The sequence below is a fragment of the Helicoverpa armigera genome, chromosome 8 (genome assembly GCF_030705265.1).
Source record: "Helicoverpa armigera isolate CAAS_96S chromosome 8, ASM3070526v1, whole genome shotgun sequence".
In the NCBI taxonomy this organism is placed as follows: domain Eukaryota; kingdom Metazoa; phylum Arthropoda; class Insecta; order Lepidoptera; family Noctuidae; genus Helicoverpa; species Helicoverpa armigera.
This window is the reverse complement of record NC_087127.1, coordinates 4,123,595-5,122,286: the sequence shown is the minus strand read 5'-3', so window position 1 is coordinate 5,122,286 and position 998,692 is coordinate 4,123,595. Positions and strand designations below refer to the sequence as shown.

Sequence of the window (998,692 nt, the reverse complement as noted above, 5' to 3'; positions counted from 1 at the left end):
TATCAGACCGACTGAAAACTTTGATCGAAATGAAGATTCTCTTCAGAAAAAAATAGCCTGCTATTGGGTCAATTATACTATATTAGCCGACTGTTTAGTCTGCAATGTACGAAAACTCTAATAGGAACTATAACGTACTCATTCAAAAGAAAAGATAAACTTTACACAAGGTTGTAATTATAGAGATTTTATTAATTAGCAGCAAACATCAAAGGAACGAATTAATGTGTTAACGTACCAGTTAATTTTCGCGTTTAATTATGTCGGTATTTTAATTAAGATATGAATTTCGGCTAATTTGAACTAAAAGACAATTATTAAATTAACCTTTAATAATTAAGTCTCAAGCCCTAATTTCATTATTTAAATATGGTATTAATAGGTTTACCGACATCGCTATTTTGGGCAGTGAATTGAAAAATGCTGAGCTTAGGTGCGTTGAAAACAAGTCTCTCAATGTGTTCCCGGATTGATAGATGCACTTCTATTTGGCGCATCCAGGAATTGGTTCCTTTCAATCTCCACAGCCTCTGGCAACGCTGTTTTTTTAACTCACCTTTTTAAAACTCTGTTAAATTGCTATTGCTAAATAAATAATGCTCAATGTGTTCCCGGATTGATAGATGCACTTCTATTTGGTGCGTCCGGGAATTGGTTCCTTTCAATCTCCACAGCCTCTGGCAACGCTGTTTTTTTTAACTCACCTTTTTAAAAATCTTTTAGAAAAACTTTCGCATTCAGCATTTTTAGGATTTCATTTTTTGATGTATGTGTGTACGTAGGAAGGTTGGTCTTTTTGTTTCTCTCTCCATTGATGAGTTCGTTGATCGTTCGTTCCAAATTCCGGTAATAGCATCTCAATTTACATGTTATTCTGATGTATGAGTATACTACCACAGATTACTTAATAGTTAATACTACTGCCATTTTTCATCAAAATCCGATCAGTAGATTTGCGGGAAATTAACAAAAATCCACCCACAAATACATTTTACGTTTATACTTATTTGGCATAAAAATGTTCATATTGAAAGAGATTTCAGGTTAAACGTTACTAGTGCTGAAAATTGTATTTTCTTGTTGCGGCGGTGGTTTGCACCGGATTACGTATACACGATCCGGACGTAGGTGCAGAGCGACGGAAATCGGTGCAATGTGACGTCATACACTATTTAATATGTACTTACCTACTTACCGTTGCCGAGTGGGTTTCAGTCGATCGTCGGTTTTGGGTTTGGAAATGTGGATCATGCTTTTGAGAAGTTATTGAGCAGTAGATAAGTATTAAATTAAAGAATTTTTGTGAATGAAATTTTTTAAAGCAACATTTAAAAAAACACACTTACCCTTTATTGAAGAAAAAAACAAGTAAATTATTAAACTGTCTTCAGTTGGTATATAAGATAAAGATATTGTTTGTTAAGTTTTGCTTAAACATAAACGTAATGGGTGCATTTCCAAACAAATCCAAACCAAGCAGGAATATAGCATTATTCTAATGCTAAACTTATTAAAATGATTATTTTTAGTTAGGCTATTTGTTTGTGGTTCTAATAAACTAGTTCAACAAATGGATCACGACCAAGGGAGCAAAATACTAGAAGTTGTAATTTCTCATGAGAACTAACTGGTCCCTCCTCGGGGATAACTTGCATTCCATCGATTTGATATTACACGTGCTACAGTAATTCTCTATACTGTTTAAAATAGGAGCAATTTCATATAAATATCTTTATAATCATCATAGGTAATCTCATCATCATCTGCCTAGCCTTTTCCTTAATTGTAATCGAATACAGCTTAACATCACTGTTTTATAATGAAGCGACAGCATAACTGACTACTACTCTTGGCCTTAGTGATTAGGTATACAAAATCATTAGTGTATCTGTATATTATATTATTTGTAAAAACTCTTCAGTCATCTGATGATTCAATATTTAGGCACTCAGCTATATTTTTCCTATTCAAATTCAAATAATCTAATCAATGTGCTCATGCTAAGACCACCCACTATATCACAGTTTAAAATTCTACTGTGTTAACTAAAACAATTAGTTAAAAATGTTTTATTTGGCAAAGTTTTATTATGAATTCAATTACAAAATATTCCGAGTACATTTCGTTTGTTAATCTCGCCAAATAACTTTTTTATGAGGTTTTCAATTCGTATAATTAAACTTGGTTCGAAATGAATTTTTAATGTTAGAAAACAATGTTATTAGGAACATTTGCAAGCTTCATCTGCTGATGAGGCAAAAATCTTCTTAGAAAATTATTGATGTTAGACCAGTGTTTACCCTCTAAATCTATTTTAAATTTGAATTTGAGAAGATTTTTGGTCGTAATAAATACCATGAAGTTTAATGATAACAATTTGGCGTCGGTTTCCTTTTAAAAGGGGAGATACAATAAAGCCATTGCTGTAACCCTGTAACTCAAGAAAAATAAAGTAACATTTTTCTGTTTCCGGGAATGCAAGGAAGAAAAATACATTTGAGAGGTTTCTTCTCATTTGAGAGGGAACTCGATTTATGTGGCTGGTCATTTGCTTTGGCCTGAAAAATAGCAAAAGATAGGGTCATGCGTAGAAATGTTATTTATTATTAAATAAATTGTTTTGAGATTATATCTTACCTAATTTGTCGGCTGAAAATGGAGCCCGCTTGCCTCGCATGTAGTTACGCAATTACTGTACACCGATGGGTAAAACTGCACCATTTCCAATTTCACTAATAGGCGGCAAGGAGTTATGATTTGTTTAAATGGTGCAATTTACCTAAAACTCACTTAGACTTGAAGGGTACCTACCAAAATACATGTTCAACACTCATATTAAAGAGTAATCCAATAAATAAAATGCCAAAAATATTTTCCAGTCTATAATTAATTATTATCTACACCTCTTCAGCGGTTAAGTAGTGAAGCCTCGCTGGAGTGGAGTGTATACAGTTTTGTATCGGAGTACTCTTCAGTCGAGTAGAGCTTAGGAACGTCGAGGGGTGAAATCCGTCGTGATGGGTAGATAGTATCTGAGTGACTGTCGACGCGACGTTGAAAATTCTAGATTTACAATTACTTAGAATTCTGCATTTTTTGGTGCTAATATATTAGGCACCGCCGTGAATTAGTTTACATTTTAGTAAAGGTAAATAGTGTAAGAGTAAAATTATCTAACGAGTGGGTCTCGTGCGGTCAAGTCATTCGAGCTATTGGTGCTGAGGTACCGCTTCAGTTGAAAAGAATATTGGCTGACAGTTATTCATTTCACTCGTTTACAGTTCGTAATTACTGTATAAGTCTTGTGTATCTTGTGCTTTGTTTGATAATATGCAGGTCGCTCCTGCTGACCCAGAAGTTTTTGAGCTTGACATGCAAACTAATATTTGATTATAATAGTACCTAAATACGCTACTTATGGCAATTGGTTGATATGACGATCATGAACTTGTGACTTCAATATCTACGTTAAAGTTTTTTGAGTATTTTACACTGCAGAAAAAATCGGAAAGCTTGGTTAAAAACAACCCTTATTTTATATAACTGAGTTGCTTCCACAACTCCCTCCTGAGTTTTCATTTAAACCAGAGTGCGGAGGCCAATCAAGCTTTATGTTTTCAAGAACCCGTACAACACATAATTCAAGAGTAAAAATAGAGAAAAATAAAATAACTTGCTGTTCTTTTACTGCGGAAACATAAGTACCAAGCAGAGCTCTATTGTGTTATATTCTGAGAAATATGTTGGGAAAAGTGTAACCTGCAGGTACTTTTTAACTTACCTTTTACTGGCTTACAATTTTAAAGGAAACCTGGACTATAGTCTGAAATCACCACACCGCATTGAGCAAGCGTGGTCATTAATGCTCAATCCTTCTCCGCGTGAGAGGAGGCCTGTGCCCGATATGTTTTTATGTGGAACGATAAAAAGTCTGTAAGAGAACAGAACAGACAGAATATCCTAGATGCCACAATTCTATCAATGGTTGCGAAAAGCCTTCTTTTCTTTGCACTAAGTTTAACAGCTTTTGACACAAACCATTTTCATACACTACTGCTATACTTCATCTTCTTATATTATAATATCTTAATGGACTCGTATGTCACCCGACGTGCCCTCAGATCCAGTCACAGCGATAATTCCATACTTGCAGAAACAGCTGTTTTACTCAAACGTTCAGATTAGCTTTAGATAAACGATAATAGAAGGACGGCTTTAAAATAAGTCCTCTTTAATTAAATTTTATCTTAGCTAACCCTTGGATAACAGTTAGCTGGTAGGATTATGAATAATCCTCATAATATAATTAAACTAGGACGTATTTAGATATAGGAAGGTACTTAGTTATGTTTTAAAATAGGATGCATATTGATATAAAGTGTATTATTTCACAGATTCAATTTTATTTTTTGATTTCATACTTTGCGAGTACTTTTGTAACTGAATTTTGATTTATTTTATGAATAAGGATTGGCAGTTTTTGATAGAGCTTAAAAATAGTCAAATAGCACCCAATTGTTAGACGATGTAGTTACATTGGCCACTCTGGATGCTTTTATACATAGTACAATGTCACAACGGGTCAGGGTTAAGCCGATACCAGCCGTGTGGTTGCAAACGTATCCGATATGGTTGGCAATAAAATTAATTAAACGTTGTTATTTCAGCAAACGAGCCGCGACCGCCGATGTCGTCCTGTTACCGACAATTGATGAGTTGCGGTTTAGAATTTGATATCAATGGTTGCACTAGCTAGCATTATGGACTTCATCGGTATATCGTCCCAGTTTTGGGAGTTATTCCAACAGTGGAAAAATAATATCTGACTATATTCTTCTAAAGTACATGAATAGACTTACCTAACATTGATGAATGCAAGATTCCGAAACTGCATATTTGCATACTGTTTTGTAATAGACGCCTCTACTACCTACTCAATTATTGTATGAACATATACCAGCCGTATTCCTTCCACCTTTCAGTTTTCAACTAACTTCCCAAAATGCGAGGTTCTTAATTATTATTTAGCTGTTTATTTATTCAAAGTGATTTCTCCATTTTCTTAATTATTTAGAGCAGTACTTTATCCACACTTTAAGTTAGTATAGTCAGCTAGCTATTCAAATTAGAATTTTCATACGTAAATGCGCTAACATTCTACCTTGTGTTTGCCCATTTGCCGTGTTTATATTTGCCACACACTGTTGCCATTCGAATAGGCTTTTTAGGTCACTGGTGACACGGCCGAATATTGTGTCTATTTTGGCGAATTGTCATTTTTCACCTGGATAAGCAACGTGAAACGAATTTAGCTAGCCCGAATTTCATGCAATGAAATTATTTGTTTCTAAAATAGTACTGCATTGAATAGTTTAAATAAACAAGGATGTTTATAGCCTCTCTTCAGTGAAATAGTATCTTTATTTAACTAAACTATGTAATTCACTCAGTTTACATGAAGATTAAACATTTCTAAATACGTGTAAAGTACTAGGTAGGTTACAAAGCATATTTTTCAAAACTTTGGGGTTCACCCGTATCTATGCACACAAAACTCAAATATAAAAGCGACTACACTGAACTGACCCCTTATTCGTAAAAACACTGGTATTCAGCTGCGTCCAGATAGACTGGAAGCCGACCCCAATATACTTGGGATAAATAAAAGGCTATGCAGATGATGATGTGTTTAATTTGATTATCACACTATTTATATTAGCAACCTTTACTCAAAGTTCTTTGGCTATATCTTTTGCAAATATTACAGAAATACTTCTAAGTAGTCAAAATAATAAGAGCCAAAAATGTTTACTTGTAAAATTACTACACAAATGTGGAAGCTGAATTGAGTTTGACCATTTACAAAAAATAAAGGTAACTGCCTCTTAGTGAACAATTTTGCACCTATCGGTATCTATTTAGGTATACAAATGTGTACTGAGCTTTCTAAATAGGCAATGAGCCCTTTCTAAAGTAACAAGTTTAGTACAAGAATTTAGTCGCATATTGGTTGTTTCACAGCCATGTTCAATGTTCGTACATTTGATATTGGCTCGAAATGTCACCTATTTACATGTTTTCTTTGCGAAACGTGTGAGCTAATATACATAATAGATATACTACTCGACGCGGCTGTATTAAGGGTTCTATTCGCGTTAAAATTTAGGTTAGAATTGTGTTCTAATAAATCTATACTAATATTATAAAGCTGAAGAGTTTGTTTGTTTGAACGCGCTAAACTCAGGAACTACTGCTCCGATTTGAAAATTTCTTTCAGTGTTAGATAGCCCATCTCTCGAGGAAGGCTATAGGCTACTTTTTATCCCGGTACGGGAAGTAGTTCCCACAGGATGCGGGTGAAACCGCTGGCAGAAGGTAGTTATTAATATTAAGTACAAAGAGTTTACTTGAGTTTCAACGAAATATAAACGTACATACTGCATACTGTTCTGCTACGAGGCGCTACGTCGTAGCTGACATTCTGTACAAATTGCACAAATTACCTTTTCTCACTACCTATTTTGTATTTTAATGCTAAGATATTCAGTAAACGCAGAACTAATCCCTAATAATATTATAAATGCGAAAGTAACTCTGTCTGTCTGTAGGTCTTCTAAACCACTGAACTGATTTTTATAAAATTTGGTACAGAGGTATAGTTGACCTTGAGAAAGAACATTTTGTTGACACACGTTCCAAACAGAAAATGTATAAAAAACATTAAGGGTAATAAAATAAAATGTTAAACAATAATAATTAAATAAAACAGGTATTAAATTATATTATATTTACTTATTCTCTTGCTTTTCTATCTGCTAAGCCTCTTATGAAAAGCTGTTATGCACCGCACAATTAATTTAATGAGCTCCGTCGTTGCAAAAACTTTGTTGTTGGTATTATAAATTAAATTTGATATTTTAAAACGTTTTATAAAGTGAGGTCTTATTCAGAGTGTAAAATTTTCATAATAATTTTGGTAAATAGTCATAGCTCATCTTTAATACCTATTATAAACAGATTTTATACGCATGAATTGCTTTATTTAAAAATGATTTTTTTAATAATCTACAGCATTTTCAGATAAAATATTAGTTGCATTTTAAGACACAAAAAAGAAGTAGGTACTTATCCACATATTCTTTTAGTTTTTTAAACTGCATTTTTGTCTGTTTTTCGTCTGAATTGAATATCGTCAACAATCCCATTTATTCGAAACCCTTTGTTGATAAACATAGTACAAATAGAATTAAAAAAGTGTAGTTGTTAGTTCGAAAAGAGATGCATAATTCACTTTCCATTGTAATGGCACCGCAAACTTTCATGAATGTTTCATGAAAAAACCTTTATTTGAATACAAAATACGAACTCAAAAGCTTTCTACTTTTTTTACAAACAAAAGTATTTTTTTTGTTATGTTCTATCGAGAATTTCACCGATAATTTTTACCGTTTATACGCATTTTTGATGTTAGTTTTTACAGTGTAAAGGCTAAGCAAACTTCATTGTCTTTCAATATTTTTCTGTCGGAGTGTATGTACATAGAAATTATTTTGTCTAGAGTATTCATTTTGTCATATTATGATTAGTATTATAATGACCTATGTACTCTAATTCTACCTCTACAATGTTTAATTATTTTCAAAATAATTCCTTTTTCTGTGATGTACGTTTGCATTTATTTAATTTAAACAATCTGGAACTTCTTGCTAAGAAATGCAGACACAAATGTTCGGTTGAATAGATGAAATAACAATCTCTTAGATTCCAGACATTGTTTCGACTAGAATGTAAATGCTTCGAGCTATTTGAAAAATCTCACAAGATGTTCTGTATTCAATTTAAATTATATTATTTTGTTACTAAAGCTTTTTCGTAACATTCCTAGATTTAAAAAATAAATATGTAGTATATAGTATTTTACTTATTTTGTAAGTATTTGATAAAATTATTAATAAAGAAAACTGACATTGATATGAGCAACATGTCAATATTGAGTTTGACAGCGCGCCATGATGAAATTTTGCGCGCGAAACGTCATGGCTCGTTTAATGGCGCTTGCCGTCATTTTCATACGGTAATCGAAACAGGCTGTAACAGTACCTAATAAAACAGAATTTAACGATGGTATTGTAGGAAAATAGCCAACTTGGCTACAACTGGGATAATACATCTAACAGTTAAAGCGTTAGATGTATTATTAGCTTTAATTAGCAGAATAATTTACAAACCTGACTGCATAATATGTAGTTCGTAATTGAACTTTTTTTGAAATTGTTTGACTTGTTAGGAGATTTTGTCTGTAAATTGTACCTTACCTTAATGTTGTTAGGGTATGTTTTTGTATGATTGTTACAACATCCTTTTAAATGCATAACAACAAACTTCTACAATCTTCAAGTTATCCTTGTTTCGATTTGTGTATCTTAGGATCAGGAATGAAACCACAAAATACCTTACAAGTGTTATTTAATTAATCTCTAATACATAATTTAAAATTAACACAGACATAAAACAACAGCTCATTGACTAGAATAACAATTCGTATTTACTTTATATTAAACATTTATCATCGAACAACGACATTTAAATCTTTTCTTTATAAATAATTTATCTTTACACTATGTCTACATCACTTTTCTAAGAAAACATTGCGAAAACAATATGCTGTCACCATCCACTAATAAACTATGAAATTACTTTTGGAGGAGCTTGAACAATGGTACAATTAATAAATATTTTGAAAAATAGATTCGTACTTTTTGTTCTCCTTCCAATCTGTGGAGGAAACTTGGTTTCCTGAAAATAAACTAATATTTGGCTTTGTGATAATGGATGAGTAGGTATGAATACATTTTAAGGTTCGTTTTGAAGGCTAGCTGCGGTCCGCATAAAATCGGTCACGGCTGCAATACGGGTTTGGGTACGAAAACGTTTTGGATCAATTTGCTGTTAGGTACAGTCGGCAGCTAGAATTTAAAACGTACCTTTATTATGTAGAGTAATAAATACGATATACCTAAGCAAATAAAACATAAATCTTAGACGTCATATACAAATGTCTATTAAATACAGGCTAGATATATTAACACATTTTTCATAATTTGCTTTGCAAAATTTTGGCTAATTTTATACTTTGTAATATGGCATCAGATACGCTATTTCAAAAATATACACTTTATGGTTTACCAAAAACAAAAGTTGCCCATACTCTTATATAGTCATTACAATCAATAAAAAACTAGGTATGTATGTAAATGGTTTTCCGAGAACACCATTTAATAAACGGAACAAGAAGCATTCGACTGTAGGTACATAGACAAATATACAATTTACTAGAAATATACAACTTACGAATAAGGTCAACAGTGATTTCAAATACTTATAACATTTCAAAAATACATAAATATAATATTTTCTTAGCTCAATAATAACATTTTTATTGGCCTCAACTTTCAATAAGCGTACTGTGGACTAGGTTAGATATAAATTAATAATTACCTGAAAAAATCTGAATATTTGAACGTTTCATCAAAACATTGGATATTTGAATTTTCGCAAAGACTGGAGAAAAATACATCTTTTTATCCTGAAATGTTTCAGGTCATAGGTACATAAAATAGTTATAAAAATAGCGCAAATGAAACTATATAGGCCGAAATATTCTAGTATATACTGATGGCATAAATAAACAAAGGTATAATCCAAAAAATAGGTCCATATTTTGTGTAGAAACGCCTTCTTATTATACATCCCTGGGGGCCAAACGAGTATTGGGCAAAATAATAGTGAATATCATCGTATGTAAGTCATTAACTATGTCGGTAAAGAAAATAGTACTTCTTTTGTACGCAATAAAGTTGTGATTACACTAAACAGAGAAGACGTACTCGTATTTTTCAATTAAAAAACCAAGGGCTTATTTTTGAAAATTTAACCCGGTGTTTTTTAAAAGCAACGTAATCGAACGTCAACCACAGTTTATCTAACAACAAGATTAACTAATTTTTAATCAAAATCTGTACAGATGAAGCTACTTGGGGCGAGAGTGAAGTAAGAGATTGCTTTCCCTGCTAAACTAACAGAAGTTCGGTCTAATCTGTGTAAGCGTGTAGTGACACTGAAGTCACAGGAGTTCCCAACTTGGACGGTTGCGATGCGTAAAAGCGTTGCAATGTAAACTATCTCTTAACAAACCTATGTGCACTCAACTTAACAAACCTAGGCCCATCTGGAACTAGGCCAAATAACACACAAGGTTGTACATCCTAAGACATTTATATACACAAGTTATATTTGTATATACCTAGCTATCGTTCGACAAACAACTGCGATCTATATACCTACTAATAAGCCTCTGACCTTGGTCTTTACTTACGCATCTGGACCTAACAACTATTTATATATAAATAAATATATAATTTCAATTATTCCATTCATATTGAGTTATACGTTATTTATTATCTAGGTACACAATGTTGGCAGAAAATGTACAATGAACCTGGCTCATTGACGAAAAATAAATGCTGACGATGTTATAAATAACTGGCTTTAAAACTGTAATCAATCAACTAGGGAGGTAAGCAGACTATAAAAATATATTTGGCTTCGTTTGTACGTGTGTAACTAAATCCTTAAATTTTTATTTTTTAATAAAAATAATTTAATTTACAAGTAAAATGACAACAGCCCAACGGTTAAGATGCGTCACAGGAGAAAAACCTAGTTCGATCCTACGCGTTGCACTATTGACATTAATCTTAAAAATAAAACAGGTCATAAAAAAATAAAACAACGAAATCTCATATCTCACTAAACCTATGGAATATTTCGGAAATTATCTTTACGATACACTAAAGTAATACTTCAGTAGGTAAAGCTAACGATATGGAGGAACCCTGTAGGAGAAATCGTACGCCTACGATACAGTTGTAAATAGTCATAGGAAACTTTATATATTTGGTCACCGCCCGGGGAGGTCGAGACACGGGTGGACGAAGCGATTAAAAAATAACATCTCAAAACACCGAAGCATTTGACTTCGAACCACACACACACAGTTATTGTCTTTATACGCACATACATGAGCGACTACTCTAAGCTTAATACCCGTTTTATAAAGCGTCGTGTTTGTCATGAGTGCCGTTCTGCGGCCAAGTGAGCAGCAGCTGTTCGTCGGCGTGGCTGTCGAGGTGCACGTGCTCGGAGATGGCGGGCGAGTACGGCAGCCCGCCCAGCAGCGCGCCGCTCGAGCGCGACTGCTGGCGGCACAGCGGCCGCCGCGTCGGCGACTCGCTCTCGTCAGACATGGCACGCGTCACCGTGATACGCGGGGACTGTCGCCGCCGCCGGTCCCGGCCGCCCATCTCCTCCAGCCCCAGTGCACGACCCAGCACCACGTGCGGCGGAGCGCGAATGATTGGGATGGCCGACGTCCGTGGCCGTGGAGTCTCTTCTTCCTGTGAGTCTTGTAGCATATTGCACGACGCCGCCCGCTGAGCAGGCCGCTCGGACCCTCGCGACCCCATCGCTGCCGCGTCAGATAACCTCCTAGTTGTTGGCGGTCGTATGCATCCTGACCCCGCGGATAAAGAAGGTCTACGAGATCCACACGCGCTAGGAGTCCTTGCTTGTATTTCTTGTGTAACTTCGCTTTTAGTCATTCGTTTCCTTCTATAATTACGAAGAGAATCGCGTAACGCTCGACTTCTTATACCATATAAAATACCGTTAACTGGTGGTGCAGCCGCTAGCAAAGCCGCTGAAAGAGCGGCTATTGGCTGCGGCGGCACAGCCACAGCAGGCCATATCAATACGCAATAATATGGAAAGTACAAAATAGCCAGCGAACCGAGTGGCTGGAGAACTGCCGACAGAGCTCTTCGGCGTGGTGGTGGTGGAGGGGAGAAAGGATTTCTTTGGTGTGTGACTGTCACTTGCGCTGATAGTGTCACTTCGTAGATAGCCGCCGCGATCCTATGTCGATGGTAACGAGCTATGCGTAGGATCTTCAGGCTGCAGAGAAGAACGAGAGCTGCGGGCAGCAGCAGAGTGAGCGACGCGTACACGAGGCAGAATCCGAGCGCAGCCGGCCCGGCGCCACAGTCGGGTGCACAATTGCCCAGCCCAGCACTGTAGGCCAGGGGCGGCTGTGATGCAGCTAACGGGACCAGAAGAGCTGCCGTAGCCACCCAGCCACCCGCCACGCAAATCATTACCTGCAACCAAGAAAAGTATGAAGTTTGCGACATAACAATCTAGAGCCCTAAACCGGAACCGGAACAAAGATAGTACCTTCTTGGCAGACACAATAGCGGCATAATGTAGCGGTGCGGCAATGGCGGCCGCGCGGTCGGCATGCAGGCCGCAAACGGTCCACAGCTGCAGCGGGTGCAGCGCGTGCAGCAAGGCACTGCAGGCGCACGCGCCGCCGCCGCCACACAGCGCGGCGCCGCTGGCGAGCGCTCCCACCGCGCCCAGGTGTACCAGCAATACTGAAGATGCTGATGCCGGCTGGAAAAGTAAACAACCGTTAATTTCTTTTCCCTCGTCATACTACCCTAAATGGTTATGTCAAAAAAAAAAGTATTCGTGTAAAGATCCGTGTGATGTATGACTCTATCAGTAAATAAACAGGTTTTGAAATTATCATATGTAAGTATAGGAATTGTGTACGTAAGTCGCTCTCAGTAACCCATTTCATCCGATGTATGAACACGATGATAATAGATGAAGTTTAATCGATATCTGCCACAGCACAGACATTTGAGCTTTGCATCGAGCTAGATTGGTTACAGACATTGATGTTCATATTCGGATCAGATACCGAGCTTCTAATTTTCTAGCCGAACTGGCCTGTTGTTGCGAATTGGAATGTCGGATGAGCTTGTCATTTACAACGGCTTAACAAAGGATTCATTTTTTTATCTTTCAGTTATTCATCTGGAGATCTTTTGATTACTTCGTCTATTCAGGTCACTAGGTTTCTACTAGTTTTGTGGCTAACGCTTGGAATGGTAAGTTAACTTTAAAAATTTATGCGAGAATTCCGTGATTTCTGTGACGGATGAAATAGTACTCCAGAGTAGCGTGCCCTGAAAAGAAATTCGATTGCAGTAGAGGAAAAGTTAAGTAAGAAACCAAGTTATCGAATGCTGATTTTCATATGAAGCAAGCGAGTGAATTTGTTAAGGAACGAAAAAGCTTTAAAAGACCGCGTTGTTTTTAATAAAATTGTCGTTTCGTGCTACGTTCAAAGCGAAAATGTTTTTAGAAGATAATTATTCGGCATTTTCCAGTGCATGTTTCACGTTGTTATGAAGCCCATTCGCGTTTATAGAAGACTGCGATTTTCTTTGTTTATTAACATTTTGAATGTGATATATTTTTATAACACTCTTTCAATTATGTTTATCTAAAAAGAGATTTTATTATATACGTTGATGACTCATTGTCATGTTGTTGATGTTGGTGAGGGAGTGTCAGACTCTTACTGACTAAAAACCGTCGTATTCCGTCATAGGCATTTTATGTACCAGGGCCGCGGTATCTCTTTCGTACAACCCGCAGCCTAACTGCCTTATCCCAATTTTTATTTGATCCCGGCTCTCTTCGTCAACGTTTTTCTATAAGAAAAGTCGTGAATATTTAAACTTAAACTTTTATAGCTCCATTCAGAAGTCGTATATTCGTAGAACCCCAGAGGTCAGCTCATGTGTGCTAATAAAATATTACTGGGACCTCTTTTCACCAGTGAGCTCCTGATTAATATGGAATGAATACAACACAATAACATACAGTATGTTTACTTTATAATACGGTTCCGGAGAATTGCTCACATGAGGTCTTTTGTGTTAAAAAGTAGAAAAAATGTAAGCCTCCTCTGTACCAGTTGAGTACCTATATAACCTAACCTACCTACTACTTATTTATTTACTACTTATATTATTTTCAGTTATTTTATTCCACATGTATAATATGTTTATAAGGAACGTTATAAGTAGATACGTTAAGCAACTGGTGGAATGAAAAGAATTCGCTTCCACGATAAAACCTCTTTTACACAAATAGCTTATTACATTGATACATGAGCTTTAATAAATTAATCATACTTCAATATAACTTCATATCCGAACCACAGTTACATTAAAGGCTATTAATTTATTAATCACATGACGACGAATGGATTTACCGGCGGATATGACGTAGGTAGCTCGGTCGCGACCTCTGCCGGCTCTTCCGTAGCAACAAGTGGTTATGGAAGAAACAGCTTCCTCGAGTGGCGAGGGGTTATTGTGAAAGCAGGAAGCTACGGCGATGAGGGGTTGAGTCGTTGAGTACAACTTGAATGTGTTCTCAATTCTTTAAAAGTTATATTATTAGTCTGTGCGTTTTACCTCCTGTAATTTTATAATATGACCAAATAACATTGTCGAAAAACATAGTGAATACAGTCACGGACATAAATGGTCTAGTAATTTCCAAACCTTTGCAAAAACGGATCCACCGGTTGAAATGATTGTTGAAACAGTGGCAAATTGCTAGTACATAAATAACCGCAAGCTTTACGTAATAAGTACCTACTAGCTATATCAACACACTCAATATCACATCCTTCCCTCTGTTTGTTCTTGAAGGTTAAAAAAAATCAGGAAATTCAAAAACATTTCTACAAAAACGAAACCTTTTTGGTTTAACCAAAATATTTTATAACCTCCATGTTAACCCTTTGTGTGCTACGCAGCGTACAGAATTAATATCCCCTGGCATTCCAAGCTTGCCATTGCGAAGTCCACAGGGTTACATACGACAGTCGACATGATTTCTGTGAACTGTGACGAAGTCAGGTATGCGCTCAAGTGAATCTCTAATTGAGCGTAGGTATCTGTCTTTTGAGGGTTTTTGAAGAATAAATGGTGATGTTACTTTTACATCCGGTTAGACTGGAAGCCGACCCCAACGTAGTTTGGGAAAAAGGCTCGGAGGATGAGGATGATGTTACTTTTCTTGAAGTGAAAAAAAAAACTTAGTGTTTAATATAAATATATCTTTGGTGTCATTTAGTTGTATGTATGTTAAGTTTGTGTAAAGATATAAGTAGATTTGTAACTGCAATAAAGGCATTCGAAGCTTGCCAATGCGAGGGCCATAGGGTTGAGTACCGACATGATGTAATGTCTATACCGTGACGAAGTCAGGTATGCGCTCAAGTGAATCTCTAATTGAGCGTAGCATTTGAAGGTTTTGGAGAATAAATGGTGACGTTCCTTTTCTTGAAGTGAAAAATGAGCTTGTTTAAAAAATTATAATATTATTGTTATTAAATTTTCGTAATGGAGTTACAAAATCTATGTATTAGAATAATTCAGTCTAGATTCGTGAAAATTACTTAATGTGAAAATAAAGTGATATGAGATTGGGTGATTTATTCTCTGTCGATAATATTGTATTACAACCGTTAGGTAAACATTATCTATTTTAGAATCTTATCTCCCTTTTTTACTGGGCTAAAACTTGAACATTAAAAAACTTTCTGACTCTCTTTGACATTCTACTAGTTACTAAGCCGTTTTTGTTACTTTATTTTTTTGCCAAAAGAACACATGCACGAACTAACAGCAACTTCGATAAAAACACAATTTCTTTGACTATGTAAATATGATATTATTCAAACCTAACCCATTTGTGGTTCATTTCGTATTCAAGCAACATTTTCATGTTTTATTTTCCTATCAAAAAGTTTGCAACCCGTTCCTCGTATTGCCTGTTCCTAATAATTTTCACTTTTCTATTTGTATAGGACTGAATTTGAGGACTTTAGAAAGTCTATGCTGTCGTAAATATTTAGTTTACAATAAGCTCTCCAACGACTGGACACTAGATCTTCGACACAAGATCGATTTAGAAGCAAGAGTTTAGTTCAAGATTTTTTTAGTGAGGGTGTAGGTGAAGGAAGAACTTGGTTCAAACAGGGCTGATCTGAAGAGATTGTTCAGTAGTTCTAAGCCCTACATCGAAGAAGTATTTATACATCCATGGGGACCACATAATCTTTTTGCTCTATGTCAACCTATTTGACATGATGCTGTCATAAATTGCCACGCGAAATCAATGGACGGAAAATACAAATCCCGTTGGTAAAGAAATTAATCAGTAATATGTCCAGGAGGAACAAAATTAGGGTAATGAGGACAGAGTCGAAATAACTACGATCGACTCTATCCAAAATAATATATTCCAAATTGTAAGTATGAAGATTATGGTATTTTTAAATTGTAACTCACAATTTGCTCAGAACCCGTTTCAATGGTTTTATGAATTCCCCGTTGTGCATATGTTTTGTAATATTTAATACAGTATTCGTTCAGTTGATATCCTATTGAGCATTTCTGAGACAACCCTCGAATCCATAGGTTTCGTTGTACAGGAAACTACTAAGGCTAATGTAGTACTGTCTACAGAAGAAAACCTATTTGTAAGTTCTGTAGATACAACATAAGATATAGAAGCGAAATCTAAGTCGATTTCTCAAAATTCGTCTTGTCCTACGAACCTTAAAAGTGCCAACTTCTGTGAACTAAAAAACTTGCATAAATAAGTACTGCATATTATAATGTAAAATATTTTCCAGATTTCGTGCATATCTAAATGGGAACAAAAGTAAACTATCACAATGTGTTTTGTCTTCACGTGCTGCGGTTGGATAGTTGATCTCGTCCAGAGGTACATAAATTATCTAGTTAACTTGCGAACTACGCGATAATTGAGGAAGCGAACGAAAATAGATTTTTTTGAAGCTTCGTTACGGCAAAGTATAAACACATTATATTTATCAAGGGCATGAAGGTTATTAATGCAATTTTAGCATGGATGTAGAAAAATAATTTATAGTAAGTTCAGAATTCCAAAAAATTACAGCTTATTGGAATTTTGTGTTACATCAAGAAGGGTCACTTGATGATTTCTCACCACCAAATCTCGTCTCGGCTGAAAAAAATGACAGCATTTACACACACACGCAAGCTTTACAATATGAACGCAATACACATAAAAATTGGTCATTTCGTTGTGGGTTAACGCTAATGTTAAGGGCATTTTTATGAGTATCGTATGCCATAGTGAGGCGCGTCCTTTTAGCATAAACGGCCTCTACTATAAATATAATGTTGATGCTTGCTACAGGATGTGGACCTTCACAATGTCATGCTTCATCAGCTCAGCAGTCGGCTGCGTGATGTTGACGTCTTCCATGTCAGGCATTGCTCTCGGATACAATTACTCATTGGCTGAGTTTATGGAGTTGAAAGGTTAGTACATCAACTGTGTTTTTTTTTTGTCACACTCTGTGAGAGAACAAGTTTCTGCACCGTAGGTTAAGATGGGCAATAGGGTGTCCCAAGACATAAGGGGGAATTTTTTTTTCTCGAATTCAAATACGCATACCCTCTAATTTTTTTAGGTTTGACCTCATTATCTCCTATAATAAATATTATCTCGATCAGACAGTGGTAACCCGTGCCGACTTAATGCCAAAGTTTTCACATGAAAATTTGTACTGACTTACTATGGAGAAATTTAGATCTTAATTATTATTACTAAAAATAAACCTTGAATACATCCAAATAATGTTTTATCTTCTCATATACATTGAAAAATAATATCATTGTTAAAATTTTCATTTTAAAGTAGTTTTTTTTTACAGTCAGGATAAATTTTCCGATGTTCTAGGACTGTACCTAACAATAATTATTTTTGTTCCTCATCTACTGTGATTAATCAATAAAAGTCTTGCATGAACTTCACCGATCTTTCGGCCACATCGTTCACTAACTCTCAGTGCTGAAACTTTGGCTTTTTGATACGAAGCATTATTTGACTAGAAGGTAGGACACATTCATGTAGAAAACTGTCATTATATTTTAAGGCGATCGATCAAAGAACTCGCTTTTTGCTGAAATGAAGTTAGATGTGATTTTGTCATACAACGTACCGTAAAGATCTTCTTTTGAAAAAAAAACTTAACCAAAGACAAAATAACCCTGAAAACGATACATCCAATCGTTTTCAAGAGTTATTTTCCTTTGCTCCTCTGAGGCACGCGCTTTCTGTAACTAACTGTAGGCCGGCTGCTCTCCTGGCTGTCATTTGACATCTTGGACAGTCGTTTCGGGTAGTCAGAAGCCAATAAGTCTGACACTAGTCTTATCAAAGGGATATTGGGTTGCTGGGTAACTGGGTTGAGAAGTCAGATAGGCAGTCGCTCCTTGTAAAACTCTAGTACTCAGCTGAATCCGGCAAGACTGGAAGCCGACCCCAACATAGTTGGGATAAGGCTCGGGACATGATGATTTATTCTTATTAATCAAAATCAAATAAATTACATATCTAAGTTGCTGAAAAAGTCGTGATAGCGTTGCTTAAAAACGTCTTGTGTCTTTTGTCCCTCCAAACTTGATACAAGGTGACGAGTTTCGTCACACAATTAGGCAAAGATTTAGTTGGAATACGCGCCTTTTCCCAGTAGATAATATAATGCATTCGCGACTAGTAAGATTTACGTTTTCATTCACAATTAAATTAATTTCCCGAATATCACAACATAGTATACAACAAAGTCGCTTTTTCTGTCCCCGTGTCCCGTTGTAAGCTTACCTAATTATTCAAAACTACGCAACCGATTTTCATGCGGTTTTCTCTAATAGATAGAGTGATTAAAGAGGAAGGTTTACATGTATAATAACACACATTAAATAGTGCAGAAATACTGTTATTCCGTGCGAAGCCGGAGCGGGTCGCTAGTTGTTCTATGAAACTGCCAGAACTTGTCCATTAGACGGAAGTTTTGAGCCCATCATTTGATGCTTCATGTCCCCTAATTAAAAATATACTCTTTTTATAACTGCTTAAGTCTAGTGACATGTTGGCTGTTTGAAAACAATGTTTCGATCACTAAATAACAAGAAATCACAAGCACATCGACGAGTTAGATCGCGTTAGTCTTAGAGAGCAAGTATGACATACATTCAAATGTAAGTCGGCACGGGTTACCGTGGTCCTACCACCATAAAATTTTATTTATAATAGTTTTGGACCAAAAGGAAAAAAATAGGAGGGTATGCGTTAAAAAAAAATGACTTTGATTTTTTTGGGACACCCTAATGGGCAAGATACATTATGTTGACTAATTTTCGCTTGAGAGAAAGGGGAAGGCAACTGTGCTGTGTTGATCATTAACAAACACTAATCACTAGGGTAGATTTGTTTTTCTTGGTACATGTGCCAAGTTGCAAAAAAATAGGAAAGCAAATATGAATAATGAGACGTACAAATGTTCTGTTAGTTATTTTATTTCACTCTTGATAATTTTACATTCTCGTAGCCGTGTTAACAATTCTAGGTTCTCGCGACTCTAAGTAATTTCGCTTTTCAAATAAGGCAGCATTATTTTCGTTTGTTTTTTCATCCTAACAAGCGATATTTTAATTTCCAGACACGAACGTGTCGGTGTACCTGAAGCGAGGTGTGTTTGACGACGAGATAGCTGACGACATGGACTGGCGGCGCAGCGGACGCAAGCCCGTCGCCGGACACATCGGCGAGAATGATCGTATGACACATTTATTTAATTAAATACTAGCCACTTTTCACGGGCCGCGGTTGGATAAAATACATAATAACGTATGGCACTCAGGAAAATTGTAGCTCTGCTGTCAGATCAGAGGAAGAATTGTGGAAATCCGACCAGGCAGCGGTTCCAAATATTACCTACTACATACAAACATACCTCTTTGTACCTAATATTAGCATACCTACATTATTTTCTCGCAATTAATTTCTACTCCTCTATTTACATTTACCCCTTAGATTACACGTGTACAGTGACACCCGTATTCGCTTTTAGATAACATGTTAGTTTTTATATTTTCGAAACATGATAAAAAGTACATACGAATATCATTCATTCAATTATTTCGTTGAACGTGTGACAAAAAGTCGAGTTTTTTTTCTAATGCGATGTCTTGCAACATTTAGTGAGGACCGGAGCACCCGCGGATGACGACGATGCCAGCACTTTACGTTCTGGTCGAAGACTGGACGATTCTATATTTGAATCCGATCAGAATAGTTTTGAGGGTGCCCTGATGAAGCTTACAGCTAAGCCGCCATACCAGAGTACTGACCCACCACTGATTACCGAAGATATGGAGATGGTAGAAGTAAGTATTAAAAGAATAAATAAGAACATTTGGTTGCGAAAATAAGACCGCTCTATTGATGAAGTGGTCAACACAAATGTTATGCATCTGAAGATGCGTATATTTTATTATGTTTGGTCCCTGTGAGGTAATACGTACTTACTGTGGTCGAAGCATCCGTAGGTACCTGATTAGGAAAAACATGGCTATCTAGATAAAATGAAGTGTTTACCTCATTAAGATTATCCATTGTCAGTTAAGTTTTGTAATAAACATAATATTTTTTAGGCTGCTACAAGTCATCCGTCAGGTTCTTTAGATCAGATGAAGGCAATACAAAGCTTAATTGACTCAAGAAGAGCAATGGCTGCTTCAATTGGAACAACTTTTTCCCCCATGGTAAGCACAATCTACATAAATTTTCTTTCTTTCATCTGCATTGCACGAATTACAGCATAACACGTCTCGTTTTGCATGTTTTATTTTTGTATTTATTGACTATACAAAATATGTAAGTCCATCATACATCGCACGCGAACATGCATAAAATACTTTGTTGTTTTCCTCGATAAGTTTTGAGTAAAGTTACCAAATCGGACTATTTATTCCTAAACTTTTCACTACTTATTTTTATATATTCCACTTGCAGGCGACTTATGCAGCACTGGATAACAGGCTACCATTTCTCCCAGTCAACAACAATCCTAATGAACCTGGAAATCCTGATGCCCAATACAGACGCGTGATGAATCCAATGCATGCCGTGAAACCACCAAACGTTAACCCCGCGCGGTATGCCGTGCCTGATGCAAACATAGCCAGCGGATACAACTGGGTCATTCCGAAGAAACCGATGCTATTTCCCAAGTCTGGACTGCCAGATTTTTACATATTGTCACCGACATACCCATCAGCTATTACAGTGCCACCGCGATTAGTAAGGCCTGGTAATCCTGTCACGAAAGTAGACGAGGAAGAGGAACTCAAGGCAGAAGGCCCTGTCATGTTTGCTACAAGAACAGGACCGCCACCGATGGCCAAAACATCTCAAACATCAAAGCCCGCCATACTTGAAAAGATAGAGAAAGAATCAGAAACCTTTAATGAGAGGTTTTTACTAGAGGGTGATGAACCAGGGTAAAGAAATTATGCTATATTCATTATTCTAAATTTATCTTGTTTTATAAGGTAGTAATTATAATTTTAACACTACATGATTGAGTCCTGCATACAAAATAAGGTTTTATGGATATTTCTGAGCATGTAATTTTGAGACAGTGTTAAGCCATATGATTTATTTACATGATTATTTTTCATTTTGTTATATTTTTTAACTTTTTTCAGCAAAAACGATTTCGCAAAGTTGCCGAATTTCGGGAAATCATCGGAAGAAGAATACGAAGATGAAATAAAAGGTCTCCCAGTTCGTAAACGCAGAAGTGTGAAAGACAACTTTCAAAACGGTGACGAAACACTCTCTAGAGAAATAAATACTCCATTTGATAATGCAAGTGAGAAAAGCAATCGTACCAAGTATTTCTCAAAGAACATATTTACAGCAACCGCTTGGATAACTGATAATTTAATTAATAGCAATAATAACAGCCTTGCTAGGAACGAAATCAAGAATATTGTTGAAGATAATGCAGAAATCGATAATGACACAGCAACTGCCAGCAATACTGACCAGCATACTTATAATAATGGACAACATGTAAGTGCTGACTTTAAAAAATTCCTCAGCCGTTTAATCAAAAGTATGGAAAACGAGAAAGACCCTGCTACAGAAACTACGCCTGAAGCTGATTCGGTTACAGTTAAAATGAATGTGAAAATAAGAAGGCTACCGTTTGAGAGTAGAATAGTTTCCGGTAATTATGAACCAAATAACGAACCGATAAGGATGATTGATTCAGAAGAAACGTTAAGTAACCAAGAAATGTTAAATAGCATTAGTGTAAACTTAAATGAAGCAGGATTGTTGAGAGACTCAGCGTCGTCAACTTTCGTGAAGTTATTGCAATCTTCGCTAACTTGAATGAAACCCATGTATTGTCTACTGTCTATTTAATTTTGTTTATTGTATTGTAGTGTTTTGTCAAATGTAACAATGTTTGGTCTATTATGTCTGGTCCGGTGTTATTTATTATAGTGTGACATAACTTCTATGTGAATTTTTATTTGACTATCCTTAATACTGAGAGTTGGTTAACTTGCTCATCGGTTATAGGTATGTATTATGTAAATTGTTTTCACCCGCGACCCGTGGGGTGCTCTGCGGGCATCCGAAGAAAAAGTAATCTGCAGCTCAATAAATGGGATAGCTAATACTGAGAGAGATTTTCAAACCCGATCAGTTCCTTAAATTAGAGCGTCCAGGTATACAATCCATCAAACACTTCAGCTTTAGAATATTAGTATGGACCCTTAATATTTACGTCAAAAAGTCAAAAAGATCCCATGTGTGACACATGGATGTGGGTAAATTATATTGTCAATAATAAAAATGAAAGCCACACATCTAGCTATGCACTCTAGCTGCCACTTAACTCTGTGCTTGCCGTTGGACATAAACTTGGGAGAGAGCATTATAACATTATGATGACTCTAAAATAAACTGCTGGAGAACTAACGTAGACGCCTGATGAATCTTAAGCCTATCTGTTTTAACACTTTTGCAAGAACTGCATGATCGATCATCATAATAATTTTGGAAAGTTGCCCAGAAAGTTAGAAAAAAAAAATTAAATCTTAATGACCATACAACGATTTTATATAACAGTCGCTTATTAGATTATGAATTGCGAGAGGTCAAATCGTAACATATAAATGAAAAGAAAATTGTATTTAATACACGAACTGTCTCGGCGTTATTAGCAGCGATGCTTTGCAAACCCGTCACTACACTTATTCAACGTAGTTCGATTCGACCAATGTTAATTTCGGAAATTAATGCATTTCTGTTAACACAATACGTGTCAGTGTATGTTCACGTGCGACTACGTAAATAAAGTCCATTGCACATTTTAGATTGCTCGGTTAATAGTAGCCATGCAATAGTATTTTGTGCAGTTGATGAAATACAAACGGCCATGTTTGTGATCGTTGAACAAGGTTCCAATTAAAACATGAAATGGAAAACTAATGTTGGTTTAGTTTTTATTGCACCTGCAATAATTGAGCTACAATTTTTTTTCTTTGCAAAAAGTATGCCATAATAGCAGGTTTTGGGAGGCATTTAAGATGTTTCTATCTTTGATATACATATACTATACTATAATTTGAGTTATAACGTTCAAAAATCCTCTTAAAATTACCATCTATATTTTGTATTATAACAACAATTCATTTCAAAAATTCCAAGGCAAAATAAATTAGTTAGAAGCTGTATCTTCTCTTACATTTAACACCGCTTACACTTCACGCGTAAATTATGCTTAAACTTGCGTAAATATATGCGATAAAATTCTATTAAGGCGTACCCACGGCACAGTTTAGATGGGAAGATAAATTATGACTCATAAACCTGTATCCATGAAAGTCATGGTTCACGTTAAACTCCCGATAATATTGCTATATTGCTCAGGAATATCTTTTAGTCTCGAAGTTAAAGGGCGCTCGAGCATGTAACTGTCGCTCGGAAAATTCGAGAATTTTAGATGACGGAGTTTTTCGAAAAAGGAATTGTAATTACTATCTCCAACGAAGTATGATGATGGAATTATGTAAAAGTCTGAATTCAACCGTTTATTTATTCAATATTGAAATAAAATTTAAGTTTAACACCTTTAAAGATAATTGTTCTTTTCAGTTAATCGGTGCGGAATATAAAAAGTTAATAGGCTTTTATATTATTTAAATGAAGGATTACCTTTCATCTTCGTTATTAAGGCTTAGGAAAAAACATCTTTCTTTTCGTTATCAAACAGGTAGGTACTTACAGATTAAATTGGTTAATCCGCACTTCATTGAACGAGAGAAAAGAAGAGCTATTAATTTACCCGGTATTGGTTATTTATTTTATTTCCTATAACATAGATATTTTTAAAAACCTTAATAAAGTCTCATTATAATACCAAAAGTAAACAAAACAAGTAAGTACATATTTAAGATGAGCTCAATTAAGCTGATACTAAATGAACAAACTAAGCAAAAACGAGTATTTGCCTGAAAGTGCAAACGACGGTAATTACCGGCTACTGGCAGCTTATCTGAGCGACAGTAATAGGACACAGAGCTTATACACTGGTGGATTTACCGCTCGGTTTTTACAACCGGCTACTGAATGAACAGAACAATTGACAACTACCAGTACAAAGGATGCAGCCTGGTACTAAGCGTCAGAATTTTTCTTCTTCGAATGTGTTGCACGTACTTATACGGTCGATTTTACTCGTCTCAATCTCAATTCGTCTCAGTCAACGGTAATATTTAAGTACATAAGTTATTTTGACAAATTAACGACTTCGTCATAGTCTATCACCGAATATCACGGCAGGCCACCTGGATCTTACTAATGTTCGATTTTGAATAAATGATTACGAGGAATTCCTCTTTCTTCGAGGCAAAGAAATATTATTCTATTTTTGTTTATGGCAATCCGATGACAATGTCGACGATTCTGCAAGTGGAATGAGAAGCAAGTAGTGAATGTGATAAAAAAGGGATTTAATATGATGCTGTAGATAGAGCCGATCTCTTGTAATATTATTATTAAAATCGAGTCACCACGTCATACAAAAGCTGTCAGCAGCCATTTTGTTCAGCCTCAGCTCTTACCAGAGCAGAGCACTTAAAACTGTTTAAAGTTTGTAAAATGTGCTCTAAGTGTTACCTGGGTAGCTAGGCAAGGCGGAAATAAGGCGCTATGATGGTATTAGAGATCCGTAAAAATTAGAAGAATGCTTTGAACATTTTTTTTTAAGTTTTCAGAATCTGATAAAAAAACAGCTTTGCTATCGAATACTGCTGTAAAGTGAATGCCTTGCGTAAATGTATTTTGTTTCATCTTAAAAATATATCCATCATCAACCACTACTGAGCCCAGACCTCTTCTCTTACAGATATGAATCGACCTTGCTCAATGCAGGTTGGTGAGACTTTTTAGTCCAGGTTTCCCGAGTTTTTTTTCTTCACTACTTTAAAAAATATATGTATCCAGTAAAAAAGTATAGGTATGGTCAAAATAACAATAAAAGTTATATTTAAAACTGCTGAACTGACAAAACTTGCGTAAATATGGTAATTGGTAACATGATTGCTTCAGTCGTGCTAACTGTTATGTTGGTAGCCTGCTAATGTGTAGTGAGAACAAACAAAACGGTTATACCTGTGCATAAACTCTTGTTATATTGCCTTTCTAACGACTTTTTATGATACTTCTACGATAACGATCAAAGTGTGCATTATTATTAAGAGTTGATATAAGCATAAAAACTTCGAAGTAATATAGGTAGTTTCAATTGTTATTTCTGTTGATTTAATTTAAACAACAATGAAAATAACTTAATATAACAGACCATTTTTGTAAATAACGTTACCGCATGACAATTTCCATTATTTATTTAAAGCTACACAAGGGTTTCAGGTATCGCGAGAAATGAGTTCAACAAATATAAGGAAATAATAAAAAGATTACCCACGCATTGACACAACAAAACACGAAAACCCTTTTGTCTTCCCACTCATTACAAAATCTGAATCTTTCTCTCCCATGAGTACTTGCCATGGAGAACAAAATGACTAGCGGAGATGTCATAACGCAAAATCTCTTTATAAATTAGCACCCCAAAATGCGGATTTGCGAGGGACGAGGAACATTACAAACTCCGCCCTTAGAATCCAAGGAACGCTTAGTTAGTTTTAGTAACTGATCGTTTTATTCACGCCTAACATACGTTACTTGGCCTACCAGAGAGCGCCTGACCTACCTGTCTTATGACTCCGTATCCGCTCATCTTTCCTTCCTCCAATCATCATCATCAGCCTACCGCAGTCCACTGCTGGACATAGGCCTCTCCAAGTGTACGCCACTGGGATCAATTTTCGGCTTCTCGCATCCAGCTCCTGCCAGCCGTCTTGCGCAAGTCATCACTCCACCGTGCCTGAGGACGTCCTACACTACGTTTGCCGGCGCGTGGTCTCCACTCTAGGACTCGTTTACCACAATGGTTATCGGTTCTTCCGCTAATATGGCCAGCCCACTGCCACTTCAGCTTGCTGATTCGGTGGGCTTCCTCCAATAGCAAATACGTAACTAAACCATTGTTTTATACTGTCCTCAGAAATCCTGAAAGGACTTTATAAAGATAATTTTATTAATATAACGCCCCTAGCTCCAAATGCACCCACGCGGAAAGTTAGGAAGGTTATGAGAAAATAAAATAAAAGGAGAACTGAGGAGGATTCTTGAACAACAACGAAATATCTTCAACCAAATTTCAAGGGGAGGAAAGTTCGACAGTGCTTATTAGGCATTTCTTTTTTTGTGAGTACTTTATCTAAGTTATATTCGTATAATATGAAAAAGACAATAAAAAATATATAATACAAAAATAGTCCACAATATTTAGTAACATTGGGTAGTGCCTGTAACAACGTTCTTTGCCCGTAGTACTAAGTACTATCAATATTTCATATACCTACTAGGACCAATGCGGGACTATCTATATTTTTTATTCATCCTTTGGCCCTCGAAGTAGATTTCGTCATTCTAGAATTACAACTGAAATAATTTTTACAATGTGAATATATTTTGGTTTTATTTCACAAACAGATCTGGCGCTTGGTCCGCTTTGTAAATTGGTACAAAGGTCACTCGTATCAATTGCTTCAAACTATAGCTACGATCTACGGAACCAGAGCAATTTTCGCGACAATTCCTCCATTTCGAGGCCAAGACGAGTGTCGGTCGAGTGGATAGATCCAGGTGAATGACGCGATGTGGTAGATACGGCACGGGCGCCGGCTTAACACCAGCTCCTTCAGATAATCTAGCCAACTAGTGCTGCCAATATCTGTGGAACATCAAAGATGACTTATGAGTCGGTTTTAGAAGGTCTTTGGTTGGTCATTTGATTAAGAGATGGGTCATGTGTGAAGGTCGTGCTAATCAGAATTACTTTTGGGCAAAGAGTTTTCATGCTGTAAAATACATGACAATGTTTACATACAGGACGATATGTAGATTGGACTTATATGCGTTTGGGGTGAATTTTGATTAATTCACTTTACGATCTAAAAACAATTACCGACATAGTTGCCCCAAACAATCCAAAAGGCATTCTATTTTTCATAATTACTTTCGTGAACATTGAATGAATCCACCAAAAGTATATGAAATTAAATTAAAATCCGGATGAACTCGGCTTCCTAGAGTACTTTGGTATTTTGTCAAACTAATTTAACTTCACAGCGGTATTCTTTTAATTAAAAGACTTGTTACGGGATTATTTGAATTTTACTGGTCATTTTGTTCGGAGACATTCTCTAGACGCGCTTGAAATTGTTTTGTTATTAAAAGAAAAACTCACTGTCTTAGAAATAATGGCATTTTACATAGTTTCAAAATCCTAACGTCCATTATAAACAGATTTATAATCTGATAGCAATCTTTTGATGGAACTACAAAAATGTGCGAAAAGGTTTCGAAAAATAGAGTACCTAGTAAATGAATGTCGCTCTAGTTAAGTATAACTATGTTAAATATTATTAAAATCATTACAAAATCACGATAAAGTTTTAACATAAATCGCTCAACATTTACCATAATTCGTGTCAAAATGTTGAATTGAATTCATTACCGCTGTGAGGCTTGATTCATAAATAAATTTTCGTCCATGAAAAACAAGTGTTATGGCCAAAGCATGTTTCATAGTATTTTGTGTCAGTTTTTGGACTAGTTTCAACAATACTACGGTGGTTTTACTAAAACAATTTATGTCGTGTCCTTTTGTATGGCTGTTTTTTCTCATTTCTGTAATGAGAAGAAATTTTAGTTTTACTTTAGGGTTGCATACATGCATAGTACCTTATATCTTAACTCTCTAAATTCTATTTGGTACTAGCTATTGCCCGCGACTTCGTCTGCGTGAGCAATATAGAATTTCCAATTTCGTTTATTTAATCATTCATTGCTCAGCCCCCGTAGGTGATAGCGTGATAATATGTAGCCTATGTGTTGAACCGGCCCCCAGATAATAGTCATGCAAAATTTGATTTAAATCAATCCAGTACTTTTTGAGTTTATCCGGGACAAACATACAGACAAACAGATAAACAGACATACAGACAAAAATTCTAAAAACTACATATTTGGGTTCAGAATCGATTATGGATCACCCCCCAAGTATTCTGTAAAAAAAATATTCAATGTACAGTTTTGACTTTCCTATCATTTTATTATATGTATAGATGTATAGATATAGATAGTAACGCAATATTGTTCAGCTAGATAGCCAAAGCCTGTTTTATTATGTTCACGTATAAAAAAATATTATTGCTAGGTTTCATCAAAATCTTTTTATCATAAATGTTTCCAAAGTAATAAAGAAAACTGTGCCTTTTTAAACATCCTGTTACTTAGCATCTTTTACAAAACTAAAGCCGACATACTGACGAATAGCTCACGTACCCTTAAAACAACGCATATAATGCATGTAAGTAGGTATCCAAAAAGGCAGAGTTGAACGTACCATACCGTAAACTCCATTAGTAACACCTGCATAACAAGGTAATCCGAATGCAATTCAATTCAATTCAATATTCCGAACATTTTCGGACGCAAATGGTGAAACCATATTCCTTTACCTTCAGACGTCTGGGGATTTGATAATGAAATTCTGATGGGAAACTCAATGGAGAAAGCTACAGTGAAATAAAAGATTTTGAACCTCTTCTTATCTTTTATTTTGTGACTTTCGAAGATTCGAATTATTTTGCCGTATCTGATTTTAAAGTAAAAGCTTAACTTAACGTAACGTTATCATTTACATTTGAATGTAAGTATTTTCATACATCTAGAACAGTGCTACTAAGTAATTACCAACAGAAACAGCTGCCCCTGTAACTATACTGATATTTTACCTAAAACTATTAATTATGAAAAAAACATGAAAATCCATGACGAAGTTTTCGAGGTTATCGTGAGTACAGATAGACATTTTTTTTTTCATAATTATTTCTTCAATGCATATTTTATTATTGCCCTTTCATAATATCTTAGAAGATTAAAAACACATCGAAATCAACAGATTAATAATCTAAGTACGAGTGTGCTTAAATCTATTTTAGATTCTACTGCGCTTTTCTTAATGGAAAATCTTAAATCACTTTTTTCGACCCTGGAATCCTTATCAAGGTCCAATCGTTGCGATTCCTACAGCAACGAGCAATAAAACCGGGACGAAGGTAGAATTCAATCCTGTACCTATAAATAAAATAGCATCATTTGAAATTCACTTGAACCTTGCATCCTTTGGAAATATTTCTCGCAAGGACAAGATAAGAGTAAGCTTAGATAGAAGGTATTCAGATAACAAATACCTAAATACCCATGTATGTAGGTAGTTACACTAACAACATTAATAACGGGACAGTATTCACCTATCAGTTGCTAAAACTGGTGGTACTTAATATTTTCTACCAATATTATTTCTATCATAATTTAAAATTACTTAAATTAAATCTTATCTCTTCTAACACACGAAACTATCGTCAAAAGACTCTGAAACACTTCTATAAACTGCGCCAATTTCCCTGCTACCGAGTGTAATAGACCAACACAGCTCAGTCTGTTTGCAAGCTCAGTGAGGCTAGAATTAGTGCAACCCATGGAGAACAAAATGACTAAAGGAGGTACCATAACGAAAAATCACCTAAGAAAGTACCTATCGCGCCAACATGCGGGTGTGCGGGGGATGACTAAAGTTCTATCTTCGCCTTTACACGCCTTCTTTGGACCTGATAATTTTTAGTAATTCCAAAAATCCTTGACAGGTATCCAAGAACCCAAACGCCTCGTCGGGTCACTCGTAGCTGATCATTTTGATCATGCCTACCGTCCTTTTGACCGACAAGAATACGCCTACCCTACCTTCCTTATGTCATCTCCGTTGCGTTTCCTTGTTCCGTAATGCAAGCTGTCTCTGCAGTTGCAATCGATATGAACACGAAGCTCTTTTTATACCGAGCGAATTGAATAATACATTAGGTTAGAGTTAGCATCTCTTTTGTGGCTGGATAATTCAGTTTTCACTTTAATATTAAAGTTTTCTCATCGTGAACTACGAAAACTATTTTAGTTGAGCTGATAAAATATCCTGTCAGACAGTTTCTGAAGGGATCATGATGAAACATTTATCTGTTTCAGTATCTAGGTTTTTTGAAGGTGCTCAAAAATAACAACATGATAGGTATTTTACAAGTGAAATGTTAAATTTAAAGTTTTTTATGAAGTCAAGTAAAGTTAAATTAAGAAACAGATGGTTAAAGTGTTTGACGATAATGCGACCTCTGTTTCAAATAGCAGAATTACCATTTATTCGCTATTTACTAATACTTAACAATAACCAACTTGCACTTTGGTCAGTTTTACTTGGGTGTTATTAAGTGAGCCATTTTATTTTAATTTTGATAAAAATGTATATCGCTAGCACTACGTTGGCTACAGCCGGTGTAACAAAGGCTGAATGAGAGTAGAAATTAAAAGACACTGTTATTTTAAGCTCCAGGACAGTAATAAAATTTTATACTTAAAAGCAGGACGATAAAAATACATTGTAGTTTTATTCAGACGACATGATGACACGTTGTTATTTTTCGGAAGTTATTTTCTCGTATACCCGTTATTATAATTCATCATAGTGGTATATTTACTATTACTGATAGGTATAATTACTACTAAGCCTTTTCTTTAATTAATATGTATTAAATTATTTCGGTTCTGAATTCCGCTCCAAAAAACTGCCAGGTGGTACTGGCAGTTTCCGTGAAATTACCTAAATAAAAGTAGTGTTTATATAATAATCAATATTTTTGCCTGACTTTTCCAGCAGGTTGATACATAAAACGATTCTGATAAGGATAATGGAAAACCGCAAAACGAAGGCACTTAATTAAAACCACAGTACAAAACTTTAAATCTTATTGACTTTTAAACAGAGCTTTATGACAACCCAAATAACCGATTCAAAGTTGACACCAAAGTTGACGACTTTGACGAACAATCCCCACTTCGGCGTATTACCACATTCATCAAAGTGAGCGCAAAACGTTCGCTTTAAGTACAAGCTTTAATTAATACCAAGGAATTAATTAAAACTTACACAGATTGGCTGTGTGGAGGTAATTCGAATAAAATTGGCTTGTAGCTTCCCGTCTTGCATTAGAAAGATTTCCCCACAGCGAGTGTGGGGGCGCTCCTTGGGGCATCCCGGTTGCGACATAACGAGCTTAGGATTTAGAAATAACATTGCTATATCGTGAGTAAATCGCTCTGGGAAAATGTGCACGAGTTCCGCTACGTGTGTACTGGAGTAGGTATTATAGGCTGTCTTGTTTTAAGTTGCTGATTAACCAGGAGAGTTTTTCTTAGATAAATACCCAGAAAATATTACTTTAATAACTTTAAGTTTACGTGTAATAAGTATGTTTATAAAAACGTTATTGCGAGAATATAAGGTAGGGCCTAGACTCCACTCAAGCGGAACGAAATTGAAAAGTTTTTAAACGCCCAATAGAATTCTTTCGTTATTCAAACATCTCGCTTCCATCCTTTAAGCAGTATCCTTGAGCGCAGAAATTCTATTGGTTGTTTAGAAACCTGGGCCTTGTAATGTGTGTAAAAGCCGGCATTAAGATGATCAATTTTTTACATCCTGATGTGTAGCTATTTGTACTTAGCTAGCTTAAGAATATAAGGTAGGTAAATGGAGAACATAAATTGCAACCATTCTAAACAGAGACAGAAGCCGTTTGTTTCAGCACTTCGTGTGGATTATGGGACAAAGTCATGTCATCTTCAAACAATTGACCAATAGTTACCATATAACAACTTTTTGGGGATAAATAATGAGAAGTAAGTATTTATTCTCAAAACCAACCATCGCAACCCATCAGCAAGCGTAACTAATATTACAAACTAGCTTCTGCCAGCGGTTTCCCCCGCATCCCGTGGAAACTACTTCCCGTACCGGGATAAAAAGTAGCCTATAGCCTTCCTCGATAAATGGGCTACCTAATACTGAAAGAAATTTTCAAATCGGACCAGTAGTTCCTGAGATGACCGCGTTCAAACAAACAAACAAACTCTTCAGCTTTACATATAATATTAGTATAGATGCGAAAGATTGCAAAGACGCACCTATGTTTGTAGCTCTTCCACGCTAAAATATAACATGAAAGTAGTTCTCTCAGGATGCGGGTGAAAACGCGGGCGGAAACTAGTATTGAATGTTGAGTAAAACGCGAACTGCTTGGTAACACTTCTTCCAATCATTGAATCTATTTCCACGAATACTTATTTGCTTCTAGGAAAGTAGAAGTGTCATACTACATTCGATATTGAGTGTTTTCCGATCTGAAGTTTGTTTGTAAGATAACGCGAAATACTTTTGTGTAGATAATCTAATTGAATAATTAAATAATTCCAAAGTAAAGACTTGTAATTTCTTACAATACATGAATCCATTCTAATATTATAAAGCCGAAGAGTACGTATGTTTATTTGCCTGAAGGCACTAGTCTCACGAGCTATTGGTCAATCGATGGAGTTGTTGTTCCCAATGTGGGTAACAACAGCTAAAACTATTTTATTTGCATGCAATAAATAAACCTAGCCGAGCTTTTCAGTCAGACAATTTTTCAGCATTTTCAGTTTTGCCAGATGAAAATGACCTCTAGAAAAGTCAAATAACAATAAAAATCGTGGAAGTATCAATAAAAATGTGTGCGTATCTTTTTGTTTCTCCTGAAATCTTGAGTTGGCTCCATAAAACGTACTTACGGTGCTTGATAATAATTGCTTATATTAGAATTTAAACGTGAATCATCAAGTGCCCGTAATGATCCTAAATTGTGCTTCTATCAACACGACGTTTACCAAGTTACTAATGAGTTGTGTGCACTCTTGAAATTGAAAAAATGAATTAAAAGTGTAAGGAAAATAGTATTGAATCGCTTTTTGGGCTATTATATGAGTCGTGGTGGCCTAGTGGGTAAAGGACCAACCTCAAGTACGAGGGCGCGGGTTCGATCCCAGGTCAGGCAAGTACCGATGCAACTTTTCTAAGTTTGTATGTACTTTCTAAGTATATCTTAGACACCATTGGCTGTGTTTCGGATGGCACGTTAAACTGTAGGTCCCGGCTGTCATTGAACATCGTTGGCAGTCGTTACGGGTAGTCAGAAGCCAGTAAGTCTGACACCAGTCTAACCAAGGGGTATCGGGTTGCCCGGGTAACTGGGTTGAGGAGGTCAGATAGGCAGTCGCTTCTTGTAAAGCACTGGTACTCAGCTGAATCCGGTTAGACTGGAAGCCGACCCCAACATGATTGGGAAAAGGCTCGGAGGATGATGATGCTTTTTGGGCTATTCATTCATTTCATTTCCTCAGTTTTTTTTTTCTGAAGCAATTTTATCACTTTGTAGCTTGAAAGTGAATGAAGATTGCCAGCCTAATTACAGGGAACGTTTTTGGCAAAAACCTCTCTATGTGTAATATATTTTCACTCTAAATTAATAAATAAATACTATAAAATATTCGGTTCCTTGTAAAGGAAGTAACCAAGTTTTCAAATACCTACTTACCTAGTCATAAAGTACCGCTTTAGTAAAATATGTTTTTTAGAGCTTCCAAGGCGAAAAATATTCATTTCTCGACTTTCGCACGCGAATGAGACACGAATGGAATACCTGATCGAACACGGAAAGAAAATTCTCCAAATACTTTTTTCAAACAGAAGTAGTGTGTTTAAAAGCACTCGCGCCTTAGTAACCCAATTATGGAGGGGATAGCAATGTTCAATTCAGGCTTTTCGGACCTCCTTAGTCACTCGTCACTACTTTCAGACATTCTAAAGCTGGCTGTTTTTCTCTGCCTTGAAAATGGCCATGAATGGCAGGACGTGACTACAGCTTTTTTTACAGTTCTAAAAAGTAGGTGCTCAAGCTTTTTGGTAATTCCTTTTTCAATTCACAACTAGCACCAGTATGTACGGAATATTGCAGACCTACTAATAAACAGAGAGGAAGTATTCATACCTAAAATGAAACTGGCCATTAATAAAATTGATTGAAATCTATCAATTTAGAATTTGATTAAGATAAACTAATCCAGCAGTGAAGTAGGCACAGTAAATTGAAAGATAAACGAATATATTAATAACAGCCCACAAATCTTACAAATTATACTAGGCACATTTAACTCGGGCGCAGTGGGCTAAGTGAAGTAACTTTGCTAACTTTATCTAAGCAAAACTCTACTATAAACTGTTAAGTTTACCGCTTCTACTCCAGTTTCTAATTATGACGCCATAGACTACACTAACTTTTAAACAAGATAAACTATGATCTATGTTGGCGTTGATAATCATTTTTGAGGGCAGAAGAGTTACACAACCATGTATTTTCTCCTCTCTATTTTATTCGACTATGGAAAGTTTTTTTGTCATAGATAAACAATGGCCGTAACTGTAGAAGAAGAAGCAATTTTGATAGTTGATAAGTCTATAACTCTCTTTGATAGTAGATAACTCTCAGGTGACTTAAACTTATTCACCAATATTGAAGTTCCCTCCAGTTGATAAATGACTTGTAACTTATGCAAATCCATTGCATATTGGTCGTCAGGCCCTTGAGCATGCAAATTATTGCAAATGTCGATGTCTGCATCGCATAGTTTTGCTTTAGACAGTTTACTAATAGCAGCAGTGGGGTTAGGCACGAAGTTTGATTGGCAATCTATGTTGTCTATGTTCTTGGAGCTTCAGTACTCTTATTAGTCGGTGGAAGTCTAAGCTCTTCGTTCGAAGTTCAAATCAAACATTTTGTTGATGTTGTGTATCTTGATTATCTTATCAAATGATACTGGTTAACTCGATACTACGTGAAAAGCACCCTTAACCCCGTCATACGGAGAATGAATATCATTAGATAATACAATTATTTATGAATAACTTACTGATTGACGTCCTCAATGGCGTGCGAAGGCTGTCTTTATTCCGATATCCTTCATATCCTATTCAGAATACGTAGTTTACGTTCCCAAATAGCTCCGAATATAATTGGATTGTAATTACTTCCATGTACACTGTACACTTGGGTTATTTCAAGGTTGATGTCATGTTAAATTCATGATGAGAACAATAGGAATGTTTTGTATCCATATTACCTTACCTTTATGCTATTGTATTTGTATTGTGGAAGTCTCGTGTTTTGACTTTGGTTAATCAGTCTGATAAATAATATTCTCGTAACCTTCATTAATACAATGAGAGATAATTCGTGTCGTTTTTAAGTAAAACTTGACATTTGCTGCTATTGTTATAAAAATTCCAATAATTTCAAAAGATTGATTGATTTGAAAAGTTTGATTTACTAATCTGATAGAAATCAAGCTCTCTTGTTCCGTTTTTAAATATAATAACGTATTTTTTTATCGATCACCATCAAGTTTACTAAATATGGGTTGCTGACTATCTAGTATTGAGTTATTGAGATCGCCAACTCACCACACCACACATTCTTTTACTCACATACAAAAATTGTATATACTTTTGGATTTCTCCTTACCTGTTCAGTAATAATAATGATGAACAGTGGGTATATATATAGGCGTTCATAAACAATCCGATGGCCGAGTGCTCCATGCTCCATGAGTCGAGGGTATATGTCCTGTCAGTTCAGCCTAGCCGTTCCATGCTGTGCCGTCGAAGGAATCTGTTCATTATTAAATACTTCTTGTTCTTTCCTTACCTGTTTAGTAATAATAATGATGAACAATATATAGGCGTTCAGCAGCAATCCTATGGCGGAGACAACGGTGACGGCGACGCTAAGCGCGAGCGCCACGGCCTCCTCGGCCCGCGCTTCCGTCCCGTTCACCTCCATGAGTCGAGGGTATCTGTCCCGTCAGTTCAGCCTAGCCGTCCCATGCTGTGCCGTCGAAGGTGCGCTGCTCCATCCTGGGTGATGACGTCACCTCACTGCTGAAGCCGCGTTCCATGGCATCTCACTTGGGATGATCTGCGGACAAAGAAGTAGGAATAAGTTTAATTTAATTGAGTGTGGGTACGTTTGTGGGTTTCAGGACGATCGTGCATTATGCCACAGATTACTATAATAGTTTTATAGGTATCTGCAGTAGCTTTTGTTTCAATAAAAATGTAGTCTGTGAAATACCGCTTTGTATTGTGTCACCCTATGTATAAGTGAACCCTATTTAAATATTAAAGGAATATTCATTAAATATGTATTCAGTCTACAGCTAATACCTGTAAAAATATCAGTATATAAGACTTTCAAACACTCTAATTCATTATATCAAACCTTAAAATCGACCTTATTAACAATAAATCTTGGACTAAATCGAGCTTACTCTTCATAACCTTTATAAAGACGGTCCATGGAGGCTTAATGGCGAAAAGGCCGCAGATGCTCATTTAAAACACATAAAAAAGATTTGTGAGGATAATACTAAGGACATGTACATTTGAACATTCCTAAACGTTACAAACAAATGTTTCGTACCTGAGGCTTATTTGAATTCCATTCATGTTTCTCTAAATACAGCGTGTTTGTATTCTAATAACATTATTAATAAGACAGATGTTTATTAGTAACTTGAATATTCGTGTAATAAACACATTGTCGAAATTGTTGTCTTGTCTATACTTTGATGAGGGCTGTGTATTTTCATTACTATCTAAACAATCGTATGTCTACAGTAATTTTTGTAGGACCTGTTTTAGACGTTATAAGTTTCGTTGAAAATAAATAGGGAGATTTCTTTAAGACTAATGTCTTCAAGTCTTCAAATAATAATAATAAACAGTAGACTGTTTCTTAAAGAAACAGTTGGAACAGATTGAGTCTTAAAGAATTCCTAAACCTTACACTACTCACTGTTTATTTTGTAGGCCAAACAATCACCTATGACCAAATTCACCCTTTATCATCATCAGGGGTAGAGAGGTATATCCTTAACTACTAACTTCATATAATTAGTACCTTCCCACAGTCCTGTGAAAATCACAAATACCGACCCCAAATTCTCACCCCTGACATTGACGTACAGAGAACAATTGTATACGTTACTTACGTGACATTCCTCCTACGGAGTGCCTACTATGAATTCACAAGAGCAGAAGTGCCCACAGACTTAGTAAATGGACAGAGTATTCTCCATTCAGCTAATAAGTACCTACGTACTAAACGTTTAAGAGAAACAAAAGAATCGTTTTATTTTCAATTTTACTTATCAAAAAGTCATAGATATTACGTCTATGTCAAAAGTCTTCACAGGCTTGCAGATCTAAGTAGAAATAGATAGGTGCCGACCTCAGTGCCCCTTTAGGGGAGTACTAAAATTTATATGACTATTGCAAAGTCCATTCTATATGTATATGTACCTCAGATGGCTAACGTTTTCCAATATTGCATGTCACAGAAAACGCGATACACTACTAAAATGCAATGTCATTGACAAATGACTGTCTAAAAATACGACCAGTACACACGACAGCACGAATGGTATGTCAACGTATATTGTATAATGGATTTGAAGCTGTTTTACGCTTAGCTTTTAGATTTGAATAATTTAAAGCATAAATATGAGTTTCAATTCGAAATCAAAACAGACATTTTCCAAATTGAAATTTTATTGTCACCTTTGTAAAGCTTTTTTCAATAAACGCTCTTAAATGAGCGTTTAGTTTTGATTTTAACAATATTGAGTAAGCTAAACAGGTGCTTATACTTTTCTGTTGTTTAGATTTTCCATTATAAAGACTTTCAAATGTTGCTAGCAAAACTGATACCACATACCATCCCATCATAGTAGGTAATAAAAATAGCCTTATTTACACAGGAAGTCATTACAAATTTTAACCAATATCGATCACTAACTAACACATACGAATCTAACTAACAAAACCTATTTTCAAAGCCAACATCCATTTTACCATTAAGCGCTTACGAAAGCTAATTACTATAAATTATTTAGTCATTACACACCCATAGCGTGTTTCATTCCGATACAGGTATTTTTAGTCCCATTACATTTATAGTAGCCATAGAAAAATAAATGAATGGCCTTCGATAGGTTCCCCATAACAATTGACATTGTCGGCTATTTACGACCCATCCATGCTTGGCAAGGTCAAGCTATGATCTGAATCAATTATCGTAAAAAACTGAGGTCGATGTCACTTTATGAGCTTTCTTTCAGCCCTGTGTGATGTATTTTAAAATCTGTTTTTATCTTGAAAAGGCAGCTTAGGATGATGTTTGATGAAAGCTAGATTTTTTCACAGAGCAAAAGAGATAAATCTTAACAAAAGAATCCAAGTAGCTTTAAAAAGTCACACGTTTCTTTTTATATCGAACTTATCATATTCTCATTTATACTTCAGCATGCCATAACTTAATTTTACGTTTTAAATGTTTATAAAAACAAAAGAATAATGAAAAATTATAAAAAAGCACAAATATTTGCCACAAAATGAGTGTACTTCATACAAAAGCTGCTAAAAGCACCTTTCCACGCAGGAAAATGTAAGCATACAACATAATGTTACCCCGGTCTCATACACGGTTAAATAATTAAGTACCAACGGAGTTCTAAAATTAATTCAGGTTCTTGTAACGCTTTTAAATTAGTAAACAGTACCTACATACGAACGTTATTTTGTACCTATCTTTACTAATATAATAAAGGGGAAACATTTTTTTAGTTTGTAAGAACACTAAAGGCTTGAAACTACTGAACCGATTTGAAATTTTCTTTCACTGATGGTAAGCTATACCTCCTATCCCCGAGTAATATAGGCTATATTTTATCCGGGTACGGGCAGTATTTCCCACGGGACACGGGTAAAACCGCGGGGAAACAACTAGTATAAATATATACAAACCCGCAACACTACATATGAATACTTACAAACCAACCCATTTGGGTTCCATGTAGTTGAAAAATATCCAGTTTCATGCAAACCGCGGGCAAAACAAATAAGATTCAAATAGAGCGGAAACCATTTATTTTTGTGGTTTTGGCAGAATGTATAATAGGCATAAACTATGGTTAGTGCGTACATACATATCTTTGTTTGTTATAGGTACATATAGACTGAGGAAGCCAATAGGTAATAATAATTTGAGAAAATAGAAACTACCCTTTATTCAGATGCGGGGTGTTCTCTGAAGATCTGTAACCGCAAGAAGATCTGAACAAATTCATGAAACAGTTTAATTTCTTTTAAGTTTTGTACCTATAATTTAACGCTCACCCCTTTTACGGCAGTATTCAACAATATATCCATGACCACTACTGAAATGTTCTGGATTAATATATGGCTGTCCGGAATATGTTAGATGGCCCAAACTCCCTCATCACATTAGTATTAGCCAAGTCATGGGGCGGCTGTTACGTCATTCTGTTAGCCCATGGGACCTTTGGTTTCCTCAACATGAAGATAGAAATGGCAGTGGAATGGCTTGCATGACATAAACAAGAACTTAAAAAAAATGGATACGTTCACACTAAAATAAACTAACTGCATCTTAAAACCTAATAAAATCTACTTAAGCAGAAACTGTACAAAAAATAATTAAAACTACCAAGAAAAAGTTAAACGGCATAGATAAAGTCAGACATTTAAAAACAAAAGTCATAGATCATTTACAAGACGGAGTTTTCGCGCCAAAAGAAATGTCGTCGGCCATGTTGTGATTTAATTACACAAAATTGTTTTATAATTCACTTAAGACTGTTGCCACTTCTCAGTGTTTGCAGGACAGTAATTTATTATGAAAACGACTTTATAAATGAATGGTTTTGGTTTTGTAATGTTTTAATTAGTAACACTGCTTGATAATGCTGTTTCTGAAGCCTACTTCATACCTATATGAGTGATTTGTTGGCTAGGGTTGTACCTACTATTGATATGATGTATGCACATAGTTTTAGTCTTGCTTTATTAACATTTTTTTTCTTGAATAATGTAAAATGGTCACGAGACATTTTTTAATTTTCCTTTTTCAAATCCATGCTGCCAAGCTTTTAAATTATAACCATAATTTGAGATAATCCGAAATAAACTCTTTTGCAAAAAAAACGGGCACCTATGCGAAATCTTAGTTTTAAGGACTTTACGTGTATTTCAAAGGGGTTTAATGATTGTAGTATGTTTCTAGCATCAAAAGAGTTAGCCGAGCATGCGTGAGAGTGTATTCTAAATTTGAATTTTGTACAATTGCTAAGAAATTGGTTAAACCTTGTTTCGGACTAATTGCTAGCAGAAAGTTCATCGGTGTTTTGGAAAGTTTTTGAAGTGATTTTCAGGAAAATGATAATGCAGTTTTAATTCATGATTAATGTACTTTTTTGTTAGATCAAAACATTTTTGAAAAACTATGCGTATTTGATAAAATCTTCACCTGCTCTAAATGGGCTATACTGATGATTGATGGCAATGTTAAGAGTTTCGGTATTTTAGTGTAAAGCGTTCCATTGTTTAGATATTGTACCCACGTGTTTTAAAATATCGCTTTTTCATAAATAAACACTATTTAGAAGAGTATCAGTACCTTTGAGCTACGATAAAACCAATTTAAAGTAAGCAGTGCCCATCACAACTCGTCTCCTATCGGACTTTGACATTTAAAAAATACCAAATTTTGGGATAAATGTTACAATTAACCACATGAAAAATGATGAGGAGGGTTAAGGCTATCTAAAAAGTCAAATTATTGCATCGTTGAAGCTCTCGATAACTCCATAGGTAACGGGTTACTAAACGACGATTTAGCTGAAAGGGAGTCAAGAATTCAAAATTATTGGCCAAACGTATGTTTCTTAAGAAATGAGCAGATAGCCAATTATTGTTATGATTTAAGCAGAAAAGTGCTGCAGATGCCAGATAATCTCGGTGTAGGCAAGTTTATTTAATAAAATGTCCGTGGGATGAAAACACGCTATTTGAACGCTCAGACTCATAGATCGTCAGAAGTCTACGGAGTTTCCCAAGAGACGAGGTTGTTTGAAAATCAGAGATTACGAGACCTTAAGACCTCGTGCTCACAGTCTATGCACTATTTTCTGTATTTTGTAGAATTTAAAGACTTTTAAAAATGTCAAAGTCCGATAGGAGACGAGTTGTGATGGGCACTGCTTACTTTAAATTGGTTTTATCGTAGCTCAAAGTACTGATACTCTTCTAAATAGTGTTTATTTATGAAAAAGCGATATTTTAAAACACGTGGGTACAATATCTAAACAATAGAATGCTTTACACTAAAATACCGAAACTCTTAACATTGCCATCAATCATCAGTATAGCCCATTTAGAGCAGGTGAAGATTTTATCAAATACGCATAGTTTTTCAAAAATGTTTTGATCTAACAAAAAAGTACATTAATCATGAATTAAAACTGCATTATCATTTTCCTGAAAATCACTTCAAAAACTTTCCAAAACACCGATGAACTTTCTGCTAGCAATTAGTCCGAAACAAGGTTTAACCAATTTCTTAGCAATTGTACAAAATTCAAATTTAGAATACACTCTCACGCATGCTCGGCTAACTCTTTTGATGCTAGAAACATACTACAATCATTAAAACCCTTTGAAATACACGTAAAGTCCTTAAACTAAGATTTCGCATAGGTGCCCGTTTTTTTTGCAAAAGAGTGTATATTACCTACAGGTATCGATACCGGATTACGTTTGGAAAATATCTAAACATATCACTTAAGGTTTGAATAAAACCGATAGCTTCGAGCGGATATTAAATGGTGATCCAATGAGATTATGTTACAGATTAAATTTTCTATATTTGCCATTAATAGGTATACTTACTTCGATACGGTATTTGTACGTTGCAAACATAAATTGAAGTAAAAAATTACTTTAGAGATTTTTTCTTGTCGTATGTTTTGGTTTAAAAACATTTATGAGTGAATCTGTTCATTGATTCAGCAAGTCACTTGAACTACTGAAGTTCTGAAAGCTTCTCGACAATATCGGGAAGAACAAAAGGACAATAAATCAAATGTCTAACTTGAAGAATTACAAAGGCATTTGGTGCCAACTCTACATGAAAAATATCACCTACGTATTATTACATTTAATATAACATTAGAACGATAGGGTACTTACACCCAGGTATGTCTAATCTCTGTATGTTTTCAGTCTGTAGTCAGTAAATCCACATTGCGTCAGATGTTTCAGATTCCACGAAACTGTGGGTGGGCATTTTCCAACTGAGAAATTGTTCAAGGAAATCATACTTTGTTCAACTATAGTAACATTTTGTTATTTATCTTATGTAGTAGTCGTATTTACTCAGGCAGGCTGGAATTTTTGATAATGTCACTAGCACGGATTTTTTACAGAATATTAAAAAGAGACTATGAAATTCTCGGTTGTTAAATAAATAACATACTACTGGCCACTTCGTCCATTAAAATAAGACAGAAGAAAAAAAACTTTACACAAAGAAGGTTTATGCAAAAATGAGAATGAATTATTATAAAGCACACACCAGATTTGAAACAAGAACCTTTCCAAATATAACATGGACTGGCTGCGCTCATAAATTGATCAAATATTCTATTTCAGTCTGTCCGTCCTAATGAGCGACTGTTCACATAAATTACATTTTGGTCATCGCCTCTCGTATTCACTGTAATTCCATGTTTAAATTTAAAATTCGAATATTTCCCGTCGCATATTCAAGCTTTATGACAGTTTATATTCGGATTTATTGTTTTAAAAGCAATTTGTGGAATGATACTGCAATATTCAGAGTGCTTTCTCACTTTAAAAGGAGAAAGGAGGCTGATTATTATGCATACTTATTTATGGTTTTCAGACTCGTACGAAAATTAGCAGAAACTCCAAAGTTTCTGATCAATCCAAACTACTTAAACGTTTAGAGCAGTGAACAAGCAGCAATTAAATAGATGAGCAGTGTTTTTGCGTGAAAGATTAGAATAGGACAACATCCCCAAAACATCATATCTACTAAAAAGTAGTCTATAAAATCGCAAAACAATTTTCTACCACTTGAACTCTGTTCATAATCTATTGCTTCCCAATATTTCCATACATCGTTAAGTATGAAAGAATCTGCCTCAAAATATCGTACCAAATAATTCCGTTACGCATTTAAGCAGAATGAAAACGTGACTTTCAGAGCTTTCGAAACGATCACGTCACACATTATGTGAAATAAGGAAAATTGTTGCTTACGCATTTTATATTTTACAGTCAATAAAATCCGTACGTATTTATGTTACTATTTTTAAATTGAAATGCATGAAGACGTGATTTTTGCAAAAATAAAAACAAAATAACATCTATACATATAATAAATCTGTAGAAAAGTAATTTTTGTACATTGAAGAAATTGACAAAAAAATAGCCAGCATGTTAAAGAATAACTAACAGAACCCATTTCCATCATTTTTGTAATTTTTGTCTGTTTGTCTGTTTGTCTGTTTGTTCGTTCGGGATTCACGTAAAATCTACGAATTAAATGCAGACAATGCTTATATACAAAAATTCTACGTATCTTGGGGTATTACTTAGTTTTTGTTTCATCGAAATCGATTCACTTTATCAAAAGATATGATAAATTTTGTGAATTCAAGATGTAAAATATTACGACACGCAATCTATTTGTCAAAACTGTACATTTGAATGTTGTACTTATATTAGTTGATCGGCCTGTTATTAATCTTTACACAGAAAATCACACCTTTATAAGTAACTTCGGAAGAAAAAAAAAAATGAAAATTTTGTTTAGCCAAGGTTAAAGTAGCTCCATCTGTGCTAAATCTGTGGTAAATAAAATACATCAAATTAGTCAAAGGAGCGAGATGGTAAATGACAATATTACCATACATTCTTTGTAGAGGATTATTATTTCAACAGATGGAGTTGTGTATTTTCCGTAATTCACCATATTTTAACACGTAGTGTAATTTTTCGATAGACATTTCAATAGTGTTTGTCAGTTTGCCGTGCCACATCAAAATCCAACTATAATTATTACCTTGATGAAAAGAAAATTAATAGTTCTCAGCCAAATTTAAAACGGTGCCATCTAAATTATTTTTTGAACATTATGTCAAAAATGATGACTTTAGTGGAACAATTAATTATTGTTTAAAGTTACAGATGGAGTTCATATCAGGATTTTTTCATAAACATAGTTTAGCTTATCTTCCACTAATGTGCTGGCCTTAAAACAAATTACTTTGAGTGAGTAGTATTAAGTAGACCTTAATTATTTTTTCTGATGCAAAATATGTAAACTTAATCCTAGAAGAAATGAGGATCTATCTCTCGCAAGCGCTGCTAAGCGTGAGGTAGGTAATGTAGGATTCTGTAGCTTTAAAAACAAGAACAGATACAAATGCAGATAAGAAATGGGAGCTTTCTCTATTTAATACCATACACACGTAAAATGCTTTATGCGTCTGAAAACGTACAAATTACGCGCCGCATACCAGAGACATGCTTACTTTCAACTTCTGATCGCAAGTACACTGTTCACGATTACGAACAGTCTCAGTACGACCCGAGCCAAGTCTGATAAAATACCTTTTATATAAAACTACGTTTGATGTCATTTAATCACAAATCTAAAGACAGAATTGTTCTCTGTTGCAAATCCTATCCAACTATATCCTATCCTAATCCAGAATGCATTGCAGGTGTGCATAGCACAAAAACCAATGGTATCCTATTCGAGAAGTCAAAAGAGTTGATCTGCCAACGTCGCCATCAGAATTATATTCATCGTTGAATGAGGTGAATACATTTTCAGAAACCACAATAACAGTAGGAGCCAAAGCGTATTATCGCTTCATAGAGCTCTGATTGGCCCCAGGTGACCAAGTCAGGTCTGATTTGTTCGTTCATCAGATCTTTGAAAGTGTTTCGGTGGATACTTACTGTCGTCCTGTTTACGCGTGACACAAAATATACGTCCTCCGCAAGAGCGAAATTTTCCCGGTGTGCGGTAGTGACGCACAGTATACAACACTTATGTTTCTTTTGATTTGCTGGCTCCACCAAGAAATGACAAATTGCGAGCGCACATTTTTAAAAGCTTGGCAAAACTGCAGGTTTCAAGTACGAACCCATGAAGTGGACTCTCACAGATACGTACATTTTGCCTATTCGTGAACTAATGCAAACATTTCGGTGGAGTCCCGGCTTAGGCCACCACATTAGGCGTGCGCGATCCTCGGGCGTGTGAGTAGCGCGGGCGCCGCGCGCGCGTCGCGAGCGCGTTGCATGAGCGTCGCGTTTTGCCGCCCTGCGGCGTTTGCAGGGCGCTCGCGGCGCGCATGCGCCGCTCTCCTTGACGTTTAACTGCTAAGGCGTTTAGCGAGCGGCGGGGATAGCGGGCGAAGGGGTAAATACGCAACTTGAGCGCCGCGTGCTCGCCGCGAGCGCGTCGCTTGCACTCTTCACACATGCCGCAGGGCAGCAAAACGCGACGTTCACGCAGCGCGCTCGCGACGCCCGCGCTCCTCACACGCCCGAGGATCGCGCACGCCTAATGTGGGGTCAGCCTTACCATAGTGAGTAAGTGACTATCCTACCCTATGCGCCTGCTGATGATGATGACTCATTTTATCATCCATCCAGCTATTCCCCAACTATGTTGGTGTTGGCTTCCAGTCACCGAATCTGTTTGAGTACCAATATTTTGCTTGGAGCGACTACCTATCTACCTATCTTCAATCCAGTCAACTACACAAGACGATATCCATGGTAAGACTGACAGACTTTCTGGCTTCTGATTAGTCGCAGCAGCTGCAGAAAATTTACAAATGACAGCTTTGTCAGACTCAAAGCATATAGACATAGATTATAGCTGTTTCCTGTGAAAATTACTTACGCACCATACGTAATAATTTTCCAAATTGGCTGACTAGATCCAGAGATATTCACAACGTCACAAAATTTACTTCTTTCGTTTAGATAAATGGTCACATCCACAACACAACCTTGATCAATGAATCTATGCTACTGCTAAGTCATCATCCTCCGAGCCTTTTTCCCAATCATGTTGGGGTCGGCTTCCAGTCTAACCGGATTCAGCTGAGTACCAGTGCTTTACAAGAAGCGACTGCCTATCTGACCTCCTCAACCCAGTTACCCGGGCAACCCGATACCCCTTGGTTAGACTGGTGTCAGACTTACTGGCTTCTGACTACCCGTAACGACTGCCAATGATGTTCAATGACACCTATGACATCTATGCTACTGCTAAGTGCTAATCCTAATTATGCTGTCACGTGAAAGAATGCACCTACGGGATCAGTAGTATTTTGACTATTCTATATTGCCCACGCAGACGAAGTTGCGGGCAACAGCTAGTCTTTAAATAAAATGTAAAAAAACTACATGAAAAAGTGCTGAAAACGTCAGAGTTTGTTCGAAAATGGAACATGATATTCTTGTTGTAACTAGGTACACGTAACATCAAATCTTTAGTTTCAATTTTTCAACCAAAAGTGAAATTATATTTGTAAAAAATGTTATTTTAGCGATAAACCTTGTCTTACCATTGATACATTTTGATATAAAAAATCAACAATGATGTAAAACCACGAATTCCGTTTCAATAACTCACAATACGATGAAAAGCAGTGAATATATATCATATTTTATGTAGAAGAGTTGATTCCATAATCGGGAACTTTACGGTCACCGCGGCTCAGCGTAAATCAACCGACAGTAATTTATGCTTGCATGCCACCGAGATCAAAGCTGCACTGGAAATGTACGGCAAACCTGCTAATACCTAGGTTTAGAGTATAGCGAAAACGTAGGAAATACTTAGCGGTAAAATTCAGGGAAGTAATGAAAAGTGGTGGCGCAATGTAAGCTTTGGTGAAGTCAGTAAAGCATGTTTTTAGCTAACTTTTATGTGGGCGTATTTACTTACTCTCCATTTTTGAAATTCTAATTGCTTATAGATTATTTACGTTCAATTCTGTTGAAAAGCAAATTTATTTCACAATACTATTCTTATTTAAATACAGACGCTTGCAAAAGTTCGTTTTAAATTATGTAAAGCTCTTAACATAATAAGCCAATCCTTGGCTAAATAAGATAGGTACAGTTTCTAAACGTTTTCAGTCGCACCAAAATAATTTGCCTGGATCTTATGTTTGTTAAAACTCATTTAGATATTCAAATAAGGTTCGTACACCTCTGGGTTGCCCGTTAGAACTGTATAATCCGACGGTATTGCCATGTTAAAAATACCGGGCAATGTGGAGATAGTCGACAAATAGTTTGCGAAGGGAGATAACCTTTTTGATGCCGTAGCCACTGGGTGCCGTACCTACATGGCACCCATACTGTGGTAGGGTTGTCAAATGTCCAGACGGTTGCAATACGATGCGAGAAACATAAAATATTTTACGAGATTCCGGAGTGGTCGGTACTGTTGTTACACCAAGTGCACTACATAAGTACATATGTACCTGTGTTGTTTGATGTTGTTATGTGTATAGAAATGAAATTGTATGGTAATGTTCTATTTCTATGTGCAATTAAATTGATTAACTAAGATATTGGTCTGTTAGTATTGTTATGTAGCACATGTATATTCCAATAAATAGGTACCTACGTTACCGATCAAGCAACATTTCAAATTACTGTGCCCATATAACCATTTTTGCGAACATAACGTAACCGTTTCGACACTTAGCGTCGACACTGATCTATCTCGAAACATAATCTCGTCGACGTTCCGTGTTAGCGACGTCGCTGCAACTAAAAATGGGGAAGATCTCGACACAATAAACAAGTAACATTTGGTTTCTAATTTACGTCGCCGTGACGTAGCATTGTTACCATATTTTAACCAGAGTTCGCACTAATCATTCAATCATTCATTCGTTCGATCAATTTCGTTGGCTCGTGCGTGAGTGACACGACGAAATAATACAAAATACAAGAAATCCTGATGGTTTACTTACCTTGAGTTGATGAACTCAAGGCAAGTAAACAAAGTTTTAGTTTTCATTAATTAATATGGTTTATAATGCTCAAATCTTATTGGGAAAAAAAGTTTACTGTGTAATTTCTTTGAATATGTTGATATTTCCAACGCGCCACCGTAATATCATGTTTTAATAATTCTGGCGAAAGAAAAACTTTTGTTAAATAAAATAAAAATATAAAATGATGCACATCGAGTGCTCAAAAGCTTCCATTTAAATACAATATCAAATATTTTAATCCTAATACAAATTATTTTAGCAAGATTTACTCATAAAATTGATAAATATTGAAATATGAAAAAACATTTTTGATGTTTGTTTTGAAAAATATGCTCGTCGCAACTAGTCACAAAGTTACGATAATGTGTCGACACGTGTCGACATGTTACGGTAAATTGTTACAAAATTACTAGATTTTTAAGATGGTTTCTCTTAATATTTGGTTACAGTGTTTTCCAAAGTTTTTATCAAGTCAAGATGCCTTTTTGCATTGTTCATCAGAATTAATATCGCTTGTGCCGAGTACTTGGGTTAAAGACGAAGACGTCTTGTTTTGGCCGAGAAAAAGAAAAAACTGCGATTTGGAGCTCGAAAGTTGAAACTTTGGCACTAGGGACGATACCACTAAGCTCCTCGGTACGAAATTCCGTACTGTTTTCCTGTAAATGGCCTAGAAAAGAATAAGTTTTAAGTTCAATAAAATGGGTATCCGTCAATTTGCCCTACCAACAATGCAACATTATGAAAAAAAATATTATTATAATAAAAAAAAAATTTTGGGACCTACTTATTTCTTTAACTCTTCTGTAAAAAGTTGAAGTCCATCGGAATTTACGTAAGGTTTTTGGTTGTTTACTCATTTTAAATTTCATTAAATGGTTGATAACGGCAGAAAACATAGACAGTTTGAGAATAACTGGCTCTCGTCATGTTTTTATATATGCAAGTTAGTGTTAAAGTGTTCTGGAACATCGACTACACCATGTTACTACCCAGTTACAACACAATTGTGTCAACATTGCACACTGGTTACAAACCAAACGCAAAGTTTCTAAAATGTGTGGTTACAACTTAAGCTGTAAAGTATCGACACAGCGACCACACAAAGGTACTGAATCTAGTTTCCGTCACATTTTTACTGAACCGTTACAACACATAAAAGCTAATCCCTACACAGTCACGTTGTGTCGTACCTGTTACGAAACTGTTGCGACTTGTTACATCTTTATCATATCTGCGACCAAAAATGGCTGTATGGGTGCACAATTACTAGAGAATTCACATAATATTAATACACCAATTAATTTACTATGAATTCCAAGTAAGATGCCAGGGTCAGTAATACCATAGCACTTAACACTAGTAAATCAACACAGTCTTTTATTGTTCGATATTGAAAATTATTCCAGCGAACAGTCATCATTATGCAATTGTATTCCGACGCTTGAATAAATGCGATCCAATACATCATACTCGCAGTCACGTCATCGCGTACATATTGTACGAATAATAGATAACCATCTCCAACGTTTTCCTTTTAAATATTATATAGGAAAGGGGATATTTTGTTCTGTTTTCGCCAGTAACGTATGCTCGCTTGACGTTGCAATAAATCAAAGATTAAGGCTGTATTCAAACCGACTGTCAGCCGCCGAATGTGAGAACGTTACGCAGTTTATTGTATTTACATACATATTCACTTTTTCGTTCACATCTAACTGACGATACGTTGTGCGTAATATGCATAGACGCTTTCATAGACGCTGACTTTCGGCGGCTGACTCAGATTGGTTTGAATACAGCCTTATACCAATCAGCCAACCCTAGGCTTTTAATATGTGACGCTCTGAACATTTCGCAATATTTTTTATTGCTTTTGATTTACTCACACTCCAGTCTTTTATGCTTAAAGGTCATATTGAAATAATATTTTGTACGAAAAATTTCATGTGAAGCTTTTAAATTCGTATTTGCATGCATGTCATGAAATTGAGTGTTCTTGTATATTGCATCTATTAAAAATATATAATGATGAAGTTTTTTTTTTATAAAGAAAGTGAGAGAATTTCGTTATTAAAAAAAAAGCAAACAATTGTAACCATATTATTTTTTATATACTTGTGTCATTCGTATTTTGTTTTTTATAAAGTAACATCATAACACAGCATTCTTCCTTTTCCATGGAAGTTCCTCAAACGCCTCAAATGAATGATCAGCATGAGTTTATTTTGTGAAGATTAATGATCACCCTTGGGCTGTTTTTGTTTTCTGATACAAATTACCTTGGACCTTATAATTTTCAAAATTTCTTCAAAGATCATGAAACAAAAACTTTTCGTAAGTGCCTTTGTACAAGCTCTCGTCCGATTTTACTTGTGTACCGAGGAAACTTTCCGCACATGGATAAAAATACAATATTATACATGATTATAAATACATGCCTAAATCCTTATTCGTAGGTATTTATCTTATTAACTAATTAATAGGATTTCAAACAAACTGAAAAATTCCTAGTAAATATTAATTGAATCCTCGTATTTCTGAAATCGTGTACAAATGTCCTTAATTACTTTCTTAGCAGCATTTTAATGTTTTATATGCGACCCTACTACTCCGACACAATGGTCAGAATCCAACATAATTCTCATATACAAGCTGTTGATTTGCATCCGTGCCATATTCAAGGAGGTAATTATGCTAATGATTCTCGACCCAAATCAATAAAAAAATTGGTACGTAATTTTTTTTCTTTATTTTTTTTCGGAATTCCGTAAATGTCATCTAGCCTTATTTAAACTTGGCGCGTATGTTACTGGCGTTAAAACCGTGCTGCACCCTCACACAAACGCAAACACAAAGCATACGCAACGATCACTCATAAATTTCATTCATAAAATTGGATTACTTCGGAAATACCACGACATTACAATGACAAAAAAAGCAGTGCATATTAGTTATTTCCCATCTACTGTAATTCCAATCGATTATTTACGTATTGTATGTCCTCCTCCTTAACTATGGCACAAATGCAAATCAACACCTTGTATAAGAAAGGTGACCCTGACGATGTTGCAAATTACAGGCCAATAAGTTTACTACCATGCCTTTACAAATTGTTCTCCTCGCTGATAAACCAAAGAATAAGTATCACATTGGAATTAAAACAACCCATGGAACAAGCAGGGTTTAGGAAAAGTTTCTCAACTATAGACCACATCCACACCTTGGAACTAATAATAGAGAAATATCAAGAAAGGCAAAGGGCTCTTTACATCTGCTTCATAGACTACAAAAAAGCCTTCGACACCGTCTCACATTCAAGCATATGGAGAGCCTTGCTAGAGCAAGGAGTAGAAAAGGTATACACTCAAGTGTTAAAAAGCATCTATAGCAACAGTTCAGGAAGAGTTAAATTAGAGAGAATCGGCCCAAGTTTTCCTATTGAAAGAGGAGTAAGACAGGGCGACCCAACCTCCCCAAAACTGTTCATTGCCATCCTGGAACATATAATAAGAGGGCTAGATTGGGAGTCGAAAGGCTTGCATATAGACGGCAAATACCTCAGCCACCTCAGATTTGCTGACGACTTGGTGCTTTTTTCAGAATCAAGCTCGCAACTGCAAGATATGATCCAATCATTAAACATAGCTAGTCAAAAGGTAGGGCTTCAGATGAACCTTACAAAAACAATGTTGATGACAAACAGCACGGAAGAGCCAATATCAGTGGAAAACGAAAAACTGAAATACACGAACAAATATGTGTACCTCGGAAAGCAAATAAGTTTCGAACATGATAGTAACTACTTAGAAATCGAGAGGAGAACTCAGCTTACTTGGATTAAATATTGGAGCTTAAAAGAAATTTTTAAAAGTAATATGCCGATCAATGTTAAAAATAAAACCTTGTCAAGCTGTATTCTACCATGTCTAACGTATGCCTGCCAAACGTGGAAATACACAGAAAAAATAAAAAGAAAAATTACAACTTGCCAACGGGGCCTAGAAAGGAGCATGCTCAAAATCAAAAAAAGAGACAAAATAAGACATTCACATATAAGAAGCGTAACGAAAGCTACTGATGCGCTCACCTACGCAAAGAAGCTTAAATGGAAATGGGCGGGTCATGTAGCAAGGCTCACGGATGAACGATGGACGCTAAGAGTAACTAAATGGAGTGGCCCAAGTGGGAAACGCAAAAGAGGAAGACCGCTTACAAGATGGGCGGACGATATAGTAAAGCTAGCTGGTGCTAAATGGATGCAAGCAGCTCAATATAGAAACAACTGGGATTCCTTGGAGGAGGCCTTCACCTGCGGAGGGGTTCTTGCAAACTGATTAATTAATAACCAAAACTTTTTGTATATATTTTTTTTTTGCAAGAAATTAATAAAGGCTTTTTTATTTTTATTATATGCGACCCAGTTGAATAAATTATTACGTGAAGAAGTGTCAGCTATTTTTCATTTAGGTTTTATGGCTTCAAGATTTTTAATGATTCTTTTATTAGGTTGAAACGTCTTGCCTTAGTCAGTATTGATTATCTAGTAGAACAGTTTTTTAAGTGGTTAAAAAAATGGCATTCCACATTTCGCTGAAGCCGCTTTTTTTTCAGTATTTTTGAAGATTTTTAAGTGATATGCATAAAATAATGTTTAAATATTTTTTCTTACTCAATTATGTCCGTACACAGGTAACAACATGGTAACAACAAATTCGTCTTATTTGTGTTGACACTGTTTCAACAAACTGTTATTTTATCCGCTTTTCTCAGCAATGGATTAGGGAAAGTGTTTGTACAATCCTCTTCGATTCCTTGTATTATTTCTTTCCACAGGTGTTGATCGTGCTATCTAAGATGGGTTTTACGGTATTTTTACGTATTTTCTTGAATTATTTTTACTTGGAAAACATTTTCAAGTGATATTCTAAATTAGCTATTTTGCTGCAATGTCACCAGCGTGGCCCGATGAAAAAAAAAGGCAATTTAGTCGGAAATAATCATCGATATATATGTACTACGTACTAGATAGAACGTTCCGAACAAAAAGCTTACCACACTGAACTGCAGTGCAGACTATGCAGTGCCCAAAATGGCAAATCAGAGCGATTTTGACGCCTGCGTCAGATGGATGTCTATGAAACGACAATTATAAAATAGAAAATACATATCAAGGTATAAACTTACACATATAAACTATTCGAGAGTCAAGTTAGTAAAATTACACGCTGTTCATGCTATTACAACGCTTGTATATCATACTTTTCATTTATAATTCAATTTTACAAATATGCATTAATTTGTTCCCGCCCGCCATCTTAAATTATGGATTAAGAAAATCGTGCAGAAACAGATGTGCCATAAAACTGGCAGTAGGTAAAATATCAATGAAAACAGACTTCACTTTGTCATGGTATGTTCTTACTTTCAAGAAAAAATAATTAAATTCGCGAAAATTTGTGATAGCCCTCTTAAGAAAAAAAACATCGTAATTAATATTAAAAACTCTAAAAATAAGTTCCTGGTTTTAATATATTACATGATTTTGCATTCAATTAGATATAAATAAACTTTTTGATATATTACATGATTTTGAATTCACTTAGATATAAACTTTTTGAGTAATGAAAAATGTAGGCAAAATACGAGCGACACTTCAGCAATTAACATCAATGAGGATGACTACGTGCCTAAATACGTCAACGAGATGTCAACAGACGACATATGCGGGTAAATTATTTGTATGGATGTTCTTGTCTATCGCTAGAATATATGTCAATGGAAATAATGTAGCTTCCCAACAGTAAAAGTATTTTTCAAATCGGTTCAGTGGTTTCAGAGTTTTTAAATAGGTAGTAGGTATATTAGTATAGATAAGATTTTTTGTCATATTAATCTATACATATAATAAATCTGTAAAAAAAGTGTGTCTGTACATTGAATATATTAAAAAAAAAATAATTGGGTGGGGTTTAGAAACACTAATGGAACACAAATCCAAAAAAAAAATTCTGTCTGTATGTCTGTATGTCTGCATGTCTGTATGTCTGTATGTCTGTAAATAAATCTGTAAAAAAAGTGTGTCTGTACATTGAATATATTAAAAAAAAATAATTGGGTGGGGTTTAGAAACACTAATGGAAAACAAATCCAAAAAAAAAAAACTGTCTGTATGTCTGTATGTCTGCATGTCTGTATGTCTGTATGTCTGTATGTCTGTATGTCTTTATGTCTGTTTGTTTGTACACGCTAATCTTCCGAACTACTGAACGGATTTCAATGATTTTTTCTTTGTTGTATTTGTATTAAGCCTGGTCAACATATAGGCTATAATTTATCTTCGAAACTTGAAGACCTGATGCGGAACACCAAATGACCAACAAAACTATAAGAGATACAAAAATGGTGCCATGGCAAAAATTGTTTCATATGATGAGCATTTTCAGCTGAAATAATAAATTTTAAGATCTGGAACACCTGATGTGGAACCCCAAGAGCCCAGCTTCTCTGTACCATATACAGGTATGACGTTTTAGCAAAAGTTGTTCAATTTGATAAGCACTTTCTATTGACTTATAAAAATTGAAGATGTAAAACACCTGATGTGGAACTCCAGGGGCCCAGCTAGACTATAGCATATAGAGGTATGACGTTTTAGCAAAAGTTGTTCAATCTGATAAGCACTCTCTATTGACGAAAAAACATCGAAGATCTGGAACACCTGATGTGGAACTTTAAGAGCAATACTACTGTCTTGAAATGTATAGAAATGAATGTTATGAAATAGGTATGGTGAATCAAAAAAAGTAATTAGTCCTTCTTTTAGGTAACCCTAAAATGATGGACACGTATTTTTTCTTTTCTCCTTCTCACAAACAAATAATAACGAAGATTAACACGCTTGAATTTTGTGTTAAGTCACTGCTTAGTACAAATTTCACATACCTGTTGCGTTATATCTCATTATTATTTTGTATGTCTCTTCCAGACCTCGGGACTACAGGGTTCCGAATTTTTGGGAGGCAAAACGTGGGGCCGAAGCCAACACACTGAAGCCCTTTTGAGACAATGAAATGGTGACACAAAACCGACGATTATCCCTTTATACACTACAGGAATGTACCCAAGGACTATCCCCGGTTCAGTGCTAAACTATTGCTATCTATGGATGAAAACTACTTGGGCTATTGTGATGGGATGCTAATGGACTAGGAATGGGGAAACTACGCGAACTATGGCACCTGCCGATAACAATGTATAAGATACATGTAAAAATGGCAGGTGGAGAGTTGCCAGCTCATTTACTGGGCCTCCGGGAATCACTCACTGTATAGCAACAAGAGGGCAACAGGGACATGAGCGGCTGAAGTGTGAGGATACCTAGGCGGATTTTAAACGCAGATTACGCGCTCCATGTGCGTCACTTACCACGAGGCACCTATCCTCCGAGCACGGCTACTAACCCTGCTCTAGCGACTCCACTCTGGACGGCCAAGCCAAGCCAGAGGCGTGAGACCTACCCCCGTCATGGTTCACTCCGACCGGCCGGAGATTGGGGACAGTATACTCTCCCTGGAGAACTCAGTATATATAGCCCCGCGGGGTCGCTACTCCCCGTCATCAGCCTCAGATGTCCTGCGGTGCTTATATCTCATTATTATTGTCGTTATTATCTCAAGAGCCTTTGTCCCAATTATGTTAGGGTCGACTTCCAGTCACGATGCAACTGAGTACCAGTGTTTTACAAGGAGCGACTGAATTCAATATCAGACGATTCAGATCTGTGATTTTGCTGACCTCGTAGTCGCTGGCATAAGGGACAGGATCCGCGTACGAAGTCGCGGGCAGAAGCTATTGAATAATAAATACCGAGTCGACGACTTACAAGTTATAGTTTACACGAAGAAATGTAGGAAATGTGATTTAGTGTTAATTTTCTTTGATTTAAAAATGAAAAGTAATTTATATAATGACAACCAGCTGTTTGTATTCTCACACATATCTTAAGTTGTTGAATGCTTAGATATCAAGTTAAATATAAAAGGTCATATCACTGTCATGTCCTTAAATAATATTATTGTCAGAAATTAAGTGAACAACTTCAAAATTAATAAAGTATTTTAAATTAAAGTAGATTTAAATAAATTGATCGTTCATTTAACAATTCATTAAGTTAACATTCACACTTTTTCAGACTTTTCCAATAAAACTGCAAAAATAACACAATACTTGCAATCTACAGTTAAAATAATACAAAGCCAAATTCTCTAGCTTTCCCTCAGGCTACCCGTTTGAAACTAAGCAAATATCTTTTGCACCCAAAAGTCCTGCACATTTTGAACAATCTTTTTGTTTCACACCGTTTCAACTTTTCATAGTTTTTGACAAGCCATGCGTATGACGAGGGTCTCGGTGCGGCGACAGTGTGGCCAACTATAAAACTACAAAGGAATCGGATTTTCATTATAAAACATGGCAACACTTTGTTTGTTTTTATTTTCTGTCTGTGGTCGCGTGGAATTTAATAAACGTTGATTTGCGGTAGACTGATATTGTTGTGGGATTGTGTGCTTTGAAGAAGTTTATAGCTAGTAATGAAAATATATTTTTTACACGTAGTTTTTATTTAATTTACTACTGGCCACACGTAAGTTCTTTATCCAAAAATGCTCCCTAATGCAAAGAAAAACAAAAAAAAAGTGTTAGAGAAACCTAGACAGGTCAGCTTTGTACAAACGCCTGCAAAGCTTGGCCTCAGGGGCATAGAATTTCGGACACAGTAAAAGGATTTCTTCATAGAAAAACGGTATCGTATGACAAAAGAAAACTGTCCCTCGTTAAGTGAAAGGTCAAAGTATACATAATTAGCGCCTCCCACTCTAGGCCTGTCGGCTTTGATGATAACTAACGTGTCTTCTACTGGCTTCAGACTACTTATTTGCCGTGATAGGGGGGCGTGGTTGTCTTCAATAAGATGATATTGGCAATACTGCAACCTTCTTTGATGACGTCCTTCTAGCTAGACGATTGTCGGCAACTGAATAACCAACTGCGCAGGACATATCACAAGCATTTGCGCAGGTACACTCACTATTCTTTCACTCTCTTAGCTCGATGGGACGGTAATCCGACACGACCGAAGAGTGATCACCTTCTTTGATACAAAAGTAATGTTGATGTCTTTATTATTTTATTTACCTATGTTTAATCAAAGTGTTTATTTTATCCTGTACTTATTGAATACTTTAACGCTATTAAATAATCTTTAAATGTATTTTAAGAGAACCACCACCCACTTAAAGCCGGTGCTACACCGCCTTACTCAACAAAAAGTTTTCAACACTTTGTTACGAACATCAACACGTGATTGCTCTTGTGTAAACGACCTTACCATTGACGCTAGCACAACGCAGAACGATGTTTACTTTTGAAATTGAATCGAGCTCAATCAGTACATGTTAGCACTTTTACCAGTACCTACGTACCTGCTTGCGTTAGAGCATTTAACGAATTGGAGACGAAATTGCCGTGTCTTCGCCTCTAGCGGGTTTAAAAGTCAAGTTCATCTTCGTGTTTGTCAATGGATAGAAAACTTTTTCCAAGAAAATAAAACCGAAAGGAAAAGCTTCTCGTAAGTCTGATACCTAAATACCCACTATGCTGGAAAACGTATTACAATAGGTTCAGCCAATCGTTACCTAATCGTGCACAAACATACATACAGGTCAACTGAGAACCTCTTTTTTGGAATCGGTTTAAAAATGTATGCATAATCTACCACTATTTCTTGGGTACCCTACGCGACATTATAGCTTAGAAGCTAATTTAGCTTAGAGATTTGTTCTCTTGGCGGTTCCGGTTGGAAAGATGCTCCAAGCTACTTGCACTCCATCAAAATAAAATGAAAGGCGAGGGCGAACAAATAAAGTCTCATATGCTTTGAACGATCTATATTGATTGTTCCGTTTGTTTGATTACAATAGCATTCAATACTGTGTACATGATTTGGTTTCTACTTGATTAACTTGGGGTCTGTTTTGTTGGTTCTGAATAAGAAAGGGTATTTAATTTGTTTGGTTGAAGGCGTAAATGAGGAAACTTAATTAAACGGTACTTATTGCGGATTGAAAGTAATTAAATTAAATTCATAAAAAAACGATTTTTTTTTTCAGGAAAGTATTCTTAACATTCAAGTATTGTTTATGTTTTGTCCTATTGAAAAATTCAGACTCACAATAAAAAAAATACACTTATTTTCAAAAATGGAGCAGCCCAAATCAATTAACGATTCATAATCCATGTTCGAAACAATACAACTAAACGAGTCATAAAAACAAACCGTTCGACGATTTGAATTTGTTCTAAAAATAAAATTGAAAATGTTCGTTTGTTTCGATTTTTTTTTTCCGTTTCGTTCTGAATGTATGCAGCCAGTACAATACGCTTTCAGGGTATAATAGTAGAGAGGTCAGTACAATGGCTATTGGTTTAGGTAACTCGCAAAGGGTGGTGACCCTTCTGAAAAAAACCTGTTTAAATGTTTCATAATATTATCTATTTATTTAGGCAGCTATACGTACATGGTAATTATATTTTTAACAGTACACCTGCGTTTCAACTGCTGCTGCTATTTCAAAGAGGTTTTTGTCTTTAATATGGTCGTAAAGACAGATGTTACTTGTAAGATGATGGCAGATAGAAGAGTATGGAAGGAGAAAATATGCTGCGCCAACCCTAAATAAAATTGGGATAAGGGCATAATGGCAAAATTCTAAGCAAATTATATTACGGAAGAATTTATAAGAACCTATAAGCTCATAATTATATCTCAAATAAGAATCCTAGATCCATGATAAATCCTCTACCTCCTTGCTACTGGACCAAAGAAAAATATTTACTACTAGCTTTTGCCCGCAACTTCGTTCGCATGGAATAGTGACTACCAGCAGATTTTTGATTTGACCAATAGATGGCGCTACCTATATGTCCGGAATAATTTTATTTTTATTTTTTTTTGTAATAAAAACTATCCTATGTCCTTTCTTAAGTTTCAAACTATGTCTGTACCAAATTTCACACAAATCGGTTCAGTAGTTTAGGCGTGAAGAAAAGACAGACAGACAGACAGAAAGACAGACAGACAGACAGACAGAGTTACTTTCGCATTTATAATATTAGTTTGGATTACGTCTTTTCCTACAAAGTAAACGTACAAAAAGCCAATTAGTAGTAAGAATGTTCATCAGAACAATATTCAGGTTATTGCGTATTATTCCCACGTATGAACGGATGTCTACTCGTACGGTTTCTTAAGCCTTGATGTTAGAAGCGTTTTCCGGTCTTTATTTGCTTCTCGCCCTTTTTCTGTTCTATTTACTTACTCGTCGAAGTATCGAGAAAACAGTTTTAGATTAAATACGTATCAATAATTATAATAAATCTAATAGAGAAGTAGAATAGTACCTAGTCAGATTTATAACTGGCTTATAACTCTGGTGAATTAAAAAAAACTATAACCTTACTATATGGAAGTCCGCTACGTGTTTCTTTTTTATAGTTTTGAAATAAGTCGTCGATTTTTTAGATTATTTCATTGCATTTTTTACCATTACTAAAACACCTATTTTGCTGCCGAATGTATTACTTAGTAAATAAACTAAGTAGGTAAAGTCCAAGTTTCTATTTTACGAAGCTTTAAACCTGTATGTACGTTTAATCAAAGAGATGGCCACACTGTCCCCAGCACAGTACAGTTACGTACAAAGCGCTTGTAAATAACTCATAACGTCAACCTTTGCTTTACTACGGTCAAATCTAAATTTTCCACTCGCCTGTCCACAAAGGTGTGTTGCGAAAAAGTTGGTTAAAAATGTTCATGGTGCTTAATTGCTTCCGTAGGTTTTTAAAAATGTGTCCTTTTTGTGAAGCAGTTATTAAATTGTAAATTATCCTATTACTTGCCTCCGCACGCGGTTTTACCCGTTAGGGCTACCTAATGGGCTAACGACATCTATATTTCAAATCGCTCGAGTAGTTTTGAGATAAGCACGATCAATAAAACAAACAAATTCTTCAGCTTTATTATTACTAGCACAAGAGTTAAACATTATCATCTCTCATTGCTTATGTAATGGCTTCTTTCATTAGATTTGATCAAAACAAAACTTTTAAATCTCAAAAATTCGAATCTATCTTTCTACAGACCCCTAAAAAATAAAAAAGTATTAATGAATCACTTCTGTCTGCACCTCAACTTGCTAATGAACGGAGGATGATAAATCGTTACGTTGAAAAGCTGTTGTTTCACGTTGAAAAACTTTCCAATCATATATCTCATGGGACTTATTTATGCATATGATTGCACTATGATCATGGTGTAGCTAGATATTAGGTATAGAAGACATCAACCTAACTTTTCACAATAGTAGAAGGTTAATGTTCGATCGGTATAATTTGACAGGTTCTGGTAGGTTAAGCTGCTGTCGTTAGTACCATAGTGATTTGGTCATAATACTTAAAGTAATATGTAAATAAGTATCATATAAGTAAATAAACACAACAAAAAAAATACCATCATATGAATTGATAATAATTTCTTCCTCTTTAGGAGGAAGGTTAAAAATAGAAATCCTCGGTGTGCAAACAGTAATAGATTATTATTTTTTATAGTGTATTGAATAAAAAGGAAGAAACAACCTTTCCTCCTTTATTATCGTCCATTGCCTTGTTAGTTCAATACTCGCATAGCTTCGGATAATATAATAACATGACGGTGTAGGTGGACCACCAATAGTTACCTACACCGGCTTTTCTACAAGTATACCTTCAGAAAAAGTGTTAACATTTTAGGTAAACGGGACAACTGAGACTTTGCCGTTCGTCCCTCCGACGGTCACCAGGCTGTATCTCAATTCTCACAGACCATGATAATTAGTGATGAATTACCGTTGACGCTATAACAACAAATACTTACTGAAAACTGGAATGAAATAAACATTTTAGGGGTCTCACTTACAACAGACTTAATTCTTTGCTCCTTTTACATATATTGGTACCTACGAAACCCTTCGTGTGGAGTCCGACTCGCTCTTACCCAGATTTTGTTTTGTGGCGTCGTTTTGACATAGCAACATTTATGAAGGTCAAGTTCAAATGTTTTTCATAAAACATGCAATATTATCGAATATAATAACAGCAAGAATGTTCCGAAAATATCATTAATAGCTCGTTAATCCATATTAATACCGCCACAAACATTTTTATATCACATCCGTTGACATGGTGTTGGTCATCTTCCTGTGACCATGTTGTCTCATTGTGACGGACTTCCTTGATCTCGATAATAAAGAAAACAATTTGTAGGACAAAAATGCGATGAATATTTTCAGAATTCAAAGTATTTATTGCAATTTTTATTCAGCTCTTGAGATTTATCCTTTGTACACCAGCAATATTTTTTTTTCTCTTTAAATTACAAAGTATTTTTTTAAATGGCTATTTGATATCTACTCCATATGTAGTACATGGAATGTTAGTACCTTTATATAACTCATAATGGAATATATTAACTCTATACTGGAAGTTTGTATGATTATGCCTATTTATTCTAGAAATTACCACCACTTTGTTCTACGTATTGAGTACCTACATTTATTTCACAAACGCCAAAGTATTGAAAGGATCTTTAACATATCTACTTCAATACTTTGACAACAAACGGCGCAAATCCGAAATGGAAATAGGCATTTTACATGATTCGTTCCAGTTGGGAGCCAAGACTGTTCATGCATGCTAACGTCATTCCTATTGAAACGAAGGTCTCAACGTTCTATGCGATTTGGACACCCGTGCCGACTACGAATTTTCGAGTTACCTCAGAGAATACGGGTGTATTTACCTGACTGGCAAGAAGGATTATTTGTTAAGGTGCTTTTGTACTTTAAAAAAAAGATTTATTACATACAATGTTGTTACATGTTCGTTTGAAGAGATACTTCAGCGCTTATTTCTAAAAGTTATTTGGTGTTTTACTGTTATGTAAAAAGTATTTTCCTAGCTTTACTTTCTAATTCTCCCTTTCACCTTACATTTTTATAATTTTGGATCCCAAAGAAAACATTAGCGTTGCACTTCTATTCATGTTCAACTCTAAATTCAAGTACCTAAATTGAAAACCTAACTGAATGTACCTACATAGTGCTGATTAACACTTTTTCAATCAACGTTCGGCCAAGTGATTTCATAAGATGTAGTCGTTCATGGATGGCACAAGTCATTCAGTCATACTGTAGTAGCTTTAACTGCGACTGCGACATAAACATAGACTAGACACAGATAAAACCAAACTCGATAAAATCCAACGCAAATATTCTACACAGCAAACAGTTCAACAAGCGTTCTGGTCTGATGAAAGTCCGTCTATTTCCCATTCGCTATTCGTCGTTCATTCAGAACAATTTCCTCCGGCGACGCCCAATAAACTGCAGTTAGTTAGATTCAGTTATATTCAGTTTAGTATTCAATTCGATAAGTTTATGCGGCCAGTGTTTAAATACAGGATCTAGTTGGAGTTTGCATCTAACCACTTCCATGTTCCGTGGTTATACAGTTGTAGTCAATTAACTTTGCCGTTGTGAAGTTAGCTGCTAGTGACTTCAGGGTAGTCCAATTGGACGAACAAAGTACTACAGCTGTCGTGAAATTACTTAGCTGCCTGACTTATCAACGATCGACACATTTGGCTGTAGCTTAGCTAGAAGCTTTGAGCTCCTCGGCCAGTCTTTTTATAAAAAAACGTAAATTCATACTTTACTAAAACGAAAATGATATGCGTGCCAATTAAGAAAGGAATATACTGTTTTTGTGTCACAGCTCAATAAGTATGCATAGCCACTTACATGATGAAATTAATAAGCTAGCAAGAAATTAAAAGGTTTCCCTCCAGACAAAGGTAATCTAACTTTTATAAAAACTCTATAAAGTTCTTTGACCAAACTTGATTGTTTTCTACAAAATTAATGAATTTAAGTTATTCTTCTTAGTTCATAATATCTTAACTAAAAATTAATTAACATTGAAATTACCCATTATATTCTTTGGACTTAATAATTTAAAAGAACAAAAACATACTGAATCATTCAGGGTGAAGTCAAAAATGCAGACGAATTAAAGATTTATTTTTCATTCCGTTCACTGAAGCGGGAATAAAAACGCATGATAAAATGCTGCTATTGTTTACCGTTACAAAAATACGATAGCTACAAAAAAAAACTGTTTCTTTTTTTTTATATGCTTTTTAACTTCATGGTGGAGTAGACTTCTATTATCTACGTAGAAGAATACTTTGAAGGTACTTAATCATCATTTCATTAACCCAAAAACGTACAAAAAACTTCGAACTGTTTCTTACCTGATAGCCAGAAGGGTTGTTTGTTTAATTTTAGGTAAGCCTTATAAACCACGATACATCAAAGCGGTCATAGTTGCGACATACCTAGAGGGTTTTGTGAAACATAGGAGAAACGGCAAGAAACTATTTTTTAGTTTTCTTTACGTTACTTAGACGCCACGGTAATCTTTGAGAAAATGGGCAAGTGAATTGTAATTTGATGTATTTTTAGATGACACAGCGGATCCTATTTGTGTTTGATTTAACAAATATCCAGTATCCAGGTATGTTATTTATTTCAGTATTAAGTTTTTACCTTCCATACCTATGAATATATCAATTATAATCAGTATTCATTTCATCGTATGTTAAGCGAGAGAGCACACCTGTCGGCGATGCAATATCTCGTCGAGGGGTATTCGTCTTATTGAATAGGTATTCGTAATATATCTGCGCTTATGTCGTCGTTTAAAGATGTGGTAGCCTATTGGTTAAAGCACTCCTTTAGTAAATATGCTAGCTCGCACCTGCTCGCACCTAACCCACAAGTGCAAGTGTGATAGGTCAATTCTAGATTAGGCACATGTAGCTTTTCTAATGCCGCTCAATAAATATGTTGACAGCTTCTTAAGTATAATTAGCCAAGAAATATGAAAACAATCTGTAGTTTTAACAAAGATTAAATGTACATATACATAACTAAATGAAACTTAATAAATAACTTTAAATATCAAAAACAACTGCACAACATTGAAACTTATAAAACTTAATCAAAATCTTGAATAAGACACGCTCTCTAGCGACATCACATGAATTTATTATTGTAAATTCTGTACCTAAGTGCAGTCCGTTGCACTGAGAGCATCAACCTGGTACAATGCGGGCCCGCAGCGTAACGCAGCGATTCGCAGCGATCCGCAACGGTCTGCAGCGGCCCGTGACATGCTTTGTGCGATGAAATCTGACGCCTGCGGCTTTAGCTTTGTACTGTCCTTTCTTGAGTTCTGTCTTTGAAACTGCGTATTGGCTTAGCAAGGAAGAGGGGGAGATAAGTATTGTATGTTCTTGGTTTGCTGCCTCAGCTGGTCTCGTTTGAAAGGATATAATATGCTCAAAAAAAGCGGGAAACCCTTCTACAAGCCCCGTCTTGTGGCTGAGCATGTCATCAGCATCACAATTTTTGTTTTATAATTATGTCGTTTTTGGCTAAGATTGTCCTTATGAAAAATTACACGATCTTCGTTATGGTATTTTACAGATGATCCTGTGTGTTTATACAGTGATTTTGCGAAAAAAAAGCATTTTCATCGCTACATTCTCACTTTTCGCCTGCAATTATCTTACTTTCAACGGTGATGAACGATGATGATGAAGTTATTACAAACGCAGTTTACTACGAAACTACCACGTCATGCCCGTGATGTGTTTGTCTGTGGAGAGTGACGTAAACTTTCCGTAATGCAACTATTCCCAGAAGAGAGTTATCACAATAGTTTTCCGCAAAGGATGGTCCAACAAACGGCAAACACAGAACTAAATTGGATGAGGAACCGTCAAAATCTAAACTAATATAATAATGAGGATATTCTTTGTTTTTTTGGATCCGAAAAGGCTGCGAAATAGTAAAAAAAATCTTTCACTATTGGAAAGCTTCACTACCCCCGAATAACATAGGCTATATTTTTCCTCCAATAAGTTTTCATCAATTTTAAAACTTAAATTTTATTATGCAAAATTTTCTCCAGAAATATTTATTTCAAGTATTATATTTTACTTCCTACCACAGCTAATACAGAAGTTTGGAATTCTCTTCAGATAATGAGTGCGTATAACTTTTGGCGGCAGCTGTCACTTTCGTGGGAAAACTCGCGCCATGCGAGTCTTGAACATTCAAACTTGGAATAACTTGGAACGTATCTTTTTAAGCATATTGCAAACGAACTCGGAACTGAGGAAAAAAGGTTAATTTCAAAATGTGGTGTATTGAAATCCGAACAAAATGTTTTCAGATAAGGAAATAATTAAAGAAGTAGCTAGGTGTAATAGGAATGGGTTTTTTCCACATTTATAAAATCAAATCTTACTACTCAACATACATACAATATAGTCAAAATCATCAGAAATCTATGAAAAGCTTAATCTTATTGTGAACGTTCGAAGAAACCGAAACATCAACGGAAAATTCTTAAGAGTTTTATTTCGTTTTCAGAAAACCTACTAAATCAATAGCTTTGCTACAGGTTCAGCCAGTCACTTTATAGTAAAGATATACTTACTTACTACTTAATTTCATCTTTGAAATATGTTTAAATAGGTATCTTTTAACTGTAACGTACTTATTCTTTCTCCTTTATTAAATCACCTACAGTTTATAAGTGTCCAAAGTCAACCCTCCACAGACATACACACACACATAAATAATTATAAAACCTCGCACCAATTAACTTGTACCATTCCAACTTAGTCCAACAGCAACAAGAAAGTGTATTGTCTAACGCTATTACGGTACGCTCCGTAGGTTGCTCTACTAATTCATTTACTTGGTAAATATAGTGCATGTTCAGAACACAACATTATTATGTGGAGCAACTTTGAGTGCCTATTAAGACGCACCTGCTTGTTTGAACGACGATTCTATAACAAAGTTAGCGACGGGAAAAGTGGTCGTGCAAACAATTTTAATAAAATGACAACTTCAACGTTCCAGTGTTATTAATCGAGTTTTGTATGGCAAATTATTATCTACATATTTTATGAAGTTCTTAGATCATGTTTGTATTTATTCTTGTATTTTTTGGCGAAAAACATGCCGTAATAACAGTTTTAAAATTACACGCGTAGATATTAAGGTTAATTTATATCGTTGCATTGAACTACACAAGATTTTGAAGATCATAAGCTGAGCTACTTTGTACCTATATAGGTAGAAATGGAAACTTTTTATGTATTATAAAATATACTAAAACTTCCATCATCCGCAATTTCTGAAGACACAATATTTCAAATTCTCAAGAAAACAAGACTTCGCCATCACTGATCTATATGACCACTATAAAGCAACAAGAACAAAGAGACCACTTCTGATTGGCTGCACAAGGAACACAATAAGTATCTCAAGACTTTACAAATGTTTGTGAAGTAACTCCGACGTTGAAATCGTGTTACCCAGCTGAAAACTACTCGTACGACTCAGAGTCAAGATATAAAGCATTATTCGCTAAGTACGTTGTAATAACTGAGTTTGTATTGTGTTGCTTCGAAATAGGTCAAATAGTTCGTAGCAACGTCTAAAGTTAGGTTGTGAAATTGTTACAAACTCCTTGAATTTATTTATGCCGAATGTCATATCTTGTCACGTTAAACCTCCTGTAAAGACGTCTGTTTTTCCTTTCTATTTAATATTTAAACAAACGCATAAATTCAGTTCATAGTATGTGATTAAAAGCATGGAAGCAGATAAGGCACAATAAATTTCGCGCTCGAGTCGTTCAGGATTTTACAAAAGCACTGAATAATTTGTACGACGACGTAATTAAAGACTCCTAAAACCCCTAATCGTCTATTTACTGCCTCGTAAATACACTCACTTAAAGGAGGACATTAAATATTCAAATAAGAAGCCTTATTCTTGATAACGCGCAGTAAAATGGCGGAGATATTCAACGTTTTTAATACGAAAGTCGGCCATTACTGGAAAATTTCGCGCGATAGAAATGGCACTTCGTACCGGACCCCTTTGAATTTCGAACCGAGAAAATTAACATTGTAACTTGACAGTGTTGTTTTTTTTTTCTTTTTTCTTTTTCTTGGACTCTGGCCAATGTGAAGCTGGGATACGGAAGTGTTCTGAAGCTTTTGAAAATGGAATTCATTTGAATAAATTTCTGTTACAATAGTGCTATGCAACGTTTGGTTTCTCTAATGGTTTAAAAGTTAATAATGCTAATATCCTTACATGAAGAAATGCAGAATAATGAGAAAACTATCATCGTTATCTAGACACACGGCAGTGTGTCCGCCAAGTTCGAGCAAAAAAAGCGACACACCGGCCGTGGGTGGCCGTGGTTACACGAACCATTTCGGGCCAAATTCGACCCCCCTGTAACTCAAAATCTATTTTATTTACGCATATCAAATTTCTAGTATCTGTTGAGACCCCCTCACTTATCTAAAATACAAAATTTCATTAATGTACCTATTGTAGGTCTTGAGATATTGACGTCAGAAAATCGCTATTTTTACTATACACTCACTGACTGACTCACTCATCAAAAACCTAGACCACTTCCAATGGTCGCATTGACTTGAAATTTGGCATGGAGGTAGGTCTTTATGTCAAGGTAAAGGGAAAAATCTGAAAATGGCCAAGTGTGAGTCGGTTTCAAAATAATGAAGGTGTTTTATACCCGGTGTAAAATACCCCTAAGGAACTAAAACGAACTAAATTTATCTATATTTATATAATATATCTTCGAATGGTACAAAGGTTTGTATTTAGTCAAAGTAAAGTAAAAATCTGAAAACGGCCAAGTGTGAATCACTTTCGAAAATAACGAATGTGTAACTTTGATCCACGAACATAATATATGATAACATGTCATGTCAGTCAGTTGGTAAATCTAGTCCATTTAGTTAATCTAGTTCATTTCTTTGTAAGAAACATAGTGCATATTAAAAAATCTAAAAGATAGTATAAATGAGACATTTCTTTAACTAACTTCATCATAAGAAAAAAATAAAATGAACAACCTTACAAAAATAAATGAAATCCCACCCAAAACAAAAATGTGAAAGACTGCCAAGTTCGATAATATGGGAATGCTTCGCCTATAAAAGAAGTGAGATCTGAATAAGTACCAAGTTCCATACACGTACCTCAATTAAAAATAGTTACTTTTTAATGATGTTACTTGGCAAGTTTTAATAGAAAATTAAATACTTGATTCATTGCGTTTAGTAGATTTATAACAAGGTGTATGAAAACTTGCCAAGTAACATCATTAAAAAGTAACTATTTTTAACTGAGGTATGTGTATGGAACTTGGTACTTATTCAGATCTCACTTCTTTTATAGGCGAAGCATTCCCATATTATCGAACTTGGCAGTCTTTCACATTTTTGTTTTGGGTGGGTAAGATACACACAAAGTAATAATCTTTTAACATTCCCATATTCCTTAGTGGAATACTAGAAAAAGGATAACATGTACCTATTAGGTAATAAGCAAACAAGATCCAATGAAATACTTATTCTAGAAAGACAGAGCACACAGTTAGAATTATTTAGAGTCACCTAAGTATTTATTTTCGAATAAATCTATCTAGCTAGATACAAAGGTCCTCAAAAAATGCCCGTCCTCTCTTTTTTCACTATCTAGTTATTACACTTGAGTTCACAACACTATTATTCGATATATCGATATCTAGGCTCGAACACACAATAGAGATGAGATTATATCGATAGGAAAAGAACAACGGACGTAATTATTTCTACAATAGAAGGGTCAGCATTAATTTGATTTGAATCGATTTTATTTATTGTTCTTAGATCTAGCTCAATTTAATAAGCATATTGTTAAACTTCGTTATTATCTTATCCAGCTGTTGCGGACATACACACACACAGATTTTGAATACGCACGCTCATATACAAATAAGAACTATTCCTTGTTATTTTTTACATGCAACAAAAAAGAGCAACATCAACAGAGAATTCAATCATAATAAAGTTTAATTTGGCAAAAGAGCCACTTCGTTCGTCGTGGCGACAAATATCCAACTAAAGTCGTTCCACTTCGTACAACTTTCTACTATCCCATAAAATAGCTAGAACAGGGACGGATTAAGGGTCCAATTTTATAGGTACCTAGAAAACAAAGAGAAAAAATTACATGCCTACTCTTGAAGGTAAAATATTTTTATATTAGTCATATAAGGCACACTTACCAAACTTCATAAAAAGCCCGTCCTTTTTTATTCAACATCGAAACATATTTTTAATACTTTTGTTGTGATTTGTAAATATCTAAGATAAAAGTGTATTTTAGAATAAGAAATATAATTACAAAGTCATTTTATTTTACTAATTTATTATACTGGCAACCCACAATCATTATTGTATTTTATTTTTACCGGAAGTTGTGGTTGTGATTTGTAAATTTTTAACAAATAAAATATTATTTAGAATAAGAAATATATTTTATATAATTATAATCGCATATTAATTTTTAAATGATGTTCACATTAATTGTTGTATTTAATCTTCACCGGAAGTTGAAATGCATTTAAAATGTCAATTTATACAGGAAGTGTGTCTTCTTTATATTGGCGGGAAAGGTATTACAATATTTTCAACCAGAATAGTCTTTTAAATTAAATTGTACATAAGTGGAAAGGGTTGAAAATATTTATACTTTAATAGTTTGTATGTTGTTATGTATTTCGAATATTTTTAAGGAAGTTGTGTAAAAATAAAACAATAAGTGTATTGATTACTGCTGCTTTCTTGTTCAGTAGATTGTAAGTTCAGGCAGTTGAGATTGTGAATTCGAAGCGTCGACATCAAGAAGTAATAATCTTGTAGTCTTATTTCGATTGTAGAAGAATAGTAATTAAAGTATTTATTCTCAACTCTGATTTTATTTCAAATCAGAAGTGCTAAGACCCACGAGCCATGGCTGAGAGCAACCGTAAGTAATTTATGAATATTTTTTGCTATTTACTAAGAAGAAATATTATATTCGTTGCGAGCAAATTGTCAAAAATTTAAAATTATACACTATACACACACAGATTTCACACCCATTGCTCTCCGGAGTCACAGGCACCCCTTGTGGGCACTTTACACTAGTGATCATCGAAAACGATGATTCGGTTAAACGCATGCGCTATATTTTGGTCGGGGTAACTCTCCGATAATATTGGCGCGGCGCTTTGGCCGATTCGTTATTTTCAAATGACGGTTGTATCGTTATTACTGCTATTAATTTAATTAGTAATTGAGCTGATAGTAGTGATTGATACGAATACATGCGGGGTTCATCATCATCATCATCAGCCTATCGCAGTCCACTGCTGGACATAGGCCTCTCCAAGTGCACGCCACTGAGATCGATTAGTTAAAATTATTAGAAGGTATGTTATAGATCTTATGCAAGATAAATAAGCTTCGGATGAAGGGTGGTAAATCATACAGTATGAAGTTAATCATGTAAGTGAATTGTTAGCCATGTAGGTGAGCTATGAGTTCTTTAACAGCCATGTAGGTGAGCAAGAGGTTAATCATGTAGGTGAATTGCTAGCCATGTAGGTGAGCTATGCGTACCTGAACAGCCATGTAGGTGAGCGAGAGGTTAATCATGTAGGTGAATTGCTAGCCATGTAGGTGAGCTATGCGTACCTGAACAGCCATGTAGGTGAGCGAGAGGTTAATCATGTAGGTGAATTGCTAGCCATGTAGGTGAGCTATGCGTACCTGAACAGCCATGTAGGTGAGCGAGAGGTTAATCATGTAGGTGAATTGCTAGCCATGTAGGTGAGCTATGCGTACCTGAACAGCCATGTAGGTGAGCTAGAGGTCAATCATGTAGGTGAATGGCTAGCCATGTAGGTGAGCTATGCATACGTTAACAGCCATGTAGGTGAGCAAGAGACTAATATTAGCATGATGATGATCACATTAATATTGGAAGCCAGGAGAGCTAGTGAGCTAGCTAGCTGTGAAGAAACCTGGCGTGATGTCAAACTGTTCGTTTTGACAAGTATCTATAAATATTTGAATTAATTAGCTATCCTAAATAAGTTTACAATCTGGGCGTCCAGTATGAGAAGTCCGTCTTCGAGTCTCGAATACTTCATTAACATTATCTAAATAACAATGTCATTTAGTCGTAAAGTTCAGCTTTGTTGGGCTTGGATATTGAAGTAGTCTGATTCAAAGTTATTTCTATTCAGCAATCAAAATAAAATTCGATTCTTTCTGTACGTATGTGTAGACAAAATAAAAACAGATATGAAGTGCTCGACGAATTTCAGGTCATCGAGCCGAAGAGTCCACTCCAGAGCGACCTAGTCGGCGTCGCCGTAGATCATCATCGAGTGAATCTGGGTCACCTGTACTACCCGCAAAAGTCAAGCGATCATCAAAAAGTCTGACAGCCGGTGACCTGTTGAAAATCATCACTGCGCTACAGGATGGCTCAAGTAAGAACATGAATACCACAAATGTTGTCCCAGAGTTTGACCCTAATAATAGGTCACAAGACGTTGAGCGATGGTTGAGAAAAGTAAATGAATGTGCCGCTATTTACAATTGGGATGAGAAACAGATTATCCACTATTCATTGCAAAAGTTGGCTGGTTTAGCCAAGAAATGGTACGAGTCTCTTCCTACGCTCAACTTCTCGTGGCAAGAATGGCAATGTAAAATGAAAAAGGCTTTCCCGAGTGAAGAAAACTTTGGAAAGCTATTAGAGGAAATGTTAAACCGCAAGTCTCGTTCTGACGAAACACTCCGTGACTATTTTTATGATAAGCTGTCATTATTGAGTAGGTGTGAAATAAGTGGACGCAAAGCAGTTGACTGTATCATTTATGGAATTGCTGACGTTTCTGTTCGTAATGGAGCACAAGCTCTCAAATGTAGTGAACCAGAGGATTTGTTGAATTACTTGGCTTCGCAGCAAATTAATCAAACAAAAGAAAATCCACGTCATCTTTCCTCTTCTAACAATAACGCTTTTCGAAAACGTGATTTTCGCACTAGTTTCAACGGACAAAATAGGAATTCCCCTGCAAATAGGGGAAATGATGTTACATGTTTTAACTGCCAAGAACGCGGACACTCTTACATAAATTGTTCAAAACCCATAGTCAAATGCGTTAAATGTGGCAGGGTATAACTTTGACAATTGCTATAAAAAACCTCTTCTTACACATAACACTAACAGCCAAAGTGAACAGCCTTCTGACAAAAAGGTCTTAAAAATAACCTCTGCGAACTTGAACATTGATTTTTTAGAGAGCTGTCCAGTGGACAATCAAAAGGCTTCAACAATAGACCCTCAGCTGAGCAGTTCAGCTAGTCAGGTTCCAGCTGTTGTTAACAATAAATACTTTAAAAAAATTTGTGTTAACGACCAACCGTATGAGGCATTTATCGATTTTGGAAGCGACTGCAGCCTTGTTAAATCTTCAGTTGCTAAATCACTTGGTTTAACCAAAAGTTTCGATAACTTGCCTATTGTGAGGGGATTTGGAAATTCCATTATTGAACCGGAATTTCGGTCAACAATTCTAGTAAAAATAGATGAAGTAGAGACTGAGCTGAATGTGTTGGCTGTTGATGATGCCTTTTTGCCTGCATCATTACTAATAGGTCAGAACTTTACAGAGCTACCCTCTGTAATGGTTAAGAAAGATAGTGAGTCATTGTTCTTCTACCATCAAACACCCGAAAAATTGGCTCATGATTCCACAATAAAACTATTTGTTAAAAAGGATACTATTGTTACAAAAGGAGGTTTAGTTGAAGTATATTGCAAGGAGCCTTTCTCAGGGGATATTTATATTGATGGTGGTACAAGGATGAGTCCCAATCAGGAGTACCATTTACATCAGGGATGCTATAAAATCAGTGACAAAACCGCTATTATTTTTGTAACCTCGCTTACTACTGCTCCTTTAATATATAAAGCCGATACCTTATTGGCTCGGGTGAATCCTATAATGGAGACTAGAACATTTGCTATAAACACTCAAAATCAATGTTTGGAACTACCGCCCTTAGATATAACGGAAATAAAGGTAGGACAAAATATTCAATTTGAAACAATCGAAAGACTGCATAAACTCTTAAACAAATATAGGTCTTGTTTCGCTCAAAACCTCAGTGAGTTAGGCTGCGCTAAAAATATAAAAATGAACATAGAACTTAATGACAAAACTCCTATAGTATACAGACCTTATAGGTTATCCTTTCATGAAAGGCAAAAGGTTAGAGAAATTGTAGATGACCTATTAAATAATGATATTGTTCAAGAATCTGAATCCAATTATTCTAGTCCTATTTTAATTGTTAAGAAGAAAAATGGTGAATCGCGATTGTGTGTAGATTACCGAGCCCTGAATAGTAAGACCATTAAAGACAAATACCCCTTGCCATTAATTGATGACCAGATTTCAAAGGACAATGCCAGGGTCTGGGCTCATAGTTTGCCCAGCAATGGGAGTAGTTCCAGGGGGTTCCTTAGTGCATTCTGAACACGTAATGCAAATATTTTTGAAATCGCTCCCTGGGGTCCCGAGGAAAACCGGTTCAAATATTCTCCATGAAGAGTCACTTTACAAGGCCTGAGCCATTTGCCCAGTAGTAGGAGTGATTGGAATAGGTTCCTTACTTCACTCTTAACATGAAATTAAAATATTTTTAAAATCGGTCCCAGGGGTCCCGAGAAAAACCGGTTCAATTGTTCTCCTTAGATAGTCACTTAACAAAGTCTTTGGCATTTGCCCAGTAGTGAGAGTGGTCAAAGTAGGTTCTTTACTTCACTCTTAACATGAAATTAACATATTTTTGAAATCGGTCCCTGGGGTCCGGGTGAAAAACCGGTTCTAATATTCCACATGAACAGTCGCTTTATAAAGCCTGTGCCATTTGCCCAGTAGTGGGAATGATTGAAATAGGTTCTTTACTTCACTCTTAACATGAAAGTAAAATATTTTTGAAATCAGTCCCAGGTGTCCCGAGGAAAACCGGTTTAAATGTTCCACATGAACAGTCTGTTTACAAAGCCTATGCCATTTGCTCAGTAGTGGGAGTGGTTGGAATAGGTTCTCTAATTCACTCCTAACAAGAAATCAAAATATTTTTGAAATCGGTCCCAGGGGTCCCGAGAAATTAATCTGATAAGAGTTTTCTGCCAAATAAGTCTTACTCATATGTATATTTTCAATCTCAATGCTCAGGATCTCGCTGTCAAGATCCAGTACTGGAAAATGTTGAAATGGGTTATTTTTTTTACTGTGTATTTTCAAATAAATTCTAAAAGCGTTGGATTCTAATAAGAACTGACAATGATTTTCTGAAAAAAAGGCAATTACCGCAATATTTTTGAATTTACGGTTTAAATCTAAAAGGCGCCTGCGCAATGAGCTATCTTCTAGAAAAATCTTATCAAGACGAATAAAATAAGCTCGAACATGAGGTAGTTAGTACATACCGTTGAAGAGTTCCCTCGTCTCTCTTTCGTCTCCATTGTCAGGTCAGATCTTAACCTTTACAGTTCTGTGGTGTCTGAGACATATACCCGAATGTCAAGGTTTTACTCGATATATCTACAATTTTCGAGAGTCGCTCCCGATTTTTTTAGAGATTCCATCACCAGACCCTGGGCCGGATGACAAAGGAGCCATTGAGGAAGTAAGCCCTTTCAAGCAATAAAATAATAATAATGATGTTGAAATCGGTTGGTAAACGACGGAGTTATGCACGTACAAAAGTAAAAAGAATACAAATGAATTAAGAACCTCCTCCATTTTTGGAAGTCGGTTAAAAAAAGTTGTCGTGTACAATACCTCGTATTTGTCAATGAATATAATTCATTTCAATTAAGGTAATAAAACTGGAATAGGTAAGAGTTCGTAAGCTTATTTTTATGTAATATTGAATAAGAGTCATACCAGTTTTTCTCAGGACTCCCGGGATAGATTTCGAAATATTTCGGTCTGGGACCTAATATAAGCCTATGGAACATAATACACTATGCAGTTACTGTGGGCAACACTTGAGCCCAACTTCCATACAAAGTATAGCATTGTCCTTTGAGTGGTAATACCTTCTTTACCACTTTAGATCTAGCCTCAGGCTATTACCAAATACCAATGTCAGAGGAAAGCCGTCACATCACAGCATTTGTCACTCCAGACGGCCACTATGAATTCAAACGTATGCCGTTTGGATTGGCAAATGCGCCTGCCGTATTTCAAAAAATGATTAATAGATTATTGGGACAGCGTAGATTTGATTCCGTGCTTGCTTATATGGACGACTTGCTTATCCCAGCAGCTACTATTGAGCAGAGTTTCCAAAAACTAGAGGATATTTTGAAGCTAATACAAGATGCGGGCCTTACTTTGAAATTGTCGAAGTGTCGATTTTTTGATAGAGAGATAGAGTACTTGGGCTATGAAGTCTCAGCCGATGGTATAAAGCCTAGTCAAAGAAAAATTGCGGCGGTCAGAGATTTTCCCGTCCCAACAAATATCCACGAACTTCGACAGTTTCTTGGTCTGGCTAGTTATTTTAGGAGATTTGTAAAAGGATTCGGAGAGGTAGCTAGATCTCTAACAAAATTGTTAAAAAAGGATGTTCCATGGCAATGGACATTGGATCAAGAGAATTCATTTAAATCTTTAAAATCGCGGCTTGTCGAACGACCCTTATTAGCCCTTTATGATCCAAATCTTGAAACAGAGTTGCACACAGATGCCAGTTCCTTGGGGTTGGGTGGTATTCTCATGCAATGGCAGTCCAGTCCCAGAGTACTTAAGCCAGTAGCATATTTTAGTAGACAAACCACAGCAGAAGAAAAATTCTTTCATTCATATGAATTGGAGACACTGGCAGTGGTTTGCTCTTTAAAGAAATTCCGCCCTTATCTCCTAGGCCAAAAATTTTCTGTGTACACCGATTGTAACGCTCTGAGGACCACATTAACAAAAAGAGATCTGATCCCACGCATAGCGCGCTGGTGGCTCCAGATCAGCGAATTTGACTTTAATATCGAATATCGCCCTGGTTGTCGTATGTTACACGTCGATGCTCTTAGTAGAAATCCTTTACCCACTGATTCGACTGATTCTGTTAAAACTATGAACATTACCTCAGGTAATTGGATAATTACTTTGCAAATTGCTGATCCCGAATTACAGCGTATTGTGAGGATTCTGAAACCTAACACAGAAGAGGAAAACACTGAAATTAAGAAAAATTATACAGTCAAAAATCATACTTTATATAGAAAGGTCGGTGAGGATTTGCGATTGGTGGTTCCTAAAAGTGCTAGGTGGCAAATTTGCAAATCCAACCATGACGACATTGGTCATTTTGGATTTGCAAAAACCTTCGAACGCATACAGAGTCAATATTGGTTTCCCAAATTAAGACGTTTCGTCAAGAAATATGTATCTGCTTGCATTGAATGCGCATATAATAAAGATAATGCTAGTAGGACACGAAAGGGGTTTATTTATCCAATTCCCAAAATTGAAAAACCATTTCACACTTTACATTTAGATCATTTAGGACCATTCGTAAGAAGTAAAACTGGGAATTGTTACATTTTAACAATAGTTGATGCTTTCACAAAATACATTTTCGCCAGACCAGTCAAAGACACTAAAACTAAAAATGTCATTAAAGTTTTAAAACGTTTATTTGAAGATTTTGGGGTCCCAACTAGAATAATTTCGGACCGGGGAACCGCATTTACATCCGGACAGTTCAAAGAGTTTTGCTGTAGTAATGGCATTAAACATGTGCTTAACGCAGTTGCTTGTCCCAGGGCAAATGGTCAGGCAGAACGTTTTAACCAAACTATATTAACATCTTTATCGTTTCAAAACTTTGGTAAAGACGAACGTACTTGGGATGAGCAACTGGGCAAAGTACAGTGGGGTATCAACAATACAATTAACGCCACAACAAAAAAGTGTCCATCAGAATTGTTATTTGGTACGAAGCTAAGCAACATCTCTGACAACATGTTAATGGTTGAGGATGAGGAAGCTTCTCAACTGACAAATAACAATTCCATTGTAAGTGAACATGAGACTTCTGCGACAGAAATCGATAAGGGTGATAGTAATCGTGAAGTAACCGATGCTTCAAATCTCACCGAAATTAGACGTGAAGCATCTTTAAATATTAGCAAAAGTCAAAAACGACTGAAAGATTCCCATGATTCGAAAAGGTCTCCTGCTATGTTATATTCAGTAGGTGATTTAGTTAAAGTCACTAAAACCAACTTTTACAATGATGGAAAGAGTAAAAAGTTAATGCCAAAATTTATCGGACCGTATAAAATAGCGAAATCTCTAGGTAACGACCGGTATCAGATAGTCAACGTGCCAGGTTTTAATAGTAAACGATATAAATCAGTTGTAGCCGCTGATAGGTTACGACCTTGGATCCATGTCAAAGCCTATGAACTAAACAAATCTTCTGGTTCCGAATCTAGTTCATCATCAGACTCTGACAGTCAAAACAATGACTGACTAAAACAATGTTTATATAAAAATTACTTTATTTTTATTTATTTTTTTAATTTATGCATCATGTATTTTTCGACTGTATTTAAATTGCTATTAAAATGTAATTCTTAATTATGTATAAATATGAATGTAATCCATCTTTCATAATGGACACTGAGTGTTGTGATATTTTTGTCGTGCTCCGGAGGAAGCACTTTATGTGGATGGCCGAGTGTTGTGATTTGTAAATATCTAAGATAAAAGTGTATTTTAGAATAAGAAATATAATTACAAAGTCATTTTATTTTACTAATTTATTATACTGGCAACCCACAATCATTATTGTATTTTATTTTTACCGGAAGTTGTGGTTGTGATTTGTAAATTTTTAACAAATAAAATATTATTTAGAATAAGAAATATATTTTATATAATTATAATCGCATATTAATTTTTAAATGATGTTCACATTAATTGTTGTATTTAATCTTCACCGGAAGTTGAAATGCATTTAAAATGTCAATTTATACAGGAAGTGTGTCTTCTTTATATTGGCGGGAAAGGTATTACAATATTTTCAACCAGAATAGTCTTTTAAATTAAATTGTACATAAGTGGAAAGGGTTGAAAATATTTATACTTTAATAGTTTGTATGTTGTTATGTATTTCGAATATTTTTAAGGAAGTTGTGTAAAAATAAAACAATAAGTGTATTGATTACTGCTGCTTTCTTGTTCAGTAGATTGTAAGTTCAGGCAGTTGAGATTGTGAATTCGAAGCGTCGACATCAAGAAGTAATAATCTTGTAGTCTTATTTCGATTGTAGAAGAATAGTAATTAAAGTATTTATTCTCAACTCTGATTTTATTTCACTTTAGTTCTATGTACATCCCAGTTCAGTGTCTTTAATGATGAATGATGGTTGACTTCGGCCCCTTGAGACCTACAGTTCGATGACTTTTCACGGCCACTTTACAGCACTTGCAAGTCAATTAAGTCTTAAAACATCAGCGGTCATACAATCTGGTCTATCGTATATTCTAGGGCGAACCTTCGATTAAGGGACATGTGTACTATGTGGAGTTCACCGTTCTATGATGGTGTTAAATTGAGGATCATTTAGCGCCCTTCAAGGCCCGGCTAACCTTCTAAAAGGTGACCTAACCTAGTCTACTACATATGACTAAATAGGGCGTTTACATTCATCGCCGACAATCGAACTTTGGGGTGCATTACAATAGTTGTTTGGGACAATATATTTATGGGCCTGCCGTGGGCCCCTCTGCGACCTTGCGAACACTTTTACAAAGGCTTGAGTTATTTTTATTCCGGTACCCTCCATATTGATCGCAAGCAGTAAAATAGAGAGAGAATACAAGTTTCTTTCAAGTCCCTAAAAACAAATCATTGTATATTTTAATATCGAAACATAATTGACGCATAAATAAATAATGACAGATTAAACAGTTACAAGTGGCGACTGTTATTGATTCATAGTTTATTTTTCATAACATAATAATATTTTTATTTTAAAGTTTGTACAGATGATCCGGCCCTGTCCACAGCTGTTGTACGAAGATCAAAGTTAAAATTACGCTAAATAGTTTAATAGAAATCAAGAGCCGTGTGCTCTGGAGAGCTTTGCTCAACATAGCTTCAGGTGAACAAACTGAAATACTGAAGGACTTACTAATGTTGTTTGGTAGTACGTTATTAACAGTTTATTGTTTTCCAGTTCAAATCTACAATTAATAAACGTCTTGAAAAAGATCTTCAAGTCTACTTATTACGGATCTCGTATTAGAATATCCTCTTTCCTTAAATAATATCCTCTTTCTTCGGGTACCTACTCGGCTAAAAATAGGAACGAAATAGGTAATTATACATCTTAAGACAAGGTAAGTAGGTGGTACCTTCGGATGAACTTAGAATCCTAGGGTTCATCAAATGTTCTAGTAAAATTATAAGAATTCATATAAGTAGTTAGGTATGTACAGTCAACTTCAGGTCAGTGGTAACAGTTTTATAGGAAAATCGTACTTATTCCTATTGTGTTAAGGTGCATGACAGTTACCACTGACGTACCAATGACCTTTTTTCCTAACTACAAGCAAAAGCAATAATCTTCAGCCGTCACCTGAAACGACATGTCTGACACGTCACCTTTGATATTGAAAACTCAAACAAGAAAATAACTATGGATTGTCGCTGCTAATGATATCATTAGGGAGTAAATAGTAATACAAATGATAAAATATTGGAACATAGCTATTTACCTTCATATTAGGTTAATCCATCAAGTCGTGATTGGAGTTCGATAATGAGAATTTTACTTTAATTTCGTTAAGATATAGATGACTAAATTTAATAACTACATACATATACAGACTCAATAAATATGTACCTATATTGATATGCATGATTAAATCAATTGTAAATTCTGTCAAAAAAATCCATTTGTTTTTGGTAACCTATTTGGATCAACAATGTTATGTAAACTGGCAATGTTATTACTGTAACATAACATAGACATATCAAACTCATTTAAATTTCAAATTAACAACTGCGACTGCTAATTACAACGACAATTTATTGCAGTACATTTTGAACGAACACAATTCAACAATTCGAATTCCATTTAGCTTTTAACATGATTCGAGATTCAGTGGGGCGCGAAATCGTATCATACTTACGTGAACTTTCATCGATTAATTACTCGGAGCATTTCAGTTACAGGTATTTTATTATTCTGTTAAATACTTTCAGTAAAAAAATGTACACTTGATAATCGATTACCATCGTAAACTATTTACTTATTCATCATACACTGCATCACAATTTTAAGTCAATTGGTATATATTTTTGCGTATATCAGTCTTATTTTTATCAAATCATCATTATTAACATCATGACATACCTACTTACCTACACTTTGCAATATTCTTTACGAAACAATTCTCACAGAAAATAAATTTTATACAGCGAACCCATTCTCTTGAATGTCAAATTCCGGTATTCACAATAAATATAACGAAATTCTGACTAAGTAAAACTTGTTCTGTTGCCAAAATCTCATCCTGGCACCAAAAGCAGGATACGGAATAAAATATATTTCACTTCAAATAAGAAATAATCTCTCCGGCCATGGTTAGACGGACCGTGAAATTGTGACAATTTGCCCTTCTTAAATCTTTTTGTTTCACGCAAAATTATTGTGGTATTTCATTCAAATTTCCCCCGTTAGTCACTTGGGCTATGTCCAAATACCTATCATCTATGTAATTGGCATACGTCTGTTCTGTTATCTATAATTGTTATACATTGTGACTATTGGAAGCCACACCTGTCGCGAATTCAGTTTATGTATGGACATTAATTTGGACTGAAATAGTCTTTCTAAAATTGTATGCTGTTCCTAATTTGCTAATACCTATATGACGTTTAATTGTGCTAAGTTGAAAAATTGCAAATTATAAGCCTAGCCTATTCTTATTGAGTTGGGGTCGACTTCCAGTCTAACCTGACGCAGCCGAGCAAAACACGGAAAGACTGCCTATCTGACCTCCTCAACCCAGTTACACGATACCCCTTAGTAAAACTGGTTGTCAGACTACCAGGAACGACCGCCAAAGATAATTCTTTATTATAATTACAAAAAAAATACAAATGCAAAATTATTTTTACATCTTATAACATAATAACTCCTAGCTTACCTAGTTAGCATCGAGACATCGATTTGGGACACAAATCGATATCAATTGCTCCCGAGACGATTACGTTAACTCGAATCGTATCACGTGATGTCCAGTCATACGATGTATTACCGCATAGTGGAATAATTAGCGCAATTCCAATTAAGTCTAGCTCGATTATATAATGGTTGAATATTATTATAATGAGGTATTTCTCAGTTACAGCTTGCATTCTGGTTTTGATTCTAATTAATGACGATAGTATACTCCCTTACAACAATAAACTAACTCTAATGCTACGGGTCTGCTGGTTAGAAATAATAGAAATAAGCAGCTCCTTCTTGTATTTTCTGTGTACATAAATAGATAAATAAATACAGAACTAAAATAGTACCTATAGCATTACAGATACATCAGATAGGTGCACTTCTTCCCAATTCTTCGTTGAAAGCAGGAGTGGTATTATGCCAATACACAGCGCTTATCTTCTCCCATGTTGCATAATTTAAATATTTGGCATAGGAATTAACAAACGTAGATATAATACTACCTTACAACATATTTTGCTTATCGTCATAACTATGTCACGCCTGGCCCACACTAATCCAGATATATTGCGCTGACTAAATTCTAGTTTCACCTAGATTTAATAAAAATATCACGAAATATTATTGGATTAATAGCTTTTCACTAGAAGAGCCAAAAGAAATAAATAACGTTTATGATTTCTTGGATAGATCACTAAAAGAGCGGTGAGTTACTCGCGCGATTGATATGCGCAAAATCTGACGTTACATTAGGTATATGAAAGTAGAAAATGTTTCAATTTGTATTCGTCATCGTCGTGTCAGCCGCAAGATATCCAGAGCTGGATAAAGGCCTCCCCCAAAACCCGCCACTTTGCTCGATCTTCAGCAACCCCGGTAACCTTGGTCAGATCGTCCGTCCATCTAATGGACACCAATTTGTATTATTGTACTATAATTGTAAGAACATAATGTACGATTTTTATCGAACAAATAAGCTAATTTGGATGTCTGCTACAGACTTTACATTTGAATACCGTGTAGAATGTAAAAAAGTTTCTTCATAGGTCATAGTGTGATAATTTAACAACTTGAATCCACTAACTTAGTAGTTACATAGTACTTAAACTCTCGAGTCTGCCGTGGATGGTGGAGCCAGACAGCTTGTCTCTTTGAATATCGATTACACATCGCGATGGCCTATATATTTGGATGATGCGAGATTATGCGGAAACCTACCAGTTTGTATAGCTACTAGGAGATTTCCCGCGGTTTCACCCGCGTCCCATGGGAACTCCTGTACGTACCGGGATAAAATATATACCTATTTTAATGTTGTTTGGAAGGAGTGTAGCTTCCCAACTGTGAAAGATTTTTCAAAGAATTTTTCAAATCGCTTCAGTAGTTTCGGAGCCTTTAGGCTACAAATATTTAATAAACGAACAAAAAAATGTTTCCTCTTAATTAAATTATTGTATAGAAGTATAAATAACGTGTAGGCATTAATTACTTGACGTAATGTTTAATACTTGTCTACAATAAAGTATGAACTATGGCGACAAGGAGTAAATAAAGTGCTGAAACTTTGAAAACAGAACCGTCGTGGATTAAATATGTTTCGCATCTGGTCAAAAGTTGTTTGGGTGCCTTAAAATGTCGTGAAAGTTAGTTTTGGTATGTAATATTGGATAATGTTGCTTTAATTCTCACAAAATTAACACTATTATTCCATAAAAACCTCGTTAACAATTTTATTTAAATGGCCAATCAGTACAGTACAATATGCATTTGAAAAGGACAACTTTTGCCTTATAGTATAAGTATTGGTATAGTCGAGGTTATTACATACTCAAGTTAACACTTCGAATCTACAGTCCAACTAATAAACTACATACTCACATATTGCCAATATATTAGTTTGCAACTGCATGAGAGCAGTTCCGAGCTTTGAGGTTTTAATTACAAGCTTATAAAGTAGAACTCGCATTAAATACACGTAAAGTTCTATAATAATAAAGTTTCTCCGAGATATGTAAAGAACTATTATATTATTATTATTATATACTTAGTTGTTTATTGTATTCCGCAGTTGTAAGCTCTCATTGTTTTCGAGCTAATTAACTTTCTTCCTCATTGTACCTATAATTTATAATAATTTTGATAGCTGCATGATGAATAAAACTATGATAGGATTGCAATTTACGTACTTTGAAATAATAAGCAAGTCGCTTCCACCAAACAGTTCTTACCAATCTCAATAGCTACCTACATAGTGCCTTAGTAAGATAACTCAGTTCTCTACATACAAATTTAGTATCACAATTATTATCCAGCTTATAGAAGTAAGTCTTCATGTCTCCATAGATCCATAGCATGGTAAAATATTGCTCAATTGGGTATCAGATAGCGTCTCCTACCAAAATAGGTCGTACAAAAACCTACTACACAAATAGGTCGCATACTCAACAATACAAAACGACGAACTGAATAACAATATGAATTTCGTAACGACTGGTATTTGCATAAAGATTCCATCTCAGACATACGAAGCAGCTGCGATCATTTCCTCTTATCGATCTATTTTCCCGTCACTCAACCATCTGAAAAAGTTAAATAAATTCCAGGGATCGATTTAAAATCGGAATAGAATCGAGTGATGTTTGCTGATTTAAGTTATTGTAACAGGTGCAGCTTTGAGACAGTGAAGTTCGGTTTATTTGTATTGGTTTGAGGAACTGGGGATTCTTTTCTGAAATTTTATTGCTAAAATAAGTTGTGACGCAATTATTTTGCCCTTGAACAACTTATCTTTTTTTTTATTAAATATATAAACAACACCTGCCTAGCCTGTTCCCAAATGTTGAGTGCGTCTTCTGTGGGTGCCACTCTTTTACATGGCTCGACTCTGTATGACATTAAGAACCCAGTAAGCCAAGTAACATACACCCAACTTAACGGTGGCTAGACTTTTTAGCATTTGACTACCCGTAAAGTATTACCAAAAATAGGTATACAAATTACTCCAGAGACATCATTTAACATGCCTTCTGAAACATTGAAAAACCGGCACTACAGAATACAAGCAAAACATAGGAGCCTCCATCAATAGCGTACATAATACGTATGTGAAAATAATGTCAGTTCAAGGGAAATAGGCTATCTATCAAATAATAAGGTCACGTCAGAGACCTCGAAACTGAGCTCAAAAACGTTTAGAACAATAAATTACCATTGACGTAAAGAGACCCGCCCTTCACTAGAACTTTTTATGGGAAAAAACATTTGGAGTTTCAACTTAGTAGCGGTCTTACTTATTGGTATTAAAAAATACGGAACTGGAAATAAAGGAAATCGGATTACCCATATCTTGTTGTGGTATGCAAATACATTTTCTTTTTGTTTTTCTATATAACATCGAAGAGCAAAAACACTGGACTATATGGGCTGGATTCCTAGTTATTTTGTTTAAAGCTTAGTAAGAACGATATTGTTAACTGATACCAAATTAATGAATCTACGTACGTAGCTCTGTATTGTAACACCAATTTACACGAAGCTTACTCAAAACTTTGCCGTTCATTACATGGTTTTGTAGCATATGGTAGCAACATAACATTAAGTAGACGATGAGTCCCAACTCGCCTACTTTGCATACAAAAAAGGTCCATAAGTCCACTTTGCAACTTCCTTTGTTACGCATATATGTATAGGCAAAAACTTCGAGTTTGTCAAACTACTGGCTGAAATTATCCTTATTGTATTCAAAAATCTCTTGAAAATCACAATATAAGTAAGTATGTATACCTAATGATGAATTTTAAACATGTAAAACCAAGTTACTTCTATTTTTAACTTACTAAGCAAAGTTATTTTTAAGCAAAGCTATGGTATGCGACACGGCGCGCTGTGCCAAATCATAGTTTGAATTTACATAATTTTCATGTTCCGAATCGTATATTTGAACATTGTTGTATGTAGTTGGTAGCCAAAATGACACACTGTCTGTAAATGGGTTTGTAGTCCTTGAATTTTCTAGCGTATCTACATATCATATGCGAGGCTACCAAATAGTAACTACTAAAGTATGAATCATATTTTTATGCTAAAGCTAGATATAGACCGCGACTTCGTTCACATCCCGCGATCGCACATTTCGTTTCACACCGGCATAAAAAGCCTGTCGTCGTCTCCAGGGAAGATAATTTTTCAATGGATTCCACTGTTTTCAAACAAATAAAATCACTTTGACATATTCATGACATCGTAATAGGGAACTTGAAGATTTTCAGTAAGTAACCCAAAAAGTTATCTTTAGTCTTCCAATCATATTACATAAGTACCAAACGCTAAATTAAGCTCTTGTCTGAACCAGAATTTTGAGTCAAAATGATTAATTGAATGTAATTGTAAGTTACGCTAGAACTATTAGTTATTCAGTCAGTTACGACTAGACACTTTCTAAGATAAATGTAGATGTTACAAAATCTGCGAGCTCATCATGATAAAGTAAGATTTACTTCAGTATCTTAAGCATGAATGATATTTAAGTACCTACTTAGCAATTACGTTAAAATCAACAATTGTAGGTAGGAACACGCTGCACGCATATATTTTTAAACCTAGATGAGGCCAGTATTAACTAAAGTAAAAACAATGAAACAAACTGAAGGGTTAAATACTTTTAAAAGCATAATTGTAGGTATATCAGTGTATTATGGATGAACATGTAGATAGGAGGATAAAACTACCATACTTGACGAGTATACGTATTACGTTGGTTTCAAACTCAAATTTATTACTTAGGAAACTCGCAGCTGGTAAAAAGGAAATTTCTAGAGAGAACAACAATAACAATTAACGTGTGATGAACATTTATAATGCTGAGTGGTGTAAGTAGCCGCCTCACTTAGCCAAACTTTGTTAAAACTGTGTTTTAGTTTCAAAACATTTTAGTTTTCTAGGTGACACTACCGTAACATCCTAGAATAGTGTGAAGATGAAAGCTAACTTATAAGCCATAAGTACCTACGTATAACCATTTCAGGCGTAAGTTTACCGATAACATAAACGTCAAATTTCTTCAAATCACTGTTTACTATGAATTTTCACGTTAAATTTTAAAGTGATAAGTTGTTTTAAGAAAAACAGACGATTATGTTGTCAGTAAAAAGGGTCTTAATATAGTAACTTGTAGGTATGTATCTAGGCATCTGCGGAAGAGTTAAAAACGTATAAAATGCACAACGATTTAATTGCAGATAACGTTAACATCGCGACAGATTTTGGCAACAAGGACAACCCTCTTTTGGCTGTTTGCCTTACACTATGTCCAAAACACAGTCAAAAGCAGTAACAAAAGCAATTAAGCATTGAGCAAGCAAAAATAAGTTATGATAGTAATGTAAATAATTTTAGAGGTTGAATTGGTGCAAATCATTATCAAAAGCCCCTCAACTGGCCATCTATTGTTATGTCAATGAAGAATATTATCTATGGAAAACATGAACTTACTTAAAATGATGGACTACTGTTTACCTACCAATTTTTCCGACCGCCTTTTCCCACCGATTTCCCGTCACCAAATCGCTTCAAAAAATGCAAAGATATGCGTCTACAGTAGCTATAGGCACTTTGGGTATTTTCCTGTGCCTCACTTTACTGAGGTATGAAAAAAACAAAAAATTGTTTTTGGCACGTGTAAAATTTGTAATAAAATAGATAGAATATATTAATTTGGGACATGAGGATCAATTTTTCGACGCGCTTTATTAGTTTTAAGTTTTCTTTTTTTATGTTAATATAGATTTAGTTTGTTTTAAAACATAATGTACAGATTTTAAAGAAAAATAAAGCCAGGAATTTAGGACAGTCATTTCTAAATTAACCTGAAAACTAACTTGATTATCAGGTGAAACCAACTGACCCACAACCAAAATTCGATATTCAAATCCAATCGCATTGATCGACGTTTATTTACACAACGGTGACGTAAGCAATCTCCAGCCGCTGAATTATAGGCGAGCAACTGCTGTTAATAAAACAGAACCAATATTCCTTATTGAATCTCAGTAACTGCCCAATAAACGTTCCACTCGCCCCTTATACTGACAGCAAACTAATAAAAAGTACCGAGGCCACTTCAATGTAAATTCCTAAGCTTTATGTGAATATGCCACCGGATTATTCGTAATTTCCATGTTCTCGGAATGGAATGGAAGTGATAAAAATGCGTTTATTATTGTATTGCATGCATTGTTGTGAAGATTGCGGGAGGAGTATTTGTTATAGCAAGCAACGGTGAACATGAAAAATGGCTTTAACAATTTGTTTATTTATTATTTATTTATTTAATGGTTTGTACACATAAAACACAAAGAAGAATAAATAATAGGAACAATAGTACAGGGCACAGCTTATCTCTAAAGAAATTTCTTCCAGCAGGCCCGTTGTGGGAGAGTTAGAATAAAAAGAGATAGGTACAGATAGACAGTGTAAAAAGAAAGAAGATATAACCAATATATAATCACTAACATAAACTACTTAAATACATATATATAAATATACATACAATAAATACTATATGCAACTATGACAGAGAGGAAAGATAGTGTTCTTTCAACTTGCGTTTAAACGCAGCAACAGTCTGGCAGCTCCTCACCTCAGGCGGCAACTTATTCCACAGCCGTACAGCGTGCACGGTGAAAGAATAGGAGTAGAAGTCAGTGGAGTGGGAAGGGATTTTAAGAAGGGATTTGAGATGAGTCCTGCAGGACGCATCAGGTGAGCGGAGAAAGGAGAAACGTTCCCGCAGGTAGGTTGGAGATTTAGGATTAAAGAGGATATTAAAAAGAAGACACAAAATGCGAGTGTTCCTGCGAAGACGGATTGGGAGCCACTTGAGTTCCTTGCGAAAGTGTGAAACATGATCATACTTTTTAAGATTAAAAACAAAACGTATACAAAGATTTTGCAAGCGCTCAAGTTTATTTAAAAGCTCCTCTGTGGCATCCAGATAACAGGCATCAGCGTAATCTATGATGGGTTGGATGAGAGTCTGAGCAAGAGATATTTTGGTTTTCAATGGCAAAAAGTATTGGAGGCATTTCAGCGCATGGAAAGTGCAGTAAACTTTGCGACTAACTTCATTAACTTGAGCTGTCCACGATAAGTTCATATCAAATGTAATACCCAGGTTTTTTGCTGTATTAGCGTAGTCAATCTGAACCCCATTCAAACTTAGAGGTGGTAGCGACGCAACATCTAGCCTGCTACGCATGTATCTGCTGCCAATGATCATGGCCTGAGACTTCCTGGGATTAATTTGCAGCCCAAAGGACTGCGCCCAATCACCAATCGCATCCAGGTCACGATTCATGGCAGCAATGGCAGCTTCTGCATCAGTACAGGGAAAATGTCTGTAAAGCTGCAAGTCGTCTGCGTAGAGATGGAACTGGGAAGAAATGACCTTTGTGACAGAGTCAATGAAAATAGAAAACAGGAGAGGAGAGAGAACGCCACCTTGAGGTACACCCGCAGTGAGATTGCACCAGCTAGAGGTCAAGTTATCGAGGCGAACACATTGTGAACGGCCTTTTAAATAAGAATCAAACCAACTTAGGGTGGAAGGGGAAATATTTACAGATTTAAGAATACCAAGTAGGATATCAAAGTCAACAGAGTTAAAGGCACTGCTAAAATCAAGAAGGATGAGTAAGGTGAGAGATTTGTTCTCCATCGCGAGGCGAATGTCATCAGTGACCTTCAACAATGCCGTTGATGTACTGTGACCAGGCCGAAAGCCAGATTGAAACGGACTCAGCAGATCCATTCTGTCTATATACCTACGCAGTCAGCTGACGGTGAACTAGATGCTCAAGAACTTTAGAAAGGAATGGGAGTATAGAGATGGGTCTAAAATCTGTCAAAGCTATAGGATTAGAAAGTTTGGGCAAAGGAATAACAATAGCTGCTTTCCACAGATCGGGAAAGGTGCCGGAGAACAAGGAAAAATTAAAAATGTGAGTCAAAATAGGAAGGACAGAGGAAAGAGTGAGGGAAATCATTCGTGAGCATATGTCGTCGTTGCCAACTGCATTAGACGAGATCGAAAGAATTGACTTTTTCACATCATCCAAAGTCACAGCACACCACTCGAAAGGAGGGCAATCAGGCAACGGCACACTAGCTAGCCTGCTCAGAGTATTGGCCCTGACGTGCGCACCCAAACGAACAGGAGGAGAGGAGAAGTGATTGTTAAGAGCACACACGTCAGTGTCACCACTAGGAGCAGCCGCAGTTTTACCGATACCGATAGATTTTAAAAATTTCCAAACCTCAGAGGAATTACGGTTATCAAGAGAATTGTGGAAGTAGCGTCTCTTAGCATCTCTGCACATTCGACTGCAGCGGTTACGTAAAGTTTTGTACGCTATGAGGTTACGCTCAGACGGACTACGCTTCAGCCTCCTCTTCGCCCTATCACGACTGGCCATCAATTCCTTGATAGCAGGCGTGAGCCAAGGAGCCGGAATATTCCTTACTTTAATTCGACGAATAGGAGCGTGGCTGTCGAACAAATTTAACAATTTAGCATTGAAGCAATTAACCATTTCGTTGATGCAGTCGTACTCAAAAATACAGGACCAGTCAATGAGATCTGCATCACGCTTTAACGCCTCCAAGTCAATGCCCTTGTAATTCCGAAGGAAAAGGTACTGTGGCTTTCGCTTAGGAGGACGAATCCTGTAAGACAGAAAGATGAAATCGTGGTAGGAAAAACAAGCAGTAAGCTGTCCGTGAAAAGAAACATTGCTGATCTTAGATACAATCATGAGATCTAACAGGGAAGGAGTACAATTGGGAAAGTGGTGAGTAGCAGAAAGAGGTAAAATACTAAGATTGAAAGAAGAAAGGAGAGATTTAAGTTTATACGCTCGACTGTCATCCTTAAGCAAACAAGTGTTAAAGTCACCCATGATAACTACATGCTCGTACAAGGGACAATAATCATATAACAGAGAGTCTAACATGTCAAAGTAATTTACATTAAGATTAGGACTATATAATACTCCAAGAAGTAACTTGGTGCGATTAAGGAGAATTTCAAGAAATAGATACTCTGCTGATTCCGAGTACAATGAAGGCGAAGCACTGACGATCTTAAACGGGACATCGGCCCGCAAGTACATGGCGACGCCCCCACCTCCCTTTCCAGTTCTGTCATTTCGAACCAGAACAAAACCAGGGAGGGCATAGTGAGTAGACAGAAGTGAAGGTTTCAAAAAAGACTCGGAAATCAACAGAGCATCAAGGTGCGCACTGTCAATAGATGCCAGAAGATCGGAGTAGTGACCAGGAACACTTTGAGCATTTATGTGGGCTATGTTGAAATTGTTGGGGTAAGGAGATAGAAGTGAGGAGATCTGATCACCCAACGTCAGAGGGGCAGAAGAGTTGCTATCCACACTGACAAAACTTTGTGTTTGTGCTGTTATTGTCAATTTGCGAGCAATGCAATGGAGCAGAGAATTTGTGATGAAAAATATGATGAGTAGGTACTTACTCGAAAGGAAATATTTTTCTCGCTTGACTAAAAGTCATATTAAATACTTACCTAGTTTCCCGGTTTTAGGTTTATCCACTAGGGATTATTAAATTAGCCGTATGTCGAGATCCGTTAGTACCAAAATTGCCTAGAACTCTACCGTTACGGCTTTATCGGGGAATAGCGGCATTAATATATGCGGAAAACAGATATGATGTTATGTTTGTGTTAAATACGTTATCATAAAAACTGACCTGCACCCCAACTAAAGGAAAGGCTAATTACCCCGGCAGTGATACAAAATTCTTGGCAAGCATTCAAATAAACATTGCATAATTTTTGTAATGTTCGTTCATATCTGTTAGGCAGACATTATGAACTAAAAATATTTTATAGGCCTATCTTTCGACGCCGCAGTGTAAACTTAAAAGATTAATTTCCAACATTTTCTCTACATTATTTCTCGCAACTGCGATTCTCAAAAATGTTTTGAGTTTTTTCTTTTCTTTTTTCTCGTCAAGGTTAGGTTTATTTTGAGGCAACTCATTATTATTTAGTGTGCAAGCCACATCTCTGCAACCAAAATGACGGACAAAGAAAGAAAGTATATGAAAGTTACCTTGATAGGTACCTACATAATTCACAAAATAAGCAAACTGGGCTGTGGGCTAGTCGTAATGAACTACAGGAGGTAGATGTATAGGTAAACGGGTCGTACTTTTGTGTTGATAAGTATGTGCATATAAGTAGAAAGTCATCGAATGAAGTGGACTAAACTGACTACAGCTTCAGGATGTATAATTTGAGCAGGAGATAGTAATTAATTCGTCAGAGTGCTTAAAAATATTATTATTATGAACTTATGTCCAGATTACAAAGGCAAAATTCCTATGAATAATTTTATAATAGTGTTTATTATATTGCAAAACAAAAAACGTCTACAGCAAAGTTCCGTGTTTAGAACCGTTAAAATACAAAGAGATATTTAAAACAACTCCGCGTATCTATGTCAACGGAGCGATTTTGCTAAAAATAAACGCTCTGTAGGTACAAACTGAATCTATTTTACACATACATGTTATTGCCCCCGTTGGCCCTCGTTAAATAGTTCTCTGTCCGAAATTCCATACAGGTAAAGTAAACAAATATTACGCAACTCACTTTGTTTTTACGGAACTCACTTTTGTTTTTTAATTAAAGCTCGTAAATGTGTTCCGGGAATCTCGCGTGCGAGTATCTTATTGACACGCTGGCATCCCGTATTTACGTGTTTCACATATAAAGACAGACAAACAGTCACTACGATTTTTATTGTGCCTTTAGTAGTGACACACGTGTGTTTCTTATAATCCTGTCAAAAAACAAAGCAACGTGATCCAAACACGCCTATTTCTGAACGAAACTTGATCGATCAAATTAATTTCATCTTCAAAATGGCGTACAATTCGATCAGACAACTCCTGTTACGTAACTTTTCTTAGAATATTTTTTGGATTGTTCACATCTAATCTTATAAGTAAAATTCTATTAATATAGACGTTTTATTTTCTAGGTTATCTCTTTTCTATTGTGCTAAGAGGTACTTCTTGAGGGCAATAAAGAGGCCGCACATTAAAAGTAGATACGTTTGTTTACGCACGAAGTATTAAAATGTGCACTTATCTCTTTTTACTGGCACATTACAGACTGAACTGAACCATTTTTTATTATGTTCTTAGGTTCAAATATTCTTAGCGCATAATTTAAATGAAGAATACATTCAAATATTTAGTACCTAACACAAAGAGTAAATTAAAGTAGTTACAGAAATCTAGACACACGGCAGTGTGTCCGCCAAGTTCGAGCAAAAAAAGCGACACACCGGCCGTGGGTTATATTACACGAACCATTTCGGGCCAAATTCGACCCCCCTATAACTCAAAATCTATTTTATTTACGCATATCAAATTTCTAGTATCTGTTGAGACCCCCTTATTTATCTAAAATACAAAATTTCATTAATATACCTATTGTAGGTCTTGAGATATTGACGTCAGAAAATCGCTATTTTTACTATACACTCACTGACTGACTCACTCACTCATCAAAAACCTAGACCACTTCCAATGGTCGTATTGACTTGAAATTTGGCATGGAGGTAGGTCTTTATGTCAAGGTAAAGGGAAAAATCTGAAAATGGCCAAGTGTGAGTCGGTTTCAAAATAATGAAGGTGTTTTATACCTGGTGTAAATTTATGCCCCTAAGGAACAAAAATGAACTAAATTTATCTATATTTACATATAATATATCTTCGAATGGTTGTACCGATCTGAAATTCGTTGCAAAGGTTTGTATTTAGTCAAAGTAAAGTAAAAATCTGAAAACGGCCAAGTGTGAATCACTTTCGAAAATAACGAATGTGTAACTTTAATCCACGAACATAATATATGATAACATGTCATGTCAGTCAGTTGGTAAATCTAGTCCATTTAGTTAATCTAGTTCATTTCTTTGTAAGAAACATAGGGCATATTAAAAAATCTGGAAAATACTTATGAGATGTTATAAATATTTATGAGACATTTCTTTAACTAAGTTCATCATAAGAAAAAAATAAAATAAACAACCTTACAAAAATAAATGAAATCCCACCCAAAACAAAAATGTGAAAGACTGCCAAGTTCGATAATATGGGAATGCTTCGCCTATAAAAGAAGTGAGATCTGAATAAGTACCAAGTTCCACACATACCTCAGTTTAAAATAGTTACTTTTTATTGATGTAACTTGGCAAGTTTTAATAGAAAATTAAATACTTGATTCATTGCGTTTAGTAGGTTTATAACAAGGTGTGTGAAAACTTGCCAAGTAACATCATTAAAAAGTAACTATTTTTAACTGGGGTATGTGTATGGAACTTGGTACTTATTCAGATCTCACTTCTTTTATAGGCGAAGCATTTCCATATTATCGAACTTGGCAGTCTTTCACATTTTTGTTTTGGGTGGGATTATAGTTACTCACTATAACTTTTGCGCTATCTTTGGAGCATGTTTTCCCTAGAGCCAAATTATAAAGGCCAGTAGGTATGTTATTATGTATATTTCATTAATAATTTAACATTAGTAAATTCTATAGATACTCATGTATATTTTATAAGAGAAAAAAGTACATTTAATTTCCTAATCACTGAAATAAATGAGTGTTATTTTCCGCAGAACATTGTGCCAAAATACAGCAACAAATTACGTGCCTATTGCCGACAATACGTGACTTTAATACGCAAGAAGCTTTACCTATAATTACCCAAACAACAAATGAACAGAGCACTAATTATAATTAGGATTTATTTGCGTTTAGATGTTAACAATTAGTTAATAAATTCACTAGTTAATAATAACAGACGACTATTCGTAAATATAATTTCACAATATGTATTTTAATGACGATTTCCCATTTTTCTTTAAGAACTTAAAATAACAAAGTTAAGTTTACTGTATTTTAATCTATTTCAGTTAAAACATTTTTTTTTTTCATAATTAAGCCAAAAAGCTGTTTATCCCCGTTTATGTAAAAAAATAATAATTTGGTAGTGAACTATGAATGAGTCCTATATTTAGTGAGTATACACATTCTATAGCTGATCGTAAATTCTAGGGACTATTAACAACCAATTTGTCATGTCTCAGCTGTCGTGTTTGTTTGCCAAAACAAAACATCACAGTTCATGTAAAATTATAATGTACACATTGATATAGTAATGCTATCATTCAAAATATATTTCATGGCTTTAATTTTTTCTTTTATTGAAAATTATATGCTATTTTGTCAATTTTATGATCGATCATATAAACGGTCCATTATTAAAAATGGAGTAAACTATATTATAATCATTTTTGTCAATGTTCATACTAAAAGAGCCTCTTAATGTTTTCCAAGCTACATTTACCCATGTTTTTACTATAATTTGTATGATCAATCTACTTTTCGTAGTAACAGCAAGTAAATGAATACATATACTTATATTATTTCGCAGATATTTTAACATGTAGTTTGTAGCTCAGGTAATATCAAATACTGCCATTACCGACCATATCACTGAAAGCGATCTGTATCAAAACATTCGAAATGAAACTCTTAATTACAGTTTTCACGGAAATTCAACCAAAATCAAGCACATATTATGTATTCCATTTTTTCATCGCACTACGACCAACGACAACCGCGTATTCTGCGTAAAAAAACGCTATTAAATATCTAATTATAACAAGATCGTTGGCAGCCGTCGATACTTCTTGCTATTTCTACACTATACGAATATGAGACTTTCAAAACAATCAGTACTCTCAAACTTCCGAACTGTAATAATCCAATGCAAAGAAGAAAAACATAGGCACTGTGTTGCTTTGAGTATCAGTGTACGCTCTCTTCCTCCTTACAAAAGGTACATAACAAGAGAATTGGCTATAACATTTTCTCGTAGAACACTTTCCCTTATATTTTTTCAATAAAGTTTTGTAGGGCACATTGAGCTGCCCAAGGATACGTTGGTTGGCGGTCATTGGAGGCATATGTTCAGCAATGGATGGTAATAGACTGAGATGATGTTAATAATATATGAAAGCCGGACATATGTAAGTCTAAAACAGGGGCCATATTTTTCAGTCTCAACCTTGACGCATCCAACCTACGCTACCTTCTCTTTCGTACATATATTTCACTGTAATTTATCACCTAATCATTCAAATGTAAGATAGATTAGCTTGATGAATGTTACAGCTGTGGCTATCACATACAAAGGTCCCGTATGACTTGAGTGCACAATGCAATCTAGCTTAGTACATCAAGTACATCAATCTTAGCACATAAATTAACAAGGCAAGTCGGACTGATGTGATTGCACCAATCAGGCTAATCGTGATTAAGCTTGACTCGGTTAGCGTTTGAATTCGGACTGTCTAGTATAAACTGAGTTTTTAAAGTAACTTTTAAATGTGGAATGTGTTCGGTTAGAAATTTATGTCTGTGAACTTAGACGAAATTTAGTCTGACCTAGTGGGTAGTTTACCTGAGTTTAGTGTGTACTGTGAAAGTAGCCGCTATTGGGTTAGCACGTAATCCGGTGAGAATTGAGAACATCATAAATGTGTTTACAAAAACATAACATGTTGGTTTCTGATGAAAAATAACAAATGGATTTTCATGTGAAATTCAGTAAAAGCTCTAATAGGTTCCGATTTCACATAAAGGCTGAATGTGATTTAAAAAAATTATAAATTTTTGAGACTCTATCAAATAATTTTTTGCTACATACCTACTTACTTGTATGGAGAGACACCTAAATGGACAGTAAAATTTTTCGAGTGCTTGCATGTAGCTACATTATATATTATGTCTTTGACCCCAAATGGCTTGGTAAGTAGGTATCGTTAGATACAATAAAAAATAACAAAAAAAAACTCTTCAACTGTTCATGATTAGGTAGATCATACACGTTAAGTCCGTGAAACAATAAATAAATATAAAAATAGAGGCTTATACAACCTAACCAGTTGATGTTAACAACAGTATTAGGTACCGTTTGTAACTACATGTTACTAACCACAACAGATCCTAACTCACTAGCTACAACTACGATCTAAAGCTCCGAGGGTCTTCCCACAATTTAGAGAACATACGCTTTTTCTAATTTATATTACCCTATATAACTTTCAGCTACATTTACCCGGGCCCAACAATTGGCTGACCGCACTGACCTGTAAACAAAAAAAAATGTGTTAATAATGTTATTGTAGGTACTCTAGAATATTACGTCATAGTTCGCGTAATGAGGTTTTACAGCGTTTTCACGCTACGTCGTCTTAAACTTCCGAAATGCAAACTTTCCTAAAAATAATGTATTGCGGTTTATTGACGAAACGGCACATCACCACATCCTATTTCGTCCTTGTCGTTGAAATGTTAAGTTTTTTACAGTTACGATTATTCTAACCCTAAGGCCTCTAATAGCGTATCTATCGGGTGTGTCGTTCATAATCACATTAAATGAAATGCGTTAATATACTGGTTGATATATGTCGATTCACACAAAGAAAAAAACGTTAAAAAAATGCATTTTTTCAAACAAAGTAAATAGAATAAAAATGTGTGGAAATTAGACAAAAAATCGTCAGTGTGAAAGCTCTGTTATTGTACAAATCCATACTACTTAAAAGTCCAGTTCTGTCCGTCTTTTTCTTTGTCTGTCTGTCGAGTCATTGAAGTCTTGCAGTGCAATTGAAATAAAACCATGTAAAATCTCAAACGTAATTTTGCTCTCTTCCAGGTCAACTACTATGTAGGTACAAATACTACGATAAAAACGGAGCTTTATGATAGCCTGACATAAACGAACTGTGAACTTTGTTACTGTGAAGTTTTATCAAAATCCGTTCGATAGTTCTCACGAAAAGTAACAAAAATCCACATACCCACATATAAAACTTTTTAAGCAAGTTTTGCAGTTCACGTTGAGTTTTTATTTTTAGGGTTGCATACCAAAGGAAACCATGTTCAATCGTCTGTCACCAAGTTATATCTTCTGAACCATGCTAGTTGGACAGTGGAAATTATCACAAATGTATTTGCGTTGCCGCTAAAGTAACAACTAGAATAAAAAATAATATTTTATTGAGCTCCCCTACAAAAAACGTGACTTTTTTGCTCGTTTTATAATACGAAGTAATAGGTAGTACTAGAGGTAGTAGCCACACTCGTGACTTAAAAGAATGTATTTTCCTAACTTAATCATAATTTATGGTCTACTTTAAGGACCGCTAATTGGCTAGCACTTTGATTTATATTAGTTACACAAAGTCGTTTACCTGAGGTTGAGAAAATAATAATTAAACTATAAAGTTATTAACCTATGGTCCCATTCATTCTGTTACTTTTGTTACTCTCCACTTCTTCTTCCTCTGAGCTTTTTTCCCAAACTATGTTGGGGTCGGCTTCCAGTCTAACCAGATGTAGCTGAGTACCAGTGCTTTACAAGGAGCGACTGCCCTATCTCTATTGTTACTCTCCACTACGTGCGGAAAAATTAAGTATATTATATGTATGTCGCACTAATATATTCAATTGTTTATTACCTCTTCACCCGTGAATAAAGCTTATTTATCAGAATAAAATAGGCTTTTATCCAGTTCTGAGTAAAACCGTGTTCCCTCGGGAAGCCGATAATACCATAGGTGGAAGCTGCTACAGGAATAATTTCAACTGTTAACACTTACCTATGTGGGAAAACAGAGTTGGTCGATTTATTAGTAAACAAATCAAATCATTTATTTCATTTAGGCCTTTACAAGCACTTATGAACGTCAAAAATTATAAAAGGCTGATTCTAGTTGCATGAACATACTAGTACCATGATTAAATATTGATGAACAATCGTTTTTAAAAATCTCCTTTTAAGGCCTAGATCGATCTACCAATTAGTCCCTTCATTAACTATCTTAAACTATTTCTAATAATTGAGATAATGGATATGTGAAATATTATAAATCAGAGAGAAAATCCCCAGCTTAATTCACTAATAAAAGTTCAATAAACCCCTTATTCATAATGCAAATAAAATATTCTATTGCATCTAGCGTTTGAATATCTTACGTTGCATGCGCTCCATCTTACCTACGCCATTGATAGTTAGACCTCCTGAAAGAAAATCCGCTTATACACTAGCTGAATAAGTTTCATATACCTACCTATATATTAGCTACAGGGATCATCTTTTCTACATACACCCTTTTGCTTCATATATCCTTTGCTACCTATTACGTATTTTGAGGCAAAATAAAAAGAAGCTTAGGTACCTAGGTATGCAATGCTTTTGCCCCACCTTTCAAAACTCATCCATGAAAGCACGTGTCGAAACAAATGAACGTCTAACACAATGAAGTCAATCAACCCGAATGGCCCCGACTGTCTCCGAATAGTTCCGAAGACCAAAGGGCAACCATTTAAGGCTCGAGCAGACCGGATGCGTATGCGTAACCACGCGCGTAGTCACGCGCGTAGTTACGGCGTAACCATGAGTTGTAATGTATGGAAATGTATGAGACAGGCCACACCGCTTGCGTAACGTAGACACGCGCGTCGTTACGCAAGCGGTGTGGCTGTCTCATTCCATATTATCATGGTTACCGCGTGACTACGCGTATACTCCTCCTCTGATTTCAATTATGTGCTCCAACCTTTCAGTGATTGAATTATAACGTATTCGAGATCCCGAGCCACGTGAGATGAATCTAGGTGATATTTGTGTGAGAATAGATGAATGATATTATCCTTTAGTTAGTCTGTTTGCTTTGTCAGTTAGTTGAGTACGATGAGAGTTGAATGGTACTCGTAGTTTGCGCGAATTTGCTTTGTAGTTGGATTGGTTCCTGTTAAATTGTATAATAGAACTATGTATGCAGTCGAATGTCCTTTGTGTGAAGGGCACTCGTATAACGGATATGTGAACGTTTCAGCTATATATAAAGCTAGTATTAAAGTGTCAATAGCTGCACATTAGCCTCGTTACAATGAAAAGTCAAATTCAAAATGAAGTCTAAAACTAACTTTTACCAAACAATTTTTACCAAACAATTTTAATCAAAACCATGACACAGCTACAAACTTGTAGTTAAATGTGAAAATGCATCAACGGTCGCTGTTTTTACATTATTTAAATGAGTCGGGCAGAGAACCGTGAACTGACATGATGATTCACGTTGTTCACGCATTTTTATGTTTCCCCTTTTATATTAATGAGAAAAAACTTTCTTTACCGTGATGCTGATGAGAGAAATATCTCTGAGGTAATAAAAATGGAAAAACATTGTGTTAGCATGTTCACATGTCATATTTACATCGTGAAAAGTTAGATTGTACAATATTATTCGTATAAGTAAATCTATTTCAGTCAATCAGTTTATAAATAGTACTAGCAAAGCACATTAACTTCAAATAGGAATCTTATCGTAACAATTTATGCATTTAATACCTAGAGTGGAGAGTGCATGGCTTCTAAGCACGCGAGCTTACAAATGAACGTCTTTATACCCATGTTCGACATTCAATGCTCGTTAATAAAGGCGGTGCAATGTTTGCTCAGTAAGTGGACCGCTAATGGGTACTACGGACTGACAAATAGACGCTTCTAACGTCTTACTCATAGAGGGTCCAAGGAACAAAAGACGAGCGGTATAAATATTCCAGCACGTGTATTACAATGAGTAAGCGAATACCCTCCCACATGACTCCTTTCTTTTTGACGGGAATAAAGGCGGTTTAATGAATTCGGTATATTTGGGATCCCGTCCTCGTTTAGGATATTATTAGAGTCATTAGATATGGATCAGATGACCTCAAGACGATGAAAATAGATTAACTCCAAGATTGAAAAAAAAATTGAGTTGGAAAGAAAGTAAGATTAATTTCTCTTCAGTAAAATTTATTAGCAGATTGGAAGGATTTACATAATTGTCGAGGTCGCACTTAGTGCTAAGGGACTCTTGGGCAATCTCCTAAAAGCATTGATTTGAATTCGCCTGAGTGTAGTCGATACGTGTCTAGAATAGCAATTATTTAAGGAAAGTGAGAATACGCTTCTAAGACCTTTATATTACTTGAAGAAGACGTAATGACTGCCACGTGCAGTTTATTAAGAGCAGATTCAAATAACTACTCGATGGAATAGAAACATTTATTAATTTAACAGCTTTTGAAATGTTAATTTATATTAACAGCTTTTACCAAACGTTTCATCCGCTTTCTAAAGTAACTCCCGCACCTGGATAAAAAAAAAGTGGCCATTATGTCATTCTGATACATAAGCGATATTACCTATATTGCTATATACAAACTGTCCCGTTTATAATATAAGCAGAATAGGAATAAGTACAAATAAAATTAAATAACTATAACTGTCTTTGGTCCACGAATGCTGACTTTTATGGCAACAAAAGTATGACATTGTAACTCCACTACAAAATGTACATAACCGAAGTATGCTCCACTTGCGCGCGCCAAGTAAATATGACGTGTCACAAGTCGGATAGAAAGCTTTTAAATTAATTTGAGTAGTACATCTCCAGTATTTTATGTCAAGCAATATCGCTTGTATTGTTAGCAGCGTGAATTTATGAAGCAATTTGGTCTCTAACTCAGCCTTTTGCTGTATGAATTACTAGCTGTTTTCCCGCTGTTTCACCTGCGTGCGTCCTGGTTGAAGTTCTACCAGTACCCGGAAAAAATATTGCCTCGAGAATAGTGTAGCTTTCCAACAGTGAAAGAATTTACAAAACAGTTCAATAGTTCCGGAGCTCGGACACAAACAAAAAACTTTCCTCTTTATTACATCAGTAAAGGTAGAACTATAGATTTCGACTATCCGTGATGAGAATACAAAAGTAAACTAGGTTTCTACAGGTGACGATCAATCGAAAATGTACACGAACCAAGGTCAGTCGATCATTAAAATTTCGGTCATCGATCGTACAGCCATCTTTACGGCGTTGTTACGGTATATTACATACACAGCATATTTTATTACTTTCCTGTGACCATGATTACCACATAATAAACGCCTACACGCGTCCTTAATGCTGAGAAACTGGCTATGAATAAACTTCATAAAACTGATTAAGAGAAACAATGCACGTTGCATACCTACCTATAAGAAAACGTCTGGAGCTGGTTATCGAGTTATGAGTAGGTTTAGCAAGGTAATTTCCACTTAAACCGTATATTGGACCCCCTACTCATGATTACTTAGAAAAAGTTTGATCGTGTATGTCTATCTGTCTATGATTTCTCGATCGTTCTTTCTGATCGATTGTCGATCGGTCTGCATGTCTGTTTGTTGCATCGTAGCAGCAACCGTAGCTTATAACTACAATATCGGAGCTAATATTCAAACAATAAAAATAAAGTTCTTCATTTCAGACGTCCTTTTCGTCCATGAAAGTCCTGGGGCACTATCAAATAATGAGAAATATCTTTGAAAATTGCCAACACCCACAGCTATCCCACGCGAGTGACCTCCTTCCAGTCCCGTCTAGCGCAAGACTATTACAATATCTTATTTACATAAGCGAATTACAACTTGGAAAAATGAGATTTAGAAGCTGTGGGCACTAAATGAACAGTGGGCGTCCGGCTGGTAAAGTTTCAGATGAAAAAAGGGTTTGAGAGTTCCGTAACCAAAGGATAAAACCCCTGTGACCTGTACTAAGACCGCCTTTTACTACAACCTCACGCCCAAACGTCTGTTATCAAGTTGTATCTCATGAACCGTAGGTACTGGTTACTTATACAGTTGAAATTTTCACAGATGATGTATTATTGTTTCTGCTGTAAAAGATGCTAAAGAGAATAATAAAATAAGTAATTTTGGGGGCTCCCATACAATAAACGTGATTATTTCTCGTTTCCTAAATGTAGCGAAAGCCTTAGTGCGAGAATCTAACTCTCGGTTGGCCGGTTTTTTTTTTTGTAAAGCGACGTGGACAATTCCTCCCCTTGTGGGTTACACCACACTACGCGAGCTAATGAAAACGCCTCTTGTGTCCTTTCGCGTTATTTATAATAAATGTGGCCGCTCTTCTTTGAAACATTACTCTTTGGTGCAAGATTAAAAGGAATCCCTTTTACTTGCGAAGCGACTTTATTTTAGCTATTTGGCTTTTGAGAATTTTCTTTGTGGTTTGAAACAAACATGAATTTATGGAATAACTTGTTTAGAATGCGTCGTGTTAGGAATATCTTGTTTTTATTCTATACTTTTTTGACATTTTACGCGTCGTTTAAATATCTGAGATTGATGTTAACTTAACCTTAATATAGTTGGTATAAAAATACTACTTAACCTGTTTTATGTTGCTATTTTTAAATCAATAGAAAATCAATTGTATCTCGTGTATTTATCTGCGCTCCGACAAACAACGGGTTAAATCGCCTAGCTGAAGAATACGAAACTGTATGATTCTAAAGACTGGGTTTTATTCCATTAAAGAAGGTAAATAAAGTAAATCTATAATATAAAAATGAATCGCAAAATGTGTTGGTAAGCGCATAACTCAACAACGCCTGGACCAATTTGGCTAATTCTTTTTTTGTTGTGTTTGTTATTGTCAGGAGAAGGTTCTTATGAAAAAAAATAGGGTAAACTAGAGAAGTCAGTTGACGGGAGCGAAGCCGCGGGCAAAAGCTAGTTTTACATAAATACAAAACCTCATGCGCCACAATAAATTAACACTAAAACTGTTGTTATACCAACTGACAGACAGGGAAGTAACATGCTTAAATGCTTTACCAAGCTTTAGCCTAGACACTAACTAACCCTAAAATGAACAGACAAAGCCACTATTCTCATTAACAGCAAGGCCTTGGTCCGATTGACTCAAAGCGACGGTCGAGTGTTACCCGAAAGCAATCACCAAAGTACTTGCTAACTTCGTTGAGATTCTGGGCGTCACTATAATGTTGATAAAGTAAATTTGATCATTCTGCCTACTGTGATAGTGATATTGAAAACCAATTAAGTAGACTAAAATTAAAAATAAATAAACCTGCCCTTAAACTTATACTTATCTACCTGATGAAAAATATTCTATGAAGAACCACAACGGTTCTGTGGGTCTTAGAATATAATAATTTATGTACTATACCTTTTATAGTAAATAAACAATACATCAAAATACGGTTGAGCATACTTAGATGTCCAAGTTTAAACTCCCAACCAGCAGTTACATCTCTAAAAAGTCTACGAGACAAACTGATACAATATTCTGAACTAAAAATATCCACCCCAGCCAAATTGGCGAACATCGATTGAATAGATAATGCTATGAAAAGAGGTAGAACCTCAAATTAAATAGATTCAGAAGAGATTTCCCAGCGGTTACATAATTGAGCGGAATAACCTTCTAAGCGCATCTCACCTCGGATGCTGTAAAGTTCATAATTTAATACATATTAAATTCGCTGTTTGATTACGAATAACACTGATAAATGGGTAACATAGAAGAATGAGTCAAAGAAATGTAGTTAGGAATGTTTGAAAAACAGTATGGCTCGAAAGAATGCTACTTAACGTTAGTCTGAGAAGTGGTACAGAAGAAAAAAATGCGAATCGCCGACCCAAAATACAAAATTGAAAAAAAGTGTGTTATAGAACTACGTGTCTATAGTTTAGAACAATAATATGTCAATCCGATCTGACAGTTAAATAGCTCGTAGGTATATGTCAGGATCGCACACGTAAAAAAGTCTGACATGCCACCATCATTTCACAGAGTTCATAAGTGACGAATGACCTTCTAAAACCCTTTCAGAAGAAAACAATCAAAACAACAACAAATCTACTTTATACGCAAGTCATAGTTTTCCATACTTGAAATACTAGAAGCATTCGTAGCGTAAATAAAAAGCAGAACGGCAGCTCCGGTCAGTTGGCACCATGCCATCTGGACCTGACCTCCGAACTTTAAGCTCACAGTTTTCGCCAAAATTGTATCTAGAAACGGGCGAAAGGAAGCCTAGATTTTTAAACGGGCCTTTATAAAATAAAGCCTTCTAAATTAAGGAACAGACTGGATTTGGAGAAAACGTTGCTGGTCCAACAAATTAAATTAAAGGAGTCACTTTATTTTGTGAATATTTTAGGCAGAAGTCTGGTAGGTATATCATAAAGGAGTAATTTCTGTTTTGTTCTGTTTTTTCCACAACCGGATAAAAAATTGCCTACGTATTACTGTGATTAATAATCTGTCCCATTATAAACTTTCATCAAAACACGCTCAATAGTTTTTGCGAGAAACAGGAACATATCCAAACTTTCACGTTTCATTAGAGTGTTAGAGTGATAAGAATAGCATTAAGAAAGCGTTATAATCACCTCAAGTACCGCCCAAAGCGTGTCTTCCTAGCTTTCAAGATAATAACTTATGCATAACCATTGAAAGGTAGCTCGATAGGTTAGTTACGGACGATTAAGGAAACGGAATGGTTTCCTTCATTTGACCCATTACGAGTGAAGGAAATCGACTCGATTTCTCGAAGGAAAAGTTCTGCTTTATAATCGGATTTGTTGTGTAGATAGGTATGTAAGGTTAACTTTAAGATAAAAGTAGTAAAGTCTGGTGGATTTATCTGTAAAGGTTGATAACACAAAACTAAAGTTTGCGAACGTAATGAACTAAACTTGGGTCATTTCAATGACATTATAATTTTGCACTGGTCTAGCTACCATGATCGCCTTGTGATGTATCAAATGAGCAGAAATTTTACTACGTACAGGAACCTGTTCTATTTATTGGTAATATGTAACAACGTTACGTACATTTTGACATATACCTAAAAGCTATCCAGCCGATGTCTTCTAAAGTGTTCCAAACTTATAGAGCACTTGATAAAATGTGCACCTATTTGAAAATCATAACAGCAACGCTGATTTTCCCCCTTATCGCCAACGTCGTGCACAGTAACAGCATCGTCTACTCTAATGTACTCTTCATAAAATACATACAAACGTATAAGACCTAAGATACACACACTACAAACTTTTAGTCGGCCGATAGTTTGTTTGGAAATCAGTATGAAGATGAAGCACAACGATCAGGTTTTCGGCCGGTATCTGACCGACTAAAAACTTAGATCAATATCACGATTAAGTATCTAAAAACACAAAATCCTATCGCCGAGCAACTTTCGGCCGACTGTTTAGTCTCCAGTATGTGGGTATGTGAATAGCTATTCACAGTATTCACTATTACTAGCTACTTGATAGCGTTGAATGAATAAAATCTTGGTTCCATAAGTAGAATGCGTGAGCCGCATAATTTTCTCCCTTCTATCGGATTACACAAAAGAATAATTCATTGAAACGTATTGTTGTGAACGTGCTGTTTTTCAATTGCAAAAATAATAATATTTCTTTGCAATTTACACCCTGATTCTATGCATAGAGTTGTTTTGTTTTTCTTATTACCAACCTTAGTTTCTGTGTAATGTTATATAGTCTATGCTGAAACTGATTAAGAATGCTGACGGTGAGTAGTTACTTACTTCTATCATCGTTTTTATAGTTACATTAGCTTCTCAAAATAATTCGTGTAAATGTCCTCAGGATAATGTCGTTGACCACTAATCTCTTAATCTGATTATGGACACACTTATAAATCTGTTTATCTCACACGGAGACGAAAATAGAAAAAACTATTACATTAACGGGTCACAAGACTTTTAGTTTGATATTTGACCTCATTTTATTAATATCACAATTTTTCCCATTCCGACTCATTCGAAAAATAATGTTACTAAAGCAAAAATTATCCTCATGACAGTGGCAGCTTCGCTAGGGCTTACATTTGCTTTAATATTAACAGAAAAGTGAAGGGAGCAAATATTTCGATAATGAAGATAAATAGCAGTAAAACATAGCTGCGTCAAATAAAAAAGGCTCCATCAACACTCCCTTCGGTGTAGACAGCCTAAAACTATTAATGGAATATTTTACGCAAATATCTAAATTGGTTTTCATTGTAACCCACATTTAAATGAAGCCTCCTTCTAAAAATAAATAAAGATTGACTAGACGCCTAGACGTACCTAGACTTTTACTGAATCACGGTCTCAATAGACAAGTCTTAAATCAATTGGTAAATTGAGATAATATTTGAGAAACCTATTACTTTAGGGGCATTGTTTAATCGATTATTTTATTTATATTTCTATTATAGACTTTCAGTAGAAACATCCTCACTAGTTTCTTATTTTAAAACGATCCTCCAAATAAAATCCAGCTATTTTGATGGCATCTTCGTAATTTTTTTTCGACAGATGTTGGACTACACAGTCATCTAGACGTCTATTCGCTCAAATAACCACGGCTGCCATTAGTATCTACAAAATAAAACTTGGATCTTGTCAAATTATACCAAACGTTCAAGTCTTACATACCTGTCCATAAATTGAATAGGTATATTGCAGAGCCTTACCCGGGTATAAGAAATTCCGGTACTAATATCGCGTTTTTTTGGGACCGGTAATCCCCGGTTGCTATTCTCGAGAAATCCAGGGATGAACCCTTATTTTAATATACATTGAAAACTTTGCGATGAAAGTGAGAGCCGATCCTTACGCTTAGAAAAAATAGGTTGAAACATTTCACAAACTAATGTGAACATTAGTTATGACGTGAATTCTGACACAATTCGATAATCATGTATTTATTACAAATCATTTTCAAAGTAGTGGCCACCATTTATTAAAAATGCGTAAGTTTGTTACTCTTTCACGCAAAAAATACTGGGTGGATTTGGATGAAACTTGGCAGTAATATACCTATTTTATATATCATGATAACATGCAGGCTACTTTTACATAATTCTCTAGAGAAGCGGTTTAAACTGCTGGCCGAAACTATTTTAGCATAAAAATAGTCGTTTTGTGATTTCTCTCCATTGAAACTTTCCTCATTACTTTGCTTTTAGACGGTGTCTTTAATTATTTTTAAATGCCATTCCAAAGTGTTTTCTACACAAAAATAAGAATAACACACCACTAAACGAATTTAGCTTAATGAATAGACAAAACATACAAACAACAGGCCAACCCCTTAAGTTGTTATGCACGAAAAATAAAACAATTCTTACGCAAAAAATCCTCCGCGGCGATTCGGGTACGGTAAATAGGCTCTAAATATTCAAGTAAGTGAATACGAAGACATTGTTTATAGCCCGGGTTCGCTCAGGGGAGCTGTTGGTAATATTGCATTTATCCGACATTTTAATACGTAATACATATTCGACGTTGTAAACAGGTAAGCTGTCTCTGGAGACGTTTTGTATGAAAGTAAATAACGAATGACCGTTTTTGAGACACCCTTCAAAGGATAGCTTTGTTTTGGTTGTTTTTTTAACTGCTAAGTATTGTATAATACATATATTGAAGTTGCAAACAGTATTAATATAACAGATAATGGAATGTACTCATAAATTCACATTAAACTTCATGTCATAAAATTAAACAGATTCAAAAGTTTGATCTTCACACCTTTGAGGTATCGCAGACCTCGATAGAGAACATTTGTCTTTGTATCGATCGCATGTTAGAAGAAAAAAGGTGTTGACAGCCAAAGACAATAAAGTTATCCTAGGCTTTTTCCCCTTTCTGTTAATATATTTTTTTTCCTTGAAAGTACCTACAGAAAAACGTCCAAAGTAATATATATCCTCATTTAATTTAAAACTAATTAACAAATAGCGGCCACATCCCAGTAGGTTCTAAGTTCTAAGTGATATCGACGATTTGGCTCAACCTTGGCCCAATAAAGTCACGTCTGCCGGCCTGAATCGCAAATGCATTCAGTGGATCTGAACACTACCGTTTAAATATGTATTTGCAGTTTACGTATTTTAGGACTGTATCTAAGAGAAAAAAACCGGTCAAGTGAGAGTCCATTCTTCGTAATAATGGTTCAGTGTAATACGTACCAACAAATTATTCTCAAAAGATCCATAACTTCATATAATTTATCTGATATAAATCATCAGAAAACTTATATGAAGTTTTAAGCTATATATCTTTTGCATCCATAAATGATAGGTATCGACATATGGCAAAGAAATGATACTCGTAAAATAATTCGGGCCAAACAAACCATATTATGATTAAATACCTTTTTGACTTACGTAAACTGCATGATAAAACTTTCAATAATGGAATTTAAAGTAAAGTAAAGATGGCAGGAGCTGGATGCGAGAAGCCGAAAATCGATCTCAGTGGCGTGCACTTGGAGAGGCCTATGTCCAGCAGTGGACTGCGATAGGCTGATGATGATGACGATAATGATGTTTCTTTTAAGCATTTAATTTAAATGAATAAAATAATATTAATTACTGTTGGTATAATTTGTATTTTGCCTCCGTTTCGGCAGCGGTAGCGGTTTAAGCTGAAACCACAACTGTATCTGAAAACGGTTTTATTATATTTTTACAATAAACTTTTTAACACAAACGTATGCATTTTATATGATAAAGATAAATTGTTATTAATATTGAAATACTTTTGAATAATTCATACACAAAAACTGCATACTGCTACATAAATAGTCAGGGGAAAAATACATTTTATCCCATTGAAATTATGTAATCCTCAGATCGGTCTCACACTAGCAGATTTTAAGCTCGGCTTATTCTCACGGCAACCTTCGGTTCGTATGGCACGGTGTTGGGCATATACGAACGACATTAAACAATTGACAAACGCTGGTACAAAAGATGGCACTCGAAAACGCGCGACAGTTTTTTTTACCACTCGGAATGTTCTGCGCGTAAAAAAACCGTATCGTAGTAAAAAAAACTTAACATGTACAATAATTATGCTCCCACCAAATTGTTTTGTTTCGTCTCCTGACTTCCTCACTCAAATCACGGTTGAGGAAAACCGTTTAATGTTGCAAATACAGCGTGAAAAAGATTTATCTCGCTACGTAGAACTTAATTAAAATCCTTGAGCTTTGCTATCTCGAAACTGTTGCTTTATTGCAGTTTTCTTATCATTCTCTGTCACATATTTTTCAACTTCATTTAAGACATCAGCCTACGATTTAGATAGAGTAAAGTATAAAGGTTTGAATCAAGCGTTCCAAGATAAGGACGTGACAAAGCATCCAAAACTCTGTACTGTTCCCGCCAATTGATTTTGCATTTCTGAACTTTTGTGCGTACAGGATCTTGTCAAGAAACATAGCTTTTGACAACTATTAACTTCACAATAAAACACATACAAACATCCGAATTGACAACCTTCTTCTTTTTAACCGACTTTGGCTAAAACAATATAAAGTTAATTGACGCTTGCCGTTTATAATACCTATTTTGAATTTTCAAAATAGTTTCTGCATAACTGAATAACCTAACTGAATTTCAAAATCAGAACTCGAGGCTTCGTTATTTAGTACAGCATTCAACCAAAAGGCTGTTGTTCAGTACCCAGAATATTAAATAACAGCTGTTCTATCACATTTCTGGCATAAAATAGACAGGTTTCATAAATAAAGCGCCCAAAAGTTTACCGAACATAAATCTGACGGCATTATTTACCACCCTTTGAGGATACAATGAAACTACGAGGAATTTTAAGTCTAGTTTAATTTTTAATTGATGATCCCTGTAGTTGACGATGAGGCTTCTCAGATGAAGTTTATATTTAGAAGTTAGAATTCAAATACTTAATTTCTAAATATAAAATTGAAAAAAGGATTTGTCATGTGAACAAGTATGATGGAGCTCGTCAGGTAGACATATCAGAAACCAGCCTGATTACGATAGATGTGAAATGCTTTATTAATATCAAAATTAACCAAGCATTTATCGAAATGAGTCTTTAATTTTAACATTATCAATCACTTCCCAGGAAGAAAGCTAAGAAGCTAAAAGATTAGGAGGATGATGATAATGCCAAAAAAATCACATGGCACTTACAAAATGTTCATCAATAAGCTAATAAAATTGATGTAGCTTTAATCCATGGGAAAATCAATTGATAGTTCAAAACTGTACATAATTCTCAATCCTTACTTCCAAGAATTACTAACTTTCGAAACTTAGCATCGATTTATAATAAAAATACCTCTCAACTTGCTAACAACATAACTTTGTAAAGTAGAGCCACAAGATCAATAAAACGGTCTATTACAGTTGACTATTTTCGTTCTACAAATAGTGTACATATCGAACGAGCCCTACAGTTCGGGAGTTTATTTTCGACGTCTATAAAAGTTTGTGGAATTACCTATTGAAGTAGCTGTGCGAACTTTTATCCGATCGTCGAAGGTCGGATTACGTTCCCAAAGGGAGCAATTTCTTCGTTTATTATTTTAAATCATAACATTTATGGCGAGACTGACTAAGGTTGTTCATTTTATGGCTGTTTTTATAATTGATTAATAATATTTTTAGGATAAAAATAACAAATCGATGTAAAAAGTACCAGTCAATGCCAGTAATTATAACAGTCTTCTTAAATAAATTTTACGGAATTATCAAAAAGGTTTAGCTTGAAAATTTGAATTAACGATTCATTCTGGAGTTCTCTATTAAATTAAAACCATGTTACTGCCTAAATACCATTACATATTAAATAATTCATTACTAATTTAACAAGAATGTTTTGTTGATGAAACCAATCATTCGAACATACGTATTCCACGTACACTCATTCAGTTTTCAATAGCTATAACGTAAACTATCCATTTAATACATACTAATGAATAAATAATATCCAATATAGCACGCATTGTTCCTATCAATAAATTTTCAATGAAAGCCAGTTTTAATCCTTTTATGGCTTTAGCTCGAACTTGAACTTAAAGTTGACTTCGCCAGAAAATTAATGTGAAGGATCATACAAGAGAATAAATAAGTTAGAAGAGTTCCATCTAAACTCGTTGTTCTATCTACTATCTGACTTTTAGCTTGTGCTGAAGGAATTGAGACGAAAAAAATATGATGGACCTAAAATGTTGCCTTGCGGAAATGCAAATAAAATCGGAATATTCGCTATTTTGGAAGTAAAAATCTTAAGATAATTAATTACACATCATATTATTTTGTAATTCTAATTAAGTAAACTTGATAGACGTTTTATTATTTAAAAATGTTATGCAATTCTAAGAAAACTGGCTACACAATCGAGTCAAATGCCTTCTCTAGTTTAGCAATAACTTAGTAAATCTCGGGATTATAGTGTTCGCGTGACAAAGGAACTTGAATTTTGCATGGGTGACCATTGAAGCAGTCACGCGTGACCAAAGGTCGCGTATGTTTTCCAATTTAACGTATACTTTCATCGAACATGAACACGTAAAGCCAACTAAGACTAATTAAGATGTCGAACATTTGCTTAATGTAGTTAATATTGTGAAGACTGGAATAGAGAATGGAAATAATTACAAGTATATATTCAAATATTACTAGAGTACAAAATAAATAAACAGTAGCCTCCTCTATATACATCCTCTATATAATGAAACTTGGTTAAAAATCTATGTACCAAGATTGGAAGTCTAAAAAAAGTTCTTCAGTTTGGGCAGTGAAAAACTACTAGTGTTCTCTTTAAACAATATTAAATTTTCCATTCCACTAATCAACATTTTTGAATAAACAAACAAAAAGTACTTCCATGAACAATAAACGAAATTTAAAAACAACTGAAGAAATCAAAAATAACTCACTTACGAAACTTGTTTCGAAGTTATAGAAAATGTATTCAAGCTAATAATATTCTGGTAACAGCTAAGCTGTTTCAGGAGTCCCCATAAACAATGCCAAAATACAAATCTTGAAATTATCCAAACGGTTTCTTTAGAACATTCTATTTTTACCGAATCATAAATCAGAACTTTTTGTGTAGTTGTGAACTAATTTGAAAGAGTTGGGACTCCTTGTGAATTCGCAATTTCTCTTCTTACATCAAAAATTTTTGTGGGAGTAAGAACTTGTATTTTTTACTTTAATTAAGAATCTTAGAAGCCAAAGTAACGTCAAACTAATGAGTCTGTACCTTGATCATACATTCAGGGCATCTCAACTAAATAATGTACCTTTTTATGCAGTGCATTTAATCGGATTAACTTATTAAAAATGAATCCTTTGAAAAGCAACTGATATTCTTTTTGTGTGTTCTTTATTTATTAACTTAACCTAGCACTTTATGTATATCAACAGGCCCAATGACATCCAAATGAACCCCATAAATGGCTGTGGATTCACCCTTTCACCGTAGAGCGTCATAAATTTTGCCCACGCCTATAAAAAATATAGCCCTGATTTTATATAATAAACTTTATACCAACCTATTCGAGAAAAGCATTAGATTTTTACAACCCTAGAAAGGCCAGTCGCATTTTATGAAACGTTATTGTATTTCGTTGAAATAAATTAGTCTTCAATCGGATTGTCTATAGGAAGCTCTGTGACGGCGTACTCAATCAAAGTTGAACAATGGCCGCTCCAGTTGATCCCAAATTGTTAGTAGATAGCCACTCTATCAACACTAGTAGGTACCTACTGCCTGTCCTTGGACGAGGTCAACCGAATTTCATTTTTAATGAAACTGAAAATGGCCTTGTCACTTTACTGGTACTGTTCAAACAAGACTAACTGATGTAAATAGTAATGTGATAATGGAGTAGCGACTAATGGTTCAAATACATTTATTTTTCATGCTTCCCAAAATGTCTAATTGGATATTTTATTAGAACCAATAAATAATGTGTTTAGTTGGGTTTTTCTTGGTATATCAGTAAATAATAAGTTACACGGGTTAGCGAGGCGGAGGCTGATTTCGTCTTTCTTATCAGTGTGAACTATCAATGATCGACGTTTGCAGTTATGACTCAACACTTACTTTACCTATCTCCGTTACCTTACAAAATAGGTATGTGACCTAAAATCATTTTCCCATACACGTCCTTGACCGTAAAAAATATACAAAACGTTTTCAACAGATAAGACAGTACAACAAAGGCTTATTGTTCGAAGAGTTCAGCCGATTATTATTATTGTATAGAAATGGGAAGACGGAAGCGTGGTAATAGGTTTAACCTCAGCCTATAACGGCTGTGGCAGAATCGATGTCAACATTCCAAGGTCACTAGGGCAGGTATACACTTACGTACGTAAATGTTCGACAGTTTTTCACAACATCGGTAAGGCATAGTTAACTTGTGAGGACATAGTTGCCGTTGAAGGTATTATTTTATCGATATTAAGACTGACCTAAATATACCTAACTATTGATTTTTATAAGTGCAAAGCTTTATCGATGTGAAATATAACTTTCGTATTGTCATTTTACTATTGTTTGTCACGATATGGGAGAGCTAAGGAAACATTTTTTTCGGGTTTTCAGGTGAAATTATAACTTTATATGAATTAGAATTTCACGATTAGAACACCCTTTTTGCAATCCAGGCTGTAAAATTGCATGCAGGAACATAAAAAAATTTAATTCAAAACTTTTAAGTCAAACTTGGACGTGAGTCATTCTAGTCCCACATTTTCCAGCTGACAAAGCTTAAAAAGAAGGCCAAAGCAAAACTCGAAGCTCAAGCCCCAAGTTCCATAAAACAAGGCTTCTAAAGGAACCAAACACAGCGTGTAATGGGTTTTACGGAAAGTTTACTAACTGTCATGTCACACTGAGTAGATTAAATAAAACTGTTCCGAACTTAGCCGACGAGACCACGGCTAGTCACGGATTCACGATATTCTTTCGTCAACTCGTAAATATGTTTTAAATGTTTGTGGGTCTATGTTGGCTTTTTTACATTTTCTAGTTTTGAGAATGGCATGTGTTTGGTTCTTAATAGTGGTCATAAAAACTTTGCTACGAGGAGCATATACCTAAGTATATCCAGACATTCAGACTAAATATTGTGACTGACCCGAAACTCAATATCTTATGTACCTTACAACCAGTAGACCAAAGGGCATTGTTGTTGCTTTAATTATTAAATTATTATTGAAGAACAACAACACAATTCACAATTAAACTGAGTTACACCTTATGCGTAACAACACAAAGTCTTATTTCCAACAAAAAATTCAAACGATTAAAGAATGAAAAATTGGAACTTCCAAAATAAAATGCTGAAGACACTTCGTGCTATCCCCGAGTGTGGAAGGGCACGGCTTAACTCATTACAACCCGAATCGTACCACCGGCCTTGAATGTTGCATTTGTAAATAAAAAAGAAAAATATGGAGTAGAACCACTTTCATGCTACACGTTTAAAGTTTTCATAACTTTTTCACGTGTATTTTTATGAAATGAAACTCCAGTTTTTTGTTTTAATTTCATTACACTATGAAAGACCGTTCGTTGCTATTTTTGACCGCTGTATTCGCTGTCTTTTCATCATACAACAAAACTATGGATTTCCCCAATTGTTTTTTGTAAAATTTTGACAAAACGGTATAATATTTATTGTATGTTGCAGTAATCAATTTGCTCTTATTTTCTCAAATATGAATCGCTTCTAGAGAAGAGTAATTTTTTAGCAAGGAGAGCTTCTAGAGCAGACAAAACCTGACGATTTTTCTCTGTCACTTTTCGAACCATTTTTTCGATCATTATCATTATTATCAGCATCGCAATTTATCACTCAAAATTTTACAAAGCTTAATAAATTCACCAGTTTTTCCCACAAAAAATGGTAAGCACAAAATGGCCCACGTCCAATTCCTTCGTTAAATATAATTTATAACTCTTTAAAACTCACATTTTCATTATACTGCTCCATAAATCTGCTATAAAACAAAAAGTTTCGATCGTTCAATTCAGTAAAGAATACTTGAAGGAGGAAGAAATAAATCAATCAATACATTGACCTCATTAATATAGTCTCAAGGTCAGATTATAATTATCTGAATGGTGGTCTGTCAGTCTGATATAGTTAGATTAGAAGAACAATAACCAGAGATCGTCAATCTTTGGCTGGAATTGTTCTATTCTGTTGGTACAATTGAGAGCTTCTAGAGCAGACAAAACCTGACGATTTTTCTCTGTCACTTTTCGAACCATTTTTTCGATCATTATCATTATTATCAGCATCGCAATTTATCACTCAAAATTTTACAAAGCTTAATAAATTCACCAGTTTTTCCCACAAAAAATGGTAAGCACAAAATGGCCCACGTCCAATTCCTTCGTTAAATATAATTTATAACTCTTTAAAACTCACATTTTCATTATACTGCTCCATAAATCTGCTATAAAACAAAAAGTTTCGATCGTTCAATTCAGTAAAGAATACTTGAAGGAGGAAGAAATAAATCAATCAATACATTGACCTCATTAATATAGTCTCAAGGTCAGATTATAATTATCTGAATGGTGGTCTGTCAGTCTGATATAGTTAGATTAGAAGAACAATAACCAGAGATCGTCAATCTTTGGCTGGAATTGTTCTATTCTGTTGGTACAATTGGATGCAATTGAACTACTAAATATGTTGCTATCAAGAAGGCGAAGAAACCTCTCTCCCGATATTTATTACATAAACATAGATATAAAAAGAGCATATAAAGTTATACCTGCCGCATATATCCAGATTCTTAAAGGCATATAAGATCAAATTGACGGTCACCTAAACGGCCCAGTAATTTTATTTGATCAAAGAAAAACATAACAAACAAGTTGATTGATTCATCAAGTAAATGTAGGAAAACATTTCCGAGTACATAGAACAGAAGCCATCAAAATATTCGTCGTTCAGAACTCGCATTACGTAAGTAGCAAATTGTATACAAACCGAAGAAGAAACTTTGAGTTTCTCTGAACCACACTATCTTCCATCTTGTTTGGAAATGAAACGCAAACAGATGTATCTGAGTAAGCCATTCGGAGAGTTTAAAAGCCATATTCAGGGAAGTGGTGTTTACAGGCTTGCAACTTTTAACTCTCAATATGTCTCGTCAATGCACACTGACACCTCTTTTAACTCCTTCAAGTTCTGCTTTGCGAACTTAAATCAGTCGTATGTAATAGGCAATAGAGTTTAAAATGTTACGACAGTTTTTGTATCAATATTGTCATCCTTAAGGAAATGTTTGGAGTTCTCAAAAAGTTCTGTGGGTGTTAATGACATTATTTTTAACCATTTCTCCATGAGCATATTTCTTAAATAAATTTTGCTCAGAAATATAAAAATACCCCAAAAATATTATTTAATTATTCAGCCGGTTTTATGAAGACCACATGTGGTTAACGATTACATCCCTTAGTCAATACTGGCAATCAAAGCTCATATCCTTTTATGTCTCTAATATGAGGCTTGACCTACTTGGATGGTCGCCGCGGGAGATCCCAAGATTGAGTCTCGTGGAAACTGGTTCATCGGGATTTCACGGTGCGTGGGCTCCAAACTACCACTTTGGCGATGTGCCAGGGTGATCTGTCAACTAGTGATGCACTGGTCCTATTCATTAATAGTGATGGAGTATTCCAGTTTCCATAGAGACGTGTGCCGGGATGTGAAGTGGGTGGATCGTTATAGACTTGGAGATTCTTGTAAAGGAAGCCATTGAAGAAATAATTTCTCCTACAATGTGTTCCGCTAGTGGAGTTGCCCACTTGTGCTATTTATGACATAATCCTTACCCCACTATGTCTGTTTGGATATATTTGATGAAGTGAATACCTGCACTACGTGAGGGCTTGTCACGTACCTACGCCCAGATTAATGTACCTTAGCAAGTTAAGTTGGCACCAGAAGTAGTTGAAAATAGCCAAATTGAATAACTTTGTCGTTTCACCTGCATCAATTTATCACAACAAACGACACCGTTTGTTATAAAATATAGGTTGTCTTTGATATAAAATATAGGTAAGTAGGTATATACCGTCACTAAAAATACCAGCTCAGATTACCTAAACTTTTCAATGGTATTTTACAAAATTTTACTAAATTTTACAAAACTAGACCAATTATTTCAAGTAAAAGCTTGTCAAATAATTTTCAGTACAAAAACCACAACATAAAGTTTTTTTTCGAAATACGACGCAGAAAATTGTCTACAATACACCAAATAACTCATAAATAAATCAATCAATATAAACTGCGACGTCCCCAGACGGACAAAAAGAAATATTATAGTATTATTGTAAGTTGTATAGAAAACCAAGTCTGCAACGGAAAAGCTCGCTTATTCTCTAACTAATTCCCGAAGGCAAGTTTCAGAGACTTTGTTGGTTCGAAGCCTTTTATGGTGTACTCTATGGAACACTAATAAGCGTTGTTTATGCCTAATATTTATTTATCCTGTACATATTTGGGGCCTAGACTATGCTATATTATGATAACCAAATAGATATACAATAAATAGTGAGCAAAAAAGTATGGAAAGAAATAAATGGAAATGCAACTACTGTCTTATAGTAAAATCTTTCAAAACGTATTGGTAGTTAACAGAGTTATATACTTATTTATTGGTCACAGACCAATCCTTCAATACTCACAAATCATACCTTTCAACTCCATCAAAATCGTAACTAGCACAAATTGCCCATACTCTCTGTCTAATTAGATAATATTAAAATGATTTATTTCAACAAAACACTACACTAGGTAGTTTCGTTGGCAATAAACATACGTCTTTACAACAAAGAGTGTATTGTGTTTCTGCCAAAACTTATGAAAGGACCTCTAGAATTAACTAACCTTGGTGGTGATGTGAAAAGACGAGTAAATTATGGATTATATATGTTACCGTAAGATTACAAACATCGTTAGATTACAATCTATCTCGAGAGATTGTAAACTGTCGAATTATTGTGAACCGTAACATCTGATTGCAATTTAACGCATTATTTTTCGCTATATTATAATCTATCGATGAGAAATTGTCAAATTGTCAACTGTCCGAAAGCTCTCTCTGATTGGTCAGTCTTTTTGTAAGATCGACCAATCACGACCAGCCGTTCTGTTCCCATGGAGTTCCCGTAGAGTTAGGAATGAAATAGAGGTGTCAGTTAAATAAAATAAATGCTCTTCAAAAAATGGAAGTAAGCACGCAACATGCAGCAAGCATGGCTTCTGTCACGGCTCCGGCGCTGCGGGGCTTCGGCGGTCCCATGCGAGCTTATCGTCGCAGATGGTTTTCACGCTCACCACCGCAGCTTCGGCTTGCTGGCCGGCTCCGCCGGCCAGCCTCAGCCGCGGCGGCGAGCGCTGAAACTACCTGCGCCTCAGCTCGCAGGCCGCCTCGCCCCTCCGCGCCTACGCGGTTTTGAATTGCACTCTAGGGGTAGGGCAGACAAGACTACGTGGAGTCGGTTTTGCAGCGATTCGTTTTCGTCACTAACTTCAATTTTTAATACAATTTTTAATTGTGTGTAATTTGAGTCTTAAAAATTAAGTACAATTTTTGATTTTATAAAAAATTAAACCGTCACTTATTTTTGCACGTCTATTCTATTATATTTTTATTTATGGCAATCCGTGTCGATGTCAATGTCGACGATTCTGCCAATGTGACACCGGGAGTTGCAAAGAACATTGTCTTTTTTGACGTTCTACCAATCAGCGCGCAAGATGCATTCCGTTCTACGCCAGTTGACAATTTGACCGCTCTACATCGCTCTCGATCTTACAAAAAGACTGACCAATCAGGGAGAGCTTTCGGACAGTTGACAATTTGTCAATTTCTCATCGATAGATTATAATATAGCGAAAAATAATGCGTTAAATTGCAATCAGGTGTTACGGTTTACAATAATTCGACAGTTTACAATCTCTCGAGATAGATTGTAATCTAACGATGTTTGTAATCTTACGGTGACATATACATCGTATATTGTTGATGTCTCGGATAGTGTTTTGTAAGGGTAGGTACTTGATTTACTAGTAGGTGTGTATATGTTCGTGTAAAAGCTCAAAATACGGTAAATCGTAATATTTCCCGGAAAACCTAAAAACCAACTTATTTATAAAACGTATAGTTATCGGCACCTATCTTGAACTCTGACCTTCACCTGCGCAGTTTTGTGGTATGAAGTGAGGCGCGGGGGCGGACTAAAGCGGTGATTGGCCCGCAGTGCATCGCGTCATAGCCGTCACTCAGGATTGGTTCTTTGCTAGTAAATCACTTCTGCACAGATGTAGGTCAGAGCACAAGATTCGTGCCGATAACTATAGTCGTCCGTGCAGAAGATTTCACTTGGTAACAGTACCCTAAGTTTTTACAGGTGAAACTTGCCATGATTGTACTAATGTACTAAAACTTACCAGAAAAATCGTTTCATTTAAAATCGCCCCCGCCAACCCCTTTGGCTACTGATAAACAGATTTAAATGTAGAGAGATTATTTAAAGAATTTCCACCTAGCAAAATTACAATAATAACTCCAACGCGACCGGTAGTCATACTAATTCTACGCAAATAAAACACTGACACAGTTGATGAGTATTTCACATTTCACGGTGCATTTCCAAACATTGTACGTTGCCATCAAACCCAGTTTATAGTTGTGAACATATGTTAGTAACGATCCCTAGCGACCGAAGTTTATTTACCTTCTTTCATTGACTTGAAAATCTGCTAATTCACACACATTTTCCTTCTCATAGCGGCTGCCAACAGCTCGTTTGAAGTATTTTCGGCATCATCTTTTTGTTCAACAGTGATAATTGTACGCACTTGAAAATGAAGTTTGTGTTTCGTTGAAATATGCTTTTAGTGTTCCTTATTGAAGCTTATATTTTTTTATTCTAAACTAAATATTCTTTTTTTAGTCATAAAATACAGTTTCATATCAATCGTCTTCGGAATTCAAATTATTTAAACACACATTTTGTGGGAAATTACCCGCTGTGGGTTGCTTGAGGGGAGTGCAGACTTTTACTACCTATACCAGGTCTGCGATAACTCTTTTGAATAATCCCGCAAACCCAGTAAAACACACCGAAACTTGCTTTCTCCATTTAACAAAATATCAAAAACAAAAATAGGTTTTTTTAAAGATTCCCAGACACCTTTATCCAAACAAATACTTTTTCGTGTTGATTGGCGAAGTCACGAATCGAACCGTTCTTTACAAAAGCATGACTCCGTTGTTTCACCTCAATTAGGTTATCTGCGAAAAAGGGTCGAGGCCCAAGAAAACATGAACATTTTTCTTTCAAAAATGAAGCTTTCAATGAAAAGATTTGCTACGGAAAACCGTGCTGAAAGCGAGTATTTTTTTAGGTGTACACTAGATACACTTGGTCCTGGTAACTTTTTGTCAAGACTAGTAGAACTAACTGTATGAAGAAAAGCTAATTTATTTGATTTTACAGTGCAAGTTCGCATTCACCATGAAAACGATACATACATTTTAGCAATTTTTACAACTAAATAGTCAAAGTGTTATTCGGCGATAATTTTAATAAGCACTTAAAGGTAATTTATGAGTAAAAAAGCCTTCTGTAATATATTATACTTAAACTTCAGAATCCATTTAAAAATTGTTCATTTCCATTGCCAGGTACCGTGATACAGCATGTTTTATTTCTATTCTTTCGAATACCTCACCAATAACAGCTCGGATTTCGGTAAAAATACTAAGAAGTTGGCGTGGTAGCTGTGATTCTATCCAGAATGCAATTTGGGTTGACCTCTCCAACTATTTCTAGCCATATCGAATAATATATTTCGTTGTATCACTATTAGGTTTTCCATTTGTACTCTGATTTTCAAGCGACAATCAACAATATTATTTTCCGGAATTTGACAATGTTCCAACACCTGATCTCTAAATAAGATCAACCTGTATCAGCCATTGCAGAGTAAATACCACTTTTATTTTGAAACAACGATCTTAAAAAAAATGTGCAATATTAAAACTTCAAAATATATTAAGTACGTATTACATTGAAAGAGACAACATGTAAGTACCTACTTAATACAATTTTACCTAAGACAGTGTATTTCTTGATAATGGACAATTTAGTCGTACGATTATAAAGCTTGCAAATATAGGAGTATCTAAATATTTCAGTTGGTGACGAGTTGTCTCCTTCCTCCACATAATAATATGTTAGGTAAACAAACCAATGGAGAACATTTACCTAACAAGGCAACTCGTCAGTATCACATAAATCGAGTTAACCACTCAACCGATGTCGAATATCGATAAACAAATATGTCACGTACCACGCAAAGGGCTGCCAGGTTTTTGATAATAACGAAGTTATTTGTTACGGAAAGATCAATTTTGAAATTCATACGCGTATTTTTGAGTAATTTTGTATATAACTGAAATATACGGTCTGTTTTCTGAATTATCAAACCATTAAAATAAAGTAAAAGTTTGATACTTAGGCTACTTTTAACCTGCTGTGAAACTTAGGTACCCCTTCCGGGACACGCATTTAATACACAAAATACTTAAATATCACCAAACCACTTAAAACATTCGTAACGTACGTGGTTCAAAAGTCTTCACTATTCTAAGTCAACATAGGCCACAGTATACTCGTCATACATCCATTTAGTCCACGTGGCAACCATGATTCACCTATCGTGACAAATGAGGTTCCAATACGTCACGCATCTATTTCAAAACGCGACTTCCATCATAATATCCTTCGCGTTTCACAAATCTGTCACCGTTTGTCTATTCCAAAAGATCGATGGGTTTATTTCATAGGACGGGATTACTTTGTGAATATATTTGGTAAAGTTGTTTATGTGTAGCTTAGCTTCATAGACACAGATACGTTTTCGTTCTCTAATCGGCGTCTAGAGTCGTCTTATAGCCCAATGCGGGTTCTTGGTTAATTAATACCTACTTAAGTAATTAGAAACTTAGTTTTTTGAAGCAGTAATAAATAGCATTTTTGATCAAAATGTTAACTTTACCTGAAGTAATACGTGATAGAAAGGTATAAATAGAAAAAAATAAGAATATTGTATGAGGTGTGTTGTTGACAGGTCGCCAATACCACGTTGTCGATAAACGATATGAAAGCAAAAAAATACGCTGCTCTTTTTCTCCGATCATAGATCAACATAGAAGGAAAACAGTCTTAATTCAATTTTCTAAGAAAGCTAACATTTGGAAATATCATAAAAAAAGAAGGAATCCCATAGGAGTATGTCCTCGTGTACTATATCATGGTCTTCCATTAGAGAATCAATCAGAATTTTGCTTCCAATCACATTTCACAGCACCCTAGTGGCCAATTTCTTGCCAGACAGGAAAATACGGTAGTAAATTGGCTAGACTTATCAATATTTATGGTATTAAAAATCATTTAGCGATTGTTAATAATACTAATGTAAGTAAGTACTTACTTTAAGACATAATCTTAAAAGTAAAAGTTAAAACTAGACAACTAATAGTAGGCAGCCTTTGATATTAGAAATACAAGATATTAAAAGTGTTACAAGATTATTTCTTGGATCTTAAGCCAAATGTAAGTAAACAGCAATGGCATGGCAATTGGTAAGATATCGACATACGCAGCAATTCTACTGCCAAGTTACCCTACAAACGATCCCCTCGACAGTAGAACGACTCAATTTCCCGCACATGGTAATATTTCAAAAATAATTATGATTTACGATCCGCGTCGTAACAAGATGAGCGATCTGACATCGATAAATATTAGCAGGCAGTGGAATGAAGAGCAAAAGTGAAATGCTACTCAGTCGTTGTACAATTCCACGTCAGAGGCCGTCAGACGGATTTGAGTAAACTCTGACACCAGGGGTTGCGGGGTGATTAAACCTGCAATCCATTCGATAAGAAAAATAAGACAGTAACATCACTAGTCTTCCAATTCTGGCACGAATGTTAATCAAAGGTTTTTAGACTTTTAATCTAATTAAGTGCTAGCTTTGATGCGCTTACATAGTGAACAGACGCGATTGATTGATTACCTCGTTAATTTAATTGAAGAATGTAGAGAGGTATTGAACATCTTTTTGAGGATTTTCGTGTGGAAGTGGAAATCAGTCCCTTACACTCAATCACAGACACTCCGTCGATCCAATTGATCTAATTGCTGATGACAAAAACGATAGTTGATTGCGGAAGAATTTCGATGTTCATTTCAGACTTGGGTAGAAACTTCTAGTTAGGCACAGGAGCATTTGCTAGGTGTGACGAGCCAACCTTCGAATACCACTGAATCAAATAGGTATAACTCTGAAAACTATTGAAACATTCCCATTCATTTCTACTATACCTAACATTTCTTTATGAAGGAACGTCTAAACGAGATATACATGTATTTGCTACTCCTGCTATTAACTACTCCCCGCGGTTTGATCCACGTCGCAGGAGAACTCTTCCCGCTGCCGGGTAAAAAGTGACCTATAACCCAAGTAGCAAAATGTAGCCCTGTAATTATCCTAGGAGCACGTATTTTTTAATCCTATAGAAATCCTGTAAACGATAATATAGCCGCATTTGGGCGCAGTTTATTGGACTATTTCGCCCTATAGTCGCTTTGTTATAATCCGGTAAAGTGCTATTTGATTTTATAATTACCTTATCAAGTGCTTTAACAAAACATATTTGAGCTATAAAAATCCGGTAAATGCACCCAAAAAGAGCGATTGGTCCTTTTATGATCTGGCGCGTGCCGCTACTAGAGTAATTGGTCCTACAGTGATCAGCGTAATATCATTAGTAGATTCATTCAGTCGATCATTCGTTCTTTTTTCGTTAATTCATTGTACTGTGCTTGTGCATGACATTGAATCCTCTTTTATTTTCAAAATATAAGTAAAGTCACATTATAATAAGGTTTGTCATTATGTAACATTTGTCGTGTGCCTGTTTCGTAAAGAGTGCCTACACAACTTGCGAAAATAATTTTATTGATTAAATGTTAGACGATAATAAACATATCTTCATACGCCTTCAAAATTTAACATTTTCATTATTTGTTAATTCAGTAATAAATTAATAAATACCTGTCCTACATAGGGCGCCATTACATTGCATTTATCAGAACCTTTATATGACTTTTTAATCTAAGTTAAGACGCTTACATGACATACCTACGCCACCATATTTAAGTTTCAAGGTTCCTTACTTATAAAAATCAGAGGCTATGCTAGCTTGCTGCTAAGAATCCGTTAAGGGTCACGACTAAGATAAAATTGTTCTATAATATCTTTACCTCTAGCAGCTTTATCTGTGGCATTTATAGGAAGTGCATGTCTTATAGAAGAATGAAACAAGACGTTAACAAGATAAAACAATCTTACTAAATGCGATTATCGGATCAAAAGTCACACTTTGCTAATAACTTTTATAACTTGCATTTATAAGACTGATCCTGACTGACTGCTCTAGTAAGAGTCGTGTAAAATAATCCTATTGACATTTATAAAACTAAACTATACGGTCGAAAGTACTTGTAGTGCAAATCATCTTAAAAGATGCTTTAGCAGGATCAGTGGTCTAAGTTAATGCGTCTACTAGATTTCTATAAGGCGTGTAATCTTATTAGTCAATTGCTATAGGAGAATTTTGCTAGTTGGGAAGTATCCACTCTCAGGCTATAGATATTGCGTCTCAAGCTCGACAAAAAATCTTAGTAGGATGTGCCCGGAATTAGTGATACATGTTACAGTCAATTGTTTTTAAGGCTTTTGCGGAACTCTAAAAACATAACTCACTAGTTGCTCATACAAGGTCAATATTTTAACATGCATACAGCACTGAAAGTCAAAGCCAGCATTGCGCTTAGAACAATAGCAGGTAATACATAATGGTGTCTTCGCAGCCTTATTATGAATTCTGTTCTGATGCTCAGAACTTTATAACTGTCTTAAAGGAGATTTGTTGCAGGTCATACTGGGGAGTGCCTTTGTATTTTTGTTGCCAGAAAACAAAACTGGCAGGTTACATTTCATTTTAGGAAAAATATGGAAAAAGTCTGTGATGAATGAGGTACCTATTCAGCAGTAGGTAGATAAAAAGAGGAGTTTAGAAATTGGTTTTAGTTTTTTTCTATTTGTTTTACTGCTATCGACGCCAATAAGAAACTGACATGCCCAAAAATCTTTTGATAGTTATTATGTTTTGCCCAAATTTCTCCTGGTGTTTTAGATATACATACATAGTATTAATATAATGCACCGCCAGGTCGATAAGCATCGATATTTTAAACTTCCTTCTTAAGTAATTTAAACCATTATTTCCTAGAAATATAATAGCTGGTATAAAGGAGCAAGTTAAACGATGAAAACTTTATCCGTTTGAAGTAAAACCACTTTGATTTTACCTAGACTGACATTATCGAGAGACGGTTTAACTACGGTCGATTACTCTGATTTCCCATGAGAGCTGAACGTAACTTTTCTTTAACACATTCACTGCGTTACGGCAAGTATTTGGCCGTATTTGACTCTCAGCCAGTGCGGTAGCTCGTTGTCCTTGTTTTGCGTACTGTGCGGGGGCGATTTATCTAAGTTCCCTTGCGCGTAGGAATGAGATAGTGATATTTTCAATATTGTTGCTTTTAATATAATAATATTGTACACTAACAATATACGGCAAAATAGTTGCCGTAACGCACAGTAAAATAATTATTTTCATTCAGTGCGGTACGGCGAGTATCTTGCCGTACCCCCCCAACCCCGCACCACATTGCATGCGTCCGCGCGGCGGTTCAGTGTGCGCTAGTGCTGGCCGTAAGCAAGACGTAACAATATTTTTTGTGAAAAATATTACGCGGTTCTGCTACAATGAGACAATACAAATACAATGTTCACATAAAAAACTGGATTTGAGTAGAGAGAGAGAGGGGAAATCATCATCTTGATGCCAAAGATGTCAAGTGTGAAAATAATTCAGTGGAATAACTACCTACTTACTAAGTTTCATACACGTCCTTTAATAGTTTTTAGTTTTTTTAAAATTGGTCTGTTGGCGTAGTGGTTGTGGGTTAGATTCCCACACAAATCAAACATTCTTTGTCTAGTTGTCTTGGTCTGGGTGTATTTTCTAACTATACTATGCATTATATGTATTTGGGACTAGGTGGCGCTATAGTGTGATTGTGGTAGAATATAAATACATATTTATACATATTATATAATTAGGTTACATAATTATGTTGATTTATATAATAATATAACACTGATAAATATGAATATTTTATCTACAATAAAAAATATTTTTAAACTATCGACTATCATTCCAGAAGTAAACCCCATCCCTAGCATTTTTTCACTTCTACGCTGTACGGCATATATATTGCCGCGAATGAAAGATTTTGAAAAATCTCTGTATCTTTCAAAGTATAACAGAGAACCCGGGGCGACTGCAGCTAGGTGTATACAAGGATATAGTCTATCGATTTGTTGATAAAAACCATTGATATAGGTGGTTTCCACGTCTGTATAGGCTTTGAAAGTCAGGTTCTGGTACGGCAAAATAGAAGCCGTAACGCATATCAGGAAATATAGATACGGGCAGCATTTGTCTCGTATCGCACTAGTAGAAAGTTTAGATTTAACGCTGCCGCAGTGAATGTGTTAACTTATAGAATCTATTTCCAGCGAAATTCATAAAGAATTTATAATTCTGTCCAATTTTGAGAAATATTTTTCATAACTTTTTTTTGCGTTTGAATAAAAATGTTAATGTTTTAGAATAAATCATATAGCTATATTAATTAAAAACACAATGGATGATGATTTCCCGGAAACCAATATTTAAATCTATTCCATTACGAATTGTTCAGAAATTAATATTTATACTACACGGTTGCAAATCATAACTACAAATCACATACGGATTTATTAGTACCAATTAAATACTGGATTAACGTTCGCAATTTTAAATAACAATTTTATCGTAGAACGTAAAACAATAAATTAAAACTACACATTGGATTGTAGAAAGTGTAATTAATTTGTATTCAATTCGGCAACTAAGTTCGACTTATTGGTCATTTTCTATTTTATATACGCGTGTCAAATAGACATTCTTAAGCTATGTGCAGACTATACATTCCAACGTACGCGACGCTTACACACATTTTCGACACACGTGCACGTGCTCAAAATATACGCAGACTTTACACGTAACCGACGCATAGTAAGAACTAAGAACGTCTAGTCTGTGCATAGCTTTAGAGTCCTAGTCGTTCGCAATCCGTAGATACGCGCACGTATGTATGTCATTACAAATTCTATTTTGGGGACAAGTGTGAATCTTTTGTTTTAAAGAGTAGCTAGCTAGTAGCGTGACATAGCATCATTTGTTGGTTAAATATGTAATAACTGCACACCGTATGTATGTACCCTTTTGTGAATATATAAACACATTTACTAAGTAAAAGCTACGTTTGTAGACTCCTACGTTGTAAAGTATGCAGGAATTTTGAATATTTAATCTTGGTACAGTAAACACGATTTGAGAACGTTAATATGGTCGGTCAGCGGGCAGCAGGATGAAATGTAGGTACGGTCGCCTCCAAAAGTGGCTGAATTAATCTAAGTTTCCAAACTTCTAAACATCGTATACTCGATAACTTACCAGCGTATTCATCAACTATTTTTAAGTTTAGGATGTTGGTTTTTGTTTTGTTAAGAAATCGTGAACCTTTATTACGCTGTTATATAGGTACTTTTGAAGATGTTGATTTGTTTTTTACACGGGGGAAGGATAGATCATTTTGTTCTCCGCGGTTCAGCAACTTATGACGCTGGCTGTACTTACAACTCGACCATACCTTTCGCCACTATTTCTATGTTAGCTTAGGACTGAAATTATACTCGTAATTTAATTAATTACGCTCCGCCGCCAATTTTAGTGAAATAATACTTTATGTTTTGATACAGGTAGGTACGTAGTTTTCTACTTTTTTTTGTGAAACATGACTTAGAAATATAATAGTTGTTTCTTCTGCCAAATTTTTTTTAATAATTTTTCTGAACCCTTGAAAAAGTAGGTAATTTCTGATGTTTTATTTAAAACTTCATAAAACATTTCATGTCATTATAACCTGCACAGGTATATCTTTGCAAGGCAGCCATCACCGATAATGATGGATGGCCGACACGAAATAAACGAAGGTACGATTATAACAACAGAATACTTTTCCCAACTGTGCTGTGGAGATAAAATTAATCAATACAGCTTTGGTTGTTTATACAATAAATTAATATCTATTAAAGCTTCGGAAGCTGCGTCATAAATAATTGTAAATACTTAATCCGTGGAACTATATCGTTAATCATACACGCTACGCGGAATGCACGACAACTTATTATGTCACATTGGTGCAGGTACAATTTATTAACTTTATGGGTACAATAAACAACATTATTTTTAATATGAGTAAACTTGTTAATTATTGAGAGTTCATAGTCAAAGGATTTTAGTACAAAAAGATCTATTACAGCTTCTTATGAAACGTCAAAAGCTAGGTAGATGGTTCCAAGAATCTGATGAAGCACGGACCAGAAATTCCAATGGCACTCTTTTCTCTCATCTCTGAGAAAATTATAGAATGCAATTGAGTTATTTAATATTTTATAATCACGCTATTTATTTGCCTTTAGTAACTAGCCTCAGACCTTCCCCAACGTACGCCATAGTGTTTGGTCGACTGGTCGTCTCTATTTTTTGTGTCATATTCACAGATCAAGTCTGTATATTATGTCGGATTTTCTCTAACATCTGGCCCTTAAACTTCGTAGGAGTTTCCTCAACTCTATTTAAAATGTTGACAAGAAGGTATATTAATTGAAACCAAACTTTATTACCGAGATACCGAAACCAAAACATATGACTACACATTAGTTAGTAATAACACCCACCCATCTACTACCTTGTTTTAGTAATTAATAACATGACATTATGAATACGGAGAGTTAACACGTTCATTAGAATTACCGGTACAAGTTTCAATTTCTGTGAATAACTGGTAATATCGCGATATTAAACAGATTTGTCTGAGCACAAATTGATAGATTTACGCGAAAATATTTGGGTTAATCTGCAGTACGGATAACAGTTTATCCTACATTAATGCCTTGTATTTCACGTGACATGATATTTTGCTTTAATATGCATAATATGTTTTTGAGTAGGTTTATTCTCGCCTTACATAAAATATTGAGGTAGGCCGCCAGCCACCCATAAGTAATCGCAGAAAAAATATCAAATAATACTGAATAAATAATTATGTGGCTACAAAATTCAACTTAAGTGACTAAAAAATAAAATAATTACCTGGTTTAAATGTAATTCTTATTGGTATTTTTGTCATATTATGTATATGAAGATGTAAAAACGTATTTTTTATAACTTGGCCTTCATTAAAAAAATCATGTTAGAACTTATGCGTCGAAGAAAAGAGAAGTTTGCCGTCGAAGTTTAAAGTTCATAATTTTCTTCAAAATTATGATTACCCAATTTAATTAACAAAATGGGCGATCCATTTAACCGGCCAATTTATAATTTACTGTTCTCCATTAAGACCATAACGTAGTGTCGACAGTTTGACGGCTGAAAAATGACGGAAACAGCTTAACGACCCTTTGAGAAATAAAATTACCTTAAAAAGGAAAACTGAGAAAATCCAGCAAACTCCACCTTAATACACAGAGTGACACTTAACACAGTTTAGTTCACGATTCAATGAGCTGGTCGAAACTTTTTATTTGTGATTTCGTTAGTGAGACTCGCGCGAAAGTACGGCGCGACTGGGCGGGCGGCACGACCGCCCACTGAGAACCGCCGAGAGCGACTACACCGAACACTACGAGTACAAACTATTACTCATAAATTTTTTTATAATGTTGTGACTATTATTTATATAAACATTGAGCTTTTTATTATTATTTTCTTTTTATTATTGTAGTCCTTTACGGCTACAAAGTGCAGCATTTTTTCTAATAAATGTGTTTACTCTTTGAAATTCAATTTGTATGTTCTTTTCCGATTAGCTTATCAATAATTGAAGTGTCTTATTACAATAATATCAAATGGCTCAGTCGCGACTCTGTAATTTCTTTCGCCTTTTCTCTGCCAAATAAAGTATTAAAACCTGTTTTCTAGAGATATATAAATTCCATCTCTTGAACGCATATTTTTAGACGTCTAGTTGTAAGCATGACAGCCCACGACATTTTTGAAGTCACCCAAGTGTCTTATTAAATTTTTAATAAACGTTATTTTCTCAAGTTTTATGTGATACGTTGTTTAACTAATAATTTATTTATGAATGAATATTATTTTAATGACTTTGGTAAGTTGCTTTTGTTTTATCATCTCAGTATATTAAGAAGAAAGCGACGTGGTCACGTCCACTTTGTCCTCCAACAAAAATGTGAAGCAAAATTAATTTGTTTTGCTAAAAACTTGAGAAGAAACTCGATGAATAATGTGTCCTCGCTGTTAATTAGCTTTACAAGCGGTCGTGATAAGCGTGAGATAACTAAGTCAAAAGTTAGGCTGCAGCCAAAGTTTTAAATTTTCGTAAGAAATGGCTATTTAGCTTGTTATTCAAATTGTGGGGCAAACAAAAGTGACCATAGCGCAGCCGTCGAAGGAGTACTTTGAATGGGATATTGTACAAGTACACATAACACAAAGCAAGGCCTCCATGCATGATTTATTGAAATGTTTGTCAGCGACAAAGGGCGGGCCCTTACGGCACGTGCTAGTACCGTAACATTTGACATTGCTGAAGTCAGGGCTTCGCATAGTGGCAATACTAAAATCTTACGATTAGGAGTAACTTGCTTCGTACAAACAGTGTAAGCGACTAAGCGTCTCACGGGATTTTATGATCGTATTTAGATCTTTAATGGACCAATGAGTATGAGACTACGACTTAAGATTCACTTAAAGTAATTGTTGGATTTCAAGACATACCTATTGCTTTATTGTTCGTTTTAATAGTGAGATGTTTTGCCTTATACTTATGTGCGAGTAAGATATGTTTAGACTGTAGAAAACTATTGATATCTATCTCAACAAACATTACTTTGAAATGGAAAAACCTGTGATTTTTTATGTATTAGATAAATTAGTACAGCATAGTACATTTAAATTGGTATTATTATGTACACCTATTATATTTGCATATCATAAAAGGTAAATTATTCGCTCACAATTGAGGAGAGGGATGCTCAGCTGAGAGGTACCGCGGACTTTAATTACTACGACGATGTTAATTAACTTTCATATAATAAGGCCTATAAATGACAAAAGTCGTTGAGAAACAGAGGGTTTTCCAAAATCATGAACTGTTTAATTCTCTATCGCTTGAAATATATTTACTAATAATGTAATGTCGAAGATTTTGTTTGCTTGAACGTGCCAATCTCGGGAAATCCATGAGATGCAGGAAATCGTGAGCAGAAGTTAGTGTAGGAATATTTTATATTGTATTACTGGGTTGAGGGGGTCGGATAGGCAGTCGCTTCTTGTAAAGCACTGGTACTCAGCTACATCCGGTTAGACTGGAAGCCGACCCCAACATAGTTGGGAAAAAGGCTCGGAGGATGACGTCCTAAAAACACCTCTGCCTAAGTGTCTTTAAGGTAATGTTTACTTCGTTTGCAGAATTTGGGAGCCAAGAATACGTAGAGGCGAGGAATAGTGATGGTGACGTCAAATCAACCCTGCTGATTGACAAGTTATGTGCTACATCTGCAGTTGCGTCGCATGGGGACTAGACCTTTTACAAAGGTACCTTTTCTACACTTAATAAACCAGCCGTTTTCACGCGGTTCTGCTTGTGTGACTTAGGAACTTCTGCCCCTACTGGGGTAATATAGTACATATGTTTTATTCGGGAAGAGTATAGCTTTCCAACAGTGAAAGAATTTTTCAAATCCGTTCAGTAGTTTCGAAGCCTTTGGGAACAAAAAAAAATGTTTCCTATCTGTACTAATACAATAAAGAGGAAATATTTTTAGGATTCCCTACCCAAAGGGTAAAACGGGACCGTCGTTCGTGCGCGAGTCCGACTCGCACTTGGCCGGTTTTTAGTAAAGATAAAGCCGCGGGAAAATAGCTAGTACCTATATAAAAGGTGAGTTTAGAGCAGAGCATTACAAGAAGAATGAAACCGACTAAATAAATTCCCGGGACAATAGCTATCAAATAAAACAGCTAAAATCAAAGAAGAAGATCAATCTCTAAGGGCCTTTTCAAGTAGTAAGTCGTCTTAATATTGGCATAATTAGTGAGTCCTTGGAGTGTCGATCGGCTAAGGATGAGACTTAAATTGTTCTCTTATAGTTTGAGAGACCATTGCCTAATTCCCATGTGGGCTCTTGGCGAAACTCGAAATAGTTTTAATAAGTTTTACATACGGAACAGATTTTCGGATAAAGAAAAAATTGTGTTATAGTTAATGAGTCACGAGATTTTCAATACTTTGGTTTAGAGTTAAGATCCCTCTAAATGCTAACATGATTAATGTCGTAAGATGAGTTTTTGTGCAACTGTCGAATTCGTAAAAGGCTAGGTTAGCTTGATATCAAAACCGACATATCTGTCATTTGTATATTACAGCTCAATATTATGTTTATCGTTTGAGTAAAATTACTCTCATATCATTTCGAAAAACCGACATAATACTTCGTAAAGATCGAGCTCAAACGGAATGGAAAAAATAAAACCCAGTATAATCTTTTCGGCATTTTAAAAGGTAAAGAAAAATGAGTCTGCCTGACTTTTGTAGGGCTTAACAGCTACTGAAAGAAATGCTTCCAAATAATCTTTGTCTGATGAATACTTTACGAATTTGTATTTCACACTGCCTATATTAGTTAATCCCCGAGCCTTCTCTAAAGTCATAATCTGTATAGCCATATGTATGGAAGACTGGAGAACAGCAAACCCCAGCGGGGCCCAGCAGGGCCAAGGCCTGCCGGGGCTGCGGGATTGTTCGAAAGAGTTACCACGACCCTGGTACACAGGCCTATGAAGGACCATAAAAGTCTGACAGTCTCTGTAAAATTCTGATGAATATTGCCATCGAAAAAAAAGGCTATCTACTATATGTATACGAATTCTCGTAAATAGCCAACAAAAACTGTGCCGGCTATTTATTTTTTTAATTTAAATATAAGAAAGCAATGGAATAAGTTACCTAAAAAAACTTATTTATGGCCTATCTAGAAAAATTCTAATTGAATGATTGAGTTTCTAATTGAGTTTCATTGAGAATTATATTTACATATATAAATTGTAGTTTAAAAACTTTCTTTTGTTTACTGGCTTACACAATTCTTTTATTTTTTTCTATACTGAAAATTACCATTAGTACAATTTTAACTCCACTCAAAATGACCAAGCATTTTTTTACCTGTGATTTGTCTACAGTTAAAAACAATCTCAGTTCTAAAGAACTATTTAAGAAAGGAGTATTTTCCCTCTTGCCTTGAGGTTCTTAACGCAGTGCAAATAATGTTGTCTTGAAGCTCTGAAGCTGTTCGCAATTTAAGTTTAAACGAATGTAAAAGTTTCAGTCATTTGTGGTAAACTGCTACGGAACCGTTAAGCAAAGAATCTTGGAATGTTTTTACTTGTCTGAATGTAAATGCTATACATATTTTAATGAACAACATTTTTTTTACAAACGCCTAATAATCGTAGTATTATTGGGACAATTTATCATAATATATTTAGGTTTGATAATATGTATCTACTTATAAAAATGTTTAAAAACTCAGTTTACAGTGTTCGATACATCGTTACTTGTACCTATTGTATTGGGACGGGATTCATACTTAGAAAGCCTCATATGAAAGAGGTATACGATCTGTGTATACTTACCTCTTTCGTAGCTTCCGAGTACTCTTTGAGGATTATCTAGAGAGTGCACAACGTGCTTTGACCATGCCATAGCGAGACAGTTTTATGTTACTTCTACAATGGTTATATGGTGCAGAATTGAACAGCAGTCTTGGTGTCCAGTCAATATCTTACCTAAAATGGTCATGTGGTAAACAGCAAAAACACCTAACAATCGATCGGCAACAAAAGAAAAGAAGACCTATCGACAAAAAATTCAATATTTCCAGGAACATGTATTGTACAAAATTAATCGAAAAATACATAATTTGGAACTACTTTATAAGAAACAAGTTTTGAAGGTGAAAGATTTTTGCCGACTATTTACACCTTCAACCTTTTCAAAAACTTTTCAACAGCAAACGACCTCAAAGAAGTCAATTAAGCGTCATCTCAAAATACAAATTGCATGACCGAAAGCGGAAAACACAAATTGATAGCGATACAAATCTGGGTCGACCGCGACGAGACTAGAATACCAAAATCTATGAAAATATAACAGCTCGCCTCCCGGGGGAGTTAAATGAATAGTCTTGTAGCACTTTGACGGATTGGGAACATAACTTTACCGATCTGCTCAAAAGGTGTGACTTGTCGTGTCGCGAATAACTTTTTGGTGTTCACCTGAATGCCCATACTTTTTAGTTGGAGATTTTAATGGCCATCGTAAATACCTTTTTGAATTTGGATTTAAGTTAAGTTTTGCTAATTTCTTTACTAAATTAACTAAAAAGTAGGTAATTAAATAGTCCACATGGTTTCATCCGTCACCACAAAGTCCTATTATTGCAAATTCACCCTTCTGTTCGCAAACTAACTAGAAAGCGACCTTTGTTTTAGTACTGAGAGTAGCAAAAAAGAGTTCGTTATTAATGAAGGACCTGGTCACAAAAGGAAATTGTGAACCTCCAAAATTAGGTAGATAAAGAACACAAGACGGCGGAATTTGATTTATTCTTTAATTTCGAAGATGGATAGTGATTTTTTCTCTTACGATGTCTATCCGTAGCTTTGCGATTAGGTATTGAAATTGCCAATAATGCCAATCTCTAATCGCCAAAATTGCAAAACAACGTATATACAACATGTAACGTAATTAACGCACACCCTCAAACACCCCAATTAGAATATTATTTTATAATCATAATACATGCACTGAATTTTTAATTTAACATGTATATGCATTGTTATTTACTAAATTATTTATACCAATTCTTGGAAAACTTTTTGGTCATACTACTACGCACGCAAATATCGCGCCGCGCGCCGCTCGACTCGACACAACATAACGAAACTACGGAAAAAGCCGACAATACACGAAGTCTTATTACTTTGAGTTATGGTCTATTTGAATTTGTTTTAACTGTACAGGGTTAATATGACAATAATTTCCGTAGTTTTAATTATTTTTGGGATAAAAAATTACCTATATTAAAAATGATATAAATCGATTCAGTAAACGATTCTGAACAAACTAATTTCAGGATGTGCGTTAATTAAGTTACATGTTGTATATTGATAGGTTATAGAAATCTGTAGTAATTCCTCTAACAAAGTTTGAGTTTCAGAACGTCATAATATAACCTGTTTTCACACAAAGATAAAGATACCTCATACTATCGTACCAAAACTACGCCACCTTGCAAAGGTTTAAGGAAAATGAAGACCTTGCTAGTAGCTTGACTGAGATCAAGCAAAAGCTAGAAGAGAACCTGATCAAACAGAAACAGGAAAGCACTTCCTTTGCTGACATGGTGAAGGGTACAAAAACCCTTATACGGCCTCATGCAACCAGCTCAGTCGCTATATATCCCAGAGACAGTACCAAGACCAGTGAAGATACCAAAAATTTAGTACAAAAGATAGTTTGTCCTGAAGAAATGAAATTGAAGGTACGTGGACTACGAAAAATAAGAAACGGTGGTGTAATAATAAGCACTGAGACCAAGGACGACATCCAAAAATTGAAGCAGACTGTCGAGCGTTCTACATCTGGACTTACTGTTGATGAACCTCGTAAGCGGAAGCCCCGTATCGTAATTATTGGGGTCCCTACTGACATGGCAGAGATAGAAGTTTTCAAATGTATTTATGAACAAAACATTGTCGACAAACACCCAAATTTGACCAAAGATGCATTTTTATCCTCAATCAAATTAAGCCATAAGTCAGGAAAAAGGGATGCTGACAGCTGCAACTTTATTATTGAAGTGCCAGCAAGCGTCCGGAGAGCCCTAGTGAATCAAAACAGGATCTATATAAACTGGACCTCATGCCCGGTACGAGATTTCACCCTCGTGACTCGGTGCTTCAAGTGTCAGCAGTATGGTCATGCATCCAAGACTTGCAAGTCCATCACCTCTACTTGTAGCCACTGTGGTGCAGAAGGACACACGACTCAAGAGTGCTCTTCGAAGGAACAACCACCGAAATGTGCAACCTGCAAACGCTACAATAAACCCCACAACCATAAGACAGGAGATTTGGATTGCCCTGCTAGGAAAGCCGCTGAATACAGGTACATTAACTCGGTGGATTATGAAGGCGCCTGAGAGCGCCACGCATTAGATTTTATCAATTTTACACAATACATAATTGTATGTTTTTACTTAGAGATAGTTTGTTTACTGATTTTATACGCCAATTGTAATAAATCAAAATTACCTAGAGATAATCGGAACATTTAGTTTTAAATTAGTATGTAAGCATTATCTTCTATTATAAATATGTGTAATAATAACACTGTGTTTGTCACATTGACCTAGTTTTTAGTTACTAACAGCAATTTATTGTTAATTCGCTATAAATATTATAATAAGCACTTTTACGCCCGAGACACAGGTTTTTACCTAGTTCGGGCAAATTATACATCAGCACTTTTTAGAATTAAGCAAATATTGTAAAAATTATGTACAAAGTGAAGTAATAAACAATTTATTATTATTATTATATTATTATTATTATCAACTCTTGCGTACTCATGAAAGTAACGTATCACTAGATTTTCCTTGTTTTTGTCTCCAAGCTTTTCTGAGGTTTACACAGCTTATCGGATTGAGGACACAAAATTGTTACGAATACGCAAGCAAGTTTACCTTGTCATTTAGTACAATTCATGTTAAGAATTTGCTACGTTTGCTGACTGTTTATCTCTAACTGTCAAACGTTCTAGAAATATAATTTGAAGTACATAATGATTCTTTATATCTAGGGCAATCAGATGCTGTCAATACACCGTGCAATTCAGATCCCCGGAGATGCAAGCTTGCTTAAATAGGAATCTGACCATTCTGCTTCTACACCGAAATGGTAAAAACAGACTATAGTGTCAACTGTCTAGTTAAAAACTGCAGCAAGGCATATCGTGTTTGGCGTACTAACCATCCCTTCTGATAGACAGAACATCAACATTAGCAACACATGAGATAAACTTACTTAATTTAAGGATACCTACTTTATTCAAAAATTACTTGCATACATTGTGGACAAAGTAGTTACAGATGTCAGCATGATGATGATAAGATGACAGGTTCTTACTTATAATTGGGTAACTAGCGACTCGCCCCGGCTTTAAACGGGTAATAGTTTTTCTCCACTATTTAATGGATGTTACTATACATATAAACCTTCCTCTTTAATCACTCAATCTATTAAAAAAACGCATCAAAACCCGTGGCGTAGTTTTGAAGATTTAAGCGTACAAAGGGATATGGGGACAGAAAAGGCGGCTTAGTTTTATACTCATCATCTTCCGAGCCTTTTTCCCAACTATGTTGGGGTCGGCTTCCAGTCTAACCGGATGTAGCTGAGTACCAGTGCTTTACAAGGAGCGACTGCCCTATCTGACCTCCTCAACCCAGTTACCCGGGCAACCCAATACCCCTTGGTTAGACTGGTGTCAGACTTACTGGCTTCCGACTACCCGTAACGACTGCCAAGGATGCGGCTTTGTTTTATACTATGTAGTGATATATGTGCTTACTGTTTTCAGGGTAATCACCTTCGGGTTAACGTGCATCCTCTCGTGCGCAGTTTGCTTCGGCCTGGCCATCGCCATCATCGCTGGCGTCGCCTATGGGTACAACTACTCCATGGCTGAATTCATCACGTTTCAACGTACGCTTTCTAACAATATTTACTATTTCCTCAAGAAAAATCGTCGAGTATGTGCTTATCTTATATATAAAAATGAATTGCTGTTCGTTAGTCTCACTAAAACTCCGGAAGGGCTGGACCGATTTGGCTTATTTTGGTTTTAAATTGTTCGTAGAGGTCCAGGGAAGGTTTAAACGATACGAAGTTCGCGGGATCAGCTAGTAATATATATATTAATATTTCAACAAAATCGTGAATAGAGAGAGGATTTCACTGTGGTAAAATGATTAACCTATATTATAAAAGCGAGTCTTGATAGTTACTCGAGAACGACTGACCCGATTTGACAAAAAATTGGTAGGTAGGTAGCAGTAGTAGTAGAACCGAGGACGGACATAGGATACGAGAAGTAGTTTCCTCGGGATGCGGCTTAAGCTGCGGCTGGAAGCCAGTACTTCAATTAAAAATAAATACACTCTTTTGCAAAAAAAACGGGCACCTATGCGAAATCTTAGTTTTAAGGACTTTACGTGTATTTCAAAGGGTTTTAATGATTGTAGTATGTTTCTACCATCAAAAGAGTTAGCCGAGGATGCGTGAGAGTGTATTCTAAATTTGAATTTTGTACAATTGCTAAGAAATTGGTTAAACCTTGTTTTGGACTAATTGCTATCAGAAAGTTCGTCGGTGTTTTGAAAAGTTTTTGAAATGATTTTCAGAAAAATGATAATGCAGTTTTAATTAATGATTAATGTACTTTTTCGTTAGATCAAAACATTTTTGAAAAACTATGCGTATTTGATAAAATTTTCACCTGCTCTAAATGGGCTATACTGATGATTGATGGCAATGTTAAGAGTTTCGGTATTTTAGTGTAAAGCGTTCTATTGTTTAGATATTGTACCCACGTGTTTTAAAATATCGCTTTTTCATAAATAAACACTATTTAGAAGAGTATCAGTACCTTTAGCTGCGACAAAATCAATTTAAAGTAAGCAGTGCCGATCACAAATCGTCTCCTATCGAACTTTGACATTTAAAAAATACCAAATTTTGTGATAAATGTTAAAATTCACCACATGAAAAATGATGAGGAGGGTTAAAGCTATCTAAAAAGTCAAATTATTGCCGCGTTGAAGCTCTCGATAACTCCATAGGTATCGGGTTACTAAACGACGATTTAGCTGAAAGGGAGTCAAGAATTCAAAATTATTGGCCAAACGCATGGTTCTTAAGAAATGTGCAGATAGCCAATTATTGTTATGATTTAAGCAAGAAAGTGCTGTAGATGCTAGAAAATCTCATTGTAGGCAAGTCTATTTAATAAAATGTCCGTGAGATGAAAACACGCTATTTGAACGCTCAGACTCATAGATCTTCAGAGGTCTACGGAGTTTCCCAAGAGACGAGGTTGTTTAAAAATCAGTAATTACGAGACCTTAAGACCTCGTGCTCACAGTCTATGCGCTATTTTCTGTATTTTTTAGAATTTCAAGACTTTTAAAAATGTCAAAGTCTGATAGGAGACGAGTTGTGATCGGCACTGCTTACTTTAAATTGGTTTTGTCGCAGCTCAAAGTACTGATACTCTTCTAAATAGTGTTTATTTATGAAAAAGCGATATTTTAAAACACGTGGGTACAATATCTAAACAATAGAACGCTTTACACTAAAATACCGAAACTCTTAACATTGCCATCAATCATCAGTATAGCTCATTTAGAGCAGGTGAAAATTTTATCAAATACGCATAGTTTTTCAAAAATGTTTTGATCTAACAAAAAAGTACATTAATCATTAATTAAAACTGCATTATCATTTTTCTGAAAATCACTTCAAAAACTTTTCGAAACACCGACGAACTTTCTGCTAGCAATTAGTCCAAAACAAGGTTTAACCAATTTCTTAGCAATTGTACAAAATTCAAATTTAGAATACACTCTCACGCATGCTCGGCTAATTCTTTTGATGCTAGAATCAGACTAAAATCATTAAAACCCTTTGAAGTACACGTAAAGTCCTTAAAACTAAGATTTCGCATAGGTGCCCGCTTTTTTTGCAAAAGAGTTTAGTTAAAAAAATAAATAATAGTTTAAAAAAACTAAAAAACACGCTTTTTATAGAAAAACGAACTAAAAAATAGAAAATAAATTTTAATGAATTTAAATTAAGAAAACAGTGTTAAAAATTCAATGAATATAAATTAATAATAGTGTGAATACAAAAAAAAATATATTTAAAAAAAAGCGTGGGGTGCATGGTGTCAATAGTTATAAATATTTTATTGACAGATATGAGTACAGTGATTTTCATTTCGATAATATCTTAAAAAGCACCCCACGCTTTTTTTTTAATATTTTTTTTTTGTATTCACACTATTATTAATTTATATTCATTGAAATTTTTAACACTGTTTTCTTAATTTAAATTCATTAAAATTTATTTTCTATTTTTTAGTTCGTTTTTCTATAAAAAGCGTGTTTTTTAGTTTTTTTAAACTATTATTTATTTTCTACTTTTTAGTTTGTTTGAAAACTATTATTTGTTTTGTAGAATTAAAATTCTCTTTAGTATACAAAAATTTGTCAATATTAGAGAAAACGGCTAAAGATAATTATTGGAAATAAAAATTAACATCGAGTCCTGCCTTGTCGACTGTAGAGAAAAATTCTAGAAAATTTTAATCAATTTTCTTATCTTATCGACTATAGATGAAAATTATATAAATTAACAAAAATCATATTTTGCAAATTGAAAAGCCTAGAAGTCGGTGTCTAACGGATGTTACTAAGTTAATTTTGCCACCGACTTCTAGGCCGATGCACCTAAAATTAGTTTTTTTTTTTGCTTTTTAGTGTTTTGGGAAGTCGGTTTAATTTTTTTGTAAAACTGTTAGTTATTTAAAGCTTTTCAGTGATACGAATAGTTGTCACTATCCATACAAGTTTGAAGTTCTCATCAATACAAAGAATATAAGTCCAAACGAGGTATTTTACATATTCAGTTGTCGAGTTCCCTCGACTTTCTCTGGTCTCCATCATCAGGTCAGCTCCAAACCTTCACTGTTGCATAGGTCTTGTCAATACGAATAATTTAAGCCCAAACACGAGGTAGTTTACATATTCAGTTGTCGAGTTCCCTCGACTTTCTCTGGTCTCCATCATCAGGTCAGCTCCAAACCTTCACTGTCGCAAAGGTCTTGTCAATACAAATAATTTAAGCCCAAACACGAGGTAGTTTACATATTCAGTTGTCGAGTTCCCTCGACCCTCTCTGGTCTCCATCATCAGGTCAGCTCCAAATCTTCACAGTTGAATAGTGCTTTTAAGCGTACACCTGAGTGTCAAGTTTTTACCCTATGTATGCCTACAACTTTTGAAGTTTGCCCTCGATTTCTCAGGGTTTCCATCATCAGATCCTGACCTGATGACTATGGGACCAACTGGCAGCTATTCCGAGTCGAACAAAAAAATAATCACGTAAATCGGTCTATAAACCGCGGAGTAATCGATGTTTATGTGTAACCTCCTCCTTTTTGGGAAGTCGGTTAAAAATGGAATAATTTTATCAAATTAGTGTATTGTCATCGGTCCTCAATAAATCTACAAAGTTTGAACGAAATCTGGCCGTTTAAAGTGGGTCAAAATCGCGCCCAAAGAAGTCGGTTACAAACAAACATACAAACATACAAACCTACAAACATACAGGTGAAGCTAATAAAAAGCGTGTAATAAAGTAAAAAACACGCTAGTCATGTATTGTCATGAGAATTCAGAGCGTATGCAAAATTTCATCCTAATCGTAGATTTGTGGGTAAAATTAAGATTGCAAGATTTTCTTACGTACATAGTACAAGTGAAGCTGATATCAGCGAGTTAATAAAAATTGATATCCCACGAACTCTTTGTTTGATGTAGTTTGATTTGTTCCCAGGTTCTGACGTTACAGTCTTCATGCGACGTGGACAGTTCTACGACAAGCCGGAAATATCTTCCAGGTATAGGAGAACTGGAGACGAGGATGATCGTAAGTACATATGTGGGACACACCTTTATACCATTCTTCTTAAGAATTCCAGTTAAGAACAGTGTTTCAAAGGTAAAGTCTCATCTAAAGTCTAATTTATAGCTTCAATTATGTTCCTAAATGAAGTCCAAGTGGTATCAGAAAACAAATATAAAAAAATTCTTATGTTTAAATACCTAATACAATAGCCCTCAATTCTTACTCATGTCTCGCTACGGAGATACCAGCACCAGTTGTCAGTCAAAACATTTGTTCCCAGTGTTTGGCACAAACATCACGACCGACTATGAAGACTCAAAGCCCCCAGCGCAGAGCAAGCCTCTAGCAGACACGTGGCTGAAGACGCAGGACACGAGGAAGTACGCCGAGATCCTGACCAGGTACAACCCCCAAAAGAGGCAGGAGGCGGAAAGTGCACTAGCGCGGGAAATGGAGACACAGGAATCTGAACCAGTCAAAGAGCCGCCTATTCAGGCGCAGGTGTGTTTTTTGTAATCTTGCATCAATTAGATCTCAGTCATCATTTCGGTCTTAAGCGACATATTGACAAATATTTACTTTATTACGTTTCACATGATGTATTTATCTAATTAATGAAATATCTCTTCAATTTCATTTAAGGCACAACCAGCAGCAGTACGTTTTAGGCCTACTCCTGAATCTCCCGTGATATCGATAATCCCTAACCCTATGATTCCTACCATGGCCTGGCGAAGTGGTTCATCGGAGATCGTGATGAGGAACTTCCAACCTCTGCATGACTTCACGACGGCGAAGAAATTCACGAATATGCCAGAAAATTTGTTCCCGACTAGGGTAACGGGACCAAAGTCTATACCGATCTTAAGTCCTAAAGAACAGGCGAAAGAATCTGCTGACGACAAGCTGCGTGATGAATTCCATAAAAGGTAAGAAGCATGTAAAAGAAATAGGCTGTAAAGTTAATTTTAGATGTGTTTTATTCAAATAAAATGATGGGAAGATAGTCTTCTTTTCTTTGAAAATAATATTTAAATGCACACCTTGCTTAAAGGCAATTTGGAAGTTTATGAAGACATGGATCATAGTCATTTAATAATATGTGCTTTTAACTTGTAAGGTACTCGTAGGTTTTAGACCGTCATTGTAATTGTCCATCAGTTACGTGCCCATGCGCGTGTGGGGGACGACAGCGCGCGCCGTCATCCCCGACGACCCTGACGATGTTGATGAAGACGCCATCGTGTACAAACCCGTGTAGCCACGGTATGCTTGCAGGAGGAACTAGGTACACAGTATGAAAGGTTTCATACACTACGAATGATATTTTACTTGTTTTGAATCCTCAAATAAAAGTAACATAATCATTTACTGGAAGTATCATTTATAGTTTTTGCAAATGTAGAATTTACAATGGACTACTAACTACTAATACCATGTACTAATACCATGGAAGAGAGATGGCGCTAGTGGCCAAGTCAACAATCCGCTCCGTATTAAAAAATAATAAAAAATATAAATAATCCAGTTTAAGTGTAAAATATAAGTGAATTGTAGACTATTAGTGACAATAAACACGTGACATTGTTTTCAAGTGAATATCTCTAGTTATTATTGAGATAATTAACAATTTGTTGAAACGTAAACAAAAACTTCATTAATTTTCAAAACAAAACAATATTTACTTGTATTCCAGTGTTCAATAGGGCTCAAGCTAAAAGGAAGCAATTGTGGACGTTATTAAACAATTACGAAAGTTTTAAAACAATTTCTGTGAGTTTTTATCAAGCCATAAATTTCTTGTCAAAACAGCAAACAAAAATTCAAATCACCGTCTATAACCGAAAATAAAATTAACGAATTATTACATTCGTAAGCAAACCAAATTTCACAATCGATTGTACTGTTCGGATGGCGTAGAGGATATCACACCTGTCCGGATAGACGTGAAGTCTCGAGTTCGAATCTCAGCAGTGGATTCACTTTTTTTCTAGTACATTGTTTGTTGAAAATAATTTATTGTACAAACATGAACTTCTTTGAGAATATTACATTCAGAAAAGCTAGAACACTTTCCTTGACAGAGATATCGGATGAACATAGTTCTAATAATTTGGAGATAGATGGCAGTGCAAGTAGTTTGCCTAACATCTCAAATAATGAAAATAATGAGTATGTGCAGGAACTCCAGAATCAAATAGAACAACTCACCTCCCAACTGAACTCCGCATATGAAGAGATAAAAAACTTAAACATTGAAAATACTGAATTAAAAAAATCTTTAAAAGTAGTAACGAATAAAAATGATGTTCTAAAGAAAGCTACCAAAAAACTAACTGGCGAAGTACAAACGCCCAGAAAAGGCTCACAAACATCAACTCCTCGAAATCATTCTCAAAGAAAACCAGCAGTAATTAAGAAACCTACAGAAACATTGCATTCCAATACAAGTGGCAATAGCAATAATTTGGGCCCAGGCTTGCAGAACACAACTGCACAGAAGAGAGAAGGTGATGGCAACAACGTTACACATAAATCCGAAAAGCATAAGTTGTGTATCGTGAGTACTAATGTAAACAATAAAATACTATCAATAGCTGAAGACACATTTCACAATTTTCAAATATGTCATTACGTCTCACCAAACTGTGACACAGTGCAGCTTATCAGCGACATTCATAAAAAACTAGCAGATTATGACTATGAAGACTACTGTGTAATTTTTATTGGTGAAGAGGACTTCCAGCGTACGAAGGACTATGTAAATATAATTGTTAAGCTGAGAGAGGCATTGCTTAAAGTACAACATACAAACATTATCATATGTGTTCCTACATTTAAGTAACTATTCGTCTATGTTTAATTGGCGTATAGAAACATTTAATAACTTACTGCACCTAGATCTCCAAACATTTAATTATGCAACTGGTTTTGATACTAACTTAAATTTAACTTATGATTTTAGAATGTTTTCGAAATTTGATAGAAAAATAAGTAACCATGGAATGCGTAGCATATTTAAAAATTTATTGCTAGCAATCACTGAGATGTCACCAATACAATGTGAGTCTGTTATAGAAACTTCCAATGATAATTGTAAAAGTAATGAAGACTATTTTTTTCGTATATAAAAATATTACTTTAATACATCAAAATATAAATGGTCTCATAAATAAGTCAGCTATGTTTACTGCTATATTAGATGAATTGTATGACTTAGGAAAAACTGTTGATGTACTATGTTTCTCAGAGCATAATATGATTTTACCTGATGTTGATTTGCTCCACATTCCTAATTTTAATGTTGCTACCTACTTTACTAGAGACTCCAGACATGGCGGTACTTGCATAATGATACGAAACGGAATTAAATATAAGGTTTTGGAGTCGATTGAAAAATACAGTGTCTCAAATGTAATCGAATGTTGCGCAGTAGAATTGACAGATCACAACATCGTCGTAATATGTATGTACAGAAGTCCACATAGCAACGAATTAAGAAAAAAACTTGATATGTTTTTTAAGAATCTGGATAGTCTCTTAAGCTCTATCTCATTCCATACAAACAAAAAAATAATACTCTGCGGTGATTTCAATATTGACCTCCTCAAAAATACCAAATGCTCTGAGCAATTTAGGCACCTCATTACAGGATTCAATCTTAAATTCGAAATAAAAGTACTAACTAGGTTATGTAGCGGGACCTGCATTGATAATATTGCTCATAATATACGAGGATCTAAAGGCGAAGTATTAGAGCTAGCAGTATCTGATCATACTGCCCAGCTTCTACGGTGTCCAGTTAAGCAAACGTGTGTGTTAGATCACTGGTTCACTACAAAACGGGACTATTCTATAGAAAATGTGCAAAAATTTAAATCTTATCTCGCCAGCATTACATTTTCTGATGTGTATAAAGAAACAGATCCAAACAAAGCGTTTAAACTATTCTATGATTGGTTTAAATTACTGTATGATCTATGCTTTCCTAATGTAAGAGTAAAAATATCGACCAAAGTAAAACCAAAATGGATTAGTCGCGGTATTAAGATATGTAGCAAAAGAAAAAGAGAACTGTTATGGAAATACCGAAAAACACCTACTAAAGAAAATAAAGCTAACCTCAAAAATCTCTCTAACCGTCTTAAGAAAGTAATCGATCTCACGCAAAGAGCTCATAATTGTCGATTTATTAATTCGGCACAAAATCTTTGTAAAGCAACATGGAAAGTTATTAATAGCAGAAAAAACAAAAACAATACACCTAATGAACCTATATTAAAAATTAAATCTAATGAAAAAGTATTGACTGATCCCTATGAAATAGCACAAGCTTTCAATAATTATTTTGTTGATCAAGTCAAATCAACTAATAGTACAAACATAAAAAACACGTGCAATGATAATAGAAATGAATCAATGTTCATGGCCCCTACGATACCACTCGACATCTACCGAATTATCATGTCACTCAAAAACACGGCCAGTGCTGGATATGATGACATAACAACAAAAATTATAAAACACGTGTGCATTATAATTGCGCCAATATTGAGCCATCTTATTAATCTAAGCATTGAACACGGTATTTTTCCAGAAGAATTGAAAATAACCATAATAAAACCCCTATTTAAAAAGGATGACAGAGAAAACATGTCTTGCTATAGACCTATAGCTTTAGTACCGATTTTCTCTAAGATATTTGAGAAAGCAATTAACAACCAACTCACTGCATACTTCGAGAACAATAGTTTATTTGTTGATAACCAGAAAGGCTTTAGAAAAAACAAGTCAATTGACATGGCCATTTATGATTTCCTGCATACAGTAAGCAGTAGAGTAGATAAGAGATTACCTGCTATTGCACTATACATGGACATGTCAAAGGCTTTTGACCGCGTCGACCACAAAATACTTATAAACAAACTAAATTCTTACGGAATAAGAGGAAATGTATTGAACTTAATTGCATCCTACCTTCGTAACAGACAACAAATAACATTTATTAGTAGAATTTATAAAAATAACGAAATAACGTATAAGTCTAACCAGAGAACGGTAACTTACGGAGTACCGCAGGGAAGTGTGCTTGGCCCGACTTTGTTTATTATTTACATTAATGATTTCCCAATGTCATCAAAATACCCCATGACAATGTTTGCAGATGACAGTACCCTACTTTTTAATAGTGACGACTTACATTCACTGGAGGCAGATATTAACTCTAACATTGATTCGGTTGTTAATTGGCTAATAAATAATAATCTAGTTATAAATTTAGAAAAAACAGTATTAATGAAATTTCAACAACGACTAAATAATAATTTAAATTTAGATATTAAATACAACGACAAAATTATTAATGAGACTAATGTTACTAAGTTTTTAGGACTAAATATAGAAAATACGCTACAATGGAATATACATATAGACAAAGTATGCAATAAACTAAACCAATACTCTTATGCTCTGCGTATGTTAAATAAAACGGCAAACCGAAAAACAGTATTAATGGCGTATCATGGTTTAGTAGCGTCGACTTTGAGGTACGGAATTATGTTTTGGGGAAACGCAACGGGTAAAGAAATGGTGTTTAAGTGTCAAAAAAGGTGCATTAGAGCTATCTGCAATCTAAAATCTACCGACAGTTGCTACATGCATTTTAAGAATTTAAAAATATTAACAATGCCCTCACTATACATTTACGAAACAAGCATGTTTGTAAAAAATAATTTAAACAAATTTGACCAAGTAACCAGTCAACGTCGTTGTGATAAATTACATTTAATAAGATCTAAGACAACGTTTTATAAAAACAGTATTTTTACAATGGCTCCAAAAATTTATAACAAACTTCCAAAAAGTATAAGAACTGAACAGAATATTAGTATTTTTAAACGTAGATTAAGTATATTTCTAATAGATAAGGCATATTACTCAGTTGAAATATTTCTAAATGATAAAATAGAAACACTATGATTTTATAATGTTTAAACTCAATAGGATTAAAATTATTTGTACACCAATTCCATTTGGTAGAACATAGAGCTCTGACATGTTTAATTTTAAGACCTTTCTGTATACCTATGCTCACAAATAAATACATTGAATTGAATTGAATTGAATTGGACGTGATAACCTAGTGGCCATTTATACCTTTTGGATATTTTCTTTTATAATTTACAAAAAAATTAAATGCAGTAGGAATTTTATATCCTTCTTCTTGGTCATATAGAAATTGAAAATTAGTTCAACATATTTCAGTACAACAATGTAGGTAGAACCTCTATGCTTTCTGTAAGTATGCTTTATTTTCCACTTTCAAATTAACAACAATAGCTACATATTTAAAAAATCGGATTATGATAGTAAATTGTTATTTGGTTACTTAATTGCCCTCGGTAAGATGAACAGTAAGTGATCTCCTCTCTTCAATGTTTTACTTTCTTATTTTATTGATGCGTTCATGTTTTTTGCTCATTTTCTGTCGAAGGTGTCGCAGCCTGGCCCTTTCATCAAATGTATTTATTTTAGAATCTTCAATACATTTTCCTTCAGAGGAAACAAATCCTGGTTTGCAAACACAGTCGGTGGACGTACACGTTGTTTTACACATTTTGTTTGTATGAGGGTTAGTACAATCGTAGGAATAGGTACCGCCACAGGTTTTATCTCGTTGCTCCTTGCAGGCGTCAGCTGTGGGGTACAAAGTAAGCAAAATGTCCATTAATTACTTAGAAATGAAGTCGAGCTCATGGTAAGTAGCAGCTACACGGGCCGACCCATCAAAGACTTAAAGCGGTCTTTGGATGGGTGATCAAATCTATCATTGATGACGTATTTTGAGAAGCACGTTAAATTGTGTTTCCCGGTATTCCTTTTCTCATCTTCGTTAGTCGTTCTGGGTAGCAAGAAGGCAAAACGTTGACTGAATTTAGTAAGGGTTTCGTTTTACCCAAGTAACAAGGTTAAGGCAGTCAGATAAGTAGTATTTCCATGTTGAAAACTGATAAATAGAACGCAGCTGCATCTTTTCGGACCAGCCCTAACATATTTGGAAAAAATATCATCTGGGCGTAGCAGTTATGATGAAGGCTACACCTAATTCCTACCGAAGGCGAGATGATACAACTAAGTCTAGCGGAATGACTAACTTAGGTATAGTCACACTTCGGGGTTTAGTCGTCACTAACATACATAAATTAGAATAAATAATTTGAATGTTAGGTTACCCTTATTCCCATTTAAAGAATTGTGAGCGCTTCCTAATGCTTCAGCGAATATCGACTTCAAGTGTGACATTATGAGCTTCGGCAGTTCTTTTAAGAAGTATCCGCTGACCAGAGCCTCTACCGTCGGATACATTAATGAAGGTGCAGTGAACAACATACGTCTGAAATGGAAGAACATTATTATCACCTGCTTTCAGGAATATACTGCTGGAGATAGCTTTTTATATAAACGAATCTTTAAGAAAAAATAAAACTTTTTTGCAAAGTCATAATCGGTTTTATGACTTCAATAAATATACTTCAAACCATCTTCTAAGTGTGGGAAATACTGTGCTGAAAACCGCATCAAAGTCGGTTCGGCCCTAACGTAACATACCCTAAAGATCAAACTGAGAACCTCCTTTTTTGATGCCGGTTAAAAACTAGAGCTAAGACATTCAGATCAGCAAAGTGAAAGTCAATTTTCGTTTTATTGAACACGCAAGAAATTTCTAAGCAACCCTTGAATGTATCTATCAGATCATTTGCTTTGATTGGTTCAACTTAACTTCATAATTGGACCTTACCTATAGCCAACGATTTCTAATATCTTATACGGCTCTCCGTCCACTTGCACTTGACCCGGCTTCACTTCGAGTTGTACATCAACAGCCAAGTCCTTTAACTCAATTACGAAGGCGAATCGGTCTTTTCCTATATCTATGTGACCCCGTACCTGTAGAAAATGAAAACAAAATTGCAGGACTTCGTCTGCACGCTCACAGGTACCTACATACCTAATAGGTTTGCGAGTGATTACCGGAGGATAGATTGAAAGGGGCCCTATTACTAAGACTTGGCTGTGCTGTCAGGCTGTATTTCAAAAATCGTGGTAGCTATTCAATTAGAATTTTCCAAAATGATGGATTTCTGTAGCTGTGAAAACTATAGTAAAATAAATATTTCAGGGAAGTTATAGGAAAGAGTAGTCTTTCATGGATGGTACCTACATGGCAACCCTTCGGGCTTTGCGTTGGACTGACTTGCAGTTGGCCTGAATTTTTATGCCCGGTTTAACACGTATTCCTAAATCTCGGTGCAGTACCTAGTCTTGACCTTCAAATACGACAGACAGGCAGAGATCCTTTCGTATTTTTATATTATTTAGGATTTAAATGACTGCATCCATGTTTCGATTATAAGGGGGTGAAAATAAATCTGTAAAAATCATAACATCTACATGGCAGATATTCTTTATTATAAAATACCAAACGTACCTGTAGAGTGCTGAAACGAATCTGTTCTCCTATCATGGCAGATTTCATCCTGTAAGGGCCACCGGAGTGCGCGCAGTACAAAGTGTCCAGGCCTGTCAGTACCACTTCAAGTATTGTTAAAGTTTCCGATTTGTTAACAGACGTTTCCTGTAAGAAACAAAAGCAAATACAAAACTTCATCATTCGAACGACGATTTTACACTAGCCACTTTTTCCGCGTATACGCGCGGCGGCGCTAAATTATTTCACGTGGTTTTTTAAATTAATATTTGTACCAAGATATGTCAAATAACTGACACACCGTCCCCGTCAAACTGTCCGTAAGAATCAAGCTGTGTCCCGGGTAGGTCCAAAATGGCCTTGTAGGTTATCAAAACTTCACAAAGCAATTCAGAGTCTGAAAGATAATGGACCCGTGCATCGGAGAGCACGTTAATATCGGTCCTACGCCTGATCTCTTTCCGGTCGTGTCGGATTGCCGGCCCATCGGGCCATGAGAGTTAAGGAATAGGGAGTGCAACTGTGTCTACTCAAAATAAATGTTTGTGCAGGCAGTTCTTTTTATATTAGAACAATTCAGTATTTTTATATGAAATAAACATCAAAGACTTTCATTTGACTTTTTACTCTTACGTACCCTTACGTCTTCCCAATAAAAAGTTTTATCCTTAATGTCAATCGCTCCACCGTTCCTCTCAATGGTAATTCTATTTAAGTTTCTGACTATTTCTGTTACATACAACCATGTTGCCTGAAACACTACTTCTTGATTTTCTCTGGAATTCAATAACGATACTGTACAAATATCCGTCTATAAAATATGGCGTTTTAGTATACATGCAAAAGAAATTACAGATTCAGAAGAGAACAGTTCTCGTCAACAACTTTGCCCCTCTGAAAATAACCATTTGACACCTTGCGTATGCGCAGTAGTGTTTTATTCGAACATTTTGATTTTCGGGAACAAATAACGAAGAGATGAGAACTTCATGGTTTAAACATAAAGCCGTTTCAGACAATAGTGTTTACCTTAAGTCTTTGAGGTCTTTTTGGAAGATCGAGGAAGTGTTGATGAAAGTAAACATGGCCGCCTGGACCTTGGGCACCAGCTCCTCACTTATTGGCCTCATCAGTAAATCGGTCAGTTTCAAACCTGTGGCACAATTAAATATCAACACCTTTTAATATTTATTTTTCAAAATTTTATGAAGTACTACATATGCACATTGCATGTGTATAGAAGAGTAAATGACATGCAATCTTTATACATCTACTTTTTTTTTATTTAACAAGACCATCATTTTTGTTTCTACTTACTATACATATAGCTAAGCACAGCTGTCTTATTAACAACATGTTGCTCTATCATAAAATCGGATTTACCCAACACGATCCCAATAAACCCCGTTACACACTAAAGTCAGTAACACTTTGCGTAAAAAAAGATGATATAAGTTGCAACATTACTGTAGATATAATTTGGGATACGATTTAATAAAAAGGGCTCAAGACTTGGGAAGCAGGGGCTAGAGTGTGAACATGGAAGTAATCTGGAGTCTTACCGTCGTCAAGTCTATAGGGATTATACCTCGTGATGACTGGCGGAGAATCGTCGCCGGGTTGGTATAGCTATGGAAGGAATTACACAAATATTATATCATTTAGAAAGAAGAAGTTAGTTTTGAAATGTAACCTGCGGTCGGGTAAAAATAAGGGATTTGGCTTACCATATAAATTACACCAACATTTTGGCCAGTTTAGAACCTAATCTTTGTTTCACTTCTCTGTACGCATAGTGAACGTTCAATTTGTAAGTCTATCCTTTTAGATAATTTTACCCAAAGATGGTTTAAAGTGAATATTTACCTCAATAGTGTGCTGGCAATGCAATAATCTTAGATGGTCGTATCCCAAATTAACAGATTCTCCAGATAGTGATGTAATTAGAAATCCATTTAATACGCAGCTATCCAATATGAGGCTAAAAGACAGATATTACTGAGTACATGAGCTCACGGCTGACTTGGATTCCTATAACCGACATCTATCCGTTGTTTTGTTGTACATAATTTATATTAAGCATCTAAATTCAATCTTTAAAATAAGCGGATGGATAGGTTATTAAAACCCGTTGTAAGTACATAGCAGCCGTACGATTCGATTAATATAATCGATCAAACGCATTACATCCGTTGATGAACAAGTTTCTCTGTGTTTCGGAAGGCGCATTGTCAATGGTCCTGGTAGTCATTTGTTACGTTCGAATGTCGTTTCGAGAAGCCACAAGCCAGACTTTTACTGACTAAAAACCGTCGTGTTCCGTCGTAGGCCTTTTATGTACCAGGGCCGCGGTAACTCTTTCGAACTATCCCGCAGCCCCAGCAGACCTTGGTCCTGTTGGGCCCCGCTGGGGACCTACCTAAGTCCTTAAGTGCATATTGGAAGCAAACCAACAAGCGATTGTCAACCTTTATTTTGTAGAAAGAAGCTAAGAGGATGATATAACTAAACAACAATTTCTTGGTAAATGCAAACATCTATAAAACTATTCACATTTTAAATTAGGTACCTATAAGTAATTATGTTACGCAACCCATGCCATTATGTTACTAACAATATCAACTATGAACTAAGTCAGACTTACGTGATTTTCCCGATATCGGAAACTTGTTGGAATCGAAAAGGCGATGCCTCATATGGATTCTGGTAAATTGGCTCATGTATAATATCACTCTTGTTCCTCGCTATCGCATAGTCAGCGTGTATGATAATCTTACTGAGGGCCGCGTAAATTTTGAGCACATTGGAAGCTAGAGAGAATTGTACTTCGGGCAGATATAAGCTAGGTAGCTGTTGGAGAAGTATGTTTAATAATACTCTGGAAGAAAACACGAATGAATACCGTCATTAGGTTGAATACTAAACTTTCGAAATACCTAAAAATGTATAACAAGTGTAAAATTAATTATTATTTTTAACTTTGATGTCCTCCTAGCCAACTATCAGCTATGGCGGCTGTTCTCATATAAGGTGGTTAGCCAACTGCGCAGATATTATTAGTAATTGGATTAAAATATATTATTTAGACACTGCATAATACTTACAGTTGGACTTGATTGTCATCGTGGTAAAGTCCTAAGGCTAAATCTTCATTTTGTCTTCTGATATAGACATTCATTCCAGGGTTGCCTACGTTTTCAAGTAAAGCCTGAAAAGCGAAACGGCAATTATATGTTGAATGTTGTCCCATTTCACACTCTAGAAATTTTTACTATCCGAGAACCAAATTTCATTGAAACCGATTAAGTAAATTGTGTCCAAAATTAATAAGTTAATTCACTCACACTTGTTACCGCATGTTCCAAAGGCTTCCTGTATATTTCCCAATCATTCCTAAATTTGCGAACAGATTCTGTAAGTTAAATCATTATTTTAAACGCTATTTAGTTTAAAAATGCTCATATATTTCTTTATACATTTATAGGCAGGTACAAAGATTTTAATTTTTGATAGAAGAGACTCATTAGAGCTACATGACTTCAGTTTGGCTCAACACGGTACATTTACAGTACACATTGTACAGTATAACGCAGACGCTGTCCCACCTAATCGCATGTCCACTGTGCCCTGAAACTTGCTCGCGGGAGGACTTAATGAGCGCATCTGGCCGCTTGGGGGCTGACATAGTGTAGTCTCAATATATGACATGTCATCGACACGAAAGAAGAAGAAGAAGAAGTATAACGCATCTTACCACTGTTGAAATAATCTAGGATAGTCTTCTGTATAGGTTCAGAACTAATTTGACATATTAAAAAGCTTGTAAATAACAGAAATGTAGAATACATCTCAGGTATATTCGCCTACAATGTGAAGCCACAATCCCTTTACATAAACATAATCATTGAATTAAATCATTACGTTATGAAACTTTTTAATTGAATTCACTGGTTTATGGTCAAGTCATTGTTGATAAGGAAACGGAATTTGTTCAGTGGAGGGAAAAATTAGAAGTTGGAGACATGAAGAATATAAAATATATTCTTTTATTACTCTGCGTATTTTACAAGTGGGGTTTTATACAAGGCTCTTCTTTTTCCCTTGAAGATGATGAAGGTAGATCACTTTAATTTTAGTATAGGTACCTATTCCATGTAATAGGAAGGTGTCTGATTGGTATTCGAACTTTCGCGGCGTCTAGTAAGATAAAATGCAATAATCTATTTATTTTAACGTCCTAATACCTACGTCGCTATTTAATTAGATATTGTAGAATTACCCAGGTGTACTAAGCATCATGTCATGCTTAGACACCGTTATACTAAGTCATACTTTCTCACATTAAAATACTTCATACTCACGACTTCCGTAAAACAAATAATATTACTATAACTGTTCATTTTAGAAGAATATGTAGAAGAAAATGTATTATCCAATGTTGAGGGGTCCGATAACGCAGCAGCTGACGATACGCCCGCATCAAACTGTTGGATGAAGCTAAATGCCCCACATCACTTCACAGTCATGGATCAAATTGATGGTAACATTCTCAATTCTTCTCCCACCATAGCCATATAGCATAGGAAGCCGACCCCAACATAGTTGGGAAAAAGGCTCGGAAAATGATTCTCATTTCTTCTCCATCTTAGTGTACGATGCAACACAGTGCTTTAGTGTTTCGAGTGGGTATCTATTAATATATATTTTTTTTTAAATTTTTGAGCACATCCCGCCTAACAACAGAAGATTTTTACAACCACAAAACTTCTACTGGTACTTTTATACAATTGAAATTGACCTTCACAGATCGCTACAATACAGTAAGGACTGATATTCACGACGCCATGATGGGTTCAAACTTCGATGAGCATATGATTGAAGTACGTACCCTTAGAAAAAAACACTAAGTATGTACAAATTTAAATTTTTCTGGTAATCCAACCTGTAATAAGACCAATTCTGCGCTAGGTATATTATATTTTATGAACAGAGTAATAGTCCTGTAGGATAAAAGACCAGAAAAGGCCTGAGCCTGATCTAACCTAATTCGCCTACTCTCCGAGGAAAAAGTATCACCGCCAACTGTTTTGTTCGTTTTGTACCTATAACTTTCATAAAACCCACGTAACGGTTTCTATAAGGCCTTTACCGTCGTACCCATAAGCAACACCACCGCCTAGGTCGCCAGTAGCCGATTAGTTATTGTACACAAATGTAGGTACATATTCTCGTTTCGTAAGACCCTGTAATAGGCCGTCTATATAAAATTAAAACTTTTGTATTGTCTTGGTATTTCAGGATCTAGTGCAAAGTAGAGGAGCCGCGCTCCGGGAAATACACGCATTCCACTCCACGTCAGCGATACCATCAGGGATCAACCTCGGGGGCTTCTGTATGCTACGAATGCCTGACTCAGTACTGTAAGTTCTTTACATTCTACGTGACATTTGTATTTAAAGCAATCGCTTTACTACAGTTTCAGTTGCCCATTGTCATGGCTCATTGCTATTTATAACACCTACATATTTTTATACCGGTCTTACCCCGACTTTATACTTAGTAAGTTTCTTCTGTAAAAATTACGTAAGTAACTAGTAAGCTGTAATAAGCTGCTAATGTGAGCAATACCTAACCTAAGAAAGGTCTTACAAATAATAAATGACTTTAATTATAAGATCTAGGAAAACTGAATCATATTTGTCGTCAGGTTTTTCCATCGCATGAAACTTCGCAACAATACACATTTCAAAATTGAATCATTGCATAACGACTTCACGAACATGATGGTGAGGATAAACCTGTGCCTGCATGACTTGCACCTGAAGGGCGCGTATGAGCGCTCCCTCACTGACGATGATCCCTCCGTCCTCATCTACGCTCCCACCTTCGGAGAAGTGGAGTAAGTACAAGTGTTCCTATTTCTTAATACAATTTGACTGGGGGTCATATTGTATTAAGGAGTAGGAACACTTCCATCAAACTGGTAAGCCTACAGCATTATTTACTTTCTGCAAAAGTAATCTACTTATGATGGACGGGTGTTTGTATTCTTTATTTTTGTTCGCGCATATTTGCGACGTTTACATACGTTTTCTAGGTTTTTGTTGAGAAACGTGAAATACAAAATGGAAGGCCAATACAGGATAATTAAAAACAGACTCAGGATTGAAATGGTTAACTCCGAAATCATCGCTGACGATATTTTGATGACTGTGAGTATTTATTTACATTTCTATCACTTCGAAACTTGCGAGCTTCAGGTTACTTGTTCAGAAAGAGTTATTAAATAGTATGCCCATTACACTATTCTAAAAGCAGAATTTTTTTTAATCATATGTCGAAAGATTAGTAAAATTTTCAAATTTTTTGCATGCTTGTTATTTGTTCAATAGATTACTTCTTAATTATTGATATTATGAAGTACGTTTATTTAATTTCAGTACGTAAATCAAGCTGCCGGAAGTTCAGCGGTAAAAATAAAAAAGGAAAACTTAGGTACTCAGCTATAATATTTCCAATTCCCTTGCAAAAACAACAAACATAACATTCAGATGTTTTACAGGTAACTTCATGAGTAGACTTAAGATAGATTTGGACCTATGGCTGAAACATTATTTTAATGACTACATGATATTCATCAGCCTAGATGGAATAAGCGATATAGATAAATATTCGTAAGTCTCTTACTTTACTTACTTACTAGTATATTCTGAAACCATTATGAAAATTACAATCTTCATCTGCCTAACCTTTTCCTAACTAAATATTTAGAGGAGCTGCGTCAGGTGTCGGATGAGGCTGAATATCAGTGTTCTACAATCTACGTAGACTACCTATCTAAGCTCCTTAACTCAATTACCTGGGCAACCCGATACGCCTTATTAGGACTGATTGCCAAACTTTCTGGCTTCTGACCAACCACTGCCAAAGATGTTCGAATGAGAGCCAGCACCCACCAATAAAAGGTGTCTTCCGAAACACTGAGGAATTCGTCATGACGAGATGGTAAACGGGGTCCTCCGCTATAAGCTTTGCATGACCTTCACATCGATCGACTCCTAGGTTATTACGTAGCCACGACCTCTTTAAAATTAACAATATATTCTTCAATATTGGACTCGTTTTGATATACTATAATGTAGTATTAACAATTATTGTTATTTTAAGAAAATATGACAAGGAGAGAGCCACCGCTTTAGAAGAGTACACAGACAAAGCTATCACCGATATCGTGACCAGAATAAGACAATTAAAAGCTGATACAATCCCGGTGCCTGCGTTCACTTTCAATTCCATCCAAGGCGTGGTAAGTCTTTGGGCCTACAGATTTTTGAACAGCACTGGCGGATCTACCTTGACTATACTGTACGTACGGGACCAATTTACTTGTAACGTCACAATTTTTCTCTTTTTTGGTACTTCCTTATGTAGTCGCCTATATAGTCCGCTATGTACCTATATACTCCCTTATCTGCTTCGTCGATATTCTCCTTTTTTTACTCTACCTATTGACTTAAATAGGCAGAGTACATAAGGATTATGTACTCCTCCCATTTACTCCCTTATTTGTTATCCCTAAACAGGTGCTCTGTTATCTACTACCCTATGTAGCATGTTATGTACTTCTCTACGTTCTCCTCTTTCATTCTGCCTTACAAGCTTTAGTATGTATGTACTCTGATGTACTCTTTAGAAGGAAGAGGTATCATTAATTTTCAATTTTCATCATTTTTTCTACTGACTGACAGAATTGTCAACCGCACCAAAAAACGGTTAGACCATACCTCGATACATCATTCGATACATTGCCTAGATACCCCAAAAACTTGACGTTATTTTTTTAATAACAGGTAATTAAACTTTATGATGGCGTGATACGAGGACTTGACAGTATGTACAGGCGGTCAGTGGCCACCGGCGTCAAACAGAAAGACATTCGTAGAGTCGATACCGTCGTAGGATTCAGCAACTTGAAGGTACGTGGCCAATTAACATCCGCTTATCATGGAATATAAGGTACAGACGCCAGCACGTCAAGCTAAATTTCCCAGTCAACATTGAACCTTGTTTTTTAATTATAAGGACTTTTACACATTGTGCATACCAGTCCCATTATACACAAACCACATCTGATTGCAATTAATTTACAGGTATAGGTACTTATAATTAAACAGATGCTAAAACAAAACTACTTTGATTGCCATTAATTCAAAAAGGCACTTTGCCACCTTAGAATTGCACTGCATTTAAGGAGAAAGTACTTTGAATTACATTTAAAATATAAGGATTGGTTTCCCATATTTACAGATGGTGCTAACATTGAACCTTATACTTGAGACAAAGTTGAAAATCTTTTAAAGAAAGGCAGATTATACCAGCTTAATGTGTTGTCTGTACATTTTTGACTTTCCGTAGCTTAATACGCCTAGAAACTACTTGTGTTGTATTCAATAAATATATAGTAAAAAAAACTGGTGACTGGCACATTGTGCCAAAATAAAAATAAATAAAATAAAAATGAAGAACAGAACAGAAAGATAAAAAGAAGAACTTAACTTGTGCTAAACCAACATACATTTTCAGGTGGTTTACAAGTATGAAGCAATGTTACCGACGGGGGTGCCGCCTCTAGCTGGCGTGCTAATCTTGTCGGCCAATGAACTCTCGGCGCACCTGGCTTTGACCTTAGTCAAAGATCCTGAAACCGTCGACTTGGACATCGAATTTCTGGATCAGATGAAGTAATTAAACATTGAGCTTCTTTTCTCTCACTCAGAGACTATAATGGTGGTTGAAACATTCTTTACGATTGCTGACATTGATTTCTTACTCTGCACCCAGTACGGAGTACCTACGCAAAAATGTTAGTGTTCCGAACTCCTAACGAAACTAAGCAGTTTTCGGGATAGGTATGTCTAAACTATTAACTATTTCAGACCGGAATCTTTGACAGTTGAAGGAGCTGCGAATACAATGATAGGAAACTTTAAGCACCTGCTGGAACACCAGATCGTTGCCATGATGTCGAATACCCTCCTTCACGGCATATTGATGCTAAGGTCTCTACCCAGTTGCCGTAAGTAGTGACATCAGTCATCTAGGTACATTTAAAAACTGCGTGAAAGATACCAAGACTATTACCGAGCCACTGATCTCAAATCTCTCATCAGCTCCTTGTTTACACTGATCCAATTTTTTTGGTTTCGTAGTTTACAGCGCTTTCACCGATTTTACTTTCTTTTTCCGCGTGTAGCAAAACAGTGTGAAAGCGCTGAGATAAAAAATAGGATCAGTAGGAGAAACCGTACACTTCAAAGAAATGTATATGAATTGTATATACCTATTATTCTTTTTAGAACCATTTGCCAACCAAATTGGAGTTAAAATCAAACCAAATAGTGGTGTGATCAGTGAGTACAAAGATTATGCGAACCCTCAACTCAGTGGTGAAACTTTATTTCGCGACGAATTTGAGGTAGAGATGGCAGTCTCTAGTGACGAAGACGAAGACTACAGAGCAGCTCTGCGCTCAACAAATAGGCCGCAAGTTAAACAAAATAGTACTAAATCTATCAATAAGCAATCAAAGAAAAATATTAAGAGGAAAAATAAACCGGGCCAAGAGAAAATTAAGACAATAAGAAATAAAAAACGTAGTAACAAGCCAACAGCCAAATCACAAAATGTGAATAAGTTAAATATTATAAAGGTGCGAAAATAAAACAGTAATTTCATTTTAATTTGTCCACATCCACAAAGAGCAACCAAACGATCACCATAATTCACCATTTTTTTTTATCTAATGATACAACGAGGACTTTCTTGTTGTCGCCAAATGCCTTCATAATTGGATGGTATTTAAAAGTACTTCAATTTATTCCCATTTCATTTAGGTACCTAATTTTGCCTGTGTTCCACTGTAACGTTTAGTGTGGTGGTAGGTACCCTAGTAGGTAGAAAAATAAAAAGGAATTTAGTAAATTAGTATATAAGTATATTCTACAAAAGATCGGCAGAGCCGGGAGTGGGTTTAGAATAATCGAGCTCGCGTTAAGTTCTGGCCCGCTATAGAACACTACTACCCTGTATAGTCAGGCAGCTCGGCAGCGGTCAGGCGGGGTAAGTGTGCAGCGCGCTAGTAGATGCCGGACGCGCAGGTAGATGCAGGACACGTAGATAGGCGCGGCACGTAGGTAGGCACAGGCACGTAGGTAGACACAGGCACGTAGGTAGACACAGGCACGTAGGTAGACAAGCGCGTAGGTAGGTGCACTTAGGGTAGGTGCACTACGGTAGGTGCACTGGAGGTAGTCAGGTACTTGAACCCTGGAATGTCCGTTATGTTCCGTCTTAGTTACGGTCCGGTTATATTCCAGCCACGACTGCAACATCCCGATTTCCACTTACTCACTACCTAACTAGATGGAAAGCAGTGATCAAGCACTAAATAGCATCGAGATGAGGCAGCCTGGGCAGCGTGACAAATTATAATTACAGCTAACAAAATGTAATCTAAATGCAAGTGATATGAAAGTATGAGAGGATGAAAGTATTTGCATGATTTAATAAGCAAAGCACTTGTTTAAATTAAGAATGAATAAATAGGTAGACTCTATAACAAATTATTTAAAAGGAAGGAATGTGAGAAAATAACTGTAGGGCGTGGCCCTCATGACACGGTCTAAGTGCACCGGTCATGTAAGGTCAAATACCACATGATATTTTTTTAAAAGCGTTATGGAAATAAGTACATAGGCCATAGGTAATATTCCATAAGAACAGCAACAAAGGCGTGGTCGTAGCATGAAATAACATAATGAATGCACAATGAAATTAGCAAGTCATTCTACGACACGTCACGTACTCACGTATAACTTTTCTAGATGCACATAATAAGCAATATTTTGCAACACTTACCCGATCTGGGGTATACACTGACTCTAAAAGTAATTTTAGAAGCACAATAGTTTATTAAAGATTAAATTATTTGCAATATAATCGCGAGTTAAAAACTAATATAGACCAGTCTGTATCGGCTCGCGGTGTCGAGCTAGTGACCGTCTCGCGATTGACCGCCGGCTCTGCTCGCGTCGCCTCATAGGAGGGATAGTTCGCCGAACCGGTTTCCGTCACCCGTCAACGGCTCACGGCTCGCGGCGCGCGGCCGAGATATCGCAAGTCTAGTATTTTTAAATATTCAAAATATAACGTACAACGTTACAGTACCCCCCTTTTTAGCGTAGGATTTTTCCTAGGAAAAATCCGCTGCTTTCGCTCTTGCTAACAACTGATCTGAGTTTCTCTTTCATTCGTCTTCATTCATAATGTAATCATCCCTCACTTTTCATTCTTCCTTACATTAAATAGCCGACATCACATTTATAGACATCTGTGCGTCAGCGTCCTTTCGACCTGAGTATTCTGCTTACAGTGCACAGAACACTCACCCAGTTCAGTCATGGCTGGTAGAGGATAAAGCTGAAACCGAGCGATTACTAACTACACATAACTATTAATTGATAGATTGAATATTAGAAAAGATAAATACATAAGTTATATTTGTGATTTTAAGGCTTACTTATAGAGTAATCAACCGCTCTTGCAAAGGCTTATTTAAGGAGTTGCACCGCTCCGTAGAATACCAAAGGTGTAGATCCTTTAGCAGTAGGAAGGGATCTATGGGGTAGAACCACGATCAAAAGTTTCGTTTATAACCATCGGTGTAGGGCCGATAGTCATAATATATTTAATACGTTAGTAATACGATGTATGGGGTAGACCATCATCATATAAACTATTGGGGTAGACCAATAGGTGAAAAATAGAAAAGCAATAGTTATGGGTAGTAGTAGTAAGTGGGTACTTTACATTATTTAGTTTAGTTTTTAGTTTATAATATTATGTATTTGTTTAAGTTACATTTAGTGCATTTAGTTTTAGTTGATTTTTTCAAATTTGTTATATAATTTTAATTACAGTTATAGAATTTAAGTTGAACTAATAATTTATTCTTTGTAGTTTATTAGTTTATATTATTAAGTTTAGTTTTTATTATTTAATTTAGTTTACATTACGTATTAGTGCATTCAGTTTTAGGTGATTTTTAAAAATTTGTTTAAAATAAAATATATTTAGCTATAATAAACGAAGTTTAAGTATTCACAATTTTAATTACTTTACCTAGCCGTAGTAACATTCTGATAAAATTTGTTTAAGTTATACTTTATGGTTAATTAATTTAATAGTTTAAAATACTTTATGTACCATTACATTAACGTGTAAATTGTGAATTTATTGTAGCGTTCTATTAGAAGTAAATTTAGGTTTAGTGTAGTGATTATAGTGTTTGGAATAGTTACAATTAAAATTATAAGTTTGTTATTTGTACTATAGTAGGTAATTTATATATTTGTTTCCGAAGTTCGCTAACCGAATCTCCCCCAGTACCATCACGAACAGTAACTTCATACTCTAGCTCAGCTTTTTGTAGCGATAAAAACGTAATAGGGTAAGACATGATAGAAAATTAAAACCGCAGAGGAGTGTGTTGCAAAATAAGGACAAAAATAATAAAGACAAAACAATTCAGATGCAAAATCAGCACGTTTGTGGTCAGTCTAACCATATGTGAAAATATATTTAAGGTATGTTAATTTTGAAGGTAAATGTGAAGAAAAAAATAAAATTTGGGTGTAGAAAAATATTGACGGTAGGTCAAGTAAAATTGGACGGTTAAATTTAAATATTAGAGAGATTTTTTTTTTTTTTTTTTTATATGTGGGTAGATTCACATTTGGTAGGCTGTGATTAAATTCAACACAACTGACAGACAACCAACACCAGGACAACTACAAAATGCTTAGCAAACAAGAACTAAACACGGCTCGATATATTCTACCTTTATTGGGCGCCACTGTAACGTTTTGTGTGGTGGTAGGTACCCTAGTAGGTAGAAAAATAAAAAGGAATTTAGTAAATTAGTATATAAGTATATTCTACAAAAGATCGGCAGAGCCGGGAGTGGGTTTAGAATAATCGAGCTCGCGTTAAGTTCTGGCCCGCTATAGAACACTACTACCCTGTATAGTCAGGCAGCTCGGCAGCGGTCAGGCGGGGTAAGTGTGCAGCGCGCTAGTAGATGCCGGACGCGCAGGTAGATGCAGGACACGTAGATAGGCGCGGCACGTAGGTAGGCACAGGCACGTAGGTAGACACAGGCACGTAGGTAGACACAGGCACGTAGGTAGACAAGCGCGTAGGTAGGTGCACTTAGGGTAGGTGCACTACGGTAGGTGCACTGGAGGTAGTCAGGTACTTGAACCCTGGAATGTCCGTTATGTTCCGTCTTAGTTACGGTCCGGTTATATTCCAGCCACGACTGCAACATCCCGATTTCCACTTACTCACTACCTAACTAGATGGAAAGCAGTGATCAAGCACTAAATAGCATCGAGATGAGGCAGCCTGGGCAGCGTGACAAATTATAATTACAGCTAACAAAATGTAATCTAAATGCAAGTGATATGAAAGTATGAGAGGATGAAAGTATTTGCATGATTTAATAAGCAAAGCACTTGTTTAAATTAAGAATGAATAAATAGGTAGACTCTATAACAAATTATTTAAAAGGAAGGAATGTGAGAAAATAACTGTAGGGCGTGGCCCTCATGACACGGTCTAAGTGCACCGGTCATGTAAGGTCAAATACCACATGATATTTTTTTAAAAGCGTTATGGAAATAAGTACATAGGCCATAGGTAATATTCCATAAGAACAGCAACAAAGGCGTGGTCGTAGCATGAAATAACATAATGAATGCACAATGAAATTAGCAAGTCATTCTACGACACGTCACGTACTCACGTATAACTTTTCTAGATGCACATAATAAGCAATATTTTGCAACACTTACCCGATCTGGGGTATACACTGACTCTAAAAGTAATTTTAGAAGCACAATAGTTTATTAAAGATTAAATTATTTGCAATATAATCGCGAGTTAAAAACTAATATAGACCAGTCTGTATCGGCTCGCGGTGTCGAGCTAGTGACCGTCTCGCGATTGACCGCCGGCTCTGCTCGCGTCGCCTCATAGGAGGGATAGTTCGCCGAACCGGTTTCCGTCACCCGTCAACGGCTCACGGCTCGCGGCGCGCGGCCGAGATATCGCAAGTCTAGTATTTTTAAATATTCAAAATATAACGTACAACGTTACACCACCAAATATACTTAATGTGCACCAAAATTCATTAAAATATTCACAAAAAAAATCATTAAAATGATCATTAAAATCGACAAATATAAATAAGTACATCTATATCTATATACATATAATAAATCTATATACATATAATAAATCTGTAAAAAAACTGTGTCTGTACATTGAATATATTTAAAAAATAATAATTGGGTGGGGTTTTGAAACAGTAATGGAGCACAAATCCAAAAAAAAAATTCTGTCTGTATGTCTGTATGTCTGTTTGTTTGTACACGCTAATCTTCGGAACTACTGGACGGATTTCAATGATTTTTTCTTTGTTGTATCAGTATTAAGCCTGGTCAACATATAGGCTATAATTTATCTTTGAAACTCGAAGACCTGATGCAGAACACCAACAGACCAACAAAACTATAAGAGATACAAAAATGGTGCCATGGCAAAAATTGTTTCATATGATGAGCATTTTCAGCTGAGATAATAAATTTTAAGATCTGGAACACCTGATGTGGAACCCCAAGAGCCCAGCTTCTCTGTACCATATACAGGTATGACGTTTTAGCAAAAGTTGTTCAATTTGATAAGCACTTTCTATTGACTTATACAAATTGAAGATCTAAAACACCTGATGTGGAACTCCAGGGGCCCAGCTAGACTATAGCATATAGAGGTGTGACGTTTTAGCAAAAGTTGTTCAATCTGATAAGCACTCTCTGTTGACTTATAAAAATTGAAGATGTACAACACCTGATGTGGAACGCCAGGAGCCCAGCTAGACTATAGCATATAAAGATATGACGTTTTAGCAAAAGTGGTTCAACCTGATAAGCACTCTCTATTGACGTATATACATCGAAGATCTGGAACACCTGATGTGGAACTTCAAGAGCAATACTACTCTTGAAATGTATAGAAATGAATGTTATGAAATAGGTGGTATGGTGAATCAAAAAAAGCAATTAGTCCGTCTTTTAGATAATCCTAAAATAATGGACACGTATTTTTTCTTTTCTCCTTCTCACAAACAAATAATAACGAAGATATAACACGCTTGAATTTTGTGTTAAGTCACTGCTTAGTACAAATTTTACATACCTAACGTGGCGTCACGAGCCCCCACTCTCCGAATTTGTTGCGTTATATCTCATTATTATTTTATATGTCTCTTCCAGACCTCGGGACTACAGAGTTCCGAATTTTTGGGAGGCAAACGTGGGGCCGAAGCCAAGACTCTGAAGCCCTTTTGAGACAACTTTAATGAAATGGTGAAACAAAACCGACGATTATTCCTTTATACACTATAGAAATGAACCCAAGGACAATCCCCGGTGGACGTCGTTAAAAAAAAGACAATCCCCGGTTCTGTGCTATACCATTGCTAACTGTTGATGAAAACTACTTGGGCTATTGTGATGGGATGCTAATGGACTAGGAATGGGGAAACTACGGGAACTATGGCACCTGCCGATGACAATGTATTAGATACATGTAAAAATGGTGAAATGGTAAAAATGGCAGGTGGAGACTCGCCAGCTCACTTACTGGGCCCCCGGGAATCAGTCACTGAATAGCAACAAGAGGGCAACAGCAGGGCTACTAACTCCGAGCAGGGCTACTAACCCTGCTCTAGCGACTCCACTCTGGACGGCCAAGCCAAGCCAGAGGCGTGAGACTTACCCCCGTCATGGTTCACTCCGACAGGCCGGAGATGGGGGACAGTATACTCTCCCTGGAGAACTCAGTATATATAGCCCACCGGGGTCGCTACTCCCCGTCATCAGCCTCAGATGTCCTGCGGTGCTTATATCTCATTATTATTGTCGTTATTATCTCAAGAGCCTTTGTCCCAATTATGTTAGAGTCGACTTCCAGTCACGATGCAACTGAGAACCAGTGTTTTACAAGGAGCGACTGCCTATCTGAGCTCCACAACCCAGTTACCCGCTCAACCCAATAGGTACCCCTTGGTAAAACTGGTCAGACTTACTGGCATCTGACTACCCATAACGACTGCCAAGAATGTTCAATGACAGCCGGAACCTACAGTTTAACATCCCCTCCAAATAACGGTCATTGGTATCCAAAATATACGTAGAAAGTACATACGAACTTAGAAAAGTTGCATTGGCAGGCACTTGCCAGACCTGGAATCAAAGACGTACGCTCATACTTGAGAGATTGGTTCTCTACCCACTAAACCACCACGACTTCCACTAAGTCATCACGACTTTGTCATCTCAGTAACATTTAATGTTTTTTAACGTATTAATACGTGTAATATTTTTGCCACACACAACTTAAATGCGGACTAATTAGAATCACTACTTTTATCCCTATGGTCACGTCTTTTGCGGTTCAGTTCTCAGCGTTTTGTTTAGTCTGCTGTGCTTTTGTCGTTGAAGTACAAAAATTAAATATATGGAACGTTTCTAATGGCTATACGTATTCCGTTGTTTTCAAGGGTGAATTTCCCGGGACCAAAAAATGCGTGGCATCGATGAAATCGGTACTAAAAATCATTGTTATAATATTCTAATATTTTTTTCTAAGTAGGTGTAATAGTAATCTATGTGTAGCACTAAATATTTTGTTAATAGGATTAATGGGTTCTCCAAAAAAAAAAATTAAACCTCAAAATCTTTCATTGCCGTGTTTGTCCACACGTCACCTTGATGTGTACTAGACCTTATTGATAAAAATGTATTAGTTATTTCTATTAAAACCTACTTTTATTTGATTCGTGAATAGTTAAAGTATTGTTAGGGACTACATTTGTTCAAATATTTAAACAATACAACAAATGGTAAATAAAAAATAGTTTGTCCCAGAACTACCATTCATCGCCATGTCCTAAACATATTTGAGAATATTGCTTTTTCTAACGGTTTGCGTCCCTCCCGCTGTGCGCTAAATGTTGCATATTAGTGGACGTCAAGTGTCAAGTGTTCGACGTGGAATGACGTGTGCACGTGCCTGCGTTTTCGCGCCATAAATGCAAGTATGCAATTTTTTTAACACTGGACATTTTTTCTTTCATCGCCGTGGATAGGTCTTACTTCTGTTTGAATAAGTTTGTCCTCTTAATTGATCATTCGGTACAATGCCATCTATCTTATGTTTATTTGTGACGTGTTAATTACTGTGAATTATTAACAGATTTTTAGTTTTTTGATGTTTTTGCCTTGATATTCATTGCCGTGCTCTCATTGCCGTGGTTTCCGTGGTCAAAATTTGCTATGGAAATGAAAAAAAATACACAGCAATGAAAAAATTTTCATTGCCATGCCTTGTAAAACAATTTTGTTTCATTGCCGTGGCCGCATGTTTCACTACCGTGACTTATGTTTTCATCGCCACGGCATGATTAAGAAAAAAAACAATTTGTACTATATAGTCAACTACAAAAAGATATTTCCACGTTCATCTCACAAAATGATAAACTTACACACACACCACTTCAGGTTCAGGTTCACTTAGGTTGTTTTACTAGAGGAGTATTTAAGAAAAGAAAGAGAAAGATATGTCAAAACGATGGCTGCAGGAATAGTTTTCATTGCCATGGACGCATGTTTCATTGCCGTGCATGCAAGTTTCACCGCCGTGGCATGAAAATTTTAGTCTTGTATATCTCGTTAGTTTTTTAAGCTATCTACTAGATATTAAGTAAGAATACATATCTTATCAAAAACTTTAGTAAACACTATTTTTTCTTGTTCTAAAGTTAAAGTATAAAAAATCCACGGAAATGAAGATTTTATTGGACCTGTTGAAATTCACCCTCAAGTTAACGGGCCCTTAAAATTCAATATGAGGTGGTTCAGATCTTTGATTTTGCTGACCCCGTTGTCGCTGGCATAAGGGACTTTATCCGCGTACGAAGTCGCGGGCAGAAGCTAGTTTATAAATAGAAATGTAAAACAAATATAAATAAGTAGGTACATTTATAAATATAAATGTAAAATATATGTTTAAAAATAAATAAATGGAAATAAAAATAAGTGAAACCACTTATTTTTATTTAAAAAAAGCAAAAAGTAAAATCGTCATTTTGTTGGTTACGATAATATACGTAGGAGGTGTCGAAATATTATGTCATAACGAGCATCTATTTAACAACTGTTGCTTTGTAAAAATAGAAATACACCTAATTTTATAAACCTGCATTTTTTTTTTAGTTCTACTTCAGATAATGTACTGCAAAATGTATTTCAATCAAACACCAATTAATGCCTAATCTAGCTTTATTAATAAAAAATGAACACATTATTAAATGTAATGCTTACTAAAAATGATTTTTTAACACTAATTAGTACGAATAATTCAAAATGTTAAACAAAGTCTTTACTCCTACAATGTTCACATTATCAGTCCACTCAATCTCTGCAATACTTCTTTAAATTATTGCACCAATAAAGCGCACTTTGCCTTTGTAGGACGCCCACGTGGGAAATGCCCAAATGAAATGGGAATAAATTGAAGTACTTTTAAATACCATCCTTGCATTATCCGATCGGGCGCAATGTTACCGGATTGAAGCGAAGCATGCAAGAAGGCATGCAGCATGGAAGCAAACATGCAACACGCAGCAAGCATGGCTTCTGTCACGGCTCCGGCGCGGCGCTGCGGAACTCCGACGGTACCATGCGAGCTTATCGTCGCAGATGGTTTTCACGCTCACCAACGCAGCTTCGGCTTGCTGGCCGGCACGGCTTGCTGGCCGGTACGGCTTGCTGGCTGGCGGTGAACACAAAAATATTACCAACCTTCATAATTAACAACATTTCAAAATTGGCACGACCTTCACCATTTCTTTATTTTCGTACCTATATCCTGATGACGTCACATAAACAGTAGAATGAAGTAGTTATAAGTACCTTAGATATATAGTGCCGATAACTATACCTTAGCCTAAGCATTTTACTCAATGTTGTAGATGATGAAAACCTCAAGTGTCCCTTATGTATAGCATAAATTACCTACCTATACTAATAAAATAAATTGGTGCTTACGTCTTTTTAGAATACACCGATTTTCAATGTTGAAATATGAATGAAAATACCATTATTTCGAAAAATTTAATAATAGGTACATGCAGGTTGAAAATATGAAAGTCAATGTGAATTCACAAAAACTCATACATAACGGGCCTGCTGAAAGAGATTTCTTAAGAAATAAGTAGTGCCTTTGATTGCGTTATATTTTTATCTTCTCTCATCAACTCAACAAAGACTGTTCACTGTGTAGGTACATAAACTGTTAATACAATCTTAGAGCATTACAATTAATCGAAGTGCAAATCTCTTTGCAAATACCCTGGTGTATACGCGGGGAACGTTTGTTGCCCGTGGTACTACCAATAGTACTACCAGTAGTACCACGGGCAATTTTTAGGGTTCCGTACCTCAAAAGGAAAAAACGGAACCCTTATAGGATCACTTTGTTGTCCGTCTGTCTGTCTGTCTGTCTGTCTGTCTGTCTGTCTGTCTGTCTGTCTGTCAAGACCCTTTATCTCAAGAACGCGTGGACGTATCAAGCTGAAATTCACATGAAATACTCAGGTCTATTGCCTCTTTAAGCTGTGAAAATATCAAACTTCTAAGCCAAGCCAATCAAAAGATACAGCCGATTATGTCGATATTTTCAACAAATTTTCGACACTCGCAAAGGAATCAAAACCTACAGGATACTTCCCGTAAACTCAGAGTCTTGAAATTTGGCATGAAGCATTATCATATAATGCAAATATAGGAAAAATTCCGAAAATCTAATTTTTTTAGTTATATAACATAAAAAAAAATATTTTAATAAAATGAAACTTACTACCTTATTTCTCACGAACGAATAAAGGTATCAAATTGAAATTTATACCAAATACTTAGGTCTATTGTCCCTTTAGGTAGTGAAAAAATCAAACTTCTAAGTTAACGCGATCAAAAGATACAGCAGTTATACCGACACTTTAGACGAATTTCCGTCACACGCTAGGGAATCAAAACCTACAAGGTACTTCCCGTGAACTCAGAATCTTGAAATTCGGCAAGAAGCAACGTTATATAGTACAGATAAAGGAAAAATTGCGAAAATGATAAATTTAAAGTTACATAAAATATTAAAATATTATTTTTGCTTACTTGACATAAAATATTTTTTTAATAATTATAAACTTACTACCTACACTTTTTCACATGAACGCGTAGAGATATTAAAGTTGAAATTCATATCAAACACTTCTTAATTATAATTGCCTCTAAACTGTGAAAAATTTTAAATCATTCAAAGGTCATTGGGCACCCTTTGGGCACCTTAGTATGGAAACCATACCCGCGGCGGATACGAACGAAATATAGCACAGTATAATGATAAAGGCTCTGATTTACTGTGGCATTAGTCGCATCAATGTGAACCATGGGAATCTAGAGAAAATCAGGTGTAAACATCAAATATTTTCCTCATTTCAATGGGGAATTTAAACGATCAAGTTTGACGGATTTAAGAAATCATTTCTTTGTAGTGAAAGAGTATACTCGCCGTTTATTTCCATTGTCATCAGATCAGGATCTGATGATGGAAATCCTGAGAAATCGAGGGCAACTATCAGAAATTGTAGGCATGCATAGGATTAAAACTTGATTCTCAGACGTATGTCTGGTGATACTATCAAACAGTGAAGGTTTAGAGCTTACCTGATGATGGAGACGTGAGAAAGTCGAGAGAACTCCTCAACGGTATGTTTTAGTTACGTCGTGTTTGGGCTTATATCATTCGAATTGACGAGAACTTCTCACAAAAGTTAAAAATAAAAACTTTTTACAAAAAAAAAACTACTTCTAAAAACAACAACAAAACTGTTTATATGCTCGGCCTAGATCTCGGTAGTTAAATAAATATAGATGCATCCTCTAGACACCGACTTCTAGACCGATGCACCTAACATCTTTTTAATTTCTTTCTCGCTTTTGTTTTCTTGTTGCTTTTTTATATGTTTGAAGTTGGATTTGTTTGTAAAATGCTACAAAATAAAATAAAGCTGACTTTATAAAACAAAGAAAGGGACAGAATTAAACTTTTGTCAAGGCTCTAGAAACGTAAAGCCAGCAGCCCCGAATCCTACTCTCTAGCAGTCGTTGTTACAATTCGACAGTTACAAGTCTTCAGGCAGTTTCGAAAAAAACCTGAAACTGGAGCTCGTTAGGTGATTGATCCCTCAAAAATAAAAGATCCCATTAGTAGTGAATTCTCATCAACTAAAATAAAATAAGCTTCAACACAAGGTTACGTTATAAATTGTAAAGGAGTTCCCATTACTATATCTGATCTTTGTTATCGACCCCACAATGGCAGTCAAACCTATCTATGTGGAAAGTCTTCGCCAATACAAATAAAATAAGCCCAAACACGTGGTAGTTGCAACACTTGCAACATACCGTTCAGGAGTTCCCTCGACTCTCTGTAGTCTCCATAATCAAATCAGCTCCAAACCTTCACTGTTTACCAGTATACTCAAAAATACACTCACATGTCTGGTTTTGACTCGATGCGTGCCTACAATATTCAAGAGTTGACCTCGATTTCTCGGGGTTTCCAGATCCTCATCAGATCCTGGTCATCCGAATTGGCATCTTCCTTCTTTATGAAAAGTCTATATTTATATTCAAAGAAACGTCATACGAAACGTATTCTCCACGATTTAAAACTACTTTGATTCATGTTCGCCACTTTTTACAAAGCGGGTCAGATATCCAATGACCTTTAAGACATAATTAGTTATTTTCAATCAGATTTCTGAATGATGACTATAAAATGTTGTATCTATATAAATAACTTTAATAAAATCACTTTTACAAGGTACTGGCGTACTATTTTAGTTATATTATAAAATAAAAAATATTAACTATTTTGTCTCTCACGAAATTACTATAACTATGATTGTTCTAAACTGAACGGTTGGCGCGAGACTCACTTTTTATATACAGGATTTGTACGGAACCCTGGGTGCGCGAGTCCGACTCGCACTTGGCCGGTTTTTTCTTCCCGTAGTACTACCAAGCGGTCTGGTAGTACCACGGGCAAGAAAAAACTGCCCGTGGTACTACTGTCAATATTATAGGTTTTTTTCAACCCTTTTGTTGTCACAGTTGATTTTGTCATCCTAGAAAGAGAATTGAAATATATATATATATATTTTTAATGTTGATATATTTTGGTACTATTTCGTAAATAGTGGTAGTTGTGAAATTTTTCATTGCTTAAAATCAACAAGAGTCAAAAACACTTAGTTTTTTTTTCACAAATTTCATAAGAATTGAATATCAACTTACGTTTTTCGTTTTATTTGAAATATTAAGTAGGTAGTGTTATTCATTAAAATTATCGAAAGCATTGAGTATTGATATGATCATATAAGTTATGCTGTCCTAGTACTTTACTATTTTGGTTCGGCCGAATTCTGTAAATTAGTTTTTGACTAATCACCTCGTCCGGGGAATCTTCTTTCCGTACCTGGATAAAACGTACTTTGCGTTCAGCGCAGAGAGTGTAGCTTCCTAACAGTGGAAGAATAATTGGGTTTGACGCATTTGGTGCACTTCTACATCATGCTCAAATGGTGCATTTCGCAACTGGTACACTTTTCAAATGGCACACTTTGCAACTGGTGCTCTTCTCAAATAAATTGCTTTGTTATAATTTATCTTGGAGTAGGTGACTCTTTTTTATATATTTTTTTCTTATTTTCATCAATCACCGGAGTTAAAAAGTGAACCTATCAATCTCTGAATTTCGTTGCAACTGCTCCCCCGTGTACCAGGACAGCAAACTTACCTGAGTATTCCAATTTCCCGACGGAAATACTCACCAAGTTCAATGATAGCATAAAATACATCAAGTTAATCCCACGAGATCAAGGTATTCAATACTTATTTGTGAAAAAAAAAACTAAGTGTTTTTGACTCTTGTCAATTTTGAGCAATGAAAAATTTCACAACTACCAGATCTCGACGGCTCCTAAGTATACTGAGTCAACTATACTTTTAGTAACTTTACAGGAGGGCGATAAGAAGATCAAAATGGTTATATTTAAATTGTTAATACAACCATGAAAAAAAAACCAATCGTAGTGAATTGAATATAATAAAGCCTCTCATCTGTACACAATAAATTTCATATTATTTTATTAATTTATGAGATATTGTAGATATACTAGTATACGGCGATTATTTGTCTCTTAAAAATGGATCAAGTACCACTTATATTTTTATACGTCGCATTATTGAATCTACGTTATAAACAAAAATTACTTTACAAGTGTGGCAAAAAATATTTTTATTTACTTATTGGATTTTTTATATATTATATTTTCTGTCGTGAATTTATTTTTTGTTAAAATATAATAAGTTGACTCACTGTACATGGGCATAATTTCAAAAGTGAACCATACTTAAATTGAGTCAAGTGTGGTACAAAATAGTTAATTTATCAAAAACGCCTTTCATGTTTAATATTTTAATCAAAGAAAAATTCAAAACGGTATTGGCAACATAAGCACAACTTTAGGATATCTATAAAATTAACAAAAAATTACAAAAATCAACAATAATCCTTAATTAATAATCCTTATCCTTAGTATTAATTGCTGAGAATAAAACCCAAAACAAAAATGTGAAAGACTGCCAAGTTCGATAACATGGGAATGCTTCGCCTATAAAAGAAGTGAGATCTGAATAAGTACCAAGTTCCATACACATACCTCAGTTAAAAATAGTTACTTTTTAATGATGTTGCTTGGCAAGTTTTCATACACCTTCTTATAAACCTACTAAACGCAATGAATCAAGTATTTAATTTTCTATTAAAACTTGCCAAGTAACATCATTAAAAAGTAACTATTTTTAACTGAGGTATGTGTATGGAACTTTGTACTTATTCAGATCTCACTTCTTTTATAGGCGAAGCATTCCCATGTTATCGAACTTGGCAGTCTTTCACATTTTTGTTTTGGGTGGGATTTCATTTATTTTTGTAAGGTTGTTTATTTTATTTTTTTCTTATGATGAAGTTAGTTAAAGAAATGTCTCATTTATGCTATCTTTTAGATTTTTTAATATGCACTATGTTTCTTACAAAGAAATGAACTAGATTAACTAATTGGACTAGATTTACCAACTGACTGACATGACATGTTATCATATATTATGTTCGTGGATCAAAGTTACACATTCGTTATTTTCGAAAGTGATTCACACTTGGCCGTTTTCAGATTTTTACTTTACTTTGGCTAAATACAAACCTTTGTACCATTCGAAGATATATTATATAAATATAGATAAATTTAGTTCGTTTTAGTTCCTTAGGGGTATAAATTTACACCGGGTATAAAACACCTTCATTATTTTGAAACCGACTCACACTTGGCCATTTTCAGATTTTTCCCTTTACGTTGACATAAAGACCTACCTCCATGCCAAATTTCAAGTCAATACGACCATTGGAAGTGGTCTAGGTTTTTGATGAGTGAGTCAGTCAGTCAGTCAGTCAGTGAGTGTATAGTAAAAATAGCGATTTTCTGACGTCAATATCTCAAGACCTACAATAGGTATATTAATGAAATTTTGTATTTTAAATAAGTGAGGGGGTCTCAACAGATACTGGAAATTTGATATGCGTAAATAAAATAGATTTTGAGTTACAGGGGGGTCGAATTTGGCCCGAAATGGTTCGTGTAATATAACCCACGGCCGGTATGTCGCTTTTTTTGCTCGAACTTGGCGGACACACTGCCGTGTGTCTAGATCAGTCTCAAAAATTACTTAATACTAAGTATACTATTAAGTACTTAATAATTAATTATTTTATTATTCTTAATCATTTGTGTTTTTTCTTTGCCTAGATTGTTTTTTTTCCTAGATAATTATTAAGTACTTAAGTTAATTTTTTAAACTGATTTTATTCTCAGCAATAAATACTAAGAATAAGGATAATTATGTGCAGTCATGTATGTAAAGCGAGGGGAAGTTGTGGAATCTGAGGGAGTACAACTCTCAGATTCATATAAATACGTGGGTATGGCGGAGGGTTTAGGCGTCAATGTGGGTGTCATGAAACAGTCATTACAGGAGCGTTTCTTTGGTCGCCTGAATAAGGTTCTAAAAAGTTCCTTATCGGGCGGCAACAAGCTTCGCGCCTATAATGGTTGGGTCATGCCAGTCCTGATGTACTCCTTCGGAATACTCAAATGGACTCAAACTGAATTGGATGCCACTGCTGACCGAAGAACGAATGCATCACCCACGATCGTCGGTGATGAGACTGTACATCCCACGGAAATGTGGAGGACGAGGCTTTTTAAATGCAAAGACTCCACAACCGTGAGGTGTGCAGTCTCAGAGAATATTTTCTCAAAAACGACGTGGGTATGCACCGTGATATGATAGCAGCGGACAGAGGACTCACCCCACTATCGTTGGCAAAAGAGAACTGGCGCAAACCTTTCGTACTAACTAACTAACCATGATCGCAAGGAGGTATGGCAGAGCAAACAGCTACACGGACGCTTCTTCGGGGCTCTTCATGGCCCCGATGTAGACTTCAAAGCATCTTGGCTACGCTTCGGTGACCTTTTTGGAGAAACCGAAGGGTTTGTATGTGCAATTATGGACGAAGTTATCCTGACGAATAACTACCGGAGAAATATCATGAAAGACGGGACGGTTGACATATTTCGGGCATGTCACCATCCGGGTGAGTCTATCAGACATATTATATCTGGTTGTTCTCGTTTGGCTAACGGTGAATATTTGCACAGACATAACCAAGTGGCCAAGATCATCCACCAGCAGCTTGCCCTGCAATACAACCTTGTAGGTACCGTACTACAAGTATGCGCCCGACCTAGTTCTCGAAAAGGACCATATCACGTTGTACTGGGATCGATCTATCATCACTGACAGGACTGTTGTAGCCAATAAGCCTAATATAGTGGTGATAGATCGCTTAGCGCGCCGCGCGATGATAATCGATGTCGCCGTTCCGCATGACGAGAACCTTGTAAAAGCTGAGAATGAGAAACAAATAAAGTATCTCGACTTAGCGCATGAGGTTGTCGCCATGTGGAATGTCGACACGGCTGTTGTTGTGCCGATTGTCGTTACGGCCAATGGTCTACTAGCCAAGAGCTTCGACCAACACCTCATGAGGCTCTCGTTAGGCGGCTGGATCAAGGGACTGATTCAGAAGGCAGTACTCCTTGATACGGCGCGTATTGTGAGGAGGTTTCTGTCTCTGGGACCCTAACCACCGGTACCTTTGACCCTGTGCCCGATATCGGTGGCAACCTATTTTTAAATGATTTTCTTTAAAAAGATTAATGAACATTATCACAAGCTTCAGAAGTATTTTCTTTATTAACGTCAGAATTAGGTATCATATTTTTCATTCACTAAATTAATGATTTTTCGAGACCTAGTACTCATCACCCCTTTCTATAAAATTATGACTCTAAATTTAAATAAGAATAACACAGAAAAGCAACTATTTCTTGATAACAAAAAGCACTTAATAACGTCCGCACACCCCGCTGTTTCGCCGTATACTGAGTCAGTTTGAACTTGCACCAAAGCGAGTGCATTCGCGTCCCACGTATATTGGTAGCAAACACTTGACTCAGTTTACTAAGTGCAAAATAAATAAATTACTATACTTGATCGAGTATACGCTATTTTTTCTTAGTTATTTATAAAGATAGAATTTTTTTTATTTTACAGGTAAATAGAAAATGATTTAATTATTGTTAATACACAAAAAAGTGCAATTCGCAAAATTTGTTAGTTGACTCAGTATACTTAGGAGCCGTCGATCTATTTACGAAATAGTGCCAAAATATATCCACATTCAAAAAAATATATATTGCAATTCTCTTTCTAGGATGACCATATCAACTGTGACAACAAAAGGGTTGAAAAAAACCTATAATATTGACAGTAGTACCACGGGCAGTTTTTTCTTGCCCGTGGTACTACCAGACCGCTTGGTAGTACTACGGGAAGAAAAAATTGCCCGTGGTACTACTGGTAGTACTATTGGTAGTACCACGGGCAACAAACGGCGGGGAAATAGTGGGCAGCGAAGTAAAAAATGATAAGTACAAGTATATGCAGTGGCGGCGTAGCATCGGATGGCACCCGGGGCGGCTACCTATTGAGCACCCCAAAATTCCTTTTATGGATTATTTTTAAACGCATACTACATGTTACCGTGTGCATTTGTTTTAAGTTTTTGGGACACAAAAATACCCAATTAAATCCAAAGAAACTTGCGTATAGCGCAAAATTTTTTTTTAGTTTAGGGACACTAAAGTACCCAAAGCAGTTAAAAGAAACCACTGTAAATTCTTCAAAAGCCGCGAGCGTAGCGAGCGCGAAATTTTTTGAGTTTAGGGATACAAAAGTACCTTAAGGCAGTTAAAAGAAAGCACTGCAAAGTTTTGTAAAGCCGCGAACGTAGCGAGCGCGATATTTTTCGAGTTTTGGGTCTTAAAAGTACCCAGAGCAGTTAAAAAAAGCACAGTAAATCTCGGAAAACCCGCGAGCGTAGCGAGCGCGAATTTTTTTGAGTTACAGGAGACAATAGTACCCAAACCAGTTAAAAGAAAATAGTGTAAAGTGGAATGGCCGCGAGCGTAGCGAGCGCGAAATATTTTGAGTTATGGGACACAAAAGTACTCGAAGTAGTTAAAAGAATGCAGTGCGAAGTGGAAAAGCCGCGAGCGTAGCGAGCGCGAAATTTTTTGAGTTTTGGGTCACAAAAGTAAGCGCAGAATAAATTAAAATGTGCAAAGAAAAAAAAACCGCGAGCGAAGCGAGCGCTTTTTTTCTAACTTTAAGGAATCCATTTAAATAATCAGTTAATTTATCGTGATTTTGGAGCGAGTGGGGTGCGGCAAGGATGTGAGTGAAAAAGAGAGGGGTGACAGTCGGACTGTGTGTGACCCCTCTCAATCCCGTGGCGATGTCTTGGGCCGGGCCTACACTGCGAGTGGTAGTGAACCTAGGCTTTGCAGATTACGAAAGCCCTCCGTGAATGGTCCCTTTTGCCCGCGCCATCCTGGTCGTGCAGATATGTGCCCACCGAGATGGCACCCCCCTAGACGTGGTACCCGGGGCGGACCGCCCCCTCCGCCCCCCCCTTACGCCGCTACTGTATGGCACAGCAGCGTGCCGTCTCCATTTGGAACTGCGGGCATGATGATAATTTTGTATATCCCAACCCTATTTAGTCGATAAATTCAAACTCTATTAATTTGACAGTTGTAAGAGTGACAGATACAGCACAACAACTTCCTGTCAGTCGCACGTCAGCTGCAATATGTTTCGTTTTCGGTGATAAAATATAATTATTTATTAAAAAATAAAAATTTATGAGTTGAAAGCTTAAGGTAATGTTATTATAAAATGTCTGAAGAAGAGGTTGTGGATATAGAACTAGAGCTGGACGATCTCTTAACAAAAGTCCAGCCCAATTTGCAAGATGTAATCAAAAGGGTAAATAAATACAAATACTAATAGATTAACATACATTTTATATGTTTGTGTGTTGATAACTGGACTGATTACTGTATTATAGAGTTTTACGAATGTGGCGCTGCAGCAGACGAAGAATGGTGAACAAATCAAGCCTGACACACTGGGTGATACTTCATATTTTGCCAAAAATACACAAGTGTAAATATATATTTTTAACACTTATAGAATTGAGGAAAATAATATTTAACATTAAATTATATGGACAATCTATTCTTTGTCATTTTAAATTAATTAAAAAATCGATATAGTTAAACCTACAACACAACTTTATGTAACACCTCATTGGCATATTAATATTTCAGCAACCTCTCCCGCTTAGAACTGGTGAAACCTCCTACATTCCACATGCAGTCTGTATCTCTCGATCTAAAGTCTATGAGCCTCACACTTCGCTGTTCACTAGGGGAGGTCAATGTGAAGGGGCTTTACAGTGCATTTAATGAGAACCTCTACAACCTTATACCGGTGATGGCCGAAGGACATGTTCTGTAAGTATTGTCACTGAGCTATCCATTAATTAATGTTATTTTTCAAAATTTTCACAAACATTTGTGTATTCAAACAAACTCTTCAGATTTATATTATGCTTGAAGGTTAGTTTACGAACTATTCATATTATCCATGGATTTAAAAAAATATGTACTAGATCATATGTCCCTTTTGATAATTGGTAATGTCTTGCACCATTACCCAGCAGCTAAGGAAGGGATTTATGGATCAAACATAATCTGTAAATTAACAATATAGAAATATAAAAGTAAACCTCTTAATGTATATAAATAAACCCTATATTTTACTACCAAAGTATTACTGCATTGCAAAGCATTGATTGTTACACCGTTTCATATCAGTAAAATACATAATTTATGAGCAAGACTGCTATGTACCATTTGTGTTACTGTCATAATTATTGTACAAAAGCATGCACACAACAAACTATAAATAGATAGTTTATTACTCCATATAAGATATTCCACTAAGAAGTGTCATTCACATTTGCAAAATTAATTTCATCTTCGCACAATATTGATATTCAGGGGTTTATTTCATGTTTCATATGTCTTGGTATTGGTATCAGTATCATGATTATTTTGTTTCTAAAAACACTGTCGGTGAGTTGCACCATTTAACTATTATGATAACCCATTCTCAACTGTCAAGTCACTTATTTGACCAGTTTTTGGCAAGTATGGCTGGTTATGGTACATTTATCATTATAGTTAAATAATACTACTCACCCTTGAAGCATGTATACAACCATGTAAAATCTAAGTCTGTGTATAACTTACACTCTATCAAAAGATATTTCTTTACTTCCAGAGAACAAATTTTTATTTTTCTATGAACTTATGTTTTTCTTATAAAATGTTCCAATTTAATTCCAAACTTTATGGTACAGGTCTGTGCATTGTTCTGTAAAAGGTAGGTATTCCAATCAGATATTTTAATCATGTTAGTCCTAAAACATTAATCATTTAAAATTAATAATTCTAGAATATCATTATCAAACATGATCGCAGATGTGAGAGTGGGGTTAGTGTTGGAAGATGATGCCTTCTCATTCATCAACCCTGACATTGATTTTACACATGATGAAGTGCTTGTTAAGGTAACTATTGAATTTATTTTTTATTTTCATGTTTATCTATATTTTTTTCAATGTAGACTTGCCTACTTAAAGTATTGTAGGGCCTGGACTGAACAAGGAATATTTTAGCAGTAATTTGGTCAAAAATGCGTCTTTTTCAATAATATCTTATCTAAGGAGTGGAATCTCAACTTTATTCTCTGCAAATATTAAATAAAACTTCTATTAGTAAACTGCTTAAGGTCTATATTTACCACTAAAGCCAGCCAGCATGTACCCCTAAATTATATATTTTATTATTAATTCAAGTACCTTTAGTTTTAAATATAGTAATGAAATTGCTTTTGGAATTTATAGAAAGTGTTTAAATAATACATATATTTCCTTCCTCAAATAATTATTATTGTTTTATCATGATTCAAATATTTATTTTAGTTATCCTGGCCATCGCCCCAGAGGACTGGCGGATACGAATTTGCGACAACAGAGCAGCTAGCAAAACATATTGGTAAGTACTCTATCCCTATGGATACAAGCATGAAAAAATATTAGTTATCTATATAAGCTACTGATTCACGCTATAGAAGTCTTGACGAGATGGCAAACATAACCTATCACATTCACTCTGATCGAGTTTTGTTTTAGTTCGAGGTTCGACGTGAGCCTGTAAGCCCTAATCAAAATATACCAAATATTGAACCATACCCTTTATCACCATCATAACTATGTATGGTAGGTACATCATCTATACATATGTATATTAAATTAACTGTTTTCTCGCGGATACACCCGCGTCCTAGGGGAACTTCTTACCATAGGATAAAATGTAGCCTATGTTCCTCGGGAATAGTGTGGCTTTCCAACAGTGAAATATTTTTTCAAATCAGTTCTGTGATTTCGGGGCCTTGAAGAACAAGCAAAAAAATTATTCCTCTTAATTATATTAGTATAGATGTTGTTGCAATTGAGGATAATTAATGAATATTAATAGAGAAAATGGCTTCAGTTTTCTGTCCAAAATACGAACTGTAAGTATTGCGACACTAGTCTCGCTAATGTAATGAATGGATCGTAAAGTAATTACCACAGCAATCTTGCTAATGAAACCTTGTTATCAGACTTGATTTAAGAACCAATTATACACACTTTAAGTTTGCTTTAAGATTAATTTATCTTACAATCACAGACCGTAAACATCGTATCCAAGCTAATTATTTTACAATGCTTGTTAATTTCGTCGATGCCATAAGGCAGGTAGGTAGATCCCGTTCAGTCTTCTAGGTCAAATGAAAACCTAAGTAAAACAATCAGTTAAAAGTAAACTAACGACGCGGCGACGCGTTTGAATCCCTGGGGAAATCTGCCTAAGGTAACGTTCCTCGTCCCCCGAACATTTGCGTTTTGACGACGCTATTCTTAGAAGGATTTGCGTTATGACATTTCTGCTCGTCGTTTTGTTCTCAACGGTCTAGTTTTTTTTTTGATGTTATAATTTATACAGCACTATACCTATGTATTACGTATGTATGTAAATTGATTGTTATCATATTACACGCTTGATAACTATGTAACATAAAAAGTTAATCGTTCGTCGCAAAGATAAGAAACCCGTTTTGTAGGAACACGTTTAAGTTTCTAATAATCACCTTGCGACTAATGTTACCCAACTACGGCCTAATATATATTGATTCTACATATATTATAGTTTGATCTAGTAAATTATAAACACAAAATAAAATACACATGTAGTAGTGTATTGATTACTTTGAAAATGTGATGTAATAAGCTATATTTTTAGCTCACATTCATAATAAGACAATAAAACATTCACAACCAATTAGGTACATGTACAATGTAGTAACAATATTTTTTGTATTATATTATTTTTATATGTTATTTTTAAAGTATAATATCTATGAGCCATTGTTGTCTGAATGTAAAGGATTAAATCAATAATTATTCAGTGTAGGTACTTTGATATGCTTGTTCAGATGACCTGCCTCTCACGGCGGCGGTCTCCCTGCCTCTATACGCGCTGCTCCGGGAGAAGCTTCAGCGACATCTAGCGCTGGTGCTGCGTCAGGCCACCAGCGTCTCCGAGGTCATGTGCTGCAACCCCTCGCTCATGGAAGCTTATAGGTAACCAGCTTCTGCCATCGGTTTCACCCGCATACGTGTAAAATAAGTCCTCAATAAAAGATGAGCTGAATGGTTTTCTAATCGGACCAGTAGTTAGACCTGACACTTTAAAGTTAAGAGGCTGAGTGCACCCAAAACACTCTCTTTCTCTCTCGTTAGTATTTAAGTACGCGAGAGAAAGAGAGAGAAGCCGGCTGACTTAATTTGTCATTCGAATCCTCTAATATAATAGAATATAATCATCACATTGAGCTATCGTCGCGTTCAAAGCCAATTTTGGCATTTAGCCCCTTAACAATATATATATTTTTTTTTCATTATAATATTACTAATCTAAATGTACCCCTGATATTGAAATATCGGCCTGCAGAATTTGAAATCCGGACTGTTAAAGTTGGCTGTTTGGCTTTACAAGAACTCTTTAAGGAACAAAATTACCACCTGATCTCAAATCTTGCGGAATTAAAAAAATACACACTTACCTGACAAAGGTATTTCGAGTAGAACATATCAGCATTTTCAGTAGTACTAAAATGAACCTTCCAAACTTACAATAGAGCATATATTCGTGTACAGCGGCATGATCGCGTGCCTGTCGCAGAACGGCAACAAGGTGATCGACATGATACTGATCAACATGCGCCGAACGTTACTGCAGAGCTGTCGAGAGGTGCTGCAGCTACCGCCCATACATGCCACCTTCATGCATAAGGTAAGAGTTGATTATAGTTCTCATAACACTTCATGTCGTCCCCCACTCCTGCCACCCCTGATACCTAGAATTTTTTGCCAAAGGTTTGGGGAGACAATAACAATTCATCCTCCGAGCCTTTTCCCAACTATGTTGGGGTCGGCTTCCAGTCTAACCGGATGTAGCTGAGTGCGAGTGCTTTACAAGGAGCGACTGCCCTATCTGACCTCCTCAACCCAATACCCTTGGTTAGACTGGGTTAGAATAACGATTATCAAACTAAAATCGACCAAGCTGACTATGACCCCCAATGGAATACGCCACCTCGCCCTCTTCCCCCCTTAAATATGAAAGTTTCCGAGTGTATTTTATGTACAATTTCGATATATGCATCGAAAGTAAGCCAACTTTTTCTAAGCATTTACCAGACGAGGAGATCGCAATATAATGTTTACCTAACCAATAATAACCTGTGTTCCAGATAGGATCTCTGTCGTTTATCGGCAAGTTCGAGACGGACACCGGCTGGGTGAAGAACTTGGCCACTATCAACCGCATCAGTGACGTCAGCGTGACCCGACCCGACCCCATGAAGACCTCCTTCCATGTCACCTTGAGGATTAAGGATTTGCAAGTAAGTCACGTGATGTTGCCAGTACTGTTTTTCAAGTTAAGAAAGGAAATTGAGACATTTACTTATTTAATTCGGAAACGTTCCTAACACTATGTATAATGTAAGTACTAACTGCTTATATAATTCTTTACAATCATATGAATGCCAGAGAGTCTGAAAAGGGTGGAGGACATTCTTCATCGATAAAATCAAGCAAAATAATAATTTATCTATACTAATATTATTACTGGACCGATTTTAAATATTCTTTCACCATTAGAAAGCTATATTATCTGCGAGTAACATAGGCTATATTTTATCCCGGTGCGGGCAGTAGCTGCTATGGGACGCGGGTGAAACCGCGATAAAACGGCTAGTTTTAAATAAAGTAAAATTTCAATTAGGTATACTTTTTTAAAGATCAAAGGGGGAGGCCTATGTTCAGCAGTGGACGTCCTATGGCTGAGATGATGATGATGATGATGATACTTTTTTATCCATTGCCTCAAATGTCATATAATTGAAAACTTAAATTTACTCTCATAGACTCGCCGGGAGCTTGTTACAGTGACGTGCATAATCCATTACTGGCAAACTATACACTTACCCATGTTTTACTTATTTCGAACTCTGACACGATACAAAAACACTAGCATAAAATTAAAAAAATATATCTTTAAAATGATATATAGTTATCGGCACGAATCTTGAGCTCTGACCTTCACGTGCGCAGAAGTAATTTATTGGGTCCCTTTTGTGGTCTGAAGTGAGGCGCGGGGGCGGGCTAAAGCAGTGATTGGCCTGCAGTGCATCACGTCATAGCCATCACTCGGGATTGGTTCTTTGCTAATAAATCACTTCTGCGCAGATGTAGGTCAGAGCTCAAGATTCGTGCCGATAATTATATCTGTGTAACTAGATCGGTTACGACGAGTACCGTATCCGCGCGATGGGCGTGTCGTGCGGGGGCCGCGCGACGGCCGCGCTGCAGCGCCACTCGCTGCACCTCGCGCTCACGCTCGGCCTCGCGCGCTGGGAGCCCTACGCGCAGCTCGACCATCTCACCATACAGAACTTGGAGTAAGTCCTCATTATTAAGCATTTTCATTGCAATTTTTTTTTATTCCTCTGTTTCGGGCAACTAGGGCCCATAAATAATTATAATTTCAGTATTGAAATTATATTTCAGTATTGGAAGTATTTCCAAATCATGATTTTCATCATCACGATTCTGCTGGTCAACCCAAAGTTTTATAGAGTTTGAGAAACTTATTTTAGTTTATGATTTTAGTTTTTATTCTTATTTTTTATTTAGTCTATGCTATATCATCCATCATCACGAGTAACGTTGATATTTTTTTCCAAATGTAGGATGCTCATGTATAAACAGAATAGAAATCAATTTTTAAATCTAAACGCACAGACCTACTGCATATTCAAAAAATTTCACAAGGTTTTACATTTAGGTGAGAATTAGGTGAAACTAATTATCTCAATCAATCGTCGCATTTGAGTAACATCATACCAAATATAACATAAAGTAAATTGATTTCAAATGTATTAAATCGCAATTTCCCCATCTAGCTGTGCGGACCTACACGTAACAGGACTCGGGCCACTAAACGGTGCGTCAAACTTAGTATGTGCGTGGCTACGCGGCGCCGCCACCGCGCTCGCTGCTCCCGCCGTCTCCGCTCAAGTGCAACACGAGTTACATACTGCGTTACAGGAACTGCCGTTGTGGGACTTACTGCACGCTAAACAATGACGCGCGTACAATGCGTACACGCTACTACGCGTACAAACTACAACGCGGATACATTACTACGCGTATACATTACTACGCGTACACACTGCAACGCGTATACACTACTACGCGTACACGCTACTACGCGTACGGTAGACCGCACATCAGTGGTAACTGTCATGCACCTTAACTCAATAGTAATAAGTACGATTTTCCTTTAAAACTGTTACCACTGACCTGAAGTTGACTGTACACACTACAACGTGTTTACACGGCCACGTTTACCTGTGTTAAGGTGCGTACGGATAGCGCGTTCCTGTGTTACGCGTAGTTGGGAAACACAGTCCACGCGTACATTGGATACGCGTACAGCTCCTGTACGGACCGCCGCGAACCTGTACGCGAGGTCAATCGATCCAGAGCGCTCCGCGAGCCCGTCATTCGCCATGACTCCGACAAACTTTTCTATTAGTTGCTAATAAAGTTGTCAACTTTTTTTTAATTCACCTATTGGAATGTTCAGTTCATTTGAAATTGCCTTCCATGCATCTTGGCGTAAATCGTTATTTCGATAATCAGTTAGTGCGCTATGTGCTATCCCACAAGACCCGGTGAAATTCATAAAGTTGAATCAATCTAATAATATTTTCATTATTGAAACTCGAAGAACACGCGTGTTTATTCATTTTGCCGTCCAAATATAGCGTAGCCGGCCGCGTGCGTCCTCTTTGACGCGCGACCAAAAACCGACTGACGGTGGCTCGCGCTGCGAGTTGGCTCGCGCGGTACGCGTACCCCAAGAGTGAACGCGTAGCTGCAGGTATGGACTAAGCGTTCCGGATACGCGTAAACTGAGTACGCGTACCAGGGTACGCGCAATCCGTACGCACCTTTACAAAAACGTTTTGCACGTGTGCTCGCTACGGAAGACAGCGTTATTTGTTGCGCGTACTGTTACCGTAGTCATGTACCGTAATATGTTCCAATTGTTAAATGGTTGTTAATAATATTCATCATCTATTTACGTTTAAACCTGATATTTGAACTGCCAGCGATTTTGTGACTGTATTTATAGTATTTTATAATTGTTAAACATGTGACATTTGTTTTTAAAGCACTAATTAGATAAACCGATCGGATATTTGTATTTCTTTTTGCTGAAATCTCGAACTTTTGTATGTATATTTTTTTCTTAACTGTGTTTTCTTATATTCTTTTTTTGTTACGTTTACATTATTTTTTCTTAAAGATTTTATATACAAACCATTGAGTGAGAAACATTAACGTACAATTACGTACCGCTATGATTCCGCCGTTTATGATTCCTACGAGTACGTACAACAGGCGTAAGCACCATTAAAGTTGGCCGATGACTTGTTAGGAAAGACCTAATTCCTTGTAATTTTTATGTATTCTTGACTTTTATTTTGTTTGCAATAAAGCATATTCTATTTTCATCTTCTAGTATCCATCTTCTTGACAAATAAAAAATAACTATATTGTGTGAGGTTGTTCATAAGTATATTCATAGACTACAATTTGAAACTGTCCGTAGTTTTTACCTAAATAGCTAGAGCTGGAAGCGTACTATTATTTAACCAAGTTATAGATATGTAAAAACAATTTATACTGACTGTGTTTAAATGTTAAATATCCATCATTTTTGAGAGTTGTATTTTGTGTAAAATAAATTAATGTTATTTACTAGATAAGCAAATATCATTGTGTGTATATGAGTTTTATAAATAGCAATAATAAATTATTCTTGTAATAAAATAACCACTACATATGTCGTAAGTACACGTATTTTTTACAATGGTACACTCTTTAAAGTACATTAAGACGGAAAGCAATAAATTAACGATATTAAAAATATGTATATTATTTGAAAGTATATTTGGTTGTGTTGTGAGTGCCTTTCGACTACTGAGACTGTTATCATTTGTATTTTTATTATACAAGTTGTTAAATAAAATGTTTCATGCATGAAAGTGATTTTATTTTATTACCAGTACTTAGCTATGTTAAAGGTCGAATAACATGATAAAAACTACTGTTTCTTTTTGTATTTTGTACGCATAATTTTTATGCTCTGCGCTCTGTGCGCTTGAGAAAGCTAGGACATAGTATGCCTTTTTACGCACAATTATGAGTCTTGTGCAATAGCAGAAAAGGTCTGAAACCACTAAACAATTTTGTGTTATTCTTTGCAAACGCGCTGGGCCATTGAACCAAAAATCCTCTGAAGAGTTCTATACTTCTGTTCATAAACAATATGTATACCAAAGCGTTTTCATATTTCTCTTTGTTTGACACTGACGGAGTACTCAGAATGCACTCGGCAGTTTTGTAATATTTTGGAGTGGTATCTATCATTTTGTATTCTTTTGCAATTCTATGCCTAATAATGTTAGCGAATAAAGTTCCTAGTTTGTATACATATTAGATTTAGGTACGTGAGTGCTATGTACTTTACATCTTAATCAATTTATTTTCAGTTTTTTCGCCAGAGGCATTTAAAGTGCATCCTTTGGTGAATTTTACAAGTAGGTGTCTATTCTATATCTAAGGTATAGCTACTTAAAACCTTGCTTAAAAAAGGACCCGTTTTAAGAGTAGGTAAAACTTAGTAGTATCAAACCGGAATGCTTGACGTCCGTTGGGGGAGGCCTACGTAGAGCAGTGGACGGCTATTTGCCGATATGATGATGATTCCTATTTGGGTAGATATTAAACAAACAATTTTATTGCAATAAATAGAACAGTTAAGTGGAAATCAAAAATAAAGTAAGTACAGGGACCTTACCACTACTCTAATAAAATAATAACTCATTTTCGCCACAGATAGCAGCATAAACAAGAAAATATGGGGATAATACAATCCGTGTTCTGTTCTTTAACATTTTGTGTGGAAAGGTAAGTTCTACCTAGGAATGATACCTACTTTTAAGACATCTAATAGATCATATCCACGTGAGGTTTCGAGGTTTCAACAACTTGGCTTGCACTGAAACAAAATCATCGGTGGTTTATTCTCGTGGTTAGCAAGCAGGCAACTTCCCAAAATCCAGCTTTAGGAAAATGTCTATTCTTACTTTAATGGTTTGAGAGTAGGTATTTTTACGCTTTGTCTAACATGTAACTCTGCTACCAGAGTTCTCACATGGACCTGCTGCGCTTTCCTGCTGATGTTACTGATGTTCTGCATCATCATGCTGATGGTGTACGGCATTTCGGTGGGATACCATTACGCTCAGAAAGAACTCGCCTCGTTTGCTAGTAAGTACTGACTTTGATTATACACTCAGATTATGATGCAATGAAAATTGCGCAGTGATTTTAGCGACAAAAAATTTCACTATATTTTGATTGTAGCTATTATATCACAGTGTAATTGGAGGTCTAGACAAGATTAGGGAGTGGGGAAGCTAATGTCGCAGAGAAGTTAAAGGATATCGTGAGCGGAGTCAGAAGTTCACGAATGTTTTCTTCTTACTTCTTTGCTTTCGATTAGTTTAAATATAAAAAATGTTGTTGTTTTCGCTCAGTGTCATCGAGATCGACGACGGAGCCGTCGCTGTTGATGCGAGCGGGGCCCGAGAACAGACCAGTGGTACGACTGCTCGCGGTCAACAGGTCGGAAGTCGAACACCCGCCGCATCCACTTCTCGGTACGTAGATACTGCCGTCTAAAATTCTGGTCCTAAGGTGCCATTTAAAGCACTAGACTATGCATGCCGAAGTATCCGCTTCATATAAATTATAAATGTGATTTCAGAGGTATACCAAACCAGAAAGCCAGGAGAGCAGCTTTATATAGAGCCGACGGAAACGCCTATTGTTTTGCTTGAAACAGAAAGGTGAGGCACATTCCTTTCGCATACATCGTAGTTATAATCCACTTATTACTATTTGAAATTATAATTCTCCCCAGGCCGCCCAAGGAGCCCGAGTTGTCTCCGCACGAGCGGGAGCTGGCGCGCAGACTGATCGGTCGCTTCCGTCGCTCGCGCAGCAACTCCTCGACGCCTGTGCCCTTCCTCAGGCCCCTAAGGCCCGCTAACTACACACACGCCAGAGCTATACCTTTCACATGAATAACCGCAGAGCTCTAATTTTGCGATAATAAATTGGCCAAGTTCTCTTTAAATTGGGACATTTGGGTAACTTGACTAAGATCAATCTGTATAATCAAGTAGGTGCGATAGATAATAGCCTATTGTATTTTGTAAAATGTTTATTATTTAATGATTGTACACTGGTGTTTGTCTTTATAAATTAGTAAAGTCTTTACGTTATTTAGAACGTATTTTATTCATGAAAAATATTATGCTTACATTAAAACTCAGAACACAACTTTCAGGAGATTGTGAAATTAGTAGCATTGAACGTTGTAAGCTCGACTGTCGGCAGATCGTTGAAGACTGTGTCGTTAGTGACCGAGTCTGTGAGGTTGGAGCTGATCGTGAGGTTGTTCGCTGGCGGCGAGTCGGCATCGCGTCGTGACATGCGGTGCGCGAACCCACGGTTCATCGCTTTTTCCACAGAGCGCAGCACGTGACCCGAGCCTCCAGCGCTCGGACCTGAACGCAAGGCTCCTGCCGCTTTCGCAGCCTTTGCTATAAAAAAACAACAATGAGGGTTGCTCAATTCAAATTATCAGTTATGTTTGAAATCATAATCTAACTTGAAAAATGAAAACAAATTATTTGTTCGCACCCATAGCATCCACGGAGGTTTGCACAAAACAGTAATGGTAGCCTATGCCCATTCCTATGACCAGCATGGTCATTATTGTGAACAACAGACAACACGTCAACATAGCACAAACCGTGCATAGTGAAATTCTGCAATAGGATTAAACGATAAATTATTTACTTATCAGCATTTCCAGAACTAAATACCTACCTAACGCCTAAAGACACACAGTGCCGGCGGCAGGGCCGCCGCGTAAGCCGCCGTACACCCGGCGGCATACAAAGCCGCCGGCTTTGCCGCACAAAGAAGCCGCCGGCGCGACCAACCAACCAAAAAAAACGATTTTGTGCCGCTTGTATTGCCGGCGGCATAGCCTCTCGGCATGAAACCGGCGGCCTTGCCGCCAGCATGTGTGTTAAATGAAAAATGGGAAACTTTCTACATTAGCACAGTTGTAAATAAGCTTGTATAATAAAGAAGCTCATTTAAAGTTTAAGCTATGCAGGAGTACCTTTCGAGTGCATCTAACGCAACAGAAATGAATGAACTTAGGGAACAACACACGCAACCCATTTTGTAAGGACAACATTGGTTCACAAGGAATTTGTAGGCCTAATCATACAAATAAATAACGCCGTCACCTACATTACAATTTTTCCATCAACCTAAAGACCCATCTAGATAAAAAAAAACTTTCTGCATGAGTTATTTAAAAAAACCTGCTAATGGAAACTGACATGATTTGAAAAACCATTACAATACAATGACATATTTTCCTATACAGCCGAGATACAAAAAGAGTTTTTATCTAGAGTATTTATAGGGTAACTCTGTCTGTCTGTCTGTTACGCTTTCACGTCTAAGCCACTGAACTGATTTTAATAAAATTTGGTACAGAGATAGAGTTGACCTTGAGAAAGAAGATAGGATAGTTTTTATCCCGGACTTTTGAAGAATTCTCTTGGAAACCTGATACAGCCGAACTCTACGCAGGCGAGGCCGCGGGCGGAAGCTAGTAGAAAATAAGGCATAAAAATAGATAAAAGGAGAAAAGATATCAGTCATATTATTATCCGAATGTCCCAAGATATTTTAAAAACAATTTGTCCAGAAATCTGAATTTCTTGAGTCTTAGCTCAAAGGGCTCGTTGCAATGTTTTTTTTAACTTAGCAATTTTACACTTACTACGCCACCAAGAACTTTCTTTTGGAACAATTTTTTTTAATTAGCAAAAAGAAAACCTCCCGTTGCCCTTAAAGTTTTTTAACCTCTGGAATAACCCTTATTTTGGTGGTGTACACAGGCAGAATAATAAGTTTCAAAACAATACGACGCACCACGTAAACTCGAGATCTCAGACGTATATTCTTATTTATTATTTTTATTTTTTTATCAGATTCCGAACGGAATCTTTTGTTACGAGGTCCACTGTCAAAACAGCTTAAAGTCAAATTCAAATTGACATTTGCCACAGTGCTACTTTGCTAAATATGGCAGATGAAAACACTCAACAGAAGAAAGAAGATTTAAAGAAAAGACCAAAACGTCAACCAAATAAGAATTATGCTTTAAAGAAACGAGTACCATTGAAACCCGTGGACGGTGATAATGTTATATTCATCACAAAGAAGAATAATTTCAAAGTAATGAGCAATGCAAGGTTCTGAGAGCTCCTGCTTACCAGTGATTGTGTTTTATATTAAGCACTTTATTTTATAGGCACAACTAGACAAGTGCTGCGATCTTTTAACCAGAGGCGAAAAGGAAATTATTCTTCATGGTTTGGGAGCTGCCATACAGAGGTGCTGCAACCTAGCACTGCAGCTAGAAATATTATTTTCTGGCACATGTCAGATTGAAATAAACACTGGGACTGTTAACTGTATTGGTGAGTTCACATGAACAATTTATCGTTGGTTCTACTTACACCCTAGTGTTACTGGATATACTGATTGACAATATTGCATCATATTTATAAATATCATAAGTACATCTGATCATCCATCATTTGATCACCATGTGTAATAGTAGTATAAATCTACAGATGATTTGGAGCCACTGACTGAAGAACTCGACTACAATTCCCAAGTGAGGTGTTCATCTTCAATCCATATAAGGATATTCAGAACTGCAATGCTTGGTGCCAACCAATAAACATGTTCTTCACGTTGAACGAAATTGTGCAGTGGATTGGACTTACAGTGTTTGAAATATGGATAAACCTTATAACTATTACTATATTCTCAGTGTTATTAGCACTAAAAATAGATGGTGTTGTGTACAGCGCTTGGTGGACAGTGTTTGCACCATTATTTGTAAGTGATGCTATGAATGCATACTTTTGCTGTATAGTATGTATAAGGATGAATTTAGAGAGTTCTTACAAAGCCTCCTTGTATAGGGCATCTTGGAGTGCTATTTTCCTAGGTCTGACATTTGTATTTAAATTCCTGCTGTGCAGAAAACTGCAAGGTGACTCTGCTATAGAATATAGTGAGGTGTTTGCTCCTCTGTTTATTCTTCTGCAATTAATAGCTGTAAGGGCATGCCAGTTACATCAATAGAATTGTAATTTTATATGGTTAATAAATATATCATCTTTTAAAGCAAAGAATTTAATTTAAAGAAAATCACCAACATTGAATAGACTTATTGGAACAAACTAAACAATCCGCCTCTACTTTTCTTCTCTCCACCAAAGTTGAAACTAAAGTTGTTCCCCTCGCTTTCAGTACTGGGACCTGGTTTGGGTTCTGCAGATGCATTACCTCCTCCAAAAAATGATAAGCCAGTTTTTCGCAGTCCTAAAACATACAAACAAAACCTATTATTTTCACATATCCTATGGAAATGGGCAGTTGGATAATGAGTCTACAGGCACCTGATAGAAAATTCGGAACTTCCTGCGACTGCACCTCAGGGTTGTCATCAGTCATAGGTATGTCAGCTTTAGGTGATAATAGCAAACTTGAGTCTAAAAATAACCAAAAATTTTAATCAAGGTACATAATTTCAAAAGAAAAATATACAGTAAATTTTTTCCACTTTACCAATACAATGTGGAAAGTCTGAATCATCGTATCCAGTAGTACTCATTGAAACATTTAGGGAATCTGGTATAGCCTGTGTTCCATGATTGAATAGCAATCCAGTCAGAGGTTTTTCTGGTCTTGGATCTTCATGTTTCTGAAAATTGGTATTACAACTTCATCATAGGAAGTAGAAAGTGTAGTTTAAAATAAGCATCTAATCGGATTTTACTGTCCAAGTTTCCAAAACATAAAATCTGAATTGTCACATTCCCTATATTGCATATCAATTTTAGGACTCGGTCAATCTAACTATCTGTAGTACAAACGAAAATCTAGACTTGTACTTGACTTGACAAGCAAATCTGTTTAATTAATTTCCAATAAAATGGAAACAATAATCGTATTTCCAGCAAGCTAGATCGAAACCGTTCCTTTAAAATATAAAGATTTCACAGTCAGCTCAGGCGGGTCAACGTCGCGTATATACCTTGTCTGAGCTTTCTCTATAAGTCTGCCTATCGTCAAATTGTCTCTATATCATTATATAATTATACCGATCCCAAAAAAAATTGTAATGGTGTTTCGAAAGGCATTTTAAATTATGCCTCGGCCCTGCTGTCATTTGTACCTATATCTTTCTGTGGTAGTAGTTACGAGTAGAAAAGCCAGAAAGGACAATGCTATTCTTTGTATGGAAGTTGGGCTCAAGTGTTGCCCACAGTAACTGCATAGTGTATTGTGTTCCATAGGCTTATAATAGGTCCCAGACCGAAATATTTCGAAATCTATCCCAGGAGTCCTGAGAAAAACTGGTTTGACTCTTATTCAATATTACGAAAAATATGCTAACTCTTAACTATTCCACTTTTATTACCTTAATTGAAATGCACTATAATATTAATCGACAAATACGAGGTATTGAACAAGATTTTTTTTTACCGACTTCAAAAAATGGAGGAGTTTCTCAGTGTGTTTGTATTCTTTTTCCGTAAGTACGTGCATAACTCCGTCGTTCACCAACCGATTTCAAACAATCATTTTATTGTTTGAAAGGATTTACTTTCCAAATGGTTCCTTTGTTATTCAGTCCAGGGTCTGGTCTGGTGATAGAAACCTTAAAACAATAGGGAACTATCGGAAATTGTAAGCCCACATCGAATAAAAACTTGTCATTCGGGTATATGTCTCCGACACCACAAAACAGTGCCTGTTAACACCTGACCCGACGATGGAGACGACACTGAGACGAGGGAACTCCTCATCGGTATCTATTTACTACCTCGTGTTCGAGCTTATTTTATTCGTCTTGATAAGATTTTTCCATTGCCATTATGGATATTAATTGCATGATGCTACACGAACTTAGAACTGATTGTGGTAGATAGAGACTGAAAAGCAAGAGAAACAACGATTACCTTTAAACGTCTATTTCTGTTTTTTATCCTGTTAACAGTGAAACCACTCTAACTATCTGAATGTTATTTCAAGAAAAGAGGTTGTTAGGTTTGTGGCTGCTTACAATGGCTTGCTAACATTAGAACCGGTTTTTCTCGGGACCTCTGGGACCGATTTCAAAAATATTTGGATTCCGTCTTAAGAGTGAAGTAAAGAACTTATTTTAACCATTCCCACTACTGGGCAAATGGCTTGGGCTTCATAAAGTGACTGTTCAAGTTGAACATTAGAACCGGTTTTTCTCGGGACCTCTGGGACCGATTTCAAAAATATTTGGATTTCGTGTTAAGAGTGAAGTAAGGAACCTATTCTAACAATTCCCACTTCTGGGCAAATGGCTTGGGCTTCATAAAGTGACTGTTTAAGTTTAACATTAGAACCGGTTTTTCTCGGGACCTCTGGGACCGATTTCAAAAATATTTGGATTTCGTGTTAAGAGTGAAGTAAGGAACCTATTCTAACAATTCCCACTTCTGGGCAAATGGCTTGGGCTTCATAAAGTGACTGTTTAAGTTTAACATTAGAACTGGTTTTTCTCGGGACCTCTAGGACCGATTTTCAAAATATTTGGATTTCGTGTTAACAGTGCAGTAAAAAACCTATTTCGACCACTTTCACTACTGGGCAAATGACTCAGGCTTTGTTAATTGACTATCTATGGAGAACATTTGAACCGGTTTTTTTCGGGACCTCTGGGACCGATTTCAAAAATATTTGGTTTTCGTGTTCAGAGAGCACTATGGAACCAGCTGGAACTACTCCCACTGCTGGGCAAGCTTTGAGCCCAGACCCTGGCATTGTCCTTTGCAACCACACTTTTGCGAGGGGTGTCGTGTGGCCCAGGTAGGTATCTTGATTTGGTCAGATATACACGCTACACATACGATTTGTCAGGAAAAGAAAAATCAACCAAACAGCTGGGAAAAGGCCAAGCATGGTTATAATATGCTCAGGTACCTTATTTTCCTTGGGACTAGAAACTATGATTACATCCACATCCATTGGTGCTGTCGTTTTTTCCTTACTCTCCTGTTCTTTCAATTTCTCTTCCGTTTCTGGAACCCTGGGTTCTTCATCCATTTCCATTCTGTCATCCTTCATTTCATCTATCATATCTTCCTGATTTTCATGTTGAAAGAACTTTGATGTTACTACTTTATCATCTTCTTTCTAAAAAATATAAATGTTAATTTCTTATTGTTAAGCTATACTTTCATTACGATTAAATAGATATAAGATACTTTAACCTACCTTCTGCAAAACAGGATTCTTAGCATACACAAATTGCGGAGATAGATCTAAATTGTGCTTCTTGAGTATCATATCTTGAATCTTCATAAAACCGTCCTCACTGACTACGCTTACATCTAGTTGGCTGTTAGCAGTTTGATTTACTTCTTCATTGTCATTCGTAATTTTTGAGGTGTCTTCGTCGTCTATTATTTCATTTATTTTAACTGATGATGGTATATCAAACGATACTCTCTTCTTGTGTATATCCTCCTGGGAACTCTAAAGTGCAATGTTAATACGCTTTAAACTAATCATTTTAGTTAATCTCGAATAATTTTCAATTGAAAAATTAAGTAACGTAGATTGGTACAGGACAAATGTTTACCGTTATAGTGATATCCAAGAACTGTGTAGGTGGTATTATAATTTCTGTACTGGAGCATGACATGTCCACCTCTTCGATGGTATCACTTTCTATTGGCATACCCTGTAAAGAATCCGATAGCTTTAAAAAACAGCACTAAAACGCAGGTTTGGTAGCATCAGCAAAATATTTCTCAAAGGCCTTTTCAAAAAGTTATGGTACCTTGTCTTTTGAAAAGTTGTATTTATCTTTAACATTGTCGAATGCGTTTACTGAAATTTCGTTAACGGTTCGTAGATTTTCCTTATTTACTTCCTTTATAATGTTGTATGTCTCCTTCTTCGTAACACGTACATCTTCAAGAATGTTAATCAACTTTCTGTTAGAGAAATTTTGCGAATCGTTTTCTTTGTATGTATTGAAAAATGGAGAAATAACATAATCATAAGCTTTTTCTTGACTGCGGGTTTGTTCTGTTTTCTTGTTGGCAAAACTATCTAGTATAGCATCTGTTATGTGATCACTAGAAGCTATCTCTTCCTTCCTCATTCGGACCTGTTGAGTTTATTGCAATATTACAGTAGGTAGTGGAAGAACGTCGTTTAATAAAGAACCAGAGTTACTATCTTACCCGTTCCAAATTAATGTCTAAACTGTCGAGATCGAAATTAGAGAGCTCTAATTTTGGTATCTGAAATTTCAAAGTCATTATATTAGAATATTCAACTCATAATCTAATATTATCAGTGCAAACGAAACATTGAAATACCAGTGAATCTTCATCACTTTTATTCAGATCATCATTTTTGACTGGTTCTTTTTCTTCTATATCATTTGTCTCCGTTTTTTGTGGTTCAGACACTATAATTATTTCTTCAATATCTCTGACGTTTTTTTGCGCATTGATGATGGCTTCAATTTGTTTTGTAACATCATTAATTCTCACAGTTTTCTCATGTATAATCTTCTTAGTATTCGGCACTTCATGAGCTATGAATGTCGCAAGTTCTATGCAACGTTTTCTGTCTATATCGATACAGGCTTCACGTTGCTTTCTCATAACTTCGTAAAGCTCTATCGTTTGTTTGTCAAGGCCTTCGATATCATTGTTCAGTACCTGCACCTTTTCGTTGGCATTGATTAGCTGTTTTACAAAAGGTATGCTTTCATATCTAGCTTTGCATTCTGACCATAAGGCTTCGTATTTCTTAATACCCTCCTCAATGCGCTCTTTAATATCTGCCTTTCGAACTTTAACCACTAACAATTCTTTTTTGAGTTCTACTTTAGCCGATTTTATAGTCTCCTGAGCTAATAACATACTGAAATATTTGAAGAAACGTAAATACCTAACTTTATATTCGTAGAAATATATGGTACGGTCAGTATTTTCATCATCTTAAATTTTATACTTATTTTATATTTACCGTTTCTGTACCTACCTATACATATTTTAAATGAAAAATAGAAGAATAGGTATAAAAAGCTCATATTTAGTCCATTTACAAATTCAAGACTTACGTAGGTACAGTCAGCACCAAAAGTCGATGAACAGAATCAACATAACAAAACACCTGTTCACAATAAAATGCCATAAGTTATAGTCGCAACTAGGAAACAAAATAGACTGTACACCAGAAACTTACAAAAGTCGTTAAACACGAGTATTTCAAAAGTATCTGTGCACTAGTATTCCTAAAGTCGCTATACACCATCAATCCAAATGTCGCTGAACATCATTGTATCAAAAGTCACTAAACAGCTGTAAATACAAAATTAGGTTAGCAAAGTATATTTTTAATGTTGCCGTGTGTTAATGTACTTTTGACGCTTATGTCGTTCAGCTACTTTTGGGACAGTACTTGCTTGACCTTAATAATGTATGTTAACACGTTAGTATCTATTTCAATAATTTTAATAATTATTTTGGAAATACACTCTTTTGCAAAAAAAGCGGGCACCTATGCGAAATCTGAGTTTTAAGGACTTTACGTGTATTTTAAAGGGTTTAAAGATTGTAGTATGTTTCTAGCATCAAAAGGGTTAGCCAAGCATGCGTGAGAGTGTATTATAAATTTGAATTTTGTACAATTGCTAAGAAATTGGTTAAACCTTGTTTTGGACTAATTGCTGGCAAAAAGTTCGTCGGTGTTTTGAAAAGTTTTTGAAGTGATTTTCAGAAAACTGATAATGCAGTTTTAATTAATGATTAATGTACCTTTTTGTTAGATAAAACATTTTTGAAAAACTATGCGTATTTGATAAAATTTTCACCTGCTTTAAATGGGCTATACTGATGATTGATGGCAATGTTAAGAGTTTCGGTATTTTAGTGTAAAGCGTTCTTCTGTTTAGATATTGTACCCACGTGTTTTAAAATATCGCTTTTTTATAATTAAACACTATTTAGAGGAGTATCAGTACATTGGGCTGCGACAAAACCAATTTAAAGTAAGCAGTGCCGATCGCAACTCGTCTCCTATCGGACTTTGATATTAAAAAATACCAAATTTTGTGATAAATTTTAAAATTAACCACATGAAAAATGATGAGGAGGGTTTAAGCTATCTAAAAAGTCTAATTATTGCCGCGTTGAAGCTCTCTATAACTCCATAGGTATCGGGTTACTAAACAACGATTTAGCTGAAAGGGAGTCAAGAATTCAAAATTATTGGCCGAACGTATGTTCCTTAAGAAATGAGCAGATAGCCAATTATTGTTATGATTTAAGCAGGAAAGTGCTGTAGATGCCAGAAAATCTCATTGTAGGCAAGTTTATTTAATAAAATGTCAGTGGGATGAAAACACCCTATTTGAACGCTCAGACTCATAGATCTTCGGAGGTCTACGGAGTTTCCCAAGAGACGAGGTTGTTTGGAAATCAGTGATTACGAGACCTTAAGACCTCGTGCTCACAGTCTACGCGCTATTTTGCGTCTGTATTTTGTTGAATTTCAAGATTTAAAAAAATTTTAAAGTCCGAAAGGAGACGAGTTGTGATCGGCACTGCTTACTTTAAATTGGTTTTGTCGCAGCTCAATGTACTGATACTCCTCTAAATAGAGTTTAATTATAAAAAAGCGATATTTTAAAATACGTGGGTATAATATCTAAACAGAAGAACGCTTTACACTAAAATACCGAAACTCTTAACATTGCCATCAATCATCAGTATAGCCCATTTAGAGCAGGTGAAAATTTTATCAAATACGCATAGTTTTTCAAAAATGTTTTGATCTAACAAAAAGGTACATTAATCATTAATTAAGACTGCATTATCAGTTTTCTGAAAATCACTTCAAAAACTTTTCAAAACACCGACGAACTTTCTGCCAGCAATTAGTCCAAAACAAGGTTTAACCAATTTCTTAGCAATTGTACAAAAATCAAATTTAGAATACACTCTCACGCATGCTTGGCTAACCCTTTTGATGCTAGAAACATACTACAATCATTAAAACCCTTTAAAATACACGTAAAGTCCTTAAAACTCAGATTTCGCATAGGTGCCCGCTTTTTTTGCAAAAGAGTGTATTTCCAAAATAATTATTAAAATTATTGAAATAGATACTAACGTGTTAACATACATTATTAAGGTCAAGCAAGTACTGTCCCAAAAGTAGCTGAACGACATAAGCGTCAAAAGTACATTAACACACGGCAACATTAAAAATATACTTTGCTAACCTAATTTTGTATTTACAGCTGTTTAGTGACTTTTGATACAATGATGTTCAGCGACATTTGGATTGATGGTGTATAGCGACTTTAGGAATACTAGTGCACAGATACTTTTGAAATACTCGTGTTTAACGACTTTTGTAAGTTTCTGGTGTACAGTCTATTTTGTTTCCTAGTAGCGACTATAACTTATGGCATTTTATTGTGAACAGGTGTTTTGTCATGTTGATTCTGTTCATCAACTTTTGGTGCTGACTGTACCTAACACATTATAATTTACTAAACGACGGTGTTTAACGTTCAACACCAATTCCAAACCTGTTCCCTGCTGTTCCCAAAACATCTATTACCTATAGTTTACTCAATGATAGGTAACGATTACCATTAATTTCCAAATGTCTCGTTGTTAAGCTACTGTCGGACCCACTATTAAATCGATTTCTTAATACAAATGTTTGAGTTAATTCGGACCTAATCCTGCTATTCCAAAGATATTTCATGATGTATTTTTGATTTCGCCATACTTACCCGCCTACTACATCTAGACTAGGTAGTGGACCAATGACATAAATATCATACTTACCTTTTTATTTCCTGCTCAGCCTGTCTAATCTCAGCCTCCAGTTTGAGATTAGCGCTGCTAATGAAGCTACACGTTTCCTTGTGACGCTCAGACTGCTTTTTAAGCTTGTCGAGTAAAAATGCCTGAGCTAAAATATTTACGCAACAAGATTGAAAAAGTCTATCTTTATTTGATCATGTATTTTTCCTAAACCTATCTTTTTGTGTGCGTTCGCGCAGCGGAATGTTGTTGAATTTAAAGATTTTAATTATGCAGATAATTAGTGTAAGACGTCCTATAATTGTGCATGGTAAATAAAAATTTGTGTATGCAGCCATTGTGGAGAAATTCACCAAAAACAAATTCCGCTGGGCGAACGTTGGCGAACGTTGTCCTGGCGGAACTTTTTTTAATCCATAGACTTTACAAGAAAAGAGATGTGTCCGAAAATTAGTGTGTATTTGTGTATAATTGATTATGTATGAATGAAATCAGTGCATGCATAAACTTCGGAGGAATTCAAGTTTCCGCTACGCGAACGTTTGGCCATTAGCTAGTTTTCATATAAAGCGCTTACATAGAGAGCTGTAGATTTTTACATACGTTGTTTTGAATTTGTTTATATTTGTTTAAAAAACAGATTTAGAAAAAGTCGTAGGGTTTAAAAGATAAAAATATAAACGTAAAATACACTTATTAGGCTTAGTTCTTAAAGTATGCAGTTTGTGGTCTAGATTTTCACGTTTACACAAACCTTGTAAGTGTCTCCAACATGTTGCCAAGTATCAATGATGTTCCGTTAGTAATTAAAAAGTTATAGGATATTTTACCATGAACAGATCACTGTTTACAAAGCAGTCGAATATCACGACGTTCTAAAGGAATTGCATAGTAAAATGTATGCCAATAATTAGTTTAATCATTCAACTATTCACTTGCAAAATTTCATGTCATTAAATTCAGTAATTAAAGAAAGACAATTATAATACTGACGGAGCATCGAAACTCTACATAATCCGACCAAGTTCGGATAGCTACAAAAAAGCGGCCCTGCCATATGTCTAAGCAACGTTCTTAACTTGGTAGGTTAGTATTTATTAAAATGGTACAGTTGCGTACACAAGCGTTAGGAAAAAATAAAACAATTGTATTTCTTGATTGATTTTTTTTTAAATAATAATGCCACTATCTACGATAAAAATAAATTTTCAATTAACAAGTACTTCTCTATTTAAATATCCGTGTACAAAAATATTTTTATTATTATTACTTACATAAATTACTTGACTACGTGATTAAAAATAACGTTAATAAACGTTACGTATTTTAAATAAAATGTCGTAGATAGTGGCATTATTATTAAAAAAATATTTTTCATTCAAGAAATGCAATTGTTTTATGTTTTCCTAACGCTTGTGTACGCAACTGTACCATATTAATAAATATACTAACCTTCCAAGTTAAGAACGTTGCTTAGACATATGGCAGGGCCGCTTTTTTGTAGCTATCCGAACTTGGTCGGATTATGTAGGGTTTCGATGCTCCGTCAGTATTATAATTGTCTTTCTTTAATTACTGAATTTAATGACATGAAATTTTGCAAGTGAATAGTTGAATGATTAAACTAATTATTGGCATACATTTTACCATGCAATTCCTTTAGAACGTCGTGATATTCGACTGCTTTGTAAACAGTGATCTGTTCATGGTAAAATATCGTATAACTTTTTAATTACTAACGGAACATCATTGATACTTGGCAACATGTTGGAGACACTTACAAGGTTTGTGTAAACGTGAAAATCTAGACCCCAAACTGCATACTTTAAGAACTAAGACCTAATAAGTGTATTTTACGTTTATATTTTTATCTTTTAAACCCTACGACTTTTTCTAAATCTGTTTTTTAAACAAATATAAACAAATTCAAAACAACGTATGTAAAAATCTACAGCTCTCTATGTAAGCGCTTTATATGAAAACTAGCTAATGGCCAAACGTTCGCGTAGCGGAAACTTGAATTTCTCCGAAGTTTATGCATGCACTGATTTCATTCATACATAATCAATTATACACAAATACACACTAATTTTCAGACACATCTCTTTTCTTGTAAAGTCTATGGATTAAAAAAAGTTCCGCCAGGACAACGTTCGCCAGCGTTTGCCCAGCGGAATCTGTTTTTGGTGAATTTCTCCACAATGGCTGCATACACAAATTTTTATTTATCATACACAATTATAGGACGTCTTACACTAATTATCTGCATAATTAAAATCTTTAAATTCAACAACATTCCGCTGCGCGAACGCACACTATCTTTTTTGAGATTAAGTTTGAGTTTTAATCCAAACTAGTACGAACATTTCATTTCTTTAATTGAACTAACTACGCAAGAAATGGAGAGTTGAATCTCACCTTTGATGCACTGGTTCGAAAGGATGACTTTTATTTGCGATTCATCAACTTCGCTAGAAATCTTTTCTAATGCTTCAACATCGTTTATTTCTTCCATGTTTTTTAATAATGATAATAACTATCCCTTTTTATTTTTTTATCTTGGTAGAAAATGATGGCAATGGGCAATTTGGAACTTGGAACCGGGAAATGAAATGATAATGGCGGGAACTATTGTTTTTTTTTTTTTTGTAGGTGACATCATTTGTACAGCCTTAACTGACAAGTAGAATATTGTTAGTCCTTCTTTCTCAAAATAAATCATTGTTTCAAAGGATTGCATAATTTCGATGTTTAACAAAAATGCTTTGTTTAAAAAAAAAATATGATCATTGATTTCTATGTGATGGATGGATGATAGCATCTGTATTACGACAGTTGCCTCCCGGTTGAATTTATCGGGGTTATTGTAAATTGTAATCAAGGTGCACTTCATTGTTTATTGTCTTAAACCGACACGAAAACAAGTGCTAAATTTCTGTACACGCGAAAATGTCTGATATGATATAGGTAATCACTTTGTCGCTCAAGCAATACATCTGACCACTCGTACTTTTATGGTAGGTGGTATGGTAGGTAGATTATTTCAGCATTATTCCGAAAGAGACTTAATTTTAATATTGGAATAAAACAAAGAAATTAATACCTAAAATTTATTTAACAAAATAGTGTCATACAGTTATTTAAAATAACAGACATAAATGATAATTTGCGATACAACCTAGCATCCTAATTAAACCAGGTACGACTTCCAAAAATTTATCCGTAATAAAAAAATAATAAAAGTAAAAGGACAAACAATGACGAATGCAGCACGAAGGAATGTTGGCTAACGCTTGTCCTAGTGCACACATCCACCGGCCGTGCGCGAAACTAGCCGATTACACTGACCCACTTTGAATACTCGTAATAACACATGAAGCCTAATGTTCCGGAGCTATTTACAACGTTCGGCAACGCAATTACCAACTGGCACCATATTGAAGTTCTACATGCAGAACACATCCACAAACAAACGTCTCCTGAGCCGCAACTGATCGACACGGTCATACTCTACGAACTGGCAGCTACAACTTTATAATACTGTTAGCGGAACTATAATAACAATGATCTTGTCCAAGATGTGCGCCACATGTACGTTTCATTCGTAAGGACACACGTTTCAGATGTTCCAATTCAACTAAGTAACTACAATATAAAACACAAGTCACACATCCAATTAACGTTAATTTATTTAAATAACTCATCTCAAACTCTGAATCGACACTTAACGGAATATTTTAATCTAAACACCAATTGAATAAATTTATATTTTCTACTGTGGAAACCACTGTCTGGTCAAGGTATAAGTACTAAAATATTACTTTGGCTGTCTGACTGAGCTGCGTAATTGAACCTGTACCTGAACCAGCGAGGAATACTTCATTACAACATCAAATCTAGTGTGAGCTTCAAATGGAAATACAACGTGTACAGTGTGGACATAGACACTGACATGTAACATCTCTGTTCTGTTCACAACATGGAAACACGCTAATTAGCAGTGACAGGGAATGTCTAATTTCAACTTGAAGGTAATTACATCGATTAAGCACTCATACAGAAATCAATAATTAAGCTAGGAGAACAACTCAAAGCACGTCAATCTGGAATAACTTAACAGTAATACTTATAAATACATGTTTTAAGAATACCTACTGGGTCCCACATCAAATTATAATAGTTTTAACATTAAATTAACATAGTTTGTACCGCCAACATTCACTAAGTGCGATAATCACTATGCAATTACATAAAAAGAAGTCGTGAAATCGATATAAAGTCGAGCACTATGGCAGCCACGAAACGTACAAATGGAAAATACCCTGCGTATATCCTTTTTATGTAAATACACAGCGACCTGTTAGTAATTTGTCTACTTTTAAAGTTACATCAGTCGAACGGTAAATTTTTGAGGAAAATAGTTTTTACATTCAAATATAATATACATTTCAACAACATCGAAACTCACCATCGGCGAACTAAAACGTACTTCCGAAAGATTTCCACATCGGAGCGGGCGAGTGCGCCGGCCGAAGGCGCGGCGATCACTGCTCTCTCAGAATTTCGTCCGAAAGGAGGATTATTTTTAACGTTTTTTTCTAAGGAGAGGCCGCTCGGGCCGGCCGGCGGCTCATTAACTATAGGGCTGCGGGGGCAGGATCTCCGTGAGCAGCCGCTTGAGGCTGTCGATGCCGGTGAGGAAGCCGCAGTCGGGCCCGTGGTGCGGCGTGTTGGTGGCCAGCGGCGACTCGGCCGCCGCGCCCGCGAAGGCCGTGTGCGCGAAGTCGATCATGCGGATGTCCACGCGCTCGGCGGGCGCGGGCGGCGGCGGCGGCCGCGGCTCCCACGTGCGCGCGCGCTTGGCCGCCTCGTCCTCCTCCGCCTCGCCGCGCCACGACTCGCTGCTGGTGGACGAGTACGCCATCCAGCTGTCGGCCGAGTCGGGGCTGGGCGGGTGGCGGCGCGGCGAGTGGCCGGCCACCTCGCCGTCCTCGTAGCCGCCCATGGTCTCCTCGGAGTGCGGGGTGAAGGGCTCGCGGCCCGGCTGCGTCGAGATCTCGTCGTGCAGCGTGGACATGTCGAAGTGGCCGGGCGACGGCGCCAGCTCCGCCGAGCTGCTGGACGCGTCCGCATCATACTCGTTGGCGACGCCGCCGCTCGCTTCCTCCTCGGGCGCCACGTCACCCTCGTACACTATTAGCAGCGAACTGTGATCACAAAAAAATCAACTGTAAGCCTTTATGTAGATTGTAACTCTCCGTGACAGAAACAGCTAACATATACAATGAGACAAATAATAAATAGGATAGATGTTTATGTGGCAAGTGGGTACATACCAGGAGTAGAACCTGTAGCTGGTCTGCTTGGCGATGGCGCGGCGCAGCGCGTCGAGGTCGCGCAGCACGTGGCGCACGACGCGCGCGCGCAGGCCGGAGCCGGCCGCGAAGAAGTCGCGCAGCGCCTCGCGCAGCCCGCTCTCCGACAGCGCGCGGCCCCAGTACTTGTCGCGCCGTACGCATGCGCCCGTTTCTGGGACGTATACCTGTACACGACATTATCTCTATCAGTACTGCCCAAGGTCGAAAAGTCGAGGTGGAGTGGTGATTAAAGCCTCTCAAGTACAGTTCTCGTTCAATTTGCCAACCCGAAGTTGGCTACTAAGTCAACTTGACGAGAGCTGTACTTTTGACATCGATGTCTTAATAATGGTGTAAACAGGAATTATACCCCCTTACTTATAAAATCTCTAATCACCTTCTAAGCAACATTTTAACTAATCACTACTTAATGTCTTAAGTAGTGATTAAATGTTAGTTAAGACATGTTTAAGCAACGTTTATAAGTAAGAATTGTCTTAAACAGCCCTTAAGTATTACTTATTTTTAATTCACGTTTATAAGTAAGGCTGTTAAAGTTTAAAATCGCCAACCCGTATTGACAAAGCTTGGTTCTCTGAACGAATGGAGTCGTTCGTCGACTCGAGTGTAAATGGGACAATTAAGAGGCTGATGAGGAGGAAGGTAGAAATTAGGTTAATGAAATGTGTTTAATGAGGGCCAGTCGGACGCATGATGCGGATCCTTCCAGCTGTGGTGACGGTGATGGTGATGGTGATGATGAAGTGCGGCTGGAGTCACACCTGCATGCCGCACAGCCGGACGCCGAGGGTGGCGGACGTGCTGGCCGCGCACTTGGCGATCTGCTTGCTGCGCTTCTCTGCCGACGCGTCGTCGCCGTGCTGCCGCGTGCCCATCTTCAGGTCGAGCACGCACGGCCGCCGGTATGAAGACGTTATATTCTCCATCATTAGGAAATCTGTCGAGTCAACGGTAAATAAGTATTCCGTCGATTTTGAGTTTAACATATAATGTTACATTCATAACATGACTAACACTTACACTGCTTATTTGAATTGTCCATGTGCGCAATACTTTTAAGCACCTCGCTCGCATTGCCATTCCGATGAACCTTGAATCTGTAATGGGAAAAGAGAAGTTGTAATACTCTGTGAGGGGCGCGTAATCGATCGACAGATATATGTAGTTCAGGAGCTAATGAAACGCAGATTCATTGTTATCTGGTATATTGTTACATTTGAATCAAATTATAGATATCATTACCACGACTCCACGACGCAAGTCATCGGAGGCTCGCAGAGTGAGTGTGTCGTGCATCGCTCACGTTAGTGGGATAGTCATAAAGTATCGAATGAATTAATGGCGACGTCGGTGCCGGGCCGGCGTACGTCAAAGCTTCTGAAATATGATAAAGGACACATGACAAGTGTCGAGGATGTCGGTCGCCCGCGGTCGCGCGGATACGCACTTGAACACATCGTCGCGCTTGCGCTTGCCGCCCAGCGACTGCTTGCGCCCGTTCTCGTCGCGGAAACATGGCGAGTACCGCTTGTCCAATTTGGGGCCTCCAGTGTTAGACGCCTGCATCACGCCTGAAACAAACAGCCTTGCCATCAGCACTAGTGTCCGCCAGCACACACGCACACACCACAACTAGTGTAAACATTGACTCTGTTGAAACAATTGTTATTTTGTTTCCAATTTGATACATTATTAAAAAAGGTTAACGTTAACTAAAAATTAAAAGATCATACTATTCACTGTAGTAAATGGATGAATTTGTGCAAAGATAGAAGATTTGAAAACTCAGTACATGCCCAGTCGGGTTCCGACCCGGAACTGGCCAGCGTGCATTGCAGCGCTGGTTCGTCAGTGGGACATAGAATGAGTTACTTTATCCACTATCTACGATCGTAAATTCAATATTAACTTACTAGAGTGCAAGTTGGCAGCGTTATTTAATGAGGAAGTGATTTTACAGTTACTTTGTTTTTAAACAGGGTTTGTATATCTTTTGTATCGTGTCTCATGTGACGTGTAACTGAATCGGTAAACGTGTGTGTGATCAAACAATTTATATTGTTGTAAGTAGACAATGCATGTAGGTGTGTCTGCGTGTATGTATAAGTATGATGTGGGTGTAGTTTTTAAGTAAAGGTTTACAAACCCAAAATGTAAAATTACCGCTAGGGCGCTATTAGGGGCGGTTGTGTGGTGCGCCGCCGGCGTCGCTCCGCCCGCCGCAGCGCCGCAGCCCTTGCGACAACAAGGAAACTAATATTGTGTTCCTGACCCCAGGCCCGCTCCCGCTCCCGCTCCCGCTCGCGCGCTCCCATCAAACCCGCCGCGACGCGCCCTACTGCCACGCACGCCGTCAACTGCATGCCACCTCGGCCCTACTCTACCGGCGCTGGCTTGCATACATTGAACTTTTACTTCTTGTTACACAAAGAGGTACATAATTGCTACCACTTGCAACTAACATAACCAACAAACTAAACAGACCATTTTGACTGCACAATCTGAATAACACTCAATATTCCGTACGGCAACACTACTAAACTCAAATAATAAAATAATTCAGACGATTTACTAATTACAAAAAAATACACTTAAAATTGAAAAAAATACATTAAAACTACAAGTATTTCCCTTCGTTTTTGACATTTACATGCGATTCCAGAACATTGAAATTGGAAAAGCAGTAATAGTAACATAAGTAAAAGTTCAAATGTACAGGATGCACAATGTGAGCAATTTGTTCAAAACGAGCTAAGTTTACTTAGTTACGTTTCAACAATGTTGGTGAAAATACAGCACAATACTATTGCCATATCGTGCACCGGGCTATTGTAAGACAGGTAACTGTGTTATTGTTATTAACTATTATATTCGTGGCCATTAATGCAGTTTATATTAAATACTCTTATATTATTTTTATATTAGATTAATGTATTAGAGTAGTAGATAGACTCCACAGTATCATTGAATTATTAAATGGGCACGCTTCACGAATTGATTTATAAGTATTTCAACTATAGTATGGATAGTTATTTCACCGTCGCGTTCATAAATTAATATAAATCAATAACATTATTGTTATACTTACCTAAGGGCCTTATTAACAGATTGCTAAGTATGGTTATATTAGAAACGGTCGCAATTTAAGTAAATAGCCATAATCGTTACACGCAATAAATATTTGTTACAAGGATTAAGTGAGAGATACTGTGGATAATCAAACTGTATATTTTGCGGTCGGCGGGTTTGCAATATTCGACATACACACAATTCTCTCTCATACACATAACTCAATTTGAAAATGATGGTTACGATCATTAAGCAATAAGGAAAGTCAGTGTCTCTTGTCTTATCTTAATCACTCATATTTCACAGCTTCATGAATCGAATAACGATTACATTAGATAATCTTAAGTACCGAATGACGCAGGTGATAAAAATAAATAATTAAACAAAGATATCGATCAAAAACAACGTCAAACACGTATTTGTTTCGACACTACAGATATAACAGCTGCTAATTTGATATCACCCATGTTTCGTAAACGCGATAGTCACAAGGCTGGAAACAGATTCACAGTTGAATTAAATCAAGTTTTGACATCCATTTAATCAATAACTTCCTTAATGCTTCAAATGCAAACACATTAAACAACACAATTGATATGTAAACAAAAACGGATAATATCATTATAATTAAAGGAAATAATGTAAGATGCAATGAATGAACATGATGCATTCAGCGAATCGAAAAAGCGTACTGGGCGGCCATATTGAATCGTGTTCAAGGCGGCAAAGGATTTTGATGCTCACCTTTGTATCTGGGTACGAAGTTCTGGATGTCTTCAGGAATGTTCTGGTAGAAATGCAACTCGCGAATATTGAGCGGCTTGATTACAGTACTGTCGTTTAGCACCAACAGTCTGGTGTGGCCCCCAACCTGCACACAAACAATCATAGTTAGCAAACACTATTCAATACAGTCAATAGAATAATAACATGTGCTTTATAGCAAATTCAAAGTCTATCAAATTTAGCATATAATTTATAAGGTATCTTCATGGTCATATTCGTCGGCTTACAAGTATAAAATAAATGCAGTTTGGTTTGTTACAAAGTATGAATATCATTCCTGAGTTGTTTTGCCTTGAAATATCAATCCTCAATACCTCTACTTATACAGTTTAATAAACATATTTATAATTAGCAGTCCGTAATTTTGCATTGTTTGCATCAATCTAAACTTCTTTGTTGTTTCTTTGAAATTTTATCATTTTTGATACCAATACAGTGCCTTCATCTGTCCGGTATCAAAACATCGTCAACCTTGTACGAAGAGTGAGTCATTTGGTCGGTTAAGTATTTATGTTTGTACTGTCACCAGAGTTGAATGTGTCTTTATCTGATAAAGAGTCAATTTGGGTATTGTTTTCATGTCATAAAATATCCATATTTATTCACAATGCCGAGTACAAAAACACGAGCGCAAAATGGTATCGCGTCGTACAAACGTGGGTTGTAATTCAGTTGGGCACACGCGAGGCATGTTGCAGTCTGTACAATATGCATTCGACCGATCGAATTACTTGCGAGTGAGAAATAGTGTAAAAAGTATGGCGGGTGGTGCCATTGACCCGCCGGGCTCAGGCATCACCTGGGCGAGGCACGACGACCCTGCCGCCCGGGCCGCCCCGGCCGAGGCCCGCAACCTAACATACACATACACAATTTAATTCGTATGCATTTATTTGATACCTGTCTAGACATTGATATCAAGCACGGATATTAGCGGTCGTTAGGTCGTTGTATCACGATTTTTTTTCTAAGATAGAGTAAAACGATGTAAAATATGTATTAGACCTATATATATAGCCTATATAAAAGACACACTGACAATTATTAATGCAAAGGATCCCGCGTCGTTTGATCCAATTTTGTTGGGTGGTAACAATGGTGTTCCAACTGTGTCTGATGATAATTTAACAGCATTTTGGATCGAAGCGACACTTTGATCACTCTACGTCACTGTTCCTTTAGCCATAGACTGGCAAGTAATGAATACTGCGTGCTAATACCGTTCCGCCACGTTCCGGACAGTGAACACTGCACTTCACACCACATAAATATCGATCATTAAGTACTACATTAAATTACATATCACCTCATTCCTACAGAAAGTTATCTACTAAGTAGTTGACAGTTATTATTACATATTTTGTATGTTCTTTAAGCAAGCTGTGAGGGATTTAAAATACCACTGAGAAGACCCCTTTGTGGGCAACAAAGGGGTCTTCTTCTCTTTTTGGGGATAACAGACCCAAGTCCAACGGAAGGCAAACTACTGATACTTTAATATTCTTGATAGTCTGGATCACTTTACGTCTCTCTCAATAAGTATTAATTGAAAGTACTAAAGCTCTATTTATAGGCTTAAGGCTCAATATTGTAACCGCACTTGAACTGTGCTTGTGAGAAAAGTTAAATATAACCGAACGTAAATGGAGTTTATACAAGACCGCGGTTCAGACTTAGTCTATGTTAAACAAAGTTTGGGTAAACAATGAATTATTCAGACCGTACTGTTCGGTAAATATTTTAGGCTGTTTGGACATCTATTTGTAGCAAAGCCACACGCTATTTGGACGAACTTTCTGAAACGATACTATCTGCGAAATTCATACATTTTAGCGGAAGCATCATCAATCAATCTTACCTAGGGCTTTCAATACCGGTATTACGGGATCCCGTAATACCGTGATCACGGATATATTTTGGCATTTTTTCAATACCGGTATTGAGGAGCCAATACCGTGATTACGGTATTACATCTTTTTATAATTTTAATTATTGTGGTTTGTTGTAATAAACAACAGGAAGTTGTTTTAAATAAGATAAATAACTACGACTCGTAAGATGTATGTACCAACTCGTAATCTTATTCTCACACTTCACACTTGTGTATTAAGCGCCAACCCGCCCAGCATACCCGCCCGCTGATAGTTCTTCAGCAGGGTTTTGTCTCCCTTTTTGAAGAACAGGACGACAACACTCCTACTCCACGCCTCTGGAGTTCTCCCTTCAAACAGGACGGCATTAAAAAGCTTCTGGAGCTCCCCCAGTATGGGCTTACCTCCTGTTTTTAATAGCTCTGTTGTAATGCCATCCTCGCCAGGGGATTTTCCATTTTTGAGCTGTCTCAGAGCGATCTCGATTTCGCCACTGCTGACTTCTGGCAGGTCTTCGGTGAAATGGCGTGTTAATGTAGCTCTAGAATCCTCATTTCCGGGATAAGGTCGAGATGCATGCGATGCGTATAACCGGCCATAGAAGTTTTCCACTTCCGAAAAGACTGCCGGCACCGAAGAAATGACTTCTCCACTTGTTGTGGTCAGGTTCGTCAAGTGGCTTCTTTCAAGAGATTGTACGAATACCTTTGACCCCCGATTCAGCTCAATTGCTCTTTCAAAGTCAAGAGTATTGGAGCACCGGAGGTCGCATCGTACGTGCTTGTTGATCTCTTGGTTTAGAGCCCGCTTAGCTGACGAGGCGGGTTTTCACGTCGTTTCTTCATAATCCCTGACGCTGCATGTTACAGAATCTCGAACCTTCCTCCCTGAGGATCCGAACCACATGTCCACCCCACGTCGAACATGTCGAACCACATATTCGTGGTTCTGGTTAACGTCTGTTGTGGTTTCCACGGCGGCAAATCGGTTCTCCAAATTTGACTGGAACTTTTCAGATCCTGTCATGGTTTGGAGCAGTGTTGGTCGGAGCCTGGCCTTCATCAGACGGAAACGTTCGGCCTTGAAGTTGATATTCAGAGAGCCTCGGACAAGTCGGTGATCGCTACCGGTGTTAAACCTATTGATCACGGAGACGTCTCTGACTATGTGCTTCTTGTTCGTCATGATGAAGTCAATCTCATTTTTAGTCATAGTGTCGGGGCTATGATTGGACGCTTTTTGAAACTAAAGGATTGTGTTTTAAAAGTTGTAATCGATCTAAAATTAAACTCCGATTTCGAATTAGACGAATTCGATTTGACAATATTAAAAAATGTTTACAACAGCCTTTCTGTAGTCTAAGTAACTATATTAGTACTGTACTATACGGGATGCCAATTTACTAAAAGCGGATATTGCGCTAAAATTTATGTTGACGAAGTTAGATATGGTCAAGCTAATGACTTAAGCCAAAATCTTGCAAAAGCACTTCGAAGACGCATAAAGGAGCGACAACTTTTAATATCTGGAGTATTGCAATATTTGCATGACCGACAATACCGTGATCACGTGATCACGGTATTGAAATTTCTAATACCGGTATTGATACCGGAATTAAAAAAATCCGGTATTTGAAAGCCCTAATCTTACCCCATCTCTTTGAGTTCACAAAAAGAAAGTTCATCAGTATTGCAACCTTTTATAGTATCTCCCGAGATCCTGAGAAGCAAGGGTTGTTGCAATTTTTATATTTTCTATATCTCACTCTTCTGCACTCTTGAGGACTATCGAAAAACACCTTACAAGAAGTAACCACTCACGCATCAACTCATATCAAGTCAGAATTGTAACGAGAAGACATGCAGCAGTACCTGATTGTGTAAGGGCAGCACATCGACTTCATGTCCTTCATCAGGCGAGAGCGGCGTGTGTACCACGGCGACCGGCGCCGGCTGGCCGCGCTTGCGGTCCGCGCCGCGCCGCTCCGGCTCCCCCATGCCCCAGCCGAGAGAGTACACCATTACTTCGGCCGAGCCACCGCCGCCGCTGTCCACCTGCGAAACAAATACAACCTGCTTTTAATAACATATCTTTGAAGCTAAGCTAATCTTGGAAGGAGCCAAGTGCAAGAGTCTAAACAGCTATGATGGGTCTGTAGCTTTACGTAACAATGCAAAACAAGTTTAAAGTAAAGAAAAATAAATAATAGATTTTCACTTCTGGGATAATGTAGCGACCCATGTCAACTAACGTAGTTAAGTAGAATGGTAAATAATGGAATTTAGACACAGATTCAAAGCGCTTCATGCCAAAAATAGATTTGAATCAATGTTCTCGGAAATTCCCCTATTAGAGGAAAACATAATTTCATTAAAACCTTATCACGACTTGGAATTGGAATGTACTCATATAGATGGACGACTGAAGTCCTTAGGAAAAGTTGTCCAGTAGATAGACTCAAATACTCATTGAAATATCATTCAAGTGTAGTGCTCAATAAAATGCGCAAATATGTAGTACTTATAGCTACTCTTAACTCGCATAGAATCAGAATGATGTATTGCTACATCGCACATGAGTACAAGGGGAAATACCGAACAAAAGAGTTGCTTGGACCATTAACGCCTATTAGATTAGCTAATTATTTACATAACTGTTCATATAAAATGAAACACGTTTCCTTTAATGGCTAAAATACGTAGTCAGCCACACAGCCTAGTTCTATTGACTAAGCTTATAAGTTGATGCAACTGTAATGATTTCTCAATTTATTACATAACATGAAATGTTTAGTTTACATAAAATCAAAGAAAATTGCGAAACTGTCTGCAACGTCCAGAAGAAACGACTTTCGTGTAAGAGATTCCTTGCGTTAATTGAAATTAGGCCACGAGTTAAATTTTACACATTAAACTTTGTTTCTACACAATAGAATAAAGCTGTGCCTTTACTATATGTGTGTCCCTTGGTATCCATAATTATGATAAAACGGAGAAAATAATTGGAAACTTCAAAACTGACGTCAAGTGATATCTGTATTGTGTTAACACTTAACCTAAATTGTTTCATCACAATCACAATGCCTATTCAGTTCTGTCTCATACACCGTTCTAAGCACAAAGAACAGTAGTCTGCAGTAAAAGATGCGAGTGTTGATGACTGAATTTCAAAATGGCAGACAGTGCTACTGGTAGCCAACAGCCCAGAAAATTATAGTTGAAATCTTTTATTTTATGTGCCCTCACGTATCTGCCACGTTTGTGAGAAAAGGGCACGACAAAGCAATCGAAATAGTCTTACATTGTGTGTTTAGATGCACGACCTCCAGATGCCACTGTTGTTGAATGTGTTGTTACGTTGCATCTTTCAACTCGGCTTAAAATATCAGCAACTTAGTATAACACATCTGGTTATAAGCAGGTGGGTTTTCATATACAGTGTAAACAATCACGTGTTTGCAGTATTCTTTGTTTATTACATCGATGAGTAGGTATTAATTGTGACGCACGAGTGAAGCTACTGCTTTCAATACTCGATGTCACGTCGGCGTCGTCGAGATTGCGTAGTGGGACAAAAGCTTGCCAGCGCGGCCGCCCGCGGCGTCACCAAATTAGAAGCGATCGTAGCGCATCTGTTCTCGGTGTATTTGTATGACGCGTAAGCCCCGCCTCTCGCGATAGTCCGAGATTCGTCAACGAACCACCTACCACTACCACAACAACACATCATTTCACGGGAAATACTGAAATAGTCTCCAAAAATCCACGTCACAAAATCATATGGTTCCAAACAACAGCAATAGTTTGCCAGATCTCTGAACCAAAATAATCTAACATGGAGTCTGTCTTACGTAATAATAGGTAGATGCTGTAGTTAAAAATAGGTAAAGCTAAAGGTAGACTTGAATTATTTGTTCACGCCTATATTATATTATCGAGGAGACCTTCAAACTTTTGATAAGAAAATATTACATGCGTACGTATGTGCCTATCGTATCCTGCGTGTCAACACTACGAATATAACGCATGCTCCAAGCTAGTTAGAATTTACTGTGACGAAAAGCGAATGTTTGTAAACGCAATATAATAAGGTCATGTATGCTCAGACAGAACCGGATGGGACCGGTTTCGAGAAGACGAGGAGCCGTTGTTAGACACAGATAATTAATATAAACGTGCAGTAGACTACAGACAACCAGAGCAACTGTAATTGTAATTATTACGCAACGCTAATGGAGTAGGAATAGAATTAATGCGTAGGCGTCTGATATCGAGCAAAACTAATAACACGGACGGTTAACTCCGTCAGGACAAATACGGATGTCGATAACAGATCATGAAAAAATATGACAATTAGAAATCTCAACTACCTGAGAAGTTCAAATAAGGAACAAGGAAAAGCTCCCTAATAGTACCTATAGAAAGTTTTTGCGATTAATCGCAAAAACATAATTGAATTAAGAAAACCATTAGATAAAGATACTTCCATTGTTGATTGATATAATTCTCTAATCAATCAAAAACCTAAAATGCTAGTAATCAGGTTTTTGATTCTGTTTTTCAAGACATCATGTCGTACGATACCATTATCATCATAAATAAGATATCGGCCTTTTGTTGTTGATGTTGTAAGTATTTTGGTAAAACCCAGAAATTTGCGATACATTGTGAGCAATCGCGACAAGAATCCAGAGAATTCAGCTGTATAAGTTTGTGTACATCATTGATATCTCCTTGCGGGTTGACAGCATTATTTTCAGAAGCCCCAATTTATTGGACTTTATTCTCAAGAATGTATTCCCGCTTTAGGGCGACTGAACTTTCTTAAGAGTTTATAGCCTTCTTTATTCAAAAACAAGACAAGAAGTTAAAATGGTTTTCAGGTTGTCAATAATTTGGTGCACCTTTAAAATATTCCTGTGATGATAGCCAGGAACCGGGATAACCTAGAAAGTGAGAGGCCGATGTATTTACACTGGTAAATTTAGGTCACTAGGTTACGTCTCTACGCGGTTACACCTAGTGTTTTTAATTCCAAATAACTACATAAGGTTATAAAATCTGTAACATTTTCATACATTAAAAAAAACTGTTATGTTTAGCAGAATTTTTCAAAGAATGAAACTTGACTTAAAAGAAAAGACATTGAACTTGAGAATGACACCCAGAACGTGCAAGATAAAACAAACATCAGTTTTACATAATGATCACGTGATAATGGAATGCGGCAAAGCGGTGCACCACAGACATTTGCCAACAGTCATTCTAAATGATAGCTGTACCTGTTGCTATCCGACACTAATGATCATCAATAAAGAGAGCATTAAACCCACAAAAGATGTTCTGCATGATACAGAAGGGGTCAAATTCTCAGTAAACTTTGATCAATGCGTCCATCCATGTCCATTGGGCGTCGATGCTCGACCGATATTTATATCCGTTGGATGGTATTAATAGCATCAACCGGAATAAAGTATTATATTATTGATTCCACCGTTGTGAACAGTCTCATGTGTTCTTATAAACTGGCCATATCAAGCCTTATTGATTTAATGGACTTCAATATCCATTTTGTTCGTTGCTGCAAGGTTTGTATTGTTAAAAAATAAATTCTGGTCTTTGGCAACAATACTCAAAGGATATTTTGTCGGAATTTCTTGACTCCTACTATGTCTACAGTATTTCTAGTATACAGTTTTCCCATTAACTTATTTCCATTGTAATGAAGTAAGTAACAATTTTAGAGTAGAGTTGTAAAATAACATAACAGAAGGCTCGTCCATCATCGTCATACTTGGCGAGGATGTGGACGATGTCGCTTTGAATGAAAACACGCCAATCGAGCCAAGCGACTGACTCATCATTTTCATTCAAGGAAATTTGTTTTTAATTTGTCGCGATAGTGTGTGGCTACTAGCTTTCTAGTGAATGAAAAGCCATGTACATAAACTGCGAAGTCGACCTCGACACATATCGATAATGTCGCTCATTTATACAAGAAATTAGCGTATTACATAAGACGCGTTAAATAAACAGCCGCTTCTTTTTGCCACCTACAAACATTTCACGTGTGCCTACGCGAGTTTTAATGTGCCTTGAGCTTGACCTGACTAAAATTGTATGTACCTACCACTAACAAACAAACGATTATGTAATGAATGCTGGCCTGCAGCATTACCAATGTAGGTACTTGATCTTGATTGTTGATTGAACAGTTTTAATGTCCCACGTACAATTAACTGTCACAATTAGTATAATAAGTGTGACATAAGCTTATTGTAAGTGTCGGTGGTGGTTAGCGGTTCATTGCGATTACAATACCGTCACGTGGACCACCACGCGCCTGGTGCAGTGTAGCATGCCAACTGCAGCCAGACTGCCAGCTTTAATTACTTGAACGATATGCCTCTACACCGTGATTGATTGACGCTTCACACATTCTTAGATAGTAGTATCTCGTACATTATAAACATGATGCATGAAAGCAGGATGAGTTGATAAAGATTGTTATTCTAAACATGACATAGTTTCATTGAACAAAACTTGTTTATATACTTAATGATCAAATTGCACTTGGGAATTGCAATAAAAATTATCATACGTAGTACAGCAGGAAACTATAATGCAATTGTCAGTGTCAATGCAGCAGACTTGGTTACGAAATTGAAGCGGAACAAAGCAGCAGGCTCTGTTGTTTCGCTGGAAAATTCCACAGAGCTTTCTAGAGCTCCTCGGAGCACGCAGCCTTACGACACACGACGACGGAGTCGAGAGCTGCGCCGGCGCAGGTCGAGCCCGCATCGACACTTTCACTGTATGCGATCGATGCAAACCTAGCATTACATACAGCAATAATACACGACCTTTACTTTCGACTAGCCGTACTAAGAGCTAAATCATAAATTAAGACTAATACAAACAAGTGTTCTAACCATTCACACAAAATGCAGACCATGCTAATGATAAACTGTGAGAAAACTTTAATATTCATGCATTGTTGAACTGGTTCAACAAGTTTGACAGGTTTATTTCTAACTGACAAATTAACCTCGATGAAAATTCAATGACAGTAAATAAAAAATATGACTAATGATAATGACTTCAATGCTAGTATACGGCAGACGTTGACACCTCTCATGGCACATTGAATTTTGTTGCGCACAAATAATAGAAAACTAATTGGACGAATAGGAATAGTTTACACAATTTGCGTTCAAATGTTGAAATTGGCAATAACACGGGTAAAAATATTGACTACAGTTTCAGGCAAAAAAAAAAACTATGATGTAAAATAGTTTATCAAAACAACCCATAACAGTACATATCCTAAACAACGACGTAATGAAAGTAATATGTTGCATATACAACGATAGTTCACACAGAGATGAGCAAACCATTTTTACGTAAACATTGACCTTGTATTATGGTGATTATCGCGATACAGGCTAAGATCATTCGATTATAAAATTTCAATCCAAGTGTGTGAAATGTAATCTTCTAATAAAAAAATGGCATGCATTTGTTTATATCAATATATAGGTTGCAGCAGATGATACTACAAAATTTTCTTGAGCCTTCGCAGAAGCGCATTTTCCTTAGAAGGTACTGACAGCTAGTAAGACATGCTACTTGAAACATTAATGCAGATAGTGTTAGCCTTGGACGATTAATTGTTGAGTCCCAATCTACTATTAATAATACTGAAGCACTAATTGATAGTAATAATGCAAGGCTGGAAGGAGTCGAAGCTGAAACACAAGTTAAAAAGCAGTATAGAATTAGAAGTTAAAGACATCGCTTGGCTTAGGTGGTGGTAGTTAAACCATTTTGGACAAAAGAGATACTCCGATCTTTACACCTTGTGGTGAAGTGGCTAAATACTGAAAAGATCATACTAATTCTTGTAATACAACTGCAGAGCAAATGCCATTACATTTGTAACCACACAAAGGCATAATTGGAACTAATCAACACCAAACAAATGTAACTGTCGCTATACGAACGCAACTTGGCAACCTTTCGCCTAATGGATGCTAGTTCAACAGCGCTTCACAATCAAGTCTTCCGACTCGTAACTACGTCATCACAATATTTAGTTAAACGTTCTGTTTTTGTTTACCTACAGAACTAGCCTATGAATTCTGTAGACAATGACGTATATGAACTACTCAAAAATTGTAGTTTTAGGACATCGACATTATGTTAGAAGGCTTGTGAATATAAAAAAGAGAATGAACCTTAAAAATGCAGTTTTAATCAATTTCACAAATGGTAAAAAATGAGAACCTCCCGTTCTCCATTCGGATATTTGTACGCTTTTAAACAACACTGTATAAAAAACCTGTTTATTTGTTAAACCTTATTTGCAAAAAGATTTAAACATTTGACTTGTTTATCAGAAACATGTTATTCTTGTATGGAAGACAACCGAAAATTGCAAATATTTATTCAATCAAAGATGAATAAATACATAGTGTCAGAGTTTTTGCATTTATTCACTTAATTTACATGGCAACCAAGCTCCCAAAATAGCCCGTGTACAATACAGCAGAACAACTAAATCAAGAGCGGATTTGAATCAATACATACGTCCGGTTCCGACACTATTCTAAATGTTATGTAGCGTCTGTTTACTCATCAAACGTTCATTGATTTCTGTAGTAGTCTTTATAACAGCTATTTTGGTTGGAAAACAGAGGAAAATGAAATATGTATTACTGCAGCTTTATCGACTTTACGTACTTATCGTATTTAAAAGTCAAATTTTAACCATGAAACCAATTGATTCGCTTACTAGCACACCGTCACCATTCGAGATAAGTGGCGCTCTAGAGCGTGTAGCCAGCGTAGTGGGACAGTGACGTTCGAGCGACGTGGTGGTGGTGCGACTCGGTACGGAGCCGTCACGCGAGCACCACGGTGCATCTACATTTTCATCAAATGTACTTACACCTCAGAAAATCATGAGTTTCCCAGCGATTCCTCACAGACATTTTAGAGTAGACTCAATCACATGGACATAATAAACCAGTTTCAATCTAATTACCAATTCAGCACACATTTAATTGTAAATTAGGCGGACACAAACATAAAAAAGAAAGTCAAACAAAACAAATTGTGGAACTCTACCGTCTAAGTAGAGTCGCGTGTATGTCGTCATTAACTCACTTGACTATAAACTTCCTTGAGCCCGCTCGTGGTGAAATCCCAATTTGGAACACGTTCACGATGAAATTGTCCGAGTCTATCACAAGCACAACCACTACAACTGACACAGAATATTACTCAACACACAGGAACCGAACTAGGTAGAGAGCCAAGCTATGTAACACAGTTTAGAATGATACTCTACTCTTTCGTTTCCACCAAAGAATACAAGAGCAATTTAAAACAGGTTTCCTTTGTTGAAGCGTAGACTTGCACAAAAAAAATTAACGCAAAAATAAAAGTGGCGCTGCGAAGCGCGAACACTTGTTTCTCTTGGCGTTGCGCACTAGTGACTGAGACGATAGCGGGCGAAGCGCGAACCACGAATCAATGTTGCGCAGCAGGCCGCTGTGTGCCGTATCTGTAAACAGAGGTCGCACACATCGGCGCGAGGGATACCCGACCTAGCCGGAACAGCAGGGGACGGCATTGTCTCGCCACGGGAGCCCGTCTGGAGGTACCTGTCCGACCACTACCGGCCCGTGTAAACGAACCCCATTTGACCCCTGTAACATTACAATTTGATGATTAGAACGGAAAAACTACTGTTTGTTCCGGTCACCGATGCAACGCAATAACAAATGCATTCACTGTGGAACACTGCACTAACACAGGTGATTATTATTCATTAAGCAACGTATTTTGATTCACAATAAGCTATTGTTATTGGTGTTCCTACTTTAAACATTTAGCTTTATGATACTGACTTAAATCAGCAGAGCATCATCCAAATAGTGGAAGATAAAGAGAGAGATCTAAACTCTGAAAACATGACACAATAATTGCTAAATGGCACCTGACTTCTACCACAATCTAGATAATATGAGAATGAACTCGTGAGAACTAAGTAACACTTACTGCAATATGAGTCTAAATTAGTTGCAAAACATTAAAACTGTTTTCTAGAAAATTAAGCTAAATAAGCTAAACATGGTAATTATATAGGAGCTATGTGCAGCAGATAAATAAACCAGTTATAACAAAAACCATAAGAAACCAAACAATAACAAGTAATCTATATTTTTCAAACAATGCTACAGCTGAAACTCATCTAATTGAACAAGGCAATATATGTAAGACTGGTGACGAAAAACCATAATATGATATAGGAGCTAGGAGCTATATCACAAAATTAAATATAACAGAAGATACTGAGTCCTTACACAAAGCTGCAAAAATTTTCAAGAGCTAACGATCTGGCGCCAGTTACTGAAAGGCCGTAAAATAAATATAGCAACGCCTCGAAACAGGGAATGTGCAAAAGAGCAGTAAAAGTAAAAATAGTAATATCAGCAACATTAATTTCAAAAACATCGAAAATTATAAACGTGTTTCCAAAAATATTAATTAAGGGATAAGATTTTCTGGCATCATTTTGGTTCCATGGTTTTGATCAGTTATATTCGGACCAGTGTAGTACCAGATGTTATATCTTAACGCAACTACGCATTAGATTTCGCATACACTACGAGTTCAGAACTACTTTTAACACGATATTTTTATCCCCATCGTATGCAAACCAAATGCAAACCAACAGGAAGCTTCTGTGAAGCGATTTATTAAAAATCGATATAATTATTGTGAGCCGGTGGACGGCGGCCATTACTATTGCTTCTGTATAAACCGGTGTACATTCAGAACAATAATAGGGCATTGACGTTGTTTTATATCAGTCCGCACAGACGCAATTCGAAGCGCATAAGGATCACTTAGTGTATCGGTCGATGAAAGAACTTGAAACGAAGCGAATTTATCGTCTCCTTCAATTATATGATGGCAGATTCAATAGAGTAATAACACTTTTTATAAACAACTCAATTTGGGAATGATGAGTTACTAAACGTCTGACGTGATTTAAACCTGTCCCCATTTGATCAAATATTTTTGTTTTGAATATATTAAGAGGCAAACATTGCTAGTGTTACCATTAGCAAGTCAAATCATTAAAGGAATTTATATAAATTAATAATTTATAAGTAGGTACGGCATTCTTTACAATCTGTAAACACAACTACTTATACAATATATGTAGTTTACATAAGAAATCTGTTTCCCAAAAAATTTGGATAAACGTAGGTTTAGTGCGTCTCTGCTTGCAACCTTTTATCGATTTGAAAGTCAGACAGATTAAGACTGAAAATTTAGATTTACCTAATTGATTTATCGAATCAATCAATTGCCACGTCAAAGATTATAGGTACGAATTAATGAAATCCGTAGATATGTTTCACGATAACATTAAGTTGCAATAAGCTCTACTTTCGGAGATAAAACATACATTATCCCTTTCTTTGTACTTGGCATTGACTGGACAGTTTGATGATAAAACGCTTTCTCTAATGATAAAGGTCAAGTCACAATAATTAGGCTGGCGCTATCTGACACCGCGCCAACCCCTGGCTTAACGACATGCCTTTGTGAAAGCCCGCTTTGTAAATGTCACTTCACCCGACTTCAAAACAATGGAAATCTAAATCCTAAAAGCTAAGTTAGTTTGGTGAAAATACAAGAGAAATACATTAACGATTTTATCCTTAATCAATATTTTGTGATCTGCTTCTGTGGAGATAAAAAATGAACTTTAGATGTCCAATACTTTATTCTACTTATAATTTAAATAAAAATGATGTGCTATTGATTCTACTATATTGATTAAAGAAAACACTTACAACAGGTCCATTCTACAGTATGTCTGTCCTTCCAAAACCACCTGGTTACCTATTTCCAGTTTACAAATACAAATGTGGCTTCATAAAAAATCTAAGCAACTGAAAACCCACACGTCATTTCAAAGACCACCCAAACTGGTAAGATCAGTCCATACCGCTTCAAATTAGGTCTTACCTCATCAAACCGCGTAGAGTTTGCCTCAAAGCTTAGGTCGGAGCTATGAGCTCCCGCGCCGGGGTACGACGTCCGTCGCGCACCTGACACCAACATCGTATGGTTCACTAGTGCTTCACACAACCTCTCTAGAGCACAGATTACCGTGGGCATTACTTAACAGATAAGATAACGACTGTATATACACTTTTGTGACATATTGCAAATATAGCTTGCGAAACTTTGTCTGATCCTTTTATTGTATTTATAGATTGAGGATCATAATAGACTCTGATGTGATTTATTGATCGTAATGATGAGAAAACAAGACAACAACATGAGTCTTTAAAGAACTGATGGAAGATACCAAACAACTAACTGACGAGATCAGAAGAACCGTGAAATTAGGTACACAAAGACTTTAGACAACAAAGCAAATTCTGATGACAACAATGTCTATATTAGTATTACGTAGATACATCAATATTACGCAATTGCGTTAACAATTTTCAAATCTGATTAAAACTTAGTTTACTAACAACAAATGTTTGTCTTACTAGCACGCTACGTTGTTAAATTTTATGTGCAACTAAAACAATATTTGAGAAGCAGTAAATCCTTCACCTGGTATTAGCAAGTACTATAGAAGCTTATATTTCACAATACAACCTATTAGCTCTGCTAAGATTATAAGCATTATCTACACCATAACAACAATGATAACGGCCAGTTCAACTCGGATTAAGTGGTTAAAATTTCCACTACAAATCATGGTCTGAGTGAGATAACAAATTCAATAAAAAGAAGAACTACTTTTTCGTGTAATTTAGGTATAGCTGTATCAGCATATTTAAAATAAAACGATAATAATTTACATTATCAATTAACACACAAATGTTTCTTTGACCTTCACCTTATCGACAAAACCCCAAATATAGATCGCGTGCAACTATACCAAGCGGCACCCTTATCAACGTGACATCATAAATGACCAGCCAACAAAGCTGCGAATAACTAAATTGTGCCTAATCTTAACGACGACCTAACATAATGTAAAAAACGTTGTCTATCGATTACAAAGAATATAATTAGAAAAATGTACGATAATGCGTATTAATGGCCGTGAAGAAGACGTAATCCAGATTACAAAATTATTTAACTCTCGTGTCATTGCTTTCTGTTAATCCTGTAGCTTCTACTTATCGACCGTTCACATTCGATAAGTGAACTTTCAATGACAGAGGCCATACTGGAACAAGCCTCGGAAAGTCTTCAATTTCTTACATTAAACGAGCTGTTTTTGGTGAACAAAGCTTCTGCTTCCCAAGAAAACCAAAAATCCAGCCGCGGGTGAATTCCCCCAAATAAATTGGCCATTCGCCAAAGTATACCCCGCAGTGCTAATTAAAGTATGTCCACACGCTGCAAACGATTCATTCTTAGCTCAAACACAGGTTAGACCAAATTAAACTGTTCCCAGGATTTACCTTTAAAGACAGAAAGAGAGTCTGCATCAACATCAAACCCTAAATGTGTTGCTGTATAAGTTAGAACTTCTTCATTGTTACAACTTTATTGTATTCATTGTGAAAATGTTTGATTCATTCCAACAGAGATTCCAAGAAAAGTTTGCGTCATAATCTTTATGAAATGTATTTTCATCAGCCTACAGAGAACGCAGTCAGCTACTGCCAACAATGGTAACGTAGCGCAGGTGTATCTTGAAGCAGACTAGTATTTCATTGCTTCATCTAGAAATATTTTTAAAAGGTTCTGAATGAGATAAAGCATGTTTTGCTAGTTGTGTTACGAAAAAGCCGCGAGACTACGCGACATTTTTGTAAACCGATTAAACAATGGAACTAAAGCATGAAGTGAATAATTTACAGAAACAATGATCTCTTACATTCCGGTATAGTTTCAGACAAGATTCTTATAACATGATCGTCTGGACGTCTAACACAATCGGAGAGTCATACACGTGCATTGATTTTAAAGCAGTTTGTTAGCGTAGCAACACGACTTCGACGAATGGGCACTAAAACTCATAAATATACACTTAATCAGAAATACTATTCTCGTTCGTCTGTTTATTACCAATGTTTGTTCTAAGCTATTAATTTCAACAATCTTCAAATAGAACAGGCATCGATCAAAGCTTTGGTGAAAATAGCTGAAGTTCTGTTGATGCAGTGCGGAACCAAACAAACCGAGAGACGATTGAAATATTGATTGGTATTTTATACTAAGCAGACTGATCAGGAAGCTCCGCAAATTACGATGAAGATCTACGAAAATATGTCAATCAATTTATATAAACCAAAACAGAAACCAAAAATAACATCGAAATCCCCAGAGACCAATATAAACACAGACGAGATATATTTAATCTTGCACAGGTGACCGATTGAAATGTAGATAGCATACCTAATATGTATATCAGTTCACTGTGCAGAGGAAACAAACAAAGTGTGGAGATTTTTTTTATAATTCACAAAGCTGTTCTGACTATAGAAGACGGAATGAATACAGAGTGAATTCAAGTTTTCTAACAGTCGAGACTCGTGGTGTTATACATTTATTTTCAATTTTCATATTTAACTTGACTAGATGTTCTATGACTACTTAATGCAGTTTTGTTAGGTGTTATAATCTGTTGAGGGTCATCGTTATGATGCAATGTTTATTGGTAGAGTTGGTACCGGGCACCTCACCACACTCTTAAATGCTACGACTTGAAACCACGAACAGCAACAGCATTTGACTTTGAAATAACATGTAAATCGTAGATTATTAAAACATGGCTTTCAACAGCCATAGCAACTGTTGTCATATTTAGATTTCAGGTACGTAGAATAATCTGTCAATTCTTGTGTTTATTTATATTCTCCGAAGATAAAACATATAACGTAATGTAGTCTTATCAAAGATAAAATTCAATGTTGTGTTGCTTGAAACTTTTTGGCTAGATTAGAATAACAAATTGTATTCTGACGTTGTCTTATCGATTGGAATTATATTTTCTACAGACTGTACGGAAAATTATTTTTCAGCATTAAAATACAAAGACGAACGAGTTTTAAGGGCTATTATTCGGAAAATATGAAGTATACGGATATAGCACGTGTTGTTTGGAAGGTTAAATGGCTAAGGTCAAGTACTAAGCATTGTTCACGGTTACTTGAAATGTGATAGTAGCAATAGGGCGTTTCTACCTTAATCTTATTACAACGTGACAGACAACATAAAATACTTCCCGAGATGAGTATGTTGCCACAATGTTTACCTTCAGTATGAATATTATTTCTACTCTGTAGCAGACTAAATGTTGGGTGTCCATTATTATCCAAGGAACTTCAAATTCCGAATACAATATGCTTCTTTTCTGTTTCTGTTCACTGACACACGAGGTCACAAACTAAGGTTAAGGTTGAATCAACGAAAATTTATCCTCAAGTTTACGTACTTCCGCAGCCATGACGAATTTCGGGTTATTGTAATTATATAGGTTAGACATGCGCACATCCGCCGAGAGTTGTCAATGGCCAGCCAGTTTACCTGATACTTGATACTATTGACTGGCCTGACTAGCGGTTTGATGAAGTGAATATGTATAATATGTAAATGGTGATGTCCCGCTATTACAGGCTAAGTTTAGACGGGGATCGCGTGTATAAGGCTAGACAGGCGAGGCGTTGGATAAACTCTGAATATTTTATGGAGTCACTGACGTAGGTGCAAGTGGGCTATCTTTTGGTTATAAACGGCACAGCTCTACTGATGTGCTTTTGTTTAAAAATTAATACCTTTGCTGCAACCATGCATGTCCATTTGTGTATAATATTATCCTTGTGCTAGCGGGGACATAATGCATGCTACATCATGAGTTAGTTTTATTATAATCCAATGATACTTGTAACCAAGAGTTTAATGTAGAATATAAATTCTAAAGCAGGTTTACAAGGCTCTTAAATTACGACCAAACTATTGTTTGTGATTTTTTTAAATACCGAAGTGCAACACCAGTTAAGTGCATTGTATAACCGAGCAAGAGAGAAAATTTATAAGGGTTTAGAGCAAAGCAGGCAACACCTACGCTTTGCCCGTGACACCCACGCAAGATTCACCCTCTCAATACACCGCCCACGCTGTCCTCTATTCAAAATTAAAGGGCAAAGAATAAATGCATCAGCATTTTTAACCAACTTTTTGCACTTTTCGTTTAACAGGAAGAAGCTGTTAGCATAATGTTAAAGGTAAGATGCATGAAAGCATCCCGGGGCCTCAAGGTTGATCCCGGAATGCCGCAGTGCGACTCTCGTCTCCCGATAAATCAACTTCAAGGTCAGACCGTTCTGAGACATCCCGAGGACGACTCACTCCCTTATGAGAAGCTGAGGAATTTGGAAATAAGATAACTGTATTATCTACATGAGAAAATTCTTCGCAATTCTACGGTTCATAAGGTGCTGTCATATGCTTACTGAACTGGCGAAATTGTTTGATCTCTTATACTGAGTGATGCAGGGAATTTCTTTAATCAACAAGGTGTTACATATTTGCATGTGCAAGTATTCTCATCTAAATAAGTATGTTTCAGTATTGTACTGATATTATCGGATGATTGAGGCTTATTATACATATTTTGATACACTATTGAGAACATCGGTTAAAGCCATGGTAAAACAATTTGGTCAGATTTAAGAGATATCGTGCTGGTCAATTTTTGTGCTGTGTTATTACATAATACTCGCAATTGTATTAGCTTTCACTTGAATTAAGATTAGAGGCGGATGGTCACGATGATAATTATAGGATTTTTAAACGCATAGGTTTGTAATGAATATTGTAAGTACACCAGAATTCAAGCACAACACAGCTCTGCGGAACTGTTGTGATTGTGAGTGCATTACGTAATGTATGTGCTGGCCCGTTACGTCATCTCTAAACGTAAACTCACGTGACCGATGACATATTTGGCTGAATATTTGTGGAAAATTCAAACCAAAATATGTACTTACCTTCATAATATATCATTGCTAGAGTGCAAGTCACTAGTTTCTTACACAGACAGGTACAAACCACTCCATATTATTATTATCTTTTATCTGTATCGATATCAGTGTCTTTCTTATTAATATCAAAATGAATCACTGGTTTAAAATATTTATTGGCGAACATTATTTTTCGTGAGTCATTACACCCTGTACTACCGGAACTAGTGTTCCTAGAACCACTCTATTGGAAACATGGCTCTCTCGGCCTTTTTAATATATTTACTCGTATTTATTAGTCATGCAAATAGTAGATTTGTTCAACGACGGTTCTTTACACGTGCCAATGGTGGAACCATTCAAAAAGTCACGTTGTCGCGACAAAAAAAAACATTACGTAAAATTTCGGCATAATACATCGATTAATCTTGTCCAACAACTTCTTTTCATATCACTTAGCCATACGAATGGAATCGTATATACTCCTCCTATCCTACAGTTGCCTAGATAAGAATCCATTCAGATTTTCTGATTAAAAACAAATAAATCCAATATTTTAGTCCACATCGTACAATATCCATTAACGACTCATGAATGACATTAGATATAATGATCACTATTATTTAGAGCTCAAGATATAAGGTAAGATAATGATACTTTATCTCAGTTTGATATTTGCTCGTTATAATAGAAATAAGACAGATCTAGTTAGACATTATAAAATAATGATACAATAGTAGTTACATAATGATTTATCTTCTTCATTATTATAATCAAAATACATGTATACGTGCTACCTACCAGGATATTGACTGAGCCAAACCAACAAATTGTTGTTTATTTTTATACATATCATTCTGGTACAGACTACAGAACTATTTTCATAGTTTGCTACTGAATTCTTGTATTGTACAATACAACAGCCGCGATCAATAATCCCAGATAGCGAACCAACGAATTCTACATTCCTAGCTAAATAGCTTTCATCTGAAATAAGCTAAATTGATACAGACATTACGGCAAAGTCTAGTAACAAACATAAACTTTTACATTTCCATGGCTTAATTAGTGGGAGAGCTTGTATATTTATTCAGGGTAGAATACGCAGAAAACAGTATTAGCCATAAATAAACTGCTAGGCAGTGGAATAAAATAGACGTTATCGTTAACATTACCAGGAAAATTGTTTAGAATTACTGTATGTATGGAACGCGAGTTTTTTATAACCGTTCAGCGATTCACAGAAACGATTACACTAATTAGTATCGAATTTCGCCTGAGTACTTATAATATAAAATTCTTTACTTCAGTTATTTTCCAATCCAGCTTAGACGTGATTGGAATTGCTGGGCAGCCAATGTCAAGTGTATTAGAGGGTCGAAGTACTGCCAGGCCTTGGCCTCGAGGTGCGTAGGGTGTAGGCGTCACGCGGGCGATGACGTCACTACGCGGAGCACCCTCGCACCCCTTGCGCCCTCGCCCCACAGACGATACGTCGCCGCGTCGCCCGATAAACGCCAGGGCGGCTTGCTGTTTATCGCCCTTTTACCATTCTGACAGATTCATACTTTTTCCTGATCTCAATGCGCAACCACTGCGTACGACCTCTTCTAAACACAATGAAAATTGAAATAAGGACTTATAATGAATGATAAATGCATTCTGTACCATTTCAACTCCTATCTTTTTTATTTAATTGCCTGTTTTGTAATCGCAGATTTGTTATCCCTGGAGCATGTGTGTGCATCTATTTCGGTGAGAGACTGTAGACTACGAAATTTTGCGTATCTTCATTTACACCGCGCCGGCCGCTACGCATTTGAACGTAAATATTTGGTTTGTATCTCGACCGTATTTTGCACGCTCCTATTCCGTAATAACAATAAATCTTTCGAGTTTGCATGCTAAATTTGTAAAAGTGCCTCAAAACAATCCACCCACATTTTTTTTCTGACATAATAACCAGATGGTAAAATTTACCTGCGCTGTATCAAGACAAACTTTAATTGCACAAATCCTATTCTCACTTTATTAAATATTTTTGAAACATTTCTTTCTACTCTTGTGATTCCGTTGAAGCAACGAAAATCCATAACAATATCAGATATTCAGTATATCATAATATTATGACAATTGTATTATATAATGAACATAAGAATCCGTGCGACAATCGTATGATTGTTGATTTCGTTGAGAGCCCAGAAGGTGCCAGAAAACTGGTGATTTACATGTCACGGTTTACAAGTGTTTGGGAGTGGTGTCGATTTGAGTTACATGATTGAAGTTCTTGTACTATATTTTGCACGCATGCCGTCGAACTTTGACTTTCTTTTGGCATGTGTCAATACGTTGCTATCAGTCGACCGACACTTGGCTTTTTTCCAAAGAAAAGTAATAAATAGCGATCGTTGGCCGGCGCCAGGTCGCTATTATAATACGAATGTATCGAAATGAAAATAGTGCAGCATAACGTAAATTTACACGCCTGTCATCGTAAACAAAATATAGGATATTATAATTATAATAAGATGACCGGAATTCCTTATATCTGACGCACTAGAAGAGAAAATAGTTCACCTTGTATTAGGAACGCCAACGGGCATAGTTGAGGGTGTCCCAGCCTTAGTCACAAATAATTTGGAGAAATTATAGTTTGGTTGGTGTTAATGAATGCACGTGGTGCATGATGCGCGGCTGACACATGAATACCGACAGGGCAAGTGGATAACGAGGACGGTGACAATATTTATGTGGCTATTACCAACACGTTAGAACTGCGTGCACGTCAGGATGCCAGCTCAGTAATGGCACTTCTGCCACTTCATAAATTAATAAAAAGAACAGAACTCTGGCAAATACTACCCATAACAATTCACCAGTCGATCATAAACCCTAATTTATAAATTAATATAAACTATGCTGCACGTGGCTAAATTACATAGAATTCTACAAAGACAGCGTAATGTATTAATACCAAGTCACGAATGTCAAACAGTTAAATTGAGTGCTAACCTAGCCAAGTTGTAGTTAATTCACACTCAAGATGAAAAACGGTTATGGTATGTTGTTAAGTAATATTTAACAAAACATTTTTCCGCGGATAAATAGAGCGAAATTCGGGTAATTATATATAATTTAATTATTAATAATGTGGTAATCCGCAACAGCCGAATCAGGATGACAAGTCCGAAATTATATTATGTAAGCTTTAAATTAGCACGATGCTAATTCACTGCAACAACAAAAATACAGTATGTGAAGCTAAAGTGTACGAATTAAGAGCGATGTTCATGACGCCAGGTCATCAGGCAACTTAACTACCTAATGGTTAACAATAATAAAGAAAATCTCAATAAGTCTAGTAAAGAGAAATGCAGTCTTGGCCTAATTCAGGCAGAACAGACTGAAATAACAAATCCTTGCCCTAATCTCGGCGCCACGAACCCACGACAAGTGTGATCGTTAAACTCACTACACGTGTCAAAATTATACCTGACTGTGTCATCATTATAAAGTAGCTAGTAACAAGTACTAATATATGCAAGCGACATTAATGCTGTAGTAATTAAGTATACGTTGCATTTCGCATCAGCAACCTACAGCGAAATTCGATGTGCTGCTTTAATTGGAATGATAACAACTACTTTTAAGTATAGTTAGTGTTCCTGGAAAAGCTAGTGTGACGAAGGCGATAATTATGTACTTAAGTGTTTAGACTCGCTAAGCATTTATTACTTTATCAGTGGCAGCAAAACTAATGAAAATGACATGCAAACATTATGCAGGTATGTTCCATTGAATTTAAATAATAAGTATTTGTTACAATTGTTATGTCACCAGCAACAATGTTAGGTAAATACTTGTGTTTTTAACAATACCAAAGCAATGAACTCTTTACGAAAACGCTAACTCATTCATTACCTTAAATGCATCATGCCAGTATTCAAACGTGCATGGAAACTAGCCTCGGCAAAATCATTAGCAGAATGCTGTTATTTTTTAAAAATTTATGTTCGCCTTGTTATTTTGATGCTAAAATCGATAAAGCTAATTAAGACAGACGAGAACGTCTCCAGGAGAATATTATTAACGTTATAACTGTTATATGAGACGATGGAGTCTAGCCAACTGGGGCGACTCTCACAGCCATCTCTGCCTCACTTCTATCGATACTATCTACAAAAACCTAGACAGATTTGAAACGCCTACAAAGCGATCGATCTTATACGATAAAAGCGATATCTTTCAAGAGAAGCCATCGCAGACAGATTTTCGCTACCACGGGAATTATGTTATTATTAAGTCTAATAGTGAACCCATTAGACTTAATATCTATCATTTCAAGCAATTGTGTAATCAAAAATAGATTAAAATAGCGTGCTTACATAATGTATTATGCAAACAATAGACAAAAAGTTCTCATGAACTGCATCGGATAATTGTGCGCTTAGCAACAGCGGTCGCAAGGGAGAACGGATAACGGATAGTAATGTGATTCACCTTCGCATACTACCAGTAAATCGCACTAAGCGCTACGTAACAAATTGCCTAGACACTGCGAGTAATTATGGAAAATTACTTGAGACGCGGTGCAAACAACCGGCTAAGAATAAAACACGTGTCTCAAACGCAAAGGTAATCGAATTCCAGATAATCAACGATATCAATCACTTGAAACCATGTATGTTGCACTCATAGCAAAACATGAAATCAGAATATGAAAATTGATATTGTGAGCAAAGTTATTATGACCAATATAATTGCGTAACTGAGTAGTCATTCAATCAAGTAATGTCACGTCAGCTTGTGGCTTTTCTGTAGGTAGACAATTTAATGATGAATGTTAAAAATACTCAGAATGTATCGTGTTTCAACCCTTGTTCGAATTGCTATTCTGCCTGTGGAGTCAGGCAATCAGGCATGCAAATCAAATGAGGCACACGCAGCCCAGTCACATGATGAAATCAGGGAGCCACCCAAAGTGACCGACGAATGATTTAGTGAACAAATATTCTGACAATGGCCTAACAAGACTGGTAATTAAGCTGATTACTGAAACTGAACAAAATAAAATAAGACATTGTACAGTACTAATGCCTTTTGATAGAACTGCAGACTAACCAAATTGGTAGGTGTCCGAAACACCTGAACATTTCTAGTTTCGACCACAAATTCAATAAAGGTTCTGTTCTCTGTTCAACGGTTGAATAGTTCCAAAGAGATTCAAACAATGAAACCGTCCGTCACGGCATTGAACACAACGAAGTACTCGCGCCAGTCAGTCTGGTGACAGCGTTGAATAAACTATGAAGGGAAAAATGTTACTAACTCCTGTATCTGCGACACTGAACAGCTGTTGCTTTACGCATACTTAGTTAACGGCAGCCTGCAGGAAATGGAGCAGAACTTTGACATGAGAAAGGTATATTTTATATAGTGTTTTTAAACTAAGACGAAGCAATTTCCATACATTAACTCGGTAGCTGCTCGGTTATTTGATTTTAATAAATTATGCTACATGAAATTTCCCATACATTTGTCATACTCCGAAAATGACAACTTATTCAGAGTACCTACTTGCAAATAGATGTCTAACTATTATTGCGCATTGGACGAGCCAATAATAAGTGATGACTAAATTAGGTATCAGCAACGGCTGTAAAACGCTTTTAGTGGCTATCGATAGAATCATCAAACTTAACTCATACAACCTTACTACACACAATTGCATACTGCAATGCAGTTATAATATGATATTATATATTTGCTGTATTGTGTTACAATTTGATAAATGCTGACATTCTGGGACAATAATATTTATATTAGTTTCACTAGCCACGATTAAAAGGATCTCAATAAGGATGATCCATCAGCCAATCCAGAAAGGTCAACAGTAACTAAAGTTCAAGTTCATTATGACCTTTATTAATACTTCGATAGAGGATAATGGCGAGGTAAACCTATAAGTAACTTTGTTTTATAAATAAACTTAACAAAATAGTCTACTGAAATACTCCAGAACACGATCCTTTTGGGATAGTTTACGTGAAACATTTAATCTACTACAATTAAGTTGCTATTTCAATTCACTAAAAACATGGCACTATTCATATAATAGCTGTTTCGTATGACAAGACCCTTTCAAATTCAGAACCTTGGATAGCTTGCTACGTAATGCTACCGCAGTATGACAGGAGCCTTGAAGCGAAACCTCATCAACTTAAAACACTCCCTATTTATTTAACGAACGAAACAGTTTGTCATCGTACACGAACTTATACAAAGTCCCTTAGGACACGTAACGCTTTACTTATAAGAACAACTTCGAATTTTCTGGACAAGTGGTCATAAATAGTTCTTTCAGCCAAATTAACTTCAAATGAAGTACGTAACGAAGTGTGCCGAATAACGCAGAAACAATAAGAGCGTTGTGTTTGTTTATAAAGGAACACAAACGCGATAAACAATGAATCATTGCCCACTGGGCTTTATTACCACACAATACAACTACACTGGAGCCCGAGTAAATAATGCGCAAAACTAGTGAAAACATGCGTAGCAGTCCATTTGTGTACATTGCCTGCTTTTAAGGACAAAACAAGAAAATATTAGTTCATTCTTAGCCATAATCCCGCGGCTAATTAAATTATATCGTGCGTAATTTGTCCGAGAGTTAATAAATATGTAGGAGGTCGTAATCGTGTCTAACATCAGCGTTGTATCCACCAAGTCTTTGTGAAAAATAAATGCCTTACATAGATTTATGGATCTTTGTTTTGATCACGTAAAATAAAACAATAATATTCTTAGATACAAGTTTTGCGTCATCAAATACGTCAATTTTATTATGATAGATTTTTTACATGATACTATCGTTTAGTTTAACTTTTATTTTTACAATAATAACCAAACAATTTTATTTCGGGTCCATTAGAACTTAAATTACCTATAATTGCAATTGAGTTGAAGTTTTTTTAAAACATGTTCATAATAAATCGTTTGTAACTATGATTAAATATAGCAAATAGGTATTCAAAACATTTATATTCGTTTTTTTTCGGCCCGATAATGCCACTGAAACATTAATATAAGCTGCCATGACTTTGATTATTTATTTTAATTATGTACCTACGCTGTTAATTAACCAAATATGTTTTATATACAATAATACCTACCAGTACAAGAGGTATCACTGATTAATTTTGTATACAAGAATATTAATGTTAATAACAAATCAAGAATTAACAACATTCCCTACATAATTATGTACAGAGCATAATTTACAACAAGGGTTTTTTAAGCATCTCTAGGTCAAGCAGTGATTTTTCATGTCGTTTGTGATACTGTGATCACCACCATAAGTGCACGTCCAACTAACTATATCTACCACAAGTCAGTCTAATAGCTATAATGCAATGTGAAGTTCAGTGGTATGTGGTCGTGTTCGTTGCCCACCCGTGTCTAAGTAAAGATCGTTAGATCACAATAAAACGATATCGCGGGAAATTCCCAGCGATTAATATTTACGTCGTATCTTTATTTTCACATAATAGCTGCTCATGCAAGGATGCATAATCCATTAAACATTCTAAAGGACGTACGTGTCCAGCAATCAGAATTAAAGAAAAAACTACACTAAACACCAAAAGGGGCAGTTTCAATGTTTGTTATTGAGGGCAATTACCTCCTGAAAACAAGTTTTTGTTGAAGGCCTAATGAAACATTAAAAGTACACTGACATTTCTGTTGAAACTACCCAACTCACTTGGTTCAAGTAAAACCCTATAACATTCCACTATGAATACGAAGCTTAACAAATTCCAAAAACTTAATCGTAATTTAGAAAACTCATTTTGAAAATGATTCCAGCAAGAACTTACATTAGTATTTCATTTAAATGGAGTTAATTTCCACGAGAGAACTTTGAAGGAGAAAATTAAATAAAATAAAACTTTCATAAAATATGATATAACTAACATTTAAAACATAATTATGTATGTTTTGCAGCATAGGTGAGACTATCATTTAAACTAATGTGACATTCAACTGCATGCATTTAGCTTTTTCCTCCCTAACTCATATAGATTGTCCCATAAGAAAGAAGTTTTGAAACTCGGTCAAGAATGTTCTAAGAACGAGTCAACAAAACAAATCTAAAATAACTTAAAACCAATAATAGGGGAGTCATTGACCGAATCACCTAAACATCTCTTTATAGTGTCGCTGTTATCTAGAATCAACATATTATTCGATAAGTTTCGCTAACAATAATTAAAGTGGAACATAACAAAGTGATATGTTTTGTTTGTATTGCATCGATGTTGCGCTGCTTGTCACGTATTTCATAGATTCATATTAATATTATTTTACATGTTAGATCAAAATTTAAATTGGATGAAATCACCGTATAGCCGAATGTTACGAATGCTAGATTCTGGTTATTTAATGGACAATAGTGGACAAAACCAGATATTTGTGCGATAACGTTACATGCAGGGTTATCTGGCAGAAGGTTCAGCTAAATGTGAATATTCAATTAAAACGTTATACTTCTGCGATAAACATAATGATTTCATTATTTTCCAGCTACTAGCAAAACTTGCCAGACATAAATCATGGGATGAAGACTGTTATAAATTGTTTATATTTTCATTGTGTCGTGAACAAGTAAATTAAATTACAAAGCGCATGACCACTATGTGCCATTATGCCCAGAGACAGTTCGTACGCAGGGTTAATAACCTTCAAACTAATTGTAAACATCTCATTTTGAGTCTCATAAGAAGCCTGTATTGCTTGCTATTGTCAAAGAGGCTGCAATTAAAGAGTAAATTAGTTTGCGAGTTCTAAGAAAATCGTCGGTACTCAAAGAGATTGTCAGTCCAGGACCAATGAAGATAAACGACGATTAGTGTCAGGGTGATGCAACAGTCACCACTGCAAATATCTTGTTCTCTCAGTTCCATCTCACTCAATGCCAAACACAATATTAAACGTTTTATCTGGTTCTGAGCACACTCGTGTAGAGGGAATGCTGTCGCTTATGGGTACCTCGGTCTCTGCCGCTCGACATGGCAATTTGATTGTGCGACTCGAGTGAGAGGTACTGTTGCACTCAGTTGAGCCTTGGGCTGCATTTTGTTGACTTTAGTTCGCTTTCAAAGGACATGTTAAATCGTGGAGCCGTAGCAGTAACAGTTATCAAATACGAGCTTTACTTTTTAAATGAATACCAAAATATTATGCATAGCTATTGAATGTTATCGTTTATCATATCTTCCAAATCAGTTTTCACTATCAGTTCCGCTGATTACGATATGTTTTCGAAACATCGTGAAATAATGGTAACTTGCGCAAAACAAAACCGATTCAATATAAATCAATTGCTTATTTAGGTATTGTCTACGATTGCACGTAGTGAGCATTACAGAGATTTCTTAATTTTCAGACCCTGGTGATAAGCCATCAGTAAATATCACTAGCTAATTTTAATTCTTCGAATTATACCAAGCTTCGATTATGATTCAATGAACGATAAATTGATTGTCCCCAGTAAATGAATCATCATAATCATTTGAACCGGCCTTAAAGAGGAAACTGTCCCAGGAATGCAGCTGATTTGGCATCGGGCCACGAGTGTGGGACCGCGGGAAATATCATTCTGCTTGCACATTGTCTTTCAATAAGGCCTGGGCGGATATGATTAGTTGTTTACTTGTCAACTGTTCAGTATAAACACATTGCACTCGAAATCGTATGATATATGTCCACGTGACAGAATTTTTACTAGTCTACTAACTCAATGTTACAACTTCTTCAATGATCCAAAGATTAAATTGGAAGAAAACCATTGACTTCAATTAACAAACTTTGGTGCACTTAACCCGTGCAAAAAATACAGTACTGGCCCAAATACGATACACATGACCCCCTAACTATTCGAACTCAGACAATTCCAACAAATCAACCACTTGACAAAGAATAGTTAAAATCTGCTATAAACCAGATATGCGACTGAGATAAGGCAGAAAGCACCAGTTTGACCTCTGATCAATCGTCAGTCGGCCGTAACTTTACAATAAATATGGAACATGGACCTTTGACAACCTCTATTTCTACGAGAGAAAGTTCCATCATGCGATAACATGATGATACAATTAACGAATACTGGATAACAGTTGTATCATGCGGTATTACGTCATCTTATCAAGACCCAATATTGACCATAGTTAGCTGAACAAAATGATAAATTAATGTTCAGTGTTACTGAGAATATTAGATATTATTTTCCGGCAATCTGAGATAAGATGAGCTCGTACTTCCCACGCATAACATAACAACTTAAATTACGTATAATTGATACTTTACTGAACATTATTCACAGAACTACTTTTCCTAAGGGCTCTCATGAAACTGCTACGATATAACTTCGTGTTCCGCAATCTGCCTAATAACTAACAAACTACTTATTAAGTTCCAACTAAAGTAAGGCCAATCGTTGGCCTGATAGCTTCCTAGAGATAATAGACCATAATCACCATGCCAAGCACGAAGAACCGTGATCACAGAACTGCCCCGCCTCAATTAAACAATCCGTACACGTGTCGTTTACAACTCGACACCTAAGTAAGTATGTCTATTTTGACATTGCCATTTTCGAGACCGAGTAACAATGGTGCACAAAAGTAAACAAAGGCTATTTGCGTTCTAAATACGGAAGTGTAAGACTAATCATATCAGACATAAATACATGGGAAGTCATACGAGTGCAGGTATACCCGCGCTGTGGCGTTTCAGGGCCTGACGACACTCGTGACGTAAGCAGCCGTAATGAATGAAATCCATTGACAGATCGGGGGCTTGTTTATAACTTGTTTATTGTCCCAAATGATAAGTGATGAAATAAAATTAACTATTGAGTAACGGTTCAAAGTACTAACACATCAAAATAGAAAATATAGACGTAAACGAGCGACAAAAATAGACATTCAAAACAACCATCTATTTATCAGTAGGTGAATCATTAATCCGGTATTTTTATTCAAGTCTCTGTAAATAATAAAACTATTTAAAGAATTTCTTAATATTAAAAGTTCAAGAGTATTTTTTTATATAATTTGCACCAATGCCAACATTACATAAAAGATAAGCTTATGAGCTGGAAAAATCCAGAGAAAAAATGATTCATGGTAGGTATTGCAACTGACAAAGAGAACCTAACTAAAAACAAATAGAAATTATCTTAGCATTTATTTATTATTTAGTTTAATGTCTCCTTGGCAAGGGAACAAACACGTTTTTTTTTAACTGAATAAATTAAAACTCAAAATTTCCGTCTGTCTGTTGCCAATGCATATTATAATGAAACCTCAACCCTGACGGTTGAGTGAGTAATTTTAGATCCACAGTTTATTTTCGGGAGATCAAGTCTTATGAAAATTTTAGCATATTTTTAACTAAAAGGTTTGAAGCTTTGTTGATTGTGCTACGTGTCATGTATGTCTGGCACTGACGTGTTGCAAACAAAAAAAAATCACAATAAATCTCCAGAATTTCAAAAGGTGCAAGTAGCAGTGTAATGTGACTCCATTCTTCTTAATCTTATTGCCCTTCAAGGTTGTTTATTACAATATTATTAATGAATTTTGTAAATGAATATTAGATTCCTAACTCATTGACATTGTAAAAAAACACTATTTTCCTTTTAAAATTATAATGCATTTCAGATAATGGAAAACAAAATCGCACAATACGGTACATCAATGAATTCTCTAAATACCTATTGGAAATGTCCATTGCAGCATTTATTTGGCATGAAAAGCACTACAGGAAATACTTGTAATATTTTGAGCCGTTTCGTTCACTTGGAAAGTTTTCATGCAATTCACACAGGTATTAACCCGTAATCTGTAGTCTAACGAAGCATACCTTATAATACTCTGTAGATAAGATATTTGCAAGCTATTTAAAGCATTATCATTGGCAAAATGAAAATAACTTTTATAGCTTTAAACATAAAGCATGTTTCACAGGTTATCATAACTTTATGTCAAGTAAAATATCGGTGACCATAATGTTACACAGTTTACACCATGTTTGTGCAAATAGGTGCAATAACTTATTAAATTACTACTGTTTGGTAGGAATTTAAAGCAATCATCATGATTAGTATATTTACTGTAGGCATTTCTACTAATTATTCTGTTAACCTTGTATATTTAATTATCTATTGTTTGCAGTCAAGCTAACTGTACCAATACAATAAAAATTACTCATCTCCAAGTAAAAACCAGTTATAACAAGATATAGTTAATGGAAAATCTTGTACTGTTGTTGCTATTCTATCTTGATAAGCCAAATGTACTACTATCATCATAGTTTTCACAAGTTTGACAGGCATAATAAAAGTATACCCACATGTTGGCAATTGTTTGTTTCGCTAAAATAACCTGATTAATGAGGTTCTGATTAAAAACCAGCTGTTTCACGTTAAGAAGTCTACTTCTGTGAAAATAGAAAGTATTTAAAAAATACCCATCTTAATGAAAATTATTAATTATTATAGATTCTTGCTGATTCTATGTTGTTATTTATCATCATCAGCCTTTTTATTGTCACACTACTAGGCACAGGCATCTTCTCACACAGAGAAGAATTGAAGGTTAACCACCACGTTTTGATTGTTGCTCAATGCAGGTTGGTGATTTGGACTTTATAGTCGAAGTTTCCTCAAGATGATTTGCTTCGCCTTCAATCAGCCATTGGTATAAAAGATGTACTTAATGAAAGAAAGTGCCTACAAAGTTAGAAAAGCTACATTGCTACATAACTGACCTGGAATTGAACCCACTCTCATACAGAGGTAGGTTCTTTACCCTCTAGGACAACACTATTTATCTGTTGTTATGGATGCAATATATCAATCACAGAGATTTGACTCATACAAATCTGAAGTCATAAGTATCTGCATTATCTTTATGATTTATGAAATAATTCCAAGATAGATTATATATTTCATACTCCATCATTGCAATCTGTGCCCATCAATTTAAAGTCTTGGGTAAAACTGACGTTCAAGAGTCCTGACAATTCTATAATAATAAACATGCAGTTGATAAACTTGACAACAAGTGAATGCCATTACTTGAATACTTTAGATTACCTTATGTGATGTCACCTAACAAGTAAGTCCAGTAGATTTATACTGTACAACCAGTGAAAATAAGCCAAAGCAGAATCATTTTGGTACTTAGGTAAGCAGCGTCTCCAAGTATTGATTTTTTTAACAGTAAAAATACCATAGCATTAAATGCAAAAACAGCTATTACTATTACACAGATTAACTTGACAAAATAGTATAAAAAATGCAAATACATACCTTCGAAGCACGACTTGAAGGAAACTCAACGGTACATAGGCAGACTTCACCAATTTTGGCAGCGGTAACACACTCACTGATTTAACTACTAACTGATTTAAGACTTCTGCATGTAAAATTACAATGTAACCTATTGGGGAACAGACCAGCGTTTTGTTCCAGTGTTAAAGTATCATTCGAATATGAAAATAAGATGACTAAAGCATGCCAGGAGACTAAAATCATTAATTGATCGACGAAGTAATACTATTAAAAATTAAATTTTAATCTAATTGCACGAATTATGGCAGATTCCAGAAAAAAGACTGCTGTCAACTATCAATCAATTGCCATAATTATCACAGATTATTAATAAAATAAGTCTACCAACTTAACCGCTTTAATTTTTAGGAGAATGTTGTGTTGTGTACAAAATAGTCGAATAGTACATACAAAAGTACCTAAACTTAGAGGAATAGTGCTACTTCCGATCATTCGAACGATTTTTAATAAATATTGTCTCACTTGACTTGTCTGAATTTTTGATTAATGAAGCAATCATGATGATCCATTGATATTTTCAAATAAGTTTCATTAAAAAAGACAATTTGTAATAAAACAAGGCTCACAGCCTAGCTGTTGTCTGAACTAGAAAGTCAATCAAAATGCTACAAAGTTAAATACAAAAAGCGTTTAGAGCACTATGCAAACGTAAAAATTATTCCTGTCAAATTTTAAAATTAGAACTTTTTTTTGAAGCAATGTCAGTGGTAAAAAGATATTTTCAAATATAATATCACTTATATTATATGACTAGTTTTTCAAGAACAATTTATTTCAAGAAATGCCCACAGAACCTCCTTGCACATGCATTAATCCATCTGATTGCCAAGTAAATATCTTTTACATATAGTAGGCATAGGTACTTCGATTCGTAGCTTTGCGTAGTTGTTCCCACGGACTAGTAAAAAGTAGTTGTTTCAAAAGCATAATGACTGAAAGATAAATTCTTCTGTAAGTACTAGAATTGTTGCCGGTAGTTCCATTATATCTATTAGCCTCTTAAATAAGCTGTGTCGTTTGATAAACCAGCCACCATCGTAGTCACTTTAGCAGAAGTATTTTGAATTATGTTTTTTTTTTTAACAATGACGTTAGGAATATATCCATGGAAGTACCTAAGTAACATTATAATACCTACATCTCCAAAAGTTATAGAATCGTCAAGTTTTCATTTTAACTGGGAAAAACTAACAACATTTTTATTAAGGCTGTTTGGGAGAAAAATTGAACGGCAAAGTAAATAAATCCGAATACCAAATACGCCTGTAAGAATCTGCTCTAAGCGTGATAAAATTGCGTTTTTAGTTGAATTTTAGTCATAGGTGATGCAACATACACAAAAATTAAAATTAAATTATAAATAAAAAGCTGGCAACACTTATCACGTCTTTTGTGCGAGGATAGTGCATGTTACGATTTTGGGGGCTATAAAATTCAATTGGAATTAAGATTCTATTTAGAATTAACCAAAAGTGTAATTAATTTATAACAGTAGTACTAATTATAACATGCTTATGGATTTAACTGATGAACTGGAACAAAGTGACAGCGGAATGGAATCTTTGACTGCGAGCAAAGATGATACTCCAGAGCGTAGACCCGATGAATTTTTCATAACCCCCTCTGTATGTATGGACTACTGATAGTGGAAATTAGGACAAACGTGACCTGTTAATGATAACAAATCTATTTGCAGTTAGGATCATCGCCCAGCGCGGGGACTCCTACTAGTGGGCCACCTACTGGAGGACCTTTAGGAGGACCTCTAGGGGGACCTATTGGAGGAAATACTGGAGGCTCTGCTGGAGGCTCTCCTGGAGGTCATACCGGAGGATACACTGGAGGACAAGCCGGTGGACACACTGGAGGACAAGCCGGTGGACACACTGGAGGGCATACTGGAGGACATACCGGAGGAACTACTGGAGGCTCTACTGGAGGTCATACTGGAGGATCTACCGTAGGCACTATTGGAGGACCTACCGGTGGCAGTTTTGGAGGACCTACTGGCGGTCCTTTGGCTGGGCCATTGAAGGAATATGATGATGTGAGTTGTGTTGTACCATGTTCATTAAATTCATATTCATAGTATTTGTGAGTTAATAAGTTTGAAAAATATATGATATGTCTTTTAGGAACCTGACGAAACCTTATCAGAGAGGTTATGGGGCTTGACTGAGATGTTCCCGGAATGTGTTCGAAGCTGCACTTACACATTTACTACAAACACACTGTAAGTTACATCAACATTCCTTGTTAGGTAGTCTCTTTGATATGTAGTTACAGCAAAATATCAAGATATACTCAAAAAACCCTACTTGGTCGTAGAACAAAAAGTGGTTTGATTATGAATTAAGTGGGAAACAAGTTTGTTTGTACTGATTGTTGTTCGTAATTACTAATAACTGTTTTCTTTGTAGCAGTCGTAGCCAAGTAATTAAAACAAGTAGACCGTGGCTTACTCGTGTGTGGATAATTATGTTCAAGTCGTTTTTGTTACAGGTCTGGAGTTAAAACTCTATATGGACTATCTCGCTCAGTGATGTGGGTGATTGCTAGTTCATCAGTTATTCTGTTTGCTCCAGTTATATTTGAAGTTGAGAGAGCTCAAATGGCTGAATTGGAAAAGTCACAACAGAAACAGGTAAATACATGACCCGATGCTGCTTACACATATTACAATGATAGTTGTAAATACATAAACATGTATCTTAATGACTTTTTTGTTATTTCAGGTCCTGCTAGGCACTAACACAGCCCTGTCAGGTCCAATGCCGAACATGCCGCCCATGCCGCGATAAACTAGATATTCAACCTGAACAGCACATTCATTGTAACCTGTTTGACATCTTCATTGTAATAATATATAAAGGAAATATTCAAATATCACCCTGAATGCTTTAATGTTAGTTTATTAGTTAAAAGAAATAGGTACCTTTTTGAAACATTATTTGACCTATTTTGTTTTGGGTATCACTGAAGTCTTATGTACAGTAGTACTTACATTTATATACCCAATTGCATTTACTCATAATCATAATGAATGTTAACAAAATAATCAAATTACTGTTTATATTGAACTGTGTATTACAAATAAGTTGCATTTTCACATACTGTCTATTTTGTTTTTCTGTTCCTAAAGGTTGCAGGTATGTTAGGCACTGGGTCTAATTTTGTAATTATTCATTGATTAGTGAGATAGTCATTTTATTTGTGAAAAACATTTTATAGGTGATGCTTTGTTATTAGAATAAATGTACTGTTGAAAATGCATTTTTTAATCATCTGTATATTTATCATAGAACAAAATGTGGCAAAAAGTAATACAATGTATAATAATTGAGCCAAATGATTTTATTATTTTAAATAAAACGTAAGTATTTATTCCATTTTGGAATTCGTACTGCTGCTCACCATTTGCAGTATAAAAAAAACATGAAAGCATCTGAATTGATAATCTCCGATATAATAATTACCGAGTCTAATCGAAACGCAGCGTACGATTTTCCTTTGTCTAGATCTAGATACATAGCAGGTCAGGTCTATACATACAAATTGGTACCGCCCAAAATCGATGCAGCCCTCTATCACCGGGGGTGTACCTATATAATATTATGTTATAGATATGCAGGTGCATTGCCAGGGTCATCAAGCTCTCTGAAATCAATATCATAAACACTATCTACAACCTACAGGAAATAGCGACCCGCCAAAGTTCGAATTGTGAGTGTTTTCCGTTAGGTGCAACAAGTTTCTACCAAATTGTTGCAACAAGTCTGAAGATATGCATTTTTATTCTGAAATAAAGAAAATTGTAATAAATAATGTCAAGCGTTTTTCTTTACTCGTGTTGGATTCTTTGTTTTTTTCTAATTAATAATAATTAAATGAAACGTATAGAAATTTTTGGACTTCAGCTAGACGATTCAATGAAAACTGAAATAATCAATTATGCATGGTAAAGGTTAACCAACAGTTTTTTTTATTGTAGATAGAGCACAACGGTTAAGAAAAGATCTTATCTAGTTTTTCCATTTTCTCGGATGTACAAGAAAAAGCAATGTTTTGAATATTTTCAGCGAGAATGGCCAGATTAGGAAGCAAAGTGTTTTGAGACTGTTGTTGGAACACTCCCTTAAGCAGTTTAATCTATCTGTGGCTGTGTCGGCTGATGACACATACTCTATAAATAAATATAATCTGTGCAAAATAGTTTAACTGTCATTTCAGCTGACAACTTTTTTACTGAGAACCAATGTAATTTCATAAATAAATCGTTGTAAACATGGCAAATACGGGTTTATTGCCGTTTGTGCGTGGTGTAGACTTTACTTGCAATGATTTCAGCGTAAGTTTTATCTGAAATTAACTGTTCATCATCTTATCTGTCAAGGATGATATCATATCCCTAACCTTTGCTTTCCTATTTGGGTCTAAATATTTTCTTCTTATAGGACGATAAATTCCCCGATGCTATTCGGTACATGACTGGTCTTCAATGGCTGAGGCTGGACAAAACTAATCTTTCTGATATTCCCGAGGAACTGGGAAAGTTAATGAAATTGGTAAGTAAGCCCTGCTGTTTTAAAAGTATTTCAAAACTTTTCCTACTTCTGTTGTTGATAAATGAACAAAGCAACTTGCATAAAAAAAAAAACTTGTTCTCAATTATTCTGTAAAAATATAATTTTAAATAGTTTGTTCCAAACATAAGATATTACATTACAAACCTGATAATATCGAAAAGTATGAAAGTGTAAGATTTAATATTGTATCCAAAGTTAAAGTGTTTAAAGTGTTTCAATAAATATAACTTATTTCTTTCCTGCTACTACCCAAATCTTATACATAATTAAATTCTCAGGAGAATCTTTCGTTGAAGAAGAACAGTTTAGAGAAGTTGTTTGGTGAGCTGACTGAGCTGAAATGTTTGAGATCATTGAATGTGAGGCACAACAAGGTCAAGAGCTCGGGCATCCCGGCCGAGCTCTTCAGGCTCGAGGAGCTCACCACTCTGGACCTCTCACATAACAGACTCAAGGAAGTTCCTGAGGGATTGGAGAAAGCCAAATCTTTGCTCGTCTTAAATCTCAGCAATAACAAGTAAGTTTGCAATAGAATATCACTGTTGAAATACTTATAAATACAAAAAAAAAACCAAGTTAATAATTTTTTTTTATACAATGCCAACAAATTGATAATGTATTTATGTCATGAACAAAACCAGTTTTAAAATAAAGATAAAGTGTTAACAGCAACTCACTTTTTATTTCAGAATTGAGAGCATACCACCTACTTTATTTGTGCAACTGACAGATCTATTGTTTCTGGATCTTTCTAATAATCTATTGGAGACTTTGCCCCCTCAGACAAGGAGGCTGGCGAACCTGCAGACCCTTATACTTAATGATAACCCACTTGGTGTTTTTCAATTGAGGTAAGACACATAATTAATTAATTTCAAACGCAATTAACAGTAACAGGTTGATAAAAAAATATCTCTATTTCAGACAACTACCCTCACTTCAGAGTTTAGAAGTGCTACACATGCGTAACACTCAGAGGACGCTGGCCAATCTGCCTGCATCCCTTGATACCCTATCTAACTTGTCTGATGTAGACTTGTCTAAGAATGCCCTGACTAAAGTACCTGATGCCCTGTATTCATTGCTGAGTCTCAAAAGGCTAAATCTTAGTGACAATGAGATTACTGAAGTGTCTTCAGGTAAGAACTCATGAATTTTTTTTAGTTTGTTTCTGTCAATAGACTAGCTTTTCTTAATAATTTGCACCATATTGGTATTCAATTGAATTACACTTTAGTTACTCATAAATCCTCATAGCCTTTGTACTGTTTGTTAACTGCTCCAAATTCTTTTGTATCAATGTAACTAATATTGGTAAACAAATGCAGTGCATCACACTTTGTATGATCTCACAATCTAATACAATATCATTGTTTATTGTTTTCTTTGTGATAAGATTCTCTACCTACCTTAGATAAAATAGCTTACACAATTCCAATGCTATTCATTGATGGCATGCCATTGGAATTACAGTATTATACAACAATTATTATTACAAGGCTTCTGCTTATGGTAGCAATTGATTGCAGTGAAGACTAGAAAAAAAAAAAATTACAATCATCCAAATTGAGAACTTCTTGCTTTTTGTAATTCAGGAAAAATAATGTTAAAGGCAACAAATATCACGCTATATTTCAACCAAAGTTTTTTTGATTAAAAAGTTACTAAATAATTACACCATCATATTCATAATCATATTTTTTTTTTAGAATTCTTGCAATTCATTCTGCAAGAATGTGTTGAAATAATGTTGCTACAGTATAATGTTCACAGCATTATAGAAACATCTCTCATTAATAAAGATGGATCACATCAGAAATTCTATTACATTACTGTATAATTTTATGAAGCGCACTGAAATCAATGCACATATCAAGCCATCATAATTTCACTTGCACATTTGCATGATTGTATGCAATTAGAATCCAGTCATGCTTTCTATTTTACATGGCCATGGGTGTGACAATAATTGCTCAATCAGTAATGAAAACTATATTGCATCATATATAAGTGTTACTTAACGGACTTTCATGCTTGGTCTGATAAATAAATCAAATCTTTTAAAACTGCTTGAGAATCTATGATGAATTTAATACCTCTAAAATCTTATAATCAGTCATCATATACAATGAATGGGGTAAATAGAAATAGGATGAATAGGACACTTAAATTTAACAAAAGAAACATTTAAATAAAAATAGACACTGGCAACCAAACCAGTATAATTCTTTATTCAAAGTTTCTCACAAAGGACTTAAACACGTGTTTAGACACTTGATACGGTGTAAATGTGAACATAGATGTTCCGCTGGTGACCACGGCCGCCCATCCGTGGCTCTGGTGGAGTCACAGTACGTGTAAGCGATCCTTTTCAAGTTTAGAACAGACTAGTGACCTGCAACAACTTTACAACAGCCAGTTACATCCAGCTTATGACATGTGTAGGTTTTATTTCTTTTCGAAATTCGAAGTTTTGTTCGCGTTTGTCTTTTATTCGAATAGAGATGCAATATCATTGGTACCTGACTCCATTGTACAATACAATGGTTGTATATTATCTTCTCTTTGCATTCTTAAGTGTCCACTGAAAGATAAACCGTCATAAATTCCAATGGGTAGCTCTGTGTAACGACAATCGTTATTCCCCTTTGTCCCGTTCATGTAATATCTAAGAGAAAAATATAATGACTATACAAACATTCCAGCAATGGACAATTGGCAGAAGCTTGAGAGTTTAAACCTCTCTAGAAACAACCTGACTTCGTTACCAGCCTCTTTGGTGAAACTTCAGAACCTAAGGAGGTTGCATGTGGATGACAATAAACTAGATTTCGAAGGCATACCCTCAGGGATTGGGAAGCTTGGTAGTTTGGAGGTGTTCTCAGCTGCCAACAACGTTTTGGAAATGATTCCTGAAGGACTTTGTAGGTAAGACAACAGTTCAAACTATTAAACAAATAAAATATGTGACTAGTCATCATGTCTAATGGATAAAAATATTCATAAATTATGAAACTAAATGAATTCTAAACATTGTTTGAACATAAAAAATTAAGGCCACTATATGTTTGGGGCATTTCCAAAAATAATATAGGTCAAGAACCATGCATCATTATTCACTGTCTTTCATCGCGTGTGTTTGGCCTTTGAAACATGGACGACAAAATATCCGAATTTCAATGTAAACGTTTTAAAATTAATGTAATTATAATTTTAAAAAGATATGCTGGAGATGCTTATTTCAAAAATCGTCAATGCAATATCCGCGAAAGCGATCATTAAAAAAGAATAAATATAAGGCACAATAATGCCGCGTAGGGCTAATTCAGTATTTACCTATTACTATTCCGTTAAACATAACACCGCCCTGTAGTTTTTGCGTCGGGATTTAAAAATGAGTCATGTTGGTAACATAGAACGTCGTGCTATTCTGATTACCCCCGCTAAACACGCACGTTATATTACAGACCATTTTAATTACTTTAAAATTAAATTCTGCAGAAAAAATGTTAACACCCAGTTATTTGTTCAACACTCTTTCAACGTAATATGCTCTTTCAAACGGAAAATTATTGCGTTGTTACGGTTTCCTGACAACGCGTGTCTATCATTTACCGCGACATAAATATGTTAACAAATGATCTATTAACATGAAAACTACGTATTTATTTCTTCAACAGCTGCTGTTTTCATAATAAATCGTATAAGTAAGACATATGCGGCGTTTTATATCTTGGAACATTAATCTAGATAGTCAGATCTTTCAAAGGCTGTCATGCTACATGAATGTGCTACATATTACGAGAAAATAAATGGAATCATGTAATATAAGAAATAATGTCATGTAATTCTCTGAAAATAAAGAACGGGGTTGTTGACATCGTAAATAATGTCGATGTTCTAAATGACTGAATTAGTTCAACCAAACACTTTATCAATGGTTTCATGTTCATTCAGGCACTGACAAAATAGGCCACTATTTATTTACACAGTTCAAAAAAAAAACCATTAAAAACTTATAATTTTCGCAGATGCGGTTCTCTAAAGAAACTGAATCTAAGCTGTAACAAGCTGATTACGCTACCCGATGCGATCCACCTGCTAAGCGACTTGGAAAGTCTTCAGCTTCACGGCAACCCAGACCTGGTGATGCCGCCGAAGCCGGTGGAGCGACCAAGAGGCGCTGGTCTCCAGTATTATAACATTGACTTCTCGCTGCAAGCTCAGCTTCAGTTGGCTGGTGCAGCCACTAATGAACCTACGACACCTAGTAGTGAGTATGATGAATGAAGGGTACTTCGTGAATTCGAATTAAGTATGTTCATATAAACTATATACTGCATAGAAGCTTGAAGGTTGATACGGATACCGTTATGATCCCTTTGCGAGTTTATAATGTCTGCCATGGAAATAAGTGCCAAGGTGCCAACCAGAGTAGGTTGTAGGTTCTCACTTAGTCGTTGATCTAGTGGTCTCTGCTCTTGGCTTTGATTTTGGGGTTGTTCAAAGTATTGTAGATTTATTCTATTAGGAATGATTGTGCCCTAAATGTCCCCAACCACCTCATTACATGAACGTAAAATATGTAGATAGATGGGTATCTAAAAAGATATATAAACAATGTTTTCTTGACTTTTTTTTCTAAGTCAACAATATTTCAAAGGTGTAAAATCCGATCCGATCGCGCGTAAAATGCGCCTGCGTCGCGGACGCGCTGAGCCGGAACAGCGTGACTCGGCGCTCATACTCCGCGGCATGCAAGAGCAAGCCAACACGCAGCACAACGACCAGAGGATCGATCAGAGGAACTCCGAACTCAAGTAAGTAGAAAACTAATACCATATACTTAGGTGGTAGTTTAGTATAGTGGTAATAATTAGTAATTTCTTAAAAACCGAACAAGATGCCAACTTAACACAACTTTAACCTTCAAGTAGTGATCATTTCAACAACTTGCTTACTAATAAATTAAACTTTTTATAAAGTGAATACGTGCCTACTTATTTTTGAAGGCGGTGTTTGAAAAAATTATCATGCAAAAATTGACATTCTTAAAAGTCATAGGAGCCAAATAACACTGTGGTATCACTGCATCCATTTTTAAGACTGGAAGCAAATCCCAATATAGTTTGTGTTGAAAAGGCTAGGCAGATGAGTCCTGTTTCAATATCTTTTGCTCTTAGCGATAAGACCGCCCATTATGTCACCTACTTTAACTACCTAGTTTAAGATCAAAAATGTAACATTGGTGTACCTAATAAAGAATATCTATCTGTCTTTATAACAGCAAGTATAATGTATTCGTAGGCCTAAACGTTGGGACGAGAGCTTAGAGAAACCCCCGCTAGACTACTCCGAATTCTTCGACGAAGACACGGGCCAAACACCAGGGTTGACGGTGTGGGAGATCGAGAACTTCATTCCTGCGCCCGTTGATGAGGTAACATTCATAGATATAGAAAACAATGTTATTTACTTGAGTTGATTCTGTTGATTATCGACGAACAATGAAATCATAAACAAAAACATCTAATAGGCAAATGGACGAAACAAAGTTTAGGACAGGCGTTTATGAAACATTGTTGCTCATATAACGCGATTTTTTAAAATTAGTACATTACATTGACATTATTTCAACAATGGATATAAAGTAATTATTAAATAGAAAATGTGTAAAAAAGATTTTTTTTTATCGTGGCATAGGTAGCCCACGGCAAGTTCTTCGAAGGAGATTGCTACATAGTGTTGAAGACGGCCATTGAGGAGCAGGGACAGCTGTCCTGGGATATACACTTCTGGATCGGGTCGAAGGCAACCGTGAGTACATGACATATTTATTTTAATTGCATTACTTTCACTTGTTCTATTCATTTTTAAATTATTGTTATCTTGTTGGAAAAGTTCTTTTTTTTTCTCGATTGATTTTCATCAATGGGCTGACGCCGTTCACTTGGGATCAATATAAACTTGCCTAACAGGTTATGTTCAAATGCGAATGAACAGAAAATGGCCTTCGCTGTGATAAGCATATTCGATTTTAGGAGAGACGTTGATGCCGGCGTCTTGCCCCCTGCTTTGTCGCTAAATCGACGACGCAACTTTGTACAAACAGCTGCGGTCGCGCGTATAGATGAGCGGAGCCGTCTGTGCCTGACATGAAATAAGCAGATTGAGACAAAAGTTTTTTTTTTTTCTATTGTATGCTTCTATTCTAATTCCCTCAGCTGGACAAGGCAGCGTGCGCGGCCATGCACGCGGTGAACCTGCGCAACCTGCTGGGCGCGCGCCGCACGCAGCGCCACGAGCAGGCCGACGAGACGCCCGACTTCCTCGCGCTCTTCCCCACCCCGCCCGTCTACATACAGGGCAGCCATACGCCCTCTGGGTTCTTCACTGTCGATGACCCGGTCAGTACACCAAAATAAATTCAAAAATTGATTGAAAACAACAATTTCAGAACGCCAAAATTACATGAGACAGCCCTCAAAAACGCCCGCACTCCACCATTTACTATGTGTTTTTGCTGGGAAGTAGTAGTGGCGTAACAAAAACCTCAGCAACATATGTGGAAAGTTGTAAATAAAAATTCCTACTAAGTAGTTGTTTAACGAAAATTGACGTTTATGTTGTCTAAGAACGTAATAATTATTAACTTACGGCCTAATTAGCGTATCAAGTTAATTTTAACGCTTAATTTCCGTGTCAAATGTTATGTCATCGTGTTTCTCCAGCACTATGTAACGCGTCTATACCGCGTGCACGGCGCCGGGAACAGCATACACCTGGAGCCAGTCGCCGTGCAGGCCGACTCGCTCGACCCGAGATACGTCTTCGTGTTGGATACCGGACTCGTTATATATTTGTGGTGAGTATTATATAAACTAAAATATATAAAATATAGGCATATTTATTTTCTTCCACGAGGTAATTGATAACAATCACTGTTTAGTGAGAATTTGCAAAGCTTTCGAAGACTTTTATTGTTACCTCTGCCCAAATTGTTGTTCTTGTAAAGCACTGGTACTCAGCTACATACGGTTAGACTGGAAGCCGACCCCAACATAGTTGGCTCGGAGGATGATGATGATGACAAAAAAAGAAGAATGTCATATGTTCTTATTTATCTGTGTAAATAACCTTATTTTTGATCTTTCAAGAAGTTTTGAAAGGTGATCTTAAAAATAGTGGAACCCTATCATACAATTTTAATTTGCCACAGGTACGGCAAGAAAGCTCGTAACACACTGAAGTCTAAAGCCCGTTTGTTCGCGGAGAAGATAAACAAGGAAGAGAGGAAGAATAAGGCTGAGTTGATTGCGGAGCCGCCCGGCAAGGAACCGCCCAGCTTCTGGGAGACTCTCGGATATGAAGGAGAGATCCCTTATGTGCCTCAAGTAAGTCTATTGTGATTGAACTATTTGTAATAATGCACATTCGATTTGGAGTTCTTCACATATAAATTAGCGTGCACGAAAATATATATGTATATATAACCTCGGAAAAACAGCTTGTGACAAAATATGCTGGTTTACATAAAGGGTCAGGTTTTGTTGTCATGTAAGGCCGTTCAGACATTAGTTTGCGCAGTCTTAATACGATTTTGGTCTTTAAGCAGTTTATCCATAGAATCTCATTAATACTTCTTTCTTCTTTCTTTCTAGGAGCACGTCCCCGAAGACTTCACATGGCCGGGAGCCCGGCTGTACCGCGTGGAGCTGGGCATGGGGTACTTGGAGCTGCCGCAGCCTGAGGCCACGCCACTGGCGCGAGGAGTGCTGGCCACCAGGAACGTGTACATACTGGACGCGCATGTCGATGTGTTTGTGTGGTGAGTGTGTACACTGTACCTTACAGTAGATGTTATATATTACACAAAGTAAGTAAAGGCAAGTAGGTGTGTGTAAATGTACATGCATATAGTCTTTCTATGAATCCACGACTCGGCCACTACTAAGCTCTCTTTAGCTCACACATACAAAGACAATTTGCTAATGAACACATAAGGCTTAAACGCATCCATGAGATAAAACATATTTTTTATACTTCATTATTTTCGTTGTTCACGTTCCCAATACCTATCTAAAGTTCATCATTAAATTGCCCAACCTTGTGCTGGTTAAGAATCTTGAAACACATTTTATTGCAAGCAGAACAATATATCTAAAATTATATATTATTTCATAAGGTTCGGCAAGAAATCATCTCGCCTAGTCCGTGCGGCCGCCGTGAAACTTGCGCAGGAGCTGTTCAACATGGTGACGAGACCACCACACGCACTAGTTACTAGACTACAGGAGGGGACTGAGACACAGGTATGAAGTCAAATACAGGTCACTATATAGACTGCGGGTTGTTCGAAAGAGATACCCCGCGGCCCTAGCACATAAAAAGGCCTACGACGGAACACGACGGTTTTTAGTCAGTAAGAGTCTGACACTCCCTCACCGCTGCTAACCCACAGCGGGAGGGGTCATTTGATGATTTACTCTTTATCCATCCATACGTCGTCAAAACATTTTCAATATTACACACTATTTAAATAATTATTTTTCTTTAGGTGTTCAAAACATATTTCCTGGGCTGGGAAGAAGTGATAGCGGTAGACTTCACGCGTACTGCTGAGTCTGTAGCCAGGACCGGTGCAGACCTCGCTAGCTGGGCTAAACAACAGGAGACCAAGTAAGTTTTTTGTATATAATGAAAAGCTTAGATTTCTACTTATTTACTGCCTACTTATTTACAGAACAATATCTTTCATATCTGGACTTTTGGGTCAATATTACGTCGGTATACACGTGTCTGTGTTTATTCAACGTATTCAGGCAAATAATCCTAGAAAGAAAAACAATAAGCAAAACTCATAATAATGGTTTAAAATAACAGCATAATAATCGTTGATAGGAAAAATAAAAAATAACAATTTAAAATGTAAATAAATTGACATACATAAATATCAATTAATCTTACCTTACCTTCCCAGAGCGGATTTATCAGCACTCTTCACGCCTCGTCAACCAGCCATGGGGTCCGCGGAAGCGAAGACATTAGCAGACGAGTGGAACGAAGACCTGGAAGCCATGGAGGCGTTCGTGCTGGAGGGGCGACACTTCGTGCGGCTGCCCGACCACGAGCTCGGCGTCTTCCACAGCTGCGACTGCTATGTGTTCCTGTGTAGATATGTGCTGCCTGCTGAGGTACGTGCTGAACACTCGTTATTTTGATGAAAAGGAAAATTAACATTGGTCGTTGATTTTGCACAAAGAATGTCAGTAGTATTAGGAGATAGCGGGAAATTACGATTGGTCGTTGGCTTGTGTTTGGGACATGAAAGAGGTCACTTGAATTTGTGCATCAATGACATTGTAACCACTTTGTACCAGTACCGAATATCATAGTCCTTATTAGTCCTTTTTCGGTACTAGCAAGTTTAATTTCGCCATACAGTTCATAGATGATAGTTTCATACTTATCTTCGTTAGTCATTGAATGATGAAATACCACCTTTTTCCATTTCAAACTAACATAATGATATTCCAAAACAGCCCGAAGACGAGACCGACGCCACTAACCCAATGGACCCCGAAGACTCAGAATCCGAATCAGCCACCTGGGTGGTCTACTTCTGGCAAGGCCGTAGAGCTCCCAACATGGGCTGGCTGACCTTCACCTTCGGCTTGGAGCGCAAGTTTAAGCAGCTGTGCAAGAGGCTGGACGTGGTCAGGACTCATCAGCAGCAAGAGAGTCTCAAGTTCATGGCACATTTCCATAGGAGGTTCATTATTAAGGATGGCAAGAGGAATCAGAAGCCGGTCAGTAGTACTAAAGCCTATAATTAACTTACTTACTTTTAACTTAGAATTTGGTATCACTCAATACTCAATACTCAATAACTTTATTGCATTCCATAATGTGTACAGGCTGGTGGGTAAAATTAAAAGAAACAATTATGGACCCTGTCGGGCACAGCAAAGTTAGTTTTTAGAGGAGAGGACGAAGAGCGCTTTTTAAACATAATAATATTGAATTAAATGTAGAAAATCTTATTATATTTAGATATTTGAGTAGGTATTATTTCTGTGTAGATTTATTTACATTTTACTTATTTATTATTTATTAAATTTATATTCGTTTATTTATATATTATTAATTTATATTATAAATATTCTATATTATGTATTAATCGTTATTAATTATTTTATTTATTTATATTTATTTATAAATTAGCTGTAGTTTCACACTTCTGTCAATCACTCTTTTCACATCGCATGACGCTAGTATGATCACAGTACATGAAAGTATTTATTGAGTTCTGTATTTAGATCAGAAAGTTTTGTTAATGCCCATGTAAAGCCATATAAACTATATCTTCGTCTAATTAAAGACTTGCTTTCTCTACTTCTAAACTTTAAGAATTTTTGTTCATCAGGAGAGCGGCCGACAACCGGTGGAGTTGTTCGAACTGCGCAGCAATGGATCTGCGCTGTGCACAAGACTTGTGCAAGTGAAAGCAGACGCCACACAACTTAATAGTGCCTTCTGGTAAGATATACTGCTTGAATATTATTAACTTTACTGCAAAAGCTCGCCATCAAACTTTATGTATTAATATCTGATATATGCTAAGCATTGTTGATTTAAATGCGAATTGCAAACCTCTTTCTCTTTAGGAAGCCGGTTGATAAGTATTTAGTGATCACTCCGCCGCCTTTGTCTGTCTGTTAACGATAAACTCAAAAACGTTGCATGGATTGTCATACAGCTTTCACTACGGTTAGAGTGAATTATGAGGAAGGTTTTAGGTGCATACATACCAGTTGCTTTTAATATACAAGTTATTTATTAATTCAGAAGAGATAAATAAATTGTTTAACTAACTTGTTACGTATCACATTATATACATAATGTTCTCATACACAGCTACATACTGAACGTGCCGCTGGAAGGCGCAAACGACACGTCGTCCGCCATAGTGTACGCGTGGATCGGCAACAAGAGCGACGCCGACTCCGCCCGGCTCATCGAGCAGATTGCCGAGGAGAAGTTCAATAACCCATGGGTTAGCTTGCAGGTAACACGTGGACCATGGAGTATATGTTCACTCAATAAATAAAACATTTAATTAGAACCAACAGCTGTTGTTCACTGCATTTTGCCTCCGTCGACACCGGGTGGCAATCGGCAATATCATCATCATCATATGAACCAATTGCTGTCCACTGATGAACATAGGCCTCCAAAGAACGCCAACAATGAATTGGTAAAGAGGAATTGTAAAAGCTTGTTGGTCAAGAAAAAGGAATTGTAAAAGCTGGACTGCTGTCTTATTCAATTCCGTTGCCAATGTGAACCACACCGTTAATTAGGACTGTGGACATGGACACCAAACCAAAGAGGTTTTTTTCTTCTTAATCAGGCACTCTTGCCAGAGTGGTTGTAGCTGCTTTGTGAATTATTCCTTTTTTATTAATGTGTAGTTTATCTTTCAATTTAGTACCCACAATTATGGAGTACCGTAATTTACACTGTATTCATATGAACACCATTAATCTTTATTTTATCAATTCCCACGTCAGGTTCTAACGGAAGGCAGTGAGCCCGACAACTTCTTCTGGGTAGGCATCGGCGGCCGCAAACCGTACGATACAGACGCCGACTATCTGAACTACACGCGCCTCTTCCGATGCTCCAACGAGAAAGGATACTTCACCGTCTCTGAGAAATGCACTGATTTCTGCCAGGTAAATAAAATGATGAAAGAATATATTGCTTGGTAACTTATAATTTCATTCAAAAAGAGCCTGCTCTAGTAAGTCCCAAGAAGCAGGATTTATTAGTCTATATTTGTCAAACAATGTTACTAATATTCCTTGTACTGAAGCATAGCTGGCTAGTATATAGCTATGGCAAAAATAACCAGAAGATAAGAGTGGGATAACTCAGGAATCCTAAGCAGTACAAGTAAAAAATAATATTTCTTTCGTATTTACTATTACTTTTTTCCATATAGGATGATCTAGCTGATGACGACATCATGATTTTGGATAATGGCGACCAAGTGTTCCTATGGCTCGGCGCCAAGTGCTCTGAAGTGGAGATAAAACTGGCCTACAAGTCTGCACAGGTAATAATTTGTTGAAAATATTCTATAGAATTTATCTACACTCCATAATGTCTTGTCTTTACTGAAGTGACTCAATGAGATAAAAACATTCGACAACAACGATCCAATTTATTAAATTGGGACTATATAAAATTTACGGTAATATGTCAGACAGTACATTATGTCTTACTGTAATTTGATAAACTTCTCATTATAATAACTACTAGCTTTTGCCCGCGACTTCGTTCGCGTGGAATGGTGACTTTCGGCAGATTTTTGGTTAGACCAATAGATGGCGCTATATGTCCGGAATACATTTTATTTTTTATTTGTATATTTCTTTGTAATAAAAACTATCCTATGTCCTTTCTCAAGTTCCAAATTATGTCTGTACCAAATTTCACACAAATCGGTTCAGTAGTTTAGGCGTGAAGAAAAGACAGACAGACAGAAAGACAGACAGACAGAGCTACTTTCGCATTTATAATATTAGTAGGGATTAGCTCTTAAACACTTGAGCTATCAGTTGCAAATCTTATCAATCAACTATCATACTAACAACATTTACTTCCTCATTCCGAAGGTATACATCCAACACATGAAGTCCATGCAACCAGACAAACCACGGAAGCTGTTCCTCACGCTGAAGAACAAGGAGTCGCGACGGTTCACCAAGTGCTTCCACGGCTGGGGCGAGCACAAGAGGCCTCCGGAGTAACCGGATAGATCTGCATTTGCCAACCACTAGTAACCATTAGAGCATACAACTTTTATACGAGTGATTGTTAGTGACTAAGCTAAATTGCGGCACACGTTTTTAATAAAAGACATGATATATATATACGTTCCTTATGTTACGTGGAACTGACATTGGTCTGCATGTTTTGGTTTATGTTGATTGTCATTAAATCTATATCAATTTATGGTAACAACGAATCAGTATTGAATAGTTTGTACGTCTTTTTAAAGGTATTGTCAATTTTTAATCAACATGTTAGTAATTGATATGTGCAATACTGAGTATTAATTATTAATTAAAGGATCATTAGTTTCATAACTTCATATTGAATGTGCTTCCGAATAAAGATGTGTAGGACATAATTTTGATACGAATTCTACCACTGCTCAAATTGATGTCACTATTTTTTTTCCTCATGACTTAAAGTAACTTTAAATCTTGTCTATTACTGTTGTACTGTACCACTTTATAAGATTATTAATTTACGAAGTCTTCCTCACATTTCCTATAACTATTGTCTCTCTTGACTAGCATACTGCTGTAGTGTTAGAATTATGTTACGGTTTGTCAAAAATGAAAGACTGAATCATGCCATTATCTCATTTATTTGAACTTTCATCTATAAAATATTAAGCACAAGTGTGTGACAATGAGATTACACAGAACTGTAAAGGTGCGTACGGATTGCGCGTACCCTGGTACGCGTACTCTGTTTACGCGTATCCGGTACGCCTAGTCCATACCTGCAGCTACGCGTTCACTGTTGGGGTACGCGTACCGCGCGAGCCACCGTCTGTCGGTTTTTGGTCGCGCGTCAAAGAGAGCAAAATTAATAAACACGCGTGTTCTTGTCGGAGTCATGGCGAATGACTGGGGCTCGCGGAGCGCTCTGGATCGATTGACCTCGCGTACAGGTTCGCGGCGGTCCGTTCAGGAGCTGTACGCGTGGACAGTGTTTCCCAACTACGTGTAACACAGGAACGCGCTATCCGTACGCACCTTTAGAGCTACATGTGTGAGAGTAACTTTTGACTAGATTAGCAGAGATTGCTGTGTCACTCCTGTAAACAAATGAAACATGCATTTCTTCATAATGCATTTATTATAACATGGTTTTTAATGCATCGTGATTTATTTAGCTGTATATAACATGCTGTTTTATATACCTACCTAATATGATCATATAATTATATACTGTATTTATGTAAATCATGTAAATAAGAGATTGCTTTAATATAATAAAATCCTTAAATAAAAACAAAATTCTTAAGTATTGTGTACAATGCTATTTTGATGTTGAGCACAAAATTTTAATGTTTTTGTAACAATTCAATAAAATATAACAACAATTATGGTTCTTCTTATGTTTATTAAATATTAATTATAATTAATTTTCTATTAAACCCGCATGAAGTTAACATTCATCTGAAAATAAAATTACATTAGTAGTGGCATCACATACAGGGAAAAAGGAAATATTCTGGGAATAAATTATTATAATTAATAATTTTCACTAAATATACATTATACCTCAAATGCGATTTAGTCATCGTCGTCGTCGTCATCCGAAGGTACAAACAGTTCGTTTTCCTCCAGGAAATTGGCTATGTTTTTACTAATAGCTGCTCCTATAAGCAGGCCTGGCACTACGGCCATTACTATACCCAGAAGACCCAACGGAGTCTTCTCTGGCTCAGGTAGTATAGCTCCAGTCGGCGTAGTCGTAGCAGTTCTTCTCTGAATGGCATGTTCATGTCTCGTCAAGTTCTTAGATTGAGCCACCAATCGAGACAGCCGGAAAATAGCCATTTTGCACAAAATTAACTGCGCTAATGTAATGCAGTGTTTTTCTCAGATTATTTTTAGCCAGCTAAAGTTTCTCTCTGCTGCTGTGAGTTGACAGTGACAACTGATTGACATCATAAGGTTCAAACAAAAGCCTTTTCAGTTAGCCTAATAAAGAGTTTTTCATATATAATCACAGTTAGACACATAAATTAAATAAAAACCTTATGGAACAATATTATTTCATGTTTAGTCTAATATTATATCTTATTGTGGGCTCAATGGCTTCCAAATTCATTAACTGGTTTCGTTTGCATGTTTGGCAGAGTTGATAAAATAAACCTAAAGCGAACGCACTCAAGTAATATTGCCAGATTATACAAAATGTAATAGCAAAAATTTCGTCATTTTTGTATTTGAAACCAATATTGAAAAGAGTAAATAACTATTGTATATATTTTTATTGAGTCCATTTGAGTATATTAATTATGGTTAAAATTAGCAATTGAAAATGATACAAAAATGTTAATACAATGATAATGTTTTGATTTTTGCAGAAAAAATAGCAACACAATTCAAAATGTCAACTTGATCTGATCTGAGACGAAATGATCAAAAATTTTAATTTTATTTATATTTATCGGAAAGTGTTTTGCCTTTGAAAAAATGAATGTGACTTTGATCAGCCTAGAAGCTTTGATATGTAAGTACTTATTTTCGATACTGGATTGTGTTTATAAAGTTTAAACTACTTTACGACTGTGTTTGTTATTCGTTTGCTTAGTAAAAGCTACACACGAATCTCTGCCATGTCCGGATGCTGCGGCGTTGGAGGCGTTTTGCGCGGTGATGCGGGACTCTGCGGAGGGCCCGCAGCTGGCGGCGCAGGCCCTGGCTGCCCGCATACACACGCCAAACACCCGAGAGGCTCTGCTCGCCCTGTCAATGCTAGATCGCTGTATGCGACGTTGCGATGCCGGTTTTCACGCTGAAGTCGGCAAATTTCGCTTCCTCAATGAAATGATTAAGTTAGTTTCACCTAAATATTTTGCTGATCGGACATCACCTGAAGTACGGACTAGGGTAAGACATTTTTCTTATACACTTTCTTTTTATAATGCTTACGCATACTTTATTAAGTTGCTAACAACTTAGTGTAATAGCCCTTTGCACAGAGCATATTTTCTTGATGAATAACTTTAGTAGGCTAGTGAATATTCAAATATTTTGACCAATCAATAAATAACGTACGAGTATTATTTATACAAAAATATGTATTTGCCCTTTTTTAATCACTCGCCTATTAAAAGGTACACAGGGTTTCAAATTCTTTTTCCTCAATTAAATTCTTCTTAGTTAAGTAAGTATAACAATGTTCCTTCCTTAATAAAAAATATATATTATTTTAGGTACTACAGCTGCTTCACGCATGGTCTATCGAGTATCCAAAGGAAACAAAATTTAAGGTTGCATATGACATGCTTAAGAATCAGGGTGTGGTGAAGGAAACTCCTCCGCCATTACCCCCTGAAGACGTGGTACCTCCTCGGAGTAGGGCCAAGAATGCCATATTTGAAGATGAAGAAAAGTCCAAGTTGCTGCAAAAGTTATTACAAAGCAAGAAACCAGAAGATCTTCAACATGCAAATAGGCTCATCAAAACTATGGTTAGAGAAGTAAGTATAAATAATAATGGCCTTACTACAAAAACTTTAAACCCTGTTTTACACTTGTCTAATAAAATTTTGCCAGCAAAATAAACCATATGTCAACGTCATAATTTGTCATTTTTTTAGACAAGGCATAAACTGACGTTTAGAAGTTTTTGTAGTAACAGCCTAAGTTTTTTTAATGTGTCTAATGATTGAACTTTTATTTACAAATTAAGTTTGCAGCATGTCATGAATCTTTATTGAACTTGCCAGATTTATTATCAGAATACAATTCCATTTTCTTTTCAGCAAAACAGGTATTTTGATATTATGCATATTTTCAAAACAAATTGAACAATACCTTACTCTCATTCACCCTCATTTTGTTATCTGTTTTCATTGACGACATTTAAAAATCTTCAACAATACATAGTCTTAAAGATAGAGCAATGCATTTACATTTTGTAGGTATTTGATTCTCATTTCTATTTAACCAAGCTAGCTCGTAAACCTTTGTTAAATCTAATTGCTGCAAATTCAACTCTCAGGAAGAGCGACGGAACGAGGAAAGTAGCCGTCGCGCCCAAGAAGTGGGCAACGCGTTAGACAGCGCTGAACTCCTGCGAGAACTCCTCGCTAACGCTGAAGACGCTTCTCCAGAGGAGGAGCAGCTCATCCACGAGCTGCACGTGTCGTGCGGAGCCCTGCGGCTGGCGCTCCAACGCCTGGCCGCCTCCGAGACACAGCCGGACAGTCTCAGTGAGTGGACCGGTTTGTCACTTCCAGTCATTATCATTGTGATGTGTAGTGTTTGTTTGTTTTTTTCTACCATTGCTTTTGATTGGTGTACATTTTATTTATTTTTGTTTATAATATCAAGAATTTGTGGCCTGTAGTTTTATAACAGAATATCCATTTGCATAATTTTTGGATGAAAACATACCTTTGACATGCCTGCATGACTTTGTTTATTTTGGTGCGATATAGTCTATATTGAAGCGACTAGGTTATATGTATGGAACTCACAAGTTTACTATAATGTTGCATCCTTCTGTTTTCGTAGATTATTATAAAATATTTGGTAAGTAACCCCGAACATTCGATTACATGAAGTTGGTTAAAAATATCAAATTAATCTTGAGCAGTCAGTTATCATTATGGTCTAGCTAGTGATTAGACAAACTATTATTTTCCTGTTTAGTTACAGTATCGGAATTACCAACGTTGTTACCGTGAATTAATTAATCCAGTAGTTTACACATGTATAACAAGTTCACACTGCATGGCTATGTCGCTGATAAATATAATCACGATATCTAGAAGCTACATGATAAAACAGCTTTTTTATTAGTAGATTGAAAAACAAGCAATGAATTTGGTTGCGTAATTTTTGTGAAATCGAATCTTATCGCCGTATTATTTAATACCGTTTTTGGTCATTTTATATAATATTACTTGATAAAGTGCTGCATGTTTACATATTTTTTCTTAATAAATTTAAGTAGCGAATTTAAGTCATCACCGAGCCTCTGTACTGTGAATTAAGCCTTTATAATAATTATTTATTTATGCTAAACCTTATAGATGACATCCTACACGCCAGCGAAGTTCTAGACGATGTCTTCGAGAAATATGACGCATACAGCAAGTTTAAGAAGGACAAGAAGAAAAAAACAACTTCTCAAGCTTCAAGTACTGATCAAGCCGAGACATCCAACAGTGATAGTTTGTTAGACTTTGCGGGGAACGTGGGTAAAGGAGATGATTCTACTGTGAAGAGCCTGGCCTCTAAGAACACGGCTATTGATGAACTGGGTGATATATTTTCGACTGGAAGCGATTCTAATATTGTGGAGCCGTTGAAACCTGTGAGCTTAATGCCTAGTGGTAAGAACGTTTCTAAATGTTTACAAATTTCATCCGAATGTTACTGTGTCCATCTATTTGTAGGAGAAAATACCTTGCCCAGAAAAATTTCATATATGTAGACTGAATCGTTTTTCTATGGTTGTCTAAAGAAGTTCTCTCACCGCGGAAAAGAAGTAAGAGAATAATTTTATGCACAGAGGAATTAATCTAACATTTTTTTATTACAGAAGATGTAGATCTTTTAGGAGAGAAAACAAATAAAGCGGAAGGTTGGAACGAATTGGACTCACTCGGCGAACAACTGATAAAGCAGTCATTACCCGATCACGTTAAACGACGTGAAAACTTTAATAGGTACGTAACATTTCATTACATACTCTTGTACATTTTCAATGAGATTAAAAATTCATTGACTTATATATTTTTTGTTTCAGTAAAACGGCAAGGAAAATTCCAATGAACGCGTTAGCATCACCCAAACACGATCTCACACCGGCTACGAACGGTGCCCTATTTGACCTAGACTTCTTTACCAAAAAGCCAGAGGAAACCAAACCAACTGAACTACCCAAACTGACGAACAAACCATCTTCACCGCCTGATGACGTCATAGTAGACATCACAGACGGACCCAGCACTTCTAATGTTAATACAAACGCGACTGATTCCCCTATAGACAACATATTGGATTTAAGTATAACACTAGATGAAGCCAAATGTAAGAACACTTCTCCCACGGAAAGTGTCGAATCTAATTCTTTAGAGGAAAAGAGAGAGAAGACTAAAAGTGAAGTGAAACCGTTGACTGATATAGATGTGTCCTTGTCTAACGTGACTCCGAGCAACGTGCCTCCAATGACGATATTCGAAGAGGAGAATGGACTTACAGTAGTGTTACATTTTTGTAAAGACAAGCCGAGGCCTGATGTTAATGTCATTGTAATATCGACGACAAACAAAAATAAGAAACCTATACTAGATTTTAGGTTTCAAGGTGTGGTTCCTAAGGTGTGTATGATATAATCTTTCTAAATTATTGTTTGAAGCTAAACATTAATGCACTTTTCTTGGCCTAAAGCCGACAGGTGTAATGGGACAGAAAATGAAACTAACTTATGCCATGTATCTGTGCATATATTTTTTGCCTTTCCTTGCGAATGTTTGCATAGCGAAAGCTTTAATATTTCCTATTTTTAACTACAAATATACTACGTAACTTATTTAAAACATTTATTAAGATCTTCTTTTCACATTTCAGTGTTGCAAAGTACGTCTACTGACGCCGTCCGGCACGTCGTTACCGCAGTACAACCCGTTCCTGCCGCCGCCGGCGCTCACACAAGTGATGCTGATCGCGCGGCCCGCGTCCAGGCCTCGTGTCGATCTGCGCTTCGTCATCTCCTATACCTGCGACGACGACGCCTGCTCAGAGATAGGCGACGTCTCAGACCTGCCCCTAGACCATGTATAGTACCCCATAAGCCCCATATACTACTTAACTATGTGCTGATTCTGATAGCTTCATTATCATTTACCGCTTCATATAAACGTGGTATATGCTCACGTGATGGCAACAGTAAGACTATTCTTGTTCAATTTAAACAATATGAAACTGTATTCGCAATACGAGAATATTAACTGTCACGTGCCAACTGATTCAGTAAATATATCTTATTGATTTCATTGATGAAAGCATGAGCATTACAGTGTCATGGGCAGGTGATAATACTTAATTTTGGGACTGAGTGAGATATATATTTTATCGTGCAATTGAATGTATAATTGTTTCTAGTCGAGATTTTATTATTGAAATGTAATTATGTATGTATCGAAAAAGCATTTATTTAACATTCCAATATTTTGTGACTGTATGTAATTATTGTCTTATCCTTTATACTTATGTTGTGGATTATACAAAAGGTGAAATCATAAACAAGTCGTTAACATTGCGTGTACAGTGTTTACTTTGTAAAGCTGTAGTTAGCACAGTATTATATTAGAATATTTGTATCGAAGACGTACTTATGTTGCAATTGTATGTACAATTATTAGGATAATGTTTGTGTTCATGCACCCAGAGAGCGCTTTTAAACGAGCGTATTTTCCGTGTGAACAAACAAAGAATAACTAACGGTTCAATAATATGACGACACCTGGAACCACGCTACCATTTGGTCGCGTATACGCGCGATAGAAGCCGCTGTGTGAAAGCGCTCTCATATACCTTCCTGTGCAATATAATCGCCGAATAAATACGATTTATTTTATGTTTCAAAGATCTGATCAATGTTTTTTACCTTTCGTCAGCTTAAACTAAGCTTCAAAGTGTAATATAGAATACTTAATCTTTTTTTGTGATCGGCACTAATATCTTATTTATTAAAAGAAATAAAACTGCATTTATAAATAGTATGAATGTTTTAATTTACAAAACTATTAATTACATTTATGACAAATTCATTTACACAATAAATGCATCCAGGAGGTAATGTTATATATATCGTGAATTTTTGACCCCATTTTTTGATTGATGAAGCACGAGATTCGAGTACATTTTCGAATAGTTGGGGATAACATAAACAGTTTTTTCTTTGTACTCCAGAGAGCTTTCGTGCATACAATTCACGCAATTAAGCTCTTGAGCTTATACTTATTTACAAATATACAAAAACTACTTCTAAGTTACAACCTAAAGTTCGTGACTCGTCTCCTTACATTAAATCAGTACAAAAGGAACATATAATTGATCATTGTCATCTGTATTCATTAGTACGATCTTACTACATGGGTAAGGCCCAAATTGTACTAAAGCAGAGCACAGAAGGTTTTAAACAACCAAAAATAATTTCTCCACTCACATGTCCACTTCACTTTCGTGGATTCTGGGTTTAATCCAGCACTGATATAAATGCTAATGGCACTTACACTATTTATCTGTACATACTTAAAATAACTATTCATAAAAAGTAACAAAATAGTTCAGTATTCTTATAGTACTTCTTTTAGTATTCATAGTAAGTCTATACAGCTTGATCCCTGAATGCGAGCGCAGTGATGGCCTTCTGATGTCCACAATACTCTCTCTCGAGGGTACCCTTCTCTACGTCCCATAGACGCGCGTAACTATCCGAGGAACCTGCAGGCGAAATAAAATCTATTAATTTATGCTTATTTTGCATACTTCTTGAGATAATTCCCGTGTCTATTTTATCGTATTGCTTGGCCTGATAGTCAAACATTCTATTATATTAGTTTTTATGATAAAAGAAATATGATAATACAATACTTACCAGTAAAGAGATATCGCGAGTCGATGCTAAAGGCAGCGTCCCACACCCACCGCTGCGTGTCGTTGCGCAGCTCCCGGAGCAGCGACCAGTCTTTAGTGCGCCACACCTTCGCCGAACAGTCGCCTGATGTCGTCACCAACATACTGAAGGACAAGATGATTTTAAAATACTTATTAATGGTGGATAGTGTGGATACCAACTTCATGCAAAGTGCTCACCAGCTTACAAAAGCTGTGGAATTTTAGTTGTGAGAGAAAAAATGTTCAGTTGATAATTGTGGAAACTACCTTCCACGGTTGGGAAAAAATAATGGATTGCTAAACATGGCTATTTGTGTTAGTATATAATATCAATAGCTACTTACGTGGAATCAAGGCTGAATTTGCACCTTAGAGCATATTTCGTATGAGCGACAATATGCTTCAAAGGTACTGGGTGTGGTGCGGCTCCCCCCAGAGACCAAACATAGCAGTTCCCTTTGTTGTTGACCGCCGCCATCATCTTGCCTTCCGGGTCGATCGCTATGTCCTGGATCGACGCCTCGGCTTCTGGAATCTGTTGTAACAAGCAGTTGTGTAAAAAAAGGGGCTTTTCTTAAAAAAAAAAAACTACAGAAAATGTCGATCGTTTTTTCGAATTTTGATTTTTATTTCTCTTGTAACTAATTTATTCATACTGTATGACAGGTATCTAAGGTAAGATTGTGCCATTTAGAGCCGAAAGACTAGAGATTTCACCAAACCCCAATTTTAACACCATAAGGCCGGCAATACACGGACCGCTTGAAGCAGTCAGGGGCGACAGCTTCAAGCAGTCAACAGCACAGTGAACTGCAGAGTTCTTTGGACGTACATACACAAACCGCTCGAGCAGTTGCAACTGATTCGGCCGGTCGACAGCTTGAAGCTGTCGCCCCTGACTGCTTCAAGCGGTCCGTGTATTGCCGGCCTAACATGTCTGTATACCACCAAGTGTCTTTTTGTGAAATATTCTTCAAATTTTAAATGATTGACTCACCAACTGTTCATTCTGATCAGTCCGGAGGTCCCACATATGTATGATGCCACTCTGGTCTCCCACCATAATCATTGTCTGGTCGGGATGCAGCATCACTGCATTCACTGGGGCTTGCACTTGAAATATCTTTGTACAGCGGAACTGTGGTGCGGCTCTGAGGAATTAATTTATATGATACTGGTTAAAGATGCAAAGTTACTTGAACACAACATTATTCATTAACATTAAACATAATGTACAAATAGATGTTCTTAAGAGTAAGCAGAAAATAATTATTTTACCTTGGGTCCCATATCCTGGCTGTCCAGTCTTCACCACCCGTATACATCCACAGGTCATTTTTCTAAAAAAACAAACAGCTACAATAAGAACCACATAATTTTTACTTTAGAATTACTAGATAATTACTGGTTTATTTGCTGACTGACTAAATTACTTAAATCAGTTCAAACCAGAGAACTCACTTGAAATCCAACTCTAGATACATTCTTGGTGATGCCTTCGAAATTGACGACAGGGTCTGGGTTGGCGCTGGCCAGGTCGTACATGCGGATATGTTGGTACCCGCACGCCGCCACCATCTGACCAGTGGGGGATATCTCCAGGCCATTCACTTGCTGTAATCAACATTACACACTATTTATTCTTAAACCAACATGTTTATTGTGTGATGTTAGAACCACAAGACATTTTATAGTTTTTAGAATTGCATGTTATGATATGAAATCTTACGGAATCAGGGTGCTGCATAGTCCGCAAACAGACGCCGCTGTGCGCCTGCCACAGCTTGATAGTGTGGTCGTAGCCGCCCGTGACCAGCGCCACCGCTGACCCGCCACCACCACTGCCGTCCCCCGACATCCCTGCAAACAAACCTCTGTTATCAGCCAAATTATCACATTGTTTATTATAATGTCATTTTAACCTCAAATACCTTTGAAATGTTGATAACAAAAACAACTCTCGTTATTTAGGAAGCTTCTATAATGCTTAATAGAATTAAATTCTTGATATTACTAACTTTCTGAATAATGTACTAAAATAATATATTTATTTATTTCAATTCGAACATAATATCAGACAACAACAATTTGAACAATTATAATATGACATTGACACAATTGACACTTGATTGACAATGGGCAGATTTACAAGATTGATCAATTTCATCAAGGCGAATTTGTCATAAAATACCCTACCACAACATTAAAAAAATCATTACAAGTAGTAATTAACCAAAGAATGTAGGCACTTAAAATCTTGTAATATAGCAGGGTTCATTTGATTACCACGTTTTTGACAAAATAAGCGCTGAAACGAACGCACGCATGATATCGTATCAAATTGATAGGAGACGCGAGACGCTTGCTTTGTAATGACGTAGGCAGATTGACATATTTATAATTAGCGCTAAGTTCTGATTGGCTCATTGCATGATTGGAATATAGGTAGTATTTTAGAAAAATATATGTAATCAGTGCTTTAATTATTGATTGATATCATATACCTAGCTGGTTCAAGTCTTCAGATAATGGAAAACTCGATACCTAACTAGGTATAGCAGTACATACCGTATTTTTTTGTAAGATACTTACCTATCTGTGTTATTGATTTCTGCACTGTATTGATTTGGCATTACTGTAGTACATAATCAAACTGATAACAATGGGTAGTGGAAACGCCTATTGTAGATACCTATGAATCAAGTTCTTGTTTTGCAAACAAAACAATCTGACAATACCTACGAATCTTAACACTATAGAGGTCACAAAATATCATCGATGCGTTCTCACGCTTACGTGGCACATCCTAGGATCGAACATCCTTTGCAGTTTGCCACGCGGTGTCACGTGCATTCGCTGTTGTATGGCGAACTTTGGCCAAATCCTTCAATAATAAACTGATGTAATTAAATAAAAAATAGGTATTTGGAAGTAGCGATAGAATGTAGAAATAGGTTAGAGATAGAAGAAATTGCAAAATAAGAATGAAAAGACAAATTGAAAAATAGAATATTTTATATGAAATTACTTTATTGAACATGTAAAATCCGTATTGACATGAGGAATGCTAATTCTCATTTACAAAATAACACAAATGTAAAATTTGAGAGACAAATCACATCGAAAACCTACCTATTAACTAACTAAAAATACAACATACACATCAATTTCCTAAGTGGGATCTTAGCTTAGAGTTTGGTACCATTATCAGCATTGAAATTTACAATGAGAAGAGGTAGGTTTAATTAACAATAAGCCGCCACATACGTTCATGAAATAGTCTCTAATTTTACATGTTGGTATAGTTTGACCAAAACTTCTATGTCCAAAATTAATGCACACAACTTATTAATATACAGTAAATTAAAATTATGGTATATTAAATCAAAGCACAGCTTCAACATAAATATGTATGTTATACAGCAAATCAGGTAATATTGCAGACATACTAGTTTTGATGAAACCAGTCACATCTTACAAGTGAGCATCCAGTAGTCACAGCGAACTTAACGAGGGAGGGCTAACTGTACAATTCCCCGGTGTATACATGCTAACACTTAAACATTATTTTTTTTTTGAGGCTTAGAAACCTAGACCCTAGCCAGCGGCAGAACTTTCCAAACTCTGCAATTCTCTTACATACATCTATCATTACTATTAATACTACAAAACATAAGTAGTAGATAAACAATACACTGAAACATCAACAAATTTCATGTGTAGACCAAAATTATTGTTATAATGCATCAGAAACATGAGCCAAAAATTAGTAAAATTCAACTCAGTAAAAAATTATTAAAAAAATGTGAAATGTCATACAGACTTTGGAAAGTCAGTCCCATTTTACTTTGTAATAAATTAAGTCCAAGTAAATTATTCAATATGAACAGTAATGTCGTATATGTTGGGAGATCATTCGCTTTCCTCTTCCTCCTCCTCACCCTCGTCATCTTCCGACTCTTCCTTCTTTTTCTTGGATTTCTAGAAACAAACTTGAATTAGTGACTTTTCATAAACAAACAAACAGCTCGAGGAGCGTCGCTACGTGGACAGTATACTTACAGCGGGTGCTGCCTTCTTGCCCTTCTTTCCTCGCTTTTGTGCCTTCTTGCCGCCGCCCTCGCCACCACCGCCGTTGGCGTTGTATGACTCGAGGTCTTTTGCGTACTGCTCCTTGGCCTTAGCGGCTTTCTCTTCCCACTCCTAAACAGAAAATAATAGATTAAATAACGGCGTCAAATAGACAAAGACAATGCGTTACGGGTGAAATATTACGTACAGTCTTGTCTTTCATCGACTTCCAAATCTCTCCTCCCTTTTTAGCAATGTCGGTGACTTTCATGCCGGGGTTCTCCGACTTGATCTGTTCTCTGGCACTGTTCAGCCATAGCATATAAGCTGACATGGGACGCTTAGGCTTGTCCGTCATTTTAACTTTTTTCCTGCAACCAAACAAAGAAAATTATTGTAAAATATAGAGAAAATGCATGGCAACAGGTTATGCGGGCCACGCTTTGAAGAATCTGATAGCTAGCTAGCCTTCGCACTGCATATATGGCACAGTAGGGCGGCGTTTTGGCGGGAAACACGCTAACGCGTCTTTCTGGTAATAAATATGTAACCCGTTATTGATTACAAGAAAAACTAGCTTTAAATGACACGAATTGCAATAAAAATCATAATACCACACAGTTATTAACGAAAATAGTTATCTCCCCGTACAACGAGTTCACTGTCCTAGGCTTGGGTCGAAAGAGCCATTTTGTTTTCACGGATTGTGTTGAAAATACGCAATAACTAAAGATGACCTAATTATCAAATAATCCGATGACTATTTAGCTAAAACTTGTGGAAGAACTGTTCCAGTACCTTAATAGTAAAGATCCGAGAAATTAATTATTGAAATAAGGCGTCCTTCCCATACCCACGCGTACTAAGGAAAGTACTACGAAGCCTATAGCCATGTTTGAATGCGAATTCCAACGTGGAATGAAAATTATTTCAATGAATCCGCCCGTAAGAAACACGAATACACTTATTAAAACACTTTACTTTGATTGGAAAAATAATTGTACTTACCTGATGGCAAAAATTTTGAAATTATTTTTGAACTGGTGCACAACCAAACTATAGACGTAGAGAACCAGAAGAAAATGTATGGAGCTCGAAGCAAATGTTCCCAGAGCAAGCTAGCTTGGGGTCGACTCGCGTCGGTACTACAGCGCCATCTACGTCGAACGTGATTGGCCGGAGAATACGATTCTACCAACAGCACGGCAAATGCAAGGCATCGTGTACTACGTATATCCGTGACGTATCGATTGCCTCATTCATATAAATTTATACCTTATTCCTGTGTGATAAGAACCATATTCTATTTAGCGTAATGGGCTAGAACATTTGCTTCAGAAATTTATTTCGCCTTATTTCGATAGTTTTATGCATATAAATGGGTTGAATTTAGGTTTTTAAGATCAGAAAACTTACACTAAAGATTTTTTAGAACTACACTACATATACTTACAAAAGAAGTATATCAAAAAATGACCCAGTCCACTCAACACAAGACTCCTATCGAAATGTACTCGCGCCCTATTTCAAATGCCGCCAACGTTATTTCGAAAACGTAAAAAGCGCGGTAAACGTTAGCGGGAAAGGGACGCCAATAAAACATAGCGCTTGAATGGCAGCACGTTTGTTTACGATTTGATATTTCGTAGGAACTTGGGAAATAGTTTTTATTTCAAAGATATAAGGGTGTGCTGTCCTTAGTTCTTAAGGTCATATACCTAAAATACATTCTTGAACAAGATGGTATTGAACTTCGAATGTCTTACATCGACATTATAAGAGTACCCAATAAACTGTCGTACAAGTCGTACTGTTCCTTCGTTTGTGTTGTTTTCCTATTTAACTGTAATTAGGTAATTAATTAAATAGCTAGGTAGGTATCAACTTACTTAGGTAAAGGGTATTGAAAATACCTACCGTATCTACGCCATAATCACCTACCTATGTACAATCGGTTCGATAGGTAAGTATTGACTTTGGTAGGTACCTAAAGGTACCTAGGTAAACCTAGGTTGGTTACATTATATTACCTAAGTAGGTACCTAGGTAAACAGTTTAAAACTGCCTGTCCAATGACATTCGATTGATTTGCGATTGGTCTGCTATTTTGGTCTATATGGTTGTTTGCTCTACAATCATATTGCAATCGCAAATAATTTGCAGACAATATGATTCATTATTGAAGCACAGAAACGGATAAAAACGTTTATTTAAAAAAAATTGTGGAATGCCACATACGCTTCAAACGTAATAGAGTGGTGATTGGATTTCAGTCGGATGTGGATCTTATGTAGCTTAAGTACAATTAGTAGGATCGCGCCCCGGGATGCAGCTGAGTCAGTATCAGTGGTTTACAAGGTGCGACTGCCCAACTGACCTTCAGGAGGTCTCAGTTGGTAAGAGTGGTTATATGACTTTCTGGGTTTGACTGCCCCGTAGGAACGACTGCCAAAGAGTTCCAATGGTAGCGTTAAAGCTACTTACTGAACTTATTTTAATGAAACTTTACCGATGGCCCTTACCAGCCTTTTTTTTTTGGGAAGGGGAATCCTCATGGACTTCCTCCACCTGGGGAGAGGCGGAGGGGTCTGCCGGACTCTTACCGGCTAAAACCCCCTTGTGTCCTTCTTGCACGTGTGCGCGGGGCCGCGGGACTCCAGATTCTTCCGCAGGCCCTTACCAGCCTAGATCAACTAATCATAAATAGGTAATTTGTGCTCGGTGGACACACAAAAATTAAACTGGCTTAATATTTTAGTGAAGATTAATTTCTGTGTGTGTTGTTCGAAGATTGTCTGAAATGCTACAGATACTTACGTTGGATAAAATGTACCTACCTGTGTGAACCTTCTACTTTCTTAAGCAAGCCATCCCCAGTCCCCAATTTCCATATCCATGTCGGTTTCGTTTCGGGCAAGCAAACTTCTCGATTCTCCTAAGTTAATAATGACAAAATTGAATAGAAATTGAATCGCAATAGCAGTTTTAACCGTATCTGGCATTCTGCTACTAATAAAAGACCAATCGTATTCCAATGACATTCGATTGGTTTGCGATCGGTCTGCCATTTGGTCTAATACGGTAGTTTGCTCTTCAATCATATTTCTATCGTAAATTATTTGCAGATAATATGATTCATTATAATCACAGAAAAGGATAAGAACGTTTATTTAAAAGAAAACATAGCGGAATGCCACATACGCTTCAATCGTAATTGAGCCGTGATTGGATCTCAGTCGAATGTGAATTGTATGTCGCTTAAGTAAAATAAGGAGAATCGGGCCCCTGATTGAAATGCTAAGTAATATAGATATATGTACTTACTTAGGTACCTAATTTTAGGAAGCAAGAAACGCGTTTTTTACATTTAGTTTGGCATTTCGGTAGGTATTCGGATTGTGATAGATTTGGCGGATATAGGCCGCTGGCTTATCCTAAACACGCTTATGATACACGCTATATATTATTTTAGGAATTAAGATTCCATGTTATTATCGAAATAGAAATCTACTACCTACTCATGAATGGTGAATAGGTACTGATGGACATTAGGTCTCCTCTAAAAAAAGGTTCTATTGAATTAGCGCCAATAGTCACCTCCTTGGCTTTACCCGGGTTGATTGACCGCGGAGATACCGCAGGGCGGACCCAGGCAGTCCTTGCGCACTAGTGATGACTCTACCGCTCGCCGTCAGCGGCCTACCGGTATTCGATATTTGCATTGTACATACTAACTAGGTAATCTACAGAATTTTAAGGCGTGAGCGATGTTAACACATCGCTAAGACATCAATAATGGTTTTTGTTGAATTTTGAAGCTAACTTTGCCTGAATTTAGGAAATAACATAAGCCTCAGTAATAAAATAATTAGAGACCATCCTAAAAACCTAATACTTAAATTGAAACACAAATATAATACATTCTTTCTGTAAATACTTAACGATAATAGTATGAAGATGGTCCTTTCGAAATCGTACTGAGTCAGCCAAATAACATGGAAGAGCGGAAATACAAGCGTGGCCTCTCTGTTCCTCACAGTGTAATATTCGATACGGATCAGGTTTTACTGGTTTTTGTGACACGCGACGCTCAAGTTGTTTACGCGTTGTGGCTTGGCATGCGTCCTCCATTACCTACACAAGATACAAATGCATTTTCCCCTTTAGCTAATATTATATTCTTAGCAAGATTATTATAAATCTCGCTTATTGTCGGTACCTTGCATGTAGGGGACCGAAATAATAAAATTACCTTTACACTGCGACAGAGAATTCAATAGATAACCAACCCTATTAATAGAGTTTGTCATGACATGAGAACATTTTTTTAGGTCCTTGCCTTGCCTTGCACCGTTCTCACGTAGCTAGTGACGACCGTTACAAGGTCCTCCATATATCAATTAAATGCCATTTGTTTCTTTTGTTTGTAAGTAGCAATCGCGAAGGGTTCGTTTCTTGTCATGTTCTTAATAGTGGTCGTTAGTTCATTGCCTATAACTGCAACATTATCTTTACTAACTGATAAGTAAAATATGATTATCGCTTAATTATTTATTAGCGAGCCGATTCTGTAATCGTTAAAAACAAAATATCGAGCAATTAAGCGTTCAAAAGAATTACGTAATTGGATTGCAAATTCGGCCGTAGTTTATTTAACCTTCCTGAAAAGCGAATAAAATCCATGCTTTTACGAATGCCGTAACTGAATATTGCATTATGATCAATACGAATCGGAATATATTCATAACTAAAATGCAAGAATGCATCATAAAGGCGGAGACACGTGTTGATATCAAGTTATCAATGTGCTGACCGATTAAACGAGCGCCAACTGAAAGTCTGTTTGACCTGTTATACCGCTTGATAAGTCTCTTATTTCAACGCGATAAGCACTTTTGAATGTAGGCACAAGGCGATGCAATTTAGTTAGATTTTTATAACATCGATTTTAATATCCTAATAAATATTATTTATTACGTTTTCCTGTGAAACTAATATAAATAAATGAGTTTTCCTCAATGTCCTTGTTTACAGAAAATAGCAGTTCAATTAAATTCGAATAAAAATAGATTAATTACGTAAACCGACTGCCTTTTTATAGATATGCCTCAATTAGTTATCTGCCTCTACAGATGAAAGTTAAAACTATTTGCTCGACACTCATTATAAAATATTCGGCACTAATATTTTTTTACCCTAATTTAGTGCGAACCGCGCGTCGCTATTCTTGGGAACCACCCGGGAAGCACAATAGCCGTGCTTATAAAAAAAGGCGGCAATACGGTTCCTCGGTTCGACACAGCCCCATACTTTCGCAGTTGGGTATAGAAAGGCGCATTTTTGTTACTTTTTGTATGGGCCGCTTAGGGGAACAGAATGCAAGCGATGTTACCGGCTTACCTTCTAGTAACGGTTGTATTTAGTTTGTGAACAATTTGACATTGTTCTAAATTAGTGTAGTAGTGTTATTCAAAGAAATGATAATTATGAAGTAGGTAAAGTTAAAACGTTTTTTAAATACAATAGATTCCTCCTAACCTGATATTTTTTGTCGATTTTGTAGTTAGAATAAATCAAAGAAAAAGCACCAAGTAAAAATATAATCTTATATTAAAAATACCATAAACTAACAAATTACAACTAACTGGGGCTTACAATACACATCGCAGGCAATACGAATTTAACACAATTACAAATGATCTTACGAATATATTTACATTTACTTATTCATCAAGGATTTGTTTTCACATAACACACATTAATTACGAATCACACATCAATTGATTTGGGAAATACATAATACATATAATAATATCACATACATTGTGTTACATAGGACTTATGGAAATTCTAATAACAAATAAGGGAGGGAAGATGCAAGATTGCGCAAGCGCATAGGTGGACATATTTAGAAAATTACGTGTTTTCTAAATGATATAATAATGCGGTGGAAATAATAACTTCAGTTTATATTGCCTCTTGAGTTTCAAAATTGACTTCACTTGATATCGATCGCATTCAAGGCCGTCTTTATTTCGATCGCGTAATAAACAATTGATAATAATTTGATTATAGATTGCTCCTATTCGTTACTTTGCAGAAACGTTATTTTTTTTAGTTAAACCTATCAGTACGGATGATTGATGACAAACACGTATGTTAGTGTCGTTTAACAATTAGTATGAAATATTTCGCTAATACAAGATCCACTGTACATTTATAAGTATTACAAATCTGCATGTAACAACCTTCACTCAACAGAAATAACAAAAAAAGTGTATGAGGCAGTTGTCCCACCAAAGACGAGAAAACGACTAACTATCGGCTATTTTCTCGCTCAAGAAACGTACAATAGATATACTTTCCGTGTGAATAAAAGAGATGCATATACAAATAGATGATCGCTGACTGTTCACACTGCCGGCGAGCACTCGCTTCACTAGTTTGTCGCTAAGCGACATGAGCTATGGAAGATAACACTCGCTCGGCGACACTCGCCAAGCGATTAGAACTCACGCCGAGAGAGCAACCAGTGGTCATTTCTCTCTACAGTGCGTATCTAGCGAGCGAGTGATGCGAGCAATCGCCCGCCTCACTCGCACACTCGCTTATAGCCGAGCTACACAAATATCGGAACTACGCACTCGCTCCCCGCATCTCGCTAACTCGTTTCTAGTTCTAGCTCTACTCGTTACTCGTTAATCGTTGCCGGTGGGACAAGTGCCTCAGTTCTTGGGTATAAGAATCAAATCAAAGCTCATTCAACATTCTATGGTCAAATCCCCCATGAAATGTCAACACCATGGGAAATAACGAAATATTCTTGATAAAGACTACAGTATAGTAATAACTAAACAGCAGAACATAATTTTATTTAGTAAGTACATTGTGGTTTCAATCGCTACCGCTTCCACTCTCGTCCCCGGACCCGCCCGAAGAGGCTTCTGCTTCTGATGACGAACTCTTTGCTTTCTCCTTCTTTGAGTCTTTGCTCTAGAAAAGAAAATAATGACGTGAGTACAATGTCTATGATGTTTAAAAAATAAGTTTTTTTTTATATAATCCAACTGTACTGTAGATAAATTCAAACTAAATAATTATCATACTAATAGAAAGCTTCTTTAAAATATAATGCCTTGAGCATAATAAATGAAAGTGAATTCACAGAAGAAACTGGTTTAGGCTGTAGCCTAAGCAATTTATATTTATAAAAAAGCTTAGCAAACTAAGTGGCTATGAATTCACGATCTTCAATAGATAAAATTATTAAATAACAATTTTACACAAAAAAATGTTGCATCATTTAATATAGCTCAGACAATGCATAACACTTTTTTATCATTGGCTTGTAATAACAATGACGCGGTAATGCAGTTGATAAAAATCTACGTTTACTATTAGGATCAGTTGCGCGTGACCGCGGCCCACGTCTCGTGTGTAGTAAGCAAACTGTTTGTTACACAACCTCTTTATTCATGAATTAACGAGCCATTTTAATTATGACTTTCATTCAATCTTTTTTTTTTGTCACAATTTGACGTTTTAGTAATGAAATGTCTTTGTATGGAAGGCCGGAATAATTATAACTTACATGGTTGTGATGTACATTCATACTGCTAAAAAGTAATATCGATAGTATTAGGAACATTATCATACTATATGCACACATACCTATCAATCATTTTATAAAAATGTTCCAAAAGTTAAATAAAAGGCCATTTAGACTGTGACATGAATTGCGACTAAATAAGACTCAACTTACATCTTTAGTATCCTTCTTCTTCTTATCCTTTTCCTTATCAGAATCAGAAGAGCTATCATCATCTTCGATATACTCTTTGCTGGTAAACTTTCCGCCACTGCCGGCCCCGGCGTTGGCAGTCTTCGCCTTCTTACTAGCAGAAGGTGCTTTACTCTTCTTCTCTGCGGCTTTGCGTTCCTTCTCCGCTTGCTTCTTCTTCTGTTTGAATTCATCGGCTGCACCACTGTCTTTGTATTTCTTCATCGCTATGTTATATTCTTCTTTCGATTTTGCGGCTTTCTCTTCCCATTCCTGTGTTAATCAAATATAATATTTTAATAGATGTGTAATTTTATGAGCTTCAAAGAATAAAAAGAGTATCAAAAGATTTAAATTTCATGCTTTGTGCAGAAATTGGTAAAATAATATGAGAATTAGTACATAATATGGTGATGCAGTAACTAATAATACGATGAACGCAGTCGTGTATTTACGTTACATACGTCTAATGTTGTTTTGCAAAATTAAACATTTTTATGACAAAAATATTTTTTTTTCGGAACCATGCTAGTTCAATATCAAACAGTCCAATACTTCATTAAACCTTGTCTAAAGTGAAATGCACGCCGCATACATACAGCATTTTTACGCACCGCAATGCGTAAATAAGGTAGAGGAGCGCGTCAATTCTGCTCTGTAATATCATAAAATAAAAAGCCAATACATACAGACTTATCCTTCAGATCCCTCCACAGTTCTCCTCCCTTCTTAGCGATTTCCGTGACCTTGATCCCGGGGTTGGCGTCGACGATGCCCTTCCTGTTCTCGTTGAGCCACAGCATGAAGGCGGTGGCGGGACGCTTGGGTGCATTCACGTCCTTCTCGCGTTTCTTCGACTTTTCTTTGCGTTTGCGTGGGGCTTCCGACTGGAAAATAAATATAAGTTACCTAGTATTAAACGAAACTGTATAGGGCAATGGCTTTGGGGAAGACGAACGAAGCTTGTGTATACAGAAGTGAGGTAATGACACGTCGCAACACACACACAGTCTCATGAAAGACATAACAAGCATAGAACGTTGGTACTTTCCCAGACCTGCCCCTATAAAATTTAATGTTTTTCATTGAATCTTGTCTTTATTAAAATTCGAATTCTATTGTTTGTAAAAAAAAGTTAATAAAAGTTGTAAAATCTACATAACTGTTGTTCTTGACTGGTAAATAAGTGTCTTGTGTCTGCAACACTAGTTTACATAGTATGGAACTGAATATTTTTATCTAGAGAAGAAAATTAATGTAGATAATGTACTTACAATAGTAATAGCTTTCTTGGGTTTGTCCTTCTTCTTCTTTTCCTTCTTAGCATCGTCGTCCGACGCGGCTGACGCATCGGAATCCTCTGATGACGACGGGTTGGTATCGTATCTAGAACAAAACATTAAATTTTAGAGAGAGAGAGAGAAAAAAGACAAGTAATAATATCGATACTTTTTCCAAATGAGATATAATTTTCAATTAATGCGTTTATGGGATGAGACGAACATGAGAGAAATATAAATAATTTACGGTTTGTCATGTGCCGACAAGAACGTATATTTTTCCGCAGTTCCTTGTATATTTTTAGTAAAGTCGCTATTAAATTCCCCTTTACAGATATGAAGAAGAGCGGAGATTATTCTATCAATTTTTTGCTACATATACAGAACAGAATGGAGGGAAAAAGGCCATGTATAAAGTATGTGCCTCCTAGAAGGCACGAAAACTTAAAAAAAATACGAACTAAAGCTGCCTGTCCACCGGAGCGGAGCTAGGCTGCGGAGTGGAGAAACTGAGAAATATTAACCAATAGGACTGAGGAGCGGAGATTTTGTGCAATCCTATTGGTTAATATTTTTCAGTTTCTCCACTCCGCAGCCTAGCTCCGCTTCGGTGGACAGGCAGCCTAAGAATTGAAATCCTAATAACAACAAAATATGTACTAACTCCTCAGCCACATCGCTCTCCTTGGCCTTGTCGGGGTTGAAGTCCTCGTCGGTGCTCTCGTCGTCGGAGTCGGCGGAGTCGCGCTCCTTGGCCTCCGCCTTCACGCGCTCCAGGTACGCGTCCGGCTCCTTCTCCGTGTCCGAGTCGCCGAAGTCGTCGTCGTATAGCGCCTTGTCCTGGGGGTGGGAAGTGTATGTCAGTTGTACATGTTTATGTAAATAAATTGAAGAGAAAATTATGTTTTAGTGGTAGTTATATAAATATTTGTTGAGAGGCTCTCATTAGGCGACTGGGTCATGGGACTGATTCAGAACGCAGTACTCCTTGAGAAGGTTTCTGTCTCTGTAGCCCTAACCACCAGTAGCTTGGACACTGTGCCCTGTGTGATCTCAGTGGATACCTATTTATTTTTTTATTCAGAATATTTACAATTTAAGAAATGTGTTGAAATGTAAATATTCATATGATTAGCTTTTTCCTAACTATCAACAGCCCCCAAAAGCTGTCTCCAGTCTAATTGGATGCGGCTGAGTAGCATTGTTTTACATCAACTACCATCTGACATCCTCAACCGTGTTTCCTAGGCCACCCTGCTACCCTAAATGCTAATATTGGTAAAAATATTATGTTAAAAAAGCTTACATTCTTGCCGGTGTTCTTGACATGCAGTTTCTTGGAGGTGATGTAGTCGAACAGCTTGTCGTACTCGCCCTTCTCGATGCTGCTGAACGTGTGGATGCTGCCCTGCTTCAGCTCGATCTCGAAGTCGAACGACCTAAAATTACATACCAATATAAGTATGTATACAATACTAAAATATAGAAGTTTGGAAAAATCATACTGCACCACCAAAAATTTAATAATGCAATAAGGGCAGAAGGATGATGATGTGGTTTAGACTAAGATAAATAATTTATGATACACCTATTAACATGGCATTCCTTACGAAAGAGCTTTTCTGAAATTCTTATTGGGAAACCAAATGAAATACATATAGGTACGAGTACGGTAGTTTTCCCAATAAGTGACAGTCTAACTAGAATACATTTATCATGTCCATTATATTCATTAGTACAGTGAGAATCTTGTTCGAATTGAAGATACTCATCTATAGTTCTAATTAAAATAAAAGCAGGTACTGTGCCACTTCTGCCATGTCTGCAGCTTTTTTGTAAAGCTTGCTTTCCGCGTGTAAGTAACTGTAAAATTATAATAATAATGGCGTCCAAGGCTGATTCTCGCCCACGGCGGCTGTTCTCATTGTGTTTCAAAATTAATTCTACTTATTTAAGTAAAGTAGTATAAGAATTTACGCATCGACAACATTAACTTACAAAACACACACTAGGCTCTCAGGAACAGGATCGACAATAACGTGCTTTCCAAGACCTCGTGACAACTAGACGAAAGAGAAATTACCACGACCACAATATGAACTTACTTGGTAGAAGAAGCGCCTCCTCTGGCGAAGTTGACAGACGCGATCTCTTCGAAGCGGATGTGCACGGGCGGCTTGTGCACGTAGATGAAGCCTTTCTCCAAGGGGTACAGGTACCCAGCCGCTGCTTTGTATGAGCAAGCTATAGCTGGGGTCTTATGGTGACTGGAATTATTTTAAAATTGATTAGTTAGTTTTAATATCTGCATTATTTTATTAGCTGTAATGCCAATAGTGAATTAATTTCAACAAAAAAAAAATCTAGTGCAATACCAGAACATAATATTAAGAGTTTGTATGGATGGATGTTTTGATGCTCACAAAACCACTCGATGGATTTTGATGAAACTCAGCAGTAATGTACATATTATATAACAGACAGGCTATTTTTTACGCAACAAATTACATGAGGGAGTTTATAGGTAGAATACATGTACCCACCTAAGCACATAAGGGTTGTGTAAATAAAGGATTGAGTATCATTTGAGTATTATTCATAGTTTTAATTGTGTCAGTTCAAAAGCATAAAATATGCTTACCCTAAGAAGTCTCCAGGGCCAGTAACTCTTCTGTTAATGATGACCTTCATAATTTTAGCCAGCACCTCGTAAGTTGGCCCCGACAGTTCCTTGCTTATCTTCCCCTCGTATTTCTCTTTTAATTCTTCTCTGTAATACGCAATAAAATTGATATTAGTTATAGTTCTCGCCAAATTTTTTGTTAAATCTACCTTAGAATTGGTAGATATGTGACATGCGCGTAATTGACCTAGGAATTTAGTTTTCCGAAAATTGTATCATACTCATAGTATAGTGCCTTTATAGCAGCTATAATCAAGTGATCTTCTGTCATCTGTGATTGTATGTACATACCAAGTATCTACTTGAATTATTTACATGTATTAAGTGAATAGTATCTCGGATCCATAGATATTAGACAGAAGCTAGATACCGAACATGACATATATAAAAAAAAAAACACTTTACTATACATATAACTAATGTATACATAAATAATCAATACCACTTACTCAGTAAAAGGCAGTTCCAAACTGGTCTCCTCTTCAATACCAAACAGCAGTACCAAGTAATGGTACCTCGTCTGACCTTGTTTGATGGGCGGGTCGAGAGACACCACAAAGAACATCTGTCTGGTGTCCTTGTGAGGCAACAGGAAAAGACGTAAGACTGTCGACATCGGTATCTTGTAGTCAAACGTCTTACCGTGGAGTTGGAAGAATGTCTGGAACACTTTGATGTCGTAGCGACCACTGTGGGAGAAAATTGCGAAGAATTTTGTTAGAATGTGAATGCTTGAAAGTTTGAAATGAAAACAGACAGGACTTTTAAACATTGTGCAGACTAGGCGCTCCGATATATACGTAGGCGATTACGATACACATTTTCCATCTTCGCAACGTAGAAGTTGAGGTGCGTCCTCAAGTTTTATATATTGAATACTGATGGATCAAAGAAAAGTACTTAGGATTGTACAAAATTGACTATGCTGGGATTTGATGTGAATGATAACATCGTTTTTGGTGACACGACAAAAAATTAGCGCGTCTGGCTTTCGTTGTTTCAGCCGAAAGACGTCCACTGCTGAACATAGGCCCCCATAGGTTCACCACTTTGCTCAATCTTCAGCAACTTGCATCAACTGCTTCCTGGCGACCTTTATTAGTTTTTCTATATTGTTTGAACTAAATGCGTGTATATCAAACATACCGAGGCGTAAGACACTGTAGCTCCCTAAAGATGGCGATGGCGTCACCGGAGACGGAAATGACGCTGGCTTTGTTCATGACTTGCTGGTGGAACGCCTCTACCGCGTCCATGTCGCCTCCCACTTCACTTGTCGGGATGTGGAAGCGCATCTCCATGAGGGATACTGGTGTGTCGTCATTCTGTGGAATAAAAGATTTTGTACCATTACAATCAGTCTTAGTGGATGAATGGTTTTTTGATGTAACATGGGTTTGGAAAATGGCTATTCATTTTTATGCTTATATGAAATTCAGGTAAATAAATACGAAACTTTGTTTTGATAAAGTGTGATGTGGGACTATTAACAACAGATAAAAGTAATAATGTTGTGCAAGACTGTTTCCCAAAATGTACAAAAATGCAGACACAATTTCAGATAATTCTTATGCTTTTTTTTGTCATCATTCATATTACTGATTACTAGCTGGTTTCCTGGGGGTTCACTTGCATCTACTACAACTACTTCTGTGACCCAGACAAAATATAGCCCATGTCACCCAGGGATAAAGACCTTTTTATCTGAGCAGTAGTAGTTTACAAGCTCATAGTGAGCTGTTTTGCAATTCATGACTTACATTATTCCTACTATATTTTATGTTACATGAGCATACACCAAATGTTATGGGATGGGCCATATATAATACAACTGTGTTAGTATGGCTCAGAACCTATGTACATAGTGACATTGCATAACATTATGTAAATACATATATTTTCAAATATCCTTGGGATAGTTGAGTTAAAAAAAAATACTTTAGGATTTAAAATTAATAATAATTTAATACCCATTCTCACCTGATGGAACTCCAGAGTGACTTCATTCTTGCCTGTATTACATTGTGATACATAGTGCAGCGGGATTTCAAACGCTGTGTTAGTGCCAACATTGAAGCTCAATACTGCTCCATTAAACTTAGCTGTGCCCCAGTTCCAGCCCTTCAGAGACAGCTCCTTCTCCAACATGTCTTTATTGTAGTTAGTCTTGAAGAACTTTGCCACTTTCTCTTGTTCCTGAAATCATTATAATAATTCATAATAAATCGTGTGTTGTTAAGGAATGTATGGTTACTTCTAATACAATAAATATCTTGTTGAACAAGTCTATACTTGTTATTTTTACTTTTTTTTTTAATATTCAAGTAGACCAGTGGTTCCCAAACTTATTTTGTCTAATGCCCACTTTGAGAATAAATATTTTTTTAGCGCCCCCATTTTTTAGGGTTCCGTACCCAAGGGGTAAAACGGGACCCTATTGTTTTCGCTCCTCTGTCCGTCCGTGCGTCCGTCCGTCTGTTACCAGGCGGTATTTTATGAACCGTGATAGTTAGAGAGTTGAAATTTTCACAGATGATATATTCAGTGCCGGTTTTAACTCTACCAGCGCCCTGGTCAAGATTTCTATGGCAGCCTCCAACTGCAATCCAAACCCATACGAAAAACAGAGACAAATGTAGTTACCGAATGCGCGAGCGAAGCGAGCGCGAATTTTTTTTATAGTTAACAAGTCAAAGCAAAAATTACGTAAAATCGTACATAAGTTATTGCTGGTTGGTGAATGCAAAAAACACGGGAACATAGCTTCTGATTGAACGAGCGAAGCGAGCGTGAAAAGAAGAATGGCGAACTTGTATGTAAACTGGGACCCATTGATATAAGATTCGTACATAATTGAAACTTAGTACTACTTGTAGATCTATACAAAACTAGCAAAAAAGCAAATGGATAATGAGTTGTAAAAGTTGGAAGAAAAAAGTTATGCAAGGTAGAAGATTATAACCTAAAAATCTCAAAACCTTCGAACACTTTTAGACATCGAAGTTCGATGTCTAAAAGTGTTCGAAGGCGATTTTTAGACATCGTTCATCTATAATTTAAACCACGTCACCAAGTTCCTAGTTCACAAATATTCTTTTCGTTTTGAGATTTTTAGGTTATAATCTTCTACCTTGCATAACTTTTTTCTTCCAACTTTTACAACTCATTATCCATTTGCTTTTTTGCTAGTTTTGTATAGATCTACAAGTAGTACTAAGTTTCAATTATGTACGAATCTAGCGCAGTGGGCAGCGCAGACGCCGCGACTACCTACGTTGTGCAGGCGTCGCGTTGTCACGGCATCAGTGTAAGGGTGACAAATCAACATCGAGCTGTGCTGTTTTTTTAACTCGGCCGTCTCTAATATTTTAATGAGGATACTAACAAACCATGCTGTGCAGCGCTGTGCGAGGCAAGCTCTGTTTAGTTGACCAAGCCTAGAAAAGCTCGATGTTGATTTGTCACCCTTGACTCTTGAGGGTTAATGCATACGCAGCATTAGCCCTGCAGGTGCCCGTCGCATGCACCGCGTAACTGCAGTAATGTACAATTGTGCGACTTCTGCGCCGCAGCGGAGAAGTCGCACAATTTTATTGTAGTGTCGTTACGTTAGCGCAGCGTGCCGCAACAACGTAGCGCAGGCGTCACGTTGTAGCTCAGCAGCAGTGTGGGTAAAAACATATAGGTGTTAAACTATTACATAAAAACATGTTTACTAAATGAAACAATATACCTACTCATTATTTAAAACATCTTTTATTTACTTTTTATCACAACATAGAAGGAAGAGGATAAACCCATCTCTGCACTTTCTCAATTATCTGAGCATTTTCATCCAATACACGATGTCTTCGTAATCGTGCAAGCCGTAATTGGCAATTGACACAACGCATTTTACACGGTAAATAAGTCCAAATCACTTGCAAATCGGAATCCAAAGATAAATACGGTAGTCGTTATGCAGAATACTCAGTCCAAATAGAAAGCCAAGTCGTCAAAAAGTTATCCACAAAATCGCATTCAAATCCCAAATTAGCCGTTGGAAACATAACCAAACATGGAATGACAGAACACAGCACTGACAGGATCCTCTAGCCACAAACGTTCCAATTTGCGTTCGCACAAAAAAAGGTTAGCAATACAACATGCTAGCGTTGTAATTATTATTTACTAAATGTGTACTTTGCTTATTCATTGTTGCTGTTTCTATTTTACTTTTTAAGTAAAAAATACAAGAAAATAATAATTGCCAAACGTAGTAACTTGTGGACGAACAAGTGTACGGCGGGCGATGAATCTACTTAATAATTAACTATGGAGATAGGAACGTAATCAGTGACACACGATGCGTTCGCAAACTGCATGTTATCTAATTTTTAATAGATTTAGTTTATTTCTAACTTTTAATTCCCATGAGCTAAAAACTCAATATTTTTTATATAATCCTCTATCAAACTTGTTATTTAAATCCATATAGATTTGCAAATGAATGATCTTTAAATCATGTGGGTCCATTTTCGCCATTCTTCTTTTTGTTCTATTTTAGAACTCAAAACAAAAATTAATTAAAATGTAGCCCAAACGTACATAACTCTTTGTCGGTGTTGGCGCCTATGTACTAAAATTTTGGGACTTAAAGTAGTACCGTAAATAAGAAAGTTCGAAAATTTTTGAGTTTTGGGACATAAAAGTAGTGTTTGTTCGAGAATTTCTCAAATTTAATTAAACACACATTAAAAGAAACCCTGACTGGATCGACAGTCAACTGTATGTGTTTGTTTCTTCGGCGCTCCAACTTTCCGAGTTTGAGCAATCTTTTAATTCATATTAGTTGATGTTCACAAGTTGTTGTTGAGAGTAAATAAAATTACAAATGACCCCCCAGGCCTCTACACAACGCCCCCATTTTCTTTCTGGGTCTCTTACCGCCCCCCTTGAGATCTGCAGCGCCCACAAGGGGGCGTTATCGCCCACTTTGGGAAAGACTGAAGTAGACATTTGCTGACTGACATACACAACCTTTAAGGAATTAAACTTACTAAAGAAAGACCCAATGTTAATATTAAATTCAATGATAAAACTTACCCCTTCTTTGAAGCCACCATATCTGTGTAATGTGCCATTCTTCAAGAACACTCTCAAGCCCCAAGATCCAATGAACTTCTGGAAGTTAACCAATTCTATCTCGTTAGCAGGAATCTGTTCCACCTTGCCAGTCTTGCTGTTCTTAAACACTATGTTCTGGTCCGTCATCTTCAACCTTCCAGGAACCTGGAATATATAACAACAACATTTGTGAAACAATAATTTTACAAAGAAACTATAAGCAAAAATTGTCGGGATGTACAATACCATTGCGCCTTTGATCTCAGCTTGCACATCATTATATTCGAGAAATTCCATTTTAAGAGTCTCGCCAATATCACTAAAGGATACAAAAGTTTTAATAACAACTGAAAAACGTGCTCAGTCTCAGTAAATCCACGCGCTAAATTTTGTATGTAAAAATTAGCGGCATGAAACGACCGATCAAACAGCGAAACAACAAATCTGACGTTAATGACAGGAACTGTAGTGATGTAGTGTAGTTAAAGTGTCGTCCAAATGAAGAATGAACTACGAAAAAAAATATCGGATAATTGTATCGTTTTGTTTGTGTGGAATTGTGGATGATATAGATTGTGACTAAATTAGATCAAAGCTCGATTTTTGAAATAATTTAAACACCCACTGAGAATTCATCTTACATGATTTTCTAAAACTTATTTTATACTTCCCACGAAAGCTAAATATTCTTGCATGGATTTGATTGGGTGCAACCCAACGCTGAGATTCCCACACCAAAAGATTAAGATAGATATCAAATGCAATTGCAAAAAGATATCAATTGCGTGAGACAATTCAAGGCTTGGGAGTTGGAGGTATGCTCTGGCGCAAACAACGACGCCCGACCGCGAGTCACCATGTTCTGTGGATGCCCCGTGGAGGGGTGAAACATGTACCACATGGACATGGTAATTTACTCTTCTATGCATATGCATAAGGGCTGGAAGGTGGAACCTTAGTTGCGGAAATAAGAGAAAAACTACATCTTTTTTATGATATCTATCTTTATAAACGTAGCAGTAACGTCATTTTGACAGCGGTGTATCATTCATTCATCACATCATTTCATTCATTCGCAGATTTTTTGTGGGCGTACGGCGGACGTGTTTTATGTTGATAATTTTAGAAGTTATAATATTTACGTTATTGTATTCGATAAATTACAGTTTTTAAACCAGCATTTGCCAGTAATTTATTGGTAATATACAGATTATAGTGAGGATTTGTGTAAATACAGTGTTTTTTGATAGAGAAGTCCGCCCTCATTTAAAAATTAAATCGTGTCGTGTTTGGTCTAAGTACCTCCGCCAGTAACTATTTTTCGTAGTTGTGTTTTGCATGTGCGTACTCTATGGCGTCATTATCCTTGCCGCGAGTTCTCCAGCTGAAGAAGAACAGCTTGGATGCTGAACGCGAACAGTTTGAGAAGTTTCAGGTTTGTTTGTTGACCTTTTAAAACTTGCAATTTGTGACCTTGCAATATTTATTATGTAGGCAGTTTTAATTTGCAGCAACAATCTTGTGCATTATTTACATATACTTAACATGAAATGGTTTGTTATATGAGATTTTTGCAAAATAATTTAAAATAAGCCCAAAGGCTGCATAGCAGTCATGACAAGTAGAAAATCTGCACAGCCCCTAGGACAACCCACTGACTGACTATGTTGCCACAGTTCCCGAAGCCAACTAGAGTGTGTATACTTTTGTCAGCACCACATTTTCACACCAACTATCATAGGACACACAAACTAATACACACAATATGTAAATATAAAAATATATTTAAGAAATAGAAAATCTTGTTTGTAAGCCACTTCTTTGATTTTATTATTGGATTCATCACAGATATTGTTATTAAACAAATAATAAAAAAGGGCAAAAAAATTATGTCGCAGTTTAAGTTTTATTATACAGCCTTACATTCTTCTTAATTTTATAGTATCGGAAAGTACAATTAGAAAGCAAAAACTTTTATCTAATAATACACTGGAATAGGATCTTTGTAAATTTTTTTGCTTAGTCTGCTTAAAAGCAAAGCTAATCAAAAGAATCTGTGGACTTGGTGTTACATAAACCACTTATCGAAGAATGCTATAGTCAAATTTTTATCTAGGCTTACTGAGAAAATTCTGTATGATGCAGGTGAACCTAATGGTAGAAGCTAGGAATCAATAGCTCCGAGGTGTGAGCATTTATACACACTTTAACTGCAATCCCTTGCAAGGCTTTTTTACTCATACACTTTACACTTTTGTTTTTTTCCATAGGTTTTAAAACTCATTTCAATAAAGCTGGCGTGGCAGTGTATCCTGTAATGCCTATCCTTCTTCTTCTTCAAAGTCGTTCCCCCATAGATTGGGGATCGTGACCATCATTGGTCTCTGTCAGCAATGAGGTTGGGCCAGGATAATTTCCTCCAGGTGCTCCTATCAGCAGCAGTGTGTATAGCCTATCCTGCCTCTGAAAAAAACAAACAAATGTGATGATTTCTTAACAATTTCACATTGATGAGCAAAACTTGGCTGTGATCTGTGCTCCCCTCTGTTTTTGTGCCCTAGCCTGGGTACCATAAGTACCACCCTAGTTTCAGCACTAATAATAGTCAAAAAATTATTTTTCATATATTCTTCCTCAGATGTTCTAAATCCATCGAAGTCCAATACTTCATAAATTGAGCCTCTATTACCACAGACTAGGCATACCAAATTGGAGGGAAATTGTCAGTTGCGCCACATAGTTGCGGATACGCGGCGACACGCTCGCCGACTGTCGCTTACGTCACCCCCACCTGTATACAAACACTGACATAACTTTACACTGGCACTAAAACTACAAAACTAATGTATCAGCCTAGCCATCTCTTTGTCTATGCTGTATTGTAACCGAGACTAATCACAGGCATTCTTTATGTTACATCAATGTATCCGGCTGTAACAAACTGCTTTGCCTATGTTCTATTTGCATATCAAGATCGTTACTTGAGTGGATAGACACCAGTAGGTCTTTTTTAACAACGAGACCTAGTGTATTCTCCTATGTACTCTAGGTCTCCAACCGACAGGCAAGCAGGCAATACCCAACATTTCCAGGACTTGGGTGCACATAAACATGCAGAAATAATTTTAATTTAATTCCCTTGGCACTTCTTTAAGGCGTCGATACGAAACCATTTTTTTTGGCCTAAGCTAAGGCTGAATATGTCCAGAAAAGGTTTAAGATATGAAGAATGTGAATTTGTCAAAACACAGGTCAAACGCAGACAATGGCAATCTCGCTATTTTATACGATGCCGTGTCAATAGCTCGCGATGGTGATAACAAAGTATCCGATAGCTCGCCATTGCACAGTTTTTTTGTTATCAAACAGATAATGGATGTTGTGAGGACTCGCTTTCGATAACTTATCTACTGCGTTACTTAGTTGGTCGACAACACTCAATTCAGTTACAAATAGATTCCGACGATTATACCTGTGTTATCAGAAGTTTCGCCATTTTTTTGTTTCTTGGAAAGCAGAGATTTTGTGTATTTCATCATTCGTGCTATTCCGGTAAGTTTTGCTAACACCATATTGCCGAAGATCTAAGGAGGGCACAACAAATGTCGTTGGGTGAACGACCCGTATTTTGGAGATAAATATAGTTCTTTGTTTCGAGTTCCGGGCTCTGGTTAAGGAGATCTGAATACAGTTTTGTAATGTATATCTTAACCGCAGTTGCAATAAGGCTACCGTTTCTCTAGTGAAAACTATATCGGCTCTTACCGGTTTACCACAAAATGCGGTTTCAAGGTGGTGTTAGTCGTAATTGTTTTAGTGTTTGTTTTAATGCCTACACGCAAGTCGGCACTGTTGGCAGAGTAGGTAAATAAATATGTTATTGCCAAGGACGAACGGCGAATCGTAGGCATTAGTATTAATGCCCGCTAATCTCTCATTCTCAATACAGTCCATTTTTAAGGGCTCCTAACACTATAATGCCCTGTGAGTGATCCATCGTCAGCTATATTTATTAGTTGCCGGTTCGAGTTGTGAGTTGTCCAGTAAACGATCATGATTGCCCGCTTCCGCTCGTAGAATGCTCCACAACGTTATTTGTCCTGCATTTGAAAATAATGTTTTGTCACTTGTTCGACGAACGAACTTCGAGGATTTTATATCAACACCCAGATAGAGAAACCAGAGTGTCAAAAGGTAATAATAGATTAGACATTTTGAAGGTCTGAGAGAATCTAGGATCCAACTAAAATATGGCAAATATCGAACATAGTTTTTATTGTGTCTTCGAAGCGCACTTTGCTCTAACGTGACGTAAAACTAGCACGTATTAGCGTTATTAAACCTATGTAGAATTATGTTTAAAATGACTCATGTTGTCAGGTTTGTTTGCGTGAAAAACAAAAGGGAAAATGTTTGCAATATGGGTTTTTGAAAAGGTGTGAACCATTTAGTTAGAGAGCAGCATAACATATGACTTTGATTAGCCTGGGAAGATCCCTTTTATCGATTTGGAATATAAACCCAATAGCAAAACGTAAAAGAAAGAAGTCTTTAAAACTCAAGTGATACAAGAACATCTGCATCAGTAAACGACGTAGGCGAAAAAACTGTTATAAAGGTCAAGATTTCGATACAGCGAAGTCAACCTTGCAGTTTGCCTTATAAGAAATGAGAACTGTAGTTCCCTTAGCTGTGTTACTCGTATTTTGATCACAAAAGATTGGCAGGTTACAATACTGAATTTGTGGTATTTTAAATGATTGCATTATCATAGTAATTGTTACTTTAAGTAGTGTGCATATCAAACCTTCATACCTTTGCATCATTACTGGTTTTAGTACTTCACACGTTAAACGTTTAATTATCCTCAATACGCAAAATATCACCAAGTGACTACCTCTGGCCTTATTCGGTATCCCCCTATCTCGTTCCGTTGCCCCTCCTTGAACTACAAAAGTTATTCTAATACTACTACTTATCAGCAGTTTGTTTTACTATGACTAACTGGTCGAAGGAGTTCACCAGTTGGTTCATATTGTTTGTAGTTGCAAGCTGTGGGCTGTGACTAAGCAAGTATGAATGTGCAGGGTTTGAGCCAATGCCGCGAGCTCACAACCGGTTCTGTGACGGAAGAAATATTACCACAGTGACCTAGTGTCGCGATGTTTCATATTTTGCAACCAGACACACACTGTTGTGTTGTATTATGACTCTTGCTCTTAATTACTTACTCAAATGACGATGAATGAATGGATACGCTGTCGAATGTTGTTATTGACACAATCTTGTTAGCATAATCTCGTTTCGTAATTGACAGTTCAGTAGCTTTATTCATTTAATTAATGATGTTGTAGTTTTCCCCTATAAGATCCTATATCTCGCTAGACTAGACCCGTTAAGTTACCGCAGAAGTCAAACAAGTTGTTCTGACATTTTCTAATACCTCATTAAACACGTTCGCAGCTTTCTTCCAACGAATGCAAGTCTCAATGCATTTCGCCATTTCCAGTAATGCACCATCTACATTTAACCAGCTTTCTATAAAGTTTTCTAATAGTTCATCCGCCAGGTTTCTCGTATTTATAACTTCATTTTTATTTTATCTCACAATGCTATGTGGAGCATGGTGTCTATTTAGATCGTAATCGCGTTCCCACTAATGTTATAGAAACGTACCTTTATAAAAGGTAGATTGACGATGGAGGGCGTTCGTGATACAAGCTTTGAAGTTAATTGCAGCTGTGTTTGTTTTGTATGCTTATTAGCACGTGAGTTATTGCTTATTGAACATTTTGCAACCAAGTCCTAGATTATTCAGGGACACCGGACGCCTCCATTCTCATGTAACCTAGGTTTTAGTTAGCACTTTGTTTTTGAAATGACTTGCTGTAATATCCTATTTCATGTTATAAAAAGAATCATTCATGCATAAACAGTACCTATTACCTAAATGTCGATTTCCAAAACCCTTTGTTTTTCCAAAATATTTGTGCAACCAACCGACTCTCTCGAATAGCTCTTGAATTCCCATAGCATTTGAAAGCGGTCAATTAGCATAGTTCAATATTGGCACAGAGTATAAATGTTTGGTATAAAGTGGCGCGCCAGATGGGAAGTGGCCCGGTCGGCACTCGGGGTGCCGGGGGGCAATCACCGCAGCATCCTCTTCCGCCCAGTCTCCACACGTTAAACATCATTACGAGCATAGTAAACGCGATTTACTACGGTAATGATATGTTTATCTGTTGGAGTGCTACTATGATGCTGGTGTGTGTGTGTTTCATATTTATTAATCTTTGAGAGAATGAGGTGCTTCGGTCTATTTTCGGTATCGGTCTATATTCTTATATTTGTGTCAATAGGATAATATGTTTGGCTTTGCAAGACGAGAAGCGTCATGTTGGAGAACTTATTTTTATATTGCTCATTTCCCTAAGTTCGCAAGTTAATGTAAAAAGTGTATTCTGCACGAAAATAAACCTAAAAAATATTTTTAATTTACATTTTAAATCATCACCCGAAATTAGATATCGGTTACGGAACCTAAAACAAAAACAAGAACCAAAAGTTTTGTAACCACCATTTCTCAAGTTTCCTCAGACATTTTTTATTCTGGAGATTAGTTTTGAATAGTAATATGATAGATTCGCTTCGTCTGTCGATTGGTCACGCATTGCGTGCGACTGTTATCGGCCAGACTTCAGTGCGCATTCGATTCTCTCGCTTTACTAACGGGTCGGCGATACTCCGATGCTTCTATGTAACTGGTAACATGTAATACTTGTAATAGAGGTGCAACAATCGGGGCGGAACTACATAATGCATGTGCGTAGACCTGGAAGTCATCGTTGTTTTCCTGTTGAATGACCGTGTCGCCTAATGAGCGATTTATAGATTTAAGTCAGCTTCACAGGTATTGAAGCCCTGTGAAAGTTGAATTGGTTGCCCTAAATTAGCTTGAAAATTTAAAAAGTACTAAATTCTGCAGAAATGTAAGAACATGGCAAAAAACTAGTTCATTTCTCAGTTGCGTGTCTTTTTGACATTAAAGAAAATGCAAGCGAAGGCAAAGAAAATTAAATCGTTTTAACGGTTCATGAAACTTTATAAACCAACTTTCCCATTAGAAAGTATATTAATTGATAATTATGTCTTTCTTTTTATTTACTTTTATCGTAAATCAAGGAAACTGCAAGTTACCTGTGGTCACACGTCACAGTCTGTTAGTTGCTAATTCTTCGTATTATGTACCCTGTAGATGTGAATGACACTAATTAGATTGATTATCCGTCGCCAAGGCTTCATCGTGTTAATTTATTAAATTAGATTTAGTACGAGCATTGTGTCGACCCTTGAAATTAGGATCGTGCGAATTTTATAAATGCACGATGGACTCAATTTTGATGAAATAAACGTATAGAAAAAGGCTTATCCGCATTGGTTCCAATACCCTTATCAAACCTCGTAGTTGCATTGTTTCATATTGAGCTATGTATTGTGTGACGATGGGAAATTTTATTTAGCATGTTAAGTATCTTTACTTTGTCCGTACAATAGCTCGGTTGTGAAATCGTCACCATTGTGAGGTTATGAATGGCGAATGGCGTGGCGTGGGTGATTCTTGGTCCTGTATCTAAGACCCGTGGTGAATGAATTACGTGGGTTAAGAATGTAGAAAAACATCAAATTAGTGGACATTGTAATCCACCAAAAAGTATGTATGTTCATGTAAATTATGTGACTCAGAGATATGAGTTAACAAAACTTGAAAGAAACCATTATAACAAGTGAACAACGACGTATTTGTCCTAATAGAGTTAAAACAGATGGTGCAAAAGCCAGTGATTTAGGCTATGGCTCGATGCTTCCGTCAAACGTATCAGCGTGTTCGAACAGAACGGAGATTGTATCTCGTAAAGTGCAGTTTCCTGATTTAGACATGCGCCAACGCACGCTCTCCGTCCGCAGCGTGGGACACGATGGGTTATTATTGTAACTGTTCATGTTTTGTTTATGGACAACCATAATTTTGAGGATTTATGAGTAAAGCTGAAAGGCTAGTCGTTGACGTCAAAAATGACTCAAATTGCGTTGAAGGTTTAGGTCAGGGAAGTGGGAAACTAGCTTGTTAGGAATCTGTCAAAACTTTAGACAGATTCCTAACAAGCTTGGTTTGGTGCTTATAAGACGCTTTAGAGTCTAAAGCGTCTTATAAGCACCAACACCACATAACTGAGTCTTCATAGACCTGAGTAACGTGTGGCAAGGTTACAAAAAAATATTAATCACAAAGTTGATTCTGCGTTATCCGGTTTTAATGAAAAATTTAATCATAACATTCACGCTGAAACGTGAAATATTTTTAATAGTTCAGGTATATGACCTAATTAAGTGAGACATTTCATATAGACACGCGATATTGCTACTTAACATAATTTATTCGTTATGCAAGCTATGTATGTATGAAGCCATTTACTGACATGGGAATGTTAGTTGTTTGTATACCCATAATTTTCTTTTAATTATATCGGTGCATTAATTTAAATGTTATTATGATAAAATGATTTCCATGTCGGCAGTTGAAAGAAAAACATAATTTGCATAAGTCTTATTGCTGTTAAAGGGATGTTTCACTGTCGTAAATACTTCGTCATAACAAGCCTCAAGGCGCACTGTGGGTTGGATAAATAAATACGACAGAGTCAAGTAGCAGCTAGACGTATTTGGGTTAATATTGTTAGCAAGACCACTGAGACGTTCGATAATCCTGTCTAAAATCATCACTGCCTGTTCAAATTCAGACGTTTCCAACCAGCTGCCCACTAACAAATTCGATTTGACGGCAAACGGCGCCTTATCTCCTAAAACAGAATACGAAAGTGGGACAACAGAAGCCCTACCTGGCTTCTCTCGCAAAGTGACATGTACTTATTGATTTTCTGTCGCTATTTTGGTACAATTATGTGTACAGTTAATGTATTTAGCGTAATTGAACTTGTGACGCGAGGAAAAGCTGCTTTGAGAGTTATAGCATCCAAATTGGATTTTCCGACGGAAAATGAATCCTCTCGAGAATTTCGATTTTACAGGTGCCCACCGTGTTTTGACGAAACCGGAATATTAATAATTGAGATGACATAAAGTAAAGAACGAGTCACTACAGACATGTTTTTACCATCTGCTGCTAAAGCCGAAGCCCTCTGTTTACATGATGCGGTTACTTAATACTCAAGTATTTGGTACACATTTTTCGGTAAATTTATTTACTTTCGGAGCCGTTCATCGTACCGGTTTCTTACATTCATTATGTTCTCGCCACGCACCAATTCTTATATATTTTTTGTTTGTTACAGGTAAGGTGTTCCGTTCCACTGGACTGGTGATTTTTTGCAATATATTCTCAGTTCACACCTGCATGATTTCTTGGTGCAAACTTCAGGCCATCAATAACTGCCATTCTGTAATTAATTTTCAATTTCTTAACTCTTTAATATTCAGAGTTGGCATGTAAAATACTTCCATTTCAATATTAATTGTTCTTGTACATACATTTTGAAGACTTATCTAAGTGTGAGAGATCCACAACATGATGGTTCTCTATCTGTATTAGTTTTGCATGATTGCCGGATTCATCTGATCACAGCATTTGTCCAAAATCTCATACATTTAATTCCAACTGCTGCTCTGCGTCCTGCGCCCACACTGCAGTTAGGGCCGTCTTAACCTTAGTATAACCCTGGGCATAGGCAACAAAAGAGGCCGAAGTTACATTACCTATTCAGCGAGGGAGAGGAGCAAAAAAAAAATATGTACATAGCGTGGCTCCTGGAAATGCCTCTAGGTATTGCCCTTCGGCCATTGTTATAAGACGGCCCTGACTGCAGCCGGTGTTCCTCTTGCTCAGCCAATGATATCTGGGCTGTCAGATGTCACGTTCACTAACAGTACTAATAGAGTGTGGCGCGTTCATTTCAGCGCCAAAGCTCGGCACTTAACTAATGCATGCAGCTGATTCAGACACGGTCCACTAACACGCTATGGCCAACCCCAACGACAAGCGCTTCTATCAGCTGGTGAGTGTACAAACACATTTTTTTAACACAGGCAGGTACCACATTACATGAAGTTATTCCCTTTGGGGCTCTGCGAAATAATGCTCTAGCAGAAACCTTACTGAGTATTGATAGTTTAGGTAACTGGTGGTTTAAACATGTATATAGATAGGTTGTCCTGACGTCTAAAAACAAAATCCCATAAATGGATTGTACAAAACGGTTTTTGTATCCCCATAACAATGCACCTGATATCACGTATCATCGATTATTTCCATAATTGTTCCGTTTCGTTCCACAAAAACGGTACGTGCGATGAAACTAATTTGATCCCCTACAACGGATTCCTAAGGGGAAGGTATTTTCAAAGTTCTTACAGCAGCCGGTGTCGAGTCACGACTCGGTTTGCAAAACGACAAAAACTCCGCCTCACCGATCTCATGGCACGGCAGGCGAGGTAATAAATCTAAAACTATCTTCTCGCTTCGTGCACCCCGATTCAGCTGAAAACCGTTTATTGAAATGTGGAGTAGACAATATTTTATGTAACATTTGATTTCCTGTCAGGTTATGTAATAAAAATCGGATAAACAACAAAGTAAACGAAGATGCATTATATTTTAGCGAATGTTGCAATTTTTACATTTTTCATACTTTTCCTGCTATTTTACGTCTTTATACGTTTTTAGTTAGGTACAGGATAAACGTTATGTTTATTCTTTATTTCCTGTCGCCTGCTGGTACACCGATATGATACGATTACCTACATTCCGTATCTATTGATGCGAACTACTAGCAGCCAATACTATATTTTCCTCATGTCTCATTTTTGTGAGATAACAAGACGAACTTCAATTCTGTAGTGATAAGTACAGGAAATCCTCCCAATTTGGAAACAAAAACCCTATGTATCCCTGTTAGTTTTGATAAAAAAGCTTCTACATAATGTTTGCGGTTTGTGCAAAATCACGTTCCTTTTATGCTGCATGGAGGCAACCCTTATGGACGAATGAGTACACTTATGGACGTTTATAATGAAATGCAAGCCTCTACAGCTCAAATAGAACTACCTATGTATGTATTTCATGGCTTATTTTAAAATTTTCATAGGTAGGTACTTTTTGTTAATTAAGCAAAATTATCTATCCTGTCATGGATCTAATGTTGTCAGGTAATTTGACCCCAACTAAGCATTGTAGTCTTTGTAGCTATTCCGGCAACGCTTGTAAGTAACACAATCTTGATTACGAATAATTACAATAGACAAACCCAAATAAAGATCAATGGCGTCCAATCAAACACGGTAGTAATTTATTCCTATTCATAAGACCATTTTCTAAAGAATAACATTCATTATTGACACCCAACAGATGTCTAAATAGTTTTAATTCATCCGCCACGTGTGGTGATGATTTCATTTACACATTATCATTATGAGTTACAGCCGCAATCATTATTTCTATGTTCAGATATCAATTCACAGCATACATAATCTAACCATTAATAATTATTAATGGTTAGATTATGTATGCTGTGAATCAGCTCTGATGTTGTTAGAACAGAGCAAAAAGGCAATTTTATTCAATTTACGCCGTGACGGGAAACAGATTGGGTTTTTTTCATTAGTTCAATTGTGGAAATAATGTTGATAAAAACATAACTTCCAGAGTAACAGCATCACAAAGGCATCCTCCTGTTTTGGGAAACACGGTTGTTTCGTGTGTAATACAAAATACTATTTCTGGAGTTGAATCCGCGTTGAGCTCGCTTTGACATTTGTTTCACCGGTCAGTGTTCCCTTCGTCCTGGGGTGACTCATCCACTCATTACAGAAAAGGCACGCAAGTGTAAGTCTCGACTGAACCTTTTAGGAAGTTATTATCTTTTTCGGATGCTGTATTTGGTAAAGACCCTCTTGTAATGTGTAGGTCAGGGTTATAAATAATTATATTATGTATTAGTTCTGTCATTCCGGCAGCAAACACGGCTATTAATTCGTCATTGCATTCGCCTGCTGTAAAATATTGAAGTTTACCAAAAAAAATTGTGGCCTGAATATCAAGGGATATCATAAAAAGTAATTCTGTTAAAGGTCAATCTTTATCGAAACTTTTCCAATACCTACGTGGCGTTAAGCTGTTGTTCCTGCTCAATTTATTTCCTTGAAGATAACGTACTTTTTACGGTTTCCTCGAAGTATTTACCGTCTAAAAATATCGAGCAGTGAACGCAAACTCAACATGTGTTCAGTAGCACTTGCACCCCGCCTCTTGTTTACACACAAACATATGAATCGCTTATCCACTTACAGCTACAGCATGTTTGTTTATCTTACTTTCTATAAATGTCGCTGTCTTACTTGGATTTACAGAACTAGAAGATTCCAGAACACTCCAGAAGGATTTATTTAGGGAGCGGTGGCAAAAACAAATGAGCGTCTTGGGACACTCCAAGTTGTTCATTTGCTTTTGTTTTCAAGATGAACTCGAGTGAGTTTGATAGACTGAAGTATGTAGTCGTTTTGTGGACTATAGCTGGCACAGTTGCAGACTGTGGGTAGACATGAACAGAATTATAGGTTGATGTTAACAGGCGTAACGACCCAGACAGACCGAATTAGATTCTAATATCGAAGAGTAGTCGAACTAGCACTTCATGTTTGCAGTCTAAAATAAGCTTGCAGTTGAGACAAAATAAGAAGCAAATCCTTTTTGAAATGAATGAATATTGTGATCAAGGTGGAAAACAACACAAAATAAAATTCATTGTCCTTGATTGGTATCCTTTGAGAACAAGCGTCATTACTATGCATATGCAGTACTGAGCGCAAAGATGCTATAAATAAATATAAGGATATGTCATACTTGTAGTTATATTACTTATCCATTTAGGTATGTATAAGGAAATTAGCATGGACAAGTAAATGCGTATGTTGTATCTTTTTACAATAAACATGACTGTGCCGACAGCCAGTAAATGTACCTTTGTATAGTTATTCATATACATATTATATTGTAAATAATTCTTATCGAAGTATTGATTGTAACGTGATAAAGCCTGGAAACCTATGATTCATACAAGATTAAAATTCGTAAAAGGTTATCTGTCGTATTATGACTCAAAGTTAACGAAATATGATTTGCAATTTAGCTAACTACAATGAAGTCATTAGGTACCTAGTTAAATAAACCAAATGGTTTGTAAAGATATGTATTTTTTTACATTTTAGAGGAAAGAGGTCTTAACCAACGCTTTTCATTCAAAGTACCTATAACTTCAGCAAGTTGTATAAAATGAGATCATTTCAAACTTAGTTTAGCCCATGAAGGACCAATGTTAATAATCTATATATTTAAATGGTGCAACTCGTCCTTAGTAATCATATATTATTCCACGTTTTTTAGCACGGTATGTTTTTGTTCAGCTAATGCTTCGTCCGGATTTTCCAAGTTATTTACTGACGCGATGACGTTAGAATCGTATGCTTACTCCTTCTGCTGTAAGCATAAAAAATCCATACTTGCATGTAGTAAAGAAGTAACATTTTTTTGTTTATGTGTGTTATTATTTTATCCGGGTACGAGCAGTAGTTTCCAAGGGACGCGAATAAAACGGCGGGAAAACAGCTAGTCTATATTAATACTATAAAGAGGAAGCGTTTCTTGTTTGTTTGTTTTAAAAGATAGAGTAAAATACAATACAAATATCGATTAAATTAGGTGAACAATAAACATGTTTACGACAATAACGATTCAATTCAACATTTACATGCAAATAATTTGTCTACAATTGTGTAGCGTGTCTTTGTTAGAGTCAAAGTAATCAGCGGCGCGTGGTATCGGAACACTTTTTGTGTCATTAGCTCCACAACTCATTAATTACTAATTGTCATGTGCATTGCGTATTGTGGGAATGCCGTATTTCTGTGGAATAAATCCCGGTAGAATTATATGCAATGATGTATGCGGTCCCGATGACGCAAGTATCAATCGTCATATCATACGAAATCACTTGTTTGTCGAGAATGTTTTAGCAATTCCATTTGTAATAACATTCCACAAAATTCGGAAGTTTAGAAGAAAATAGCGTTCCTAGCTTGTTTGTTGACGTTCTTACGAAACTATGTCAATTCCAGCTAGTGATTTGCTTCTGTTTTCAAACGTCCACGTTCATTTGTTATCACTTCAATCAAAGCGAGTGCAGTGTAGAAGCATAAATCGCCTATATGCCTTATTTAGGTTAACTCTAAACACGTAACAAAAGCAGGTTAATGGGCTTACAGAACAATACGGTGCATTTCTCCATTAGTTTTACATGCATAATGTTGCATGTTAGGAATTTGTATTGTTTACTGTGAAACTGGTGACATTAGGATGGGACAACGTTTTCATAGTATGGTATTATTTCCTTGTAATAAATTCTAATATTTCTGTAACTGACTAATATTTCTGTAAATATACACTGTTCGGAAGGTCATGTATCTGTTGCTCTAATATATTTGTTTGTTTTCCAGACACTAGCTATACAGAAAGCGATCAATGCCATCGAGACGCCCGTAAAAGAAAAACATGTTCGCAGCACACTCATCGGCACTTTCAAGGAGCAGAGCGCCATCACATATTGGGTAAACAATTATGAATACCATTAAAAAGTACCACATATGAAGCCATTTACACTAACACTACATAATATATCAACCCTAACTCATAAATTGGACAGAGCTTATATCCATGGTGTAAATTATGTGCGGACTTTATCTTTGCCAGATGCAAGTCACTTGCCTTAATCTTTCTTGCGACTTAAAAGTCACGTCTCAGAATACAGTTCGAAGTTATTTAAGGTTAACAACTTAAGCCGTTAAAGTGAATAAGGAGTAGGTGTAAAGGTGTCCCCGTTTCAAGTAAATCACGCTTAGTACGACGAAATGCACATACTTTGTTAGGGCATTGACTGTTCTGCGTAATAATATTAACATACAATATAAAAGCACCTGATAGCTAGTGAATTAGGGCAATAACTTCGAATGAATGAAAATGGCTTCATCGTCTTTTGAACCCATCTAGACTTTAGCTACAACAAATCAAAAAAAGATAATTCCATCCTAAGGTTCTCTGTTCATTTTTAACGATGGAATCACATCTTACATGTAAGGCCGTACTTATTGAGAGAGCAAGCTGATTGGAACATCGTGAAGCAAACTTTGAAGAGAATTTACCGCCATGTATAAGCGTTGGTAGACCGGCGCCGGCTACCAGCTTCCTTTCTATACATGGCCCTACCCAAAAATCCTATCAGTTAATAGGCTCAACTCAAAATACTAAATAATATTTTCCCTTATCCAGATGGTGGCCATTCGTCTTCCACTGCAAGAGAACCGCATCGTGGCATGGAAGTTCTGCCACGTGACACACAAGCTGCTGCGGGAGGGGCACCCCGCCTGCCTCGATGACTCGCAGCGCCATATTGGCATGATCGAGAACTTAGGCAAGCTATGGGTAAGTCGATTGGACTTAGTTATTTTGAAATATACTGGCAGCTTGCAGCTAACTTCCGTGCTCAGTAGCCTGCATGTGGGTACATGCACGTCACTTTATGGCATTTTTGTCCTCCGTCCACTGATACCGAAAAGTTGTATATCCACAACGGTTTTGTGCGATCTTCAGTGCTGTCATTGAGTTTGGTTCCCACTAAGATACCACAGTAAATGTCCGTAAATTAATCTGAAAGGAGTTTCAAGTTTTACAAATCTTAACTTAACCGTTCACGACAACTAAAAAGAATTACAGAAATGAAATTCTGAAGATGGCATAAACTTTAAACGAAATTGCGCAAAAAACCCGCGGGAAACTTCGAGTGATTAATAAGCTCCCAGATATTTCCTCCACGAATCATTGAAACAGCTGAGTACGGTTTCTTGGAATACTGAATGGACACAAGACTTTGTCACATATTTGGTAATACGTTGTCATTGTTTCCGATACTCTTCTCGGTAAATGTAACTGGAGCCATTTCACCTTGATATTGACGGTTCATCATTCACGCTTTGTGAATGAGTAGAGTATCTACTTGATACAAGCATAGTAAGGTTTGTGGAGTCAGAGTAGCATTTCTGGATTAATAAGTTTTAACTATCTATGATCAGAACTCTAGAGGTCTAATGACTCATGTTTCCTTTGTGGGCTCTACAGTTAGAAAGAGTTATTGTGGCCCTGGAACATTAAAGACTCCGGATTAAAAAAGAACTTTGGATGTTAGTCAGTAAAAGTATGACACTTCTTCCGTCCCACCCGCCGCGTAAGAAGTCGTTTGACAGCTGATAACAATCCGACGGGCAGCACAGTCTTAGTAATACCTAGGGTCCCTCCTTATCCTTTGGGTAAAGAACCCCTATATAGGAAAAGAAGCTGTATGGTAATGTCTTCCCTATTCTTAACACCAAGTAAATTCACCCCAGGTCCACTTACGCGAAGGTTACGGCAAGTTGGTGCACTTGTACTGCAACCTGCTGGTCTGCAAGCTGAAGTTCCACTCGCGCAATCCTCGCTTCCCCGGCAACATGCAGCTCACCGCTGAAGAGTTGGACGCGATCGCCGAGAATGACGTCAATAATTAGTGAGTTATCGAAAATGGAGCAAATCATTGATAGTATTTTACTTTTGAATTCATTCCATTTGGATAAAAAGACCAAAAAATAAAGGAGATTGGGCAAGAATGTATGAAGTTTGGTCCAAATGTCCACCACGAACGAGACCTATATAATTAAATAGTCCACTTAATTTAGAGTAACTTTTACTAAGAAAGTAAAAAAAAAACAATGCCAAAAAAAAGTTATAGCCAAAAATGTATTCTTAATTTTCAGTAGTTTTTGTATGGTATTATTATTATTTTTTATTTTATTTTATTCCACTTCCATTTCCGCACTTTATCTAAAGAAAACTAAGATGAGTAAGACACATTTGCATATAAACAGCCCATATTTTTTTGCCCGATGGATGTACGAATCACTAACCAAATGAGGCGCCAGAACATACTCAGCGGTGCCTGGATCTAAGAAAGTTAGATGTAACTGGTGGTGTCTTCTCTCTAATAATTAACAAATGCTATTTTGTCAGAAGTTACAGAAAGTACGAAAATGTAACATCATGAGAAGTACTTAATTTTAAAAATCTATAAAATGTTTTATTTGATTTTGCTATAACTTTTTTCTGGCATTATATTTTTTTTTACTTTTATAACAAAAAATGTTCTATATTTAACGGGCTATCTAGCCATATAAGTCTCGTTCGTGGTGGACATTTGGACCGGAATCGCCCATTGTCCTTTAGAATGAAATATGGTCTTTTTATGTAGTAACATGGAAAATTTACCTAAGTCGATGTTCAATTGTTTTTTCATAAATACCTTTACTTACCTTACCTACATATATTTTCCTTTACAGTTTCCAACTATGCGTGGAATTGTTTGACTACATGGATGAAATCCTCAACTTGCAAGCGTCAGGTTGGTATTCACATAGTTAATTTTTTTAGACGGCAAGCTGCCAAGATTTATTAGGGATGCGTATTCTGTTTTTTTCTTCTTCAACGACTCCTAAAAGGAGAAGGTTTTCAATTCGGATGTTTGTTTCTTTTCTTTAAGTACATAAAAGCTTGAATTTTCTAACATAGGTAATACCAATATTTAATACGAATATTAATTCTTCCCCTTTCCCCAGTATTCGACAGTCTCGGCAACGCCCGCGCGAATTCGATGACGGCGAGCGGACAGTGCCGGCTGGCCGCGCTCATCCCGTGTGCGCAGGACGCGTCGCAGATCTACGACTGCAACGTGCGACTGCTGTTCCGGTTGCATGCCTCTTTGCCCGCTGACACGTTGGCTGGACATCGCGAGAGGTAATGTATTTTTAAGAATTAATTGGTTCATATTGTCGTTATTCCTGAAGAAAATTATAGCTAACAATAAATTCTAAGTAGTTAGAAGGGATGTAACTCATGCTGCGAGGATTGTGTTAAGTATGGGTATGGAGAGGGAAAGTCAGAACGAATTTATAATAGATGTTAGGTATATATGCCTATAGATTGTCTGAAAAACAAAAACAGTCTGGGGAAAGAATAAATTCTGTAATTTGTTTGCTTAGACTAATTTCATTTGCTGCCATTTTGACTCGCGGTCCACAGACGTACCATCTCTAAACTGTATTGTTTTATTAATTTCAGATTCAGACAGCAATTCAAAAAGTTAAGCTCGTTCTACAAGCACGCCAGCAGTCTGCAATACTACAGAAACCTCCTCACACTGCCAGTTCTGCCTTCTAACCCACCAAACTTCTTGCAACAGGTATACTATTATTTTATATGGCATCATTAACGTATCAGTAAGTCTTTATGGATTTAGAGTAAAATAGGTTTCAGTAATATGCTTTTAAACATGTAAAAGGTTACAAGATAGATATGCTTTTGTGTTTGTAACGTCAAATCCTGTTTATAGAGAAGCTTAAAAAAAAAGATATTACTGGTATGTCATAGTAAATATTTGAAAATCCGAGTTCAAGTTTTTTTTAAACAATGTAAATCAATTTATTTATGTTCTGGCAGTCTGACTTCGGCACATACGTGACTCCTGTGGTATCGATCCCGGAGCCGCCACCCGACGAAGTGGACTCTGTAGCTTCGCTCATCGACACCTCCGACACTATGAGCCAGGTAAAACACGCATACACACAAATTACTAAAATGATATTTTAGTCCACTAACTTCTATACTTAACGTCATCTAAATCTTAGCAATCCGCATGATAGTCTGGGTAAATGTTGCTTGATATGCAATGAATGTGTAATATTGTGAATCTTTTTTCTCTCGTCTGATGAACGTATGCCCTCAATGCCCGAGTTTGTGCAAATGCAAATGCAGTGTAGAACGTTCTGCCGCAAAGTAGACAATTTGAAGAAAGACCCGGTTTGGCCAACTCCGGGATGGTTGGCACTTATTGGACGAAGCCTTATTTTAGTAAAAACGTTGTATTCTGTATAGGTGACGGTGGATAATCTAGAGGATTTCGACAACCGTCCAACATCGTCGCCGCAACCAGACCCCATCGTGGAACGAGACCGGCTGATCGATCACCTGCAGAACGAACTCAAACGGATGAGGTGATTTGTCATATTCTAACCTTTTTTATAGGAAATTATATAGCAAGGGTAGACTGGAAATACCTTTTAGTGTTAGTAATTCATTTATAGGAAAGGTTCAGATAATTCAGACAAAACGCAGAAAGTTACAGCTTAAAAATCAGAACTTTTATTTCTTTCTTATCAAACCTATTTTAATTTTATATTTAGGCTAGAGCGTTGAAGCCAATGATCCCAACGAAACCAATAATTTGCAGGCATTTAAAAACTGCAGGTATAATATTTCCAATTTGCTTCCAGATCAGAGGTGTCTCAACTTGTACAAGAGAGAAACACAATGATAGGATCTATGAAAGAACACTGTTCACGAATTGAAACGCAACTACATAATGCCAAGGTAACATAACATTATAAATTACGAATCAATTTATACAGACCTCAGAATGTAATAAACGTGTTTCTAACGTTTACTTAATTTACAGGTAGAATTAGAAGAGGAAAAACATAAGGCTGAAATACTTTCTGCTCAGACGCCAGAAATTAAACGTAAGTAGCTTTCTCTAAATTACTCTGTTTGCTTTTTCTGTCGTCAAAAAGTAACAAGTATTTTAGCGTCCTAAAACATATCGATAAAAGTAATACATTTTCACTAACATCACAATGTATATGTTCTGTTTCATAGAAAAATTAACGGAAACCGAAGAAAAAGCCAAAGTAACAGATGAAAAGTTTCAAAAACTAAAAGGAGCGTACACGCAGCTCAGAGAAGAACACATCGCATTAATTAGACAGGTTAGTTTATATTTTTAGCCGACGGTGCAAAAAGAGGGTGATTATAAATATGCATTCAACTATTTTTAATTTATTTATCTGAGTTGTATCGGCTATGACCAGAATGTCATAAAAAACAATCTCTGTTCAGAAAGCTGAGGTGGACAAGTTATCAGCCAGCCTGAGAGCAGCCGCCGCACAACACGAGAGCGCCAAGTTAGCCTTACAGCAACAACTTAATGATAGGATAAAGTAAGTTATTTACAATTACTTTTTTATTTTTTTATCTTCATAATTATGCCCTCAGAATTTTACTGTTAATTATATACAACATAAAATAAATTGTAAAATTCCACTTACATAAATGCGGCTGCTATAATTTTCACATATCCTCAAAAAAAAAAAAATGGGAAGAAAATTTATGCATCATAAGTAGTTTATCGTACAGCCGTCCCTTAATATAAGCATTTATTCTAATCTTTCAGAGATGTAGAATTACTACAGCAAAGTGCTTCATCAAGCGAAGAGATAGAAGCATACAAATCCGAAATATTGAGTCTCCGTTCAGACCTCGAACAATCCAGACAAAAGGAGGCCGAACTTGAAACTCTCAAGGCTTCCATGGAGGCTTTAGAAATAGAACACAACACTGCTACAAAGGAACAAGAAGAAAAACTAACAACGGTAACAAATGAACTGAAAGAAACCACAGAAAACTTAGAAAGGATCACTCAAGAAAAGGAACAGAAAGAAATAGAGTTGAACAGAGTTAAAGAGGAGTTGGTAGGACTGAGAGAGAGTAGCGGGGATGAGTATAAAAAGGTAGTAGAAGAAAAAGAAGCGGCGTTGAAACAGGTAGCGGAGTTGCAACAACAGCATTTGCAGGAGAAAGAGGTCAGTATTGTATATTATGTAGTTATTCTTGTAGTTTATAATTATAAAGGTGTAGAAGTGTATTTGCTTGCTAGTGAGGTAGTTGCATGAAAGATTAACAGTTATGAAGTGCTAGACCGCAAATCCTAACGCTTAATTTTGTGATAGTAAAAGTATTTATAGAATTACCCCCATAAATAGCTTTAGGTTTTATTAGGAATTCATAAATGTAAATAACTGACATTTACAAATACAACCCCGATGCTTTACTAATAATTAACCCTATGTAAAAAGCCTTTAAATTCATGTTAGTTTGATTTTGTTAGGAAATAACGATTTTAAACAACAGCATTAAAGAATTACAAACAGAGATAGATAATTTACAAAATAAACTTACTAATACCGAAACTGAGTATAGCGCTGAATGCGAGAAATTGAAAGAAGAATTAAATGCGAAATCACAAGACTATGATGGTACTCTCGCTGAGAAAGAAACTAAAATAAAAGAGAGCTTAGATCAACTCGAGGAGTTGCGCCTTGAGTTAGAAAATACTAAAGCTAGCTATGAAAGCACCATCGCTGAAAAAGTCACAGAAATAACAAGTCTTCAAGAACAAAATGATGAATTAGCTAAATACAAAGAAACCACTGAAATATTGAAAGCTGAGCTCACACAAGAAAGAGACGAGCTTAACGAACAACTAAAACAAATATTAGAAGAGAAAAAAGCTATCCAATCTAACCTAAATGAAAAAGAGACGGAAATAGTTGATCTACTAACTCAATTGAAAGACTTAGAAAGTAGTAAGGATCAAGAAGTATCTGCATTGAAAGAAGAAATACAAAAAACAATTGAAGACAAAAATAATGAAATTGATCATTTAAAATCTGTACTTGATGAAAAATCTGAGTTAGGCGATAGGCAGAAGTCAGAATCAGAACATTTGTCTAAAAATATAATTGCCCTTGAGACTACTATAAAAGAAACAAATATTAAATTGCAGGAACAAAAGGCTTCATATGAGGACCAACTCAAAGAGTGTAATCGTGAAATCACTATCCTAAAGGATAGGTTGCAAAATGTAACGGAATGCAAAGATGAAATCATCACTAATTTGAAAAGTATGGTGGCTGAGAAAGATGGTCAAGTCATATCACTTAATGTAGAGGTTACTCAATTAACCGACGAGAATTCCAGACTTAAAGATGAGCTTACAGAAACACAGGCTGAACTAGAAATAGGAAAGAACGAACTATTTTCTTTGAGGGAAGAACATGATAAAATAGTAGAAATTAACGAAAGCAACTTAGCTATGAAGAATCAAGAGCTAAGAGAACTTCACGATCAAGTTAAGGAACTCAGTGAACAAAAAACAGTCTTGGAGCGAGCAAAAGAAAAAATATCAACCGATTTGACCTTAGAAAAAGAGGTTAGTGTAATAGCTGTAGAATGTGTGCCGTCTTTTAATTTATTTGTTTATTTTAATTAATTGTGTCTTTAATTAGGTATTAGAGAGTAAAATACTGGAACTTACCGTTGCTTATGAAAATCTGACGAAAGACAATGACGATACGAAGTCCGAAAAAGAGGCTTTGGAAATTCAGCTGAACAATGAAATTAACAAATTGAAATTAGAATTCGAACAATTGAAAGATGAAAAAGAAATCGAGATCCAATCGTTGAATACTAAAATCGAAAGTCAGGAGACAGAATTTAATGAAGCACTGGCTGTGAAAGATGCCTCTATCGCTGAGGCCGAGACGAATATACAGCAACTAAAAGATGACTTGGAACAATTACACAAACAGAAGGCTGATGAGAAGGAAGAAATGGCTTCTGCATTATCTGCCAAAGAACACGAGATGCAGGTTAGGATACGAGTGACGTTGAGTAAAATGTGTACTGATGCACTGCGTTGTTTTGCCGACACTCTCAGTTAACGGTGGTGGATCATTGTTTTACGTCACGTCAATATCATTATCAAGAACTAGGATTACTGTCAACATTATGTTTCAATGGGTTTTGGGATCATCTTGTGGTTACGGTCTTTTAGTTCTCTTTCTTAGTATTTTTATGATGAATAGATACAGTGTGTTTTATAGTTAGCAACACGTTGTGTATAGCTCGTCCACTGTTTGATTTGGCTTTTTATCTTGCCTATTAGCATGTAACGTTATCTAAACTGCATGTTTTATTTTCTTTCCTCTACAATCTACGCAACCTGCCGCGCTGTGCATGGAATCTTTCGGACTGCGCTCTTGGACTCGCTTGGAACGTTGGAACTTGCGTACCTACTTCTTCTATGGTGGTATAGTTATTGGAAACTAGGCTAGGCCACGCGGAGAGTAAGAGATTGAATGCCGAGTGTGAATTACAGGACTTGTTGCAACACAATACTGTGCTCGAAGCCGACTTGTCGGCTGTCAAGCGACAACTCGCAGAGGCGCAGAAGGCGTTGGAAGAACGTTAGTATACATTATATTTTTTTATGTAGATAGAATTTGAACTAAACTTTCCTGTAAATATTTACTTTAACTTTCTTATAGTGTAGTGCACTAATTGGTAAGAAATTCTTAGGTCTCAAGATCTTTAGGCTTACTGAATCAATGCATTGTTGAGCTCATTGCAGCATTATGGACTATTATCAAACAACCGTAAAAACTAATAATCGATCAATTTGTATTCTCTCAAACAAATTAGGACGATCAATAAATAGCATTGCCATCAAAAAATGGTCGTCGAGCACTTTTATGTCACTGTAATACCTTTTTCGAAAAATGAGATGTGTATATTCATTGGCATGAAAGGTCTGTCGTGCAAAGCCTATATTCAAACTTGTGTTATACAGAAAAGTCACGGCTAGTGACGTGTGCGGGCGAGGCGGCGCTGGAGGTGGCGAGCGGAGCGCTCACGTCGTTCGAGCACGGCAGAGACACGGTCGGGGAGGCTGCCGAACTCGCTGCCAAGGCTTTGGAGGAACTGTCCAGTCATACTGAGGTAAGCCCTTAAAATGTATAGTTTAAAGATAATACGAAAATATAGATGATAGAATAAACTATACCAAAAACACTGGTTCTAAGCTTCATCCGGTGAGACGAGACCCCAACAGGGACCACAATTGGTAGCAGACTGGGTGGATGAATATGAGTTATCAACTTTATTTGAAAAAAAAAAAAATAAAGATTGATAACCCCTAGCTAAATATTTTTGGGATGCGATACTTTAAAAAAATTATATTACCGTATAGTAGCTACCGAATCGAGGGCCCAAGCAAATAGATGGAATGGCTTCTAAAAAACAAATGCATGGAATCATTCTGAAATTAGGAACTCACCGTAACATTGAGCAGCTGTACTTTTTTTCCTGATTATTATTATCCTGTTCCTTTACATCACCAGCACCTCTTACTTCCAGGTGTCAGGCAACGAGGAGTCAGTAGCGAAGTCAGCTATCATTGCGGCACACAACACGGCTCAGCTTTCAGCGTATGTTGCTGAAGTGTCCAACGTTTCTACTGATATGGCACTCGCAGACAGTAAGTCATAATAATATAAATTGGCGTAAAAATATTTTACCAGAGATTCTCTTAGTTTATACCAAAAAGTTAGGAAGTAAAAAGGACTCTTTCTTCCTCCTGATTTCTGCTTAAACTTTTTTCTTAACTTCCAAAAGCATTCCAGATTTAAAAGTGACAGTGATTCCTTATTTACATGTCTTTACAAAAAATACCAAAAATGTAACTTATAGCTTAATTTTTATACTTTGCAACCCAGTTCACAAACCCAGATCATATACACAAATAAATTAATAAATCAAAATCCATTCTCTTTTCAGAACTAAATACAGAATGTCGTTCAATGTTGTCCGCGACCAAGGAATGCCTGGAATCTATAAAGGGCGGTTCAGTAGACAGCTCGCATTGTTCTGAGGTCAGAACAAAGGTCCGAAGTCTGATGACTGCTGCGGCAGCTGCTGATAGACTCAACAGTGGAGCTAGGAGTGTGGATGATGAATTAGCAGACATGGATAAGGCTATTGAAGAAGCTGCGTCGCAGATTGAGGTCAGTTTCTATGTGTATTTTGGAGAGATGTGTACTTTTTAATGTAGGTATTTGATTTTAGGCAAAAATGGAAAGGGATAGTTTTGCATAATGTTTTTATTTATGTGCTAACTGTTTATAGTAGTTACTCGTTCACATTTGTATTCTTCTGGATGGAAGTTGTCTTTTAGGATTATTATTTCAGTCTGACGAATGCAAGCTACGATTGATACTTTATCATGACAATATCTAGTCATTTAACTTCCAAGAAGAATTTAAATATACTTTTTTTCCAGCATATTCTGCTCACAATATGAAAGATGAATATCGCCATCCCAATCTGTATAATTTTTAACATCGCTATGTATTTCACAGAACATGTTAGCGGCAACCCGCGCCGGCGACTCGGGCGTCAAACTAGAAGTGAACGGGAAGATTCTAGACGCCTGCACCACTCTAATGGGGGCCGTCAAAATACTCGTACAGGACGCGAGGAAACTGCAGAACGAGTTGGGAGACCCCAAAACTCGACAGAAAATGTACAGGAAGAACCCCCAGTGGTCTGAAGGACTTATTTCAGCGGCTAAGGCTGTTGTGTTTGCTGCTAAACTGCTAGTGTATGTATTTATTAGTTTTATACGCTTGTTCTTTTTTTATTATTTATTTAGGGATACTTTTCAAGGGGTGCTATGTTTTTTTTTTCGTATTTATTTTAGGATACATTTCAAGGGAGATATTTTATAGGAGGGCTTTTTCTGTCATTGTCTTGCCCCATTATTATGAATACGAAGAAGTAAGTAATACCTAATGTGTTTTTGACTTCGTAATTATTTTCTGCTTATGTAGGTATGAGTCAGGTCATTTGACCAGCAGATAATTGGACCAACTTTGTATCTTTTTGAGTACTAATGATATTATGATTAGGTACCATGTATTTCAAGATTGCTGAACTTCGATCTCCTCGTTTAAATCTGACTTCGTTTGGGTTTGAATACTAATATTATTTGTGTGATTTTATGTCACGAGTTTCTTAGACTTCACAAATTAAACTCTCTGTAATATTACTTTTCTTTGAGTGTTAGCACTTTGAGCTATATCAGCAAACTTAGCAATAAATGATAGAATTTCCTGTTGAGAGAGCACAGTTTGGCTAGTAACTTTTCCTTTGAGCTACTCTGGTTGTAAAACACGGCGTAATGACTTCACAACGCTTTTGCCATACGGCTACCCGAGTAGCCGTGGCTCATAGCGAAGCACTGTTCAATTCTTCAGAATGTAATTTCCTTTAACCTTATTCCCTCACTATGGTGATGCAATACCGAAGAAAACCTTACACCCTACAAGCGAGTTCTGAGGTATTGAACTTCAGGCATAATTCTACATGTACCTGACTTCGTATATACAGGACATCAGCAGACGAGGCAGTAGGTGCATCAGGTCAAGTGGAAGGTGTATCGGCAGCCGCGCATGAAGTGGCGGGTAGTACGGCACAGTTGGTGGCCGCGTCCCGTGCGCGCGCGCCGCCCGGCTCGCCCGCGCTGTCGCGGCTGACGCAGGCCAGTCGCTCCGTGGCCGCCGCCACGGGAGCACTGGTCGCTGCTGTAAGGGCTGGCTCCGCGCTCGTGTTGGAGCAAGGTATGTCGAACGAACTCCTCGTGCATATTCCTTAATTTTAAATATACCTTTCCAGTCTTCGCTTGTTGTACTCGATAGTCAGATCTCTAACTTAACTGTTCCCCAACTTGTAATGACGTCACACTGCGTCATATAGCTAACTTCGTAGCAGCTTAAAGTAATTTTTATGGGATCTGTAAGGCGCTATATCCGCGGTCTAGCAAACGGCTTACGATGCTTGCGGAAAATTTTCGAGGAGATTTTTTTGCCCTCACTTTTTCTTTGACATAACTTAAACATTCATTATATTACCTCCACAGAGGCGCTAGACACGTCCTCCCTCTCGCTGACGGCCACGCGGCGCCTGGAGATGGAGAGCAAGGTGCGGTCGCTGAAGCTGGAGACGGCGCTGGACGCCGAGCGCAGCCGCCTCGCCGCGCTGCGCAAGCGGCACTACCAGCTCGCGCAGATGGAAGAGGTCAGTACTACGAAAGGTTCATGACGTATAAAGTATACGTCCACACCCACGTGAAACGGCCCTCGCTCAGTATAATGCTGAGACACTGTACGGTTCGAAGCCTCAGCGCTGATTTTCAGCCAAAGCCGAAAAGAGACAAACATAGTTGTGAAACAGAAACCGTTGTCGCTGATCACCATCATCTCAAAACTTCCTGAATATAGTCATCCTCTCCAAAGTGTGTTCAGCAACTGAGATCGATCAGCAGGTTTTTTTAAGAGACGAATATGAAGTTGGGTCGGTCTGACAGGGATTTGACGACAATTTTGTGGTCAAAGACAGTCGACAGTATATTTAAAGTCAATTCAGCTTCTAAATACATACATGCTTTTTTGTTCCAGAATGGAAACATGGAAAACGGCAAAGATTGAACACCTGGAAAATTATTAAGTGATAATAATCATCAGCTGTTAAAATTGCTAACGGTTTTAGTTAGGCTTTGTCCAGTTTCCGTGCACTTTTCTTTTTTTTGAAGATAATTGTACTCGCATTTTTATAGTTTATTTTATACAACGAATTTTGTACTATCATGCTTGCCGATTGCTCAGTTTACTAAAGTGACGGACGAGAGAACGCGTCTTCCTAACGGGCGACAATCAATTACTAATTAATACAGTATACTGTACGACTTAGCATCCTAATAAAAATAATAATTCGATATAAGGCATTTACAAGCAAGTAAATTAATTATTAGCTATGGAATTCGTAATAAATGTCCACATAGAATTACATGATACAACTTATATGCAGTAGTTTTAATTACGTAACAAACTCCGTAGAAATTGCAGGAGAAACGGCGTTTATGGAAGTGTAAACCAGTTACAATGTCGATTAACCTTGGAATGGCTGTAACACTGAGTAACTAAGATAACAGAGCGGTTTTCACATTAAGCTGATGTTATTGACCTGCTCTAATCGATGTCATTAAGATGGTAAACCCGGACGGTAGAACGGTAGCCAGTAGATGTATGTAAACCTTAGTGTCTTCAGTGAACGACTGAGGAGCGCGTGAGGCTCGACAAGCCTTTAAACTGGTCTGATCCCCCCGAACGTGGAGTACGCATGATCACGAGACTATAAGCTTTAAGCAAAGAGACTAAGGTAAATTGTGAATTGTCTATGTACCTTTATGTATAGAAATAGATATTTTATAATTGAATTATGTTAGTTTATTATACACGTGTTATGGCATGGGCATTGTTTGTACGAGTAGCCGTGTCATGCGCATTCCGATACAATTTTTGTGTAGATTAGCTAGGTACGTACGTAAGCGTGTGATCACAATCTATGCAGCCTAGGATATCACTAATGTTAGCCTATAAGTGTACCCGTTTGTTTGATTTATATAAATATACCTAGTATTGAATGATTCGGACAGAAATCGCCTGCACGGCTCATTTGTATTATTTATTCCTTGTTTTACATTTACTAATAAAATTTACATGATGTGAAACGTAAGTTGTAGTTTTATTTAACAACCAGTTTAAAGGCTAGCTGGTAGTAACAAGGTCTGACCTTTGCCATAAACAATGTCATACGTAATAGACGATAGTTGACCTCACATTAATAAATCCCTAGACCTATGAATGAATAATGAATTATTCAACATTTATTATTGTCATTGTTGAGTTAAAACCAATAACAAACGCATTTTGGTGTAGCTGATAAGGTGCGGTGTTAACTCTGTGAATTTTGTGATAAAAGATTTATTATTAAACCCTTATCATACCCCGTTTTCAATGTGAAGTATCTTTATCTGCGCCAAAATAGACAAACAATTGTTATCAGATTACAATGAACTTTACGATAATACCACATCCGTCATGGTGTCACACTTCCATCCCGTGATTTGCAACAAAAACAAACATTTTGCTTACACATATTCCATATATTCGCTGTATTAAACTAATACTGCTAGAAAACTAAGTACAGAAAGCATGGCATTGATTACATCGTTAAATTAAATACATCCTGCAAACAGGCTGGGACAACACAGTATAAAATATAATATTTCATAACAAATAGTACAGAAATTGGTTTGTTTTAAGGAGAATGCTTGAGTTGTGGAATGCTAGTTTATAACTTGCGATCATCTTTGCACTTAAATATAATAAAATACAAATAAAGGAATAAAAAATGAGATTATTATGCTTTTCTTAAGTGATTAACATAACACTCCTAAAATAATCGCACACATCACTAACCAGCGGCACTTCATATTTGTGCAATATAATACACTATCATTAATAATAACATAGTTGATACATGATGCTTAAGTACAGAACATTACTTGAGATTAAAATTAGGCCAATAATGTCGATGACGCAATCATTATCACTATCATACAAACTGTAAAGCTACCTCGGTGCAAGAAGCCATTATCCATTCACTGAGTGAAATACATCTGTTATCAAAATCTTAAGACGATGGTAAAACCTTCGAAAATTTAGCACCACAAATTGGCTTCTCACTATATAAAATACTGAATTTCTTTGCAATTTAATATACAAATGCGTTTGCTATAACATTGGTCTTTTCATTGCCATGATCTAAACATAACTGAGCAGTACAATTCGTTCCTTCCATTGAATCCAATAAATTGTTGAGATATAGACATACACAATTGACACTGTGGCATTCGATTCTGACGACAATTAGTATGGCATACTTATAAGTATAGTTATATAATCTTATAAAGTAAGTATAAGTGGCATAACACACATTTATATGAAGGATGGCTAAGATATGACAGGAAAGAGAGATTGGGGGAGCAAGGGGACCTTGCAAACAATATTTAAGACTGTGAGGTGTGTTTGGCGGAGGGATCAAGTTACAGCGGGGGTGGCTCGTCCCACTTGAGGTGCTTCTCAGGAGTCAGGTGGACAATGCGGACATGGACAGCTTGGTTCTTCTCAAACTTGGGAGGGATTGGACAGAGCCTGTATATTACTTCATCACCTGGCAGTGGAACATATTCGCCTTCAATGCTGTAAATAACAAAAAGTATTATGTTATTGTTATGCAGGATTTTGTGATAAATAAAAAGAAACCTGTAATGTTTTTGTACAAACGAATTATTGACAAAAAAAGAATGATGCTTCTATGTTTTATATTCATAACCTTGAGCACAGTCAGTTCTTGTTATGACACTATTGTTTTCAATACATGCAACACAGTCAACAATTTAAATCAAAAGCAAATACATAACTTATTTATTTGTTTTTATGTGGTTACAAATACAAAACCACAACAATGACTTTACAGATTTACAGCATTTTTAACTCTAGATAAATATAAAAGAAGCTATAGGAACAGATAATATTTCTCCAGCATGTTCAATGTTCTATAAGTAATATGATATGTTAGTTCTATATTCAACAAAAAAAGAACAAAGACAAACAAAGAACACCCACAGTTGACCTCCAAAATGTGCTAACAAACACTCAGATGAAAAAGTATCACATGTCTGTTATCAGCCACAAATTGTAATTCATATAACAAGCCCATTATATATGAGTTCATTTATTTCTGTTCTAATACTGCACTAAAGTTGTTTACATTGACTGAGCCAATTTTTTGTTATACATACTACATTTTGAATGTTCCACATTCATCGTATTCGTAAACAAACATGAGGAACTGTTAAACCATTGTAAAAACGTGTCAAGTTTGTTGAAAAATGATTATTAATGTTGTTTACCGCTAGCTCACATACTTTTGTGAAGGCTTCTTTTATGTGGTTAAAATAATTTAAAGTATACAGGATTTTTAGCCATATGGTACAAAATTATTTAAGTCTACAGTAGGTAGGCTTTGGAATATTAAACGGGGATAATACTCACTCAGAGATATGTAGAAATATATCTTCGCCGCCTCTTTCAGGAGTAACAAATCCATGACCTTTCGCTCGGCAAAATGATTTGATTTTACCACTTTCTATCGGATTTCCTAAAGCCCTTTCCGACCTGAAAAAATACAAAATTTAATGATAACTGTATAATCCCGTTACTTTTTATTATAATTTAGTAATTAATTACTAGAAATCATCAACAATGCCACAAATTATACTTACGTCGAAGCTGTTCGGTTCCGGCGCGTAATTATTGGGCTTGGCAATTGTAGATGAGAATTTGTTTTATTGGGTGAATCATCACTATTAAAGCCGTAATCATTAGACATGATTACAGTACACAAATTATTTCCCCGAAATAAATTATAAACAAGAAGAACTTCGCAAGAAGGAAGAAAAACAAAATGTCAGTCGCCTTCTCAGATTCTCAGTAGCTTGTGGAAAATGTCAATGTAACGTCAAAGATGGAAGATGTCAAGTAAAATGTTGATGCGTTCGGAAACAGTAACATTTAAAAGAAGTATTTATGTTCTAAACAAACATATTACAGCAATTTTTCTACGCTTTTATTATTTATTTGCGTAAATGTGTACTTAATTACGTAGTTGTGTTTTATACCATTGTTAACTGCGCTCGCAGTACATCCAAAAAAGGATTAGATTTACGCTAATCTTTGAAAAAATCTTCGTTTCCACTCCATAAATGCAAGCTTAGCATGAGGACTCTTAGATTATAGCAAGATTTGTATTGGTTTTGTACTTTCATTATCGTATGAATAGCGCAAACGTTATTACCGTGTAACCTGATAACAGGCAATGCAAAAATGCACCTATGTTGCTGACCGTAGTATTCTATGGATACATAGAAAGATTGCATACCTACTTAAAATGTACACTGGTGCTCATGAATTCCAAATTATACATAATACCATTACTTATAAGCTTTAGTCGCTCTCTTTGTTAGAGAGGACCGCTTGACGATGGTGATGTAAAACAAATAAAGCACAAAGTAATAAAACATAATAGTTTATTTACTATACATTTTTCTTTTATTATTGCATAATGTCACTCTTAGTTTATTACAACTACGTAGATTCCAAATAATGTAGACATTCATAGCCAACCACATTTAGTTGACAAATTAATTTACAACAATTTATTATTGTCTACGCTAACACGTTAAAACTTTTTATCACAACAAATACGTCAAGTACCTAAACTATGACTTTTACAATATGTATTTGAACAAGATTTATATAACGATAAATAATACGTTTTTATTTTTAGCTTATGTCTCTACAACAATGCCTAAATGAGTATTAAGCATACGACTCTTAACTACTAGGTATTTAATATAGGTGATAAGTTGAAAACTGAGCTTATTTGTCAATAATCATGTCTGGACACACTCTCTTTTCAGGCGGCAGGGGCAACTTGATCTTTGGTATCTCTATTCCTTCCCAGTCTCCCTGCACAAAAAAAAATGTTACAACTTTCGTCAATTTGTAGAAGAATTCAATTAACTACCTACATTATATTTTTTCAAAAATCTAAAGTACGGTAGACAGCACATCAGTGGTAACTGTCATGCACCTTAACTCAATAGTAATAAGTACGATATTCCTATAAAACTGTTACCACTGACCTGAAGTTGACTGTACATACAACATAAGGCCCTTTTCACATGCACATAGTGAATGTGAAAGTCACGGCACGGTCGCAGTGCCTCGAGAAGTGCGCCACCTAGGTAGGTAGCTAGAAATATGTGCCTAGAAGATAGCATAAATAGTCTACCTGGAAGCGGCTGCCATCAGACTTGTTGCACTGCATAGATATAGGCGACTCGGTGTAGAGAGCATGTAGCGCGTTGGCTCTCAGATGCGTCCAAGGCTTGATCGACAGATAGTTCGCGCGGGGGGCCGCCTTGTACGAGATTGACATATTGTCCCATCTAGAATACAAAAAATTATTTTATTAATGAATATAAGTTTATTGATCCACAGTTACATGTCATTAAAAACTCTCTTTTAAAGTAAATGAGGTAAATTAATGCAAATGTACGCTGTAACTACCTACACTACGGGAGACATATAGGTTCTTGGTCCCCAAACTAGGCGCTTTCTGCCTGTATCTTGAGGAATTTGATTGTTAGGGTGCTTAAATTAATAGTGGTGTGATCTGACCGTACCGAAAACTGAGTTTGTTTACCTATTTACACCCCTAAAGCCTAAGATTTGGCATTTAATACCGTTTCTCAAACTTGAAGTAGCTTTCAAGAGCAGCGTTAGAGACGGCACTCTTGCAGACTTCCAGCTCCGTAGCGGGGTAGTAGTGCATGTAGTTGACGCACATCTCGTCTGTTATGGCGTGACCCCCCACTGTGGCATTGTCCTTATCTTCCGTGTTGTAAATGCAGGTCGTTTCTAAGTAGTCACCCTGGAATTACACGGAAGTGACTGAGTTCAAACTCTTTAGATTCAAAATATGTACATATCTGCAAAGTTAAGACCATAAGAGGTTTTGTAAAGCTCATGGGCGTAGCCAGCTTTGGGCTCAGGGTGGGGCAGCAGTCAACTTATCCCCCATGAGAGGGCGGGGGCCCTCCGATTTTTGTATCTTGAGCCGTTAATCTCAAACTTGTTAATCTCTTAATTTGAGAGGTTTATATTTTCAGGTACAGAAAATAAACAAACAACAATCACACACAGGACAAAAGCCAAAAGTAAGGGCATATAGTTTCTGAATACGCGAGCGAAGCGAGCGCGAAATTTTTATCGGACTTAAACCAAATATTACGTACAATTTTGCCCATACGTACTTAACTTTTTGTTTGTTGACAAATGCAAAAATAAGGGTATATAGTTTCTGAATACGCGAGCGAAGCGAGCGTGAAATTTTTATCGGACTTAAACCAAATATTACGTACAATTTTGCCCATACGTACTTAACTTTTTGTTTGTTGACAAATGCAAAAATAAGGGTATATAGTTTCTGAATACGCGAGCGAAGCGAGCGTGAAATTTTTATCGGACTTAAACCAAATATTACGTGAAATTTTGCCCAAACGTACTTAACTTTTTTATTGACAATGCAAAAATAAGGGCATATAGTTTCTGAAAACGCGAGCGAAGCGAGCGCGAAATTTTAATTATTTTTTAAGACTCAAAACCAAAAAACTACGTAAAATGTCGCCCAAATAAATATTTTCATTAATGGGGGGACTAGGTACGACACACCCAATTTACGTCCATACGAAAACCCCCTCGCTCGCATAGATAAGTTGATAAAAATAAAGTTAGATAACGTATAGCAACGTCGCGCAGCTGAGCATCGCGGACCACTCGGAATGCCTCCAGGGACAACCAGTGGTCCGCGGACCGCCGGTTAAGAACCACTGTGCTTAACGATCGTTCTATTGTACAGGTCGTACATGGCTGGGCAGCAAAATAGCCAGCGCGGTTTTTACACTAGGATAAAATTGAATTTCCGAAATTTTGATCACATCTACCAGTTCCACCTCCTTCAATGCGTTATTTTTTGGATTAGATTTACGGCTCGGCTCGCTACGCCACATAGCAACTACTCTTTTAGGGAATACGGCTCGCTTTCAAATGATGGCGCACCGCGCACGTTCGGGAACTCGAGCGTGCATTTTGTTTTGATCGCGCTCTTTTCAAAGTCGACAATTTTTTTGTGCAATAACTTACCGATAGTACATATGTTGTTGATGTTGTTAGTTAGAGTTAGTAAAAAAAACATTGTTTAATCAGACACCTTATAGGTCAGAGCCAGGGCCCAGGGTGGGGCAAGTGCCCCAGCTTGCCCCAGTGTGGCTACGCCCATGGTAAAGCTTATGTTTTAATCGAGCAATAAACACTTGAAGGGATTTTAATTTATAACTTACAGGCAGAACATTAACGGGGCGATGCAGGATTCTTATCTCCTGGAAATGCGTGGAGTAGTGCAGGTCCTTGTTGAGATAGGGCAGCTCCACCCCCTGCCTCGAATGCCTTGTCCAGACGGCTACTCCTGTCAGGTGCGTGTGGAGCTGACTACCGAACACTATGATACCGTCGGATGGTAGACCCTAGAATGAAATGCTCCATCAAATGTTATTAAAATGTGCTAAGAGATAAACGGACATAACTAGCCTCACTACGACTACAGTCAGGTTTATGGGTTTTTTTCTCATGGCATTGAAATCATGGTTGCTAATGATAGGCCATCTTTTACTTCAATATTTTTTTCATAAATAGCGTTTTTACGAGCCATACCACTCCAGTACATTGCGGGATGCAGTATGCAGTCAACGGGAAAGCCTTCTGTCTGCCAGGTATTGCCATTTTATCAGTATATTCCAAGCCAAGCTCCATGATGGCCGCATCGTATTTTCTTCTTTGTCCCGTTACATGGAGGATTATACCTGAACTGTCTACCCAGTCTATAACAAAACAGACAAATAAATATGTTAGTGTGATCTTCGACCAGGTTATCCACTTACCGACGCAAATATGTGCAGACATAATTTAACAAGATTGTTGCAAACATAAGACATTTCCGTCACAGAAATGACTCTCATGAGCATAGCCAGGACCAGGCCAGAGATCTGCACCCAAAACTTTGTACCTATATATTTCTTTCAGTTCACTTACTTACTCTGTTGTGTGATTAGGACCTGTCCATAAGTATACCTTTTCGTAATTCCGGATTGTTATAATGCACTTCCAGCATCAAGTATTTGTTTGCTTTCGGTCCTCCGAGAGGCAAACCAGCTTCCTTTGGATATGTAAATGGAGGAGCACCCATGGCCCATGCTGCTTTTACCTGGAAAGATTGCAGAAACGTATTGCAAGTCACACCGAAGTAAGGCTTGAGACATACATATTCGTATCTAAAATTTTTACCTTTGAGCATGTTTTTGTGATTTCAGGCCTGTCAGGAGCGAAACAGTTGCCTTCATAAAGAGGTACCTCCTTGTTAGGATCAGTGTCGCAATAAAATACTTCCATATGGTGGACCAAACCCTCATTGCCTTTGGTGATGGTAGATTGGAACTGAAATGTTTTCAGAAAAGTTACGTATCTGCTTATGATTAAATAGGATTGGATGCTGATTAAATTGGACAGTTGGACTACACTTTGAAGATTTTTTTGCTATTTATTTTCTACCTGAATTATATGATGAACCTTCTTCGTAATAAATTCTGGCAGCTTGACCACGTGGCACCAGTATGTAGTATCATCCCCAGGTACCTTCAAGTTCTTGTTGGTAATCCGCAATTGGTAAGCGTCACCTACTTTTTGGTGGCCTACGGGAGTGAAGAGTCGAACTCTTATGAAGCCGTGATCTGTGGTTGGAGTGCAGGTCAAGCAGAGACCTTTGGACGTGAATAGTTTGTCGTTGCCGTGAGCCCAAACTACGTGGACTGTTCCTTCCTGCAAAAGAGACGAAGTGATTGGTTGATCCTGAGATAGAGTAGGTAGGTAGATATATATGAAAGGTGAGAAAGTCTTGAAGCCTTTGTAGACCTTACCTCAATAATATAGTCATCATTATCGCATGTGTCGAAAAACCTTTCAAATACCAAGCTATGAGTTTCAGGGTCCAGGTAAAATGCATCGCAGTCTTGTTTAGGGTCCCGCATCAAGTTACCTTCGTCATCTCCGTACATATCCTACGGATTCAAATAAGATCGGAAATTATTATTTAGATTTCAAATACAAATAAACTATCATTGAAATATTATAACGTCTTAATAATGTCTTAATTAATGTTTTTACCTCAAAGTGATGTTTTCCTTTATAATCAGTCCAGAACAAACAGACATCAGAATTATTGAACTTCCCTCTATCAGAGAAACCTAACGCAAACCAGTGGAAAGATGGTGCGTTTTCCGAGATCACTATTTGAAACTGAATCTTGCGGAAGGTATAATCAACTCTCCATTTCAGTAGGAACTCTCCGTTTGGGTCTAGGACTGACTCACTTTCAGCTAATCTTTGGTCTGGAACAAGAGTAGTAAATAAGAGAGAGCTATAAAATAACATGGTATTACAAAATAAGAAATATTATACTTTTTTATTTAATGTAATACCACGACCCGATTGTTAAAATCATGGAACTTAAAATACGCGCTTTTCAAAAAGGCTAAAATTACTGCTCGACAGTGAAGAAAAACAAGAAAAATTGTAGGTACATAACAATAATATTGAAAGGCCCTCAGTGGAGAGTCAGCAAAAAACTTGTGGCCATCACATTTCGAAACCGGACCTCTATCTCAAAAACAACACTATAACTTCTTCCAAAAAATAAAACAAACCACTTACCAGCATTCCTATTAATAGTATAAGAAAGATGTGAACAAACAAATAAAGAGAGTATCGTAACTAAACACTTTAGCGCCATCATGTGCACTAGCACATTGCGTTAACACTAGACCGCCTAGATGTGGAGCCAGAGAGACAATGAGCAACCCTTGGAGCTGAGAACTATGCCGGGGTATATAGCTATGAGGCTGTATAAATATATCGAGGGAGGTGACGGTATGACGGGATTGTGGTACAGTCGAGGACAAAAAGCAAAGGCTTTGTTTGTACAGTCAGGAAGAGTTTATATTTTTTATTTTAAGTGAAGGATTAATTAATTTGGATTTATCGTGATATTGAAAAATCTATTTAGGTTCATTAACTTACTGGACGCTTATTTTATGTTCATACTTGTTCACGCTAAAACGACAGAATGGATTTTGATTGAACTTGGCAACAGACCTCCAGTCAAAATTTAACAGAAATTGAATCGCAATAGCAGTTTTAACCTTAGCGGGCATTCTGCTACTAATATAAGACCAATCGTATTCGAATGACCTTCGATTGGTTTGCAATTGGTCTGCCATTTGGTCTATACGGTAGTTTGCTCTACAATCATATTGTAATCGTAAATAATTTGCAGACAATATTATTTCATTATTGAATCGCAGAAACGGATAAAAACGATTATTTAAAAGAAAAAAAAATAGCGGGATGCCACATATACGCTTCAATCGTAATTGAGTCGTGATTGGATTTGTCGGATGTGAATCGTGGGTATGTCGCTTGAGTCAAATTAGTAGAATCGCGCCCCAGAATATTGAAGCCACTTTTTATCAGCGTGCGGGATGTGGTTCTTTCGGGATGCGAGTGAACACAGAAAACATCTAGTTAATTTGATTAGTAGAGATGTGTCATCAATTTAAAAACAAAAGTTTATTAAAAACATACGGCCACCTATTATTCCAGTACCACATAAAAAAAAACCCAATACGTGACAATATGCTCAGTGAACGAATACGACCTATACTTATTGTAATGATCTCGAAGCTTCGACGGAATGCAGCGCTTCTCGCCGCTATATTAAATTCCTGGAGAATTTGCCCGCCTGGGTGCGCGCAGATTAACATTTCATTTAATTATGGGTAGCTAGGTTGTGGTGGAAACTGAGAATATATTGGTGTGGGCTTCGTAGTTAAGATATTAGGTATTTTTTATTGTTTTGGTTTTGCTAAATATTGACTTCAACTTGAATTGTTGATGAAAAGTAAAAATTAAATATGAAAGTCAGAAATTGAATCCATTATGTTAGTGATGTACCTATTTGTTTTGGCATATCAAACTTTTTTTATTTATAGTTTTTCAAAAATACAATATCACAAGAATACTTGTCATCTATGTATTATGTTTGTTTACTTTGCAAATATGTTTTTATTAACTGTTTTGACCAATGCATATTTTGAATTACTTTCTATCGCATTTGTAGGTATTAATCGAATTTATGACTTCTCTGTCCGTCAGTTGCACAAAGCTCCATTAAAGTTAAAGCTTCCTTAAATCTATTGCTGACTCTTTGTTTGTCAACAACATAAAAAGTGACAGCAATAGATTTAATGAAGCTTTAACTTTAATGGAGCTTTGTGCAACTGACGGGTGTAGTTGTGTCTCTGTATCCATTCGACGTCGATTGACAAAATATTACTAAGATTTAAAAACGGCTGAACCGATTTAGATGAAACTTGATAATATGGGGACATAAAAAATAAATGTGGCGTCGTTAAATCGTAGTTAATTTTTAATCTGTGGGATGCAGCAACTCTAGCATATAAGGGGAACTATAGGGAACTAATATTAATGAAAAGTTTAATAAAAACACACTTATAGAATGCAACAATAAACATTTTATAATCAACAAATGCTATGCTACATTAGTATGATTGTTCTCCTTACTATTTACATCATCTATATGTACATCATTATTGTCACTTTGTACTTTTGTATCGATGCCAGCGTCTTCGGATTTCACTGATTCCTCTTGCACGGGATCCGGCACCTTCTGCGAAAATAAACAACAATTATAATTCAGAATTTTCTAATTAATAATAATTATTCTTGACTAGAAGGCAAAAGCAGCATGCTTTAGTGTCTTGCGAGGACCAACAAGATTTACTAAATATTTCTTTTGGGCGTAAATAAAATGTTTTGGATGAGTAAAAGTTGAAAAAAATCGTTGAATTTGCGCAATCGCGCTACGGGAGCACCGCATAGCATCTTAGACGAGGGACGGGATAAGTCTATGAAGTTTTTTACCACTGAGGCGGGGTTGCATGAGACGTACACCAGGGGAAACATTCATTCATATATCCTCACAATAAATAATTAAATTACCTCTCTCTCAAACAATATAGCGAGTTCCACATGTTTAGTTTGCGGGAACATATCGACGGGTACCGCCCGCACCGGCAGGAAGGGAGCCCCGCGCAACGTCTTGGACGAGGGACGAGTTAAGTCTATGAAGTTCTTCACCACTGAGGATGGACTGCATGAGATGTAGACAAGGCGTTTGACCTTCTTTGTGTTTCGGAGCTGGGTTACTGCTCGCATGTCTGTAAGTTTGTAAACGTGTTTAGGGGTAAGTTGGCTGTTAGTAGGTAGTAACGTAGGGGTCTATTTTTTGAGAATAATTTTTGTCTGTTGATGAATTGGTGATTTTAATGTTTGGTATGACCTTCCTTGAACGACTGTGATACCAACGATGTATGTATTGCGAAAAAGGTCAGTACCTATCAAGTTTTATATTTGACTAGCTTCTGCCAGCGGTTTCTCCCGCATCCCGTGGGAACTACTTCCCGTACCGGGATAAAAAGTAGCCTATAGCCTTCCTCGATAAATGGGCTATCTAACACTGAAAGAATTTTTCAAATCGGACCAGTAGTTCCTGAGATTAGCGCGTTCAAACAAACAAACAAACTCTTCAGCTTTATAATATTAGTATAGATCACTAACATTTTTAAGCTGAAGCCTCCTTTGAGGATGAGATGACAGGATTAAAACACATTCAAAATCCTACTTTATCTTTTTCATTCAAATTGTTTAAATTAAGACAAAGTCTTCTTTCTTCCACGCAACAATGGAAGTGCGAAATAAAAACATACAATTTGAAGTTTTATTTTGAAAGCAATGAGGAACTTAAGTCTTTCAGTTCACAACTTACGCAGTCCAGCTCTAGGCGGGTCCACGATAGCGATGACGTCATCCCCGGTGGCTCTGGCCAGTACGGACGGCAGTATATCCTCCGCCTTGCCCGTGAAGAACTCGCAGTTCTCTATGCCGTTCAGCTCCGCGTTCGCTTTAGCGTCTTTGACAGCTTCCGCTATCATTTCCAAGCCTAGGACTTTGCTGCAATGCTGGAAATTTTAATGTAGAATATAATTGTGACATGTGTAGTTTATGTACGATGGAAATGGAAGATGGGCCTAACTTAAGGTTAAGTAAGATCGCCAACGATTAGAAAGTCGATCAAGTATTCTTCTTTCCTCTCCATAAAGAGGTTTTTAGGGTGTTACTAGACCTATGCATTGCCATAGAAAGCATCGATCGACCTTAACCAATTGATTCACGGCATCGATTGGTCTCATTGCAAATGGTCATAGACTTCTAGACATTATTAAGTAAAATTTGAAAAATTGGTTAAAATAAGCCTTAATACCAATACATATAGGCCACTACAACTTTTACTCTAGGCCAATACATATTTAAGCCACTGACCTGAGCAAAGCACAGTCCAATAGTGCCGGTCCCGCAGCATATATCGACTACCGTGGAGTCTGGTCGCACCTCGCTCATGTCGATAGCGCTTCGGTATAACACGTCTGCGCCTGCTGTATTCACCTGCAAATATGCTTCATGTAATAGGAGATTTTTGTTGGTTTCTTTGGACTTAGAGAGAATGAAAAACAGGCAGAAGAACAGACATTTTGTTATATTTACTCGAAGCGTGCGGTCATATCAACATGTTTGGACAATAGACAGCCATTACGTGCAATTAGATCCCAGAAAACCTGACCATGGAATATTCGGTTGTGCAGGTAATAGGTTGAGGAGGTCAGATAGGCAGTCGCTCCAAGATTTATAAACACAGTTTTTATTTATTTTTATTATTATTATTATTTATTATTCAAAATATCAGATTTACAATTTGGTTACATAACAGTAAATATACCGACACAAACCATCGCGGGTTTAACAGTGGTATGTCAGCCACGGCAACTCGGTGACACATTTATACATAGGTATACATTATATATACATAAGGAGTTACTTTCTAGATCTCACTGCAGTCTAGAAAGTACTTCTTTAGTATCTTTTGACAGTTTTTAGGATTTATTTTACTGCAGAGTTCAATGGGCAGGTCATTTAAATATGATGGTAGCATACATTCCCACGTCCTTGCTCCATAGATATTATTAGATTTAGGTATGATAAATGTAGGTAAATATGTTAAACAACGCAACGACTTTAGCCTTTCGTATTTACGGATATTGAGAATATTGTGACAATTTTCACTTATAACGCGTAAACGTACCTTATCAAATACATTAACAATTTGACAGTGCTTAAATAAACCCGAGTCATCATCTTGGAATTGCTGTTTTATTTTTTTGGGTACTATCGTTTTTAAAATGCGTAACTGTAACTTGTAAATGTCTTCAATATAAGTCTTGTATGTTCGTCCGTAGCTACTTAGGCCGTAATCAATTACGGAATCAGCCAATGCCAAGTACAATGTTCTAAGTATTTTATATGGTAGTTTATACTTAAGTATCGATAGTTTTGCTATTATAGACCTGAGCTTATTGCATACATGATCGATGTGCGGCCTCCAGTGGAAGTTACTATCTATTATCAGACCAAGGTTTAATTAGCTATTTTTTAAGCTGCCATTGAATTTGACTGATTGCAGACTTACCTGGAAGAAAGCCTCTGGTGATATCCTGAACTGTTTGCCAAGAATGGTGTCCGTGATGTGAGTGGAACCTGATAGGTGTATTGGTTTAGATCCTTCTTCACCTACTCGTCTGAAATATAATATGAATTAAAATATTTAATGCATCAACAGAAGGAGTGATGATGAAGAAAACATTAAGACATCAGGGAAAGCCCAATGCAAAACAGGATGCATTTCTATTATGTATTGCATATTCGAAGCGTTTGTATGTCTGTTCATGGAATTTCACGCGGTTTTCAATAACCTTGAAAATAGGAAATTGGAGTTCTTAGTTAATCAATAAAAATAGTAGAAGTTCCAGAGTTATCGTTAAATAACATACTTTTTGACGACAAGTTCAAAGTACAGCGATTTGATTCCACAAGCGATTGCTTCATCTGAATTGAAATGGTCGATTAAATCCTTCTTGATTCCATCAATTTCATCGTCTGTCATTCCCTTCAAACAAAAATACAACTTTGTAAAAAATGAAATATTCCAACTAATTAAGTATTATTCCACGTAATGAAATTCTTCTGCATATTTTTTTATTAAATTTTGTTTTTACCAAAAATACAGGTTTCTAATAATTATTTAATGATTTTTTTCTCGAAAAGGATCTAGTAATTTCGTGACAAACTTAATGGCGGTTCGGAACGGAGCTCGATTCGCTACGCAGAAACCATTTTTAAGTATTAGTAGGTGAAGAACGGAAGCAAAAGGTATGGTCACATACGCGAAGGTACCTATGCTCTGAAGTTAGTTGCGAGTCGCCATTAAGTTTGGCGAGAACTAATATAACATAAAAATACTGTTGTACAAACCTGAGGATGCATAGCAACGATGAGCATAACTTCACCAGTGGAAGTGGAGTCGCGAACAGTGAGATACCTCCAATAGCCTGAGTAGTCGGTTGGCGAGAACGGCGCTAGCTTGGACTTGCGCACAAACTCTTGGAATAGCTGAAATGCAGCTAAATTAATATGTAATTGTAACGCTCGTTAATTTACATGGAAGCCAATGGGTAAGCTATAGTAATGAGATGTGAAAGGGGAAATATTGTAAAATATATGTGGCAGATAATTTGTTTTTAGAAAAATTGTATTGATTTAAATTTAGAAGAAATAAATGTTGTAAAAACAAATTGGGGATTTAGCCAAGGTAAATATTATTTACCTTGGCTAAATCCCCAATTTGTGCACTTGGAGAGGCCTATGTCCAGCAGTGGACTGCGATAGGCTGATGATGATGATGATGATGAAATATTATTTGTTTAAATGGAAGCAAATTAATTACATCCAGCTGCATGATAGGTGAGTAAGTTGATAAATGATTTTATGTGAATGCATATAATGTTATGACAAGGTTAAGGCCTGTACGCAGTGTGAAGATAAAAAGGCTGACAATGATGAGGCTAGGAGGAATCTTTAAATAAGCCGAAACATTGTTTGCTAAATTAAATGAATATTCAGCTATAATTATTTACTCACCAAGACAGCCTTCTTCGTCTGTTCAGAGATGTGGATCATTCCTTGTATTGGTCCAACGCCAACAGTACCAGTGACATAGCTGCCGAGTCTGAAGCCCACCGTGGGCAACTTGGACTCTTCATCAATCCCAACAGTGAACTCACATTTGTTCCTATACCCCTCAGTTACAGGAGACTTCTCTATAGGTCTGAGTTCGAAACTTAAACCTCCATACTGTTTTTGGTTCTTTTGAATTTCCTGTCGTCTATTCCTGTCTATTTTCCAGATCTCGTTGTCAAACCTCATTAGTATGTTTCTTATTTCTTTTTCTTTCACTAACAGCTGTGGTAGAAATAATTATAAAATTTTTGACTTATATACTTAGATTTTAAGACTGATATGTACTAGTCTATAAAAAGATTATCCTAGGAACTACTGAGATGATTTGTCTTGTTGTTATTCAGTGTTGGATAGCTCATGTTTATAGGTTACTTCCCTGAGAATGTAAGCGAAACCACAAGCTTATTACCTATTTTTCTTTCCCTGCTTCTTATAATAACAGTTAGGTACCTGATTTTCATAAGTGATATTCCAGTATGGAGTGGTGGCATCCTTGAGCCGCTCCTCCTGACTCTTGCCATCATCTTCGCTTTTCTTCTTCTTATTCTGTTCTGGTATGTCCTCATCTTGTTTCCTTTTCTTAACTAATGGGTCTGGTGCTGGCTTTGCCTCTTCAGCTATTAAGGTTTTACCTGGAAGTTTATGGTCATATGTAACTTACTTAAAGGAAATACTGGCTGTTAGAAAATTTATACTGATTTTTTATTGCATTTCAAATTTATTTTACAGGAGCGATCAAACAGATGGATTGTCTGATAGAAAGAGCATATTATGGAAACTAGAACACCAGAGGAGTCACAAGTTACCATTTTAATATTATTATATTAATAGAATTAAAGCAAATGGGCATTCTGATTACTCTATTCATATCTTTGACGATTTCATCTCTTTATGTGATAGAATTACCTTTCCATGAAAAACCATTGAGTGCTTCAATAGCTTTCTTGCGTTCCTCATCATTTTGGAAGCATGCATACAACCAGTGGCTGCCATGTTTAGGTCTTTTGATTTTACTTGTATTCAATCCCAGCTTGTTGTTCATAAGTTTCTTCAATTCCTGAAAAAATTATAGTATACAATATCATACAGGCGAACTTTTATTTTATTTTATAATTTGTAACAAATCGTTGGCTTATGGTAATTTGGAACGATTATTTTTGTAATATGTGGTCAGTGGGTCGTCTTAGGGGCGGAGTTTACTAAAATATGTACATTATGTTGTCACATAGTACTTTAATTTTACCATTATGTTAACCTTTTTTTGTAAATAAATATTCAAAAGTGTAAATATATGTTGAGTAAAGAGATCAAGGACAAACAAGAGATATATTACACTTTATTATATTCATTATTTATAAAAAAATGCTTGTAAACATACCGCTATTCCATAAAACTTGGGTAGTCCACGCAGTTCAATTTTAAACTTTTCCGAAGAGAAACCTCCCCGATCCAAATACGCATATTCTTCTTGTACCTTTTCTTCATTTGGTACATCTTCTTTAACTTGAACTTCACCATTTTCTTCTGCCATTTTACTTTAATATATAATTAAAATAAAATAAAATTGTTTAAAACTTTTATACACTCGCTAATGTTTATGAGGTTATGTTTTCGTCAATTTTTAGCATTTGAAGATTACCTTGTCCTAAATATGAAATCGTGCAAGTAAGAACAGGACAAGACATCAATTTACGCTTAAAAAGTGAAGAAACCAAAACTTGGAACTGCGCTCTACAAAACATAAGATTTTGATATTTTTGACATTGACAGTCTTCGTTCAGAAATAAGTATTGTAAATCTCTAGGTACGGTTAGTACCTAGAGTAGTACATGAAAAATCGGTGCATTTTTAAGAAAAAAAAAATAGGGTATAATCAAGGGACTGCCTTGTAATGAATAATAACTACAAATTATATAATGATGAAAGCGAAGTTTTTTTTGTGGCGAAACGGCAACATTCAATGACATAGCCAGTGTCGTAACTTTAGGGCCATTTACAGATTCAGGTACTACCGTAATCTCTTCTTCTGCTTCAAGGAGATAAAAAAACACATTGAATCATTTTTTTAACAATTTATACATTTTCAAGTTAATATACAATAAATAATCATTATAATAAATTAGTCACAGTTACAACAGATTTTGAAAATATTGGTATAAAGGATTTTTACTTTACATAATATTATGTACTTAACTAACACGTAAGTATGGTAGACTAGTTACGATAGCAAATAGCACTTCACGAGGTATAAAGTCTGTTTAAATACACTTTTTTATTTCTTGCCCTAACAGTAGGAAGAACTTTTTTGAAAAAAAATGAATGTAAGTTGTGGCAACTGGCAATATTAAGTTGGGTTGCCACTTCAAACTTCACAGGAGACGCCTGCTTAGAGTGCTTAGTGCAATGATATAATTTGGCTTTATTTTTATCCTGAAAAGCTAGATAGCCTGAGCACTTAGTATAAAATAATGCAGATATGTTTATCTATACTTCTAAATTAATTTTCGAACACGTTGGAAAAGACGGGACCAATTTTTTGATCACGTTTCTTAAAATCAATTCTTCACAGTTATTAGCTTTCATAAATAAATTGTGCAGGTCCAAAAATAATTATAGAAAATCATTTATACAATTCAGTTTACCTAGGAATACCTACTTAAGTATCAAAAATAGCAATAATACATTGGACTGTCTAGCCGAGGCCAAGACTATTTTTTCTCCAAGAAAATAAACCATAGACGAACATAAACTAATACATATTATTACTCTTTAATTATTGTACTTCTCTTAGAAATATCTCTTTCAAAAAATCCAATGAACCTAAAATCTCATTATTTCACTAGTTTAATTCTTGGAGAAAAAGAGTGAAACTTCATAAAAACTACTTCACAAGTAATGCTACATTACAAGAAATCCCAGTGCCCTTTTGGGTTACGTCACAATGGCTTTTGGAAGTTTACGTCACTACCATATACCTATGTCACTTAGGGTCTCTCCACATTTATCGACGCGGAATCGGCTAACGCCATCATCAGAACAGCCTTTACGTGGACAACGTAATAAGGGTGTTGGTGTTGACAATAGCATTCGCATCGGCTCGGCTAGGACGGCGAGTCGCGATGTCGGCCAACATGCCGAAATGAATCGTTTGTCTAGCTGGTCGACGATAAGTCGAGCAGTGTGGAGATACGCCCTCGAATTAATCCGATTCCGCGTCGAAAAACGTGGGGAGACCCTTAGTTAGTCCATAAACGACGAAGTTCAGTGACCGTTATTGCTACATGGTCCCATTTTTCACGAACATATTTTTAAGCGCATCTTTATCCTGGTCCTCCTTTTCTTTTCGTAATCTCTTTATATTTTCCAGTTCTTTATCTACAGTGGCTGCCATGGACGGATTTAAAGATTTTAACCTTTTGAAATCGTCTTCTGCGTCATCGGGGTTCCAAGCGCCGACGTGCGCTTTGCCTCGCCTGTATAACGCTTTTTCATTATCTGGAAAATAATATCCTGTTATTTTTACCACTTTAGAGAATACACACAGTAAAAAAAACTATTGTTACTAACTCCAGTTTATCATTCTCTTTATTCTCCATAGACAACTAAGTAGGCATGAATAAAAACTATACCTTTTTCAAATTCTAGGACAGTGTTGCAATGTTCTATGACTGCATAATATTCTCCATTAAGCAGCTTGCACTGTGCATAGTTGAGTAGTATGGGTAACTTTATTTTATTCAAATCAGCCCATTCTTCATCTCCTTTTCTTTCCCTGTAATATTGAATTTGTTATATTCGTATTATGAATCATTATTTTTACCAACAGATGTTGAACTATTGATATCTTGTTTGGTAGTATTTTTCAACAGACATAGTAAAGGTACAGAACTAAGAATCTTGTGGAATTTCTCAATGAGCAATAGTTGATAGAACACTATCATCAACATACACTAGGCTAATTGTCCTGGGATTACCGAAACCTGTCCAAACATGTTTTTGCTACTAAATTACTAATGTCTTGTTCATATGTTTTTACTCAATTCAATTGAGTATTATGTTTACCTGATCATAAGCTGTTCACAAATGCCCAGAGCCTCGTGGTAGGCCTCCTCAGCCTCTTTGTACTTCTTCTGCACATAAAGTTTGTTACCCTTTTCTCTGAGCATGGGTATCAAATCCGTTCTCTCTTTAGCATTCAACTGCCACAACTCTTTTTCATATTCATCTGATCTTTCCACTTTTAGTATTTCTAGAATTAAAAAAGTTTTGCAAATATTTTTAATTGATTATTATGTACAATGTAGTGTAATTTTGCAAAGATAATATTTTTTCAGGCTTTCAAAAGATGTTATTGGTTTCTGATTAACAGAAAGAAGGTGACAAAAGACAATATTTATATAAAGAAAAAAGTAGAAAGCCAGCAGCCGAAATTATAATCAAAATCAATAAACCCTAGTGTCTAAATTGATATCTATGGCATACAATATTGAATAAAAGATAAGATAACAGTAGAGTGGTCCTCACTTGGCTAATATTTTTTCACAGAATTGACAAACATATAACTGATTTCATATGGAGAAGTGTTGAAAGGGGACATAAAAAGGCTGTTCTCTCATAGAGCGATTGATGACTGTCTCATTATTTTTATTTTTTACGCCAATTTTACTTATTGGGCAAAATTGAGAGAGAACAATAACGATAAATAAGTAATAATTCAGGACATATTCAACTGCAGCAGTTTCTCAGCCAAATCCCAGGGACTAAAGTTATAGTATGAAATAGAGTTTAAACAAAAACTATAAAATATTTATAAATCTCACCTATAATAAACTCCAAATCACAGGGGTTCTTCATCAAGTCATCGAGGTCTGCATGGCCAAGCCCCTCAGTGTGCAGAGTCATGGTACATGAGTGCTTTACCCTGCGGGGGTCCTGTCCCAGTTCACGTAGAGTTTTTGATATGAAGGGGTAACTGAAGACTAGCTGGGAACATAAGAATATCCTGTATTGTTGTACTTAGTACATTATTTTAAAAACATTTAGTAGTCTTATTTTATTCATGAAATATCTGTATTTGTTTTTAAAATGAAATACTGTATGTGTTTAAATGCTTCTGTTCACTATGTATGAGGAAAAGAATAATAAGCATACAGTTCTTATCTGAAAAAGGTTCTTTAAAAAGAAAGGTCCTTAGTAGTCCAGTTATAGTTTATTTCTATATTAAGTGGTATAAAATATGCTTAAAACAGTAACCTCTATTACCTCTTTCTGAACTTTGAAGCTGGACACTTCTCCGACCGCCATCATCTTGACTATAGTCTCCCATACTTCCAGTTTGAACTTATGGCCTATCACCAAAACCATGGGCTCTTTCTTCCCTATCTTTCTGCTATCATCCAGCAGAACTCTCTCCTTTCCAAGTTTCCATGTTTGGAAATGGAAATGAACCTGCAAAGATTATATTTTTAATCCAAAACAATGTTTACTTTTTGGATATCACTAGAAGAATATAAATGACTATACCTTACTCCCATTGGCAATAGGAATATATTTTTGTCCAGCGTAAATAAGATTCTTAACTACGGGGGCGATTTGAGTCATTTTATTCAAGTTATATGGCACAGTTGATTAATTACTTAGTAAATAGATATTTGTTTTTATAAATTCACAACCTGTGAAGGACTATTGAACAGAGGTGACAAACAGAAATTATGACACTGACAGCGTTGACAGTGACATATAGAAAATGTTGCCAGTCTTCAATTTAGGCCTAAAGGTTTGATTTCACTGTGACGACAGGCTCCCTCTCTCTCTGAACATAAAAACCGTAAATCAACAGCTAATAGAATATCATCTCTTTTTGTTTCTTTCCGGTTATAGTTCGTTCTCACTCACTCTTTCATTCGTGTCATATTTTCAAGCGAAAATTATAGTTTTAATTTATTGTAGAAATTACAATTAAAGTAGCATTTAATTAGTTAATCAATTATTTAAGTATAAGGTGTAACTGTTGCTGGTTAATCCTAAGTTACAATGGCTGATTTTCTGGAGTCAGAAGCGGAGGAAAGCGAGGTTAGTGAAAAGTTCATCAAGCTTGTGTTGAATGCGAAGTAAGATTACGATTGCGTAGTTTCTGACGATGGTTGCTGGTAATTTGTAGGTTGATTCTGAAGATGAACAGCCAGCGGAGCGGAAGAAGCCAAAGCGCAAGGCTGCCGTGCAAAGTGACGATGAGGACGAAGACGAAGAAGGTATTGTTGACATCGTGCACTTTCTCCTGCATTACAAAGTCATTATTATCATTTAGTAAACATAATTGCATGTCTACACACAATGATGATAATGAATGCGCCTATGACGCTTAATTAATGTTGTCTGTACTGCTTAATTGGAACTGTTAAATGTGCTGATATTGTAGACAACAATTGGAAGATGCTGACACACTTTTCACCATGTGAATGAAATAGTTTATTACAGTTATTTGAATGTTCTAGAACATTTTAAGGTATTTAGTAATCCGCCAGGCTGTATCTGAAAATGTATTAATAAAGCAATATACTTATTGTCCTGTACACATTAACCTATTTGGTTATGCTAGGATCCATAAGTCTGTAATACTAAAAGATTAAAAAAAATAATCCTCTATTCCTATGTTTGCATGGGTTTTCAGACCCCTGACCTGCACAGAACAGCTGCATGCAATCAGAGAAGCTTTGAGATGATAACACTTAGATATGTTTTTTTCTATTTGCTCATTTATGAGGCTTATATTGTCTTTCAGATGATGAAGAGCGTCTCCGAGAGGAACTAAAAGATTTGATAGATGACGCACCTATAGAGGAATCGGGGAGTGATGGGGAGGACTCGGACGCTAGCGCAGGACCAAAGAAAAGAAAGAAAAGTGATGATGAACTAGATGATAGATTGGAAGATGAGGATTATGACCTCATTGAGGAGAATCTTGGTGTTAAAGTTGCCAGAGTAAGTAGACTTTGTGTATGCACTGGTTTTTAGTTAGATTTCACTAGAAAATTCGTTTTTGATTATGATATGGTTTTTAGTTAGATGATTTGTTAAACAATCGAAGATTATTATGATTTTATACTTCTTGACTATCCCTGTAATGTCACCTTTCAAATTGTTCTTAAATTCTGATTTATGTAATCCTTTATGCATGCTCCATTTTACTTATCATAGTAATATTCATAATTTAATTTTGCCTCTTTTATCTCCTTGGTAATGGAATCATTTGACTTAATATATCCCACATCCCACAGAACAAATTCAAGCGTCTGCGTAGACTGGAGGATGATGACAGTGACAATGAAGGGAATGATGACCCTGAGCTTGAGAGAGAGGTCATTGCTGAGAAGCTGTTTGTGGGAGGATCTGATGATGTAAGTTATCATGTTAACATTGATTACCTTTTTTTTGCAGTGCCTACTACTATTGCTAAATATTATTGTTCAAACTCCCAAAATAAGTATGCATAAGTTTCTGATATGTTGTTATTAAAAACACTTAACCACCTTTTTATATAATTTGATCATCAATAAAGATTTCTTATATCTGTCTCAATAACTCCTTGATGTTTAGAGATATTATGACTCCAGAACATGTATGTCTCCTAAAAATTCAAATACCTATAGGATAGTTTTTTCAGGGTTTTTTCTCATTTCACAATTTATTCTTGTGCAGGAAGATGAAAACCGTTCAGAATCGGCGGCGCCTCGCGGCGAGGCCGAATATGATGACGAGAATGAGGACTTGGAGTCAGACGCTGATGATTTCATTGTAGACGATGACGGAAGACCCATAGCGGAGCGCAAGAAGAAACGGAAGCCTATATTTACTGATGCGTAAGTCTTATTAATATAGAGTAAAATATATTTTTAAAAGAAGATCATCTACTATGTCATTGTATGAATATCTATCTCTAAATTATCTTCTCAATTAGTTTGTTTTTTTAATATAATTAAGTATGCATACTGGATTTCACTATCACTACTGATGGACAGATTGTTTTGCCAGCCGCTACGCTTTTACTACCTTTCGTCACGTCATGTGACACGTTGGGCACGCGAAATACGAAAGCAGAAAACCGACAAGTTATTATATACTCGATTTCGTCATTTTATATCTATACTAGATTCCATCCGCCGTTTCATTCGTGAATCGAGGGAACTTCTTCCCTTACCTGGCGATAACTATCATGATTCCTTTTTATAAAGAAAACATGTATAGATAAACTCAGTAATTTTTCGGAGAGTTGGCCCACAAGTCCAAAAACAATATTATAATAGACAATTGTCTTTGCAGTTCCCTCCAAGAAGGTCAGGATATATTCGGCGTAGACTTCGATTACGATGAGTTTGAGAAGTATGGCGAGGAGGATTACGAAGACGAAGAGGAAGAGGACCTGGATGAATACCTGGAGGATGAGGAGGAAGAGGGTACGTAACTATTAGATTCGACCCAATTTAACATACCTATATAGCGTTAGATATTAGCAAAAGAAACAAATCTAACCAACCAAACCTTTTTAGAGATGTACTAGATGTTTCTTTGTACACGAAATATACAAATTACTTAAGTGATGTAGAGTCCCCAACCATAATATACCTAAGTGATGCGAACATACATAGCATACCTACATATTTTTTACTTCATTCAAATTTATTAATTTAATTATATTTTTTTTGATTTCTTAACATAGGTGAAAAACGTAGAACAAAGAAAGGTAAAGCCAAACGGCCGAGCAAGAAGTCTATCTTCGAGATATACGAGCCTAGTGAGCTAAAGAGAAGCCACTTCACTGATCTCGACAATGAGGTTTGTAATGTTTTTACCTTTTTAAAATAATATTAAATTAATATTCTCAGCAATTAAATTTGAAGTATTAACCATTTTTTATATTTTAGTATTTTTTATTTAAATCTTAAAAACGATCAAATTACACATTTAATTTTAGATCTTGAAAGGTTAGCTAGTTAATTCATTGGAATGTATTTCTTGAACACTAACGTTACAAGACTAAAATCGACTCAAAATATTTATAGTGCATTTTGGTTCTACATAATTCCATTCAGAACCGAAATGAAAACAAAGGAGATTGCTAGCATACTATAATATAATAGTGTACAAAAAAAAAAAACAATTTTCAATATCCTTTTAAAACTACTTCAAAATAGATTCGTAAAACCGATGTTCCGGAGCGCATGCAAACGCGCGAGGTACCGATCACGCCGGTCGAAGAAGGCAGCACGGAGTTAGAAGATGAGGCCGAGTGGATATACAAGCAGGCCTTCTTGAAGCCACCTGTTTCTAAACCCGATGCGCAAGAGGCTAGGGAGAGGACGCGCAGGTTTGTAAAAAAATTTGTTATGTGAGAACAAAATAGGTCAAAAAAATATTGTGGTGTTTATGCTGTCCATTGCACTACACGGCTCTATTATTCCTTATTATCCTTTTCAAACAACCACAGCTTTTAGGGCCCTTACTGCCGCCAGACAGACAGAAAAAAAATGTATATTTAAATATCAATATTTAAGCCCAAATGTAAATAATATTATTTTTGCCGGTAGGAGGCGATGTATGTCCTACCTACTTTTCCAATTTCAATTTGTGTTATATAAGTCTCGATAGCAGAGAATTTTCATGTTTTATAAAACACTAGACCAGTCTTATACACTTTAGACATCGTCTCACAAACATTACATCACCAACAGGGGCAGCAGCACAATAACGAAGATACGTCAAGCGCTGGACTTCATGAGGAACCAGACGCTGGAAGTGCCCTTCATAGCGTTCTACCGCAAGGAGTACGTGCAGCCGGAGCTCAGTATCAACGACCTGTGGAAAGTCTACAAGTATGATGCTAAGGTGAGTCGCGACGCTTGTATACTCCCTTATGTACTACCTTACATACTCCCTTATGTACAACGTTATCTACTCCATTATGTACTACCTTACATACTCCCTTATGTACAACGTTATCATCGGGCATCTCTGCTCATCTTTCCTTCCTCTGTCATCTTACCAAACTTAGTTACCAACATAATTAAATATGTCACGCAGTGGTGCCAACTGAAGCAACGCAAGGAGAATCTTCTCAAGTTGTTCGAGAACATGCGCGACTTCCAACTGGACAAGGTGATGGAGAACCGTGACGCGCCCATCCCTGAGAACATGAGGCTTATCAAGGATGAGGATATTGAGAGGTGAGTGTTTGATATGTAACGAAAGACGTTAATAGGCTCCTGATTACCACAACAGTATGTAACGTAATTATTATTCTTCCTATCCTAATTATTATCTTCTATTTCTATTATTTTTCATAGGGTTGTAGAACAAAGTGTTTGGGAAGATTTTTTTTATTTCTATCTTTTGTAGGGAAGTTCCAAATTGTTTGTGCCGGTAAGGGCCATTCCTAATATCTAGTATCTATAGTCAATCTATCTATAGTATTACTAACGAGAGATAGGAATTTGACATTGCTTGCATTAGGGCTAATATCAAAATTCTATCTCTACCGGCAAGCCGTCAGTCAGACTAATCTACCAACATCTTTTCTCATACAAAGATTTGGGAGTTCTCGCCATAACAAATTCATTGGTATCCATTTTTACTGTTGTTCTTTACTAAGTAAATAATTGTGTCTAATCTAGGTTGAAGAATGTGCAGACTCCAGAAGAGCTGCGTGATGTCCACACACACTTCCTGCTGTACTACTCCACGGATCTGCCTGAGATGCAGAAGTTGCAGCGCACCAAGGAGAAGAAGAAGAATTTGGAAGAGAAAAAGTGAATTTTTTGTGAACTATGATATAGTTGCTTGCAGAAGAGAGAGGCTGGGGCTCTATTTCATATAGGGTCACAGTATTAACAGTCGTTTCCCGCGGTTCCACCCTGAGTCCCGAAGAAACAACTCGTATGTCCCAAAGCTGGATAAATAATATTTTATGCCTTTTCTTAGGCTCTAGTTCGGCAATATACATATAAGACAGAGTTACTTTCGTATTTATAACACGTTATGATATAATTAAACATTTAAGTTACTCAGAACAAACCCGACCAATATCCTTCTTTAAATAAATATTCTTCATAACCCCACCTTCTCCAGACGTCTAGCTCGTGAAGAAGCTGACAGGAACGGCGAGGACCCCGACGAGGCGGCCGCCGCGGTGGAGGCAGCCGAGCCTGACGACGAAGAGGTCACGGAGGTCAAGTACGCAGTCAGGTCCGGACCTTACGAGCTCTGCAGGAAGGCTGGCATTGGTGAGAATTACATTTTAGAGTCATTGATGTTTGTGAAAAGAGTAGATTTGACTTTTTATTCCTAGAAATTATGACATTATCCCAAAGCTTTACGACGAATACATATTGATAGTGTTACAGGCTGAAGATTGTATTATTATTATGTATTGTTGCAAACCAGCTTCCACTCACGGTTTTACCTGTGTATCGAGGGAAATAATTCCAGCACTCGGATAAAAAGTAGCCTTATATGTTATTCTGATGTATAAATTAAAAAGCATTGTAGTATTAAGTAGCACTCCCAAGATTTATAAAAATACCTTCAAAAGTTTGCGCTTGAAGAAGTAACAAACATCACACAAACGCTCGCTCTCGTCATGAAAGTGTGATTAACAAACTTGTTCCTACAGAGCCCTTGGTGAAGAAGTTCGGTCTGACTCCGGAGCAGTTCGCGGAGAACGTTCGCGACAACTACCAGCGACATGAAGTGGAACAACAGCCTGTGCCGCCGCTTGAAGCCGCTGCCGAATATGTAAGTAATTTCTCACTTTAATATACTATTAACTTAAGTGTTAGTAGCTAAATGCTCCTAAAAGGTATGTCAAAATTACGAAATTCTGGTTTCGGCCCCTTCACATTTTAACATGAGTACATTTCTTCAGTGTATACAGGGATAGTCGTCGGTTTTGTGTTACCATTTTATTAAAGTTGTCTCAAAAGGGCTTCAGCGTGTTGGCTTTGGTCCCACGTTCGCCTTCCGAAAACCCGGCGCTATAGTCTCGTGGCCTGGTAGAGACGTACAAAATAATAATAATTTATGTATTTATAATTAATGCCATGCCATATTATACTATTTGTTTTTCTTTGTATTCATTAGTAACTTGAAGTAATGCAAAGAACTGCTTCTAACTTAACATTCCTTCATAGACCGGCTCAATCGGCTCAGCAGCAGAAGTAGTACGTCGTGCGGTATACATGTGCGGCGTACAACTAGCTCGCGAGCCGCTGTTACGCGCCACGTTGCGGGACGCGTTACGCGACCGTGCTACACTTACTGTCAAACCTACGCCGAGAGGACTCAAGGAGATTGACGAGAATCATGCGTGTTTTGGGTGAGTTTACATATATGTATTTTCACCTGTATTCACCTGGTTTCACCTGTATAAAGTTTAGTTATGTATTTACTGACTGTTTCACCTGTTGTTCTCGTACCTGGATAAAAAGTAGACGGTGTAACTCGTACATAGTTTAGCTTCTCGACAGTAAAAGACTTTCAAATTGGTTTTCAGCGAAATTTTTCTTAATTTCTTAAGTATTTTATTAATCTCACACTTTAGCAATCCATAAATGCAGGATAACTCTGTAACTATCTTCATCATGTATGATCAAACAGTAAAAGCGTACAAAAATCCAAATTGAGAACCACCTCCTTTTTGGGAAGTCAGTTAAAAAACTACAAACATCAACGAAGGCGATTTTCTTTGATGACATCACAAATATTTTTATTTCTGTATACAGTTTGAAATACATGAAGAAGAAGCCAGTACGTGATCTGACAGGCGACCAGTTCTTGAAACTGACGATGGCTGCGGAAGACAAACTGTTGGAACTTAGCATCAGTGAACAGATTGAAGGGAACACCACTATTAGCTATCTGGAGGAACTCAAACAACTTTATCAGAAGGTCGGTTCATTATGTAGAACTATCGAAATAATTTATATTAAATAAAAACATACAAATATCCGAATTAAGAACCTCGTCTTGGTTAAAAATAAACTTTTTAAATAGTTGAGAATTAGTTGTATCTCTGGATTGCACAGTATTTATCAATAAACAAATAATTAAACCATTAGGATCTATATAGACCTATAAAATCTCGTTGTCTCCCCCACTCGACAAGATTCTGAAAATAACTTCATTGTAGTAAAACAAGTAATGCATGTTATCTGTACCCTTCTCCCACCCACTGATACCTAAAATTCGTTATTGCGCTGTGACTCGCGTAATTTTCGTCACAAAAGTTAGGCGAGAACCATTCTACTTGGTTATATTAAAATGTATCGATATATAGGACGAGTTCGCAGCCACGGTAGAAGCTTGGAACGAGCTGCGAGCCGAAGCCGTCACTATCGCGCTCACCAAAATCGTGATGCCCGAGCTGCGCCGGGAACTGCATGCCGTGCTGCTGCAGGAGTCCAAGGAGTATATACTCAAGTGAGTTAAAGAGATATAAAAACTATTGTTGTATGCGGAATTGTTCGAAAGAGTGACCGCGGCCCTGGTACATAAAAGACCTATGAAGGAACCTCATGGATTTTAGTCAGTAAGAGTCTGACACTCCCTCACCGCTGCTGACCCACAACGGGAAGAGTCATTTCCCATAAAAAAAAAAACAAAGTCACCTGATATCATGTGTGTATAGTATACCTTGCGGAATAAGGAAAGCATATTTTTTCATAGATATAATGTTCATTACAATACAGTATTTCAAAGCCAGTTGGTTTGTAACTTTAAAGAATATCTACTAAATGATTATTTTCTTTGTCCGCGCTCAGATGTTGTCGGCGCCGACTGTATGACTGGCTGAAGGTGGCGCCGTATGAATCCAGGGTATCAGATGACGATGACGAAGAGTGGTCTGATTCTAATGGTGAGTTTACACATCAAAATAACTTACCTTGATGTAAAATGGGTTCTTAAAAAAGGACCGACTTCAGTGCAACTATCGTCTTGGACAAAATGAATAGTTTAAAGTCAGCACTAGTGCCACGATCTTTTTGGACCACGTTTTATAATAAGATCGAGTTCGTCCGCTTCTGTTTACATATTTATATCTTCCCTGAGGTCTCTGTCTGAGAAAGCGAGAAACTCACATAAAAATATATATGCTTTATTTAGAGGTTAAAGCATATTTGACAAGTGTCAGAGTCAAAAACGTTTATTGAAACGGAGCTAGTTTTTAGCACTTTTTTACGTCAACAATTACAAAAGGACAGCACCCCTAAATTACCCTCATTTCACCACTTCCTAGTGTTATTAGTGTGGTATTAGTAAGTGTTTAACAAGCTTCTGTTTGTCAGGTCTCCGCGTACTATCGCTGGCGTACGTCCCGGACCGGCAGCACAGCGCCTTCGCGTGCGTGGTGGGCGCGGGCGGCGAGCTCGCCGACCATCTGCGACTGCCGCATCTGCTGTGCAGACGCAACGCGTGGGATGCCAGGGAGAGGCAGAATAAGGAGGCTGATATGACGGCGCTGCGGAGGTAATATACGACAACAGTAATTGTACTGTCTCCTGAGCTACAAGCTAACCACCTAGTTCAGGGCCTAGGGGACAGAGCTTCTGTGTATTGTGCCATATTGTGGTTTCAATAAAGAGTTTTTATAGTAATTAACAGCTTAAAATAACACTCAATAACTCACAAGAGCAGCACTAAACAACGACACTCAACAACTCCCACCAACAATTCTCAACAAGTCTGCAAAAACTCTAGGACATTCAAAAAAGCTCTAACAACAACTGCTAACAACAACACGCAACATCGAATCTCAACAACACCCAACTGCTCCCAACAACAACTCATAACGCCCGACAACGACGACAATGACAGCTGCAAAATAAAAATGTATTAACTACAAATACAACTATCCAACTCCACCAAAGTTGTTTTTTGCGACGTCATAATTTCAGCAAAACATACCAATTCGTTCACATTACAACATTGTCTCAACAGATTCATAATGCGCAAGAAGCCACACGTGATAGTAATCGGCGGCGAATCCCGGGAGGCTATCAACGTGAAAGCCGATGTGTCTGACTGCGTACAGCAGCTGGTGGAAGATGAGCAGTTCCCCAGGATACCCATAGAGATTGCTGATAACCATATCAGCAAGATCTACAGCAATAGTATTAGAGGACGGGTAAGATTACTGTCTCATTTATTTGTTTAACGGCCAAGTTATCGAACCTATTGATTTGTTCACTGAAGAGAGGAATTTGCCATAACTTGTATGATGCTAATGTCAAAATATACAGAACACTAGGTAGATAGGTCCACAGTATATCTACATAACTTTTTCTTACTGTTACAAAAATGCTTACTTTCATATAATCCGATTCAGCTATTTAACTTCGAAAGCGTAACAAATGAACTCTCATTCGTATTTATTCATTTCGTATCGAAAATTAAATAATATGTTTTCCCCATAGCACGACTTCAGAGAATACCCCGACATACTCCGTCAAGCGATATGCCAAGCTCGCTTACTGCAAGACCCTCTCATGGAAATATCACAACTGTGCGGTCCCGACGAAGAAATACTCTGTCTCAGATATCACTCCCTGCAAGACCAAATACCTAAAGAGGATTTACTCGAAGGCATAGAACTTGAATTCGTAAACAGAGTTAACGAAGTCGGTGTCGATGTCAACGAAGCAGTCCTAACTGGTCGAGGAACGGAATTACTTCAATTTGTCTGTGGTCTCGGCCCTAGAAAAGCTCAAGCACTAATAAAACTCTTCAAACAAACTAACCAAAAACTCGAAAATAGAACGCAACTCGTCACAGTATGTCACATGGGTCCAAAAGTCTTCATCAACTGCTCAGGTTTCATAAAAATAGACACGAGCAGTCTCGGTGATAGTACAGAAGCTTACATAGAAGTACTGGACGGTTCCCGAGTGCATCCGGAAACGTACGAATGGGCCCGAAAGATGGCCGTCGATGCCTTAGAGTACGAAGATGAGGACGCGAATCCTGCTGGAGCGTTAGAAGAAATTCTAGAAGCCCCTGAAAGACTGAAAGATTTAGATTTGGACGCTTTTGCCGAAGAATTGGAACGACAAGGTTTCGGTAACAAGAGCATAACTTTGTATGATATCCGAGAGGAATTAAACTCTAGGTATAAGGACCTTAGGGTTGCGTATCGCTCGCCGACCGCTGAGGAATTATTCGATATTTTAACTAAAGAGACGCCAGAGACTTTCTATGTAGGAAAGATGGTGTTGGCTTCAGTAGTTGGTATCACACATAGGAAGCCTCAGAGAGAAATGTTGGACCAGGCCAATCCTGTGAGGAACGATGAGACTGGATTGTGGGAGTGCCCATTCTGCCACAAAAATGACTTCCCTGAGCTTTCTGAGGTAAGTCTGTGTAATTTTTGTCTTATAGATTCCTGAAACTCTTTAAATATCCTGTATTTTTTTAACAATAGTGTATCTCTTTTATCTAAGACTATCTCATTCTATTCTAGAGTAACTTATAATAAAAATGAAATCTAGAACTTTTCCGCTTTCACCTATTGAAGTAGCATGTTTACTAACTTGATTATTCACCCATTTTTAATTCATCAGGTATGGAACCACTTCGACGCCGGCGCATGTCCGGGGCAGGCCACGGGTGTTCGGATTAGACTCGACAACGGCTTATCCGGGTACATTCACATAAAGAACCTTTCGGACAGACACGTGGCCGACCCCACGGAACGCGTCCGGATCGGACAGACGGTACACTGTAGGATATTGAAGATAGATGTCGAAAGGTTCTCTGTGGATTGCTCTTCGAAATCTTCAGACTTGTTGGATAAGAATAATGAGTGGAGGTGAGTGTTTAAAATGACAATATATTTTTTTGACAATGGGAGCAATTTGTTTTTTTTTTTATCTTATAGCAGTAAGGTTGCTAACTACAAAATAAAAATAACTAGTAAAATATGTACATACATCTTATTGACATGTCCTTACAAAGTGCTTAATTTTGTATTATATTTTTTTTCTTACGTATGTGTTGCAGCCACATTCCTTTCCTCGGTTCTTGAGTAGCTTTAGTACCAAAGAAGAACTACTACATAAACATAATAAAATCCTTTTAACTTTCCCTAGGCCACCGAAAGACCCCTACTACGACCAAGAGGCCGAAGACAAAGATTTACGCAAAGAGAAAGAGGCGAAACAGACTAAAGAGCGCATGCAGTACGTGAAGCGAGTGATAGTGCATCCCGCTTTCCATAATATATCCTTTGCTGAGGCTGAGAAACTTATGGACAAGATGGCGCAGGGAGAGGTTATTGTTAGGCCTAGTAGTAAGGTAAGGAATAATATATTTTTGATATATTTGCATATAAATACAGGATTTGTTTAGATATGGTCAGCAACAAAAGTCCATTAACATAGTCATAATTCCGAGATGTTTGAACTTTTGAACATAAAGTTTTAAGCAAAAGATATGTTTAGTGACTTCTCTGATTTGTTTATTTCTTTTTTCAGTTGCTTAGGGAGATTTCGGTGTAGTTTTGGTATATTGCTCATTTTAATTTTTGATCGTGTTAATTTTTTTTTGCTGAGTTTTGCGGTTTGTTGAGCGGTGGTTGAGATTGGTTGTCTTGTTTCAGGGTTCGGATCACCTGACAGTAACGTGGAAAGTAGCAGACGGTATTTATCAACATATTGATGTCAGGGAAGAAGGGAAAGAAAATGCCTTCTCATTAGGTTTGTAATTTAACATATATGTTCATTATTGATAAAATCGATTGAATAATTTACTTATGTATTTCTTTAATTTGTTTTAGGTCGAAGTTTATGGATTCAGGGTTCCGAATTCGAAGATCTCGATGAAATCATAGCGCGACACGTGACACCCATGGCGGGGCTCGCTCGAGACTTAATCGCGTACAAATACTACAAGCCTTTAGGCGGCATGCGGGACAAGGCTGAGGAGATCCTCAAGGAAGAGAAGGCTCGCAACCCGAACAAGATTCATTACGTTATTTCCGCTGCGAAGAACTACCCTGGGCGGTTCCTTCTGTCATATTTACCTCGAGCCCGCGTTACACACGAGTATGTATCCGTCACGCCTGACGGGTATAAATATAGGCAGCGTACGTTTGACTCGTTAGCTGGTCTGCTACGCTGGTTTAAGGAACATTTCCGCGAGCCGCCTCCTGCTGGTACCCCCGCCGCCCGCACCCCCGCAGGCCGCACCCCGCACATGTCGGCGTACCACACTCCGGCCGGCCACACCCCCGCCTTCCACACGCCTGCACACACCCCCGGCCCCGCCTACGTCAACACGCCCTACACGCCGTCCGCTCAGACGCCCTACATGACGCCCTTCGCTGCTACACCGCGACAGCCGGACTTCATGCCGCCGCCTGCAAGAGTCCGACAGCCCGCGCCTTATACTGAGCCTGCTGATTGGCAGAAGGCTGCTGAAGACTGGATGCGGCGGAATAACCGGGAGCCGTCGAGTACTCCTCGTGCTTCTGGAACTCCCCGCGCGTCCCGCACGCCTCGCGACGGACGTGATGCTCGTGATATGCGCGAACCTCGCGAAGTTCGTACGCCGCATGCTCACAGCTCAGGGCGCTCGTCCCGTGCTCACTCACTGCGATCAACACCTCACACCAACACCTCGCCTCGCTCCATGTCTCTGGGTGACGCCACGCCGCTCTATGACGAGAACTAAAGACCACTAAACTACGCAATTTTGTTTCGATCCGACGATTTTGGTATATAAAACAAAATAAAGACGCGTGTGTGTACGAAACTTATTCTAAGAGGCCAAAATCGTCAGGTATCCACAATTTGCGTAGCGTTGATTACAAAGCGCCTGCCGCTCGCTTGGCGACCTAGCGGCCTCGGCGAGAGGATGTATACAGTATTCGCTAACGTTATTCCCCTGTTCCGTTTCCACACCTGTATAAACTCCCTCGTATGTTTCGTTCCAAACTAGGCCTCATCACTAGGTAGGTGGTAGTTAATTGGTCGGTCCGCGCGGAAGCACCGTGTCTCCGCGCGGCCGAGCCCGTAGATAGCTAGAATCCGTTTACGATGTATATTGAGAGTTTTGACTGTGTACTCCTGTTATCGTGCCGACCTTCATAGCATCGAGCTCTATGGCGTCTTGATAAACATTGTAAATCTAATGATATTTTATTACCTAAGCGTATTGTGACCGCGGTTATGAAATTATGTCGAACTATTATTTACATAATTGTATAAATAATACAGGAATACGTAACCAGTTGGTAACTGTATAATAAACGATACCAATGTATTGGTAGTGTCATGACAATGGTGAATGTTTACTGCTAAGACTGCTTTCATATAATCGTCGAAATGCATATCTGTAACTGCACGATGAATTCATTAGTTTGTTTCGCTGTACATTGACAACGATATGTAACGTTGTTGGTCGCGATCGATTTTTAATAACTGATTTTTATTTGACGCTTGTTTGAAAGCATTTATAATAACGAACTTAATTTCTATTGTGACTAAATTACTCAAATAGCAATAATATGATTTGTGAACGCTAAAATGTGACAAAAGCGCAAAATCCGCAGGAAATGCCTTAGCGATGGTTAGTGAGCAATGGAATCCTTGATAATTTATTCACGACAGTACTCTTGGAAAATAATAAAAATTATGACAATTTATATGCAGAAGTTTTATTCTAACATCCTATACCTAACATATGTAAAATTAAAGGGACACGATAAAGCGATGATCTATTTTACTCACTACATACAAGTTCTTCTAATCAATCATTGATTCGGTTCTTCAAAAGATAAAAGAACCTTAACTATAATAGTAAGAGCAAGATTAAGCATTATTGATACACAAATATTACCTACTTGGTACACATAAAACTGATCTGAAAATCGCAGGATGTCTTAGTTAAACGCTAATCTTCATACACGTGAGCTGTCGACAGTCGTTCGTCGTCAAGATCATTGCTCTGCAAGTATTTTATACTCGTAACTCAGGCTCGAAGGAGATCACTCAGTAAAAGGTTGGTAGGCGCGCATCACGCGTGTGTAATTCGCCTGTGCGTATTTTCTTTTTTTTTTGCCGTGAATATTTGAAATTGGAATGGTATTAATCGGTTTGGCGGGCTGTGTAAGCTGGTATGTTTTTTTTATTATTTATTAAGATAGAATAATTTGTTTACATTATGTACGCGACAAAATTAAATAAAACTTTATTTATGAAAAACTTAATGAAAAAGAAAGGCGTGCTAGGATTTACGAAGTGTAGACATGCAGAATACAATTTCAAGGATATCCTCCCTCCATGCGATTTGATTTATTGAGGCCGTGTTTTTCATGATAATAAAAAGTAAAGTACCAACTAAGCTTCATAATAAAACCTCATGGCCCTATCAAATTATATGAGGTAAACATAAACTTTTGTTATTAATTTCAATCTACCTTCTTTTTTATAACGCACAATAAAACTACGAAAATACAAAACAGCATATCAGGAAAAAAATATTCAAAATTGCTCATAAATATTTTTTTGCAGCAGGTTTTATGTTTTAATTTTTTTTACGATCCTATCCTCTAATGTCAATTACCTCTTGTAGTATAGCTAAAGGTGCGGTCACGGTCAAGTGTAACTAAACGTATCTTGCTCCATATAACAATGCTATATGAATGCTACGCTAGGCTACGTTTTCGTAGTCAGTAGCTCTCTACGCGGTCGTAGCGAAGACAATCAATGATGCGCATGATCAAAGTAGCTTCGAATATGAAGGTTTTACAACTTTGGGATTATTTAAGTGCCAAGTTATAGCCATGAGGTCAACAGATCAAGGCATGCTTGCCACAATCCGTCAATTAAGGGTCATTCTATTTCGTACGGTTTATTATAGAATTTAAAGGCCGAGAATCTCTATATAAAAAGGTATTTGCTACTTGAAGACCTATTGCTATTAACTTGATAGCTTTAATACAAGTGTAGCGCTAATCCTTAGTGGAGTGTTACTTTAAAATACCCAAAATGTCTATTAGAACCAGTTTTAATTTGCATATCAAAGTTACCTTGACACTCATCGCTGAATTTAAAATTTAAAACTAATTATTATTATCAAAGGAGATATTATGTATTTACAAGATAGGAGAATAATAATTCTTAAGTAATAATTTAGATAACTGCCAGTCTTACTACAAAAATGGCTTCAAACAATGATCTCACGCATCAATGATTCAAACACGAGTTTAGCTAATCACTCCACAAAGCGAAGCGCTAAACATGTGTTTAGCAGATGTTCAATTTTCGTGCCACAGAACCAAGTTCGCGTATTTTTTGCCAGACTTTTGGTAACAAAGCAAAGCACTCGTTCATCTATACGCAGATAGCTTACAATTTGACCATCAACAAATAGTACGTTAGGAACGTACTATTTGGTGATGGTCAAATTTTATGTAATGTTTTAAACACTACAATAAAACGAGGTATATATATATATATTTTGTAATTTAAATATCCATATCACTATTTTGGAGCAAAGCCTAGTTAGGACCAGAAGAAATGGCAAAGTCCAGTGATATCGAATGGAACGTTCTGTAATGACAGTTTTGTCGAAAGTATTGTCATGTCAGTCACTGTCATCATTTGCAACGGTTTTTTGTTTCGACTTGATTTTGTTTTTGCTTGAGTATACTTCTGCTATAGAACGCAAATTATTTGGAAAACATGCAAGGAACTAAAAACAATACAAGTACACGTATACGTGGTGAAAACTGGACCCAAGAAGAAAAGGTAAGCAGCATTTTTAATAGATGCGCGGTAATTTGTTGACGAAATGTTTGGTTTATACATCATGTTCTCCATTCTAGGATCTGTTCTTCGAAATAATGCGGGAGTCCGCACATATTGTCGATATTAAATCAACGGATACCGATAGTAACAGAAGAAAAAAATTGGAATGGTTGAATGTCCAAAACAAGTAAGCATAGACATATATATACTGAAACAAGTTAACTTGCCTTTTTTTAAACAAGTTCACTTTTATAAAAATAGTGTGTAACAAAGGCTTGACTAATATTAATTCATGGTACTTACTAAGCAACTTATATCTTGTGTAATTTTTAAGTTGTGTTCTAATTACATATCTGTAACAATGTCACTTTTGCTGCAGACTCAAAGAACTTACCGGGAAACCTAGAGATGTACCTCAGTTAAAAGGTTTCTGGAGGCGGTTTAAGATGGCCACAAAAGAAAGTGTGCCACAACACCAAACAACCTCATTAGAGGATTATGATATATCGGGAGAAGGTGAAACTGTTACTGTAACTGCAGATGTGTACTGCAAAGAGGTAATGTTTAGTACCTACTCTCAATTTGCCTAAAACCTACTAAAATTGTATTATTCAAAACATGTTATTGTTACAGAATTATAAAGTACACCCCCCTACCCCTATAACAAACAAAACACAAGTAGAAAAAAAAATGTAAGTACTTAAATAATTTTTATTACAATACTTAACCTTGCAATTAAAAAGTTGTGGTGGCCTAGTGGGTAAAGGACCAACCTCTCAAGTATGAGGGGGCGGGTTCGATCCCAGGTCAGGCAAGTACCAATGCAACTTTTCTAAGTTTGTATGTACTTTCTAAGTATATCTTAGACACCATTGACTGTGTTTCGAATGGCACGTTAAATTGTAGGTCCTGGCTGTCATTGAACCTTGGCAGTCATTACGGGTAGTCAGAAGCCAGTAAGTCGGACACCAGTCTAACCAAGGGGTATCGGGTTGCCCGGGTAACTGGGTTGAGGAGGTCAGATAGGCAGTCGCTTCTTGTAAAGCACTGGTACTCAGCTGAATCCGCTTAGAATGGAAGCCGACCTCAACATGATTGGGAAAAAGGCTTGGAGGATGACTTAGACTTGCAATATTTATGTTGTGCATATTTATGGTACTAATGTTTTTTTGCATATTTTTACAAAATATCAATTTTGTTACAGTACCTGCAAGACAGCGCTGCCCAACAGCAATTTTAAAATTAAAAAGCGGGCCATGGAAATGATGGAAGAAGAGCATGAGCTAAAAATAAAATACCAGCAGCAAGAGTTAGCCCACCAGGAATTAAAACATAGGATGGAGATAGAGTTATATCAGTTAGATAAAACAAAAAAAGAATTGGAAATAGAACTATTAAAGAAAAAACTAAAAGAATAACTTTTATTTAAGTACTTACATATATAAAAAGAGTATTATTAAGTTAGTGGTAGTTAAGTTTTTATGCTAAGTAAATAAAATGTTGATTAATGAAACGTTGTCTTATTATGATACTCCTCACTGTTGCTCTCCAAATCTGTGATCTCGAACTTTCGACGAACGACGAATATGTGCAATATCTAAGTTACAATATCTATTGCAATGTTGTGAAGAACTTAGTTTCATGAATATTCCTCTCAATAGGCCACTGAATCGTTGTTTCCATAACCCGAAACACCTCTCTAATGTTGTCGGCATATTGATAAATAAATAGGCTTTTTTCGCCAACGCTTCTGCGACATTTCTCGCAATTTTAGTGATTGATTGTTGAGTAAACGATCCTTAGGGTCAATTCCCACTGAAAGAGCAGCGGCCGGCAGCGGCCGTAAGAGCACGGAAAATGTAAGAGCGCGGCGCGGTGCGGCGCCGCGCGGCCCGCCGCGCTCGCGCTCAATCCCTTGCAATTACGGCCGCTGCCGGCCGCTGCTCTTTCAGTGAGAATTGACCCTTAAACACAGTTTCGTGGTAACACTTTTTTGATCACGTGCTCAACAGATGTCCAACTTATGTTCATTTTTTTCATCGTACGAAAAAATTGACTGCATTTGCCGTGTAAATGAAATGAATGAATGAATAAAAAACAATTCTAAACGATCCCACTTTTGTTATAAAGTTCACAGGGCAGGGCGAAAACTTTAAACTGAATAAAAAAACATGGTTCGGGTCATTGATCATAATGATCATTGATAGGTAGATAATAGTGTGCGTTCGCGCAGCGGAATGTTGTTGAATTTAAAGATTTTAATTATGCAGATAATTAGTGTAAGACGTCCTATAATTGTGTATGGTAAATAAAAATTTGTGTATGCAGCCATTGTGGAGAAATTCACCAAAAACAGATTCCGCTGGGCGAACGTTGGCGAACGTTGTCCTGGCGGAACTTTTTTTAATCCATAGACTTTAGAAGAAAAGAGATGTGTCCGAAAATTAGTGTGTATTTGTGTATAATTGATTATGTATGAATGAAATCAGTGCATGCATAAACTTCGGAGAAATTCAAGTTTCCGCTACGCGAACGTTTGGCCATTGGCTAGTTTTCATATAAAGCGCTTACTTAGAGAGCTGTAGATTTTTACATACGTTGTTTTTAATTTGTTTAAATTTGTTTAAAAAACTGATTCAGAAAAAGTCGTAGGGTTTAAAAGATAAAAATATAAACGTAAAATACACTTATTAGGTCTTAGTTCTTAAAGTATGCAGTTTGGGGTCTAGATTTTCACGTTTACACAAACCTTGTAAGTGTCTCCAACATGTTGCCAAGTATCAATGATGTTCCGTTAGTAATTAAAAAGTTATAGGATATTTTACCATGAACAGATCACTGTTTACAAAGCAGTCGAATATCACGACGTTCTAAAGGAATTGCATGGTAAAATGTATGCCAATAATTAGTTTAATCATTCAACTATTCACTTGCAAAATTTCATGTCATTAAATTCAGTAATTAAAGAAAGACAATTAAAATATCGAAACCCTACATAATCCGACCAAGTTCGGATTGCTACAAAAAAGCGGCCGTGCCATATGTCTAAGCAACGTTCTTAACTTGGAAGGTTAGTATATTTATTAAAATGGTACAGTTGCGTAAACAAGCGTTAGGAAAAAATAAAACAATTGCATTTCTTGAATGAAACATATTTTTTTAATAATAATGCCACTATCTACGACATTTTAGTTAAAATTAAATTAGTTAACTGCCTCGTTGGTTTAGCTGTCGCAAGTGCGGCTGCTGAGCACGAGGTCTCGGGTTCGATTCCCGAGTCGGGCCGAAATCGCTTTGTGGGTTTTAGAAGACTTTCACAAAGCAGCCCGGAGCCTGGAAGCTGGTGATTGATACACCCGTGCATCGGAGAGCACGTAAAAGTCGGTCCTGCGCCTGATCTCTCTCCGGTCGTGTCGGATTACCGTCCCATCGGGCTATGAGAGTTAAGGAATAGTGAGTGCACCTGTGTCTGCGCAAATGCTCGTGCACTATAATATGTCCTGCGTAGTTGGCTAATCTCCTTACATGAGAACAGCCGCCGTAGCCGATAATCGGCTAGGAGGACATCATCATCATCATCATCACATAACGTTTATTAACGTTATTTTTAATCACGTAGTCAAGTAATTTATGTAAGTAATAATAATAAAAATATTTTTGTACACGGATATTTAAATAGAAAAGTACTTGTTAATTGAAGATTTATTTTTATCGTAGATAGTGGCATTATTATTAAAAAATATTTTTCAATCAAGAAATACAATTGTTTTATTTTTTTCTAACGCTTGTGTACGCAACTGTACCATATTAATAAATACTAACCTACCAAGTTAAGAACGTTGCTTAGACATATGGCACGGCCGCTTTTTTGTAGCAATCCGAACTTGGTCGGATTATGTAGGGTTTCGATATTTTAATTGTCTTTCTTTAATTACTGAATTTAATGACATGAAATTTTGCAAGTGAATAGTTGAATGATTAAACTAATTATTGGCATACATTTTACCATGCAATTCCTTTAGAACGTCGTGATATTCGACTGCTTTGTAAACAGTGATCTGTTCATGGTAAAATATCCTATAACTTTTTAATTACTAACGAAACATCATTGATACTTGGCAACATGTTGGAGACACTTACAAGGTTTGTGTAAACGTGAAAATCTAGACCCCAAACTGCATACTTTAAGAACTAAGACCTAATAAGTGTATTTTACGTTTATATTTTTATCTTTTAAACCCTACGACTTTTTCTGAATCTGTTTTTTAAACAAATTTAAACAAATTCAAAACAACGTATGTAAAAATCTACAGCTCTCTATGTAAGCGCTTTATATGAAAACTAGCTAATGGCCAAACGTTCGCGTAGCGGAAACTTGAATTTCTCCGAAGTTTATGCATGCACTGATTTCATTCATACATAATTAATTATACACAAATACACACTAATTTTCGAACACATCTCTTTTCTTCTAAAGTCTATGGATTAAAAAAAGTTCCGCCAGGACAACGTTCGCCCAGCGGAATCTGTTTTTGGTGAATTTCTCCACAATGGCTGCATACACAAATTTTTATTTACCATACACAATTATAGGACGTCTTACACTAATTATCTGCATAATTAAAATCTTTAAATTCAACAACATTCCGCTGCGCGCACGCACACTAGATAATACCTAACTATGTTTTGATCATAAAAACGTACTGTAAGCGGTCAAGCGAGTACCTATCTACACAAAATTATTGGTTACATGCGGTAATGTGTGCCAAGAACGAACGTTTGTAATCGGTGACACGTGAACTTAGATGTACCTAATAGGTACAAAACGTGTGCTTGTAGTTTTTGCTCTTTTATGTTAGTACTTTTGAACCTAACGCCAAAAGCTGTAGTATGTAATAGGTCAAGGAATACCTAATAACAACAAGAACTTTTCTAATGCATTTAAGTGTATTTATGTAGGTATGTCTATGCAATACTTAACATAAAAAAGGAAACAGCCCACATTAATGGAGGCCCATGTCCGCCATTATAATATTAAAATTAATCAACGATTAAAATCTACCTTTGTGAATTTAGGCAGTAAAACCGCCATATTTTTTTTAAAGATAGGTACTAATGGCTCTTTGGGAAACTGGTGGGTTAAGTTTTTTTTTACGCATTGAATAATTTCGTTTCGTAAATGTCACCTAGGTACCATATACACTGTTAAGACAGGTGCCATGAATGATGAACAATAGATAAAAATATGGGTAATTAACAAGCTTTTGCTATAATTTATCATGGCTAGTTTTTATGTACCAAGTCTTAAAATAATATTACTTATACCAGGATTTTGTCACACATTTTGTTAAGGTCACGGTCAAGGCGTTAGTGGAATAAAAATAAATACCTATGTTATTGTTAATAAAAAAATATGTAGAAGCCTTTGTACTCATTTTAAATAGGTATACCTTTTCATTCATCGTTTCATCGTTATGATCCTTGCAATAATTTTTATTTCATGCCGTAATTTCAATGATGGGGTTTAAACCAGGTCAGTTACAGTTACAGCCTTTTTATCGTCCAACTGCTGGCCACAGGATTCCTCTCACACGGAGAAGGATTGAGCATTAATCACCGCGCTTGCTCAATGCGGGTTGGTGATTTCAAACTATACAGTCCAGGTTTCCTCAAGATGTTTTCCTTCACCTTTTTATCAGCCATTGGTGTCCAAGATATACTTAGAATTTAAGTACATACAAACTTAGAAAAGTTGCATTGGTACTTGCTTGACCTGGAATCGTACCCACACCCTCATACTCGGGATGTTGGTTCTTTACCCACTAGGCCTCCACGCTCTCATTATTTCATTAGGTAAATATTACCTACAGTGTCTGATTGCTTCAGAAGATATAGGCAAGGTAGGAAAATTGCGTGGAAATTCATTCATTCAATGCAAACATGTTGGTCGAATTTTGTCATTCAGTGAAGCAATAGAGAACGTCGCCCGTTTTTTATACATAATAATATTACTGACGTCCTTAGGTAATAACGATTAAATTACAAGAATATAAATAGCGTTTTTTTACAAGTCTAGATAAATTGCCAGAATATAGTTCCTATATATAGTATGTAAGCAAATAGATTTTTAATAACATGTTATTCTTCCTCAATTATTCTCAAAACTACTCCTTACAAGACTAGTAATACTTACCTATATTTTTCATGGCAACCGGAAACGATAGTTAGATCATTTCGGTAATAAAGGATATTGACAACGTTTTAGTCTATATTTTTAGCAAAGCCTACATACGCTTGTTTTAGCCTTGGCATATAAATTAGTAAGGCTATCTGTTGGCTAGATAATATCATGACGAGGGTTTTTATCTTTAGGGAAACTTTGAACTGTTTCATAATGCATTACCATTAATTTAAGGGCTAGTCAGAGCTGTTCGTACTTATAATAGGGCATTATTAACCAAGTGAGACAACAGGGATTTGGTCAGTTTGGTATCATAAAAAAATATCTTAAACAAACCACGGAAATCGTATCTATTATTTGACTCTAACTTAACTTACCTCCAGGGTTCGTGGTATTATTATTTGACTGTATTTTATATAACCAGTAAGAAATGACACGTGTGATATTCTTAATTCATACAAATGTGCAATAGTTAGCTTGTTGGTAACTTGGTATTAACCACCTTGTTATATTTATATACTAAGGCATAATTATCTGTGTGACGTAAACCATAACTTGTTCATTCGCCATGGACTGTTATGGTTAAACAATATCGTAAAACAATGCTGATTTACATTCGTTGTCTCAGAGCGTTAACTTTTTAAATTTTAACGTATGTAAATCACGCCAAGCACAACACACTGCCGACGCGGAAATGCGCGGGAAATTACAAGGGGAAAAATCTGCTATCCCGCGCTACGCGACGGGTGACGCGATGCAGTCTGTGGAGCGCCTAAGAAAATAAAATTCAGTTAAAAAGTAAAAAAGAATAGGGATTTTGGCAATTTATTGCGTTAAACGTTAAGTTTAATTTTATAGCGTTGCATTTAGGTTGTAATACTTAGATCTTCTTTTCCTGACGTGCAGAAGGTATCTAGGATAATTACCTACTGCACGTGCCATAACTTCAAGGTGACAGAGAAAACTACATTGTAATTTATCTGCACTTTTTTCTGCAATACCTTGTTGATAATGCAATGAATATTCATTTCTCGTTTGTACCTTAAAGAAAAAGATATCGAATTCTTTATTTATTTGCTGATGTTTATTCTTTAGACTGGAATTGAATGAGAGAAATTATTTTGGTTTGAGGTCACTTAATAGCTTAATTCACCGATAAAATAAAACTTAATCAATCCGATAGTATTTTCTCCCATAATACATTAATTACTACAATATATTATTAAACTAACACATGCAATTGTTCTCAAATCCAACACAGTTGATATTGGCGTCCAACGTTTTATTTTGAGAACTCTAACATGATGAGCGATTGTTAGCACAAATTCTTTATAGAGACCACCAACGACACTGCTTGAAAATGACAATAATATTAATAGGATAAAATTTCTCAAGTTGAAGGCAAAATAACTATGAAAAGAAGTGTCATGACAGCCTTATGTATAAGAAGGGAAGCAAAAAAAGCCGTAGCAGTTTTCCCGACAGTTACTCAAATGTTTCTAAGATCCCTCCTAGTTTATCACTTTTCTGTACATATGATCATATTAAAATTGCTTTACAAAAAATGTGTGCCTACTGGAATTGCAATCTCATGAAGTCATGACCTATCCCTCGTTCGTCCGCATTGTCCAAATTTTAAGCAACTCATGGGGCTGCAGTACCTAATGTTTAATTGTTGATAACTCTTTTGTTCATGGAAAAGGTCAAGGTGAAGTTAATCTTCCGCATTTTTTGGAATGTCTGTTTTATAGATTACGGAGATAAGACTAATGCGATTTTTTCACAAGTTGTGTAGTACCTAAATGATGTTGAAATACAAATTGACCGTGCTAGTTCAAAAAATGTAGATTATGATGTGGGTAAAAAATTGATGCAGTGTGATTTTGAAAACGTCATTTTCGGATTTGGTAATTCCCAGCTGAAGTGATAAATTATAATTTGGAAGTAGGTGCATAATACTACAAAAGCAGACACTTAATTGTTATATTATTCCTACTTCTGTTTACGTTCATACAGTTTACAAATGATCTATTTTGGCGTGGAATGGTTTTTTCGTATTAATGACAAGAGTATAACCCTATGCTTTGTGTCTAACGTTAAGCTGTTCTTTATGGACGTGACTCTTGTCTAACTCGATTTGATACTTACATTAAATAGGTTATATCGATTAGGTAGATACTCAATTATAAATACGCAGCATGCGTGAGACGTGACTTTTTTCTTCTGAATTGCATGCGTGTCTGTCAATCATGAGATTCAGATTTCCGTGCCATTGATTATTTTATATAGATTGCCGTGTGGAGGATATGTTATATACGAGAGCCCAACAACTGTAGAAATAGTGATGTACCTACTTAATTAAATAACTTTGAAGATTTCATCAAGGCGGCCGACTACAAAAGCTTGTTGCTTGCTGTCGAATAACAGAAAATTATGAAATTCTATAATGCTAAATTAACAAAGTATCATTGGGGTTAGGGTCAAATGGCGTGAGTGAGATCTCTCTCAAGTGATAGGAATGTTAATGAGCGTTTACTATCATTGCTAAGAACAAGCGCCTCTTTTCAACAACACTGAAAGAGTTTTTTACTCTGTCCAATAGTTCCTGATATTAGCGCGTTCAAACAAACTCTTCAGTAAGATGTGAAGAAGTAAGATGATGTATATATAGTATGTATACAATATGATACAAATAAAACAAAATGATAATTATGATAATGATACTTTCATTTCGCAGTTGCACATCTTACCATCCATAAAATTTTTCAAGGTTTTATGCACAAAATTTTTAAAGTATTCGTTCAAATAGCAATAAAGACTTATCTTAAGATTAACATTATTATCCTTGATAATGCAGTCTTTATGCAAACAAGTAACGTCTTATGTTTAGCTCATTAAACTCATCTGTTCATATTTGAGTTAGGTCAAGTTCAAATAAGGGACAGTAAGCTATTTATTGTTACTGAGATAAATATTTCCCGTTGTTTTCATTATCTTATCGAAGTACCTTTTAAAGATCTGTCGTAGGTACCTCGTAAGTATAATGTAGTGTAAGCATTATTGTGCGGTTTAAAAATTATCATGGTTTTTTAAAAGATTGTGAAGTACTCTTCAAGTATATTGTGTTTCCACAGTTAGAAAAACAATGTAGGTATATGGTTTAGTTTATTTCATTATGTACAATTATTACGTAGCCATGTAGGTTCGTTTATAAAGTTCTAATTAAAATAAAACAATGTAGGTAGTTTTATTTTAATTAGAACTTTTTAATTTAGGTATTAGGTAAATATAAGTTTTAATGTCTGCCTACATTATTTTTAAATTCAATAAATTATTTTAAATAATATAGAAGCGTGGAGATTTGGTGCACAAATAGTTCAGAGCATACTTTTCCCGGGCGTGAGAAGTAATTAAGTATGTATATGGTTCCTTCGGGACACGGGTGTGACTACAGGGCACAGCTAGTTTAAAGGCCTATAAACAACATAGACGATGTCACTTTCCTTGTCATTGTCACCAGTAAGGAAAGACTGCACTCAAAACGGCCTAGCCTAAGGATAGAGGAAGTATGACGGACTGATTACCTAGCATTTTTAACATATATTTCCTGAAATAACTCTTAATTAAGGCTGTTTTTTGTATAATTTAGGATAGAATTAAGGAAAAACATACAGTGTATTATATGAAGTCTTTAAAATGCAATGAAATGATGCAATTGGTGTTTTGATGGCGTTATTCGGAAATAGCTTCCGTAATATTGAAATAATATTTTTTTTCAATAGAATTAATAGTTATTTAGACTGAGTTTAAGGCGTTGATGTCATCATTGACGTATGAATGAACCTTCAAATATTTTTAATCGAAGGTTTGATGAATGAATTACGAGTTTAAAGTGCTTTTGTTAAACTGATTTGCACGAACTTTATAGTAAGTCAAATTTTTGAAAGACAGTATATTTAAACTATAATTCGATGCCTTTCAGAAAATCCTAAATCGTTGTGTATTTACCGCGGCCAATCCCCGGATGGGTAAACTATTACCCTACTATAGCCACTAATTATAGGAAAATCCATAAAATAGGACACAACATACTTATCTACCTACAAGTAGATTTTTTATTCAACTGCCAAGATTAGTAATGTTTTAGTTTTGTTGTGAAGTAGATAAATACCTCCTCAAAACGTACCTATTTACGATCGTCAGTTATTAGTTTTTACTTGAACATAATTGTAACAAGTACGTATGTACGTATGGTAGTTTACTTTGATGTTACAGAGTAAATTAACATAGCCTTGGTCGTGGCTTTGTCTTCAAATAAAGTAATTTTAACAATAATTTAGACGCGGTAGGTATTTACAATGTGTGACTTTGTTGGTTCGTGTTACACAGTTTGTAACTCTAAATAAATAAACTCTAGAATAAGTGTACTGATTCAAAAATATTGATAGCTACCTACTTACATTATCCCAGAATCTATTTTCCCGATAGAGCCATATACAGCAAGTAGGTAATGTAGGTATCCTACTTGGATTTTGATCCAGTGATAATACAGTAAAATTTTCTGTAGGCCTTGGTATTGTACACTTATTACTAACCCTGCCCTTTCATAGAGTACCTACCTTTAATTTCAGTGTTTTATTTACTTCTAGCGTGCATATAGGTAAGTACTTTGTTTTTTTTGTATTTATTTTATTAACACAAGCAATTTTCTACGGCAGGAGATGAGTAATTAGGTAATTACGTGTTTAAGCATTGTTTTTCCTGTATATATAATTGTAATTATAGGTAAAACACTGTTTGAAAATTAAGATAAGTAGATAGAACAATCGTCTTACAGATGCAGATAGATTGTGACAAAAGATCCTGTTGTAATCTATCTTTACTGAAGAATGTGACCTCTTAATTAATGTTGTAATATAATAACGATCCTAATTGTAACAAAATAATGGGAACATTGCGAACATAATAATAAAGACATTAACGTAGCAATAATAAAAAAACAACGATAAATTGTATTGTCAATCAAATAAATAATGTGAAAGAACATACAGGATTGATTTTTAATAGTTTTCATGATAGAAGACATAACACATTTTCAAAAGAATAAAGAAAATTTCATTGTCAAAATGAGATGAGATGAACTTTGGAAGAAACGTTACTTCGCTTATTTCTCTACATTCAGGGGACATTATAGGCACACCGAGAAGATTTCTGTTTGCTGACGTGAGAAGCAATAATTTATTAGACACACCCTTTATTTCCACAAACTAACCACCATATTGCAAAGATGATAACGCAAAATATTTAGCTGATTCGCACGAAATCCCCAGTTACTTGTTACCAACAAAAACTACGCTATAACGTAGTTCGTTGTGAATAAAAAAATAGTTTGATTGACTTCGTATTATTCGGTGCATGTTCGATCTTATCGGGCACTAAACTTTAAAGTAATTGCTCGTGGCCCCGAGCGCAGCGGTAGAGCGAAGATGCGACTTATTAGAATATATGGCGTTTATCGTGGATATCAGTAGTGATTTTAAAAGGGCCCGTAGTTAGTTTTATTTTGTTTAAGTTAATCTTTTATATTGCTACCGTGAACTATCGAAACTGGCCCCCTAGCAATGTGATGGATATTAGATTAGATTAGATAGCTCTTAGCTACGTAGTGGGTAGCTAAGAGCTATCTAACTCTTTACTTAAATATGTTAAAACACAAAATCTGTATCAATATTTTGTACAATAATTTACTTCATGGACTTGCACACACACGCTCATCTCATAGCCCCAACTGCGGTTACATTTAACAATAGAACTCGGTAAATCTTTTAATCATCGGATAATCCCACATTAGGTACTACGGGCTTTTGATACACATAGCCGGATTTCAGTTTTCAAATATGTATAAAAAATGCGTTTAACGAAGGCCGAGGATGGTAGAGATATAATTATGATGCGCCGGCGCCGATTCAGTTTGTAGACAGCAGATCTTATGTACGGTCGTGTAATGTAACTAGTGACACCTAATTGTTTTACGTGTTATTAAAAATGATCATTGGAAATTAATGAAAATTTAATGTTTTGCTATCAAAATTAAATTAGGCATTCCCTTATGGAGGTTAATGATGATTTATCTTAAAGTCAGTTTTTAAAATATTTGTTGATTTGTAGATTATAGTTCTTCCATTTTAAAGATTTTTCATATTTGTTTCAGACGTATTTTAACAAGCAAGTCTGAAAAAAATGCTGTGTGTGGTAAATGAAAAATTATGAAAAAATCGAGTTAATTCTCTAATGAGTTTATCATTATTTAACTAAAATAAGTGAAAATTCAACATGACGTCTGAAGAGAAGACACCGGTGGACAGTTTGAAGCCGAACGAGACTTGGAGAATACTGAAGAATGTGGTCATCATCAGCCTGGCGTTCATGGTGCACTTTACTGCATACAGTGTGAGTTGCATTTACTTTATTATGTAATGGATATTATACTGCGAAAGTAATTAGGATATCATTTCTGGTTATCACTTTCTTGAATTGAGTTCATGCTCATACTTCCGACAGCATTGCCATCCACGGTATATGGGAAACTGCTGATTGCCTTCCTCGTTTATCGAGGACTGAAATATTTTTTTAAATCGGCTCCTGTAGCTAATGGACCGATTTTAAAAAATCGATTTAAGATTACTGCGTTCAAGCAAACAAACAAACTCTAGATTTATGAATATCTTAGTAAAGTTTCTTTTGTGAAAGTGGCTTTTAGTTTCCCGTGTCGTGCTTCAAAACGTCATCAGGCAAAACTTCCCCACAATATATTATAGTTACGTGACTTAGGTGGTCTACTTATATGAGGAAACTTAAGATTTCCTTCCCCTGCGGTTTTTGTAAAACAAAGGTTGGAAAATTATAAGACAAGTTAAAAAAAAATCCCTGTTGCGTTTGTTCCTGACAGTCATTTGAACATCTTTAGAGGTCGTTACGGACAGTCGGAAGCCAGAAAGTCTGATAACCAGACTTAAGACTATGGAGTACCAGGTTGCCCCGATACTGGGTCGAGGAAGCCTGGTTAAAACATATATCTTACTAGCAAACCTGGAGAACTCCGTTTCGCCACCAGATGGCTTCATTTTATGTTACATTTTGTTTGGTGATTAGAAGATAATTTTTCTTATATGAATTTTCTTTGCTATACACCTCACGGAGCTCGAAACCTTTCCAACGAATGCAAAACTGTGGATATCGGTTTGTGCGTTCTGGAGTTATAGCGTCAGGAAGGAAAACCCGACTTATTTTTATTTTGTAGATTAGTAAAATCAATTAATAAATGCTGCACTAATATTACCTACACCTATTCTTTTTACATTAATTAAGATCACATCGTGTTCACCTTAATGATAATGATGATATAGTCAAGTCATTAAGGAAGTGCGATGTTATGGCTGTTAGTCGGTTCAATAGGTTTGTTGAACCTTGATTTGCAGTTGTTTTTATGCAGCACTGCCTTTTGTGGAGTTCTTTGCAATGGTCATCAATGTTTAGGTGTCAACTGTATTTTTTACAGTACGGTATTAAAAGCGTTTTTTAATAGAGAGTAGGTACAGAGGTTCGATTCTTGATACTTTATAGATTCAGTAATTAGTAGGTAATTGTTTTATAGATAACGAAAACTTGATACTTGGGTATATAGAAAACTGAAGGTTTTGTATGTTTAGCTGAATGCGTTAATTCTAAAAAAAATGGTCTGTATTCAATAATAATTAGAATTACATACATAGACGGGTTCGTTATGTAGCTCGCTCGGGAAATATGTACTATAGGTACAAATAAACTAGTAGACAGCAATCATAGACTTGCAAACTACACCCCTTTTTAAAAAAAATGATAAGACGGATATAAAAAACTACAGGCCGATTGCGAAAATTCCTATATTTTCTAAAGTTATTGAAAAAATCATTTATAATAGCATTAATAATTATTTTGAAAAATACAATTTATTCTGTAGTGAACAAAAAGGATTTAGAAAAAATACAAATATTAACAAGGCATTATATGATCTACTGTCCAATGTCATGACTTCAGTAGATAAAAGGGAGCCAGTCTGTGCTATCTTTACTGACATGTCAAAAGCTTTTGACTACGTAGATCACAAAATCTTGCTACAAAAGCTTTATGCTTATGGCATAAGAGGCAACATTCTAAATCTATTGAAATCATACCTAAGTAGTCGATGTCAATACACAGAAATATCTAGAATTTGTCCTACAAAGAAAACTGCAATTATATACACTTCCAAACCTAGAGAAACAAAGTATGGCGTCCCACAGGGTAGTGTGCTGGGACCACTTCTATTCCTCATATATATAAATGATCTTCCTAAAAATAAAGATTATAAAATGGTCCTCTTTGCTGATGATAGCCCAGCTATAATTAAATGTATAAATCCAAACGATTATCAAAACTACATAAATAGCTCACTAAGTGAAATAATAGCTTGGCTCAATAGCAACAATCTTGTTATTAATCTAACGAAAACTAAAATTATGCATTTCAATCAAAGATGTAAAATCTCAGATATTAATGTTGAATATGATAATATTAAAATAGATGATGTTAATAACGTAAAATTTTTAGGTATAACAATTGATATTAAATTAAATTGGAAACCTCATTCGGATGAAATTTGTAAACGCCTAAATAAAGCTGCATATCTTCTTTTTCAGCTATCTAAAAAAGTAAATATAGAAACTTTAATAACTGCATATCACGGACTGGTAGTTTCAATTTTGAGATTTGGGTTAATATTTTGGGGACAGTCAACTGATAGAGAGCTGGTTTTTAGGATGCAGAAGAGATGTATTCGTTCAATGTGTGGTCTTAAAACTACAGACAGTTGCATACCATATTTTCAAAAATATAAACTTCTAACTTTTCCTTCACTTTACATTTTAGAAACCGCACTGTTTGTCAAGTCTAATCCACAACTATTTCTGAAAATATCTGATGCTAAAAAAATGCCCACACGTTCACAATACATAAATAAATTATGTCACGTAAATTGTAAGACCGCTTTACTCAAAAAGAGCTTTTTTGGTTTGGCTCCAAGAATTTACAATAAAATTCCCACCTTAATCCGAGATCTACCTCTTAGTAAATTCAAAAGGGCTCTTCAGGCAGTATTAACCGAAAAATGTTACTACTCTTTGGATGAATATTTGAATGATGTGTCTCTGTGAATTGTATTTATTGTTGTTTATTTTGTTTTCTGATGATTTAATTACTATTTTTGTTTGTCAATTTAATGTTAAGTTTTTTTTTCTCTACTACATTTGTACGTCGTAATGACAAAACATAGCGTTCTAATTATACATATGTAAGATCTTTATTTTGTCAATACCTATGTTTTACAAATAAATAATATTCTAAAAAAAAAAAAATCTTTAATTGACGTATCAGAATAATTAAGCTAAAACAAAAATACTTCAGTTTACAGAGAAAACATAGTCTCAAGGACTACCAAAATTATTTGGGTTTTGATCTCGCCTTTTTAGAATGTTCACATAGCCTCTGAAGTTGAGTAGGTTCGATTCCAGGACAAAGAATTACCAAAGTAACGTTTCTGAGTTACAAGTATGTATGTACTTTCTTAGTATCTTGGATATTAATGACTTAGTAAAGTTGAAGAAAAACATCTTAAGGACACCTCGACATTTAAGTTTGAAATCGCTAATCTTCCAAAAAGGCTGATGATGATGATCATATTTTACAGGGTGCTGCTAATCTTCAAAGTTCTATCAACGCGGAGGCAGGTTTGGGCACAGCATCGCTGGCTGCAGTGTATGCCGGTCTCATCTTCTCTAACATATTCTTGCCTGTTGTCGTTATCAAGTAAGTGTCCTGTATAAAATGTATATGCTAATAAAAGGTTTGCTGGAAGAAAAACCATGTTCACCCTTGCTCATCTTGTTCTCCGTAATATTGTGTCTGGAAATATAACTTCAATAAAAGATTTTCAACTACATAATCTGAAAATTTTGAGATTATGCAGTCTTTTAAATATTTGAAGGCTAATTATAATTTTGTTTGCAAATGTACATTAGTTGCGGTTCAATAATTTGAAGTAGCTGACAGTGAAGCTCAAATAAATGCGTTTGAATAATGGAGCCTTTTGTTTTATTAAACTGGATATTTCGATTAACGATTCTTTATTCGGTCTTGATTTAAATTAGTTAGGTGGGTGATAGCGTGCTTCAAATCTACGACTGTTGTTGGGAGTATTCTAATTATGCACTACCGTGGACCTGCCTGGCCACCACTATCTTCAGTTTTGGTTCTTAATTTGAAAAAAAAAATACTGGCCTTCTTGATTTTTCTTCGAATAGCGTCGGTCGTAGGATTTTCAAAGCAAAAATTTACCAGGGGTCAGTCGGAAAACTCAGTATGTTCAGTCAGTGTACTCATTATGAGTATCTTGGTGATTCCTTCCAAACTTAACTCCCAATATTCTATTCCAGATGGCTCGGCACGAAATGGGCGATATCCCTATCATTCATCACGTACATGCCGTACATAGCTGCCCAGCTGTACCCGACGTTCTACACCATGATACCCGCGGGGCTGTTCGTGGGGTTAGGAGGAGGGCCGCTGTGGTGCGCCAAGTGCACTTACTTGTCTGTGGTGAGATACCTTGGTTATACATAACTACCTACACTTACTTAGATATGGGAGATAAAGGGGGGTAATTTTATATATGTAGGTAATCAGTCTGAGGAATCCTGGACTATATAGTCTGAAATCACTAAACCGCATTGAGCAAGTGTCGTGATTAACGCTCATTACGTGTGGGAGGAGGCCTGTGCCCAGCAGTGGGACGAAAAAAGGCTGTAACTAACTAATCAGCCTGCCCTCTTTTACCAAGAAGCGGAGAGCTGCTTGGGTTTTTTTGGGTTGAGAGGGTCAGATAGGCAGTGATGCCATGAGAAACACTGGTACTTAGGTTTATCCTGTATGGGTAGAGTGGAAGACGACCCCAGCGTAGTTGGAAAAATGTAGATGGTGAAGAATTCTACGTCAAACTTCTTTGTTTCAGAAACATGGCTTACCTTTTAAAGATTAGCATATTTGGTCGCTTGCGGCATGCTTGTAATAAAAGATTACTTTCTTGTTTATAATTTATGTCAAGATAGCCGTTTTTCCGCGGGTTCACCCGCGTCCTGTGGGAGCTACTGCCCGCACCGCATAAAATATAGCCTATGTTACTCGCAGATAATCTAGCTTTCTAATGGTGAAAGAATATTTAAAATCGATCCAGTAGTTTTTGAGTTTATCCATTACAACCAAACAAATAAAGTTTTCCTCTTCATAATATTAAGTATAGATTAAAATTGAATGTTCCAGGTATCAGAGGCTCACAGCAAGTTATCGAAGATATCAGCTGAAGCTCTTCTGGTGAGGTTCCTCGGCTTGTTCTTCATGATCTTCCAGATGAACCAGGTTTGGGGCAACTTGATCTCTTCACTTGGTAAGCCTTGTTTCAAATATTTTGATCAGGGGCCCGATTCTCCTAACTTTACTTAAGCAACATACGATTCACATTTGACTGCGATCCAATCCCGACTCGATTACGATTGAAACGTATGTGGCATTTTTTCTTTGAAATAAACGTTTTTATCCTTTTCTGTCATTCAATAATGAATCATTTTGTCTGCAAATGATTCACTATTGCAATATGATTGTAGAGCAAACTACCGTATAGACCAAAATCACCAAAATAGCAGACCAATCGCAAACCAATCGAATGTCGTTGGAATACGATTGGTCTTATATTAGTAGCAGAATGCCAGATATGGTTAAAACTGCTATTGCGATCATATTGCGATTCGTTTTCTATTCGATTTTGACATTATTAACTTAGGAGAATCGGACCCCTGATTACACGATACACTAAATAAAATCATTACCGATTCACTATTATTGATTTTTGAGTCATGAATAAACCGCTGTGCACCACTTTACTTGCTGGTTTGGTCTACTCGCTCTAGCAAACAGTAAGTTCTAACTAAGTGTGTGGGAACATTTCTAAACTATCCGCGAAATTGCAACTTTCATACGGCGAATACATTCTAGGGGACACGCGCTGACGCGACGCTTACATATTGTTTGATCGTGAATAATTTTGGAGGAATCTCCTCTGTTAACGTACACCCAATTTTAGTTCATAAAGCATTTTCTCTTGTTTACAGTGTTGTCATCAGGCAACAATACAGCCGCCGTAACGTCAGTGAATGAGACTATGATCCCCATTCTGTGCGGCGCGAACTTCTTGCCTAGCGCTGACGCAGGGGAAGCCTTGCCTCCGCAGCCAGCTGAGAAAATACAGATGATAGCAGGTACGTCACATCAATATTATAAGGGATGTAACTATACTCTGAATGGGCAAGCATCTATGGAAGTTCACTCGTTACCAAAGGGCTGGCCTATACTCCATTATTTTTTCTAATTTAACAGCAAACATTTGAAACAGGCAATCAATTTTAAATTATTCTTTGGTTATTAAGTTTTTCCTATGTTTTCCAGGCATTTATCTCGCATGTATGGCTGGGGCGGCTCTTATAGTTGCCCTAGGAGTAGACTCCATGAAGAGGTACGATCTATATATATTTATTTTCTTGCATTTTGGCGACCAAATACTCCATTCAGCTTAACAACAACAAAAAAGTGTTCCTTAAAATATATTTCTTTATAGATACGACTTAGGCCGCTCAGGGTCTGGTGGAGGTATGTCAGGACTGGCCCTTCTGTCTGTGACCTTGAAGCTGCTGGTGGAACCCACACAACTACTCCTCGTTATCATCAACATCTTCATTGGATTGCAGCAGGCTTTCTTTGGAGCTGACTTTACTGCGGTAAGTTTGCCCGTCTTCAGATCTCATACAAAATGTTATGAATATTATGGTTGATTGCTCATTGTGAATTATAAAAAATACTGTAGAAGACCTAACGTACTTTAAACATAATAATAGAAACAGAAATTTCCCAAAATATTAACTTTGTTAAATGTAAAAATACTGTTTTTATTAAATATGCGAAAAGGACTACGATGATTTCATACCAACGCGTATACTGAAGATCAAGTAAATCTGGCTATAGAATCTTTGCAATATACATACATATTTACAAGAATACCACCACTATTCACATTTCTATGCGCAAGACTACAATTTGCATTAACAATGTTTGCAGGCGTTCGTGTCGTGCGCAGTGGGCACGGGCTCCGTGGGCTTCGTCATGATGACGTACGGCCTCGCCGACGCTATCGGCTGTGTGCTTACTGGGTATCTGGCTAAGGTAAGGATTTTCTGATTCAGAGAATGTTGATAACCAGGTTTCATGATTCATGCCGGTTTTAACGTGTAACACTTATGTTCAATCGTTTCGAGACCTGTTTTCAAGGCAAACGTCTGATCATTTGTATGTAGCAATATTCAGACTATCTTCTCCACTGTTTTTACAAAGCGGGTCTACACACAGAGGATCACCACTAGTAGCCTCGGGAGGCATATGACGCGCGAGGTAACTAGGCATGTGTGGACGTGTCCCGCACTTTTGGGGATAATTTCTTAGCGCGGCTACATAAAAAAACATGTTTTTACTAAGCTAGAGTAAATAACAAGCAAGTATTATTTGTAAGGTATTATTTTTTATTTATTTTTATTTATTTGTTCAACAAATTAATTTATTTAACATTACCATGTCTTTTCCAGCTGACAGGCCGTATCCCCCTAATATGTGGGGCTACAGTAGTCCACGCAGCGTTGTTCTGCGCAGTACTGTGGTGGCGGCCGCACGCGGGACAGGGCCTGGTGCTGTACATCATCGCCGTATTGTGGGGCCTGTGTGACTCCGTGTGGATCGTGCAGATCAATGGTAATATCTGTTTGTTTGATTATATTGCTAGAATCATGGCTACTAAAGTCCATGTAGTCTTGTTCAGAGTAATTCTGACGTGGATCTATGCGGGTCCCTCTTTTGACCATTGTACATCCAACTCAGAACTGTGTTGAGTAGAGTGTTCCTTTCTACTCCACTGCATTCCATCTCATCTCTGAGTTGATTTTGAGGTACAACAGCACGTTCAACCATCTTTCCCTTTCAATATCTTGTCCGCTGTTCTTATTAGACGGGTCCACACATAGGGAGTAGCCTCGTTAAGCCATAGTTAGCTAAGCATACTTCTCCATTCTTACAGCATACTACGGCATCCTATTCCCCGGCAGAGAAGAAGCGGCCTTCTCCAACTTCAGGCTCTGGGAGTCAGTTGGCTACATCATTGCTTACGTCGTGTCTCCCTACCTGAGGACCAGCGCCAAGACCTACCTCATTTTCACCATGATGATCATAGGAGTGACCTGCTACTTCATAGTGGAATACCAGCAGTATAAGATCAAGAGGAAAGACCAGAATAAGAAGAAGGATTTGTACTACATTACGAATACTAGTAAAGGTTGTGATAATATCGCTTTTCAGACTGTCGAATGAGGTCTGTGAAGACAGAAATAATTGACTATCGAGTTTAATAGTTAAGTGAGTGATATTGATGAACAAGAGTGTCAAAAGTTTAATGGTAAGACGGAAGTTCTATAGATAAAAGCTAAGGCTAATAAATGTCAGTTGCGGATCTTATTTTCTTGTGAGGCTATCATTGGACATCCTTGGCAGTCGTTACGGGTAGTCAGAAGCCAGTAAGTCTGACACCAGTCTAACCAAGGGGTATTGGGTTGCCCGGGTAACTGGGTTGAGGAAGTCAGATAGGGCAGTCGCTTCTTGTAAAGCACTGGTACTCAGCTACATCCGGTTAGACTGGAAGCCGACCCCAAAATGGTTGGGAAAAAAGGGCTTGGAGGATGATGCGCTTCTACGTAAAAAGCACATAAAAAGAAAACCTTTCGTACTCCCCTACTTACCTTCTTACGTATTTCTTCTTACATCTATGTAATATCGCCTATGAAACTACTTCTGAATGTGTGATACAGATTTTCACAAAGTAACAATTATTTTAATGCATATAATTTGACTATTGACAGATATTATAATGGTTTGTTGATCTACTTCTGTAATGTAATCGTTATTTAATAGACTTACGATTACATTAACTGCAGCACCCATTATTCAATAATTCTCTTGTTGTAAATATTTATTATGTAATTGTTAGTAAACCAGTTTGTGTGACATAGTTAAGAAGTTGTTACTATCCGATTACATTGTTATTTTATTATGAATTTATAATAAATATCTAGGTGTATGTAGACTTATGTTAATTATCAATTATAAACATTGATTGTGATAACTATTATAATAAGTATCTTAAGTAAATATATTTTTGTTGTAAAATGATGTGTTTTTATTATTTCAACTTTTTTATATTACTAGTGTAGAATAAGTAGTTTAACTGTTTCGGGTCACCTTCGAAAATAAAAATAGGACAAATTTTCGTTTATATCGCTTAACCCAACTTAAGCCAACTGAAATTATCAAGTTGATTCAATATTAAATGTTCGAGTTTTTATAATACAAAAAAAGTATTTAGGTACACCGCCATAAAATAAAACAGGCTGGGTCATTCCACGATATTGCGGTTTTAAAACCATTTGCATATATTCTAGGAAGTATAATAAAATGGTCCCGATACTAGATTGTCAATTATATCTCATGAACACCGCCAAGTCATGCGTGTAGGTAGATTTGTCACTACCCAGTTTATATGAAGCTGTTTATTTGTATACGGGTGTATAAAATTATTGCAAATTACTCACGGATAGTGCAGACTGTTTCCATTGTTGGGCTCTTAAAAGTGTAAAGGAATTTGTTATGCACGACATTCGATTTGATTGTGTGAAAATGTTTTTTTTTTCTATGGTAACACAGAGATTTATTACAATTATTTTTAAAGGCGTGATGGGGCTGATATATTTGTGATTAAAGGTCCCAAATATACCTAATTATATTGATATTGAACCAAAAAATAAGCAAATAAACGAAATAACCTTAATTCTTGTATAGAAAAAATAAAATAAACAAAGTGTACATTTAATTGTATATTTCTAGGTCGCGAGCTTGAATGAATTTATACTTAGTCAATCAACAAGCTCTTATATTCATTATTTAAGGAATTATTTTAACCAAAAACACAATTTAGCTACCACTCAACGTTCAAATCAAAACAGTAAGACAATGGAAACGCACGGAATCCTTCGCACAGCTGCACAGGCTCTCTAGCTCCATTTACTTAGTTAGGTACCTATTATCTCGAGGTTCGGACACTCTGGCCCAACTCCCGCGCCGGTACAATCACCACCGACTATTGTTACGAAAATTATTTGCGAACAAAATTAAGTGACACAATATTTTTGGCCGAAAGTGTATTTGTTTAACGATACATATATGAAAACAAAAGTATTTAAAAATAAAGTTTATTATGTTAAGGGACTAGTTCTTTGAAGTATTATGAAAGTGTGTTCTACTTACGATTGTGATATGGATAAACCATAGAGACAAACTGTCATTATTTTAAAGTTTTCGAAGGACGAACGACGCTTCATTCCTGAGCGGGGAAAGGTAAGTTTAATTTTTATTTAATTGAATAAGACAATTTTTTAATGAAACTTAGTTTAATTTTGAAATTAAATGAATGCAATGAAAGCCAGTGACAGTATTCATAGTTAATAGGATAAAATATTCTCAGATTTATTTTGTTTTCGTGTTGAACTTTTTAAAAAATATAAAAAAAAAGTGCTATGAATCTAACATACAAAAGGTAACAAATAGTAAACAGCATTCGTAAACGTTCGTTTAATTCGCGATAACACCAACATCAAACAGTAAAAATAAAACAATGAATACAATATCTGAAGTTCAACCTACTATGAATGATGCCTTTGGATATAATTAGTATTTATAACTGAGAAAAAAAGTCGAATTATTTTGTAGTTTCCTCCTTTGTAGTATTTTTAGAGTATATTTATTACCAGATTGTTGTTATTGTGGTTTGAGCTGTCAAGTTCATTAATATACATTTTTTTTTTATAACGAAAAAAATATGGGTTACGCAGTCTTTAAGAATGACTTTAAATGCATCAAAAATGGTTCATTGGATTTGCATATTATCCCAATTAAGATGAACTGTGTTATTTACGTAAACGTGTTTTGAAAACTCCAAAAATAGAATTAATAAACAAATGAAGACGTTAACATTTGAATCATCTACCGGGTTTGTGATTCCGGGTCTTTGTATCTAGTTTTCAAAAATAAGAATAAAATGCAGTTCTGTTGGCATATCATTTTGAATTTTAATATTTCCTGCATTTAGAATTCGTCAAACAATAGAACAATTTAACGCACCCGGATAAAAAACTTAGTTATACAAATAGGCCCTGTAGTGACCACCAAATAGTTGTTGTTACATACTAGCTATTTCACCCGAATCCAGAATGAAGTACTTCCTAGTAATAACTTTGTTTGTAGTTTAAAACTTTACTTCGGGTGTATCACAGCGCTTACAAGCTAGCGTATTTTCCGCTCGGTTTTCCCGAGCCCATCTTAACGGGGGTGTCAATTGACAACTACTGGTTTAAATGATGACACGCGAAGCCTCGTGACATATTTTTCGTCACTTGGAATATAAGAAAGAAAACCGAATAAAGAATCAGCTGGTTACAAAGCGCCGTTAAATGCTATCTGTAGACGGTTTTTTTCGAATCAAAACATACAAACAGATTAGAGTTACCGGAAAGTCAGATTTATATTTTTAGTCAGATATTAAGTAGTTCATATAATTGGCCAGTTTTCGGTAGAGGTCGACTAAAATAGATTATAATATTATGTATGTTTGTCACAATGGAGTGAGTGATTGTAATTGTGTTACGCCATTGTAATTGAAACCGCTGACTGTCACTATGAGTCAAGGGCATGGCTGTTCCAACACTGGTTAACTAGAGGAGCTAAAGGTACATGTAGGTGGGACCTTTATAAATATAAGTCACGAGTAAATATTCATAGACCCTTTGCATTGCAGTTTGCAAGGAGGTTGGTAAGGAAAACTTTAAATGATGATTGATCTTTCAGTTTTTGTTCCTCTAGCAAAAATTCTCTGAACTCTTATTGAATACAAAATAATTAATAAAAAAATCATTAGTGACAGCATATTCAGTGTTACTTTCAATGGTACAGTGATAAATATGCACCTACTTAGATGGATACAGTCAATAATTATTTACTGGTGGCGTACTTCTAGCAGAGTGCGGAGTACTATGTTGCAAAGTACGAAACTCTGAGTGCTTAAGTCCAATCTCGCACTTGGCCACTTTTTTTTTCACTATCACCCAATCGTTTCACGCATACACTATTTCCTTATTCAGTAGTAAGAAATCGTATCTATAATTATATTTACATAATCAAATTAGTTTCCGTTTGACAAAAAATATGCAAAAAAGTATTCAGCAAAAAAAGTTCCTTAAATAACTGTGACAATTCCTTAATTTTTTTTCATTCTTTACTGTATAATACAAAAAAAACTTAGGTATGTCAACTTACACAAAAAATATTGTCGCATAGCTTCCGCCAGTGGTTTCACCCGCACCCAGTAAGAATACTCGGAAAAGTTGGGGTCATAATAGAAAACCTACCTACGAAGGTAGGTTGAGCCTCCCTGAAGGTAGGTTAATTTCATTATGTAATTTCAAATATTAATTGTATGTGACATCATTAAAATTAATTGCCTTTCGTCACTCCTATTTATGCACTAATACATTTACATTATGTAGGTAATAGGTGCAATCAATAAGTATTGTATTATACACAACCTCTAAAATAACTGCTAATAGGTACTCCGGGGTCATACAACCAATACGGAGCTTCATAATTAGCGAAAATGTAACAATTAGGAGTACGTGGGAAACAGAGTCCGCACATAACAACGATCGGCTGATATTTGTCCGGTTCCAGATAGACAAAAATCTTTGATTGATTTTCTTTAAAAAAAAAACAACATTGCAACAACTGTCGGTCGGTAGTTGCACCCCGCACAAATAAAATGATAGCATTGATTGATGTTTATTTGTTTATATTTGACAAATTAGTCGGTTTGCTATGAAAAGTTTTTACAGAAAATCACAAATTAAGTTTCGCATTTATATAATTTTATATAGGACTTAAGTATGTTTGAGTTACACTGATGCTAGTGACTGGTGCTTTAAATGCTAGGCACTATGATTTCATAATGAAATTATGCAGCTTAAATTCTATAAAAAAGCAGTTTTTAAGTGATGATATCATCATCATCCTCCGAGCCTTTTCCCAAACTATGTTGGGGTCGGCTTCCATTCTAACCGGATTCAGCTGAGTAGGTACCAGTGCTTTACAAGAAGCGGCTGCCTATCTGACCTCCTCAACCCAGTTATCCGGGCAACCCAATACCCCCTGGTTAAAATGACTGTTAAGTGATGATATCATATAAGAATCAATAACAACATCGCATCAAATTAACAATTCAAATTAATCGATCAAAATCGATATTGTGCGCATAATATAATAATTGATAGTTGTGCTCAGTATTAAACTAATATACGTTCGCAAGGTCTATGAAAAACTATAGTTATAAATATGAAATAGCTGGGCACTTGACGTTAATAATGTATTACCAGTAAATGGTAATATGATTAGCAAAAACTACAATAACAACTAGGCTATCAGTCATTTTAGCTCATTGATACAGACCTACGTATATTTTTATATAAATATTCTTTCAGTGTTAGCTTATTTATCGAGAAGACTATTAAAGCGAGTGACTAATGAAGTCAAAGTCAAAGACGTTTATTGAAACTAGGCTAGTTAAAGTCAAAATATTTTATGTAGGTACTTTGTTTGAAAAAATATTATTTTTACGTTTAAACAGACAGACAGACAGACAATTACTTTCGCATTTATAATATTAGTAGGGATTACAACTTATACAATACAAAATAGTTTTAAATTATAATCACAAATAAAATAAAAAAAAAAACACTTTTTGTCCACTTCAGAGCCATCTGCCTGCATCTGTGAAATAATGAAAATACTAAGCCAACTTATTGTAATGGTACCTACAAAAATATTAAAGAATACGCCTCAAAACTAAGCTACATACATATTTAACTTAGTGATTCAGCTAACGAAGACACGCAATATTCTTTGTGCTCTGAATAACAATTTGTGAAAATGACTTGATTGTCGTAGAGTTGCGCAATTTATCCTACACGAATCGAATTGTCAATGATTTTTAATAAGTTTTTGTACATGCTGGAATTTTATTAACAACGTGGTGATTTAATTATTAATATGTCGTGTTTAAAGAGGCTTTTAAAGGACCAAGACGATCATCAAATTTTATTGGTCTAGAAATACCCGAAGAGCGCTATCACCCTAGTGAAATTTGTCGAGCGTTTAAAAATTAAGCTTACGCGCAGAATACGCGCGCGACTTATATAAAAATATGTTTTGTGGTTCCTGCGTAATTTTTCATATCAGATTCTATAGTAGGTAATTATTTATTGTCGCAGTGCGTATGCGCGATAACAATCGCACGATCTGTGCATTGCCGTGCTGAAAAACCGAACGGTAAACCAGCTTGTGTAAGCCTATGAAGGTGCTCTATTAAAACGAATTAAAAGGCATTTTTATTTTATGTGTTTTTATATAAAAACACTCATTCAGCATCCGCAATTTGAACGCAGGCTTGTCGAGTGTTTATAGTGATTTAAAAATCTAGTTACATGTTAGGCCTCGTCCTAATCAGCGAACGATATCTCACTAGTAAGTCAAGTGGTTACCTAAGTACATCGTAAAACTTATTTGCCATGTTTAAAGCCTTGGGTTGCAATAAAACCTAGTACTGTTTCACCTACTTTCTGAAACCTTGCAAAAAAAAGTAACAAGTTGAATTTTGTAAAAGAAAACATTGGACGTCAAAAATCATCAAATGACCCCTCCCGCTGTGGGTTAGCAGCGGTGAGGGAGTGTCAGACTCTCACTGACTAAAAACCGTCGTGTTCCGTCGTAGGCTTTTTATGTACCAGGGCCACGGCAACGTTCGAACAACCCGCAGACTGAAGATGGTCCAATGTTGGGGACATTGGACCATCTTCAGTTTTAAGAAATCTTTATTCAAAAGTGCCTGCCATATGAGTGTACATATGGATGTATATACAATGCCTAAGTCATGTAATATATCTAGTATCTGTTAGTAGCACAATAAAAGCTTTGATTTATTTAGTTCGTGCAAACAATTGACCTCAAACAGACAGGCCAAGGTCGCAAGCTTGTATTGTGCCCGTGCGAATATGTTTTATAATCAGCATTATATTAATCTAGTCTAGCATTTTATTCAGCATTTTTAACTAAGTGCGACACAGTTTTTTTTAATCTTATCAGATTGTAAAATCAACTGAAGTCAATTAAAAAAAGGTTTTCTTTGTTAGATATTTGTGTATATTGCCGATTATTTGCAATAAAGTATTGTATAGTGGAATGTAATTACTTTTAATTTTGTCGCATAATTACCCAATGACGTTAGTCTCATAAGTACTCCTAACGTAAACATTGTTATTCAAAAAATAATTTTATAATCTCATGAACTCTGTGATAATAAATAATACTTAATAAACTTCTATTAGAGGTATATTCTCAATATAATGATGGTTTGAAGAAGCTTAAGAGTTCATCGAGCTCAATCCATCAATGTAAATCAACTCCCTTACCTTTCTGTCGGGTTTGCGGGATAGTTCAAAAGAGTTACCACGGCCCTGGTACATGAAGGGCTCCAGAAGGAACATGATGGTTTTTAGTCACTAAGAGTCTGACACGCACACTGTACCCACAGCGGGGATATTTAATGATTTCACATAAAAAAGGGTTCAAGGCTAAGCCTTAGTAAGGCTAGTGATTTATTTCAATTATTCAGAAACAGTGCATTTTCGGAAAAATTGCGGACATCAGAGGAGGTCTATATCCAAGAATGACGTGATATTATTAGATGTTGATAATCATGGAGTACTTACACTATATTATAATAAACACAAAGTTTATATAGTCTTTACTGATAATAATATTACGAGCATGTGGAATTACATCAGCGTAGCTAATACATCCATTTGTCAAACGGAACTGAGGATATAAGTTTTGATCTAAAGATCATCAATCTACCTTGGTACTTGTTGTTCGTCTTACATACAAAATAGTCGGATCCGGCTTAGTTTGTAAATGGTACTAGAAAAATATATTTAGAAGAAATACACGTGCCAGTATTTACTTATTTTATTATTCCAGACGAGATTGGCTAAAGAATATGGGCAAAAATAAATATTTCACTTGACAACAATCTGTCTTTGTGACGGCTTGATGCAGAAATCCTTACTAATACTCGTATTAAAAATGCGATTGTCTATTTTCCCACTACTATGCCAAATATACTGAACCATCACTTTTTACCTGGGTGTGTGAAATAGTTGGCTATAATAAGCATGTCATCTTCAGGGATCTGCCTAGCTTGACACCAAATTCCATCACAAGCCTAAAGAAAGAGAGTTGAGGGAGTTACATATCGGAACATAGAAGGTTATTGTTCCTCATACAGATAGTCAAATATAAGAACTAAAACCTATTTAAAGAGTAGACGCGAGATAATAAAACACTAAATAGATAGGCTCAGGGTGCATTAACCGTACTTCTACAAAGTATAAAAATACTAAAAAATATGAAGATATTAGAAGAATACCAAAAAACGCATTCTGCTCTATTATCGATTAGTTCAGCCATTTATTTTCTCAATTGTTGCCAATGTTTTGTTTCAGTCGTTTATGCACATAAACCGGTTTGCTCCGGTAATAACAAGATACAATCAGTTAAATCCGATATCCTTGAATGCAAATTAGGAGAAGGGAGTGTTCCGCACGTATTGTGGATGCTGATACTGTTTTTTTAACGGGAACAAAAGTGCATTTTTATGAAATAAGATGTAAGAGAACTTTAGGGACCTCTCTTGAAAAATTAAGGTCATGAAGTACGAAGAATAACGAAGTAAACTGGTTAAGCATCAATAAAGCTCATCTACGTTGTATTCACCTAAAACTGCCATAAGCTAGTTCAGTTACCAATAATTACCTGACCTGTTTTATCACAGATTTCAGAAACAAAAAATCTTGAATCTATGTTATTCGGGCATTTTAGTCTGAACCTATTTTCAACTGATCTCCCAAATAGTCTTCGGATATTTAGATTTTTTGTTTGTCTTTCACAGAATAACCCACCACAATGCCAGAGACTTCAATAATCTTCGGCACAAACGAGAAATGGCGCATCAACCGCAACATCCTAGTCCTGGGCTTCGCATTCATGGTGCACTTCACGGCGTTCCACGGCACTGCCAACCTTCAGAGCTCCGTGAACAGCGACGCCGGAGCGGGCGCGTTCACCCTGGCAGCTATATACTTCTCGCTTATACTGTCCAATATACTGCTGCCTGCTGTGGTTATTAAGTAATTATTATGACAAACACTGGAAACAGTGCTCGGCCGACGGTCAGTGCTGACCGTACGTCTAGACTGAATCAAATACAAAATCACGCGCATACCGTCAGCGCTGTATGCGCGTTCATAGACTTGCACAGATATAGCTACGTCGACCGACGGTCAGCGCTGAACGTCGATCGAGCACTGTTTCCAGCCTAAATGTTATATGGGACATTTGGCTATGAGTCTATTTGATTCCTGTAATTTGTGCCTCCAAATTGTGGATTTGTTGATTACCCTGATAGAATCCAAGTTAAAGGCTTTTATTTCATAAAGACCTACACATATGTGCAGAGTCTCATGGAGCAGAACCAGCAAGACACTCCATACATACTCCTTTCGGAGACTCGGAAACATTGTGAAATTTAGCTAGGTTTGTGCATGGAGTTATGACGTGCATTTATAAATAAGTGGAGGAAGGCGATTTCCCAAACAATACTAGGTAATGAAGGCACTTTTGGAAGCTGCCGTTAAAAATACCACATGGAAAAAACCAGCTCAGTAATCGCCCTCGCAAAACAATAAACAAACCAGACAGTTTATTTTGAGGTAAAAGACATTTAGTGAGGAAAACCCCGCAAAGTTCAAAGTTCGGTATATCTGCATCTACCTATTATATTCTTCTACAAAAGAATTAGGCGTGACGAAGAATGATCGATCGAGGCGAGTCGGATTGACTTTAGAACTACATTTATGTCATTTAAAAGCCGTTCCCTATATTATATCTATCGACAGATTTAGGTTACTAGCGATAGAATTTTGAAATTAACGACCTTTAGTTGGCACCTGTTGAGTCAACTGGATTTTAGGATTACGTCAAGTAAATAAGTTGTTCATCGTCTACAAACATCGAATTAAAATGCATCGCATAGTCAGAAACTGATCTTGTTTATTGGTATTGAAAAAAATGGTGATTAGAATTCGCTGTGCTAGAATAGATTTACATTGTAATAAAATGTGCAGTCATGCATTATGTATGAATTGATGACGTGGTGGAGACTTTGCCGAATTTTAATAATAGTAGAAATAATCCACATCTGAATGCATAGCGACGAGACTCCTAAGAAATGAATTAAGTACAGTCGAAATAAAAATACTATTGGGCAATTTTTAGTTACTGTCATCATGATCGGCAGATTGGCTCTTGCAGAACTTATTTTGAACCGTAGAATGATAAAATGTTATATACCTACAAACCTATGTAATATTTAAACATCATGGATACATGTAAAAATTCTGTGCCTCTGGTCCAGACTTTAAACGATTGTATGTGCTAAGTAGGTTTCAATCCAGCTGAATTCTCATCTCAATGAGTTCTTCGTCCTCAGATGGCTGGGCTGCAAGTGGGCAGTAGCAGTGTCATTCATAGCGTACATGCCATTCATAGCTGCGCAGTTCTACCCGAAACTGTACACCCTCGTACCAGCAGGCATGATGGTGGGCTTCGGAGGAGGGCCGCTCTGGTGCGCCAAGTGCACCTACCTGTCTGTGGTAAGTTAAAGCTCTGAGATTGTCTGTCATCTTCCGAACCTTTTCTCAACTCTATTGTGGCCAGCCACCAGTCTAACTGGATACAGCTGAGTACTAGTGCTTTACAAGGAGCAACTGCCTATCTGACCTCCTCAATCAAGTTACCCGAGCAACAATAATACGCCTTGGTTAGACTGGATGCCGGATTTACTGGCTTCTGACTACCTCTTCCGAACAATACCGCAGCCGAATTTGCTGTGATATAAGGCTGAAAGGTGGTTTTTCAGTTGTAAATTTAGACCTTTGATTCCAGACTTTGGGACTTCATTTCAAGTATTATGAAGACAACTATATAGTAACTAGCATAATAAGCTTAATAAGGGTACTTAATATGCTCATTGCTTCTTCATAACATTTTCTAACAGTACGTATATACGAATATTTTTGGTGTATCCTGGCTGGGTAAAGTTAACGCCCTTTAGGTACCATTATAATTCAGTTGACAATCTAACCTCCGGAAATCGTCTGTTAAGAGAATATTAATTGCTTCATTGACATCCATGATTTGGTATCTCTATTTGGATTTAAGCATGTATGAAAATAATTATTCTATTGATGTGAGGTACTAAAGGGAGGGCTTCGTGATTGTTCGGAAGTTACTGTGGCCTCGAATCCAAGAGGCAATTTAGGGATCATGATGGATTGTGCCAATCTACCAATTCAATCCGATAGGGTCATCCATTAACGAGTATAGGGGCCTCTTGTACCTGGGCCATTTTATTGTAATTTGAAGATAAATCAGCATTGTACTACATATATGTTAAAATTACAAAAAAAAAATTATTTGAATATGGACAGCATGCAAAAAACCTTAACGAGTTTTGCCCATACAATAAGGAATTGTGGGTAATTAAGAAAAAATGTGAACATTCTGAAACTTAGTTTTATTCGGTGACACATCATTGCGTTCTACAAATCCCTACAAGTGCTTATGTGCAATAGAAACAAGTCGGTATTGTGAGAAAGTGGTGCGAATCCTTGATCTATCTTAACAAAGCTCTTGTCATGTTCTAGGTAGCAGAACCGTATGCGAAGTTATCAGGAGTATCAGCAGAGGTGCTGGTGGTGCGGTTCTTTGGTCTTTTCTTCATGTTTTACCAAATGGCGCAGATTTGGGGAAACCTTATTTCCTCGGCCAGTAAGTTGTTTCTGCTTATAAAAATTATAGATTAGCCGAGTGAGATATAAAGGAGATGAGAAAATGAAAGTAAAAAATAAAATAATGTAACTTGCGCGGAAGTTTAAAAACCATACAAATATCCGAATTGAGAATCTTTTGTTTTTTGTGAAATTGGTTAAAAACTGAGTGGAATAAAGAATAACATTCTATTCTTATAACAGGGTAAAGATTCAATGAATTTAACATTCAGATCCTTTTTTGCACGATTTAACACACTTGAAACAAAGACAAACAATAAAATACTGCGATAACTCAAGGTCAAACAATTCGGAACATACTTCCTATAGCAAAGACAAAATAGGTGAAAACCAAATGCACGATGTAGTTGACCTTGAGTTTGAAGTCACTGATAAAGTAGGAAGTCTAAATGTTCTACATTAGAATTCAGTCTTATCAAATTGAAATACTTAATTAAGTCCAATGTTAAAATTAAAAAGAAAAAACTGCAATCAACTCAGTGTGATCTTGAATGCTCGTTATGTGTCGTTTGAGAGTAATTTAGTCGCAGTTTATACATAGTTTGCCACTAACCTAATTTAAGAATATGTATTACTTTAACACACATTACATTTATTTATTTATTAGACAGATAACTCAAGAGTTACCTAGTTACAGCGAATTCAAAGGACGATGGGCGTTTTGGTACCCTGTCCAACAGTGTTGATTCTAGTACCATTGCGTAGGTCTTGGCAAGGCAAAACAATTTTACTATGACGACTAGTCCCAAATCCTTGTCCATTTCGCGTGACATCGACTAATAGAATGTGTAATGTTCATAAATCGTCGACGTAGATGTAGTTCTTAAATCCAACTGTATTGAATAAAAACTGATAAAGTAACAAAACAACAGGAATTTGGCCTTCTTAAAATGTTTGCCTTCCCACTGCTTTAAAAAAAGACTGTGCAATCCTTTGCAGTTCACGCAGAACTAGCTGATGCTATTTGATGAAAGTTATTCAGTATTTACAATTAATTAAGGTTGAAAAGTCAGGAGACGATGTTAACATAGTACATATTACGACTTAATCTTGCTCCTCAAGAGGTGCTGAGATAATGATGACTTTCTTTTAAAAAAAAGATGGATAGAAATGATTTGAACTTTTGTCAAATCAGATGACGATTGTGGTTTCCGTAGTAAGACTCCATAGACTGTTACAACTTTAAGATTATAATAGAGTGTATCTCAAACAATGTAAGATGTCTATTAATATAAAAATTATTACACTGACGACATATGCCTCTTAATGAATTTGCATATATGGATGACATACTTGTTTCTATGTCGATTCAATTTTTATCGTTACTCGGATCGGACAGCTAATTGAGGCAAGCCCCATAGTTTTTATTATTCTTCACGTAAATACCTTTCTAATGATATATCATACGTTACTGTTGGAGCGGGTACCAAATCCCATACAAAGTGCCCATTGTCCTTTTAACTTTTTATTTTATAAAACCAGTTTTTTTGTGACGAGAATGAGGGTACTGTATACGGTATTTATTTTCGTTAGGCTATTTCAAATTGAAGAAAAAGGGTAAATGAGTATTTAAAAATTCTCTCGATTGACCATTATTTATCTCTTGCCTAATTAACCCGTTGTACGTCGTTGAGCTCAAACATTCACGAGATACCTTGATTTTCAATTGTTTTTTATTCTTCTTTTCAGTTCTATCGTCAACCCTGGGCGATGAGCCGAGACTGTCGAACGAGACGACTCCAAGCGTGGCAGTTCTGCTGAGTAACGCGACCAGTGCCCCAACTGTTGACTTCGGAGCCACTTGCGGTGTCAACTTCTGCAGTGCTGAAGCTTCACATGTAAGTATCTCTAACTTTAAGGGGACATTTTAGGGAGTAAATGCGGGTAGTACATAAATGAGTACGTAGGGGTAGGGTGACATACTCCCACATATACTCCCCGTACCGTACATATGCGGGTAAAAGTATAGTGACATTGTGAGGGGTTTACATAGAGAAGTACGTTATGAAGTACATAGGAAGTTTATAGGGATGATTTATAACCGTGCCAGATTGACAAGCGCGAGTGAGCGTGACCACCATTACAAGAGTATTTGACCAGCTCAAAGAAGTCTTACCAAGTTTTAACTCTGGTTATACGGTTGAGGAGGTTCGGACTCCGTGTAAAACACTGGTAGTGCAAATAGATTAGAAGTCAAAGCCAACGTTGTTGATCAAGAATAGGTAGTTAATGTTTTATTACGGATAATGCTTTCAGGGCAACTCCAACTTGGAGCCTCCATCAGCGCTGAAGATCCAGGTGATAGCGGGCGTGTACCTGGCTTGCATGGCCGGGGCTGTTCTACTCGTGTCTGTGGGAGTTGACTCACTCACTAGGCGAGTGTTCTTATTTTAATCATACATGATTTAATTATATAGCATCATGAATTATTATTCTTTTTGTTGCCTGTAATGAAATATCAGGCAAAAACAACAGTAAATAGATCATACCCCGAATAAGAAACTGTCTCATAAATTAAGAGAAAACCTTGAACGAGCTTCGGTTTTTGTTATTTCCTTAATTGATTAGGTATTATATTATTCAAGCCTAACTTATAGATCACTTCACTCATTTTAATATTACCATATTATATGAAACTTTTCTTGCTACTGAAATTTGCGCAGTAATTAACGTAAGTTAAACAGACAAAAATAATGATGTTTGAGCAATCCTTAAAATTGAGTCTCGTTCCAGTACTCAACGTTGGACTCTATAACTTTTTGAGATATTAAAGCCTCATTCAACTTTAGGATAATGGTAACAGTTTTATAGGAAAATCGTACTTATTACTATTGAGTTAACGTGCATGACAGTTACCACTGATGTGCAATCCACGGTACTCTAATTTTTTACACATAACGTTATTATCATTTCAGGTATACATCAGGTCGTAAAGCAGCGTGTCAAGGCAAGTCAGGAGTCCGTCTGCTGGCAGTGACGCTCAAACAGCTGCGACACAAGTACCAGCTGTTACTGTTACCAGTCATCGGGTACATTGGCGCTGAGCAGGCGTTTATGGCTGCTGATTTTACTCAGGTATGATAAATAAATACTATTTACTCCTATTTAAGTCGACAGTGTAAGAAAAGCGACGCTTATATTGCCAGTTTGCCTAAGAAGCCAGATTAGAGCGCCTGCTAAGAATCTCAAGGCAAGGTTTCACGGGGCTATGTAATGCTTTGCTCGTGGTAATTTAACTGATACATTTTTTTATGACGTTGCTTTGAACGGGTATAATTTTTATTCGAGTTCCCTCTTTATACTAAGACATTTTTTCGCTCTCATCTTGCTTAAATATTTGCCTGGGTATTGGCTGCTAAAGAGTGCCTCTAAATAAATATTTAGACTAAGAACTCATAAAAAGGTACTTAGGTGTGGTCAAGCGATAGTATAAACTAATGCTGTAGTTAGATTTGTTTATTTATTTATTTAATACTTTATGCCCAAGTTTGTACAATGGCGGACTTAACGCCTTAGGCGCCTTAGGCCTTAGGCTCATCACCAACTAATACCTAAACTCTCCCAGGCGTTTATCGGCTGCGCGTACGGCATCAGCAACATCGGCTACGTGATGATCTGCTTCGGCGTGTTCAACGCGCTCGCCGCCCCGGTCGCAGGCGCTCTCGTCAAAGTTACCGGCAGATTTCCAGTAATGGTTACTGCTTTGGTAAGTTGGAAGTTGAACAAAGGAATCTAGGAATAATCCCATAAGAACAACCTTTTTAGGAGATAAAAAGGTGCCCTAGCACAGACATCTTCTCACACGAAGAAGTCTGAGCGACAATTAACAACGCTTGCTCAAGGTGGATTGGAATTTCAGAACTTAAGGTTCAGAATTGGATAAAGACTCTGCACCCTTACTCAGACTTTGGTGTCCAAAATATACTTTGAAAGATACATTGTTACCTACTTAACCAAGAATCGTACTCCTACACATGACGCTCTTGAAACGCTCGGTGCTTTAACCAGATACCGACTCGTACGCGTATGGCGTAATTCTTAAAGTATTTTGATTCTTGAAGTATATTGACCACGATTCGTTGTTAAAATCATCAGAATGCATAATATTCTTGAATTTTGATTTTGAAATTTTGGTACAGATAAAGTTATCAAATCAAATCATCTTTAATATCAGACATCAGAGGCCCATAGATAAATACCTTAAAACTAGCATATATATGTTATACAAAATTATTATATTAATAATGTTTCCAGGTATTGAACCTCTGTCTCCTGTCGGCGCTGTTGTCATGGCGACCGGACCCGGAGCAGTGGCTGGTGTTCTACGCGCTCGCCGCCATATGGGGCACTGCTGACGCTGTGTGGCTCGTGCAAGTCAATGGTAAGTATAAAACAATACAACTATTTAATATTTTTTATGTTAAGGAAGTTGGATTGCTTACAAGATACAAGATACTTTATTTGTAAAAAACATGGGTGTACATACAGTTATGCAGGTTGTTAGATAAGAAAATAAACGTTACCATTCATGTTTGGCCTCTTAGGCGTACTTGAAGTATTACTAGCGAGTACTATCGGACCCTTAAGTAACACATCCCAAAGGGGCCCGATTATTTTTTTATTTTACATTCACATAATTGTACGATAAATCGAAATCTTCCGAGATGAGTTAATTGAGGATCTGGTTATTCCGGTGTTAACCCAAATGATAGATCTTAAGTATTAGTAATGAGTATTGATAACGACTGTACACTAGAAAGTGAAATTAAACCATAATCTTCATATTAACCTGAAATGAGTTGTCAATATGTTAGGGTACAGCTTGCCCATAGTGAACATTATGTAATCCTAATGTTTATTTGTAATTCAGCGCTGTCAGGCATCTTATTCCCCGGTAAGGAGGAGGCGGCGTACTCCAACTTCAGGCTGTGGGAGGCGACCGGCAGCGTGCTGTCCTATGCCTCCGCACCGTACTTGTGTGTTAGGACTAGGTAAGTACTTTTTCATTTATTTTATAGCACATTTTTTACATGCGCTCATGAGGTGTTGGTCGATGCTAAAGGAATATGTTTAGAATTTATCTATTTGAGACTACAATATGTTTTATCTCACGAAATAGTCCTACTTGTGTGTGAAAGACGCGCAATGTTGTTCTACCACTACTAATTGCTTCTGAGCTTACACATGTGTATAGGCAATGTGAGATAAAACATCTGTAGCAATTTATTTGGCAATTGACGAAAAAATATGAGTTTTTTACTTAAATATCTTAACTGTAATTTAAATAGTAGGTACATGATCTCTTGCTATTGCAGTATCCTATCCTATGTGAAAGTTTGTGAGGATGTATGGATGTATGTTTGTTATTCTTTCACGCAAAAATGGCTGGAGCGATTTGGTTGGAATTTGGTATGTAGATAGGTAACACATAGGCTACTTTTTATCCCCCGAGGGAAACCTAGTTTAAAATACTCTAGGTATTGTATAGGGAGTTGTACTCAAATTCAGTGTTGTCTATTCGTTACAGGCTATATATTCTCTTCGGGTTCCTGCTGGTAGGCTTCTTGGGCTACAGCATCATCGAGCTGATGGAGTACAGAGCGAAGAAGGCGCATTACCTCGAGAGGAACTTCGAGCTCGTCAACAAGAAGTCAGAGAGTGAGGCGCTCAGGAAATCGAATGATAATGATTGCGATTAGATGTTTTTAAATACTATTATTCTGTGGTTATTGTATATATTGAGTAGTATACAAGTCAAAGTTTTTTATAGGAAACTATTGAATGGTATGCGAACTTGTTTCACTGTTAATTAGACTGTTTCAGATTTCATGAAGTTCTCCAAGATTTGACAAGTGATCGATCAATCGAATCAAATAAACTTGGATATCATTTATGTATATGTTCTATCGAAGTATACTTATGTAAAAATAACTTTGATTCAAACTAATTTAGCTACTGACTAGGTATATTTACCTCCATTATTTGTGTATCTGTTGGACAAGGCTAGGCAGGCAGATGATTGTGTATTTTTTTTAACTAGATTTTAAGTATTTTTTTAAGAATTAAAATTGTAGTTAAGTACTTTAGTACCTGTAATTTTTCTAATATGTTTATTCTTTTTTTTACCATTGATGTAAAGTAGAAGTGCTCTTGAAGGGAATTAAATAAAAAACAATAAGATAGTTTCATTAAATTGTCGCTTTTATTTCTCTTCACATAAATATTTAAAGGGTTGGATCAAACTCGACTAAACAAGCTAAATAGTTAACTAAGTACAATGTTCGCAAGGAAACTAACAAAGTGACTAAAACCTTGTTATATTACACAATAATTATACATTAAAAATAACAATAACCAAAGTCTTGTAGATAACAAGTCATTCATTATTAAAAAAAAAATGATTTCTTTACGATTTTTACTGTCAGTGTTACAAAACTGAAGAGCAGGCCTTGTTACGTATCATATTGTTATTTCAATAAAGTACTTAACACAGAATAACTATAGGTACAAATTTACATTCTCTATATACTCAGTAAGTCACTGGTCCATTACAACGTTAGTTACGTAATAAAAGCTGTGATCAAATCTATAAAGATCTAATAAAATAATTACTTATCAACAATAATTCGTCAAGTATTCTATAGAAAACTATTTATTATTATTTATCATTGTATTATTATCGTCCAATTTAAAGCGTACAACCGTAATACTTTTCTGAAAGTGTTAAGGGGGGATTCCACCGATGTTCTACAAATGTATCTTCTGGTCTACTCGCTCTAGCAAACGGTAGCGAATTGCGTGCGAACATTTCTAAAATGTCCGCGAAATTATAACCTTGGAGCGCGGACACAACCTAGAAATGGGCTCGCGTTTATGTACATGTATCTCAAATGGTGGAATCTCACCATTATAATAATTATTTGTAATAAATTGTATATTCTAATTTTAAAGGAAGACCGTTCTAGGCACAGTTTTTATATCTACGTACCGAAATAGCACCTTACGTTGATGATATGTTGGTCATAATACGAATTAAAGGTCACTGGGGATAGTTTTTTTATTTTTGAAAGGCATTATGACTCGAAAACTTATTGATAGAAATTCTAGCGGAATGTCTTTCAAACGTCACTTAATTTTAAGTAGATCTTAAACCTAATTCTACCACTGGTATGTACTGTAGACATGAAATGTATTTACGAACGACTTAAAAGTTAAGTGATGTTTGAATATTCGCCCTTCACGCGTCGACACTGGTATTTAAGACAACACAGGACAAGATTTATAAAAAAAATAACAATTAGTTTGGAGTACACACTGGATGTTCTGAAAATTATTATGCAACAATAGGTACGCAAACCGAAAATTACGTTTTAAAAATGTTGATGGAAAAACTTGTAATAAAAAATGATTGGCCGAATCTCTTTTGTGCAAGTTTCAAGTCAAATGTCTCAATATTGATAGTACTTATAGTCACAAGTTATTTTTTTAACAGTTTACATGTTCGTATATCACCAGTAACCTGTTTTATCTACTAAATAAGTATATTGTTTATTAACCATTCTATTTTGGCAATTAAGGAGATTACCACAGGAAACCACGTTTTGTTTACAATATCTGTAGGATACACTTATCTATATCTATTTTAAACGATGTTGTTTTGTCCGTAACTGGTTCAGAAAGATCACTTTATTTGAAGTTAGAAAACAGTGGTGTATTTTTAATCAATTTTAGAAAAAAATTAAAGTCGAAAAAACTTGCGAAAAAGTTCAGATAGAAGAAAGAGTTTTTGAGTTATGATATAAGGCACTATAGATACCTTAAAATACAGTACAAATAAACAGAATTTTATAAGATACATGATTTGGAACAAAAATGTATTCTAAATATACGAAAGTGCTCGTTGATGTCTTTTCTTCGAAGCTTTTCTCTAACCAGTTACATCGCTACAAACAGTGATCGTTACAACATTTATTTACATAATCCTCCATTACAGACGAAATACAAAGAAAATTATTATGCTCACTGTGAAGTTAAGTTCTTTACAACTAGCTAAACATTTTAAACTACAACATATATATTGTAGATCGGTATTACTGAGCTTTCTTCAGGTGTGGTGTAAATAAATGCTATCATATATCCACGTATATATAACTATACATCTATACAACTAATGTATTTATATACACACCGTATAAACTTTGTGACCCTGTAGACGCGTAGCCTCGATTATTTAAGCAATATTTTTTACATAACGGCCATTATATACAATATATTTAAGTTAAACAGGGTCTTAGCACCGAAATAATTTCGTTGTTTTTATATAAAATATTTTTGTATGCGAGCTCTGCTTGGGGTTGTTAAACATTTCAAAACTGACCCCTCATATTTGGATTAATTAATAAACATACAAAAATATTTCTTACGCAAGTATTACATTTAAAACATTTGGACGGCAACTCGTTTATTATATACAAAACAAAAATCTTACGAAACTAGATTAAAACTAAAGCGTCTTATAATAACTAAATGCAATATCTATGAACAGGAAGACTGTACGAATGCAGGCAGATGACTATCATTAAACTAGTATTATTATGATTGTTAAAAAATGTATCAAATGAAGTAGAGGTCAAGCTTTAAGTACTTGCGACCTCAGAATGGTTCCAGATGTCAATCTTAGAGTAATGTATCTTAAAAAACAGCTTTTTGTTTTCACAGAAAATGCTAAAATATAATTGGAAATTCCCAATCGAAACTGGATACTTAAATATGCTTTGTCAAACTCATCAACATAATCAACGCAAACAAAAAGCAGTTGTAAAGGAACGATACGCATTAAAAGTACTATTTTACTTCCGAAGTCCTAACTGGGGCTCGTCGTGTTACTCCGGGGCTCAGGCTTGAGGGCTGCACCATTCATGCGAGGCGAGGCACCTTGCGAGGCCAGGGTGCCCTGCGAGGCCTGGCAGGCCGCGCAAGGCTCCAGCCGCCTCGACAGCACGGCCCGAAGCTTCAGAGCGGGCCCTAGCTTCATCTGCAGCATCCCTGTTAAGTGGTCCTCCGTTAACAGTGGAAGACCAGAGCCGTCGATTCGCTGCTCACGGAAATTCTGCAAAAGAAAACGTCAATTGTAGTTTCGCAAGTATCAAGATTTATCGGGACTGCGGGATTGTTCGAAAGAGTTACCGCGGCCCTGGTACATAAAAGGCCTACGACGGAACACGACGGTTTTTAGTCAGTAAGAGTCTGACACTCCCTCACCACAGCGGAAAGGGTAATTTTTGACGTCTTTAAAAAAATGTATCAAGATTTATGTCGAAAAAATATTGAATTGGTTGACAGATAATACGCCTATTACCAAGTTTAATTACACATCAACATGCTAACGAGTATATTTTATTAGGTAATCTTATATTTATTACAAAATACCTAACATAATCGTGCTTAAAATATTTAGATCCGAAAATTATGAAGTTCCCGATCCAAAAAATAATGTGAAGATTACAAGGTTCTAACAGTTTATTAGACATCAACGCGTTGTCGAGCGCTGCACCTGTCTCCTGACAATCTTTGTGTACGACTATAAATGGTTTTGATACTTTGTTACCGAAATCAGTACGTATCTTAAGCAAGAAATATTGAACTTGTAATTAGTAATATTAACATTAATTATATCTAAAAACTGTGTCAATTCATACAATGCTTGTACTAGAGAGTCGAATGTGCTCCATTACTCTAATTATAGTGCCACAGTGACGTATTCATAACACATCATAAGCATCAGTGTTAATGCTCCACAACCGGATAAATGCAATTTATATCGGATACCAAGCAATAAATAGATCAGCGACCATTATACTCTATAAAACGTGGTGTTTCCTAAGAATAGTTCGCGATAATGGTATTGTTGTAAATGGAAAGCATCAAGACGGCTTGGTTGGGTCGCGGGCGGCGCGTCCAGCGACCTGTCATCTCCGCGGGAACGTTGACAAAAACCGCGCCGCCTACGTGACGTCCTGTGCCTCCCCCGCCCCGCGCCGCCGCCGCCTCACCCCCGCGCTCGCCCGCGCACCGCTCGACCACTTTTTACTGCGCGACATTTGCCCGGAGTTCGATCCGTGTCATCCGACTTATTTCTTTTTTAAATTGCGCCGACGTTCGATTATTTTATTTTTTAATTTTATAAGGCTTCGACCGGCCGTCGAGCGGTAAAAAGCGATAGCGTATAAAAAACTCTATGAATAATTAAAGTGAGATAGCTACTGGCTAGATGATGGGAACGGAATTATTTAGCGGCGACAGGTCGGCGGCGGCTGAGGGACAGGTCAATTTGCGGCGCGTTTTGTTCCTTTTGAGATCGCCATTAGCGTTATCCCGGGCTTGGGAGCAAATTTACTTTTATGCAAATGCGGAGCCATTCCGCCGGCGAGCGAGATTAGAAAACTTCACGTTCTAATGTATTGAAATTAAATAAAGTGGAACGAAAGACGTTCTGGGACTGGAGCGAGTGGTTTGGGGGCATGTTTATGTTTAATGGGGTTTATGGAGCCACGGAATCGGACCGGGACCCTAATGGGTGCCCCGGGGTCAAGAGTGACCCTCGCCGGTCAAATGAAGCGGAATGATATTCGAGAAAATTGTTTAATTGTGGCTCAAATTACTGGTTCGGGGAAGCGAGCCAGACCTGTTTCGACTTTGACCTTTTTATCTGACGGTTCAATGTCAAAGGGAGAGGCTGCGGAGGCTTTGTGTTCGACATGCATTACCATAGGAGATTCCACTCTCAGATTATAGGGCACGATTGATGTATGTAGCCAGGCTGTCGTGGTCAACAGAAATAAAGAAGATTGCATAGTTTAATTTATAACCTAGAATATATTGATGTCTAGGTAAGTAAGTATGAATAATTTGAATTGCTATTCTTTGGTGTTACATACCTATTTGTATATTGATATTATATTTGTTACAAAGTTCATTTTAGTGGGTGTAAAAGAGAATAAAGATGATGTATTACGTTGTTTTTCCTTTATGTGATACTTATACAACCCAAATACATTGACAAGACAACAATAATACCCATTCCAATACATTTTAATATCATCGTTAATATCAAAATTATTCACCTCAAGTATGTTCGAGAATTCAAAACACAAAGTATTCATAAGCCTTTTGCATAAAAAATCATAAGTTAATATAGCATTTTGAGTTGGACAGCTGCGGTATAAATTGGTTATTATCACGTAAGCTGCCCCGCACACTGGGAGCCCGTGGGTACCGTCGGGACTACGTTATTACGCGCCCTGTGCACTTAACAGGTTGCTTAGGGCTGCTGGGTACAGGTGCAATTTAAGTTCGGCGAGATTTAGGTGCCGTAAAATTTAGGATCTGGGAATCTGGGAGCGATGGTTAGTTTGTAGTTGACTTATGTATATGTATGGAAAGATGGGGGTTTGTGGTTGAGTTATTCAGATATGAAAGTAATTTTCGAATTGATGTAGATATTGCAAAAAATATTTATAAGATGAAGAAATATGGTGAAGTAAATTGAAGTGAATAAATGAAAGATTAAAAATAGGCGCACCAAAACAACAACGTACATCAACTTTGTTTAAAGTGCACTTTTATAGCAGCATTCCCCTCCATCTCCATATAATTACAACCAGTTACGGACAAAAACAAACGCGTATACTTAGCAGCCCTATTTCGCAGATACTGCGTATCGCCCGCGGCCATGAACCGCAGCAGCCGCGTCCCGAACAGGTTGCAGGGGAGCAAAAAAGGTTAAAGTATGTTCCCCTGAGGTCGAGCGGGGGAGAGGGGGGAGTGAGGGGCGCGGGGGACGCGGGGCTAATGACAGGGGCGGCGCGGCGCCCGCGGCCGCTACCGCGCGCAAATTGATGCCTGCGCCCTCTGCCAAACCTTTGCTCCCGGCTAGTGATGCGCCGCCACGATAAACTGTGACAAGCACGTTCTCGCCAGAATTATACCGACGTTTATCGACGAACCGATCCGAACGAGTTATTGAAGTGCTTGTGCCCAGTTCATTTAACTAGCGAATATTTTATGGTAAATAGCAATCAGTGGTTTGAATTTTAAATTTCTGAAGACTAGTTGGCAGCGTAATTTATGGCATAATAGTCATAAAACTGATAACAGAAAACAACCATAAGCATACTTATATCTAGTTAAAACCATTATTTGCTTTAATCCTAGACATAATAATTGGAACCATTTATCTATATTGCACATCAAAAAATTGAACTGCAAATCACAAAGACTTACGGCCAATAATTCACACACGATAATTAAGTCCGAAACAGGTTGCATCAATTAAACAGCGCTACAAAGAACAATACGTAACACGCAATGGTACAATGTAATAACACATTATCGACATCGAGTATCGACTGATAGCATCACTATTCGGAGGCCGGCTATAAGGATTGCTATTAAGTTTAAAGCATGGAACGCACAGGGCTTCGGTTAGGGCTGGCGCGAACTGAGTAAATATACCACGTTGTAAAGTGTGGTAGGATAATGGGAGGGGTTTTCTGAAGAAGTCGAGCAGAATAAAGATAGTATGTGTCTTAAATCTACTTTATTAGAATAAAATATACCTATGTAATATATGTATATTAGAATATGTGAAATATCGTTTCACGTAAAAAATCAAAAGAATTCTTTATAATATATTATGTAAAATCTAGATTTGAGTTAAGAAATGACTAAGATACTTTGGTTTAGTTAGGTTGCAATGATATAATTTTTGAATTCTAAGCAAATGTAAAGAGAAGATTTTTCAAGATTACGTAAATGGTTTCATGAGTTCTTCTTCGACATAAAAAAATTAAAGTTGATGAAGTATCTTTTATCTCAAACTTTGTCCTGTTCTACACTGTTCTGCTAACCCTGTGTGCCTTATATTTAGTAGTGAGTGAGTGACGGTGCGCGGGTGAGCTCTACCGGCTCTACTGACTCTACCGACTCTACCGTAATTATAATCTGAGAGCATCGCCATTTCTCAAGCGATGCCTTTTATTTTTAGACTTCCTCACTTAAACGCGAGATTATAGAGTGACTCAATATTTTTGTAGGGCAAGTCTTTTGGGACTGCGATAAACTATAGGAATAGTGGAGTATTATGAATGCAATAAATTGTGAAAAAGATGATAGAGCTAGAAATAATTTTACTTGTGAATTTGTGAGGAGATGAAAGGTAGAAAAACATGGAAGAAGAGGACATGCTGCACTGACCTAAAATAACATTAGGATATGGGTAGGGTGGTGACTTGGTTGCAATAAATTCAGGACAGGACACTTATACAATGTTAAATGAACTGTGGACAGTAATAGTGGTATTGATAATGCGTTGCTACGTTGAGTGTGTTGGTAAATGAGTAAACTTGGTAGCAGTGTAGCTTTTACTAATCGAATTAAAAAGCTTTAATTTTACACTACTGAACTTAACAATGATAAATGTGTTTTCTACAGAGTGTAATAATTTTAAAGTACTTATGTTTAATCTTAAAGTGAACATTTTCAGAATTAATGTTGAATTACAATTTACGAAGTCCCTGTCAATTATACATTGCACAACAACTAAACCTAACTTCAATTGTTTTAATTATAATTGTCTAGACTAAACTTAATCTAAAGTATTTAGCTCAATGTTAGACCGCTAAAGTTATCTCGATCTAAGTTGCGAAGTAAAATACTTAGATTGTAAGTTGAGTACTAAGATTAAATAGTTTATTTTGTAAACGTTGTACTTTTTTAAAAGATTAGCTTTATTGCGGTTAGATTAATTGTTTTCAGTTCTAATTCAGAAGTAAGCGAGGTTGAAGTCCAACATACAAAATAAGATAACTATCTTAATATTTTGTATGGTTTTTCAATGCTTAGAATAAAAAATATAACAACATTCCTACATAATAAAACATGATTGGGAATAGGTACATACAGCACCGTGCATAATATTATTTAGACAGTAACATTAAATAGAAAGATGACATTTTCCATTTTACTAAGAATTATTTATGAAGCAAAATGATAAGGCTCTCATATGCATTGATAGATACTTTATTCACCCATAAGTCTTTAATTATAGACCAAGTTTTCTCCAATACAGCAATACAGTTAATAAAATAACTACTACATAAAACTGGAGCCTCAAATCGAAGCAATCACGTAATTCAACATCCATTTCCCAAAGTAAGAGGTAACAGGTCAGGGCGTTGGGCGATCGTTTTTTATTATTTTTTAACCAATTGTCGTTTTGTTCACGCAGAACTTTCTAACTTTTACTCAGTAATGGAGTCCATTAGTAGTTCGCCACTTGTGTTATTAATTTTTTACATCTTTACGTGTAAAAAAGTCGTTTAATTGCGTGAAGGTATGCCACCGTGAACTATCACTTCGATGATAATTGCTTTTGGTTCGTCGCTATTTTTATTATCTACTAGTGGCGTTTTTTTTCGTGAGTTGCTATGTTGGAGCGTAAGGTATGTGTGTTACTTTACACTTGCTGTTTTTTTTATTTTCGTTTTTTAAATTCCGTGGTGCTTGGTGTTTTATATTTTAATGTTTAACGTCGACTTACTGTTATCTACCAGCAGCTTGACGTTATGAATGAAAGTATGTTGGTTGTAAAACTAAAAGATCTGACGGTAACAAGAGTTTCTGTATTGTTTGCTACATAAAGTACAGTTTGTAATTGGCGTCAACTCTAAAAATATCGTTCCCTGCAGGGCAGTAAGCCCATAAAATACTTAACAAGTTTTATAAATAGCTTCCAGTCAAAATTGTTGTTACACCAACTACATTACCTCACTCATTCTGTTACTAGAAAGCTTATCATTGTTGGCATCGGCGCGCGCGCAAAAAGCTCCTACATAATAATTGGAAAATAGCCTAACGCTGATCTGTGGGTGTGGCGACCGGCCGGGCCGGCGGCGCGAGATAGACTGACGCCGGGCCCTAAGAGGGACAGAGATAGGGAAGCGCGCGCGCGCAGGTGGGCGGGGCTAACACACCCGAGCGTTGCCGACCGTTCCCGATCACAGCCGAATAGAGAACGCCCAGTCGCTAATGTTAGCGTACTACTGTCTGTATAACTTGACCTCTTGTTTTTTAGTACTGTTGAGTGTCGGGAGGTCTTATTGTACTGGTTCATTGAACAATGCGAACTATGTTTGAGCAATGTAGTGCCATTATATAGGTATTATCGGGCTAATACAAGTCTGGATAATAGATTGTTTGGAACAAGCATGTGTTGTGATATCCCTTATTAAATAAATTACCCGTGTGTAATAGCATTTCCATTGTTAATTTGTTAAGTTATCTGCAAGATAGATAGATTGGGTATTTGTTTTAGAAATTGCTTGTGCTTCGCCATAAAATAGTTTTGTGAAAACGAAAGTTTAATTCAGTTTTGGTCTAACTAAAGAAATCTTTTATTTATTTTTATTGTGCCAGTGAAAACATTACACATAGGCCTCTTCTCATACCTACAGAGAAGGAATGAGCATTAATTACCAAGCTTGCTCAAAGCAGGTTGACGATTTTAGACTTTAAAGTCCAGCTTTCTTCAAAATGATTTCCTAAACCTTTACCCAATCAATTCTTTGTTTCAGAAGTTCTAATTAAAACAATGTTTCCTTATAACTTGAACTATTAATAATACTGTTCCTGCCTAACCATTTCATGTTCCCGTTTAATCTTCACAACGGCTGTAATATCTGTTTATTGGAAGTAGCGACGACGGTAAAACATAATTGATTTACCCGTTGCCGCTTAAATGAAACAAGCCGGAGGTTAAGTTAGGTTATTCAATAGTTAAACTTAATTATTCTGAAGTCTTAGTATGAACTTAGAGTTAGTTAACAGTTTGGTGTTGGGTGGTTTAAAATGTAAGTGAATTTTAACTAGATTGTTAATTTGCACTTTTTGAGTGTTGAAGTTTGTGTTTGGTGAATAATTTTTGAAGAAAATGTTTGACTGTGTGTGTTGAAAATACTTTATTATGTATAATTAGTCATTTTAGATCTGCTAATAGTATCGAATTTGATTAAACATACATTTTTTTTCAATCAATTATTATTTTTCCAATGTCAATCACAACACACATTTAGTGTGTCACCAAACCAAAACATCTCTCATATCGATAAAAAAAACAATATTTTCCCCGCTGTCCACTACCGCCGTTAAGCAAACATGCGCGTGCGCAGCCCGTTACTCAAGCACACGGAGTTGATGCAACTTATTGCATTGTTGCACCTGCTTTATTGTGTATTACTAAGTGATTCAAGCTTTACTGATTGTTGAAGTTAAACAACGGAGAAAGGGAGATGAGTGTGGCTGGGAAATTGATTATTTTCATTTCTAAAAAGTGAAGTTCAGTTAAGTAATAGAAGAGTGGTTTTGGGGTCACTTAAAATAATGATAAAAATTACAAGAATAAAAAAGATATGAGGTGTATCGAACCATTAGTGATGTGATTGTCCCCAAATTAAACCAATTAGGCACGTTACATTACACATCAAAAAGCAAAAAAAACATCAAACCAGGTAAATAACGGTATAATTATCCACATTACAAACCACATTTTATTCCTCTATTTAAATCAAAAGCAGCACTTTCGAAACGTGAATCGATACTCACGATTAAATCGTATTATTAACAATCGAGTAAATAGTTCTCGGTATCGGTAGAACGGTGTTCCGGTGAAACAATCTACTTGTATCATCGGTTGCTAGATTCTATCGACTCGTGCCACTTGTGTAAGATAGTGATGTCAATGATTTATTGCGGGCTGTTTACTCGATGTTTGCTGGAGGTGTTTGTCGATGAATGTCGATATTGTTTATTTTGAGGTGAAGAAAATACTAAATGTTACGAAGAATTTGAATGCGGAATAATTATGATACTTTGTTTCATTTGTTTGTTATATTTATACAATAAACTTGTTTGTTATATTTGTTATTTTAAATGTGTTAAAATTGATAAAAGGTGTTTTGCAGTGGCACTAAATAATGAATTGAATCACTGTATAAAAGATATTATGCTTTTGTTTATATACCTAAAAAGACAAAAATAGTTGTTGAATCATGACGAACATTTATTGATAATATCATCTTCTTTTATTATAAAGAAAACAACAAAACAAAATATTTATCGATAGCCACGAGCACATCTCTAGGTTGGCACGAGTAGCGGTCGCGTGCCGGCGCGCCCTCTCGCGGCCGATTGAAGAAAGTGCGCCGACACTTGGACGCGGGACGTACCGCGGATTGCTATCGATGCGTTTTACTTTAATCGACACTCTTAGCCTTTAAGTAGTCGTTAGCCAGTGGAAAAACTACTGAATTAAATCTCGTAGAATCGCAGAAAAACGTTTAAATTATGTGAATCAGGTTTTTAAGAAAATCGATTCGAAGTCTTGTTTGAATCGAATGGTTCAGGGAAAATCGATTAGGTCGTGGGTAAGGGGTAATGTGAGATCGGCATTTCAGTATCGGTAGTGAAATGTTTGAATAAGGAAGTGGCATGTATCGGTGATCGGTAACTAATCACTAGAGTTGACGGCGGGAGGCCAGTCGACGACCGTTTGAAGACTTGTAAATGATTCCTCGAATCTACCTTTCTTTTGTTTAATTGGTTTAAATCCTGTTGTTTCTGAAATGATACTTCAAGTACCTATTAGGAAATATTTAGGAGAAAAGCAGCTATTTTTAAAGACTTTAAATTTTTTACCATTTTTTCTAAGTATCTCATAAACAACATATAGCTCCGAAATTCCTTATCTAGAACCTCCCAAATAGGGACCCAGTTAGCGTCAAGTTCTCAAAGTGGGCCTTATTTCCCGCATGTACTGGTAAGTGGGTTCAATGTAGGATTAGTTAACACGATCCGCTTGGCTCAGGCCTTGTTGTGCGCCTAGTATCCGATAGTTGCATTAGCGGCTCTGTTTGCTAACTACCTAATGATATGTACGCTTATATTTTTGGTACCGTTAGGGCCGATGGTGTTAGGTTGGATTTTGGTTTGAATATAATGTGTGTAGATTATGCTGTTGAATGCAGATGAACGAATAGGAGATCGTAGACTAAAGTAAATATTAATTGCTTCTTTGGTGGTGTCAAAGGAAGTGAGTGTTGAAACCAAGTTTATCTTGCTGTTATAATTTGTCTATAACGTTTTGTAATGGGATGCATTAGCTAACCATGAAAACATAGATAACCATGCGAGAAAATGCAAACTTTTTGTGTGACAATTCTACAGTTAGACAATATTCAATTGATCACCACTAGGTATATTATGACTATGACCCATCCCGTCCCTCCCATCCTCTAAATCCACAATTTAATTACAAACCGAGTCCACTACATAACAGATCAGTGTACATAGATATCGTATTATAACTGGTATAGTTATTAACTGCGCGGCTTTCATCCACAACTAGTCCGGTGGCAGAATTCATGGGCCTTATACGGAGCACGCGGATATACTGGCCAGAGGTGACCATGATCACCTGGGAATTATATAAGGCGATGTAGAAGATTAGGGGATATATATTTTTATTTGTTTAATTACCGATTCGATTTGCAAAACAATAATATATATTAGAAATTGAACGAGTAGTCGATTCAGAATAGTTTTGTCAATGCTTTGTACCTTTTCGATGAAGTCTTTTTTTGTCATGGCTACCGAGGATTTGTGAATTTGGAATTAGACTGTCGCTAAAGAGCTGATGTTACTTACGATTTTTCGTACGGCAAAAAAAAAAAATGTTTTTTGCATGGCTTTAGAGAGCGCTTCGAGAAGGATAGAGAAGTAGTCGTGGTATAGTTTATCGATATAAAAGATGTAACGTCCTTGCGATCAATTCTCAGAGTGGTCGCCCTACAAATTACAAGTCCATATCTCTAGGCGGTGTGCGACAACGACAAGATAGCTCATGCGTACGTTTGTTTGTACCATTGAATATACATGAGGCTTGCTTTATTTGCGGACCTACGCTGTCCTACTAGGCATTAGTGTCGGTTCGCGCATTGTATATTGTAAGCGAATTGTTTCGGAAGCGAATTTGTTCGCGATCCAACAGATAACGTAATGAGATCTGTTGAGATGCTTTTTTGTTTGTAGATTTTATTCAGTTAAACTTGATGATAGCTAAGTATGTGTCATTCTGCAAAGCTGAAATTCCAAGAATATAAAATAAATATTTATCAACACAATTTATTCATTCACACCTCTAGCAACATAGCTTTTCACCTCAAACTAGTGGGGGGATATTACAAATCACCTTTTACGGGTTAAACAGTCGATAAATCTGCTCAATACACCCACAAAGCGATACTATCGCACCTCTAGTGGCTTTGTGGTGTCTCAGGTTCTAAACGAACTTGCCTTTGGCCACTTAGATTTAAGAACGATAATTATAACATTTTCAAAAGTGCGTTCTGAATTCTGGTTTAGTAGTAACGTCATGCTTGTTATGATTCATTCTTTATTTAAATGGTAGTCTGTGTGGCCAGTTTTAGATAAAGGAATTCAGTTGTGGATTGTTTTTTTTTTAAGAAATGGTTTTTGCTGCGAGTTTGGAATGCTTCTTTTTTTAAATTGTTCAGCAAAAAGTTTGTCATCTATGATTTGGGTCTAGACAGAACTAGTTTTAAAATCATTACTGTTTTATTTTACCGGTGGCGAAGTTTAATAACAGTTCTTGTGTAGTTTAACTATTCTGCTCTGAATCTTCGTTGTAAATAACGAGAACTAGTGTATCGATAAATGGCAGTGTTAAGTCGTGTGCTAGTGTTGTTATTACATCGAGTTAACGAACTACTAACTGTGGCTCGTAAAATTATCGACAAGCTCGTAAAAGAGTAATGACACGTCTACAGTTCAACTCATTATGACTGGTAAAGACTTTTCAATTAATGTACTATCGATTGGTAACGAGTTTATTTCATTTTACTGAGTAGTCTAGAAGTATCTGGACTAGTGTAGATAGGGAGAAGATTATGTAGTATCACATAGCTACATAATTGAACTACATAGAGGAACTTTTTTTAGCACAGGCAATTGTTTTTTATCCTTTACTTATAAAATACGCATTAATATATCTAAGTTTTCCTACTTGGTTCACTAGGCTGCTTGGTTCACTGTAATGTTGGCACGGGCGCCGCTCGCACCTAGCAATTTGTAGATGTAAAAAGCGTCGGCGCGGGCACAAGTAAATAATGACATCTATAACGTGTCGGGAGCAACAATCATGTAGGTTTCCTTTTACAGAGCTTCGACATCCGGCCGGTAAACGGACTGCTCAGGGTTGCCACTTAAATACTTGACTTAGTGTTGCCATGAATGGAGTGTTTTACAGTCAGTTTTTTTTTTCAGATGAAAACCTCCTTTTCAGACCATTTCAGACCTCATTCGGAATTTTTGATCAGTGGAATAATTGAATTAAGTTAGAGTATCTTACATCTAAAAATGGCGAATGGAACTAGATTATTTTCTACAAGATTTAAAGCGTCATATTATGAAGTCTAAAACCAACAGATAACCAATAAAATACGATAGATATTTTCCAATATTTCTCGTACACAATAGGTTACCGTTGCTTCTTCATCAAATCGTAAATCTGATAGCCCAGGAGCCCAGCCCTGGACCGATCGGATCGCTGCGATCTCTCTTTAATTATATTGTTACTGCGGCCGACCGGGAGGTCGTGAGGTTATACCAAATAGATTATCTTTAGATGAGACCGGCTGCCGCTTGTGAATAGTCCTCTTTCATATCTCTTCTATCGAATTCTTTTTCTCCGGGTCATTATCGTTACCGAGTGGATCACAAGACACTCTGATTGCTTTTTGTAATTTAGACCATTGAATGTTTGAATTATTTTTGAGAATTCTCTTTGTGGTGTTGGCACGGTTCTCTTTGGTCAGTGATCGATATATTTTTTCGATCGTGAGTGTTGCTTGATTGTTTGTGCTCTAGTTTTCGTGTGTACGTCTCGATATTTTCAAGTGTTCGGTGGATTGGATCTTTTAAGATATCTTTGGTATAATCTTTTGAAAAACTGTTGTGGATTTTAAATTGAGAGCAGTTTAAACAGTCTAGATTCTAGACAACAATTAAGAGGCTAAGATAGTCTGACACAGCTGTTTAGGTTACACAACTTAACTTGATGCAAAACCATTATGTTTTATATTTTAGTCCTTGAATGACCAGTTTTATTAGTCATGAAAAGAGTTAATATCACTCAGAAGTTTAATGAGCCAAACTAGATCAGCTAACACAACAATAAATTGGGTGTTAGTCTAATTTATCGTTTCAATAATAAGGTTGATATATGATATGTTACAACAAGAGTAATCTGCTACCAACAGATGTTCTTCGCGATTACACAAATGTCAAACGACAGCAGCCTTTTATTGCGAAACATGTTATTCTCGGCTGACATTACAAAAAGAATATAACACAAAGGTTAATAAATTACCTCTGATTAATATCGGTGCAAATAAAACAAGCTAGAAGGAAGTCGAACCGTTTCTCGCTATTTATAACGTGTAATAAACATCTGTGTTTTGCGTAACAACGGATGTTGGAGCCGATATTTTGTCAAAATGATGGCTCTCGGTTGACCACAATTACGGAGATTTTCTAAAGACATTATTAATGATGCCACATTAATGTTTACATAATATGCGTAGCACAACACATTAACGTGAAAAACATTACCCTCTTTTTGACCAACGAAAAAAATTGCTTTAATTTTTTTTTGACAATCAAATAACTCGTGCCGGCTAATGACATCGCATATTTTATGTCGTGGTTGTAAAAAGCGTATGACCGCACATTCCACGGTTTGCATAGCTGTTACAAAATCGCTGCGCAAACGCACCTGCCGTACAATTACGGCGACATGCACGCGACGTCGAGTGATGTAAAAACTCACTAATTCGAGTTTCGGTCGTTTGAGATGATTTAGTTTTACTAGTGTGGGTTTGAGTGCCGTGTTCCACTTCATTTGGTCACTTAAAAAGATTACCTCTTGTTGACTACAAGTTTCTTTTTTACGGTGAAGTTGGTGACAGGTTTTCGACTTCATTTTGCTCTTACAAACAATAGCACATTAATAAGTTACTAAATAAATTACCCTCTTTCAAAACATGAGCCTATTGTGATGAACATCAGATGTTTCTAAGGCGTGGCACTAGAGAAGAGGTCACTACACTAGCCTTTTCAATACTTAAAGTCTAATCCATTATTCAAATACATCATATTGCCACGAGCCAAAATAACTCATATCTAAACGTATTGATTTACAATTAATAGCCGCGAGGCCTAGACAATGCGACCTCGCATGTTTCATTTGACATTTAGCCCGAACGACCTTTCGGGCGTTTTCGGCCAACATCGGGTACACCTACGGCCAAACTTATTATTCAAAGCATGCGAAGCTATTTGTGTGCTTTTTATTGGACCACCGGTACAGTGATGTGGACAAGTTTTTGCGAACACATAATTAACCATATAATATTTCGCGTTAAGCGAGTTAGCAATGACATCGATCAAACACTTGAGTCTATAAATTAAATGTAAATGAAGTACTTTTTCGTCACTTATCTTCAAAGTCGAATCACCGACACGGAAGGGAGCAAACAAACATAAATTATTTCACGTTCACCTTATTTATATAAATACGAGAATTTTGAGAAAACTACGGAAATAAAAATACTCATTTTGCCATATTTGTACGACTGATTGCCATTTCCACATAAATATTCCGGTCATATGCAAGGTCTGGCTATCTGGATAGGCTAAAGTGTTAATAAATAAGGTTTCTGCTATCGGTAGAAAACATATCTTTTCACAAGTACTACAATGTGGCGTCCCACACCACACCCACGTGCTGTGTAAACTAGATCGTCAATTGTTGCGAGAACTTTTTGTGATGAGAAAAATCCTTTTATTTATTGGCTAGAGGGCACGGTGATGTTTTTGTGTTGGACAGTTTAGCTACTAATGACTTCAAGTTTATCTTGATATACATATACTTATTGACTAATTAAGTACTGTATACATATATGGTAAAAGACTTTTTTCAAGAAGGTTAATGATTATGCCAAAATATAATTGTAATGACCACACAAAGAATTAAGTGATGTCGAAATAAATTTGTCATGATGAATTGGTTAATAATACTTGTAAATATAATTTTATATTTGTAATTAACAGTAAATAATATACGTCTCAAACTCGTACGTTTAATTAAATGAGACGTCGTTTTGCATATTTAAATAATTATAATTAAAATGCTTTAGACAAAGTCGCTTAAAGCGTGGGCATGGTCTTTGACATCTATGTATGTAAAATATAATTATGATTGTAAGTTTATATAAGCTAATGCGACCTTAAAGGTCATACCTATAATGTCAAATTGCAGAATATTTGTGACATAGTTGTGACAAAAAAATCTTATTAAATTGGTTATTATTCGGTACTGCTCTTTCATGCACGTTTTTAGCAGCTTTTAATATAACAATGACCATTTGACTTTATAGTCTTAAGGCGACGTATTCATCACACAGGCATACTGAAGAGTTATTTAATCATCCCTGAAGCTATAAGAAAAGCTCAAATTGGTTGGAGACGTTAATACATTTAAATTCCAAGCTACTAACTACCAAGTGTAGCACAAAATTGAATTACACAGGACGGACAAAAAAGCCTGTCAAACACTATCCATCATTATCATAAAATTATCACATTAATAGGCATACGTATAGAAATCCTAAAACCGATCTCCGGCCTTGGTAGGAAGCAGCATCCGCTATATATCGCCATATATCATGCCTTCGTCGGCGGAAGGAAAGCTAATCTATTATCGTACGTCATTAAGGCTTGTGCCTACATTTAGCTTTTTCTTTAGATTAATAGTTTTTCGTGTGCCTAATGTGTTTGGGTTTTGTTGGTGTTGTTATAACTGGGAGTATGGGAAAGTGAGGTTACCGGCTTATTGATAACTTCAGCGTAGGTACTTCTTGTATGGAAAGGAAAACTAATAATGATTGCGTAAAAGATAACTCTAAAATCGTGTTTCTAAGTATTAAAAAACTTCTAAGTATTAAAGGCGTCACTTTATGATAAACTTATACATTACTCAAACTTTTTGCTATAAGTAACCAATTTACAATCATCGCCTAACCTAAGCAACTGACAGCCTGTCCAAATGTTATGAATTAAAAAGAAAATCTAAGTAAGTAAAAACCGAGTAACCGATAGTTGTTCACCGTTACAGTTCGTAATGGCGGCATGTCCGATCTGCGCAGGCGCGGGCCGCGGGCGGCGACGCGTGCGCACAAATATGGTATAATGGCAATAAGTTAGAAGTATCCGTTTGTTTGTTCGCTTGATGGGATGAAAGGAGAAAGGTGTTAGTAGGGTACTAGTGCTATTATTTCAGTTGATAGAGGAAAGGTAATAAAAGCTATAGGGACGGTTTTGGATATAACATTCCATTTATGAAACACGATTGGAAAGGGTTAGATTTTAAAGGAAGCGAAATGCTTAAATCAGTTTTAATTCATTGAAGACCAACATGTACAGAGGTCTTGGAAATCCTAACTTCTTATTATGTATTCTTATTTAATCGCACCATCCTCAATAATTGCGATAAAAATATAATATCTGGTCCACTTTATTAATCTGCTCGTAAATACGGGACAAATCTCTGCAGTATTCAAACGTCTCACTTATACAGCATTCAAACGAAGTTTCCTATAACTTATATACCTACTGCTATATACAGCGTAGTATATAAATATAGTGTAGTGGACTGTTACTGCCAATTTATTTACTTTCTACGCCGACCGGTGACCGGCCGGACCTAGGGTTTCTCTAGTGATACAGTTCGGGTTTTCTTCGAGTATATTGTTGTTATATATGGGTTAAGTTCTGAATTAAAATAGCCCTGAGGGATTCTCTAAGTAGTAGTAATTATATTTTCTTGGAATCATCTTCAGACAAATGAGGACACAATGATATGCTACTGAAAAAGTTTCACAAATATTTTATGTGACGAGAAAAAACTTATTTAATCTTTTAGTTAGGCAAGTTCAAGAAAAGTTCGTAGTAATAAAAACTAATTATACAATAAAGTATCTTATTTACTTAATAACTTTTAATTAAATAAGTGTATTCATAAAAAAGCTAATAACTTCTAAAAGTGCACCACATAAAATTTTCCACACAGCATTGAAAAGCAAAAGAAAGCCCAATCCTATGATTTACAAAGTCAGTCGAACCTTTCACTTTGCGACGAAAATAAGAGCTATAGGTAATCTATACCGCAGCGGCCGAACCCATGAAACTGTGAAACTGAGCAAATTACCATCATCTTGGGGACAGCCATCTCAGTGGAGCTGCGGAAATTATGTGTGTCATTTGTGCACTGGCTGTCATTTGTACACTCGCTGTCATTTGACGTGGTGGGTGGCGGGAGGTATATACAGGGTTATGTAAAGATTGTGGCTTAGAGCCATAGGTATATCATTTAGGACGACATTGTAACTGTCGTAAGCTTAGACACTCTAAGTAAGTTTCGAAGACCACAAATTCTCGAAAAATATAAAAAAAAAGATTTCGACTTCTGAGAAAATGCGTTATTGATAACATATTAAACGTAATTATAAAATATATAAAAACGTAAGTTAAAGCACATATAATTAAAATCAACAGCCTCAATCCAAACGTTTCAAAGTCAATTTCTAGTAAATGCTCAGTAAAGTGCAGTAGCGAAGAAAAGGCCGTCGTCTATAATTTATGATTTTCCAGCTCATACGGCCGATAGCTAGGAGGTATCTCAGTAATCAGGCAAATACAAATTTATGTAAAACTATGTAAATTCTGCAGATTATTGTATCAAATTGCCGGCTAATGTATGGGACGGTGTATACTTTGTAATTAAGCTACATCTGACTACGAGTTGTGGAGTTAGTTTTTATTAGTTTCAACCTCCTGAGACGGATCTTGGAAAATTGTCGGGTGTTAAGGTAAAGTCCTTGTATTATTGAGTATTAAGTAAAGTCCTTGTTTTAGTTAGAGCACAGAATTATTAAACTCTTGAAATAATTTAATCTCCACTATATATTTCAAAGTTACAAGACAAGTTAGAAGCCAATGGAAATTCTATAACTATACTTCTTAATACATATTTAACTAACTAATTATTTACTTTTCAATATAAATAAATACATATACTCTCTGATTTTCCATTTATGACACGACACTATTTATATGATTATGATATTATCTGAAACTTCGTCGAAACGTCAATATGAGATCAAAAATGCTCCAACATTATTTAGGTACCTTTTCTTTGGCGTAACGTCGCGTCGTATGTATATTAGGTTTTGCAAAGGAATGTCGCATTTTCCTAACTATCTCTGAATCTACGAGACTAGTTAAACTGTGCTTGTAAGAAAATGCAAATGTACGGTGATCAATGATCACGGAATCTGTGAAGCAAGTTGGTTTGCATCACTTTACGTACTGTTGACAGCGGCCTAATTTTAGTTAATGAAATATAGCTAATGTTAATAATAGTGGTTAAAAAGAGTAGTTCATGTAATGGTGTGAAGTTAATTTTACATATTTAAAAGACAAGTTCTATTGTAACTAGGAGCCACAGTTACTTACGTATAAATTTTGCCTTATTCAGACACGAGCCAAATTTTCCTACCTGTAGCTTTTGCTAAAGTATTGTGTCATTTTCCCTAAAATATAGAAAAATACGCATACATCCGAATTTAAAATCTCCTTCTTTTCGTAAAGTCGGTTAAAAAATGCTTGCACTAAGAGCATAAATCTCACAAAGGTGCATTCTTATTTAAAACAAGTGGCGATCACGTTCGACATACCATAGATAAGTATCATTTTATTTTAGGAGCCATCGTAACGGCGTATGCGCGGATGAATGGGACGCTGGGCTGATGATCCACGATAGTCTGATGATGATCGCATATAGATTGAGACTAATGGGGAATAACTCACGCGTTACTGTTTAATCTTTATGGGAACAATGAAGTGGGCAATTAAAATTTTTGGTTCAAAATGAAGAATGTTTTGGACAGATTTCATCTCATTCAATTTGATTGGAAGATACGTTCTTGTGTGCTTAAATCAACGATTTTTCTCCATAGCAAAAGCAGTAGTGAATTTCGGGCTAATTATAGAATATCAAAAAACAACAAAAATTGAAACTGACATGATACGTGTTACTTTCTGCTAAGCCATCCATGTCCCTATCAAAAAACCACCATTCCTTCAACAGAATATTACCTGAATTCAAGTTAGGAATTTTCTCAAACCATACAAACAGAAACCTTAATTGTTCCAAATTAACCATAGCGACGACCATGAGGACACGGAAGGCAGTCACTCAACACAATACCAAACGTACCTAAATAAATTTAGTGAAAGGCGGACAATATATATTTATCTGGCATCGCTATCATTGACGCAGGTTCGACTCCCAGTAGAGGTTTGAATAATGAGTGTGGTATATAGATAAACTCGTTTTGTCGACGACAGATGTCACGGTGAGACTTCGACAAATGATAGCGCCTAAAGCCTTGCTGTTTTACATAACGTACTTGCTACTGTGGTGGTTGCTCCATATACGTAACTAGTAGCGTTTGCGGTTTTGCCTATAGTTTTGTTGTTTGTGTGATGGTTCCTTTTTTTGTCCAAGAAGTGTATAGTTAAGAGGTTGGTTGTTGTTTTTTTTAACTAAGAGGAAAATGGAAAACTTTGCTATAGTGAGGTTGAATATGGATTGAAATCTTTACCTACAAGTAGATAAGCTTGAAAACGACATAATATATTGGCACCTATGCGAAGGTGATTCTGTGAATATTAGTTATAGCCAGTGAATTATTTACATAACAAGTTTTAAAAACAATAGTTTAAGGCGATGTAGATCAGGAAATAACAAAAGATATTTTAATCATGATATGAATAATAAATGTAGCATTACAGTTAAGGACGAGGAAGAGATTAATTTTAAGAAATATTACGACAAGGCTCCTCATTATATAGTCACATGTGAGTTTTATGAGGGTGAGATACACATGTTTTGGACAGACAGGATATAAGTAGTGATAATTTAAGGAGTTTTATATAACAAAAGATAAGAAAAATATAAAAAAGAGGTGTTGCTAAAAGCGTGAGTGAAGCTAACGGAAAAAGAAAAAAAGAAAATTATATTCATGATAGAATCTGCGCCACTAAATAAAGAAAGCATCAGACAATAAAACACACACAATCAGATATATTTAATTGGTTATTTCTCGCTTTTACAACAGCTCGTATATCAAAAAGAGAAAATCTATGATTTAAAACATTTACTTCAACTTGTTAAAATTATTATTCTGATACAAGATAAAACTGGTAGCACGGGTAACTGACGGCTCTGAGGTAACTTGCATATTAATTCAATAAACGAGGTTTATGTAACAATGTTCTTGTCAACCTTAGTTATGATGCTGGTTGCTATTTTGTTGATAATGAAGATGAAAATGCAAGCAGTGGTAAAGAAGGACGAGTAAGAAATGAAGTTCATGAAGTGATAGAAGTTGACACTTTATCTGCTACGATTGGTCATAGGTCAAATTGAGGGACTTGCTATGAAGAGAGACATTAAAAATAAACAATCTACTAATCATAAAAAATCATGAATCGGCTATATTCTAGCTATATTCTTGCTAATATCAAAACGATTGAATTAAGATCATCAATTTCTTTATGTCTTCACGATAGACCTAACTGCGGTAGTGCTAGTGATTTTCCACAGACGTGATTACTTGATGAAAACAAACCAGTTACAGTATAAAGTGCTGAACCTGCCAATCATCTTAATGTCAATAAGGTTTCTCCCGTTAAAGTCAACTAAGCGGTTAAAAGTAACACGGTTTACCCGGTAATCGAACCCCACAATGAGATAAAACTGTATCATGAAATAGCACCGGACAATCGCGGTCGTTACTGCATTATGACTTGACATGCCAGCAATACTTAGATTAATGTAAAAGATACTTTATCACGGTGTCATAAGGTGCAAGTTGACCGCACGTGAAGTATAGCAGTACTTTCGAAAGACCACGGGCGACGTCACGTTAGGGTTGCTGACTGTGGAAAATAGGAAAATATATAAACTACTCCTAACGTTTATGTGGACATTTAAACATTTTATTATCATCTACCGGGTTTTCAATTGAATAACGTGGAAGCAATTTTGAATTAACAGCCCAATTCTGAACTAAGAGCTATCGTCGATTTGTATATCAAAGCATCTACAGTAATCAGATGACAATAAGAAGAAAATTAGCATGATAAATGTCCGTCAGTTCGAGATTTACAGTGCACCTGAGGATCATAAATAACGTATAGACGGCAGCCCTGCGCTAAGTTGACATTTCTAGATTGAAAGGTCGCAAACTGGTCCAGCTATTACCACAGCCATTACTGGCGGACGCCGGCAGTGGTCGCGCAGATTGCCGTCCATTCCAGCCATCTGCGACCATCTGCCGGGATTACCACGGTATTACCGCCGCCAGATTACGGCGTATTATGCCCGCACGCGTCCCCTACGTTTCCGTCTGATACTTGACGTTATACTGATTGGTCAGCGTCAAATCATCTGGGATGGTATGTGATGGTCATTGATGAGTTTTGAGCGTGATTTTTGTCTGTTGCTTTGGCTATGTAAGAAATATTCACGAACATTCCATCCTCTAAAACCAGTAGCAAAAAACCGTTTTTAAAGTCATTCAAAAACTCGAATGGATGAAGCCAAATTGTCCAAGTCATGTACAAAACATGTAGGTACATTGGTGACAACTAGGTGTGCTCGGTATAACTATGGCGGTTTATTCCCCTCCACGGACCACGTGGGTGGCTTGGTATCTACACAGCACTAAATTACTTGTTCCGCTGTCAATACCGTGATTGATCTTTTGCAAATATCTTTACGAGTAGAACATTTTATTAATGATCATGTGTGTAGCGTTATCAATGACAACTCGTAGGAGCAGCGCAGATTAATTTAAATAAAACGATAAAGTTAGCACATTCTATGTTGGAGTTATCGGTCTCTCTCCATAGGACCTACTATGGAACTCATTCAGCCTTTTTTAAATGCTATAGTTACGTACTAAAAAATAGCCAATATTGGCACTACAGATGTAGAATATTATTCTTCCGGGGTGAATAGAACCAATATGTTCCAGATCAAAGCTGCATCTATCAGGGACATTCTGCCGAAGATTATTCCACATTTAGTACGTGATACAATTACGTTGCTCTGTCGGCCACATGTCCATTGGTGTCGCTTGAATACGAAAGGAATTGCTTCGAGATGAAGGATAGCCGCCCTACGTGACGCCTGACCACCGGACGATTTAGAAAATTATTCCAATGCCCAGCAATCTTAAAGGAATTTCATATACCATGAATGATAACTTACCTACTATAAACAATTTGTCAAAGATTTACGGAAGAGATAAAAAATCTAGACGAAAGTTTTAATTCTTTAAGTGAAAAAATTGCACGCTCTGGAGAAAAGCGGTAATAACGTTATAAATACCGTAGTAACTATATTTCCTCAGTTAGCTTTTATGATTAGTGCCGTAAGAAATATTACGCTCTAGTGCATCCACCTCTCTCACTTGCAGACCATTCTCGGAAAGGTTAATCCAAACTTACTTATTAACTACAGTAACTTCTACAAGAACATACCAAATTATGTAGATTTCTATAAATCTCAACAAGCAAAATCCTCAAAGGCAAAGCTAGACTTAGAAAAACGATGGTTGCCTCTCGTCTCGGAGAAACTTACAAACGAGGGCTCCAAGTCCCGAGATAGCATCTCCGTAGCCCACTCCCAGCTCCTATCTCGGCATCTAGACGTCTCAATTTAAATACACGCCTTCCGAGACTCGATTGAGCTAAATTAAATGTTCTAACGTATATAGAAGCTTATTCTATACGCTATTAGCTCGGGAAGTCATTAGATGGGCCGCTCAATTTATGGCTGAATAACGCTTATGTGGTTAGTATCTGGGTGGTGGCATTTTACTTGGCAGTTTGTTTTTATTTTCAAAAGGGCATTTGATTTTCTCCAACGATGTTGTTTATTCACGCAATAATGAGATCATCTACATATGCAAGTATTTATAGCCTGTGGAATGTCATTAGTGCTCGAATTATGTTATAAAATTGCATTTATGTTCATGTAATATACATATTTCTCATTATTAACATGTTGTGCGACATTGAGGATGACTTCTACTAGTTTTTAATACACCATAAGATTTGATCGCTACTTGATAATAACCGAGGTCGAGATCGTATGTCGTAGGAAGCGCAGAGGGGGGCAGTTCCGTGGCTTCTCAAAGATTATTATTATCGTCGATTATTCTAGTCAAGTGTAGCACTGTAACACCGGGGTACTTTAATTACACTCCCTTTCATGGGCTCGCTGCGAGAGGAGCAATTCTATAAGGGATTTACGATCCAATATATTCGCATCATCAGCGTGAAAGTAGTGGCGAATAACTATTACAGCAACGATTGGACCTCTGCAAGTATAAAGTACTGAATTATAGCGGAATTAACGACAGGATAATAGATTTATGTGATAGGAATACTGTTTGTAATGATCAATTGGTACATTTAATGAAATGTACAACCGCGTTAAGTCTGCTTCTCTTAATCTGCTGCTTTGATTTATTTCTATATTTTAATTTTGCTCAGCGGTTTGTGATACTAAATTTTATTTTAAGCGATCAATGGCTCGTCAAGTTCTATCACATCATATGGTTACGTAACGAAATTAGGTATTGAATAATTCCAATGAATAAAACAGTAAATATCCAATGATCATTGAACATGGCAATAATTATAGAGATATTAAAGGCGATATCATGTCGCCGTTAAGTTAGAGCTAAGTTCAACTTAGTTCACGGCTTGCATGTTAATTAGAATTCACGTTCAATTAAAATAATCTATAAGTTACCTTACTATAACTTCTGGGTTTAAATTAATATATTCTTGTTCAGATAACAGCTATTAAAGTTCTATCTCGTAACTTTGTATGAAGCATAATAGCAATTTAGTTTTAACTTTACATATGTGTAATAAATATCATGGGGCTAACGTTATTATTAAGATTATAATTTGAGATGGTATAATAACGTCTTCTTTATGTTTTTTTATTTCGTTCTTCTATTTATAGCATCGCAGCCTTAATCTTTATTAACAAGATTGCCTACTTTCAACACTCCGGTAAAAATTTCACTACTTATGACGTCATTAAAAAAGTTGTAGATCGTACTAACTATGAAGACACAAAACGCAATCCTGATGTCCATAAAATAGAAGTACCATTTATAAATAGCAATTCTAATACACATCCGAGTAGCGATACGGTGTGGCACCGGTCTTCGAGTCAACTTTATTGGTGGTCCCCTATTAGCCGGCCTTATCCGACATCGGACGGACACACACGTTCCACGAACAGAGCTTTTGCAACTTTTATTACGATACAAGAGAGAGGTTTTTTGGTATTGACAGATCGCGAATTTTCGTTGGTGTCTGTCCTAAGGCTGGTAAACTTTGGATGTGTAGTGTAAGTTTGGCAGTGTGAGTAGTTATGAACCTTTTTCAGTATATAGAAAAAAGGACATCAGTAGACGATGATGGTCTGTTAATACATGATGTTATTTCTTTGATCAGTTTATCCATAGAATCAATTTTATAAGCTCCATGTAAAGTTGGATATTTCTGATCTGCCCTAGGAGACACATCGAAGGGAGACTATCATTAATCATATGAAGTTATTGCATTCTCAAGGGAGTTGTCAATGCTTAACTAGGTTCCGCATAGTGGAGATTCTTCTTCATATTGGATGCAAATATCCGAAGGTTGCAGGTTATTTTCATATGGCAATGGAAGGAAGGAAACATGAGGCACATATATATTAATTAGATTATTCAAATCGTATTTAGTTGTAAAGACACAATGCGTACTAATAAAACAGTAATCATGCTATCAGATAAAATAACCAATATCAATATATCGACTCTAAAATACATACAATTAATTGGACCCAATTTAACAAATTACACGTTCCATAAATATGGATCGATCGTTAAAATCGATTGTAAGTAAAATAGTTAATTAATCGATTATTTTAATTGACGGTGAATATCGGTAATAGCTCAGAAGTTACTCGATGCAGGCATGTCGGTAAATGAGCGAATAAATAGTTTGTGTAAAATCGTAGCTGAGTTGGGTCGTACCGGGGCAGTTAATTGAGGTCAGGGGTCGGACGATACGCCCGGGCTGATTTAGATGTCTGGACTATCAAGTGGATTGTCAACGGTAGTTTAGTTTCGTGCAGAACAGTTTGTTGACGCGACCCAACCGAGATTTTGTTTTGTTAGAAAATTGTTACGTCATTGAAACAAAGCGTTGGAATACGATATCATACAGGTATTTGGAGCTTTCGTTTAAGATTGAGGAATTTATCAAATGTCTTCAGGCTGAAGTAAATTAATTCAGGCCTTTTTGATTGAATTAGATCAAACCCACAATCATTAAAACCATGACAATTCAAAACCCTATATATGTATACACAAAAATCTCGAACATCTTATCCCACGGCTCCAGTGAACAATTCACCAGTAATCCAACTGTCTACCAATTGAACGAAGAAGACAGTACCGAAACGACTGCTAATGGATATAGTGCTCTTGTTACGTACAATGCATACAATAAACACTGATTGATTCCTGAACTGTTTACGATTTGCCCGTGTTTGGTCTCCTAAACTATGCGACTAGACCCAATGATTGGTAATTTAATTCACAATCTTTACTTAAAACGTCTAGAGTAGATCAGTGAGTGAGACTTCTATGGAGAAATTGGAGGCGAATACGGGAGTAATATACTTGTCTTATGCCTTGTTTAGTGCGGTTATTTCGTCTACGTTTTATGAATGTTTTGCTTGAACATTTTGTTCTTTGGCCTTTGCCCTTTGTTGTGTAAAGGGCGAGCTGTCTTCAAGTGTCATTTGATTGTATGAGCCGTTAATGTATGTATTTACATACTTAAGGTCAGAGAGGCTTGAGAATATTATTATGTTAATGCTTTTATTTGAGTTTGTGTGTTTCTGACGGAAAAATACGTTTGTAATTTTATGTTTGCTTAAACTATGATTAATGTAACTAATAACATCTGCTTTACTGATGATACTACTTACTGGTTTATTACATAATTCCAATACAAATTCGTTTCTTATCTAACCCACTAATGACTACCACCAAAATTAAGTGTCAAGCATTAATCTACTTAGCTGAAACGCGATATGCAAATAGGGTAAGTGCGCAATAGCGACACAGTGACGCGTTGCACAATGTCAGGTGCTTCGGATAATCGCGAGTGTGTGCCAAGCCTTAATGTCATCGTGTCTTCAACTGTCGCGGGGAGAAAGCTGTTATGATTCAATTTCATTTGACCTTTAATCGTTATAATTAGTTGAAGATTAGTTTGGTTATGTGAGCGGATGCTGTGGTAAATTAAAAAGAGCGATTAGAAATATTTTGACGAACCAATTATCGTCTGATTAAGATAGTATGTCAAGATATTTGGTGTCAAAGTTTATTAAAATTTTATCTTTAACAATCTTTACGCATTGTGCAAGCGTGGTCACTTATGCTCAGTTCTTTTCTTTATGTTTGTATGCCTGTGCTCAGCTGTGCGACAATGAGAAGGCTGATGATGATAAGTATACATACAGACAGGATACATATGGGATTTTTAAAAATACGGAAATTTAATCTTAAAATCAGTAGCAAAGTATTTGTGTCAGATTTGATAAATTAGTTCAACCGATCAGAGAAATGTTTGGGACACATCTTGCTCGTGTCACACAAGATGAATAATTAGCTTGTTTGTCTATATGTCATGGAAATCAAATATAAAAAGCAGAAGTCTCGCTTCTCACCTTATTTACAAGAACGCAATAAATCTCAAAGATCATTAGTTGAGAAAAAAAACTAGATGAGCCCAGTTGCGGTCTGTGAGCGTGAATTTATTGACGTTGAGGAGAAATTCTGTTTCACCGAGCGTTTTATGAAACTACTATTGATATGTGTGAAATAAGTCGTTAATGGTTTCTGTGTTTTGATTGAGTTGCCAGTTCTATTAGGTCATGATCTTTGGTAATGTGTTTTTATATGTATTTAAGGTAATTTTGAAACTCGAACCATTAGCTTATTAGAGACTTATTAGAGGTAAGTAATTCAAATAGTAGTTATATTTCAATTATCCAGTTTAGAATGTAAATTGTTACTACAGTATTTATTTACCTAAACGTAACCTATTTAGTAAGTAGCAACCTTAAATCTCAAATCGTGTGCGCAAGAGCATCGACATCGTCGCTTCTTTTGACACGGCCGACGCGTAATAAATCGAGCCCATTTACACCTCACGACGCACGCCGCACGGAGGCGATAAGTAGCGGTAATGTCGACTAGTGTAAACGCACCCTAATGAAGTGCTTATTGTACACCAATTAATAATCTAATGTATGTAAAGATAGAAAGTTATTTGTTTGTGTAGCGAGATGAATAAATTCTATTAAATTGCGAGATCGTACCAGTGCCGTAATATAACAATATAAATATTAATTATTTCGATAATATAATATGTAGATCAAATTATAAATGAATAAATAAAATATCGAGTGAATGTAATAGTTTGATTAATTAATACAATGTAATATTAATTAATTTTGTTCCGGCTCACACTTTTTGTTGAAGTAGAAACTTTAGTTATTAATAACTTTGGATAAAAAGTAAAAAATGATAAATTAAATTAAGAACTTACATCAGATTTGGTCGTCAGAACTAGTTCTCCTTTGATGATAAATATGGAGGAACCTTGGAGTCAAAGGTAAGTCATAAAGAAGTAAAACACTTAAATAAGTAATAATTTTTTGACGTTATTAATAAGGAAATTGTCAATAAAACTAAATAAAGTATTCATAAAAACTGATGTGAGTTTAAAAAGCCGACAAAAATGATTTCTCATATGAACGAGATGAAATCAAAATTTCACAAAATGTCGTGACAAACGTTGATAAACTGGTAATAAAATGGTCGGACATAGTGTGGGGACGAGTAACACATCCACTCATCGTGTCATACGAATTTTAATTTATGTATCCGATTATTCGATTCATGTATGGAACAAAATCACGGGAATTTATGAGATCGATGTACAATTTAAAATTGAACAGTCATTAGTGAGTTTTACAGTGACAAACTTTGCAGATAAATTACAATAACCTCGGATCGTAACACATAATCCATGTAACAACTCCATTAATAATAAATCCTCATTCATAAAAACGATCAAGTACCATTCAATACGCCAGTCTAATTTCGGCAATCGATTAATCGCCTAGGTTTGATCGAAATGAATCATTCGATCGCCCACCTCTAAGTGAAATCGTGTTAGCCCCAATCATTTTGCGCAACGAATACTCACATGGAGATGACCCGTGACCATTTTCGATTTCATGTCTAAAATCATAACAATATACGTCGACTGATCACGATACAACGCCCATTATAGTAATTACATCTCAGACAGTACAAAGTTTTGTTTGCGGGTCGGTTGACGAACACAAGACTCGTTGAGAGAACGAATTTCTTTCCCGTGAACTTTGGGGAAGTGAACGAGCAAGTTTGTAATCTGTTTAACAATAGTTGAGGCTTTTGCCGTATGAGTCGTGTATGGCTTCGGGTGATGAACATTGTTTGTTTTGGGTGATATTAATGTTAGCTGCGGATGTAATAACGTGATTATGAATAGCACTGATGGATTGTCTGTGTGTGGCATTTTGTGGACGTGATCCGCGACTTAGAAGGGCTCCGTGAAATACGTTAGTGGAGGTCCTTTCTCTTTGTTGTGAATGTTCTGAAACCGCACATATATTGAAAAGGTTCTCTTAAGTAATTGTCAGCACTACACATTTCCTTATCCGAGATTGTGAAATGTAAATGTGTACTGTGGAATTGAGAATTATTTTATGTTACCGTTTCTAAAACAACATTTTCAGCTCTCGTGGGATAGTGACTGACCAGATTATTGGAATACTTCCGACTGTACAGGTATCTACGTAGACTTTACCAAACCAAATTATACACAATTTCAGCTCTTTCGTAACGAAATAACCCTCGCTGCTTCCATCGACACTATATTAATGGGCTCCTTTCATCTCAATCAAGCTGGCGATATTTATCATAGTGTTACAAATGCGTCATTTATCAGCGCCCTCTGTCGCGCGGTCGCGTCGTGCACAAACACTTAGCCGCGCCGCTAATTGCGCGAGCGCATGCTTCGGCCCTCATTTATTTTCATACGGAATTCCAAGTCACCGATATGTATTGCCGACTTAAAGTGCGTAATTTACAAGTATTTTAGTAATCTTCTGCACGATAGTAAAGTTTTGAGATTGCGTGAATTGAAAGTGTAACTTCTCTTAAGTATTTTACAGACTAAAGAGTTCCATTGGCTTTATGAATGAAAAATAAACGCTTCTAGTATTATTCTCTTCTCTTCTTCGAACTACTAGAATTTATTTCTAAATAATAAAGACTAATTAAAACGTATCAAAGGTGATGAAAGTTGTCTTAAAATATATGCTCAAATGTCGTCCAGTTTCCGCAAAGACCATAGTCTTTCCGGCCATAACAAGATTTGTGTTTATGTATGCAAAAATTAAGAACATTACGGTTATTATTTCCTGATTTTAATGCTCGAGAAATCCAATGTGACAGACATTTTTATTTGCGTATGTCTTCCTGGCCAACATTAAGCTATTTATTATAATTTTAAAGCGTTAAACGTCAAGGATGACTCGCCATATTTTATTTAAATAGCTTAGCCCCCATCGCTGCCTTTTTTCTTGATATTGTGTTTATTTACGATCAACTTCTCTACGATAGGGGTTTCTATGACAAGCTAGCAGCCAATAATTTACTAATTAGCCAATGTAATTTATGACATGGTGCATTTTTCTATTGGAAATACGCATTCGTTTTATGTTTCAGAGAGTATCCTCGCAATACAAGTAGCGTACCAACGTGTACCATCACTAGTAAAAGGAGCAACAAAGAACATCATTTACCACCATTATGAAAACAATATTAAGAACAGCTTTATTACACCACAATCTGTCCCGCTTGATCCCGATCGAATATTGCTATAATTTAAACGTTATATATTTCGCATACACACTGGTAATTTGTATAAATCACGGTTCGTTGCGACACACCGTCACGATCGCACGAGCATCCGTCGTTGCGACTGCGCAGGTGACAATGCGCAATTAGGATTATGCACATCTAGATCGAAGTATTTCAAGTCATATTAGAGGATCGCGTGATTTGTGATTGGGATTATTTGAACCGGTGCGTGCAGTGAGTGGTCGGTTAAGCAATAACTTAGGAGCTACCGGTATGCGAAATAAAGTAGTCCACGAGAAAATTATAGGCTCTGGTCGTATTCTGTTTTGGTAAAAAGGATGGTTGGTTGGTATTCACTTCCACTTGTTTCAAAATCAGCATTATTTGAAGTTTACGATTCGGTTTTCTTTGTAAGAACGTCGACAAAAGTTGTAAGAAATGGTTTTAGGTCTTGTCCATATCAAGTGAAATTGCCTACTTTAAGCAATAAATATTTGTGTTAACAATAATATTATTATTTACAGAGCTTAGAGAACTTTAGGAAACGAAATTGCCATATTTGAGGCAGCATAAAGTTCAATTATTTCGGCACTATTAAGATCCACGATAGACTCGGTGTCAACTGCATTAGTTACTGATGGTGTGAGCGCTCCGCACGATGTCTTGCGCAAACGCAGCTTGACGTACGGAACCCGATGCCATCTACAAATTCGTGGGGCAGGTTAGTTTGCGTGTTTGTTTGTTTATTGCTCACGACGTCAGAAAAGCTTCAATTTCAATTGAATTTATTATGTAGTATTGTAGTTTGGTTGATGACTTTTATGTGTTTGCTATTGTTACCCACTGTTTAAAGATACCTAATGATTGTACCTTCTTACTGTTCATAAGAACCCGGTATGTACCTTCTTATTCCGGTTACTATTAAAATTACCCAAGATTTGGTAGACGCCGTAAAAAATTATATAAATGCATTTTTTTGTAATATTAATTAAGGCATCACGCAGCTTGTACATATATTGAATTATTCATATTAAATATTTACTACGTTAATAATTATTTCATGGAAAATATATATTCATGATCTCAAGTTTCACGCTGTAGGGAACGCCGGATGATATTTTAGTGTTACACCACGGGAGATTCCTAATTAATAGGCTACAGCTAACGAAGTTTATTTATATTAATTTACTGAAATAAAAAATACGAAAATTAGCTACCTAATTAACGGTATATTGTATGAGCAAAATTATTTTGACTTAATTTTTAATCGATGAAAAAGTAAGGTGAAAATTGTTGGCTATACCTATACGACGTGACATTTAAAAAACCAAAATATTCTCAAATTATACAAACAGGCGATTATTGCACTCAATAAATAAATCAACAGTTACCAGGATATCCTTACAACGAAACTCTACAAATGCATTAATCATTCGAGCTAAACGATATTATTATCTTAAGAACAATTAATTCTGTTGGCACAATTCGCCACGACACTTCTCAATATAAATCATTTGGTAATCCGATATTGCTACCGTGGTTCTCTTTGATACAGAGCTATTGGTTAGAACAGCTGTGAATGGCATGGTTTTTAATTAAAATGATTGGGTAATGTGTTAATTAATGAAGCTACATATGTAAAAACTAATACCTACCATCTAATTTAGAAGCGTAGGTAAGGTTTAAATATGCTTTTATAAAAAAGTTTTTTTTTGTCGCAAAGGTACCTAAATTAAATTGTGTAAACCTGTTTTTTTTTAAATGAAGCTGAAATGTTCGTGGATTGTGGACGTTATGAAGAAAAAATTACCCTCTTTGGGCATACGGTTACTTTTCATTTTTAAATATTTTTTATCGATAGAAATCGTTAATTCTTTCACATCACTAACGGAAATGTTTAGAGTTGATTTTGTATGACGTACGCTACAATGTGTCCATCCCTAGTATTTAATGTCACGACTCAGCGCGTGGGGAGTCTCGTTTTAAAATTACAATTACTTTGTATACATCCTTGGCGCATGTCACCGTATATGTGAATTTATTGAATACAACATTCATTTACATATTTTGATGTAGTTATGTTTGTTTTATCCTTAAACTAATTTAGACAAAGAATTTTGACGATATGTCAAATTAGTTTGATGCTGTTTTTTTTTGTTGAAATGAAATGAAGTGCTGTAGAAGATGAGCCAAGTTCAACAAATACCGCAATATTTAATGTCAAAATTATTGAGCCACTGTTTAGGTAAAGTACGTTCTTTGATATAACCGAAACATTGTTTGTTTTCTAAGCCCGTATATAACAAGGGCAAATATTCGCCTCCCGTTCACCAACATTGTGCAATTTCGCGATACAAATATTATGGAAATTTAAAATCTTCAGTTCGTTTCCCACGTCTGTGTTGCTTCACATTGACATAATGCATGCGATGCCATGCTCGACGCTTTGTGCATTATACTTGGTTTCGTAATGTGATGCATGGTGGCAGGGCTGGCGAGTATCGAGCCTGGTTTTATGGCTTATATTGACGGGGTTAAGAAGGATAGGTGGTTTTAATCTTGTGTGTGAATAGCTTAATGTTGAACTCAAATTGATCCTGATAAGAGTATTGAGTTGGTATCTACAGCTACACGTGATTTGAGGGTCACAAATGAGTTCAAAGGTCCTTTGACAGTGAAGCCAACAGAGTTTGGCAATTAACAATATTATGAGTAACACTGATGGGTATCTTATAAATAACATACTTTTTCAAGTCATCAACATTGCTATTTACGAAAGCTTAATGGCGCAGTCGTACTATGTAGTACTTCTTTTTTACAACATTTAAAGTAAATTAGACGTTACTTAAAAACAGTAAAACTCATATTTTACATGTAACAGCCCTAAATAAGGTAATATTACGGTTTGATTCGCGTCACGGCGCTCATTGTGCCCAAGCCGACGGAAAGCAATGTTTATTTTATTACTCAATCTGCTAATAGAAATGTTTTATAACAATAAGCTTGTTAACTTACATCTGTTTTAATGGCGGACTTTAGTTTATCGGTTCATGTCGCTTTTGTATGTATTGTGCGACTTCTTGTGTAAGTTAGTTTAGTATTGTTATTGTTAATGTGAAATAGGAGTGAAATCCATTCAGGAGGATTTAGACTCTAGAGCGTGCAAGATCTTCTTAATGATTGGCATCGAAAATTATATACATACTAGAATTGGCGAATATTGGAACATCGCTTTTAATATACTTTGCAGATGTCATAGTGTGCCAGTACGATATTTTACATTAACAAAGAATCAAATTACAGCCATTCGATACCGTTCTTTAATAGCTCCGTTTTCCGGGTTAATCGCACGTTATCTAGTTTTAATAGTTAAGGACTAAGTGTAAATATGTTAGTACCGGCGACAGGTGACACCGCCATTTGACAATAAGCCGAGGCTACTTAAGGCTGTAAGCTTTACTAATACTCAATAGAAACTCAACTTTATTACCGACCAATGACCGCACAATAATGAATTCGACACAGAACTGACATTACTTACAGAGAAACATACAATAAATATTCTCAAGAGACATAGTGTTGTGTCGCGAAAATTTTCTGTTTTCTTGTCTTTTAGAGATTACGAGTTTAATGCCATTTGTATTTAGAATTTTATTTAGGTACTAGGTACGATGGTGAAATAATTTATTGAGAGGTTCTGTGTCTTGAGTTAATTTTATATTGCAAGTGATAACTTAATATAGTAGCCGGCACGTAACTTGGCAAGAGTCGTTAGATGCGCAGAAGGCATATTTTAGGTCCTTTCGGGACGCAAGCGGGACGCGGGGAGTGAGACGGCGCCGAGCGGACCACGCGATTGGTGCGTCAGTCGACCCTTGCCCCGCGCATTGCGTCCACGTCCCGTTTGCTCCCAAATACACTTGCGTGCATAAAAGTTGAACCAATTACTGTTATTGTTTTTAATTTAGTTTTTGTTATATCTTGTTGTGTTTAATTTCGTTTTTGTTGTTGTTGTTTTTAATTTCGTTTTTGTTGTTGTTGTTTTTGATTTAGTCTTTGTTGTTTTAAATTTCGATTTTCGGACTATTACAATGCCGAGACCAAAAGTTATGTTGCGCAGACACGCCAGGAAAATGGTCTTTGATGTCTATTCTTATATGGCAAAAGACGGTCTTACTGAAAAAGAGACGGTGAAACGGACTTCAGAAGCCACTAAAACATCAGAAAGAACAGTTAGACGCATAGTCCAGGAATCAAGAAATTCTGAATTCTTGACTGCCTTTAGGACACCGGGAAAAAAGAGGAATAAAACAAAGCCAGTCACAGAGATCGACACTTTCGACCAGTCGGTTATTAGGACCTGTGTTCACAATTTTCATGTAACAAATAAAGAGCTACCAACAACTGAAAAATTAAGAAAAAAACTAAAAGAAGATATAAATTTTAATGGTTCGGAGCGCAGTTTGCGCAGGATTTTGAATAATTTAGGTTTCCGGTGGAAAAAAGCCGAAAATAATAGGCGACTTTTGTTAGAAAAAAGTAATATCAGGTTGCTCAGAATAGAATACCTTACGACTCTAATGAAATATAGAGAAGAAGGTAGACCTATTGTTTACACAGATGAGTCGTATGTTGATTCGTCTCATTCAGGTATGCAACCATTTTTATCCTTTTTTATCGCTTGTTTGTGTGCTGTAAAATGGTTTGGACACAAACTAATGAAAAATAATCATTATATCTCATATTACAGGTTCTAAAGCATGGTCTGATGGATCTCTGAAGGGGCTCAAAAAGCCAATTTCGAAAGGGCAGCGTGTAGTTATAGTGCACGCTGGATCTGAAGCTGGATTCGTCCCCAATGCACTACTCCTATTTAAGGCTGGAGCAAAGTCGGGAGATTATCATGACAACATGAATTTTGATAATTATACTAAGTGGCTTCGCAACCAGCTGATACCAAACCTGCCACCAAATTCCGTGTTAGTTGTCGACAATGCTTCGTACCACAATAAGCAGTATGATCCGGCACCTACATCGAATGCCAAGAAAGCCGACATGCAAAGGTGGTTGTCGGAAAAGGGTATAGCTTTCGAAGACTCTATGCTCAAACCCCAGTTATATAAATTAATAAAATTATATAAAAACCAACATAAAAGATTCAGTATTGACCAAATACTGGCAGAACACAACCATAGTGTTCTGCGATTGCCGCCCTATCACCCAGACCTTAATCCAATAGAAATGGCATGGGCGGCAATCAAAGGCTATGTAGCCAGCTAAAATATAAATTGGAATGTGTCCCATGTAATGGACCTAGTAAAAGAAAAGGTGCAACAGATGGGTACCGATGAATGGTCGAAATTATGCGGAAAAGTGAAAAACATAGAAGCAGATTACATCAAAAGTGACCACATAGTCGACACCGTCACAGAAAACTTTATTATTTACGCCAGTGACGACAGCGACTCCTCCAGCGATGAGAGCGATGATGAAGAACCACGTCCTTCTACCAGCTCAGGTGGTAATTTCAATTTGATGCAAGGGATAGGGTTTCTAAGTGATAGTGACGTGAGCGATTAACAATATTTTTTAATAAATAATACTTTTAATTACATATATGAATTTTATTTCTAGAACCTATTAAACATCCCGAATTCTGTTTCTTAAATAGACATAATTAAAAATACATTATGGCAATTACCAAAGAATAATGAAAAAAAAGGTGCTACTTTTTTTTGCCACTAAGTGTACGATGCGCGAACTTACCCCCACTATGCCAAATCCTTGCCAAGTTACGTGCCGGACACTATACTGTGTGATAACTTAGAACGTTAAACAGTCCAAATAGAGCTTTATTACAAAAGAGGTTCCTCTCGACGGGTTATTTGATCTTTTCATGATAAAATTATGATACATACTTCGAGTATGTTATTTTCTGCAATCATTTTCTAGCTTACACAACGTAAACCCGTCTACGAAACAGGGGCAATCCGAAACTTTTTTTCATTAAAACGCGGTAGCTATAGAAAGGTACGTTAACAAAGATACGGCTTACATAACATCAGAAGGCGTATAATTAAAGCAAGTTATGATTCTTTTTCAATACTCTTGTTTTATTTGGTCCCTTTCACTGCGGTACGCAATTAAAATTCAACGAAAAAAAGTCAACAAATATGAAAACATGTTACCGAACTTGGCTGGGTTTTTGACACTTGATTTTTTATTACGATGTATGGAAGTTGTATGGAGGTGATGGGTCTTGTTAAAATGGTCGGTTGGTTGGAACGGTGAATGATTATTAGTAATCATGCCATAACTCTCGAAGTAATAGAGTGATGTACATCTCTATTGTAAGGCCGAAACTAGTAACTAGTAAGGGCGATTCATATTTTGTCGGCGTTAATAGCCTCTTGTAATATCGAAAGCGTATTACAGGCGATTGTTATGTGTGAACAGAAAGTTCGAAAAGTAGAATAGTTATACTGCCTATGGAGTGTGTGAAAGCCATTCGAAAATAAAAATAAATAATTGCAAATGGAAAAAAATATAACCTGATTTTACTACTGGAAGCGACAAAGTTATCACAAAGATTTTTAGTACACTGTCAATATAATTTATATTTAAACATAACTCAGAGTGCACGTTTGATTTTATCGGCGCACGCTTCTTCAAAGATCCGTCGGCGTGTAAACTGGCCCTATCTGCCTCCGTGAACGAATTTGTACCGACTTGTTGCACTTTAATCACTATGATTGGATCAAAGCAGGTACCTACTTAATGGTCCATGGGTACCTTATTATAAAAATATAATACAACATTATTTCTCCAAGATATGTTAATTGAAGCGCCTGATTGACGCTCAGATCTAAACTCTTCCGCGATATTTACGACACATCAACGTTATAGATCGTCATGTCATAAACTTTATAGGTACAATTTCCTGCTTATAAAATAATCAACAAGATTGTATCGATCGATATAATTTACGATTTACAATTAATAAATAAAATTTGCTTCGCACTATCTGTCAACCAATCAATGAGTATTCTAGATTTGAATTTGACTTTAGTGATGTGCACTTACCGTTGCGTACTCGGCACAGATATCGATGGTGTTGATAAAGTCGCAGACTTCATCGACCGACCAGGCGGAGAGGCGCGCGCGAGCCTCGGCGCAGAGGCACTCGCCGCGCGCATCACTACGATCTAAGGGAAAAATTAACGTCATATAAATTTTATTTATTGCCTCTTTAAATAACATTTGAAAACGATTTAAGCACAAATTAATTCTATCAACTTAAGTAATCGAATATTAAACTCGGTTTAGACTTTCGTGGGTGATCATAACATGAATATATCTACATGTTTGTCTGTCATGTTTCACAATGAATACTTGTATGATAATATGACAATACTACGTTATAATTAGTTGTTATTTAGCACTTTGGCATTTTAATAGCCTTATGATTTATTGTAATCTGAGAGATGCTGTGTTATTATGAAAATTATTATTCGCCTCCGTAGGTTATTATTAGTTTATAATGAGTCATGAATTATAGTATTGTATTGGTGACACTTGAATAAATTATTAACTTATGATAATGTCTATATTCTTAAGTAGGCATAAAAACCATATAATCGGAATTGTATAACCTTTTGTATAATAATGGACCATGCAACCTTGGTCATAACGATTTGTTTGTTGGACCTCAAAATAAAATTTTACGACAACACTTTAGTCTTTCTACTACAATATTCGAACTACTGATGCAACATTCATGATTCAACAATACGAAGACATAGTGAACCATAATACATAAGTTATATTCCTTCTAGCATCAAATACTGACCATCATTAGAGACTCTGTCTCTGTCATCGCTGTCGCTCCTGGTGCTGGGGCTGGCAGAGAGACGCGCGCGCTTGGCGGCGCTCTCCCCCGCCGCCGACAGGTCCAGCGGCGAGTGTTCGGGGACGCCTGCGCCGTGCCGCTTGCGCCGCGACCTTCCACCCCGGCCCACCCGCGATATCGCCAGCAACGTCTGACAAAACATCAAGGAGTTACAGAACAAATAATAAGTATAGTGTGGCCTACGAACTTGATTACTAGCCATTAAAAACTCAATTACTCAGAAGTCCATCAACCGGCGCATACAGTACACTGTTAAGCAAACATGAAAGGCGAGCAGCCTATTATCTGATCGAGAGCACTCTCGTATCGTAAGTGGCGAGCATTCATCATAATAACGTTCCGAACGTCACGGTCCGCGCCCGCGGGTCAAATTGCAATCTATCTTTTTTAATTGCCACGCGTACTAAAAAAGGCGAATGCAGGGTAATTCCGAATAAAATTCAGACGGAGGCGCGCGCGCGTGAAATGAACACGCTGTTATAGTGGGCGCGCGTGCGCACTGCACGTGCTGAAGCACAGCACCCAGCATAAATCTAACCGATTTATTTCCGCGTCGCCCCTGTTTCTCTTTATAGGTGAAAATAAATTTAAACTACTATTTATAGATCGCTTTAACCGTAAAGAGAAACGTAATAAATCATGCCCCGACGGCAATTTGATCTCGATTGCGTATCATATGGAATTACGAAAAAACACGTGATGACCACTTTATGTCGCTGCAATTTAGAAATCGAATAACTGTTATGATTCCGCGTTGCAATTTTATCGTGTCTCTTATTGCACTCGTGTGCAAAAAGTCAACTAATTTTAAAGTGGAGCTGTTTCGATTTCACATCCCATCACTAGCGTGTCGCGGGGCGAGCGGCGCGCATGCGCGGCGCGTGCCGCCGCCAATTAGTGCAGCTCCAGTTCCTTTCAGTGGAGAGTCGAGACGGTTCGCTGGCGAGCAGGGGGCGGGGCAACACATTACCCTGCCGATTGTGCCGAGTGCGCGCCGCACGCTCGCCACCGACGCCAATTAACACTCTCTAGTATGTCTGAGCAACAGCAAAGGAAGTGTAAAGGTCGTGAGCCTTATCAGATTTAATTGCATTCATTATTACTGGAAAGGAAGCGGGATGCTCACCGCGCATTATGATTTTAAAGAGGTTCGAATTAACATAAACGAGGCGCGCTCGATGGAGATGCGTCGCGCGATAACGCCTTATGAATTTTACGAGACATTTTAATCACAGCCGTGAACTATGAAACGGTGTATGATGTGTAATTAAAACAGGAAGGTCAGTGAGCACTTGTGTATATAATTAATATGAATTACAAATGTTCTCTTTTGAAATGAAAACTCATCTGAGCGTAAATTATTTCATAGGGGCAGTGGCCTTGCCTTAAGTAACGTGCATTATGAAGTAATAAATATGAAACAGTATTTTTTCTTAAAATATAATTGCTTTAAGAAATAGCTTGGACATAATTATAGGGATTTATGTAACGTATCATCTACAATTGTTTATGATTTGAAACTTCCTGTTTGGAAATAGGTAGCCGATTCCAAAAATTATATCAAAATCATTTTTTATAAACGTAGACAAATTGCTTGTTATTATCCTGAATTAAATAAAAAGGTCGATTTCCGTTTATTTGGGAACACTGAAAACTGCAGTGGTTTTCTAAATCAAATATAATATGGGAACCCATCACGAAATGACTCCAAATAAATTATATCATTCAAGTTTTGACAAAAATTCGAACTCCTTTACGAAATATAAAATTACTGAAATTCCTATAAACTAGCAACGAACGTTGCTCGCGTAAGAATCGTGAACCTATCATACGCAGAGACCGAAATGAAAATTCACCTGGATATGGCACCATTTTTCTGACATGACCATTTTGACCACCCAACCTCCTCCGATCCTAATTTAAGAAATTTCCAGAACCATTTATCCTCTTACCTTAGTGGAGCTCATATCTAACATGACGGGGAAGGCAGGCAGCCGCGGCGGGCCCCCCTGCTTGCTGGCGAGCTTCGTGAACAGCCCGCCGAGCGGCGCGTCTGTGTCCTGCGCGGGCGCCGCTGTGCGCACCTCGCCGAAGCCATTCATGCGGTGGAAGTAGCTGTGGGGAAGATGGTGTGGTTAGGATATTGGTAATGTGTTTGTTTGTGACGATTTGAGGGTAAAATTTATGGCTTTGAGACCTGGAGGATGACGAACTAGGGAAAATGTAGAATAGTCTACCTACATCAAGTTGATCGACTTAATGTTCTCAGGTCCAAGTTATGAATTTTCACGTTAAATTTTCGAAGTTAACAGTTGTTTAAACGAGATTGGACATTTATGTTGTCGGTGAAAATGGGCGCCAGTGTTTGACCTAAGCAAAAAAAGAGTGAATGATCAAGTTTTACAAGTTGTTCCTAGCTGCACGAATTTTACACTGTCAAGAATTAATTAAAATATATCCTTGTTTAATATTTGTATTCAATCAAACTATTGCCATTGATTGATTGAAATGAACTGTAAATATTTTACGAATCAAAATTATTTTAAAATGATAACTTAATGAAATATGACAATCAATAATATTACATTTAAGTCAGTAGATCTTTGTCAATAAATTAAATAAACTGGAGATAATTAACTTGCTATCAAAACAATTCCAATGTTATTTAATGAAAATTAATGAGTATCTGTTTAAGAGTTAATGTCGCCTGGCCCCAATAAAATACAGAATTTATTGCCTGCCTAACACCCTGTTTTATTTACGTTTGGTTTTTTCACCCACAACTTCGTTTGTGTCGAAGAGAAAAGTGACAAATGATTGCGATATTTTTATTGAGTTGACAAAACTATAAATATAAAAACGATGTAAACATTTCATTTTGATTTATCATGCGCGAAGGAAATAACCACGTATATTTTATGTTTTTCTTTGTTTCGTGTAAAAGATGCAAACAAAGCGTCATCTTGATTAGAAATTCCGTTTTACGAATGCAAATAGATACGCCCGTCGGCGCTCACGTTGTCGTATTTGGTAATTAAAATAGACAAAGTTCAGTGACCGCAGATGACCATTCATTAATATAACATAAGTTCACACGGAGAGCTTCGGTTCTCACGAATCATGTAAATTTGTCGACTAAACGTAAGTTTTCAAATCGATTAATATGCTAATCGATGTTGGGCATCACTAGCGTCGGTCGGTGAACCGCGGGTCGCATACTATTGTGACACCGACCGTGTGAAAAATGATTGATGAACGCGAGTATCGAATCGAAGAATCGATAATCGGAAATGGATTAGTATATAGTGACAGCGAATTAACTGAAGAATTTCATACATGTTTATATAGGTGGAATATTTTAAAATGGAAGCAAGGTTAATGTTGTAATCGTTACAGTTAAGACGAACAGTGTAATTTGGTTCTTCTTTATCAAGTTAATTCGACATTAACTGAAATGCATTAGTGGTTTATGCCTCTAATTTATTTCTGTTCGTCTGCAATTACGGTCATCTATATAATTAGGGAGTTTTAATTGTTTTATTGCCTCTTATGTTAGTTGCGTTTATTAATTAGAGTTTTTGTAATACTATTTAATTATACACATAATTATCAAAAATGGTAACTGCAATCGTAATTTATCTGAGTCTATTTTAGGTTACACATTATTATGAGTTTCAAACCATGAAAATTCTAGCACTGTGTGACTTCTAAGACTCTGTCTATCAACAAATTCAATTTTCGTAAACAACGTCCGTTTTTTCAGTACCATTTTCTGTTTTCAAACATTCAGTACGTAAAACAAAGAAGGTACCTAACATTCTAAATTAGCTCCTATCTTATGTACACCTCTGTCTCCAGCTAAGTTTGTCATCATATTCATATAGGGGTAATCCTTAGGGTGCGTCTACACAGTGCATGTAGCTGGAGCAAGTTAACATGCGCCAGTGACAAGAGCACGCGGGTGGGTACTTTGCTTTGATACATGCGCGAGTCGCTGGACCCGCACGTTTTTAAACTGCATGTAAGCTGCGGATGTGCCTCAAGCGCAAGCTACTTACACCGTGTAGATGCACCCTTACATATTAAAAAAACTAAACGAATTTTCTAAGATCAAAAGTATGAAAAACAACAAACTTATCAAAGAACAAACTTACTCGTTATTATTGTGCGAGTTGTACCTCGCGGCGAGCGAGCGCATGATGTCGGAGTAGTTGCGCGGGGGATGAGCTGACGCCGGTGGCGCCGCGTGGGGGCTGCCGCGCTCTGGCGGCGTGCCCGGGTAGGACGATGTCGATGGGGTCACGCTACGAGACCTGGGGAGGTAGGGGTCATTTTTATAATCGTTCACCTTTGAGGGTGATCAGGAATTTTTGAGACGGACAGGGTGTGAGACTGTGTGGCTTAAAGCTATGTAAACTATGTATTCTTTTGTCTGCCTTTCGTGTTTCTGGGCTGTTTAAATGACTTGGTAGGCACTTGGTGTCACCTTGATTTAGTTCTAAAATCATAGACCTTTTGCTCAGCTTCTAGTTGTGTATGTCAGACAGATATTGCATCAGAAAAAAAGGAATTTCTTGCAAGTACAGCCATCTAGACTCATTTCTTTTGTCAATAAAAAATAACTACTGTTTCTTCCAATCAGATTGCGGCTTGAGCTCATAAGCTGATACAACCGACCCTTATTACAACCAACCCTCCCTTCCTACACTCTTACCTGGAAGCGTTGGAGTCGTGCGGGCTGAGACGCTCGCTCTTGACGGGCGCGTGCGGCGCTGGGGTCGGCGTCGGCGGCGGTGCTTAACCATAAGCTGATACAACCGACCCCTTGTTACAACCAACCCATTCTTCCCTACACTCTTACCTGGAAGCGTTGGAGTCGTGCGGGCTGAGGCGCTCGCTCTTGACGGGCGCGTGCGGCACTGGGGTCGGCGTGGGCGGCGGTGAGAAATCATAAGCTGATACAACCGTCCCTTGTTACAACCAACCCTGTCTTCTTACACTCTTACCTGGAAGCGTTGGAGTCGTGCGGGCTGAGGCGCTCGCTCTTGACGGGCGCGTGCGGCACTGGGGTCGGCGTGGGCGGCGGTGAGAAATCATAAGCTGATACAACCGTCCCTTGTTACAACCAACCCTGTCTTCTTACACTCTTACCTGGAAGCGTTGGAGTCGTGCGGGCTGAGACGCTCGCTCTTGACGGGCGCGTGCGGCACTGGGGTCGGCGTGGGCGGCGGTGCGTAACCATAAGCTGATACAACCGACCCCTTGTTACAACCAACCCTATCTTCCTACACTCTTACCTAGAAGCGTTGGAGTCGTGCGGGCTGAGGCGCTCGCTCTTGACGGGCGCGTGCGGCGCTGGGGTCGGCGTGGGCGGCGGTGCGTGCGCGGGCGACGCCGCGTCGCGCGCGCACCGCCGCGCGCCCCCGCCGCCGCCGCCTTCACCTGTGAGACAAGGAAAATAACACGTTAATATTGAAACTATAACTTATAAAAAACTAACGACCCACCCCGGCTGCACGGGATAACAGTATTTCCCCGCTATTTAATGGTAAATCACTGTACATATGTATTAAAAAAATCGCATGATAATCTAAACGTCCCTTTGTACGTTTAGATTATCATGCGATTTTTTTACATACATGCATAGGGACAGAAAAAGCGACTTTTTTGTACTGTGTAGTGATGTAAAGAAAAGCATTTATGTCAAACTGAAAATATTTGTGTATTTGTAGTCCTAAATACCCGTGCCGATTTCAAACCAGGACTCTAAAAATATAAAATAACAAAGAAGAAAGGTAAATCCAACATAACTGGACACACGATCTTTATGGAACTGCATGTCGATTCTATAAAATATCACAACTCACTTCGACATCACTCTCACTTCGACTTCGATCTAAAGGTGGAATTCCGTGGACGCGACAATAGTCAACCTATGAAAATGTATGGCACCGTTGCCGAGGCCCGTGACAGTCGCGCGCGGCCGACGAATTTCGTAAGCTGCTCGCGGCATTGTCAACAATTTAATTCTGGTTTTACTAAAATTCTATAGATGTTATTAAGCGCTAGACCATGTTGAGAAGCGTACGGCCGCGAGCGGCTCACGAAATTCGTCGTCCGCGCGCGACTGTCGCGGCCCTCGGCAGCGGTGCCATACATTTTCATAGGTTGACTATTGTCGCGCGCGGCTGCGACAATCGCGACCCACGGAATTCTACCTTAAAGTTTCGTGATTGACATTGTCAAACTACACTAGCGCTTCACTATCGAGCGTGTTGACAAGTTGAACTAAATTAAAGTCGAGATTTTGACAGATCTGCCAAAATCTGTCTATCTATAGGGGAGGTAGGGGAGAGATGGGCAGTTGGGAGACATGATGAAATCAGAATAAAAGGGGGGTCCTTTTATTCTGATTTGATCATAGTTTTTTTTTATTGGGTAGTTTACGTTACCGACTGGTAACGGTGTTCATCCATAGACTTTCTGTCATTTCTGTGAGTTGTCAAGAACAAACACTCGTAAAAGTACTTAAATATTTTGTTGCTGTTTCGGATCGTTATAAAGAGAAAACTAATGAAAGGTATGTGTATTTTCTATTATTAATGATTGATTGTCAAAATCTCCAGTTACGATTATAGTAAGTCGATGCAATCCACACCTATTATACCTCTAGAAGAGGTACTACAGCAATAGTTTATGGGCCCCACGTTTTTATTTTAGTCTAATATGACCGGGACCACCGTAGGTTGACAGGTAAGTAACTATTTTTTATTTTCTAGTTTTCAGTGCACATAAGATAAAACCGTTTTAGTTAAGTTTTTTTACCGATTTTTTTTATAAACTAAGTCAAAAGTGTCCAATGCTCCCTATGGTAGGGAGGCTTGGACATACCATGTAATGTATAATTTGTAAAGGACAATGGGCACTTTGTATGAGATTTGGTACCCGCTCCAACAGTAAAGTATGATATATCATTGGAAAGGTATTTGCGTGAATAATAATAAAAACTATGGGGCCTGCCTCAATTAGCTGTCCGATCCGAATAACGATAAAAATTGAATCGACATAGAAACAAGTATGTCATCCATATATGCAAATTCATTAAGAGGCATATGTCGTCAGTGTAATAATTTTAAACTCAGTTAATAGACATCTTACATTGTTTCAGGTACACTCTATTATAATCTAAAGTTTGCAATATTCTATGGAGTCAGACTACGGAAACACAATCGTCATCTGATTTGCCAAAAGTTCAAAACATTTCTATTCATCTTTTTTTAAGAAGAAATTCATCATTATCTCAGTACCTCTTGAGGAGCAAGATTGAGTCGTTATATGTACTATGTTAACATCGTCTCCTGACTTTTGAACCTTAATTGATTGTAAATACTGAAAGACTTTCATCAAATACATAAGCTAGTTCTGCGTGAACTGCAAAGGTTTGCACAGTCTTTTTGAAAGCAGTGGGCAGGTAAACATTTTAAGAAGGCCGAATTCCTGCTTTTTTGTTACTTTACCAGTTTTTATTCAATACAGTTAGATTTAAGAACTACATCTACGTTGATGATTTATGAACATTACACATTCTATTAGTCGATGTCACGCGAAATGGACAAGGATTTGGGACTAGTCGTCATAGTAAACATTTTTTGCCTTGCCAAGACCTACGCAATGGTACTAGAATCAACACTGTTGGACAGGGTACCAAAACGCCCATCGTCCTTTTTGTTCTTCTTCTTCAGTGAAAATTTGTGAGGTTATAAATCTGCGCTAAAAATCCTTTATAGAATCTTGTTTCAGGTACCGTTGCCAACTTGATCTAGGGACTCCATATTTATCAGCTGTTAATTTTATTTTTTAACCTTTTGATACCTCTTGTATTGCTCGTTATATTAAATCTTTAAGAATTTCCTGTCGCAAACCATTCTTTTTAACCCCCGACGCAAAAACGACGGGGTGTTATAAGTTTGACGTGTCTGTGTGTGTGTGTGTATGTGGCATCGTAGCTCCCAAACGGATGATCCGATTGTAATGCGGTTTTTTTTTGTTTAAAAGGAATGTCATTCGGGAGTGTTCTTAGCTATGTTTGGTGGAAATCGGTTCAGGTCTTCAAGGTCATCAGCTCGTTTGTTAGGTGTGATAGGAATGTTACACGCTCAGTTTACTTGCAAGCATATGTGGGATCTAAAATTTGAAATACTAATGTCTTCTGGAACCACTGAGCTGGTCTGCTGTTAGGACACGAAGATAGGAGACGTAACTGAACCTGAACTGCCTTTTAGTAAACCCATCGAGTTTGGGCTCGTTTAATTTGTCTTGACTAGTTTTCTTCATGTTTCTAATTGACGAAAACCTAATGCTGGAAATGGGATGTGGCGGATGAAACCCTAGAATGATATATAACCCTGGATCAACAAAGGTCCATCTTTATTGTTTCTCAATCTGTGCAATTCTCCCAGAGCCAGTTTGTCATGAGGATTGTTAAACAGCTTCCTTTGGCTGAGATCGCATATAGCGAACCCATCATAAAAAGAAGGAAAAATTAAGGAGCTCCTTTAAAAAACCATGAAATAAAATAAAATTATAAATTTAAAAAAACCCCCGACCCAAAAAAGTACGCAATTATTATGACAAAATGTTATAAACGATAAACCCTATAAAAAGCAAAAAGTAACTTTAAACACTACGTAAGTACCAACTAAAGCATGTCAGACTAAACAAAATTTTGACGTGTCGACGGTTTTATTGAAACCGTTTAAATATCTCGTAATGTTGAAACTGATTGTAATTTTTAGGATAGCTCTTTGATTTTATCTAGCCAAACATAAGAAATGACAATAAAAGTTGATTATCTGTAAAATCTGAATTTTTTATGCAATAAATGTGAAAAAGTGCCCATCCCTCCCCTACCTCCCCTAAAGTATGAAATGACATTAGGAATCGAAGTGAAATGCGAGTTGTTGATCGAATTTTATAGAATCGCAGGACTGTACGCTGAAATTAACAATAGATTTCATCAAATCAGTGTATGGAAAAGTTAATTAGAAGGCAGTGAAATATTATACAATTATCATAAGACGTTGCGTTAAGCCTGCTTACTCGTGGAAATTTTCAGTGTTACAACTTCGATTCACAAAGCGTTGTTTCCCAAGAAAATAGCTGGCGTCTATCTTTATATCAACAAATTGAATATTCCCCGATTATAATCAGACAAGCGAAACATTAAGTTAGCAAACTTTGCATGCGTTAATAAAGCTTACTAGCAATTAGTACCGCACCGTAGTTATGTATAGACAATCCGGTTGGCGGCACTCCACCACAATAGAACAAATAAAAAACGCCTCAAGCGTGAACTCGGGTCGCGGGTTCAAAGTCTAGAAACCTATTCAATTAAGTTTTAAAAATCACGAAATTCTTCAAAGAATTAAAAGTTGGAATGACTTTGAAAAATCAAGCTGGAGTAAGTATTAGCAGAATAGACAGACGCGTTAAATATGTACATATGTATCGCCAAACACCTAGATAAAGCACATATTGTGACACTGTCCGCGGCACTTCAAGGGCGTAAAGTTTATCTCTTTCTCATATTTATTCGGGCACTAGCACGGATCTCCGGGAGGTGTCAAAAGCTCAGTGGCCGAGGCATCTCGACATTCCGATAGAATCTCGCGGCGTCTTTGATCGCGGGCCGCAGTGCGCGAAACTCGGATACTTTCGTCCCGATCTCTGCGATCTACGAAATTAATGAGCATTGAGGTGTGAAGTGTCACAGCTGATAGCAAGAAATGTGTGGCACAGGTTTTCCAAATTCTTCGCTGATTTTGATAAAAAACGTTGAGGTTTTTACGTGAGTTTGCATCGTTTAATGCTGAGTTTTGCAATTTATATCCTAACACGCTTTTTCTCCTCAACTTTTCTTATTTACAAAGCATAAGTCTGAAGATTTTTTTTCCACAGAATTTGGGCTGTTGTTATAGACAAGTTCAACAAAATCCAATTTCATCCCAAAATAGTCATCAAAGTCAAGAGAAAGGATTGCCACCTTAAAAAGGCGTATCAAATGCGCTAATAAAACTTTTCCTCTTTAATTACTGTGACAAACATAATTTGAAATGTCGCAGTAATTATGCAAGCTTGTCACATCAGGAGTTGTCTATAAATCACAAATGATTCATTGTGAGAACTGTTCGCCAGTTGTCACTGTTTAGGTGTTATTAATAACACCTTGTACCTACGCTAGTTTATAGTTTCACTCTTATTAAGCTGAGATTTAGAAATTAATGTATAATTTTGCAAATTGAATTGTGATTTTTACTTTACGTTATTTCAGAATATTAAAAGTTTCCGAAAAGTGCAAAGCCCTCATTGCTATATTTTTCTTGTCTTTCAGCAACGCCATAATATGGATCGTGTGATTATTATGGCAAACTAAGAAATACATCACTTTTAATGATAATAATTCATTTCAATTGCTTGTAAAAGAGCACGCAGGTGCAACAGATTTGAATCAAGTGGCGCCTCCTTCTCACGCGAATTTCACCGAAATAAGCCCGTCAGGTCATCTGTCCCCTTCCTTACTCGGCAACATAATATTTTGGACAGGTGTTATTTTGATAGCAATTATGATAATGTTAATGTCATTATTAATTCTGGCAAACATGGAGATTTGCATGTAATCTGTGAGGTATTGACCCGGGAGACTTTTGGGAGGTCAAGAAGAAAGTATCGTGACTGCTTTATGTGGGAAAAAGTGTAGCTTAATGCGTTCCCGTGACTTTTACTGTTAATTTATCGCTGTTTGCTTAGGATGTAATAAACAAGATGAGATTGGGAATAGAAATGTCGGTTAAAAAATATTTTATAAAACGTGGGATATTGCGATTCTGTCTCGACGTTGATTTAGGACATCAAGATTTATGTAACCAACACCATTTAGTTTTGTAAGCAAAGGAAACATAAATAAAGTTGTATTAATGGTGACTTATCTTCCTCTCTCACATTACTTAATAAATGTTACGGCCTTATTAAGTAATAGTGATATACCATTTAAAAAGTCTATTGTTGACCATCTAAATAATAATATTAACTTCCATTGAGCACGCAAGGAAGCTACCATAACGTATAACGTTATGAGAAAATTATAATAAATTGACGTTTTTGAATGAAAAGAAGCGACTGCGTAGGCGACAGAGATTTTGTTAAAGAATGATATACAGATATTCTAGTGTAATGATAACATGATATTTATAAAGAGATTATAGACCACATACGTTGAATAAGGAACGACAATATATGGACAGATCCGGGTCATATTTTTTAAATTTCGGACTTGATGTCAAGGTGGGAGTTCCGTGGGTTAAATATATTAGATCAGAATGTTGATCCATAATACGTTGTATTTGTCTATAACAATAGAAACTTGTTCTAATCGGGTTTTGGAATCAGATAAAGGTGTAAAAATATCTATATTGTCTAAGTAAGTTTTGGTGTTTGATTTATCTTTAGTTGCTCTGATTTTGTGTCTTTTTATATCAAAAAGAGATTTTTTTATAGATTAGGATAATATATCATTAATTAAAAAAGAAAGCAGAAGTTCTCACACAGATAACAACAAATATCCAAATCGACATCCAAACTCGATTCTCATAATCATAAAGTCAAACAGAGTATCGAAAATATTTATCAAAAAAATTATAGTTAAATGTTGAAATTTGCAGGAAGTGATCGGTATTTACGATGGCGACCAATGAACGGTGGTTTCCGGCGCCGAAGTGAGGCTCTATAATGAGAGGAAATGCTCCGTTAGAGTACAGCCTTGTGTGGCCTGTTGTGGCCTGTAGTGGTCACCAGTGGTCAGCTGTACTGTGCACATGTCAACTGATTATACAAATACTTGGCATGTTAAAATGGGTATTGATATGGTTGACATGGAATGGTTCTTAGTGAGGGCAGATACCCAAGTTTGATTTCGATTTTAATATTTGAAATTAATCTATGTTTAAATTCTTTATTTATTTACTTACTCAAAGTTTTTTATTTAATAAATAAATGTAGGTACACTTACTCCTATTTACGTAAATCTTTAAATATGATTTTATCTTTAACTGCTTGTCGGAGAAAACATATACCTACTAGATATAAATAAATGTATACTCATAGTAGCTTAGTTGTTTAGCTACGAGATGTGTTCTAATAGTCCTGAAGTTTTGAGACAAATTATAAGTAGCCACCGGTACCATAAGTAAATAAAACAAAATAAAAATCAACTACAAACAATTGAGTAACAGCCAGGTTAACCAATAACAGTAGAACAAGGTGCAATTAACCTTTGGTTCAGAATAACTGATGGTAATGCACCGTGTAACACTACATTGTTACCGGTTAAGCGTTTGACTTGACACCTTAGAGGCGGTGTGTGGTCCAAGTGATGAACGACAGCGAGGAGCAAATTGACAAAGAAATATTTTTTTTATTCTAATACTTTGTCAAGAGTAAAATAAAGATTGTTTTTCAAAAAAAACTGTAGGTAGGTATATCATTGTTATACCTATTTCCACTGTTTTGTAGCTTTTTCTTTTTTAATATTATGTTGTTGGTAAAGTTAGAAATCGCTTTCAGTTCACGCAGGTATTTAGTATACTTGTGTTCAGATTTCTATATGTATTATATTGCGGACTATTACTGGTCATGTGTAGCGAAGAACATTTGAAGTCTGAGCCGCTTTAAGGCTAAGGTAAGTCTTGCGTATATTTAACAGCTTAAAATTCATTGACGGCACAAGTTAAGGGCCGCTAAACTTAAACAGCGTTACTATCCGAACATTAGTTCAACAATTTATAGGTTTATGTAAACTATAAGTAAGTAGGCTTGGAGCGCGTGTTTTACGGCAGCGGGTAGGGTCAGCAGCGTCGTCAAACAAGGTACCGTTGGCAGCACCTGACACGAATGACGGCTCGGCACCAAACAGACTAAGTGATCGGTACCGTTCGCAAATATGTGCTCGGTACCGCGTCATTATCGCGTGCGGTACTTTTTTATTGCTCAGATGCGGTATTTAGAGGCGGTTAATAACGAAGCTTGAAGTTATGATGATGAAAAACTATATTTTGTTATGGAACTGCTTGGAGGGGTAATATACTGTGATTAATTCTCAAATCTATAGTCAGTTCATATTTGAAACCTAAGATTTGTTGTTATGCAGCGAGTAAAATAAAAGCCCGCTGCATAAAGTCTGTTTGCTGCGAATATGATAGATTGATACATGCACCACATCTACTCCAATCTACTCTTAGTCTTGGACTTTTTAATACCTTCCTTTCTTACCTTTCAATAATCTTCGATTTATGATATCTTACACCCGTCTAAAAGATTGCCTCAATAATCATGTTTTCCTAGTACCAGCGCGTACATTGAAGACGTTTAGCGTTGTACAAACAGACGGCACCACAATGACTGTTGACTGAGCACCAGTCAAGAGTCTGTGTGCGGTGAACCGCGCTTCGAGGAAATCAAGTGGCTTAAGAGAATAACTAACTGTGTTTGGACTATTGGACTTTGGTCGTGTTTGTGTGATAACGAGGGTTTATGAAAGAAGATATCATATTTTTCAATGTGCATACTTGTATTTATAAGGTGGCGTATTCAGTTGAATGAGTTATTACTTAGGATATTGGTTGTTGTTACATTTTGGTTATTGAAGAAAAACTAATAAGTTAATGATACTTATCATTATATATAAGTTGAATGATCTTCGGATACAGCGGGGAATAAGCATATTTTTTTGAGAAAGGAAACTTAAATTTTGTAAGGTTAAGCAGCACTTGGGAAAAATGATCTATAGATGGGTTATGGCGTGTACCAATCCGACAAACTATAATTTTTAGGACAACCGTTTTCTTACGTTGGTGATTAAGTAAAACAAATCTATAAATACATAGTCTGAAGTTCCTCAATTAAGCTTGTGTCTCAGATTTAATTAATTTTACCTGTACCACAAATATTGTGCTATGAACGATTATATTTGTTTATCAGCAATGCTTTAATTCTGACGTCAAGTAATTATGTGCTTACGTCCTTCTGGTAATAACAACATCCTACAAACCTGATATTTGATCATAGATTACGTGTATGTACGTAACTTCACATATTTAGTTTATTTTGTAGGATTGAGAGCAAATATTTTTTTACATATAATATTGTTACATATGTCGTGGTGGCCTAGTGGGCAAAGAACCAACCTCTCGAGTATGAGGGCGCGGGTTCGAATCCAGGTCAGGCAAGTACCAATGCAACTTTTCTAAGTTTGTATGTACTTTCTAAGTATATCTTAGACACCAATGGCTGATAAAAAGGTGAAGGAAAACATCTTGAGGAAACCTGGACTATAGTCTGAAATCACCAACCCGCATTGAGCAAGCGTGGTGATTAATGCTCAATCCTTCTCCTTGTGAGAGGAGGCCTGTGCCCAGCAGTGGGACGATAAAAAAAAAGGCTGCAACAACTCAACAACATTGTTACATACTTACTCCTTACAGCAGAATGGTATTTCAAAATCTACTCATTTTTACATTTTAAAGACTGATTGATGATATAGTATGACTTTTTAACCTTTAATGCTATATTTTGATCTGTGATTAAAGATTGTTATTAAAATTATTCCATAAAAATACATTTATCTAAATATTATTTTTTAATGGAGTGTAATATCCAAAATAGAGTGATAAATTAACTCGATTCGAGTTCAAATTACGCTGAGATTGGAAAGTAAAAACATATGTAGCAGTCCATTAATAATAAATATGTTAAAAAGTAACCCGATCGAATTTGCAAAATTTCTCAATCAAGCTAAAAAAATAGAGATGGGCCTTTCTATCGATTTTTTATCGAGAACATGTTAATTTGTATCAAATATAAAACAAAATTGAAATGTTTTTAATAAACTGCGTCTTAAAGAAGTTATTATGTAGCAATATGTTAAATTTATTGCCTGCGCTATCTGTGGATGGTTTCATCAATATCGTTTTAATCAACTGCTATCAATCAATCAATCACATGAGCCTATGAATTCGCACCTCACTGCCAAACATAGGCACATAAATTAAAGAATGTTACATCAAACTTTACGACTATACATTGATTTAATTTTTATGATTTTCTGCCTGAGGGGTCACCTACATTCGGATGTAGTCTAAACAAAGCATTTCACAATAATAAAGCTTTCTACTACATTACAATAATTACTTCTGCACCTTGGAGTATAAGTAAGATATAAATGTTTAGGATAAGATTTATAGGCTTTTTAAGATTCCGTAGGTACTAGAACATAATAAATAGAAAATATTTTTTTGGTTCTTCGTTTGCACCCTAGAGGCTCCGAAACTACTGAACCGATTTTTAAAATCTTGCCACTGTAGGAAAGCTACACATATTTTATCTCGATATGGTTAGTAGTTCTCACTGGACGCGAGTGAAACCACGGGAAAACGGTTAGTATAGATTTTAAAATATTCAAAAATAAAAAATACAAAATTGACGTATTATTTCCTGAAATTTCCAGTAAATATTGCCACCTTCTTAAAAATTTCAAGTGCGCACCACTTCATCAATAACCCTAAAACGCTCACGCATCACTAGAGCAATATTGCCTAATCAGTACCCATCCATTGCCTACACGCCGAGCTATCCCATCTCACCTGTTGTTTGCCCAGCCGAGGGCGGTCCGGTGTACAAACAGTACTGTTTGTGTTTGCCAATCACCCACCTGCGTCGGTAGTGCCGGGTTGACTGAGTGACGACCTTGTGGAACGGTTCCAATAGAGAGAGATATTGGTGATGTTTTTGGTTAAATACCTTGTACTTAGAGAGCACTTTTGTGAACTACAGGGAAATATGACCATTGAGCGCATTTAAGACGCATGGAGAGCACGGAAAACGCACGAGAAACTACATAAACTACTAAAAGTAGTAACAATAGGTTGCTGCTAGGGAAGTATAGAAAGACCGTAATTAGTAGTAAAGATCATTGAAGAGAAGATAGAAGAAGATTATTTTTTCGATTATTTTTTGTACAAATAAATGGTTGAGTAACTGTGTTTGTTCGAAAGCTTAAATCCTACACCAACGCTGCCATAATTTCAGTTCTATGACAATTTTCGTACAATATCAACCAAAATGAACTAGCTAAATTATTATTACGCACTAGTATTTGTGATAGCCAATCAACCACCTGCGCAGACGCAGGTAGCGGCCTTGTAAGGCAAGCGGCATAACGTTGCACGAATGCTTTTGTTTGTGTACAACAAGCCTAACTTTGTAAGTTTGTACATTGCAATGGTAAGTTATGGTACAATGCAGGTATGGAGTGGAGGTGGTACGTGGTACAAACAAGGTAACATTTTAATTATTTTTGTTTGATTTGTGTTGATTAAAAGTTATAAGGGTTAGGCCCTTAAGGCCAATAAGTGATCTACCTTTGATGGAAGAGTATTTTGCATTTGCAAGAATTATAAATTCAATAATTTATTAAGTCGAAGTTTGTGAGTTGGTATTTTATTATGTGGTTGTTGTTTTAATACAAGTAAATGTAACCCTACCTGGGAATGTTTAATTTGGATACAATGAGAGATTAACAAAACCAATCTTAAAATGATAACGATTATCGTCCAATAGCGCACGTGCAGAAATTACAACAACACAATAATTACAAAACTGGACCACTGGACTATCATAAATTACTTCATTCAAAAGCTACCATTGTTTCAAAACATTTGCTTTGAACAAACATTATACCTCTTTTAACCGCTCCGAAAACAAAGCAAGGAGGTATGTGGGTACCTAAGATGGCATCCAAAGCGTGGGGTACACAAACGAATGTTACATACTTACACAAACATTGACAGATACGTCACCTGCTTAGCGCTAAACTGTTCGTCGTTAAGATTCCGAGGAACCGCTCTATAGTGATGTGCTTAGTCGATTAGTTCAATTTATCGATAAGATTACAGAACTTATATTACTTTTTTGATTGGGAAATTGATTCTTCTTTCAGATTGAATTGGATATTTTGGTATATTTTTTTGGGTTATTATTTATTTTCAATTAATGAAACTGTTCATTGACCATAGCTTCGGCTGGCAATGCAAACTATGTATATGTTAACTATAGGTTACTGTTTCATTGTTTAGTTACATGTGATTTGGTTAATATCTTGCCAACTGAAATTATTCTTCACACAGAAGCATGCATAAATATGTGAAAGTATCATAACATGTGAACAGATTACGAAACTTTACAAAAAATAAATTCTAAACACAAACTTTTGAATTTTTGACACTTGAAGCTCGTCGACAATATTAGAGTCACGTCCCACCACTAGCCCTTTAATAAGGAGTGCCCTTGACGTGTGGTCAAACGTTTGTGGCCAAAGGAAAACATTTGCCTACAGGTTGGAGGGCCAACCTCTCAACCGGACGAGAGAGCACCTGTGTGGTAGCTTGTTAAGGGTTACGCTTCAATTTCGAGTATAAACCGGACTTTGAACGGGAATGCGTTTTCGGAGTGAGTACTTTTTGGAGTATTTCGAAATATGTTTTGAAGAAATGGAGTTTATTTGATTAAGTTTCTTATTGGTGGTATGACAAGAAAACACTACTAAAAATATAAAATTAGGTTGTAATAAGTTGATTTAAAAACAAAAGTAATATCATTGCACACAACTGCAAACATCTATCTACAACTCAAGCGCATCACTATAAAAAAAAAACTTTTAAACACAACAAAAAGTTTGAATAGCGAGTTAAAATTCCAGTCAGGCCTCAGTTTTCTAAAGGCGGGGTCGTTGTGAATCTGCAATTAACCCGTATTTGCATTCGAACCAGCGACCTGGACTACACGCCGTATTCCGACAACTGCTGGTCATACCGTTGGGTATAAACCCATTGACACACTCGAAGATATCACGATAAAGCGTTGAAGCACCTCCTTTGTTCATTCATTTTGCGCCGCAGTGTGCAAACAGCCTTAGCAATGTTTAAAATTCGAACGTTTTCGAGATCCGTCGGTACTTCTTATTCTTTTTTCTTTTTTTCTTAAGGATTAAGAATGTTTTGGATGCACATTGAATCCTAATATGGTGTTATAACGTACAGTGGAGAAAAAAGGCTTTTTTGCGCCACTGTACCGACAATGCCGCCGCCTAGCGGACGTGACAAATGTGATGCGGTAAGCGTAAGGCTTCTGAACGGCCATATATTGTCCGCTACGTAGAAATTGACGGGTTAAGTTTACTTTCTTTTCAACATTTTAAACTAGCTATCTTAGTCAGCAAAAACTAGTGTAGAGTATTCTAAAATGTAAAAAAAGATTTTCTAATCAATATTATTAATTTAAAGCGGCCTAGATCTTTCTACTACCGAATTCGTAGTAACCTAAAAAGCTACTGCTAAATTACCCAGATATTGCAAAGCCATCAAATCTATCCGAACACAAGTATAAAAATAATCGAACACTGTTTTTATCTCCGGCATTAAATTCTTTGTTTTCATTTTCCTTATTGGTTTATCTGAGGGCACGGCAGTGCCCCAGCCAAGACTCGAGCAAAGCGGGCACGGCCGTACCATCTTTTCTCGAAGCGTTTCGCGGCTTTTTCAGCCCCCTGTATCTTCCATGTGAACAAAGCTAGGAGTTTAGGTTTTCGATGACCAAGAGTAAGTATTAGAACAAGCTCAGTCCCAAAATTACAAGAAATTTGAATAAATAGTTTACGAGTTATGAGCGATCAAAGTTACACCATTTTGTCACTGACTCACTCACTGACCGATCATCAAAAGTCTAAGGTACTTCTAGCAAACTTAGAACCTTCAAATTTGGCACCAAGATAGGTTATTAGCTACATATAAAGGGAAAATTATAAAAACCTTAAAACTTAATAAAAAAATAGGAAACAAATTTATATTTGCGGTTTTTCAAGAACATTGTGTATGAATTTTGACTGCATTGATAACTTTGTTATTTATTTATGTACAAAATGTTACTATTTGTTTTATTGTTACGTAGTGTGGTATATTGTTATTATGTATTAAATATACATACATATGAATAAAAAAGCTAGGTTAAAATAAAATGAATAATGATAAAATCTTTCATATTAATGCAGTGCGATAAATACTGCATGCTCGCTCGATAGATGGCGTTGTCCTGGTCTAAATCGCGCTACGGTTTTTAGTTAAAAAAAAACAATTTCATGTGATAGCGCCATCTACCTCTGAAATAAATCTCTTTTATTCTAAAAGATATTCGATTAAAAAATTCGACAATTTCGAAATTGTTTAATTTATTTAAAAAAATGTTGTTTACGTGCTAGTTTAGGTCTACATATTTAGTTTGTTATATATTTAGTTAGTTGCATGTAAGTTAATTTAATTTGTTATATACTTAGAGAAGAAGGAGACCTACAAAAAATAAATTAGATCCCACCAAAAACATTAAATGTAAAAAAAGCCAATCCTCTACGCAATTCCTCCACCGTAAAAAGTTTTGAGATCGCATAGAAGCCAAGTCCTGTTCAACTTTATTTGTAATAATAAATCAATATTTTGTGACTATATCAATAGTTTTGTTCACATTACAATAATATTGTCTTGGCCATGAGCACAAGTTAATAGTCGCTCCCTGAAATAATGTGTAAATACCATTGAATTTATACATTCTATATGGACATGATTTTACGATTGGACTGATTGGAATTTGAGATCACCATGGACCAAACATGCGCCATAGTAAATGTGCAGTTCATGATTTTGGATGATACTGACTGTCGGTCATTTAGTAACAATTGAAAAAACTAAAAGTATTTAATTCTCTGATATTAAACTTCATGATTGACTTTCACCTCTCCAAGATATGTAATGTGAACAAAACTATTTAAAGTCACAAAATATTGATTTATTATTACAAATAAAGTTGAACAGGACTTGGCTTCTATGCGATCTCAAAACTTTTTACGGTGGAGGAATTGCGTAGAGGATTGGCTTTTTTTACATTTAATGTTTTTGGTGGGATTCAATTTTAGAACAATAGAAAATAATTAGATCCAGCTTTCTTTCAGCCAGTAATAAAAAAAGTAAACGAAACTTTTTGTAGCCACGATTAAAATTTAAAAAGAGAACCGAACAGAAATCGAGAATCGCGTAAACAGTTTTTTATAGCAAATGAACTTTTGAACTTCGAACGACCTGCGTGAGTAAAACTGTGAGAACATCAGAAGGTCAAAGAGGTAATAATAAATTATAGATGGTCATACTCTTTGGTACTTAAACGTTGCCTACTGCTTATTAACTGAGATGAGCATTCAAAAACCCATATCTACGCAGATTAGAGTTGTTTAAACAAACAAATGTTTAACATTTACATGGAAACGCTCAAATCTTTAAAACATTAAACTAAATGATATATCGATTTGCATAAATATATGAGGTAAGGTTACAGGGGTCATTCGTATGAACGTAATGTTTTTTTTTATCTTTTATGCAGTAACAAAAAATACAAATTCCTTTAACATTTTTGAAGGTTATTTATTTTTAGTGGTTAACCTAACTGAAATATTTTATGCTGATGAACAATTACCTTCATAATTATTGAATAAAAATAAATTACTTATGTTTAAGTATGAAGATTTACAGTAACATAAAATTCAATAACGTTGAGCTTCTTTAATTAATTTCTGCATTAACTGCAGTCAACTCGTTTGCGTTGGCTTGACGTTTCGCGTTAAAATGTCAGAGGTGGCCAACCTTTGACCGGCTGTGAATCAACAGGCGTCGAACCCGCGTCTCACGACCCGTGTGACCTTGAACTTGACCTTGACTGATGACGATTTTGTGTAAATATTAAAGTTTTAAAGTGTTGGGGAAATTGAGGATTCGTATGGTTGTTTGTTAGATTAAGGTAAGTGGTGTGTCATTTTAAGTTAGTTCTGTTTGCTTGGCATTTACTTATAGAATTGAAAAATATCAATAAGTGAAAAAGAGAATTACTGTTGTAACGTAATTAACCTTCAAGCCTAAAGTCGGATTCACAATGCAGTAAAATTTTGCATTACCGCCACGGTACCATAATAAGCTTGAGAAAAACCGTAAGTTGCTTATGACACGAAACAAAGCAATCGACAGTTCTATTGGCAGACAAATCAAGCAAAATTTATAGCTTTAAAATATCCATGATATTGTGACTTCAACCTTTTGCGTCGTTTAGAAGAAAAACAGCAATTTTCCAACAAGTTTTTTTATATTTCCAACGTGCTAAATATTTTCCAATAATACATCAAAAATTAACTGTACTTACACTATTGTAAGCAATCCTGTATTGACAATTACGTTTCTGTACATTGTGTATGAATGTTCCGTTACGCGATTACGTAGAAATGTCAGAGGCGCTCAACCTTTGGCCCGAATGAATCAGCGCTCATCTCACGACCCCTGCCCTCGAACTTCAACTTGACCTTGGATATTTTTACGTTTACAGCGATTTACATACGTAAGTGTTGCTTTTAGTTTGTGCGTTATATTGTCTGTTGATTTTTTATTATTATATATAGCTTATTTTGAAAATATCTTTTGTGTTCTTATGATCCTTGCAGACAGTGTAGCTATAGACATTAGTAACCGCAGTATCATTGCTTAGTAGCAAAATTTTTGTAGGTATATTTTCTATAAGTTCATCTTAAGCTAAAAAAAAATTTGAAATGGTGTGTTAGAAAGATCACAACCGATGACAAATTATATTTTGACGAGAAGCCAAATAGTTGGACCGACTGATTTTATATATATTTAATATTTAGATTTCCCAACAGTAAAACCGTTAAGGAAATAATAAATGACGACAAGATGACGAGACAATGATGTAATTTTATATTCAATTCACATTGACATTGCAAGTGCATCGACTAATTTATATAAACGAGAATGCGTCAGAGATGCATTTGTAGTTCTTCCAACGACCTTTTGCCCTCAAAGTGACCTCGACCTTGAATAACGAGCTATTATGTTTGTTTAGATAATTGTCTGTGGGGTTTTATACAAATTACTATCATTTTGTTGATAATACCCATATTTTATTGTGACATTTTGACGAAGGTATTTTATGGGGTTAGGTACTTATATAAAATAAATTTTGGGCTTTGTAAAATAACAAAGTATGATCATCTGCCTAGCCTTTTCCCAATTATGTTAGGGTTGGTTTTCAGCGTGAACGGAGGTAGCTGAGTACCAGTGTTTTACAAGGAGCGACTGCTTATTTGACTTCCTCAACCCAGTTACCCGGGCAACCCAATACCACTTGGTAAGACTGGTTGTGAGACTTACTGGCTTTTGCTAATCGGAAGATAAACATGCTCAATACAAGACCTAACATTAATTTAATGTTTTAAATAAATAAGGTTTAAAATAAATGATGCACTTTATTTAAAAGTAAGTTCGAAGATAACACGCGGTAACACTTCTTTTTAATTAAAGTCATGTTTAATTTTATCGTTCGCTAATACTCGTAAAAACGTGTTGTGTGTAATGTTATAAGGCGATTATCACACTGCCCCGCATGATGCAGCGTAGTGCGTGGATGCGTTTTTTTCCGTTGTATGGAAATATCTCCGTTTGTATGGAAAACACGCATAGTCCAACACACTGAAAATGCATCCACGCGCGTTCATGCGGATCACGCACATACATGTGGAGAAACACGCACCCCCGCGCGTAGGTGCGGGGCGAGACGCAAGGTATGGCACACTGAATCCCGCAGTGACGCGCGTGATTTTGAATGGGCGTGACGTGTATATTTGAAAATGGAACTCGATGAGAGCCGCTGTGCGTGAATTTACAAAACGCACCTACGCGCGTGAGTGCGTGAAAAACCCGCGCGATGATGCAGATCTGCACTCCCGCAAGAACGCGCGTAGGTGCGTCGACACGCAAGATGCAGCGTGATGCGGGGCAGTGTGAAGATCACCTTAATCTTTTATTACGAAGGCTTGCAACACTCACATACTTAGAAGTGACAAAACAGTGTTACTATCTACAAATTGGAAACAGTAGCTAATTGAGGGCTTATTATTTTTCATATAGTTAATTTTGACGGGTTAGGTAATATGTATATTTTTTGGAAATATGGAATTTAATATGCGGGAAAAGTGTATTGATGTGATGATGTAGTTGAATAGAAGAAATAATGTATCTTATCCTGTCTAAAATACGAAACATAAAAGTCAAAATACATCACGGCAAAAATTTCGACATTTGAAAAAGACCTTATGCAGAAGTTGATAGCATTTATGTGTTGATTAATTTACTACAATATAGCTAAATTAGTTGTAAATTAAAGTACAAAGGAGGCGTCCTTTACTTGATTGAAACATCAACGTGTTCAATGAAATAAAGTTTATTCATAAATTATTATTAAACCTAGCCGTTTTCCGACGGTTTTTCCAGTGTCCCATGGAAACTATTGCCCGTACCGGGATAAAATATATCCTATGTTACTTGGGAAGAGTGTAGCTTTCTAACAGTGAAATAATTTTTCGAATCGGTTTAGTAGTTTCAGAGCATTTAGGGTACAAACATACAGACATAAAAATATTTCCTTTTTATTATATTAAGTATAGAGGTAAATTAGGGTTAAAATTATTGAACACTTAGTTTTTGCTTAATGGCTTTTTATAATTTTAATTTGTTATTAAAGTCATGATAAGTTGATACGGACATTTTAGGTTTTATTGCTTAGTTACCTGCCTTCGTAACATTTAAGTATATTTATAGTATTTCGATTCCTATTTAAAAGGTGACTTTCGTGATGTACTTATTAAATTTTATTATCAGTGCTTCATTAATCGAAGAGTATTAACTACAAAATTATTATCTGGTATTTCACAACTATATTACTAATATTTGAGGAATTCTAGAGTTTTAAAGCTTAATTTGGAAATGATGTGAATTCTTGATAGATTAGCGCGTTCAAGCAAACATACAGACTCTTCAGCTTTATAAGACATCACTACATAGTATAAAACCAAGTCGCTTTTTCTGTCCCTATGCTCCTTTTTATTAAAACTAAACTACGCAACCGATTTTCATGCGTTTTTAGAGTGATTGAAGAGGAAGTTTTATATGTATAATAACATAGTGGGAAAATACTGTTATTCCGTGCGAAGCCGGGGCGGGCTAGTATTAAGTATACCAGTAACCAGCTTCAAAAGTTCCCAAGTACAATTGTACGTAAGTTGTACACCTACAAACAGCGTGACTCATTTCCAAAAATTCGTTTTACGATTCAATCGAAGTTCACAATAGATACGTTCCATTGTTCAACTCATGCGCACTTATCCCAAACTATGACCGTTTCGCCCGTATTGTCGCGATTTCCTGCCCATTTTGAAAAAAATACACTACCCAGGTAAGGTCAGGTACCATTTTTTTGAAACAGGTACCTACATGATTCTTGGAAATTTTGCGAAAAAAGTTGGTAATTTTAGAGTAGTTTATGTCAAAAATGTAAGGTTTGAAATTGTCCTTGTTTTGGGGTAGTTTTGAGGGGTCGAAATGTTAAGGGTGCAATGTGGGAATGTGAAGTAAATTATGCGTGCAACAAATAGTGTGGTACAACGGTAGTTTGAAAGTCTTTGAGATTTTCGAGAGATGTTTTAATAAATATTGTTGAGAGCATCCCTCTTGATGTTGCATGAATGGTGGTGTTTAATATTATGGTGGTATATAATGGTGGTATTTGCTTGTTCTTTATTGATGTACCTATGTAGTGCCTTTTGTTTTATTTTAAATTATTTTGGATGCTATTGTGTTACTAATAGGTTTAATTAGGTTTGTAAAATTTGTTATTTTTAAGATAATCTTCAGCTGGCTTTTGCAATATTTATTTAAATTATTATCTCCCTAATATGGGATCACTACCCTTAAACTCCCTCTGTCAATAATCTATTGATCCATCACTTCACTTTGACAACGAGGAATGTCAATTTACATGTAAGTCAGATGAAAAGCTTTTGAATTCGTAACATTATTGAAAGTTATGGCTACAGTTTTAAATCAATGGTGAAGAAATGGTTAAACTAAAGCAATACTACGTATTGAGGATAAATGAATACTTTAAGTAGGCATTACAGTTGACCAAATTCATTTTAAACATTTCCTTCTCGCAAAATCTAAAATCCGTAAATTTTAAGGTAACAGCGCGGTGGGTCCAAAAGTCCGAACAGGAAATCGAAATCCCGCAAACAATTGACCCTATTGTTTAGCAAACTCTTGAACTAATCTCCTGGTCCTTTGTACCTGTACCTTTCTTTGTCCCTAATTGGTCTGGTCGAAAGGACCAAAGGCCTCTTTGTACCCTTCGCTGGATAAGGGTTGACCATAGGGATTTCGTTTCGCGTTTACCTGTTTACCATTAAATTCGAAAGTATGGGATTATTCTGCTTTTGTGTACTTTTTATGGGTGCGTTTAAAAAGCGGAGTATTCTGTGCACACGTGAAGGATTATATTCAAAGAAAGCAGAGTAAAGTTGTATTGTTTAAGTAATTTGCGCTTTTTAGTATCATTGTTAATTCTTTCCTTTCCTTCTTACTTTTTTCTTTTACATATTTGCCAAGATGCGCCGCTAATCATCTACTTCGAATAATTAATTTTCAAAATAATATTATGTCATTTTTGATTTCACTAATAAATAAATAATTAGCCGAATAATAATTATTTATTATACAGCGGAATAATAATAATTGTGTAACATCATTAATTTTTATCAGCATTGTCAGTTTGTCAGTCACTCTGTCACTTTCCGTCGGCATGACATCGCGTACAAAAGACATCAACGAGCCGACATATTTAGAGCTGTATATTTATTGAATCAGGCGACAACTTATTTTATACTCAATAACACACTTATTAACGAACAAATAATAATTGATTCTTGACACAACGCAATATACTAATAACATTCCACAGTTATTTTATTTGTAATTAGCTATAATTTATTCGCAATTAAAATTATAGCTCGATAAGCTTTTTGTTGTAAGCTTTTAAGAAATTATTAGTTTATTAATTTAGACGTTCCTATTTATAGTTCTGACATTTACAAAACTTACATCAAATAAATTCTCATCGTTAACTTCGATCTATCGTTAGTATATAAAACATAAGTATATCCTAATAACTTAATTCCTATGTAGTAATGATGGATTTACGGAGATGGAACGAAAGAGGTCTGAAAATTAAATTCTTCGTTACAATTTTACTATTGTTTTTAAGTTTGGTAATTGTAAAATTTTTCTAAGGCGTTTATTAGTTTATACTGAATAGAGAACAAGTATAAAAAATATACTGGTACAAAGAAATAACTTACGGTCATCCAATTCCTCCTCATAGTCTGAGAAACACCTGTCTTCCTTCAGCGCCTGATTGTCAGGCTGTTGATAAAACCTCTCCGATTTTATGTACATTTTCAGGTACATTACTAATCACAGCAAACACACATAAAGATGAAGGTATTAAAATAATAGTATTTATTGTTATTGTCACTGTTAAATAACACCCACTTAGTTTTCCAAGTCAAATGTAAGTAATAAACAAAATCACTTATCAACACTGCAGTTCATAATTAAATTCAGTTAAAACAATAAAATAAACAAACACGTTAACACACCAAGTTATCGAATATGGAATGTCAAAATTATAATCACTGACCAATGACATCACACCTTACTGACAGTCAACACTGAATAAAAGTCAACACTAAAAAGTCCAGTTAAATTAGATGACCGAAGTCATCTGACATCACTGTAGTAGTTTTTAAACTTGATTTTATTAGGGTAGTCGGGATATTGCGGTGCGTTTGAACTAGGCACGGTACGCGCGTCCGTGGCGAGGTGCGCGCGAACACTGGCGACCCGAGTCACCCGACGGATCGGACCTTTGACAAAAAAACACACAGGTAGTCGCCGCGGCCCCAGGAGGCTCTATAGCGACGTATAGCTAGAGTGTAGCTGGTGTATAGTATTCACGTGGTGTTTTGAGCCTTTTAATTGATGTGGGAGTTTTATAGGCTTTGGAGTGAATTGTCGCCTTTTTATGCTTTTGTTAGGTGTCATGGAACGTGTAGTTTTTTTGTTTGGTTAGCTTGAAAAATGAGTTTTTGATGCAATGGATTGAATGCTGTAGGTATTTGTTTTATTTATTTTTCTGTTTATCTATATGATTTTCTAAGAAACGATTTGGGTTTTTTTCCTTTATTTAACGTTAAAAAACAAACGTGTACAATATTAAGTTAAAAAAGCATTGAAAAACCACATGGGTTTAAGATAATGATTTTTAAAAAAGCATATAGAACAATTTTATGACAGATCACTAGACACTTTAATCCTTAATTCACTGAAATAAACCCATGTTTAACAAGTCCAATGATTATGCGATTCGCGACATTACTCGAACTATACACGACTATAACCGAATGCATTAACATGTCCATATAAATCATTGAAATGAGACGTTTAAGCTTAACTAAAACCGTCCAGTTTTTGTATGGAAAACACATTTGATGATATACGACGAACGTTCCTTTAGACGCAGAATTAAGTCGTTAGTACATTAGTGTGGTTTCCGCCTAATGTTTGTAAAACCAGAACATTTTGTTAAATATTTGGAACGCAAGCGGTTTTTGTGTAAACGCAGTGAAAGACTTGCGTAATGTCGTCACATTAGCTCTTAAGTGATGCTGGTGGACTTTTGATACTGTGGGTAACAGTTACGGGTATACAGTCTAATCTATGAGGTCTAGATTACTTTGGCACCGTATTATTGTGCAACCAAAAAATATATCCGTAACGTTTATTTCGGATTAACGAAAAATTGTATCTAAGAATATACATGTACTGAATATACATGAATATATAGGTACATTACATATTTAAACTATATACTAATGATGATTTTTTAGACTGCTTCCCAAAAAAAGGAGGTTCTCAATTTGACACATATTTTTATTTAAATAGTTCAGCCACTTTTAAACACATTGTTTTTTTTTTCTAGGTTTTATGCAGCTGTATATGGCTAAAAAAATACTTGCCTCGGTAAGGTACTAATTTACTGTTTTTTTGCTATCAGAAACCAATAATGTTCCACAGTCAGTTAGGCCTCTAGGCATACACCCGATACTATACCACAGTTAAACTTAGAACAATATTAACAAGTTTACATAACGGAAATTGTGCAACAACTTTCAAATAGATTCGATATTATCTACCCACTCTCATCAACACATCAAACATTAAACTTTTAAATTAATTAATAAATACTATGTCAACATATATTATTGTCAATAAAATAAATAAAACATAACGACGGTGATTTTGTCACACCAATTATGTTGACGTAATTATACATTTATATTTTTTAACATCGAGAACAAAATGAGTGGAGATATCATAACGCAAAGCCTCCTAAGAAAGTACAATAATAAGTAGAACAGTTCAGGGGGCAAGGCATACTATCTCCGCTCTTATACGCCTGCTTTAGAACTCGCTCATTTTGAAATGCCAAATGTTGTTGACAGATGTCACTAAGAAAGCAAACGACTCGTTATTTCACTCGTAACATATCGTTTTGGTCAAGCCCACCAAACGTATTTGACCTACAAGAAGGCGCCTGACCTACCTGCATTCTGGTATCTCCGCTGATATTTCCTTACTCCGTGTTTGAAAAGACATCATAATTATGTCATAATTTTAATTTTATTACAATAAAGTGGTGAGGTCGCGAAATAAATCTGTATATAATTGCGTTGTTAATATGTCTGTTTGAGAATGTTTTGTTTTTGTGTTATGTCCTCTGATTATATCAATGAAAGATATACCTACCTGTGTGTTTATGTCTTAAGGATATTGTAACCGTAAGTGCGAAAGTAAATGTCCGGCTATGTCCGTTTATCTGGCTTAAACACCAAAACTGCTGAACTGATTCAAATGAAATTTTATACACAGATACTCTAGTCTGAGAAAGGATTTTATGCTACTTATTATTTGGTGCAAGAAGTAGTTAATTTCTAAACATGTTATTGGGGGAAACTATGAAAATACTTTTCTCAAATTCTTAGTATATTAATTTATCGAGTTTCCGAAAAATCGTTTTGTAAATAATTACGGAATACATCATCTTAATGAAATGTAGGTATAAGTTATATGATATTATGTTAGAATAAAACAGTTGTATAATGCTTTTGTTTATATTCAATCTTTGTATACCACAAAAGTCATAAAATCAATTTAATCTCGACGGGACGTTTTCATCTATCATTATCATATTCACACTAAAATCGGTAATGTTATTGTCACCGCTCATCGTTAATCAATTCAGAATTAATAATCTATTATTATTAATTTATTTTATATTATTAATAACCCATTATTGTCCGAACAAAGTTAAATGATCATCAACTATTATTTATTTCGTAAATCATTGTAAAACATAATAAGGTCGATATTCTGTTAAATTATTCGTTCATAAATTATGCATAGATTCGAAGTTCTAGCTACCGTGTTACCGCCATTATAGATTTATAAAAGATAACATATTGAGCTTACGTTAAGGTATCGATCGGTGAACGATATCCGCATCATGTAACGGGCTTCGATTGGTACATCCAGTTTACCTATTATTCAAATTCCTTGGAACTATAAACCACTGGCATTTTATTATGGAATTCATCTGAAAGTATTGCTTTTTAAATCCGCTTTAGCAACTCAAAAAAGTAATAATTATGGTGGTTATTTTAGCAAATTAATTCTTATTTTTGCACAATCACAATAGAATTTCTCTTTCACGGCGTTTTATGAGAAATTAGTTTAATAAGTAGTTATAAATATTAAAATCCGTTTTAAAAAATGCCTATTATTTAGAAACAATTAATTTTATTGTCGAATTATAATAATTATGTTAAAATTACTTAATAACAGATTTATATTTATCACGTTTTATAATAACTTTGCTAGCTTACCTTTTGAATACTACACAGCACGTCTATCTATTTCTATACTTGTGTCTCTGAGTGACTCAAATATTATTTTATGATCCTTGTCGTGGCGTATACTCAATATGTTAAAGGCTCTATATCGACCGTTTATGGTAAAATCACAATAGTTCGACGCGTGGGCGCACATTCTACAACTTCAACGAAACTTTAAGATTATACGGATTTTTACCAAATCAGGACAATAATGTCATGGTATTTCCTATTATTAACGAACATTAATAGAAAATGTGACCTATACATAAATTTAAGTTTTTAGTGAATAATTGCTTTAGTTATGCGGACTTGGAATAGTTTTGCTGTCGTGAAGGTTGGGGGTCAGTTGGGCATAAGTATAAAGGTTAGGAATTTGTATTGTTAACTGCACTGTATATGTGTACTTAATAAATATAATTTAATGTAAGCCTTTGTAGATATTCACTTTTTTGGTGCATAAATTCAATATAGGTACCTGCCTAGTACATATTTAATATCTCGATGCACACTAAGTTGTAGCATTCATTACAAACTTTTTTAGTTTATAAATGCTATATTTTTGTTGTATTTTTAAATAGTAATAAAAAAAAATAATGACATATGTGTTCCCATTAAGGAGATTCGTTTAAATCTCTCTTCATAGTTACGCGATACTTTATTTCTGAGAAAATGTGTTTGATACAATGAGATAATGTTTTTGTAGTTTTCATGGAATTATAAGTTTATTCCGAATGCTTTAAAATAAACTACAATATTGTCAACGTCACTCAATGTTATTTATGTTGACTGACCAGACGTTTTTCTTTAAAATATTATCAATTCTTCCTTATTTCATACGGTGCAAAGCCGAGGCAGTTTCAAAATATGTAATTAAAACTACAAAAAACAAAAATTCATTCAACAGAATTTTATTGCATAACAAAATAATTCTGCCTAGATACGTTTTCTATCAACAATCTTCTTCTGCCCATTTACATTAAAATTAATAATTATCCTACCTAATAGAAGGCAAGACCACATTTTCTAACACTTACACGACAATGGTGTAGCGAGAGGCAGGCGCTCGAGAGGTCGAGGGATCAACTCCTAACCCTCGGACTTGTGGCGAAACCGTGCTTTGGGGATAGGCTTGTGTTACTGCATATTTTACATCATTACTGTTGTTTGTCTGTCATTACAAAGTTAAACATATTAAGGAGAATTTGCCTGGCTGTGTGTTAGGTACTCTTTCATGCTAAAACCGCTGAACTGATTGAGGAAAAATTTGGCTCAATATTCGTGGTGTTTCCATGTGGTCATTCGCTTCTTTTTATCTAGGTAATGGAAGTTTTCTCGGAAAGTGGGTAAATCGTGCACAGATGATATTAATAAATTGATAGGTGTAGTAGTTAATTTTAAGTACCTCTATAAAAGAGCTAAATGTAAGTATTATATGCATGTTGTAAAAGCTATCCGACGAAGCTCGCCTAATTATAGCAAAATATTTCATAATTATGCGTTTTAATGGAATCTGAACAAAATAAATTGTATGTTACGTAAATACAAAATCTAGATCTTAAATCTATAAATAAAATATATTAAGATAATGTTTACGCAATGCTATTTTATGCAAGTCTTCAAAATTAATGAAAAAAAGTTTACACTCCAATGAATTGACAAATATAACTCTGAAGATATTTTGTTTACAACCCAGATTCAAAGACAGCAAGCATTTTTTAGAAAACCTAGCATTAGATTAGTTTTGAAAAGACTACGCCTATTAATACGCCTTTTATATTTATGTACAATCAGTTATAAAAAAATGTGAATAACTTAAAATACTTTGAAATACTTTATCTAATGCTCTAGATGATGATATTTGTCTAATTCGACACAGTTTATATTCTTAAGCTCTCTTTACATATATTATATAAGTAAAACCGCATTATTTCGTGGATTCCACGTTAATTGACCCGCCCAACGTCCACATTCTGATACTCGTCAGTTTATTTATGAGCTGTCAGAATTGTATGGTGGGGCTCTGAGAACAGCGATATCTTAACTTGTATAAGTATTTAAGCCACGTGAAATTGAAACATCTATGTAAAGTTTAAAGATTTTATGGTTGAATTTGTCTGTACTGTAAGTGGTAGATTCGTAGAAAAATAATTGTTAATTGTTTTAAATGCCAAAACAATATATCTATTTTATTTAGTTAGATTGTGATAAGTTTTGTGTGATAAGTTTTGTGTGTTTTGTGAATTTGTTTTAATATTTTCAAAGAATTTGGATACCTAGATGAGCAAAGCAAAGTCCCTTCAGATATTTGACTCAAAGCTAGGGATATTAAGTATAGTTAATATACCTAAAACCTGTATATAAAAACTTATTTGACTCCGCTTATTCCATGGCCCACCTTGTGACAAGCAAATGGACTGGATTTGGACGTTTCTGTCAATTTTCGCGGAGGCGTCGGATTATAGAAAGTATTTTAGATAGCCGAAGTCCAATACTTAGTGATGATACAATGGAATGTGAACTAAGAGCTATTGTTTATGTGTTGGTCGAGTTTATTCACTTTTTAAACTTATATCAACTAGTATTTTTGTAATACAGTGCGGAAAAGTAATAGAAAAAAATCAAGTAATATTTTTAAACCAAGTTTAAAATATTTGACGAACTTTTTGCTATTTATGATCTTAAAATTAATAGTAATGAAAAAAAAATATGATAGTAAAACTTATTTTATTAGTCTAGGGTTTTGTGCTCAATATTTTTGAACAGCAAAGAAAAATAGACACATTTTCTATGTAAAATATCTATGTTGTTTGTCTTTGTGATACCGATATACGACCGAATTATACTATAATCCTTATTTATTATATCAATTCCATTTCACTAGTATGGTTGTTCAATCAATTTGGATGTAAATCTCGATTTGTTTTCCAAAAAGGTATCTTTGGGTGATAGATGAAAAAGGTGTTAAAAAAGATGGATTTAATAAACTTGCTTTTATGTTTACAAAGATATATGAGACCATTTAAAATGTAAAATAATAAATATTTGGGTATTTTTAGGAATTTTACATTGTTTAAACTTATGGTATGGCGTCTATAAAATTTTATTATATTGACTAATGGCATGAATTCCGGGACATATTTTAGAAATCACTTAAAAATAGAGTATTTAATGCAAGATCCAGTTGTAATAAAATTTTATGTGATGCAGTCCGTTTTAGTTCAATATTTTGAGGCATTTAACGTAAATCTAATTCTCACTCACACACCGAGGCGACTATTCCGCTTAAAATATTGCCGATTAAATTCATCTCAGTTTATAAATCAGTTCCCCGTATAAGGCTCAGAACCAGCTACTAATATATAACCGATAACCGCAATTGTCTTAAGTGTAAAATACTTCAAGATTATCATCAGCTAGGCAATCATTTATTTACTTTACGCTGTGTCTGTCAAACAATCTATTTATTCCCTCTAACGCCTATACATTCGCCATTATCAATTTTAAAGACAATATTATAAAGTGTAAAATAACCATTATGTTCTGAGATTATCATTTGACAATTTTATGGTGGAGTTGTGGGTATAAACAATATGGAACAGACAACGAAAGTTGCTTGTGACTTAAGATTTACGTAAAAAGTGTCTCTGTGACGAATGTGCGCAGGAGCAGAATGCTGTATGTGCCTCGTGTCGCGTCGGTGTCGCGATTATCTCGGATTTAGAAGGAGTTATTATTGCCGGGAGATTATTTTTAGCTTGTGTTTTGACGTATCTAGCTTTCTTAATGTAATTAATAGTATTACATCAAGCACCTATCCTATTACAGTTTGTTTTATTTGTTGCGGTCACGTAAGTAACTGTTTGGATTTCGAACAGCGTGCTGTCTTTTTGTTTTTGGGAGACAATTTTAAACTACAGGCTTCCTGGTTTCTTGTGCGTAATTTTATAAGACTTTCAACTTTATATTATATCTCCTTTCGTGGCGCAGCTTCCGTATGTCTTAATAATCTATGTTACAGAATGGCTGTCACTTAGTGTTATCTACAATTGTAACATTTGTCACTAACGTTACGTAGAAAGCGCGTTACAGAAATATGAAAACGGGTTTCTATTATTACCTCTTCATAGTCTTTCCGAGACTTATTCTTCAGTATGCTTTCCAGATTGTTTTTCCTTTATTTCCTCGATCAATTTTTCTTATCCTCACCCACTTATAATTTTCTGGACACCTAATCTCTCTCGGAGTTGTCATGACATTCAAAACTCTCACTTGCTTTTCATAATGTTTACCCGGTATCCTGGGTCTAAATTGAGCAGTATTATTTCACCTAGCCTTTACAAAGGCACGTGAACTCAACATAGTCTACACATTTTACGCAACCAAACGCGTTCTAAACAGACACTGTTCTCAGCCCACACCGACAGTACTGTAGCTATTATGAAAACCAATCAACACTCATCGATTCATATGTCATTATACATTACGCGGTTCCTAATACAGACGCCGGTGTAAGCTCTAGATTAGACCATTTAACGAACTGGAACCGCCATAAGCATTTTCTAGACGGAAAAATCTACCAGAATACACGCAGTGGTCGAAGTAACGCAACAAATAAGGATAGCTTTTTTTGGTAGGCAATCGTCCCGCTGTAGATGCAGCGTGAGGGAGTGATCAACTCTTATTGACGAAAACCTACTTTGTTCTTTCTGGAGCCTTTGGTGCACCAGGGCTACTATAATTAATTGAAGTGATAAGCACACTTGCATATTTTCGATCACAGCGATCACAAAATTGACAATCAGAAGTAATAGCATGACGTACATACAAGTAGGACGAAGTTCTTGTATGTACGGTTGAAGGAAAGGCTTAGCAATGGCCTCTCCAGTAGTTTCATACTCTTTGGGCTCTATCTAAGGGCAGTGCAGCACAGCACCGAGTGGCAGCGAGCTCATTGTTTCGCCGACTTGCGCCCACATTACGTTTCTATACCCTAAACTCGATAGAATTGTTCCTTTGCACAATTCTAGTTTGGCTCCGACCGATATGGGAGAAGTAGATTTTCTATTAAATTATTGCGGGTCGGGATTATGGGGACTTTAGTTTAAATTCGTTTAAGCAGTTAGAAATGTATCGGTATTCTCAAAGCTAGCTTTAATCGCTGCATTACTTGAAAAAATTAAGCTTATAACCAAGCTTAACTATGTGAATGTATTAAAAATATTTTCATAAACATTTCACAATTTTTTCCACACAAGAAAACAATTTTAAAATCAACAACAAGACATTTCCTACAATACGCTCAAAACGCAAACTATTAAAACTTAAGGTCGCCATAATTTCCGGGTGCAGTGGAGCCCGTTCGTACCGTCTTATTGTGGGCTGCGCGCGCGCCGATTAGCATTGAGAAGGTCACAGGGTGCGTAGGCTAGGCGTGCCGAGGAATGCCGAACGCGCTTCGTGGCATTTCGGCTGCCCCAACTGGTTGTGATTTAAAACGTCTGTTTACACCCCGGTCTGATTGTCATTTGTTATAATGAGTAAGGCTGAGCCCACACTACCGGTTTGTTTGTGATTTCAGTTGGTACTTTCGTAGGTGTTGTGAACTTACCTTTAAGTACCGTTCCGATATAATCGGTCTGATATGTGCAGTCTTATCCGTCAGTATAACCTCTTATATTTCTATCACTATCACTTTACAGAGGATCTGCTATTTATGTATGTATGAGTTTTTGGGACACGTAATAATTGGGTTATGGTCCAAACTATTTCTTTTATAAATGAATCAGATTCTTGAAGACGAAAAAAAGGGTTTCCTGATACTAAAGTTTGTTTTTCCATTCCAATAAATTCGTGTTATCTCCAAAATTACCTGAAACAAGAAAAAAAAAACAGATTTAGATATAATGATTAATCTCAAAACTGGGCTTACAGTTGTAAAATCATCAATTTCTAGAATCGCAGAACGAATAACTTCCGTTCAAATAAACCATGAAATCAATTATTGTAACTAGAGATAACAAAAACCAGTCTAATTACAATACCTCACTACTTATGTAATAGACAATCTCTGCAAAGATCTACAGTGCAAAATAAATAAAAAAGTGAAATGTGATATTAACGATGAGGTATATCGTTGTACTTTTTCATTTATTTTATTTTAAAATGTACATAGGTGCATAAGGTAAAGGAAAAATAATGTTATGTAAAAATTCTTGGTAGTCAAGTAGATCTTATATTACAGTGTTATAAAGTTAACAATCTAATATGTTTAACTAGCTTCTGTCCAGCGATTTCACTCACGTCCATAAGCCACTACTTCAAGTATCCGAATAAAAAGTACCTACAGCTTCTCTCGATAAATGGGCTATATACTTAAAGTACATACTGAAAGAATTTTCCAAATCGGACTAATCGTTACAGAGATTAGAGACGACACACTAAACCAACAAACTCCTCAGCATATTTATAGTATTAAGGATAGATTATAATAAAATTAAGACTATCATTTACTATTAATCTATCAATTTACTTCTCAGAATTAAAACTCTTAACTATAACAAGCCAAACATCTATACCTATTTACTTTCGCGACGGACGGAGGTCATCGATTCGTCAATGTTTTTTGTATCAAAACTTTTTTGTTTTTGTACCTACTTGACAAACGTCAGAGTGAAAGTTTATTAGACAGGTCGAGTAAGGATTATGTTAATGTGGACGCTGATAATCTCCGTCCATTAACTGGTTGATAAGTAAAGGTCAGATTTGAAACGGCGGTGGCCGGCAATGGATTTTGTTTTTGTTTTTTGTAGTGGGGTTATTTTTTTGTATGTGGTAGCCGCTCATGCGGTGAACTCAGTGTGGTTGAGAGGAAAATTGTTGCGTGTTTGTTGTTGTGAAGTGATGTGTTACAATTCGGGATGAAATTCATAATTTTTTTGTCATTCATTGTTAGATATAAGTAGACATCAAAAAAAATAATGGGCAAATTAATTATTTAATTTACTTATACTTACGCAACTTGTAATTACGAAATTTTAAGTAAGTATAGCATGGAATATGTTTATCAGGACAAAACTACATAGTAAGCTTAATAGTAAATTCTTCGGGTCCTCGGTACAGCGATTGAGCATTGTAGTTGTGTGCCCCGTGCCACGGGATTGCGTGCTACACGGCAGATACTTCTGACTTGTATCGTTCCTAAGATTCTTGTTCAGGAACCAAGAGTTAGTGTGATAGAATTTTTGTATGTAAACATGCCTCTAACTGGTACATGCTGGTACATGCGGTTTTATAAGCGTCCAGGGGAAACTTCTTCCTGTACCCGGATAAAATATAGCCCATGTTCAGCGCAGATAGTGTAACTTCCTGACAGTGAAAGAATCATTCAAATCGGTTCACTTCAGGAGCATATTCGGTCCAAACAAACAGTCAAATCTTTCCTCTATATAATTAGTATAACTAATTTATCCCAACTTATTAGAAGCACAAAACGTCTAGGCACGTTAGTAATGCCAAATACCCGATGGCAGATTTCAAAACAACTTGATGGCCCAAACCAGACTCAAACCTCCAGCTACCCGCCATCCAGTTAATAACGAACAAAATTTATAACCCAGCCTGCCTTCAATTTACATTTCTATTCGTTCAATTTCAACCTCGTTTATTACGAGTGGCCGACGGCTGGACACATGCAAATCTGTCGCAGTCCCAAAGGTTAATGCGATTCTGTACGCGTCAGTTGTCTTCTTAGAAAAATGGCTGACGACGCCTGACTGCCAATTGGTTTTCTATTGTCGAGTCTAAGAATTTAGGTAGTATTACCTTCGGTAGTTGTTTTTTTGTGGGCTAAAAGGTCTGTTGAGATTTCACCTGCATGGCCTTTGTATTTTTATTTTATGGTTAAGTTTCACAGTGACGTGACTCCGGCTGAATTATCCTCTGTCGATTCCAAGGACCGACAGCAGCACTTTACACATGTTACATAAGATGGCTGTCATTTGTTTCACGTTGGCCAGGTTGCTATACTTCTTATCCTTACAAATGTATCATAGCAGCTTTGAGCTTCAAATAATAAATTGCTCTTGCACAATGCATGGAGATCATCAGCGAAATACATTTTATTATTTCCACCTGATGACCCTAAAATTCGGCCACCCATACAGTCTACATTTCAATTTAATAACACCCATTCACTAACTACATTGGCAATAAAAGCATTTAATCGATTCTAACACTTCGAACCGATTATCTCCCGTTACACTAACTTTATCGAGCTAAATATTTCATTACAAGGTTCAGTCCCTTTTGCTATCTTTAAGGTATTTCATTAACCGGAAAATTACGTTCACAAGAGCAATAATTATCTAAAATCCTGGTTAACAGCAGGACTAGTTGTTTTAACCGTTAGTTTGAACCACAATAGGACGGAGCGTGGTGAATTGGTTTTGATTAGTGACCCCGGTCAGTGTTGCTACCTTTATAGTTTGTACGCCATGATAATCTTCATGGCTTCCTTGGCTGTCCGTGAGATTGTCTATCTTATGAGAAGACGTTAAAAAAGGATTGTCAAAGCAAACTTTGTCTTATTAGTTGCAGCCAACGACGGTGTAGTCATGTTAATTCTGATGAATAAGAATTTGAAATAATCTTTATTTGAAGGACTTTCTCAAGTAGATAAGTTTGGTGAATATTGATATAGTATGATGAAAGAGTTGTGTCTTCATACCCAGTTAATAAATTAATATTTCTATGATATTCTGAGCATGTTGACAGTAATAATTATCGCTACTGTTCTCATTTGATTTAAATTCTGTATATAGACATAATAATATATTTTATTTATGAAATCCACATACTCTACGAAAAGTTGTGAGAATTTGTAACAGCTACTTGGACTCGATCTCGCCTTAAAATGTAGATTTGTATAACAAACTAGCACTTGACATAATTAGATTACGGCCTCAATCTAGAGAATAGTAGCTTGACTTTAATCTCAATTAGCTTTATGGCTTATGTTTAAGCACTTGTAGCTATTAAATCAAATAACTATATTCTCCAACATTAATTTACGACACTGGGCCCAAAGTAATCAGTATAAAATAAGCTTTCAAATCATTGTCATGTTAAATTCCAGTAGCTTTAGATTACGCTTAATAAGCATTCAAAAGGGCCTTTTGTGGTGTCAGTAAACATTATTATTTGTGATTTCCATCTCAATATGTCTTGTAAATCTGTCGCGTGGCGTATGCTAAATATGTAGTTAATGTAATATGGTGTGAAATGAAACGACATCGGTAGACTGTCAGACGGCCATTTTGAAATGAAGAGAGTCCCCGTTAAGTACATAATAAATGTAAATTGAATTAATAAAAGTTATAGAAATAGCTGATGGTTTGGGAAAGTGTGTTTGAGTTTCGAATTCAATTGGTGCGTCGGCTAGTAATAAACAAATTGATTAATTACTTGTGTTTATACGACTCTAATTTTTGATAGCTTTTTATGTTGTTAGTGGCATCTCAATGTTCCCTAGAGCAGGTACTTAATTATCTTGTTTACAAGTTGATAAGCTTTTTTTCTTGATTGTTACACTTACACTTTGACCTATGGGAAAGGTTTTATTTTATGATGAAAATGTTAATAAAACAAAGGTTTCTCAGGAGTTTTTTTTTTTAAATTAGTAACGAATTTAATGTTTTATTTGAATTGAAACACTTAGCAACTTATGAAAAGATGGTGCAACACTGCGAATGACATTTTACAAAACATAATATTAATATAAATAAGAGATTTGCACGTAGGCGCAGCGGTCAAAAGTCGCGGACGCGTGGGATTACGGTCGGGTCCCGGGTTTGACTCCGGGTTACGTCACCGTCACCCACTGCTGGGCCTCTTTCCCACGCTGGCCTTAAACTGTTCCGAATTAGTTCTGCTATTGATACGATTATCAAGGGATAGTTTGGGTAATCGAAAGTTTTTGTAAAAAACGGTAGTCAATTAACGGTGATGATAATTTGGTAGCTTTTTTATAAAATAGTATTTGATAGGAGCTTCTGTCATTTGAAAACACGTCGCTTATTCCGGTGTAAAACTTGAAATGTACCTAAAGTCCATATCATGAAAGAAGAAAAATAATTAAAATTGTGGAACTATATTTTTGTACTGAGCTAACGCATAGGCACTAGCGCTGCGTCTGCGGGACTTCTTTCGTGAAATGGCCTTTACCATTAGTCCATTTCACGCACACAGTCGAAGTTTATACATATTTTCGTCCAACCAATAGAATCGGTCAAAAATACCGTTTACCTTCAAAAATTCTTCACAATTCAACAATCAAAAAGGCACACTATAATATAGTTTCGCATAATTCTGCATAGTTTATTCGCGACAGACATAATAAGCGCTAACGCGGTGACCTGCGCCCACGCAGCCGCGGACGTGTTTAGACACGGTCGTGTTGCATGCACAGGGTTAGGCCCATTGCACGATGTCGATTTTTACGACTTGACAGACTTTCATAAAACATTTGTTGCATTTCTCCTTTCTTATCGTGATGTCAAGTCGTAATATTTTTGATGTTATTTATTGGAAATGATGGCTAATGTTTTTACCGTTTTTTCTGCATCAGTTAGAAAAATTGCGTTAGTGGCTCTGTATTCCACAAACATAACATATGGGATTAAATTTAATGAGATCAATCAAATGAAACTTCAAGCCGTTAAAATCTAATGCCTGAAAAGAAAGGGTCTACACCAGTTTATTCACTGGCAATGAACTGGAGTAGATTAATCTTTAACTGAGTGGAATGTTCTATCACTTAATCAGTTGAACTATGTTGTTTTCACAACATTGACCAACCTATGTTCAATGTGAATTGGATGTAAAGAATTTGTGTCTCAATACATAACATAACTCGTCCTCTTCCTCGAGGATTTGGGCAAAGTTTCAACAATTTTTCAAATAGACTTTTTGACTTGTAGGTATGTTAAGACATTGAAAAACTCCAGTACATAAGTTTTATAAGGTGTTAAGAAAATAACACTAGAAAACCCTTCACTATTCTATAATAAACATAGCCCTACTACTAGCTAAACCCTAAACATCCTAACGAGGCAATTACTTTCGCAATTCACAAATTAATCTTGAAGCATTTCGCATAGGGGGAAGTCCCCCAGTGGCGGACACCTAAGGTTATTTATAAATAAAACAAAAAATAGTTTAAGAAATGTTTATTAAATTATGATTTATATAAGATGACAAAGTTAGAAATCAAATTAAATTATCAAAAATGCAACCTCTGCTCCAAAATAATTAATACTATCAATCAAACCTTGATAACAAAAAACGTAATTTTAAAAAGTGGCACCTAGTACCGGACGGCTATTTGCGCCATACCCCTAGCACTGGAAATTTCAAAATAACCAGCATATTTAGCCATTTTCACACTCTAGAATGTCTTCACATACTTCACGTATCCACCCACGACAGGATGAGCACTGGATCCAGTCTTCTAAGCAAATTACGAAAATTGTCTCGCCTTTTTTGGCATAACCTCATCAATAGCAGATTGTAAGCTTTGTGGCTCCCAGGTTCCGTTCTTTTTCTTGTCTTCCATTTTAATTATCTTCTTTCTTCTATAAGCTAAAACAAATTAAGTAATTAGAATGAATGACGTAAATTCTCCCAAGAAATATTCATATGTTTACTGTCCGGCGCTAAGGGACGACTTAGTGTCCGGCGCTAAGGGACAGACATTTTCGTTCATTAGGTGGTATCTACCAAAATTGTTTAAAAGATCTAATAATATTCTACCATTTTACGGATAACAATCAAGTATTACTTTTATCTTTGAATACCACTCAAATGTAAATGCATAAATATACTAGAATTACTTACATTGATATTTAGCTGTCGCAGTGATTTCGCACCTAAACCAGCTAACGGTTGCTCCTGCCGTGGTCGTGTGCATCACAGGTGAGGCGTGGCGCATGATCCTGTACCTGTGTGCCCCCCGCGCCCTTTTCACTTGTATTTTGAATCGAACAGATTTATACACGCTTAAATAGTACGAGTGTCCGGCGCTAGGTGCCGCCCGGCGTTACGGGACTTCCCCCTACAATTTAACCGAATAACAACACATTGTCGACCGCAGGCGCGGTTTTGCGACAAATCGCCGACAATTATAATTTACTAGTCGCAGTCGTGTAGGCGGACGTATTGCGGACGACCAACCCATTCAGATCTTAATGTCGCCTAAACTGTCTGGATGGCTTTCAACCTTTATGTCCCCAGCTTAAACTTAGCGCGGTAGATTTGCGATCTGTGTTACAAGTCATAAATTTTTATGTGCTTTTAGAAGGATATGATAATTAAGTGTATTGATAGCCAATAAAAACGTCGACTTTTAGGATGTGGTAAAGTGTTGGGTATCAATTTCTGAATTAAGACTTATTTATTTGCCCAAACGGGAAATTGACATTTTGATGCCATATAACTTTTGTCTGCAACCTACAACCTAAAGTCCCCTATGTCGACACAATTTAATATATGTTAAGCACACAGTAACCTGGTAATTTGATCTTCTCCATTACTTCGACGAACCAATATAAACATTTCAGACATAAAGTTCATCAGATAGCGCGATATTAGTTGATCCTCGACAACTATACACAAAGCTTACTTAATCTCGGCGACATTACGCGGGATCAACCACGTTTGCCTATAAACGGTTTCTAATAAACTCCTAACATTATCGCCTAGGAGAACAATATACTAGACGCTGTGTATAGGTGTGTAAGGATGTAATGCACGGCGCATGCGCGGCGATGACGTCACGCTGCACTCACGGGGCAAATGTCACGCCCGCGGCCCACGTGCTCGCCCTGACGTACGCGCCATACCATACAGGGTTGCCATGTTTTAGTTTGGGTGTTATTTTTTTTAAATTATTGTGAGTGGGATGGGAGGTTGCATGTAGGTTTGTTATATTACAGTCGTAGTAGATGAGGGCTTGCATAGCAAAAACATTATTAAAAAAATATTTCTTATCATTAGAGATCAAATTGGTTACACCATGTTATCAATATTGCGTTACGATTTAAACATTTATCCTTATAATAAACGTTGCATAGTAGAGGCAACCCTACAAAGTCACCTTAATCCATAAAAGAGCATTGCGTAGGATTTAAAAATGAAAATTGAGATGTTTCTTTTTAGATATATTTATCAGGTTTGGGTGGGCTGACTCACGCGTTGTTTCCTATCGATTTCCTTATGATTTTGAGTCATTTTCACAGTTAATATAATGGAAGGATGACGTGAGATTATTGTTAGAAGGCTATCCTTTAAAGGTAATGTCGATTTGAGTTTATTAACCTTTCTATAAGGGGAAATGTCAAGGGGGTGGGCAGCGTCATCTTGGAGAGACTTTGATTTCTAATCCATTTCGCAATATGATTGATGTAGATGCAATATTGGTACTTGTAACATGCAGATGCAACGCTCGGACATATAATGTGTTGGGAGTTTTCATGTAAATATGTACACAATTTTATTAGTAGTGTGACTCATTATAACGCTCATCGTAATGTATGAAGAATCTGAGACTCCTACTGAGCTGAGTAGTGAGAATATTAATTATTATTTTTAACTTGGTCAAGCAAATGGTACATTAAGTTTTATGAATTTACTGCCCCCTTTTTATTTGGTAGGATGAAAGTCACTCAACTGGCTCTTTCCACTTTAGTTAAAAGTGAAGTACATTAGGTCACGATTGGCTAAAAGCCACCCACGTTCCTTTTGGATCCCTTCGTGTTTCAAGGCCGCGGTAACTCTTTCTTACAAAAGGCTTATGCTTTTCAGTTTTTTTTTATCCAAGAGAAACACATAAGTAGACGTGCAAACACAGTTCCATTTTGTAAATACCTATATTATAACCGAGGTTAACATAAATAACAATAATAGAGTGATCAGTCTAAGCCAGAACCGTTATTGCCAAAGAACATAACAATACATTTAAATCAACTGTAAACACATAAAGTAGTCAAGTTTGATAGACCCTAACTTAGCCATCAAAACATTTGTTATGTTTATTGCATTATTATATTTTTGTGATTATTTAGCTGCTGGGTCCGTACGTTATCAATATCTCAAGAGATTTCTGATTGGCTCGAGTATTTGGCCGACAGTTGGCCCGATGATTGAAAAAAAATGTATATAAGAAAATAGTGAATTCAATAAAAGATTTTAGTCCTAAAAATACTTGATCATTGTTATGTGCGTACCACCATTCATTTCCGTTCTGATTTATGAGAACGAACAAACTGCCTGCCGGGGCCACGGGGTTATCCGAAAAAGTTACCGCGGTCCTGGTACATAACAGGCCTACGAAGGAATATGATGAGTTTTAGTCAGTTAGTGTCTGACACTCCCTCACCGCTGCTAACCCATAGCTGGAGGAGTCATTTGATTACAAAAAAAGCCCGAACAAACTGCCGCCGGTCGACTTAAAGTTTGCAATGTGGGAGTTCTAGAAATATGCTCATGCGCATTGGCGAAATGATCCGCGAATTTACAATCTCTTTCATTTGTGATATACCGTGACTGACAAATTACTGAGATATTTAGAACTCCAAAAATCTAGGTATGTGTATCACTTACGCTTTCTAGATTAAAAAGTTAGCGCAGTTTTTGCGCTTTCTCGAAATGTGAATGCTGTAGATTTGTTATAATTGCCCACTGTGGTCTTGATTGACTATTCAAATCCAGTTTTTTTTAAATAAAAAAATACCGAAAGATTTGTGTCTGTTTCTGAGTAATTTTTATTAATTAGTCATTTGCTTACTTTCATTAGTGCAGTGACATTACTAAATGTGGAACAGTAAAATAAAATCTCTATATTTTAGAAATTAGTCTATAATTCGGTGAGAGTTTAAAGTGAGTATAAACATTTTGCGAGCAAGGCATTTATTCCAAAATAACGTGGTCATGCGTTGTCAAAAAAAAAAAACATACTATAAACACAACATTATAGGACCACAAACAAGAAGTCTTGACACTTTAATCGATCATAACCAACACAAAGGCATATTGACATTTCTGTTGAAAAATGTCACGACGTATTACACACATAATAATCTCGATCTGACGCATGCGCCCTACCGTTCTCGGAACTGCGACTGCGCACCTTGACATTCGCATGTCAAATGTCAACCGGCCATTGACCCCGTGCGTGATAGTTCACCACAGATTATGGAGACTTTATTTTGATTTTTTTTTGACTTTCGATCTGTAAGTCTTAAGATTAAGGTACCGTGTGAAGAGTTTTTGACATTTGACATTTTGACATACGAGGATTAAGTGCATGGTTCTGTGATGCTTGGAATTTATTGATTGAATGTATTAAAACATTATTTGACATGTTCAAAAGATTTATTCTCATCTGACGTGAATTAACACTAATAGTATCGTTTTCTAAAATTGACTTTCTAAATGACCAGATTTCTAGTGCCCAAATCCAGTCTTTAATCTTTACCCGATTTGTCCACATTAAATTAACAATGCGATTTCTTCCTGCTCCAAATGTAACAAACGGTAAGTACATGTATCCGAATTAAGGTCAACAGTCAGGTCGAGACGAATTGAGAATCTTAAATCGATTTAAACCAATTAAGGTCTCGTATACCTTACAATTACGTAAATGACTCAATTATTGACCTCTTTTCGGTTTTCTGAATCTTGGTTTACCAAAAACAGCATGGTTTTTATTGTATGTTGGTTTTAAAGACTTAATTGCATAATGTACTGGATGTATTATTACGTTGATGTCTTTGATAATACCTTTTTTATTATTTGGTTAGACCATAATTCAATGAATTAAACCTTAAACCAAAAGTTCGATGGTTTTGTGGTGGTTCTTAATTCCAAGCAACACGGTGACAATAGGTATCTAAAGGTAAGGTTCATGTATGTATATAAATATAGGTAAAGGTATATCTAAAGGTATGTACATGAACTACCTCTAGAGAAGTGTTAACCTCAAAATAGTGAACTCTAATAACTTATTTAGCCCGTAAGAAAACTTCAAATACTTTGATCGGTCAAACAGTTCACATACATTCTCTGACTTCCAAAAACGTGAACCATATCCGAATAGGATTGAACTTTAAAAAGGTCGGCTCAATATAGACTGACAAATTATCACTTATGTAAATGCTGGACCATTTAAGATAAAAACCGTCATTACTTATCGCGTTCAGATAGTAAATTACATATAAATTATTTAGGAAGCTATTTGCCGCAGTTCGGTTAAAAGGTGAACTAGTTCTTTTTATTGTAGTTGCTTATTGGTTTATGAATGGAATATGCCTATTGCTTTGCTTGAGTGCTTATTGTAATGAGAAGTTAATGTTGAATGAAGTTAAGTTGCTTTTCCTGCAGACTTAATAGGAAAGGTCTGAAAGAGGTGGTCAAATAGGTCGCTTGACTTTTCCAGCCTCCTTGGAATAAATGAATTTTGATTTGAGATAGGTACTATTGTCTAATTTTATTTCATCATTAAATAGCGTATTCGTCGTATTAATGTACTGGGATACTAAGATGAATATAAAAGGGAAGTCAGTAAATTGATTGAGTATTTATGAACTGTTTAGCAACAGCTGGGTATTCAATAAGCCATTACTTCTTCGCTAAGCTTATGGGGCGCTAAGCAGCTCGCGATGTATGACCGCCATGGGGTTAGGGGCACCATGGTGCTTAAAAATGGGTTAGGGGGAAACTCGCCTCTGGGCCGCGGCCCAGTTTACACGGTATAATAACAGTCGGGAAAACTGGTCCGAATGTGCGGGCCAGATTACTATGTGAAAAAAGTGACGGAGGTAAGTCGACCCATTGGGACTTAATTTCATAAAATCCGATAGTTTTGAAATTATTCACAGCTCAAAATTGTCAGGAGGCAAAAAGACTTAGATCTTTTTCATAATTTTCATCATAAATATAATACTTTGTCTAGAATACTGGACTCCTAGTAGCTAATATAAACTTCGTTAAATAATGGAGCTTCTATAGATATTTGATACATAGTTTTTATTTTTCCTTTTTTTTAATATCTAGATTAGGTGGGATATTTACATATGTAGAATATGTGTGTATAAGTAGGATATAATATTTATTTTTATTTACTTACAGCATGTTAAAAAACCCCATTAAAGTTTTTGTTGCATATTTAGTTCCTATATCTATATATTTAATAATCGCAAAATCGTCAGGGGCTAAAAAAATAAAGATCTTTTTTCATAATTTTATCGAAAATATTGATGTCGATATATCCAATGTCAACATAAATGAGTGTTACAAAAATACTCTTGTTGCCAAAAGGGGGTTTGTTTTTTCTTGTAACACTCGAACAAAATTTTGATAAAAAGAAACAATGTTTCTATATTTACGTTTTACTTATAAATTGAGATTATTAATTAAGTATCTATAGAAGCTCAATTATTTAACGAAGTTTATATTAGCTACTAGGAGTCCAGTATTCTAGACAAAGTATTATATTTATGATGAAAATTATGAAAAAGATCTAAGTCTTTTTGCCTCCTGACAATTTTGAGCTGTGAATAATTTCACAACTATCGGATTTTATGAAATTAAGTCCCAATGGGTCGACTTACCTCCGTCACTTTTTTCACATAGTAATCTGGCCCGCACATTCGGACCAGTTTTCCCGACTGTTATTATACCGTGTAATCTGGGCCGCGGCCCAGAGGCGAGTTTCCCCCTAACCCTTAAAAATTGAGGATTTTTCTATATGACTTGCAAAATCTGTCGCGATAAAAGACAGTTGTTAGTTGAGCTAAGAAGCTGAATGAGATATGGTTAAATTCAAGTTTTCTGCGTTTTTTTAGAACGATGCATGTAACAAACTTACCAAAAAATAAATAATGTAACTGTGTCTATCAATGTCTTTTCCTTTTGTCATCAAGAGATGTTAAACCTACAAAAAACAGTCCATTTAAAAAGTTGCTCTAGTCGTACATTTAGAAATCAATATTTATTCAAGCAAGATATTCTATTTCAAAATAAAATCCAAGTTCTCAAGTTAACCAGTTTATTTAACCATTATATTCTCACTGACTATCGTACTAAAATTTTCAAACCCATGGTTACCCTACTAATACAACCACGAGATCAGCACAGCAGTGTTAGTTCGATTGTTCCATTACACACAATGTGTGGTTACCGTAGTGTTGTGGGAAGCGCTACTAGTCAGACTACATTGAGTTATCAAATATGGTGGCAATACGGAATCTTGCTTTATTTACGAAAAAGATGAAGTTAGTACGTAATTTTTGAAGAATTTTCTTTAGGACTGAAAATTATTTAATCTTTAGATTACAGATATTAATGATATATTAAGTAGGTGTTATAATTCGACGCTATAATGTCGGTAGTCAATGAAATTAGCTACAACTTATTTACGTATTTGGCGTACCTATTTATTACACTGACTATTATTACAACTGATTATTTTTTTTAAACATATCATTAGGTACTTTCTAAGGCAGCAGGGCTAAATACATACCAAACTATTACCAAAGTTATGTAGGAATCAATGACTCAAACAGTGTATGTGTAAACAAAATTTCGTTGTTTGTCTGTGACTAAACTTATTGACATAATTGGTACCGTGTCGAATCGCACGAGATGCCAAAACACGTTACCGAATAAGATAACAAACACTGAGGTAATAGAGATGCTGCACATAACAATGATCGCGTTATGGTCCAATTTTGTTTGTAAACTATTGACGTGTTCTGTAATTGATGTAATTTTGTTGAGGTCAGGCACTTATGAGACTAATGGGAGGATTAGAAGTGACGAAAATATACTCTTGGTAGCATTCATGGCTTATTAAAATGACGCTTTGCAACGTCACAATGTATTTATCCGCCCTCAAGTGTAATCAATGCTTTGCTCGTCTACGCCATAATCTGTATTGTTAGTCTACGCCATTATCCAACAATACAGCAACCACCATTAAAGTCGCAAATACAACAAAACACAAATACAAACCATCAACACCTACCGACACTCAATCAAAGCATTCTATCACTATGTCAGGCTTCACAAACGCATCTTACAAGCTATGAATCAAAGGAGAACGACCTCGGTCCCGAGTGACATGCCTTCGATCATTGCTCTGCCATTGTTCAGCAAATACGTTATAGGTGTAACCTTTGGGTCTGCGCGTGGGCAGCCCCCGCCCTGGGCGTGACCTGGACATAGATCAAGTGGGTGCGGAACCTGTTTGTGCCTATGGAAATTAGGGAACTTGTAAGTGTCGCTATTGTGCCGGGGTTAGGTAGATTATGTGCGCCTTAGGGACGATGTGGTTTATCGTACACGTATGGGTTTCTACCTGAATGGGTAATAAAAGGATGGTTAATGGCTAGAATTAAAACCATGACAAGACGTGAAAGATAAGACAACCGTGTCTGTATTGACCGCCATGGAAAAATATGTGCATAGTTATTGATCGCATAAATTTCAAAAATGCATTTCATCAGATTTGTATAAATTCCAATCTACTTTTGACAAATGCTGTGCCTTTGCAGTAAATAAATTCAAACATTTTTGTTTTATCATCAACTAAGCTAACATTAAACTATAGCTTTTACACCGCTAATGCACCACTTATAAACCCCATAAACAAAAAACGACCACAATCAAATCAACATGAACGCCCAACACCTACAAACTAAGTCGCTGTCACAATAAATTCGAGTGTCCTATCTGTGATAATAAAGTCAGCTCTTTGGTAATAAGCTTAGCGCGTGGGCAGAATAATGAAGACATTTGTCGCGAGCCCATACATATGTTATCCCCTTACACCTCTTGTATCGGGATAAGTAGTTCCGTATGCTTTCAAATTTTGAGGTTGTATTCAAATTGTTATAAAGTGTCGTATTACGGCCCCACACGTGTTTTTGATGCTAAATGTTTTGGTGAGAATTTGTGTGACTGTGACTGCGTTTAATGGAACGTGTCTTTGTGTCAGAAGAGTTGAAGGGTAATCAGATTTTTGTGATGGCGTTTCGTTTTACTGTTATGGTACTGTTGGGGTGAAATAAAACTATTCGACTTTCGATTCCTCAAGGAATGGTTTCAATTTACAAACATTACTGTATGTTCACTTAACAATTCAATATTCTTAGCAAAAGTTCTGGCTTGTTCTAATGTAAAGCTGGGTGTTACATATTAAATTTTTCGAGAGGCATCTCATGTATCTATGGCTGGTACATGATCATCATCGCAATGATCCTTCGAGGACTACCTGGCAATAATTAATGTTACGTAAACACCAATTCAGTTTGATTTGTCGGCGCAGCTAGCTATTCATTTATAAATAAGCCATGAGCATATAACTGACGGAAGCAAGAAACGCATTGAACAAAATGTTTTCTAGAAAATTACATGTATTGCGATCTTCAACGGAAAATTACTGTTTGTTTTTCCTGAGTTTAACTGAAAATAGTATTTTACTTACACATTGTTTTTTTTTAATTACTATGGACCCCGGTTTCGCACGTGCATACATTATATAATTAAATTCTAATTTTTCTTATAGCCTTCTAGTATAATTGAAAACTGCATGAAAGCATTTGCCTGTCATATTGCTGGGGAGTTTTGAGATTTGCTTCCCAGTAAAAACACGTAGGAAGTGATGACAGGTGTGGTGTTGCTTAAAATCTGCTGTTTTGGAGCCAAGTTTAGATAAATGATTTTGATTTATTTCTTAATTTATCGTGAACGGACAGACAGACGTACCGAGGACTTTTTCTTATAACATGTAACGATACGTAATGCCTCGAAAGGCGTATTTTGACCAGGCTTACATAAAAAGGCAGAGATATTTACGTCATATAGAGCGGGTATCAATTTTAATGCGACATAATGGCAAGGTTTCACTTATTTGGAGCAAAACCGATCGCTTGGTGAAAGGTGCCGATGGTATCGCCGGTACTTTCGACCGTCTTTGTCTTGGTGTGTATTACACTCGGGTGCAACGAATCCGGGTCACTTCCAAAATCTTTGTATCGTTGAAACTATGAACACTGGCTATCTAAACGATAAAAGAAATGCCTAATAAGTTCATTATAATTTCTGGAGTTGCTTATACACAAAAACATTTTTTTTGTTCTGGTTTAAAGTAAGAAATCTATACTCAAATTCAAAATAAATTTTGTAAACTGACTCCAAATTATTGCATGTAACTGTAGGCTGACCATAGCAACTATGTAAGTACTCGTAAGTGGAGGTTGCGGTTTTGGTTATTTGCCGTTTTTTTTAATAACATCGTGTCAGATATAATCGAAAAATATCTTAGCCATTTGGCGATGATTTTCGAAATGTTTAGCCCAATTTTAGAAGAATCCATTTAAAATGGATAATAATGATTTAGTAGCATTGAGAGCTTAAACTTTAGGAGACAGGATATTAATGTACCTACCTACCTGTAATTAGAAGCCTCTAAATATGTTAATAATATCAACCTGGATAATACAAATTAATTTTTGGTCAGCAACACTCCAAGACAAAAGCAAACTTTTGTCACATACCATAAGATTGATTTTCAACCAACAGCACAAATGGGTGATTTCAACAGCTCAGTGGATCCGTTACCCATTTTATTGGCCTGCAGATTCGCTGTGAAATTGAGATGAGAGAGACTATTGCCCGTTAAACTTTGAAATTGGTTCGCGGTTGGTTAGGCAAAGGTCGCGTGGAGAAGGACTTTGAACTCTGATGGGCGTTCCGTTCACTAACTGAAAAGCTGAGGTTAAAATAATTGAGTTATGTGCGGTACAAAGTCATGTGTTGCAAGTTGTTAATTGCTGGGCATAGTACCTACCTATGTATACTAGCGCTATGTATGTGATCAGACGGTCGGCTGACAGTTTTGTGCAAATCCCCAGTTCTATCATACTTTTTAGTATAGTTGTAGCATGCTTTACTGATTAACAGTCCGATCAAATCTTTGAAATAGTAGTATGCGTGGAGTCTTACAGAATTGTCTTACGGATGCTGAAAATATACAAACTGTCTCGGTTTCAATTTAATTTCGCATATAGCTGCTTTAGTAGATTATGAATCGTTTCAAAAGATGAATGTTTCGTAAGTATTTTGCGAATGAGACCAATATCACCGTTCCTGCTATGTCTACCAATGCTTTGAGCAAATACCTTACTTCCCCAACAAGCTTATCAAAGCCACAGACACCCACATCACCTATCTATTACAACTACACATTACCAGTGTATTAACCATCAACACATGTACCTACATCAGTACTCTATGATGGTGGTTCAAACCCCGAACTAGTTTCCCGCCTATCTGGAGACAGATGGAATGTTCGAGAAGCTCGCAGACAAAACAATAGACTGTAGGCGAACTGGTACGTTGGAACTCTTTAGTGTAGTCTGTGGTACTTTGAGCTTGGGGTGGTGATAAAGCGTGAGGAGGTTTTAAGTGGATTTATTTGTTAAGTTTAGGTTGGTTAATCTTGAAACTAAGTGATGAGGATAGGTGTTTGATTAGAAATGTTGGTAATACTGTAAATATTAAGTTTACATTGTATGCTGAAAATTGTAGGCAAGTGATTATCAGAGAGTTCAAAAGCGAAAAATCTACATGTTTTCCAATCATTCCTTGCTTATGTATCACGGAAGAACCAACTTGGCAGCAACTGTAAAACGTCAAGTAAGTTCTCTCATTAAGTATGATTCCTCTATCTACATCCATCCCCCCCCCCCTCAAACCATAACCATCTAAAAACCCAACACCACTAACACACCATAAACAAACAACGCAACAAAATCTAATCCCACGATGGCCGTTCAAATAAATTAATCTTTAATTGGCGCGATCCTATCTACGTCAAAATGTCGGCCCGATATAAAAATGTCACAGCTACTGACATTTTAGAACGTAATCCGAGACAAGAAAGTGATAGCTAGACCTTTACTGATGGACGGTAGTTCTGCCTAGCCTTGGTAGCGATGGATTGAAGATATGCATCGGGCTTATTGTTGTCAAATGTCGGTCTATGAGTGATTGGGTAGTGAGTAAGTTTCGTAAAGTTGGGTGGTGACGAAAATGTGTTTGGCAACTGTGTGTGCTAATCTTGAGTACTATCAAAATAAAAAAAAAGTATCATGTACGTTTTTTCTGAAGAATAAGTAAGGCCAAATCACCCGGGAAACGGTAAAGGTAGGCATACATAGGTACCACCTGTGTCGAGCTTTTACTGTGTGTGTTAGCGTGCGTACCGTATCATATAAATGATACTAGACGGCACGAGTTGATGCGGTGACGATCCCTTTCCGAAATGATACGTGTGCTATTACCCTTAAGAAGACAAATTAAAGGAGGTAATATTAAAATGGAACTTTATGTTTAGCAAAGTTATGTCCTACAAATATCAATACAGGTCACTAGGTAGAACAATCATGAATTAAATATAAGTTCCATTTAGAACCTAATATTATAGCATGGATTTTGCGTTTCAATAAAGCCATTAATAACTATCAATGAAGTTTATTATTTCATTGTTTTTTTTTGGGAGTCAAACTAAAGTACGTTCTAAATGGCCAGTTGTCACGTCCTTTAAATCTCCGAATAGTCGATTATTAAGTCGAGTCTGGTGAGGTCTCGAATCGATAAAGTTATTCGACTATGTCCATTGTTCCGTATCGATGAATATCTAAATCAATAATTCAATTATTATAGTGTATAGATATTCAGAACTGATATTATGAATTGTTTAAGCATCTGTACCTCGAATTACGTTAATGTTAGTTGAGGTGAAAGATAAAGCTTTTGTATTTCAAGGATTTGATTTAATTGGTTAATATTAAAAATAAAAATTAATAAAATAGCTGTCACCTTTTTCTGAATTGGAATTGTTGTGTAATACATAGAATGTGTAATGAAGAAAAACAAGTACAATGTTAACTTTATTATAAACAAGAAAAGCAATAAAATAGCATACAAATAGATGAAGTAAAAACCAACCTATTACCCACATTTTTATATTTACAAGTACAATCGAATTCACAAGTGCAATTACACCCAAGAAACATTGATCACTTGCTACTTTTTACGTTCTTCTAACCAAACTAGGCATTTACGATAGAACTACAAGATCGTATAAACCATACATTCAATTACGGCTCGCTTCACACCACATAAACTGTTTAACAACAGCATTCTATTATTTCCCATTTATCCCTAACAAGTATAATTTGCGAATAAATATAAGACTGTGTGTGTACGAGTAACAAGCTGGGACGTTAGCACTTTATATCGCGACTGTACATTTGAACTTGCGCGTAATAAAATAGTTTGAAGTAAACGGGGTGAAGGGCGAAACTCCTGGCTTTTGAGAGGGTTTTATTATCCCTACTGGTCCTTTTTATATTGTAAGGTCAATCGATTAGCTATAAAAAGAAAAGAAGTATTTATATTCTGAATGAGATGCTTACATTCTTAAAATATCAGTTTTTTTGGTGATGAAAATCAATATTAAAAAGCGATGCAATGCAAAATATCTAATATTTAACAGTTACCAGGAACCACAAAACATTACTTCATGAATGTTATGTTTCTCATCAGTTCTACCCAACCCACAGGAGTATTAAAGAAAATTAATTTTCCCGATCATCGGCGCAGCATAATTTACAACAAGCAAGTCCCGTACACTGCTGGCCACGGAATACTAGCCACCACGCCTACGCGCACTTCGCACAAGGTGCAAAGCCTCCGGTCAGCACATTACTTACGTAACATGTGATCTCCGATCCCGACCTAGAACTCTGCACACCCGACCCTCGGGTAATATGTTTAACAATAAAATTGTATGCGAAAATACCTCGGTACACGGAAGGTGCCTCTTACCGCTCAAGTGCTTGAATTTATACAACGGATTGTTTGCTCTTTATTTTTGTCCTGAAGTGTATGAATGGGTTGAACCATTTTAATGTTTTCAATGCTACTTTTTTTTGCTCGTTACGATGCGCTACGTAGGTACATATATTTTATGCCACGAGCGTACAATATCAACTAGTTTACCGCTATATCATTTAGCCCATAAGGAAAAATTTAATAAAAAAATATGTTTTATTTCCTATTCACCATCTATTTTGGTTTTTTCATAACATAGATGGTTTCGTTATGCGTTTTCCTTAAATCTCGTGCAATTATTTTTGCGGTAAGTATCTGTACATTATTGTTGTTCAGCCATGTGAAAGTTCATGATATCTTCAGCTTCTAATTTTTATGTATTACTAAGCATTTTATAACTTTAATTATGAGTTTTAATATTTGAGCTTCACAAAAACACTTTGATTACCATATAAGCTTCAATGTTACAAAGAAAAACACAAAATATAAGAACAAGTAGATATATTGGATTTTATTTTATTTGATGGTGTATTTTTTCTTTTTTTCTGCACTCAAGTTCACGTTAAAATTCATAGTTATTAACCAAATTATAACAGTGATTTTTCTTTATTAAAAATCAAATATGAACCAGTTTCTTAACTAACAAAATATATCAACATCAGAACACAAAATTAACATCAACACCTTACAAAGCTACAGAACGATTGCACGAATCGCCTTTGGCCCAACAATATCACCTGCTCGTTATAAATCTACGTCTATTGGCACTTGGCACATACAATCCAAAGTATTGTACAACGTGGAACAGTAGCCGTGATTTGTATCGCTAAATATCGACGTGATAACAAGAACAGATAGCGGGAACACATCGATAACAGTGCAGATTTATGGGCGCAGCACTAGCGCTGATGAATGGAGGCTGCTACCACAAAATACATAGGTACAGAAGTCAATCTCATGTATGTACTTCACTTTTCATGCCTAAACTCGGCGGTCGCGCTAGGGTCGTCAACTTTTTATGCGCATAAAACTAACGTGGTAGTGGTACTCGTATCTAATTATTTGATTTATTGTTGAGAATAAAACAGGAAAAATGAAATATAAACCAATAATAATAAAATATTTAATGTGGCATACATGAGGTTAATAAACACTTTCAACGGAAATTCGTTTGAACGAGATACCGAACTTTTTCAGAAACCGCAATTTATAATTTTGTTATTCATACATTTACTTATAGGTACTTACTTATTACTCTTTACTTGCGAAAAAAATATTTTTGTATGTAATGGGTTGGTACAGTCCCTGATCTAAGCTTGCTTCTACCTACAGAAACCTTGATTTGCGAGTTTTATTTCGTCTACCTTACAACATACTCTCGCCATGAATTATCAACTCCTACTACTTAGTAATAATCTTTGAGGGTACGTTGGGCGGTTCGCCTGGGCCGACACTAGCAAAACTTATTACGGAATTGGGCCAGAGGCCGCCAGGGCGCTTACCTACCCACCTAACTGTACCTACCTACTGCGTTTATTAAAAGAACCATCGAAATATGAGAAAATAAGTAGGTCCATACTATAGGTAATACGGCAGGCTAAAAAACGACAGTTCACTGTTTATTGTTGTATTAAAACAACCGTCCACTGAACAATTACATATAATACGACTTTTTTTGTTACTCCATTATTACTTTTTCATATGTTATTAAAATTAAAAATATTACAGTCAAATTACAGTTAGGTAGGTATCAAAACGCGTGCACATTTATCTACCTTGTGTGTGACGCGCGTATCTCAAGAAAACGGCAGCCCCGCTCGCACTGTTTTGAGTTGTTTTGAGACAGCGCGTCTGTGAACACGCACACATAGACACCTATGTCTGCGTGACTCGAACGCGCTTTATATGTAGATTGACTTCTGTACCTATGTATTTTGTGCTGCTACCGACGGATTGGTTCATTGGGGTGTGTGGAAAATGGACAAGAGGCCTTGAAATGGCCTACAAGAGAGTGTAATTATTCTGTACGGTTCATTTCAAAAATAAAATAGTTACTAAATAATTTATGGGATAATTTGCAACTGTGTCTTGTTCTATAAATAATTTATCAATGATTTTGTTTCGATTGTTTTTTAGCAGTCTATCCAATTGCAAGGTGTCAGAATAGGTCAAAAAGTTTGAAGAGGAATATTATATATAGCAAAAACTAATTCAAATTCTGATATTCAAAAGGTGTAGAGGCTGCATAAGAAACTGTGACGATTCACAATTCCTGCGCACGTTTCCCCTCACTTACATAACTCGCAGCATTGTAGCAGGTCCCTCCAGTTTGTAACGAGAAGCACAATAATTTGCACCCAACTAAAACCGCAGACATTTTGAATTTCAAATCGAAGTATTTATAATCAGTGTGATCGTTATCCGAGCGAAGGGAAAGTTACAGAAAATGATCTCTCCCGTGAAATCTAAGTTGGTCCTATCATAATTTAGCACTTGATTCTACAATAGCGAGTCCTGTCTCTTAGATAAAGGTCTTAGGAACGGTGCACAGATTAATGTACGCACAGAGAGCGCACTGCGAACTTATTTCATCAATTCCACGGTTGTCGCGCCGATGATTTCTGGCCTGTAACTTATCTATGCATTTTAAAGCACAATGGACGTTGCAATTAGAATTTAATGGCTCGTATTGTATCGGTAGGTTATTTAGAGGAGATTTTTTGTATTAGTTTTTCTTTGTATGCGTATGTTTATTACGAGTGGTAGTTAGTTACAGTGTTATTATGGTGTGGAGCAAAAGGTTGTTGTGTATGAGATGTAAAGACGTCTGTTTAGTTAAGGTTTTCATAAGAAGACGGCTGGAATAATTCATGTTGGTTATGCCAGCGCATAAAGGAAACTTGTAAACTAATGTTGTCAGTTTCTTGTAAAACCATTTTTCTTCTTATAGGATTTAAATATTTTATTCAATTAAATATTGTAATGAAATCAATTTAGTTTCAATTACATAGAGTAGATTTATTGATTCAACTGAGAAGGTCGTATGCAAACGATATCTAAGTGCAACTGTTTTGCTTACTCTGCGGTGTTGCCGCCCACGCCTGTCGCGGCCGCCGCGTAAATATAGCGCAGAATTAGAACTACCCGCGGTTATTTATCGCTTGCGCGCGCGCAGGAGAAATCGACGCACGGACCGCTCAGTGTCACTTCCTGCTCGGACGCCGCCGTGAACGCACGCTCGTGCCGTAACGCTCTTGTAATAGTCCTTTATTTGATGCCATAAAACTATATCAGCCAGCGCCGTAATACCGATCGTAATCGTTTATCTGATTGTTGTTTGATGTTCGTTATTTATATTTCGTGTTTCTTACGAGTTCTGAAGTGAATGCACCCGGTTGTGTAAGCCGGCGCGAATTGAGCGCCAACTTTGTTATGCAGTAATAAAATCGTTAAGTGCTCCTTATGCCTTAATTATTTTATTGCCATTTGCATGTTTTGTTAGTGCAGTCACGATATTGATGGGTCGTGTTCCACGCGTTTACGCGATGACTGGTATCATCGAGTCTCTCTAACAATGCCTAATGATTAACCTCAGAAATTAGTCAGGTAACATCATGCATACATAATTACTGGTGCAGTTTACGACGAATTTTATCGTAGTCGTAATTAATGCGAAAGAATGACTCCTAGCCACGGTTAGGACATATCGTGTCAAGCTTGCATGTAATTTATTGCACTTAACATTAAATTGTACAGTTTCAAGTTATTCATACTGACTTAAATGCTCATAAAAAGTGGTACGGTAATAAATCTAACGAGAGAATTGTCACGGAGTAGTGACGGTGTCAGAGACGGAAGTAGGTCCTTGTGTACGTATGACCGATGACTTTTTATGTGTTGGCATTTACTCGACATTTGACATTACCGCCCGCCATACGTCTAATTATTATTAGTGGGTGTGGGCTGTCGGTGCTGCCCTAACTGGGTTATTGGGGTTCCACAACTATTTGGATCAAGTATTTTAATTATATTCTTTATACCTACACAATGTTTAACAACAATGTAATTGTTTGTTTTTGTACTATCGATACAATTAAGACCCTCCTATAGTAAAAAAAACATACTTATTCGCGGTAAGAGCTTCACGAGAATTTACTATCTCAGCAGGTACTTTGTGTAAGCTTACGTAGTCATAGTTTATTTAGAAAGAACATAATGTTATTAACCCAAACAAAAAGTATGCAAAAGGACAATGGGCACTTTGTATGAGATTTGGTACCCGCTCCAACAGTAAAGTATGATATATCATTGGAAAGGTATTTGCGTGAATAATAATAAAAACTATGGGGCCTGCCTCAATTAGCTGTCCGATCCGAATAACGATAAAAATTGAATCGACATAGAAACAAGTATGTCATCCATATATGCAAATTCATTAACACATTCACTGCGGCAGCGTTAAATCTAAACTTTCTACTAGTGCGATACGAGACAAATGCTGCCCGTATCTATATTTCCTGATATGCGTTACGGCTTCTATTTTGCCGTACCAGAACCTGACTTTCAAAGCCTATACAGACGTGGAAACCACCTTTATCAATGGTATTTATCAACAAATCGATAGACTATATCCTTGTATACACCTAGCTGCAATCGCCCCGGGTTCTCTGTTATACTTTGAAAGATACAGAGATTTTTCAAAATCTTTCATTCGCGGCAATATATATGCCGTACAGCGTAGAAGTGAAAAAATGCTAGGGATGGGGTTTACTTCTGGAATGATAGTCGATAGTTTAAAAATATTTTTTATTGTAGATAAAATATTCATATTTATCAGTGTTATATTATTATATAAATCAACATAATTATGTAACCTAATTATATAATATGTATAAATATGTATTTATATTCTACCACAATCACACTATAGCGCCACCTAGTCCCAAATACATATAATGCATAGTATAGTTAGAAAATACACCCAGACCAAGACAACTAGACAAAGAATGTTTGATTTGTGTGGGAATCTAACCCACAACCACTACGCCAACAGACCAATTAAAAAAAAAAACTAAAAACTATTAAAGGACGTGTATGAAACTTAGTAAGTAGGTAGTTATTCCACTGAATTATTTTCACACTTGACATCTTTGGCATCAAGATGATGATTTCCCCTCTCTCTCTCTCTAGTCAAATCCAGTTTTTTATGTGAACGTCTCATAGGAGCAGAACCGCGTAATATTTTTCACAAAAAATATTGTTACGTTTTGCTTACGGACAGCACTAGCGCACACTGAACCGCCGCGCGGACGCATGCAGTGTGGTGCGGGGTTGGGGGGGTACGGCAAGATATTCGCCGTACCGCACTGAATGAAAATAATTATTTTACTGTGCGTTACGGCAACTATTTTGCCGTATATTGTTAGTGTACAATATTATTATTTTAAAAGCAACAATATTGAAAATATCACTATCTCATTCCTACGCGCAAGGGAACTTAGATAAATCGCCCCCGCACAGTACGCAAAACAAGGACAACGAGCTACCGCACTGGCTGAGAGTCAAATACGGCCAAATACTTGCCGTAACGCAGTGAATGTGTTAAGAGGCATATGTCGTCAGTGTAATAATTTTAAACTCAGTTAATAGACATCTTACATTGTTTCAGGTACACTCTATTATAATCTAAAGTTTGCAATATTCTATGGAGTCAGACTACGGAAACACAATCGTCATCTGATTTGCCAAAAGTTCAAAACATTTCTATTCATCTTTTTTTAAGAAGAAATTCATCATTATCTCAGTACCTCTTGAGGAGCAAGATTGAGTCGTTATATGTACTATGTTAACATCGTCTCCTGACTTTTGAACCTTAATTGATTGTAAATACTGAAAGACTTTCATCAAATACATAAGCTAGTTCTGCGTGAACTGCAAAGGTTTGCACAGTCTTTTTGAAAGCAGTGGGCAGGTAAACATTTTAAGAAGGCCGAATTCCTGCTTTTTTGTTACTTTACCAGTTTTTATTCAATACAGTTAGATTTAAGAACTACATCTACGTTGATGATTTATGAACATTACACATTCTATTAGTCGATGTCACGCGAAATGGACAAGGATTTGGGACTAGTCGTCATAGTAAACATTTTTTGCCTTGCCAAGACCTACGCAATGGTACTAGAATCAACACTGTTGGACAGGGTACCAAAACGCCCATCGTCCTTTTCGATAAACTTTGAACGGGCACGCGACAAGAGAAATCGAATAACATCGTATAGGTACATTGTAAGCCCGAAGGGATACTAAATCGAGTTTAAGGACACCTATAAAACAGTTCTTGACATGTTATTAGTTTAAGCCCGCAAACTCTTGGGCGACCTAGTTATATTAATTGTTCAGATGCTCTGCCTCCAGCTAGAGGCAGTGACAGGTTAGTGGTAACACAGCATTTTATGGACTTAACTTTATTTAATATTGAACCACCTCGGGTGTTAACTGTTCGGCTTATGCTGAATTTTGATAAGGAATATGTTAATTTTTGATGAAGGGAAATGGTAGTTCTTTATGGGTTAATTGAGCTAAGTTTGCGACAGGTATAAGTTGTATGTCGATATTTTCATACTTTTTTTTATAACGTTTACAATCTTCAATGTGGTTCACTTTTTTTACAATTTGTAGTATTTCTGTGATATTTTAATACCTGTATTTTCCCTAGTATCCATCAGAGGTTACATTCGCTGAGACGGCAAGATTAAAAGTAGCTTGTAACTTTTCTCGTACAATAACACTGAAAAGCAAAGAGCAAATAAAGATTTTGAATTTGATTTTCAAATAATGTCTCAAAAAGGACCAATCATTCCTGACAAAGAAATACATTCTTAGCTTATATCATTAGTATAAAAATAAATGTACGGAACCAATCACCAAGTCCTAAACTCGTATCGATAAGCATGATGGATACATTCGTCGCTTTGGAACCTGTTTATGTGATTAATGCATTACCAGTGAATGTCATGCGTGTTTTGCTCTAATTAAATCTCTTCCTTTGTGAAGCTTTGCTTGTTGTTTACTAGCTGTGGCCCGCGGATGCAGTTGCGTCCCGAAGAAACTTCGCTCAGTCCATTAACAATATATTCTACAGACGATTTACTTTCTGGAAGGACGAATTAACCTATTCTTGGAAACCCCTCTATATATTGATAATAATTTAAACCGCTTGAAAATCCGATTAGAATACCATGATTTTTTCGCGAGGTCAGGTATAGGTACATATATAAGCAGCGGAGGACTAGATAGGTACATATGCTTTATATTACCATGTGGTGATAACTGTTTCCAGAAAGCAATCTCAATCAACTGAGCCGTTATAACGTAGAAGTATTTCACACAAACTAACTTTCGCATTTTTATATTAGTTCGGATATGTACAATTTTGGCCGCAAAATATTTATTATACCTTCGATCTGAAGTGTCAAGCACTGAACGGGTTATAAATCTAAAGTCGTGCTGCTACCGGTCTATTTTGTGGGCTTAAAGTTCAAATATTATTTGTAGGACTTATGGCATCGCTTGCAAGATTGCGCAGGAGTACGGAAGGAGTCAAAGCTGTTTGTAATTAAGATTAAATCAAGTTGCTATGAAATTAGATCTACTATTTGTTTGGAATTTAATTGTACAAGCTGATGATGAAAGACTGTTTATTAATGAAATAACTTCCTTCAGCGGTTTCTCTTGGAAACAATACCGTGCACCCGGAGAAAAAGTATCTATAGTAAGAGCCTCCTTCCTTCTATTCTGCCTTCCTCAATAAATGGGCTGTCTAATTCTGAAATATTTTTTTCCAATCGAATTTGTAGTTTCTGAGTATTTCTAATTGTATGTCTAACATATATATGTGGTTTCACCCGCATTTCGACGAAACTGCTTCCTTTACCCGCATATAAAAAGTAGTCAATTCCCTGCACTCTACACTTACATTGTTATTATAATCTAGGTATCCAACATTTCCATATTTACGAATGTAAACTGAAATTCAAGTTTATTTTATGTCATAATGCCCTTAAGCTATATCTGTTTAACGGCCAAAGCAGTAGGCCCTACGTTATAGGCTACAAGTTGGAGAGTATAATATGTTATAGGTAAAATCCACGGGAGGTAGGAGTTATCATACTTCTAGAAGAGGTGACTTGCTTCATAGCTTCTGGGCAAAACTGTTTAGATTGCGAAGATTTATTAAATTACCTATTTGTTAGTTTAATGATTGGTATGTTTATTGCTATTTGTGATGTTGAGTTTTGGTCTGAGTGCTGTGTTTTCGATAGTTAGTTTGTATGATATGCTGTTGCGTATTGGAAGTCAGTAAAATGTGGTCATATCAATTTGAATTCAGTCACGAAGTTAATTTTATTGTCAACTATCTTACATCTGCATCCATGGGCTACATCCTATAGGATATAGCTTTCTCGTTAATAGCTACCTAAAATTAATATTTTAAAAACCAGATTGAGTTTAGCGCATACAAATTATCAAACACAAATCTCGTCTCATTATCTCACAGACGTAGGATGTTCGAATTCATCTAATGCAAATGATTCCCCATTAAAACTGTATCAGATCCGTTGACAGGTAAGGAAGTGTACCAATTGTTTTTATCACCAGTTATTAAGTTATGTGCTGACCTCGCCACTCCAAAGATCGGACAAAAAGAACTGAATTAGTTTATAAAGTAGGTGTCATACGCTTGATATTTTTATGAGACAGTCATTTGTCAGATGTACTAAAAAGGAGAAGTTTAAAGATCAAGTTCACACCTAAGTCTTGGGTAATTAATTGAGTGGTTGACTGAGAAAAATTGCAATATATGTATGTCAGATTGTAGGTAAGTCTGTGTTAATTTATTGTTTAACTCTCGAGTCTATTAGAGAAATGGGGTAAATTTTTGGTATAGGTATCGTAATTTGCCGTTCGAAGTTTTTTTTTCTTTTTTGCTAAATTATAATAACGCGAACAGAAACTTTCCTAACAAACTCCATTCTAATTTGTATCATATTATCAGAATATATGGTCACATTACAATATTAGTCATACTTAAGTTTTTACAACAAATGCCTACGAGCAATGGCCAATGGTCAATTGGTTTTTTGCTCCATTCTATCGATTACTATATGTAGATCACCTAGGAATGTAGCGAGGAATCAAGATAACAATATTTTTGAAATAAATTAGCTAGCCGATATTAGAAGATGCAGGATTATTATAATAACAATGCAGAAGCACGGTCATTTGGTTGTCTTATCTGATTGTTAGATTCAATACTGTTAATTTGTGAGATTTCCTGGTGGAAATTAATTTAAATTATATCAATTTGTAGAATGTTAAAGTTTTGGTGAAAAAAAAAATTTCATCGTCCTCCTGCCCCTTATACAAATTTTATTTGGGGTTGGGTTGTCCTATCAATTGTCTTATAAAATCAGATGAACTTTTAAAATTGTTCTAGTAGGAATAAGGATTGTAGCTTCCTATACCTACATACATAAAAATATATGTTGTTGTATGTTATAGATCCGTTTCTTTCTTACACTGTAACATTTTATCCAACGGGCCTCACATCGGTAATATCATAAAAACATAATTAAGATCATCTATAAATAGTTCAACTAGTTTTGCTCTGGTAAACGAACGAGTTTCAAAGTAAATTATAAGTAATTGGATAAACTTGAACAATGATACATACTCGTTAATTACATATATTATGTCGCATGATACCTACTTACTTAATGTTTTCTGACTGGAAGTGCACTATATTATTACACGTTAGCACCTTTTGAACAGCCTCTTTCGCATCACCATAATATCTCAATACGTATGAACATCCAGATAATCATTACACATGCTAATATCTTTATCAACCGACAAGTTTATGGTTTCGGTGTTCACCAACGTAATTGGTATTCGGTATCGGTATTGACACTGGTATCGAGGTTGTGGCACGTCACTAGTCGATAAAGTCGACTGTCAAACAACGAGAGCTTAATTAAGGCGTTCAGTCAAACCTGCCGGGGCTGCGGGTTGTTCGAAAGAGATACCGCGGCCCTGGTACATAAAAGGCCTATGACGGTTTTTAGTCAGTAAGAGTCTGACACTCCCTCACTGCTGCTAGCCCACAGCGGGAGGGGTAATTTGATGATTTTTAACGTCGGAAAAAAAAGGCGTTCAGTCAATTTGATTAAATATACTATACATATTATATGAAGTTCGTATTACGTGGGTGGAGTGTGAGATTTCGGCTAAAAGCACCGTTCGGTGTGGTAATTACTGTGTTTATGAATGTGTCCGATGTCTGTAAAGGTTATAATTTTCAGTTCGGTACCGGATAATCTGAATTGGGTTGGAAGTTGAATGATGTTGAACTAAGTTTATTTTATTTTAACATTTTCACCTTTCCAACCTTTCCTTGTAAAGGCGCGTACGCACGTACGAACACGAACATAGCGAACACAAACACCAGACCCGAACATTTGGTTCGTACGTATGGACGGCATATTCGAACACAAACGCAAACATAGTTCGAGTCGAGTTCGCGAACAACAGTCGTGAACTCTATCTTAGTAGCCATGACGGCGCCGTTGGAAGTGGTCGATTGTGAAGTTATTAAAGCGCTTCGAACACCGTCCATACAGAACACACACCAAGGATCGCCGCGAACATGTTTGACGAACAGAGTGTTCGATGTTCGATAGTGGTACGCACTTGCGAACCAAGTTGTTGCATATCATGTAACGCAACAAATTTGTTCGTACGTGCGTCCGCGGCTTACGCCTTCCTTGTAAGATGAAGATGATGATTTTCACCTTTCCGTAAGTGACCTTTCTTCTTAGTTTTATGTATTTATTTTTAGTTTTAAGTATTTAATTAAGTATAGTTAAGTATGTCATGTTGATGAGGATATATACTTCTTAGCCGGGATGAAAAACATTGATAACCGCGTAACAGCAGCTTGTTATCGATAGAAATTAATTAATAGAAAATGAGAAACTGTTGATACTTACGTCTTACCAAAAATAGCAAAACCATGAAGGTCATATAAAATATTCTTCGCTATTTTGAATATAGAACAACAGCAACAACACGTAACAACTCCGTCACAGTTGTTTGTTGATGACAAACAACACGTGTGGTTTGTATGAAACACATACATATGACACAATACTCTTATTTCATACTATGAAAGTTGCTTTTTATTGCTGTAAATAATGTTGTTGGTTTTTGAGGTTGGATGGTGACAAAATGATAACATCAAGTAAATTATATTTTTGGCTCTTAGAGTTTTTACCACGTATTAAACTACGACCTTTATGGGTCAGGTTCAAGTTGAAATCTAAACTTGTTTTAAAATGTCCTCAACTAAATGTTTATTTAGTTTGTTTTTCACAATTGTTTGCTTCGTAACACTATTTAGTTGTAACCTTGTTTACAGGTTAAACTCGTCAGCGTTCATTGAACTGAGCGTAAAAACGTCAGGCATTCATTAATTTACGAAGTTAAATAGAAAAAAGACACCTATTAATTACTTGAATTTGGAACGATTAATTCAAATCGAATTAGGAACAATAATCTAGAAGACTAGAGAATTCCAATTTCAAACGCAAGCGACGAACCTCTAAAAACTCTAAAGAGTTTGATTACGAGGTCGTCAAAAAATTCCGGCCATTCCGTCATTTATCGGAGTTAAAATGCAGACCTCACATGAATCTACAAGCCACACCTCACGAATGAGGTATCCATTTCCACCGGCATGTATCTGTTCAATGAAGTGTAATTACGAATGTTACAAAACACAACCGCTCCAGTTTCCAGAGCCTGTGTGACAGGCTGCGCATGTGTGGGTGTGCGGGGTGGTGTGAGTGCGGGGACAGTGACCCGAGCTATCTCGAGATCGCAGCCTCCGACCGGCCAGATGCCGAAAGATGTCAGCCAGGAGCGGACTAGAGCGGTAGCCTGATCATCTTGATTAAAAATATGACATATTCTCTTGAGGAAATACTCTGTATTGTGTAAGTAAGTATTAAATTCAGTTGGGGTCAACCTTTGACAAGTAGCACCAATCACTTTTGGTCATGTTTCCAATTCTGCCTATCTCGTTTCTGCAAATAACTAATATTTGTTTAGATAATTTAATCATGACGTGTTGTAATAAATTATATAAATTAATGATAGGTACCTAATTTACGAATATTTTAATTAATAACGAGGTGAAATGTCAACAGATGATGCTGGTAATATATTGGTTCTTAATACAATTTATTATGTTTTAAGGTATTAATATATACGTCTCAATTTATTATTATGTCCTACCTACTACCCTACCTACTAAACGATATGCATTTTTTTTGTTTATATTCTAATAAGAATTACCTAAAATATTTTGTGATACTACATTTAGTGTCATAACCGGATAGGTTATTTTAGGAACACATAGAGGACAAACAGGCAAACTGCCATTTTTATTTATTTAGATTTATGGTGTCAGTAGCCGAATATTTACAACAAAGGTCACCGCGTAAGGTTAGGTCAAACAGTTCGTTCACTTCTTAATCACCGTCTGGAATTACAATGTAGGATATAAAAAAATTACTGGAGGTCGTCAGAGATCAAGGAAAGAATAATACATGTGCTTATTCCAGTTTTGTGTTTTTCAGTGCAAACCTGAATTTAACCAATCAATTTTGATTTCACAAGACGTTACCCAAAAAGTACCTACTCGTTGATAGTGAAAAACAAATGCAATACTAAAACATAAAACACTAACTTCAGATTAAACTAAACTTCAAACATGGAACACAAATTCCAAACTCAAAAATTCTAAGCTGGAATGCCTCTTCAATCCGTCTCTGGTTTAACCTTTAGCTCGCGGCTATCGCATATAAAAATAAAAGTAGTTGTGTTAATAACGTATTTTTAGTGCGGGCTCGGTTGGGAGCTACCGCAGGTGCGTTGGCCTGCCCCCGCGCAGACCAGCGACGCCCCCTGCGCTTGCGCACCGCACTTTTTATTCATAATTAATTATGTTTTGGCGATGCTGCGCGATTGTCTAGTCTTTTTGATGATTGGTCGGCTCCGAGAATATGCTTTGATTGATAGCGAGATTATAAAGAAATATTTTATTTTATTAAAACTGTTGCCGAACTTAATTAGATTTGTTAAATGGTTATTTAATGTTGGTGGGAAATAAATCATTTTTGTTATTATTTTATTAAGTTCATGAACAACATGTTGGATTGTTATAAGTTTTACCTGGACTTATCAAGGTTAATGAGAGATGTTTTTAAATTTGACTACTCATATTCAAATGAAAAGTACATACGATTAGACGGAAAGCACTGCAAACACTTCAATGAAAATCAAGAAAATTATCCGTACTTCATAAGAAATATGTTAAATGAATTTTCTATTATTAGAATGATTATCGGCTGGCTGTAAAATGGGCCGTAAATTAGTTCAGTGCGGTGGCACAAGATGTCGCCACCGGAGGCACGTCTCAAGCGCGCAGGATGGCAGATATTCATCAGACGGGGACGGACGCCTTCCGGCCTGCGCGTGAGTGTCTTATTAGCCTGGCTTAGAACTCGCCGTCTAAGGAATATGCACGGAGTAAGGAAAGATGAGCAGAGATGCAGGTAGGCAAGGCGTTCTCTTCTAGGTCAAATATGTACGGTGGAGATGACCAAAACGATCAGTTATGAGTGAAGTATCGAGGTGTTCAGGTTCTTTGGGGCATCTTTTTTACTACAAAGCGTACAATGGCGAAGACAGCTACTTTCCTCGTTCCCCGTACCAGCATTTTTGCCAGCTAATTTCTTAGGAGATTTTCCGTTATGGCACCTCCACTACTCATTTTGTTCTCCATGGGAATATGTGACGGGGTGATCTTTGGATCTCAAGCCTCAAGTAACTTGCATGCGAAACAGGCCTGAATAATGACTGGCTTTCTTTGATTTTTGAACATCTCAGAATTATGTATGAAGCGATAGCGAGCTGTCTGTATGCCAGTTATGGAGTCGGAAAGACTGACGACGAAGATGTACATGGTTTATTTTATCGCATTAGAACTAAAAGGACTCTTCCAATGTATTCAAATCAAGAATGAATAGGTTATTTGACCACATCGTAGCTTACCGCGAGAACAAAATTGCTTATCGTACACAAAAAAGTGATAAACTGCAGATTTCAATGCGTTTAAAATGAGTGAAAACATTGCATTAATAAATTAACAATACAGTATGCCTATCCTCACTACATTAAAATTATCTTGGACAATAAATTATCACATAGCTTTACCTTTCAACAGATATTTACAAGATTTCATTTAAATATACCTTAGAGATGTTAATACCAGCAGAAGCCGGGAGTCGTATCTAGATTTATCATAAAATTATGATAAGAAACTTGGTACATCGAGTATAGTAGATTTTTTTCTTCTAATCAGCATCCGATGGACCGATAGTGGTGACGATTTTTCACTCTTTAATCAGAATGGAGATTTTGTTGATGGGATTTCTAACTTGAATAGATAAATTAATTAATTATGTTTGTTTATGGTATACGCGTTGCTTAGAGGAAGAGTATTTAAGATTAACCGATGAAAGATTTGAAAACGGATTGTGATAGGAAACTCGATCAAAACGTTTGTAAACGGAATGTTATTACGTGACATTTTATTTATAGGAGAATGTTTTTTCTTTTATAAAACAATTTTGCTATTTGATTTAATTACTGGTAGAAGCGTCAACAAAAATACTACAATGAATTTAGAACACCGTTATAAGTACATAAGTCCCACTTTATTTTAAACTTTATGGCATTTCTAATCTTCTATCATTCATACTTCAAGAAATAAAGCCATGTTTTATTACATAGCCTATCCTGTTTAAATTCTATAACTCCATTTATCAAAATCGGCTAACCCGTGACCGCAATCATATTAATAGTACACTAATAAATGTATGTATGTATGTTCGCGAAATTGCTACGTTTGAACATAATTGTAGCTATACAGTAGCAGGTGCTGAGGAAATGCCTAATTTTATGGCCACCGTAGTAATGTAACTACTTTCAATGATTGCTACTGTCTGTAGGGCTGCTAGCGAGCTGTTTTGTGGTCCAATAGAGATATTAATGAACTATTTTGTACAGGAAGTTCGATCGATTTGTAAATATTATGACCTAATATATTATGATATAGTAATGACTTATGGGCAGACAAAGAAATCTTAAATGTTATTATGGGTAAAGTATGTCATAGCTGCAAAAAAAGGTTATTGAAAAGCTATTGGAAATGATGACGAAAAAGATACAATAATCCCTTTTGAATAGAAACATTTATGTTGAAACTGAAAACAATTCAAGGGCGTCGAAAACTAGAAAAGTTATGTTTTTCGACGAAGTCGGCACTTAAAAAACTACGTTGTATCAAAAGGTGGGAGAAGTTCTTCGGAAAATCCGCCAGTATAAAAGCGCTGTAAATATTTTTCGCACAAAGAAACCCCAACCATAGACCAAGGATCTTGTAGATATACCTAAATAAAATCAACGGAAGCAATAATTTGTTTTAACACTATTACCCACTATTTATATTAAACCTTTGCACGCACCGCCTCTATATTGCCGCTAAGTGTTAACTGCAGTTTGATAAAATCTTAGCATTTTTAATAAGAGTTTTATTTTTACCTTTTATGAGACTTTATAATTTCTTTGTTACTTCTATTGAATTATACATTCTCTTTAAGTCATTGTTTGTTTTTCAGTTCTAAATTAAAGTCTACGAATGGAACTATGTAGGTATAAAGATTGGAGTATAAATGATGTACTTACTGCCTTAATTTTACAATTCACCAGCAATTCTTATTCGCTAGATTAACAAAACTGATACTGCGAACAAAAACTGCAGCTATCGTCAAGTGATATAATACGCATTTGGAAGATTAATGAACGTTATATAAGTCAAGCTCTGAAAAGCTAGTTTTCACCTTTTCCTCTATAATCTCAATCACTTAATAAAACTCCGTTACCACTTAACAACTATCAATACATAACAAATTACTGAAATCCGCAATAATTATTCAAGCGAGCCAATAATTATTATTCACGCTATATTTATCATAGCTCTAATTATATCTGGAATTAAGATAAATAATGCAAATCTATTGCAGTGGTAATAAATCTGCGCTTTCTTCGGCAAAGTGGAGTTATAACGTGGTTGCATAATGCTGTTCCGTCTTAGTGCAGCTGAGAAATTGTTGTTGCACTTATGTAATGCAGGTCAATTTGTTTGGTTAGAATATTTTTTTTCTTTGAATAATTAAACAAATTTTATTTTTAATGCGTTGTTTTAGTTCTGTACACTTCAGTTTTACCGTTTGTATTTTTTCTTTGCTTTTTAATTACTTTTGCTTGGCGCAGATTTTTTCCCGTCAAGTGCACGTGTTTGAGTGTATATTCTAAATGGACAAACAACTTTTTCTTCCCTTCCATCAACCCACCAGCGGCATCTTTAAAAGAAAATTATATAGCATTGTTGAATAGTAACACGACTTTTATTTTCCCTGCAACGTCTTTCAAGGTTTTATTTCGCGCCATTCAAAACATTTTTGCTTATCATTACTGCCAGGTACTAAGCTACGTTTAGTAGTAAGCGTTCTTCATACCGGTGCTGCGCTCGCCAGACATCCAGATTGTACATTGCCCAGCACATTAATAGTTCCATTCATTGCAAGGAGAAAGTCCTATTATTTACTTCAACCACTAATGTATTTAGCGACAAAGAAACTATCGCAATTTTATTGAGAACCCAAGTATTCCTGGGCTGTCTGTTTTGTTGGGCCTGAATTATGTGGATAGTTGCTTTGTGTTTGTATCGTATTTTGAACCTTATGGTCTGGTGGATAAGGCTCATTTTTGTATGAGATGGTATGGTGAGAAGGATTTAGCGAAGCGAGGTTTGAATGTAAGCGGATAGCGATAGATCGAATAGGGAACGTTTATATGTTAGCTAGTTTTCTTAAAGATATATAAGAGATGCATTTGTGCCAATGAGATTACAATGAAACGATAGTTTGGGTATAAATACCTACTAAAGTAATTTGTAAATGTAGTGTTCCTATGTGGGAAATATAACCTATTCCCCGCTTTCATTGAGACCCAGTACCAAATGTAGCATAGTCAATAAACCTACGCATTTAATTGTGTACACTGGCATGTGTGAACTGCCAGCGACCCTGTAGTACTCTCTAAACAGCTAAGCCGCTAATATGACGCTAACATCGTCCACAAAGTTACCGCAATGACGTTTCTGACGTTTACTTACTACGAAAACTTACGGCAATGCCGCTTAAATGACGTTTATTTTTACGGCAATGTTGCTAATATGACGTTAATATTGCTGTTAAAGTTATGTACATTTTGATATGTTTATTTTAGGATGTGTTTATGAGTTTTAGGCTTTATGTGAAGGTTGAACGTAAATATGCTTTGTAATTAAAATTACGCTTTAAAATATGCGTGTACTGTTTAATTTGTTTGATACAAATAATTACTAGATATTACTAAGCCTTTAACTAAAGGAAAATGGAATGACAAATCTTAAACTTAGTTTTCAGATAAAAGTGTATTTTCGTCTTTATTAACATCTAGAAAACCTTGAACCCCTTATGAATGAGTCATCTTATTAATTCGAAAGTGTAATTTCATAACTCTTACTGCTAAATAAACTCTATACAAGATAGCCCAGCATATCATTTTGTATCGGTCAGTTTAAAATCTAGATTTAATAACTGTGCATCGTTCTAGAATACTAGGCTATGTATTAGCTTCGAAACCCGTCTTGGTACATAAACATAGTCTGGGCAGAAGGCTCGCTTAAAATTCAAAGGTGGGCTTGCATAAATCTGGTACAATTAATACCAATATATTGTAAAATTAATTGGCATACTGATAATATGTAAATGGGCGCGGTACTTTGTTCTTTCATCTGCATAAACATGTGATGATAGAACTTCTGTGGAAGCTAGAGGCTGGTAGGTATATGTCAGTGACTTTTGTTTTTTTCTTTATCGTTCTGAATTTGAACGTAACTTAGATATGACTAATGACACTTTAAGGCATTAATATGACTACTTCTTTAAAATATACCCGGTAACAGGTCGTCTGATGTTTTTCTTTAAGTTTCAGATGTTTTAAGTTGAAGAATATACCTGTTTGAGAACTTCTTTCCCTAATTTCTATATCCTTTTATATTCCCAAATATAATATTATCCATTTTCTTAAAAGGTTTCCTTTTGTGTTTGTAATTATATTTTACTTACAAATTTTATTTGAAGAAAACCGCAAATATTTACCTGTGAACAAAACATACAATAATCGTTAGTCACAACAGAAAATAATAATTTGTATTAAAGATCAGCAATCAGCTATATATTTCTCTACAATGTAACAACTTTAAAGCGAACTGTCATAAAAACAATACAAAAGTGGACATTAATTTATTGATTAGATATCCGACATCATACTTAGGTAATAACTATAAATTAAAAGTGTTATGTATACCCAATAATGTTTGACATCTGCTACTGTTTGGAGTTACATCAGTATTGGAAGTCTTAATTATATTCTCGTAAAATATGATTGTTTTACCATCTTTGGTACATTTCAGGAAATCATCAAATTGATTAGTTTTCACAATACATAAAGGTAAATAAATAACATTGTCATTGCTGTCATTTTAAAACACTTATGTTGGATTGTACTATTTAACTATGACAGTTACTGACCAATTTACAGCTGTCAAATCGGTGATTTAACCATTGGGCTACAAGTAAGCAAGTTATGATTTCTTTACGTTATATTGAAGTAGTGTCAAAATATTAAAGTATGTTATGCCACCAGTTAAGATTTGGATTTTTAATGCCCCATTAATATTTACCTTTCGTCCTTTCATAACTGTATTTAATCAATTAAAATCTTATATAACAAGAGAGAGCAACAATTAATATTGAAAAGCCTACATAAAACGCATCGAATTTATATCATACATCTTTTAAAATCAAACATTAAATATTTAATTCTTGCATCTTGATATGCACTTTCGAAAACATTTTGAGTGCACTTTCTAGAGCATAATATAATATGTCATAAGTTTCTTTTTTTCGTCACGATGTACGTTAACTTTGTAATTGTATAAATTACTAATTAGCTCAAACACTTTAACGGACGTGACCCTGGGAATGCGAGCACTTTTTCGTTAAAACATCCGAATTGAAAACCTCGTCTTTCTCCTATTTACGAAGTCGGTTAAAAAGTAATTTTATTTCACGACGATAGGCTACGTGCACCTTCTTGCAGTCGCCATCAAATAAATTACAAAAGATTCTTACTATCTCAACCATTGACACAAAAACAATAAATACCTACATTTCCAATCTAGTTTCTGAAACATAACAATTACAGATTCAGACACAAAAAAAAAGACTATCGCCCAGTAACTTGTTTCGAACAAACAAAAAGAAATTCCTACGTTTTTTCCTACATGTCCATGAGACCATTCAGCTTGTATTTAGCCTGAGGCTACACAGCCGGCAACAGTTGCTGTCGCTGATTGTTAAAAACAATTCATTGTGTCGAAAGTCGCGACACGCCAGCGAGTGGCGGCAATTAGGTGATTACACTATTATTGTAAAGATGTGGACACACTTGTAGTGTAGGCGTAGGAATGTCATACTTGAAGTGGTGTATTTTTTACTTCGGTGCAAGTTTGATTTATAGGGAAACTGGGGCCGCGCCCATTGGACAAAGAGCATTAACTTTTAAATTTTTAATACCTAATAGACATTTAATATACAAATTAATTTAGTTAATCTGCTGTCGAATCAGTAAATACATGTTGAAATAAAATACGTGTTCACTAAATTAAAATAACATCAGATTATTTCCTTATGTTATAAAACACTCCTAATGCCACTAAGAATTAATTAAGCGACTACCTGGCATTCAATATCCCATAAAAGTACATGCAACATTCAGATTTATCATAATCTATCTCAAATCTGATTGCAAAACTCGATGAAACATATTAATAAGGTATTAAATTAATTAATTTTGTTGAATGTTAATTGAATTTACTTTCAAGCAGCTGGACATTCTTAAGTCAATGTTTACCAATAAAATTGATTATCTTTGACCGTTTGATACAGCCGTTTAGTAAAATATTGATATTTCTTTTTTGAACCGGTTACGGCATAATAAAACTAAACCAATATTATATTTAATAATTTTGTATTTATTTTATAATGAATTTATTTCCTAGGCGAAATTCTCCTAGTAGTAAAGACGGTGTGCACACAGCCTTAGGTCGGCAAAAACACTAGATAATAATATAAGAGGCGCACGTACGGTCAGTCCGAATGATTATCACTAATGATAGTGATTTAAGAGAGAGGACTACTGGAACAGGGTTAACTAAAATAACACCTGCTACACAATGTGGGTCAATTGCATTAGCTGTTTTGACATTCAACTCGGCATATGTCAGACTGAGAAATACATTAGAATATTTGTTTCGATTTTTAATTGATTTGCAAACTGTCTACAACATAATTTAGGTACAGCGAAAGTAACCACAAATAATATTCGCCATTATGATTAACTTTAACTATGATCTGTCGAGTTTTGTAACCAAAAGTCTACTATGCAATACTATAATTCAAAACTCTGACCATTTCACTGTACAAGACACAGTTCAATAGGCATAATATCGATAAAAACGTCTGACCATACAATCAAATCGGGAAAATAATACTTGAATTTCTGCCTACCATATAAATATATAAGTAAAATGACAATTTACGAAGTAATGCAATAAAGGCGCAGGCCCACTTGCGCGTTGGCGGGCGGCTCGTTACTGCGGATTAGACGCGCCTCATCGCGACATTTGAGCGCGCGTGAATCACATTTATTGTGACAACAGAATGTTAGACCAAGTCTGACTTTAATACTTGTTTCAGATCAGTTTCTTACGTCTACTAAAATTACACGATTAAGTTGTTCATGTTTATGGATTTCAATTGACAGCTGTACAATAATATAAATAATTTTAAATTATTTGTCAAATATTTCGCGAGACGCGGTAGCGGTTTGTTATTAATTTATTCGACTATTGAATTCAGTTTCATTTACATTATTTATATTGTAAATTGATATTGTTTTGCAGAAACTAGCACGACGAGGCGAATCAATTTTCATGATTCTAAAATTTCCTTTCACCGTTAATATGCAAAGGCGTTTTAGAGCTTAAAGTATGTTGTACTTTGTATTATAATGAGCTGAGATTTGATAAACATGTGTACCTTCAAACTCATCAGGCACGGCTCTTCAAACGAATTGCTTGTAAGGGCTAGTGGACACGCGCGGTTGTCACGCGTGCGCCGATTGTAATCATGCGGAACTAACGAGCTGTGAGCGCGGAGAGCAAAAAATTGCTTTATTGTAACAAACATCTTTAATAACAGTTAAGCAGTTCTGTACATATTTGCATGTGTTTCTGTGTATCATCATTATGACAACTAACAGTTTTTGTTCTGAAAAAATATGAAAATAACAACAAATTACTCCAACATTAAACTTTACAAGACATTAACCGCATTCGATAATCCGCATCTTAAGTGTTTGTAACGTACAATATATTTACAACGTCCCTCATAAGACGTAAATCATGCATGATATATCGATTCAACTACATCAGAATTGATGCGCCATGGACCACGGTGAAAGAGCAATTTCCAACGAATTGCAAGAACGAGCGTCGCGCGTGCGGGACCCGTCATAATCATGCGTGCCTAATGCTCTTGATCGCGTAAAACAAAAATTGCCTTTATGTAAAATGGACGTCGTTGTATCAATCATTTTTAATATACGGAAGTTTAAGTTTCTATGTCACGCATTTTCGATTCTAATAGACAATGCGTTGATGTGGTCACAAAGTATGTGGGGAATGTGGCAATGTAGTTATGTGAAAGTAGTTACAAAGATTTATAGGTGTTTTTCTTTAGATTGAATTAACAAAAATAGTTTCTATCGTCCCCGGGTTGCCCGGGTAACTGGGTTGAGGAGGTCAGATAGGCAGTCGCTTCTTGTAAAGCACTGGTACTCAGCTGAATCCGGTTAGACTGGAAGCCGACCCCAACATGATTGGGAAAAAGGCTCGGGGGATGATGAGTTTCTATCGTCATCTCTCAATCAATCTGCGTATGTTGCAACTCACTGGTAGTAGGTTAAATACCTATCTATAAATAAAGTAATTATAAACATTCATTAAAGGCTAAAGAAATTCTGCCAAAATAGGACCACTTCTCTCTCACAGCATAACAAGAAATATGCAAAAAAACTGCATAATAAGTTCCAGAAAAAATAAATGAACCACAGTTAATAAAATGTGCATTTACGTTTTAATTTCAGAGTGCATCTTTATGACGCTTCTTCATTGCTTTTTACTGTTAAAATCATTTTTTTTTTAATAAAAAAAAACTGCAATCCGTTACTCGATAATGTACAAAACATAATTATTTTATGCTGTGGAAAACCACGTCGCTAAGGTGTAATTTTTAATCTTTTTCAATAATGGAGGCTTCTCTGTTTGAGACTCAAAAATAAGAGTTCGTGATTTTATACGTAAGAGCATCTTTTATAACATTCTAAATACCATCTATTCTAAACCACTATCAACCAAGCCTATTAACCACTGCATCACTCCAACTAGTATATAACATAGTTCGAGTAACGTGCTTACTCTGTGTCTTTCATTAACAATAATAATAAAGCAAGCATAACATCCACATCACCTGGTTGGTATAATCATCAAGTTTTTAACAGCAAGTAGCAAACTATTAACCGACATCTCAACACTTATATTAATGAGTGAAGAAAGGCGAATTAATTTATGACTGCATTTTACGACCAACTATAGTCCGCCTAGATCGAACATGAATGGATAAGTCAATAAGGAACAAAGTTAATAAACACATGAGAAAAAAGACAATATTAGTTCCCATGTCCCCTACTTTTATTTTTAAAGAACATTTAAGTACACGGCAATAAAAGAATCGATGAAACACGGAAAGGTTGCGGTATAGGATGCTCAGACCGCTTTCACAATTTATTTGCATCGTAAAAGCTTAAAGACACATCCCTGCCGGTGTCCTTACCAACATACGAAAAAAACAAACCCATAGGGCGTACGTGAACTCGATTATAGTGAAGAAGACATCCGAGACATCGATTTCCCTCATATCGATTACCGATACACCTTTATTACTAGAAATCAATAAAAACGGGTCAGTAATACTGATACAGTTTAGTATACACCATAAAATAATTTTGCGTATAATAGTTAATTGCTTGTAAAGTCTGCTACGTTAGTGTCCACTCTCCAATTTAATACGTCCGCAATTGTAAACTTCATTTGTGTTAACATTCTATAAAACTTTATGGTAACACTGTAGCCATTAAAACAAACATGTACTGTCGTATAAAAGTTAACGGTTCGCGTGTCAAGAGAATACGGAACAATCTCTATAGTTAAATTAGATTTACGTCGACGACTCGTCGCGTGGTGTTACGATTACACGCGTTACATAATACGACACGACGAATAATCGTAAGTGAGCAAACAAAGCACTTCTCTATGCATTAATAAAGCTATGCCCTGCGACGGACGCAATAATATGTTGAATTTACGACAACAGTTAGGGCTTGACATAAAAGTCGATATAAAGGTCGTTTTTATCGATACCCGCAATCCGCGGCTCGTTACACACTCGATAATTTCTTCATTTTCATATTATAGGTATTGGCTCGAATCGTAAGTATAGTGAGTCCGAGTTTGGACCAGTTTGTTTTTATTATTGCATAAAACTTGAGAGGCTTTTTCGGTAATTAACTAAAATTATCATTAATAATATGAAATGTCGGGCTTTTTAATGCTTTCGAGTGAAATTGACTAATAGTGATGTAACACTAATGGGTTCGATGTCAAGGAAATACATTATTTCGAAACGAATGAAACTGAAAATTTTATAAATTGTTTTGTTAACATACGAGGTAAGTAGAGATTATTTAGAACAGCTTAGTTAGGTCTTTGTAAGACATCAATGTACAGAATCTGTGACTGAATTATCAGTACTCGTTATATAACAATTAACTTAATTGTGCCAACAATTAAGTAGCCATATTCGAATTATAGTCCATTAGACAAAGCTTTTACATTTGCTAATTAAGAGTCGTAATTCGAAAGATCGATATTACTGCTACTTAATCGATTGTGCTACTACCGGTAGCCGTTCTATGAAATTAGGTGAAAGTTTTCATTGTTGAACGCTATTATTTTATATAATTGAGAAATAAAGTAGGTAAGTAAGAATTTAAAGTGTAAGAGCTTTTTTCTTGGAGTTCCAAATGGTACTATGTGTAATTTATTTCGATATAATTGTATCCATATAATATAGGTATTGACCGCAGATCTATCTAAAAATATATAGCATAAAGTGTCTAAGTATATACGTACTAGTACATAGGTACATGTTAATTAAGTTTATAGAAGGAGACTATTTCTATACAGAAATTGTACATTATTTCCGTAAAAAATCTAACAAATAATTCAGATATAGTCAACCTAAGTATCAGTATACAGAATTAAATCAAATTGTCATTTTGATAATTTTATTACATTTATCATAATCAATTATTTTATAACCATGTAATATCACACATAATGATATCGACAGTATAAGCAATGGTATCCGAAGTCTATTCAGTACTAGTTTTGTACAATGTTGCAAGCCTTTACACTTTATAATTATGAACGGAACAAACATACATATTACTAACTGGCTTTTGCTTTCTAGAGATAGTTGTAGTCTTTTGTCGGACGACGGTGATATCCTGTGGTAGGATGAAATCCGGGGAAAGTAGATACTTCCTAAGTTTCATTCATAATGAGACTGTGCGCAATAGGCGGAAAAAAACTACGTCAATTTTTTTCATGTTTTTTTTTTTTGTATGTAAATCTGTCACCACCTTCGTAAATGTTAAAGACAATGGGTATAGGTTCGTTATTTTCATAGCTGTTACAGTACATTATAATGGCTTGTAACTGTCAAGACTATTATTATTACCTTTAATTAGTAAACAATTTAAGTAGCGCCAATCATTCACTTCATAATAGAACTTTTCAAAAAAAGAACCAACCATAAAAATAAAACAAATGAACACCACTTATCGATATTTAACGCTTCACAAAAACAAAGGCGAGTGTTGTTTGTGAGAAAACATTAAGTTTTTGCCAAGTAAAAGGAATGCCCCCGGTTGGCCATATACGAACGGGTTCCTTGGAGGTCATTAAGGTTATATTCGGGTTTCCGCCAGTGTGCTCGAGTGTTTATGCGTGGTTAGTAGTTGCCCCCGCGCCGGTAGTCGTGGGAATTAGGGTTGGCAATTTCAAAAATGGAACATTGGTATTCTGAATTTTGAAGAATGATTTGCTGTCTGTCTTTGTAATAAAATACATTGGTACAATAGCGGTCTATTTCAGTAACTAGGTACTTACATGAAATATCGACTTTTGATAATGTTAATGTATTTTGATAAATATTGGAGTGGATATAAACCGCAAATTTTGAATACAAAGATAGCCTTGAATATGAAGTCATTACCGGCAGAAAATATTATTGCTATCATAACCAAACTGAGCCATCTTAAGGCGCCAATACAAAGAAAGCATTTCTACATAAACGTACGAAACAATGATCATAAATTCAATATTATTCGTACTAAAAATACAGTTCGGAATCTTTACTACATCATGAACATAACGTTTTCCCCGACCACGTATCTTATTATCAACATACTTCGACAATATTTTGTATCAAACTTCTGTCGTAAAGGGGCCTATTACTTGAGATGGAGACGTCCAAATACTGATACCCGAAATTGTATCAAAACCATTAAAACGGAACGCACAAATAAAAAAATACATATCGCCAAAAATTTTAATTGTGTCGTAATTTTTAATACCAAGAATATTTTTAAAAAACGCGTTCAAAATTCACCGAACGTTTAATGTGTATCGCAGTTTGCAAGTTTTCTCTCGATTGTTGTTATCGAGTTATCGATAAAGACTGACCTCGATTAACCTTATCGAGTAGTGCGCGCGAACCTTCGGTTTTTATTGTTCTGACTTTGTTATTGATTTTGGTTATATTTTTTTCTGCGGTAGAATGTGGTAGCTTCGTGACTTGAGTACTTAAAGTAAGATATGTGACATTAAAGGTGAAGAAAAGTAGGTGTGGACAGGCGTTTAACCAAGAAATATGAGACTTGAATTATTGTCTGTTTAAAACAATATTTTTTTTTGGTATAAACAAGACGATAAAACATTATCATTGGTAACACCAAATCTTCCACATCCATCTCAACTTCTAGTTTTTTTCATTCGCAGTCAACAGCATCTTAAAGCAAACACTTTTCAGTGTAAACAAGCAAAAAACCGAATTAAATTAACCTCAAAAGTCATGAACTTGACCCCTGCCAGTTGTCAAGTGTGTTTATCGAGTAAGTTCAATATGACTCGACAGAATATGATCTACAGCCTTAAGTGACCCCTCTGCGTGCGCGCATCTGTTATGAAATAACAGTCAACTCATTCAGATTTTGAGTGTCAATGACAGCGTGATTTATTGATCGTAAATATGGGGATGGGATCTGTACAATTAGAGTTGTAGCTCTACGTCGTCAAAATAAAATTCTTATAGATAGACAGTGATTACATAGGACAAGCCCTCGGAATAAATTCTGAGCTAAAAACAATTTGATAAATTTTTATGCTGTAAAAATAAAAGTCTCTTTTAAATATCTCAGTTAATTCGATTGATCTTTTTTTAACTTAGTAATGCTTCAATATATATTTTTTATTTTAAAATAAATAGAAGAAATACACCATTATTGTGCAAGTAACATTCATGATCATATACAAAAAAAAATCTCTTTGGTCCACCCCACCACATAACGACGGAACTCCAAAAAAAACCTGACCGCTTTACTAAGAACTATTTGGCTTTTCCATTGACACTGTCACTCAATAAATAATAGAGGTAAGGCGCGGCGCGTGCGCAGCCCACGCACACATTACCAATGTAAATATCATAGCGATTCATAAGCAGCACTACGAAGATATACCACGGGTTTTTATAGTGCATTTTTTCACTTGAGTTAGGTAGATGAAGAGGTGGCATTTTTGGTTAGTTAAAATACTTGACGTGTTGCTAGAAACTTGTGTTTGTGTAAATAATCGTTTAATTTAGTATGATAGCCAAATGTAATTTTGACTTTCGATTTATAGAAATAAGTTATTTTAATAATTTTTTGTCACGTTGTACTGAATTCCTGAATTGAATATCCTGATTTTGGATCCGATTTCAAGAACTCTTTCAATTTTCGAGTTTAGCAGCACATTTATCAAGAAAGGCTTTTTAAATTATTTCTTCTCAAACAAATATTTCATTTATAAGTAAATTACCTCACTAACTCAATCAAGTAATTAAGCGCTCAATTTCTGTATAATCGTAATTATCTCGAAGACGAGCAATCGAAGTAATCACACCATGGTAATCAGGGATCCCGCCAATGGTGGTAATTACACCTATATTTCTGCAGGAGCCACCATTGAGCCTACAGGCCTGTATTCAGTTATGATTTACGATCTCCTGTAATGATGAAAACCTAGATTGCGCGGTGTGGCTAAGTGGCTACTACCGGTTGGTTACAATTGTCCTTCTAGGATATTTTATTACCTAGCTTTCGTTCGTAACGTGGGAACTACTTCGCACACTTGGGTTTCAGGTGAGTCAAATGAATGGCTTTTAGGGAAACTTTTACGAGAAAATTTACCGAAAATTTTAGCTGAAGTGCCAAAGACTTGAATTAAAAATAAATGTTTCAATTTTTTTGTCTGAAATATTTATCAGCACGAAATGACGTTTAAAGTCTTTTGTGTTTAACAGTACTTAAATAATATTACGATTAAATTATTGTCGCATTATGCTAATATACTGCAAAAAAATTACCGAGACAATCTAAATTATATTATGATAGCGACATTATGAAGTGCCCCTAGCGTTTTGTTACAAGAATCTATTTTGTTGCGTAGATCTAAGAACTAACAAATGATCCGTTACACAACTTTATTTGAATTTTATGTTAAAACAAAAGACTATCACTTACATACACGATAAATATGTCTGCAAGAAGAATTATTATGCAATGTTATATTGTTATTGTTATAACAATTATATTGTTATTAACTGAGTATATTTTCTTTCTACTATTACAGGTAGGTAAGCATATTATGTAGTATAGAACGGTTCAAGCCTGATAACTTTTAAAACTGAATAGTTAAAAGAGTCCAGTCGTGGTTATTGATAATAGAAAATATATTTCAGAGCAGGCACCTATAATAAAGACAACTTTTTAAATAGAACACGAGAAAAATCTCAAAAGCATATGTCATCCACGTTTCCTATACCTACATCAGAATAAATAATACTGTCCAACAGTCTATCTTTGCTGAAAATAGGACAGCACATAAACCGCTTGAAATACGGTACAGCAACAAAGTTTAGAAAACATTAAGTGTTAATACACTGGTAGTAACAGTGAAAATAAATCTATAATACATGAACGTTTCCACTCGCTGACTGACTTAAAACGACATGCCTCCTCCATGAGATTTCTACTCATTGTTTTCAATAGGTTTTCATGGGATTTTATCTCACTTTGAGATGGCCGAACAGTTAATATTGATGATCCTGTGGAGTATTGAAACGAAATAGTTTTTTATTGGTGCTGATGTAATTAGCATGATTAAAGATATGTTTTAGTGAGTGTGTTTTCTATTTCACACAAATAATTTCCGAAAATTACATACGTTTTATGAACATTACGTTTAGTATGTACGAGTCCAGTCTAGATACAACATAAAGTAATAGCATCGAGTTGCTCGTGCCTGTGACATCCAAATAAGACAATCGATCATAAGAACAACGCATGGCGCGGTCCGTTCGTAGGAAAGGGCTCGGCAAATGATTACTTTCTATCTTAATAGACTACTCATGATGAAGACTACCATACATGTAGCCTGTAACTACACACACCTAAGTAATAATACTATCTTGTCGCAAATAACATTAAACTTGACACAGGAAACCATTCAGACAGACATGCGATCCATAGGTAATATAAAATATCATTTTTGGCTTCATGACGTCATCGGCTACCTATTTGACATTTGCACCTATTGACCAGCTGCTTAAGTGGTTTAGGATACACTAATGCATCAACTTGACAGTCGTGATTAGAACAATCTGCTGGATTTTTTGTCTAAACTGCAAATGCTTATAAATAATGTGTTCGGTGCATATTTAAACTGTAGAATTACCTACTTTCAAAATCAGAATTCGAACGTCAATATACACACCTGTGTCAATTTACAGAATCCAGCATATGAAGCAAACTACTACCTTTATTTTTAATGTTGAACTTTCAACCTTGATATTTTACAGATTAGAGTAGCTGGACAATAAATATATAAAGTTCCTTTGATATTGGGTCCTTTATCTAATTTCCTCAAATTATCAAATTAACTAAACTGTACTAACTCACGACATCTATGTAGTCGGATTTCTTAATGAAGTAAAGATTATCGTCAATTTTATTTACTTGTTACATAGTGACTTATTTACTTGTAGATCTTCTGGTGACATTTCATACAACGACTAAAACAACCTATAAACTTGAGCCTTCAATCACATCAATACCAACTACTGGGCTACTAAACTTCTTCACGGGATCCCTGCACCGTAAATATAAAATCGTGTGACTCTGTCTCTTCATAAATCGCTCTATGAATACGGCCTGACATTGGAATAAGTTATAAGTAGAACATGCTGAAGACCTCATAAATAAGTAATCAGGTGATGTTCTGGCCTCGGATTGATGGGCAGGGAATGTGGTGTAGTTTTAAGCTAAGTTTTTGATAACAAGAAACGATTCAGATTGCTTAGAGGCGGTAACTTTGACGTTTATTCTACGAGGCTAACGTGAAGAAACTGCTTCTCGTTAGCAAAATATAGTATTAGGATGTTACTTACATTGTATCTAATGAACTACAAATCCTTCAAAGATATAGGTCCGAAACTGTTTGTATTATTTTATTGCATTTTAATAACAAAAAAATTACTCTTGTTGCGATTGAAAGATCCAAGGAAGTGAATTATACCTATTATTAGAGGATTTTTGTATACTTAAATTATTTTATAAAAATTTATATTTTATGAGATTTTTTATATGTTTAGATATAGGTATGTCATTCGATGTTTTTTATTGCTTTTTCGAAATTTGATACCATCTGCAAAGTGAGAAATATTACCTTTTATTAAATTTTGTTTTGCAAAACACCATAACATGTTATTTATGACTAGTTAATCAGAATTATAAGACTGAGTGAGAAATTGATTTTACAAAATTAACTTTTATTTTGAATGCAAAACCTGTTAAAAATACATAAACAACAAAATAGGTGTGGCAACACCGGCCGCTAAAATAAGCTAACGTCAGTAAAAAGGCCGTGCAATATTAAAACGGACTCGAATAGCACGAAACTCTAAATCGTGAATTGTTTTATACAAGGAAATATATTCATTTGTTTATCTAGGAATACCTACCTACTTAATAGCTGTGCATAATACAGCTATTCGTAAAACTTAGAGATAGTTTTATTTGAAAAAGAAGGACAAGAAAATTGTGGGTTCTAGTATCTTTATGCTTCTTGGAAATCACTTATAAAGAAAATTCACCACAAAAAATAACCTTAAGTTTTTGTGAGTATACTTTGCACTGATAAGCCATATTAATTAACTGGAGATTATTACAAAACATGTACTTTAAACTGGTCTTATAATCTCCACCAGGTATATAATTAAAATACGTTCTTACATCAATAACGTCTTCATTTTTTTATCCAAGCAAAAAGCTATTTTCGTCATAACACGAACTACTCGGGTCACGAAAATCATGATGACTGTCCAAAGTGTGTGAGAACTTCTAACTTCAAAGTGTTCTATCGCCACCTAAAGTGAAGAAAGGTGGCACTTTTTGGTACCCACTTAGTGCCATAATTGGTGATTGACGGCAATTTTACCAATCGCTTGTAAGTAGGAACAACAATATACTTTATGAATTCTTTCTATTTGATGGAGCTCTCACGATTATTAAACGAAAATGTGTTTATTGTTGAATGTATGGGGCCGCGGCAAATTACTTTTGAAGTAACGTTGTGTGAAAAGGTAATTTTAATTTGAGAAGCTAATTGAATTCTCTTGAGTTTTAAAAGTCTCAGTTTATGACATCATCATTATAAAATGAAAAGTTGATTTAGAAAATCTACCTAAAAAGTTATGTGTTTTTTACATCGCATAAAATTTCTGACAGTGTTGCACCTACCACCTCTTATTTTCACCACCACCCAAAGGTAGAGTGACAGAGATCGCCTAAGGCGTTAAGTCCGCCATTGTAGGACCTACATAGTGCATAAAGTATAAAATAAATAAATAAATATGAACATTTTCTATGAAACCGATTCTGAAATTCCTGTCATAGATCATAGTCATCTAGAGTGAGTGAAAAAACCTCGCGCGTCAGTCTTGTCGCTGAGGCGTGCGCGCGCGCACGGAAGACGTATGGAAATGCGCGCACCTGCCACTGCGCCACCCACTGAGCGCAGATAAACCTGACTCAGTTACACCACTACTGAGAGGATAATAGCAGAAGTATGACTTGAAAGTTTTTTGTAAGGATTCACAAATGGGATAAAATTTACCTATTGTTTTATTTTCCTAAAATAATTAACTCGTACTTTTGACAAACGAGCTTCATTCTATCTGCCATATTTACAAAATGTTACTGTCGGCTTACAAATGTTCTTATAACCTAATTTCATTATCCGATTATCAATCAAACGGCAGAGCTACAAATCAAAATTACATTTGATCGACACGTATTACTATGAAGGATATCTTCGAACGGTTCTGTTAACATAACAAGTGGACCTTCTAACACTCACCTACTCTATGCCCCATCTCCTTGCTACTAACTACCTGTTACAGCAGATTGCCTACCATTTTTTCACTTACGTCCGCTACCGTTTTCAAGAAACATTTAGATGAGTTAGTGCCTAGACGGTTAGTAGTTTCCTGGGCGTAATAATTGTGCTTCATTGGCTATTCGTTGCTAACATTACAGCCTACAAATGGGGAGTTAAACGAGGGAAACGATGCGAAATGAGTTTAAGTAATTGTTTTATAAATACGCCTTCAAGCCAGATTAGTTCCTGGAGAAAGAAAATGAGGGATCTTAAGATCTGAAGAAAACCTCGACAGCCTGGGTGAGAAATCTTCGTTTATATTATAAGGACAGGTTATAATTAGTAGATCGTGTGGACCCCACCCAAAAAGAATTTGAAAAATAGTCGTCTATTTTAGTCTATGGAGTACAGGTGAAACTGTTGTCAGAAGCTAGTTTTTATAAGACAGCTAATAACTTCTAGTAACAAAACAAATATCTCAGCGCCAGTGGTCACGAATCAGCTCGTTCGAGGTGATTACCGATATTAATTACCCAGTTTTTTGAGTGATAACTACGCTCAACGAGGCCTGTAATTGTTCGACTTGCGTAGTAAACGTGATTATAGACTGTTGTTTACTATTCGTAATATCAAGATTAACGGAAAAGTCGATACAGTCTTTATTGTTTGTTTTCCTTAGTGACTGTAACCATGGATCTCTCTTTAATAGGCTCAGAAATATAGGATTTTTTTTTTATTTTTCTTAGCCCTGTACCACTGCTGGGCAAAGGCTTTCCCATCCTATCCCCACCTTTAGATACATCGATTGTTCCCACCAATTCAGGTCGTTCCGCCATTTTGTCCGGGGCCTTCCTCTACGGCGGCCCTCTTATGGTATCCACTGGGTGACAATGTTGGAGAATACCTTGATTGTGATTGAGAATTTTGATAATCTGACATTTTAGCCGCCTTTTTGAACATATATCTGGTGTTATTACATTCCCTGTCTCGTTATTCACGATGCTATATACCTGAGTAACACCATGCGGGCCAGACGACCGGCGTTTCAGCGTCCACGTCGCGACGGGCAGTCAGCGAGGCGATCATCAGTGCTGCATTTCATCCGCCGGCGCGCCCCGACATCGCTACCCTACAAATTGATATCATACACTGGTCTTATGGCCCAACGACTTTGAGAACCCCGTTAGAAACATTCCCTGGTTATCATTTTAGTGACGTCACGTGCATTTGTTTTTTTATTACGTGGTGTGTTGTGATTGGTCCATTATTTTTTGAGTTGTGATTGTAGCGTTTGAATTCAGAACGTTATTCACGCTGATTTTAATGAGGTATTTGGAAGTGTTTGTGCTATTGTGTATATAATTTTTAGTAACACTTTTGTGATGAGTTATTTACGATTCATTTTACTAATAAATACTACAGGTTTTGCATAATTGGTGCTTAGTAAGAGGTCATAATTTTCACAGAAATTAATCATAGTTTTATTGGTAGTAAAAAAAGATAAGAAATAAAATGTCAAAACATATAAAAATAGAAAGAAACAAGGTTTACTGCATCGACACGTAATTAAAAGGCCATTAAACACATAAAGAGAAAAAACAACACATTTTTTTATACGATGACAAGGCTTATTGAATATGCAATCATAAATTAGTGTCTACTTAATGTCCTATAACAAAAACACATGTAATCGACACTACACGCTAGTTACACATTAAAAACTACTTATATACATAGAATTCGGTCCAAGTTCATTTAATAGATTCTGACATGCGCGAGCGCAAGCTACTGTGTGATGGATCAAGACAAAAACGTTCAACGGCTTGGAAAGAAGAACTTACTATAGTAATTGGGTTATAACTGTTCAAATTATTGATGTAAGTTGAAAAAAAAATACAACAAATAGGCATTGACTTAATTTTTTTTTGTCATATTTTACTCTGGTAAATTAACCCCTGTTCAAAGTAAAAATAATGGAAGTCAAAAAAATATGTATCAATTCGTCGTTTTTCTCTGGTGACACTTGAAAAGCAGTTCCTACCAAACCCAATAGGAATGCGTGAAAAATCGATCATCAGCGGTTTGCATAAATTCTTTACCATCAATACTTTACCGAGATATACCCTATTATTTTCGATTATAGTTGGTCAACTGCAAAAAGCTACCTTCTAGACCAGTTTGGTAGCTTCAAAGTTGAAGTTTATTTTATTTTTTGCTGTAGTAAATCAGTTTTTGTTGAGCAAAGGGTAAGAAAAGTATGAGAGGGTGTTGACCTCTTGTTCAAATTATGAAAAACCAATTAGTAACTGTATGAATATTTTTTTTAAGGAAACTTTTATTTTTTCAGTGCCCATGTCCCACGTTATTTTCACTTTTCCACCTAAGCACAATTCAATTACTTCTATATTTTTTAACCTTACCTAAAAATCTAGCCCATTATCAAAATGAATTCCGAAACGACTTTCGTTTAATAACACGGCCTCTGTTTCCGTGACAATGGTCAAATTTAAATGGCGTCGGTCTAGTTTCTGGGCGTGATCGACGCACGCGCCGCGCCCGATCTGCGCCCGCGCTTGCCCGCGAGCTATTTGTAGGGTTGCCGCTGGTCATTTTAGCGATGGTTATAATTTTATTGATAGGTAGTTGTTGTGGGTTAAGGTTGTTTATGATTATGTTGTATAATTATGAGTAGCAAATAGAGAAAAGTGGTTAAGTTTTGATTGACTAAAAAGGATATGCAGCTAATTAAATCATCATCATCATCATCATCATCAACCAACATAAAGGAAAGTAGATATCGGACGAAGATTTTCAAACTGAAGTTAAATGAAAATTCGCCCAAAAGGTACAACATTTTTTAATGGTGAAGGTGGAAAATGTCTTCTATAAATTTCAGCAAACACAGACCACGTTTAATTTAGATAAAAAATATTTTTCCCTATAACTCTTTTAAATAAAAAATACAGTTATAAAACTCCAATTTTCCTCAGCGTGAACCCTGCGCGTGCCAGGTGTTCGCGTCGTGCGCAGATCGCAGGTAACTCGCGGCCGTCAATTGCGCGCAATTGAGGCTTTTTTCCGAGCCGCCATTAGAGACGACACGCGAGCTAGGTGACAGTCTGTGTACAGGGGGATTGATTTAGTTTTCATCATTTTTGTGCGTAGATTTTTTATTGAGTGAGTTTTTATTTGTCAATTTGTCTTTCAGGTTTAAGTGGGGTCTTGAATGATCTTAATACATATCTATGGCTCTCTAAGCTTTGCTCTTGTTTGTGATTTTAGTCTGATTGGTATTGACTTTACTGTGAAATGTCCACTAGCAGCAGTCATCGAATCGGCTTGTTTAAATTATTTATCGGTAACTTTTGTGATAAACAACAGCTATCATATTGTCCAATCATTCAGTTCAGCGTCAATTTATTAACATAATGGTACCTCTATCAATTTCTAACGAAATTAACCCCAATATTTAACTTAACGGTTTAAACAAAAAAAAACTCTCCCTGTAGACAGTCCACATATAAGTGTATAAGTAGAAAGCGGTGCCAATTACGTGGCAGTCCGGCGACAGAGCGCGCCACTGTTGCATCCTGTCCGCTTGATGTATCTCTTATTCATTTGTGTCGCATTCACAGGTTCACCTATTTTGTCGGGAGGCGTTAACATAATGCTTGGCCATCGACGAATATGTATGTGCAAGTTTAAGTTATGTATTCATTCAGGTAAAGTAGAAAATTAATTCGCTATTGTATGAAATAAGTCTAAAGTATTATTGTAAAGATAAGTAGGATTATTTTGTTTGTTTTGTTACTTTAAAGAATCGGAAACTGTTACAGCGGTTAGGAAAATTCTTTCGCTGTTGAGAATCTATACCATCCAAGACCCAAGGGTGAGCCAAGCTACATTTTATCCGGGTACGAGAAGAAATTTCCCCGTGAAAACAGCTATAAGTATAATTTAGCAACCGAGCGATTTTAGTTTAATTTTGAGTGATGACCAAGAGTTTTGGAATGTGTGTTATCGTTAGTATCTTAAAGTTCTGAATCACGCCTTCGATAATTACATACTTTATCTACACAATAATTATTGCTTAGATAAAGGATCAATGTCCTATAAATCATATTATTTGTCCACAAATTACCTACTGCCTAAAACACTTCAGCACGCTTCTATAAATTTACATTTAATCCGCTAATTGCTATGATAAGATTAATAAATTGGGCTAATAAATAAGCACTTAAGTATATAGCTGCAACAATAATTTGGTTTGATCTATTATAATATGGCACTAGGAAAGCCACTGTCAAATTATTGTGTAGATGTTTTGTAAAACTGATGTTTATATAGCAGGTCTTTGCAAAATAATTGTAATATGCGATAAACTGGACAATGTTAATCTCAAGCGTTTAAGCACCATTACCTAAGGATACTCTTTACAAAAGAAAAAGGTTCATTTGAAAAGGTAGCTGTTTCCCCAGTTGTTTGGTATTTCAGCCCTATTTAGCAGTTGTAAGATATTTTTTGCTGGCTCTTGTAATCCCACAAAGAATCAGTAGTAGGTAGATATTTCCGAAACCAGATCTTTTGGTACAGTAAAAAAGAGTTCGACATATGCATTTTCGAAATTAGCTTAGTTATCTGTTCAGAGGTAAAGATGACTTTTAAAAAACGTAGATTTCATGTCCTATGGTTTCAGTTAAAACCCAAAAATGAATAGTTAAACACCATTACAAAGTTAGTGTACGCAAATTTATTTCCGTAACCTCTTAAATAATGTAACAGGTATAACTGCGAGTGGAGCTCACGACTAAATCAGTCGGTCGACAGTCGATATCTGCTAGGGATGTAACGGTGTTGTTCCTGGCCAAAGAGATTTATGAATGAGACCTCCAGCGCGGTAGGTTCGACTAACATTAAGATCACTAGTGCTGGGATACGAGCGAAATAATATCGATATTTATTTTGCTAATGAATTGTTTGTGCTTCTAAAAGCTAAAGTGTTCCAATTTTGAAATATTGTTAAAAACAAAGAGGGGTCATTACCCCTAATATTTTTTGTTGACATAATTATGTAAATGTGTGTGGCCTGAGATCAAATTATAATTTGTTTTTAGATGATGAACTATGCTTCAAACTTTTAACCTATGTGGAATGCGTTTCGTTAGAAATGTAAATAAATACTACGTTATTTTAAAATGAACTTGTGTTTTTTTAGATTGATTTATCCCCTTGTTTTGTATCTAACAAAACACACAAGCTATTTAGGATACAAACTTCTGCATTTAATCTTGAATAATTACAGAAATAAATCTCCTAATTTATGTGATTTATCTAATCAAACACTAATAAACATTTATCACCACAAAATCTGGAATTATTCTGATTACTTATACAAAGAATTAAGAGATAGCATCGTTATTCCAATTTATTTTCTTTTCGTCGTATCGTTAGTAAAAAAGAATTCGATTTTATCTGCAACATCGACTAATTTATTCATTTATTTGCATATGTCGCATCACTATGGGCCCTCACAAGTGGTTGCTACTATAACTATCGCAGGTTGTTAGAATCCTTGTCTTTGTATTTCATTATCCCCCTGCCTAACAAGAGGGGAGAGGGGAGGGAGGCAGACTTTCTCAGTTGGTCAAGATACGAATTAAAGTTATAGAGCAATGTTTTATGCTTCACTCTCTGATGGAACTTACAGTTAGCGCCTTTTCCAACACTTTAATGATAAAGTTGTGTACTTAGATCTAGTAACATAAACTATTTGACAGTATAATTGACAGTTCCATTGAATGAGCTCTAAATCTTGTCTCAATATGATTTGTGAGTTTTCATTTTTCGATACGTAACTATTAAATTGTCGCTGTGTCTAGTCGCTTTAAAAAAATATCGATTGCCTTAAATATTGTACTACCACACAACAAGAGCAGAGATCATTCCAATTTAAAATCAAGTCTTTCTGAACATATCGTATCACGTACATAGCAAACAAGAATCCTTAGATTCACGTTTATTGGTTATTTGCTATACTTAAATGATGTTTTTATAAAGGTAAGATTCTTGACTCTAAACATCATTAATTTGTATCCGGCCTGTAAGCATGAATTCAGATACCTTGTTTTCCGGTATTAACTCTGGATTAAGTCTACGCCATCAACATTTTTGCACACAACATGTCACCGCTTAATGTTTTCCACAGGTTATCCGCTACGAAACAAACTTTACCTCCACATTACTACACCTAGTACTCGTACATCTAGTGTGGTCTTGCGCTAATCACAATCAAACAAGTAACAGAGCGATGGAGAGCAATTCATTAAGCGTGTTCCGAGATTAATGGCCGGGTCGAAGGTAATGCCGGCAGATATCAAAGCGGGTCAGACCGCAGGTGGTCGGTAACTCCGCACGTGTGCACTAACGAGAGCAAATAGGGGTGGCCAACGGTTTTGCAACAGTGTAAATTGATAAAAATGCTGAATGAAGAAAACGTGTCTTTTTACAGATGCAAAAAAGCTTCTCGTAAGTATAACTTTGTTTTATTTTGTAAGAGTCATCGGTGATAGTAGTATTAGGTATGGAGAGTTGGAATGAGGTTAAATAGTAATAATAGCACGCGCAATCAGATGCCTGAAATTATCAACACTCAAAGAGGCTGTTATTAAAAAAATAACTCAATTTAAACATTGCATACATCTCATCATAGCTAAAAATTCTTGAATCATCATCATTCTTTTTATTATCCTTCTTACACTTAAAGTCCAGGTTTTCCCAAGATATTTTCCTTCACCCTAGGAATATTATTATCATGAAGCAGCCTATCCAATAGTTTCCAATCCCTGCCCTAGTCTTTCTCAATAATGTTAATAAAATGTTTATGTTGAGTGGTTCCAGTGCTTATAGGATTAGACCACCCCGTCGCGGGTGACAGAGGGTTACACACGATAGGAAACTCATGTAACCTTGCGAGAAATTGATTTCTGAACCGTTATATTTTACTCTAGTTCCTGAACGCTTGATCAATATTTTTTTGATCTGATTTGAACATTTACGACCCTATAAGTTTGGACTGTTATCGATAGATGGTTATATAATGTTAACTAGCTTCTGCCAGCGGTTTCACCCGCATCCCGTGGGAACTACTTCCCGTACCGGGATAAAAAGTAGCCTATAGCCTTCCTCGTTAAATGGGCTATCTAACACTGAAATAAATTTTCAAATCGGACCAGTAGTTCCTGAGATTAGCACGTTCAAACAAACAAACAAACAAACTCTTCAGCTTTATAATATTAGTATAGATGATATTTCTCATTATCAGAAAAAGCATAAATAGTCTTGAAGATAATCTTGGAAAAAGTATTTAAATACTGCGTGACAAATGTTAATGAGGTAAATATCAACGAGATATTAACATTGCTACGGAAGAACATTACTTACAACTTGTTGAATAATTAATAGATAATTTCCTTAATTTATTCAGCGTTGAAAGTTGTGTAAGTATATACTAGTGTAGACGCCATATATGCAAGTGTTATGTTACTAATAAATTTACTATTTTTCTTTAAGTACGAGATGATAGGATATAGTATGTATATATTGATACGGGCCTTGATGCTTTAGATAAATGGAAAAATAAATAATAAAAGAGAGAAACTTAATCATTGTAGGAGGATTATCTTAATGTTAATAATTTTGGTATCACAGATTGATGAAACGATCATAAACAAGTGCACAGATTGATCAATCAGTACTTAGCCACGAGCCATTTCTCAACAGAACTATCCCACAGAAATATATCATCAATCAGTCGTTAACATAGCTCAGAGGCATCATGAATCACAATAACCATTTTATTATACACTATTACATCTAATTAACTATTTTGTTTAATCCCCGAATACGTTACGCACATTGACCGGACAAAACAGCTGTCATTAAGGTGATTGATGCCGGTTACAGTACGAAATGACCGCACTGAGTTTAATCATGTTTCTTAACCCAATTAATAATGATATCTCTACTATATCATTAATATGAAAAAATGGTTATTGTTCATTTTTGTTAAGGCGATGTTGTGTTGTTGGCTTTTGTTTCTTTTTGATCCAAAAACTGACTAATAGGTACTTAAGCGTCTCATAGCAGTATCCTCAAAACACTTGTATGTAATTTAGTAATTTATGTATTTATTTATCTTAGAAATTAAAGGGAAAATGAATACACAAGCAATCATAATATAGACAGTATTAAAGTGAAAAGAAGTTTGTGTTTTTGTCAATCCTATACTATTTGTGAATATAATTTAAACTTTAAACACACGACATTTTTCTAAGATTAAAAAAAAAACTATTCTTAAATGAACTTCCCCTTAAAATTGCAAAATCAAACATGCTTTCTATTCGTCCGGCATAAGGCCGATATTCGAAAACAAATGACTTGGACAATGCGGTTATTTTTGGCGATAATAATTAAGTCAAAGGCGAACATGTTAATCCATGTCTTAATGTGCTCATTTGACAGGCAAAGTAATTATGGCTTTATAATTTTTTAATGGATATAAACGTTTTGATTTATGTAGTGTTTTATTTCAGGGTACCCGAATCTTCTGTGTTAGGTAATGTACTAATACGTACTTGAAGGACTTCACAATGATGTGGCAACAATGTGTGTTTTCAATAAAGCAATCATCATCATATGTTAAAATAAGTAGGTATTGTGTATATATATAATTAAATACCGCTCAAATTTACTTTCAGGTACTTTCACACACATTCAGGACTCAGGCCTGAGACGGAATCTCTCGACGTGATATGATGGACCTTTTGCTCTAATAATAATGCCACTTAGCACGCCTTTATAATTTGTATCTTCAAAAACTTTTCAGGAGCTTTGAGGATTGGGTGCTATTGTATGGGGGAATTTACCTCAGAAAAATACTGATCGAATGCGTTGTAATCTGTTTTAAAAAAAAGTAAATTACGTACGAAGGTTTTAATACGCAATTCAGTAGCTACAACCACAATTTTCTTACTTATATCAATATTATATACAAGGTGCTAGGTCAAGTAGGTAGCTACAGAGAGTCTCATCCCGCTAATAGCTTGTTTACAGTCATAATATAATATATTCTTAGTTTATTTAAATTAGCGGACGTGGAGGATGTAATAACGGAATGCTAATGTTTCACGTTTGCGGTAGACAAACGCATGAGCAGTGCGCTTTACAGTATGAAAACCGACAAACAACACTGTTTTTCAATAAAATTGTTACCTAGATTGGGTCTACATCACAGATGTTTTTGAAATTTTTAAAATGGCTTTCAGTACATAAACTTTCTTATGACCTTGATTATATTCAAGATTTTAAAACTTAGGTCCAGTAATTCCTCTTTACACTGTCATCATCCTCCTGCCCTTATCCCAATTTTATTTGGGGTCGGCGCAGCATGTTTTCTTCTTCCATACTCTTCTATCTGCCGTCATCTCACAAGTAACATTCTTTCTTACCATATCTACTTTCACACAATCCATCCATCGTTTCTTTGGTCTTCCTCTTCCACTATATCCGTCCACGTTCATACTCATCACCTTCCTCACAACATGACTCTCATTCCTCCGCATCACATGCCCATACCACGACAGCCGGTTTCCACGCAGTTTTTCCGATACCGGCGCCACTTTCAAACTTCCTCTTATATACTCATTCCTCACTCTATCCATTCGCGTAACTCCACACATACCTCTTACACTGTAGTTTCATATATTCGAGGGGTCATACAATGTTTATCTTTCTCCTCGCAGGCGAAATTATCCGAATCCGTCGACGGACGACTTTTTTTAATCGAAAATAATGCGAGCATTTACATTTACAGTTTACACTCATTGTCACCGCAGTTAGCACTTCATTAACTCTCTTCTCCATGTCACGGCATGCGGGTGCTGATCTAAGACACGGCCATACACAATTATCAGGCTAAAGGTGTGTATGTCAAAGCTATATTATGCATAACCTCGAGATTTCGCATAGATATACTATGACGGAGAAGTTATTAAGTTTCATTGTGATAAGACAGTTGGATAGGTAGGTATAATGCTTTGTTTGGTGAGCATCCTTTTGACAGAGGCGTATTTTAGCGATAATTTCCCTAAAATGCAGTCCATTGCAAATAAAACCAGTGTTTAGTCACAACATATTTCTTAAATATATTAAGTATTAAGAGAATAGTTGACAATAAATTATATTCTAGTATTCAGGGTACTAATCCTGACTGTGCAATCTTTTCGCGTTGAGTAGGAATATGAAAGGTTGATATAGAGGTCTGCATTTCTTGACAAATAAGACTAACATAATTTCATCTCCTGCCATACACAAATGTAACTTGATAACTCGAGTTTACAGTTTTGTGACTTTTAAGTTGAATGTAGGTTAAATAAGTTCATAATTTTCTTAGAGCATCTTGGCTATGTCTTTTTGAAAGATAAAACTAAACCATAGGTACGTCATTTCACATAATTGATACAGCATAATGTTTGAAACATTTAGTCAAAACACCTAAACTGATTAACTAAAAAAAATTACCCAATTTAAATTAATTCATATAAATAACTCTTAAATGGTTAGCACTACAGCACAGACCTTCTCAGACGTAAACATAATTTAACTTAAAATATTACAACAAGTAAGGATGCTATTAATTATAAATTATTAATTATGAAGCAGTAGCTTCACCCACACATAACCGGAACGAACAATGGTGATGTGGAGCGAGGATGCGCGGAGGTCGGGCCAAGGTTCGACGCCGGCCGATGCCTTTTGTTCCTCACAACGCTATGTAGGTTAGACATGAAAACACTTCGTTTTATTGTTTTCCAGTTTCATGATAAACAGTGTCGATGAGGTTATTATAAACGAGTCGTATACAACGTATTTTTTTCTACATTTACATTAGCACAACTGATTACACTATGTTTGTATGAGTGTCATTAGCTGCGTGATACGAGACGACAGACATCACACCATATAAATATATGTTCTATTGATTAGCCTTAACAGTTCAAACAATATTTTTTTTCTTAATATTTCACATAGTCTGTCATTCAATTCAAAACTCTAAACTTAAAACGACTATTCTAACCCTCATTATAGCACTACAACTCGTCCTAAGCCCTGTGTCAATAAAGCTCAAATTCCCGTGCACATTGCGTCACGTTCGAACGACAATCCTTCGCGAATCGTCTGCGCGTTCCGTCCTACATTCGACCTTCGATCCTGTCAGGTCGCGGCGGTGACCGGCCATCCACTATTAGCATACAGACAAAGCCTCCGCAATGAATAAGAACACTTGACGCACGGCAGGCTGAGAGCGCTAAAATGCTGCTTTGTTGCTATTTACACTGTATTTATGTCGACTGTAGTTAATAGACCTTTCAGAACGTTTGGGGTGGTAAAGGAAAATAGGTAAACCTTAACTATTTAACACAATATCAGGAACAGAATTTCCCAAAGATTGTCTCGAAGAAATCACTGTAATTTTTGATTTAGGTATACTTGTAAACTCGTCCTCTGTTTAATGAGCAATGCAGTATTTCTGTAATTTTTCATGAAAAACTTACTAACCGATAATAACTTTCATTTAAAGACACAAAAAAGTAATGCATAGGTACACAAATAGGTAAAATACATATATATATAATATTTTTAGTAAATTGGTAAAAAATGTTCACATCACATTCAATCAAACGTGTTTTTTTCGTTGCACCATTTTAGCGGCGCCATTGTGAATCGGCTGCCTTTATCATGCAAACGCGACACTTTTGGCTCAGTCCACATTTCTCGGTCGAAACAATGTTATGGTTACGACAACCTCACGGAAAAACCGACGTTTGCGTTTCTAGAAAATAAATAAAGAATTGCAAACATTTTCGGTATGAAATACCATTTATATGTCTAATTGATCAATCGTTCTAAAGCCATATTTGATATTTCCTAATTATTCTGCATCGAGTTACATTAAACTTATTGGCTTTCCTATAACCGTGACATTTATAAAAGGACTTGGCATTTCTATTACGTGTCTGAATCATAAATAAAATCATCATCAACACTTACAATAAAAACTCCTGCATGTGCAAGGTTCCATCGTTTTTAGTTATCCTTTACATATTTTTCTACTAGCTGTCCCAAGGCGGTTCCTTAGCTTTGGCGTTTAAGATAGGCAGCCATATATTAAGCATAAGGTATTAGATATATACCATATGATTACGTTCTTAAACAATAAACACATGTAAATAGCAGTGAGAAATTAACGCATACATGTTTATTGCGCCATATCACCTTGTTGGACCCTGGGTCAAGAGTCAGGAGGCGTTGAGGGCATCGCGACGGAAACACTTCATCAGATTAACGTATTGTCGGACTCAATTTAGCGCTAGCTATTTAGGGTCCTTATAAAAGCTGGGTGGCAGGTGGCATAATATTATATCTTGAAGGCACAGTACCTATGCATGTACGAGAGCATAAGATTTGTATGATTTTTATATTATAAAGATATTTTTTACACGTTTTAACACGTCATGTAGTTAGTTTATTTTCCCACTTTTAAAAATTATGCTGAAAGCTTTTCTTTTTTTTAAGTTTTCTAGCAGTGCAAGTTGCATAGTACATGTAGACTGGATAGCCAAGCCGAAATAGACAACCCAGCTAAACGAAGCTAAATGTACATACTTGTATCTGAAGTGGTTCACGTCAATAATGCAATGATGGGAATCGAAGTATCTGGGAGCCCTGTTGAGGAAAAGAGCTGTACGCTAATGATTAAATGATAATGATGAATGCAGTTTTTCGTATTCCTCTTAATAGGTAAGTATTGGAAGAATCATTTTAAAAGATACCTAACCATTACAAAGTATTCATCTGTCAAATAGATTGATTCAGTCCATCAATTAACTAAGTATACCTAAGTATAATATTGCATCATGACTGAATGTAGAGGACCTTTAGGTCAAACCTCATGATGACAGCGTGACTTTATTACAACGGTGTTTATAGTTTTGTACCTATGTATATTTGTATACGTTTTATGTGTAGTTTTCAACTTTGAATTGTTATAAGAAAAACCTTTAATATTTTGAAATTGTTTGAAACCATAATTATATTTATTTTACCTGTTTTTATTGTATGTATATCTAAAAATATATATAAAGTTATATATAAAGGTATATATAAAGTTTTCGCCTTGTCATGACATACTTATCTTTTAGCATATTTTTTAAAACCGTTAAGTTAGTTTAGGACCATTTTTTACTGAAGACCAGTATAAAAAAAAATGGTGTTACTGAGTTATCATTTTATGAGTGATACGGAAAATTACTTTACGTTTGGCAAAATTTTGAAACTTCACGTAGGTATTCCTAAACGCTCTGTTAGCAAATAGAAGATGCTCTCGCACTATAGTCAAAATCCAAGTTACAGCCTCCTTTGCTAATTAAATCAGCCGGTACTTGTTGCGTCACCCACAGGCCGTTGGGTCGAGAGCTGCGCCCGAGAGGTGACTGAAACACCCGTGTGTAAAGTATTGTGCGACTGCTTCTACATCTATTTCGGGACTTAAATTTTACCAATATACAAGCATATGATGTGAAGAAAGGCAGGTGGAGTAGTAGTGTAGCCTAAAGAGCAAAAATTGCTCCATTCTATGTCTTTAAATTGGTATAAAAACAACTTAAGTGATATAGAATATTTGATATTACCAGGGATTTCAAAATCTCTTGCTTGAAATTGCGGCAATAATCAATATTTAATGACGTGCCAGCGAAAACAGAATGCCTCTCCACGCCTCTACAAGTCAAATCAGAGTTACAACGTCTGTATCAATTAAATCAGCGGGTAGTTATTGCGTCACCCTCAGGTCGGTGCCGAGGTGACACCCTTGTTAACGTATTGTCCCACTGGGCTATGTCAGCGAAAACAGGATGCTTTGTCGCACAAGTCAAATCAGAGTTACAACGTCTGTATCAATTAAATCAGCGGGTAGTTATTGCGTCACCCTTAGGTCACTGCTGGGGTGACACCCGTGGAAACGTATTCTCCTACTGGGCTGTGTCAGCGAAAACAGGATGCTTTGTCGCACAAGTTAAATCAGAGTTACAGCGTCTGTATCAATTAAATCAGCGGGTAGTAATTGCGTCACCCTCAGGTCACTGCCTGGGTGACACCCGTGTTAACGTATTGTCCTACTGGGCTGTGTCAGCGAAAACAGGATGCTTTGTCTCACAAGTCAAATCAGAGTTACAGCGTCTGTGTCAATTAAATCAGTGGGTAGTTATTGCGTCACCCTCAGGTCGGTGCCGGGGTGACACCCTTGTTAACGTATTGTCCCACTGGGCTATGTCAGCGAAAACAGGATGCTTTGTCGCACAAGTCAAATCAGAGTTACAACGTCTGTATCAATTAAATCAACGGGTAGTAATTGCGTTACCCTCAGGTCGGAGCCGGGGTGACACCCGTGTTAACGTATTGTCCTGTTAGGCAGGTTGGGCTTCGAAAGTGCATTGTTTATCGTCATTGTTGCGGACTGTTAATGTGACAGAGGTCACTTTTGGCCTGATCAGAAGCTCAGTGTATATTGAAACCCGTGGTGTCTATCACCTACATATTTATGAAGCGTTTTATGTCCTAACCAAAAAAAAAACATTAATGAAAAGTACATATGTACATGTGATAATCTTCAAATAACACCAAACTTTACTCCGAAAAGTTTCTCACTTAAATAACAAAAAAAAACTACAAAATACTTCTAAATAACTACACCAGCTAAAACAAGCATCGTTTATCATTCTAACCTGAAAAACGTAACAATGGAGTTATTATAAAAACACTAGCTGGTGCCCGCGACTTCGTCTGCGCAGGTTTAGTATTTCGAACAATATGTTTACAAATTGTAGCCTATGTGTTATTCTGATGTATAAGCTATATTATTGTAAAGTTTCATTAAAATCCATTCAGTAGTTTTTGCGTGAAAGAGTAACAAACATCCATACATCCATACATACAAACTTTCGCGTTTATAATATTAGTAGGATGTATTTTTCATACAAGTGTAAAATACATAGTTATGCACAAACAATGCACAGAAACTAGATGCATTACGTGTCAAACATGATCGCTGCGACCTTGCAACGGGCGGCGACCGGTAACAGACACTGAGGAGGGAATTACAGAAGTTTCAGTCTGTGCAAACAAATGAAAAGCATGTACCTATTTTATTGATATAAAAGTATCTATACTAATACATATTAGAGAGCGAGAATATATACATATATCTAGAGCTTTAATTCCGATTTAAATGTATTTTACTGCTACTTTTTATACGGTGGCGTGAAGGAAGGAAGTAAGTTACTCTTATGATGACTCTTTTTTCGTTTAGGTATAATCCATCCATCCTCCGAGCCTTTTCCCAATCATGTTGGGGTCGGCTAGGTAATAAATTATAATCGTTTAGGTATAATAAAAACTAAAAAAAAATAAAAAAAATATTATATTTTATTACTTTTACAGCCAGTTTCTTCATCAAAAGTTAAAGCCAAAGTAAAAGTCAAAGTAATGTCTAAAGTTAAAGTAAATTAGTACTTTAGTATAGTACTTTAAGACATTACTTTAACTTTAACTTTTGATGAAGAAACTGGCCGTTGGTGTCTTACAACCCAACAGAGAAATGTGTGGTTTAATTTTAACCTACTACATTATTTAAATATTAAAGAAATGCGCCACTTTATTTCACTACATGACGAATTGATGTTCTGTATCACCTGCGCAGTGACAGAATCAACATGAAACCAGTAACAAACGTCCATGATGAGCTATTTGCTATAGATGATAAGCTACGTATTTATAGGAGCAAAGGACAACGCCCTACATTTTCCTGTGACCTCCCATGAAATGGGTTTCACAAGGATTTACGCTGAAACTGTTTGTAGTTGTTTACTGATAAACTTTAACTATTTACTTTGTTTTTTTTTTGCCATTTTATAGATGCAATTTATTTATTTAATATCGTAAGGCTTGAAAGAATTTGAGACCCATGATATCATGAGACGAAAGGTATGCAAAGAAATATGTTAAGAATTTTCCTCAAAATTTTCCGTCATAGATTTTTTGCGAAAAGCTACATAAACAATTTAATTAACTGAGTCACCAAATCGCATGATGTATTGTAACCTTTCCTTTTTAGGTCTCATTCTAAGAAATATGCATGTTATGGCTGCCTAAAAAATCTTTTAGCAATAAGATCGCCCGTTATGTCACTATAACTAATTTAAGACCATACGAAATGGAGTATCTTATAGATTATATCTGTCTATACCTAACCTAAACAAGAAAAGAACATGCCACATGTGCTGTAATGATCGATACTTAACTACTAAGTACGCACAATGATAAAAACGTCGTGACGTTACTCAGTCGTGTCGTATAAGGCCTCCTAACCACCGCATCACGCGCGTCCATGAACCATAACAGGTATAGGTTTATTGATACGCGCGGCAGGAAAACGCGCGACCCGCCGACCCGAAGTGCGGACGAAGGTCGCGCCGACTTACGCTAGCGGTTTAAGCTGTGAGCGGGCAGCGGGCGGTAGAATAAATAAGAGGGGGCGCACAATTTACAGACGCATTTGACGTATAATAAAACGACTTTTTCCCTGGGTAATTAGCCATCCTTAGCTATGTTAAACATGACTGTAAAATATACTATCTCCTGTTTATGAGGGTGCCCAATATCCTGTGTTCTCAAGGGTGGTCAAACGAAGTACTGCTAAGCTTTGAAATTGAACCGCTTCATAAAACGCTTTTTCGTCCAGCTGATAATTGGAAAGCAAACACATTTATTTTCCTACTACTACAACTGGACTTAATATCATATCTCTGCCAATATAATAAATTGTTTCTACTAATCTTGAACTAATCTTGATAAAATTACTTTACTGAAAGAGCGCCTCGTTACATATGTCAAAAGCTACATTTTATCCTGGTACTGAAATCAGTTCCCTTGTACTTTAATGTTCCCACTCTATTTAAATGAACCCGGATATTCACCAAACTTATATCTAACTACCAGTAAAATTGTACACCGCCACTCTAAGTCAGGTCAGCTCACTCAATCGTGCGCCCATTTACAAGTCATGACAACTAACGTCACAGATTTACATTAACTATACGAACTTATTAACATAGTACTTTGTAAGCGAAACTGGGCTGAGTGTTGATTAGATCGAAAGGTTATGGGTTCACAGCTTGCATAGTTGAACTGTTGAACCACACCTAGAGTAAGTATGTGGCAGTCACGTAGTACTGTTGGTAACTGGTTTAAAGTTTCTTTTTTAATTGTTGATAAAAACCACTAATAGGCATATCTTCTTCATGATAATGTAGAGTGATACTTCTGAAGATTTGTTTAAATATTGGTACAAAATGGAGCAGAAATAAGGTTATGAACCAACTGAGCGGTTTGAACTGATGATTAGAACTATCCATCTTGTACCGTCCTACTTAAGGCGAACTCTTAGCTCTTCGCAATTTAACCGAAGTTTCCGAAAAAACGCTACTGTATTTACCGCAAAGAAAATGCAAATGGCTTCCATAATCGCTTGTATGCACTGCGGATGCACCTGATGCACCTCGCGCTTATGTAACGCAGTAAAATAATTATGTCAATGGTGTTGTAGTCGCGTCGTGTGTGCGCGGCCTTAACCCGGTCAGGTCGTCTGTACCAGCCATTAAGCTGCTTTACCCGTTTGATTTTACGCTTATATTTAATGTCACCATAAATATTATGTTTATTGGCAATAACAGGGTAGTCTGGGTAGACTGTTTTAATTAGGTTTAAGAGTTAATTAATTGGTAATTAGTGTAAGTCGATGACTCTATTGAGTGCTTAAGCTGTTAGATATTGATGTCATATTTAGTAGCTGTATCCAGTTTTCTCATAGTTTAGAGTATAAGTAAGTTATCAAACTGTAATTTAATGTCTTCCTATCGGAGCTTTTCCAAAGTATCCTAATATAACATATGGATATTTTATCCAGGAACCTTTTCTTATTACAATGTGTGATATATAATGCAGTTTTTTTTTTCATTTAAAGCTCATCTTAACACACTCGAATTAACAGGTAACCTTTAACAAACTTATCGAAAAATAACACACATTGTATTCCAGAAAAAAAAATGCTAGTTACTCCTTTACCAACATTGCAAAAATATCCTTATTTTTATAAATAAATATTTAGTGCCATCCTTATCAATGGTTAATAGTAAAACCTCATTTATCAGTCACAGCTGAAGGTCGCTAGGTGACCTGGCTTTGAGGAAAATATGAAAACATTTGCACCTACTGCTTGTGTTTATATTATGAAGATTAGCTGAATGACAGGGTTTTATAGCGTTTGTTTTGTGTTAATACGGTTTGTGAGCAGTGTGGGGATTATTTGACTTTGTTTGTTGATTTGTTTTTTTTTTTTTTGTAGGACTGTGTGGTAAATATAAATAGACTGAAATAGATTGGAGACTGAAATGTTTGACTTCTAGTGCAGCCATTAAGAAAGGTTTTTTTAATACCTATGTCAAAATTTAAGCAGTGTAATGGCATGGTGGTACCAAAATATTTTTGACGATTGAGGAATCAATGATTTAAATATTTAGACTCATTATTAAATACTTCAGCAAAATTGCAAAAACTTTACTTCATCTCAAAAACTTAAAATCCCACCAAAAACATTGAATGTAAAAAAAAAGCCAATCCTCTACGCAATTCCTCCACCGTAAAAAGTTTTGAGATCGCATAGAAGCCAAGTCCTGTTCAACATTATTTGTAATAATAAATCAATATTTTGTGACTATATCAATAGTTTCGTTCACTTTACAATAATATTGACTTGGCCATGAGCACAATAAACTACAAATATAATACAGCATATCTTGGAGAGGTGAAAGTCAAACATGAAGTTTAAAATCAAATAATTAAATACTTTTAGTTTATTCGATTGTTACTAAATGACCGACAGTGAGTATCATCCAACATCAATGAACTGCACATGTACTATGGCGCATGTTTAGTCCATGGTGATCTCAAATTCCAATCAGTCCAATCGTAAAATCATGTCCATAATATATATTTATCAATTCAACACATTATTTCAAGGAGCGACTTTTAACTTGTGCTCATGGCCAAGACAATATTATTGTAATGTGAACAAAACTATTGATATAGTCACAAAATATTGATTTATTATTACAAATAATGTTGAACAGGACTTGGCTTCTATGCGATCTCAAAACTTTTTACGGTGGAGGAATTGCGTAGAGGATTGGCTTTTTTTTTACATTCAATGTTTTTGGTGGGATCTAATTTATTTTTTGTAGGTCTCTTTCTTCTCTAAGTATATAACAAATTAAATTAACTTACATGCAAGTAACTAAATATATAACAAACTAAATATTTATACCTAAAGTAGCACGTAAACAACATTTTTTTTAACTAAAACATTTCGAATTCTTGAATCGAATATCTTTTAGAATAAAAGAGATCTATTTCAGAGGTAAATGGCGCTATCACATGAAATTATTTGTTTTTTTTAAGTACTACTTATACTAAGCTATGTAACGAAACCATAGCGCGATTTAGACCAGAACAACGCCATCTATCGAGCGAGCATGCAGTATTTATTGCACTGCATTAATATGAAAGATTTTATCTGGATTTTATGATAATTCATTTCATTTTAACCTAGCTTTTTTATTCATATGTATGTATATTTAATACATAATAACAATAGTGGTATATTTTATTACGTAACAATAAAACAAATAGTAACATTTTGTACATAAATAAATAACAAAGTTATCAATGCAGTCAAAATACATACACAATGTTCTTAAAAAACCGCAAATATAAATTTGTTTCCTATTTTTTTTTTAAGTTTTAAGGTTTTTATAATTTTCCCTTTATATGTAGCTAATAACCTATCTTGGTGCCAAATTTGAAGGTTCTAAGTTTGCTAGAAGTACCTTAGACTTTTGATGATCGGTCAGTGAGTGAGTCAGTGACAAAATGGTGTAACTTTGATCGCTCATAACTCGTAAACTATTTATTCAAATGTCTTGAAATTTTGAGACTGAGCTTGTTCTAATACTTACTCTTGGTCATCGAAAACTTAAACTCTTAGCTTTGTTCACATGGAAGATACAGGGGGCTGAAATAGCCGCGAAACGCTTCGAGAAAAGATGGTACGGCCGTGCCCGTTTTGCTCGAGTCTTGGCTGGGGCACTGCCGTGCCCTCAGATCAGGGTCGAAATTCCATCGAGCATGTACCAAACCCAACCCACAGATGACACCAACATAACCCTGCGATCGCCGCGCCTACTCGAAGAACATCTTCCACTGAGGAATGTACTTAAGGAGTACATTAGTGATTATCGATAGGAAATAGCAGCCGCGCCCAGCCCTACACGCCGGGAGGTTGAAGTTAAGTAGGACAAGTGAGATCGAAATTTTATGAGAAGTTTTGGCAGTCGAGTATATGACATGTATGTTTGTGTATTACGAAATTTTAAAAAATAAATAAGGGATAGGTATGCAAAATTCTATTAAACATAACTACAGAACATCTTCCATTGAGGAATGTACTTGAGGAGTACATTAGTGATTATCGATAGGAAATAGCAGCCGCGCCCAACTCTACACGCCGGGAGGTCGAAGTTAGGCAGGACAAGTGAGATTTACGCGACAAATAAATCGCAATGCGATTAGTCAGCAGTGAAAATTTTATTGTGGTGCTTGCCATTAGAGAGCTCTGTGTATCACTATGATTGAAATAATAGGGGATGAGATCGTAAAATATTGTTAAACACAACTAAGCCGTTTGATCACGTTCATAGATCGCGTTAGTTAGGTGTCAAAGGAAAATAAGAATCTCATTATCACCGTACAGTTTTCCCGTATCCTAAGAAAAGTTAAATCATTGATGTGTAATTTTTTTCTTTATTTATCAATTTATGCACCAACTGTGATGGGACAAGATCAAAATAGAACAATCAAGTACGGAGGAACTGCTTATTTCGTAAGAAATCTGCTGTTCCAACAGGCCCTCTATGGGAGAGTTAAAATAATAAAGGGATGCGGATAAACTATGTAATAAAAAGAAGAAAAACTGTTTATTATGAAGTGAAAACAGAAAAGTTGCATCTGTTTTTTCATTACAAACCATTTTACTTATTCTTGGAACATGTATGTAAAAGCCAGTAATTATACATAACCACGTGTATGCGACTCATGGAACAGGTCGTACGACTTGTCGCGCGACAAATCTCGCGTGTCGCACAAAGGGTTCAAGTGGTGGGCTCGGGCGATAGGTTGGCGGTGTTTACGAGCGCCTCGTTACATAGATATGTTTATTCGGACGCCTACGAGTACCCCACGCGTGGCTCGTGCCGACTTGTGGTACAAGGTGCAAGCGAAGAGTTTCTTGATAAAAGTTTTTAATGTGCTGTTTATGTGTCGCAAAAGTTTAGACGTAGATCAGCTAAGGTGTACATTAGAATGCATCACTATGCATTCTTGTCATACTTCACTAAGTGGGGGACAATATAAAGTCATCAGAGGAAATTACAGTTATCACAGATACACCACTGAATCTGAGACAGAACTCGAATTTTATTTATAACTCAAAATAAAATCATTTTTGTTTTATAAACTCTTTGTGGCCCTTCGATGAACACATAAAAAAGTTGTCCATAAATTCTTATCTGTCTCACTATTCATAAAGCCCAAACAATGAGCAAGCCTACACTCTATTGAGCCGTCATCACCCACGCGACCAAAAATCATCCGAGTGTCAAATTGCATAGACAATCTTATCTCGAACACTTGGACCACCATAGAGTCCGGTATACAAATACCATAAACAATGCTAATATAGTAATCTAAATTCATCTTAACACCATGAAGGTTTTCTTATTTATAAAGTTGACATAAAACTGTCTAAATACAACTTAATACTGGTAAAGCTTTTGTGGAAGCTACGTGTGGGTCCGGCTTTAAAAATGCGTATGTATGTCTGTCCCGATTGAACGGGAATAGAGGGATCGATTTGAATGGAGTTTAGCGTGGATCGAGAGATTACAGTGTATGTAAGCTGGGTGAATGTATGACTTTATTGTTAAATTATACTTGATGTTCGATGAATGTAACAATATTTTGTTTCTATACGTACTCTGAATTAATACAGAGTATGTTGTTTTGTAGAACTTTTATTGTTATTTAACCTTTAAATGATGGTACCTTTTATTGAGTATTCATAAACAGAATGAATTTCCTTTTTCAATTACACAGAGGGCGAAAAAATAACAAAGAGCAAATAATAATTATTGCAGCACTTTTGCAGACACTTCAATACCTACCAGGATATGTTTTTTAAAGTCTCTTAGCAACTGATCCTTGGCACTTTCCCACGAGTTTATCAACGACAAGCCATCCATCAGTATCGTTTGACACTAAAATATTATTTGCACGTTTCCCCGTCATGTCCCGCCGGTGAAATCATAATAATATCTAGCTAAATGCAATATGTATTAACGTGAAGATTGACTGAAACGTCAATGTTGCGTGACTCGACTGTGAATGAGCTGCGTAAAGTTAGCCGCTGATTTTGAGCTGCAAAATATACGCGTCGCTACTATAGCGTACTTATTTTAAAACACGTTTCGTTCGTGAGTAACTCCTTCAAACTTCACCATAGAACATCCCATACAAAGCTCTTATGACGTCATAAAAAAATATATGTATGACAAAAAAGCAAGATTTTCAATAGGAAACAATATCAGTGCAATTAGTCACAAAGAGGTCGTGCGGACACTCGTGTCGGCCTCTGCCAATGTCAATTATCACAATATACAAGTGTTTGACAAAAGAATACAGCCTGTGTGTTGTTAGAAATGTGTGGGGTACGCACATCACTACGTAGGTATTATAAAACAATGTCCTTTACCACGTCTGTCTATATGTTCGCGATAAACTCAAAAACTATTGCACGGATTTTCATGCGGTTTTCACCAATTGTAAAGCGATTCCGGGAGGACCCGTGGCGAGCGGCTATATCGTAAAATATGAGGACATCTTTTCCACTTTTCTTCTTTTTAACTAATCATATTATGATGTTATTCTTAACTAAATAACATAAAATTATAAGTCTTCTTTAATAGGCCCGTAACCCTAATCACAATATTTTGTACCAGACAGATAATTTTGCAATAATCCAAAAGAATACTATTCGCATACACATCTTATGCTTAGTTGAATCAAACTGTACACGTAAGAAGTCAAAATGTTCTAGATTTATCACCTACCACACAGACGACGTCATTAAGACAAATATTAGCTGAGATGAGGTTCGTGGCCTTCGGCGCGAGAGCAAGGTCGGGGCATGACGCTTGTATGTCACAATCCATTGTCACTCGCCACCATAACTTTGAAATTGGATACGTGATTATTATGGTGAAACTATAACGATTTTTATTCGGTTTATTTACTTCTTTCTTAAGAACATATTCTAGAAGGATTATTTAAATGATTGAAAATGTACTGACTGGACACGTTTTCATGCGCTTTTCCGCAAAAGATGCGAGTGAATCCTGAAGATAAGTGTAAGTAATTTGTAGCCCAAATCGGACCATGCAATTAGTACCTACTTACTGGTGTCACAAATTATTAAAAATAGGACGCTTTTACCTCGCAGAAATATAAAAATGTATGTCTCGAAAACAATAACACCTCAACGCATATCAAGGTTTCCCCAAAACCTTCCGGCTTCACATGTGATACATATCAGAAGACTATAAATAATATCGAAACGAGACCGACCTTCACTTGTTGCTCAACCTTATTTAGTTCAAATTAACACTGGCTTGTCAGTCTCGGTTATGAAGTCATGTAAGAACATATTGTAGTATGGGTGTCTGTGTATATGGGGTAAAAAGAATTTATCTATGGATAATAGGAGTATCTGACAAAGGCTTAGGAAATCTATGGGGAGATTAAGCAGTGCACGTCGTGATATAATGAAATATTGATGAAGGGATTGCATATTAGCGATGTATCAGTAACTTCTACTTCTACGGAAGAAGGAAATACATTTCCAGAATCCTTTGACAGACAGTCAGAAAAACATGAAAAAGGTGTAGGTATAACATGTATGTTTTTATTTATTTCATGGTCGTGGGCACGGATACGGTATACAAAGATCAAAGAATAATTCAAAAATCGAAAGAAAAAAGGAAAAGGTTTAAGATGTAACCGAGATGCAAATAATAACCCAACAATTGAGGGCCAAGGAAAAAGGTTTGTTTATTGATTGTATCATTGTTATTGTTGTATCACTGTTTGACTTCACGATTACATAGACTGTCTCAATGACTCATATTTGCAAGAAGGGTTAAAGTACAGACGACAACACATCAACCTACCTCAATTTCTTCAATAGATTTTCAACCTTATCACAAAAGTGAAAGGTTAATATTCGATTGGCAAAAATGGGCCGATTCGGGTAGGCTGACGGGCGTCTGTACCATCTTTGACTTTGTAAGTAATGCTCATAGTATGTTATAATGTAGATCACCGCAGCGGTGGTGTGATTAAAGAAAATTACATCTTCACTGCATCTTCTGAGATTCTTATAAGACCTACCTACGAGCCAACATGACACATGATTAACGGGTTTTATCACTAATTTGACATAACCTCATTAGACCTTTTCTCAACAGTCAAAATTAATATTAGCCACTAATATAGCTAATTAATTTTTAATTAAATATTTCAGTAGGTCATTTTCAATAGGTCAGCGGATGTTACGACAGATTTGAGGTGATTTTGTTTGAATTGTAACTTGGTTATGCAAAAGTTTGTAATGTCAATGTCAACTAGATTGACAAGTCGGCTCGAATTGACTGCGCACGAGTCACTTTGCTCATGTGAGCTGTGTGTTTAGTGAAGTCCGAGGGCCCTGGTCTAATGCAGATTGTTTAAATGAGCCGCAGAAATTTAATAGCACCTTTTTGAAGATACTTCATTTCCAATATTATGTAAATTAGATTAGGTGTAAAACTTTTACGAAACAGGAAAAAACAACTAACCTTTGACCTAATAATAATTAGCTTATACTCTAAAGTTATTTATGAACGTTTAAAAATAGATATACCTATGTGACCGCATTAATCAAGTTCATTATTTAACGCTTAATTTAGTTCGTAAGTACTGAATTGTAGTCGTTAGGTACTGCATTTCAAATCACACCGTCTTGTGACGTCACCGTCATTGCTTGTCATTGGTGCACACACATGCAAATATTACGTGTCAATGTGTGAGTTTTATATGTAAAAAGAAAACAGTGAGCTATTTATAGGTTGGATAGGTAATTTAAAATTAGAATTCTTTATTTTTGGTCTACGTAGCCGTGAGTGATACAAGGACCATTTTCATGACACTTAGTATGGTATGTATCATTAGGTGTTCTATTTATTTATTTAACCACTTATTTTTTTTTACAATAAGGCAATAATTTTGGAAGGCAGATAAGAACTCTCTTCATTCATTTGATTTAAAAATATACCAATCGCGAAAATAGATCCTTTTTTATTCACGCGAAACAAAACAAATGCAATACGGCTGTCATATCACTATTGTATTAGCAAAAGATCTAATTAGTTAACTAAACGCTATACTGTCAAAAGGACAAGGAGTCACCAGTTCGTTTAACTAAAGGTTATAGGAGTCAAAGAGGTCGTGGCGCGTAGGTACATACGAATCGTATAATAAGCAGTTCAAATCAGCCTTACTTAGAAATCGATTTAGGTGTAAGCAAATCCGTTTAGTAGAAATAATGGACGTTTTGAATTTGTTGCTATAATACTTTTGTTGCAACCAAAGTTCATTTTATTGAATTGAAAAAAATCCATTTATTCATTAGTTTTCAGCCTTTTAATGTCTCTATGACCTCTGCTATAATTATTCCTACTTTAAACTCACTTTAAAACATGCCTTTGGTAATCATCATCATCATCATCATCTCAGCCATAGGACGTCCACTGCTGAACATAAGTCTCCCCCTTAGATCTCCACAGATACCTGTTGGAGGCGACCTGCATCCAGCGTCTTCCGGCGACCTTTATAAGGTCGTCGTATTACCTTTGGTAATACTATCACAGATTACTAAATCTTTAACCTGTTCTACTCTTCCTTTTACTATATCTATGGTTTCTCAACTATATTTATTATTATAAATGTTACTATGATAAATAGATATATCACTAAACACAGCTTAGAACAAAAACTGGCATTGCTCTTATAACAGAAATAAATCAATTATAATTTTCATTTACAATCAATTGGCGCGCATTACTGCCAGTATCAATTTAGTCTCCGCTATGTTCACACGTGGGCTATCATTATTTATAGTAGCTACCTGATAATTGTATATGTATTTTATGTATGGGTGTATTTTTGAGGGTTCTCGTTGCTTGAGATCGTCGATAATTTATTTTTTAATAGTATTCTTTGTATGGGTATTATTTATCTCATAATGTAGTCATCAAATCGTAGTAAAGGGAAAAAATGTTTAGGTATGTTATAATAATTGTGGATAGGTACAGTTAATTTTATATTTTTTAACGTTCATCAACTTGAAAGAATTAGAAATAGAGTAATTATCTAAAATAACATGTAAATACGTACAGTTAACAACCAAACACAAAAATCGTGCAACAATTTCGCTTTCGAACCAATCTTATGGTAGATACAAAAAACCATTACCAATACACTCGCGGCCACAATTACTGACACACTTTTTATTAGTTACATTTTATACGTTTGACCCGAAGTAAGAGAGCAGGGTTACGTTGACAAGGTCAATACACAAAGGTGTTGCTGTCATTTGTCAAGTTGTGTTCCCCGATAATTACCTGTCAGTGTACACTTGATGGCAAATTAATGGCCATAATTAAATGAGAAGCCATAAAGTTAATAAGGTAAGGTACTACCGGCTTTCTCTTTGGTTACATTTGATTTTGGAAGTGATAATGTCAAGCTTTATTAGGTGATTTATTTTGATAAAATCTTTGTTAGCTAATTTTATTGTTGCATAATTTTTCTGAACGAAAAATGTATAACTAAATTCATATTTTTTTTCATATAAAAATATTTATTTGCCGGATGTAATTTCAAGTATAAACTATTTCAATCTTTATTTATAAAATCAATTACGGTTCTCACTAATTTTATACGTTGACCTTTAAAAAAATAAAATAACCCCGGTACGCAACCATTCGAAACAAACACGAAATTAATTAGTTTTTTTTTTTCTGTAACATACACTTAAAAGTGGGTGAACTGTGAATGACATAGATTTATTTTTTATAATACATAATTTATTTATTTATGCAATTTATTTGACCACGTGACTAGAGACCACATTTTTTTTTTCATTATTAAATGGACTAAATTCTCAATTTCTTGTTAAACAGGTTTATTAACACTGACAACAAGGATTTTCTTTTCTTTTTTCACTTAAAAAATCGATAAATGTCAAGAGGTATCAATACTGCAAAGTTAGTAGAAGAGTTCTGCATACCACGAAACGAAAGAGCGTGAACGCACTGCACATTGACTGCTCAATAAACTGTTATAATTGTTGAATGCTACTCTTAAAAAATCAGGCAGAAAATTTACTGGCAGAAAACTGAAACTTTGTAAGAAAAATTGAACCGACTAAGCAATCGCTCGTAAATTATCGAACTAATTTGAATACAATTTGAAAGGGCTTTTAGAACCTTAGGACAGGATAAAATGTTTGTGAGAATGTTTTCGCATGTACGGAAATAATAAAACCTCCAAGGCACTGATACCAGATGCAATCAAGCATCAAAAATCCTTCCACATGTTCGAATAAAACTGCTTCCTCGTATCTTTTACAACTTCTAGCTATCAGTTAAGAATACAACAGTAGTAGTCATTAGGAAGAAATCTATTCTAACTTGTTACGATCAACTGGGAAACTAATTCACCGACTAATTTATCACTCGTACTTAAGTACTGACATATTATTCACAATCACTCTTACAGAATTAGTTAAAAATGAAACGGCGCAAGCGGCAGAGATAGGAGAAATAAAGCATATAAAACTTATATTGAACTTACTACCTATGAGAATGAGAGTTTACCGCAACAAAATGAACGATAACGTTTACTAAGGATTCCAAATGTAATTTAGTCAAACGTTTTCCTTTTTGAAAATAAAAAGTTCCGACTAGAATATCCAATAACTTATTTTAGGTATAAAATGTAAAGTAGCAACCCTACAATTTAGACAAGGATTGGCGTTCCTACAGGTCACTTTCTCCAACATAAACGGTATTTTACTAATGCGATCGGTCCAAGCCGGTAGTCGCCATTATCAGCACTTTGTGGATCCATGATTATAATGTAGCCACTGACAGCTATGCTGCTGGTAGTTTCCTTAGAAAGCCCTTTTAACTTGTGAAGATTTTCAGAGAGACTTTCAAATATTTTGGGTTTTTCATATAGTACCCTTTACCCACACACCCACTCATCACCTCTTCATTAGTAATCCTAGATCTGAATTCAGTTTGAGATGTACCTTTACTCGAAAAAAATAAAAATTGAATTGTTAAAAGGTTACGTTTTAAAAATGGAATATTAACCTAATACTTAGCTACTTCTTAAAAAACAAAGATTAACTTGACCTAAAGAATTTCTCTATCAATTGAATTCTCCTCTATTATCGAATGTATTGAACAGTCAAACAGCTCTGCTTTAAAACTCCCAACTGACGGTGTACTAATGTCTGGAACACGACATCGTGACAAGAGCCATCACTACCACACGATATACGAATATTTAACAGCTATTTACGAAAACTGACCAATCAATTGCTTTATCCTACTAGTTTCAATTACAAAATTGGAGATGAAACTCTATGCAAATGAGAACTTTTTTGGCTTAAACATGTCTTGTAGTATTTGAACGCATTTCACTTTTTTGGTTTTTTATAGAGCCTATTACTTTGGGTCACGTTTGTTTTCATTTTAAATTGTCATAAACTAGTAGATGGAAAGTGTACCTACCACTGAAATAAATATAACACACTTAAGTATAATTGTGGCTGAAAAGTTTAAAAGTTAGACTACGGCTTGTTTTATCATCTATGTAACTAACGTATCAATATTTACCATCCTATAGGTACCAGAAACCTTCAATATGCCTCAGCTCAATTATCACCAGTCTCTCGTCAATCAGCACGGGTGAGTGCCCTTTCACCGGTCACTCCCGCGCAAGCCTAAATCCGTTAAGGTCACATGACACTACTTCTGTTTGCTATACGGCGCACGCGCGCACGCCTGAGGAATGTTACGTTTTCCCTGCGTAAAGTCTGATGTATGTACTGATAAGTCAATCGAAATGTTGTGGATTTCGTGGGTTTTAGTTGATTTTTAGTAAATAATTGGACTATTTTTTATTCGTTAAAATCACTTCTGTTTATTGTTGCCTCAGTTAGAGGCAAGATTTAATAAACCTAAGCTTCGGCATTCTCAGAATTTGTCATTTTAAGAGTTCTAACAAATGCCAGGTGAGGAAATGCTGAAAGGCAGAGATCGTCCGATGGGATTTAATAGAATCCGAGAACCCATATTACATATATTTGCGACCACTTCACCGAAGATGCATTCATATCGTTGCATTATTTATAATAGCTAATAATCTATAATTACTTACACTATTGAACAGAGGCCATAGATCTTAAACTTTGTCACAGTTATTATTTCAATTATCTATAATTGTTCAAAACATAAGGAAGCTAAGGTCAAATGGGTGAAGAAAACAATAGGTTGTTACTCTGAAGTAAAGTTGAGCATCGAACTATTTCGATGAATTGCTTGGAAAATGTAACTTAAGTCACATTTTCAATCTTAACGAAACTTTAACCATTTTCTTGATGAAACAGACATACCTGTACTGTTTACCTGTTCTTTGTAATCTGATAAGTATAGATTCACACGATGCATGTCTCAAATAAAATGAGTTATCCAAAAAATCGATAAGATAAGAATCGATTTAACTGTCGATTAGTGAGTCCATAAAAGAAACTCGTTTTATTATGATAGGTACAGATGTCAAGTATGCAATAAAACATATTTATGTGTCCTGCGCGTAATGGTTTCCGCCAAGCAAATTACGTTTTAAACAAATTCATTAGCAACACGAAATACTCGTATATCGTTACCAAACTTAATATTATCGATGGTATTAATCGATAATTAAAGCGTCTTAAAACACTGGGGTTTAAAGTTCAAGTCAAGTTTATTAATGGATCAGCAGATGTGCAATTCTCTGTAGCCCCAATAGTAAAAAGCAACTCTTTAATCGTAATTAAATTTTCACATAGGATATTAAAACTATTATAATTCTGTCAGCTAGACATATCATTAAAACCAGCTTAAATCTTTTAGCTATAGATCCGATGATCTTATCACAACAATAATGTTGCGATCTCACACAATTGCCTCATTTATTCGTTACTGAAAAGTAACTCACTGAAAATACCTAAGTGCGTGTCGGATCTATAACAACACATAATAGAAACATACTCGCAAACAAGAAAACAACCCTCTAAGTCTCCGATCCTCTCAGAACTGCTTTCAAATCATCAATTGCTATCACGGTGTAATCAAGAACCAGAACTGGTGCAACGTACCCCATGTCCCGCGTCCGCATCCAGGTGACACGACTAGTCGCTTCGTTACCGACCAATCGCGATTAAACGTCAATTAGACCCATTGTCGCACGATCCCCTCATAAATAACCTAACAGTCAATCCGCTGCAATCCGGTTCAATCTAGTTCGATCTAGTTGAGTTTGCTCGCGTAAACGACTTTGTATCCGACACCGGTGACACCCGGCGTCCTTAAGCGACGAACTGCTGTCTCATTTACTTCGTACTCGAAAAATAAATAGAGCTGCGACTGAATTAAAGGTGTTGTTTTTGGATGGAATGCGCAGACCTTTACGGGAGTGGCACAGTTGACGGATTGTTTCAAATTACGAAATGGATTCAGTTTTGTGTTAGGTTTCCACGTCCGTAGTTATCTCAGTGTTGTTTGATTATGGGACAAAAAAGTGGGGTTACAGGTGCCATTGCAGTTACAGTTTATTTTATATTATAATACAGCTACTCAAGAAGACATAACAAAGTCAAAGGGACAAAGCTCAGCATCTCAATTTTATAACTCAATTTAACGGCATTATAACGTTATTATACTTATCCGATTTAAAAAATGGTGCGTATTAAAAATATATCAAAATTTCAGGCAAAATAACACCATCGTAAAAATTATGAGCAATAAAATATAAGCAAAATGGATGAACTACATTAAAAGACTTCAAAAGTTTAAAGGTTATTTGAAATTGAGCCTATTAGGTACCTATAAATTCGCCATAAAACTTTGATAGTTAGAAAAAGAATTTGGATCAAAGCCATTTATGTCATAAACTTAATAAAAATATCACATAAACACCGTATACGCAAAGCTTATTAAAGGAAGTCTGAAAAACACCACAATCGCCTACGTGTAGCTTTTTTTTAAATATGTAAATCTTTTAAAATTATAAGATCAAATACCTGTTCTTGGCATCAAAATTTGGATTTACCTACATCAAAATTCCATAACAGAGTTCAAAACGGTGACGAAAATACAATTAACAATTTGCTACCTAAACCGATTCAAAAAAGAAGCTAATCTATCGATCAAACAACCGAAAATCGAGCAAAACAAAAAACACTCGAGTACATAAATCGAAGTCAGTATAAGAGAAACTACACGTAGTTCAATGACCGTACGCAGTTTTGTGCAATGTGAGCAAGCAAAAGTTGCTTAGGTATTCTGGTCAGTTGCGCTTGCGTCGGTGACATGGCGACCTCGATCTGACCTGGGCTAGGTAAACGACCGACTATATAGAGCATTATCGCAATAAGGACATTCTTGACGTCGACAATTTGAACTGTTGTCACGCTTTTTAATTTTATTGATGAGTTACATTGACAGAAGTGTCGTGCGATGTCATTCTGGCTACTTGAATCTTGGTACTTGTTAGGTGGTCTGTTTTCATGGCGTCAAGTGTAATATGTGTTTACATTTGAGATAGTTTTGTCATCTATCCTAATCAAAACCTTACATAAGTGAATACAGACTGTTCTTTCATTATTTCTATTCTAATGGAATACAATATCATTTACACATCAGGCTTTCACAAACTGCTATGATAACAAATGTTCCTACGCTTATATCTCGTCATATTAGCTTTCTTAGTACATCTTTTATAACAGTTGTACCTCACAGAAGCACATAAAATGTTTATTGAGACACAGTCTCTCCAACGGTAATCGGATTTTGAAGAGAAATTCATTTAAATATTTTGACGTTACAAGTTTTATGATTAAGACATAAAAAGTGACGATTCTAAGTTAACAACTTTATTTGGATCGTAAAAAAATAAGCAGGTGTGTATTTTAAGGGTTACCACAGATTCTATGGCTTTCTACCGCTGACAACAAAACTGTCAATAACTGTAAATGTTTTTTATGGCATGCGTAAAGAAGACGCCATCGTCTGACGTTTCTTAAATCAAAAATCTTTGAAGATCAAAACAATAATCAGGTTTTTTTGCTGAATTCAAATCATTCAGCAAATTCCCATACCACAACGACAGTTTAAGCCCAACAATGAAACCACGGTTTCTAGTCTTACAAAATTGCGACGATACAAACGATTACCTCCAAAACGACGTAGCCAATTCTTCTAGTCCACCTAACATAACTGTCTCGGTCTGAAGCCGGTGACATGCGCCATGGGTAGATAATTGTGGGCCATTACTGGCTGACAATAGAATTGGGCGGCTCCAGCCAACTCCCCATGAAATTACGTTCTTTTTTAAATACTTTCTACAACGCACGCGATGCCTCCGAAGAGGTTTTATGCTAGAAAGGAAAATTTTAATGCAGATGTAAACATGAATGATGTTAATTTAATAGTTTTATGAGAAGCTACTTGGAAATAGTTGTATGAAGTAATTTCGTGTAATTGAAGAGCAAATTTTATTCAGTAACAAACTCTGCCAATTTACGGAGAAGTTATATTTAAATCGCAGATTAACGACAATACGGGTGTAGCTGCTAATTTACAATGATTACCAACAGAACAAGAATCGAGAAATCAGGAATTATCAATAAAACATTGCACTAGCTAACGTAACATTTCCGCTCTAAGTAATTATTATTCGTACGACACGTGACCTTTTAAGGAAAACGGTGACCTTTAATTAAAATCTTTAATCACGTGACAGCCTAATAAATCTAATCAAGCTATAACATGACAAACAGGGCAATTTAAAACAGCCGGTAGAACAATCGCTCTATATTTAGGCTGGCGCAACCTACAAGGCTTATCGTTCAATCTGAACGTGTCCTAAGCTCGGCAAATTAAAATCGACGACAAATAACCAGAGATAATTGGAGCACGCTTTTAAAATAACGTTATTATTTTATAATTAGAATTTTGTGGGTTTTTGTGGAACCGCTACTCGTGAATATGAAGAGGTCTTGGTGATGAAGGTTATTAGGTTGGGGAACTTGATACTCTACGTTATATAGTCAGAGATTTTTCAGGTTTACTTTGGATAACCATACAGTAATGTGGACAGGCCCAGTCAATTCCCAGCCCTTTCGGCAAAAATAAACTGTGTGGAAAAAACATAAATTACTTTAAAATTTTAAGTATAATAAGGTAATTTTACGCAACTCCACAATATTTACTGGTTCATTTCTCATCCATTTTTGGTCTGTTTTTCGATGAGGCCTTCGATCGGTCGTGTCGTGTTCCGCCAATCACTCCGCCGAACCACACTACTTTCGCTCAGATTTTTCACGACCTCTATACGTCTCGTAATCACATAAAGCCATAATGCTCTTGTTTTGACTACGGTAACTTTCAAAAACAAACTGTATCGTGTCTGCTACCAGTTTGTGTCGATATTTTAATTTATGTAACGACCTCTTAACGTGTTCGCCTGGACCCAGAAGTAGTTGTCTTATCTGTCTTGCTTCTTATGGAATGGTCATGTCAGGAACGGGTAACGGGTCATGATCTTTAGCTACTGGTCCGCTATTTTGATCTCTATCTAAATAGTGATCACGAATCAATAAATAATTGAACAAAAAAAAACAATTATGTATCAAAATTAAAAGTCTGCTGTTTATGGTTATCTACCAAGTTCTGACGAATTATACATGAGAACTTTTAAAAACGTTAGCAACCAAAACGCACCATTTTTTTTCTTGAATAAACAATTTAGTTGTAAAAGATATAAAAAAGAGAAAACGACTGTTCTAGAAAGTGATGTAATTTTACTAATTATTTTTCAAGTATTATAAAATCTCTAAATATTTATTTATTTAGAAATGGCACCAATACACAAATGCATATCTAACTCTTATCATAAAGATATTATAAGATAATGAATATGAAAACACGTAAACAGCTGTGAAATAGTTCGTGAGATGCAATTCTGTATAGATCTATGTATATGGATAAGCAAGATATCATGAATAAGCGTTTATAAATGTTGTAAATGATCACATGATTCGAGCATCGTATGAGTGAAAGCTTCATATCATTTTATACGTCAAATTATATCATTTAAATTATTTACAGAAATTATCTTGTACACACCTGAATCAGTATTCTATATATAAATGTTAGCCTCCAAAAACAATAAATAAAACCACAATCTGGGTATAAATTGTCACATCCCCTTCTAAGGCCAGTCAGAGTTAAGGGCCAGTCTGGAATTAAACTTAAGTAATCTAATTGTTCCTTTAACCCCAACACTTACTCTTTCTACAGCAATTTTCAATGCCATACAAAACTTTAATAAAATATCAAAATTTCAAATCAACATTCAAGTAAACGAACTTCTAAGAAATACCTCAAAACTAGAGGTGTAATAAATGAAATAGAGCACGGCCCATTGATCCGAGTCATGCGATCGATTCATAGGTATGTCTCGGTTCATTTTTTACCGAGTTTCCATCAAACCAGTTCAAAGAGCAAACGAAACTTGAGATCGTAAAAAGAATGTAACAAAGTTTCGGCTTTGTTTGGTTCTGTATAAAAAATTAAGTTTAATCAATTTGGAGATTTAAAAAAATAGGAGTATCGAGTACGGTCGATTTATTTTACTGGTTTACTTACTTAAAGACGTAAGGACCATAAGTAAGACAAATTATAACCCAATTTTAAAAGGCAGGTTTTTTCAAAAAACCTAATTCATATGATCGCCTCGAAACCACGTTGTATGTATGTTTGCAGGTACATAGTAACAGGACCTAAACGTTTTCCTCATTCATATCCTCTTTGCTATCAAAATAGTTCACGTGTCAACATAAAAAAAAGAAAAACCAGATTTAAAAATCGAATCTCCGATACTCTATTTCAGAATCGATTAAATCCTAAATAACCCTATCAGAGCGTCAGCGCATATCACCGATTCGTCGCTCGTGAGTCGGTGCACTTGACGCGACCTCCACCTGTAGCCGCGACTAATCGCACAAAAATGTCTTTTCACTTCAGAAAAACTGACGGCACTTGTCGATGGTGACGAAGCTCTTCGTGAGGCTGGAACGTGACCCGCACCTGCTATGGGACACTCAAATATGTCGCGCGACAAAAACACGCCATGGGACAAAAACGACCCAATTGTAATTGTGTCACGTTTTGAACAAAATGCTGAACAAAATATAGAACGTGAACAAGTGTTTGACCTTCAGTGTCGTTTATTTTTTGGACCTAAAACTATTTAAGCTTTGACGGTGCAACAACGACATAGACACGTGCACTGTATGTGATCTTATCCATGACCTTCATTTAGTCTCCGTTTAGGACTAAAATTCCGAGTGCATTTGAACTTATCACGATGCAGTCTAATTTAATGTCCTCCGTGACAGATAAAACTACCTCTACATAATATTTCAACCGCTTGTAAGTATCACTACAATACCAAACAATAATAATGCCATTATCGAGCAAACCAATTTTTTTTCTAAATAAAACCTAAAACCTCAAGTGTTGGTCCTGATGGTTGCGCAACCAGGAAGCTATCATCAGACGCACCGTAGCAAGAGTTCCCATCGCTCGGTCACGTCGTGCGGTCGTCGGGCCGCCGGACCGCGGTCGTGACCTCCGCCTGACGACCGACCGGCCGGAACGACTCGTAAAAAACCTATCATGTTACCACTCAACCATTTTTGCTCTTATTTCGAGACAGTTCATCAAGTCCCAACTTTTCGATTTTTTTTCATCCATTTTTTTCTCAATCGAACTCCGTGGTCGACAAAAAATTGCGTTCCAATTCTAAAATCTTGTTTGAAGTAGTTTAGTGAGTAATCGCGGTTAGAAAAACTGTAAAGCTGAAAATTGATGGCATTCATACTTCCTAATCATTGGTTACAAAAACGTACATGACTGAGCTTATAGGGATTATAAAAACATACAATGAGTTTACCAATTCGATGATGGATTTTTTAACGTTATGTCAATTTCGTAAATCATCAGAAATAGCAATAATCTTGCGTTTTACAGCAATCTTTTGAATTCGAATACAGTTTCGTATCATGTCTAGAATCAATATCAATATAAATAAACCTAGCTTTATGGTCTGTTTTACAACGGTTATTAGGAATTTTATTAATTTGTGCCACACATACTCATATTTATAGAGGTAGTCTAATTTTAAGTTAAACTGATGACTTTTTTATAAATTACAATCAATGATTATCTTGATAATAAATCTACTTTTGAAAACAATGCCTCATTTAACCAGATCTTTTGTAACACCGATTAGTACCTAATTTTAGGTCCGATTTGAGGTTTCGCACACGGCAGTCAAAACCGTTGACAGATAGTTAACCCTGACATGACAGTTAAAAATAAAGCAATCCTGATTGTTGCAATGTGCGCAATACCGTTAATCTCCACTGTTGTATGAGCAATATTATTCTTTCGGCTGACCAAAAGTTTGCCATGTGCTGGCTCTTAATTTTGATATTCTACCCTAATTACGGAACTAATACTAACACAAAACCATATTTTTCGTGTTCACATTCCAGTAAGGTCATTCAGTCACTCACTAGGCAGTGCAACGTCTAAGGTTATGCGGATGCCGCGGCGGCGCGTGCGTGGACTGCGCAAGCGACGCCCGAGGTCGCGTCCAGGAATGTTTTACTTTACATTACTTATCGGACACGAATCGATGGAAGGAGCTGCTTTTTGTGATTTCTTAGGGTTGCGTGGCGAATATTTACAGAGGAATATAACTCTAAGATTGGTTTTATAAAGAATTTAGAAGCATGTGTCTAAACTTAAGACGACCTGGGTAAACTTCAATAATTAACGCAAATGTGTATCTTTTATAAATCAAAAAACTGTTTCTTTGTATTAACATAATCAATAAATTAAAAATAAACCGTTATTTTCGCTGAAAAAAACTGAACCGCAGTGTCAACGCAACGGTTTCAAAAAACCGTTCGTTTTGAGTGTAAATATTATTTTTATATTTTTTTGTTGCCGTATCGGGTATCGCTGCAAGTGCATTTGGCGGTGCAGTAGCGAAAATGCGATATTAATGAAGTCGTGTTTGCAGTTGACGGTTTACCGTGCGGTGGCAACCTGATACCTCGCGGTTTGAACCCTGGACATACTACCACTGTAACTGGCCATACATGTACCTTCGACAGTTTAAGAGACTGTAAGTACCTGCTTGTACGTTGAAAGGTATAACTATTGCATTAATATGGTTTCCTCATGGTGAACAATGACATTTTTAAATTACCTATGCGTTTTTATTGATCATCTTTAACACTTTTCTCAAAGGTCGTCTGTAGCACCTTTGTTTTAAAATAGTGTAAATAAAGTAAATAGAGGAAAACTATTATAGTAATATTAAAGCCTATATACACGATCATAAATAATGAATACTGGTTTGTTTATTAAGTAGATATCCATCCTTTTAATTAAGTTTCAGACCCAATCATTTAGAACCGAACTCCAGCACTCCGAACATAAATAAAAAATTTGTCTGTCTACTTCTATACAAATATAAAGATTAAAAATGTATTTTTGTTTGTTTGACAGACTTAAAGAAATCTACAACAGTGTAGATTTTTTAGCTCCATCCTTCCCGAATAACATAGGCTATATTTTATCCCAGTACGGACAGTAGTTCACATGGAACGCAAGTGAAACCACGGCAGAACGGCTAGTTTCTTAATATTTCTGGCATTGGAAAAGTAATAAGTGGCAATATTACTTATCAAAGAATATTTCTTTATATATTTTTTAAGTGGCACTATAACAATATCGCCACCTCAAGCCAGAGACTCGAAGCAACAGTCAGTAACCCGACACCTCGCGGTTTGAACCCGCGACATGCGACCGTGGAAACTCTGTACCACTTGTTGATATTATTCAATATTCTTTTATAAATGTAATAATTTATTGTGTACCTTGTAGATTGAGGTGATTTTTGTGGGATTACTTTCGGGGCCACATTTTTTTTATATAGTAGTGTAGTAATAGTAGGTACCTATCGCACGTGCCTGGTGAAAAAGCTGTACCAAGCCGATTTTTTAAAGCAGTCTTTAAAAAACATATCTTATATATTTTTAACTTATAACTAGTACTACAGCAATAATATTAAGCCATCGCTTTTCTAATATAAAGACAATCATAATTTTCTAATAAAAAGGGCTCTTCATGCAAGCCCTAGCGCACCTCCTTTTGTACCTGCATGGCAATAAATTAGATAAGTCCGACCACATAGTAAGCCTTCTGTTTACCATAAGACTAAACGTTCAGAAATAATACAAGAGGATGGAACATTATGCGAACGCGGCCCACATCCGAACGCAGCCATCATTGTTTGAGCTGAGCGGTTAAGGGTGCGTTCTAATGCACGGCGATATTAAAATTCGGAATGAATGTTTCATTCCGAATCCTGAATTTATAAAGGTAGCCAATTACCATTTCAATATTTATTTTTAGGGGTTCATTGGCGCAAAAAGGTATATATTTCAGACTAATATGATAACTCTTTATTTTGAGTAATCTTCCGAAATATAGTCACATGTTGCTCTAGTAAGGATAGGTAGATATAAACTGAAAATCGTACTTTTAAATTAACACCGTTAATCATATCGGTTATCATACAAATAGCTTTAGTCACAAGTTTAAATAAACAACACACGAAACATAATATTGTTTATTTTGACCTAACAATAATAATTGCACATGAAGATAAACACGAAAACTAAAGAAAATACTGCATTTCAACTCGGGTTAGTAATAAAATGTAGTTTTATGCTAAAAGACTGTGTATTTACATTACAGTCACGCAGAAACTATTAATTTTCTAACGTTAATTTAAATGAGGTGTCTGCTTAATGTGCACATTAGTGGCTTGACAATGTTACCTACAATAAAGATGAGAAGTTACCTACTAGTTACCTAGGTGTTTCAATATGAGTAACTAGCTAAACTTACTAATTTATACATGCAAGTAACTAACAGTATGCTAATATGCTCAATTAAATCATTCTGCCAGTTTTGAAAACAGCGGGGTTATCAATGAGAGTGAAATGACGTTTTGTCACAATTAATATAAAGCTATTCAATAAAAAGAAAAAAAGTTAGTTATATTGGAAATATAGCAGTGGCGCTTTTTCAAAGAAAATTTTAAATCACTGTTAGTATGTAGAATGCTCATAATTTAAGTAATTTTCAGACACAAATATAACTATAAGTATAATAAATAAAAATGAGTAAAAATTCTAACGCCGCGTGTCAGAACCAGCCCTTAACATTGAATATTGAAGACGCAGTAGTGAGGTGACACGCGTGTCAGTCCCGCGCTCGGCGTGTCAATGAGCAGCCAGCGTTGCCACTTCCGGGACGGAGCGTGACCGGCCCTGATGGTAATAAGCAGCGATCATCGTTGCACGGCCTATTAATGTCGCCTAAGTATTTATGGAGACGACTGTACTTTTAATAAGGCTAGATTTTATAGCAATAGGTATATTTCTTATTTTTTTATGATAGGTTGAGTTAAACAAGGAAAGAAAATTAATAAAAATAAAGAAAATCCCTCATTAGCACCACGGCTGTTTGACAAACGTTTTCGAAAAATTAAAAATCCTTTCGTACAATAATACCTACATGTAACATATATATTTTACTTTGACTGTGTTTCGGATGGCACGTTAAACTGTAGGTCCCGGCTGTCATTGAACATCCTTGGCAGTCGTTACGGGTAGTCAGAAGCCAGTATAACCAAGAAACTGGCGAAAAACGAAGAGCCCGAGAAACTGGATTGAGGAGGTCAGATAGGCAGTCGCTCCTTGTAAATCACTGGTACTCAGCTGAATCCGGATGGACTGGAAAAGGCTCGGAGGATGATGATATATGTTTTACTTAAAGGCATATATTGATTTTGTTCTTTTCATTGACTTCTTTAAAACACCCAATGTTAGGTTAGGCTACAACTTCTTACGTCAAACCTATTACCACTTCACTGTAACTATTGTCACGTGACAAATTAACGTCATATTACTGACGTATTAAGTGAATCAAAACCACTTTTTCCCTGTCGGTATAGAATCATTTCACATCCAGTGACGTTATTTAGATAAGTACTATACATATTTTCTTGAGCAAAACATTTAGACCGCAATATAGTGTTCAGATATTTATTACTCATTAAACACATGATTAAGGATACATACTACTAATAAGGAAGAATTTAAATATAATTAATTATATTTTTTATTTCATAGCCTTCGAACTTTTATATTATTTCATTATCCCGGTTCCAATATTACCTATACTGAAATATATAATATCACATATAATGAAATCAAAATAAACAACTTAGAGATAGAATACTAGGAAAAGGATGTAAGAGTATATATGAACACGAAACAGTGCATGGTTATTCATGTTAATTTACCCGTATACTTAATGAAATGTTTGTGACTTTTTCAGGAAAGTTTACACTATAATCAATATTAAATGCGGAACTCCATGACAATCAATATTTTTCCTAACATTAATTACAATTGATATTGATAAAGGTTTAAAGAAATTTCCTGTAGTCTACTGATTTTCCCCTACGCATAATTACGTTTATTTTACGTTTATTTAATATTCTTATATTAATTCTGCAGTCTAAAAATCCCTTATTACACCATCAAATCATTAGTCATTTTCGGTCATTTTAACACGTAGGCTTGCACAAATATGCTACATGTTTTTAGATGCATACAATATTTTCATAGTAGATATATATTTTCTCAGTTAAGCTTAGTTCTTAAATATAATAATCACTAACTTGTGTTGGTTCTCTATCGTGATCAACCGACTGACTACGTTACATACCTATTTTTTATCACAGCAAGCCCTGAGTTCGATAGCTGTTTACTCAGTCGAAAAAGTCATAAGAAGCAAACATAAAAATTGTTTGCAATGTTACCCTTACATTTGGTAAAAAATATGCTATATTTTGGGTTTGATTTCTAAATTAAGAGCTTATTAAATTACAAGCCTATATTTTTGTAAAACTTAAAAATATTACTAGTAAAAACATATGCCTTAGCTCTCATTCCATCATTAACAAAAGTTACCACTCTGGAAACAATTCATCACACACTTATCATGTAAAGAAAAAAACTTGACGTTTTTGACTTACATTTGACACTCGACGTCTCACTAATTAGCTGGTAATGACACCTTTACACAATAGCCTATGGTGGACGTACCTTGTAATAATTCATGGAAAATAAGTGTATTACCTACGTCTTTAATGTGAGAGAATTGGGTGATATTTAATAACGATTTTTTTTATATATTTTGTAATATTTACCTTTTTTTAGGCATGAGTGATTATATGTATACTTTCATTTCAGTATCGATTTTACCTGTAGCCCTTATTATTAGCCCTTATTGGAATGTTTTTTTTTTTAATACGCGCAACATACAACATTTGCATAATAATGAGTAACATAATATGTATTCTCAAAACAGATCTACCTACCTTTTTTACTTTTCTGAAAATTACCATTACTGAAAATGTTCTTACCAAGTATTACTTGGATTTATTAAAGAAGGCAAGTCGTCTTGTATCATTTAAATTAAAAAAGGACCTACAATCTATGCAGGCCAAGCCATTGTGTAAACAGAGAGCCATCTTCGACCATTTCAATATCGTCTTAACAATCTCAGTGTTCTCACGCTGACTTTCCACTGGCCCCCAATTACAGCCAATTACAATACTAATCAATCGATGACGTACAAGAAATACCTACATAACATTACCTCTAAGGCTTTATGACTAAGGAAAATATATTAGATATTAATTCTATGTAATGCAGCTAATGACTGCGGTGGTTTTCTTGTGATAGGTTTTCTTGTGTAGAAGGTATATTGGTCAATATGGAATGCTCTGTAAACGATAAAACTAATTCTAAATCTTAATTTAAAGTTTAGAAAGCAAAACATACGTATATGTGACTTGAAACCCTCCTCCTTTTTGAAAGGTTGGTTAAAAGACAGATGACAAAGACGCAAAAAAAAGTTTGAAGATTGCTACGCATCGCTACGGAGCCTACGCACTAAAGACTACGCATTTGTAAAAATGATGTTCGAATCAATCTGTACTGAAAAGATTAACTATCATTTATAAGATTTGAAACACACATTGCTTGGTATATAGCCATAGCAAAATTGCGATCATTTGAAAGAGTTCGCCATTTGCAGTCAACATGTGGTACATTCCAGAAGGATCTCTTACAAAATGAGATTTTGGAAAATACCGTTAGTAATTAGCGTGGTAATGTATCTCAATAGATATCTATTTAGCAATCTAAATAGGTACAAAAGGGTACATCATTTGCTAGATTTAAGTTTTTTCAGAGTAGGCAAAATAAGATAGGTATTAAATTCCGTACCTCACAGAGGCCAATAACGGTCTAGTGTGCGAAACTGATTTATATAGTAAACCTAGAGTTAAAATGAAATAAGAACTTAAATTAAGAAAATGTTGTCTTATTTCACCGGTGTACTTAGCTAGAAAACACTTTTTGTTGAAAATTAGTAGCTGTTTAAACAATGTTAATTAGTAACTTGCTGGATGCAACAAGTACTTAGTTTATTAAGACGTAAAAGGATGAATAGTAATCCAATTACATGCACAATATAAATATCACTACAATTAGAGAGATTCCAGATACATCCGCAATAAACCCAGTCATTGATCCGCACAAATTTATTGTACCATTAAAATCTATTGGAGCCCTATTAAAATCCTACCCTTGTCACACCGCGCTCACTCTGACAAGTTTATAGCTTATTAATTAAATCAATTGATGTCATATAAATATGACACCTAAGATATTCCAATGAAATATTGCCGCAATTATACGCTGTGTCGTGATATAAACTGCAAAGGATTAGATGCTAATCATAATTATGTACTTAACCATTTACATTGTATAATTCCTATGAGTCTTACATTGTATCCGAAGTAATATCACCAACTTGGACCGAATTCACGAACAAACAACCCAAAAACAAAAACATACCTTTTATGTATTTCCAAATGTATTCTTCGGTCGAAATATTCCTCAGTTTGGATAACGAAACGTCCAAAGTCACTGTAAACACTTTCTATCACTGTCCACTTAACGAAAATTCTGTCATTCAATAAGAGCGAAAAAACTAAAAAATGGCTAAACAATGGTTTCACCAGGACATAGGCACAATGTTATCGCCAGTCAAATGTCAGCGCGCACTTATCAGTACAGTCAATTAGCATTCAGTGCGCACACGTGCTTCGAAACGCGCACAGTCCGAAGCAAGACGATACGACCAAAGCGCGCCAAACAGACCGGCCAACTGAAACACTACGCGCACTCACCCACACACGCGCGCCGCTCAACAGGTGAAACGCAACAGTGTGCTACAAATGAACTCGCACGCGACCCTATGTGGAGGTTACTCAGGTGAACCGCGAGCCCACTCACATGTGTGCGTGAACCATTTTGTTCGTGTTGTACAGATTTATTACCTCCGGCTCGCGTGTGTGCGTGAGCTCTACAGGTGATACTCTTTTGTGTTTGTTAGTAATCACACTTGGTCACATGTCAAGTGCGTATGTATGCTGCCTACCTGTTGTGCCCCCGCAACTTATCAGTTTTGCTCTTTTAGGGCTGTTCAGAAAATTTATTGCCTTTAAAAACGTCCATCTTCGCCATTGTTTTGAAGACGGAACAGAGGTGTATTCATAAGTTTTATTGTTAAAAAATCTGACCTTTACGGGTTAATTATGTTATTTATTACACGCACACAGATGTAGCAGTCATTATGTATTTACATAGGCGAGTGCGGATGATAAAGCGCGTAGCGAATTTTCCGACAATTTTCCGACGATTTAATTCGGTAGCGTTATAATGGTGTTCACGTGTGTGGGTAAATCGTGCCTTCTGCACTTAGTGAACTTTGTACACGGTAAGGTCACGGATGTTTAGCACCAATACAATAGGTATTAACATCTCATGTCACCTTGACGTAAGCGCAAAGACATTGTTGTTGCACGACCAAGAGGAACATAACTGAACATGATAACGAAGCATGTTTGAACTCTACTGCTCTGGTTTTAGAAACCGAAATTATGTAAACATTGCGTAGCCAATGATACGTTTTAAGTAAGAGCATCGATTTAGGGCAGAACGTTTGAATTGGATTTGTATTTCAATCGATTGTGGTTCATATTGCTCACGGTATTTAGTGTATTTTGCTGGAGTATTTAGTGACGAGTTAAGTCATTTTTTTTCGTTAAACATTTAGATCGTGACTGGTCTATTTGTATTGTAATTTGCACCTAATCAGATGTAAAACTAGATTGATTATCGTAGTGCGGGGCATTAAGAGTGGTGTTGTTTCTTTTGTTGTTTTGTGTGACAATTCGGGTATTGTGAACAGGTTCATTACTATTGTTTGGGCATCGATTCATTTTATTACGCCTACTTGTGACATTTTTTTTTGTTGATCTTAGACTTTGTTTTTTCTTTAAGTTCTGAGTTAGACGTTATGAGCAAGTATCAACCTATTTGACATTGGTTATGTGGGTTTTCCAATACAGAGGTTACTAATAATTGCCCGGTCATTTATACGTCTGTTTATATTTATCTAACTTACCTAATATGGTCTCATACTTAACAATATTTAAAACTGTCTGTATTTGCCTCGTTATTCATATAGCCGCTTACTGAATCCAGCGATCGAACTAAGAACTGTATGCTAAATTCTAAAACACTAATGGTGTGAAGCACTATATTATTTTTAGGAAATTAATATCTAAAGTATTTCTTAAAAATGTAAGACTGTTTCGAACACACCACACTACCACCTCACATACCATCATCATCCTCCGAGTTTTTTTCCCAAACTATGTTGGAGTCGGCTTCCAGTCTTACCGGATTTAGCTGAGTACCAGTGCTTTACAAGAAGCGACTGCCCTATCTGACCTCCTCAGCCCAGTTACCCGGGCAACCCAATACCCCTCCCTACCACCTACCACCTCACATACCGTTAAACACATATTATGAGTAATGAGATTTATTTATATTATGAACTAAGTATATTAAAATATATGAATAGCTCATACTTGCTATATAAGTAGTTGTTTAATATAATCAACGAGCTTACTGTAGGCAGCGGTTGTAATTGGGCCAGTAATCGCGAAAACAATCAGATATCGGTCCATATTTAGCTCTATGAGTTAGCTCACTAACTACTGTTGTGATAGCCTGTTATATTATCTATTATTATCTTGTTATTTGTATGTAATTTATTATTTAGGTACTTTGAGTTTTAATAGTAAATACTTACTAAATATTTAAATAAAATGACCTCAGAACGACGACTGGCTATACTGTAATACTATCATGAAAAAACAGCATTTATGATGCTTGAAGGAGGCATGGAAAACAACTGATAAAATATATTATTTACAAAAAAAAATATTCAATTTACAGAAATTGAATATTAACGTTTGACGACCTCGATAGCGCAATGGTTACCATGACGGACTGCCGAACCTGAGGTCCCGGGTTCGATTCCCGGTTCGGACGACATGTGTGTGATGAGCATGCTTGTTGGCCGTGGTCTGGGTGTTACAATATGTATTTATAAATATGTACATGTGTAGCTATATGTAGTTTATCAGTTGTGTTAGCACCCATAACACAAGTTAATTAATAACTTACCATGGGGCTAACCGACTGTGTGTGAAAATGTGTGTGTAAAGAGAGATTGTGTGTGAAGAGAGAAATAATATGAAAAAGTATTTTTGGATACATTATCTGATCATCATCTTTTTTTAATCAAATACGATGATCGACTTATGTACGTCCATTTTCACCGACTATATACACGCACGTTGTTCTTCTCTTGACTGGTGAACTAATGTTCATCTTGTCTTTGAATTCAACTTCAATGAAACATTCAAATCGCATTAGCCTTTCTCCTGTAATTGCCGATTATACAAGCTTTCGTATTTACTATACCTAAGTAACTAACTATAATTAAAATTAAACAGAAAGGTATTATCACATTAACTTGCTATAACTTTAGTGTGAATTAAGTTATCATTGGTTAACAGATTGAGAGCCTCCTTGATTAACAGTAATAAATACCTACAAATGGTATTTATGTCTAAACCTATGTAAAGACTAATAACCATTTCGAAGCCGAGGCCATAATTTTCTGATCATCCTTAGTGGTATACTTACCTGCAGATTAAACAGTCGGTAGACAGTTAGATGGTTGGACCCGGTGGTTGAATATTTTTTTTTTTACTGTGAATACAATCAATGTCTTTTACACAGTCTGTCTTCATCTCTGTATTTAAACTCTCCTAATACGGGCCTGCTGGAAGAGATTTCTTTAGAAATAAGCATTACCTTTGTACTATTTTATGTTACTTCTTCTTCTTTCGTGTGTGTTTACTGTGTGTACATAAATGAATAAATACATAAAAAAAAGTTTTCAGTCGGTTTGATACTGGGCAAATAACGGAAGTTTTACCCTAGAAAGTACTATGTAGTTGCAGTATTCCTTGATAAATGGACTATCTATCTATTCAAGTTTAGAATTTTCTTAGATTAGCGCGTTTAAGCAAACAAACTTTTCAACTTTATATATAGGTATATCAACTGACTACTTTTACTACCGAACCCTGAAAGAATTTTCCAAATTGTTCTAGTAGTTTCTGAGATTAGCGCATACGAGTAAACAAACAAGCTAACAAACTCTCCAGCTTTATAAGTATATTAGTACATTATATAAAGTAGACTTCTCCCAACTAAACACGAAACGCTAGGTATGCATATTATAAAACAAACGCAGGAATCGCGTAGACAGCGACAGTGCCCTTAATAAGGCTGTTTCATAAGCGAACGAACGCAGCGCATATTTACACGCATTTCAATTAACTAACAACTTGAACAACGACGCATTACCAATAGAAACTGTACCATAAGAAGGTTTACTATAATTTACACTATATTATGAATGCATGAATTCATTCATTATATAAAAATAACGACTTTTAACAGTTTTTCCGCTGTTTGTCCGACAAAATCCCTTTTGATGGCGCTCTCAATCATAATTTTCTAAAAATCTGAACAAGACAGCCATACTCACCTATCATGTGAATAAGGAATGTTGATTCTGTTGAAAACGAGCTGTAATTAAGCAATGTAAATTACTTTGTACACAAGACTCAATGTCTTTTTCTCTTTTCAAAATAGTGACAGCAAAACCTTTGTATTAGCCGTTTTTCTGCGGTTTCACCCGCGTCCCGTGGCAACTACATGGTAAAATATACTATGCTTATGTTACTTGCAAATAATGTACTTTCTTATGGTGAAAGAATTTTTTAAATCGGTCCAGAACAAACAAAAATACTATTAGAATATTATTATTTATAGCATAGGGATAGAATTATGTACTTTTACAAATCAGAGTAAATCTTCTGTTCCCTTTAATATGCGTGATAACTGTTAACGCACAGGATTTGTGGCACGGCTTCGAGCGTGTAGGAATATACAGTGGGAAGTCAATAAGTTTCCTAGTTAGTGTTACGAGATTACACACAAATTATGACTACTGTAACTTATTTAGAAAGGAGTTTTGTTATAGTTACAGACGTCCTTTCACGCGCTGCTTTCAGGACGGTAACCGGTAGCTGTTAGCTGTTGCCAAAAGAAGGTAAAATTGATGGTACTGTAAAAACTAAATACTACTCTTTCGTCGTCTTGCTATGTTGCCAATTTTACTTATGGTGCATTTTGTTTAACTATTTAAAACTAGTACTTGTATAAAAAAATAAAATTTTTGTCAGTTTGCAAAAAAGCCTGCAAAATTAGGTTTATGATGAAATCGAGCACAAGACCGAAATTTCCACCTCTGAACACAAATAAACTATAAAACCTTACCTTGATACCTTAATCAAACACAGATTTCATTAATAAGCGTATATCATTTCAAGTACATTCAACAACAATAACAAAAGCAACAAGCACTTGTCTAAACAGCATACACTACACTATCTTAAAGCAAGTTACGTGTACAAATACATAGTAACATTAGTACCCTAAGCGATACAAGCCGTATGCGATAGCATTCTTGTTTTAATTTATTCGGAGTGGCAATTAAGGCCGTGTTCCCATAGCACAATAGCCGGTCACATGCGACAATTGTGTGCAAACCGGGCTATCAGCATCGGGTCGCCGCTGCGTTCTCCGTAAGATATCCAGCCTGTTTTGGGGAGATTAAAATGTGTGTACATTGGTAGATGCGTAAATGTAGCCCCGGCTTAAGCATGTTGGAATAAAACTGGTTTACACTGTTTTCAGTGAGCCGATTGTTTGTTTATTGGTTTATTTCGTTTATTATTTAAAGGTTAGGAATACATGTGTACTTGTTTCAGTTATTATGTAAGTGTGGTTGAAAGTTCCCCGTCTATAATATTGTTATCTCAGTATTTAAGTCGCGATAATAGATACGAGAACATTATAGAGCTTAAAGTGTAGGTATTCAGTATAACCTATTTGTCAGAAATGCTAAATGAGGGAGACTATTTATCTGGATAAGTGAAAATGTTAATTGTCAGCCAGCAATCCTGGCAAACGTGAACTCTTTATTTTTAATAAATAAAAGGAAAAAAGCAAAAAAAAAACACCTTATCCATATTTTATTTACATGGACATTTCAGTTCTCTACACACCTAAAGATATTTCCTACTTGTCTACCTCTTGTTTAGCTTATCATTAGCAAGACCAGTTCCAGCCATGATCCGACAGAACCCTGCTTAGATGTGGAAGCTAACATTCCCAACCCTTTGGGAAATCAGGATGTAACGTATATTGTTATCGTTCGTAAGATGAATCTGTCAGCTACACTGTACCCCATGGGAAAACCATAAGATGACATTGTCACGGGTGAGGCAGGATTACGTAAATAATGTATTTTGGGGTTATTTACCTAATTTAGGAATAAGGTTGAACGTGTGTCCTTCGTATTGCATTGACCATCTTATAATAAAACAATTTGATAAAATCTGTAGCGATCTTTTGCTGCTTCCTAGAGCTACAGGTACACCATGCAGGAACCCAGTCCCTAATTTGACAATCCCAGTACAAGTGCCAATCGAAGATATTTTTCAGGTGATGAGGAAAAATATTGAATAACTCTGACCATAGTCTTATTGTAGGCTAAATGTGTATGCTTCTTTTATAAGCCCATGACATAGCACATATGGCTACAGTAAAAGAAGACCCATACTAAGTAAAAAGAAAAATGTTTCCACACCAAATAGCTAGGCCGCACTTTGTAACTAGCGCTGTACAAACTAAGTAGCCGCCGCAGCTTAGTAAAAGATTGCTTTATCTCGCCGCTAGTAAATCAGCGAGCAGGAAGTGGGTAGACGATGAAAAATGCCCTCCGAACGAGCCCCTCCGAGTCCCCCCGAGTCCCTCCGAAGCCGTGATGATACGTGTGGATCGCGCCGCGGGATTTATTGCTTGCCGGCCGATAACCGGTCGTAGGGTGTACTTAGCTAAATACTTTGTGAGATTTTCGTAGTAGTTATGGTTACAGATTGATAGAGGCTTTTCTTTGGAGTGGTAGGGGAAAGGGTGTTTTCAGTGGATTGCATTTAAAATGCGTTTCTATTTTGTTTCTTACCAATTGCTTACCAATGAACATACAAAACACTCTTCTTCGAAACACCAAAAATCGCATCGCATCGCAAAATCGAATTTTGTCGCGCATTTTGGCCCTACATTGCATGGGTTTGATTAGAATGGGAAATACATTTCTAAGAATAACTATGATTATTTTTCCGACCCAAATATCGACCAATAGAATTGCACCATTCGACGTCACGTGGTACAACCTACATGGTATTATACTGATAATTTTTTGAATATTTTCTCTGGTCGTTGCTATGTCAAACTGACAGGTTGTGGCCGACATTTGGGACGGAAAAATAATCCCCCGAATACCACACGAGCTTCAAAATTCTCTGGCATTTCCCTCAAGGTTCCCTGCAAACAAATAAAGTCGTCAAGTTTTCCAGGAAAAATCACTCGCGCTTCGCGCTCGTGATTTTTTAACCTGAAAAACTTGACTCCTTCATTTGTTTGCAACGAACCTATCGGAAAATACCCGATAATTTTGAAGCTCTTGTGGTATTATAAGTGAATATTATCTAAAACTTAATTGACAATAAAATATATTCAGACCTCAAATACCAACCAATTTTATTATTAAGTATTTTCAAGCAAAGCAATTAGAACAAAAACAACATAAAGGCTAACAAGAACAATGTGCTCTGAAATTACCATAATCGCGATCATAAAACAGTGTCACCGTAGAATTATTCCAATAAATGTGACAAAATATCACTTCAGAATAAATCTACCTGCAATAAATTTATAGGCCCAGGTTTGAATTTAAATCCTGTGTTTGTAGAACACAAAACATGGGGCAGGGTCGTTTACATTATACGCGAAACGACATAACTACCGCATTCATATTCAAAGTAAAACAATTTAAAATATTTGAATTATGAAAGCAATAGAGCTGATTATAGCGTGTATAGTTCGTTAGAACGGTCGGAGAGCGAAGGTCGTTGAAGGTTGGCGCGCTTTTCCGCGATCAACGGCACTAGATTAAACAAGATGGCGGGAGCGGCGCGTGCGCAGTGGCCGCAGTAACTTAACTGGAACGATAAAATGTTGCACGCACTTATTTATTTGTTCTGGCGCAGAATTACTGCAGATTGCTGCACATTCCTTAACTTTATTTACATTGTGTGATTTGTCTATTCAAATAAGTACAGCAACGAAAAACGAATTGATAGCTTCATTTCTTTTTATTTACCGCTAAGAAGCCTTTAAAGGAAATTATCTCTTATCCATGTTCTAATTATTACCTCTAACAACCACCAAACTTCATATTTCTTATGTAACCTCAACCTCACAGTAAGCTATATAAAAATTAGCAAACATCATTTCCAGATCTACAATCAATCATACAGCTCCAAAATATTAGCCCATCAAAAATGCTCCACAATTTTTGCACTCAAAACTCAATACTTCCTATATCTTAAATCGATTGCACCATTTTAGCGGCCCTGATTTAGCTCTAAGTCGCCATTATAAATGTGCTTTTAATGTAACGATACTAAGGCACGAGCGGGTCCCGATACCATTATGAATTTCGTCCAATCCACGTTCAACTTGCACTTAAATTTATTTAATACACTTTGTTCGGTTTTACTAGAACTGGGCGTATTTTGTATCAGTGTTTGTGCATCATTCTTCTCTTGTAGTAGTGTAGTAAATATTCTAAATCAAAGGCTGCATACATTCTGAACTTTAGAGATGGTATATAAAAAGGTCCTTTGTTTTCTAAAAAAAAGAAAGGGCTGTGAGGTCTTTCTTCATTAAAAAGAGATTACCTACCTGCCTATTAATAATAGAAACCATGATTGCTAAATGCTTAAATAAATAACAATTAATTTAAATTACACCATCACACATTACTACAAGTAAAGGCCCCAATGTGTTCATCTGACGTGATCGTGACATGATCTTATCTTCGTATTTCAAAAATAACCTGGAAAAACAACACAAATTGAGTAAATTCCACTCATCGATTTCTCAGAATTACGCCTGACATTATTTCAACCTTGTTCTTAGGAAATCAAGATCACAGGTGTTAAGGAAAATTTGTTATTAGATAATTAATAATTGCGATGACCTAATGCGATTTACTGTATTATGTCGGTAATGCTAAAAGGAAAATCCCTTTTGTTCAGGAAAATTACCCAATTCCAATAAATGTCAAGAGAGGTCGTATTTTGAATTATGTCAATATTTTTCTCAGTATCCGCGTTCAAAGTCAAAGATGAAACAGGATATACATATGTATATACATATAAGTTTTCTAACTGATCTTCTTGTACCTATTACCTGTACAAAAATAAACCATATTTCTTGCGACACGGTCTACTCTCAAATACATTCATATTATAATTTTGTTGCAAACCAATAATTTCTAAATGTAATACTTAGTATAATGTCGGATCGTAATTCTATAGATAACAGTACCGTGGACGAGTAGGAAGTTTATTTGTTTAGCGAGACCATTAATCAAAGATGGACATAGAATAATGAATGACAGAAGGACAACGATCAAAAACATACAAATAACCGAATTAGGAACCTCCTCTTTCGTGAGAAGTCGCTGAAAAATAATTACCAACATAACAGTATTTTCCGAATTGGAGCCCGAATTCAAGAAGACACCAATTCCATGGGAATAAAATTCTGCAAAAATCTTGAAAAAATATATTGGTAAGTACTTCGGTTATGCAGTAATTTTACCCATTTCCAAACTAGTCAAACCAGCCTTTCCTACTTTATAGAAAACTTGAACTGGTGTGGTATTTTTTTAATATTTATTTTGTTCCGAGTGGGCTTTCTGTTGCAATACTCTGTGGTCAAGTTGAACTGTGCCCTAATAGAATTACCATTGATTAAAAAATATCACGACCACGTTCAAAATCTTGTTTATTATTGTTTTCGTTTAATTTATTACTTAAATTATTAGCTATTCATAGTTTGTAGGTTAATAACAGTTCGTCTGACCTACTGTGATCTCAAAGGAGTTAAGTTTTGCATTACATTTTAAATTGTTTGTGAATTTTATCTGTGGAAGGAAAAAAGTTAAATTAAATATTATTTTTTATCTCCTGACTGAAATAATTACAGTAAGAATAAGCTATTACGATAGTGAGGATATACATACCTAGCTAGGTATGTACGGATGTATTTTTTTTTACTTTTCCGAAATAAGAACATTTTCAAAAGGCATTCTGCATTACGACCACGTTTTATAGGATATAACGCAGATGAATAATCATCATCGAAGAAGTGATAAAGCTATACAGAATAGTTGGTCCACAATTCAGTTTCCCCATGTTTTCCTAAAGGTCTGTAACATAAAAACGAACCTGAACCAAAACAGAAACAGCTCATCTGTTAGTTTATTGCGTAATTGTCAATAAACAGTTATAAAACAATGACGTTACGCTATGCCGAATTATAAACACATTGGCTTGCTCGACATACCTAGTTACGTGGTACAATGAGTTAATACTGACATACTGAGATTACGTGCCGTCAGCCAATCTGTTTCTTTATATTATTCATTTGTTTTGTGGCGATGAGCAATATATTATGGAGTAGCTTATTCTAGATTTCTAGAAGCTTTTCATTTGTTTTAATATGGAATAGTGAATTCAAATTGGGGAAACGATTTCAAAATTATGTTAGCTTTGAAAAGTTGTTAGGTTGTAGGTAACCTAACCTAACAACTTTTCAAAGCTACAAAGAGGCTTTTCAAAGAAATACATATGTATTTCTATTTACATTTTGATCGTTTTAAGACTGCTAAACGTTAATAAAACTCTTGTTTCTTCATTTACAATGAGATTGAATATTGGTAGAAAATAATAACTGAATCATATTACTCAAGAAAACATTCCATAACGCAAGCTAAACATATAATAAGTTTACAATATAAATGTTATGTCGCTCAATGTAATTTCATAAAATTGACGTCTGATTTCTCCGTCTTCCGTATAAATAACACTCATTCGCTATTAACTGAAACTAGGCACAAACAGAGAAAGCAATGGTTGAAACTAATTTACTAATGTTGCACTACTTTGTGTGAATGCTAGGAAGTGTAATCTTAAATCTATTAGTATTGGTTAAGGGTACGTAACATTTGTACATGATAGTTGGTGCTGTAGTAAATGTAGTTAGGTACCCTTTTGGTACAAGGAGTTAAATCTTTGTGGTATGATTAGATAGGAAAGAAGGGGTACGTTCTATATAACATAGGTGATTGAGTACCTGTTCTCTCTGAAAAAATATTGTAGTCTCCATTGCATTCCTCAGAGAAAGTGGCGTTTTTCATCGCCAGGATCATACTTTTTCATACATTTCGCAGGATGTGACATAACACGACATACGCGTATGTCCAGTAGCTATTTTTACCTAAAATTTTTCATGATAAGAACTGTGATGTAAGATAAATACTTAGAGAAGTTCATGTTGCAACTGAACCTTTACATAATTAAACTGTCTATAAGTCACACAATTTATATTCGACCATATTTAATCTGAATTCCATGCTCGTCTATCATTTAGCCACGTCGTTGTATACTCTCCATTCTACATTTATGTACCTACAGTTTCTAAATAGGTACGTCTGAAATTCTAAAATGTACGTCATTTTGTAATCCCTGAAAACCGAAGCTAATGCACAGAGGCTTATAACAAAATATGAGTAAATGTAATCAATTGAAACAGTAGTGAGATTAAGTTAAACTTATAAGTCCAGCACGATTTCGCTGTCATCGTGAATACAACGAGTGCCATTCTGTCGAGGTGTAAACTTCTGAATGTAATTGGAATACTGTTAGGTTTCTTTACAAGTGATAAGAATACAATTGTTTGCATAAATAATAAATAAATTTGATTAAACATTAATGTAGTTAAAAACAGCGACTTTCATCAGAATAAAGACGTGTACACAAGTATTTCATGATAAATCCTTGTATCGTCCAATAAAAGCGGGTCTGTGTGTTTGTCATCATTCCATTAAAGTCCGATAAACCACAACCTAACGTGGGCCGCACTCAAATTCTAAGAAACATTTCAGACAACAACTATTTATTAATTAATTCCACCTCACATTTCGCAAGGCAGCACGACAATAACCCAGATACGAATGGTTATCGGTAATCAAGTACAATCATTCAAGCATCGGCTGTGCGGCCTTCAGAGCTACCTTCAGAGGCAGGTCTAGGCGCATTCCTGCTAAAACAAATGCTAATTATATGATAATCACCTGGTGGAGTATTGCAGCATCGGCATTGTAATGCAGCGTGGTATGTCAATGAAATTTGTTCGTGTGCATTCTTGTGGCTATCTCGGAAAGTGCTGTGGCGGTTTTAATCGTCATGGGTTAGTTATGGCTTTCTGCTTTCACGGTTTTTATGTTATCGTAAAGCGTAATGAAGCTTCGTATAATTTGTAGTTGGTAGGGTAACAGTAGATTAACTTGAGTATTATGATGATTCCTCATCAGGCATATAAGCACGGAGTCCTCATTTTGCTAAGATGTGTGCAAATTTTTAACAAAGATATGAGAAGAAATATACGTTGAGGCTTATAACTTACCTCAAATACCTCCACATAACATCACATTTCTTATAAAAAGAGAGGTGTGTAAAACTGAAACCATAAGAATCCGGAATGTTAAAATTTAGCTTGTTAACTCGAGACAACTGGACTATGATTACAATCTCGTTCAAGCATGATCTACATTAATCTAGAAGAACTAACTGTAATTCAAATATATATTCATAGTATATAGCCATATTAAAACCCTAACCACTAAGAAAACCCAATAACTCTACATACCTATTCATAATAAACAAACCCACCATTTACACCAGACTAACACAATGATTAGCAATACTCGTACACGGTAAGATAATAGCGACCAACCATATCTTCCCGGTAAATACCAATCTACACATCCAATTAATACTGAGACAAGAGCCTGAACGTTCTCGCCCTCGTAAACCATCGATAGTCGATTGTAATTATCGATAGCGCAACACTAATTGTGTATCGATATCGAGTATCGAGTGACGATGCGGTGATGGGTTTTGATGAGTGTCGATAGAATGGTTTGTGTAGTTTCTTTATTTGGATAGGTATATGAGAATAGGTAAATCATTTATGTAGAGTAAATTAATAATAGAGTATTAATAATATATTAATAATAGAGTATAATTATTAATAATAGAGTAGTTAAACAAGCTGTGCATTTTTTTTGTTTTTATGTCATACATGAGGTACTATTTTTAAGAAAAACTTTGCGAGTGCCCTAGTAGGTACTAACCTAACACTGTAATTAAGTTTATACCTACCTGAGAAAGGGTGTACTTTATGAATACAGAATTAAGTATTAGGTATATGAAGTAACCAAATAATAATTATCATACTTTTTATTAGAGGTAATATTACAAATTCATACTACGAGAAATCAACCTACAACTATTAAAAGTCAGTATAACATAAACGCACACATCTCGTCGTCACATCCCTACACATCATTGTTTTACTCTCATTGCACGCTACCGCAGGAAATTGTGCGCGCGCGCACCTTTTTCTAAGTGACGAAAGCCTTTAATGTTCTATGAAATAGTTTTATTGTGCGCCTGTCATTACCGGCGTAATAAAAACGAAAGCTAGCATTAAGGGGTTGTTGTACATTCGTCATAAAGTAAATTCGTCACGAAAAAAAGTATGTGTAAATTTGCCACAATTCTAATTTATACAATAAATTTCCAATATATTAATTTTGTTTATTGTAAATTCGTCACATTGGTTTTATTTGCACCGATAGCACAAAAAATAAACAAGAAGTAGAACATTTTATGTTATATATTTTTCAGAATCACATCAAGGTTATTGATTTACCTTACATTTACATAAAAACAATCACAGTTCTCGAGTGAACGATTTGCCTAAACCTTAACAATAATAAGATAAACAATGGAAAGACATTAAAACACAGCCATAAACATCTTTTTTTTTTAGTTTAACATAACATTTATAAAGAATCACAGTTCTCGACTTGCTGACTTGCCAACAACGATATAGATAAATATAATAACCTAACATCTACGTAAAAATCATAGTTCTCAAGTGGCTGGTATGCCCGTAACATTACGTATAATAAGAAAAACAGCCAAAGTCTGTCATTAACCTAAAAACAACATAAAAATCACAGATTTTTAGTGGCTTATTTACGAACAACATTACAATTATAAGAAAAATAATTACATCACAGTTATAATCACTTTTTTTTCTTAACCTAAGTAAAAATCACAGTTCTGAGTGGCTGACTTGCCTATAACAATACAAAAATAATAAGACTTATAAGTATATAAACTATGTAAAAAAATGTTACATCTTTTTAAAATGCTGCAAAACAGAAAGTTTTTTTAAGAACTTCAGCCAAAGACATTTTATCGTAATTGTCCAAAATAGTTTTCAATTCTTTATCATAGGCTATGGATCGATGTGTTCTCATCTTTAAGGATATATCAAATTTGAAATTCTTTAATTTAAATAAATAGTGAATAAAATAGCAACCATAATGAATAAAAACGTATACAATTATTTGTATTTTTCTGACTTTCTAGTATTCATTTCTCTGAATCTCGTTATATATTTTTTCTCCAGTTTTTGTAATGATGTTGTAGAGAGACATTTTAATATGCAGGATGTATTAATTATTTACAATAAAAAAAACCGCTTTGATACCTACTAAAATAAAGCATGACTAAACTTCTAAGTCTATTGATATAATCGTCTAATACTATTGTAGTGGGTCACCATTTTTTGTGTTAGTGACAGTTGCACTTGTCATGTATCATATGTCATCGTACTATATATATGCTTTTGACGGATACTGTTAGAAAGGGATGTATGCAGAGAACGAGCGAGCACGATGCGACAGCGAGTGCAGGAGTATATTTAATTTCGAACTCAAACTCAAAATTTTATTTATTAATTTATATATCGAGCCCTAAAATCTAGCTTGCTATCGCTACTGAAGAAAAAAAAAATGTGAATTGAGGATTTGTGACAAATTTACAATAACCCTTATGAAACTATAACGAGTTTACACATATTTTTTATACATGTGACGAATTTACTTTCAATGTATGGATTTTTCAGAATATGGCGAATTTACTTTGTGACGAATGTACAATAACCCGCATTAAGGCATAAAGATTATATTTTATATAATTGTGGCGAACTAAATAAACTGGAGAAATGGTTTAGTTTTTATGTTAAGGCCTATTTATGTTAGTAAAAATATTATTTATTCGTTGTGGACTTGTCAGTTTACTGAAATAGAACCAAGAAATTGAAAACACCGGTTACAAAAAGCACTGAAAAGCCAAAATAAAATCGGTTCAGACAAACGCGAAATAATCACGCTCAAACATACATACAGGTCAAATTGAGAACCCGTTTTTAGTAGTCTGTTAAAAATAAAAGTATAATGTACCTGCATAGCAATTTCTCTTATTCCTAGTATATATAGCAGTCTCTAATTTATTCGGATTAAGTTATCTTTCTATGTAGAAGTACTTAGAATATTGTATAACTGTAGTAATAGGTACTGGCATAAGACTAACAGATAATATGTCCCATTTCCTTCAGCTAATGTAACGGCATGCGTGGGCGCAACAGGTGAACTTATTAATATTTATGAAAAGGATTTCATTAATAAATCATAAGTACTAAAATATGAACGGAATTATTAGAGCTAGTTTTCATCATCATAGAAAATGCGTTTATTTTTACTAGACAAACAATTTTGACCTCTTAAAGTTTTCAACCATTTACTTTAAAAAAACATATAAGTAGGTACCTGTTAGGTATAATATAAGCTTGTCTGCGAAAAGTCAATCAAGTAATACTTGCACAATCAATCGGAAATTAGAATTATATTCGCACGTATTCTGATATCTTGTCGTCAATCTAGTTATCTCCCAAAATCATAACCAGCAAAAAATAATTGCCCAAATCCGTTATATTAACACAATAAATAACACGCTACTTACCAAACACTAATAACTAGTCAATCAAAACTTCTTATTAAGGCCGGAACCACATCACCTGAACGTCCGGCGTCCGTCCAGCAGTGTGGCAACACCTTAATAAAGCTCGGTCTACATCCTTCCGACTGTACGTCACTTCAAGGAAGTGATTTCGAAAAGTTGTGGGAACCAGTCGCCATTTCATTAAGCTTGTAATTATTAATGTCAGATTGCGGAGTTTGTTAGTTAAAGAGTGCGTAACCAAAAAGCAAATAAAAATTCACACGTGAAAAAATCGTGACTCACACTATAAGTATTATACCATCGGCTTTCTTATGCAATTTGTCCTAATCTAGCAGAATTAAGAGCGGGCGTAGGTATTAAAGCATTTACGTCGTTTAGTTTGCTAAAGATACTTCCTTCTTAGTATTTAAGAGTGCATTTCCGTAAATAAATACCAGTTCAACGTTTTGAAAGCTTGTATAAGCTCAGGATTTTTTAAATTATTTCAGATAAGTTTATCGTTTGTATTTGACGACTTCTACTGAAATGTGTGAATTTATCTCTACTTACTATGTTCACGTAACATTGTTATCACAAGCGTAACAGCAAGAATTTCATCCGCATTTTATGTAAAGGAGCTAAATATTATATGCCTCAACCAGTCGGGTAACACCATATCAGTGCAGACCAGAGTACATAAATAGAGGTAATCTAAGGCAACCCCATTACTTTTACCATAAGATACGGCGGCCCGTTACTACATGATACATTAGCTCGCTGTGACACGGTAGCCATTACAATATCCTGGCCCAGGACATAGTAATAGTCCACCCAAGTCTACCTGTAACCGGATCAAACCAGTTTTTGTGGCTGCAGAGAAAATTATGCAGTTTATGTAACGTAAGCACCCTAATTACGTCAGGATTTGTTTGCATATCAATTGGTGTAGTTCGGTTTTGTAACTATTAATGTGGAGTAATAATTTATCGTAAAGTACTCGTAAATATGGTTTGTGTATTGTGGTGAAACGATAAGCCAATTAGCAGATCTATTTCAGAGATTCATAACATCGCAAACCAATCGTAACGAAAATCATAATAATCAAAATGGTTCAAATTTCATTTGAGCCTCACTAAGACACTTTTAAAAATTCGATCTTATAAATAAATTATCTACTTATTCCGCGCTTTGAAGGCGAGTGAAACCCCTAGAGCAAGCAGTTAATATTCGCCGGATATAACCAAGATTTCATGCAAATAACAAACGAGCTACTATCACCTTTCACATTTAAAACATCACAAATTCACAATACAAAATCAGTGAGAAAATAAACAGCCTTTCTAAACATTTCCCTTGACACCAAAGATAATATAAAGGTAAAGAAAGCAAACCACTTTAATTCGATCAGCTATTACGCGTAAAGGAAGCAAGGCAAGTGTGTATAACCCGGTTAATTGAAGGAGGTTCGTGTCTCGTCGCGTTACGAGCGGTCAGGACGACATCTCGAATTGATCGGGTGTTACGACCCGAGAGCGCTGAACTTGGCTGACCATTAGAAAATCTAATCTCACGCCGCTTCTGTGTGGGTCGTCAGGTGTGGCGAGAAGAAAGTGCTGGGTTATATATTTTTCATAACTGGTTTGTAAAATTCTTAATATAACGAAAATCTATTCCCGGCCATCCTAGACAGTGTCGGGTAGCGGATTTGATCCGCAGCTATCTCAATAATCTGTCCAGATTCATCCTATATTACCATAGCCGTGGCCATTCTCTTTAAACTTAGTCCGAATAGTGAAAATAAAAATAGATAATCGAATCAAGTCGGGAAGCTGCAAAAGGTTTTATTACAAATTTTTAAGTGGCAGTTTATGCTCTGGAAATAAGCTTCGGTTCACCAAAACCATCCCTAACATACATCTTAAAGTTTTAGAACAATTTCCATAACCTTTTTACATTCCTCTCATCTCAGTACTTTCGCCCGTCCGCAGCGTCGTCGGTCGCAACCGCGCCCCGCCCAACTCGCTGCCCCGTCCAACACTTACCCTGATTGAAACTATTAAAATGGGCGAGGTGAAAACCAAACACTATAGTTAGCTTTCCACTTCGCTACAGATGCGATAACTACGCCTTTACTGTTATAAATATTAGCGGGTTGCAGCTCATTTTAATGTAAGTCTTTGTAGACAGGACTTTGTTGAAGAAACTGCTTTGCGCAGAAATTCCATGAATAATATTCTAAAACTTAAAACATATTCTAGGATTAAAACAAGTATTTTTACTTAAGTTTTTTATCAATATTTTACCAGACTAGACGTAGTGACATTTTGTTGAATCCCTTGAGATATAATTTGCACTATTGGTAGGCACAGTTAGGGGTGGTATATGGTAATTGTTTAAACCATAACCAAAACATAAAATTAACCATTATTTATATTATGTAGGTACCATAAATGCCTTGTTCTATTTCATAATACCATTTTACACTAATCTGATGTTAATAAGTTCCAGAGCATTGCTATCACCTCGTGTACCCTCGCAAGTGACAGCGCGCCGACATGCAGATACTCGTACTATAGCTGCGCCCGCGCAGGGTGGCGCGCGTGGGCACAACGCCGAGTTATTGCTTGTCCCACTGCCTGTTACCGTTATATTATAGCCCTTTATTATACTTATACTAGATTTAGTAAGGAATTGCGTGTTGAGTTTTACAGAAAAAAATAAAGGAAAATTATCTGTGTTTTTTAAGAAAATATTCATGTCTCGGTATTTCATACAAATAACCAAATTAACTTATTTACTTAGGCCTGGTAGCAAATTTATGAAGGCTGTGGAAATATCATAAGAATTGGTGCAAACCAAAGAAAGTTTCACTTACCTACACTTTATAGGAAATATTGCTCAAAGAAATGCTCCGTCATATATGTAGGTAACTTAGTTACGTAAACCCTTATGTATTACACTTTCAAGGAACAACTATTAAACTATGATTGATTCGAGACAGACGTGCAAATAACCCGATAAGCATTAATAAAGTTTATATATCGATGTTTATTTACTACCTCACTAAAACATAACACTATTTACATAGATCACGGCATGATCTGAACTCGGCGATCTAGAAAACTAATTTATTAAACTGCCTCGTTAGCGTTTTAAATACTAAGTGATGCGCATAAAACGTAAATGGTTAGCTGCGATCGTACTGACATGTAACTGAGTGTTTGTCTGTTTGTATGTACACTTTGACCCTCGCACTCAGAGACCTTTAAGGATTACTTATGTTACTCCTTAGTGATGGTTTGTCAAAGAAATCTTTTACTAGGGAGTGATTTACTTAAGTAATCATTAAATGTCTCTGAGTGCGAGGGTAACCTCTGTAAATATAAGTCTGATATATGTATGATTTTCATATCATAGCCTAATTCCTAAGGGATATTATATAGCATTTGTATTCACAGTCAAGCAGTAAAAAGTCCAGGTTATCCATAAAATACGGTAGGTCGAAGGCTAAAGACGGACGAAACGGCAGGGCACAGCTAGTGATATCGTAAAACCGTGAATAATGTGCGTGTTACTGATGTAAAAGAGAACCGGGAATTAGCACAACATTAATGGCATGAAACTCGCTTATTTGCCTCACGGGTTATTTAAAGGTTGCAGATTAACGTGGTTGTGTCTTGGAAAGTTATAGGTAAGTTATAGAGATACAGTTTTTTTCCTATGGCCCAATATTCTTGGTGCTATTTGACTAGTACCTACATGTAATGTATGGCCAGCGTCAAAACTTGTTGAACAAATTAAAATTTCCAACAGAGCCTAACAACGTAGAGGGTCATAATTATTACTAAAAAAAATCACCATTTACTTAACATCTCAAACTTCAAAAAGAGTAGATGAATACTCTGGTAAGTTATTAATGACACGGTGTTCAGCTGTATTGGAAATTTTGAACGTTTCAGCTACTCATGAAGCTGACTGTATAAAAAGCTAAACATAAATGTTAAAATCCCATCCTCTGTTGGCTCCACAGCCCTACAAACAATATAAATTGATTCATCTCATTCCCATATCACAGGCTTCCTGAAATCGTGCCTCCAGAGGTCGAAATCTTAGAAACTATTGTAAGGGAACCGAATATCGTACGATGTTTACCAGAGATGCTGAACCTTTTCTTTTCTTAAAGTAAGTACCTGCGAGACTGTGTATAATAGGACAGTTTTTATCTCCCCCAATATGGCATATACTTGACTATTAACTTAACAATTACATAATACCATTCCTGAATTTCGAATCAAAAATTTATGTAAATGTCTGGACATAATGTCTGGACACCTGTTCACACACGGTCGGTTAGCCCCATGGTAAGTTATTAATTAACTTGTGTTATGGGTGCTAACGCAACTGATAAACTACATATAGCTACACATATACATATTTATAAATACATATTGTAACACCCAGACCACGGCCAACAAGCATGTTCATCACACAAATGTCGACCGAACCGGGAATCGAACCCGGGACCTCAGATTCGGCAGTCCGGCTTGGTGACCATTGCGCCATAGAGGTCGTATAAAAAAACACGTTAATGGTAAAATCAAAACCTTTACCATACTATTCCCTGTTACACTATAGCCGATGCTTCATAACAAAATAGAACACCCATATCCAGCATACTCATCTTCTAGTTTAGTAAATGTAGTACTATCTTCAATAAATGTTGCGTACCCCTGATCTAAATACACCGTGTGTACAGCGTACAGGCCACAAGCCTAGACAGGTAGGCTGACCCTACCCGGCCGCGTATAAATCCCATTGTTTCAGCCAGATAGATATTATTTAATATGTAAGGGAAATATATAATAGTCTCCGCACTATAGAGGTACAATGTACACCCTTTCACACCTTCGTATTTATGTCCTGTTGAGGTAACTGTGATCGGATCTTTATATTGTGTGATTGTGTGTCTGAGGTACTGATTAGAGAGATATTTTGTTTCATCTCGAGATCTGTTGTTGTAAGTGTTTCTTCTTTATTTGTTTCTGTTGAAAGTTTATATGAACTTCTAGGATTTTATTTTATAGTTATGCGCGGTGTGTTAGACCAATATTACCATTTTTTTATGTAAAACAATGTATGACTGACATATGATAGACTGTAATATGTGGTCTGCCGGAGAACTGGGTGTCTGCCTCATTTAGGAGAAATGATTCTTCTGAAATCATCGATTTGAAGACTGACAATATGATTTAAAATTTATACCAATTGACCTCACCCTGGTCCCTTTCATGACTGACAGTTACACTCATTAAAATATTAAGTACCTCTTCGAAATATCTTTAAAACAAGTCGAATCTTAAAAGCCTTATCACGCAGCTACTGTGTACGAACATAAGTAATTCTTCCGAAAGTATATAAAGACAGTTATTTTTTAAGTACGGTGGACATTTCCAGTGCAGGATTCCGGCATTAATTAACCGCATCGAATGTAATTGATAAGTTCATGTGATACCTTTTTGGATAATTAATATCGAGTAGTCGATTCGACCCGTTTTGTAACAAGAAAACAGTAGCGAGAATCGAGATTGGACTTACGAAAATGGTCATGACATCGGTAGCTTACTCGGTTTTAGTTAAGCTGTGCTGTAATTTATCTTTGTGGCTTAAGTATTTACTAAGCTGAAGCTAGATGTATAAATCTTAAGCCATTTAGCTTGAGTATTTAAAGTTATGAACGCTTGAGTGTTTTTTTTGCCTTTTTAGTAGCCACTACACCACACACATCATTAAGATACTGATCTGTTTAGACAAATCTCTTTATCAGATGCATACTACGGCCAGGTAACTAAGACAGAATTGAACTCACGACCCAGTCACTCAACGCCTTAACCGTTAGGTTATCAACACTCCAATCCATCCTAGTTTATAAAAGTCCGGCTTTCTAGCACAAAGCACTTAAGTTACGCCGACTCCATAAAGGATAACAATCTTCAAGATAAAACTTATAAATAACTTATCGGTATTACGTTGCAAACACATGATCTGCTTTCAAATCTTAAAAGGCTATAGTCCAAATGTTAACGGTGCATGCATAATTATTGTTATTGCACAAAAATGTAATTACTTGCAGCGATATTTATTGATAAAAACATATAAAATATGACAGCGCGAGCGGCGCGGCCGGCGGAGATAAAAGAGGATCTGCACTTACGCGCCTCGTATGTGTAGTCTTGACCTCAGTTGTGCCTGCTCAACAAGGCCGTCGCTACAGCCCGCTTAGTTTAGACATAACTCAATTTTATGACACAACACCGCATAATGACACTCATAAATCACAAATTAACTCGCAATAAATATAAATTGCCAATTGACTATGTTAAGTATCTGTTATGGATATTAGCGTCTTCATTAAAATTCTAATACAACCATCAACAGTTTGATACCTCAACTAAAACGCTTCCTGCTTTCATCGTTTAAATACAGCAAGCCGTGTCCTTTCGGATCCAGTGCTCTGTTTTCCACAGCAGTCATATAATTTAATTAAACTTAATTACAGCACTTTGCTTTACGTACAATCTAGCCATTCACCTTTCATTTCCTCGCTGCGGTGCAGTCACCGGCCCCAACCTTACTACACTCTCATAACCTATAAACAATGAATTATAACAATTTATCGCGCCTGACTACAGATACGCGACAAGCGAAGGAATGTGCTACAGTTTAAATGAGGCTGCGCGGGAGTTGAACCGGTCGGGGGCGATCGGCCGCCTCCGCGCAACTTCGGGGAAAGGCCGACCATGATTTATAGCTAAAATTAAACTTCGAGTACAGGTCGCAACCGTCGAATGCAGGGAAATGAGATCACGACCGAAGTAGGGATCGATTATATCGATAATTTGACGGCTCTGTTGTGAAATATCTTCATCGTGACAAGTGGGGTATGTCAAAACATGACGTGATGTAACCCGGTGCTACCTTTTTAAGAGTTCCCATTAACGGTTTTCTCATTTCCTGTTTAATAAACGTGAGTAAGTTATGCCTTCCAAAATCGATTAAAATTAGGCGTTAAAAGCGCTTTCTGCTCATGAAATAAAGTAAGCTACCTTACGATCTCTGAATTGTCGAAGCTCCGAACATTGCAAGGTCCGGACGTCATAAAACTCTGCTCCGTAAAAGGGTGACAGAGCATTCGCAGATCATTGCCACCTAGCACGAATATCAATTTGAAACTAGAATATTATCTGATCTGTCATCGTGAAATAAGACCTCTAAACGCTCATGCACACTATCGTATAATTCCCTAATTCGCATTGTTCTTATTGGTCCATCAATCGCTGGCGCATGCGCTGTAGAGTCCAACGCATGGTATATATTGCTGGATGAGATAAAATCGCGCCAGTCGAGCAGCGGCAGCGGTCGCGTTATCTCGATCTGGGAGCTAGTAACTGCGGCCCGCAGGTCGTTCCATACAAATTGTATGGCATATCTACTACTACTTTTGGGCATAGTTAACCTTATAGTTTTCTTGTAGCATGTTCTCGGCCGCTAATGGGAGCGATTCATCGCGTCAATGGTGTGAGAAACGCGTAAATAGTCCTGCCCTGAAGATGGAGCCTGCTGATACTATTCGAATTGTATCGGTGTGAATGTAGGAAATTGGATTTAGTTGCTCGCTGAAAAATAATAAATAGACATATAGGGTACGGCTGACCAATGACCATTTAGTACACGATGTTCACATGTTACCTTTAGAAAGGCAATGTATGTCTTGGTAGGAGTCTTTTACATAATGAAATAAACTTAAGTTTTTAGTTAATAAAGAATTGCCGTTAAAACACCGGTAAGCGTAGGCTTATTGGCTGTCCTGCAACGTTCCATATAACATTTTTATGCTTCACTTTATTATACCTTTATTTACCTCCTTCAGCCTGCACAGGAGGAATTCCTTTTCCAAGACCAAGGATCACAGTCTAGTTACACCTCAGAAATAAAGTTAAACCGCTAAATTAGGAGAAAATCATCTAGCTAGTTACGTTTATGACATTATGCTTATACTGAACTGACCCAACAATACCAGAATAGGAACATATACCAAAATCCTCAAAAACAAAAATTCTAGTAAACCAGTGCATATCACTTGACCGGTACATAAACAAGAATAAATTTACACAGCAATAAAAGCACATAAAGTGACATAATAGCACTGCATCTGCCGTCCCTCCTGCTTGTAAATAGCTTCATAATACGGTTGATAGTCATATCTAGTCCATCTCGCATTAACATATAAAATACGAGAGCCGTTTATGCGTTTATAACTCGAGAATCGCTGAACGAATTTTGATTTTATTTTTTGTGTTCACGTGTTTTGATATGAACAGCAATTGGAGCGATTTATCAAAATGATGTGTATATTGAAATGTGTTCTTTTTCGCCTTATTCTAAAAACATTTTTTTTTTTGGTTGCTGGCAACTGCCTGGCTGCTGTTCGGCAAATTCCCACACCACTAGGCCTTTACCATGAGAACAAAAATAAATACTTTATACAGTTACGCAAAACCTTATTTTTATCAGCCTTATCACTTTATACAAGCTAGACAAAATAGTTTAGGGTTTCCCCAGTCTTACATACGTCTGTCTATCCACAAAAGTCACTGCCTACATAAAAAATAGATCTAAGATTTCAGCTAAAACATCTAACATCTTATCTGGAACAATCTCGAACATAAACAGATAAGCTAGTTAAAAATCTGAGAAAAATTTGCCATAACTACAATGCTTTCGTGCTAAAAACGGGTGTTTTACATCAAGATCACCAATGAAGATACGAGAGAGGAATTAATCCGCGACATTGGGTACGACCTCTAATGTCGTAAAAAATACGAGAAGAGCCCCCGAGTTCAGGTCCACAGAAACTGGTAGTTCTCGGAACTGCAATGTGTTCGTGCATTATGTGGTGTCTGTGTGAATTTTTATGCTATTGTTAACATTCTTTATCTTTTCATTTAGGCAATTCTTTTTTGAGGTTTTGATATTATGGAAATCTCTGAAAATAACGAATGAATGTATAACATAGTATTTAGTTACCTACTAACTCAAGGTAAATAACCTTGCTAAAAACTCAAAACTAATATGCAAAATGAGTAGGTATGAAATAATTAAAAATGTAAATATGTCGTTTGAATTTGATTGTACCTACGAGGTCAAAAAGTAACTGACGTAGGGATCACTTTTTAACGTCATGTATAAAATTTATTGGATGGCCTTTGCCCAGCAGTGGAAAAGTAGGTATAGGAAAAATGCGTCTAGATAATTTCGCCATTTTAGAAGTTATAATTTTATGTGTGTTATTTTGATTGATGGTATTTAATTTCCAAATGGCGAAAGGTGGTCAACCAAACGATGCAACCGAATACTCCATTACTGAGATAACTTCATAAAAACACACAAGCAAACACACATGTAAGTTTAATATAAAAAGTTTTTCCAATAAATAGCCGTAGGGACCGGTTGAAAGGTACCTGCTTGAAACAATGTCCGACGAGATGCGACCGCAGATTACAAGTAATTATACCAAACGGCTTCTTGTTAACACGCCTTCGACGAATAAAACAAAAAATAATTTAGGCTACTGTCCCCTCTGTTGTAATTTTAGTGCGGTTTTATCTTTGCGATTGCTATGTGTATAGGTGAAACTTACTGTACGATAAAGAAATCAGATGGTCAGGCATAGTCCCTTTTGCTCATGTGTAAGTAAGGAAAGAAAACTCATTTTTGTCATAAACGGCCTAAATGAGCTACTTAAGCTTACTATTCTTAAGTAAATTGGAGGCCTGCAAAAGGGGGGCTGCGGGTTGTTCGAAAGAGATACCGCGGCCCTGGTACATAAAAGGCCTATGACGGAACACGACGATTTTAGTCAGTAAGAGTCTGACACTCCCTCACCGCTGCTAACCCACAGCGGGAGGGGTCATTTGATGATTTTACGTCGCTAAAAAAAAAAAAAGGCCTGCAAAAGGGATTCAGACCTATAACATTTTTTTAATATCTTTGCTAACACCGCAAAATCACGCTAATATGGAACTGATGTAATGATGAAGTAATATTTAGGAGCTCATAATTCCAGGAACTTCAGATCTAATTTTACTTTCCTACTACATGAACTTTTCAAAAGACGTGATTTACCAAACACATATTCAAATGCAGTAATAACAATCTAGAACACCTCCATATCTATAGAGAACAAGGAAACGTATGAAAAGATGTAGATTACAGCGTGTGCGCAGGTAGCGCGGGTGAAAGGTTTCATTGTGGTGTCACGGCGGTGCGCGCGCAAACGGGCCGACTGTACGCGCCGGTAGTACCAACATGTCCCTTGTTCAGTTCGGAGGTTGGCTTCTTTCGTTTTGTTGAAACACGAGGGAACATGGTTATGTACAGCTTAGGACAAGAATGAGATAGGTTATGATAATATTAACAGAAGATGAAGAGAAATGTACATTCATTCATTATTTTACTTTACATTTTAATAAACACATTTAGTTGGCATTCGAATCTCGCTCGTTCTACTTGTTTCGTTACACACGATACTCTACACTGTTTTTGACAGTACCATAACATAATGCTGGCTAATCTATTTTTTACATACGTATTATGTATAAACGTGGAAGAAGTTGGAAAAAATATATTACGTTATAAAAAAGTCCTGTTTTCCATAACAATTCTCAAACGCAAAATCTTTCCTCCTGTGAAAAAGTCTGTATGCTTACATTGCTAAAACTTACCGTTACTAGATGCGAAAGCAAATGAGTCCCGCTGTACATTGCCTGAAAATAATAAAACATTTTGTTAATAAAGGAAATATAATTAGTAATAAACATTTCACAGTATTATTTAGTATACGAGGCCTTGATTTGTTCACTTGTGTCAATGTGTCAAGGACGTGTAGTTACTAGGGTCAATAGGATCAATCAAAAAATATTTGAAACTGTTTCTCGCGGTATGAAAGGAGGAGATTCTTGGTTCCATTGCATTTCTTATTTTTTGAGAACACACACGCATATTTATTTTAATACACCGATTAAAAAGGCGCAAGTCACAGTTTATCTTCATATAAACATTACTGACGTGTTTAACTTGAAGCATGATAGCCATTCCAAAAGTTTGACCTCACCTCTAGTCAGCAACTCGAGCAGTTTACTCGAGAAATGGAATTCCGGTCTAAACATTTCTTTGCACATAAAATCCGATATTAATTCACAACCAATGAAAAGAAAACAAAACACTGTCACTCAGAAGAACACACAAAAAATTAAAAAGACCAATTCAAATTGCAAATATCACTTTTGTTCCGATAAAAAAGTTATCTCAAAAAAGATTTTATACTTTTTTGCCGCGATTTGAAACAGGTATCCAAATATTTTCGAGTTTAGGGTAGTTGTTAGATAGTTACGTGGTTGTCGTCACAGTTATTTATGTTATGTCAAAGCCAATATTTGTGTAACATCGGCCGACCGATTGTCGCCAACTGTTTAATTATGCCGACTGTCCCGATTCATTAGTGCACTATGGGCTCAGGGACGGCTTCTAAGTGGGATTTATTAAGTACTATTTTTTGGGATGGAATTCATTTATATTATTTAACGTAAATAGGTATGTAATGTTTACACTACTGAGCCGGAAGGATCTTAATTATTATTTTATTTCAGGTATTTTTTATCTGTGTTTGTATATGCATTAGGTATATAATATAAGTCTAGTCTATCTAATAAAAAACTTTGCATAAAAAAATACCTAAGATATAATATTAAATAATTATGCGATTCCTAGACGTTAACTTCCATCTTTTTAAAAGTTTCTTAGCTCTTTCATTTCATATAGAAGGAATCGAAAAACCGAAAAAAAATATGAAATGAAAACAAAATAAATCTTAGCAGACAATCGATTTAATGCGTCCTTTTTTGTAAGTCCCGAGTCCGGCCCACCAGTCGTCTGGGGAGGTCAGGGTTGCCGACGCTCGTCTTTTGACCCTCACGCTCACCTCCCTATCCGACGCATGACAAAATCCCATCTCCGTCTCCCTCCCACAGGCCGCGACACTTTGCTTGACTTTTAACCCTTCACGTCATTGTCAGTACCGTCCTTCTCTGTCGTATAGACTTTTTAATATCGCCGTTTCATTCAAACGGGTTACGACATATCGGTCGACATATGACCCGAGCATCGGTGGTTCTCCATCCTTTTTTATCTTGTGGTGTTTGTGTATGTGTGTCCCTGTCTGCGGTGTCACGACCCTTGTGACTAGCCACTTGAATAGATTAGGTGTTTTCGTACGAATGCGGGTTCAATATTCATTGATAATCGGTTCGTTGGCATTTTATATGCAAGAAATGTATGATTGTTTTCTTTAGAATTTGTTATAGTTTTTTTTAAATCGCATTAATCGTCATTTAAAATATATTTACTAATTTTTTTACCGTAACTTATGCCATGATCAAAGTCCAAACTCATGAAAATTCTCTAATGATGTCATGCAATTAAAGTCCATTACTCTATAAGTACATTTGAGTGAGTCAGATTTGTTATCAACGTAAATAGCTAAGCTTCAGTCTAGTTGCGTAATTTCGTTTATCTACTTCCTTTTATAAACGGGAGCTATCGAACATTTAATCGTTACATTAAACAAATGATGACACCTCTAATATTGTTACAATAAAAGCCATACCACCAGGAGTTAATATGCTATCACAAATTCAGAAGTCAGGTTGAAATTGAGCTAGTAGCAACCATCCCATTAAGCTGCAATTAACTTCACCAGAGTCCTATGGGACTACTCCGTAGATCCGAATTACTCGTCGCTTACCTATATCTTTCTTCGATGAATGACCCATCTAACCCCACATGAATTTTAGAGTAGGTCCTGGTATTATTGCGTTTGAAGCAGGCTAACATACACTTCAACTTTATATTGGCGCGGTAATACCTCAAGGTCTAACAAACGAATTTGAATGAGACTAGGTTCATTATACTAGTGTTAGGCTTTAAAAAAATATATAAGTATTACATTACAGAAATGGATAACCTAACTATTTTTTTTTTACGTATTTTTCTAACAGAACCTCCTAGCTTAACTGAACCCACAAGTACAGCTAAATGCCAGATACCCCCGCGTACATTGATACAGTGTCGGCATCCCGCGTACATGACGTACATCTCACTCGCTCGCGCTGGTGGCTAGTTCAACGTTTTTCTACCAGCTGACCTGAGACTAGCTGGAGCATTCCTAACAACAACCGTACGGTTGGAGCTGGTAAATTGTAGATACGGCTATTGTTTTTTTTGTTATTCTATTAGTAGTAAACATATTTTTATATTTCTTCATAGTCCGTCATATGCTTTAGCAAGCTACACCGCCAACAACAGCGCCAGCTCTGTTGTAGTACAAACCAAAAAATATGTTTTTGAAAAATAAACAAGTAATGGAGTTATAACTTTATTATTAATTTTTTGATGTCTTAAACAGAAGGTATTCTTCAGGTTCCCCAAAAAAATAAGCATAGCAGAGTCTTAAGTTACTAACAGTTTTTCTAAATAAACTCAATTTTTCATAAAACGTTGTATTTTCTACGATTTACTCCAAACAAAGCTATTTTATTCTCTTCCAACCAAATAACTGTAAACCTAGAACAAATTACACCGCATCCTCTCCTTCATACATCGCTGAGAAGAAAGCGCGCTGGCCATCGGCGCGTGCGCAACTTTTTTGCCGCGATGAATATTTATCGTCCGCCGCGGCCATTAGCAAACACAGCCGATACACTTTCAGACTGATTGCTGCTGTCTTACTGGTTGCTATAGTGGTCTATATTAGATTAGCTGGAACCGTAGCGACCGCTGACTGTTGGGGGTCTTACCTTGTTGAAATTCTTCAGTATTTTAATACTGGAAATTCGGTTTCTTTTCTTCAAAAAAGGATCTTTCTTTGCCATATAAGTAAATAGAAATAGTATATTTCAGCAATTTTATTGGCTAATTTCTGCTCCCCGCGGTTTAACCCCCGTCTGGAGGTAAATCTTCGCAAATGCATAAAAGGTAGCTGAAACAAGAGCTCTATCGGGCACTAATATTTATAAAGGACAATGGGCACAAATATATGGGACCTGGTATACCCCACCAATAGGAATGTCATATATATCATTGGATAGGCCTTTTTATGTAAAACAATATTTACTATGACAGCTTTGCTGAAATATTTGTCCGTTCTGAGATATAGATCAAAAACTGTGCAAAAGTTAGAACTAAGTAATCTATTGATACCTCAAGTTTTTAAAGGAAAATCTGAGTACTAATAACTTTAAGTCTTGTAAGTACTACTGTGCCCGTTAGGATCCATAATTGTTACTATTATGTAGCATTTCAACCTTTTATTGTACCAACTGGATGTTGGGCGTAGTGAGAAACCGCACCAATAGGAAAGTCATACATATCATTGGATAGGTCTTTTTAACTGGAACAACATTTACTATGACAGCTTTGTTCTATTGTTTGTCCGTTCTGAGATATAGATAACAAACAATCTTAAAACTGATGCTAATCAATACTGTAATCTGATTTTCTTTCATACAAGACTTACACTTAGTAGTTCTTAGATTTTCCTTTAAAAACTTGAGGTATCAATAGATTACTTAGTTCTAACTTTTGCACAGTTTTTGATCTATATCTCAGAACGGACAAACATTTCAGCAAAGCTGTCATAGTAAATATTGTTCTACATAAAAAGGCCTATCCAATGACATATATGACATTGCTATTGGTGGGGTATACCAATCTGCCCATTGTCCTTTAAATCGGTTCATTAGTTTTGGCGTGATAGCTCTTCCTAAAGGGCAGCGACATTTGCTAAATAGGTAATTATTGAATATCCGTGAAGTCTTTAACTATTTCTTCGCGTGTTAAGTCCACATCATTCAATTGGCAGTCAACGTACTCAATACTTAACACTTGTTATTACTTGATACATGATTATTAAATAACTTTACCTTCGAGCCACCACGCATTGCTCTGATCATGAACTCTAGAATTATTCTGATGGCGGTTAGATACCTGATGATTGTAATGTGAGCACTACCATTCTTCTATATACTGATTTCTGAGCCCGATCAAACTATCGGTCGACTAAAAGTATACAGTCAGACAAAGGCTAAAGAATACCAAAAACTAACAACCAACTATTGTACCTACTAACCTGACACCTGGTCGACAATCTTGTCTGCATTATTCGAATGGTATTCCGAAATTCTAGTATAGTACAAACATTAATCTAATTATTCGAAAATCATCAGCACACGATCCCTTCAAACCGCTTTCTAGACCTGAAACATTTGACCGGCTAATAAAGCGTAGGATTTAAACTCTTTGTACTTATCTAGTTCTTGCATTGACCGCACCATTAGAAAGGCCATATAATTATCATTTTCTTAATTGAATTAACGTGCATTGCCTTCAGAAAATTGTGATAAATTAAACTATGATGACATTTAAGTTAACTATATGCCGTACTCTTAGCAATTAGAGAGAATTGAAAATTAAGCTAAAATAAATCTAATTTATGAAACATAATGTCCTCTTTTTCTTTTTGTATTTTTTGAACAGTACGAAAAACATATATCCAATTAAAAAATGAATTTCATTAACCCAAGTAAAGTCAAGTGCAACATCTAACTAGAACTAACGTCCCTGTTCGCAATTTGAATTTGAAATCAGAACTCAGGTCATTACGCGCTGCGCGCACGCATAACTTTTTCACAGTCCAACGAACAAATCGTATAGGCCCATTATATTTGCATTTTACTTGTGAAGCCTTTCATTAGATATCTCATTAATATTGACAGTAATAGCAAAACGTAGTAAAAACGGTATCAAGTAACAGTTTTCTTTAGACACGATGTAGATTAAAAAACAAGGTAATTTATTGTGCGTCTTGTTATAAGATGACAGATTAGTAGGCAGATTGAATTCAGCAGTTACTACCTATCTCCGGGAATCTTTTTAAGGTGTTATCTATTTAATGGGAAATCAAATGAGGTATATAATTCATTTGATCTATTTACAGGGCAGGTAAAAAGTTAAATAGCAAAGAAATCCAATATAGAATACTCTACATCCTGTGAACGGGCTTATACTACTTTTTATCTGGTTGCGGAAAATGATTCCCTCAGGGCAACATGAGCAACTATATAAGTAGCAGTTTAAAAAAATCTAAATCGCGAAACATTTAAAGCTGTTTTTAATATATTACTTCCATTACAAACAAATACGATATTGTAGGTAATTTAACAGTTTGTTCAACGAAGAAGTCAAATACCATTTCGACTTTGGAATGACATTATTTTAAACTTAGCATTTTAATAATGGAGGTTGTACCACGCCTATCTAAATCAGGTCATAGACTAGTTTGGGCGCCCGGTTCCGCTTGCAAGGTTTTAGATAAGCTCTGAATGCAATACTATCGGTTCCGATAACGTTACTTATTACGATTGGTCATTCAAGCCAAGTTAATTTATTTGCTCTATTTTAATTAAGTAATACTAACTTGTAAGTTTGTTTTTGATTTACCTTGGGGTTTTGTTAAGTTGGTGTTTAAATTGTTTATGGGTTTAATGTAGCCGGATTCCATGATATTTTATTTGTAGCCGGATTCTTTCTTATGCGTAATTTCAATTGGAAAATTTTAATTTGAAATCTTGTTTTTTTAACCATCATAAGCATTACCTTGAATTTAAATAAAATTAAACCTCATATTTAAAAAGAAAATCACATAATCTATCAACCGACTGATGTTTGTCGGTGCAGTAGCTGTAATTGCCAATAGTATGCAACGCTTCCTGAGTTGCCATCCAGATTAGGTACGCTAAGGTTTATGATTTGTCATGTGAGTACGGGTGTAGCTAAACAAGTGATTGATTAATGAGTGTTCTTACACAGGATAAATAAAAAAAATTTGACATCCTTCGAGAAAAAGCCTATATTACTTTTGCAACATTTAAATAATATCTTCATTGAACATTTCCAAACGAGTCCGCTGAATAAGTCCAGAGCCAGTAATCAATGATATGCTTGGTCGTGCTAGAACCTCAGTAGGGATACCCTGTAGTAACCCTTTTGGTCTAATAGCACCCAGTCCGCTTAGTTAGCACATGCCCATATACTTACTTAACAGCTGTATCAACGAACTACTTTTCTCAACATGTTATGTACCATGTACATCGAATATATGCTGTTACTTATTTAGAAAACAATTTGTAAGCCTCTTCTCGTTTTTAGCGAAGCAAATTGCTTATAAAATTTTCTTATGTGGAAAAAGATTGATGCTGAAGTGATAAGTTGAAACTCTGTGTGCTTGTCGCGTGATTTAAAAAATTAACAATCCTTTACTGGGTTGCATATTTTGATATTACATGCAACACAATATTTTTTTCTTTACATAACCAAGTAATTTCAATCACCATTTCGATTGATCTCGAGAATTCAGAAACCTTATCTACTTAGCATGTTCCTTTGCATTCAACCGTGTACTGCTGTTATATTTTTTAAACCAACACAATTTTTGCACTATGTCCTAGTTCCGTACAAAGATCCTGTCTCCTCACAGACATATCTAGGTCTCGTCAAACGCCAGTCTGTATATCAACCAGCTCTCCAGCATTGTGTTACAGAACCAATTACACTCGACCGACCTCAAATCTACAGTTAACAAGCCACAATAAATTTTCCCGTGTCCCAAAGCTTTCCACCACAAATCTATCTGAACGGAAATTGGTTCGACAATAGTATATAATAAAGTTTTATATAAATGTCTTGAGTGATAACCGGCTGGCTTCAGAAGGCTTGCTTTCATACCAGCCTATTAACAGGTTGGGTTGCGTCCAGTTTTTGTCGGTTATCCGGTGAGGTGTAATAATTACTGTTGGAAGCGTCTGATGGACGTTTCCGTCGGTTTTTATGGTGAAGCTGCTGTGGTCCATACGAGAGTTGGCGAAGGCGATTAAGTATATGAGTGAGGTGCACTGTGTCTTCACGTTCAAACGTTATCCGTTTGTCTGTTTAAATAGTGATTTTGTTGGGTACTGACTGGATGACTGTGAGCTTAACAATACGGAATATATGTACTTCCTCTTTACCTTTTTGAATTATTATAGCTGTCAGTACCTACCTACTGCAACGTACATTAAACGCTCTCTCATTTCCCGAACCAAGTTTAAGCGTCATATATCGTATTGTGACTACGAATTGGAACACTATAATATTAAGCACTTTGACCTACGAAGACATCAAATTACACGTAATCCGTTACTAGATACTGTGTTAGTTTGTAGTGAAGATTATTATGTAAAGTTTATTTCACTGAATAGCGGACGTTTTGACAGCGGGGCGGCATCGTCACGGGTCGAGTGCCATACATTACCTCTACTTGCAATATCATCCGTTGACTTACGCCTACCCATTGTGTTCCTAAGTTTGCTAATAGTGTCATTACCTACAACTTAAAGTACGTATGTTTGTATAGTTATGTTTAGATGGAAGACTTATGAGGAATGGTCGTTTCTCATGAAGTGCGTGACGGTAATGCACTCATCATTTCATATAAGCATTCAGAAATTACGTTGTGCAATAAGGATTTGCTTATTTTGCTACTACTGATTTCATCTGTCTAGCGTTTCCCCAAAGTATGTTGGGGTAGGCCAGGCCCGAGTCGCCACAGATGTCACGGAAGTAGGGCCAATGGCTTCGATTCCTATATAAATTATGAGCAATTGTTTTTATTTTAATAATCGCCATTTTAATCACAGAAACACCTACAGAGAAATTAAATCTCATTAATATATACCACTTAATTAGACAGTTTAGTAAAAAACTGAAAATTATGTGTAACTCTAAATTGCGACAACAGGTGTTGAACCATCTACCGTATTAGAACTCATAAGTAAAGTAAAATAATAGTTAGTTGCCAAGCAACCCCATCAAAGATCCCTCAAGTACCATAAACCTAGGATAGCTACGTCTTCCGCTACAAACAATAAGGCACATCCAAGTAGCAGTTACTCGGCTCACCACGCGTGAACATGTCGAAGGAACTCAAGGGGCGGGTCACCTCGGAACTCCACTATCATTTGCCACGGTCACTGCGCCGAACAATTGAATTCTGGGTTCACTGTGTGACATATGGCAATTGATGGCACTGCTTTAAGTAGGGGTTAGGTCTTGATGTTTGTGAAAATATAGTTTTTTTTTTTTGTAGTAAAGAATTTGTGGCGTAGCTGCAAAGTAGCCTCAAAAGTTCAAGTGGGCTGATTTTATTAATAGGTCAGGCAAGTCATACCTAGTAACTCGAACGATCATATTTTTGAATTTCCAGAATGAATTCGCGTAGAATTTTGCTTTGTGGTGTCTCATCTGCCTAGCATTTTCCCAAACTATGTTGGGGTCGGCTCCCAGTCTTAACTAGATGTAGCTGACTTCCAGTATGTTATCTGAATTGCGTCTTGCAAATCTTACAGAAAATAATTATTCTATTTAACCCCAAAGAGAAAAGAAGCGTGAAATTACGATATTATCTTAAATAGAAAGTATTTCCTAGATTCCTATTGTATGTGAGACAATAATAAAAGAAGCTAGTTAACATCGAGAAAAGTACCCGTCTAGTCGATTAATCAAAGATCACCCAAATACCAGACAGTACAATTTATTTAAATCGATTCATCTATCCGTGTATCGATTTCATAAGAGAAACACGCTACGTGCGATCGCACCAAACTTGCTGATTTACTGCTTGAGCAGTTTTTGCACCAGTTTTCATGAACACGAGAACCGCATTTTTCTGCTATAAATCAAGTTTATAATCCTCTCCTCTGTACTGTTTAATCATTATCTTTTGAAAACTAGCTTTTGAACTACATTTATAGGTGAGACTGGTTATTTGTCTATGTAACTCTAGCTGATAATAATTAAATAATGAGAAAAATAGTCAATTTGTGCCTTACAGGGTCTACAATTGTAAACATAGCTCCATTTGTGCATACATTGTGGAATGCAAATAAATAATATTAATATGAATTTAATTAAAGACGTACAAATGTAAAAAAAGCTGATCACCGATCGTTTTCAAAGTTCAATTTTATATTTTGCCACATAATGTAAAAGTTCCTGTAACCAGCCTGTATTTTTTTAATGTAAACTTTATCATTTCGCTATCGTGCAACGTATTTCCCTTCTTGCATAACAGTTGCAAGCTAAGAAAGATTTAAAGAAATAGTGTAACAATATTGGCAGACTGCCGCTATAGATCACAGCTACACAAATATGGAGACAGGCTGTTAGCCTATAACCTGGCAGGCACCATAATAATGCACCATTCCTGTGGGCAATATCCGTTCAATGACAAACTGGGCTTCGTTATTAATTGATGAGTGAAAGTTAGCTAGGTTATGGTGTGCCACAAAAGACAATATTAGATAAACATATGATTGCAAAGGTGAAAAATGAATTGCTTAATTATAATTCTCATAATAAATCTATCAATCTACGTTTAATAATTTATAATTAAACTTAAGTTGGATATAGAAAGCAGAAGACATAATTTATTCGCAATTTGGAAATTTGAGACCTCAGCAAATTGAATCATATAATTTTCTTTTAGAATCCATTCATCATTCTAATCAGTCCATCCATTGCCTTACCTATAAGTTCCTAAGCTATTTACGAAATCTTCAGAACAAATCTTCTAATAATTAATTCAGAACAAGTGTCCTTACGTAGGATTTTTCCAACCGTAAGGGTCGGTTCATATCTGACGGAAAATGCGTTGAGCGTATCGTAAATGCATGATCGACGCACTAACGCATCATCGGTTAGGTGTGAATGATTGAATGTTTTATCGTATATTTGTCTGTTTTGGCGTTACGCGACCGAAAATACGCGACGTATGTTCCGTCAGATATGAACCTACCCTTATATCTAAAGTGGTCATTAGAATAGCAACGTTTTCCCGCCCAAAAGAGCAAGATGGCGTCATGGGAGAGCGCGCATGGGTCGAGCCACGGGACCATAAACCACAACTGACAATAACGCACAATCGCTGACAATTTTAATGATATGAGTGGAGAATGAATCTATAAATTAAATATTAAATTAAAATATATGATGATATTTTGCATTCTGGCATTGCATGTGTGTTCGTTTCTTAAGACCATGGAAATCACATGTCTTTTCAATATTTTTCAGGACGCTTGTAACGGACACAAACTGACCATTACCATCATAAGTGACCATCTTTATTTTTATTATTTTATCGACACCTGATGATTTTCTAATACGAAGATAAATGACTTTCTGTCGTTAAACCTCTTCATTGTCTTTCACGGTACATTTCCGAGCTCTTACCATAATGGGCCGCCATTTCATCTCACAGCTGACACAAGTAGATACAAAATAAGCACATATCTCAGTCCATTCACAAACCGATCAACTTTGTTTGCAAAAATTACAACAGACGCTATATTTGCAAACAAACAGTAATCAGTGCGTTCTTGTGGCGCGCTTGAGAAAACCGGACGGACCCGCGTTCTCACGCGGCCGCGCGGTTTCCATAGCTGTCGACACGCTATTCGAATAATATCAGGATTCACTTAATAAGTCACTATTTGTTTTCATTCATATTTTTTAAGAAATTCTCATGCAGAAAATGTTGGATAAGTTTCAAAATTATTAAAAATCACTTGTTATCTTTATCAGTCTATTTTCAAATAAGGCAAAGAAGAAGACACAACGTACATACACAATTAACGACTATTATGTATTTTTTACGACTATTATGTATTTAATTTTTATGAGCTATTTATATTTTAATCAAAATATTTTTTATAACTTATCCTAAAGTAGTGCATAAAAAATCATTAAGGTTTTAATCTCTTGAACTGCTTAATCCAAAGAAACAACCAGTTATTTAAAAGCGCATAATTATTATAAAAGAGCTATATCTTGCATAATTGTATTATGAACGTTTTAATTTACAGCTCATGGTTTCATAATTGGATTACGAATACAAATGGCTTGAATTATCATAATGTGGTCTTACCTCGCTATTGCATTGGCGTAAGTAAATTCTATAAATACAATTTGTATATAAAACCTTTTAATCCCACTTAATGACGCAAGTATAAGGGAGGAAAAAATAATATGCTTTCTTCCCAATAACGCAAAATAATATGCTTCCCACGTTGCCATTTATAGCAAACAATTATATACATGAACTTTTACTTTATTGTTAAATGATACGGCATATAAAAATCCAGTTTTCTGGAAATCACAATTGTTGCTAAATATGTAAGTCTCACCTTTCACTAATTAATTTGCTAATTCAATAAGATGTAATGAAACAATGATTAGAAAACTTATTTTTTTTCCTTCAGTAGCACTTTCTTTCAAACAAAATGTGTCGAACAACGTGGAAACCGGCCGTTTTTCTGTCCCCCGTGATATATGCATTTACTGTGTAATTGCTTGCGGGCACTGTATTTTGTAAAAATGAGTCTCTTCCCGGGGAACCATACGCGTTTCCATACCACAGCACCCTGTACTTTTGAGAATAATACACCTTTTATAATGGCATGTTTTGTTTGTGAGAATATAAGAGTAGTCCTGGTTTTGTCTAACCGGCTGATCTAGTTTATAGTTATAGACATAAAACTAAGCTTCCAGATATTGAAAGGGCCTTAATAAAATCTTGCGTGTGTATTCTTTTTGCATAAGGCATAAGTTACTTATTTTGTTTACAATCTCAAGCCTGTGTGTCATGGCGGACTTTGAGGCCTAAGATAATGACCAGAATAAATCCTCAAAACAAAACTGTTATCGGAGTATGCTACTTTCATTTATCTTTTACAGACGTAAAGCAGTCATAAAATTGGACTATGAATAATAGTATAGTTAAATGCACTAATGAGTGTTTAATTTGAGTAGAAAAATCATAGCCATTTTCCTGAAAATCAGAGATAGATAATTATTGTTCATAAGTAATTACTTTTTTTTAATTACCTTTTTGTATTTTGTACCTGCCCTAGTAGTATCAAGCATATACAAATTGTCATAATTTGCATAAGATGAAGACTACATCAACTTTTCCACATTTAAAATATCTGAAATCCTTTAACTTCGGTTCTTTGCTCCCTAGAATACAAAGACATTATCATCTCCGAACCTTATTACCGCTACCGTATCTTTTGACATAAAAATAATGATTGAATTCTCTATTCTATACAGTTATTGTTCCGGCCAGTGGCTTCTTAATAAAGTGGCTACACCATCGAGCTTGCAAGGAGGTTATACATCACTCATGGTATAACTATGTGATTGCCCAAATTGCTGACAGCTAACTACCGTATACTATCATGGATTTGATTAAGCACTGGATGCGATATATTCTGATTTTGACAGTACATAGTTCCTTTTACTGAGTGTCAGTAAATGAAGCTGTGTTTTCTTTTTTTGCTGCAGATAATTCTTTAACATAATATTTTGTTTCTTTCATTATTATTGTAGATTGTGGCTTCCTATAGCCGGATGGTGACAAAAACTATCTTTTCTCTTTTTCCCAGGTCTAAGCTACCTCCCCTTTAACTTTCAGCTTAATCGGTCCAGTCATTCACGAGTCATGGCGTGACCAACAGATATAGGATAGATATAGATGATAAAAATCTTACGTGCGCCATACGATTCATATCCTGTGATTAATAATTCCATGTATAAAATGTATTGTTTCGATTGAGATAGTTAGTCAGAGGACGGCTCAAGTGACTTCTGTAATTGAGACGTTGGATCTATGGCTTTACTGTATTTTGAGGTACTCGTTAACCTAATGATGGTGATACATGGTTCTGGCAATTTTAGGCACTAGTAACCACATATACGCGTAGTATTGAACACAACAATATAAAGGGTTAACAATGAATATGCGGAAAAAAAGTGTGGCGACAGAAGTGACTTACTTTAATTGAATTTTAACTGTAACAAAATTAACTGACAAAAAAATACTTTTAAAATAACCAAATCTTTCATTGAGCATCAAAATCTTAATAACAAGCAACAAACAACTTAATCTCCATTGATGCAGAACTATGCGTCACTCCTAACAATACAATACGAGACGTACGGAACCCGATGCATCATGTAGTGTCAAAACAAATGACGCCCGACCGACCACGGTAATACAGCCGTTGGTCGCCAAACGGTGTTTGTCTTAATGATATTATGCGATCCGATTGTATCTTTATTTATTGCTCTTGTTTCTAGACTGAATTAAAGTCGTTTCGTTCAATCTTTGTCGCGGTAACTTGCTTATACTTATTCAGTTTGGATTAAGTTGTAGATATTTTATGTCGCTGCTAGAAGTTAGAAATCGCAAGAGTACGATATCTAATATGAGTTGGCTTACACGATTACTATTTTTGGTATTTTTATTGTTGAATGTTTGGTAGCACTACCGAGAGTGAGTTAGTGATAACGAGCGAGAGACTTGTTTCTTCAGAAGATGCGTTTTTACATACATAGCATCACGTCTTAACATTAAACATAATATTGGTACTACTCCACTATCGAATCATTTTGGCAAAGTATAGCAAATTCAGTGTTAAAGTAGCTTGCAGATTCTTTGACGATCGGAAGTTACCATATACCTACTTAGGAACTTGATTTCATACAAATTAGCTATCACACATACTCGTATTCATTTTCCAAAAATGCCTCGTCAAGCTATTAGAAAGCCCTGTTCTAATTGGTGTATGGAATAATAATTTAATAACTATGTTTTGTACTAAACAACGGTTGAACCGCTCGTGTGCACCCGCTAACTAATCGTTTAACGCCTAACTGTTACAGTAACTATGCGAGTTAATTCATTATATTATACCCATCTTTCGTATGGTAGTATAACAACCGGTATTTGGACTAGTTTGCCATGAGGAATTCAATTTAGGTGTTTATTGAAGTATGTAAAGATGAAGCTTGTTCTAAATTGCTTGTTGATAAACTTGATCATCGGTTTATAAATTATTATTAACTGCGGGTTTGTTGAGGTCATCTGACCCTTGTTGCTGCTGATATTTTGAGGTACAATAAGCTAGCACCATTCCAGCTTCGTCATACATTTATTCAGCACCTTGTTTTACAAAGTCTAACTTTTCCAGTCCCACGCCAACGATGTGGAATTTTACCCGTCTTCCAACTGCTGCATATTACTGATACGCCCTATCATCTCCCTACAGAGACCACATTCATTGTTTACAACTATGGAGTAGTAGATTCTCTGCCAGAGTCTATTTTTTCTGATGGCTGCGACCTGGGAATCTTTAATTTGGAAACGTTTACTATTTTGAGACTGGTCAAACGTATGCTTATTATGAAAAAATAATATGTACCTTCCTCAGTATACTCCCCAACCTACACTTCTAAAGAAATCGCAAATAGAACACCAGACCACCAGTCTATCAACGCATCTTCACGTCCTAATACGTAAGAGATTTTCATTTGTTCTTATAATATGAACAAGCAACACCAATTATAATAAATCACCCCAAGTAAGACGGTTACGCCGGATGCGGTCTGACCACCGCCTCTGGGTCGCTGGGCACCTAACTGGTAATTTTTTGTCAACCGACAATCATGGGGTACCATACGACCCTAGTTTGTGCTCGGAGTAATGATGGCATGTCGTTTGTTTTGCTATCGAAGTGTGGTTGATGTGGAATGGCTATAATGAAACCTAAATACAAGATTGTGACGGTAGGTACCTAAGTGTCATAACAGGCCTGAACTGAACAGCGAGCTTTTTTATCTGCTGTGTAGTTTTACAAGGAAAGACCCAAAAATATCTAACTCCAAACTAGACGTGAAATTATATGCAATTCTAAAGCTTTACTTCAAATTTTCTAGCCTAGGAACAGAATCTAACAATACATGAGCATCATTTTTTTACAAAGCGAAAAAATAAAACAATTGAAGACTACACAAAATAGATTATCATAAAAACTGACAGCTGAAGACGTATGGAGCTATTTGAAGAAGCAGTGGTTGCGGTCAACCGAGCGATCTGCAACCATCAGTTAGGTTAAAAAATGCAGGCATAGCCGCTAGGCGCGCCTAGTTCACGAGTAAAAACTAACCGTGTTGACCTGGCAGGCGATACACTCGGCTGCGCATACTCAATCGTGACCTCCACTGTAGGAATCAATGTGGATGCGGTAGTTGTATGTAGTACAGAATTTTTATACAGTCGAAGGATGCTTGGTTGGGATTTGGTGGTGCTCATGACAACCATGCCATATTATTACTTAAAAATATTGTAGATGTCTGAGTTCAACCTGAGGTTATTATTTGCGATATATACTGATAAGACAGTTAAATTGAAAACCTATGATAATAGCTGGGATAAAGCTTTTGTTTGTCAGTCACTTATTGTAGACATAGCTATAATTAATAGCCTCAATTTGTTGAATTTCAAAATTCTATGAATTAACTGATTAATCTCGCCAAATCCATATCGAAAATGTTCCTTCGCATAAATGCAGTTTCCATCTACAAAATAAAATGAATACAGATGCCGCATCCTCCACTTACTGACTCCACAGCCAAGTCTAATGAGCGTTCTTGTAATAAAGGCGAAGATGTGTAATTGGCCGGCAGGCACGCGCGCGCCACGCGCCGCTCGCGCCGCGCCTCACCTATCGCGATCCCACTTTTTACTTCACCACTTTTTACCTACCGACCATTCTAACCTTTTTACAACTCCCCCGGAAGAATCACATATGCAGGCAAAAGTTCAACACAGTTTTTACCACCATTGATTTGCAGGAATGTGCTTTATGGCAACGGAAGCATTTACACCCATAAATAACTTCTTAAAGGTCATGTAAAACAAAAGAAATTGCCTTTTCTATGGCATTTTTTGCTACAGCCGGGTCATCAGTTACGCGAATTGGTATCATAACTTCATCAAGCATAGTCGTGAGCAACAGATAGTTGTAACCACCGTTTACATTGCTGTTTAATGAGCGAAACGATACAGACATTCTTTGAAATCTTGCACTAAATAATATAACTTGCGTTAGAAAATCGCTTATAATTTAGAGACACACAGACTACTTCTGCCATTTAGAACTTACTATCAATCATTCGCGAAATTAGCTTGTAACAAAAACACCGTAATGCATGAGTCAGGTCCAAACGCATTGTTTTTACTGAGATGCTATCAATTCTTTACATGCACTAAGCAAGCAACGGATCATATCATCACGCTCTGCTTCCGAGACAGGGTAAGCAGAGGGCCAAGTAACACCATCAGGTAATAACTAAGTAAACTAAGTACTAAGAAAGTAAGTTGTCATTTGTAGATTCAATTATTTCTTAAATGGAGAGAAAGAGAGTAAAAAATAAGAAATATTTAAATTAAAATTCCAGTAAGTTTACTCGAGTCGGTAAATCACAGTATAAAAATAAACCTGAACACTAAACAAACAAGGTAACAATAAAACTAATTATTGCGTCCAATAAAGGCTTTCTTCTCAGTGCAAAGGTTGTTAGTGCATGCAATTGTGTGCGCACGCGCCGTCCCGCGCCGTCGCTTTCACGATAACCGTATTATTTTATTAGATCTCTTTATTGTTTCTAACTGTGAAGCTTATGAATTGGTTTCTGAATAAAATGCTCTTTTAAAAAAAGGTTATGAATACCGTTATAATTATAAATCATACCGTCTGTGAATTATCATTAATTTGAAAATTATTGATATGCTGAATATTTGAGACGCTATGGTATATGACGATATGGTAATGAATAGGTTTAGCCTCAGGCATAGAAACTAGATGCTAGATCATAATTTACATACTTGGCACTAAAATAATTTTCTATATAACTCCTAGTCTGACTCTATAATCAAGATAGAATGTCATATTAATTTAACCAGACAGTGTCGTCTTGAACAATATATTTGACAACCAGACGACAATATCCTAACGTCATGTCATGCGATTATAAGTTAATAAACAAGAATAATTTTCAATTCCAAGAATAGCAGTGAAATAAATATTTATTGAATTGATTCCCCAATTGATTTTACATATTGTATAAAGAGTGCAAATAGGTAGGCGTATTCATAGCCCGGCCGGCTGGCTCCATAAACCATATATTCAATTATCATCAGCGCAGCCTTCACACTTGGTAATTGGTGAGCGCTTCAGCACTTACGATACCTATTCACGTAGGGTGTACAGAATTTCGAAAGTTCTAGAACTTTTAGGAACGTAAAAGCAGGCATTTTTGATCGGTCGATTGCCTATTGAAAATAAAGGGATTACTTTGACAATCAAGTTTCCTACAGTCAGTAGTTTTTTCACTGTGGTAACATCATAACAAACAATAAGAGGATTTTGGGTCATAATAATTTATTTGTATTGATCGATGTAACATTTTATTAATAATCAATTTAGTGAAAAGATTAATAGCTCTAAGTAACTATGATTAAACTTGGTTTTCTTAAGTAATGAGTATGTATTTCACTTACTAATGTATATTAGCTTAGACCTGAGACAAATTTTGCCTTATTCAATTATATTCTGTAAATGTCCTATAATTAGAAAGAGTCGCGTCTGGTCACCCTTTCCGGATAGCACTTGAATTATAATGACCATTGGTTAACGATTTCGCACTGTACCCGACTTTCAGAAAACGGTACACATGTAGTAAATCAACATTGTATTTATAGATTTATCGTTCATAAAATCAAGGGGTATTTGTAGATCATTTTTTTATTCTAATAAGAGGGCATAGATAAATATGGTCAAGTTGTTTAATGGAGTAACATAGACAAAAATCTTTCTAAACATTTCCTTTAATCTTCCCAAACACATTGATTTGTCATCTTCCGAGCCTTTTCCCAGACTTTCTTACCCAATTTTCTATAATGAAGTTATGAAACAATATTTGAACATAAACTACAATGCTAAAAGAAAGTACCTCTAAGAATTTAACATCTGTGTAAACCTACATCCAGCAGTATTAAGGTTAAAATAATCTGGTATGTTCCACCGAGCCTTAGCCCCGGGCTTTAGGCTTTACCTTGAGTATTTATTGACCAACTCTAATCATAGGAAATCAACACACTGCTATTGTAAATGCCGATTCTATTTGAGTATCCGGGTCTAGCACAGATCTTGTCTTGTATTCATACATATTCGGAGATATTTGATAGTTCTATTGTGTTAAAATAATACTATGGCCTGAATATTACAACTTACAAAAATTTTAATTGTAGTGAGGACATCATCATCCTCCTGCCCTTATCTAATTTTTTATTAGGGGTGAACGCAGCATGTTTTCGTCTTCCATACTCCAATTGTAGTAAGGACATAATATTTTTATGCAGCAAAAAAACGCATGTAATGGACAAATGAATAAAAAATATTTTATAACAGTATAACATAATAATAATATGTCAACCTAAACCAGCCAGTGCGCATATAATCCAGTACAGCAATCCTTAATGCGTCGGACGACGGACAGCCGAAATGAGAGGCAACGGACCTCAACTGTTATCTCTCAATACGATTACGTATTGTGACAGCCATTAAAAACTCACCTTTACGACCTCCGAAGTTATGGTAGGGCTGGCAGGAAAAAAATTGGAGTTCCATATTTGAATTTTCAAATGCCGTTGTTAAAAATTATGCAACTTCACTAATTTGAAAATCAGTTCTTACGAAAAGAAAGTGTGCCTCATATTTTTGGGATTATTTGAAATAATAAGACGAAAAAAAATAATCGGCATAAGGAGTTGCCGCTTGACCTGTTTGTCAATAATGTTCACTAAGCCAAAATATATTTTTCTGAGGTAGTGGCACTTTTGTATTAGTAATTGCTTTTTGACTGTCAATTTATATAAAAAATGTGATGCAAATACCGCCTTCTCCATCTTGTGTGTTCTATTCGCATCAATTTAAAACGATAGGTCAGTATTTCGCCACATAATTCAGGCTAACATTGCCTTTCATATGCACAAAATTAATGAACGTTTAAGAACCATCAATTAACATCGACATCAATATATTTTATAGAGCAATTTTATTTTTACCCAGTAGCTCATCAGTCTTCGTAAGGAAGTATTTAAATGAATCAAGTCTTTATTACGCAATGGCCCGATCTACTTTTAATGACCACGATAAATCAAATATGCAATTATATCCAAAGGCCGGGTTCATTATTCTGTCTGTCATTGGCTATGTCTTTGATTTTAACTGTCTTAATTAAATTACCAAAGTTACTAACTAGCCCTATGTATTTAAATATTTTACATTCAGTACCTGATCATGTATTGCACATTTACGTAATTACAAAATTCATTTCCAAAAAACTGAAAATAGTTGTAAAGACCCTTAAGCCTCTATGATGAGCCCTTTACACTTAGAAAGGTACTTTTTTGTCAAGTTAAGTACAACGTTGTCACTTTTGGAAAACCATCTTTGATTTATGTCCTGTACACTGAAACTTTCGATAACGTCTTCCTAGCAAGAAGGTTGAATGAGATCGCTATCTCACGAAGGTTCTATCTTCCCTTCACTTCCTAAAGATACACAACTGAAAAGATATTGATGATAGCCAAGATCATAAGGCAGGAATCCTGTCAGTTTACAAGATCAGAATGTTTCCCTGGCAACCTTAGAGTTGCGTGGCGGAGCAGCCCGACCGGACGCGGCAGGTGCTACCGAGGGTTCACTCGGGTTCACGCCCTACCCCCCGCGCGCACCTCTCGCCCGCACACCCCCGCGCCCCCGCAGCATCCGTGCAAACCCGTTCCTCTAATAATATAACGTAGAAATGAAAGATTAATGAGAGCAACCAGTGCACGCCTCTTTCACTCGACCAGTAGGGCTGTGGTCAATGCTTATCGATGTTTTATTGAAACCTGAATGAAAGTGGTAATACCTTTAATGGTTTAAATAAAAAGTACCCACAAGTTAAAACATACACTACTAACATAACAGCTAGCTGTGCTAGATAACCACCATAGATGTTCTAATTATGTTGAATCGTAAAAAATTGCATAAGTATAAAAATAATTGGTTAAAAGTTATTTGTTTGAAGTATTTCTTATCCAAATCATACATATTACATAGGTACTCTTATGTAGTCAAACTCGATATCTATACGATATCTTTCAGTCCTTCCAAAGGTTGTCTGGAAGAGATCACCTTGAAAGATCTTGAACGATAAGACCAAACAATGTAAGTACATAATTAGTAATAATGTAACCACATTATTCATTCTTAAACAATAAAAAGCAATCTTATTTTTAAACTGTTTCAATTCTGTTATTTTGGTTTTGACAATAAATATTAGCTCAAATAAGTAGGTATGTAGATTGCAGATGTACAAACATACACAAAATACTCAATTTTAGAACACATAATTAATACATTCTCATAAAAATCAATAAAAGCATAAAATTACACAACAAAAGAAAATATCGATTACGCTCCCACATCCCTATATCAACAGGTCCCGATCGCAATGAAGACCGCCCATATAAAATATTAGCCGCGTGCCGAGCCGGTAGCGGGTGTAATATATCGACCGATGACAGTCGCATTGTCGCTGCACAACACTAGGAATGTGAGCTTTTACTCACAACTATCAAGACGGTTCACGCGTCGTAAATTCAGTTCGGCATTCGTTATTGTGGATGAAGTATCGGTGTTTTGTTTGTATAGGGATTTTTATGTTGTGGGTAAAAGAAATGCCTACAGTAATATCGAACTCTTAATAGAAGTGTCTTTGCAAAATACCTTTTAATGCACTAACACCAACAGTAGCTTAGCCTTCATAGCGGTACAGGCAAATAAATATAACATTTGAACCTCATTGATCGACCTTACTTTCAGATTGAGAGATGCCCCTCAATTCAGAATAAGACTTCTCCGAATTAATATTTCGAAGACCCACATTCTCTCATATCAAGAACAACAGCTTATGACCACATGAAGATAAACTCACCGTAAGATTATAGAGACATGCCTACATAGTGGACCTCAAGAATTTCCTGCCGGAAAACCCCATGGCTTGTGGTCACCTAGACACAGATTGGACCAATTTCTAATCAGTTTACATTCCGCGTTGTAACAATGAAGCTGCTTAGCATTCCAGAGCTCGTTAGAATAGAAGTGGAACCCATACTTAGAGGAGAAAGGTAAATGATGACATTCGAGTATACAGTTGGAAATTTTGATTATGTAATTGGTACATTAGCTCTGGATATCAATGTTCTACATTCACTGTTCAAGAAATCAATAGGTATTGAGTTGACATTGGTGGAGTCGGAATCAGAAGAATTTGATATTTTGATAGTTTTACTGAATACAAACCATTTATGTAGAGGTGCCTTTAAAAAACAGCAAATTATAAATTGTTCGCCTCACACTGACGAGATTGCTACCCACACCAACAATTTCACTTACTCAAAGTAAATAACATCAGATGAATAGCTATGTTCACAAAAACTCGCGCACGCTCTCATTCATAGCGACCCGCCCATAACAGTACCAGCAGAGATGTAGCCTACCATGCGATAATTAGCGTTCTTGCAAATAAAAACTGATGATGCACTCGATCGAGCGAGTCGTGCCGACCGACCGGAACTGGTAATAACAGGATATCACGATATGCTCCCTGAACTCCTGGACTGTCGGTGGTAAACCTTTTTCGCACTTCTAACCCTTGATCAAGCCCGTATCTTAGAGTCGACAAAACATTCTCAGTTAGTCAAGCGTTCCCAATATTTCGAAAAAAATACTACTACGTACAAAGGCCTCGTTTTTAGGAGTGTGACGAAACTCAAAATCGGCAGCCTAAGCCTTATTAAGTGTTATTGACGACGTAATTGTTACTTACAAAATAATGTTTTAAAGGAGAAAATAAATTCTTAGACCATAAGATCTCAAAGGTCTCAACATCGTTTAGAAAGAAACCGTAAAGTAGCAGTAAAGTTTTTTTATTATTCAAAATATCAGATTTACAATTTGGTTACATAACAGTAAATATACCGACACAAACCATCGCGGGTTTAACAGTGGTATGTCAGCCACGGCAACTCGGTGACACATTTATACATAGGTATACATTATATATACATAAGGAGTTACTTTCTAGATCTCACTGCAGTCTAGAAAGTACTTCTTTAGTATCTTTTGACAGTTTTTAGGATTTATTTTACTGCAGAGTTCAATGGGCAGGTCATTTAAATATGATGGTAGCATACATTCCCACGTCCTTGCTCCATAGATATTATTAGATTTAGGTATGATAAATGTAGGTAAATATGTTAAACAACGCAACGACTTTAGCCTTTCGTATTTACGGATATTGAGAATATTGTGACAATTTTCACTTATAACGCGTAAACGTACCTTATCAAATACATTAACAATTTGACAGTGCTTAAATAAACCCGAGTCATCATCTTGGAATTGCTGTTTTATTTTTTGGGTACTATCGTTTTAAAATGCGTAACTGTAACTTGTAAATGTCTTCAATATAAGTCTTGTATGTTCGTCCGTAGCTACTTAGGCCGTAATCAATTACGGAATCAGCCAATGCCAAGTACAATGTTCTAAGTATTTTATATGGTAGTTTATACTTAAGTATCGATAGTTTTGCTATTATAGACCTGAGCTTATTGCATACATGATCGATGTGCGGCCTCCAGTGGAAGTTACTATCTATTATCAGACCAAGGTACATATGCTGAGTCACTAGCTCCAATGAGGAGCAACTACACGCTTTGACCGGTCGGTGAAGACACAGGTGCTCATGAGCAACGACAGAAGGCACACAAGACGCTGTCAGGTAAGGTGAGTGTATGTAAATTAACTTAGTTTTTTTTGTATTAATTACAAGACCAACGTCATGGGCCCACTTGCATAAGAGGTCGAAGTTACACTGCATCACTCTCTGCGCCTCACGTATGTCTTTATGTGCAGCAACCAAACATGTGTCGTCAGCAAATTGGTACACGGAGCCTTCTGTGAAAATGTTACACATGTCGTTCACGTACAGTAAGTATTCAGTTGGCCCGATAATTGAACCTTGTGCTGTGCCTTTATCAGTTGAGACCATGCTACTTAACGAACCCGCGACACACACCGACGTGTAGCGGTTCTTGTGGTAGTTTTTGAACCAATCTAATAATGGACCCCGTATACCATTTTGCTCTAATTTATTAAATAGTGTATTATATTCCAAACAATCGAAAGCTTTACTAAAGTCAATGAGGACAACAAGTACATGTTCGCGATTGTTCAGGCACTTGTTGACCCCATTACTAAAATTAGATAATAATTGTGAGGTATTTTTATTTTTTTGAAATCCGTATTGTTTATCATTAATAACATTATTTTTTGTCAAGTAATTGTTAATTTCTAGTCCGAGATACCTCTCAATTATCTTATCGATACATGATAAAATAGTAATAGGCCTGTAGTTGTTTACATCTTTGTACGAACCATTCTTATGGATAGGTCTTACTATACCAATCTTTAATTGATCAGGGTACGAGGACGTGGCAATGCATCTGTTAATTAGGTGCGTTATAACGGGGTAATTTTTCATGAATATATTTTAAATCTTTGACGCGGATGCCATCGAAACCTGGACATTTCCTCTCATTGAGGTGTTTTATAATAAAAGATACAACCTCCTCTTTGGCCTTCTGTAGTCTCATTGATAAGTGACATTTATTAATATAGCAATTATCGTCTAAAATAGGTGTGTTACACTGAAATTTGCATGTATTTTGACATTATTTCTGAATTCAGAGGCGAATTTATTGGATACAACATTTGGCAATAATTTAAAGTGTTTTATAATTATTTCATCTATAGATTTATTTATTTTTCCACAAAGGGTATTAATAGTTGCCCAAATTTTTTTAGAATTATGAAAATTTGATTTTACCTCTTTCATAAAGTAATTATTTCTTACATTATTAATATGTTTATTTGTTTTATTTCTGTACTTATTATATAATAGTCTGTTTGCCAGATTACTTTTATCTTTAAGCCAGATATCTAATAATTGATCTCTTTTTCACACATTTTTCTATTCTGGTACTTTTCCATATACAAGTTTGTCTTTTACTAGTTTTAATTTTTATATTATACTTGCATTTCTCGTACACATCAGAAAATTTATCCAAGATAAAACATAAAATATCTTTAGGGTTGTCGTAATCCAAGGCCACACTCAATTAATATTAATCAATTCATTTTGTAGCTTACAATTATCTAATTTACTAATGGTTTTGTATTGAGTGGCTTTGTTTACATACGTATTGTCGACTAGCGCGCAACCGGTTATGAAGTGGTCGGCTAAGGCATTTTTTATAACAGCTGTTTGTGCAGTGCGACAGTCGACACTACGTATAAAAATATGATCAATACATGATTTTGTTATGCACTCACCTCGCTTATCTATTCGGGTAAACTGGTTTATTCCACATTCTAGACCCAATTCACAGAGTGTGTTTAAATAATGATTTGTTATCGAAGATTTTTGTTTCAAATCGATGTTCATGTCACCTACCAGGATGAAATTATTTTTTTGCGAATATTTGTTTATTAGCCTACCTAACTCTTCGATGAACAGTCTCTTATTTGTATCAGGAGGTCTATACACAACACACAAACCAACAGTTGCACCATAGTCCGTTTTTAGCTCGCCGTTTATAGACTCGAAGTTTAGTGTACGCGAAGGTAGTCTGGTGAAGCAAATGCTCTTGTGCACATACACGATGACACCGCCTCCCTTCCTATTATCACGCAGCTGAGTCTCCATGTCGTAGTTGTCGAGCTCAAACAATGATTTCGTCCAATCAGAGATGTTTGCCTCGGTGATAATGACCAGGTGAATAGTCTGAGGGCAGTTCGTAACGACGTATTCGAGTTGAGAGAAATTCTTCAACATCGATCTGATATTTACGTGAAGCATTGTTATTGAGTTATATGTATATGGTATATCTTCTGTGAATTCATTCCAATGTTTGTATGTATTTTCAAGTAATGTATTATCTAGAGTGTCATCCATTTAAGGTGTTATTTAATTGGCAGGGGGTAGATAATGTGATGAGGAACATCTTCAAGTTTCTTGATTATTTTTAAAATCGGAGACAAGTTTATGTATGTCCTTCTCCGATCGAATGTTATATGTTTTCCCCTTTTCGTGCCTTTTGACTAAAATGTGACCATTTTTACACCAAACGAATTTACATATGTTTGTTGTTTTTAGAGCATTCTTAGTTGCCCAAAGTAGGTAGGCCGTGGTGGGTGATAGACTTTCTCTTAGATATATTTTAGTATCCTCACCGCTACCTAAATCCTTTCCAGAGATGGTGTGAGTCTTAGCGACTTGCAGCCATGAATCCCGACGGCCTTCCTTAAGGGTCACGACAATTGGTGGGGGGAGTTTCCCTTGTTTGGCTTCAGGTCGGGTACTTTTCTTGCGATAAGTGCAGACGACATCCTCCGCTTTTAAATTCAGTTTAATACATAAGTTCTTCACCATGCCATCCACATCCTCTGTTTCCTCAACACCACAAATATCAATATTGTTGGCTAGTTGGCTTTGTTCAAATGCGTTAAGTTTTGTTCCACTACCTCGTATTTAAGTTCGAGGTTTTTATATTTATGTTTTAGCTCCATGTTCTGGTTATCGAATAATTTTATTTTATTTTCAAATCCATTTATCTTTAATTCGTACTCATCGATTTTGTCCGAGTAGAACTGTAGGGTACTTTGCAGTTCTTCTTTAATTATGTCCCGTACCTCTCGCCGTATATCGCTAAGGATGCGTTGGGTTATGTTATTATCCATGAGGTTCTCCGTATCTGTGATGTCTTCGTCATCAACGTCGGGCAGGATGCAGGATAGACGTTTGGGTTTGCCGTTACCCATACACGGTCGACATTTCCAATCGACAGCGTCCGTTGAATACAGTACGTTTAATTGATCTGCAGTTATTGACGCACATGATGCATGAAACCATTTACTGCACTTTGAACACTGTATACCAGGATTTTTTTTCGTCACCATTTTTCCGCACTTAGCACATTTCACCATGTTTATAGATCGATGGGACGTGCAAGTTGTTTACGAGTAAAAAGTTGGAAGCGTACGCGCACGTAAATGAGCGATAGATAGTAGATACACGTCTAATTGCTTCCGCACCGAGTGCGCGACTGAATAGTTATAATAGTCCGATAAAGTAAGTGACATAGGAGCGGCGATAGTGTTCGTCGTTTTGGCGCTCTCAGCTCCGTAACGGCGAACCGCACAATAAACAAAGTATGTAGATAAAGTAAACTCTAGCTGTAGCTCCGGTTAGGCACTATTCACATGGGATATAAGAAAATTTTGTCTGAACAGTTCTGTTTTCTACTATTTTTACACGCTTTTTATTAGCTTCACCTGTATGTTTGTTTGTAACCGACTTCTTTGGGCGCGATTTTGACCCACTTTAAACGGCCAGATTTCGTTCAAACTTTGTAGATTTATTGAGGACCGATGACAATACACTAATTTGATAAAATTATTCCATTTTAACCGACTTCCCAAAAAGGAGGAGGTTACACATACACATCGATTACTCCGAGGTTTATAGACCGATTTACGTGATTCTTTTTTTGTTCGACTTGGAATAGCTGCCAGTTGGTCCCATATTCATCAGGTCAGGATCTGATGATGGAAACCCTGAGAAATCGAGGGCAACCTTCAAAACTTGTAGGCATACATAGGGTAAAAACTTGACACTTAGGTGTACGCCTAAAAGCACTATTCAACTGTGAAGATTTGGAGCTGACCTGATGATGGAGACCAGAGAGGGTCGAGGGAACTCGACAACTGAATATGTAAACTACCTCGTGTTTGGGCTTAAATTATTTGTATTGACAAGACCTTTGCAACAGTGAAGGTTTGGAGCTGACCTGATGATGGAGACCAGAGAAAAATAGAGGGAACTCGACAACCGAATATGTAAACTACCTCGTGTTTGGGCTTAAATTATTCGTATTGACAAGACCTATGCAACAGTGAAGGTTTGGAGCTGACCTGATGATGGAGACTAGAGAAAGTCAAGGGAACTCGACAACTGAATATGTAAAATATGTTTGTATTGATGAGAACTTCCCACTTGTATGGATAGTGACAACTATTCGTATCACTGAAAAGCTTTAAATAAATAACCTTTTTACAAAAAAATTAAACCGAGTTCCCAAAACACTAAAAAGCAAAAAAAAACTAATTTTAGGTGCATCGGCCTAGAAGTCGGTGGCAAAATTAACTTAGTAACATCCATTAGACACCGACTTCTAGGCTTTTCAATTTGCAAAATATGATCTTTGTTAATTTATATAATTTTCATCTGTAGTCGATAAGGTAAGAAAATTAATTAAAATTTTCTAGAATTTTTCTCTACAGTCGATAAGGCAGGACCCGATGTTAATTTTTATTTCCAATAATTATCTTTAGCCGTTTTCTCTAATATTGACAATTTTTTGTATACTAAAGAGAATTTTAATTCTACAAAACAAATAATAGTTTGAAAACAAACTAAAAAGTAGAAAATAAATAATAGTTTTAAAAAACTAAAAAACACGCTTTTTATAGAAAAACGAACTAAAAAATAGGAAATAAATTTTAATGAATTTAAATTAAGAAAACAGTGTTAAAAATTTCAATGAATATAAATTAATAATAGTGTGAATACAAAAAAAAAATATTTAAAAAAAGCGTGGGGTGCTTTTTAAGATATTATCGAAATGAAAATCACTGTACTCATATCTGTCAATAAAATATTTATAACTATTGACACCATGCACCCCACGCTTTTTTTAAAATATTTTTTTTTGTATTCACACTATTATTAATTTATATTCATTGAAATTTTTAACACTGTTTTCTTAATTTAAATTCATTAAAATTTATTTCCTATTTTTTAGTTCGTTTTTCTATAAAAAGCGTGTTTTTTAGTTTTTTAAAACTATTATTTATTATTATTTTACTTTAGTGTCCAACGGACTGGATATTTATGAAAGACATTTGAGGTTCTGTAAGTTTTCCTTCAATGAAATTTGTAAGAAAGTGCAGATTTCAAGTAATGGACAAATTCTGTGTCTAAGATACTGGAAATTTCAGTGTAAGTCTCTGAATCTCAAGAGCTCGGAAAGGAAAGAAAAGTAGTTTTAACAACATTGAGATTCGGACTCTTCAAAAATAAAACACATAAGACAATTAAATATTTATCAGAAATATACCTCAATGAACGTCCCCTAAGTCTATTGTGTGCAATACAAACGATAGCATTTCACCTCGGCTATCAAGATGGCGCGCGGACACCTCGCGGGAGATATGGCTAATTGTAACATGTGGTCACGCTTTCTGCGGCGTGTGTCACTCGTGCGCATGACTCGCTGGATCGTCAATCCGTCGTATATCACACATTCCTACGAGATGTTAGCAGTACAAGAAGGCATTTCGATTGCTTATGAAGTTATAACCTTTGAAGATTGAGTTTGAGCGAGGAAATAATTTTTAAGTTGACTGATTTCTTGGGGATAATCGTAAATGAGATGTGTTACGTGAGCACACCAACTAAACGGTTTGAGAAATAAAAATACAGGGTTATATATGGCATGATAACACAAGCCAGGATGTTAACAGCAGACCAGAATATTCTACAAAAATCTCTCGATACATATTTCTTTGTATAAGTTGGGAGTATAGTATCCTCGAACACTGCACAAGCAAAACAAGGTTCTACTCAGTGCGCCCGCGTTCTGACAAGAGCTCTCCAAAGGATCAAGTCCTTGACCCAACTGCCTCAGCTAACGAGAGTGTTGATATAGACCGATGCCTGAGGGCATTTGCGAGTATCGATACATAAATTATCGATTTCGAGATTATCGACGTTACAGTCAACTGTTATTTGACCGTTTGTGAACCTTACTTAGTCTTTCTTTACTTTCTATCATTAATTTACATTCATTCTAAATGTAACCTATATACAGACTCATGTTCAGAATGACTTTGTCAGATTATTAAATGTGCAGTAAGTAGATGTTTCCCACATACATTTGAAGATACAGTGTTTACCCTGCAACCTCCTTCAATTTCGAATTCACAAGTTATGAAACAACCTTTAAAAATAGAACTAAATGCACCTGAGAGTACTTATTTATTTTCACAATATTCGAAAACAACGAACCTCAGTGATTGCACGGAATATATTTTACCTATATTAAGTTGGCGGCTCATAATAATGTAATTATTATCGTCGGATCTCACTCATCGTATGAGGTGAGGTAAATTAATTTACTTAAGTAAAGATCGCTCAGATACCGCACTGCAGGGCTGCCGGCTGTCATTAGATATTCTGGCCTGAAATCTAGACTGGATAGTTTTACATACATCATTGTTGTAAATAATTATAATCTAGATATTTTGTGTTAAGTTTAAAAACTGATAAGTATAGGGTGATAAACAGATATCTGCTGGTTCTAGAAATTATATTTCAAAGACGTTTAGCACACGATCAATGAAGTGACCATAACAAAGAGCGACTTAAATCGCAATGGTTGTACCTTGGACAGTTTTGAGCCTTTTTAGTAACTTCCCATACTACATTTGAGACAATATAAATAGTATATCTGAATTTTGTATTCAAAATAACTGTACGAAGCTGAATGACCTTTCAAACGAGTCTGGCAACCCTACGAAGGAATAATTAGACCATCTCATAAGGATTGCCGCGCACTGATTAACACACGGACGTCTTGCAGTTTTCGCTACCAACGTAATAAATTTTAAAGTTTTTGACGTTTTTCCCCTTTATGTAATGCTGACACTTTCACACGTCTGGGGTCCCCCGAAAATGGTATAAAAAGAAAATATGCTTGTTCAAAAGTTTTTGAAAGTCGAATTTTGGATGTAATTTCAAAAAATAAGATATTTCTTATGAAATAAGCTGTGCCTTTGTACTATCTGTCCTATTTTTCTTCCTGTCTGTATTCTGTGTGTGTAGATAATTGTTAAAAAAAAAAACAAGTTCAGGGATCCAAATACGACGAATTAGCGTGCATTGTCAATCCTTATCATCTCATGTGTTTTTGACGTCTAATCATGAAGAACAAAATGATCTTTCCGTCCTACGTCTGTCTCAATCCTATTTAATATTAACCAATACTTAAAATTAAATTAATTCGAGGTTTCAATTTGGTAGCGGTAAGCCTAAATACTTGAGAGTTTGCAGTCCTAATGATTTGGGGACTCTCTTTTTTGTAATATTTCTATTTTTACGATAGGTAAGTATATTTCAGGAACCCATACCTATTAGAAACAAAAGAATCCTGAACGGAGTCAGTAACCCGCGACCCGCGTAACCAGAGCAAGGTCCATTCGTCCGCGGCGAATATCGATCATTATAAATTTGCGGCGCGCGGTAACGGCGCGGGCGCACGCGACCTGGTGCAAAGACTAGACGGGGAAGCAGATATGTCTAGGCACATTAATATAATATTAGAAATGTAATGTTACATAAAAAGAGTTGCTGTTGGTTAGTCTGTTGGTAGTCACGAGAATGTCTTTACCGATTTAGCTTATTTTGGTTTTAAAATGTTTGTAGAGGTTCAGGGATGGTTTAAACGATACGAAGTTCACGAGATCAGCCAGTACTTTATATTTTTATCGAAGTGATCAAGTGTCATTTATATTCCTCGCAAAATTCATACATGCAAAAGCAGAAAGGTGCAGTCTTAAAAGACTTGGAGCATTTACTGAGTCGTGTACCTACTGTTTGATCTGGAATATATTTTTTTTCAATAGATTGAAAACTCTTTTGGAAACTTCTGGAGTTCCAAATAACATAAGTATTCATAGAGGACACAGTAATCATGTCAGTAATTTCTAAAAAAAACCCGCGACCGTCGCTACAATCGGGCATTGTCTCGCATACGTCAATGTATTGACACAAAATACATAGGTACAGAAGTCAATCTACATACAAAGCGCGTTCGAGTCACGCAGACATAGGTGTCTATGTGTGCGTGTTCACAGACGCGCTGTCTCAAAACAACTCAAAACAGTGCGAGCGCGGCTGTCGCTTTCTTGAGATACGCGCGCCACACACAAGGTAAATAAATGTGCACGCGTTGTGATACTAACTGTAATTTGACTGTAATATTTTTAATTTTAATAACAAAAGAAAAAGTAATAATGGAGCAACAAAAAAGTCGTATTAAATTGTTCAGTGGACGGTTGTTTTAATACAACTATAAACAGTGAACAGTCGTTTTTTTAGCCTGCCGTATTACCTATAGTAGGTATGTACCTAATTATTTTCTCATATTTCGATGGTTCGTTTAATAAACGCAGTTGGTAGGTACAGTTAGGTGGGTAGGTAAGCGCCCCGGCGCGGCGGCCTCTGGCCCAATGCCGTAATAAGTTTTGCTAGTGTCGACCCAGGCGAACCTGCCTACCTACCCTCAAAGATTATTACTAGTAGGAGTTGATAATTTTTTTGATCATGGCGAGAGTATGTTGTAAGGTAGACGAAATAAAACTCGCACATCAAGGTTTCTGTAGGCAGAAGCAAGCTTAGATCAGGGACTGTACCAACCCATTACATACAAAAATATTTTTTTCGCAACTAAAGAGTAGGGTAAGTATACATATATTTATGAATAACAAAATTATAAATTGCGGTTTCTAAAAAAGTTCGGTATCTCGTTCAAACGAATTTCCTTTGAAAGTGTTTATTAACCCCTTGTAAGCCACATTAAATATTTTATTATTAGGTATTGGTTTATATTTCATTTTTCCTGTTTTATTCTCAATAATAAATCAAATAATTAGATACCAGTACCACTACCACGTTAGTTTTATAAAAAAGTTGACAGCCCTAGCGCGACCGCCGAGTTTAGGCATGAAAAGTGAAGTACATACATGAGATTGACTTCTGTCACAAAATACATACGTACAGAAGTCGATCTCATGTATGTACTTCACTTTTCATGCCTAAACTCGGCGGTCGCGCTAGGGTTGTCAACTTTTTTATGCGCATAAAACTAACGTGGTAGTGGTACTCGTATCTAATTATTTATTTATTGTTGAAAATAAAACAGGAAAAATGAAATATAAACCAATAATAATAAAATATTTAATGTGGCATACAAGAGGTTAATAAACACTTTCAACGGAAATTAGTTTGAACGAGATACCGAACATTTTCAGAAACATATTTATAATTTTGTTATTCAGACGTATATACCATAAAACACTATGTAAAACAAAGTACCTCTTTACTTGCGAAAAAAAATGTTTTGTATATAATTGGTTGGTACAGTCCCTGATCTAAGCTTGCTTCTCCCTACATAAACCTTGAGGTGCGAGTCCGACTCGCACTTGACCGGTTTTATTTCGTCTACCTTACAACATACTCTCGCCATGATCACAAAAAATTATTATATAATACTACCTAGTAATAATCTTTGAGGGTAGGTAGGTTCGCCTGGGTCGACACTCATCATCATCATCATCATCATCAGCCTATCGGGGCGCTTACCTACCCACCTAATTGTACCTACTGCGTTTATTAAACGAACCATCGAAATATGAGAAAATAAGTAGGTACATTACATACTATAGGTACTTACCTCTCTGAATCAACCGGCAGGCTAAAAAACGACAGTTCACTGTTTATTGTTGTATTAAAACAATCGTCCACTGAACAATTATAATACGACTTTTTTTGTTGCTCCATTATTACTTTTTCTTTTGTTTTTAAAATTAAAAATATTACAGTCAGGTATCACAACGCGTGCACATTCATCTACCTTGTGTGTGACGCGCGTATCTCAAGAAAGCGACAGCCGCGCTCGCACTGTTTTGAGTTGTTTTGAGACAGCGCGTCTGTGAACACGCACACATAGACACCTATGTCTGCGTGACTCGAACGCGCTTTGTATGTAGATTGACTTCTGTACCTATTTATTTTGTGCTTCTGTTGTATTTTGTGGTATTGATAAGCGAGCCGTCACGGAAAGAGCATTACTGCCGTTATCTGCCGCAATCGTATCACGCATCGTACGGATTTGTTCAACTCAAGTGGCCGTGAGTTCAGGTGGACTACAGTTATTTAAGTACTATACAAAGTATGTGCGTTGCAAATAATATGACGTCACTAAAGTTTCAAGACGTTTTAAGACGTCACGTTTTTCACTAAAATGCTTAGCAAATGTGCACAAATTAACTTCTTCGAAGTCAAACTCTTGATAACTGAAATCCAACCTATCGTCAATTTATCGTTATTTCCATTGCAGGCTGAAGTATCCCTATCTACTTTTACACCTACCTATATTTCGAAAGTTTCATTAGCAAACATGTTGCCATCAATTGGGCACAGGTTTCAAACAGTCACGTCTATCCTCACGCAGCCTTTTAAGATTTCTAGTTTCTAGCCTAAATAAAATAAGTATTTAATTAAACTGCAAATCAGTGTTACAGTCTGTGTCCTATCTCATCTGTGTCAAGTTTACGCCGCGCCGCGGCGATAGCTGCGCGCGCGCCGTCTATACATCACTGCGCTTGCTCTCTATATTTGCTCACGACCGATAGAAATTATCGCCAACACACTCCACTAGGTAAAATAAACCCTATGCTTAGGTAGTAAAGTTAATTTTGCCACAGTTGTGAGACGAGGATATTTTTTTCAAGATGTGGTCGTAGTTGACTACCATTTGCCGTATTTCAGCGCGGAAGGTACATAAATCGAGAGCGCAGATTAACGTTATCTCCTCGGGGGGGAGGAGAGGCTCGGGGGAGGGGGAGATGACGGCGATTTATTCATTCATTAAGTAAACGACCCCTAACCGATGGATTAATTAGGCCGTCTCGCAATACCGCTTCTGTTTTAAACCGTTTTATGTGAAAGTTTGCGGCCATTTTAAGGAGAATATTGCATCGTGACTGGAATCTCATTAGATATAATTATTATCGGCTTTAAGATACAGACTGGAAGCTTGTGCAAGTTCAAATATAAATTACACATTTAATAATGATGTAGCCAGTAGTTATACCTATTTACTTCATATAAAAATAATAATGAGCCAAACTTAAGCCGAATTCATTTTCCCATTACATCTACCCTAAGACTGTAATTCGGCCAATTGTACCTATTTTTACTGCACGTAACGAAGTTCTCTCCGACACAAACTACTGTAACATTCAATTATTCGCTAAATTACATATATTCCTCGGCCGTAATGACAAAAAACAAGACAAATGATCATTAATAGAGGCAGCGAGATGATTGCGCTGATTAGTTCAACGGCGTGGTGCGCGCGCCGGTGGCAGCACCGTCGCTCTCGTACTACGCTAACTATAGGGTTCGCACACAACCTGTTTACAATCAGTGCTATGTTGTGGAAAACTTAGCTATCGTTCTAGAATTATGGGAATTAGGTATGGGCTATTATCCAAATCCAAGCAAGGACATTACTATCTTTTAAGGATTCGAAGGTAAAAAAGGACACTAACTTTTCATAGGGTTTTCTTTGGATGCCGATATAAAGCTTTGTGACTAATTACTTTCATCTCCAGTAATGTCTTTTTAAAATAAATTAGTGATACATTGGAGCAAACATGACCTGTAAACATAACTTTTTACACTATTTCTTCAGCAATTACAATGTTCCTACGGCACTATAACATACAGACTGTACTGATCAATATTATAACTGTACATCCAGGTAAAATTACACGGCTACATGGTGACAGCCCTATGTTTGACACGCGCGGCGTGTTACACTTCTGGCGCTAGTTAAAGAGACGCGTTTACTTCACTGCCATTAGAAAATACACGAATTGAGAAGAATGGAGAAATTGTTTTACACAGATAATTCTAATCTCTTGTGGTATTAACTTTAACTGTTCTGTGCAATGGGCAAGTGAGTTTTGAATTACTGTTAATCCTAACTAATATTATAAATGTGAAAGTAACTCTGTCTGTCTGTCTGTCTGTCTGTCTTTTCTTCACGCCTAAACTACTGAACCGATTTGTGTGAAATTTGGTACAGACATAGTTTGGAACTTGAGAAAGGACATAGGATAGTTTTTATTTCAAAAAAAATATATAAAAATAAAAAACAAAATTTATTCCGGACATATAGCGCCATCTTTTGGTCAAACCAAAAATATGCCGGAAGTCACTATTCCATGCGAACGAAGTCGCGGGCAAAAGCTAGTAAGCAGTGGCGGATTTACCAATAGGCCAAGTAGGCCGGTGCCTAGGGCGGCAGATTTAGAGGGGCGGCAAATTTAGCTATTTTTTTTTACAGATTTTTTTATTATACGAGTAGGTACACAATCCGTTTATAAATAAACGATTAATAAACGCACTGTAATATAAACTTAGGTACTTATGTGATCATGAATTTTAAAATATTCCAATAGCGTTTCAATAAAAATAAAATAAAAAGGCGGAGGAGGCGGTCCGCCCCGGGTACCATGTCTCCGGTCTCGAAGGGTGCTCGGTCGGCACATATCTCTTGTTTATTTTTGATTACTTAATTTAATTCCTCAAAGTTATAAAAAAAAAACATTTTGTGTTTCAAGACTAAAAAATTTGACAGTGACTTTTTTCTACTTTCTTTAGGTACCATTGCGTCCAAAAAATCAAAAATTTCGCGCTCGCTTCGCTCGCGGCTTCTTCTTTTACAGTGGTTTTCTCACACCTGTTTGGGTACTTTTGTGTCCCAAAACTATAAAAATTTCGGGCTCGCTACGCTCGCCACTTTTTAACTTTACGGCGTTTCTTTCACACTTGTTTGGGTACTTTTGTGTCCCAAAACTCAAAAAATTCGCGCTCGCTGCGCTCGCGGCTTTTTCACTTCACACGGGTTTTTGATAAAACTCCGGTTTCTTTATGGGGTGCTCAATAGGTAGTCCGCCCCGGGTGCCACCCGATGCTACGCCGCCACTGATCATAGCACCCGAACTAATAAACCGATTTCAATTTAGTTTTTTTTTGTATTACAGGTGTTTTACGGGCGAGTGTTCTTAGAAATGTTTGATGAAAATCGATTGAGCCGTTTAAGAGTTACAGAGGTTTTACGCTTTAAAGTCGCTGTCAAATAAACTTGTTAGGTCAACATTAAACACTTCGGTACATAGCGGGCAAAAATAATCTTGACAGAAATATCTTTAAGTTCACAATCATTAGGGGCGGCAAAAATGTTATGGCCTACTAGCGGCAAATTTGTAAATCCGCCACTGCTAGTAAGTATATGAAATAAAGAATCGATAGGTATTATTGGTCCGTAAAGTAATCCAATACAAGAAAGCCATAATAATCCATACACTACCGCGGCTTTTTTTTGTAAAATATCTCTTTCAATCGACACTAGAAACCAGGCATTCGGCCAATACAAACACTTTTCCCAGCCCACATCATAATCAGAGCTGCAAGCCGTGCCTTAACCAAACTAATTCAGAGCAGTTTCCACCGCAGATGTGGCGATACCATATCTAGGATCTGCTCCATTGTTGCCAAGATTTAAGGTGCACACCGCCGAAGCCTCTAATTGTAAGGAGTGAGCGCGTGCCCTTTGTCTTATGTAATTACTTTTATAAATCTACTAAGCGATTTACATGAACGCGATACCATCGTAAAGGTGAGGTTTGTTCTCGTCACGGTTGAAGGTCTAACGTGGTTTATGTATATGCTGATGGCTAAGTTAATGGTGTTGGTGGAACATGTGTTTTTAGTGTGAACTTTGCCTTAAGGTTGGCTGGAAAAGGCAAAGATTGCGTTGATAGAGTAGAGAAATCCATATCATCATAGGTATCTAAAGTTAAATCGCAGCTTTCTTCATTACGTAGCTAATCATACGTAGCTGTTATTATATTATTGTAATGAGCAGAGCACGAAAAAGTAATGATGAAATTATTTTCTTTCCAATTGTCTGAAGCTCCTGCTTTTAGATTTGCATATTTCATAACATTATATCAGGGCATTACATACAATAAGCAGACTTTCTCGGAATAAAATGAACTATGTCAAACTCACCTTTCATCTTGCTCTGGCACCGCAGCTGATCAATGATGCTGGTGAGCCGGTTCTCCCTCTGCGTCCCCCTGCTCATCACCTCATCACCATCGTCCTCGATCTTAACCGACACTTCACTCTTGTCATCACTCACTTCATCACTACACTGCACTTTGGGAGACTGGCGATTTGACTCAATCGCTTCCATGGTTGTGGCAAAAGTAAATTGGCGATAGGTTGATACGCTCCACGGCACCTGTGAAAGATGGTGATAGGTGTTACTTACTATGTAGTATTTGAGCATATATTGTTGGAAAAAAATCTGCAAAGACCTCATCTATCCTTAATTGGATCAACTTCCATTAGCATTTCCATAATAACGTCTACGTTAACAAAATGTTAAGCTTTTCTCAGCCTACGCCTAGAACTCGGAACTCGGACAAAGCTACATGTAATTTTGGGCTACAATAAGTGCCTAATTTTAGGCTCGTTGTAATTTATTGAATTATTGTAAAAGAATAGATATTCATATTCCGCCTAAGATGCTGAAGACTCCATCCGGCAGCCTTGCTTATTTGATGACTTTTATTATAAGCTGTGAGTACTTCTAATTAAAACATTATTAAAAGTTATAAACTAATAATATGCGATTGAGATCCTAGCGGCACCTAGATAGCTAACAGAAAGATAAGTAATGGGATTATGATTTTAATCTTACAGAGATGGATGCTATTGCAAAAGGATGCCTTGATTTACCGTTGAACTGTACAGGCTCTAAGTCAAGTCTTAATTACCTCACACCTTCATAATTTCTTTAACAGATTTTTCAGATTGTACACACATCTTTACTAAGATTATCATTGAACGTTTATCTATATTTGCGTATTTTACTTAGAGGCAAAATCAAAAGTCTTTATTCAAAGTAGGCTTAGAGGTACCTAGGTGTTTAACGCTTTTCCGATATAAACGATTGAACTGTTGTAACATTGTTTTTTTGTTGTTTTTTAAGATTTCCAGTGTGTAATACTTGTATACATTCTTCAACTGTAATCATACGTTGACTTGAAGAATGTTTGGTTGTAACAGTTCATAATGAATTCACACGATGATGCATTGTACGCGACTCTGATAGCGTATCAGTGGATGTTTGACGATCAATCACTACCGATGGACTTAACGCAAAAAGGTTCTTGCTAATACTTATAAATGCGTTTGTTGCAAGAAAAACTATTTAAAGTGAAGGTATGGTGAGCCTAAGTAAATGTTTGCCCCTGTAAGATCGTGATTAAAAAATAAAAGGACAAATATGCGGTTTTTTTTATTCAATGTTATCGTAATGGGATCTAACCGGCCTAAAATCGAGTTCGAAACTAGAAGTGGAAGACAATTAATTGGCATACGATTCTATCCCATACATATTTTTATAGTTTTTTTCCAGTATTTATCTGAAATCATGAATTGTTTTGTAGGTAATCAGCGTGAATATTTTCCAGGACCTTAAGAACTCTTAACAGCACCTCAAGTTTATCCGTGACGTAAACCAATGTAGATCTATCGAAATACATCCTATCTATCAATTTATCATTTGTATTTCTCGGTATACAACGTAAAAGTATTTAGCACATATAATTATCGTATGCGTCACGTTATTATTGCTTTTATTTTTCCTTAAGAAAGTTGCTTTTAAGGATTGTTATGGTGTGTGCGCCTGTAGCTTTTACGTGCACTTCGATGGTGGCTGTGACGTTGCTATAAGGATAATGACTGGAGAGATCGTGTTAAACCGACTTTTTAAAACTTTAGGTAACTATTGATGAAGAGGTAAAATGTAGTAGATAATGTCTTGCAACTTTGAACTACATAATATTGTGTGTGTGTTTAACTTGTTTAAAAGACAATGTGGTAAGTGGGATGTGATTATGTTTATATTCTTATTTTTGGAATATTTTATACTTACAGCACATAGTTAAGAAACCAGAAAGTAATATGTATTGGAATATCCTAAATAGGTAGGTATATTGTTATCCTAAAAATGGATATGTAAAAAAATTAAGAGTAAGCAGTCATCCAAAAAAACCTTAATGAGACTTGTAACATTCGAAGTTTAATTTGTATCTGAATGATCGCGATTGCGAATGCGAGCTTATTAGTTGTTTGTGATGTGATGCTTTGATGGCCAAACGCCTGAAAGCCTGAAATGACTTTCATGACGGTAACTACGACTGACTATTTTATATTAGAATTTCCTTTATGTATGTTTTCAAATATACTTATGTTCTGTTATACCATATTTGCTTGAAAATTAACAATTGTCCATATAAGTACCCATTCTTTCAAACAAATTATTGAGCGATTCATTACGATCAGACTTCACTATTACAAAACCTGACTCAGTGATCAAGGTCCATTAATAAATGAATTCACAATCCATACAACATATAGTCACAAGTTTGTATTATGTTCAAGACAAAATGTACTTGTTCTACTATTGATCTTATTAACCAGCTTTATGATAGTTATGATTCTTTAGTTATGATAGTTACGTTTACTATAATAAACCTACACAATAAAAACATGTTAACACAACAATATCTTTTAGAAAGACAGAAAACAATGCCGTACCTATTATAGTTTGACGGTGACACTAAAATAATGTCCTTAAGCATACACCGACAGACAGACAACCCATTCGACTTTGCCATATCTTAATCAAACACGATACCTAGTTGTGTACCTGACTATACGTACCTATAGAACAGTTTATCTTGTCACTAGAACGCTGAAATTCCACTGCGAACCACCTTCACACACAACAAACTTCAGTTTATCACATAACCTTTATACCGTAACAAACACTCAAATACCATACGATAACACCATGAAATTAAACCATAAGGACTATTGAAACACTTCCCGAAAAGCGTTACAAACGCAAGGGTTGAAAAGGACGTGAAAATTTAAAGAAATGGCGTAATTTTCCGCAAAATATTTCTAAAAAAACACTTAAAAACAACAGTTGAACAGGTAGACCGTGACGATGGAGCGGTTATCGCCGTGTTACTGATAACTTGTGTCAGGTCAAACGAGCAAATGGGGCGTCACCAAGGTACGCCTGATAACATTTGATAACGGGCTCTTAACCTTCCGACTGTACTCCAGTTGAAACGGTGTCATCAATGTAGCTTGGTACAAACACTTATGTCGACTGTACCAATGAATGTTTTATGCTGTGACCAAGGATGGGTGAGCATTGTTCATAATCCCTATACTAAGAGTCAAGGTTTGAATCACTCTTGACACAGGACAGGTGAAGACCTGTCATTAGACAAATTAGTGCATATTAATGCCAACTGCTACTTGCATTACATAAAGGTAACACTAACCACCGAAATGTACAACTGCATATTATTGATTCGTTTTCAAATATTGTAATGTTCAACATTCTTACATGAAACTACATCCGTAGGTAGGTACTGTAAAAGAAAATGATAGATTCAAAACTATCATTTTCTTCAAGATTTGCATAGTTATCGCAAAAGGTGAGGCGTGAGTCGTTTATTGGGTGTCAACAGTTACAGCCTTTATAATAGTTGTAAAACACTTCAGCATGTCATATCATTACTTTTATATGAATGTACTTTACAGCTAATGGTTATTGCAGTTTGCACCCACGATGCTTTTGTGTCGAGTTTAGACAATTCTGGACTTTTCTATTTATATTCATTTAGTGTTGTCATAAATCCAATAATAGATATACACTCGGGAAAATAAAAATTAATATACTCAGTGAAATCTTGGGCTTTAGGGGTAATAAAGCCGGGCTTACTGAGAAAATCGACAATTCTCCGACAGTACTCCTAAGGAATTAATATTTGTAGGCGGACATCACACTGGTTTCAGGGCTAACCCCTACAGCTTTCATAGCTGTTGTTAAAATAAACAGGGACTGAATTATCTCCTGAAAAGGATATGCCGAATGTGCAGAGTAACGTCAATTCCAATAATGTCCGATGACTCATGATAATTACGAGATTTTCAGCATATAAACTTGTGTTTTCTTATCAAGTGATAATGATTGATATTTTTAGAAGTTAGGTAACAATTAGCTGCTTGTGACGGATTTCATGCAGTTTTCTATCAGGCCTATTGCCGCTGCAAAAGAATTCTCTAAAGGTCTACTTTCTAATGTAATTAAAGGCTAGACGTTTCAGCTTAGCTAATATTCTGGTAAATATAGTTACCACGTAAGTATATTATTTTAGTGTACCGCTTCGTGTCTAGAACATTAATATCAGTACAAACACAAGATAATATTCCATACTACGTTAGTTTACAGTGCAAATAATCTGCGGCTATAAACGCCTGTCAGCCACGACCGGTCATGTAGACAATAGATAAGAGCCGATATGACACACAGATAGACGGACAAAGGAAACTCCTATCAGTTCTGAGGAAAATCAGTTGATAATGTTATTTGTGGCACTCGAGGTACCCTCTGAGTGCCGGCTTAGTGGTCACGTTGAGTCGAGTGGAACAGAAATAGGTGTGAAGATATACACTAAAGGGTTTACGCAGATATATTTTCCATATTTATCATCATTAATAAAGGCAAGCGTTTGAATCCTCGAATAGAGCCAACAAACATCAGAAGGATGGACAAAACCGAAACGCCTGCTCATTTGAGGGTGTTTACCGATCCAAGGATGTTCATTTTGTAAACAGAGAATCCCATCAAAAAGTTTCAGCTATATAATTTTCCAAGCTACGCCAGTGACCAAGTGTTTTGTGAAAAAAAACTTTATACATATCAAAACGCCTTTAACTTTTAGATCAGTGGTTCTTAACCGGTGGTCCGCGGACCACTGGTGGTCCCTGGAGGCATTCCAAGTGTTCCGCGAAGCTTTGCTTCGCGACGTTGCTATACGTTATTTAACTTTATTTTTATCGACTTATCTATGCGCGTGCGGGTTTTCGCAAAATTTTACGTAATTTTGGTTTTGAGTCTTAAAAAATAATAAAAATTTCGCGCTCGCTTCGCTCGCCTAATCAGAAACTATGTGCCCTTATTTTTGCATTTGTCAACAAACAAAAAGTTAGTACGTTTGGGCTAAATTTTTACGTAATATTCGGTTAAGTCCGATAAAAATTTCGCGCTCGCTTCGCTCGCGCATTTGAAAACTACGTAGGCATATGTTTATCTTTCTTTGCATTTGCTTACCTACAACTGCCGACATGCGTTTAGCTTTATGTAGTACTGAACCAAAAATTCAGAAATTAGTAAAGAGAATGCAGTCACAAAAATCTCATTAAATTAAAATCTATAACTATAAAGTATGATTGTATTCTTTTTCAAAGAACTCTCAATTTAGGTAAACCGATGGGGTGGTCCCCGGCAAGACAAACTTTAGTTAAAGTGGTCCCTCATGTCAAAAAGGTTAAGAACCACTGTTTTAGATTCTTAAAAATTGACATAAGAATCACATCCTGAACCCGTGAATTCATCCGTATCCTGAACAAATTGTCGGAACTGATAAGGAAATCATAAAGTTCGTCTTCAGGTTTCATCTTGCAAAACAATATGAGTAACGTAGACCCAAACATTTAGATTCAGAACATCGACAAGGATAAACAGACAGCCCTTCCTCAAGTACAAAATCCAAGCCAGTATCGAGACGGAGTTATAGGCACATAGTGTATATTTGGAGTTGTCATCCACGTCGTGCTGGCAGTTGGCAGGCACCTGGCTCTGACGTCACGAGCTAATTCCGGCGAGACGAGGTCGTGACCCGACGCCCTGCGCGCACGCACACACGTACAAGCACTGCTACCCGAAAATACTATGTGTAGCGTGTTTTGTGTCGTTTGAATTATTGCGTGGGGTGGGTTATGGATTATGTTATGGGCGTGTATTAAATACATATATTTGTAGATTTAATGTTTCAAGTGAACTTTCCTGAAAATTAGAACTGAAGATGTCAAGAATCAATTTCTTGTATCTGCTGTTATAACAAGCTAATTCCAACAAAATTGTGTTGCTTACTGAGTGCTCTATATTCTCATTTCCTCACATTAGGATCATATCAGCTTTTGTTTACCTATCCCTTCCAAAGCTGGACATAATCGTTTCTTAAAGAGTAACAACAATTCCAGTTTTGCATTCCAGCATTTCAAAATGACTTAACAAAAATGTTTTGTACCCCGCAAAGGTATCAAAGCATTAGTCATATTACAGTGCAGTTGGCAGCGATGCGCCCGCGTCGCTTGGTGTTACGTTCAAAACAGGTGCAGTTATCTCGGAACGTTTTCAGCGCGTTAGAAGTAGGAAGGAGTTTGTGTCTGTTTGTAACTGTTGTAGATAGATGCCTACTGACGAATACCTACTGATGAAAATTTGGTTGTTTAGAAAATGCTACAGATAACTCTGTACCTACAAACTATCAATAGTTTGTTGTTAGTTGCTAAAAATTGTTTAACCAATTTTTGAAGCCATAGTTATAGGTAAAATAAAACACTTTATATCATTCAAATAGTAATTAAGTAATAAAAGGATTGAAAGTAGCAAATAATGTTTTGTTGTCCAATTACATAATGAAAATAGCCTGAATCTTTCATAATTTATACCAAGAATCAGACTTTCATAGCTACTCCTTACAAACGAAATGTAAGATTCTCCTTTCAAGAACCACATCTAATACCCAAACTACTTCATACCTAACATCAATAGTAAATAACATTTTTCAGTAATTGTTCGTAATATCTCATAACATAACCGAACGCTGGCACCGTTCCACGTTAGTTTGGCGATATGCGGCTCTTCCACGAATAGACTCTATGGATGTGACCTGTCCACCTTCGCTCCCATTGGGCTGGCGTCACCTAAACTATAGCTAGGTAGGAAAACATATGTAACCACTAGATTCAGTGTTAAAAAAATTGAAGAGGCAGCTCAATTATGATAATTTGAGTTGTATGCTCGTGGTCACCATTTTTGCGCAAATCGACATTTGTAGCGCTATCTATATTATTACTAGCTTCTGCTCGCAGTTTCACCCGCATCTTGGATGGTGACAAAAATCTATCCTATGGCCTTCTCCAGGGTCTAAGCTACCTCCCCTTTAATTTTCAGCTTAAACGGTTCAGCCATTTTTGAATTATAAAATATATAACTAATACGAATTTTTAACCAGCAGCCTCCAACCGGTCCTTTTCGATGATGCATGACCGCACTTAAGGCTTACATAGAAAGCCTAACCGACTTACATAAATAATTACATACGGTAATGTTCTAGTACACCTATAATCTTAAACACAATACCGTATGTCATAATCAACGGAAATAAAACTAATAATCGAAAGTTAACGTAACCACGAACAATGTGGGCTCATAAAGAGGGAAAAACAATAGTTCACCTGAGCGCATTTGTGTAACCGCCTAAGATCGTAATTAGTCCCAGTACTGTGCTAAATACCGGTGAAAAACCACTCAAATTATGAAAATCCTCGTGGATATCAAATTGGTATGTTACCTTTTTTTCATTTGTTATTTTTGTCTACGGAATCTTTGGTGTCAATTGAAGTTGAGTGTAGAGTAGACTTAGGCCAATATGTAGTATTATTAACTTGTGTAAAATCGTGACTAGTCTAAATATAGGTGTTAGAAGATAAGCAGAGACAATGTTGTACCTACTTGCGGTTAATTTTATAAAATAAGCTCCTTATTAATTCAAGCTGAAAGATACCGAATAAATACTGAAACCTAATGTTTTCTAAAATCCGTAATTTTGCAACAATTATTTAAATATTTGATAATGGTTTAAGAATTTTATAAGTCCGGTAATATTCTAGACTTCAACTGGAAACTCTACTGGAGTACCTTCATCTAAGACTTGCATTAATACATACTGAACTCTTAACCATCAATCTTTTACAGATACTTCTATACCAGCTAGTCTCCCAGCTCCACCATGTTTACTCAAGTTACGAGGACTCTGAGATAGACGAGTCCTTGAACGAGTCGGTATCGGAGTCGAAGCCTTCACACCGACACCGTCACGTGCACCGACACAAGAAGAGTCGTAGCCACATGCATGATCACGACCATGACCATGACCATGACCATGACCACGACCACGAACATCTCAGGACGGGAACGAGCAACGAATACAACGATGATTGCGACTGTGCCTGCAGTAAGTGTGACGCACCTTCCGATTGCTGCACAAGCACTTGCAAAAGCTGCTCATCTTCAACAAACAACCTCAACCCGTATCAAGGCTCCGGTATGGCCGGACAGAGCCAATCAAGCGTAGTGTTCGTGCCCTATCCGTACCCTATGATGTTGCCTGCAGTCGTGAAGAACCATCCGGCCACGCCCGCCACGACGAGCACGCCCGACACCACGCTCGAGGACACCACCACCACGACTACGACTACAACTACAACCACCACCACCACCACTTCCACGACAACGGAAGAACCCTCCAACTTCTACATCAAGTCACAAAGCGATAAACTTGAACTTGAAAATACAAATAAACAGCAGAGTAACAACGACATGCTAGAATCGGTTCTCAAAAGCGTCGTTGATGATTACTCGAACATTATAGTTAAGACGCCAGATAAGCTGCAGAACGGCAACAATAAGTACATGCTGACGTCACTGAGGAGAACCAAGCCCACGTGGATGCCCAAGTTCGGGATCGTGCCCATCTCTGACAACGTGGCCGAGAAGCTGATGTCACAGCTGCGAGGGCGCGCGCCCCTGCGCCAGCCGACCAAGAAGAGAGCCTCCATGTACGCCTTGAACGCACTGAAGAAGTATTAGCTTGTAGACATTTTTATATTCTTTTACTTTTGTACCTGATATATTTTGTCAAGAACATTGAAAGTTAATCATTGTTATGTAAGAATGTTTTTATACGTGTAAACCAATTTACATAAAATACAGTTATTGAAAAAATGGACGTAGTTTTACTATTTATTGAATTACCTCTATATGACTCAAGCGTTTTACATGTTTACGTAACCAAAATAAAACTATAACTTAATTCAATATTGTGTCGAGAAGGTATGGGTAGCTAATAAATACAAATCAATGTTCTTTCTGCGCGTCTTCAATATTGTGAAAGTAGTTTTTAAAGCAAACTAACTCATAAAAATACAATGAATTTGGTAAGTATCAGTAATATTGTTTTTGATGTGTACATGGTGCAAATGAAAACTGTGCTAACTTTAGCTACATTCACATATTTTTTAGATACAGAATATACTGCCCTTATATCTGCTCCTGGAAATAAACATAGCCATGAGGAACTCGCACTACCCGCACTACTACCACAGCCGCGGCATGCAGCACGAGATGCGGCACGACGACTACCAGCACTACGACAGCTACAGCAGCGACGGCCGCGTCATGCGCACGCACCGCAAGAAGTACCACTACCGCAAACCCAACTCCGAAGAGTCCGAATCCATCACCTGGGAGAACCTAAAGAGGGACAGAGAGCGGGACTGCCGCTGCAGCTGCTCACAGTGCAAATCTATACTCAAAGCGTGCTGTAGCGACTTCTGTTCCACGCAATGTGGCACATTCAACAATCTAATAGTCGTACCGTACCCTGTGCCTTTCGTGGTCCTCAACCAATCAGAGACTTCCGCACCAAGAGCCAGAACCCCAGACACGACCGCATCCACGGCCACATCCACGGCCACAACCACGGCCACAACCACGATACAGACGACCACGGCTAAATCAACAACGTCCACTAATATCCCGATGTCGAGAAGAACGGTGGCAGAAACATCTTCAACTCTCTCTTACTTCGAACTATCTAAATTAAAACGCTTCCGCATCATACATGACAAGAAGAATAGAAGGAATATGGATTACGATTTGCATACGCCGAAGTTCGATAAGTTGCCAAAGTACGGCATCGTGCCGATACCTGAGAAGCTAGCCATGAGCCTGATGTCGCAGATGAGAGCTGGTAATAAAGGCCAATTGCAACACAGGATGGACCTAGGTAGGAATGTTTTAGAATATGGGGGCTTGCCGTTTTCATAGTTGGAATATAGCAGAACGAATTTATTATTTATTGAAATACAAGTAAAAAAACCTATAATTTGAGGCAAATATCAATCGGTTCCATGCAGACCACTAATTAGGAGTTTAAAAAAAACTGGACAGTTAAGTAGATAATTTACTACATAATTTTAAATACTCTGACCAGCAATTAAATTGATCAATATCATTAACTTTCGAAACGCTTTGTGTGAATCCATGATAACATTGATCCATATCTTAAAAGTAAAAACCTACTCTATGTCTGAAATGAAACTACCGACTGAAAATCCATTCGCAACACTTTCACTCTCTATATTATTATCTTAATAATATTAATATTTAGTAATTAATCTAGCTAGACGAGTACTACACTTAAGTGTAGACCGTACGTTTAAACCCAAAGTAACCTTCAGTTAAGTTTAACTTACACGAATATATATAATGACTGAAATGTTGTTGTACTTTACTGTAGCTACTTACTGTTTATTCAAACGATAAACACTTTAAAACAGTACGCACTTCACATCACTTTCCAAAAGAATTCATCAATCCTGAAAACACGGTCACACCAGCAACATTTCAATATTTTCTTACACAAACACTGAAAACTAAAAAACTACACAACAAACTCCATTATAATCCGTAATTTTCAGTGTAGTGCGGCGTGGGTAATATCTTTAATTAATAATCCATTTTACTATTGTTTAGACAATAGGGCGCGACACGTTCAGCGTGACTTGACCTTTCAGAAGTCAGCGAGACTGCGCCGGAGTCGCGCGGGGTCACCAACGATTTATTTTTAGAGTTTAAAGTTCAAAATACGACTGTTTGAAGACGCGATGACCGTTCGCGCGAGCTTCCGTACATGATCGCGTTACTTATTGGAAATAGATTAAATGTGCATCTTTTCGCTGTATTCCTAATAAGACTTTTCACAAAATAAAGATTGATTGAAGATTATCGACAGATTTGGACGTTTTAATAAATAATGTTTATTTTTTTTTCCTACTTCCTACAACTGACAAACATTTTGATCCAGCGTTTTTAGAAAGAAAAATACAGTAAATTCATAGAATCTGAAAAAAAAAATTATAGTACGCAAAATTAAGTTTTAATCATTAGATATTACCTAAGTAGGAAGTTGTAACATTAATCAAGATCTCACAACTCATTAAATCTGCGCTTCCCAATTAAGAAATGTACCTACTCTTAATTTTTCTGCGCCTAAAAATATTTAGGTACGTCTCAGCTAAGGGAATTAGCCATTATTGAATTGCGCACGCGCAAAGCCGCTAACGGCGACAGGTCAACGGTGGGCTATTTTCGCGACAACCATCCGGGGCGCCATCGTATTTAAAAGCAATATTGCTTGATCAAATCAAACGAATTGGGTCACTTTCATAAAACTCGCGAAATGAAGTGACACGTTTCAAAATGGTGATGGTGATTCATGGTCGATCCGGTGCAGGAATTCTTATGCCTACGAGTTCAGCGTTTTTCTTTTAAACATTTTATAGGAGAAATGAGAAAGAAATATATAAATAATCTACTTGTTTGCTTTCTCTATTGAGCTGCAGGTTTAATCACCTAAGAAACCCAAGTACAGAATCTCCTCAAATCCTCTTAACGGTCCTTGGAATAGTAACGACTGCTTCTGAGTAGCAATTGGGGACGCATGCTTTACGTACCCCTCCCCTCCTCTCCCCCCAGACATAGGGTGTAACACTTTTAATTTACAGTTTAAAAGAAAGCGATTTCGGCCTGACCAAGGAATTGAACCCGCGCACAGCAGTCGCGCTTGCAGTCACTGCATCCAACGGAGCAATATGTAAACACAATAATAGCGGTGTTTTCTAGGTCTTGCCTTAAAAGGTGACGTGTTTGGACTTCTAAAAAGATAAGTTAATTATTTAATCCAGATAAGTCAGATGGAACTATGTATTTGGATTTTTTAAGGATTGTCAGAACCCAGAAACTGACAAACAATCTTACCAAAGGACATGGAGTAAACCGAGTCCAGGTTGAAAAGTTAAAAAGTCAGACAAGAAGTCGTCCATATACAATACTGATACGCAGATTCATCTTGTTAGGAAGAAATTGGAAAAAGACTAGGCAGTTAAAGAAACGCCTGTCAGCGGTTTAACAGCAATACTCTAGTAGAGCTACTGCTAGCTTGTTATCAATATCGAAACCGTAACGCCTAACAAAAGTGTAATAACAAAATGTTGAAGTTTTGCCACATTCGTTTCCCCGTCAGTCTGGCAATCGGAAACGACTGCTCAAATATGAATTTTAGGCTCCACAGTATAAGTACAAAATAATTTACTTAATAAATAGCTCAACAAGATTACAAAAGTATGTATCTATCACGTACATTTACAAATCTGGATTTCTTGAAGGAAAAGCCAGAAAGGCAGATAAAACAACTTTATTTTTATATTCATTCATAAGTGTTTGTAAAGGACTAAATATTTTATTCTTTTTAAAAGTTACTTCTTAACCACAGAGTACCATAGTGTAAAGAAATTTAATTCCATCTACGCAGCAACGCAGGTTTAGGAACAATATGTGAACTGGTCACAAATACATTAAATAACAAAGTTTTCGTACACGTTTCTATTCATTAGATTTTCTCTTTTTAGCTTTTGTTTTCAGTGACCAAGGGAAAATATTTGCAAAAATAAAAGAAAATGTAAACTTACAAGTAATAATTTTATTACCTATTCATAAGAAGTACACAGCCGTTTTGAATATGAATTATTCATATTAATAATAACATAATCACTTAAAAATATGGCAACTAATTAAATAAATAACTACCAACAATATTTATAACGATTAAAATTACCATTCACATGATTTATCTATACGTTAAAATAATATTATATAATAAAATGCACAAGAGTTACCGTTGAGTCTCATGTAAAGATGAATTCTTTACGTTACTAGCGAAGCCAGTAACAAAAGTATTATCAAGTCAACTAAGCAAACAATTATAATAAAATATTTCTACATAGTCACACAATCATAAATAATAATACTTTTTTAAACCTCAACGGTACCCCTCTAGCTCATTAACTAATAGATTATACTAAACTCCACTCCGTTGACTTAACTTGGCACTTCCAGCCGTTGACGTCACTAAATTAAGCTACTACAAGACGAACGACGAAACATAAAGGACAAGTCAGATCAAATGAGTAGGACAATACATTAAGCTTATACAAAAAATTAAACTAATTTTTCACGTCAAAATCACCAACTGTTACAACGGAACTAGGTCCCGTTTATACTCAAAAGTATTCATTCATTTTGTACTCAAAGTACCATCACAACAACATACGATTAATAATAATATAATAAAATTAAATGCACAATCGAAATACACCTTAAAATCTTAATATGTGCGACAATTAATAAGGCACAAATTGACAATCATTATATCACAATTAAAATTAAATATTCATTATGGCAACCTCCGTGGACGAACGTTGCCGAACAACGAAGAAATGCCGTTTATATTTCGAACGCGAATTAAACTACCAATAGGAAACAGTTATTTGAAATCCCTTAGGAGCTCATTCGACTAGTTGACACATTTAATTTAATACATTTTCTTTTAAATTATTTCTGCTATTGCTTATTTTATAATTTACATAAGAATGGCAATCTGGACTCTATGTCAACGTACTAGAGTACGTATTTCAGCACATATGCAATTTGTCCTAGAAGTCCCGTGGATTCACTTGGTCTGCAGGGTGAGGGTGGTGATGAGTTCTTGGAAGTCGGTGACGTACCATAGAGCACGCTTTTTGACCTCATCACGAACTACATTGCCTCCGAATCCTGTAAATTAAAAATGATATAAATTAGCATGTTAAAACTTCATCACCTTCTATTTCTACTTTCTGGCCAATTTCTACCAATAACATAGAAAGACTGGCATACTTTTATACAACTCTAATAATTTAAGTCACTACAAATGAATTTACAGCCGAATATTGAAACGTCACTCACTTATAAGTGCTCAAACATCATTCTATTAATGTCACACTTACGTCTTTTTAAGTAAAACTTGAGTTATTATTTCGGGGTAAGATTACTAGAAATATTTTTTCGTAGGTAGGTCTTGCTTACCAATAAAGCCATCAGCGGGCGGGCTAGCCTCAGCATCGGTGGCGCCATCTCCAATGATGATCAGTCTCTGGTAGCCATGCTGTTCCTTCAGTCTTCTGACCACCAGACCCTTGCCGCCAGACCTGGACGTAGGCTCGTTCTCATCAAAACCTGCGTATTCACCTGGAACAACGAAAATGGTTCTTTAGAAAAAGTCGGTAAATAAAAAGTGAAGATAGAAAAAAAAACTTAATTCAAGCTACATACGAAGACAATATAGGTAATCTACACTAATATTATAAGGCTTTGGGTTATTTGCTCTTTAAACTATCCTATTTACCGTAGCCATGAATTTATTTTAAGAACTGAAGAGATTGACATCATACAATGAGCACAAGAAAGTTTTCTATTCATTGATAAATAGAACATCAAATAATTACAAAACAATTTATTAATTGTCATTTTAAACAAATAACTTCGATTTATCAATTTGACTAAGCAATAAATTATTGACAAAATAATTTGTAACCTTATGGCTATAGAAATAAGGGCTATTTTAACAGCACACAGTGACTCTGAACTCTGAATTGTCATTGCCAATAGATAGATGTCTCTGACCTTAGGAGTATGAAATAATATTGTGCAAGTATTTCAAGGTAAATATCATAGATATGTACCTGGTTGTAGGGCAAAAATATAATAAATATTGATAGATAAATATCGGTCATCATAGTTGCAAAAACAATTATAAAACATTTTATTTATTTAATAAAAATGTATACTGATTGAAGGACACGAGTTATAAATAAAATGTGGTTGTTATTTGCTTACGATTCAAAACAAAAATACCACGACCCACCCCACAAACAGAATTCCATAATATACGACGTACGCAATAAAATCATATGCCTGCCTATCAGTCCTAACAAAAACACGCGATTTATTTTCGTATCGATCCACTGAAATACGCAAAGTGGACTATCTTCAATACAAAAACATAATGTCATCAGTGCCCCAGATACAAACAAACATGGAACGCAACATTGCGCGAGAGATCGTCAGGAAAGCACGCAGTCTGCGCGTGCGCATACTACCGACAAACGGCAGAAAACATCAGAAAACTCATTTCTATGAACACAAACAATTTTATTATAGCAAAATTATCTTTTATTTCTTACTTCATTCGCGCAAAATATTGTTCGAAATGGAACTTCTTTGTCGATAAGAAACAATTGACGCATGACTCACATTATGTACATTTTTTTACATATTGCGTCTTCGGAATATTTGATAATTATTATGGCTTCATATTTTGGCTATCAAGGGATGATAAACATAATTGGCAATGGAAACTTACATGATATAACAATTTACGAGTTGTTTTCATTGATCCGAAAAATAATTACTTGTTTTATTTCTTTAGTAACCAGATTTGTAATCATCAACCTAGGTAGGTATCAACAGTAACATTTTGGTATGAAATACAACTTTAACAAGTGAATTTCTTCAATAGGGGCTCTGCCATGCAGAAGCATATAAGCATCATATAAGAGTCCTGCCGAGAGGGAGTGTCGAGAATTTTAATATCATTTGGAAAACAATAAATACTCATTATCTAAATAGGATTGTCAGTGACACTGTTGACTCCTGGCTTCAAACCGAGGCTGATGAGTAATTACGTCAGAAAATAATATTGTTTACGATATGCTAATAATAATACTGTCACAAGAACGCCGCGAGGGGTCTAAAGACGTCATGATAATCGAAACTACTGCAATAACAATGATATATTATGTACTTACTGCTATCTTACATGTAACTATGCAAACAATACTGATAACTACTTAAAAATATTTGAAGTAGGTACTTTCTCCTAATTAGGTACTGTTGAATAAAAGAAACCATCCTGAACCAGTTTTCTTGAAACCTCGTGTTAAAGAGGACACACCCATTTCTAGAAGCTGGATAAAAAAACCTCATGATCACTCTATATTCATGGCAAAGTACCATACTTTATAAGCAAGCAAAACAAAACATTCTATAAACTTCAAATGGAAGAAAATCAGCATAAAATAATTTCATTATTTGGATCGGTATCCCCTAAACCCCTTACGATTTCCTACAGATCAAAATGGTCAATAATCACACACATAACCTTCCACAACTTATGTATGTTTAATTATTTCTTATTATCTTTGTAGTAGTGACATTCGCTAGTTTTAGTCAGCGTAGCAACTATAATAAAAAGATAAAATATAGTACCCCCCATCTATCGGAAGGTTAATATCAGATTAGGTTTTGTTTATGCCTTATTTATTAGTAATAAATAGGAAAATTTCCATAAGTTATCAAGTAATTCCATCACACGATTATGATAAGCATACTGCTATCCAATCATAGGTATGCCTATCATATTTGCCAGTTTTACTATTTCACTATCATTGTGTCACGTCATAGATACTGCTTAAAAAGAAATCGAAAAGGCCAGGAAAATATTGTGAAATAAATCTCAACTTCCACAAAGACAAAATATATAAAATTATATCTTTCTGTCCTATGTACGTAAAGATTATAGATATTTACACAATTTTATGAACTGTAGATTCAGAATGTGATTAACTGTAAAACAGTAAACCGCATCTTCCTAAAGTGGCCTTACACCGACCGTGGTCCGAGAAATCAATGCCTTAAAAGGTAACCAACTCTACCGGATTTGCGTGACAAGATTGCAGTATAAGTGCATCAGAAACTCAAAGAGCATTTTTATACTACTGCAGCTGCATTAAAATATTTTATTAAGCAATGCTCAGTAAAAGAACGGTACATTATTCATAAAGTTAATTAATGTCCATTTTACAGCAAATACTTTGTTAAATTATATGTTTGTTATTTTCAAAACCAAAAATAAAGATGAGTTTTAGTATTCAAGTTTAAACTAGCTTTATTCAAAGTATTATAAATGCGAATCTGAAACTCTGTTGTCGCCATATAACTACGCATAGCGGATCGAAAATAGGCAATCTTCCGTTGCAAATCGTTGTCATTACCCATGTGGTCAATTGAGTGATTGAGCCAATTCACCACTGGACATAACGATAGGTCAATTTGAGGCATGCGAAGCTTAAATTATTACAATTGCAAGACGTGGTTCTCGAAAAAGCAAGAAAGATTTTCTTAAGTCCTTAGCAACAGTTGTAATCATATTGATATTAAAATAACCTCTGTACGATAAGTGATTACAGCAAATCGTTCATATTGAATATCATTGCCAAGCCAACGACTATTCATTTCGTATCTCCGGTAAATAAATCTTATCAGACCCCCTATAGAGTGGATCAACTGATGACGCATTTCAGAAAACAACAGGCTTTGTATACAAAAAGTCACCTACACTTTTGCACATTCAAGGCATTCGATTCAGGTCTGTATGAACAACAAACAAGCAACATTTTCTGAATTAAGTTAAGACTTTTACACCTCAAGGATAAGATGCCCTAAATAACGTAATCGCCAATCCTTAAAGCCTTCAAGTTGCGAAGTAAAAGTAAGATCATGTTTACGTTCTCAAAACAATTGTTGAAAACAAGTGGCTTGCCATTATCGCTGCAGTGACCCAGTTCCCTTCAGGGGCACGCCCACTGACCACGTGGTGAAGGAAAACAGATGCAATTCTGCATACAGAATGTTTACTATGATGGAAAAATATTAACGTCAAATACTGTCAAAAATCATCCTCCTGCTCATACACTAATTTTATTGAGGGTCGACACAGCATGTCATCAGTCTACAAGGAACAACATTTGTAGCCATATCGACTTTCACACAATGCATCCATCGTTTTTTTAATCCTTTATCCCCTTAAACAAGTTAAAACCGCATTACACTTTAAGCATGCTAGTAGATCAGTACTCTGAACTCGTAAAACAAGCATGAGTTAGCAACTGATCTATGATACATTACGAGCAAACCTAATCACAGCGCAGCTGCGTGGAACTCTTTATCATTATTCTAGTTCGTTCTGGATAAGAGTCAGGGGTCATATACTTGGTTAAACGAATACAGCTAATAATATATTCTTTACAATGAATGGTGGTGGGATTTCAAGAATACTACTGCTAAAAATAGAGCTCACTAACATAGAAATATTGACAAATAAGACTTTTGACTTCATATATTTTTTTATACAATGAATGAAAATTGAACTAGCAACAATTGCATAATGACCAAATTGCAACCATAAAATATGTAGGTATTAATAATAATATCCACTTCATTCGTGTGCTATCTCCGTTCGATTTAAGTACAATTACATCAGAGTTCAATTCCCAACAAATAGACAAGAGAGTGCGACCTTTACTCATGACTCGTGATACTGGCCATATTGTCTGTGAACCGAGCTCATACTCATATCTAGTTCCGCTACACGTGTTGATAAAGTAAATTGATGAATATAATAGCTACTGAAGAATTTAATTCGATAGCAACCTGTATTAAGCCTGAAAATTGCCGGAAAAATCGTTTTGATATCTTATTTCTATGTATACTCTTATTATTTACATGTATGTGTAGTTTGGGGAAATACGCGAGTATATATTTGTTCTAGATATGTCTAGGTACATAAGACAATCTAGTGAAATGAAATCATGTTTTGAGAACTAATGATAACAACAAGAGTTCTTGACTTCTTTAAGATGACGAAACTTGCGAATGATATTCTTATCGAAATCTTAACTGACGTCAAATGTAGTTTTGAATAGTAAATTAAATAATTTCGATAACTGCTTCACAAAATAAAACATCTTTAACATGTAATAGTAGAAATTTGAAGTGACCCCTCACATGTCATTACGGGAAACGGTCTAACTCTTTCCTTGTACATTGGAGACTTCCGAGACATTTCCTATTTGTAGACTAAAATGTCAATGTAACCCACCATTAAAGTAGAATTTAAGCCTATTAGCGAAGATGTTGGTGGGTGGGATGCCCAGCATCGCGGCCACCGGCTCGATGAGGCTCCGGAACCCGCCGGAAACCAGGTACACTTGCACTCCTCGCTCGTGGAGCTCTTTTACTAGGTCTCTGAAATGTAAGGTGTCAATTAGATCGGTGAAGATAAATTATTGATTTATGTTGTTTGGAACAAAGTAACCCTTAGAATAGCAGAAAAGTTATTTAGAAAATTTTGTCCGCGGTTGTGGACTTGGCTGGGGCACTACCGTGCCTACAGACTCTTAATGAAAATTAAATTGCATGAAGTTAAAGTCCGCTCTTAAAATTGAGTATTTTTTACAGAATACTGGCATCTACTTTACTCAATAAATTAACATATTAACAACTAAGTTTTATCTATAGTTATTAACGTAAAATGATGCCGTTTCAAGTGGTTTCAACTCAAACAAAGGGAACAGACGTTTTCCTAAACACATGCCAATCATAGGCAGGCAAGTACTTCATCGTGTGACCTCTGATTATCTGATTACCCGATATATCGCGATCAACAAAGGCTCGCTTCTTTGTTGGCTGATAAACCAACTTCCAGAAATAGTTTAGATCTCGAAGGCGTATCACTATTGGCTAATTTGTTTAGACACACTTATGGGATTTTTTAATATAGTTTTATTCCAGTCTACAGCAGTTTTGTTTATGCCTGTCATACATTTTATTTATTGTCCTATATTTAACATGAATTTTAATATGCTTGCTTGCATATTGTATAAACAAAAAGTACGTAGGTCAACAACGCATGCAAATTATCACAAAACGTCTGAAGTATTGAGGTCAGGAAATTATTGATAACTCAAAGTTTCGAAGCGGACGGAACTGGTAAATTATAATTATTTTACGGATTGTGAATATTGTATATCAGGGGTTAACAGTTTTGGTGTCATATTTTTACTCTTTTGCGGAAATCTATATTTATAGAACAAACAAACAAGTTATATTTACAACTTAGGACATCTAACGGTAGGTATAGGCCAATAACAAAATAATTATGCTAGACTTTAAAACAAAAACAAAGTCTTAATTGATTATTTTACGTCACAATGTTTCTAAAGGCTAAAAATAACCTGGAAGCCATCTTGGATCACGAGAAAAAAATAACAATAAATGTTGAAAGTAGCTGTTTGTTTAACTTAGCCTTTTAAAAGAAATATTCTTCATTACTGTGTGACTGTAATCAATTGTTATCAGTTGCTAAGCAATTGTTAAAGTATTTGCTAGTAGTTGCTACGACACTTAAAGGGCGATATATCTATCATAATTAACGTATTATCAACTACAATCTTACTTGTACATACTTCGAGATAGTAACTGAATGTGAAGGCACTTATGCCATTGAAGCGTGCCCGAATAAAGAAACGAGGATACAACCAATAAAAGAAGACTTTTAGAGATGGGTATACAAAACAACATTACGATTCTATGGATCAGGGGTAGCCAACGAATGGAACAAGAACTTTGGTTCAGTCGAATACGACAAAAGATTTAGAAGACCCTAGATCTTTCATCTATCAAATGGGAATAGGTTACCCCTGATGCAAATGTGATAAAGTAGCTAAAGAATACTCACGAGACTCCAGGTGTGAGGTGAATGGGGAAGGTGTTTAAGAAGTCTTTGATCTGAGAAGCACTCGGTCTGATGATGTCCAGCCTTTTCTTCAGGGCTTCTTGGAAGGTCATGTTGCCTCCCATGGCTTCGGCAGTCCTGATAATAAAAACAATTGATAAGTTAAATAATAATTTATGTAAATAAAAATAGGAAATTCCTGAAAGTTCCTAAGGGTATTTACGTTGTTTGTACACAAATAAGGTGATAAGGTAATTTACACAAAATTCTGTTATCAACCGGGGAAATTAAGTCAACAAGAAAATAAGCACGAAAAACAACAGCCAAGTTCAATGAACAGAATAATATTATTGACATATTGATTGAATGTAATTCCGAGCATCTTAAGTGAGTAATGCTTGTATTCAAATACCTTCAAAAGAAAATATGCTTGTTTTGTAGATATTAATTATTACGTGATTTAAGGTCACAAATAAGACAAACTATTATCAGATTATAGCAAAGATAGTTGTACGATAAAAGACTTGACAACACAAATATGACTAACTGTCATTTATCAGTTGTTTACAATCGCAAGCATCAGCTGATGATTAGAAAAGTCCGCGTACTTGTAGTAACCACGCCTCAAAAACATACTTCGCAAAATATTTTCGAACTTAATAGGTATCTTCTTTATAGAACATGATGCGTAGTTTCTTTGTAACAAATATAAATAGTATTTTAAACAAATACTTCAAATAATCAAGATATATAGAAGACCATAAACAATGTAAGAGATATAAGCAAGGTTGGCTCTGATTAAACCCGTTCAATGGCGATCAAATTTAATGTCAAGGTACTGATATGCAACAAGTGCTTAAGCCTTTACAAGACGATTGCAATCTAAAACTGCACTAAATCAATGATGAGGAAAACTTATCAACCTTCGAGACTTATTGCGTTATAGATTTGCGAATATTTCAAACACAAAGTGTTCACCAATTCCAGGCATAAGGACTTGGCTTATTTTTACAACATACCTACATTTATTCATGTGAACAAAAAAAAATGGAAAATAATGAAGAAATGAATACTTACAGCCTCTTAACTTCATCTCCTTTTCCGCAGAACTTGGCCAGCTCGTCAATGCCCTCATCCTTGATGACTGTGGAGTCGACGTCGAAGCAGACGCAGTCCGCGGTACGGAACAACTCCTTGATGGACTGCTGCGGCGACATGACGCTGATCGACACCAGCGACAGAGTCTTCAGGGTCGCGTACTGAAGGTTGCTCTTCAAACTGTCGATAGAAACTTCGATAAGTCATTGGAAATTTTACAACTTGATATACAGGTTTATTCAACTTCCGAACCTACTTGGCTGTAAACAGCTTGTTTTGACCGATTAATGCAAATTATATTGGTTAAAATATTCATGTGAGCAAAAAAATCTACTCTAACTGGAATTTATATAATTTATATCGGTAGGTATTACTGTCGCTACGCGGTAACACCCTACTGAGCAACAAAAGTAAATTGCCTAGGGAGACGTAAGGCCAACAATGTTTGGTCAATAATACACAACTAGTTATACACTATATCAATCACCATTGAATGAGATACGCCATCATTGGAACAACTCAAAATAATTGTCAGATATTAATATTCTGCGATTTATATGGAGCTAAATTAATAGAAACTAATTATTTTCGTCACAAGAGAACTCAAAGCGGAGTATTAAATTACCAAAAAAATATTTTGAGCTGTGTCTATTTTTTGCATAATATAACACGATACTGTCACGCTCAGATGATAGAATGAGATGTTACGATAGAATGTTTATCAAAAAGGTGAAGTTCAATATCAAACTTGCGCACGCCGCCTAAAATAGAGGAGCGTGCAAAATATTTGTACTGACTACTGAGTAAATATTTAAATAGTTTCGTGTTAAAAGCATTAGAACGATGTTTACACGTCAAACAATAGGGAATCAGTTAGGGAATTCCTAATTTCTTAATGAATGTAATAAACTGAGTATGCTTTTTAATTAATGTATCGTAGCGAAGCCCAAAAGACATTAATGACTTTAATTATAATCATGCTAGTTAAACAAATGGTAGCTTTTGATGAAATGCATAACTTGGTAATTATTTTAAATTTCTTACCGCTCAAATTGATCACTTTTTCAATTTTAAATTGTTGTTTTTGTTTATTAAAATGAACTGCACAAAATGATATAATATTATGAAGTTCCTATTTTACGTACACTTGCTTTTATAGTACACTGAAAACCACAAAAATAGGGCAGCACCGGATATCATGCAAATTGGCGGTACAGTCAAGCGCAAAATTGTGGTCGGTTGACCTAGTATCGTCTATTATTTTAATTATTAGCCATAAATTATGCAAGTGTTATTTTAATGCAATTTTTGACGCAATAAATAAACTAGAACTGATATTTATTTCAAGATTTCGCGATTTTACTGTTTTATAAAACTAATATTGGATGCAATAAAAGTACCTTTTTTTCACTCACAAAGTATAACCATGTACAGTCACGAGCAATAATATATATACATTGTCACATTTTCTAAAATATCTCAAATTCCACCATTCAAAAAGTATGTGTTCTATATTTTTTTCTAAATTATCTACATGTAATACTGTATCAAAACTGGGTATACATTGGTTTCATAGTAATATAAACGATACAAAATCACTAAAAAGTTTACACTTAAAATGTAATTTTGAATTATCCATGACAATTTCTATAACATATACACATGAAATGCCAGTTGTATACATATTATAGGAATTGTTATGGATACATTAAAATGATATTGAAAGTGTATACCTACTTTTTTCTGTAATAATTACAGTTTTATAAATAAATAAGGGTTGGTTACAACAATAAAACAAAGGTATACAAAATCAGTCTTGTAATTCGTTACCAAACGGAATGATTATTATTAATTAAGCCAATCAAATATAATATTTATTTATTTATTTATTTATTTATTCATCTCCAAGTTACTATGCCTTTACAGACTTAAATCTAATGCGACTTAGTACCTACTTACAATTAATATCTCCTTAACTATATCTTAACTACACAGTAAAAAATAACTACTAATCCTTACATACTACACAGTAAGTGGCCCTTGTGAACTCGCTCAGTGTACAGTTAAATATGTCGATGTGCTCAGCCACCGTGTTGAGAGTGCGCAGCGCGCGGGTGAGCGGTGCGCGCTGCAGCAAGTTGGTGCGCGCGCGCGGCACCACCAGCAGCCGCGGCCTGCGCCGCCGCCCCACGTACTCGTCCGGTACACAAAAACCTATCTCTGTTAGAAGACCCGAATTTTTTATGTCACCTCTCAGAACTCTTAACAGGTAAGTCGCCAAAGCCACTTCACGTCTGACTTCCAATCTGTAGTAACCTACCATACCGAGGCAGAATAAGGTGGGGTACAGTAATGGATATCCCGGATATATCTTATACATTTTCATATACATAAAACGTATATATTTGTTATGTATACGCTCAATCATTTTTTTGTACTTTATTTCACTTGGACTCCAGATGGCCGCATTGTATTCCAGATGACTCTTCACAAGAGCCTCGTACAAAGCCCTTAATAATATCGTCGTATCGTCGTAGTATCATCGTGTCGGTGAAAATGGGCCTTAAATTAACTAAAATCTTGTGTAGCCCCCTTCAGCGTTTATAACATCTTGCAGCCTTTCCTGCATTGACGAAACCATATTGTAACATACATTATTGCCTCTAAAACTATCCCATATCTCATGGACGTGTCTGACCAAAGCTTCTCTGGTTCTCGCTTGGTTGCTGTCCCACTCTTGGACCATCAGCCCCCACAAATTCTCTATAGGGTTGAGGTCAGGGCTTTTAGGTGGCCACGGCAACGAATTCACGAAATTCCGGTTGCGACTGAACCAGGCTTGAGTGAATCGGGAATTATGGACACCTGAATTATCCTGCACAAAATCAATAGGCATCAGTTCAGGAAAAATGGCTCTGCTGAAGTCGTAGTTTAGGTATTCTCGAGCAAATTGTAGTCTCTGTTCCTTATGTCGTGCAGATAATAGTGGTTTTCGCGCCGGAACTCTGTGACGTAGGGCAGCTGTGCGTAGGCGACGTCGAATTGTCGAAGTTGATACGCAATGCGAAGATGAAATGTCCTGAATTCTCACAAATCCGTTACTGACCACACTGTTGACGATCTGCCTGTCCTGCGCCGCGGAAGTTTTTCGTGGACGACCACTACTTTTAAAACTAACAACGTCGCCGTTATCTTCCCACCGCTTGAGCCACAAATACACGGTTTTTCGCTGAAAAAAAAAAGGCATCTAAGTAAATTGTTCTAATGACTGCGCAACGCGTGGCACCCTATACATAGATGTTTAAAACACAACAACAATAAATGCAAACTCACCGTAATTCCCAATTCATTTGCAATGTCTGTTACGGAAAGTCCCTGTTCTTTAAGAACAATAATTTTGTGTTTGTCATATGTAAAAATACGATAAGGCACGTTGTTCATTTTAAATTTATATATTACAATTAATATATCTAGCTCAGCCTCTTTCACACGGAACTCTTTCAAGAGTTATTATGTAAAGGGAAAATTTTATTGAGAGAAATTTGACAAGTCAAGTGACATATGAAAATATTTGAAATATAAAAATAAATACTGTAACAGCCAGTACGATTAGATATTAGAACTCCTTCAACATCGAAGTCACTGGCAAACTGGTTTACTGTAAACATATTATTGAAATTTCCTTGGGTTCATTATTTTGTAACTAAAACTTAATATTTTTTTTAGAAATCTGTTGTTAACGTAAATTTGATAAAAATGTGTAGTTAATTTTGATACAATTTAACGTTTACATATTTTTTGGACACAGTTAGCATACTTATTTTTGCGATTTTATGTCACTACATGAATTTAAATTTTAAGGGCGTTTCCATGTTATTGCTCGTGACTGTACAAAGGCTTTTCTGTTTATTCCTTTAAGTATAAAAAATACAATATCTCATGTTTCTTCTTATACCAAGTACAATGAATTATTTGTCTCGTTATGTAAATATAATAAATAATGTATAGTTAGTTTATGAACTTAGCGATTGTTGACTTGTACGTCGTTAGTATCTCCCGACAATGAGATATGAGGCTCTAGAAAATATATTTCAAGTCACAGTTCAATAGAAAAAGAAACAGTAGTATTAAATTTGAACCATGAATTTGAGCAATTTAACATATTAAAGTTTTGTACAAAAAATAAACAATGAATTAATTATTATATGTAAAAAATATTTTAAACTCATGCGCATGCATAAATCCCGTTTTTTTATAAAATCTACCTGTAGAGGGCCATCTTCGTTGATTCTTCTTTTATAGTAACAAAATTTTAATGAACTGTTGCACAATATCGATTTGTATCGATCGCTATTTACTTATCTTCCGTTAAGGTTAATAGAGTAATAAGACCCACTTGTCGGGATACACCGAGAACACGCCTCCGTCGAGTGTGATATCACTAAATACGGCACATTGACGCGTTTATCGACTTATATCCACAAGCCTGCCCGAGATAAACAGCAACGCGAGCTACAGCACTACCATCTGAGAGCTACGTACTATGAACGACGTCAGAACACTGTCTTCCTTCAAAGACATACGGCCAGACGACCACTCAGCTTCGAAAGTGAACAACGAAACTATACCTATCTCGCTCACCCGCAATAGAAGCGTATGGAATATTTTGTGGAACCACTTGTTTTGCAAATTGCGTCGGGTGCAAAAGCGATAAACTATAAGAGATAAAAATATATTCGCAATTAACTGAAAAAATACAAAGCAAAAGGGGAAATGCAAATACCAGAACGATGACATAAATAAGTTACTTATAATTTTTGAAACACTTTTATGTTGTTTAAATCGACAAATAATACCTATGAATATCCTACAGTTATTTAAAATGGCACGTAATTACAACTGCGAAATAAATAACTGTCGTCATTAGCCATAACATTACCACATAATAACAAATGATAAAAATATTTTGTTAAATGGTTATTAATATGTTATCCTATTATAAATTCTTCCTGCATTAGTAATAATATTTTTACGATATTTAAACACAATATTTTTAAAGAGTTTTATTGGTATGTGTACCCCATATTTCACAATATTTGACAAACGCAGTAGTCATTAAAATTTAAATTATCTAGAACAAACTCATTTCACACGAAAACATACAAACATGAATGTGGTACTTCTAGCTTTGGATTTATAAAGTGGTACTTCGTTGTGACGCGGCGTGGTACTTTTAGTGACGCATCGTGGGTGTGTCTAGTGTTATCGAATACAACTGGTACTCTCGTTACGCAGACTTATTGACATTATGATATAATACCAGACATCATATGGTTACTGACCATGCCACCTTTTAATTTTTATACCATAACATTTATATTCATATTTCAACATGGTTTTGGTACTTATTATAACAGTAATTTTAATGTATCAAACGTAGGTGATAGACGGCACTTTTCGTCTTAGTGTGAGTGCCATTTAGGATAATTTTCGAAATAATTTCACAGAAATAATATAACATAGTTACCTATATGTATTCATTGATATTTCTCAAAAATAGCGAAAAGAATCTCTAGTACATATTCTGGCCTAAATAATTTGGAAAGCAAAACCTAAGAACCCAATTAATTTGGAAAAAACGTTATTTAATGGGGTTTTTTTTAGTTTTTATTTTATTTTTAATGATGACTTTAAAAACAATCAAGGAAATTATAATTCTATTTCCAGGATTTAATAACTTTATTTTTCACCTGATTATTTATTTCAATGTTATTATTGTCAGTTTAATTGCTCATACACGAGGTTATCATATTATTATTATCTTGGTCTCGCACGCCTTCAGCGCGTGACAACGTACAGTTTATTCATTGATAAGTAATATATTGAACTATAGATAATGAGGATGTGTAATTTTAAATCTTATTACATGTGCATCTCATAGGAGATAATATTATGTGCCTACTCATCTGCCTAAGAGAACAATTTATCTGACTGTATATCTATCATCAAACAAGTAACATTAATTCCAGATAGGTATATTGTCTGCCAAAATTCAATGAAAAAAAACACTGTGATTTTTTTACTTTTGGTGCTGACTGTACTGTTCCCGATGAATGTTCAAAAACTAACACCAAATTGACAATAGCACAGAAACGAGTTGTTGTACTGACAATAACAGCAATAATCATTTTTATAGGATCTTCAATTAAACACACACAAACATTTTGTAATAAAAAGTTGTTTTCTTAATAATAATAATCTAAAATATTTAATGGCAATTGTTTTTATAAATTTTGCAGCTGACTTTATAAACCAAAAAAAGATGCATCACAATGAAAAAAGCATGATATTGCAGATTAAGTGTTACACTTATTGCACTGAAAAAAAAACTTCACATCATGACAGTGCTCAAGAAAACAAAATCATGTCAATAAATGGTGATATTTACAAAAAAATACTGAATTTATCCAGTTAAAATTGGTTTTTAAGTCAGCGGCAGTATAAACTGTGACATTATCAGTGTGGGGCAAAGATATTCTAACCAGCGGTTGATGAATAGGCTAAAGTGAAACTCATTTAGCATATATAAAAACTAATAAAAAACCTATTATAATATTTAACTGGGGGAAAAAAGAAAATCAAATCAAAGTTTGAGATAGACTTGTGGCTTTGGAGTCATGAATATGATATGGATAAATACTGTTTTGTTTATAATTAATGAGAGCCATTTTTGTTTCCTTATAGACATGAATAAATTAGCTTTCAAAATAAATGTGCATAAAAAATACCAAGGTAACTTTATTTATTGCATTATCTTTTTCAGTTGTTATTGTAAACAAATTATTTGTTATGATAAAAGGATACCAATGTCATTTTATCAACATGAATGGTGATATTTTTTATAGATAAATTCCTAAAACATTTATTTTATTCCGTCTCTTATAAAACTTGTAGAATCTCTGTATCAGAAGAATTTATGTAGATTTAATCCACTGCTATTGAGATTATCTACCAATACAAATGATATATTTATTGCAAGTCATTGGTACACTTTCTTTATTATTTTAATTTATTATTCTAAGAGTGATCACTAACTCACCTTTAGAGTAAATAACCTGCCTCACTAAGCTTAATAAAGTGTCTACAGTAAAGCACCTGATATTTATTTAAACTGGTTTGGACAAACACCGTCCTATTATTGTCTCGAGCCTTTAATAACATGTTAGAATGACCTTCCTAATGAAGGTTAAAATATTATAATTGCAAGTCATACTTACATCACAGGTAGTGCAGATACTTCCAGAAGTTATTGTCTTGCTAGAGCAACTTTCTTTGCCTTGAAATCCTTGGTTAGGTTGTTTATTTACACTTAATTAGGAACTGATAAAACCCTGGATCAAGGTTATCAAAAAAAGGATTAGAGTCGAATTAGTATATTACTTATAAAATAAAGTCCGACTTGATTTTAAAATAGGTTTTATATGTTTGGGAGGTGGTAAAATAGATATTACCATATTTTTAAGTTAAAAACCTAAAGAAAAATTTAAATTACGTACCAAACCAAAATAGGATTGTTTTGACGTTTTGCACTGTGACACGGTCTATCTGACATGATTGACACTTTCCACGTGAAATCCAGGTAATAAACGTGTTCGATTTATGCCATCTAATTTTAACCATATATATCGATGCCGTTAACAGCTTTGTTTAATCAATAACTATATTAAATAATGATATGACAATATTAAGCATATAAGTATATTTGAATCATTTTATTAATTTATTTGGTCTCGGTATTTTCCTTATGACTTCTTTAAATTGTTTTATTTTTATTTTTATAGTATATGAGCTAGTTTGATCCGTGTGACATTAGTGACCAATCAGACGGTAAACAAAATACACGTATATTACACTATTCTAGAAGTATCTAGTGGAACCAACCCCATTCCAAAATCCTTGGCACTACCACAATGTGTCACTGCTCTATCAATATCGGGCGGGAAAATAGTTTTCGAATTCTCAACAGTAAAATTGAAGTTTTACTGGTTTTAGCTTTAAAAATAGTATAATTTACAACTAAAAATATAATGAACGTTGTTCCAAGAGAAAAAAAGGCGAATCCTAAAGCTCAGAGAAAATTTAAAAATGAATTTATTAGGAAAGATTCATCGATAGGTTGGTCTTGTTATTACTAATAATTAATTTGGTTTTCACGTAAGTAGATAGCTGATTGTGTAAATCTACAATGATATTACTTTAGAATGACTGCGGAATATTATGCTATCTCATTAGGAATTCGAGGGGCGTCATTGTTGCCGTACCATTCGTTGAATGCACCCAAAGTTATTCCTACTGCGAATAAAGTGCCAAAATATCAGTTCAATAACGATGAGGCATCAACGGGAGCATCCAGAATGCCTACAATGGGACCGCCTCCGGGACCACCAAGAAGTTTCAAACGCAGGTAAGTGATCGTACTGTACCTACAGCAATGTATTACTTACAATTAAAAAAAATAAGGTCTATTTACCCAAGGTAACAAGTATGGGTAGATGGACCTTGTACCTAATTTTTTTAAAATCTGATGGACCCAACGGTAAAACTTTGTCTAACATTCATTGCCGACCAATATTTCCCATTAGACAAGGCAATGCCATATTCCAGGATAATAAACTCTACCTCATCACGACCGGACTCGTCTTCGAGCGGCCGGCCTGGTCCAAGAGTGCTGGCCAGCGATTCAGCAGTGGCAGATACGTCACATGATATGTGCACCCCGAAGAATAGGCCAACTGCGCTTAGATATATCAGTAGTAGTAGCAGGGGTAAGTAACTCGTGCTGCCTAAAAACTAAATAAATCAGTCTAGTTTTCTTGGTCCTCGAAGTAGTAAGTCAAATAGTCGGTCGGGGAGTGTTTAGTAACACTTCCCTAAACACTAAAGTGGTTAGTAACATTTAAAACCCTTAAATTCACGATTTCTTTCTTAATTTGTTGGATATACTTAGTCTCAATTCTGCTTTAAGGTTAGGTAGGTACCTATTCATTATTGCAAGTCGTTAAAGACAGCAACTGTGAACTCACAAGTAAGAGTTGCTTGGTACATAATATCGATAGATTCTGGATCTAAGCGGTCGGTGACTGCCGTCTGACCCCTACAACCCTCGCTCCAAACTAGTTGTTAGCGGTACAGAGTTATCTGTGCGGTGGTTCCAATATATGGGCCATGTCATGCCCGAGTTCGTGCTGTTAGATTACAATACCTACATACATCAGTTCATCCGTACCTAACTAACATGCTTAGATAGGCAATAAGTTGTTGTTGAAAGACAATACTGTCAATTTTGTTGACCTTTAATTAACTTCAAGAAATGGCCAGAGGTATACCCCTATACCTCTGATTGTACCTACTTAATTTAATGCCTAACCTACCTACTAGGTCACCTAATAAAGCAACAATGTGACTCGTCTATATTTTAATGACATATTTGTTTGTAACGCAGTTTATCTCGGCACCAATAAATTGTGATGTAACATTAAACAAAGGTAGTGTGCAAAAATTATGTAAACTTCAATAAGTTCATGATCACGTGTTTTCAGTAGGTAGAAATATAAAAAATAATAATTTCGTAGATAACCACGTTATTACTGAACTCTGATTGGTAAGAAATAATGTTGATTATCTCGTATTATGTTAGCTGACCAATGGAATAAGTTACAGCCACTCAAGGGAGGTAAACTTTAATATAATCTTACAAAACATTTCAGCCTAGACATAACAGAATATCATAGTGATCGCAGATTATGGTGTGATACTTAGGTAATGTAGGTACCCGTATGGTTGAGCATAGATTTCAGTAAAGTATGAGTATGAGGTACCTGGACTACATATCTCAAGGGCCATGTAAAACCATGGAGTAATCATTTGCCGTCGACAGAATATTCCCAAAAAAAAAATACTCAGATAATAAGGGGAACTACCCTTTCTTAGATCGAAATATCGATCCTTGACACTTGATTGTGGCATCATCTCTTGATATGTTTTTTCCCTTTTACATTTTCGCAAAGATTTACGGTGGCGGTTTGCCCAGTGTAAAATGCGATAATAGTAAATACCCGCTGCTATTTGCTTATTACAATATAGAGTGGGAATAGGGAGTTTCCGATTTAATTAGGCCTACAGTTATAAGTAACACACTTATATTTTAGTCCCCATTAAATACCTACCTTACTTTACTCCTAAACACCCCTGCAACGAATACCACTAAAAGTACTCGTTTAATCGAGATTGAATCGCTCTGTGTGAAGCAGAAAGAAAGTCCTCCTAGTGACTAGTGTCCTACAACTTGATCCTACAAAATAAAATCCGAGACTCGAAAATCTTTAATTTCCAGGTGGATACAGTGGAACCCGCTCAGCTAGATCTACAAGTGTATCAGCAATGAACCCGAGTGTGATATTAGGTACGTATTCAAACTTGAAAACGGCACTATACAAGCTGTTGATTTGCATCCGTGCCATAGTCAAGGACGTAAATATGCTAATGATTCTCGACCCAAATCAACGAAAAAATGGGTAGGTAATTTTTTCATGTTTTTTTCTTATTTACGTATATCCGTCAGTGTAACCCAGCCGCACTTTAATTCGGCGCGTGTGTTACTAGCCTTACTACCGCGCTGCGCACTCACACAAACGCAAACGATACATGCACAAAGCATACGCAACGATCGTTCAATAAAAATCGTAGATCATCCAGCCTACCCAAATTCACCCAATCACAGTGCGAGTACTCCCACACACTCGCCTCGCCGCTCCCCGCGTGCCCTTGAAGCCGGAACAAACAAGACAAGCGCCGACGGCAAGCAGTGTGTTTGATGTCGCCGCCGCTGCTGCGTACGTGCGCTTTGAATTCCGCGACGTGTAGGTACAAAGTGCGAGATGACGGAAAACTACACGAACACGAGTTGGTGGCGATGGTCCGCCTGTATGCCATCAGTGACAACAGTGTACTAACAGCCATCCATCCTCCGAGCCTTTTCCCAATCATGTTGGGGTCGGCTTCCAGTTTAACCGGATTCAGCTGAGTACCAGTGCTTTACAAGAAGCGACTGCCTATCTGACCTCCTCAACCCAGTTACCCGGGCAACCCGATACCCCTTGGTTAGACTGGTGTCAGACTTACTGGCTTCTGACTACCCGTTACGACTGCCAAGGATGTGCAATGACAGCCGTACATACCTATGTTCCGGGAAATGTTTACCGACCGGGAACCCTCATCACGGAGGGTCATGCTGGTCATGTGACAGACTTATGTGCTAGGACCGTTAACTTAGTGCTTTCGACACATTAAAAACGAATGTGATAGTGTTATGTTAGCTGAAGGACAACCAGCTACTTCGTCGTGCTCGATTGTGCCAAGAGTGTGAAGGTGACAGCTTTGAACAGTACCTCCGGGTAACTAAACTAGGTAATTTATTTATTTGTACATTTTGTAAATACGTAGTCAGCTTAATCAATTTTATTAGTGTAAATAAGTTGATTTCTTAACCACGCCACTAATACCTACGAGCCGAAAGAATCACCTCGTGCCTACACTTAACTAACACATCTTTCACCAATTTAATCGAAAAGTAAAAACAAAATTACTACGAAATCTTTACGCTGAATGTTAAAGCAAACCGAAAATGTTATCAATCAGCTGTTAACAGGTCAGTGAACTTTCCTTTAGCGCACCAGTCACACGTCATTAATAAGATTTCCGTGTTCCAAGGTCCTAAGACCGTTAAGAAGGAAGCAAAATTTCTAATTATTAACCAATTTAATTCAAAAATAAAAAGTAAATCACTGCGAAAACTTTATGCTGAAAGATAAAGCAAAACGAACATTTTATCAATCAGCTGTTAACATGTTAGTGAACTTTCTTTCGCGCACTAGTATTGCTTATTACTGTAGTTAATAAGATATCTGTGTTAAATTTATGCTCAAAAATTAGTAAGTAAAGTAAAACGAAGTTAATGACAATAATGAAGGTGATTTTCGAAACTTTAGGTAAAATGATTGCTATCGCGTATCACTCGGTCTCGCTCGCTCGCGCGCTCGCGCTGTCATGTCGTAGATAAGACACTCACACATCGACACTCACGCACACACGTAGACATTAGTTTTCTCTGTCTACGCACACATAGCTGTCATCACGCACACACTGTGGCCGCGGGGGAATTCTGTTATGATTTGTGTTTAACCGTGGGCTAAATTCTGAAATACCATGAAATTACAACATCAAAAAAAGCAGCGCATATTAGCTTTTTCCCACCTACCGTAATTCAAATCGATTATTTACGTATTTAATTTTAACCTCCTTGACTATGGCACGGATGCAAATCAACAGCTTGTACATTCTAGAACAGTGGTTCTTAACCGGTGGTCCGCGGACCACTGGTGGTCCCTGGAGGCATTCCAAGTGGTCCGCGAAGCTTAGCTTTGACGACGTTGCTATACGTTATCTAACTTAATTTTTATCGACTTGTAATTGCGAGCGGGGGTTTTCGCATGGACGTACATATATCGGGTGTGTCGTACCTAGTCCCCCCATTCATGAAAATGTATGTTTGGGCTACATTTTACGTAATTTTGGTTTTGAGTCTTAAAAAATAATTAAAATTTCAAGCTCGCTTCGCTCGCGTATTCAGAAACCGTATGCCCTTACCTTTGCATTTGTCAACAAACAAAAAGTTAAGTACGTTTGGGCTAAATTTTACTTAATATTTGGTTGAAGGCCGATAAAAATTTCGCGCTCGCTTCGCTCGCGTATTCAGAAACTATATACATATTTTGGCATTTGTCAACAAACAAAAAGTTAAGTACGTTTGGGCTACATTTTACGTAATATTTGGTTTAAGTCCGATAATTTTTCGCGCTCGCGTATTCAGAAACTATATGCCCTTATTTTTGCATTTGTCAACAAATAAAAAGTTAAGTACGTTTGGGCTACATTTTACGTAATATTTGGTTTAAGTCCAATAAAAATTTCGCGCTCGCTTCGCTCGCGCATTGGTAACTAGGTACATAGGCAAGTTTTTCTTTAATTGTATTTGCACACAACTGCCGACATGCGTTTAGCTTTGAGTAGAACTGACCCAAAAATTCAGATATTTTTTTTGATACATAATAAAGAAATGAGTGCTAATTTAGGTAAACCGATGAGGTGGTCCCCGGCAAGACAAACTTTAGTAAAGTGGTCCCTCATGTCAAAAAGGTTAAGAACCACTGTTCTAGAAAGACAGTTTTGCACACGCCGCAACTTTTTATATCATCATCTTATTGAACCATCTTATTGAACTCAACGGATGATAATGGTAACATATCTATTGGAGAGAAACTTAAAGCTAATTATTTTTCAGCCATTTCTGAAGGAAGAGGCATGGCCCGCGGAGAAATCGGTATAGCAGCAATAGACCTTAGACATCCTCATCTAGTGCTTTGTCAATTCAGTGATACTTTACTATACACTCACACGTTAACGAAAATCAACTTCTTCAATCCCGTCGAGGCAAGTAATTGTAGTCGATCATATTTTTGAGAACCGAGTGCAGATCATGCATGATGAAATGAGTAGATAAAGATTTGCACACGTCCGGGCGTCGAACCGAAGAATCTTAGAAAACGTTAAGATACACGAGTCAACTCAGACGCTTTACGTAATTAAGTCTAGACCCGCGTGATTTTGCACCCCACAATGTATTATCTAATAATCGCAGTGTCTGTAAATTGATGGCATTATTTTGTTAACCGTTGTTGGAACAAAAGCATAATTATACTAAGACGAATATGAATGTGACAGTTGGTCCATTAATCCTAGCAGCAGCTCTTTCTATTTAACAACAAGCTTATTTCATGCCCTGCTGTTATGAAAAGGCGTCTCTCACCGTGAGCGTGATCAATTCCTCGGTCACCATTACCTCGACGAGTTATCTATCATGTCGTTAATGTTAAAAGGTTTCATGTAATGTCACTTAGTTTCATAGCTTTGATATTTCATCATTTATTTTACAGATCATAGTTCCCCACACATTTTGCGAGGGTGTCCAACCAAATCAATTATACCAACTGATAAGAGATCGATATCCTCTAGTCAACTTGGTGACAGTCCAAAGGAGGCACTTCAACGATGCAGTAGGTCGTCAACATATACAAACTCTGTGTGCTCCTCAGTATAACGGCGTGTATCTTCAAGTAGTGCACAAGTATGTAGATAAAACGGATTTACTAATATTATAAATCATCTTATAAGAAACATGCCTGGAAAATGTTGCCTAAAACTATTTTCTTAGTTCCATTGTTACTTGATAGTAAGCCAGCTAAAGGTCAGATGTCAATCTTGCACAGATTCTACGCTGTAACTGCGGCGGCGGCTGTGCTGAAATACGTTGAATATATCCAATGTATAGTGTTCGCGAGGGAATCTCTGAAGATTGAATATCATTCGTCTGAAAACACGATGATTATAGGTAGGAATTTAGCTTTACAAGACAGTATTCAATGCAATATTCATGTACATATGACGTGCCAAGAGTTCCTCTTCTGAGTAATTAATAGAACAACTTGTTATTTTCACACGAGTGGAAATCATCGATAAGTATATGCGGGGGGTCGTCAGCTATACTTATTTTTACACGGAGATTTAGATTAATTGCAAGGTTTATCGCCTTATCAGCTAAGTCATTGAGGTCAATTGTAGGAAATATATCGCTGAAGCGTCATCGTGACATCATCCATATATTTATTGCAGGGATGCTATGCCCAATTACAGTAATTCACTCAGAAATCCAATCGCGTTATGCTTACATTCACAATTACCATGGTGAACTTCTAATGCTTTAGCTAACTCAATAGGTACCTATAAAGATATCAACTCTCTTCGCAGATGTTGGAACTGCAACCCAACTGGAACTAGTCCAGCCTTTAGTTCCATCCGCTGGACCCACTTGCTGCCTTCTAGGTGTACTAGGTCCCACTTATACCGTAGGAGGTATAAGAGCATTACGAGCTTCTATTCTACAGCCTTCATGTAATAAAGAGTTCATTGAAGCAAGGCTGGATGCTATACAAGATCTGATCGAAAATGATTCGGGACTTATGGTTGATTTGCAGGTATTTCTAGTACCTAGAGTATACCTACTACGGTGAATCATATCACCAAAAATGTGACATATTAGCTTGCTATTCTTTTTTCTATCAGTAAGTATTATTATAGGACGTGATAAAGAAATTATCAGACATAGATAAAATATTACTACTATGCATGGAGTCAACAAACCAGAATATGGACAAGGTTGGTGAGGCCCAATTGAACCAGACACTCCTGCTGAAGGTCACGATGGATGTCATACCAAAGTTATCAGAAGCGTTGAACGGAGCCGTCAGTGGCAGATTGAGGAAAATCAAAATGGTATGTGGTACGAGCCTGAAGTAATAAAAAAAGGATGATATAAACAATATAATTTGATTTTTGATCGTCTTATTTTTCGTAAATAATCTCATGTGAATACAAATGCTCGTGTGAGATAAGTTCTGACCTACTTACTTATCCTAATCAGGATTTTGAAAATCCGCACTACAATAAAATAACAGAGAGCATCAAAAGAATAATCCAAGACGATGCTCACTTAGAAAAAGGAGCCATGGGCAGTCTACAGAGATGTTTCGCAGTCAAACCAGATATCAACGGCCTGCTAGATGTAGCCAGAAGAACTTATTCAGAACTCATAGAAGACATACAGAAGATTGTAGAGCAACTTAGTGAAACCTATGATCTACCTTTGAGGTTAAATCAAAATGTTATGAAAGGCTTCCATATAGTTCTGCCTTTGGCTCCGAAGAATAGAAGGTGCTTTAATATAGATGACTTGCCGCCCATATTTATACAGGTGATTGTTTCAAACAGATTGAGCTTTAGTAGCTATAGAGAAGAATTTCAAGGTAACTAATGTTCTTAGTATAACTTATGTATTATAGGTTCATTACAGCGGAGCCAGTGTATCAATGTCTACAGAAGAATTAGTTGTATTAAACCAACAAGCAAAAGAATCCTTGAACGAAATACAGAAAATGAGTAACATGTGAGTTATTGTATTAGCACCGCCATGGTTATTGTATAATTTACACTACACAGTTCTGAACGAAAGTTAACGTATTGTTTTTAAATTCTATAAAAATGGGAAAGTCGCCAACAAAATGTTGCACTTTGTTCATACATGAAATCGATATTAAATCGACTAAATGCAATACTTTTTTCTGCATAAACGAAAAAAAAATTACTTTGATTTCCTTTCAGAGTAATTTCTACGTTACTGAAAGAACTGCGTCCTTTCATGGCAAGTCTCTATACACTTTGTGAAAATGTTGCGGAGTTGGATGTTCTATTGGCTTTGGCTCAAGTATGCTTGAATTGGTATTGAGGCTTTTATAGAAAATAGGTGCCGAAACATTCTTAATAAAACATTTTATGTAATTTTTAGGCAAGTTCGATTGGTTCGTACATAAGGCCAGATTTCAACAGCTTTACAGAAATAAGGAATAGTGTTCATCCTCTATTAGATTACAACAGTCAAGTCCTTCCGGTTCCGAATGATATTGTAAGATACCTAACAATTAGTTTTTTAAATATTTTATTAAGTACAAATATTTATAGTAATTACTTTATTAATACTCTTTCAGTATGCAACGCCTGAACATAATTTTACAATAATCACTGGACCAAATATGGGTGGCAAAAGCATTTACATAAAGCAAGTTGCTATTATGCAAGTTATGGCGCAGGTCTCAAAATATTACTTACTATGAATTTTATACTGATGAGTTAAAATCTAGTGATTTTATTAATAATTTTCTTCCAATTCCAGATAGGTTGCTTTCTACCAGCAACGAATGCTATCCTTAGACTTAGCGACAGAATATTTTCAAGGATCGGTTTCAATGACAGTGTAGAGTTGAATGCTTCTACTTATGTTTTCGAGGTAAGCTTGTGTTATGTAGATACCTACAACATACTTATGAAATTGTAAAGAAGGACAAAAAGGAAGAATAAAATTTAAGTTACGTCTTTCAGATTAAAGAAACTCAGCATATTCTGAAAGGAATAACGCCAACGAGCTTAGTGATAATAGACGAACTTTGCAGGTAAGATACAAAAGATTATACGAAGCTCATAATACTTTGCCTGCAATCAATTAAACTTGTGAACATATTTTCAGGGGGACTTGTGTGGAGGAGGGTACAGGTGTTGCTTGGGCCATTTGCGAAGAACTTATTATGAGTAACGCTTTTACTTTCTTCACTACCCACTTCATGTACCTTACGAGACTGCAGGAGCTATACTTCAACGTCGTCAAGTAAGATGTCTACCTTCACTTATAAACTGAAATTAATACCGATTAAAATTAATCCTTTAACATGAAATATTGTTTCAGTCGACATACAGCTGTTACAGAAGAAGAAGTGGGCACTCCTGAAAATCCACAAAAAAGATTAGTATACCAACATAAAATAGAACCAGGTGTAACTAACATTGAGCATTATGGTCTGTCCTTAGCTGCTAAGACTAATCTGCCCGAAGACACGGTGAAGTTAGCTATGGAGCTTGCTGAACTAATATCGAAAAGCACAAACGTAAGTACCTATGTAATAAAATAACGTGAAAAAAGTATAGATGTATGAACGGATTTTAATGTTTGTTCTATTTGTTGCAGGTACAAGAAATTAGGACTCCACAAAGAAACGACGATGAAGTTCTATACAACGTAAATGCAAACATTCAACAAGAATGCAGGAAAAACGGTAATTCAGAAGACAATACCAAGAAAGTACTTCTAAAGTTCAAAGAAGAGCACCCACAAATATACGAAAGATTAAATATTCTTAGAAATAATAATAGAACTAATATAAGTTCCAACAGTTCTATTGTTCCCAATTCTAAGGAAGAAACTTCAAAAGAATTCACAAAGGATTCTTTTGCGAACAACAATGTTGAGACCGCTAGAACTCCAACGAATGAGCTATTGGAAGTACAAGTCGAAATTGAAAACCCAAATTACACTTCTGTACAATCATCAGAACAGTTACTAAACAGTGTGATAAATAACGACGAATCCGTTGAGGAAGAGGTTCAGAATATAATGTCAGATGTTGAAATGATGGACGATATAGATGATTTTCCATGTGTCGAAATAAATAACACTAGTAAAAATCAAAATACTGTACACAATAATGAACCTACGCAAAATAATATGAATGGCATGCAATCAAATGAAAATAACGAGACTAGTTACAATAGTGAAAATGATATGAATGATGAAGAAAACAGCAAAATAGAAACGTCTTCAATTGACTCCGACATAGCAGAAGCGTTAACTCAAATTGTTGAAGAATATTCTTCAGTTAACGTTACGAATTCCCAACGAAGTAGTGACATAATGTCGGTAGACGAAGAGCTAATGAGTGAAACGATCAATGAAATAAATGAAGAATTGTCGAATGGGATCAATGGTGTCGAAAACATTGTGTTAACGCCTCCACTAAGTTTTCGGGACTTTTAGAATAAATTATTTTGCACACACTAGAGTGGTTTTCTTTAACATGACAAAGTTCCTGACATATTTTCGACCTCCCCTCTGCTCGACAAGATTTTGACATATGACTTTACCGTTGATTCGGCGGGATATTTTGAATCGCGACATGGAAGTCAAAAATTTGTACTAACTTTCAACACATGAATTCTAAGTCCGTAATGCCTGATCAGAAGTATTTTAACTATAACTTTAGAGCTCACTTATTTGACAACAACGTGCAAAGGTCAAATGGGGTCAGTTAATTCAGAAAAAGATAATAATTACGGTGTTTTTAAGTCTATCGAAAAGTTAGGCATTTCAAATTTGGTGAAAAATTACCAATAAATAATCGCATCACTTTCTCAAACACAACACAAACGTCATATTTATAACATTTTCAATCCGTTGCAATACATTTCGTGCACTTATTTATGTTCAATAACTAAAAAATCAGCACATAAAATACACAATAAAAATGAACAATTTACAAGATCAAAGAGAAGTAGACTTTGGAATGGAGTATGTATTTTTTTTTTTTCAATCAGCGGTGTGCATTCGATACCTAAATCGGATATTTATTATAAATAATCGAATACCAATTTTATATATACATACCTATTTTTTAATAGCAACTTATTTCAATTTTATTTATTAATTTTAAATTATAGGTTCAATTTGTTTTGTTGTTAAGAAAAAGATATTTAAGTTTTATGAAAGTTTTTAGCATTAAATTTTTATATGTATTATTTATTTTGGTGTTGCGTCATTTGTAATAATTTTTAACTTTAATTGAATTTTTATTACCTATTACGGAATATTAATTTATTCTTATATTATTTCTCAACAATTCTAAGATTTTTGTTTCGGCGGAGGGTAAGCCTGGTGTTCTGAAATATAATGCAATTTGTAACTACCAAAGTAATGTACTTATTTGATGATGAGAAACAATAATAATAATTGATTGATTTTAAAGTCACCAAATATTTTTAACCGAATCCCAAAAAGGAGGTGGTTCTCAATTTGGATGTTTGTTTTTGGTCGAAAGGGTATATTCCCCATATTTGTTATTAGGTCCAGGATCTGATGATGGAAACCTTGAGAAATCGAGGGCAACTCTCGAAAATTGTAAGCATAGATAAGGTTATAACTTGACACTCAGATGTATGTCTGATAACACTATGAGACAGTAAAGGTTTGGAGCTGACCTGATGATGGAGACCAGAGAAGGTCGAGGGAACTCGACAACCGAACTTCTCTCGTCTCCATCTCCTTCACTGTTGCAGAGGCCTCGTAAATACGAATAATATAAGCACAAACACGAGAAAGTTTAAATATTCAGTTGTCGTGTTCCCTCGACCTTCACTGGTCTCCATCATCAGGTCAGCTCAAAGCCTTCACTGTTGAATAGTCCTACCAGGCAAACACCTGAGTGATAAGATTACAACCTATGTATTTCTACAACTTTCGAAAGTCGCACTCGATTTCTCAAGGTTCCATCATCAGATCCTGACCTGATGATAATGGGACCACCTCGGAAGTAAACGCTATCAAACAAAAAAAGAATCATCAAAATCGATAAATAAATGGCTGAGTTAACAAACATACAAAAAAAAAACGGTCGAATTGAGAACCTCCGCTTTTTGGGAAGTCGGTTAAAAATAAGTCGGCGGCGGCCATCTTTCCATCTTGGACCAGCTTTCGATGAACAGCGAACTATTTGCCCTTTCAAACAATAAAATCGTCATAAAATTTTGCGATAACTACACCTAACTACGGCTCTCGTCAAATAGCTTTGCCGCTCAGTTAAAAAGTTAGAAGTAACGAATCGCCATTAAGTTTGGCAGGTCTACAGGAATCCTGCACATAAAACACCCGAAGAAATAAATAAGTCTTCGTTTGCCGTCTTCAGAAACCCTAAAAACCGAAGATTTTTTTATTCCGGCTACAACGTATTTTCTACCACTGATTTTCTAGCATTTTTTTCTAAATAAATTAAGTCATTTTACTTTTCCTAATTTATTTTCAGATTATGGTAAGTATACAAAAGTGCAATTTAGTGATATTATAATATCAAAATATAAAATTATTAAATCGATTCTTTATTTTAACGAATCGGATCATTCGATGCAAAACTTCTATCACCGTCGCCATCTTGTCTATGCGTCTTCAAATTTAAAAAAACAACTAATGTAAACAAACATGGCGAGTTCGATCAGAATTCCCGGTAATTACGATTGGATTTTAAAAAGGTATATTTCTAACGGGATGCTAAATATGAACGGTTTGAATGCGTAAAAATAATTTAAATTTATTTAGTTATTTTATTTAGTACTCACAAATGTGGTTTGATTGGAAAGAAAATAAATATGAGCGTAAATAATTAGGAAAGTGTATGACTGATTCGCAGACCCCAATTGGGGTCTAAACCGAGCTTACGGTGACATTGATGTTCAGACCCCGATTGGGGTCCGCTACGGATTTGACGGTTAAAATACAACACAGATTTTTAATGCCGTGCTTATTCCAGCTAGACTTTAACGTTTATATAGGTAATTTTTTAAAATAGTAATCACAAAATACAATTGATTAGTTGCTTGGTTATTGAAAAAAATATTGGGTGTCTAATTCTTTATCATAAATCTGAGAAAAGTTATCAAATCCCAAACACTACAAATCAAAGATGACATTCGAAAATTTCGATTGTAAATAGGTTTTAACCTGAGTCAAAAATAATCAAACTGGCATGATAGTGATAAAAAATACTGCAGATGCCATTTAAGAATTAGAAAAATAAAGTACTTTCTTTTTTTTGCTTTTATGGTCTCTATAATTTCTGATTTTATTAACCGCCAGTACAAATTTTTAGTCGATTATCTCTAGCTAAATCGACTATAGTTACCCGCGTGAAGTGTTACAACAGTAAAAAACAATAAAAAAAATTAATGCCAATGAAATTGCAAATGGCTGCTAAAGCAGTGATGTCAGATTGGGGGGATTCCCCCCAAATTTGGGGGTATTTTCTGCCCACGGGGGATTTTTTGGGGGGAACAATCCTTTGGGGGGATCAGCGGGGGGATTAAAATTGGCTTGGAGGGAGTTGGAGGATTTTTCGGAAAAGTTTTATGACTGAACGCGACCAAATTACTTACTACTTCATTTGATTCCACCATAGAACCACACACAAAAATGCAGTTGGTGATAAAACTTACGGACATATAAGCAAATTGACATTAGGAATTTTGTCGTTGCCTTTTTCTAACGCTGTTGTGGAAAGAACTTTCTCGCAAGTTGCGATTGATTGAGGATGTGTTAATTTTAAAGTAACTTCAAAGATGCTCAAGAGATTTAACTCGCAGAAAATGTATGGAACTGCAGCCGACGACGCAAGTGAGGATGCTGATCCAGTAATGGAAGCGATTGCAAAATTATTATAAATTATTGTATTTAAATAAATATTTTTCTAATTACTGGGGGGGTTTTCTCTCAAAACACTAACATTTTGGGGGGATTTTGGGTGAGATTTGGGGAGAATGCTAGATCATCATCTGGCAACACTGTGCTAAAGTTGCTTTTGCAGTTGTAATTTTTCGTTAGTGAATTTAACCATACAGTACAATGTTTTATAGTGGAAAGTTAGTGAAATACAAGATTTAACGCTTTAATAAAAGAAGTAAGTGTGTTTATATAGTTAAATCTTAATTTATTTATCAACCGGCGTCTGTTTACCACGCTGTCTCGTATCTTGTCTTGACCCGTTTGTGGTGTATTTTTTGTGGGATCCTGTACGTTTGATGGTAATGTAAGTTTTGTTGGTGCAGAAGGCGGTCAGCCATGTCGCTGCCGCCGTACCTGCTGGGGCCCAACCCCTGGGCCACCATGATGGCGCAGCAGCAGTTGGCGGCGGCCCAGCAAGCGGCTTTGCAAGCCCACGCTGCCGCCGCTGCGGCTGCGCCCCCGGTGCCGCCCTCGCAGCCCCCTAAGCCTCATCATATACCTGAAGAGAAGATCAAGGAGAAAGGTATGTTGTAGCTTTATTTTGTTGACTGTTTATAGGTTATTTTTTGTTGTATGATATATTTTGCTTCTTTCTCTATGGTTTGTGCAAACATACTTTTAAATGGCGCCGGGCAATATAATATTTTTGTTAATCATTTTGTAGTTGATTGACTATGATTCTCTTGTACATAGGTTCTTAGGATTCTATTTCTTTATCATTGAAAACCTTGACCCACTCTATGAAATTAACTGATCATCTGCACTTGTTGATCACCCTAAAAGTAAGAAAATACCTGATGAATTTCTAATTTGCTGCTTTGTAATTTGTTTATACAATCAGTATTAAATACTAGAAGATGCAGTAAATAACATATTTGTTACATTCTATGCAATCATTCACTACAAAACAATGATGTTCTCTGAAATAGTTAACTACCATGCAACATTTTGTCTACCACTACGTACTGTATTTCCTTCACTATAAAGCATCTGGCCACAATATCACAATAGTTTCTTGGTATTCATGAAAATAACATTATATATGTATAATATGAAATCTGTTTCACTCTAATTTTCGTATCTCATCTTCATGCTGCAATGTTTCTTCTGATCTACTCACTGTAGTGGAAGTAACAAATTGCATGCAGTCTTTTCTACAATGTCCTGTGCTAATGTTTGCCTCTATGCTAGGCTACAATATGCCAGCAGTTAACTTGTGCATACACGTTTTGGTGGAATCTTTTCACTACAGGAACAACAGTTATTTACAGTTACAGTCACTTTATCATCCCGCTGCTGAGCACAGGCCTCCTCTCACCCGAAGAAGGAAAGGAACAAAAATACTTACACTACACTACTATACTTACACTAGCCGTTTTTCCGCGGTTTTACCCGCATCCCACTGGTGGTAACCACTGCCCGTACCGGGATAAAATATAGCCTTTGTTACTCGTGGATAATGTAGCTTTCGAATGGTGAAAGAATTTTTAAAAACAGTCCAGCAGTTTTTGAGCCTTTTCATTACAACCAAACAAACAAAGTTTTCCTCTTTATAATATTAGTATAGATTATCCTTAAATTGACTTTCTTGGGATTGATATTATAGCTATAGCAAAAACTAACATAAACACAAGGACTAGATATGATGAAGATATTGTTAAAAACAATGTAATTATGTTAATTTCCATGCTCAAGAAACACCCCATTATCTAAAATTTTGCTTTTAAAGTTATAAAGTAAAATTATTTCCTGTGGGGAATATTATAAACTGCACTTGGTATTCTTCTCCATCCCAGTAACAATGGAGAATGCTGATATTGCAGACAAATGTATGAATAATGAATTGCATAACATTTCACAATATCATTTATTGATTTAATCATGGTCATTATAGACATAGTTAAATAAATCCATTTATGAAATTTCACTAAATAAAATCTCTTCATCTCAAAGAAAACTAAACTTTATGTGGAGCTTTAAATTCATTCTCCTTTTTACTAGCCCAAAAATGGATGCAGCTCCAATCAAAACGCTTCGCCGAAAAGCGCAAGTTTGGCTTCGTGGACGCACAGAAAGAGGACATGCCTCCCGAACACATTCGCAAGATCATCAGGGACCACGGAGATATGACCAGTCGCAAATACAGACACGACAAGCGAGTATACCTGGGCGCCTTGAAGTACATGCCTCATGCCGTCATGAAGCTCCTAGAGAACATGCCCATGCCCTGGGAACAGATCCGTGATGTCAAAGTTCTCTACCATATTACTGGCGCCATCACTTTTGTCAACGAAATTCCTTGGGTCATTGAACCTGTCTACATAGCTCAGTGGGGCACCATGTGGATCATGATGCGTCGTGAGAAACGAGATCGTAGACACTTCAAGCGTATGAGGTTCCCGCCATTTGACGATGAGGAACCCCCTCTTGATTACGCTGACAATATCTTAGACGTGGAACCGTTAGAGCCTATTCAGATTGAGTTGGATCCCGAAGAAGATGGCGCGGTCGCCTCATGGTTCTATGACCACAAGCCTTTATTAGGAACGAAACACGTCAATGGCTCTACATACAGAAAATGGAATCTTACTTTACCACAAATGGCTACTCTATACCGTCTTGGCAATCAGTTGCTGACTGATTTAGTAGACGACAACTACTTCTATCTCTTCGATTCTAAGAGTTTCTTCACCGCAAAGGCTCTAAACATGGCAATACCTGGAGGGCCGAAGTTCGAGCCTCTTGTCAAAGATAATTCAGCCGGTGATGAAGACTGGAATGAGTTCAATGATATCAATAAGATCATTATTCGCCAGCCAATCAGGACAGAGTACAGGATCGCATTCCCGTACTTGTACAACAACTTGCCACATTTCGTTCAGCTGTCTTGGTAAGTGCACATTACAACAACATTGGTATCAAATCTTGCATACCTACTTTAAGGAGAAATGACCAACTAACATTTTATTTTTTCTTAGGTATCACACACCAAACGTCGTGTACATCAAGACAGAAGATCCTGATCTTCCAGCATTCTACTTCGACCCTCTTATCAATCCTATTTCTCACCGTCACTCTGTCAAGTCCTTAGATCCCCTACCTGATGAAGAAGAGTTCCTTTTACCCGAAGAAGTGTCGCCATTCCTGCAAGAGACTGCCTTGTATACCGATAATACGGCCAACGGTATTGCGCTATTGTGGGCTCCTAGACCTTTCAACATGCGATCAGGTGAGAAAGAAACACCATTTCTTTTCAAAACATTGCTATTTTCACACTATCAAATCTTTGAAGCTAATGCAGAAAATTCGTGTTCTAAATTACTGACTTACTTAATTTCGTTCCTTAGGACGTACTCGCCGAGCTATTGACGTGCCTCTGGTCAAAACATGGTACAAGGAGCATTGCCCACCTGGACAGCCCGTCAAAGTCAGGGTTTCCTACCAGAAGCTGCTCAAGTACTATGTGCTCAATGCCTTGAAGCATAGACCGCCAAAGCCACAAAAGAAGAGGTAAGTAATATCCTATTTAGGCGATATACTAGCATTTGTTACTCAGGAAGAGCATAGCTTAGCAATAGTGATTTTTTTTCAAATCGGTTCAGAAGTTTGGGAGCCTTCACACACATATACAAATAAAACAATGCTTCTTCTTTATTATATTAGTATAGATATATTAAATAAAGTAACAAATACACTTGTGTATGTATGCCAGCTGCCCAAATAGTACGAAAACATCAATCTTTCCAGGTATCTTTTCCGTTCATTCAAATCTACCAAGTTCTTCCAAACCACAACCCTTGACTGGGTGGAGGCAGGTCTTCAGGTGTGCCGCCAAGGTTACAATATGTTGAACCTGCTCATCCATCGTAAGAACTTGAATTATCTGCATTTGGACTATAACTTCAACTTGAAGCCGGTTAAGACTTTGACTACGAAGGAAAGAAAGAAGTCTCGGTTTGGTAATGGTGAGTAACAATACAGTATCATATCTTCAAGTTACTGGCTTTTATACTAAAATGATTGGTACTGAAAGAAATGGACATAATGAACACTGGCAAAACATGTAAGAACATGGAAGTCGATCTCTCACCAAAACTGAAGCTACTTTAATGGCCATAGAGAGGCACTGCATATTAAAAAAAAAGCCATCCATGATAAAAAATATTTTGGAGAGTAGTAAAAAAATAATGCAATTTTTCCAATATTTTACGAGATTATATTTATATCGACATTACTTGTCTCCTTCCTTTTTGTATGGTAAAACGGTAATCTATATCCTAACTTTTTACCCCCCAGCTTTCCACTTATGTCGCGAGATCCTTCGTCTAACGAAACTCATAGTGGACTCTCACGTGCAATACCGCCTCAACAACGTGGACTCATTCCAACTGGCTGACGGCTTGCAATACATCTTCGCGCACGTGGGACAACTGACCGGCATGTACCGGTACAAGTACAAGCTCATGAGACAGATCAGAATGTGCAAGGATTTGAAGCATCTGATCTACTATAGGTTTAATACGGTAAGTTTACTGTAACTATGTGTTAGATATTATGTTTATAAAATATTGAAAGGGTTTGTAAATAAGATTATTAGTGACAGATTTTATAAAATTTTATAAAAATATGCGGCCGATAATTTTACTTGAAAGATTGAACATTTAGGACCCATCAAGTAATTTTTTTAAGAAATTACGCCCATTTTCTGAATAACAATTAATATTTTTAGTTCAATGAACATACAGTGAGTAGTAAAGAAATATTTTATTATAGGGTCCAGTATCCAAGGGTCCTGGCTGTGGTTTCTGGGCTCCCGGGTGGCGGGTGTGGCTATTCTTTATGCGCGGTATCACGCCACTGCTAGAACGTTGGCTTGGAAACTTGCTGTCCAGGCAGTTTGAGGGAAGACATTCTAAAGGTTTGTAGATTTAGTATGTGATGCAATAGTATATGATTTCATTTAATGTGACCTAATTTGGTCTTTTAATGACCATCTGAATGTTTTTATGTTATCAATAGCAAAATACATATATATAGTCGTGTTTTCTTTTTTTTTACTTGCATGTATTTGCCTTTCGCCTTAGCAATCCGTTCTAGGGACTTTGCTTACACAAAAAATGAATAAGTAACTTATCAATTGATCATCTCCATACCCATATCTGCAAAATTCGTTAGTTTTCCAAACTTTTATGCTCACCATCCTATTTCTCATCCAGGTGTCGCGAAGACCGTGACGAAGCAGCGCGTAGAATCTCACTTCGACTTAGAGTTGCGCGCGTCAGTCATGCACGACATCGTCGACATGATGCCGGAAGGTATCAAGCAGAACAAGGCCAGGACTATCCTGCAGCATCTGTCTGAAGCTTGGAGGTGCTGGAAGGCGAATATTCCTTGGAAGGTAGGATTGGATGATGATAGCTTTATGTTGGCCAGTATTACTGGAGTTAAAAACACCACAAAAAGGCGTTACTGTTTTAACCCATGCTCGTTTATTTATAAACTTTATTTTATCAATGTGTCACAAGTCACAACTCCTGCACAATTTAAAACCTTGACAGAGTCACTTACAATGATGAGTGGGTCACAAGATCTTCCGTTTCAGCCATTGATTTGCTGTGATTAAGTAGACCATATAAAGTAGAGACCAATATACTTTTCGCGCGATTTGACATTGTCAAAGCTCTACTTCAAAAATAAGTATAGCTTCTCTACATAACCACATCTTCACAAATTCTCTCCTAGGTACCTGGTCTCCCAACTCCTATAGAGAACATGATTCTTCGCTACGTGAAAATGAAGGCGGACTGGTGGACGAACACCGCCCATTACAATCGTGAACGTATTCGCCGCGGCGCCACGGTCGACAAGACTGTGTGTAAGAAGAACCTGGGACGATTGACTAGGCTGTACCTCAAGGCTGAACAGGAAAGACAGCATAATTATTTGAAGGTAAGCATGGGAATACTGTAAACTTTGTATACTGCATACTCTGCTGAGTAATAAACAATTCACTTTTAGTCTGATAGTAGCAATTTTGAAACTTTAGTTATTGACACTTTAAATTATATTGAAATAGGCACATATAATTTTTTGCCAAGTTGAGTTTCGAAAGTTTGTTTTTCAAACTATTCAACAATACCCATAAGAATCAAAATATTTGTCAATCTTCGTTATATCTTTGTTCCATATTATTTGTTATTTGCTTCATCATCATCATCATCATCATCAGCCTATCGCAGTCCACTGCTGGACATAGGCCTCTCCAATTATTATTATTACTTATACTTAGGGTTATTTGCTTACACTAAAGTTATTCTAAAGCAACAACTTTCTTCCAGGATGGTCCCTACATTTCACCAGAGGAAGCCGTAGCCATCTACACGACCACAGTCCACTGGCTAGAATCCCGTCGCTTCGCCCCCATTCCCTTCCCGCCTCTCTCCTACAAACACGACACAAAACTCCTTATCTTAGCCTTGGAAAGACTCAAGGAGGCTTACAGCGTCAAGTCCAGGTTAAACCAGAGTCAGAGAGAAGAGTTAGGACTTATAGAACAGGCTTATGATAATCCTCACGAAGCTTTGTCCAGGATTAAGCGTCATTTGTTAACGCAGAGGACGTTTAGAGAGGTATGTAGAAGCCATAATATTAATAGATTTTTTAATTGATTAAGAGCTGATTTTTCGGTTATCAGTTAGGTCCGTGTATCTGAGGAATAAATACCGCGGTTTGATTTTACTTATTTTCTGTACAATAGCTGTCTAAATGTCAAACATATTCATCAAATAAAGCTATCTGGCAATTGAAAAATCGGCCCTTATTGAATGTTTGTTCGGTAATATTGCCTCAATTTTCGCCAAAATAAAATGTTGACTATCTAAAAATGTAATTCATAATTATTGTTAAGTACCAACGAATTCGTAAGTACAATCATAAAATTGTTCTACCCAGGTTGGCATAGAATTCATGGACCTGTACTCTCACCTAGTACCAGTATACGACGTGGAGCCTCTAGAAAAGATCACAGATGCCTACTTAGACCAGTACTTGTGGTATGAGGCTGATAAACGCAGGCTCTTGCCTCCGTGGGTCAAACCAGCTGATACTGAGCCCTCGCCGCTGCTTGTCTACAAATGGTGTCAAGGTAAGTTTTGGCAAAAATTTGATAACTACATGAAAATTAACAGCATTTTGCTTTTTCGAAAATTATCTTTCTATTGGGATGTGCTTTAAGGAAGTGAAGCATTAGGTTATTGCATATTACTATTACCTGACTTCTCAAAAAGGAAGTTATGTATTCGACTGTGTATATTTTTACTATCTAGAATTATAGGGTTGTTTTATCATGGAAGACTGAAGAAAGAAGAGCTATGCAACTGCCCAAAGTGTGCGTTGTGGCAAAGGAGATCTGCTCAGTCGATCATCCCCTTGTTGCAAACCTCACTTTGGTTGGTTGCACTATCATCTGATCAAGAACGTTTACAGACAAGGAAGAAATTCTATAATCTACATTAAATGAGGAATGCTTTAGTGTCCATTAAATGTGTGTGTATCGATTTTCAGCAGAATCGGCTGAATGTCAATCAACCGATTCTGCTGAGAATAGAAACATGGAATCTCCTGAATTTTCTGTGACATTCCTCTTTATGATATATATTATTGACGAACGATCGCAATATTTCTGTTGATTTGCTTACTAGACAGGTACTAGGTATTTGACATAAGCCCCATACAAGATTCCTATCTATGATAACCAAATCAACAGAATATTTGGAAGGACTATTATAAATTAACTTAAAACAATATTAATAACTGTACATTTCTCAGGTATAAACAATCTACAAGACGTATGGGAAGTCGGCGAGGGCGAATGCAACGTTCTCCTAGAGTCGCGCTTCGAGAAACTCTACGAGAAGATAGATCTTACACTTCTGAACCGACTGCTGCGTCTTATCGTCGACCATAACATCGCTGACTACATGACTGCTAAGAACAACGTCATTATTAATTATAAGGTAAGTTCAAAACAAGTGAAGAGTGAGAAGTGTTACAATTGTAAAAAATAACTTGGATAGGTCTTCAAAAAATATAAAGTTGTAGAAAGCTATAGGCTCCAACTCAGCATAGGAATTGGAAAGAACTCAAATGGCCGCCATTTGCTCATATTGCTAATTTGCTGCCAGCTCGTTGTGGTTTGGTTATCATTAAAATGCTGGTGTAGATTAATTTCATAATTTGCATTCCTACAGGATATGAACCACACAAACTCGTACGGTATCATCCGTGGTCTTCAATTCGCCTCATTCATCGTACAATACTACGGGCTTGTACTAGACTTACTTGTCCTTGGGTTACAACGAGCCAGTGAGATGGCGGGCCCGCCACAGCTGCCCAATGACTTCCTGTCCTATCAGGATAGGCAGACTGAGACGGCCCATCCTATTAGGCTGTACTGCCGATATGTGGATAGGATTCATATATTCTTCAGGTTGGTACATTAACATGAACTTATTTTTCAATTTACTTATTTACAGGGTTCTCTATTTTAAATAATTCCCACGAAATCAAATAAAGATTTATGTATAGTGTGTAATTTATGTATGAAATTAATCATCATAATTTGATCTGTAGCACGTGTGTTATGCTAGATTCATAAAGCCGTCAATAATAATTCTTAAAAAGTTTGATGTTGTTAAAACAACCCAAAATCATGTGTTTCATGAACATCTACGTCTTTTGTAGCTAACAACTGCACTATTTACTATAAATAAACTTACCAATATTTTCCCTTTACACAGGTTCACAGCAGAAGAAGCTCGCGACTTAATTCAGCGTTACCTCACGGAACACCCGGATCCTAACAATGAGAACATTGTCGGCTACAACAACAAGAAGTGCTGGCCCAGGGACGCGAGAATGCGTCTCATGAAACATGATGTGAATCTGTGAGTATGCTACTATGTACTTCGTTTTATAATCAGAAATTATATGTGTTACTTTCACAATATTATCAAGATGATTCATTTTCACCCACTTTCTGAGGAGCTCTTTTGCTATTTTTGGTATATGTGCAAGGGCTCTAGAATCGAAAATTATATTTATTGTAAAGCCGACGAGTTTGTTCATTTGTTGGAACTCACTTATCCCAGGAACTACTTATAGGTCAGAATAAGTAAGAATGTTTCAGTGTTGGGTAGCCTATTTATGAAGAAACGCTATATGCTACTTTTTATCTAGGCCAGCGGAATAGTTCCCGCGGCCGGTGGTTAACGAGACGCAGATGAAACCGCTGGCCGAAGCTTGTAATGGTTCTAAAAACAGCATTTCTCAAGCACCAGTGCAGAAATCAGTACAGCACGACTACATAAATATGGTAACTTTTGAATACATGACTTGTCCTTCCTCAGTGGTCGCGCCGTATTTTGGGACATAAAGAACCGTCTGCCTCGCTCAGTCACCACCATACAATGGGAGAACAGCTTCGTGTCTGTCTACTCCAAGGACAATCCTAACCTGCTGTTCAACATGGCTGGCTTCGAATGCAGGATACTGCCTAAGGTATGGTTATTTTTATTTGTAGAAATTAAATTCTGCTGCATGACTTTGAGCTTGATAAGTAATGTAATATATAAATATTTTATGACAATATTTCACGACTTTATTGTCTTCACATTTACTGTGAAATTATGACAAATTAAACACAAAATGCAGTTATGTGTAATGTAAACGTTAGTGTCCTAAACTGACAATGTGAGTGGACTAAAATATATTCGATATCGACTTAACTATTCGCTAAATTATTTTACTATTTTCACTACTAGGGCTAAAGTATTTATTCACAATTTTCACGCGTAACATTTCCCCTTAGTGCCGCAGCCAGCACGAGGAGCTCTGCCACCGTGACGGCGTGTGGAACCTACAGAACGAGGTGACAAAGGAACGCACAGCACAATGTTACCTACGCGTGGACGACGAGTCGCTCGCGCGCTTCCACAACCGCGTGCGGCAGATACTCATGGCGTCAGGCTCTACGACATTCACTAAGATCGTTAATAAGTGGAATACTGCGCTTATTGGTGAGTTGGATAATCGAAATTAAAGTTAGATTGATTAGGGCGTTTTAAAGAACTTTTAACTATACCGCTTTAGTGTTTTGATGAGTTTCCTGACAGTCTCAATTATTCCCTGCCACACAGACTACAATAAATACTAAGAATACTTAAATATAAAATTAGTTCGGTCACCCAGTTATTGTTTGTAGTAAACATTTAAGTAATTGGGCTGTAGCCTATGATCCTTCATAAACTTCACTCATTGAAGCTTAACATGTTGTATAAGAAAGATATGATTTGTTACCTAAGAAACATGGCCTGATTTAGTACACCTTATTTGACAAAAAAATCTACCATTTATCTCCCAGGTCTGATGACATACTTCCGCGAAGCCGTCGTCAACACACAGGAACTTCTCGACTTGCTAGTAAAATGCGAGAACAAGATACAGACACGTATAAAGATCGGTCTGAACTCTAAAATGCCTTCGCGTTTCCCGCCCGTCGTGTTCTACACACCTAAGGAGTTGGGAGGGCTTGGTATGCTGTCTATGGGACACGTTTTGATTCCACAGGTAAGAAATTGCATTAGTTTGATAACATTTATTTATTACTTTTTATTAAATTTTATAGATAAACTATAAGTTTTATTAGATTTGGAAAGGAATAAAATTATCTCAAAATAACTACATATTTACTATGTGAATTTGTATAAAAAGTATAACCGCCTCTTTACAATTCACAACATTAGGCAAACAAACAAACTCCTACTAAAAACATTTCTTCCCCCACAGTCGGACCTCCGCTGGTCCAAGCAAACAGACGTGGGCATCACCCACTTCCGCTCAGGTATGTCCCACGACGAAGACCAGCTCATCCCCAACTTGTACCGCTACATACAACCCTGGGAGGCAGAGTTCGTTGACTCGCAGCGAGTCTGGGCTGAATACGCGCTGAAGAGGCAGGAAGCTAATGCACAGAACAGGTAAGAAAATTATAAACAGGCTTTTGGATTTACGTTAATTGTGAAAGAGAAAACAAAAGACATGTAAATACTGGAAAATTATATCACATTTTAATAAGGTCAAGAAAAAAATTGCTGTATTGCTATGTGGAAATAGGCCAGAGCAATTTATCCCAAAAATAATGCCTATATTACCAGTCGTATATACCAGCAGTATGTTTCTAATTTTGTATTGTATAAAAAAATATTTTTTTTTGGAAATCTGTTCAAAAGAGTTAGAGCCTATATCATGTAGGCTACATGATTATCCTGAAAGTATACCTGAAATGATGAATCGCGTAGGGGTCCTGAAACCAGAGAGTCCCTGTGCTCTGGAGTGTGCGGAGAGCGTGGCGCTTGCTGATCGCACTGACGTCTCCTCTCCTCACGCTGATATAACGCTATCTGATCATTAACATCTACCAAAACCTCTCAAATATTACCCAAAAACACATCATAACATGAAGATTTACTCCACAGGCGTTTAACATTGGAAGATCTGGAAGATTCCTGGGACAGAGGCATCCCACGTATAAACACGCTTTTCCAGAAAGATAGGCATACGCTTGCTTATGATAAGGGATGGCGTATTCGTACGGAGTTCAAACAATATCAGGTATTATTATTTGCAGTACTATTAGAACAACCTTTCATTATACAAATTATGTACCTAGGGTAGGTATTTTCGTCTTCAGAATTTTTATACGTACTTTTGAGCGATAGCTTATTCCCAAAGATTTTGTGTAATAAATATTTTTTTGGGTGAGTTAAAAACCAAATCATAACTAGCCGTAAAAATGCCTCTCATTGGGAATATACGCGATTTGATGGCTGAATATGGTATCCCGGAAACATGGGGTTTATCAAAAACCTTTACATAAAATCCACACTTAGTTATTTTGATGCGACGGTTGGCTTATTTATACATATCTGCAGACTTTCAACAAGTTTACTTACATCCTAAAACCGTCTTCCGCTTCTCCTAGGTCTTGAAACAGAATCCCTTCTGGTGGACGCACCAGCGCCACGACGGCAAGCTGTGGAACTTGAACAACTACCGCACGGACATGATACAGGCGCTCGGCGGCGTTGAAGGCATTCTGGAACATACGCTCTTCAAGGGCACATACTTCCCGACTTGGGAGGGTCTGTTTTGGTAAGTTTAAATGGTCTTCATGTAGTTTTGGGTGTTGAATGTAGTGGCATATTGTGCTCGTAGACACACCTAACGTATATTCCGATTTAGGATAAATATTTATTTTTCTTGTCGTTTTTTTTCCGAAACAGCGAAAACGATTTTCAATTTGAAAACTCAAATACCATATAGCTCGTGATATGCTTTATTAATTCCGAGATAATCCTAACCTTCGTAATAAATAAATACCTAGAAATAAGCTACTATATACCCTATTCTTCCATCTGTGCAGGGAGAAAGCTTCAGGTTTCGAAGAGTCTATGAAGTACAAGAAGCTGACCAACGCCCAGCGATCCGGTTTGAACCAGATCCCGAACCGTCGCTTCACGCTATGGTGGTCGCCCACCATCAACAGGGCCAATGTGTACGTCGGTTTCCAGGTAAGAACAAATAAATTATTCACATATTTATCAAGGTCTAGAATATTGGTATGTATTTGACAATCAAATATCTTGTGGGTTGTAAAACTTGAGCAGTGTCTAAAACTAGACTGAAAATGGTATTAGGATTGGCAATTTTTCTTTTGATCTATTGCTAACTATACATTTTTGAGATCAAACGGGGATGGCTCTTGAACTACCTTATTTGTAACTCCTAATAAACATAACAGCATATTTAATAAACACTTTTCTTCTTTAGGTACAACTGGATTTGACGGGTATTTTCATGCACGGCAAGATCCCCACACTAAAGATTTCGCTCATCCAAATCTTCAGAGCTCACTTGTGGCAGAAGGTCCACGAGTCTATCGTCATGGACTTGTGTCAGGTAAGGGTTTAATATTGCATATATAATTTTTATGAGTTGACAAATAAAATACCAGTAATGTGCTTTCCATTTGCGATGTAGTTCATATAAATATCTGCGCGTGAACACACTGTCATGATATCAAAACTCATTCTCACTGATACTTTTTTAGTCAAAAGTTTTGGAAACTGAAAAGTTACGTGAATTTCTGTGAGGAGATATTTTTGCTGGATTCTGAGTAGTTAGGGTCTGATAAAGGTGCTCAAAAACCGTCCATAAATGATTCCAAATAAATATCATGATCAGGTTTTACAGTTTTAACTTCTCTCGCTCAGGTATTCGATCAAGAGCTAGACGCGCTTGAGATAGAAACAGTGCAGAAGGAGACCATTCATCCTCGTAAGTCCTACAAGATGAACTCGTCGTGTGCCGACATACTGCTGTTCTCTGCGTACAAGTGGAACGTGTCCCGGCCTTCACTGCTCGCTGATACCAAGTAAGAATAACTTCCTTTAATACTGTTCTCGGATATGTCCAATGTAATCTTTAGGCCTCTGCCTCGAATTTTGCGGGCAGCGGGGCGGCAACGGCGGCGGCGCGGGCGGTCACCGTTTTGACTGGAGCTCACCGCTCGTTGCCCGCTCCCGCGCCGCTGTATTCGAGGGCCGGTCCATTTGATTATACGCGTAAGATCCTGCCGCTCCCGCGCCGCCGCCGCTGCCGCCCCGCTGCCCGCAAAATTCGAGGCAGAGGCCTTAAGCTATTAAAAAATCGGTGTTGTGTCTGATATGTTTGTGCCTTAATAAAGTTTCCACACCGTGTTCATTGCCATCTAGAAATATTTAAGTACGAGTTTATAGCTCGTCTATACCGAAATGCCGCGTCCCTCCATTGCATTTTAAATGTACCGTGCACCGTTAATGCGGTATTGGTCATTACAGTTTTGGCAAGCTGTACTCACAGTTCGCTTCATTTACAGTTACATATGTTCCAATTTTTTATTCAAGATTATGAGAATTTGCAACTGTAATCTTAATTTTCTTCCCATATCCGACAAGGGCGCTGCATAGTTGCAAAAACAAACTTTTAGGCTTCTTTGATTATCTGATGTCAAGGGACAAAATCACGTTTAACATATAGGAGATGTCTTTAAATATGCAACTTTGTCACCTAGAGACACAATGGACAACACAACAACCCAGAAGTACTGGCTAGACATCCAGCTGCGCTGGGGAGACTACGACTCGCACGACGTGGAGCGATACGCCCGCGCCAAGTTCCTCGACTACACCACCGACAACATGTCCATCTACCCCTCGCCCACCGGCCTGCTCATTGCCATCGATCTCGCCTACAACTTGCACAGGTAACGACTTTGAACTTGGCTTGAAGTAAAGCACTTTTCGAACATAAAAATATACCAAAGACAGTCCCCAAAACACTCACCCGTCATCACTTCACATGTGTTTTTACTGGAAAGAAGAAGTGGCGCAACCAACTTCAAAATTGAGTTTTAATTATTGATAATTTGTTCATGGTATATTGTTACTTGCTTCTCGCACCACTATATTGTGAGAAGTATTTTATTAATATGCAAGAATAAGCCCTTATGTTGTCATTAGTGCAGGCTCACTCCAAATCAATTTTATATAAGTATGTAGTTGAAAGAGTGTTTTTTATGAAAGTTTTATTTTTGTGTTTTAAATATTTTGACAGGATAAATATAAATTATATAAGAAATCACATTGAAATATCTCTAAAAATGCAAATTAAACCATTTTCTAACGTAACTTTCCTTCCAGTGCATACGGCAACTGGTTCCCCGGCTGCAAGCCTCTCATCCAGCAAGCGATGGCCAAGATAATGAAGGCCAACCCCGCGCTCTATGTGTTACGTGAGCGCATACGTAAGGCGCTACAACTGTACTCCTCCGAGCCCACTGAGCCTTACCTCTCCAGTCAGAACTATGGAGAGCTGTTCTCTAACCAAATCATCTGGTAAGTTTGTAGAAAATATAATAACGGCACCACTCTAGGGTTATGTTATATTAAGGTGCGTACGGATAGTGCGTTCCTGTGTTACGCGTAGTTGGGAAACACTGTCCACGCGTACAGCTCCTGTACGGACCGCCGCGAACCTGTACGCGAGGTCAATCGATCCAGAGCGCTCCGCGAGCCCCAGTCATTCGCCATGACTCCGACAAGAACACGCGTGTTTATTCATTTTGCCGTCCAAATATAGCGTAGCCGGCCGCGTGCGTCCTCTTTGACGCGCGACCAAAAACCGACTGACGGTGGCTCGCGCGGTACGCGTACCCCAAGAGTGAACGCGTAGCTGCAGGTATGGACTAGGCGTTCCGGATACGCGTAAACTGAGTACGCGTACCAGGGTACGCGCAATCCGTACGCACCTTTATATTTTTCTTGTGTAAAAATCCCCATGTTATTTGGTAACCAGGAATATAAGTACAGTAGAATTTGTTTAAAAAACTTCGAAGAGAATTTTTAAAATCGTCATACAAAGCATTTTGTAAATAATGTTATATGAAAAATTTAAAACCAAACTTCGCGTTCTTTTACGAAATTTGGGCATCACTTAGAATATACATAATTCACGTGCCACATACCTTTAAAAAAAATCTGTTAACTTAGCTCTTACATATTTTTAATTTCATTATTCTACTCAGGTTCGTGGACGACACAAACGTATACCGAGTAACGATCCACAAGACGTTCGAGGGTAACTTGACGACGAAGCCGATCAACGGCGCCATCTTCATCTTCAACCCTCGCACCGGACAGCTGTTCCTCAAGATCATTCACACCAGCGTGTGGGCCGGACAGAAACGTCTTGGGCAGGTAGACAACACAAAAGATATACTTTTATTAAATTAGTTTTAGGCATATATGTGAATAATCCAATATTTGTGTATGTGTCATATGAGCAAGGTCCCACGATGAAAACTTATAAGCATGCCTATATTTTAGTCCATGTTTTTTATTCCTTGAAGTTTTGTATTTTACAACATGTTCTAATTTGTGTTTATTTGTTTGATTTAGCTCGCCAAATGGAAGACAGCTGAAGAAGTAGCGGCTTTGATTCGATCTCTACCGGTCGAGGAACAGCCCAAACAAATTATTGTCACCAGAAAGGGAATGTTGGATCCTCTTGAGGTAAGATTACTACAAAAACCTTAGAAATTACTACCTAGTGGGGTTTTGAAATTTCATTGTAATATTTTCCAAAATTGTGATAAAATCCTCTTATTCCTTCACTAGGTGCACTTGTTGGACTTCCCGAACATCGTGATCAAGGGTTCAGAGTTGCAGCTGCCTTTCCAGGCTTGTCTCAAGGTTGAGAAGTTCGGAGACCTTATTCTAAAGGCCACTGAACCACAGATGGTGCTGTTCAACTTATATGATGACTGGCTCAAGACTATCTCTTCTTATACCGTAAGTTTGATCTTAAATAGCTTTAGAATATCTATCTATCTAAACTAAATTAGTACTGAAATGATGAATCGCGTAGGGGTCCTGAAACCAGAGAGTCCCTGTGCTCTGGAGTGTGCGGAGAGCGTGGCGCTTGCTGATCGCACTGACGTCTCCTCTCCTCACGCTGATATAACGCTATCTGATCACTAATAAACACAAAAATATCAAGAAATCTTCTAGAATTATATACTAATACATAACTTTTGTTTCCCAGGCGTTCAGTCGTCTAATCCTGATTCTACGAGCTCTTCACGTGAACACAGAGCGTACTAAAGTGTTGCTGAAGCCTGATAAGACGACGTTGACTGAGCCGCATCACATCTGGCCTACACTATCTGATGATGACTGGATCAAGGTGGAAGTGCAGCTCAAAGACCTTATCCTCGCTGATTACGGCAAGAAGAACAAGTAAGTGATGGCTAAATTATGACATTGTAGAAACAGTTATATAATATTTATATTGATGTGACCCACCATGGCTGTGGAGGTGAACCATACAGGATTAAGATTTAAATATTTCTGGACAGTTTTTAGATATGAATGGAAAGAAACTGCTTTGTTTTTAGTTTTGAATAACGTAGCTTTTTGTCTAAACTCATCATAGTCTTTATATCCACAGAAATGGAATTAAAACCCATCCGTAAATTCGAACTATTTTAACACATTTATATGCAGCAATTATTCAACTCTATTTCCGTTCACAGCGTCAACGTAGCTTCACTGACACAATCAGAAATCCGTGACATTATCCTGGGTATGGAGATTTCTGCGCCGTCAGCCCAACGCCAACAGATCGCGGAGATTGAGAAGCAGAGCAAGGAACAGAGCCAGTTGACCGCCACCACCACCAGGACTGTCAATAAACACGGAGATGAGATCATCACGTCTACCACCAGTAACTACGAATCACAGACATTCAGGTGAGATATTGAGAAATATCGCTATAGCTTAAAACTCTTTTAGCGTAAAAAATACAGGTGAATATGAATGAAATTGCTATTTGCATTTTTCCACAGTCCATTTATCTCGTTCGTAAAATTTTGTTATGGGAGAGGATTGTGCTACTGCAACTTGTACAAAAAGTATCTGGAGTATTTACATCTATATTTTCTTCCAGCTCAAAGACAGAATGGCGTGTGCGAGCGATATCGGCTACCAACTTACATCTGCGTACTAATCACATCTATGTGAGCTCCGATGACATCAAAGAGAGTGGCTACACTTACATCCTGCCCAAGAACTTGCTCAAGAAGTTTGTCACTATTTCCGATTTGAGGGCACAGGTTAGTACATAGTATAATATTGTTATAAGATGAATTACATAATATTACATAAGTTATTCCAGGTGATTTGCACGCTGAATGTGTACCTTGTGTGTGCTCTTGCGGCACGGTAAATCTTTGCAATATAACGGCTCACGAGGCTCATGCCTACTCTTTTCTTTGAATCGGTTCCTTTTTTCATTATTTGGACGCTAGACTATGTCTAAGTAACACTTTGCGCGATTACAAGAAGACGTTCCTCTGTGTTGTGAGTGAAACCACCGTACGCTCTTGAGATTATTATCACTACAGAAATTAAATATCCTTGTTGTTGTCACGCAGATCGCGTGCTACCTGTACGGCACGTCGCCGGCGGACAACCCGATGGTGCGCGAGGTGCAGTGCGCCGTGCTGGCGCCGCAGTGGGGCACGCACCAGCAGGTGCACCTGCCGCGACACCTGCCGCGACACCCCGCGCTGCAGCACCTGCAGCCGCTCGGCTGGATGCACACGCAGCCCAACGAGCTGCCGCAGCTCTCGCCGCAGGTAACCACGCCCCACAGTACCCTGCCGGCCACCCCGCGCTGCAGCACCTGCAGCCGCTCGGCTGGATGCACACGCAGCCCAACGAGCTGCCGCAGCTCTCGCCGCAGGTAACCACGCCCCACAGTACCCTGCCGGTCACCCCGCGCTGCAGCACCTGCAGCCGCTCGGCTGGATGCACACGCAGCCCAACGAGCTGCCGCAGCTCTCGCCGCAGGTAACCACGCCCCACAGTACCCTGCCGGCCACCCGCGCTGCAGCACCTGCAGCCGCTCGGCTGGATGCACACGCAGCCCAACGAGCTGCCGCAGCTCTCGCCGCAGGTAACCACGCCCCACAGTACCCTGCCGGCCACCCCGCGCTGCAGCACCTGCAGCCGCTCGGCTGGATGCACACGCAGCCCAACGAGCTGCCGCAGCTCTCGCCGCAGGTCAATACACGTCACACAACTACGCAACGCTTACCACCTTGTTACAAATCGCAGTCTTTACAAAAGTACCAGCTTCAGTGCTTGGTTTTAAAAAAAAACAATCAGAACATCTTTTTAGAATCATCATCATCTCAGCCATAGGACGTCCTCTGCTGAACATAGGCCTCCCCCTTAGATCTCCGCAGATCCTGTTGGAGGCGACCTGCATCCAATGTCTTTTAGAATAATTAGGTCATAAATTGTAAATGGCACCGGTAGTTGCTAATCACCAAAATCCAAAAGATAGTCATATATGCGACCTTGTTATTGCCGATTTGATATATGAAAGATGCAAGATATATTTGTTTCATTCACAGTAAAAAGACGCTACAGCAACTATATCTTTAAGTTTTGTTTACTGATCTCTTCTTTTATCCACAGGACATAACAACACACGCGAAAATAATGGCTGAAAACCCGACCTGGGACGGCGAGAAAACCATCATCATCACGTGCTCATTCACGCCCGGCTCATGTTCCCTCACTGCGTACAAACTGACGCCGTCCGGCTACGAGTGGGGAGCGCGGAACACCGACCGCGGAAACAATCCTAAGGGCTACCTGCCCAGCCACTACGAACGAGTGCAGATGCTGCTGTCTGATAGATTCCTTGGCTACTTCATGGTGCCTTCGCAGGGAAGCTGGAATTATAACTTTATGGGTATGTATTTCTAATATACAAATAAGTGCTTCCAAATATCGCGAATTCGCGACCAAATAATGACTTGTATGTAATTTTACAGAACTTCAGTAAAATATAACAATAATAATCCCCTTTCCTCTCCAGGTGTCCGGCACGACCCGAACATGAAGTACGGCGTACAACTGGGCAACCCGCGCGAGTTCTACCACGAGGTGCACCGCCCCGCTCACTTCATGAACTTCGCGGCCATGGAGGACGCCGCCGCTCCCACGCTCGCCGCCGATAGAGAGGACCACTTCGCCTAAATGGCCACACGGTTTTAGTTCTAAGGGATAGTGTAAATAAGCGAAAATAAACTTTTAATAAATTTTACTTTGGGTATTTTATTTCTTACATTGTTTTTAGGATACACACAACCCTCAAAAAGCTCTTCTCATCCATAATAATGTCAAAGGAGCTACAATTTTTGTTTGATTGTTTATATGGATCCTAAGTGCGCGCCAAGCAGTTGCTAAGTATGGATGTGGATATAGGTAGACCTAAGAAAAGAAGGAAGACATTATACAATTCCCAAATAAAATTGGGAACAGAGCAGGAGGAAGAATGAGAGTTATATGTATCCTATTCTGAAACTCACTGTTACGAAGTTATAAATAAGAACCTAGAAATCGTTGATTTGCTTTCTTGTATGCGGTCGCTAGAACGGCTAAGTTACTTGCCGTTCGTGAACGGTAACCGGGCGTGTTATGTATAGTATAATTATTAGCTTCGATAAACAAAATGAATCCTAGTTTCGGCGTCGGCGGATAAGATGAGCGTGAATGTAACTTTAGTAAGATATGTGAAAGACCCGTAACATTAGTAAACTGCAGTGGCGTAGCTTGCCTTGTCGGGGCCCCGTATAAAAAATTGTTTGGAGGCCCTTATATGGCACTTTTTTTATAACCTCTTCCCTTTTCTGTTAACTTTTTCTTTTCTCAGCGCCGCTGGGATAATCTATTTTCCTTTCACTCATTTAATGCACATTTATATAAAGCGCGTAAATAAACAGTGCACTGCACTCCGTGCGGTGGCGGCGTAGCATCGGGTGGCACCCGCGGCGGACTAACTATTGAGCACCTAATAATCATGGATTAAAATTGTAAATAAAAGTACTTAAAAATCGTGTAGAAATCATTCGTGGTGGCTTTTGCTAGGTTTAATTTAACGTAAAGAAACCGGAAACGGGTCATTGCAAACTTATAAAGAGCTATTTTTGAAATTTGGGATATAAAAAAGCCAAACATGTTTTATAAAAACCGGCCAAGTGCGAGTCGGACTCGCGCATGAAGGGTTCCGTAGGTACCATTATTTATAAAACGGACAAAAAAATCATGCTTGTTGTATGGGAGCACCCCAAAATATTTATTTAATTCTAGTTTTCAGTATTTGTTGTTATAGCGGCAACAGAAATACATCATCTGTGAAAATATCAGCTCTCTAACTATACCCTAAAAATCAGTGTGAAATTTTTAAGTTTTGGGAAAAAAATAATTTAATAAAATATTCCATAAATAGTCCCATGAACGATGTTTTCGTAACAGCGCCTAAACAATCTTTAAAGCATTTTTTTCATATGAAGGTGTGAAAAAAAGAAATTAGCGAGTATGCCATATTATTTTTAACATTTTTATCTTTTTTTTTGAGATTCGTCACATTGTTATAGGACGTGGGGCAATTTTGTATGGATTGCGATCCGTCTTCTTTGAATAGCATGCAGTGACTGGTAGTGAACCTAGGCTTTGCAGATTAGAATGGCACCCTCAGTGACTTGTCCCTTCTGCCCGTGCCATCCTGGTCGTGCAGATATGTGTCGACCGAGATGGCACCCCCCGAGACGTGGTACCAGTGGCGGACCGCCCTCTCCCCCCCCTTATGCTGCTACTAACTCCGTGGTTTAATCTACTATATAAAAATAAGTCCGGTTTTCCTCCCTGACGCTATAACTCCAGAACGCACGAACCGATTTCCACGGTTTTGCATTCGTTGGAAAGGTCTCGGGCTCCGTGAGGTTTATAGTAAAGAAAATTCAGGAATAATCAGGAATAATTCAACAGAAAAGTGGGTAAATCGTTTTTCACATACAGCGCCATCTCTGATACATAGCATGTACTACAAACCAATATCCAACACTTCAAGTAGATGGCGCCGAGTGTTTGACAGCTACTCATTGTCTCTGCTCAGTTAATTTCATTCAAGCTCAGTGTAAATTATGTGGATCGTGCATTTGAGGTTAAATTCAACACTCTGTCCATTGTCCAAAATGCCTAGACAACGACGTGCGAGCATCGGCCGCCGCACAAGACACAAGAAACTAGGGTCGCAGAAGACAGAAGGAGTTAGATAATAACCTGTATGGGCATCATGGTAATGCGTGCGTGCTGGGGTGCGGACGACTGAGAGCTGCGTTGGTCGAGTACTAGGCGCGCAGAAGACGGTAGGAACTCGGAAAACGAATCTGGTGGCGAAACGGAGTTCGCCGGGTCTGCTAGTATCCAATGTAAAGTACAACAACGTACACGTAAATCGCGATATCGATGAAGGATTCCCCGCTGAGTTGAAGATGAAGTAAGTAAAACGGGGAAGTCCCGCAGCCCGCCATAACGATGTAGAGTGTTGTTAACTTTTGAACGCACGCTTAAGGCGGGAAAAAAAAAGAATTGCTTTTCAGAATTTTGATATTTGTAAAATAAAATAAATTAGGAAGTTTTTATTTTTTGTCCTTACACACTTTTGGGGCCCCCGTGGCCCGGGGGCCCCGTATAATTGATACGGCAGATACGGCGGTAGCTACGCCCCTGGTAAACTGCAAAATGTGCACGATTTTGTTCAATCGTCATCCTTGTCTTATCATCCTACTAATATTAAAAATGCGAAAGTTAGTGAGAATGTATGGATGTATGATTGTTAACCTTTCACACAAAAACGGCTGGGCCGTTTGGTTTAAATTCGGTATGTAGATAGGTGTTATCCTGGATTAACACATAGGCTACTTTTTATCAACACACTACGCGGGTGAAGCTGCGAGCGGAAGCTTGTTCATTTAAATATTATGTTTCATCAAAATCATTGAAATTCGGGCCTAAATGGAATTCGATGCATTTTAAAAATGAACAGAAAAAAATGGCAACACCGTAAACGCTGTCAAGTTTACTTTTTGCGTCAAATCAAATGTCGAAAAACGTCAAACAAAAACAAGTCGAGTCAACTCGAGTCTGAACTTGTACTTAACAGTAAAATTCCGTTGTGGTGTTGAAATTAAAACTCTTAAACTCAACTTACTTCAAAAATGGCAGACCACGATGATTTTGAAGACAACCAGTATCCAGACAACGATGAATTTGTTCCGTATGTGAGTGCCGGTAACCTCGCGCAAAAAAACGGCGCGAAAGTCACGCTATGGGGTAAAGTTACCAAAGTTTCTGCTACCGAAGGTTTCTATGTCAAAACAGTGGACGACCAGGAGGTTCTTATAAAGTTAAAGCGGCCGTTGGATGAGCCATTAGAAGGTTGGTACGAAATTCACGGAGTTGCGCAGGGGAAGAACGTGGTTTGTGAAGAATATGTTCCATTCGATGATGAACTCACAAAAAATATTGATTTGGAGGGTCACAAAGCTTTAACGAGGTTGCTGGTGGCGATAGACGAACCGTGGAACTTGGGTGATGATGGTGCCATGGAATCTGGGAAGAGTTCTATGGCCGGTGTTACACCAATGGACTATTAAAGTTAATAAAATAGCCATATTTTAGATTAAGATACATGTCATGTGAATAGGGCTGCCATCTCGAATTTCGCCAAACCCGGACAAACATTAAAAAAACCCGGACATTTGGCGTAAATCGCATTTTTTCCCCGAACAAGTACGATTTTTTTTTTAAACAAAATAATACCTAATTTGTAATCCATTTACTATTAACATATACTTAAATTCAATGAGGTGCTTCCTTACATGAAAAGTGTCCGGGTTTTCCCCGGACACTTCTTGAAACCCCGCCCGGACGGACCCCAGACGGCCTCCAAACGAGGACAAATCCGGGGAAACCCGGACGGATGGCAGCCCTACATGTGAAGCAGAATTCAATACTTTTATATTGTAATGCAGGCATTCCATTTTCTACAGAACGTTCTTTGTATGTTTCCATGTTTTCAGTTGATACTTACCAGATTTTGTATGTACCACTTATTAGTGTTATTTATAACCACATATAACATATACCGAACCACAAGTTTTGATACTTTATTGTGTATATAAATTTCTCTTATTGACATTAATTTGGAGTGTTTTGTTTGAATTGTTGTTGAATTCACAGTAAAAAAGCTTATCATTTTAATATTTTGTATCATTATAAAATCTTTTACGTCATAATCTGCACACAAAAGATGGGTAAGCTAGGATATGTAATTAGTACCTTTTTAAACTAATTTAATTGGCATTTTGTACATTCTCTTATTTAATACTTTAGCCTTTTAGCTTTACTCAATATAAGTTTTTTATATAAAAATGTGTTCTTATTTGATAATCCTACTATTTAAGACGCAGAAGTTATATGTGATGCATCTTTGATGTCTGCTACAAATCTTTTAGATAGAATTGATAAAATGTACCTACTTACTTTAATTAGACTTCTGCAATTGTCTAATCTTAAACAGCTGGTCACACTTGATTTTCAAAGAGTAGGCTTATGCTATATGACCTGATCCAAATTTAATTTATTAGTCTTGTTGAGTAGCATTAAAACTTATCTATCATGATTTCCTTTATTAGATTTAATAATTGACAACTTTTATTGACACATATTTTGGCTTAAATAAACCTATTATACACAGAATGACAGGCTTCTGAATACATACCGTCTTACCACAAAAACTTTTAAACGTCAGGTTATGCCTTGTCTAAAAAAATGTCAAATTATGACGTTGACATATGGTTCATTTTGCAGCCAAAATTTTATTAGACAAGTGTAAAACAGGGTTTAAAGTTTTTGTAGTAAGGCCCTTAATGTCTAGTTATGCATTCAAAAATTAAATTATTAATAAAATATGGATTGATTATTATTTTCAAAAATAAAATTCAACTTGTATCTAATTGACTACCTAGATTATCTGACGCACATAATTGAAAGCACATAACATATTTTAACATTCAAATTGGGAACAGGGCACGAAGAAGTACGCATGATCCTGTATTATGCAGACTGCAGCCAGCATTGCACGCGCGGGTATGCTCTGATGTCGCTATCCTTGTTGCGTCGCTCGATGTTACGCATACGCTTCTCATGCTGCACTGCGTTCGACAGTGCACCTTCTATGCACGTTACTGGACGATTCCTGAACAGACAGATGCATTATTTATCAAGAATTTTATGGGTTGCAATTCGCAGTATCTATGTACTATCGAATGTTATTGTAAGTCATTGTTCCATGTTAGCCGAGTTAGCACTGTAGAAGGTTTACGACTTGGCAGTATCCAATGACATAAAATGCCGTTTTATCGCGGTGATGGACGTTCAACGCAGGTGCATTGACAACGGTACTCAAATTGCCGTTAAACATTTGTCATTTTCGGGTTCATTAATTTAAAGGATTATCGCAAACAATGGGTATTCTTACTTACGCGATAAAATTAACGCAATACCTAGGTAACGTGATTACGTGATTTAGGTATTCACGTTTACTTAGTGAGGTCCCCGCATTAGTTAAGAGATATCTGATGCTGATAATGTTCTTAGGGACTTTGCTAATTATAATTTAGGGAACCAAAAATCACACAAATAAGTACATACAGGATCTTGGTATCCACTTTCGGCGGTTCCGTCCTTATCTTCATGCTTAATGGCCGATCTCTGCCCTTCAGCGCCAGGTCCGTCAAGTATCTCTTGATATAGTTCTTCAACTGAATGTTCTCCTTCGCTAACTTGGCTTTCTCCGTCTTCAAGCAAAGAGTCTGGACCTTGGCCCTGTTAACTTTGAGCAGGAACTTGTCCATTTTGCTGTATTCTTTGCATTCGTTCTGTGAATGAATAAAAAGGTTCCAAATGGCACATGCTATCAACATACTTTTTATTAAAGTAGAGTAGGTAGTCAGATGCTTGCGTAAGTCCAAGTAGTATTTGTTACTTACGATCATATCTTTGTCCAGATGTTCGAAGTCAACGGATTCGATGTCATACTCCGCATCATCAGTGAGCTTGTCACCCTCGTGCTCATACTTGCTGCAGATTTCAGCCAGCTGCAGTATTTTGTTCACTTTGTCACACATATCTTCGAGATGCTGAAAATATTATTATTGTTTAAGAATTTATGAAAAAAAATATACAAGCAGCGACAATGACGACTGTCTATTGTCCCACTGCAGTGCACAGGCTTCTTCTCATACTATCCTTTCTTCTCTGCAGGTACCTATACCTACCTGTTACAGCCTTTTTATCGTCCCACTGCAGGGCACAGGCCTCCTCTCACACGGAGAAGGATTGAGCATTAATCAGCTCTGCAGGTATAATAAAAACTAAAAGATTTTATAAATACTTTTGCATATATAACCTTTATAGCATCCTGGCTGGCATTAACCATGATATTAAGATCGTGGCTACTTTTGCTGCTCTCCACCTTGGAGTCCCTCTTCATCTGAAGATATTTCCGTGTCAGTTCCTCCTTACGACTCGCCATGCGCGTCAGTTTGTCTGTCATAGTGCTCGTCGTCTTCTGCCATTCATGTTGCAGGTTCATCAAGTTTTCCTGAGGAATTGGAGGATACATATTGTATTGGTTGGACAAGTGAGTTCCATGGTATTTATGGAAGTGTCTGGATAGTACAAAAATGTGTCTAATGTTCAAGTTAAAGTTGTAAATCAGTTTGCTACTTTTTTTAAGTCATCGTGCTGCTGCGGCGCACATTGATATCACAATACTGATTTGTTCTGGCTTTTGTATTGGGTCCCTCCATTCATCAAGTATGTAGGTACTCTCTTACACTAGCAAGTTGTATCTGGTAGTCGTTCTTAGCGATCTCCTTCTGGTAGAAGTCGTCCTTCTCTCGCAGGCTGTGGTAGTGGCTCATGATGGGCTCATGTTCCTCCTGGTAGGACTTGTAGACCTCACGGAGTTTGGTCCAGTACATCTCGATTACCAACTGCTTGGGCGTGCAGAAGCTTAGCAGATCCTCTTCATGCTGGAATTAAAATGTTCGATAAATAGACACACCCTGATATCCAATTATAACTTTGAAAGCCGCATTGGTTTTCTGTCACTAAAGTTGGTTAAAAAAACAGTGTTATATAAAGAGAACTAGCTGTTGCCCGCAACTTCGTCTGCGTGGGCAATATAGAATAGTCAAAATACTACTTATTTATCCCGTAGGTGCATTCTTTCACGTGACAGTATAATTAGGATTAGCACTTAGCAGTCGCATAGATTCATTGATCAAGGTTCAAAATCGTATTTAAGCGAACGTCATCATAAAATTCTGATTCGTCATCAGGACTTCTTCATAAAATCTAAGAAGATGTATACAAACTTTCATCCCCTATTTTATCCCCTTAGGGATGGAATTTATCAAAATCCTTTCTTAAGGGTTGCCTACGCCATAGTAGCTTTATGCATGCAAAGTCTCAGTCCGATCGGTTTAAAATTGACAAAGTTTCATACAAACTTTCATCCCCTATTTTATCCCCTTGGGGGTAGAATTGATCAAAATCCTTTCTTAGCGGATGCCTACGTCATAACATCTACCTGCATGCCAAATTTCAGCCCGATCCGTCCAGAGGTTTCAGCTGTGCGTTGATAGATCACTATGTCAGTCAGTCAGTCAGTCAGTCACCTTTGAGTTTTATATATTTAGATATCTATTCCTAAATGACGTATAATGGTTTTTTTTCTGTTTTTTTTTTTTACTAATTATGGTATGGTTATCAATGTTGATCGCGAGAATGAGAGAATGACTAGGATCATAGACATACTACGGTATACCTACGCACTAAATAAACAGGAAGTTTAAATTATATGCGGCTATAGAATGGAGACCGTAAAACTCAGTGGATTGCCCTGAACAAATTGTAGGAGTCTCATAATTGAATTATCTACATGAGCTTGCACGTTACGCGAAATTTACGCTTCAAAAAAAATCACCAGACATTATATATGTAGATACCTACTTTGCAACTATGCTCCAAGAAGCAATAAATAATATTAATTGTAGGCTAGGTTGTAATCTATTTTAAAATGTCCTTAATGATCGCGGTTTTGGCACGTATGTAGGTATTGTTAATCGAGAAGGACATCAAAGTGTAACAGACAGTTAAGCTTGTTTAGATTTTCTGTAATTCCCATATATGACAATATTGACAATGGCATTCAAATTAGAGCCAGATAAAATCTTAACCGAGACAACTAAATACATAACAAATACTACTTGAACATCACGACATACTTATTTCTGATATACTCGTTATAGAAGTGGTATAATATTGCAATTTCCAATTGGCCACATGAGGTTTTCCTGTAATTAGTGGCCGTGGTCCGGAGCCGACCATGTAGCCTGACAGCCTGACAGCCGTGACTGATGACTATTGTCTGATATCATGCTGGATAAGGACAGTAAATAGGTACCTATGTACGTTTTAATATGGAACGGTACTCAGGGATAGGTAAAATGAACTAAGTATACTAGAATTTATTTGATGTCCTATTGCAGGAATAGAGATTCCTATCCTTGATAAAGAGTATTCCCTGAATTTTTCAGGAAGCCAGCTTCGATTATAGGAAATAAGTCTGCGTGAATAATCAAGTCCAAACACCTGAACCTTTTATTTAAGATTCATTTAGTCTCCCTAGACTAACTCTGCCGGTGCTCAGGACTGTTCCCAAAAGGGACAGCGGCCCTGGTACACCGAGGGCTGATGTTTTGTTATGCAAGGAAGACGAGAATGTATATCACACAAAACCCACAACTTCCATAAAAATATAGAGTCCACTTAATTCAAAAGCGCATTAAGTACAGAGCGCATGTCACCCAACAATTAGTCATATTTGGATGGAGCTTGTCACCTTTTGTGTCTGAGGGAAGTGATGCGTGGACGCCGTTATCATATATAGGGTGTTCCATGACCACCAGGCGACATTGTTTGTGCTGCTGTGGTCGTCAACATGTGCCTTGTGAAGTATCACGTGCTTATATTCTGCTTAATAGTAGCGGAAAGCTATGTGAGTTCAATTTCTATTTAGTTATTCTAGAAAAAAAAAAATTAGTCGCGGTTCCTGTTTTTTCTTTTCTTGTAATATACTTATTATTTTACTTAGGCTTTGAATTGTCGATCGAGTGGAGGACCAAAAGAAGCCGAGCTGAAAAATATTTACAAGAAATGTTTGAAGATGCAAGAAGGACGTAACTCAAGCAGAGGAAATTCTGATCAAGACTGGAAAGATTCCCGAGGTCAAATACAGAGAAGCGACTGGGAAAGAGGTCGAATAGGGAGTAGAGAAAATAAAAGCAGCAGAGATGACAGGATGGGTGGTAAAGATAGAAAAGGAGGCAGTAGTATGAGGGATAGAAATTATATGATGGGGAGAAGTGACGATAGAATGGATAGAAATGATAACAGGAGAAACAGGGATGATGATAGAATGAGCAGTAGCAATGATAGATCGGGAGGTAGAAATAGAATGGGCAATCAAAACAATAGGAATGATATGGCAAATAACCGCGATGATAGGTATGGTAGAGAAGATTATTTCAACGGCAGAGAAGACTTTCCGCAAAGCGATGAATTTGGAGGCGTGAGTTATTTCTATTAATTCACTTTCGTGTATTTTTTTATTAAATCTGGTAGTAATGATATGGCTTGCGTTTTATCAGGGAATGGACCAGTACAACAACTATCACTCAACGACTCAATCACCGAGGAGGTGCAAAAGGGAGAGGCGTCCAGAGAACTCTGGTCAAAGAACTCAATACAATCCTAACAGTCACAAAATCTCCGGCTACGAAGACAACTTCCGATCTGATGAGAAGAATTCTACAGAAAATAGCTCCAACAAGGAGACGGATAATAAAGCTTGTGCTTTGCACTGCTTCTTGGAGAATTTAGAGATGGTTAGTACGAGTTTATATGCATAATTTTTCATATTGCATTAAAATGTACTCTATACTGATGTTAAGGGGAAACATTGTATGTTTGGGCTCCGATTTGAAATGTATGATCTTGAAATGTTGGGAAGCTACGCTACCCTGGTGTTATTGTATAGTTTATTGTATATCCAAACTAATATTATAAATGCGAAAGTAACTCTGTCTGTCTGTCTGTCTGTCTTTTCTTCACGCCTAAACTACTGAACCGATTTATGTGAAATTTGGTACAGACATAGTTTGAAACTTGAGAAAGGACATAGGATAGTTTTTATTACAAAAAAAAAAAAAAATTCTGGACATATAGCGCCATCTATTGGTCAAATCAAAAATCTGCTGGTAGTCACTATTCCACGCGAACGAAGTTGCGGGCAAAAGCTAGTACCCTATATTTTATCCGGGTAAGGAAAGTAGTCTCGAGACGCGGGTGAAACCACGGGAAACAGCCAGTTAATCAACGTCTATCTTGGTATCCTATAAAGCTTACACGATGCTTTTTTGTTTAATTAATACCAATGCTACAATGTGTGATTATAATTAAAACAATCTACCACTAATTGCTTTTGATGAGTCCAATGAACGACTAGCAGATGATGAGATTAATGTTTTAATTTCCTCTTAGACAGGGGAAGATGGCATGCCAGACAGATATCTGGTGACTCATGCGATCACCAAGGATGTTAAGAACGAAGACTTGAGGGATTTCCTGCAGGAGTCCATTGAAGAATGCTTCCAGATCTTGGATAATGGTATGTGTACATACACATGATTAGTTAGAAAGTCTTGATATAGCCATCTTTAATTTATTGACTATTAGTACCTTACTTAGTTGTACCTATTTATTTATTTCTTGTTAGTAAATAAGTTTTAAAAACTACATAAAAATGTTGCACCAACTCTTACCCACATACTTTTATTTACTATCACTGTATATAGGTGGACTTAGTTGCATTAAAATCAGTTACTTGGTTTTTAATCTACCTACGAGTATCTATAAGCACCTCAAAAATAACTTCTCAATTTGACCTTTTTATATATTCTTTTGTGTTATGAACCGATTTTGATGTTTTTTATTATTTTATTTATCTAAAACAGATCATATTAGAACTGCTTTAAACTGTTTCAGAAAATACGGAAGACAAGTGCGAGTTCTCGAAAAACCTATTGATATGTTTATCGGAGAAAGGAAGAGCTAATTGCGACGACTGGAAGGATGACTTGAAGTTCTAGCCATAGACAGTGCCTTCGTAATCACGAACCGTTGTACTTTATTATACAAATTATATTTAATATCAATAATAAACTACATATTTGAATACCCATCTTTATTTTTGCGGAAATCATCGTAGATTTTAACGCAAAATTCAGAGCTTGCATAGGTGCCTTCTGTAACTAGTTTTTAAACTGCGTACTAAATTATCTCCTATACAGCTCAACCTTTTTAAGGTTTTTAAGGTAATCAGGTTCCCTTACCTCAAGTCTGGCATCATTCTTTTCAGTAGCCCTCTGCGTTTCTATATCCTTTTTCAACATCTGAAAGTCTCGGTCCTGTATGTATGCGACCAGCTTCAGCTTAAACTCGGCTCGGTCTTGACCGTCTACTAGTTCCATCTCCTCTTTGTCCCAGTTCTCAAGAAGAGTGTTCTTCTGGTGGTCATATTCAGCTTGTAATTTATCCAGGCGTTGGTATCCTATGTCTGGAATTATTGCAGTAGACCTATTAAAGTACAAGCCATTGACGTGTGGCGATAAATAGTTCCACAATTTTCCCGCCCGATTTGGGTCATGGCGCGCACTTTAGTTATGTTCTTAATTTGAAATAAAACAGCTACATAGACGCAAGTAGGATTTATTCTATCACAGAAAAGGTTCTTACTCAGAAAATAGCTGACGTTTTCAGTATGTGCCTGGAACGCTCTTCTATGCTGTTCATCGGAGTCATTTGTGGCTTTCATCAGAGCTGTGAGCAGACGATTCTTGCGCTCCAACAGGAAATTGAAGCTGAGCAGCATGTTCTAGAAAAAGCAGTTGCAACTTTGTCGAAGAACTCGTTACCTAAGTATAAAATTGGCAACAGTAATGTGGTAGATACCTACCGTACTAAGAAGGTCAGAAGCCATGGAAAGCGATAAAAATAAATGATTATCGTTAAAGCAATAGGCTAGTTTCCTAAAAAATAATAATTAGTCCGTCTTGTAGATTGGCCAAAATTAAGCGATACGTATTTTTTCTTTTTTAAATTGGATCAGAACTTGTTAAGATATAGCGTGTTAAAGTTGAGTGTGACGTCACAAGTTGCTACAATTTTCAGGACACTGTGACGTAAAAGGCCCCCACTCCTAATTTTTGAAGTGTATTATCTTTGTCATTTTATGTTTAATTAAAAAAAGAAAAAATACGTATCCAATATTTTTTGATTATCTAAAAAGCGGACTAAATATTATTTCATTATTTCGACCCTGGAAACTACCCTATTTACAATATAAATAATTTCCCTTAACTAAAATAGATTTTAGATGAAGTCAAAGCAGAAAATTGTTGTTGCAAACACGCGAAAAGATAATTCCATTATTCTTTAGAATTTAGATGAACCCTACCTCGACATTTCTATCGAAACGCTTGCCAATTTTTCAAGTCACATCACAATATCTACGTAAGTAACATTAAATCAACCAAAAATAAAATTATAACAAACCAGGAGAATTAAAACGTAAAACCCTATCAACCGACAATAAATAACAATAAATGGGTTTACCTGTATATCCGTCGCCATTTGTTTGCATTTTATCTTGCGCAGTATGAACCGCCATTGCTGATTTATTTTCGCTGTGTTCAGACGACTGTAGGCTTCTTCTTTATCGAGTTTATTCTGTAAAAGTACATATAATATGATTTGAGGGTACCTATTTCTTGGGTTGTCTTTGCAAACTGCAGTCTTAAAATCAGATAAAAATGGAGATAAATCACTATAGCTGTGTATTGTTACTTAACATTTGGCATTTGAAATTGAATCAGAAATTAGAACCAAAGTGGGTAGTTGATAATTTTGAGCACTGCTTCTTTTTTGATTTTTGGTTTGAAATGGTTAATTAAGTTTTATATCATCATCATTATCAATATTTTTGCTGCTTCCTCACACACAGAGATGGTCAAACAAAGCTTAATAAAAAAATATCGAATTCATAGCCTGACCTTGATGAATCTGTGGATAAGTTCTTGCTTCCTTCTTCGAGCTTCCTCCTCCATATCAGCTCGATGCTGCAGGTACCGAGCTCTCTCCTCATCAGACATCTTCGCCAATTTGTTCACTTTGCCCTTCTTGCCCATTTTGATGGCTTAGTTTATCTTGCTGGGAAAATGATTAACCTGTTGAAATAGGACAAATAATAATGAAAGTGCCGCTGGGATGCTGTGTTGCTAGGAAGTTTATTCATCACCACTTTTTCTTCTGCTTAACACAAGAATGTATTGGTAACGCTTTTGGCTTTGAGTGCTGGTAGCTGGTAGGTACGTTAAGTATAACATTGGCTTTTCAAACATTACCTATACTTTAATATAATTTTATCCACAGCATACCCACGTAATCAATAACATAATTAAAGTACCTGCCTAATGTAAGATATAAAATAGAACTGGAAATACTCACCTGTAAAATGTGACTCGTGGACTCTATCTAGTCCCTGTTAGAAGTTAAGTACTTATTGAACAAATATGAACTATCGCGTTGACATGGCAGATATTTACCTGTTATTGATTATACATACAGCTTTTAGGTAACCTAGGTAGCTACAATGTGTGGTAGACATTGTTTAGTAAATATGTAAATAACTAACGTTCGTTCTTTCAGTAGGTATCTACGTACCTAACTACTTATGTACTAATTGAAGATCAGGTTAATTAATTCCTGGTAGAAAAGAATCAAAATTCGCATTCCATTTTCAATTTATCGCAACTCAGCTATTAAAACAAGCGCATTTTCCACCAGCAACTATTTGAAAAAGTAAATTATTCTGCTGAAGCGCTTAACATTTTTATTGCAACGTCCTAAAATATTTTTCCATAAAATATAACGACGTACCCCCAAAATATTTTGCGATAAATTATAATCTTATTACCATAAACCAACGTTACTGGCTTACAATATTATCGATGACAGCCAGAAAAAGAAGAAAACAGTATCCATAGCTACGGTTACCATGGTTACCAAACTTTGTTAATTTGATCTGAAAGTTGTGATCAACACAAGTGGAACAATATTTTATTTTGGAAATAAATAAATACTTAGTAATAAACATGGACGCTCCGTCTGCTACTGGGACCATACAGTCCACATCTACATACTCTGACAGTTCTAAAACCAGCAGCAGGTCAGCTGCAAGCGCTGAAAGGGATAAAGAAATGGACTTGACGAAAGACAATGGTTAGTAGACTTTCTCATGAAGAATAATAATAGGTATTATGCAATCCCTGAGGGTTGCCACCTTGTCTGGATGTTAAATAATAAATCATACTATTCAAAAGTAACTAATAGCAAAGTCTGTGTTATGGGTAACAAGACACACATTTTGTGACTAAAGTTCCTGCAGGTGATAGGCACGCTCAACAAATTCCAGCATAGTACTTACTACGTAACATCACAGATTACTTAATACTAACTTCGGTAACATACTTAACCATAGGTACTGTTCATTCCAGCGGCTTCACCAATCGACCTGGAGTGCAGTATACAATGCGAGCGCATCACGAAGATCCTAGACGAAGCCATCTACAAATGCAAGCTAGCAATCTGCTTACCAGACCTTGTCCAGGAATATCGAACCTTGAACAATGTCTTAAGCCCAGCCCATATGGACGACCTGATCTTTATCTTCGAGCAGTATGATAACCCTCTGTTTTCTGCCAGTCTCTTGAATGTAGCTGTCATGGAAGATTTGAAAGCTGTAAGTATCACTAAACCTTGCTGTACCGTTGGTCATTTATCTAGACTGTTCTCGTTTTTTAATAAAACACTTGAATGAATACGACCAAAATTAATGATTCTTGTTTCCAGGGTGATTTATCGCTGAAAAACCGCCTGAACCCTGAACTCGGTCACTTGCTCTACATAATGAACAGTTATCCTGAGCTCAGGCCAAAGATTGATGAAATGATCGCCAAGGTAAGATTGAGAATGAATTGTAAGTTCTAAACTTTTTTTTCGGATTACATACTGAAATATGCTGTCTCTTTTCTACCTCTTTACTTATCTAACGATCCTGTTAAGTTTTTGCCTAAGGAAATACAACGAATCCTCTAATTTTGTCAATTCATTCCAGATAAGAGATGATGAAGATAATGCCGTAAGTTAACTATTTCTATTTTATGTTTTTTTGTGAATAAAGTTATAGGTACTTAATTCTCAAAGCTTTGCGACGAATAGGTTATTGATAATAATTTACGATTCTAGATATCTGCCATAACACCCGGATACGAGTTTCTTCTGGAATTCGAACATTTTAGAGAGCTAATGGTGAAGCAGATGGAGACCACGGCCGCAGAGGAACTATCTGCTAAGATAAACACGAGAAAATTGGAATCTTCTAACGAGCGTCTCATTGCAAATATCAAAGGTAAGAGAGCTCCAGAGAAAATTATATTCATTCGTTCTTTTTTGTATTTATTAGTGCAATTATTGTAAGCCAATGTAAATCAAACACTAATTTTAATCATTCTTATTTCTCAGAATACTCAGCTACCTTAAAAGACGAGACTGAGCGCTTCGAGCAGACCATGGCGTTGAAAGCAGAAATTATCGCGAAGTTGGAGCATGAACTAGTTCTACTCAGCCATGATGCTACTGTTAAGCTTAAAAAGAAGATGTAAGGAGTGTCTATTTACGAAGGTTCTTTCAAAATGTAGAAATCTTTAAGCTAATATTAGTTTTGTTTAGTTTGGATTCAGAACGTCAGATGGTACTGGCGACTCGGACTCATGCAGTCAAGAATGAGATGTTGAAAGAAGAGGAGGTGGAGAGTCGGGAAGCTTACGAACAGCTGTTGCGAAATCACCTCATTGAAGAAAAGAATCAGAGAGCACGACGGTAATATTACTTTCCTTTGGGGGACATTCTTTTCTAGAGCCAATAGGCAAAAGCGTATGTAGGATTTAGATGTATCTATAGAAGGGTTACTTAGCAACGCTTCATATTAAGTGATATTACTATAACATTGCCAATGATACTTTAGAAAATAACGCTAATTAGCATTTTAAATACAAAGATTCAAAGTGGAAACCCAGTTGCTGTCATGGCTGCAGAAGTATGACCTCGAGATGAGTGACAAGCAGGTAGAATTCGACGAGTTTTCGCAGAAGTATGATGAAGAAGTGGAAAAATGTGAGGAGTTGGAGGTTTGTGGTTTTCCTTTACGATCATTAAGTTTTTGAGGGAAAGATGATATCAAAAGTTTATATAATTAATTCGTTTCCATTTTTTGTTAAGTTATAAAAGCCTTTTATATAATTTAAGTGTGTGTTCAAAAGAGATGTTTCAAATCCGGCCCACTATATAAAGAAAAGAATATCAGAAAAATCCAAGGAATTCGGCAAAAATACAGATAAATTGCTTAAATGCATACTTTTTCATACAATTTTTTTATTTATCAATGAGTTTCAACATTGACTTTCAATATGGCGTCTTGCTAATTCAGAAACTATGTGACCAAAAATTACAGTAGGAAGATGGTAGGAAGCCATAGATTTAAGACAAATAAACATGTCAAACGTCATTGATCAATCACCACCCGCGTATAAAAGAGTATGCCGGTGCTCCATACATCTCCTTTAGTTTTAAAATCTGGTAAAATGGGTCTTTTATGGAATAATTTTTCAACCAACAGAAAAAACTGGCAGAACAAGACGTCGAGTACATACCGCTGATGGCCGAGCGTGAAGCGGAATACCACCAGGAGATGACGGAGAAGATGAACAAGTTCCTGATGGATCACGCCGCGAGAGTCATACAGCACGCATGGAAAGAAGTGCTCGCCAACCGAGCCGAGAAGAAGAAGGTAAGGATTTCAATATATGTATAGTGAACGAAGAAAAAACTCCGTTTCAATAATTGCTTCCATAAATACTGGCTAATCTTGTTATAGTTATTTAAAAAATATCAGAAGATAGGCACATAAAGTTTATACATAAATCTACAGTTTTGGCTCGTCTTCTGCCATGAAACGCTGGTTGCAGACGACGATGTCCCATTTTTTTTCAAAAGTTTTGTTACTTAAACGTTCATACGTAATCATATTCTTTTTCATGCAGCTTAAAGGGAAGGCTAAAAAAGGAAAGAAGAAAGCTTAAAGAATATACTAAGTATATCCTTAACCTACCAAACTCTTATTGCCCCAAATCTACTCCTCATTTATTATTATTCACGTCTTCATCTATTTAAGTGCGCAAAACAAATATTAAGAAATAATTTGATCCTATCAGATTAATATTAACACTGGTGGCTCGTTGTGTGGATTCCACTACGAGAGTGTTAACTTTATAAATATGTTAATCTCTACACTTTCTATATATTACACAAGGGAACAAGATTTTTGTTGCACGAAATAAACTCTTTTGCAAAAAAAGCGGGCACCTATGCGAAATCTTAGTATTAAGGACTTTACGTGTATTTCAAAGGGGTTTAATGATTGTAGTATATTTCTAGCATCAAAAGGGTTAGCCAAGCATGCGTGAGAGTGTATTCTAAATTTGAATTTTCTACAATTGCTTAGAAATTGGTTAAACCTTGTTTTGGACTAATTGCTGGCAGAAAGTTCGTCGGTGTTTTGAAAAGTTTTTGAAGTGATTTTCAGAAAAATTATAATGCAGTTTTAATTAATGATTAATGTACCTTTTTGTTAGATCAAAACATTTTTGAAAAACTATGCGTATTTGATAAAATTTTCACCTGCTCTAAACGGGCTATACTGATGATTGATGACAATGTTAAGAGTTTCGGTATTTTAGTGTAAAGCGTTCTATTGTTTAGATATTGTACCCACGTGTTTTAAAATATCGCTTTTTCATAATTAAACACTATTTAGGGGAGCATCCGTACTTTGGGCTACGACAAAACCAATTTAAAGTAAGCAGTGCCGATCACAACTCGTCTCCTATCAGACTTTGACATTTTTAAAAGTCTTGAAATTCTACAAAATACAGAAAATAGCGCATAGACTATGAGCACGAGGTCTTAAGGCCTCGTAATCACTGATTTTTAAATAACCTTGCCTCTTGGGAAACCCCGTAGACCTCTGAAGATCTATGAGTCTGAGCGTTCAAAGAGCGGGTTTTCATCCCAGGGACATTTTATTAAGTAAACATGTTTGCTCCGAGGTTTTCTGGTATCTACAGCACTTTCCTGCTTAAATCATAACAATAATTCGCAAACTGGTATTTTTTTAAGAAACATACGTTTGGCCAATAATAAGGAATTCATGACTCCCTTTCAGCTAAATCATCGTTTAGTAAACCGACACCTATGGAGTTATCGAGAGCTTCAACGCGGCAATAATTTGACTTTTTGGATAGCTTTGACCCTCCTCGTCATTTTTCATATGGTTAATTTAACATTTACAACAAAATTTGGTATTTTTTAGATGTCAAAGTCTGATAGGAGACGAGTTGTAAACGGCATTGCTAACTTTAAATTGGCTTTGTCGCAGCCCAAAGTACGGATACTCCTCTAAATAGTGTTTAATTATGAAGAAGGGATATTTTAAACCGCGTGGGTACAATATCTGAACAATAGAACGCTTTACACTAAAATACCGAAACTCGTAACATTGCCGTCAATCATCAGCATAGACCGTTTAGAGCAGGTGAACATTTTATCAAATACGCGTAGTTTTTTAAAAATGTTTTGATGTAACAGGAAGGTACATTAATCATTAATAAAAATTGCATTATCAGTTTTCTGAAAATCACGTCAAAAACTTTTCAAAAGGACCACGAACTTTCTACCAAGAATTAGTCCAAAACAACGTGTAACCAGTTTCTTAGCAAATCTACAAAATTCAAATTTAGAATACACCCTCACGCGTGCTTGGCTAACCCTTTTGATGCTAGTAACAGACTACAGTTATTAAAACCCTTTGAAATACACGTGAAGTCCTTAAAACCTAGATTTCGCATAGGTGCCCGTTTTTTTTGCAAAAGAGTGTATTACGACTAATATTGCATACTTTTGGGCTCCTAATTGAAGATCTGAAGTCAGAATTTCTGTATCAGTTTTAGTTTTTGAGATATCAACAAAACGTGATTTTCAAGGAAAACACAATTTTATTAACAAAAAACAGCAGAAGAACAACAATTAAGCATCAAAAAACTTTCTTTTATAAGATTTTCTGGCTTGATTCGGTTCACTAGGGCTGTCTTTAATGCTGCAACAGTAGTTCGCCATCATGTTGACATTCTAATGACCCTGGGACCGCTTTTCCATAGTCCGAATATATATTGATGGAACCGTTCGCCTTGTTCTTCACTGAGATCACATAGATTTTCAGGGAAATGGTCGAAATGGCTAAGGAAGAAGTATACATTGATGCTCATATTACAACCAAGCCGACAACATCTGTTCAAAGTGATTTGAATAAGCTTTCATCCTTTTTGTTTGATAGAAAATTTTGTGCAATCCAAACGAATTCGTTTCAGACATTTTTTTCGATATTGGTCATGTAGTTATGAAACTTACACTTATATCAACCACCTTATTTGTCGACCATCAGAAATTCCGGCTTTTAGTTTCTCTATACTCAAATTATGGGACTTTTTAGATATGTATTGAGCATTTTTGTTCAGAGCTTTTACAAATTGTTTCATGAGCCCAAGTTTGATGTGCAAAGGTGGTAGCACCTTTATTAAAGTAAAGTAGTAGATGACAAGTTGGGGTAAATCCATTTGGACCGTTTTTTTTTTGTTAGTACCGTTCATATCAACCACGCAGAAAAACTACCTAATGATTCGAGGGTTCTCGCTAGATCATCGGTGTTTGTTACTTGAAATGGGGTCTTTTCTTATTTTTCCATAACCTTAAAGACTCGACGCATGTTTTACATACCATTTTAGACACCCAGTAGGTACCTGTCGCAGGTGTTCAAAGAAAATCCGAAGAACTCAAAGTACACCCGTTTCAAGAACTCCAACACGCTTGGTCTACAATCTTTAAATGTATATTCACCACAAATATTACAGAAATAGTTAGTATAATTTTTACAATTATTTTGCAACATAGAAATACTAAAAATTATGTACTTTTAAAATAAAATGCTCTGTTTTATGAAATTTAAGTGTAACTAGTTCGAAAATACGGTCAACAGCCGTATCTCAAAAACTAAAGCTGTTAGAAAAAAAATTTGGGTAGATTTGAAATCAGCGACCTCGAATTATAGTAAACAAAAGTCATAAAATTTCATGCAACAAAAAAAAAGTCTTATTTTGTTCCCTTGTGTTATTGAAGAGGGATCCGTAAACTTCCATATCCTTTATTCCCCGATCCTGAATCCCAATCCTCTCTTCCAGTTAAGAAAATTAATGAAGAAGATGCAAGCTGCAGCACCACCAACGGAGTTGTTGAAAGGAAAGAAGAAATAGTTTGTAGTTTTAATTTTAATGTCATACGTCGATACGTAGGCAAACTTATACTTATTGTTTATTTTTATGTTATTGTTATATGTTATTTATTTATTGTGGAAATAAAACGATCTCTTGATAAGCAAGACATGAATTTTATTTACTTAAATAAAACATTCTGCTGTAATTAGAGACTAATTGCCATGTTCGAAATTGCAGTAGTAGTCAATGTCACCATACAGGGCACTTGTTACACAGAAAATGAGAGACCTGTCTCTACCTGTTGTATAGAAGAAAGTTCTCGATGGGACAGTCATAAATTAACAGTTTTTGCTTTCGACTTGAAGTCCTATTAAAAAGATATAACTTTTAAGGTATAAATATAATACATAGAAGAGGATTCGCACATGCTAGAGGTAAGCGAAACATCCAGCTAGATTTTAAAACTAGGTATTGTTTTTTTTATATTCGGAAGTATATGTATCTATTATGCTATTGACACATACATAACTCTTTACAAGCTCTTAGAGTACATACAGACCCCATATTAATACTATTTAGATAGAACAGCACAAGAGTCCGTAAGGGTCATAACATCTTCATTTGATATAACCATCTCAATGGCTCTACTAAGCTAATAATTTTACTCTAACATACAAAAGTCGGTACAAATATTGATTTTCAGATTCCCAAGCAGTAGGTATATAACGTTTTATGAGGATATGATAAATAATGATGGTCATGCTGCACAATTTTATTTGGTAGACTCCTTATCAGATCATAATTTCTCTTCATCATCGAGGATCTTCAGATGCCGTATGGCTCTCACGTCGATGAGGGTGTCGGAAGAACTCTTGGTGGTCGGGATGAAGGATAGCGCCCGTCGTGCCCTTTCACCATTGCGAAGTACTGGATTCAGATCCTGGATAAAACGAATACATCATATAATAGAGATTTTACCAAGGACTGTTTCTCACATTTCCAACCAAATTAACGAAAGAAAGAGTTGCCTGTTGCATGCCTATAATCATCTCTAATTTCACCCTTCTCCACGTCTTTCAGCTTTGGCTATTTTAAAGTTAGATTACAACAAGGATTCGTATTCGTAATGTCATAAGTCAAGGTATTTTTATCGGATAACTTACTCTTAGTTGTACTTGCAATGCATTAGCTGTGAGTTCAGTCTTAGAGATTTTATCTTGAGCTGCTTTGAGTTCAGCGTCCAGCCGTTGTTTCTCTTCTTCTAGCTCTTTTAGACGTTTTTCTGCTTCTGGAAAGTTAGTGATTTTTATTACAACTCAGGACTTTTGAAAAACAGTAATTTAGTTTTCAGTTTAGACTTTAAGACAGATGAACAGTGTTATCTAAAGAAATCCTTTCATTTGTATATCAATACGAGTCAAATATGATGTCAAGAGAAGAAAAGGAGGAGTGCTATTATGTACCTTTATACTGTGTTTCTTTTTGAGCCTGTAACATTTCAAATTGTTGTCGTTTTAATCGCTCCTCCTCAAGCATTTTGTTCTGTTCTTCTTGAAGTCTTTCCAATTCTTCTCGCCTCTCCCATTCTTCCGCTAATACCCTAAAATGTAATTCGTACAATTAACAAATATTTCAAAATCTCTTCTAAATATTAAATATCTTGTATAAGAAATCCCATAATAGTGAGTACTATTATTTAAAATTAGTTTGGCAACTTACCTAGCTTGTAATGCTCTAACAATTTCTTCATCCCTCTTAGCTTGTGTTTCCTCTTGTAATAGTTTCTCTAGTTCAACTTGTGCGTGTTTCAATTCTTCTAGCTTTTTGTTGTCTTGTTGTGCTAATTCCACCAATTCCTGAAAAGTGAAGTGTTCGGGTCATTTGAAGTAGAAAAATATGCTCAGATTTGATAAATATTTCGATAGGGAGGCTATTGGGTACTTTTTATCCGGGTGCAGGGTTATTCGAGCGAGGCGCTTCGATTAGCAGTAGTGCAATATAAAAACATAAAGTACCTGTGCTTGTGCTTCAGCAGCGAGCCTAGCTTTGACCTCATGCTGCAGTCTCGCTCTCGTCTCGCGCACTTCTCTCTCCCGCCTGGCTCCAGCACCGCGTCTGATGGCTCGAGCGCGGCGCTGGTAGCCTTCTACACCGCCTGATACGGCTGCTGCCTGACGTAATGCTGATATCCATTGTAGACGACTCCTAGGGAAATAATAGTAAATAAAAAATGATACAATGCCCCCAAATCTATATAAATAAAAATATATGTGGACCCTGGACAAGGTTCGTTCATTTCTTTTCGTGGTTACAGCGTGTGTGGGTGAAGAGAACTCATATCCATGTAAGAGAAAATGCCATGCAATAAGAATACAAACAAAATGAAACCTAGTCACCGTTCTAACTAGGGAGAAAAACCAAAAATCAACGTCTTCGAGCTATAAACAGAAAATTACATTAGTACATACTTGTGATCCTGAGTGCCAAACTCAAACGTTCTATCAGGCGTGATGAGCTGGAACCGCTGTATCTTGCCTTCTCCCGCAGCTGCCTCCACGGAGCAGTACTCGTCAATGACGACACGACCGCACTGTTCCTTCTGAGAGGAGCTCTTGTAGTAGGTGAGGGCACAAGGCTGTAGCACGCACCAGTACTCACGCATGGTGGGCAGGAGGTAGCCTCGCTTGAAGAGATAACCCTGGGAAATTGGGTTAAGGGTCACTCCAACAAATAATTTTATTCATTTCTGTCAAGTCATGAGTGGTCGCAGCCGAAAGACGACCACTGCTGGACAATGGCCTCCCCCAATTTGGGAAGATTTGCCCATAGTCAAAGCGGTGGGCACGAGTTTTGGTGAGAGCTGGTGAATAAGTACAGTCAATTAAATGGGTGTTTTATTTTTTTCAGGACATTATTTACCTTCTTAATAATATCTTCAATAAATACATCGTATATCTCATCGACGGCTTCGACTAGAGCCTCTGAATGTAGTTGCTGGTCTCCGCAGTATTTAGCTTCTAAGACGGCAAGGAATGCGGCCCACTTGAAGTGGCCTATTGAGGAGCCTAGGGCTTCCCAGTCTGCAGTATCCCAGCGGACTCCAAGGCAGTGGACTAGTTGTTCAGCTACGAGACCTGCTTCTGAAGGTTGGAGCACCACCTGGTTCAAGAGGTTACATTAATATAGTATAATGGAGTTAACTTGTTAACAAAATTCGATTTTACAGCCCCTAGTCGTGCCTACATCTGAGTTCTAATTTATTCTAGAACTGGGATAGGGGTTTTCTTAGTACTAAAGTAATTTTCTTAATGGAAAAACAGTAGGCATCTAGTCTTTTTCATACATAAAGTAAGTACATCGTTGCAGATATAAATCTATATGTAACTATGTAAACGTCGTTTGAAATTACAATACCTACAAACGGATAATTTTCGCGTCCGTTTCAAAGATTTCAAAATCGACTTGACAAACAATCTGAAAACGAGTGAAAGTGAAAGGAGTTACACAAGTATTTTTGAAATGACAAGTGTTATGAAACTACTTATTGCGGAATTGAAATCTACATCTACACACGAATAAGTTTTAATATTAATGGCGCGAAATAAATTACTTTTAATATGAGTTAATATGGATTTTTATCAGGAGTGTGGGTGTTAATTGATGGACCAATTAGTTTTTAATGTACTCGTAAGATATAATGATGGATCGAGAAGCCACTATAGTGTCCATACAACAATTACTGATTCTCAAGATCTGACAGTCCCAATTAAGTTCGAAGTCACAGCCATACTGTACATTTTAACCTTTTTTATTGACCTAGCAATCGTTAACACTTAATAAAAATTACAAAACCGAGCTAAAACAATACTTTTGTGCAGCAACTTCTTAATGTTGAAATTCAAATAAGAAACTTATAGGTGCCGATTTAAAGATAAAAGCAGGGCATTGTTCGAAGTACAAATGAGAGTAATTAATACGAGTACCTACAACACAAGATGTGTTGGATGGTGAATGACCTATTTGTAATACCCGTAACTTAAGGTAGCGATTACATTGTTTAAGCGGCAGCGATTTCGCTGTCATATTGTGTATTGAGTAATTACAATTTTTTGTAAATATTATATTGACATTGGGACCAACAATTAAGAAATACATATTTACAAAACAAATAATAATGATTCCCATATTTGTTGACTGTAATGAGAGTTGCTTGTTCTTATATTTAGAGTCGTTATCGTCTTCCTTTTGTTAATATGACAACAGGCCTAAACATCGGAGATAACACATTGTACCTACAGCAACAAACAACATGTGGTCAGCACATTTCTGTAATGATGGGTGAAATTAAAATGAAATGTGCTGTTAAAAAAAATACTCTAATGTAGCACTAAGTACAGTGGCTTTCATTCATTGCTTGTATTCAATATTTAAAGTGTAAAGCTTTTGAAGTCGGTAATTTGTTGAAATATAGGAAATGCCCAGGACCAAATAAAAATAACTTGTACTTGGGTCAATAATTTGACTTTGCTTTATACAGGAAAGTAATAAAATTGTGTGTTAACATTTTATTGCACTCATTAAATTTTTATATCACCTCCACTTGCAAAGTTCAAAAATCCGATGGTCATTTTGTGTATTAAAAAAAAAATAAAAAAAAAACATTTATACTTACAATGTCATTGGAGTGTCACATTTCAGAAATCCAAAAGTACTCAGTTACATTGACAAAAGTTGTTAAACCACAAGTTCTTTAGATTTAGAGATTCACATGACAGAGGTATGAATAGAGTGAAATTTTTGGATAAGGGCACAGAATTGAGGTCGATATCTCAGTTGGTACTTGACGATATTACTTATGGTTAATACTCACGACATAATGATTGGCGTCATCTGCATCTTGCACGAGGTCTCCCAGCAAGCAGAAGATCCTGAAGAGTTTGAAAACGGAGTCATCACTGAACACGCTCTTATCTCGGCCGAGTAGACTCTTGCGGCAGACTAGCCAGCACACCTAGACAATGGAATAAAAACGAAATTAACAAAAAATAAGCAAGATTAACGCTACTGAAGAGGTGCATCAATCTATCTAGTTTCTCTTATTATAATTAGAGAAACTAGAATCCTATGAAGGATAATCACCCTTCATAGGATCGGCGAAGCATGTTTTCTTGTCGTACACATTTACAACTGCAGTTCTGCAAGGATCTGACAAGTTAAAATCTATTCTTCTAGCTATAATGTAATGGGCAGTCTTATAATTCTAATCAACATAGATAAGTATCATGGACAAATAAAGCATTTTGATGACACTAGAAGTATTAATATAGGTTTCCTGTTATTTTAAGTTGTTGATATTTAGCCTTACATAACGTTACCTGCTAAATTGAAAAGTGACATCAGTGTCGACCACTTAACTGTACATATTACGGAATAACAGAGTCATTAGTATGTCGCTGAGTCTAGACTTTGAGAATGGTTACACATTAATTGCTTAAACTAATGACCTAAAACAATGTTAGATAAAACTCATCTTTTACAAATAAAAATACAACTTGCTAGCAACTTCTATTCGCCAAAGTTCGTTCGAATTACTTTCATATTTTTTAATCGATCAACATTATTTTATATGATTCTATTATCATCATCTAAGGGCACATTAGCTCAATGGGGCCCATATTAGTCATTCAGTCATCACTGACCAGCTGCCCTAAATTGTACGAGTAAGTGCGCTGTGCAATTTCTCAATAGTTTTCAAATACCTAACTCTATACCCAGATAGAGCACGTTCGATTCTCCTGTGTCAGTGGGTTGCATGTAATTACAAACGTTTAACATATGATAGGCTCTGACTCGTCGCGACCTACTTACACAGCTGTACAAAGAACCATGGTGACAAAGTTGCCAAGTTAATTCAATAAGTAATTTCGAATTAAGTGAAGACAATGGCTGGTTTTGGCAAGTTGCCTGTGCCCTGTTAAAAGAAGTACCTATTGTTCGTATGAGTCTTACGCTGAGTTTGTAGCTTTCTGTATATTCCGAAATACCGAGGAATACTCACGTATTTCATTTAGATAGGAGACATATGTTCACAATTTATTACTTTTCGGTATTTTCGTAACAATTCTGAGCGCTATACTTATCGTATTTTTTCAGACAAGGTATCGATTTCTTAGATTTTCAGCAAAATAACCAAGTGTCGACAACACACGATTACTCATTACCGGAAAACTACCTCGTACGAAATAAATATCAATTTTCTATGACTGATACGATTACGTCTATCCCTGGTCAGAGACAAACAGAATATTATTAGCTTTTTGGCCGGGTGGACGAAATTGGGGAGGTGTAGAGACGGGCAAGTATTTTCTAAGTAAACAGTGGAACATACCAGAGTATAACACGCTCCAGACAAGTTTAGCGGAAATCAATACCGTGGTAGCCGTTCCGAGAACCTAGACACTCGAGAAATATGTTTGCCGACTGCATTGTACAGATGCTAGTCTAGTGACTCTTGTGCGCTTACAAGACTGTTTGTTTTGCCGAGAAATGCGGAATTCCAAACAAGACGTTTGAAAGCTACTCTGTGAGAATTCCAGTTCTAAAAATAAAAAGAAATAAGTATACATTTGGAAAGTCAAAAAAGGGATCGTCAGAAAACGCAAGAAAAACTTGTACCGGTTGAATTAAGTACCTACACCGAGTTTTTGTAAGCTCCGTTGAATTCCACTTGACAATAATTGGAAACCGTATCATTCAATAACTTATTGGATTCGTTCAGCCAAGTAGAAATCCGGTATAAAGTTCACCATTGAAAAACTTGAAAGATTGGACTATACATTACTTTGTCGGACAGGCCATTAGTTAATAGATTGTTTAATAACTGATTGCGTAGTGTACTTGTCTATCATATTTAAATAGTTGTGAGACCAATCTGAGGTCATCAAGACGGACTACATATTTTCTTGGTTACTAATCTTCACCTATGCAAGTTTTTTGTAGCTAGTTGCCAAATAAATACACTGCCCGTTTTAAGTTTCATATCAATCAGATGCGTGACCGTATAGCAAAAAAGTGTCGTATCAGCCGAAGTTTGGATGTACTCATCTAACAATTTAGAGGAAATAATTGTGTCTCACCGTGATTCATGTTTTTATCTTATTCGCTTTGGATTTACGGAGAACACATAATAAAGCAAACAATGGTTTAGCTTAAGGAATCCTTATGTCTTTTAGGTTTGAAAAGAGATTGAGTGCTTTAACCCAAATGGCCACATCCCACTAATTGACCTGTGTGTCAAGAAAGCAGGCACGCAAAGTCACGCAAACTAGGGTGGGTTAGATGGGTCATTAGTTTCCTACGGAGGCATCAATTCATTGTAGGGCACTTAATGAAGGTCAATCAAGAGAACTGCGGATGAAAATAATATATTAGAAAATGTTTTCGCAGGATGAATATCTTCGTACGTCATAGTGCCTCTTCTGAAAATTCCAGACAGGTTTCTTAACATCAAGAAAAAAATCTTAAATGCTTCAGAAAATAAGCAAAGCCAAATATACATTCAATTTGATGTGTAGCAATCGTATACTTTCGAAGCAAATTCGCCCGGCTCGAAGTCTATCTGTCTATTAAGTTCGAATGTTCGAGAACAATTTCGCCCACCCCCGACTTTATCGCACGACGAAGTCGAGGCAAATCTAATATATTTATTTTATTGGAACGCCTACAGTTTCGTATTTATTACAGAAATTTTAGCGTCTCTTCTTTCTATTATTTTCTTTTGGTCAATGGATACAGCTTTTCTCTATTTTATTCGAGTTGGAGAATTGAGTTTAGGGAATGTAATCGTGGATATTTACATAATAATCAAACTTCTGTCCAAATGAACAGACAGAACAGTCATTTGTCAGAAATAAAATCCATAATGGACTGCATGTGGATGGATATAGAGGAAGAGGACGACCACAGAACGGTGGATGGGGTGTATGTAATGAAGTGAAATGTTATGGCGTCAGATAATAGGGTATGGAGAAGAAGACATTCTGCAATACATCGGGGTAAGGATAGGCCAATGAGAATGATAATACTGAACTGGAAAAATAACTAATCTGTATCCACTGTGATCCCATTCTACACAACATTTAAAGATTTATTTCAGGCTTATTATTGACTTCAAAAGACATACCTCACTGATTTTCTTCTCATATTCCCTAACGATGGGCAGCGTGGTAGTCTTCGGCAGTGAGCTAAACACCTCATGCTGCAGATAGTAGCGGAATTCATCGAAGGTCAGTTCCTGTGAGGATTTGAAGTGGTCCAGCCCCTTCTCTACTCCATACAGGTCTAGAAGAGTTCCAATGTTAGCTGTCAGCACCTGGAAATGGAAATCGTTGTTATGAGCATAAAGCGTAATAGAAAATATGTTTTTCCAGAAGAGTATGTGGGAGATGATTGGCATGGTATACCTACTCGAACCTACGTAGGTACGTAAATTACACGCCTAGTTAATTTAGTAATTAAGTTTTGAAGTAACTATTTTTTGGAAAATGTAAAAGGGTGAATATACTTCAGTGTTGTGACTTAATACTAAATAAGTAGTGTTATTTTAATAATTTTCCTTTTAGTAGTGTAGTTTTTATGATTCGAGGAAAAAATTACACCTATACTCAAATGTGACTAACAAATATATATTTGAGATTGAAATCATTTACTCAGACGGAATTTTGCAAAGTAGATTTATGTGTCAACCTCTTCAGCATTTATTCCATTCAAAACTTCACACAGTTGTATTTTCAATTTTCCTTTCAGTTAAACGTGCTCTCTTTGTACGCATTTCTGTTTATTTACCCTACAAAGTTAAAACAAACTCGACATACTTAGGTATATAATTTAGTGTGTGTAAGTATAACTAGAAGCATTGCAAGTATGAAGTAGCACTAACGTTGGTTTATTCACAGTTGATAACTTTACTACGAAATTAACACTGGTAACACTGGAATCATCGAGAATCGAGATATCATCGTATAATATGATTGACATTTTAAACCAAAATGCAGGGAATACCTACATTGTGTACGATTCCAATGACTAAATGCTTATAAAATGTTGAAAAAACAAAGCTAGCTAAGATTTGATAAGTGTAATTCTAACCTAAGGCTGTGCAAACACATGAAATCACGAAGTCACAAGTTGCTACCGCTGACTCACTGTTGGAGACCGCTATCAGCTAACTTGAACGCAAACTCACACGTTCTGGGTTTCATCATCAATCAATGCTTGTTTACAGAAAGTTTAGTAGGTTTAATTGCTACTACTTTTTGTTTTCTGATTCTCTTGCTTTGTTTTTAACACGCTTATATCAGCTTCATTCGTAATTATGTACTTAAGAAAATCTTGGAGTCTTAATTTGACCCATTTCCCGGTCTTCGATTAAGATGAAATTTTGCACACGCTCTGAGTTCTGATGACAATACATGACAAGCGTGATTTTAGTTTTTTAAAGTTTATATATTTTTTCAACTGATCAAAATATTTTTGCAATCAAATACATCCTACACGCAATAAAAAATTCAAAAAAATAGTCGAATGAATTTACGATCTGCATCGCTCTCTTGTAACCCAATAAAATCTGCAATAGGTAACTGCTTCAGTTTCTGGTATCAACATGAAGTAGTTAAATGATGATGCCACAATGGGCGTACCGATCCTTTGTTTGTCAAACTCATTACATGATTGACACTTTAGTAACAAGATACATGGTCTGACCTCGTAAGAAATGGTCGCATGCTATGCGTCATTTTATCATTTTATAATGTACCCAGTATACATAAATATAAGTTGTACAAAGCACTTGGTAACTGGATGTTAATACATAGTGTAGATTGTCAAGCCGCAGGATTTAATCGACATTTCAATGAGTTATTAATCCGACTATAGTGTGTATTACAACATCCATTATTGAAATAGCTTTTGAATACCTATAGATAGATGAATAAATATTTTAATACCATACCATACGTTTACCTAACTATTAATAAAACCTACTGTTTTTTCAATGTTAACGTTGTAAATAAAAATGCATCATGCACTATTTTTAGTCAGAAACTATGTAATACGAAAACTGTACGAATCTAAATGATTCCTGATTTTTTTCTATCGTGCTCACCAACAGTGACAGACAGTATGAATAACCGACTAGTTTCTATATCTGGCAATAACAGACGCTTACGTCGAATGACAAAAACGAAATAATGGATGCAATAAGTAAAGAAATACTGACATTGAAGAACTGTGGGCTAGTAAGTAGTCAGCGCTTCAAGCGATTATTCAGAAGCTTATTACTCAAACGCACTGTGATGTATCCCATGGGTGTAGGGTTTCCAATGTTTTAGTTACACGGAAAGATTGCTAGTCTATTGAATTTATCTTTTGTTTTATGAAGAAATTGTGTGATAACGACTAATAAGTACCTATACTAGTTACATTATTATGATCTTGTGATGAAATGATCCCTGAAAAGTTGCGAACCTTAGGGAAAGCCTTTATCCAGCAGAGGACGGTGACGAAGAGCGATCTCTTGCTGTTTAAGAACTCAAACCTTTTTATGACGAAAAATAGTTACGAAGCCCATTTAAATATTTCAATTGAATCATTACCGCAAAAAATATTCTCAATCCTTCAGATATTTAAAACTATTCGACTTATATAGCTACTGACACAGCCACAAAACGACATTCTGAGAAAAAATCTTACGACATTAAGTTTATACAAGTTTGGTAAACACATGGTTACCCTGAGCGGGTTCAATATCCGACGCTAACTTAGTGATTCATGCAATGTTTTGTTGTTCATCGTCCGTTGGTGAAGGATAATTCACCATTTCAATAATAAATATGGACATTGTGGTATTCGATCTCTGAAGCAGCATTGAGAATTTATCTTTAGCTAGAAGAAGCCTTTGATTTGAAAATTATTGAAGTACTTAAATGTTTATTGTTTCTGCAGTATTTTTACTCAGAACAAGATAATGCACGGACATGCTTCAATGAAAATAATAGCGATAGTATCCACTCTCTTCTTGATGTAAAGGAACCCTAGGAATTTTCATTCATCATCATCATCATCAGCCTATCGCAGTCCACTGCTGGACATAGGCCTCTCCAAGTGCACGCCACTGAGATCGATAATTTTCATTCAATAAGAGAATATTATAAGTCGATAAAGCACATAAATAGACATAGACACGTAGGTATGCTATGAGAAGTATTTCTAGAACATAAATATGTGGTAAATCAAAGATCCATAGATAAAATTTTAATTGATCTATCCATTTTGCCGGCAATTGCACAGTTGACGATTGTGGGAGTAATCGCAGTGGTGCGTCTCGCAATAGCATGAATCATAGTTATTACTACACGAATACTATGCGCTGGTAATGGTAATGGAAGTAGAATGACCTTACTCCTACACGCCTGTGAACTGTTTAGCGTAACTATCTAATCAATTGCTTTGCACAATGCTGGGGTATTAAGATTAAATCTGATAGACTTAAGACTAGTAGTATTAACTCCCGGCTTCTTTCACCTTTTTATAATTTAAATCAAAATTATAGTCAATACTCAATAACTTTATTGCATACCATAATTTGTGTACGAGCTGGTAGGCAAAATTAAAAGAAACAAATAATGGACCCTGTCGGGCACATCATTAGGTCCGCACACGTGGATCAACAAATGTATAAGCAATTTTGCTTTGACGAGAATAAACCAGTTTATTACAATGTCATTATTAAACTTTATAATTGAATTCAATAATGTGATTAATCCATAATGAATAGGTATAAGTTATCTACATCCAAGGTACGATACCTCCTTAATGTCGTTCTGAACTCTATTACTCAGAAGACTCAAATACCTACTTATCACTGTTTTCGTTGTTACTGAAATGTTTGGTAAAGAAGATAGATACCTACTTCAGGTAGGTACATAGGCACCTTATGACAATTAAGTAATCTGTGCATCAGTAAACAAACGTAACCTACTACTAGGAACGCACCTATCTTGGGACATAAGTTTCCACGCCCTTTGTGAGGTCGATGAGATAATAAAAATGTCTCATAAAATGTATGTGAAACTTACAAGAGTTAATTTTATGTTTAATCAGAGTTGGTCTCAGTTACTCTCGAGTGGTTGGTCATAGGTAGGGTCACGTCACGGTCAAACTGACTAATAAGTAGTAATAAGGCCAGCTGTTCTCTTTAGGGTCTAATATGGTCACCCGGATGTGACCTTCAGTTTTATTATTTAAATTGTAATATTAAACCAATTGTACAGAGACTTCTTTTCAGCAAGATTTTTTGCTTTTATTGTAAGCTTAGCCGACCGAGGTAAATCACCACTTATTTTAGTTCTGCTCGGCTATCAAGCCTTGATTCAAAGAATTTAAATATTATCCCAAGTCTCAATAATCTTTTCTCAACTTTATTCGAGTTAATTTTTTAAAGTCTTTTCAGGCTACCTACTCAATATTAGGCTGAAGATATAAAGCTATTTATTTATACATTATGTTTGTTTAAAAACTAAACGGATGACAAGGTTATTAGTTTCCATGAAATATGCTATGATAACTTTAAACGTTGAGTCAGTAGCGACAATCACAACTCCGGTATGCAATTTGACTTTAAAAATAGAAATATAGTGTTGACTCTAGGTAAGCTAGTTGAGTTGTTAATGTATTTAAAATGGTATAAAATTATAATACCGCAGTAGCATAAGCTTAATGGCTTAAGATAAGGTTATGGTAACACGTTCCATTAGATAAGTCCTACTGATAGCTATAAAGGGTCAATGGTAATTTGTCGGCAATCTATTGAGCGACCTTCCCTGAGCGTATACCCTTGGGAATAGATAAAAACCCTGCAAGGTTACTGAAAAAATGAGTAAGTATCGCCTAAGTTGTAAGTAGCGTGCTATGCAATTATTAAAATTTCAAACGTCTTGCACTATCACTAGGTTCTAGTATATGCATCTATGTATCTATCTTGTATGTAGGTATGTACTTACCTATATCATCTTTTTATCGTTAACCACACAGATAGAGTTAAAAATAATTAATTAATTAAATGCATTAATGTATCGTTAACAGCACGGATGCTATTAAGTGGTTAATAGCATATGTGGCATAGAATACCCATAACTACAATATGTAGCCATAATTAACGTCCAATAAAACTAGCCAGTAGCCACATTGCCTTACATTTCCAGCAATTAGGCTAATTGCAAGCAAAACCACATACATAAGTACCTATAGCCAATGTATTAAGTAGATACCTATATTTTTGTTATACGTTTGTATGTCTTGAAATCGATATTTTCAAACATCAATAGATTTCGTGTCATATAAGTAGGTTCGCTTTAAATGTCAATTTTCGCGTGAAAGTAGGCGTCCACGCTTGACATTTTCAGTAGGCAGTAATGTCAGGGCTGTCTCATAAATTGCGACTCAAAAATATTTAATTCCCAACTCACTTTCATAACTTGTAATTATCAGCAATTACTTTTTATATTTTGATCTCGATATATTAATTTTGTATTTCATTATCATTGTTAATTATAAAAGAGTAAATACTGAGGACCACACGGAAAGCCGAATGAAAAATCAATTTAAGTTAACCTACTCTGAAATTACCGTTCATCAAATTATGTAGACACTAAGGTGTGTTATGATTTTGAATTGTCACTTTCAGTAATGTTTTTATTTATGGTTTTCCTTGACTTTTCCACTTTTACGTATGTAAATACCTAATGATACATAAACCGCAAGAGATCCAGGCAAAACCCAATGAATCGTATTAAATAAAACTAAGTGGATGATATGCATGCATATGTAGGTAATGCATGCATAAGATAATTAAAACTATATCCTGTCCAGAAATATGTAAGTTGAATGAATTAGAACTAGGTATTTGTTGTGATAACTTGTTTTTGTTTGCAATGGATATCTAAATATCCGATATCATGAATCATATATGACTTACATTAGGGCTATGCTTTTCATTTGAAACTAGAGGTAGAGGAGACTTTGCTATTGCATAAAGATTGGCAAGTCTTCATGCTGGTATTGTCTGCTTTTGCTTCTTTGTGAAGAACAAGTTGATATGTATGTACGTAATTAAATGTTTCATTATAGATTCAGCGAAGATTGTAACTTTTAGATTGGTTATTAAAGTTACGACAGATAGGTTCCAAAATATGGTGGGCAGAGCAAGATAGAAAATTTTCTTTATTGATTATATTTTATTAGATCTGACAACCCTACTATTTATACTGTATCGTCGCTAAAAGGGAATGTCGTCCTTACCTTAAAGTTAAACGACGCGTGAACATGAACGTGCGCCTTCCGACATTTATTAGCAATTGAGACTCTTTTGTAATCAAATTACTATTCGCGAACAATAAAGATTTTATTTGTAGTAGTTGTACTTTAAGGTTAAAAAAAACTTTTTTGCAATAAAAAAGGAAAAAGATAAGATAACAATGCCAAAAATAACCCATTTGGTTATTTTTGTCTATCAGTGCAAGAACCTATAGGCGTTTATAAATTAGGAATATTAGTTCAAAAATACCTATGATATTTACTTTTGATACAGATCTAAGTAGTAATTGCTTACCGCAACATAAACTTATAGAAACCGATGGAGTATACGATCGCAAAACTCCGCTACCTAATTTAATTTTATTGTCACGAGGAAGTAAAGTTTACGAGCTTCGGGGGAGCTTTTATACAATTAAGAGGCAAGTTTTCTGCTGCGACGGTGTCCTACTTGGCATTGGGTCTGCCATTTTTAGCTCGTTTTTGTCTGGCAGAATTCGCCCCTCTTACTGCGCCGTAAACCTAGATTCTGGTTGTATTCCCTTTGTGTGGAATTTTTGGCAACCTTCTGCTGTGTTATCCGAAAAAAAAATTGAGAAATATTTGAGCAATTTCTACGTTGTTTCGTTATTGAAGACACATTATCCAAATATACAGGATAATTCGTTGTTTGTCTAGTAGATATTGTCAAAAATAAAATTTGGAGTCTTCTAAATTAAAGACATGTCCCCACGCAAAATTGGATTACCGAAATGTATATTTTTCCTTTAATTTATATGTTTCAAATAAAAAAACGTAGACAGGCACCACCAGTTAGCAATAATTCTACTTTACACGAAATATCAACTTAATTACTTTTGACATAATTCGTGCATTCTCGAAAGTGTCAAAAATACGTACTGGTGAAGAAAGCTACCTTTTAATGATTGTAATTATATCTTTTTGTGTGTCCTGGAATCGGTTACGGAATGACAAAAAGATTATACAGTCGTGTCAAGCATTTAGGTAACGGAAGGCTAATTAAATAGGTGTTGAGATAACTGCGTGGACTTTTAATGAACATGCTATTTGGGCAAATTTCGCGAGCTCTACTTATATTTTTTTTGAAGGTTGTCTTTTAAATTTCACAAAGACCTACCAATTACATGTAACGTACGTATTTTAATTAAAGTATATTGAAATACGTATATTTATTTAGGCAACTGCTTTATAAAAGCTACATCTAGCTATGTCTGAGTTGGGAAGAAGAAAACCTTTCTGAAACTTATTCCATTTTCTTTTTGAACTCGGCAGACACGCCTGTGCCTTCAGCGTTGTCTAGACGAGTCTTGAACTGCCCCAAAGGTCAACAGCACGAATTTAAGGGTCATACCATGAGCATGTATACCTAACCAAATTAGCCCAACAATGCATGATTAAGGAATAACGTCATCTATTTACTTTGAAATAAAATTCTTCAATGACCTTTATTATTTTTGGTTGTTGTTAGAGGACTTCATTAGGAGGATATTTCAGTCGGGATATTTTCATCCACAGGGGTCGACCCTTGGATAAGTTTTTATAACCTTTATTGACTTAGCCTCGGCCTTGAATCGTCGACGAAAATTTTCCAAGCTTCATTATGTGTACCTACAAAAATACCTACTGTTTTGTGTTTTACTTGCTAGACTGGATGATATATTTTCTTTTCATATTACGCATTTGACAAAGTTATTCTGGTTTGGTGGACATATTACTACGATAGTACGATTATAAATAGAAAATAGAGGAAATACTACGACATTTACCTAAACAATAAATGGTCTATTATGTACAATCATAATCTTATTATTTTATCAATAAAATAATTATTGTTCAAAAAGACAATAATTGTCTTTTGGTATCAGGAGATAACATACCTACGCCTCATACGGAAGATAATAAGTAGGTATTAGAAGTGAATAGAAATTAAACTAGAACAAAAAAATAACATATCTGCGTTTACGAACATATTTTTTTGTGATCATGACAAATTGGCCACTTTCAATATCGCCCACTCAAAATCCAAATAAATTGTAGGCGTAGATCAGGACCTTATTAAGTTTAGTTTCTAACAAAGCTTTCAAATCAGAATTTTGCTATTGGCTGAGGATATTTATAGCCTTTTAATATTCGTACTCGTACAAGCATTTGTCAATTTGTCCTAGAATGATCATTCACTATCACCTTTAAAAGGAAATGATTCATAGATAATGTGATTTGTATTCATTACTTGTTCTTGTTCCCTTGATGTCTACGAAGTGAATTACTAACTAAGGTTTTAGCTTTATGCCTAAGAAAAGTAAAGAAGTTGTGTTTACTTTGAAAGTCTGTTGCTAAATTATGACTATTTAAGTAGCTGGTCTTGTGGTTACATGCGCAAATGCTCAGAGTGAGGTAAGTGCCTGGGTTTGCGTACTTTTTAATTCTTTGAAGTTTTTCCTATGTATCTAAGTAATACGCCGTCTGAAAGAGCGTTTGAACCTTTAAATTCAAGTTACAGAAATTGTATTGCCTCCTTCTATGCAAATAACTGTTGTCTGAAATATGCTCAGTCGTTCATCATAATACTGAAATTATTCCAAAGAGCCTTATTACTTCTAAGCGAGACATCATCAGCGCAACTTTCGAGGTCGAAGACTTCAATAAATACTAGAGTAATCTTAATAATGGTCTAGCTAGACTAAGTAGGTACTGTGTTCATGTTCAGAAGACGACGGGGTGTCGCCTTAGTGGTACCCTTGACCTGACACATCAAATAACTGGGACAATCGCATACTTCGGAGTAATAATGCAAAGGGATATTATAAATTGCATATCAAATAAATAATTGCCTATCAATAAATACTCATCATTTATATTCTTTTTTACATCAAATAACTTACTTCACTACAAATAAACTAAATGTCTAACAAAACTCAAACTGCAGATAATTCAAAATTATACATCAATATGACATTACTTTTTTCTTATAATGCAATACAGTTAAATTTATTCTTGTACAAAAATACTACATGCAAGCATTAAATACTGACTGCACAGCAAATTTTCCATATTTCATAGCAAAATAACTATCCCAGTCGCATATAAACCAGTAAGTACAAAAAAACCTGTTCATCATATTTGTCTTAATTTTCAAGAAGCGATGCTCGGCAAATTTTATGATTATTATAAAAAAAAAATCCTGTCACATTGCATTATTTCTAAAAGCAGAACAAATTAACTGAAAAATTGAAGCTAGTAACGAAAACGAATCGCTGCAAAACCGACTCCACGTAGTCTTGTCTGCCCTACCCCTAGAGTGCAATTCAAAACCGCGTAGGCGCGGAGGGGCGAGGCGGCCTGCGAGCTGAGGCGCAGGTAGTTTTAACGCTCGCCGACGCGGCTGAAGCTGGCCGGCAGAGCCGGCCAGTAAGCCGAAGCTGCGGTGGTGAGCGTGAAAACCATCTGCGACGATAAGCTCGCATGGGACCGCCGGAGCCACGAAGCGCCGGAGCCGTGACAGAAGCCATGCTGCCATGCATTGCTGCATGTTGCATGCTTACTTCCATGTTGCATCCCTGCTTGCATGCTTCAGGCTTGTTTGCATGCTTCTTACAGGAAAATAAAAATTCCAAAACTATGCCAAAAGATGATTCTGACTATAAACATTCTGAAATATGATAGTTCTGCCTTTTAATGACTACTTATATGAAGTGCATGCCAAAAGGAAGTACTGACAATGACTAAAAAGTGCCTATTGGGCAAACAAGGAAGCGTGGACGCTTATTAATAATTCAATATATTACAATTTTGTATTTAATTTTATATTTTTTTGCTAATCTCATTATGTGGTAGGTAATTAATAAATAATAAGATGACTGTGACTAACAAAATGCTGTTTTATTCAGAAAAACTGCTGTATATAATATAAAAATAGAAGCTATATTTTTTAAAGAAAAAGAGTTAACATGTATAATGTGCGTTAAGATTGTTAGCTGTGCATTGATGAAAAAGCTTTTGCTTTAGGAAAAATCGCTGTACGCTGCGAAAATAAATTGTAGTGTGTTTAGTAATATTTTGAGTTGAATATTTTGCTGTGCAATCAGTAATTTTGATGGGAATTCGGAATCTTATTGCATAGAAAAAGGATATTTTTTGATTTGCGTTTAAATACTACCCTAATGCAAATACCTATGTACCTACGTTTGCTTATATTTTGTATGGACGTTCAAAATACAATGTTTATGTTTGTGGTTAAAAGTGTTTTGTGTAGAAATGGATACTTTATATGTGTTACAATCTTAATGTGGAATTTATGAATAGGTGATAACGTAACGATAATAAAATAGAGTTTTAATGACCGATAGGATTATCTGTTTTGTTCTAGATTAAAAAAAAACACGGACTAAAGATTAACTAATCAGGAAATAAAGATTTTAGACTTATCATAATTTAACAATACTTATAGGAAGTATAGTTTAATACTATTTTAATTTAAGGTATTTAATAAAGTAACGTGGGCAGGCTTTTAGCCTAGATAGGCAACGCAGTGTCATCCTAAGCTATGTAAGGTCATTGACCCGTTCTAGGCGCGTTAACCTTCTAAGTAAATAAATTAACACACGCGCTAATGTGTCGTATAATGTGTGTCCGTATTTGCGTAACCTATAAGTACCCATGGCATGGCAATTTTTTGACATGTGTAGAATTATATTTATAGATATGTTGGAATTTTATACGGCTAATGGACACACTCAGACACATTTAATGGATACTTAAGCCTTAGTGCAGAATTTCATTAAGTAATCATTAAATGTCTCTGAGTGCGGGGGTTAATTAGAAATAAATAAATAAAGTAAGCATTATTTTATTCGTAAGTAATTTTCTGAAAGACGATATACTATAAAAGGTACATATTCATTTCATTTTCTAATAGCATTCATGGTCAAAGATGGTTTATTTCGAAGTAGGTAGCACCACTTTTGGACGTGATTGCAATATGTAGCCTAGCCATAGTATCTTAATTAGATATGGAGGCATCATAACTTTTCTTGAGTTACAGTAAAAGAATCTCGTAAACAAATAGACAACAGATTACTCAACATAAATATTATTTTTATTTATGTACACAGTTCATAAATGTGATAAACTAATTACGTGTTTATCTACAAATATTTCAACAGTCGAATTATTGATAACAGAAGCGTGTCAATCAGCTGATATGGTTCATAAATACAATAGTTTTCTCTTCTTATTAGTGCATTGTGTTAAATAGTTTACTATTCTTTTGCGTTCCTGGTTATATGGTGCACCATGCAATCATCCTTGTATCGTTATGGTAGAGACCAAAGATATTAGTAGAGTCATCTGGTCTTTAACACTAAGTATATACAATAGGAAAAGAGCATGGGAAAATGGGAAATAATAGTTTCTTGGCTTATAGGCACACAAGTTCCACCTGCAGTGTTAGCTGCGTCTTGAATCAACTAATTCCTGCATCTGGATAAAACTGATTTACTTTGGTCTACAATTCAACTTACTGAAAGCGGTTTTGATGAAAGTCCAGCAATAGAACCTAGTTATACATCAAAATAACGCTATTTTTTATCCATGCCTATGGCGAAAATTTAAAATATTAGTACCTAAAGGTACCTAAGTAATAATAATAACTCGCTTGTTCTGCAAACGCGTGAAAGCTTTCAGCAGAATAAGGGTATATTTACATATTTTATTTATTTATTAGAAAATATACAGCTAATTACAAAACTGTAAAAGCAGTTTGACTGTGTGTACCTACCTATCCTATGACATTTCTGAGACGTTTTCCGATGGTGAGGCAGCTATTCAAGCCCCTCAAGACCAAGCCTTCTCTCCAGCGTTTTCCCAGAGAGATTAATCAATAGGTAGTAAAATAATAATCGCTATGCGAGTTATGTCGTAAACTCGTCGTAACACTACAGCATGAATCATCAGTTGTATGTAATAAAATAACAATGAACTCTGCGTAAATAAATGATTTTCTTGGAAGTTTATTGTATAAATAGCGTATTTCAATATTTTCATGTCTACCAATGTTAACGTGTAAATAATGCTTTAGTACTTACATAGAGGTAAACTATTATTTTCCTTGTTTTACTTACCTACACAAGTTTTTGGTATTTGGAGTTTGGTGAATGAAACCATTTTTTTAAATAAGATATTTTATGAAAGTTAGTGGGCACTTTTGGTCGACATTGTTCATTCTAGATTGAGTTAATTTTGAATTGTTTATTAATTAAAAAAAAATCTTTTAGGTATTAAATTAATTAACAGCCATCTGAAGCCTGAAAAAAATATAATGCGGTACTTAATTATATTTCTTACCTTTAACTTGGACTTGTGCACCAGATCTTTATTTTGCAACGAGTCGAAAGCATGCCAAATGCAATTGGTAACGTTCTTCAGCAACGTAGACATGTTTTCATTCCAAAATGTTCAGCACCACTATTTAATTACGTATTTTTCTAAAAACACAAACTTTTTAAATGGCGCGCATAGTTATCTTCAAAATAAATAAAATTCTAAAACAAACAAAACACGTTCCATTACAAAATTCAAATCACTATTCCAAATTTAAATGAAAGCGGCGCGAATTATATTATTACTTTTTTGTGACAACGATAATGGTAATGGAAGGACACACGTTCAGCCTCCGCCCGCTTAAAAACCACACTGGGCGAACGTCGTGCGATAACAAGTCAAAGGAAATTGCTCACGCGGAACGGAACTAGCTCGCCCGACAAAGTTAACTTACTTCGTACATTATGTATGATATTGATGGATGCAATGATACTGAGAATTTTAATCACATTAATGTGTTAACACAACTTAATACTCAAGTTAATTCCGTCGCATTATGAACAAGAGCTGGATTTTAGCTTTTAGAGCCGACTAAAACTTAATCTATTAAGAAATCACAGTAGAAAACTTTACTTTCTTCTAGCAAAGAAACTTCTAAGTAATAAATTGAGTTGAGTTTAGTCTTATAAGCTACTTAAATGCACATTTGCAAGCGATAAATGCTGCATTGACATTAAACATGTGTTAGGAACTCTGTAATGCACTTTTAACATGACGTTATTCAAGCTTCCTTACTGTGAGACATGACCTCAATGACTTTAAAGACAGATGTAAGTAGTCATGTTCATGCATTAATCCGACTTAAGTTAATTAAGTACTTCAGTAATAATTAATGTAGGTATGTACCTACATAAAATGAAAAAGCTTTGAGTTATTTTTTTTTTAAGTTCTTATTTTTTCAGTGGAAAACGGATAACAGATTGGTAGATATAGAGTCTGGTATGAAGATGGGACAGGTGGCTTCTTTTATCCAGGTTTCTTTGGAACACAGGGTTTGTATTACTGTGAAACTTCGAGTTATAACTGGACTGCTTGACTTCACCCCCCCTTACGTCTTTTCTTCACTACCTTATCTCTCTCGCGCTACGTGTTCACATTTATCGACTTTTAGTTATTTGTCTTAGGAGAAAATAAAAATTTTATGGGTGAACGTCGATAACAAAGGACATATGAAAATACTAGTGCCAGATTACTAAATACTTAAATTGTTACTCGTAAGGTGTCTCTTCTATTCTGCCGGGGCTGCGGGATTGTTCGAAAGAGTTACCGCCGCCCTGGTTCGCCGAGGGCTCGAGAAGGAACAACGTGTGTTTTAGTTAGTAAGAGTCAACACAAATAACTCTCTCTCTTCTTCTACATATCTAGAGAGAATATTAACATTGTTAAGCACAATAGTGCTTAGACAGACATAATTAGGCATAAGATTAAATGAATAGTGTAGCAACAAGAGCTACGAGTCTAAGACGCCTCCCTATGTTAGGTAAGGAGAGTACCTAAGCAGATAAGTAATCACTACCTTCCGTACCCCTGTCTTCCGCAATTTAAGCTACTGATTCAGACCGATCTTTACTTACATATCGACAGTTTAATCTGCCTTTACACAGCCTCCCTCACATTATAATTACATTACTCATCATTCGAGAAATCGTTCGCCTTCACATGTTTTCACCATAAGTGCGCACGCGCCGCCACTGACTCATAAGGACGTGCGACTCATTTAAATATGCCTTACCAAAGATGAGCTGAGTGGGCATACCAGATTCATATTTAAAGTAACTTATTGCCCATAAGTCGATTACCTAGTCGAGTTTATATTAGTGCTTTATCGAATTGGAGGCATTTCGAAATTTATGTTTAGATTGTCTTGAGGTTACAACTAAAATATGTTACATCCTCCTTAGTGGGCGCAGACACTATGAATGGACCTATTGTTTGTATTTCTATTTGTTGAGTGCACAAAACTTTTGTTTGCAAATTCACTTGCGCAACACGACAGGACTCAATTTGGCTGACAAATATTTGCGTAAATCTATCCATTACCTATACAACAATGAAAATCAGACCTTACTCACAATCTACATTCCAAGCATCATCCTCCTGACCTTATCCAAGCATTTCTCCATGAAATGTATCATGCCCAATTGTGCATAATTCGTAAACATCAAAGACTTACACACAATATATTACAAAGTTTTTTATTAGCTACTCCACCACGCATATACGGTATCTGAGACCCTTGGTACCCAAGACAATTTTTACCATTTCCCGCGCAAAGCATTCATTCTCTATGCCGCGTACCATAAACACAACTAGGTAGGTACCTACCCTCATTTTCGAGGTCGGCAGGCACCTCATCTCTGTCGTGTCCATAAGCGTGTAGGTCAGACATGCAAATAACTACTTCTATCGGAAGCAAATCAAGGTTTTATCCGTATCGGGTACAGTTCACGCTTTCAAACTAATAAAATGTTGAGCTAAAAAATACGGATGTATCTTGGCTTGTTGATGTGTGCTGTACACTACAGTACCCAAATCTGGATAAATATTGTGTATTTCGTCATCATAGATAGGAAAATTTACTTTTTCTACAATAGTAAGTTTTTCTACTTACAACCTCTTCACACTGGCAGATTTGCCGAGTGTATGTAAGGTGTCCCGTACCTACTGGCGGGTTTTCCGAGTGGAAGGCCGGTGTGAAAGGGATGAGTTGCGATTTCAATTTAAATTGTGTATGCGAAGTAAAAGTAGTAAGGGTTAAATAAAACGCGAATGTCTTTGGTAAGTTTTATTAGGTAATTACTACACATAAATTACATATAGATAAAAATTACGATTACAAAACTGACAAGTACCGAATCATGTCGATCGTCAAAGATGTAAATTCATCGACCGATACCAACTGCTTCTCACTCAGGGTTGCCAGTCTCGAAAAAGCCAGATATATTATTTTATAAAAAGCCTGAAAAAGCGCCAACAATTTTAAGTCCCAACTATGTTACCTGTTTCCCTTTTAGGGCTAATCCCGGTACATTTATACCAAGATTAGATTAATTTACTAGTCAATTTTATTGTTTTTGCAAATCTTATGTACCTGACAACCCTGATAATCCCAAATCCTTAAATCTATTTGGCTAATAAGCGCCATAAAAAGCCAGAATTATGCTATGCATGCACTAACACTATTCCAATATAAGCGAATAGAATAAATAACCAATATTGTAACGTTTTTTTTCGAAATATTCACAACGAAACATAAAGTTAGGCAGAATAAGTACGTTCCCTCTTCCCAAATCTACTCCGCTCCAAAAATAGCTAAAAGAGTTATTTCTAAATAATCTCATGTTATATACAGAAACATTTTTGGAATGTAAAATATGTAAAAAGTAACAAACTATATAAAATAAATTGAATATTTAAAATTAATCTAAGTGAATGGCAAGTTTTAATTAAAGTAAAATTAAAGTAGAAATTATATAGTAATTAGGTACTAGAGTACTGCCTCGTAACGGCATGTTCATAATAGCATAATTTTTGTGGACTGATCTATCTTATTTATTTTTATCCGAAATGTTTTACACTATATCTTGGTTGGTTTAATTTTTATACTGGCCTACCGATGACATCCCCTATTTGACTTAAAACCAACCGTTATACCACTTTGATAGTCCACATACATTAGCCATTACGACAATTGGCCAGTTCATAAAATTGAAAATTAAGTAGCTGCCGAAAATGTTTAATTTTATCTGTTTCTGTTACAATATTACTAAAGTTTTTGTTCTTTACATATTTTTGTTGACTGTCCGGAAATTTAATGTTTATTAGAATCTGGTTATGGCATGTATTGCAATATATTATATATAATACAGATCTATGTATTTAAGAAAAAATCTTAAGAGATTACAACACAACCTTCGTAAGGAAATGTAATTCATAAATTATCAGTAGGTCTAACCTAAATCTAAAATCATACGCCACTTCTTTCGCTGCCCTTTCATCCGCTCAGTACAATATCATGTCCAAATAAATATAATTCAAATTAAAATAACAATTAATTTATCTCATACAAAATATTTGTAATCATAAATATAAAAAAAAACTAATTTGTACATAAAATAATTTTAACGATAAAATTATATATCTAAACAATAGGGAATGCTCCCGTGATACGAAAATAAAAAGAACACGTTTTTGTCATGACATGAAAATCTTATTCATTCTAAGACAGGTAAGCTTAATGTTATTTCTTATTTAACGACTTATTATTCGGTCAATTTATTGCAGTTACGAGAGACACGGTATGGTGAGAATATCGAGCTGAAGGGACGACCTTTATTACCTCTTTGGACGAACGTTTCGAACTTCGAGGTGGGATGTCTATGGCATATATGGTTCTTTGCCCAAGTGATCGAAAATGGCGCCCCAACATGTTATTCTTGCTGCTAACTTGGTTGGAAGGTGGTACAAGTTTTCTGTTTGGACTCTCTTTGGTATCTTGTGGCTTATTATTTGATGAATAACTTTGGATATTTTAAGAGCTGTTTTTTTCGTCGAGATGTTTTTACGACTAATTCTTAGTTCTCACGTTTACAATGTCTCTCGTCTGAACATCTATAATTTGAAAAGGTGTTAAGATCTAACTAATCGCACGGTTCGAAGTGTGTCCTATGGAGAAGAACCGGCAAGAAACTCCATGGCTTGTACGTATAGAACAGTGTTCTACTAAATGTAGTTGTAACATCTCTGTGATGGATCTAGAATTTTCTAGAACTTACAATGTGTATCTAACTTGTATACAGAATTGGTTCACGAGATGTCAGTTGTGTTCCAATTGAATGTTGTTCTTATAGATCCCTAGGCCCAGACTCCACTAAAGCGGAGAACTTTTTAAACGACCAATAGAATTGCTCCGCTAAGGTATACCACTGAGTGGGCGGAGACGAGATGTTTCAATAACGACCTTCTATTCCTTCGAATCTATTGGTTGTTTAAGTTTTCCTGTCCGCTTTAGTGGAGTCTGAGTCTAGGGAGGCACAAATAGAGTTTTTAAGTACTCTATGTAATTTCATGATGTTTAGTAAAGCAAGACACTTGAGTGTATAGCTGCAGATGTTAAAGATTATAGTGCCTCTGTGAGTGATGTTTGAGTCTCACCGGTGCCCAATTTTTGTTGACAAAAAAGCTGTATACAAGTTACGACAGTAAATTAATATGTCAGCAATTCACGCCTGCGCTGTGCTACCATATTGCTTTCTTAAACACTGTTAAATTACAAATAACATATCTTATTCTTCATGCAATAAATTAACCGAACAACGTAAACATTTGACACGTAGTTACATTTATGAATTTAATTTATTTATGTGGAATACTAGTTTATGTTGACTAGACTCGTCACAGAAACGTGCCTTAAGCTAAGAGTACATTCAACGACTATTACATTTATTATTATTATTTTGTGCCATCCCATTTTTGGCAACTAGATGTTGGTAGTTGCGTATCAGACGAGCGTTTGGTACACGGTCACCCAAGCTTTATTTTTATCAGATATGGTACTAATGTTCCACGTATAATGATGTTAGTTTGATGATCTAATAACCATGGTTATTTCTTGTTCGCTCTTTATCCAGTAAACCTGATGATATACGGCCGTTATATTCATCGATGGATCGTGAAAATTTCAGATGTTCTATGAAAAACCTGTGGACATTACAGTTTTTGAATTTTTCCTTTTTTAATAATCTCGTGTGCCAAAAGCTCGTCTGATAATATGGGATTGACGTCCGAGTCGACATCATCTGCAAATTGTTTTGAAATCTGTTGTCGTGTAGAGTATGCCTTACATTGAATCTTGGTTGGTACGCCCTGTTTATCTACACTTTAATTCGAGCGAGTAAATGTGTTAAGAGGATAAGTCTTTTGGTTGGTGAGACATGGTATTAACTACCTCTTTTTTTCAATAAAATACAGTCCCAAGTTTCGATATTGGGCTGTGATGCTGGCTATAAAATTTACTCACTTATCAAAGTGTAAATCAACTTTCGTCAAGCACGTTACGCGTTTTATACCGAATTTTGAATGTCAAACTATTTTGATGAATCAATTTTGATGATGGAGTTCTATGTAATAATTTTGGCGATCAAAAATGTAGCATCTACTGACGATTTTCCATACATAAATGGATAAATTAAAAACAAGAACCGATTTAAAGTATTTGGGAGAGGTTGGAAGGTACTTAGAGAATAAATTGTGAGGTATAAGATTCCTTTCAGATCTACTATTTCGTTAGTTTTCTTTCATAAAAATTGTGTAAAACAACTTGTAAAGTATCCTAATTAGTGAATACTCACAATGGCAGTGGTTTTTTTGGTAATTTATTATTCGTTTTTAATTGGATGGACAAGTTAACATGAGCCTTACAAAATTTGCAGCGGGCCAAATTGGAAAAGCCTAAACAGGCCACGTTAGCGCTTTAGTCGCTTAGTTGGCACTTAACTGTAACCAGAATCTTTGTGATGAATTTATATCAGTAAATTTTTGTACCTTAACGGAAATAGTTGGCCTGAAAGGGGGCCACAATCACGGATAACATTTCAAATGAACCTTGCAACAAAATGGGCGTAATTTCAGTAGGGATATATAGAGGTCAGTGGTCCAATCGATATGGTATAGAATCACAGGAGAAAGCGCTTCCAGCGCGTTTAAAAATATAACAAAGATGGGGCAACTAGGGTAAATCGTCAGTCTCGAAAGGTGCTGTTCAGTCCGTTTTAGCAAATTAGACCCTGTAATATGATAATAAAATTTATTTTTTTCTACCATGTCGATAAAATCTTTTAAAAAGATTATTATTGACAGAATACAAAAGACGTTAATTTCGAACGCGGTCGGGTAAAACGCGTAATTATTTGACGTTAGAGGACGTGTGATGTGATGATTAGTTGACAGTTGACAGCTGTCAGTTTTCAAGTGATAATACTGAGTGACAGCAGCTGTCAACTGTAGCAAGGAACGTTGAGAGTGTACCGGTGGTCCAAGATTCAATGCGTTGTGTGTGTCGGTGGGTGAGGGACGCAGCTATGCGGCGCGAGGCGTGTCGATGCCCGGGACGGGTCACCGCGCAGCGCCGCGGCCCCGCCGGCCGGGCTTGCCGCGCCGGTTGAAGCCCCTGTTAATAAATTTTACACTTGTATGATGTTACGTAAAATTGACATGACCGCGTTGGTTGCGGAGATCGCAAGCGCGACTGCCGAGCACGGTTTTCTGGGCTTGATATCTTGAAATCGCTTTGATGATTTTAGAAATTACCACATAGCCGCCCGGCGACAGGAAATTGCATCGTCAGGGAGTGCTATACAGCTGCCTAGGAGGGCACAAGTGTTCACGAATGTATTCAGGAAGATTTGAGAAAACTCTGGTACCAGACTTGTGAACTGATTCAACTTGCAGCTTACTCGATAAAATGACAGGCGTTACGTTAATATTAACAGAAACAAAACATATCTTCCATATTATCGCCATATAGTTTTATTGATTGGTAAAGGACCAGCCCCATTATTCTAAAGTTAGGTAAATCTCATCGAGATTTACTAACATATCGTTTCACAAGGATATCATTACCACTAGGAGATACAGAAATCCATGTAAATGTGTGGTGTTTTTAATAATTATGACATTACCTGTAGGGTCCGCGGTAAGCCTGGCGACCAGCAGGAGATCCGGGAGCAGAGTTGTCATTCGAAGAGTTGCCATTGCCGTTCTGACGGTTGTTGTTGATAATCGCATTGTTGCCCTTGTCGGCATCTTGCGATCCGCCATGAGATCCGGAGTTATCCTGTTTAAACGATGCAGATGTATTAAAACCGCTATACCATTTCATTATAAGAATCTCCTCTAGGTAGTTAAATAATACTTTTACAGGTAGGCAAGGTTTTTATAACATATGCTGAATGTTTTATAATTTGGTTTTAAATTTATAGTTTGAAATTAAATTATTTAAAGCTGTTCAGATTCAAGCTGTGGATCCCTGTCTAGTCAGTCTAGTAAGATATAAATTCCCGATTGTAGGAAAAAGATCTCCCGGGACGTGGGTGAAACCGCGGGGAACATAGTACATAATATGGGGTAGTATAGTAGGTAAAATAAAATACAAGTACATTATTCTCATTGTCCTCAGGTGTTGTGATGGTCAGCGGCGGTGGTCCGGAGTCGCCGTAGCCAATGATGCCTCCTTTGGATAGCTGGTACGCCATTAGAGCGGCCATTTTAGCTTGCAGCTCCTTCAACATAAACGGTGCTGTGTTTAAAATTTTTCCCTACCAAATAACATAGTGTTGAAAAAAATATTACGGAAAAAGTTTAAAAAGTCACATGAGAATTTAACACTATCAATTTCCCATTTAGTCTATGGTACAATGCTAAAGTGCATTTGTGCAAAATAGTACGTAATAAACCAGTAGATTATTCTACCTGGCTATGTCTTCATGTTCTCAAAGTAAAAGTGTTATTATATGTACATATAAACTTTCCTCTTTAATCACTCTACCTATTGAAAAAAACCGCATGAAAATCGGTTGCGTAGTTTTAAAAAAAGCGTACAAAGGGACATAGGGACAAAAAAGCGACTTTGTTTTATACTATGTAGTGATATTGTATCACTTGACAAACTAAAAAAAAAACGCCTTATGTTTTGCAAATTTACTTGAATAAATGTGAACACTTACTTTAATTTCATCGGTCAACATGAATGGTGGTGCGTTGGCAGAAGAAATTGGCGGCGGGGCACCAGCCAAGCTCGACGGCTCGATGGTCAACTGTACGCGGCAAACCGGGCAGATTTCCTATACAAATCAAAATTATCAACTTCTTCATAATATATCTATTTACTTACATATTATATAGCAGATGATCTGTTGAAACTGCAAGAAGGCTAAAGATAAACCTATTTGATTAGAGTCTTGTTTTTTTTTTTTATCATAAAGTCCAGACTAAGTAAGGGTTGAAACTCATTCTCTGATAGATACAAGACTTTCCAAATAATTGTTCATCCCCTTGCTGATACCATAAGTACCATAATGCCCATAATTTTCAATGGCTTATGCAACTATTGAACTTTCTTGCATAGCTATAGCTTGTCAGAGTACACCCATAATCACACATGTAATAAAATAGCTTAAAACTTTTACTTGCTGTTTTATAAATGGCGAGCTAGGAACTATATTTTATTAAGATTTGCCACTAAAAGCAGGTATTAAAAGTGACGTTGAAGAGAAGTCCAAATAAATATTGCCTAACAGCATAGCTAATCAGCTTAGCATACAGTTACGCAATAGCATATTGATGTGGAAAAAACTGTTAAAAACCTAACTAAATAAAATCAAGTAGTAAGAACCTACCTTGAACGGTGGACTGTTCATTTGCTGCCAAAGAGGTAGCTTCTCCATTTCCTCAAAATAGTATTGCCGGCTGCTAAGAAGATGGAGAGCCAAGCAGTGGCTATGGAAATAGTGGTAGCACTCCGTCCTGATGAAAATGTCCCCCTTCGTGAACCCAAAGAGACAGATCATGCATTGACCGCTCGGCAAGTTGCTCTCCGTAAGACATTCACGAATAAGCTGAAAATTGAATTGTTTTCTACAATAATATACTAATGAGGAATCAATTTTTGTTTGTTTGTACCCTAAAGGCTCCGAAACTACAGAATTGATTTGAAAAAAAAGATACTGTATGGGCGCTAGTTCCCACTGAACACAGGTGAAACTGCAGGAAAACGGCTAGTCTTAAGTAAATTATGTGCCTAATAGGAAAACAACTGATTATATTGATTTCAAAATCTATGACTTTCCCAAGTTAATAAGTTGGGTTATTTTTTATGTTAAGTTAAAGTAAAATTTTTAGTCTCAAACTTAAACATTTGATAGTTTGTAACTTTGTACAATAACTTCTGCATTCAACAAATCTTATTTTAAGATTTGTAATAAGCAAATCAACAGATCTGCTGTTTTGCAATCCAGTTATAAGAAAAAAAATATAGGATACAAACAAATTTTTGTGGTTTCAGTAATGAGCTTAAAGCATAATTGCTTCCAAATTATGGATTAACACCAAAGAAACATAAACCCAATTAGAATGTGTAATCAAGTTAGCATTTGAATATGGCTTATGTTTAACTGATCACCAGATATAGTAACAAATAGCAGACAAAAATAGTAAATGATCACCAAAATGAAACTCGCATTTTAATGTAAAACTATAACCAAAGTTTTAACACTTTGATATCCTATTTAAGTGAAATTACTCCAAAATAAATCATGCGTAAGCCAAAAATAGTAAATGATCACCAAAATTAAACCACCATTTTAAAGTAAGATTAAAACCAAAGTTTTTAAATTTTGCTATCCTATTTAAGCAAAATGAGTCCAAATAAATCATTGTTATCCCAAAAGTAGTAAATGATCACCAAAAGTAGTAAATGATCATCAAAATTATACCAGCGTTTTAATATAAAATGATAATCAAAGTTTTTACATCTTGCTATCCTGTTTAAGTAAACTGACTCCAAAAAAATAAGTTCGGCCTGATACAATAAATGTAATAACATTATGGGGACCCTTTTCCTGCACTAGGGTGGAAAATTGTCTATTGCATGCCTCTAAACCAGTGGTTCTTAACCTTTTTGACATGAGGGACCACTTTAACTAAAGTTCGTCTTACCGGGGACCACCTCATCGGTTTACCTAAATTAGCACTCATTTCTTTATAATTTATCAAAAAAAAAAAACTGAATTTTTGGGTCAGTTCTACTCAAAGCTAAACGCATGTCGGCAGTTGTGTAGGTAAGCAAATGCAAACAAAGAAAAAGATGCCCATGTAGTTTCTAAATGCGCTAGTGAAGCGAGCGCGAAATTTTTATCGGACTTCAACCAAAGTCCAAATATTACGTAAAATGTAGCCCAAACATACATTTTCATGAATGGGGGGACTAGGTACGACACAACCGATATACGTCCATGCGAAAACCCCCGCTCGCAATTATAAGTCGATAAAAATTAAGTTAGATAACGTATAGCAACGTCGCGAAGCTAAGCTTCGCGGACCACTTAGGAATGCCTCCAGTGACCACCAGTGGTCCGCGGACCACCGGTTAAGAACCACTGCTCTAAACAGTGCGATAAGAGTGTGTTTTCGAGGGAGTGTATTGAGAAACACATTCTTCTTCTTCTTTCTCCTGCGCTGTTCCCAATTTTACTTGGGGTCGGCGCAATATGTCATTTTCTTCCATTTTCCCCTGTCACTCGTCATGCTGACACTCACGCATGCATTGCAAGCCGGACACATAACTTAATATGGCATTATAATACTTTATTCGGTAATAAGCCTACATTTTATGGCAATCACAGTGACTTATTTAGGCAAAAATAATACATTAATTTGGTCGTCAAGAGTTGGTGATCATTTACTAAATTTGGTGGTCGAATACAATTTAAAGTGAAGTCGTGACTAAAATAGCTAGTACTATTACATTTTTAGACTTTATTTTTCTGGTGTTCAGTAGATATTTCTGGTTACAAAACTAAGGGTATCAAAGCATTTTATGGTGGTCATTATATTTGTTCCCTTTGAATATGTGTGAGAAACGTAGAATAAAATATTTTAAGCATGATGATTTTCCTAGCCTAACCAAGGGGTATTGGGTTGCCCGGGTAAGGGGTTTGAGGAGCTCAGACAGGGCAATCCCTCCTTGTAAAGCACTGGTATCCAACTACATCTGGTTAGACTGGAAGCCGACCCCAACATAGTTGGGAAAAAGGCTCGGAGGATGATGATGAGACCATTTTCCTAGCCTCTTGCGAACATACACCGTAGATAACCAATGTTTTACGAAAAAAAAAAAACTTGTACCTAAACATTGAAACAGAGAACCTCCTTGTTGCTTCTTGTTAGTTAACAAATACAGTGATATATTAGTAATAAGACAGCCTATTTGCAAAGTGGAGTCAGATTATTTAATTTTTCAGAGGAAAAGGTCAGTCTGTCTACATAACATATCTTGGTCAGATTGTATGTGATAGAACTCAAAAATTGGCCATTTGTAGGAATTTTTATGTTTGTTGTAATGAAAAATATCCAAGTCTTGAGTTACACTCTGGCTAGTCAACATTTTCTGTTCAAAAGTAGTTTCACAACTAGGCTTATTCGAAAAAAAAAAAAAATTGAGCTTGTATCTAGAACATTACCTGTGACCTAGTTTCAGACAGATCCCTGTTATCAGCCATCTTTCATTTATGCTAGTTGGATCAGGGGTACATAAAGATAATATACTCTAGCTAGGCTATTTACTCAATAAACAATAAGTTGAAATTTAAAAAAAAATGCAATGGGCTAGCTTACTAATTGACACAAAAAAAAAATAGTATTGCATTCCTTTCAGTATTTCCAGACCTATCTATCAATAAAATTATTTAGAATAAATTTACACAATGATAGCTCAAATCTTAGTTTACTAAGCCGTCAAAAAGATATTTAATTTCCAAAACCTGAATGATTCGGTAAGGCATAGAGTAGTTACTGTAGAGGTTGGATAACAATAATTTTATTTATTTATTTATTTATTTATTTTTTTTTTATTAGCCTGTGCTGTCCCACGGCTGGGCAAAGGCCTCCCCCAAAGCCTTCCACTTTTCTTTATCCCTCGCTGCTTGAGGCCAGATTTTATTTATCATTTATTTATTATTTATCAGATAGAAATTTAAATATCATTCTTTTGAATAATAGTTTTTTGATATAAAAATTGTTGAGTCCAAGAAATAAATAAATTTAAAAATTCTTGAGGATTTTCATTCAAGTAGAATACAAGATCCCGGTCCCTTAACGTACTACGCGCTAAATTAGCACAAGTTCTAGGAACTGTTAAAAAAAATCTGAAACTTACCTCAATAAGTTCAAAAACAACAGGTTGACCAAGACAATCCGCCAGTTTTTCGCGGATTTGTAAATAAATGTTGGTCAAAATTTCGTCGTCCAGGCCTCTTGGGTTCCTGAGCGTCACCTCCGGGCTGGTGTCAGGGTAGCCCGGCGTCAACTTCACAATCAGGGTCGCACACACGTACTGCTGGTCGATATCATCGCCCGTCGACGGGTGAAGGACAGTTTCGATAGTATGCGGCACGTCTCCAACTCGTTTTATCACCACATCATCCATCAAAATAGCTTCCAGAGCTTCAATCTCGTCAGTCACTCTGGAAAATGCAAAATATCAATAATTTTGCACAAAAAATGATATTTCCGTTCCGCACAACAAATTACACACCTTTCATCCATGATGGACGACATATTGACTGAAGTGATAAACTATTAGGTCGGCCCGGGAATCAGGGGTGCATTCAGTTCAGGCAGGCGCAGTGCAGCTAATGCAACGAAACAGCTGGGATTTCAGTGGAATTCGCGACGAAAATCAATCATGACCTCCATAGATTAAAAATATCAGTTTAGGGTTGTAACCCCAGTGTCTGACGTTTGGTGTTCCTTAGTCGATTATTACGTCAATCGATTAAATTGGTTACTAAAATTTAAATTATAAGTTTTTCGACGGCGAAGCATTTATTTAATGCGAATCATATATCATTAGGGCTTTAATTTTGAATCTTTTTTTACTGATGTTAATGAACACAGTTTTTTAAACGGAGATTTAAAAAATTGAGTTAAAATAATTTCCAAATAAATAATTTAGTAGATTTGAAATTGTTGGTAGTGTTGTGCGTCGAAAATATTACTATTTTCCTTTATGTTTCTTTTTAAACAATCTTTCCTAAAGAACTCAATTCGATGTTTCATCTTTGTTACTCGATTTCTTAGAGACACTTGGACCGTTTTGGAAAACGATTTCTTTATACTGGAGAGTTAATTTTCAGTTTGGTCCCACTGTCACTTTGATTTGGTTAGGTCAGGAGGATCTGATAATGGAAAACCTGAGATATCGAGGACAAATGATGAGCCTACAAAACGCTACTAAATTCAGTACCTATACATAGTTTAAAATATAACACTCATTTGGTTATTTTGAAGTGTAAGGAAACATGTTATAAAAAAAAAACAATATTTCGTATAATTTACTTCAATAAAATATACCTATAATAAATTATAATAAACCGAATTAAACAGTAGGTGAAGGTAATTATTATATTTAATAATAGGGAGTAGGTACCTCGCCGGTTGCCGACTAGGCTGCCGACGCTGTAGTAACCTTTATACCTTCTTATATTTTTAGTGCGAATGATATGATGAGTAGAGTAGGTACAGGTACTTCGTTGTATCTAATTTTACCTATCTGAGCACACATAAGAGCCAGAATACATCCTCCATCAAATAAAAACCAGCCAAGGCCGTGTCGGGCCACGCTGAGCCTAGGGTCAGTATCTCGAACTTCGAAAAAATCCCAATTTACAGCGACATCTCCCGGGAAATTAGGTTACTAATTAACAAAACTCGATGGGTTATGTATGTTGAAGTTTCGGTGGTAATTTCAATATTTTTTTTACAGATTTTACTTTTGTATGCAAGTATGACAATTTATATAGAATTCACGCCTCGTACAACACTGTTACCTACTGTTACTGTTAGGTACAGCCTTTTTATCGTCCCACTGCTGTCTAATACAACACGTGCAAGGGGAAAAGTCTGCCCTCCGCTACGCGACGTGGTACGGTGCTTTGGTTGGAGCACCTAAAGGGGTGCCTTTTTGCCATGACACAACAAATAAACCAATATCCACCAATAGCCCCCTTATGTAATGTCTATCAAAATATACATCAAATTACCAGATTCTTTAAAAAATGAAACTAGCGAAACTAAATTCATACGCGCACTCAAAAACATCTTCATCAACAAAGCCTACTCGATAACCGAATACTTGAATGATAAAGATATTGTCTACACACAACACGCCACATAACAACACATCACACTTTTCGACCTTACAGTATTTTTTCTTTTATATTATTAGCAAATACATGTTATTAATTGTACCTAAGTATATAGCTTATTGTCTAGTCTCACGCTTGTTCCTATAAGAATATAAATCAATTGTTGGATTTTCATATATATATATTTTTTCCATAGATTTAATAATAATAATGTTAGTTGTAAGTTTTATTTTATTTTGCTGTGCCCTACAGGGTCCAGGAATGCAAATAAATAATATGAATATGAATATCCCATCCAGTGGCGGATTAAGAGTATCCGAGGCCCTAAGCACAGAGCCTGTGTAGACCCCCTATTACTTAAATGGAAATAGAAGGTTGAAGAAATTGACCGAGCGAAGCGAGCGTGATGCACATGTAGTTTTAAATGCGCGAGCGAAGCGAGCGCGAATTTTTTTTTCGGACTCGTACGGAGGTAAAATTTATCCCAAACGTACTTAATTTTTTGTTTGTTGACAAATGCAAAAACGAAGGCACATAGTTTCTGAATACGCGAGCGAAGCGAGCGCGAAATTTCAATTATTTTTATTATAGACTCAGAACCAAAATTACGTACAATGTAGCCCAAACGTACTTAACTTTTAATTTGTTGACAAATGTAAAAACGAGGACATATAGTTTTTGAAAACGCGAGCGAAGCGAGCGGGAAATCTTGATAATGTTTTAAGACTCAGAGCTAAAATTTCGTAAAAGGGCTACATTTCAAACCTTCATTTCTTTCTGTTGGACAAGTAAGATGGATAACGTAAGATCGATAACAACGTCCGCGGACTTAACCGGTGGTCCGCGGACCACTTGGCATGCCTCCAGGCACCACCAGCCCACCACCACCAGGACCACTGATCTAAAGCATCCAAAATTTTCGGATATGTTTGTTATATTGCACTCGTAGTTACAGCGTGAGCTTCCCAACGACTGTACGATAGCGACTTCGGAACGCTATCGTTGCCTATTAATTCTTTGCCCAACGATGAGTAGAAGCCGAAAAAAAATTGTATAACAACTGCACAATTTAAAAAAAAATCACTGCGATCGTACAACAATCAACAGCACTGCGACCAATCAAGTTTAGAGGCGGGGGTGTATGAAGGGTCACTCCCGAACTGCTCGCGCCTTGTGATTTCGGGTATATTGTGGATGAATCTCGATAAAATGTAGGTATAAAATGAAACGCCAGCAGAGGATGGAGGCCCCTGGAGAACAGGGGCCCCAAGCACGTGCTTGTTGTGCTTATAGGGTTAATCCGCCACTGATCCCATCCGAACCAAACCTAGATGGCAAATTCAAGTAAAAACAAGGAAGTGATTGAGGAAATACACAAATAACCTATCGCGGAGCAATGTCCTGTGCCAAAACGGTACTAATTCTGCGGTCAAATGTATTGACATAAAGTCAAAATAAACACTTTTGCATCAAATATGGAAAGAGGAAAAAACACCGCAGAGGTTTTTCTTGACCTATCCAAAGCCTTTGACATGATGCCAATTGATCTCCTTCATAATTAAACTAGAAGCAATAGGCTTACGTGGCACTCTACTACACTGGTTTAGGAGCTATTTATCTAACAGGAGATAGTTTGGCAAGATTGGAGATCCCTCTAGCACACTTCTACCGATAAATTTCGGGATCCCATGAGGCTGCACCCTTGGTCCAACTTTGTTCTTACTGTGCTTGAATGATGTCTTAAATCTTGACAACGCTAAAATACTGTAATCTACGATACTGTACGATACTGTGATCATATTCCATGACATCGATTGGAATCTATTATTCAAGCGCTCAGAAGAGGGACTACTGAAAATAGCTACACACACACACATAGACACACACACACACAGACACACACACACAGATGTTCCTGATGTTTTATACCTACAGTAAATAGCCTAGTTTCAGGGTCACCGTAAACCTTTTTGATAAATAAATTATTTTTAATTTTTAGCGTAGATAAAATCAAAAGGACGAGTTCTTACTAACTACTATTACTATTATAAGTATTTAACGTGAAACGTTAGCATGCTTTTGTTTGTCTGATCATGTGTAAAACCTTGACGCTGGACAAACCCTTTTGGAGATGACATAAGAATCGATGTTTTGCTAAAGCCACGTATTCATTAAGCAACAATTGTTTATAAACTCTTTTTCAGAAACATAATCTGAAACAAATAATGTTGTTACGGTATTCTGAAATGTGGACGGCAGAGTTTCCGGAACATAATCCTGGTAGCATTTGCGAGATGTTACAGAAACTGTGTATCCGAAACATGGTTTCAAACGGTAGAAGTTTCCTCATTTGCAGTACAATTATTCTCATTCATCATAGAAACAGTTTCAGTTTCCTTAATTTGAGAGTTTTTCTTGGATTTTGATAATCTTGTAGATCTAGTAATTCCACTCTTTGATCGCATGGAAGGCTCGTATGTTCGGACCCACTCATGGTCTATGTTAAACCTGGAACAGATATAGGTGCCTTTAATATTTAATCGCGGGGCTTTACTTAATTAATTAATTTATCAGCAAAACATTCGATTAATTCACAGATCATTTGCGTGTCATTATTTCATAAAAGTTGTCTAAAAGAAAAAGTATGGTCACACGGTAAGTATATCACTCACCTGATACACAGCTTAACAAATATCTTTTTCTTGAACACGAATAAAAAGAATATTAAAGCGCCAGTTAATAAGTTGTAAGTATTCAGCAAGATGAAAATGAATATGCCTTTCCCTTCAAATAACTCCAGCATCCAGGTCACTCCCATGATGAGAGATAATTTTAAGCATATATAAAACCTAAAGAGAAAAGAACATTTTGTTTTAACGATCAATTAATAAATTAGTACTACTAGGTATAACTAGGTGCTTGCGTTCTTATGTTTTCAACATCAATTTCTGTCTACCAGACGTAGGTACCTACCTATTTTATTAATGAACCAGCTTTATTTGAAATATATCTATATTCTAATTGTAATTATTCTAATTGTAACTGTAATTATTAAAAGATTTAAAAAAAGTTCCATAATAAATGAATAATATGGTAGGTAAGTATCAGTCATTATGCGCAAGCTTCACCCCCTTTTTGTTTGCGCTTACGCACACCGTGCCTGAAGTTAGATTTACCACGATGTTTCGTTAGAATTCCACTTAGGGAACTCACTATAAGAATAACTCATAACAAGAATATTCGTCAAACTATTGTGAAGAGGACAGATTTGATTGTTTGTGTGACATGAATAGGCTCCGACACTACTTGACCAATTTGAAAAATTGTTTAATGTTGAGAAGCTACATTATCCCCGGTGAACACAGGCTATATTTTATCCAGATAGATAACTTTACGACTTACTTGTTATTTTGATTACTCTTCTTCGAATTCGGGTTATTAGTTACTTCCCTTGATATCTTCCAAATGTTATAGACAGTCATTAGGAATAAGATGATGTTAATTGAAATTAATACTCCAATCGGTGCAGCGAAGTAATAAGTAACCGCAACACCTGAAAAAATAGTCGTTGATCAAGAGAGTTCCATAGCTAGTCAAGATCTAGATCAAGAGAGTACCTGAGTACCTAGTACATGAAATAATAAATCAAATAATCGAGGCTGTTTTAAATCTATTTTAACGAAAACGACGAGGACGAGAATTTATCCCCAGATAATATCAGCAGGAATTTAAAAAAAAGTTTTGGCTGTAAAATTCATGCTCCTTGGACTGCGAAATTTTGTGGGATTTTAATCCTTATGAGACTTTAATGACTTAAATAAAGCATTCGTTTTAAAAAATATAAAAAAGGTTATTTTTGCATTGCGAGTATCCTTTGGTTTCGATACAAATCAGAAACTGCAAACAAAGTAACTGCGCGCGCATGCACCGAGTATTGATTTGTATGCTCTTGCACTGTAGATAAAATTCTAGCGAGTGGTCAAAGTAGGCAGACAATCGGGTAACTCTCAATTTCAGAATGGTCCTGGAAACAAACTCCTACGTCGTTCATACACTTCTACTTTCATTCATTCTTACGTCGATCGATCTTACTTTGTGTGAGACAGAAAGAAAACTCTTGACGCTTTCATCAAACTCGAAGTCACGTATTTTCGCCTTTACGAGGATACGCAGCTTCGAGTTTATCATCGTTGTTGATGACGACCGTCACAAGTAGTCTTTCATAGCTTGCTAGATTGTGACTGAGTGTACCTGCGTTACCTATATATTTGTCGTTACACTAAAAATCAGGGGGTGATACAAACCTATAGCCATACAGTCTGCGAAGGGCGGTGTCGGGTCAATCGCAAGCTCAGAAACGTCAATGTTATCCAGTACCGTTACTATGGCTGTTACCAGCAGTGGAGCTCCCAAAGCGTATACTGCGTACATTGCGAACTTGCGATATTTAACTTTTTTACTACTTCCACGACTGCTCCGGGGGCGGCTGAGTGATAGAAAAGATGAATTTTAAGCTTTGAAAAGAATAGGCATTACGTGTATACTCATTGCCCGAGAATACGCAGCTGGTGCAATATTGGGGCTCTTGTGAAGACACCTTTAGATATCGGATTGTTTGTCTACAAGTATAAGGGGGGTGTCCCTTGAAGTATGGATCAAATAGAAAAGCATAGATAGGATCAATTACCAACGATTTCTTTTCAAAATGTCAGTCTCTTTTTAACAGGTAATAATTATGGCTTAATTAAGCAACATCAGCGTATTTTGTACAGGAAAACCGTGAAGGGATTTTGAAAAAAAAATATCAAAATAGCGTACCTTAGTGACACATAAACGTCAAATGCCATCACGTTGAGCCAGAAGAAGCTAGATAGAGCGCAAAAGTACAGCATAGCAGCTACAAAAATAAAATTGCAAATTAGTTCTAAAACTCGCCATCATTTATAAGTCAAAGAAACAAGCCTTAAGAAATAAGAATCTTACATATGATTTTGCAGAAAAGTCGTGTTTGATATGAGTTTGTTAGGATAATAATGCACTTGAGTAAGAAGACGAAGATGAGAGTAGTAATATACGCCATCATTATCAGTCCTATAAGGTTCTGCAGGTCGGGCAACAGGCAATATACCAATAGCGTCAATATGAGGAAAAATAGTGATATCTTGAATCCTGAAAAATATATTTTTGATTATATCTTTTATCTTTCCTTTTTTTATAATATTACTTACTTTATATTATTTGGACATTATATCTCGATGTTATACATATATTTAGACTGACCTACTAACGCATACATAGATTTCGTTTCAGCCCCGTCTGGGTCTTGAAAAGGTTCTCTCATGATGAAGAACTGTGTCCTGTTATGATAATATATCTTGTATTCCACACAATATTCCAGTTTGCCAAGGTCGTACCAAGCTTTTGATTCATGTTTTTTTTGAGCTTTACCCGACCCATCCTGTAAAACATGAATGAAAATATGAAAACTGTTTTTTGTTAACAGGAATGCTATAGGATTGTTAAATATTTGAAAGAAGTAACACGACAAATAGTTTATTTGATCTAGGGCATGCAATATCTTTCAACCGGTAAATTGTCCAATATTTTTAACCCGTGATATAATTGTTCTTTGAAGGAAAACTATTATGTTGAAAATTAAGACTACTGAAATTGGTAGAAATTTAATCAGTCTGTAATAATTGCTTTTTATTTCAAAAAGTTTTATAATTTGATTGTATGTTAACGTGCGATAGTGAAAATTGATTAAATTGATACCAATGTGCGTCATTTAGCCTTGATTGCCCCAAAAAAGAAATAATGTTTTTAGAATTTGTGTTCCTATGCTTATTTTAAGCAATAATATAAACATGTTTACCACCTTATACTACCCAATTTTATTGTTATATTATCACATTAAAAAAAAAAAACGTTTTTATTGTTCCGTCCGTTTACCGGTTTTTTTTATCACCTATTTTTTGGTAATTTTATTTTTACGTAATAGCCCAACACTCCAGATTAAACTAGATAATTTGTAGTGATCTATTAGTCAAAGCATCATTTCTTGGGTTTTTATTTAAAAATGTCTGGTTGCATACATGTTAATTGATCGAATTGTAATAATGTTATAAAATCTATGTAGGTATATAAAATATTTTGTGCTGACTGACTGACAGATCAACGCATAGGCTACATCACAGGAAGCCCAGAGACTTACTTATTCATTATCTTCAGACAAAAAAAAAACAGAATTAGCCCAGTAATAAAATAATATACGATTAAGTGAAAATACCTCTAGTATATAAAAGTCGGCGTACGGTCTCATATCATAGGAGCACTGAGTGTAATTTTGTTTTGTGATAAACACTATATCTTTTGCCGTTTTTGTAGATTCCTTTACACCATGTCCATGTCTAGTATATAATTTAATTTTATTATAATCGTGTTGTTCTTTGATCTGTTTACTGTATTTTGGATTTCTCTTCTGAAGCGCTTGTTCTGTCATACAAACTTCGCGGTTACTTAACAGCATGTTATCCCCACAGCACTTTATAACACACAATTTATTACGGCAATATTCTTCTACATTGTCTATGAGCTTGTTGTCCATATCTCTGTATTCGGCTCTCGTACACGTAGCCTTGTAATCCACATCTTCTGCAGCACACGTTAGGAACAATAACAAAAAAACTTTCAACGTAACCATTTCAGAATATTAACATTATTGTTTTTAGATCACACACTGGGTTTATTAATTTATGTTTTTCCTATTCACAGCCCAGTTAAATACGTTATTATTCTACCGCTATAACTACGCAACAGCGTATTCTAATTTCCTTTAGTTATTTTTGTATAACATTTGTGGTAGTGGGGCATTTAGGTATGATATGAGAAAGTCGCGGTGACCTAATGGGTAAAGAACAAACTACTAAGTATGAGTGTGCGAGTTCGATTCCATGTACAGTTTAGTACGAAAATAAGGGAGTATATGAGGACAGTACATAAGTGAGTAAATGGGGAAAGTACGTAAGGGAGTACATGAGCACAGTACATAAGGGAGTAAATGGCGAAAGTACATAAGGGAGTACATGAGGACAGTACATAGTTGAGTAAATGGGGAAAGTATATAAGGGAGTCTATGGGTTAGGTAAATAAAGGAGTACATGGGGTTAGTAAATAAGGAAGTCTAGGGAGTCAGTACATAAGGGAGTATATGAGGACAGTACATAAGGGAGCATTTGGGGTAAGTACATAAGGGAATATATGTGGTTTTGATGGAGGTAAATAACAATAACGTCAATGTCATCAAGTTAGAATGTGCCAAAATACCAGTACAGTCGAGGCGCTATGGATGGTTAAGCACACCACCTCCGCAATGGAAGGAAAACAAGTGAAGCCCGAAGTGGTCAGTCAGTGAGATACCGGCATGGGAACCTAAAGATGCCGTTGCGAAAACATTACTGGTAACACGAATGTCAGAAGAGGCAATGCTACATATTATTACTGTACGAGTTCTGCCGAGATGTGGCGAAAACTTCATAGTGTATATGAACAGAAAACTGAGACCAGTGTGCACATTATACAGCAGAGATATTTTCAATACTAGTTCGAAAGAGGAATCGACAATTCTGTTTTCTTATCTAAGATACAAGAACTACAAAACCAATCGAAACAGATGGGTGAAGAAATCTCAGATTTTGTACGTACTTTCTAAATATATCTTATTTATGGTGGGGCTATGCTTTAGGCAAAAATAATAATTTTAAATAGGGCTTAGCTTGTAAAATAGTTCTAATAGAAAATACGTTGTTTTGTGAAGTTTAAATTATTATCAATAATTCAACAATTCCAATTATGAGGAAAATAATATACAGATATAAGTAGGTCTGTACTTTGACTGTTAGATATACAGGGGTACGATATCCTCATGAAAACATGACCAGGCAGGCTATCATTTACCTAAAAGCCATTATTGCACAAGGAAAATGAAATATACTCGGTTAATAATCATTATCAAAGTTTATTTTGAAACTAATTTTGTTATTCTCAAATAAAAAGGCCTCACAGCAACATCACCATCTGTCTTTTTCCAAACTATGTTGGGGTCAGCTTCCAGTCTTACCAGATGCAGCTGAGTACCAGTGCTTTACAAGGATCGACTGCCCTATCTGACCTCCTCAACCCAGTTACCCGGGCAACCCAATACCCTGGTCAGACTTACTGGCTTCTGACTACCCGTAACGACTGCCAAAGATGTTCAATGACAGCCGGGACTTAAAATTTAACGTGCCCTCCGAAACACAGTCATTGGTGTCCAAGATATACTTAGAAGGTACATACGAACTTAGAAAATTTGCTTTGGTACCTGCGTCACCTGAGATAGAACTCACACACTCTTACTTGAGAGGTTGGTTCTTTACCCACTAGACCACCACGACTTTTGGATCGTACAGCACCATGGAGCCATATTTATTATCTTGGTATGTTCAAGTTCCACGGAGTATATGAACTAATAAAGTTATTATCACTCAGGCCGTTCGCTCTTATAGAGAAAAACACACTATTATCCATTTTATATTTTTATTTCGCAATTTTATTGCTATCCGCAACTGGATTAAACTGGCTTACCCATTACCTGGCCCGTTCCACGTGTATTAAGTAATAATTATTTTATTTTACTGTGTTCAACTTCTGCCCAGAATTTTCCTAACCATTATGTTCGAGTTGAATTTGAGTCTACTACGATGTCGCTTTGATACTCGAGGTTTCGTTGGATGCGTTTTACAAGGACTACCTCTTTACTCCTCTCATTCATCATCAGCCTATCGCAGTCCACTGCTGGACATAGGCCTCTCCAAGTGCACGCCACTGAGATCGATTTTCGGCTGCTCGGCTTTACTCCTCTACTAGTGAATGAATTTAGTTACCCTTTGTTAATATTGGTTATTAGGGTCACTTGTTTTTTCGTACTAGTAACAACTGCTGAAGATATACATTTGGAAGCCGAGGCCCTCAATCAAATGTACCCTTCATCCGTGAGGCTGTAACTTAGCCATGCTCTTCCCAACGGGGCTTTGTTCGAAATACTTTTCGACCCCGGACACATAGATGGTCTATTTTACATGCATATGTATATACTACAAGAGCAGAGGAATACCTGATAATGAAGTCTAACGGATATGGAAATAGAAATCAACGAGGACAGAGGCTAATCGACTTTGCGCTGGAAAGAAAAATAGCAATTTTGAACACTTTCTTCAAAAAGAAATCGAATAGAAAATGGACGTGGCGCTCACCAAATGGAGAATATAAAAACGAAATAGATTACTTTATGTCAAATAGACCAGGCATGTTTCAAAACATTGAAGTCTTGAATTTCAACTTTTCTTCAGATCATAGACCATTAAGAGCAACTATAACACTAACTAAAGAAAAACGAAGTCGAGCGGCTTATAGGAATTACCAGAACCCATCATTGAAGAATGACGAGGAAATTACAAAATACAAAGAAACCATCACTTATCACTTGCCAGACTTACTAACTTCTCGTGAATCTACGACAGTTCAAATCCAACACGATAAAATAATAAAAGCTATCTCTCAAAGTCTTCGTAGCGCGAGATTACATAACAAAACTAATAGTAGTCATAAAATCTTATCAGATAGTACCATAGCACTAATGAAGAGAAGACAACTACTACAAAAAACAAAAAACAAGACCCGATCCATGAAAAATGAAACCTCAGCGCTATACAAACTAATTAGTAAGCGAATTAAATACGACTACGCAAATTACAGATCAAAAATCATCGAGAAACATCTAACACAAGCTGGTAGTTCAAAGAAAGCTTTCAAAGAACTAAGAACTAACAAGACATGGATAGAGGGACTGAATAGAGCAGGAAAACGCCTGAACAATCGCGATGACGTAATAAATATTGCAACAGACTTCTAAAAAACCCTCTATAGCGCCCAGAAACCGGAGAGCACTGTCGAAAATAACGAGATTCATTGTGAATATAACCCTGTGGATTCAACACTATTTGACGAAAAAGAAATTGCTGAAGCAATAGACAGTCTGAAAGAGGACAAGAGCCCAGGGTCAGACAATATTACTAATGAAGCCCTAAAAGCGGCACGTACATTACTATCTCTACCATTAACCAACTTGTTCAATCGCATAATGGAAACTGCTCAAACTCCCACACAATGGTCGCAGTCCAATATAATTTTAATTTATAAAAAAGGAGACCCGAACGACATTGCTAACTATAGACCAATAAGCTTACTGCCATGTATGTACAAGTTATTTTCATCTCTTCTAAATAAAAGAATAGGTACAATTCTAGAAGCCCAACAACCCGTAGAACAAGCGGGATTCAGAAAAAACTTTTCCACAATAGACCATATTCACACACTTGAGTTATTAATTGAAAAGTACAAAGAAAAACAAAGAGCCTTGTATATCGCTTACATAGATTACAAAAAAGCTTTCGATACGATATCACATGCAAGTATTTGGGAAACTCTGAAAACACAAGGATTACCTGATGACTATTATACAGGTCATCAAAAGCGTTTATACTAACAACACAAGTAGAGTCAAGTTAGAAAAAATCGGCCCAAGTTTTCCCATAGAAAGAGGCGTAAAACAAGGAGATCCAATGTCACCAAAAATATTTATTGCAATCCTTGAATCGATAATGAGGAAGCTGGACTGGAAAGAATGTGGTCTTAAAATAGATGGCGAATACTTGAGCCATCTCCGCTTTGCAGATGATTTGGTTTTACTGTCAGAATCGGACACTCAACTGCAAAGCATGATTCAATCCTTAAACGAGGTCAGTAAACAAGTAGGATTGGAAATGAACCTATCAAAAACAAAGGTAATGACGAACAGCTCGAAAGGAACAATATCAGTAGATAATGAAATATTGGAATATACGGAAATATACACCTACTTAGGTAAACAAATTAGCTTCGACAGAAAAAGCAATGAATTAGAAGTAGAGCGGCGAGTACAATGCACCTGGAACAAATATTGGAGTCTTAAAGAAATATTTAAAAGCAATATGCCAGTGAAACTAAAGACAAAAGTTATGACTTCATGCCTAATACCGTGCCTCACATATGCTTGCCAGACCTGGAAATATACAACAAAAATTAGAAATAAAATAACGACATGCCAACGGGGAATGGAACGCAGTATGCTTAATATAAATAAAATGTATAAAGTTCGTCACACAATAATAAGAAGCATATCAAAAGCCACAGATGCTCTAAACCATGCCCAAAAATTAAAATGGAAATGGGCGGGACATGTAGCCCGCTTGCAAGACGAAAGATGGACGAAAAGAGTAACAACATGGAAAGGCCCAAAAGGGAAACGATGCAGAGGCAGACCGCCCACGAGATGGCATGACGAGATTATAAAAACAGCTGGCCAGCACTGGATAGAGACAGCTCAAGACAGAGCGAAATGGGCGTCTTTGGAGGAGGCCTTCACCCAAGGAGGGGTTCTTGCTGATCAACCCATTAACCATTAGCTTATAAGCAGTATTAGATAGTATTTTTATTTTTTATCTTAATTTTTTTTCTCTCTTACACTATTACTTACTGTAAACACCTTGTTGCAAGAAATAAAAGGCTTTTTTATTTTTATTTTTATTTTATTTTTATTTTTATGTATATACTAGCTGTTGCCCGCGTCTTCGTCTGCGTGACAAAATACTACTTATCCCGTAGGTGTATCCATTCACATGACAGTATAATTAGGATTATTACTTAGCAGCCGCACGGGTTGATCGATGAAGGTAGTTCGACGATGTGTGACTATTTATCTAAACAAAAGAAGTAAAGTTTGTGACGTTGTGGAAATCTCTGGATCTAGTCAACCGATTGGAAAATTATTACGTAAGGGGCGAAAGTAATAAGGCACGCCACCATAGTGGCGGTAAGTCCGGTCTCAGGTCAGTCGGTCGTGAGGAGGCGCCTGGGTATCACCACTGTGCGGACAGCCACGAGGACACGGTGGACCACACAGTCCAGGAGTGCCCTGGGAAGGGCACCGCCGTATTCTCGTCGAGGCTTTAAGCGGCGGCAACCTCTCGCGTCCGGCCCTGGTTCAGGCCATGGTCCAGGGCGAGAGGGAATGGGATGCCTCCTTCTGTGAAGCAGTCATGCTCGAGAAGGAGGCGGCGGAACGTCAGAGAGGCGTACTTTGGGTAACGTGGTGTCCAGTTCACTGGTTTGAGGAGATCAGATAGGCACTCCAAGTAACATATTGGTACTCAAACAGATTCGGTTTGACTTAAAGCCAACACCCACATAATTTAATTACACTCTAATATTGATGTAAATAGTAGCGTAGTTAATATAACTCCCTAACTGAAAAAATCTTGTTGATCTTTCAATAAAGTTAGAGAAGCGGGTGTGCATGATGATTACTATGAGTTGGTAAATACGTGATGAAGATGACCACATTCACTTTACTGAAGATGACTGGTCTGGCTGTAGGTGCAGCGTGAAGGAGTGTCAAACTCACACTGACTAAAACCCACCATGTTTATTCTAAAGTTCTTAGTATCACCGGTACCAGATCACCGGTAACTCTTTCAAACAATGTCGCAGCCCTAGTAGGCTTTGGCCCTGGTGGGACCCCCATTGCCATTCGCTGACTCTCCTTCCTCTCCAAGGAGACGGAAGGACGACGAACCACCCAAACTCACCACCCACACAAACCCATGTCAACGGTGGCCTGGAGTCGTCTCTCGACTCCCGGCTCCCGAAGAGTCTTCCACGTTCACCGCAGTGCTTGCGATGAGAAATGCAAATTTTCAGTCATTCCGCCGCCGAATGATTGCTACGCAGAAGGAGGCAACGGCATCCCGTTACTCGCGCCGGACCATGGCTTGAACCAGGGGCGGGTGCAAGAGGTCGCCGCGCCAATTGCCGCCACGGGGACACGGCGGCGCTCTACCCAGGCGGGGCACATTTGACCAAAACACGTTTGACGGCAATTCTGTCTATGTAATTGAATGATACCCAACATAGTTATTTTCTTTTACTTAGCTCGGATCTGATATATCAGAAGTTGAATGTACGTTTCCGAAAGCGATAAAGTATTTAACGTGCGTATGGTATTAAATCGAGAAGGTCCCATTTCTTTAATCTGCACTTTGTATCTGGGCTTGTTTCTCAAGCTACAGGAGTCTTGCTTCACACTCAGCAGCCCTGGCGAGAGATCAATCTTCTTCCTTTCTTCTACGATCCTTACGCGTTACATGTTTTTCACTGCAATAAAATTTATTGAAGGTCTACTCAAAAGTACTCATTCAAAGTTAAAGTTGCTTTTAGGCCACCACATTCCTGGAAGATTAGCTGAAGTAACAAAACCCCAGCTTAATTTATTTATGAAAACATACTCAACTCCATCTATGACTTTAAAAGATAGTTAATGGTTGCGTGAAATTCAAAAAGCCATAGATGGCATTGTTTTAGATTTGGCTTAGTATTATCAATTTTCCTTGCATCAAGATAACAATTATAGCGAGATTTTGATGAGGCACGGCAAACTGACAAACACTATTAAAATATCTATGGAAAAATTAGACCCAGAATTACAATATGGCGAATTACGGAAAATGTACAACTCCATCTATGAATTTAAATGGTAATTAATACATGTTATTTTCCACCTCGCTGCTTTGTCAAATTTTATGTATTTTATATTATATACCACAGATGGAACCACTTTAACCTTGCCTTAACAATTTCATAAAATTTAATTTTTCTCCCAAGTTACTTATAAAAGCGTTATATCTGTGTAAAGATTGATAATAGGCCGATCAACTTTTATAAGTTCAACATTCAAATATTTGTTATTACTGAGCACGCTGCTACAGAAATGTTAACAGAAGTAATCGTTCATTGCTCATGCCCCGTAGGTGATAGCGTGATACTATACACCCTATATGTTGAACCGGCCCCCAGGTAATATTCATGCAAAATTTGATTTAAATCTATGCAGTACTTTTCGAGTTCAGTGAGACCAAACATACAGACATACAGACAAACAGTCAAACAGACAAAAATTCTAAAAACTATATATTTGGGGTCAGAATCGATAATAGATCACCCCCCAAGTATTCTTTAAAAAAAAAAATTCAATGTACAGTTTTGACTTTCCTATCATTTTATTATATGTATAGATATAGATAAAAGGAATTGTATAAACTAAATAACACATAACTATAATTAATTGAAAGGAAAACCTTATCAACAAAATAACATGGGTTATTGACGTGGATGCCGATAGGTTTTTCATAATAGGTATTACCACATCGCATATATATATTGTTTTTGTTATAAGCTCATCGTTTTCGATTGTTGACTGCCTCGTTGATCTGGCTGCTGAGCACGGGGTCTCGGGTTCGATTCCCGGGTCGGGGTGAATCGCTTTGTGGGTTTTAGACACTTTCGCAAAGCAGCCCGGAGCCTGGAAGTTGGTAATTGATAAACCCGTGAAGCTCCGGTCGTGTTGGATTGCCGTCCCATCGGACTATGAGGGTGAAGGAATAGTGAGTGCACCTGTATCTATGCAAATGCCTGTGCACTATAATATGTCCTGCGCAGTTGTCCTTACATGAGAACAGCCGCCGTTAATCGGCTAGGAGGACATCACCTCTTCCCTCTGCAATCATCCTCATTCATACTTAACTATTCCTTGAAGCCTGTCTTTCAACCATCCTCTTTATATGCTCATTGCCCATACAGTCATATTCCGATGTCTACAATAATTTCATTTGGCTGTACTCATTGGGACATTTATGTAACTACATATGAACATATAGATCTGCATGAGTAATGTCATAATCAAACATGCTTTTCCTTCCGGCAATTCCACATTCTATAATAATTACAATTTTATACTACATTTTCGGCTAAATCTGGCTTAATTACCATAGTGATAATGATATCGTTTTCGCAGGATTTATCCGAGGAAATGCTGTGTACCAACTTATTAGCAAACGAATTTTTACTACCGTATTGGGCGTGGTTAAGCTGAGATCTGAACATCGAGAAACCGTATCTTCGGGTTTCGGGATCATTCGAAAGAATTACAGCGGCCCTGTACATATAGGAGTCCAGAAGGAACAATGGGTTTTAGTCAGTAAAAGTCCGATGCTGCTGCTGCTTTTTTTCACGGCAAAATGTAAGCAAGTGCATTACTTCGCCTGAAAATTATCTTTTTATGTGATAAATTATCTTTTTTACCATGGAATTTTTCAATTCCATGGTCATGTTTCTAAGTAACTTTAAAGACAACTCGGCTATTGAGTTCAAGTGTTATAAGCTAACCAAGAGTACAAAAAATTTGATATTTTGCGAAAAGTAGGTAATTGTATACGTTACAAATACTGTAGAAATCAGTAATCGAAAATTCATGTTTGTAACTTTTATTACATTTGTAAGGTTCCATACTACAATAAACCATCTACATATCTTATTAGAACTTGCTATTGGTAGGCCTTGTCTAGAGCCATAGCCAAAGCTCGTGGAGTAAATCAATCCATAGTACCTATCACAGGACGATGAAAACGTACATAAATCACAACCACGTACGAACATAGCCCGACAGGTTACATTGAATTTAATGAAATAAACCTCTGATGCCAGGCCCCGGGGATGCGTTGAGCTGAGCTGTTACCATGGCAACGGTCAGGGGGGTGCGGGTGCATCGCGCCGACTACCGATCAATATTTGCATATTAATATTACGAGTATATAGGTAGGGCTCGCCGTGAACTATGTGTATTCCTTCTAAGTGCACTGTGCACGCAATTCGTACCTGTGTAGTTCTGCCAATGCTTTGTCCGTTCCGGAACAAGTTGCACCGTGTCAGTGGAACACGCATAGTTGGTATCAAGGACTCGATCATTTAATTTATTACGCTCTGGCTTTCGTTTCGTGGAAATAGAGTGGGTATCAAACACAATATTCTGCGAAAAGCCCACAGACAGATCATGTTAGGTTCCTCTGAATTTCATGTTGTTTCTTTTATGTTATTACTCTTCAATTAATGAGAGTACCTAAAGCTATTTCAAAAGATTTTCTCGTAAGTGGTATATTTTTTAATTAACAAGGTAAAATCTTTCAAGAATAATGTAGGTATCATATTTACGCTATTACATGCTGGTACTAAGGATATGGTATGGGCGTGTGATGAGAAGGTGTGGAACATATAAGAATGCAGAGGTAGGCTAAGAAAAAATCGACTTCAATATGGGGGTGAATACGGGGTCGGTATATAATGCGACAGAGAAGAATGAAAGGGGTAAACATATATCACCAATCTCAAATAACTTGGGAACATTGCAGGAAGTCGTAGATTGTAGACAAGGAGGAGGCTACAGCCTTCAACCTAAGGAGGGAGGAAGGAGGAGATGATAGTCAAAAAATCATGAAAGCTTTTGCAATATGTATTTTCTATCTTATTTCAATTTTATTCATTTTGTCATTTAATTTGGTTCAGGTATTGAAACTATATGATCTTCAGGATCAGTCTACAGCCCTATCATAATGATACTAGGATAAGGCTTCTTAAACGTTGAAGTTCTATTGCGTATTATCCTCTTGTATGGTAATTCCTGCTTGTTGCTTACAAAATACTCTTCCCCTATTATTTGTGTATTTGTCCTTTCTCGTCCATGCATTTAATGTATTCGATCCAGTTCTATTTTATTTTCTTTTCGAGGTCTGGAAAAATAATAATTACACTATAACTTATTGAAGTACAACGAGCACTGACTTTACTTAAGTACTCAAAACTAAGAGTTTGATTTTTCAAAATCCAGTGTACCGTTTTTATAAAAGACAAAAGTAGGCACATATATCTGTACCTAGCCCCCCTCCCCACACAGCACACCAAACTGTCGGCTTAGTATACACGAACGGTGGCTGTCAGTTTATTTTGAAGCTAATCGTGCGTCCAATCAAACTTTATAATCGATCTGATAATTATATGGTCTGATGGTTATAACGTGTGCTCTACCAATCATATCAATCAACTCCATACTAATTTATGAGCCCGACCAAACTATCGGCCGACTTAAAGTTTGCACTGTGCAGTTTCTTTCTTCTCTTCTATACTATATAAATTATAATATTTCTATGACTTATAATATTTACCTGCGTATCGTATCTGAAAACTTCCCCATAACATTTTGGTTACGCAAAAATATAACAATGAAGACAATACCCAATAGCCAAGCATTAGTAGATACGATCGGGTGAATGTCGTAATTCCAAAGCGCATAGCTTTTGACGCAAAACGATATTGTTAGAAATATCATCAATTTCATGTACTGAGCAAGTCTGGAAATCAGAATAATAAATAGTGAATAGAAGGTATTGCTAACTCCAACTGATATGGTTTATTAAAGGCATAATACTCATTAAATACACCAGGTGACTAGAGTCCCTACACGTATGCTGTAAGACTTTTCGTTACGAATTTACGCTAATTATAAAGTTGAAGATGTGTGAATTGAATATGAGTTTGTTTTGAACGTGCAAATCTCATTATCTAGATACTGTTCCGTTGTATATAAAAAGTAAAGAAATATATATAAAGTATTTCAGTGTTGGATAGTTGAATAATCAAGTGGCCTACGAGTTACTTTATACTTTGGTGTAAGAACGAAATAATTCCCACAGAAATTGGGTAAGACCGCTAGTAATAAAGAAAAGAAATTACCTTTCTAAGTTTTGTTTACGGTTTTTTATATAAAAGCTGGTAGCTATAGGTAAATGTGTAATTGATCCCCAATTTTCTTTAGTAACTGCAAACCAGAGGACGTAGATATTGAACAGAGATAGAAATGTACCAGGGGCGTACACGTATACCAACAGCTCGAATGCTGAAAATAATTAAACAAAAAACCATTTAAATTGTTAATTTATCATCATCATCATTATATTAGTTTTTCAAGGAAAACCTCTTTGCACGGGAACTTTTTTGATATGGAGAAGGAATTTTTCGATTCCAGACTTGAAAGTCCAGGTGACCTCAAGATGATTTCCTCCACCTACAGTCAGTCATTAGAGTCCGTCCGTATCTTGCGTAGAAAAGATGCCTGGCCTGGAATTGATCCAGCATATCAAGACATTTCCAATTTTACAACGAAAGTATTTATTGTAGTTAAAAATATTTAATTACCTTTACAAGTTGCTAAACTATTTAGTTTAGGAGTTATAAACCAAGGCACAGAAGAAACGTCGGTGTTCTCAAATATAACTATACATATCGTTAAAATAAGTGGTACACCAAATCCATATAACATGTACTTCATATAAAGGTAGCTTCGCGAAATTGTAGAGGGATGAAATTCCCCATTTTTATTCCTGAAAAATAAATAAGAGAGACTTTGAATATACACTACCTGATAGGTAGTTAGTAGTAGCAATTCTATTGAAATAAAGATGATTTTCAAAGCCCGGCCAAATACGGTCAGATTCTGATAAAGTAAAAATAATCAAGCAGTCAATAAATACAGATATGTAGTTTCAAAATAAGATATAATAAGTGGTCTGACTATCAATTTCATGAAAACTCACTATATAATAACTGCCTATCTGACTTTCTCAATACAGTTACCGGGGTAACGCAATGCCCCTTGGTAAGACTGTTTGTCAGACTACTGACTTCCCGTCACGATCCCAAAAATGTTCAAATGATAGCCGGGACCTACATATTATCATGCTTTCCGTAACAAAAATGAGTACATATTATAATTCGTATTTACCTCAAAGATCTCCAAACATCATAGAACATAACGTTCAGCCAAGTAAAAATGGCTAGATTGAAGAAGTAGTGCACTGATTCTGAAAGAAAAGATATATAAGTAATCTAAGTTTCATCAAGAATGCTTTACTAATAATAATAACTGCCTCGACGGTCTAGAGATCGCCAACCGCACCTATTGTAGCGGGTCTCGATTTTCAGGTTAGGCCAAAACCTCTTTGTGGCATAAACCTTCGATAAAGCAAACCATAGTCTGGGACTGGTGGTACCTAATACACCCGTGCATTAAAGACGGACCTGCGCCTGATCTCTCTTCGGTCGTATTGGATTGCCGTTTCATCAGACTCGGATAATCGGTTTGGATTCAGATATGGGCTACCACCGCTAGATTACAGTCTCCAGGCTGCTTTGGGAAATTTAAACCCACAAAGCGGTTTTGGCACACCTCAGGACTCTTTGACCTAGTAACGTTTATGACTACTAAACCTGCGGAGCAGCACAGACATTTTCTAGCTATCAATTGAAACTTACCAAAAAAGGTGACTAAAGCGATCCAATCGTAGATGACAACAGTACAATGTGCGAATTCTATGACTGTCACAACTATGAAGCAGCAGACCAGAGTCCTCAGCAGTTTTCCGCCCATGTCTCTCAAGTGTGACAGTGATGAATAGACGATCAACACGACTACCAGGAGTATAAGGCATAAAAATAACGCTGGAATAAATATGGAAACTTTCATAAAAAAATTAATTCCAATTTACGAATTATGTTTAAATAAAATTTTACAAAAGTTTACAATAAAAATAAAGCTATTATATTATTAGACAATGCACAGTGTCGATAAACAGCGGTAACCGGAAAATAAACACAGTAACAGTACAGTTTATCTAAAACTTTTCCGTCTCGTTTGAGGTTTTTTAGTAGCCAACAATCTGGATGAAATCTCGCCATAAGGTAGACTAATTGGTGTGACGAAGCTAATAACGAAGTTTTGAAATACCTTAAAAATCCTCAAATTCAACTGTTCCTTTGAAATTATGCATTTAAGTCTGTCTGAACCCCTAATATATATAACACTCTTACCGAATCTTCTGTAAAAAGTAGAATGGAAATTCATCAGTGCTTGATCAGTGATGAGATTAGTAACATCTACGAAGTAAACCACCCTGCCCTTCCTGGTCACATCAACACAGAAATGGTTGACTTCGAATTTTTTCCATCTGTCGAATGCATTTCGCAGCTCGCCATAAAGAATTCCATCCTGAAAATGTGAAATATTCATATTAAGTTCTAAAAGGAGTCTTTAGGTTGTATTCCATGTCACTACAAGTCCATTAATACACAAGAAAGGTTTCATTGAAGAAGAAAGAAGTTTTCATTGATATGGAATCGACAAACGCTTACCTTGGTGAGATAAGGCACTAAAAAGCTTGTCAAACTCATAATCCCCGATTGTTGAAACGAAAAGTAGTCTGGCACCATTTCGAAGGTATTCTGATCAGCCATACTAGTTTTTGTAACTTCACGAAATTTCGAGTCATATATTTGTAAAGTGGCATTTGACAAGTATCCCTTTGCGGGTAAACATTTTCTTGCATAAATGACTGCTTCGCCGTGAGGGCAACACTTCCAGATGCACGTTTTACTTGTATTATTACAGTATTTACTTATGTTGACACTGGATGGTGGGGGTAAATCTTGCATCTGGTAGAAGCTTATGTTTTCCACTTTCATTTGGCGAGCCACGAGTAAAGATAAGCTGTAGTCGGCGCCATATTGTTCGACGTGAACAATAAGGATAATTGTTATTGTGAGGACGAGTTGTTTCATTACGACGGTTATTCTAATACTAAATAGGTAGTCTCGTAATGTCAAGCAAAGCTCCATGACTTGGGAATTATTTGTACGTCATTTGTAGTTCATATGCTAGATTTAGAACCATCATTCGTCACGTGCGACCACGGAATAGCAAAATCCTACATTAAATATCCCTTGTTGTCTTAATTTGACATATAAATTATGTAACATGCATGCATTCAGTAAGCTAGTGGAAGTGAATTGGACAAGTAGTTTTAGAGATAAATAATCCCATTTTAATTACTTACCAACAAACGATCGCACCCCATAAACATGCCTATATATAAAAAACACTCCATGACTTCGTGGTCTTGAGAATGAAAAGACTGAAACCTGGGCTTTGCCTACCTGTGTGTTTGTAGGCAAACAGTCTGTGAAAGTCAACCTTACTTAGATTTTCACAATGTAAGTATCTTATGAAAACTTCATGATGTAAATTGTTATTACAGAAAACTATATTGCGTCGGTCATAGCGATAATGTCTATTGTTTATTTTGTACTTTTCCTTATTAATTCCACCACATTGAAGCGCTTGCATCAATTTGTGTACCTACATAATGTCTATTCTCGATGAAAAATAGTAACAAGGTATAGGGAAAGGGAAGGGAAGCACTCGTGGTTATAGTAACAAACACGGATTTAAAAGTTAGAGTATTCTGTACCCATATTCTGTTTATTTAATAGAGGAATTCGCCTTTTCTTAAAGGAAGGTATAAAGTGAGAGTAATCGGACTAGCAGTCATTGTAGTCAGATGACAAAAAATAAATATGACCACCTGTCTTAATACGGGTATGTGCCCGAGCAAGGACTCAGTCGGATTGGAGGTCGAATGAAACAGTTATGGAAAATAAGTTCTGGTACACATCCAGTTATCTTTGTAGACCACCTTTTTTCCCTGGTGATTATCCTCAAACTGTCCCGGCTATTATTGAATACTAGCTGTTGCCCGCGACTTCGTTTGAGTGGGCAATATAGAATTGTCAAAATACTATTTATCTCGTAGGTGTATTGTGTGTAGGTATATGTACCTATGTGTGGCCATTTATCATCATCATCATCCCCCTGCCCTTATCCCAATTTTATTTGGGGTCGTTATTATGTTTTCTCCTTCCATACTCTTCTATCTGCCGTCGTCTCTCACGTGTGACCATTTATATTTAAATGAAAGAAGTAAAGTTTGTGACTTTGTGGAAATCTCTGGACCTAGTCAACGATTTGGAAAATGATTACGTATGGGGCGTAAGTAATTCTCACAGCATACAAAGGTCTGATAAAGCTGTCATTTGTACATTTTCTGCAGCAACTGCGACTTATCAGAAGCCAGAAAGTCTGCCAAACAGTCTTACCATGGATAACGTGGTGTCTAGTTCACTGGGTTGAGGAGATCATATAGGTAGTCACTCCAAGTAAAATATTGGTACTCAAACAGATTCGGTTTGACCGGAAGTCAACAGCCACATAATTGGGAAATAGCTGGGTGGATGTCATTAGGCAGGCACATAGTTTCACTACAGGGGGTAACACTTGAGGATTTTCTGTGCACTCATTCACTATGTTAAGTTGGGATTCCACCGAAATGTTTGAATTAGTTCACGAACAGCCCAATATCTGTGAGAGTCCAATTCATGTACTTGAACCCCAGTGGGGCCCAGCAGGGCCAAGGTCTGCCGGGGCTGCGGGATGATTGTTCGAAAGAGTTACCGCGGCCCTGGTGCATAAAAAGCCTACGACGGAACACGACGGTTTTTAGTAGTAAGAGTCTGACACACCCTCACCGCTGCTACACCTGCTACCCACAGCGGGAGGGGTCATTTGATGATTTTTGACGTCGTCGTTAAAAAAAGAAATGTGTTCGTACTTGAAGCCTGCAGTTCTTTTTTTAAAATTTGCGCTCGCAATTTGTCACTTCTTAGTGGAGCCAGCAGATCAGAAGAAACATAAGGCTGTGTTCGCGCTAATAATTATGTAGCTTCTCCAGAATTGATGTAAAAAGATTTGACAGCGAGCTATAGTAGCGTAGTTAATAAAACGAACTAAAACAATCTTGTTGATCCTTCAAATATAGTTAGAGAGCGAGAGTGAAATTGACAAAAAAAGTAGCCAGCATGTTAAAGGATAACTAACAGAACCCATTTCCATCATTTTTGTCATTTTTGTCTGTTTGTCTGTTTATCTGTTTGTTTGTTCGGGATTCACGTAAAATCTACGGATTCAATGCAGACAATGCTTATATACAAAAATTTTACGTAACTTGGGGTATTACTTAGTTTTTGTTTCATCGAAATCGATTCACTCTATCAAAAGATATGATAATTTTGTGAATTCAAGATGTAAAATATTACGACACGCAATCTGTTTGTCAAAACTGTACATTTGAATGTTGTACTTATATTAGTTGATCGGCCTATTATCTGAGGGCACGGCAGTGCCCCAGCCAAGACTCGAGCAAAGCGGGCACGGCCGTACTATCTTTTCTCGAAGCGTTTCGCGGCTATTTCAGCCCCCTGTAACTTCCATGTGAACAAAGCTATGAGTTTAGGTTTTCGATGACCAAGAGTAAGTATTAGAACAAGCTCAGTCTCAAAATTACAAGACATTTGAATAAATAGTTTACGAGTTATGAGCGATCAAAGTTACACCATTTTGTCACTGACTCACTCACTGACCGATCATCAAAAGTCTAAGGTACTTCTAGCAAACTTAGAACCTTCAAATTTGGCACCAAGATAGGTTACTAGCTACATATAAAGGGAAAATTATAAAAACCTTAAAACTTAATAAAAAAATAGGAAACAAATTTATATTTGCGGTTTTTCAAGAACATTGTGTATGAATTTTGACTGCATTGATAACTTTGTTATTTATTTATGTACAAAATGTTACTATTTGTTTTATTGTTACGTAGTGTGGTATATTGTTATTATGTATTAAATATACATACATATGAATAAAAAAGCTAGGTTAAAATGAAATGAACAATGATAAAATCTTTCATATTAATGCAGTGCGATACATACTGCATGCTCGCTCGATAGATGGCGTTGTCCTGGTCTAAATCGCGCTATGGTTTCGTTACATAGCTTAGTATAAGTAGTACTTTAAAAAAAATCAAATAATTACATGTGATAGCGCCATCTACCTCTGAAATAAATCTCTTTTGTTCTAAAAGATATTTGATTCAAAAATTCGTCAATTTCGAAAATTATTAGTTTATTTTAAAAAAATGTTGTTTCCGTGCTACTTTAGGTGTACATATTTAGTTTGTTATATATTTAGTTAGTTGCATGTAAGTTAATTTAATTTGTTATATACTATAGAAGAAAGAGATACTTAGAGAAGAAAGAGACCTACAAAAAATAAGTTAGATCCCATCAAAAACATTAAATGTAGAAAAAGCCAATCCTCTACGCAGTTCCTCCACCGTAAAAAGTTTTGAGATCGCATAGAAGCCAAGTCCTGTTCAACTTTAATTGTAATAATAAATCAACATTTTGTGACTATATCAATTAAATAGTTTTGTTCACATTACAATAATATTGTCTTGGCCATGAGCACAAGTTAAAAGTCGCTCCTTGTAATAATGTGTAAATACCATTGAATTGATAAATTCTATATGGACATGATTTTACGATTGGACTGATTATGCACTGAAGAACTTAGACAAGGACTTAAAAGACTTAGAATTTGAGATCACCATGGACTAAACATCCGCCATAGTACATGTGCAGTTCAGTGATGGATGATACTGACTGTCATTTAGTAACGATTGAATAAACTGAATGTATTTAATTCTGTGATATTAAACTCCATGTTTGACTTTCACCTCTCCAAGATATGCTGTATTATATTTGTAGTTTATTGTGCTCATGGCCAAGTCAATATTATTGTAATGTGAACAAAACTATTTAATTGATATAGTCACAAAATGTTGATTTATTATTACAATTAAAGTTGAACAGGACTTGGCTTCTATGCGATCTCAAAACTTTTTACGGTGGAGGAACTGCGTAGAGGATTGGCTTTTTCTACATTTAATGTTTTTGATGGGATTAACCTTTACACAGAAAATCACACCTTCATAAGTACCTAACTTCGGAAGAAAAAAAAAATATGAAAATTTTGTTTAGCCAAGGTTAAAGTAGCTCCATCTGTGGTAATCTGTGTTAAATAAAATACATCAAATTTGTCAAAGGAGCGAGGTGGTAAGTTTACACATCCCTGTTTGGTTTTAATAAAATCCAAACGTGAATTGGGTGAAAGCGATTGAAAAGATGGACAAATATAAAGTTTAAAATGATCATGTTTACTGCAATACACACAAGACTGGTTATTATTGTCACAAGTAACGAAAGTATGTGTACCATGCTAGTATCACGTGACTGAGTAGGTACGCGGCGCGGGAGAAATACTTTTATTAGGGTGATTACTGATTACTCACTAGAGCATATCGAGATGATGTTGTGCGATCTAATATTTTAACTTGCGATTTTATAAATTCAACGAAATCCGTGTAAGTAGGAATCTCCTCATCTCTCATATGCATTTCAAATAATTGTACTGTAGCAGGGATGGTAGCAGGATCTAATTTTTTCAAAGCTAAATTTAATAAAGGCTTATTATATTCCTGGTGACTAATAACTTAAAAGTCGACAATGGCAACAAATAAAATAACTTGCCAGCGATTAAATATTTTCGCGACTATTATAATATGAAAGGTTCAAAATTAAGGGTGTTATAAAAACTAGCAGCTGCGTTTGGGTAGCAAATAAACTATACCAGTCAATTGAAATATTAGGTGAGGAGCTATTTATAATGACTTGGCGACTAATAATATTAGTTGGGTGGCAAAGATAATATGTTACCAACTATTTCGTGCCGACTAAAAACCCAGTTTCAGGCTTCGCTTTGTGGATAGCTCTAAATATTAAAAAGAGTACAATAAAAAGGAATAAGAGTTCATTATTAATATTGTGTATCATAATTTCATGAAAACGGCGGAAGGTGCGGTGGTATTATCTCACTTGGCGCACTATGAAGATGGTAGAATTTAATTTGGATTCATTTTATTTAGCATACTAGCTTTCCGCCCGCGGCTTCGCCCGCGTGGAATTCGGTTATATTGCGGTATAAATCACAAATATAAGAAAACTTCTCATTCCCACGGAAAAATCTAAGAAGCGCGATGTAACGCTGGATACGATTAGTTGTTAAACCAAAACTGAATGGTACACTATATTATACGTTTTCCCTTGTGGAGCAAAAACATGCAGATTTTGGGCACTGGAAACCCGGGAACACGCTACATAGAGCTGACCATGCGAAAAACAATGTTTTTCTAAGTGTACTCCAGCAACCTTTAGAGTTTGGCCTTGTGCTTTATTAATGGTCATTGCAAATGAAACCCTTATAGGAAATTGTAGTCTTTTAAATTGAAATGAGAGGTCTGTTGGAATAATCGGAATCCGAGGAATGAGTACACTTTCACCCTTTGCTGCGCCAGTTAAAATAGTGGCTGTAATAATGTTCCGCCCAAGCTGAGTGACACGCAGCCTGGTACCATTACACAGTCTAGGGGCATCGAGATTACGCATCACCGGAACACCTACTTTTAGTTTTAATTTATGAGAAGGCACCCCAGATAATTCCAAAGAATTTAAAAACTCCACAGAATATGAGGCACTATGTTCTGTTTCTATCACTGTGTCTACAGATAAATATTCGGTATTTTCTCTGTTTATATTCGTTTGCAATATATTACCTTGTTTTAAACGACACACAGCGCCATCTACAATCCATCCATCAAGCAAACAATATTTATGTTTTCCCTCGGGAATATCTATTTTTTTCGGGATAAAAAGTACCCTATTATTTAATCCGGACTTCTAACTTTACGTCTGCAAAATTTCAAAGCAATCGGTTCAGTAGTTACGGCGTGAAAGCAGAACAAACAAACAAACAAACAAACTCACTTTCCGATTTATAATATTATATAGTAAGGATTATATTCGTTTGCAATATATTACCTTGTTTTAAACGACACACAGCGCCATCTACAATCCATCCATCAAGCAAACAATATTTTTGTTTTCCCTCGGGAATATCTATTTTTTTCGGGATAAAAAGTACCCTATTATTTAATCCGGACTTCTAACTTTACGTCTGCAAAATTTCAAAGCAATCGGTTCAGTAGTTACGGCGTGAAAGCAGAACAAACAAACAAACTCACTTTCCGATTTATAATATTAGTAAGGATTGCCATTTATAACCTTCAATTAAAAAAACATTGTATTAAAAATTGAAGTTAGTGACGAAAACGAATCGCTGCAAAACCGACTCTACGTAGTCTTGTCTGCACTACCCCTAGAGTGCAATTCAAAACCGCGTAGGCGCGGAGGGGCGAGGCGGCCTGCGAGCTGAGGCGCAGGTAGTTTTAACGCACGCCGCCGCGGCTGAGGCTGGCCGGCCGAGCCGGCCAGCAAGCCGAAGCTGCGGTGGTGAGCGTGAAAATCATCTGCGACGATAAGCTCGCATGGGACCCTCGGAGCCCCGCAGCGCCGGAGCCGTGACAGAAATCATGCTTGCTGCATGTTGCATGTTTACTTCCATGCTATTCACCTATAATTTTGAAAATAACAGCTGCAAAATATTTTTTCTTCATGCCATTTTAGACTTTATTTAAAGCTATTAAAAAGTCGCACAATATATTTATAATATGAGCTAGTTTATATTTATTCTTCATCCAAACAATTTTAAATAGAACCTGATTTGTATTATTTATGAATGCCCATTTTCTATTTTATTGTCATCATTAAGTTTTCGCTTAGATATTAATTCAGTTGCCAAAAGAAAAACTTGATGCTAGTTTAAATTAAAACGGACCTCATAACTGATATATTAATATGCTACCTTTGACTTATTATGATACTCCTTTTTAGCTGCCAACCCATTATAAATGGTACCCACTTTATTATTTTTTAAAACCTATTTTCGTTTTACTTAGTCGCCGCGTTAAATACATGCCTTTAATAAAATAAAATCTTTTAGGTCTTTGATCTGTAATTGATCTAAAGCTGAAACTGACGCGTGAAAACTTTCTATGAAATTATTCAATGAAATAGAATTGTTAATTGCGGGTTTAATGTTGAAAATATTAGAAAGATAATGCGAACCAAGTGCCCGTTTATCTTGGTATTTTTTTACTAAACTGTCCCAAATAGCTGAGTAATTTTCTCCGCACGGAATAATTCCGGCGGTAATTTGTAAAGCGTTGCCTTTGAGACTACCTACTAAATATTGAACTCGTTGGGAATCTGTAAGATTAGAGTTATTGTGGATATTTGATTTAAATGATTCATAGAAAACCGGCCAGTTATTTATTTTACCATCAAACGACGTTGAGCTCGTCGACGATTTTGAACGATAAGTAATGATAAGAGAACGAACTCGTTCTACCCGAGTGTAAACACCGTCGAATGAGATGAGGCTACTAGGTATATTCGACTGTATGATCAGGATTTAATTGTAAAAGGTATGCGTTTAGTTTATCAAGGTTGGAACTAAATTCCTGGCGGATTACAGAAAGAATCTCCGTGTCTGCCATAAATGTCTCCGCAGAACGAAGCTCCATAATATTATTTATATTTATTTTCTTAGAAGATTCATACAATGAAGTTAAGCGTTCGTAAATAGCATTGTTTTTAGCTTGCAGTATTTTAACTTTTATTTTGATATCCTCCATGTTGGTAGGTAGGAAGGAATAATAAGAAAAGATGGCGTGTAAAATAGGTATTTAGCTGTTGACTGAACAAAAGAATGCGGTTGAAATATAAGTTTGTACTTATGTTAACTGAATGAACTGACTAATATTAGTGGTATTTACCTATGCTATTACAATGCAGTAGGTATTAAGTTGATACAGTAGTTCTCAGTCAAACAAGTAGGTAAGTACCTAGCGGGAATGTTCGAGAATGTACGCGTACAATATGACGATTTTACGAAATTAGGTATTTAGACCTAAAGCCCAGGTAAAAGACCTATAGAATGCGGGAAAATAATGAGAAAAGATCACTGATTCTTGGGATCCGGGTCGATTTGGACCAGAAAAATGGTGGTGCAGTGTTGTTACACCACCACACCCGTGTGGTGGGCTGTATCGAAGGACCGTAGCGGATGCGGGAAAATAGCTTGGTCGGTGATTAGGCGAACCGAGACAGTGTCTCGGTTCGCCGTACTAAGTTACTACTAAGCAGCGGTGAGGAAGTGTCAGACTCTTACTGACTAAAATCGTCGTGTTCCATCCATCCTAGGCCTTTTATATACCAGGGCCGCGGTAATCCGCGGTATCTCTTTCGTATAACCCTCAGCCCCGGCTGGCCCTGGCCCTACTGGGCCCCACTGATTTCAAAACACCTTAATACTAATTCGCGGCGAACTTTAACACCGCGATACAGAAAAGCACAACGCCATCTATCGAGCTATCGGGAAGCTCGCGATTGAACAATGAGCTACAGGTTAAAGCGCGAGAATTCATTGCACTTCTTACGTATCTTAAAAAAAACAACGTCACCACGTTTTAAAAAGCTATCATTCCACTTCTTACGTATTTTAAAAACACATCGTTACCACGTTTTAAAAACACCCAGCGCCATCTATCGCATACCTCAAGAACTAAATAACTTAACTGATTCTATGGTACTATAGCCTCTTCGGAAACCGGCTTGTTCGGGAGGCTGGCAGTCATCAAGCCTGTGTTCGAGACGGTTCGTGATAACCCTTGAAAACAGCTTATAAACATGGCTCAGAAGTGTGATGGGTCTGTAGTTCTTCAATAGGCTGTTGTCACCTTTTTTGAAGAACAACACCACCCACCCACCAGGCTAATGTACCAGTCTGAAATTACATTTTTAGATACCTATGTTCTTCCATTTCTAGTATAGGTATTTTACCATAACAATTTTAGTAACTACTTAAAGTATGTAAGTAATTGAGTGTCCATCATTTCTTAATTCTTTGTTAAGAGGAAGGCGTTATAATAAAAAATACTTGATTGGTCCTAACCAAACAAAAAAGGGCAATTAAAAATAAAACTTGTAACTTTACGCCAGTTTGGACCCTAAGAATACGAAATAGTATTATACATATTACAAGACACTGTCTTTCTGCACCCTTATTTATTGTTAGTATCGAGTACTTTTGATTGTGTTTGTACATTTTTATGGTTCAAATAATTTCCATCTACTTTATGAAGCAGCTCTCAGGACATTAATTGCCCGTGATCGGATTTTTTCTGAATTTTATGGTCGCTGCACAAGCGGGCGGGGCGCGGCAGGACGAGACGGCGACGGGACGGCGACGCGACACTAAGCAGTTGTAATGTACTAGATATTACGGAGGCCGCCACACAGAGCCGTCCCGCTCGACGCGACGTGACGCGACGATCTAGTACATTGAGTCGCGTCGCCGTCCCGTCCCGCCGCGCCGCGCCCGCTGTGTGCAGAGACCTTTATAATTTAAAAGAATGCCAAGCTTAAGATCCTATGTTTGATAACTGATTTCAATCGTGGTCTTTATCAGTAGCAATACCTACTTATTTTGGTTAGGTAGGTAAATAATATGCTTTTTCCACACTGGCTTATTCTGGCATACATAACCCTAAAAGGTAAATAATTAATCGCAGATCAAAACAATGTTTTCATTTTATTTTCAAATTTTACAAATTTCTTTGATCTGAAGAATTAATAATAAAACAGCTATCTGACAAATTAACCTTTTTAATTCATAAAAACTTAAACATACTTAATTATTTTCTTTTGGATATTGTCGTACTTACATTATACATTCATTAGGTATGTTAGGTATAGAATACCTTAAGGTAAAACATTATAACATAAACTTATCAAATGGTTGAATATTTTCCTTACATATTAACGTAATTTTACTCCGCTTACAATTCTTAATAATTTTTGTGTTAATAAGTAGGTCGAACGTATTTTTGTTAGTTATTTTTGACAATGTACAATAGTACCTACCTACATTCCAAATATTTTTTACATATCAATAGATTTATTATTCATATTGGAATGTCATATTATTACTCAAACATAAGGGTATTTATTCGCTAAATGTACCTAACTACTTACGTATTTTTCTGTACCCTGTATGGCCATGTAGCACCTCAAAAGTAATTAAAATTACAGCTAAACGAAATTAATAACAATAACATATTTTATATCATATGAATGGATGTTATCATTAAAAAAAAAACGCAATTTTCAAATTTATTAAATTATATCTGTGTACATAAAAATGTACCTCAGCTACTTTTCTTTGTAATTTTATAACTCAAACTATCAAAATTTTAGTTAGGTACTGAACGCACCGGACCACTAGTAAAATAGAATTATAAAGCTACTTCAATTTTAAGTTTAGCAGTGCCATCTAGTTGCTTTTGCATGATTCCGTATAGCAGCTTTTAGCTGAGTATGCAAGTTGCAACCTAGATTTTTGTTTAACTTCACATAATTTTGTGAGATGGCACTACTGCACATTAGAAAAAGTTAAGGCGATTATGCAGCGTAGTGCGTGGATGCGTTTTTTTCCGTTGCTAGTAAGGCGATTATCAACGCAAGATAGGCACACTGAATCCAGCAGTGACGCGCGTGATTTTGAATGGGATTGATGTGTATATTTGAAAATGGAAGCCGCCGTGCGTGAATTAACAAAACGCACCTACGCGCGTGAGTGCGTGAAAAACCCGCACGATGATGCATCATGCGGGGCAGTGTGATAATCGCCTAAGGTGATCTTTACAATGCCCCGCATCACGCTGCATCTTGCGTGTCGACGCACCTACGCGCGTTCCTGCGGGAGTGCAGATCTGCATCATCGTGCGGGTTTTTCGCGCACTCACGCGCGTAGGTGCGTTTAGTAGATTTAGGTGATCTTCACACTGCCTCGCATCACGCTGCATCTTGCGTGTCGACGCACCTACGCGCGTTCCTGCGGGAGTGCAGATCTGCATCATCGTGCGGGTTTTTCGCGCACTCACGCGCGTAGGTGCGTTTAGTAGATTCACGCACGGCGGCTTCCATTTTCAAATATACACGTCACGCCCATTCAAAATCACGCGCGGCAATGCGGGATTCAGTGTGCCATACCTTGCGTCTCGCCCCGCACCTACGCGCGGGGGTGCGTTTTTCTCCGCATGTATGTGCGTGATCCGCATGAACGCGCGTGGATGCATTTTCAGTGTGTTGGACTATGCGTGTTTTCCATACAAACGGAGATATTTCCATACAACGGAAAAAAACGCATCCACGCACTACGCTGCATCATGCGGGGCAGTGTGATAATCGCCTCACGCACGGCGGCTCTCATCGAGTTCCATTTTCAAATATACACTTCACGCCCATTCAAAATCACGCGCGGCAATGCGGGATTCAGTGTGCCATACCTTGCGTCTCGCCCCGCACCTACGCGCGGGGGTGCGTGTTTCTCCGCATGTATGTGCGTGATCCGCATGAACGCGCGTGGATGCATTTTCAGTGTGTTGGACTATGCGTGTTTTCCATACAAACGGAGATATTTCCATACAACGGAAAAAAACGCATCCACGCACTACGCTGTATCATGCGGGGCAGTGTGATAATCGCCTTACGCTGGAATCCCATTTGTTCCAAGCGTCGACAGATGGCGGTGAGTGTTCATAAAATTCTACAGACTTGGGAATGAACTAGATTATACAAGTCATTCATCTAAAGAAGTTGGTTCATGTTCTTAAGTTCACATAAATCGCATTTTGTTTCATATTCCCACACACTGCAAAATAAACAGTCGGCTGACAGTTTTAAAGAGACTCGTGAATTCAACCATTGAACCATAGCTTTTTGTCGCCTGATACCGGCCAAATCCTATATCCAATGTCTGATCGCGTTGTGTGCATACTATCATTCATTTCCATACTGATTTATGAGTCCGAACAAACTGTCGGCCGACTAAAAGTCTGCAGAGTGCTCACCTAAGTGTATAACTACATATTAGGAGACATACACATATTAATGGGGGCTACCGTTTTTTGTCTCACCAGATGGCGCAACTGTAGCGTGAGGTCTAAAACTATGGCAATCAAAGTTCGTATTATGAGCGCTAAAACTTATATTTACATTAGATGATTATATTAGATCATATGTAATACAATAGAACTATAGTGTGAACGTATTGGTCGTATCGTCAGTGCCGTTTTGCTCGAAAAAGAAATGCGAACATAAGTTTCCGAAAGATTAAAGTGTGTCAAAGCAGTGACATTTATAGAACCCTGATCTGTATTTGCCACAAATAATCTAAAGTATTGTAAAATATTCAGAATATTAATTTAATTAGAAATATAAACCCTTGCGAGTAAACAAACAGTGGCATTTGACGTTTCGAAGACCTCAGGCTACACAAGCGCCTCTAGCGGAGATTTCATACGCGGTAGCCCTCATTATAATAGACTCATCACGGTACTTACAATTAAATTATTAAAGTGAATGATATGCTTCTAGGTATTTAATCTAGGTATAATTTCAAGTAGATACGTATAATGCTAGTACTAGTGGTGTAAGTACTTACTGAGTACCATGCAATAAGTATACAGATACGGTTTTTCCCCGTAGTTCTACTGTACAGGTCTACGGTAGAACTAATGGGGGTTTTTCCCACTAGTCCTAAGATATGAGGTAAAACAAAATAATAGAACTAGTGGGAAGTTTTATTCTCACTAGTTCCGGTAAAAATCTCGGTACAAGTGTTTGAACTAATGGGATATTTTGTTCTAAAAGTAGTATTTTATACGCTTGTTCGCTTTAAGACTGAAATACAGTCGATGGCATAATTATGTGACATATCGCGCACTTTAATTGTTAACGTGTGCTTATTATTATTACTAACTAGCTGTTGCCCGCGACTTCATCTGCGTGGGCAAAATAGAATTGTCAAAATACTATTTATCCGGTATAATTATGTGTGGCCATTTATCATCATCATCATCCCCCTGCCCTTATCCCAATTTTATTAGGGGTCGTTTATGTTTTCTCCTTCCATACTCTTCTATCTGCCGTCGTCTCTCATGTGTGACCTTTATATTTAAATTAACGAAGTAAAGTTTGTGACGTTGTGGAAATCTCTGGACCTAGTCAACCGATTTGGAAAATGATTACGTAAGTATGGGGCGTAAGTAATTCTCACAGGATACAAAGCTCTGATAAAGCTGTCATTTGTACATTTTCTGCAGTAACTGCATCTTATCAGAAGCCAGAAAGTCTGTCAAACAGTCATACCATGGATAACGCAGTGTCCAGTTCACTGGGTTGAGGAGATCATGTAGGTAGTCACTCCAAATAAACTATTGGTACTCAAACAGATTCGGTTTGACTGGAAGCCAACAACCACATAATTGGGGAATAGCTGGGCGGAAGATGACATAGTCATCAGGAAGGCGCATAGTTTCACTACAGGGGGAAATACTTGAGGATTTTCTGTGCACTCACTCACTTTCTTTCTTTCTTCTTTCTATGTTAAGTTGGGATTCCACCGAATTGTTTGAATTAGTTCACGAACAGGCCAATATCTGTGAGAATTCATGTTTGTGTTCGTACTTGAAACCTGCAGTTTTTTTTCAAAATGTGCGCTCGCAATTTGTCACTTCTTGGTGCAGCCAGCAAACATAAGCCTGTGTACAGGCTAATAATTATGTAGCTTCTCCAGAATTGATGTAAAAAGTTTCTTCGACAGCGGGCTATAGTAGCGTAGTTAATATAACAAACTAAAACAATCTTGTTGATCCTGCAAATATAGTTAGAGAAGCGGGTGTGTAGGATGACCACTAATTATTCAAATTAGGCTGATAATTCAGTAAAAACAAAAGACAGCCCCCAAAACCCCTTCACCACTTCCTATGTGTTTTTGTGAAGGTGGAGAAAAGGATTACCAAGCTCCCAAAGGCCAGGGTATGTGCAACACGTTGCATGGCATCCTGGAAAGTTACGTTATTCTCAGCCATTAGTTTGACTTTTCATTAGAGAATGCAGTCTTCTGTGCATTGAGCAGTGCAGCATTGGGTGCAGCGTGAGGGAGTGTTAGGCTTTGGCTCTGGTGGGCCTCACTGGGGTTTGCAGAATCTCCTAAAGGGGCGCGTGAAAAAACGCGCATCGCTGACATGGGCATGTTAGACACGGGTCTCCTAGGAGCCGGATGGTCGACGACCCACTCAAAACTCATCGCCCACGCCTATGGTGGCTGGGAATCGGCTCCTGTCGTTTCTTACCGCAGTGGGAATTTTCAATCGTTCCGCCGCCTCATTCTTTTCATCCCATTTCTTCTCGCCCCAGACCATGGCTTAAACCTGGGCCGGGTACAATAGTTCGCACAGTCCACACAGTGGTGATAGTCGGACACCATCTCCATGAGATCAGAGTTGGGAATAAATGTTTTCAAAAAAATAATAGTAGGTACATTTAGCGAAAACACGTTTTATAGCAAGTCTTTGTAACTGAATGATATCAATGATGTAAACGTAGATATATAAAAGGTGTTTTTTTAGACTCAGCTCGGGTCTGATTGTGACTATTCATAATGGAGAACAGTGTATTTGTGATCAGAAGTTGAAAGTAAGTACATACATACTGCGTATGATATTCAATCGAGGAAGCTCTCATTTCTTTAATGTGCACTTTGTGTCTGGGTTTGTTTCTAAAGCTACAGAAACTTAACTCACGCTTAGCAGCGCTTGCGAGAGACAGATTTTTCTCCTTTCTTTTAGGATCCATAAGCGTTACATGTTTTGCACCACACAAAAAATATTTAAGGTCTACTAATACTACTCATTTAACGTAAGTTGCTTTTAAGCCTCCATATTAATGAAAGATAAGCTAAAATAAAACCCCAGCTCAATTTGTTTATGAAAAAAATGCACAACTCCATCTATGATTTTACATGATAATTAATTAATGTTCCGCTAATGTCTTTCCACCTGGCTGCTTTGTCAAATTTGTTGTATTTTATATACCACAGATGGAGCCGCTTTGACCGTGGCTGAATAATTTTACCCCTGTTGACCGGGATAAAAAGTAGCCTATATGTTAATCCAGGGTATCACCTATCTACATACCAAATCTGTCCAGCCGTTTTTGCGTGATTGAATAACAAACATACATCCATACATTCTCACAAACATTGACATTTATAATATAAAAAAAAGTAAGATTTTGTCAAGGACTCGATCGAAACCTTATACCTAGGTATGAATAACAAAACATAAAGAAATATTAATTTTGAATCGACAACATATATCCGCAAAATTCGGATTATGGAGAATTTCGTTAAATTTCAATGGCCCTGACAGACAAAGCGCAATATGATAGCCATATTTGTCAATAGATATAGATAGCAGTAGATAGATCGACCATTATGTGATTTCTGGTGAAGCCAAAAACGAAACACACTTTTTCATGTAGAAGTTATAGTATTTAGAGTTACGTATTAGTATTTATAGCGTTTCTTAATTTTTGGAATCAATTCATAGAAAATGTTAAACATTTTTCAAAGTATCGCTTGTTTTGTTACTAAAATTTGTTTTAACACATTCGGGGCCAGCTACATGCCTCTACAGTGGTCAGTTTTTGGACTCTTATCGCATAAAATTGTGTGTCACCTATTGCCTATCTATCAAACGGTAGTGGGTTTCTAAATCTATGACAGCATCCATCATAAAAGGATAGAAACCTGCGTACAAATCAAAAAAACCGGCCAAGTGCGAGTCAGACTCGCGCACGAAGGGTTCCGTACCATTATTTATAAATCGGACAAAAAAATCACGTTTGTTGTATCGGAGCCCCCCAAAATATTTATTACATTCTAGTTTTCAGTCGGTATTTGTTGTTATAGCGGCAATAAAAATACATCATCTGTGAACATTTTAGCTCTCTAACTATCACGGTTCCTTAGATGCAGCCTGGTGACAGACGGACGGACGGACGGACAGACAGAGGAGCGAAAACAATAGAGTCCCGTTTTATCCTTTGGGTACGGAACCCTAAAAACAAAAAAAAAACGCGATTCAGAAAAAGAAACAGCAAAACTCAAAAGAGGCCGTCTATACTAATTTAACAAAATATTAATAAAATACGGTTTATCCCTGTTGACCGGGATAAAAAGTAGCCTATGTGTTAATCCAGGGTATACCCTATCTACATACCAAATTTCAACCAAATCGGTCCAGCCGCTTTTGCGTGATTGCATAACAAACATACATCCATACATTCTCACAAACATTCACGTTTATAATATATGTAGGATGTAGGATATAATTACTTTATTGTTACTAATATAATATGTTGAGTATCAACTTCCAGGAAGTTAATAAGTACCTACCACTTTATTTACAACTAGCTTCTGCCCGCGACTTTGTCCGCGTGGTATAGTGACTTCCGGCAGAAAAGTATAGATACTATGTCTCGGTCAGCTTTTAACTCCTTTTGTTATTAAGTTAATATATAAGAAGGTAATATTGTTTAGATCACGTTCACATGAGGCTTAAGTACCTGTAGAACGAAAATACTTCAGCGCAAAGCTTCCGGGTAAACTATATTGAAAGTTGACAGTGAAGTGTGTTGACACTCTCAGTGAAGGTTTCTGACTCGCGAGATAATGTATGTCGTTCGCGATCAGCTGTAAGCCTTAATTCCCTGTCAGTGAAGGTTTCTGACTCGCGAGACAATCTGTGACGTTCGCGGTCAGCTGTAAGACGTAATTCTCTCTCAGTGAAGGTTTCTGACTCGCGAGATAATGTATGTCGTTCGCGGTCAGCTGTAAGCCTTAATTCCCTGTCAGTGAAGGTTTCTGACTCGCGAGACAATCTGTGACGTTCGCGGTCAGCTGTAAGACGTAATTCTCTCTCAGTGAAGGTTTCTGACTCGCGAGATAATGTATGTCGTTCGCGGTCAGCTGTAAGCCTTAATTCCCTGTCAGTGAAGGTTTCTGACTCGCGAGACAATCTGTGACGTTCGCGGTCAGCTGTAAGACGTAATTCTCTCTCAGTGAAGGTTTCTGACTCGCGAGATAATGTATGTCGTTCGCGGTCAGCTGTAAGCCTTAATTCCCTGTCAGTGAAGGTTTCTGACTCGCGAGACAATCTGTGACGTTCGCGGTCAGCTGTAAGACGTAATTCTCTCTCAGTGAAGGTTTCTGACTCGCGAGATAATGTATGTCGTTCGCGGTCAGCTGTAAGCCTTAATTCCCTGTCAGTGAAGGTTTCTGACTTGCGAGACAATGTATGACGTTCGCGGTCAGCTGTAAGACGCAATTCTCTGTCAATAAATGTTTCTGACTCGCGAGATAATGTATGTCGTTCGCGGTCAGCTGTGAGCCGCAATTCTCGTTGTGAAGCAGTTTCAGCTTGTCGGATTAACACATGTCGCTCTCGATCGATGGTAAGCCTCAACTCTCGTTGAGAAAGGCTTTGAGACGCCCGTGATGTAGCTCGTCTTGCTCTGTCAGCTGCTAATCGCATCTCTTTCTCTGGAGAGCTTTCATTGGCTCGAGAAGTTGAGGCACTAACTCTCATAGAGTTTAACCGATGAGCTCTTTCCTCTGCCGATTCCTGAGAACGCGCATTTCTCATCCTCTTAGCATCTCTCGAGTTTCGAGATAAAGATGGTCGTTTTTTAGGTGGCATTGTGTATTTTTAATCGACGGCTATTAAAGCTACCTTACACTTACGAAATCTAAGTACCTAGGTACTGAAATAATAAAACTGATCCAAAATAAATCCAAAAAATAGATACCTGAACTAAGTCTAATAGAATGAAATTACCTATCTACTATTTACTTCAACTACTTATAAAAAAATAAAAATAAACTATTAATAAAATTAAACACTACCGAAATAACTAATACTCGTACCTACTATTTACTTCAACTACTTATAAAGAAATAAAAATAAACTATTAATAAAATTAAACACTACCAAAATAACTAATATTCGTACCTACTATTTACTTCAACTATAAAGGAATAAAAATAAACTAAGTATTAATAAAATTAAGCACTACCAAAATAACTAATATGCGTACCTACTACTACTTATAAAGAAATAAAATCTATACTATTAATAATATTTAAACACTACCAAAACCTAATACTACTACCTATTTCATAAAATAACAACAAAACAAATCTAATCTAAAACTAAACTACATATAAAGACTAAAAGTCGCGCTGATAAGCACGGTTCGTTTATAACAATTATTGTCTGTCAATAAGGTCGAACAGTCCGCACGTCTATTCGCATCAACAGCCAAATATTGTATGAATGAAGCTCGCGCGCTGACCCCCCGCCTTTTTATACCTACGCCGCGAAGGACGTCGAGCGCGGCGACCGATACACAAAAATAATCCTTATAGCATGCTCCAGTATTCAAGCGCGATGGCTTAGTAGCGTATTTTAGGCATAACTTTGGCGTTTCTTTACCGATTTACATGATTCTTTTTTTATTGAATAGGGAATAATGTTAACTGTTTTTAATTATAGATGAGTGAGAGTGTTGTAAACGTAAGAGCAGACAAATATAATCAGAAAGCTCCAAACTGCTATGCTATCGGGACTTACACGTGTTATTGTGAGTCAACCATAAAATATAGACATATGCTGTCAAGGAATATTTTTTGTAAAATTTTAAGGAGAACATTTCCGTCATACATGATTTCTGTGTAGCTTTAACCATTAAGACTGTACATGCGACGGAAGCTTAAAAAATGGAGAAACTTCTCCCGTTTTCCCAACATTTCCCTTCACTGCTCTGCTCCTATTGATCGTAGCGTGATGAAAAGTATCCTATAACCTGACCAGGAGTATGAAGAATAAATGTGCCAAGTTTCATTAAAATCCGTCGAGTAGTTTTTGTTTCCATAACGAATATACAGACTGACAGACAGACAGACAGACAGACAGACAGACAGACAGACAAAAATTTTACTGATTGCATTTTTGGCATTAGTATCGATCCCTAATCACCCCCCGATAGTTATTTTTTAATTATATTTCATGTACAGAATTGACCTCTCTACAGATTTATTATAAGTATAGATTATTGAGTATGATTCATGACTAAATAAGTAATACCTAGTAGGTCGAGATTTCTAATATTCTGGCTTAATTCTGTTGTGTATTATATAGCCGTTCAATCCATTTGGTTGAGATGACACTTTCGACTGTAGAGTCATTGTCTCGTTGTTGGAATCTGATGTACTGCTCGAGTAACTCTTGGATGAGGGGTACCAGCGCATGGTGTTCCTTCCGAGATAGCTGCGGACGAATTATATTGTTAAAAATGTTTTTTTTTTGATAGACGAATTAAGTAAGGTGGTGAAACCGTATTGTTCTAAAAGAAGGTCTAACTGCCTCGTTGATCTAGCTGTCGCAAGTGCGGCTGCTGAGCTCGAGGTCTCGGGTTCGATTTCCGGGATGGGCCGAAATCGGTTTTTTGGGTTTTTGGAAAGTTACACTTACAAAGCAGCCCGGAGTCTGGAAGTTGGTGATTGATATACCCGTGCATCGGAGAGCACGTAAATGTCGGTCCTGCGCCTGATCTGTGCCCGGTCGTGTCGAATTGCCGTCCCATCGGGCTATGAGAGTGAAGGAATAGTGAGTGCATCTGTGTCTGCGCAATGCTTGTGCACTATAATATGTCCTGAGCAGTTGGCTGATCTCCATATATGAGAACAGCCGCCGTAGCCGATAATCAGCTAGAAGGACATTATGAAACCAAACAAGAAAATGAAATTCCGCCAAGGTACCCATTAGCAGTTTAACATCCCCAGAAACGAGAAAACAAAGATGCAGTTACAATATAACTCACATATCCTATTAAACTTACCGTTTACACAATTTCTTCAAGATTTTCTTCTTGCAAACGAATATGAGGAATATGGCCAGTCCTATGAGGATATTGTAGGCGTCACTCAGGTACCACATACTGAAGTCAGGGTAGAGGAAGCTCACGATCTCCAGCACCCAGTTCAAACCCATGACTACTGACAGCTTCAGGTACACCATGAACCTGTAAAACAGGTAATTAGATTTATATAGTTCATGGTTATGATTAACTGGCTTAGACTGCACGCGGTAATCTGCATCTCGTGGATGAAAAAAGCTTATAGGTTTCCTCGATAGATGGACTTTTTAACACTGAAATAATTTTTCAATGCGGATCAGTAGTACCCGAAACAAACCATCTCATTTTTGCAATATTAGTGTAGAACGTAGCGAATTAGTTGGTTAAAATTATGTATATATATTATTTAATGGTTAAAATTAACATCACAACTTTGCACGTAGGTGGGTATATAAAGTTGTGGTGCAATAAGCGCTTCAGGAAAAACATATTCAGAAAATTCTCTGCCTGTAATATTCCACTGTTAAATAGCCTAATCTTATAGGACAGGCATTAAGGAAAACATGGCTGTATCTCAACACAGTTTCAATTTGCCTTGTAGATACATAGGTTCCTGTGGCACATGATCGGGGGGAATACACAGAAACATACATATATACATGTACACGCGCACACAAACACATGCACATCCATACACACATGCTACAACCTTCTTTACGCTGTGACCTATTGGGTCCATTTTGTTTCCATAACTTTATTATCAAAAGTCGTGGTGGCCTACTAAAAATCGTAGTGGTCTAGTGGACAAAGAACCAACGGGCGCGGGTTCGATTCCAGATCAGGCAAATACTAATGCAACTTTTTTAAGTTTGTATGTACTTTCTAAGTATATCTTAAACACCAATGACTGTGTTTCGGATAGCACGTTAAACTGTAGGTCCCGGCTGTCATTGAACATCCTTGGCAGTCGTTACGGGTCAGAAGCCAGTAAGTTTGACACCAGTCTAACCAGGGTGTATTGGGTTGACCGGGTAACTGGGCTCAGGGGGTCAGATAAGGCAGTCGATCCTTGTAAAGCACTGGTACTCAGCTATTATTATATAACTATTATAAAATATACCGTCTCTATAAAATCTGGTATTGAGTACTATACCTGTGCCTATGTGTGCGATGGGCCTGAGGATTGCCAGCAGCGGCCGAGTCCAGGACAGCAGTTCCACGACTCAACCGCCAAATGTTGAACGCAGTCATCAAGTAAAATATCCAGTTGCATAGAATGAGGATCAGCATTGGCATGTATAAGTACAGCAGTTTTACACCTCCTGCAGAGAAATGTATGTTGCGTTAAGGTACATTTTGAATGCTAGCTGCCAAATGCAACTTATAAAGGTCTCCGGAAGTCGCTGAATGCAGGTCGCTTCCAACCTGTATCTGTGGAGATCTAGGGGTTAGGCCTATGTTCAGCAGTGGACGTCCTATGGGTGAGATGATGATGATGATGAATGCAACTGCCGACCGCGCATGCTTCGACTGCATAAAAACAGTTGATATCTGAGGGCGACTGCGTGTGCTGCTGCTTCGATCGAAAACGGTTTCATGTAAATTAATATATACCAGTTATGCAGCTCCATCAGATTTCATGCAATCGCGGCTTGTGCGGTCAGCAGTTGTAGTTGGCGGTTGGCATTCAAAACATCTCGTCAGATTTAAATAAAGTAGCAAATTTGGTCCGGACAGTTGAAAAATCTGAGTAATTATAGCTTAAGTTCGGAAAGGTCGAAATCAAAACTTAGTTGTACCTAGGTATTTACCGGCTTAGAATTTAATACAACATTAGGCTTCATAATATGGAGAACCCTCAGAATTGTTGCAAAAATAAACTTGCGGTTTACCTTCCAGGAAACAGCCGTAGTCAGGCACATGAGGTGTGACAAACCAGGGCAGATGTTTCATTTTCTTCGTGTAGGTATTCAGCAAGGCTAAGGCGATGGTCATCAGGAGAGGAACACCCCAAGCGTAGAGGCAGTACATCAGGAATTTGAAGTTTTCTCCTCTTCGATGAATGGGTCGGGCCTTTGCGTATCCTCTGTGAATTAGTAAAAGAAATGTTGAAGAGTGCAAACACATAAGCAATTTAGTATATACTAGCGACCCGCTCCGGCTTCGCACGGGATATCCCCACTAGCTAATGAATGTTATTATACATATAAACCTTCCACTTAAAACACTCTAGTTTTTAAGATTGTCAAAAAGGGACATGGGGACATGAGGACATAAGGACAGAAAAAGCGACTTTGTTTTATACTATGTAGTGCCACTCAACTAAACGGATAATAACAGGACATAAGGGGAGTATTGTGCTTGCCACATAACCCACTTATTCATGCGCAATCCACGGCGGTGTGAATTCACAGAATGCATACCTACATTCTTAAACATAGCTGCAATTAATAGGGACCAGTGTTACCGGGAGTTATTTCCTTAACCCAGGTTAACATCAAAACAAATTGTGCTGTAAGATCAAATCTATACTAATATTATAATGAAGATTCTTTTTAATACTTGTTTCTAATGGACTAATGGATAAAGTCAAAAACAACTAGACAGATTAAAAAAACCTTTTACTGTTGGTAAGTTTAACTACACTCTTCCTGAGTGAGATTATTCCGGCCATATTTTGTGATAAAGATCGTATTATGCGCCGTTTCTGGGCCCTAAAGTTCTCCTCCCTTGCACTACAATTACTTCAAAAATTGATCTCAAATCTTAACTGTGACGCCATCTACCCATGATATGCAAGTACAGTCAACTTCAGGTCAGTGGTAAAAGTTTTATAGGAAAATCGTACTTATTACTATTGAGTTAAGGTGCATGACATTTACCACTGATGTGCAGTCTACCGTACAAGTGTTTCTATGCTAACTTTATGTGATAGATGATACAGTTGATAGGCTGATTTTATTAAACTTTTTACATAATTCATCGGTCTGGGGTTTCTAAGTTACTTTGTTGTTAATCTGAATACCTAGAAACTTTGCTACACATGTTGCATATCTATTTCCTGCCCATAATAAATACCTAACGCTTATATCATATTTATTTAAGTTAACCACCAGTGTACAATAGTTTCCAACGTCATATTAATTTCTCTTTCATAGTTTTCATTACTGTTACATTTAACTATAGCTATACTTTCGTCTGCGATTAGTACCATGGGTTAGTGGCATGTATCTGCCGTGGTACATCATTTATACAATGTGTCCCGGGGATAAGTGACCGCCCGAAATTTTTTGAATATTTGTACAAAATTAAGGATAATTTCCTAATAAATTTCGGGCGGTCACTTATCCCCGGGACACATTGTATATAGACGAGAAACAAAAGAGGGTCTAAGACACTTCCCTGTGCTACTCCGCATAGTACTTCTGGACCAGCTGACATGTATTTAAGCTCAAATCAGGATGAATGTAGGTCACCGTTCAAGTTTAACAAAGCTTCAGTTTGGCAAGCAGAACATACCTGAAGGTCCACCAAATATCGTAGGACATGACGCTCATCCAGCAGAACGCAGCGAGGAAGAAGTAATAGATGCCCATCGCTGAAACAAAACATTCATTTTAAAATGTAAAATTGGTGTACCTAATCAAGTATATCTATCTATCTATCTATGTATCTATCAGACTAGTGACTACAAAGTCCCGGATTTTTAGAAGAACATGAACACGCTGAAGCCCTTTTGAGACAACTTCAATGGAGTGGTGACACAAAACCGACGATCCCCGTTTACACTAAAGAAATGTACCCAAGGACAATTCCCGGTTCCGTGTACTAATATTATTAAGAGGTTTTCTGTCGTTGTAGCGACTAATCTGTAGTTGGTCGACAGACTCGATTTGAAAAATTATTTCACCGTTCGAAAGCTGCACTGTCCCCTGGACAAGCCATATTTATCATTGTGTCATTCTTTGTTTACATTTGGCTCATGGCTCCGTGAATAGGGTATAGATTCAGCAACAAGTGTTTACGGGATACAGGAGGAAAAGTTATATAAAAAGACTTACTCAAACCAATGCAGGTTGTTGGATGATGTATCTTTATTTGTATGATGGCCAGCAGTAGGAAGGCCATGAACAGACTAGCCACATATGCCATGAGGATCATGCCACATAGGTTTCGAAGCTCGGGAAGCATCGCGTACACTATGAGCACCAGTATCATGAAGAAACATGATATGAATGTAGCTGTTGACAAAGAGAAAACGATTATATTATCTATATCTATAGTCTATATACTAATATAATAAAGAGGAATTATTTTTTGTTTATTTGTTTGTACCTTAAGGGCTCCGAAACTAATAAACCAAATAAAAAAAAAAAACGAGAACCATAGGGTTTAGGTTTTTCTATCCTGGTTTGGGCAGAAGTTCTCTGGTGAGACGGGGAATATCACGGAAAAACGTATATCTCGGTATATAGTATATGTGAAAGTGAACGCCATTTTAGTATTTTGTTTTTGTTTGTGACTTGTTATCAGTGTAAATAAACAATGTCTCGAGTAAAAGCCGCGGAGTACATAGACTGGACATGGTGTTTTTATTGGTAAAAAACATAAGAAATTGATTTTATTAAGTTTCAAGTAAAATGCGACATATTGTAGTTTTTCTTTAGCCGAGACTGCGTGGAAACTTTGTAGTGACGATATTCATCATTTTACACAATGATAATTTTTAAACATTTTGACCTCCATTAGTTATAAACCAAAATGTCTGACAATATTAAACTGACACATTTATAATGATTCCCTTGAAAACATGATTCTATGAAAATTCTTTACAAAACAAAACAAATATAAACATGATATTATTGTTAATTAATATGATTCATTTAATCTGTTTGTGGTCGCTGAGGGTTTAAAGATGCGTAACGCTTAGTTTGTTATTTACTTTAAGCGTATTATTAAATTTATCCAACAAAACTGCGCTCTTGTTAATAAAACTGAGAAACATTAATTCCTAATAACATTATATTTATGAGGAAATATAGGAAAGGTACAATTGGCGATGTTTCCGCGAATATATTTAATTACCTGTCTGTAGGGCAGAGTAATAGGTACCTACTAGGATTTAATCTAGAAACCATATTGTGGAATGCACGTTAATTTATTGAATCTGTCCACGAGGGAGACACAGAAAACAAAATCGAATTAATTATAGGAATACCACCGCAATTTACAATTAACAATAAAGAGTAGGTACCTTAATCGTTTAGAAAATACAACTTTACGAGACGAAATACGCAATTTTCCTGGTTAAGTATATAAGTATGTACCTAGAGACGCTAGCAGGACAACCTACCCGAATCTGTCGATTAACCTGTCAGTATAGTGCAACATATTTATTATGGCGATTATCACAGGGTACCGCGCACCGCCGCGGATTTCATAGCGGCTCCCCGCGTGGTAAGGCGGTTTACACGCCTGTCAGCGCGGATGCATTTTACCCGGATTTGACCAGTTTGATCACAGACATTGGCAAAAGTGCGGCGCCTCGTGTGTGATGCACCGATCCACCGCGTGGAGGGGTGGTGGCGGTAAGAGCACCGCTCGAACGAACGGTCAGGCGGTGTACGTATGTTAGGCATCGACGGATTTAATACAGGTCAATGCGACATGAGATCCGCTTCACTTAGGATAAATGTTTCTTACCGTACGTTAAGTATGGATTACTAGCAGCGGGTTCATTATCCGGTAATACCACCCAAAACCGCTTGTTTATCAAACTTTTGTTTTTCAATATGCGATAGTCTATGCAGTAGTTTTCTTTCGCTATTGCGTTCCAACGATTGTAGGCGTTTGGTAGCTCCAGTTGAAGAACCCCATTCTGGAAACAAAGAAATTCTTGTAAGTCATCATCTTCATCTGCCTAACCTATTCCCATCTATGTTTTTGTCGGCTTCTAACTTAACAGTTCTTGGTTGAGAACCAGAGTTTAACATGGAGTGTCTGCCTATCCCATCTTTTAATCCAACTACCCGAGCAATCCCTTCGTAAGACTGGTTGTAAAAGTTTGCCTCCGACTACCCATGACTGAAAAAGATGTTCAAAATACCTGACATGGATTTGGAACCACCTATTTAATGTGCCTTCGAAAAAAAATCTACATCTACACAGAATTACAAAGAGGAAATAATATGTATTTATTTCTTTGTACCCTTAGGGCTCCGAAACTACTGAATAGATTTGAAAATGTCTTTCACTGTTGGAAAGCACCTGAACCCGCGGGAAAACAGCTAGTAAGTATAGCATACTATGATATACTTGTCTCGATTCTCGTCTCTCCATTTATTGTTATTCGATGTACTTCGTGTTAGAGTTAGTTTTTATATAAACAGCATCATATTATTTTATCCTCATATTTATCCTGTTTAATTAAATTCTGCTGTGCCCATTATTTCTAGAGAATTGTACACTTATTTACTGTAAAATTACATTGTTGAAGGGAATAAAGGAAACAAACAAGAATGGGGACTACTATGGGGACTAATAACTCATGCTTGTTGGAAATACGTGACACAAATAAATAGATTATAAGAGGAAACTTCAAGGTTTGCCCACATATTCTTAATTAAATCCCTTTAAGTTTATTCTTTCATTTTGAACATTTCAGTGTGAATTGGTGAATCACGCAATAGATAGTTGTCTTAGTATAGATAAGTCTAAGATAAGTAAACAGTAGAATTTCATTTTCATAGTACAGTAAGGGTCGGTCCAGCCGTTTGGATATTATTATCACAGCGGTTGGAAATCATTACAGTGGCTGGATAGCATCTGTCGAGATTAAATGTCTCTATATGTAAAAAAAAGTTAATTGGAAAATTTTCCAAAAAAGAGGATTACTATCATCATCTCCCGAGCCTTTTTCCCAACTATGTTGGGATCGGCTTCCAGTCTTAACGGTTGCAGCTGAGTACCAGTGCTTTACAAGGAGCCTATTTGACCTCCTCAATCCAGTTACCCGAGCAACCCAAATACCCCTTGGTTGGACTGGTGTCAGACTTATTGGCTTCAGCCTGCCAGGACCTATAGTTTAACGTGCCATTCGAAACAGTCATTGGTATCTAAAGTTGCATTGGTACTTGCCTGACCTGGAATCGAACCCAATAGGCCCCCATGACTTTTTAGAGGATTACTATGAAAGTGAGGTATTTTTGTACGAACAATTGTTTCATTTTCCTGCAGTGTTTAGGGTAAATATATTATATGTGGTCAATGCTAATGATTCACTAATTTAATTTAAAATTAATTAAAAACTAAATTAGTATATCATATAATAATCTTTGAATCATCAAAAGGTGTTACTTAATTCTAAGGAAATCTCGTCAAGCAGACCTGTTGAAAGACTAGGTAGGATTTAAAAATAGCAGTATGATTCTGAAAACCCACGTTGACTATGGAGATGAGCGGAGAAGCCAATGCAGGTAGGTCGGATGCTCTCTTTTAGGTCAAGTTCGTACGTTGGGCATGACCAAAACGATCAGTTACGACTGAACTAACGAGGTGTTCGGGTTCTTCGAGACATATGTCTACGATTGTTTACCTAATTTTATCCGATTCAAATAAAGTTAGCCAATGATTTTTTTTATTAATTAAATTAGGAAATCATTAACATTGACTAAATATAATAACCCTAAATACTACTAGAAAATAATTAAGTAAATTAGCCGTAGTAGTAAATAAATAAGTGCCTAGTTTGTTTAGATAAATCAGTATGAAGATGAATGGTGGTACAAAGATCGGTCGGTATTAAAAGCGGAGCGGTTATTTCCGAAAATATTAACATTATCAAAAAATTATTTCAGTAAACCCCTAATCATTTTTTAATATCACATATTTTATATTTTGCACTTTTTCGGTGTCATTGATATACATGTAAGTACCTGATGATGATGATAATATGGTTTATACATACAAGAATATTTCCAAGTTAAAACTGACCTATTATAAGTTTACAGTAGAAAAGTAAATGAAAAAACCTACCTCGATAAGATATATATTAAAATCCAGGTAGTGAGTGTCCAGTGCATGGTTTTTAAATTCTTGGTCCTTCAGTTTATTCGGTTTTAATTCAAAGATATCTTCGAAAGATTTCTCAGTCTTCCGAAACGCCTCATCATATATCGACACATTTGTGATATAAAGCTCGGAGGTGTAGTTCACACAGGCTTTTTTGCGACCCATATATTGGTGGAAAGGGCAACATTTATTTATAGGAATCTTGTCACCATTGCTGGGTAAACTAAGAGTATCATTGTGAATTTGATTAGCTTTTACAGTTGCTACTGCTAACAAAATGCACGGGACCAGCCAACACATTTTGTAACGTTTGCCACCTCCGGAGTTTAATATAACAATGAGTGTAATACTTTACAATTATACATCCTTGATTTAATGGTATGACGCATAACTGGTACTATATATATTTCAAGGACTCTTATCTGTACACAATCTTAAATATATAAAACTCAAAGGTGACTGACTGACTGACTGACATAGTGATCTATCAACGCACAGCTGAAACCACTAGACGGATCGGGCTGAAATTTGGCATGCAGGTAGATGTTATGACGTAGGCATCCGCTAAGAAAGGATTTTGATCAATTCTACCCCCAAGGGGATAAAATAGGGGATGAAAGTTTGTATGAAAGTTTGTCAATTTTAAACCGATCGGACTGAGACTTTGCATGCATAAAGCTACTATGGCGTAGGCAACCCTTAATATAGGGATAAAATAGGGGATGAAAGTTTGTATACATCTTCTTAGATTTTATGACGAAGTCCTGATGACGAATCAGAATTTTATGATGACGTTCGCTTAAATACGATTTTGATTAATTCAACCCCCATTCAACCCCCACGGGTGATAAAATAAGGGATGATAAAGGATGTAATATGTATTAGTTTGAACCTATCAGTACGTAATGGAACGAACAAAATAATGTTGACTTGAGAGAACATTGATTCTCTCATGGACAGTTTTATGTTGCTTGCTCACGAGTAAGTTCACACAATAACTTAATAGTTTTAGCGCCTAATGACAGATTAGTAAAGAATATTGTGTACAAAGAAGTTTTGTAGGCCCTAATTTTTTACACACGCTAAACAAAAGTAAAGCCGCAAAAACCATACCTAATTAATAATAATACTTCTTAATGCGAGCGAAGCCGCGGGCAAAAGCTAGTATACCTATAATTCTGAAAAACACTTGGAGATTTTTCAGAACTCCCAATATCGATACTTAAAACTACGTAGGTATATTTGTATATAGGGTTCCGTGATAAATTAGGAACTTTAATAGTGTCACCTCAGATCAAAGATTGATCTGAGAGTGTTATCATGACTGACCTTCAGTCCGTCCGCGGTTAACATCAGTGACCGTTAACACTAGAAGGCTGTTTGTTACCAATAGTAAATATAGGATGTCAATTTTGTAGCTTTTTTATTAGGGTTCCGTAGGTAATTAGGTCTGTCCGCCCGTTCGTCCATACATCTGCGCTTAATCTTTGTGACCGTCAGCCCTAGAAAACTGAAATTTGGTGGTGGTGCCAAAAAGATCAGCCTGAAATCCATGGGGCATAGAAGCTATGTATATGTTGATTTTAAAGATTATTTACATCAAGGAACATAAAAACAAGGTAAGGTGCATTGGGGCAATTTCGAAAATGGGTATATTCCGAAAATGCAAAAAATCTACCAAACACAGCAATATATTCCAGCCGGCAACATTAGGCCAAGCGCCATCTTAGATTTACTTGTGGCGACAGACGTCGCGAGCCGCTCGCGCTAACGACACGTGAGTATCGTCAAATTATTCAAGAGAAGTGATTTCGCGCCAAAATTTAGTGATTCGTAATAACCCCAACATCGTTTTCTCGAAATTCTGGTAAGTTATTTCAATATTTGTTTGTTTCTATGATAGGTTGTTGTTTTTTGCTTAATAATATTCGGAATATAAGGTTTTAACTGTGTTTTTTATTTTTTTTCTGATTTAACCCTCCGGGTTTATTTCGACGTGATTGTTTCGCAATAACCCCATTTATGTTTTTCGTACCGTAATTCTCAGGAGTTCTCAAACTTTTGACCTCCAACGCAAAAATAACGAGATGTTATAAGTTTTAAGTTTCTGTATGTGTGTGTGTTTGTGTGTGAGGTGTCTGTGGCATCATAGCTGCCCAACGGCTGAACCGATTTTGTTTTTTTCTTTGAAAGGTGAATTAGTTGGGAGTGCTTTTAGCTATGTTTGCTGTATCTTCGGTTGGGGGTTAATTAAAATTCTTAACTTTGTTTTGTACCATAATGGCGGCGATGCTAGTTATATTTTTGCGTTGGGTTTTCAAATCTCTTTCCATAATAGGTGGTTGTGAGAGGTGGGGGGTGGTGACGGAGTAAATCACAACCATTTCCCCACAAACAAAAAAATACAGCACCACGCCTCTCACAATCTTCTATAATGGATACCGATTTCAAAACCACAGTTTTTTGCTCAGTTATTGCTTGGTTATTGAATTTTTTGTGTTGACAAAAGTTATTTCGTTTTTCAGTGTCATCATGCCTCGTACTTATTTAAAAAAGAAAAATAAGACATACACTCCTCAAGATTTAGCCACTGCCATACAGAAGGTAAGAAACGGGGAGCTTACCGCATATGCTGCTGCACAGAAGTACAAGATACCAATGACCACTCTTCATGACCATGTCAAAACTAAAGACACTAGGCAGAATGCAGGTAGACCCAAATCATTTAAAGCAATATGGGATGCAAAACTGGTAGAGTGGCAGAGAAGAAACGTTGGTACGAAAATGCCAAAAAACGTTTTCGCACAAACTATGGCAGATACTTGGCAACAAACGAACCCCGAAGTTATAAAGAGTGGATTTAAAAAGGCTGGAATATACCCTTTTAATGCACATGTCATACCTATTGACAAATATGATCCAGACGCGTATCAAAGATACAAGAAAACTTTGCTTGCCCGCACACTCAAACAGCCAAAGTCACTCAAAGAAATATGCATTGAATCATTCAACAATCAGTTTGCAACAGTTAATGAAACTATTGAAATAACACGCAATAATTACGTTGCCTTGCTATCTGCACAATCAAGAAATAATGCCCAAATGATGCCTTTTGAAGCCAGACACCCGAGCCAAGTACCAGCATGTTTGCAGAATTCGAAGCCAACAAAATCCTAAATAAATATAATATCAAACATAGTCATAAAGGAAGCATCGCAAGTACCACTTCAAAACCCGTTTCAACTCAATCCAACAGTCTCATTTGAAGAATTATTGCTGAGGAAAATTCAACAGGATAAAAAGAATAGTGATCCAACAAAAAAAAACGTGTTACAAAAGGTGCGGAAGTGATAATTGCAGCCACAGGAAAGAAAATTCTAGAAGAAGTGAAAGAAACGAAAACTAAAACCAGTAAAGCGAATGATAAACGAAAACGTAAACGGAACCCTTCCTCTGATACCACAAGTATATCCAATATTATCAGCAATCATAGCGATTCTGATATTATTGATTGTATCGATTTTGAAGACTTGATGGAAGACGAAGATAATAATATAATATAATTTCTACCAGGAGGAGACAAGTTTACAGAAATCAAGAAAAGATAGGAAGTGTGTTATGAAGATGAAGAAAAACGATAAAAACATCACCAGTGAAAAGGCATTCGCTGACAAAAGTACAAATAATGCATGTTCTAAGAAAGGCAAAGGTGTTGGGAAGAAAAGCAAAGGTAAAGAAAATCAGATAGACAAAAATGAAGGAATCAGTTATTTTGCAACAGGTGAAGAAGACGTAAATGAGCAGATTGCAGAATATCCTAAAGAAACCCAAACCTGTAAATTACAGCCACCAGGAACAGAGAATAAAGAATTAGCATGTGGAATTCCAGAAAAGTGCCCCGTTGTAAGGGAACGTTATGATTTAAATGATACAGTGCTTGTCAGGTATTTTATAAGAAACAAATGGAAATATTATGTTGGGTTCATACAAAACATAAGCAAACATGAAGAACAACTGTACTTTATCGACTTCTTAAAAACGTCCAGAAGACAGCAATATCTCAGTTTTGTTAAACCTAAAAAGAAAGATACGGACCAAGTTCCAGAGTCATTAGTAGTAAAGAAAATAGAATTACAGAAAAAACGAGATCAAGACAAAGAATATTACTTGACCCATGATGAAGACACTATTTATTTCGACTGATTTTATACCAAAAAGTATCTACCTAAGGAAAACGTCCGCCTTCTAGATTAGTTGCATACCTACTTATTGATTTCTGACACGCGAATATTAGACATTTAAATAAAACTACTTAAATTAAGGACTTTATCGCGGTAATATTATTTAATCCCGGCTTTTCGGACCCTTTACAGCATCCATGGTCACGGGCAGACTTAGATGTCAGTCGTCTTGATATTTTATTTGCAAACATCAAATATCAACAAAATGGATCAACTGATAATCAACAAAATTTAGGGTAGCTGTTTGCAACTAAAATACCAAGACAACCAACACCTAAGTCTGCCCGTGACCACGGATGCTGTAAAGGATCTGAAACGTCAGTATTAAATAACATAACCGCGATAAAATCGGTAAAAATAGTTTTATTTAAATGCATACCTACTTCTTTTTATTGATATTATGTTTTTGTTATGTTATTGTTGCGATGCCTAACTGTAGTTGGCTTCAAATAACATTTGTGTTTTTATTTTTTATTTTACTATCGCAAGATTCTGAAGAGTAGCCAAAAATTATCAAAAAGTCTTTGATTTTTATGTGATTTAATAATTATGTTTAAGGATTGTTACAAAAATTGTTTTTGTTTTAATAATTCTAATTGTTCCCCACATTACTCGATGTGAAGTTACGTACTTATTAAAATTAAAGTTGATCTCACTGAGTTATTGTTTTATTTTATTATTGACATTCTATAAAATACATTAAGAAAATAAGTATGTACCTAAAAATAACTTTGTTTATCCACCATGCAATTTTAAATTTCCTAAAATCTCAAATGATATGTTGAGAACCACTGTCACATATGTCTGAACATCAAGGCTTATCTGGGGTAATTCCGAAATACAAAGTTATAAGAATTCAAATTAACGCTTATTATTTAAAAAACTTACGATATCAAAATCTACGGGGTAATAACGATGGAAAATGAAATGTACACTCTAGCTGAAATGCAATAAAGGCGACTTTTGAGCTCTTCCGGAATTACCCCGCAATACTTCGCAATTATCCATATGACCCAAAAATATGGTTCTTCATTTAAAACACTTTCTTTAGCAAATCCACTGATATATTTAAAAATATAATGTAATCTTTTCAAAGGCTTTTCAATATGTATGCAGAACTAAAACAATAAGACTCGTACAATAGAGCGTTCCCGAATAATCAAGTGAAATGTTCATCTCTAGTCATCTTGCAGAAATTTCTGTCGGAATTGCCCCAATGCACCACTAACATTATCCAAGCCATCTTATGTACTCCTTTTATGAACTCTCTTATGTACTCTGTTATGTACTCTGTAATGTACTCCCTTATGTACTCTCTTATGTACTCTCTTATGTACACTCTTATGTACTCTCTTATGTACTCTATTATGTACTCTCTTATGTACTCTCTTATGTACTTTATGTACTCTCTGATCTGCTCTCTTATGTACTCTCTTATGTACTTTATGTACTCTCTGATCTGCTCTCTTATGTACTCTCTTATGTACTCTATTTTTCAACGATATATCACACTTTAGGGATGAAATGAAAATATATCGGTCCCCACTTTATGCGGGCTTTTGTGTAAGCGGGTTACTGAGGTACAATAACAAAACTTACTATACTACTACTAACTATTTTTGCACTGTGTCGGCGTGATTAACATATATGTTGGTTCCAAACACTGAGATTAAGCGCAGACCTATGGACGGACGGACGGACGGACAGACAGACAGACATGGCGAAGCGAAAGTATAAACATGGGGGTCTAGTTGACTACGGAACCCCTATAAAAAACTACACAATTGACATACTATAATTACACCAAGTATAGACGCTGAATGCAGGTCGCCTCCAAAGGTATCTGTGGAGATCTAAGGGGGAGGCCTATGTTCAGCACAGGACGTCCTATGGCTGAGATGATGATGATGATGAATTACACCAAGTGTCAAATCATGTACCTACTATAGAAATAGGAAGGAAGGAAGACAAAACTCTGTTTTTTTATTCAGATTTAACAATTTTGTTTGTGAAGGAAAATTATGAATTAGGTAGTCTACTAAAGGACAATAATTAATATTTACAATATATCGTTTACTAGAGTTTACTTGTTTATCACATTTATGGAAGTAAGTAATAAGGTCGAATGTATAGTCTATAGCAGGCATTAGGGTCCGTTGAAACAGAGCGGCTCTTAGAGGAGAGAAAATTCTTAACACGTTGAAAATCGGGTACTTAGTATTTGAAGTTTATTTTTGCATGTGCACTGCTTTTGTCATTAAGAATGCTCAAAGGTGTTCGATGTGAAATAATAAGAGGAGCCGACTAGCTCTGATCGCGTGCCTTTTCTTGGTCTTACAGACGTTTAGCTCCGATTGCATCTCACGCAGCCGAACGGAGCCGATCGGAGCCGATTCCGGTCTGTGTGAAAAGAAAAATGAGCGCCGATGCTCTCTGAACCGGTCTGACTGCAAACTTTTAGTCGGCTCATAAATCAGTATGGAGGTGAATGGCGCGCACATTAAAATGATCAGACGCGGTGGAACTTCCACTTCATATTATTTCATCATACAGTTAATTGCGTAGTAAATAATTCCTATTCAAAGTGTAACTAAATTAAACAGTGAATTAAATTTTCCTGTTTTTAAGATAAATTTTCCATAACAGGTCATATTTTAAGCGATGATCGGATAGTTCTACAGGAAAGGGTCATTAATAGCGACAAAATGATTATAACTTAGGTAACCTCGTAGATTATGAAAGCTATGAGTGTGCAATACCCAATTCTACTTCAGATTTGCAATTCTTCGGGGTGTGTACTTTGGTCCTTGTGCGGATTTCCTCATTTCTGATTCGATCTCGAGGAGAAAACTTAGCATAGCCTCTCCATTGCTCTCTGAGTGACTTTGAGCTTTCTCATGAAGCCCATAGTTAGCGACCACGTTGGAGTAATCTTAGACACACCTACGATTAATTGGTATATAGATACGTTTAAGAAAAGAAATAAGAAGGTTTTTATTTACAATTTTATTGAGGCAGAGTAAAAACACTATACATTGTAAGTACCTATAAATAACAATTAAGACTCATTTATTACTTATACCCTGTAATATAAAGATACAAAATAGGATTATAAAAACTACGATAAACCTAGGAACTAATATAAACATTATTTTTTTATATCGAGATTGTAAATAATACTATTTGTAAAGTAAATCAACATGTACGCCGATATATCATCACTTGTATTTACAGTATTTATTAAAATTATCTTATTAAACCGACACACTACAAACTTCTTGTCGGCCGATAGTTTGTTCGTGCTCATAAATCAGTCAGTATGAAAATAAATCATTTAAAAAACCTAATTAGACGATTGATAGAGCCCTTTACATACTACAAAGGTCGAGTATTTAACCGGTATCAGACCGACGGGAAACCTTGATTGAAACCAAGACTAAAAAAAATCGACAGTCATTTTATTCAGCAATGTGCGGTTTTTCGCTACTAGTGGTCACAATGTACTACATATAATTGTATAACTGTAGTAAATATATTATTTTCTTTACTATAATCCTTTACTGTATACGTTAAACTGTAGGTCCCGGCTGTCATTGAACATCCTTGGCAGTCGCTACGGGTAGTCAGAAGCCAGTAAGTTTGACACCAGTCTAACCAAGGGGTATCGGGTCGCCCGGGTAACTGGGTTGAGGAGGTCAGATAGGTCAGTCGCTCTTGTAAAGCACTGTTACTCAGCTGAATCCGGTTAGACTGGAAGCCGACCCCAACATAATTTGGAAAAAGGCTGGGAAGATGATGATGAATCCTTTACTACTTTTTACTGTCAGCAGGTTGGGTCTCACTTTCAATCGTGTTAACCGTAGAGCACGAATAGCCAACGTTTGGTAAAGACATAGTTTTCTTCCCCTTGAAGCTGCAAAAAAGAAATTGAATACGTTATTACTCGTATTATTTTAAAACAATTTTAATACTCTAAATGTGTAGGTAGGTTCTCATTCCACACTTTGATTACTTGGCGAGTCTATTATAAGCTGCGCAATATAATAATATTAAATAATTTTCATCCTGAAGGCTAAAAATACTTCTGCACAACGGAATAATTAATAACAACTTTATTCACAAAAACAAAATAGAACTGCTTGTTGAGTGATTACGATAGCAGTCGTCAACTTTGATCGCCATATTGGACAACAGGTAAAATGATCTAAAATAAATAAACCTACAACCAAAACTGACGGCCTGTTAAGGATTGTTGATAACCAACGCTATGTTCAGCTGGTCTGTACATAGTTCCCTCTCCGGTCGTCTCGGATTACAGTCCCATTGAGCTATGAGAGTGAAGGAATCGTGAGTGCACCTGTGTCTGCGCAATGCTTGTAATATGTCTTGCGCAGTTGGCTGATCTTCTTGTATGAGAATAGTCATACAGTTCATGCTCAGGACTGGCTTCTACCCTTAAATATTTCTTTGATTTCTTAAATGGACGTATGTAGGTATCTCTCACTTACCGGTCGCATAGAGAATTCAATACTTTCTTATTGCAGACAAAAATATAGAATAGCACGATCCCTATCAACGCATTGTAGACGTCGGTTACGAGCCAATACGCGCCAGGGTAATAGAAACTTAACACTTCCAGAATCCAGTTCAATCCCACCATCACTGAAATCTTTAGATAATCTCTGAATCTGAAAAAGACATTTTTTTTTATTGTGTGATTTTTTAGTAATAAAGTATTGTGGGAAGGGCACTGTCATAGGTTGTTGCTTCACTTCTTCTTCCCAGCAAAATCATGTAGGAAGTGGTGAAGATAATAATCTCGTTTAGATAATGGAGGTGCATTGGTCACTCAAAATATAGGTTCTTGTCTGCTGACCTTAAGAAGCTGTTTTGTCCCATACTTTGCAATTCTAAACGTATTCATTGGACGTCTAACGAAGGTTTATAGTTTGATAAGTGGTATACAGACCTCTGCTTATGAGCAAGTTGTGCCTGATTAACGCCAGTACATTTAATTGTGCTAATCGAGACGAGCTTTCTCCTCAATCGCAAGACGTTAAAGGCAGTCATCAGGTAAAACACGCAGTTGATAAGAATCAGAATCAGCATTGGTACGTATAAATACAGCAGTTTCACACCACCTGAGGATGAAATATTACTAGAATTCAGCACAGAAATAAAGACCTACAAATATCTGCTGAAATTATTATTGCGAAAGGTTGTGAGTGTAGAAGAAACTTTCAAGAAATACTTTGATAAGGCGGGTTGTAAAACATTTCGGTTTGCTCAGCCTAACGTAAACATTTTGCCTCTTAGTGATTTACGAATGGACTGCCTAGCTAGACTCTAAGGCCGGCAACCGGACCGCTTGAAGCAGTCTGGTGCGGCAGCTTCAAGCTGTCGACTACACACAGTGAGCTGCAGAGTTCTATGGATGCACGTATACGAACCGCTCGAGCAGTTGCAACTGATTCTGTCTGCTTCAAGCGGTCCGTGTATTGCCGACCTAAGCTGTTCATAGCATATTTACCTTCTAAGAAGCAGCCGTACTCAGGCACATGGGGTGTGACGAACCAAGGGAGGTGTTTCATGCTGGAGCCGTACAGGTTCAGTAGGAAGAGGCCGATAGTCATTAGTAGTGGGATTCCAAAGGCGTATAAGCAGTACATCACGAATTTGAAGCGTTCCCCTCGTCTGTGAATATGACGGCCTTTCGCGTAGCCTCTGGAAAATAGAATGAAGTTATATAGTTTGAATTATCTTATATTTTAATTCAAGTTATCAACATGATTGAATTAGGTTAAGTAGAATATAAATAGAAAACAGATAACAGACCTGATGGTCCACCAAACGTCGAAAGCCATGATATTCATCCAGCAGAAGCAAGCCAGGAAAGAGAAATAGATGCCCAGAGCTGTAACGTATACAAGGCGTTAACGTTTTAATGGTTTTAATTTTCTCTGAGGGATCGCATCAGAAATGAGGTAATCCGTCAGAGAACCAAGGTCATCGACATAGCCTACCGAATCAGCAAGCTGAAGTGGCAGTGGGCTGGCCATATTAGCCGAAGAACCGATAACCGTTGGGGTAAACGAGTTCTAGAGTGGAGACCACGCCTCGGCAAACGTAGTGTAGGACGTCCTCAGGCACGGTGGAGTGATGACTTGCGCAAGACGGCTGGCAGGAGCTGGATGCGAGCAGCCGAAAATAGATCTCAGTGGCGTGCACTTGGAGAGGCCTATGTCCAGCAGTGGACTGCGATAGGCTGATGATGATGATGATGATGAACGTTTTAATACGGTAGGTTCAATAATGATATGGTTAACATAAAATAATTCTAGACAATTAGCAATGATCATACAAATTGCACACACCTATTTTTTTAAGAATTTCATAAGTATTGTAATAAGAAATAATACATTGAAAAATTTATTCCCACCGATACTGGGAGCGTGCCCAAGAGGCTGGCAGCATTGCGTTGTTCAATGGAAATTATTGAAAGTAACAGACAGCCTTGGACTCAGGGGAAGCATCAATTCACTTAGATATCTCGTTATAGAGACTATACGTATACTTACTTAGACAAATGCATCCAAGTGCGTCATAGTAACTTATTTGAATAAGGCCTAGTAGTAAAAAGGCCGTAAACAAAGAGATGATGTATGCCATGAGTATCACTCCTGACAGGTTCCGGAGCTCAGGTAGCAACATGTAGACTATCAGTACCAGTAGCAAGAAGAAGCAGGATATGAAGGTAGCTGAGGACAAAGACAGACAACATTTACCGTAAGGTTGCATCCATATCTAGCGAATGCGTAGCTCGCGGGCCGTTCGCGAGCTGTTCGCGAGCATTCGCGGCACATTGCTAGATGGAGACGCGCGCTTAGATGCTCCTAAAAGTAGGTTTATTCTCAAGTTCCTCCATGAGAGCATCCCAAAGTAACCCTCGACAAAAATATTAAATTAAAATATTAAAGCGATTCCCAATCTCCTCCATAAGTTTCAAAATGTGAAAGAATTTTTTATAAAAAAAAAATATATTTTACTAATTTTTTGTCGGTCGATAGTTTGCTTGGGCTCATAAATCAGTCTGAAGATGATTGGTAGTACGCATATTACAAAGATCGGAAGAACTTTTAATCAACTTGATCAACTGTCACTGTTTAGTCTGCAGTGAGTATACTATCAAATCGAAAACGTCACGAAAAGCATCTTTAGATAACAAAGATGCTTCCGTAATAGCATTTTCCTACAAATTTTTAGTAATTGAGGTATTGTTAAAACTTTACATACCATACTTTAACTGCTTTGAATGATTTGTGTCAGTATCATCAATAGTTGGTAATACCGCCCAGATCCGTGGTTTACCGTTGTTTCGTCCCCTTACGAGTAATCTGCAGTCTACGCAGTAGTCTTTTGGTGAAAATGACAACCAGCGTTCGTAAGCATTCGGAAGCTCCAGTTGCAATACTCCATTCTGAAACATTTTTATAATAATTTTATATTTCTATACTATTATGTTAAAGAGGAAACTTTTTTTTGTTTCTTTGTACCCTAAAGCCTCTGAAACCGATTTGAAAAATTATTTCACTATTGGAAAGCTACACTCATTCCGAGTAATATACGCAAAATGTATTCATAGTTTTGATACTTATACTCTATCCACGGAAGCAAGAGCTAAAAGGTAAACAAAGAATGACACTTTTTCAAGATGGCGGTACAACCCGACCGATGACAAAATCACAGATACTGCGAACATTTTACACAAAAATGTGACGTTTTGTCATCGGTCGGGTTATACCGCCATCTTGAAAAAGTGTCATTCTTTGTTTACCTTTTAGCTCTTGCTTCCGTGGATAGAGTATAGTTTCTCAAATAAGGCAAATAAGTCCCGTAAGTTTTTAATAATTTCATGATAAATAAATTAAGTATCAATGAATTAAATGTCAAAATAAATGCTCGTGGAAATAAAAAATGAAATGGTAATGACAAAAAATATTAGGTAATGACCATTATTGTTTACAAGCACAACATAGATTAGATAGATATTTTCATACAAATAAATGTAGGTACCTACAACGTTTTATCTTAATAGTCTGCCCACTCATTCAGGCTCGGAAAAAACTATACAGATAAAACGGGAAAAAACAGACAATCATTCAAATTATTCATATTAATTTTATTGTAGGTCCAAGTCTAACCAAGGGGTATCGGGTTGCCCGGGTAAATGGGTTGAGGTCAGATAGGCAGTCGCTTCTTGTAAAGCACTGGGACTCAGCTGAATCCGGTTAGACTGGAAGCCGACCCCAACGCAGTTGGGAAAAGGCTCGGGAGGTGAGTGATAATTTTATTGTATATTACGTTCACGGAATCGTAGGAAATCCGTCTATGTATACTTAAGTACCTATACAATTCGTATAGGTATGTATACAATTCCTAGAAAATGCATGTGATATCTGGAGCGTTCCAGGGATCCAGATTGATTTGATTGATTTGATTTATTGATTTATTATCCAGATGATTTGATTTGTTAATAAAACCAATGTTTACAGTCGTCATTATACCTTGCATTTACCAAATCCTAATGGTAAAAGCCCAATCAAATCTGTTGTTATTGTAATTTTTTACAAGTATTACTGAAACCTACAATTTTCTGGTGAAACCTTAGGTTAGTCAATATCCGGACTTTTACAGTTACACGAACTTATAATAGATCTAAGAGCAAATATTATTCGAATACTCTTATTTATTTATAGTTGTTTTTTATGTTAAACTAAGTGACCCAACAAACTTCGTATCGTTTAGGTAAACCTTCCCTAGACATCTACAAACATTTCAAAACTAAAATAAGCCAAATAGATCGAGCCATTCTCAATTAAGTGAGACTAACGAACAGCAATTCATTTTTATAATAACAAGATAAAACTTACCTCTGTTATGTATGTTATAAAATTTAAGTAGCTTAAATCAAGAGATTCTCGGCGAAAATTTTTGTCTCCAAACTTGTTGTCACTTATATTAAATACATCTTCAAAAGCCGTCCCAGTTTCGTACAGGTCCTTCGTATACACAGTTATTTTCGACGAAAAGTTTTCTGAAAACGGTGTCTTCACGCACATTTTTCTCCTACTCACACATTCACCAAGGGGACAGCATTTGTTTATTTTTTGTAAATTTTCAGTGCCAAAAACATTAGTTGTCGTAATTGTTATTATGAAAACAATAAATATTAAGAGTTTCATTTTGAACGTGTACTCGCAATTAACTCGTTGTGACAAATGACGATACTGTGAATAACATAAGTTAAAAGCTTACTATATATACAGTGTATAATTGTTAGGTATTTACATATCGAGAGACGACTCCCGGTCACCCTGGGTGTGTGGGCGGTGACTTTTGGGTGGCTTATCCTCGTTCCGTCTCCAAGGAGACAACAGGTCCGTGTTGTGGTCCCACGCGCTACTTAAGGAGACTCAGCAAACCCCAGAGGGCCTCACCAGGGCCCAGCGGGGGTTTATCGCGGCCCTGGTACATAAAGGGCTTAAGAAGGAACGTGATGGGTTTTAGTCAGTAAGAGTCTGTCACCAACTCACGCTGCTAACCCATAGCGAGAGGGATAATTTGATGATGTCACATAACAATAGTCATGATGATAAACCCGCCGGAAGCCCTTAAGTGGGTTTTTATATATTTTAGTCATTGTTATTATCGTAAGTACATTAATTTTAGCCACATTCTGTTTTGATACCGACTTTAAATATATCCTTTCTTTAGATTCGTGGATAATGGATAATACCTATAGTTGCTTCTAGAGAGACAATTATTATACTGCAGTTCAGAAGTTAGAATTGTGGTTTCCTTTTGACGTCATTTACACAACAACAATTTTCTTTATCAATTATTTCATGGTGCTAACATTGACGGCAACATCCAAAGGTTATCTTTTTCAGGAAGTTTTCAGTAAAATGATTCATGGACAATTACAATTGAGCTGCGTCATCTTTCCAAAGAAAACTGTAAAATATTAAGAGATTATTGAAGTTGTCCTTTTCCTCAACCGTTAATTGCAACACACCTGGTGATTTCAGCATCTCCCTCTTTACTGTATCATATATCAGTGTTGCTCAATTGCTATAAATGAATAGTAACTGTATAGCAACTATCAACTTCTACAGAAGACATTAAAAAAGCTGATAGTTGCCTCATCTGAAGTTGCTCCGTGTACAAAGCGCCCAGGTTAATTTATTTAATTAAATCAAATCGGAGTAAGGCTTGGAGTCCAAGAGTACGTTGATCGCGGGCAGAGTTCGTGGGCTGAAGGATGTGGCTTATGGGAACAGCAAACGGCCTACGCCTCCTACAATGCCTAAAATTCAGTGGGGCATAACCTTTAAGAAAATGGACGAAATACTTACTGCCTATTTATCCTTATATCATTTTATGTTTTCCTCTCCATTTTTCAGAAAAAGGTGCTTACAATAAATTGCTCACACTAATTACAAGGCATTTCATTAACATTCAGTCAGTAGTTTTAAATGGAAAAGTAACTGTAAAATCACACCGTGGAATTTTGTGTATTACAAATTATATGTCGAAATTAGACTTAAGGAAAACATAATTTTGGTGTAAGTTTTTAAAACTTGCTTAGTTTACTATCAATTATTTCGTACAAGTTTTAAACAGTTTTTGTTATGAACTTTGACTGAAAGTAAGTAGTAATTATTTACTTTTTAATTAAAAAAATATTAGTCATATTTGTCAGGCCCCTTAATTTAAAAGGGATAAGATGGTAAAATAATAAAATATACATATATTACTAAGTAGGTTTATTTATTTGAGGAGATGATAAAGAGCATTTAGTTACAGGTATGATTTATATATTTCTAAGCAAGTAATAACACTTATTGATCCATTTGCAATAGTTTAATACAATATAATATAAATAGTTTAATTAATTAGGTAAATATTAAATAACAGCATAAATGACGCAAAACAAAGAAAGTAAGTACTTACGAGATCTAATGTCGTTGATGTGAACAGGGCGACACTCAAGTAACGAATGACACTCGGTTGCTGTGCCGCGTTCATTTATAGACGTAAACAACAAGATGGCGGCCGACCGAGAGTCATCGTTTCACAACTTTTAACAGTTTATTTTAAAATCAAATCCATTAATTCAACAATTTAAAAATTAAATCAATATTATTACAATTAAAATACAAAAATTATAGTAACAATAGAATAATTAGCTAACAGATTCGGCCATCCGACATTAAGTGTGTCCTTACACGAGACTACTACATAACTAAGTACACTAAAAAAAATAATAATATTATCTCTGTAAAAAAAATAGAGGGCCTCATTGTCCCATTCGATTTTATTAAAACCACAGACCTCATTGTTCTGGGTATCACACAAATTTTAATTGTAGTTACAGGCCTCATTGTCCTGACTACTTCAAATATTTATACATTTGCAGACCTCTTTGTTCTGCATATTATTTAAATTTTAACTGTAAATATTAATTGACATGTAAACTAATCAGACTCCTCCTCACTCAGAATATTATCATTGGGTCGAGAAAAGTTGAGCCATGGCTTTAATTTGTCAACCGCAACCACGGTGGAATATTTCTTATTACCTTTTCTAGTCAATGGGGTATCTTCTATCTGATATCTATCGTGTTCATATACTTTTGTAATTTTATAAGGACCTTGAAATTTTGGGATTAATTTCTTACTATTACCCGTAGCAGGTACTTGTCGTTCTACCCTAACTAAATCTCCCTCATTATATTGTACAGGTTTGGATCTCGTTTTATCATATCTTTTCTTCTGTTGTTGTTGAGAACTAGCAACGAAACTACTAATTTCCTCTCGAATGGTGGTAAGATCAGACTCTTTGTTATTGGTTGTGACACCTTCGTCAATGGCTACTATCAACTTGCTATCACTAATACCTTTGGGTCTAACACCAAAGAGAGCCTCGGCAGGTGTTCTATTAATTCCTTTATTAAAGGTGTTATTAATTCCCCATTGAACTTCGGGTAAGTGCTCTTCCCATCTATTTTCAGAGGTCCCTGCACACTTAGCTGTCAACGAATCTACTATAACCCTATTGTAACGCTCGACTTGTCCGTTCGCTCTGGGGGTGGCAACCGCGTTAAGGACATGGATAATACCTTTCTCGGTCGTGAAAGACTTAAAGGAATCACTCGTAAAGGATGTTCCCCTATCGGTTATAATTCTACGCGGGACACCAAAAATACCCATGTACTCGCGCATTACCTTTATGGACGTATTACTTCTGGTATTACGAACTGCTTTTACATAAATAAAACGGGTAAATGCGTCAATGAGAACAAGGATATAAATGTTACCCCTACTACTTTTAACAAAAGGTCCAACGTGATCCAAATGCACGGTATCAAATGGCTGACTAACTTTTACGATTGGGTTAAGGTAACCAGGCTTTTTACCGGCTGAAGCTTTTGAATATGCGCATTCTAAACAAGACGTAACATATTTTTTTACAAAACGTCTCATTTTAGGGAACCAAAAATAAAGTTTTATTTTCTCCAAAGTTTTATCTAAAGCGAAATGGCCTATATCATCATGATTTTGTTTCACTACTTGCCACCTAACGCCCTTAGGCACAACCCACCGATCGCCTTCAGCAGTCACTCTAAATAATTTACCGTTTTTTAATTTATAATTGTTTTTAATATCAGTTACATCTTCTAAAGTTGGATCGCTTAAAATGCCAATGATTCGTTGAATTTCGGAATCCGCATTTTGGACCGTCGTAATCCAATTTGATTCAGTTACATTGCAGACAGAATACTGTATTTGTTGATCGGCAGGTGGGTTGCGACTTAAGGCGTCGACATGGCTCATGGACACCCCTGCTCTATATTCAATGTTAAAGTCGAATTCTTGCATGAATGTCCACCACCGGGCAACTCGTGGTAGCATATCGCGTTTTGAAAATGTGGCTCGTAATGAATTGCAATCAGTAATTACGCGAAACCTAATCCCTACAAGGTAAATTCTAAATTTTTGAAGAGAGGCTACTAGGGCAAGGGTCTCTAAATCGTAGGAGGAATAGTTTTGCTCCTCTGGCGTAGTTTGCCTACTGAAATAAGCAATTGGCCTTAGCTTGGCTTGATCGTCCCTTTGTAGTAAAATGCCGGCAATGCCCATCTTGCACGCATCGGTATGGAGCTCAGTATCAGCTTTCGGATTATATAAAGCTAAAATGGGTTTTTGAACCAATTTATCTTTAAGCGTTTCAAAAGCGGTTTGCTGATCTTGTCCCCATACCCATGCGGCATCTTTCCTAAGGAGTTGAGTTAATGGTCTAGCCAGTATAGAGAAACCCTGTACAAAGCGTCGGAAGAAACTAGCTAATCCTAAGAACTGCCGAACTTGGTGTTGATTAGTCGGGGAAGGAAAGTTTTCAACCGCGGAGATTTTCTTAGACCCTGGCTTTATACCGTCTTTTGAGACCTCAAAGCCTAAGTAATCTACGGACTGTCCAAAGAAAACACATTTTTCTAATTTTAACGTAAGATGAGCATTAGACAAAACCTGCAATACGAGTTCTAGTCGCTTTAAACCTTCAGGAATATCGGGTGATGGTATAATAATATCATCTAGATATACTAGGGCTTCTTTATTACGAAGGCTACCAAGAACCTGATGCATGATTCTTTGGAAGGTGGCAGGGGCGTTAGCGAGACCGAAAGGCATTCTATTGAACTCAAAGTGGCCTTCAGGGGTGACAAATGCAGTTTTATGCTTGTCTTGCTCATTTATAGAAATCTGGTAGTAGCCAGATGCCAAATCGAGGGTTGTGAAATAGTTATTTCCTGAAAGGACATCTAGTTGGTCATCAATAAGAGGCATTGGATAGTTTTCTTTTACCGTCTTTTTATTTAAAGCCCGATAGTCTATGCAGAGGCGATAGTCACCGGTTTTCTTCCTAACCAGAACTATGGGACTTGAGTACGGTGAGGTAGAGGGCCTAATAATATCATTTTCAAGCAGTTCACCAATCATTTCCCTAACTATTTCCTTTTCTTTTGTGGCTAACCGATACGGTCTACATACTACAGGATCATTGTCTTGTAAAGAGATTGACATTTCTGATACTTGGCAATTACCTAATTCGGACATTGAAAATGCGAAACAATTACGAAATCTATTAAGGAGCAGCAAAAGGCTGTTAGACGTTGATTTGTCTAAGTTACCGATGTGTAAATCTGACAATGTAATGGGCCTTGACTGACTTTGATGGTCCTGGGCCGTTACGCGGAGTATGTCTCTTTTGGTCTCTTCAAATGCCATTTTACCACGAGCAACTAAATCATCTTTAATGACAGAAAATGTTTTCGAATTTAATCCATTAATAACAATCGCACCCTCGCCGGCTTCATTAAACTCATAAATGCCGGTAGGTATATAATGATGAACACCATTCTTAGTTCTTAAGCCACCCTCAACAAACAACACCCCAGTGAATTTTGGATTAGTATAAACTTTCACAACAGTCAGGCCTGATATTATAACAGACTCTAAAGAGTGCAAACCGGTTTTATTATGTGTTACTACATTCGTAAGATTTAACAAAATATCGAATCGTTCACAAGTTTTATGTATTAATATATGTGGTTGCTCAGTGTATGTTTGACCTATCATCAGTGGCATTTTCATAGCATTATCTGGGACCAGAAGCAACTCCGTGCACGCTCCCACACCATCAATTTCAATTTGTACATTAATTCTCCCTAAAACTGTCACGAAAGAATTGCCAAACCCTTTTAAAACAGGTAAACCATCGAGTTCGATGGCTTTGATTCCTAATTTAGGAAAATAAGACTCCTTCAACATGGAGCATTCGCTACCAAGATCTACAAATGCCTCTATAGGGACGTTATTAACTAGCGCGGTTTTAATGAATTTTTGACCAGCATCAGAATCCGAACTAACTCTATTTACAGATTTCTCAGATGTAGATGTGTTAAAGTAACATTTTTCGGTCTCATGCCCTATTCCAAAACATTTAGTGCATTTTTTTATAGGAAGACTACACTGACTAACTATATGTCCTTCAGCCTTGCAGTTGGCACAACGTATTTTCCTTTTAAATGAAGTTGATTGCATTTGATTACTGGATTGAGAAAGATCGGTGGAATTTTTAAGGGGAAGTGGTTTATAATTGCGTTTATCGGGATTGATTTTGACGTGTCGTGAATTTCTTAAATAAGTTAATAGTTTGTCTAAATTATCGAACTGTACCGCCTCCGCGCCCAGCCTAACAGAGCGGTCGTCTATGCCATGCAGTACACAATCTACAGCCTTCCGTCCGGTAATAGAGCACCTATTTATAAGAGCTATTTTATCATAGAAGTAATCTTCTAGCGAGTCTCCGAATTTAGCGCGCCTAGCTAGCATATCACTAAGCATCTGCCCATAGTTCTCATCTGACGGAAAAGCCGCCAGTAATTTAGATTGCCACTCATCCCAAGAGAATAAAACTGAGGGGAGACCTTCGTACCACCTTTTGGCTAACCCCGCTAATTTGGGAAGCGCGAAGTGCACAATTTGCCTATCAGACCAACCATATATAGTGGCGCACTCGTTTACTTTTTGTAGCCACATAGTTATGGTTTGTTCTTTCCTAGCAGGATCGAACTCGGGTACAGTATTTTTTGTGGATTTACTTTATCTGAGTCAGGAGCGACCGCCTTAAGGGCCTGTATTAACATGTTCAAAGTACTATTATCGGAATTAGATAGACAAGGTGATGCTGAACTAACCTTATTCTCATCCGTTGGCTGTGGCTCATTGGTGCGTTGTGGGTGTTTATTGTACCCGCACCGACTGCTACCCAGGCAGCTCACGTCCCGAGGCCGGCTGGGACTGCGGCGAGATGAGTGATGCCGCTGGTCACGGCTGCGCGACCGCTGCCCGCGCTGATGGTAGACTGCTTGGCTGGTGCGGCTTCGAAGTCTCTGGGGCGATTGTCGCCCCCTAGGCCTTTCCCGGGGCCTATGGCAAGACCGGCTTCGGGATCGCTGCGGTGATTGATGCTCATCGAGCATCTCCTTCGATCGACGGCACGTTCGGCTTCGGGATCGCCCTGGTGATCTATGCTCATGGAGCATCTCTCTTGACCGATGGCACGTTCGGCTTCGGGACCGCCGCGGTGATCCATGCTCGTAGAGCATCTCTCTTGACCGACGGCTCGTTCGGCTTCTGCTCCGCTGTTGCTCACGAGACCTGCCTGGTGTCTTCCCTCTTGGCTGCTGGCTACTGGATCCCGGTCTTGTTGGGCTAAGCAACAACCGGCTTGGGACCCGGTCCGGCGCTTGCTGACTGGAAGAATGCTGAGGTCTTAGACTGGATACACCCAGCGAGCTACGACGGCGCCGTTTGCCCACTTCTTGCAGGCTAGACACGCTGCCAGAGGGCAACACAGGAGAGCCTGAATGTTCCATTGTTATCCTGCGGATTTAAAAAAAAATGGCACAAGTACTGTTTTCCTCACATTTATAGATAGACATTATTATTTATTATTGTAAAACAGGAAAATTACATAAAGCTATCATATACTCACATAATTAGAATACAACCTGTATTAGAAGCTTGAAATGAATAAATGAAAATAAAATAAAATGATACTTACGGTAAATAAAAAAAAAAAAAAACAAATTTCGCTAGGATCTCGGCTACAATTTGCCTTTAAAGTATTAGGGCATGCTTCAAGCTAACCCTGTACATACATATAAAGTACATAGATACATAAACAATAGTACATAGATAAATATAAAGTACATTGATTCCAATCCCACTTCTGAGATGTCAGGCCCCTTAATTTAAAAGGGATAAGATGGTAAAATAATAAAATATACATATATTACTAAGTAGGTTTATTTATTTGAGGAGATGATAAAGAGCATTTAGTTACAGGTATGATTTATATATTTCTAAGTAAGTAATAACACTTATTGATCCATTTGCAATAGTTTAATACAATATAATATAAATAGTTTAATTAATTAGGTAAATATTAAATAACAGCATAAATGACGCAAAACAAAGAAAGTAAGTACTTACGAGATCTAATGTCGTTGATGTGAACAGGGCGACACTCAAGTAACGAATGACACTCGGTTGCTGTGCCGCGTTCATTTATAGACGTAAACAACAAGATGGCGGCCGACCGAGTGTCATCGTTTCACAACATTTAACAGTTTATTTTAAAATCAAATCCATTAATTCAACAATTTAAAAATTAAATCAATATTATTACAATTAAAATACAAAAATTATAGTAACAATAGAATAATTAGCTAACATATTTTCAATATCAATCTGAGTATTATCTTGGGTAAAACCGAAACAGCAAACAGTGTCCCAGTGACCTTCATGTTATCACATCCGAAATGATTGATAAAACTGAATTACCTAATTATTCGGTCATATATTTTTGAAATACATAACCTTTTAACTGAAACATTTTTCCTTAATATTAAGAATTATAATTTGTTTTATATTTAATTTTATTATAATTTGTTTATTTGTTCCAGTTTTACACTAACTTAACTGGTTGCTAAACGGATTTTGATGAAACTTTACAGAAGGTTACGATTGAATTGAATTAATAAAAAAACATACCTATAATAAACCAATTACATAATTATTTCCTTTTCCACATAATAAAACTTATCACATGCTGATGACCTAAAACATCAGCATGTTTTTAATACCTACTTCTCTGTTCGACGTCATCTCACAAGTCAAGTAGATCGAAGAGCTCGTTAATTAACTAAATTGTGGCTATGAACAGGAAAAAAACATTTAATAATTGTTTTTAGTATAGGTACTTATTTCATGCTTACAATAATAAGGGGTAATGTTTTCAACGTAATTGTAGAACGAGCATTTACACACGTTTGCCCAGACCTTCATAATTCCAAGATTCCTCCCAGGTTCAAATATTAGTGTGCTATGACGCACAAAAATACTTGCCTGGTCAACTCGTTCTAGCAAACCGTAACAAACTATGTGCAAACATTTAAAAAATGACGAGAATTTACAACATCTGTGCGCAAACGCATGCTGAAGATTTATTTGTTTGAACTCTCAAACCTCATTATGAACTGGTCCGATTTAAACATTTATAACAGTGTTAGGTAGCCTATTTATCCAGGAAGGCTATAAGTTCCCTTTTAGGCCTTTTATACAGGTGCGCAGGGTAGACCCCAAGAGACGAGGATGAAACCGCTGGCTGAAGCTAATTGTTGATAATTAGCGAAGTCTAAAGGATTACTGGTAATTACCGATCCTTAAAAACATGATTCTACTAATGATTATAAACCACTTTCCCAAAGGAATTGTTTCCACTTTAAACTTTATCTGACAGCCGTTTTGCTAGTGTATTTTTGTGATTACAATAAAAAAAAAGTTTCTTTGGGACAGTCGTTTGTAATGACGTGTTTAAGTATCGGTAGCTAATTACCACGCAGATTTATGGCAAACTAATTTACTGATATTACGAACATGACTTGTTAGTGCAGTACAAACGCCTATTCATTAGAGGTCAGTGAACGATTAGTAACTTTGCTCTAGCGTTGTAACAGGCAAGATATGAGTTTTAGCATATAATATGAATATGCATAAGAAGAAAAGGGCTTCTAACCACCACAATCATAGATTGGTGTTTATTGATTGATCATTTTGTTTTCAAAATAATGGGAGGGTTCCATGGAATTAGTAACGTCCCCTCCATCCCCCATACATCCGCATTTTGGCGCGCTACTTTCCTTTATGACATTTCCGCTAGTCATCTTGTTCTCCATGGTCATCATCTTTATGTTGAGGAACAATCATGGCGCTTGGAGTGTCTCTCGCTCCAACTTTCTGACGCTGCCACATGCAAACAAGCAGTATAGCAGTCTATTCCTGTACATGTATGAGTTTTAGATGATTCATTGTGTAAAATAAGTATATGTATGTATGTGGAGTAAGAGCGTCGGTTGCTTTGGCTATTTCATATCGTAACCATATTTATTTTTAGTAGACCTTTTCCGGCTATCATTGAACATCTTTGGCAGTCTTTACGGATAGTCACAAGCCAGTAAGTCTAGCAACTATGTAGTCTTATCAAGGGGAATTTGTTTGCCTGGGTAACTGGGTTGAGTAAGTCAAATGGGCAGCGGCGGCCCTAGCCATTGTGAGGCTACGTGCGGCAGGTCTATGCGAGGCCCTTTGTCCTACGTGAAAAGTCTGTTGTGAGCTAGGAGTTATTTTCTTGTTAATAAAAGGACTTACAAGCGGCGCTACCTTCTAGGTTCGGCTAAAAAAGGATGAAAAAAATAAAAGAAGTGGAAAATAAAGCACCCGGGAGCGTAGCGAGCGCAAAAATTTTTGAGCTTTGGGTCACAAAAGCACCTAAACTTGTATAGTAAAGAAGGTTGCAAGGTGAAGGTGAAAATTTTTGAGTTTTGGGACATAAAAGTACTCAAATCATGTTAGAATGAACGGTACTGACAAGCGAACAGCCACGAGCCTAGCGAGCACGAAAATTTTTGAGTTTTGGGACATAAAAGAACTCTAATCATGTTAGAACGAACGGTACTGACAAGCGAACAGCCGCGAGCGTAGCGAGCGCGAAAATTTTTGAGTTTTGGGACATAAAAGCGATTTTTTTTTAATTGTTTGTTTAAGGACTCTCAAATTAAACTCGGAATTAAGCACAAATAAAAAGAATCCGTGACTGGATCGAGAGCCAGTTGTTTTTGTTACGTTGGTGTTCCAATTTTTTTGTTAAATTGAGAACTCAAAAAGTAAACGCAGAATGAATAAGAAATAAATAAAGAAAAATATTTTTTTTCTTGGACCAGATATATATGTATTTTTTAATTATATTTTTTTTATATTAGTGTGGGTTGTAGCGCGAGGCCCCCCCAAGCGCGAGGCCCTGTGCGAAGGCACAGTTCGCACACCCCTAGGGCCGCCACTGCAAATGGGCACTCGCTCCTTGTAAAATACTGGTACTCTGCTGAACTACATTCGGTTAGACTGGGAAAGTAAAATTAAACGAAATGTTATGTTTTATAGTTTCTTTTTGCACAAGACTCTTTGGAACCGTGCACCTAGCTGTTGACGTGTTTTAAGCGCCTGCAATAGTTCTTTAGATGGTGGGGTGTCGTGTTCAGAGATAAGTAAATAAACCGAATACTAATTAATACACTTTTATTATCTGACTCCAATTAGGTTACATACGATTTGGGTACAGTCACAATATTTAGTAGCGTGCGTTGGTAGTGCGATATACGGGACAACTGAGGAGGCGAACACAATGCAAGTACAGTATGACAATATTGATGCGTCAACAATTAGTGTAGGTCCCACTACATCATTCCTCCCCTTTTTTTAAAAAAAAATTTTGACAAAAGATTTTTTTTTCAAAAAAAAATATTCTTATCCAGTTACTATATAATCCAAGAAGCTTACAATGTTCACAAACAATATTATTAAATTACAGTCTCAACAAAAATTTGCTTACAGTATACATTTATACAATAACAACTTTGAAACATGATGCTTGACGGGTTGTGCGATAAGCGCATGTTTGTCTCAGTATTACTGGCTTTGTACCTAATGGCTTAGTGATTAAAAGATACACCTCTCGTGCCTGAGAGTGCAGGTTCAAACTTATGTTCATTATTACAAATTGAATATCAAATACAGAGTAGAGAATCTATCTTTAAACAGGACAAAACTTTGATTTACCAATATAGAACTATCTTAAACTAAGTACAAAATGTTCTTAACCTTTGTGTTATACTCTGCTCTCCTCTCTTGGAGTCATTGTGGCCGGCCGGTACCAACAATACAAACTATGCAGAATGTCCTACGATCGAAAAACAAAATATAACACAATACGTCCAGTGCCTACCTTAAATCTATGTAATACACTACTCATATTCGTCTATTACAGTTGCGGAACACTTCTAGAGAGTCCGTCTTGACATTTAATGTGATTACATACATAATAGATAACATGAAATATACATAATCTAAGTATATATACGAAATACGTTAAAGGTAGTTATCATGCCGGGTTACTCTGCTATACATATTAAAAAATAAAATTACACGCTTGGCCTACTCGTACGAATGACCAAGAGTCTCCAGTATCCGACATGATGACGCCATAAAAAATATACATACATTCACTACTGTTTAACATTCACTACACATTCACACAAATATAATATCACTTGAGAGAACGAGGGTTTTTGATCAGCATATTATTATCAAAGCACAACTTTGGCTGTTGACGGCGGACTCATTGCATGTTGAGGTTGCACAGTTTCGACCTTAATACTAGGTAAGGCTACAGAACTGGCTACCATTTCTTTTCTTAACCATTTCCTCACGCCTCTAATAAATCTTCGTTTCAGTGCGTAGGCAAATACCATAGTTAACATTATTATAATAACTATCATCACTATGCCAATAATATTTAGCTTATTATGCATATGGGCCACATTAGATACATTTTCGTTTACGATTACGTTCTCTTTCGTTTGATTAGAACCCATTTTGCTAATTTAATCCACTATACTGATGTATCGTCTCAACGTAAATGAAATTAAAGATCACGATACCACAATTTGAAACTTATGTCCTAAATAAATCTGCAAAATTGACATTTTAACAATAAAATAATTTATCGATATTTCAATGGCTTTTTGCTTACTCGACCAGTTCGCGTAGTATAAACTTTACTATCGGGTTCGTCCGTTTGAATTGTTACTTTTTTCGTAACTTTTCGACAAACGGTATCCCTATTACTATTATCAACTACTTTAGATTGCGATTCATCCTCTACTAACATGTACGCTGGTTTCAGACGATCTATAGAAACTTTAACTTGTCGGTCGGGCAACTGAATACAAAATACTTTATTATCTCTACTTATGACGCGATATGGTCCGTCGTAAGGTGGTTGTAACGGTTTCCGTACTGCGTCATTACGGATAAAAATATATTCACAATCATACAAGTCTTTATGCACAAAAATCTTATTTGGTGACTTATTTTTCCTATTAGATGGCTTTAACCCGTCAATTACAACTTTTAACTTATTTACGAAATTTTCTGAGTCGCTAATTTTCAAATCAGTTGTATCATAAAAGTCACCGGGTAATCTAATATTACTGCCATACAACATTTGTGCAGCGGTTACGCCTGTATCTAATTTTATCGTTGTGCGTAACCCTAACATTACTGTTGCCAATTCGTCAACCCAGCATTTATTATTTAAGCGAGCCATTAACGCGGCTTTTAAAGATCTATGCCAACGTTCTACTAAACCATTACATTGAGGATGATACGGAGTTGTCCGTGTCTTTATAATTCCCATTAAAATCATTAATTCTTTGAATAAGTTACTTTCGAACTGACGACCCTGGTCACTAGTGAGCTTTATAGGACAACCAAAACGACTAATCCAACCTTCATATAATGTTTTCGCTACGATTTCTGCAGTTATCTCTTTTAGTGGAAATGCCTCTGGCCAACGAGTGAATCTATCGATAATCGTTAAACAATATCTATAACCTTCTGGCGAGGTTGGTAACGGTCCTATAATATCAATATGTATATGCTCAAAACGTTTAGCACTTTTAAAGGACTTTAAATCAGAAACCGTATGTTTTTGAACTTTAGCTCTTTGACATTTTACACATGTTTTAGCCCAATTACCAATATCTCTATTCATTTCAGGCCAAAAATATCTATCTTTTACTAATTTTTTACTTGTCTTAATACCAGGATGACTTAAATTATGAATAGAATCAAAAGCTAAACGACGAAATTTTTCAGGTAAATATGGTCTTGCACTATTAGTAGACATTTCGCAATAAACATGTTTATCAGTATCAAGTAACGTTACGCGTTTTAATATTACTTTACTGTTGTTGTTCGATGCCCTCAATAATTTTGCAAGCTGTTCGTCAACTTCCTGCGCAGTGGCGAGTTCTGCGAAATCTAACGTCGTGGGACATGTTATTGTTTCAACTCTAGATAATGTGTCAGCAACTATATTATTATTTCCACTAATGTGTCGTATGTCAGTACTAAATTCACTAATAAACATAATTTGCCTAGTTCGCCTAGAAGTTTCTCTATTGGTACCTAATTTAGTAAACGCGAAAGTTAATGGTTTATGATCTGTAAAAATTATTAATTCTTGACCTTCAACTAAATTACGAAAATGTATGATTGCTAAATAAATTGCTAAAAGTTCTCTATCATATGTACTATATTTCTTTTGTGCTTCAGTTAATTTTTTCGAAAAATATCCTAAAGGTTTCCAATTGCCATCAACTTTTTGTTGCAATACTGGGGTGCGATTCACTAACGCAAAACATCTTTACAACCAAGAAATCATCGTTGTAACATCAGATGAAAAGTAGGCGGTATTCATTAGTTAAAAATGCGCGATCGTAGCGCCTCAACGATGTTGACGGCGTGACATAGAACTAACATTTGGTGCCAAATGTATGAAAATCGGTATTCAGCAACACGAAACATCCTCGCCTGCAACGACAACCTCGCCTTCGCCCTCGATTTTATCTGTCAAACCGAAAAGCTTGTAAATTGTGGATGTTTTCTTGGATGAAGGCGATTAAAATGTAAGTAAAACAAGTTATTTAATAAATTGCAATGTGAAAATATGTTTTTATGATGTTTTGTTTATCGTACTTTAATTCCTGAAACGTTTACGCCTATTTTTAATGTTTTAGATGGCAGTTCGTCTTTCCTGTATGATTTTTTTGTTGGAAGAAACTAAACATCAAGATAATTAAATAAATAAGAAGTCAGGCCTCCGTGATACGTATTATGGATTTACTAACTACTGATAGAAACTATATTAAGGTTGACTGAAGAACAGATTAGACAGTGGAAAGAAGATTTCTCCTTTCCTAACAAAGGCGAATCGTTAAGGAGGAATTAGCAACCACACTAATATATTACACTTAATCGATATAATATAAATCATCATACAGTACAGTGGATAGGTGCCTAAAACTTACTGTCCATCAACCTTTTGTATGTACTGTCAATTTTTTGGTTAGTGGGATTTATGTACCAGATAATGCTATGTGACATTGCAAGAACAATGGCTCACAGGCATCTGCCTCAAGGACTCAACAATATACAGTAGATGCCATCAACCATCCAGATATTATTGATAAGTACGAGGTAAGAACTAGTCACAGAGTACTTTATTATATAGTAAGAAGCAACTGTGACCTGGTTAACAAGCAAGCCAGACTCTAGCAGTCACTTGGACCGTGGAGGTCATGCTAGAAGTTATTTAATAAACAATAATATGTGTGACACCTTCTAACAATGCACATGTATTTTACTAGTGTATGTTAAATAGTAATATAAACATTTTTAACATTACACAATAGTGTGCAGGCATCAAAGTAATTTTTATAAAAATACTTAACTTTTCTGTAATCATTAATTAATAAAACAATATTTTAATTCAACATGTCTTTTTATTATTTTGTATTTTATAATGAACATGGATTTATTTATCTAAATTCAGATTCCAAAACATTCTCCTTGCATAATGGAATGTATTTTTAACTCAATTATACCAAGTTCTGGCAAATTCTTCATGTTGTCTCGCAGCTGCAATAGAACTGGACTTCCTCTGAAATGCTCCTTTTTGTCCTTCCAGTACTGCAACACAAGCAAAACTTATATGGTTATATATAAAATAAATATAACTACTATTTGCTTGGTGTGGTTTAACTTTCAGTTGCAATTTCAAATGCCTTTATGATTGAATTTGAAGGATAGAGTAAAATCATTGTATATGCCTGCTGTCAACACTAATTTAGTACCTAATACATACAAAACACAATGTAAAAGAGTACCTACTGTACTTACCATGATTCAATGCAACAGTAAACACACAGGTTCATAAATGATTATTGATTACTAACCTTACACCACTGCCCCAATATTTCCATACATCCACTACGTCACTGTTTGGGGCTGTTGTTTTCGGATCGTGCCTGATGACTGCTCGCATTTGCAGTACGATCATGGGCCCATCATAATCAAACATGGTTTGTTTTCCAAAAAGCTTACTAGCTCTTCCAGCTGACTCAACAGTGTATTAACTAAAAGATAAATGTTTTAGTTAATACACGTAGTTCACAAAGACTGTATTGTATATTAAAATGTAAATGTTACGTACTGTGTACTTACTTTCGATAGTTTTGGAACCAAACTAAAACACAGGACAAGTAGAATGCCGTTGGTTAGGGGTACAACTTTTTTTAAAGTCCACTTGACCGCTTAAAGCCATTTGGAGCTTTGAAATCTCGTATTTAGATAAATAAAGATATAATCCAGTTATGAGCAAAATGTTTGTTTTGGTTTTGAAAAGTTTTGAAATGACACAGACTATATATTATACTACATAACGTAGATTATAACAAATGTCAAAGATTTGAGTCATTATTTTCTATGTCGAAAATGATATGATTAATTAAATATTCGTTGCTTATCGAATAGAATGTGTTTTATACATACATATTATGCATTTACATTGATTTAAAATGTCGAAATAACGCCAAAAAACGTTAGTCGAGATTTTCTCGATTATACTTTAAATTGCTTTAGAAGAAATTTGGCAACACTGTAAACATCCTACCCGTCATCGTTGTTCGGCAGATCGTCGACGAACTTTTGAGCTAACCGAATACGGTTTTCATCAACGTTGTTTTTAAAAGCGATGTCTACGATGCGACATCTGTGAACTCGTCGTTGTTAGCATCGATGATGTGTTTGTTACAGAATCGCATAGCAGCACCTACACTTGTGTCTGATGCGTCCGTCATCAATGACAAAGGTGTATGTGCCGATGGGAAATACAATAAGGTAGCATTTTTAAGATCATCTTTACATTTTTCAAAATTGTTCGTAGCTTCAGGTGTCCAATTGATTTTACTTTTATCCTTACGCTTTGAATTCCCTAAATATTTATTTAACGCTGCCTGATGATCAGCCGAATGCGGTATATGAGCTCTATAAAAATTTAACATGCCTAAAAATCTTCTAAGTTCCTCTACAGTATCCGGCTTTGGAAAATCAATAATCGCTTTAACTTTATCTTCTAATGGTTTAATTCCTTCTGTAGAGACCTCAAAACCCAAAAACTCTAATTTATCTTTACCAAAACTACACTTTGAAAAATTAATCGTTATACCAAATTCATTAAAACGTTCAAAAACTTTTCGTAAATGTTCTCTATGCTGCTCTTCATTTTCCGATGCAATGATGACGTCATCTACGTAATTGAAAAGAAAATCTAAGTCTTGTAAAACAGTATGATGCATAAAACGTTGAAAAGTTTGTGCAGCATTTCTTAATCCAAATGGCATACGCACGAATTCGAATAAACCAAACGGTGTTATGACTGCAGTTTTCTCAATGTCATTTTCCGAAACTGGCACACAATAATAGGCTCTATTTATATCTAGCTTTGAGAAAACCTTTTTATTATCTAACATATACGTAAAATCATGAAGACGGGGAACTGGATATCGATCAGGCTTGGTAATCGCATTTAAACGTCTATAATCTCCACAAGGTCTAATATTCCCGTCCTTCTTAGGAACAACATGCAAGGGACTTGCCCAAGCGCTTTTACTCGGCCTACAAATCCCAAGCTCTTGCATAATCTTAAACTCATTTTTAGCTTTTACGTACCTGTCTGGTGGTAACTGCCTGGCTCGTGCGTGCACTGGAGGTCCTGTGGTCTCAATGTGATGACAAACATTATGTTTAGGCGTTTCTTTGTACGAAACTGGCTTAGTTAGTTCTGGAAATTCACATAATAAATCATAATAAGGGCAATTATTTACAATAGTTTTCAAAGTGGGCTCACTAGAATTAGAAAGATTGCCTTTGGTGCTTAAATTAGTTATTTGATCGATTAACCTTCGTCCGTTCAAGTCAATTAACAACTGAAAATTAGCTAAGAAGTCAGCACCTAATATTGGTTGCTGTACGTCCGCTAATGTAAATAACCAACGGAATGCTCGTCTTAGGTTTAAATCTAATTCTAAGTACAATGTACCATACGTGTTAATCTGAGTTCCATTTGCGGCAAAGAGTTTATAACAGCACTCACTTGTATTACCTTTCATGTAGGCTACTTTCCGCGGTAACACTGACACGTTTGCACCACTATCCACTAAGAAGTTTAAGCCCGATTTCCTGTCTCTGACACACAGACGGTGATTCCCGAAGGCACGGTCACAGCCTCCCGTCGCAGACTGCACCGACTCTAGTTTTCCGCTGGCTTGTCCTTGTCGTGTTTTTTCTTCCAGTTACATGGATCCACGCATTTAGTTGCCTTGCTGCGATACTTATAATGGTAAAAACATAGCCAATTTGGATCTTCGAATTTCCTTGTGCGACTTCTTGACCCTGACCTGGATCTGTTGCGTCTAAAGTTATTCCTTCGCCAGCTATTTGAACGGCTTCGTGATCTTGACTCTAAATTTTGTAATCTATCACTCAATTTGTTTATTGCCGAAATAATTTGGTCCTGAGAACCCGATGGGCCTGGTTCCTGTTTGAAAGTCGCAACACTATTTATTTGAGTCGTTGTTTCCATTATTTTATCCGCTATTGATGCCAATTTCTCTAGATCTTTTTCTTCCGTTACAGCTAAAACTCCTCGCACCGAATTTGGTAAATGATTCTGCCACATAACTATGAGTGTTTCGTTATTTACTCGTCCCCTGGCTAGGTCTTGCATTTTTCTTAGTAATTGTGATGGTTTCTGGTCGCCTAATTCCATTTCGCCAATGAGTTTTTTTACTTGCCGCTCTTCGGATTCTTGATATATAAATATTAACTTATTCTTCAAGGTCTCATATTTATTTTTCTCAGGGGGATCCACAAGGATCTGTGTAACTTGCTCAACTGCGTCGGGGGGTAATTTTGAAATAAGGACCTGGTACTTTGATTCGTCAGACATCTTCTGAGGATTTAGAACTGCTTCTGCTTGGATAAACCATGTTCTAGGTGACTTCTTCCAAAATTCCGGAATTCTAGCTGTGATGGAGATGGACGACAGTTGATGTTCTTCAATAACGACCTTCTTGTCCTCAGACGACATTATAATTTTCTTAATTTGACGCGCACTAATATTAAGCCGACACTACGTACACTTGTGTGAGTTGCCCCGGTCGTCCGATTCACTGAATTACAAGTCCAAATTCACTGGTTACAGTTCACACTTTCTCCACACGGGGTCACCAATTTAGATGGTGGGGTGTCGTGTTCAGAGATAAGTAAATAAACCGAATACTAATTAATACACTTTTATTATCTGACTCCAATTAGGTTACATACGATTTGGGTACAGTCACAATATTTAGTAGCGTGCGTTGGTAGTGCGATATACGGGACAACTGAGGAGGCGAACACAATGCAAGTACAGTATGACAATATTGATGCGTCAACAATTAGTGTAGGTCCCACTACAGTTCTATATGGAATAAAAACCTTTGACTTAAGTAACTACAACCTGGTATATTTTATTAATCTTAAAAATACATCTTTATTTAGTAAGATTCCTAGTCATAACATTGGTATTGCATCGTAAGAATAAGGCTTATGATGCAAAAACAAAGAAAACAACTTTTGGAATTTGTTAGATAACTTGCTACGACAAGTTATTTTTTTCTAATAAGAACACCCATAATTCCATGAACACCAGAGTGTTCCCTGGTCGTGAGTAGCCCGTATTCCTTCTCTGTCCGCCGTCGTCATCAGAAGTTGTTTTATCAAAACGATCTAATTGTCCGCAAGGCGATATTGGTGGTTATTGGTCTACTCGAAAACCTTAAAAATGCTGGGCAAGTATAGTACTTATCCGTCCAGTACCTGTGAGACAGAAGATACAGATCAGTATTTCATAATATTCTGATTAATATGCAAAAACAGCTACTTCAAAAATAAGCTACGGCAATCGGCATTTATCTGCATTTATCTGTATCGAATACAAGATCCTTCGGTGAGCTTATTTATTTGAATGATAGTCATCAGAAGAAAGGCTATGAATAGGTTTCCGACGGTCGCCATAACTATTTTCCCGACCACGTGATGGAGCTCAGGTAGTAAGATGTAGACTATCAGCACCAATAGCAAACAGAAGCAAGATATGGAGGTAGCTGTAAGGAACAGTGTGAAAAACACGCTTTAAGCACGCACTAAATATTACAAAATAATTCGGACATTTAGTTTGATGAAAGAAAGCGTGGAGCGTGGTGTCCGAAATATTTTGTGTTTTTTAGTTTTTTAAACTTTTATTTTTGTTTTTTACTTTATAGTCTTATTCAAAGTTAATGTACGCCACTATTTTGGATTTAGGTCACTTGGTTATTTTTATAGTAGTCTTGACATATTGGATTTGTAATGACGTTTCTTAGGTCGACCTAATAAAAGCGTGTTAAAAACTTACCACATGTCGTGTAAAGACTACTTTCAATAAATTCTTCGTTAGGCAGGATTGCCCAGAATCTAGGAGTGATTCCACCTGGGTCAGTCACATGAAAGTCAACGCAGTAGTTGCCTTGTGGTACTGCAAACCAGCGATTGTATGCATTTGGGACTTCCAGTGTAAGGACACCGCTCTGAAATCAAATTGACGACCACTAAAGCAAAATTCATCAAGTTCTAGTTGTTTGTCTCTGATGTACATTTCTAATGTTTAGTCAACCTCCAAAACATGTTCATTTGTTTTTGTGTTCATTCTTTAACCTCATAAGCCCATATGAGACGACGCATAGTCAAGACTAATAAAATATACCTGAGCATTGGACGGCTACCAACGAGCTGGTCAAACGATCTGGAGAAAGTCACAGATAGGCTGTACTGGAACCAAGCCGTTTCCAACCAGTCCTTATAGAGGTACTTTCAGTTATAATGGGAGCAGTTTATGCTCACCAGTCAAAGATGTCAGCAGTGGATCTCTGAGATGTGAGTAAGGACTATAATCAAATAAAAGGAACATCAAGACACATACGTACCTCAGTCAGATAAATGTTAAAATTCAATAAAGTAACATCCAGTGCGTTTTTTCTAAAGGCTTCATCTTCAAATTTCTTCGTGATCAGACTGAAAACTTCTTGGAGTGACTTTCCTGTACTGTTTAATGCTTTATCATATACTTTGATGTTGGACAATGTTAGCGTTTCGTTGTAGTCCACACAAGTTCTCTTCAGCCCCACGTAACGATCGGTAGAGCAGCATTTATGTATAAGTTTTTCAAAAGGACTGCTTTGGGCTCTTTGAGAGTCTTTCACAAAGTAAATAGCGATTGTACTGATTGTAAATACTAACAACACATTTATTACTACTAAAAGCACCATCATGCGACGTGCTATTGGCCTGAAGTCTGTACAATTTATGAATAATTTGCTGTGATGAAGTATAACGCATCTATTAAATTAGTAAATATGTTTTGCACTTGCTCCTGCAAGATAAAGTGGTTGCTACATAATATGAGGATAATGGTAATTTTAGCTATGTAGACATACCGTTTGAATAATAGTTGAGGAGTTGCGTATGAGGTGATTCAGTCCATGCTATCGGTTAACATGAAGCTTGAAATAATTATATTGACGTCAAATAAAGACCAGAAAATTTGTGAGTAGCATAATAACTTCAAACAGAATATTATGTACTAAGTATTTGAATCATATGTGTGTACTGTGGCAAAGTTAAACCATCTGAAGAATAGTGAAAAAACTATCAAAGGTTATTCGTCATTTCGCCACACTAGACTCACCACGAATGTGTCCAGTTAGTGAAACTCGTATCTACATTTATATTTATGTTGGGTTTGGTGGCAAAATTAACTTAGGCACATCCTTGATTAGACACCGACTTCTAGGCCGATGCACCTAAAATTAGTTATTTTTAGGCTTTTTAGTGTTTTGGGAAGTCGGTTTAATTTTTTTGTAAAAAAGTTTTTTATTTTATGTGTCACAAACATCATCATCGGCTCATTGGTCAAATTAACGATGGTGTAAATTACCCTTAATAGCTCTAGTTGAGAAGCAAACAAAAATGAAAACGTTATACTTAATTTATTTATTTACTAGCTTTTGCCCGCAACTTTGTTCGCGTGGAATAGTGAGTACCAGCAGATTTTTGATTTGACCAATAGATGGCGCTATATGTCCGGAATATATTTTTTTTTGTAATAAAAACTATCCTATGTCCTTTCTCAAGTTTCAAACTATGTCTGTACCAAATTTCACACAAATCGGTTCAGTAGTTTAGGCGTGAAGAAAAGACAGACAGACAGACAGAAAGACAGACAGACAGACAGAGTTACTTTCGCATTTATAATAATCGAATTTGGCCCGAAATGGTTCGTGTAATATAACCCACGGCCGGTGTGTCGCTTTTTTTTGCTCGGACTTGGCGGACACACTGCCGTGTGTCTAGATTACATTTGACTGAATCATTTAGACGACTGAATTTAGTCAAGTGTAATAAGCCCTTAAACCAGTTAAAACAGTTTTTTATGTGGTACTAGCTGTTGCCCGCAACTTCGTCTGCGTGGGCAATATAGAATAGTCAAAACACTACTTATCCCGTAGGTGCATTCTTTCACGTGACAGTATAATTAGGATTAGCACTGAGCAGTCGCATAGATTCATTGATCAAGGTTGTGTTGTGGATGTGACCATTTATCTAAACAAAAGAAGTAAAGTTTGTGACGTTGTGAATGTCTCTGGATCTAGTCAGCCAATGTGGAAAATTATTACGTATGGCGCGTAAGTAATTTTCACAGGAAACAGCTTTAATCTATGTCTATATGCTATGAGTCTGACAAAGCTGTCATTTGTACATTTTCATGTGTGAAGAGTGCAAGCGACGCGCTCGCGGCGAGCACCCAGCGCTCGAGTTGCGTTCTTACCCCTTCGCCCGCTATCCCCGCCGCCCGCTAAACGCCTTAGCAGTTAAACGTCAAGGAGAGCGGCGCGTGCGCGCCGCGAGCGCGCTGCAAATGCCGCAGGGCAGCAAAACGTGACGCTCACGCAACGCGCTCGCGACGCACGCGTGGCGCCCGCGCTACTCACACGCCCGAGGATCGCGCACACCTAATGTGGTGGCCTAAGCCGGGACTCCACCGAAATGTTTGCATTAGTTCACGAATAGGCAAAATGTACCTGTGTATCTGTGAGAGTCCACTTCATGTGTTCGTACTTGAAACCTGCAGCTTTGCCAAGATTTTCAAAATGTACGCTCGCAATTTGTCGTTTCTTGGTGGAGCCAGAAAATCAAAAGAAACAGAAGTGTTGTGTACTGTGCGTCACTACCGCACACCGGGAAAATTTCGCTCTTGCGGAGGACATTTATATACCATATTTTGTGTCATACGTAAACAGGACGACAGTTAGTATCCACCGAAGCACTTTCAAAGATCTGATGAACGAACAAATCAGACCTGACTTGGTCACCTGGGGCCAATCAGAGCTCTATGAAGCGATAATACGCTTTGGCTCCTACTGTTATTGTGGTTTCTGAAAATTTATTCACCTCATTCAACGATGAATGTAATTCTGATGGTACTATTAAGAACACTTGCTTAGCGCAGAAGCTGACGTTGGCAGGTCAACTCTTTTGACTTCTCGAATAGGATGGTTTTTGTGCAATGCACACCTGCAATGCATTCTGGATTAGGATAGGATATAGGTGGATAGGATTTGCAACAGAGAACAATTCTGTCTTTGTGATTAAATGACATCAAACGTAGTTTTATATAAAAGGTGTTTTTTAGACTTGGCTCGGGTCTTACTGAGACTGTTCGTAATCGTGAACGGTGTATTTGCGATCAGAAGTTGAAAGTAAGCATGTCTCTGGTATGCTCCGCGTAATTTGGACGTTTTCAGACGCATAAAGCATTTTACGGGTGTATGGTATTAAATAGAGAAAGCTCCCATTTCTTATCTGCACTTTGTATCTGGGCTTGTTTTTAAAGCTACAGAATCCTACATTACCTACCTCACGCTTAGCAGCGCTTGCGAGAGATAGATCCTCATTTCTTCTAGGATCAAGTTTACATATTTTGCATCAGAAAAAATAATTAAGGTCTACTTAATACTACTCACTCAAAGTAATTTGTTTTTAAGGCCACCACATTAGTGGAAGATAAGCTAAAGTATGTTTATGAAAAAATCCTGATATGAACTCCATCTGTAAGTTTAAATGATAATTTATTGTTCCACTAAAGTCATCATTTTTGACATAACGTACAAAAAATCATTTAGATGGCACCGTTTTAAATTTGGCTGAGAACTATTAATTTTCTTTTCATCAGGATGAGTCAAAAAACACAACTTTTCACCAGGGGCTAATCAAAAAAACGCGTGTTTGTTTTGTAATAAAAATGCAGTTTAGTCAAAAGTGTGTAGAAATAATTTACACAACTCTGTTTTATTTTCATTTATTAATTTAGTCGTCTTTTATATGTACCCGAAAAATATTTTTATTTCTTAATTATTAAAATAACTGACATATCTCCTTTTTCCATAACACGGTACAAATTAAAAAAAATCCTAGAACGACTCGTCTCTTTATTTGCTACTAGCTGTTGCCCGCGTCTTCGTCTGCGTGACAAAATACTACTTATCCCGTAGGTGTATCCATTCACATGACAGTATAATTAGGATTATTACTTAGCAGCCGCACGGGTTGATCGATGAAGGTAGTTCGACGATGTGTGACTATTTATCTAAACAAAAGAAGTAAAGTTTGTGACGTTGTGGAAATCTCTGGATCTAGTCAACCGATTGGAAAATTATTACGTAAGGGGCGAAAGTAATAAGGCACGCCACCATAGTGGCGGTAAGTCCGGTCTCAGGTCAGTCGGTCGTGAGGAGGCGCCTGGGTATCACCACTGTGCGGACAGCCACGAGGACACGGTGGACCACACAGTCCAGGAGTGCCCTGGGAAGGGCACCGCCGTATTCTCGTCGAGGCTTTAAGCGGCGGCAACCTCTCGCGTCCGGCCCTGGTTCAGGCCATGGTCCAGGGCGAGAGGGAATGGGATGCCTCCTTCTGTGAAGCAGTCATGCTCGAGAAGGAGGCGGCGGAACGTCAGAGAGGCGTACTTTGGGTAACGTGGTGTCCAGTTCACTGGTTTGAGGAGATCAGATAGGCACTCCAAGTAACATATTGGTACTCAAACAGATTCGGTTTGACTTAAAGCCAACACCCACATAATTTAATTACACTCTAATATTGATGTAAATAGTAGCGTAGTTAATATAACTCCCTAACTGAAAAAATCTTGTTGATCTTTCAATAAAGTTAGAGAAGCGGGTGTGCATGATGATTACTATGAGTTGGTAAATACGTGATGAAGATGACCACATTCACTTTACTGAAGATGACTGGTCTGGCTGTAGGTGCAGCGTGAAGGAGTGTCAAACTCACACTGACTAAAACCCACCATGTTTATTCTAAAGTTCTTAGTATCACCGGTACCAGATCACCGGTAACTCTTTCAAACAATGTCGCAGCCCTAGTAGGCTTTGGCTCTGGTGGGACCCCCATTGCCATTCGCTGACTCTCCTTCCTCTCCAAGGAGACGGAAGGACGACGAACCACCCAAACTCACCACCCACACAAACCCACGCCAACGGTGGCCTGGAGTCGTCTCTCGACTCCCGGCTCCCGAAGAGTCTTCCACGTCCACCGCAGTGCTTGCGATGAGAAATGCAAATTTTCAGTCATTCCGCCGCCGAATGATTGCTACGCAGAAGGAGGAAACGGCATCCCGTTACTCGCGCCGGACCATGGCTTGAACCAGGGGCGGGTGCAAGAGGTCGCCGCGCCAATTGCCGCCACGGGGACACGGCGGCGCTCTACCCAGGCGGGGCACATTTGAGCAAAACACGTTTGACAGCAATTCTGTCTATGTAACTGAATGATACCCAACATAGTTATTTTCTTTTACTTAGCTCGGATCTGATATATCAGAAGTTGAATGTACGTTTCCGAAGGCGATAAAGTATTTAACGTGCGTATGGTATTAAATCGAGAAGGTCCCATTTCTTTAATCTGCACTTTGTATCTGGGCTTGTTTCTCAAGCTACAGGAGTCTTGCTTCACACTCAGCAGCCCTGGCGAGAGATCAATCTTCTTCCTTTCTTCTACGATCCTTACGCGTTACATGTTTTTCACTACAATAAAATTTATTGAAGGTCTACTCAAAAGTACTCATTCAAAGTTAAAGTTGCTTTTAGGCCACCACATTCCTGGAAGATTAGCTGAAGTTCACACTGCCCCGCATCACGCTGCATCTTGCGTGTCGACGCACCTACGCGCGTTCCTGCGGGAGTGCAGATCTGCATCATCATGCGGGTTTTTCGCGCACTCACGCGCGTAGGTGCGTTTTGTAAATTGACGCACAGTGGCTTCCATTTTCAAATATTTTATGAAAACATACTCAACTCCATCTATGACTTTAAAAGATAGTTAATGGTTGCGTGAAATTCAAAAATCCATAGATGGCATTGTTTTAGATTTGGCTTAGTATTATCAATTTTCCTTGCATCAAGATAACAATTATAGCGAGATTTTGATGAGGCACGGCAAACTGACAAACACTATTAAAATATCTATGGAAAAATTAGACCCAGAATTACAATATGGCGAATTACGGAAAATGTACAACTCCATCTATGAATTTAAATGGTAATTAATACGTTATTTTCCACCTCGCTGCTTTGTCAAATTTTATGTATTTTATATTATATACCACAGATGGAACCACTTTAACCTTGCCTTAACAATTTCATAAAATTTAATTTTTCTCCCAAGTTACTTATAAAAGCGTTATATCTGTGTAAAGATTGATAATAGGCCGATCAACTTTTATAAGTTCAACATTCAAATATTTGTTATTACTGAGCACGCTGCTACAGAAATGTTAACAGAAGTAATCGTTCATTGCTCATGCCCCGTAGGTGATAGAGTGATACTATACACCCTATATGTTGAACCGGCCCCCAGGTAATATTCATGCAAAATTTGATTTAAATCTATGCAGTACTTTTCGAGTTCAGTGAGACCAAACATACAGACAAACAGACATACAGACATACAGACAAACAGACAAAAATTCTAAAAACTATATATTTGGGGTCAGAATCGATAATAGATCACCCCCCAAGTATTCTTTAAAAAAAAAATTCAATGTACAGTTTTGACTTTCCTATCATTTTATTATATGTATAGATTATTACTTACGTATATACCTTTTTTTTGGCAGGGGGTAAATCCTCATGGACTTCCCTCCACCTGGGGTCTGTGGAGGGGGTGTGCCGGACTCTTACCGGCTAAAAACCCACCCAGTGTTGCCTTCAATTACCTATTGTCGAGGGCACGGGTATCGCCAAAGCATTCTTCCGCACCCCCGACAGGTATTGGCCCCCCAGATGTTCAAAGGCGGGCCCCGTCATCCGCTGTGGCCGTCACCCAGCGTCCACAGCAAGCTCCACTAAAAGAGGCGCTCGCAACACAACGCCACCGTTTCGAGGCCTGTTTCTGATCGGACGACAGACGCCCCCAATCTGTCGACCGCAGGCCGCGCCCTATGGTGGCCGGAGATCAGTCAGCCTGCGACGTCCTCCACGTCTGCTGCGGGCGGGGAGAGAGGAAGCAGCTTCTCTCTCCCTTTCCGCCGCCTCCTTTAAAACCATCACATCCTCACAAAAGGAGGCGACGGTGTTCCATCCATCTTCGCTGCCGACCATGCAGGACAGGACAGCCGGCAGCGAAAGACTTCCCGCAGCGTCTACTGCTGCCGCTAGGTCACGGCGCTGCGTTGCCCCAGATGCCACAGTGGTGGCATTCGGGCGTGGGCTCCCGACTGATGCGACACAGGAACTTTCCGAAACACCCATGTCCGGTAAGGACCTGTGCCAGCCGGAAGCTGAGGGCGCCGTGGCGTCCCTCCAGCCACTTCAGTATGGGCCTTACCACCGCGAGAGCGGCGTGCCCTGCCGTGGGTCGCGCAAGTCGCTGCTCCCATTCCGCAATGAGGTCTTGGCGGAGCTCTGCCCTGCGCACCTCAACTTGCTGAGGCACGATTCGAGGCGCTCGGCCCGCCCCACCGCTTCCTCGCGCCATGTATAGAGTGACGCGAGGGCTGTCGGTCTCGAAGTCCCGGGATCCGGCTAGGAGGCATGCAGCTTCGAAGGAGATCATGCGGTATCCTCTTATAATCCTGATGGCCATCGCTCGCTGTGGTCTTCGCACCACTGCAAGGTTGCGGGCCGTCAGGGTGTTCGCCCATACTGGCGCGGCGTAAAGCGCCATCGCCCGCACGACCCCCATATAGAGCCTCCGGCAGGAGGTATTGGGTCACCTGAGGTTGGGCAACAAGCGTGAGAGCGCTGAAGCTGCGACCAACAACCGAGGAGCGAGCCGCTGGAAGTGTGGACCGAAGTCCCAACGACTTTCGAGAACGAGTCCCAGGTATTTCATTGTCGGCTCCACAGCGATGGTAACCCCTCCCACCACGATACTGGACCCCGGAGGTGGCTTCTTCCTTGGCCTATGGAAGCAAAGGGCCTCGGATTTGTGCAAGGCCACTTCGAGGCCAAGACCTACCCACGACCTGCGCGATACTGGCTGTGGCCCGAATGGCCGCCTGCCGGTACGTCTACCCATGTGCTGTGACTAGCGTGTCGTCAGCGTAGCATATCACGCTGACGCCGTGGAGAAGCGCACCGCGCAGGACCCATCGTAGCCAATGTTCCACAGGAGAGGCCGAGAACCGACCCTGAGGAAGAGATGTTCTGACGACCCCATCCTTCTCGACCCGGGTACACGACAGCTCTTTCGGATAAATAGGCCCCGATTATGCGACGGAGGTACCCTGGCACTCCATGATAACGGAGCGCCTCCTTTATGATATTCCAGGGCAGGGTGTTGAACGCGTCAGCGATGTCATGCGACACCGCCGAAACCACCTCGCCCCGGTCGACTGCTTCCTCCGCCAGGACCGCCAGGACCCTCACGCGCATGCGTGGAGGAAGCAGTATAGCGTCAACTGTTGAACGCCCTTTACGGAAACCATAGTGGTTGTCATCCAGATCCGAATCAGCTCATAATTTAAAGGTTTTAAATCCATCATACTTACGTTAAATCGAACTTGTTAATCCTATTCATTTCTGTAGGTTTCAACACTCAAATTACCCACGTAAACCATAATTTTAGGATTTTTTGCACCGTTGCACTAGTAAAAAGACGTCAACTTCGCGCGCGAAATGCAACTAACGCGGAACGACGAATATGAATTTAGGCACAAGTCGACTTATCTCATATACCTAATTTTATAAGTAAAGGATCACGTATGCAATAAGAAGATAACTAGACAAAACTCCTTTTTACTTTTTAGGTTTTGCTATATATGACTAGACTCGTATTTTTTATTGGAGATTCACGAAATAAAATACATTATATTGACTTATTTCCTTTTTACCATGATAGTTCGTAAAATTTTGTACCCAACTGTGTAATTAACTCATTTTTCACAATTTCTGACTCATCCCCTTTTGCCTTAACACCACAGAATTATAGTTGGATTCTGATGTGGCACGGCAAACTGACAAACACTATTGAAATGTCTATCGAAAAATTACACTACGTGTTAAAATATTATGGTGAATTACGGAAAATACACAACTCCATCTGTTGAAATAGTAATCCTGTATAAAGAATGTATGGTAATATTGTCATTTACCACCTCGCTCCTTTGACAAATTTGATGTATTTTATTAACCACAGATGGAGCTACTTTAACCTTGGCTAAACAAAATTTTCATTTTTTTTTCTTCCGAAGTTACTTATAAAGTAGGGTGTGTAATTTTTTTCAACTTTGGAATTTTTACATTTAATACCTCTCAAAAGTTGCTATCTTGAGTGTCGTTAGAAGTGGCATTTATATTTTTTTTATACATACCTACTTATGGCTCGCTCAACGACCTTGAAATTTTATAAACATAGTGAAATTTGGTTCGGCATTGGCAGGTTATATTTCTTACTTCTATGCACTTAAACAGTTATTTTATGATAACTGCATCGTTAGTAATACGACCGAGTGAAAAAAATACAAATTTTGGCAGTCCATTGTTTTTAATACCTACTTATACGCGAGAGCGTTTTCAGGACCTATTGGTAAATTGCTATTGTAAATTGAAAATAGAGAAATCACTAAATTTGAATTAATCGCCGTTTGTTTACTAGACCTATCAATGATAAAATTAAGCTCAGATCAACAATATTGTGTGTGGCAGTGTCAACCGGATCGGTTAGCTACGATTTAGCAAAACGGTTTCCTGGTAAAATGGCTCATGACTGCTAATAGGATATTACGACTGTATGTTTCTACAGAACTGACGACAAATGGACTGATTTTAATGGCAATTATATCTGCAAAACATGTAGTCCAACTTGATTTCACATTAAAATAAACAGCTCATGTCAAGACGGAGCTAGAAATTTGTGGTTTCTTATTAAAAGCTCAAGATATCTATCTGAAGACATAAAGGCTTTATTGGATCCAGTAATAGAGCGGAACGCATATTTCGATCACCAAGAAAACTTATTGCTAATGCTAACCGATAACAACGAGCATATAAGAGAACTTGGTTGCAAAAGAATTATAAAAGCTCGCACTTTGCGACAAGCAACGATATTTGAGATCTTCTGTTGTTCCAAAAATTTACTTTGAATGCCAAAATTATTACAACATGATTGATTGGCAAGGCAAGTTTCTGGTTTTAGCAGAACCTCCGCTAATGCATAATTAGGAGACTGATAATCTAAAAAAAATTGTACTTAGATGAAAGAAATATCGAGAAATTCGAGTTTCCATAGTTAACTCCTCCTCCGTTGTCGGCTTAACACATCTTTCGACAGACTGAGTGTGACAGGGAAGCTATGGAAAGTCAAATTCGTCAAGATTTCCTTCATCTAAATGTTTTAAACATTTTTTTTTGTATTTTTGCTGGCAAGCAAAATTCTAGGCAAATAATGCCAAAATTCAACTCAGAAACAGATTTTAAGTAACGTATTTTTATAATATAAACTTAATTATTTTTACTTTTTATCATTTTATTTCCTTATTCATATATGTATTTAAAGATACACGTGATATGGTATAAAGGTATGTGAAAAAATTTACATAAGAACCGACTTAGAACTTTACAGCAAAATATTTTTTTTTCAGTCATTGATGTCGCTTGAGCGAGCCAAAAGTATATTAAAGTCTGAACTTTTTTGACATTTTCTATTTACGTTTGTTGCCCTTCAACTTTTGAGAGGTATTACGCAAAGAAATAACAAACTTTTTTTTTCTCCATACAATGGTGACACACCCTATTATAAAGGTGTGATTTTCTGTGTAAAGATTAATAATAGGCCGATCAACTAATATAAGTACAACATTCAAATGTACAGTTTTGACAAATAGATTGCGTGTCGTAATATTATACATCTTGAATTCACAAAATTAATCATATCTTTTGATAGAGTGAATCGATTTCGATGAAACAAAAACTAAGTAATACCCCAAGTTACGTAGAATTTTTGTATATAAGCATTGTCTGCATTTAATTCGTAGATTTTACGTGAATCGCGAACAAACAAACAGATAAACAGACAAAAATGACAAAAATGATGGAAGTGGGTTCTGTTAGTTATCCTTTAAAATGCTGGCTATTTTTTTTTGTCAATTCCTTCAATGTACAAAAATTACTTTTCTACAGATTTATTATATGTATAGATTATAAAAATTAGATTGAGTAGTCCTAAATAAAAAAAAGAGATATAAAAGGTGATAAACATGTTTATATTATTGCTTAAAATAAGCATACGAACAAAAATTCTAAAAACATTATTTCTTTTTTGGCGCAGTCAAAGCTAAATGACGCACGTTGGTATCAATTTAATCAATTTTCATTAGCGCATGTTAACAATCAAATTATAATACTTTTTGAAATAAAAAACAATCATTACATACCTACTGATTAAATGGCTACCAATTTCAGTAGTCTTAATTTTCAACATAATAGTTTTCCTCAGTAGTTTCAAAGAACAATTAAGTATATAACGGGTTACAAATGCTACCTGTGTGTTACAAGTGTCTGGATTGACCGCCGAAATCGTAGTATAGGTACTCCGTTTTGGTTTTGCTGACCTTTAAGCCCACGATCTCCAATCTCAACTACCATGCCTCCAGTCTGCTCTGGACCTCTGGCGCACTCTCCCCCACCAGAACAATGTCATCGGCGAAAAGCATACACCAGGGGACCTCCTCCTGTATGTCCGCTGTAAGGGCGTCCATTAATAACAGGAAGAGGTGAGGACTGAGCGCCGACCCCTGATGTAAGCCAACGCCTACACTGAAACTGGCGGTAGTGCCGGCTGTAGACCGGACTTGTGTACTGCATCTGCCGTACATCGCTCGGATCAACTGCAAATACGTTCCTGGCATACCTTTCTCCTTAAGGGCCCACCACAAAACCTCACGGGGTACCCGGTCATATGTCTTTTCAAGGTCAACGAACACCATATGCAAGTTTTTGTGTGCGCTCCTGTACTTTTCGCTCAATTGGCGAATACAGAATATAGCGTCCGTTGTACCCCGACCAGGCATAAAACCAAATTGGTTTCGTGAGATATCATTCTCTTCTCTCAGCCTTCTTTCAATAATTTTCTCCCAAACTTTCATACTTCATAAGTCGAGGGTCTGACAGTCCGTCCGAAAATCTTTTAATTGTAATTTTTTCATTGAGTGGACGTAATATCTCAAATGCACTATCATTACCGTCGGCTTGGGCTATTGTTAAATTGACAAATAAGTTCTCTAATTCACTACCGAATGCTTCAATAGATCTATGGCCTTGTTTTGAACGCTGCAATTGTGCTTGAATCGCGACAGGAGATAATTTTTACAATAATTTCGATTTCTATCTACAGTCGAGCACATTCATTTTATGTGTCACAAACATCATCATCGGCTCATTGGTCAAATTAACGATGGTGTAAATCACCCTTAATAGCTCTAGTTGAGAAGCAAACAAAAATGAAAACGTTATACTTAATTTATTTATTTACAAACATTATATCTATAGCTTACGTATTATTTATGATTTAATAATCGCCATCTACGGGCCCATACAATACTGATCCAAAAACAATTCCATGCATACGAGCATAGGTAAGATAGTGAAGTATGTATCTACATATACTGATTTAGTTATTGTGCCGTAACATAAGTAAATATTAATGTAAGTGTCTGCAACATAAAAGTGCCGAGTTAGCTAGAATAAGTTAGATATAAGTTTTCATTGTAAAAAGTGTTGGAATTGATTATTACATACCGGACAACCGAACTACGAACATGTGTTTCCTTTATACAACCCAATCAACGCACCATATCTCATGGCGACCCTGCCTAAGAAAACTCCAAAACTCTAAAGAAGATCCGACCCCGAAGAAACTTCGAAGATATGAAGAAACATTTTTAGAAGATCAATGCCTACGAGATCGCAAAGATACATAATAAGAAGCCACAGACTACAGCCACATACTACTATTGACTTCTACAGCTACGACATGGGAGGCCAGCAGAGCAAAGATTAAGTTATAATCACTCAATCTACCAACGGAAATTCAAATGCACAAGCGTCGCAGAAACCTATGAACTTGAGTGAAATCCTCATCTGTCAAATGGTAATTTGTGGTCCGTTGCTACATATTTTTAACTTAAGTCTAAAGCAAGCGGTATTTCCTGAAATATGGAAATTAACTCGGGTTGTTCCGGTACCAAAAGGAAGTTTGAAGTCGCAGGTGGAGGGATACAGGCCGGTGGCTGTGCTATCAACTGTAGCCAAGGTATTCGAGTCTGCCATACACAAAGCAATACACGAGCAGGTAAGTGCGCAACTGTCGGAAGCACAGCACGGGTTTCGACTTAAAAGGAGTACCACCAGCAATCTCCTTAGCCACATGGCTCATGTGGTACCGATAGTAGACAGTGGGGGGCAAGTCGATGCCGCTTACTTCGATTTTCAAAAAGCGTTTGATCTGGTGGACAACGACGTGCTTTTAACAAAGTTAGCGGCCGTTGGTTTTACACCACATTTACTAACTTTTTTTGCCAGCTACATGAGAGATAGGCAGCAATATGTTGATTATGCGGGGCGTACATCACAACCTTATTTTACAAGATCTGGAGTTAGTCAGGGCAGTAATCTTGGACCTTTAGCTTTTATACTAATGATTAATGACTTACCAAAGATAGTTATAAAGGCAAAATGTCTACTGTTTGCTGACGATCTTAAACTGTCCCTAGCTATTACCGACGAACAGGACTGTGAAGTGCTTCAGGAGGATATCGACAGAGTAGTGAACTGGAGTAAGCAGAACCTTTTAAAATTCAATGTGTCGAAGTGTCAGACTATTAGTTTCTCTCGGTCGCGCAAACCTGTCCTCTGTGATTATAAGGTGGACGGAACACCGATGCCTAGAGTCACAGAGGTCAGGGACTTAGGGGTTCGCCTTAACTCGGGGTTAGTGTTTCGTGATCACATAGTGAATTGTTGTAAAAAGGCATTTAGGAATTTAGGTTTTACTCTTAGGATGGTACATAATTTTACTAATATTAAGGTTATAATAGCATTATACAACGCTCTAGTCAGAAGTCACTTAGAATGTAACGCAGTCATCTGGTCTCCACATGAAACTAAATATAGTATTATGTTGGAGAGAGTGCAAAACAAGTTTATTAGGTATCTTTATATGAGGTATTACGGGGTATACCCGTTCTATCCCTTAATGTATCCCACTTTGTTTATACTGGGAATGGTAGGATATAACGAGCTGAGAGTCAGGAGGGAACTGGCACTCATATCGTATTTAGTCAAAGTGCTAAGAGGTGTAATACACAACCCCGATATTCTGGAGCAAGTGGGCGTGTGCGTCCCGGACAGATACGTGTGGCGACGGCGCCGGCCGCCGCTGCTGGCCGTGCCGCGGGGGCGCACTAAAGCTTTGGTTTCCTAGGAAAGCGGTGCCGTCATATAGCGGCCGTAATACAGCGTAATAGTAAATGGGGCGGTTTCCTAGAGAGCGGTAACTGACACCGTAACTTCAAAAACGCAGGCGTACACAGGCGTTCTCCTGTCGGTACTATACCGACAGGAGAACGCCTGTGTACGCCTGCTTCCTGGACCTGTCAAAAGCATTTGACATGGTGCCATACAATGTGCTGTGGAGAAAAATGAGGCTTAACACCAAGCTACCTATGGAGGTTATAAGTTTGTTTAGATATTGGTATGACAACCAAAGCAATTATGTGAGATGGATGGGAGAATGCTCGGATGAGTATAGGATGGAATGTGGAGTAAGGCAGGGGGGATTGACCTCTCCTACTCTATTTAATTTATATGTGAATGAACTCATTGAGGAGCTCAGCAGTGCTAATGTCGGATGTTCAGTGGATGGTGTATTTATAAATAATATTAGCTATGCTGATGATATGGTACTGCTGGGCCCCTCAGTCAGTTCCGTGAGGTCACTCTTGACCATATGTGAGCGGTATGCATTGGCCCATGGGCTCAAGTATAATGTCCAGAAGAGTGAGTTGCTAGTTTTTAAGGCTGGAGCTAAAACCTACTCCGTTCCTCCGATCACACTTAATGGAACTGTCCTCAAGCAAGTGTCCAATTTTAAGTACTTGGGTCATTGGATCAATGAAAACCTAGCCGATGATATGGACATGGAAAGGGAGCGCAGGGCATTGTCGGTAAGGGGTAACATGCTTTCTCGCAGGTTTGCACGATGCTCGCGTGACGTTAAAGTCACATTATTTAAAAGCTACTGCCAAACGTTATACACGTGCAGCCTGTGGAGCAGTTACACTAAAAAAGCCTACAATGCTCTGCGCGTCCAATATAATAACGCGTTCAGGGGTATGTTGGGGCTCCCTTGGAGGTGCAGTGCCTCCGGTATGTTTGCGGAGCATAGCACGGACGGCTTCCAGGCGGTACTTCGTAAGAGAATGGCCTCCCTGTGGTTTCGGGTAAAGGGGAGCAGCAACACGCTTCTGAGTGTGTTGTCGGACAGAGTTGACGGCCAGATGCTCAGGCACTGGTCGTCGATGCATGTTCATAATAATAATCACTTTAAATTTTACTAACATAGAATTTAAGTTTCTCATTTTACTAACATAATATGGACTGTGTACTGTTGTGTGTGCTTAGTCTGAAATAAATATTTTCAAAAAAAAAAAAAAAAAGCGGTGCCGCCATTTGCATGACGGCCGTCTTGACGGTGTCAGATAGTTTGGTGAACGTTTTATTGAAAGCGGTGAAGCTTTTTAATGTATTTGTGGTTTTTTTTTCGGAACAACGTCAAAAATTTGTTACAACTCTTGGAGCAGCGAGGACGACGAAATTTTAATAGATTTCGTTCGTAACCACGAAGCAATTGTATAATATAAAAAGTAAAGATTATAGAAAAAGTCAACTAAAACAGAATTGGTGTTGTGAAATTTGAGAAATATTAAATAGAACAGGTTAGTAAGTATGATACAACTAACAAAAAGTTCATGACGGTGTGTTAAAACGGCCGTGGAACTTTCCACATGTCATCACCGTAAAGACGACCGTCTATTTGCGTTCGTAATATGACGGCCGCTATATGACGGCACCGCCTTCCTAGGAAACCCAAGCTTTACTTGCTCGGAGAGGCACCGCTGACGCGCGCACTCCGCACCATGAACCTCATAGCAAACGAAATTGACCTATTTTGTTGCTCACTGAGCGAGTTTGAAAGAACCACAGTATTTATTATTAGTTATAAAACATAGAATTAGATTATTAAGTGAAATTGTTTTCCAGTAGTTATATTATGTATATATAGAATTAAGTTACACTATCGAATTAGATTTAATCTTTAAGGATAGTTGTAAGAGAGGAAAATAAATAAATAAATAAATAAAAAAAAAATAAAAAAATCATCCTGGTCGTCATCCTGCTTCTGGTGTCCATTGCATATTACCTACACAAAAAATGCCGCCAACAAGCAGTGAGAGTGTTGCGCCGTGAGCTAACTAGGAGCCACCTCGCCAACAACAATACCTCCCTTTGAACTGCCAACCGTATCAGCGTAGAACGAGCGGAGTCCAGGTTAATTCCGGCCCACGGAGTCCAGGGTATAGCCCGGCCCACGATCGAGCGGAGTCCAGGGTAAATCCCGGCCCACGGAGCCCAGGGTAAATCCCGGCCCACGGAGTCCAGGGTATAGCCCGGCCCAATCATCGCTGCACCAGAACACGAAGAAGATGCTGTGTTGTACTTCTGGAGCCGTCTACGAGCGTCTAGCTGGAAATCCTGTAACCAGTATGTTAAGAATATAAAGGGTACGAAAATTTCATTCTAATTTTGGGTTAATAATAATAATAATACGCCCCGCAGGGCATCTGAAGCGGATGACGGGGAGTAGCGACCCCGCGGGGCTATACATATATCCGAGTGCTCCAGGGAGAGTTTACTGTCCCCCATCTCCGGCCTGCCGGAGTGAAGCTTGACGGGGGATAGGTCTCCCGCCTCTTGGCTTGCCTTCATCGGCCGGTCAGAGTGGAGTCGCTAGAGTAGGGTTAACAGCCCGCTCGGAGGGTAGGTGCCTCGTGGTAAGTGGCGAGTGGGCCGGTGATTCTGGACCCACAGGGAGCGCGTGATCTGCGTTTAAAGTCCGCCGAGGTATCCTTACCCTTCAGCCGCTCATGTATCTGTTGCCCTCTTGTTGCTATTCAGTGACTGATTCCCGGGGGCCCAGTAAGTGAGTTGGCGAGTCTCCACCTGCCATTTTTACGTGTATTTATCACATTGTTATCGGCAAGTGCCATAGTTCCCGTAGTTTCCCCATTCCTAGTCCACTAGCATCCCATCACAATAGCCCAAGTAGTTTTCATCCATAGTTAGCAATAGTTTAGCACAGAACCGGGGATTGTCCTTGAGTATATTTATATAGTGTATACAGGGATAATCGTCGGTTTTGTGTCACCATTTCATTAAAGGTGTCTCAAAAGGGCTTCAGCGTGTTGGCTTCGGCACCACGTTCGCCACGTTCGCACGAAAAGTCCGGGACTCTATAGTCCCGAGGTCTGGAAGAGATATACATTTATAATAGGGCATCTGAGGCGGATGACGGGGAGTAGCGACCCCGCGGGGCTATACATATATCCGAGTGCTCCAGGGAGAGTAGACTGTCCCCCATCTCCGGCTTGCCGGAGTGAAGCATGACGGGGGATAGGTCTCCCGCCTCTTGGCTTGCCTTCATCGGCCGGTCAGAGTGGAGTCGCTAGAGCAAGGTTAGTCCTGCTCGGAGGGTAGGTGCCTCGTGGTAAGTGGCGAGTGGGCCGGTGATGCTGGACCCACAGGGAGCGCGTGATCTGCGTTTAAAGTCCGCCGAGGTATCCTTACCCTTCTCAGCCGCTCATGTCCCTGTTGCCCTCTTGTTGCTTTTCAGTGACTGATTCCCGATGGCCCAGTAAGTGAGTTGGCGAGTCTCCACCTGCCATTTTAACATGTATTTTATACATTGTCATCGGCAGGTGCCATAGTTCCCGTAGTTTCCCCATTCCTAGTCCATTAGCATCCCATCACAATAGCCCAAGTAGTTTTCATCCATAGTTAGCAATAGTTTAGCAAAGAACCGGGGATTGTCCTTGGGTACATTTCTATAGTGTATACAGGGATAATCGTCGGTTTTGTGTCACCATTTCATTAAAGTTGTCTCAAAAGGGCTTCAGCGTGTTGGCTTCGGCCCCACGTTCGCCTCCCAAAAATCCGGGACTCTATAGTCCCGAGGTCTGGAAGAGACATACATTTATAATAATAATCCTTTTATTCTGAACCAAAACATAGTTACAAAAACACACATAAAATATTATTTACACTACAATATGTCTCGTAGTTCAGTGTGCCTTTTGGCATAGACCTCCTCTAACTTCTTGCATTGGGTTCTGTCCCTTGCCACTCTTCGCCACTTTTTTCCTGCCGTGAGTCTCAAGTCGTCTTCCCATCGCATTTGTTGACGTCCTCTGTTGCGTTTGCCATCTCTGGGGTACCAATCGGAGACAACTGTACTCCATTTGTTTTGCGGGTCTCTCATCATGTGGCCAGTCCACCTCCACTGCTGTTGGTCGATGCGTGTTAGTATATTCACTATTTTGGTTTTTTGTCGTATCGTGCTGCTTCTTACTCTATCTTGTTTACTTATGCCGGTCATACTCCTTTCCATGGCTCTTTGACAGCGTTCAAGCTTTTCCCTGTTGTGTTTTGTGAGTGACCAGGTTTCGCACCCATAGGTTACCACTGGCAGCACATATGTGTTAAAGACCTTTCTTTTTGTGGACATACTTAGCTCTTTAGATTTGAGAACTTCCATAAGTGACCAGTACTTTTTCCATCCATTTGAAATTCTTCTGTTAATTTCTTTGGTGCTTTGGTCTTTGTGGGAGATTATCTGTCCTAGGTAGCAATATTCGTCCACATATTCTAGTGCCTGGTTTTCGATTTTAATGGCTATTGGATTGCTGTTAGTGAGTAATTTAGTTTTCTCTTTGTTCATAGATAGACCTACTTTCATGCTTTCCTCGTTTAGTGTCTTTATCATTTCTTCTAGGTGTGCGTTTTCCTCGATCAAGACTATATCATCCGCAAATCGTAGATGGTTTAGTTTTTCACCATTTATATTGAGGCCAAATCGTTTCCAGTCCAGTTTGCGGAATATGTTCTCTAGTACCGCCAAAAACAATTTCGGTGAGAATGGGTCTCCCTGTCTAACTCCCTTCTCGATCTTAAATTTTCTGCCCAAGTTGTCTAGTTGAATCCTTCCTTCGTTATCCGAGTATATGTTTTTGATGGTTGTAATGTAACTTGAAGATATCTTGGTTTTTTAGGCTTTCCCAGATATATGTATGGCTTATGCTGTCGAATGCTTTGGATTAGTCTATAAAGGCCACATACAGAGTTTTGTTGTATTCTTTATATTATTCTATTATTTGTTTGACTGTGTACATATGGTCCAATGTAGAAAATTTCCGTCTGAAGCCCGCTTGTTCCCATGGTTGATTTTCATCAAGTTGTTTGCTTATCCGTTCTAGGATAACTTTAGTGTATATCTTGTATATGTTTGACATTAGGCTTATAGGTCTGTAGTTGCCGATGTCTTCTTTTTGACCTTTCTTAAATAAGAGAATAATGTGGGATGTTTTCCATTGACTGGGGATTTGACCTTTTTCAAAATTTAATTAAACATGGATGTTAGTATGGGTACCAGTTCTTCGAGGGTGCCTTTGAGTAGCTCATTTGTAATTTTGTCTGGGCCTGGTGCTTTTCCCATCTTTTGACTGAGTATTGCTTTTTCTACTTCGATCGGAAGTATTTCAGGTTCAGGATTAATAGTCTCCTCTTTTCTTTGCTTGTTGTTTTTATTTTCTTCTCGGTTTAGATATAAGGACTGGTAATAACTTGTGGCTACTTCATTGATGTCTTTTCTTTTGGTAGCAATTGTATTTTTCTTTTTGTTGAGCTTAGGTATCCATTCTTTGTTGATTTCGTTCAGTTTCTTCACTCTGCTGCTTGCTTTATTTACTCCTCCTGTCGTTAGTATATGTTTTTCCAAAGTTTGGAGTCTCTTCTTCTTTCTGTCATTTCTGATGTTTTCTCTGATTTTCTTGCTGAGTTCAGCTATTTGTTTCATATTTTCTTTTTTAGGTTGGTTTACTAACAGGTTTTTCCTTTCTTCTATAATTTGGAGTGTTGTGTCGGATAAGCCATACTTGTTACCCGTTTTTTCCTTAGTTGTTGATTGAGTCAGCTCTTTTTCTATCTTGTCGTACCTTGTCAGGACATCAATCTCCGTGGCGTCGGTAATTTTATTCAGAGATGTTGCAATTTGTCTTAATGTTTCTTTGTTGTATTGTTCTGTCTTTGGTGACTCTTTATGTTTTCTAGGTTTTCTTGGTGGTTTTATTTTTAGGAGGATTATAAGGAGCTTCTTACCATTCGATGGTTTGTGTTGAAATTGAATTTTGTAAGAACTGATGTATTGTTAAATGCTTTTTCATCCCACCATCTCGGAAAGAGTAGTTTTACCCTTTGATATCTGAGCGCAAAAGCCGTTTTTATCCTCTAGAGCGGCAAAGTGATTTGAATTTAGAATATCGTGTGCAATACTCCATTTGTGACAATCGTGATAAGACTTTTCAAACAAATACATATTAAACAAATAAAATACTGCTTAAAATAATTATTCAATTAATTAAGTAATTTTTATTATTGTTTTTACATAGATTTTTATTCTCGTTTCATTTTTAAACTGAGTTTTCAAATAAATGAACTTTAATAGGTACTACTTTTTAATTTGATACTCATATGTGCGCGCCATTTTGTTTTTTGCATTTAGATATTTCCTCGATGAGGTGGGATGAAAAGTTACGTGTTGCACTCGAGTGCAAAGATTTTTCACCTTGTGCTCTTTTGATTCCCTCGCTATCGCTCAGGATTCTAATTATTCTCCACTGTCCGTAATATCAAATAGTCCGCAATCTATAAACTTGATGGATCTTTGTAACAGTGGGCTTATCCCAGCTACATATCATGACTTCTTGAGGAGTCTGCCAGTTGTGGTAGCAACGCGTTCCGATAGTGAAACTTCTGATTCGGAGTAGTACAGTTTCTTAAGTTTTTTTTTTATTATTATGTATGTCTCTGCCAGACCTCGGGACTAAAGGATTTTTGGGAGGCGAATGTGGGGCCGAAGCCAACACGCTGAAGCCCTTTTGAGACAACTTTAATGAAATGGTGACACAAAACCGACGATTATCCCTGTTCTGTGCTAAACTATTGCTAACTATGGATGAAAACTAGTTAGGCTATTGTGATGGGATGCTAATGGACTAGGAATGGGGAAACTACGGGAACTATGGCACCTGCCGATGACAGTGTATTAAATACATGTAAAAATGGCAGGTGGAGACTCGCCACCTCACTTACTGGGCCCCCGGGAATCAGTCGCTAAATCGCAACAAGAGGGCAACAGGTATTATTATTATCTTGTATGTCTCTACTCGACTACGGGACTACAGGGTCCTGGATTTTCGGAAGGCGAATGTGGGGCCGAAGCCAACACGCTGGAGCCCTTTTGAGACAACTTTAATGAAATGGCGACACAAAACCGACGATTATCCCTGTATACACTATAAAAACGTACCCAAAGACAATCCCCGGTTCTGTGCTAAACTATTGCTGAATATGGAATAAAACTACTAGGGCTATTGTGATGGGATGCTAATGTAATGGACTGGGAATGGGGATAACTATGGGAACTATGGCATCTGCCGTTAACAATGTTTGTATACGTAAAAATGGCAGGTGGAGACTCGCCAACTCACTTACTGGGCCCCCGGGAATCAGTCGCTAAATCGCAACAAGAAGGCAACAGGTACATGAGCGGCTGAAGGGTGAGGATACCTCGGCGGACTTTAAACGCAGATCACGCACTCCCTGTGGGTCCAGCATCACCGGCCCACTCGCCACTTACCACGAGGCACCTACCCTCCAAGCAGAGCTGCTAACCCTGCTCTAGCGACTCCACTCTGACCGGAAGATGAAGGCAAGCCAAGAGGCGGGAGACCTATCCCCCGCCATGCTTCACTCCGGCAGGCCGGAGATGGGGGACAGTATACTCTCCCTGGAGCATTCGGATATATAGCCCCGCGGGGTCGCTACTCCCCGTCATCCGCCTCAGTATATTCTTATTTTAATACTGTTTAAAGACTGTTGTGACAGGAGGTATGACACAGTATTTCATCGATACCTTATTTCTTTTTATGTTTAAGTATCTTTAACGTAATATAGGTATCAAAGTTTGAATAAATAAAAGACTGGAATAATTAATCTTACTAATAATATAATTAACCTAGAACCTTGATTGTTATTTGATCTCAGAAGAAAGTGTTTTTTTTTTAGATTTTTTAATTATGTTGAATTGTTACTATTTCAGAGTTACTTAGAGAATAATAATTTTTATGTAAATATGGTTTTTATGTTAATATGGTTTTTTACTAAGCCTTAATTATATGGAAGTACACATACTGCCACAACATATTAAATTTATATCAACGTACACTATAGTATTTAGCACATACAGTTAAATGCAAATATTGTTTCAAATTTACTGATGTGTATGTGTATGACATAGAGTGAGGTTAATTTTGGGTTTATTATTGTTGAATAGATAAGTTTATTTTGGCAGAGAAGAGAAAACGAGGATAAACCTTTCTTACAGAAGAAAAAGACAAGCTAGTGAAATTGCTGACGTCTCATAGAGACACAATATTAAACAAAAAACGGATGGGACCACGAACGAAGCCAAAAACAAGGCTTGGATCCAGTCACAAATAGTTTTAATGCGATAGGAACCGTTTACAGGTAAATGTGAATAATATCTGTGTATAATAATATAGTGTATTAAGATATTGCCGTTCAACTGTGTTCCTTGTTTTACTGTGGGCTTCATTGTATTTTTGTTCTCCATGAGTTGATGGATTTAAGTATGGGGTTAAAATTACAGATTTATTATATTTATTTAGTTTCAGGTGGTGCGAGAAATTGGAAAGACGTGTAAAAACATGCTGCGCCCAGCCCACCCCAAATTGAATTGGTGCAGGAGGATGATGATAATGTTTGGTACATTATATGAGGACTAATATTAAAATATTTGTTTACTATCTTTGTTTTAATTTACATAATTTATTATGTTCAATGTTAGCCTACTTCTTACCTCCAGAGGGTATCCCCTATCACCTAGGAGATAGGCTCCTCCATATTCACAATTTTCGAATCATTGGTATCTACTGCAGTTTTGGTATTTAAGGCCTATTCAAACCTGAGCGATATTCGCTGCCGCTGTGGGTAGAGGTAGATACCGCGCGGGTTTCGCTCAGGTATTTAGTATCAAGTATAGTTACCGGCACGGATATTGAGCTCTTGGTGGAAGAGTGGGGATCGCTTTGCGCACTGTACACATAAGGCAATAAACCAATAAATGGCTTCTGCGCAGGTGAAGGTCAGGGCTCGATATCCGTGCCGATAACTATACCGCGGCTAGAGCGACCTGAGCGATATTCACTGCTGCTGTGGGTAGAAGTACATACCGCGCGGCAGCAGCGGCATACATCCCGAACATCAACAGTAATATTATCGCATACCCACTGGGTTTTCTCTGTCGCAGGTGGTAGCGAATACCGCTTAGGTCTGAACAGTCATATTACCGCATACCCACAGGGTTTTCTCTGCCGTAGACGGTAGCGAATACCGCTTAGGTCTGAATAGGCCTATAGTTGTCCCGGCCACCGCGAAACTACATCAGATTACCAGATTTGCATCTGTTATGGTCTGTGTATTTATGGACATGCAGGACTTCCTATTTTTGAATAATTCAGCGACATCACGACCTAGCAAGTGCATTCATAGCAAGTGATAACCTATAATCTTATAAAAAAGTCATGATCACGTACTTATTTCTCAGTCATCGGCTCTTTCACGTAAGATAGGTACGTGGTCTTCTAATGATTATAATCATCGTCGTGAACGTAAACTTTCAGAAAGTTTAGAAGCTGTGGAGGTTGAGGATATGTTATGTGTATGTATGCTTCTAAACTTTCTGAAAGGACATTGTTCCGGCTCCATACATGTTCTGCCTAAGAACCGTTCGAATGGAAAGTGACTTCTATAAACTCTTAAAATTATATGGAATCCTATGAAATAAGTTTTCACGAACGGGCACTTCAGGAAACTAAAATAATTACGAAAAAAGTTAATATTTTGAGGTTATAAATAAAAAATAGCCAAGCTTGCGTGAAATATCAGAGTAGTATTATCAAGCTACACTATACAAAATATCAACAATACTATGTACAGCTCTATATGTTCTCTTCTAGATCTAGGAAAAGACTACTCTACTAGATACTAGGAAAAAGAGATAGTATCTAGTCAAGTTTAAGATAATTCTTTGACAATGATTCCTTTAGGGAACTATATTTTTTGTCACCAAAATTTATATTTGTCATCAAGTTGTATCACCTAATAAATAGATCTATCGCCACGAAATATTTTCGTTCTCAGATAAACAAAGAGTGTTCCCAGGTATGAATTACCAAATTATTGTTATATAATGTGTAAAATATGAGATGGATTTCCAATAAAATTGTAGTGCATTATATGAATATAAACTTCGTTCTCATAATAATAGTTTTATTACTTAAATAATAGCTTGGTGCTCAAAATGGTAGATCTGTCACCAAATAAATCGATTAATCGATCCCTGACTGCGACTCCTTTTTAGGGTTCCGTAGCCAAAATGGCAAAAACGGAACCCTTATAGTTTCGTCATGTCCGTCTGTCCGTCTGTCCGTCTGTCCGTCTGTCACAGCCGATTTACTCGGAAACTATAAGTACTACAGTGATGAAATTTGATGGGAATATGTGTTGTATGAACCGCTACAAAAATATGACACTAAATAGTAAAAAAAAGAATTGGGGGTATACATGTAACCCCCCATACATGTAACTGAGGGATGAAATTTTTTTTTTCGATGTACATACCCGTGTGGGGTATCAATGGAAAGGTCTTTTAAAATGATATAAAGTTTTCTAAAAAACATTTTTCTTAAAGTGAACGGTTTTTGAGATATCAGCTCTCAAAGTCGTAAAAAGTATGTCCCCCCCCCTCTATTTTTATAACTACGGGGTATAAAATTCTAAAAAAAATAGAGGTGATGCATGCTAATTAACTCTTTCAACGATTTTTGGTTTGATCAAAGTATCTCTTATAGTTTTTGAGATAGGTTGATTTAACTGTAATTTACGGAACCCTTCGTGCACGAGTCCGACTCGCACTTGGCCGGTTTTTATTTGTTATTTTGTCACCAATACAGTAGTTACATTTTATTTCGTTCAGTTAGTAAAATAATGTACTATTCGATACCAATTTAATACATCAGTTTATAATTTTAATGAAAATATGTTCAAAGGGAAGAGGAAGGGAAGGGAGACAAATTGGCGCGCTTTCGGGCCTCAACGAATGGGTTGTAGGTACGATCATACGATGCGCGGCGCGGACAGCGAGATGCAAGTTTACTTCATTCGCGACGATTACGTTCATTGTTGTTATTATTTTGACTTTAATTAAGATTTTTATTTACTATTCAGTTAGAAATTTAATTTAAATATATTTATACTACCTGTGGAAATTAAGCCCCTTGAGGGAGGCACATGGCCAGTTAAGTAGTAGACTCTTTTGGTTGAAAGGATGATGACGACCACCCTACATTTTTAGACCTTCATGAAATTTTCTAGTGATATAATATATGATTTATTGGTGATCTAGTGATCTCTTTAAATTAGTTTGCTTAAATACTATTAGGACAAACCTATTATAATACATACAAAACCATTTATTTGGTACTTGACCCCATATCTCCATGATTTTCAGTAATTATTGTGGAATTGATTTTACATTGTTTGGTGACTACATTTTGGTGACAAATCTACTATTTTGAGGGCAAACCCACAAGAAACACAAAATGAATTAAATTGATGACAGCTTAAATCATACCCATTATTTTATGGGAACTATATTTTTTGTCACCAAAATTTATATTTGTCATCAAGTTGTATCACCTAATAAATAGATATAACGCCACGAAATATTATCGTTCTCAGAAAACAAAGAGTGTTCCCAGGTATGAATTACCAAATTATTGTTAATATAATGTGTAAAATATGAGATGGATTACCAATAAAATTGTAGTGCATTACATGAATATAAACTTCGTTCTTATAATAATAGTTTTATTACTTAAATAATAGCTTGGTGCTCAAAATGGTAGATCTGTCACCAAATAAATCGATTAATCGATCCCTGACTGCGACTCCTTTTTATTTGTTATTTTGTCACCAATACAGTAGTTACATTTTATTTCGTTCAGTTATTAAAATAATGTATTCGTTACCAATTTAATACATCAGTTTATGATTTTAATGAAAATATGTTCAAAGGGAAGAGGAAGGGAAGGGAGACAAATTGGCGCGCTTTCGGGCCTCAACTAATGGGTTGTAGGTTGGTTGTAGGTACGATCATACGATTCGCGATGTGAAAAATTATATGTGCAAGCATATTATCGGATTAGCCATACGCTTAAAGCTGGCCAACCCCCCACCAGAGGCAAAAAATTTACTTATCGGCCAGAAAAGAAAAAGGGGGCGCCCTTCAAAATCCTTCAAAACCAGCGCTGATTATTCAGTGATTGTTATTTTTAACAATAAATATTGATGATTTTGACTTTAATTAAAATATGTTTTATTTGCTATTCAGCTAGAAATTTAATTTGAATATATCTGGGGGCACGGCAGTGCCCCAGCCAAGTCTCGAGCAAAACGGGCACGGCCGTACCATCTTTTCTCGAAGCGATTCGCGGCTGTTTCGCCCCCCCTATATCTTCGACGTGGACAAAGCTAGGAGTTTAGGTTTTCGGTGAATAATAGTAGGCATTAGAACAAGCTTAAGTTCGAAATTACATGCCAATTGAATTAATAGTTTAGGAGTTACGGTCGATCAAAGTTACACCATTTTGTCACTCACTGACTCACTGACTCACTGATTCACTGACAGATCATCAAAAATCTAAGGTACTTCTAGCAGACTTAGAAACTTCAAATTTTGCACCAAGATAGGTCATTAGCCACATATAAAGGAAAAATTATAAAAACATTAAAAAATAATATGCCATAGAAAACAATTTTATATTTGCGGTTTGGCAAGAACATTATGTATGGATTTTGACTGCATTGTTAACTTTGTTCGTTGTTTAAGTACCTATTCAATTGGATGAATACATACATAGAATAGAAAAGAATAATATAAATGTAATACATAGACTATCATTAATACAAATTAATACATAAAGTTCATAATTCATTAAATTAATAAAGCTAAAACTCCATTGTATTGCGATAAATATTGTTTGCGCGCTCGATAGATGGCGTTGTACCTGTCTGAATCCCGCTATGGTTTCGTTACAAAGCGCAGTCTAAGTAGTACTTCAAAATAATTCGATAATTTTCATTTGATAGCGCCATCTGTCTATGAAAAACCATTTCGAAACTAAAAAATATTGTAGTGATAATTGATATTCGGAGAACTTTACGTGTTATTTAGTTTAGTTTAGTTGTAGTTTGTAAGTTAGTAGATACATATTTATTTAGTTAGTTATTTGTTAGATGGTTCCATCGGTAAAGTACAAAGTGTAAAGTATGATCCTGAGGACCCAAAGAAAGTAAAAACAATAGTAATCAAATTTAGTAATGACCACTCATATGAACTTTGTGCTGTTAAAACCAAATTTGAAATTATATCTAGAGCGTATGTTCATCGGGAACAATTCCCCATATGCATAGCTTATGCTATAACCATACATAAGAGTCAGGGGCTGAGCCTAAATAATGCAATGATGGATATGGGTTCTTCGGTTTTTACCTGTGGTCAAGCATACGTGGCCCTTTCAAGAGTGACTAGTTTGGGTGGATTACATTTAATAATTGTGAATTTTAGTAGTATCAAAGCTCAGGAGACAGCAATAGCTGAATATAATCGACTCCGAAGTATATATCGCCCAGACTTGTCTACCTTAGAAGTAACGAAGCCTCAGAGAAGAAACAAAAGAGATAGAGATAGAGAATGGGTTCTAAGCAAAGCAGTAGCTGAAGTCCAAGAAATTATGAGGTCACCTAAAAAAAAAAAAAGAAAGAAATACACTTACAAAAAATAAATGAGATCCCACCAAAAACATTAAATGTAAAAAATGCCAAGTCTCTCGATGCAGTCTTTCCATCGTAAAAAGTTTTGAGATCTCATAGAAGCCAAGTCCTATTCAAAATATTTTGTAGTTATAAATCAACATTTAGTAATTGTATCAATAGTTTTCTTTATATTATAATTATAGTGACTTGGCAATGAGCACAAATTAAAAGCTGCCTGCTGCCTGGAATTATGTGCAAATGTTACTGACGAGACCAGTGATCAGATTATTTGTTATGTGTGAATCATGATGGTCACTACCGACTACATGCTCCAATACAATAATTAAGAATACCTTACGGCCCGTAAGGTATTCTTAATTATTTATATTTATTCTATATTATCGCTTTATGAAAGTAAATGAATCGAGAGTACACTAAAGACTGACTGCCGTTGCCGAAATTCGGTTGGGACGACACGGATAAACCAAAAGAAAATTAATTTTGTGATATTATTGTTTACGCATGCGGTGTGTGTAACTTTCAACTCCTCCAAATATGCCGTTTTATTTGTTTCTTCTTGTGCTCATTGCCAAGTCACTATAATTATAATATAAAGAAAACTATTGATACAATTACTAAATGTTGATTTATAACTACAAAATATTTTGAATAGGACTTGGCTTCTATGAGATCTCAAAACTTTTTACGATGGAAAGACTGCATCGAGAGACTTGGCATTTTTTACATTTAATGTTTTTGGTGGGATTTATACTACCTATGGAAATTAAGACCCTTGGGGGAAGCACATGGCCAGTTAAGTAGTAGACTCTTTTTTTGAAAGGATGATGACGACCACCCTACATTTTTAGACCTTCATGAAATTTTCTAGTGATATAATATATGATTTATTGGTGATCTCTTTAAATTAGTTTGCTTAAATACTATTAGGACAAACCTATTATAATATATACAAAACCATTTATTTGGTACTTGACCCCATATCTCCATGATTTTCGGTAATTTATTGTGGAATTGATTTTATATTGTTTGGTGACTACATTTTGGTGACAAATCTACTATTTTGAGGGCAAACCCTATTATTTAAGAAACACAAAATGAATTAAATTGGTGACAGCTTAAATCATACCCTTATTTTATAAAGTTGCATTTTCTGTCTGTCCCTATGAATGCTTTAGATCTTTAAAACTACGCAATGGATTTGGGTGCGATTTTTTTTAATAGATAGAGTAGGTCAAGAGGAAGGTTTACACCAAGGTTTTACATTGCCACCGTGCGAAGACGGGGCGTGTGACTAGTTTTCATAAATGCTTAGAATTTTTATGAAAAGCAACTACCTAAACGCTTTTGCTTTCAACGTTACGTTTCTTAATATATAGTGAATCCACTTTGGATTTGTGATAAAACGCATAAGTATCCAAAATGGAACAGTTCCACTCACCACAATTCATAAAATATCGATATTATTACGATAGAGACTTATTTATTTAAATGATTGTTACTACTTTTATATTAGACAGTTACCTAGCTATCTACATGCCATAAGGCGGGAATCGAACCCGCGGTCTATTACCAAGAAAGCACAAACCATACTAAAAATGTCATTACCACACAAAATAATTTAACAGTTAAAGTAAGGTTTACCAATAACAATGAAAGAGGTTTTCGAGGATGTGCAATAAAAACAATATTTATATTCAATAAAAGGTTTTTAATCATCAATAGTTCTCAATAATATATTATCTAAGAACTGAGCAGGGGGTTCAATTGAATTTTGGTATCTATACCAGATAATAGTCATTATGTGGGCACAACAGCCCACTGTTCTACGCCCAACGATACAATTGCAACAGTAATGCCTGATGGTAGGAGCTTCTTACAATGTACAAAATTGCGTCCAACAGTGCATTGCATCTTATTATGCTCGACTGCTTCAGACCAACACGTCGTACATATAAGGTATGAGCTTCAACCTGTAATAAATAAATAAAATAAAACATTAGTAAATGTCAAGTAACTTGCAATTGTGGCAATTGATTTGAAAACCGTGAAATTGTGTGCTTATGAAAACATAAGTAGGTAGTAACATTCTTATCAAAATTAGAAAAACACTTTCGTAGACCACTTACCATACGGGGAACAGTCCATTGTTGTATGCAACGAAGTATATCTTCGTTTTCTAATACCAAAGAACCTCCAGCAGATCCATAATTTATAGAATATACTATATTCTGCATCCATTGTTGTAATTATAATACAACTAAATTCGATCACAGACAGAGTAATATCCGAAAATGCCATGAAAATCCAGTCTTTAAACACACAGCCGAGACTACCAAAGTTGTTAGAATAAATCCATGAAACGCATAGAAAATCACAAAAGAAACGATAGTCGCAAAGCAATCAAACTGACTTCTAGCAAACTGACTGAAGTACACCGGTGTTGCCAATTACGAAAACTATAATCCTACTCGAATGCCAAGCTAGAAATTCGCGATTTCGCTTAAAACATATAGAATACTAGTTATTTCTAGCTAGTCAGTTTAGGTATTTAAATGAATAAAGTGTTACCAACTAATTTTAATAACCGACTTCGGAAAGGAGGTTCTCAATTCGATCCGTATTTACCGAAATCACGAAAACTTCCGAAACTGGCAGCACTGGCTGACGGAAACATTTTATAAAGCTTGGGTTTCCTAGGAAAGCGGTGCCGTCAAATAGCGGCCGTCTTATTACGGACGCAAATAGACGGTCGTCTTTACGGTGATTACATGTGGAAAGTTCCACGGCCGTTTTAACACACCGTCATGAACTTTTTGTTAGTTGTATCATACTTACTAACCTGTTTTATTTAATATTTCTCAAATTTCACAACACCAATTCTGTTTTAGTTGACTTTTCTATAATCTTTACTTTTTATGTTAGATATTGCCTTCGTGGTTTCGTACGAAATCTATTAAAATTTCGTCGTCCTCGCTGCTCCTAGAGTTGTAACAAATTTTTGACGTTGTTCCGAAAAAAAAACACAAATACGTATTAAAAAAGCTTCACCGCTTTCAATAAAACGTTCACCAAACTATCTGACACCGTCAAGACGGCCGTCATGCAAATGGCGGCACCGCTTTTTGAAGTTACGGCGTCAGTTACCGCTCTCTAGGAAACCGCCCCATTTTGTTTACATAGACAACGTTCTGGTGATGTCTTTCACCGCTGTATTACGGTCGCTATATGACGGCACCGCTTTCCTTGGAAACCAAAGCTTTAGGCATCAATAATTGTGACCCAACTTTTTATTTGGAATTTATTTATTTGAAGTGTCCGTGGAATACTAAAATATGTTTCAAACAATATAAAAATGAAAATAGGGTTGTTTCCAATTTTCGAAAATCTATTTAAATAGCTTCTAAATAATTTAAAGATCACCCCTCCTAGGATTTTGCGTCTTAAATCTCTTTACTTTTTATGTATTCGATGTTTTTCTATTTTTCTTAAAACATTGCCCAGAAAACGCTCGATCACGTGACTGTGACGTCACAGTATACTATGTGTTCCTTTACACTTTCCACATCTAAAGAGAAGAAACTAATTAGAAAGAAGTCATTGATTTTTAAATTCTAATAATGTATTCTTATAATATAGGTACAAAAACAAATATTTTAAACATTTACATTATTTTTAAACATTGGGCACAAAAGAAAATACCTGTAATGTTTTGAGTTGTGTACGCGATAAAATAAAACTGTGCAAAGGAACGTAAAGTTTGTGTTTGTTATTGAGGTTATATTTGTGTCATCTTGGTTATTAGCAAAGAATTGAGAGACAAAAAAACTATCAGCTTTCATAAATCCTTTCTCCATAATTCTTTTCTAACTTTCTTTTGCTTAAATACAAATAAAAACTAAAGAAAACATCACATCAATTCTCAGTTTATACCTGTCATAGACTGTCACTGTCCAATACTTGTCATTGTCAATGTAAAGTGACGACATCGGACTCGATTCGCCGTTTTCAAGGGCATGACGTAATAGACGATAAATTTAAATTTCATTAATTTTTTAAAAATTATGTGGTCAGTTATTATTAATATAATATAGCTTAACGTGTTTCTAGTTTTGTGAACTTTCGGTGCATATACAAATTTTTAATTGACTTAAAACTAGGCAACAACCCTAATATAGTATAATTTATATTCACATCGGTTCTTTCTTAGGCCAAAATTGAACAATGTCCTTTACGTTTCATTTCACTATCCATCGCCAGAAACGGTTCAAAATATGTTTGTATTCTGTCATGATAATGATAGGAGTTGTTTAAGCAGGCATCAATCGGGCCCCCAAGTTTAAGTGAAATTTTAAGGTTATAATTGACACCTAGGTTTTGGTGAAAATGAAATTCTTATTAAGTGTTCCATAAATTCTCCCTAAATTTAGGTATTCGTTGGTGAAAACGGGTATCAGTCCTTTGGGAATGTACTAGATTCTCCAAGTCATTCATCTGAAGAAGTTGGTTCATGCTCCAAGTTCACATAAAACGCATTTTGTGTTTCATATTCCCACACACTGCAAAATAAACAGTCGGCTGACAGTTTTAAAGAAAATCGTGAATGCAACCAACATTTTTTGTCGCCCGATACCGGACAAATCCTATATCCAATATCTGATCGCGTTGTGTGCATAGTAGTCCAAAGGCCGGCGAAAAAATTTTTTTTTGATACATATACATTTAAGACTTTGTGAGTGCCTTCCTTACGATGAGTCCGACAAACTTTTCGAATGCGCAAATTTTGGTGCCGCTGCGTTTTTTAATGCTTGACTCCTGGGCCCCGATTCTCCTAAGTTAATAATGTCAAAATCGAATAGAAATTGAATCGCAATATGATCGTAATAGCAGTTTTAACCATATCGGGCATTCTGCTACTAATAAAAGACCAATCGTATTCGATTGACATTTGATTGGTGTGCGATTGGTCTGCTATTTTGATGATTTTGGTCTATACGGTAGTTTGCTGTACAATCATTTTGCAATCGTAAATCATTTGCAGACAAAATGATTCATTATTGAATGACAGAAAAGGATAAAAACGTTTATTTCAAACAAAAAATAGCGGAATGCCACGTACGCTTCAATCGTAATCGAGTCGGGATTGGATCTTAGTCGAATCGAGTCGAACGTCAATCGAAGGTCGCTTAAGTAAAATTAGGAGAATCGGGCCCCTGAAATTGTCGATATGACGTCACTATGACTCTTCGTACATATACGTTTCATTTTTTTGAGATTCGTTTAATAAAGTTAACTAGAGAATGGTGGTCAACTTGTCCGATAAAGATCATGCTGCGTTTGGAGTGTCCACCATCCGAAACATGTCGATATGACGACACTGTGTCTCCCCATACATACATTTCGGACAAATACAACAATGATAGATAATACTATTCTTACTGCAAATATCGACTTGTCCGACAAATGTAGTGAGTCAAATAGTTAGTTCGACAAGAAAATGAGAAAAAAATATTACAATTGGAAGAAGTTTATTCTTTTTGTCAATTTCTGACTTAAATATTCACGTGCATTATTTAAGTACCTATATTAAATTGGCATACTACTTACCAATTTTAATTACTATTTTAGAAAAAGTAGCCTGACTAAGACGTATTGTTGATAGTTTATATTATGTTAAGGAATAATATTCCACATCTATTAATGGACTATATAAACTCTTTTGCAAAAAAAGCGGGCACCTATGCGAAATCTTAGTTTTAAGGACTTTACGTGTATTTCAAAGGGTTTTAATGATTGTAGTATGTTTCTACCGTCAAAAGAGTTAGCCGAGCATGCGTGAGAGTGTATTCTAAAGAATTTTGTACAATTGCTCAGAAATTGGTTAAACCTTGTTTTGGACTAATTGCTGGCAGAAAGTTCGTCGGTGTTTTGAAAAGTTTTTGAACTGATTTTCGGGAAAATGATAATGCAGTTTTAATTAATGATTAATGTACTTTTTTGTTAGATCAAAACATTTTTGAAAAACTATGCGTATTTGATAAAATTTTCACCTGCTCTAAATGGGCTATACTGATGATTGATGGTAATGTTAAGAGTACTATAGTGTAAAGCGTTCTATTGTTTAGATATTGTACCCACGTGTTTTAAAATATCGCTTTTTCATAATTAAACATTATTTAGAAGAGTATCAGTACCTTTGGCTGCGACAAAACCAATTTAAAGTAAGCAGTGCCGATCACAACTCGTCTCCTATCGGACTTTGATATTTTTAAAAGTCTTGAAATTCTACAAAATATATAAAAGAGCGCATAGACTGTGAGCACGAGGTCTTAAGGTCTCGTAATCACTGATTTTTAAACAACCTCGTCTCTTGGGAAACTCCGTAGACCTCTGAAGATCTAAGAGTCTGAGCGTTCAAATAGCGTGTTTTCATCCCATGGACGTTTTATTAAATAAACTTGCCTACAATGAGATTTTCTGGCATCTACAGCACTTTCCTGCTTAAATCATAACAATAATTGGCTATCTGCTCATTTCTTAAGAAACATACGTTTGGCCAATAATTTCGAATTTTTGACTCCCTTTCAGCTAAATCGTCGTTTAGTAACCCGATACCTATGGAGATATCGAGAGCTTCAACGCGGCAATAATTTGACTTTTTAGAGAGCTTTAACCCCCCTCATCGTTTTTCATGCGGTTAATTTTAACATTTATCACAAAATTTGGTATTTTTTAAATGTCAAAGTCCGATAGGAGACGAGATGTGATCGGCACTGCTTACTTTAAATTTGTTTTGTCGCAGCCAAAGGTACTGATACTCTTCTAAATAGTGTTTAATTATGAAAAAGCGATATTTTAAAACACGTGGGTACAACATCTAAACAATAGAACGCTTTACACTAAAATACCGAAACTCTTAACATTGCCATTAACCATCAGTATAGCCCATTGAGAGCAGGTGAAAATTTTATCAAATACGCATAGTTTTTCAAAAATGTTTTGATCTAACAAAAAAGTACATTAATCATTAATTAAAACTGCATTATCATTTTCCTGAAAATCAGTTCAAAAACTTTTCAAAACACCGACGAACTTTCTGCCAGCAATTAGTCCAAAACAAGGTTTAACCAATTTCTGAGCAATTGTACAAAATTCAAATTTAGAATACACTCTCACGCAAGCTCGGCTAACTCTTTTGACGGTAGAAACATACTTCAATCATTAAAACCCTTTGAAATACACGTAAAGTCCTTAAAACTAAGATTTCGTATAAGTGCCCGTTTTTTTAGCAAAAGAGTGTATCAAACAAAGGTCTTTTTAAGTGCAACATTTTGTCTCAACATACCACTTATCAATTCTTAGTATTTTAGAAGATATAGCCCAAATAAGGCGTATTATCGATAGGTTTAACTATGTTAGGGAATAATGTCCCACCTCTAGGTATGAACCATATGTCAATCGAAAGATCTTTTTAAGCGCTATATTCCGTCTTAACATACCACTTTAAAATATATAAATCCCTTTAAAGTGCGCATCGAGGTAGACAATGAGTTTAGCGCAAATAAAATTGAGAAATGTCAAGCATTTATAGACAGGAACTGGAACATACAGAGGGCTATGGAAAGAAGCTCATCCTATGGGGTAATTAGGGATGTGGATTTAGATCTGTCGGATGAAGATATATTAAAATGTATATCCTGTAAGAAGCCACCTGAAATAATATCTGTATATCGGCTAAAACGCCGTGACCCGGAAGGAATAGGCTGGCAGCCGAGTGAAGCCGTCCAGGTTTGTTTCAAAGGTTCCTTTATACCACAATATGTGTACGTAGAAGGTTTGCGTATCAAGGTTACACCATACTTATTTCCGGTATCGCAATGTTCCAAATGCTGGAAATATGGTCACTTGTACAAGAAATGTCCTTCTAGTAAAGTAGTTTGCCCGAAATGTGGTGGACCCCACGAGAACTGTGAAACAGAAACCTTCAGGTGTGTCAACTGCAGCGGTAAACATATGGCATTGGCTAAAAATTCTTGTCCAGTATTTTTAAAAGAAAAAAAGATAAGGGAGATTATGAACGAGTTCAACTGCACTTATAGAAAGGCACTATCGGTTTACGTTCCTCCGTCGCCAGTAGGGCTTTCAAATACCGGATTTTTTCAATTCCGGTATCAATACCGGTATTAGAAATTTCAATACCGTGATCACGTGATCACGGTATTGTCGGTCATGCAAATATTGCAGTACTCCAGATATTAAAAGTCGTCGCTCCTTTATGCGTCTTCGAAGTACTTTTGCAAGATTTTATCTTAAGTCATTAGCTTGACCATCTAACTTCGTCAACATAAATTTTAGCGCAATATCCGCTTTTAGTAAATTGGCATCCCGTTTACTAATACAGTTACTTTGACTACAGAAAGGCTGTTGTAAATATTTTTTAATATTGTCAAATGGAATTCGTCCAATTCGAAATCGGAGTTTAATTTTAAATCGATTAAAACTTTTAAAACACAATCCTTTAGTTTCAAAAAGCGTCCAATCATAACACCGACCCTATGACTAAAAATGAGATTGACTTCATCATGATGAACAAGAAGCACATACTCAGAGAAGTCTCCGTGATCAATAGGTTTAATACCGGTAGCGATCACCGACTTGTCCGAGGCTCTCTGAATATCAACTTCAAGGCCGAACGTTTCCGTCTGATGAAGGCCAGGCTCCGACCAACACTGCTCCAAACCATTTCAGGATCTGAAAAGTTCCAGTCAAATTTGGCCACAACGTTAACCAGAACCACGAATATGTGGTTCGGATCCTCAGGGAGGAAGGTTCGAGATTCTGTAACATGCAGAGTTATGGCAAGAAATCAAAGCTTTCGGAAGAAACATTGGGGCTTATGAAGAAACGACGTGAAAACCCGCCTGTCACTTCCTCAGCTAAGCGGGCTCTAAACCAAGAGATCAACAAGCACGTACGACGCGACCTCCGGTGCTCCAATACTCTTGAAATTGAAAGAGCAATTGAGCTGAATCGGGGTTCAAAAGTGTTCGTACAATCCCTTGGAAGAAGCCACTTGACGAAGCTGACCACAAAAAGTGGAGAAGTCATTTCTTCGGTGCCGGCAGTGCTTTCGGAAGTGGAAAACTTCTATGGCCGGTTATACATGCATCGCATGCATCTGGACCTGATCCCGGAAATAAGGATTCTAGAGCCACATTAACACGCCATTTCACCGAAGACCTGCTAGAAGTCAGCAGTGGCGAAATCGAGATCGCTCTGAGACAGCTCAAAAATGGAAAAACCCCTAGCGAGGATGGCATTACAACAGAGCTATTAAAAGCAGGTGGTAAGCCCGTACTGGGGGAGCTCCAGAAGCTTTTTAACGCCGTCCTGTTTGAAGGGAGAACTCCAGAGGCGTGGAGTAGGAGTGTTGTCGTCCTGTTCTTCAAAAAGGGAGACAAAACCCAGCTGAAGAACTATCGGCCCATTTTCCTCCTAAGCCACGTATATAGGCTGTAGGTACTCAAGAGTGATCACGAACCGACTTACGCGAAGACTAGACGAATTCCAACCACCGGAGCAGGCTGGGTTTCGGAGCGGATACGGCACCATAGACCACATCCACACAGTGCGACAGATTATACAGAAGACCGAAGAGTATAATCAGCCCCTGTGTCTAGCATTTGTGGACTATGAGAAGGCCTTCGACTCGGTTGAAATCTGGTCTATTCTGGAGTCTCTGCAGCGTTGCCAAGTAGATTGGCGATACATCCTAGTGATGAGATGTCTTTGCTAAGTACTGACTAACAAAACAATAACGCCGTTTGGCTCGCTGGACCGACTAAACCGATCGTTTAAGATAGGTGCGGGCGGGTATGCTGGAGATAAAAGTTGGCGCTTAATACACAAGTGTGAAGTGTGAGACTAATATGAGTACATACCTACATCTTAGGAGTATGTAGTTATTTATTTTATTTAATACAACTTCCTGCTACTTATTACAACAAATCACAATAATCAAAATTATAAAAAGATTGTAATACCGTAATCACGGTATTGGCTCGTCAATACCGGTATTGAAAAAAGACCAAAATATATCCGTGATCACGGTATTACGGGATCCCGTAATACCGGTATTGAAAGCCCTAGTCGCCAGTGAATGTCGACAACAGCAGTGCTGAGATACAGTCGCACCCCAGCACGCGTATTGTTGAGAACACTAAAATGGAAATGGATTATGTTTTCAGTGATTCCCCCGCTCATATTCCTACTTTTTCGGAAATTGTCAAGGCAATGACTTCGATACCTGTTACAAAAAAGAAAGTCTCACCGGTCAAATCTTCTGTCAAACAAAATCGACTGAATGATGTGTACGAAATAGATCCGATTATTTCAAATAGCCCGCCATCGACGACTGGCCAAGATAAGACGGATAAAATTCCCTCTCAGGAACATAAAAAGAAGTCGGTTAATTTTGAAGAACTTCTTAGCAGATTGAAGGAAATTATTTTTTTGAGAGGGCAAACGATGGAATGGAAATTTCATGAAATAACAAGATGCTGTCTTGAGTGGTTTATATTAGTGGTAGTCGATTATGTTTCAGATTGGTCATTGTTTAAGATAATTTTGGATTACTTTTATAATAATGGTTAAAAAAAAACAATAATATTGTTAAGCTAAATTTAATACAATGGAATTGTCAAAGTCTTAAACCTAAGTTAGTTACTTTAGAGCAACTTCTTTGTCAGAATAAAATTCATATTGCCGCACTCAGCGAAACTTGGTTAGATGGTGAAGCACATGTAAAGGTCAATGACTACATCATTTACCGTAAAGATCGCGATGACGGTTATAGGGGAGTTGCAGTTCTGGTACACAAATCAATTCAATCTAGCCCGGTAACTCTAACCACTGTTAATCCAGGAATTGAAATAGTTGGGGTCAGGGTGTATAACTGTGACTATATCCAACATATTGTATCTGTGTACTGTGCACCATCAGTTCACACTGAACGCCGGGATTGGGATCATATTTTCTCTCTGTTCAACAGCAAATGGATGGTCTTGGGAGATTTCAATGGCCACCATACAAATTGGTCATGCAAGACAGATCATACAGGTTTACAAATCTATGATGCATTAATGGATAGTTCCCTAGTAACTTTAAACGATAACAAGCCAACCCGTATTAAATTAGTAAATAGCCAGTTGCAATCTTCTTCTCCAGATATATCTTTAGCTTCCGTAGACATAGCTTATAAACTAAATTGGACCACACTCAATGAAACCTTAGGCAGTGATCACATTGTTATTCAAATTTCAACACATGTATCCTGTGTCTCGCAACCCATCGTACGGCGAAATTATAAAGGGGCAGATTGGTCCGGGTATCATAACTTTTTGGCAATGATTTGTGAGAATTTTAACATTTCAGATAATCTGCAAGACTCGTACGATACATTTTGTGATTATATAGATATGGCCGCTGAAATTAACATTCCATTAATAAAGATGAGCACAAATCCCGAATCCAACTTTAGACCTAAACCATACTGGGAAACGTCATTGTCAAAACTAGTAGCAGAAAGGCGCCTCGCGTTATCGCAGTTTAGACGCAATCCAACTCCCTATAATTTAAATAAATTACAAAAGAAGATAAGCGAGGCTCAATGTTGCATGCGAAAAGCTAGAAGCAAATCATGGCAAGATTTTTGTTCATCCATAGACGGATCGCTATGCCAAGGTGATTTCTGGAGAAAATTGAAATGGTTTAAAGGGTATAGTGCACCTAAATATTTTATTAGTAAAGAGAGATCATATGATTTGCTACAACAATTGGCACCAGACTATGTAAGTTCAGAAACGCCACAATTTTTTTCTAACAATCCTTGCCTGGAGAAGTCTATTTCCATCAGCGAGTTGAATAATTGCATTAGGCGTAAGGACACTTCTCCGGGTTGCGACAATATTTCATACTCAATGCTGAAGAATTTACCTACTAACGCAAAACTAATCTTGGTATCTTTTTACAATAGTTTCCTTAGAACGGGTTTTGTACCCCAACAATGGCGTAATATTCGAATAGTGCCAATCCCTAAACCTGGACGTGATTTAAATTCGAGCTCGGCGTTGCGTCCCATATCCATGATATCATGTCTGTGTAAGTAAGGTATTCCATAACATCATAATTAATCGAATCGAATGGTATATTGAAAAAAATCACTTGCTGTCTGATTACACCACCGGTTTCAGAAAGTGCCGATCGACCCTAGATAATTTATCTTCGTTAATAAGTAATATTCAAGTAGGATTTTCTAAAAAACAATCGACTGTTGCATGTTTTATCGATATAGACAATGCATATAATAATGTAAATTTAGAACGGCTTCTAACCACAATGGATGAGTTGGGTTTAGGCTATAGAATATGCACATATGTGTGGAATTTTTTAAAGGAGCGTTTAACAATTAACTTTGATCACGAGGGTTATATTAGTAGGAAAACATTTTATGGTTTGGCTCAAGGCGATCCTCTTTCCCCTATTCTTTTTAATGTTTTGACACATGAGATTTGTAAATCTATCGATGAAGTTTGCATTAGTCAATACGCGGACGATTTTGTAGTGTATGTGACGTGCAATAATCTGAATGAGGCAACGCATAGACTTCAACGTGCATTGAATAAATTAACCCAACTTCTGTCTCAAGCCGGTTTAGAAATATCTCCACAAAAGAGTAAGGTATGTATCTTTGACAATAAAAATAGTTTAACGCGTGATCACATTAGCCTCGTGATAAAAAACACTCCATTAGAAGTAGTAAATAACGTTAAGTATTTGGGACTTTGGCTCGACAGGAAATTGCGATGGGCTAAACAAATAAATGAGATACGAGAAAAAACATTAAAATTAGTCAATATTTTTAAAGTTTTAACTGGACCGGGTTGGGGCATACAAGTGTCAAATTTACGAAGACTTTATATATCTTGCATTCGCAGTAGGCTGGATTACGGCAGTTTCCTGTTTGGCAATAGTTGTAAAACTCATTTAGACAAATTAGATAAATTGCAAAATCAATGTTTACGTACAGTGGGTGGATTTATAAAAACTACTCCGATCCACGTCATGGAATCCGAACTGCACCTACCGCCATTATGTGTTCGTCGCCACTACCTCGCCGGTAAATACTGGTTAAAAGCGAAATCTTTTTCGAACTTGCAACTTATGCAGATATTAGATGAATTATGTTTGTTAATAGAAAATCCTTTTTGGAGATATAAAAGTAAGCCATTATTAAGTTTAGCTCATAATTATTTAAAAGAAAAGTCTATTTATGTTAGTAATCAATTAGATATGTTTAAATTAAATACCTGGGTGAGTAGTATTAATCTAGGCAATACACTCAAGTGCAACATAGATACTCGTACTGTGAATATGCCAAAAAGGAGCTATAATTCACATGCTTTGGAGGATATTTGTTGTAACTACATTAGGAATAGATATTTAAATTATTACGCAATTTACACGGATGGCTCGAAAACTAATAATGTAGGTGGATTGGCTTTTTTCGATCCACAGTCAGATAGTTCGGTAAAATTTTGTATTGAGGCTAACATATCCATAATGACGATAGAATTATATGCTATTTCAGAGGCATTGTCCTATATAAGTTCCTTTCAAGTGGGTAAATTTGTTATTTTGACTGACTCCAAAAGTGCAATCCAACATTTAGCTCGATGCACCTCGAACAGTCGAGGCACACCGATAGCTTATAGCATTTTGAAATCACTGCTTGAACTGAACATGAACAATTTCGAAATAATTCTTCAATGGGTGCCGTGTGCCGTCCCATATCGGATTATTCGGGAATGAGATGGCAGACCGTCTGGCAAATGTAGCTATATCAGATGGTGTAAATATTCCACATGTACCTTATTATACAGAAGTAATTCAAACAGTTAAGCAAAAGTGTATGGAGATTTGGAATGAATATTTCGACAGTCGATCACTTACAAAGGGAATCTGGTATAGAACAATTCAGCCTGGGTTATCTCGCTCGCCATGGTTTGTGGATTCTGATCTACCGAGAAATGATATTGTAACGGCGTTAAGGCTCCGTTCCGGACATATACCACTAAATAGTTTTGCTTTTCTTATGGGCAAAGTTCCATCTAGTAAGTGTACTGAGTGTGATCGAGTCGAGGACGTCTACCATATTTTGGTGGAATGTGTGCGAAATGGACCTGAAAGAAATTTATTTGAGACTGCAGTGCAACATTAGTTTACATGAGTGCGGTATATGTAACAGCATTCTGGCTTACCCATTGTCAGAGCAAGCTAGAATGCTTTATAATTAATGATTAAACGAACTTACCTGTACGTGAAGTTCTATCATAATTATGCGAGCGCCGAATCCGAAGAGATTAGTAATACAGTTCTTTTATACACATGTAGTATCGCATAGATGTCACCACTCGTACACTAAAGTTCAGAGGAATTTAGATTTTAATGTAGGTAGATTGATAAAGTAAAATAATAGTTTAAAAAAACTAAAAAACACGCTTTTTATAGAAAAACGAACTAAAAAATAGAAAATAAATTTTAATGAATTTAAATTAAGAAAACAGTGTTAAAAATTTCAATGAATATAAATTAATAATAGTGTGAATACAAAAAAATATTAAAAAAGCGTGCATGGTGTCAATAGTTATAAATATTTTATTGACAGATATGAGTACAGTGATTTTCATTTCGATAATATCTTAAAAGCACCCCACGCTTTTTAAATATTTTTTGTATTCACACTATTATTAATTTATATTCATTGAAATTTTTAACACTGTTTTCTTAATTTAAATTCATTAAAATTTATTTTCTATTTTTTAGTTCGTTTTTCTATAAAAAGCGTGTTTTTTAGTTTTTTTAAACTATTATTTATTTTCCACTTTTTAGTTTGTTTTAAAACTATTATTTGTTTTGTAGAATTAAAATTCGCTTTAGTATACAAAAATTTGTCAATATTACAGAAAACGGCTAAAGATAATCATTGGAAATAAAAATTAACATCGAGTCCTGCCTTATCGACTGTAGAGAAAAATTATAGAAAATTGTAATTAATTTTCTTACCTTATCGACTATAGATGAAAATTATATAAATTAACAAAAATCATATTTTGCAAATTGAAAAGCCTAGAAGTCGGTGTCTAATGGACGTTACTAAGTTAATTTTGCCACCGACTTCTAGACAGATGCACCTAAAATTAGTTTTTTTTTCCTTTTTAGTGTTTTGGGAAGTCGGTTTAATTTTTTTGTAAAAAGGTTATTTATTTAAAGCTTTTCAGTGATACGAATAGTTGTCACTATCCATACAAGTGGGAAGTTCTCATCAATACAAAGAATATAAGTCCAAACGAGGTATTTTACATATTCAGTTGTCGAGTTCCCTCGACTTTCTCTGGTCTCCATCATCAGGTTAGCTCCAAACCTTCACTGTTGCATAGGTCTTGTCAATACGAATAATTTAAGCCCAAACACGAGGTAGTTTACATATTCAGTTGTCGAGTTCCCTCGACTTTCTCTGGTCTCCATCATCAGGTCAGCTCCAAACCTTCACTGTTGCAAAGGTCTTGTCAATACAAATAATTTAAGCCCAAACACGAGGTAGTTTACATATTCAGTTGTCGAGTTCCCTCGACCCTCTCTGGTCTCCATCATCAGGTCAGCTCCAAATCTTCACAGTTGAATAGTGCTTTTAGGCGTTCACCTGAGTGTCAAGTTTTTACCCTATGTATGCCTACAAGTTTTGAAGGTTGCCCTCGATCTCTCAGGGTTTCCATCATCAGATCCTGACCTGATGACTATGGGACCAACTGGCAGCTATTCCGAGTCGAACAAAAAAAGAATCACGTAAATCAGTCTATAAACCTCGGAGTAATTGATGTGTATGTGTAACCTCCTCCTTTTTGGGAAGTCGGTTAAAAATGGAATAATTTTATCAAATTAGTGTATTGTCACCGGTCCTCAATAAATCTACAAAGTTTGAACGAAATCTGGCCGTTTAAAGTGGGTCAAAATCGCGCCCAAAGAAGTCGGTTACAAACAAACATACAAACATACAGGTGAAGCTAATAAAAAGCGTGTAAAAAGAAATCATTTTGCGGGTAGGCGGTGTTCAGTTTTGCTCTCGCATTTTGTCGTAGCTCATATAGTTTAGAGTAAGAAATCCTGTAATTCATTGATGTATTTCCGGAATCCGGTATAGTAAAGATATCCGGTATAGTTATGATAGGTATCATTGGGAGGGTGGGATTACTAATCTCTTCGGATTTGGCGCTCGCATAATTATGATAGAACTTCACGTACAGGTAAGTTCGTTTAATCATTAATTATGCTCGCGCCGAATCCTCCGAGATTAGTAATACAGTTCTTTTATACACATGTAGATCTTGAGAGTATGTCTAGGGCGGGAATATCATCAATGAAAATCTGTGTCAATGTTAAACTGATATAGCTTTATTTTTATATGCGCAGTTTACACAGTAAGAAAAAAATAGTAATATACTTATACTTAATGAATTAGGTAATCAACGATTCTTAACAGAGTTGATAAAAAGGAAATCACCAACTTAAACTAGATACATTATCTAATATGCCTAACTGAAAAACAATTATTATTATAGTAACTATCACAGTTGGCTGTGTTAGAGGTACATATTTTAATTGGTATTATATAATTAAATATTAATCACTAAATAGGTGAGTATCTAACTACTACTAAAGTTATTACTTGGTTTGATTTATAATTGCTTCCGCTAGAGTATTATCATTATTGTCTTTTATGACAGACCTATGATAGAATTTTGCGAAGGTCATGGAATTCCTACTCCAGCCCGCTGTTTTGCGGATCACATCTAAGCTTACGCCGAGTGAATGCGCACGCGACGACGCAGCGTGTCTCGTGCTGTGTGCACTAAACACGCTGGTGTCGACCCCGCACTCGCTGAGTGTGTGCTTTATCCAGCGACTAAGCTTTTGTGTACCTACAACCTTATGAGGTTTTCTAAATCCTATGAATACATTATCTGATGTTCTTAATGTTGAGGTGCGTTCTATATAGCACAGTAAGGCTGAAGCCGGACAAATTGATATTTTTTCTGAAAAGAAGGGTAAGTTAATGACTGGTTGATGACAACCTGGTCTAGAGGTCTTAATGAAGTCGGGGATTTTAATAATTATACTTTGTGAGGACTTCTGAACATTGCTGAGTTTTATTTTGGAAAGAGTTTGGGCTCTTTGTGCAGTCGAAATAGCTAATAATGTAATAGTTTTATATGTAAGTTTATCTAAAGTTAATTCTTCATTAGGGTGCCATGAACTTAATTTATCTAAAACAAGGTTGGTATCCCAGGTAACATCATATTTGGGTTTTGGAGGTTTTAATCGAAATACCCCTTTAAGAAACCTTTTTAACCTATCATCATTGGATACAACTGGACCTAGGATCAACGATAGGGCTGATCGGCATGAATTAAGGGTCCTATACTGACCACCATCATTAAAGACTTGAGTTAAGAAATAAATTACTGTGGGTACAGATGCATTGTAAATATCTACAGAGTTGTTGCTACAAAAAACCCACCATTTTTTAAAATACACTTCATACTGCTTCATGGAATTAGGTGCCAGTGATGCTAGCATTATGTCAAGTGATGATTTGGGTATGCTTCTCCTTGAAAATGCATTCCGGATAATGTTCCTGCCACCAGGGTAATCGAGTCGTGTATCCGGCGGGAGCTGGAATGGGATAATAAAGCGTTACTTTTAGGTGGAAATGTTACAGTTTCTGATATGAGTAAGGATCTAAACATAGGATACCATGGTTGAGTGGGCCAGAGTGGCACAACCATGATACCTCGTGCTTTGTCGGTCGGAAGCATACCAAAAATAATTTGACCAAGAAACTGTAAAAGAATCTGTGGCAAAGGCGTCAGGATCGCGGTGCCATGATATGTATGTGTCGCACTTATTGTTAATGCGACTCGCAAACAAATCAATATTCGGATGACCCAAAGTACAGGTGAGTGTTTCAAAGGCCCAGTCGGACAACTCCCATTCAATGTCCGGGTGGGTTCTTCGTGATTCGTAATCTGCAATATTGTTGTCACTTGACTTAATGTATGAAGCAAAAATGAATAGATTTTTACTCTCGCACCAGTTCCAGATATCGCGAGTTATTTGTGTAAGGTGTGGGTATTGTATACCCCCCATTTTATTTATATATGCTACTGCCGTTGAATTGTCAACACGTAGCAGTATTTGACAATCAAAAAAATCTTTAGCAAATATTTTTAGGGCTATGAATGCGGCGAGCAATTCTAAATAATTAATATGGAGTTCTCGTTCCGTCATTGACCACTGGCCGCTCGCAGATCTTCCTCCGCAAGCCGCCCCCCACCCCGTCGTTGAGGCGTCAGAAAATATCTCAACTTGATAGACATCAGTTTTTATCCTATGGACAGAATGTTCTATTTTATTAAGCCACCAGTTAAAATCTGGTTGGAGTGATTCGGGTAAATTCATAAAACGATTATAATCATCATGATCTTTCAAGTTAAGGTATTTACACCTCTCCATTTCTTTGGTATGTAGCCATCCATACTCAATGGCTGGACAACAAGACACCAAAGACCCTAGTAGCTGAGCGAACGCCCTAATTCTACAATGATTTAATTTTGAAAACGTCTCAAGTTGAGACTTCATTCGTGACCTTTTATCTTGTGGTAGACTAACCTCGAATTTTGAAGAGTCTATAATCATACCCAGAAATTTGCATTTTGTTGAAGGACACAAAACACTTTTGCTGTCATTAATAATGAAACCAAGTGACGTTAATAGGTTTTTTGTGAACTCCATATTATTTAAACACTCCTGGCGGGAGTATCCAAATAATAACCAATCATCTAAATATACAGTGGACAGGAAACCCGCAGTTCTTAATAATTTAGCTATAGGTTTGGATATTTTTGTGAAGATATATGGGGCTGTACTGAGTCCGAATGGCAAGACATTAAATTCGAACATTTTATCCTCGTAGCAGAATCTCAGGTATCTTCTAGAATCTTCGTGTATATTAATTAAAAAGTATGCATCCTTTAGGTCAATTGTTACCATTTCGCAGTTATGTGATACAATTTTTAATGCTGTTCTTAGATCTTCTAATTTAAAATGTTCAGTCTTTATAAACTTATTTAGATTTTTTAAATTTAAAATAAATCGTTTCTTGCCATTTGGTTTTGGGACTAGGAAAATACTCGATATAAATTGGTTATCACATGGGAGACATTCAGAAATGGCGCCTATTTTAAGAAGATTATTAATTGCTTCTACAAAAAAATATTTTTCGGTATCCGTATAATTTGGCTTAGAAGGGAGATTATATTGAACAACAGGTGAAGTTAATTGAATTTTGTAACCTCGAATCCATGAAAGTATGGTACGATCATTTGTAATAGTAGCCCATTGGTCATAGAATAGGGATAAACGGCCTGCATACTTAACTGCATCATCTAATAGCGGCGGCGGGGGTGAGGTCGTGATGACATTCTCGATGAGTGCGCGTGCGGCGGCCGCTGATGTGTCGGCGGCGGCGGAGGGGGGTACGGAGCTCGCGACGCTGCAGGCTCGCGGCTCCTCGGCGCCGGCAGCCCCGTCCCCGCAGGCGGCCTGCGCGACTGGGGGGGAGCTTTGCGGTCGGCTTTGAGGCCTTGTAGCTGTTCCCTTTCTATTTGCCGGTTTATTGTCTGAATCTGCTTTCAGTTCAATTCCTGATTTATTAACCGCCTTGGCGGATTTTAACGTATCCGGTAAGTTTTCACCAAAAAGAAATGTATCAATCTGAGTGTTCTTGAGGTGTTCTTTCATATCGTTTTTAAGGGCGAATAAGATGAAATTACGCCTTGTTATGGAATCTGCGTGCTGCAGGTCACAGAGAATTCGGCTTACGTCCATTAACTTTTGTAACAATTCGTTATTTTTTGATGCGGTATTTAATTGTGAATTGATAATTTCGGATAAACAGGCTATTGCACTAGACATTTGCTTTTGTTTGGTTTCAATGCCCTTGTCGCGTTTAACAGCGGCATCAAGAATAGCCGCCTTGATCTCCAAGTTTAATGTGGGTGCATCCATTTGAGCACAATTTTTTGGCAATAGGTATTTAGAGACAAGATTTTTACGTTGTTCCTTATCGAGGCCCTGCTTCGTTACATGTAGTAAACGATTAGCGAGCTCAGTTCGTATTTCCGGACCGTATGTATTGGTATTGCTAGGATCATCGCCCAGAATTTCCAAAATCTCCGAGTCCAACTCTGCAGTATTTGGGTCACTAGCGGTGGTATGTTCCTGAGGAGGTACCTCCGGGGCGGTGCTAGGGCCTGGCTCCGGTTCAGGAACGTTGCTTGAGTTTTCAGGAACGACTTCACCTTCGGGCCAATCTAATAGCCAATCATCGGGCCGTAATGCAGGTGTGTCTGAAAATTATCATAGATATGATAATTTTAGTGCGTAAGTTCGATAACTTACTAAGAAAATATAGCGGGCTCGATAGTCCGTAAATGTTTTTTAGGGTTAGGTTACAATCCCCAATGGAAGGAACGCCAACCGTAGTTTAATGCGTCGAACAGCCCCAATGACTGTTCAGGTTGCATGTTATTGTCGTACGTAAATACGTAGAGGTTATAATTACAAAATAAACAACACTTTTTTTTATGTAAAAAGGTAAATACCTGCTCCATATTCCTCTTTAAGCAAAACCACATGTTCTGGTTCCGATGCACTTATTGAAGCACTTTCACTGGATTGTCGTTCGCGGATTTTTCGTTCTAACCGTTTTATTTTCTTTTTGTAGTGATTTATATCCTCTTCACGCGTCCGAGAACTTTTGCGTTTTGGCATAATTATATACGTATTTTAACTCAATGCGGAGCCGCTAATAGTGTTGAGTGGTGGAGCACTAAAATGCGAATGAGCTACGACAAAATGCGAGAGCAAAACTGAACACTGCCTACCCGCAAAATGATTTCTTTTTACTTTATCAATCTACCTACATTAAAATCTAAATTCCTCTGAACTTTAGTGTACGAGTGGTGACATCTATGCGATACTACATGTGTATAAAAGAACTGTATTACTAATCTCGGAGGATTCGGCGCGAGCATAAATTAGTTCAGTATGCTATAAAAAGAAGGTCTTAGTTTAATTTTAGTAGTAGGTATTATTATAATTTCTGTATAGACATATTTTTGTAAGCCTAATGGAGATGGCATGATCATGTTTGATCAAATCTCCTTTTTCATTAATAAAGATTAAAAAAAAAAAAACATACCACTTACCGATTCTTAGTATTTTGGAAGACATAACTGACCTAAGGCATATTATTGATACTTTACATTGTGTTACGGAATAACTTTGATTATTTTTCCGACCCAAATATCGACCAATAGAATTGCACCATTCGACGTCACGTGGTACAACCTACATGGTATTATACTGATAATTTTTTTTGAATATTTTCTCTGGTCGTTGCTACGTCAAACTGACAGGTTGTGGCCGACATTTGGGACGGAAAAATAATCCCCCGAATACCACACGAGCTTCAAAATTATCTGGCATTTCCCTCAAGGTTCCCTGCAAACAAATAAAGTCGTCAAGTTTTTCAGGAAAAATCACTCGCGCTTCGCGCTCGTTATTTTTTAACCTGAAAAACTTGACTCCTTCATTTGTTTGCAACGAACCTATCGGAAAATACCCGATAATTTTGAAGCTCTTGTGGTATTATAAGTGATAATTACATCGCTCCTTTTAACTCTTAGTGGATTATTCCGTGTAAACGACTGTACCCATAACAAAGAGCGATAAGAATACGTCATGCTCGGACGACGTCACTGTCACACAAATGAAAGTAGATATAGGTATTTACGAGCCGACGAACACATAGGGCCGCGCGAAAAACCATAACTATTTAGTAATCTGTGGCAAAACTACCTATTTATCCTCATGAGTAATTTTATATTTTCCTTTCTGTTTTTCGGAGAAAAGCTGTTAACTGTTAATTGCTCATATTAAATATAAACATGGTTTCAATAACATTCATCATACATTTTTCGTAGAATGTTGAACCACTTTTTACGTAGAATTAAAAAGGATAATAATAATGGTTCCGAGAAAAAACTTAATCTCCAGCGATTTGTAGCTTAAAATAAAATAAAAATACCTGGTCTTTATCCTTACTTTATAAAGTAAAATAACAATTCTTCTTAACAAGCTTATAAGCTTATCTAAATACTATTTAATGAATAAACAATATATTACAAAATAATATTTTATTAACATAATAATATTTTGTTTATTATTCGAAGCTCAATCAACTACCGGGTCAGGTTATCTTTTAATTTTATTTATTAGGTTCGCCAACGAATGTTTACACTGATGCATGAGTACTTATAACTATTAACAAACATAATAAAGTGCAACGTAAAGGTAAACACCACAAACACAATATTAATATATCTCGAGTAATCTAACCAGACTAATGTACTTATTATACACTTTTGCAAAAAAAGCGGGCACTTATGCGAAATCTTAGTTTTAAGGACTTTACGTGTATTTCAGGGTTTTAATGATTGTAGGATGTTTCTAGCATCAAAAGGGTTAGCCAAGCATGCGTAAGAGTGAATTCTAAATTTGAATTTTGTGCAATTGCTAAGAAATTGGTTAAACCTTGTTTTGGACTAATTGTTGGCAGAAAGTTCGTCGGTGTTTTGAAAAGCTTTTGAAGTGATTTTTCTGTAAATCACTTCAAAAGTTGTTTTCATTTTATTTTAACTGATTTTTTTTTGTTTGTATCGCATTGCATGACGTAGTTTTAAGGATTACAGTATACAATATTCTGTAAATAACGTAGTTGGATATACAATTGTTAAACCTTGTTATCAATGCTTCATATAATTCTATACTTTTGTTATTTTTTTATATATATACTAGCTGTTGCCCGCGACTTCATCTGCGTGGGCAAAATAGAATTGTCAAAATACTATTTATCCGGTATAATTATGTGTGGCCATTTATCATCATCATCATCCCCCTGCCCTTATCCCAATTTTATTAGGGGTCGTTTATGTTTTCTCCTTCCATACTCTTCTATCTGCCGTCGTCTCTCATGTGTGACCTTTATATTTAAATTAACGAAGTAAAGTTTGTGACGTTGTGGAAATCTCTGGACCTAGTCAACCGATTTGGAAAATGATTACGTAAGTATGGGGCGTAAGTAATTCTCACAGGATACAAAGCTCTGATAAAGCTGTCATTTGTACATTTTCTGCAGTAACTGCATCTTATCAGAAGCCAGAAAGTCTGTCAAACAGTCATACCATGGATAACGCAGTGTCCAGTTCACTGGGTTGAGGAGATCATGTAGGTAGTCACTCCAAATAAACTATTGGTACTCAAACAGATTCGGTTTGACTGGAAGCCAACAACCACATAATTGGGGAATAGCTGGGCGGAAGATGACATAGTCATCAGGAAGGCGCATAGTTTCACTACAGGGGGAAATACTTGAGGATTTTCTGTGCACTCACTCACTTTCTTCTTTCTATGTTAAGTTGGGATTCCACCGAATTGTTTGAATTAGTTCACGAACAGGCCAATATCTGTGAGAATTCATGTTTGTGTTCGTACTTGAAACCTGCAGTTTTTTTTCAAAATGTGCGCTCGCAATTTGTCACTTCTTGGTGCAGCCAGCAAACATAAGCCTGTGTACAGGCTAATAATTATGAAGCTTCTCCAGAATTGATGTAAAAAGTTTCTTCGACAGCGGGCTATAGTAGCGTAGTTAATATAACAAACTAAAACAATCTTGTTGATCCTGCAAATATAGTTAGAGAAGCGGGTGTGTAGGATGACCACTAATTATTCAAATTAGGCTGATAATTCAGTAAAAACAAAAGACAGCCCCCAAAACCCCTTCACCACTTCCTATGTGTTTTTGTGAAGGTGGAGAAAAGGATTACCAAGCTCCCAAAGGCCAGGGTATGTGCAACACGTTGCATGGCATCCTGGAAAGTTACGTTATTCTCAGCCATTAGTTTGACTTTTCATTAGAGAATGCAGTCTTCTGTGCATTGAGCAGTGCAGCATTGGGTGCAGCGTGAGGGAGTGTTAGGCTTTGGCTCTGGTGGGCCTCACTGGGGTTTGCAGAATCTCCTAAAGGGGCGCGTGAAATAACGCGCATCGCTGACATGGGCATGTTAGACACGGGTCTCCTAGGAGCCGGATGGTCGACGACCCACTCAAAACTCATCGCCCACGCCTATGGTGGCTGGGAATCGGCTCCTGTCGTTTCTTACCGCAGTGGGAATTTTCAATCGTTCCGCCGCCTCATTCTTTTTCATCCCATTTCTTCTCGCCCCAGACCATGGCTTAAACCTGGGCCGGGTACAATAGTTCGCACAGTCCACACAGTGGTGATAGTCGGACACCATCTCCATGAGATCAGAGTTGGGAATAAATGTTTTCAAAAAAATAATAGTAGGTACATTTAGCGAAAACACGTTTTATAGCAAGTCTTTGTAACTGAATGATATCAATGATGTAAACGTAGATATATAAAAGGTGTTTTTTTAGACTCAGCTCGGGTCTGATTGTGACTATTCATAATGGAGAACAGTGTATTTGTGATCAGAAGTTGAAAGTAAGTACATACATACTGCGTATGATATTCAATCGAGGAAGCTCTCATTTCTTTAATGTGCACTTTGTGTCTGGGTTTGTTTCTAAAGCTACAGAAACTTAACTCACGCTTAGCAGCGCTTGCGAGAGACAGATTTTTCTCCTTTCTTTTAGGATCCATAAGCGTTACATGTTTTGCACCACACAAAAAATATTTAAGGTCTACTAATACTACTCATTTAACGTAAGTTGCTTTTAAGCCTCCATATTAATGAAAGATAAGCTAAAATAAAACCCCAGCTCAATTTGTTTATGAAAAAAATGCACAACTCCATCTATGATTTTACATGATAATTAATTAATGTTCCGCTAATGTCTTTCCACCTGGCTGCTTTGTCAAATTTGTTGTATTTTATATACCACAGATGGAGCCGCTTTGACCGTGGCTGAATAATTTTACCCCTGTTGACCGGGATAAAAAGTAGCCTATATGTTAATCCAGGGTATCACCTATCTACATACCAAATCTGTCCAGCCGTTTTTGCGTGATTGAATAACAAACATACATCCATACATTCTCACAAACATTGACATTTATAATATAAAAAAAAGTAAGATTTTGTCAAGGACTCGATCGAAACCTTATACCTAGGTATGAATAACAAAACATAAAGAAATATTAATTTTGAATCGACAACATATATCCGCAAAATTCGGATTATGGAGAATTTCGTTAAATTTCAATGGCCCTGACAGACAAAGCGCAATATGATAGCCATATTTGTCAATAGATATAGATAGCAGTAGATAGATCGACCATTATGTGATTTCTGGTGAAGCCAAAAACGAAACACACTTTTTCATGTAGAAGTTATAGTATTTAGAGTTACGTATTAGTATTTATAGCGTTTCTTAATTTTTGGAATCAATTCATAGAAAATGTTAAACATTTTTCAAAGTATCGCTTGTTTTGTTACTAAAATTTGTTTTTAACACATTCGGGGGCCAGCTACATGCCTCTACAGTGGTCAGTTTTTGGACTCTTATCGCATAAAATTGTGTGTCACCTATTGCCTATCTATCAAACGGTAGTGGGTTTCTAAATCTATGACAGCATCCATCATAAAAGGATAGAAACCTGCGTACAAATCAAAAAAACCGGCCAAGTGCGAGTCAGACTCGCGCACGAAGGGTTCCGTACCATTATTTATAAATCGGACAAAAAAATCACGTTTGTTGTATCGGAGCCCCCCAAAATATTTATTACATTCTAGTTTTCAGTCGGTATTTGTTGTTATAGCGGCAATAAAAATACATCATCTGTGAACATTTTAGCTCTCTAACTATCACGGTTCCTTAGATGCAGCCTGGTGACAGACGGACGGACGGACGGACAGACAGAGGAGCGAAAACAATAGAGTCCCGTTTTATCCTTTGGGTACGGAACCCTAAAAACAAAAAAAAAACGCGATTCAGAAAAAGAAACAGCAAAACTCAAAAGAGGCCGTCTATACTAATTTAACAAAATATTAATAAAATACGGTTTATCCCTGTTGACCGGGATAAAAAGTAGCCTATGTGTTAATCCAGGGTATACCCTATCTACATACCAAATTTCAACCAAATCGGTCCAGCCGCTTTTGCGTGATTGCATAACAAACATACATCCATACATTCTCACAAACATTCACGTTTATAATATATGTAGGATGTAGGATGTAGGATGTAGGATGTAGGATGTAGGATGTAGGATATGTAGGATGTAGGATGTAGGATGTAGGATATGTAGGATGTAAGATGGGGATGGGATGTAGGATGTAGGATGGATGTAGGATGCAGGGATGGGATGGGATGTGGATGGATGGATGGATGGGATGTAGGATGGATGGATGGGATGGGATGTAGGATGGGATGGATGGGATGTGGATGTAGGATGTAGGATGTAGGATGTGGATGGGATGTAGGATGTGGGATGTGGATGGATGGATGTATGGATATGTAGGATGTAGGATGTAGGATGTAGGATGTAGGAATATGTAGTGGATGGATGTAGGATGTGGATGGATGTAGGATGTATGGATATGGATGAATATCTGAATGGTTACTTCGTTAAAGGTTTGTAGAAAGTAAAAATCTGAAAACGGCCAAGTGAGTCACTTTCGAAAATAATGAATGTGTAACTTTGATCCACGAACATAATATATGATAACATATCATGTCAGTCAGTTGGTAAATCTAGTCCATTTAGTTAATCTGGTTCATTTCTTTGTAAGAAGCATAGTGCATATTCAAAAATCTGAAAGATAGTATAAATGAGACATTTCCTTAACTTACTTAATCATAAGAAAAAAATAAAATAAACAACCTTACAAAAATAAATGAAATCCCACCCAAAACAAAAATGTGAAAGGTTGCCAAGTTCGATAATACGGGAATGCTCCGCCTATAAAAGAAGTGAGATCTGAATAAGTAAAGAAAGAAAGAAAAATAATTTATTTTTGCGCAGACGCGCACGTCTACACAGTAGTACCAAGTTCCATACAAATACCTCAGTTAAAAATAGTTACTTTTGAATGATGTTACTTGGCAAGGCAGCATCAGATCAACTCCCCATAAGCTGATCACCGACATGTTGCTCATGATCTGAAACATGTTTTATTTTTATTTTATTTTATTTATTTTATTTTATTCGGAAAACAAACAGTTTTACAAAAAAAACACTTAAACTACAATTTATGATAACTTGAAACCAATTACATGTTTTCGCATATAAATACCTAGCTTGTCTGCTTAATCCAAACAATAAAAACGTAACACGACATCAATACAAAATAAAACAAAAACATACAGTTATCTAACCACATCAAACCAGCTCTTAGCAAGTGTTCCTGCGAATACCCGTGGCTTAGCGGTAAATAGGTCAAGTTCCGAAAAGTCTGCGAGTGTATTAAAGGTCTTTGCTGCCCTGACAAAGTATGAATTTTGTCGGTAATTAGTACTACAATGTGGGACATTAAGGTAGAGAGCCGGTATTCTAGGCAACCTTTTACGAACGCGTAATCCAATTTTCGAGAGAAGGGTAGGAGAGTCAATATGTGATTGAGCCAATTTAAGAAGAAATGTAACATCTGCTATCATCCTCCTCTCTTTAAGGGGTAAAAGGTGATATCTTTTGCATCTGGATATGTAATTGCAATCATATGTGCCACATTTGTATTGGAGATATCTGGTAAAATTTTTCTGAATTGATTCAATTCTAGAGTTATAAATATCGTACCGAGGATTCCAAACCTGCGAACAGTATTCGAGTGAGCTACGGACAAACAAACAGTATAAAATTTTAATAATTTTAACACTAGAGAACTGAGAACAGGTTCTTTTTAAAAAGCCCATGGCTTTATAGGCCTTATTGGCTATGTAATCGATATGCTTCTCATACGTAAGTTTTGAGTCATGTATTACACCCAAGTCTCGTATGTAGTTTACACGTTTTAAGTTATGACTGTTTAAGGTGTAGTTTTGGACTATGATGTTGGTTTTACGTGTGAATGTAATTAGGAAACATTTTGATACGTTGAGGTCTAGATTATTTGATGTACAGTAGCTCTCAAGTCTTGCCAGGTCTTGTTGCAAAAGATAACAATCATCAATATTGCGTATTTGTTTAAAAATCTTCATGTCATCTGCGTAAAGTAAAAATGACGAGTTATGAAAGCACATGTTAATATCATTTATAAAAATGTTAAAAAACAAAGGACCAAGCAAAGATCCCTGGGAACTCCAGAAGGAACTACGTGCCATGAAGATACAATGCCATTGATTGCGACAGCTTGCGAACGATTTCGTATATATGAGGTAACCCACCGATACAAGTTACCATGGATACCTGCCTGCAAGATCTTTTGTAAGAGTATAGAGTGATCTATGCGGTCAAAACATTTACTGTAATCAGTAAAGATACAGTCTACCTGACCACCATGGTCCATACATGAGGTAGTAAAATCAACAAATGATAGTAAGTTTGACGTGGTCGATCGGTTTTTTAAAAACCCGTGTTGTTCGGGAATGAATGCCGAGGAAAAAGTGCTATAGACTTGGGCATATATAAGGCGCTCTAGTATCTTACCGAACAGACATAATTTTGATATTGGGCGATAATTGGTAATGTCCCCCTTACTACCACTCTTGTGCACTGGAGTTATAAATGCTCGTTTCCATAGTTGGGCACGATACCTTCACTAACTGAACGCACAAAAATGGCAGTAAGTGGTACCACCAAACTATCAGCACACCTTACTATAAATGTCGGTGGTATGTTGTCGGGACCCGCTCCCTTGTTAAGATCTAATGACTTGAGAAGCTTCAGCACCGTGTCAGCATTTATTTCGATGTCACTTATGCATTGAGCAGGGCTAATATGAGAAGCATTTCTCATACAAGGGGTAGCAGCGCTGAGGTCCGAAGTCGCGAGAAAATTTGACTGGAAATACGTAGCAAAAGCATCGCAGATCTCTTCACCAGTGCTACACGATCGACCTTCGAAAGCCATAGAAGATGGCAAGGTGTTGGGTCCTTTTTTATTGGATTTGATGAAGGACCAAAACATTTTTGGATTTTTTATTATTGCCTCCTCCGTGCTACTTATGTATGTATTGTAGCATTGTTCTTCTACAGCTTTAGCTCTAGCGCGAAAGAGCACGAAAGAATCGAAATCCGATGTATTTCCGTAGATCCGGTATTTTCGTAAATATTTATGCTTTTCCTTTAATATCTTCTTCAGATTCGAGCTATACCACGGCGGAAAAGATGTAGGGTAAATTATTTTATGGGGAATATACTTATCTATTGCTTCATATAAACAATTATAAAAAACGGAAACCGCGTCGTCCAAAGAATTATTAAGCAAGCGATCATCCCAAGAAAAACTGTTTAAATAACTATTGATTTTCTCATAATCACCTGACTCAAAATATCGTTTAATAATAGGTTTTTGTTTTAACGGTGTGTCATGAAGTAAATTTAGCTCAATTTCAAGCGATTTATGGTGATCATCTTCTGGGACTAGAGGATAAGCACAGGCGTTTATAGATAGATCAGCGTTAGAGAACACTAAGTCCAGGATTCTACCCTTGGAGACGTTGCGACAATGATTATATTGATTTAAATTACACTCCGTTAGGATATCAAAAAATGACGTTTGTGATTCACCTGCTATACCACAGGGTTGAAGGCAGTTGCTTTCACCTAACCACTCAATATTTGGCATATTAAAATCGCCCATTAAAACAAATGTGTCGTCTGGATTTTCGTTAATTATCGATGAAAGGCTATTGGTTAAATTGCATAACTGTGTATCATATGAATTGCCTAGATGTTCGTGACAAAGATAGACAACGCAGAGATTTAATTGATGGTATTTGCGATCGTTGTTCTTATACTTAATGGTGACCCAGAGATCTTCAGCTGAAGACATCCAACCAGAGCGAACTTCTGCTGATAATTCATGACGTATAGCCAAGAGCACACCACCACCTCTGGATTGCCTAGTCTTAACGTAATCCCTATCTCGACGCCAGGTTGAGTATCCATCGCCAAATAGCTCGCTGTCGCTAATACTATCAATTAACCATGTCTCAGTTATCGCGATAATATCATATGAGTTTAGGAATACATTTCGTTTGAACATATGTGTCTTAGTTCGTAACCCCCTCGCATTCTGACTTCAGTAGACTTTAAGTGGCGCCATAGATATATTTGACACTATACAAAAATAGATTCGTTAACAATGACGAGATACTCAAAATACAAAAATATACCAACAAGTTCACAATTACAATTCCCAAGGTACGATTTAAATAATTAATTAAAGTAGATAGATACTCCATACCAAAGCAAATAAGCATATGATTCCAAACACAAACTATTGCGATTAGAAAATAGGATACAAATAACGCAAATAATAAGAAATATCGTTCGAAGGTAAGTGCAGAATACTTTATTAACAGAAAGGTCGGTAGCAAAAAACATTCGGTAGCTAAGCGGCGCAAATATGCGCCTACACAAGCGGAAGTAGCCACTATGCAGCAGTGCACGTATGCACAAGCGAGTGATAATTGCATGGATAGCCACAGGTAAACTAGTTTGAAATGACTCATACGTTTCGCTCGACAAACAAGTTGAATGCAAAATAATTTAGAATCGGATGTGATTAGCCAGCCTATTATGAATTTTACGTTAAGAAGTAATAAAGTTAATATGTCTGTTGACGATTTGTGATTCTTTGTAAATCTTTTTCGCACTTTATAAAAAATGTTTGTGTAGTGTCTGATTGCCTGGCAAGAATTTTACAATGTTTTACCCAAACGTATTTAAAGTTGTTGTCTCTGGCCAGGGATCTAGCCTTACTTAAAAGTGACTTGTTTGTTGTGGTTAGATGATCGTTCACATAGAAGTTTGCTGATACAGAGAAGCCTAAGTTAGAAATGTTAAGTTGCTTGCTCTTGCGCGACGAAGATACAAATTCCTCCTTCATGTACCGGTTATTGAATGCGACTATAATTGGCTTATCTGCATTTGGGACACGGGTAGGAATACGAGCTATATAATTGATGTCTTCCTTTTTTACGATCACGTTGCACAGGCCGCCTATTTTCTGGACGATATCGTACAGATTTTCATTATTCTTGTGCGGGATGCCTTTAATCTCAGCATTATTGGCCCTAGCCCATTGGTCTCTGTCTTGTAGATCACGGCTTATTTTCTCAAAATGAGCTTGAAGGACAGTCACCTGGCAAGCCGCGTTTTCCAACTTCGTCACTCTGGATTCAACAGCATTTAGCTTATCAGTGAAGCGATTTATTATATCATGAGCCATTTCCATGGAATCCTTGAGACCAGCCAACTCCGATTTTATGGATTTGACGTCTGCAACCAAAGTCGCTAAGGGAGTCAGATCAGAGGTGATCTTGCTGAGCTGTTCCTGCATTCTGTCTAGCTGGCTAGATGGCTGTGGTGATAATGCCAGGGGAGAAGGAGACGAGCCAGACTTACATTTAGGGCAACGCCACGCGCTCTTCCGGGCGTCTCCAAGTCTTCGGTATCCAGCTTCAGAGACACCGGAACACTGGTAGTCATAGTGTTGCTTGCAAACACTACACACTGGGCCCTCTGTATGTGCCGAACCACAACTAGCACAGGTAAACATGGTGCAAAAAATGTATATAACACTGGAGTATCACTTAATATAGACAAGCGTGCGCTCTCGGTAAGGGCCGGTAGGCGAGTGTGCATGTTAAGCAAGGTATAAGTAATTTACTCGTAGTAGTAGTTTTTGTGTATAAGTCTGAAGCATGTAATATGTTTAGAAAAGGAAGGGTAACAAAAAAAAGGTTTCCATATTTACTTCTACTTGTATGTAAATTAATAGTTCTTAGCCAAATTTAAAACGGTGCCATCTAAATAATTTTTGAATATTAACGTCAAAATTGATGACATTAGTGGAATAATTAATTTATCGTTAGTCGTGAATTTTTTCATAAACAAATTGAGCTGGGGTTTTATTTTAGCTAATCCTCCATTAATGTGGCGGCCTAAAAGCAACTTACGTTGAATGCGTAGTATTAAGTAGACCTTAAATATTTTTTGTGTGGTGCAAAATATGTAACGCTTAATGATCCTAGAAGAAAGATCTGTCTCTCGCAAGCGCTACTAAGCGTGAGTTAAGCTTAGTTTCTGCAGCTTTAGAAACAAGCTCAGACACAAAGTGCAGATTAAAGAAATGAGAGGTGTCTCCACCGTGCGGACTGTGCGATCTATCGCACCTGGCCCTCGTTTAAACTTTAAACCATGGTCTGGGGCGACAAGAAATGGGATGACAAAGAATGAGGCGGCGAAGCAACTGAAAATTCCCGACTCTCATCCCAGCCACTGCTGTAAGACACCACGAAAGCTTGTTGAAGGAGTTCTTATATCTAATCGTACTGGCTGTTACAGTATTTATTTTTTATATTTCAAATATTTTTATATGTCACTTGACTTGTCAAATTTCACTCGATAAAATTTTTCCCTTTACATAATATCGTATTTTTCAATTACAACTATTTTACAACAAATGGTTATGGGCCCAGCCCTACCAATGTTGTAATTGTAACGCATTTGTGTTAAAATGTCGCACGGTGATACAAATGTAGTTCCCTCGGAATCCGGGGCATCCATTCTTTCTGTAAAAAGTCTATGCGAGAAAAGTGGCTATCCGGAATCATTTTCTATATAATCATCCCTTACACGCTTGGCTCCGGCCCGCATGTAAGGCTTTATACTCTCTTTAAAGAGAAGAAAACGAAACGACATAAAAAATAATAATATAATAAAAACTTTATTTATCAAAATAGTTACAGAAATGTACACAGGTAGGTATATAGAGAGTAGACTTTATGTTACAGTGTGTTGCAAAAATTTCAGTACATAATTATAGTAACCCTGCCTCTTAAACTAGCCACTATGTAGCCACTCTGTTACTGTTTGTTTTAGTTTGAATGAATTTAAATCTAGAATGTTTAGGTGTTTGTGAACTTTATTGTAAATATGTCCACTCAGGGTATAAAACTGGCGTTTAGCGAAAGCAGTTTTGTGCTGAGTACCTGGGATAACACATGTTCGCTTATTTGGGTCGGACTTAGGAAGACTGGTGTGTTTTCTGAGAATTGATTTAAGCACAAAGAGTTGACGAACCGAAAGGACTTTGCAATCGTTCAGTCGTTGGATATCTAAAAGGCTTTTTCGTCATGACTTTAAGTATCGCTCTCTGTGCTCTCTCAACTCTAAGAAGGGTAGTCTTTGCTGAACCGCCCCAAGCAGCAATACAATAGCCAAGGATCGATTGGCAGAGAGCGTAGTACACGATTTTGAGCGTGTCAGCATTTGCCGAATGTCTGAGAGACTTGAAAATTTGTATCAATCGCATCGTTCTGGTAGTGAGGGCATCAATTTGTTTATCCCATCTTAGACCGTCGTCTATCTGCACTCCCAGGTACTTAACACTATCAGTTCTAGTGAGTGTTGGGCATGTGCAGGGTCCTAAGGGGTTTGAGCATGTGTGGGCAGTTATATTAAAGGTATTTGATGGTGCGGTGTTACGATGTATTGCAAAAGGAATGTAGTTGGTTTTCTGTAGGTTAAGTGTGAGTAGATTTGTGTTAAGCCATTTTTTTACTTGAGTCAGAGCCATTTCAGCTTTTGTTTTTACTATATCCCAAGTAAGTCCCTGCACGAGAATTGCAGTGTCATCTGCATACGCATATATATTACAGTCTGGGAGACACATTCTACACAGATCGTTTACATAAACAAGGAATAACGTTGGGCCCAGGACAATTCCCTGAGGAACGCCATATGATACTGATTCTTCGTCGCTAAGGTACGCGTCAATCTTTACACACTGAGTACGATTTCGTAGGTAATCTTTAAAAATGTCTAGTAATATGCCACGTACACCAAGAAGCTCCAGTTTTGAAGTAAGTAAGGGAATAGAAACTGTGTCAAAAGCCTTCGAAAGGTCTAGGAAGATACCTAGGCACTTTATCTTTTGGTCCAAACATTTAGCAACTGTTTGCGTGAGGTCCAGCACTGCATCCTCTGTTGACAGCCCAGGTCGAAATCCATACTGGTTGTCAGCAATGATCTTGTTTTTGCTAAGAAAGTTGCGTAAACACTGATTGAGAATCTTCTCAAGAATTTTCGATAGGGCCGGCAGAACAGATATTGGCCTATAATTATTGACACGATTTCTACTCCCCCCTTGTTTATCGGGTGAACGATTGCCTTCTTCAGGGCATCGGGAAACACACCAGTCTGTAAGCAACGATTGCAGAGGTAGGTTAGTGGTCGAACCAATACATGTCGGCAGCTTTTTAAGACAGAAGACGGTATCCCATCCCAAACCACCGCACAATCATTCCGTAATTGAAGGATAATTGATTCCACCTCAGCTTCGTCGACGTCCAGAATGGCAGGAGAATTTAATGTGGAGTGCTGAGGAGTGTTTCCAATAGAAGGAGTCTCATTACCAGCTGAGAGAGGTGGACCCAGGTTCTGTGATATAATGTCTGCTGCCAGGTTTCTCCCTACTGCACTAAAAAAGTGCACATACTTCGTTAGCGGAGGATTTAGGATTATCGCGCATCTCCAACAGCTCAGAAGGACTGACACGTGTTTTATATGTGTTCGTTATTTGTTTTTTTGTTTTACACAATTGTTTAGTGTTCCTGCTAGCTTTTTCTAGTTCGCTTTGCTCATACGAAATTTTTAAGTTTTTAAGTAAGTCATTACAAAAATTTCAGTATCTAACGTAGGTAGTTTTAAGAATCAGGTTGTCTGGTGCGTTATTTGAATTCATGTGCATTTTGTCTCGGTTTTTTATACATTTAAGCAAACCAGGTGTTATCCATGGTTTGATAATCCTATTTTTGCTTGGTACTTTTATTAAATGCGAATGTTTAGATATGGCTGATTTTATTATGTTTATGAATTCATTCATGCATTCATTAACGTCATCTGTTTGATATATAATTGAAAAATCGGCCTTTTCCAACTCCAACATAACAGCTTCGTGATTTATGCGAGTGTTGTAGTGACTGGTTTTCCTTTGGGGGTTGGCTTTTGCAATATTAAGTAGGACGGCTTTATGGTCTGTTACACAAAGTTAAATCGTAATTCAAAATAAGTACTTAATTGTGTTAAAGTTTCACAGCCTTACTTATAAAAAAAACCGGCCACGTGCGAGTCGGACTCGCGCACCGAGGGTTCCGTACAAATCCTGTATAGATAAAAAGTGAGTCTCGCGCCAACCGTTCAGTTTAGAACATAGTTATGGTAATTTCGTGAGAGTCAAAATACCTAGTTAATATTTTTTATTTTATAATATAACTAAAATAGTAGGCCAGTACCTTCTAAAAGTTATTTTATTAAAGTTATTTATACAACATTTTATAGTCATCATTCAGAAATCTGATTGAAAATAACTAATTATGTCTTAAAGGTCATTGGGCATATCTGACCCGCTTTGTAAAAAGTGGCGGACATGAATCAAAGTAGTTTTAAATCGTGGAGAATAGTATGACGTTTCTTTGAATATAAATATTTTATTAAAATTCCATGGAGACGAATGTCCAGGATCGTTTGAAAAATATAAAAGACAAGCAGTTTCAGAGGATTGTACAGGTTGCAATGCTAGTTTTTATTGTTAAAGACTTTTCATAAAGAAGGAAGATGCCAATTCGGATGACCAGCATCTGATGAGGATCTGGAAACCCTGAGAAATCGAGGGCAACTCTTGAATATTGTAGGCACGCATCGAGTCAAAACCAGACATGTGACTGTATTTTTGAGGGTACTGGTAAACAGTGAAGGTTTGGAGCTGATTTGATTATGGAGACCACAGAGAGTCGAGGGAACTCCTGAATGGTATGTTGCAACTACCACGTGTTTGGGCTTATTTTATTCGTATTGGCGAAGACTTCCCACATAGATAGGTTTGATTGCCATTGTAGGATCGATAGCAAAGATCAGATATAGTTATGGGAACTCCTTTACAATTTATAACGTAACCTTGTGTTGGAGCTTATTTTATTTTAGGTGATGAGAATTCACTACTAATGGGATCTTTTATTTTTGAGGGATTAATCACCTAACGAGCTCCAGTTTCAGGTTTTTTTCGAAACTGCCTGACGACTTGTAATTATATTTAAGAAGTGTTTGATATGAACTTTGAACTATTATACTACTATGAACTTTAATATCTCTACGCGTTCATGTGAAAAAGGGTAGGTAGTAAGTTTATAATCATTAAAAAAATATAAAAAAATATATCATGTGAGCAAAAATAATATTTTAATATTTTATGTAACTTCAAATTTATCATTTTCGCAATTTTTCTTTTATCTGTACTATATAACGTTGCTTCTTGCCGAATTTCAAGATTCTGAGTTCACGAGAAGTACCTTGTAGGTTTTGATTCCCTAGCGTGTGACGGAAATTCGTCTGTCGGTATAACTGCTGTATCTTTTGATCGCGTTAACTTAGAAGTTTGATTTTTTCACTGCCTAAAGGGACAATAGACATAGGTATTTGGTATACATTTCAATTTGATACCTTTATTCGTTCGTGAGAAATAAGGTAGTAAGTTTCATTTTATTAAAATATATTAGATTTAAAATAATAATTAGATTTTCGGAATTTTTCCTATATTTGCATTATATGACAATGCTTCATGCCAAATTTCAAGACTCTGAGTTTACGAGAAGTATCCTGTAGGTTTTGATTCCTTTGCGAGTGTCGATTTTTTTCTTAAACACCCCTTAAGTATAACTTATTATTTCATTCACGTTTATAAGTAAGACTGTCTATTCTTACTACTTGTCGGCCTACTGGCCTATTAACCAATTTTGAATTTGGAGTACTTACTTAAAAAGAATAATATAAAAATGGGTTGTCTGTGTTGTGTCATGTCATTGTGCTTTCATGAAAATGTATATTTATAATTTTCTCCTAAATAAATATTATTGTGGATTCTATTGTGTGTTACTCACTGGGGTGGCAAGAAGCTCCCACTAACAAATTGACTTAATGGTATCTATCCAATTATGTGGTTAACTAAAGGTATATATTTTTATATTAATGGTCGTATAAAATACATAGAAAGATTATTTTAGCTAACATCGATTTAGGTAAATACCTGATTGTAGACATTATTTTCTGGTGACATACCTATATAAGCTTTGTCTGCATCAAATTCGTAGATTTTACGTGATGCGCGCACCAACAAACCGATTTCAAAAATGATGAAAATGGGTTCTGTTAGTTATCCTTTAACATGCCGACTTTTTTTGTCAATTTTTTCAATGTATTAAAATTACTTTTCTACAGATTTATTATGTGTGGGTATATAGATAGATATAGATTATATTTTAAACGATCTCACCAAATTTCAGTTTTCAATTTTATTTTCAATGTAACTTCAAATGTCTAAATTGACTGGACTAGAAGGGCCTCTGAAGTTTCAGGGTTAAAGTTTCATAAAATGTGATAAAAAAAGAAAAATTAAACAAATTTTTGAAAAAATCGGTCGGGGCAGCCGGTTACGAGGTTACAGAGAATCGCCCATAAGCTATTTCACAAAATAAGGCAATTATACTCTCTGCCAAGTTATACAGTCACGTAGTTAGTGCGTTGCACTTGCAGTCGGCAGTCGCGCGCTCACCGGCGGTGGCTCCGGTAGTATCCACCGTGTTGCGATTACGTGCTATTTACATTTCGAACTTTACTCGCGTGCGAACGAGTCGCGCCAAATTTCTCGTAACCAATTTGAAATTTATGTTTTGTCGTAGGTACCTATATAGTGACTGGATTAATTTTAGTTAAAAAATATAATAAATCGACTAAATTGTTCCGTGCTTTTGAAGTGTTTGCAGAACAATAAAAAACAGCAAAATGAAGATGCTGTGGAACTTTTTACTTTACTTACATTTATTTGTGTTATTTGAATTTGCGACGTGTGTCAGTAAGTAATTTTTATACACTAATTCATTATTCTACCTAAGATATTTAATATTTCATCTGATTAAGAATTCTTGAATTAAGTATTTAAAGGCCCTTACATATTTAACACTTAGGTCCATCATACTGTTACAGCATGAGCAGTGTTTTAAATCATACTTAAAACGTTTCGGTTTATTACGTTACTTGAAATAGTCTGATCATTATTAAATTATAAATTAAGCATAGACGTATTTGACGAGAACTGTAGTTAGACCTAACTACAGTATACCTAGTTCTCGTAAAACTTAATGTCGAGTTTATTTTTGAAAGAGAAAATAGTCTTATGCCCATTTTCACCAACAAATACCTTTTAGGGATCCCCTAAGAGCATTTACGGAACGTTTAATAAGAATTTAGTTTTTACCAAAGTTTAGGTGTCCCTTATACCTACATAGTTATTTATGTCAAAATTGGGAGAGCCCTTTTTCTAAGTGGCACTTAGATTAAGAGATTGTTGGTGAAAACGGGCATTAGTCCCCAAGCCGGCGAACAATTTTTTTTTTGATACATATAAAAAGACTTTGTGAGTGCCTTCCTTACTATGAGTCCGACAAAGTTTTCGAATGCGCAAATTTTGGTGCCGCTGCGTTTTTTAATGCTTGACTCCTGGAATTGTCGATATGACATCACTATGACTCTTCGTACATACAAACATTTTTTGAGATTCGTTTAATAAATTTAACTAGAAAATGGTGGTCAACTTGTCCGATAAAGATCGTGCTGCGTTTGGAGTGTCCACCATCCTGAAAATGTCGGTATGACGTCACTACGACTCTTCGTACATACAAGTTTCATTTTTTGAGTTTTATTTAATAAAGGACAATGCCAGGGTCTGGGCTCAAAGTTTGCCCAGCAGTGGGAGTAGTTCGAGCTGGTTCCATAGTGCACTCTGAACACGAAATCCAAATATTTTTGAAATCGGTCCCAGAGGTCCCGAAAAAAACCGGTTCAAATGTTCTCCATAGATAGTCACTTAACAAAGCCTGAGCCATTTGCCCAGTAGTGTAAGTGGTCGAAATAGGTTCTTTAATTCACTGTTAACATGAAATCCAAATATTTTGGAAAGCAGTCCTAGAGGTCCCGAGAAAAGCCGGTTCTAATGTTAAACTTGAACAGTCAAATACATTCCATTAACACAAGAAACAAGCACAAACTAGTAGTTCCGAGATTCAGATTAACGAAATCGAATAAATCGTTTTTAGGGAACTGTGTCCGTTTGATAACTTGAATCTTTTAATTGGTATACTTAATTAATCCGGAGTTCTAAAAATACTACACTGGTGTTTTTGGAAGTCGGTTTTATTTTTTTGTAAAAAGTTTTTATTTTAAGCTTTTAAGTGACAAGCATAGTTGTCACTATCCGCATAAGTGGAAGGTTCTCATCAATACGAATAATATAAGCCCAAACACGAGGTAGTTTACGTATTCAGTTGCCGAGTTCCCTCGACCTTCTCTGGTCTCCATCATCAGGTCAGCTTCAAACCTTCACCATTGCAAAGTGTTATCAGGAAAAATGAGAGCGGACCAAGTGGTCAATTTCCTGCGATACGTATTCAATCTATGGAGGATCTGGATAAACTCGTTGGTTCCATCTGTCGGATTTGCGTATTTACAGAGTGTACATAGCCAAAACGCATCCATAGGAAACTGCTCGCTGATACTTTGTAATGCTGTTTTTTAATTTGTGATTTCAAAGTATACACGAATTTTGCGTACTGCTCGCGTATAATTCGTAGCTTAGACGTGCACATGCATCTTTCCAATTTATACACGGTCAAATTTAACTATACAAAATTTATATTAGGTAAAGCATTAAAGAAAAATGGCTTTGAATCTGAGTTTGTTTATTAAAAATGCTAATTAAACAGGGTTCTTTTTATTCGCCCCCAAAAATGTATGTTGCCTTCTAAATTATTAAGTCAGCCACAATTAACGAGCATCTAAATAATACCATCTTAGCCACTAGTTATCTTCTAAGTAAACCACTCTAAATACAACTCAGCATGATGGTTATTTTTTAGCATCTTTTGTAGCAGGCATTCTAACAGTAAACTTCTAAAATACTATTAAATGACATCATAAAATATATTTAATTAGCTTCTAATTTTTTAACTCAGTACGTTTAAAATGTAAGCAAGCAACATGCAGCAAGCATAGCTTCTGCCACGGCTCATGCGAGCTTATCGTCGCAGATGGTTTTCACGCTCACCACCGCAGCTAGCCTCAGCCGCGTCGGCAAGCGTTAAAACTACCTGCGCCTCAGCTCGCAGGCCGCCTCACCCTCCGCGCCTACGCGGTTTTGAATTGCACTCTAGGGGTATACGTAAGCGTTACTAGCTTCAATTTTTAATACAATGTTTTTTAATTGAACGAGCATTATTAATATTTAAATTAACATTAAATGCTAGGTCGTGTTTTAATCAAAATGGCGAGCATGCAACTGCTCGCGAATAGATTGGAATCGTAAAGTTTTTCGCGCCTATTCCAATGTATACACGATTAGTATGCATGCGGAGTAGCACTGTATATTATGGAACAAAGCAAGATACTTTGGCCACTACAAAATATATGCGAGTATTTGCGTACTGCTGCTGTATACATCGGAAGACTTTGTATAAAAAGTGAATTCCAATCTATTCGCGACTAGTTTCACACGCTTGCGTACTAGCCATGTATATACTGTAAATACGCGTCGGATTTCGGAATCGGATTAAATCTGCTATTGTTTCTATTATTATCTTGTATGTCTCTACCAGACCTCGGGACTACAGAGTCCCGGATTTTTGGGAGGCGAACGTGGGGCCGAAGCCAACACGCTGAAGCCCTTTTGAGACAACTTTAATGAAATGGTGACACAAAACCGACGATTATCCCTGTATACACTATAGAAATGTACCCAAGGACAATCCCCGGTTCTGTGCTAAACTATTGCTAACTATGGATGAAAACTACTTGGGCTATTGTGATGGGATGCTAATGGACTAGGAATGGGGAAACTACGGGAACTATGGCACCTGCCGATGACAATGTATTAATTAATTATTATTATTAAGTTCTCGGATTTTTTGGCTAATTTTGCTATTGTCTCAATTGTAAAAGTTCTCGGATTTCTTATTGGGAACAAATATAATGACCACCATAAAATGCTTTGATACCCTTTGTTTTGTAACCAGAAATATCTACTGAACACCAGAAAAATAAAGTCTAAAAATGTAATAGTACCAGCTATTTTAGTCACGACTTCACTTTAAATTGTATTCGACCACCAAATTTAGTAAATAATCACCAACTCTTGACGACCAAATTAATGTATTATTTTTGCCTAAATAAGTCATTGTGATTGCCATAAAATGTAGGCTTATTACCAAATAAAGTATTATGATGCCATATTAAGTTATGTGTCCGGCTTGCAATGCATGCGTGAGTGTCAGTATGACGAGTGACAGGGGAAAATGGAAGAAAATGACATATTGCGCCGACCCCAAGTAAAATTGGGAACAGGGCAGGAGAAAGAAGAAGAAGAATGTGTTTCTCAATACACTCCCTCGAAAACACACTCTTATCGCACTGTTTAGAGGCATGCAATAGACAATTTTCCACCCTAGTGCAGGAAAAGGGTCCCCATAATGTCATTACATTTATTGTATCAGGCCGAACTGATTTTTTTGGAGTCAGTTTACTTAACCTTTTGAACGCCAATGTCGGCTATAGCCGACATGAGCAAGCGTGCCCTGTGCGCCAACGACGGCTAAACTCGACAAAAAACAGGTCGCTTAAAAATACAAAATAAACCTATTAAATCATTACTTTTATGTATTTTTTAGTAGATATTTAATTAAGATTTTCGGGCTTGGCGTACAGGGCATAGGAATACCGATATGGCGTGGCGGTGAAAAGGTTAAACAGGATAGCAAGATGTAAAAACTTTGATTATCATTTTATATTAAAACGCTGGTATATTATTGATGATAATTTACTACTTTTGGGATAACAATGATTTATTTGGACTCATTTTGCTTAAATAGGATAGCAGAATTTAAAAACTTTGGTTGTAATCTTACTTTAAAATGGTGGTTTAATTTTGGTGATCATTTACTATTTTTGGCTTACGCATGACTTATTTTGGATTAATTTCACTTAAATAGGATAGCAAAGTGTTAAAACTTTGGTTGTAGTTTTACATTAAAATGCGAGTTTCATTTTGGTGGTCATTTACTATTTTTGTCTGCTATTTGTTACTATATCTGGTGATCAGTTAAACATAGGTAAGCCTTTTTTATTTACTACTATTGGTTCCCAATATTTTGCTAAATGTTTACTACCTTTTGTATTATTACACAATTCCATACACACGATAAATAATTCTTCACAACACACACACAATGTAAAACTCACCCAAAAGTACATATTTAGCATTTACTTAATTTCATTAATCCTACACACTCCACTGCACTTTACACATATAACTCTCTCGATAACTCTTGCACGATATAGAATGACAAACAATACGTATTGCCCTACTCACCACAATACTATAATTGTTAAAAAACCACCATGACTACTCAGGAACTCATGCTATGTATAGATAATTCGCTACCTATAAAATGTCATTCTATAAACTTAGCAGAGGAGTGCCATGACATCATACATAATCATACATTTAAAACTTTAGCACTAAATATTCGAAGTTTAAATCGTAATTTTAATTCCTTCTTACCAGTTTTAAAAAGACTTAATGTAGACTTTGGCGCTATAATTCTGACTGAGTGCTGGCTAGAAAATTCTCCAACAGTTCCACATAAATATCCAGGGCTATAATTCTTTCCATACAACTAATCACGTGAACAAAGCTGGTGGGGTAGTGGTCTATGTTTTGAATATTTGGTCCCCTCTGGTCCATGAACCTTTAATTGACGATGCTGACTGTATTTTTCTGAGCATTCCAAAGGTCATTAACATCATGGGTGTTTACAGATCTCCGTCTTTTAAGAGTACTGTCAATTTTATTAACTCTTTACAAAGAATAATAACCACACTCAAAATACAACCTTGCACCATTTTTACAGGCGATATAAATATTAACATCAATAACGCGACCTCTAATGATGTCTCAACTTATCTCTGTACGCTTGCTGAACTAGGTCTAAAACCAGCTGTAAACCTCCCAACGAGAGGGGGTTCTTGTATTGATCACGTCTTCTATGCTGGTGAAGTAGATGTCACATCTAAGATGTGGAAACTATAATTTGTTCTTCAACCATAACTGATCATAATTTAATTATTACTGGCATGTCTGGATCAATCGTAAAACCGGTCCCCCGACCTAGGTATAGACTACGCATTGATTACAACTCTATTTCAGATGAACTGAATAATATTGATTGGTCATCTTTAAATAATGTTTCCAATGTTAATGAACAAGTGGACATTTTTATTGGTGTTGTAAAGGGTGTATTAGACAAAAACTCCCAAAGTATGCGTCTGTCTAGATCAAGGATCATATTAAAGCCCTGGATGACACAAGGTTTACTAAAATGTTCTCTAGTAAAAGACAAACTTCACCAGGAAACTAAAAAATATCCCTTAAATGATATTAAATCTATAATTTATACTAGATATCGGAATTTTTACACTACTTTAATACGGAAAGTTAGGATTCAGTATCAATCTAACCTAGTTGAAAAACACAAAGACAATCCTCGTGAACTTTGGAATACTATCAACGACATTACACACCGGAAAGCCACCACAAAGTCCCATAACCTTGAACTAACAACCATTAAGAGCTGTCCCAATGAATCAGTTAATATATGTAATGACTTTTTTGCTTCGGTAGGTGAATCATTTGCTAATAAAATATTATTGGAATTAGATACCACACAAATTGAACTTGCTCATAAAATAGATACTTATAATTCTCCTTCTTCCTCTTTCTTTTTTGAACCAACTGACAGTGACGAGATCAACAGCATCATTCTCAGTCTAAAATCTAATACTGCACCGGGTCTCGATGGCTTATCAGTCCAGTACATAAAAGCTATTAAGGATCACGTTACTAGTCCCCTTGCTGCTATTATAAATAATAGTTTAACTACTGGAACAGTTCCAGATGCCTGGAAATCAGCAGCAGTTGTACCGATTCATAAAGGCGGTGAAACAAATAGTCCCAATCACTTTAGACCAATTTCTTTATTGCCAGTATTTTCAAAGATATTAGAAAGAGTGGTCAATAAACGTTTAGTGAAGTATCCTGAATCCAATAATATTTTATCACCAAATCAATTTGGATTCAGGTCAAAACGCTCAACCGAGGATGCAGTAAAGTTACTCACCCATAATATTGTGCATAATCTAGATAATGGCAGGGCATGCATTGGTGTTTTCCTAGACCTTGCAAAAGCCTTTGACACCGTGGCAATTCCAATCCTACTGCGACGACTGGAAAGCATCGGTGTCAGAGGTATTGCTCTTGATTGGTTCCAAAGCTATCTCACTGGAAGACAGCAATGTTTAAAAGTAGATTCATGGGTTAGTTCCTCCAGAGGACTGTCCTTTGTTGTTCCGTAGGGCAGTGTTCTTGGTCCTACTTTATTTTTAATTTATTTGAATAATCTTGCCTCGTTAACATTGCGAAATGCTGAAATTATTTGCTATGCCGATGATACCGCTATAATATTCCATGAAGCAAATTGAAGTGAATGTTTTAGAAGCGCGGAATACGTAATGACAAAAGTCTTTAAGTGGCTCTCTGATAATCTACTGACGTTAAACACTGCGAAAACGAAATACGTATGTTTTCATAAAACCGCGATTTCATCTCCCTTGGTCACAACTGATATCAAGATTCATGAGCGTACTTGCAATAATCCACCTAATGTTAACTCCTGTAATTGTAACTTCATTCAACGAACTCATACCATCAAATATTTAGGCGTCAATATTGACGAAAAACTTACATTTAGTGATCACACAGCAGCTCTTTCAGCTAGGGTCAGAAAGTTGATATATGTTATGAAACAAATAAGAGACGTAGCAAACCCAGATCTTGCAAAATATATTTATATTGCTCTTTGCCAATCGATTGTAACGTATTGTATTAATACCTGGGGGGGTGTTGCTGCGTCACATTTAACATCATTGGAAAGAGCTCAGCAGTCCGTGCTAAAGGTTATGCTAAAAAAGCCTTTAAGGTATTCCACAGCACTTATTTACAATGAAACGAACTTATTAAGTACTAGCTGTTGCCCGCAACTTCGTCTGCGTAGGCAATATAGAATAGTCAAAATACTACTTATCCCGTGGGTGCATTCTTTCACGTGACAGTATAATTAGGATTAGCACTTAGCAGTCGCATAGATTCATTGATCAAGGTTGTGTTGTGGATGTGACCATTTATCTAAACAAAAGAAGTAAAGTTTGTGACGTTGTGAATATCTCTGGATCTAGTCAGCCAATTTGGAAAATTATTACGTATGGTGCGTAAGTAATTTTCACAGGAAACAGTTATAATCTATGTCTATATGCTTTGAGTCTGACAAAGCTGTCATTTGTACATTTTCTGCAGCTGCTGCGACTAATCAGAAGCCAGAAAGTCTGTCAGTTTCACCATGGATATCGTCTTGTGTAGTGAGACTGGATTGAAGATAGGTAGATAGGTAGTCGCTCCAAGCAAAATATTGGTACTCAAACAGATTCGGTGACTGGAAGGCAACACCAACATATGTAGTTGGGGAATAGCTGGATGGATGATAAAATGAGTCATCATCATCAGCAGGCGCATAGGGTAGGATAGTTTCACTTACTCACTATGGTAAGGCTGACCCCACATTAGGCGTGCACGATCCTCGGGCGTGTGAGCAGCGCGGGCGTCGCGAGCGTGCTGCGTAAACGTCGCGTTTTGCTGCCCTGCGGCATGTGTGAAGAATGCAAGCGACGCGCTCGCGGCGAGCACGCGGCGCTCGAGTTGCGTTCTTACCCCTTCGCCCGCTACCCCGCCGCCCGCTAAACGCCTTAGCAGTTAAACGTCAAGGAGAGCAGCGCGTGCGCGACGCGAGCGCGCTGCAAATGCCGCAGGGCAGAAAAACGCGACGCTCACGCAACGCGCTCGCGACGCACGCGCGGCGCCCGCGCTACTCACAGGCCCGAGGATCGCGCACGCCTAATGTGGTGGCCTAAGCCGGGACTCCACCGAAATGTTTGCATTAGTTCACGAATAGGCAAAATGTACGTATCTGTGAGAGTCCACTTCATGTGTTCGTACTTGAAACCTGCAGTTTTGCCAAGATTTTCAAAATGTACGCTCGCAATTTGTCATTTCTTGGTGGAGCCAGCAAATCAAAAGAAACAGAAGTGTTGTATACTGTGCTTCACTACCGCACACCGGGAAAATTTCGCTCTTGCGGAGGACGTTTATATACCATATTTTGTGTCACACAGGACGACAGTAAGTATCCACCGAAACACTTTCAAAGATCTGATGAACGAACAAATCAGACCTGACTTGGTCACCTGGGGCCAATCAGAGCTCTATGAAGCGATCATATGCTTTGGCTCCTACTGTTATTGTGGTTTCTGAAAATTTATTCACCTCATTCAACGATGAATGTAATTCTGATGGTACTATTAAGAACACTTACTTAGCGCAGAAGCTGACGTTGGCAGGTCGACTCTTTTGACTTCTCAAATAGGATACCATTGGTTTTTGTGCAATGCACACCTGCAATGCATGCTGGATTAGGATAGGATACAGGTGGATAGGATTTGTAACAGAAAACAATTCTGTCTTTGTGATTGAATGACATCAAACGTAGTTTTATATAAAAGGTGTTTTTTTAGACTTGGCTCGGGTCTTACTGAGACTGTTCGTAATCGTGACCAGTGTATTTGCGATCAGAAGTTGAAAGTAAGCATGTCTCTGGTATGCGACGCGCAATTTGTGCGTTTTCAGACGCATAAAGCATTTTACGTGTGTATGGTATTAAATCGAGAAAGCTCCCATTTCTTATCTGCACTTTGTATCTGGGCTTGTTCTTAAAGCTACAGAATCCTACATTAGCTACCTACCTCACGCTTAGCACACGCTCACGCAGATCCTCCTTTCTTCTAGGATTAAGTTTACATATTTTGCATCAGAAAAAATAATTAAGGTCTACTTAATACTACTCACTCAAAGTAATTTGTTTTAAGGCCACCACATTAGTGGAAGATAAGCTAAACTATGTTTATGAAAAAATCCTGATATGAACTCCATCTGTAACTTTAAATGATAATTAATTGTTATACTAAAGTCATCATTTTTGACATAATGTTCAAAAAATAATTTAGATGGCACCGTTTTAAATTTGGCTGAGAACTATTAATTTTCCTTTCATCAAGGTAATAATTATAATTGGATTTTGATGTGGCACGGCAAACTGACAAACACTATTGAAATGTCTATCGAAAAATTACACTACGTGTTAAATATAGTGAATTACGGAAAATACATAACTCCATCTGTTGAAATAATAATCCTCTATAAAGAATGTATGGTAATTTATTGTCATTTACCACCTCGCTCCTTTGACAAATTTTATGTATTTTATTTAACACAGATTACCACAGATGGAGCTACTTTAACCTTGGCTAAACAAAATTTTCATATATTTTTTTTCTTCCGAAGTTACTTATGAAGGTGTGATTTTCTGTGTAAAGGTTAATAATAGGCCGATCAACTAATATAAGTACAACATTCAAATGTACAGTTTTGACAAACAGATTGCGTGTCGTAATATTTTACATCTTGAATTCACAAAATTATCATATCTTTTGATAGAGTGAATCGATTTCGATGAAACAAAAACTAAGTAATACCCCAAGTTACGTAGAATTTTTGTATATAAGCATTGTCTGCATTGAATTCGTAGATTTTACGTGAATCCCGAACAAACAAACAGATAAACAGACAAACAGACAAAAATGATGGAAATGGGTTCTGTTAGTTATCCTTTAACATGCTGGCTATTTTTTTTGACAATTTCTTCAATGTACAAAAATTACTTTTCTACAGATTTATTATATGTATAGATAGACTACGTCGTGAAACGAAACGCGCTTTGACAGGTGTCATATCAGCTTTGTAATCTGTAGTTGTGACATTCAGTGAAACTACAAAACACAAACAAACACCTTAACATAGAATAGAATCCATCAATAGAGACTCTCAACTACTGTTCCTCCTCCTTTCATCAAAGTGAACAGCAACTCACAAACAGCGCTCCCGTCGATGCACATTTCCCCCTGTAGAAACGATCGCCGACCCCTCTACAGCGTCCGTCCACCTATAGATTGGCCGCAGGACTCCAAATTCATGCGCCCACCAACGCCGAATAGAAACCTAGAACCTATGAAGTAGGTACCTACTTAGTGAACAACCAAGCGCCGCAGATAAATGCAGGTGCCACAGGACCCAGGCAGCTCGGTGCCGCTGCTTTGAAAATTTCAAGAAACTGTTCGGTCAGCAGGCATCTCCAGGTTTCACAAGTGGGTGGCAAAGCAACAACAACAATCAATATGCCAAGAACATTTGTAGCCAACAACTGAGAAGGCTACACATAGATAAACATTAGGTACCTATATATATATTAAATAAGTATATTAAAAGATAGATGTATTAATCTCAAATCAATAAATGGATTCTATTTCATGTCTTGGTTATGTTATTCTCCCAACAACTTTCTAAGTAAGTTTATTTAGTTTACACTTATAATTCTTGTTGGGCACTGCAATACTGTAAAGTATAATTTACAAATAAATAGCAATATTACAATGAGGGCTACTCTGTTAAACTGCACCAATGTCAGTCAATTGTGATACCAATTAAAATCCACTCAAGCCTGAATCTTGAAGGTTATATTTTAGAAGCACAAGCAATCACCAAATTATGAAATCTAAATCATTAGACAGTACCCAGAGTAAGTATCTATATTGAAACTCCTTCCATGTTTCATTCTTATAAGATTTTGTCACAGATGTGAAACCCCAGTTAGGTAAATAAAGCAGCATTGTCCCAACAAATCTTAATGGGAATTAATTATAGTACAAAAATGCTCCATTGCTTAGTTCCTTAAACTTTTGGTCTAAGAGTTTCATATATTCACCTAAAATACTCAAATTAGGATTATGAGTTAGGATGTTTACCAAAGATTCTATCTATTGAATACCAAAAGTTTTGATACACATTTTCCATCTAATATTGCTGTTTGGTACTGTTTTCCTGTTCTGCATCTTCTGAGATATCTCTGTTGTAACATAACAACCTCTTTAATACTGCAAAACAAACTAAATTAAAAGGATTAGAATTATATTCAGGGTGACTGAGCAACCGTTATAATTAACATTAACTAGATAGGCAACCCACTGGCAGCGTTGACAGGTTGGAATGTTGTGCATATGTGCATACATACCAGTATAGCTGGGTAAGTACTTCAACAAACATAGTCCAACTTACAATGGTCCTTCAATGAGCTATTTGTTTAACTAAATACCTAGCACATGTTTGTCATTTATAAAACAGTTGACTAAAGGTACAAAACCACCAGTTTGTTCTTGTAATATCCACTATATTGTAAGCAAGTCTCTTGAAGTAAGTTGGTACCAGAACAATATAGCAAGTAAGTAGTTAACTAGACTCTGGGAGGGAAGCTAGATTTGGAAGCTTATATTATCCAAACCACCGGCACAGAAAATCTGAAATTAATGAAGATTTAAAGAAGGTACTCGTCCAGATTAACTTTCAAATACTTAAAATTACTCAATTCAAAACAGATTATTTAGTAGAAATAACTACTTAATTATTGTAGTAGGGAGTTGCTTACAAACTCAAGGTACTTATAATATTATGCACTCAGTTCACCAAATATTTCACTATATTACAAGTTACAAATTAATTTGAAACTTTCAGTCATAATTGCATTCCCAGTTATTACTTTTCACACTTTTATAGTCAATGGGAACCAAAGATTATTTACTTTATGATAGGAACTAGGAACACAATGTAATTTATCTTTCATAAAGGAAATTACTCCCACGACAGATGTTTGGCTGTATGCTGTAATCATAGCCATCATGTAGCATCACAGCATTAAAACGATTTACTGATTCGCACCAATCTTAAAACAAATGAATGTTCTATGTTCAATTGGTGAAAAATACATGAATTTCATACGCAATGAGATATTATGATACAGGCTTTCTGGAAAACCCTTATGTGATGAATATACAGTACAATTACCTACTAACGTAAAACTTACTTATATGCTTCAAAGAACACACAATTAAACTTTCCAAGTAAAACCTAGACATGAGCACTGGTGTGACAATTCTTTAAAGTCTCATACAATAATTTATAGTCGAGTCGGTGACTGGATACCATACTAGCATCCTTACTAGATACTTTAACTTGCACTTTACTTTAAAGTTCAGATTTCGGCTGTTTAGGGGGACTTCTAGTCCGCAAACTGAACTTACCATACCTGCCCCTTCCTTTCTTTTCAATTCAAAAGAAATAATGTTCGCTACTTACAGACACGCCGCCAATATAATATTTTCACTCGTCGCCAAATGTAGTGTTCGCCCTACCTGTGTCTCTGTAATTACCATCCGATAATTAGGATATCGGCTCGCTTGCCCACATAACGTCTTACTCCCGTGTAGGGCTGCCATTTCGAATTTCACCAAACCCGGACAAATATTAAAAAAAACCCGGACATTTGGCGTAAATCGCATTTTTTCCCCGGACGAGTCCGATTTTTTTTGTTTAACAAAACAAGACCTAATTTTTAATATTACCATATTACTTAAATTCAATGAGGTCCTTCCTTATATGAAAAGTCAGGGCCGTCTCTAGCTCATGTAGTACCTAGTATTGAAAGATTGTGACTTATTGGAAACTAGGAGTTACCTTCTTGATAGGTTAGACAAAAAAAATGTTGAAAAATACAAACAACTGTAAAGTGAAGTCGTCGCGAGCGCAGCGAGCGCGAAAATGTTTGAGTTTTGGGTCACTAAAGCACCTAAACTTGTATAATAAAAACATCCGCAAAGTGAAGAAGCCGCAAGCGAAGCGAGCGCAAATTTTTTTGAATATTGGGATATTAAAGTAGCGAAACGTAAAAAAAATTGTGTTAAGAAAATAAGCCGCGAGCGAAGCGAGCGCGAAAATTTTTGAGTTTTGGGGCACTTCGACTTCTGCATTATTAGGCGCCCGGGTTATGCGCATACCCAGGCGCAGGCACCATAGGTTAAGATGGCCCTATGAAAAATGTCCGGGTTTTCCCCGGACACTTCTTGAAACCCCGCCCGGACGGCCCCCGGACGGCCTCCAAACGAGGACAAATCCGGGGAAACCCGGACGGATGGCAGCCCTACTCCCGTGCCACACACTCTCCCCGGTTTCCCGCCAACTGGCCATAGAGTATAGTGTGCACTCTCCGCGTCTATGCGACAACGAGACGACAGATATCGGTGATAATACAGTACACTACAATTACAGTAGTTCATTTTTCTTACTATCTTCTCCTACATACTCCTGGATACAGTTGTATATATATAGTTGTTATAGTAGTTGTATATAAACTCTTTTGCAAAAAAAACGGGCACCTATGTGAAATCTTAGTTTTAAGGACTTTACGTGTATTTCAAAGGGTTTTAATGATTGTAGTATGTTTCTAGCATCAAAAGAGTTAGTCGAGCATGCGTGATAGTGTATTTTAAATTTGAATTTTGTGAAATTGCTAAGAAATTGGTTAAACCTTGTTTTGGACTAATTGCTAGCAGAAAGTTCGTCGGTGTTTTGAAAAGTTTTCGAAGGGATTTTCAAGAAAATGATAATGCAGTTTTAATTAATGATTAATGTACTTTTTTGTTAGATCAAAACATTTTTGAAAAACTATGCGTATTTAATAAAATTTTCACCTGCTCTAAATGGGCTATACCAAAGACTATAAAACCACTTGACTGCGCATACAGTGCCCCGACGCTCGCCAAAAGTTAGCGATTTTGCGCGTACTATAAGGCTACGATCAGTACGATCCTTTAGTAGCGACCAAGTCTATGACCTGCGAACACGCTAAATTATTGAGGATTTTATTTAGTAAGAAACAAAAAAAATGCCTACATGCGCGATGAAATGGTGCGGGAAACAATCCAGGACATCTAGTTACAAAAAGGATGGCATCGGCAAGTATCAATACCAAAATTTGGCTTTGATTTAATTGTATTACGAAATACCACAGGGGTCTATTTAAATTGGTGGTTGGTGAACCGCGCTCACGCTCGTTGATGTCTTTTGGAAAAGTCCCTTTCTTTCATTAAGAAATTCTAATACGTCCATCTCTTTCTTGCCCTTTGTATTCTTATCGATGAAATTTGGGCTGTTACCTTTAAGGATGAAGTGGATATCGATAATAGTAAAATTTACATTGATTAAAAATGTTTTATTTTGGCTAATGAGTTAATTAACTGACCATAGACATTTTAGATTTTTTAAGATTACAGAAATATGGAAAATTGGTCCCCAACAATAACAAAGTGCTGTTTGCTCGAGGTACTTCACTCTCAATTGTTTTGAATATTTAAAACAATGCCGACGTTTATTTAGTTCAGCGATTCCAACAATGTTTTTGCCTATCTTGGTTTTATAAACCTCATAATTTTGAATACATTTTGGATATATTTTAAATAGGTATATCGTGTACCTATTTAAAATATATCAAGAAATATGTAGACGTTCGATTATCGTTTTTTTACCAAAAACAATCAGGACCCTAAAACGTTAATTCGAAAAAGTTATACTAAATTTATTAATTTAGTATAACATTTTAAGAATCAATAATTTTCTTGTACGGAGGTCTTTTTTGTAATAGACTGATTTTTATTAATTATTCTTATACGATTTTTATTGAGTATTTATTACTACGATGAAATACATTTTATCGATATTTTTTAATTGAAAGAGAGCAATCCCTTGCTGAGCGTTCTCATGCAACTCGACCTTGAACTGACCAATAGTAGCCGCGGATTATGCCGCGTCCCCCCGCCCGCAGTGGTGAGTCGTGTTCTTAGAAGAAATTGGCGAGTGCGCTCTCTAGTGGTTATTTACTTTATGGACTATGACGACTACTGATGATTGATGGCAATGTTAAGAGTTTCGGTAAACCCTTTTTGAAAGTCCGATAGGAGACGAGTTGTGATCGGCACTGCTTACTTTAAATTGGTTTTGTCGCAGCCAAAGGTACTGATACTCTTATAGTGTTTATTTATGAAAAAGCGATATTTAAAAACACGTGGGTACAATATCTAAACAATAGAACGCTTTACACTAAAATACCAAAACTCTTAACATTGTCATCAATCATCAGTATAGCCCATTTAGAGCAGGTGAAAATTTTATCAAACACGCATAGTTTTACAAAAATGTTTTGTTCTAACAAAAAAGTACATTAATTATTAATTAAAACTGCATTATCATTTTCCTGAAAATCCCTTCAAAAACTTTTCAAAACACCGACGAACTTTCTGCTAGCAAATTAGTCCAAAACAAGGTTTAACCAAATCTTAGCAATTGTACCAAATTCAAATTTAGAATAGGTACACTCTCACGCATGCTCGACTTACTCTTTTGATTCTAGAAACATACTACAATCATTAAAACCCTTTGAAATACATGTAAAGTCCTTAAAACTAAGATTTCGCATAGGTGTCCGTTTTTTTTGCAAAAGAGTGTATATACATATATATATATATGTCGCAGATTCAAACGGATTTGAATCCACGTGTTGGTGATGTTCGTCCGCCATCTTAATATTTCTCGGTCAGTGCGCACACCCGGCGCCGGCGACGTCTCAGGAGCAAGAGAGCGAGCTCCATCGACATTCACACCACTCAGTAGTGACTACTGACAGATTGAAATGACACAGACAACTGTCACTGTCAAACATCAATATGAAGCTTACAACATTCAGTCTAGTGTTGCTACTCGAAAAATAAATCATTATTCATTCTCCGACACTGCCATACTGACAATCAACGCGCTCTCGCGTTGTCCGTTGAAACCATAGAAACAACAGGTCTGTCTCAGAAACTTAAATGATTAACCCGCAAAGCGTGCAAGCTTTCAACATAAGGACCTTGATAACACGTTAGCTTAATAAGCCTACGAAGCGTAGAAGCTTCCAGGAGACACACCGGTTCAAGCAGCAAGCTTTCAATCTATGCCTTAGACAAAGCGTACCAATTTTCAGGCAAAGCGTAGCAGTTTTCAAACTACCACAAATTAATACAAAGCGTAAAGGCTTTCATCTTGTTTCGGTCAAAGCGTATCAGCTTTCAGTCGAATTCTCAGACAAAGCGTATCAGCTTTCAGTCAAATTCTCACACAAAGCGTATCAGCTTTCAGTCAAATTGTCAGACAAAGCGTAACAGCTTTCAGTCAAATTCTCAGACAAAGTGTAACAGCTTTCAGTCGAATTCTCAGACAAAGCGTAACAGCTTTCAGTCAAATTCTCAGACAAAGCGTAACAGCTTTCAGTCAAATTCTCAGACAAAGCGTAACAGCTTTCAGTCGAATTCTCAGACAAAGCGTAACGGCTTTCAGTCAAATTCTCAGACAAAGCGTAACAGCTTTCAGTCAAAGTGTAATAAAAAGTTCTCACACATTACAATCCATTTATTTGGGTTGGGTCACAATCACAATCATTTTATCGAAACAAAAAGCAAAATAATTCGTAATTCTTATTACGTCTCAATCAAACAAAGGAGGTTAGGGTATTTTTAAGTAAATCTGAGCATACCTGGGTATCCGTAATACCAGAAACTACAACTTCAAAGTTGTTGGACTCGTTCCAGCCAGTCTCCAGCCGATCTATCAGCGCCAACTTATTCGTAGCAGCTAGATCGCTCTTGTACTCCACCATGTCACGAAAAAGTTCATAAAACCTTTCTGTTACTACAAACTGACGTGTAAACCGCTTACGTAATTCGTGCTAACTTTTACCTCATCGCGCCACTGTGCCGCAGTAAACTGACACTCGTCTGAATCAAATGGCGCGATGGCGGCAGGAATATTTCACTCGCTTTCAGTTTTCTAGCTAAGCCGGCACTCGTAGAAGGTTGTTGGTTAGAATTCCTAGCTCCATCAGCCATATTCTCTCGCGCCGTAGATTGGGACGTAAAATATCCATGTTCTTGTGTACCTGGCATCGCAGTAGGCTCGCAGGTTGCCCCTTGGGGTAATCCCACCGCTGCTGTCGCAGATTCAAACAGATTTGAATCCACGTGTTGATGATGTTCGTCCGCCATCTTAATATTTCTCGGTCAGTGCGCACACCCGGCGCCGCCGGCGACGTCTCAGGAGCAAGAGAGCGAGCTCCATCGACATTCACACTACTGACAGATTGAAATACAGACCCGAGTAACTACAGACCCGTTTCGGTACTACCTATTACGTCAAAAGTATTCGAACGTGTGTTATATAACCGTCTTAATAATTACTTAACTGAAAAAAAATTTTTAATTGATGAACAATACGGCTTTCGGCAAAAGTCTAGCACACTTTCGGCTACTATAGACCTAGTAACAAAAATAAAAACCAATATTGATAATAAACACCTAGCGCTAGGAATATTCATTGACCTAAAAAAATGTTTTGATACCGTCAGCCACTCGAAACTACTGGAAAAACTAAATAATATAGGAGTCACAGGAACAGCTTTTAATATTTTCAAATCATTTCTAGAAAACAGATGTCAAATTGTAAAGATTCAAGACTACACCAGCTCGGCCCGTAATTTAACTTTCGGCTGTCCTCAGGGCTCAATACTTAGTCCCCTACTGTTCCTTATTTACGTAAATAATATCAATCAAATAGGCCTCACTGGACACTTAACATTATACGCAGACGACACATGCTTGTTCTATTTCGGTAAGTCGATTAACGATATCATAACCGCGGCCCAAAGAGACCTTAATTTACTAAGTGAGTGGCTAAAACACAATCTTCTGACAATAAACACCTTTAAGACGTCGTATATGATATTTGCTGCAAAAAATAAACGGATAACAACATTCCCACCCCTAACCATAAATAATGAGATAATACACCGATCCAACGCCGAAAAATACCTGGGCTTATGGTTAGATGATAAACTATCATGGAAACAACATATTAACTATGTCCGGTCTAAACTTAGCACACTACTGGGTTCACTTCGAAAAATAGCAAACTGCATACCGCCTAAAATACGTTTATTAATTTACAATTCACTTATTAAGTCACACTTAGAATACTTGATTGAGATATGGGGTACAGCCGCCGCTACTAACTTGAAACCACTTCAAACAATACAGAATAAACTCATTAAAATTCTATGGCATTATGATTACCTAACTTCTAGTAAAATAATATATAAAAAAACAAATATACTGAATCTCTCACAACTTTACACTTATTACACATGTATACCTACTAGTAAAAAAAATTAGCGAAAATATCATACAGACAAATATAACATTAAACAAAAAAGTTATACTACACATTATCTAAGGAATAACAACAAAATTGACTTAAATAGACCGCGTAAAAATTACGGTAAAAAAACGATAACATTTGAGGGCGCACAGCTGTTTAATAAGTTACCCGCAGAAATAAAGGACTGTGAAAATATTAATATCTTCAAAACCAAACTAAGAAAATATGTAAGCACGATATGAAAATAATAATAATTAATATTTTACTTGAGAAAGAAAATGATCATATTTAGATTACATTACAGTCACTAGCACAGAGAAAAAAAAATACTGTTATTAGAATGTACAGACTATTGGAAGGTCAATAATTGTTGATATTTTATATAAATTTTTAAATTTCTAATTGTTATAAATTGTTATTTAGCCTAAGTATTATGTAATTAAAAATGAATTTAAATTATAATGAATCATAATATCATAAAATTAAAAGCATGCGCCTGAGGTAAATGAAATAATGTTATGAAATGTAATTATCTATTTCTTATTGTAAATGAACTGTAAAGTTTTTATAAGAAATAAATTTCTTTAAACCGAAATGACACAGACAACTGTCATTGTCAAACATCAATATGAAGCTCACAACATTCAGTCTAGTGATGCTACTCGAAAAATTAATAATTATTCATTCTCCGACATATATATATATGTATATATATATAGAACAAAAGTTTTAGTTTATGATATTAGTAATATGGTCCTGCAAGGTTGTTATAGATAGTTCAACTCAGATTTGCGCGCGGCCCTATGTGTGCGTCGGCTTGTAAATATACAACTTTCATTCGTGTGACAGTGACGTCGTCCGAGCATGACGTGTTCTTATCGCTTTTGTTATGGGTACAGTTGTTTACAAAAATACTAGTTATTCACGGATAAATTATTAAGGAGTCAGGTAAAGCGTTTCAAACAATGAAACAACATTCAATGCCATTTTATTATTAAATAAGTTATAGTATAGTTCATACGTCTTTTCAAATTGATATTGACAGTGTCTAAGAAATAAATGAGGTGAAATATCTAAGATGAATTAAATTCTCCTTACATATTTTCTAGCTCGGGGTTCGCGGACAATAAATAAAAGTGTTGACTAAGAATGTAAAAAAAAAAACGTAAACGAGTATAATAATGTAAACAAAATGTGTGGGGAATTTTAATAAATTATATTGCTTCGCATAATGTCGACCAAAATAAGACGGAAATAATGAAACTCATAAATGAAGGTTTAAGTCAAATTGATGAAGGGATACGGGGTAATACTTGTCGACATGTACCTACAAAAGAAAAAAGAAGAATACTATAGACATTTTGACATGGAGTCAGAATTTATAATTCACCTTGGAGAGTAGCGAATCCGAAAATTCATCATTTGATTTTTCAAGTAGCGATTCAGAATCATTATAAAAAAAATAACACTTAATTACATAATAACTATTTTTCTGTAAACACCTGTATACAACCCCTAGATAACTGTATTTGTACCTGACTGTACCTCTTGTCACTCACACAAAGTCACTGTATATGTACAAGGATTACCCACACAAAAGGCCGCGCGCACGACTGAGTTGAACTTACTATAGTGATTTACCAATAACCCTGTATATTTTTATTATCTTCACTGATGCTCAAATTGTGTTGCACCTACCACTTCTATTTCACCACCACCCTAAGGTAGACTGGCAGAGAACGCCTAAGGCGTTAAGTCCGCCGTTGTACAATGTGCAAAAAGTATTTTAAATAAAATAAATAAACTTAGAAAAGTTGCATTGGTACTTGCCTGACCTGGAATCGAACCCGCGCCCTCATACTCGAGAGTTTGGTTCTCATATTACCTATTTTTCTATTTAATTTTATATATTTATCGGAGACGGTCAATAGTACGGACACTAAACGTCACGCAAGCGCGCCCTCTGGTGGCGTTTTCGGTGAAACAACATGTTGGCGCGCTTGGCAGAGTCGTGGCGGTCAGCGTGGCGTCCGCGGAGCTGTCTTGGTCGAGTCGTCGTGCTGCGCACATCTCGAAACTGCCCTACGTCACGTCTAGTGTACCTAGTGTTATTGCCTAGCGTTGTAGTACCGTTGTAGATCCATATTGTAAAGGTTATTGTAATGGTTCTTCTAACATAACAGACAGACAGGTGTTGCTGGGGAGTTTGTTCCGCCACTTCTTCTCCCCAGCCAAAACACATAGGAAGTGGCGAAGGGCGGGCGTTTTGGGGGCTGTCTTTTTAAACAATTTAAACAATTTAAACAATTTATTTTATTTTTTCTAAAACAAGTACAATCCATCATGTAAATGACACTGAACCCCACACTAGGATACCCTGTGTCGTGGGGCTCAGTCTCTTTCGTCTGTGCAATAAAAAATAGTAAGACTTATAAACTAAAACAGTCTATTAGTACATTTATACTCGTATAGAATTTTTTTTTACAAAGGAATGAAAATAAAATAATAACAAACAAAAAATAGAGAATAAACTGGAATGTAAGTGCATGTGAGTGAGGGAGAGTGTAGTATGTGAGTGAGTGTGAGTAGTGAAATTGGTGAGCGTGTATAGGTGGGTTTGTGTGTGTGAGTGGGTTGTGAAAATGTACGTTTGAAAGAGTGTTTTGTGTTGGGTATCTAATTGATTGCTATTACTTGTTCAGTTTCGTTGTAGTTAAAACGTTGAAGCCATTCCGTTACTTTTTTTTTGCATGTGGACTTGGTCATGGATGTTAAATTTAAGCATTTATTAGCTTTGCTATATAAATGTGGCCCCATGTAGGAAAACGCTTTGTTTCCAAATACACGATAGCATACCGTTTTTCCCCATTTGGGAAATCTACGCGCACGTTTATCTTTTATCATAGTGGTCAATGATGTTGTATGGAACCTGAGGATAACCGCCCTGATATACAGTTGACGAACCGTGAGCATACCCGTGTCTTGGTATAGTGCATCTGTAGGGTGGCGTAATTTACGTTTGAAAGAGGTTTTTAGAATGGCTCTTTGCGCTCGTTCAGCAGTGATAAGAATACTTTTCCCAGCTGAACCCCAAGCCACTATGCAGTACCCCAGGATCGTTTGACATAATGCAAAATAGGTGTTTTTCAAAGTTTGCTGGTCTGCTATCGATCTCAATTTCCTAAAAATGTAAAGGAGTTTTCTCACGCGGGTGTTCAGTGCTTCAATGTGTTTACTCCAATTCAGATGCTTATCTATATTAATGCCAAGATACTTAATGCAGTCAATCTGCTCAAATGAGGGACAATTGCAGATACATCCTGCGTAATTGTTACATTTGTGATATTTGAGTGAGATTTCACTGGGAGCCGATGTTGTCTTGTTGATTGAGAAATTGACTATTTTTGTTTTTGTAACATTTAGTGTCAGCAAGTTATCTTGCAGCCAATTGGAAATCGTCATCATACCACACTCTGCGGCTCTGTAAACTTCTTCCCAAGATTTCCCATAGAAAACGACAGCTGTGTCGTCGGCATACGTAAAGATTTGTGCATTGTCCAAGTCTAATGAGCAGAGACCGTTGACATATAACAGAAACATAGTAGGACCCAGGACGCTGCCCTGAGGTACTCCGTACCCAACATTGGCAAAGGAACTCTGGAAATCTCCTAAGCAAATCCTTTGTTTTCGGTCTGTCAGGTACGATATGAACCAGTCTAGTGCAGTGCCCCTTATGCCAATGCACTCCATTTTCCGAAACAGAATTGGCCTAGACACGGTATCGAAAGCTTTAGCAAGATCCAGGAAATTTTGTTGTGACTAATTTGAATAAACGTTAGAGTTTGTTTGAGTTTTGAGTTTGTTTGAGTTATCTCTTTGCTCGATTACCCTAGCTGATGTCGGACGATAGTGCCATCCTGATGACGCCTCCGACATATTTTTTAATGTTATACTTTTAATTAACCGTCAAATCCGTAGCGGACCCCGATTGGGGTCTGAACATCAATGTCACCGTAAGCTCGGTTTAGACCCCAATCGGGGTCTGCGAATCAGTCATACACTTTCCTAATTATTTACGCTCATATTTATTTTCTTTCCACTCAAACCGCATTTGTGAGAACTAAATAAAATAACTAAATAAATTTAAATTATTTTTACGCATTCAAACCTTTCATATTTAGCATCCCGTTAGAAATATACCTTTTTAAAATCCAATCGTAATTACCGGGAATTCTGATCGAACTCGCCATGTTTGTTTACATTTGTTGTTTTTTTTAAATTTGAAAACGCATAGACAAGATGGCGACGGTGATAGAAGTTTTGCATCGAATGATCCGATTCGTTAAAATAAAGAATCGATTTAAAAATTTTATATTATTTGATATTATAATATTACTAAATTGCACTTTTGTAGACTATAATCTGAAAATAAATTAGGAAAAGTAAAATGACTTAATTTATTTTGAAAAAATGCTAGAAAATCAGTGGTAGAAAATACGTTGTAGCCGGAATATTTTTTTTTTTCGGTTTTTAGGATTTCTGAAGACCGCAAATTTTGAAGACTTATTTATTTCTTCGGGTGTTTTATGTGCAGAATTCCTGTAGTCCTGCCAAACTTAATGGCGACTCGTTACTTCCGACTTTTTAACTGAGCGGCAAAGCTATTTGACGAGAGCTGTAGTTAGGCGTAATTATCGCAAAATTTTATGACGATTTTATTGTTTGAAAGGGCAAATAGGTAGTCGGAACTGCCACTCGCTGTTCATCGAAAGCTGGTCCAAGATGGAAGAAAGATGCCCGCCGCCGACTTATTTTTCTTTTCACAAATCTGTCAATATGGGTATCAAATAAATTGCATTGACTAGTAGAACAAGAAAGATTATTTTTGACGGACAAGCTATAAAGATGCACGGGGTCGCTACTCCCCGTCATCCGCCTCAGATCCTCAGAAGTCCTGCGGGATCATTAGGATCAAAAATATGAAGTCGATGCCTAGAGGAATGAAGCAATTTTTTTTCGCCACCAAAGGACAATGAGCGTTTTGATCTACCTCTCCTCTAGCATTAAGTAATACATCAATAGAAAGCTTGTGTTATAATAGAGTATTTTCTTGTACGGCGGCGATAGTCATTTGTTAGTTTAGGGAGTTAGACCATGTTTAGTGAAATAATAACTATGTCTAAAATCTACTGCAGCTTTTTAAGTACTGACAATTTGTTAGAGGTATTTAAGTACGAAATGTTCTATTTAAAAAGGCCTTTCCAGTGATATATAATTAATTACTAGAGAAGGAATCTAAGGACTTGAAACTAACTATCGATAAAAAACCTTAAACATGTTCTAACATCTAAAGAACTAAGAATTGATAAGTAGTATGTAAGTACAAAATGTAACGCTTAAAAAGACCTTTCAAATGATGTATGACTCATTACTAGAGGGGGAGTAGACCAACATTCAAACATCTCGCCCAATGTAATTTACGCCGCGCAATGGTGGCCGAATCATTGTTGTGACTCACGCACACAAAAACCACGGTCTGCTCCGATAAAACTTTCCATGGTGAATGAATTCCGAAAGATCGTTGATGCTATCCCCGCACCCCGCGCGCCATTCCCGCGCGCCATCTGAATTTTATTCGAAATTAAAAATTCAAAGGACTTATGGGACACCCAGTATCAAAATTTAATGCTAAAAACTTTCATAAAACTTTTATATTTTTTCTTCACAACAAAAACAAATTGAACCTATATCTTATTTAAAATTAAGAAATAAAATTGAAATAAGTTACTATTAAAAATATATATAAAATTGGTATTCGATTATTTATAATAAACATCCGATTTAGGTATCGAATGCACACCACAGATTAAAAAAAAAATGTGCTCTATTCCAAACTCTACTTCTTGTCTGTGACTTTGATCTTGTAAATTGTTCATTGTTATTGTGTATTTTATGTGCTGATTTTTTAGTTATGAATCATAAATAAGTGCACGAAATGTGTTGCAACGGAATAAAAATGTTATAATATGACGTTTGAGTTGTGTTTGAGAAAGTGATGCGATTATTTATTGGTAAGTTTTCACCAAATTTGAAATGCCTAACTTTTCGATAGACTTAGAAACACCGTAATTATTATCTATTTCTGAATTAACTGACCCCATTTGACCTTTGCACGGTGTTGTCAAATAAGTGAGCTCTAAAGTTATAGTTAAAATACTTCTGATCAGGCATTACGGACTTAGAATTCATGTGTTGAAAGTTAGTACAAATTCTTGACTTCCATGTCGCGATTCAAAATATCCCGCCGAATCAACGGTAAAGTAATATGTCAAAACCTTGTCGAGCAGAGGGGTTAAAGTGTCATTGGTCAAGTCAATTGTTACAACTGGCTCATTACAAGAGGGTCCGAACAAACTACCAACTATCTCATTGAAAAGACTGCATGTGTTCGCAGACTGTTCACTGGATTTAGCAGCTTCCAACTGTGTGATGGTGTTGTGGGTCTTGCTTAGCTTCCGCAACCCGTCTTCCCAAAGACAGTGGGATGAGCCGCTCTGCAGAGTGACCCGGAATAGTTTAAAAGAAACGGCAATTACTCCTGTTGAGCGAGCGCGCCTACTGGCTATGGGTAGATGGGAGTCGGGGCTTTGGCTTCAGGCACTACCGTCGTCAAACATTGGCACCATGTTTGACGACACAACTTTCCGCCTCGCTACCTGTTTACGTATAGGAGCACCGTGCTGCTCCCCTCATCGCTGCCTCTGTGGAGAGGCTGTCACCAGCCTCGGACACCACGGCCTGTCGTGCAGCCGTAGTGCGGGCCGTATTGCGCGGCATGCAAACATCAATGACATTATACGTCGAGCTCTTGTTCCCATCGGGGTACCAGCTGTATTAGAACCAAACGGCTTGGCACGCGACGACGGTAAGAGGCCAGACGGCATGTCGTTATTCCCTTGGAAGATGGTAGGCCTTTAGTATGGGACGCAACCTGTGTCGATACTCTTGCGCCATCACACCTTCCAAGTTCTGCGTGCTGTGCTGCTGCGGCTGCGGAGAACCTCAAGCGGCGGAAATATAGTGGCCTTGTCGGAAACTATTTTCGAACCGTTTGGGGTTGAAACCCTCGGGTCGTGGGGTCCGAATGCCCACATTCTATTTAAAGATCTCTCTAGGCGGCTGGTTGACGCTTCTCGTGACCAGAAGGTTGGCTATTACCTCGGACAAAGAATCAGCATGGCGATCCAACGAGGTAATGCTGCCAGCCTCTTGGGCACGCTTCCAGTTGACAGCGATGGGGACGAATTTTTTGACGCTTTTTAGTTTATTGTAAATATGTATTGTAAATATCTATGTAAGTAAAATTGTAAATAAAATATATTACATTTTAATTTTAAAACTAGCACATATTATTTTGGCAACTGGTCGGCAGTGGAAGTTCGAGCGTTGAGTTCGGAAAACCGAATTAACAAACGCACTATCCGATGGACGTTAATCACTTAGTCCCATACATTGTATCACATTGTCTTAATTGAGTTCGTCATGCTGTCCATGTTATTTTCGTGCTTTATTGAGTTAATAACATAGCTGTTGGCCGCGAATTCGTCGAAGTGATACTTATCCCGTAGGTGCATTATTTCACGTGACAGTATACTTAATTAGGATTACAAATACAAAAAAAATACAAAATGTTTTATTTCTGTAACCAAATATTTTAACATTTCATTTGTGATTGGAGCCTCCTTTTAAGTAAGTAATGCCTGTGTTAGGAGACTCCGCTCTTCCATTTTAGTTTAAACAGATTTTTTTTACACGCTTTTTATTAGCTTCACCTGTATGTTTGTATATTTGTAGGTTTGTATGTTTGTTTGTAACCGACTTCTTTGGGCGCGATTTTGACCCACTTTAAACGGCCAGATTTCGTTCAAACTTTGTAGATTTATTGAGGACCGATGGCAATACACTAATTTGATAAAATTATTCAATTTTTAACCGACTTCCCGAAAAGGAGGAGGTTCTCAATTCGGCCGGTACGTTTTTTTCGAGAATAGGTATCTTAAAAAGCACCCCACACTTTTTTTTTAAATCAAATATTTTTTTTTATTCACACTATTATTAATTTATATTCATTGAAATTTTTAACACTATTTTCTTAATTTAAATTCATTAAAATTTATTTTCTATTTTTTAGTTCGGTTTTCTATAAAAAGCGTGTTTTTTAGTTTTTTTTTTAACTATTATTTAAAAATTATTTATACTTAACATTTATTTAACTACATGAGTGTGCAGTATGCGCATGAATGTGTGATGTATGTGTGTATATTTTGTGTGTGTTATGAGTGTGTGTGGGAATTGTATGGTTGCGTGTTTGTGGGTATAATGTGTATGCATGTGTAGGCGATGGCTTATTTGACGTGTTGCAAAAGTGATTCTATAGTTTCATATGTAAATCGTTTCATATAGTCGATGAGTATTATTTTGCAATCTCGTTGAGGTTTATCGTGTATATATATTTATATGTTTTTAAAATCGAAATGTTTCGATGGTGCGCCTTGAGCCATGGGTTGAGACGGCGAAGCGACGATACACGTTTAACGGAATTTAGTAGCTTTAAAAGATCGTTAGTAGTAAAAACTGGACTACATAACCTTCGTGATGGTTGCTGTTCCTGGTTGACATCCTGGTGCCCATCGTGGCAGTGCGGCGCTGATCTTTGCTGGCTCGCGCTCCTCTCTTGCTCTCCCAGACGTCGACTGCGATTTCCGCTTCGACTGCCAGTGTGGTTGCTTCGCGGCGACTCTCTTTCCGGCATCTCCAGCCTGTGCTGAGTCCAGCTGCCGGTGGCATCCATGGTCTGGTCTGGCAACTTACATAAAAATAACTCACGTTAGATCTATTCACAATAGCAAAATAATAGGATACTTAGATGAATAGACAAAATCCAGTTGTGCCAAATTAGCTATCTATTGAGATACATATATTTTGTTTTTTGGGTGGTTTTATAAAAACGAGGATTAAAATTATTTGAGGGTACTTCCGTAAAAACGTGGTTTAACCAAAAAATTCATCTTAGAGAACGGCACGGTATCTGTATTTTAACCACCAAATAAGTAATAACTTAGACACAAAAACATTGAAATTAAATTAATTCTATGCCAACCTATTGGCTTAAGGGCTAGGCTTTTTGGCAACCGACCACACTATTCTCTGTGAGCGTTGTGCACACCTGTAACTGACTTATTCACACAGGACTAACAACTGTAAGGAGTTGGCGCTAGATAGGTGTAAATGGAAGGAGCTGCACCGACAAGAGCTGGGCTCTTAAATTGAAGAAGAAGAACAAATGTAAACTTATACAACGTTATTTTTTGTTTGTGCGAAACCTGAATATAGTTTGTTTAGAATCAGTAACCGAATCGATTCCAATAGTTTTTACACCATGTTATATTTTTTCCCAAAATTATCTAAAAAACTTTAATGTTGGACACCACAAATAGGCATTTATTCTCGCACAACAAAGGTCACGGCGAGTTCATAGTGGGCGCGAGCGCAGTGCTATCGCATTGCGCGGCATGTGTGCGTTTTGTGGTGATTATGTATTTTTACGGACAGTCCCGTAACTTAACAAGCTTATAACTTTGTGATTTTTCATGATACGGTTTTGAAATTTCGTCCATAGATTCTTTACATAAAAATACTAGATAGGTGTATCAGGTTTCGCATAAACAAAAAATAACGTTGTATATGCGTAAGCAATTGTAAATAAGTTGTTGGTGTGCCTTGAAATAAATAAACCTTTTCACGTGAATTTGTCCACCAAATTGTTATAAAATAATAATTTATTTAAAACTAGCTTCTGCCCGCGACTTCGTACGCGGATCCTGTCCCTTATGCCAGCGATTACGGGGTCAGCAAAATCAAAGATCTGAATCGTCTGATATTGAATTTTAAGGGCCCGTTGACTTGAAAACAACGGAATACGCATAGCATAGCCATTAGAAACGTTCCATTTATTAAATTTTTGTACTTCAACGGCAAGAGCACAGCAAACTAAACAAAATGCTGTAAGGGATAAAAGAAGTGATTCTAATTAGTCCGCATTTAAGCTGCGTGTGGCAAAAATATTACACGTATTATTACGTAAAAAAACATTAATGTTACTGAGATGACAAAGTCGTGATGACTTAGTGGAAGTCGTGGTGGTTTAGTGGGTAGAGAACCAATCTCTCAAGTATGAGCGTACGTCTTTGATTCCAGGTCTGGCAAGTACCTGCCAATGCAACTTTTCTAAGTTCGTATGTACTTTCTACGTATATTTTAGATACCAATGACCGTTATTTGGAGGGGAAGTTGAACTGTAGGTTCCGGCTGTCATTGAACATTCTTGGCAGTCGTTATGGATATTCAGAAGCCAGTAAGTCTGACCAGTTTTACCAAGGGGTGTTGGGTTGAGCGGGTAACATCTGACGCTGATGACGGGGAGTAGCTACCCCGCGGGGCTATATATACTGAGTTCTCCAGGGACAGTATACTGTCCCCCATTTCCGGCCGGTCGGAGTGAACCATGACGGGGGTAGGTCTCATGCCTCTGGCTTGGCTTGGCCGTCCAGAGGGGAGTCGCTAGAGCAGGGTTAGTAGCCCTGCTCGGAGGATAGGTGCCTCGTGGTAAGTGACCCACAGGGAGCGCATAATCTGCGTTTAAAATCCGCCGAGGTATCCTCACACTTCAGCCGCTCATGTCCCTGTTGCCCTCTTGTTGCTATTCAGTGACTGATTCCCGGGGGCCCAGTAAGTGAGCTGGCGAGTCTCCACCTGCAATTTTTACATGTATCTAATACATTGTCATCGGCAGGTGCCATAGTTCCCGTAGTTTCCCCATTCCTAGTCTATTAGCATCCCATCACAATAATTATAGCCCAAGTAGTTTTCATCCACAGTTAACAACGGTATAGCACAGAACCGGGGATTGTCTTTTTTTTTAACGACGTCCACCGGGGATTGTCCTTGGGTTCATTTCTATAGTGTATAAAGGGATAATCGTCGGTTTTGTGTCACTATTTCATTAAAGTTGTCTCAAAACAGCTTCAGCGTGTTGGCTTCGGCCCCACGTTTGCCTCCCAAAAATTCGGAACTCTGTAGTCCCGAGGTCTGGAAGAACCATACAAAATAATAATGAGATATAACGCAACAAATTCTGAGAGTGGGGGCTCGCGACGAAACGTCTAGATATGTAAATTTTGTACTAAGCAGTGACTTAGCACAAAATTCAAGCGTGTTATATCTTCGTTATTATTTGTTTGTGAGAAGGAGAAAAGAAAAAATGCGTGTCCATTATTTTAGGGTTATTTAAAAGACGGACTAATTACTTTTTTTGATTCACCATACCTATTTCATAACATTCGTTACTATACATTTCAAGTGTAGTATTGCTCTTGATGTTCCACATCAGGTGTTCCAGATCTTCGATGTATATACGTCAATAGAAAGTGCTTATCAAATTGAACAACTTTTGCTAAAACGTCATACCTGTATGTTCATGACATATAAAACCTCATTAGAGGATGTATTTTATTTTTTCTTAATTGTCAAGAACAAAAGAAATGACGATCACTCTGTACAAGTTGTCTCTGCGCTTGGACACTTCATATTTAAAGTATCAGAAGTCACATCATATGACAAGCCTAAACTTTTCACAAAAGTATTTGTTTTATCAAAATCCTCTTTATTTAATTGATGAATTTCAATAGGAATGTCATCTAATATTTCAGTGTTATTTGAACACCACTTGTGTAATGAAAAACTAGCTAAGTTCAAAAGCTCAATAAGTTGCCTTTTTATCTCAACAAGCTCTAAAATATCGTTGGAACCACATAAAACATCATCGACATATGTAGAATATTTCGACACAAAAGATGCTAACGGATATTTCTCTTGGTACCGTTCAGCAAGTTCAATCAAACACCTAGTTGCTAAAAATGCAGAACTCTTTAAACCATATGTGACAGTTTGTAGCTGAAGACATTGCACACTTTGATCAACAGAATCTCGCCAAAGAATATTTTGCAAGCAGCAATGGTCTTTACTCACTAATATACCCCTATACATAGCCTTTATATCACACAGTAAAACATATTTAAAACTCCTAAATAGTGTCAAAATGTCAAATAAATCATTTTGCACAACAGGCCCATTAAGCATCATGTCATTTAGACAAATACCATTATTGGTTTTCATGCTCGCGTCAAAGACAGCTCGAACCGGAGTAGTTTTACTATTTAAATTAATGACTGGGTGATGAGGTAAGAAATACACATCACCTGCCCTAGGATCATAGTTAGATATATCAAAGTACATGGCATGGCCTTGCTCAAGATAAACATGAATGAACTTCTTATACTGTTGATACAACTTGTCATCTTTAGCGAAACGCCTTTCTAAATTATGAAATCGATGCAATGCCTGATTAAAAGAGTTACCCATCTGAATATCATTTAAATTAAGTTTTAAAGGTAAATCTACACAAAACTTTCCATCACCAAGTTTGACAGAGTTTTGAAAACATTCCTCAGCTAGTTGATGTTCAGTAATACCTTCCTTATAAATTTCAGGTACTTTTTCACATTTCCAAAAATTTGAAATAGTATGTTCAATACTATCAAGTTGATCATTATGAGAATTATGAGAAATATTATGGGGGGTACCTTGAACTGTTATACACAAAGGACATTGTTCCGGCTCCATACATGTTCTGCCTAAGAACCGTTCGAATGGAAAGTGACTTCTATAAACTCTTTAAATTATATGGAATCCTATGAAATAAGTTTTCACGAACGGACACTTCAGGAAACTAAAATAATTACGAAAAAAGTTAATATTTTGAGGTTATAAATAAAAAATAACCAAGCTTGCGTGAAATATCAGAGTAGTATTAATTAAAAATCAAACTACACTATACAAAATATCAACAATACTATGTGCAGCTCTATATGTTCTCTTCTAGATCTAGGGAAAGACTACTCTACTAGATACTAGGTAAAGAGATAGTACCTAGTCAAGTTTAAGAGAATTCTTTGACAATGATCATTTTATAAAGTTGCATTTTCTGTCTGTCCCTATGAATGCTTTAGATCTTTAAAACTACGCAATGGATTTGGGTGCGATTTCTTAAATAGATAAAGTAGGTCAAGAGGAAGGTTTACACCAAGGTTTTACATTGCCACCGTGCGAAGACGGGGCGTGTGACTAGTTTTCATAAATGCTTAGAATTTGTATGAAAAACAACTACCTAAACGCTTTTGCTTTCAACGTTACGTTTCTTAATATATAGTGAATCCACTTTGGATTTGTGATAAAACGCATAAGTATCCAAAATGGAAGAGTTCCATTCACCACAATTCATAAAATCGATGTTATTACGATGGAGAATTATTTATTTAAATGATTGTTACTACTTTTATATTAGACAGTTACCTAGCTATCTACATGCCATAAGGCGGGAATCGAACCCGCGGTCTATTACCAAGAAGGCACAGACCATACTAAAAATGTCATTACCACACAAAATAATTTAACAGTTAAAGTAAGGTTTACCAATAACAATGAAAGAGGTTTTCGAGGATGTGCAATAAAAACAATATTTATATTCAATTAAAGGTTTTTAATCATCAATATTTCTCAATAATATATTATCTAAGAACTGGGCAGGGGGTATCTCGCCCAGCTTAAATACCAAATTATAGTCATTATGTGGGCACAACAGCCCACTGTTCTACGCCCAACGATACAATTGCAACAGTAATGCCTGATGGTAGGAGCTTCTTACAAAGTACACAATTGCGTCCAACAGTGCATTGCATCTTATTATGCTCGACTGCTTCAGACCAACACGTCGTACATATAAGGTCATGAGCTTCAACCTGTAATAAATAAATACAATAAAACATTAGTAAATGTCAAGTAACTTGCAATTGTGGCAATTAATTTGAAAACCGAGAAATTATGTGCTTATGAGAATATAAGTAGGTAGTAACATTCTTATCAAAATTAGAAAAACACTTTCGTAGACCACTTACCATACGGGGAACAGTCCATTGTTGTATGCAACGAAGTATATCTTCGTTTTCTAATACCAAAGAACCTCCAGCAGATCCACAATTTATACAATATAGGTACTATATTCTGCATCCATTGTTGTAATTATAATACAACTAAATTCGATCACAGACAGAGCAATATCCGAAAATGCCAGGAAAATCCAGTCCTTTACACACAGCCGAGTCTACCAAGTACGCAATCTAATCGGAGTCCGTAATCAAGCCAAAGTTGTTAGAATAAAACCATGAAACGTATAGAAAATCACAAAAGAAACGATAGTCTCAAAGCAATCAAACTGACTTCTAGCAAACTGACTGAAGTACACCAGTGTTGCCAATTACGAAAACTATAATCCTACTCGAATGCCAAGCTAGAAATTCGCGATTTCGCTTAAAACATACAGAATACTAGTTTTTTTCTAGCTAGTCAATTTAGGTATTTAAATGAATAAAGTGTTAGCAACTAATTCTAATAACCGACTTCGGAAAGGAGGTTCTCAATTCTTTCCGTATTTACCGAAATCGCGAAAACTTCCGAAACTGGCAGCACTGGCTGACGGAAACATTTTATAAGGCATCAATAATTGTGACCCAACTTTTTATTTGGAATTTATTTATTTGAAGTGTCCGTGGAAAACGAAAATATGTTTCAAACAATAAAAAATTAAATGAAAATTATAGTATAATTTATATTCACATCGGTTCTTAGGCCAAAATTGAACAATGTCCTTTGAAGAATGGATGTTTCCAACAGATACTGGTAGGCTGCCTGCTACAATATAACCTAGGCTGGTACTAACCAGGTAGGGACCTTGCGGCGTTAAAGGTAGTGATTCCCTCTGAAGCACCTGGAAAAATACATCACACCCTAATAACAAAGAAATTTCACCAGTTTTATTAAAGTTTTTATCTGCCAAATAGACATGCGAAGGAATATTAAACCCAACATTATAAAAACTCTGTTGTTGCAGTTCACAAGTTATATTCTTAGCTATATAACAGTTTAAGGCCAATTTAAAGTTGCTATTAGCAGCATAAATATCAAAATTTGCCCTCTGGTGCATATTACTAGTGCCTTGTAGAATACCTGTAATGAGCTGATTTGCCGGTGTAATCTTGCAATCAATTTGATCAGCAAGCTTTTCTGTAATAAAAGATACCTGGCTACTCGTGTCCAGCAAAGCGCGTGCATGGATAAATGTACTATTTTTGGTGATAATACGCACTATAGCGGTAGGTAGCAGCACATCCTTCACAGGCGAGGTACTTGACATAGCTACTGCACTGTCAGACCTTCCAACATCAGCACAGGGCACTGCGGCAGTAGAACTGGCAGTGGCGACATTGCTCGCCTCCTTCTTAGCCATTTCCACACCATGCAGAAGCGTATTGTGCCGTTGCTGACAGATAGAGCATTTCAAACGCAGCTTGCATTTACCACCATGCGCATTCAAACAAACAATGCATAATTTATGTTTTTTAACAAATTGACCCTTGTCATTATCAGCAGCAAGTTTAAATTTGGCACACATGTATAATCTATGATTAGTATTGCAATACTTACATGAGACTGCTGCTGCTGTATTACATGCAGGCTTGCCAGGCTTCACACCACTGGGAGTACTCACAGGCATTGTTTCCATTGCATTCTCCCTGGCCAACGCTCTGGACTCCAAAAAATCTATGAATTCCTGCATAGAAAACACAACCTTTTTATCACGTCTCAAGTGAAACTCACTGTTTGTCTCAGAATCCACTTTCCGGAGTAAAATATTAACCATTATTGGACCCCAAGCTTCAACCGGCATGTTTAAACTTTTTAGTGCAGTTAAATTCACATTAGCACTTGCTACTAAAGATCTAAGATCAGCAGCGGTGCATTTAGGCAAATCAATCAAAGTATTAATGTGATGGTTAATGATCATTGGCTCATTGTTATAGCGGTTTTCTAACAACTTTAATGCTTCTGAATAATTTAATTCAGTCAAAGGCAAATTTTCAATTAAGCTTAAGGCTTCCCCAGTTAAAAATGATCTCAAATAATATAATTTTTGGCACAGACTCAAGCTTGTGTCAGAATCAATGACTGCCTTAAAGATATTAATAAAAGGTAGATAATCTAAAATATTGGCGCCACTAAATTCTTTTATTGTAATTTGTGGGAGCTTCCTGAAATTATTTGCATTTTGCCTAGGAGGCTCCGCCTCGGGCTGCCCCGATTTACGACAAGCATTGAGCTGACGATCAATTTTGGATATGCAGGTGAAGTACTTACTTTCATACACAAAAGGGTCTTCATCGTCCTTTGGATTTATGCACAAAATACTCTTGTTTAGGTCCTCGTAAGAGGCAAAGTTTTTCGCCAAGCGACTGCGCCGCTCTGTGAGCAACTCACTAGACGCGATCACAATTTCTTCGCTGTTACAAAAACTTTCTTCACGAGTTATTGCACCCTTTACATAGCCCCTACGGAGCTTTAATTGAGCTAGCTCGTCACTAAGAGCCATGGTGCTATATCCTAAGATGCAAGCCAAAACCCAGATGCAACAAATGTAAGCAACACCTTAACGTTAAGTACACTGTTATAAATAATATACAACTAACAAAACTAACAAAATAAACAGAAACGTGTAAAAAAAAATGGCGACGCGAAAAAAATGATGAACGCCGACAGTCAATTCATTCACTCGATGTTCGATATTTGGCCGGAAACTCACGGCAAATGTTCATTGTTCGGTCGCTCTTCGCGCGCTCATTGGTTGCGTTTCGTTTTCTTGGGTTGGCAGCGCCTTACCTCGTTTGCACGTTTGGATACGCGCGATGCACGCAGCGAAACTGTTTTCGTAATAGCACGGAAACACCCTTACGCACAATTATTGATGGATGACTCTGAATCCTCCTGTGGCTTTCTTCTTTATAACCACTTTTATAAAGGGATTGCCTTGTAATACGAAGCATCAAATTTCTCCACTTCTATAAGAGTATTATCTTCTTACATATATTTAATTTGAAGGAATAATTCTCTTCTATGTAAGTCGAAGACAATCGAAGGACCAATTTTCCTTATATTCGAAGGACCAGCTTCTCGAAGTCTCGAAGGATTACTTTTTCGAAGGCTCGAAGGATAAGTTTTTTCTCGAAGGACCACTTTTTATGTTCCCCACAAAATTAAATAATTAGTTCTTCAATATCTCGCTGGTGTGGCCAATGGGAACATAAAAGAAAAAGGCTTTCCAAGTGGTAAATAGGTATAAATAACTTTTATTATAAGAAGAAATTATATAAACGTGCTCACAGGGAAAATTTGTACAGAGTGATCGTCATTTCTTTTGTTCTTGACAATTAAGAAAAAATAAAATACATCCTCTAATGAGGTTTTATATGTCATGAACACTGTATATCGTACAGAGAGGCTGGGCTCTTGGGGTTCCACATCAGGTGTTCCAGATCTTAAAATTTATTATCTCAGCTGAAAATGCTCATCACATGAAACAATTTTTGCCATGGCACCATTTTTGTATCTCTTATAGTTTTGTTGGTCTGTTGGAGTTCTGCATCAGATCTTCAAGTTTCAAAGATAAATTATAGCCTATATGTTGACCAGGCTTAATACTGATACAACAAAGAAAAAATCATTGCAATCCGTCCAGTAGTTCCGAAGATTAGCGTGTACAAACAAAAAGACATACAGACAGATTTTTTTTTTGGATTTGTGCTCCATTACTGTTTCTAAACCCCAACCAATTATTATTTTTTTAATATATTCAATGTACAGACACAGTTTTTTTACAGATTTATTATATGTAAAGATATAGATAGATAGATATCCAATACGTCAATTCCAAATTCAAATGGCTAACGCATATTCTAAACAAAAATAGAAGACGTGTACTTACGCTGTATTTGCCCTGTAGCCCACTTCTGAAATGTAAGAACTCCACTCCAAGGAACAGGACTCCTCTCCAAGAAAGCGTCAACACTTTCAACAGACTATCAATCTTTATTCTTTTCAACACAATCTCGCTTACACGACCGCACGGTACGGTGCTCCGCTCAGAATGCCGCCATTTGCCAAGTGTTGCTAGCTGCTACCTCCAACCGGAAAATGTCATTATTAAATTATTTCGTTTGGTGAATCAATTGAACAAATTATTTTACTATTAAAAATTATAACATATGAAATTAGATATCTAAAATATATCCAAACCTTACACGTGTAAGACACCACGTGGGTCGGCTATCGAGACGACTCCCGGCCACCGTAGACGTAGGTCTGTGAGCGATGAGTTTCGGAAGGCTCATCGTCCCTCGTGTCGGCGGCGAGCGTTGTTCCAAGCACTCCACAGAGAGTCAGCAAACCTCACTGGGGCCCACCAGGGCCAAAACCTACCAAGGGATTGCTCGAAAGAGTTACCGCGGCCCTGGTACATGGTCAGAAGGAAAATGCTGGGTATACATCAGTAAGTCTCCTCGGTGTAGCAGTAGGGGGGCAGCTGTAGGTACGTGCCCGTACATTCAAGTACAGATTTTTTATTCACGGTTCTCACACTTTAAACTCAAAAAGCAGTCTGGGGGTTAACCGAAGACGTTCCTTATAATAGTAAAATATCATTAGAGCATTATCCTCGACGATAATCTACGATATTTTTACTCTGGCATCAGCAACCCCAGAGGGCCCGAGTGGGGCCCACTAGGGCCGAGGCTTGCCGGGGCTACGGGATTGTTCGCGCAAGTTACCGCGGCCCTGGTACATAAGACACATGATGGGTTTTAGTCAGTAAGAGTTTGACTTTCCCTCACGCTGCCTACCTACAGCGGGAGGGGGGGGGGGTCATTTGATGACGTCCCAGGTTAGGCAGGAGTCGTTTGAAGGCAGCCTCTGCCTTCTCCAGTTTGGGGACGTAATGTATTGCTCCAAACGTTTTTGTATTTTCAAAGTCAAATAGCAGCCTGGGGTAACTGTAGACGATTCTTGTCATAGTAAAAAATCTTCAGGGCATTATTCTCTACAAGAATCTATTATTTTTTTACTCTTTCCGGCACTTTCAGTTTTGGGTACGAAATGAATGATGTCCTTTATTTATGCAAAAACTCAGTTAAAATGTAATGAGGTTTAAAATCGACCTCAAAACAATAAAAAATAATAATTTCATCCCATTTCATCGAGGAAATTACTAAATGCAAAAAAAAAAACAAAATGGCGCGCACTTATTAGTATCAAATTAAAAACAAGTACCTATTAAAGTTCATTTATTTGAAAACTCAGTTTAAAAATGAAACGAGGTTAGGTTTGCGAAAACAATAATAAAATTACTTAATTAAATCAATAATTATTTTAAGCAATATTTTATTTGTTTAATATGTATTTGTTTGAAAAGTCTTATCAAGATTGTCACACGATGTTCTAAATTCAAATCACGTTGCCGCTCTAGAGGATAAAAACGGCTTTTGCGCTCAGACATCAAAGGGTAAATTACTCTTTCCGAGATGGTGGGATGAAAAGTTATTTTTTATTTTATTTTTAGACAGACTTCGATACTCAGTAATTTTCGACGAATAGAACTACTGGGGCTATAATTGTGATTGGATGCTGATGGATTCGAAATGGGCATTCTACAGGGACTATGGAACCTGCCGATAACAATGTATGAATACATGTAAAAATGGCAGGTGGAGACTCGCCACCAAACTCACTAGGCCCCCGTGAATCATAAATTGTTACTATTAGTGCTATTACACTTAAAACCCACTTTCAGTAATTGTTTGACATGGCAACCTACAGCTTGTGATGCGAAACTGGCCAAAAAAAAATCAAGAGACGTACGATTTTGATTTGAGCCGTTTGAGCGCAACAGGGGCTTTTATCAATCAAGTCAAGCGGCCCTAGTTACCTTCGTCTAATGTTTTCTTTTCTTTTGCAGATGTCGTGCAGAAGTTTATCGAGATGCCGACGTATACTGAAGTAGATACGGGAGAAGATGCCTTGCTCAAATGTAGGATATCTGACAAAAAGGGTATTTGTTCGTGGCGGAAGGATAATGTGGTAAGTGCTTAAGAAATGACTGGTTTTCAGATATCAGATTTTTTGGGAAGGAGGTTTTAGTTGACACAAAGCATGTTTTATGTACTTAAAGTGTTGAAAAAGGAGAAGTCAAAGTCAAAAACGTTTATTGAAAATAGGCTAGTTTTTAGCACTTTTTCACGTTAAATAATACAAAAGGACAGGACCCCCAAAACGCCCTTTCACCACTTCCTAGTGTTATGGCTGGGAAGAAGAAGTGGTGAAGAACAAACTTCCCAGCAACACAGCTGTCTATTGCAATTTAATTATAATTAAATTACAATTCTACAATTCAATATCGTTTCAAACTATAGTCACAAAAAATATATATAAATTCTTTTGGAAAAACAAAAAAAACCGCATTACAATCGGATCATCCGTTTGGGAGCTACGATGCCACATACACACACACACACACACACACACACAGACACGTCAAACTTATAACATCCCGTCGTTTTTGCGTCGGGTTTTAAAAAAACCTATATGAAATACACGTAAAGTCCAAAAAACTAGGATTTCGCATAGGTGCTTTTTTTGCAAAAGAGTGTATATAAAGCACTTGTTGTCCACTTCAGAGCTGCCATCTGCGTGTATCTGTGAAATAATCATTAATGTTATAATAAGCCTTTTTAATCAGAATATCCTTAATTTTGATTTTAAAAGAACTGTCCGTTAGTTAGTTAGTCGTTAGTCTAGCAAATGAACTGGGATTCTATTATAAATGCGTATACAAAGGCCCACAAACGAACCGTGCACTTTAAGCAATCGATAGTTGGATGCGGTTAATTTATGTTTATTTCTAGTGTTGAAATTGTGGAGTTATTCCCAATTTGTCATTAGTACCGATTGGTCACCAACTATTTTTTCCATACATCAATTCCCAATTCGTCATTCGAGCAAAATAAATAATTTAAGGCTTATGTTTAACTGATCACCAGATATAGTAACAAATAGCAGACAAAAATAGTAAATGATCACCAAAATGAAACTCGCATTTTAATGTAAAACTATAACTAAAGTTTTAACACTTTGCTATCCTATTTAAGTGAAATTACTCCAAAATAAATCATGCGTAAGCCAAAAATAGTAAATGATCACCAAAATTAAACCACCATTTTAAAGTAAGATTACAACCAAAGTTCTTAAATTCTGCTATCCTATTTAAGCAAAATGAGTTCAAATAAATCATTCTTATCCCAAAAGTAGTAAATGATCACCAAAAGTAGTAAATGATCACCAAAAGTAGTAAATGATCACCAAAAGTAGTAAATGATCATCAAAATTATACCAGCGTTTTAATATAAAATGTAATCAAAGTTTTTACATCTTGCTATCCTGTTTAAGTAAACTGACTCCAAAAAAATAAGTTCGGCCTGATACAATAAATGTAATAACATTATGGGGACCCTTTTCCTGCACTAGGGTGGAAAATTGTCTATTGCATGCCTCTAAACAGTATTGAGAAACACATTCTTCTTCTTCTTTCTCCTGCCCTGTTCCCATTTTTACTTGGGGTCGGCGCAATTATGTCATTTTCTTCCATTTTCCCCAGTCACGGCTGTCACTCGTCATACTGACACTCACGCATGCATTGCCAGCCGGACACATAACTTAATATGGCATCATAATACTTTATTTAGTAATAAGCTTACATTTTATGGCAATCACAGTGACTTATTTAGGCAAAAATAATACATTAATTTGGCCGTCAAGAGTTGGTGATCATTTACTAAATTTGGTGGTCGAATACAATTTAAAGTGAAGTCGTGACTACAATAGCTGGTACCATTACATTTTTAGACTTTATTTTTCTGGTGTTCAGTAGATATTTCTGGTTACAAAACTAAGGGTATCAAAGCATTTTATGGTGGTCATTATATTTGTTCCCATAATTTAATATTTAAATTTTGAGTTCCGTTTCGTCACCCGCATAAAATTTCACGCAGCAGAGTACCGTCAGAAATAAAAGTGTTAGAAGAAATTTTAAATGAAACACTTCGATGTAGATAAAGGTTTAAATAGCTCTCATATAAATATAATAAAATGTACAATAAAGCACAGGTGAAGACAACATGGGGATATTGACATGGGCATTTTATAAACCCGAAAATGTGACTTGATACTTTTTGCACCGGTAACAAAAGTACCAGGAGCCCATAACTAGCAAAGAGATTGTATACATAAAAATATTCACAAACAAGAAAATAAATATAAAATTTAATTAATAAAAATAATTTGAATCATTAAATAATGTGAGGATGAGGTCAGATTAGCAGTGAATGGAATGAAAAATGGAAAAGCGATAGGGCCAGATGGAATACCAGTGGAAGTGTGGAAATTATTAAAGATGGATGGATGGAAATGGCTGGCTTTATTCTTCAATAAGTTGTTGCAAGAGGAAACTATACCAGACGAGTGGTGCAATAGTTTCCTGGTGCCCATTTTTAAGAACAAGGGTGATGTGTTGAATTGCAACAACTATAGAGGAATAAAGCTAATGTCACATAGTATGAAAGTGTGGGAGAAAGTTATTGAAAGGAGGCTGAGAGAAGAGAGTGATATCGCACGAAATCGATTCGGTTTTATGCCTGGTCGGAGTACAACGGACGCTATATTCTGTATTCGCCAATTGTGCGAAAAGTACAGGGGTGCACACAAAAACTTGCAAATGGTGTTCGTTGACCTCGAGAAGGCATATGATCGGGTGCCTCGTGAGGTTTTGTGGTGGGCCCTTGAGGAGAAAGGTATACCAGGGAAGTATGTGCAGTTGATCCGAGCGATGTATGGCAGATGCCGTACAGAAGTCCGGTCCGCAGCGGGCACTACCGCCAGCTTCAGTGTAGGTGTTGGCTTACATCAGGGGTCGGCCCTCAGCCCGTATCTCTTCCTGCTTGTAATGGACGCGCTTACGGCAGATATACAGGAGGAGGCACCCTGGTGTATGCTTTTCGCCGATGACATTGTTCTGGTGGGGGAGAGTGGGCCAGAGGTCCAGAGTAGATTGGAGGCATGGCGGCTGAGACTGGAGACAGTGGGTTTAAAGGTGAGCAGGAGTAAAACCGAATACCTTCATTGTGATTTTGGCGGTATTTCGGGACCCATGACCATAACCCTAGCCGGCATGCCCCTACCAGTTTGCTCCGACTTCCGGTACCTTGGTTCACTCGTCCAAAGTGACGGTGAGGTGAACAGGGACGTTACGCATCGGATCAATACTGGATGGATGAAGTGGCGACAGGTAACTAGCGCTATTTGTGACCCGCGGATGCCCCTCAAACTGAAGGGCAAAATGTACAAATCCGTCATTAGACCTGTCGTCCTGTATGGATCGGAGTGTTGGGCATTGAAAAAGAGGGACGAGAAGAGAGTGCATGTAACAGAAATGAGAATGCTGAGATGGATGTGTGGTGTTACAAGAATGGATAAAGTGAGGAATGATTACATTAGAGGAAGTCTGAAAGTAGCGCCAGTTACAGAAAAGATGAGAAGTAGAAGATTGTCGTGGTATGGACATGTAATGAGGAGGGATGATACGCATGCAACAAAGTGTGTGCTAAGTATGAATGTAGATGGATGGAGAGGAAGAGGAAGACCTAAGAAAAGATGGATGGATTGCCTGAAAGATGATATGAATAGGAAGGGAGTGAGTGTCAGTATGACGAGTGACAGGGGAAAATGGAAGAAAATGACATATTGCGCCGACCCCAAGTAATATTTGGGAACAGGGCAGGAGAAAGAAAGAAAGAATTTGAATCTAGTCAGCAGTTGTGTTGCACATACTGCAGTTTTTTTTTAATTGGACCTTGTTTGTATAAACAGAACGTTTCAGTTCAATCATCTTCTTAAACTTCTTGTTCTTACTATCTTAAGTTTTTAAGAGAAGCTTAAGTTTTGGTCACAAATTGTGCTATTTACTATTTTTCCGGTATTCATTTTTACGAACTCACATGCACTTCAAGGGCGCTTAACAACCAACTTATAATGCATCTGCACCACATGTTTTTTTGCTAATACCCATAATAGTAAATAGTTCTGTTTAAAAAAAATGGTTGATATACATAAAATACAATTCATCGACATGGTGTAAATTGGTATTATTTATCTACAATTAGTATATAAAATGTAAAATCCTGACACTCTTGACTGCTATACTCCTGTAAGTTATGCGGTCCTAGTACATGGTGGGCAGTTCCATGGACACTCGATGGTTGGTATATTACTCATCTGATTTATGCGATCCTGGTATTTTGGTTTTGGTCGTGCGTTGTGTGACGCCGTTGAAATCGCGATTTTATTAATAGCGTCTTGCCATATTCGGAAAAAAACATAACCAACATAAATAATAAAAAAAACATATTACAATATTGTAAAGCTTTTCTTGTTGACAGTACTTTTTACAAAATAAAGTACGGAAGACCAATTGGGACTAAGCAAAATAAAATATTTTATGGAATGACAAATCGGGACACGTTTTTTATGGATGCCAAATCACTAAAATGACGAATCGGGCATAACTCAAATTGTGCACGTCACTCTTTTTACTAAATAACTCTATGTTTTGCCTTACATATATGTCGGCGAGTTGATAACATTAAAATTATGAGCGGGTAACCCCGAATAGAGTAGTAAGTGTCACGACGAGTGATGGCAGCAGGCATTCTGGTGACAGGTGCCAACTGAAGTGCGCACATACTAACCTATGGGCTCGAAATCTCAATCCATCTTACTGATTGTGTGCAATTGTGAGTAAAATGGTGAGAAAACCAAATAATGGAACATTGGACTATACAAGCGTGCCTTTATTTTTGAATTCCGGTAGTTGCAACGCAAACGATGGAAGGTAACAGCCAGAACCGCCGCGAGGCTCCTTCTGACGCTCCCACATATATTATATTGGCATAAATATATTGAGACGCCACAGTCAGAACACCAATATCCTTAAACCTTTCCCTTAAGGAGACTAGTACCTAGTCGGTATACAAGGTGTTGATTTGCATTTGTGCCATAGTTCAGGAGGAGGACATACAATACGTAAATAATCGATTGGAATTACAGTAGATGGGAAATAACTAATATGCACTGCTTTTTTTGTCATTGTAATGTCGTGGTATTTCCGAAGTAATCCAATTTTATGAATGAAATTTATGAGTGATCGTTGTGTATGCTTCGTGTTTGCGTTTGTGTGAGGGTGCAGCACGGTTTTAACGCCAGTAGCATACGCGCCAAGTTTAAATAAGGCTAGATGACATTTACGGAATTCCGAAAAAAAATTAAAGAAAAAAATTACGTAACAATTTTTTTATTGATTTGGGTCGAGAATCATTAGCTTAATTACCTCCTTGAATATGGCACAGATGCAAATCAACAGCTTGTATAGCACGGACAGCCCGCTTCTGTAACACGAAGACATTTTCTATGTCGGCAGCATTGCCCCACATACGAATTCCGTAGGACATAACACTGTGGAAATAACTGAAGTACACTAAACGCGCCGTGGCTACATCGGTGAGAGCTCTTACCTTTCTGACAGCGTACGCAGCAGAGCTTAGTCTATTCGTGAGGCCAGTTATATGCTCACCCCATTGAATTTTGGAGTAGTGGTTTGGAGTAGTAGGAGTAGAGAGTTTTACAGTTATTCCTAGAAAAGTGGTAGCTTGGACCGTTTCAATTCCTCATTGTTTAAAATTACACTGGGGCCGAGATTTTTCACGTTTGGCAAAGCAAATTTAATACATTTGGTTTTCTTCGCATTCAAAACCAAATTATTGGCTGTGAACCAGTGCGTTACTAATATGACAGACACGAATTCACGTCATCAAAATCTACTCTATTCCTATCAACTTTAAAAATTAGAGACGTGTCATCAGCAAACAATACTACATCACACAATGATTTTAAATAATATGGCAAGTCATTAATGTACACAAGAAATCAAAATGGCCCTAGAATCGAGCGTTGCGGTACGCCCAAACGAACGGGTAGATTGGAAGATTTGACACCATTAACGTCAACACATTGCATTCTGCCGCTTAAATATGAGCTAATAACACTAAGTGCGCTATCTCTAATACCATAGTACTTAAGCTTCTGGGTAAGCGTTTCATGTTGGACGCAGTCAAACGCCTTAGAAAGATCACAGAACACCCCAATTGCATTCTGCGACTTCTCCCACGCGGTATAAATTTGCTTCAGTAGAGCAACTCCGGCATCCGTTGTTGAGCGACCCTTAGTGAAACCATATTATTCCGCATGTAAAATATTATGTAAATTGAAATGGCGCAGTAGCTGATTTAAAATGTTTTTTTCATAAATTTTGCTTAACGCGGGTAAAATTGAAATCGGCCTAAAGTTGCCTGCAATACACTCATTAAATATACTGGCCAAATAGGGTGCAATATCGTCAATAATACAGTCTATAACCTTTACAGAGATACCCCACAAGTCACCTGTCTTTTTTGAATTTAATGACTTGAAGGTTCTAACTATATCATGAGGTGTAATATAACTAAAAGTAAATGTGGCTTCACATTGGCTAACACTACTTCGTAAAATATTTTCGGAGTTGATGGTAGAGGAGTCTTAAGTCGCTAGTGGTCTTTATTGGAATATTAGAAAAGAAGGTATTAAATTCTCTAGCTACATCCGAATCTTTCTCATAAACTTGATTCTCATTAACGATTTTGTATCGAGTATCACGCTGTTTATTTTTTCCAGTCTCACTATTAATAATATTCCACGTAGCTTTAATTACACTATTACTGTTCTTAGTTTTATTACTAAAATACATTGATTTTGCCGCATGACAGACTTTCTTAAACAATTTGGAATAATTTTTAACAAATGTAATAAAATTTTCATCATAATTTTTTATTTCATACAGCTCATACAACTTAGCTCTACTCTTGTGAATGCCGGGGGTAGCTCACTCATTGAAATTAGCCGTTTCTTTTATTACGAAAGTTTTGGTTTTAAAACTAGAATTAAATTCATATTTACTGATATCAAACAGAGCTCCGTACATTAAATGGGGATTGTCATTATCTAATATCTCATAGTCTGGTTTTGCAATTATATCCGTTTGATTTTATGCTGTCTATCAGGAAACCGTGCCAGTTGACCACAGTGATCGGAAGGAAGGCCATTGGTAATCAGAGTCGCCGTGGCGGCACAATTACTAAAAATATTATCTAAACAGGTTGACGAGGTTGCTGTAATTCTTGTTGGTTCTAGAAATAAATTAAACGAGTTGAATGATTTAAATAAGTTAAGCAACCTTATAAACTCTTTTGAAAAAAAAGCGGGCACCTATGCGAAATCTTAGTTTTAAGGACTTTACGTGTATTTCAAAGGATTTTAATGTATATATAGTATATCACTAGCATCCAAAGGGTTAGCCAAGCATGCGTGAGAGTGTATTCTACATTAAAATTTCATACAATTGCTAAGAAATTGGTTAAACCTTGTTTTGGACTAATTGCTGGCAGAAAGTTCGTCGGTGTTTTGAAAAGTTTTTTAAGTGATTTTCAGAAAAAATATAATGCAGTTTTAATTAATGATTAATGTACCTTTTTGTTAGATGAAAACATTTTTGAAAAACTATGCGTATTTGAAAAAAAATCACCTACTCTAAACGGATAGCCCACTGATGATTGATGGCAATGTCAAGTGTTTCGGTATTTTAGTGTAAAGCATTCTATTGTTTAGATATTGTACCCACGTGTTTTAAAATATCGCTTTTTCTTAAATAAACACTATTTAGAGGAGTATTAGTACTTTGGGCTGCGACAAAACCAATTTAAAGTAAGCAGGGCCGATCACAACTCGTCTCCTATCAGATTTTGACATTTTAAAAGTCTTGAAACTTTACGAAATACTGAAAATAGCGCGATGACTGTGAGCACGAGGTCTTAAGGTCTCGTAATCACTCATTTTTAAACAACGTCGTCTCTTGGGGAACTCCGTAGACCTCTGAAGATCTATGAGTCTGAGCGTTCAAATAGCGTATTCATCCCACGGACATTTTATTAAATAAACTTGCCTGCACAGAGATTTTCTAGCATCTACAGCACTTTCCTGCTTAAATCATAACAATAATTACTAAGATTCGTTCGCTCGACTCGTTCGTGTGTGCATTACTACTTACGCTCTCCGTCTTTAAAATTCATAGAAGAAGTCTATAGTGTACTTATATGGACAAAAGTTACATAAGTTTAAAGCTCGATCAAAGTTCTGTGCTCTGTGATATTGTTCAATTAAATCGAAAGCGGATTACGAAGATATCGCTGTTTTTAGTGATACCGAAATCTAATAAACAGTGATCAGCTGCTTGTGACAGGTGAGTCATCGCGCGCGCCGTCCAGTCTACCGGTCACACTATCGCTGTCGCCGCCGCTTCCATACGTACGGCCTATTGCTGCGCTGCTTGCTCACATATCACGCACCGCCACTCACTCGGCGCATGTACTCGCCGTGCCGCTTGCTAGCTGAGTCACTGCCTTTGTTCACGAACGCTAACGTTGTTTTGCGATAATTCAAAATGAATATGATTTGTGATGTTTGTAGTGAAGATATATCTTCGAACAGATCAATTAAATGTAAACGGTGTGAGAAAACTATCACCCGGTCTGCGTATATGTAACACCAGACTCCGCTAAATCAAATGAAAACTGGGTTTGTCCTTCTTGTTGGGCTAAAACACCACTCCATAACACCAACACACCTGTCTGCCCATCTTTTACACCAGCAGCGATTGACGTTACGCATGTAAATACCCAATCTCGCGCTTACAAACGCATGGCGAGTGATTCACCAGGCCGTGATAACCTGGAAGACTCACTCTCAATTGCCTTAGAGATACGTTGTCTTCGGAACGAAGTTAATGCGTTAAGGACTGAGGTCCGTGAGTTCCGCGAGGAGTTGATGGGCAGAGTCGACGCACTGGAAGTCCGAGTTACTACGGTGGAGGAAAAAATCGAGCAAACGGTCTCTCCTCGTCTTGCAGAGTTAGAAACGACTGTTGGTGAACTTAAGCTGCAGCTCAATGAGCGTGAGCAGGAGTCGCTACTCAATGACGTGCAAGTTTCCGGTGTGCCGGAGACTAAGGGGGAGAACACAACCCAGCTACTGAACGTCCTGGCCATTAAATTAGGCGTGTCGCTTGATGAGCGTGACGTGGTATTTGTAAGGCGCGTGGGTAATGTGCTGCGAGACCGCGTCGAGGGAGAGGATGCTTCTCGCCATCGCATTATTGTTGCCAGGTTGGCAAGGCGCACTACTCGTGACAGTATCCTGAACGCCGCGCGTGTTCGTCGGAATCTATGCACTGCTGACATTGAGTTGCCCGGGGCATCACAACGGATCTATGTGAACGAGCGCCTGACAAAATCTAACAGGCAATTGTTCTACATGACACGTCAGGCTGCGACTCGTTGCGGATGGAAATATTCGTGGACAAGAGATGGGCGTATACTTGCTCGCAAGGAAGAGGGCAAATCGGTGGTGCAAGTTAGAATGCAATCCGACATTGAACGTTTTTTCCCCGTCAAATAAGTTGGCTATCATCTTCTAACATAATTACCGGAATTTATAGTTATGTGGTACTTCTCGAATATTGTCAGTGTATTAGAATTATAACTTTGTTTAAATGCTTTGCAATATGTTTCGTGAATTTTGCTACTTTTAGGTTTTAAATGATATTTTTATGATATTGTATGTGCACAAAATAACTTATTTTTGTATTTGCCTAGTGTGTACACGCATATTTGCTTATAGGTACTGTTGCATTATTATGTTTGCTGTTGCTGTCTGTTCTAACTATTGTGTATTTCCATTACTGTATGTAGCCCACGGTGTTGATCGCTTTCTTTGTTCTGATTTAATTTATAATATATTTATGTTAGGAGTTACACGTCACAAAATCTGTATATATTTATATAACACATTTACAGTCTTAAGGGCAAAAATAAAATGACAATAAAATTACTCAAAGTTGGGCTTTGGAATGCTGGCTCCTTGGGAACTAAACACGATGAGCTTACGGTGGCTGTGCTACAGCGCGATGTAGACATCATGGCCATTAATGAGACCTGGTTGCGGGTCGGTGAAGAGGGGCGTGCACCCGTGATTCCTGGATATAGACTACGCCATATACCACGACCATTGTCGGTAAGGGGGGGCAGGGGTGGAGGCGTTGGTTTCTATATCAAACGCGGTCTCACTGTGCGTAGACATACGCATCCTACTGATCCATTATATGCCTCTGTGGAACAAATGTGGCTCACGCTCAGCGTTTGTGGGGCTAAACTCGCAATAGGCACAGCATACCGCCCGCCTTGGCAGGATGTTGATTTATTTTGGATGCCATATCTTGCTCATTAAATAGTGTAACTCAGTGTGACTTTATAATATTGATGGGCGATTTTAATATTAACTTGACAAATGACTCTGACCCAAAAACAGGCAAGTTACAGTCCTTTCTAGATTGTATGAACCTAAAACAATTAGTGACTACACCGACACATACCACGGTACATGGAGACACACTGATTGATGTTATTTGCACAAATGTTAAGGCCCGCTCTGTGGCTGTGGAAGCTATACCTGATTTGGGTGCGCACGCACTCGTGACGTGTGAGATGAATTTCAAAAGACCAAAAATACTTCCTAAGACAATCTGTTATAGACCTTTAAATCAAGTTTCAAAGGAAGAAATTGAACAAGACTTGAATCTTTTCAACTGGCAGGCTATAACTGAATTACGTGACGTTAATGAAATGGTTAATACGTTTAATTCATTTCTAGTTGCGTTATTTGATGTTCACGCACCAAAGAAAACATGTACTATAAGAGAGCGTTCTTATCCTTGGATAACTGACACCATTAAATTAATGATTCGCTTGAGGAACGAGGCTAATGACGAATACCGGGAATATAAAACTGAAGGCAAGAAAGCTTGCTACAGTGAGCTTAAGTCTCTGGTTAATGTGTCATTATATCGGGAGAAATCTGCTTATTTCACGCACAATATCAACCATCAGGCACGGGACCCCAAATTGCTATGGAAAAACTTAAAGAATACTTTGCTTCCACCTAAAATGACATTGAATTACCGTTGCATCTTAATAATCCAGATGCTATATGTGACCACTTTTTAAATGTGCCAGGTAATGATGAAGTCAGTCTTTCTGAACTGACCTATTTCGAATTTTCGCGACACAACTCCTCAAGTTTTACTTTAAAACCTACAACGCAGTCAAATATCGCGAGAATTCTGAATAGTGTTAAGTCTAACGCAGAGGGATGTGATAATATTAATATAAACATGGTAATTTTGACATTGCCTGCAACATTAGAATGTATAACATCTATAATTAATAGATCTATTGAAATAGCAACTTTTCCCGAGGTGTGGAAATTGGCAAAATTCGTCCACTACCTAAAATACCTAATGCCGCAGATATTAAGGATCTACGACCGATTAGCATTTTGCCTGTGCTCTCCAAGGTTATGGAAAAGTGGTTTCTTCGCAACTGGTTGATTACCTAGAGAAAATAATATCCTGCCCGATATGCAATCCGGATTTAGGAAAGCCCGTAGCACTACCACTGCGCTTCTGGATGTAACAGATAATATTCTATCAGCACAAGACAACGGGATGTGCACACTGTTGGTTTTGTTGGACTTTTCCCGTGCTTTTGACTGTATTAATATTCCTCTTTTACTATCTAAAATGACTTTTTATGGCTTTGACGTGGACACAGTAAAATGGTTCGATAGCTACCTTAACAGACGCACTCAGTTCGTAGAAATACGACATACAGACGGTTCCATAGATGTTTCTTCTTATCGTTCGGTTAGTAGAGGCGTGCCGCAAGGTTCCGTACTCGGACCTATATTATTTAATTTGTATTGCGCTGACATAACGACGAATATAAAAAAATGTAGTTACCACATTTACGCGGATGATACTCAAATTTACATCTCCTTTAAACCCCATGAGTACGAAAGAGCACTGAAAGACCTGCATGATGACCTGGAGCGAATTGTAAATTGGTCCAAGCGCAATTCCTTGGTCTTAAACCCACAAAAAACTAAGTACATGCTTTTTGGTACTAATACCCAGCTAAGCGCAATTAACGCCGCCACTTTCTGCATAAGAGTAATGGGAGAACCTATAGATCGTGTTTATGAGGCACGTAATCTGGGTCTGATTATGGACGCGGACCTTCGTTTTGAGAAACATGTCACTGAGGCAATCCAAAATTGTTTCTACAGGCTAAAAGTGATTTACAAAGCGCGTCCCTATCTGTCTGAAGATTTGCGTATGTTACTTGTTGAGTCTTTGATTTTATCTAAGCTCAATTATGTTGATTCTGTGTATGGCCCGCGCTTACTATCCAAAACGGAACGTATGATACAGAGACTTCAAAATGCATGTGCGCGATTTTGTTTCAACATACCATTTAGAAGTCACGTTACTCCATTTTTAATAAACGCAACTTGTTAAAATGAATGCACGACGAAAACTGCACTTAGCCAGCTTAATGTTTAGTGTCATACATTCACGCACACCCCTATATCTGTATGATAAGCTTGAATGGACATATGGTTACACTGGCAGAGTACGAAGGAATTGTGTTCCACAACTTTCTATCCCGAGACACAGGACCGCAGCATTCAGGGGGAGTTTTCGCTATGCAGCAACAAAGTGTTGGAATAATATTCCACCCCCCATTAAAAAAGCAAAAAGCAGTGTGACTTTTAAGGTGAAATTAAAGAATTTCTACTACTGCATCAAAACGATATGAAAATGTCTGTATAACCTCTTCTCCCATATAACCTTTACAGGCTTCGTATGGCTGCTGTTTGTTGTGGCTTATATTGTCTTATTTTTGTCCTTTCTGCACGTGTAAAACTATAAAACACTAGGTACACTCACACTCACTGACACACACACTAATCATTATATAATAATATCTATGATATGTATTTACTAACTATTATTAATCTTGGAATAAGGAGTGAATTTTAAGACGGTATCGGTAGCAGTAGATTTTAATAATTTCGAGCGTACGACACTCGTGGGTTGCAGCTGAAAACCAGCGTCGGGTGGCCAGTACTGTTGTACAGTGTGGTCACTTGACAATATGCTGAGCTGTGACCTTGTTGGCACAATTTTTATTATTATATTTTTAAATGTTGAGCCTATTTTATTATTATTTTTTATTTATTTTTTATCTGAATTGTTTTCGGTGATACTTTTATTTTACTGTTAATTTATGTTATATACTGTGTATGTATTGTGCCAATAAAAATATTTTTCTTTCTTTCTTTCTTTCTAATTGGCTATCTGCTCATTTCTTAAGAAACATACGTTGGGCCAATAATTTAGAATTCCTGACTCCCTTTCAGCTAAATCCTCGTTTAGTAACCCGACACCTCTTGAGTTATCGAGAGCTTCAATGCGGCAATAATTTGAGTTTTTAGATAGCTTTATTAACCCTCCTCATCATTTTTCATGTGGTTAATTTTAACATTTATCACAAAATTTCGTATTTTATAAATGTCAAAGTCCGATAGGAGACGAGTTGTGATCGGCACTGCTTACTTTAAATTGGTTTTGTCGCATCCCAAGGTACTGAGACTCCTTTAAATAGTGTTTATTTAAGAAAAAACGATATTTTAAAACACGTGGGTACAATATCTTAAGAATAGAACGCTTTACACTAAAATACCGAAACTCTTAACATTGCCATCAATCATCAGTATAGCCCATTTAGAGTGGGTGATATTTTTTTCAAATAAGCATAGTTTTTCAAAAATGTTTTCATCTAACAAAAGGGTACATTAATCATTAATTAAAACTGCATTATCATTTTTCTGAAAATCTCTTCAATAACTTTTCCAAACACCGACGAACTTTCTGCCAGCAATTAGTCCAAATCAAGGTTTGACCAATTTCTTAGCAATTGTACAAAATTCAAATTTAGAATACACTCTCACGCATGCTTGGCTCACCCCTTTGATGCTAGAAACATACTATAATCATTTAAACCCTTTGAAATACACGTAAAGTCCTTAAAACTAAGATTTCACGTAGGTGCCCGCTTTTTTTGCAAAAGAGTGTAGTTAAGGGAGATGAATCTAAAATATTAACATTGAAATCACCGCAAACTAAAAGTGATTTACTACTTGAATTTAGTTTAGAAAGGGAATTTTCCATTACCGATTCAAAGGTGTTAAAATCCCCTGAAGGAGGCCTGTACACACAAATTATAACAAACCGCTCCAGTTCAACACATGACAGTTATATGTTGCGCTCCACTGATAATTTAACTATATCCGAACGTTCTTTACACTTTATATTCATCATCATCATCATCATCATCAGCCTATCGCAGTCCACTGCTGGACATAGGCCTCTCCAAGTGCACGCTACTGAGATCTATTTACACTTTATATTATTAGACACAATTATAAGAGAGCCACCATGGATGGCTTCCTTTCTAACAAACGCACTTTGTACTGTGTAATTACTAGTATTAAGGAATATTATTTCAGAATTTCTGTGCCAGTGCTCAGTTATGCAAATTACTTGTACCATATAATGCTCAATGAATAAACTTAGTTCTAGATCCTTGCCGGAAAGGCCCTGAATGTTTTGATGTATAACATTCAGTTGATGTGGCCCACCCTTTGTCGCACCATGTAGTTTAAACTATCAGGTGTATCAATACTTGTATTAGTAGAACTACTAATGTTACTAAAATAAGAGATTACCGTAGTAGAACCCGGGTCAATTTGTATATGTCGGAGGCGAACATCAAGGATGGCACTATCGTCCGACATCAGTTAGGGTAATCAAGCAAAGAGATACCTCAAAGAAACTCAAAATTCAAACGAACTCAAAAGTCAAACGTTTATTCAAATTAGTCAGAACAAAAGACAGCCCCCAAAACGCCCGCCCTTCGCCACTTCCTATGTGTTTTGGCTTGGGGAGAAGAAGTGGCGGAACAAACTCCCCAGCAACACATGTCTGTCTGTTAGGTTAGAAGAACCTTTACACTTTAATTTCAAAAGACACTTTACACACTTTACAATATGGATCTACAACAGTACTACAACACTAGGCAATAACACTAGGTACACTACACGTAACGAAAGGCAGTATCGAGATGTGCGCAGCACGACGACTCGACCAAGACTGAGCTTCGCGGACGCCACGCCGACCACCACTACTCTGCCAAGCGCGCCAAAATGTTGTTTCACCGGAAACGCCACCAGAGGGCGCGCTTGCGTGACGTTTAGTGTCCGTACTATTGACAGTCTCCGACACGGCCATCCTGCGTAGACCCACGTCCTCGTGGGTTAATCTGCAACAACACAAACACAGCACAGTATGCACAGTACAACCTCGGCCACTCCTGACCACTATGTTGCACACTGAACAAAAGTCACACAGATCCATCTGAACCACAGAACCACATAGGGTCATAATTACGCCACACAGGCTTATTAATATCGCTCACACTTGAATGCCACACAGGCTACCAACTACCACACAGGCTAGCAACTGCCACACAGGCTATCAACTGCCACACAGGCTCCTAACTGCCACACAGGCTCCTAACTGCCACACAGGCTCCTAGCTGCCACACAGGCTCCTAGCTGCCACACAGGCTCCTAGCTGCCACACAGGCTCCTAGCTGCCACACAGGCTCCTAGCTGCCACACAGGCTCCTAGCTGCCACACAGGCTCCTAGCTGCCACACAGGCTCCTAGCTGCCACACAGGCTCCTAGCTGCCACACAGGCTCCTAGCTGCCACACAGGCTCCTAGCTGCCACACAGGCTCCTAGCTGCCACACAGGCTCCTAGCTGCCACACAGGCCAGTTATTGTCAAGTTTGTCTGATCAATCTAAACATTTTCAATGCAATAGAATGCTTTCACCTTGTGCGATGACATGCGATGTCCTGGCCTGCCGCAACTCATACGGCCTCCACGACGAATCTGGGGGAGGATGACGCTCCAAACAGCAACTGCAGCGCAGCTCGCCCGCCGCTTGACTAGTAGACCTCGTCCTGTTCTTCAGGCTCGGTTCACCTTAGATGTTATCTGTTAAGTCAGAAATGAAAAGTGCTTAGGCATCAAATATTGACAACATATGGGTCAGCAACAAACCTTCTCGTTTCGTAAGATAGTAAGACCTACACACATGTTACAGATTTAAAGAATAGCAATCACTATTCAAATGAAGAAACTAGATCCCTACCTTAAAAGCTAAGCACGTAATCAAAGAAAGATCGAATTGCTAATCAGACTCAACTTGTAAATTACTAAATCGCTAGGCTTCACATGACCGTTGTCCCTTAGCCGACCTCTCAGCCCATCCTGGCCTCCTAGGGACCACAACCACAACCACAGTGACATGACACCAACTGTACCACAGATGTATACGGGTCTCTTCCTGGTCACCCCGATGCCGTCACATAGGCCAACGAGTCTCTTCCAGGTCACCCCGATACCCATCATAGTTACAGCTTAACACAATAAAAACAGTACCGCAGACTTTACACAGGTCTCTTCTTGGTCACCCCGATGCCATCACACAGGCCAACGGGTCTTTTCCAAGTCACCCTGGTCTCTATCATTGGTACAACTTAGCGCAACGAAATTACAGAGTAGGTGAACGTAACACTTTACCAAAAATCTATCGTCTGATGCACAATTCAATCAAATGACGCAAAAACTGAAATATTCTAACTTTAGGATATTGATGAGATCAGATAACTAATAATTTTCAACTCTGGGATCAAACCTGTGAACCTAGGTTTCTGATTATCTACGATTCCACCAATTAATAAGCGCAGTGCTAGCGCAATCAACGAGACTGAAACTGTCTCTCAAGTTTATAAATGTCGTAAGACAAATAACCTTAAAATAAAGCAAAAATGGATCGGTCTCACCGGGTTTCCACTCATAGCGCATAACGTTGCGCACATCGCTATGGTGCGCAGTTCAGCAAGGCTTTTGCGGACGTGAAGCCAGCCACGGAGATGCACGAGCACCCACACTCCGACCTCACCATGACACGTTAGGCTCCTGGCAGGCAGCCGAGATGCTCCGCAGTAATTTTGTCGCCATATTGCACAATAATCACCGTCATTGTTGAAACATGAAAATGAGAAGATAAATCGGTTAATTTTCCAGCGTACCTTCAATAACTAGTTTGACATGTCATAATGGAAATCGATACCATTACCATAACCGTGGTTACCATACTTGTACCTTCGCTGAAATTCTTCATTAATTTTCTACTATAACCTCCATATCAAAATTTTGATGTTTCCTTATTTTGTTTTCTACCTACTGAAAAACATGGTATTCAGCATGTGCCTATCGTACACTCAGAAATCCAAAAAGTTTGTCTTCACGTGGCGAATTCTCTCGAAACTAATCCACCATCGGCCGCCACACATCACTCCAAACGAGCACATAACTTTTTCACTTTTTGAACAAGGGCATGGCAATCCTTAACACATGTGGGCATTCGGATTACATCCCACTTCTGATGTCGGAGGCGAACATCAAGGATGGCACTATCGTCCGACATCAGTTAGGGTAATCAAGCAAAGAGATAACTCAAAGAAACTCAAAATTCAAACGAACTCAAAAGTCAAACGTTTATTCAAATTAGTCAGAACAAAAGACAGCCCCCAAAACGCCCGCCCTTCGCCACTTCCTATGTGTTTTGGCTTGGGGAGAAGAAGTGGCGGAACAAACTCCCCAGCAACACATGTCTGTCTGTTAGGTTAGAAGAACCTTTACACTTTAATTTCAAAAGACACTTTACACACTTTACAATATGGATCTACAACAGTACTACAACACTAGGCAATAACACTAGGTACACTACACGTAACGAAAGGCAGTATCGAGATGTGCGCAGCACGACGACTCGACCAAGACTGAGCTTCGCGGACGCCACGCCGACCACCACTACTCTGCCAAGCGCGCCAAAATGTTGTTTCACCGGAAACGCCACCAGAGGGCGCGCTTGCGTGACGTTTAGTGTCCGTACTATTGACAGTCTCCGACATATATTATTTGCTATCAATATAGCAATTTGTCTTTTATAATAAAAACTTAGATACATTGTATCATTTGTCATTACAAAATTATTTGTATCAAAGTACATTATACTATTATTGTAATGCCTAGTTGTATTGTACATTAATAGATTTAAATTAAATATGTACTGATTTTGTTCTTCAGTAAAATTTTTAGAATATGGTAAGGCACAGATGATAAACTTGCAATTTGTTTCATTATTTAATTTTATCATTAATTCAACACAATCTATTATATTTTGTTTTTTGACTGCTAGACTATCTCCAAATAGCATAATGGCAGTTGAAGTGGTATTAAGATTAGTCAATTTAATTCTTTCTAACGGGTGATTTTTAAGAGGTATAGGATTTGATTTTCAAAAAAAACACAAAAAAATTGAAAATTTTGATGAAATCTTTATTGGAATCGATAGAACGATCAATATAATTTAATGTTTGAAGATGATTTCATGCAAATGCTGGCCGCGGCTCCGGTTTAGATGGCCCATTCGCAAGGCCCAATTTCGGCCGGTATATTACGAATTAATGTTTCAATATTGGCTCCCAGTGCGTCAATCGTTGCTGGTTTATCCCTGTAGACATGAGCCTTAACATGGCTCCACAAGAAATAGTCCAAAGGCGTTAGATCACACGATCTAGGCGGCCAACTGACGGGCCCAAAACGTGAGATAAACTGTTCACCGAAGGCGGCTCTCAGTTGGGCCATTGTTTCGCGTGCCGTGTGGCATGTGGCACCGTCTTGTTGAACATGTCCAATTCTTCCATTTTGGACAAAAAAAAAACATAAATTGGAAGAAGTGCGCGATGCACTCTCTTAACCGAGCATGCATTTTGATAGTAATCTTCAATAATTTGCAAGCATTATTCGTTCGTAAGTCGATTCATGGTTAAATTATAGACCAAACGGAACAAGTTTGACAATGACACAAGACACGATTCACGCGTGATCTATCAAAAACAGTGTTGCCAAAAAGAAAATCACCCGTTATAATCTCATTGTAGCTGGCACCGGGTGAACAATTGTTTATTATATCACTTTTACAGTATTGAGAGACTAATTTACCAAAACCTAGACCAAATCTAACAGAAAATATTTGTGATGAGTTTTGATTTCCTGAACTATGTTTATGTGAAATGCTCGATGGTGGAATATTGCACTGAACAGCGACACGAGGTGGTATTGTGTCACTGATCACAGCTGACTGCATAGTACTAGGCGGTGTTAACTGTAGGTTAGCTTGTACTGTTGGTCGAGAAGAAGTACAGTTGTTATATTTGTTTTTAAGAGAATCAAGACGGTCCATATTTTCACTATCTAACTGGAGCAGCTCATCGGTAGCCAGAATATGTGCCTTAATTTGATATTTGGCTGCCTCATAATTGTGTGTAATTTTTGTTAACTCACGCTGCAGATTAAGCATCTCCTGTTGCAGACCCTGTGTATCTTGATCATACATTACCCTTTGTAAAAGTTGATTAGTGCACAACTGTTGTTTTAAATTAACCCTACTTTTAAGTAAATTATTTAATCTATATGTAGATTTTTGTTTATGACACACTCTCTTAATTTTTTGAATCAATTTGTTTATTCTAATGTATTTTTTAATTTTTTTGTGACTCATATTTAGTAAATTTGATGCAACAAGCTCATTAAAAAGGGAATGAGTGTCGTCACTTTCTTGTTGTTTTTGAATTTTCTTGAAGCATGTCAACGACTTGTGAGCATCATTTAAGCTTGTCTCCAGTTAAGTAATGCGACTCGAAGCCCTCTCATGAGAATCACTACATTCACTAAAAGAACCTACAAAAACCTGTAACCTATCCCGCTGATCCAGAATATCCATATATTGAATGTGTAACTCGGCAAGTTGAGACTTCAATCCTGAGTTTTTATTAAGTTCTGTATTTCTTCCTCGCTCTCATCACGTTCCCTCAACAGTTGACCACAGAGCTCCTTAGATGTTTTCAGCTCTTCCAGGGTGTCCTTCAGTTTTACCTCCATGTCTTTGACAGTAGCCTTTCGTGTCTTAATGGACATGGTGTCAGGTATTTACTGAAAGCGTGAAGTAACCAAGATGAGAAAGACAGAAAAGAATAGCAGGTTAAGTTCACTAGATGACTGATAGTTTCAAGTATGCTTTCCGTAGCTTTAAGATTACACAGCAAAGAAGAGCATAAGATTGATAAAGAATTATGCACGAAATTGAAATGAAGAGATATGAAAAGATATATTTATTCTGTACACGTGATGCTTATTAAATGTGTAATTTAACAAAATTAACCGTTAAAGGAACATGTAATTTATCCGAGAATATATTGATTTAATTATTTTAAAAGCAATCAGGAGAGATTTATCTTTGGTTTTTACTCGCTTTTTATTTTTATTGCAATGTTAGGGTTGGTTACAATGTTGACTTTGTTTTTGACGTAAATCTGATATGTAATGTAAATAATACAATCTGCAGTTGTGGAACTAATGCAGTAAAGTGTGACACAAATACTTATAATAGAAAGATACTTCCCGTTAAAATCCAATTAATTTGAATTGAGCGGTTGACAGCTGACCGTCTCCGTGTGATGTAGATTTTTATCAGTTATCCTTCTACAATGACGCCACAAACATGTGTACACTATATTTATGACCACTGCTACTATATTAAATACTTTTAAGGGCTATTTGACTATTTTTCTATTTTATTTCAATTTTAAATTACCCAGCTGTTTTTTGACAAGTCACCCGGCCAGTGTTCCGGCGAGAATGAGCAATCAATATACTATGGAATTCTGTCTAATCTAGTTGCACGATTAAATCAGAAAAACAACATAATATCTTTGATTATATATATGTCTAGATGTAGCGTCGAGTGCGCGCAAGCGTGGAAAAAAATGTCAATGTACTGCTCATCGACATTAGCTTTCCTGTCAATCAGAACAGATCGTGCCGCTTAACTGTCAAAACGTATTACGCGCGCTAACTAAAATACAAATAACAGAGGTAAAATGACGACATGTGCAATTAAAGTCTGCCGGAATTATAAAGGAAGGCTAAAAAGTGCCAATAACATCACCTATCATCGGTAACTGACCCAGAATATAAATATTTGTTTTTTGTAATTATGTTTACTAAATCACGCCATATTGTATCAGTGTTGCCAGTTTCGGTTTTTCATTTTCCCAACTTCACGTGTTTATGTTATGTATAAAGGATATTTTTTAAGCATTGCGCAAAACAATAATAGGTGACACTAATCAATAGTATCAAATCATAGATTTAATTTCCATTTTTATTGCTCGGATAGACATTTTCTGATTCTCCAAAATATAATCTACTGTTAGGTATTTGATTAGTAAATGATGTTCATCAACGTAACATCATTTTTTTAGAATTCCAAGTAATCCTATCATTAAGAGTCAGTGGATAGACCGCATTAAAAAAAGCCGCGGAGATGCGATGTGGACACCAACAAAAAATACCGTAGTGTGTTCCGATCACTTCCGCAGCAAGGACATAATGAGTACTGTCGACAAGATAGGGCGCCGAAGACTTAAAAAAGGAGCAGTGCCAAGCAAGGTTCAATTTTATATAAAGTTTTAGTATCATTTGTGCTTTCTTTTAGTTATTGTTTCTTTTTAAATTTTATTTTCCTTATTTACAGAAATTATTTTTATCGTCAGTTCAGTCTGACGAAAGTGAGAATTCTAATGACATTGAGGTAGCAGAGGTAATTCTAATTATTTGATAAACCCTTTTATGACGTATATTTAGTTTTTTTTATAGTTCAAAAAGATGCTATCAGTACCTACAGACAGTTCGTTTCAGTTTTTGAGTTGAAGCAGAAATTGTGGAATTCATAAAAAATATGTTGGTACATTAATGGTTATATTTTCAGAAATCTAATTCTAATGAGGCTGGAACTTCCAGTAAATACTGTATGTATACAGAACCTTCTGATAATGAGTTAAATATCAATGATATGGACCAAATACCCAACAATAATCAACTCGACGCAACAATCAATGATAAAATAGACGAGGTGCAAAATAAAACTCCATTAAATGAATCTTTTTCTGATCTTGATTCTATTTTTGATTCTCCAAAGAAAGCTAAGTTAAGACGTGATTTACGGAGGAAAATAGAGCTGGAAAGGAAGCATCGCTTAAAAATTAAATCTCTAAGGCAAAACAACCAACGGCTGAAAAAGAAAATTGCATCTTTTAAGCAAATGATTGAAATACTAAAAAAAGAACGATATATTGATAACGATATACACAATAGCTTAAGAAATAACGTATTTGCTGCAGACTTGTACTCGAATATGAAAAAAAAACTGACAGGAGGTGCCAAAAGGACTGTAACAAAATATGCTCCTGAATTTAGGAAGTTTTGTTTGACATTACATTTTTACTCGCCAAAAGCTTATAATTATGTTAGAACAAAGTTTAATAATTGCCTTCCTCATTCAAAAACCATTTCAAAATGGTATTCCAGTATTGGCGGTTCACCTGGATTAACAGAGGACGCATTTAAAATATTGAAGGCTAAAAGAGCTCAGTCGGGTAAAAATATAATCTGTGCATTAATAGCTGACGAGATGGCCATAAGACAACAAAAGTGCTTTAATAGAACGACTTTGCAAGATGAAGGAATTGTAGATATGGGGAGTGGGCCTAATGAAAATATGAATATTAAAGCTTCGGAGGCATATTTTTTTATTTTAGTATCATTGAACGAACCTTGGAAGCTACCAATAGCTTATTTTTTAGTACATGGAATGACTGGGGAACAAAAGGCCAATATAATTAAAACCATATTGTACAAATGTCACGAAGTAGGTGTTGACGTCATGTCATTAACGTTTGACGGTCACAGTTCAAATTTGTCGGCCATGCAGATTTTGGGTTGTAAATATGATAACCCAAGAGAACTCAAATCGGCATTTAAGCATCCATGTGCTGATTATGAGGTAGCAGTGTTTCTGGATATTTGCCATATGATTAAATTAATACGGAATCATTGGGAATCCAAAGAAAGTTTTTTATTCGAAGATCATAAAATTGATTGGTCATATGTAAAAAAACTAGAACTATTGCAAGAACAAACGGGTATTCATCTTGCTAACCGACTTTCCAAAAAGCACCTGGAATTCCGGAACTCCATCATGAATGTAAAATTGGCCACCCAGCTCTTGAGCAGTAGTGTTTCAAAAGCAATTGAGTTTTGTCGACGAGAACTACATATACCAGAATTTTCAGAAAGCGAAGCCACTGAAAAGTTTATTATGCTTTTAAATAACATATTTGACATTTTCAATTCTAGAAATTTAAAGACCCATGGCTGCAAACATCCCATCTTTTCTGGAAATAAAGACGAAATATTTGCTGTGCTTGAAGAAGCAAAAGAACTCATTTTAAATTTAAGTATTAAAATTTCTAGAAAAAGAACTTATAAGGAGCAACAAACATCGAAGAAAATAATTTTAAAAAGCTATGTACCTGTTCTCAAATCGCAATCATTTACGGGATTTCTTGGCGTGCTTATTTGCATTAATAGTTTGAAAACTCTGTATAAAAATTTGGTAGAACAAAATCACCTTAAGTATTTAAGTACATACCGTATTAGTCAAGACCACATTGAATTATTATTTGGATCGATACGCATGCACGGTGGCTATAACGATAATCCAAATGCCCGACAGCTCAAAGGTATATATAAGAAGCTACTTTGCCACATGGAGCTTAAATCGGTCCAATCGGGAAACTGTGTACCCCTTGAAAATATAAGTGTTCTTATGTGCTCTTCATCCCTTAAAGCCATAAATGAGACTGTACCTTTTTCACGCAGAGATGATGAGGATGAAATAGAAATTGACGAAGAACACTTATCTTTGGACGAAACTGAGGGTTCACCACTAATATTAGATAGTTCACAATTAAGTGAATTTACAAACCAAATAGTTGGCTATATAGCAGGTTGTGTTGTGCGAATATTACGCAAAAAGCTAAAATGCAATGCTTGCAGAGAATCTTTAGTAACAAGCGAACTATTACAGTTCCACAAATTCGTGTTTATCAAAGATAAAGGTGGACTAGTGTACGCTTCGCAAGATGTTTATGATATATGCAAAAGAACTGAGACAGTTATTCGGAAGTTCATTAAACAAGATTTTCAAATGACAAGTTCAAATTATACCAAAATAGTTTCTATTGTTATGAAAAAATTTGTGGGTGGCATTAATTACTTTGCAACAGAAACGGCTCATGACTGTGGTGTTCTACATCAGGTTAATTTAATGAGACTAGTCGTGGAAAAATATTTTACTATAAGGTACTACCACAAAATTAAATTAGAAAACGTAAAAAGTAACGTAGCTTCTAAGCGAAAACTTTTCAAAAAACAAATACAAAGAGATGGTCATTGACCTGGTTTTAGTATTGTTTTATCACCCAAGTCCTTGCAAACGTGTTTATTTATTATTAAAATTATTTGTTTTACTTTGTTTTATTATTGACTTTGACCTTGTAATCTTTCATTTAAATTTTAGAAATTATTTGGCCTAAATTATTAAATATTTTGATACTTATTCAATTAACTAAGTTGTTTACAGACAGTTGAATAGACTACAACATACTACCGCCTAACTCTAATTTAATTAGTGATTTTGATTTATTTAAAAAGGTAACAACTAGATAATGTGACACTAAAACCGAATAACACTATGTATACAAACTTATTTAATTAGTCTATTTTTATTTTTCTTTATTTATGGGAGAATCTTAGAAGCTGGTATCATTATTTACGTCAACGCGCTGTGTAAAATGACACCTACACGCACACATGCATAACAATTTTGACTCTGCTTCTTTGTTGTGATTGTAGGATGACACTCCATCTAGACATATATATAATCAAAGCATAATATGAAATGAAATGAAATTTATCTATTTGCCAGAATATAGATACAATATGACGGTCGATACAATAAAAAATATGGTCTCACTGTATTCGACTTATAATTTAGTCATGCAAATATTTCATCATCCTCCGAGCCTTTTTTCCAAACTATGTTGGGGTCGGCTTCCAGTCTAACCGGATTCAGCTGAGTACCAGTGCTTTACAAGAAGCGACTGCCTATCTGACCTCCTCAACCCAGTTACCCGGGCAACCCGATACCCCTTGGTTAAACTGGTGTCAGACTTACTGGCTTCTGACTACCCGTAACGACTGCCAAGGATGTTCAATGACAGCCGGGACCTACAGTTTAACGTGCCATCCGAAACACAGTCGTTGGTGTCTAAGATATACTTAGAAAGTACATACAAACTTAGAAAAGTTGCATTGGTACTTGCCTGACCTGGAATCGAACCCGCGCCCTCATACTCGAGAGGTTGGTTCTTTGCCCACTAGGCCACCACGACTTTTATAGTCATGCAAATATTTATCTTAAGTTTTATTTTATTTTTATAGTCATGCAAATATTTATCTTAAGTTTTATTATCTAACTAGCTGTTGCCCGCAACTTCGTCTGCGTAGGCAATATAGAATAGTCAAAATACTACTTATCCCGTAGGTGCATTCTTTCACGTGACAGTATAATTAGGATTAGCACTTAGCAGTCGCATAGATTCATTGATCAAGGTTGTGTTGTGGATGTGACCATTTATCTAAACAAAAGAAGTAAAGTTTGTGACGTTGTGAATATCTCTGGATCTAGTCAGCCAATTTGGAAAATTATTACGTATGGTGCGTAAGTAATTTTCACAGGAAACAGTTATCTTTGAGTCTGACAAAGCTGTCATTTGTACATTTTCTGCAGCTGCTGCGACTAATCAGAAGCCAGAAAGTCTGTCAGTTTCACCATGGATATCGTCTTGTGTAGTGAGACTGGATTGAAGATAGGTAGATAGGTAGTCGCTCCAAGCAAAATATTGGTACTCAAACAGATTCGGTGACTGGAAGGCAACACCAACATAGTTGGGGAATAGCTGGATGGATGATAAAATGAGTCATCATCATCAGCAGGCGCATAGGGTAGGATAGTTTCACTACTGGGGAGAAACACTTGTATGATGGGGATTTTCTGTGCACTTACTCACTATGGTAAGGCTGACCCCACATTAGGCGTGCGCGATCCTCGGGCGTGTGAGTAGCGCGGGCGTCGCGAGCGTGCTGCGTAAACGTCGCGTTTTGTTGCCCGCTAAACGCCTTAGCAGTTAAACGTCAAGGAGAGCAGCGCGTGCGCGACGCGAGCGCGCTGCAAATGCCGCAGGGCAGCAAAACGCGACGCTCACGCAACGCGCTCGCGACGCACGCGCGTCGCCCGCGCTACTCACACGCCCGAGGATCGCGCACGCCTAATGTGGTGGCCTAAGCCGGGACTCCACCGAAATGTTTGCATTAGTTCACGAATAGGCAAAATGTACGTATCTGTGAGAGTCCACTTCATGTGTTCGTACTTGAAACCTGCAGTTTTGCCAAGATTTTCAAAATGTACGCTCGCAATTTGTCATTTCTTGGTGGAGCCAGCAAATCAAAAGAAACAGAAGTGTTGTATACTGTGCGTCACTACCGCACACCGGGAAAATTTCGCTCTTGCGGAGGACGTTTATATACCATATTTTGTGTCACACAGGACGACAGTAAGTATCCACCGAAACACTTTCAAAGGGGTAGTATTTAAACGCAAATCAAAAAATATCCTTTTTCTATGCAATAAGATTCCGAATTCCCATCAAAATTACTGATTGCACAGCAAAATATTCAACTCAAAATATCACTAAACACACTACAATTTATTTTCGCAGCGTACAGCGATTTTTCCTAAAGCAAAAGCTTTTTCATCAATGCACAGCTAACAATCTTAATGCACATTATACATGTTAACTCTTTTTCTTTTAAATATAGCTTCTATTTTTATATTATTTACAGCAGTTTTTCTGAATAAAACAGCATTTTATTAGTCACAGTCATCTTATTATTTATTAATTATCACATAATGAGATCAGCAAAAAAATATAAAATTAAATACAAAATTGTAATTTATTGAATTATTAAAGCCAGTAATTTATTTATTTTTTTGCCCAATAGGCACATTTTAAGCTTCTGTAGGTGGCGCCACGTACTTGAGTCGGATCGCAAGTCCGATCCAGCAAGCATGGCTTCTGTCAGCGCGGTTCAGTCAGCGCGTGCGCTCCCACCGTGCGGACGTGTGTTTACGAGTAGCTAAGACAGTACTTAACCTATAAAAGCGTTGTTATGGTTCAGTGTAAGTTATGTAAGCTATCGCTAGCCCGAGCTAAGGCGGACAGCACCGTTAAATGTAACGGGGTGTGTGAAGGTGTCTTCCACAAAAAGTGTGCAGTGAAAATAAAAACATTTTCTGACACTGGTCTTTGTGATGAATGCCAAGTCTCGCAGACCGACCTATCGTCGCCAATAGAAGTCGATGTGTTGAAGACAACGCCTGAAAAACTGCTAGCTGAAGTCAACAAGAAGCTCTCAATAGTTTTCATAATGCAAAAGACTCTAGAGGGAATGTCAGATGACATTAGTTTCTACGCTGAAAAGTACCAGGAGCTAATAGAAGAAAAGGAAAAAACAGACAAAAAGATCAAAGCGTTGGAACAAAAAAATGTGCATTTGGAGACCAACAACAAAGCTTTAGAAGAAAGGATAGTATATTTAGAACAGCGGGAGAAAGGAAAAAATATAGAAATATTTGGCTTAGAGGAACAGCAAAATGAGAATATAGAAAATACAGTTAAGGCAATAGCAAGTAAGCTAGGTATGGATGATGGCATGATATGTGAGACAGTGAGGGTGGGTGAAGAATTTAAAGCGGAGAACAAACACCGCGAGAAAAAACCACGACCAATTATTATTACTCTGGCCACGCGGACCACCCGCGACAAGTGGCTTGCTACACGAAAAACCCACCAGCTAACCAATGATGATATATTTGATAACGGGAATAAACAGCGGATTTACGTTAACGAGGATCTCACGAGACATACGCGTAACTTGCTATGGACGGCTAAAAATGAGCTAAAACCAACATTTAAATATATTTGGGTTCATAATGGCAGGGTTTTGATAAAAAAAGATGATCCTAACGATGCAAAGATAAGATCAATCCGCACGTTAAGCGATATTAATATATACACGGTAGTTAATAATAAGTAACGCGCATTATGTGCAACGTGTTAAAACCACTAAATATATAGATACAGATAAGAATTCGACGATCATGCATCATACATAAATTCTAACATTAAATACAATAAATACACATGCATAGACAGCTGGCAAGAAGAATTATTAAGATCGCATTATAATCTGAGTATTATTCACGTAAACATAAGATCACTCAGAAAAAACTTCAATGAGTTACTCGTTTTAATAAATGATTGCAAGAATAAGCTGGATATTATAGCATTAACAGAGATCAATATTAGAAAACAGGAACTATCATTATACAATATAGACGGATATGAAATATACATTAACACAAGGGAAACTAGAAGAGGAGGAGGAATTTTGTTATATGTAAACAACAAACTGAACTTTACAGCAAAAATAATTAAATCTGATTACTACGAGCTGGTGCATGGACAGCTTTACCAGGATGGCAGAAGAACGTGTCATATTTTAGTTGTTTATAGGCCACCATTGACAAATAAACATGGATTTATTGATGAAGTACACACACAATTGTCTGAAATTCCAGTAGGCTGTGAAGTGATTATGATCGGAGATACGAACATAGATCTACTGTGCAAAACCGGTTCCAGTGCGTTCAGTCAATTCACAAACAATATGAGCGAGATTGGGATGGAATGTGCTATACGTGACGTAACACGGGAGGAGGTGTATGGTGACAAAGTGACTAGGTCGTGCATCGATCATGTGTGGGTTCGATCTCAAAGTATGATAACAGCGTATGTATTAGCGTGTAAGTTGTCAGATCATTATATTATTGGTGTGTGCATTTCTTGTAATTCCGATTCAAACAGCTTTCCAGCAAACGGTGTGCAATCGTATAAAAATATTATATGTAATGAAAAGGTATTAGAAAAACTTAATAATGTTTCATGGGACGAACTTTTTCAATGTTCATGCCCAATAGACTTGTATAACAAACTTTGTTCTATATTCTTGAATGTGTACAATATAATGCTACAATCCAGATACCTATATGTAATAAGAGAAAAAGCAAACCTTGGATTACAAAACAATTGAGAAATATGATTAGTACCAGGGACCAAATGTTTAGACGTTGGAAAAGTAACCCAAAAGATATGAACTTGCGGAGTCAGTATACTAGATATAGAAATAGGGTTAATAAATGTATAAATAGAGCAAAAAATAAATATCGGCAAGAAGAAATAAACCAGTGTAAAAAAAATATAAGAAAAATATGGGCCCGAATAAACTCATGGATAGGGAGGGAAAAAAAGAGTGTTGATTCTGTTATATTAAAATATCTTGGAAAGACTGAAAGTATACTTAACGTATGTAATACATTCTCGACAACATTTACTAAAGAAATTTTGGATATAAAGCATGTTTGTAGTCAAAGGTTTTTAGAAAGGTCTAGCTACACTAAGAGCAGTGATGTATCGCTGCGGTTTCAAAAAGCCTCCCCGAAAGATATAGATAAGATAATAAGTACCCTAAGTGTTGATAAGTCTGAAGGAATAGATAAAATTAGAGTAAAAGAATTAAAATTGTTTAAATCTGTGTTGAGCCCGTTAATAGCATTGTTTATTAATTTGTGTGTCAAAAATGGTTTATATCCTGATCAGTTGAAAACAGCATTGATTAGACCAATATTTAAACAAGGTGTGCACAGTGATTACTCAAACTATAGGCCAATAGCAATACTGTCTGTGATAAATAAAATTGTGGAGAAGTTTATAATGAATCAGGTTAGCGGTTTCTTGGAAAAACATGATATATTGTCAAATGCACAACATGGGTTTCGACGTGGACGGAGCACGGCAACGGCTTTGGCACTAACATAATTAAGTGGGCCCATGACAATGGAATCATAATAAACATAAGCAAAACCAAGTGTATGTGTATACGGTCACCTTATCTTAAAAACTGTGAACGTCCACCGCATTGTACGTGTGCAGATATTGAGGTGGTGGGGGAATACAAATACTTGGGTTTAACTATAGATACCAGCTTCTCGTGGAAAACACACATCTCACACCTTTGTGATAAACTCAGAGTAGTGCTTGTAAAGTTCCACCACCTCAGTTTTGTACTGAATAGGGCTACTATGTTCACGGTGTACTATGCGTTGGTGGACTCATTGCTTTCCTATGGACTGGCATGCTATGGTAATACATTTAAAACATATTTAGATAAAATAAAGTTATTACAAATCAGGTTCATGAAGCTATTAGTTGATAAACACACAAAAAAACGTTGTAAAAGCAGTGACTACGAGGAATTATTTTTAGAGTGTAAGATATTGCCAGTTCACAAGAGGGTAGTGTTGTTGTTGGCTGTAGAACAGTATTGTAGTGATCAATTTAAAATAAAGACGGTATGCAACAGACCCCAAAGAAATAAAACAGCTGCAAGATTTGTAGTACCTACCTGCAATAACTATTATGGGCGAAGATGTAGAAAATTTCTGGTTCCAATGATTTTTAATAATATGCCGTCCGATTTAGAAAATAGCTGTACTTCAAAGATATCTTTAAAAAATAAAATGACGAGGTTTCTTTTTAAATGTTATTGGCAAGAACTCATTGATGGAAATGCGTAGGTTAAGCTAATTAGTAGTCTCGTTCTTGGTTATTATCTTTATTGTGTTTTCGAATGAAAAAGTACTTTATGTAAATTTATAATTTGAATGTTGTAAACGGGAGCTGCATCTGCCAACAAACTGCTGTGCAGTTTGGCAGAAGTATTATGTTTGTGTAATGATTTTTCTTCTCGAATAAACACTTTTTCATTTTTTTTCATTTTTTCATTCATTTGTCACGGCTCCGGCGCTTCGTGGCTACGGCGGTCCCATGCGAGCTTATCGTCGCAGATGGTTTTCACGCTCACCACCGCAGCTTCGGCTTACTGGCCGGCAGAGCCGACCAGCCTCAGCCGCGTCGGCGAGCGTTAAAACTACCTGCGGCTCAGCTCGCAGGCCGCCTCGCCCCTCCGCGCCTACGCGGTTTTGAATTGCACTCTAGGGGTAGGGCAAACAAGACTACGTGGAGTCGGTTTTGCAACGATTCGTTTTCGTTACTAGCTTCAATTTTTAAAGTAAAGTTTTTTAATTGAATCTAAATAAAATTCTACCATCTTCATAGTACGCTGAATGAGATTTCAGTTAATTTGTTCTGCTTTTAGAAATAATGCAATGTGATAGGATTTTTTTGTTATAATAATCATTAAATTTGCCGAGCATGGCTTCTTGAAAATTAAGGCAAATATGATGAACAGGTTTTGTTGTACTTACTGGTTAATATGCGACTGGGATAGTTATTTTGCTATGAAATATGGAAAATTTGCTGTGCAGTCAGTATTTAATGCTTGTATGTAGTATTTTTGTACAAGAATAAATTTAACTGTATTGCATTATCAGAAAAAAAGTAATGTCATTGATGTATAATTTCGAATTATCTGCAGTTTGAGTTTTGTTAAACATTTAGTTAATTTGTAGTGAAGTAAGTTATTTGATGTAAAAAAGAATATAAATGATGAGTATTTATTGATAGGCGATTATTTATTTGATATGCAATTTATAATATCCCCTTTCAAAGATCTGATGAACGAACAAATCAGACACACCATTCAAAATCACGCGCGTCACTGCAGGATCAGTGTGCCATACCTTGCGTCTCGCCCCGCACCTACGCGCGGGGGTGCGTGTTTCTCCGCATGTATGTGCGTGATCCGCATGAACGCGCGTGGATGCATTTTCAGTGTGTTGGACTATGCGTGTTTTCCATACAAACGGAGATATTTCCATACAACGGAAAAAAACGCATCCACGCACTACGCTGCATCATGCGGGGCAGTGTGATAATCGCCTTAAAGCTACAGAATCCTACATTAGCTACCTACCTCACGCTTAGCACACGCTCACGCAGATCCTCCTTTCTTCTAGGATTAAGTTTACATATTTTGCATCAGAAAAAATAATTAAGGTCTACTTAATACTACTCACTCAAAGTAATTTGTTTTAAGGCCACCACATTAGTGGAAGATAAGCTAAACTATGTTTATGAAAAAATCCTGATATGAACTCTATCTGTAAGTTTAAATGATAATTAATTGTTCCACTAAAGTCATCATTTTTGACATAATGTTCAAAAAATAATTTAGATGGCACCGTTTTAAATTTGGCTGAGAACTATTCATTTTCCTTTCATCAAGGTAATAATTATAATTTTATTTTGATGTGGCACGGCAAACTGACAAACACTATTGAAATGTCTATCGAAAAATTACACTACGTGTTAAAATATGGTGAATTACGGAAAATACAGAACTCCATCTGTTGAAATAATAATCCTCTATAAAGAATGTATGGTAATTTATTGTCATTTACCACCTCGCTCCTTTGACAAATTTGATGTATTTTATTTAACACAGATTACCACAGATGGAGCTACCTTGGCTAAACAAAATTTTCATATTTTTTTTTCTTCCGAAGTTACTTATGAAGGTGTGATTTTCTGTGTAAAGGTTAATAATAGGTCGATCAACTAATATAAGTACAACATTCAAATGTACAGTTTTGACAAACAGATTGCGTGTCGTAATATTTTACATCTTGAATTCACAAAATTAATCATATCTTTTGATAGAGTGAATCGATTTCGATGAAACAAAAACTAAGTAATACCCCAAGTTACGTAGAATTTTTGTATATAAGCATTGTCTGCATTTAATTCGTAGATTTTACGTGAATCGCGAACAAACAAACAGATAAACAGACAAAAATGATGGAAATGGGTTCTGTTAGTAAAGTTATCCTTTAATATGCTGGCTATTTTTTTTGTCAATTTCTTCAATGTACAAAAATTACTTTTCTACAGATTTATTATATGTATAGATAGCTAAAAAGTACCTACAATTATTTTGCATTAAGTATAACTATTTCTCCTCTAGGTACTCCAGCCCCGGATCTTGAATTTTTCTTAGGCGGGGCAAAAACTGAAAAATGCCGCCCCGCCAGCCTACTTATGTTTATTTTCATCTTTATCATCCATACAATTTCAGCTATCGATATGTTGGCAGGCAGGGCCGTCTCTAGCTCATGTAGCGCCTGGGTGCAATCATCACCCAAGCGCCCCCTATGTATTGAAAGATTTTGAGTAGGTAGTACATAGGTACATATTGATCGAAGTACTTAGAGTAGTTAGTTACAAGGAATATAAATAAAAACGTTCGAACGAAAGTCACTTTTTGGAAGGCAAAAGCAAAAAAATGTGTCTAAATCATTGTAGGCTCAAATTGTTGGCCAAGTTTAAGTTATGAAAGTCGAGACAAAACAACGTAATTGCAAAAATAAGCGCGAGCGAAGCGAGCGCGAAAATTTTTCAATTTTGGAACCAACACGTTAATTTAAGGCGAAAGCATAGCCCAACGACCTTGAGGAGAGACTGGCCTCCGCGTTCGAGCGAGCGCGAACGCCGGCGCGAATGTAAAAATATGGTTTTATTGATTTAATGGCACGAAAGTAATATATGTGAAAAAAAAATAACTTAAACTTAATAAAATAATACATTGTCTAATTTATTGTGAAAAAAATATTTAAATCGCTTCAGTAGTTTGAAAGCAGTAAGCAAATTATTGGAAAAATAAAGAGGATATATTAGATTTTTTTCCGACTAAAGTATAAACGATAGTAAAAAAAAATAACTTAAAATTGAAAATCAAATATGTTATGCGTATCAGGTATTTTTTTTATATTATTTGGTCAATTCGTCTAGTAGTAGTAGTGTTTCAAAGAGAGGTCCATTTTGTAGTTTGGCGTATCCTTTCGCCTTAAGTTTTAAAAAGCGCTGTAACGGAACAAGCAGCGGTAGGCGTAAACTTTTGTTTTTGAAGACTCCATAAATAAATGTTTTGCTACATCTGACTTATAGAAGGTAAGACAGCGTCAAACAGACTTGTGAAGTTATCGAGGCAACGCATGTATTAGACAGCGCGAGCGAAGCGAGCGCGAAATTTTTTTCAGCCTACTATACAAAAGTACCTGATCAGGTACATAGTAAAGAAACAATAAGCCGCGAGCGTAGCGAGCGCGAACTTTTTCAAATTATTTGTTTGAAGACTCAAAAAATAAACTGGGAATTATGTACAAATAAAAAGAAACCTTGATTAGAGCGAGTGCCATTTGTGTTCGTTGATTCGGTGCGTCAATAAAAAAAAAAAATGAAGTCATTTAGTCGCGAGCGTAGCGAGCGAGAATTTTTTCACTTAGTTGGGGGATGTTAAAAGTGAAAAATAATCAAAATGATCAATGAAACCAAAGCGAAGGCGACTACTTTAGAATCTTTGCTTATCAGTATCATGATACAATGTGGAACTTCTTTATCAAACGGGTGTAATTTCATCGAAATTTCCTGTTAGTGAGACCGAGACTCCCGGGTTATTGGGCGGCCCTGTAGCCATATGCCATAAGTGTTCTTCCAAAAATTATTGGCTCATAGATACTAGCCAATAATTTTTATTAATCAGTTTTAGTTTGCTAAAACTTCGCCTCGTGAATAATAAATGTTCGTGCAGTCGTGCAGCATATATCTCACTCCGCGCTTATAGGGTATCGGTCAAATTGATATGGCTATGAAATTGCTGTACTTGTGCTATTATTTATTCCGTGGTCATTAAATTGATGATGAGTTGTCCATTGGTCTGAGAAGTGTGAATTGGGAAGCCTGATTTTGCCGCCCCCTGAATTTGCCGCCCGGGGCATAGGCCCCGGCTTGCCCCCCCCTAGATCCGGGGCTGAGGTACTCTTTGACTGTATAAAAACATTTATCAATAAGCCAATTTCTGATTTGCGTGCACACAAGAAATTGAATAGTAGGTATGTGATACGAAGTCAAAACCATTTGACATATCAAAGAATACTACGGCGGTTGGTATTTTTAACCGACTTCCCAAAAAGGAGGAGGTTCTCAATTCGGCCGGTGGTAGCGCCATCTATATTCTATCTCACGGACTACGTCCACGCATCCAAATAATGTAAAGGCCCCAGTACACGTTTTCCCAAGTGCGGCCAATACACGCCATCACCAATGTGTACACGGGGTATTGGTGTAGGTTGGCGGACATTTGTCAAGGTTGGCGCGCATTCGGCGAGTTGTCGGTTTTTTGGGCACACATCAAAGGAATCGTGGCCCAGCTTGGCGTGTGATGTTTACACATTCGGCCAATCTTTAGTTTAGTTCGTCACCGGCCGCTGAGGATAGTACACTTTTGTGTTGCGTATAACAATAAATAAAGTAGGGGCTCTTCATGGCCCCGATGTAGACTTCAATGCGTCCGTATCTTGGCTACGCTTCGGTGACTTGTTTGGAGAAACCGAAGGGTTTGTATGTGCAATTATGGACGAAGTTATCCTTACGAATAACTACCGGAGATATATCGTGAAAGACGGGACGGTTGACATATGTCGGGCATGTCACCATCCGGGTGAGTCTATCAGACATATTATATCTGGTTGTTCTCGTTTGGCTAATGGTGAATATTTGCACAGACATAACCAAGTGGCCAAGATTATCCACCAGCAGCTTGCTCTGCAATACAACCTTGTAGACCTTGAGGTACCGTACTACAGGTATGCGCCCGACCCAGTTCTCGAAAAGGACCATATCACGTTGTACTGGGATCGATCTATCATCACTGACAGGACTATTGTAGCCAATAAGCCTGATATTGTGGTGATAGATCGATTAGCGCGCCGCGCGATGATAGTCGATGTCGCCGTTCCGCATGACGAGAACCTTGTGAAAGCTGAGAAAGAGAAACAAATAAAGTATCTCGACTTAGCGCACGAGGTTGTCGCCATGTGGAGTGTCGACACGGCTGTTGTTGTGCCGATTGTCGTTACGGCCAATGGTTTAATAGCCAAGAGCCTCGACGAACACCTCAGGAGGCTCTCGTTGGGCGGCTGGATCAAGGGACTGATTCAGAAGGCAGTACTCCTTGATACGGCACGTATTGTGAGGAGGTTTCTGTCTCTGGGACCCTAACCACCGGTACCTTGGACCCTGTGCCCGATATCGGTGGCAACCTATTTTTTATATTTTTAAATGTTTTTTATTTTTATATTTAATATTTAAAAATGTAAATCATATGTTAGAAAATAAATAAATGAAAAATAAAGTAGTAAATATAGTAGTGTAGTATAATATAAATATAGTACAGTATAGTATAAATATAGGGCTTGTGTTTAAACACCACCCAAAAAAGTACCTATTTTACTACCAAAAAAATTCTAAACGGTTACCAAAATGGATAAATGGTCACCAAATAACGTTTCCAAAAATATTATTAGGTAAAACCATTTTTCCGTATTATTGACTACTAAAAAAATATATGGACGCCTTTAAAATACACTTTAGACCAAATATTATATATTGTCACTACTTAGATGTTACCAGGCCCGCCGCTAGCTGTTTGTTCGCCCGCGTGCAAAACCGATTATGCCGCCCTACGACTACATATTATACTGGGTTTTGTCAAAAAATATATAAGGGGGGGGGGGTCCAGGGGGTCCGGACCCGGTCGACGCATGAGACATACTTCATATGTAAGGAAGCGCGAGCGAAGCGAGCGCGAAATTTTTTTAGTCTAAGGACACAAAACAAATAAAAACCACTGTAAATTAACAAAGCAAAGTCAAAAAGTAAGATATGCACAGAAATGAAGTGCAAATGTACATGAAGCCGCGAGCGAAGCGAGCGCGATTTTTTCCTTAGAGTTTTCATGAAGTAAACATATCATAAAAAGCCAAAGTGAACAAAAAGCTATAACGGACGTGAGCGAAAAATGATTTTTCAAAATTGAATGCCTCAACAATTAAACAAAGATAAATCGCGATCAGTGCCGGTTTTTACTCTACCAGCGCCCTAGGCGAGATTTCTACGGCGCCCTCCAACTGCAATTCAAACCCATACGAAAAACAGAGACGTATGTAGTTACCGATTGCGCGAGCGAAGCGAGCGCGAATATTTTTTTTCTAGTTAACAAGTCGAAGCAAAAATTACGTAAAATGTAGCCCAATCGTACATAAGTTATTGCTGGTTGAATAATGCAAAAACACTGGAACATGAGATGTCCCAGTGTTTGTCTTCTGATTGCGCGAGCGAAGCGAGCGCGAAATTTTTTGTTATATTTTAGAACTCAAAACAAAAATTCTTTGTTGATGATGGCGCCTATGTATTAAAATTTTGGGACTTAAAGTAGTACCGTAAATAAGAAAGTTCATATGGAAACTAGAAGTTACTTTCTTATTAATAAAAGAACTTAAAAACGACGCTCCCTTTTTGCTAGGGTAGAAAATTTCTTGAAAAATAAAAACAACTGTAAAGTGAAGCAAGCCCGAAAATTTTTGAGTTTTGGATCACTAAAAGTCCTAAACATATATATAATAAAAAGCGACTGTGAAGTGAAGAAGCAGTCAGCGCGAATTTTTTTGGGGATGCAAAGGATGAACCCGTCAAAATTGATAGGGGACGACCAAAGGGAGGGCGGCTTTTTCTGAAATTTTATTGCTAATCTACTCATCTATTTTTAGTAAAAATATTTTTATTACGTAATTATTAATTTTGCCGTATGGGTTAATTTTGCCGCCCCCTAAATAGTGCCCCCCAGGGCATTTGCCCCTCCTGCTCTCTCCCCCCACGCTACGCTAATGGTTGATCTTAAATCTTTTTTAATAATTTTTAATTTTGAGAATGATCAACAGATGTAACTGAAACCGGCAGTGTAAGTTATATTCTTAGCGCTTATATTATTGCTGTGTTCGGAAATATTGAAATCAAATTATTGGTAAAAAGATATTGTATTTTTAAAATATTACGTGATAGGTCGCTCGATTTGCCGCCCCCTAGGACGTGCCGCCCGCGTGCGGTGCACGCGCTGCACGCCCGCTTACGGCGGGCCTGGATGTTACCAATTATGTAATACCATGACTCCTAATTTGGTCATTTTTGTTAGACTAAAAAAGCTAACGATCGCTAGAATATTTCCCAAATACCAATTAATATACTGGGGTTCCCAAACGTACGTCGCTTATTTATTGTTATATGAATTTGTGTGTAACTCAGTAGTAAAATGTAAGCACGCAACATGCAGCAAGCATGGCTTCTGTCACGGCTCCGGCACTGCGGGGCTCCGGCGGTCCCATGCAAGCTTATCGTCGCAGATGGTTTTCACGCTCACCACCGCAGTTTCGGCGAGCCGGCCAGCCTCAACCGCGGCGGCGAGCCTTAAAAACTACCTGCGCCTCAGCTCGCAGGCCGCCTCGCCCCTCTGCGCCTACGCGGTTTTGAATTGCACTCTAGGGGTAGGGCAGACAAGACTACGTGGAGTCGGTTTTGCAGCGATTCGTTTTCGTCACTAACTTTGATTTTGGTAGTAATATTAATCTTTTAGTTGGATAGAATTTGGTGACCATTAATCCATTTTGGGAACCAAAAATAATATTTGTGCGAGATTTGCGATTTTTCTGATGTTATTTTTTTTTTTTTTTTTGGATCATAATATTATATACTTAAGTACCCTTTTAATAAAGTCAATTTATTTTTTTTGGATTTGTTTATTTTATTTGGTGCCTCAGCTTAGAGTCTTAAAAATATTTTTGGTGATCGCCTAAATTATACCCTAAATATAGTAGTGTAGTATACAAATAAACAGCCGCAGCCGTAACTACCTCGACGTCCCACTGTGGGATGGATTTCGGGTTTCATAGACATCCGATTAGTAACCTCGAAAGTGATGACTTTTATGCCTGAATATCTTTCGGAAGACCACATACATACTTTATAATTGTATCATTATAGTATAGACTCACAAACGGCTCATTGAGAAATGTTTATTCAAAAATTTGTATGAAGCTGAACGAATAAAAGGACATATCTCCGGTCTCGCACAATTGGCCCTAATTATTTTTCAGGGAGTCAATCTATGAATTATTTGAATTTTTTTTTTTAAACTTTATTAAACTTTTATTAAACTTTTTTATTATTAATTATTAAACAAAAATACTTATCGAATAATTTAAAGAAAAGTTCAATAAATGTCACTTAAATATATATTTATCATATATTGTCATGGCCCTATTCATATTCCTATTTATTGCGATATTATTGCGATAGATATAGACGCCAAGCTAGCCTAAACTAAAACTTTTGATACTTACAAAAAAAAGTTTAATAATTAAAAAAAAAATGTTTCGCACCTCTGGCCTTATAATGCAATATATCAAAAAATTTCAAACAATTCATAGATTGACTCCCTGAAAAATAATTAGGGCCAATTGTGCGAGACCGGAGATATGTCCTTTTATTCGTTCAGCTTCATACAAATTTTTGAATAAACATTTCTCAATGAGCCGTCTATGAGTCTATACTATAATGATACAATTTTAAAATATGTATGTGGTCTTCCGAAAGATATTCAGGCATAACAACTTATATAAGTTCAACATTCAAATATTTGTTATTACTGAGCACGCTGCTACAGAAATGTTAACAGAAGTAATCGTTCATTGCTCATGCCCCGTAGGTGATAGCGTGATACTATACACCCTATATGTTGAACCGGCCCCCAGGTAATATTCATGCAAAATTTGATTTAAATCTATGCAGTACTTTTCGAGTTCAGTGAGACCAAACATACAGACAAACAGACAAAAATTATGGCCAATATACAGACAATATATTATATATTATATATAATATTATAAATCGGAAAGTGAGTTTGTTTGTTTGTTTGTTTGTTTGTTTGTTTGTTTGTTCCGCTTTCACGCCGTAACTACTGAACCGATTGCTTTGAAATTTTGCATACGTAAAGTTAGAAGTCCGGATTAAATAATAGGGTACTTTTTATCCCGAAAAAAATAGATGTTCCCGAGGGAAAACAAAAATATTGTTTGCTTGATGGATGGATTGTAGATGGCGCTGTGTGTCGTTTAAAACAAGGTAATATATTGCAAACGAATATAAACATGTAAATTTAGAAGCTAAATGATACGATAATGAATCCCCGAAAATGAGGAATTCCCGAGGGATGATGTACAATTTGTTTAATCGTCTAAACTGTTTTTTTTTTACATCTACTTATATATTGCAAACGCATGAATGCATGCATGGTCAGCTCTATGTAGCGTGTTCCCGGGTTTCCAGTGCCCAAAATCTGCATGTTTTTGCTCCACGTATAATATAGTGTACCATTCAGTTTTGGTTTAACAACTAATCGTATCCAGCGTTACATCGCGCTTCTTAGATTTTTCCATGGGAATGAGAAGTTTTCTTATAGTTGTGATTTATACCGCAATATAACCGAATTTCACGCGGGCGAAGCCGCGGGCGGAAAGCTAGTATATTATATACTCCATGGCCTGAAGCAGCTGGTGGTGTTCCAGGGTATCAAATTCTTTTTTGAAATCGATGAACACCACCACCACCTGCTTCCTTTGATCCAAACAGTCATTGACGTCATCCGCAAATTGTGCCAAAGCCGTTGCCGTGCTCCGTCCACGTCGAAACCCATGTTGTGCATTTGACAATATATCATGTTTTTCAACGTTTTTCAAATTGTTTAGGAGCCGTCGATGGGAAACATGTAGCTATAGTCCCTCCTGCCGGAGCCGGCTCACATTATTTTAATTATAAAGGGTATCACAGTATTGTACTTATGGGGATCGCAAATGCAAATTATGAATTTATTTCTATAGATATTGGAACAAATGGACGTATTTCTGATGGAGGTGTATTACAAAAAACTACATTCTTTCAAAGATTGAATTCCAAGCGTTTAAATCTTCCTAGCCCCAGAAAACCAAGCGGACATTCAGAAGAATTGCCTTATGTATTTATTGGCGACGAGGCTTTTGCTTTGAGGACAGATTTTATGAAACCGTACCCACAAAGGCAATCACAGGCTAGCTCAAGTAAGAGGATATACAATTATAGAGTATGCAGGGCTAGAAGAATTATAGAAAATGTTTTTAGAATTCTGGCGGCAAGATTCCACATTTTTCGATCGCCTATAAATACCAGCGTGCACAATATTAACAAAATAGTTTTGGCTTGTTGTGTATTGCACAATTTTTTAAGGAAAAAAGTAAGACAAACTTACAGTCCACGTCAGCACTTTGATAGTGAAAATCACGAAAATGGAACTATTGAATTGGGACTGAGACCACAAAATGGAGAATTACAGTCACTACAACAAACACATGGTCGTAACCCCACTCAAAATGCAAAAATTATCAGAGAAAAGTATGAAACCTACTTTAATACTAGTGGTGCAGTGTCATGGCAACAAAGAATGATATAATAATAGTATTTATACCTGGGTATCATTTTCACTATGTTCAGTATCAAATGTATTTTCATTATCATTAGCTGTCTCCTGTTCGCTGCAGCTGTCTATATTGTCAGTTGATTTTTCACCTGTAATTAAATAAAAACCCTCTAAATTTACTTTTGGTTTTAATGTTCAACATCACAATGTTATTATTCTAATGAAACAAAGTGCTACTATAGGTACTCTATTTTAGGTACCTACCTAATTTAGGCACAGGCATAACAAAGAATACGCACGTATAGTAGGTATAATAGTGTATAGAGAAATTCTTTAGTAAATAATTAAACTTACCTTGGCCTTGATCTTTAAGAAATTCAAGCTGACTGTAATACCATAATTTTGGTACGTATACCTGGTCAGTTCCTGAACCTGTCTTCTTACTATCTTGCACTTTTTTATGTTCTTTACGGAAACCAGCCCTTAATGAATTAATTTTTTTCTTCACGTTCTCAATCGTAGCATCTCTTTCTACCTTCCGTATAATTTCTAATAAATTAAGATAACCTTGAAGCTTCAAATATTTGTCTTTGTACTCGTTGCTTCTAATTTTCCAAAGACAAGGGTTATTTCGGAAAGCTTCAATAAATTCCGTTAGCAGCTCATGCAAATAAGTTCGAAAATCACACATTTTGAGAAATTTATGAATCAAAATTACAAAAATTGCAATTCAAACAAGCCTGCGTGTCCACGGACTGGCGAAACAAAATGGCGGCTCGCGGCTCGCAGTGCTGCCACACGTACGAGCCAAGACGAGCTACGAGCAAAATTTCAAACCGGTTGGATCGCCGACGAACTTACTCGACGGTTTTAAAGTACGCGTACTTAGGGTACTCTGTAACTGTCGTGTTTCCCATCCTTCCTATTACCTAGTATATTTATATTTAGGTCACCTAGTAATACTATTTTTTTCTTAAAGGAGATGGCCAAAAAAACACCCAGAATCGACAGGAACTTCATATGTATGATTGGATTCAGAATAATTTGTGGATTTTAAAAAGTATTTCAAATCATCTAAAAACCATGGGGTTCTCTTTTTATAACGTTTTTTCGATCAAGATTTTAGTTCACAAAAAAATTTACTTTTACTATTTGATGTTCGTTAGAAGTTGAATGCAGACTCGTGATTGGACCGTTTTGCATTGCTAAGTCATTTGTTATATTTGACAATGTCACATGGCGCGATTTTCCATCGATTTTCAAAGACAATTTCTCCAAAAACATTTCATAGCCAGTTGTGAAGGTTGCATGTAACTGCGAAACCTCTCCAAGTAGGTAAGGTCGGTGCTTAATCGTATCTGGAGTGGTTAAATACAAGACCTTTTAATCTCCAGGCAAACTCTGTAACTATGGGGATATTACCATTGGCTTGTATAATGTTAGTGTACCTTGTTTTTTATGTGCCTTGATATCAATAATCTTATAAATCAACATAAATTCAACAGAACTTATTTTTGTGAAAATATGATATAGCTCCTATACCCCATGGATTTCAGGCTGGATTTTTTGGCATCATCAAAGGTAAATAATAATGAACCCATTGGTACCCATTTCGTTGCTGTCGATTCTGGGTTTTTTTAGGGTTCCGTAGCCAAAATGGCAAAAACGGAACCCTTATAGTTTCGTCATGTCCGTCTGTCCGTCTGTCCGTCTGTCCGTCTGTCACAGCCGATTTACTCGGAAACTATAAGTACTACAGTGATGAAATTTGATGGGAATATGTGTTGTATGAACCGCTACAAAAATATGACACTAAATAGTAAAAAAAAGAATTGGGGGTGGGGCCCCCCATACATGTAACTGAGGGATGAAATTTTTTTTTTCGATGTACATACCCGTGTGGGGTATCAATGGAAAGGTCTTTTAAAATGATATAAAGTTTTCTAAAAAACATTTTTCTTAAAGTGAACGGTTTTTGAGATATCAGCTCTCAAAGTCGTAAAAAGTATGTCCCCCCCCCTCTATTTTTATAACTACGGGGTATAAAATTCTAAAAAAAATAGAGGTGATGCATGCTAATTAACTCTTTCAACGATTTTTGGTTTGATCAAAGTATCTCTTATAGTTTTTGAGATAGGTTGATTTAACTGTAATTTACGGAACCCTTCGTGCACGAGTCCGACTCGCACTTGGCCGGTTTTTTCTATGAAAATTTGGCCATCTCCTTTATAACGAAGATTGCACAACATCGTTTGTAATGTTTTTAGAAAAGTAAGCGGGTTTGAGTTTGGCGTCCGGTACAGGACAATTACTTAAATGTCGTATTGCGGCAGTTCAATGCCACAACACTCGAAAACTTGTGAGATTTGAATTTGAAGAGGTGTCTGCTAATAACGCGCCGTGCGATTTTGGATTAAACGCTTTCGTGGTGGAAACTTCGACTTGAAGAACGAGCCACAAGGAAGACCGCCTGACAGGTGATTAACGAGGAATTAAGAGAGACGGTGAACGCCGATCCTAGTCAAACCACCTAGATACCTAGCCGAATACCGAAAATGTTGAAAAAATTTGCAGTAAAACAGCCACGACTCATGAATCGACCTTCACCGTTATTGCTCCATGACAAATCAAGACCTCATACAGCAAGAGAAACCGTTTTAACTCTCAGGAACTGCAGTTAGAAACTATTCGTCGTATCGTAAAGGCATAAATGACCTTCCTATTAGATGACAGCAAGGTATAGATAATAATGGCAACTATTTTGATTAAATAAGTTTGTTAAAAATTAAAAAAAAAAATACTTTAACCCCTATTATTACTAAAATCATCCAAGTGTCTTTTATTGGCTTCCTTATTTTTATCCACTGCATTATTTTTTGTTGTTAATTATTACTGAGTTATCAATATCATAATCTGTTATACTTTTATCGGCGTTTTTAGGAGGAATTAGGTTATTATTTTTAACATTATCAGTAACAAAAAAATTTTATCCTGTTTCTTTTTACACTATTGTATTGTTTTAGTTTAACTGAATTATATTTTCTTAATACATTTTTATAATGATGTACGGCCAGTTTCTTTATCAAAAGTTAAAGTTAAAGTAATGTCTAAAGTAAAAGTAATGGTCAAACACGTTTTTTCAAGGCTAAAGTGACAGCAAAACTAATAGAAAAATTGAATTTAACCGTTAGTTTTACTTTAGACATTACTTTGACTTTTACTTTGGCTTTAACTTTTGATGAAGAAACTGGCTGTGACTGATATTTCGTCGTTCGAATCACATAACCACTTGGTGCATCTTGCCTGGGCCATACCTTGGTTAAAGAGTAAATACTTATTATTATAATCAATTAGCAAGTTTAGTTTATGACATGTGCTGCTATCAGATTCTAAAAAGTAACAATTCTGATGGTTTCTACAAATTAACTCTAGATACTTATTCAACATTTTCTCATTAAGATATTTATTAGATACAATACTTAATACTATAATAGGACATTTGTTGTTTACTTTTATAAAATTACACAGTTCACTGGAAATCATAAGAAGGTTATTGTCATTCTCACCTATACAAATAATAATTTTGTCCGTTTGTCTACATCTGAGATCGTAATTATTACCCATCAGCTGAGTTGCTGTAGCATTGCTCATTGTTATCTCGGATACCATATACTTCTCGAACTTAGAATTAGTTCTCATGTCATTCAATCGAGTTGCCATGTTTACAATCTGCTGGGTTCCAAGTATATGTATTTTATTTTCTTGACATCTCGTTTGCTCTCTATTAGCTATCTTTATACTATTTCGTTTATCTGAGCTGCTATTTTTCTTCTCAGCGTGTATTGCTTTATCATTAGTAATCGCATAGCGTTCGCGGTCTACCATAAAGGACTTGTCCGAAAATGGTTTTTTATTATTTAAAAATTCCAACCAGAGTAAGTTAAATATATTTGGATAGACATCTCAAAACTTAGTGCTACATTTTTAAACACCTCCACTTTTGAGAAAAATCGTATTTTTATTTTAGTGAGAATTTACTTCTAAAACGAACAAACCTTTTTCTAATCATCAAGTTAGTAAAGTGAACACACCCAAAAAAAGTTCTCTTGTCAAAATTGGCACATGAGAAGTGTCATTACTGTCAGTGTCAATCAATATTTGATTTAATATGTCAATGTAAACAAAAACAATAATACGCTTGATGTTGCTGGTTGCATTATTTTTCGACTTGACTGAATGTTCACGAGCAAATTACAATATTTTACTAAGACCTCGACCAACAAGATGTGCATGTTTCAGCATATTATACAAGAGCTTATAATCAGCCGGAGATAATGAGTAATACTATAACTCATTACTATACTATAAGACGACCTACCGACCCATTGTTCAAATCATCATCCTCCGAGCCTTTTCCCAATCGTGTTGGGGTCGGTTTCCAGTCTAACCGGATTCAGCTGAGTACCAGTGCTTTACAAGAAGCGACTGCCTATCTGACCTCCTCGACCCAGTTACCCGGGCAACCCGATACCCCTTGGTTAGACTGGTGTCAGACTTACTGGCTTCTGACTACCCGTAACGACTGCCAAGGATGTTCAATGACAGCCGGGACCTACAGTTTAACGTGCCATCCGAAACACGGCCAATGGTGTCCAAGATATACTTAGAAAGTACATACAAACTTAGAAAAGTTGCATTGGTACTTGTCTGACCTGGGATCGAACCCATTGTTCAAATACATAGGATAATTTCTTTTATTGACGGGGAATCGAGATCAGAAGCCGATGAAAAGTCTTTCAACATTATGCTATTTAAAAACGGATTAATATCAGAATATCAAGCTATAATTAGACGCTAATGTACGGGTTTTGTAATGAATAAAACTTAGGTTTTTAAATAGTATTTATTTATTGATTTTCTTCATTTTCAACGTCTTCTCTTATTAAAATACTGTCGAGAAACTGCGCAGGTGGAGATATATTATTTTGATGCCGAGCCCATCCAAGATACCAGACTATTGTCATCACATGAGCACAGCTTCCAACAGTTCTTTTTCCAATTATGCAACTACAATAATAATCAGAAATGCAGTTTTGCCAATTAGTCTCTGCCACTTTCAATAAAATATATGTGTAATACACTCGACTACTAATGTGGCGTGACTTTATTCGTCCTCTGATTAATACTGTCTCATGTGATGACGAAATGCCTGAAATATTTATCAATTGTACATCTTCACTTACTTCTACAGTAAAAGTACCATTTGGCCGAATATGTTCCCCATAATAAGAGTGTGCCTGTTTAATTTGATAAATACCCAAACTAAATAAAACTAAATCTGACATCTCCATGATGGGGAACACATTCAGCTGTGGCATTTGAGCATTTATATGGACGAAACTGGCTCGGCGTCTATTAAGCTGATGCCTAATCACATGGTTAGCTAAATAGTTTTCCATGTTCATTCTCTGATTAGCTCTTTCCAGTATATTTTGAGCATCAGGATGGTCAGTCAAAACAGGATGAAAATGGTTTAAAATAGCTCCTGCAATTTTGAAGTCATTCATTAGGTTTTGAGACCCTATATTAAAATATTTATTTCGAAATATTTTGAAATCCCGTTTAAACAGACCATTTACAACTTCTACAACCCACCTGCACAGTGTCACTAGCCGTGATTTGTTGGCTTTTTCAGTTGATAATTGAGTTTCCCCTTCGCTTAGGGTCTCAGGTTTACAAACTGTATATCCCAAAGATGTCAATAATGGGATAGAGTCTCTAAAACCACGGTCGAGAATAAAAACATCATTCTGTCTAAAATATTGCCTTAACTCAGAATTTTCATTTTCGAACAGCAGTCGCATAATTGTAGCGTCTGATGTTGTGGCTGCGTATGGGCCAAATATGTCTATAATGTGGCCATCAGGGGTTTTACAAGATTTGCAAACTTGTGTAAGCTATATGTTTTTTTTTGGAACAGATAGTTAGATGATTTCTGTAAATATATGTATGTCCCATCGCAAATAATTATGGGGTTATTTTCTGCTGTTCCAAAAAGACCCTGTGGGATTAAAAGGTTTCTACTGGACAGGCTTGTTCGAGGAATATGATTTACACCTAAATGTCTAGGTACATAAAATTCGGTCAAGCAGTGACGTGCCTTTTTCATATAACTGCATGCTACCGATTTATTCATGCTCATTAATGATGCAATTCGTCTAATTGGCTCCCCAGTTCTTATTTTCATGAGGTACAATCCTAAAGCTGTTTTAGGTTTTTTACATATATTTGACAATTCACTTGTAATACAGCTCAGTAGTGCTAAAAAGTTCAATACAGTTAAGCCTGTCCAATAACGACAAATATGGTTGTTCATATTTCCAACATTTTCAAAATCAATAATGTTTACTGTTTTTTTTCTTAATAAATCTAGCATTTCTACTATATGACTTTGAGTAAACTGCGTTGTAAACTGATATTCAGTCAACAGTTCCCAATTATATACACTTGCATGTTCTTCACATACTCGGGCATTAGGTGAGACATACAATTTGTAGTCAATTAATATTTGTTTCTTAATGTAAATAGGAACTCTTAGACGTTCCGAGTTTGTACAATCGGGAACAAAACAATGGTTAGATGAATTTGGAGTTCGACTGTAACCTTCTAGTTCAACAAGTACATTGTCATTTTGAACTATGTCCATATCAATTTCCGAACTGAATGTACTTACAGGTGCAGCTACAGAGCTAGACCTACTTTCTGCATTGTCACTAGTTTCTTGGGACTCTCTTGGTGGTTCAATGACTTGTAGAATATTGCTGTGGGCCCTTTGCCAACAGGCATTACATGCTCGACCATTTGGTGGAATCTGAAATAAAGCTTTCAATAAATGTGTGTCCTGGTAAACAGAAGTACAAATAAAGTGTAAATCTTCTTCTTATATTAAAAATGAATTGATGTTTGTTAGTCTCACTAAAACTCGAGAATGGCTGGACCAATTTGGCTTATTTTGGTTTTAAAATGTTCGTAGAGGTCCAGGGAAGGTTTAAACGATACGAAGTTTGTTGGGTCAGCTAGTATTTAATATATTTTACCTGTCGGGGGCTGATGATGCCAGCTACATAAGCCCGCTCAGGATGATCATCCGTTAAGGGACGAGAACGTCTGCCCGTTCTTCTTGAAATGGATATACCACACCAAACACAAACTGATTGATGACCTAGCTGTCGGCCACCAATATTATTCTCATTTCTGTTGTTTATTATTTATTATTATTATTTAAGGTATATACTTTTTGTCTCCCATTGAGGGGTAATGAAACTCCAACCACACGGGCCGTAGCCAAGCGTGATTGGTGGGTTATGTAATGGAGTATGTAGACGATACAGATGTTGTTGTCAAGAATTTTCTCGTGATGCGGCAGGTGTTCAATATAACAGCTTTCTGGATGATGTGTGATGTGTATAGCGGGATCTGCAGGATTTCAAGACTGCGTTGCAAGCTTTTGGGGATTATCCCTGTTGAAGATATTACTATTGGAACTATGTGTATGGTTTGTGCTTGCCACTGACGTTTAAGTTCAATGGCTAAGTCTTGATATTTGGTTAATTTATCGGCTATTGTGGATTGAATATTATGGGTATTCGGGATGGCAATGTCAATTAAATATGCGGTTTTGTTGGTTTTATCAAATAGTGTAATGTCTGGTCTATTGAAATGTATAGTCTTGTCGGTGATAATGGTCCTATCCCAATAAATGCGGTGGCTGCTGTTTTCTAATATTGTGTCTGGTTTGTATTTATAGTATGCGGTTTTGTTTTGTATAAAATTAAATTTATGTGCAAGGTGTTGGTGTACGATGGACGCTACCTGGTCATGCCGATGCTTATAATCAGTTTGCGCGAGAGCTCTGCAGGCAGACGTTATATGTTGTATTGTTTCTGAGCTGGAGTGGCAATGTCGGCATGTGTCAGTAGGAAGGTTCGGGATGCGTATAATGTATTTTTGATAATTTCTGGTGTCAATAACTTGGTCTTGGATCGCCATCATGAAGGCCTCCGTCTCTGGGAACAGCTCTCCACGCTGCAGCCAGGCGTTCGACGCATTCTTGTCGACATGTGGTTGCTGCAGATCGTGGTAGTGCCGTCCATGCAGGGACTTCTGCTTCCATGTGGCGATCTTTTCCTTGTTATCAACAATTTTTTCATTTTTTTGCAGGTTCCGGTCAGCTAGGTTTAGTGGTGTAAGGCGATTGTCAGCTAGTGTTATGAGTTCATGAAGTGTAGAGTGTTGTGCATGTTGGTAAAAATACTGTCTTAAATTCGTTATTTGTTTATTATGCAGGTTGACTACGTCTATTATTCCTCGTCCACCTTCACGTCTAGAGAGAGTCATTCGTTGTACGCAGGATCTTGGGTGGTGTTTACGATGAGCTGTGAGAGTAGTGTTTATAAGGCGTTGAAGGTTAAGCAGGTCGCCTTGGGACCAGTTTATTATACCAAACGAATAAGTAAGCACGGGGATAGCATAACTGTTGATGGCTTTAGAGGTGTTGCGGGAATTTAACTGGGACCGAAATAGAATATTAAGGCGGTGTTTAAATTTCTTCTTTAGACTTTCTTTAGTCTCCTTCTGATTGATTTGCTTCGCTTGTTGGAAGCCTAAATATTTGTACGCGGCGTTTGGTTCTAGAGGTTCAATTACATTTCCTGAGTCTAATATATAACTGTTCTGAGTAATTTTGCCATTATTTATAGAGAAGGTCTTACATTTGTCTATTCCGAATTCCATATGGATATCGTTAGAGAAGGATTGTGTTATGTCTGCCAGACGATGTAATGATTGCGTAGTGTCACTGAGTAGTTTTATGTCATCCATGTACATGAGGTGTGTAAGGATTGTGTGTTTGTGTTCTGTTTTGATGGTGTAGCCGAGTTGCGATTTATTTAGAATATGTGAGAGTGGATTCAGCGCAAGGCAAAACCATAGAGGGCTAAGAGCATCTCCTTGGAAAATGCCCCTTCGTATTGGAATTTCGGATGTTACAGTATTCGAGTGTCCTATTGTTTTTAATATGGTGGACCAGTGCTGCATCGATTTTTCTAGAAATTCTATTACTTGTGGGTGTACCTTGTACCTTTGAAGAATATTTAAAAGCCAGCTGTGTGGGACCGAATCAAAAGCTTTCCTGTAATCGATGTACATAGTATTAATGTTTTTCTTATTGCTAATGGCTGATTTCATTGCTACGGAGTCTATAATAAGCTGTTCTTTGCAGCCCTGGCTACTTTTACGGCAACCCTTTTGTTCCTCAGCTAGGATATTATTGTTTGTGTAATAGTTCAGCTATACATCCTGTAAGTATTTTGTAAATGGTTTGCAAGCAGGTTATTGGACGATATTTTGCCGGGTTACGATAGTCGTTGTCGTCTTTCGGGATCATGTATGTAAGGCCTTGTGTAATGAAATGTGGCATGGAGTTTGGTGACTGTATGAAATTGTTAATATGGTTGTGAAGTAGAGGGTGTGTTGTTGTCAGTTTCTTGTACCAGTAGTTATGAATTTGATCACTACCAGGTGCCTTCCAATTGTGGGCTTTATTAAGTACTCTTATAAACACATCAACTGGTATGTATTCAAATTGCATTGGTGTTATTGAATCAATTATATCAGCATCTGCCTGCAGCCATTCAGCTTCTGTATTGTGTTTTACTGGCTCATTATTATTATTACTATCATTCTTATGCATGTTCTTTGAGCAAAAAAATGTTTTTTAATCTTTTTCAACATAAATCCCTAATAAAGTAGGTAAGTTAAAAATACATTACCTGCCGAGTAATCCATTCTTCAACTATTGAGACTATTTCAGGACTCATGCTTAAAGCATCATAGTCATACTGCTGATTAGCATGTATACCTATGTTGCAATTCACGCAGAGAGCCATTATACTGTAACAATAAATAAAAGCAGAACATAAAGTTAATGATTGAAAACTATAAGGCACTTATTAAAAGAAAAAGTGGAAATAAATCCCTTATTGAATAAAGAACAGTACTTACATTCGGGGTAATCCGAAAGCCGAAGTCTTAATCACGTGCAATATCAAATAACCGGTACGAAAAAGCAAAGTCGTCAGAGTTATAAGTTCATAAATAATCATGTGCAAGTAGAAGAATCCGTAAAATCAGAAAAATCAGCAAAGCACAATAATAACAATAAAGTACGAGCGAACCAATGGCGCGATCGAACGATACTGTGACATTCCAAGTCAATAGGGGTGTTATCTGAAATCAATTAATTGAAGAAACGATTTTTCGAGGCAGAAAAATCGATTTATCAATCGATTTATTATACAAAATCAAATGTTGATTGTCTAGGACATTCTTTATGTTGTATTATGTATTTCTAATTAAAAATACATTTGGAAAATAAATGTCTTCTTGTCAGTGGCAATAAAATAATTGTTATTATCGAACTCTCGCATCACATGAATTTCAATCCGAGATAACTTTGAAGCTTGTCCTAAGTTAGCACATCTCTAACGCCAGTGACGGATGAATGTCAAATACATTAAGACATTGACACTGAGTGGCGGAGCTTTTTTTAAGGGCTGCCAACGACAAATAAAATAGTGTAGACTTTGACCAATTTTGGTCACTGTCTATGTGGTTGTGGCAATATTTTAATGTTTAATTTATCAATTTTTATTTATGTGTTTGTTTCAGTGCCGTCTTACTAACTCGACAAGTTCCACAATCAGTGAAAGAACGCATTTTTCTTAAAGTTCACTATCAAATTTTTTTTTATTATTATTATTATTTTTTTTAATATACCTACTTGCTTCTCATATCACTTGTCAGTGGCAGAATCGTCGACGTCGACATCGACGGCATCGTTTGCCAAAAGCAAAAATAGAATAGAATAGAATAGACAAATAAAATAGTAATAACATCAATTATTATTTTATCGTTTTTCTCTTAAATGGGGGGTTTTAAAAGTATTATTTCAGTAGTTCCAAGTTCCATATTTTTGTCATATTTACTTGAGCAGACTTTGATGCTGGTTGGATTTTTCTCGGAATAAAAAACCAACGTCCATACAAAAAGCGGACAACTCCTTTGACACAATTTATTTCGTTAGGTTTTGTTTGCATATCCACCGTTGTGTGTTTGTACTACATTTTCAGTTAAATGTTTATTTGTTTTATGTTCAAATTTCTCCTTCCTTATATTAACGGTGTTTTTAGTCAACAGGTCATTAATTTTATTTCCTTCTTATACTATTTTTTTTAGGCAATTCTTTTCTATTTTTAGATTCTCTATTTGTTTCTCGGCATTTTCAAGTTTAATTTAATTCTTTGAGATTATCCTTAAGTAATTTTATTTCTGGATAATTCCACGGCGACGTTGATAGGTCAGGAAGACAGATAGAATGTTAGATTCCGTTGAAATGAATGAGTTGTCATCAATACTGTCAAGTGAAGCATTTAGAGCCGTGTTTCCTCTTCTGATCGTGATGTTTTCATAACTGCGATCCATTTTAATGTTTTATTTAATTATCTCTTTTCCACTTTGTTATAATTCCGCTTCGATAAATTCAATTAATTTTACCAAATCAACTATAATTTTGTATGTGGTATCCCTGTTGTTTGTAATACGCTCCCCGTTAATGGCATCAAAATAACCAAAGTTTCAACTTGTTCAATTCCTTATTTATGTTCGCCCGTGTCTCGTAGTTCCGAAAAAAAATGCTCAGGAAATCAATAAATGTTTATTAGGTACTCGAAATACTTGAAAAAAACTTGTCGTGAAAAATACATGCAATCCTAAAAAGACAATAAAAGTAAGCAAAAGTTGCATGCGTCGGACAGATTCGATCCAGCAGGCACATTCATTGGCGGTTTACCGAGCGCATAAAGCATACAGGCGTAATAATACAATTAAATCAAAATAGTAACGGTCGCTACTGCGAGCGCAGGCATTAGTCATAATAATGGCTTGACACTTGCATCTGCGTAAGACGGATCACAAAAATAAATATTCTTATAACAGAATCTATTCTATACATATAATAAATCTGTAAAAAAACTGTGTCTGTACATTGAATATATTAAAAAAATAGTAATTGGGTGGGGTTTAGAATCAGTAATGGAGCACAAATCCAAAAAAAAATCTGTCTGTTTGTCTGTATGTCTGTATGTCTGTATGTCTGTTTGTTTGTACACGCTAATCTTCGGAACTACTGGACGGATTTCAATGATTTTTTCTTTGTTGTATCAGTATTAAGCCTGGTCAACATATAGGCTATAATTTATCTTCGAAACTTGAAGACCTGGTGCAGAACTCCAACAGACCAATAAAACTATAAGAGATACAAATATGGTGCCTTGGCAAAAATTGTTTCATTTGATGAGCATTTTCCACCTGATGTGGAACCCCAAGAGCCCAGCTTCTCTGTACCATATATTATACAGGTATGACGTTTTAGCAAAAGTTGTTCAATTTGATAAGCACTTTCTATTGACTTATACAAATTGAAGATCTAAAACACCTGATGAGGAACTCCAGGGGCTCAGCTAGACTATAGCATATAGAGGTATGACGTTTTAGCAAAAGTTGTTCAATTTGATAAGCATTCTCTGTTGACTTATAAAAATTGAAGATGTAATATACCTGAAGTGGAACTCCAGGAGCCCTGCTAGACTATATGAAGCATATGAAGATATGACGTTTTAGCAAACGTGGGGCCGAAGCCAAGACGCTGAAACCCTTTTGAGACAACTTTAATGAAATGGTGACACAAAACCGACGATTATCCCTTTATACACTATAGAAATGAACCCAAGGACAATCCCCGGTGGACGTCGTTAAAAAAAAGACAATCCCCGGTTCTGTGCTAAACTATTCCTAACTATGGAGGAAAACTACTTGGGCTATTGTGATGGGATGTTAGTGGATGACAATGTATTAGGTACATGTAAAAACGGCAGGTGGAGACTCGCCACCTCACTTACTGGGCCCCCGGGAACCATGAGCGGCTGAAGGGTGAGGATACCTCGGCGGACTTTAAACGCAGATTACGCGCTCCCTGTGCTTACCATGAGGCACCTACCCTCCGAGCAGGGCTACTAATCCTGCTCTAGCGACTCCACTCTGGACGGCCAAGCCAAGCCAGAGGCGTGAGACCTACCCCCGTCATGGTCCACTCCGACCGGCCGGAGATGGGGGACAGTATACACTCCCTGGAGAACTAAGTATATATTATAGCCCCGCGGGGTCGCTACTCCCCGTCATCAGCCTCAGATGTTCTGCGGTGCCTATATCTCATTATTATTGTCGTTATTATCTCAAGAGTCTTTGTCCCAATTATGTTAGGGTCGACATCCAGTCACGATGCAACTGAGTACCAGTGTTTTACAAGGAGCGACTGCTTATCTGACCTCCACAACCCGGTTACCCGCTCAACCCAACACCCCTTGGTAAGACTTACTGGCTTCTGACTACCCATAACGACTGCCAAGAATGTTCAATGACAGTCGGAACCTACAGTTTAACATCCCCTCTAAATAACGGTCATTGGTATCCAAAATATACGTAGAAAGTACATACGAACTTAGAAAAGTTGCATTGGCAGGCACTTGCCAGACCTGGAATCAAAGACGCACGCTCATACTTGAGAGATTGGTTCTCTACCCACTAAACCACAACGAATTCCACTAAGTCACCGCGACTTTGTCATCTATTTCATGTTTTTTTACGTAATAATACGTGTAATATTTTTGCCTCACACAACTTAAATGCGGACTAATTAGAATCTCTACTTTTATCCCTGTGGTCACGTCTATTGCGACTATTCAGATCTTTGATTTTGCTGACCCCGTAGTCGCTGGCATAAGGGACAGGATCCGCGTACGAAGTCGCGGGCAGAAGCTAGTCATCATAAATAAAAAAAGCATGATGTTTTTAATAGTAATTTTCGTTTCGTTTATTCATTTCTTTTTTATTTATTTTAAAGAAGGCTTACAGACTAATTACAAACTATGAGTAAACAAATTAAAACTAAGCATTGTTAATAACAAGCCTCCACATACATATACATGATATTATTATGTTAATTAGACGTATAACCTATAACGATTTTTACATTATTAAACGATGTATTTTTTGGTGTGTAGACTACATAAAATATATTATACGAAGCGATCATTCGTTTTGGTTTCTACTGTTATTGTATAAAATAACAAGATCAACCAGCATGAAGGATCTGGGTGTCACATTTGACCAGAAGTTAACCTTTCATGATCATATCTCTACGGTTGCCAAAGAATCTTTCAAAAGGCTAGGCTTTGTACTCCGCACCGCTCGTGACTTCAATAGCAAGCATGTTATAAAACTCCTATACAGCGCACTTGTGCGAACCAAATAGTGCAGTCATTGAAGCGAAAAATACGGTCTAACCTCCGAATTTTTTTACTGTGAACCGATTTGCATGAAATTTTGGAATTAGGTTCATCTTACCCTTAACTTTAAAAGTGAAAATGATTTGAACTCCGCCACCCCCCCTGGGGGTGGTTGCCACCCCCTCTTTGGGGTGAAAATTTTTTTTGCAAAATAACCTCGGATATCGATAGAAGACCTAATTTTAAGCAAAAGTTGTCTTTAAAGTTTAAAAAAAAATCCAATACTTTTCAAGTTATTGGCAATTGAAAATTCGCAATTTTTTCACGTTTTTCATCGGTTTTTTGCAAATATCTCCAAAAATATACGTTTTATCGAAAATGTATAAAGAACAAAATTGTAGCAGGTAAAACAACGAACAATTTGTTTTTTTTTATAAAGTATTCTAAGTGCAATATTAAGCTAGATATTAAAGACCAAAGCCGTTTTTTATTTTGTCTGAAATTTAATCGACGTAGTTTATGCCATCTATCATTTTAGTAAGTTGATCAATTTACGAGTTTTATTATTTTCCGGTGACATATTTACACATTACAATAGTTGTGACTCTTTATTATACTGCCTACTTTCACATTGCTCCAAATATTGACACTCCGAAGTTTTCAGTTACTAAGTAGAAAAAAATATGACAAGTTTTTGGACCGTAACTCCTTCAATTTTCATGCTATCACAATTTATAAAAAACCACTGTAAAAGTAATTAAGAGGGCTACAACATGCATCATTGCAATATACAGTAAAGATCTTTTTTCTAAAACGGTGAAGGGTTAAAGGGCTCAAGAGAGGCTGTGATTGCGCTGCCACGCGCTCTTTAAACAATCATATCTCCGTCAATTTTTGTTCGACAGAAAAAACAAACAAACCAAATTATTTGTCACAAAAATACCTAATTTTATTATCAGTACACTTTTATACGTATCTGTCGTAATTTTTGAGATATTATGAAAAACAAGTGGGTTTTTCTTTAATTTGAAATTTTGTACTTTTCATTAATCGTGACTTTTTTGAAAAATATCGGTCCTGAAGCAGCCAAACTGATACGATCTATCAAACTCTTCATAATAAAGTTAATCCTAGGCGGAACACGATTAATTTTAATTTTGGTGGAAATGGCACTTATGAAACCCATTGATTTAAAAGAAAAAATATAAGATGCTCCCCTTATTTGCAATACAGCTCACTTATTTTACGTGCAAAAGACTTTTAATAGTGCTCATCTTAAAGCTTATTTCAAGCACTACAAAACCCATTTGTATTAGAATGTATAAAATGCATCTGCTCGCCGCTACATGGCATAAACTACGTCGATTAAATTTCAGACAAAATAAAAAACGGCTTTGGTCTTTAATATCTAGCTTAATATTGCACTTAGAACACTTTATAAAAAAACAAATTGTTCGTTGTTTTACCTGCTACAATTTTGTTCTTTATACATTTTCAATAAAACGTATATTTTTGGAGATATTTGCAAAAAACCGATGAAAAACGTGAAAAAATTGCGAATTTTCAATTGCCAATAACTTGAAAAGTATTGGATTTTTTTTTAAACTTAAAATACAACTTTTGCTTAAAATTAGGTCTTCTATCGATATCCGAGGTTATTTTGCAAAAAAAATATTCACCCCAAAGAGGGGGTGGCAACCACCCCCAGGGGGGGTGGCGGAGTTCAAATCATTTTCACTTTTAAAGTTAAGGGTAAGATGAACCTAATTCCAAAATTTCATACAAATCGGTTCACAGTAAAAAAAATCGTAGCAATAATGCTTCAATGACTGCACTAAAACTCGAAGCTAGTTCCTCTGTATGGAATCCGCATGAAGCAAAGTATGCACTCCTTATGGAAAAAGTGCAAAAAGCATTCTTGCGTTTTCTTTACAGGCGAACCTTCGGGTATTATCCATACCTTTATCCCACTAAGTTCCTCCTAGGATGTCTAGGATATAATATGTTGACAGCGAGGCGAGCATGTGATCAGGTAGGTGTTATGATCAAAATTTGCAAAGGTCTGATCGATGCATCTGATATCCATAATGAGCTGGTTCGACTATATAAAACCGGATAATTACCTCCGCTGCAGAAAGCATCGTTTGATGGACGTGCCTGCATGTCGGACCGCAGCCCGTGCTGCGTCCCCCGTACCGCGTGTGTTGAGCACAATAAATAAGCTTGTGGAAGCCAACCCGGACTGTGATCTTTTTGAGGACAAATTTACCCATATAATGTCTTTGTGTTTAAAATTTTGCGAAAGTTATACCATTTAATTGTTACTCTAAAGTTTTATTTCATGTTTTTATTTCTAATTTTAAGTTTTTCTTTGCAAGGAATGTAATTACCTACTCTCATTTAAATATTATTTACCTAATTTTTACTAAATTTTTGTAACGTTTTATGTTATTTCTAATTTCTTTTTTATTGTTATCTTTCTTTTTCAACTTTCTTTATTTTTAAGTTTCCTTTGTTAGAAATTTACTTATCTGGTTTATGTAAGTGTTTTTTGAAGTCGTTTAAATCAAATAAATAAATAAAAATAAATTGTGCTTTCTGAAAATGTATTCAATTATTCAACGATGAATTTAACTCTGTAAATACTATTACACTTGCTTAGTTTAAAAACTGCCATTAGCAGGCCGACTCTTTTGACTTCTCGAAAAGCATGACGTTGGTTTTTGTGCAAGCACAAACTGAAATTCGATACGTTAATAACTATGTAGCTTCTCTAGAATTGATGTAAATAGGTTCGACAGCTAGCTATAGCAGCGTAGTTAATATAACTAACTATAACAATCTTGTTGATCCTTCAATAAAGTTAGAGAAGCGGGTATGCATGATGACCACTATCATCATTGGCCACCGAGAGGCCACCTGGGTCAGATGATTGTGGCAGAGCTTGTCTTTGCGGTCATAAGTGCCGCAAGAACTTTCTTTCCTGGCTGAATAAGCCAATAGCTGCGCGACACTTCTTGCCGCATTTGTCACAGGTGAAGCGCGGGTCGTCCACGAGGACCACTAAGAGTTGGTAAATACGTGATGAAACCGACCAAGTCCTCGCGACCTAAACTAATTCAAACTCAAATGAACGTCGAGAAAAGGATTACCAAGCTCCCAAAGCCCTGGACATTTGGAACACGTTGCATGGCATCCTGGAAAGTTACGTAATTCGCAGCCTTGACTTGACTTGCTCATTAGAGAATGCAGTCTTCTGTCAGCGACAATGTGATTGTACTGGTCCCGCTATGGGTGCGGCGTGAGGGAGTGTCAGGTTCTGGCCCTGGTGGGCCTCATTGGAGTTTTCAACCTCGTGCGCTAAGTCGAGATACTTTATTTGTTTCTCTTTCTCAGCTTTCACGAAGTATTCGTCATGCGGAACGGCGACATCGACTATCATCGCGCAGCGCGCTAATCGATCTATCACCACTATATCAGGCTTATTGGCTACAATAGTCCTGTCAGTGATGATAGATCGATCCCACAACGTGATATGGTCCTTTTCGATAACTGGGTCGGGCGCATACTTGTAGTACGGTACCTCAAGGTCTACAAGGTTGTATTGCAGAGCAAGCTGCTGGTATCCACCAGCAGCTCTTGGCCACTTGGTTACGTCTGTGCGATTATTCACCGTTAGTCAAACGAGAACAACCAGATATAATATGTCTGATAGACTTACCCGGATGGTGACATGCCCGACATATGGCAACCGTCCCGTAATGAGATTAATTATTATTGATTTTTATTTTGATAAGTTTAATTAATTTGTATTGTTTGTAATTTATATGTGTGTAAAGGCCTGAAATAAATCATTTATTGTTGTATTATAATAATGGTAATTAATATATGTTGTTTTCTACCTCGCTGCTTTGTCTTTTTTGGTTTTTTATATACCACAGCCGCTTTGACCGTGGCCTATGTGTTAATCCAGGATATCACCTATCTATATAAAAACATTCAACCAAATCGGTATAGCCGGTTTTTGCGTGATTGAATAACAAACATACATCCATATATTCTCACAAACTTTGACACTTATAATATAAGTAAGATAAGTAAGTCTATCAGGACGTTTCTCAGAAGATGTATGGGCTATAAAAAAAAACTGTTACTTACCTATAAACCTAGGTGGTCCCGGTCATATTAGACTAAAATAAAAACGTGGGGCCCATTACCTAACTATTGCTGTAATACTTTCTTCAAGAGGTATATGAGGTGTGGATTGCATCGACTTACTATAATCGTAACTGGAGATTTTGACAATCAATAATCAGCCGTAGCGGCTTCACCAGCGAACGCCGAGCTAACGATCTACCAAAGTATGAAGATATGCTTTGCCATAGGTAGGATTTCAGAGAGCCCCACGTTTTTATTTTAGTCTAATATGACCGGGACCACCTAGGTTTATAGGTAAGTAACAGTTTTTTTTTTATTTTCTAGTTTTCAGTGCACATAAGATAAAACCGTTTAACTTTTTTTACAGATTTTTTATTTTCTAGTTTTTAGTATTTAATGAAATTACCTACCGAATATTCCTCATTCTATATATGGGTCAGCAGCGGTGATGGAGTGCCAGAGTCTTACTGACTAAAATCCGTTTTGTTTCGTCGTAGGCCCTTTATGTACCAGGACCACGGTAACTCTTTCGAACAATCCCGCAGCCCAGGCAGGCCTTGGCCCTGTTGGGCCCCGCTAGGGTTGCTGACAGTATTCTACTTGAGTAGCCCTTTCATTTGATACCCATATTGGGGGGTTGTGGAAAAAATATGTAATCCGCCATTTTGTACCGGCAGCCATCTTGGATTCATATTCATATTTATTTGCATACCATAAAGTTATAAAGATGTTACAATAGATGATATTAGTATATTGTATTGTCATCGGAATTAAAGATGTGTACCAAAGGACATTGCTCTGCGTTCATACATAGTTGGCCCTGGAGCCAAGAGCATCGGATAATTATGTATTGTATTCTCTATCATTAGTAGATTCCTAGAAGATCTTGTATTTATAGCGGACTAGCTGCAAAAAAGATATATTTCAAAAAAAAGTATCAGATTTTGAGGTTATAATCTAACCATAACAACGAATATAATGCTACGTTCACACGCGCGCCGCGCCGCCCGGCGCGGGCTGCCCGTCGCGGGCAGGCGGACATTCAAGCTGTTCACACGCGCGCCGTCGTATCAGTCAGTGCAAGAATGGCGAGAAGCGAGGATCTCGGTGTTGTTGCTGTCATAGCCTTTGGCTTAACTTATTTTTATTGGAAAAAGAAACAAAATGATGAACGACGTTGATCATTCCGCCATGTTGTAATCTCCGATCGAAGCGACTTTCTTAGAACTTTGAATGAAGATCCACTCGTCGCGAAAGCGCAGGAGAGACTGACTGCTCGCGCGCGTGTAAACAG

The 998,692-nt window shown here is 36.5% G+C and overlaps 47 protein-coding genes, 6 long non-coding RNA genes and 1 pseudogene across 84 annotated transcripts; 28 read left to right on the top strand and 26 right to left on the bottom strand.

Moving 5' to 3' along the window:
• Positions 1–8,459: 8,459 nt before the first annotated feature.
• On the bottom strand, positions 8,460–130,631 carry LOC110372852 (beta-3 adrenergic receptor). The gene is made up of 4 exons (XM_049837921.2): positions 130,429–130,631; positions 36,165–36,434; positions 12,292–12,510; positions 8,460–12,215 (listed from the first exon to the last, which is right to left on the bottom strand). Exons 2-4 carry the CDS (start codon positions 36,297–36,299, stop codon positions 11,112–11,114), a joined length of 1,458 nt encoding a protein of 485 aa, XP_049693878.2. The 5' UTR covers positions 36,300–36,434; positions 130,429–130,631; the 3' UTR covers positions 8,460–11,111.
• On the top strand, positions 15,932–22,358 carry LOC110372851 (uncharacterized). Its single transcript, XM_021329852.3, has 8 exons — positions 15,932–16,240; positions 16,628–16,719; positions 17,179–17,303; positions 19,487–19,603; positions 20,029–20,213; positions 20,481–20,591; positions 20,842–21,329; positions 21,537–22,358. Exons 2-8 carry the CDS (start codon positions 16,670–16,672, stop codon positions 22,228–22,230), a joined length of 1,770 nt encoding a protein of 589 aa, XP_021185527.3. The 5' UTR covers positions 15,932–16,240; positions 16,628–16,669; the 3' UTR covers positions 22,231–22,358.
• LOC126056363 (uncharacterized) lies at positions 69,829–74,091 on the top strand. The gene is given in 3 exon segments (XM_064035807.1): positions 69,829–70,520; positions 71,866–72,727; positions 72,729–74,091. Coding segments are annotated over 3 exon segments (2,241 nt in total). The 5' UTR covers positions 69,829–70,504.
• A 354-nt stretch (positions 130,632–130,985) lies between the features above and the next one.
• Positions 130,986–144,214, top strand: LOC110372853 (uncharacterized). The gene is made up of 7 exons (XM_021329854.3): positions 130,986–131,121; positions 132,444–132,569; positions 138,676–138,800; positions 142,713–142,805; positions 143,065–143,285; positions 143,427–143,713; positions 143,946–144,214. Exons 2-7 carry the CDS (start codon positions 132,520–132,522, stop codon positions 144,043–144,045), a joined length of 876 nt encoding a protein of 291 aa, XP_021185529.3. The 5' UTR covers positions 130,986–131,121; positions 132,444–132,519; the 3' UTR covers positions 144,046–144,214.
• Positions 144,215–148,651: 4,437 nt separating this feature from the next.
• On the bottom strand, positions 148,652–155,164 carry LOC110372765 (uncharacterized). Its single transcript, XM_049837904.2, has 12 exons — positions 155,027–155,164; positions 154,617–154,684; positions 154,377–154,480; positions 153,917–154,150; positions 153,139–153,253; positions 152,835–152,901; positions 152,302–152,425; positions 151,910–152,048; positions 151,273–151,419; positions 150,583–150,731; positions 150,017–150,177; positions 148,652–149,480 (listed from the first exon to the last, which is right to left on the bottom strand). Exons 1-12 carry the CDS (start codon positions 155,118–155,120, stop codon positions 149,224–149,226), a joined length of 1,659 nt encoding a protein of 552 aa, XP_049693861.2. The 5' UTR covers positions 155,121–155,164; the 3' UTR covers positions 148,652–149,223.
• Positions 155,165–155,253: 89 nt separating this feature from the next.
• Positions 155,254–161,015, top strand: LOC110372842 (uncharacterized). 2 transcript variants are annotated; one of them, XM_021329836.3, is made up of 13 exons: positions 155,254–155,388; positions 155,681–155,812; positions 156,079–156,152; positions 156,571–156,692; positions 156,980–157,171; positions 157,370–157,484; positions 157,713–157,767; positions 157,835–157,946; positions 158,440–158,578; positions 159,123–159,248; positions 159,856–160,013; positions 160,209–160,348; positions 160,629–161,015. In XM_021329836.3, exons 1-13 carry the CDS (start codon positions 155,295–155,297, stop codon positions 160,991–160,993), a joined length of 1,824 nt encoding a protein of 607 aa, XP_021185511.3. In that variant the 5' UTR covers positions 155,254–155,294; the 3' UTR covers positions 160,994–161,015. The 2 variants fall into 2 exon arrangements, with proteins under 2 accessions (XP_021185511.3, XP_021185510.3); XM_021329835.3 differs by having other exon boundaries at positions 155,678–155,812.
• Positions 161,016–179,810: 18,795 nt separating this feature from the next.
• Positions 179,811–187,431, top strand: LOC110372846 (uncharacterized). 2 transcript variants are annotated; one of them, XM_049838079.2, is made up of 11 exons: positions 179,811–180,026; positions 180,109–180,206; positions 180,371–180,556; positions 181,468–181,490; positions 181,589–181,677; positions 182,092–182,164; positions 183,648–183,795; positions 184,372–184,507; positions 184,968–185,120; positions 186,019–186,179; positions 186,684–187,431. In XM_049838079.2, the coding sequence occupies exons 1-11, from the start codon at positions 179,937–179,939 to the stop codon at positions 186,865–186,867; spliced, it is 1,341 nt and encodes a 446-aa protein (XP_049694036.2). In that variant the 5' UTR covers positions 179,811–179,936; the 3' UTR covers positions 186,868–187,431. The 2 variants fall into 2 exon arrangements, with proteins under 2 accessions (XP_049694036.2, XP_021185517.3); XM_021329842.3 differs by lacking the exon at positions 181,468–181,490 and having other exon boundaries at positions 181,563–181,677; positions 186,684–187,428.
• Positions 187,432–189,144: 1,713 nt separating this feature from the next.
• On the top strand, positions 189,145–191,151 carry LOC110372848 (uncharacterized). Of its 3 annotated transcripts, XM_021329846.3 has the most exons (7): positions 189,145–189,211; positions 189,345–189,392; positions 189,691–189,762; positions 190,001–190,125; positions 190,395–190,517; positions 190,625–190,706; positions 190,781–191,151. In XM_021329846.3, exons 3-7 carry the CDS (start codon positions 189,713–189,715, stop codon positions 190,941–190,943), a joined length of 543 nt encoding a protein of 180 aa, XP_021185521.1. In that variant the 5' UTR covers positions 189,145–189,211; positions 189,345–189,392; positions 189,691–189,712; the 3' UTR covers positions 190,944–191,151. The 3 variants fall into 3 exon arrangements, with proteins under 3 accessions (XP_021185521.1, XP_021185519.1, XP_021185520.1); XM_021329844.3 differs by having other exon boundaries at positions 189,147–189,392; XM_021329845.3 differs by lacking the exon at positions 189,345–189,392 and having other exon boundaries at positions 189,148–189,298.
• A 304-nt stretch (positions 191,152–191,455) lies between these two features.
• On the bottom strand, positions 191,456–192,890 carry LOC110372849 (uncharacterized). The gene is made up of 3 exons (XR_010276719.1): positions 192,190–192,890; positions 191,566–191,693; positions 191,456–191,465 (listed from the first exon to the last, which is right to left on the bottom strand). It is a non-coding gene; the product is annotated as an uncharacterized LOC110372849 (long non-coding RNA).
• A 101-nt stretch (positions 192,891–192,991) lies between these two features.
• Positions 192,992–194,159, top strand: LOC110372850 (transmembrane protein 203). Of its 2 annotated transcripts, XM_021329850.3 has the most exons (3): positions 192,992–193,188; positions 193,265–193,433; positions 193,590–194,017. In XM_021329850.3, exons 1-3 carry the CDS (start codon positions 193,036–193,038, stop codon positions 193,697–193,699), a joined length of 432 nt encoding a protein of 143 aa, XP_021185525.2. In that variant the 5' UTR covers positions 192,992–193,035; the 3' UTR covers positions 193,700–194,017. The 2 variants fall into 2 exon arrangements, with proteins under 2 accessions (XP_021185525.2, XP_049694041.1); XM_049838084.2 differs by lacking the exon at positions 192,992–193,188 and having other exon boundaries at positions 193,292–193,433; positions 193,590–194,159.
• LOC110372847 (uncharacterized) lies at positions 194,157–204,488 on the bottom strand. The gene is made up of 11 exons (XM_021329843.3): positions 204,291–204,488; positions 201,894–202,020; positions 198,399–198,951; positions 198,261–198,320; positions 197,852–198,184; positions 197,651–197,752; positions 197,284–197,544; positions 196,990–197,202; positions 194,596–194,731; positions 194,427–194,519; positions 194,157–194,349 (listed from the first exon to the last, which is right to left on the bottom strand). Exons 1-11 carry the CDS (start codon positions 204,385–204,387, stop codon positions 194,195–194,197), a joined length of 2,130 nt encoding a protein of 709 aa, XP_021185518.3. The 5' UTR covers positions 204,388–204,488; the 3' UTR covers positions 194,157–194,194.
• Positions 204,489–204,968: 480 nt separating this feature from the next.
• LOC110372867 (inositol hexakisphosphate kinase 2) lies at positions 204,969–243,711 on the bottom strand. 3 transcript variants are annotated; one of them, XM_021329877.3, is made up of 8 exons: positions 243,378–243,711; positions 214,848–215,030; positions 211,064–211,190; positions 208,698–208,821; positions 208,271–208,347; positions 208,012–208,187; positions 207,209–207,414; positions 204,969–207,079 (listed from the first exon to the last, which is right to left on the bottom strand). In XM_021329877.3, the coding sequence occupies exons 2-8, from the start codon at positions 214,995–214,997 to the stop codon at positions 206,506–206,508; spliced, it is 1,434 nt and encodes a 477-aa protein (XP_021185552.3). In that variant the 5' UTR covers positions 214,998–215,030; positions 243,378–243,711; the 3' UTR covers positions 204,969–206,505. The 3 variants fall into 3 exon arrangements, with proteins under 3 accessions (XP_021185552.3, XP_021185551.3, XP_021185553.3); XM_021329876.3 differs by lacking the exon at positions 243,378–243,711 and adding an exon at positions 225,027–225,194; XM_021329878.3 differs by lacking the exon at positions 243,378–243,711 and adding an exon at positions 222,144–222,772.
• A 474-nt stretch (positions 243,712–244,185) lies between these two features.
• Positions 244,186–246,688, top strand: LOC110372837 (circumsporozoite protein). 2 transcript variants are annotated; one of them, XM_021329824.3, is made up of 5 exons: positions 244,186–244,248; positions 245,116–245,466; positions 245,555–245,652; positions 245,922–246,063; positions 246,155–246,688. In XM_021329824.3, the coding sequence occupies exons 1-5, from the start codon at positions 244,201–244,203 to the stop codon at positions 246,218–246,220; spliced, it is 705 nt and encodes a 234-aa protein (XP_021185499.2). In that variant the 5' UTR covers positions 244,186–244,200; the 3' UTR covers positions 246,221–246,688. The 2 variants fall into 2 exon arrangements, with proteins under 2 accessions (XP_021185499.2, XP_021185498.2); XM_021329823.3 differs by lacking the exon at positions 244,186–244,248 and adding an exon at positions 244,786–245,044.
• A 920-nt stretch (positions 246,689–247,608) lies between these two features.
• Positions 247,609–260,985, top strand: LOC110372761 (protein flightless-1). Its single transcript, XM_064035754.1, has 23 exons — positions 247,609–247,767; positions 247,874–247,984; positions 248,284–248,522; positions 248,695–248,856; positions 248,930–249,144; positions 250,711–250,933; positions 252,037–252,278; positions 252,669–252,825; positions 253,313–253,445; positions 253,709–253,822; positions 254,230–254,412; positions 254,737–254,870; positions 255,225–255,399; positions 255,667–255,833; positions 256,191–256,317; positions 256,563–256,684; positions 256,986–257,199; positions 257,548–257,814; positions 258,432–258,544; positions 258,923–259,073; positions 259,579–259,743; positions 260,013–260,126; positions 260,689–260,985. Exons 1-23 carry the CDS (start codon positions 247,705–247,707, stop codon positions 260,821–260,823), a joined length of 3,726 nt encoding a protein of 1,241 aa, XP_063891824.1. The 5' UTR covers positions 247,609–247,704; the 3' UTR covers positions 260,824–260,985.
• Positions 260,986–262,193: 1,208 nt separating this feature from the next.
• Positions 262,194–262,750, bottom strand: LOC110372762 (essential MCU regulator, mitochondrial). Its single transcript, XM_021329718.3, has 2 exons — positions 262,375–262,750; positions 262,194–262,269 (listed from the first exon to the last, which is right to left on the bottom strand). Exon 1 carries the CDS (start codon positions 262,651–262,653, stop codon positions 262,387–262,389), a length of 267 nt encoding a protein of 88 aa, XP_021185393.1. The 5' UTR covers positions 262,654–262,750; the 3' UTR covers positions 262,194–262,269; positions 262,375–262,386.
• Positions 262,751–263,178: 428 nt separating this feature from the next.
• On the top strand, positions 263,179–268,560 carry LOC110372824 (ADP-ribosylation factor-binding protein GGA2). 2 transcript variants are annotated; one of them, XM_021329805.3, is made up of 8 exons: positions 263,179–263,332; positions 263,414–263,712; positions 264,039–264,305; positions 264,830–265,040; positions 265,866–266,168; positions 266,378–266,504; positions 266,585–267,158; positions 267,409–268,560. In XM_021329805.3, exons 1-8 carry the CDS (start codon positions 263,296–263,298, stop codon positions 267,619–267,621), a joined length of 2,031 nt encoding a protein of 676 aa, XP_021185480.3. In that variant the 5' UTR covers positions 263,179–263,295; the 3' UTR covers positions 267,622–268,560. The 2 variants fall into 2 exon arrangements, with proteins under 2 accessions (XP_021185480.3, XP_021185479.3); XM_021329804.3 differs by having other exon boundaries at positions 264,830–265,052.
• Lst8 lies at positions 268,554–271,573 on the bottom strand. Of its 2 annotated transcripts, none has more exons than XM_049838438.2 (8): positions 271,392–271,573; positions 271,190–271,320; positions 270,922–271,074; positions 270,739–270,800; positions 270,458–270,611; positions 269,805–269,995; positions 269,441–269,583; positions 268,554–269,286 (listed from the first exon to the last, which is right to left on the bottom strand). In XM_049838438.2, the coding sequence occupies exons 2-8, from the start codon at positions 271,316–271,318 to the stop codon at positions 269,171–269,173; spliced, it is 948 nt and encodes a 315-aa protein (XP_049694395.1). In that variant the 5' UTR covers positions 271,319–271,320; positions 271,392–271,573; the 3' UTR covers positions 268,554–269,170. The 2 variants fall into 2 exon arrangements, with proteins under 2 accessions (XP_049694395.1, XP_049694396.1); XM_049838439.2 differs by having other exon boundaries at positions 271,479–271,570.
• An 884-nt stretch (positions 271,574–272,457) lies between these two features.
• Positions 272,458–274,696, bottom strand: LOC110372820 (high mobility group protein D). 2 transcript variants are annotated; one of them, XM_021329799.3, is made up of 4 exons: positions 274,540–274,696; positions 273,740–273,902; positions 273,523–273,663; positions 272,458–273,441 (listed from the first exon to the last, which is right to left on the bottom strand). In XM_021329799.3, exons 2-4 carry the CDS (start codon positions 273,887–273,889, stop codon positions 273,373–273,375), a joined length of 360 nt encoding a protein of 119 aa, XP_021185474.1. In that variant the 5' UTR covers positions 273,890–273,902; positions 274,540–274,696; the 3' UTR covers positions 272,458–273,372. The 2 variants fall into 2 exon arrangements, with proteins under 2 accessions (XP_021185474.1, XP_021185475.1); XM_021329800.3 differs by lacking the exon at positions 274,540–274,696 and adding an exon at positions 274,330–274,389.
• A 4,427-nt stretch (positions 274,697–279,123) lies between these two features.
• On the bottom strand, positions 279,124–290,839 carry LOC110372821 (FACT complex subunit Ssrp1). The gene is made up of 13 exons (XM_021329801.3): positions 290,627–290,839; positions 290,360–290,545; positions 287,255–287,470; positions 286,421–286,599; positions 285,724–285,963; positions 285,233–285,361; positions 284,697–284,858; positions 283,898–284,030; positions 283,256–283,431; positions 282,586–282,697; positions 282,001–282,198; positions 281,294–281,584; positions 279,124–280,524 (listed from the first exon to the last, which is right to left on the bottom strand). Exons 1-13 carry the CDS (start codon positions 290,675–290,677, stop codon positions 280,426–280,428), a joined length of 2,172 nt encoding a protein of 723 aa, XP_021185476.1. The 5' UTR covers positions 290,678–290,839; the 3' UTR covers positions 279,124–280,425.
• A 590-nt stretch (positions 290,840–291,429) lies between these two features.
• LOC110383573 (huntingtin-interacting protein 1) lies at positions 291,430–318,833 on the top strand. Of its 8 annotated transcripts, none has more exons than XM_064035983.1 (26): positions 291,430–291,815; positions 299,734–299,840; positions 300,356–300,453; positions 304,946–305,056; positions 305,775–305,927; positions 306,887–307,044; positions 307,871–307,932; positions 308,147–308,324; positions 308,649–308,769; positions 309,027–309,134; positions 309,462–309,580; positions 309,860–309,956; positions 310,042–310,105; positions 310,242–310,351; positions 310,482–310,582; positions 310,816–311,224; positions 312,208–312,633; positions 312,710–313,072; positions 313,519–313,669; positions 314,053–314,201; positions 314,619–314,739; positions 315,039–315,265; positions 315,620–315,861; positions 316,650–316,879; positions 317,179–317,336; positions 317,717–318,833. In XM_064035983.1, exons 3-26 carry the CDS (start codon positions 300,418–300,420, stop codon positions 317,744–317,746), a joined length of 3,924 nt encoding a protein of 1,307 aa, XP_063892053.1. In that variant the 5' UTR covers positions 291,430–291,815; positions 299,734–299,840; positions 300,356–300,417; the 3' UTR covers positions 317,747–318,833. The 8 variants fall into 8 exon arrangements, with proteins under 8 accessions (XP_063892053.1, XP_063892054.1, XP_063892055.1 ...); XM_064035982.1 differs by lacking the exon at positions 291,430–291,815 and adding an exon at positions 293,779–293,932; XM_064035984.1 differs by lacking the exon at positions 299,734–299,840.
• A 409-nt stretch (positions 318,834–319,242) lies between these two features.
• LOC110383644 (cold shock domain-containing protein CG9705) lies at positions 319,243–321,678 on the bottom strand. Its single transcript, XM_021344447.3, has 3 exons — positions 321,448–321,678; positions 321,218–321,340; positions 319,243–320,362 (listed from the first exon to the last, which is right to left on the bottom strand). The coding sequence occupies exons 1-3, from the start codon at positions 321,552–321,554 to the stop codon at positions 320,206–320,208; spliced, it is 387 nt and encodes a 128-aa protein (XP_021200122.1). The 5' UTR covers positions 321,555–321,678; the 3' UTR covers positions 319,243–320,205.
• A 556-nt stretch (positions 321,679–322,234) lies between these two features.
• Positions 322,235–335,801, bottom strand: LOC110383622 (uncharacterized). Its single transcript, XM_049838082.2, has 21 exons — positions 335,484–335,801; positions 335,012–335,162; positions 334,556–334,737; positions 334,007–334,327; positions 333,341–333,478; positions 332,860–332,975; positions 332,499–332,607; positions 331,298–331,420; positions 330,744–330,936; positions 329,918–330,135; positions 329,480–329,585; positions 327,005–327,228; positions 326,758–326,898; positions 326,393–326,659; positions 326,129–326,278; positions 325,916–326,048; positions 325,499–325,665; positions 325,129–325,311; positions 323,473–323,660; positions 323,019–323,175; positions 322,235–322,693 (listed from the first exon to the last, which is right to left on the bottom strand). Exons 1-21 carry the CDS (start codon positions 335,634–335,636, stop codon positions 322,604–322,606), a joined length of 3,510 nt encoding a protein of 1,169 aa, XP_049694039.2. The 5' UTR covers positions 335,637–335,801; the 3' UTR covers positions 322,235–322,603.
• Positions 335,802–336,162: 361 nt separating this feature from the next.
• LOC110383633 (AH receptor-interacting protein) lies at positions 336,163–339,853 on the bottom strand. The gene is made up of 6 exons (XM_049838468.2): positions 339,629–339,853; positions 339,368–339,553; positions 338,926–339,088; positions 338,168–338,354; positions 337,735–337,877; positions 336,163–337,600 (listed from the first exon to the last, which is right to left on the bottom strand). The coding sequence occupies exons 1-6, from the start codon at positions 339,704–339,706 to the stop codon at positions 337,383–337,385; spliced, it is 975 nt and encodes a 324-aa protein (XP_049694425.2). The 5' UTR covers positions 339,707–339,853; the 3' UTR covers positions 336,163–337,382.
• Positions 339,854–339,990: 137 nt separating this feature from the next.
• On the top strand, positions 339,991–353,795 carry LOC110383563 (transcription elongation factor SPT6). Its single transcript, XM_049838467.2, has 24 exons — positions 339,991–340,177; positions 340,266–340,356; positions 340,887–341,086; positions 341,383–341,502; positions 341,804–341,964; positions 342,425–342,558; positions 342,822–342,937; positions 343,297–343,469; positions 343,834–343,987; positions 344,183–344,325; positions 344,773–344,907; positions 345,227–345,381; positions 345,771–345,892; positions 346,288–346,472; positions 346,879–347,044; positions 347,433–347,575; positions 347,917–348,011; positions 348,442–348,622; positions 349,094–349,280; positions 349,570–350,502; positions 350,713–350,960; positions 351,241–351,445; positions 351,750–351,846; positions 351,927–353,795. The coding sequence occupies exons 1-24, from the start codon at positions 340,139–340,141 to the stop codon at positions 352,820–352,822; spliced, it is 5,079 nt and encodes a 1,692-aa protein (XP_049694424.2). The 5' UTR covers positions 339,991–340,138; the 3' UTR covers positions 352,823–353,795.
• A 323-nt stretch (positions 353,796–354,118) lies between these two features.
• Positions 354,119–377,460, top strand: LOC110383720 (UNC93-like protein). Of its 2 annotated transcripts, none has more exons than XM_064035996.1 (11): positions 354,119–354,266; positions 368,295–368,533; positions 371,847–371,965; positions 372,592–372,754; positions 373,475–373,598; positions 374,320–374,466; positions 374,654–374,720; positions 374,823–374,982; positions 375,320–375,424; positions 375,841–376,003; positions 376,326–377,460. In XM_064035996.1, the coding sequence occupies exons 2-11, from the start codon at positions 368,417–368,419 to the stop codon at positions 376,613–376,615; spliced, it is 1,455 nt and encodes a 484-aa protein (XP_063892066.1). In that variant the 5' UTR covers positions 354,119–354,266; positions 368,295–368,416; the 3' UTR covers positions 376,616–377,460. The 2 variants fall into 2 exon arrangements, with proteins under 2 accessions (XP_063892066.1, XP_063892067.1); XM_064035997.1 differs by lacking the exon at positions 354,119–354,266 and adding an exon at positions 367,972–368,220.
• LOC110383721 (uncharacterized) lies at positions 355,735–357,390 on the top strand. Its single transcript, XM_021344537.3, has 5 exons — positions 355,735–355,902; positions 355,980–356,089; positions 356,282–356,459; positions 356,536–356,594; positions 357,107–357,390. Exons 1-5 carry the CDS (start codon positions 355,837–355,839, stop codon positions 357,318–357,320), a joined length of 627 nt encoding a protein of 208 aa, XP_021200212.3. The 5' UTR covers positions 355,735–355,836; the 3' UTR covers positions 357,321–357,390.
• A 927-nt stretch (positions 377,461–378,387) lies between the features above and the next one.
• On the top strand, positions 378,388–394,417 carry LOC110383734 (UNC93-like protein). The gene is made up of 11 exons (XM_064035762.1): positions 378,388–378,691; positions 385,404–385,641; positions 387,003–387,165; positions 388,219–388,342; positions 390,052–390,200; positions 390,619–390,737; positions 391,278–391,437; positions 391,928–392,068; positions 392,617–392,743; positions 393,233–393,353; positions 393,890–394,417. The coding sequence occupies exons 2-11, from the start codon at positions 385,418–385,420 to the stop codon at positions 394,059–394,061; spliced, it is 1,500 nt and encodes a 499-aa protein (XP_063891832.1). The 5' UTR covers positions 378,388–378,691; positions 385,404–385,417; the 3' UTR covers positions 394,062–394,417.
• A 125-nt stretch (positions 394,418–394,542) lies between these two features.
• LOC110383555 (polyhomeotic-like protein 3) lies at positions 394,543–632,580 on the bottom strand. 3 transcript variants are annotated; one of them, XM_049838337.2, is made up of 9 exons: positions 632,256–632,580; positions 629,529–629,763; positions 592,106–592,147; positions 439,893–440,037; positions 438,750–438,908; positions 436,548–436,710; positions 434,536–434,725; positions 433,770–433,891; positions 394,543–397,471 (listed from the first exon to the last, which is right to left on the bottom strand). In XM_049838337.2, the coding sequence occupies exons 2-9, from the start codon at positions 629,713–629,715 to the stop codon at positions 397,226–397,228; spliced, it is 1,254 nt and encodes a 417-aa protein (XP_049694294.2). In that variant the 5' UTR covers positions 629,716–629,763; positions 632,256–632,580; the 3' UTR covers positions 394,543–397,225. The 3 variants fall into 3 exon arrangements, with proteins under 3 accessions (XP_049694294.2, XP_049694298.1, XP_049694297.1); XM_049838341.2 differs by lacking the exons at positions 592,106–592,147; positions 629,529–629,763; positions 632,256–632,580 and adding exons at positions 522,845–522,963; positions 565,630–565,999; XM_049838340.2 differs by lacking the exons at positions 592,106–592,147; positions 629,529–629,763; positions 632,256–632,580 and adding an exon at positions 460,991–461,548.
• LOC110383347 (uncharacterized) lies at positions 430,428–432,462 on the top strand. Its single transcript, XM_021344127.3, has 2 exons — positions 430,428–431,336; positions 431,437–432,462. The coding sequence occupies exons 1-2, from the start codon at positions 430,778–430,780 to the stop codon at positions 431,964–431,966; spliced, it is 1,089 nt and encodes a 362-aa protein (XP_021199802.3). The 5' UTR covers positions 430,428–430,777; the 3' UTR covers positions 431,967–432,462.
• Positions 632,581–637,332: 4,752 nt separating the features above from the next.
• LOC110383714 (rho GTPase-activating protein gacII) lies at positions 637,333–638,428 on the top strand. The gene has a single exon (XM_064036058.1). It carries the CDS (start codon positions 637,591–637,593, stop codon positions 638,329–638,331), a length of 741 nt encoding a protein of 246 aa, XP_063892128.1. The 5' UTR covers positions 637,333–637,590; the 3' UTR covers positions 638,332–638,428.
• A 74-nt stretch (positions 638,429–638,502) lies between these two features.
• LOC110383669 (uncharacterized) lies at positions 638,503–640,529 on the top strand. The gene is made up of 3 exons (XM_021344470.3): positions 638,503–638,678; positions 638,764–639,529; positions 640,279–640,529. Exons 1-3 carry the CDS (start codon positions 638,670–638,672, stop codon positions 640,371–640,373), a joined length of 870 nt encoding a protein of 289 aa, XP_021200145.3. The 5' UTR covers positions 638,503–638,669; the 3' UTR covers positions 640,374–640,529.
• Positions 640,530–642,263: 1,734 nt separating this feature from the next.
• On the bottom strand, positions 642,264–658,979 carry LOC110383211 (phosphoserine phosphatase). Of its 5 annotated transcripts, none has more exons than XM_021343965.3 (6): positions 658,909–658,979; positions 651,332–651,532; positions 650,258–650,392; positions 648,620–648,765; positions 643,708–643,869; positions 642,264–643,416 (listed from the first exon to the last, which is right to left on the bottom strand). In XM_021343965.3, the coding sequence occupies exons 1-6, from the start codon at positions 658,962–658,964 to the stop codon at positions 643,313–643,315; spliced, it is 804 nt and encodes a 267-aa protein (XP_021199640.3). In that variant the 5' UTR covers positions 658,965–658,979; the 3' UTR covers positions 642,264–643,312. The 5 variants fall into 5 exon arrangements, with proteins under 5 accessions (XP_021199640.3, XP_021199662.1, XP_049694299.1 ...); XM_021343987.3 differs by lacking the exon at positions 658,909–658,979 and adding an exon at positions 658,630–658,763; XM_049838342.2 differs by lacking the exon at positions 658,909–658,979 and adding an exon at positions 658,452–658,474.
• Positions 658,980–659,649: 670 nt separating this feature from the next.
• On the top strand, positions 659,650–665,483 carry LOC135117187 (mutS protein homolog 4-like). Its single transcript, XM_064035721.1, has 4 exons — positions 659,650–659,816; positions 660,017–660,177; positions 661,746–661,814; positions 664,752–665,483. Exons 1-4 carry the CDS (start codon positions 659,767–659,769, stop codon positions 664,928–664,930), a joined length of 459 nt encoding a protein of 152 aa, XP_063891791.1. The 5' UTR covers positions 659,650–659,766; the 3' UTR covers positions 664,931–665,483.
• Positions 665,380–669,964, top strand: LOC110383671 (mutS protein homolog 4-like). The gene is made up of 14 exons (XM_049838343.2): positions 665,380–665,594; positions 665,737–665,858; positions 666,275–666,501; positions 666,605–666,799; positions 666,948–667,277; positions 667,366–667,469; positions 667,685–667,787; positions 667,869–667,985; positions 668,068–668,169; positions 668,253–668,366; positions 668,459–668,529; positions 668,604–668,741; positions 668,820–669,018; positions 669,099–669,964. Exons 2-14 carry the CDS (start codon positions 665,849–665,851, stop codon positions 669,942–669,944), a joined length of 2,556 nt encoding a protein of 851 aa, XP_049694300.2. The 5' UTR covers positions 665,380–665,594; positions 665,737–665,848; the 3' UTR covers positions 669,945–669,964.
• A 2,934-nt stretch (positions 669,965–672,898) lies between these two features.
• LOC110383687 (pre-mRNA-processing-splicing factor 8) lies at positions 672,899–693,227 on the top strand. Its single transcript, XM_064035690.1, has 36 exons — positions 672,899–672,929; positions 673,522–673,626; positions 673,775–673,974; positions 675,453–676,341; positions 676,430–676,680; positions 676,799–676,961; positions 677,199–677,416; positions 677,748–677,974; positions 678,225–678,369; positions 678,668–678,849; positions 679,194–679,400; positions 679,790–680,080; positions 680,403–680,595; positions 681,279–681,466; positions 681,701–681,939; positions 682,250–682,396; positions 682,859–683,009; positions 683,320–683,527; positions 683,872–684,077; positions 684,297–684,487; positions 684,986–685,121; positions 685,492–685,661; positions 685,933–686,080; positions 686,340–686,468; positions 686,783–686,943; positions 687,622–687,813; positions 688,250–688,444; positions 689,134–689,305; positions 689,507–689,620; positions 689,726–689,899; positions 690,153–690,346; positions 690,643–690,858; positions 691,056–691,221; positions 691,543–691,746; positions 692,594–692,873; positions 693,000–693,227. Exons 3-36 carry the CDS (start codon positions 673,788–673,790, stop codon positions 693,158–693,160), a joined length of 7,095 nt encoding a protein of 2,364 aa, XP_063891760.1. The 5' UTR covers positions 672,899–672,929; positions 673,522–673,626; positions 673,775–673,787; the 3' UTR covers positions 693,161–693,227.
• Positions 693,228–696,183: 2,956 nt separating this feature from the next.
• On the top strand, positions 696,184–696,621 carry LOC110383710 (uncharacterized). Its single transcript, XM_064035805.1, has one exon. It carries the CDS (start codon positions 696,184–696,186, stop codon positions 696,619–696,621), a length of 438 nt encoding a protein of 145 aa, XP_063891875.1.
• Positions 696,622–697,656: 1,035 nt separating this feature from the next.
• LOC110383707 (dynein regulatory complex subunit 2) lies at positions 697,657–706,370 on the bottom strand. 2 transcript variants are annotated; one of them, XM_021344522.3, is made up of 9 exons: positions 706,210–706,370; positions 705,773–705,886; positions 704,894–705,032; positions 704,491–704,714; positions 699,868–700,065; positions 699,438–699,632; positions 699,019–699,168; positions 698,681–698,907; positions 697,657–698,225 (listed from the first exon to the last, which is right to left on the bottom strand). In XM_021344522.3, exons 1-9 carry the CDS (start codon positions 706,342–706,344, stop codon positions 698,084–698,086), a joined length of 1,524 nt encoding a protein of 507 aa, XP_021200197.3. In that variant the 5' UTR covers positions 706,345–706,370; the 3' UTR covers positions 697,657–698,083. The 2 variants fall into 2 exon arrangements, with proteins under 2 accessions (XP_021200197.3, XP_063891901.1); XM_064035831.1 differs by having other exon boundaries at positions 698,681–699,168.
• Positions 700,135–704,296, top strand: LOC110383709 (odorant-binding protein 59a). Its single transcript, XM_021344523.3, has 5 exons — positions 700,135–702,095; positions 702,192–702,668; positions 702,748–702,984; positions 703,640–703,766; positions 704,144–704,296. The coding sequence occupies exons 1-5, from the start codon at positions 702,039–702,041 to the stop codon at positions 704,245–704,247; spliced, it is 1,002 nt and encodes a 333-aa protein (XP_021200198.3). The 5' UTR covers positions 700,135–702,038; the 3' UTR covers positions 704,248–704,296.
• Positions 706,371–707,221: 851 nt separating the features above from the next.
• Positions 707,222–713,758, top strand: LOC110383681 (dynein regulatory complex protein 10). 2 transcript variants are annotated; one of them, XM_049838311.2, is made up of 10 exons: positions 707,222–707,437; positions 707,713–707,957; positions 708,068–708,175; positions 708,333–708,356; positions 708,464–708,626; positions 708,740–708,875; positions 708,947–709,096; positions 709,275–709,404; positions 709,893–710,063; positions 710,317–710,431. In XM_049838311.2, exons 1-10 carry the CDS (start codon positions 707,311–707,313, stop codon positions 710,353–710,355), a joined length of 1,293 nt encoding a protein of 430 aa, XP_049694268.2. In that variant the 5' UTR covers positions 707,222–707,310; the 3' UTR covers positions 710,356–710,431. The 2 variants fall into 2 exon arrangements, with proteins under 2 accessions (XP_049694268.2, XP_021200157.3); XM_021344482.3 differs by lacking the exon at positions 710,317–710,431 and adding an exon at positions 713,566–713,758 and having other exon boundaries at positions 707,223–707,437.
• Positions 713,759–714,354: 596 nt separating this feature from the next.
• LOC110383680 (differentially expressed in FDCP 6) lies at positions 714,355–734,734 on the bottom strand. Of its 2 annotated transcripts, XM_064035879.1 has the most exons (11): positions 734,610–734,734; positions 734,329–734,525; positions 721,781–721,969; positions 718,469–718,609; positions 716,518–716,757; positions 716,067–716,296; positions 715,614–715,803; positions 715,318–715,454; positions 715,062–715,198; positions 714,762–714,886; positions 714,355–714,538 (listed from the first exon to the last, which is right to left on the bottom strand). In XM_064035879.1, the coding sequence occupies exons 2-11, from the start codon at positions 734,419–734,421 to the stop codon at positions 714,395–714,397; spliced, it is 1,626 nt and encodes a 541-aa protein (XP_063891949.1). In that variant the 5' UTR covers positions 734,422–734,525; positions 734,610–734,734; the 3' UTR covers positions 714,355–714,394. The 2 variants fall into 2 exon arrangements, with proteins under 2 accessions (XP_063891949.1, XP_063891948.1); XM_064035878.1 differs by having other exon boundaries at positions 734,329–734,690.
• Positions 734,735–737,136: 2,402 nt separating this feature from the next.
• On the bottom strand, positions 737,137–747,834 carry LOC110383284 (E3 ubiquitin-protein ligase RNF25). The gene is made up of 7 exons (XM_021344057.3): positions 747,674–747,834; positions 747,296–747,602; positions 743,760–743,978; positions 743,088–743,204; positions 742,521–742,643; positions 742,044–742,198; positions 737,137–741,532 (listed from the first exon to the last, which is right to left on the bottom strand). The coding sequence occupies exons 1-7, from the start codon at positions 747,694–747,696 to the stop codon at positions 741,478–741,480; spliced, it is 999 nt and encodes a 332-aa protein (XP_021199732.2). The 5' UTR covers positions 747,697–747,834; the 3' UTR covers positions 737,137–741,477.
• A 620-nt stretch (positions 747,835–748,454) lies between these two features.
• LOC110383697 (G-protein coupled receptor Mth2) lies at positions 748,455–756,117 on the bottom strand. 2 transcript variants are annotated; one of them, XM_021344509.3, is made up of 8 exons: positions 755,575–756,117; positions 754,566–754,743; positions 754,269–754,454; positions 754,104–754,182; positions 753,590–753,771; positions 752,688–752,838; positions 751,958–752,134; positions 748,455–751,793 (listed from the first exon to the last, which is right to left on the bottom strand). In XM_021344509.3, exons 1-8 carry the CDS (start codon positions 755,986–755,988, stop codon positions 751,613–751,615), a joined length of 1,548 nt encoding a protein of 515 aa, XP_021200184.3. In that variant the 5' UTR covers positions 755,989–756,117; the 3' UTR covers positions 748,455–751,612. The 2 variants fall into 2 exon arrangements, with proteins under 2 accessions (XP_021200184.3, XP_021200185.3); XM_021344510.3 differs by lacking the exon at positions 754,269–754,454.
• A 9,646-nt stretch (positions 756,118–765,763) lies between these two features.
• On the bottom strand, positions 765,764–769,975 carry LOC110383703 (G-protein coupled receptor Mth). Of its 2 annotated transcripts, none has more exons than XM_049838309.2 (8): positions 769,494–769,975; positions 769,173–769,350; positions 768,618–768,803; positions 768,088–768,166; positions 767,502–767,686; positions 767,040–767,124; positions 766,472–766,657; positions 765,764–766,039 (listed from the first exon to the last, which is right to left on the bottom strand). In XM_049838309.2, the coding sequence occupies exons 1-8, from the start codon at positions 769,917–769,919 to the stop codon at positions 765,997–765,999; spliced, it is 1,368 nt and encodes a 455-aa protein (XP_049694266.2). In that variant the 5' UTR covers positions 769,920–769,975; the 3' UTR covers positions 765,764–765,996. The 2 variants fall into 2 exon arrangements, with proteins under 2 accessions (XP_049694266.2, XP_049694265.2); XM_049838308.2 differs by having other exon boundaries at positions 767,040–767,202; positions 769,494–769,974.
• Positions 769,976–789,062: 19,087 nt separating this feature from the next.
• On the bottom strand, positions 789,063–798,316 carry LOC110383700 (G-protein coupled receptor Mth2). Its single transcript, XM_021344513.3, has 8 exons — positions 797,910–798,316; positions 795,579–795,753; positions 793,937–794,116; positions 793,395–793,473; positions 791,768–791,961; positions 791,029–791,197; positions 789,858–790,040; positions 789,063–789,286 (listed from the first exon to the last, which is right to left on the bottom strand). The coding sequence occupies exons 1-8, from the start codon at positions 798,243–798,245 to the stop codon at positions 789,121–789,123; spliced, it is 1,482 nt and encodes a 493-aa protein (XP_021200188.3). The 5' UTR covers positions 798,246–798,316; the 3' UTR covers positions 789,063–789,120.
• A 1,200-nt stretch (positions 798,317–799,516) lies between these two features.
• LOC135117247 (uncharacterized) lies at positions 799,517–802,845 on the top strand. Its single transcript, XR_010276734.1, has 2 exons — positions 799,517–799,812; positions 800,471–802,845. It is a non-coding gene; the product is annotated as an uncharacterized LOC135117247 (long non-coding RNA).
• A 2,328-nt stretch (positions 802,846–805,173) lies between these two features.
• Positions 805,174–813,335, bottom strand: LOC110383705 (G-protein coupled receptor Mth2). Of its 2 annotated transcripts, XM_064035976.1 has the most exons (9): positions 813,200–813,319; positions 811,117–811,473; positions 809,480–809,663; positions 808,765–808,944; positions 808,022–808,100; positions 807,717–807,910; positions 807,156–807,327; positions 806,695–806,874; positions 805,174–806,099 (listed from the first exon to the last, which is right to left on the bottom strand). In XM_064035976.1, the coding sequence occupies exons 1-9, from the start codon at positions 813,272–813,274 to the stop codon at positions 805,997–805,999; spliced, it is 1,524 nt and encodes a 507-aa protein (XP_063892046.1). In that variant the 5' UTR covers positions 813,275–813,319; the 3' UTR covers positions 805,174–805,996. The 2 variants fall into 2 exon arrangements, with proteins under 2 accessions (XP_063892046.1, XP_063892047.1); XM_064035977.1 differs by lacking the exon at positions 811,117–811,473 and having other exon boundaries at positions 813,200–813,335.
• A 12,250-nt stretch (positions 813,336–825,585) lies between these two features.
• On the top strand, positions 825,586–826,406 carry LOC126054563 (uncharacterized). Its single transcript, XR_010276739.1, has 2 exons — positions 825,586–825,899; positions 826,011–826,406. It is a non-coding gene; the product is annotated as an uncharacterized LOC126054563 (long non-coding RNA).
• Positions 826,407–826,755: 349 nt separating this feature from the next.
• On the bottom strand, positions 826,756–832,921 carry LOC126055671 (uncharacterized). Its single transcript, XR_010276738.1, has 4 exons — positions 832,338–832,921; positions 831,770–831,941; positions 827,229–831,192; positions 826,756–826,962 (listed from the first exon to the last, which is right to left on the bottom strand). It is a non-coding gene; the product is annotated as an uncharacterized LOC126055671 (long non-coding RNA).
• Positions 832,922–838,920: 5,999 nt separating this feature from the next.
• LOC135117192 (uncharacterized) lies at positions 838,921–840,070 on the bottom strand (annotated as a pseudogene).
• A 5,279-nt stretch (positions 840,071–845,349) lies between these two features.
• On the top strand, positions 845,350–847,611 carry LOC135117211 (uncharacterized). Its single transcript, XM_064035804.1, has 2 exons — positions 845,350–845,912; positions 846,505–847,611. Exons 1-2 carry the CDS (start codon positions 845,350–845,352, stop codon positions 847,538–847,540), a joined length of 1,599 nt encoding a protein of 532 aa, XP_063891874.1. The 3' UTR covers positions 847,541–847,611.
• A 20,132-nt stretch (positions 847,612–867,743) lies between these two features.
• On the top strand, positions 867,744–871,668 carry LOC135117209 (uncharacterized; the record flags this gene model as incomplete). Its single annotated transcript, XM_064035803.1, has 4 exons — positions 867,744–868,364; positions 868,754–868,860; positions 870,479–870,751; positions 871,665–871,668. Coding segments are annotated over 4 exons (1,005 nt in total), but the record flags the coding sequence as incomplete, so codon positions are not given.
• A 59,020-nt stretch (positions 871,669–930,688) lies between these two features.
• Positions 930,689–933,862, bottom strand: LOC135117239 (uncharacterized). Its single transcript, XR_010276730.1, has 4 exons — positions 933,421–933,862; positions 932,710–932,836; positions 931,125–931,993; positions 930,689–930,968 (listed from the first exon to the last, which is right to left on the bottom strand). It is a non-coding gene; the product is annotated as an uncharacterized LOC135117239 (long non-coding RNA).
• Positions 933,863–983,727: 49,865 nt separating this feature from the next.
• On the bottom strand, positions 983,728–986,083 carry LOC135117253 (uncharacterized). Its single transcript, XR_010276743.1, has 2 exons — positions 985,936–986,083; positions 983,728–985,709 (listed from the first exon to the last, which is right to left on the bottom strand). It is a non-coding gene; the product is annotated as an uncharacterized LOC135117253 (long non-coding RNA).
• A 117-nt stretch (positions 986,084–986,200) lies between these two features.
• On the bottom strand, positions 986,201–987,631 carry LOC135117208 (uncharacterized). The gene has a single exon (XM_064035802.1). It carries the CDS (start codon positions 987,629–987,631, stop codon positions 986,201–986,203), a length of 1,431 nt encoding a protein of 476 aa, XP_063891872.1.
• Between the last annotated feature and the right edge of the window lie 11,061 nt (positions 987,632–998,692).

Excerpts from the sequence above, each read along its gene's own strand:
- LOC110383709 (XM_021344523.3), top strand. The coding sequence starts at position 702,039 with ATGTGCCTTGTGAAGTATCACGTGCTTATATTCTGCTTAATAGTAGCG. Across the intron at positions 702,096-702,191 it reads TAATAGTAGCGGAAAGCTAT|GCTTTGAATTGTCGATCGAG; the intron begins GTGAGTTCAATT and ends TATTTTACTTAG. Across the intron at positions 703,767-704,143 it reads CTTCCAGATCTTGGATAATG|AAAATACGGAAGACAAGTGC; the intron begins GTATGTGTACAT and ends AAACTGTTTCAG.
- LOC110372820 (XM_021329799.3), bottom strand. The coding sequence starts at position 273,889 with ATGACGGACAAGCCTAAGCGTCCCATGTCAGCTTATATGCTATGGCTG. Across the intron at positions 273,664-273,739 it reads AGTCGATGAAAGACAAGACT|GAGTGGGAAGAGAAAGCCGC; the intron begins GTACGTAATATT and ends TTTTCTGTTTAG. Across the intron at positions 273,442-273,522 it reads GCAAGAAGGCAGCACCCGCT|AAATCCAAGAAAAAGAAGGA; the intron begins GTAAGTATACTG and ends GTTTGTTTCTAG.
- LOC110383720 (XM_064035996.1), top strand. The coding sequence starts at position 368,417 with ATGACGTCTGAAGAGAAGACACCGGTGGACAGTTTGAAGCCGAACGAG. Across the intron at positions 374,467-374,653 it reads GAAAATACAGATGATAGCAG|GCATTTATCTCGCATGTATG; the intron begins GTACGTCACATC and ends TATGTTTTCCAG. Across the intron at positions 374,721-374,822 it reads GGAGTAGACTCCATGAAGAG|ATACGACTTAGGCCGCTCAG; the intron begins GTACGATCTATA and ends ATTTCTTTATAG.
- LOC110372761 (XM_064035754.1), top strand. The coding sequence starts at position 247,705 with ATGGCAAATACGGGTTTATTGCCGTTTGTGCGTGGTGTAGACTTTACT. Across the intron at positions 254,413-254,736 it reads TCTTCACTGTCGATGACCCG|CACTATGTAACGCGTCTATA; the intron begins GTCAGTACACCA and ends GTGTTTCTCCAG. Across the intron at positions 254,871-255,224 it reads GGACTCGTTATATATTTGTG|GTACGGCAAGAAAGCTCGTA; the intron begins GTGAGTATTATA and ends AATTTGCCACAG.
- Lst8 (XM_049838438.2), bottom strand. The coding sequence starts at position 271,318 with ATGTCGGGGGACGGCAGTGGTGGTGGCGGGTCAGCGGTGGCGCTGGTC. Across the intron at positions 270,801-270,921 it reads TATCTAGAGTTGGATTTCAA|AAAAATGACCTGTGGATGTA; the intron begins GTGAGTTCTCTG and ends TTGTTTTTTTAG. Across the intron at positions 269,584-269,804 it reads AAATTCAGCCTTGATTCCAC|TATGTTGGTGACGACATCAG; the intron begins GTAAGTAGCTAT and ends CTTGTCCTTCAG.
- LOC110372837 (XM_021329823.3), top strand. The coding sequence starts at position 244,928 with ATGCTTATGGATTTAACTGATGAACTGGAACAAAGTGACAGCGGAATG. Across the intron at positions 245,467-245,554 it reads CATTGAAGGAATATGATGAT|GAACCTGACGAAACCTTATC; the intron begins GTGAGTTGTGTT and ends TATGTCTTTTAG. Across the intron at positions 245,653-245,921 it reads ACATTTACTACAAACACACT|GTCTGGAGTTAAAACTCTAT; the intron begins GTAAGTTACATC and ends TTTTTGTTACAG.
- LOC110383734 (XM_064035762.1), top strand. The coding sequence starts at position 385,418 with ATGCCAGAGACTTCAATAATCTTCGGCACAAACGAGAAATGGCGCATC. Across the intron at positions 390,201-390,618 it reads GCAGTGCTGAAGCTTCACAT|GGCAACTCCAACTTGGAGCC; the intron begins GTAAGTATCTCT and ends TAATGCTTTCAG. Across the intron at positions 392,744-393,232 it reads GTGGCTCGTGCAAGTCAATG|CGCTGTCAGGCATCTTATTC; the intron begins GTAAGTATAAAA and ends TTTGTAATTCAG.
- LOC110383563 (XM_049838467.2), top strand. The coding sequence starts at position 340,139 with ATGGCTGATTTTCTGGAGTCAGAAGCGGAGGAAAGCGAG. Across the intron at positions 340,178-340,265 it reads CAGAAGCGGAGGAAAGCGAG|GTTGATTCTGAAGATGAACA; the intron begins GTTAGTGAAAAG and ends GGTAATTTGTAG. Across the intron at positions 347,576-347,916 it reads TCCAAGGAGTATATACTCAA|ATGTTGTCGGCGCCGACTGT; the intron begins GTGAGTTAAAGA and ends GTCCGCGCTCAG.
- LOC110372842 (XM_021329835.3), top strand. The coding sequence starts at position 155,295 with ATGAAGAATATAAAATATATTCTTTTATTACTCTGCGTATTTTACAAG. Across the intron at positions 155,813-156,078 it reads AGTCATGGATCAAATTGATG|ATCGCTACAATACAGTAAGG; the intron begins GTAACATTCTCA and ends TGACCTTCACAG. Across the intron at positions 157,485-157,712 it reads CTGACGATATTTTGATGACT|TACGTAAATCAAGCTGCCGG; the intron begins GTGAGTATTTAT and ends ATTTAATTTCAG.
- LOC110383211 (XM_021343965.3), bottom strand. The coding sequence starts at position 658,964 with ATGTCAGATAGACCGTGTCACAGTGCAAAACGTCAAAACAATCCTATT. Across the intron at positions 651,533-658,908 it reads AACAATCCTATTTTGGTTTG|TTTGAAGAGCAACCTTCAGT; the intron begins GTACGTAATTTA and ends TTCTATCGACAG. Across the intron at positions 643,870-648,619 it reads GCTTAAATTCTACTTTAATG|GTGAATACGCAGGTTTTGAT; the intron begins GTGGGTTACATT and ends TCGTTGTTCCAG.
- LOC110383707 (XM_064035831.1), bottom strand. The coding sequence starts at position 706,344 with ATGGGCAAGAAGGGCAAAGTGAACAAATTGGCGAAGATGTCTGATGAG. Across the intron at positions 704,715-704,893 it reads AAACGTCAGCTATTTTCTGA|ACATAGGATACCAACGCCTG; the intron begins GTAAGAACCTTT and ends CAATAATTCCAG. Across the intron at positions 698,226-698,680 it reads AAAGTGGATACCAAGATCCT|GAATCGTCCAGTAACGTGCA; the intron begins GTATGTACTTAT and ends CTGTCTGTTCAG.
- LOC110383633 (XM_049838468.2), bottom strand. The coding sequence starts at position 339,706 with ATGACTCAAATCGCCCCCGTAGTTAAGAATCTTATTTACGCTGGACAA. Across the intron at positions 338,355-338,925 it reads TGATTTGGAGTTTATTATAG|AAATACTAAAAGTGGAAAGA; the intron begins GTGAGATTTATA and ends TTTTAATTCTAG. Across the intron at positions 337,878-338,167 it reads TGTGAACAGCTTATGATCAG|GGAAAGAAAAGGAGATGAAG; the intron begins GTAAACATAATA and ends TCAATATTACAG.
- LOC110383573 (XM_064035980.1), top strand. The coding sequence starts at position 291,732 with ATGGCGTCATTATCCTTGCCGCGAGTTCTCCAGCTGAAGAAGAACAGC. Across the intron at positions 307,933-308,146 it reads CCTCAACTTGCAAGCGTCAG|TATTCGACAGTCTCGGCAAC; the intron begins GTTGGTATTCAC and ends CCCTTTCCCCAG. Across the intron at positions 309,957-310,041 it reads CGCAACTACATAATGCCAAG|GTAGAATTAGAAGAGGAAAA; the intron begins GTAACATAACAT and ends CTTAATTTACAG.
- LOC110383703 (XM_049838308.2), bottom strand. The coding sequence starts at position 769,919 with ATGAAACAACTCGTCCTCACAATAACAATTATCCTTATTGTTCACGTC. Across the intron at positions 769,351-769,493 it reads TAGTGCCTTATCTCACCAAG|GATGGAATTCTTTATGGCGA; the intron begins GTAAGCGTTTGT and ends TCACATTTTCAG. Across the intron at positions 766,040-766,471 it reads TTTTCAGATACGATACGCAG|ACCTCGAAAAGAAAATAAAA; the intron begins GTAAATATTATA and ends TTATTTTTCCAG.
- LOC135117208 (XM_064035802.1), bottom strand. The coding sequence starts at position 987,631 with ATGGAATTCGGAATAGACAAATGTAAGACCTTCTCTATAAATAATGGC.
- LOC110372824 (XM_021329804.3), top strand. The coding sequence starts at position 263,296 with ATGAATGTGACTTTGATCAGCCTAGAAGCTTTGATAT. Across the intron at positions 263,333-263,413 it reads CAGCCTAGAAGCTTTGATAT|TAAAAGCTACACACGAATCT; the intron begins GTAAGTACTTAT and ends TCGTTTGCTTAG. Across the intron at positions 266,169-266,377 it reads TGTGAGCTTAATGCCTAGTG|AAGATGTAGATCTTTTAGGA; the intron begins GTAAGAACGTTT and ends TTTTTATTACAG.
- LOC110372853 (XM_021329854.3), top strand. The coding sequence starts at position 132,520 with ATGTGCTACATCTGCAGTTGCGTCGCATGGGGACTAGACCTTTTACAA. Across the intron at positions 143,286-143,426 it reads AGCCGCCTATTCAGGCGCAG|GCACAACCAGCAGCAGTACG; the intron begins GTGTGTTTTTTG and ends ATTTCATTTAAG. Across the intron at positions 143,714-143,945 it reads CGTGATGAATTCCATAAAAG|TTACGTGCCCATGCGCGTGT; the intron begins GTAAGAAGCATG and ends ATTGTCCATCAG.
- LOC110372848 (XM_021329846.3), top strand. The coding sequence starts at position 189,713 with ATGGGGATAATACAATCCGTGTTCTGTTCTTTAACATTTTGTGTGGAA. Across the intron at positions 189,763-190,000 it reads TTAACATTTTGTGTGGAAAG|AGTTCTCACATGGACCTGCT; the intron begins GTAAGTTCTACC and ends CTCTGCTACCAG. Across the intron at positions 190,707-190,780 it reads GTTTTGCTTGAAACAGAAAG|GCCGCCCAAGGAGCCCGAGT; the intron begins GTGAGGCACATT and ends AATTCTCCCCAG.
- LOC110372762 (XM_021329718.3), bottom strand. The coding sequence starts at position 262,653 with ATGGCTATTTTCCGGCTGTCTCGATTGGTGGCTCAATCTAAGAACTTG.
- LOC110372821 (XM_021329801.3), bottom strand. The coding sequence starts at position 290,677 with ATGGAATTTCTCGAATATAATGATGTGCAAGCTGAGATCAAAGGCGCA. Across the intron at positions 290,546-290,626 it reads CTGAGATCAAAGGCGCAATG|GTTCCTGGAAGGTTGAAGAT; the intron begins GTATTGTACATC and ends TATATATTCCAG. Across the intron at positions 282,698-283,255 it reads GAGAGCGATGTGGCTGAGGA|ATACGATACCAACCCGTCGT; the intron begins GTTAGTACATAT and ends GTTTTGTTCTAG.
- LOC110372846 (XM_021329842.3), top strand. The coding sequence starts at position 179,937 with ATGTCTGAAGAAGAGGTTGTGGATATAGAACTAGAGCTGGACGATCTC. Across the intron at positions 180,207-180,370 it reads TTTGCCAAAAATACACAAGT|CAACCTCTCCCGCTTAGAAC; the intron begins GTAAATATATAT and ends TTAATATTTCAG. Across the intron at positions 182,165-183,647 it reads GCAGCTAGCAAAACATATTG|ATGACCTGCCTCTCACGGCG; the intron begins GTAAGTACTCTA and ends ATGCTTGTTCAG.
- LOC110383697 (XM_021344509.3), bottom strand. The coding sequence starts at position 755,988 with ATGGTTACGTTGAAAGTTTTTTTGTTATTGTTCCTAACGTGTGCTGCA. Across the intron at positions 753,772-754,103 it reads GACGTTTATGTGTCACTAAG|CCGCCCCCGGAGCAGTCGTG; the intron begins GTACGCTATTTT and ends TCTATCACTCAG. Across the intron at positions 752,135-752,687 it reads AAGAGTAATCAAAATAACAA|GTTTTATATATGCTTAAAAT; the intron begins GTAAGTCGTAAA and ends TTTTCTCTTTAG.
- LOC110383644 (XM_021344447.3), bottom strand. The coding sequence starts at position 321,554 with ATGTCTAATGATTACGGCTTTAATAGTGATGATTCACCCAATAAAACA. Across the intron at positions 321,341-321,447 it reads CGGAACCGAACAGCTTCGAC|GTCGGAAAGGGCTTTAGGAA; the intron begins GTAAGTATAATT and ends GTATTTTTTCAG. Across the intron at positions 320,363-321,217 it reads ATATTTCTACATATCTCTGA|CATTGAAGGCGAATATGTTC; the intron begins GTGAGTATTATC and ends TGTTATTTACAG.
- LOC110383687 (XM_064035690.1), top strand. The coding sequence starts at position 673,788 with ATGTCGCTGCCGCCGTACCTGCTGGGGCCCAACCCCTGGGCCACCATG. Across the intron at positions 673,975-675,452 it reads AGAGAAGATCAAGGAGAAAG|CCCAAAAATGGATGCAGCTC; the intron begins GTATGTTGTAGC and ends CCTTTTTACTAG. Across the intron at positions 685,662-685,932 it reads ACTTGGGAGGGTCTGTTTTG|GGAGAAAGCTTCAGGTTTCG; the intron begins GTAAGTTTAAAT and ends CCATCTGTGCAG.
- LOC110383710 (XM_064035805.1), top strand. The coding sequence starts at position 696,184 with ATGGCAGACCACGATGATTTTGAAGACAACCAGTATCCAGACAACGAT.
- LOC135117187 (XM_064035721.1), top strand. The coding sequence starts at position 659,767 with ATGCCTACAATGGGACCGCCTCCGGGACCACCAAGAAGTTTCAAACGC. Across the intron at positions 659,817-660,016 it reads CCAAGAAGTTTCAAACGCAG|GATAATAAACTCTACCTCAT; the intron begins GTAAGTGATCGT and ends GCCATATTCCAG. Across the intron at positions 660,178-661,745 it reads TATCAGTAGTAGTAGCAGGG|GTGGATACAGTGGAACCCGC; the intron begins GTAAGTAACTCG and ends TTTAATTTCCAG.
- LOC110383671 (XM_049838343.2), top strand. Across the intron at positions 667,278-667,365 it reads TGCCGCCCATATTTATACAG|GTTCATTACAGCGGAGCCAG; the intron begins GTGATTGTTTCA and ends TATGTATTATAG. Across the intron at positions 669,019-669,098 it reads TAATATCGAAAAGCACAAAC|GTACAAGAAATTAGGACTCC; the intron begins GTAAGTACCTAT and ends TATTTGTTGCAG.
- LOC110372852 (XM_049837921.2), bottom strand. The coding sequence starts at position 36,299 with ATGGAGGTGAACGGGACGGAAGCGCGGGCCGAGGAGGCCGTGGCGCTC. Across the intron at positions 12,511-36,164 it reads TCATTATTATTACTAAACAG|CCGGCATCAGCATCTTCAGT; the intron begins GTAAGGAAAGAA and ends TTACTTTTCCAG. Across the intron at positions 12,216-12,291 it reads CTATTGTGTCTGCCAAGAAG|GTAATGATTTGCGTGGCGGG; the intron begins GTACTATCTTTG and ends TCTTGGTTGCAG.
- LOC110372851 (XM_021329852.3), top strand. The coding sequence starts at position 16,670 with ATGTGTTTTGTCTTCACGTGCTGCGGTTGGATAGTTGATCTCGTCCAG. Across the intron at positions 16,720-17,178 it reads ATAGTTGATCTCGTCCAGAG|GATGTGGACCTTCACAATGT; the intron begins GTACATAAATTA and ends TGCTTGCTACAG. Across the intron at positions 20,214-20,480 it reads AAGATATGGAGATGGTAGAA|GCTGCTACAAGTCATCCGTC; the intron begins GTAAGTATTAAA and ends AATATTTTTTAG.
- LOC110383680 (XM_064035879.1), bottom strand. The coding sequence starts at position 734,421 with ATGTCTACGTTGCTGAAGAACGTTACCAATTGCATTTGGCATGCTTTC. Across the intron at positions 718,610-721,780 it reads ATGAGAAGAAAATCAGTGAG|GTGTGCTGGCTAGTCTGCCG; the intron begins GTATGTCTTTTG and ends TCCATTGTCTAG. Across the intron at positions 715,804-716,066 it reads TTTGGCACTCAGGATCACAA|GAGTCGTCTACAATGGATAT; the intron begins GTATGTACTAAT and ends TTATTTCCCTAG.
- LOC110383714 (XM_064036058.1), top strand. The coding sequence starts at position 637,591 with ATGCATGATCACGACCATGACCATGACCATGACCATGACCACGACCAC.
- LOC110383622 (XM_049838082.2), bottom strand. The coding sequence starts at position 335,636 with ATGGCAGAAGAAAATGGTGAAGTTCAAGTTAAAGAAGATGTACCAAAT. Across the intron at positions 330,937-331,297 it reads TTGGACTGTGCTTTGCTCAG|CATTGCAGCAAAGTCCTAGG; the intron begins GTCAGTGGCTTA and ends TAAAATTTCCAG. Across the intron at positions 326,049-326,128 it reads TCACAAAAACATGCTCAAAG|GTAAAAGCAGCATGGGCCAT; the intron begins GTAAAAATTTTA and ends CAATCTTTCCAG.
- LOC110383700 (XM_021344513.3), bottom strand. The coding sequence starts at position 798,245 with ATGTGTTGGCTGGTCCCGTGCATTTTGTTAGCAGTAGCAACTGTAAAA. Across the intron at positions 794,117-795,578 it reads TAATCCATACTTAACGTACG|CTACATTCATATCATGTTTC; the intron begins GTAAGAAACATT and ends CTTTGTCAACAG. Across the intron at positions 791,962-793,394 it reads GATATTTGGTGGACCTTCAG|AGGATACGCAAAGGCCCGAC; the intron begins GTATGTTCTGCT and ends ACTAATTCACAG.
- LOC110383669 (XM_021344470.3), top strand. Across the intron at positions 639,530-640,278 it reads GCAACACAGGATGGACCTAG|ACAATAGGGCGCGACACGTT; the intron begins GTAGGAATGTTT and ends ACTATTGTTTAG.
- LOC110383721 (XM_021344537.3), top strand. The coding sequence starts at position 355,837 with ATGCAAGGAACTAAAAACAATACAAGTACACGTATACGTGGTGAAAAC. Across the intron at positions 356,460-356,535 it reads CAGATGTGTACTGCAAAGAG|AATTATAAAGTACACCCCCC; the intron begins GTAATGTTTAGT and ends TTATTGTTACAG. Across the intron at positions 356,595-357,106 it reads ACACAAGTAGAAAAAAAAAT|TACCTGCAAGACAGCGCTGC; the intron begins GTAAGTACTTAA and ends ATTTTGTTACAG.
- LOC110383555 (XM_049838337.2), bottom strand. The coding sequence starts at position 629,715 with ATGGAAGCGATTGAGTCAAATCGCCAGTCTCCCAAAGTGCAGTGTAGT. Across the intron at positions 592,148-629,528 it reads GTGCCAGAGCAAGATGAAAG|GCAATGTACAGCGGGACTCA; the intron begins GTGAGTTTGACA and ends TATTATTTTCAG. Across the intron at positions 434,726-436,547 it reads TAGATATGAGCTCCACTAAG|ACGTTGCTGGCGATATCGCG; the intron begins GTAAGAGGATAA and ends ATGTTTTGTCAG.
- LOC110383347 (XM_021344127.3), top strand. The coding sequence starts at position 430,778 with ATGCCGAGACCAAAAGTTATGTTGCGCAGACACGCCAGGAAAATGGTC. Across the intron at positions 431,337-431,436 it reads TGTTGATTCGTCTCATTCAG|GTTCTAAAGCATGGTCTGAT; the intron begins GTATGCAACCAT and ends CTCATATTACAG.
- LOC110372847 (XM_021329843.3), bottom strand. The coding sequence starts at position 204,387 with ATGGAAGAAATAAACGATGTTGAAGCATTAGAAAAGATTTCTAGCGAA. Across the intron at positions 202,021-204,290 it reads TTCGAACCAGTGCATCAAAG|CTCAGGCATTTTTACTCGAC; the intron begins GTGAGATTCAAC and ends TAAATATTTTAG. Across the intron at positions 197,203-197,283 it reads AGAATCCTGTTTTGCAGAAG|AAAGAAGATGATAAAGTAGT; the intron begins GTAGGTTAAAGT and ends TATATTTTTTAG.
- LOC135117211 (XM_064035804.1), top strand. The coding sequence starts at position 845,350 with ATGGCTCATGTGGTACCGATAGTAGACAGTGGGGGGCAAGTCGATGCC. Across the intron at positions 845,913-846,504 it reads GGGGTTCGCCTTAACTCGGG|GCGTACACAGGCGTTCTCCT; the intron begins GTTAGTGTTTCG and ends TCAAAAACGCAG.
- LOC110372867 (XM_021329876.3), bottom strand. The coding sequence starts at position 225,179 with ATGCCCACGGTAATCTGTGCTCTAGAGAGGTTGTGTGAAGCACTAGTG. Across the intron at positions 208,348-208,697 it reads AAGCGCGACGATGTGTTCAA|ATTCAAGGTTCATCGGAATG; the intron begins GTGCGTATCCGC and ends TTCCCATTACAG. Across the intron at positions 208,188-208,270 it reads GGACAATTCAAATAAGCAGT|ATTTCCTAATGATGGAGAAT; the intron begins GTAAGTGTTAGT and ends TTGACTCGACAG.
- LOC110383681 (XM_021344482.3), top strand. The coding sequence starts at position 707,311 with ATGGACGCTCCGTCTGCTACTGGGACCATACAGTCCACATCTACATAC. Across the intron at positions 708,357-708,463 it reads GAGATGATGAAGATAATGCC|ATATCTGCCATAACACCCGG; the intron begins GTAAGTTAACTA and ends TTACGATTCTAG. Across the intron at positions 709,405-709,892 it reads AAAAATGTGAGGAGTTGGAG|AAAAAACTGGCAGAACAAGA; the intron begins GTTTGTGGTTTT and ends TTCAACCAACAG.
- LOC110372765 (XM_049837904.2), bottom strand. The coding sequence starts at position 155,120 with ATGTATTCTACATTTCTGTTATTTACAAGCTTTTTAATATGTCAAATT. Across the intron at positions 154,151-154,376 it reads GATGACAATCAAGTCCAACT|AGTATTATTAAACATACTTC; the intron begins GTAAGTATTATG and ends GTTTTCTTCCAG. Across the intron at positions 151,420-151,909 it reads TTTATTGGGAAGACGTAAGG|GAAACGTCTGTTAACAAATC; the intron begins GTACGTAAGAGT and ends TGTTTCTTACAG.
- LOC110372850 (XM_021329850.3), top strand. The coding sequence starts at position 193,036 with ATGGCAGATGAAAACACTCAACAGAAGAAAGAAGATTTAAAGAAAAGA. Across the intron at positions 193,189-193,264 it reads CAAAGAAGAATAATTTCAAA|GCACAACTAGACAAGTGCTG; the intron begins GTAATGAGCAAT and ends TTTATTTTATAG. Across the intron at positions 193,434-193,589 it reads TGGGACTGTTAACTGTATTG|ATGATTTGGAGCCACTGACT; the intron begins GTGAGTTCACAT and ends ATAAATCTACAG.
- LOC110383705 (XM_064035976.1), bottom strand. The coding sequence starts at position 813,274 with ATGAACGCGGCACAGCAACCGAGTGTCATTCGTTACTTGAGTGTCGCC. Across the intron at positions 809,664-811,116 it reads TTATAACATACATAACAGAG|AATGGAGTATTGCAACTGGA; the intron begins GTAAGTTTTATC and ends AAAATGTTTCAG. Across the intron at positions 806,875-807,155 it reads CAACTTGCTCATAAGCAGAG|ATTCAGAGATTATCTAAAGA; the intron begins GTCTGTATACCA and ends TGTCTTTTTCAG.
- LOC110383284 (XM_021344057.3), bottom strand. The coding sequence starts at position 747,696 with ATGTCGTCCATCATGGATGAAAG. Across the intron at positions 743,205-743,759 it reads TGAACAGTCCACCGTTCAAG|GAAATCTGCCCGGTTTGCCG; the intron begins GTAGGTTCTTAC and ends TGATTTGTATAG. Across the intron at positions 742,199-742,520 it reads CTGAGGACAATGAGAATAAT|GATAACTCCGGATCTCATGG; the intron begins GTACTTGTATTT and ends TCGTTTAAACAG.